Source organism: Lissotriton vulgaris, chromosome 9, assembly GCF_964263255.1.
Source record: "Lissotriton vulgaris chromosome 9, aLisVul1.2, whole genome shotgun sequence".
Classification (NCBI taxonomy): Eukaryota; Metazoa; Chordata; class Amphibia; order Caudata; family Salamandridae; genus Lissotriton; species Lissotriton vulgaris.
In genome coordinates this window covers 955518881-956584497 of record NC_141697.1, presented here as the reverse complement: position 1 = coordinate 956584497, position 1065617 = coordinate 955518881, and the positions used below count along the sequence as shown (strand labels likewise).

The window sequence follows — 1065617 nt, the reverse complement described above, 5'->3', positions numbered from 1 at the left end:
CTTGTGCACCTCTCATCCCCCTTTTTCCTTCCTGTTCTTCTCCCACCACATGTTCCCATCCCGTGATCTTCCCCTTTTCTCTCTGACATGGTTCACCAATTCTTTCACTCGCTGTGTCTTTCGCTTTTTCGGTTTTGCCTCCCCTTTGTTTTTCTGTTGTGCTCCTTTTTCATCCTTCTGTTTTTACCTTTTGTTCTATTCCTGATCTCCACCCTTCCCCTGTTGCATTCACAGGCTCCTCCACTTTCCTCTCTGCCTTTCTTATCTCTTTCCAGTTCTGACATTGTTCTAGGCTATTCTTTTTAAATAAAGATACTTTTATAAGTTCATTTGCCTCCCATTGTTTCTCGCACTGACGGTTTATCTCTCTTTCTACTCCTGTTCAGCCTCGGTTTAACGTTTTTGTTCTGTCTGCATCCGTCTTTTCAGTGCCTTTCAGCCATCTAACCATCCCTCTGTCCGCCTCCCTGTCTCCAGGCAGTTCTGCTGGTTCATGCCAGTAATTGAAGCTTCTCCCACTCGGCAGACACAAAAGTAAGTAGCTCTTCCCCCTAGCAAAGGGAGCAGGTATGCTGGTGTGAACTTCCATCTACAGACAAGAGCTCCAACAAGAGTACAACGTCCTCAGCTGCATCTTGATGATCTTCGAGGAATCTGTCAGGTGCAGATCACAGCACCATATATCTGCTTGGGAGATGGTGGATTTTGGGGACTCTACCTCCCTTTCTAACAATTCTTTTCCAGACACTAAAAATGATTTACGGTCTGAGTCTTTGTCGTTTATGTTGAGATTCCGCTTCTTTTGAAGTGTCATTTTCTCTCTTTCCTCTTCCCTTATGAAAGTTGTCTGTCACAGCAGGCAAGATTCCCAAGCTGATTGTCCCACAAGACCACTCTTGGAAGTAACCAGAGTTCACACCTGGATGTCTGCCACAGTGATATGTGCATCAAAAGGTTGATCACAGACCCCTTCCCTACTCTTTATGATTCCCTTATCAGCCCCATCTATCTTCCTCAGATGTGTCCAGACCCTTCCTTGTGATCTATAGCTGAATCAAAGAGCAGTCTTTTGGAGTTGTAAGGGAGTCTCTTCCTTTTCCTCGAATGTGTGTTACATCCAGCACACAGAAATGCAGCAGTATACACATCTTTCTGGTTGAACTCTTAGCCTCTTCATGTCCACTTCATCAGGCGGGCCTGGGCTACCCAAAATGGAAACTTCAAGAAATGGCAGAATGCACACTGGTTTTTCACCCAAAACTTCAATCACAATTTAAATGCCCAAAGACAAACGTTTGTTGTGGGACACCGGTATCCCACACCAGCAATGTGTGTATAAATAAATGTGCAACATCACATACGATTTGGCAGAAGGGTTTTGTTTATCTTTACTACACGGGGAATTACAATTACATTTGTAAAGCGCGGCTACCTACCCGTGATGGTCTCAAGGTGCTAGGGGGGGGGGGGCGGCCACTGATCGAAGAGCCAGGTCTTGAGCAGTCTTTTGAAGGCCAGCAGGTCCTGGGTCTGTCGTAGGTTGGTAGGGAGAGTGTTCCAGGTCTTGGCGGCGAGGTGGGAGAAGGATTTGCCTCAGGCAGTGGTTTTCTGATGCAAGGGACTGTGGCAAGGGCGAGGTTGGCAGAGCAGAGGTTGTGGGTGGAGATGTAGAAGCTCAATCAATCAATCAATCACAGAACTTGTAAAGCGCGCTACTTACCCATGAGGGTCTCAAGGCGCTGTGAGGGGGGGTGGTGGCTGCTGCTACTGCTCGAAGAGCGGGGTCTTGAGAAGCTTCCTGAAGGTGAGCAGGTCCTGGGTCTGCCGCACATGGGTGGGGAGGGTGTTCCAGGTCTTGGCAGCGAGGAAGGAGAAAGGAGAAGGATCTGCCTCCGGAGGTGGTATGCTGGATTCGTGGGACGTCAGCGAGGGCGAGGCTGCTGGAGCGGAGCTGGCGGGCGGGGGTGTAGAAGTTGAGTCTGGTGTTTAGGTAGGCTGGTCCGGAGTTGTGGAGTGCTTTGTGAGCGTGGGTGAGGAGCTTGAAGGTGATCCTCTTGTTGATGGGGAGCCAGTGAAGGCCTCTGTGGTGGGGGGGTGATGTGGCTGCGTCGGGGGAGGTTGAGGGTCAGACGGGACGAGGCGTTCTGGATGCTTTGTAGTCTCTGTAGGTGTTTGGTCGGGTTTCCCGCGTAGAGTGCCTTGCCGTAGTCCAGCCGGCTGCTGACGAGGGCTTGGGTCCCCGCTCTTCTGGTTTCGATCGGGATCCACTTGTAGACGGCGCTGACCTGCTTGGACATGGAGAGGGAGGAGTTGAGGATGACTCCCAAGTTGCGTGCGTGGTAAGTGGGCGTTCCTAGCGCTGTCTGCCACCAGGAGTCGTCCCAGGCAGATGGTTGGGGCCGAGGATGAGGACTTCCGTCTTGTCTGAGTTCAGCTTCAGACGGCTGCTCCTCATCCACTCAGCAACGGCCTTCATTCCTTCGTGGAGGTTGGTTTTGGCGGTGTGTGGGTCCTTGGTGAGGGAGAGGATGAGCTGGGTGTCGTCAGCGTAGGAGATGTTCAGGTCGTGTTGGCAGGCCACTTGAGCGAGGGGGGCCATGTAGATGTTGAATAGCGTCTGGCTGAGGGATGATCCCTGGGGTACGCTGCAGACGAGTTTGGTAGCTTTGGAACGGTGGGGTGGAGGCGGACCCTCTGGGTTCTGTCGGAGAGGAAGGAGGTGGTCCAGTCCAGAGCTTTTTTCCGAATTCGGGTTTCTTTGAGGCGTGTTCTTTGTGTGTGGTGGCAAACCGTGTCGAAGGCAGCAGACAGGTCCAGGAGGATGAGGGCTGAGGTTTTGCCGTTGTCTAGTTGGCGTTGGATGTCGTCTGTGGCGGCGATGAGGGCTATCTCTGTGCTGTGGATCCGTCTGAATCCGGATTGCGACGGGTCTTGGATGTTGTTGTCCTCGAGGTGGCGGGTCAGCTGTTTGTTAGCGATTTTCTCAATGACCTTCGCCGGGAAGGGGAGCATGGAGATATGGCGGAAGTTCTTGAGGTCCTTGGGGCCCGCCTTGGGCTTCTTGAGGAGGGCATTGGTTTCGGCGTGCTTCCAGCTTTCCGGGAATGTCGCTGAGTCGAAGGAGATGTTGATGACCTTTCGTAATTGGGGTGCGATGGTGGCGTCTCCTTTGTTGAACACGTGGTGTGGGCAGGGGTCTGCTGGTGATCCCGAGTGGATGGAGTTCATGATCTTTCGTGTCTCGTCGTAGTTGACGTGGGCCCAGGATGTCAGCTGGTTGGTGCAGGTGGTGTTCGGGGTGGGGTCAGTCATGGTTGGGGCTGGCAGTGCTTTGAAGCTGTTGTGGATGTCTATGATCTTGAAGCTGAGTCTGTCGTTGAGGTACACTGGTCCGGCGTTGTGGAGGGCTTTGTGTGCGTGGATGAGGAGTTTGAAGGTGATCCTCTGGTCGAGGGGGAGCCAGCGCAGGTCTCTCAGGTGGGGTGTGATGTGGCTGCGTCGTGGGACGTCGAGGATCAGTCGTGCCGCGGCGTTCTGGATGCGTTGCCGCCACCTCAGGAGCTTGGATATTGTTCCTGCGTAGAGGGCGTTCCCGTAGTCCAGTCTGCTGGTGACGAGGGCATGTGTGACGGTCTTCCTCGTGTCGGAGGGGATCCATTTGAAGATTCTGCGTAGCATTCGGAGGGTGTTGAAGCAGGACGCGGAGACGTCGTTGACTTGCTTGAGCATGGAGAGGGCGGAGTCGAGGATGATCCCTAGGTTGCGTGCGTGGTCGGTGGGTTCTGGGGCTGTTCCTAGTGAAGTTGGCCACCAGGAGTCGTCCCAGGCTGACAGGGTGGATCCGAGGATGAGGACCTCCAGCTTGTCTGTATTAAGCTTCAGTCTGCTGTTCTTCATCCATTCGGCGACTGCCTTCATTCCTCTGTGGAGGATGGCTTTGGCGGTGTGGGGGTCTTCGGTGAGGGAAATGATCAGCTGGGTGTCAGCGTAGGAGATGATGTTGAGGTTATGTTGTCGTGCGACGTGGGCGAGTGGTGCCATGTAGATATTGAATAGCGTTGGGCTGAGAGAAGATCCCTGTGGGACACCGTAGATGATCTTGGTGGTCTTGGAGCGGAAGGTTGGGAGGCGAACGCTCTGAGTTCTGCCGGAGATGAAGGACGAGGTCCAGGCCAGGGCCTTCTCTTGGATTCCGGCGTCATGGAGGCGTGCCGTCGGGGTGCGATGGCAGACTGTGTCGAAGGCTGCTGATAGGTCCAGAAGGATGAGGGAGGCTGTTTCTCCTTTGTCCATGAGGATCCTGATGTCGTCCGTGGCGGCGATGAGGGCGGTCTCGGTGCTGTGGTTGCTGCGGAAGCCGGATTGGGATGGGTCCAGGATGTTGTTGTCTTCGAGGTAGCGGGTCGGTTGTCTGTTGACTATCTTCTCCGTGACTTTTGCCGGGAAGGGGAGCAGGGGCTGGAGAGTGGTGGTATCGGCGGTGGATGTGGGGGAGTCGGAGTTGAAGCTGTCGTGGATGTTGGTGATCTTGCGGTGAAAGAAGGTGGCCAGTGAGTCGCACAGGTCTTGTAAAGGTGGGATGTCGTTGGTGTTAGAGCTGGGGTTGGAGAGTTCTTTCACGATGCTGAAGAGCTCTTTGCTGTTGTGTGTGTTGCTGTCTAGTCGGTACTTGAAGGCGGTCCTCTTGGCGGTCCTGATGAGTTGGTGGTGTCTGCGGGTGGCGTTCTTGTGGGCTGTGTAGCTGTCTGGTGTTCGGTCACGGAGCCAGCTCTTCTCCAGTGTCCGACCGGTGCCCTTGGAGGTCCGAAGGTCTTTGGTGAACCATGCGGCTTTCTTGTTGGTGTGATTGGTTGCGCGGGTCTTGAGTGGGGCGAGGGTGTTGGCGCAGTTGATGATCCACTGTTTGAGGCTGTCGGGGTCGGCGGGTGGTCTCAGGGCGAGGGTGGTGGTCAGTTGGTCCTTGGTGACCTTGCCCCAGCAGCGGCGCAGCAGTTGTTGCATGCGGTGGTGTGTGGTGGGTTTCCTGAAGGTGAAGTGGACGCATCTGTGGTCGGTCCAGTGGGGTTCGGTGGTGTGGTTGAAGGAGACGTGGGGACTCGCGGAGAAGATGGGTTCCAGTGTGTGTCCGGCGGCGTGGGTGGGTGTTGTCACGAGCTGTTGAGTCCGATGTTGGCTAGGTTGTCGAACAGGGCGGTGTAGTTGGCGTCGTTGTTGTTCTCGAGGTGGAAGTTCAGGTCCCCGAGGAGGCTGTTATCCATGGAGGCAAGGGCGTGGGTGCTGATGAGGTCGGCGATGTCGTCAGTGAACTGTGGTCGTGGTCCGGGTGGTCTGTAGACGAGTGTTCCTCTGAGGGTGGTGTTGGGGTCGGTGTGGATCTGGAAGTGCATGTGCTCGGCGGTGGTGAGGGTGTCGTCGGTGTTGGTCGAGACTCTGAGGGTGTCCTTGTGGTTGATGGCGATTCCCCTCCCACTCCGTTGGTGCGTCCCTGTGGGAGATTTTGTAGCCCTCTGGGATGGCTGTGGCAATGTCTGGTGCCGAGGTGGCGTTCAACTAGGTCTCCGTCAGGAAGGCGACGTCCGGGGTGTTTGAGTCTAGGAGGTCCCAGAGTTCGATGGCGTGCTTGCCAGCGGAGCGGGTGTTGAGGAGGATGCAGCGGAGGTGGTTGGGTTCTCTTGTTGATAGTTTGGCGGGCCGATGCTGGTGAAGCTGCAGTTCCGGCAGGTGAAGGGCCCTTGGTGTGCTTTGGGATGGCTCTGTAGCAGGAGTGGTCTCGTCCGCTGTTGAGTGTGTGGAGGGTGCTGGAGTCATAGTGCAGTTTGGTGTTGTGGCGGTCTCGGGGTCCAGAGTTTCTGGCGCGGTCCAGGCACGGACGGGCGCAGACGGGCTTGCCTTTGGTGCACCCACTGCACGTGTCCTCTGCACGTCCTGGTGGTGGTCGCCATTTGGAGCGGAGACAGAGGGAGGAGCAGCTGGGAGGTCGGATCGGGCGGTGAGGGGGCGTGGCCTCAGGAGGAGGTGGCAGGAAGGAATCGGGATACAGAAGCACAACGGGGGTGGGGGGCCGAGAAGCGGAGCAAAATACAGTAAAAAATACACGTGGCTAACTGAGAATGAGTTGAACACCGGGATACAGAAGGCAAGAAGCACGGGGGAGAGTTACAGGTGGGGGAGCAGAGAATACAGTGGGGGAAAAAACAAACACGATAATCACAGGAACGCACTTAGAAACAGGTGGAGAACAGAGAATGCAGTGGGAAAGAGCGAATTACGCTGGGCACAACAGTGCGCTCAGAGGCAGCTGAAGACGCGGCAGGGAGCAGCGGCAGCGCTCACCGCGGGAGCGAACTTGCCAGCTGGGTAGCAGCGGCGAGGCGTCAGCAGGTGGAGCTGGGCGGCGGTCAGGGAGCGGCTCGGCCTGCAAGCAGGTCAGGAGTAGCCCCGATCGCCCGTCAGCAGGCACCTTTTGAGGCTCAGGGGAGGGAGTAGCAGCTGGGAGGCGGGATCGGGGCGGCGAGGGGGCGTGGCCTCAGGAGGAGGTGGCGGGAAGGAATCAGGATACAGAAGCACAACAGGGGATGGGGGCTGAGATGCTATGCAAAATACAGTAAAAAATACACGTGGCTAATTGGGAATGAGTTAAACACCGGGATACAGAAGGCAGGAAGCGGGGGGGGGGCGGGGAGAATTGCAGGTGGGGGAGCAGAGGATACAGTGGGGGAAAAACAAACACGATAATCACAGCAACGCACTTAGAAACAGGTGGAGAACAGAGAATGCAGTGGGAAAGAGCGAACTACGCTGGGCACATCTGAAAGAGACACGCAACTCGCCAGCTGGGTAGCAGCGGCGAGGAGTCAGCAGGTGGAGCTGGGCGGCAGTCGGGGAGCGGCTCGACCTGCAAGCAGGTCAGGAGTCATGTTTTTGTGTAGCTAATCCACACTATTTCAGCGCACACTGCATTCGTTTAGATTAATTGAAATTTCAGGAACAGACTGGGTTTCAGTTTATCCGACTAGTGAAAGCTAAAGGAAGGGGATTTAAGCATGGACATGGGCAATGTAGAAGTGGGTTCAATCCTTGAATAGCATTATGGACACTGGCTTGTTTTTGGAATTATATTCACTTTATTCAGTTATTTCAGCTTTTTAGTAAATTTGGTTTAGTATAGGTTGTGTTTTTTGTCACCATTCACACAAATTTTTGAACCATTTCACAAATATGTGTCTGGAACAAGGTTGCTTTACACTTTTAAACAACCATTGAATTAATTTATTGTTTGGTAATATAACAAATGGAATTTGATTAAGTGCTAGCGAAAGTCGCACTCTGACACAAATGTGTCTTTCATCACAATTCTCCCTGGTGAGGGGCAGTGGCCCGAAATACAGTGGGTGGAGACACTTTACATTGATTCACGGAGAATGGTGAACCTGCCATATGCTGTTAGAAGAAGGCCTAAAGTGGCATCTTGTTTAATATATTGCTTGAACTTGTTGCTTTGACTAAAACTCTGGATAAAACTGTTTAAATTGAGTTAAGATTGCTTACATGTAAATTTGTTATATGGTGGTGCATCCCGTGCCTGGAATTGCCTACGGTGTTCCAGCTTTCTGCTTCCCAAAATGGAACCTAGTGTCCTCCATATAATGTACCATTGCAGATGCACTTACTTAGGGGTCGATTAGGATCGCGGACGGAAACGTGTTCCGTCCGCCGAGGAAGGTGGCAAGATACTCCGGACCTGTCCGCGGAAAAACCGCAATAGCGATTAGGATCAACTTTGATAGAAACGCCGATCGCGGCGGACGGAGCACACCCATCTCCGTCCGCGGCGGTCGAAGTACACCTGAGGCCGCGGCAGGCGGACGGAACCGAAAGAACACCGACCGCCGCGTACGCACATGACCAGGAAAACAACCACTTCCCCCGCGATACCTGCGTAGTGTCCGTGTCCGCAATTAGGATAACTCCGCAAGTACCCCGGTAGCCACCGCGATCCACGTCCGCGGCGGTACCAATGCTACGAGAAACCGTGCTCCACAGCGGAAGTCCAACACGAACAACATCCCTACAGTCAAACCAATGCCATACATTGCGACGGAATTTATCACCAAACACAGGAAAAAGAACGACCACCCACCTGACACATCTAAACCAATCACAAGACAAATTGACCCACGCCCAAGATCCGCATAATGCACACCTGGCAACACACCCACCTATCACCTGACTGCCAATAACCATTCAGACAGGGCCAAGACACAGACTATAAATTAACTCCCACCAACTCCAGAAATCTTCTGCATCACAGCATAGCTGCTAGCAGGAGACACCACTTAGCCAACAGCAAACACAGCTATCATACACATAACCCACACACAAACACACCCACTACACAAAGACCCACCACACCATCCCTAAACACCACACACCAGCACCTCCCAATTCACACAAACACACACCCCGAGCACCATGGCACCAAAAAAAACCCTAAATTCACTGACACCGAGTTAAAGGTTATGGTAGATGAGATAATGCGTGTAGAACCCCACTTATTTGGGGCCCTAGTGCAGCAGACCAGCATAGCTAGGAAAAACAGCATGTGGGACCGGATTGTCACCAGGGTCAATGCCTCCGGGACCGTCCCGAGGACGAAGCAGGAAATTCACAGGCGGTGGCATGACCTCAAGACCCGAGTGAAATCCATCAGAGCCAAGAACTATCTCCGGGCCAATCACATAGGCGATGGAACCCCCCCCGGAGCCCTTACCGTACACCGAGTGGGAGGAGAAGGTGCTGACCATCCTGCACCCTGAGAGCCTTGATGGAGTTGAGGAGGGAGAAGAGGCTGGTAAGTACCAACCAAGCACCACAAGCACAACAACACGGTGTGCCTCACACAACTCTGAAGACACATCTCCCAGACCCCAACCCATGCATGCAGTCCACATACTCACCAACGTCTAAACCACTCCAACAGGCCCCCATGTCCATAGGGAGGCCGGTGGTGGTGGGTGGGGTGGGCTAGAGGTCACTAGACCAACTCCCAACAGGCCCACATGTCCATAGGGAGGGTGGTGGTGGTGGGTGGGGTGTGTGAGGGGACGGAACTACAACTCCCAACAGGCCCACATGTCCATAGGGAGGGTGGTGGTGGTGGGTGGGGTGTGTGAGGGGACGGAACTACAACTCCCAACAGGCCCCCCATGTCCATAGGGAGGCCGGTGGTGGTGGGTGGGGTGTGCTAGAGGTCACTAGACCAACTCCCAACAGGCCCACATGTCCATAGGGAGGGTGGTGGTGGTGGGTGGGGTGTGTGAGGGGACGGAACTACAACTCCCAACAGGCCCACATGTCCATAGGGAGGGTGGTGGTGGTGGGTGGGGTGTGTGAGGGGACGGAACTACAACACCCAACAGGCCCCCATGTCCATAGGGAGGCCGGTGGTGGTGGGTGGGGTGTGCTAGAGGTCACTAGACCAACTCCCAACAGGCCCACATGTCCATAGGGAGGGTGGTGGTGGTGGGTGGGGTGTGTGAGGGGACGGAACTACAACTCCCAACAGGCCCACATGTCCTGGGGAGGGTGGTGGTGGTGGGTGGGGTGTGTGAGGGGACGGAACTACAACTCCCAACAGGCCCACATGTCCATAGGGAGGGTGGTGGTGGTGGGTGGGGTGTGTGAGGGGACGGAACTACAACTCCCAACAGGCCCACATGTCCATAGGGAGGGTGGTGGTGGTGGGTGGGGTGTGTGAGGGGACGGAACTACAACTCCCAACAGGCCCACATGTCCATAGGTAGGGTGGTGGTGGTGGGTGGGGTGTGTGCCAGTGCCGACTGAATTGCCCAAAAAAAAAAAATGACACGTAATGGCCACATGACTCATCCTCACATTTTTGTTTTGCAGGGGATCCTAATCTGACAGCTGGAATAAACACCTGGCCTCCAGCCTCGCCACACTCAGAAGTCTCAGGGGACGATTGGCCAGCCACCTCCGGGGCTGAGGATGGTGCCGGCTCAAGCAGCCAGCCAGGGATATCTGGCTCCCAGGTCACACCTGCACCAACTACTATGGCCTATGCCATTTCCACAACACCGGCCACTGTGACCTGCACAGCCACCTCCAGCACCACCTCCACCACCACTACTACCACCACTTCTGCCCCTGCCACCCTGCCCAACCCACCGCCCAATGCTGGGCCAGCGCCATCCCAGCCACGCAGGGAGAGTGTGAGGCAAAGCAGAGATGCAAGGCCAGATCCGGCAGGCAGGAGCACAGCACAAAGACGGCATGATGAAACAACTACACCCAATGCCGTGCAACAGTCTCTAGAAGCACCAGCCAGGGTGAAGGAAAACTATCTACGTGGCCAGGCACAGGCAGACCGGGCCCACCAGGACTTTGTTGAGAACACTGCAATGTTGGGGGCCATCGAGAGGCGGCTTGGCCAACTAGTGGACATATTCACCATGTCTAATACCATGTGGATGCCATGGATATCCGCCAACACCACCCTCCCCACACCCCCTCAAACAACACCACCACCTCCGCCACCTGCGCCACTGGCGGCGGATGTGGTACCTGATCAGCCTGCGCCCCCAGCTGACTCTGTCCCGACACAAAGACGGAGGGGCCGTCCGAGGCTGGAAGTGGGCGAGAGCAGTGTTGATGCTCCTTCCACACGCTCCAAGAGGAGCCAACAATGACTTTTACAGTACCTGAGCCTGCCATTCACCCTGCCAACTATCCGGTCCCACCTGGCACAGGCCTGCTGCACTAGGCAGACACCACCCTATGTGGTGTCAGCACAGACATTTCATCTGCCATAACCTTTAACTCTCACTCCCCACCCCTTCACTCATTTGTAAATATGCACCTACACCTATGCACAATCTGTAAATAAATACCACTTACTCACTCAATGATGTGTTGGCTCCATGTTTATTCACATGATTGCATCAGAAACAGACGTTACCAGGTTCAGGGATCCAACTGGTACAGAATCATGCCGCAAGGAAGTGACCTAGGGAAACATAGAAACCGCAAAGACACGTTAGGAAACACGATCACACTCATCCCAACACACTGCAGTGCAACATTCAACAAACCACACACATCACAACAGGAATGGATGAGACTACACACATCATGGAGACGTGCATGTACTCATAAATGAAGAGACACACACACATGCATACATCACATAGCAGAACACATAGATGATGCCCAACACAATGACACAAGACCAGCAAACCTACACAGGGCATACACAAGCAGCACAAGAGGAGCACACTCACAATCAAGGGAAGTAGCGATCAATGAGCTGGCGCCTCTGGTCCATACCTTCCTCCTCACCACTATCCTCATCAGTCGACATGTGTGGGTCGGGAGGGCGAGGAACTTGCTGTTCATCTGGGTCCAAGAGCAGTTCAATGTTATTGCGCACAGCCAGGTTGTGGAGCATGCAGCAGGCAATCACGATCTTGCATACTTTGCCTGGTGAGTAATGCAGGGCCCCTCCAGTCTTATCCAGGCACCGAAACCTAGACTTAAGCAGGCCAAATGTTCGTTCTACCACTCGACGTGTCCTTCCATGGGCATCATTGTATTGCATTTCTCCCGCTGTAGTTGGATTGCGTATGGGAGTCAGCAGCCAAGGCCTGTTTGGGTAAGCCGAGTCGCCTGTGTTGGTGGAAATAAGAGAGAGAGAGAGAAACATCACAACCTGAATATGTGGGCACACCATGCCACACAGATATCACTCCTGTCACCACAGCATACTCACCAACAAGCCACGCTTGTGCCGGACGCAGATTTGCCATCAGTTGGGGGACAATGCTGCTCCGCATGATGTGGGCGTCATGTGCAGAGCCAGGAAATCTTGCACACACATGTGAGATTATGTTGTCGGCCTGGCACACCACCTGCACGTTGAGGGAATGGAAGTGCTTCTGATTCCTAAACACCTGCTCACGTGCCCGTGGTGGAATGATCGCAATATGCGTGCCATCAATGGAACCCACAACGTGTGGTATGCGACCCAGTGCATAGAAGTCTGCTTTGACCGCTGCCAACTCTGCCGCCTGTGGGAAATGAAAGTAGTCATGCTTGTACAGCATCATGGCTGTCAGTACATCCCGAAGTACCGTGCAGAACATGGCCTGTGACATTCCCCCGGCATGTCCAACTGTGTACTGAAATGTGCCTGTTGCAAAAAAATGGAGTGCCGCCATCACCTTTTGCGTGGGTGAAATGGAACCTGGATAGGTTCTTCGCGGCTGCAGGTGAGGAGACAATTGGTTCACAAGCTCCAGCAATCGACGTCGATCCAGCCTGAATTTCCTGATCACCTCCTCGTCAACCATATCCTCCAGCACAGTGTATGGGCGATGGACATTTTGAGCCCTCCTGTGTGGGAGAAAATGGAATGGAAGTCAATTCACATACAACACATGTCTGTGCAACTCACTCACATGTCATCGCACTCTATCCAACATGTAATAGGCAGTGTTTAATTAGCATATGTGTGACATCTCTGATTGTCACTACAACATGGATTGACGTAGCAACAATGTGCATCCACTAGCTACATGATGTGTTGCAACATGTGCAATGCACTTTGTCTCACCTCAACATTACTGCCAACAAGACATGTGACATGACCCACATGTGTATGCGCAACATGACATACACACATGCAAGTGCATGCACACAAACGAAAATATACACACACACCATTTCTTGATGCACCAATGGCAACACCAATAATGGTGACCAAACGGACATCACATGCATGGTGACACAATAGGCAACACGCATGCACTGAACACAAGTGAACCCCCACCATAGTCAATTTCACACATATACCACTCACTGACAACTGAATCACAATGTGCCGATACACCCGGGATCTACTGTGTAGATGTGAGGTACGATAAACTTGTGTAGGGAAATAACCGATGTCGACATGCACATGTGATGGACATTTGTGGCACACCGATGGCCATGGTATGGACACACATGGGATAGAGCATGACATGTGGAGTCACGCAATCACGCACACAACCATCATCATGCAGCTGCAGACAATGGAAAAAGGTGCATCGTCAGCTGACATGCAATCATTGACCCCGCCATGGCGGTGCACTGCTTCCGCTGTTTACGTCTGGGCATACGCGGCCCGCGTTCAACATTCCCATTGGCTGCACGTGCACAGACCGTCACGCTCACACACCGGCAAGTGCATGTGCTAGACTCCGGGACGGATGCTTCAATTGCAACAAAGTTCGATCACTGGCGCCACCATGGCGGGGCACGTATTCGGCGGGGGAGGTGCAGGCCAACACATCCATAAGCTGATGTCAATGCACATGGCAGGTCATGACCCCCCTTACAGTGACATTGCATCAGCCAGCCTACACCGGCCGGCCCAGCCCTGCCCATGACCGCCGTGCCGGCCATGTCAACTACCGCCGTTTCAGGCCCCGTCCACTACCGCCGTGCCAGGCCCTGCCCAGGACCGCCGTGCCAGCCATGTCAACTACCGCCGTTTCAGGCCCCGTCCACTACCGCTGTGCCAGGCCCTGCCCAGGACCGCCGTGCCGGCCATGTCAACTACCGCCGTTTCAGGCCCTGTCCACTACTGCCGTGCCAGGCCCTGCCCAGGACCGCCGTGCCGGCCATGTCAACTACCGCCGTTTCAGGCCCCGTCCACTACCGCCGTGCCCTGGCGGGGCCTGAAACGGCGGTAGTTGACATGGCTGGCACGGCCGTCCTGGGCAGGGCCTGGCACGGCGGTAGTGGACGGGGCCTGAAACGGCGGTAGTTGACATGGCCGGCACGGCATTCCTGGGCGGGGCCTGGCACGGCGGTAGTGGACGGGGCCTGAAATGGCGGTAGTTGACATGGCCGGCACGGCGGTCCTGGGCAGGGCCTGGCACGGCGGTAGTGGACGGGGCCTGAAACGGCGGTAGTTGACATGGCCGGCACGGCGGTCATGGGCAGGGCTGGGCCGGCCGGTGTAGGCTAGCTGATGCAATGTCACTGTAAGGGGGGTCATGACCTGCCATGTGCATTGACATCAGCTTATGGATGTGTTGGCCTGCAACTCCCCCGCCGAATACGTGCCCCGCCATGGTGGCGCCAGTGATCGAACTTTGTTGCAAATGAAGCATCCGTCCCGGAGTCTAGCACATGCACTTGCCGGTGTGTGAGCTGACGGTCTGTGCACGTGCAGCCAATGGGAGGTGTGAACATGGGCCATGTGTGCCCAATAGAAAGTACCGTATGCTGTGCACCGCAACACCAGGGCCAATCATTGGCCCTTTTCCAAACACGCTTCCAGGGCTGACCAATGGCTGGCGCCATATGCCACTGACATGGCCACAGGGCCCTATATATGTGTGATGTGCAAAAGCATACATTCTACGATGACCACCGACTGCTGCCTGTGAATATCACCTCCACCTGCTGCTGCGGAGCTGACCACCGACTGCTGCCTGTGACCATCACCTCCACCTGCTGCTGCGGAGCTGACCACCGACTGCTGCCTGTGACCATCACCTCCACCTGCTGCTGCGGAGCTGACCACCGACTGCTGCCTGTGACCATCACCTCCACCTGCTGCTGCGGAGCTGACCACCGACTGCTGCCTGTGACCATCACCTCCACCTGCTGCTGCGGAGCTGACTACCAACTGCTGCCTGTGACCATCACCTCCACCTGCTGGTGCGGAGCGGACCACCGACTGCCGCTCCAGTGCCATACTCCGTGACCTTGGCATGTCGAGAGTCAAAGAGATCCGGTCTCGTCCCTTCACCGCCGCGGAGCTGGATGTCCTCGTGGATGGGGTGCTCCGCAACTACGGATGCCTGTACGGCGCACCCGGACAGGTGGTAAGTGCAGTGGGGGATAAGTTGTTGTGCATGAGGTGTTCCATGACACCTGGGCTCTGGAATCTTGGCGGTGTGATGTGGGACCAACAAATGAGTCGAAATGTGCATGGCTGAAGAGAGAAATGTGTTGCCCCTATCTGTGTGACTGGCCAACTGTCCACTGACTTGCACCCTTTTGTCTCCCATCATGGTAGGTCAAGCTGCACCTTCGCAAGGACGTGTGGAGGAGCATTGCACGTGATGTACGAGCAGTGGGGGTGTCCAATAGACGACATACACACTGCCACAAACGCTGGGACGACATTTCCAGGCTTAGCAAGAATGTAGCGGAAGTGACACTAGGGATGATTCCAAGAACGGCACGTCTGGCCCGACGCTCAATAACCCCTCTCATGCATCGTATCATAGCTGTGACGCATCCGGACCTGTCCGAGCGGTTGCGTGTGGATGAACAGCAACGTGGCGGTAAGCATACTGTCAGTGTATGTTGCTTGTGAGTGCAATGCATGTATTGTTGCCCAGACACATTAGTGACTTCCGTGTATCGTGTGGCTCGTTCAAATGGCATGTTGGTGACATTGGCGCAGTAAAATGTCACTTTCCGGTGCGGCATGTTGAGACGCCACTCGCTAAGCAGTTGAGTGTTCATGCACATGCTGTAGTGCTCCGTCACCCCTTGGCAAGACTGGTGTGCAGATGTAGTTGCTCATGCCCAGTCTGCATGCTGTACATGTAGTACGGCCAACGCCACTTAATTCCTGTGAGGATGACTGGTTGGGGTGGGCCGTGTGCAGGTTGGGGGATCGATGGACATTGTCATCAGTGTCTTTGGGGATTCCGTAGCAGTACTGTACGTGAGTGTGCCCATGACTTACAACAATTTCCTGTGCATTTCAGCTTTGGCAGAGGGCACTCAGCCACAGACGGAGGAGATGATAGAAGGCAATGCATCCGGATCAGACGTCGCGCACACGCAGACTGACACAGAAGGGGCCAGCGCCGGAGAGGGGCACAGGACCGTCCCGGAGGACTCGCATGTGGAGACAACATCGTCATCATCTTCCGACAGTGTTGGTGAGTCAGCACTGTTGTCACAGACTGGGAGTGGGCAATCAACACCTTCGGTCGGGACACAGCACACAGGGCCCACCCTGCCGCCAACTGCACCATGTACTGTTGGTGCACGCAGGAGTAGGGGGAGCAGAGTGGCGTTCGGTGTCGGCACCGCTGCCCCAGCCTCGGTGAGCCAAAATGCTCTTTGTGCAGAGGCTGTTGATCTGCTGCGACAGCTGTGTGTGGGGCAGACCAATATGATAAATGCTTTCCAAGACCACGATAGGAAGTTGGGGCAGGTGGTGGCTTTCATGGAAGGTATGCATGGTGATCTGGCTGGTGTACACAGGACAGTGCAGTCATTTGCTAACAGTGTGTTGTCTGCCATTGTACAGTCGCATGGACTGGGTGGTACTTCTGTTCCACCATCTACAACACTGGATGTCTCAGGGGGGAGTGAAAATTCTGACCAGGACTCTAATAAAGGTTATTGCACTAGAAGCTGCGTCAGCCAGCACGTCAAGGCACGGAGGCCTCAGACCCCATCCCCTAGGTCAGCTAAATCTGTTCACAAAGACAACGTGAGATACAGTGGAGTACACACAAGTGAACCAAAAGAGGGGTTGGGTGTAATGGCTACACATGCTGCACAGGCATCCCACACACAAGGTACTCCCAAGGCAAGCCTTACTCCCAGTTCCATTGACACTACCTTGGACAAGGACATTCAGAAGATGAAGGCATCTCTTGAGAGCTCGGACACTCCCAGGGCCAGGGAGACTAGGAAGGAAGGAGCTTCTACCAAGGGCAGGGAGACTAGGAAGGAAGGAGACACTCCCAAGGGCAGGGAGACTAGGAAGGAAGGAGACACTGCCAAGGGCAGGGAGACTAGGAAGGAAGGAGCCACTCCCAAGGGCAGGGAGACTAGGAAGGAAGGAGCTTCTACCAAGGTGCAGGGAGACTAGGAAGGAAGGAGACACTGCCAAGGGCAGGGAGACTAGGAAGGAAGGAGACACTCCCAAGGGCAGGGAGACTAGGAAGGAAGGAGCTTCTACCAAGGGCAGGGAGACTAGGAAGGAAGGAGACACTCCCAAGGGCAGGGAAACTAGGAAGGAAGGAGACACTGCCAAGGGCAGGGAGACTAGGAAGGAAGGAGCCACTCCCAAGGGCAGGGAGACTAGGAAGGAAGGAGCTTCTACCAAGGGCAGGGACAAGGACAGTCCCAAGACAAACACACCTAAGAAGAGCACGGACACTCCCAGGGCCAGGGACACACACAGGGAGAAGGTGTGTCCTGGGGATAGGTACACCACAGACGACAAGTCTGCTGCCTGGAACAGGGCACCATCCAGGGAACAGGGAAAGTCCACAGACAACATTCCTCCTACGGAAATGGAACATCCAAGGGCCAAGGCAACTCCCATGGACAGTGGCGCTGTCAAGGACAGGCATACATCACCCATTGATGCACTGAGGCTGCTGTTTTCTGGGAAACGAAATACAGATGTCTCCGCAGTGGAGTCACCCCTTACCTCCACTCCCATCAGGGCCCGTCAGGAACGGATGCAGGTGGACCCTGTAGTAGCATCCCCCATGACACATGTTGCAGAGGCCAGAAGGCAGCCACACAGCAAACGACAAGCAGGCTCCAGCACGTCCCCAGAGAGCATTCCCCCGCCAGCAGATGCACCTCCCATGGTGGGTGATATTTCTTCTCAGTCCGGCCCACATGCCAGTCCTGTCCTGTCCAGAGTGCAGTCACATGTTCACAAGAAACGTAGACACACAGCATTGACACATGCCCAATCCGATGTCGGCAAATTGCAACTATCCCCCGCTCCCAGAGCCACCCTGCCTCCTGGACCATACAGCCCTGTGACTCATCATTTCAGTGGTCCCAGTGGTGCCGCTGCAGTTGACTCGCATGTGTCAGGTAGTGGCACTGTATCAGTTGAGCCCTATCCTGTATCAGGTGCTGGCAGTGTATCTGGGTCTATGGGCCATGTGTCATTCACTCGGGCTGTGGCTGTGTCTCACACTCCTGTATCAGGTACTGGCAGTGTATCTGGGTCTATGGGCCATGTGTCAGTCACTCGGGCTGTGGCTGTGTGGTTTCTGGTGCTGCCAGTCTGTCCGATGCGGGTACTTCACGCAATCCACCTGATAGTGTGATGTAAGTTGCTGTTGTATGCCCTCTGATGTACCTGCTCTGGTGTCCACACTGCCCTGTTGCTATTCTCATACTGATGTACTGCATCTGATGTACCTGCTCTGGTGTCCACACTGCCCTGTTGCTATTCTCATACCGATGTATGCCCTCTGACGTACTGCCTCTGATGTACCTGCTCTGGTGTCCACACTGCCCTGTTGCTATTCTCATACTGATGTATGCCCTCTGACGTGCTGCCTCTGATGTACCTGCTCTGGTGTCCACACTGCCCTGTTGCTGTTCTCATACTGATGTATGGCCTCTGATGTACCTGCTCTGGTGTCCACACTGCCCTGTTGCTATTCTCATACTGATGTACTGCATTTGATGTACCTGCTCTGGTGTACACACTGCCCTGTTGCTATTCTCATACTGATGTATGCCCTCTGATGTACCTGCTCTGGTGTCCACACTGCCCATGCTCGAGCCTAGACTGTGATGTTACTCCGATTATGCGTAAATAAAATTGACAATCATGTGTCGTGGGTTGTTGGAGTCATTCTTGCGTGTGTGATGGTGGTGTGTATTTGTATTTACTTCAAGGCAGTGGGTTCAGATACATGTCACTCCCCCCTACCTGGGTCACGACCCTTGGAGGCGCTGCCCTACACACGAATCTGTGGTTTCCGGGACATGTCACTCTCCCCTCCCTACGTCACGGACCTTGCATGTACTCCTCTCCAGACAGTGAATGGTTTGTAGCCTACCTGCGTCATCCTCAATGGTGGGCCAAGACTAGGACGTGGTGGATCGCGAAGAGTATCGGGTAAGCGTGTAGTGCAGGGTCCATGTCGGCGAGCGGCTCGTGGTGGGTATGGTCGCTGTGGGGCATCCGCAGTGTTCAGGCAGGTTGTTTTTCCGCAGCGCTTTTATGTGTATTTTCCGCCATCTTGATTTGGAGGACGGTCCTAGACGTCAGTCCGTACGGCGGAGTCTCTGGATAGGTTACGTCCGCCGTGTGGTTGGGTGTGGTAGTGCGGCGGACCGTGATCTACCGCCGCGGACGGATTTTGGCCCATATTTCCTATCCTGATTTGGCGGACAGAGTGTCCGCGACGGGCGGACGGAGAATAGGCATGTTCCGCATGCTCCGGGGCTGCGGAGGCACTTCCGTCCGCCATCCTAATGAGCCCCTTAGTGTATGTTCTCAGCACAGCTACTGTACAGCACTAGTACCTTCATGCATTGTATCATTACATGTACTCATGCTGCGCACTTAGTCTGCGCGCATTGTTCATCACTGAAGCTTGTATTGTACTTCTCACAAGCACACATACACCCAGCACATGCTTTTATTGTGCAAGCACTGCACTCCATCTTTCATGTCATGGATTCCTCACTGGCATACATACCCTCAGCATACACTAATCTCACAAATGTACGACACTGTGCTGCTCTACCCCTTTACTGTACCCCTCCCAGGCACACATTCAACCAACGCATAGTCACTACTTGGGTCTATCCTTGGATGTGATATCTGTCGCCAGATTTCACATTCTTGGGTGACTTCAATCTACACCTTGAAGACCTGATAGATTGGGATGCAATATATTTTATTGATGTAATGAATAGCCTAGGACTTACTCAGCAAGTAACTGGTAGCGCCCTCTCGGCAGGGCACCTGTTAGAGGGTATTTTCTCCAATAATAGCGTTCTGCAATGTCTCCCATCACTCCCACTTACCTGGTCTGACCATAAAGCTGTCATGTTCTCTTTTTCTCGTCATCATTTCGGATCTGAGAATTTAAGAAACAAACATCCTAGACGTTGCCGACCTTGGAATATTGCCTTATTGAACCCTGCTGCCTGTTGTGTTCAGGACGCTGTGAAGGTCCGCGCAACAAAGACATCTGCCTTGCTGACTGTTGCCTCCCCTGACGAGGACTCGCTGGTGTGAGCGAGCTCTGCAACCGACAGAGCTAGTCTAGCGCTCCCAGCTAAAGACCCGAGGGTAGAGCCTTGGGCGAATCACCAGCAGCAAGCCGGGGCACTGCGAGGACCAGCAATCTCCACGTTGCTCAGCTGGTTCCTCTTCCCCCGGCGGCCACGTCCACGGACACGCCCACCGCCGACCGTCATCAAAACCTTTCGTGACACCCACTTCGCGGGTGCCACTCACTTGCCTTATTGAACCCTGCTGCCTGTTGTGTTCAGGACGATGTGAAGGTCCGCGCAACAAAGACATCTGCCTTGCTGACTGTTGCCTCCCCTGACGAGGACTCGCTGGTGTGAGCGAGCTCTGCAACCGGCAGAGCTAGTCTAGCGCTCCCAGCTAGAGACCCGAGGGTAGAGGCTTGGGCGAATCACCAGCAGCAAGCCGGGGGACTGCGAGGACCAGCAATCTCCACGTTGCTCAGCTGGTTCCTCTTCCCCCGGCGGCCACGCCCACGGACACGCCCACCGCCGACCGTCATCAAAACCTTTTGTGACACCCGCTTCGCGGGTGCCACTCACTTGCCTTATTGAACCCTGCTGCCTGTTGTGTTCAGGACGCTGTGAAGGTCCGCGCAACAAAGACATCTGCCTTGCTGACTGTTGCCTCCCCTAACGAGGACTCGCTGGTGTGAGCGAGCTCTGCAACCGGCAGAGCTAGTCTAGCGCTCCCAGCTAGAGACCCGAGGGTAGAGGCTTGGGCGAATCACCAGCAGCAAGCCGGGGGACTGCGAGGACCAGCAATCTCCAGGTTGCTCAGCTGGTTCCTCTTCCCCCGGCGGCCACGCCCACGGACACGCCCACCGCCGACCGTCATCAAAACCTTTCGTGACACCCGCTTCGCGGGTGCCACTCACTTGCCTTATTGAACCCTGCTGCCTGTTGTGTTCAGGACTCTGTGAAGGTCCGCGCAACAAAGACATCTGCCTTGCTGACTGTTGCCTCCCCTGACGAGGACTCGCTGGTGTGAGCGAGCTCTGCAACCGGCAGAGCTAGTCTAGCGCTCCCAGCTAGAGACCCGAGGGTAGAGGCTTGGGCGAATCACCAGCAGCAAGCCGGGGGACTGCGAGGACCAGCAATCTCCACGTTGCTCAGCTGGTTCCTCTTCCCCCGGCGGCCACGCCCACGGACACGCCCACCGCCGACCGTCATCAAAACCTTTTGTGACACCCGCTTCGCGGGTGCCACTCACTTGCCTTATTGAACCCTGCTGCCTGTTGTGTTCAGGACGCTGTGAAGGTCCGCGCAACAAAGACATCTGCCTTGCTGACTGTTGCCTCCCCTGACGAGGACTCGCTGGTGTGAGCGAGCTCTGCAACCGGCAGAGCTAGTCTAGCGCTCCCAGCTAGAGACCGGAGGGTAGAGGCTTGGGCGAATCACCAGCAGCAAGCCGGGGGACTGCGAGGACCAGCAATCTCCACGTTGCTCAGCTGGTTCCTCTTCCCCCGGCGGCCACGCCCACGGACACGCCCACCGCCGACCGTCATCAAAACCTTTCGTGACACCCGCTTCGCGGGTGCCACTCACTTGCCTTATTGAACCCTGCTGCCTGTTGTGTTCAGGACTCTGTGAAGGTCCGCGCAACAAAGACATCTGCCTTGCTGACTGTTGCCTCCCCTGACGAGGACTCGCTGGTGTGAGCAAGCTCTGCAACCGGCAGAGCTAGTCTAGCGCTCCCAGCTAGAGACCCGAGGGTAGAGGCTTGGGCGAATCACCAGCAGCAAGCCGGGGGACTGCGAGGACCAGCAATCTCCACGTTGCTCAGCTGGTTCCTCTTCCCCCGGCGGCCATGCCCACGGACACGCCCACCGCCGACCGTCATCAAAACCTTTTGTGACACCCGCTTCGCGGGTGCCACTCACTTGCCTTATTGAACCCTGCTGCCTGTTGTGTTCAGGACGCTGTGAAGGTCCGCGCAACAAAGACATCTGCCTTGCTGACTGTTGCCTCCCCTGACGAGGACTCGCTGGTGTGAGCGAGCTCTGCAACCGGCAGAGCTAGTCTAGCGCTCCCAGCTAGAGACCCGAGGGTAGAGGCTTGGGCGAATCACCAGCAGCAAGCCGGGGGACTGCGAGGACCAGCAATCTCCACGTTGCTCAGCTGGTTCCTCTTCCCCCGGCGGCCATGCCCACAGACACGCCCACCGCCGACCGTCATCAAAACCTTTCGTGACACCCGCTTCGCGGGTGCCACTCACTTGCCTTATTGAACCCTGCTGCCTGTTGTGTTCAGGACGCTGTGAAGGTCCGCGCAACAAAGACATCTGCCTTGCTGACTGTTGCCTCCCCTGACGAGGACTCGCTGGTGTGAGCAAGCTCTGCAACCGGCAGAGCTAGTCTAGCGCTCCCAGCTAGAGACCCGAGGGTAGAGGCTTGGGCGAATCACCAGCAGCAAGCCGGGGGACTGCGAGGACCAGCAATCTCCACGTTGCTCAGCTGGTTCCTCTTCCCCCGGCGGCCACGCACACGGACACGCCCACCGCCGACAAGTACATAATCACCATCACTTCAACCGCGACGCGGGACGCGCGCGGGGCGGAGATCGGGGCGAAGACCGGGCAAAGAGCGGGCCGTTTGAGGCCGTTCGAGAACGTGAGAGTCCGGTCCGGCCCACACCCCTAAGCCTTAAATCTTGGATATCCAAACACAGGTACTTACCATCTCTCTGAAGCCTGTTACAAACTATTATTGTCAACCAAAGATTTTCCGATTCCCCATCTACTGAAAATGAACACGAGATCAAGTAAGCAAAAAAACCTCCAAAAAAACGGGATCGGAGAAAAACTGTTAGGACCAATGGATGATTTTATCTCTAAAGCAAACACATTCATTGACCAAAGTATAAGTCTGATTGAGGGGAGAATATCAACTGAACTCGCAATCGCAAGGCGATCCTCAATGGGACCACTAGCAACTGTAAGAACCCCAGATACACAGTCAGCCCCGACACAAACAACAGTGGCCACAAACAGACTTAGTCTCCCAAATAATATAGATCTTTCAGCCTCGCAACTTTCTGTAACATTTTCAGAAAACGAGTTAGAAAAAACTCCCGAAATTTTCCCTGATCCTACCCCGGAAGAAGTAAGGCAAGCGAGAGGGAGGAGGGAGGAAGCTATAAAGAAAAGGAAGGATAGAGAAAAGCCTGACAGCATCGTAAACACCAAAGTGATTGATCACATAGACCTGATCGGCACCACAAATCCGGCAGCACTATCCCATCACACTGCTGTGCCAAGTAATAATGTGATAACGATCCATCAGCCACCACAGAATCTCCAAGATATCTCCATCTTAGAATCCTCTGTCCCACAAACAACGGGTAAGGAAAGAGAATCATCAAGACTAATTAAGGAGATAGCTTCCCTTTTAGATTCCTACATTCGCCCATTAGAGACCAGACTCAGCAATATTGAGGCCCAACTGACAAAAATCTCTGGTTGCCTTAAGCCAACACCTTTACAGGGACTGCCAAAAGCGGGTTCAAACACCTCGACCACTCTGTCCACACACAAGAAACCTACAACCTTAGCTGCCCCGCCGCCCAAACAGCAACCCACAGTAAAAGTCCCTACAGCACCAAAGGTTTCCACTGTACAGAAACCCACGCCTAAGGTTCTGACCATTCCCCCACAAAATAACACCTTATCTAATACATCTGAAGTAAATACGCCAACCGCAAACACGCCGGCCCCCAAAACTCCTGCCACCAAAAAGACAAATCCCTCAAATAACAAAGGAGCCTCGAGAGGGACCACCGATTACAGGCACTCCTTAAACATGCCACCTGAGGCATGCCCATACGTGGTAGTAATGACGGGGGTTCCCGAACTAACGGGAGAGGGGACGGAACCCAACTGGTCATTGAAGAACAAAGTACAGTATTGGCTGAACACAAATCGACCTGTTCCGCCAACCTGGAGAAGTAGAATAACATCAGTCTGTAGGACCCCGTGGGTGGGGCATAGGAAAAAAACTATCCGGGGAGATTGTATAGTGATCACTTTTGAGGACCACAGCATAGTTGAGTATATCTGTTCCTGGGAATATAATAACACCTCTGGGGGGATTGCTACAAGATCCCTCTCCTATTTTTACCCAAAAAGATATTATAATAACTATACAAACGATACCGATAACATCTGGCGAAAACCAATTCCACAGCCATGGGATCTAGACGTCGCCGGCCCAAAACTATTTCAGCGACATAGTGATCCTGATAACTCTTGGTGGTCAGCAAACCAGAACTACCAACAAAAAGAAGCCCCGTGGCAGACTGTGGGTCCACAAAACAGACTTAGAAACTGGGACCAGTGGGAGAGACCGCTCTATCAATCATATAGACCCAATTATAGAGACACCACATATGGGCAAAACTGGCCAGGCATACCGACCATGAATCGGTTTAGTTGCCTGGAAATGGTCGACTGACCACGAGTCAAATCCCCGAAGCCCCTACATACAACCCCGGCCACATCCAATCTTACCCCAGTTCTATTAGAATCCAAAAAGGTAGACTCAGAAAAGGAAACCCTACAGCTCCCGTGATCTTTTGGAACGTGGCAGGCCTCCGAAATAAAATAGAGGATGGTTCGGCCGCCCGTTTCTTGGAGGATGCTAAAATCATATGCTTACAGGAGACCTGGGCCACGACGCCCCTACATCTTGTAGGATACAAGACATATTCATCCCCCGCCCTTCCAAGTAACTCAGGCAGACCTAGAGGGGGGCTGGTAACCTACATAGCGAACACAATACCCGACATGAAGGTATCAAAGGTAGATCTATATCCAAACTTCCAGTTGCTCACTCTCATAACTGGGAAAAAACTTTTCATCACGTTAATCAACTTATACAACAACCTAGATGACGATAATTTCATAAACACCCTTTCCCTAATTCAAGAAAAAATCACCCAACATCGGCACCCCTATGAGAGAATGGGTAATGCTCATATAATCTGGGGAGGGGACTTCAACTTACACCCCTGCCCGAACAATCAGACCTGTGGATTGGTGGACGAACACGAGAACCCACTCGTCCACTTTATCCACTCAAGAACGGGGCTAGCTATGAACAAGACACTCTTAGACCTGGAACTTCAAATAATAAACCCTACTCTACCACCAGACAACAAATTAGAACCTACCTATCGAGGAAGGGGGCACAAGACCACAGTTGACTATGTAATTATTACAGAAGGTCTAAAAGAGCAAACCAGTAACTTTACAATCCTGGAAAATACCATTAGCGACCACTCTGCTTTAAGCCTGAAACTACAAATGAACCAACCAAGATCACTTATGGCAACAATAGCAAACACCCTATCACAAAACAGGCTCGAACTGGGTAAAAACAACGGATATACTATAAAATGGGAAAAAGTGGATCCCAACAATCTCACTAACACTTTAGTAAAGTCCGTTTATAGCAACATTTTGATTTGCCTGGACCCACATGCAGAACCAAAGCAAATCCTGGAAAACTTCAGGACGATATTAGAACAAGTTAAAATACTGTTGACCAAATCACCCAAACAAAATAAATCAAGCACTACAGGTTGGTTTAACCACGACTGTACCAAGGCACAGACCAACCTGAGAAAAGCACTTGGAAATCCAAATAGAGATCAAACAAAGATTCAACATCTCCGGCGGGAGTACAACAATGTCAGAAAGGCAAGGAAAAAGGAGCTGAAACTGTCCTTGTGGAACGCCCTGCACAAAAGTGCACTCTTGAAAGATAGTCAGGCATTCTGGAGAATTGTTAAGTCGCCCCTGTTATCGGACTCCAACATCCCACAGATTGACGTGGCCATCGATGAGGAAACCTGGGTGAACCACTTCTCAAAAATTTTTGAACTAACATCAACAATAGAAGAACGTCATTTTAACCTTCCACCTGTTGCATTTCCAATACCAATAGATTTCGAACTACAGGATGTTGAAATGGCACTATCAATGAGCAAGAGTGGTAAAGCACCTGGCCCGACGGGGTCCCAGTGGATCTATTTAAACATCTTCCTGATCTCTGGGCACCAATACTCACATGAGTATGCACAGCAGCAGCGAAACTTGGCTTGCTGGAGTCGTGGTCATGCTCCATCATGGTCCTTATCTTCAAGAAGGGGGACCGTCAAGACACGAAGTGTTATCGACCAATATCGCTGCTTGACTCCCTAGGCAAAGTAGTGGGCAGAGTGGTTCTAGAAAAACTACAGCAATGGGCAAAAGACAAAAATATCCTCTCGGATCTGCAGTTTGGATTTAGGGAGGGCTTTGGAACAGTCGAACAGGCCCTAAATCTAAGCTTGCTAGTGTCGAAATACATCCATGCTAAACCAGGGTCCATCTATATGGTCTACGTGGATTTGTCCTCCGCGTTCGACTGCGTGTCACACGCGAAGCTCTGGTCACTGCTGAGTACATTAGGGGTTGACCCTCCTCTCCTGGACTTTCTGAGGGAGTTATACGGTGAAGCCTCTGCAAGAGTGAGATATGGGACAAAAGGAGAGCTGACTGCACCGTTTAGGGTAGAGCGGGGAGTAAGGCAAGGGTGCGTCCTGGCCCCTTTCCTCTTCTCTCTGTATACCAACGGTCTAGAGGAGACCATGTTGAGGGGGGGGCAGGATTTGCCCAGAGTGAAACATCGCCTGATCCCTGCTCTGCTTTATGCGGATGACGCAGTTATTTTAGCACGTACCCCTATCGAGCTTCAGAAATCTCTATCTAAATACGCGGACTTTATGGGTGCTTTGGACTTGCATATCAACGTAAAAAAAACATTTGTCATGGTAGCGGGTGGACAACGAAAAGCCACTAAGTCCATCTTCTTGAAAAATCAAAAAATCGAAAAGACCTCGCAATACCCATATTTAGGCATCATGATCGATGACAGCTTAAACTGGAAAGCAGCGGTTGAGGCTAGGAGACATCTTTTCAAACACGCAATTCTAGCGTTGATGAACTTCTCCAATAAACTTGGAAAAAGACCATCAGTAGAACTGTTACAGATTTACGCTGCAAAATGCCAAGCCATCGCACTATACGGGGCAGGGATTTGGGGACACACAGCCACTGGTTCACTCCAAAAAGAAGAAAACATCTTCATGAGATTCCTCTTGTCAACGCCAAAAGGCACTTCCATCTATGCCTCACATATGGAATTGGGAAACCCATATATTGAAGACTTAATAAAGATCCAACCACTCTTACTTTGGAGGCGCGTCTGGCTGTCGGAAAATAATAGGCTGACTAAAAATATCTTACAGGATACCATGGAACTGGACCATGTACAGAAAATAGCATGGCTCTCCTATGTCAGACATTTCTTTTCCAACCTAGGATTACAAAAGTATTATCATACCCCAGAAAAACTAAAAGAAATATCCAAGAAAGAACTAAAACGAATCGCGCTGAGCCACCTAGAGTCCTTGAGACTGACTTTGCTGGCAACCAAAAAATCTGTGATTCATGCGAATATGATACAGCAGTCCCCGAAAATCCAGCTATATTTGACCCTGGAGCTTACAGCATATGACAAGATGCTCCTAACAAGGTTCAGACTGAATCTCTTTTATAGACTAGTGACATTTCCCGAAAAAAACAATTGGAATACTAACATGGACCCCTGCCCATGTGATGTTCTGTCCCAACAGTCTACCATTCACACAATTTTGTTTTGCAAGTTCTTCCACACCCATCGAAAAATCTGGATAACCCCTTTATTAAAAAGATGGGGTCACAGACAATGTCCCCCAGCCATGCTAGCACTACAGACGTTGGACTCCGAATGTACCTGCTACCACGTACTCAATTTTTTAAAGTGCATCATGAGGCATAGAAATAACCTGTGAAATAGAAGAAAAAATCAGAAGGTTACTACTGCCCCATTACCAATTTAATTTGCACAGTATCTGGTCGTATGCTTTTAAAAACCTTTTTATAATAACTGCTTTTTTTAAATTCTGTGTATTTTGTATGTTATGAAAACTTTTATGGTTTTGCACTGCTAAAAAACCGAATAAAGATTATTATTATATTAGCATCTGAAACCCTTGAAAGCCCCCTAGCCCAGAATCCCCCTAAGATTAACAATGACCCAGACATGGCAGCAGTTGCCTTTGAGCAGTGGATTCGTATCTCAATTGACCATGTTTACAGAACAAATCCACCACTAATTAAAAGGCAAGACGCACTGAACAGTTCCGACTTCGAAAACAAAACTGTCACCGTCTTGAAAGGAAGTGGAGATCCTGTTATGATATGAGTAACAGAACAGCCCATAAACAATCATTGCTAGATTATGAAAAACTAATGCATGTTAAGAAGACCCGCTATTTCACCACAGCCATAACAGCAGCAAAAAACCCATCCAAGGAACTATTTGCTACACTAAAAAAGGGTTGCCAAATAATCCCCTGAAATAGCACACACCAGCACTCCAAAGATTTTGCAATTCCTTGGCCACCTTCATTCAGGATAAAGTTAAATCGGTCTACAGTGGTTTCTCTACATCGCTGTCTCAATGCGCGCCCCCCCCTCAATGTTCGTTCGTCTTTCCTAACATTAAAGAGTAGGTCATTTTAGCCACTTCAAAAGCTATCGATCTCCCAGAACTACTTCACTTTCCATACTTGTCCTCTGATGAGGTCATCAAACTACTTCTGTCTACCAAATCTGGATCTCCATTAAATCCATGCCCCCCACCCCAAAATCATTCATCTTCTACCAGAAATAATTGATTCTCACTCCTTTTTCAACCAAATGTTTTCCTCAGGCATATTTGCCATCAATTGGAAATTAGCATCAGCCCTCCCTCTTCTAAAGAAAGCAAACTTAAATGAGGCGGATGCTAATAATTACCGTCCAATCTCAAGACTCCCCCGGCCTGCCAAAATGGTCGAGAGGGCCATGAATGTAGTATTATCTGAATACATTGAGGAAAATGCTTTCTCGAATGTCCACCAGTTCGGGTTCAGAAAACACAATAGCATTGAACTGGCATTGATCTCGGCATTAGAACAGATTAGGCAGACGGTCGACATAGGGGGCAATGCACCACTTGTGCTGCTTGACCTCTCTGCCGCATTTATTTATTTTATTTATTTGCATGTTTATAGGGCGCTGCGAATCGACTCCCGGAGGAGTATCTCCGCACCTTTGGCAGCAACTAAAGAACAGCAACTCGTCATGATTTAATTCAAAGCCCTAAACCAGCTAGTAGTTAAAAAGGAACGTTTTGAGTTTCTTCCTAAAAGGGAAATGTTCCCTGCATACTCTGATTTCCTTCGGGAGTTGGTTCCACAACTTAGGGCCGGCTACAGAAAGGGCCCTACCCCCCTTTCTAGCTTTTATGGCCCTAGGAACACATAACAATTCCTGATCTCCTGATCTCAAGGATCTAGATGGGACATAAGGGATGAATTTTTCAGTGAGGTAGCCAGGACCCTTACCCATAAGGCATTTATGGATGACACAGCAGATCTTAAACATCACCCTCTGCCTTACCGGGAGCCAGTGCAGTTTGGCCAACAGTGGTTTTGAGGGAGTACGAGGCGGGACGTTTAAAACTAGTCGTGCAGCAGTGTTTTGCACAACTTGCAATCTAGCCAAGATACCCTCATTGGCACCCAGCAACAGACCATTGCAGTAGTCCAGCCTACTTAACACTAGTGACTGGACCAACGTTCTCCTGGTGAAATCCGGTAGCAGAGGGAATACTCTCCTGAGAAGACCAATAACATGAAAACACGAACCCACCACTTGATTAGTTTGTTGTGTTAGGGTGAGCTCATGATCCAGTTTCACTCCCAGATCTTTTACCACTGTTTTGGGCTCAGGGACGGGGCCAAGATCTTGTGGCCACCAGTCCGGAGTCCATAAACGTTTGGCCTCTCCAAAGAGCATCACCTCGGTCTTGGAGACGTTGCACTGCAGGAAGTTGGCTGCCATCCAGCGTGCCACCTCCTTCATCCCCCGGGCAAAGGAGTCACGCACCTCGGGAGTCATGATTTTAAAAGGGAAGAGGAGTTGAGTATCATCTGCGTATGATACTGGAATGAACCCGTGGGATCTCATGATGTTAGCTAGGGGGGCCACGTAGATATTAAATAGCGTAGGGCTCAAACACGAGCCCTGTGGCACCCCTTTTGAGATCGCCACCACCTCTGATTGGTATGGTCCCAAAATGACTCTCTGGGTGCGTTCACTGAAGAAACTCCTTAGCCAGGCCAGAGCCTTGCCTTCCAGACCGATGTCAACTAGTCTGGAGGTCATGATGTCATGTGACACAGTGTCAAACGCCGCTGACAAAACCAGAAGCACCAGGACGACGGAGTAACCCTTGTCCTGTAGCATCTGAAGATTGTCAGCGACGGACATCAAGGCGGTCTCCGTACTGTGCCTGGGCCTGAAACCCGACTGAGAGGGGTCGAGTCCACCCGTTTCTTCAATAAATTTTGACAAATATTGATTCACGTATCTCTCAGCAAGCTTCCCTAAAAAAGGGAGAAGAGAGATCGGTCTCAGATTTGACAAATCCGACCAGGGGATTGAATTGTTTTTACGAAGAGGTCTCACCTGAGCCTGTTTCTCCGTTGTAATGAGGTCCCACACCTGTGTTGCATGAGAGACAAGGGAGCGGACATTGCACAGAAGGTTTTTACACGCTAGGGGCGGATTTTTAGGTACGCTAGTAGGCTGAGTTACAGGATTAGGGCTCCGTACTGAACAGGCAGGCTTTAGGTGATGAGCAGTTATTACAGCAGTGCTGGTAAATTGCAAGTGACAACCCAAACAAGAAAAAGGTCCCCCCACGCAGGAACGAGTCCAGTAGGGGCACAGTGTGGTAACATACCTGCCTAATTCCATAAGAGTCTGGCGTGAATAAACCTGAGTTGCGACATGACTCTTCTCCGTTAAAAGGGTGCATGATCCCATGGCCCCTAGCCCCTAGCCTCGTCCTGTCGCGGACGGGCGCAGACGGGCTGGTCTTAGGCTCGTCTTCGGCGCAGGAAGAGGCGCCACACTGCGCGTCAACACTGCGCGTTGAACCCGACGAGTTGCTTTATAGTCTTGAGCCTGGGAGAGCTAGAGCGCGAAGCGCTCGCCTCCCCGGATGTTCCTGGCTCTGCCCCGCCTTCCGCGCCCGTGATTGGCTGGAGGGTCGGACAGGGCGGGCAGGCACAGATCTGACAACACGGAAGCAAGTCCCTCAAGTGCGTGTGGGTATGCGATTATTTTTACAGAGTGTAACTAGTAAACAGGCACAGCCCAGCAACAATTCCAGCCCCTATTTAAAACGCTATTTAGCGAGTGATTTTAAAATAGCTGTATACACAGTTTAGCAATTAAAACAGTTTGAGAGCAAAATTTCTCTAAATGGCGCCAAGCGGGGTGGGGAGAAGCTGCCACCGTCCCCCTTACCGCACAGACGCTCGCCTCCTCGCTATCTTTATAGTCTTGAGCCTGGGAGAGCTAGAGCGCGAAGCGCTCGCCTCCCCGGATGTTCCTGGCTCTGCCCCGCCTTCCGCGCCCGTGATTGGCTGGAGGGTCGGACAGGGCGGGCAGGCACAGATCTGACAACACGGAAGCAAGTCCCTCAAGTGCGTGTGGGTATGCGATTATTTTTACAGAGTGTAACTAGTAAACAGGCACAGCCCAGCAACAATTCCAGCCCCTATTTAAAACGCTATTTAGCGAGTGATTTTAAAATAGCTGTATACACAGTTTAGCAATTAAAATAGTTTGAGAGCAAAATTTCTCTAAATGGCGCCAAGCGGGGTGGGGAGAAGCTGCCACCGTCCCCCTTACCGCACAGACGCTCGCCTCCTCGCTATCTTTATAGTCTTGAGCCTGGGAGAGCTAGAGCGCGAAGCGCTCGCCTCCCCGGATGTTCCTGGCTCTGCCCCGCCTTCCACGCCCGTGATTGGCTGGAGGGTCGGACAGGGCGGGCAGGCACAGATCTGACAACACGGAAGCAAGTCCCTCAAGTGCGTGTGGGTATGCGATTATTTTTACAGAGTGTAACTAGTAAACAGGCACAGCCCAGCAACAATTCCAGCCCCTATTTAAAACGCTATTTAGCGAGTGATTTTAAAATAGCTGTATACACAGTTTAGCAATTAAAACAGTTTGAGAGCAAAATTTCTCTAAATGGCGCCAAGCGGGGTGGGGAGAAGCTGCCACCGCCCCCCTTACCGCACAGACGCTCGCCTCCTCGCTATCTTTATAGTCTTGAGCCTGGGAGAGCTAGAGCGCGAAGCGCTCGCCTCCCCGGATGTTCCTGGCTCTGCCCCGCCTTCCGCGCCCGTGATTGGCTGGAGGGTCGGACAGGGCGGGCAGGCACAGATCTGACAACACGGAAGCAAGTCCCTCAAGTGCGTGTGGGTATGCGATTATTTTTACAGAGTGTAACTAGTAAACAGGCACAGCCCAGCAACAATTCCAGCCCCTATTTAAAACGCTATTTAGCGAGTGATTTTAAAATAGCTGTATACACAGTTTAGCAATTAAAACAGTTTGAGAGCAAAATTTCTCTAAATGGCGCCAAGCGGGGTGGGGAGAAGCTGCCACCGTCCCCCTTACCGACACTGAGAGTCATACAAAACTACTGGAATGCCTTGAGAGGATAGGCATAAAAGGAAAAGCTCTCACCATCTTTTTTGTCTGACCGGGAACAATTTGTAGTGCCATGTACTTCATATTTGGGTGGCCGAACCCTGCCAGCGCGCCTTCGGGCCTTGCAGGCTCAGAGGATGGAGGGGCACCCGTTGGTTACCGTATCTGCGGCTCAGTGCCCAGTTCCACGGCCCGGTCGCACCTCCTCAGCCACCTTCCCCAGCGGCGCCTCCGGCATCCAGGTCTTCGGTGGCGCCTCCCCGATCCTCATGCCCGACGTCACAGACCTGCTCGGGCATCCCCCGTCGCCGAGACCGGTGCCGACAGAGCGGTACGGCTCCATGCTGTTCTCTCTGCCCTATTCTGAAGGCTTAGGGATGGAGGAAGAGGATTGGGAGGGGAGCAGGATCCCTTAGAAATCCCACAACAACAAGATCTAGACTGGCATGAGAAATTTGGTGAGGCCAGTGGTCTGGACACCTCCCCAGACTCTGGCATCCTTTCTCCTCCTACCCTGGCTACAGAGGAGGGAGCATCTTTTGCCATTGTGGTGCAAAGGGCTGCGGAGTTCCTCGACCTGCAGCTTCCTACAGTAGCAGTCAAGACAAACGTCTTGACTGAGATCCTGCAGCCTGGGGTGCCTTGACAGAAGTCATTCTGGGGACATGGTCTAAACCCAGCACAGGGGCTCCTGTGAATCAAACGATTGTCCGCCGCCATCGCCTTGCACCAGGGGACCCACTTTTCCTCACCTCCCAAAGCTTGGTGGTCCAGGCTTCCACGTTCTGAGGTGCATTCTCTTCTGCACCCCCGGACAGGAAATCCAATAGGCTGGAAAACTTCAGGAAGAAAATGTTCTCTTCCGCCAGCCTAGCGCTGTGGTCGGTGAACACATGCAGCTTGGGCCGTTACTCCCATTCTATATCTGGTACGATATTGCAGGTGCTGCCTAGAGTCTCGGAGGAGGACCAGACTCTGCTCCCCAAGCTATATCAGATGGGAGGGACGCAGCGAAGTTCACCATCAGATGTTTCTTGGACACAACGGACTCGCTAAGTAGAGCGATTTCCACAACGGTGGCCGTTCGAACATCTGGTTTGTCAGGGGATGTCCAAGCAAACCTCATAGACATGCCCTTTGATGGCTCCCATCTCTTTGGAGACGAGGCGGATGCTGCCCTTGATGCTGCCCTTGAGGGCTTTAAAGACTCGCCAGCCAAAGCCAGGTCTTTGAGCCTCACTACTGCCCCCAGGGCTTCATCCAATGTTCGCTGTTTTTGTGGCTACGGAAGGGGCTACCCGCCGCGCCAACCCTATCCTGGCCAGATTTTTCCGCAAGTTCAGCAACCTCTGCAGGACCGTGGACACTGCTCACCCCGACCTGTGGGTCAGAGAAGCAACAGTCGAACCAAACCACCATACCCTCCTCCGCCGCAAAGCCTTACTAGTCCCATCCCCAAAGCTCACTCTCGGCCAGTTGGTGGCAGAATACGCCATCACCGCCACCACTGGCAAAACATCACATCGGACAGGTGGGTGCTGCAAATAGTCCGAAGGGGCTACTCCCTCCTCTTCAAGACTACTCCTCCTTCTATGCCTCCAGTATACGATCGGCTGACAGAGGATCACCTTGCCTTGCTCAGCGAGAAAGTCAATGCTCTCTTGGCCAAGGAGCTATAGAGAGGGTTCCCTGGCCCGAAGTAGGCAGTGGTTGCGATTGCCGCAACTTTCTGGTCCCCAAGAAGTACGGAGGTCTTTGTCCTATCCTAGACCTCAGAACACTCAATTACTTCCTCAAAAAGGAGAAGTTGAAGTTGCTCACCCTTGCTCATGTCCTGTCTGCCTTTGACCCAGGAGACTGGATGGTATCGCTGGCCTTGCAGGATCCCTACTTCCATATCCCCATCCTACCTGCCCATTGTCGTTACCTTCAGTTCACGGTGAGCCACAAACACTTTCAGTTCACGGTGCTCCCCTTTGGCCTCACCAGTGCCCCTCGGGTGTTCACATAGATCACCCTGCTTGATGCCTTTGTCAAACATGGCTAGTAAGCATGTCGGCCCTGCACCAAGGTCAACTGCTGCAGTCTCTTCCACAATCCGCTCCTCCTGCAGGGGTAGTGCTTCCTTCCCTCGTTCACAGGGAAGATATCTGGGCACTCAGGATAGTCCTTTATTTACTCCTTCAGATAGGACACCAGACATTTGTCCCTTGCCTGGGCAGTCCATGCAACTCCAACCCTTGGCTGTGTAGCACTCCCTGAGTAGCCCCTCTCCAGTAAAAGGAACCACAATAGCAAAAAATGATGGGTCTTCAGCTCCCATCAGAATACCAATGGTCTGTTCTTTGTAATCGATTTGGGTTGTTTCCATTTAATCTTCCTGGCCAGGCCACCTGCCAGGTCTGGCCTCTGTCTGCAATTAGGTTCTACCCAGCAGAACACTGTTCTGGTGGTATGCCCACCACAGAAGTATAAATAGATCTGAAAGAAACAGGTTAGTTTTAGATTCCTTACCTTAGAATATCCCCAGGCGTCAGTCTGGATCCGGAAACTTTTGCATAGCCGTACCCTTGCGCATCGGTAGGAATCGTCTGCGGCTCTGCGTCCATCGTCAGCGTCGTTGGCGTCGGGATGACGTCACCGGAGTACTTAGACGCCGCCCTCGCGCGCTGACGTCAGTTCTTCTTTTTTCCGTTCCGCGCCAGCAAGCGCCGAGCCGAAAAAAGTGGTACCCTTTAGTCATTTTTTGACTAAACTTTTTCGATCCTTTTTGATCTGTTTTTCGAGTCGAACGACTCCATCGGTGCCGATAGGGATGCCCAGGTTCAAACCCTGTGCCGACTGCAACCGATTAATGTCGGTTACCGACCCCCATCGCCAGTGCCTGTATTGCTTGGGGGCCGACCACGATGACAAGTCGTGCCCCGACTGCCGGGCCTTGACGTTAGGCGGGAGCAGTCCCGTAAGCGCCTCAAGCTCCGGCAGTCGGCCCCGCGCCGCTCGAGCTCCCGGTCGGGGGCCGGAGTCATCACAGTTCGGCAAGTCGACACCACTCGTCGGCCTCCAAGTCCTCAGGTAAGAGGCACAAGAAGTCAAAGAAGCAACACCGCTCTTTTGACTCCCCCCAACGCTCGTGCGACGCGACCGGGGGTTTGGGCGACACCGCCCATGCGACTCCGCCGGAGCCACAGACGTCGCGGCCTGCTCCATACCCGCTGGTCCCTGGGCAGAACACGACCCCGGAGGAGATCGATGCCTGCCTCATGGCCATGAGGTCGCTCACTCCTCCATCGGGTTCCGCGGCGCCTTCGGGCCCCGCGGTCCCGACTGGGTCCCCAAGCGGGCCGGGTGCTTCTGCACCGTCGGCGACTTCGGTACCGACACCGCAGGGCCCCGCCAGATCCAGGTCGCCGCTGGTTGGCCTATCAACCCCTCCGCCCTTGTCGACTCCTAGGGTGTCGCCCCCAACGCCGTCCTCAGACGACGTCGTCCCCGATCCACCCCTCAATCCGGTTCCGACGTCGGAACGGCGTTGATCGACGCCGCATTCGGCGCCGAGAGAAGTGCAATACTTCTATGATCCGGCCGCATCATTAGAACCGGAGTACCAGGAGATGGAGGGGTCTGAGGACCCTCTGGCACTCTTTTCAGGACTGGGCAGGTAAACTAGGGGAGGCCAGTGATTTGGACACTTTGCCCAACACTGGATGTGTCTCCCCTCCTACCGTGGCTACGGAGGAGGGGGCTGCCTACAGTGTGGTGTTGACGAGGGCAGCCAAGGTCTTGACTCTTGAGATCCCTGTCGTGGCCCTGAGGACTAACCTCCTCACTGAGGTCCTCAACCTGCAGGCAAGCTCTTCGGAGCCTCTACTGCGGTTCAATGAGACCTTAACTGACGTTCTGTTGGGCACTTGGTCCAGGCCCGCTACAGGTCCCCCTGTAGATAGGAAAGTGGCCAGAGGCCACCGCCCGGTCCCTGGTGACCCTTGTTTCCTGTCCACCCACCCCACCCCCGAGAGTCTGGTTATCCAGGCCTTTAATTCACAGACAGCATTCCAGACAGCTTCCCCTGATCGGTAATCCAAAAGGTATGAACAGTACGGGAAAAAGATGTTCTCCTCACTTAGTTTGGGGTCGCGGTCGGTCAACACCACTTGCCTTTTGGGCCGTTACACCCAGTCTATGTGGGATACTGTCGCGGACGTGCTGCCACAATGCCCGGAGAAGGCCCGGGTTCAACTCACCCAAGCCCTTGTGGAGGGGCGAGATGGGCCACAGTATTCCATTCGATGTGGGCTGGATACCACGGACTCGCTAGGCAGGGATATTGCAACAACGGTGGCGGTTCGCCGCTATGCCTGGTTGAGGTCCGCCAATTATTCGGCTGATGTCCAGAACACTTTTATGGACATGCCGTTTGGCGACAAGGCAGACTTGGGCGCTTTAAGGACTCCAGGGCTACGGCCAAGTCCTTGGGCCTGTCAGCCCTGCGCCAGCAAACTGCTGACTTTCGCTCCTTTAATGGCCAAGGAAGGGGCACCCCCACACGTCCCACCAGCCACGGGCTGCAGACTAACATCCAGCACGGTGGCAGACGTGGTAACCGCCGTGGCGGTGCCAGGGGACAATGGCGAGGCCAGTCCACATCCACCCCCGCTGCATCCGCCTCAAAGCCTTCCTAGTCAGAGCTTTCAGGCCCATTTAACGCCATTGGGGGCTATAACCTCCTCCACTGGCGCGACATCACATCGGACAGGTGGGTGCTGCAAATCGTCCAAAGGGGCTACTACCTTCCCTTCGAGCCGACCCCTCCAGCCATGCCACCGCAATACCACCGCATGTCGGGGGATCACTTACATCTTCTGCAAAAGGAAGTTACGGCCCTCGTGGCCAAGGGGGCCATCGAGCGCGTTCCTGGGCCGGAAGTAGGGTGTGGTTGTTACTCCCACTACTTTCTGGTTCCTAAGAAGGGCAAAGGCGGCCTACACCCTATCTTGGACCTGCGGAACATCAACGGCTTCCTCCGGAAGGAGAAGTTCAAGATGCTGACTCTGGCTCAGGTCTTAGCTGCCCTAGACCCGGGAGACTGGATGGTAGCGTTTGACTTGCAGGACGCTTATTTTCACATCCCTGTCCTGCCGGCCCACCGGCGCTACCTGCGGTTCACGGTAGGCCACGAGCCCTTTCAGTTTACCGTGCTCCCCTTCTGCCTTACCAGCGCCCCTCGGGTGTTCACGAACGTGATGGCGGTGGTCGCAGCTCATCTGCGCAGATAAGGGGTGTCAGTCTTCCCCTATCTCAACAACTGGTTGTTGAAGGCGGGCTCGCCCCAGACAGTCATCAGCCACCTCCAGACTAGGGTCGACCTCCTGCACCTGCTGGGGTTCTTCATCAATGTGCCGAAGTCACATCTGTGCCCTCTCAGAAGCTCCTCTTCATCGGAGCAGTTCTAGACTCTGCGCAGTTTCGGGTTTATCCTCCCGAACAGCGGGTTCGGGATATTCAGGCTCTGATTCCGATCATTCAGCCTTTATCCAGAGTCTCGGTCAGGTTGACGCGGTGGCTTCTGGGGCTGATGGCCTCCTGCATCCTTCTAGTGCATCACGCCAGGTGGCGGATGCGGGCTCTGCAGAGGGACCTGAAGTTTCAGTGGGCCCAGCATCAGGGCAACTTGTCCGACCATGTCTTCATCTCGGAGGGCATTGCAAGACAACTGTAAGTGGTTGGCTCACGGACCGCAATTGGGTCACCAGCAGATCCCTCTCCCTACCCCAACCGGAGCACGTAGTTGTGACGGACGCATCCCTCCTGGGATGGGGGGGCCACATGGGAGAGGCGTAAATCAGAGGCCTCTGGTCTCCGGCGGAGTCCCTGCTCCACATCAACCTTCTGGAGCTGCGGGCGATCCGGCTTGCACTGAAGGCATTCCTCCCCTCTGTACGGGAGAGTGTAGTGCAGGTGTTCACGGACAACACCAAAGCCATCTGGTACTCCAACAAACAGGGCGGGGGCTGGTCGTGGACCCTATGCCAGGAGGCTCTGCGCCTCTGGCAATGGCTGGAACATCAAGGCGTGACCCTGGTGGTTCAACACCTGGCAGGTTCTCTGAACGCCAGGGCGGACAAACTCAGCCGTCGGTGCATGATGGGTCAGGAATGGCGTCTGAACTCTGATGTGGCGCAAGGTCTTTTTCAGCAGTGGGGAGAGCCTTGGTTAGATCTATTCGCCACAGAAGAGAACGCGCAATGTCATCAGTTCTGCGCTTTGGACTTTTCAAGGCAGCACTCGCTCGGAGACTCTTTTCGTCGCGAGTGGAGCTGCGGTCTGTTGTGCGCCTTTCCACCTATACCACTTCTGCCCAGAGTGCTGAAGAAGATCAGGCAGGACCGGGCCCAAGTCATCCTTGTGGCTCCGGACTGGGCACGAAGATACTGGTATCCCGAGCTACTCAGCATGTCAGTCGATCCCCTGATTTGTCTGCTTCTTCAGGAGGACCTTCTGTCTCAGCAGCAGGGGACGGTCCTCCACCCGAACCTGTCCAGCCTCCACCTCCATGCGTGGAGATTGAGCGGTGACAGTTGAGGCCATTTGACTTGCCTCCTGAAGTCTGCAATGTGATTCTGGCAGCCAGGCGTCCCTCCACAAAATCGGTATACGCCTGCAGGTGGAACAAATTTGTGGCATGGTGCACAGCAAAGGCTGTGTATCCACTCTCTGCCCCCCTTTCTGAGGTTCTCCTCTTTCTTATTTCTCTTGCCCAGCAGGGCTCTGCTTTGGGCACTCTCAAGGGCTACCTCTCTGCCATTTCCGCCTTCTTAAGGCTCCCTGATCAGCCCTCTCTTTTCAAGTCCCCAGTTGTAAATTGGTTCTTGAAGGGCATCACTCATATGTTTCCCCCTGTTCCTTTTGTGATGCCTCAGTGGGACTTGAATCTTGTTCTGACTTATATGATGTGCGCTCCCTTCGAGCCTTTTCATAACTGTCCTCTTCGTCTCCCCACTCTTAAGACTACGTTCTTGGTTGCCATTACCTCTGCCAGGAGAGTGAGTGAGCCCCAGGCTCTTTCTTCACAACCTCCTTTCCTTTCTGTCCATCCGGACAAAATTGTGTTGCAGACGCGACACTCTTTCCTGCCCAAGGTAGTCACAGTTTTCCACATCGGGCAGTCCATCACCTTGCCCACCTCCTTTCCGCATCCCTCGAAAGAGGAAGAGAGGCTCCACCGTGTGGACCCAAAGCGTGCGCTTTCATACTATCTGGATTGCACATGCCAGTTCCGGGTGGATGACCAACTCTTTGTTGGTTACGTGAGCACTAAGAAGGGCCGGGCGGTGCACAAACGGACCATTTCTCGATGGGTCGTTTTGTGCATTAAGGCTTGTTATTTACTGGCTAAAAAGGAGCCTCCTGTGGGCTGCATGCTCATTCCACTCGGGCCACGGCGGCTACTACTGCCCTCGGTCGGGGAGTCCCCTTGCAGGACATCTGTCAGGCAGCTACGTGGGCCTTGCTGCACACGTTCGCAAGACACTACTGCCTGGACAGCCAAGTCCGGAGAGATGGCTTTTTCGGCCGTTCCGTTCTCCAGGACTTTCTGGTGTGATTATTGGTTCACAGACCCACCACCGGAGTTGGTATTGCTGGGGTATCTATTCTAAGGTAAGGAATCCAATACTAACCTGTTTCTTTCAGATGCACAAGTTACTTACCTTCGGTAACGATATAGCTGTAAGAAACAGTAGTTAGTATTAGATTCCTTACCGCCCCACCCATCCTCCCCGTTCTGCGAACCGATATCTAGGGTTAAGGTCATCCCTTCTCAGGGCCCTAGTTTCATGGCACCAGTGTTGGTTTTTAGGTCTCGGACTAGCGTTGCACTGCGCAGCAGTGCTCGCGCAGCCGAGAATTAATGTCTCTTAGTAGGGGGCTTGAACTCGCCCCTCTTCTCCATTGGCTGGGGTTCAAGCCCCGTCTTTTTCAGATTCGGGGGCGTGTTTTTTCTCTTCTTTTTTTGTTTTCGTTCTCTCCTCTTCCCATTGACTGGAATTTTACCTTCCAGCCAATGGGAAGAGGAGAGAAAGAAAACACGCTCCCGAATTCCAAAATGAGGCTGCGTTTCTCCGAGGCATTTCTGCCTCGCCTCGGAGAAACGTGGTCGTGTGGAGGTTCCTCTCTTGCTTTTTGTAAATGCACACGCATTTTATCTTGAGGCTTTCACCGGGAAACATTTTTGTAATTGTGTGTTTTTTTCCGTCTGGCGCAGGGTTTCATGTGAAGTCCTTATGTAATGTAACTGGTTCTATTTTAAAGCCCTTCACCTTCGGGTAAAGTTTGTGCAATATGAAAACGCATAAATAAACATTTAAACTCGTAATTCTAACCTACGCGTAAATAGTTCACACATGGGTCTGAATATTACAAGAAACTAGTAACAATCCCCACTCATAGTCTCGTCCGAACCGCGATTTGCGAAGGTAGATACGCATGCGCCAAATTCCAGTTCAGTTCGGCGGCTATTGAAATGGAAAAGATATGCCAAGGAAACAGCTGATTAGAATGCGGCCTTGTATCAATATGTTAATGTTATGTTATGTTATGTTAATTATTCATTTCTATAGCGCACGGCTACTCAAAAAGAGTGTCCCGGCGCTCTTTAATTTAATTTAATTAAATTAATAACAAACAAAAAAAGATATCTTCAGACTTCACTAGGAACTGTGATTCTTTATTTTTCAGATGCATAATAGCCTATAGTAACAGTACCTCTGAAGACAATACAAAATATTTTTCAGAAAAACTACGATAAAGCTGGCGCCCTATATTATCTTTTGGATGCTTTAATACATTTTGGGTTCAGCAACTAGCTACGTGGAAACGAACAAAACACAGTACATTTTTAATATGTAGATTGGAATGGGTACGCGGCATAATCACAAAGACCGTCCTATTTTCACGTCTCTCGTTAGGGCTCACTGCGCGATACGTTACTTCAGTCTAGGTGTGACGTCAGACGTCGCAGTAAAACACGCTGCAAGGCTATTGTCGTCTTCTTACAGGCTGCAGAGGCTGGGAACCTGACAAGCTGCCTGGACGTGCTAGGTTATACCTAGAGCTCGAAGCTTTTCTTGAATCCAGGATGCTGCGCGTCTACATTGGCAGATTAAGCTACCAAGTTCGGGAGAAGGACATCCAGCGCTTCTTCGGCAGCTATGGCAGGCTCCTGGAAGTAGACATGAAGAACGGGTACGTTGAGGGTAATGAAAGGAGACCCAACTACAGATTTACTACCTCTTCGTTTTATTGTATAGCCCCATAAGACGATCCTCGTGCCAGCCTTTGGATTTTAAAGCTTTCGATTGGAAATATTTCATCGGCGATAAACTGCATTGTGGGTGGCACGTTGCGTGCCAGGACAAGAGACTTTGTGTGTGTGTGGGAGGCTCTGTATGTGCGTGTTGGGCTCTGTGCGTGTTGGGCTCTGTGCGTGTTGGGCTCTGTGCGTGTGTTGGGCTCTGTGCGTGTGTTGGGCTCTGTGCGTGTGTTGGGCTCTGTGCGTGTGTTGGGCTCTGTGCGTGTGTTGGGCTCTGTGCGTGTGTTGGGCTCTGTGCGTGTGTTGGGCTCTCTGTGTGTGTTGGGCTCTCTGTGTGTATTGGGCTCTCTGTGTGTGTGACTCTGTGTGTGTGGCTCTGTGTGGCTCTGTGTGTGTGGCTCTGTGTGTGTGTGTGGCTCTCTGTGTGTGGCTCTCTGTGTGTGTGTGTGTGTGGCTCTGTGTCCGCTAATACTCTCTACTACTCTCGAATGCTCACCTATTGCCATTACTCACTGTACTACTAAATATCAACTACTCGCTACTACTCACTCTTCTACTAAAATACTTACTCTACAACTCTCTAATACTCCCTACTAATTTTAGTACACAAACAATACTCTACAGTACTCACTATAACACTCTATTACACACTCTACTATAACACCCTTTACTACACTCTCTACAACTCACAATACTCACTCAAATACTCACTCTATACTACCCACTCTCAAATATTATCACTACTAACTCGAATACTTACTATACAACTCCATAACACTCTCTACTCACTGTAATACTTAATATAAACTACTCGCTACTACACACTGTACTAAATAGCATCTAATGTATAGTACTTACTATAAGACTGTACTACACACTCTGCTACACTCTCTACTCCTGAACATTACTCACTCATAATTAGTCACTATATACTACTCACTCTTTAATACTAAAATTAAAAACAAACTTTCTATATGTAAGAGTATGGCTGTGCATGTAAATGTGTGTAACTCTAAGACTGTTTACTACTCACTCTTTCACTCCTTAATACTAAATATTACACTCTAGACTACTCGCTCTCAAATACTCTCTACTAATCACTCTCTACTACTCACTCTAATACTTTACTACTTACTCTACAACTCTCTAATACTGCCTAATAGATTTACTAATGAGAAAAAATGCTGTAAGGTACTCACTCTAATACAGTACAAAAAACTATCTACTACACACAACTTACTACACACTACTACTCTCTCTTTACTACTCACTCTCTAATATTCTCACTCCTCACTGTACTAGTTACACAACAAATATCTAATACTCTATACTCACTGTGCTAATCAATATCAACTACTCACTACTACTCACTCTACTACTAAAGTACTTACTCAACAACTCTCTAATACGCACTACTCACTTTAGTACACAAATAAATACTCCACAGTACTCACTATAACGTTCTATAACACACTCTACTACACACCTTTTACTACGCTCTCTACTACTCACAAATACTCAAATAGTCACTCTATAATACTCACTATCAAATATTATCAATACTCACTCGAATACTTACTATACGACTTCATAACACTCTCTACTCACTGTAATACTCAATATCAACTACTCGCTACTACTCGCTGTACTAAATAGCATCTAATGTATAGTATTTACTGTAATACTGTACTACACACTCTGCTACACTCTCTACTACTCAACATTACTCGCTCATAATTAGTCACTATACTACTCACTCTTTACTACTAAAAATAAAAATACTCTTTGTATATGTAAAGGTGTGGCTGTGCATGTAAATGTGTGTGGCTCTAGGACTCTTTACTACTCACTCTCTCACTATATAATACTCCCTCTTTCACTTTTTACTACTCGCTCTCTAATACTCTCTTTACTAATAACTCTATTCAACTCACTATCAACGACTCACTCTACTACTCACTCTGTGTGTGGGTGCTAATGCAATAGGTCTTGCATATGCAAGCGATTAAGCTATTGGCAATGTAAATGACAATGCCATTTATTTATGATTTAAAAAAAAATAAAAAAATAATGAGCAATGCCAATAGCTCTACCTTTAATAATGCAGAGACCATCGCATTGTAAATGCTTGTTATCATAGCTCTGCGTTTCTAGCGGAAAAGCTGTGTATAAGAACTGACAGCGCGCGAGGGTGGGGTCTAAGTACTCCAGCAACTTCATCCCTGCGCCGACGACTGACGCGGAGCCGCAGACGACGCCTACCAACGCGCAAGGGTACTGCTACGCAAAAGTTTCCGGATCCAGACTGATGCCTGGGGATATTCTAAGGTAAGGAATCTAATACTAACTACTGTTTCTTTCAGATATATCGTTACCGAAGGTTAGTAACTTGTACATTAGAGCAGGCTGCACCTAACTGTTTACGACCCCTCCTTACAGTGATCAGCAAGAGACCAGAATCTGTGCCCCTTCAGAGGACCTATTTCCCTAATAAGAGGGCAGGCCTCACTCTGTTTCACCTTGCCATCTACCTAATAACAGTTGCTATTAGTCATTTAGAGCCTAATGTATCTGTAATGGTCCTGGCATTTCTTAGGAAAGCCTACCTCGTTTTTTCTCACGCGGATGACACTCAGTTAGTGTTTTCCTTTAGAGATCACTCCGACGGCAGCTTTACCAACTTTAGACGCTGCCTTATTAACATCTCCTCCTGAATGACTCAACACCCTTAAGGTGAACACAGATAAAACAGAGGTGCTATTTTTCAACCAGAGCTCCTTACCTCCCCCAATTCTGTGGTGGCCTTCGGAACTTAATCCTCCCCTGGTCCCTGTGAAATCAGCACGAAACCTGGGCTTTCTCTTCGATAATAAATTGTCTTGCGAGACACAAATAAATAAAGTCACTTCTGCATGCTACGGTAAGCTCCGTATGATTAGGAAAATCTTTCCTTTCCTCCCTCTTGACTCACGTAAAACAGTAATCCATGTTCTAATTACCTCACACCTGGACTATTCCAGCAGCCTCTATGCTGGAGCTCCATCATATCTGATTAAACGATTACAATTGGTGCAGAACGCCACGGCGAGGCTGATTTGCAATATTCCCTATCGCCATTCAATCTCCCCTCATCTGAGGAAACTTCATTGACTGCCAATTTTGTCTCGCATCCAATTTAAATCCTTAGTACTAGCTTTTAGGGCACTTAACAGCTTGGGCCCAGCCTATCTTAGACGCAGACTGAAGTTAGTTCAGTCTGCACACACCTTGAGATCTAATCACCTTCGCCTTCTATACTCTCCTCGCTTCCGCCGCTCTAGTACAGGGGAAAGAGCCTTTGCAGTGGTGACGGCCAAGCTGTGGAACAGCCTCCCACTAAGTCTCCGGCTGATTACATCTGAGCCGGTATTCCGGCATCAACTGAAGACATGTCTGTTTTCCAAGCTATAGTCTTGCTTGCTTGACTCCTCTAGTGCTTCCTCAGTCAGCAGCGCCGGGACACCACCGTCAGGGGTAGCCATGCACTTTACAAGCTTCAAAATAAATAAATAAATAAAGCATCAGGTGCTCCCCATCATTCCATCTAGAAGATGCCATAAATTCACATATGTTGCTGCAGAATGCAGCTCCTCCTCACCTCCCTTCCTGCCGCTAACCCCGATTCCATAGAGAGAGCCAAGGAACCGCCGCCCCCACCCGACAAGCCTTATCTAGCGTCGTTTGGCCCAGTTACAGAAGAGGAAGTGATGGCTACACTCACATCAACCAAGAGCAGAGCCCCTAGCGACCCAGTCCCCATACGGTTTGTCAAAAACATCTCTCAGACCATAGTCTCCCAATTGACAGCCCTCATTAACATCTCGCTGACACAGGGAGAGGTCCCCTCAAACTGGAAGGAGGCTGTCGTAAAAGGGCTCCTCAAAAAACCCTCTCTAGACCCGGCAGATCTATCCAACTATAGACCTATCTCACTCCTCCCCTGGATAGGTAAGGTCGCCGAAAAACTTGTAAATAAAAAACTGTCGCACTTCCTGGAGTCAAATCAACTTCTCAATGACTCACAGACAGGCTTTAGACTAGGTCAGGGTATGGACACTGCTCTTCTCGCAGCAGTAGAAAAGACCAGGGAAATTATCGATACAGGAGGATCAGTGGCAGTGGTCCTCCTAGACCTGAGCGCGGCCTTTGACACGGTCAGTCATCAGGTCTTAATCCAACGTCTCGATAACATCGGGGTAAAAGACATGGCGTTGAAATGGCTCTCGTCTTTTCTCCCCCGACGCTCCTTTCAAGTTTGGGAAGGTGAAAGCCGCTCCCCCTCCATCCCCCTCCAGTGTGGTGTGCCACAGGGCTCATCCTTGAGCCCCACGTTGTTCAACGTGTACATGGCCCCACTGGAGGAAATGGTCTCACCCTTTGGAGTTACTATCGTCAGCTACGCCGACGATACACAGCTGGTGGTGACGCTCTCCCACCCCAAGCTAGAGCCCTCCAATCTCCACGATTGCCTCTCCAACATACATCAGTGGATGAGTGACTCTGCCCTTAAATTAAACGGCTCCAAAACGGAGATTCTGCTCCTAGGGCATAACACCACGACCCTCCCCCCTAACATCTGGCCCGCCTGCTTGGGTGAACCCCCCACCCCCAAGACGGAGGTCAAGAGTCTCGGAGTGTGGCTGGAGACTGATCTCACCTTTAGGACACAGGCAAGAAAGACGGCCGGCATATGCTACGGATTACTTAGATCCTGCAGGAAGGTGATCCCGCTACTGCCTTTCCAGTCGCGTCTCCTGCTGATCCAAGGCCTAATTTTATCTAGGCTGGACTTCAGCAACGCCATTTACCTGGGATCCCCAGAATCCACTCTCCAAACTCTGCAAAAAGCTCAAAATGCCGCAGCCCGAATTCTAACGAACACCCCGGCCAGAACATCTGCCAAGCCCGCACTGAGAACGCTGCATTGGCTCCCCATCAGGGAAAGGGTAACTTTCAAGGCCCTTTGTCTGGCCCACAAGGTACTTCACAACACGGGCCCCCCAATCCTAAATAACTGGATCAAACCCTATAGACCCACGAGAGCTCTCCATTCCGAACATGGAAACTTCATCACGATCCCCAAGGTGAAGAAAGCCCGTATAGGTGGCCGCCGTTTCTCGGTCAACACGGGAAAAAAATGGAACGCACTCCCCCTGAGCCTCAGAGCAGAGCCTAACCTCCTGAGATTCAGGAAATTTCTCAAAACCCTACTCTTTCCCTGAGCCATTCTCTCTCCTGACTTTCTCCCCCCTGTGAGTAAGAGGTTCAGCGCTGGGATACCTTCTGGGTGACTACGCGCTTTAGAAAAACTTAAAATAAAAAAATAAAATCTTGTACTCTGTTCCAGGCTGTGAGCTTACAAAATGTACCCTGCAGGCTGTTTCACTCAAGAGTGGCACACTGATGTCTAGCCCAAAGGTACTCTGCACGGGATACAAGTTCAGGTCTCCAGGTTCCTCGTGATTAGTGGAATGTTAGATGAATGGGCCTTGTAAGCGTGCTTAAATGTAGACCAGGTAATAGCCTGTCATTCTAATTCACTTACACTGTATGCTGCCACAACCGGGCTCCATGCATGAAAACCATATCTGATAGAGACATCTAGCCACAGATTCCTTACCTTTGAGCTTCCAGGCGTCACGCTGGATCCGGAAGATTTTTCATAGCAGTACCCCTGCTGTGGAGATCTGGGGTTCCAGTCTTCCCCTATATAGACAACTAGTTGTTGAAGGCAGGCTCATCCTAAACAGTTGTCTCCCATCTCCAGACAACGGTGAACCTCTTGCATTTGCTGGGGTTCACTGACCACGTGCTGAAGTCACCCCTGACTCCCTCTCAGTCGCTTCCTTTCATTGGGTCGGTTCTGGACACTGTGCAGTTTTGGGCCTATCCTCCCGAACTGCAAGTCCAGGATATTAAGGATATGATAACGATGTTTCGGCTAGATGGACTCTGAGACTGTTAGGCCTCACGGGCTCCTGCATCGTGCTAGTGACCCATGCACAGTGGCACATGTGTGCTCTGCAGTGGGATCTGAGGTTACAATGGGCACAGCATTGAGGAAATCTCACCAACCTGGTTTACATTTCAGAGGGCACTGCGAAAGATCTGCAGTGGTGGCTGATGTACCGCGAGTGGTTCAACAGCAGATCCCTCTCCCTTCCCGACCCAAATCTCACAGTAGTGACAGACACATCCCTTCTGGGCTGAAGTGGCCATCTGGGGGAGGTGGAGATCAGAAGGCTCTGGTCTCCAGCAGATGCCAATCTCCATATCAATCTGCTGGAACTTTGGGTGATTGACTGGCACTAAAAGACCTTTAGCGGTCAATAAAGGGAAGGCGTGTTCAAGTGTTCAGACAACACTACCGCTATGTGGTATTGCAACTAATAGGACGGAATAGGGTTGATGGCCCTTTTTCTTGAGGCCCTGCATTTCAAAGGCGTCACTCACTGGGCAACACTTTTCATTGCGAGTGGAGCTCAGGCCTCCTATGCGCCTTTCCGCCCATACCACTCCAGAAGTGCTCCAGAAGATCAGGAGCGACCGGGCACAAGTTATTCTTGTGGCTCCGGACTGGGCACTGAGAGTTTGGTTTCCTGAGTTTCTAGACATGAGCATTGATCCTCCGGCAGGCTGCCTCTTCGGAGGGGCAAAGTCCTCCACCCGAACCTTTCCACTCTCTGCCTCCTTGCATGGAGATTGAGCGGCGACAGTTGACAGTTTTTGACCTTCCTCCTGAAGTCTGTGAGGCTATTTTGACTGCCAGGCATCCCTCTACAAAATCAGTATATGCCAGCCGATGGAACAAGTTTTGTAAATATTGTACAGACCGTTCAATTGACCCTTTATCTACTCCCGTGTCTGAAGTCCTTCTTTTCATACTTTCTTTGTCCCAGCAGGGCTCTGCTCTGGGCACTTTGAAGGGCTATCTTTCGGCCTTTTCTTCTTTTCTTTGGCTGCCTATTCAGCCATCCTTGTTCAAATCTCCTATAGTGCAGAGATTTTTAAAGGGCCTAACACATTTGTTTCCCCCTTCACCTTTCATCATGCCACAGTGGGACCTTAATTTGGTGTCACCTTTTCAAAGTGTGCACCTTTTAAGCCGCCAATTAACTGTCCTCTGTTGTTGCTCACCATCAAGACAGCTTTTTTGGTGGCCATAACCTCTGCAGGAGAACTACAGACTCTATCCTCAAAGCCTCCATACCTGGCTACCTTTGCGGATACGATAGTACTCCGGACCAGGGCAGCCTTTCTACCTAAGGGGGTAACACCATTCCATCTGGGACAGTTGGTTACCCTTCCCACCTTCTATGCACCTCCTCATCTTTCCAAGGAAGAGGAACGTCTCCACCGTCTAGACCCAAAACGAGCGTTATTGTTCTACCTTGATCAAACCAAAGAGTTCCCTGGTGGATGACCAACTCTTTATAGGGTACGTGGGTGCAAAGAGAGGCTGTGCTGTCCAGAAGAGGACTATGTCCCGATGTGTTATCCTCTGTATTAAAATTTGCTTCGTCTTAGCGAAGAAAAAGCCCCCTGAAGGGCTTTGGGCCCATTCCACTGGGGCAAAAGCGGCTACCACTGCTCTCCAGCGCGGTGTTCCTGTTTCGGATATATGTCAAGCTGCCACGCAGGCATCTCTGCACAAGTTTGCCAGACACTACTGCCTGGTTTCCATGGTTCGCAGAAAGGACCTCTTTGGTCGCTCTGTTTTACAGGATTTTCTCGTCTTAACCATTCCACAGTCCCTCCTCCGGGGATGGTATTCCTCGGGTATCTGTTCAAAGGTATGTAATCTGCGGCTAGATGTCTCTATCAGATGGACAAGTAACTTACCTTCGGTAACGCCTTATTTTGTAGAGACATGATCTAGCCGCAGATTCCTTACCGACTCACCCATCCTCCATGCACTGCAGAATTGGGTTTTCAGTGTCAGGGTTGTCCCCTTCAGGGCCTTAGCTGTTCATTTTTAGGTCTCGCGCCTAGCGACACACTGCGTAGCAGTGTTCGCCCAGCGAGAGTCCTTTTGTCCGGGTTTTGAAAATGGAACTGCGTGGCCGCAAAATGGATTTGCGGCCTGCTAATGGACTTTCCATGCGTTTTGTTTTGTAAAATAGACACCAATAGGCCAGAGGCAGGGCATAGCTCCCTCCCTGGCCTATTGGTGTCTTTTAAGGCCATTCCCTGCCATATGGTTTAAATTATCATGCCCAGACACGGGCGCAATAATTGAAAGCATACGGCGCGCGCACCACTCGCGGCTTTGTTTTTCCGATCGCTTTCAGTTTCGCGATTGCCTTCCTCCTCCAAAGCAGGCTGCACGCGCATGCGACAAATATGTATTTACTGATGCAATTTTATATGTTTAAATGTATAATGTGCACCATCAGCGGTTGTCAAGAACGGTCTCTGCGCCCAGCTTTGCAGGACAAGGATGCATGGTTCGAAAGTGATTTGCAGTGCAGTTTAAAGCGTGCAGTGTAGTTTGAAAGGCAATCCCCCCCCCCGTGAGAGGAATGTGGGGGCAATAGGCTGATTTTGGAGGATTTCACAGCCAGGGTGACTCGTCGCCGAGGAATCAAGACTTTGTAGCTGGGAAGGGGGGAGCGCTGAATGTTTGTTTTTGCGGTGGATGCAAAGTATGCATCTGACACCGCAGTGCCTCCTGAGACCATTTATGATTTAAAGTACCCCCCCCCCCCCACACACGCGTGACACTACCTCCGGGAGTGTCTTGGGTGGGCTTTCGGCTGCAGGTAGCAACGCGTGCTTAGCAGGAAGTCCTTGTGGGGGCGCACCCTGCCTCGCGCATCTCGGGTGGAAGAGGCACTGAACAGGCACCAATGCACTTGGAAAGGGTGCTCGTGGTTTGCCACCCTTGCTGCAGACGTCGGGATTGCGAATTTCACGGATTCTACTCCGCCTTTCATCCTTCGTAGGTCGATCAAAAAACGACATTTAGTAATATGTCCGGTGCTCATAGCCAGATGACTGTAAGGACTACATCGGAACACTTTGCTTTGTTTCGGTTGTTGGCAGTGGCATGTGGACATGTAGGCAGGTAGCACAAACATTTTTACAAAGTGTCACAAACTTCTTACATGTCACTTAAAGCACTGAAAGAACAGCTTCTTGCACACATTTGAATAAGGACCTCACTGGTGTCTTGTGCACTTAGATCCCTTCTAGGGGCCCCTAAAAGGCACGGTTCCCATAACACGGGTTGTGCAAATGAGCAGTGACCAGTGGCCCGCAGCTCCACCCGGTAGCACCATCTGAACATGGTTTTTATTTTTACACTTCGGAGATAATTCATAGTAATTTATAGCAATAATAATTACGTTATTTTGCTATTTTATTATATCGCTTGCTGCAAGTTTTGTGGCTTTATTACGCTTATTACTATTGTTGTTATCCAGTGCATTATGCCCTACGTCTCTCCCTGGCATGACTTGCTCTGCCATGGGCTGGAGTGCGCAGAAGACAGTGTGCTGCAGCGATAAGTTGTTGTTCTGCATTAAATAATTGGTTTTTGTAAGAAGTACAGTCCTGCGTGTGATTTTAGCCCCATGGCTGCCCCTTTGCACCAGAACGACCCCTCCCCCATCGCGTGCTATAGTGTCAGCTGCTGGGTATTGATTAACCTGTCGATAATGATTGCCTTTTGGGGCCGACAGGACAGCTGCCAGGGCCCCGGGGAGCAATAAAACGAGATACCCATATTGTGTCTCCCTCTCCCCTCCTGGGGTCATTAAAAGGTGTCAGGGGTCAAGCCCCCTCCTCGGCCGTGTAACCAGAGGAAGGGGTGTCAGCAGATTTACGCTGACACTCGGCAGGCCGTGGGGTATTTTTACTCGCCCAGTAAATCAGTAACTCAGAACACAACCACACCCACACCCACGAGCACACACACACACACAACCACACACACACACACACCCACACACACACAACTACACACAACCACACAGAACCACGAGCACACACACAACCACACACACAACCACACACACAACCACACACACACACACAACCAAGAGCACACACACAACCAAACACACACAACCACACACACCACTGCACACACAACCACACACAGCACAACCAAACACCCAGCACAACCACACACCCAACACAACCACACACCCAACACAACCACACACCCAACACAACCACACACACACCACAACCACACACACACCACAACCACACACATAACACAACCACACACACGACACGTGCACACCACACTCACACACAACCACACCACACTCACACACACAACCACACTCTCACACACAGCCATACACACAACACATACAACCACACACATACAACCACACACATAGCCACACACACACACAACCACACACACAACCACACACAGAACAACGAGCACACACACACAACCAAGAGCACACTCACAACTACACACACAGCCATGAGCACACACACACCACAACCCCACACACACAACCACACACACACAATCACACTCACACAACCCCACACACACACAACCACACTCACACAACCCCACACACACACAACCCCACACACAACCACACTCACACACACACAACCATACACACACATATAACACCACACACACATACAACCACACACAACACATACAACCACACACACATACAACCACAAACATACTACCACACATACTACCACACACACTACCACACACAAACCACACTCACACGCACACACCACACTCACACACAACCACACTCACACACACAACCACCCTCACACACACAACCACACTCACAACCATACACACACACACAACCATACACACACACACAACCATACACACAACACACAACCACACACACACACACACAACCACACATACAACCACACACATACAACCAGACATACAACCACACACAAAACAACCACACACACACCCCAAACCCCACACACACACACAACCACACACACACACACACACACACAACCACCCACACAACACATCCACACACACAACCACACAACACAACCCACACAACACAAGTCAAGTCAAGTCAAGTCATAATATTTATATAGCGCACTACATACCCGGAGGGTTTCAAGGCGCTTAGGAAGGGGAGGAGGATTATTTGTCAAATATCCACGTTTTAAGCTGCTTTCTGAACGCTAGGTGATTCTGGGTGAGGCTAAGGTAAGCGGGGAGTGAGTTCCATGTTTTGGCAGCCAGGTATGAGAAGGATCTGCCTCCCATGGTGGTCTTGTTGATGCGAGGTACAGTGGCGAAGGCTTGGCAGGAAGAGCGAAGTTGGCGGGAGGGGGTGTAGAAGGACAGTCGAGAATTGAGGCAGTCTGGTCCGATGTCGTAGAGTGATTTGTGTGCGTGGGTAAGCAGTCGGAAAGTAATCCTCTTATTGACGGGTAGCCAGTGGAGGTCTTTAAGGTGACCAGAGATGTGTTCGTTGCGTGGGATGTCTAATATGAGCCTGGCTGAGGCGTTTTGGATTCGTTGTAGTTTCTTCTGGAGTTTAGCGGTGGTACCTGCGTAGAGGGTGTTTCCGTAGTCCAGTCGGCTCGTGACTAGAGCGTGGGTGACTGTTTTCCTTGTTTCGGAGGGGATCCAGCGAAATGTTTTTCTGAGCATGCGAAGAATGTTAAAGCAGGAAGAGGATACGGCGCTGACTTGTCTGTTCATTGAGAGTGAAGAATCCAGGATGACGCCAAGGTTACGTGCGTGGTCTGTCGGGATGGGTGCATTTCCGAGGGCTTCCGGCCACCAGGAGTCGTCCCATGCAGAGGGGGATTTACCTAAGATGAGGACTTCTGTTTTGTCTGAGTTCAGTTTCAGACGGCTTTGTTTCATCCATTCGGCGACTTCTTTCATTCCTACGTGTAGGTTAGTTTTGGCGGTGCTGGGGTCCTTGGTGAGAGATAGGATCAGTTGAGTGTCATCCGCGTAAGAGATGATGTTGAGGTTGTGTTGGCGGGCTATGGCCGCGAGGGGGCTCATGTATACGTTGAAGAGGGTGGGACTGAGTGAGGATCCTTGTGGTACGCCGCAGATGATTTCAGAGGCCTCGGACTTGAATGGAGGAAGGCGGACTCTCTGGGTTCTTCCGGAGAGGAACGAGGTGATCCATTCCAGTGCCTTTCCTTGGATTCCGATGTTTCTGAGGCGTTGTAAAAGGGTGCTGTGGCAGACTGTGTCGAAGGCTGCAGAGAGGTCGAGGAGGATGAGGGCGACTGTGTCTCCATTGTCCAGTAGAGTTCGAATGTCGTCTGTTGCTGCGATGAGGGCGGTCTCAGTGCTGTGTTTGGCTCGGAAGCCAGATTGTGAGGGGTCGAGTGATTTGTTGGCTTCGAGGAAGGCGGCGAGCTGGTTGTTGACAGCTTTCTCGATGACTTTGGCCGGGAATGGAAGAAGCGAGATGGGGCGGTAGTTTTTGAGTTCGGTGGGGTCCGCTGTTGGTTTTTTCAGAAGGGCGGTGAGTTCAGCGTGTTTCCAGTCTTCTGGGAAGGTAGCGGAGTTGAAGGAGCAGTTGATGACGTCTCGGAGGTGCGGTGCTATGACGGAGTCTGCTTTGTTGAAGATGTGGTGAGGGCATGGGTCTGTGGGGGATCCAGAGTGGATGGAATTCATCAGGCGGATGGTGTCCTCAGTGGAGATTGGGTTCCAGGCGTTAAGGGTGTTAACGGGGGGAAGATGGTCATCTGATGGTAGGGTGGGTTGGCTTCCGGGTTGGTTGTCAAAGCTGTTGTGGATGTCAGCAATCTTGTTGTGGAAAAAAGAGGCTAGGGAATCGCAGAGGGTTTGAGAGGGGGTGATGTCGTTGGAGTTGGCCGAGGGGTTGGAAAATTCCTTGACGATGTTGAAAAGTTCCTTGCTGTTGTGGGCGTTGTTGTCAAGTCGATCTTTGAATGCTGTTTTCTTGGCTTTTCGGATCAGTTGGTGGTGAGTACGGATGGCGCTTTTGAAGGCGTCCTTGTTGCTGGTGGATGGGTCTTTTTTCCAGGCCTTTTCAAGGGAGCGGCACATTTTTTTGGACTTCTTGAGGTCGTCGTTGAACCATGAGGCCTTCTTGATGCCAAGTTTGTGTTGACGTTTTTTCAGTGGTGCTAAGGTGTCGGCGGTGTTGGATAACCAAAGGGTGAGGTTGGAGGCGGCTTCGTTGGCGTTAGAAGAGAGGGCTGGGGAGGTTAGAAGGAGCGATGTGGAGATCTGATCTGTGGTGATTTTGTTCCAGTTTCTTTGTAGAGTTGGTTGGAGGTGGATGATGGGTTTCGGCTTGTTGTAGGTGAAGTGAACGCAGCTGTGGTCAGTCCAGAGGAGATCCGTAGTGTGGCTGAAGGAGACATGGTTGCTGGAGGTGAAGATGGGGTCGAGAGTGTGACCTGCGATGTGGGTGGGGGGAGTGACCAGTTGTTTAAGTCCGAGGTTGGCGAGGTTGTCCAAGAGGGTGGCGGTGTTGCGGTCTTTGATCTTTTCAAGGTGGAAGTTGAGGTCTCCCAGAAGGATGTAGTCTTTGGAGGGGAGCGCGTGTGGGGTGATGAAGTCCGTGATGTCTTCACTGAATTTTGCGCGGGGTCCTGGTGGTCTGTAGAGGAGGGTGCCTCTGAGTGTGGTCTTGGGGTCGATGTGGATCTGGAAGTGAAGGTGTTCGGAGTTGGCGAGGTTGGCATCAGAGCTGATTGAGATGCGGATTGTTTTCTTATGGACGATAGCGATTCCACCTCCTGTATGGTCGGTGCGGTCCTTGCGTGTGATCTTATAGTCATCAGGGATAGCGATGGCGATGTCAGGGGCGGAGGAAGCGTTCATCCATGTTTCCGTTAGGAAGGCGACGTCAGGAGACACACACACACACACATACATATATATATACACACATACATATATATATTCACTGAAAAAAACCATAGGTTTCACACCAGTTATAGTTAGGAATTAGCATTTAAAAAACCTATTAAATTCACTGAAAAAACCATAGGTTTCACACCAGTTATAGTTAGCTGGAAATTTTACTGATATAAAACCATTGAAATTCCCACGTTATAGTTAGTCGGACTCACTATAACTTGCGCGTGCAATGCACTGCTGATGACATCACATATTACATCACTCATGACATGGTCAGTGACATCACTCATGACATCACTGATGACACCATCCAGTGAATATGTGTCTTTCTGAAAAATAAATATTAGTGAGTTATGTTTTAATATTTAAATTCATATATTAGTGTTTCACTTTGTGTATAAGTGGCTACGTGTGTTGATAAGTAGCTACATGCGTATGTATATGGGTTATTTGATATTTTTAGTAGTATCAGTATGAGTGTCTATATGGTTTGGTGGAGGTATTACTTAGCACATAGATGCATGAGTGACTGACTCTTTGTTTGTATGTGTTTTGAAGACAGCATATGTACAGGACTGTATGGGTGGATGAGTGTCTATATGTGTTTGTTAGTGAGTGAATGACTGTCCCACTAGTGTCTTTATCAGTAACTACATATGTTTTAATCTAGTATATATGAATATTGATGTATATAAGTGAGTATATGTGAGAGTAAGAGATTGTAAGATTTCCTGTTTAAATAAGTATGTGTTTCTATAAGTGATTGTTTAAGAGAATAAATATGTGTAATTTTCAATAGAAGTAAGGTGGAAGTGTGTGTATAACTCTATATTCAAATAAATGGTTGTTCAATAGTTTATTTGCACGTGTGAATATGTGTGTGAGTAACTTTTGGATGAATGTCGGTGTGTAACAGGATGTATAGGTGTATCTCTTCATATGATGAGTGAGTATATGTATGAGTGACTATATAGAACTGTTGGTGAATGAATGGATGTGTACATAGATAGTGGAAGTACAGAATTGCTTGTTGTAACTGATATAGGTATGTCCATTTTTTAAAAATTTCAGTTTCTATTTTTGAATATGTGTCTCAAGGGTTACTTTACACTGAGAGGAGGTCTGTGACTGTGTCACAAGGATGGTGTCATCAGTGATGTCATGAGTGATGTCACTGACCATGTCATGAGTGATGTAATATGTGATGTCATCAGCAGTGCATTGCACGCGCAAGTTATAGTGAGTCCGACTAACTATAATGTGGGAATTTCAATGGTTTTATATCAGTAAAATTTCCAGCTAACTATAACTGGTGTGAAACCTATGGTTTTTTCAGTGAATTTAATAGGTTTTTTAAATGCTAATTCCTAACTATAACTGGTGTGAAACCTATGGTTTTTTTCAGTGAATTTCAAAGGTTTTTTTAATGCTAATTCCTAACTATAAGTTTCACTTTATAAATAAGACTGTTAGCACTCTAGTTGTTCTTTTTAACACTCTGGTACATTCTGTCATTGGGCTACAGTTGGGCTACATCTAGTTGAATTTTGGGCTACATTTACAATTTTTGATCTCTGGTGGCCATCTTTGGGCTACATTGGGCTACTTTGGGCTACATTTGGGCTACATTTTGGCTCTAACATATATTAAGCCCAATGTAGCACAATACATATTTTTATAAAGTTAATTTTTTTACAAACCACTTCAGAATAGGGCTACCTGTCTCTACAATTATCCCATTTTTTTTTTTTTAATTTTTGGGGGGAGCGCTCCCGGAGCGCGCCCCGGAGTGCGCCCCGAAAAGCGTATTTCTGAAAAGCGCCCCCGGGCGCGCTCCGGGGAGCGTCTCGTAAGCGTCAATATAGCAAACGAAAACATGATCGTGACGTATCGCGTAGCCGCGACCGCGTGATACGCACGGCGTAAGCGCACCCGGAAGTACTCGAGCGAATACGATCGCACAACGTAAACTTCCGGCGCGCTTACGCTGCGCGACCCGGGCCGCGCCCCCGGGCGCGTAGCGTAAGCGCGTCGGGTCATGTGAGCAGAAAATAACACTTTTCATTGGTTCATAACAGTTTTAGTTTCATAATGATGAAGCCCCTGGTCTTGTGACCTGAAAATAACACTTCTCATTGGTTCAGGACAGTTTTTTTTTCTAAATGATGAAAGACCCCACCTTTTTTCCTTATTCTGACTTTGTCCTTTGACTGAGGAAGACCTGTTTGTTGCTCTCTCTACTTTTTTGCTCTAAATAATGGCTTCATTAGTAGCATCAGCTGGTGCATCTGCCCCACCACCACCACCACCACCACCAAGAGGACCAGCTCCAAATTATATTGGTGGTCAAGAACAGGAGGAGGAGGAAGAGGAAGAGGAGGAGGGGAGAAGAAGATGGCTGCCAGAAGAAAATACACCTTATAAACCCAAACCACACATTATTTGGCAGTTTTTTCAATTCCAGAGGGGAAAAAAAAGGTGAATGCTCCCAAGGTGACTTGCCTCATCTGCAATGATGAACTTTCACGGGGCAACCCAAACAAGAAATATTCTTTTGGTAACTATACCATGATTCGGCACATGACAAGAAAGCATCCAAACAACTACTCTCGAGCAGAGTTCCGGGAACTGGCCAGTAACCTCCCCCAGTCATCAAGGACCCCCTCCCAAAGAAACCAACCCCCTTCCTCGCAACCAGAAACATCTGAGGTGATGCCTTGCATTCAGCCGAGATTTGCTGATTTTAAAATTACTTGTACTGCTTGTGGCAAGCTTATCTCCTATGGGGAACAAAGTATTAAGCTCATCGTCCTTGCAGGTGATAATCACAAGTGCCCCAAAAAGAAATAATTTTTTGGGTTTTTTGTTTTTTTGCTCCAGTTGAGCCAGTTTCAATTCCCTTTTTTTGTTTCTCCCCCTAAAAAATACAAAAAAAATATAAAACTGTTTTGAAAAGCCAAAAAAAGTTCAAAAAGTTCAAAAAACACAAAAAAATATAAAACAACAAAAAGAAGAAAAAAAAAGTTCTTTTTAGAACTACCTCCAATTTCTAAATAAAAACTTCATTTTTTTGAAAACTCTGTCCTCTTTTTCCCTCATTTTACGCTCCCCGGTGCGCTACCTGGTGCGCGCACCGTGCGCTTCCCCCGCGCAAAACGAAAAAAAAAAAATATTTTAAATGCCCCGCGGGGCCCTTTTATAGCCCCCACATCAAACCTAGGGGGTCAAAGGGGTCTATCCCTGACGCCTTATGGTCAGTTCCCACTTTGTTTTAGCCGCCTCTTATGTCTCGATTTTACCGAGACACAAGATGGCGACCGCTCTGGACTGTTTGGAATGTTTACAGACACCCGAGAGCCAATCAGCTTTTCATGCGCACCTCGCGTGTCGCGCCTGGAGCGCTCTCCGGTGCGCGCACCGGTGCGCTGCTATAGATATATATATTTTTTTGAACCTAAATTACTCAAAATCCACTGGAGCACATATCTTGAGACATAGCAAAGGCACATCGGGCTACCAGTCCCTACAATTTTGCCAAGTTTGGTGTAAATCCATTCAGCCGTTCGGGCTAAAAGTGAAATCGACCGCCCTATGGAAATTAACATGGGGAAAACGCGTTTTGGGACCCCCCTTTTATCTCGGCCCCCGCTTGACGAATCCCCCCCAAACTTTCAAGGAAGGACCAGAGCTCGACGAGGCCATTTTCAGGAAATTTTCAGGCAGATTCGTCAACCGGTGCCAAAGTTATTCCAAATAGAATTTTGAGATTTAACATTAAAAAAAATCCTAACTATAACTACCTACTGGCGACCGCCAGTAGGTAATATACACATACATATATATATATACACATACATATATATATATATATATATTCACTGAAAAAACCATAGGTTAGAGACCATATATAGTTAGCTGGACATTTTATTGACATAAAACCAATGAAATTCCATATATAGTTAGTTGCACTAACTATATATCGCGCACCCGCAATCCACTGCTGATGATGTCACATATTACATCATTCATGACATGGTCAGTGACATCACTGATGACATCACTGATGACATCTCAAATGACATCACTGATGACATCACTGATGACATCTCAAATGACATCACTGATGACATCATCTAGTGTCTGTGTGTTTTTGTAAAGTTTAAATATGTTTTACATATTGAAGAATGAGTGGATGTATGGAAGACTGAGTGTGTGTGTGGCTGGCTGGGAGGTGTGTGACTGTGCATATCAATGTGTACTTGTATCAGTGATTGTATAAGAGAGTAAGTATGTGTTAGTATATGTGTGAAAAGTATGGTGTTCTGTGTTTAACTGTATAGATGAGGAAATTGAAGTGTGATTGATTCTTCACAGGACTGACTAGGTGTATGAGTGCATATGATAGTCTTGTAATAATGAGTGACTGTATGTATGAGTGATTGTATGGGTGAATGAGTGAATGTGTGTGTAGACGTAGGAATCAGTGAGTGCGTATGTAGTAACTGGTATTGGTGTGTCATGATGTCATCAGTGATGTCATTTGAGATGTCATCAGTGATGTCATTTGAGATGTCATCAGTGATGTCATCAGTGATGTCACTGAAGTATGGTGTTCTGTGTTTAACTGTATAGATGAGGAAATGGAAGTGTGATTGATTCTTTACAGGACTGACTAGATGTGTGAGTAACTCCATGGATGAGTGGCAGTGTGTGAGTGTCTGCATAGGTGTATGAGTGCATATGATAGTGTTGTAATAATGAGTGACTGTATGTATGAGTGATTGTATGGGTGAATGAGTGAATGTGTGTGTAGACGTAGGAATCAGTGAGTGCGTATGTAGTAACTGCTATTGGTGTGTCATGATGTCATCAGTGATGTCATTTGAGATGTCATCAGTGATGTCATCAGTGATGTCATTTGAGATGTCATCAGTGATGTCATCAGTGATGTCACTGACCATGTCATGAATGATGTAATATGTGACATCATCAGCAGTGGATTGCGGGTGCGCGATATATAGTTAGTGCAACTAACTATATATGGAATTTCATTGGTTTTATGTCAATAAAATGTCCAGCTAACTATATATGGTCTCTAACCTATGGTTTTTTCAGTGAATTTTCAAGGTTTTGTAAATGCAAATTCCTAACTATATATGGTCTATAACCTATGGTTTTTTCAGTGAATTTCATTGGTTTTTTAAAAGCTAATATCTATAGCTGTAAAATATATTCTTTATTACGTGACGTATCACGTAGCCACGTGAGACGCCTCATGACGCGTCGCATAACCGAGACATATCGGCTCTGCAGCGCAAACAAAACCCGTAACGTAAGCGTGCCGGAGCACGCTTACAGATATATATATTTTTTTTAACCTTAATTAGACAAAATCCACACGTGCACATATCTTGAGGCCTTGCAAAGGCACATCAAACAAACAGTCCCTACAATTTTGTCAAGTTTACTGGAAATCTATTCCCTTAATTTTTTTTTTACTGTTTCTCTTGGTTTTCCCCTTGTTACGCTTACCGGGACGCTACCCGGTACGCGAACCGGACGCTCCAAAAACACAAGATGGCGGACTCCCGTTACGCTGCCGGTTAGCTGCCCGGTTCGCGTACCGGGAAGCGCCTCTACCGCGAAAAATCGCGGGGGACTTTAATATCCCCCTCATCAATCCTAGGGGGTCAGGAGGGGTTTACCTTGCCCCCTTTCCTTCATTTCCCCCTTCTTTTTTCACCACATCTTGTCTCTCGAACCTACCGAGAGACAAGATGGCGGTCGCTCCGGACTGTTTACAATGTTGACAGCTACGCTGCCGGTTAGCTGCCCGGTGAGCTGCCCGGTTCGCGTACCGGGACGCGCCTCTACGGCGTAAAATCGCAAAAAAATTATTTTATTTTTTTTTGTCCCGCGGGGCACTTTAATATCCCCCTCATCAATCCTAGGGGGTCAGGAGTGGTCTACCTTGCCCCCTGCCCTTCATTTCCCCCTTCGTTTTTCACCACATCTTGTCTCTCGATCGTACCGAGAGACAAAATGGCGGCCGCTCCGGACTGTTTAGAATGTTGACAGACACCGGAGAGCCAACCAGCTTCGCTTCACGAAGTTCCGTTACGCGTCAGGTACGCAAACCGGGGCGCTAACCGGAGCGCTGCCACAGATATATATATTTTTTTAAACGTTAATTTCTCAAAATCCACTGGAGCACATATATTGAGACATAGCAAAGGCACGTCGGGCAAACCATACCTACAATTTCGCCAAGTTTCATGTAAATCTATTCAGCCGTTCGAGCTAAAAGTGAGTCCAACCGCCCTATGGAAAAATGAATGGGAAAAACGTGTTTTGGGACCCCCCTTGTTTCTCGGCCCCCCCTTGACGAAACCCCCCCCAAATTTTCAGGGGCTGCTCAGAAACGAAATGTGCCATTTTCCTGAAAATTTCAGCCAATTCCGTCCACAAACGCCAAAGGTATTAGACATAGAATTTTCAGAAATCCCTTAGAGAAAAAATCCTAACTATATATACCCACTGGCTATCGCCAGTAGGTAATATACATATATAAACATATATAATCTGCATATCTATATAAATATAAATGCATGCATACATATACATATATGCATACAAATGCATTTTATTTACATGAAAGTTTTAAAAACACTAATAAAAGCAAAGCTAAAAAGCCACCTCATTACAAACAGAATGGCTTTAACTTAAACGAGGGCGAGATCTATTGCATTTTCAATGCTTGTTTACTTTGGTTCTATCAAGAAGGCATTCAGATGTTTCACACATTTGCCATAAATTCTGAATGTTAGCACTCTAGTTGCTCATTAGATCACTGTAGTAAAGCTAGTGCTCACCAGGGAAGTCTGCTGCTAATCATGGTTTGCAGCCATTTTCCCGCATTTTTTATCCCGCAGACTTTCAGTCCGCATACCATTATCCCGCAAGGTCATTGACCTCGCATACCATTATCCCGCATTTTTTCAAAACGCATGTGCATTTATCGCGCATGCCTTTACAAAGAATTACGTTTTAAAGGCATGTATGGTAAATGCATTTGCGTTGTGAAAACCACGATGACGAGAGAGGTAAGTGGGTTTGTGTTAATTTTTTCGTGGTTTAGTGATTGTGTAGTGTAGTGTTGTGTAGTGTAGTGTAGTGTTGTGTTAGTGTAGTGTAGAGTTGTGGTGGTTGTTTAGTGTAGGTTCATGCTGGGGGTAGTGTTTTAGGGTTTAGGGTTGTGTTGTAGTGTTTGCGTAGTGTAGGGTCATGCTGAGGGTAGTGTTTTAAGGTTTAGGGTAGTGTTGTAGTGTTTGCGTAGTGTAGGGTCATGCTGGGGGTAGTGTTTTAGGGTTTAGGGTAGTGTTGTAGTGTTTGCGTAGTGTAGGGTCATGCTGGGCGTAGTGTTTTAGGGTTTAGGATAGTGTTGTAGTGTTTGCGTAGTGTAGGGTCAGGCTGGGGGTAGTGTTTTAGGGTTTTGGGTAGTGTTGTAGTGTTTGCGTAGTGTAGGGTCATGCTGGGGTGTAGTATTTTAGGGTTTAGGGTAGTGTTGTAGTGTTTGTGTAGTGTAGGGTCATGCTGGGGGTAGTGTTTTAGGGTTTTGGGTAGTGTTGTAGTATTTGCGTAGTGTAGGGTCATGCTGGGTGTAGTGTTTTAGGGTTTTGGGCAGTGTAGTGTTTGCGTAGTGAAGGGTCATGCTGGGGGTAGTGTTTTAGGGTTTTGGGTAGTGTTGTAGTGTTTGCGTAGTGTAGGGTCATGCTGGGGGTAGTGTTTTAGGGTTTAGGGTAGTGTTGTAGTGTTTGCGTAGTGTAGGGTCATGCTGGGGGTAGTGTTTTAGGGTTTAGGGTAGTGTTGTAGTGTTTGCGTAGTGTAGGGTCATGCTGGGGGTAGTGTTGCAGTGTTTGCGTAGTGTAGGGTCATGCTGGGGTGTAGTGTTTTAGGGTTTTGGGTAGTGTTGTAGTGTTTGCGTAGTGTAGGGTCATGCTGGGGGTAGTGTTTTAGGGTTTAGGGTAGTGTTGTAGTGTTTGCGTAGTGTAGGGTCATGCTGGGGTGTAGTGTTTTAGGGTTTTGGGTAGTGTTGTAGTGTTTGCGTAGTGTAGGGTCATGCTGGGGGTAGTGTTTTAGGGTTTAGGGTAGTGTTGTAGTGTTTGCATAGTGTAGGGTCATGCTGGGGGTAGTGTTTTAGGGTTTAGGGTTGTGTTGTAGTGTTTGCGTAGTGTAGGGTCATGCTGGGGGTAGTGTTTTAGGGTTTAGGGTTGTGTTGTAGTGTTTGTGTAGTGTAGGGTCATGCTGGGGGTAGTGTTTTAGGGTTTAGGGTAGTGTTGTAGTGTTTGCGTAGTGTAGGGTCATGCTGGGGTGTAGTGTTTTAGGGTTTTGGGTAGTGTTGTAGTGTTTGCGTAGTGTAGGGTCATGCTGGGGGTAGTGTTTTAGGGTTTAGGGTAGTGTTGTACTGTTTGTGTAGTGTAGGGTCATGCTGGGGGTAGTGTTTTATGGTTTAGGGTAGTTTAGTTGTTTAGTGTATGCTAAAGGCATATTCGTTCTAAAAGTTTTCGTTATTTTAATTTGCGGCCTAATAGCACATGCAGGATTTTTTTTGCGGACTGATGGTATGCGGGATTTCGTCATATATTCGCTAATCATACTTTCTATGGCAAAATGAACCCCCTCATTTTGTTCCTTTTTAAATTAAATGTTTTAAGAGTTACCACTTTATTCCAATCAAGATGGCTTCAGGTGTGCCATACCTTTGTAATAAGTAGGACTGTTAGCACTCTAGTTGTTCTTTAGAACACTCTGGGACATTCTGTCATTGGGCTATAGTTGGGCTACATCTGGCTGATATTTGGGCTACATTTGCTTTTTTTGTCTCTGGTGGCCATCTTTGGGCTACATTGGGCTACATTGGGCTACATTGGGCTACATTTGGGCTCCAACATATATATAGCCCAATGTAGCCCAATATATATTTTTCAAAGTTAATTTTCGTAAAAACCACTGGAGCCTATATCTTGAGACATAGCAAAGGCACATCGGGCTACCAGTCCCTACAATTTTGCCAAGTTTGGTGTAAATCCATTCAGCCGTTCAGGCTAAAAGTGAGGCCAACCGCCCTATGGAAAATTGCATGGGAAAAACACGTTTTGGGACCCCCCTTTTTTCTCAGCCCCCCCTTGACGAAACCCCCCCAAATTTTCAGGGGCTGCTCAGAAACAAAATGTTCCATTTTCCTGAAAATTTCAGCCAATTCTGTCCTCAAACGCCAAAGTTATTCGACATAGAATTTTCAAAAATCCCATAGGAAAAAAATCCTAACTATATATACCTACTGGCTATCGCCAGTAGGTAATATACACACACACATACATATATATATATACACACATATACATATATTACCTACTGGCGATAGCCAGTAGGTATATATAGTTAGGATTTTTTTCCTATGGGATTTCTGAAAATTCTATGTCGAATAAGGTTGGCATTTGTGGACGGAATTGGCTGAAATTTTCAGGAAAATTGCACATTTTATTTCTGAGCAGCCCCTGAAAATTTGGGGGGGTTTCGTCAAGCGGGGGCCGAGAAAAAAGGGGGGTCCCAAAACGTGTTTTTAACATTGAGTTTTCCATAGGGCGGTTGGACTCACTTTTAGCTCGAACGGCTGAATGGATTTCCACAAAACTTGGCAAAATTGTAGGGACTGGTAGCCCGATGTGCCTTTGCTATGTCTCAAGATATAAGCTCCAGTGGTTTTTACGAAAATTAACTTTGAAAAATATATATTGGGCTACATTGGGCTATATATATGTTGGAGCCCAAATGTAGCCCAAAGTAGCCCAATGTAGCCCAATGTAGCCCAAAGATGGCCACCAGAGACAAAAAAAAACCAAATGTAGCCCAAATGACAGCCAGATGTAGCCCAACTATAGCCCAGTGACAGAATGTCCCAGAGTGTTCTAAAGAACAACTAGAGCGCTAACAGTCTTACTTATGACAAAAGTATGGCACACCTGAAGTCATCTTGATTGGAATAAAGTGTTAACACTTAAAACATTTAATTTGCAAAGGAATAAAATGAGAGGTTTCATTTTGCCATAGAAATGTTATATATTACCTACTGGCGGTCGCCAGTAGGTATATATAGTTAGGATTTTTTTGAATAGGGATTTCTGAAAATTCTATGTTGAATAACTTTGGCGTTGATGGACGGAATTGGCTGAAATTTTAAGGAAAATGGCACATTTTGTTTCTGAGCGTCCCCTGAAAGTTTGGGGGGGTTTCGTCAAGCAGGGGCCGAGAAAAAAGGGGGGTCCCAAAACGTGTTTTTAACATTGAGTTTTCCATAGGGCGGTTGGACTCACTTTTAGCTCGAACGGCTGAATGGATTTCCACAAAACTTGACAAAATTGTAGGGACTGGTAGCCCGATGTGCCTTTGCTATGTTCAAGATATATGCTGCAGTGGTTTTTACGAAAATTTACTTTGAAAAATATATATTGGGCTACATTGGGCTATATATATGTTAGAGCCCAAATGTAGCCCAATGTAGCCCAATGTAGCCCAAAGATGGCCACCAGATACAAAAAAAAACAAATGTAGCCCAAATATCAGCCAGATGTAGCCCAACTATAGCCCAGTGACAGAATGTCCCAGAGTGTTCTAAAGAACAACTAGAGCGCTAACAGTCTTACTTATGACAAAAGTATGGCACACCTGAAGTCATCTTGATTGGAATAAAGTGTTAACACTTAAAACATTTAATTTGCAAAGGAACAAAATGAGGGGTTTCATTTTGCCATAGAAATGTTATATATATATATATATATATATATATATATTCACTGAAAAAACCATAGGTTATAGACCATATGTAGTTAGGAATTAGCATTTACAAAACCTTGAAAATTCACTGAAAAAACCATAGGTTATAGACCATATATAGTTAGGGATTAGCATTTACAAAACCTTATTTTACTCACACAAAACCATTGAAATTTGCATATATAGTTAGTTGCACTAACTATATATCGCGCACCCGCAATCCACTGCTGATCATGTCACATATTACATCATTCATGACATGGTCAGTGACATCACTGATGACATCACTGATGACATCTCAAATGACATCACTGATGACATCACTGATGACATCTCAAATGACATCACTGATGACATCACTGATGACATCTCATTTGACATTACTGATCACATTACTGATGACATCATTCATGTGATAATACGATGAACCTCTTCAGACTCTAATTTAACCTTAGATACACTCAGTGTAAACAGACACTCACAGACTGTCACTCATCCATGGAGTTACTCACACACCTAGTCAGTCATGCAAAGAATCAATCACACCTCCATTTCCTCAACTATACAGTTATACACTCTCTTATACAATCCCTGATACAAGTTCACAATGATCCATACAGCCACTCACACATTCACTGGCTCTTATGCACAGTTATTTATATATGTCAACTCTCACATGTACTGTGTTTTACATATGTACTTACTTTGACATGTAGCACTGAGATATCCATTCACTCACCAATACACTCATGCACACAGTCAACCGCCCATACAGCTGTTTCCACATGCACTTTTGAACCCATACATCTAGTGAATCAACTGCTCACACATCTATGCACAGAGTCATACACCTCCCAGCCACCCCCACACACACACTCAGTCTCCCATACAAATACTTGGGCAACCAATCAATAACCCATATAGTTACTCATATAGCTACTGATCAACACATGCAGCAGTTTACAGAACAACAGACATAATGATGCACAAATTAAGACAGTTTAGTCACTAACCCATGCACTCAGTGAGACACATTTAATCACTCACTCATACAGTCAGTCATGCACCTACTAAATCCTTCATCCAGACACGTATACATCCACTCATTCTTCAATATGTAAGACATATTTTAACTTTACAGAAACATACAGTCACTGGATGTTGTCATCAGTGATGTCATCAGTGATGTCATTTGAGATGTCATCAGTGATGTCATCAGTGATGTCACTGACCATGTCATGAATGATGTAATATGTGACATGATCAGCAGTGGATTGCGGGTGCGCGATATATAGTTAGTGCAACTAACTATATATGCAAATTTCAATGGTTTTGTGTGAGTAAAATAAGGTTTTGTAAATGCTAATCCCTAACTATATATGGTCTATAACCTATGGTTTTTTCAGTGAATATATATATATACACACACATACATTACCTACTGGCGGTCGCCAGTAGGTATATATAGTTAGGATTTTTTCCCTATGGGATTTCTGAAAATTCTATGTCTAATAACTTTGGCGTTTGTGGACGGAATTGGCTGAAATTTTCAGGAAAATGGCACATTTTGTTTCTGAGCAGCCCCCGAAAATTTGGGGGGTGTTCGGCAAGGGGGGGCCGAGAAAAAAGGGGGGTCCCAAAACGCGTTTTTCCCATGTTAATTTCCATAGGGCGGTTGGCCTCACTTTTAGCCCGAACGGCTGAATGGATTTGCACGAAACTTGGCAAAATTGTAGGGACTGTTAGCCCGATGTGCCTTTGCTAGGTCTCAATATATGTGCTCCAGTGGATTTTGAGAAAATAACGTTCAAAATAAGATATATATCTGTAACAGCGCTCCGGGTAGCGATCCGGTTCGCGTACTTTTCGCGTAACGGAACTTTGCGATGCGAAGCTGATTGGCTTTCCGGTGTCTGTCAACATTCTAAACAGTCCTGAGCGGCCGCCATCTTGTCTCTCGGTAGGATCGAGAGACAAGAGGAGGCCAAAACAAAGGGGGAAATTACCATAAGGGGGCATAGTAGATCCTCGTTGACCCCCTAGGTTTTATGTGGAGGTTTTAAAAGGTCCCAGCAGGGCAAAAAAAATAAAAATAAAAAAATTTTGGCGTGGTGAGCGCCTAGTACGCGAACCGGAAAGCGTTCTGGGCAGCGTACTATAAGGATAAAAGAATGATAGACTTTTCTAATACTGTATGTTAATTGTTTGTTGTTTTTGTTGATTTTTTTGTTTTCTTTATTTTTAAAGTATTTTTTTTATTTTGATTGTGTTTCATAATTCATTAAACTTTCTAACATTTCATTGTCAGAAATTTCAAAATTGTCATTGAATATATTTTGTATTCTATGAGGGTGTAACATGTCCTCATTTTTAAGCAGGTTATCCACTGCTTCAACACATTGTAGTAGTTACTGGTCTCTACTTTGATCCATAAATTCATCAATCTTTCCTTGGCTGCTCTCTTCCAGTACAATTTTAAATTGAACTTGCTGCTCGCCTTCCATTTTGCCTGAAATTTGGATTACAAAAATATATATTAGTAGAGATAGGGCACTGTTGGGATTAATTTTAGATAGGCAGTTTTTATCAGTGAATTTATCTTTTGGCAGTGTATAGTATCAGAGTGGAAACAGGACTATAAAAAAGTGTGTGTGATTTAACCAAGACAAGCCTAACTCCATTCATAACTATAACAGAGAAGTCTATCTAAATCCATAACTACTACAGAGGGATAGTATAGATCTATCAGAAAAAGTCTACCATATTAAGTTATAGTGCACAATATACTTCAGTTTTAAAAATAACAACTTACCTTCACAAACAAGTTGAAGTGTTTAGTAGCTATTCAAATGTAATGTACAACAAGAAGTAGCAGTCAAAATGGCTGTGTTTTCTTCTCTTCCTTTATATATATTCAGGTATATAACCAATCAAATGTCAGGTAATATAAGTAGAAAATGAAAGTAACATTTTCATTGGTTGTCAATTCCAATACTTCAGATGTGTTTTGTGAAGTAATTTACCTCACGGTATTTAAAGAGGTCTACAGGCTTAATGGAATTTCAATCAAATTTGTGAAAATGAGAGGGATTGTTATGTAGTATGAGCTAATCTATATTTGGTGAGAGTGTCTCCAGTCGTTTTTCTGTGAATTACTTTCCCACCTTTTTTTTTGGACCGCTTCCCGGGAAGCGGTCCGGTCCGCGAACTAGGAGCGTAACGGGAGTCCACCATTTTGTGTTTGGGTTGAATTAAGATATAAAATGGAGGGCAAATAATGTTCAGAATGGGAAAGGGGGCACGGTACAAGTATTTTGACCCCCTAGGTTTTCTGAGGGTGGCTGAGGAGGACCTTATGTGCGGGGAAAAAACATTTTTTTTTTTTTATTTTGCGCGGTTAGCTTCCAGTTCGCGTACCGGGTAGCGCTCTTTGAGCGTAGTTTGTTGAAAATTACAGAAAAAAGTTAGAGAAAAATAATAATTGTGAGTGATCAGATGTAGGGTAGCTCTGAGAAGCTCTTTTGGGTTTATGGTACATTTTGGTACTTATAAGTAGGTACCAATGCACAGTCTTAAATTCAAAATGAAAATTCTGTTGCCCTCATCTGAGAAGTGAACTCCATCTCCTCTGTAGATATCTTGCATGTAGTAACGCAAGTTATTGTTGTACAAGGAGCCCATTCCTTGGTCTCTCATGTAAGCTGAAACAGATTTGTTTACATGCTTCCTCGCTTTCTCAATTTGTGGACAAAATTGGTTGGACCACCTCCATTTCTGTCTTTGGCATATATTGGAATATACCAAGGCAGTTTGAGGAAAAAGTGCCATTAATTGCTCAAAGGTGTCCTTTAAAAGCATTTCCAGACCTACCCCAGTCAAAGTGCCCAAATCATTACCTCCACAGTGCACTATTAACAGGTCAGGTTTTGGCAAATGCATAAAGGTTTTCACCAATGGTATCAATTGGTGACATTTTAATCCTCTTTGGCCCAACCACTTAATTTCCACATCTTGTAAATTGAGGTTAGGTAAATTTCTGTTCTCAGCATACCTTTGAGCCCAGTAGATGTAACTATGTCCAACAATCCAGACATTAAACATGGTGAGAGAAGGTTGGGATGCAGTCAGATGAAGTGTGGTAATGAAAGGGCAGTTGAAACAGTAGGAGTGTGTAAAGAAAAAAAACTGTGGATTTCCAGTCCTAATGATTCATTAGCAGTGATTGGTGTATTTTCATTTCTGAAAACAGAAAGTTAGGGTGCATGGATGTGTTCTTTGAAAGATGTAATTTGAATGGTCAAGGAAGAAACATTTAATGAAAGATTGCACTGGATACGCAGGTGCACTGAGAGTTCAGAGTTCAATTGAAACATTGTTGTGTGAATTTGCAAACATGAGAGGTCTTTCAGAAGGTGGTTGCTAAGCAAAAAAGGCAGAGAGGGCAGAGGGGGGGAAGGGTTTTGATTTGAAAAAAGTGAGGGAAGAGTTATGATTGGCTAATATGAGAGATATGTGTAATGAATATCTGTATTTCTGTGCTTTTAATAGCTGCAGCCTCTGGAGTGCATCCTCTTTGTTCTGCTGAAGACAATTTGGTGTATTTTTGAGACTGTTTTGAAACTCAAAAAGTATTTGCTAAGGTGAGAAAAGATTTATTTAATTTAGATAGAGAATAGTATGATTTAAGGAGAAAATAATGAAGAAAGCTGTGTTTTTAAAATGTGGCTTTGTCTCAAGTGATATACAAATAGATTTTGTTTCTTTGAGAAATTGTAATTGCATATTCGGTTTAGCATTCTGGCATGCAGTAACACAAGTTATTGTTGTACATGGAGCCCATTCCATGGTCTCTCATGTAAGCTGAAACAGATATGTTGTTTTTAAAAACGATTTTTGAAAACAATTACATTTCTGGATATGTACTGCTAGAGCTTCATAGGTTGTTTGGGTCATATTTATAAGGCATTTGAGTGTCTATGATGTTATTTTTCCCTTTTTAAATGGAAAGCGTTCTTCATGGGGCAAGTTTCTTGTAAATACGCTCCCACCTGTGCTTGGCAAATTTAGATTTTGATTATGGGAGTTACATAGCCATGTTAATAATGTCCCAAAAATGGTGCAAGGGCATTCAAAAAAACGCTTTCATGTGTCTCAAGGACATTTTCAGTCATTTCCTCTTGAATGTAGGTATACAATTGATTTATATGCTGTGTTTAAAAACGATTTTTTGAAATCAATTACATTTCTGGATATGTACTGCTAGAGCTTCATAGGTTGTTTTGGGTCATATTCATAAGGCATTTGAGTGTCTATGATGTTATTTTTCCCTTTTTAAATGGAAAGCGTTCCTCATGGGGCAAGTTTCTTGTAAATACGCTCCCACCTGTGGTTGGCAAATTTAGATTTTGATTATGGGAGTTAAATAGCCATGTTAATAATGTCCCAAAAATGGTGCAAGGGCATTCAAAAAAACGCTTTCATGTGTTTCAAGGACATTTTTAATCATTTCCTCTTGAATGTAGGTATACAATTGATTTATTTGCTGTGTTTAAAAACGATTTTTTGAAATCTATTACATTTCTGGATATGTACTGCTAGAGCTTCATAGGTTGTTTGGGTCATATTTATAAAGCATTTGAGTGTCTATGATGTTATTTTTCCCTTTTTAAATCGAAAGCGTTCTTCATGGGGCAAGTTTCTTGTAAATACGCTCCCACCTGTGCTTGGCAAATTTAGATTTTGATTATGGGAGTTACATAGTCATGTTAAAAATGTCCCAAAAATGGTGCCAGGGCATTCAAAAAAACGCTTTCATGTGTCTCAAGGACATTTACAGTCATTTCCAACTGAATGTAGGTATACAATTGATTTATATGTTGTGTTTAAAAACGATTTTTGAAATCAATTACATTTCTGGATATGTACTGCTAGAGCTTCATAGGTTGTTTGGGCCATATTTATAAGGCATTTGAGTGTCTATGATGTTATTTTTCCCTTTTTAAATGGAAAGCGTTCTTCATGGGGCAAGTTTCTTGTAAATACGCTCCCACCTGTGCTTTGCAAATTTAGATTTTGATTATGGGAGTAACATAGCCATGTTCAAAATGACCCAAAAATGGTGCAAGGGCAATCTAAAAAACGCTTTCATGTGCATTAAGGACATTTTAAGTCAATGAGGAAACACAGGTGATGTAATTCTGAAATGAGGAAAAGAAACTTCACATTTTTCAATTACATCACTAGTGTTTCCTAAGTTTATGAATGACACTGTGCAGATGAAGTTTAGGTGTGACCACAGATTCAAAAGAGGTCTGCCCTTTGTTCAAGAGTGAAGTGGACATGACTTACTTCATTGCTAGGCCTTCACATGTATTATCTCCTTTGTTTTCTTCAACAAGTGAAAATCTCATCTGCAACCATGTGTTGGCCTCACCTCAAACAAACAAAACAGGTGATGGACCGAATGTGGATCAATGACACACATTCACCCCAGTCCAAAGATCTGGGCCCAAACAAACCTCTAGATAGGCCACACCTTATCGTCAACCTGAATCAATCATTTAAAATGTTAGGGAGAGATTTATGATTGTTGTATGCCTGTTTTGTACCACTGTGTGTCATTTTTGTGACGCAGTGCTGGTGCAAAAGATTTGCTATGTTAAATAATAAGTAGGGTGTTAAGTTTTTGATGACTGTTATTCATTTACTGTTTGGTAATAGTGGTTAATAACATTCTTTATTATATTTTTCCACAGATTCAACTGAAGATCATTACAAAATTTAAAAAATGCCAACTAAGAATCGAATTAGAAAGGCTAGAAAACGTCAAAGACAGCAAGATCATCTATTATTGCAGCAGTCCTCTCCCCAAAATACTTGTGAAATCACCAAGAAAGCTCCGGGTAAGAGCACGAAATCATTCTTAAGAAATATTTGTAGTAAAAAAAGTATTTCTCCAAAAAATGTTTCAGTCCAGAAAAAGAAAAGCAATTTAAATGGAAAAGAAAGACCAATCAAAAATGTTACTGGTAGAGCAAGAGATAACTCTGTGCATGATAGTAGAAGGAAACAACAGTTTAGGGACATTCGAAAACGAATGTTCCGCAACAGGATAATAGTTAATTTATTAAAAAATATTAAGAAAGGCCAACAGAAAGTGGCATTTTATAAGAAGAAGAAAAATGTAGAGAAAATTATTGATCATGCTTTTGAAATTAAGCGAAAGTTGTTTATTTTGGTAATCAATAGAATTAGGAAACTAAACAAGGTAATTTCTGATTTCAAATCAAATAGTAGATGGAAGAGAGTAGTAAATCGTAGTAACTTTTGTGAAGTTTTTTCCGGAGAATGGATGCATAGTTCAAGTTGTGAGGCATTTTTTAATGAGGAGAGTTATTTTCAGGATAATGATTTGGTGTTTGCAGTTGACACCAGTGGTCGAGCTTATGAAGTGAAGGATGGTTGTCCAGTTGAAAAAGAAAAACTTGTGACAACAGAGACAGACGAGGTAATAGGTAATGAGGTTTTAGGAAGACGTCCTAAGGGTCCTGTGTACATTTGGAAGTGTAGTTCTATTTGCAGTGTGCGACAGGTTTCCATCAATTTGGATTGTGATTTTATACGGACATTTAATAAGAAAAGTTTGAAGCAGAAAATGAAGTTGTTCCAAGATTTAGATCCTTGCAGAGTGAGACAAATGACAGGTTTGCGTGGTCATTCACTGGCTTGTCTTTCCAGGAGAGTATGCCAGAGTGTTTTTCATCATTTCAGGATGCTAGCAGTGCATCATAATAAAGTGAGAAAATTAGTGAGAATGTTTTATTATGCTAAGAGTCCAGCAATTATGCTTAAACAATTATGTGCTGCTCTTTTGCATGGTTCTGAAATAGATGTCAAGAATATTTGTGAAGAAATTGAGTTTTGTTACTTTGGTAGTAAAGATGAGAATGTTCAATTGACCCAGAAGTAGAGGGTAATGTTGAAGATAATGTACAGGTTTCTAGTACAGATAAATGTAAGAAGGAAATTGCCACGTTTCAGATGAAATCAAGTGAGAGGCCTAATTTCACTTGTGTGTGTTGTCGACGCACTTATTATAAGAATCAGACTAAGTTAGTGGATTTATATGCAAAAAGTGAAAGGGAAAATAATAGTGAATGGAAGGATTTTGCCACATACTTGATGGTAGAAAATTATTTTGATTTGGGATCGGATCAACGTGTATGTACTTATTGTTGTAACAAATTAAACCAAAACCAGATGCCTGCTAGGGCGGTTCATAATAATCTGGAATTGGTTGAGGTTCCTTCTGAATTGAAGGATTTAAATACTTATGAATCTATTTTGATTCAAAGTATCCATCCCTTTCAGGCTATTGTAAGAATGGAGCCAAAGACAGGGAAGTTGCCTCCATCAGATTTACAGAGAGGATTAAAGGGAAGAGTTGTTTATTTGCCTCTAGATTTGAACAAAAACATTAACACAATTGGAGTAGAAAAAGTGGAAGAGGAACCTCTGGTTATCTTGAATAATGGGGTTCTGACAAAGAATAAGAAAATATGGCAAGATTTAGTGGATGTTAGGAAAGTCAAAAAGGCAACATTGTATTTGAAGAAAAATAATAAGTACTATATAAATGTATATGTTGCAGAAGAGGAAGTAAGTGATGAAGAGGATAGCGATTTGTGTGCTGGCCAAATTGAGAAAGTAGAGGCTTCTAAAAGTGAAGAAATATATGAACATTATAGTGTTCATCCTTTGCATTCCAAGGAAGTCATGGGGAATGCAATTGAGTTGTTTCAAATGAAACAAGCCAAAGGGAGTCCCATTAGTGTTTGGGAGGAAAGTTTAGAAGCTCGGTGTTTCCCACAGCTATTTCCAACAGGTCAAGGAGGAAGATATGATGAGCGACCTCATCAAATTCCTGCATCTGAATACCGGACTTTACGATTGTATGCAGAAGATCCTAGGTTTCGTCAATGCATTCCCTATTTGTTTCATCTCCTGTTTGAAAGCGATCTGTCTGGACTGTCATATGCAGTGAACCACATCTTAAAAAGTGGTATACAGATGCGAAACATCTCGGCAAGTGACTTTATGCATAAAGTCAATGTCCAAGACAGTATTTTGGATTCTCACCTAATTAATCTCATGGCGTGTCAGCGTGGTACTAATGAGTACTGGTACCATCGTCATGGTGATTTAAAATGTATGCTGAGGAACTTAGGAACTCCAACATGGTTCCTTACTCTGAGCTGTGCCGAGTATGGCTGGGAAGACTTACTTGAATTTCTACGAGAGGCAAATGGAAATATTGAAAACATTGAATTCAAGACACCTGGAGAACTGTGTTCTTTGGATCCAGTGAATGTATGCAGGTACTTCAATCATAGATTTGAAGCTATGATGTCTTTCATCACAAATAAGAAGAATCCACCTCTTGGAGAGGTGTTGGATTTCTTCTGGAGAAAGGAGTACCAAGCAAGAGGTGCTCCTCATATACATATGTTGTTGTGGATCAAGGATGCACCTAAATTTGGAACAGATCCGGATGACTTAGTGATGAATTTCATAGAACAGTATTCTACGTGTGCTGTTCCAAATGCAACGGAGAAGAAAAGCCTAAGAGAACAAGTTCTACGTTTCCAAAGCCATCGTTGTGGAAAGTACTGTCGTCGTAAATTCAGAAACAAGGACAAGTTCTACACCAAATGTCGTTTCAACTTTCCACGACCGGTGATTTCTAAAGGAAGAGTGAACAGTTTGATGTCTTCGCTGCGACATAATGTGACGAGGAAATCACCCAAAAATACATACAATTTGAAAAGGAACGAACAGTCCAAGTACATCAACGACTACAACCCAGTGATTTTGTCCATGTGGAATGCTAACATGGATATACAGTTTGTGGCTGACAACTGTATGGCTGTGGCTCGGTATGTGACATCTTACATCACCAAAAAAGAAAAGACAGAATTGAAGGATATGTGGGAGGACATTTCCCATGAAAAGAGCCTCAGCAAGAAGTTGTACAGTTTAAGTCTGAAGATGTTGTCGCATCGAGAAATCGGAGCTTACGAATGTTCTGACCGGTTGTCTTCAGCAAGTCTCTATGCCAAATCCAGGAGTATCGTTTGGGCGAGTCTTGGTCTTGCTGCAACGCGAAATCGAGTTCTAAAACCTGTCCGGGAAATTGAGTATTTGGCAGAAAAGGAACCAAACAGTACCGACATTTTGAAGACCAACATGTTGGATACATATTATCCAAATCGAAGCAGTCACCTTGAGAATGTTTGTCTATATGAGGTTCTACAAAATTATATATTCAAGAGGAACATCAAAGAAGGTATTGAGAAAGGAGTGTATGCTGTATTCGGAAGTGAGGGATGTCTGGTCAAGCAAAGAAAATGCCAATTAGTAAACCATCGAAAATTGAGTGGCGAATCTCCAGAAAAAAAGGAGTTTTTCTATTTAGCACTTTTGCAACTTTTCAAGCCTTGGCGTGCAGAAGAGGAACTGCTTGGAGATTTCCCCTGTTACGAAGACTCTTTCACTGCTGCTAAGGAGACCATAGAATGTCCTGCTTTTCCCAAATATCAAGAAATGTTGACTTTGGAAATTGAGCAGGAAGCAACGATTGCAGCCGAAATTGCCAGAGACAGTTCTCAGGACAGTCAGAGTTCTGTTTCATTGAGTCAGGATCCACTAGGAGGACCTATTATCGAAAATGAAGCTGCCACTGCTATGAATGAAGTGGAAAGAGCCATGGCACATGCTCAGGAGGATGCAGTTAACTTAGAAGACTTGGAAAAACAACTCAACGTTCAGCAGAGGAAAATATATGATGAAGTTACCAAGCAAATTGAGCATGGATTAAGTCATGAGAAGAAAGAGTGCTCATGTACATCGTTGAAGCCTGTCCGACTGTACGTGAGTGGAGAAGTGGGAACTGGAAAAAGTTTCCTTATTAAAGCAATTTCTTGTTATTTGCAGGAAAGGACTGAGACATCGTTGTCTTGTGTTGTTACCGCTCCTACTGGACTGGCAGCACATAACATTAAAGGTATTACTTTGCATCGTCTACTGATGCTGCCAGTGGAGCATGACAACAAATTACAATACCACAAGTTATCTGGGGATGCTTGTTGTGAAGTTTCAAGAGTCTTGAGGAAAATGAAACTTCTTATCATTGACGAAGTAAGCATGGTTTCCAATGTCATGCTTGCCTTTGTGCATTTGAGAATGCAAGAAGTTCTTAAAACTGAGTATGATGTGTTATTTGGTGGCAAACACATCATTGTTTTCGGAGATCTTCTGCAGCTGACACCAGTAAAAGGAAAACCTGTGTTCAAAATACTCACGCATGAAGATACCAGGAAGTGCCTAGGGAGCATTGGCAACGTCAATATATGGTTAAATTTCAATTATGCTGAACTGCATGAAAATATGCGTCAGGCGAAGGATGAAGATTACAAGAATATTCTACAAGATATTAGAATTGGAAAAGTGACCGAGCATGGGAAAGAAGCTTTAAATGCACGATTACTGTCAAATTTATATCCCGAACAAGACATTGTGCCTGAGAATATTTTTCAGAAAATTACTGAGAAGAAATCCGGAATATGTTTGATGTCCCAAAAATGGTGCCAGGGCATTCAAAAAAACGCTTTCATGTGTCTTAAGGACATTTACAGTCATTTCCAACTGAATGTAGGTATACAATTGATTTATATGTTGTGTTTAAAAACGATTTTTGAAATCAATTACATTTCTGGATATGTACTGCTAGAGCTTCATAGGTTGTTTGGGCCATATTTATAAGGCATTTGAGTGTCTATGATGTTATTTTTCCCTTTTTAAATGGAAAGCGTTCTTCATGGGGCAAGTTTCTTGTAAATACGCTCCCACCTGTGCTTTGCAAATTTAGATTTTGATTATGGGAGTAACATAGCCATGTTCAAAATGACCCAAAAATGGTGCAAGGGCAATCTAAAAAACGCTTTCATGTGCATTAAGGACATTTTAAGTCAATGAGGAAACACAGGTGATGTAATTCTGAAATGAGGAAAAGAAACTTCACATTTTTCAATTACATCACTAGTGTTTCCTAAGTTTATGAATGACATTGTGCAGATGAAGTTTAGGTGTGACCACAGATTCAAAAGAGGTCTGCCCTTTGTTCAAGAGTGAAGTGGACATGACTTACTTCATTGCTAGGCCTTCACATGTATTATCTCCTTTGTTTTCTTCAACAAGTGAAAATCTCATCTGCAACCATGTGTTGGCCTCACCTCAAACAAACAAAACAGGTGATGGACCGAATGTGGATCAATGACACACATTCACCCCAGTCCAAAGATCTGGGCCCAAACAAACCTCTAGATAGGCCACACCTTATCGTCAACCTGAATCAATCATTTAAAATGTTAGGGAGAGATTTATGATTGTTGTATGCCTGTTTTGTACCACTGTGTGTCATTTTTGTGACGCAGTGCTGGTGCAAAAGATTTGCTATGTTAAATAATAAGTAGGGTGTTAAGTTTTTGATGACTGTTATTCATTTACTGTTTGGTAATAGTGGTGAATAACATTCTTTATTATATTTTTCCACAGATTCAACTAAAGATCATTACAAAATTTAAAAAATGCCAACTAAGAATCGAATTAGAAAGGCTAGAAAACGTCAAAGACAGCAAGATCATCTATTATTGCAGCAGTCCTCTCCCCAAAATACTTGTGAAATCACCAAGAAAGCTCCGGGTAAGAGCACGAAATCATTCTTAAGAAATATTTGTAGTAAAAAAAGTATTTCTCCAAAAAATGTTTCAGTCCAGAAAAAGAAAAGCAATTTAAATGGAAAGGAAAGACCAATCAAAAATGTTACTGGTAGAGCAAGAGATAACTCTGTGCATGATAGTAGAAGGAAACAACAGTTTAGGGACATTCGAAAACGAATGTTCCGCAACAGGATAATAGTTAATTTATTAAAAAATATTAAGAAAGGCCAACAGAAAGTGGCATTTTATAAGAAGAAGAAAAATGTAGAGAAAATTATTGATCATGCTTTTGAAATTAAGCGAAAGTTGTTTATTTTGGTAATCAATAGAATTAGGAAACTAAACAAGGTAATTTCTGATTTCAAATCAAATAGTAGATGGAAGAGAGTAGTAAATCGTAGTAACTTTTGTGAAGTTTTTTCCGGAGAATGGATGCATAGTTCAAGTTGTGAGGCATTTTTTAATGAGGAGAGTTATTTTCAGGATAATGATTTGGTGTTTGCAGTTGACACCAGTGGTCGAGCTTATGAAGTGAAGGATGGTTGTCCAGTTGAAAAAGAAAAACTTGTGACAACAGAGACAGACGAGGTAATAGGTAATGAGGTTTTAGGAAGACGTCCTAAGGGTCCTGTGTACATTTGGAAGTGTAGTTCTATTTGCAGTGTGCGACAGGTTTCCATCAATTTGGATTGTGATTTTATACGGACATTTAATAAGAAAAGTTTGAAGCAGAAAATGAAGTTGTTCCAAGATTTAGATCCTTGCAGAGTGAGACAAATGACAGGTTTGCGTGGTCATTCACTGGCTTGTCTTTCCAGGAGAGTATGCCAGAGTGTTTTTCATCATTTCAGGATGCTAGCAGTGCATCATAATAAAGTGAGAAAATTAGTGAGAATGTTTTATTATGCTAAGAGTCCAGCAATTATGCTTAAACAATTATGTGCTGCTCTTTTGCATGGTTCTGAAATAGATGTCAAGAATATTTGTGAAGAAATTGAGTTTTGTTATTTTGGTAGTAAAGATGAGAATGTTCAATTGACCCAGAAGTAGAGGGGAATGTTGAAGATAATGTACAGGTTTCTAGTACAGATAAATGTAAGAAGGAAATTGCCACGTTTCAGATGAAATCAAGTGAGAGGCCTAATTTCACTTGTGTGTGTTGTCGACGCACTTATTATAAGAATCAGACTAAGTTAGTGGATTTATATGCAAAAAGTGAAAGGGAAAATAATAGTGAATGGAAGGATTTTGCCACATACTTGATGGTAGAAAATTATTTTGATTTGGGATCGGATCAACGTGTATGTACTTATTGTTGTAACAAATTAAACCAAAACCAGATGCCTGCTAGGGCGGTTCATAATAATCTGGAATTGGTTGAGGTTCCTTCTGAATTGAAGGATTTAAATACTTATGAATCTATTTTGATTCAAAGTATCCATCCCTTTCAGGCTATTGTAAGAATGGAGCCAAAGACAGGGAAGTTGCCTCCATCAGATTTACAGAGAGGATTAAAGGGAAGAGTTGTTTATTTGCCTCTAGATTTGAACAAAAACATTAACACAATTGGAGTAGAAAAAGTGGAAGAGGAACCTCTGGTTATCTTGAATAATGGGGTTCTGACAAAGAATAAGAAAATATGGCAAGATTTAGTGGATGTTAGGAAAGTCAAAAAGGCAACATTGTATTTGAAGAAAAATAATAAGTACTATATAAATGTATATGTTGCAGAAGAGGAAGTAAGTGATGAAGAGGATAGCGATTTGTGTGCTGGCCAAATTGAGAAAGTAGAGGCTTCTAAAAGTGAAGAAATATATGAACATTATAGTGTTCATCCTTTGCATTCCAAGGAAGTCATGGGGAATGCAATTGAGTTGTTTCAAATGAAACAAGCCAAAGGGAGTCCCATTAGTGTTTGGGAGGAAAGTTTAGAAGCTCGGTGTTTCCCACAGCTATTTCCAACAGGTCAAGGAGGAAGATATGATGAGCGACCTCATCAAATTCCTGCATCTGAATACCGGACTTTACGATTGTATGCAGAAGATCCTAGGTTTCGTCAATGCATTCCCTATTTGTTTCATCTCCTGTTTGAAAGCGATCTGTCTGGACTGTCATATGCAGTGAACCACATCTTAAAAAGTGGTATACAGATGCGAAACATCTCGGCAAGTGACTTTATGCATAAAGTCAATGTCCAAGACAGTATTTTGGATTCTCACCTAATTAATCTCATGGCGTGTCAGCGTGGTACTAATGAGTACTGGTACCATCGTCATGGTGATTTAAAATGTATGCTGAGGAACTTAGGAACTCCAACATGGTTCCTTACTCTGAGCTGTGCCGAGTATGGCTGGGAAGACTTACTTGAATTTCTACGAGAGGCAAATGGAAATATTGAAAACATTGAATTCAAGACACCTGGAGAACTGTGTTCTTTGGATCCAGTGAATGTATGCAGGTACTTCAATCATAGATTTGAAGCTATGATGTCTTTCATCACAAATAAGAAGAATCCACCTCTTGGAGAGGTGTTGGATTTCTTCTGGAGAAAGGAGTACCAAGCAAGAGGTGCTCCTCATATACATATGTTGTTGTGGATCAAGGATGCACCTAAATTTGGAACAGATCCGGATGACTTAGTGATGAATTTCATAGAACAGTATTCTATGTGTGCTGTTCCAAATGCAACGGAGAAGAAAAGCCTAAGAGAACAAGTTCTACGTTTCCAAAGCCATCGTTGTGGAAAGTACTGTCGTCGTAAATTCAGAAACAAGGACAAGTTCTACACCAAATGTCGTTTCAACTTTCCACGACCGGTGATTTCTAAAGGAAGAGTGAACAGTTTGATGTCTTCGCTGCGACATAATGTGACGAGGAAATCACCCAAAAATACATACAATTTGAAAAGGAACGAACAGTCCAAGTACATCAACGACTACAACCCAGTGATTTTGTCCATGTGGAACGCTAACATGGATATACAGTTTGTGGCTGACAACTGTATGGCTGTGGCTCGGTATGTGACATCTTACATCACCAAAAAAGAAAAGACAGAATTGAAGGATATGTGGGAGGACATTTCCCATGAAAAGAGCCTCAGCAAGAAGTTGTACAGTTTAAGTCTGAAGATGTTGTCGCATCGAGAAATCGGAGCTTACGAATGTTCTGACCGGTTGTCTTCAGCAAGTCTCTATGCCAAATCCAGGAGTATCGTTTGGGCGAGTCTTGGTCTTGCTGCAACGCGAAATCGAGTTCTAAAACCTGTCCGGGAAATTGAGTATTTGGCAGAAAAGGAACCAAACAGTACCGACATTTTGAAGACCAACATGTTGGATACATATTATCCAAATCGAAGCAGTCACCTTGAGAATGTTTGTCTATATGAGGTTCTACAAAATTATATATTCAAGAGGAACATCAAAGAAGATATTGAGAAAGGAGTGTATGCTGTAATTGGAAGTGAGGGATGTCTGGTCAAGCAAAGAAAATGCCAATTAGTAAACCATCGAAAATTGAGTGGCGAATCTCCAGAAAAAAAGGAGTTTTTCTATTTAGCACTTTTGCAACTTTTCAAGCCTTGGCGTGCAGAAGAGGAACTGCTTGGAGATTTCCCCTGTTACGAAGACTCTTTCACTGCTGCTAAGGAGACCATAGAATGTCCTGCTTTTCCCAAATATCAAGAAATGTTGACTTTGGAAATTGAGCAGGAAGCAACGATTGCAGCCGAAATTGCCAGAGACAGTTCTCAGGACAGTCAGAGTTCTGTTTCATTGAGTCAGGATCCACTAGGAGGACCTATTATCGAAAATGAAGCTGCCACTGCTATGAATGAAGTGGAAAGAGCCATGGCACATGCTCAGGAGGATGCAGTTAACTTAGAAGACTTGGAAAAACAACTCAACGTTCAGCAGAGGAAAATATATGATGAAGTTACCAAGCAAATTGAGCATGGATTAAGTCATGAGAAGAAAGAGTGCTCATGTACATCGTTGAAGCCTGTCCGACTGTACGTGAGTGGAGAAGCGGGAACTGGAAAAAGTTTCCTTATTAAAGCAATTTCTTGTTATTTGCAGGAAAGGACTGAGACATCGTTGTCTTGTGTTGTTACCTCTCCTACTGGACTGGCAGCACATAACATTAAAGGTATTACTTTGCATCGTCTACTGATGCTGCCAGTGGAGCATGACAACAAATTACAATACCACAAGTTATCTGGGGATGCTTGTTGTGAAGTTTCAAGAGTCTTGAGGAAAATGAAACTTCTTATCATTGACGAAGTAAGCATGGTTTCCAATGTCATGCTTGCCTTTGTGCATTTGAGAATGCAAGAAGTTCTTAAAACTGAGTATGATGTGTTATTTGGTGGCAAACACATCATTGTTTTCGGAGATCTTCTGCAGCTGACACCAGTAAAAGGAAAACCTGTGTTCAAAATACTCACGCATGAAGATACCAGGAAGTGCCTAGGGAGCATTGGCAACGTCAATATATGGTTAAATTTCAATTATGCTGAACTGCATGAAAATATGCGTCAGGCGAAGGATGAAGATTACAAGAATATTCTACAAGATATTAGAATTGGAAAAGTGACCGAGCATGGGAAAGAAGCTTTAAATGCACGATTACTGTCAAATTTATATCCCGAACAAGACATTGTGCCTGAGAATATTTTTCAGAACATTACTGAGAAGAAATCCGGAATATGTTTGATGCCAACTCTTGCAGAATGTGCCATCTTCAACAACAAAATGTTGAATTTAGAAAAGCAAAAGATTGTGAAACTTGAAGCTATTGACAGAATAGAGCATATGGGATCAACAATTATTTTGTCTGAGAATTTGAAATCAAAATTGGATTCATTAGAGAAGACTATATCTAAAACAGCGGGTTTTGAAAAGACTTTGAATGTGTGTTTAAATTGCCGAATCATTTTGAGAAGGAATTTACATGTTGAAAGAGGTCTGGTAAATGGATCAATGGGTAATGTTGTTGATTTTGAGAAATACCGAAATAGAGATGGAATTGAATTTTTAAAAATTAAATTTGATGGTATTGAGGAAGTACAGCTAATTGGTCGTTGTTCTGCTAGGTTTTTGCTTGTTAAAGACTTATATGTTCGCCGTAAACAGTTTCCTGTTTGCTTGGCATATGCGGTGACAATCCATAAATCGCAAGGTTTAAGTGTAGATAGTGCATTGGTGAATATTGGCAGTTCTGTGTTCAAGGAGGGTATGGCATATGTGGCATTGTCACGAGTTAGAACTTTATCGGGATTGTACTTGATTGACTGTGATGTCACAAACATTTGTGCGGATCTAGATTGTGTTAAGGAATACAATAGGTTAAGAAAAGAGTATGCTCCACATTTGCCTCAATATCCTTTGTTTGAGAAACGTGTGGTAGGCCGGAAACGAAGAAATATCAGTAATAGTAGGGAGGTTGTAGCAAAAAGCCCAAAAGTCGATGAACCGAAAATTGTAAGCAGAAAGAAAGTGGATTCTGTTGAAGATGTTGTCGGTTTTCAATTTGAAAACAGTTCTGGTGTCAACTGCTATGCAAATGTAGTGGTTAATGTTCTCTTTTCACTAGAGACTTTAAAAGAACAGATTGTGTTCAATTCGGAACAAAGTTTATGCTGTTTGTTGAATTCTGTGTTAGAGAAATGTAGCACTGATCGAACAAAAGTAGAAAGTGTGTCTGAAGTTCGTTATCTGGTAGATGAATGTTCAGGTCAAACAGACTTCTCTGAAAATAATCATCAGGATTGTCAGGAGTTTTTAATGTATATGCTTGATGTATTGCAAGATGAGGGTGTAGATGTAGATCACCTGTTTGGGCTTTCTTATCAATGGCAGCATGACTGTGAGAACTTTATGGTATCAAGTACTACTAGTGTAGACTCAGAAAGATTTATATATTTAACTTTGCCAGACAGTAAATCAGTCTCCTTTAATAAGCTAGTAAATGCAGCTGATCACAACATGGAGTGTAGCCAATGTAAATCTGAAATGATGTCAACATTATTTATACGAAGATATGGCCAGTATGTCATTTTAATGATCCAACGATGTAGGCCTGATGGATCAAAATTGTCAACTTTAATAAAAAATGTTGTTGCTTCTCAGCTGTCAATATCAGGAAGGACTTTTGTAACTGTAGCAATTATCTATCACGATGGTCCTTCAACAACATCAGGACATTACACAGCTTATTTAAAGCCTAGAAACGGCTGGTCATTCTGCAACGATTCTGTTGTAACTTAAAAAAAAAAATTGCCGTTTGACCTTAAAAATTCTTACCTGGTGTTTTTAAAACCAAAATTTTAAGGAAAGAATCTCGGGATTTCCTCTGAGGAATTGCAAAAGGTTCATGAAGTACAGGGAATGTAAGTCTGCAATGCTGTCTAGATTATTGGTCCAAAACTTTTAATTATAATGTCAATTTAAAAATCCAACTATATAAACCTGATGCAAGTAAGTCTGCTTCATAGTAAGCAGTATCAGTGTCATAGGAAAAGGAGAACATGAGTGAGAAAGAAGGGTAAGATATTAGTAGTCCAGGATTGTGAAAGTAATCTTAAATGTTTTCTTTTTGAAAGTTGCGAAAATAGAAAATGACGGGATTTCATTATAAGAATTACAAGAGTTGAAAAACGCTGCAACATGATTTGGCCAAGGGGAAACATGTGGTAGAATGTGAGAAGTCTTTTATTGTATGTAACATATTTTTCAAAACGATGGAGGTTTTCTTTCAGAAAGTGGCGGGCTGAAAATATTTATAGCACAACAGAGTGTACGCTGTTCATAGGACATCCTTCGACGTTATGGAAAGTAAGTTAATTTTAAGGAGTTTTGAATTCAGATTTCTTAGGTTGTATGGGTTTTTTAAACACAATCATTTTGATTGTGTTTTTTTTTTCCCGCTGTTACATGATGAATACCTTCAAGTCACTGATTTAAGTGAAATTTGATACATTCTGAGAACAGCAAAAATAAACCATTTAACATTTATAATTAATGTTCTACTTTTTGTACTTATGATATACATTTAGAAATGTGAGGTAGATATGGAGAAACTGAGGCTTCCGTAAGTGTCAAAGTTAATGCTTACAGTGCTGCACTTCTGGGTACTGTTTTTTTTTTTAAACTGAATAGGCCTCACCTTAAAGAAACCTCTTGAAAGGACACATATTATTTGCATCCTGAAACAATCATTTAAAATGTTAGACACAATTTTATGATGGCTTTACATCTTTTTTGCGCTGCTATTGCATCACTATTGTGAGACATCAGCAGTGCAAAAGATGCACCATGTTCCAAAATAGGCCTCACTTCATCAGCATCAAGATACTGTTTGTTTAAAATATATATCTTTAGGATTGTGTAGGGGACGTAGAGCAGCAGAGGCTTCTGTAAATGTCAAAGTTGTTGAAAAACTGTTTCTTCTTCAACCTTTTCCCTTGTCTTTTCAAATTTTTAAATACATGTTTTAATATTTTTGAAATGTTTGTTCTCTCTTTTACAGATTGAAAGTATGAACAAATATTTGAAAAAGTTAACAAGAATTATAAGGTAAATGTTTTCTACTCTTTTTACCCGCAATCCACTGCTGATGATGTCACTGACTATGTCATGAATGATGTAATAAGTGGACATGACTTACTTCATTGGTAGGCCTTCACATGTATTAATGCATACACTGCTGCACTTCTGCGTTCTGTTTCATATGCTGGACTACATCTGCACTATGAGATACCTAACAAAAGGCAACACAGGTGATGTGATTGTGAAATGAGCAAAAGAAACTCCACGTTTTTCAATTACATTACTTGTGTTTTCTAAGTTTATGAATGATATTGTGCAGATGAAGTTTAGGTCTGTCTATGGACACAGAAGAGGTCTAGCCGTTGTTCAAGAGTGAAGTGGACATGTTTTACTTCAATGGTAGGCCTTCACATGTATTATCTCCTCTGTATTCTTCAACAAGCATAAATTTGATATGCAACCCTGAGTAGGCCTCACCATAAACAAACTTTTGGAGAGGACACACCTTATCGTCATCCTGAATCAATCATTTAATCTATCACATTTAACATCTATTAGTTCTACTGCTTCATTTCTTTAATCCTTACTTTCCTGCGTTTGCTACTTCCCTCATTCCTTTCTCTATTACTTAATTATTCTACTCCTTCCAGTATTTTTCTCAGTCCCTCTCTTCTCATACTTCTTCATTCTTATTCACTCATTCTGTCTCTATTAATGTTACTGTTTCTGAATGATCTCAAAAATTTTTTTAAAACAAGAACAGTAAGTATAAGGGTAGGAAACAGACAGTTATGTTACAAGAAAGAAAGCTATAGGAAGTAAACAAAAGATACTGTTACTCGCAATCCACTGCTGATGATGTCACTGACCATGTCAAGAATGATGTAATATGTGACATGATCAGAAGTGGATTGCGGGTAACAGTATCTTTTCTTTACTCCCTATAGCTGTCTTTCTTGTAACATAACTGTCTGTTTCCTTCCCTTATACTTACTGTTCTTTTTTTTAAAACATTTTTTGGGGTCGCTCCCGGTTCGCGTACCGGAGTGCGAACTGGGAGCGAACTAAAAGAAATAGAGGTTGGCAGAGTTTCAAAAATTCTACCAATTTTTTTTATAATGGGGAGGTAGTTCTGAAAAGAACTTTTTTTTTGGTTTTTGTTGTTTTAAATTTTTTTTATTATTTTTCTGAACATTTTTTACATTTTTTTTGTATTTTCTGAACATTTTGTAATTTTTTTGTTTTTTGGGGGGAGGGGGGAAACAAAAATGATTCATTGAAAAGGGCTCAACAGGAGCAACGAAAAAAAAGAAGAATTTATTTTTTGGGGCGTTTCGGGCAAACATGATTTTTGATAGCTTTCACTACTTTCTCTATAGCAAATTAATTGGTTACACCGCACGCACACTTGCTTTACTTCCCCAAAGTCCATTTGAATGTTCGGGACCACCTCCCTCGCCTCTGGTCCCGATACTTCTTGGACAACAGATCTTCTTGCCATTGCCGGGGGATTTTGCTGTTCATCACGAAGCTGGGCAGCACTATAATTGTTTGGGTGCCACCTACTCATATGCCTGTGCATCGTGTAATTTCCGAAGCTGTATTTCTTGTCAGTCCCCCTTGAAAGTCGATCGTCGCAAATACGGCAAAACACATATCTGGCATTGACTTTTTTTTGCCCTTCAGGAAATTTGAAAAATTGCCAGATGTAGTTTTCTTTTCTATTGTACCTCCTGGGCTCCTCTGGCAAAAACTCAGGCTCTTCCTGCTCTTCCTCCTCTTCTTGATCTTCCTCTTCTTCTATGATTACTTGAGCAGGTGGTCCTCTCTTCCCATGAGGAGGTGGAGGTGGTGGTGGGGGTACACTAGCTGAAGCAACTACTGAAGCCGTTGCTGAACAATGAAAAAGGGTCTTTCTCTCACCAAGATGAAAGTCAGAGTGAGGAAAGAAGGAGGGGTTTTCATCATTTGGGAAAAGCAAAAGTTCTAAACCAATGAAAAGTGTTAATTTTAGATCACATGACCTAGTATTACATCATTAGGAAACCAAAAGTGAAATGAACCAATGAAAAGTGTTATTAGCGAGTCACATGACCTGCTGTGTTTACGTTTCGCGCTTTGCTCCGCTTTCCGGTCCGCTTCCGGGTCCGCTAACTTGGCGCGTCCAATGACGTATTACGCGACAACGCAAAACGTCATGCTAACGTAACAGTTACGCTAAAGGAACGTTTACCGGTTCACGGACCGAGCCGCGGCTTTAAATTGAGCTAACGGGAAGCTGACCGGTTCGCGGACTGGGAGCGAAACATACATTTTTTTTTTTTTAAATTGTATAAAAAACATGTAAAATATATTTTAAGATTTAAAGAAGAATACATTTTACAGCTACAGATATTAGCATTTAAAAAACCATTGAAATTCAATGAAAAAACCATAGGTTATAGAACATATATAGTTAGGAATTAGCATTTACAAAACCTTGAAAATTCACTGAAAAAACCATAGGTTATAGACCATATATAGTTAGGAATTCGCATTTAAAAAACCTTATTTTACTCACACAAAACCATTGAAATTCCATATATAGTTAGTTGCACTAACTATATATCGCGCACCCGCAATCCACTGCTGATCATGTCACATATTACATCATTCATGACATGGTCAGTGACATCACTGATGACATCACTGATGACATCTCAAATGACATCACTGATGACATCACTGATGACATCTCATTTGACATTACTGATCACATCACTGATGATATCATTCATGTGATAATACGATGAACCTCTTCAGACTCTAATAGAACCTTAGATACAATCAGTGTAAACAGACACTCACAGACTGCCACTCATCCATGGAGTTACTCACACCTAGTCAGTCATGCAAAGAATCAATCACACCTCCATTTCCTCAACTATACAGTTATACAAACTTTACTTATTTAAACATATACTAACACATATTTACTCTCTTATACAATCCCTTATACAAGTTCACAATGATCCATACAGCCACTCACACATTCACTGGCTCTTATGCACAGTTATTTATATATGTCAACTCTCACATGTACTGTGTTTTACATATGTACTTACTTTGACATGTAGCACTGAGATATCCATTCACTCACCAATACACTCATGCACACAGTCAACCGCCCATACAGCTGTTACCACATGCACTTTTGAAACCATACATCTAGTGAATCAACGGCTCACACATCTATGCACAGAGTCATACACCTCCCAGCCACCCACACACACACTCAGTCTCCCATACAAATACTTGGGCAACCAATCAATAACCCATATAGTTACTCATATAGCTACTTATCAACACATGCAACAGTTTACAGAACAACAGACATAATGATGCACAAATTAAGACAGTTTAGTCACTAACCCATGCACTCAGTGAGACACATTTAATCACTCACTCATACAGTCAGTCATGCACCTACTAAATCCTTCATCCAGACACTTATACATCCACTCATTCTTCAATATGTAAGACATATTTTAACTTTACAGAAACATACAGTCACTGGATGTTGTCATCAGTGATGTCATCAGTGATGTCATTTGAGATGTCATCAGTGATGTCATCAGTGATGTCACTGACCATGTCATGAATGATGTAATATGTGACATCATCAGCAGTGGATTGCGGGTGCGCGATATATAGTTAGTGCAACTAACTATATATGGAATTTCAATGGTTTTGTGTGAGTAAAATAAGGTTTTTTAAATGCGAATTCCTAACTATATATGGTCTATAACCTATGGTTTTTTCAGTGAATATATATATATATACACACATATATATATATATATATACACACATATACACACATATATATATTACCTACTGGCGGTCGCCAGTAGGTATATATAGTTAGGATTTTTTCTCTATGGGATTTTTGAAAATTCTATGTCTAATAACTTTGGCATTTGTGGACGGAATTGGCTGAAATGTTCAGGAAAATGGAACATTTTGTTTCTGAGCAGCCCCTGACAATTTGGGGGGGTTTCATCAAGGGGGGGTCGAGAAAAAAGGGGGGTCTCAAAACGCGTTTTTCCCATGTTAATTTCCATAGGGCGGTTGGCCTCACTTTTAGCTCGAACGGCTGAATGGATTTGCACGAAACTTGGCAAAATTGTAGGGACTGTTAGCCCGATGTGCCTTTGCTAGGTCTCAATATATGTGCTCCAGTGAATTTTGAGTAATTTAGGTTCAAAAAAAGATATATATCTGGGCGGAGCCTAACCACACATCTGATCTGATTGGCTGTCAGCACTTCATCCAAGAAGTGTTGGCAGCCATCTTGGGACCAATATACATGATAGCACCTCATTAAAAAGCACTGTAGTTAATAGAGGGTTTTAGGACTTTAGTTACATTATACATCATTTGTTGATGGTACCATACTCGTTTTAGGAATTGTGGTGGGTTCTAAGGTGATTTTACCATGTGAAAAAACCTTCTGCTGTGATATCATGAATATTGTTTGAAAGAAAACTAATATCTCATGATTTTCCCACAGTGGTTTGGAAGGGGATCTATAAGCTAAACTGAAAGCATATTTTCTGTAAATTCACATTATCTTTCTCAGTCATGTGAAAATGAAGTCTGACATTCTCAGTAAAACATGTACATCCAACAAGGACAGAGACTGTCAGTTGATTCCTTTGTGTTCTACTGCAGCCTCCTAGAGTGTTCTAAAGAACAACTAGAGCGCTAACAGTCCTACTTATTACAAAGGTATGGCACACCTGAAGCCACCTTGATTGGAATAAAGTGGTAACTCTTAAAACATTTAATTTAAAAAGAAACAACATGAGGGGGTATATTTTGCCATAGAACGTATGATTAGTGCTGCAGAATGAAAAATTAGGGCACATTTTGAGTGACTTCTCAAATCCTTTTCTATTTCATTAAAACATTCTGACATGCAGTCTCCCAAAATGGCCACCAGAGACAAAAGAGCCCAAATGTAGCCCAAATATCACCCAGATGTAGCCCAAGTATAGCCCAATGACAGAATGTCCCAGAGTTTTCTAAAGAACAACTAGAGCGCTAACAGTCCTACTTATTACAAAGGTATGGCACACCTGAAGCCATCTTGATTGGAATAAAGTGGTAACTCTTAAAACATTTAATTTAAAAAGAAACAACATGAGGGGGTATATTTTGCCATAGAAAGTATGATTAGTGCTGCAGAATGAAAAATTAGGGCACATTTTGAGTGACTTCTCAAATCCTTTTCTATTTCATTAAAACATTCTGACATGCAGTCTCCCAAAATGGCCACCAGAGACAAAAGAGCCCAAATGTAGCCCAAATATCACCCAGATGTAGCCCAAGTATAGCCCAATGACAGAATGTCCCAGAGTGTTCTAAAGAACAACTAGAGCGCTAACAGTCCTACTTATTACAAAGGTATAGCACACCTGGAGCCATCGTGATGGGAATAAAGTGGTAACTCTTAAAACATTTAATTTAAAAAGGAACAAAATGAGGGGGTATATTATGCAATAGAAGGTATTATTAGTGCTGCAGAAAGAAAAATTAGGGCACATTTTGAGTGACTTTTCAAATCCTCTTCTATTTCATTAAAAAATTCTGACATGCAGTCTCCCAAAATGGCCACCAGAGACAAAAGAGCCCAAATGTAGCCCAAATATCACCCAGATGTAGCCCAAGTATAGCCCAATGACAGAATGTCCCAGAGTGTTCTAAAGAACAACTAGAGCGCTAACAGTCCTACTTATTACAAAGGTATGGCACACCTGAAGCCATCTTGATGGGAATAAAGTGGTAACTCTTAAAACATTTAATTTAAAAAGGAACAAAATGAGGGGGTATATTTTGCCATATGAATTATGATTAGTGCTGCAGAAAGAAAAATTAGGGCACATTTTGAGTGACTTCTCAAACCCTCTTCAATTTTATTAAAACATTCTGACATGCAGTCTCCCAAAATGGCCACCAGAGACAAAAGAGCCTAAATGTAGCCCAAATATCACCCAGATGTACCCCAAGTATAGCCCAATGACAGAATGTCCCAGAATGTTCTAAAGAACAACTAGAGCGCTAACAGTCTTACTTATGACAAAAGTATGGCACACCAGAAGCCATCTTGATTGGAATGAAGTGGTAAGTCTGAAAACACTCAATTTAAAAAGGAACAACATGAGGGGGTTAATTTTGCCATAGAAAGTATGATTAGTGCATCAGAAAGAAAAATTAGGGATCATTTTGAGTGACTACTCAAATCCTCTTCTATTTCATTAAAAAAATTCTGACATGCAGACTGAAACATGCACTTTGAATACCAGCAGCAGACGTCCCTGGTGAGCAGTAGCTTTACTACAGTGATCTAATGTGCAACTAGAGTGCTAACATTCAGAATTTATGGCAAATGTGTGACACATCTGAATGCCTTTTTGATGGAACCAACGTAAACAAGCATTGAAAATGCAATAGATCTCGCCCTCGTTTAAGTTAAAGCCATTCTGTTTGTAATGAGATGGCTTTTTAGCTTTGCTTTTATTAGTGTTTTTTCAACTTTCATGTAAATAACATGCATCTGTATGCATATAAGTATATGTATGCATGCATTTATGTTTGTATTTATATAGATATACAGATGATATATGTTTATATATGTATGTATATATATTCACTGAAAAAACCATAGGTTATAGACCATATATAGTTAGGAATTAGCATTTACAAAACCTTGAAAATTCACTGAAAAAACCATAGGTTATAGACCATATATAGTTAGGAATTAGCATTTACAAAACCTTGAAAATTCACTGAAAAAACCATAGGTTATAGACCATATATAGTTAGGAATTCGCATTTACAAAACCTTATTTTACTCACACAAAACCATTGAAATTCCATTTATAGTTAGTTGCACTAACTATATATCGCGCACCCGCTATCCACTGCTGATGATGTCACATATTACATCATTCATGACATGGTCAGTGACATCACTGATGACATCACTGATGACATCTCAAATGACATCACTGATGACATCACTGATGACAACATCCAGTGACTGTACGTTTCTGTAAAGTTAAAATATGTCTTACATATTGAAGAATGAGTGGATGTATAAGTGTCTGGATGAAGGATTTAGTAGGTGCATGACTGACTGTATGAGTGAGTGATTAAATGTGTCTCACTGAGTGCATGGGTTAGTGACTAAACTGTCTTAATTTGTGCATCATTATGTCTGTTGTTCTGTAAACTGTTGCATGTGTTGATAAGTAGATATATGAGTAACTATATGGGTTATTGATTGGTTGCCCAAGTATTTGTATGGGAGACTGAGTGTATGTGTGGGTGGCTGGGAGGTGTATGACTCTGTGCATAGATGTGTGAGCAGTTGATTCACTAGATGTATGGTTTCAAAAGTGCATGTGGAAACAGCTGTATGGGCGGTTGACTGTGTGCATGAGTGTATTGGTGAGTGAATGGATATCTCAGTGCTACATGTCAAAGTAAGTACATATGTAAAACACAGTACATGTGAGAGTTGACATATATAAATAACTGTGCATAAGAGCCAGTGAATGTGTGAGTGGCTGTATGGATCATTGTGAACTTGTATCAGGGATTGTATAAGAGAGTAAATATGTGTTAGTATATGTTTGAATAAGTAAAGTTTGTATAACTGTATAGTTAAGGAAATGGAGGTGTGATTGATTCTTTGCATGACTGACTAGGTGTGTGAGTAACTCCATGGATGAGTGACAGTCTGTGAGTGTCTGTTTACACTGATTGTATCTAAGGTTATATTAGAGTCTGAAGAGGTTCATCGTATTATCACATGAATTATATCATCAGTGATGTGATCAGTAATGTCAAATGAGATGTCATCAGTGATGTCATCAGTGATGTCATTTGAGATGGCATCAGTGATGTCATCAGTGATGTCACTGACCATGTCATGAATGATGTAATATGTGACATCATCAGCAGTGGATTGCGGGTGCGCGATATATAGTTAGTGCAACTAACTATAAATGGAATTTCAATGCTTTTGTGTGAGTAAAATAAGGTTTTGTAAATGCGAATTCCTAACTATATATGGTCTATAACCTATGGTTTTTTCAGTGAATATATATATACACACATACATATATATATATACACACCATACATATATATTACCTACTGGCGATAGCCAGTAGGTATATATAGTTAGGATTTTTTTTCTATGGGATTTTTGAAAATTCTATGTCGAATAACTTTGGCGTTTGAGGACAGGTTTGGCTGAAATTTTCAGGAAAATGGAACATTTTGTTTCTGAGCAGCCCCTGAAAATTTGGGGGAGTTTCGTCAAGGGGGGGCCGAGAAAAAAGGGGGGTCCCAAAACGTGTTTTTCCCATGCAATTTTCCATAGGGCGGTTGGCCTCACTTTTAGCCTGAACGGCTGAATGGATTTACACCAAACTTGGCAAAATTGTAGGGACTGGTAGCCCGATGTGCCTTTGCTATGTCTCAAGATATAGGCTCCAGTGGTTTTTACGAAAATTAACTTTGAAAAATATATATTGGGCTACATTGGGCTATATATATGTTGGAGCCCAAATGTAGCCCAATGTAGCCCAATGTAGCCCAAAGATGGCCACCAGAGACAAAAAAAAAACAAATGTAGCCCAAATACCAGCCAGATGTAGCCCAACTATAGCCCAATGACAGAATGTCCCAGAGTGTTCTAAAGAACAACTAGAGTGCTAACAGTCCTACTTATTACAAAGGTATGGCACACCTGAAGCCATCTTGATTGGAATAAAGTGGTAACTCTTAAAACATTTAATTTAAAAAGGAAAAAAATGAGGGGGTTCATTTTGCCATAGAAAGTATGATTAGCGAATATATGACGAAATCCCGCATACCATCAGTCCGCAGAAAAAATCCCGCATGTACTATTAGGCCACAAATTAAAATAACGAAAACCTTTAGAACGAATATGCCTTTAGCACACACTAAACAACTAAACTACCCTAAACCCTAAAACACTACCCCCAGCATGACCCTACACTACACAAACAGTACAACACTACCCTAAACCCTAAAACACTACCCCCAGCATGACCCTACACTACACAAACACTACAACACTACCCTAAACCCTAAAACACTACCCCCAGCATGACCCTACACTACGCAAACACTACAACACAACCCTAAACCCTAAAACACTACCCCCAGCATGACCCTACACTACGCAAACACTACAACACTACCCTAAACCCTAAAACACTACCCCCAGCATGACCCTACACTACGCAAACACTACAACACTACCCAAAACCCTAAAACACTACACCCCAGCATGACCCTACACTACGCAAACACTACAACACTACCCTAAACCCTAAACCCTAAAACACTACCCCCAGCATGACCCTACACTACGCAAACACTACAACGCTACCCAAAACCCTAAAACACTACCCCCCAGCATGACCCTACATTACGCAAACACTACAACACTACCCTAAACCCTAAAACACTACCCCCAGCATGACCCTACACTACGCAAACACTACAACACTACCCTAAACCCTAAAACACTACCCCCAGCATGACCCTACACTACGCAAACACTACAACACTACCCTAAACCCTAAAACACTACCCCCAGCATGACCCTACACTACGCAAACACTACAACACTACCCAAAACCCTAAAACACTACCCCCCAGCATGACCCTACACTACGCAAACACTACAACACTACCCAAAACCCTAAAACACTACCCCCAGCATGACCCTACACTACGCAAACACTACAACACTACCCAAAACCCTAAAACACTACCCCCAGCATGACCCTACACTACGCAAACACTACAACACTACCCAAAACCCTAAAACACTACACCCCAGCATGACCCTACACTACGCAAACACTACAACACTACCCAAAACCCTAAAACACTACCCCCAGCATGACCCTACACTACGCAAACAGTACAACACTACCCTAAACCCTAAAACACTACCCCCAGCATGACCCTACACTACGCAAACACTACAACACTACCCAAAACCCTAAAACACTACACCCCAGCATGACCCTACACTACGCAAACACTACAACACTACCCTAAACCCTAAAACACTACACCCCAGCATGACCCTACACTACGCAAACACTACAACACAACCCTAAACCCTAAAACACTACCCCCAGCATGACCCTACACTACGCAAACACTACAACACTACCCTAAACCCTAAAACACTACCCCCAGCATGACCCTACACTACACAAACACTACAACACTACCCAAAACCCTAAAACACTACACCCCAGCATGACCTTACACTACGCAAACACTACAACACTACCCTAAACCCTAAACCCTAAACCACTACCCCCAGCATGACCCTACACTACGCAAACACTACAACACTACTTGAAACCCTAAAACACTACCCCCCCAGCATGACCCTACATTACGCAAACACTACAACACTACCCTAAACCCTAAAACACTACCCCCAGCATGACCCTACACTACGCAAACACTACAACACTACCCTAAACCCTAAAACACTACCCCCAGCATGACCCTACACTACGCAAACACTACAACACTACCCTAAACCCTAAAACACTACCCCCAGCATGACCCTACACTACGCAAACACTACAACACTACCCTAAACCCTAAAACACTACCCCCAGCATGACCCTACACTACACAAACAGTACAACACTACCCTAAACCCTAAAACACTACCCCCAGCATGACCCTACACTACGCAAACACTACAACACTACCCTAAACCCTAAAACACTACCCCCAGCATGACCCTACACTACACAAACACTACAACACTACCCAAAACCCTAAAACACTACACCCCAGCATGACCTTACACTACGCAAACACTACAACACTACCCTAAACCCTAAACCCTAAACCACTACCCCCAGCATGACCCTACACTACGCAAACACTACAACACTACTTGAAACCCTAAAACACTACCCCCCCAGCATGACCCTACATTACGCAAACACTACAACACTACCCTAAACCCTAAAACACTACCCCCAGCATGACCCTACACTACGCAAACACTACAACACTACCCTAAACCCTAAAACACTACCCCCAGCATGACCCTACACTACGCAAACACTACAACACTACCCTAAACCCTAAAACACTACCCCCAGCATGACCCTACACTACGCAAACACTACAACACTACCCTAAACCCTAAAACACTACCCCCAGCATGACCCTACACTACACAAACAGTACAACACTACCCTAAACCCTAAAACACTACCCCCAGCATGACCCTACACTACGCAAACACTACAACACTACCCTAAACCCTAAAACACTACCCCCAGCATGACCCTACACTACGCAAACACTACAACACAACCCTAAACCCTAAAACACTACCCCCAGCATGACCCTACACTACGCAAACACTACAACACTACCCTAAACCCTAAAACACTACCCCCAGCATGACCCTACACTACGCAAACACTACAACACTACCCAAAACCCTAAAACACTACACCCCAGCATGACCCTACACTACGCAAACACTACAACACTACCCTAAACCCTAAACCCTAAAACACTACCCCCAGCATGACCCTACACTACGCAAACACTACAACACTACCCAAAACCCTAAAACACTACCCCCCAGCATGACCCTACATTACGCAAACACTACAACACTACCCTAAACCCTAAAACACTACCCCCAGCATGACCCTACACTACGCAAACACTACAACACTACCCTAAACCCTAAAACACTACCCCCAGCATGACCCTACACTACTCAAACACTACAACACTACCCTAAACCCTAAAACACTACCCCCAGCATGACCCTACACTACGCAAACACTACAACACTACCCAAAACCCTAAAACACTACCCCCAGCATGACCCTACACTACGCAAACACTACAACACTACCCAAAACCCTAAAACACTACCCCCAGCATGACCCTACACTACACAAACACTACAACACTACCCAAAACCCTAAAAAACTACCCCCAGCATGACCCTACACTACGCAAACACTACAACACTACCCAAAACCCTAAAACACTACACGCCAGCATGACCCTACACTACGCAAACACTACAACACTACCCAAAACCCTAAAACACTACCCCCAGCATGACCCTACACTACGCAAACACTACAACACTACCCTAAACCCTAAAATACTACACCCCAGCATGACCCTACACTACGCAAACACTACAACACTACCCTAAACCCTAAAACAATAGCCCCAGCATGACCCTACACTACGCAAACACTACAACACAACCCTAAACCCTAAAACACTACCCCCAGCATGACCCTACACTACGCAAACACTACAACACTACCCTAAACCCTAAAACACTACCCCCAGCATGACCCTACACTACGCAAACACTACAACACAACCCTAAACCCTAAAACACTACCCCCAGCATGACCCTACACTAAACAACCACCACAACTCTACACTACACTAACCCAACACTACACTACACAACACTACACTACACTACACAATCACTAACCCACGAACAAATTAACACAAACCCACTTACCTCTCTCGTCATCGTGGTTTTCACAACGCAAATGCATTTACCATACATGCCTTTAAAACGTAATTCTTTGTAAAGGCATGCGCGATAAATGCACATGCGTTTTGAAAAAATGCGGGATAATGGTATGCGAGGTCAATGACCTTGCGGGATAATGGTATGCGGACTGAAAGTCTGCGGGATAAAAAATGCGGGAAAATGGCTGCAAACCATGATTAGCAGCAGACTTCCCTGGTGAGCACTAGCTTTACTACAGTGATCTAATGAGCAACTAGAGTGCTAACATTCAGAATTTATGGCAAATGTGTGACACATCTGAATGCCTTCTTGATAGAACCAAAGTAGACAAGCATTGAAAATGCAATAGCTCGCGCCCTCGTTTAAGTTAAAGCCATTCTGTTTGTAATGAGGTGGCTTTTTAGCTTTGCTTTTATTAGTGTTTTTAACCCTTTCGCTGCTGATGACGAGCTCAGCTCGTCATCACCCACGGGTGTCATGTGCTGATGACGAGCTGAGCTCGTCATATCTGCAGCAGAATAGCAATTTGCAGCACAGCGCAAAAATCCCCGCAGCAGCCATGTGGTTAAAACTTTCATGTAAATAACATGCATATGTATGCATATATGTATATGTATGCATGCATTTATATTTATATAGATATGCAGATTATATATGTTTATATATGTATATTACCTACTGGCGATAGCCAGTGGGTATATATAGTTAGGATTTTTTCTCTATGGGATTTCTGAAAATTCTATGTCTAATAACTTTGGCGTTTGTGGACGGAATTGGCTGAAATTTTCAGGAAAATGGCACATTTTGTTTCTGAGCAGCCCCTGAACATTTGGGGGTGTTTCGTCAAGGGGGGCCGAGAAAAAAGGGGGGTCCCAAAACGCGTTTTTCCCATTCATTTTTCCATAGGGCGGTTGGACTCACTTTTAGCTCGAACGGCTGAAAATATTTACATGAAACTTGGCAAAATTGTAGATATGGTTTGCCCGACGTGCCTTTGCTATGTCTCAATATATGTGCTCCTGTGGATTTTGAGAAATTAACGTTTAAAAAAATATATATATCTGTGACAGCGCTCCGGTTAGCGCCCCGGTTCGCGTACCTGACGCGTAACGGAACTTCGCGAAGCAAAGCTGATTGGCTCTCCGGTGTCTGTCAACATTCTAAACAGTCCGGAGCGGCCGCCATCTTGTCTCTCGGTACGATCGAGAGACAAGATGTGGTGAAAAACGAAGGGGGAAATGAAGGAAAGGGGGCAAGGTAGACCACTCCTGACCCCCTAGGATTGATGAGGGGGATATTAAAGTGCCCCGCGGGGCAAAAAATAATTTTTTTTTTTTTTGCGATTTTACGCCGTAGAGGCGCGTCCCGGTACGCGAACCGGGCAGCTCACCGGGCAGCTCACCGGGCAGCTAACCGGGCAGCTAACCGGCAGCGTAGCTGTCAACATTGTAAACAGTCCGGAGCGGCCGCCATCTTGTCTCTCGGTAGGTTCGAGAGACAAGATGTGGTGAAAAAAGAAGGGGGAAATGAAGGAAAGGGGGCAAGATAAACCCCTCCTGACCCCCTAGGATTGATGAGGGGGATATTAAAGTCCCCCGCGATTTTTCGCGGTAGAGGCGCTTCCCGGTACGCGAACCGGGCAGCTAACCGGCAGCGTAACGGGAGTCCGCCATCTTGTGTTTTTGGAGCGTCCGATTCGCGTACCGGGTAGCGTCCCGGTAAGCGTAACAAGGGGAAAACCAAGAGAAACAGTTAAAAAAAAAAATAAGGGAATAGATTTCCAGCAAACTTGGCAAAATTGTAGGGACTGTTTGTTTGATGTGCCTTTGCAAGGCCTCAAGATATGTGCACGTGTGGATTTTGTCTAATTAAGGTTAAAAAAAATATATATATCTGTAAGCGTGCTCCGGCACGCTTACGTTACGGGTTTTGTTTGCGCTGCAGAGCCGATACGTCACGGTTATGCGACGCGTCATGAGGCGTCTCACGTGGCTACGTGATACGTCACGTAATAAAGAATATATTTTACAGCTATAGATATTAGCTTTTAAAAAACCAATGAAATTCACTGAAAAAACCATAGGTTATAGACCATATAAAGTTAGGAATTTGCATTTACAAAACCTTGAAAATTCACTGAAAAAACCATAGGTTAGAGACCATATATAGTTAGCTGGACATTTTATTGACATAAAACCAATGAAATTCCATATATAGTTAGTTGCACTAACTATATATCCCGCACCCGCAATCCACTGCTGATGATGTCACATATTACATCATTCATGACATGGTCAGTGACATCACTGATGACATCACTGATGACATCTCAAATGACATCACTGATGACATCACTGATGACATCTCAAATGACATCACTGATGACATCATGACACACCAATACCAGTTACTACATTCGCACTCACTGATTCCTACGTCTACACACACATTCACTCATTCACCCATACAATCACTCATACATACAGTCACTCATTATTACAACACTATCATATGCACTCATACACCTATGCAGACACTCACACACTGCCACTCATCCATGGAGTTACTCACACACCTAGTCAGTCCTGTAAAGAATCAATCACACTTCCATTTCCTCATCTATACAGTTAAACACAGAACACCATACTTCAGTGACATCACTGATGACATCACTGATGACATCTCAAATGACATCACTGATGACATCTCAAATGACATCACTGATGACATCATGACACACCAATACCAGTTACTACATACGCACTCACTGATTCCTACGTCTACACACACATTCACTCATTCACCCATACAATCACTCATACATACAGTCACTCATTATTACAACACTATCATATGCACTCATACACCTAGTCAGTCCTGTGAAGAATCAATCACACTTCGATTTCCTCATCTATACAGTTAAACACAGAACACCATACTTTTCACACATATACTAACACATACTTACTCTCTTATACAATCACTGATACAAGTACACATTGATATGCACAGAGTCACACACCTCCCAGCCAGCCACACACACACTCAGTCTTCCATACATCCACTCATTCTTCAATATGTAAAACATATTTAAACTTTACAAAAACACACAGACACTAGATGATGTCATCAGTGATGTCATTTGAGATGTCATCAGTGATGTCATCAGTGATGTCATTTGAGATGTCATCAGTGATGTCATCAGTGATGTCACTGACCATGTCATGAATGATGTAATATGTGACATCATCAGCAGTGGATTGCGGGTGCGCGATATATAGTTAGTGCAACTAACTATATATGGAATTTCATTGGTTTTATGTCAATAAAATGTCCAGCTAACTATATATGGTCTCTAACCTATGGTTTTTTCAGTGAATATATATATATATATATATATACACCATACATATATACATATACACCATACATATATATATATATATATACACCATACATATATATATATATACACCATACATATATATATACACCATACATATATATATATATATTCACAGAAAAAACCATAGGTTATAGACCATATATAGTTAGGAATTTGCATTTACAAAACCTTGAAAATTCACTGAAAAAACCATAGGTTATAGACCATATATAGTTAGGGATTAGCATTTAAAAAACCTTATTTTATTTGCACAAAACCATTGAAATTCCATATATAGTTAGTTGCACTAACTATATATCGCGGACCCGCAATCCACTGCTAATGATGTCACATATTACATCATTCATGACATGGTCAGTGACATCACTGATGACATCACTGATGACATCTCAAATGACATCACTGATGACATCACTGATGACATCTCAAATGACATCACTGATGACATCACTGACATCTCATTTGACATTACTGATTACATCACTGATGATATCATTTATGTGATAATACATCTTCAGACTCTAATATAACCTTAGATACACTCAGTGTAAACAGGCACTCACAGACTGTCACACATCCATGGAGTTACTCACACACCTAGTCAGTCATGCAAAGAATCAATCACACCTCCATTTCCTCAACTATACAGTTATACACACCTTACTTATTCAAACATATACTAACACATATTTACTCTCTTATACAATCCTTGATACAAGTTCACAATGATTCATACAGCCACTCTCACATTCACTGGCTCTTATGTTCAGTTATTTATATATGTCAACTCTCACATGGAGTGTGTTTTACATATGTACTTACTTTGACATGTAGACCTGAGATATCCATTCACTCACCAATACACTCATGCACACAGTCAACTGTCCATACAGCTGTTTCTACATGCACTTTTGAACCCATACACCTAGGGAATCAACTGCTCACACATCTATGCACAGAGTTATACACCTCCCAGCCACCCACACACATACTCAGTCTCCCATACAAATACTTGGGCAACCATTCAATAACCCATATAGTTACTGATATAGCTACTGATTTAAACATGCAGCAGTTTACAGAAGAACATAAATAATGATTGCCAAACTAAGACACTTTAATCACTAACCCACGCACTCAGTGAGACACATTTAATCATTCTCTCATACAGTCAGTCATGCAGCTACTAAATCCTTCATCCAGACACTTATACATCCACTCATTCTTCAATATGTAAGACATATTTTAACTTTACAGAAACATACAGTCACTGGGTGTTGTCATCAGTGATGTCATCAGTGATGTCATTTGAGATGTCATCAGTGATGTCATCAGTGATGTCACTGACCATGTCATGAATGATGTAATATGTGACATCATTAGCAGTGGATTGCGGGTCCGCGATATATAGTTAGTGCAACTAACTATATATGGAATTTCAATGGTTTTGTGCAAATAAAATAAGGTTTTTTAAATGCTAATCCCTAACTATATATGGTCTATAACCTATGGTTTTTTCAGTGAATTTTCAAGGTTTTGTAAATGCAAATTCCTAACTATATATGGTCTATAACCTATGGTTTTTTCTGTGAATTTCATTGGTTTTTTAAAAGCTAATATCTATAGCTGTAAAATATATTCTTTATTAAGTGACGTATCACGTAGCCCGTGAGACGCCTCATGATGCATCGCATAACCGTGACGTATCGTCTCTGCAGCGCAAACCAAACCCAAAACGTAAGCGCACCAGAACACGCTTAAAGATATATATATATTTTTTTAACCTTAATGAGACAAAATCCACACGTGCACATATCACAAACGTTTTATAATGTAACTAAAGTCCTAAAACCCTCTATTAACTACAATGCTTTTTAATGAGGTGCTATCATGTATATTGGTCCCAAGATGGCTGCCAACACTTCTTGGATGAAGTGCTTACAGCCAATCAGATCAGATGTGTGGTTAGGCTCCGCCCAGATATATATCTTTTTTTGAACCTAAATTACTCAAAATCCACGGGAGCACATATATTGAGACCTAGCAAAGGCACATCGGGCTAACAGTCCCTACAATTTTGCCAAGTTTCGTGCAAATCCATTCAGCCGTTTGAGCTAAAAGTGAGGCCAACCGCCCTATGGAAAAATGAATGGGAAAAACGCGTTTTGGGACCCTCCTTTTTTCTCGGCCCCCCCTTGACGACTCCCCCCCAAATTTTCAGGGGCTGCTCAGAAACAAAATGTGCCATTTTCCTGAAAATTTCAGCCAATTCCGTCCACAAACGCCAAAGTTATTAGACATAGAATTTTCAAAAGTTCCATAGAGAAAAAATCCTAACTATATAGAGACAAGATGGCGGCCGCTCTGGACTGTTTACAATGTTGACAGCCAATCAGCTACTCCTCAGACTCCCGTTACACTGCCGGTTAGCTTCCCGGTTAGCTGCCCGGTTAGCTGCCCGGTTCGCGTACCGGGACGCGTCTCTACGGCGAAAAAATCGGAATTTTTTTTTTTTTTTTTGGGCCCCGCGTGACTCTATAATATCCCCCTCATCAATCCTAGGGGGTCAGAAGGGGTCTACCTCGCCCCCTTTCCTTCATTTCCCCCTTTGTTTTGGCCTCCTCTTGTCTCTCGATCCTACCGAGAGACAAGATGGCGGCCGCTCCGGACTGTTTAGAATGTTGACAGACACCGGAGAGCCAATCAGCTTCGCTTCGCAAAGTTCCGATACGCGAAAAGTACGCGAACCGGAGCGCTGCCCGGAGCGCTGTTACAGATATATATCTTGTTTTAAACGTTAATTTCTCAAAATCCACTGAAGCACATATATTGAGACCTAGCAAAGGCACATCGGGCTAACAGTCCCTACAATTTTGCCAAGTTTCGTGGAAATCCATTCAGCCGTTCGGGCTAAAAGTGAGTCCAACCGCCCTATGGAAATTAACATGGGAAAAACGCGTTTTGGGACCCCCCTTTTTTCTCGGCCCCCCCTTGACGACCCCCCCCCAAATTTCCAGGAGCTGCTCAGAAACAAAATGTGCCATTTTCCTGAAAATTTCAGCCGATTCCGTCCACAAACGCCAAAGTTATTAGACATAGAATTTTCAGAAATCCCATAGGGAAAAAATCCTAACTATATATACCTACTGGCTATCGCCAGTAGGTAATACACCATACATATATATACACCATACATATATATACACCATACATATATATATATACACCATACATATATATATATATTCAATGAAAAAACCATAGGTTATAGACCATATATAGTTAGGGATTAGCATTTACAAAACCTTATTTTACTCACACAAAACCATTGAAATTCCATATATAGTTAGTTGCACTAACTATATATCGCGCACCCGCAATCCACTGCTGATGATGTCACATATTACATCATTCATGACATGGTCAGTGACATCACTGATGACATCACTGATGACATCTCAAATGACATCACTGATGACATCTCAAATGACATCACTGATGACATCACTGATGACATCTCATTTGACATTACTGATCACATCACTGATGATATCATTCATGTGATAATACGATGAACCTCTTCAGACTCTAATATAACCTTAGATACAATCAGTGTAAACAGACACTCACAGACTGTCACTCATCCATGGAGTTACTCACACACCTAGTCAGTCATGCAAAGAATCAATCACACCTCCATTTCCTCAACTATACAGTTATACAAACTTTACTTATTCAAACATATACTAACACATATTTACTCTCTTATACAATCCCTGATACAAGTTCACAATGATCCATACAGCCACTCACACATTCACTGGCTCTTATGCACAGTTATTTATATATGTCAACTCTCACATGTACTGTGTTTTACATATGTACTTACTTTGACATGTAGCACTCACCAATACACTCATGCACACAGTCAACCGCCCATACAGCTTTTTCCACATGCACTTTTGAAACCATACATCTAGTGAATCAACTGCTCACACATCTATGCACAGAGTCATACACCTCCCAGCCACCCACACACACACTCAGTCTCCCATACAAATACTTGGACAACCAATCAATAACCCATATAGTTACTCATATAGCTACTTATCAACACATGCAACAGTTTACAGAACAACAGACATAATGATGCACAAATTAAGACAGTTTAGTCACTAACCCATGCACTCAGTGAGACACATTTAATCACTCACTCATACAGTCAGTCATGCACCTACTAAATCCTTCATCCAGACACTTATACATCCACTCATTCTTCAATATGTAAGACATATTTTAACTTTACAGAAACATACAGTCACTGGATGTTGTCATCAGTGATGTCATCAGTGATGTCATTTGAGATGTCATCAGTGATGTCATCAGTGATGTCACTGACCATGTCATGAATGATGTAATATGTGACATCATCAGCAGTGGATTGCGGGTGCGCGATATATAGTTAGTGCAACTAACTATATATGGAATTTCAATGGTTTTGTGTGAGTAAAATAAGGTTTTGTAAATGCTAATCCCTAACTATATATGGTCTATAACCTATGGTTTTTTCATTGAATTTCAATGGTTTTTTAAATGCAAATTTCTAACTATATATGGTCTATAACCTATGGTTTTTTCGGTGAATTTCATTGGTTTTTTAAAAGCTAACATCTGTAGCTGTAAAATGTATTATTCTTTAAATCCCAAAATATATTTAGATGTTTATTGATAATTTTTTTTTTAATATTTTTTTCTTCGCTTCTAGTTCGCGAACCGGGAAGCTTTCCGTTAGCTCATCTTGATGCCGCGATCTAGTCCGCGAACCGGTCAACGTTACGTTAGCGGAACAGTGACGCGTCGCGGAAGCGCGACGTATCACGTTATCGCGTAATGCGTCTAATGACGCGTCGCGTTAGCGCTCCCGGAAGTGCTCCGGACCGCGAACCGGAAGCGATCTGGGACGCGGCGCGCGCCGCGTAACGTAAGCGGAACAGGTCATGTGACTTGTTTATCAAACTTCTCATTGGTTCATTTCACTTTTGGTTTCCAAATGATGTATGACTAGGTCATGTGACCTAAAAATAACACTTTTCATTGGCTCAGAACTTTTGTTTTCCAAAAATCATGTAAACCCCTCCTTATTTCCTCACTCTGACTTTCATCTTGGTGAGAGAAAGACCATTTATCTGAAGTTCCACAATGGCTTCCATTCTTGCTGCAGCTGGTGCACCCCCACCACCACCTCCACCTCCTCATAAGAAGAGAGGACCACCTAGTCAAATTTTGACTAACAGAGAGGAGGAAGATGAGCAAGAAGAAGAAGAGGACAGAGAGGAACCACAATTTGTCGAAGAGTTGCCCCGGGTTTCTAAACGAAAAACCAGTTTCATCTGGCAGTTTTTCACCATCCCTCCTGGATCTAAGAAAGTAAATGCAAAATATGCCACCTGCCTCATCTGTGACTACAGATTGTCGAGAGGCACAGAAAAGAAGTACAGTATGGGGAACTATACAATGCATCGTCACATGAGCAGGTGGCATCCCATGAACTACAGCCGGGCTGAATTAAGGGATCTTGAAGACAATCCGACGGCAACTCCTGTGGCAAGATCTACATCCACATTGTCTTTGACGGGAAGAGAGGCACAAGAGACTGTGCCAAACATCCAACCCAACTTCCAGCATATGAAGTTATCTTGCATTTACTGTGGTGCTATGTTGTCATATGGCAACATGAGTGTCAACCTGATGAACATTGCATTTGAAAATCATAAATGCCCTAAAGCACCCAAAAAGTAATTTTTTTTTTTTGCTCCAGTTGAGCCGTTTTGAAAGCCTGTTTTTTGTTGTCTCCCCTCCATAAAAAACACAAAAAAAACATAAAACAGTTCTAAAAATACAAAAAAATCAAAAAATGTTCAAAAAATAAAAAAAAAATATAAAACAACAAAAACAAAAAAAAACAGTTCTTTTCAGAACTACCTCCCCTTTCAAACAAAATTGCTAGAATGTTTATCACTCTGGCAAGCTCTATTTCTTTTGGTTCGCTTCAAGTTCGCTGACCGGTTCGCGAACCTTAAGCGAACTAAAAAAATATTTTTTTAAAAAAAAGAAGAGTTAGTATAAGGGAAGTAAACAGAGAATAATGTAAAAAGAAAGACAGCTAGAGAGAGTAAATGAGAGATAGTGTCAATGACATCATCAGCAGTGCATTGCAGGTAAAAAGAGTGGAAAACATTTACCTTATAATTCTTGTTACCTTTTTAAAATATTTTTTCATACTTTCAATCTGTAAAACAAAGAACAAACATTTCCAAAAATATTAAAACATGTTTTTAAAAATTAGAAAAGACAAGGGAAAAGGTTCAAAAACAAACAGTTTTTCAACAACTTTGACATTTACAGAAGTCTCTGCTTCTCTACGTCCCCTACACAATCCTAAAGATATATATTCGAAAGAAACTGTATCTTGATGTTGATGAACTCAGGCCTATTTTGGAGCATGATGTTTTTCTTGCACTGCTAATGTCTCACAATAGTGATGCAATAGCAGCGCAAAAAAGATGTAAAGCCATCATAAAATTGTGTCTAACATTGTAAATGCTTGATTTAGGATGCAAATAAGATGTGTGCTTTCAAGAGCTTTCTTTGAGGTGAGGCCTCTTTTCTTTTTTTTTAAAAAACACTACCCAGAAGTACAGCACTGAAAGCATTAAAATTGATATTTACAGAACTCAGCTTACCCATATGTACCTCACATTTCTAAATGTATATCATAAGGACAAAAAGCATAACATTAATTATACATGTTAAATGGTTTCTTTTTGCTGTTCTCAGAATGTATCAAATTTCACTTAAATCAGTGACTTGAAGGTATTCATCATGTAACAGCGGGGAAAAAAAAACACAATCAAAATGACTGTGTTTAAAAAACCCATACAACCTAAGAAATCTGATTTCAAAACTCCTTAAAATTAACTTACTTTCAATGACGTCGAACGATCTCCTATGAACAGCATCCACTCTGTTGTGCTACAAATATTTTCAGCCCGCCACTTTCTGAAAGAAAACCTCCATCGATACGTAAAATATGTTACATAGAAAAAAAGACTTCTCTCATTATATCACATGTTTCCACTAGGCCAAATCATGTTGCCGCGATTCGCAAGTCTTGTTATTCTTCCAATCAAATCCCAACATTTTCTATTTTCGCAACTTTCAAAAATAAAATATTTGAGATTATTTTCACAATCCTGGACTACTAATAACTTACTCTTCTTTGTCACTCATGTTCTCCTTTTCCTATGACACTGATACTGCTTACTATGAAGCAGACTTACTTGCATCAGGTTTATATAGTTGGATTTTTAATCTAGACAGCATTGCAGACTTACATTCCCTCTACTTAAAATTTTGGTTTTAAAAACACCAGGTAAGAATTTTTAAGGTCAAACGGCAATTTTTTTTTGAACGTTACAACGGAATCATTACAGAATGACCAGCCGTTTCCAGACTTTAAGTAAGCTGTATAATGTCCTGATGTTGTTGATGGACCATCGTGATAGATAATTGCTACAGTAACAAAAGTCCTCCCTGATATTGACAGCTGAGAAGCCACAAAATTTTATATTAAAGTTGACAATTTTGATCCATCAGGCCTACAACGTTGGATCATTACAATGACATACTGGCCATATCTACGTATAAATAATGTTGACATCATATCACATTTACATTGGCTACACTCCATGTTGTGATCCGCTGCATTTACTAGCTTATTAAAGGACACTGATTTACTGTCTGGCAAAGTTAAATATATAAATCTTTCTGAGTCTACACTAGTAGTACTTGATACCATACAGTTCTCGCAGTCATGCTGCCATTGATAAGAAAGCCCAAACAGGTGATCTACATCTACACCCTCATCTTGCAATACATCAAGCATATACATTAAAAACTCCTGACAATCTTGCTGATTATTTTCAGAGAAGTCTGTTTGACCTGAACATTCATCTAACAGATAACGAACTTCAGACACACTTTCTACTTTTGTTCGATCAGTGCTACATTTCTCTAACACAGAATTCAACAAGCAGCATAAACTTTGTTCAGAATTCAACAGAATCTGTTCTTTTAAACTCTCTAGTGAAAAGAGAACATTAACCACTACATTTGCATAGCAGTTGACACCAGAACTGTTTTCAAATTGAAAACCAACAATATCTTCAACAGAATCCACTTTCTTTCTGCTAACAACTTTCGGTTCATTGACTTTTAGTCTTTTTGCAACAACCTCCCTACTGTTACTGATATTTCTACGTTTCTGGCCTACCACACGTTTCTCAAACAAAGGATATTGAGGCAAATGTGGCGCATACTCTCTTCTTAACCTATTGTATTCCTTAACACAATCTAGATCCGCACAAATGTTTGTGACATCACAGTCAATCAAGTACAATCCCGATAAAGTTCTAACTCGTGACAATGCCACATATGCCATACCCTCCTTGAACACAGAACTGCCAATATTCACCAATGCACAGTCTACACTTAAACCTTGCGATTTATGGATTGTCACCGCATATGCCAAGCAAACAGGAAACTGTTTACGGCGAACATATAAGTCTTTAACAAGCAAAAACCTAGCAGAACAACAACCAATTTGCTGTACTTCCTCAATGCCATCAAATTTAATTCTTAAAAATTCTATTCCATCTCTATTTTTGTATTTCTCAAAATCAACAACATTACCCATTGATCCATTTACCAGACCTCTTTCTACATGTAAATTCCTTCTCAAAATGATTCGGCAATTTAAACACACATTCAAAGTCTTTTCAAAACCCGCTGTCTTAGATATAGTCTTCTCTAATGAATCCAATTTTGATTTCAAATTGTCTGACAAAATAATTGTTGATCCCATATGCTCTAATTTGTCGATAGCTTCAAGTTTCACAATCTCTTGCTTTTCTAAATTCAACATTTTGTTGTTGAAGATGGCACATTCTGCAAGAGTTGGCATGAGACATATCCCAGATTTCTTCTCAGTAATTTTCTGAAAAATATTCTCAGGCTCAATCTCTTGTTTGGGATATAAATTTGACAGTAATCGTGCATTTAAAGCTTCTTCCCCATACTCGGTCACTTTTCCAATTCTAATATCTTGTAGAATATTCTTGTAATCTTCATCCTTTGCCTGACGCATATTTTGATGCAGTTCAGCATAATTAAAGTTTAACCATATATTGACGTTGCCAATGCTCCCTAGGCACTTCCTGGTATCTTCATGCGTGAGTATTTTGAACACAGGTTGACCTTTTACTGGTGTCAGCTGCAGAAGATCTCCGAAAACAATGATGTGTTTCCCACCAAATAACACATCATATTCAGTTTTAAGTACTTCTTGCATTCTCAAATGCACAAAGGCAAGCATGACATTTGAAACCATGCTTACTTCGTCAATGATAAGTAGTTTCATTTTCCTCAAGACTCTTGAAACTTCACAGCAAGCATCTCCAGATAACTTGTTGTATTGTAATTTGTTGTCATGCTCCACCGGCAGCATCAGTAGACGATGCAAAGTAATACCTTTAATATTATGTGCTGCCAGTCCAGTAGGAGCGGTGACAACACAAGACAGCGATGACTCAGTCCTTTCCTGCAAATAACAAGAGATTGCTTTAATGAGGAAACTTTTTCCAGTTCCCGCTTCTCCACTCACGTACAGTCGGACAGGCTTCAACGATGTACATGAGCACTCTTTCTTCTCATGACTTAATCCGTGCTCAATTTCCTTGGTAACTTCATCATATATTTTCCTCTGCTCAACGTTGAGTTGTTTTTCCAAGTCTTGTAAGTTAACTGAATCCTCCTGAGCATGTGCCATGGCTCTTTCTACTTCATTCATAGCAGTGGCAGCTTCATTTTCGATAATAGGTCCTCCAAGTGGATCTTGACTCAATGAAACAGAACTCTGACTGTCCTGAGAACTGTCTCTGGCAATCTCGGCTGCAATCGTTGCTTCCTGCTCAATTTCCAAAGTTAGCATTTCTTGATATCTAGAAAAAGCAGGACATTCTATGGACTCCTTGGCTGCATTGAAAGAGTCTTCGTAACAGAGGAAATCTCCAAGCAGTTCCTCTTCTGCACGCCAAGGCTTGAAAAGTTGCAAAAGTGCTAAATAGAAAAACTCCTTTTTTTCTGGAGATTCGCCACTCAATTTTCGATGGTTTACTAATTGGCATTTTCTTTGCTTGACCAGGCATCCTTCACTTCCAATTACAGCATACACTCCTTTCTCAATATCTTCTTTGATGTTCCTCTTGAATATATAATTTTGGAGAACCTCATATAGACAAACATTCTCAAGGTGACTGCTTCGATTTGGATAATATGTATCCAACATGTTGGTCTTCAAAATGTCGGTACTGTTTGGTTCCTTTTCTGCCAAATACTCAATTTCCCGGACAGGTTTTAGAACTCGATTTCGCGTTGCAGCAAGACCAAGACTCGCCCAAACGAGACTCCTGGATTTGGCATAGAGACTTGCTGAAGACAATCGATCAGAACATTCGTAAGCTCCGATTTCTCGATGCGACAACATCTTCAGACTGAAACTGTACAACTTCTTGCTGAGGCTCTTTTCATGGGAAATGTCCTCCCACATATCCTTCAGTTCGGTCTTTTCTTTTTTGGTGATGTAAGATGTCACATACCGAGCCACAGCCATACAGTTGTCAGCCACAAACTGTATATCCATGTTGGCATTCCACATGGACAAAATCACTGGGTTGTAGTCATTGATGTACTTGGACTCTTCATTCCTTTTCAAATTGTATGTATTCTTGGGTGATTTCCTCGTCACATTATGTCGCAGCGAAGACATCAAACTGTTCACTCTTCCTTTAGAAATCACCGGTCGTGGAAAGTTGAAACGACATTTGGTGTAGAACTTGTCCTTGTTTCTGAATTTACGACGACAGTACTTTCCACAACGATGGCTTTGGAAACGTAGAACTTGTTCTCTTAGACTTTTCTTGTCCGTTGCGTTTGGAACAGCACACGTAGAATACTGTTCTATGAAATTCATCACTAAGTCATCCGGATCTGTTCCAAATTTAGGTGCATCCTTGATCCACAACAACATATGTATATGAGGGGCACCTCTTGCTTGGTACTCCTTTCTCCAGAAGAAATCCAACACCTCTCCAAGAGGTGGATTCTTTTTATTTGTGATGAAAGACATCATAGCTTCAAATCTATGATTGAAGTACCTGCATACATTCACTGGATCCAAAGAACACAGTTCTCCAGGTGTCTTGAATTCAATGTTTTCAATATTTCCATTTGCCTCTCGTAGAAATTCAAGTAAGTCTTCCCAGCCATACTCGGCACAGCTCAGAGTGAGGAACCATGTTGGAGTTCCTAAGTTCCTCAGCATACATTTTAAATCACCATGACGACGGTACCAGTACTCATTAGTACCACGCTGACACGCCATGAGATTAATTAAGTGAGAATCCAAAATACTGTCTTGGACATTGACTTTATGCATAAAGTCACTTGCCGAGATGTTTCGCATCTGTATACCACTTTTTAAGATGTGGTTCACTGCATATGACAATCCAGACAGATCGCTTTCAAACAGGAGATGAAACAAATAGGGAATGCATTGCCGAAACCTAGGATCTTCTGCATACAATCGTAAAGTCCGGTATTCAGACGCAGGAATTTGATGAGGTCGCTCATCATATCTTCCTCCTTGACCTGTGGGAAATAGCTGTGGGAAACACCGAGCTTCCAAACTTTCCTCCCAAACACTAATGGGACTCCCTTTGGCTTGTTTCATTTGAAACAACTCAATAGCATTCCCCATGACTTCCTTGGAATGCAAAGGATGAACACTATAATGTTCATATATTTCTTCACTTTTAGAGGCCTCTACTTTCTCAATTTGGCCAGCACACAAATCGCTATCCTCTTCATCACTTACTTCCTCTTCTGCAACATATACATTCTTATAGTACTTATTATTTTTCTTCAAATACACTGTTGCCTTTTTGACTTTCCTAACATCCACTAAATCTTGCCATATTTTCTTATTCTTTGTCGGAACCCCATTAACCAAGATAACCAGAGGTTCCTCTTCCACTTTTTCTATTCCAATTGTGTTAATGTTTTTCTTCAAATCTAGAGGCAAATAAACAACTCTTCCCTTTAATCCTCTCTGTAAATCTGCTGGAGGCAACTTCCCTGTCTTTGGCTCCATTCTTACAATAGCCTGAAAGGGATGGATACTTTGAATCAAAATAGATTCATAAGTATTTAAATCCTTCAATTCAGAAGGAATCTCAACCAATTCCAGATTATTTTGAACTGCCCTAGCAGGCATCTGGTTTTGGTTTAATTTATTACAACAATAAGTACACACACGTTGATCCGATCCCAAATCAAAATAATTTTCTACCATCAAGTATGTGGCAAAATCCTTCCATTCACTATTATTTTCCCTTTCACTTTTTGCATATAAATCCACTACCTTAGTCTGATTCTTATAATAAGTGCGTCGACAACATACACAAGTGAAATTAGGCCTCTCACTTGATTTCATCTGAAACGTGGCAATTTCCTTCTGAAAATTATCTGTACTGGAAACCTGTACATTATCTTCCACATTACCCTCTACTTCAGGGTCAATTTGAACATTCTCATCTTTACTACCAAAATAACAAAACTCAATTTCTTCACAAATATTTTTCACATCTATTTCAGAGCCATGCAAAAGAGCAGCACATAATTGTTTAAGCATAATTGCTGGACTCTTAGCATAATACAACATTCTCACTAATTTTCTCACTTTATTATGATGCACTGCTAGCATCCTGAAATGATGAAAAACACTCTGGCATACTCTCCTGGAAAGACAAGCCAGTGAATGACCACGCAAACCTGTCATTTGTCTCACTCTGCAAGGATCTAAATCTTGCAACAACTTCATTTTCTGCTTCAAACTTTTCTTATTAAATGTCCGTATAAAATCACAAAGCAAATTGATGGAAACCTGTCGCACACTGCAAATAGAACTACACTTCCAAATGTACACAGGACCCTTAGGACGTCTTCCTAAAACCTCATCACTTAGCGCCTCTTCTGTCTCTGTTGTCACAAGTTGTTCTTTTTCAACTGGACAACCATCCTTCACTTCATAAGCTCGACCACTGATGTCAACTGCATGCACCAAATCATTATCCTGAAAATAAGTCTCCTCATTAAAAAATGCCTCAGAACTTGAACTATGCATCCATTCTCCGGAAAAAACTTCACAAAAGTTAGTACGATTTACTACTCTCTTCCATCTACTTTTTGTTTTGAAATCAGAAATTACCTTGCTTAGTTTCCTAATTCTATTGATTACCAAAATAAACAACTTTCGCTTAATTTCAAAAGCATGATCAATAATTTTCTCTACATTTTTCTTCTTCTTATAAAATGCCGCTTTCTGTTGGCCTTTCTTTTTAATACTTTTCAATAAATTAACTAATATCCTATTACGGAACATTCGATTTCGAATGTCCCTAAACTGTTGTTTCCTTCTACTATCATGCACAGAGTTATCTCTTCCTCTACCAGTAACATTTGTGATGGGTCTCTCCTTTCCATTTAAATTACTTTTCTTTTTGTGAACTGAAACATTTTTTTGAGCAAAACTTTTTTTACTACAAATATTTCTTAAGAATGATTTCGTCCTCTTACCCGGACCTTTCTTGGTGTTTTGACAAGTATTTGGGGAAGAGGACTGCTGCAATAAAACATCATCCTGCTGTCTTTGACGTTTTCTAGCCTTTCGTATTCGACTTTTGGAAGGCATTTTCCAAACTATGAAAGAATCTGCAGTTGAATCTGTGGAAAAATATAATATAAAATGTTATTAACCACTATTACCAAACAGTAAATAAATAACAGTCATCTAAAACTTAATGCCGTACTAATTATTAAACATAGCAAATGTTTTCCACCAGCACTGCATCACAAAAATGACACTCAATGGTACAAAAAAGGCATACAACACTCATAAATCACTCCCTAATATTTTAAATCATTAATTCAGGATGACGATAAGATGTAGCCTATCTAAAGATTTGTTTAGGCCCTGATCTTTAGACTGGGGTAAATGTGTGTCATTGATCCACATTCAGTCCATCACCTGTTTTGTTTATTTGAGGTGAGGCCAACACATGGTTGCAGATAAGATTTTCACTGAAAAATATCAAAATAAAAAAACATGTGAAGGCCTACCAATGAAGTAAATCATTAAATGAAAACCAATACATTTCTGGAAATATGCACTACTAGTGCTTCATAAGATGTTTTGGGTCATATTTGTAAGGCATTTGAGTATCTAGTATGCTATTTTACGTTCTTCGTGGTGCAAATTTATTGTAAATATGCTCCCACCTGCGGTTGGCAAATTTAGATTTTGATTATGGGAGTTAGATAGGCATGTTACTAATTTCCCAAAAATGGTGTATAACCCCAAACAACCTTTGAAGCAAATGCTCTTAGCCATGTTATCCACCTCCCATTGGATAACATGGCTAAGAAGTGCTTGCAAATGTGAAAAAAAACGGCCGCAATGCATGAATATCGCAGAAAAATCAGCGATATTCATACATTTTCCAGCAAATGCTCTTAGCCATGTTATCCACTTCCTATTAAATAACATGGCTAAGAACTGCTCTGGGCCTCATGAGGAACGCTTTCCATTTAAAAAGGGAAAAATAACATCAAAAACACTAAAATGCCTTCTAAATATGACCCCAAACAACCTATGAAGCTCTAACAGTACATATCCTGAAATTTAATTGATTTCAAAATTCGTTTTTAAACACAGCATATAAATCAATTGTATACCTGCATTCATGAAGAAATGACTAAAAATGTCCTTGAGACACATGATTGTGTTTTCTGGAATGCCCTAGCACCATTTTTGAGACACTATTAACATGGCTAGGTAACTCCCATAATCAAAATTTAAATTTGCCAAGCGCAAGTGGGAGCGTATTTACAAGACACTTGCCCCAAGAGGAACGCTTTCCATTTAGAAAGGTAAACATAACATCAAAGACACTAAAATGCCTTCTAAATATAGCCCCAAACAACCTATGAAGCTCTAAAAGTACATATCAAGAAATGTAATTGTTTATCACAAATGCGATTAAAAACAGCCGCAATGCATGAATATCGCTGAAAAGTCAACGATATTCATGCATTATCCAGCAAATGCTCTTAGCCATGTATTCCACCTCCCATTGGATAACATAGCTAAGAACTGCTCGCAAATGTGAAAAAAAACGGCCGCAATGCATGAATATCGCAGAAAAGTCAGCGATATTCATGCATTTTCCAGCACATGCTCTTAGCCATGTTATCCACTTCCTATTAAATAACATGGCTAAGAACTGCTCAGGGCCCCATGAGGAACACTTTCCATTTAAAAAGGGAAAAATAACATCAAAGACACTAAAATGCCTTCTAAATATGACCCCAAACAACCTATGAAGCTCTAACAGTACATATCCTGAAATGTAATTGATTTCAAAATTCGTTTTCAAACACAGCATATAAATCGATTGTATACCTGCATTCATGGAGAAATGACTAAAAATCTCCTTGAGACACATGAAAGTGTTTTCTGGAATGCCCTAGCACCATTTTTGGGACACTATTAACATGGCTACGTAACTCCCATAATCAAAATCTAAATTTGCCAAGCGCAAGTGGGAGCGTATTTACAAGACACTTGCCCCAAGAGGGACACTTTCCATTTAAAAAGGGAAAAATAACATCGCAGAAAAGTCAGCAATATTCATGCACTTTCCAGCAAATGCTCTTAGCCATGTTATCCACTTCCTATTAAATAACATGGCTAAAAACTGCTCAGGGCCCCATGAGGAACGCTTTCCATTTAAAAAGGGAAAAATAACATCAAAGACACTAAAATGTCTTCTAAATATGACCCCAAACAACCTATGAAGCTCTAACAGTACATATGCTGAAATGTAATTGATTTCAAAATTCGTTTTTAAACACAGCATATAAATCAATTGTATACCTGCATTCATGAAGAAATGACTAAAAATGTCCTTGAGACACATGAAAGTGTTTTCTGCAATTCCCTAGCACCATTTTTGGGACACTATTAACATGGCTAGGTAACTCCCATAATCAAAATCTAAATTTGCCAAGCACAAGTGGGAGCGTATTTACAAGACACTTGCCCCATGAGGAACACTTTACATTTTAAAAGGAAAACATAACATCTTAGACACTCAAATACCTTATAAATATGGCTCAAAACAACCTATGAAGCTCTAGCAGTACATATCCAGAAATGAAATTGATTTCTTAAATCGTTTTTAAAAGCGACATCTCTGTTTCAGCTTACATAACAGACCATAAAATGGGCTCCATGTACCACAATAACTTGTGTTACTGCATGCCAGAATGTTACACCAAATATGCAATTACAATTTCTCTATGAAACTAATTCTATTAGTATATCACTAGAGACAAAACCACATTTTAAAAACACAGCTTTCTTCATCATTTTCTCCTTAAATCATACTATTCTCTATCTAAATTAAATAAATCTTTTCTCACCTTAGCAAATATTTTTTGAGTTTTGAAAACAGTCTAAGAAATACACCAAATTGTCTTCAGCAGAAGAAAAAGGATGCACTCCAAAGGCTGCAGCTATTGAAAGCACAGAAATACAGATATTCTTTTCACATATCTCTCATATTAGCCAATCATACCTCTTCCCTCACTTTTTTCAAATCAAAACCCTTCCCCCCTCTGCCCTGTCTGCCTTGTTTCCATAGCAACCACCTCCTGGAAGACCTCTCATGTTTGCAAATTCACACAACAATGTTTCAATTGAACTCTGAACTCTCAGTGCACCTGCGTATCCAGTGCAATCTTTCATTAAATGTTTCTTCCTTGACCATTCAAATTACATCTTTCAAAGAACACATCCATGCACCCTAACTTTCTGTTTTCAGAAATGGAAATGCACCAATCACTGCTAATGAATCATTAGCATTGTAAATCCACAGTTTTTTTTTCTTTACAAACTCCTACTGTTTCAACTGCCCTTTCATTACCACACTTCATCTGACTGCAGAACAACCTTCTCCCACCATGTTTAAGGTCTGGATTGTTGGACATAGTTACATCCACTGGGCTCAAAGGTATGCTGAGAGCAGAAATTTACCTAACCTCAATTTACAAGATGTGGAAATTAAGTGGTTGGGCCAAAGAGGATTAAAATGTCACCAATTGATACCATTGGTGAAAACCTTTATGCATTTGCCAAAACCTGACCTGTTAATAGTGCACTGTGGAGGTAATGATTTGGGCACTTTGACAGGGGTAGGTCTGGAAATGCTTTTAAAGGACACCTTTGAGCAATTAATGGCACTTTTTCCTCAAACTGCCTTGGTATATTCCAATATATGCCAAAGACAGAAATGGAGGTGGTCCAACCAATTTTGTCCACAAATTGAGAAAGCGAGGAAGCATGTAAACAAATCTGTTTCAGCTTACATGAGAGACCATGGAATGGGCTCTCTGTACAACAATAACTTGCGTTACTACATGCAAGATATCTACAGAGGAGATGGAGTTCACTTCTCAGATGAGGGCAACAGAATTTTCATTCTGAATTTAAGACTGTGCATTGGTACCTACTTATAAGTACCTAAATGTACCATAAACCCAAAAGCTCTTCTCAGAGCTACCCTACATCTGATCACTCACAATTATTATTTTTCTCTAACTTTTTTCACTAATTTTCCACAAAATTCGCTCCCCGGAGCGCTACCCGGTTCGCTAACCGAAAGCTAACCTCGCGGTTTTTCCGCACATATAAGCCTCCTCAGCCACGCTCCGAAAACCTAGGGGGTCAAGATAAGTCTACCATGACCCCTTCTACCCATTCTAAACATTATTTGCCCTCCATCTTGTATCTTAATGCGACCGAAACACAAAATGGTGGACTCCCGTGACGCTTAAGGTTTGCTAACCGGGCCGCTTCCCGGAAAGCGGTCCTAAAAAAAGGCGGGAAAGTAATTTACAGAAAAACGACTAGAGACACTCTCACCAAATATAGATTAGCTCATACTACATAACAATCCCTTCCATTCTCACAAATTTCATTGAAATTCCATTTAGCCATTTAGCCTGTAGACCTCTCCAAATACCGTGAGGTAAATTACTTCACAAAACACATCTGAATTGTTGGAATTGACAACCAATGAAAATGTTACTTTCATTTTCTACTTTTATTACCTGACATTTGATTGGTTATATACCTGTATATATATAAAGGGAGAGAAGGAAACACAGCCATTTTGACTACTACTTGTTGTTGTATATATCATTTAGAATATCACTAATAACATCAACTTGTTTCTAAAGGTAAGTTGTTATTTTTAAAACTGAAGTATATTGTGCACTATAAGTAAATATGGTAAACTTTTTCAGATAGTTATATACTATCCCTCTGTAAGAGTTAGACATTGAGAAAGGCTTCTTTATTATAATTATGGACTGATTTAGGTTTCTGTGGTATAATTATGAATTTACTTAGGCTTCTTCACAGGCACTTTTTAATAGTACTACTTCACGCCTGAAACCATACAGTGCCCATAGATTACTTCTCTGTTATAAACTCACAAGTGCCTGTCTGAACTTAAACCCAACAGTGCCCTATCTCTACTGATATATTTATTTTTTATGCAAATTACAGCAATAAAATGGAAGGTGAGCAGAATGTTTCCTTCGAAATTGTTCTGGAGACCAACACAGAAAAAGTTATTGCGGACAATGATGACTCAGATTTCATGGATGAATCACGGGACCATGAATTAGTTCAATGTGTAGAATCAGTGGATCATTTACTTCATTATGATGACGGTCAAATGTTTGAACTTATGTTCACTGAACAAGAACACATATCAGACAGTGAAATGCTAGACGTTGTATTAAATTTCGAAAAACAATCCGAAAAATAAAATTGTATGTAATATTAAAAAATTGTTTGAGTCTTTAATCATTTTTATATGTAATTCATAAACTAGTTAAATGTTAGAAATGTTATTAAATTTTGAAACACAATCACAACAATAAAAAATTGCTTAAAAAATAAAAAAATTAAAAAATAATCAACAAAACCAACAAATAATTAACATACAGTATTAGAAAAGTCTTTCATTCTTTTATCCACAAAGTTCGCTGCCCAGAACGCTTTCCGGTTCGCGAACTTGGCGCTTACCACGCAAAAAAAAAATTTTTTTTTTTTTTTTTGGACCCTCCTAGGCCCTTTTAAAACCTCCACATAAAACCTAGGGGGTCAACGAGGATCTACTATGCTCCCTTATGGTAATTTCCCCCTTTGTTTTGGCCTCCTCTTGTCTCTCGATCCTACCGAGAGACAAGATGGCGGCCGCTCCGGACTGTTTAGAATGTTGACAGACACCGGAGGGCCAATCAGCTTCTCATCGCAAAGTTCCGTTACGCGAAAGGTTCGCTAACCGGATAGCTGCCCGGAGCGCTGTTACAGATATATATCTTGATTTAAACGTTAATTTCTCAAAATCCACTGAAGCACATATATTGAGACCTAGCAAAGGCACATCGGGCTAACAGTCCCTACAATTTTGCCAAGTTTCGTGAAAATCCATTCAGCCGTTCGGGCTAAAAGTGAGTCCAACCGCCCTATGGAAATTAACATGGGGAAAACGCGTTTTGGTACCCCCCTTTTTTCTCGGCCCCCCCTCCACAAAACCCCCCCAAATTTTCAAGGGCTGCTCAGAAACAAAATGTGCCATTTTCCTGAAAATTTCAGCCAATTCCGTCCACAAACGCAAAAGTTATTAGGCATAGAATTTTCAGAAATCCCATAGGGAAAAAATCCTAACTATATATACCTACTGGCGACCGCCAGTAGGTAATACACCATATATATATATATATATACACCATATATATATATATATATATATATATATATTCACTGAAAAAACCATAGGTTTCACACCAGTTATAGTTAGGAATTAGCATTTAAAAAACCTATTAAATTCACTGAAAAAACCATAGGTTTCACACCAGTTATAGTTAGCTGGAAATTTTACTGATATAAAACCATTGAAATTCCCACGTTATAGTTAGTCGGACTCACTATAACTTGCGCGTGCAATGCACTGCTGATGACATCACATATTACATCACTCATGACATGGTCAGTGACATCACTCATGACACCATCCTTGTGACATATTGACAGACCTCCTTTCACTATAATGTAACCCTTGAGACACATATTCAAAAATAGAAACTGAAATTTTTAAAAAAATGGAGATACCTATATCAGTTACAACAAGCAATTCAGTAATTCCACTATCTATATACACATCCACTCATTCACCAACAGTTCTATATAGTCACTCATACATATACTCACTCATCATATGAAGAGATACACCTATACATCCTGTTACACACCGACATTCATCCAAAAGTTACTCACACACATATTCACACGTGCAAATAAACTATTGAACAACCATTTATTTGAATATAGAGTTATACACACACTTCCACCTTACTTCTATTGAAAATTACACATATTTATTCTCTTAAACAATCACTTATAGAAACACATACTTATTTAAACAGGAACTCTTACAATCTCTTACTCTCACATATACTCACTTATATACATCAATATTCATATATACTAGATTAAAACATATGTAGTTACTGATAAAGACACTAGTGAGACAGTCATTTACTCACTAACAAACACATATAGACACTCATCCACCCATACAGTCCTGTACATATGCTGTCTTCAAAACACATACAAAGAAAGAGTCAGTCACTCATGCATCTATGTGCTAAGTAATACCCCCACCAAACCATATAGACACTCATACTGATACTAATAAAAATATCTAATAACCCATATACATACGCATGTAGCTACTTATCAACACATGTAGCCACTTATACACAAAGTGAAACACTAATATATATATTTAAATATTTAAACATAACTCACTAATATTTATTTTTCAGAAAGACACATATTCACTGGATGGTGTCATCAGTGATGTCATGAGTGATGTCACTGACCATGTCATGAGTGATGTAATATGTGATGTCATCAGCAGTGCATTGCACGCGCAAGTTATAGTGAGTCCGACTAACTATAACGTGGGAATTTCAATGGTTTTATATCAGTAAAATTTCCAGCTAACTATAACTGGTGTGAAACCTATGGTTTTTTCAGTGAATTTAATAGGTTTTTTAAATGCTAATTCCTAACTATAACTGGTGTGAAACCTATGGTTTTTTCAGTGAATTTCATAGGTTTTTTAAATGCTAATTCCTTTGTATATCGAGTTTCTAACCTTTTTTTTTTTTACAATTTGCTGTTTTTTTTTAAGTATTCATTTTTTTTATAATTTTTTTCTTTTGCGCTCTGGGTGCGCGCTCGGGGAAGCTTTCAGCTAAGCTCTCCTGTAAGCTTCTCCGTGCGCTCATCTGAAAGCGCACCCAGAGCGCAACTGTCGTTCGTGAAAAAAAAATATGAATGAAAAGTTAATAATAATGCAAAACATTTCGTACCATACAAATAAATTTTTTTTTTTTTAATATGGAAAATGATTATGCATTTCTATGAAAGATTGATGACGTCACTTCGGCGCGCAACGTACGTGCCCTCGGAAGCGCCTACGTGCGCGGCTCCTAAACGCACGCAAAAGCGCCTACGATCGCGCCACGTTTGCGCCCCGGAAGCGCCTACGATCGCGCCACGTTTGCGCCCCGGAAGCGCCTACGATCGCGCCACGTTTGCGCCCCGGAAGCGCCTACGATCGCGCTGCGTAAACGCACCCGGAAGTGCACCTGAGCGCGCAGCGTAAGCGCGTCGGGTCATGTGACCCTAAAATAACACTTTTCATTGGTTGCTAACAGTTTTTTTTTACAATGAATGAAATCCCCACCCATTTCCTTCACTTCTTCTTTCACTTTTGTGACTGAAAGACCTGCCTGTTTTGCTCTTGCATATTTCTTGGATAATCATGGCTGCCAGATCATCCAGCAGTGAAGATGACTTCATTGATGAAGAGCCACCTACCCCAAAGAAGAAGGGACATTTCATCTGGAAATTTTTTAAGTTTCCTGCAGACCAGAAAAAGGTGAATGCACCAAAAGTAGAGTGCAGGATCTGCAAAAAGGTCCTGTCACGGGGTAACCCCCTAAAAAAATACTCTTTTGGCAACTTCACCATGATTCGCCATGTGGAGACCAAGCACCCCCAGAATTTTGCCCGGGAAAGTGTCAGGGCTCTGGCACAGGAGGTTCCTAGAGATGGGGCCTCTACATCAACCGGAGGAGCAACTTCTTCTGGAAGAGAACAAGCTCAGGGGCAGGTAGCAAACATCCAACCTGCATTCAACCATGGGGTCGTCAGATGCAGATACTGCAATCAACTCCTCACCTATGGGGAGCAAAGTGTCCTGCTCATGGTTCGGGCATTAGAGAACCATCACTGCCCTTCCCACCCCTAATTTTTTTCTTTTCTTTTTGCTCCTGTTGAGCAGTTTCTATTCCCTGTTTTTGTTCCTCTTCAGTTAAAAGAAGAAAACCAAAAGTTCTTTTCAGAACTACCTCCAATTCTCATCAAAGAGCTATAATCTTAAAAAATGAAGAGTAAGTGAAATATAGTGCATTGATAATTGAAAGGAGAATGAGTAAGAAAGAACAGAAAGGTATGAGAGGTGAAAGGAAGTGAAGTAGGAGGACTGAAAGAAGGTGAGTGTTAGAAAAGAAATTTATGACACAGTGAATAAACTGGAGGCCTCATTTCTGAAAAGTGACGCATCGCTACGTGAAAATAGCGATGCGTCACTTATCTGGACGCACTCCTTATGACATTCCACATATGTCATATTTAATATATGACTAATCAATTCGCAAGGAGTTACAGATATGTCAGTATTTCTGACATATCTCTAAACACAAAAGTAACGCATTGCAGGAGTGCGTCACAAAAGTGACGCAACTCCAGTAATGTGTCCTTTCACATGGAAAAAGCACCATGTGAAAGGTTTGCTATGAAGCAGGCGCAAGATTTTGGCGCAACTGCATCCTAAAAGTGACTCACTGCGTCATTATTACCAAGCTTTTTGCAAGGAACACCCCCTCTGCATGCATTATACCTGACACTATTTTTTAAAAAGTGACGCATCTAGGTACATGGGTCACTTTTTAAAACTCTGCGCCATATTGTATCTGCATCAGGTATAATGTATGCAGAGGGGGCAATCCCTCGCAAAAAGCTTGGTAATAACAACGTACTGAAATCTATGAGATTTCCCTGCGTCACTTTTAGGATGCTATTGCGTCAAAATTTTGCGCCGGCCTCGCATCACTTTTATGTTTACACATATGTCAGAAATACTGACGTATCTGTAACTCCTTGCAACATGATTCGTCATACATTAAATATGACACATCTGGAATGTCATAAGGACTGTGTACAGAAAAGTGACGCATCACACCAGCAGTGTAATAAAATGTGCCTCGTTGCACTATATTTAAAGGATGCAACAGCATCCTAAAAGTGACGCAGTGAAATCTCAAACATTTCACTGCGTCGCTATTACAAAGCTTTTTGTGGGGGAACACCCCCTCTGCATGCATTATACCTCACGCAGATATAATGTGGCGCTTGATTTTAAAAAGTGACCCATCTACCTAGATACCTCACTTTTTAAATATAACGCAACGCAACACATTTTTTTACACTACTGGTGCAATGCGTCACTTTTCTGTGCGCACTCCTTATGACATTCCAAGTAACGCATTGCTGGAGTGCGTCATAGCGATGCGTCACTTATCTGGACGCACTCCTTATGACATTCCACATATGTCATATTTAATATATGACTAATCAATTCGCAAGGAGTTACAGATATGTCAGTATTTCTGACATATCTCTAAACACAAAAGTAACGCATTGCAGGAGTGCGTCACAAAAGTGACGCAACTCCAGTAATGTCTCCTTTCACATGGAAAAAGCACCATGTGAAAGGTTTGCTGTGAAGCAGGCGCAAGATTTTGGCGCAACTGCATCCTAAAAGTGACTCACTGCGTCATTATTACCAAGCTTTTTGCAAGGAACACCCCCTCTGCATGCATTATACCTGACACTATTTTTTAAAAAGTGACGCATCTAGGTACATGGGTCACTTTTTAAAACTCTGCGCCATATTGTATCTGCATCAGGTATAATGTATGCAGAGGGGGCAATCCCTCGCAAAAAGCTTGGTAATAACAACGTACTGAAATCTATGAGATTTCCCTGCGTCACTTTTAGGATGCTATTGCGTCAAAATTTTGCGCCGGCCTCGCATCACTTTTATGTTTACACATATGTCAGAAATACTGACGTATCTGTAACTCCTTGCAACATGATTCGTCATACATTAAATATGACACATCTGGAATGTCATAAGGACTGTGTACAGAAAAGTGACGCATCACACCAGCAGTGTAATAAAATGTGCCTCGTTGCACTATATTTAAAGGATGCAACAGCATCCTAAAAGTGACGCAGTGAAATCTCAAACATTTCACTGCGTCGCTATTACAAAGCTTTTTGTGGGGGAACACCCCCTCTGCATGCATTATACCTCACGCAGATATAATGTGGCGCTTGATTTTAAAAAGTGACCCATCTACCTAGATACCTCACTTTTTAAATATAACGCAACGCAACACATTTTTTTACACTACTGGTGCAATGCGTCACTTTTCTGTGCGCACTCCTTATGACATTCCAAGTAACGCATTGCTGGAGTGCGTCACAAAAGTGACGCAACTCCAGTAATGTGTCCTTTCAAATGGGGAAAGCAGCATATGAAAGGTCTTGCCTCAGTCTAACACCTGCTGTAAAGCAGGCACAAGATTTTGACGCAACAGCATCCTAAAACTGACGCAGTGAAATCTCAAAGATTTCACTGCGTCGCTATTACAAAGCTTTTTGCGGGAGAACACCCCCTCTGCATACATTATACCTGACGCTATTTTTAAAAAGTGACGCATCTAGGTACATGGGTCACTTTTTAAAACTCTGCGCCATATTGTATCTGCAACATGATTCGTCATACATTAAATATGACACATCTGGAACGTCATAAGGAGTGCGCACAGAAAAGTGACGCATAACACCAGCAGTGTAATAAAATGTACCTCGTTGCACTATATTTAAAAAGTGACGCATCTAGATAGATGCGTCACTTTTTAAATATTGCATAACAATGCGCATTTTTTTACACCGCTGGTGCGTCACAAAAATTGACGCACAGGAAGCGCAAAACTAACAGCGCAAGGCCTTCATAAATATAGTCCTGGATTTTCCCCGTGCTTCCGGTGCGCGTACCATGCGCTTCCCCCGCGCAAAACGAAAAAAAATTTTTATTGCCCTGCAGGACCCTATTTTAGTCCCTACATCAAACCTAGGGGGTCAGAGGGGGTCTACTCTTCCCCCTTATGGTCATTTGCCCCTTTTTTTTTCAAACCCCTTGTGTCTCGATTTTACCGAGACACAAGATGGCGGCCGCTCCGCACTGTTTAGAATGTTTACAGACAACTGAGATCCAATCAGCTTCCTGTGCGCAAGTCGCGTGTCGCGCCTGGAGCGCTCTCCCGTGCGCGCACGGGAGAGCGCCTATCCCCGCGCAAAACGAAAAAAATTTTTTAATGCCCTGCAGGACCCTATTTTAGTCCCTACATCAAACCTAGGGGGTCAGAGGGGGTCTACTCTTCCCCCTTATGGTCATTTGCCCCTTTTTTTTTCAAACCCCTTGTGTCTCGATTTTACCGAGACACAAGATGGCGGCCGCTCCGCACTGTTTAGAATGTTTACAGACAACTGAGATCCAATCAGCTTCCTGTGCGCAAGTCGCGTGTCGCGCCTGGAGCGCTCTCCCGTGCGCGCACGGGAGAGCGCCTATCCCCGCGCAAAACGAAAAAAATTTTTTAATGCCCTGCAGGACCCTATTTTAGTCCCTACATCAAACCTAGGGGGTCAGAGGGGGTCTACTCTTCCCCCTTATGGTCATTTGCCCCTTTTTTTTTCAAACCCCTTGTGTCTCGATTTTACCGAGACACAAGATGGCGGCCGCTCCGCACTGTTTAGAATGTTTACAGACAACTGAGATCCAATCAGCTTCCTGCGCGCAAGTCGCGTGTCGCGCCTGGAGCGCTCTCCCGTGCGCGCACGGGAGAGCGCCTATAGATATATATATTTTTTTGAACCTAAATTACTCAAAATCCACTGGAGCACATATCTTGAGACATAGCAAAGGCACATCGGGCTACCAGTCCCTACAATTTTGCCAAGTTTGGTGGAAATCCATTCAGCCGTTCGGGCTAAAAGTGAAATCGACCGCCCTATGGAAATTAACATGGGGAAAACGCGTTTTGGGACCCCCCTTTTATCTCGGCCCCCGCTTGACGAATCCCCCCCAAACTTTCAGGGAAGGACCGGACCGCCATGAGACCATTTTCCTGAAAATTTCAGGCAGATTCGACAACCGGCGCCAAAGTTATTCAAAATAGAATGTTGAGATTTAACATTGAAAATTATCCTAACTATAACTACCTACTGGCGACCGCCAGTAGGTAATATATATATATATACACACACACACACACACATACATTACCTACTGGCGGTCGCCAGTAGGTAGTTATAGTTAGGATTTTTTTCAATGTTAAATCTCAAAATTCTATTTGGAATAACTTTGGCACCGGTTGACGAATCTGCCTGAAAATTTCCTGAAAATGGCCTCGTCAAGCTCCGGTCCTTCCTTGAAAGTTTGGGGGGGATTCGTCAAGCGGGGGCCGAGATAAAAGGGGGGTCCCAAAACGCGTTTTCCCCATGTTAATTTCCATAGGGCGGTCGATTTCACTTTTAGCCCGAACGGCTGAATGGATTTCCACCAAACTTGGCAAAATTGTAGGGACTGGTAGCCCGATGTGCCTTTGCTATGTCTCAAGATATGTGCTCCAGTGGATTTTGAGTAATTAACGTTCAAAAAAATATATATATCTGTAGCCGCGCTCCGGTACGCGCACCGGGGAGCGCACCGGGCGCGACACGCGACTTGCGCGCAGAAAGCTGATTGGCTGTCAGTTGTCTGTAAACATTCTAAACAGTCCGGAGCGGCCGCCATCTTGTCTATCGGTAAAATCTAGTCATAAGAGGTGGCAAAAACAAAGGGGGGAATTGACTATAAGGGGGCAGGGTAGACCACCCCTGACCCCCTAGGTTTGATATGGGGGCCATTAAAGGGCCCCGCGGGGCCTCCCAAAAAAATTTTTTTTTTGCGTTTTTCGCGGGGGAAGCGCCCGGTACGCGCACCGGGGAGCGCACCGGGGAGCGCTCCAAGGAGGGTACTTTGGAAAAATAATCACTTTAAAAAATTGTATGTTTATTAATTGTTTTTTTTTATTTTATGTAAGTACCTACATGTAGGTACCAATGCAGAGACTTTCATTTAATGTACACCATCTGCTCTGTAGATATCTTGCATGTTGTTATTGTATGTTTTTGTGGTATATGGAATTCATAACATAGTCTGTCTGGAAAGGAGAAACAGATCTTTTAAGCACTCCCTGAGAATTTCTAGGGGATCATGAGTAGTCTATCCTGCTCACTTATGAAAATGAGGTGTAAAATATTCATATGAGATAATATAGTGGGAGAAAGGTAGTAACTATGAGTAAACTTACTATGTAACAGAAAAATAGTTGAACAGTATACTATAAGTCTCACTTTATATTTTAAACATTTTTGGTAATACTTTATGAATTACATATAAAAAAGAATATTGTCTGAAACAATTTGAAATTATTAAAGATAAATTTATTCCTCTGATTCTTTTTCATAATTTAATAAAATTTCTAACATAATATTGTCCGGAATTTCCTCATAATTATATGTACATGATTCCATTTCTTCCAAACATTCTATAAACTGTTCATCCAAAGAGTCATCCATGAAATCAACTTCTTTTTTTTGATCTTCTGGTTTTTCCACCTTTACTTTGATAGAAGTATCATTTGCCTGATTTTCTCCTTCCATTTTCTTTCTGAAAATTGCATACAAATTAACTATATTAGTAGAGTTAGGGTACTGTATACCAGAGAAGCCTAACTCAATCCATAACTATTACAGAGAAGTCTATCTCTATTTCTAACTATTAAAGAGGGATAGCATATCACTAACAGAATATTTTTTCAGAAATTAACTTAAAGTGTACAATATACTTCCATAATAACAACTTACCTTAGAGAAATCAGTTGAAGTTGTCAGTGAAATTTGTTTTCAAATGTACTTCTGGAAGCAGTAGTCAAAATGGCTGTGTTTCCCTCTCTTCTTTTATATATATTCTTGTACTTAACCAATCAAACGTCAGGAAATAATCGTAGAAAATGAAAGATACTTTTTAATTGGTTGTAAATTCTAACATTACAAGTGTGTTTTTGTCATGTAATTTACCTCAGGATATTTAGACAGGCCTGTAGCCTAAATGTCTCAATGGAATTTCACCAAATTTGGGCAAATGGTAGGGACTGCTATGTAGTAGGGCGTATTCTATATTTGATGAAAGTGTCTCCATTGGGTTTTCCGTTAATTACTTTCCCACCTTTTTTTATTGTGCGCTTACTGGTGCGCGCTCCGGTGCGCGCACCGGCAGCGTAACGGGAGTCCTCCATTTTGTGTTTCGGTACAATCGAGACACAAGATGGAGGGTAAACAATGTTCGGTATGGGTAGAAGGGGGCACTGTAGAGACTTCTTGACCCTCTAGGTTTTCTGAGGGGGGCTTAGGAGGCTCATAAACGTTAAAAAAAAAAAAAAAAATTTTTATTTTCCACGGGGGGCGCGCCCGGTGCGCGCACCCTTAAGCGTACCCGAAAGCGTACTTTGGTGAAAAATAGTGAAAAAAGTTAGAAAAAAAATAAACGCTTTGAATGATCAGAGGTAGGGTAGCTCTGAGAAGAGCTTTTGGGTTCTGTGGTTGATTTAGGTACCTACAAGTAGGTTCCAATACACATTCTTAAATTCAGGAGGAATATTCTATTCCCCTCATCTGAGAAGTGCACTCCATCTCCTCTGTAGATGTCTTGCATGTTGTAACGCAAGTTATTATTGTATATTGAACCCATTCCATAGTCTCTCATGTAAGCAGAAACAGATTTATTTACATGTTTCCGTGCTTTCTCAAATTGTGGACCAAATTGGTTGGACCAGTTCCATTTCTGTCTTTGGCATATATTGGAATATACCAAGGCAGTGTGGGGAAAAAGTATCATCAATTGATGAAAGGTGTCCTTTAAAAGCATTTCCAGACCTACTCCAGTTAATGTGCCCAAATCATTACCTCCACAGTGCACAATTAACAGGTCAGGTTCTGGCAGATGCAAAAAGGTTTTCACCAATGGTATCAATTGGTGACATTTTAATCCTCTGTGGCCAATCCACTTGATTTCCACATTTGATAAATCAAGGTTATGAAAATTTCTGCTAGCTGCATACCTTTGAGCCCAGTGGATGTAGCTATGTCCAATAATCCAAACAGAGTACATGATGTGAGAAGGTTCTGGTCCAGTCAGATGAAGTGTGGGAATGAAATGGCAGTTGGAACAGTAGGAGTTTACAAAAAAATAATTGTGGAATTTCTCTGCTCTTGAATCACAAGCAATGATTGGTGGATTCAGATAGTTGAAAACTGAAAGTTAGGGTGCATGGTTATGTTGTGTGAAAGAAGCAATTTGAATGGTTTAAAAAAAGTCACCAAAAGCAAAAATACCCTGTATAGGCTGCTGTATTGAGAGGTCAAACATCCTTGCTGAGTTAATTTGCAACATTGTAAGATAAACTTTTGAACCTTAGAGTTCAGTTAGGAGGGAGTTGCTATGGTAACAGATAGAAAGGTTTGAGAGGGGGATGGGTGTTGGTTTGAAAATAGTGAGGGAAGAGTTTTCATTGGTTGAATTAAGGCATATGTGTACAAAGATAGAGATTTTCTATGCCAGTCTTGGTTTCAGTGTATTGAGAGCACACCTTTTCCTCTGCTAAAGAAAAATTGGTGTGTGTGTCTGACACTGTTTTCAATCTCCAAAAGCATTTGTAAAGGTAAGTAATGATTCATTTAATTTAGATAGAGATTTATTTGCTCTATGGAGAATATTTGGAAGCAGATAGTTATGTTTTAGAAGTGAAATTGTATGTTAGTATATAAGTCCTGCGCAGTGTTTCTTTCATGTTATTCAAAAATCGATTTTGGGTGCAAATGAATTGTATTTTTATTTGGCTTTTTTTATGATTGCCATGTGCAGCTAGTGCATCACTTTAAACATGGGTAATAAGTGATGCACTGGTGGCGCAAGGCCTTTATAAATCAGACCCTGACTTTGTTTGATGATATTGAGTGGTTGTACATAGGTTCTGCGCAGTGTTTCTTACATGTTATTCAAAAATCGATTTTTGGGTGCAATTGATTGGTATATGCATTTGGCCCTTATTTATGAATGCCATGTGCAGCTGATGCATCACTTTAAACATGGGTAATAAGTGATGCACTGGTGGCGCAAGGCCTTTATAAATCAGACCCTGACTTTGTTTGATGATATTGAGTGGTTGTACATAGGTTCTGCGCAGTGTTTCTTACATGTTATTCAAAAATCGATTTTTGGGTGCAATTGATTGGTATATGCATTTGGCCCTTATTTATGAATGCCATGTGCAGCTGATGCATCAGTTTAAACATGGGTAATAAGTGATGCACTGGTGGTGCAAGGCCTTTATAAATCAGACCCTGACTTTGTTTGATGATATTGAGTGGTTGTACATAGGTTCTGCGAAGTGTTTCTTACATGTTATTCAAAAATCGATTTCTTGGTGCAATTGATTGGTATATGCATTTGGACCTTATTTATGAATGCCATGTGCAGCTGATGCATCACTTTAAACATGGGTAATAAGTGATGCACTGGTGGCGCAAGGCCTTTATAAATCAGACCCTGACTTTGTTTGATGATATTGAGTGGTTGTACTTAGGTTCTGCGCAGTGTTTCTTATATGTTATTCAAAAATCGATTTTTGGGTGCAATTGATTGGTATATGCATTTGGCCCTTATTTATGAATGCCATGTGCAGCTGATGCATCACTTTAAACATGGGTAATAAGTGATGCACTGGTGGCGCAAGGCCTTTATAAATTAGACCCTGACTTTGTTTGATGATATTGAGTGGTTGTACTTAGGTTCTGTGCAGTGTTTCTTACATGTTATTCAAAAATCGATTTTTGGGTGCAATTGATTGGTATATGCATTTGGCTCTTTTTTATGATTGCCATGTGCAGCTGATGCATGACTTTAAACATGGGTAATAAGTGACGCACTGGTGGCGCAAGGCTTTCATAAATAAGGCCCTGACTTTGTTTGATGATATTGAGTGGTTGTACATAGGTTCTGCCCAGTGTTTCTTACATGTTATTCAAAAATCGATTTTTGGGTGCAATTGATTGGTATATGCATTTGGCCCTTATTTATGAATGCCATGTGCAGCTGATGCATCACTTTAAACATGGGTAATAAGTGATGCACTGGTGGTGCAAGGCCTTTATAAATCAGACCCTGACTTTGTTTGATGATATTGAGTGGTTGTACATAGGTTCTGCCCAGTGTTTCTTACATGTTATTCAAAAATCGATTTTTAGGTGCAATTGATTGGTATATGCATTTGGCCCTTATTTATGAATGCCATGTGCAGCTGATGCATCAGTTTAAACATGGGTAATAAGTGATGCACTGGTGGCGCAAGGCCTTTATAAATCAGACCCTGACTTTGTTTGATGATATTGAGTGGTTGTACTTAGGTTCTGCGCAGTGTTTCTTACATGTTATTCAAAAATCGATTTTTGGGTGCAATTGATTGGTATATGCATTTGGCCCTTATTTATGAATGCCATGTGCAGCTGATGCATCAGTTTAAACATGGGTAATAAGTGATGCACTGGTGGCGCAATGCCTTTATAAATCAGACCCTGACTTTGTTTGATGATATTGAGTGGTTGTACTTAGGTTCTGCGCAGTGTTTCTTATATGTTATTCAAAAATCGATTTTTGGGTGCAATTGATTGGTATATGCATTTGGCCCTTATTTATGAATGCCATGTGCAGCTGATGCATCAGTTTAAACATGGGTAATAAGTGACGCACTGGTGGCGCAAGGCTTTCATAAATAAGGCCCTGACTTTGTTTGATGATATTGAGTGGTTGTACATAGGTTCTGCCCAGTGTTTCTTACATGTTATTCAAAAATCGATTTTTGGGTGCAATTGATTGGTATATGCATTTGGCCCTTATTTATGAATGCCATGTGCAGCTGATGCATCACTTTAAACATGGGTAAGAAGTGATGCACTGGTGGCGCAAGGCCTTTATAAATCAGACCCTGACTTTGTTTGATGATATTGAGTGGTTGTACATAGGTTCTGCGCAGTGTTTCTTACATGTTATTCAAAAATCGATTTTTGGGTGCAATTGATTGGTATATGCATTTGGCCCTTATTTATGAATGCCATGTGTAGCTGATGCATCACTTTAAACATGGGTAATAAGTGATGCACTGGTGGTGCAAGGCCTTTATAAATCAGACCCTGACTTTGTTTGATGATATTGAGTGGTTGTACATAGGTTCTGCCCAGTGTTTCTTACATGTTATTCAAAAATCGATTTTTAGGTGCAATTGATTGGTATATGCATTTGGCCCTTATTTATGAATGCCATGTGCAGCTGATGCATCAGTTTAAACATGGGTAATAAGTGATGCACTGGTGGCGCAAGGCCTTTATAAATCAGACCCTGACTTTGTTTGATGATATTGAGTGGTTGTACTTAGGTTCTGCGCAGTGTTTCTTATATGTTATTCAAAAATCGATTTTTGGGTGCAATTGATTGGTATATGCATTTGGCCCTTATTTATGAATGCCATGTGCAGCTGATGCATCACTTTAAACATGGGTAATAAGTGATGCACTGGTGGCGCAAGGCCTTTATAAATCAGACCCTGACTTTGTTTGATGATATTGAGTGGTTGTACTTAGGTTCTGCGCAGTGTTTCTTATATGTTATTCAAAAATCGATTTTTGGGTGCAATTGATTGGTATATGCATTTGGCCTTTTTTATGATTGCCATGTGCAGCTAGTGCATCACTTTAAACATGGGTAATAAGTGATGCACTGGTGGCGCAAGGCCTTTATAAATCAGACCCTGACTTTGTTTGATGATATTGAGTGGTTGTACATAGGTTCTGCACAGTGTTTCTTACATGTTATTCAAAAATCGATTTTTTGGTGCAATTGATTGGTATATGCATTTGGCCCTTATTTATGAATGCCATGTGCAGCTGATGCATCAGTTTAAACATGGGTAATAAGTGATGCACTGGTGGCGCAAGGCCTTTATAAATCAGACCCTGACTTTGTTTGATGATATTGAGTGGTTGTACTTAGGTTCTGCGCAGTGTTTCTTATATGTTATTCAAAAATCGATTTTTGGGTGCAATTGATTGGTATATGCATTTGGCCCTTATTTATGAATGCCATGTGCAGCTGATGCATCACTTTAAACATGGGTAATAAGTGATGCACTGGTGGCGCAAGGCCTTTATAAATCAGACCCTGACTTTGTTTGATGATATTGAGTGGTTGTACATAGGTTCTGTGCAGTGTTTCTTACATGTTATTCAAAAATCGATTTTTGGGTGCAATTGATTGGTATATGCATTTGGCCCTTTTTTGTGATTGCCATCTGCAGCTGATGCATGACTTTAAACATGGGTAATAAGTGACGCACTGGTGGCGCAAGGCTTTCATAAATAAGGCCCTGACTTTGTTTGATGATATTGAGTGGTTGTACATAGGTTCTGCGCAGTGTTTCTTACATGTTATTCAAAAATCGATTTTTGGGTGCAATTGATTGGTATTTGCATTTGGCCCTTATTTATGAATGCCATGTGCAGCTGATGCATCACTTTAAACATGGGTAATAAGTGACGCACTGGTGGCGCAAGGCCTTTAAAAATAAAGCCATGAGTTGCTATTGTATAAACTTAAATATGTTGCAATTTATTGTTTATATTGTTTGCTTTTTAACATTACTTTGTTGTTTGCTAAGAGTGGTCTTTAATGTGTTTTTTTAACAGAACAACAGATTCAAATCAACTTCTGAAAAGGAAGCAAAAATGCCATCAAGGCAAAGAAATATCAAAAATACCATACGGAAAAGGAGAACATCAACAACAGACTTTATGGAATCCTCTTCAACAAGTACTTCAAAAAACACCAGAAAAGCTTCTGGTAAGCCAATTAAGTCCTTTCTTCGCAACATATGTCGTAGGAAAAAAAATGAAATTGCTAATGTGAATATACAGAAAAAGTCAACAAATGTAAAAAGGAAAGAGAAGCCCACAAAAAATGTTTCCATTGGACCAGGAGAGAAGAGAATGGTTAGCAATAGAAGGGTAAATGTTTTTAGGGACATTCGTAGGCGAATGTTTCGCAATAGGGTAGTTTTAAATTTGCTAAAAAATGATAAGAAAAGTAAACTAAAAGCTGCTTTTTACAAGAAAAAGAAAAGTGTAGAAAAGATTGTTGATCAGGCTTTTGAAGTTAAGAAAAAATTATTTATTTTAATAATCAATAGAATTAGGATACTTAATAAGGCAATGGATGTTTTCAAATCGAACAGTAGATGGAAAAGAATTATTAATCGGAGTAATTTTTGTGAAGTATTTTCTGGTGAATGGATGCATAGTTCAAGTTCTGAGCCTTTTTTTAATGAGGAGAGTTACTTTCAGGAAAATGATTTGGTGCATGCAGTTGACACAAGTGGTCGTGCATATGAGGTGAAAGATAGTTGTGTGATGGAAAAAGAGAAACTTGTATCTAGAGATGCAGAAGAGGTGTTAGCTGATGAAGTTTTAGGGAGACGTACTAAGGGTCCAGTGTACACATGGAAATGCAGTAGTATTTGTAGTGTGCGACAGGAATCAATTGATTTGCTTCGAAATTTCTTACGTACATATAGTAAAAAAAGTCTCAAACAAAAAATGAAGATCCTGCAAGAGTTAGATCCTTGCAGAGTGAGAGAAAGCACAGGTTTGCAAGGGCATTCACTAGCATGTCTTTCTAGAAAAGTTTGTCGGAGTGTTTTTCATCATTTTAGGATGTTAGCCGTGCATCATAGTAACGTAAGGAAATTAGTGAGGAAGTTGTATTATGCAAAAAGTCCTGCACTTAAGCTTAAACAGTTAAATAGTGCTCTTTTGCATGGATCTGAAGTGGATGTGAAGACTATTTGTGAAGAAATTGAGTTTTGTTATTTTGGGAACAAAGAGGACAGTGTAGAAATAGATATAGTAATGGATGGTAATGCAGAAGATAATGGACAAATTTCAAGTATTGAAAAGTTTGATGAGGAAATTATCAAGTTTAAGGTGAAATCAAGTGAGAGGCCTAATGTAACTTGTGTGTGTTGTCGACGGACTCATTATAAAATTCAGACTAGGTTAGTTGATTTATATGCAAAAAGTGAATTGGAAAATAATAGTGAATGGGAGGATTTTGTAAGTTATTTGTTGGTGGAGAATTCTTTTGATTTGAGTTTGGATCAGCGTATTTGCAATTATTGTTTGAAAAAATTAAATGAAAATAGAATGCCTGCAAGAGCAGTTTATAATAATCTGCAGTTGATAGATATTCCTTCTGAATTGATGGATCTAAATACTTATGAATCTATTTTGATTCGATGTGTCCATCCTTTTCAGGCTATTGTACGCATGGAGCCTAAGACAGGGAAATTGCCTCCATCAGATTTACTGAGAGGATTAAAGGGAAGAGTTGTTTATTTGCCTCTAGATGTAAAGAAAAATATTAATACAATTGGTGTAGAAAGAGTAGAAGAAGATCCTTTAGTTATTCTAGTTAATGGGGTTCCAACAAAGAGTAAGAAAATTTGGCAAGATTTAGTGGATGTTAAAAAAGTCAAGAAGGCAACGTTGTATTTAGTTAAAAACAATGAGTACTACAAAAATGTAAGTGTTGGAGTAGAGGAAACAGCTACAGAAGAAGATAGTGATTCTTCAGTTGGTCAAATTGAAAAAGTTGATGTGTCTAGAACTGAAGAAATATATGAACATTATACTGTTCATCCTTTGCATTCCAAAGAAGTAATGGGAAATGCAATTGACTTGTTTCAAATGAAAGCAGCAAAAGGAAGTCCCATTAGTGTATGGGAAGAAAGTTTGGAAGCTCGTTGTTTTCCACAATTATTTCCAACAGGTTGTGGTGGACGATATGATGATCGACCAGTTCAAATTCCTGCAGCTGAATACCGGACTCTAAGATTATATGCAGAAGATCCAAGGTTTCGTCAATGCATTCCTTATTTATTTCATCTACTGTTTGAAAGTGATTTGTCTGGGCTTTCTTATGCAGTTAATCATATATTAAAAAGTGGACCTCATTTGCAGAATGTTTGTGCAAGGGACTTTATGGAGAAAGTTAATCTGCAAGACAGTATTTTGGAATCTCAGCTAATCAATCTCATGGCATGTCAACGTGGAACCAACGAGTATTGGTTTCGTCGTCATGGAGAATTGAAATGTATGCTAAGAAACTTAGGAACTCCTACATGGTTCCTCACTCTTAGCTGTGCTGAGTATGCATGGGACGATTTACTTCAATTTCTACGAGAGGCAAATGAAAACATACCAAATATAGAATTGAAAACACCAGGAGAACTGTGTTCTTTAGATCCAGTGAATGTTTGCAGATATTTTAATCATAGATTTGAAGCTATGATGTCTTTTATTACCAACAAAAAAAATCCTCCCCTTGGAGAGGTTTTGGATTTCTTTTGGAGGAAGGAATATCAAGCGAGAGGTGCTCCTCATATACATATGTTGTTGTGGATTAAAGATGCACCCAAATTTGGATCAGATTCAGATGAAACAGTGATGAGTTTCATTGAAGAGTATTCAACATGTGCTGTTCCAAAATCTACTGAAGAAAACAATTTAAGGCAACAAGTTTTACGTTTTCAATCTCATCGTTGTGGAAAGTACTGTCGTCGAAAATTTAAAAACAAGGAAAAGTACTACACGAAATGTCGTTTTGCATTTCCTCGACCAGTGATTTCTAAGGGAAGAGTAAATAATTTGATGTCATCTCTACGACATACTGTGACGAGAAAATCTCCCAAAAACACATATAATTTGAAAAGAAATGAAGAATCTAAGTACATCAACGATTACAACCCAGTGATTTTGTCCATGTGGAATGCTAACATGGATATTCAGTTCGTTGCTGACAACTCTATTGCTGTGGCTCGATATGTGACATCTTACATCACCAAAAAAGAAAAGACAGAACTGAAGGAAATGTGGGAGGACATTTCACATGAAAAGAGTCTAAGCAAGAAATTATACAGTTTCAGTCTGAAGATGTTGTCGCATCGAGAAATTGGAGCATATGAATGTTCTGATCGGTTATCATCAGCAAGTCTCTATGCCAAATCAAGAACAATCATTTGGGTGAGTCTTGGTCTTGCTGCAACACGAAACCGAGTTTTGAAATCTGTACAAGAAATTGAATATTTGGCGGAAAAAGAACCAAACAGTACAGATATTTTGAAGACAAATATGTTGGATACATACTATCCAAATAGAAGTACTCACCTTGAGAACACATGTTTGTATGAAGTTCTTCAAAACTACAGTTATAAGAGGAACATCACAGAAGATATCAATAATGGAAAATATGCACTCATTGGCTATGAAGGATGTCTAGTGAAGCAGAAAAAAGGCCATTTGATTAATCATCGAAAATTGAGTTGTGAAGTTCCAGACAAAAGAGAATTTTACTATTTAGCTCTTTTGCAACTCTTTAAGCCATGGCGTACAGAAGAGGAACTACTTGGAGATTTTCTGTGTTATGAAGACTCTTTTAATGCAACTAAGGATACCATAGAATGTCCTATTTTTCTAAATTATCTGCAAATGTTGAATGAAGAAATGGAGCAAGAAACCACAATTGCTGAAGAGATAGCTAGAAACAGTTCTCAAGATAGTCAGAGTTCTACTTCATTGAGCCAGGATCCACTAGGAGGACCAATTATCCAAAATGAAGCTGCCACTGCCATGGATGAGGTGGAAAGAGCTATGGAACAAGCTCAAGAAGATGGAGTTAACTTAGAAGATTTGGTAAAGCAACTAAACATTGAGCAGAAAAAGATATATGATGAAGTCACAGAGCAGATTGAACATGGATTCAGACATGAGAAAAAAGAGTGCTCATGTATATTATTTGACCCTGTCCGACTGTATGTAAGTGGAGAAGCGGGGACAGGAAAAAGTTTTCTAATTAAAGCCGTTGCAAGTTATCTGCAGAAAAGGACTGATTCACCACTGTCTTGTGTTGTAACTGCTCCAACTGGTCTGGCAGCACATAATATTAAAGGGATTACTCTACATCGTTTATTGATGCTGCCAGTTGAACATGATAATAAATTGCATTACAACAAGCTATCTGGAGATGCGTGTTCTGAAGTTTCAAGAGTCTTGAAGAAAATGAAACTTCTTATCATAGATGAAGTAAGCATGGTCTCAAATCTAATGCTTGCTTTTGTGCATTTGAGAATGCAAGAAATTCTTAAAACAGACTATGATGTGTTATTTGGAGGAAAACACATTATTGTTTTTGGAGATCTATTGCAGTTGACTCCAGTAAAAGGACAACCAGTGTTTAAAATGCTCACGCATGAAGATACCAGGAAGTCCCTTGGAAGCATTGGAAATGTTAATATATGGCTAAATTTTAAATATGCTGAACTGCTTCAAAATATGCGACAGGCCAAGGATGAAGATTATAAAAATATTCTACAAGATGTAAGAATTGGAAAAATGACTGAGAAAGGGAAAAAAGCTTTGCATAGTCGATTAATTTCAAATTTGTATGCAAATGAAAACATTCTTCCAGAGAATATTTTTAAAAAAATGACTGAGAAGAAATCTGGGATATGTTTGATGCCAACTCTGCAAGAATGTTCCATCTTCAACCAAAAAATGTTAGACTTAGAAAATGAAGAGATTGTGAAACTGGAAGCAATAGATAAAATAGAGCATATGGGTGCAACAATTGTTTTGTCAGAAAATTTGAAAACTAAATTGCATTCATTGGAGAAAAGTATTTCAAAAACAGCTGGTTTTGAAAAGACTCTGAATGTGTGTTTAAATTGTCGTATCATTTTGAGAAGGAATTTAAATGTTGAAAGCGGTCTGGTAAATGGAGCAATGGGTTATGTTGTTGATTTTGTGAATTACAGAAATAGAGATGGAATTGAATTTTTAAAAATAAAATTTGATGGCATTGAAGAAGTACAACAAATAAGTCGTTGTTCTGCTAGATTTTTACTTGTAAAAGACTTATATGTTCGCCGAAAACAGTTTCCTGTTTGTTTAGCGTATGCGGTGACAATTCATAAATCTCAAGGTTTAAGTGTAGATAGTGCATTGGTGAACATTGGAAAATCTGTGTTTAAAGAGGGTATGGCATATGTGGCATTATCTCGAGTCAGAACTTTATCAGGATTGTACTTGATTGCGTGTGATGAGACAAAGATTTCTGCCGATCTAGATTGTGTTAAAGAATACAATAGGTTAAGAAGAGAGTATGCTCCACATTTGCCTCAATATCCTCTGTTTGAAAAACGTGTGGTAGGCCGAAAAAGAAGAAATGAGGATAATTGTAGTGAGGTAGTTGCAAAAAGACAAAAAGTAGAGAAAACTGTAATTGAAAACAGGAAGAAAAAGAATTGTGGAGAAAATGTTGTTGGATTTCAGTTTGAAAATAGTTCTGGTGTCAACTGCTATGCTAATGTAGTGGTTAATGTTGTTTTTTTTCTTAAAAGTTTACAAGAACAGATTGTTGAAAATCGGGATCAAAGATTGTGTGGTTTATTGAATTCTGTGTTTCAGAAATGTAGCAGTGGTACACCACAAATAGAAAGTGTAACGGAAATTCGAAATATTTTAGATTTGTGTTCTGGTCAAGATAAATTTTCACAAAACATTCAGCAGGATTGTCAGGAATTTTTAATGTATATGTTTGGTGTTTTGGAAGATGAAGGAGTAGATGTAGATAATCTTTTCAGTCTTTCTTATCAATGGCAGCATGACTGCCACAATTGTAGTTTATCAAGTACTACTAGAATAGACACTGAAAGATTTATATATTTGACTTTACCAGACTGTAAATCAGTGTCTTTTAAAAATCTAGTTAAAGCAGCAGATCATAATATGGTGTGTACCCAATGTAACTGTACAATGCTGTCCACATTATTTATACAAAGGTATGGGCAGTATATCATTTTAGTTTTCCAACGATGTAGACCTGATGGAACTAAATTGACAACTTCTATCAAAAATTTTGTGGCTTCTCAGTTATCAATTTCTGGAAGGACCTTTACAACTGAAGCTATTATTTATCATGATGGACCTTCGACCACCTCAGGACATTATACATGCTACTTAAAATCTGAAAATGGATGGAGTTACTGCAATGATTCTCATTTAACTTATAAACAACGTTTGCCTTATGACTCTACAAATTCTTATCTAGTGTTTTTAAAACCAAAGTTTTAGTAAAGGGAATTGGCCTTTGAAGACGGGAATAGTTAATAAAAGTTAGTTAGTTAGTTAGTTAATCTAATATTTTAAATTATTTATCTCATGTAGATACTTTAAGTGGATCTCAAAGTAAAAAATACCGATATATCAGACACAAATTGGCCGTGAGGATTGTGTATGGTATGATGTTTTTAGATCTTTTTTCATAGGAAGTCGATGAAATGGAACTCATAAGGAACAGCAGACTTTTTTTTCTACCAAAAGGACCTTCACTATCTTCTACTTGGCCTCATGGAAAAGTAAGTGAATCAAAGATTAGTGTACATATATGAGATGTATGTTTGAATGGGTTTTTTTAAACACAATCTTTTAGATTGTGTTTTTTTTTTCCCGCTGTTATATGATGAAGACTTTGAACTCACTAATTTAAGTGGAATTCAATATATTCTGAGAACAGCAAAAATAAATAATGTAACATATTGTAGAAGTTATTGTGTAGTTTGCATTATGTAATTTATATTGTGTTCACATTGTTATGCACTCATTTTCTTTTTCACCCTTATTTACCTCACTTTACTAATTTACACTCTTTTTTCATTGCTGTTTCTTTACTGTACTTCATTCACAACTTCTTAATCTAATAGGAACTATCTGCATTTCCTCAGTTCCTTCCACCACTTTTTATCTTTTTTATATTCTCTTAGTACCACTGCTTTAGTTTCCTAACCCTCTTTCTCTTTCTCCATTTTTTTTTCTTTCACACTCATTGTACTGTAGTTCAGTTAGTTCTTCCTTTTGTCTTTCTTTTACTCTCTCTCTTCTTTCTCTCTATTACTCCCCATGTGTTGCCCTTATTCACTTATATGTACCCTCTTTCACCCCTCTTTACTTATATTCACTGATATTTACTTTCCCTCAATCGCTGCTATTCTTTTCCTCTGATTCCGTCACTACCTGTCATTCTCATACTTAACTGTCCTTCTTTTTACTTTCAATATCCATTTATATTCTCCCTTAACCTCTACTTTAGTGTTCTTCCTATTTCTTCTTTCTTTTGCTCCCTTATTCATTTTTCTTTTCTCAGTTACTTCCTTTTACACTTTTTATCTGTCTTACTATCTATTACACAGTCCCTCCTTCATTTTTTTTTTCTTTTTTTTTGTTAGTGCGCTGACGGTACGCGCACCGGTGCGCGCACCGAAAGCGCACCAAAGTGAAATATAAAAAAAAAATATTTTAAATTAAAAATATTATCTCAATATACATTATAGTGTTCATTTTTACAAAAACATACTTTAGCAATTCACTAAAAAACACATAGGTATGAGTCTGTATAAAAAGTTAGGAATTAGCATTAAAAAAACCTATGAAATTCACTGAAAAAACCATAGGTTACACACCAGTTATAGTTAGGAATTAGCATTAAAAAAACCTATGAAATTCACTGAAAAAACCATAGGTTTCACACCAGTTATAGTTAGGAATTAGCATTTAAAAAACCTTACAAATTCACTGAAAAAACCATAGGTTTCACACCAGTTATAGTTAGCTGGAAATTTTACTGATATAAAACCATTGAAATTCCCACGTTATAGTTAGTCGGACTCACTATAACTTGCGCGTACAATGCACTGCTGATGACGTCACATATTACATCACTCATGACATGGTCAGTGACATCACTCATGACATCACTGATGACACCATCCAGTGAATGTGTGTCTTTCTGAAAAATAAATTTGTTTTATATATGTATTTGTAAAGGTCGATGGAAGAATAAATGTTTAAATACGTGTGTAAATGGATGTTTTTTTAAGCCTAGGACTGGCAGCTGTGGAACATTTCCTAAAATCTAGATCTATCTCGTACCTTTGCCATTCCAAAATGCTGATCAAACTGATTGAGTTTTGTTTGACAAACAACTTTTTCATTTTTGATGACAAGATGTACCGACAGTCACAGGGCATGGCTATGGGCACTTGCTTCGCCCCCAGTTATGCCAACCTCTTCATGGGAGGAGCAGGTGTCCAGTCAATTAGCCGAATTTAACACCGAAGTTGTCCTGTGGCTTAGGTACATCAATGAAATTTTTATGATTTGGAATGGAAGCATTGACTCCACCAGGGCATTTGTAGGTCTGTTGAGCAAGAACAACCTAAACCTGATTTTCACGGAACATATTCATAAGACCAAAATTGAATTCCTTGATATACAGGTGGAAATTCAAGGATCTGTTATGACCACCAGCCTCTTTCGTAAACAGACTGCAGGCAACAGCCTTGTGAACGCTAGAAGTGCACATCCTAGAAGCCTCGTAGACAGTATACCCTATGGGGAACTGCCTCGAGCAAATAGAAACTGCAGTACAAATGCCGCTTATGAGGTGGAAAAAACTGCAATGTGCCGCCGTTTTAAAGAACGGGGCTACAAAAACAAAACCATTACACAAGCCTATAAGAGAGCGGATGTCACCATCAGGAATGAGCTACTGAATCCCAATAAAATCAAAGAGGAGGAAACGAAAGTTAGGTTTATCACTACCTATTCAGGGCAGGCAAATGAGATCAGGAAGATTTTTAACAAACATTGGCATGTGCTTCTGACTGATAATCATCTGAAACCTTACTTGAACTCCAATTCGCAGATCACGTTCAGAAAATGTAGATCACTGAAGGATGATCTCAGCCCCAACACTGTTGTGAGCAAAATGGAACCCAAAGAGAATCCAGGTTTTAAGTGTTGTAGATCATGTAAGGCCTGTCGAAATAGTGTGAATTGTAAGGAGCTTATAGTTCCGACATTGAGGAGAGTATTTACGATCAAAAAAATCACTCTCATGTCACACAATGTACTGCGTGTACATATTCATCTGTCTGTGTGACAGGTGGTATGTCGGCAGCACAACCCTGAAAGCAAAAGAAAAGGGTCCTACAACATTTGAGGGCTATTAAAAATCATAATGTACATTATCCAGTGGCTCGCAATTTCTTTGATCAACATTTTCAAAATGAGAACCTGTTGAGAATGGTGGTCATCGATAAGGTGAACCTGGGAATTCGAGGAGGAAATGGAGTCAAGATACATTATTGACTTTGAATGTGTGACCCCGAATTGATTGAACATAAATGAAGAATTAACTGTACATCTTGCATAAAGATGAAATTGATACACAACACAATTATAAATATTATCCGCAGTTGGATCTTGATAGGTCTTTCTTTTAAATGTTTCTATGTATTTTATCTTTCAGAGGTATTTTGATGAATTGGTGTGACTAGAAAAATTGAGTCAATCATAATTGAATGTTGAAGATCAAGTGGCTCCCCGTATCACATAAACTGTTTAAGAGCTGTTGTACTATGAATTATGCTAGGCATAAAGGATTTGCCCACTGGGGCTTGGACTTTCTACCAATCCGTATACCATCCTTATGGACTATCATGGCAGTTGTAATAACAGCCCACTTGGGCAGAGCCTCTTAATACCATCTTGGCCCACTGGGGCAGGACCACTAACAATCAAATAGATGGTTGGTCGGGATGCCTGTGTTAAACTGTGAAAACCTTAACATGTTTTCAAAAAACAATGGACTAATATTGCAACAGCTTTCTCATCCCACTCGAAAATACAGTGTTTATTTATACGAAAATATACAAGCGGGGATTGCTAGTTTATCATGCAGCAATTAGGTTTACATTTGAAATGGTTTTTAACGTTGTGGAGCACAATATTACAATGTTGAAATGAATTTGAATGCATATTTTTATATGTTGACTCTTCCAAGATGTCCGCCATACTCAATACCTACTTTTACACATATGGGTGATAGTCCGTTTTTTATGTTACTTGAAAGAGTAAAAGGACAATTGTTTGGTGTCAATTCGTAAACGTGATCAAGCTGTAAGGCGAAACGCGTTGTTTTCCTGCTGATTAAATTGCGTGCACAGCAACTTCTGAGTGTCGGAGACGTCTATTCGAATGAATGGAAGATTGTGGTTAATTAAGTGGGTGACCGGGAGCCCTACTCCGACCCACCCGTGAGCGTGACTGGTAATTTACCGGAACTTTGGTTTCTTTACACACACACATAGACACATACATACACACATACGTACACATACATGCATACATACACACACTTAATTATATATTGTGAACAAGCACACTTGTTGGTCGAAACGAGTTTCATCGACCATGCCGAAGAGTCAGCTTAAATAATAATAATTTTAAAAAAAGAAGAAACCACACACTTATCTGGTGTCCGTGTCCCATTTGATAGAGTGTGGAACGAGTCGTGGGTACTCTGCTGTGACACATTACTTCGGGAATAGGCTGTGCCGATCACACGGACCCCCTCCCTCGCTGTGGGTTAAGCAATTTCAGCCTAAACCCTGTACACATGTATGTGTGTGTGTATATATATGTAAATATATATATATATATATATATATATATATTACCTACTGGCGATAGCCAGTAGGTATATATAGTTAGGATTTTTTTCCTATGGGATTTTTGAAAATTCTATGTCGAATAACTTTGGCGTTTAAGGACAGAATTGGCTGAAATTTTCAGGAAAATGGAACATTTTGTTTTTGAGCAGCCCCTGAAAATTTGGGGGGGTTTCGTCAAGGGGGGGCCGAGAAAAAAGGGGGGTCCCAAAACGTGTTTTTCCCATGCAATTTTCCATAGGGCGGTTGGCCTCACTTTTAGCCTGAACGGCTGAATGGATTTACACCAAACTTGGCAAAATTGTAGGGACTGGTAGCCCGATGTGCCTTTGCTATGTCTCAAGATATAGGCTCCAGTGGTTTTTACAAAAATTAACTTTGAAAAATATATATTGGGCTACATTGGGCTATATATATGTTGGAGCCCAAATGTAGCCCAATGTAGCCCAATGTAGCCCAAAGATGGCCACCAGAGACAAAAAAAACAAATGTAGCCCAAATATCAGCCAGATGTAGCCCAACTATAGCCCAATGACAGAATGTCCCAGAGTGTTCTAAAGAACAACTAGAGTGCTAACAGTCCTACTTATTACAAAGGTATGGCACACCTGAAGCCATCTTGATTGGAATAAAGTGGTAACTCTTAAAACATTTAATTTAAAAAGGAACAAAATGAGGGGGTTCATTTTGCCATAGAAAGTATGATTAGCGAATATATGACGAAATCCTGCATGTACTATTAGGCCACAAATTAAAATAACGAAAACTTTTAGAACGAATATGCCTTTAGCATACACTAAACAACTAAACTACCCTAAACCCTAAAACACTACCCCCAGCATGACCCTACACTACACAAACAGTACAACACTACCCTAAACCCTAAAACACTACCCCCAGCATGACCCTACACTACACAAACACTACAACACTACCCTAAACCCTAAAACACTACCCCCAGCATGACCCTACACTACGCAAACACTACAACACTACCCAAAACCCTAAAACACTACACCCCAGCATGACCCTACACTACGCAAACACTACAACACTACCCTAAACCCTAAAACCCTACCCCCAGCATGACCCTACACTACACAAACACTACAACACAACCCTAAACCCTAAAACAATACCCCCAGCATGACCCTACACTACGCAAACACTACAACACAACCCTAAACCCTAAAACACTACCCCCAGCATGACCCTACACTACGCAAACACTACAACACTACCGTAAACCCTAAAACACTACCCCCAGCATGACCCTACGCTACGCAAACACTACAACACTACCCAAAACCCTAAAACACTACACCCCAGCATGACCCTACACTACGCAAACACTACAACACTACCCTAAACCCTAAAACACTACCCCCAGCATGACCCTACGCTACGCAAACACTACAACACTACCTTTAACCCTAAAACACTACCCCCAGCATGACCCTACACTACGCAAACACTACAACACTACCCTAAACTCTAAAACACTACCCCCAGCATGACCCTACACTATGCAAACACTACAACACTACCCAAAACCCTAAAACACTACCCCCAGCATGACCCTACACTACGCAAACACTACAACACTACCCAAAACCCTAAAACACTACCCCCCAGCATGACCCTACACTACGCAAACACTACAACACTACCCAAAACCCTAAAACACTACCCCCCAGCATGACCCTACACTACGCAAACACTACAACACTACCCAAAACCCTAAAACACTACCCCCAGCATGACCCTACACTACGCAAACACTACAACACTACCCAAAACCCTAAAACACCACACCCCAGCATGACCCTACACTACGCAAACACTACAACACTACCCAAAACCCTAAAACACTACACCCCAGCATGACCCTACACTACGCAAACACTACAACACTACCCAAAACCCTAAAACACTACCCCCAGCATGACCCTACACTACGCAAACACTACAACACTACCCAAAACCCTAAAACACTACCCCCAGCATGACCCTACACTACGCAAACACTACAACACTACCCTAAACCCTAAAATACTACACCCCAGCATGACCCTACACTACGCAAACACTACAACACTACCCAAAACCCTAAAACACTACCCCCAGCATGACCCTACACTACGCAAACACTACAACACTACCCTAAACCCTAAAACACTAGCCCCAGCATGACCCTACACTACGCAAACACTACAACACAACCCTAAACCCTAAAACACTACCCCCAGCATGACCCTACACTACGCAAACACTACAACACTACCCTAAACCCTAAAACACTACCCCCAGCATGACCCTACACTACGCAAACACTACAACACAACCCTAAACCCTAAAACACTACCCCCAGCATGACCCTACACTAAACAACCACAACTCTACACTACACTAACACAACACTACACTACACAACACTACACTACACTACACAATCACTAACCCACGAAAAAATTAACACAAACCCACTTACCTCTCTCGTCATCGTGGTTTTCACAACGCAAATGCATTTACCATACATGCCTTTAAAACGTAATTCTTTGTAAAGGCATGCGCGATAAATGCACATGCGTTTTGAAACAATGCGGGATAATGGTATGCGAGGTCAATGACCTTGCGGGATAATGGTATGCGGACTAAAAGTCTGCGGGATAAAAAATGCGGGAAAATGGCTGCAAACCATGATTAGCAGCAGACTTCCCTGGTGAGCACTAGCTTTACTATAGTGATCTAATGAGCAACTAGAGTGCTAACATTCAGAATTTATGGCAAATGTGTGACACATCTGAATGCCTTCTTGGTAGAACCAAAGTAAACAAGCATTGAAAATGCAATAGATCTCGCCCTCATTTAAGTTAAAGCCATTCTGTTTGTAATGAGGTGGCTTTTTAGCTTTGCTTTTATTAGTGTTTTTAAAACTTTCATGTAAATAACATGCATATGTATGCATATATGTATATGTATGCATGCATTTATATTTATATAGATATGCAGATTATATATGTTTATATATGTATATTACCTACTGGCGATAGCCAGTGGGTATATATAGTTAGGATTTTTTCTCTATGGGATTTCTGAAAATTCTATGTCTAATAACTTTGGCGTTTGTGGACGGAATTGGCTGAAATTTTCAGGAAAATGGCACATTTTGTTTCTGAGCAGCCCCTGAAAATTTGGGGGGGGGGGGTTCGTCAAGGGGGGCCGAGAAAAAAGGGGGGTCCCAAAACGCGTTTTTCCCATTCATTTTTCCATAGGGCGGTTGGACTCACTTTTAGCTCGAACGGCTGAATAGATTTACATGAAACTTGGCAAAATTGTAGATATGGTTTGCCCGACGTGCCTTTGCTATGTCACAATATATGTGCTCCAGTGGATTTTGAGAAATGAACGTTTAAAAAAATATATATATCTGTGACAGCGGTCCGGTTAGCGCCCCGGTTCGCGTACCTGACGCGTAACGGAACTTCGCGAAGCGAAGCTGATTGGCTCTCCGGTGTCTTTCAACATTCTAAACAGTCCGGAGCGGCCGCCATCTTGTCTCTCGGTACGATCGAGAGACAAGATGTGGTGAAAAACGAAGGGGGAAATGAAGGAAAGGGGGCAAGGTAGACCACTCCTGACCCCCGAGGATTGATGAGGGGGATATTAAAGTGCCCCGCGGGGCAAAAAATAATTATTTTTTTTTTTTGCGATTTTACGCCGTAGAGGCGCGTCCCAGTACGCGAACCGGGCAGCTCACCGGGCAGCTCACCGCGCAGCTCACCGGACAGCTAACCGGCAGCGTAGCTGTCAACATTGTAAACAGTCCGGAGCGGCCGCCATCTTGTCTCTCGGTAGGTTCGAGAGACAAGATGTGGTGAAAAAAGAAGGGGGAGATGAAGGAAAGGGGGCAAGGTAAACCCCTCCTGACCCCCTAGGATTGATGAGGGGGATATTAAAGTCCCCCGCGATTTTTCGCGGTAGAGGCGCTTCCCGGTACGCGAACCGGGCAGCTAACCGGCAGCGTAACGGGAGTCCGCCATCTTGTGTTTTTGGAGCGTCCGGTTCGCGTACCGGGTAGCATCCCGGTAAGCGTAACAAGGGGAAAACCAAGAGAAACAGTAAAAAAAAAATTAAGGGAATAGATTTCCAGCAAACTTGGCAAAATTGTAGGGACTGTTTGTTTGATGTGCCTTTGCAAGGCCTCAAGATATGTGCACGTGTGGATTTTGTCTAATTAAGGTTAAAAAATATATATATATCTGTAAGCGTGCTCCGGCACGCTTACGTTACGGGTTTTGTTTGCGCTGCAGAGCCGATACGTCACGGTTATGCGACGCGCCATGAGGCGTCTCACGTGGCTACGTGATACGTCACGTAATAAAGAATATATTTTACAGCTATAGATATTAGCTTTTAAAAAACCAATGAAATTCACTGAAAAAACCATAGGTTATAGACCATATATAGTTAGGAATTTGCATTTACAAAACCTTGAAAATTCACTGAAAAAACCATAGGTTAGAGACCATATATAGTTAGCTGGACATTTTATTGACATAAAACCAATGAAATTCCATATATAGTTAGTTGCACTAACTATATATCGCGCACCCGCAATCCACTGCTGATGATGTCACATATTACATCATTCATGACATGGTCAGTGACATCACTGATGACATCACTGATGACATCTCAAATGACATCACTGATGACATCACTGATGACATCTCAAATGACATCACTGATGACATCATGACACACCAATACCAGTTACTACATACGCACTCACTGATTCCTACGTCTACACACACATTCACTCATTCACCCATACAATCACTCATACATACAGTCACTCATTATTACAACACTATCATATGCACTCATACACCTATGCAGACACTCACACACTGCCACTCATCCATGGAGTTACTCACACACCTATTCAGTCCTGTAAAGAATCAATCACACTTCCATTTCCTCATCTATACAGTTAAACACAGAACACCATACTTCAGTGACATCACTGATGACATCACTGATGACATCTCAAATGACATCACTGATGACATCTCAAATGACATCACTGATGACATCATGACACACCAATACCAGTTACTACATACGCACTCACTGATTCCTACGTCTACACACACATTCACTCATTCACCCATACAATCACTCATACATACAGTCACTCATTATTACAACACTATCATATGCACTCATACACCTAGTCAGTCCTGTGAAGAATCAATCACACTTCGATTTCCTCATCTATACAGTTAAACACAGAACACCATACTTTTCACACATATACTAACACATACTTACTCTCTTATACAATCACTGATACAAGTACACATTGATATGCACAGAGTCACACACCTCCCAGCCAGCCACACACACACTCAGTCTTCCATACATCCACTCATTCTTCAATATGTAAAACATATTTAAACTTTACAAAAACACACAGACACTAGATGATGTCATTTGAGATGTCATCAGTGATGTCATCAGTGATGTCATTTGAGATGTCATCAGTGATGTCATCAGTGATGTCACTGACCATGTCATGAATGATGTAATATGTGACATCATCAGCAGTGGATTGCGGGTGCGCGATATATAGTTAGTGCAACTAACTATATATGGAATTTCATTGGTTTTATGTCAATAAAATGTCCAGCTAACTATATATGGTCTCTAACCTATGGTTTTTTCAGTGAATATATATATATATATATATATATTACCTAATGGCGGTCGCCAGTAGGTATATATAGTTAGGATTTTTTCCCTATGGGATTTTTGAAAATTCTATGTCTAATAACTTTGGCGTTTGTGGACGGAAGTGGCTGAAATTTTCAGGAAAATGGAACATTTTATTTCTGAGCAGCCCCTGAAAATTTGGGGGGGGGGGGGGTCGTCAAGGCGGGGCCGAGAAAAAAGGGGGGTCCCAAAACGCGTTTTTCCCATGTTAATTTCCATAGGGCGGTTGGCCTCACTTTTAGCTTGAACGGCTGAATGGATTTGCACGAAACTTGGCAAAATTGTAGGGACTGTTAGCCCGATGTGCCTTTGCTAGGTCTCAATATATGTGTTCCAGTGGATTTTGAGAAATGAACGTTCAAAAAAAGATATATATCTGTAACAGCGCTCCGGGCAGCGCTCCGGTTCGCGTACTTTTCGCATAACGGAGCTTTGCGAAGCGGAGCTGATTGGCTCTTCGGTGTCTGTCAACATTCTAAACAGTCCGGAGCGGCCGCCATCTTGTCTCTCGGTAGGATCGAGAGACAAGAGGAGGCCACAACAAAGGGGGAAATTACCATAAGGGGGCATAGTAGATCCTCGTTGACCCCCTAGATTTTATGTGGAGGTTTTAAAAGGGGCCGGCAGGGCAAAAAAAAAAAAATTTTTTTTTTTTTGCGTGGGGAGCGCCTGGTTCGCGAACCGGAAAGCGTTCTGGGCAGCGTACTATAAGGAAAAAAGAATGTTAGACTTTTCAAATACTGTATGTTAATTGATTGTTGGTTTTGTTGATTATTTTTTAATTTCTTTATTTTTTAAGCAATTTTTTATTATTGTGATTGTGTTTCATAATTTAATAAACTTTCTAACATTTCACTGTCTGAAATGTCATTATTTTCATTGAACATAGTTTGTAGTCTCTGAGGGTGTAAAATGTCCTCATTTTGAAGGAGGTCATCTACTGCTTGCACACATTGCAGTAGTTCTTGGTCCCAAGTTTCATCCATAAATTCAATATAATTTGGATCAATTAATTCTTGGCTGCTCTCTTGCAGGACTATTTGAAATTCAACTTTCTGTTCGCCTTCCATTTTGCCTGAAATTTGGATAAAAAAATATATATTAGTAGAGATAGGGCACTGTTGGGATTAATTTTAGATAGGCAGTTTTTATCAGTGAATTTATCTTTGGGCAGTGTATAGTATCAGAGTGGAAGTAGGAATATAAAAAAGTGTATGTGATTTAACATAAGTAAATTCATAATTATACAAGAGAAGCCTAACTCCATCCATAACTATAACAGAGAAGTCTATCTAAATCTATAACTACTACAGAGGGATAGTATATAACTATCAGAAAAAGTTTACCATATTAATTTATAGTGCACAATATACTTCAGTTTTAAAAATAACAACTCACCTTCACAAACAAGTTGAAGTGTTTAGTGAAAATTCAATTGAAATGTACAACAAGAAGTAGCAGTCAAAATGGCTGTGTTTCCTTCTCTTCCTTTATATATATTCAGGTATATAACCAATCAAATGTCAGGTAATAAAAGTAGAAAATGAAAGTAACATTTTCATTGGTTGTGAATTCCAACACTTCAGATGTGTTTTGTGAAGTAATTTACCTCACGGTATTTAGAGAGGTCTACAGGCTAAATGGCTAAATTGAATTTCAATCAAATTTGTGAAAATGAAAGGGATTGTTATGTAGTATGAGCTAATCTATATTTGGTGAGAGTGTCTCCAGTGGTTTTTCTGTAAATTACTTTCCCACCTTTTTTATTGGACCGCTTCCCGGGAAGCGTCCCGGTTCGCGAACCAGCAGCGTTACGGGAGTCCACCATTTTGTGTTTCGGTCGAATTAAGATACAAGATGGAGGGCAAATAATGTTCAGAATGGGTAGAAATTTTGCGCGGTTAGCTTCCGGTTCGCGTACCGGGTAGCGCTCCGGGGAGCGTAGTTTGTTGAAAATTAGAGAAAAAAGTTGGAGTAAAATAATAATTGTGAGTGATCAGATGTAGGGTAGCTCTGAGAAGAGCTTTTGGGTTTATGGTACATTTAGGTACTTATAAGTAGGTACCAATGCACAGTCTTAAATTCAAAATGAAAATTCTGTTGCCCTCATCTGAGAAGTGAACTCCATCTCCTCTGTAGATATCTTGCATGCAGTAACGCAAATTATTGTTGTACATGGAGCCCATTCCATGGTCTCTCATATAAGCTGAAACAGATTTGTTTACATGCTTCCTCGACTTCTCAATTTGTGGACAAAATTGGTTGGACCACCTCCATTTCTGTCTTTGACATATATTTGAATACACCAAGGCAGTTTGAGGAAAAAGTGCCATTAATTGCTCAAAGGTTTCCTTTAAAAGCATTTCCAGACCTACCCCAGTCAAAGTGCCCAAATCATTACCTCCACAGTGCACAATTAACAGGTCAGGTTTTGGCAAATGCATAAAAGTTTTCACCAATGGTATCAATTGGTGACATTTTAATCCTCTTTGGCCCAACCACTTAATTTCCACATCTTGTAAATTGAGGTTAGGTAAATTTCTGTTCTCAGCATACCTTTGAGCCCAGTAGATGTAACTATGTCCAACAATCCAGACATAAAACATGGTGAGAGAAGGTTGTGCTGCAGTCAGATGAAGTGTGGTAATGAAAGGGCAGTTGAAACAGTAGGAGTTTGTAAAGAAAAAAAACTGTGGAGTTTCAGTGCTAATGATTCATTAGCAGTGATTGGTGGATTTCCATTTCTGAAAACAGAAAGTTAGGGTGCATGGATGTGTTCTTTGAAAGATGTAATTTGAATGGTCAAGGAAAAAACATTTAATGAAAGATTGCACTGGATACGCAGGTGCACTGAGAGTTCAGAGTTCAATTGAAACATTGTTGTGTGAACTTGCAAACATCAGAGGTCTTTCAGGAGGTGGTTGCTAAGCAAAAAAGGCAGAGAGGGCAGAGGGGGGAAGGGTTTTGATTTGAAAAAAGTGAGGGAAGAGTTATGATTGGCTAATATGAGAGATATGTGTAATGAATATCAGCATTTCTGTGCTTTCTATAGCTGCAGCCTCTGGAGTGCATCCTCTTTGTTCTGCTGAAGACAATTTGGTGTATTTCTGAGACTGTTTTAAAACTCAAAAAGTATTTGCTAAGGTGAGAAAAGATTTATTTAATTTAGATAGAGAATAGTATGATTTAAGGAGAAAATGATGAAGAAAGCTGTGTTTTTAAAATGTTGCTTTGTCTCAAGTGATATACAAATAGATTTTGTTTCTTTGAGAAATTGTAATTGCATATTCTGTGTAGAAATCTTGCATGCAGTAATGCAAGTTATTGTTGTACATGGAGCCCATTCCATGGTCTCTCATGTAAGCTGAAACAGATATGTTGTGTTTAAAAACGATTTTTGAAAACAATTACATTTCTGGATATGTACTGCTAGAGCTTCATAGGTTGTTTGGGCCATATTTATAAGGCATTTGAGTGTCTATGATGCTATTTTTCCCATTTTAATTGAAGAGCTTTATCCATGGGGCAAGTTTCTTGTAAATATGCTCCCACCCGTGCTTGGCAAATTTAGATTTTGATTATGGGAGTTACATAGCCATGTTAAAAATGACCCAAAAATAGTGCAAGGGCAATCAAAAAAACGCTTTCATGTGTCTTAAGGACATTTTTAGTCATTTCCTCTTGAATGTAGGTATACAATTGATTTATATGTTGTGTTTAAAAACGATTTTTGAAAACAATTACATTTCTGGATATGTACTGCTAGAGCTTCATAGGTTGTTTGGGCCATATTTATAAGGCATTTGAGTGTCTATGATGTTATTTTTCCCATTTTAATTGAAGAGCTTTCTCCATGGGGCAAGTTTCTTGTAAATATGCTCCCACCTGTGCTTGGCAAATTTAGTTTTTGATTATGGGAGTTACATAGCCATGTTAAAAATTACCCAAAAATGGTGCAAGGGCAATCAAAAAAAACGCTTTCATGTGTCTTAAGGACATTTTCAGTCATTTCCTCTTGAATGTAGGTATACAATTGATTTATATGTTGTGTTTAAAAACGTTTTTTGAAATCAATTACATTTCTGGATATGTACTGGTAGAGTTTCATAGGTTGTTTGGAGCATATTTATAAGGCATTTGAGTGTCTATGATGTTATTTTTCCCATTTTAATTGAAGAGCTTTCTCCATGGGGCAAGTTTCTTGTAAATATGCTCCCACCTGTGCTTGGCAAATTTAGATTTTTATTATGGGAGTTACATAGCCATGTTAAAAATGACCCAAAAATGGTGCAAGGGCAATCAAAAAACGCTTTCATGTGTCTTAAGGACATTTTAAGTCAATGAGGAAACACAGGTGATGTAATTCTGAAATAAGGAAAAAAACTCCACATTTTTCAATTACATTACTAGTGTTTCCTAAGTTTATGAATGACATTGTGCAGATGAAGTTTAGGTCTGACCACAGATTCAAAAGAGGTCTGCCCTTTGTTCAAGAGTGAAGTGGACAGGACTTACTTCATTGGTAGGCCTTCACATGTATTATCTCATTTGTAATCTTCAACAAGTGAAAAACTCATCTGCAACCGTGAGTAGGCCTCACCTCAAACAAACCTCTGGATAGGCCACACCTTATCGTCATCCTGAATCAATCATTTAAAACGTTAGGGAGAGATTTATGATAGGTGTATGCCTGTTTTGTACCACTGTGCGTCACTTTTGTGACGCAGTGGTGGTGCAAAAGATTTGCTATGTTAAATAATAAGTAGGGTGTTAAGTTTTTGATGACTGTTATTCATTTACTGTTTGGTAATAGTGGTTAATAACATTTTTTATTATATTTTACCACAGATTCAACTGCAGATCATTTCAAAATTTGAAAATGCCAATTAAGAATCGAATTAGAAAGGCTAGAAAACGTCAAAGACAGCAGGTTCATCTATTACTGCAGCAGTCCTCTCCCAAAAAAACTTGTCAAATCACCAAGAAAGCTCCGGGTAAGACCACGAAATCATTCATAAGAAATATTTGTAGTAAAAAAAGTATTTCATCAGAAAATGTTTCAGTCCAGAAAAAGAGAAGCAATTTAAACGGAAAGGAAAGACCAATCAAAAATGTTACTGCTAGAGCAAGAGATAACTCTGTGCATGATAGTAGAAGGAAACAACAGTTTAGGGACATTCGAAAACGAATGTTCCGCAACAGGATAATAGTTAATTTATTAAAAAATATTAAGAAAGGCCAACAGAAAGTGGCATTTTATAAGAAAAAGAAAAATGTAGAGAAAATTATTGATCAGGCTTTTGAAATTAAGCGAAGGTTATTTATTTTGGTAATCAATAGAATTAGGAAACTAAACAAGGTAATTTCTGATTTCAAATCAAATAGTAGATGGAAGAGAGTAGTTAATCGAAGTAATTTTTGTGAAGTTTTTTCCGGAGAATGGATGCATAGTTCAAGGTGTGAGGCATTTTTTAATGAGGAGAGTTATTTTCAGGATAATGATTTGGTGCTTGCAGTTGACACCAGTGGTCGAGCTTATGAAGTGAAGGATGGTTGTCCAGTTGAAAAAGAAAAACTTGTGACAACAGAGATAGAAGAGGTGTTAGGTAATGAGGTTTTAGAAAGACGTCCTAAAGGTCCTGTGTACATTTGGAAGTGTAGTTCTATTTGCAGTGTGCGACAGGATTCCATCAATTTGCTTTGTGATTTTGTACGGACATTTAATAAGAAAAGTTTGAAGCAGAAAATGAAGTTGTTGCAAGAATTAGATCCTTGCAGAGTGAGAAAAGTGACAGGTTTGCATGGTCATTCACTGGCTTGTCTTTCCAGGAGAGTATGCCAGAGTGTTTTTCATCATTTCAGGATGCTAGCAGTGCATCATAATAAAGTGAGGAAATTAGTCAGAATGTTGTATTATGCTAAGAGTCCAGCAATTATGCTTAAACAATTATGTGCTGCTCTTTTGCATGGTTCTGAAATAGATGTCAAGAATATTTGTGAAGAAAATGAGTTTTGTTACTTTGGAAGTAAAGATGAGAATGTTCAAATTGACCCAGAAGTAGAGGGTAATGTTGAAGATAATGTACAGGTTTCCAGTACAGATAATTTTCAGAAGGAAATTGCCACGTTTCAGGTGAAATCAAGTGAGAGGCCTAATTTCACTTGTGTGTGTTGTCGACGCACTTATTATAAGAATCAGATTAAGTTAGTGGATTTATATGCAAAAAGTGAAAGGGAAAATAATAGTGAATGGAAGGATTTTGCCACATACTTGATGGTAGAAAATTGTTTTGATTTGGGATCGGATCAACGTGTGTGTACTTATTGTTGTAACAAATTAAACCAAAACCAGATGCCTGCTAGGGCGGTTCATAATAATCTGGAATTGGTTGAGATTCCTTCTGAATTGAAGGATTTAAATACTTATGAATCTATTTTCATTCAAAGTATCCATCCCTTTCAGGCTATTGTAAGAATGGAGCCAAAGACAGGGAAGTTGCCTCCATCAGATTTACAGAGAGGATTAAAGGGAAGAGTTGTTTATTTGCCTCTAGATTTGAACAAAAACATTAACACAATTGGAGTAGAAAAAGTGGAAGAGGAACCTCTGGTTATCTTAGTTAATGGGGTTCCGACAAAGAATAAGAAAATATGGCAAGATTTAGTGGATGTTAGGAAAGTCAAAAAGGCAACATTGTATTTGAAAAAAAAATAATAAGTACTATAAGAATGTATATGTTGCAGAAGAGGAAGTAAGTGATGAAGAGGATAGCGATTTGTGTGCTGGCCAAATTGAGAAAGTAGAGGCCTCTAAAAGTGAAGAAATATATGAACATTATAGTGTTCATCCTTTGCATTCCAAGGAAGTCATGGGGAATGCTATTGAGTTGTTTCAAATGAAACAAGCCAAAGGGAGTCCCATTAGTGTTTGGGAGGAAAGTTTGGAAGCTCGGTGTTTCCCACAGCTATTTCCAACAGGTCAAGGAGGAAGATATGATGAGCGACCTCATCAAATTCCTGCTTCTGAATACCGGACTTTACGATTGTATGCAGAAGATCCTAGGTTTCGTCAATGCATTCCCTATTTGTTTCATCTCCTGTTTGAAAGCGATCTGTCTGGACTGTCATATGCAGTGAACCACATCTTGAAAAGTGGTATACAGATGCGAAACATCTCGGCAAGTGACTTTATGCATAAAGTCAATGTCCAAGACAGTATTTTGGATTCTCACCTAATTAATCTCATGGCGTGTCAGCGTGGTACTAATGAGTACTGGTACCGTCGTCATGGTGATTTAAAATGTATGCTGAGGAACTTAGGAACTCCAACATGGTTCCTCACTCTGAGCTGTGCAGAGTATGGCTGGGAAGACTTACTTGAATTTCTACGAGAGGCAAATGGAAACATTGAAAACATTGAATTCAAGACACCCGGAGAACTGTGTTCTTTGGATCCAGTGAATGTATGCAGGTACTTCAATCATAGATTTGAAGCTATAATGTCTTTCATCATGAATAAGAAGAATCCACCTCTTGGAGAGGTGTTGGATTTCTTCTGGAGAAAGGAGTACCAAGCAAGAGGTGCTCCTCATATACATATGCTGCTGTGGATCAAGGATGCACCTAAATTTGGAACAGATCCGGATGACTTAGTGATGAATTTCATAGAACAGTATTCTACGTGTGCTGTTCCAAACGCAACGGAGAAGAAAAGCCTAAGAGAACAAGTTCTACGTTTCCAAAGCCATCGTTGTGGAAAGTACTGTCATCGTAAATTCAGAAACAAGGACAAGTTCTACACCAAATGCCGTTTCAATTTTCCACGACCGGTGATTTCTAAAGGAAGAGTGAACAGTTTGATGTCTTCTCTGCGACATAATGTGACGAGGAAATCACCCAAAAATACATACAATTTGAAAAGGAACGAAGAGTCCAAGTACATCAACGACTATAACCCAGTGTTTTTGTCCATGTGGAATGCTAACATGGATATACAGTTTGTGGCTGACAACTGTATGGCTGTGGCTCGGTATGTGACATCTTACATCACAAAAAAAGAAAAGACAGAATTGAAGGATATGTGGGAGGACATTTCCCATGAAAAGAGCCTCAGTAAGAAGTTGTACAGTTTCAGTCTGAAGATGTTGTCGCATCGAGAAATTGGAGCTTACGAATGTTCTGACCGGTTGTCTTCAGCAAGTCTTTATGCTAAATCCAGGAGTATATCGTTTGGGCGAGTCTTGGTCTTGCTGCAACGCGTAATCGAGTTTTGAAACCTGTGCGGGAAATTGAGTATTTGGCGGAAAAGGAGCCAAACAGTACCGACATTTTGAAGACCAACATGTTGGATACATATTATCCAAATCGAAGCAGTCACCTCGAGAATGTTTGTTTGTATGAGGTTCTACAAAATTACATATTCAAGAGGAACATCAAAGAAGATATTGAGAAAGGAGTGTATGCTGTAATTGGAAGTGAGGGATGTCTGGTGAAGCAAAGAAAATGCCACTTGGTAAATCATCGAAAATTGAGTGGCGAATCTCCTGAAAAAAAGGAGTTTTTCTATTTAGCACTTTTGCAACTTTTCAAGCCTTGGCGTGCAGAAGAGGAACTGCTTAGAGATTTCCTCTGTTACGAAGACTCTTTCACTGCCGCCAAGGAGACCATAGAATGTCCTGCTTTTCCCAAATATCAAGAAATGTTGACTTTGGAAATTGAGCAGGAAGCAACGATTGCAGCCGAGATTGCCAGAGACAGTTCTCAGGACAGTCAGAGTTCTGTTTCATTGAGTCAGGATCCACTAGGAGGACCTATTATCGAAAATGAAGCTGCCACTGCTATGAATGAAGTGGAAAGAGCCATGGCACATGCTCAGGAGGATGCGGTTAACTTAGAAGACTTGGAAAAAACAACTCAACGTTGAGCAGAGGAAAATATATGACGAAGTTACCAAGCAAATTGATCATGGATTAAGTCATGAGAAGAAAGAGTGCTCATGTACGTCGTTGAAGCCTGTCCGACTGTACGTGAGTGGAGAAGCGGGAACTGGAAAAAGTTTCCTTATTAAAGCAATTTCTTGTTATTTGCAGGAAAGGACTGAGTCATCGCTGTCTTGTGTTGTTACCGCTCCTACTGGACTGGCAGCACATAACATTAAAGGTATTACTTTGCATCGTCTACTGATGCTGCCAGTGGAGCATGACAACAAATTACAATACCACAAGTTATCTGGAGATGCTTGTTGTGAAGTTTCAAGAGTCTTGAGGAAAATGAAACTTCTTATCATTGACGAAGTAAGCATGGTTTCTAATGTCATGCTTGCCTTTGTGCATTTGAGAATGCAAGAAGTTCTTAAAACTGAGTATGATGTGTTATTTGGTGGCAAACACATCATTGTTTTCGGAGATCTTCTGCAGCTGACACCAGTAAAAGGACAACCTGTGTTCAAAATACTCACGCATGAAGATACCAGGAAGTGCCTAGGGAGCATTGGCAACGTCAATATATGGTTAAACTTCAATTATGCTGAACTGCATGAAAATATGCGTCAGGCAAAGGATGAAGATTACAAGAATATTCTACAAGATATTAGAATTGGAAAAGTGACCGAGCATGGGAAAGAAGCTTTACATGCACGATTACTGTCAAATTTATATCCAGAACAAGACGTTGTGCCTGAGAATATTTTTCAGACAATTACTGAGAAGAAATCCGGAATATGTTTGATGCCAACTCTTGCAGAATGTGCCATCTTCAACAACAAAAGGTTGCATTTAGAAAAGCAAGAGATTGTGAAACTGGAAGCTATTGACAGAATAGAGCATATGGGATCAACAATTATTTTGTCTGAGAATTTGAAATCAAAATTGGATTAATTAGAGAAGACAATATCTAAAACAGCGGGTTTTGAAAAGACTTTGAATGTGTGTTTAAATTGCCGAATCATTTTGAGAAGGAATTTACATGTTGAAAGAGGTCTGGTAAATGGATCAATGGGTAATGTTGTTGATTTTGAGAAATACAGAAGTAGAGATGGAATTGAATTTTTAAAAATTAAATTTGATGGCATTGAGGAAGTACAGGTAATTGGTCATTGTTCTGCTAGGTTTTTGCTTGTTAAAGACTTATATGTTCGCCGTAAGCAGTTTCCTGTTTGCTTGGCATATGCGGTGGCAATCCATAAATCGCAAGGTTTAAGTGTAGATAGTGCATTGGTGAATATTGGCAGTTCTGTGTTCAAGGAGGGTATGGCATATGTGGCATTGTCACGAGTTAGAACTTTATCGGGATTGTACTTGATTGACTGTGATGTCACAAACATTTGTGCGGATCTAGATTGTGTTAAGGAATACAATAGGTTAAGAAGAGAGTATGCGCCACATTTGCCTCAATATCCTTTGTTTGAGAAACGTGTGGTAGGCCAGAAACGAAGAAATATCAGTAATAGTAGGGAGGTTGTAGCAAAAAGCCCAAAAGTCGATGAACCGAAAATTGTAAGCAGAAAGAAAATGGATTCTGTTGAAGATGTTGTCGGTTTTCAATTTGAAAACAGTTCTGGTGTCAACTGCTATGCTAATGTAGTTGTTAATGTTGTCTTTTCACTAGATACTTTAAAAGAACAGATTGTGATCAATTCTGAACAAAGTTTATGCTGTTTGTTGAATTCTGTGTTAGAGAAATGTAGCACTGATAGAACAAAAGTAGAAAGTGTGTCTGAAGTTCGTTATCTGTTAGACGAATGTTCAGGTCAAACAGACTTCTCTGAAAATATTCAGCAGGATTGTCAGGAGTTTTTAATGTATATGCTTGATGTATTGCAAGATGAGGGTGTAGATGTAGTTTCACCTGTTTGGACTTTCTTATCAATGGCAGCATGACTGCGAGAACTGTAGGGTATCAAGTACTACTAGTGTAGACTCAGAAAGATTTATATATTTAACTTTGCCAGACAGTAAATCAGTGTCCTTTAATAAGCTAGTAAAAGCAGCTGATCACAACATGGAGTGTAGCCAATGTAAATCTGAAATGATGTCAACATTATTTATACGAAGATATGGCCAGTATGTTATTTTAATGTTCCAACGATGTAGGCCTGATGGAACAAAATTGACAACTTTAATAAAAAATGTTGTTGCTTCGCAGTTGTCAATATCAGGAAGGACTTTTGTAACTGCAGCAATTATCTATCATGACGGTCCTTCAACAACATCAGGACATTACACAGCTTATTTAAAGTCTAGAAACGGCTGGTCATTCTGCAACGATTCTGTTGTAACTTTCAAAAAAAAATTGCCGTATGACCTTAAAAATTCTTACCTGGTGTTTTTAAAACCAAAATTTTAAGTAAAGAATCTCGGGATTTGCTCTAAGGAATTGCAAGAGGTTCATGGAGTAGAGGGAATGTAAGTCTGCAATGCTGTCTAGATTATTGGTCAAAACTTTTAATTATGTCATTTTAAAAATCCAACTATATAAACCTGATGCAAATAAGTCTGCTTCATAGTAAGCAGTATCAGTGTCATAGGAAAAGTAGAACATGAGTGAGCAAGAAGGGTAAGATATTAGTAGTCCAGGATTGTGAAAGTAATCTTAAATGTTTTCTTTCTGAAAGTTGCGAAAATAGAAAATGACGGGATTTAATTACAAGAATTCCAAGCGTTGTAAATAGCTCTAACATGATTTGGCCATGTGGAAACATGTAGTAGAATGTGAGAAAGTGGCGGGCTGAAAATATTAATAGCACAACAGAGTGTAAGCTGTTCATAGGACATCCTTCGACGTTATGGAAAGTAAGTTAATTTTAAGGAGTTTTGAATTCAGATTTCTTATGTTGTATGGGTTTTTTAAACACAATCATTTTGATTGTGTTTTTTTTTCCCCGCTGTTACATGATGAATACCTTCAAGTCACTGATTTTAATGAAATTTGATACATTCTGAGAACAGCAAAAATAAACCATTTAACATGTATAATTAATTCTCTACTTTTTGTACTTATGATATACATTTAGAAATGTGAGGTAGACACGGAGAAACTGAGGCTTCTGTAAGTGTCAAAGTTAATGCATACACTGCTGCACTTCTGGGTACTGTTTCATATGCTGGACTACATCTGCACTATGAGATACCTAAGCAAAGGCAACACAGGTGATGTGATTGTGAAATGAGCAAAAGAAACTCCATGTTTTTCAATTACATCACCTGTGTTTCCTAAGTTTACGAATGACATTGTGCAGATGAAGTTTAGGTCTGTCCACGGACACAGAAGAGGTCTGGCCGTTGTTCAAGAGTGAAGTGGACATGTTTTACTTCATTGGTAGGCCTTCACATGTATTATCTCCTCTGTATTCTTCAACAAGCATAAATTTGATATGCAACCCTGAGTAGGCCTCACCTTAAACAAACCTTTGGAGAGGCCACACCTTATCGTCATCCTGAATCAATCATTTAATCTATCACATTTAACTTCTATTAGTTCTACTGCTTCATTTCTTTAACCCTTACTTTCCTGCCTTTGCTACTTCCCTCATTCCTTTCTCTATTACTTAATTATTCTACTCCTTCCACTATTTTTCTCAGTCCCTCTCTTCTCATACTTCTTCACTCTTGTTCACTCACTCTGTCTCTATTAATGTCACTGTTTCTGACTGATCACAATTTTTTTTTTAAAAAAGAACAGTAAGTATAAGGGAAGGAAACAGACAGTTATGTTAAAAGAAAGACAGCTATAGGGAGTAAACTAGGGATACTGTTATCCGCAATCCACTGCTGATGATGTCACTGACCATTCCATGAATGATGTAATATGTGACATCATCAGCAGTGGATTGCGGGTAACAGTATCTTTTGTTTACTCCCTATAGCTGTCTTTCTTTTAACATAACTGTCTGTTTCCTTCCCTTATACTTATTGTTCTTTTTTTAAAAAAAAAAAATTTTGGTTCGCTCCCGGTTCGCGTACCGGAGAGCGAACCGGGAAGCGAACTAAAAGAAATAGAGATTGGCAGAGTTCCAAATATTCTACCAATTTTTTTATAACGGGAGGTAGTTCTGAAAAGAACTTTTTTGTTTGTTTTTGTTGTTTTATATTTTTTTATTATTTTTCTGAACATTTTTTTAGTTTTTTTGTATTTTCTGAACATTTTCATATTTTTTTTGTTTTTGGGGGGGGGGGGTGGAAACGAAAACGATTCATTGTAAAGGGCTCAACAGGAGCAACAAAAAAAAAAAAAGAATTTATTCTTTGGGGCGTTTCGGGCAAACATGATTGTCAATAGCTCTGTTAATTAGAGTGATGCTACTTTCTCTGTAGCAAATGAACTGATTGCAACGCACGCACACTTGTTTCACTTCCCCGAACTTCATTTGTATATTTGGGACCATCTCCCTCGCCTCTGGTCCCGTCACTTCCTGTACAACTGATCTTCTGGCCATCGAAGGGGGATTATCTTGCTCGTCACGTAACTGCGCAGCACTGTAGTTGTTAGGATGCCACCTACTCATGTGCCGATGCATTGTGTAGTTGCCGTAACTGTACTTTTTATTGGTCCTCTGGACAGTCTATCATTACATATACGGCAAAATCGTAGCGTGCATTTACTTTCTTTTGCCCCTCGGGAAATAAAAAAAATTGCCAAATATAGTTCTCCTTCCGATGATACCTCCTGGGCTCCTCTGGCAAAAACAGCGTCTCTTCCTGCTCTTCCTCCTCTTCCTGTTCTTCCTCTTCTTGTTGAATAATAACTTCAGCAGGTGGTCCTCTCTTCCTTGGATGTGGTGGAGGTGGTGGGGAAGAACCAGCTGAAGCTACTAATGAAGCCATTGCTCACTGTTAACAAAGGGTCTTTCTCTCACCAAGATGAAAGTCAGAGTGAGGAAAGAAGGAGGGGTTTTCATCATTTGGGAAAAGCAATAGTTCTAAACCAATGAAAAGTGTTAATTTTAGATCACATGACCTAGTCTTACATCATTAGGAAACCAAAAGTGAAATGAACCAATGAAAAGTGTTATTACCGAGTCACATGACCTGCTGTGTTTACGTTACGCGCTTTGCGCCACGTTCCGGTTCGCTTCGCTTCCGGGTACGCTAACTTGGCGAGTCACATGACGTATCACGCGACAACGCGAAACGTCATGCTGACGCGACGCGTCACGATGTTGTTTTCTAACGCAACAGTTACGCACATGGATCGTTTACCGGTTCGCGGACCGGGTCGCGGCTTCAAATTGAGCTAACGGACAGCTAACCGGTTCGCGGACCGGGAGCGAAACAAAAATAATTTTAAAAAAATGTATTAAAAACATGTAAAATATATTTTAAGATTTAAAGAAGAATACATTTTACAGCTACAGATATTAGCTTTTAAAAAACCAATGAAATTCACTGAAAAAACCATAGGTTATAGACCATATATAGTTAGGAATTAGCATTTACAAAACCTTGAAAATTCACTGAAAAAACCATAGGTTATAGACCATATATAGTTAGGGATTAGCATTTACAAAACCTTATTTTACTCGCATAAAACCATTGAAATTTCATATATAGTTAGTTGCACTAACTATATATCGCGCACCCGCAATCCACTGCTGATCATGTCACATATTACATCATTCATGACATGGTCAGTGACATCACTGATGACATCACTGATTACATCATCCAGTGACTGTATGTTTCTGAAAAGTCAAAATATGTCTTACATATTGAAGAATGAGTGGATGTATAAGTGTCTGGATGAAGGATTTAGTAGATGCATGACTGACTGTATGAGTGAGTGATTAAATATGTCTCACTGAGTGCATGGGTTAGTGACTAAACTGTCTTAATTTGTGCATCAGTATGTCTGTTGTTCTGTAAACTGCTGCTTATGTTGATCAGTAGCTTTATGATTAAGTATATGGGTTAATGATAGGTTGCCCAAGTATTTCTATGAGAGAGTGAGTGTCAGTGTGGGTGGCTGTGAGGTGTGTGACTATGTGCATAGATGTGTGAGCAGTTGATTCACTAGATGTATGGGTTCAAAAGTGCATGTGGAAACATCTGTATGGGCAGTTGACTGTGTGCATGAGTGTATTGGTGAGTGAATGGATATCTCAGTGCTACATGTTAAAGTAAGTACATATGTAAAACACAGTACATGTGAGAGATGACATATATAAATAACTGTGCATAAGAGCCAGTGAATGTGTGAGTGGCTGTATGGATCATTGTGAACTTGTATCAGGGATTGTATAAGAGAGTAAATATGTGTTAGTATATGTTTGAATAAGTAAGGTGTGTATAACTGTATAGTAGAGGAAATGGAAGTGTGATTGATTCTTTGCATGACTGACTAGGTGTGTGAGTAACTCCATGGATGAGTGACAGTCTGTGAGCGTATATTTACTCTGATTGTTTTTCTAAGATTATATTAGAGTCTGAAGAGGTTCACCGTATTATCACATGAATGATGTCATCAGTGATGTGATGTGATCAGTAATGGCAAATGAGATGTCATCAGTGATGTCATTTGAGATGTCTTCAGTGATGTCACTGACCATGTCATGAATGATGTAATATGTGACATGATCAGCAGTGGATTGCGGGTGCGCGATATATAGTTAGTGCAACTAACTATATATGAAATTTCAATGGTTTTATGCGAGTAAAATAAGGTTTTGTAAATGCTAATCCCTAACTATATATGGTCTATAACCTATGGTTTTTTCAGTGAATATATATATATATTCACTGAAAAAACCATAGGTTTCACACCAGTTATAGTTAGGAATTAGCATTTAAAAAACCTATTAAATTCACTGAAAAAACCATAGGTTTCACACCAGTTATAGTTAGCTGGAAATTTTACTGATATAAAACCATTGAAATTCCCACGTTATAGTTAGTCGGACTCACTATAACTTGCGCGTGCAATGCACTGCTGATGACATCACATATTACATCACTCATGACATGGTCAGTGACATCACTCATGACATCACTGATGACACCATCCAGTGAATATGTGTCTTTCTGAAAAATAAATATTAGTGAGTTATGTTTAAATATTTAAATACATATATTAGTGTTTCACTTTGTGTATAAGTGACTACATGTGTTGATAAGTAGCTACATGCGTATGTATATGGGTTATTTGATATTTTTATTAGTATCACTATGAGTGTCTATATGGTTTGGTGGGGGTATTACTTAGCACATAGATGCATGAGTGACTGACTCTTTGTTTGTATGTGTTTTGAAGACAGCATATGTACAGGACTGTATGGGTGGATGAGTGTCTATATGTGTTTGTTAGTGAGTGAATGACTGTCTCACTAGTGTCTTTATCAGTAACTACATATGTTTTAATCTAGTATATATGAATATTGATGTATATAAGTGAGTATATGTGAGAGTAAGAGATTGTAAGATTTCCTGTTTAAATAAGTATGTGTTTCTATAAGTGATTGTTTAAGAGAATAAATATGTGTAATTTTCAATAAAAGTAAGGTGAAAGTGTGTGTATAACTCTATATTCAAATAAATGGTTGTTCAATAGTTTATTTGCACGTGTGAATATGTGTGTGAGTAACTTTTGGATGAATGTCGGTGTGTAACAGGATGTATAGGTGTATCTCTTCATATGATGAGTGAGTATATGTATGAGTGACTATATAGAACTGTTGGTGAATGAGTGGATGTGTATATAGATAGTGGAAGTACAGAATTGCTTGTTGTAACTGATATAGGTATGTCCATTTTTTAAAAATTTCAGTTTCTATTTTTGAATATGTGTCTCAAGGGTTACTTTACACTGAGAGGAGGTCTGTGACTGTGTCACAAGGATGGTGTCATCAGTGATGTCATGAGTGATGTCACTGACCATGTCATGAGTGATGTAATATGTGATGTCATCAGCAGTGCATTGCACGCGCAAGTTATAGTGAGTCCGACTAACTATAACGTGGGAATTTCAATGGTTTTATATCAGTAAAATTTCCAGCTAACTATAACTGGTGTGAAACCTATGGTTTTTTCAGTGAATTTAATAGGTTTTTTAAATGCTAATTCCTAACTATAACTGGTGTGAAACCTATGGTTTTTTCAGTGAATTTCAAAGGTTTTTTTAATGCTAATTCCTAACTATAAGTTTCACTTTATAAATAAGACTGTTAGCACTCTAGTTGTTCTTTTTAACACTCTGGTACATTTTCTCATTGGGCTACAGTTGGGCTACATCTAGTTGAATTTTGGGCTACATTTTCAATTTTTGATCTCTGGTGGCCATCTTTGGGCTACATTGGGCTACTTTGGGCTACATTTGGGCTACATTTTGGCTCTAACATATATTAAGCCCAATGTAGCACAATACATATTTTTCTAAAGTTAATGTTTTTTACAAACCACTTCAGAATAGAGCTACCTGTCCCTACAATTTTCCCAATTTTTTTAAAAAAAATTATTTTGGGGAGCGCTCCCGGAGCGCGCCCCGGGGAGCGCCCCGAAAAGCGTATTTTTACAAAGCGCCCCGGGGCGCGCTCCGGGGAGCGCCCCGTGAGCGCCAATATCGCAAACGAAAACATGATCGTGACGTATCGCGTAGCCGCGACCGCGTGATACGCACGGCGTAAGCGCACGCGGAAGTACTCGAGCGAATACGATCGCACAACGTAAACTTCCGACGCGCTTACGCTGCGCGACCCGGGGCGCGCCCCCGGGCGCGCCCCGGGCGCGTAGCGTAAGCGCGTCGGGTCATGTGAGCAGAAAATAACACTTTTCATTGGTTCATAACAGTTTTGGTTTCATAATGATGAAGCCCCTGGTCTTGTGACCTGAAAATAACACTTCTCATTGGTTCAGGACAGTTTTTTTTTCTAAATGATGAAAGACCCCACCTTTTTTCCTTATTCTGACTTTGTCCTTTGACTGAGGAAGACCTGTTTGTTGCTCTGTCTACTTTTTTGCTCTTTGAGTAATATTTTGTACTATAAAATGGCTTCATTAGTAGCATCAGCTGGTGCATCTGCCCCACCACCACCACCACAACCACCAAGAGGACCAGCTCCAAATTATGTTGGTGGTCAAGAACAGGAGGAGGAAGAGGAAGAGGAAGAGGAGGAGGGGAGAAGATGGCTGCCTGAAGAAAACACACCTTATAAACCCAAACCACACTTTATTTGGGAGTTTTTTTCAATTCCAGAGGGGAAAAAAAAGGTGAATGCGCCAAAAGTCACTTGCCTCATCTGCAATGATGAACTTTCACGGGGCAACCCAAATAAGAAATATTCTTTTGGTAACTATACCATGATTCGGCACATGACAAGAAAGCATCCAAACAACTACTCTCGTGCAGAGTTCCGGGAACTGGCCAGTAACCTCCCCCATTCATCAAGGACCCCCTCCCAAAGAAACCAACCCACTTCCTCGCAACCAGAAACATCTGAGGTGATGCCTTGCATTCAGCCGAGGTTTGCTGATTTTAAAATTACTTGCAAAGCTTGTGGCAAACTTATCTCCTATGGGGAACAAAGTGTGAAACTCATCGTCCTTGCAGGTGATAATCACAAGTGCCCCAAAAAGAAGTAATTTTTTGGGTTTTTTGTTTTTTTGCTCCAGTTGAGCCAGTTTCAATTCCCTTTTTTTGTTTCTCCCCCAAAAAAATACAAAAAAATATATAAAACTGTTTTGAAAAGCCAAAAAAAGTACAAAAAGTTCAAAAAACACAAAAAAAATATAAAACAACAAAAAGAAGAAAAAAAAAAGTTCTTTTTAGAACTACCTCCAATTTCTAAATCAAAACTTCATTTTTTAAACACTGTCACCTTTTTTCATCATAGTGCGCTCCCAGGGCCGCTCCCCGGTGCGCGCACCGTGCGCTTCCCCCGCGCAAAACGAAAAAAAAAAAATATTTTAAATGCCCTGCGGGGCCCTTTTATAGCCCCCACATCAAACCTAGGGGGTCAAAGGGGTCTATCCCTGACGCCTTATGGTCAGTTCCCACTTTGTTTTAGCCACCTCTTATGTCTCGATTTTACCGAGACACAAGATGGCGACCGCTCTGGACTGTTTCGAATGTTTACAGACACCCGAGAGCCAATCAGCTTTCCATGCGCACCTCGCGTGGCGCGCCTGGAGCGCTCCCCGGTGCGCGCACCGGTGCGCTGCTATAGATATATATATTTTTTTGAACCTAAATTACTCAAAATCCACTGGAGCACATATCTTGAGACATAGCAAAGGCACATCGGGCTACCAGTCCCTACAATTTTGCCAAGTTTGGTGGAAATCCATTCAGCCGTTCGGGCTAAAAGTGAAATCGACCGCCCTATGGAAATTAACATGGGGAAAACGCGTTTTGGGACCCCCCTTTTATCTCGGCCCCCGCTTGACAAATCCCCCCCAAACTTTCAGGGAAGGACCGGAACGCCGCGAGGCCATTTTCAGGAAATTTTCAGGCAGATTCGTCAACCGGCGCAAAAGTTATTCCAAATAGAATTTTGAGATTTAACATTGAAAAAAATCCTAACTATAACTACCTACTGGCGACCGCCAGTAGGTAATATATATATATATATATATATATATATATATATATATTACCTACTGGCGGTCGCCAGTAGGTAGTTATAGTTAGGATTTTTTTCAATGTTAAATCTCAAAATTCTATTTGGAATAACTTTGGCACCGGTTGACGAATCTGCCTGAAAATTTCCTGAAAATGGCCTCGTCGAGCTCCAGTCCTTCCTTGAAAGTTTGGGGGGGATTCGTCAAGCGGGGGCCGAGATAAAAGGGGGGTCCCAAAACGCGTTTTCCCCATGTTAATTTCCATAGGGCGGTCGATTTTACTTTTAGCCCGAACGGCTGAATGGATTTCCACCAAACTTGGCAAAATTGAAGGGACTGGTAGCCCGATGTGCCTTTGCTATGTCTCAAGATATGTGCTGCAGTGGATTTTGAGTAATTTAGGTTCAAAAAAATATATATATCTATAGGCGCTCTCCGGTGCGCGCACCGGTGAGCGCTCCAGGCGCGACACGCGACTTGCGCGCAGGAAGCTGATTGGCTCTCAGTTGTCTGTAAACATTCTAAACAGTTCGGAGCGGCCGCCATCTTGTGTCTCGGTAGGATCGAGACACGAGAGGTGGCCAAAACAAAGGGGGAAATGACCATAAGGGGGCAGAGTAGACACCCCCTGTACCCCTAGGTTTGATGTGGGGGCCATTAAAGGGCCCCGCGGGGTCTCACCTTTTTTTTTTTTTTCGATTTTCGCGGGGGAAGCGCCTGGTACGCGCACCGGGGAGCGTATCGAGGAGGGTACTATGGAAAAATAATCACTTCAAAAAATTGTATGTTTATTAATTGTTTTTTTTAAAAAAATTTATTTTATGTAAGTACCTACATGTAGGTACTAATGAAGAGACTTAAATTTAATGTTCACCATCTTCTTTGTAGACATCTTGCATGTTGTTATTGTATTTTTTGTGGTATATGGAATTCATAACATAGTCTGTCTGGAAAGGAGAAACAGATCTTTTAAGCACTCCCTGAGAATTTCTAGGGGATCATGAGTAGTCTATCCTGCTCCCTTATGAAAATGAGGTGTAAAATATTCATATGAGATAATATAGTGGGAGAAAGGTAGTAACTATGAGTAAACTTACTATGTAACAGAAAAATAGTTGAACAGTATACTATAAGTCTCACTTTATATTTTAAACATTTTTGGTAATACTTTATGAATTACATATAAAAATGAATATTGTCTGAAACAATTTGAAATTATTAAAGATAAATTTATTCCTCTGATTCTTTTTCATAATTTAATAAAATTTCTAACATAATATTGTCCGGAATTTCCTCATAATTATAAGTACATGATTCCATTTCTTCCAAACATTCTATAAACTGTTCATCCAAAGAGTCATCCATGAAATCAACTTCTTTTTTTTGATCTTCTCGTTTTTCCACCTTTACTTTGATAGAAGTATCATTTGCCTGATTTTCTCCTTCCATTTTCTTTCTGAAAATTGCATACAAATTAACTATATTAGTAGAGTTAGGGTACTGTATACCAGAGAAGCCTAACTCAATCCATAACTATTACAGAGAAGTCTATCTCTATCTCTAACTATTAAAGAGGGATAGCATATCACTAACAGAATATTTTTTCAGAAATTAACTTAAAAGTGTACAATATACTTCCATAATTAGAACTTACCTTAGAGAAATCAGTTGAAGTTGTCAGTGATATTTGTTTTCAAATGTACTTCTGGAAGCAGTAGTCAAAATGGCTGCGTTTCCCTCTCTTCTTTTATATATATTCTTGTACTTAACCAATCAAACGTCAGGAAATAATCGTAGAAAATGAAAGATACTTTTTAATTGGTTGTAAATTCTAACATTACAAGTGTGTTTTTGTCATGTAATTTACCTCAGGATATTTAGACAGGCCTGTAGCCTAAATGTCTCAATGGAATTTCACCAAATTTGGGCAAATGGTAGGGACTGCTATGTAGTAGGGCCTATTCTATATTTGATGAAAGTGTCTCCAGTGTTTTTTTTGTAAATTGCTTTCCCACCTTTTTTTATCGAGCGCTTACCGGTGCGCGCTCCTTTACGCGCACCGGCAGCGTTACGGGAGTCCTCCATTTTGTGTTTCGGTACAATCGAGACACAAGATGGAGGGTAAACAATGTTCGGTATGGGTAGAAGGGGGCACGGTAGAGACTTCTTGACCCTCTAGGTTTTCTGAGGGGGGCTTAGGAGGCTCATAAACGTTAAAAAAAAAAAAAAATTCTTTAATTTTCCACGGGGGGAGCGCCTGGTGCGCGCACCGTTAAGCGTACCCGAAAGCGTACTTTGGTGAAAAATAGTGAAAAAAGTTAGAAAAAAATAAACGCTTTGAATGATCAGAGGTAGGGTAGCTCTGAAAAGAGCTTTTGGGTTCTGTGGTTGATTTAGGTACCTACAAGTAGGTTCCAATACACATTCTTAAATTCAGGAGGAATATTCTATTCCCCTCATCTGAGAAGTGCACTCCATCTCCTCTGTAGATGTCTTGCATGTTGTAACGCAAGTTATTATTGTATATTGAACCCATTCCATAGTCTCTCATGTAAGCAGAAACAGATTTATTCACATGTTTACGTGCTTTCTCAAATTGTGGACAAAATTGGTTGGACCAGTTCCATTTCTGTCTTTGGCATATATTGGAATATACCAAGGCAGTGTGGGGAAAAAGTATCATCAATTGATGAAAGGTGTCCTTTAAAAGCATTTCCAGACCTACCCCAGTCAATGTGCCTAGATCGTTTCCAGCACAGTGCACAATTATAAGGTCAGGTTCTGGCAGATGCAAAAAGGTTTTCACCAATGGTATCAATTGGTGACATTTTAATCCTCTGTGGCCAATCCACTTGATTTCCACATTTGATAAATCAAGGTTATGAAAATTTCTGCTAGCTGCATACCTTTGAGCCCAGTGGATGTAGCTATGTCCAATAATCCAAACAGAGTACATGATGTGAGCAGGTTCTGGTCCAGTCAGATGAAGTGTGGGAATGAAATGGCAGTAGGAGTTTACAAAAAAATAATTGTGGAGTTTCCCTGCTCTTGAATCACAAGCAATGATTGGTGGATTCAGATAGTTGAAAACTGAAAGTTAGGGTGCATGGTTATGTTGTGTGAAAGAAGCAATTTGAATGGTTTAAAAAAAGTCACCAAAAGCAAAAATACCCTGTATAGGCTGCTGTATTGAGAGGTCAAACATCCTTGCTGAGTTAATTTGCAACATTGTAAGATAAACTTTTGAACCTTAGAGTTCAGTTAGGAGGGAGTTGCTATGGTAACAGATAGAAAGGTCTGAGAGGGGGATGGGTGTTGGTTTGAAAATAGTGAGGGAAGACTTTTGATTGGTTGAATTAAGGCATATGTGTACAAAGATAGAGATTTTCTATGCCAGTCTTGGTTTCAGTGTATTGAGAGCACACCTTTTGCTCTGCTAAAGAAAAATTGGTGTGTGTGTGTCTGACACTGTTCTCAATCTCCAAAAGCATTTGTAAAGGTAAGTAATGATTTATTTAATTTAGATAGAGACTTATTTGCTCTATGGAGAATATTTGGAAGCAGATAGTTATGTTTTAGAAGTGAAATTGTATGTTAGTATATAAGTCCTGCGCAGTGTTTCTTACATGTTATTCAAAAATCGATTTTGGGTGCAAATGAATGGTATTTTTATTTGGCCTTTTTTTATGATTGCCATGTGCAGCTGATGCATCACTTTAAACATGGGTAATAAGTGATGCAGTGGTGGCGCAAGGCTTTCATAAATAAGGCTCTGACTTTGTTTTATGATATTGAGTGGTTGTACATAGGTTCTGCGCAGTGTTTCTTACATGTTATTCAAAAATCGATTTTTGGGTGCAATTGATTGGTATTTGCATTTGGCCCTTATTTATGAATGCCATGTGCAGCTCATGCATCACTTTAAACATGGGTAATAAGTGATGCACTGGTGGCGCAAGGCCTTTATAAATCAGACCCTGACTTTGTTTGATGATATTGAGTGGTTGTACTTAGGTTCTGCGCAGTGTTTCTTACATGTTATTCAAAAATCGATTTTTGGGTGCAATTGATTGGTATTTGCATTTGGCCCTTTTTTATGATTGACTTGTGCAGCTAGTGCATCACTTTAAACATGGGTAATAAGTGACGCACTGGTGGCGCAAGGCCTTTATAAATCAGGCCCTGACTTTGTTTGATGATATTGAGTGGTTGTACATAGGTTCTGCGCAGTGTTTCTTACATGTTATTCAAAAATCGATTTTTGGGTGCAATTGATTGGTATATGTATTTGGCCCTTATTTATGATTGCCATGTGCAGCTGATGCATGACTTTAAACATGGGTAATAAGTGACGCACTGGTGGCGCAAGGCTTTCATAAATAAGGCCCTGACTTTGTTTGATGATATTGAGTGGTTGTACATAGGTTCTGCGCAGTGTTTCTTACATGTTATTCAAAAATCGATTTTTGGGTGCAATTGATTGGTATTTGCATTTGGCCCTTATTTATGATTGCCATGTGCAGCTGATGCATCACTTTAAACATGGGTAATAAGTGATGCACTGGTGGTGCAAGGCCTTTATAAATCAGGCCCTGACTTTGTTTGATGATATTGAGTGGTTGTACTTAGGTTCTGCGCAGTGTTTCTTACATGTTATTCAAAAATCGATTTTTGGGTGCAATTGATTGGTATTTGCATTTGGCTCTTTTTTATGATTACCTTTTGCAGCTAGTGCATCACTTTAAACATGGGTAATAAGTGACGCACTGGTGGCGCAAGGTCTTTATAAATCAGGCCCTGACTTTGTTTGATGATATTGAGTGGTTGTACATAGGTTCTGCGCAGTGTTTCTTACATGTTATTCAAAAATCGATTTTTGGGTGCAATTGATTGGTATTTGCATTTGGCCCTTTTTTATGATTGCCTTGTGCAGCTAGTGCATCACTTTAAACATGGGTAATAAGTGACGCACTGGTGGCGCAAGGCCTTTATAAATCAGGCCTTGACTTTGTTTGATGATATTGAGTGGTTGTACTTAGGTTCTGCGCAGTGTTTCTTACATGTTATTCAAAAATCGATTTTTGGGTGCAATTGATTGGTATTTGCATTTGGCCCTTTTTTATGATTGCCATGTGCAGCTGATGCATCACTTTAAACATGGGTAATAAGTGATGCACTGGTGGTGCAAGGCCTTTATAAATCAGGCCCTGACTTTGTTTGATGATATTGAGTGGTTGTACTTAGGTTCTGCGCAGTGTTTCTTACATGTTATTCAAAAATCGATTTTTGGGTGCAATTGATTGGTATTTACATTTGGCCCTTTTTTATGATTACCTTTTGCAGCTAGTGCATCACTTTAAACATGGGTAATAAGTGACGCACTGGTGGCGCAAGGCCTTTATAAATCAGGCCCTGACTTTGTTTGATGATATTGAGTGGTTGTACTTAGGTTCTGCGCAGTGTTTCTTACATGTTATTCAAAAATCGATTTTTGGGTGCAATTGATTGGTATTTGCATTTGGCCCTTATTTATGATTGCCATGTGCAGCTGATGCATCACTTTAAACATGGGTAATAAGTGATGCACTGGTGGTGCAAGGCCTTTATAAATCAGGCCCTGACTTTGTTTGATGATATTGAGTGGTTGTACATATGTTCTGCGCAGTGTTTCTTACATGTTATTCAAAAATCGATTTTTGGGTGCAATTGATTGGTATTTGCATTTGGCCCTTTTTTATGATTGCCTTGTGCAGCTACTGCATCATTTTAAACATGGGTAATAAGTGACGCACTGGTGGCGCAAGGCCTTCATAAATAAGGCCCTGAGTTTGTTTGATGATATTGAGTGGTTGTACATATGTTCTGCGCAGTGTTTCTTACATGTTATTTAAAAATCGTTTTTTGGGTGCAATTGATTGGTATTTGCATTTGGCCCTTATTTATGATTGCCATGTGCAGCTGGTGCATTACTTTAAACATGGGTAATAAGTGACGCACTGGTGGCGCAAGGCCTTTATAAATAAAGCCATGAGTTGCTATTGTATAAACTTAAATATGTTGCAATTTATTGTATATATTGTTTGCTTTTTAACATTACTTTGTTGTTTGCTAATAGTGGTCTTTCATGTGTTTTTTTAACAGAACAACAGATTCAAATCAACTTCTGAAAAGGAAACAAAAATGCCTTCAAAGCAAAGAAATATCAAAAATAACATACGGAAAAGGAGAACATCAACAACAGAGTTTATGGAATCCTCTTCAACAAGTACTTCAAAAAACACCAGAAAAGCTTCTGGTAAGCCAATTAAGTCTTTTCTTCGCAACATATGTCGTAGAAAAAAAAAATGATATTGCTAATGTGAATATACAGAAAAAGTCAACAAAGCTAAAAAGGAAAGAAGCCCACAAAAAATGTTTCCATTGGAGCAGGAGAGAAGAGAATGGATAGCAATAGAAGGATAAATGTTTTTAGGGACATTCGTAGGCGAATGTTTCGCAATAGGGTAGTTTTAAATTTGCTAAAAAATGATAAGAAAAGTAAACTAAAAGCTGCTTTTTACAAGAAAAAGAAAAGTGTAGAAAAGATTGTTGATCAGGCTTTTGAAGTTAAGAAAAAATTATTTATTTTAATAATCAATAGAATTAGGATACTTAATAAGGCAATTGATGTTTTCAAATCGAACAGTAGATGGAAAAGAATTATTAATCGGAGTAATTTTTGTGAAGTATTTTCTGGTGAATGGATGCATAGTTCAAGTTCTGAGCCTTTTTTCAATGAGGAGAGTTACTTTCAGGAAAATGATTTGGTGCATGCAGTTGACACCAGTGGTCGTGCATATGAGGTGAAAGATAGTTGTGTGATGGAAAAAGAGAAACTTGTATCTAGAGATGCAGAAGAGGTGTTAGCTGATGAAGTTTTAGGGAGACGTACTAAGGGTCCAGTGTACACATGGAAATGCAGTAGTATTTGTAGTGTGCGACAGGAATCAATCGATTTGCTTCGAAATTTCTTACGTACATATAGTAAAAAAAGTCTCAAACAAAAAATGAAGATCCTGCAAGAGTTAGATCCTTGCAGAGTGAGAGAAAGCACAGGTTTGCAAGGGCATTCACTAGCTTGTCTTTCTAGAAAAGTTTGTCGGAGTGTTTTTCATCATTTTAGGATGTTAGCAGTGCATCATAATAACGTAAGGAAATTAGTGAGAAAGTTGTATTATGCAAAAAGTCCTGCACTTAAGCTTAAACAGTTAAATAGTGCTCTTTTGCATGGATCTGAAGTTGATGTGAAGACTATTTGTGAAGAAATTGAGTTTTGTTATTTTGGGAACAAAGAGGACAGTGTAGAAATAGATATAGTAATGGATGGTAATGCAGAAGATAATGGACAAATTTCAAGTATTGAAAAGTTTGATGAGGAAATTATCAAGTTTAAGGTGAAATCAAGTGAGAGGCCTAATTTAACTTGTGTGTGTTGTCGACGGACTCATTATAAAATTCAGACTAGGTTAGTTGATTTATATGCAAAAAGTGAATTGGAAAATAATAGTGAATGGGAGGATTTTGTAAGTTATTTGTTGGTGGAGAATTCTTTTGATTTGAGTTTGGATCAGCGTATTTGTAATTATTGTTTGAAAAAATTAAATGAAAATAGAATGCCTGCTAGAGCAGTTTATAATAATCTTCAGTTGATAGATATTCCTTCTGAATTGATGGATCTAAATACTTATGAATCTATTTTGATTCAATGTGTCCATCCTTTTCAGGCTATTGTACGCATGGAGCCTAAGACAGGGAAATTGCCTCCATCAGATTTACTGAGAGGATTAAAGGGAAGAGTTGTTTATTTGCCTCTAGATGTAAAGAAAAATATTAATACAATTGGTGTAGAAAGAGTAGAAGAAGATCCTTTAGTTATTCTAGTTAATGGGGTTCCAACAAAGAGTAAGAAAATTTGGCAAGATTTAGTGGATGTTAAAAAAGTCAAGAAGGCAACGTTGTATTCGGTCAAAAACAATGAGTACTACAAAGATGTAAGTGTTGGAGCAGAGGAAACAGCTATAGAAGAAGATAGTGATTCTTCAGTTGGTCAAATTGAAAAAGTTGATGTGTCTAGAACTGAAGAAATATATGAACATTATACTGTTCATCCTTTGCATTCCAAAGAAGTAATGGGAAATGCAATTGACTTGTTTCAAATGAAAGCAGCAAAAGGAAGTCCCATTAGTGTATGGGAAGAAAGTTTGGAAGCTCGTTGTTTTCCAAAATTATTTCCAACAGGTTGTGGTGGACGATATGATGATCGACCAGTTCAAATTCCTGCAGCTGAATACCGGACTCTAAGATTATATGCAGAAGATCCAAGGTTTCGTCAATGCATTCCATATTTATTTCATCTACTGTTTGAAAGTGATTTGTCTGGGCTTTCTTATGCAGTTAATCATATATTAAAAAGTGGACCTCATTTGCAGAATGTTTGTGCAAGGGACTTTATGGAGAAAGTTAATCTGCAAGACAGTATTTTGGAATCTCAGCTAATCAATCTCATGGCATGTCAACGTGGAACCAACGAGTATTGGTTTCGTCGTCATGGAGAATTGAAATGTATGCTAAGAAACTTAGGAACTCCTACATGGTTCCTCACTCTTAGCTGTGCTGAGTATGCATGGGACGATTTACTTCAATTTCTACGAGAGGCAAATGAAAACATACCAAATATAGAATTGAAAACACCAGGAGAACTGTGTTCTTTAGATCCAGTGAATGTTTGCAGATATTTTAATCATAGATTTGAAGCTATGATGTCTTTTATTACCAACAAAAAAAATCCTCCCCTTGGAGAGGTTTTGGATTTCTTTTGGAGGAAGGAATATCAAGCGAGAGGTGCTCCTCATATACATATGTTGTTGTGGATTAAAGATGCACCCAAATTTGGATCAGATTCAGATGAAACAGTGATGAGTTTCATTGAAGAGTATTCAACATGTGCTGTTCCAAAATCTACTGAAGAAAACAATTTAAGGCAACAAGTTTTACGTTTTCAATCTCATCGTTGTGGAAAGTACTGTCGTCGAAAATTTAAAAACAAGGAAAAGTACTACACGAAATGTCGTTTTGCATTTCCTCGACCAGTGATTTCTAAGGGAAGAGTAAATAATTTGATGTCATCTCTACGACATACTGTGACGAGGAAATCTCCCAAAAATACATATAATTTGAAAAGAAATGAAGAATCTAAGTACATCAACGATTACAACCCAGTGATTTTGTCCATGTGGAATGCTAACATGGATATTCAGTTCGTTGCTGACAACTCTATTGCTGTGGCTCGATATGTGACATCTTACATCACGAAAAAAGAAAAGACAGAATTGAAGGAAATGTGGGAGGACATTTCACATGAAAAGAGTCTATGCAAGAAATTATACAGTTTCAGTCTGAAGATGTTGTCGCATCGAGAAATTGGAGCATATGAATGTTCTGATCGGTTATCATCAGCAAGTCTCTATGCCAAATCAAGAACAATCATTTGGGTGAGTCTTGGTCTTGCTGCAACACGAAACCGAGTTTTGAAATCTGTACAAGAAATTGAATATTTGGCGGAAAAAGAACCGAACAGTACAGATATTTTGAAGACAAATATGTTGGATACATACTATCCAAATAGAAGTACTCACCTTGAGAACACATGTTTGTATGAAGTTCTTCAAAACTACAGTTATAAGAGGAACATCACAGAAGATATCAATAATGGAAAATATGCACTCATTGGCTATGAAGGATGTCTAGTGAAGCAGAAAAAAGGCCATTTGATTAATCATCGAAAATTGAGTTGTGAAGTTCCAGACAAAAGAGAATTTTACTATTTAGCTCTTTTGCAACTCTTTAAGCCATGGCGTACAGAAGAGGAACTACTTGGAGATTTTCTCTGTTATGAAGACTCTTTTAATGCAACTAAGGATACCATAGAATGTCCTATTTTTCTAAATTATCTGCAAATGTTGAATGAAGAAATGGAGCAAGAAACTACAATTGCTGAAGAGATAGCTAGAAACAGTTCTCAAGATAGTCAGAGTTCTACTTCATTGAGCCAGGATCCACTAGGAGGACCAATTATCCAAAATGAAGCTGCCACTGCCATGGATGAGGTGGAAAGAGCTATGGAACAAGCTCAAGAGGATGGAGTTAACTTAGAAGATTTGGTAAAGCAACTAAACATTGAGCAGAAAAAGATATATGATGAAGTCACAGAGCAGATTGAACATGGATTCAGACATGAGAAAAAAGAGTGCTCATGTATATTATTTGACCCTGTCCGATTGTACGTAAGTGGAGAAGCGGGGACAGGAAAAAGTTTTCTAATTAAAGCCGTTGCAAGTTATCTGCAGAAAAGGACTGATTCACCACTGTCTTGTGTTGTAACTGCTCCAACTGGTCTGGCAGCACATAACATTAAAGGGATTACTCTACATCGTTTATTGATGCTGCCAGTTGAACATGATAATAAATTGCATTACAACAAGCTATCTGGAGATGCGTGTTCTGAAGTTTCAAGAGTCTTGAAGAAAATGAAACTTATCATAGATGAAGTAAGCATGGTCTCAAATCTAATGCTTGCTTTTGTGCATTTGAGAATGCAAGAAATTCTTAAAACAGACTATGATGTGTTATTTGGAGGAAAACACATTATTGTTTTTGGAGATCTAGTGCATTTGACTCCAGTAAAAGGACAACCAGTGTTTAAAATGCTCACGCATGAAGATACCAGGAAGTCCCTTGGAAGCATTGGAAATGTTAATATATGGCTAAATTTTAAATATGCTGAACTGCTTCAAAATATGCGACAGGCCAAGGATGAAGATTATAAAAATATTCTACAAGATGTAAGAATTGGAAAAGTGACTGAGAAAGGGAAAAAAGCTTTGCATAGTCGATTAATTTCAAATTTGTATCCAAATGAAAACATTCTTCCAGAGAATATTTTTAAAAAAATGACTGAGAAGAAATCTGGGATATGTTTGATGCCAACTCTGCAAGAATGTTCCATCTTCAACCAAAAAATGTTAGACTTAGAAAATGAAGAGATTGTGAAACTGGAAGCAATAGATAAAATAGAGCATATGGGTGCAACAATTGTTTTGTCAGAAAATTTGAAAACTAAATTGGATTCATTGGAGAAAAGTATTTCAAAAACAGCTGGTTTTGAAAAGACTCTGAATGTGTGTTTAAATTGTCGTATCATTTTGAGAAGGAATTTAAATGTTGAAAGCGGTCTGGTAAATGGAGCAATGGGTTATGTTGTTGATTTTGTGAATTACAGAAATAGAGATGGAATTGAATTTTTAAAAATAAAATTTGATGGCATTGAACAAGTACAACAAATAAGTCGTTCTGCTAGATTTTTACTTGTAAAAGACTTATATGTTCGCCGAAAACAGTTTCCTGTTTGTTTGGCGTATGCGGTGACAATTCATAAATCTCAAGGTTTAAGTGTAGATAGTGCTTTGGTGAACATTGGAAGATCTGTGTTTAAAGAGGGTATGGCATATGTGGCATTATCTCGAGTCAGAACTTTATCAGGATTGTACTTGATTGCGTGTGATGAGACAAAGATTTCTGCAGATCTAGATTGTGTTAAAGAATACAATAGGTTAAGAAGAGAGTATGCTCCACATTTGCCTCAATATCCTCTGTTTGAAAAACGTGTGGTAGGCCGAAAAAGAAGAAATGAGGATAATTGTAGTGAGGTAGTTGCAAAAAGACAAAAAGTAGAGAAAACTGTAATTGAAAACAGGAAGAAAAAGAATTGTGGAGAAAATGTTGTTGGATTTCAGTTTGAAAATAGTTCTGGTGTCAACTGCTATGCTAATGTAGTGGTTAATGTTTTTTTTCTTAAAAGTTTACAAGAACAGATTGTTGAAAATCGGGATCAAAGATTGTGTGGTTTATTGAATTCTGTGTTTCAGAAATGTAGCAGTGGTACAGCACAAATAGAAAGTGTAACAGAAATTCGAAATATTTTAGATTTGTGTTCTGGTCAAGATAAATTTTCACAGAACATTCAGCAGGATTGTCAGGAATTTTTAATGTATATGTTTGGTGTTTTGGAAGATGAAGGTGTAGATGTAGATAATCTTTTCAGTCTTTCTTATCAATGGCAGCATGACTGCCACAATTGTAGTTTATCAAGTACTACTAGAATAGACACTGAAAGATTTATATATTTGACTTTACCAGACTGTAAATCAGTGTCTTTTAAAAATCTAGTTAAAGCAGCAGATCATAATATGGTGTGTACCCAATGTAACTGTACAATGCTGTCCACATTATTTATACAAAGGTATGGGCAGTATATCATTTTAGTTTTCCAACGATGTAGACCTGATGGAACTAAATTGACAACTTCTATCAAAAATTTTGTGGCTTCTCAGTTATCAATTTCTGGAAGGACCTTTACAACTGAAGCTATTATTTATCATGATGGATCTTCGACCACCTCAGGACATTATACATGCTACTTAAAATCTGAAAATGGATGGAGTTACTGCAATGATTCTCATTTAACTTATAAACAACGTTTGCCTTATGACTACAAATTCTTATCTAGTGTTTTTAAAACCAAAGTTTTAGTAAAGGGAATTGGCCTTTGAAGACGGGAATAGTTAATAAAAGTTAGTTAGTTAGTTAATCTAATATTTTAAATTATTTATCTCATGTAGATACTTTAAGTGGATCTCAAAGTAAAAAATACTGATATATCAGACACAAATTGGCCGTGAGGATTGTGTATGGTATGATGTTTTTAGATCTTTTTTCATAGGAAGTTGATGAAATGGAACTTATAAGGCACAGCAGACTTTTTTCCACCAAAAGGACCTTCACTATCTTCTATTTGGCCTCATGGAAAAGTAAGTGAATCAAAGATTAGTGTACATATATGAGATGTATGTTTGAATGGTTTTTTTTAAACACAATCTTTTAGATTGTGTTTTTTTTTCCCGCTGTTATATGATGAAGACTTTGAACTCACTAATTTAAGTGGAATTCAATATATTCTGAGAACAGCAAAAATAAATAATGTAACATATTGTAGAAGTTATTGTGTAGTTTGCATTGTGTAATTTATATTGTGTTCACATTGTTATACACTCATTTTCTTTTTCACCCTTATTTACCTCTCTTTACTAATTTACACTCTTTTTTCATTGCTGTTTCTTTACTGCACTTCATTCACAACTTCTTAATCTAATAGGAACTATCTGCATTTCCTCTGTTCCTTCCACCACTTTTTATCTTTTTCATATTCTCTTAGTACCACTGCTTTAGTTTCCTAACCCTCTTTCTCTTTCTCCATTTTTTTTTCTTTCACACTCATTGTACTGTAGTTCAGTTAGTTCTTCATTTTGTCTTTCTTTGTACTTACTCTCTCACTCCTGTTTTATCCATCGTTCTATAATAACTTCATTTCTTTCACCCCTTCACTCAGTGACTTCACTTCACTCACTCTCAATCAGAGCAGCAGTAGCCGCCTTACCCCTTAGAATAAGATTTGGTTCTAGAAGGTAGACACTTATTGGCTAACTGGTAGGAAATCACTATACAAGATTCTATCAACCTAGAAATGGTTTGTTTTGAAGAAGCCATACCAGTTCTCATTGGACCATAGTTAATAAGTAGGTGGTCCGATTATCGGATTTCTTTTGTTTTGTCTAAGTAGAACGTAAGGACTCTCTTCAGATCTAAAGAATGTAGAACTCTCTCCACTTGAGTGGAAGGGTTAGGGAAAAATGTGGTAAGAGAAATGGTCTGATTGAAATGGAAATCAAATCACCTTTGGCAGAAAACTTGAATATGTTCTCATGACCACCTGTTCACATGAAAAATTATAAGGTTCTTTAGCACATAGAGCTTGGATTTCACGGACTATGTGCTAAAGTAATGGCAACTAGAAAAGTAGTCTTCCAAGTAAGGAAGCTTTGTGTATAGGTTTGAATGGGAGACCCATTAGCTTTGAGAGAACCACATTAAGCTCCCATGGAAGAGGTGGTGACCTTACAGGAGAGTAGACCTTCAAACTCTTTAGGAAGTTCTTTGACTACAGGCATTTGAAACAAGCATTTACAATGCAACGGTCTCGCCTTTGCAAAAGTTGGAGCTATGGGCATTGTTAATGACATTTTTATTTGTGTTGGTTTTAAAAACAGATAAATTCATGGCATTGTCATTTACAATGCCAATAGCTTCATCTCTCGCAAATGCGAGACCTATTGTATTTGCACACACACAGAGCCCCATACACACACACACGCAGAGCCCCACACACTTCCAGCTCCACTCCGCTCAATTTCAGATTTGCTTCTTTTTCGAAAGACCTTGAAGACTTTTTTTTTCTCCACAGTTTAGTCTGTTTCTTGTCCAGCTTTCTTAATCGTGTTGTGTTATTCAGATCTCCAAGCGCCGGGACGCCTCTTGGCTGCGGCATCCGTGCGCTATATAAAAAATAGTTAACATAACATAACATAACACAGAGCCCCCCACACACACACACAGAGCCCCCCACACACACACACAGAGCCCCACACACACACACAGAGCCCCACACACACACACAGAGCCCCACACACACACACACAGAGCCCCACACACACACACACAGAGCCCCACACACACAGAGCCCCACACACACAGAGCCCCACACACACAGAGCCCCACACACACAGAGCCCCCCACACACACAGAGCCCCACACACACACACAGAGCCCCACACACACACACAGAGCCCCACACACACACACACACACAGAGCCCCACACACACACACACACAGAGCCCCACACACACACACAGAGCCCCACACACACACACAGAGCCCCCCCCACACACAGAGCCCCCCCCACACACAGAGCCCCCCCCACACACAGAGCCCCCCCACACACAGAGCCCCCCCACACACAGAGCCACAAACACACACAGAGCCACAAACACACACAGAGCCACAAACACACACAGAGCCCCACACACACACAGAGCCCCACACACAGAGAGCCCCACACACAGAGAGCCCCACACAGAGAGCCCCACACACAGAGAGCCCCACACACAGAGAGCCCCACACACAGAGAGCCCCACACACAGAGAGCCCCACACACAGAGAGCCCCACACACAGAGAGCCCCACACACAGAGAGCCCCACACACACCTGTTCAGGCGCTTTTTGTGTTAAAAAAACACAATGAGAGTGGTATTTCTAGCTGTGCTGCTAAAAACAGAATTACGATGCAATTATAAATCTAATAATTTGCAGTTAAACAACATGCCCAGTTGGCTTACTCCCTCCTTGGCTCCATATCCGATCCTAACAAGAGGACTGGCTAAGAAAATGTTTAGTGCCTCTTTTCTCTCCTGGTCTTACTCAGGTAAGACTAGACTAACGCGACTTGTATTAATGACCACACAGGATGTTTGCAGCAGGGATAAACGCTCTGCTGGTACCCAGCACGTGGCAGCTACTGGCTGATCATTGTCTGTGAGGTTATGGTTTCAGATGCTAATACCTGCACTGGAACAACAATCAAAACAATCAATTAAAGAGAGCCTTTCAAGAAAGCAAAGGGACATTATAGAAACTCGAATGAGACGGCGAGAAATTCAAATGTTTGCTTGCAGGCAGCTGCAAAGGACAGATGGCCTGGGTCCCTACACAGTGAAGCTAATGTCACCAGGAAAGCTTCAACAGAAATGCAAAAGAGATTAGGCAGGTGGCAGCGGCTGATAGCAGGGGCACGCAGAGCGAGCACTACAATCAAATCTGGGGACAGCAGCCCTGATCAAGAAGGGCCCGTGGGAGGCCAAGGTGCATATTCTGGGGCCCGAGGGCTATTTCATTACTGAAAATGAGTATATGCAGGAAAAATAAAATCAAAATTATATAGTGCTTTTTTCTCTGACAAGGAGCTAAAACTTATTTTCTACACCAAAAACACTATTCAATTGTACGGACGGCTTGCTAGAGCCACGTTCAAAGCACCCGCCTTGAAACGTTAAATAAATCCGGCGCCACGCTGAGTATATTGGAAAAAAAATTCAAGTAACATCGTGCGAATCTTGTGAAAGTTTCATTCAATTAAATAAATATAACATGCCGGGAAGCCTGTGCTCTGAGAAGCCCCTACATGTTATGAAAACTCAAAGTAACTGCGTGATGTACGTGAAGGCGGCCCCATAGTAATTACATTTAGAAGAAGCTTAACGCTACAGGTTTCATTCTGACTACACCAGCCCAGCAGTCACCTCAAAGGGACCACTATTACAGCAGTTCGTCTGAAGGTACTAAATGTTCAGTGGACGGTCACCCACCAAACCTTTTCTTTTTCAAAAGAAAAACGTGATGACAGGTGGACCCCATGCCCTGGGAGTTCTTTCCCTTGGTGTGCAGATCATTAATGTTGTTTTTCTGTTCGTCTCCATCAGGGCATCAGGCGGTCGACCCTTAAAAAAAGGCAGGCAGTGCATCCCTTGCTCTGCCAGCCAGCACTCCCTCAGGCCATCTAGGAAGCTTTCAGTTGAGAGGGTCAAAGGGGACTCTGTTGAGAACAGGCTCCAGTCAGTTCGATTCTACATGGGGCGTGCGGACAGAGTTTGGCAGACAGGGCGCTCCATCACATTTCTGACTGAGAACCTGGTGTACCAAACTCGAAACCTGCCCCTTAGTGTCTTTGTGCAGTGGTTCAGCCCACCGGGTACACAATGGCGGTTTCATACGAACGCGGCTGGAGTTGTTGAGGTCAGGACGCCACTGCTTTGTGGCTCTAGGCCTATGGACGGTGTCAAGGCGGGATGTAATCTCCTTTGTATAAGATTTCAATAACATGTTAGGTTTTAAATGCTAAAGGTAATCCACTCGAATCAAAACAGATTTAGGAAGGCAAAGAGTCAGAGCATCCAGTAAGTCCGATGCACAAGTGGCGCGGTAGCCAAAGTACACAAATAGACCCAGAACGCTACCCTCCATGGTCACGCCAGCAAGAGCCCCGCAGACTAGGCAATGGGTCCGATGCGCAAGGCATGCAGGAAAACTCCAAAACTCAACCCAGAGAGCGCGATCTGTTATGACGTAAGTAAGCAGCCTCGTGCCGACAGAACTCCGAGAGAAGAGAGGGACAGGCAAGCAGAGTCTGACAAAGACACAATGACGCGGTCCCGGGGTGGAAGCTAGCAGACCCAACCCGCTGCTCTTCAGGCCCGAAGGCGCTGTACGCCCCAGAAATCGTCATTTGTCTCTCACCTTCTCTGGCTGGTGTTACACTGGTGACAGGGACTCTGACCTTCAATCCGCTGAGCCTTATCTGCCGGGATGCCAAGCAACAAAGGATGAGCCCGGAAGGTAGGTGGCAGCCGGCGGGGGAGATCCACCAGCAAATCTCCTCTCAGCTGCAACAGCAGCTCAACTGGCGGCAGCAATGAGAACGTGTGAACTAGGAAAATAGAAGCTGGGGGTTAGGAGCATGCAGGCAAGAAATGACAAAGGAGGTACGGGCGGCAGCACGAGTTAGTCATTGTTTCTTTGGTCGTCGAACCTGCAAGGACATGCCCTCCTCTCTTTCTGCCGTCCCTTTGAGACTGGCTTGGCCCGACTTACGTTTGTGGTAAACGCTTTCTTATCTTCTTTATGGGGCGAAACAGATGGCCCCATAAAGAAGATAAGAAAGCTTTCACCACAAAAGTAAGTCAAGGAGCCCAGTCTGAAAAGGACGGGGCTTAGCAAGAAAGAACGTCGGTAGGACCTCTTCGCCAATGGCTGGCCACAGTTTAGGAGGCCAGCCAATGGAGAAGAGGGGCGGGGCTTAACCTCGCTAGTGAAACACTCCCAACACCATTAAATCTCACCAGCTCGACTGCAAATGTGCGCAGTCTTTCAGCGGCCGAGACCTTAAAAGGCAACCCGCATGGGATACTTTCTGTAGACTGTAATGGCATCAAGATGCACCTTTATGGATGAAAATTGTAGGCCAGACCTGGTTAGGTGCAGCAAATAAGGCAAGATTACACTTTGTTGGCCTAGAATTGGATTACTACTATTCTTGGCACACCACAAATAGAATCACTTCCATTTAAAGCATACAATTTTTGCTGGAACGTCTTTTGGAGGTTGTCAAAATGTCCATATAGTCTTGCGAAAGACCTAGGTGTCAATACTGAAGGAATTCAGGAGCCATGCTGTCAAGCTCAGCGAGGGTAGGTTGGGATGGAAGACCTATGCTGCCTCCGAAGGCCTCGCCCCCGGCAGCGCTGTCTGCATGTCAACCTTCTGTGTGGTCTTTCTGACAGATGTAGCATGTTTGGGCACCACTTCCTGAGGCGGAAGCGGGGAGTAGTTTTGCACGAGTTCTTAAATATTTCAGTGTCACTAATATCTGTTTTTAACCTACCTGCACTCATCTCCTGTTCAGGGCTTCACACGCTTTGGATTAAAAAAACTCACAGCGGATTTAAGCGCTGCTGCAGACCAAACCGCAAAACCCTGTGCCGCCATTCCCGCCACGGACACAGGCCACGCCCCTTTTTCGAGAGGCCACGCCCCCCTCCGGCCGTCACTACTAAAGGACGCTGATTACAAGCGCCATACAGACAGTTAACTCTCCTGAGGCGGAAGCCGGGAGTAGTTTTGCACGAGTTCTTAAATATTTGTGTCACTAATATCTGTTTTTAACCTACCTGCACTCATCTCCTGTTCCCTGTTCAGGGCTTCACACGCTTTGGATTAAAAAAAGCACAGCGGATTTAAGCGCTGCTGCAGACCAAACCGCAAAACCCAGCGCCGCCATTCCCGCCGCGGACACAGGCCACGCCCCTTTGAGAGATGATTCAGAAAAAGGGGGTGGTGATGAACAGAGTGTCTGAATTAAGCAGACCGCTCTTACCCAGTCCAAAGATCAGGGCTTGATCCATCACCGTTTTTTAGCTCACTGCACCATCCCAGCTCAGAACTTGGCTATATGCAAATTAGTCTGACCCTGGCCCAGTGCATCATGGGAACAGGGCAGACCAAACTACCAAGCCAATTCTTATACTGGGAAGGAAACAAGCTACCGGGGACCGGTTTCTGGCATTTCAGCCGTCTTGCTTGAATCCTGATGGTGCAATGAGCTAGGGACTCACATCTGAGTATACCCTTCCACGCTTATGGCCCCCCGCCGTTATCTCCCTTCCTGTATAAAAATGTGTATCTTCCGGTCGCGCAGTTTGCGTGCCAAAGGCGCGCCTAAGGCAAGCCCATCTGCGCCCGTCCGCGCCCAACCGGGCGAGGCATGCTGCACGGTCCTGCCCTTATTCTCGCTCTGCCCTTTTATCCCACAACAACGGACATGGTCACATATCGAGAGTCACCCACATTAAAGCTAACAATTTAGGGATCTTGGTGGACTGCACATGCCCTGGTGAAATGCTTTCCACACCGCACAAGGCCCGTTTCCCTTGGCCCATGCCTACTCCCCAACCTCACTCCCTGCCCTTCTTCTACTTAAATACCCGCTCTCTTGTCAAACATCAACAGGATATCTTCCTTTTTTTTTTTTATTACAGAGCACCTGGATGTCCTTTTATTAACGGAGACCTGGCTGACTCCAGACTCTGCCCCAGATATTTTAGCTGCTCTTCCCCCAAACTATTACATCATTCATGCTGATCGTGCCGATGGCAGGTCTGGTGGGGGGCAGCAATTATCCACTCTTAAAAACTACCACTCATACCTCTATCAATTTACCAGACATTGACAATCTTGTCTTAAAGTTCGAAACCCCTAACACCACTATGTTGTGCGTACTTCTGTACAGACCTCCTAAATCAATGCCATCCTTTCCTTTTTTGTTTAGTGAACAAATCGCCAACTTAGCCATGGAACACTCTCAGATCCTTTTGGCAGGTGATTTTAATTACTGGTTCAATGACCCCTCGGAAGGTCCTCAATCCTGTGAGCTCACTGAGCTCCTCACAAACCTGAATCTTTCCCAACAAGTTCTCTTGCCTACCCATTGTAAAGGTCATATTCTAGATCACATTTGGTCCAACTTTCCACTCAACACATCCCCACTCACCATTCCCTGCCTCTGGTCAGACCATTTTCTCCTCAAATTCGAACTTACTTGGCCTGCGTTCAAATCACCCACCGCGCTAACTTGCTGCAGGGCAAGGAAATGGAAAACACTTGACAAACCAGAATTCATAAAAACACTAAACAATACGATTCCTCTCCCACACTCTGATATTAATTCTGCCGAGTCCAGCCTAGCGGGCTGGCTCCAAAATGCTAGCGACATTCACGCACCTTTCAAAGACATTAAACCAGCCCGGCGAGCTGACGCTCAGCGCTGGTTCTCCCAAGACCTAAAAGCAAAAAAACTATCTCTGCGCCAACTTGAGCGAAAGTGGCACCGCTGTTATTCCCCTGTCCTAAAATCTGAGTTCATCACGGCCAGGAAGGAATACACAAAGGCCATTCTGGTCGCTAAATCTGCCTATTTTTCCTCCCGTATTCTAAACTCAATCGACAAACCCAAGGATACCTTCTCAATCTTAAATGAGCTGACTGACTTAGACAGCGTACGCCCTAAGATGGCTCCAACCCAGACCTTCTGCGATGCCCTCAATACATTCTTTGATAAAATTGTGGACATCAAAGCGAGCATTCCCTGTTCCTCTAGTGTAACCCCCTCTGTTCACCTTTCCCCCAACATCGAGGTTACACTAAACAGGTTTCCTACCATGACCTCTGAGCAATTCTTAGCGTTATTGACAAAAGTCCGGGGCATCCTCTGATAAATGCCCCCCTTACTTTCTCAAAGATTGTCTGTCCTCCGTCCCTACGCCGGCCCATGCCTTACTGAACAATTCTCTCACTTCTGGCCTAGTACCCTGTGCATTCAAGGAGGCAACAGTCATCCCACTTCTGGAGAAACCTGGGGCGGACCCCTCCTGCATGGCAAACTACCGGCCAATTTCCCTGCTCCCTTTTTTGGCTAAAGTTTTAGAAGCCCATGTCGCGAAACATCTGTCCAACTTTTTGGAGAGCTCAAACAGTCTAGATTCCCACCAGGCAGGTTTTCGCCCTGCCCATTCAACAGAGGCAGTGGTTGTTGCGGTCCTTGACTCGCTCCATGCCTGTGCTGACAGACACTCCCCTCAGGCCCTGGTGCTCCTAGATCTGTCGGCCGCTTTTGACACGGTCGACCATGACATACTGATCGACCGTGTCAACCAGGCTGGCATCAGGAGCCTAGCGGCAGACTGGCTGAAGTCCTTTTTGGAGAATCGTTCCCAGTCGGTCCGTCTTGGTACCCTGGTTGGCCCTAAACTGTCCATTACCTGTAGAGTTCCTCAGGGCTCATAATTGTCACCCCACCTGTTAAACATCTACATTCTCCCGTTAATCCAGGCCTTGAGAGATATGCAGGTGTCTGTATTTAATTACGCAGACGACCTGCAACTGCTCTTCACTGTAGAGAAGTGCACTCTTTCTATTTCTCATTTCCAGTCTACTATGCGGTTCATCTAAACCTGGATGAACCAAAATCACTTAAAACTTAACCCTGGAAAAACCGAGCTGGTGCTCACAGGGGGACAGTGCCAAATTCTGGGGCCCTCAATACTGGCCATCCGATATGGGCAAAGCCCCTACCCCTACCCCTGCCACAAAGACACTGAGTGACCCTGAACAGGGACCTCTCCTTAAAAACTCAAGTGGGTCAAGTGGTCTCCAAGTGTTTCTTCCAGCTCAGGAAAATCTGGAAGGTGCGACGTTTTTTCACTTCTGCGGCCCTGACCCAGGTGGTGATTACCACGGTTTTGTCCCACCTGGATTATGCAAATTCAATATACCTAGGCCTTCCCTTTTATCTCTTAAAGCGCCTCCAGATGGTCCAGAATTACGCAGCTAGGCTGATCACTGCGCAACACAGATGGCACAGCCTCTCCTCTGCTTAAGGACCTCCACTGGCTCCCCCTGGCCCAAAGTTGCTCGTTTAAAACTGGTTGCATGATTTTTAAATCTCTCCATTGCAAAAGCCCTAAATTCATAGACAATCTCCTCACCAGGTACACCCCCTCCCGCAATCTGCGCTCCGCACACCAAGCCCCCCTCCAGACACCTGCCTTCAAACGCAAACGCTCTGGTGGCTGCAGATTTGCTGTTCTTGCATCTGGCCTTTGGAACACCGTCCCCTTGGAGATCAGATCATGCCCGGATCTCATGTCTTTTAGGAAAGCCTTAAAAACATGGCTTTTTAAACAAGCGTATCACTGATCGCCTTCCCCCCTCGCCTTCAGGATTCGTTCTCTGTCTACTCTAGCGCCAGGAAACCAACCGGTGGCAGTGCGCTCAATAAATACTTTTTAACATTAACCACTGGCGAGGCCATTCGGGTGCTAAGAGGAACATGCTAGTTTTGGATTTGTAAATCACTGCCACGATCAACGGGATTGCGGGAAACGCATAGAGAAATCTGCCTCAGTCTCTAGAGAGAGGGGGCATGACTTGGTTCGTCCTTGCTTAAGTAGTGCATTGTGGTCGCTGTGAGAAAGAGCCTCTTTCTGCATTGTTAGCCTCCACGTTTTGATGGGATTTCAAATCTAGTGCATAGGGTCTCTGCCAACCAGGTCCCTTGTGCCAGTACTTCCCTACAAACACCCCCCCCCCATCCCTATTTGGTACTTCTGCCCTCTGTAAGTCCCTAGTAAATGGCATCCTGGGTACCTAGGGCTTCGGAGCTGAAGGGGGTTCCTCAGGACCTCCCTCACTGTGACAGTGCCACTGCCCTTGCAGCTTGCATGCGCCTGTGAGATAGAAAACATTTGACATGAAACAATGCCTGGGTGCCATGCAAGCTTACACTGCCTGAAGGCATAGGTAAGTCACCCATCTAGCAGGCCTTACAGCCCGAAGTCATGTAGCACTATACTGCAGGGGAGAGCATAATAATATTGGGGTCCATTATCAAATATGGTAAGTGCCAGTGAAGGCCAGCCTAGAGAGTCCATGGGCTGGAAATTAGAGTTTCACAGCATCATGGTTAGAGCGCCCCTGCTCTCTGGGGCAAGACACAATGCACATCTTGGGCAGAGGTGTCATGCCTCTTCACCCCAGGATGGGCCAGTGCTCGAAGGGAAGCTTCCAAGGGCCGTCACCTTTGCGATAGGACCCCTAGACTCTGCTGCCAGCAGCTGATGGCAGCCCCCAGCTTACACCCCCACTTTGGGCAGGAATGGGAGGTGTGTCCACCTCTATCAACTCCAACCCTCAGGTGGGGAGGCAAAGTGAAGCACATCTTGCAGCTCCTGCCATCTTGAAGATAGGGAGTCCCCTTGAATCAGGGCTTTAGCTATGCCACCCTCCCAAACAAGGGTGGCCTAATTGGGGGTGTAGTCACCCCAGGCAAAGTGCCCCTTTGGCCCTACCTACTACACCACCAAAACACTTCCTAGATGTAGTATTTAGGTGGCTCCCCTAGACCTGGAATCTAAATGTGGGATGACCTATGAAGAAGAAAAAAAGAAGAAAAAAAAAGACCCTGCAGCAGAAGACAATTGGCCTTGATCCCATCCCAACCAGCATGTCTCCAGATTCTACAAACCTGCAAGCTGTTTTGGACCAGCAACCTTTAAAACCCCTGGGAGGACTGCTGCCTTTAACATAGACTCCAATCTTTTGTGGACAGCGGACCTGTCCAGAAGAAAACTACTCCAAAGACTGCAGCAGATCCACACCCCCTGGCCACTCTGCACCCAACGCCCACAGCAGGGTCTGAGTGGCTCACCATGCAGTGAAGTCTCCTCAGTGATCCTGACCTAGAGTCCAGCGGTGGCTGACCACTCCTGACATCCACAACAGCACCTAGAGTGTGAATAGAGAGGCTCCCCACGACCACCTTCTGTAAGAGGACTCTGAAAGGCACTTCTGCACCCGAAGCCCTAAGGCCTTGGTGAGCTGAACTGACTGTACCCCTACATCTTGACTTACCTCGGCTGTCGCTGGTCTTCCTCCTCCAACCTCCAGTGCCATGCCGGCAGACTCTTTGCTGAAAGATGAATCTCCATTGAAAAGCATTGGGAGCCCAACGTTGAAATTGCACCCTGCACCCGACCCCCCTGTGCTACTGAGGGTGCGTTTGGTGCTGCTTTGTGGTTCTCTGTGATTAACCTAACCCCAAAGCTTGGCCGCGGCAAATGATCTAGTTACCTGCAAGCAGTGTGTCTTCATTGGAAACCATTAGGTCAAACTCAGATTTTGACCTCTGCATCCAGCCACCCTCTGTGCCACCGGTCTTAGTACTTACCTGACCCCTGGCCCTTGCGGACATTTGACTCCAAAGACTGGGATTTTAAGTAGAGTACTTATCTGTTTAACCACAATATTATTTTCCCCATAGGATAACATCGGACTGTTGAAAAGATTCGGTGAGGATTTTTTAAAATGAAAAGGATTTATTAAAAACGTACTTATCTTATTACAAATAAATGGATCTCAAAAAAACAAAGTAGAATTTCCTAAAATTGTTCTAGCTCTCCTGGAGTTGTGTGTTCATTATTGATCACGGTTGTGCAATAAACGTCTTACACTCCTGTGTTAGGTCTAAGACTGCACACCCACACTACCACTAATAAAGCACTTGGGGATTTACATTGAGCCCTGTACACTTTTGTGGAACCCCTGGACTCTGTGCATGGTATTACCATCTAGAGGCAATATAATATACAGAGCCAGCTCCTACACTTGTGTTGTCTGTTTGCATCAGGAGTTAGCTTGTCTTTATGGAGGGATAAAAAGACTGGAGGGCAAGATAGACTGCCATCCGCTCCAGCATGTGGATATGGTACAGCCACTACTTGTCCAACCACAGACCTTGGGTTTGCAGAGATCTCATGTGGGCTCTCCAACCCAGGAGGGAAGTATCCGTGATCAGAGTGCAGGAAGTTCCGGGTGAAAAGGAACTCCTATAAGGTGATGACTGCCTCCACCATTGGATACGAATGCTTGGCATCTTGCGAGCGAACCAGTGTCCTCCCAGTAGGTCTGAAAACTGAGACTACTGATCTTCCAGCGTTTGTGGTAGCAGCCTCATATGTAGTCTGCCATTGGACATAATGTACATGCAAGACATCATCAAACCCAGCAGAGATGCTACTTGTCTATCAGATGCATGAGGAGCGAGAAGAACGTGACATTGTGTTCATGGAGGATAACCTTCCCTCCTAAGGATACACTCTAGCGCCTTTTGTATCCAGAATTGCTCCAAAGTAGTTTATGTTTTGAGTTGGGACTTGATTGGACTTCTTGAAATTGACTTAGAATCACAAAAGTTGTAGAGTTTCGAGGCAGATCTGAAAATGTTCCAGAGTCAGCAGAGAAGGTTTTGATCAGGCAGTCCAAGTATGGATAAACTATTTTCCTCCTCCGAGTATGCTGCGGCTCCCACCATACTCTTGGAGAAAGTGCGAGGTGCTGATTTGAGCCCAAAGGGAGAACCTTTTACTGATGGTGGCTGGATACTACTTTGAAACGCAGGAACTTCCAGTGTTTTCTATTGGGATGTGAAAATAGGCATTCTGAAAAATTGATGGGACACATTCAGTCCCCGTGATGGAGTTGGGGGTAGATATAGTGGAGTGTAAGCATCCGGAACCTCCCAAGCAGACACACTGGTTTAAAAGCCTCTAGTCTAAAATGGATCTGTACTCTCGATTCAGACCTTTTGTATGAACCAGAAAATAGCACGGGTTTTGTAGCGAGGCTTGTTGATAGAACGATGTTCTCTTTAGTGGAACAGCAGGAGTGGACTTGAACCAGATTGAGTATCCTTTTTGCACCATATTAAAGACCACTTGCGATTTTGCAGCACTCGCCCAGGTGTGCAACAATACTTAAACCTCGACCAGAGTGAGAAAAGGGGAAGCAGTCACTTATTGTTTAGCTGGTCTTTTGGAGGATGATTGACCGTCGTGGAGCCAGTCATCCTCGAGCCAGATGGTGCCAATGGTAATGAGACATGGTTTGCTGCAGTTTTTGGGGGGGGAGGCACGGAGGAGGGTGTTTGAACCCTCTGCTGGTAAGAGCGACAATCATAGGGCCTGAAGTGGAATTCTTTGCGCTTCAAGGGCGATTGCCTTAAGGGTATCTAGGTCAGACTTCATTTCGGCCATCTCATCTGCATGTGTTCCACATAATCAATTGCCAGTGAACGGGAAAGAGTATTCTGTGGTGGGCCTCCTTTTTAAGGCAGGTAAGGCTTAACCAGGAGGATTATTGGCTACAGATCTATAAGAGTATCCGTTAGCAGCAAATCGGATGCATCAGCAATTGCATTGAGGACTTGGATGGCCACCAGACCAACCTCTTGCAGGATCTCATGAAAGTCTTGCCTGTCCACTAGTGGCAATTTTTCAGTGAATCTGGACAGTGAGTCCCATAGAGATGTCATACCTCACTAAGAGTGCTGAAGCTCTGGGACTTTCATACAAGATGGTGTTGCACATCTTTTTGCCCAGAGAATCCATATGCTTACTGTCTTCATCAGGGAGCACTGTAGATGGCGATGCCCCTGGATGCATATTCCTAGCCGTAGCGATTATACCAGAGTCTGGTGGTGGGTCTGATCTGAGGAAGATAAGGACTTGGTCAAGCGACTTGCTCTTCTTCAGGAAACTTCATGTGCAGCATCCACAGTTGCTTGGTTGAGCAAAGTCTGCAATGCTGGTTCTAAAAGACTGGGTACTAGAAGCAGCAAAGGTCTGGATGCAAATCTGTGATGGAGCATAAAAGATTACTGAAGCAGAAGTGACAGGTACAGGTATGTCCATATGTAATTTTGTTGCCCCTCTGATTAAGACCATTAAAAGATGAGGTCATCCATAAGCGAGATCCTTGCCAGAGGTGAATCAGAATGTTGGTGAGTAATCTCTCACCGATGAGCACAAAGTGGTGGTGGGCCATGAGGGAGACCTGTGTCTGTCTCTGCGAGATCTAGATAGAGGAGATAAAGATTTGGGCGATTTACTTCTGTGAGGTGTCCTAGATCTTGATCTTAGTCTCTGTGGGGTCCTGGATGGAGACCTTCTCCTGCTTAGGGATTTAGATCTTTGTGGAGATTGTGGTTGTACCCGAGAAATTTTTGATGGAACCGAAGGAGAAAAAAGGTACAAGGAGAACTGTTTGGAGGGAGTGTACGTTGAGAGCCTGGATGGGGATTAGGTCTGGAGATAGCCTGAGCCCAGACTTTGCTAAGGGACATGTCATTTTTGACACTCCAGCAAACGTGGAGATATTTTGGGTTTCAAGATTTGTGCCACATGAGATCCCCGTCCATGTCCTGACAAGATTCTGACTTTTGAGGGAGAGACGCTGATCTTCTTGCCCTCAACGTCTACCCAGACCTCTCTGGTTAAGTTGTGGCAGAATTTTCCCTTGATGTCGAAGGGAGGCGTACCTCCTTCGACATCAGACCAGCGGTCTCTGGTGCAGACGTCGATTGGCGGTGTGCTGGTGTCTGCCTGGTTGTTTAGCCTACCGACTTTGATGGAAAGGAGCATGCCGGTGAATGTGCCCTGTTTTGGACGTCAATTAAAACGGCCTAGATGTCTACCTCAACAACAACCCCTCCGATGTTATAAGCTTCTACGACTCTTTGAAAAGGGCATGAACTCCTCCCCCCTCCCCGTGACTTGTCACGTGTGGGGCATGATGGGATGCAGGAGGCCCTGTGGGGTCTTAAGGCACGGTACCAGTTTTATCTATTGTGTTTCCAATGCAGCCTATTGACTAAACACATTCGATTCCACTGCTGGTTTTTTTCAAATAAAAGCAGTTTTACACATTTGAATCTCATTTTCTGTGCAGCAGCAATATTGAGTGGTTATGTGGAGTTTTAAATGAAAGTTTTCAATGTAACAAGCATTTGTTAGTCTTCTTTCTCTATAAGCTGCATATATATGTTTTTCCTGGGGTACTATGCATTTTGATAACTCTAAACATACATATATATTTGATATGTGCTCAGAGGTCCCCCGACATGGGCAGGACTATCCAGTGCTTTTGACTATTGATGAGTATTGATTGGAAGGCAAACCCCATTATCACATTTAATTTCACAGCAGTAACACATTAAGCTGTATTCTGGTACTTCAGCTTTGTGCCATCAGATATAACTGTTCTTCACTAATTAGCCATTTTGCACAGAATTTCAGGTCTGCATAAAATTAGGGCGCTGTGAGTTTATTCTTAGTCAGTCACAAAACTGATCAGTGGGACAATTCTTACCTTAATTGTGACACTAGAAAAGAGAACCACCACATGGATCCAAATCACTCAGGATCCACTCTTACAGCACCGTCATGGTACCCATCAATTATAAAAGGTTCGAGCTGCATAATTATATATTTTGTTGTCCACAAGCAAAATGTGGACATCCTTACATACTCCATTTAAGATTTCAGAACAACTTTTTAATAAGCCTGGCCTTAATACATATGCTCAAATGCCCAGACTAAACTGAGGGCAGATCCAGGCCTACAAATCTGTGCCCTCATTACAATTCTAAGGGAGTTGTTCTGGCAGCTTCCATCTTAGTACTCCAACGCATACATCACTGCCATGCAAAACAAACTGCACCAATCACTTTCGCTGTGAGGACTAGGAGGGTTAAAGCCTGGACCCCATGTTTAAAACAGAAAACGCACAAACCTCTACAGTCAAATAACAAGCCTTACTCATTCTTGAAAGTGGTTTAGCCCACTGCCAAGCCCACTAGTCTACCTTCTTATCACATCCAGACTAGATGTTAGATTGATCTTGTTCCCACTTATGGCACGCTTACCATACCAAATTCAACCTTTTGATTTTGTTGAAACTAAGACCGCTTTAAATTCTACAACAACATGCCTTGGACAACCTATACTGAAGGCCTTTGGAGGTCAAAACGCACAAGTTGTTGGCACACAGTAAAGACTGATATTGAACTCACCATGAAAATGTGCATTAATTGGAGGAATTATCAAAATGCAAAAGCATTGGTAAAGGCAATTCATATATGCCATGAGGCCTATTAGCATAGGCAAAGTTTTTTAATTTGTTTTTAAAAGCTGGTGGCTGCTATGAATGCATGAACATCTGGGGTGGCTGTGTTTGTAGAAAATTTCAAAAACAAAACACAAAGATAGCAATTGATTTCGTTTTTCCCTGCCATCCTTGAATAGGTTTGATTAAAGAAAATACTGCAACATGGCAGCTACATATGCAGGTGGTACAAAAGGGGGTGGTGATGTACGGAGCATCTGAACCAATCAAACACTCACACCCGGTCAACAGATCTTGGTTTAATCCATCACTGTTCTTTAGCCCACTCTGCCACCCCAGTTCAGACATGGCCATATGCAAATCAGTCTGACCCTGTGCCTCATGGGAACAGTCCAGCCCGAACTGCCAAGCCATGCCTTCCCTGGACCGGAAACAAGCATCCTGGGACCGGTTTCTGGCATTACAGCCGTCTTCAGCCAGGCTTGCTTGAATCCCGTGGCAAAGTGAGCAAGGGACTCACGTCTGAGCATACCCTGCCAACTTATGGCGAACAAAGCGGTACAAAAGGGGGGTGGTGATGTACGGAGCATCTGTTTACCCTATGTGGGAAGGGTATGCCCAGACATGGGTCCCGTGCTCACTAAGCCACTGGAGTCAAGCTATCCTGGCTGAAGATGGCTGATAGCCAGAAACCGGTCCTGGGATGCTTGATCTGTCCAGGGAAGACATGGCTTGGCAGTTCGGGCTGGACTGTTCCCATGAGGCACAGGGTCAAGACTGATTTGCATATGGCCATGTCTGAACTGGGGTGGCTTGGTGAGCAAATGAACAATGGATTAAACCCAGATCTGTGACTGGGGGTGAGTGTTTTGCCATTGTATAACATTCCGTCCATCATCTTGTGTGTTTTGCTGTTCACCCTATGTGGGAAGGGTATGCCCAGACGTGGGTCCCGTGCTCACTAAGTCACTGGAGTCACTGGAGTCAAGCTATCCTGGCTGAAGATGGCTGATAGCCAGAAACCGGTCCTGGGATGCTTGATTCCTGTCCAGGGAAGACATGGCTTGGCAGTTCGGGCTGGACTGTTCCCATGAGGCACAAGGGTCAAGACTGATTTGCATATGGCCATGTCTGAACTGGGGTGGCTTGGTGAGCAAAATAACGATGGATTAAACCCAGATCTGTGACTGGGGGTGAATGTTTTGCCATTGTGCAATATTACGTCCATCATCTTGTGTGTTTTACATATGCAGGTGGCCATATTGAAATGGTCAAAATTATTTTAAGATGACCCCACCGAAAAAGTTGTAGGCATATAAAAGTGTGGTGGGCTAGACAGGAAAATGAGCAAGTGCCAGACAAGAAAATGAGCAAGGGCCAGATTCAAACATCTCTATATATGTGTAATGTATTGGGGACAACAGTTTTGCCAATTGGCTAATCCCCAAAATACATTTTCCAAAATTGCGCTAACAAAGCCTGGTTCAGCACACCAGTTACAGAAGGACCTCTTTAAGAACTGTTTTTGCCACAGCAATCTGAACTTGGAATCCGCCTGCCTGGCCCTTGTTTTTAGAAAGTAAACAAACCTCTTTACACATGCCAATTTACTGTTAGGTATATTTCAATCAACCACATCAAATGCCTTAATCATGTTCAGAAAATAGATTTATCCAATCCAATGACCACTTATGTTTCATTGAAACTTAACACCACACAATATTATATCCTTTAGAGTCCTTGATTAGATGGCAACATTTGCACTTGCCCACTCCTCTAGGTGTCATACTGTAGAATAATGGAGGAAGCTGAAGCCTGATGGAGCACACTTCTAACCCCTGGGTTAATTGTTGTACAGCAGTGGGTGGTGGATACTACTCATAACTGTACGATTGTTCTCACTGGCGCCTGTTGCATATCCAAACTAGCCTGATTTAATTTGGTTTCAAACTCAGTCCTGAGTAACAGCTTTCTTCTGTGCAAGCTCTTTGGAAGCGATATACCCACGTATTGTGGCTTTAAAAGCCTCCCATAGTTAAATTCCAGGTGAATTATTAATTTTAAAATAGTTGGCTCCCTCTCAGTATCACGTTTCACCACTCCTCATCTTCGAGGTTTACTTTGTTGAAAAACCATCTTACTCCTGGCCTCTATCCTAATGCCAGTTATTTCCATTTTTACTAAGGCATGGTCAGAAAAAGGATTTTGAATATCCCTTTAGCTGGAAATTTTGCAGAGAGAAAATAATCAAGTCTGGCAGCTGACTTGTATTTCCCTGAACAGTAAAGATTATCTGGGAACCTTTCCCTCCATAAATCTGACAGGCCTAGCCCTCTCTTACATTCTAGCACGGCTGCTGCCATTCATGGTTTACTTTGGCAACGTTTATCTGAAGATGAATGCATATCAAGGTGTTGCAGAAAATTAAAGTCCCCCCTAAAACCACAAACTGGAATATTAATCAGTGCTGAATGTAAATCTATAATTGGAGACGGATCACTTAACGGGGCATATACTGCAGCTATTGTAAGTGTTAAGAAGTCCACTAACAAGGACCTATCTGCCTTCTGTATCCGTTTGAGAAAAGGTGAGTTAAGATTGTTGTCCCATAGCTAGTGATGCAAGTGACTATTTTACAATACTGGTTTACAGCAGCTCCATGTGCGATATGGACTGGTTGTGTTGCTGAATACCAGTTGAAAGCAGAGCAGCCTTTTCCCTGAAGGCAAAACACACAAGATGGACGGAATGTTGCACAATGGCAAAACATTCAGATCGGAGTTTGATCCATTGTTATTTTTGCTCACCAAGCAACCCCAGTTCAGACATGGCCATATGCAAATCAGTCTTGACCCTGTGCCTCATGGGAACAGTCCAGCCGAACTGCCCAGCCAGGTCTTCCCTGGACCGGAATCTAGCATCCCAGGACCGGTTTCTGGCTATCACTGTACTTGGTTGAATGTAGGACATTGTTCTGCATTCTGTTCATCAATTGTTTTTGGATTTTCCATGAAGGCAGCGTATAATAAAGAATCTAGAGGGGAAGAGGTACTACTTCACAACGCTGGCAGATAGGGGTGTAAACCGCACAATTTAAGCAATTAGGTTGAATACTTCATTATGCTCGATTAAACTACTGCTACTCAGTACTAAGTAACAAAGGAACCTCCTGAAACCTGCCTTAGGTCACTTTAATAACTTCTCTTCCTTGTGATCCGAATTTCAGATACAGAGCAGCATAACGGTTTCCTGGAACCAAATTGTGGAATTCCCTACTTACTATCATATAGTGAATGAGGGCAGTCAGATTGGTAATAGGGTTCAGTTCAAAATGGCTCCTCTTGCAACAGAGCTGCCCCTTGTGAGGTGAATCTCAGTCTTTCCATCATCCAGACCATTGATGTGGCTTGTGTCCTACAGTGTCAATATTCAAAATTCACTGTGTTGCGTGATTAAGCTTAAATGTCTACTCTAGTGACTGCCTGCTTTATAAATGCCAGATGAGGGAGAAGGAATCTACAGTGGCTGACAATGAACAGCAGGTCATGGCGAAGGTCATTTGTAGAGCATAAAGCGTCCAAGTATTTCTTTGTGGTATTGCAATGACAAACAGTGGCGAGGGGATAGAGGCCACTACGAGAAAAACAAGGCATTCGAGTCCTTACGAACATTCAAATATCTGTGGATGGAGAGTGGAACGTGGCAACAAAGCACAGTACTTTAATGTTAGTGGGAGCAATCTCGTTCACTTGTTTAGGTCTAGTACGGGCACTTGGTTATTCACAGTTTAATTTTAACATACACAATCACTGAAAAAAAGACCAAAATAATGATGCTACAGCTAGGTGTTTGAATGAGAAAATAATAAATAAAAAAAAGATGCCAGCTACAGTGCAGTGAACCAACCACAACCTACGCCCCCATCATGCACCACCCACGTCACCACTTTTCTATGCCAACTCCATCGGAACGAAAGAACTTTTTAAGATAGTCGGAGAAATATCAGCCCCTATATGTTTGGGCAACAAAGTGGTGGTCTCCCAGGAATTATGCGATAATATTGCTGCGCATTTCCTGGATAAAGTGGAGAAAATAGTCACCTCCTTTACGGAGACTAATATCATCTCCCAGACTCCTGAGCCACAGGAGACTGAGGGGGGCCTGGATCTGCCATATTGATAGGTTTCAGGCCCTCACTGACCCTGCTTTTATTACTGTGGCGCAAAGTATATCCTCAGGGTCTTCACTAGACCCCTTGCCACAGAAAATATGGAAAACCTATGGCCAAACTACCTTCTCCTGGCTGAGACAGATCTGCAACCAATCTCTGGAAGAAGGCTCTGTCCCGGGGGCTGGAAGCAGGCGGTGGTGACACCCCTGATTAAGAAGCCCACCTTGGACCAGACTAACCCGGTTAACTTTAATCCAATCTCCCTGCTCCCTTTTCCTATTAAAATTCTGGAAAAGGTAGTAAGCAGATCCCTATCGGGATATTTGGAGGAACACCAACTACTGGATAGGGATCAGTTTGGGGTTCGGCCGGGGTCTGCTCTGTCCACTATGTTGGACAACTTACGAATGAGAGCCGATAACGGGAATGACAGTGTTGGTGCTTAGATAGGTCGGCAGCATTCGATACAGTGAGCCACTCAATCCTTCTAGAGATTGGAAAAAATAGGGGTGAAGGGACGGGCCTTGCAATGGCTACGGTCTTACTTGATGGGGAGAGAACAGACAGTCACATTGACACCATTCACATCTTGCAAATCATCTGTCAACCACGGGGTCCCCCAGGGCTCTGCCATCAGCCCATCCTTTTTAATGTATATCTGCAGCCGCTCTTTCCTATCAAAGCATTCGGGCTTGACTTGGTCAACTACGCGGACGATACGCAGCTGGCATTCTCTCTGGAGGGAAAACAGGCAGTCACATTGGACCAGTTCCAAGAGCGCATGCAGCAGACCGCAGACTGACTGCGGAGGAACTCACTGCTGTTCAATGGTGGAAAGACAGGGGTGCTATACTGCTCTCCGGTGAGGCTGTCTACGCATGTTCCGATGGAGTTCAGGCTCACCCTGGAGGAGGAGCCACTGATCCCGGCCAGTACAGTGCAGAATCTGAGGGTCCTAATAAATGTAAATGTAATGTGTGAGTCTTGTAAAGCACACTGCTACCCGGAGGCGTCCTGGCGCTATAGACCGCTGGGGAGCCAGTCCTGGCTTTTCCTGTGAGATGTCCCTCCTGGGTATCTCCAAGGTGAAACCAGGCATCCCGGCGTTTGTGGGGGGCCGTTGTGGAGATGAGGCAAGCTAATGCCCAGAGTTGCCGAGTGTGATCCCTGGTTAGAGTAGGCACCGAGGCGAGAATTACTGAGTCCGCTGACCCTGGTTCACGACCCTGCCGCGTCAGAGATTGAACCCTGGTCTCGGGCCGACCTCTGCTTCCGGGTCTGCCACCTCTAACCAGTGAGCCACATCACTCAATACTAATAGATAAGAACCTCCTGATGAAGTCACAGGCAACTAAGACAGCTACGTCTGCTTTGGTCTGTTGCGCCTGCTACGTCAGATACTTCCGATGTGATATAAAGATTTGCGACCATTGGTGGTAAGCAACTACGGGGTGGCTCTAATCAGCAAGGCTGAGCCAGACTACCAAGAAACAAAAGTGAGGTGCCAGTGCTGATATGGATAATTTTAATAAAACAAATGACCAAACAGAACTTGAAAGAATATTCAAGAACGGGAGTTACTACTTAATAGTTTTTTATTTTAGCATTGTTAGAAAAACTGAAAACGTATATTTTTTTTCATTTTTTACAAGGGGACATATTTACAAAAGGACACACAAGACTTGGGGAAGTGATATTCACCAATCATACAATGTTCCAGACATATCACAGGCATTCGAAACACATTCACACCACTCAGGAAAGGGGACTTTAAAGGACATAAGCTACAATCTTAAAATATGTACAATCTATACTACAAGAGAAACAAAAAGCCACAGTCTGCGGACACAGTTTTACAAAAATGGAAAGAATTAATTTTTATAATGTACAATCCTAATTAGATCTACAAGAAGAAACTTTTTACTAAAGTAACTTGGTATTGTACTTGCGACTAGGAGAAAATAACTGGAAACTCTTGTCGATCTCGCAGATTCAACGTGGCAAGGGCCTACGCGTTTCGAATCCCACTGATTTTCCTGGGATTCTCTTCAGGGCCTTATGTAGTATCTATATAGCATAGAAAAAAATAAGACAGAGGAAAAAAAGACAGGTTAAGGACATGGTTTTGCAAGATTTAGTGACAAGGTAAAAAGACCAGTCATCAAGAGACATAAAGTGCCGACACATAACTCCCACATCTTACCACTGAGTGAGGGTGCCAGTTGTGGAGGGGGATCGGGAGGAAATGACGAACTCAATTGTCTTTATCTAAAAATTCAAGAGCGTACATTGGAGTTAAACATGTTTAAGTGTTGGAGAAGGAGGTTCCTTTGAAGATCTGAATAACTACTTGCCTGGTAAGCACACCGTGCAGGTCTTTATCTTAGAAATGGAAGCCAGGTGGGATCTCGATGTTAAAGAGAAACCGGAGCGTAAGGGTTCTACCTGTTTAGGGAATGGAAGTCTTTAGACTAAGCTTAACTAGTAATTAGATGAAAAGGCAATGTTTAGAGTCTTGCTTACCAGATGGAAGGGGTAGTCGGCATAGCTCCAGACGGCAGAATATATTCATTTATAGTAACTGTCTGCGAAATTGAAAAAACGAAGATTACTCAAACGCACAGGGGGGTGTGTTAGTTAAGGTAACATAGCGGGCAGCTATTACCTAAGCCGGTCTGGGTCCATCAAAACAAAGGATGGAAAATGCCAGGGCGGTGGGACGGATTTTTGGATCTAGGAAAGAAAAAGAAAAACTGCTTGGTATGGGATCAATCGTCAGAAACGTTATGAAAGAAAGCTACCAAGTTATTAGGCTTACCGCTTTTGTTAGAAAACGGACGGTATGGCGGGCGAAAAAATCCAATGTGCAATTGCCTGAAAAAATATTATATATTGTGGAGATTAGCGGGGAGCGGTGGGCACAAACTTGCCATGAAGCTGGGAAAATGTATGAAAGATAGAACTTACCGCCAAGTAAATAAACAAAGGCTCTACGAAGTTAGAGCCAACAAACACATCTGAATTGCTTTGAAGTGTGGCTAAGAAAAAAGAAGAAAATACTGCCAGGTTAGCAATAAGAGGTGAAGGATGAAGGGGCCAACTTACTTGTTTAGCATGGAAACGACAGTCTGACCGCTAGCGTTACAATCGGCACTGCTCCCCGGCGCATGCGTGTAGCAGACTGGGAAACACTGCTTTCGGGATTTTATACGATTCAAGGGCGCGCTTTGGAAATCAAAGCGAAAGCCCGGACTGGAGTCGTAGGCATGATTCAAGGGTGACTGGCGAGTCAAGGGAGACGGGGTGCTCAAGTCTGTCTCACATAGGAGCACTACCTGAAAAGATCCGCAGTTTTAAACACAATATATGCGGAACGCAGAATAGGAGGTTCATAGCGGATACATATGGAGTAGCCGAAACGAGAAGAGGAGCACTAAGCTGAGAGGAGCAAAGATCCTCAAGTAGTCTAGCTGAAAGGGCCAAAGATATCCTGGCAGTGTGTACAAGCGCCCTGTATGCAAGTGAAAAATCACACGTGGTTAGGCTTACGTAGGTATAAACAACAAAAAGCCTTATACATCACAACACGCGGAGTAAGGGACATGTCAACTGTGGTGGTCTGCGCATAGCAAAAGAATCAGTAGAACACTTGGTGCCCCTATTTACCAAGACAAGGGAGTCTCAAAAGTTGGATTACTGTTATCACAGTTTAAAAATTTCGCTCAATTCATTTAGACCGGACGTGGCTGTGTCAAATTTGACAATGAGGTAGGCCTCTCTTTTGGACAATTGTAGGTTCATGTCACCCCCGCGAGGATCTTTTTCAATTCGCGATATCACCGTCCATCTAAGGTCACTGATCTTGTGTTGCATTTGTGTCCAATGTTGTACCAATGGTGCGTTTTCAACTTTGTTTTTCAGTCTCGATTTATGTTGAGAAATGCGTTGACACACTTCTTGGTTGGTTTTTCCTATGTACAGGAGTTGACAAGGACATATTATGCCATATTCCAATCCTCATTTTTTAGGGAGAGGTCAGACGCGTCCCAGAGGCAGGGTGAGATACACAATCCCATGGGAAATGAAAACACAACGTCAGCATTACAAGAACTAAAAACGTCACCCATTTTCAACCTTTCCAAAAGGATACTCACAAAAGAAGAAGAAAGTATCTTGGCCAAGGGTTTATCTTTTGTCCCATCGAAAAGAACCGATTTTGTTAAAATGAAATCTGAGTTCATTGAATTTTGTAGAAAACTACGACTTACCCTCTTCTTTAGCGGTACTCCGATTCAAAACCCAACGGAGGTCACCGGCTTAAGAAACAAATCCACGTTCTGTCCGCCTTCAAACAAAATCCCGAAAGAACTTTTAACCTTTGAGAAAAGCGTTCTCTCTGCCATTTCAGCCATGGAAAAACAAAAAAAGTTTGTGAAATTTAATACCACTAAAAAGCAGATGACTGCATTGAACAACTTAAAAAATGACACCTCTGCAATAGTCAAGCAAGCCGATAAAGGCGGTGCTATAGTGGTGTGGGACACTAATGATTACACCACTGAAGTAATGAAGCAACTTAACGATCCCACTTGCTATCGCAAGATAGGTAAAGATCCCACCGCCGACCTTCAAAATGAACTCTTTGTGATAATACAAGAAGGATTCGACCAAGGTTTTGTTGGCCCAAAAGAATTGGAATATCTAAAAATTAAACATCCAAAGACCCCGATGTTCTATGTATTACCCAAAATTCACAAAAATCAAAACCAACCGCCGGGCAGACCCATTGTGGCAGGATGTGGCTCTCTGCTTGAGCCCATTGCCAAATACGTAGACTGTTTTTAGAAGGAATTCATGTGCCAGGTGATATCTTACCTACAAGACACTACTGACTTTATCAACAAAGTATCTAATGTCATCTACTGTGAACATAGGGACACTAGTCACCCTAGACGTGACATACCTGTACACACAGATTCCCCAGGACGAAGCAGTCGCGGTATTGTCCTATTTTTTAGACTTGAGACCCCGCCCTATGAGAGTACCAACCAAATTTCTGCTTGACCTTGCTTCATTTGCATTGAAGAAGAATTACTTCTGTTTCAATAGGGAATTCTACTTCCAAGTGAAAGGGGTAGCCATGGGCTGCCCCTTCGCGCCGGAATTGGCAGTGCTCTTTATGTCAATGTATGAGAACACCTATATACATAACAACAACCCATTCCATCAATACATCGGAGCATGGCTACGATTTATTGACGATGTGTTCATGATATGGACAGGAGACAGTGACACCTTGTCCCTGTTCTATCAATGGTTAAACTCCGGGACTGCTGACATAAAATTCAGCCTGACTCAGTCTATGAGTATAATTTCATTTCTTGACGTTGAGGTCTTTCCGAAAGAAGGTAAACTGGCTACCACGTTGTTTACAAAACCCACTGACCGAAATAAATCCCTAATGTTTGACAGCAACCATCCCCGTAGCCTCAAAGAAAATCTCCCTTATGGGCAGTTTTTGCGGGTCCGCCGAAACTGCACATATAACGAAGATTTCCATTTCCATTCAGATAAATTGATAAAAGCTTTGTGACAGAGGTTACCCTAAGAAGTTAGTGAGGAATTGTAAGAAGCGAGCCCAGTGGACCCCACGAGAAACATTACTAGAACGGAAAGAGAAATCTGATGTAAAGCGACAGGTATGTGTCACTACCTTTTGCCCCAAAGCAAACCAGCTCAAACTGGTAATAAGACAAAATTGGCATCTAGTTAAGAACTTGGACGAAAACCTCCATGACTTTCCCCTGTTCGCTTTCAAGAAAGAAAATAACATTGCCAACCACATTGTCCGTGCGGCAATGCCAGCACCAAAGCCGCCCACATTACGCCAAATGATGGGAATGCCTCCGGTGACGGGACACCACAAATGTGGAACTTGTCTTTGTTGTGAGTCCACAGTTGAAGGTTCCCTCTTTCAACATAATGGAATCTCTAGGAAACACAACTCATTTAGCAATTGCAAAACTAAGTTTGTTGTATATGGCATAATATGTCCTTGTCAACTCCTGTACATAGGAAAAACCAACCAAGAAGTGCGTCAACGAATTTCTCAACATAAATCGAGACTGAAAAACAAAGTTGAAAACGCACCATTGGTACAACATTGGACACAAATGCAACACAAGATCAGTGACCTTAGATGGACGGTGATATCGCGAATTGAAAAAGATCCTCGCGGGGGTGACATGAACCTACAATTGTCCAAAAGAGAGGCCTACCTCATTGTCAAATTTGACACAGCCACGTCCGGTCTCAATGAATTGAGCGAAATTTTTAAACTGTGATAACAGTAATCCAACTTTTGAGGCTCCCTTGTCTTGGTAAATAGGGGCACCAAGTGTTCTACTGATTCTTTTGCTATGCGCAGACCACCACAGTTGACATGCCCCTTACTCCGCGTGTTGTGATGTATAAGGCTTTTTGTTGTTTATACCTACGTAAGCCTAACCACGTGTGATTTTTCACTTACATACAGGGCGCTTGTACACACTGCCAGGATATCTTTGGCCCTTTCAGCTAGACTACTTGAGGATCTTTGCTCCTCAGCTTAGTGCTCCGCTTCTCGTTTCGGCTACTCCATATGTATCCGCTATGAACCTCCTATTCTGCGTTCCGCATATATTGTGTTTAAAACTGCGGATCTATTCAGGTAGTGCTCCTATGTGAGACAGACTTAAGCACCCCGTCTCCCTTGACTCACCAGTCACCCTTGAATCATGCCTACGACTCCAGTCCAGGCTTTCGCTTTGATTTCCAAAGCGCGCCCTTGAATCGTATAAAATCCCGAAAGCAGTGTTTCCTGGTCTGCTACACGCATGCGCCGGGGAGCAGTGCCGATTGTAACGCTAGCGGTCAGACGGTCGTTTCCATGCTAAACAAGTAAGTTGGCCCCTTCATCCTGCACCGCTTCTTCCCCCAAAGCTTCTCTCTTATTGCTAACCTGGCGGTATTTTCTTCTTTTTTCTTAGCCACACTTCAAAGCAATTCAGATGTGTTTGTTGGCTCTAACTTCGTAGAGCCTTTGTTTATTTACTAGGCGGTAAGTTCTATCTTTCATACATTTTCCCAGCTTCATGGCAAGTTTGTGCCCACCGCCCCCGCTAATCTCCACAATATATAATATTTTTTCAGGCAATTGCACATTGGATTTTTTCGCCCGCCATACCGCCCGTTTTCTAACAAAAGCGGTAAGCCTAATAACTTGGTAGCTTTCTTTCATAACGTTTCTGACGATTGATCCCATACCAAGCAGTTTTTCTTTTTCTTTCCTAGATCCAAAAATCCGTCCCACCGCCCTGGCATTTTCCATCCTTTGTTTTGATGGACCCAGACCGGCTTAGGTAATAGCTGCCCGCTATGTTACCTTAACTAACACACCCCCCTGTGCGTTTGAATAATCTTCGTTTTTTCAATTTCGCAGACAGTTACTATAAATGAATATATTCTGCCGTCTGGAGCTATGCCGACTACCCCTTCCATCTGGTAAGCAAGACTCTAAACATTGCCTTTTCATCTAATGACTAGTTAAGCTTAGTCTAAAGACTTCCATTCCCTAAACAGGTAGAACCCTTACGCTCCGGTTTCTCTTTAACATCGAGATCCCACCTGGCTTCCATTTCTAAGATAAAGACCTGCACGGTGTGCTTACCAGGCAAGTAGTTATTCAGATCTTCAAAGGAACCTCCTTCTCCAACACTTAAACATGTTTAACTCCAATGTACGCTCTTGAATTTTTAGATAAAGACAATGGAGTTCGTCATTTCCTCCCGATCCCCCTCCACAACTGGCACCCTCACTCAGTGGTAAGATGTGGGAGTTGTGTGTCGGCACTTTATGTCTCTTGATGACTGGTCTTTTTACCTTGTGTCACTAAATCTTGCAAAACCATGTCCTTAACCTGTCTTTTTTACTCTGTCTTATTTTTTTCTATGCTATATAGATACTACATAAGGCCCTGAAGAGAATCCCAGGAAAATCAGTGGGATTCGAAATGCGTAGGCCCTTGCCACATTGAGTCTGCGAGAGCGACAAGAGTATCCAGTTATTTTCTCCTAGTCGCTAGTACAATACCAAGTTTCTTTAGTAAAAAGTTTCTTCTTGTAGATCTAATTAGGATTGTACATTATAAAAATTAATTGTCTTTCCATTTTTGTAAAACTGTGTCCGCAGACTGTGGCTTTTTGTTTCTCTTGTAGTATAGATTGATCATATTTTAAGATTGTAGCTGATGTCCTTTAAAGTCCCCTTTCCTGAGTGGTGTGAATTTGTTTCGAATGCCTGTGATATGTCTGGAACATTGTATGATTGATGAATAGTAGTCACTTCCCCAAGTCTTGTGTGTCCTTTTGTAAATATGTCCCCTTGTAAAAAAATGAAAAAAAATATAAGTTGTCCGTTTTTCTAACAATGGTAAAATAAAAAACTATTAAGTAGTAACTCCCGTTCTTGAATATTCTTTCAAGTTCTGTTTGGTCATTTGTTTTATTAAAATTATCCATATCAGCACTGGCACCTCACTTTTGTTTATTGGTGGTAAGCAGCACAGTGCTGAGCAGACTGGACTATTGTAACTCCCTGTACCTAGGTGCCCCTCAGTACATCTTTCAGGGGCTGCAAAGATTCCAGTCTGAAGCAGCAAAACTGGTGCTGAATTTGAGGCGCAATTCATCTTCTACCTTTGCACTACGAGAGCTGTTCAAAGCATGTCACGGGATAGGCCCAATCCCTATGCAGGAAAGGTTCTCCTGGTACCTTCCTCAGAGACAGCTCCGGTCTTCTGGTGCCAGTTTACTGGCAACCGCAAGATTCAAACGCTCCCGGATGGGGGGGGAGGGCTTTTAGAGTGGTAGGGGTCCAGCTGTGGAATGAGTTACCACAAAGGATCAGACAGACCGACTCCCTAACTGAATTCAGAAAGAGCCAGAAAACCTGGCTGTTTCCAAAGGTCTGATCCAACTGACCTTCTCTACTCGCCATCATGCTGCCTAAGTGTTCTGATATCTGAAGCGCCAGGATACCCGTAGGGTGGCAGCAGTGCTATACAAGCACAGATACAATACAATATTACATCACTCACATCCGAAATTACACTAATGATATTTAAATAACATTGCTGAAATTACTAATGAAATAACCAATGATTGTGACAGACCTATAGATTTTGTTAAAGTTGTGTGCTTCCACTGAAAAAAAAAAGAATGATTGTATTGTACTTTTTGCTTGTGGGAAATCTTACGCTCAATAGCTCAGGACTGTGGTGGTTATCGTCACAAGCCTAAGGCCATTAGTCTGATCGGTTTAATAAGAAAATTTATGAAGAAGACACTAGCGTTTTGGTTACACTCCTGCTCGCTTATTTGGTGGCTTTCCTTTTCTTGTGCTCGTCCCTTCGACGGTAGGATTGCCTCTTTACCAACTTTTCAAATGGATGACTTGCATCCTTCCACTGCTCATATTCAGGCAACTACATTTTACCATTTTCATTCAGCACTCCATTAAAGTTAATAGTTTTCCACGCACTCAAAGTCACTCCCTCATTGTGTCTATGGCCAGCACAGCTGGATACAAGTCATTAAAAATCATAAACTGGAACAAATTTCCAATATCTTTATTTTCACAGATTTAAAAAAAACTGTAAATAAATACCAGCTTTTATTCGTTGTGTACTTCTTTTCTACTCTGCAGTTTACATAAAAATGCAGGTCATGGGAAACTTACCTCTTCCTACAATACCACTTCACCGTCAACAATCATCCACCGGATAACATTGAAATCAATTAGTAAAAAAAGGCTAATGATTTTACATGCAAATAAATTTGTCTGTGTTAAGCTTGAAAGCTGGGCTGAATGGAGAGATGTGGCTTGGAAGAATGGAGAGTTGATAGTAGAAGCAGTGAAAGCAGCATTAGGCTTGTGAGCTGTGCCCCTGAACCAAAGAAAGCCAGTTACAAATCAGGAATTGCAGTAGTAATGCCACAAACTCAAACACCACGTAGGAACAGGAATGCGACATTATGGATTAAAGGCCAGCATACAGAGCATGTCTGAAGTTTAAGAGAGCAGCTCCCACCCAGCACAAGTCTACTAAAACAGGCAATTAGATACAGGAAAAAAAATACTACATCCTAAAAGGGAAATCTGACAGACGGTTAGTGAGGTATGCAAGGGCATTTACACGTATGCCTAAGAGAAGAAAGTGCCCATATACCCAGATAGTTCGCTCATTACTCTTAGTAACCACTGCAACAGTCATGCACACTTAAATTCCGCAACTGCACTAAGAGAAAGGGGGGGGGGGGGGGGGGAAGCAATCTCAAACCCTTAAGCCTGAATGGATTGTGTTGCCATCTTTTGAAACAACTGACCTACACTCAAGCTTTTGAAGAGAAAGTGGTAAATGGCTGGTCCAAACGATCCATTAGAGAAAGTCCTTTCTTTAAGGAAACCAAAAAATATGCACTTCCTGTTAATGCAACATTTTAACCACACGCTTTTCTACCTCACCCGCATTTAAAATCTTTTGTTCAGGTTACACAGTGGAACTAATCTTTGGCTTTCGTAACATTTTAAAATTAATTCATTGGACCATAGTTGCATAATAAGACTGCAAGCCCTGCGTGTATTTTGCTACCGATTCAGTAGTTCTTTCACAAGAAGCTCAATGGTCAATGCGATGTGGGAGTTGAACGTGACTGTTGACCAAGCTGTGTAGCTAGCATAAAAGTGCACAGTCGGAGGAAAACGAGGACCATAGTCTCAAAGCATTTCAATGGGCATTCTGAACAGTTCAACTGTCCCATATTCAAGTAGCTTGAAAACACACTTCAAACACATTGTTAGGTTTGAGCACAGACTGTACAAGTTCTGCCACCTCAGACTGACACGCCACTCTAACTTAAATCACACATGCACTTGTAAAACCTTGTCAATAGTCCATTTCTTGAATGGAATGGGTTGTAGGATAACCTCATTTGATGACACCATTACGAGTACTTTGAAGAGGTTTACCAACATATTAGCATCAGCCCTACTGCAGCAGGAGTCAGGCCACAAAACCCTTGAAGCAATCAAGAACTACACTTAGGGAGAAAAGGGGTGGGTAGCAAATAGAACAGGAGGTTGCTGTAGAAGAGACAGCACTTTGCACTGTGAAAAGGCGGCACCACATTACAAAATCTCTTGCCATTGGTTTATGGAAGTGCTCACATAGTGGATTTCCAATACAATCCATTTTACTTAAAAGGGAGAGATTGACAGGGTGAGCTTGGGCTGCTATGCACCCAGAATGAGGGATGCAATTTAAAGTGATGCACAGACGGGTGCCTTCTTTCTACCAGGACATCCCTGGCAAACACAACTGCATCAAGTCCTTATGGGGCAGGGGAAGCAGCCTCCTGAGCTCCGTTGGGGGTATTAAGATTGCTCTTAGCCCGGCATCAGCAGTACACACTCTCAAATGGCATTTTCAATTGAAAAGGTGGAGGGAATGTGGAGACCCAACTAGGACCAGAAAAAAGGCACACTAATGCAAGTTGAGTGAATGGCTAAAAGGGCAGTTGCAGGCCAGGCAGAATAAAAAGTAGCTCATTTTGGAAAGGACGTCAAGAGGTAGCACTGCTAAAATTAAAACGCTAGGAAAGAAAGATTTGGCAGCTAGCGGTGTAATGACAATTTAAAATAAAGCCCTTCTTGGATGAATCTGCTCTGACACATCCTAACTTCAAAACATGCTTCTCCAATCTAAAAACATGCTTGTCAGACTAAAATACGTGTCCAGCTGCCTTAACAAGTCCAATAGCACGCTTTCCCCATGATCATAGGCAATGGCACTGCTCAGTCAGGTGAATGATGCTTTTTAAATAGATGTATAAAACACTCCCAGGTTAGAGGACGCCCCTCTGATGAATGCTGAGGGACAGCACACTTTGGGGTCTGACGCTTCACTGTAAAAGCTGTATCCCCCTCTTCTTGGCTGTAGTTTTGGCATCTTCTTTCAGTCATCACAGTGGTTGGCAAGTGTAGTTTGTATCTGGGCCTTCTGCAAGACTAGCCGCATGTGTTGCCCAGATGTGGGATAGTGTGGGTCACGGTTCAGCAAGGTCACATGATGTCAGCACGCTTGTCACGCACTTTGCTCCTAGCTTTAGTCCGGGCTTTGAAAGCAGCAGAGTTGTACATATGCTGTAGATTGAGTTGTAGAGATATGCAAAAAAAAGTAATTAGACTAGGTTAGACATGAACAGCAAAATTTGATCAGACAGCAGCATAACATTAAAAAGCAAGTACAACTCCAAGACCAAAAAATACAACAGAAAGAAGCACGAACTAAAGACTAAACAGTGTAAACACTTTCAAGTCGGGAACACATGGCTTAAAGCTTCAAACAGACCAAAGATCCCAGCATAAGAGTGGCAGCAGTGCTAGCTTCCATCACAAATGTTATGTTAGCCGGATTTGTAGAGCGCACAGATGCCCCAGCAAAGGGGCGTCCTGGCGCTAACAGAACAGAAAAACCGGACAAAAGCGATAACAAAACTAAAACACCACAGCACTAGGGGACAGGGGGAAAAAGGAAAGTCTTTACAGCCTTCCTGAATGGCAAGAGTCCATCAATGGCACGAATATGAACAGGAAGGGAGTTCCATAACTTGGCAGCAAGCACTCTAAAAGAGCGGCCGCCAATCCTAGACCTCTTAAAACGCGGCACTATAGCCAAGTGGAGACCAGAGGACCTCAGACACCGTGTTGGAACATAGGAAGAAATGAGGTGCTCCAAGATCTGAGGGGAAGAATGTTTGAGGATTTTGAACGATGAGCAGAGGGACTTCAACTTAATCCTCTGAACGACAGGAAGCCAATGGAGCTTATGAATGATTGTTTTGGCTGAGCAAAATCTGGGTAAGCCAACCAGAGCCCTGGCAGCAGCATTCTGGACTCGTTGGAGTCGAGAGAGTTCAGCCTGATTGGCTCCCAGAAGAAAGGAACTAGCGTAGTCCAACTTAGACAGAATCATTGCTTGAACAATGAGCTGTCTAGTAGGCGCGTCAAAAAATTTAAAGATGGATCGAAGCTGACGCAGAGTCCCAAAACACGTGGCAGCAACCTTTTTTGTGTGGGTGGAGAAACTGAGCTTGGAATCGAACCATACCCCAAGGTTTTTAACCTCAGTGAGTGAGATAGGAGTAGGACCAAGCTCAGATGGCCACCAGTTGTCGCCCCATAACTGACTGATTCCCAACAATGAGCACCTCGGTTTTCTTGGCGTTCAATTGAAGGAAATGATCAGTCATCCAGCGTGCCACGGAGATAAGCCCCTCCCGGAACTTAGCAGCCTCAAGGTCGGAGGCCCCACTTATAGCAACCGCCAGCTGCGTGTCATCAGCGTAGGACACCATAGTCAGGTTCCCACGCTTGGCGACAGCAGCCAGCGGCTGCACATAGAGATTGAATATGCGACCAGATAAAAAAAAGATCGAAACCACTCAAGTGCCAAATTGTCGACACCAGCCTCCACCAAACGCTGAAGTAAAATAGCGTGGGAAACAGTGTCGAACGCGGCACTGAGATTAAGAACCAGTGCGGCAGTGTAACCAGAATCCATCAGCAAGCAAAGATGTTCAGCCATAGAGAGAAGCGCAGTCTCGGTACTGTGACCGGGCCTAAAACCATTCTGCGATGGATCTAAAATATTAGCAGAATGGAGATGGTTAACTAAGATGGTGTTGACATGGGCCTCGGTCAGTTTAGCTGCCCACGGGAGGAGAGAAATTGGACAATAGTTCTCCAATTTTTGTGGGTCCAGAGCAGGTTTTTTTTTTAAGACAGGAATCACCTGGGCCTGTTTCCAAGTGCCAGGGACAGAGCCAGAAGCCAAGGACAGGTTAATGAGCTCACATAGCGGAGGGAGACAGAAGGAAGCAGATTCTCCAAATTGAACGGGTCGTAGCGGATCCTTGGGAGAACCTGATTTGATTTTTACTACAAGTTTATTAAAATCCTCCAAGGAAAGCTCTGGAAGGTGGGATAAAGATGGAATAGTTTTGGATACAAGTGTCATTTCCTGCAGAGACCCTGTGGGGCTAGGAAAGGCACGATAGATACCTTCCACCTTGCCAATGAAAAAAGCAGCTAGATCCTCACAATGGGAGGGAGAGCAGATCTCAACGGCAGAAGCTCTGCTAGTAGTGAGATCCTTAAGCGCCTTAAAGATAAGTTTAGTAGGGTTAGCACTGGCGCTAAATTCGCGGGAGAAATAGGCAGCCCGAGCTCTGCAAATTGCTCTATGATACTTCTTAATAGCAGCTAGGTACTGGGTTTTTCTTTCAGGTTGGTATGGGTAGTAAATTTGCAGGCAGAGCCATCCCTTTGCACACAGTACACAGGAAATCATACCAAATGGCATCTCAAACCATCAGAGTCATTCAGATGGGGCTTTAAAGGGTCTGAATTTGTGAAGCCAAAAACTACTCCATAAGGGTGCTGTTGGCCATCCAGATTCAGTAAAAAGTATGGTCTAAAAATAAAACCGAACCTCAAAAAAGATGCACTTTTGGAGGGTGGAGGAGTTTTAGCCTGTTGAAGAGCATATGGAAAGAAGACACTAGATTAAAGTGGTAAAGACAGACCAGCAATCGCTTATTAAGGCAGAAAGGAGCAGCAGGAATAGGATCACAATTTGAAGTTTATGCCACAATTGCAAGCTTTCCCAATAAGTGGCGGGGGGAGGAATGACAGGTAAGGAGAACTATACACTACAACTCCTTAGCATCTTTTATTACAGCATCCTTAGTATTTGGCAATTCCTTTTGCCAGTAAAAATAACTTTTCCTCTATTCTCTTCTCTACAGAAAGTGTATGCTGCGACTGCCGACCACCCCACATTATTTTCCTTCTAGACATAATCCCTGTTGTAATGGACATTTAGTCACTACTCATTTATGACCGCTCCTCGCACCAATAGGGACATCAGTGGCAGGTCACTTATGTATTTTTTTTTTTTTTACTGAACAATTCAGAAATCTGGTCAAAATCCTATGATCACTATATAAGAGTACTTTCGCTGATTCATATTTTGTTTAAGGGCAGAAAAAGGGGAAGGACTCAAGAAATATGGCGTAAATGTAAAACAGAAGTTACTACTTAAGCACTGGATACAATCCAATTCCCAATCTACATTCTTCTCCAGTGGGACATTTGTCTAGTTACATACCTTTTCCACTCGTGTGATCTTGCTGGCTTTGATAGCAGCTGCATCCAACACAAGAGGAGGACCCAGTTCCAAGATGTCTCGGAGGAGTTCATTATTCTAAGTAAAAAGTAGGAAACTAGATTTAGAAACCCAGGATACAACCTTGCTTAACAGACTAGCCCCACCGCTTACATTTTACACAGGCCACTAACAGATTAGGGCTATCAGCTTTCAACGCAGTTACTTCCAAATTAAAGCTGAAACCGTATGTTGGGTAAAATCACAAGATGTTGGTCTGATAGGATCTAACGAAGAATTGTACTTTTGACTAGCATCTTACCCTGAATGGGGGGGGGGGGTCTTGGAAAAATCAACCTGCAGCAAGTTGAAGGATTTAGGGGTGCAGTCTTCATGGAATCCAACTAGCTCTCCCCATTTTCAGTATTCCAGTGGGGTGTATGCAGGATATAGTGAAACTAAACAGGCTAGGTTTGAAAATGTGGAATCTGGATGGCACAAACCGAGCCACAAGGCACAAAATGGGAGAATAGAGTGTAATCTACTGCAGATGGGGGCAGGGCGGGAAGCAAAATGTAATCAAATTCAACCGAATTATGTACTTCACCCGTTAACAGCTGTTACACTACCACCAGGCAAGGACTACATACCACCAGTTGCCCACAACATTGCCCTTGAAAGGTCCTCCTTAGTCATACCTGGAGATGATGTCGCACTCCCGAGCCCAGGACTTCTTTGAAGGCGTTGTATGTTCTCCTCCTAACCCAGCTATCTATGTACATACACTCCAGGCCAAACTTGATGGTCTCCTCGTGGCACTCTCCGTTCTGCAGGTGGCACAAGAAATTAACCAGTGAGTACTCCACGAACAAGTCCATCTCCAAGCCCACAGAGATATTGATGCTCAAAAGAAGTGGAAGTTAAGGATTCCATGCTCTTAATTTGTAGCTGTCCACAAAGGCTAATAAACTCACTCCCAAGTTTACTATAGGCAATTATCTTGCAACAGCTGAAAGTGCCGGTGTAAAAGAAAAAGCCACAGAAAAAACGGAACGAAAAAACAACCCCCCCCCCCCCCCCCCCCCCAAAAAAAACACACCACTGCTCATCTCAGTCATAAAGCGACAGTGATCTAAAAAGTGGCCAAAGGCAAGCAAGAATAGAGAGGCACATTAATGAGTGTTCTGCATATAAGAGATGGAAGTCATGCCCCCCCCTCTTACTGCATACCCGGTGTGTGCATCATATGAATGTGATTCTGCACTGGTGTCCTATCATTCAAAACTGGATCTAGGATTGAGGTCATGGGATGAGAAAGTAACTTGAAATTTTAAATCATGCGTCAAACCTATACAGATTTACAAGTTCCATAAAGGTCTGGGTTTCTGCTTCACAATGCCTCTTTGAAACGACCAAAGACAATGTCTGTTCGGGGTGCAGTGTTGGGAGGATTGAGGGGGTAATTAACATGATTGTAGTTCGGATGGAGCAAAAATTCTACACCGATTTTCTGTGTCTGTGGAACATGCTCCATTTCTCAGCAAAGGAAGATAAACCTCCTAACCAGGACCCCAGATCAGGAAGGATATCTTAAACTATACTTTGCCCTGGAGTAAGTTAATGGGTATTGACTGGTGCATATGGGGTCAAACTACATCATCACGAAGAAAACAAGATAATTTTGCCCTCCCATATGCATTAGATCCCACATGATCTTGCGAAATTGGCCTTTTCACAGCCGATACTACTTGCACTCTGGGTGTGGAGTCCACTCCATTTTTAGGTCTCGACTATTTATCACTTATGTGATAAATGGACGAGAGTATTGAGGGACAAATAAGCTTTGAAACCAACGGCGGATTTGCCACAGTGCATGTGCTCCGTGCGCGTTCACAAACCAGCTACGTCACAAACCAGCTACGTCACAAACCACCATCTGTCTCTCAGTGCCTCACACACTTCAAAGGCTCCGCTCCCCGCCTGCACCTCGCACTCTCAGATTTCCCCTCCCACCTCCCATGGCTGCTCTTCCCATTCACGCGCTCGCACATCAAAGGCTGCTGCTCCCCAGTCAATGCGCTCCCGCCTTGCCCCTCCAAACCAATGCCAAGAGCTTGTTTCCATAACATGCCAAACCACGCTCCAAGCCTGTCACAAAGCGCCACAACACCCATCCTCAGGAAGCGCACCTCCTGCAATCCGGTCTCCCTCCGTGCCCAGCATCCCCACCACGAATCACAAACCATCTGACTACCAGTGCACCACATAGCCCTTTCTGCCTACGACTAAATCAGTTATTTGAAGCCCCTACCCATACAATTTTTGGCCTCGGTGCCAGGACTGCCGTTTAAAAAAAATCGCAACCAGCATACTCATTTAATCCTAAACTCTCACCCCCATCCTCAGTTTGTCTGTTTACCAGTGCTTATTGCCAGTAATTTTTTGGGGGGGGTGTAATATGCACTGCATGCACACGTTAGTCTCTCCATTGGTTCAATTTTGTTTGCATATGGTTGAGCTTTCTATACATTTTTATGGAAGTAATGCCATTGAGCTGGCTAATGCACCGCAGCGCCTCCTCATGTAACAAGCATTTGCACTGCTATACGCTTCCAGTGGCATCGTTTTGTTTTCACTTTTGACATAACAGTCAGTATTTTGTTCCCTTTGTCATGCACTCTATTCTGTCACCTATTCTTATATGTTAGCCTCCCCTGCCTCTTCCTATATCCTGTACTCTATCCTGCCACCTATCCTATTGTTATTCCCTGCTCTGCCTTTTACTCTGACACACACTCTTCTGCCACTTACACATACGCTTAACCTTCGCTTCCGCCACACTCTGTGCCAATACCTCTGCCCCTCATTCTCCATTAAAACTTATTCTCATGCTGCACACTGCTGCAATCTGCACGCCACCACATCCCTCTGGGACACCACCACATCCCTCTGGGACACCACCACATCCCTCTGGGACACCACCACATCCCTCTGGGACACCACCACATCCCTCTGGGACACCACCACATTACTCAGCCCCACCACATCATCACTCAGCACCACAACAGCACTATCCTTGCTTGCTACCAACAAGCATTGCCATAGCAGATAGGACTCGCATTAGGAAAGTGTAAGCTATTTGCTTTGTGAATAACAATGCTATTAATTTATATATTTTCAAAGCCAACACATTAAAAAAAAATGTCATTTACAATACCAATAGCTCACACTTTCCTAATGCGAGACCTATTGCATTGCAAATGCTTGTTTAAGAAGGGGAGTGGGGGATTTGGCTAGACCTACACATTCTCTCCCCCACATACGCAAGATCAGTCTTTACCTCACAATGAAGATCCAAAACTGGGTGTGAATGGTCCATTTCAGATTACCAAATTTTGGTAGACAGTATATGCAGTTTGGTAAAATCCAAATTTGCATTAATGAACCTTTTACCTCTATGAAGTGCAATACGTCTCTGAAAATAGAGCGTTGCTTGCGGCGGTCCAGTTTAGCCCTATACTTGTTGCTGTCTGTCGCCAGGGCTTTCAGCTTTGTACAAAGCAGGTCAGTGTCTTCATAGAAGAAATCCTCCTGAGCAACAAAAAAAACAAGACTATTTAATAGTAGGAAAACAGTAAATCCAAAAGAAATGTTTATAGCTCCGTTTCCCAACCTCTGCAGGCAGCCCAACAAGGTTGCTCAACCACTCATTCTGAAAGCACCACTACCGTCACAATATGAGCCAAACATCTGACATTTAAAAACCCTGCTAGCGTCACCAATGCGGCTTCCTTTCCACGATAATTTCCAACACTGCAATAGCGTGATCCTCTAAATCAACAAACGGCAGTAGTTGTGACATATAGAAAGTGCAGAGGACGCTTGCATCACATTGGCCAGGCACCAAGATCTTTAAGTGCCTACTGATGAAGAAAAGCTTAATTCAAAAGAAAACCTTATCCCTCCAATGCGCAAAAAAGGTACAATACTAGTGTTAGCTGCCCAAGAGTAGCAGAGGTTAGCCAGTGAAATACACCACAAAAGAGGGACTGGGTATGCAACTTTAGGTGTGTTCGGTAATCAGACTAGATTGATTGTTTCGCGTCATAACCTGAAAGAAGTGTATTTATCGTACACCTCACTGATGGATAGCCCAGAACGTTCCAAAAGCGAGACTTCACCATCGAAGTCTTCGATTTTACAGTGAGCAGGCTAACTCACTTTAAGGACGCATCTAAAGATGATGCAGAGGAATGCTCAACACTCTGGCTCCCACCCGGTGACAATTTTTGTTAGCAGTCCGCAACTAACCATCTGAAACTGCATGTCAGTCAGCACACCAAATCAAACCAATACTGCATGGCCTGAAAGCCACTTCCCTACTTTAGCAGCAAATTTCCATTAAATGCATGCTTGGGAGCACGTTGTGGTCCATTTCTGAACCGAACTGCTCAATGGGAAACTGAACATGCACAGGCCTGGAGGGGAATGCGTTGGGCATATTGCCGCTATCTGTAGGGTCCTGCAGCAGACAGTGTGTAGCCCTTCGGAGTTCTCGGATTTTCATTGATAATTTAGGTGGTCCTTTGATACAGTTGGCTGGATGAACCCTCCAACCAATAAAAGATGCAGTTACGTTACCAGATGTCTGAAGTTTAGATGGCTACTGTGCTGAGACAAGGCCATTGAGCTTGTGAAGACAACAATGGCATTTACTTTTGCAGGTAATAGATGGCACCTCTAAACGGAGGACGCAACACCGAAGTTCCTACATCTGTCTCTTCTACACGTCTTTCAGTCCCAAGACCTCCACACCAACCAAAGTGCTATACGACTGATGCCACATTTTATTTTTAAATCAGTTACTGCGCATGCGGTTCATCTGATTCCGCACGGATAGTTTATGCAATAATGCTGTAAAAGAAAACGTTTTTTTTCATTTTACACTGCCTGCATTTTTCTGGTGGTGCCTAGAACCGCAAGTGTTGCGCTTCATGCACAGATGCCAAACAGGCTTTAATGAGGGAGCCTCCACCAAATAGATTACATGTTCCTTGTGGAATTTAAATGAGGCAATGGGTCGAGTCCAAAATGGGAGTAAATTGGATTTTAATGTTAACACTTTTTGATGTATTTATAAGGAGTAACGCACATAAAAATGTTACGTTGGGGCTCCCTCTTGTGGTATAACGTTGCAAGTGCCTCAGTTAAACTTGTGATCTTATAACCTACGGGTATAATAGCAGCACTAGACATAAAAACAAAATGCTCCCATTTGTCAGGTAGAGCGGAAATAATGAATAATCAGGGAAGACGTCGGCATCAGTTTATAAACTACTCACACAAGTTTAAATCAAAAATAAAATAAATTCAAACACATGCACGGCTTGACACATCAGGTGAATCATTCACCTCCGACACAACCATCCCCTTGGTTACAAAACCATGCACATCCTGACTTACAAGCAGGGTCAGGCAGTTTTCCCCACAAAAGCATTTTTGTTCCCCAGTACGCTTGCACGCACACCCCCTTTTTAAAGGAGGGTCGTTTTGGAAAGAAAGGTGGACAAATGCGTAAAACAGTCTGGCACCTCCAGGCACGCAGATTCAATGTGCAGACCTTGAAAGGCACCTGTTAAACAAGTCCTGGGGCAATAAATAGAAGGATATGTGCGGAAATTGAACGGTTTAAAGAACGCACGCTCTACTCGCCTATCCTCCAACTCGTCAGTCTGCCCGCATTTGCAGGGCACGCACACTTCACCGCCCGGTTGATAATCAGTGCGGTAATAGTTTTAATCCGAGCACAGAGCAAGAAGCCCAATCGCATTTCTTACTCATGAGAAATGCCTTTGCTCAGATTTTAAATGATGGGGCAAGTCTGAAACAAAAACGTGTCAACTGGAGCATTTGATGTGTGGCCACCAGACTGCATTGGATGACCAGACTCGTTCTCAATGCAACAAAAGGAGGGCTTAAACTGTGAAAATGCCCCTAGTTAAAGAAAAAAAATTACCTAACAAATCTCCAGGGTAACAGGACAGTTTCTTTCAGACAAGTGAATGGATGCAAGGACTGCTACAGTAATTGATGTGAGAGCTGCCGTAGCAATACTGCAGTAAGTGGTCCCAAGATAGAAAACCAGCATTGGAATAGCCAATAGGTCTCGCCTTTGGGACCTTATAAGTGTGTAGCCATGCAGCACATTACCATGCGTGCTGTGCCACCAGGTACTGAAAAACGATTTCGTTACTAGCAGTGTGATTCCGGAATACAATCTTGCCTCAGAAAATTTATGAACACATTCCACAGCTTTTTAACGCAGACAGAAAGACAAGTGAATTGATGAAAGTTAAAAGCACTATAACATGTGCAACTGCATCACTAGAGTATTTAACAGTCTACGTCAAAAAGCAGTGAAGTACTTTCCAATGGCAGAGACGTCACAACCCTCCTTTCTCAGGTCTATATTCACCAGGCGCCCTTCACCAGAGTTTTAGATTCAAAACCCTGCTTGCACCATCCGTTTAACTGCAAGCCCCCGGCCCGCCCTCTGCCCCAGCCCCCTGAGTATAGGTGCACTGGACACAGCAACAAAACGCTCCCATTTGTCAGGCAGGGGGGAAATAATGAATGAATAGGGACAGTGTTGGCATTACTTAATCCCGACACACCTAAAGACAAAAAAATTAACCTGCCATTGTGTAATGTAACTGGTGCTTTTGTAAAACGCTCCAATATCTTTGGCTCAGTCGAGTTTGCATCTATAAAAATGTCTCCCCCCCCCCCCCCCCGCAAAAAAAAAAAATCGACATTGTGTAGTATAACTAGTGCTCATGTAAAGCTCCAACAATTTCGGGTTGCTAGAGTTCACATTATATAAACAAGCGTCAGAGCAAATGTGACAGGAGTTGCCCAAGCCTTGCCCATAACTGTGTTACGAAGTTGGACTGCTGAAGGACCAGTGACAGAGGCTCGCTAAAGCAACAAGAAGTGGAGGGGTAGGGGAGAAATCCTGGCACTCAAGTCAGAGAAAATTAAAGAGGTGAACTCGAAAACAGCTTCTGCCATTTTATCTCAGACTTTTGAACAGGATGAGGAGATTGACAGGCGCCGAAGCAAACAATGGCACGAGCTGGAATCAAAGAAAAAAATCATCTTCCAAATGAACATTAACACAAAAGCGTAATGTTAACAGTAATAACCTTTATTCCATTAAATATGGGCACAGAAATTCCAAGTAGCCAACTAACAGAAAGCTATGTTCTAGTGCCTTATCGCATCGAGGCCCGTTAGCCCTAGACTATAGATGTAACTCAGGCAACCTCAAATATACTCCAGACCGTATTGCCTTGGTGGAATTAGGTAGAATATGACTTAAATACCATGATGGCAAAGTTAATTGCAATGGCTTCAAGACAGAAACAGCATCACAGTTACAACCTTTCACCCCCTTTTTAAAATAAAAATAGATGGATTTTTTTAATTAACTTTCTCCAAAATATTAGAGGACTAGAGTTAGAATAATAAGCACCCTAGACTACTTTAGGGAAGTTGCTCTTTCCTCAAATATGCAAGACCCCCCCACCAAAAGGGCTCAGCAGCACCCAATCAGTCCCGGCTATACCAAGGACTCAGAAGATCACGGGCAACTACCTCACATCACCATTTTGTATGGTCCACAGACTTAAGTTCCACAAAACAGTACTCGCATACATTAACCTCTATGCATTGTGTTCCTAGTAAGACACCCAAGATTTGGACATCCCATTGGTAGGTTATTGCCCTTTGTCAGAACTTTCATATGCGGACGATCTTGTTCCAACAAGGCCGCCTCCAAATCATTATTGTACAGAGTGAAGAGAAAGAGGCCATAATACACCCCTATCGCACCCCTCTCTTCGATTCCAGGGAAGAGCACCACCCACCCCCCCAAACCAAATCAAACCATGGCAGAAAGGCCCTCATGGAGGGCTTCCAGGAAAGAAAGCAAGGCCGGACCGACCCCCAAGTACAGCCCACAGCTTAGTTCAGCCTTCGATCGTGTCAGAGCCAAGGGCCATGTAGGCCAAGTGGATCGACCCCCCAGACATTGAATACTGTTCTTTTAATAAAAAAGTGGCCACGTCCATATACCGCTATAGTTGGATGAGTGACAAATCTATCTGGATTTTTCCTTGCTTTTAATTTTAGTGCAATAGACGGTCACCTGATGAAGGTAGCAATGCCGAAACGCGCGTAGTCCACATCTACTGCATTGCCTCCATCAACTCCACGTCTATCGTATTTATCTATGGAATTAATTTACTTATGCAATTTTTGTTACATGTATTGTGTGAGATGAATGAGCTCTTTAAAAACAAAGAACATTTGAGAATTCAAAACAATAATGTGCATTGAATAATAAAATGAAATATATTTTTTTTAGATTAGTGTTTATATATTTCTTGTATTAGTGGTTACGGTCTACAGACAGATCTAGAATAGGTGTTGTCTATTGTCCGATGCAAACTAGCTATAGACCTTTACTTAAGGTCTATGTTTCCAAAGAGCCAGGGCCTCCTACGTGTGTTAGGAGTAGTAAGATAGTGTGTCCATTAATATATTTAGAGTGTATGTATGAGAAGAAATATTTCCCTTGCTTTTTAACACTATGCAACTGAAAGCTTTACTGACATCGTTGTTTTTTGGGGAGTTATCGGACTGACATACCATTGATCCTACCCATCATGTGGCTTATAGGTTACCTTCTACCTTTCATTGGCAGATTAATCGCTTAGTAGCTAGTAATCCTAAACATGCAGTTTAAGTGGTGCTGGTGAGTCTACACTAAATCTGGCATTACTTGGAGGGCCTGGCAATACCTGCACATCACTTGACCACGTAACACTAACATGTTGTAGTAACAATAAACTAGTAACACTGCCAGAAGGCTATGGTTATACAATATAAAGAACCAAAGACAAAAGGTTGATCTATAGCTCATACTCCATGTACAAGATATGCCTTAATGTGGCTAGGAACAGAAAGTAATGAGCCCCTTTCTGTTTACGGCAAGTAACCAAGCCCTGCTTTTATTTTGCTCATAGCAGGCATAATACTGGACTTTGATGTACCTGGCAAAGATGCATACTTTGAGAGATTACAGAAAACTGTATCATGGTCTTGAAAGTAAGGAATCTACAGACAGGCCTACCCACTCCAGTTGACATTTACCTCCAGTTCTCTGGCCAGTTCAAACAGCAGCGCGATGGTCTCACCAACTACAATGCGCAGGTTGACATTTTCACTGGACAGTACACTGGGCAGCTTGGATAAGTGGCTGGATAAAAAAAACGCATCAGCATTACATGACAGTAGAAAGGATGCAAACAGCATTTCGTGGACTGGTACCCCAAACCAAGAAGACTACACCACATATTCAAAGTGACTAAATACCTCAGAAATCCATTTGCATGAATAGGAAAAACCTATACATTTGTACTGTGGTGGAGCTTGGCATAACTACAACTGGGGGCTCTCTGCACATTGAAGAAACTATATTTGTTAAACTGCGGAATTACAATTAGTACAGTTGTGAAGGACATTTGAACATGCAATATGGTCAACTAATGATATTACTGAAGGATCTCAACCTACGAACCTAAAGTAAACTTTATAACTTTTAGCACCTGCCTCCAAATCTATTTGCAAAGTAGGTTTAATATTTGAAAACAGTTGGAATGTACTAGTTAGAGAATGTCATAAAATGTTTCAAATAGTCATCTACAAATTTCCTTTACTTAAGCCCTACAGAGTGGAGTTTAACTTTTAACCAATCGCACTAAACATTTCCATCATGATACAAAAGCAGAGATTAGGATGGAGCATGGTAACAGGGTGATGTTCATAATTAGTTCGGATGCGTGTTGGACAGGATTAACCATAAGACTAGGTGCACAACTAGTAAAAGGTTTAAATTCCAGCTGCAAGACTGTTTGTATCCCTCCAATACAGTATGAATATGTCCACCATGTAGCGAGATACAACCGTTATATGACTGTATGAACAGCCATGAGTTGAGCAACATTTAGAAGACTATCACAAAAGTTATTGTTCAACTTGAGTCAGTCATGCCTACACAACAGAAATCTGATCAGTGTGCTGGGAAATGTACATTTGTGCGTGTTATGTTCGACCTTTGCCAGCAAAAGTGATACGGGGTCTCCTTCAACAATGAGAAAAGTTGGGCAAGAAAAGAAGAGACAATTGTGCTCCAACCAACTTCGGTTAAGTATAAATACATGGTAATTTTTCTCATAGCATATTTCTTCATTAAAAAAAAGCCTTTAACAATGAAAACAAGTGGTCCAACTTTCATAGGTGCCTTCCTTCACCAAGTAGAATGCTGAAGATGACTTACTTTAGAAGGATCTTTTCCACTTGTGAATTGGGGCAGATTGTCAGCAGCAGGGACCAGGAATGCAGGGCACTGCAGTGCAGTTGCTGTGTCTGAGGGTTGTGCTGCACAGTGTTGGGTGAAGTAGCATTCAAGTATGAAGAGCTGAAGATTCCCTCTAGGCAAGTGAGGCATGTACCTAAATCCTAGATGCAGATGGAAGGGAGGAGAACAAAAAAAACTGCCATAAGGAAAACGGCAATCAACGTTTGAGGCATTATAGGGCGAAAAAATAAAGCTAAGCAGCAAGAATATGCAATGGATGTTCCAAACAAAGAATTTCAAGCGATGTGAAGGAAACATTAAAGAATTTTCCTTAGAGGTCAAGCTGCATAGTCCTACTGGTTTCACTTTTGCTGAAAAACATCAAGCAACTTTGACTATGTAGAACAGAATACAAACAAGGCTATCACATTTTAGTTGGACCCAGATTAGGTTAAAAACTATTGTGCCAGAAGCCCAGTTAGACGTTAAAGATTTAGACACAACCAGCCTTACACCCAATAGTTAACAGAGTACTGTTCAAGTCAGCAGTAGAGAAGACAATGAGCAGACAAACCAAGGGGAGGGAGGTGGTCTGTTCCTTAGTCATCTTGGCAGACGGCTTTTATGATTTTTCTCCAAAAGACCATACTAAAATTCTTTTGGCATTAGAATACCTTGTCCGTCACATGTGTAAGTCTCTCTGAAAGTAGGTAACAAGCAACATGCCATTTATCATAACGTTCCTATGGGGTTGATGGTCTTGCATCAAGCCATCTTGAAATGTAGGATAGATCCTTGGAGTTTGAAAAACAAAAAAAACTTGCACACTTCTATACACTCTAAAAACGGAAAATTAGTTGGCATTCCAGTAGATAAACCAGCTTGTCAGATACACACACACACACAGATGTCTGCCAAAGTATGGCCTCTAATCAGTTCAAAAGCTCAGGTTTTGGTAAGGATCTAATCTGGATTCATTTATTTTTCTCTAGAGCCACAAAAAGGTCTGCATTTTGTTAGGTCAGTTCTTATACTACAATGGTTAAACTAAAATTAAAATTCTCGTGTGACTAGTTGAAAATTGAGAAAAAAAAATGTTTTTCCCATTGCACGAGAAAGCGTGTTTACAAAGTGTGCTCTCGCTTCCTTAAAGTGGACTACTACACATTTGTGATTTTCGATGGTTAGGCTTCACAACTTTGCATTTTCTTAGGCAGGACTTGCCAGTTTCATTCCATGTCGGCTACTATCCGGTAATTTTGCTTTAACATAGCTGACGTAGTTAAACACAACCAGTGTTTTTAGCAATAAAGCTAGGCACTTTTGTGAGGCAAAGCACATGACCTGCCTTCCTATTCATGGAGACTGCTCAAGTCATAGTTAGGAGTATTTGGATTTTTTTCTAGTTTGAGCCTGTGTGCAATCACTGCATCAACAATATTTTTTCTAGTGCCTTCATAGGTCGATATTATAAAATATATTTATATATTTTAAACACTCAAATATTTAGATGGACTAAATTATGCACATTTTTGGATATTTTTCTAGAGATTACATACTCACCTTGAAGCCAAATATGACAAGCTAGTTTAAAGGACATTTAAGAGAACCAAATCAGAGGTTTAATTTGATATCTCTTTATTAGTCCGCAACCACATACAAACAGAATTCACTTGTTTTAGAATGCTTAAGAGAGCGGGTCTGCAATCTAGTGTCTCGTCATTTTATTTGAATATCGCTCAAGAAACCATTGGTGGACGGAAGACTGGACAATGCAAACATTCACCCCCAGTCACAGGATCTGGGTTTAATCAATCATTTTTTTGCTAACCCTCTCTCCCCCTCCCTCCGTTAGACCCAGCCATATCAGTCTGGACTCTGTCCTTGTGGGAACAGCCCAGACCGATTTGCCAAATCAGGTCCTCCCCGTACCGGAAACAAGCATCCTGGGACCGGTTTCAGGGCATCACCCTTCTTCAGCCAGGCTAGCTTGAATCCAGTGGTGTGGTGAGCAGAGCACCCACGTCTGGGCATACCCTTCTCACTTAGGGCGACATATGCAAAAGAAACAATTGATGGGCAGAATGCTGAAAAATGCAAACATTCACCCCCAGTCACAAGGATCTGGCTTTAATCAATCATTCTTTTGCTCACCCCAGTTTGGACCCAGCCATATGCTAATCAGGCTTGACCCTGTTCCTTGTGGGAACAGTCTGGCCCAAACTGCCAAGCCAGGTCCTCCCTGGACCATAAACAAGCATCCGAAACCGGTCCTAGGATGCTTGTTTCCAGTCCAGGGAGGACCTGGCTTGGCAGTTCGGGATGGACGGTTCCACTGAGGCACAGGGTCAAGACTGATTTGCATATGGCTGGGTTTAAACTGGAATGCCATGGTGAGCAAAAAACGACAGATTTAGGCCCAGATCTTTGTACTGGGGTGAATGTATGACATTGTTCTGCATTCTGTCCATTAACCGTTTTTGCATATCCCGTATTCGCTGTTCGGGAGGATAAACCCGAAACTGCGCCGCGTCCAGAATCGCTCCGATGAAGGAGCTTCTGTGAGGGAATCTGGTGCGACTACGGCATGTTGATTGAAAGCCCCAGCATATGCAGGAGATCAGCCGTAGTCTGGAGGTGGGAGACGACTGCCTGGGGCGAGCCTGACTTCAACAACCAGTTGTCGAGATAGGGGAAGACTGAAACCCCCGATCTGCGCAGATAAGCTGCGACCACCGCCATCACCTTCGTGAACACCCGAGGGGCGCAGGTAAGGCCAAAAGGGGAGCATGGGAGCAGATAGATTTCCACGATTGTGGCTCTTACGCGCCACGCCTGGCTGAGGACCACTGGCTTCTCAGGGAATGTCCAGAACACTAATGGACATGCCCTTTGTTGACATTTCGCCTCTTTGGCAATAAAGCGGACAGTGCGTTGGCACGCTTTAAGGACTCCCGGGCTGCGGCCAAGTCCTTGGGCCGGTTGGCCACTCTGCCTCCTCCGCCTTCTGCTTTTCGCTCCTTTCATGGCCACGAAAGGGGTGCCCCACCACGTTCGCAGAGGCACAGGCAACCGCACCATCAGTGCGGACGTGGGAACAGTCGAGGCGGTTCAGGGGGCCAGCAGGCGAGTCAGTCCACCTCCACCCGGCAGCATCAAAAGCAAAGCCTTCCTAGTCCGGAATTTCAGGCCCATCAAACTCCAGTGGACGGCAGAATTCGCCATCATCTCCCCCACTGGAGCATCACCACCTCGGGCAAGTGGGTGCAGCAAATTGTCAGAAGGGGCTACTCCCTCCCCTTCAAGACCACCCCTCAGCCATGCCACTTCAGTACCACTGCATGTCGGGGGGTCACTTGGCACTCCTCCAGCAGGACGTTGCGGCCCTCTTGGCCAAGGGGGCCATTGAGCGCGTTCTGACACCAGAAGTAGGTTGTGGTTGCTACTCCCACTACTTTCTGGTTCCAAAGAAGGAACATGGTCTGCGTCCTATCTTAGACTTTTGGAATATCAATCGCTTCCTCCAGAAGGAGAAGTTCAAGATGCTCACACCACTTGCTCAGGTCGTCTGCTCTAGACCCGCAAGACTGGATGGTAGTGTTGGGACTTACAGGACGATTACTTTTATATCCCAGTCCTGCCAGCCCACCGGCGTTACCTGCGGTTCAACGTAGGCCATGCGCACTTTAAGTTCACCGTGCTCCCCTTTGGCTTTACTTACCAGCGCCCCTCAGGTTTTCACGAAGGTGATGGCGGTGGTTGCAGCTCATCTGTGCATATCGGGGGGGTTTCAGTCTTCCCCTATCTAGACGACTGGTTGTTGAAGGCAGGCTCACCCCAGGTAGTCATCTCCCACCTCCAGTCTACGGCCAACTGCCTGCATTTGCTGGGGTATTCCATCAAACGTGCCCAAGTCGCACCAGATTCCCTCACAGAAGCTCCTAGTCATCAGAGCGGTTCTAGACTCGGCACAGTTTCGGGTTTATCCTCCCGAACAGCGAGTCCCGGATATTCAGGCTATGATTCCGATCTTGGTGGATCACAAATCAAGATTGGGTCAATGGCAGATCCCTCTCCCTTCCCCAACCGGAACACATAGTTGTGACGGACAAGTCTCTTCTGGGATAGGGCGGCCACATGGGAAAGGTGGAGATCAGAGGCCTCTGGTCGAGCCCCGGCTCCATATCAACCTTCTGGACCTTCGGGCGATCAGACTTGCACTGAAGGCATTCCTTCCTTCTGTCGTGGGGAGAGTAGTGCAGGTGTTCACAGACACCACCACCATGTGGTACTGCTACAAACAGGGCAGGGTGGGGTCGTGGACTAGGTCAGGACGCTTTGTGCCTCTGGACATGGCTGGAACATCAAGGCATATCCCTGGTGGTTAAACACCTGGCAGGTTCTCTGGACGCCAGGGCGGACAAACTCAGCAGTCGGTGGATGATGGATCACGAATGGCGTCTGAACTACGACGTGGACAAGGTCTCTTTCAGCCGTGGGGAAAGCCTTGGTTAGATCTATTCGCCACCGAAGAGAACGCGCAATGTCATCAGTTCTGCATGTTGGAATTTCCGATACGGCACTCGCTAAGCGACGCTTTTCGCTGCGAGTGGAGTTGCGGTCTACTATACACCTTTCCGCCTATTCCACTTCTACCTTGAGTGCTGAAGATCAAGTGCGACCAGGCCCAAGTTATTCTTGTGGCTCCGGACTGGGCTCGAAGAGTATGGTATACCGAGCTACTCAGCATGGCGATCGATCCCCCACTCCGCCTGCCTCTTCATTAGGATCTTCTATCGCAGTAGCAGGGGAGGGTTCTCCACCTGAACCTGTCCAGCCACCACCTCCTTGCGTGGAGATTGAGTGGCAGCAGTTGACGTCTTTCGACCTGCCTCCTGAAGACCGTGATGTTATCTTGGCAGCCAGGCATCCCTCCACTAAAACAGTACACGCCTGCAGCTACAATAAATTTGTGGCATGGTGCATGGCAAAGGCTGTGGATCCCCTTTCTGCCCCTCTTTCAGAGGACCTTTTATTTCTACTCTTTGGCCTAGCAGGGCTCTGCTTTGGCCACTATCAAGGGCTCTCTCTCCGTCGCATAACTAATCTTTTCCCTCCTGTTCCTTTTGTAATGCCTCAGTGGGACTTGAACCTAGTTCTGACTTATCAGATATGTGCTCCTTTTGAGCCACATCACAACTGTCCTGTTAGTCTTCTCACTTTAAAGACTGCTTTCCTGGTTGTTATCACCTCTGCCAGAAGAGTGAGTGAGCTCCAGGCTCTTTCTACTAAACCTCCTTTTCTCTCTGTCAATCCGGACAAAGTTGTTCTAAGAACTCCTCCATCTTTTCTGCCAAAAGGTGGTCACTGCCTTTCACATCGGGCAGACCATCACTTTGCCCACCTTCTTTCTGCCTCTGCATCCCTCTAAAGAGAAGAGAGGCTCCACGTTTGGACCCAAAACGCGCGCTCTCATTCTACCTTAACTGCACAAAACAGTTCCGGGTGGATGACCAGCTTTTTGTTGGCTACAGGGGCGCCGAGACAGGTCGGCCATGCACAAGCGACCATCTCTCGTTGGGTCGTTCTGTGCATAAAGGCTGGTTATTCTTTGGCTAAAAAGGAGCCTCCAGTGGGGCTACGTGCCCATTCTACCAGGGTGACGGCAGCCACTACTGCTTTGGGACGGGGAATCCCCTAGCATGACATCTGCAAGGGAGCTACGCAGGCCTCGCTGCACAAGTTTAGCAAGCATTACTGCCTGGACAGCCAAGTCCGGAGAGACTGCTTCTTTGACCGTTCTGTTCTCCAGGACTTTCTGGTGTGATCTTGGTTCTCAGACCCACCACCGGGGTTGGTATTGCTGGGGTATCTATTTTACGGTAAGGAATCTATCACTACGTGTTTCTTTCAGATGCACAAGTTACTTACCTTCGGTAATGTAAGAAACATTAGTAGTGATAGATTCCTTACCACCCCACCCATCCTCCTGTCCAGCGAACTGATTTCTAGGGTTAAGGACATACCTTTCAGAGTCCTAGTTTTATGGCACCAGTGGTCAGTTTCTTGCATGGCTCTGTGTTCCTGGCGTGGACAGTAGTCTACAGAACCGACAGCGCGCGTAGAAGTAGCTCCAGCGACATCATCCCGGCGCCAAAGACGCACGCGGAGCCACACGTCGACGCCTACTGAGGCGCAGGGGTACTGCTGACGAAAACTTTACAGATCCAGTCTGACGCCTGGGGGTAATTCTACGGTAAGGAATCCATCACTACTAATGTTTTACAGATATATCGTTACCGAAGGTAAGTTACTTGTGCATCACTACGTGTTTTTCAGATAGATCCCACTTTAGCTGAGTTTTTTTTAAAAGGCTGCAATAAGCAGCAGATTTGAAAAAAAGTCTACTCTCCCCATTAGCTCGAGCTGCTTTCAAACACAGCTAAGTCAAAGTATTTTATGCATGTGTTCAAGACTTAAACAATCCTGTATTATTGCTTGGTTGAGTACTGGTTCCTCTTTTGACCAAGTGGATCGCCAAAGCATGACCGGGGCAATGTGTATACAATATATTAAAGGGACCAATCCCAGTAACATAGGGCATGTTACAGCTGGAAAGCTAGAAGGAACTGCCAGAAGCCTTCCAAGAAAGAGGTTTTCTATTGCATGTAGGGGCAAGATATTACAAGTAGCCCATACTCCAGTCTCATGCATGATGGTAGAGCAACATAGTGCAATGTAGATGTTAATAAGCGCATCAATTGGTTCAGAGACCAATTTCTTTGCAAACCTGTATAAGGCCTAAAGGGTTTGATGAAAACACCTTTTTCTTAATCCATATGTGGTGCCAGACCTTTTTGGTCAAAAACACCCAGCTAGGATAAAGTAGGTACATTAAGCAACTTAACAAAGCAGTCTTTTAGAGAAATAGGATTTCCCAGCCACCATTACATGGGACTTGACTGTTTTTAAACCCAAGTCACTCATAAAAACATTACATCCATTTATAAGTATTTGCAGGACAATACCAGTTCAGGATAGCATAACAGTCATCTTCTACATCCAATCCCTTGGACATCACCCCTGATAAATCTCCAGATAAATAATATACAAACAAAACAAAAAGGGGGCCAGGGCACATCCTTGTCTTACTCCCCTCATTTTGATAGGTGTGGTTAGCTCACCCTCACAAACCTATTTTGCTCGCCCATTCACATCCTTATGCATCTGGGCTAAAGAATGTACCAGAGTAGCATCAATGCCCATATTCAATTGTTTTTGCCATAGTTTCCCGCTCTCCACCCAATCAAATGCAGATGTTAGATCCATAAATACTAAATGAATGGGACCAATCTTTACCAACGTATACTTGCTTATGCCCAGGTGGAGATTGAGACACTGCTCAATAGTGCCCAGGCATCTCCTGAAACCATATTGGATGTCTGAAAATTTCCCTTTATCAGATACCCAGGCTTCAAGGTGCTAAAGTAAAACCCTACCCATTAGTTTACATGTAAAGTGGGGGCATGGCTAAGCACGCTATGGTTTTGGACGTGCCCGGGTAGCGCTCAGTGCCGAGCTCCCCATCGCAGGTCAATTCTCCGTGACACTTCCCTGGCTCTGGCACTAAACACCCGCTGAGCTATGGGAGACCGCCTCCCGTGCACTCACAGAATTTGGGGCGGAAAAGAGGTTCCTGATCGCTCCAGCACCGGCGGAGCCGTGCTGCCTCCCCCGACTCTCCCAGCCGGCTGGATCATCTACGCAAGGCCGGGGCTGCGTCGAGGCTGCTGGGCCTTGCTTTGGTGACGTGCGGGGCCCCCTGAAGACATTCCTGGACCTGGATTCTGCCCTTGCTGGAGCCGCATGGGTATGCCCTCTTGACACCCACCCATATTGAGCCCTAGACGTTGCCCTGGCCCGCCCTGGTGGTGGCGGACGGTCCTTCTGGCTGTCTGTCCTGGCGGGCGCGTGTGCTAGTGCTGGGCCGGAAACGGGCTGCGGCTGCGGGGCCTGCCGGCGGGGGACCTACGGGAAGGACACCAGAGGCTGATTTGCACCACCTGGCCCCTGCTGCCGCTGGAGTGCGAGGCTGCTACGTGGCGTTGTGCGGACTGGTGACGCCTGGTGCTGTCTGAGCAGTGGCGTGAGGAGTTGCCCAGCTCACTGGTTCCTTGGCGTGAGGGTGTGCCTGCACTGGGCTGGCATCGAGCTGTGGCACCCCATCGTTACCAGCTGGATCCGGGACCCCCTGTGCTGTACACCAAGTAAGGCACCCCGAGGGAAACGTATGGGGCCTGGACACATCTGTTTTCCCCTGGCATTTGAGAGGTTACCACTCCTCCCCCTCCTTCCCTCCAGACGCGAGAGCATTGTTTAGAGGCACACTCGCACCCAATAGCCGGGACACGGACTTTATTGCGGTGCCTGGAGGTGACGAAGGGCGATATCACCTTCTCGCTGCGTCCCTTGACCGGGTCACCCCGTTGCCGCCTCCCCTGGAGCACACTGAGGGGAACGCGCTGAGGGCAGGAGTGACGCAGGACTAGCTGTTACTGGACCTGCGGTGTTGGTGAGGGCGATCTGGACCGCCCGGGGGGGGGGGCGACTGCACTAATGAATTTCAAATTTAATCTTTATTGTTTAGTTAATTAAAACCATAACAAGTTTCCTGTTCAGTTCACAAACTAATGTTTAAAGATAAAATTTGCATAAAAGAAATGTTCAAGAATTAAATTGCAACAAAATAAAATCCAAATCATATTCGTGATGATAAAAAACAGAAAAATATAAAAAACTTTAAATGTCAAGGAATAAGGAAACATGAAACAATACTTTTTAAAAAAATATTAAATTGCTTTCAGGCGTTTTTCAAAAGCAAGCAGGAACTTGATCATCTTGCAGTTTATTTGTGGGTCCATTGAATCCAAACAACAAATGATCGCTGTCCTGCATGTGCGCAGTCTCTTAGCCAGAAAGCAGTTTTTAAGAAGTGCGTTCGCTCTTGATTCAGCTTCTTACAGTGACATGTAATGTGAATTAAGTCTTCCTTGATGTGACCGCATAGCTGACAGGCAAAGGATAGTAGTTGTTTTCAGGCAGGCTAGTCTGCCAACGTTGGATATTTACCAAATCTTAGGGCCATCAACCTTTTTTAAAAAAGACTGAATATGTAGAAGCAAAGTAAAACGTTGGAATAAGTGATTTATAACTGTAAATCACGGCCCAAGCGTGAGAGCGATGGGAAAAGATTGCCTTGTCAGTTATCAATGAATGAAATTTGGCCGCTTTATTTATAGCCTGTTTGAATGAGGTAAATGGCAAATTTTTTATCCCAAAGCTCTGCAATACATGTTAATTCCAATGCGCTGGACACAAATTTATTTGCTTCAGATTTGTGTTGGGTTTCAAATTCCTGCCATAGAAATTTGTTTAGATTATTATTGATGGCATTCATCTTAATCCGGTACCACACCTTAATACATGTATACAGTCTTCCCACTGTCTCATTCATAAGACCTAATTCTAGGCGCATTTGCACTGGTGAAGCGGAGCTGGGAAGTTGAAAGACCCTCTTGTAGATTTTGGTGATTAAATGGTTTAAAAGAGCGGAATCCTTGGAGTGCATTGCTACACTTGCATAAGCCAAGGCAGGAAGTGCTTTGCTGGCAATTACAGATAGTAATGGTTTGAAAGATGAACCCTCCAATTTTTTTGACAGGGTACTAAATGCAAAAATTAAGGCACCAGCTCTTTGTGTCAAGTAATTTTTCTGGTCTTTTAACGCTAGTTTATCAATGAAGTATCTCAGATATTTATAATTGGATACCCTTTCCAGCCTTTTTCCTTCAAAACAGGTGTAGCAATCGGTTGAGCGTCGATTGGTAATTAACATTGTTTTAGTCTTAGATAAGTTCAGAGACAGCTTGTTTACGGACAGAAAAGCAGAAAGTGCAGTTAGCAACCTGGACATACCAACTTTTGTTAAGCTCATGAGCATGAGGTCATTAGCATATGCAAGATGAGAGCTGCAAATTGCCCAATTTCGGTGAGTGAGCGTTACACGTGTTTAAATTGCCGGAGAGATCTGAGAGGAATAAATTTAATAGATGTGGAGCCAAGACACAGCCCTGTTTTAAACCAGTTCTTGTGAACACTTTCCTTGATAAACGGGAACCGTCCCATAATTTTACCTGTGTCCATGTGTCTGTGTAAAATAGTAGCAGGCCCCGCAATTTGCTCTCCGGTATAGCCCATGCTCTCAGTTTAGCCCATAATAGGTCCCGATCCACACTGTCAAATGCGGCTTGCAAATCTATAAAACATAAGTTAAACTCATGTTTGGTGCACTGACATTTTTCAGCTATCATAGTGCAGGATAAAATATTTGAAATAGTTCAGATCCCCTCTCTAAACCCTGTTTGGTTGATTGGGATCAGTTCTCTTCCTCCAAACCAGGTTATTAGATCTTTTAAGAGCAGCGATGCAAAATATTTTCCTTCCACGTCCTGCAGTGCTATTAGCCGATAGTTAAGTGGATTAGATCTTTCACCACCTTTATATATAGGCATTATTATGGAGCCTTTCCAGCTTTCCGACACTAGTGGGCTAGCTGCCGGAGGGGCGAGGATTCTGCGGCCGACCTTCAGGGGCGAAAGAATACCCACTGCTTGGGTGTGTTGCCAGATGCTGGCCGAGCGCAGTGCAGGCACCTCGCGCCTTGTTCTGCTCCCACAACGTCGTTACTGTCCGACTTAGTGCGCGACAGGGACTTCCACGCAATTTGACGGAGTCGTTTGACCAGTCGCTCCTTGTCCTGACCAGACTTTGCATGGGGGTAGGTGCTGACGGCAGAGACCGCACGCCGCTTGGGTACCTTACTCAAAGGTGCAGGTCCCACGGGAGCAGACTGCGGGGCACCTTAGGGATTGTCTTAGGGTCGCTCGTCTAAGGGCAGGACCATTCGGCCTGCTTTTCCACTGACCTCAAGACATAAGGTTGTATTTTAAACATTCACTGAAGAATTGCAATGAATGCAAGAAACATGTTGACCTGACCAGAGGGTTGTAGATATCTCACTGTGAACCTTATAACAGCACCTATCTCCCCTCCCACCTTTTAACCAAGGGAGTCAACCACACTAATAAAGTTCCCTGTGGATTGCCTAACCTTTTTTTTAAATCACTACACATTCACTTGCCCTCTCACACGCATGCACCATATAGCTGGAACAGAAGATCTCCGATAAAGAGCCCCTTCGCGGGTGCCCGTCAGACATTGCAGCGCCAGTCTGACGAGGAGCAGAACCCATATGATGAAGCACGACACCTAGCTTGCTAGGTGTGTGAGGGTTTTAGTTCCAAAAAGGGAAATTCCCCACCCTTTTTTCCTTTTCCTTCTCCTTCTCTACGCTACATTCACACCCTCACCTTACTCGGGGAAATTTGTACCCTCCTTGTGTTACTGTTCTCCTGGACATGTACACTGGACCCCGCTAAATATAGTCAGTTTCTGGTTCCTCCCTTTTGTTGATATAACGCAGCGAACAGCGACCTACCCCCGGGGCCTGGTGAGTCTCCTCCTGTTGGACCCACGTACAGAATCACACCGCACTGCCCATGTCTGGAGGGCGCAAGACTAGAGCCGAAACCAGAGGCACGTCGGTGAAAGGGAAGATGGCGAAGCTGGCCGAGCCAGATCAGACTACCTCCAAATTAGACTGGATGCTGGCGGCGATGGAGCACCTGGAGGAATTAATGCAGCTTACCCGTACCTCCCTGGAAACGAAGATCGATAGCGTCGCTATAGACCTCACGCATCTGTGGGCGGATCACAGGAAACTGAAGATCGCGCTGAAGGGAGGGCGCGGAGGAATAACGTCCGCATTATTGGCCTGCCGGAACGGTGGGAAGATAGGGAGGCGGAGGTGAACATGGAATGCTGGCTCGCAGATCTACTTCCAGAGGGCACTCTCTCTCAGCACTTCGTGGTGGAGCGGGCTCACCGGGTGCCAGCCCCCCCCCCCCGGGTTCCAATCCAAGACCCATGCTCATCCGCGTCCTGAACTATCGCGACCGCGATGCCATACTACGGGAGACCAGGAAACTGACTGACATCAGGGTTGAAAACGCCAAGATTATGCTGTTCCCTGATTACACCATCCAGGTGCAACGCCGAAGACACTCTTTCCTGGCAGTGAAGCAACAGCTCCGCCAGCTAGACCTGAAGTACTCCCTTCTCTTTCCAGCTCGGCTCCATGTCGTGGCCCGGGACAAAACTCACTTTTTCAACACCCCTGAGGCGGTTGAGGCCTGGCTGGGCTCAGGTGTGGACACGGAACCCCGCGCAGTGCCAACGTCATCGGCCGCTTGGCGCGCTCGGGGACCCAGACGCCGCCGCAGACAGAAATCCTCACCGGCGAGACGGCAGCCCGCAGAGGTAGGGCCTCCGGCCTCGCTTATACTCTGTGAACAGGACGCCCTTAGGATGGTTTTGTAAAGAACACAGGTCCTAAACTTTTTCAATACAATAATAAGTAATAAACACTTAAATAAGAACTATGCCTCTTTTTGTCCAATGTCCAGCTGGACAAAGGAATATTTAATGCCAGGATTAAATAAAGATTTACAATTGCGTGAGACACGACAAAAACCAAAAAACTGGGCACAAGCCTGTACCAAGTAAGAAGGAAGACAATACAAGGAAAAGAAATTAACAGGCAAACAGAGTGGAGCAAAAGGTGGCTTACAGTACAATGTAATCTTGTGTAAGCTCGAACCAACAGCTACTGCAACACATTATACAATTGAAAAGTGCAGTACTGTTAACAGTCGACGTGACGTTTCGATCCCTATCTCCGATTATTAACTGGGATCATCTTCAGGACTACTATTAATACTTTTGCCTGAGTGATTTAAAAGCCTGTGGGAATAAACAGGAGGAAGGAAAGGGGGGAGAAACAATTTTCTCTCAAGTCAATTATATTTACATTTAAAATAAGCATGTCAGACACATTAGAGTGAATTGTGCCAATCTGTTACCATGTGCTCAAGTGTGGACTCGACCAGTGAAAAATAACGGATCTAACTTTGGTGAGACCGGGTGCATTGGTGGGAACAGGTGGTCTACGGCCTGTTGCGCGTGGACGTAACGCACGTGTGGAGACTGCTCGGCAAGGCATAATCGTTAAGCTCATTTTTCTACCTGTAGTGGGCAGTGTATTGGTTGCAGGATTTGTCACCAAGGATTTAGAGTGCATTGTAGTGGTGGCCATAAGTCGTGCCCAGGTTGGTAAATGACTGTGTACTCCGCTAACTCCCTCACTGCCACTGCTTGAGACCCACAATGTTAACCTCACGGACTAACACGGTCCTTGCCGAAAACGGAACAATTCTTACGGTATGTGTGTCGCCATTCGGTACATTCACCAACCTGGGCACGACTTATGGCCACCACTACAATGCACTGTAAATCCTTGGTGACAAATCCTGCAACCAATACACTGCCCACTACAGGTAGAAAAATGAGCTTAATAACGACTATGCCCTTTCGAGCAGTCACCACACGTGCGTTACGTCCACACGCAACAGGCCATAGAACACCTGTTCCCACCAATGCACCCGGTCTCACCAAAGTTGGATCCGTTATTTTTCCCTGGTCGAGTCCGCACTTGAGCACATCACAGATTGGCACAATTCATTCTAATGTGTCTGACATGCTTATTTTAAATGTAAATATAATTGACTTGAGATAAAATGGTTTCTCCCCCTTTCCTTCCTCCTGTTTATTCCCACAGGCTTTTTAAATCACTCAGGCAAAAGTATTAATAGTAGTCCTGAAGATGATCCCAGTTAATAATCGGAGATAGGGATCGGAACGTCACGTCGACTGTTTTAACAGTACTGCACTTCAATTGTATAATATGTGTTGCAGTAACTGTTGGTTCGAGCTTACACAAGATTAAATTGTACTGTAAGCCACCTTTTGCTCCACTCTGTTTGCCTGTTAATTTCTTTCCCTTGTATTGTCTTCCTTCTTACTTGGTACAGGCTTGTGCCCAGTTTTTAGGTCTCGCTGGTACTGCGTCCAGCTGGAGACTTATAGCTGCCCGTCTCAGGGGAATGAGGGACAAGAGGGTGCCACGCGCTTCTCTTGTGCTGGATTTGACTGCGTGCATGCGCACCCACACTCACGCATGCACGCATACACAGCCACACGCATACACAGCCACACGCATACACAGCCACACGCATACACAGCCACACACATACACAGCCACACGCCCCCCCGTCGCCGCACCTACACACACACACACACTAGCGCACCTACACGCACACACAGAGACCCCCCCCCACACACACACACACCAGCGCACACAGACATGCGCGTACACCCCACCGCCCCCCCCTCCCCTCCCACTCACCGGGCTCTTTCGGTGTGTTCCGTGTCTCCTCTGCAGCGCTGGTCGGGCACTCACCGGGCTGTTGCTGGGGATCGGGCTCCTCTCTGCGGCAGTCTAGTCTCATCGCGGCACCAGGGGGCAGGACTTCACTTCCGGGGCTCCCTCCAGCATCTGGGAGCCCCGCAACACTCTGGCTGTTTTGCTGTTGGCAGCCCCGGGACTCTCCTCAACTCATGGGAGCCCCGGGCTGCCATCAGTCGGCCGGCTTCACTTCTTCCTCGGCGGCGGGCGGGACTTCCTGCCGGATTGCAGGCCCCGCCCCCGTCTCGGCCAAAAGTGCCTGACTTCCGGTTTTCACGGAGCAGGGCTGCGGCGGTGATTTCTTTCGGGGGCAAGATCTGACGGAGTGCAGTCAGACACTGGAGAGGCCAGGAGTCTGAGGAGGCGGCGGCCGGCCCATAAACAGAATAGCTCACCTCGAAACTGTAAGTGTCACATTGTAGACTGTGTCAGCCAAGTGTAAATCTGCACATTTACATTTTTAGCAGCAGCGTGTTTTCAGCTGCCAGTTACTTACTGCTAGCTTAATTCTGCTCTGGCTCGAGGCTGCAGCCCGTGGGCTGTGACCTTTACAGTGTACCGCAGTCTGAGGCTGTATTGCCAAAATTCAATGGTTTGCAGTGGTGGCGACTTGTGGAAATGCTGCGTCAGAGGTATGTGAGTGCACATTTAGATAACCATGCGTATGTATTGTGGTACAGGTGATGTCACAATTTCAGGTGCACGTACATAAGATACAGAGTGGGTGCACTGTGAGTTTCATGCTATCCTCACATGCAGCGATGCCAGGAGCATGAGTGCACATTCGTCAATAAACTCAGATGTGTTGAGGTCGATGCACAGATTGTCTGTGACTGCATATACATTGAAGAATGTGAATTCAGTGCATTTCAGGTGAATGAGTGCAGGCCGTGAGCTTGTCGCCACAAACACTATGTACATAGTGTTGCCTGGCAATTGACTCCTCTGCGAGTACACCTTAGTTTCAGCATATACTACTTCACCCCCTTGGTCAAACAGCTGTGAAATGCCACTCCTTGTGTTTGGCCAGTTGGAGAGCTGTTCTCATAGCGACCATTGGGAGAGCAGACAAGCTTTTATAGGCATCTCTGCTGAGGAAAGACCTCAAAAGATCTGACTGCCTCCGGTGCCCTGTTGTAATAAGAGGCCACTTGTTGGCCGCTCAAGTCTGATAATTCAGGACTTCTGACAATGTTAATTTACAACATTAATAGTAATGTGCACAAGGGGACAATATCACCTTTTTGTGAACAGCGCTAGTGATTAAGGGGTATTTGAAATGCTAAACCCCTCATAGTTGCAGAGGAAATAAAAGCAAGCTTTAGCAACGGAAGTATTTTATGGTCATTATCTTCAGCTCTGACAAATATTAAAAAATACATGCTCACAGCAGTGTATTTCAAATAGATTGCTCTGCCTGTATTAACCGCTGATAAGATTCCAAATTAAATGTGTAATGACAGCAAACATTTCAGTGTTTTAAAATAGTCCCTCATGAAGTTAAAAGGAGGAGGGAGGGGTGGAATTTCTGCTAATTGTTTTTCCTCATCTTCATTGCTTAATTTTGCTCGCGAGAAAGTGTCACTCAGTTGTTGAAATGTCACTCATAATTACACTGAAATTATGGAAATGTCACACTTAGCAATCTGAAACCTTGGCAGCTATGCAAGAGGGGTAGGCTATATAAAAAATACAGAGCTTTTAGCTTTATGTAAACATATACGGTAAATCTCAAATTGAGTATAGGGTTTGTTCACCTCGCACATGCTTGTTGAAGCGTTAACATTTAAATAGTCATTTACGTGGAGTGCATCTGGTAAATGCCCTTCTTAACATTCTCCCTCCCTTCCCTTTGTCCCCGCCTCTATCGTATCTGGCATTCCTGTATAGTTAGTGATCGTCGCGCCCCGCGATCTGTGCTCTTTTTTTTGTATTTCCTTCTATACTCGCAGTATGTGCTCTCTCCTCCCACTTTGGTTTAAGCAAGTTTCCCGCAGCCATTCCCTAGTATGCCCGACCCCTCCCTCACTCCTTACACCCTTCCTGCACAGGTCCCGCGGGCGCCTTCAAGGTAGGGGCTTCACATCGGCATTTATATTTTTAAAAAGCTGCATGTGTAATATCATTTCTAGTAAATGGCTGAATACTTGCCTACAGACCAATTGGTAGGAGTACTACATATATTGTGAAAAACAATATCAAAAGCAATACCAAAAGATCTAACTTAAATACTGCGAGACCTATTGCATTGCAAATGCTGGTTTGATTTTTGTTGTGTCTCACGCAATTGTGAATCTTTATTTAATCCTGGCATTAAATATTCCTTTGTCCGGCTGGGCATTGGACAAAAAGAGACATAGTTCTTATTTAAGTCTGTGTTTATTACTTATAATTGTATTGAAAAAGTTTAGGACCGTTGTTCTTTACAAAATTATTAATTACCAGAGGTCCTCAACTACCTAGACGGGTCCCCTTGTTGCTTACACTGCCCTTAGGATGGTGGCGGAAATTAGTGGCTCTTTGACAGCGGACCCCACCCTGGAAGCCAGTCCCCGTGAATTTCCAAGCGACGAACGTATCTACGGACTGCCGGACTCGCAAATATCGGTGGAACTACCGGATATTACCCCTCCGACTGCTGACCTCATTCACTGAAGGCATTTCAGAACACTTACCGGCCGAACTGTTTCCAAGGACCTTGATCGACGCCTGGATTTCTTTTCCCCCGGGGCATTGCTGAGGCACTAGCGAGACCAGTTGGACACAGAGGTGCCCGGAGCGGCTGCAGCGGCACCATACCCGCAGCTTTGTGGTGCATATGTGGGCTGTGCCAGGTGGCGGCGGAACGGCGTTGTGGGGGAGGTCTGACCCCCGGAGGTGAGCGACAAACTGGTGAATCCCCGGGAGGCCCGTCAGACTCTGATACACTGAGCCCGGGAGACTTGGGTCTTCCCATTGGAAGACTGAATGTAGCTGCTGGGCCGCAGGACATGAGATGCCTGTGTAGGGGAGGCACCATCACCCTGATCAGACAGTGCCCCTGTACAAGTAGAGTTGGGCAATTAGCGACCCCCTCCTGAACTCCCGTTTTCTCTAGCTCACTAGAGCGTTTGGACGATAACATGTTTTGCTGTCACCCTTATGGCATTACATTCTTGTTTTTTTTTTTGCTATTAGTGTTGTTTAACCCCCTTTTTCTATTCTTTTACCCTTATGCTCCTCTTATATGTCGCATGTGTGTGCGAAGGTATTTGGATGATGAACATGGGTGTTTACATTGCCCGGGGGGGGGGGGGGGGGGGGGGGCGGGGGCGGGGGCGTCATGCTGGCGGCGGGTGGGCAGTTGAAGTGGCAATAGACTGGGAGTATTATGGCTGTGATTAAATTCTGTACATGGAACGTGCGCTGCATGCATACACCATCCCACCGTCACCAGATATACTCATACCTTAAAAGGACACCATGTACAAATAGCACTATTACAAGAGACCCATCTGACCAGTCCGAAGACGCTGTTGTTACACCGCAGATGGAGAGGACAGTGGTATGCTACTGGGTTCTCTGCCTATGCGTGGGGGGCACTGATCTGGGTGCGCCCAGGGGACCCATTTGCACTTTCCCACTGCAGGATAGATAATGAGGGCAGGTATGTAGTGCTACAGGGCAAACTGGACGGTCAACTTGTGGTTCTTGCTTCCCTTTACGCCCCTAACACCGACCAGGGTCATTTCTTTAACCGACTGTCGTCAGTACTGGCACCCTGTCATGATGTTCCACTGTTGCTAGGAGGTGATTACAACTGTGTTTTGGACACTACCCTTGACCGATCATTCCCCCCCCCCCCCTTGCCAGTGCGCCGGCGCAGGGGGGCAATGAGGGCACTCCTGGACTGGGCGACGCAATGGGATCTGCAGGATGCCTGGAGAGATCGTAATACATGCACAAGGGCATACTCATACTATTCTGGAGCTCACACCTTACATCTTAGGTTAGAGAGGTACATGCTGACCAGCGACCTCCCCCACATGCCACTATCTGGGCCGTACTCGATCTGAACATAATCCTCACATTTTAAAATTAGCTTGGGAGCGACCACACCCCCCTGAACCCACCTGGAGACTTCAACCAGACATGCTGCTGGATGCCCCATTCAGGGAGACCCTGTTGACACGCATCTTGCAATATTTGGAGGACAATAATCACACTGCCTCTACTCCACAGTTAAAATGGGATGCATTCAAGGTCGTAACGCGGGGCCATTGTCTGGGCACGCAGGCGGGTATGCGGAAACAAATAGAGAATTGACACGTGTCGAATCTGAAATATCAGATAGGGAGAGGGAGGCGATGGAGGGCGATGACGAGTCCTTGCTAGCAGCTAGGGAACGGCACACACAATTGCTTGAGAGGCTGCAACACCTAAACTATGCTGCCTATTCAGCGCGCACCCATCAATTCGGGGACAAGCCGGGTAAACTACTGTCATGGTTGATAAGGCGAGACGTCCGGACTACCCCAGTGACCTCTATCTGCACTGCTCAAGGTACCATGGCATACACGCAGAGGGATATTCATGCAGCTTTTGCGTCACACTAGGAGGGCCTCTATCGTTCTCGTCTGAGGATCTCCATTGCCGACATCACTGCATATTTATGGGCCCTGCCCCTGCCGGAAATAAATGATGCGCAGCGCGATGATCTGGGTGCGCAGCTTTCGTCGGAAGAACTCCGCACGGCCATCTTTTCTCTCTCCAATGGTAAGTCCCCGGGTCCTGATGGCCTGCCCGCTGAGTTTTATAAAGCCTACTCTATCATTCTAATTCCAGAACTATTGCGAGTATTTGAGGCAGCAATTGCTCTCCGGCCTACCTTGAACGAGGCGAATCTGATATCACTCCTGAAGCCAGAACGAGATGAAACTAACATGGGCTCGTATAGACCGCTGGCCCTCCTTAATACCGATTATAAGATCCTGGCGTCCACGTTGGCCCAGTGCCTGGCACCATTGGTGCCTGCCCTTGTCCATACTGATCAAAACGGTTTTGTGCCGACCCGGAGCACGTCGTAGAACAGACAGCTGTTCAGAGTACAGAGTCTAACCACGCCTTAGTGGCCTCATTCAGGATGTTTGATGCTCAACCTTGAGAAGGCATTTGACTCAGTGGAATGGCCTTACCTGGTATCAGTGCTGCGGAAGTAAGACCTGGGTGATGAATTTCTCCAAATGGTGGAACTTTTTGTACCGGCGGCCTGTGGTCCGAGTTCGCACAGGTGGGCTATTCTCTGACCCAAACAAGGTGTGCAGAGGTACCAGGAGGGGGTGCCCCCTCTAACCTTTGCTTTAATGATGGAACCACTGGTGGCCCGGCTCAGAGCCTCAGATGCAGACTGGGGCATCCCTTTAGCTGATGGGACCCATGCGGTGTCATTGTACGCCGACGACTTATTGCTTTAAAATCAGAGACCTGACCTGCTTTCCACCGGCACTCGCAGACATATTCCGGACGTTCGGAGAGATGTCGGGACTCCAGGTAAATTGGGCAAAATCTGGAGTGTACTCCTTTGAACCGGCGGAATGTGCCATCGGCCACGGCGGAATGTGCCATCACGGTTCTAGAGGAACAACTCGTCTGGTATCCAACCACCTTTCGTTATCTAGGGATATACATGTACCGGAACCCCACCGATGTCTTAGTAGGCAATTTAATAAGGGCGATCTCGTCGCTTAGGGCGCAGGTCACCTTCTGGAACACACTCTCGCTTAATGTCCCGAGCAGAATCACCCTGACAAAAATGATAGTGCTGCCCAAATTGCTGTATTACTATGCTAACATTCCGATCTATGTTCCTACCCGAATCTTCCGAGACTTGGCGAAGCTAATTAGAAAACTGATCTGGAACACGGGCAGACCCAGAGTTGCGCTGAGAACTCTATATGCGCCAATGGAGGCTGGGGGTCTCGCTGTCCCTAATCAGGAACTTCACTACATAGCCACGCAGCTACAGTGGGAAAAACCTAGGAGACACAGCCACGGATACTACAGTAATGACAACGGCTCAGATACATGCACTCTTTCACCCGTTAGCCAAGTCACATGGCCCGGAACAGATACATCTAGCAGTGGCGCGGAAATGCTACCTTCGCAGTGTGAAGCTTACTAGCTCCACAAAGCCATATGCCCCGAACCTACCACTGATGGAGACTCCTTGGGGGGACGGCGCGCTCACGGAGGCGGCGCTGAGTAGCTGGACATGGGCAGAGTTGGAAACGCTGGAGGACCTGTTTGCGGAGGGATCCCCAATTCCCTTTGAGTTGCTAGTTACGGACGGGAGATTGCCAACGGGACAGTTCTTAACGCACCCAATGCTTATACCCACGCTCACACAGGCCTGGGGAGACCCTCGCGGAGGAGCCACCGGCCCACCTGCTCATACAGTACCTGCATGTAATGTGAAACTGGTCCCACGTGGTGCACTGGCTTGCACAGGTACTGCACATACATACGCAGTTTTCCTCCCAGCGCTTACAGGATAAATGGACGGCAGACAGGGGACGTGAATGGTCGGACAAGGAATGGGTGGTAATATTAGCCGTCACACATAATATTCCCTGTAATTCCTGCTTCAAAATCATCCAATACTACATTATACATCGGGCATATTTATCCCCGGACAAGATAAACCAATATTTTGGATGGACCACGACGGCATGTCCCAAGTGCCACCTGGTAGACGCCACTGTCCTGCATTTGCGCTGGTCTTGTCCTCTTCTACAAGACTACTGGAAGGTAGTATCAACCTCACTGGCAGCGGGGACAGGGGGCAGCTTACAACACATGTGGGAGGCGTGCTTACTGGGCCTCTACAAACGGACGAAACAGACGAAGGTCCCGGACAGATTCCTTGATCTGGGTTTAATAACGGCTAAAAGACTCACGCTGGAAGAATAGCGAGCCCCCCCAGGCAATACATTGGCGCAACTCATTTGATAATTGGGCCAAAGCGGAGAGTGTAGCTTTACATAGGGAGGAAACGGCGGGGATCCGCATGTACCCTATAGCCCAGGCCTGGGAGGACACCCTGGTCGCTTTCCACCGGGTGTGCCAGCAGGGAAGTATAGTTTAGACGCACCCCTTGTTGATTCTTGCCTTCATGATGGGACTCCGGGGCCCTTCCCCCCCCTATGACCCCCCCCCCCGGCTCCATTACACCCTATACCTGATGACTCACACCGATGACAGACCACCACATACGAATAAACAAAGTGGAATCCACTCAGAGTGGTGGTGATCCCTAAAGTGATGGGGAGCACACAGTGTTGTTTAAATGCCCCTCACACACCAACAGGCCCCTTGGTGTCATGCTTCATCATCGGGGCCTTCGCACCCCTCTACGGGATGCGGCGTGCTACGACTCGCGGCTACGCAGGAGCACTAAATAGTGAACTATGTGAGGGGGTGTGTATGCTAAGGAGTGAGTGAGGTGAGGTGAAAAGTGAGTGGTTAAAAAATACCTGGCACGTAGGTAAAAAATAATTTTATTAAATCCTCGGCTGGTATTCAAAGAAGTGCAAAGATGGGGTTGTAAAAATACGTATTAGGGTATTACAACCACCTCAAAAGTGTCAACATGTTTCGGAGCGCAGGGGCTCCTTCTTCAGGACAAGGATAAGCACATATCCTCCCCTTACTCACATGTAAATGTAAAAGTGAAAAAATACTATTCCAGCAATGTGTAATATACCTGGCAGTGTTTTTATGTAGATAAGTTCAGTTGCGCCCAATTGGCGTTTGATGAAAACTTATAGTTCTCAATTTCAAAACCTCATGAGCCTATGCGTGTTATTGGGGGATCCTTCCTTACTGCTCAGTAAAGTAACGGTTACTGCAAAAGCTAGTTGCCTGCCTTCCCTCAACGCGGCTCCGAAGCAACTAGCTTTTGCAGTAACCGTTACTTTACTGAGCAGTAAGGAAGGATCCCCCAATAACATGCATAGGCTCATGAGGTTTTGAAATTGAGAACTATAAGTTTTCATCAAACGCCAATTGGGCGCAACTGAACTTATCTACATAAAAACACTGCCAGGTATATTACACATTGCTGTAATAGTATTTTTTCACTTTTACATTTACATGTGAGTAAGGGGAGGATATGTGCTTATCCTTGTCCTGAAGAAGGAGCCCCTGCGCTCCGAAACATGTTGACACTTTTGAGGTGGTTGTAATACCCTAATACGTATTTCTACAACCCCATCTTTGCACTTCTTTTAATGATACCAGCCGAGGATTTAATAAAATTATTTTTTACCTACGTGCCAGGTATTTTTTAACCACTCACTTTTCACCTCACCTCACTCACTCCTTAGCATACACACCCCCTCACATAGTTCACTATTTAGTGCTCCTGCGTAGCCGCGAGTCGTAGCACGCCGCATCCCGTAGAGGGGTGCGAAGGCCCCGATGATGAAGCATGACACCAAGGGGCCTGTTGGTGTGTGAGGGGCATTTAAACACTGTGCTCCCCATCACTTTAGGGATCACCACCACTCTGAGTGGATTCCACTTTGTTTATTCGCATGACCAGGGAGACTGAATCCACTGACTCTCTCCCCCTCTTGTTTGCAACTTAGACCACCACATACACCCACCCTAACCCACATTCTACCTCATTTGCTTTGTTTTCCTTTTTTCCTTATGTTCCCAGTTTTTATATTATAGGTTATTGTTCTATGGTTGTGATATTATGCATAAGGAAATGAATATCGAATGCTATGCCGACCCCCCCCGGGCCCACCCTGGCGATTACAGGTGTGGATTTGATTACACTGCTATTGCAACTCCGAGGGCGGAGTGTGCTCCTCTTGGGAGCGAGATGGAGAAGCATCTTGACAAGGGGTTCTTGATGAGATTTGTATCAGTTCAGGAATGTCACAATACTCTATACTGTTCCGACCTTCTCCTATATAAAGTTCCCCCCCAGGGACATGGCGCCCACCAGATAGCGTGTAACTAATTTGAATTGTTGGATGTATCCCTCTTTGCTTCTTACAGAGAATTCAATTATACCTTAATCTTTCCATTTTCTGGATGAGGTGCCCTACAACCGAAAAGTTTGATTGTCAGGAAGCATGCAGTGAACGCTATGGCATTAGCGAGCGTTTGAGTATAGGTCTGTACACCTGCGACTCACGCTCTCAATTTTTATTTTCTTTGTTTATTATGTACAAGGGGAGAAGGAGGAAAATGCGGACTCCTTTTGTAAGAACTCACTGCGGTGTAATGCAATCTTAAATATAAATTGCAATAAAAGATACTAAAATATTGGAACTATGGTCACACCAGACCACGATTTTGATGATCCCGTCTTAGCAAGACACCCTAAAATATTAGTGAGCACTGGTAGCCACAGGCTCGGGTTTGCCAAAAAGATCAGCAGGGACCCCATCTGGGACAGAGGCTTTATTCCTAGGCTAATGGTCTGGTTTAAGGCTTTTTCAACTTCTTGTTTAGTGGGTGGTGACAAGTTTGAAGCACTCTTCTCTATATGGGTGTCATCAAGCTGTGTTGGTAGACTAAAAAGAGTATGCTCACTATGGCTCCCATATAGCACAGAGAAGAGCTCTACTCATCTATTCGGAGGGAGAATACCATTGCTACAACTGTTGCGACGGTCCTGAAAGTAGGGGGCATTAAAGGTTTTCCAAACGAGGCAAAGGTCTTTGGTGACAGTGGCTTCATATAATTTATACCATGCCTCTTGTCGAATAGTTGCCTCGCGGGCGAATAATGCTCAAGTCGGTCATTTGAAATTTAATGGAATCAATATTTTTCACAACTCCATGGTTACAGTGTGGAGGTCTCCATCTACATTTAAGAATACAAGGTGTAGAGCCACTAAATACATATTGGAAGTGTTACAAAGATAAGGGAGCAGCATAAAAAGGTTGACAAAAAAAACAGACCAAATAGTTGTGTTTAAGATATCATCGCACAAGTTTGTATCAAGAAAAACGTGTCAATGTAGGTCACCATAACTAACTACAGGCCAGCCTCTGACACCAATCTACTGTGGATAAAGCTTGAAACAAATACAGAGGCACTAACGTAACCCCACTTTTACTCCTGCACCTCCATACAAAGGGGCAGTTAGGCGGAAAGAGTACATTAGGGCTACTTACTAACATGTGCACTTTTCAAGCTGCACACAAATAATCACACTGACAAATGCTATGGAAGAGGTCTTGCACATTAGAAAGGAAACTGTTCGCATCCTCTTATGCAGATAAATCGGTCCTACTGACAAGGACTTCCGCACTTGATAGCTCCCGTTAGACATGGTGGAGTAGCACAAGATAAAATATGCTAAAGATAAAAGAAAGCAAAAAAAAATCATTGGAAAAGCTGCTGCGAAAAGGATAAGACGTTCTGGATGAACAGACTTGAAAGTGGCCCAAACACACCCAGGCTCATGCAAATCACCACTTTGAAATCTCAAGAAAATCTCAATTAGCTGGACAGGAAATAAGAACTTTGCTGAACTGTGGTCAAGGCTTTCAATCTTGTAGACAAAAACCCCCGACATCAAGACAGGAGGGAAGACTGCCTATGGGGCACAATTGTGCATCTCAGAAAATGTCACAGAAGCTGCAGTTTCGGGAGGAAGCTGTGGCATTAATCTATGCATCTCAAATGCTTAATCTGTTGACGTTTTACAATTAAGATACAACATTATATAGGAAAGCCTGCCCAAGACATTTTGGAATAAAATAAACAACTTGGACTGAAGATTGGCATAGCATAATAAATGCAGGCACTAGATCACCTTGGAGAAAAACGTTTGAAATGTCTACGAGACTACAGTTTCCTGTAATCTGCACACCAAATCATCAGGATTCTTGTCAAAAGGGGCTTTATGCAAATTCACCACAATTAAACTGAAAAGCAGGAACGAGAGAACAAGTTGATGCCACCATAGAGAAATAATTTTCTCCATTGCGAAAAGGCCCCAACCTTTTGTAATATTTCTGCACAACATAGAAGAAAGGCAGCTTAACAGCAATAGACACAATCTGCCAGTGGGGAGAATCCGTGGACAAGAACTCCGTTAGCCAAACAGAAGCAGCAGAACCTAGAGCATTTCACTGCGATCAGCACAAATTAAGATAGATGCTATGACAAATGAATTATGGTTTTCCTTTTAGGCGACAACTTGGAAATCAATGAAAGAGTGCCCACCTATCTCAAAGCATGGAAGATCAGTAAGGGGGTTGAAGAGCGAAATACACTTAAGATTCGAAGAGCAGTATAGAGTTACAGATTCCACAGGAGGTGATAACAGAACAGTTATCAAGTAACACCACTCAACAGTTCACAATTGGACATAATATTGTTTGTTTACCCTAATAGAGCCCCATCTCTCCCTTTCCTTAAAGTACCGATTTGGTAGGCAGTACCAGCTTCTAGTTGAACATTTAATCCAACTCTGAACGCATTTTAGGTTCTAGTCTGGAAATGTGAAACTGAAACAATAAGGTAATATTTTAGGACACCAAAGACGTCTGGCATAACTTTAAAAAAAATAAAAGGTGAAATCAATGCACCCCGACCTAAGATGAAGCACAAAATGTACCAAGAGGGACGTGGAACAGTAAATGCTCAACATTACCGCTATCCATACCAACACAATTACTGTTACTTTGTGTGTTAAATTGCACAAATCACCTGCCAAATATAAATGGAATAAAAAGTGTGAACTTGTCAATGAGTAAACTGAACGTTTCAGGCATTTAAGACTAAATTTAAATGAAAATTCTTGCTAGCCTTCTCAAAATCAAGAAGGGAAAAAACATCTACCTGTCTAAATGACCTCAGTCATCCAAACCCTTATTCTCAGAGCTGGCACAGTAAGCCAACAAAGTCTTATTGAGGCTTGCATCACATAGAAACATTGTTTTAGTGGCACACATCTTATTGATAAAGTACGACACTGAAGACATTCCCTCACTAAGCAGCCTGGTGGGATCTGCTTTAAGACCTCACTTACCTCAACATCAGCTGCAACCAAGTAACAGCACATTGCTAGGGCAGAGGCACACTGCAGGGGGGAGAAAAAAAAAGTGAGAGATCACGAAGTACTTTATGAATCCAACAATAAAATAAACAGTTGTTTACAAGGAACGGGTACGTACTCTCCCTATTTACCACCTTAATGAATCATGGTGCACTCATCAGACTGGGATCACAGGATGGAATAATCATAGTCTATAAATGACCCACCTTAGACCTACTTTAGTGGGTCTTGAAAGGCATCAATATTTTGTTGAACAGGATTCCTTCAAGCACTTTTTAAAAGCACCCAATACCTCCAAAAAACAATGGTTATATCAGGTGGCTGTGGGAAAATGTTCCAAGTATTGTATGTTAACACTCCAACTGCAATAGCTTTTAAATTCTATTATGTGTGTTTTTTGATTTTGTTAAAGCCATCCTGTATCAAAACCGTATTGCGTTGGAAAACTGCTTTTTTTGGTGGCAGCAGAAAAAGTTGGCTAACCCTCTAAAACTAGCATATGAATCAGAATATCTTACGAGTTGAATACGGGAACGCTTTTTGAAGAGCTCGCTTCTCTATAAATGTAACCTTATTTAGGGTCCGATATAAAGAGTTTCAATTAGAATGGGGTTGCAAACTAAATTGACTGGATTTAGGGTTATGGGAATATTGTTAAATGAAATGCATAAGCTGCACGTATTTGGAGATGCTCTATTGTACTGCATCCTTGTTGCAGTACAGGGGCTATTCCATGGCATTTTAAACAAAGATCTTTCTAGGATATATAATATTAATACACTCTTTCTACATGGCTGTAAGATATTATTTGGGTTAGTGGGGCACTTGATACTGAGCATGTTTCACTTTGTCCACCACTAATGTCGGAGCACTTCAGATATAACGTATTTTAACAGAGGTCAGCTAATGAGCAGGTAATTCATTTTATTTACAGGGAAATCCTTAGGTGTATTTTATGATAGGCATAAAATGTTTTTAGATGTTGGGGCCTGAATACATGAATGAAAAAAATCACTTCCACATACAATATTTGTCTTTTTTTTTTTAATTTGACAGATTCTGTACTATTCGGTTTTGTGAAAGCTTTTACCAAAACATACTTGAAACACACATTCTTATAGTAGTGAATAAACTAGCTGCCATCACTTAAAGTGATTAGGTGCCTCGCCTGGTGCAGTTTAAGATCGAAATTCAAGTGGACCAGAGAAGACCACCAAAAAGAACATGCTCGGAGTAATCTAATGAAAGTAACAAGCTGTTCAATAGGAGTGTAAAACTCCTTATCAGGAACCCACTGGAATACCCGAAATAAGGATCTTTTACCAGATTTATAATGTATGGTCTTGGCCTGTGCCAGATGTGCAGAGGGCGCACACCCATTAGATGCCATTTTAATCACCTTTAATTAGTAGGTGCAGGATGGTAGCAGTCAGAGCAGCCTGTGACCCATGACAATATATCCATGTTCAACCAAGTGGTGAAAAATGATACTCCGGACCATTTACTTAAAGGAAATTATGAAGAGTAGGAGACAATTTGGGAGCAGAGAATGCAGTGTACATTTAGCTGAATAGGGTTCAGAGCACAAAGGACATGCCCAAAAGCATGTCTATTTGCCAGAAGAGAGGGGTTTGAAAAAATCCTCAAATGCTTTAATCCTTTCATCCTAGTGAGGATTGCATGCAAGGGTGCCAACAGCATCTGGGGATCCAGAGATGCATTAATAGAATACGAGTTTGGCCAGATAATATAAGGCAGGCAACACTTTAGAAGTACTGATGGCCCACAGCCTGTTTTTCTAAGCGCCAGAAGAAAAAAAACTCCTTTCTGTAAAATGCCCTGCTTTAAGCTTTCCTGGTTGTTTCCTAGTTATGAAAAGATCTTGAACATATGTATGTACAAAAACTGTGTGCCAACCCCATTTGACCAAGCAATTATCTGCATTTGTTATGTAAATATACTTGTTAGAGCAAACTTGGACCACTGGTTTCTTAAAGCTAAAAGTAGACTAGGTGGTTACTATGAAGGTAAATTAAAGCAATAAATGTCAGCAGAGATATGATAGTCTAAATAGCTTTGTTTTCGTTTTTTCATGAAAAGCTTGAACTCCGTTTCATGGCATAGATGGTCAGGGATGCAATTCCACAAGGTGGGTGCCCCGCACAGAGGAAACTGCAGCCTCCCACACATTTCTTCAAGTATCTTCGAGGAGTCACAAACACTTCTTGGAGACTGTGATGGAGTGCATATCTTAATCCTCCGGGACACAAAGCAAGGTGCCATTCCATCGAAGACTTTGAAAATTAGGCAACAGATTTTAAAACTTATACTGTGTTTCCCGACAACCAGTGAATTTGTTTAAACAGGGGTGTAACATGTTGTTCCTAGTGAGTTTATAGAAGACATGAGCAGCCTTATTTTGCACCACATGCAGTCTGTCAACAGCATTGTTGGAAAGACCTAAACAGAAGGAATTTGCACAATCCAATCTCGATGTAATGGAAGCAATTATTTAAATGGTTTAAAATCAGGTTTATTTTTTTGCTTTATAGATTATCGTATTCTGTGAATTTTTAGGGGGGGTTTCAGCACCAGCAAAAGTCTTTTGATAAAAGTATGATTTTTATAAACTTAAAGTTGGTTTGCGAGCTGAACACCAACGTAAATTTGAGACATCTAGCCTCAATCTTATTGGATTAGTTAATCACCAGCATAGTTTCACTACCACAGCAATCCTGGGGAAATACTAAACACAAGTCAGAGCACTGATGGCCTCTGCGGTCATGTAACCAGGGCCTCCAGCTGTGAAGATATACAGAGAAACTGCAATTTGTTTGGTCACACTTGACAATGCCTACACCAGTTTCATTGGCATAACAACAGATAATTGAAGGTTGATCGGGTCAATAAAGACTTTACTCACAGCTTCAAGGGCCTGTGCAAACAATATTCCATGAATGTATCTTCTCATCACAGAAACAGATAAAGTAAGTTCACACAAGAAACTTGCTTAAGTTAGAAATAGAGGCAAAGGGACATGGTAAAGATTCACTTAATTGTAGGAAATAACCGTTAGTGATCAACTTCTGGAAAGAAATATAAAAAGTACAAGACGCTTAGACAAAAGATAGCACTTACGCTTTGCCGGGCGATTAGGCTGGCTGAGGCATCAGTTAGGATATTGATTAGAAGTGGCTTAAGACTCCGGAAAATTTCCTCCCCTTCAGGCCCAGAACCCATTTGAAGGCACAGCAGTGTAAGCACATTAGCAGCCAAAGACTGCTCCTCCCCTTTCCCTGACAGAAAAAGACAATACATAAATAGGCAAAGTGGCATGCCGTGTCAAAGTGAATTTTGTTCACAGTAAACATGTCCAAAAGCTAATCTAAGCAATTGTCAGAGCAACCAGACAACTGACTATCTTAAAACAGTTAAAAGTACAACAATTTGAATCTGTGAAGTAATATTGTCTGAAACCAAGACATGGTTTGGTTTATATATCCATATATGTACAAGTGTATGCATTCAATAGGTCCTTATACATGCACTGTCACTCATAGTTGCACTCATGCATCCAATTACTGAATCACCGACTAACGCTGCATTAACTTTCTAACACAACCGCAATAAAATACATACTCAACATATGCAAGATAAATAAAAAGAATACAGGTAGAAAAAAAGGAAACATGCTGCTGTCTAAACATGGCAGGAATACGCTTCCAAAATTAAGCTAAACACAGCAAGCAGGTGCCGGTCTTGCACAAATAGTGAATATAGTTATCGTTTTAAAGGTTTTAGCATGCAGCCATGGTTAGACATGTTGGCCTTCTTGGAATGGCAAAACTGATACACTTTGGAAAACAGCATTCCATAAAGGGTCGTATGGTTTAGTGTGCACATGAAATAAGACATCAAGCGTCCCGCTAGCACTGCTTGGAGAGCAGTTGTATTCGCTTAAGAAAACTTGAAATAAATAGGAAACAAAGAAATAAAAGTGGGAACAAAGAAATAAAAGTGGGAACAAAGAAATAAAAGTGGGAACAAAAAAGTAGAAAACTGAAGAACTTGCCACCTACTCATTACATTGAAGAGCACTCATTTTGAGATGGATGAGCAAATATGATTAGAACATATCACTCACAGGTCAAGAGAGCCAATGACTGATGTGAAATGAACCATCACACCATGTAATGTATTGTCATGATGTTAGTAAACTTTAAAAAAAGACTCAAAGAAATGGCAGGAGGGTAAACCCAACTGCCCTCCATCAATCGAGATTTTATTTAATTATTTTTCTAATGCAAGATTGTGGTAGACAGCAATGCCCATCAGGCCTTCCTTCCAAACGGATACCAGCAAGTCTTCCACCCAGTGGGTTTGGGGGGAGGGGGCAGGGGGGAGGGGGGGTTAATCAACACCAAACTCCTTCCCTACAAATGTCTGAGATTTAATGCAACAAAATACGCCTCTATGGACTGTGAAAAGCATCAATGTGTCAGACTTAATGCCCTTCATTAAACAATCCGTGATATAACCGTTATCATTCCCTTGTCATTACATAACTCAGTGTTCGGGATACACCATTCATGAGGTAACCATCAGGCATACTGTAAAAAAAATTACAAATCTGTGCAAAATGATAACTGTCAAAACAATATAAAATCAATCCTAGTAGAGCCGAATAAGGATTACCATAATGCAAATCTTCCATCTACATGATTCGTTCCAGTGAGTCGTCAACACCAAAACCCTTGCCTATTACCGTATTCTGCCAGATTCCATGCAACAAAATAAGACAGAGGACTTTAGCACAGCGTAATAACGAGCCAACCTGAAAATGTAATTTCCTTTAACACGTTCTTCACAGTAAGTGAATCTGGCCTAGTGGGGTTGCCATAACCTTTTAATATAAACAGATCACACCAAAGCTATACGATAACTTTTACCACTCAACTGAAAAGGTCTTTAGCATTGGCTTGACACTATCCAACACATTTCTACTGATGTCCGCATTAACTGGCAACTATCGTGCAGTTATGAAAATAACAAATCTATACAAAATTACAGTTTACAAAACTCTAAACAACCCATCTTAATAGGGTCCAACTAGATTAATCACAGTGAAATTCTCCTTCCAGGGTGTGGCGGACCCTTGCCTACTAAGCTTATCTGAGATTACATGTAACCAAATACCGGTCTACAGCCTGTAGCAATGTGATAAAGCCTATTGGCTTTAACAAATGCTTTTCACAGTAAGTTAAGCCTGGACCACTGCCCTTGTCATAACATTTCATAAGCTGATCAGACCTATGGAACTGGACAGGTTTCCGAATGCACCAGTCAGGCCTATAGCCTGTCACCATAACCGACTCCAACCTACTGTCTTGAGCATACATTTTTCCACAAGGGAACTATCAGGCACACTATCACAACATTAGAAATGTGTACAGATTTACAGTTGGCTAAACAAAATATTATCTCCACTAAGCCTAGCAAGGATTCACAGAGAGAATGGTCTATATCCACAGTTTGTCGTAGGAAACCAAGGCCAAATCCCTTTCCTACTAATACAGTAGTGTCAATGTAACAAACTATCTCTAAGTAACATTTAATATAAAGTGATAACAATCCACCTATAAATGCCTATAGACTAACACCTGCTTTTCGAAATAAATGTCAGGCCTACTGCCTTTATCATAACAGATCACAATAAACATAATAGGCCTATAGCCATGTTCACAGACTTGCCACCATAACCAACTTAGTGGCATATTAACAAGGTGGCGCTATAAAATTATCGCTGCTTTTGCGGCCGTTTTCGGCCAAAAAGCGGCGATAATTTTATCGCCTTATCAGCAAAGACACGCCAACGCGTGTTTTGCTGACTTAGCGCACATTTCCAGCATGCTTAACTTTGCATCGCTAATGAGATGCAAAGTAGACGTGGCTGTGAAACCAACCAGGGAAAATATTGCAAAGGCAGCTTCACAATATTAACAAGGAAGGGTAGCGATTATTTAAATCGCGTTAAGTATGCCTTAATGCAGGAATTTAACGTCTGTTAAATTCCTGACTAAGGCATAATTAACTTGGGGGTGGATTCTGTGGCTAAGACCACAATCCATATAATCTAGGATATCGCCGTTTTCCACCATGGAAAACTGCGATATCTACACTATCTCTGGAATTTTTATTGCGATACGCGTTGTTGATAACATGCTAACCGGGCGATAAATTCCAGAGATAGCCGGCGATAAATATGCAAGCACTAAGCGCGCTTTTATCGCCGGCCCTTGTTTATATGCCCTTTAGTCCTGGTGCATCGAGTGTAAGCTTTGCCACAAGCCATTAAGTGCAACACAAGCCCTCTTTATGTATGCTTCCACTATGATTAGCGCTTCTGCCAGAGAAACAAGCCTGTGGGCAGAACGTGCACTGATTAGCATGAGTAAGAGTGGAGAGAGGATGATAGTAAGGGAAAGGGAATTATCACTAAAGTTGAGGGGATTTCAAACGTCTGCTGGGTATTACGAGCACAGCATTCGCTCGAGTGAAGGTAAATTTTGACCAGTTGCATAAAGTAAGCGTTTACTCAATCTAAAGGGTGGAAATCAGGCTCACTTAAAAAAAGCACATTTATCACCAATGTTTGAAAGGAGAGACCTAAAAGGCGAGGTGTAGTGAGCAAGTATGTTTGTTTAGGGAAAAAAATGAAATTGGTTTGGCAGGACAGAGGAGAGTCATAAAACAAGCTCTCGGCATTGCTGTGGCGGGGGCAGGAGCGCATTTCTTTGAAGTCTGATGCCGAGGCACAGACAAATGGTGGTGCGCGATGTGCATGCTGGGGGAGTGGGGAGTTTGGCGGGGGAGCGGCAGCCTTTGAAGTCTGATGCGAGGCACAGAAATGGTGGTGTGTGGCGTCACTGGCATTATGTGTGTACGCGCATAGATCACATGAACTGAATGCGATCCGCAGCCGTTTTGGTAGACTGTTCTTTTCTGCTTACTATAATCTCGCCAGAGCAATGCGCAAGCGCATTGGCTCAAGCGAGACCGAAAAAACCAACAAATTATCTGCTTATCTAAGACACTTTAATGACATTATAATTCCATGTGCGTTCCCACGAAATGTCAGGCTACACTTTTCTAGCAGCCATACTGCTACTGGTACAGGCATTAGTATAAACAAAATAATCAGTAGCACTTTTCTTTGGAAGAACACAACTTCCACACAATCAAAGCATGTATACCGTCACCAACGTGTAAGCGGAGCCAAAGCGACTCTGTAGTACTCCTGAAACCTCTTCTTTAGATTTGGCGACAGCTGTGCTGTCAAACCAAACCTAAAAATAAGAAAGGAGAATCAGTGAAAAACTATTAAGGGCAGTACATAAATTAATTAATGGCCAGGTCCTTCAAGAAAAGCCAAAAAAGCTGCAGGTGTAGATCCTTGCATTGGTGCACATTCAGGAATTCACAACAGTGTACCTATGTAGTTTATGGCAGGGCTGAAACCATACTCCTACAATTCTATTTTTACATGAGCAAATATACATTTTCTCAAGTGAAAAATCTTCTGAGCGATTGAAAATTTAATTTTCCTACACCCCTATCCTGGAAAATGTTTTATTTTAATCCTTCTCTGGAGTAAACCAATTTGTTTTGCGTGGGAAGAGAGGGGAGAGGAATTGGTAAGTACCCTTTAACAGGTTAGTTTGTAGGTGCACACAGTATAGGGCAGTCCAACTATGGATCTGGCACTTCTGGTCTATGTAGAGCTCCTATATGCAGATCTGTAGGAGGGGGGGGGGGGGGGGAGGAGGAATAATCAAAGCCATGCTAGAATCTTCAGTCCGATAGAATATGATCGCTAAAATATTAAAATAGAATAATATCAGAGCTCAGATATAATGAGACTGTTGCAGTTAGTCACATCACTGCATGTCATCAAATTGAACACATTCATTTCTTTACATAAGTACATTTCTGAAGAATCCTGCCCATTGAACAACTTCACAAGTTAGAAAATATTCCACAACTCTGTACAAATGTCGGGGTGGGGTTGGGGGGTGTTTTTGCCCCAGGCAGTGATGCACAGCAAGGCACAAGGCTTAAAATTTGCTTTATTGGTAATTCCACATTCCAAACAGTGATAATTATAACAGATGACATTTTTGGAGATGAGACGGAAGGGATCGGAGATTGTAAATTATTCAATGATGCTGTCGGGTGCCTTTGGATGTTCCTTATGCAATTAAACACTAGGGGCAGAAAAGTAACTTCAGGTTTCCGAAGATAAGAAATGGGATCTTTCCCCTCATCACATTTTCCCTATGCAGTTGCCCCTCTCCTCTGTTCACCAATGTACCCTTCCCCATCGCCGCTCTGACTGCACGAAGACACGCCAGTTGTAAGATGTCACCTACCTTTCTTCATACATCGCTCCAAAGCATCTGTGAGAGTGAGACGTCGCTCCAGCAGGAAGTCATACAAAATCCTAGCAGACAACGCAAGCCGCAGGCTCTCCAGAGCCGCCTGGCGGGTTTTAGCACTAGAACGAGAAACAGGTCACGCTGGGTCAACAAGGGAAAGGTCAGGGGAAAAGGCAGGGAGGAAAGCCATCAGCGTTCTCAGCACGCAAGGCAGGGGCACTCTTTTTGATAACATCGCTTATAGGTAGACAAGGGTATAGGAAACTTAAGATAAGGAACCATACAAATGTGTGCAGATAGCCCTCACTACAACGCCCATAAAAGAAGAGCCAGTGTAGGGGCCCTTCCAAATCAAATCCCACAGCTACAACCATACGCAGTTTTAGTATTTACATGGGATACCAGGAACCTCATTTGCTTATTCCACAAAAGAATAGTCACTACAACCAACTCGAAACTGACAAAACTTTCCTCATGGGACCACGTCTTCAGTCATAAATTAATCCATGTAGCACTATTCCTTCTCTGTGTTTCTATGAAGGCCCTTATGCCTTTGCACCTCCTTCTAAAAACTGCCTGTTGGACCTACTTTGCAGAACACAATCATTCCATTTTTTGAATTTCTGATTTAAAAACATGGCACACAACAGAAATTCAACCGTGGCACAAAATGTTGGCTCACCTCTTATCCATCACGTTATCAATGCATTCTTTCAGCTTATCCTCCCGCTCGTCCTGCAGAGTCTGCTCATCCACCGAATCACTTCCTGAAATATAGATAAACACTGTCAAAGTGAAAAGACCGATACAAAGACTATTTATAGGTTGGAGCCAGCCCCAACTTTGAGGGGTGTTGTAAGCCACAGGGTTTACTTGCAGTTATGAAAGGTCTAGGGAGGTGTAGACACCAGTCACACAGGGAACGAGTTTGCAATCTACTCGGACTAGAGCAACCGGACACACTGTTTAAAATCAACATATCCAGTTTTGAGGGTCACCTGAAGTTTGGAAGATAATGTCAAGTAAATCTGACAAAAGTCACGAAGGTACAGCTTTATTCAGGCTTGGTGACGTCCGCAATAGAAAATGCAGAGCAAGAAATCCGTAAAGAGGGGATTCGCCTAGTGCCCAAAGAAGAGTTAGCGCTAGTGCTTAAGGTGCCCCAGCAGAAACCGTTTTTAAGGTATCATGCAGGGTTAAGCAAGAGGCAGGTGAAGCTCCCAGAGAAGGAAATAGAGGAAGGGAGAGAAAATTTTAACGTAGTAATAAACAATACAGATATGCTGGAGGCATGGAAGAATTGGAGTAATACCTCCAGCTTAGCAGGACCCTCATATAGTTACAGGGAGGATTCCGTAGTGAATGGGCCTTTGAGTGACGTAGAATAGGTAACGGGGCAGTCACAGAGCACACAAGTGGTCTCTTGGAATATAAATGGACTGGGAACACATTTAAAATATGAAGCTGTGAAAGAACTTGCAAAAAAGAATGAAATCATCTGTATACGAGAGACCTGGCTCTGTGACGTACCCCAAGTAGTTGAAGGATTTCGACAAGTCCACCGGGCAGCTGTAAAATCGAACTCTGGGCGTCCTGCAGGTGGCTTGTTGACAATGATATCAACAACTTTAACAACTAAAACTATTTTGATATCTGTAAAGTGTAAGTGGCTTTTAGCCTGTAGAATCCAAACCACATTTGCGGATAAGAAATATAAATTCATGCTGATCCTAAATGTGTACATGCAATGGAACTCAAAGAAGGAATATGGGGTCGAATTGTTACATTTTAAGAATGATATGGATGCACTTTGTGATAGACATGGAAATGATTTGATTGTGTTAATGGGTGATTTTAACCATAAACTAAATCCAAAATTGTTTGATCAATGGTACTCAGAAATTCTAGAGGCATATGATATAAAAAATGCAGAGTTTATGGAAACAAAAACCTCTACTGATGCGGTGGAATTGGGTAAATATTTACCAAATAAAAGTTTCATTGTCTAAATGGAAGGCTAGTCCAAGACCGTCCGGCAAAGAAAACTTTTAAATATGGGGCACATAATTGCCCAATAGACTATGTGTTTATGCCAGCATGGAATTTCAAGTTGGTGAATGATTTTAGCATTAATCCCATGGAACGTAGTGATCACAATTTAATAAAGTTAGAATTGGGAATAGCACAACGTATGGTTTTCGACAGGGTTATCTGGCAAGAGACAGAGTATCCAAAGCGGATAACCACTAGGTTATCTGAAAAATCAATTGAGAAGTTAGCAAGCCCGCAACATAAGATTCAGTTAGGCAGTTTGAAGGGTCAAGACCTACTTTGGTTTGTGGAAAAAATAAAACAAGTAGTGGAAAGTATAAGTATAGAACTAAGGCCCCCAGCAAATGACCAGAACAAGAAAGGAAATGCCCAAAGTAAGAAAGGTACATGGTTTAACCAGGATTGTTTAATGAAAAAAAGAGAAATTAGGAGGGAAGAGCGTAGCCTACGGAAAAAATTTACACGAGTAAAGGCGGAAAACCTAGTAAAAATAAAGAGAGAATATAATCTGCTAATCCGCAATGAAAAAAGGATCCATAAAGAAGTTTGTTGGGGCAAATTATTGGAAACTATTGAAACTAAGAACCTACGGCAATTCTGGAAGCTAATACAGTCAGTTGGGGAACCTTTGATCGCCCCAATGACCTGCGTAGTGGAGGAAGATGCATGGGCAGAGTATATTCAGAAATTGTATGCCCCAGGGAGGTCATCTGATAATTTGGTACCAAAGTTGTGGGGTGATCTAGTAGAGGATCTCAAACATGATTGCTCAGTAACAAACGTCCTTAGGATAATTAGGTCTTTAAATTTAACAAGAGCGACGGGCCCGGATGATATGCCAGCCCTGATATTAAATTCAAACCAGCTCTGGTGGGCGGAATTCTTCTCAAAAATGTTTATTTTAATACTAGAGCAAGGGGTAGTTCCTGCAAACTGGAAGGGTGCAATAATAAGGCCACTGCACAAAAAAGGGGATGTATACGCCCCTAACAATTACAGGCTAATTAACTTATTAGATATAGGAGAAAAGATTTTTGCTACGATGATACTTGGTAAGTTAAAAGAGTGGGCAGAACTTCGATCAATTGTGCCGGTGGAACAGGGTGGCTTTAAAGAAGGCCACTCCACGATTGATCATTGTTTTGCCCTGTGGGCTTTAGCTAGGAAATCGATTGAACAGAACGGCAAATTATGCTGCTGTTTACTGAATCAAAGGCCGCTCGGAAATCCACTAGACAGAAGCAGCCTTTGGGAAGTGCTAGAAAACTATGCATTGCCGGAGGGTATACTAAATATTCTAAAAGAATTACATAGTGACAATTGGGCTTAGGTCATTAGAGACTCAAAGGGCTCATTAACGCAGAAAATCCCGGTAAAGAATGGCTTGAGACAAGGGTGCGTCTTGGCACCCTTGCTCTTTTCAATCTTCTTAGCTGATCTTCCCGTGATTTTAGAAGTTGATAAGAGTGCGAGCCCACGCATGAATAGTAATAAAGTTGCATGCCTTTTATATGCTGATGACCTAGTGATCGTGGACCAAACCGAAATGGGCCTCCAAAGGAAATTAAACGCTTTTAAAACATATTGTGATAAAAAGTTTCTAACGGTGAATATGGAGAAAACCAAGATCCTATGTTTTGGGAAGAGGGTAAAAAATTTTACATGGTTTTTAGGTTCAGATAAATTAGAGGTAGTAAGTGAATATAAATATCTAGGCCTTTGGTTTGATAGTACATTAAAATGGAAAACTCACGTGGCGGCACAAACTTCAACGGCGTCCTCATCGGTTTGTGGACTGAAAAAATTTAATAAGGACTATGGTGACATGTCTCATAGACCGTTACTAAAGGCTTTTGAAGCTATGATACCCCCACAAGTTCTCTACGGTGCTGAAGTGCTCTGAGTGGTAAAAGGGGGTGGGACCGGGAGGAAGGAAAGATAATTAAAATGTTGTTGTCCCTACCTAACGGTTCCATGTTGCAAGCCATTAGATTGGAGGTAGGCTTGATGGCATGGGAGGTAAAGGCACAAATATCTTTACTAAGATTTTGGAACCGCCAGATGCCCGGTGGTGAACAGAAGGTGTCAATTTGGTGTAGAAAGGAAATACAAGCAAGCAGCTTACATTGGGCACGGGAAGTGAGGAATACCCTTCAGCTAACAGCTACCCAATTAAAGCTGACCCTCGAACAACCTTCATTTGATTTAGTCTTTACAAAGAAAATGCTTAGTGACCGAGGGCACGAACGCTCCAGATCACAAGACCTAGAGTACCTGAAGTCTAAAAAAATCAGTGAACTGGGTAAGGAATGAATGGGAAAAGGAGGTCCGGTTTCCATATTTGGATGTACTACCCAATAAATGGTTAAGGTACGAAATCATGAAGGTTCGGGTAGGATTAAACCCATGGAAGACTGATAGTAAACTAAAAGTAGCCCTGATCCAACCTGATGGTATTTGTAAATGTGGCCTAGGTGTAAAGAATGATATTTTACATATACTACTGGACTGTATATTGATTTTAACAGTGCGAAAAATGTTTTTAGTCCAATATTTTAAAGTATAAGGTGAACACACGATCGGAGGGCTGTTGTTCTCCTTACAGAAATGTCGTTTTTAGATATCACAATTGCTTTGGGGAAATTTTTAAAAGCAACAAGAGAAGCTGTAACGGAGGCATCCAAGGAAGTTGAGAAATTTTAAGATATTAAGATGTAAAATATGGAAAATGTTAATTTAATGTTTTAATGGTTTTAAATGTGTATATAATGTTAAAAAGAACTATGATGTAACATTTTCTATTGCTAAGTGGATCCATGGCCTTGTGTTTGGTTTATAGACTATTGTCTAAATAAACTTAGTTTTTACTACTACTAAAATCTGACAATTTTATAAAAGGTCTCTCACCATCAGCATTAACAATATGGGCTGACGCCTGTTACCACCATGGTCATGCGTGTGCTTGATGTTGCGTTGTCACAGGGCATTTAAAAAATGACTCCAGTAAGTGAACTGTCAATAACTTGCATAACTGCAAAAATAAATCCATGTTTGTTAATAAGGGAAAACTTAACTTGCAGTCAATATGGAGCATTATTCAATTCCACTTCTGTAAGATATCAGTATGTTTTGTACCCAGGTCAACAGAGCGGCTCTAGTGTCTAGGTATGTTAATGTCTCGGAGACTCAGACTAAAGTCTAGGGTTCAAGTGCCTTTGTTGTATATCTAGTTGAAATTCTGCTAAATCATAAGGAGCTGCAATTAGCTCTACCAAAAGCTTTCATATTGCAAAAAGACAACAATGTTAATGAAGGGAGACAAGTTAGCTTACAGTTGCATACAGTCTTCATTGAATACCACTTTCGGATCCAATATCAAAGGTGGGTTGCACCCACCTCGATATAACATTGCTAAATGGCTATCAGTTTAGGATCTCCTACTGTTTAAAGGTCTGTTGTAGCAAAATGTGTTTCAAGGTTAACTGCAGTTTGTTTAAGTCAATAGTGCAACATGGAGCTAAAGATCACAGGAGAGTGGCTTGAAAGGGTGAAGCTGTACAACAGTGTATGTGACAGCAGCTCAAAGGACAAAGTTGTGGGAAAGGACAGGTTTCAAAGGTTATAAAAAAAATGTGCAGAGAGAACCAGTTCAAGTTCAGGAATTTGTATAGCGCACTACTCACCCAGAGGGTCTCAAGGCGCTTGAGGGTGGGTGCATTATTTATCGAATAGCCAGGTTTTTAGTTGCTTTCTGAAGGAAAGGTGGTTCTGTGTGAGGCGGAGGTGAGTGGGGAGAGAATTCCATGTTTTGGCCGCTATGGAGAAGGATCTTCCTCCCATGGTGGATCTGTGGATGCGCGGAATTGCGGCGAGGGCTTGATTGGATGATCGTAGTTGGCGAGTGGGTGTGTAGAAGGACAGTCGTGTGTTGAGGCATTCGGGCCCTAGGTCGTAGAGGGCCTTGTGTGCGTGGGTGAGGAGACAGAACGTTATTCTCTTGTTGACGGGGAGCCAGTGGAGATCCTTCAGGTGACCGGAAATGTGAGCGTGACAGGGAATGTCCAGTATGAGTCTGGCTGAGGCGTTTTGGATGCGTTGGAGTTTTTTCTGTTTGTGGTCCCGGCGTAAAGGGTATTCCCATAATCCAGTCGGCTGGTGACCAGTGCGTGGGTGACTGTCTTTCTTGTTTCGGTGGGGATCCAGCGGAAGATTACTTTGAGCATGCGTAGGATATTTAAGCATGAAGAGGAGACGGCGTTGACTTGTCTGGTCATCGAGAGGGAGGAGTCTAGGATGAAGCCCAGGGTATGTGCGTGGTCTGAAGGTATGGGTGCTGTACCCAGGGCCGGTGGCCACCATGAGTCGTCCCAGGCAGAGGGGGATGATCCTAAGATGAGGACTTCTGTTTTGTCCGAGTTAAGTTTTAAACGGCTGTTGTTCATCCATTCGGCTACTTCTTTCATTCCTTCGTGTAGATTGGTTTTGGCGGTGTTTGGGTCTTTGGTGAGGGAGAGGATCAGCTGGGTGTCGTTTGCGTAGGAGATGATGTTGAGGTTGTGTTGGCGCGCGATGGATGCGAGGGGGCTCATGTATACGTTGAAGAGGGTGGGGCTGAGTGAAGATCCTTGTGGTACACCACAGACGACTTCGGTGGCCTCGGATTTGAATGGGGGGGGGGGGGGGGGGGGATTTTGCGGACTCTCTGGGTTCTTCCGGCGAGGAACGAGATGATCCAGTCCAAAGCTTTTCCTTGTATTCCGACGTTGCCGAGGCGTTGTATGAGGGTGCTATGATATACTGTGTCGAAGGCGGCGGAGAGGTCAAGTAGGATGAGGGCAATTGTTTCTCCGTTGTCCAGTAGCATTCGGATGTCGTCTGTAGCTGCGATGAGGGCGGTTTCGGTGCGGTGTTTGGCTCGGAAGCTGGACTGTGAAGGGTCGAGGGAATTGTTGGATTCAAGGAAGGCAGCGAGCTGACTATTGACGGCTTTCTCAATGACTTTGGCAGGGAATGGGAGGAGTGAGATGGGGCGGTAGTTCTAAAGTTCAGAGGGGTCTGCTGTGGGTTTTTTCAGAAGGGCGCTGAGTTCAGCATGTTTCCAGCTTTCCGGGAAGGTAGCGGAGTTGAAGGAACAGTTGATGACATCGCGGAGATGGGGTGCGATGATGGAGTCTGCTTTGTTGAAGATGTGGTGGGGACATGGGTCGGTTGGCGATCCTGAGTGAATGGAGTTCATCAGGCGGATGGCGTCTTCAGTGGTGATTGGGTTCCAGGCGAAAAGGTTGTGAGTGCTGTTTTGGTTCGGAGGTGGGTGGAGTGGGCTGTTCATTGGACTGGTTTTCAAAGCAGTTATGTATGTCGGCGATTTTGTTGTGGAAGAAAGAGGATCAAGAGTCGCAGAGGTCTTGGGAAGGAGTGATGTCGTTGGTGCCGGCGGTGGGGTTGGTGAATTCTTTGACGATGTTGAATAGTTCCTTGCTGTTGTGGGCGTGGTTGTCAAGTCGGTCCTTGAATGCTGATTTCTTGGTGGATCGGATCAATTGGTGGTGTTTGCGGGTGGCGTCCTTGAAGGTGGTCAGGTTGTCAGAGGTTGGGGTTTTTTCTCCATGTTTGAGGGTACGACATAACTTCTTGGATTTCTTAAGGTCATCGTTGAACCAGGGGGCCTTTTTGTTACCTTGTTTGATCTGATGGTTTTTCAAGGGTGCTAATCAGTCAGCGCTGTGTGTGATCCATTGTGTGAGTTTGGTGGCAGCTTGGTTTGGGTCCGATGATATGGCGGGAGGGTTTTTGGTTTAGCGATGTGAAGAGTTGGTCGGTGGAGATTTTGTTCCAGTTTCTTCGAGGAATAGGTTGTGGGGGGTTGTGGGTTGTGGTCTTTTTGTAGCTGAAGTGAACGCAGTTGTGGTCTGTCCAATGGAGAGCTGTGGTGTGATCGAAGGAGATGTGTTTGCTGGAGGTGAAGATAGGGTCGAGCGTGTGTCCGGCAAGGTGGGTGGGGGTGTCAACAAGTTGTTCGAGTCTGAGATTGGCCAGGTTGTCCAGAAGGTGGTGGTGTTTGTCGTTTTTCTTTTCCAGGTGAAGTTGAGGTCTCCCAGTAGAATGAAGTTCTCGGAGGTGAGGGCATGTGGGCTGATGAAGTCGGTGATGTCTTAGTTGAATTGTGTGCGTGTTCCTGGTGGTCTGTAGAGGAGGGTGCCTCTAAGTGTGGTCCTGGGGTCGTGTGGATCTGGAAATGAAGGTGTTCGGCGGTCGCGAGGTTATCGTCGGAGCTGGTCGTGATTCGGATGGTGTTTTTATGGACGATGGCGATGCCTCCTCCTGTTTGGTTGGTGCGGTCTTTTCGGATGATCTTTTAAGCGTCCGGGATGGCGATGTCGGGCGCTGATGAAGCGTTCATCCAGGTTTCTGTTAGGAAGGCGACGTCCGGCGATGCAGTGTCGAGTAGGTCCCAGAGTTCAGTGGCGTGTCTGTGGACCGAGCGGGTGTTCAGCAGGATGCACTTTAAGTGGTTGGAGTTGGAGCTGTGTTTGGAGGTAGTGGATTTGGTGTGGGTCCTGGTGCAGGGGAACTTGCAGGAGTGGCAGGCGAATGGACCATGGGTGTGTCCTGGGGTAGCTTCACAGCATTGTGGTGTGCGTCCGGGGTTAAGGGCAAAGAGGGAAGTGGCGTCATACGTTATGCGGGAGGAGTGGGTGTTGTGTGGACCAGGGGGTCTGGCGCTGGACGCGGTCCAGGCGCGGACGGGCGTAGACTGGCTTACCTTTGGCGCACCTTCGGCGCGACTGCTGCGCGTGAACGCTGCGCGCATATGCATCTGACATATGTGGATAGTGGAGGGGGCGAGGGAGGGTCAGCTGGGAGGCGGGAGCTGGGTGGAGGGGCGGGCTGGAAGGCACAACAAACAAGATGGCAGCAAAAACAAAAGGAAACACGACGAGATTGGGGTTTGCAGAGGCGCAGGCACAAACAATCACAGAATGCAATGCGAGCCTACACAAGCGCTACAGTATGCAGCACACTTAGATTGGCACGATGTGGGCTGTTCCAATTATAGCGTTACGCTAAATTCGGCAATGTTATGTACTCAGGACGGAGCGCAGACACTAAAGGGCGCAATGTAGCAGTAACAACACAATGAATGCAGGCTACGATACCAGTTGCTGGATGTTGAAGCCAGGGAGCGAGGGGAGCGACTGCGTCTGACGGAGTCAGGACCAGGTAAATATGATGAATAGTAAGGACACTTGCTCTTTCAGAACGATTATGAAAATTGTGGCTCAAGCGTTTTTTTTAATGATTAATCGTAAAAGATGAAATGTGCACATACAAGCCATAGATGAAATTGTTTAAAAAGGAATGTGCACCAGAGAGCACGTGGAAAGGCGAATCTGTATAAAATTGTAACCATCGTAGATCAAAGGCAAAAAAAGTAGAACTTGCTGGGAGGAGTGGGAAAACATGCATTCTCGGAGTGCTTTTAAAAAGAGAGCAAGACAGTATTGACAAAGCCAACAGGTCTCACCTATGTGTGAGCTATTGGCTTGGCCAACGTCTTTTAGCCCTCTTGTAGAGCAGCGTGGATGTTCGGCAACATGGCTAAATGTTATTAAAAACCAAGTGCTGGCAAAGCAAGATGGTCTTGCCAATGGACGAACTATTGGCAATCAGGTATGGGGAGGGGGTGAATAAGGGGAGGAATCAAAACAAGAGCTATACAGTGGTCAGTGCTGGCTGCTTTATAGAACTTTTTTCCTTATGTGAGGGAGGGGGAGCAGATACCAAGACTGGGTGGGTAGGAAAAACAGAATGATTAAAAAACAAGGGCGCTTAAGGGGAAAAGGACCCGGGAGGGTTGAGAATCTTAAAAAAAAGAAAAAAAGTTTAAAAATGTGTTTAAATAGAAATTACTTTTTTAAAGTTAGTATTGGCCAAGGTTTGCAAATACTTTAAAGTTGCTATAGTCTAGGCCTGTATCCCTCCTTCATTCACTCGCAATCTTGGTAAAAAAATCAAGCCTTTGCAAAGGAATTCAGCCTCCAATAAAAAGTGTATCCTAACTGTTTGGGTCTCCTCATATTCAAGATGGAGGGGCCTGAGATGTGTGGTTAACCTCGCCTCCCCCACCTGAGAGGTGGGATTGGCTAAGGTGGGAACACCTGTCCTCCTAAACTAGTATTCCTGCGGATTCTCCCGCCCCTAATGGGGAAAGAACCAGTAGGAGCCAGTTGTTGGGGGAAGTAAATGGCAGGGACAGCTTTGCAAAGGCTGCAGGCATTCGAAGCTTCCCCTTTGTGGACCCAACCCATCCCAGGGGAGGAGGCACAACACCTCTACCCAGGATGCGGTTTGTTTGTTTCTGGACACAGAGCAGAGGCCCTCTACCCAGGGGTCCAGAAATCAGTCTGGTGGTGGTTGGGGAAATAGCAGGCAGCCATTCAAGAACCACACCAGGGCTGGTCGTTTTTCAGGGGGCATCTTCAAAATGCTATGTGGGTGCATTTTACATTAAATCCCACACTGGCTACCAAACTTAAGGTTTTAGTAAAGCCATTATAGAGCTCTGGAGTTCGTAATGACCAACTCCCAATCCATATATTCTTTATGGCTTTACTACACTTACAAGGTCTAAGAATGGACTTGCACTGTATGGGTACAGGATTCATGCCACTGTACCCTCACCTGAGGGATGGTGCACCTTGCTAGAGGAGTGACTTACCTTGGCCCAGACAGTGAGTGGCAGGCATGGCACACAGGGATGTGTGCCATGTCGAATCACCACATTTCTCTGCACCAAAACATGCAGCCAGCAATGGCAGTGTGTGGGTGTTACGGTACAGGGTGGCACAATCGGTGCTGCAGCTCTTAGAGGCCTTCCCTGGTCATAGTGCCCTTGGTACCTTTGATAAGAGGCTTGCCTGTGGCCAGAGATGTGCCAAATGTGGGTACGAAGGTACAGCTTTGAGAAAGAACACAGGCCCTGGGAATCCGATCGGCAGGGACCCAGGGTACACCAAGTCAATGTGCATCATGTGTGTCAGACAAAGAAGTTGAAAGGTGGGGGGGGAATTATGCAAAAATGGGCACTTTCAAAACTCCCCCTCCTCCAATTCTACCTTCCGAGCTGTGGCAGACAGTGTCATTGATCACATTAGAAGTGAACCGTCATCACAAAATAGGCGCACACAGTCTTCTTTCATAATCAGCACAGGAGCAGTTTCACTTGTAACCGTCCCTGGATCCAGGAGGGAACAGTTGCCATAAGGGACTAATACAGTTCGGATTTTTTTTTTTGAAAGACAGACTACTATAGAAGATTAGACTCACTTTTAAAGCCCTGATGAAGTCCACACCAGTTGGACGAAACGCCACGGCTGTTTGGCGTTTCATTAAACAAGGATAAAAAAAAAAAAAAAACTTGTGTTTTATCAACAGCGGATGGACATAATCTTGGTTTGGTGTTGGTGCATTCCACATTTGTGAGGAATTAAACAAGGCAGCGTTCTTCGCACAAACCTCTTCAACTGCTACATAAATGACGTTGCGACATCTTTGAAGTGAGCTACAGATCAGTTATATATTCAACCAAGAAGTGGGACTGGGGGAGTGTGTCTGAAAAGTTTCAGTGCTCCGTCCATCATCTCCTTCCGTTTGCTTTGTTCGCCCTAAGTTGGCAGGGTATGCCCAGACGCGGGTCCCTTGCTCAGTTTGCCACTGGATTCAAGCTATCCTGGCTGATATGGGGCGATAGCCTGAAACCAATCCCCAGGATTCTTGTATCCGGTCCAGTGAAGACCTGGCTTGGCAGTTTGGGCTGGGCTGTTCCCATGAGGCACAGGGTCCAGATTGATTTGCATATAGCTGGGGCTAAACTGAGGTGGCAAAGGGAGCTAAAGAAAGACTATGGATTCAACCTAGATCGCGGACTGAGGGTGAGTGTCTGAAAAGTTTCAGCGCTCCATCCATCATCTCCTTGTACTTGTCTCGGAGCAACTGGCACTATTACCTACGCAAGGTGAGGCGCAGACTAGCTGCGGACGAGTCAGCCGATGCTTGGAGGCTGCGGAGTGGTGAGGTGTTACCGCTGGGGAAAGCGCACAAGACATGGACCAGGCAGAGGCCTTTTGCAGACTGTGTGCACGAAACGAGACCCCAGTGTGTGGCTGTGGTGGAGGGTGATCCTTTTCCTCCAGGCCTCTGTAGTAGGGGCTCTGCTGGTTTCTGGCTGCAGGACTCTGCTGTTGGAACCCACTCGCTGATAACTAAGGAGATGGCGCGGTGGCCTATTGGTCTAGGAGGGCCCATTGATCTGTAGGCACCCCTCTAGGAGGTAGCTGCACCATTTCTATTCGAGGAGGGGTGCAGCTCTCGCTGCAGGGAGGATGGGGTGAGCTGCATTATGGCACAGGCGAATTGTGCTTGGGGCCCAGGGCCAGCGGAGGCTTTTCCTGTTGGGAGTAGTGCGAAAACAGAGGTACTGTTGAGGAGCTGCGACGGCAGTGGGGAAACAAAAATCCAGACTGAACTTTATCGTATACATTGAGCCAGAGGAAATGGAGTGCATATTTCACCACAAAGGTCTCATAGCGCTTGCTAGTACTCAGGACAGGCAGGAAAAACGCGACAGCCAGATTGAGAGGACTGGGCTAGAATAGCCAAGTTTTAAGGAGTCAACGGAACTTCTTGTGGTCTGTTTCCAGGAGGCAGGGTAAAGGCAGTGTATTCCAAGTTTCGGGGGCTAGGGAGAAGGATCTACCACCATTTCTGACTGTGCGGACCTTCAGCGTGTCAGAAGGTATTTACTATTGGATCCAAGGGTTCTCGCCTGTTGGTGTATAGCGAGTTTTTTTTAGCTAGGTCCTTTCTTATTGAGCGTCTTATTCACCAGACAGCACAGTTCGAAGTGGATCCTCTTTTTGATTGGAAGCCAGTGCAGGGCCCTTAGGCTGGGCACAGAAGGAGAACGCGGGGGCAGATTAAGGACCAGTCTGGCCGCTGTATTCTGCCGGACCTGGAGCTTGGCCAGGAGTTCTACATTAGTAGAGGCAACAAGAGAGTTGCTGTAGTCCAGGCGGCTAATAATTCGTCCCTATACAAGGGGCATGCAGGAGGAAAGTGGAATCCACTTGAATATTTTTCTAAGACTGCGCATAAGTCCATAGCAAGTGCGGACCAGATTGTTAATGTGGTCGACATTGAAAGTTTGGAGTCTAGAATTACACCAAGGTTACGTGCAGCTGTCTTAGGAGGAGGACAAGGTCCTAGGATAGAGGGCCACCAGTCGTTCTATAGTTTGGCTGCATTCCGAAAAAGCAGTATCTGTTTTGTTGGCATTAAGAAGGCGATTGTTAGTCATCCAGTTGTTTATGGCTATCAAAGAGTTTGAAACACTTTTTGGTCTCAGTGACATCTGATCCCATGGTGATTAACATCTGTGTAAGACACTGTTTGAAACACAAAAGATTCAATAAGTTAGGCCAAGGGGGACACGTACAGGTAGAATAACGTAGGGCTCAAAATGGAGCCCTGGGGGACACCTTTGTCGATAATTTGGCTAACCAAGAAGTCTCCTATTTGAACTTTAGAGAAGCGGTCTGTCAGATAGCTCCTGAGCCAAATCAAGGCTGCGCCTTCAACACCTGATACGCGTAGGCGATCAAAGAAAGATGCCATGCGAGATTGTGTCGAAGGCAGCAGACAGGTCAAGTTAGACCAGTATAGCAGATTGCCTGGCGTCCAGGAAAGTCTGATATTGTCGACCATTTCAAGTAGGGTCGTTTTGGTGCAGTGGAATGCCCTAAATCCCGATTGGGAGGGATCCAGTAGTTGATTATTTTCCAGGTGATGGGTAAGTTGGCTGTTAACCAGAGACTCCAGAATTTTGGTAAAGAATGGCAGAAGGGATATTGGTCGGTAGTTGGATAACTGCTTGGGATCCGCAGAAGACTTTTTTTAAATGAGTCTGACTATGGACTGGGACAGGGAATGGTTAAATAGTGCAGTAAGTTGGTGGAGGAAAACTGGGCCCATTTTGGATAGGACTTGTGCAGAGGCGGGATCATTAGGGGAACCTAACTTTATATGATTAAGAGTTGATAGCACTTAGTCCTCTGAAACTGTACAGAAGTCAGTGAGGGGGACAATATGTAAAGATAAGGGGTCAGGATTACACCCACTGGGTGTAATGTCTGATGATTGGGGAAATAGTTTATGAATATCATTGATCTTTCCAACAAAGAATGTGGAAAGGGAGTTCACACCACTCCTGGGAAGCAATTCATAGTGGTCGATAGGAGGGAGGATTGGTGAATTCCTTGACAATAGTGTTAAGTTCCTTCTGCGAATTACCTGCAAGGGTGATTCTGGTGCCCAAGTATTCTTTTTTGGCACAGTCTATGAAATAAATGAAATTAAAATTGGGTTTATATAGCGCACTTCTACCCGGAGGCCTCGTAGCGCTCGGACCCGGCGGGCGGAGAACAGAGCCAGACAATGAGCGTTAGTGAAAGAGAAAGGTGTTCAGGAGTCTGCGGAAGACCTGTAGGTTAGGTTCACGGCGTAGAGTGGGTGGCAAAGAGTTCCAGAAAATGGAGGAATTCCAGGAAAATGAACGTCCACCCCATCTGGCTCGGCGTACTTTCCTTGTGGTAGCAAGGAAGGCCGTACTAGAACGCAGACTTCTAGAAGGTTGATAGGGGGTGACAAGAGAGCGAAACATTGCGGGTCCTGATTTCCACATGGCTCTGTAAGCTAAGCACATAGCCTTGAATAGGATTCTGGACTGGATTGGCAGCCAGTGGAGCTTCTTCAAAGCAGATGACGCTGAATGCCTCCGGGGAAGCTCCAGGAGTAAGCGGGCCGCACAGTTCGGAGTCACCTGCAGTTTTTTTTATGGTGGCCAATGGCGCGCCCAAATACAGAGCAATCCCGACATCTAGGCAGGACAGTATGAGGGCTTGAACCATATTCCTTTGAGCCTGAAAGGGGAGTAAAGGCAACATTTTCCTCAACAACCTCATCAGGCCGAAGCAGGTAGCGGAGAGTTTGGTTGCTTGGTAGTTAAAACAAAGGCCGCTATCCAGCCACACGCCCAGGCTCTTTATCTGATCTTTAGGGGCCGGCATGGTGCAGAGACAGGTAGGCCACACCGGAGCCAGGCTGGGTGAAGGAGACTTACCCAGGAACATCAGTTCTGTCTTGTCCCCGTTTAGCTTAAGGTGAGATAGTGCCATCCATTCGGCTACCGCTTCTAGGCAAGTGCCCATGGTGCTAGATGACTCCTCATGGTGGTTTAGTGCTACCACCAGTTGGGTGTCATCTGCATAGGTGATAATTTCAATACCGAAAGGAAGCACTATTCCAGCCAATAGCTCCATATAGGCGTTAAAAAGCGTGGGGCTCAGGGAAGATCCCTGTGGTACCCCACAGGTAAGAGGCCATCGGTTTGATGAGGTGGCACCCTCCGAGACCTGAAAAGGATTGAAGCCAGGTGATAGCCAAATCTGTCACACAGATGTTTTAGTCGAGTGAGCAAGATGTTATGATCCAGTGTCAAAAGCGGCACTGAGGTCAAGCAAAATAATTGGTGCTGTGCCGCCTTGGTCCAGGAGCCTCCGTGCTTCCTCCGTCACTGCCAGGAGGGCTGTTTCCGTCCCGGGCTTGTGATTGATTTATAACTGATGAGTAGTCGTATAGTGCCGTTTGTCACTACTTTCCTTAGAACGCCTACTGTCCTTAGAACGCCTCCACTTCGCCTTCCTGACGGCAAGTTTGTCAATCTTACGTTTGGGGAGAAGCGGGGGTGGGGAGAAGCGGGGGTGGGGGGGGGGGGGGGGAGAGTTTAATGAGGCATTTGGTTTGTTTCTTGGGGGCAATGTGATCATGAGTAGTGGTAATGGCAAGGTCGAGACCTCTGGCACCATGGTTGGGTTTGGCCAACTCAGACAGAGGGATGGGGAGAAGTTGGCAGTAAAGGAATCAGAATTGATTTTGTTCCAAGGTCGACTTAATTTGATTTTATTCAAGAGTGGGGGTACGCTTAATGAGTCCTGCAGGCGGAACCTTGTCACATAATGGTCCGATCATAGAATAGGGAAAGGTAGGTTGGTTTCTAGTTGAGGGGGGAGGGAGTAGATCCAGGGTATGTCCTGCCGTGAGTAGGGCAGACGGCACGTTTAGAGACTCCTAAAGTATTGAGACTGTTTATAAGATCACTTGTGTGAGGGTCAGATAGAAGTTCTGCATGGAAGTTAAAGTCCCCTACTAAGAGGAAGTTATCTGCAGCCAAGACATGGGGGGCAATAGCCTCTATGAGATTGCTGGAAAAATGAGCTCTGTTGCTAAGGGGGGGGGGGGGGGGGGGGGGGGCGATACATAAGAGCGCACGCCAAGATTTGATTGGTACTCTCTATGGAGAAAATACAAATCTCGCCCACTCTGCCTGAGAGGTCTCAATGACATCGATTTTAAGGTTGGCCCTAAAAGCAATGGCGATCCATGGTCAACTGAAACTACAGGGACTCTTCGCTCGGAGGCTACCACTTTGGAGGTGTCCTCCCCCAGGTGGGGGGTCTGCACATACCCCTCCCCTGATCTGTTAGGGGTTGGATGGGCCCTCACGGAAGGGGCTGTGAAGATAAATATGGCTGGACACAGATTTCCTGCGGCAGCCGACATGGGGAAAACAGATGCCCAGCAGTCAAAACTGCCATTTGAGCGACATAGATTGGCCCGAGGCTCAGAGACAGCCCCTGGAGGATACCTCTCAAGATCTTATGGCTGATCATCCCAGGAGTCGAGTCAGACATACGGGTGGTTTTTAAGGATCTCAAACTGTCTCTTGCAGCCGCAGATAGTAAAACAGACTCACTAACGGACAGATTTGATTGCTTAAAAGAAAAGGTCTCCAGCCATGATTAACAGATTGGCCAACTCTAGCAACGCACGTCAACGGTGGAGTTCCTTTTTCACCGACCTCAAGGCAGTTGCTAAATCAATCAGAAACCTCCAGCTGGCTGGGGCAATCTCTAGGCCACCCACAGAACTGATTACTATAGTTGCATAAGTGATAATGACTGACCGCATCGGCAGTAGATATTAGAGTGGGATGGCTGCTGCTGGACCCCCTCGGGCTGGGAGCCCCGAGGCTGTATCCGATTGGCATTCCAATCCATTAGTGTTTTGCTGTTGAGATGTGGGGATGCCCCCGATGGTGCCTGATGGTCACAGTTTGCTTCCCTGTTCCAGCCACCCATCTCTTCTCTTTAACTGGGGGTACGCTGGGTGACTAGTGTTCCCCCTCAGGGATGGCAAGACTCCCTTATCGTTCTGCATGGTTAGCTCCTGGTGGCTGCGGTTGGGGTCTGTACTCAGTCCGATTGAGGGGCTGGAGTGGGGGCTGCGTGGGAGTTGTTGGGAATGTTTGAAGAGTTGTATCCCTTTCCCCCTCTTACTCCTCAACCCACTCCCTTTTTAGGTCGCGCCTGCGAATGCAGGGGCGAAAGCCCCTGCTGTCGCAAAGCGATCTATTGTGATCATTTCAGTCATTTCCCTTTCAAGGAGTAGGCAGAGGAGACAACAGACTGTCACGCGCACGCAGCCGGCCAGAATCGGATCAGGTCACGCGCTCCGATCCCGGCCGGCTGTTCACAACACATGCACACGCAGGCACAGGCAGGCACACACACAGGCAGGCACACACGCAGGCACAGGCAGGCACACACGCAGGCAGGCACACCCCCCCCCGCCCTTACCGCTTTTGTTAGGTCTCGCACATTGGCGATGCAGTGTCTTAATTCTTTCTCAACATTTCATTTCTCTGTTCACGTTGGAACACGCAGTTAGGCTCGAAAGTTGAACGCACACCCCTCTGCCACAGAGCACGTCCTCGCGTGCGCTCCAATGTTTTGGGACACTCCTCTTGGGCGTTTGCTTTGACGTGAGTCATGCGTCGCCGCTCCCGCGAGCCTGCCTGCCCTATGCTCGCTAGTGTTGTGTAGTTGGCTGTGCGCGCTGCTGGAGGATGGACAGTCAGCGCTCGTGCCTGTAACAGACCCCCCTCCCCCCCCAGCACCCCACTCACGCTGTCGTCCAATTTGTTCCCGAGATGACCACGCTTGAAAACACTTCCTTACGGCATGCTGTGTCTATGGAATGAACCGTCATCTCTTTCCCCATCTTAAATCCTCGGGTCAGCGTAGAATGGAAAGGGAATTCGGTGGATGAAGGCAGACTGCTTTCCGGCTATCACGAGGCACCTATGCCGACTGGCCCATCTGGCAATGCCATAAGGACTAATTTGGCACTGATGAGTGCATTTGTACTATAAAAACTGACGCGGACAGCTGAAACATGCACACACACACACTCTCTCATACCGCAAGCAAACACGAATAACCCACAAGCCAGGAGCACCCGATTGGCTATTCATTCGCGGGAGCGAGCAGCTGGCGCCCTCCACCCCCTCCCCCTTCGCCCACCCTTCACCCAGTGCCGACTTGTTTTCTACGGACCGAGTTACTCTTTTTTTCAGAGGGTCAGCCTCAATCGCAACACCCCCTGCACTCCGACATTTAAAACAATAAAATGCCTCTCTGCCAATGCGTGTTGTGCAGAGGTCAATAATGATGCGCACCTCACCTGTGCGCTTCTTTCCGCCTTGACTCGACCTTGGAGTATCTGCGACTAGTGGGAGTCCTTGGTCGGGTGCACCTGCCTTTGATACCTACTTCTGCACAACCTCCCACCCGAGGCATGCTGCGCCACTCTTCCAAGCGTCCCACTCCAATCTCATTTCCGGGATCCGGCCCGCTATGGCACCGTTAATGGGAGGGACTCCCCGATCTCTGGACCCTCGGGCTGCTCTCATGTTTCAGGTTCGGCACCACTCTATGTTACACATTCTACTAAACACGCTACAGATCAGTAATCTGACCATCAGGATTAGCAACTAATGTGAAATTTTCATCTCTGTCTTCCCTGATCTTGCTGCTGTTATCTGCGTCTACGAATTATTTAAGCGATGCGGATACTATGCACGTGGTACTAAGCGCTATACAAGTGCATTTTGCATAACATTTCCCGCCTCGCTCTTCCGGGCACCCAAGTGCCAGCATTCCGACGGGTTCTGCTTGTGTGGTGTTGAGCTGCCATAGTAAGTTAAACTCTTTTTCCAATATATGAGGCGGGGAGGACGTGCCCTCATTCCTGCGGACACCCCTGTGGGTGCAGCTTCTCATGCCCCCCTCTCTTCCTGTTTCATTTGAGCTGTGCCTTAATCTTGTGTTATTGTATATCTCCGCTGCCGGTTCTGCGGTTTGTTGTGTGCCAGTTTAGTGTGTACAAGATGCAGAGTGGTAGATAACCAATGCCTGGGGTGGGTCCAGAGTGATACGGTTGTCTCGGTGGCATCTAATTCTATTGCCTACTAGCTTCTTATACCACTCTGCGGAGAGCTTTTAAATACATGTATAGAGATGTAGCTGTGTTTACTGGATTGTTGTGGAACATAAGCGGTGTTGGCTTCAGTATTTGCTTGGTAGGGCACGAAGGTTGACAACTAGTTTTTTCTGCCCCTCCCCCCCACCCCCCTCCCCTTGAAGACATGTTTCCATCTTGCTACACGTGTGATCGTGGGCAGCGAACTTTCTCTCAACGGGTCTGATACGTCCCAAGGAGAATGTATTTCTTCCCCCCCAGTTGGAGGGAAAAGAAGAGCGCTTATGCTAGGCTCCTTGAAAGGTGGGAGGGGTGGAATCGGATGACGCTCCCGATCGCCAGGTTAACCCCAGAATTGTATCACATCCAACAACTGACCTGGCCCAGTGGGGAGCTCCGCGCAGAGCAGCTTATGGTCGGGGGCGTAGCTTCCGTTGATGGAGCAGGTGCAGTGGCACCGGGGCCACAGAGCCCTGATTATTGTTGTCTTTCACAGTGCAAACAGCAACCGTGGATATAGGCTGCGCCACTTCTCCCGGCGCTGGTCTCCCCCTCCGTGCCGAGCTCGGAAGGGCCGTCCCAGCCCCGAGAGTTACCGTAGGTGGGAAGAGCCGCTGCTCAAGTTCAGGAACTCGTCGAGGTAAGGGGGAGGAAAGTGCCAGAGAGCAGGAATGTGTTTATAACAAGGGTGGAAGAGGGACTGTCAAAAGCACACGCGAGAGCAGGCGTGCTTGGCCAGCCTCAGACAACCAGCCCTGGGTATTTTATGAGGGGGGCTGCTTCTGTGTGTTTTCTAATCTTGCACACAGCAGCTTTTACACAGCTGTGCTCTCCCGCAGAAGTGGGGTATATGTATGCAAGAGGGTATACACCGACTTCGTCTCATAAACCATGGCTGCCATCCCATGCCTGTTTGAAAGATGTGCCCCATCCCAGCACCAGAAGTTATCTTTTTTGAATGTGTGATCTTGTGCCCGCGTCTGTAAGAAGCCCCGGCGGAACTGTATAGGTCTGAAATTACCAATAAGGCTGTAAAAGTCCAAACCAACCTAAAGTTAGTCTGCCAGGCAGAGTTACGTTTTCACTCAACCTAGATTGAGCGCATATGGTGGTCGGTGCCGGCTTTAGCGCTGGTGGCGCCAAGTGCGACAATCACTTTTGGTGCCCCACACCCCATGACTGTTTCCTCGGATTCTCTCACTACCACCGGGCAAAAGTGGACTTCATCTCTAATCATAAGACATTGCTTAACACAGCACCCTCCCTAAGTCATTTCTGCCCTCCACTGGTCAGTGCCCTGTGCGGCAGCACTGGTCGCACTGCCCTAAAGCCGGCTCTGATGGTGGTTAGTTTAATGATTAATCTATGGCAGATTCTGGGATGTTTATTTGACGTGTTGGGCGCAGTTCTTTAATGTTTGGTGGAGCCAGCTGCTTCAGTGCGCTGTAACAGAGCTGTCAGTGCTGTGTGCAGAACTGTGGGCGCTGTGCCTGCCAGAAATTGGTGGTTTGCCAGTGCTGTGAGGCAGGGAGAAGCTTCCGCTGTGCTACCTGACAGAACTGGTTCGCTGATGTACCACGTGGCATTGTTTAGCTGCTCTTATGTTTGGGACAGAGCTGCCTGTTACTGTGATGGGTGACATAACTAGTATACTACTGTGTAGCAGAGCTGTTGTTACTGCTGCGTGCCTTGGCTCGATTGTTGCTTTGGCGAGCAGCCTTTTTGTACATCTAGCCCAACGTACCTACCTTCTCAACCTGTGGGAGCAAAACAGTACCCCAAAATTTAGATACCCCCAAAATACCTCTTTTAGAGCTTCCATATTTCACTGGTTCGGAGACGGTGTTAATCCTCAGTTTCCTGAGGGAATATGTTGCCTTGTTATGGCACTTCCTAAACAGCAAAATCTCGCAAATACAATTCATTAAATAATTGTACCCACACAATAATTGAATTCTAGATCAAATCTAAGTTCGAGGATTTCTTTTATAACCAGATTTAAAATAAAGCGGAACAGAGTCCATGCTATCAAGGCTCTCAATGTAGAGTTATACAGAGAATGCAAAAATTTGAAATTATTCTAAGCCCTGAATGGGCAACAAAATCAAGAATAAAACGACCAGCACCCCCGCAGCGTCCAAGCCTTCAGGAAAGTCTTTAAAATCTCCCCAAAAATCAAGTTGAAAAAAATATATATTATTCTAACATATGAAGTTACTGTATTTGCAGATTCACCGTGGTGGGAGCAATTTTAGCATTTCTTAAACAAATTAGAGCACGTGAAAGATAAACATTACACTGCGTTACCACTCAAGCGCTATCTCACTGTGTGAATAATTATTCTGAACCCTCCACGCTAATGTCGTCCAGAGATGCTCGAACAAAACATGATACATTAACAGTAACATGTTATGTGAATGAATAGAACACAGTGAAAAAACAGTAGGACCATCGTAAAGTTTTCAAGTTGGAATTGAATTGGGTAAGGTTCATCAAGAGCAGAATGAAAATACCAGTGGAAATAAACCAGTGCATTTCAGTTTGACTATGTGCTAAGGAGCTTGCTAGGAGAGAAGGTGGGAGGGGTGGGGAGGTTGGGAAGAAGGATGTCAAACGTTTCTAAATATGCAGCCACACGGTTGGTGTGCAGCAGCAGGCCCTTTCCCAAAAATATCTGCAGTAGCATAACAACGTGCCCCTGCAGTGCAGGGTGCCCCAAGCTGCTGGGGGCCACCTCAGCAAAGTACTCTGGCCTGAGAGCTCCTGATTAAATTCCGCACCGAGGGTCCCTCAATGAACCTTGCAGGGGGGACCCCCTCAAGTTTCGTTACACCATTGGTTATCTGGTCACCGTTCAATTCCTGATTGCTATATTTAAACATTAAACTGATTCTAATGAGGTGAAACCTTTGCCTAGACAGTGTTAACATATATAACAAGCATTGGCATAGCCAATAGGTCTCGCTTTTGGGACCTTATAAGTGTTTGCTATGGAGCACAATATCCTTGGTGCAACAACAATTGTAGGGTCCCAAAGACGAGACCTATTGGCTATGCCAATGCTTTTTTATATTTGTTCTCCATCCTCTCCTTTACCCTCCCCTTGCTCCTTCTCCCCAATCCCTCTGCCTTGCGATATCCTCAAGATTATCTTCCTTTTTGACTGCCCAACCTTTACTGCTTCTCAGGATTACTCGGCTTCAGGTGTATGGCTTTGACCTCTCTTATAACTTTACTAAGGTACACTTATGTTTCCCACACTTGATTTAATTTGCAAGTTGCTATTGTTCATCTTTAAGTCATTTTCTTGGGGTTCAGGGGTATTCCGTGGTCGCTGGCTGTATCCCATGTGGATATTTCTGATTTCCATCAGTGTCCCAGGGTCGCAATACATCTGCACTATAGCTGGATACACATATTTCTCCCTTTGGCCACTTGACTAGCTCAGGATAGCAAGGACGAGCAGTCAAAGCTTACTCCGTTAGGTGGAGGGGATTAGAAACTTAGCTACAGTGGTGCGCCCTGAGTAAAACTCATTGCCCTGCCTCTGCTTGACTTAAGAAAACAAGCATTGAAAATGCAATAGGTCTCGCCATTCATTAAGTGAAAGCCATTTGCTTTGCTATACAATACCATTAGCAAAGCAAATGGCTTTAACTTAATCAAAGGCGAGACCTAATGCATTTTCAATGCTTGTTTAGGTCTTGCGCCTGTGTAGCAGTGCACAGCACAGCCCAGCGAGAGACCTCATGTAGGGGGTTTCAAAACGGGCCTAGGAATCGCACTTGCTCATGCTTTTCCTTTTGGCCCGCGCTATTGGCCTTTGCATGTGTCTTTATTAAAGACAGCACGCAATTGGCCAAAGGCGGGCGCATTGCTCCGCCCATGGCCTATTGGTGTCTGGTACTCACACCACTGCCATGTATGGGTTTCAATTATCGTGCCCAGACATGGGCGTGATAATTAAAACCACATGCCTCGCTATGGCGCGAACACCACTCGCAGGTTAGGTTTTTTTTGTTAATCAATTTCACAGGGAAGCAACTACATGAAAGAAGGAAATCAATCAATCTATCCATCCATTTATAGCGCGCACTACTCACCCGTGAGGGTCACAAGGCGCTGATGGGAAGGGGGGGGGGGGGGGGGGGGGGGGGGTCGCTACTGCTCGAATAGCCAGTTCTTGTAGTGTTTTCTGAAGGTGAGATGGTCCTGGGTCAGTCGTGGTGTGAGGGGAGGGAGTTCCATGTTTTGGCTTCCAGGTAGGAGAAGGATCTTCCTCCGGTGGTGGTTCTGCGAATTCGTGGGACGAGGGCGAGGCTGGCGGGTGGGGATGTAGAACGAGAGGCGGTTGTTGAGGTATTTGGGGCCCTTGTCGTGAAGCGGTTTGTGTGCGTGGGTGAGGAGCCTGAACGTGATCCTCTTGCAGACGGGGAGCCAGTGCAGGTTTCTCAGGTGGGCGTATATGTGGCTGGGGCGAGGGATGTCGAGGATGAGTCGTGCGGAGGCGTTCTGTATGCGTTGAAGACGTGTCTGAAGTTTGGCTGTGGTTCCTGCGTATAGGGCGTTTCCGTAGTCCAGTCGCCTGGTGACAAGGGCCTGGGTGACAGTCTTCCTGGTTTCGGTGGGGATCCATCAGAAGATTTTTCGGAGCATGCGCAGGGTTGACTTGCTTGGTCATCGTGAGGGAGGAGTCCAGGATGAATCCCAGGTTGCGTGCGTGGTCCGTGGGTGTTGGCGCGGAGCCCAGTGCTGTGGGCCACCAGTAGTCGTCCCAGGCAGATGTGGATTGTCCGAGGACGAGGACCTCCATATTGTCGGAGTTCAGCTTCAGGCGACTGGGCTTCATCCATTCTGCAACGTCTTTCATTCCTTCATGGAGGTTGGTTTTGGCGGTGTCCGGGTCTTTGGTGAGGGAGAGTATCAGTTGGGTGTCGTCGGCGTAGATGTTGATGTTGTGTTTGCGTGCGATGGCGGCAAGGGGGCCCATGTAGATATTGAAGAGAGTAGGGCTGAACGAGGAGCCTTGGGGTACTCCGCAGATGATCTCGGTGGCCGCCGAGCGGAAGTGAGGGAGGCGGACTCTGGGTTCTATCGAAGAGGAACAAGGTGATCCAGTCCAGCACTGTCACCCAATTATAGGCTGTGCTTGATACATTTAAAATTTCTTCATAGACTATGCCGGTCTCCAGAATGGCTGTTTAAACTAGGATTAATAGAAGAAGTGTGCTGTGTCCACTGCTCTGATCTCTGTGCAAGTCATCATTTGGCTTGGGCATGCTCTAGTACAGATCGGTATTAAGAGTCAGTCTGATGCAACTTACTAGACAACTGGCCTGCAATTAAGGAGCACACACTTTGTTGCGCTCCTGGGCTATGTTAAATACGTCCCCAGGAGTCACGAAAGTGGACCTCCCATCTGCTATTACTAGACAAGTGGCAGGTGGCGATGTGTTGGGGCCACTGCAACAGAGATGCGGCTACTGCCAGGACCAGTTAGAGACATACTAGGACTTTGTCGATTATAATCACACCCTAGGGCAGAGGTCTTCAATCTGTGGGGCCCGACCCCCATGGGGGTCGTGGAGTCATGGGAAGGGGTCACGCATTCCCAGGCCTCACTTCTACCTCGACTCTGGAAAATCAAAAGTCCCCAGACAGTTCATTATGAAATTAAAATACTAAAAGCTGCAATGCCATTCAGGGAGTGTTTTCTTGTGATGTGAAACCAGAGCTGATCAGACAGCTAAACAAGGTTTCCTTCCAGGATGCCTGCTTGCCTGAAAAGAATAGAAATATGCGCTACAAGTTAATCTGAAAACATAAAGGGCAATTTGCAGATGTAAAGAATGCTTGGGAGCCGGTACGGGCTTTCATTGATCACATCAATGAAAGCTTTGTGATGAGCTGTGAAGTGCATGCTTCTAATTGTAAATATATTTACATATAGATTACTATCCCACGGGAGGTGTTGAAGGCCAGTAAAGGACCAAGAAAAACAAGCATTTGCAATGCAATAGGTCTCGTAATTACACGAGTTTGAGCTATTGGCATTGTAAATAACAATGCCTTTTATGTTTTGGTTTTTAAAACTTTAAAAAAAAAAAAAAGGCATTGTAATTTACAATCCAATAGCTTAAACTTGCTTAAAATGCGAGACTTATTACATTGCAAATCTATTGTAAATCATTGTGGCCAGTTTATTCTCAAGCACATTTCTGCCAAGGAATTTTCCTAGAGTATATTACTTACCAACTGTGGCAGTTCTTAGAGTTTGAAATACCACATAATTAAAATAGATAAAAGTACTCCCAGTATTTCTGAAATCTGGGTGGGCGTCAAGAGCTTTGGTGTTTTGAAGTCTGCTGTCTAGGCTTAGGAAAGAGATGCGTGGTGTCTTGTGTGTCCTCCAGTGCGTCACCCATCTGCTTCGATCAACATGGAGCATAGCGTTGGGTCAGACGTCACACATGAGGCAGAGCGCTACCATATGTGTCAGTAGCAGGGATGCCTGGCAGTGAAGTTGTGCTCAGAGCTAGTGCAGCACTAAGGCCAGGGCCACTGGATTTATGGGATTATGCAGCTGCAGCGATTTTCATATAATTATATACTTTTGCCACATAATCCATCATCATCAGTTTTGAGCTCAAACGGTTCAAAAGATATTAGAAACAAAGCAACAGGTGTTGCTGCGCAGTAGAAGATACTTTGTAAAGGTTCTGTAACTTATGGCTGTCTGTGGGTGTAAAGTGGTACTAATGAGTCGCAACTAATACCCAGACAGAGTTAACAAGTTTAGAAATGTCAAAATAATCAAGTGATACTTTTATCAAAATGTGCTGCATAATTTGCCTTTGCTTGCCACACAATTTATCCAACCCATCTAAGGTCACTGAAAATAGCTGCCTTTCGGCCTGCATAAAAAAAATGAACCCAGAAGGGGGTCATATAACAATAGTGTCCTCAAAAGCCCTGGTTAGGGAAAAATGAGCACTCAAACGGGAAAATGTAATTTTGCGTACGGCTCCGCAGATCTGTGCAGCAAGGCTGTTGGTGCTTCTCTCGGTAGGGCAGCATTTATAGTCTACAAGTCATAAATACGAGGCCTGTTGCCTAAAATATGAGGCAGATTAAGGGACCATGCTACAACACTGAATCAGTGAACACTTTTACAAAACAAGCAAGCCTTCAAAATACTGGTTTGTAAACACCTGCAACACCAGTGAGCAACGCGCAGTGCACAAACACAGATGAACATCGAATGCACACTGTAAACTTGGGTCTCTCCAAGCTGCCTACAAATGTACAACCTCCTGCATGTTCAATGCCCAAATGACTTAAACCACAAAACTGCACTGCTGATTGTGTTAATGGGACGTCAAACCACAAGGTCACAGCGTGTCCTGCTGGAAACCTGCCGGGGAGGGAAGCAGAGGTTCAAATATCAAAGTCACTATTCTCCACTGCACCAACCAAGATTTAATTTTGTGGCTTTCTAGTTACATTCAGACCGTTTATTAAGGTGGATTAACTACTAGCGGTTTAATAATGTACTATATTGCATTGCCCACTGAGTAGCACTTTATTTTTTATTTAAGCTCACCCTTAATTTATATGTAGTTACCGAATAATGAAGGACCTGAAAAATGTACAGAATATTTTGTTTTTAAGCCAAAACATTGACACACCCATGTGCTCACACTCTCAAGGCCCTCCAGCCGCCCCCCAAACATGACTGAAATCAACAACAGCAGTAAACGGATAAAACCAGGAGTCAGTTTTTGCTAAAATAGAAGTGTTTGTTTTCATAATGTTAAGAATAAAAACTTTAGACAAACAGCATGAAAGAAGCTTAAGGGACCACTTCCTCCCCCTGGAATTAAAGAAAGCACCCTACTTGGACCTTAAAGTTAATCAATGACTGTAAATGGTATGTTTTAATGATGATGTTCAGCAACCTCCAGTTCAATGCAGCTGTAAAAGCCAAGCCACCAGCATCCCATGAAATATAGTATGGTTCTCATCGGATGCCTTGCACTAAAGTTGCAGCCCATGCATTACAGCCATTATACCCAGGGGCACTGGTATTAGGCGATTGTGCAACCGCAGCCATTTTTACATAAGCTCCTGATTTTCACAAAACAAATTGCTTAAAGCTCAACCGGTTCACTAGTTACTAAAAATCAGCAACACGTATCGCTGCACACTAAGGGGCCTTGGCAAAGCGGGACTGGTCAAGGTTTTGTTGCTATATTTGGGTTTTAAACAGGTATTTATGCGGTGCAATCCTAGATTGACTGTCTCTGGAGAAAAACAAGCACACTCATCACATTAGTTCAGAAAGGGGTTCTCATCCAAATAAGTTTTGGCAAAATGTTTTATTGGTGAAAAAGTACCATTGTGAATATTTGGGTAATTCTTTTTGAACTGTGTAATAAGCCTTTGATACCAATCCACAGTCACCCACAAACTTGGTTTGCTAAACATAGTTTAATATTGTTTCCCGGAGGAGGAGCGACGCCAGCAAACAAGATGGCCGCGTAAGCTCCCGGCTCAGACAACCTCCGACTCCTGCCAGAAGATCCTGTTATTTATCCTCTTTTTGCGCCCTGCCTCCGTGTTTATGAACCGGACTGGAGCTTAACGGTGCAATCCCGATATTTCTACCTGTTTGGTAGACAAAGATACGTCGTGTGGCAGTTTGCGGCCTAGACCAGCCTGGAAGCCGGGGTCTCTAGTACTGGCCCAGCCGGGTTTCAGTTGAACAACATCGGCTGTAGTTGTCTGACAGGGTCCGGTCTACCGAGTTGAAAAAAATTTCTTGGACCGAAGTGGACTATGGTTGGCTGAATTGGTGAATATCGAAAGAGGGGTAACGACGCACAAATGGAGCGGTGGACGGGGGTCCCTGGCCCGGTTAGGGCCCCGCCGGTGTTCGCTGGGTTGGGATCTCCGCCTGCAGTGGCGGAGTTCGGATTGTTATGGTCTCCAACGATAAGTCTCCCTCTGAAGTCGTCCGTTCCGCATCCACCTATTCCCCCCCAGGGAGACCGAGCTCTCTGGGGATGCGAATATGACCATAACTGAGCAAGATGTTGTGGAGCAGACTGAGAGTGACTATTGGCAGCCATAGGGTCACTTCATGTTTGCGTTGAAGCCCACATGCATAAAATGATAGTGTTTTTGTCTGGAACTGGGCGGATGGGACCGGACCCTGGTCCACTACAAGAAACGACTCGAGAAACCCAAGATGGCCACTTCGATGGAGGAAGCAGACCCCGTACTTTGGGAGGCGTTGGTGCCTCTGACCAGTGTTTTGGGTGCGGAGAGCAAGCTTGATGCCGCAATTGGATTGTCACGCCTACGATCATTGCCGACTATGGAAGGACTACTTGATGCTCCCTTTCCGGAGACTTTTGATGGGAACTGTTGTTGGTTTGAAACAGCGTCACTCCCCTACACATCGGCACCGCTAAGATGGCGGACGAAACAACCTTGGGAATCCATGACGGTGTGGGGAGCCTTTGGACTTAGCGGAGTTCTCAACACTTTCATCTCTCGGCTTCGTCTCGTTTTGAACTTTGCTACAGCTTTTTTGTGCATTGACTATCCTGCGGAAGTGACAGTTTGTCCGGAAGGGGCTCACATGTTTGATCGGAAGCGTCAAGGATGAGACTGTGCGATTGAGTTTGCCATCGGGTATTACTGGACACAGGGTTTGCAACCATGATGCGTTCAGGAGGTTGGGCGGTGTTTGGAGTTTCCCCTGTTGCGCTACATATTTGCAGCTTAATAGATCGAGACCTTAGTCTGGGAATTCTTGGCTTTGGCGGGGGAGCGGAGGCATGTATGAAGAGGCCCTCCTCCATTTTCTTCTTTTAGTATTTAGTTAGTTGGGGCAAAAGGCACACTGCTAGTTGGGGTTAGGTGATAGCCATATGCAGGGGTGCAGGGTGGGGGGGATGGGTTTATTGTTTGGTCTTCATTTTTGTTTTTATGGTTTCTTTTTCTTCACATTCTCTTTCACTTTCCTTTTATAAGTATAGTTGGTGGACATCCTGACTTTGTTGGTATTCCAGTATCTGGTGCTCATGATCTGGTGCTCATGCTTCTTCTATTATCCTGATTTTATGGGTGGGCAGACTAAGAGCTTGCGCTTAATGTGAATCGTATATTGTACTGTGGCACATCCTGGTTCTCATACATTGGCGTAGGCGTCTCAGCCATTTCTTCACTGCTTAGTATCTATCCTGCATCTACATCTGTTCGCCTTATTATTATGTCTGAACGTATGGCACCTGATATGTCTATTACTTTCTTTGTTTTGAAACTAATAAAAAGATTTACAAAAAAAAAAAAATATTGTTTCCCCCACCATAAAAAGGATTTGCTATGGGAATTGGGGAAGTTTATGGTTGTCTAGGAGGAGGAGTAACAGCTTCCAGAAATATTTGTCGGGGGGGTTCCTTATGCATACAAAATTTTGGCGGGGGGGGGGGGTCTCAGCATCGAACAGTTTGAAGACCTCTGCCCTAGGCACCTACGTGAGACTGCTCAGGGCAGCGGGGGTAGTGTGTCTCCCTTGAGTCATGTTGTGATGGAGTGGCCTTATCTCCTCCTGTGATAGTGTTGACCTTTAAAAGTGGACTGCCAGGCAGAGTGTCTTAATTAGGACAATAACTGTCACTGTGTATCTAGGTTTCCCCTGAGGACACCTGCATGTCATTTCTTTACCCTGTGGCAGCCTCTTCTCTTTCCTTCCCCCCGATTTCCTGTCTGTTCCTCTCTAGCAGTACACTACACTGCTTCTCCTGATCGAAACATGCAGTTATGAGGAACTGTTAACTACAGATATGTAAAGCAAGAATTTGCAATCCAATAGATCTTGCATTTACAAAACTCTTGTAAATGCGCGACCTATTGCATTGCAAATGCTTGTTTGTAAAAGCGCCCATGCGGTGCTTTCACTTTAATGCCGGCCGCACCCCTTTCCTCAAACGAGCTGAGTCTAAAGAAAGTGGCGCGGCCGCCATTAAAGTGAAAGCGTTGTATGGGGCGCAGTTAAAAAACAAAAAATAACACTTGTCTGTCAACTTGAGAAATGCTTTTTGGGGAAAAAGCACCCCATACCGCGGTTTCACTATAATGGCAGCCACGCCCCTTTCCTTAGACGCAGCCGCCATTAAAGTGAGGCATAGGGCAGTTAAAAAAATAATTTTAAAAAATAAACCACACGAAACACACGCCCTCGCTCAGAGCCGCAAATAAACCAAAGACACAGCCGCCACTGAAAAGAGTGGAGTGCCATGCCAGATTATGTAAAAAAAGAATTAAAGAGATGGGGGAAGAGCGTGTCCTGCCTGCAAGGGCAGGCAGGAGAAAACAATTTAAGCAAATAGTGCTCGGAGGCTGTAATTAAAGCCTACCAAGTAACACATAACAGGGGGTGTCCTCATGGGAGGTTACAAAATAAAGACAAGGCGGTACTAAGAAGGGACTAATTTGCCTATTGACCAATGAAAAGTCAGTTTCCAAATGACAAGCCAATGAAAAATATGGGAGGTGAGTGGACGAAGCTTCAAGTCCATACCTGAATACAGCATGCCTCGCAGAGCAGTGCATGCGCTGCCCAGGCTCGACCTGAAAAGGAACCCATCGATGTAATTTCTTTGCCCTTCGGCAGCTTGAGGAGTATACACTGGAAGGAAGATGGAAGTCTGTACTTGACCATCTCCTATTGTTTACGCAAAATGCTCTTGTATTCTTAAGAAAAGAAAGAAAGAAAAAAAACGCATGTTATATTACTTGCCTTTTTCATTCTATTTTTAGTGATAAGGTGGGGGAACACTTTTTCGTGGCTTTGATCGGATTCTTTGTAGAAGAATGAGCAGATTATTTTCGCACATGAAATTCTAAACAGGTATCCTGTTAGTTTTACTATTTGATGGGCTTTCAAATGAGTACTGTATGTACTTTACTCAGATTAAAAAAAATATTTTAGTGTGCTCCTCGATTCTTAACTTGATTTTGCCATAAATATTATGTACAAGCTTTGAAACTGCATTAAGATGACCAATATTTGCCCAATCGAGTAATTCTCTAAAATGGTAGGTTACAATTTAGATAAATTATGGAACCAAAATAGTTTTTACTGGATTCTTGATTAGATTGCATCATTTTTAATTGTGGGGAACTTATGATATTAGTGTGGTTTGTGATGCAATATTAGTCGTTATAGCCAGTTTGGCTGCAAAACAATAAATTGGGACAAGAGATGCAGTTTAAAGTTAAAGCAGTGACCGCCTGAACATCCTATACAGACAGCTTCACGCTGTGGTAAAGTGTGTGTTTAATTGGGCAGAATTGTTTGTAAGAAATATATTTTATAAGTCGCAACCGGAATTTAAGCGTCATTGAAGGCGCTTTGCATCACCCAGGAAGGGCCGTCAAAAAGTTGACGCTAGTTGAATGAAGCGTATTGATGCAGCACAGAAAACTGACACAGAAGCCAACGAATGGTGTGCAATGGGTGGCTTGCAATCTCCTTTGGTCTACAATAGTCCCGCAAATGAGCATGTGCTGTGTTGCAGGCTAGACCTAAACAAGCATTGGAAATGCAATAGGTCTCGCAGCATTAGAGTTAGTGCTTTTAGAATTGTTTATGGGTTTTTTGTTGTAAATCTTTAGCATTTTTGTTTCCTGTAGCCAATGCTAAAGAATTACAAATAAAAAAAGCCATAAACAATTGTAGAAGCTCTAACTAAAAATCCTCCGAGACCTATTGCACTGTGTGAGGGTGAGTGAGGAGGTGAGGGTGAGGGTGAGGAGTTGAGGGTGAGGGTGAGGGTGAGGGTGAGGGTGAGGGTGAGGGTGAGGGTGAGGGTGAGGGTGAGGGTGAGGGTGAGGGTGAGGGTGAGGGTGAGGGTGAGGGTGAGGGTGAGGGTGAGGGTGAGGGTGAGGGTGAGTGAGGGTGAGGGTGAGGGTGAGGGTGAGTGAGGGTGAGGGTGAGTGAGGGTGAGTGAGGGTGAGTGAGGGTGAGGGTGAGTGAGGGTGAGTGAGGGTGAGTGAGGGTGAGTGAGGGTGAGTGAGGGTGAGTGAGGGTGAGTGAGGGTGAGTGAGGGTGAGTGAGGGTGAGTGAGGGTGAGTGAGGGTGAGTGAGGGTGAGTGAGGGTGAGTGAGGGTGAGTGAGGGTGAGTGAGGGTGAGTGAGGGTGAGTGAGGGTGAGTGAGGGTGAGTGAGGGTGAGTGAGGGTGAGTGAGGGTGAGTGAGGGTGAGTGAGGGTGAGTGAGGGTGAGTGAGGGTGGGTGAGGGTGGGTGAGGGTGAGTGAGGGTGGGTGAGGGTGGGTGAGTGAGGGTGAGTGAGGGTGAGTGAGGGTGAGTGAGGGTGAGTGAGGGTGAGTGAGGGTGAGTGAGGGTGAGTGAGGGTGAGTGAGGGTGAGTGAGGGTGAGTGAGGGTGAGTGAGGGTGAGTGAGGGTGAGTGAGGGTGAGTGAGGGTTGTTAAAAGGCCAGCTGGGCTTCTTAATCAGTATTCAGCATCTTTGGCACAGGTATTACAGGTCTGGTAGGTCTGATCATGTCACTTTGCAGCATTTACGAGTTGAGCTGGGGGATGGGGCGGAGCGGGTAAAAAAAAAAAAAAAAAGACGGAGGGAAAGCAGAAAAGGGGAGGGGGGAGGAGAAATGCGACACGGCGGGAAGGGGAGGGGGCGGAGGGGTTAGGTTCTAAGGATTCAGAGTGGACTGCATAGGTTTGCATGCGGACTGCTAAGAAAAGTCTGTTGATGCAGAAAGGACAACAAAGCCGTGGGCAGTGTACCATGAGTAATAGGCAGGTAGGGATACAGAAAGGACTATAGCTTTTGAGACTCCGAGGAATGGGCTGGGATGAATGCATAACAGAATATTAGAATCTTAGACCGGGCTGTGACAACAGTGCAGAAGGGGCTTTTCAGCCTAGCAAATGAGGCGCAAGGTATTGGCGGCTATGCATACTGAAAGGATACTTTAGCCAAGTGCATGAGAGTATGAGGAATAACTAAATATAATAACTTTTTTAGATTTTATCTGCTTAGAATCCACAGAACAGTGGGCAAATAAATGCCGTAAAGTGGTTCAGATAAGAAGTACAGCGCAGGTCTGTGATTTATATTTCAATGATGAGTAAGTAGGGCGAATGCATAGGTGGAGGAGAGAGACAGTAAAAATAAAGAGGCAAGTACAGCGAATGGGCAAGAGGCAGTTAGTGAGGACTGATGTGAAGTGTAAAAAGACCCGCATAGAATGAACCGATTGATAAGGGGAAGACTGGTGAAGAGGGGGGGGGGGGGGGAGACTGGTGGGGGGGGGGGGGGGGAGACTGGTGAAGAGGGGGGGGGGGGGCGGACGGGTGAATTGAATGACGGAAAGGATGAAATGACTGAGTTGTGTGAAGAATGAACTTGGTGACCGAACACCGTAAGGCCGGGAACACACTTTGTGGGAGGCAGAGAGATCATTTTCTTTTCCCAAAAAGGATCGAAAACAACACAGTACTTAGCTACAGTGTTATCGGTGTAAGTGCTCCCCGACAAGGCGCACACTTAGATAACCAAAGTCTCACAACATATACTCACCTCCACGGTTTGGCCCAGCTCCAGGTCGAAGCCCACCACACAGAGACAGTGCAGCCAGGCAGAGAAGCGATCCCAGGGCAGACAGAGAGAGTCCCCTCCAGAGGAAAGCAACTCTGACAGCCTTCGGGCCAGAGCCGGGGCCTGCCCCTCGGGGCTCCGCTCCCCCAACCCAGTAGTCCCACGTAAGGACATCACGGAGCAAAGATCTAGCAGAGTCAGCACCAGCAGCCAAGCATCCCACTACCAACACCGCCGGGGACCGGGAGCTCGGCGTCAGCAAACAGCGACTGTACTGCGAACCAGCTTAGTTAAAAGAAGGACTAGGACTGAAAGCGGCCACTTTAAGCTGCCATATTGGAAAGGCTCTGGGTCCTTTTTTATTCACCAATTCTGCTTACAATGAACCCCAGATAACTGTTGAACAGCAATGGATAAGACTAACATATATTTCACACGCTGGCTACAAACGAAATGTAATTGCGGATATCATATGTGCATACTTATAAGTCTTACATGGAAGAAGGGACTTTCGCCTACCCTAGCTTTTGTTAGGGGAGAGCATAGCTCGCAAGTTTTCAGATTACTCGTGTGACATGGCTATGGCTTCAGTCTGCCGCAGGAGACTTTTAAACAAGAAATGGAAGGGAAACAAGGCAGGCGGCTGGGGGGAGGGGGGGAGGAGAAATGCGACGCGAGATGGCAGGCAGGGGAGGGGGGAGGAGAGTAGGGGAGGCACGGCCTAGCGGCCGTGCAATCAAGTAGTGAGGGGGCGGAGCTGGGGGAGGCTGTGGAAGAGAGTAGGCAAGGCAGGCAGCTGGGGGCAGGCAGGGGAGGGGGAGGAGAGTAGGGGAGGCACGGCCTAGCGGCCGTGCAATCAAGTAGTGAGGGGGCGGAGCTGGGGGAGGCTGTGGAAGAGAGTAGGCAAGGCAGGCGGCTGGGGGCATGTGCACGCGCATTTAAGCTCAATGCGCATGCGCATTGAGCTTAAATTTCTCGTGCACTGCAAGGAATCGCCACGATTCCTTGCAGTGTGGATAAAGAGCGGATAAGTGCCAATACTCTCGCCTTGCTCGATGCGCATGCGCATCGACAGGCGAGACCTAAAAAGTTACTGAATCGTAAACACTTGTGGAACCCATCAGAGAGATGCAAAAAAGGCTCTGCTCCACGGGAAGGAAAGACTAACCAATGAATAGAGAGCAAGAACATAAGTGACAAAACAAAAAGCTGATGGAAAGAGTAGCTTTCAAGCCTAAATCAAAATGTCCCAAATAAGTCTTTCCCCAGTAGTACAGCCGTGCTATCTGGCATGAATTGACCAAAGAATGAAGAGCAGAACAGTATGGTGAATTTAACTGAGAAAATACACTGCACAACCCTCGCCCCCCTGTTCCCGTTTACTATTTTAACATAAGTGCAACAGTAACTTAACCATAATTACATAACTGTGGGCAAGTCACTGATTAAATCCAGAAGCCATGGCCAGAAGGCAAGTCTCGAGGTTCCATGGTAAGAAACGTACACATTAGAATACTCAACGTCACGCTTGGGGTGGGGGAACACATGTACTTTAGTGCAGTAGACACCTTGGGGTCCGTAACGGCACTGTCCCTAAGGAGCAGCAACTATTGGGGCAATATGAAGTCACTAAATTGGGTGGAAAAGTAGAGGCCACTTGCAAACAGAGAGCCTTGTGAAACATTCAGAAAATATAGTTTCAAGAGAGGGGGGGGGGGTTTAGCCAGGCTCATTTAGAGAAGTGACTGACAATTATACCAGAAAGAACCCACTGCCTACTCACCGGTTCCTTCCTCCGCAACGCTTGCCGTTTCACTGTTGCTGCTGTAGTGGCTCTGCACCTCACTGGCAACCTCGTCATCGTCGCTGGCCTGTGAGTCTGCTCCAGCTGTGCCTCGGGAACCTGGAAAAATAAAGTGAAGTGGTAAGTATCAAAGATAACACTGCAAGGGTTGGGGCTCCTTCCACGTAATCACCAAGTACAACAATGGAAAGGCCATGCAGGTTAGCCTTACAGAAAGGAATGATGGATGGGTAGAATGGATTTAGGGCGATTTCTGAAATACAGGTCCAATGCATTACGTATCTGCTGCAGCCATTTTAGTAGAGACAATAGAATTTTCCAGCATCTCGACTCCTACTCCAACACCCTTTCTAGCTATGGTACACAGGGCCACTTTACACAGACCAGTATGACACCTATCACACAAAGTATGAACAGGAGACCCTGCAGACATTTGCAGGTACCACAACTGCAACTAGCAGGAGTTGCTATTTCTGGATCATTTGAAACACCACCCTCGAGTACAGCAATTCGGACAAACTCATTTAAAACTGACCACCTTTACTACACAAAGGGGTCTACTGCCACATGGCATGGCTCTTTGACACCCCAGGACTTGGTCCTTCTCAAGTTCTCTGCACTGACAACACGCCCACGATTAGTGATTGTGTTTACTGTTGGAAAGAATGCTTAGTCACCATAAAAAGGGTGGGGTGGGGAGTCGTGCAAAAAAATACATAGGCACATGAATATATTAAAAAAAACAAAGTTAGGTACTGTTCTCACACAGACAGACTAAATACATGACCATTAAAATAAGAGGATAACTTCGTTCAACACCAAAGTAAGCTGCGGAGAAAGAAAAAAATGTCATCAGAGACCGGAATCACTCACTATTACACCACTGCTTAATGCGAGTGTTCCGGCTGTGTCATAACTCTGAAACAGTAGCATTTAGCTGGACGGCCAGGCATCTACATTACAAACCGTTAGTAAACACGTCCAAGGGGCAGCTTGTGTAAGCAATACCCAGGCAGGATAACATTACATGGTCTAAATAGGTTTTAAAAACTCAAAACTGTGACATTAGTCAGCCCTAAACCTCAAAAAATACCATGACGTCTTCATGGACTTCATACATAAAGAACCCCTCCAACCAAAAGCATGTCCTTCCCATTGTAAAATTGACATACTAGTCGGGTGGTCGCCTCACTCCAGGTCATTACAGACACGAACGATATCCAGTCCTAAATATATATATATATACACACACACACACACACACATATATACACACACACATACATACACACACGCACACGCACACACACACATATATATATTTTTTCCTGGAAAACACTTGCGTAGTGACTTGGTGGAAGGTGGTCACACTACATGCTATGTTTTAAGATTCTTAAATAAAAATATCATTCGGCATTAACAAGAGAAAAAAAACATATGTATACGTTGGCAAATACGCGAGGGCGGCTGTCACCTAGTAGTCAAAGCAAGGGAAAAAAAAAAGGGTGGGTGGGGCCGCACAGAGGCAGCTCGCAGCTATTTCTGTACAAGGCCGCTAATCCAACGCAAGAATGGAGCCAGCAGGAGGCTCGCGCAGCGTCAGCACACGGAACGGGATCCCAAGTATGACGAGGCCTGCCTGACCTGGCGCGCAACGATAGGGCGGGAGACTTTCGTTGGCGCAGGGCCTATAATTACCAGGACCTGGCACTCTCGGAGGAAACTCCACGACCTGCGAATACGTCAAGATTACTATCGCCAGAAAGCAAACAAACGCAGAGCGGCGTTGCACGCAACAGCTGACACAGGCGGAGGAAGCCAAATATTAAAAGCCGGAGGAGGCACGATGCAAAGGCGTGGGGTGGAGGGACGACGTGGATGACATGCAATGATGACGCGATTTAGCAATGCGTGTAAGCACCAACGTGGTAAAATGTCAGTTCAATAAGTTGTTCGAACAGCTGCCTCAAACCAAACCTATGAAATTAGAGGCCAGAGTGTGCACTCCTGCGGGAATGAAGTAAAGCAACAGAAAATGCAACAAACCCATAGCCAGTCTATGCGGCGATGGGCGGGTCCATGATCTTGTGTGTCCAAAGCTCGAAAATAATAGTGAACAACCACAAATTTGAAAAACGTGAATCATTATATATATATATATATATATATATATATATATATATATATATATATAATCCAGCTTCCATCTTGCTAAGTTATTGTCTACTACCATCTTTCCAGGCGCTTAGAGACCTGCAGGTGATTAGGCGCGATATAAAATCTCACTAACAAAATATATATATATATATATATATATATATATATATATATATATATATATATATATATATATATATATAATGTCTACGTCGTTATGTACGGGTTCGGTGCAGTATAGAGGGCAGGTTAGGGCAATTGGTAAGGTTTACTGGCTTAGTTTGTGCTAACAAAGGTGCTGAGAATGGGGAAGTGTTCACGTACGTCACAGCATTAGGAAAGCCAACACAATACACTTGGGAGTAAAGGTGGGAATAAACAGTAGGAATACAGGATGCGGCAATGGGTTAACTGATTAAATTAGTGTCGGGCGGTCTTCTTGATTACAAGATTCCTATAGGAATCGCCTTGGAAAAAACTAGCGTAGCTACTGGTATGAAGAGGATACCATTTTTATATTAAAAGTAGAAATAAAATGGGCACTTAATATTTCGAGCTAATTGTATTTTACGTTTCTAACTTCAACGCCACACTTTTTTCACCAAACATACACACAACATTAATTTGGTATGCCGTCTCTGTGGGTCGAAGGGACGAGGGTTAAAGAGGTACAATTAGGCAATGTATGTACACATCCTCCCTCCCCAGAGATCCCATACAAGCCAAGCAAACATAGCTGGAAACAGCCAACAACCTACAGTGCCAGGGGAAAGGATAGCGTGTAGCCAGATGTTGGGCCATGCATTAGGAAGTGACCAAGATGAGACCATTACCTTTCACCAGGCTGACTTTGGCTGTGACCTGCAGCTGCAGCAGCTCCTGTCTCAGAGAACCTGCGGCCACGGGAGAGCAAGGTAGGCATAAAATAAAGTCAACAAAAACACAACTTTAATAAGTTGGTAGCTGAAAATGTGATGACACTCAAAAGAGCAGATTCTGTTGTGCTGACAGATGTTGGCGTAAGTTACAAATGGAGCAAAGGCTAGGAACATTTGTAAGTGTATCTATTAGGACCGACTTGGAGAACATATTTCTAGAGGAATGTGCGTTGCCCCTTCAAGAAATTGATGCAGTGCTGCTGGGTTGGAAAGAAACACAAGCAGGATTCTAGTCTGTCTTGATCAGTGCTATCCTCAAGTCATCCATGCCAGTACAAAGTGTCTGCTGAAACAGACCAACACTTTTCTTGAACATTAGGATAAAAACATACAGCACATTAGGTTCTCTTTCACAAAGACATTGCTTATATTTTTTCAACTCCTAAGGGTTGGAGAGGCTATCAAGTATGACTGTAGAGCATGTGTACTCACAAAAATGTTCCCATGGGTCAAAAAGGTTGATCTGTGGTGGGACCGTGTGGAGCATTGATGCCAGCAGGGTGGCGGCAGAGGATGGGGTGTTGCGGACGGTGATTGTGTTGGGCACTGTCTGGTGGGTGTAGGGAAGGTGAAGCATGCACATCTTGTGGCTGGATTGCATTATGTGAAACCAAAAAACCTGGGATCAATCCCGGCTTCCCCACTTAGTGTGATTCTAGGCAATTGTTTTATTTCACTTTCCTCCTTTTTCTTCATCATCACATATAAGCGGACCTTGAAATACATGTTTGTGACTTTAGGATGTGCACTGTACGAAACCATGTCCTGTGTACGATTTAATAAGCTCTAATGTTTTCCATGTATAACAGCCCAGGCCGCCCAGAGTGCACATAAGTAACTTGCCTCCTAGTTCACTATTGCAATTTTGTCAGTTTGGGTGGAAGGAAGCATGAAGGTTTCTTAAATTCATATTTGAAAAATCTCTTTAAATAAACTACTCAATGCACTGACAATCTGGTGTACTAATCTGAGCTGCATGTTAGTGAAATACTCTTTTTTGAATTTTGAAGAAGCTTGATCATATTTTCATAGGTTTGTAGCAAGATGTCCAAGTTAATTGTTGCAGGAAACCTTAGTTACTTTCTTCCTATAACTGCAATTAACCTAAACAAAAAACAATTGCCCCATAATTCATTTTTTAAATGTTAAGGCTGATTCAAGTAAACAGCAGCCCAGTACTGCTGTTGACTTGGGGGCCACATCTAAAGGCCAGGAGGGCCGCATGCGGCCCCCAGGCAGTACTTTGAGTATCACTGTTTTAATGCTGGACGTGTAAGTGAATGTAGACTGACACAGTCCATACAAAAGGATAAAAAACTTGGGTGAGAAACAGTGACAAAAGCAGCCCTATCCCAAAACAAGGAGGCTGGAGAAAAAAAAAAAGCATTGTTTGCTGGTGTCAAATAACTGAGTAGGCTTGGATGAGGGGTGTCAACAAGTCACCAGGAGCCCTTTTTATCCAGTCCCAAATTCAGCCAACTCCAGGTTACAACCCTGCATAAAAATAAATCTCAACATTCCAGCTTAGTAAAGTGCTTTTGGATAAAAAGACGGACAGTAAAAGGTGTCCATGAGGATACCGGTCTACTGCCAACTCTACATCCAAGTCAGAAAGAAGCGTAGCTTCAGATCAAGGGAAACCAGAACAAATAAGTTAGAAGTAGATAATACCACCCAGCCTAGATGGAAAGTGAACAAAAAGGATAGAGTAACCCCCTACTCAGGACCCCTTTCTCCGCTCCCAGAGGGGCTTAATTATTACTAGGCTTCAATATTCCAACTTAGAGTGCTTACTACCTTTCAAATGTATGTCTCCCTGATCTTTTTGGAGCAGGACAAAGTTAATTATTTGCTATTTGATTAACGAGGGCTGAAAAAGGGCAGTGTGTGTAGCCGGACAAAAATGTAACTAAATATAAGCAATTAATGATTTCCAGAGATGTGCAGCTCCTAATTAAAGTACGCCTCAATAAAGTGGTGCTGTAAGCCAAACAGTACTTCGGGTGCAACGTCCTGGAGAGCAAGCATCACAAGAACTGAGTGTAGAGACACAATTAAAAATACACACTGCACAGTTTAGACGCAATCAAGTGGAGGTACAGAACTGTAGGCCCAATGAGGAATTAATTGCTGAAGTTTCAGGAAGCTTGAAGTCATTTTCTGTAATCACAATATCTGTCACAACAGCCAACAAGTAACGTGTAGGAACAGGCATTCTGCTACCAATTGATCTAAGACAAGACCAATAAAGTTAAAGCCAACAGAAGCACGCCATCGGTGTTCCTTGGCAGTACTGCTGTGGCCCAGTTCAAGCATCGATTTGAATTACTTTTTGCTTTAATGCTTCAAAAACGTCATGCAAATTCACATATTTCAATATACACAAACATAGATCAGTAAAATGTACATGAACATACATGGCCTTCAACTCTTGGAAAGAAGAACCACCAGCGAAAGAAGACTGCTGTGTCGGTAGCATGTGTTACTACATCCACATCAGCTTTCAAAATCTAGAACAGCCTTGCACATTGATGTACAAAGACCCACTACAAATATGTTCGCACTGTCAGCACACTCCTTTATATTGGCTGGGAAACTAGGAGTGAACCTGTTCGGAGAGTACTTTCAGCTCTCTTAAAGCAGTGTTCATGCTGTAACTTCACTTTCTCTAAAGAGCATACTTCTTGAGCCCCACTGTTTAATGATGTCCATCTGACATTGGGCAAATCACTTACTCTTAATGCACAACAGTGGATTGATGTTAAGAAAGAACTTGCCTATAAAGGAAGAGGACACCATGAGAAAAGCATAGCTATTCCATCATAGTCAACTATGATGTTAAACTTCTTAACATTTGATACGGATTCCACAGTACCTGGATTAGCACACACAAAAATGTAACATGAACAACTATTTTTTATCTAACACTGTGCAATAAAATATCACTGTTAAGTGTGTGAAATGTATTGAGATTAACAGTGCCGCTTCTAAGCGCCCAACTTTACTTCTCACTACAAAACGTTAGTGCCACCAATGTATAGATTATTCCAATGCCTAGTTTTGCAGAAGGAACAAAGCAGTCACGCACAAGAGCATCGATCAAGGGACAAAGGTGCTGTTTAGGTCTCGCCTGTCGATGCGCATGCGCATCGAGCAAGGCGAGAGTATTGCGACTTATCTACTCTTTATCCACACTGCAAGGAATCGTGGCGATTCCTTGCAGTGCACGAGAAATTTAAGCTCAATGCGCATGCGCATTGAGCTTAAATGCGCGTGCACATGCCCCCAGCCGCCTGCCTTGCCTACTCTCTCTCACAGCCTCCCCAGCTCCGCCCCCTCACTACTTGATTGCACGGCCGCTAGGCCGTGCCTCCCCTACTCTCCTCCCCCCTCCTCCTCCTCTCCTCCCCTGCCTGCCTGCCGCTAGGCCGTGCCTCCCCTACTCTCCTCCCCCCTCCTCCTCCTACTCTCCTCCCCTGCCTGCCTGCCGTGTCGCACCTCTCCCCTCTCCGCCCCCTCCCCTGGCTGTGTTCTTCAATTTCGCTTCGCCTTATACTGCGCACTGGAGAGGTACCGCAGCTGCTCTTTGAAGTATCTGCCTATAATGTCCCCATTTGCGGGAGAATTACTAAACTACTCGGGTAATACCCCGCTGTCAACTTACTGTTTTTGATCAGCTTTTGACTATAAATTCCTTGTAAAAAAAATGATAAACTGTAATGTATTTTGCGGATGCCAGTGTCTTCAGGAGGACTTGTTGAAATCACTTAATATGCTGACTTTAGATATGGTTTCGCCTGTCATTCTTTACGTGTACATTCAACGTGTACCATTACTGTATGGCCGCCGAGTTGGCGAGATTTCTATTGGCGCTCCCCTGTCTATAGTCCTTTTTTTGTTGCTCTTAGAGGTTGTGCCTTAGATGGAGCTCCTAACGTCATCCTAGAGGTGTCAGAGAAGCCCCGCCTGTCTAACCGGCGTTTCACTGGAAGCTTCCTTTTCCTTTCACTAAAGGCTGCTGGCTGGAGAAGGGGGCGTCCAGTATCTGCATCCATCCGCCGCACGCACAGCAGCCAGGACCATGCCCGAATACGCCACCCCACGGGTGCTGACCGCCGGCACCGGCGCCAGGATCAAGGGCGCTTACCAGGACCGAGACAAGCCGGCGCAGATCCGAGTCAGCAACATCTCAGCCGGGAAAGGTATGAACATTGGCGCACAGTGGTAGGGCCTCTAGTGCTATCTGCCAGGACCTTTACGCCCTTTGGGCGACCTGCCCGTAGATGCTGGGAGCTCACACACTTCGTGTGCGTTTCAACTGCGCGAGGCGTCATTCTGCTGCCGTTGTTCAGACGTGATTTTGTCAGCATGACCAGCAAATCGCCTGCCCCTAACGACTGGGGTGGAGTGTAGTCATAACAGACTGTGATGCCACACTAGAATTGTGCTTGAACTTTAGGCAGTTCGTTCTGTTTAGCTAATATCACTTTGGATTCTGGGACTCGAATTTTCACTTTCTCCTCAACCCCTCACCCACCCTCAACCCCCCTCACTCACCTTCACCCTCACTCACCTTCACCCTCACTCACCTTCACCCTCACTCACCTTCACCCCCACTCACCTTCACCCCCACTCACCTTCACCCCCACTCACCTTCACCCCCACTCACCTTCACCCCCACTCACCTTCACCCCCACTCACCTTCACCCCCACTCACCTTCACCCCCACTCACCTTCACCCTCAACCCCTCACCCTCAACCCCTCACCCTCACTCACCTTCACCCTCAACCCCTCACCCTCACCCTCACTCACCCTCACTCACCCTCACTCACCCTCACTCACCCTCACTCACCCTCACTCACCCTCACTCACCCTCACTCACCCTCACTCACCCTCACTCACCCTCACTCACCCTCACTCACCCTCACTCACCCTCACTCACCCTCACTCACCCTCACTCACCCTCACTCACCCTCACTCACCCTCACTCACCCTCACTCACCCTCACTCACCCTCACTCACCCTCACCCTCCCTCAACCCCTCACCCACCCTCAACCCCTCACCCACCCTCAACCCCTCACCCTCAACCCCTCAACCTCACCCTCACTCACCCTCACCCTCAACCCCTCAGCCTCACCCTCAACCCCTCAGCCTCACCCTCACTCACCCTCAACCCCTCACCCTCACTCACCCTCATGCTAAAGATTTACAAAAAAACCCATAAACAATTCTAAAAGCACTAACTCTAATGCTGCGAGACCTATTGCATTTCTAATGCTTGTTTTAACGAGATTACCAAGAAAAACAGGGAAGTTGTTACTAGTAGGAAAGATTGACTAACGCACTATGTAACAAATGAGTATCCCCGCTACTTTCGTACATATTCCTAAACAGCAAGCCTTCCACCATCTCTTGCCACAGTTTGCAATTTCCAGCACTAAGCAAATCCATTCAGTATGTCTGCAATGTTGAAATTCTCACCAAAATAAAACAAGATGAACCACCACAGGAAATAAGTGGTCAATACTTCATCCTACTTTAAAGTTCGATGGACCTGCACCATTCATTTGGGATCTGATCAGGATGTGTTTTGCTAGGTCATTACGCCGCTAATTTTTTTTGGTTTCTTTCCTTATCAGCATGGAGCAACTGGTGTCTGCTCTGAAACGAAGCCAAACATATCAGAGCAATATGTTTTGTTGGCATGACAATTGCCGGCTCATACCCGGGCAAGGAGGCTTCTGGTTTCACAAACAAATGATGTGCTTTATATACCAAGGCATTGAGGCTTCAGGCGAGGTTAGTGTTTTTCATACTGGACTAAGAAGAAACTCAAGGCAATGTGTGGCTTTATACCGAGCCAATGTACACACTGCCATACTAGTGATAAGTGTACCAAGATGGAACAGTAATGTCCGAGGCCTATGCCTGTACAATAGGCAACCAGCACCTTGGCACAAATCTGCAGTATCTTGAAGCAATGCCCCGACAATTAACAGCGAGGACACTGCACATTGGGTATCAATTTGAGCCAATCAGCATTTGAGTGTATTGAGCCATATTCTAGTACTGCTTTATGAAAATCTTAAAATTTGTCACCACATGGATTTGATGGACTTGGCTGGCACATGCCTTGGGTCCTGGCATTGAATAGGGACTGCAACTCATGCAGCAGAAATATTTGTCTGCAGGGCATGCAATATCTTGGTAGCTGGCACAACATCTACAAACACGTTATTTTTTGCATTGGAGAAATGGTGCGCCTGGATCGGGTTGTGAACTGCACAGAACTACATGTGTGAGCTGATATTTGTAATGTACTGGAGAGCTGAAGGTGATCATCCAGCTCTGGGAACAGGGTACGGTAAAATGAGGAAGTACCATGCTAGGGCAGTTCCACTACTTCTCTGGTTTGCCCTAACTAACTCCACATGTCTCCACATGGCAGACACATAACCATGATGGTGAAAGGGTATTCTAAATATGGCACAGGTTAAACGCTATCAGAGCATAATGTAAGACAGAAGAGTTCATAAACCACCAAGATAAATGGAAAAACCTCTAGGGGTGTGGACCTCCCACCCCCATCTGTGGGTGACCAGAGAAATTAAGTGCACTAATAAGGCTTTACCTAAACTATTCTCCTGTCCATTTAAACAAGCATTTGCAATGCAATAGGTCTCATATTTACGCAAGTTTGGGCTATTGACATTGCAAATGACAATGCTTTTTATTTTTGTTTGTTTTTAAAACATAAATAAAAGGCATTGTCATTTACAATGCCCATAGCTTAAATTGTGCAAATGCGAGACCTATTACATTGCCAATGCTTGTTTTAATCTGTTTTCAAGCACTCCATATGAGTGCTTTTGTTTTCAGACCCATCTTACTTCTCATACCCCCAAAGTCCACCTCATCCCTGTTTCATCTCCAAGCTGCCCTCGTTCTGGTTTTGTCTCCCACTTCAACCTGCCCATTTCACCTATCTCCACTAAGCTTCTTTTTTTTATTTCCATAATTTTTTATTGAGTAGAAAAAATATATATTTACATGGAGCACGGGATATACACGAGTGGAAGATTAGAGAAAGAAGCGAAGGAAAAAAAAGGAAAAATAAAAGAGAGGAGCGCCGGGGGAGGGGGGGGTTTAATAGTTCGATTGTTCATGTTCTGTTGGTCGTTCCTTTATGCCTCCTCCTTTGCGACTGTTCGTTGGTATTTCTTTCCCAGCCCCGGACAGTAGTGAGGAGAGGGGGGAGAGGAGGTCGAGGTTGAGAGAGAGCTTGTTCGGTACGCAGGAAAGTGTGTCCCTTTCTGTTGAGTTCGGATTTTGCGCCTATATGGGTTTGTGTGATGTTAGGTAATTGTCTAGGGGTCCCCACATGTTCGCCTGCCTGTGGATTGTCGGTGAGTGTTTCGCTGTGATGTTGTCTGCCCCCCTTACGAACGTGACCCAGTTGAGCCATGCCTGGGGTGCGGCTTTTGAGGTGTCCTTCCAATTACTTAGGACCGTTTTGACTGCCGCCGTTAGCAATAGGTCAATGAGGTCACGATCCTCTGTCGTTGTGATTGCCGGAGACATAAAGCCTAGGACTAGGTTGGGGAAATCTATGTGTATGTCTAATCCTGTGATCTCCTTGATGTTGGTTTCAATTCTGTTCCAGAAACCCCTGACCTTAGGGCAGCTGAGCAGAAGGTGTTCTAGGTCACCCCTCCCTTTGTGGCAGTTCCAGCATGTATCGCTGTCCCGAACCCCAAGAGTGGCCAGGCGGGCCGGTGTCCAGTATGCCCTGTGCACTAGCCAATATTTGGTCTGGTAGAGCGCAGCTGTTAATTTCTTTCTAGGGGAGGATCTCCACATCTCTGCCTCGCTTAGCTCCCTACCTGCTACCTCCCCCCAGAAATTTGTGACCTTACTGTTTAGTTTGGAGTTCTTGGGACGAAGGATTTTGTATATGTGTGCAACTTGGTGTCCTAGTGTGTTGAGGCTGGTTGCGAGTTGTGTGAGCGAAGGTGTGCGGTTACTGAGGTTAGCCTTCCTGATGGCTACTTTGATTTTCAGGAAGTTGTAGAGCTCTATGCTTTGTAGGTTGTGTGTTTCTTTGATGGTGTCGAAGGTTGTGTATGCACCCTGTCCCTGAAGGTCTTGGGCCGTGGAGATGCCATGTCTATACCATTCGTGCATGTCTAGGACCTTATCTCTGTATTTCACTGTCTGGTTGTGCCATATCGATTCAGATTGGCTCCCTTTTATGCTTGATGTCAGAAGTTTATCGACACTCAGGAGTGCTGTTTTCGTGTTCTTCAGGATGGGGTTCTCCTTGACTGCTGGGTGTCTGGTGGCTGTGAGGAGGGTGATGGGGTTCATGCCTTTTAAAAGTCTGCTCTCTAGTGTTAGCCATGCTGGGGTATATTCCCTCCTTGGGTCTAACCAGTGTAGTCCCTGTCTGGCTATGCATGCTACCTGGAATCTTTTAAAGTTTGTTACGTTCAGGCCACCCTGATCTTTTGTGAGCCTAAGCTTCTGTAGGCTTATTCTGGGTTTGTTCTCTTTCCACAGAAAGTTGTTGAGTATCTTGTCCAGTTTCTTGTGGAAATCATCTGTGCTCGTCAACGGGAGCATGGTTAGCATGTAGTTGACCACGGGTGTTAGCATCATTTTTATAGCTTCTACCCCCCACTAAGCTTCTTTTAAAAGGGTTTCAAGCTTCACTTTCCTGGCATGTCGCCAAAGCATTGAGGTACAAACAGTTAAAAATGACATAGATAAGATGCTAGCCTGGTCAGAGCAGGAAGCTGCGTCCCGACTCGTAGCGCCACTAGCCTGGTAGGCATTTTAAACAAGACCAGTTCTAGTTTTCGGACACAGCATTCAGAGCATAAAATGAATTCATGGTGGTTATTATAAGTGCTACAATAAACCAGTGAATATTAACAAGGACATAATGCATTAAACCCAATGGAAGCACAGTAAAAAGTGAAGTTAGAAGTTACCCGCATTGTCTTTATCCAATGTACACAAAATATGAACAGAATGTAGCAGTGCCATTTGTACTCTCTTATAAACTTTAGACATAAACGTGTAGCACAAGTTGATCTACAAAATTGTCGTGCTACACAGTCGAAAATATCACCCCTCGAAAAACAACATTTTCGAATTATATTACTTTGCGAATTAATCAGTGTTACATGCAAGCTGCAAAGAATTACTCATCTATCCTTTAATGTCTGCGAATGTTAAATAGTCCACATTAGAAGTGTACGGCTGGCTAGAAACTTGCCAAATGTGGGGAATCTTCTCCAATTACTGTTATATTTCATTTAGAGGGAAATCGAACGCCTACAATTCTCCAATGATGGTCCCTTTCACAAGCGTCGGCCATGGTCTATTCACACTAGTATTGTCAACGCAGAACTTCCGTCTTATTATAAAATAAAAATAAAGGATAATTGAAATAAATGAGGATTACCGTGCTGTGAGGGTCAGGTGAATGTTTCACTCCTGAGCCTCTCGAGGGCTGCTTCCGCACATTTGCTATTCCATGTGGGCAAAAATCTGAGCTCCTCTTGAGCCCAGTTTGAAGTCAGGCAGGCCCGCCCGCGATGTGGGCGGGGCCTTGAACCAAGCCGGAAGAGGCCAGCGTGAGCTGTGACGCAGGGCTCCCATGCTCGAGGGAGAGCCCCGCGGTGGCAGCCGCCGGAAGGAGGAGAGCACCGGGTCCCAGGAGGGGGCCCGGGGCGCAGGAAAACAACTTTACGGTACACTTCGGTGCGCATTGACGGGCTGTGGAGCCGACGGCCGAGAGGGGTAGGAAAGTGAAAGTAACTGCATGAGGCTTGCAAGGGAGACAGGAGATGAACAGCGCATGACTGAACGCGCGCATTCACATTTCCAGTCCGGCCGGCGCGTGCCCATCTCCTGTCTCCCTTGCAAGCCCTTGAAAGCATGGTCGACGACAATAGGTCTCGCTGGCGACAGCGCTTCGCGCTGCATAGCCAGGTGCGAGACCTAAAAACAAAGGGCTGTTGCAAACAGTTTTTAAGCCAAGCAAACACATACCATGCATAGCAAATCTTACAAAAGACATACTAGTCTGAAATAACACTGCAGAAACTGCTAGTTTTGACTCTACTGACAAAGTACAGAACTAGCTTTTTAGGTCTCGCCTCGGCAAGGCTCGCGCTGTCTCTTCGAGACATGCTGTATTCACGATATGGGCATTAAGCAGCACCCATCTTTCTAACTGGCTCCTTTTACTGTCCCTTGTAAATTGCTGATTTTTATTGACTAATATGGTCACTAGTCCCTCCTTTTGTAACATTCCATGAGGACTGCCCCTCTTACATGTGGTATTACTCGTTATGTTATTACTGTCTGAGCCCTCTTGTTTAGGCTTTTTCAGGAACCCACGACCATACTTGCTCCCTCTCCTCATAATATGAGCAGCTGCTCTTTAAATATTCACTAATACTCGCATGTCCTGCCTTAAATGTGGTGGCAGCACCTTTTTTTATTTTATAATTTTAAAACAGAGAAGCATTTTTAAGGCACCCAATGCATCACTTTCACATAAAACAAGCATTTGCAATGCAAATAGGTCTCGCATTAGGAAAGTTTGAGCTATTGGCATTGTAAATGACAATATTTTTTTATGTGTTGGTTTTGAAAATGGATAAATTAATAGCATTGTTATTTACAATGCCAATAGCTTATACTTTCGCAAATGTGACACCTATTGCATTTGTAATGCAATATGTGTATTGTTGAGAGTGGGAGAGCGTGACAGTGGGAGAGTGGGTGGGTGGGAGAGTCAGTGAGTGGGTGGGTGGGAGAGTCAGTGCGCGGGTGGGTGGGAGAGTCAGTGCGCGGGTGGGTGGGAGAGTCAGTGCGCGGGTGGGTGGGAGAGTCAGTGCGCGGGTGGGAGAGTCAGTGCGCGGGTGGGAGAGTCAGTGAGCGGGTGGGAGAGTCAGTGAGCGGGTGGGAGAGTCAGTGAGCGGGTGGGAGAGTCAGTGAGCGGGTGGGAGAGTCAGTGAGCGGGTGGGAGAGTCAGTTCTTCATTTCCTCCGAGGTACTCCTCATCAGTGTCATCCGCAGATAAGCATCTCTGTGGCTCGGCTCTCAGCAGTGCCACATATAACTGCCCTGTAGGGCACGTGCCAGATAGGACCCTAGCGCGGTTGTTAGCCCCTTCAGAATTAGCACCCTCAGCTGCCTGTCAGCCAGCTAACAAGGAACGCGAAACCTGGTTATTTTTGCTGCTTTCAAAGTTTTGGCGCGCAGTGGGAGTTTGCTAATCCGCGGGGACGTCCTGAGGTCCCGTCGCCTCTGGAGGGCAGCGAGAGGTTAGGAGGAGCGAAATCCTTAATAAACCAAGTGTTTGTCCACCCTGACGCTTATCCTGTCGGCCCAGCACTGTTTTCGAATGAAATGTATAAACCTCTGTTGCGCACTCTCTGCTGCACTGTGTCCTTTGGCAATATTAAAAGGTTTTTCTCAGCTACTGTAAAACAATAAGCTGATAATTGGGGTATTAGGACACGGTAGGAAGCACCCGCAGCTGCGCTCGAGACTGCGCCTGGAGTCAGCGCGTGCAGAGGGGCACATCTTCCTCCGCTGAGCTGGCCTACCGCTGCTATCTGGGGGAACAAGAAGCCCCTCCCCCTTCCAGAACCCTCTGAGGTGAGCCAGGGTCTCGAATGTGAATTTGTTTATCTCCGGGCCCCAGGGCTGACGCACGGAGCTGTTGACATCTTATGTTTGATGGTCTGGAGGGTCCAATGCACTGAAGGGGGTTTGAGTCCTCACGGGAGGCCAGGAATAATAAATACACAGTCTGTAAAAATCGCCAGGATATCAAGTCTCCATTTCGAAAATGCATATAACTTAATTAAAAAATGCATTTACATATTAAAGTACGTTGGGCCCGCATAGCAAATTTGATTTTTCTGCATGGTACACAGATTTTCCATCTTTTTCTGAAAACAATTTTTTGCTGCTATTAGGAGTTTGAGCCCGGAGACACTGCTAATCCGTGTCACAGTGTTTGCACGCTCTGGCCTTTGCAAGTATGCATTTATTGTTTGATTAATTAAAATCAGTTACAATCACTTAAGACATGATAATATTAAGAACAATATAATTTAAAAGAACCGTGACTCCGATCCGGAAATTAGTGTATATCCAACATTGCTGTAAACAGGCAATAGATTTTGCAAGAGATTCAACCCACAGACAGTATTTGTATAATAAAAAAAGTGCAATATATCTATTAGACAACAAAAGATGCCTTCTGCATTGTGCGAGCAAACAATCTCAATAGTACCTGAAAACAGTCATAGCCGACAGTATATCATTTAATAACTCATCTCACAAGAGCTACTCAGGCGGCCCACAAGAGACGCTCGAGCGGGTCCTGTCCCCCTGGTCCCCTCTACCCCTACTGAAGCTCCATGTTTGACCCGGTGAGAGAGGTACACCTGGTGATACTTAGACTAGTGATACCTACGTGCTGCCATAAGCCCCGGAAAACCTAATTCCTAGCCCCATCCCCTGACTTGTACCACCAGTTAGTTTATTGAAACGGATTTCTTCTGATTTGACACAAGAACAGCAGGGGCACACTAATAAAACCTAAGAACCAAGCAGACCACTCACTATAAGACCTAAGCAGCCATTAAGAACACATGTTGTGTGCGCTGGACAATGCACACCTGGACAATTAGTCACCTTATTATTGATACTATATAATGGCAATGTAACACACTAAAAGTTAAACAATCGCAAATGATGTTGTAAAGTGTCTGAATATGAAAAATCTAATAAAATGGTTTACAAAACAAAACAAGGCATAACTTACAGCGGAGTTAGTAAATTGAATGTAATTGTGGTGCAAGCCAACCCTTTAAAAAAAATAAGCGTGAAATGGCCAACGTCTTTAACAAGATTGAAGGCATTTTCCTATTTAAGTGAAACTTGATGAAGAAATACAAATCGGTGCCGCCGCGCTGCCCGCGGCGGCCCGGAAGCTCTTGGCTGGCCAATCCGCTTGCGGCCGACCGGAAGTCCCGCCTCCCGAGGTCCGTGAACAGGCATGCCGGCGCATGGAGCGCCCTGCCGGTCCGGGGTAGCCCGGGTCCCCAGGAGGGGGCCGGGGAGAAGGAGGAGTGTGGCGCCTGTTGCGGGGCTCCTCTGACCTGAGGGAGCCCCGATTCAGAAGAGGAGAGGAGACGAGACGCGGAGCGCAAGAGGAGCCCCGCCGGAAGAGCGCAGTCGGTGAGTGGGGCCCAGGGCTGATGTGAAGTGCGTGCGTGCCTGTGTGTATGCCTGGGGAGGGGAGGGGGGGAGTGTGTGTGCGCGAGGGAATGTGTGTGCGCATGCGCGCCTGTGTGTGATTGAGAGAGAATGCGAGGTAGGGGATAGTGTGCCTGTATGTGTGCCGTATGCCTGCGTGTGCATGCGCGCGCCTATGTGTGTGTGTGCGTGCGTGCATGCAGAGGGGTGGGGGCTGCCTGTGTCTGAGCAAGGGATTTGCACCGCGCATGCGCTGCTACCAGACGCTTACTCCCGAGGTGAAATCCGACCTCGTCAAAGCGCGCGTCTGGTAGCTGTCCACTCTCCTAAATATCGGCAACATAAGTTGTCGAGCTGATGCATTCATGCTTCGCATGAATGCCACATCAGCTCGACCTAAAAATGGCAACCACACGCCTTTATACGTGGCTCACCGTATTCACATTAAAAAACATACAAGTATTTTTTAAGCGATCCATGCCACGCTTTCATAATACTGTCCCTTCAACAGCGGTGGTGTCCTCCCAGCACCTCCTTCCATTGGCTGGTACCTCACATTTACATTTTAACATTAGCGACCAGATGCTTATTGCTGTCATCCTTCCTACGCCCCTGGCCATACTTCCCCTGTTTCACATGGTGTCCCCATCACACCTGGGTCACTGCATCAGGTCATTCCGTCCCACTTAATAATCCTTCCACCCAAAGGGACCTCTATTAGCCACATAAGGTACTGCATCCTAAATACAATTATAAAGGGTGCAGTACCTTATGTGGCTAATAGAGGTCCCTTTACAACTCCACATGGACACCTAGTAACAGCTTGTAGTACTGCACACTCCTTGCTTCGTAGATGTTAGCACTTATAATACAGCTGATATGTTAACAAAAAATCTAACCAATATTAGTTTGTAACGCCAATAGATCAAACTTTCACAAATGCAACACCTATTGCATAACAAATGTTGGTTGGATTTTGCAGTTAAACCCTTATCATAAGCAGACATATGGTATCAGTTCAAGTCATCTTATTGCTAATATGAGCCAAGTCTAAGTAGACACGTACTTCTAATAGTAGTGCAGATGCTGTTTTATTTAACATTTAATGCACAAGGAAAACAAAAACCACGGTGACTGTTAATCTTAGTTTCCATATGTAGGCCTTATGCATTTACCAAGATGCAAAAAATAAAAAGTCTATTTTAGATTTAGGTATAATCTTTTAGTTGTCGTTGTATTGCTATTTCGCTGTTATTACTGCTAAAGGTCTGTGACAAAGCGTACCCAACAACAAACTAGAACTATTGAGCCTGTATTATATAGGATCTCTAAAAAAAAATTCGTGAAAGGTTCACAGCTGTTTGGGGGAAATGTCGAGCTACAAACTGCAGTATACGCACCACAAAAGCAAACAGCCAGCGTACAGCAAAGTGGAAAGGCCACCCTACTCACAAGGTCATCTCTACCTGTACAGAAACGCAGGTCATCACGGGAGGCGGGGGGGAAGGGGACTGTACAGGGAGTAAATATTTCCAGCTGCCACGCAGAGAAATTTTCCCCACTGACACTGCTGCGATAAGGTGCCGTGGCACTCTTCCAGCCTTCAGGCAATGGCCGTGATGGAATTATCCCATATGAAAATGGCCCTAGCACCACCATACATACATACACATATATTAAACCCAAAGAAAATGGGATGGAAAATCGCAGCCTTCGAACTGAAGGCACCCGGTAGTTCTGAGCCAGGCAGACATGTCCTCAACGCTAAAGCACCAGCAAGAAAGCCTTGCTTCCAAGCATTAAAAGTCGACTGGTCGTTCTTGCTGCGTTTGCCACACACCAGTCTTTTTTAGACACATTCTTCTGAGTTTTCTAGATTCCACTACACTAAAGAATTAGGCCTCCATGTTATTCGCCTGCTTATGGGGTGGGCAGCTGGGAGCAGGGCGGGCTCGCCTCCAGGAGTCCTAGAGTCTGGGACACTTAAGTCTGCTTTCGTGAAGGTCCCCTTTCGACCCTTGCACGCTCTAAAACCCAGAGTAGACTCCAGAACCTCGCCACACGGCTGTACCAGTAAAACGCACCTCCACCACAGATTCCTAAATAAACCCGGGAACATATTCCGATCTTAGCACACTAGCCACCCACTAAATCACATATTCGATACTTCTGATCATTGCCTCGCCCCACGCAGCTAAAAGCTACCGGATACCTATTTTTCACAGCCTCGTGACAGCTGCTTATCCTCCCCTACCCACATCGAACACTCTTCCACACTCACCCCGGCCGTTCCGCTTGGCCTGCGGGTGGGTCCTTCTAGGCTTCGGCATTCCCGATATCAGGAGTGCGGAGTTTGCGCTATCCCGCCACCGCTCCACAAATTCACTCTCAGCACAGGGATTGGGAAACACGCCGCTAGCTCCGACACCATCTTCTTTCGGCGCCCTCTGAGCTCTACCCGCTCCCGCCCGCAGTTGCAAAGATCCCTGGAACCTGCAGTCCCGCCTCCGCAAACGCCCCTTTCACGAGGGCGCTGCGGAACTATAACTCCCACATTGCATAGCGCAATTTCACATTTACTAGCGGCTGACAGCGGTATGGCATTGTGGGAAAAGTAGTTTCCTGTGACGTTGGAAACGTGTTGGTGAAGGGGTTGTGTAGCAATATGAAATACATTTCCCAGGGTACATGCATAATCATTGAGCATCCAGGCGGACGTGTTAGCTGGTTGTTGAAACGTTGTGGTAACTGAGCAACAGGGCTCACCCGCACGGAGGAAATAAGAGACAAGTCTCGGGGAAATATAAGAAAGACTTCATTATTACTATGTAACAACAACAAACAACAAACAACGTTATTGCTGCGTAGGGTGGCGTTGTAGCTAAATATAGGTTATGCCCCATATGTGGCAATACAACAGAAACCTGCTGTGGACATGTATTGTGTATCTTTTAATTAAAGTGGATGGAAATGTTTAAATCTATTGTAATAACTAGTGTAAGTAATGGAAATCGTAAGCTGTGCATGGCAACGTTTCGGGACACCCAAATGCGATTTAGAGAAAGCATTGGCAGAATAGGGCTCCCATTTAAAATGCTTTGGGGAGTGGGAGTTTTAAATGAGAGAAAGCTAAATAACATACTTTTTAGCTCAAAAACAAGAATTTCATTGCTTCGCTCATAAATCATGGCAGCTGGCCTGAGAGTAGCTGCCAATTTTTCAGATTGCTTACGTGGGACATTTCGAAGGATTCAGTGAATGATGGACATTTTCTGCCAAACTCGTGACGCTTTCAGTGACACTTTCTAGCAAGTAAAATGTAATAACAAGGGCAATTAAGTTAATGTAAAGAGAGGAATATCGGAAATTTTACCGGTTTTTGTTTCGCGCTCAGTGCTGGAAATGGAAACAAGTTACAGGGGAACCCATAAATTGAGGGTGAAGGTGTGGCAGAGGAAAGGTGGTTGAGTCACGAGGGGTGAAGCTTGAAAAGGAAAGTCTGACAGTCAATTTATACATTTATTTAAAAAAACTTGCAAATATATTAACGAGGACAAATGTGAAAATAAATCTGTTATAGCTTACTTAATTGGTCACAAAGAGGCTGCATTTGAAAATATTTGATAAGTTTAAGACCTGCTGCAGAGATCTTTGTGTGCCCAGCAATTTTGTGGGGAGTATATTAGCAGTAAAATAACTGGGGTTAATGCAATTCTATTACAGGACCGGAGGCTTCTGATTATGCTTCTCAAACTTTACTGCATCAACACAGCAGCCAATGAAAATGTATTATTTTCGCAACAAACAATAAATTACTACATTTCCCATGAGTAGCATGGTTATAGGCACGCCCCCACAGTCCATAAGAACCCCTTGCGTGCATTTCACATCCTCTTTCTTTGCTGCTCAAGTCAGAGTTAAGTGCACCTCCCCTTGGTCCCCTCACTCTGCTTGTGTTTGGGTTGTGCCATTGGGGGTTAATGCTGATTGCTATATTGTGTTTGGACAGATTGTATTATTGAGCGGGTCGCTCCGCGATTTGCGGTGTCTCTAATTGCTTAATGTTCGCTCTATATGTTAATTGTAGCGCGTTCGCCTAGAACGCTATTGCACTTTTCTCTGTCCCTTACCGAACCACTTCAGAGCCGTAGATACTTGGGGCGAGCGCCCGCAGAACCTCGTGCTTCGGGAGCGCCGACATCAACGGTCTTTGACCGGCAGGGGGACCGCCGCGCACCGCACAGGAGCCCGTTACCGGCAGCCGCAAGGCGCGCAGAGGCTTCCCTCGTACGCCCTGACGCTAGGACCGGGTGGCTCTCGGCCGACGCGCGCGCCCAAAACGCTTACCAATTGGGCTAGTTTTTGGTAGTTTTGGTAGCATTTGGGCGGCGCGCCTCGGTCTGATTCCTCGGCTTTCCTCGAACGCGATATTCGCGCGTTCCACACGCCGGCAGGACCCCCTGTGTGATCGCCAGTGCTGTTGAGCTTGTTGGTTGTAAAACAATAGTGGCCCAGAGTGTGCACACGCTCAGGGGATCAAAGGGCCCAGGTCACTGACCTTTGACTACAGCTTTGCTGAGGGGGTTTGGGAAACGTTACCTACAGTTAAATTATATCAGTGTGCTTGGGCTGACCCCCCCCATTACCCCCCAAGGTGTGTTTTGCAGATCTGCAGTGTGTACCTTCAGAATGGAAGGTTGGGTGCGATATCCAGATGAGGAGTATAATGATGGGGAGGAGATTGTGGACGGACAGCAGGAGGCTGTTCTGGAAGACAATATTGTGGAAGCTTTGGATGCCTCGGTCCAAGCTTCAGTGGCTAAAGCTATGGAGACGAAAGTTCCGCAGACAGTGCAGCAGGCACTTGCAGTGGCTCTACGTCCTATTCGTAAACAGCTGGAGGGTTTTGCCAAACGTCATGGTTATGAGGGGAAGAAGAAACAGAAGCAGGCAGCCACTTCTTCCGCAGCAGGCTCGGCCGAGCAACTACAATGGCCGCATGCGCAGTCGTTGGCTTCCCTGCCAGCGAAAGGATCATCTGACCACCCTTATGTGGGTGGGAAAGCTAAGACTAAACGCCCAATTCCAGTGGATACTGACACCACTACAACAAATACGGACACGGGTACTGATACAGATACCTCGGAGTAGCATCCTCCTCCTCCTAAGAAGGCCAGAGTCGATCCAAAGACGACGGAGGACAAAATCAGAACTTTTAGCTTTGACCCTTCAGATATAGTCCATCCCCGGTCTTCGGACTGGGTCCCGCCCCCGGCGGTCTCAGAATACCTACACGAGATCCTCAGGAAGAGCTTCAGCAGAGAGGTTCGTATCGCTTGAGGTCAGAGTATCCGCGCCCTGAGATTCCGGATGGCGTAGCAGACACTCCGGAGATTGATGCAAGCATGCTTACTTTCTTGCAAAAGTTTTCTAAAGATCCCAAGAGGGGGCTGGACAGGGCTTGGCGGGGCTGCCAAGACAAGATGCTGGACGTCGTGGGGCCCCTAGCGAAAACATTGGAGATGGCCCTGAAGGCCAAAGAGGGAACGGAGGCAGTAGATCCGGATATCTTGGCGGGCTGGGCTCAGCGCGCCATTTGCCTAGTGGGCAACGCCAATTGCGCTATCTCTTCGGAGAGGCGCAAGTCTCTACTACTCAGGATGGACAGCAACCTAACAGAGCTTGCGGAAGCGGAACCAGGACCCCTGGCCGGGGGTTTTCTATTTGGCGATAGGTTCGTTAAAGATGTCACGAAATATGTAGGAACTTTCACCGCCCTTGATAAGGCTCAGAGCGGAATAAAGCGAGCCCTTACTCAGGGGGTTTTCACCAGGGCCGGACGAGGCGGGGGTCGCTCGTCAGGCCGAGGATATCAGCAAGGCTCCCAGCGTGGAGATTTTGGCCGCGGACGTGGGGAGTGGGACTCCACCCGCGGTGGCACCTTCTATCCGTCTAAGCGGAGATTTAACAGAGGACGTTTCCAGTCGGGAAACAATAGGGCGTCCTTCAAATCGCATCAGAATTCCGGTGAGTGTCACAAATATTTCCCTTCTTCCATTGGGGGGACGCACGCAGCATTGCATGGCGCAGTGGCAGGCTTTGACGCAGGATGCGTGGGTGCTACAGACCGTCCAAGGGTTTCAGCTGGAGTTCTACTCCCGCCCAGCGCAGGCGTTTCCCCCTCCGCCTCTCCATTTTTCCCTACAAGATCACAATTTCATAAGCGAAGAGGTGGCAGACTTACTGAAGAAAGGGGCGATCGCTCGATGCCAGGGAGGTCCTCGAGCTTTCTTCAGCAACGTCTTCCTTGTCCAGAAGAAAGGGGGTGGCAACAGGTTGGTGCTCAACCTCAGGGATTTCAACCAATACCTAACTTACAACCATTTCAAAATGGAGGGTATTCATCTACTAGCAGACTTGCTTCAGGAAGGGGACTGGTTTGTCCGCCTGGACCTCAAGGATGCATATCTGTCTATACCGATTTTTCCTCCTCATCGCAGGTTTCTACAATTCATGTGGGACAACCAATGTTACAAATACTTGGCTCTTCCCTTCGGTCTCTCCTCTGCTCCATGGTGCTTCACAAAAGTGATGAAGCCGGAGGTGGCATTCCTCAGGGAAAGAGGGGTTCGACTGATCATCTATCTAGACGATATCCTGCTCATGGCGCAGGATCAAACCAGTCTTCTGCGACATCTGACCATGACTACGTCCTTACTCCAAAGCTTAGGATTTGTAATCAATTTGAAAAAGTCAGTGATGGTTCCGACACAGGCAATAGACTTCCTGGGGTTCATGATCAACTCCCAGACCGCGCAACTGTGTCTTCCTCAAGCCAAGTTGCGGGACTTGAAATTAGAAATAAGGAAATTGCTAGACAGACAAGTAGTCACTCTCAGGACGCTGGCCAGAGTTGTGGGTATACTGGCATCGTCCATTCAGGCTGTATTCCCGGGGCCGCTGCATTACAGGGCCCTCCAACGCCTCAAGATCCAGCACCTACAAAGGAGCCTCTCGTACACCGACTCGGTTCCTCTTTCAGAGGAAGTACGAACGGAACTGCAGTGGTGGCTAAGCCACGTGGATGCCTGGAACGGCAGAGCGATCTTCGGATCCCAGCCAAAGGTAGTGATCGAGTCCGACGCCAGCAGATGGGGCTGGGGCGCGCGCTGTGGAGAAGTTTCTACAGGTGGCAGATGGTCGGCACAAGAGCTCGAGTTGCACATAAATTGTTTGGAGCTGCTGGCGGGGTCGTTTGCCATTCGCACGCTATCCCCGAGGCAGACATCTTGTTGCATCCTCCTCTGTTTGGACAACGTGTCAGCGGTGAGGTATATCAACAAGTTGGGCGGCACGAGGTCGTCGATGCTTGTCCAGATAGCCAAGGACTTTTGGCACTACTGTCTCCAGAATCAAATCTCGGTGGTAGCGGAATACATTCCGGGTCAGGCCAATCAGGTGGCGGATTGGAATTCCAGACACTTGAGGGATTACAGCGATTGGAAGCTGCTCCCTCGTGTTTTTCAGTGGCTTCAGGCGACATGGGGCCCGTTTCAGACGGACCTGTTTGCCTCCAGGCTAACATTTCAACTTCACCGGTTCTTCAGCTGGAGACCGGATCCGATGGCGACGGCGACGGATGCCTTTCTTCAGGACTGGTCACAGGGGATTCAGTATGCTTTTCCCCCCTTCCTCTTGATTCCCAGGGTAATGACACAAGTGATCAGGCAGAAGGCGGAAATAGTCATGGTGACTCCGTGGTGGACGTCACAAGCTTGGTTCCCCAAGCTTTTGCAGTGGAGCTGCGATCGTCCGCGCATGCTACCGGACTCGAGGTGGTCGTTGCAGGGCCCTCAACGGGAACTACACCCGTTGCTAATGGAGGGCAGACTATCGCTGATGGCATGGAGGCTTTCCGGGAACAGTGGCAGTTGCCGGGAATTTCGAGCAAGACTGCCGAGTTCATCAAACAGGCATGGGCGCCTTCCACCAGGAAACGTTATTCCTCAGCCTGGAAGAACTGGGTGGATTGGTGCGTGGGACGACACCTGGATCCCGTGGGGGCAGAGTTGTCCCAGGTTTTGAAGTTTCTGACGAAAAAGGCCGGGGACGGCCTAGCATACCGGTCGGTCAATAATTTTTGTTCGGCGATTTCAGCGGGGCATACTCAGATAGACGGGAAACCGGTAGGTATGCACCCGATGGTGTGCAAGCTGTTAAAGGGCATCAGGGTAGCCAACCCACCCAAACCCAAGTATACCGGGTTGTGGGATGTGTTTTTAGTATTATCACTACTCAACGGTTGGCCAGTCAATGCTCTTCTGTCTAGAAAGCAGTTGCTATGTTGCTGTGTTTATCATCTTGCAGAAGGTCTTCGGATGTGAGAGCGCTCGACGTAACAGGTAGAGTGTTCACCCCGGAAGGGGTTTCTTTTTATATTACAGGTCGCACTAAAACTTTGTCTCGACACATTTCATACAATGCTTTTCCTGCAAATGAAAAATTATATGTGGTTCAATGCTTGAAAGCATACGAGGAATGTACCAAGGCCTTGCGGCCACAGGGTTGCAATCAGTTGTTAATTGCCATTCAGAAACCCTTTAAGCCTGTGGTAGCAGCCACGATAGCCAGATGGCTTCGATATGTGATGAATGAAGCTGGTGTGGATACACAGATCTTTGGTGCTCACTCAGTGAGAGGCGCTATGGCGTGAAAATCATATGGTTTGGGGTCAAGTATCCAGGATATCATGCGTTGTGCAGATTGGTCGTCTGAATCGACATTTAAAACGTTTTATTATAAGCCGGTGGGAGATATTACTTCAGTTGTATTTACTCAGCGTTAAACTAGCATAATCAGAAGCCTCCGGTCCTGTAATAGAATCAAAAATTTGCTAGCATTCGCAACAAGAATTTTCAATTCTATTAAGGACACGGAGGCGAGGATTATCCCACCCGGCTTAATGTACTGTATGTCATACGCTTGCCCACCCAAGTTTTCAGTGATTACGGTGGTGTTATTTCCTTTATTTCAGGAGCTGAGAAAAAGTCGGACTGAAAGACGATGGACGTCAAGATGTTAATCTGAAGTTGTTCTTCCATGTTGGAGGTTTCGTTTTGGTTCAAGTTCTGGACTTATCACCTCAAAGAAAGAGGATGTGAAATGCACGCAAGGGGTTCTTATGGACTGTGGGGGCGTGCCTATAACCATGGTACTCATGGGAAATGTAGTAATTTATTGTTTGTTGCGAAAATAATACATTTTCATTGGCTGCTGTGTTGATGCAGTAAAGGTTGAGAAGCATAATCCTCGCCTCCGTGTCCTTAATAGAATTGAAAATTCTTGTCGCGAATGCTAGCAAATTTTTGATTCTGGGAAAGTTCTGTGTTTGTAAAGTCACAGTTTCAGCTCATAAGGTAGCATCAAGGGATAATTTGTCAGCCGTAAAACACATTGTGTAATATGCAGATCATAGATTTGTATTCTGTGTAGATTGGTAAGTGCACAACTGCTTTTGACTCTGAGATCATCTTATTACTTTCAGTTCATACATTGCAATCCTTCTAATATAGGACAGTGATCTATTTACTAGCATAGAGGAGCTGCATGCACACAGTAATCCATGGGCTTAGATACTTATTGTTCTTTTCTCAAGCTGTTGTTATTCTAAAATTGCAAAGGTTCTTTTTGGAAGTCATAAAGTCTTGTTAATACAGATACCCCCAATCACCGTGTTATGTTTTATCTCCTGACTTTGCGTTTTTCCTGACCATTCACTCATACCATATAATGTTAACAAGTATGGACGTTATGTGATTACTCCACCTTACAACCCTCATTGTCTTGTGTACCATTTTCCGTACATTGATTTATACACTTGTATGATTTATTGTATCTATGTGCATGATGTAAAGCGTCCTACAATGGGATGAGTAGCACTATAAAACAATTAAATAACAAATTAGTAGGTGCAATTTAAATCCTTATTTGTTTTAATTACTCACACACACAGATACTTCTTGGATTCTTGCAGTGCAAGTGCATCTCTTACATGGGGGAATTGAACAAAGTAAAACACCTGACTCCAATTATTTATTTCTCAAAGTGCTTGTGAAGTGGCAAGCTGTGTGCCTTTGTTTCCTTCCACTGTATAGGCATCTAGGGGTAGTAATCATCAGATAGCTCCCAGCGAGGGTCATACCTAAACAAAAGAAGGGTCTAGGAAAGTGTGTTTTTGTTGCAGTAACCCCCCCCCACCCTTTTTGCCAGACTACTGATGCACTATTCCTTGGTGTGCCCTGGGTCCCTGCCAATCAGGTTCCCAGGCCTGTGTTCTTCCCCCAAAAACGAACCCAATTGGTATCTCTGGCCACAGGTCAGCTCCTGGTAAATGTACCACAGATACACAGGGCACTGTGACCAGAGAAGACCTCTAAGGGCTGCAGCACTTATTGTGCCACCCTTAGAGACCCTGTACCCTGACACTAACTGTAGGAAAGTGGGTTTCTGTTGCAGTAACCCCCCCACTTTTTGCCAGACTACTGATGCACTTTTCCTTTGTGTGCCCTGGGTCCCTGCCAATCAGGTTCCCAGGACCTGTGTTCTTCCCCCTCAAAACTAACCCAATAGGCATCTTTGGCCCTACGTCAGCCCCTGGTAAGTGGTACCACTGGTACCCAGGGCACTGTGACCACGGAAGACCTCTAAGGGCTGTAGCACGTATTGTGCCACCCTTAGAGGCCCTGTACCCTGACACTCACACACTGCCTTGGCAGGCTGCATGTCTTAATGCAAACCAAAGTGAAGAGTCGACATGGCACACATCCCTGTGTGCCATGCCCACAAAACACTGCCCTGCCTTACAGCAGTCACCCTCTAGCTGGGTGCCCTATGCCAGTGGTGAGGGTACAGGGGCATGAGCCCTGTACCCCTATAGTACCCAGGTCAATTCCTGGGCACTGTAAGTGCAGTGCTGCCATTAAGAGTATATGGTGCTGGGAGTGTGTCATTACGAACTCCACAGCACCATAATGGCTACACTGAAGACTGGGAAGTTTGGTATCAAACTTCTCAGCACATTAAACCAATACCGATACCAGTGTGGGATCTAATGTAAAAGGCACAACAGAGGGCATCTTAGAGATGCCCCCTGAAACTCGACCAACTCCTAGTGACCTGACTGAGGGGCTGCCTAGACTGCCACCACCAGACATGTTTCTGGACCCCTGGGTGAAGAGCTTGATGCTCTCGGGGGCCTGAAACAATGCACATCCTGGGACGAGGTGCCAAGCCTCCTCCCCGAGAATGGGAAGGGTTCATGAAGGAGAAGTTTCAAAGGCATTCCGCCTCTGTGAGCCTCTCCAGACCAATTGCTGTACTCAGCAACTGGTCCCCATTGGTTCTACCCCCCCACTTTCAGCGGGAGAACCAGCGAGAAAAACAAGTGAGGAAGAGAGGTGTGCCCACCTCTGCCAACTCCACCCCTAAGGTGTGGGAGGCACAGTGAAGCACAATCTCGAGTCCCCTCCATCTTGAGGATGGGGGGACCCAGCCAACCAGGGACAGGCTCCTGGCCCCTCCCACTGGAGAGTGGAAAAATAGGGGGTGTACCTATCCCAGGGAAGGGACCCATTGGTCCTTGCCCTTTACCTACCTGTAACACACCTACATTTAGTATTTAGGGGCACCCTGAACGTTCCATCCTCGGATCATGATTCTGAAACTCCAAGAAGAACAAGAAGAAAGAAGACCTGCCGTGCAGCTGCTAACATGAGGACGACACCAACTGACTTGGCCCCAGCCCTACTGGTCTGTCGACCCTCGAACCTGCTCCTGCTAAACTCCAGCGTCTCCAGTGGTCAGCAACCTCAAAAACCCCGGAGGACCTGACTGCCTTGCTCAACTAAAAGACTGGAACTCCCACGAGCAGTTGTTCTGCTCAAACATTGCAGCTCCTGGTGCCAACCAGGAACCGCAAATCCAGCACACTCTTCACCCGCCGAGCCAGGCCCTTGCCTGAGTAAACAAAGACCACAAGGACATCTCCCTGGCGACTGTGACCAAGAGAGAGAAGCTCTGGCTACGCTAAAAAACAACAGCAACATCGTGATAAAACCCGCGGACAAGGGGGGCGCGATTGTTGTCCAGAGTTTCGAAAAATATAAGAATGAAATATTGTCCCAACTATCTGTACTAGGAAATTATACTCTCCTGAAATCTGATCCGACCAAAAGAATTGGTGCATTGATCAACAGAATCACAACCCAAGCACATGAGGATGGCATAATTACTAAACAGGAGTTTGAATTTTTGAATAATAAGAACCCACGTATGCCAACAATCTATACGTTACCAAAAGTTCACAAGCGGCTGGAAGACCCCCCTGGAAGACCAATTATTTCAGGGTGTGGGTCCCTATTGGAGCCTCTCTGTAAATATATAGAAATATTTTTAAAACCCATCGCTATATCTACCCCAACTTATCTGAGAGACACAATGAATGTGATCAAGCTAGTTGATGGTCGCAATCATGACCCTGCGATAAATATATTGGCCACAATGGACATTGTGTCCTTATATACAAACATTCCCCAACAAGCGGCATTAACTTGTATTGAGAATGTTTTAAATGAGAGACCCACACCACATCGCGTCCCGACTGAATTCATTATCCAATTACTTACCATAGCGATGACACAAAATTTCTTCATGTTCTTGGGTCAGTTCTATGTTCAAACGAAAGGAGTAGCTATGGGGGCAAGTTTTTCCCCCAATCTAGCTATAATATACATGAATGAATTTGAGCACAGATATGTTGTGAACGTGCAAAATCCATACTATGACCATATTGCTCTATGGGCACGTTACATCGATGATGTGCTGCTAATCTGGCAAGGAAGTAATGAACAACTTACTGAATTCCAAAAAGGGCTTAATACTTATTCTGAGGATATCCAATTTACTTTGGAATCCAATTGTACCTCAATAAACTTCTTGGATATCCAAATTAAATCAGACAAGGGTAAATTGTATACCACGCTGTATCGCAAGAGCAGTGAGCGTAACACTCTGTTAAGGTATACAAGTCACCACCCCCGCAATCTCAGAGATAACTTGTCATTTGGCCAATTTCTGAGGTTGCGGAGGAATTGCTCCAAAAAGGAGGATTACTTTGAGGAATCTTCCTTACTCACTGTGAGACTTCAAGAACGTGGATATCCTACACGACTGCTAAAAAAAGCTCGCAAGAGGGCGTGGCATAATCATCGGGAGAATCTATTGGTCCCAACCCCTAAAAAGCAAAGTGAGGATCGTCTTGTGTGTGTTACTACCTTTAACACCAAGAGTAGTGCCATTAAAAAATCCATCAACCTTCATTGGCATTTAGTAAGTGAGGAACTTGGGGGAGCACCCCCTCCACTGCACGCATTCCGTAAGGCAATGAATGTGAGGGACCATTTGGTTCGTTCTCTCTTACCCGTGAAGCAAGTGGTGGGACAGACTACCCTTTGGGACATGCCACCTGTCAAGGGCCACACGAAGTGTGGATCGTGTCGTGCATGTCCCTTAACTAGAGAATGCACCACATTCAGTCACAACAACAAAACACACATCCTAAAACAACACAGCAACTGCAATACTGTAGGTGTTATTTATGCGATCATATGCCCTTGTGGATTCTTATATGTAGGACAGACTACCCAAAGAGTGAAGTGCAGAATCCTCCAGCACCGCAGTTGCATTAGATGCAAAACACCAGGAGCACCACTGGTTGACCATTTCACCACTTTTGGCCATGATTGTAACAGCCTCAGGTGGTGGGTAATTGAGAAGGTTACAGCGCATGCACGCGGTGGTGATTTTGGAAACTTACTCAGTTTAAGAGAATGTAAATGGATATACTCACTCAACACCGTGAACCAGGGACTTAACGAACAGGAGGAAATAAATAGGCAGGTGGCTCTCCTGAAAGTTTAGTCTACCATGGCGAGTATGGCTTAATCAGACACCATAAGCAATACCAGTCTGCCACAATTCTTTAAATCTTTAACATGTGTTGATCGAATCTGCTGATTAAAGGGTTGGTTGCTGCATTACTATGTATTTCATGAAGGTTTAGTTTACCAGGATAATTGAGTAGTGCCTTACTAGACACCATGGGAAATCCTAGCTTGATGCAATAATAATGAACTGTGTGCGAATTTGAATATCATACACTGTTTTAATACATATGAGCTGAATGGATATAATTTTTATCACCCTAAGGGCGAATTGTTAAATTGTACCATAACTCAAAATGTTTGTAAAATTGTACTGATTTGTATGAAATTGTATATTATTCTTACATTCGTTTTTAAATGTCAAATATATTAAATTCAGAGCGGACCATGCTCTCATTCATTGTATTATGATCACAATGATCGGCGGTCCCAACTCAAAATGGCCGACACATTAGGGGTAATAATATATCCCTTAATTATTAATGCAGTTGTGCATCTAAATGGGTTGTAGTTCACGCTTGAGCTTAGTACACACCCCCCGAATAACATGGAACTGAATAAACTTAAGTCCTGTTGTCCCGACATGCCGGTGGATTCAGTCCGTCATTTAGACACAGTCCGTCATCTCTTTCTATGACGGACGCTAGGCGTACTCGGAATTAGACGCCGAGCTGACCTGGGGGACTGATTACTCGACTGGTAAGTGCGGTTTTCAACCGCCTTGATCTTTATTAACCTGATCTCGCTAGGGGCTGCAACTGACCCCTTTTCCGTTGGCCATTTAGGTAATCGATTTGCAGCGTGTATCGACGGACGGCTGCACATCATTCCCTTTGAATTCACTTTCACCCTTACATCGGCCGATTGAAAGGGCCGTTTGGAAGCTAAATTGGGTAAGATTAAATCGAATACCCGTGTGTATTTAAAAGGGATGACTTCTCGTTTTTAGATTTGTTCTTCATGAGCCTCTCCCTCCACTTGTAAATAGGACCTGACTAATTTCCCTGAAAATTGTGGAAGCAGAGACACTGCCTGCATGAGTGGACCTATATTTACAACCTAGACTGACCTTGTGAATAAGGTAAAACATTTTATACTCAGGAGATGTTATGATTGAATTATAATCACTGTAGGATTGGTCCATTGACCATTTCTGTTATAATTTTAGGTATTAATTCCCTATCTCTGGGTGTGAGATTCAACACATCACCCCTCCCTTGTCACCTACAATGATTAGGTAAGCCAAAATTTAAGTTATAGCTTATACTTTCATTTTGGCTATGCAACAGCCTTATACATATACTTAATTTGTTTCAGGGCCCTTGCTACTCTTCTGGCTGCCCATATTACTAGTCCTGATGAAGACTCGCTGGCCAAGGTTTAATTTCCATAAGGCCTCCAAGACGAGTCGAAACGTCGACGCCATAAATCTTTGTCCTGGATGTTGTTATACAATTTTGCGTGCAATATAATTTTGGAAGCATTGTCTCCATAAATTGTTTTGAAAACATTATACGCCAGGCCATCTGTAAATTGTTTGTGTAAATCTATTGTTCGTGTATACAAATTTGAAGCACTCTTTATTCTATGCTCTTTCCATATCTTTCTATTCTAACACGCTAAATTCAGTTTCTTGCACATATTCTTGTTTGGGCAACCAAATTTCTTATCCTGTACACTGAGATAGCTACGATTGCAATGAATTAAAATTGCCCTGGACTTATAATTATTGCTGTTGCTTTTTTGATTTGATTGTATACATATTATCATTGAGTGTATTTGGGCTGATTCATTGGACATGCCCCATGACTAAGAGAAAGTGATCATTGGTTGAGTAGAAATAATAGTCTGAGACCATTGTCTTTGAATAGCATTTATTACCCGGGTCTCCTTGACGTTCTGGGTTACCCCATTGTCTTAATGGTGACCAAGAATCTAGCACCCAAGAACCCCCCTCGACGCTCTTGACGACGCCTGCAGCCTCAACACCAACCGTGACCAGCAGAGGGTAAGATTTCCCGACGCCTAAAGACACCCCTGCACCCGGCGCCCCACGGCCCTCTGTGCCCAACTCCTTGGTGTCTACCCAACCTACAGCTTCCCAACTTACCCCTCGAAGTGGTGGTCGCACCTGAAGAATCACCGTCCAGAGCTTTCAGCCTCTGTTAGTCACGCAGCTTTACCATTGAAATCCATTGGGCGCCCGACTGCCCAAAAGCACTCTGCACCCAGCTGCCCCAGTGTCTCTGGGAGTGCACCAACTGTTCTGTTCGATTTCCCCGCTTGCCCTCAACAAGTGACCTGGAGCTCCGCTCCCACAGCCGTGTGGTCTTCCTGCTAGCAGCCACCAACCAAAGGCCCCCTACCCACCGTAGGCTAACATTGGGCCTACTCTCTCTGCACCCGGCTGCCCCTGTGCCGCTTAGGGTGTAACTACAGCACCAACCTGAACCTGGGAGACCCCTGAGTTTTGCCCCAGGACATTAACTCTGCGAGTACTTACCTGAAAGACGATAACTTACAATTTTTCCCATAGGGCAGGGTTCTTCAAACTGTGGGGCGCGCCCCCCTGGGGGGCCGCGGCACCATCCCAGGGGGGGCGCGTGCTCCACTTCGATCTTCCCTTTGTGCAGCGCGATGTAGAGACTCTCTGTGAGGGCGGGCGATTTCCGTCAGAGTGGGACTGCAGGGGCCTAAGAGCTGAACAAAGCTCATTAGCATGCGAATGGTCTCTTAAAGAGGTGTGAAGTGCTGGGGTGCGGCTGCCTGGCTGAGTGTGTGTGTGCCCAGAAGCTGTGTCAGCCCGGGCACACACAGGCATGGTGAGATGAAGAGGGAGAGGGAGGGAGGAAGGAGACAGAGTCAGACAGACAGAGGGAGAGCGAGGGAGGGAGACAGGCAGACAGAGGGGGAGCGAGGGAGGGAGACAGAGGCTGACAGAGCGAGAGCGAGGGAGGCAGCGCGAGGGAGAGCGAGGGAGACTGAGGCAGACAGGGAGAGCGAGGGAGAGTGAGGGAGGGAGACATGCAGACAGAGGGAGAGCGAGGGAGGGAGACAGGCAGACAGAGAGAGAGCGAGGGAGGGAGACAGGCAGACAGAGGGAGAGCGAGGGAGGCAGAGTGAGGGAGAGCGAGGGAGAGCGAGGGAGACAGAGTGAGAGAGAGCGAGGGAGACAGAGTGAGAGCGAGGGAGACAGAGGGAGAGCGAGGGAGGGAGACAGGCAGACAGAGGGAGAGCGAGGGAGGCAGAGTGAGGGAGAGCGAGGGAGAGCGAGGGAGACAGAGTGAGAGAGAGCAAGGGAGACAGATGGAGAGCGAGGGAGACAGAGGGAGAGCGAGGGAGGGAGACAGGCAGACAGAGGGAGAGCGAGGGAGGCAGAGTGAGGGAGAGCGAGGGAGAGCGAGGGAGACAGAGTGAGAGAGAGCGAGGGAGACAGATGGAGAGCGAGGGAGACAGAGGGAGAGCGAGGGAGGGAGACAGGCAGACAGAGGGAGAGCGAGGGAGGCAGAGTGAGGGAGAGCGAGGGAGAGCGAGGGAGAGCGAGGGAGACAGAGTGAGAAAGAGCGAGGGAGACAGAGGGAGAGCGAGGGAAACAGAGGGAGAGCGAGGGAGGCAGAGTGAGGGAGAGCGAGGGAGAGCGAGGGAGACAGAGTGAGAAAGAGCGAGGGAGACAGAGGGAGAGCGAGGGAGACAGAGGGAGAGCGAGGGAGACAGAGGGAGGGAGACATAAGGAGAGTGAGGGAGACAGAGGCAGCTAGAGGGAGAGCGAGGGATGTCGGGTGGAGCCGGCCACCAGAAGTCCGTTATGTTGCCATGTGGGTGAATAGATGTATGGGTGGAGTGGTGGATGTATGGGTGGAGTGATGGGTGGAATGGTGGATGTGTGGGTGACATGGTGGATGTATGGGTGGGGGGGTGGATGGATGAGTGAGGGGATGGATGGATAGGTGAAGGGGTGGATGGATGGTGGGAGAGAGGATGGATGCATGAGTGGAGGGATGGATGGGAGTGGATGGATGTGTGTACGGATGGAAGGGTAGATGGATGGGTGGAGGGATGGATGGATCAGTGAAATGGTGGATGGATCAGTGAAATGGTGGATGGATTGATGGGGGGGTGGATGGTGGACGAGTCGGTGGGTGGATGGATGAGAGAGGTGATGGATGGATGTATTGATGTATTGATGGGTGAAGGGGTGAATGGATGGATGGATGAGTGAAGGGGTGGATGTGGGGATGGATGGGTGACTGAGGAGGGTGGATGGACGGGGGGATGGATGGAGGAGTGAAGGGGTGGGTGAGAGGTCAATGGATGGATTCATGAGTGGATGAGTGGATGGATGAGTGGGTGGATGGGTGAAGGGTGGATGGAGGGATGGGTGGCTGGGTGAGGGGGGAATGGAAAGAGAGGGGGAGGATGGATGGATGGATGAGTGAGGACATGGATGAATGATTGGCAGAGTGGATGGGCAGGTGTGTGCATAGATGGGTGAGGAGAGGAGCATGGAGATGGATGGGTCAAAGAGTGCATGCATGAGTGGGGGGAGGGTGGAGAGCGGGAGGGATGGATGGGTGGGTGGATGGATGAGTGGGAGTTGAGTGGGTGGACGGATGAGTGACTGGGTGGATGGATGAGTGGGTGGGGGGATGGCTGGATGGGTGAGAGGGTGGGTGGTTGGATGGACGAGTGAGTGAGTGGATGGGTGGAAGAGTGGATGGATGAATGGAGGAGTGGATGGATGGATGAATGGAGGAGTGGATGGATGAATGAATGGAGGAGTGGATGGATGAGTGGGAGGATAGCTTGGGTGAAGGGGTGAGTGGTTGGATGGATGGGTGGAAGAGTGGATGGATTGGTGAGGGGATGGATTGGGTGAAGGGATGGATGGATGATGGATGGATGGGTGAGGGGGTGGATGGAGGGATGGATGGGTGAGATGATGGATGGAGGGATGGATGGTGGATGGGTTTGCAAGTGGTTGAAGGGGTTTGGATGTGGATGGGGCACAAATGGAGGGAAGGAATGAATGGTGGGGGAGTTGGTGGATGACAAGGTGTACATGATGGATGGGGAGGGTTGTGATGACTTCCTTTGCCTTGGAGGATTGTGTTTTGAGCTGTGTGGTACGCCTCTGTCGTTTCGCCACACCCACTCACAGGCCTGCAGTTTGCTAGGCACTCTTGTTGTGTTGAGCATTGTTTGCCGGATATGGCCCGTGGTGTGCGCGTTGCAGTCGATCATGTGGTTTGCCGGATTCCAGAGGTTTCGGTCGGGTGGTGGGGGGGCCCAACATCTGGGGGAATTCAGCTTGGGGGGCTCAACCTGGAAAAGTTTGAATACCTCTGCCATAGGGTAACATTGACTGGTTTTCACTTGGAAATTCTTCTAAGTGTCGAGTTTTTAAACTTTAAAATATTCATCTATTCTAAAATCCTCCGATTAACGAAAACGAAATTACTCACCTGTTACCAGGAGAGACCCCAGTGCTGGAGTCAGGTACCCAACACTGGCCAGCAAAAGTGATTACAACTGTGATTTTCCGATAACCTTATTTTCCTCCGTAGGATAACATTGCCTGGTTTTTACCAGAAATTCTTCTACATGTCGATTTTTGCAACATACAAATATTCCTTAAAAATCGCCTCTGTAACAAAAACTATTTCTTTCAAATGTTTACAGGAGATGCTCCAGGGCTGAATCCAGGAGCCAGCCCTGAGTAAGAAAAACTTTCGTGAAGTACATTTTATTCAGTTTGTTTAAAAATCCCATCATGCCATGCCCAAACAGCAACCGGTGCTGTTTGAACATGGCACCATTCCTAATGGCACGCATTCTATTTGAAACATGGACAAATTATTACCATTGAATAATATTGATGTGCATTGCTTCTTTGGAAAATTCACGTAGAAATTTATGCCCTTCATTGGAATAGCACCCATCACAAAAAAGTTAAGAAAAAATGATAGAGACATTAGACATTGTTTTACTCCACACGGCAGGCGAGACAACGTGTTTTGTCATCGAAGACTGTGTTGAAAGTATTCTGGAAATCCTTCATGAACACTCGATGGCAATGAATCATGCTTTAATTAGATACATGTTACCTTAGAACCATTTGTTGACGATGTGCAGTTTGGGGTTCCCACTAACTAACAAAAGAGAGGGACCCAAATTCCAAAGGGGTAGGGTTCCAAAAGATAAATTGTCAGAAAAGATTCCCATTTTGGGGGAATTTATAAGCTAGCCAAAGCTTAGACCAACATTATTCCATACACAGTTAACACTATATAACACACCAGGAGCAAAAAATGATATAAATGAAATGATAATATAAAAATGTACATTTTATTTTGACATATATTTAAAAAGACACAATATACAATAGAGCACCAATAAAAATTATTACGATAATACACAGCAAATAATCACAGACAGTGGGAGAAATTACAAGGAAAATAATTCCAATTAAAAATGAGATGAACACACTAGTCAAAAACAATTAAATCACCCTCCAAATTGTAAATCTATCCTGATTGGAGGAGTTTTTGTCCAGCGACTTAACATGTTCCAACTCAACATAGCATTGACGCGTTTCGGTTTGGCAACTATCACTTAAGGCCAACATCTTCTCAGGATTAAAAATAAATTCCCACTTTTAAAAAAATTTATCTGAAACAAAAAATATATATACAACATAAGATATAAAATATATTATCAATCAAAGTTCTCACATCATTATGAACAGCAAAGCTCCTTTACTTTACAAAAAGTTACAACATACATTTCCTTACATTCTACATCATTTTACATTATTAAAAAATTACCCATCAACATTGGACTGGCAACATGAAAAATATCTACCTCCATCTAGTAGTGGCTTATCATTTCATTTAATATTGAAAAAGTCCAGAGGAATAATGTCGGCTCATCAAGGGTTTATTTTTTAATTTTATTTCTTAACTCAGGGGTGAATTCCTTGTTTTACACAGTTTATGACAAGGTTGACATACTATCATCATACTACTTCTCCCCTTTCTTAATATTGGGGCCTGTCTGTTCTATAAATAGTCTGAATATATCATTTACCTTATTATGGGTCACACAAGGACCTCTACGACCTTAAGCCCTATATCCAGTTACCCTCAGTGGTCATCTAAACGTGCCGATCTAAAAAGATGTATAAGTCGACTGATGTTATAACATTCATATCTTATAACGTTTAATTAAACATATTAAAGTGCCTAGTTACGCACCTATATCATGGAGATTGATCCTATATGATATAAGACAACAACCGTGCGAAACCGCAGTTATCTAAAGCAGAGAGAGAAGAAAAGAGTTTTAGAAAGCCCTTCAAAAATTACGCATATGTAAAGGGTATAATTCTGAATAGGGTGACTCATTCATTTAAAAAAAATCAATCTGTGCAGCATTTCCTATGAGCCTACTGTTCCCAGCTTTTATGCATAGTTACTATTTGACTTGTGGTCCAGAGACGGGAAAATTTCCAAATACACCATTTATCACAATTGTGAAAGAAAAGGATAGCTAGTCAAATCAAGCCTTCACATTTACCTAGCAAGCACCATTGCCTAAGTACCAAATCCTAACCCTTTTATCTATATCCGGGACCTCAAAAATATCAAGATTTGCCTAGAATCCTCTTCACAATGCGCGTAGACATACGCTGCATATAGTGATTTCCAACTTCGAGAGGCGCCGTCAGTTTCGGGGTGATATATAAGATCAGTTCCCACTACAGCTAGACCGCCCACAGTCTGACACAACGTAAAGGAGAGAGAAGTCAGGAACTGACATATTCTCTCCTTTACTCGTGTCCATTCTGTCTAAATGTCATTGCATACCTGCTGATTTGTGGTCAACGCGGCAAAATGGGTCCCGGAGCCTCGGCAAAGTGCATACTGGGATACTATGCATTCGCCTGTATTTATACCCCAAATTGCGCGCGTTTGTCGTGCGAGACGCTTTTTTGTTAGTGCTTTGTACTTCCGGATCATGAACGAGTACTTCCACGTATGCCTCGCTAATGGCATGAAGGATATAAACAGAGGACTAGTATATTATTACGCAAATACATGTATTTTTTGGCAACAGTCTAATGTTCCAAAACATATTTTATTACCGCGCAGTGATAACGTTTTACAATAAACTGTCCTCACTACAGATACACTGAGCGATATTTCTATTGGTCACACCGTATCGTTATCTTTAGGATCCATCGATTCCTAAAAATGATTCATAAGACATGGTCATTATTTCAAATTCATGTATTTCTTGGTTGACTCGATATGGCGAATACATTTTTTTTTTTTTTTTTTTTAATTTTTGAAAACCTTTATTGATACCAGAACACACAGCTATTCAGCCTGACATCCCGGAGGCAAGGCAGCAAGAATAAAGGAGAAAAATAGTGTCAAACAATTGAGACATAATCATCGAAGGTTAATTTTATATGATATAAATACAACGACAGGCGCCCGCGGGCGCGAAAGTGGCAGTGTGTAGAATGTGACGCTGGGTGCCAGGGATGGGTAGGGAGTGAGGCAGGGAAACACGTATCAAGGATAAATTGCAGAATGGGAAAGAGGCGGGAGGGGGAAGGTATCAGGAGAATATAATACACTAGAGCTCAGTTGGCGTCACAGGTTAGGGAGAAGCATTATCATGTTGACTGATTGGCTCAGGCGGTAAGCACACATCCCCCCTATATTCATTCCATGCTCCCCAAATTTTAGTCCAGGTTCGAGGTCTCCCTCTGGCCACATAGACTGTCTTCTCCCTAAACATGCACCAGTCCATGTTGGCCTTCCACTGTATCAGTAGGGGGGCCTCGGCCGCACCCCATCTCTGGGCTATGTCACTCTTAGCTACCATGTTCCCAAGGGTAACCCACCTAGTCTGTGCAACGTTGTGGTCGGAAGGCTCCCATACGTTCAAGAGGCATCGACGGGCCTCTGCATGGGCAGTCACGCCAGTAACCTCCTCCATAACGCGGTGTACCCTTCTCCAGTAGGAGGCGATCACCGGCCAGTCCCAGAGGATGTGTAGAAAAGTGGCAAGAGCTCCACAGCCCCTGCGACAGAGACCGTCAGGCGAGAAACCCATGCGCATCAATCGGGGCCCTGTCATATACACCCGGTGCAAGACCTTAAACTGCACGAGGCGAAGACGGGAAGAAATGGCAACCTCCTTAGGAGAGGAAACCGCGCTCTGCCAATCCTCGTCGTCCAATTCAAAGCCATCGGCTACCCACTGGTCTCTCAAACTAAGGAGGAGGTCCGTGCGTGCATTGATCAACTTCTTATATGAGAGTGAGATTGCGCTGTCCGGCATATGCCCATCTAGGATCCTGTCTTCCAGTGGGGAACTTTCGGGAATGACGCCGTCCGGCGGAGAGGCCGAAAGCAGCGCATGTCGCAGCTGAGCGTAGCGAAAAAACTCTGTCGCGCCCAGCTGGTACTCAGCTTGTAACTGGGGGAAGGTCTTAATCAAGCCCTTGGAGAGCATGTCATCAACCCTGCTGATGCCGATAAGGTCCCACCTATCAAATCCCTTGGTGTGCCATAGTCTACCCAGGATGTCGGAATCAAAGAGGGGAGTGAACCTCGTGAGTCTGCCCTGCCACCCTTGTGCCTTAGTAACCGCTCGCCAGGTGCGGACAGCCGTGCGGGTGGGGCCCGTCAACTTTCGGTCAAAAGACTTGGAGTATAGGGCCCGATAGTAATTACCATCGCCCATCAGCCACCTATCCATGGCATAGCCGGGGCTCACCACTGGGCCATAGAAGCCATGGTTTAGGGCAGCTAGCTGCGAAGACCAGTAGTAACGGCGCACGTCTTGGAGGGCGATGCCCCCATCGTACCAGGGGAGCGTGAGTTTGTGAAAGGCAACGCGGGGGCGACCCTCCCAGAGGAGGGTACGGAGAAGGCCCTCGAGATCACGAAAGTAGCGGGCTGGGACAGGGTCTTGAGCGTTTTGGAGTGCGTACAGGAACCTGGGCAGGGCCATCATTTCGAAAAGAGCGGCACGGCCAAGGAGGGAGAGTGGCAGATTACGCCAGCTGTCCACGTCACGCCGCAACCGCTGAAGGGGAGGAAGCAGGTTGTTGTCATGCCTTAACTTGGGATTACCAGAAATGTAAATGCCCAGATATTAGAAACCGCGTGTGGCAATCTGAATACCGCAGCCTCTAGGGAGACGCGGAGTATCCCCCTTGAGGACATATAGGGAGGACTTGGCCCAGTTGATAATCAGGCCAGAGTACCGCCCAAAAAGTCTGATGACATCACAGGCCACGATAAGGGATCTGCAGGGGGAAGTCAGGTAAAGCAGTATATCGTCGGCGTACAGGGAGACCCTGTCTTCAAATCCAGGGGCCCATGTAATGCCTCTCAAGTCAGGATGCGAACGCAATAATGCTGCAAGTGGTTCGAGGGCCAAGGCAAACAAGAGGGGGGACAGGGGGCAACCCTGTCTGGTACCTCGACGTAAGGGAAATGGCGCCGAGAGGCGACCATTGACCGTGACATTGGCCATCGGGTCCGCATACAAGAGCTTCACCCAGCTCACAAAGACAGGCCCAAACCCGAGTTTGGTCAGCACTGCCCACAGGTACGGCCATTCGAGCGAGTCGAAGGCCATAGTGGCATCCAGGGACGCCAGAACAGCCGGCTCTTCGAGGGTGTGGGCCCTGGCCATGACCCCATGGAGGCGGCGCAGGTTAAGGGCAGTGTTTCCGTGAGGGATGAATCCAGACTGGTCGGGGTGCACGAGATCGCCAATGACTCCAATCAAGCGATTAGCCAGCAACTTGGCGAGGACCTTGGGTTCCACGTTAAGGAGGGAAATAGGACGGTATGAGCGACAGACGTCCCGTGGTTTACCCTCCTTGTGGATGACCACGATGGTAGCTAGTCGTTGGTCCAGGGGGAGAGAGCCTCTCTCAAAGGACTCCAAGAACATTCTACGGAGATGCGGGGAGACCGCGTCCGAACGGATTTTGTACAATTCCACCGGTATACCGTTAGGCCCGGAGGCCTTTCCGGTCCTTAGTGAACGGATCGCAAGGTCAATCTCTTCAGCAGTGATGTCCCTATCCAAGTCCTCTCTCTCCTCCTCGGAAAGGCTGGGCAGGTCAATATCGGAGAGGAAGGCCGACGAGTCCGCCTCCGAAAAGTCAGAGGCAGACTCATGGACCCCCTGAAAGTAGCCAGCGAATGAATCAACAATGGCGCTAGGGTCCGTAAGGACCACACCGTCATCTCCGACGAGCTCGGGCACCACACGGCTGGCCATCTCCCTTCTGTCAAGCCAAGCCAACAACTTCCCGGCCTTATCGCCTACATCATAAATACGGCCTCGCTGTTCCTTGGCCAGGACAAGAGCGGCATTAGTGGCCAGGGCGTGGTACTCCGCTTGTTTCAGCGAGAGAGTATGGAGGACAGAGGGGTCCGGCTCGGGTCCCAATTGGGCCTCGAGGCGCAGCACTTCCTGCTCGGTAGCCAGCATGTCAGAGTCTCTAATTCGACGGGTCTCAGCGATGAGCGCCTGGGCCTCGCCACGGAGCACCGTCTTAAAGGCTTCCCAGAGTGTAACGGCCGACCTCACCGAGCCCACGTTCTCGGAGAAGTAAAGATCAATAGCTTTGGCCAGGAGGGAGCGGGTCTTGAAATCACGGAAATACCATGGATTGATCACTGCCGGGCGGTCCGACAGAGTCACTCCAAAGTCAAAGGAGACCCATAACGGGGAGTGATCGGAAATGCCCCGCGCAAGAAAGCGGGCCTCGGAGACGGCAAGTGCGTCCGAAGCCAATGTGAGAACATAGTCGATGCGCGAAAGACTCCCATGTGCACCCGATAGGAAGGAAAATTGGCGGAGCGTGGGATGCAAAAGTCGCCACCCGTCCACCAGCCCAGTAGACTCAAGGAAGGACGGCAGCCACATCTGCGGGCCACGTAAGTCGCGGGGCGGTTGGCGATCAAGCAGACCGGAGCCAACTGAATTAAAGTCACCCCCCACTATCAAACGACCAGCTGGCATAGACAAGATGGCACCACCAAGGTCTTGAAAAGTACTAGACTGGAGCCCTGGGGGGACGTACACAGAAAACAATGTGAGGGAACGCCCTTCCCATCTACCCGCTACGGCGGCGTACCGCCCCCTATCATCAATCAAAGTGGTCTCTATCTCTAGGGGAAGGGACGCGCGCACGAGTATGCCCGCCCCCCGGGAGCCGGAAGAGAACCCCGAATGTGCCACCATTTTATAACCCTTGCGATTCAGAGCTTTACAAGCGTTACCCACCAAGTGTGTCTCCTGAAGAAGGACAATATCTGGCATATGCCGTTTAATCAGTTGTATCACCACCCCTCTCTTGATGCGATCACCCAACCCGTTAACATTCCAACTGAGAATTCTTAACATCCTACCCCTCATCCCTCCACTGCCCGCCCCACCCAAAGCCCAAAAACACCCGCATCAGAAACAGTTCAGGAGCACCAATGTCCCATTGCCACATTAGAGAAAGAAAAAAGAAAACAACACAAACCATAACTGTGCCCAACAAACCCCCCACCCTGCACCCCTGCATTAGACTAAAAAGCCCCCCCAACCAGCAGTGTGCCTGTCGCCCCATTAACTACTCTACAAAAGACCAGAGGAGTGAGGAATCCCCGTGAAATCGTCCCGCCACCCACCATGTAAATAAAGGAGAGAATAGTAAGCACCAAAAACACCAGTCCGGCGGTCATTCGAGGCAGGGGTAGCTTCAGCTCCCAGTTCATTCTTGCCGCTCCGCTCCGCCCGAGGCGCCTCCAACATCATCTTCTTGCTCATCACGCGCTGGCAAAACAGTGTCCAGCCATTCGCTGACGTTCTCAGGATAGTCAAAAAAGAAGGCACGTCCCTTGTGTTCCACACGGAGCTTCGCAGGGAACTGCATGGAGTACTTGAGACCCATGTCTCTGAGGCGTCTCTTCACCCCCGCGTAGCTCAGCCGCTGACGTTGTACCAGCCTGGTGAAGTCCGGGTAGAAGTGCACCTCCGCATTCTGGTAGTGAAGTGGTCCGTGCGATCTGGATGCCTGGAGGATCGCATCTCGATCTCTGAAATTGAGGAGGCGCGCCACAATCGGTCGCGGCGACACTCCCGTTTTAGGTGGTCCCCCTGGCACACGGTGGGCACGTTCCACTGAGAAAAAATTACTCAGTCCAGAGGGCGCCAAATGAGTCTTAACCAAGTCCTCCACAAACAGGTCCGCTGCGCCATTCTCGGACCCTTCCGGTACCCCTACTATACGGACGTTCTGCCGCCTGGCTCGCCCCTCAAAGTCCTCCAGCCGCTTTGAGAAAAGATCAGTAGTCGATCGCAGGTTACGGACCTCAGTCTGCAGTTCGGAGACATCCGAGGTCAGACTGGCGGTCTTGATGTCGAGAGTTTTCACACGCTCATTGGTCTTGCCCAAGTCGGCCCTGATGAGGGTAATGTCAATAGCCATGGAGTCCACTTTATGGGACAGAGTCTCGTGCTGCTGCTGTACGTCGGCACGGAGGCTAGTGATGGCACCCATGATGTCCATGAGGGTAGGATCCGAGCCGTCCGGCGGGCTAGTCGATGGGGTCCCTTTAGAGACGGCCCCAGATGTAGGTGGCGATTTGAGGTTTACATACCGCTCCATGCGGTTGTTCTGTGTTTGCGATTTGCCCCGACCACCTTTATTCGATGCCCTGTCCGGATCACCTCTGCCCGCCATGATGGGTACGTGAGAACAAAGGCAAGGCGGCAGCAGGTCTGGGTCCACAGCCGAGAGGCAGACGGATCAAGAAGTCTTGATCAGGCCGACGAGGGCCAGGCAAGAGCGCAGTGTCTTCACCAAGGAGGCGGCAGGCGGGCACCGCACAGTTCGATCAGGCGAAGTGACGAAGTGACGAAGTCCGGAGGGACAATGGCACCGTCACGGAGCGGAGTTCAGCTCGACGTAACTTTGCATAGGAGCCACCTATTTGGAAGCCGATTGCAGTCCCCGCCTCAGTAGACCGTCAGCATTACAGTTCCACTAACGTGGGTCAGGATTTCAGGCAGGATAGTTGCGGTGGATCGGACGGTCCACGGAGCTCCGAGCTTACGCGGCCATCTTGGTCGCCCGCGAAGCTCCTCCGCGAATACATTTCTTATTCATCTATAAACCCAATGATTCTAAGCGTACACCCACCCTTCAAAGATGGCTGCCAGTTTTTTCGGGCATATGTTTGATAATATACATTTCACATTTGTGTTTATCAATTCTTCAAGGATAATCACATTTTGTGTAAAACAGAAATACAAGTGTGTATTAACGAGTATTAATAATTTACAAAAATACATATTGACATTCAAGCACACAGATGTACATTTTCCGAATAGTAATGTCTACAGAAAGAACATATTCAACAAACATTTTTCTAAAGATTTCATTTAAAAGATCAAGGATGCACACGTGTGCTGATTGTTGTTACCATATATTCTATAATTCTACTCTTATTCGTCACCATGAATTTTTCATTTATTATATTGTATCAGATTAGAGTGAAGACTGAATGTAGTTTAAGTAATACCCTTTCTCCTCCAAGAATTCAGTTTCTCAGGAACTACTGTGATTAATTCATCAGACCCTGTCTAGTCAGACATTCGCATTCCTCTTTTAAGTTTAGTCCATTTCTTACAGTGTTAAGGTGGGAAATATACCATTGTTTACAAGTCTTTCGTTTCGATAGCATGTTTTCCCCTCTTTTTCCAATCTTAATTTTCTCCAAAATAAATCAAGTGAAATCATTTTCACTATGGCCTACCTCGAGAAAATGTTCTACTAGAGGTGCAGTGATCTTTCTAGTTTTTATGGCTGACCTGTGTTCCTGAAATCTAGTCCTTGCTTCTCTCCCAGTCTCCCCAACATAACCAAGTCCACAGGGGCACTGCAGAAGATATACAATATTGCTACTTCTGCAATTATTCAAGCTTTTGGACTTCAAAATTTGGTTATTAAATTTGATTTCATTAGTCTGCAAACATTGCGGGCAGACATTACATGTCCCACATTTGAAGTTCCCTAACACAACGGTGTTATCCAGTGTTCTTTGGGTAATCTGAGTCTCTTCTCTATATGTATGCACGAGGAGGTCTCGTAAATTTTTATTCTTTTTAAAAGCAAAAAATGGTTTCTCAAGTCTAGTGGGTTCATCATGGTTAAGAATATGCCAATTCCTATTGACAGCATTTTTTATCTGATTACTTAGGGTAGAGAACTGGCTTACAAAAACAACCTTATTTAGAGGCTCCTTATTCTTTCCTTTTTTGTTAACCAGAGCATCACGGTCGCAAAATCTAGCCCTTTTCATAGAGTGCGAGAGGAGTTTCTTTGGATAACCTCTATCCCTGAATTTCTTTTTCAGGATTTCAGAATGTTTATAGAAATCCTTAACGTCAGAACAGTTCCTCCTAAGGCGGAGGAACTGACTAAATTGAATACTTTCTCGCTGGGTCTTGGGGTGAAAGCTAGAGAAATGGAGGAGGGTGTTCTTTGCCGTTGGTTTTGTAAGCAACTCAACTTCTAGTATGCCATTGACCTCCTTAATAGTAATATCTAAGAAGTCAACCCTCGAGGTACTATAGGACGATGTAAATCTTAAATTAGGATCACCCAAGTTAAGCCATAACAAAAAGTCATCCAAAAGGTCAGTAGAGCCTTCCCAAATGAAGAAAATATCGTCAATGTAGCGGTACCAGCCCGCTACATTTTCGAAAAAAGGTGCTAGTTTGTTATAAATATGTTTAGCCTCGAATTCTCCTATGTGGAGGCACGCCAGACTAGGGGCACAGGTAGCCCCCATGCTGGTCCCCTTAAGCTGTTTGAAATACTCATCCTTGAAAAGAAATCTACGCGCATCGTGAAGAGGATTCTAGGTAAATCTTGATATTTTTGAGGTCCCGGATATAGATAAAAGGGTTACGATTTGGTACTTAGGCAATGGTGCTTGCTAGGTAAATGTGAAGGCTTGATTTGACTAGGCATCCTTTTCTTCCACAATTATGATAAATGGTGTATTTTGAAATTTTCCCGTCTCTGGACCACGAATCAAATAGTAACTATGCATAAAAGCGGGGAACAGTAGGCTCATAGGAAATGCCGCTCAGATTGATTTTTTTGAGATGAATGAGTCGCCCTATTCAAAATTATACCCTTTACATGTGCGTAATTTTTGAAGGGCTTTCTAAGACTCTTTTCTTCTCTCTCCGCTTTAGATAACTGCGGTTTCGCATGGTTGCTGTCTTATATCATATAGGATCAATCTCCATGATATAGGTGCGTAACTAGGCACTTTTATATGTTTAATTAAACATTATAAGATATGAATGTTATAACATCAGTCGCACTTATACATCTTTTTAGATCGGCACGTTTAGATGACCACTGAGGGTAACTGGATATAGTGCTGAAGGTTGTAGAGGTCCTTGTGTGACCCATCTCTGCAACTGATGTAATGGGTAATGAGACGGTGACAGAGCCAAATACATGTACTAATGGAGGTACTGCTGGGGCTTTAATAGACTTGACCATGCAAATGGATAAAGGTTGTGTAAGTGGGAGTTCTTTGCCTGCAATTTCTGAGATGCATCATGAAAAAGCGGTAAGCTTAGACATAGCTACATCAGCTGCAGGAGATACTGACTCAGCAGATTTTTTTTCAATGTCAGAACACTCTATGTCCTCGTCAGAAAGTTTGGTCGAGTTGTATGCTACACGAATGAGCATGGAGGATGGCGGACCAGATGGTGTATTAGAAGAGGAAACTGGGTATAGTTCTCATAGCAGCTTTGATGAAAATATGGATAGAGACCTTCCTGATCCTAGCACCGTTCGTAGACTCAGATTGGATATGAGTGGTAAAGAGCAAACACAAGATGGTGCTGTTAATAGTAATATGGGCGTAGAGAACTCCGAGGACATTTCATTAGACCTGATTTACCAAACTATGATGCAACATAGGGAAGAGAATCGCGAGGACAGTATTGAAGTACAAAATTCTTGTAAGAAACTACAGAACTCCGTGAGAAGATTGGTCAAGTCTCACACCGAATTTGTCGCAAGAGCAACGGAGGCTGAAGCACGTATATCCTCATTAGAAGATGAGATGGGTCAGCAGCTAAAGACTATAGAATTACATATGGCGACTAAAGAGGATATTAATTGGAAGCTCACAGACATTGAAAATAGAGCTTGTAGGAATAACTTGAGGTTCTTGCAAATTGAAGAAGGGAAAGAAGGGTCTGATGCACGAGGATTTATAGTCTCGCTCTTGAAATCTGTCATGCCAGAGACAAGGAGATGGGATTGGGACAGGGAGGTTGAGAGGGCCCATCGATTCCCGTTCAGGGCTAATGCCAGAGATAAAAAACCACAAGCTATTTTAGTGGCCTTTAATAGCTTCCAAGCAAGGGAGGCGATATTCTTAAAGGCTCGCCCTGATAAAAAATGTAAAGGTTGTGATTGCGAATTTTTCGTTAGACCGGATTTATGTAAACAGTCTGTAGAGTTAAGATGGCAGTTCAGACAGTTCATTGCGCAGTTTCAAGGGAAAGGCGCGCAGGCTTATTTAATGTTTCCTGCAAAGCTCAAAATTATTCATAAGGAGCGCACCAGGTTCTTTACAACTGAAACTGCCGCTAAAGAATTTTTGCTGTCATTATGAAACCGGTCTAAGGGTTTAAATGTTTAAATAGCTTGGAGCATTGATAATTTCTCACCTAAAGTGAATGATTTTTTCTGTACGTTAATGATGATGTCTAGAAACTCTGGTGGGGGGCGGTAGGGGGGTGTGACAAACTTTCATCACAGGACCATAAGTCCTAAAGCCTCGGTGAAGGGTTGGGGACAAGGGGGTGGAGGGGGGGCGAGAGGGGGGGATGACTTTCAGGGAGGGGCAGGGGCAGGGGGGGTGAAAATAAAAGGGAAAAAAGTGGAACACGACAAATACATGGTGGAAATATAGGTGAAAGATATGATGAAAAGAAAATAGAGCGTAATACAGTGCAAAATATATTTCTTTATGAAAGGAGGTATCGTAGATATTTGTTCAAACTTATGAGTTAGTAATGGTTAAATTAGGTAGTATGATATGTTATGACCGAATATGGCGGGGAACAGTTTAAGAATATGCTCTTTGAATGTATCAGGTTTAAATAATTTAATAAAAAGACACAAAGTCGCAGCGGAGTTAAAATATATACAACCTGATGTTGTCTGTTTACAAGAAACGCATATCCCATGGGTTAAGGGGGAGGTCCTAAATGATTTAGGATTTAGATTGGCATCCGCCTCCAAACAATCTAGCATGATACGAGGGGTGGCTATCTTAATTAAAGATAGCTTAACAACAGTCGGCCGTAAGGTGGAAGATAAAAAGGGACGGTGGGTCAATGTGGAATTGAAAATTGGAAATAGACAACTCACTCTAGTATCGGTATATGGGGCTAATTTGGATGACCCCGAACCATTGATAGAGATCAACATGGAGCTAGTTAATTTTCAACAGCCAATAGTGGTTTGTGGAGATATTAATATAAATCTGACCAACAGTGCTTTAGGAGATATACATGCAATTTATAAAGGACGCAAACCTAAGGTGTACATAGCACTTAGGAATTTATTACAAGATCATGGTTTGGTCGACACTTGGGGTATGCTGAGAGAGAGGGATAGTGGATTCACATTTTACTCTCATCCACATAAAAAGTTAGTAAGATTAGATAATTTTTTTATACCTCGAAATTTACTTGAAGGAACTAATATTAGAATTTATCCCCGGATATCCTCGGATTATTCTCCCGTAGTGGTAGATATTCATCACCTAGCTAAAAGGAAGATACAATCCAGCTTTTCATATGATCGAAAGCTTGGTTTAAATGCAGAATTTATTGCACATATGCAGGGCTGGATCCAAATCTTTTTTGATGAAAATCGTGGTACTGCCAATATCCCGGTAGTATGGGATACATTCAAAGCAAGGTTTAGGGGAGAATGCATTAATTTTGTAATTGGTCAACGTAAGAAGCTAAGGAAAGAACTGGACAATTTATATGAATTTTTGATTAAAGCAGAGATTTGTTTAACTAGAAAAATTGCATTGGGTAACATCGGGCTGTCTGAAGAGGAAAATGAGGTTATTAAGGCTAGGTCCAATATTTTGGGTTTCTGGGATAAAGAAATTGCCAGAAAATCTTTATCTTCAAAAATGACGAGTTATGAATTCGGTGAGAGAATAGGCAGGACCCTGGCGACAAGGCTTCGAATGAAACAGACAGCCCAGAATATAAGTGCAATGAAAGACTCCCAAGGTAATTTATATTCTGATCAGGAAAGTATTTTAGGAATATTTCAAACTTATTATGCAAAGCTTTATGCTAGGGAAGACAGTATGGCTTCAGATGACCAATGGTATGATAGAATGTTGATTGATTTGAAGATTTTAGATCCCGGACTAGCTGATGAATTGGATCTACCTATAACTCTGATTGAAGTGGAGACCGCAGTGAATAGTCTTGCAGTGGGTAAAGCTGCGGGCCTGATAGATTACCTGTTGAAGTTTATAAACGTTTTTTTCATATATTAAAAGACGAGCTCTATCAGGTAATTTTGGCAGCTCAAGATGGTAATCCCCCCGCTACATGGGCTGAAGCAACGATAGTTGTGTTTTGTAAAAAAGATAAACCCACTGATAGCGTTGGATCCTATAGACCCATATCATTGTTGCATGTGGACAACAAGTTATACTCAAAGATTTTAGCTAATCGATTATCTGGGGTAGTGTCATCGTTAGTATCTAGACACCAACACGGGTTTATTCCTAAAAGAAGTACCGTTGATCATATTAATAAAGTTATCACATGGTTGATTTGGCCGCTGTGAATAAACAAAAATTCGCGCTTTTTTTATTAGACGCGGAAAAAGCGTTCGATCGAGTGTCGTGGGAGTACCTCTGGATTTTAATGGATAAAATGGGTTTTGACCAGAGATATATCAAAGCCATAAAAACACTTTATCTCAAACCCACCGCAAAGATATCCACCTTGGGAGGACTCTCTGAGTTGGTGTACATTACTAGAGGGACTCGTCAAGGTTGCCCCTGTTCCCCTTTATTATTTTCATTATACATTAACCCTTTTATTGAATTATTAAGCCGGAACCCCTTAATTCCTCCCTTCACTGTCACTGATTTCTCTTTTTCAGTATTCGCCTACGCGGACGATATAGCGGTAGTCACGGACACCCCTGAAACAGCTAGTTTGGAAATTGAGAGGATGGCTAAGGAATTTGGAATGACAACTGGGTATAAACTCAATGCGTCTCAAACACAGATCCTTTGTTCAGATGCCATAACTTGGGAGGATGAGAGGGTGGTTGGAGAAGTCATCTATTTAGGGATACGTATTAAAACAGATATGGATGAACTGGTTAATGTAAATTGGAGTAATGCTTATCAGAAAATTAAGACTTTGTTGGAGAAATGGGAGTGGCTATATTTGACCATCATAGGCAGGACCAATGTTATTAAAATAAATGTCCTCCCGAAAATTCTTTACTTATTTCAATCGATACCTTTGGAAATTCCAAAACCTAAACTGCAGGCTTTGCAATCCCTTTGTGGCAAATTTATTTGGAGCCCTAATAAACCTAGGCGGGCGATGAAACATCTCACTTTACCCATTGAAAGGGGAGGGCTAGGGGTACCTGACTTTTTTTTATATTATATTGTGTGTTTTTTGCTAAAAATGAGATTTTTGTTGATAAGAAGCTCTTCGGAGCATACATATAGCTATCCCTCCATATTCGAGATCTTGATGGGAACACATACAAGACAATTTTTTTTTATGAAATTGATGGAAATTATTACAAAAGGACTCGATTTAAGGTTCTTATTAGTGCCCATAAAACCTGGAAATGGGTGGCTCGTCTTATTGATATAAGGAAACTGTCATATTATACCCCCTATTTTTCTGTCAGATCTTTACCAGTGATATTTTCGGATGGGGCAGCTCGGAACTGGCAAAAAAAAGGGGTGACTTGCTTGGGAGATTTTTTCTCGAGTGAAGGTGAATGTAAATCGTTTACTGAAATGTGTGGAGAGTTTGGTTTATCTAGAAGTTATTTTTTTAAGTTTTTACAAATAAGGGACTATCTTAAAAGACATAAATAATCCCTAAAAAGCATGAAATTGTAGAGGGTATTGCACAACAAGTCAAGATTGGTATTCTCTATCGTATGTTTACGGAAGAGAAGTCTGACGATTTGGATAAAATACAAGCAAAGTGGAGGGAGTTATTGGGAGATAATGAGATTGAAGTTGAAAATTTGATTTTGCTGTCTAAAGAAGTTCTGATGTCTGCTAATTTAAAAGCTCAATTTTTTAAAAGCTTATTTGATTTATATTATACACCTGCTCGAATGTTAAAGTGGAGAAGAGGTCATGATCGTAAATGTTTTCGCTGTAAAGCTGACAATGCAGTCAGCATACACATTTTCTTCTCTTGTCCTATATTAGGAAAATTTATTCAAGATATTGAAAATGTTGTGTCTTTAATCCTTAAGGTCAATTTAAAGATCACTCCCTCTATGTTGATTTTAGGGAAGATCCCAGGTGATAGTCAAAATAACGAACTTTATCGTTTTCGACATTTTATTTTTTTCATGATGACCGTTGCTCGGTTATGTATTGCCGTAGAATGGCTTCAAGAAAAACCTCCACTATTTCAACAGTGGCAAGCGCGGCTGTACAAACTGTATAAGTTGGAGTGGAGTCTTTTTTTGTTATCTGAATCAAGACGGAGAAAAAAATTGGGATGGAAAATATGGGGGACTTTTTCAGATTTTTATGAGGCTTAAGGATCCTATGTCGTGTGTGTTTCCTTGTATATTTTCCTGTGTATTTCTTCCTTTTTGTATACGCTCGTATTCATTCATTATCAAATGTATTTCGTGATAGATATTTTGTTATGAATTATGAATTATGTGAATATTGTCTTTTGAATTTTGACTTTTGCCGTGTTCCAATAAAAAAAAAATGAATTTTTCATTTATTATATTGTATCAGATTAGAGTGAAGACTGAATGTAGTTTAAGTAATACCTTTTCTCCTCCAAGAATTCAGTTTCTCAGGAACTACTGTGATTAATTCATCAGACCCTGTCTAGTCAGACATTCCCATTCCTCTTTTAAGTTTAGTCCATTTCTTACAGTGTTAAGGTGGGAAATATACCATTGTTCACAAGTCTTTCGTTTCGATAGCATGTTTTCCCCTCTTTTTCCAATCTTAATTTTCTCCAAAATAAACCAAGTGAAATCATTTTCACTATGGCCTACCTCGAGAAAATGTTCTACTAGAGGTGCAGTGATCTTTCTAGTTTTTATGGCTGACCTGTGTTCCTGAAATCTAGTCCTTGCTTCTCTCCCAGTCTCCCCAACATAACCAAGTCCACAGGGGCACTGCAGAAGATATACAATATTGTACTTCTGCAATTATTCAAGCTTTTGGACTTCAAAATTTGGCTATTAAATTTGATTTCATTAGTCTGCAAACATTGCGGGCAGACATTACATGTCCCACATTTGAAGTTCCCTAACACAACGGTGTTATCCAGTGTTCTTTGGGTAATCTGAGTCTCTTCTCTATATGTATGCACGAGGAGGTCTCGTAAATTTTTATTCTTTTTAAAAGCAAAAAATGGTTTCTCAAGTCTAGTGGGTTCATCATGGTTAAGAATATGCCAATTCCTATTGACAGCATTTTTTATCTGATTACTTAGAGTAGAGAACTGGCTTACAAAAACAACCTTATTTAGAGGCTCCTTATTTTTTCCTTTTTTGTTAACCAGAGCATCACGGTCGTAAAAATCTAGCCCTTTTCATAGAGTGCGAGAGGAGTTTCTTTGGATAACCTCTATCCCTGAATTTCTTTTTCAGGATTTCAGAATGTTTATAGAAATCCTTAACGTCAGAACAGTTCCTCCTAAGGCGGAGGAACTGACTAAATTGAATACTTTCTCGCTGGGTCTTGGGGTGAAAGCTAGAGAAATGGAGGAGGGTGTTCTTTGCCGTTGGTTTTGTAAGCAACTCAACTTCTAGTATGCCATTGACCTCCTTAATAGTAATATCTAAGAAGTCAACCCTCGAGGTACTATAGGACGATGTAAATCTTAAATTAGGATCACCCAAGTTAAGCCATAACAAAAAGTCATCCAAAAGGTCAGTAGAGCCTTCCCAAATGAAGAAAATATCGTCAATGTAGCGGTACCAGCCCGCTACATTTTCGAAAAAAGGTGCTAGTTTGTTATAAATATGTTTAGCCTCGAATTCTCCTACGTGGAGGCACGCCAGACTAGGGGCACAGGTAGCCCCATGCTGGTCCCCTTAAGCTGTTTGAAATACTCATCCTTGAAAAGAAATCTACGCGCATCGTGAAGAGGATTCTAGGTAAATCTTGATATTTTTGAGGTCCCGGATATAGATAAAAGGGTTACGATTTGGTACTTATGCAATGGTGCTTGCTAGGTAAATGTGAAGGCTTGATTTGACTAGGCATCCTTTTCTTCCACAATTGTGATAAATGGTGTATTTTGAAATTTTCCCGTCTCTGGACGACGAATCAAATAGTAACTATGCATAAAAGCGGGGAACAGTAGGCTCATAGGAAATGCCGCTCAGATTGATTTTTTTGAGATGAATGAGTCACCCTATTCAAAATTATACCCTTTACATGTGCGTAATTTTTGAAGGGCTTTCTAAGACTCTTTTCTTCTCTCTCCGCTTTAGATAACTGCGGTTTCGCATGGTTGCTGTCTTATATCATATAGGATCAATCTCCATGATATAGGTGCGTAACTAGGCACTTTTATATGTTTAATTAAACGTTATAAGATATGAATGTTATAACATCAGTCGACTTATACATCTTTTTAGATCGGCACGTTTAGATGACCACTGAGGGTAACTGGATATAGTGCTGAAGGTTGTAGAGGTCCTTGTGTGACCCATAATAAGGTAAATGACATATTCAGACTATTTATAGAACAGACAGGCCCCTACATTAAGAAAGGGGAGCAGTAGTATGATGATAGTATGTCAACCTTGTCATGAACTGTGTTAAACAAGGAATTCACCCCTGAGTTAAGATATAAAATTAAAAAATAAACCCTTGATGAGCCGACATTATTCCTCTGGACTATTTCAATATTAAGGGAAATGATAAGCCACTACTAGATGGAGGTAGACATTTTTCATGTTGCCAGTCCAATGTTGATGGGTAATTTTTTAATAATGTAAAATGATGTAGAATGTAAGGAAATGTATGTTGTAACTTTTTGTAAAGTATAGGAGCTTTGCTGTTCATAATGATGTGAGAACTTTGATTGATCATATATTGTATATCTTATGTTGTATATATATTTTTTGTTTCAGATACATTTTTAAAAAAGTGGGAATTTATTTTTAATCCTGATGAAGGTGTTGGCCTTAAGGGATAGTTGCCAAACCGAAACGCGTCAATGCTATGTTGAGTTGGAACACGTTAAGTCGCTGGACAAAAACTCCTCCAATCAGGATAGATTTACAATTTGGAGGGTGATTTAATTGTTTTTGACTAGAGTGTTCATCTCATTTTTAATTGGAATTATTTTCCTTGTAATTTCTCCCACTGTCTGTGATTATTTGCTGTGTATTATCATAATAATTGTTATTGGTGCTCTATTGTATATTGTGTCTTTTTTAATATATGTCAAAATAAAATGTACATTTTTATATGATCATATCATTTATATCATTTTTTGCTCCTGGTGTGTTATATAGTGTTAACTGTGTATGGAATAATGTTGGTCTAGGCTTTGGCTAGCTTATAAGTTCACCCAAAGGGGAATCTTTTCTGACAATGGGGTTCCCACTAAAACAATGGATTATGAGAAATAGAGTTCTTAGAACAGCAGTAAGTTTTTGTTATGTTTGCTGTCGGGAAATGAGTAAACATTCGACCAATATGGTGAGATGTTTGTGTTTAAATGAGGGAGAGAAAAGAGAGGGCGCCATCATTTTTACAAGGAGAAATGAGGATGTTTCAGTGCTAACTGTTTTGGCAGGTATGGAGAGTTGTTTCTTCTGTACCCTCCCCGCTCCCGCCTCCCAGCTGCTCCGCCCACCCGCGCACTTGGCCTTATATGGCGACTGTGCGACGCAGGTGAGTGTGACCCACTTGTGGGACACCCCCGCGCCGCACGGCCACCAGCTGCTGCGAGCGCCCCATTGCCGTGCCTAACTGCCTCGCCGCCGGCCTCGCTGCCTCCTTGGTTTCTCCCCATCTGTTTTCTCCTTTGTTTTTCCCCTCCATTTGTGCTTATTTATTTTTTGTAATTTTGTGCCGTAGTAACGTTTTTCTTCCTGTTTTATCGATTTGTTTTTCCCCCCATTTGTGCTTGTTGTATTGTAATTTATTGTAAATTCTGTGCCGTGCTATCGGTTTCCTTCCTGTTTGCCCACCTACCTCGCCGCCCTCCGCTCTCCCTCCCCGCATCCCGCCACCGCCATTTGCCCCGCCCCTTTTCTCTTCTGTACCCTCCCCGCTCCCGCCTCCCAGCTGCTCCGCCCACCCGCGCACTTGGCCTTATATGGCGACCGTGCGACGCAGGTGAGTGTGACCCACTTGTGGGACACCCCCGCGCCGCACGGCCACCAGCTGCTGCGAGCGCCCCATTGCCGTGCCTAACTGCCTCGCCGCCGGCCTCGCTGCCGCCTTGGTTTCTCCCCATCTGTTTTCTCCTTTGTTTTTCCCCTCCATTTGTGCTTGTTTATTTTTTGTAATTTTGTGCCGTAGTAACGTTTTTCTTCCTGTTTTATCGATTTGTTTTTCCCCCCATTTGTGCTTGTTGTATTGTAATTTATTGTAAATTCTGTGCCGTGTTATCGGTTTCCTTCCTGTTTGCCCGCCTACCTCGCCGCCCTCCGCTCTCCCTCCCCGCTTCCCGCCACCGCCATTTGCCCCGCCCCTTTTCTCTTCTGTACCCTCCCCGCTCCCGCCTCCCAGCTGCTCCGCCCACCCGCGCACTTGGCCTTATATGGCGACCGTGCGGACGCGCAGCGGGCGCGCCGATTGTGCGCCGAAGGCGCGCCAAAGGTAAGCCCGTCTGCGCCCGTCCGCGACCGGATCGCGCCCAGCGCCATGACCCCTGGCCCACGAAGACCCCGACCGACCCGCCTGACGTACTCACCCTCATCGCACTCAACACCGGCCGACTCCCAGGATGCCACCAAGCCACACCACGACGCACCCACGGTCCCTTCAGCTGCCACGCCTGCAAATTCTCCTGCATCCGGACCTGCCTCGCACCAGCACCCGCCAAGTCGAACTCCAGCAGCACCCACCTCAAGTGCATCCTGCTCAACACCCGCTCCGATCTTCTGGTGGATCCCCACCGAGACCAGGAAGACCGTCACCCAGGCCCTCGTCACTAGCCGACTGGACTACGGCAACGCCCTCTACGCCGGTACCACCGCCAAGCTCCAGAAGAGACTCCAGCGGATCCAGAACGCATCAGCCAGACTCATCCTCGACATCCCACGAACCAGCCACATCTCCGGACATCTGAGAGACCTTCACTGGCTCCCCGTCAACAAAAGAATCACCTTCCGCCTCCTCACCCACGCACACAAAGCCCTACACGACCAAGGCCCGAGCTACCTCAACAGCCGAATCAACTTCTACGCTCCCAAACGCCACCTCCGATCAGCCAACCACGCCCTCGCCGCCGTCCCCCGCATCCGAAGAGCGACTACAGGAGGAAGGTCCTTCTCCTACCTGGCCGCCAAGACCTGGAACTCCCTCCCGACCGACCTGCGCCTGACCCAAGACCACCTCTCCTTCAGGAAGAAGCTGAAGACCTGGCTGTTCGAGCAGTAGCGGCACCCCCCCCACCCCCAGCGCCTTGAGACCCTACGGGTATGTAGTGCGCTCTATAAATGTCATTGATTGATTGAGAGGAACAAGTGGAATATCGTTGATGTAGATCGTTGTGTGAGTGATTTAAAAAGCTTAGGGCAGTCGGCAGTAATTTGTGGGTTGAAAACTGATGTGTAAGAGTGTTTGAAGGATAGCTAGCATGGTGTAGTATCGTGCGAGTAAAGTTGGGGGTTCGGTTTGACAGGTGATTGAAAGAGAGCGGATGAGAGTACTCAGAACTGGGAGTGTTTTCAGTGGGTAATTGTTAATTAAGTTGAGAGGTGTGAGATGTGTAGGGACGCATTAAGAAGTTAAAGCGTTCCAAGTGGTTGATCGTAAATGGGGTTGGGAGATGTGAGATTGTGTGGGGACTTAGGAGAGTTTAGGTGACAGCACAGTGTGATAGGTGGGTTAAATAGAATGGAAATATAGAGTGAATGAATGGGAAGTTGAAGGTAGACAGTTGGGTGCAGGACCCGTGATGTTGATAAATAGAATATATCAGGAGTAAGGTTTAGATTCCCGTCAGTTGTTGGTGTTCAGTGTTTCAGATGTATACTGTCATCACAAGAAGTACTTACAAGCATGTTAAATCATGATGAGCATTGTAAATAATTGCAGATTAATGTATGAACATTGATGAAAGTCGAGGTTTAAATGGTAACACTGGCTTTTTACTTGTTATTGAAGTGTACCCTGACGAAGGGCACCCAGTTACCCGAAATGCATTGGGTTTTAAAATAATAAATAACACTGCCTATAGACGAATTTGCATCATTTGTGTTTCTTGCTAGAGGTTCGGATGGCCCAGCATTAACATTAGAAATCATGAAAATTGGCATGTATCACTCCGCGTGTGGAGAAGAAAAAATGTCGAGAACAAGTTGAATTACGACGTTAAAACATGGATACAGATGAATTTGTATGCAAGAGAAGACAGCCTTGTCGGCGACCTTAGCTGTGCATTAGGTTGGGGCGAAAATTCTCCCCAGTACTGTTTACACATCCCTGTGTGCCATGCCCACAAAACACTGCCCTGGCATACATCAGTCACCCCTCTAGCTGGGTGCCCTATGCCAGTGGTGATGTACAGGTGCATGAGCACTGTACCCCTACAGTACTCAGGTCCATTTCTGGGCACTGTAAGTGCTGTGCTGCCATTAAGAGTATATGGTGCTGGGAGTTTGTCATTACGAACTCCACAGCACCATAATGGCTGCACTGAAGACTGGGAAGTTTGGTCTCAAACTTCTCAGCACATTAAACTTACACTGATGCCAGTGTGGGATTTAATGTAATATGCACGACAGAGGGCATCTTGGACATGCCCCCTGAAACTTGACCAACTCCTAGTGACCTGACTGAGTGGCTGCCTAGGCTGCCACCACCAGACATGTTTCTGGACCCCTGGGTTGCAAGCTTGCTGCTCTCAGGGGCCTGAAACAATGCACTTCCTGGGACGAGGTGTCAAGCCTCCTCCCCCAGGATGGGCAGGTTCACAAAGGAGAAGCTTCAAAGGCATACGCCTTTGTGAGCCTCTCCAGACCATCTGCTGCTTTCAGCAACTGGTTCCACCCCCACTTTGGGCGGGAGACCTGGCGGGAAAAACAAGTGAGGAAGAGAGATGTGCCCACCTCTGCCAACTCCACCCCTAAGGTGGGGGAGGCGAGGTGAAGCACAACCTCGAGTCTCCGCCATCTTGAGGATGGGGGGACTCAGCCAACCAGGGACAGGCTCCTGCCCCCCTCCCACTGGAGAGTGGCAGAATAAGGGGTGTACCCACCCCAGGGAAGGGACCCATTGGTCCCTGCCCTTTACCTACATGCAACGCCCCTAAATTTAGTATTTAGGAGCACCTTGAACCTTCCTTCCTCAGATCCAGCAACCACAAGAAAAGAAGAGAAGGACTAGAAGCCGTGCAGAGCTAACAAGAGGACTACGCCCACTGACTTGGACCCAGCCCTAAAGGCCTGCCTCCCCTTAAACCTGCTCCTGCGAAACCCCGACGTGTCCAGGGGCCAGCAACCTCAAAAACCCCAGAGGACCTGCCTCTATTGACTTTCCAAGCTGTTTCTCCCGTGAACACCGGACGTGTTTAAACTGCTGCTTCTGGTGCCAGCCAGAAACCATGAATCCAGCACACTCGGCACCCGCCGAGCCCGGACCGTGTTTGAGTGAACAAACACCATAAGGAGGTCCCTCCGGCAATCCTAACCTGAGATCTGGTGACCCTTTACCTTCCTCAAGCCTCCAGATGACGACTGCAGCCTCAATCCAGAGGACCTCCACTACCGCGACTAGAGCAGGTAAGAAAATCCGACGTCCCAAGGCACCCCGGCACCCGACGCACCTCGGCCTTGTGTGCCCAACCCAGCGGTGCCTAACCAACCCTCTACATCCCTACTTACCCCTTGAAGTGTTGGTCACTCCAGGAAGATCCTCATCCTCGAGCCTGCAGTGTTTCTTTGTTCCGGAGAATCTCCACTGACATCAACAGGGCACCCAACCTCAAAACAGCACCCTGCACCCGCTGCCCTAGCACCGCTGAGGGTCCCCCTTTTGTGCTAACTTGGTCCCCAACTTGCCCTGAGCTTAACCCTAGGATCTTTGCTCCCACAACCCTGTGGCCTGCTTGCCAGCCGCCACCGACTGTAGCCCCTATATCCTCCATAGGATAACTTTGGGTCTCAACTCTCTGCACCCGGCCGCCCGAGTGCCGCTGAGAGTGCAACAACAGTGCATCATTGACCCTGGGAGACCCCTGTGTTTAACCCCCGACTGTAGCCCCTATATCCTCCATAGGATAACTTTGGGTCTCAACTCTCTGCACCCGGCCGCCCGAGTGCCGCTGAGAGTGCAACAACAGTGCATCATTGACCCTGGGAGACCCCTGTGTTTAACCCCAGAACCCTAACTCAAAAGACCAATTACTTACTTCAAAATCGATAACTAATTTTTCCTCATAGGATAACATTGACACTTTTTCTCCCAAAAAGTTTCTAAGTGTCAATTTTATGAAAACTACAAATATTCCTTAAAAATCAGCCGAATAACCAAAACACGTTTTTTTAACTGTTTTCAGGAAATGTCCTAGTGCTGAATCCAGGATCCAGCACTGAGTAAGAAAAAGTAACGATAACCTAACTCCCGTAGGATAACATGTGGTGATTCTATGTGAAAATTTTTCGAAGTGTCAACTTTTGAAATGCAATAATATTCCTTAAAAATCGTACCTTTAAGCAAAACGCATTTACTCACTTGTTTTCAGGAAATGTCCCAGGGCTGAATCTAGGATCCAGTCCTGTGTTAGCAAAAGTAATCTGAAAAGTAATTAACTGCATTTTACTTAAAAAGCCCATTCAATTGAATGTACTATACCTGCAATGTGTTTCGAACTGCTTTCTTAAAACTGTAACCAAAACCAGTACAAGTTACACTGCTATTTTGAACTATGTTCATACAAGTAATTTACTACTGAAAAGTATTTTTATGCTTACCTACACCAGGCTTGCTTGGTCCTAGAAATAAAACAACAGTATATTTGTTTATACAAAACAATTGGCCTAGAGTTCAGTTCCTGAGTGTGTGAGACAATTTGCTGACTGAGTGTGTACATCAAATGCTTTGCACTGTCCTCTGATACTGCCTTACTGCTCGACCAAGCAACCACTTTAGAGAGTAAGGTTCTATCTAACTTTAGCCTCTGCCAAAACCTCTGGAGACCGTTGGACTCTGTACACACTGTACCTCACTTTGGTGCAGTATATACAGAGCCAGTTTCAATTCTGGGAAAGTTCTGTGTTTGTACAGTCACAGTTTCAACTCATAAAGTAGCATCGAGGGTTAATATGTCAGCCGTAAAACACATTGTGTAATATGCAGATCATAGATCTGTATTCTGTGTAGATAGATAAGTGCACAACTGCTTTTGACTCTGAGATCATCTTATTACTTTCAGTTCATACATTGCAATCCTTCTAATATAGCACAGTGATCTATTTACTAGCATAGAGGAGCTGCATGCACACAGTAATCCATGGGCTTAGATCCTTATTGTGCTTTTCTCAATCTGTGTTGTTATTCTAAAATTGCAAAGGTTCTTTTTGGAAGTCATAAAGTCTTGTCAATACTGATACCCCCAATCACCGTGTTATGTTTTATCTCCTGACTTTGCGTTATTTCTGACCATTAACTCATATCATATAAAATGTCAACAAGTATGGACGTTATGTGATTACTCAACCTTACAACCCTCATTGTCTTGTGTACCATTTTCCGTACATTGATTTATACACTTGTATGATTTATTGTATCTATGTGCATGATGTAAAGCGCCCTACAATGGGATGAGTAGCACTATAAAATAATTGAATAACAAATTAGCAGGTGCAATTTAAATCCTTATTTGTGTAATTACTCATAAACACAGATACATCTTGGACTCTTGCAGTGCAAGCGCATCTCTTACATTGTGGAATAGAACAAAGTCAAAAACCTCACTCCAATTATTTATTTCTCAAAGTACTTGTGAAGTGGTAAGCTGTGTGCCTTTGTTTCCTTCCACTGTATAGGCATCTAGGGGTACTAGGCTTCAGGTAGCTCCCAGCTAGGGTCATACCTAAACAAAAGAAGGGCCTTTAAATTAGACCTTTGTTACCGGTTGAAAATAAAAATAAGAAAACCCCCTCACTGCCTGAATGTTGCTTCACTGAACGTAAAGCAGACAATGTGCAGGTGCTGCGGAATTGTGTCCTTGTGCCGGAAAATCACACCAGGACAAATTTGACATAAGTCACTAAGTCGGCCGGATCTCAGATCTAGACCAGAAATAGCTGTGGGAACCGTGATCCTGCGCGATCCATCTACTTTCCAGCAGTGATCAAGCCTACTAGGCAGCTGTGCTATAGTGCCTTTACCAAGAACCTACAGTGGGCTTAAAGACTGGCCATTGGTTACAATCGGTTTGTTTTACTGCCACTCTCATTTCCTTGTTTCTTATTCAATGGATTGCCTTGTCCATCTTTTTTCATCTTGTGTTTGTACTTTCCATTGAGCATAGCCCCTTTACCATTCTCTTAATTTGCCTGACTTGTGTTCTTTCATTCCTCCCTTTAGGGTAGCTACTTTCTCCTTTTAAGCACTCCATGAGAGTTTTTGTGTTTTCAAGCTCCCTCCTTCTCCCCGCTTCCCCAAATGCTTCCCATCCTCCATTATTCTCTCTTCTGTACTTCTCCCCTCGCTCTGTGCTCCATGTTCTCTTTTTCATGTGATTTTTCTCTGCTCTCTGGATGGCTTTCACCCTTGTGTGCTGCTTGCTCTATCAAGTGCTTTTCTTCTGCACTCTATGTTCTTCTCCCTCACTACACCACTCCATTGTGTGCTTCTTTCTCTGCGTTGCTCTCTCTGCCACCCCCTGTGTTTCTCTCTCCTTCATGTGCCTCCTACCTGCAACAGATGCTTCCCCCACACACTCTTTCTCGACATTCTTCCAACCCCACAAGGTGGTCCTGTTATTTAAAACAATCTTCTTTGTTTTATTTATAGATCCAAATGGCATCCGCCATTGTGGATCAGTAAATAAGAAAAAGAAGGAAAATGCCACCCACATCATTCCACTGGCACACACATGCTTAGTGTTGCACATGTTCACTAGCAGAATGATGTGACCTGACCTGCTTCATCATCACACTTTTTTTCTTTCTTTTTCTTTTTTACCTATGTTGCACAGGTTTTAGAAAAAACATTTTGTATGGTGTACAGCATTGCCAAAAGTCCTTTAAAGCCGCTAGGCCCCTGAAGCAAGACCGATTGGCTTTGCAAGTGCTTGCTATAAATGTTCACCAGAGTCCAAAAAGTCTCCGTCAGGACAGATATGTGTCCCAGGTTTAAGAAGGGGCTGTGCAAGCAGTGGCATAGGGATGCCTGGCCGTTGTTTGGCCTAGCTGTTCCTTCCACAAGAATCTGAGCCCACCTTAAAGCCAGCCAAGACATTTGATTGGTTTAAATTACAGGCCTGGTGCGGGTGCAAGGGTGAGGACTCATGGTAGGAAGTCTTAAACCTGGCCATGCCCTTTGCAGTTGGTGGACTTTCTGGGTTAGGGACTGGGGCTGTTGCCAGGTCCTGAGCGAATAGTGACCGAGCCCTGCATACAGCCTGTGTCATATTTTCACATGGTTCCTGGCCTGGTATGTTATGTTTACTCACTGGCGTAACAAAACTTGAGGGGGCCCCCTGCAAGGTAGGTGGAGGGGCCGTCTCCAGGCTCAATCAGGAGCTCCCGGGCTGGAATACTGTGCTAAGGGGGCCCCCTGGAGTTTAGGGCCTCCCGCACCGCGGGGCCTGCGGGGTCCTTTGTTACGCCCCTGTGTTTACCTGTATGGAGTGCATCCAGGTGCTTAGCAGGTGGGTGGCGACTGTCTCCCTGGTGTGTTGATTCGAAGAGTCAGGTCTTCAGCTTCTTGAAGAACTTATGAAGCAATGAGAAGGCTCTGATTTAATGTGGAAGGCTGTTCCGTGCTTTGAGGGAGTTGTAAGAGAAGGCGCAGCCTTCGGCCTTGGTTTTGAGGATGAAGGGTACGTATGCTAGAGAGAGTCCGGCTGAGCAGAGATGCCTGGTTGGTAGGTAGAAGTATACATGATTGTTCAGGTAGGTTGGATCAATGTTGTCTAGTGCTTTGTATGTGTGTAAGAGAAGTAGGAACTGTGTGCATTTGTGTATGGTGAGCCAGTGAAGATGTCTGAGGTATGGTGTGATGTGTGTGCTGTGAGGTAGATTGAAGATGAGTCTTGCTGCAGATTTTTGGATGGTTTGGAGACTCTTCAGGAGCTTCCTGGTGATTTATGCATAGAGTGTGTTGCTGTGGTCAAGTTTGCTGGTAATCAGGACCTGGGTGACCATTTTCCTAGTGTTCTCTGGTAGCCATTTAAAAATCCTTTGGAGCATCCTCAGGCTGTAGAAGCAGGCGGAGGTCACTGCGTTCACCTAAGCTGTGATGTGAAGTAGGTGTGGCGTTGAGTTCAAATGGCCACTAGGTAGATTCGCAAGCAGAGGTATTCCTACTGAACATCACCATTTTAGTTTTTCTGTGTTGAGTTTAGGGTACTTGGATCTCATCCAGGTGGCAATAGAGGTCATGCAGGTGGCAAGGTTGACTTTTGTTATGGGGTCATGTCCGACAAGGAGAGTATCAGTAGGTAGTTGTCTGCGTAGAAAAGTATGCTGATACCATGTGATCTGATAAGGTCGACCAGTGGGGTCATGTAGATGTTAAATAAGGTAGGACTGAGGGAGGATCCTTGGTGGACTCCACAGATGAGGTTCTTGACTTCCGCCGTGTATGTTGGCAGGCTGACTCTTTGTGTTCTACCTGTGAGTAAGGAGCAAATCCATTTGAGGGTGGATCCTTGGATGCCTATTTCAAGTATGGAATGGGAGACTGTGTTAAAGGCTGCTGAGAGATCAAGTAGTATGAGAGCCGCGGTTTCTCTATGGTCGAGGATCAACCTAATATTATCTGTTGCTGCGATGAGGGATGGCTCAGTGCTGTGGTTGGGCCGAAAACCTGATTGTGTGGTGCTGAGGAGTTGGAGTGTGTTGAGGTTGTGAGCGAGTTGTTTGTTGATGGCTTTCTGGCTAGATAGGGTAGAATGGAGATCGGGCGGTAGTTGTCAGTTGAGTGGGGTCTGACAAAGGTTTCTCTAGCAGTGCTTTGACCATTACATGTTTCCAAGAATTCGGAACTGTTGTGGTGGTGAAGGAATTGTTCAGCCTGCAGGTGAGGATTTAGCTGATTGGGGAGGCACCCATGTTGTATCTGTACTGGGGGGAAGGGGTATAGTGGTGCTCTGGAGCGAATGGTTCTCATTATGTTGGTTGTTTCTTTGGTGGTGATTGTTTCCCAGATAGTCAGGGAGTTTCCATGGTAATTTGTGGGTAGGCTTGAGGTGAGGGTGCATGGGTTCGGTTGATGATTGAAGTGTTGGTAGATGGTTTTGATTTTGTTGCCGAATAATTCTGAGATTTTATCGCACAGTTCTTGTGAGGGGTGGTGCTGTTCGTGGTGCAAGGTGGTGAGACAAAGTATTTGATGATCGCAAAGATTTCTTTACAGATACTAGAGTTGTTGTCTATGTGTTCTGCTAGGGCATTATTGGTTTCCCTCATCTGCCCGTGTGTTCAGAAAACAGTGGTGTTCCATGGTTTGCACTCCTCTGGACACTGCTTATATCTGGCCCCGGGTCTGGAGTCCACTGGGCTTATTCAAGGCTCGGGGAGAGGGGGGGTTGCTTGCCCCTTAATTATAATGTATCGGACATTGGCAATGGGGTCAATGAGGCCTGTGGATGGCTTTGGGAGGGGGCTGTATGGCCCCTCCCTTTAAATATATTGGCCCCATGGGATTGGGTCTTCTGGGCTTCACAAAGGCTCAGGGAGGGGTTGCCACACGCCCCTTTAAATAATAATGTGCCTCCCATGGGAAGCGACAACAATAAAATTAATTGCATTTTTTTGCTCCAGATAGTCCCTCAGGGGTCTCCCCACACCAGGCCCAGAGGGGCAGGGTATCCCTACCCTGACCCCTTGTATCTTTTTTTACATTTATTTTCAGGACAGGGGACTCAGTTCCTGAGTCCTAAAGTGACTGCCACAAACATCTTTGTGTTGTGGTGGCAGCCAATCAGATTTCATCCCAAGATAAGTTGGCTCAGCAGATCTTTTACGGCATGAAATAACTATATATTGTTTTAGCCTATATTTCTCAAAAAACTACTGTCCCCCAAACCCAACTGTCCAGATATAAAAATATTTTTTAAATTCCATTTCTCAAATACTGAATTAATTTATCCCACATCACAAAAAGCATCCTTTCTAAACCAAGATCTAGCCTTCTGCCAAAATGAAAGTAACTCAGTTCAGCTGTTTAGGCTGTAGCTGTGTTTAGTTTTCCTATAGTAAAATGAAAGGGGAAAACATATTTTGTGACCACCCCTTCTTCCCTTTTTCTCAGCCGCTGCTTGACAGATCACCCTGAAACTTTCTAGTTAGTATCTGAGGCGGAAGAACATTTTATTTTGGAAAGTTTTGTGAAGATTTGTCAAACAGCGCCAAAGTTATAAGCAAACCAAAAAAATGTTTTTCAATGGAAACATGGTCTTAACTATAACTAACCAGTGGGTAATATTCATTTATTTATATATATATTCCAATCACCATTTTCACACTCGTCACCTCCCCCGCTTGATCCAGTGACCTGTGGTTCTGTGTGTGAAACTGAAGTTATTCCAAACAAATGTCAGGTCATGCTCCACGCTCCCAAACAAATCCACAAGTCTCCTTTGCTTAGTAAACAGTTTATTTAGGATATGTAGACAAGTTTCCCAACACGTTTCAGAGATTCATGTCTCTTTGTTCAGGGGTTAGGACGTACAACCAGTTCCATACAGTTAATATTTACCCTTGTGAAACACTAAGCATGGAAAGAGGACTGCATGAGTTTTCACCCACAGCTAGATGGTTACTAACATGAGTGCCATTTTGGAAAGGGAAAAAGGATTATCATGTTGTGTCACATTATACACGAAAAACAAATTACACTTTAATGTATTCAAGAAACTTGTTTTTTTCTTTCTCTCAAAGAAGGACATCAGATTAATTTACAGATGACAGTAATGTCAATGGAATTTAATACATCATTGATAATAGCGCATTGCAGTGACGATTAGCCAAGTATTAATACCAGCACTTAACCAACGGGATCAGCCCAAGTGGGCATATCATTGTTTCCTAAATTGTCTTTCTTTTCACTGCATGAAACATCTTCAAATCAGTTCATTTCACCAATCTCATTGATAAGTATCACTCGATTACTGCATATTTTCACATGTTTTTCAAAGGGCTAAAAGGGTTGAAGGAAACAAAACCCTTTTCATATATACACCGGTATCATCTGGGTCATGTTTCAAGTTACTCAACTCAACTAAAGCACAAAAAAGATGTTTTTTTGGCAAAGAAAGGAAAGGTAGAAAAGACTGTGGATGAGAAAAGAAAAAACAAAAAAGGAAAGCCAAGAAAGAAAAAAACATTACATTGAAAAACCTTTCATATTTCAATGTGGATAGGTGCCACAATTTGCATTACGTATTTCTTGATTACATGATGATATACCTTCTATGATGTCCTAATAACCATAGAGAAATTTGTTTTACAAGTTGAAATCTCAACCAAGTGGGCTATATTAGCGACATTTATCACTTCTTTGTGGATCATTTATCCTCAATCCATACCTAAAAAGACAAAACATATAAACAAACAATCAATCAGGGACTTGTGGAGTGCACTACTCACCCGCGGGGGTGTCAAGGCACGGGTGGGGGGATTCGCGCAGCTTTGTCTCATCCGAATACCCAGGTATTGAGGCTCTTACTGACAGCTTGTTGTCTGGTGGTTTGTCTGATGCTGAGTGGGAGTTCGTTCCAGGTCTTGGCTAAGATGTAGGAGAAGGATCACACCCCTCTCTGGCTCTACGGATGCGTGGGATTTTGGCTTGGGCGAGAATGACGGATCGGAGGCTTCTCTTGGTGCGTAGAAGGAGATTCTTTTGTTGAGGTAATGGGAACCGATGTTGTGGAGGGCTTTGTAGGCATGCGTGAGGAGCTTTAAGGTTACTTCTTCTCGACGGAGAGCCAGTGGAGTTCTCGTAGGTGTTGGGTGATGTTGTGTTACCGTGGGATGAGGATGACAAGTCTGGCTGCGGCGTTCTGGATTGTCTGGAGTTTGAGGAGTAGAGCTATGTTTATTCCGGCATAGAGGGCATTCCCGTAGCCCAGTCTGCTGGTTATGAGTGCATGGGTGAAGCTCCTCCTGGATTCAGGGGGATCCATTTGAAGCTCTTGCAGAGAATGCAGAGGGTCTTGAAGCATGTGCAGGATTTAACATTGATCTGTTGGTGCATGGTGAGGGAGGAGTTGAGTATGATGCCGAGGTTGCGAGCATGGTCTGTGGGAGGTTTGCCGAGGGTGGTGAGCCACCAGGTGTTTACCCATGCTGAGGGGGTGGATCCGAGGACAAGGACTTCAGTTTTCTTTGAGTTGAGCTTTAGGCAGCTGTTTCTCAACCAGGCAGCGACGTCTTTCAAACCTTCCTGGAAGCTGTGTCTGGTGATGGCGGGTTTGTTGGTGAGGGAGAGGATGAGCCGGGTGTCGGCGGCGTAGGATACTATGTTGAGTCCATGTTTTCTGACAATGGTGGCGAGAGGGGCCATGTAGATATTGAAGAGCGTGGGACTGAGTAAGGACCCTTTGACCCCGCCGCTGATCTCTGTGGGTTCGGAGAGGAAGATTGGGAGTCTGATTCTTTGGGTTCGGCCGGTGAGGAAGGAGCAAATCCAGTCGAGGGTGGTTCCGCGGATGGGGTAGTGACCGAAGGGAGATAGTGTCGAAGGCTGCTGAGAGGTCAAATAGGACGAGGGCTGCAGTGCGGCCCTTTTCGAGGAGGGTGCAGATGTCATCTGTGGTGGCTAGGAGGGCTTTCTCGGTGCTGTGGTTGCTGCGGAATCAGGATTGGAAAGAATCGAGGCTCAAGTTGGCTTCTCGACAACTTCGACAATTAAAATCAAAAAAGTGTACCTCAAAAACCGTAACCATTACAATATCTGTGCAATATAATAGAGCTAAAGAGATCGGGAGGGTTGAGGCTTTGATTTAAAAATGTTTTGATGAATACATAGTTACACAGAGGGCTGAACAGAGAGTTGAAGAACCAAGTTCCCACGATGTACTGCCAATTCCTCAACATGGTTTAAGCCCACTGGATGCATTGTCTGGAATTTGATAATCCTTCTAGATTCCAGTCGTTTCAATTCCACAACTCTGTTGCCAGCCTTGATGTTAATAGGTATTCTGTCTAGAACATAGAATTTAAGTAAATTTGCCCTACTAGAGTGTTCAGTTTCAAAATGCCTGGCTACCGGGTATTGTTTATGTACATTTGAAATAGCTCTCATGTGTTCTAACACTCTCAGTTTGGCCATGTGTATAGTGCTACTAATGTATTTTTTGTTGCACTGGCATTTGAGGCAGTACACACAGAAATCGGAATGGCAGGTTAAATGTTGTCTAATTTCAAATTCTCTATCTTCTGGATTGAGCTTAACTTTTTTGATATTTTCAGTGTATTTACATGCCTGACATTTTGTACAACGAAAAAAACCTTTAATTTGACTGCTGTTGATTTTTGTTGGAACCAAATTTCTACATAACATGTCTTTTAGGGATATACTTTTCATAAAGGTTAGTTTCGGGTGGTTAGCTAGATGTTTGTTAAGAATGTTATCAGTCTGTAAGACATGTCAATGTCTCTTAAACACATGTTTACATTTCTCTGAATCTGTTGTTATGCATCTGATGGTTGAAGTTTCATTAGTTGGTTTTGCTTTGCTAACTAGCAAAACCTGTCTTTTGATCTTACTTGTTTTGTTCAGGGCAGAATGAATATTCTTTCTGGAATATCCCCTTTCCAAGAACCTTTGTGTCATACATTGTGCTTCCTTTGTAAACTTCTCATCTGAGATGCACTTGCGTCTCGCTCTCAAAATTCCCAGTTAGGTATGCTGTAAATTAAGTTACAGGGATGGATACTGGAGGCATGTAACAAGCTATTTCCTGCAGTTTGTTTGTAATATAGATTTGATTCCAGTCTATCATTGGCTACCTCTAAGTGTAGATTCAAAGCCTACATCTCCTGTTTGTTTGTATTGCTGGTAAATGACAAGTTCAAACGGTTAATGTTGAAAAAATATTTAATAATCCAAGGAATAATGAAGGAAACGGAGAGGTATATCCAAGGAAGTGTAATAGTTCCTTACAAGTCAAATGCCAGCTATACAATGCCCAACAGAGCATAACCCGTTAACCTCCCAACCTCCGCAGCACATTGAAACATAACAAGTATGTGTGGAGCGTGACACCCATGAGCGTAGATAAGAAACACGCTTGTGACAGCCACGCTCAGCACGGAAAGTATATACAACACATCGTCCCCTCTTTTCTTTTATAATATGTTTAATCTATAACATAATCTTTGAACTTCTCAGGAAAATGATGTTCACGCCTCCTCCTAGTAGAATCACTACTACAATGGGAACAACAAGGATCCTGATGGACAGGGACCTCACTGTGCTCATCATCTAAATATGCATTCTTGCTTAAATCCCTAGATAATTGAGGAATGGCCTTAAACACAGAAACCCTGTTAACCACATCGCTGCTTGAGAGATTCCTCTGCTGTGCTGGACAGCAATAAAAACGGGTGTGGTCATGACGAGCTCAGCTCGTCATGAGCACAGGAGCACTGTACTGCATGACGAGCTGAGCTCATCATGAGCATGGAAGGGGTTAAGGTTCCAAACACTTCCCTCCTCAATTCGCATCACATTGTTGACGACTTCTGTAACTTTCTTTTGATCTGACCAACATTGAAAACCCTTAAAACACCTCCTTTTCTTCTTAAGCGAACAAAATCACCAATAGCAATTTTTTGTTTGCTTGCAGAACCTCTCTTCCTATCCATGACCTGTTTGATTCTTTCTTTGTACATGTTAACTCTTTGCCTAACTAAATCATAGTCAATCATTGCAGTATTTTTATCATCACTTAAATTTTTTTGACCACCACAGAACCAAACTGGTACTTGGCTTGCGTCCTCTCAGGAGATCAAATGGACTGACCAAAGTGAATGAATTGGGTGAGGTCCTATATGCTAACAACATGGATTGCAAAGTATTACACCAATTAAGACCTCCCTTAATGGATAATTGAATTGCTTCCTTCCCTACACGGTTAAAACGTTCCACTTGACCATTGGCCTCAGGATGAAAACAGCTATTCTTCTATGAGTTATACCACATTTTTCCATAAATGACTCCATTTCCTTTTTTTTTTAATGAAACCTTTATTAAACAAAATTGCATAGCAAGGTTACATATGGATATAAATTCAGAGCACCATGGATATGCACACAATTGAGTCCAACAACATACATCACATTCGCAGTATGTATGAGAATCCGTCTATCATGTCCGGGATTCGGCCAGTCTCTTAACCATGGCGAGGATAATGAAGTGCGCATTATCCACCACTCGCCCAATGACTTTATCCTCAAAAAAGAAAACCGATAGTGGACAACATAGGAACTCACCCGTCCCCTCCCCCCCTCCCCCTACCCCCAACCCCCCCCCGAACTCCCCCCCCTCTGCTGCCGGGTCTAGGAACGAAGGAGAAAATATGAACGAAAGATTGAGTCTATGCCACCCCTTCTCTCAGTGGTGGGTCACCGTGTGTCGCGCCACCCTGTGTCGGGTCTCCCCCTGTCCCATGTTCGTGGAATCTGGGCTGTTTTGAGTCTGTGGTGCATCCAGTCCCACTAGTTCCTGAAACATCACACCCCAAGCCTGTAGGACCTCCGGTAGCTTCCCGTACCTTTTTGTGTGCCTTATGTGCGCTTCTTCCGCCAATGCCCACTCCCGTAGGTCCGCCCTCCATTTCTGCAACATTGGGCCCTGTGGGGACAGCCAGTGGATCGCTATACGACGGCGGGCTGTGACCAGGCCTAGTATGAGGAACCGTCTTCTCACTTTCCGTTTGGGGTCTCTGGGAATTAAGCCCAGGAGGCAAGGGCGCAGGTCCAGGTGTATCACCCACCCCGAGACCCTCGCCAAGTCCTCCAGAACCGATTTCCAATAGGATTGGAGGTTAGGGCACGCCCACACCATGTGGACAAAGTCCGCCATGGGACGGCGGCATCTCGGGCATTGGGAACCCCTGGTGTTATCAAGAACCTGGAGTCGCCTAGGGGAGAGATAGGTCATGTGTATAATATTATATTGAATTTGTTTAAAGGGGTTGCTCACCGACACCTTCCGCACACTTTCATGGATCTTTTCCCAATCACGGGGGGTGATGTCTTGTGGACACGCCTGCTGCCATTTGTCTTCTATCGCCAAGGGCCGTAATCTTTTATCCTCCCGCAAAGCCCTGTAGAGGTGAGTCACAAACGTCCGGCCTCCGCCATTGCCAACATCGTACTAAGGTATGGGTGTGTGCCGGAGCCTCCGGGAACGAGGGCCATAACTGCCGTACAGTCACCGCTAATTTGGCGTAATGAAGAAATTGCCCCGGACCCAGCTCGAAGGTAGTGACTGCCTCTTGGTAAGTGATGAATTTATCATTTGGGTACAGATCGGCTAACATCAGGCAACCGCCCTCCATCCATTTGTCTATGGACATGACCTGTGCAATCCGGGCAAAGGGTGGTGTGGAGTGCAAAAAAAGATGGATTTAGGCCCAGATCTTTGTACTGGGGTGAATGTAAGACATTGTTCTGCATTCTGTCCATCAACTGTGTTTTTTGCAATTTTCACCCCGAGTGGGCTGGGTACGCTCAGAAGTGAGTCCCAGGCACTCCACATCACTGGAGTCAAGCTATCCAGGCTGAGGAAGGCTGATAGCCAGAAACCGGTCCTTGGATGCTTGATTCCGGTCTGGGAAAGACATGGCTTGGTAGTTCGGGCTGGACTGTTCCCATGAGGCACAGGGTCAAGGCTGATTTGCATATAGCCATTGTCTGACCTAGGGTGGTGTGGAGTGCAAACAAACGATGGATTTAGGCCCAGATCTTTGTACTGGGGTGATGTAAGACATTGTTCTGCATTCTGTCCATCAACTGTGTTTTTTGCAATCTGGGCAAAGGGCGGCATCAGCCACAGATCCATGTCGGGGGCAAACGGCGTGCCGCAGATGTGGCGGCGCGCCACACGGTCCCAGATTGAGGCCCCCAATCGTACCAGCTGTGGAATGTGTTCTCGTCGTCCCCTCTCCTGCCAAAGCAGATGACTCCATTTCCTTACTAATGAATTGAGGACCGTTGTCTTTGGCAATTTCCTGTGGAATGCCTTCTCTACAAAAAATATTATCAAGAAATTCAATCACACTTTGTGAAGTGACCTCTTTAACCATCTTGACTTCTCGCCACTTTGAATAATAGTCAATAAAGAAAATACCAAAAATCTCATTTTTCGGTAAAACATGAAATGGACCAATGATGTCTGAACCTAATTTCCTCCATGGACCGACAGGAAAATCCACAGGGTGGGATTCAGCACGCAAAACGACGGCTGACTTATCACTGTTTGAACATTTAGTACAAGAACGCATGAAGTGCTCAACGGAGGTATCTATTCCAGGCCACCAAAAGGCGTCTCTGAGCTGCCTCCTAGTAAAAGAAATACCTAAGTGTCCCTCATGAGCAATCTCCATAATAGTGTCTCTCAAAGCAAAGGGTGGAATAATAATTTAACATCTCTCATGACCAAACCATTTTCAATAGCTAATTCATCATGAATCTTAGAAAACCTCATCATATCACCTGACAACTTCCTTTGTTCCGGCCAGCCTTGTACAATGTATTTTTTCACTGAATTTAGCTCAACATCCGTTTCCATTTCAGACACCCAGATCTCTTCGCACATATTAGGTCTTTCACCATGTATTAAGTTCACATCATGTGTCGTGAAGGCTACTTCACAATCATCGTCCTGACAAATTTTGTCATTTACAATGGGTAACCTAGACATACAGTCAGCATGCATATTTGTCTTCCCTTGAACATACTCAATCCGGAAGCGGAAATATTGTAACCTTGAGGATAACCTAGCTAATCGTACAGACATTGATCTACCTCCACCAGGAGACATTAGAAATAGAAGTGGTTTGTGATCCGTTTTGATAATGAACTCAGTGCTCCACAAGAAACTTCTAAAATGTTTTGCACCCCATACACAAGCAAGTAATTTTCTTTCTATAACAGAGTAATTTGTCTCTGCTTCTCTTAAAACTGTGGAGGCATATGCTACAATCCATTCATTACCATTGTCTTGCTGTAGTAATACACCACCCAATCCCAAATTACTGGCATCAACCATTACAATACATTTTTTTCCAGAGACAAAAGGCCTTAAACACAGTACATTTACAATAAATGTCTTCTATTTTTCGAAGGCTTCAGATATGTCATTTGACCAATTGAATTTAGCATTTTTTAAGCAGACATCTGAAAGGATCAACTTTTGCTGAATAATTTGAAATAAACTTTGCAAAAAAATTCAATTAGACCAAGGAAAGCAACTAACTGTTCTTTTGAAGAAGGAACAGGAGCATTAACAGTACTTTCACTGTGTTTATGTTTGGGTTTAATGCCCTTATCACTAATAGTGTGTTCCAGGTATTCCACCTCCTTGGCTTTTATTTTGCATTTGTCCAAGCGAACGAGTAAGGCCCTTCACTGATAAGGCTGCTATGGCATTATGTAAATTACAATCATGCTCCTCATCATTCTTTCCGTATACTAAGATGTAACCCTGAAACACAATGGCACCAGATAATCCCTCCAGAGTCTCTTTCATCAATCTCTGGAAAACTGATGCAGCACTAGCAAGGCAAAAAGGCATGCAGCAATACCTGAAAAGACCTTCAGGTGTTATAAAGGCGATCACATTTTTAGAGTCTTCAGCAAGAACAACTTGGTGATACGCAGTTGCTAAATCAATGCTGCAAAATACTTGCGCGTCAGCCAAAGTTGATACAAATTCATGCAAATTGGGAAGGGGTGAGCATCAACCCAAATGGCATGATTCAAACTGCGTAAATCCACACACAGCCTGAGTTCACCTGAAGATTTAACCGAAATACCAATGTGAGATACCCATGGAGAAGACTCTATGGGTTCTATAATACCCTCATTGCAAAGATTCTTGAGCATATCTTTCAATTTGCCTCTATTAAAAAGTGGGACGTTTCTTACTTTATGACGTATGGGTACGGAATTTTCATGTAATTTGATAACATACTCAAACCCTTGATGTTTCCATAATTTTCCAATGAAAACACCTGGAAATTCTCTAACTAATTTATCAATGGAAATGGGTTCTTAATGAGCAGGAGAATCAATAGGAGGGTTAGCTCTGGGATCACGTCTAATGCCTAATTCTTCTTGATGTGGCCATCCTAAAAGTGATTTTCCTGACTTTGCAACATAAACTTCGCTGAATGTATGTCAACCAGAAAAATTTAGATTTGCAGAAAAATAACCTATTAAGTCAAGTTTGTGTCCAGTGTAACCACCAGGAGACACATCAGGATGAAATAAAGGTCTATTAGGCCAATTCTCATAAAATATCTTTGAAGAAATAATGGAGTACCAAACACACAAATCTACCAAAAAACTCAAACTAATACCATCTACATTGATGAGGCATGAAGGAAATTTTGAAAAACCCTCATCACTACAAACATTAATCACTGTGTTGATCTCATTTTCATCATTGTCAAACAAAGTGTCATTATCCTCTAAACATTGTATATAATTAACATTCCTTGGCAAAGTCTTACAGAACTTGCTAAAATTACCTTTCTTATTACATTTAGAACATACTTTATCAATAACGGAACAACCCTTAAAATTCGCTAAATTACCATTGATTCCACATCTGAAACAGAGTAACTGTGAATTGCATTTTCAAATTTTGTGTTGAAATTCTTGTGTTTGCTTTTAAATTTATTGAAATTGTCAATCCTTTGAGTAAATGTCTTTTTGTGTTTATCAGAATCCTATGGGGCCCATTAGGATGGCGGGCGGTTCGCCTCCGCCGGCCTGGCGGGGGCGATCCGCCCGCCATCCGTGCTGCAGTGACTCCCGCCATATTAACATGGCTTTTCCACCCGGTCACCTTGCGACCGGGGCGGAAAAGGGTTCATATGGTGGCGGTGTCTATCAGACACCGCCAGCCATATTACAATGGGCTTTTACCAATGCCTTTTGGCATGCGGTGTCCAGGGACTCCGGGGATGTGGGGGGTGCGCATGGGGGGCACCTATGGTACCCCCTGTATTTCAAAGTACAATGTGGCAGGCACCGCGTGGTGCCTGTCACGTTGTGCTTTGAAATGCACAACATGTATTTTTACCATTGCAACGGGCGGTGCACCGCCCGTCACAATGATAAAAATACAAGATGCGCCCGCCACTGTGGCGGGCGCATCCTAATTCCCCTCACGGGACCCCCGCCCTTATGGCTGGCGGTCCCTTGTACCGGGAGGATGGCGGGCGGGCAAAGTCCGCCCGCCATACTAATGGGGGCCTTAATCTCTTTATTGACAATGAATAGATCTCTTTTTCATTGCCTCTAATTTCTTTTACAAATTTCTCTGAATGTTCGATGGATTTGGCAATGTCAATAGCAGCATTTAATGATAGATCAGAGGAGGACTATAGTTTTTCCTAAACTTTTTTACTATTGGCTCGCATTAATATTTGGTCTCTTAGGACTTGTTCATATGATATATGTTTGAAATCACAAGAGGCTGCCAGGGACCTGAGTGCTGATACATAGTCTTAAATCGATTCATCAGATTGTTGTTTGTGTGAATAAAAAATGAATCTTTCCATGACTACATTTTTTTTCCCCAAAACGTAGATTAAGTTGAGAAGAAGCATACTGATATACCTTAATTCTCCTAGGGTTGAATAAAGCAGGTAAGGTTTTAAACTCTTTTAATCCAAAGCCTCCTAAACAATGTTTTAACAAGGATAATTTCCTTTCAGGCTCACAATCATCTCCTTCCAAGACTTCTACGTAGGCTAAAAACACAGGTTTCCAAACCTCCCATGCCATTGGAGGTTCACCAGAAGATGTAAGGAAAGAAGGAGGCGGTAGAATACCAGACATGGTAAGGAGTGAATAATAATAGTGAAACAGTGGGTTCAATTATTAAGTAGGCTTACAAGAAGAATTAAAGCTGGCACAAGTTCTGTAAAATGAGCACGTCACAACAAGAAGAAAAAACGCTTAATATATTCATTAAGCAAGTGGCTTAAAGATAATTAAAATGTCTTGTTTTTGTTTAAGGAAAAAAAACGAATAAAGATCAATTAATATACCTCCAAAAACACAGTGTGCGTGTCACCAAAGATTTCCTTTCTTTAAAAAAAATATTCCTTCTGAATAAGCAGTGTGAGGATCACTGTAATATGTGTAATATTCAAATTCAAGATGGAGGCACGTTGGATCGAAGGTTAAGGTGCGCATTGTGACGTAGTCAAAATGCGTCTGCCTCCGATGACGTGCTTGCGTGCTCTCTGTTTGTGGAAGGAAGAATTTCAAGACCGTGAGATGGTAGTCATGGAGCTCCGAGGATTCTATGTTGAATGAGGGTGAGTGAACAGACACGCTCATTTAAAAAATGCAAAGCTGGTTCAATACTCACACAATTAAACAACGAAGAGAAAAAAACCCTTGACTCTGCCGATCTTCCCATACTCACAACGTCATCTCCAACAATAGTGCGCCATATTTTCTAACATAGATGCAAAGGCGCAGAAGACAAAACAAAGCCAAATTGTTGTTTAGACAAAACAAAAAAACAAAAGAGCAGTCCATGAATTAAAACTGTAGTGATCTGCTTCAGTAGCACCACCGAAGAAACATCAATTTGATGTGGATGGTCGATATGAGGAATCCAATGCAAAATAAATACTTCCCAATTTGTAAAAAAAAAATCCTCAATAAGGTATGGACAATGAATCCGTGCCAGCTCATCGCAAGTGTGGAAAAAGTATTTAATAATCCAAGGAATAATGAAGGAAACGGAGAGGTATAACCAAGGAAGTTTAATAGTTCCTTACAAGTCAAATGCCCACTACACAATGCCCAAGAGAGCATAACCCGTTAACCTCCCTACCTCTGCAGCACATTGAAACATAATAATCTGTGGAGCGTGACACCCACAAGCGTAGATAAGAAACACGCTTGTGACTGCCACGCTCAACACGGAAAGTATATACAACAGTTAATGTTCATATCTTTTTTTCAAACTCTTCAGCAGAGTCTAACAGACCCATTCCAAATGCAAAATATATCATCTACATACCTGACCCACAGGACAGCATGGGTGTCAAACAAATGATGATGTCTGACCCCAGGCCTAGAGGGGCAGGGTATCCCTAACCTGACCCCTTATATCTTTTTTTACATTTATTTTCAGGACAGGGGACTCAGTCCCTGAATCCTAAAGTGACTGCCGCAAAAATCTTTGTGATGTGGTGGCAACCAATCAGATCTCATCTCAAGATCAGTTGGCTCTGTGGATCTTACTATATTTTTTGAGCCTATATTTCTCTAAATCTACTGTCCCCCGAACCCAACTGTCCAGATATACAAATATTTTGTAACCTTTATTTCTCAAACACAGCATGGATTTATCCCAGATCACAAAGAGCATACTTTCTGAACCAAGATCTAGCCTTTTGCCAAATTGAAAGTAACTCAGTTCAAAAAGAAAAGGGGAAAACATATTTTGGGACCACCCCTTTTTCTCAGCCGCTGCTTGACAGATTACCCTGAAGTTTTCTAGTTAGTATCTAAGGTGGAAGAACATTTTATTTTGGAAAGTTTTGTGAAACAGCTCCAAGGTAATATGCAAACCAAAAAAATGCTTTTTCAATGGAAATATGGTCCTAACTATAGCTAACCAGTGGGTTATATATATATATATATATATATATATATATATATATATATATATATATATATATATATATATTACCTACTGGCGGTCGCCAGTAGGTAGTTATAGTTAGGATAATTTTCAATGTTAAATCTCAACATTCTATTTTGAATAACTTTGGCGCCGGTTGTCGAATCTGCCTGAAATTTTCAGGAAAATGGTCTCATGGCGGTCCGGTCCTTCCCTGAAAGTTTGGGGGGGATTCGTCAAGCGGGGGCCGAGATAAAAGGGGGGTCCCAAAACGCGTTTTCCCCATGTTAATTTCCATAGGGCGGTCGATTTCACTTTTAGCCCGAACGGCTGAATGGATTTCCACCAAACTTGGCAAAATTGTAGGGACTGGTAGCCCGATGTGCCTTTGCTATGTCTCAAGATATGTGCTCCAGTGGATTTTGAGTAATTTAGGTTCAAAAAAATATATATATCTATAGGCGCTCTCCCGTGCGCGCACGGGAGAGCGCTCCAGGCGCGACACGCGACTTGCGCGCAGGAAGCTGATTGGATCTCAGTTGTCTGTAAACATTCTAAACAGTGCGGAGCGGCCGCCATCTTGTGTCTCGGTAAAATCGAGACACAAGGGGTTTGAAAAAAAAAGGGGCAAATGACCATAAGGGGGAAGAGTAGACCCCCTCTGACCCCCTAGGTTTGATGTAGGGACTAAAATAGGGTCCTGCAGGGCATTAAAAAAATTTTTTCGTTTTGCGCGGGGATAGGCGCTCTCCCGTGCGCGCACGGGAGAGCGCTCCAGGCGCGACACGCGACTTGCGCACAGGAAGCTGATTGGATCTCAGTTGTCTGTAAACATTCTAAACAGTGCGGAGCGGCCGCCATCTTGTGTCTCGGTAAAATCGAGACACAAGGGGTTTGAAAAAAAAAGGGGCAAATGACCATAAGGGGGAAGAGTAGACCCCCTCTGACCCCCTAGGTTTGATGTAGGGACTAAAATAGGGTCCTGCAGGGCAATAAAAATTTTTTTTCGTTTTGCGCGGGGGAAGCGCATGGTACGCGCACCGGAAGCACGGGGAAAATCCAGGACTATATTTATGAAGGCCTTGCGCTGTTAGTTTTGCGCTTCCTGTGCGTCAATTTTTGTGACGCACCAGCGGTGTAAAAAAATGCGCATTGTTATGCAATATTTAAAAAGTGACGCATCTATCTAGATGCGTCACTTTTTAAATATAGTGCAACGAGGTACATTTTATTACACTGCTGGTGTTATGCGTCACTTTTCTGTGCGCACTCCTTATGACGTTCCAGATGTGTCATATTTAATGTATGACGAATCATGTTGCAGATACAATATGGCGCAGAGTTTTAAAAAGTGACCCATGTACCTAGATGCGTCACTTTTTAAAAATAGCGTCAGGTATAATGTATGCAGAGGGGGTGTTCTCCCGCAAAAAGCTTTGTAATAGCGACGCAGTGAAATCTTTGAGATTTCACTGCGTCAGTTTTAGGATGCTGTTGCGTCAAAATCTTGTGCCTGCTTTACAGCAGGTGTTAGACTGAGGCAAGACCTTTCATATGCTGCTTTCCCCATTTGAAAGGACACATTACTGGAGTTGCGTCACTTTTGTGACGCACTCCAGCAATGCGTTACTTGGAATGTCATAAGGAGTGCGCACAGAAAAGTGACGCATTGCACCAGTAGTGTAAAAAAATGTGTTGCGTTGCGTTATATTTAAAAAGTGAGGTATCTAGGTAGATGGGTCACTTTTTAAAATCAAGCGCCACATTATATCTGCGTGAGGTATAATGCATGCAGAGGGGGTGTTCCCCCACAAAAAGCTTTGTAATAGCGACGCAGTGAAATGTTTGAGATTTCACTGCGTCACTTTTAGGATGCTGTTGCATCCTTTAAATATAGTGCAACGAGGCACATTTTATTACACTGCTGGTGTGATGCGTCACTTTTCTGTACACAGTCCTTATGACATTCCAGATGTGTCATATTTAATGTATGACGAATCATGTTGCAAGGAGTTACAGATACGTCAGTATTTCTGACATATGTGTAAACATAAAAGTGATGCGAGGCCGGCGCAAAATTTTGACGCAATAGCATCCTAAAAGTGACGCAGGGAAATCTCATAGATTTCAGTACGTTGTTATTACCAAGCTTTTTGCGAGGGATTGCCCCCTCTGCATACATTATACCTGATGCAGATACAATATGGCGCAGAGTTTTAAAAAGTGACCCATGTACCTAGATGCGTCACTTTTTAAAAAATAGTGTCAGGTATAATGCATGCAGAGGGGGTGTTCCTTGCAAAAAGCTTGGTAATAATGACGCAGTGAGTCACTTTTAGGATGCAGTTGCGCCAAAATCTTGCGCCTGCTTCACAGCAAACCTTTCACATGGTGCTTTTTCCATGTGAAAGGAGACATTACTGGAGTTGCGTCACTTTTGTGACGCACTCCTGCAATGCGTTACTTTTGTGTTTAGAGATATGTCAGAAATACTGACATATCTGTAACTCCTTGCGAATTGATTAGTCATATATTAAATATGACATATGTGGAATGTCATAAGGAGTGCGTCCAGATAAGTGACGCATCGCTATGACGCACTCCAGCAATGCGTTACTTGGAATGTCATAAGGAGTGCGCACAGAAAAGTGACGCATTGCACCAGTAGTGTAAAAAAATGTGTTGCGTTGCGTTATATTTAAAAAGTGAGGTATCTAGGTAGATGGGTCACTTTTTAAAATCAAGCGCCACATTATATCTGCGTGAGGTATAATGCATGCAGAGGGGGTGTTCCCCCACAAAAAGCTTTGTAATAGCGACGCAGTGAAATGTTTGAGATTTCACTGCGTCACTTTTAGGATGCTGTTGCATCCTTTAAATATAGTGCAACGAGGCACATTTTATTACACTGCTGGTGTGATGCGTCACTTTTCTGTACACAGTCCTTATGACATTCCAGATGTGTCATATTTAATGTATGACGAATCATGTTGCAAGGAGTTACAGATACGTCAGTATTTCTGACATATGTGTAAACATAAAAGTGATGCGAGGCCGGCGCAAAATTTTGACGCAATAGCATCCTAAAAGTGACGCAGGGAAATCTCATAGATTTCAGTACGTTGTTATTACCAAGCTTTTTGCGAGGGATTGCCCCCTCTGCATACATTATACCTGATGCAGATACAATATGGCGCAGAGTTTTAAAAAGTGACCCATGTACCTAGATGCGTCACTTTTTAAAAAATAGTGTCAGGTATAATGCATGCAGAGGGGGTGTTCCTTGCAAAAAGCTTGGTAATAATGACGCAGTGAGTCACTTTTAGGATGCAGTTGCGCCAAAATCTTGCGCCTGCTTCATAGCAAACCTTTCACATGGTGCTTTTTCCATGTGAAAGGACACATTACTGGAGTTGCGTCACTTTTGTGACGCACTCCTGCAATGCGTTACTTTTGTGTTTAGAGATATGTCAGAAATACTGACATATCTGTAACTCCTTGCGAATTGATTAGTCATATATTAAATATGACATATGTGGAATGTCATAAGGAGTGCGTCCAGATAAGTGACGCATCGCTATTTTCACGTAGCGATGCGTCACTTTTCAGAAATGAGGCCTCCAGTTTATTCACTGTGTCATAAATTTCTTTTCTAACACTCACCTTCTTTCAGTCCTCCTACTTCACTTCCTTTCACCTCTCATACCTTTCTGTTCTTTCTTACTCATTCTCCTTTCAATTATCAATGCACTATATTTCACTTACTCTTCATTTTTTAAGATTATAGCTCTTTGATGAGAATTGGAGGTAGTTCTGAAAAGAACTTTTGGTTTTCTTCTTTTAACTGAAGAGGAACAAAAACAGGGAATAGAAACTGCTCAACAGGAGCAAAAAGAAAAGAAAAAAATTAGGGGTGGGAAGGGCAGTGATGGTTCTCTAATGCCCGAACCATGAGCAGGACACTTTGCTCCCCATAGGTGAGGAGTTGATTGCAGTATCTGCATCTGACGACCCCATGGTTGAATGCAGGTTGGATGTTTGCTACCTGCCCCTGAGCTTGTTCTCTTCCAGAAGAAGTTGCTCCTCCGGTTGATGTAGAGGCCCCATCTCTAGGAACCTCCTGTGCCAGAGCCCTGACACTTTCCCGGGCAAAATTCTGGGGGTGCTTGGTCTCCACATGGCGAATCATGGTGAAGTTGCCAAAAGAGTATTTTTTTAGGGGGTTACCCCGTGACAGGACCTTTTTGCAGATCCTGCACTCTACTTTTGGTGCATTCACCTTTTTCTGGTCTGCAGGAAACTTAAAAAATTTCCAGATGAAATGTCCCTTCTTCTTTGGGGTAGGTGGCTCTTCATCAATGAAGTCATCTTCACTGCTGGATGATCTGGCAGCCATGATTATCCAAGAAATATGCAAGAGCAAAACAGGCAGGTCTTTCAGTCACAAAAGTGAAAGAAGAAGTGAAGGAAATGGGTGGGGATTTCATTCATTGTAAAAAAAAACTGTTAGCAACCAATGAAAAGTGTTATTTTAGGGTCACATGACCCGACGCGCTTACGCTGCGCGCTCAGGTGCACTTCCGGGTGCGTTTACGCAGCGCGATCGTAGGCGCTTCCGGGGCGCAAACGTGGCGCGATCGTAGGCGCTTCCGGGGCGCAAACGTGGCGCGATCGTAGGCGCTTCCGGGGCGCAAACGTGGCGCGATCGTAGGCGCTTTTGCGTGCGTTTAGGAGCCGCGCACGTAGGCGCTTCCGAGGGCACGTACGTTGCGCGCCGAAGTGACGTCATCAATCTTTCATAGAAATGCATAATCATTTTCCATATTAAAAAAAAAAAATTTTATTTGTATGGTACGAAATGTTTTGCATTATTATTAACTTTTCATTCATATTTTTTTTTCACGAACGACAGTTGCGCTCTGGGTGCGCTTTCAGATGAGCGCACGGAGAAGCTTACAGGAGAGCTTAGCTGAAAGCTTCCCCGAGCGCGCACCCAGAGCGCAAAAGAAAAAAATTATAAAAAAAATGAATACTTAAAAAAAACCAGCAAATTGTAAAAAAAAAAAAGGTTAGAAACTCGATATACAAAGGAATTAGCATTTAAAAAACCTATGAAATTCACTGAAAAAACCATAGGTTTCACACCAGTTATAGTTAGGAATTAGCATTTAAAAAACCTATTAAATTCACTGAAAAAACCATAGGTTTCACACCAGTTATAGTTAGCTGGAAATTTTACTGATATAAAACCATTGAAATTCCCACGTTATAGTTAGTCGGACTCACTATAACTTGCGCGTGCAATGCACTGCTGATGACATCACATATTACATCACTCATGACATGGTCAGTGACATCACTCATGACATCACTGATGACACCATCCAGTGAATATGTGTCTTTCTGAAAAATAAATATTAGTGAGTTATGTTTAAATATTTAAATATATATATTAGTGTTTCACTTTGTGTATAAGTGGCTACATGTGTTGATAAGTAGCTACATGCGTATGTATATGGGTTATTAGATATTTTTATTAGTATCAGTATGAGTGTCTATATGGTTTGGTGGGGGTATTACTTAGCACATAGATGCATGAGTGACTGACTCTTTCTTTGTATGTGTTTTGAAGACAGCATATGTACAGGACTGTATGGGTGGATGAGTGTCTATATGTGTTTGTTAGTGAGTAAATGACTGTCTCACTAGTGTCTTTATCAGTAACTACATATGTTTTAATCTAGTATATATGAATATTGATGTATATAAGTGAGTATATGTGAGAGTAAGAGATTGTAAGAGTTCCTGTTTAAATAAGTATGTGTTTCTATAAGTGATTGTTTAAGAGAATAAATATGTGTAATTTTCAATAGAAGTAAGGTGGAAGTGTGTGTATAACTCTATATTCAAATAAATGGTTGTTCAATAGTTTATTTGCACGTGTGAATATGTGTGTGAGTAACTTTTGGATGAATGTCGGTGTGTAACAGGATGTATAGGTGTATCTCTTCATATGATGAGTGAGTATATGTATGAGTGACTATATAGAACTGTTGGTGAATGAGTGGATGTGTATATAGATAGTGGAATTACTGAATTGCTTGTTGTAACTGATATAGGTATCTCCATTTTTTTAAAAATTTCAGTTTCTATTTTTGAATATGTGTCTCAAGGGTTACATTATAGTGAAAGGAGGTCTGTCAATATGTCACAAGGATGGTGTCATGAGTGATGTCACTGACCATGTCATGAGTGATGTAATATGTGATGTCATCAGCAGTGCATTGCACGCGCAAGTTATAGTGAGTCCGACTAACTATAACGTGGGAATTTCAATGGTTTTATATCAGTAAAATTTCCAGCTAACTATAACTGGTGTGAAACCTATGGTTTTTTCAGTGAATTTAATAGGTTTTTTAAATGCTAATTCCTAACTATAACTGGTGTGAAACCTATGGTTTTTTCAGTGAATATATATATATATATATAAAAAACTACTTCTGTCCCAAAAATATCTATTAACCCACAAGAAGCATCTTAAGTATCAGTGTACAGTGCTTTGTAGTACTGGAGAAATGTGCCATTGATCTACCCTGTGTCTACTATGCAACCTTTCAATATTTGCCTTTAATCAACGTGATTGTGGTATGAGAGTTGCTTTGCATACTGTTGAAGTCAAATCTCAAATTTACAAGATCTTTGTACTTGTAGCTTAGGTTTTCCTTGATAAACCAATCTTTTGTTAAATCAGGTATGTTTAACGCAAGACACCCTTTATATGATGGAGTTAAGTCATTATTGTCTGTCACACTCATACTGTCATTTGGATGCTTATATCCCTAATTGTGGTCTTGAAGGCCTCTCATTCAATTAACTATTAATGGAAGAGCTGTTCTATATGTACTTTGCTTGTGTGCCTGAAAGTAGCATCTTCTAACACTGTGTTTTGCTTGCTCTGTACCCCAATGTAACGCAACCTCTAGTGGATTATGATGAGATGTTAATTTTGCATCACATTCTGAATGTTGAAACAGGGTTTGCAAAGCAGCTGTGCATACTATGCATTCGAGCCCTATATACTTATTATGCATTGCTGAATAAAATTAATAATCTCTTACAGAGGGGTTCCTGACTCTCCAAGTGCTCTCCAGAGACTAATATTCCATCCATCTCATCAGCTGTTTAGCAATAAGCATTGCTGTTGCTTCTAACACTATTGAAGTCCGCACCTAAAATCCACAGGGTATATGCCCACGCTACTAGTCCATTGGTCAATGCAATCCACAAACTAGACTGGTTCGTGTATGGAGCGTATATACTGCCCAGCACTATTACTGAGCTGTTTAATTTATCTTGATTAGGATGTTTCGGCCTTCTGCATCCAACAGTTTCTTCTACCTCAAATGGGACTTCCACATGAATCCAAAACAATACTTCACGTGCATAGGCTGAGTAGGTAGTGTTATACATTTGTCCTCTCCAACTGCACTGTAGCTTAAGTCCCTCAACTCAGACAAGGTGCAATTCTTGAAGAAACATACTTTAGGCTTTCACCCTCATGAAGGAGGAATGTATGAAACATTGTTTCATCACAGTGCTCACGTCCCTGACAATCTATGTTATAATCTTATATTTGAACTTGAATTGTAACATGTGATGGTAATCATGCCCACCATCTTCTCTGTGATTCTGACCTTTACTGAATTGTCAAGTGATCATGAGGTGAATTATTTTCCATGTGTTACCCCTCTCTATGGATCCCAAACCTCTCTGGATAGACCAAGACAACTGTTTGTACATTGAAATATTTAATAGAAAGGTTCTGCATGTTGTACATCCCTCTTTTTGTTATCCTCAGGAAAGAGGTATTAGGTAGGAGGCTCCTATTTCTATGTTCCCAAAGTATACCTGCCTACTCCATATATATTCAATTACTCAATATGTCTAAAACCGGAATGAGTGAATGACTTGCAGCACAATGATTTATTTGTGTTTTCATACCTTTTGATACATCTTACGTAAATAACACATCCAATCAGGCATTCCTGGCATGGTGGATTTCCAAACATTTATCCAATCATTAATCAACAACAGGCATATAGCTATATTTGGATATTGATTATGACATGGTCTGCAACTGAAGCAAAGTAGCAGTTTGAAAAGTATACTTATGATAGCAGGGCAGCAGGCCTTTAGACGTTCTTAAGGATCACTGACCTAATAAAGAATACCAAAATATAGACTTACCAAAATATCGTAGACAAAATATAGAATGCAAAAATATCGAATTCCTATCTACGAACAGGTAAGTACAAAAATATCGAATCAAAAATATCGTTGTAAAAAATATAGTTAGTCAAAATATAGAATTTTTTTAAATGTCTTAAAAGTAATTTAAAATTAATGAAATAATAAATATAATTAACTAAAACATACTTAAAAATACTTAAATAACCTTAAAATTAATAAATAATTAATGTAAGTAAAAAAAACATACAATTTAATTTTTAATACATACATATATATATATATAACGTAATATTAATAAAAAAATATACAATACTTTTACCGTAGGATAGCGGGAGGGTAGAAAATACTATTGACACTCCAGAGAGTGCAACAGTAGGGAAAGCGTTGGATAGCGTTGGGGTAAAAATGACTATTCCCACTCCAGTGACTGCAAAAGTAGGGAAAGCGTTGGATAGCGTAGGGGTAAAAATGACTATTCCCACTCCAGTCAGTGCAACAGTAGGGATAGCGTAGGGGTAAAAATTACTAATACCACTCCAGTCAGTGCAACAGTAGGGATAGCGTAGGGGTAAAAATTACCATTCCCACTCCAGAGAGTGCAAAAGTAGGGAAAGCGTTGGGTAGCGTAGGGGTAAAAATTACTATTCCCACTCCAGAGAGTGCAACAGCAGGGAAAGCGTTGGATAGCGTAGGAGTAAAAATTACTATTCCCACTCCAGTGAGTGCACCAGTAGGGAAAGCGTTGGATAGTGTAGGGGTAAAAATTACTATTCCTACTCCAGTGAGTGCAACAATAGGGAAAGCGTTGGATAGCGTAGGGGTAAACATTACTATTCCCACTTCAGTGAGTGCAACAGTAGGGAAAGCATTGGATAGAGGGAGGGTAAAAATTACTATTCCCACTCCAGAGAGTGCAACAGTAGGGAAAGCGTTGGATAGTGTAGGGATAAAAATGACTATTCCCACTTCAGAGAGTGCAACAGTAGAGAAAGCATTGAATAGCGTAGGGGTAAAAATTACTATTCCCACTCCAGTGAGTGCAACAGTAGGGAAAGCGTTGGATAGATTACGGGTAAAAATTACTATTCCCACTTCAGTGAGTACAACAGTAGGGAAAGCATTGGATATCAGGAGGGTAAAAATTACTATTCCCACTCCAGAGAGTGCAACAGTAGGGAAAGCGTTGGATAGCGTAGGGGTAAAAATTACTATTCCCACTTCAGTGAGTGCAACAGTAGAGAAAGCATTGGATAGCAGGAGGGTAAAATTTACTATTCCCACTCCAGAGAGTGCAACAGGAGGGAAAGCGTTGGATAGCTAGGGGTAAACATTACTATTCCCACTCCAGAGAGTGCAACAGTAGGGAAAGCGTTGGATAGCGTAGGGGTAAAAATTACTATTCTCACTCCAGTGAGTGCAACAGTAGGGAAAGTGTTGGATAGATTAGGGGTAAACATTACTATTCCCACTTCAGTGGATGCAACAGTAGGGAAAGCGTTGGATAGCGGGAGAGTAAAAATTACTATTCCAACTCCAGAGAATGCAGCAGTAGGGAAAGCGCTACTGGTATTCTCGTGTTATGGAAGAAATTAATTCTGAAAATACGGCACAACAGCAGACAATAGCAGAGAGCGTCACACAGTTATACGTGGTGAAAGAGCAATGCAGGTCCAAAAACTCCTGCTGATGAGAAAGAGGTGAAGAGTTCACTTGATGAGCTGTAAGGGCGTTGTTAAAGGAAAATTTGTGGTGGTAAGCTTGAAGAATCCAAAAGGAGCAGGACGGAATCTGATAAGAGGTCTTAGAAGCACAAAGATAAAGCCCACACGCAAATACACTTATATTCATCCAAATACACATGCATTGTAAAGTAGAAGAATACTTAGTTTTTTAAGCATTGTTAGAACAGCAATGAAGGATGTGTTGAAAATTAGGTTACAGTTTAGGGTCTTAGGTGATTCCAGGCCACATGTATCATTACTGAAAATAAGGGTTACCTAATTGCGATTTTCTGCAAACTGCAATTAGGTAATCGCTATTCCTAATGTACAAAACTCCATGAGTTTCATTTAGGGATTCCTAGTGGGTTGCAAATCGACCTACCTCATAAATATGAATGAGGTAGGTCGCAATTTGCGACCCATTAGGAATCGCCAAAATCACGGGGATGCTGGGGTCAGCAGACCACCATGTCCATGATTACTTTGAAATAAAGCAATCATTTTTTTAAATGCAGCCTATTTTCCTGAAAGGAAAACATATTGCATTTAAGATAGAAAAATTGATTTCTTTTCATTTTTTAAGAGCAGTCAGCCTGCTCTGAAAACACATTTTCACTACCATTCCCAAAGGGGAAGGAGTCTCTAGTAGACCCCTTTCCATCTGTAAATGGGTTAAGTAGGTTTTAACATTCTTACATATCACTGCGATTTGGTATTAGGAAGGGACGCCACAAACAAGCCCCATCCTAATACCTAATTGGAATTTATTTGCAGTTCCAAATTGCAATTCGGTAACATGTTACAGAATCGCAAATTGGAATTCATACATACCAAAATGCTTTTTACTGATCGCAAACGGCACGATTCTGCAAATCCGGCCTTTTGCGAGAGGTAAAATGCATGTTACATGTGGCTCTTCATGTTTTCCATAACCAATATGTACCAATATGGAACTGCCTAGTAATTCATTGTTTGAACTTTTGTAATCAGCATTATCTGACTGTGTATAAAAGTAGCTACCTGTGAAGCACCAATTTGAGACTGACTCTTTACTTGAGTGGGGACGGTCGCTCTCCCTGCTTTGACAGTAAAGAGCTGTTTTTGACATTGCAAAGATAAGTCTGTCTTTTTCTCTATTTTTGAGTTACCCTGTAGCAGTTGGTGAGCCAGATAGGAGTCCCTCTTGCCCTAAACCAACTGCTCCACCAGAATACCACCTACCCCTGCTGCATAGATCATTGCACATCTTTGATGAGAGGAACAGATACTGTGTTGTCTAAAGTTCTGCCTATTTCCGGGGAAGGGTAGGACCTGGAGATTGCCGTCTTTAAGTTGAGGACAATGTGGACTTTGTTCCTTGTTTTTTTATATATTGTATGACTTGTCTCTTTTGGCAATGGTAAACACAGATGTTGATATAAGGATATAGGAGCTATAAGCTTATCACATACAAGACTGTCTACATGTGTTGCACAATATTAAATTGAAGGTGCTGCATAGTCAGTTAATGTGTTTTTCCAAACATAAAGTTGCAAGTGGTCAATGTGGGTGATTTGAAGTTGGGTTGCCAATATGTGTTCCAATATTCAACATAGAGGGGCTGATGTTGCTAAAATGTACCTCCAAGTACAATCTGAACACTCGAATTGCCACCTGGACCTAATATCCAGAAGCCATTCCATGGTCTATGAGATGCATGGTTTGAGGATTATCCTCTCTAAACACGGAGCAAAGTGGCCAAAGGTTGCTAACTCTATTTACTGTTTAGAGTTAGAACAATGGGGATTCACATTTAGAAGTAGTTGAAGCAGAAAAGATGTTTGGTGGGCAAGATGGCCGCCGACTGACCTCTGTGAGAGTCGTTGTGGAGACTCTCCCCTGTAGTAAAGAACTGTGGCTAAGATGAAGTTCTGATATGCCACTTTGCACATACCTGGTTGACCTGCTGATCGGCTGGGTGTTGAACTGTGGTCCTCGTGGAAGATACAGTGGACTGACCGCAAAGAAAAAAACCGGCTCTTGGAGATTGGGGTTGCTCTCCTAGCGCTACACCAGTGCCCACTCTTAGTCAAGAGGATGGGGCAGAAGCCGAACAAATCTTTGAAAGAGAGTTCGAAAGACTCTCAGAAGGAGGCCACCACTCCGACCATCCCCGCCATGGCTGTGCGCGGCTCAGGACAATCTCGGCGAGCTCCGCCGAAAAGGACTGAGGAGGTTGGCGGCAGAAATGGTGGCAAAGCGAAGGATGGCGTGGAAGGAAAGAGCAAGGTCTGGGAGGGATCCCTTAGGCAGCTGACGGTGACAGAGGCATTCCAGGCAGCTGCAGCATCAGCTTCGGCAGTCGGCGTGGAGAGTGCTAGCGGTCCGGCTGAGAACGGCACAAGAGGTGCAGCTGAGTCTGGTTTGGTTCCTCCTTCTGGGGACACAATGTTGCAGCTACAGACAGGACTGGAGCTCGGGCAAGGAGAGGAAATCGAAGGGACTGCTGCCGGGCCCACATCATTAGCTCCAGCGGAGCGGCAGGAAGCATCGGGCTATATGCCTAACAGCGGTAGCAAGGTATATGAGTGCGGCGTGCCTCTCATTACCAAGGCTGATGGAGAAGCTGGTGTAAAAGATAATGGCAGGCTGTTGAATACATCTGATGCCCACAATGTGAACGCGCTCCTAGGGAAGCCGGTGGGACAAGATCAGTTACCTTTATGGGCTATTATGACTCTAGGATCCCCAGAGGGGGATACTTTTTTCACTTAATTATGACACTGATTTTTCGTTATCTAGCGAAGGCAACACTTCTGATGGGTTTGATTCGGAGGATTCCTTCTCAATACAAAAGGCACCACGCACTCACAAAGCTACAATCCAGAAGTGTAGGTCTAAATCTAGAGCAAGCCCTTTGAAGGTGGACACAGCAACAGTCCGTAAGCTAATGTGGATTTATTCAGCTACCAGCCAGCTATATCATGATGTTGGAGAAGTATCCAAACTGGGTGGGCTTACTAGTCCAACTGACGCTACTGTTCCACTGTCGCTAGATTAAGTGAATGCCACCCTAAAACAAATGCAGGGGGAGCCTAGGCTGGAGAGTCGTAGGGCGCAACAAGCTACCAAAAAGCTACAGGGCTCACTGAAGAGGCATGATAGGTCTCCAAAGAATATACTAGGTATATCATTACTATCATAGATATGGACATTTTATTATGGACTGCAGAACTAAGACATAGGATGAACAAAATGGAAGGATAGGAGTCTACAATCAGCCACAGTAGTGCAGCCACAGTCAAACCCACAAATAGTATACGTGCCTCAGATGCCATCACAAACTGTGCAGCAATCAGTAATGCCTCAAGCGCAACAAGTGCTGCCACAACAAAGTTACCAGGCACCCCAATGCTGACCCCAACTCAAAGTGTACACAGGGGTGTAATTGTGAGTAGAGAAAATCCCTTCCATACAAATTATGCATGAAGATATATGCAATGAAGGTGCCAACAGAGTATTTCCATGTGTCCAGTATTGTCAGTGACACACTTGTCAGATGAGGAACCCACTGTGATGGTAGCTATCAATAATATGAGGTATGTATTCCTCGTAGATACAGGTGCAACCCGATCTTGTATTAGAGAGGGAGACCTTCCAGTCTCTAGTAGATCAATGGACACAAAAGGATTCTCTGGGGAAGTATTGATGCTTCCACATACTAAACCAGTGGAGATGGAAATGGGAGAGAGGTACATTGATGGCTGTTTTCTGTTTTCTCCAGCTGCCGCAGCTAATCTGTTAGGTAGAAATCTTCTGGCCAAGTTAAACATGACCGTTCATTTTGAGTCTGATGGTACCATGATTTGTTCTACCCCTGGAGTTTCACCTTCCAGGATCATGGCTGTAACAGTAGATTCTACTAATGGAGATCAAATCAGAGCGCTACCTGCTGATATGGAAGCGTGTACCGTAGCCTGGTATACAATCATAGCAGAGACACCAGAATTACTGGGAAGGGTGGTCCAGTTACCCAAAGAATTCCTTTTCTGGCGACAAGGGCAATATTCTTGGATGCCTGACACTGAGGGGAATATATTGCAAATAGAGGCCTTAGTGATAACATCAACCTTTGGCAGTCGGATAGCCAGTGATCATAACCATGTCTTATGGGCAGGTGTTATATTCATCGAGCCACTTAAAATGGTTAGGGAAATATTGTCAAATTAACAGTTTGATGACAATTCTAAGAAAACAGTTGTAGTCTTTCAGGATGGCATACCGTTGATGACAGTATTTGAAAGTAGGACGCCCAGGTAGAGCTTTTGATTGTGCTAGGAAGGCAGATCTTTCCCTAGTGGCAGACACCATGTGGACTAACGTTCCCCATGATGTAGGCCTCATTCGTACTGCTACACCATTTAGAATTACATTAAAAGAAGTTGCTATCTTACCTAGAGTGAGGCAGTGTCCTTTTTCTAAAGAAGCAGATGAGGGCATCACCCCTACTATACAGGGACTGCTAGAGTCACAGCTCCCCTACTATACAGGCCCTGCTTGAGATTTAGGAGCAAGGAAGTGCAGTTTTGGAGCTGGGGAACCAGGTTTGAGGTTCGGTGTTGGCTCAACATCCCGTAATTCTATCAATCAATCAGGAATTTATATAGCGCAGCTACTCGCCCGTAAGGGTCTCAAGGCAAATCACTTAATCTCCCTGTGCCTACCAAAAATGAATGTGTAATGTAACTGGTGCTCATGTAAAGAGCTCTAATACCTTTGGGTCTAATTCTCACAATATATAACTGCAAAAAAAATAACCCAGATTCACCTGACATATGGTTCAAGGCCTTGACCCTTGAACAATGTAGTGGTACCAGAGTTTCCAATTGTTTCTGACCCCTCCATCAGTCTAAAAAATATACCTCAGGATGCTTAATATTTCTCTGATATAGTTCTAAAGAATGGGCACAAACCTATTGCTTATTTTAGTGGATTGTTGGATTCAGTGATGAGAAGACATACTCCTTGCAAGCAAGCTCTCGCCCTTCAGCCTTTGCAGTGCAGAAGAGCACCACTCATTGTCATGGTGGCACCTTTGACACTCTATGCCAAACATGCAGTGTTTGCTATCATTCAAAAGGCTAAACTACTCTGACTACACAGAGAGTGTCAGGATATGAGGTGATACTGTCACTACCGCCGTTGAAGGTTGAGAAGTGTCATACTGTGAATCCTGCAACATTCTTTGCTCATCCTATATTTGATTCTGAGGATGGTGTTCATGACTGTGCAACTTACATTCCTAATTAATATAGTCAAGCAACAGAGGACCCTATACCAGGTAGAATTGTCTATTTTGTTGATGGTTCTTCTACACTTGACCAGATACAGGAGTGAGAAACCCAGAAGTAGAATTAGTCAGAGCACAACAGCATGATTCTTTAGACACACTTCACATAGTAGAGCTGTAAATCCTATCAGCACACTATTCTGCACAAGCAGCATAATTGAAAACCTCGATAGCAGCTCTCAAGCAAGGATCAGGAAAAGCCATCATGATCTATTCAGATTCAGCTTATGTGACTACCACTGTACATTCCAGTATTATGAGATGGTGCAGGAGAGGTTTCCTTAAGTCAGACAGGAGCCCTGTTATGCATAGGAAACTCCTAGAGGCTTTAATAGAGGCACTTGTGTTACCACAATAGTGGAAGTTGTGAAGTGCGCAGCACATACAAACGGACATGATTTTGTGTCTCGGGTTAATGCACTAGCAGATTGGGCAGCGAAAGATGTGGCTAGGCGCTCACCCCTGCCAGTGCTAAAGGGTTCACAACATGTCCCTATTATGGTGGCTGAGACTGCCTCGCCATCTGACCCTGAATCTAACCCATCCATAAATAAAGTCACACCTCATTATACTAAGATGCAGCATTTACATCTTCGAGAGTTGCAAGAGGCTGTTTTACCACATGAGAAACAGTTTTGGGAGGCTAGAGGATGACCCCAGTCAGGGAATTTTCTAATATTTGGACAAATATCTACAGGTAAGCCAGTAATGCCTCAGGCTTTACTCAAGATAGCTCTTGATCAGTTGCATTTACCAGCTCATATTTCAAGACATAATTTGTCCATGCAAAGACTGGTTCATTCCCAATGTGCATGATATGCTTACCATGTACCTTCATACTGTACTGTCTGCCAGCATTCTCCCCCAACCCCACAGTGAAAGTGATAAATTCTACTATCCCAAGATCACAAGGTCCTTTAAAAGATTTCCATATTGACTTCATAGACATGCTAGATAGGTGCAACAATTATTTGTATCTTATAGTGATAGTTTGTCCTTTTTCCCAATGGATTGAAGCAGGACTGTGAGTACATTGTGATGCTAAGTCTGCCACTATCTTTCTAATTAGTGAAGTGATTCTACGCTGGGGAATTCCAGAAAGGGTTAAGATATGACAACAGGATACATTTTGTTAAAGCACTCTCACACATCTTATGACAATGTTAGGTATAAAACATAACTGTTCTCTGTTTATCTTCCACAAAGCAATGGCAATGCACATTGGATCAGATTTTCTCCAATGTAGAGATAGAAACTGACATGCCCCTCCCCCTAGTATGGTCTGACCATCCTCTTTTAGGCTTTAGAGTATGTAAAGAGACAAAATTCCCTCAATCCAATGTGAAGCCTCACCCCATAACTTCCGGGCCTTTCCATCAGATCACTCCAGCAGCCCTCAGTGAAGCTCTCAGTCACCATCCGATTTCCCTCAGCTATAACCTTAAGAGGGATGTACACTGCCTGGAGAATTGGCTCCAGTTATGCTCCTGGGCGCTTGCACCGCTTGTCTTTCATCCTGCTAAATCCGCTAGAGTCTCAGCCACATGGTTTACACAAGCTCTCAAGAAGAGGAAAAGTGCCTGTAAACGACTAGAGAGGGCATGGCGGAAACATTTTAATCCCAAAGATAAAGAAACTTATAAACAGGCCCTTAAGTTCACTATAATAAAATCCTTGAGGAAAAGAACAATTTCTTCTCATCTAAAATTGAGACAGCTGGGAATAAAAGTAAAGAAATCTTTAAAGTAGTAAAAGACTTTACTTCCTCTAAGGCAGTCGACAGACCTTTTACTCCCACCTCAGAATGGATTAGCCATCTTGCTTCATATTTTTGCGATAAAATCAAAACCATTCAAGATTTCTTTAAGGCTCCCACCCTGGCCACAGGAGTGAACATAGGCTTCCCACCTTCCATCACACCTGAGACAGGCCCATCCTTCACACAGTTTCCCCCTCTTCCTCTGGAAAGACTTCTAGAGATCATGAAATCCCTCAAGTCTTGCTCTCCCTCTGACCCCTGCCCAGCCAAAGTGCTGTCATCTGTAGCAGCGATCATTAATTCACCTGCCTAATATGATCCTTAATGCTTTGCTGAATAGCAGCCAGGTGCCCGACGGTTGGAAAAATGGGAAAATCCTCCCTCTATTAAAAAAAAAACCCTGCAGACCCCTTGAAGGCGTCAAACTACAGGCCAATATCACTGCTACCTTTTTTCTCCAAAGTCCTTGAGAAGTAAGTGAATTTAGTTACCACAGAATACGTTGAATCTAACCATTTGCTCCATCACAGCCAGTCTGGTTTCCATACTAATTTTAGCACAGAGACGGCCTTGCTTGAAGTCTCTGAGGTTATTAAAGAGAACTTAGATAATGGAGGCAAAGCAGTGTTGATTTTGCTGGACCTCTCCGCAGCTTTTGATGCTGTGCCCCATGACCAGCTCCTGCAGAGACTTCAGGAGTGCAGCCTTGGTGGCACGTTACTCGAGTGGTTCTCCTACTTTCCGGAGGACAGGCAACAAGTGATTTGGTCTCCGCCTTTTGCTGCCCCCATTCCCCCATGAGGTGGGTGCCCCTCAGGGCTTGATTCTGAGCCCAACGTTTTTTAACTTAAATATGGCCCCCCATGCTCCCTTGGCTGAGTCATATGGTGCGACAATTATTTTGTACGCAGATGATACTCAACTCTTGTTTACAGGTGACGTGGGCAAGGAGTTTAGAGGTGATGAGATTAACAAGTGTTTATCAGGAGTGTTTACCTGGCTAAGGCTGAACCCATTAAAGTGCAATCCTGAGAAATCCGAGATAATCTTCTTTGGTTCCTCGTTGACGAATGACGTCAATGGTGGCCTGCTGACATGTCACCCGCTGAAAAATTTGTAAATACAGTTAAGAATCTGGGGGCAAGCTGGATGACACTCTATCCATGAAAGCTCAGATTCAGACAGTTGCCAGATCCTGTTTTGGTCTCCTAAGAGTGCTAAAGAATTTTCTCCCCTTACTTATTGATCATTCACAGGAAGACAGTAGTCCAGGCTCTCATTGTCTCTAGGCTGGAATACGTGAACATCTTGTACCTTTTCCTCCCGTAATACCTATTGTATAGGCTACATGTAATACAGAATGCGGCGGCCAGGGCGATTCTCATGTTGAGACATAGAGCGCGGGTCTCTAATCAGATGAAAGCTTTGCACTGGCTTCCTGTTCGAAAGAGAATTTGTTTCAAACCTCTGGTCTTGGCTTTTTAAGCCCTACATGATACTGGCGCTTTCTATGTCTGAAAGAGAGTTCAGTACTACATCCCTGGTAGAATCTTGAGGTCTGCCTTTCAGCAACAGGCAATTGTCCCCAAGTTCTCCCGCACCCGCAAAGGTGGCCACTCTTTCCAAGTCGAGGCTGTTCGCCTGTGAAACGGCCTGCCTATGTCACTCAGACGGGTCCATGATTTGCTTAACTTTAGGAAGCCATTGAAAACCTGGCTATTTCAGCAATATTCAATCGCCACCTCTCACTTTTAGTAACATTGACAGCTCTGCCCTGAGGTCATTTAGCACCGGAACACGCTTCCTGAGTAGCAGTACGCTCTATAAGTACCAATTTAACATAGCAGAACATAACATAACATTGTTGAGGGCCTAAATGGCCTGCTAAAGAATAAGATCAGTAAGCTATGTGTCATGTTGCATAATAAGTGGTTGTATTGCCTGCACTTGCACTCTTTTCCTTTAGGAATACACTTGGATCTGATCATCGCCTGACACCGCATCAGATAGTGACAGGGAGGCCCATGAATGTACCAGAAGTAACGTACAGGGAGAAAGCCAACAGAAATCTTAAATGATGAAATGCATGTTTAACTCTGTGATTTAATCAAGGCTGCAAAGTTTGTTTCTAAACAGGTAACCAAAGGGAAGGAGAAGTATGCCACCACAGAGGTCGACCTCCCAAATGTGCACATAAGTGACATCGTCTTTGTTTGCAATTTAGTCCAGAAATGGAGACAGCTAAGGTTCAATGGACCCATTACAGTGACAGTAGTAATCCCTACTTCCTTCAAGGTAGATGGTAGGAAACCCTGGATCCACATCACCAATATCCGTCTGAATTCAGCATCACCCCAAGCATCGTCAACAACGTAAATGGAGCAAGAGGTCGGAAGAAGATTGTCATTGTAAAAATACCCCCCTCCACCTCTGCCGTTGGACAATTTTTGAGAATGACCGGACAAAAGTTATGTATTTTTGTTTTCCTTTCCGTTTACTGTCTCCTAATAATATCTTTTCTATTGTTGCTCTTCCATCATAGCAACATATCTCCTAGCTCTAATCTCACACTCCTACGAAGAGAATTTTCTATTCCTGCTAATGTGTACCATAGTATTCATATCAGATAATATGTGGTATCAGCCTATGTCAGACATAGGTTCAGAAACTACCACTGAATCATGTTTCGTCTGCTCTCTAATTCTTCATGCTACAGGATCAGAGATGCTTCATTCAACTAAGGAAGTACCCCAAGGATAGCTCTTTGTCTATTGCACCTCTACTTGTGTAGGATTAAGGCATCTAACACATGTCAAAGTAGCATGTTTTCTTTTCCACAAAATATGACTCTTCAGTAGACATTTTATATATCCTTATATATAGACAGCACATTAAGGATGAGATAGCACACACAAAGAAAACAGGTCATCCTACCCCTCTAGAATGGATACAATTAGTGTTAGATTTAGGGTTTTTAGGAGTAACACGCCCACACACTGAGTGTAATAGTTATTTAGTCAATTCTTTACCCCCAGATTGTGTTTGTAGAACAGGATTTAGAGTTACTGGATTCGTTTTTTTGCCCATGATCAATGGCATTCTGATATCGAATTTACCTGTAGGGTCATGTCTTTATGGAATGGTACTGATGTTAGTCAAGGTACAGTAAGAAAGTGTGTGCGGAAATGGGATGATAATGTTGCTTGTTACACTTGGGTTGATAGTACAGTTAGCCTTTAGACAGTCATGACATTAACATCTGTTTGTGTTGCTGAGGAAATGACACAGTTAATTTAGGACACAATGTCAACTGTAGCACCACAATAGAAAATGCCGACATGTAGTGGGGCACCTCCAGCCTCATGGACTATTATTGATTGTGTGGAGAACTACTGTACATCCAGTTACCACAGAACTGGGAAGGCCTCTGCACCTTGGTCACCTTTCTTGCCCCTGTTTTGGTAATTCCTGGAGGTAACATATCGATTTAGAATAAACACCGCATGAGCCGTCCAAAACTTTGTTAATACATCACCAAAGAAAGAGAACTGCATAGTATAATACCTGTAACAATATTCCTCAGTATTGGTTGTTCAATGATGCCCAGTTGTTCTTTGGAAGCATTTTCGCATTTGTTAAGGTTAAGGCAACAGCACAATGGTTGCAGATAACTCGATGGGAGCTTCTCAAGTGCATCAACACTACAAAAGATGGATTTAATGCCATAAGGAAGAGCTGCGTGTAATGAGAATGATGATAATGCAGCATCATTATGTACTTGATCTTACGACGGCCATGCATGAAGGGGTATGTGCCAGGATAGGAACTGCTTGCTGTAACTTTATCCCAGCAAACAGTGTGGAAAATGGAACTTTGTCAAAGGCTTTACAAACTTTGTACAATCTTCAGAAGAAAATGGTAGATGAAGGAGGTGGCCTAGATAATTGGTTTATCAGATGGTTATTTTCTGCCATCCTGGATGTCGAAACTGTTGGGAGCCTCGTTTCTAGCTATTGTGGCTCTATTAGTTGTATATTGTGCTATCAATTTAGCTCTAGCATTTTGTCGAAGAATTAGTACCAAGGCGGGAGGGATGTTTCCAGTTAGGACACCAGCCGGTGTAGTAGATGCTCAGGCCAACACATATCACTTAGTGCTAACTGTAGACCAAAGTTTAGATCCAGTAGTTGAAATATCAACTAGAGGGGGGAATGTTATGAAAGAAATGAAATATGGAAATACTGCGCAACAGCAGACAACATTAAAGATTGTCACACAGTTATATGTGGTGAAAGAGCACCGCAGGCCCAAACACTCGTGCTGATGAGAGAGAGGTGAAGAGACAGAATGAATAACTTGTAAAGTCATAGTTAAAGGAAAACCCGTGTTTAGCAAGCTTGAAGGAATTTATGGCCTTAGCACATAGGCACACTGGCACGTATTTTATGTTTTCAATAGATTGAAACCTGATTAGACAATAGAAGCAGGAGATTGAATTAGCCAAGAACCCACAGAATCTGATAAGAGGTCATTGGAGCACAAGCATAAAGTACACACACAAATAAATATGCATCTACCACAAATACACACACATTCAAAAGTAGAACATTTGTTAAGAATTGTTAGAACTGCAATAAGGGATGAGTAGAGAATTAGGTTAAAGATTAGGGTCTTTAGTGACTTAATGTTTTTCCATAACCAATGTGTGACAATATGGAAATGCCTAGTAAGTCATTGTTTGAACTTTCGAAACAAGCGTTGTCTGACTGTGTATAAAAGTAGCAGCCTGTAAAGCAGCAAATTGAGACTGGCTGTTTACCTGTGATGGGGCAGTTGCTCTCCCTGCAGCAACCGTGAAGAGCAGTTTTTACATTGCCAAGAGCAGTCTATCTTTTTCTTTGTTTTCAAATTACCCTGCAACAATTAATTAACCAGAAATCCTGAATACAGCCTACCTGATACTCACCCTTTATGAATGTAAGCACACAGTTCATAAGGGACAATGCTTTTAAACATGTCATTTCATACTGGCATTTGTATACTGTCTAGATATATAATGGGAAGAAAATAGTATTTTTGTATATATTACAGCAAACTAACCAAGCACAATACCATTTTATCTATATTTCCTGTAGCAGTAAAAGAGATCATCCTTATTTTACATATCACTAGTGAAATTTCAGTATTCAGTACTAGAGAAAAATATACATCAAGAATACCCCACTAGTCAAAATTAATAAGGAATATCCCTAATCCATACTCCTCCCCAATCCATTTCACTGAATGTCAATTAGAAATGCACCAACATTGAAAACTTTGACAAACCACACCAAATACAGACATATGTTATATACGTATGAATATATAAACAAACTCACATATGTTTTTATATTTTATATATATATTTCCGACACAGAAGGGAGGCAACACATGAACTACCTGTTTCACTTCTATGTCCATGACCGGTATTTTCTTTACATCACACACAAGGTTACGTCTATTCGAGATGTAAGGACGTAGGTAGAATAGATATATTTCTTTTGAATTACACATTAGTGATTATTCTAACTCATACTGTATTATTAGGGGAACACAAATGTCTTATATCATTATTTTGCTGTTTGTGTATTTTTTCCTCACTGTGTTTTAATTTATGCACTGTCATGTCTCATAGTCGCTGATGAGCTATATGTCTATGAAATGTTTTGGTTGCCATGGTAACCAAGGGATACTGGTGGTTGTTTATTTAAGCATTTCACTGACAGAACTTTTTATGCAGTGAACAAGGAGGTCTTGCCACCGAAGCGCGCCTGACCTTTTTTGAATAAACCACCCTCTGTGCCAAAATCATTCACAGAGTTGGCGCCTGTTTGTTGAAGACTGTCAGGATGGAAATATATATATAGTGAACAAGGCAGGAGCAATCCGCCGAAACGCGTCTAAGCAGCAACTGAGTAATTAAATATCGTTTGGATTATGATTCAGGGAGTCAGCGCCTTCTTTTGATGGAAAGTTTGGTTATATATATATATATATATATATATATATATATATATATATATATATATATATATATATATATATATTACCTACTGGACCTATTTTCCATATGAAATTCGCAACATTCTATTCCCCATAACTTTGGCGCCGTTTGACGAATCTTCGCAAAATTTTCAAAACTTATGGCCCGCTCTGGTCCGCTCCTATCTTGAATGTTTTGGGGTGATTCGTCAAACGGGAGCCGAGAAAAAAGGGGGTCCCAAAATGTGTTTTCCCCATGCAATTTCTCATAGGAAGCTTTAGACACAACTACAGCCCGAACTGCTGAGCGGAATTACACCAAACTTGGCACAAAGGTAGATCTTGGTTCAGAAAGAACCCTTTTTTTGTTAAATGGTGTAAATCCGTTCAGTAGTGCCTGAGAAAATCTAAATGAAAAAAGTTTCGATATCTATGGCCGCGGAAGATCCGCACCCTCCCGATCACGAGCTTTATGCTAATTTGCTGTCAACATCAGGAAGTATTGGCAGCCATCTTGTGCCTCAGTAGAACCGAGGCACAAGAAATCAGTGATACAAGTGCGCAAAATGCAAAAAGGGGACTGGGTAGAAACACCCTGACCTCCTAGGCCTGCTTAGAGGGTCCCACAAGGACCCCCAGGGCCCAATTTTATTATTTTTTTTAAATTGGCAAAATCTGCACAGGGTGCGCGGATCCAGCCAAAAAAAAAAAAACGAAGCGCGGGCTCCCACGCTTTGTTAATATTCAGCCCCCGGGTGGCCCAAATCCCGGGGACAATATTTGTATTGATATGGGGGACCCAAAGGGGCCCCCCTGTCTCCGGGAACGCCACCCCCTGGGGCTTTTTTATTTAATGTGTGGGGGGCTCAAAGGCCACCCCAAGCCCCGGGGACCACCACCCCGGGCTTATCTACAATATTTGCGGGGGCCCGCAGTGCCAGGGATCGCCATCCCCGGGGTTTGATCTCGCTCTAAATATTAAAATTGGGGGGTCTGTGATGGACCCCCAGCCCCGGGGACCACCACCCTCCGGGACTTTGTAAATTGAGGGACGGGGGCCGCGCCACACGGCCCCCTTCCCAAATTTGTTATAAAAAAAGGGGGTCAGGCCCTGGGGGAGGTGGTCCCCAGTGCCCATAAAAAAGGCAAAGAAAGGGGGCCACACAGCCCCCCCCTTAAAGATATATTTTTTTTAAAAGACAGGCATTGCGCCAGAGTCCCCACCCCCTCCCTGCAGCACTCGGCAAACGCGCCCCCTGGCGCGTTTGGAGATGGGGAACTAATTTCCCTAGAATACTGGGGGTCCCTGGGGGGCAACTACTCCACCAGGAACCTCCAGTATGCGCCAGGGAGCTGCGTTGCAGAAAGGTGATGTGAGGCCACACCCCTTTTTACATCTGTTTGCAACGCAGCTCTGCAGCGCTTAATGGAGGTACCTGGTGGGCTAGTCGCACCCCAGGGACCCTCAGGATTCAAGGGGAGTTAATCCCCCAACTTAAAACACGCAACGGGCGCGTTTGCACAGTAGTGAAGGAAGTGGACGAGGCTTGAGGTCTCATGTGTGCAAACACGCCTTATGAAATTCACTTAAAAAACCATAGGTTTCAGTCATGTTAAAGTTAGAAATTTGCATTTAAAAAACCTTTGAAATTCACTGAAAAAAACATAGGTTTCAGGCATGTTATAGTTAGGAATGGGCATTTAAAAAACCTTAGAAATTCACTGAAAAAAAACATAGGTTTCAGGGGCGTTATAGTTAGCTGGACATTTCACTCGTACAAAACCCTAGAAATTCCCCCGTTATAGTTGGTTCAGCTAACTATAACTCACGCGCCCACAATGCACTGCTGATGACGTCACATATTACATCACTCATGACATGGTCTGTGACATCACTCATGACATTACTGATAACATCTCAAATGACATGTTACATGGTGTGTTACTTTGTGCATAGATGTGTGAGTAGGTGAATCACTGGGTGTATGGGTTCAAGAGTGTGTCTGTGAAGGGCTGTATGGGTGAGTGAGTGTACGTATGGCTGTGTTGGTGAGTGAATGGATGTCTCAGTGGTATATGTGTGAGTAACTACATATGTGAAAGACAGTATATGTGAGCGTTGGAATATATAAATGACTATACGTGAGAGTGAGTGATAGTGAGAGTGGCTGTATGGATGAGTGTGTACTTGTATCAATGATTGCATTTGTTTTTGTTTGAATAAGTGATGTGGTGTGTGTATAACTGTATAGGTGAGTAAATGGAAGCGTGATTGATTCTTTGCATGACTGAGTAGGTGTGTGAGTAACTATGGTTGAGTGGTGGTGTGGGAGTGTCTGTATAGGTGTATGATTACATATGATAGTGTTGTATTGATGAGTGACTGCATGTATGAGTGATTGTATGGGTGAATGAGTGGCTGTGTGTGTAGACCGAGGAATCAGTGTGTGTATGTAGTAGATTTCAGATTTCAGATTAGCTTTATTCGATTTTTGCAATTTAAAATCATAAAAGCAACAATACATATATATATACAGCATTACATTTCATCTAACAATAAATAACATTTATCTTAACACCTTAGCTGCGTGTAAACATTTCTCCCCAGTGCTGCGCTGTCCATTAGAACTAGTGCTGAATGGACGTTCAATGGTCGTGCGCAGCACTGGGGAGGTAGCGCTGCTGACGACCATTGGCCGTCAGCAGCACTTAAGGGGTTAAGATAGGATTAAATCATTATTATGAATCAGCTAATCATTGAACTACGATTTTTTAAAACATTTTTTAAAAATCCAGTCATCACCATAGTGCAAGTAACATTTCCCAGTTGCTGCAAACTAAGAAACGCAGGTCTGCATTGCCGCCAAGCACCTTGCCTCAAATACTGTTTAATCCATCTTTTTCGCTCCCTCTCGTACAGTTTACAAAACAGTACTATATGAAAGGTGGATTGCAGCGACATGTTATCACAAGGGCAAGGAACTAAGGTTCTAGACCAATCATTTTTACTTGGAAATGTGACCAGCCGGTGAAATAAATTAAACCTAAATCTGGTCAGAATGAATCGGTCAAAGCCCACAGTACTCATGGTTAAATATGGTTGTATTGTATAGGTGGTTAGTGACAATTGGTGATCAATTACTGTTTTCTTCGATTTTTCCCCTGCACATCTTAATAAGTCGAAATGGGCCATACATAACCTCTTCAGTTCATTTTTTGAAACATTCCTAATTAAGTCCGGGTTACTAAATAGCTCAGGCCGTTGGAGGTCAGTTAATGTTTGCTTAATATACTCAAGCCAGGCAATGCACTTCACATTATCTAGGCCCATCACATCCCTTATAATATCCTGGTTTAGGCCGAGATCTTCTGAGACCCACACTCTGCGCCAAAGCAGAAGAGGTTGCATTTTAATCAGGTCTGTAATATGGTCCATCCCTAATTCCGTATGACCAATAAAAACCGAGGTGCCCTTTGGGAGAGCTAGCAGGTATCTAAAAAAATTGTTTTCTTCAACCTGTAACAATGATGTATCCTGGTATCCCCAAATCCCTGCCCCATACAATGCGATACTTCTGCATTTGGCAACATAAATTTTTAACATGATTTCAGGTTTTTTTTTACCCAACTTAGAGGAGAAGTTCTTCAGTGCTGCTATTGATTGTTTAAAGGATAGGGTCCTGTTCCTAACCTCAGGTCCCCAAGTGCCAGAACCATCAATTAATACCCACAAGTGTGGGAAGGTTTTAATGTACTCAATTTCAAGTCCTGAAACTTTGTGGTATTTGAAGGTAGCGCGACCTTTGCCACAATGCATCACATATGATTTCTTTGCATTGATGTTAAGGCCCCTTGCTTCCATGAATTCTAAATATTTTGTAAGGGCCTTCTTCGCACCCAGCTTCGTTCTTGCCATCAATACTGCGTCATCCGCATACAAGAGTGACACTATCTGCTTATTACCAAACCTTGGGGAGTCGATTTTGCTGGCCCCCAGTTCAACCTCAAGATTATTCGTGTAGAGAGAAAAGAGAAAAGGGGCCAGCACACAGCCTTGTCTTACGCCTTTTTCTATGGTAAAGGACCCCGTGCACTCCCCCCTCAGCCCATATCTTACTTTAGCCGTTGCCCCTGAATAGAGCTGCCGTAAAAATAATACAATGGCTGGCTCGACTTCCATCTCCTCAAGTATTTGCCACAATTTAGTATGTATCACGCAATCAAAGGCGGCAGAGAGGTCGACAAAAATTGCATAAAGACATCCCTCCTTAGCCCGTGTATATTTCGCTTGAAGCAAAACAAAATTTAGGACCTGCTCTACGGTGCCCATCCCTTCCCGGAAGCCATACTGCACGGGGCTTAAAATGCCATGTTCCTCGGCCCATGATTGCATTTTATTTAGGACCACTCACCCTACCATTTTCATAAGGGAGTCTAATAGAGATATTAGTCTATAATTAGATGGACTCTCCCTATCCCCCTTTTTGTATATTGGTATTATGACCGATTCCGACCACGTACCAATAAAGCCTCTAGCACAACAAGCCTCAAGGACCCGTGTGCAAAGTGGGGCCCATAAATCTGTATTAAGTTTAAAAATATCAATAGGGATCCCATCTGGTCCCGGGGCTTTATTATTTTTGCTGGCATGTAGTGCTAACTGCACTTCCTCAAGAGAAATCTCCATATTTATTGGATGATGGCCACCCCCTTTCAGCGGATACCCTCTTTCCTTGTCCTCATTCGTGGGTTGCCCCTGTGTGTTGCTGTAGACATTTGAAAAGAAATCGATCCAAGTTTTTTCATCTATGGCAATGTCTAGCCTTGCCGCCTCCTTTTTAGTAAAAACTGCCTGCCTGCCTGCCTGTTTTTGACTGCCTGCCAAAAGGATCTAGAGTCTCTACACTGTGAAGCACTCAACAGATTCTGCCATGCTAGATCTTTGATTTCCTTTTTTCATTGGCGCCTTGCCTGGGTGTGTACTTTCCTGCAGTCTCTTATTACGTCATGTTCCCTTGGTTTGGTACTTAGGGCCACCTTAAGGTCAGTATACGCCTTAGTGCACCGAGAATCAAACCAGCCCATCCCTTTATTAGAGTTATTACTCTGTACCCTAATTAACTTGTCCTGGATGATACTGGTGATGTTACTAAAAGCCTCCAGGGTTTGTTCATAAGAAGAATTCTCATCCAGACAGACCAAAATGTATTTAAGAGCCGTAGTTATAATTTCATTAGATTTTTTAACCGGATCTACAATGCTCCATTTTAATGCCAGTCCGTTTTGGCGTGCTATAGCGATATTTTGTGTCCAGGTCAAAGACTCAATAGTAGAAACGCTAGTAAGCTCTGAGGTGCTTATAGTCACACTAAGGGGTAGATGACCACTTAACCCAATTATGGGAATGTCAAAATCTTCCACGCAATTAGAAAATCTATTCGGTACAATCACAAAGTCTATGATAGAGTGAAGCCCCCTAGCTAAAAATGTGGCACTAAAATCAACCTTAGGAGAACACAGCATATTAGCAAATCCAAAATCGAAATTTGCCATAATACTATTTATTATCTCTCCTCTCTCAGTGTGCATAAAGTGACTCCTACCCACATTTTCTCCCCTTCCATAATCCTGAAACCCACATGTTTCACGGCCACATATATTCATATTGAAATCCCCTACCCATATCAATATGGTATTTTCCCCCTTAGACAGATTATGGCCACTTAATTCCACCTGTAATTTGTGCAAGACTTCTGCAAAGTCCTCATTCTTTATGTTGTTATAAAAATTAACTATTAATAACTCCACACAGTGGTTTAGAATTACAGAAACCAGTTGAAAATAATGAGAACAGTTTCTACTAACGATCCTGACAACTTTTAACAAATTGGACACATAAATACATATCCCTCCTTTATGCCTACCATACAGAGAACGTACTGCAGGAATATGGAAAGTTTTAAAACCATCAAGGTGTTTCTCGTTTACAAGCCAACTTTCCTGTATACATAGGATGTCAATGCCCTGCACAAACTCCCCCCAGATTGTATTGTGTACTTTGCTCTCTAGCCCACACACGTTCCAGGAAACAATCCTCACTTGGCTGCCCAGCTGCCTAGGGGAAAACTGTTTTGACTGTGGTTTATTGTTATTGGGGCTCACCCGCTGAAGATCTGACAATAATCCCATCCTTATAACTTTTTGTTCATACTTGCGTTCTTTACTATTCGGAGTTATTAATGATGTGCCCTCGCTATCCCCTATAGTGGACGTGGTCCTGAGTGAGTTATCCATTAGTAAATTTTCTTTACTGGTAACTGTTTCCAACGTGGGGGAACTTAACAGAGTAGGCACTTCTTCTATTACTCCATTACCCTGGTTTGCGTGATCAAACGAGGCATACGGTGATGGAGACTTCCCCAACAGTGCGGCATGTGTGGATATCTGTGTAGCTTTATTATCCTCACCACCCAGTCAGTCACAGTCATTAAGACCGGAAAGGGCTGCAAACCTGTTTAGTCCTTCAAAGACTGGGACATCACCCCCATATCCCCGCTGTATGTGATGTGGATGACATGAATGACTCTTTCTAGGATATCCCCATCCTTGACTTACTTGTGGGTGTGGTATCCTATTGTATCCCCACCCTTTACCTCTATTGGGGTTTGTCTATTCAAATCTCCGTAGAAATACTCAAGAGGAAGAATCTCAATTCCTTGACTCCGTGTCCCTGCATAAAACATGACCTCACTAAGGATTCTCCTCATTGGTTCAGGGCTGTTAAAGTTCACTATAACACAGTCCCCTATTTTATTCTTTCGTGTCCTGCCCACCCAAGCCACCCTTCGTGCCATTATGATATTGTTAAACAACAAGGGGTGGTGATGGACAGAGTTTCTGAATTAAGCAGAATACTCTCACCCAGTCAAGAGATCAGGGCTAGATCCAACACCGTTTTTTAGCTCACTGCACCATCCCAGCTCAGAACCTGGCTTAATGCAAATTAGTCTGTTCCTGTCCCAGTGCATGATGGGAACAGGGAAAACCAAACTACAAAGCCAATTCTTTCACTGGGAAGGAAACAAGCTTCCGGGGACCAGTTTCTGGCATTACAGCCGTCTTCGGCCCGGCTTGCTTGAATCCTGATGGTGCAATGAGCAAGGGACTCACATCTGAGTATACCCTTCCACGCTTATGGTGGACAAAATAATTAAACAACAAGGGGTGGTGATGGACAGAGTTTCTGAATTAAGCAGAATACTCTCACCCAGTCAAGAGATCAGGGCTAGATCCAACACCGTTTTTTAGCTCACTGCACCATCCCAGCTCAGAACCTGGCTATATGCAAATTAGTCTGTTCCTGATGGTGCAGTGAGATAAATAACAGTGATGGATCAAGCCCTGATCTTTGGACTGGGTAAGAGTGGTCTGCTTAATTCAGACACTCTGTTCATCACCACCCCCTTTTCTGAATCGTTTTTGGCCACTATAGGTGTGGCAGGGTATACTCAGACATGAGTCCCTTTCTCACTGCACCATCAGGATTCAAGCAAGCCGGGCCGAAGACGGCTGAAATGCCAGAAACCGGTCCCCGGTAGCTTGTCTCCTTTCTGGTGAAGAATTGGCTTGGTAGTTTAGTCTGCCCTGTTCCCATGATGCACTGGGCCAGGGACAGACTGATTTGCATATAGCCAGGTTCTGAGCTGGGATGGTGCAGTGAGATAAATAACGGTGATGGATCAAGCCCTGATCTTTGGACTGGGTAAGAGTGGTCTGCTTAATTCAGACACTCTGTTCATCACCACCCCCTTTTCTGAATCGTTTTTGGCCACTATAGGTGTGGCAGGGTATACTTAGACATGAGTCCCTTTCTCACTGCACCATCAGGATTCAAGCAAGCCGGGCCGAAGACGGCTGAAATGCCAGAAACCGGTCCCCGGTAGCTTGTCTCCTTTCTGGTGAAGAATTGGCTTGGTAGTTTAGTCTGCCCTGTTCCCATGATGCACTGGGCCAGGGACAGACTGATTTGCATATAGCCAGGTTCTGAGCTGGGATGGTGCAGTGAGATAAATAAAGGTTGATGGATCAAGCCCTGATCTTTGGACTGGGTAAGAGTGGTCTGCTTAATTCAGACACTCTGTTCATCACCACCCCCTTTACTGAATCGTTTTTGGCCACTATAGGTGTGGCAGGGTATACTCAGACATGAGTCCCTTTCTCACTGCACCATCAGGATTCAAGCAAGCCGGGCCGAAGACGGCTGAAATGCCAGAAACCGGTCCCCGGAAGCTTGTCTCCTTTCTGGTGAAGAATTGGCTTGGTAGTTTAGTCTGCCCTGTTCCCATGATGCACTGGGCCAGGGACAGACTGATCTGCATATAGCCAGGTTCTGAGCTGGGATGGTGCAGTGAGATAAATAACGGTGATGGATCAAGCCCTGATCTTTGGACTGGGTAAGAGTGGTCTGCTTAATTCAGACACTCTGTTCATCACCACCCCCTTTTCTGAATCGATTATGATATTGTGCCATATCTTACTACCCTCAGTGGTATTATTTGCAATCCAATGAGCCACCTTATTTTTAAGCTGACCATGGTTTTCCCTTGTTCCCTTATTCAATACCGGTACATTTCCAAGGACCAGTACCAGAGGTGAAGATTCAGGCGGTAAATTAATTACAGGCAAAGGAACCCGATCTTCCAATTTAGCTTGCCCATCGTTTAGCCCCTTATTCTCAATTGATTTCACTATTAGTGTGTTTTGTGACCTATTTTCAATGGATTTATTTCCGGCAGATTTCTGCAGGTGGCCAATATTGTTTCGATCTTTAGCTACGACCTTGGTAACTGTGCAAATAGCTGTCTTAGCTTCAGATGCTACAGTATTGCTATGCTCAGGCATACTGTCCTTATTATGTTCTGGTGGTACTAAGATGTCCAGCTTTCGCGAGTTTTCTAGAATTGTTTCGCTTAGGGCGTCAAGTTTCTCGTTAATGACCCTTAGTCTTTCTATCAGGGGAAGAGTAAAAGATCTTAATAAATGTGTCATATTAGAGAATGACATTTCTTTTAAATTATTTTTATAACAGAAATTTTTATAACATTTTCTCAAGAAAACCAATAGAAGTTACAACACGCTTAAACATTTTAAATCATTACAGTACTGACATTTAGTGTTTGGAGGTAATTACAAATGCAATCATGAAAAACAAAAGAATACCAGTTTATATACTTTTCAACTCGTGTCTTCAGCTGTATATGCCCTATCGGCAGCCTCCCCTTGCTGGTTTATCAACCCGTTTTTCCAATTTACAACTGGATGCCAAATCTTCCTACCCAGAGGTCTACCTTTTTCCCTTTTCTATCATATATTGCTTTTTCTAAGTTGTAAGTTGACAATAGCCGAGCAATCCACGTTTGGAAGGTTGGTGGGGCCCTATCAAGCCATAATGTTGCTATGCATATACGATAGACTGCGGATACCATAAACATAAACTCCCTGGGAATATCCTCTATCCCTACCAGTACCCCCAACAGTAGTAAGTCGTCAGTGAGCTTAATTTTGAGACCAAGCGATGCATCAATAAATTTCTCAATATCTTTTTTTAAAGAATACAGTTGTGGACATTGCGAAAACATGTGAACTATGTCTGCCTCGGTCGAATCACACTGTGGACATGTTATTCCTGAAGTGCCTCCCCATTGCGCAATCCTGGCTGGGGTGTGATAGAGCAAGTACAGGGTCTTATAGTGCTGTGACTGTAAAGTCGCAGAACATAAGACTGTGCGGCCCAAGTCTAGGGATAACTGGAAACCCTCTGGTTGTAGATTGATTTTTTCCGTCCACTTCCTGGCATATTTATCCCTATCGTCACTTTTGTATATAGCCAATTCTGCATATAAGTATCGGATTGTACAGTGAGTACTATGCTCTATATAATCCATTATACGGCAAGTACCAAAACCCAGAGCCCCACCTTGTTTATTTGTGAGATAACTTCTAATCTGGAGATATTTAAAAAAGCTATTGTTTGCTACCTTAAATTTACTTTGGATCTCATGGAACTGCAGGATTCCGCCCTGTTGATCGAAAAGGTTCCCAATCTTCTTGATCTCTTTATTATCCCAGTCCCTCATGACTGAGTCCCTGAAAATATCTCCAGGTAGAGATCTGTTAGTATACAACCGTGTGTAACTATTGTGTCTTCCCAAGCCTATTTTCTTTGAGATCACCTTCCAGATGCTATAAGCAGCTTGTAACGTTTTAAATCTTGTGTGTTTGAAATAGCTGAAATTAATTGTGTTCAGAAATCCGTTTGCAGCCCCATCGCCCATCAATGCAGTATAGACGTTGGTGAACCCTTGTGTGTCATCTCCCTGTTCTGTGCCGCCACTGCTGATTAATCCCGGGAAATACGGCATAGCTACAGCCCAGTTATAAAACCTAAAGTCAGGTGCTCCCAATCCCCCTCTTTCCCTTGGAAGTGTAAGGTGTCGATATGCTCTTCTGGTCTTACCGTATGCCCAAATAAATGTGTTTACTATAGCTTCTATGTTGTTAAACCATATATGATCAAAATATAGCGGAATAGCTCTAAACAAGTACAAAAACTTTGGAAATGTAATCATTTTCACCACATTTATACGCCCCATCAAGGTCAAGTGCAATTTATGTATCCTTTCTGTATTCTCCTTTACTTTGTTTATTAGGGGTCTGATATTAAGGTCCACCAGGTTGTCAAGATCTGCAGTAACTTTTATTCCTAGGTATGTTGCTTCCTTGACCACTCTAGTGTCTTGAAATAACATGTGGCTATTCTGTACTATTTGGGTTTTCTCCCTATTAATTCGATAACCTGAGATTGCCCCAAAGTTTGATGCTTCTCTCTCTATCTCAGGGAGAACTATATCTGGTTTATTTGTGATAATGGCCACATCATCCGCATATGCGAATACTTTATAGCTTATATCATATAGCTTGATTGGGGAAATCCTATTGTTTTTTCCAGTCTTCGTAAGATAGGGTCAATATACAGGGCGAAGAGCAGCGGGGATGCAGGGCAACCCTGCCGTGTCCCACGCTTTATCTGTACTGCCTCAGTGTATCCTTTATTGATTCTTATTCTAGCAGTAGGGTCTGAGTACAGTGCCTGGATTGCCCTAATATACCCGCTGCCAAACCCAAACCACTCCATTACCTCCCATAAGTAGTCCCAGGAGACCCTGTCGAAGGCCTTCTCCGCGTCCAGAAATACAGCTGCGACAGGGTCTCCTACAACCCCCATGGCATCCAAAATAGTGATCATTTGCCTTGTGTGCTGTGTGGTTTCCTTTCCTGGGATAAACCTGTGCTGTGATGTGCTAACTAAGTGCTCTATAACCCTACTTAACCTATGTGCGAGTGTTTTAGAATAAATTTTTGCATCCGCATTCATAAGCGTTATCGGGCGGTAAGACCCAGGTTCTAGCGGGGGTTTGTTTTTCTTTAGGATTACAATAATATCGGCTCCTGCCCAGGATTGTGGAACTGATTTTCCTCTCTGTGCCTGAATAAGAGTTTCGTGCATATCCTTCCCCAGTATATCCCCAAAAAAATGTGTAAAATTCTGCTGGAACTTGGTCTGGGCCTGTAGCTTTGCCGGAGGGGAGGTTGTTCACCGCTCCCTGTACTTCTTGTACTGTGAATATGAGATCTAGTTTTTCTTTCTCCTCATCTTGTAGCACTGGATGTATTATAGTGTGTAAATACTCCGTGGTCTCCAGTTTTGTATTACTTAGGGTCTGTTCGTACAGTGTGCTGTAAAATTTCCTAAAAATATCCTGTATATCTGTTTCCTTGTTTACTACAGCTCCCGCCTCATTCTTTATTTCCTTGATTTCCCCTGCCGCTAAGTTCTGTCTAGTCCGAATCGCCAGAAGATGCCCAATTCTCTCATTATACTCATAACTTTTCTCTCTTTTAGCTAGGTAATTGGCCGCAGTTCTCCTAACTAAGCTTTCGCTTGCCTCTGCCTTCTTCAGCTCTATATTTAACAGCAAGTCTTCCAAAGGATCTCGATTAATCATGGCTAATATTAGACGGTCTTCTAGATCCGTTAAATCCCTTATCCTTATATCCATTTCAGCTTTCTCCTTCTTAGTCCTTTGGAGCGTGTAGCAGAGGGTTTCCCCCCTGATGCCCGCCTTAAAGGCATCCCAGACCGTGCCAGTTGCAGCTGAACCTCTGTTAATCTCCCCAAATTGACTAATCCTGATTCTCATTCTGTTCACAAAATTTTCATCTTTGAGGAGCCCTCTCTCAAAAGTCCAGTTGTAAGGCTTTCATTCCCCCCGCAATAACCTGTGGGAGTGTTAACACAAGCGGATTGTGGTCCGATAATATCCTAGGTAACCTCTCTAGTTGACTGCCACCTACCAAAGAACTGGAAATCAGAAAGTAGTCTAATCTGACAACCAGCCTGTGTGGTGCCGAATAATATGTACTGCCCGTCCCAAGTGGGTGCTTTTGAGCCCATACATCAACTAATACATTATGACTCATAAGATTACATACAGCTTTACAAACCCTTTTCTTCCTCCCCACATACGTCCCCCCTCCCGTCATACCCAAGCCCAAGCCCATCATACCATTAATATTCAGATCCCCACAACATATGATCGGTTCGGGCCACAGAGATAACTCCTGATCTAAGAAATCAAAAACCTCTGGGTCATCATCTGTGGAGCCGTAGACAGAAACAATAGTGTAACATCCTGCCTTTGTTTCTCCCTCGATCATAACCCATCTCCCCCTCTTATCCTCTTTTTTCCTCTTTGTTTTAAAAGCCCCTTTTTTGGCTAATATGGCTACCCCCCTGGTCTTAGTTTCTTGTCTGGTATAAGCTAATACCTCAAAACCCATTTGTTCAAGCAGATATTTATTGTTTCCCTCTATGCGCGTCTCTTGGAGACAAATCAAGTCTAATTTCAGCAATCTTACCATAGCCGACACTTTCTGTCTTTTTCCTCCGTCGTTTAAGCCACAGATATTTATAGAGGCAATCCTTAATGTCATCGCAAAATATTTTGCCTTTCCTTCCTGTTATACCAAATTATCTTCTCATTATCTCCTACGTGTGGTGCTCCTACCCCAAAAACTTTGTCTGTGTAGTTCCTCTTTGCGTGTTGTATTCACCAACCATGTATCCACCCCCCCTGTCCCTCCCTCTCACCCCCCCACTCTTCCCCCTCCCTCTGAGTTCCCACCCCCCCTTCTACAGGCAAATAGGTCAATTGTGACCTATATGTGGCCTCTATAGGCTGCAGTGTCGCCTCTCTCTCCTACCCTTGCCTACTGTCTTGTCTAGTCATTTTTTTGATGTGGTAGTCTATATGAATCCTATGGTGTTTTTGGTGGACTTCGCCCTCTGTTATTCCTCCCGCTATGCTGTTCCGTAAGTTCTGCTAGGTATTCCCCCGCTTTAATTTCCGAAAAGAACATCCTAGTCTGCCCCCTATTGATAATCTTTAATCTCGCTGGATACAGTAAGTATGCCTCTGCACCTTGTTTCTGAAAGGGGGAGATCAGTTGCCTTAACTTCCATCTTCTCTCAACCGTAACGTGACAGAAGTCAGGCCTGGCAAAAAATGTAACACCATCATATGTTTTCCTAGAGTCTGGTCTGGCTCTGTCCATGACCTCCTGTCTTGCAAGAAAGTTCCCTAAGAACACAAGCATCGCCCTAGGGAGTGCATTCTGTTGACCCCCTTGGTTTATCTTCATTGCAAGTGGAAATCTATGGGCTCTTTGGACTTCCGACTCCCACTGCCACTGGGACTCAGGGAAGGCCCCTTTCAAGAGTTTGATGACATACCCTCTCGGATCTTGCCCTTCCACCCCTTCCTCTTCTAGACCAAGGAGTCTCACATTATTCCTTCTTTGCCGGTTTTCAAAGTCTTCGATCTTCCATTGAAGATCTTCCACTATCTTCCCTTGCTCATTTTTGAAGTCCTGCCAGTCCGTTATCTCATCTTCCATTCTCCCCGTTCTCTGTTCCACCTGTGAGACCCTTTCCTCGACCTCTTCGTACTTCTTATTTAACTTTCTGAGTGACGCCTGAATTTTCTTTGTGTCACGCCTTGCTCTCCGACTTTCCACCCTGGCCTCAGACTGTATCTGTTTTAATGTACCAAACATCATCTCCATTGTTACATTCTGGGGTGTAGTTCTTATTGCTGACCCTCCTCCGGCCCCATCTCCTTGTCCAGCTTCTTGATATATCCCTGAGGTGGCTGAATAATCCCATGATAATTTTTTATTCCTACTGCCCGGGGACCCCCCTCCGTTTCTTCTCACCCCCGGTTTCTTTTTCTTTTGCGTACTTTTGTCCCTTGAGCCTCTGCTTGTGTCTGAGCTGGTGGTATCATCCGTTGAGCTTCCCCCCACATGTTCACTTATATCAGTGGAGTCTGACCCTTCATTGACGGAATAGAACTCGGGCGAGCCCCCTCTAGCACCTTTGTTCTCAGCCCGCTCCTGCTCCTGCTCCTGCTGTGAGTCTAAGCTTGCCAAGCTCCCCCATTTTGGTGTCTGAGGTTGATTAGTGTCAGTATTAAGCCCAGCCTCAACTGACAGTAAGGCATCCAACATTTGGGTATTATTCTGCCTCTCGAGTGCCCCCAAATCATCCTGAGCCACCCCTGGTTCTTTCCAGCTCACCGTGTTTGTAGAGCTCTCCTTTTCTATGCAGACGACAGTCCCCGCGTGATGCGTGGTAGATTGGAGAGGCTCCGCCGGTTGCTCGGCAACTGTACCGCTTGCGTCCTCGAGGACGTCTTTCACCTTTTCCGCGTTCAGCGTGGCTGAATGACTCCTGCTGCCGGCTGCTCCCTCATCTAGAATCTGAGCCTGAGGGCCGGAGGCTGATTTGGTGAAGAAGGACTCGGTTAAGGTAGGTTGCCTCATGGTGGATACATCCTTAGGGGGGAGGGGGTTCGCCCGATGTGATCTATGTGTCTCCTTCTCCTTTGCATATGAAGCACTGATCGGCTGCATCTCTTTCTGTGTTTTGGCCGTACTGAGCCTTGTCTCCGGTGTCTCAAATTTCTTCTCGGCTCTCTCGGCTTTCTTTTGTTGAGCCTTTGTCAGTAAAGCGGCTGCAGGTACCTGTTTTTTTCTCACTGATATTATCTTAGGTGTTGCTCCTAAAGCTGAAGCTGAGCCGTCTCGCAATACCGGACCTTTGTTCGTACCGGCTGTAGTTGGAGATTTCTCCTTGTCCTTGTCTCTATCATACGTTGTGACATCGCAGCAGGTATTATGAGGACTCTGACTATGCTCCTCCAGTATTTTCTCCAGCCTTGCAGAGCCGCTAGAGATACTTGTCTGAGCCGTCCCTTGCCAATGCCGCCACCTGCAATAATCTGAATCAGCCCGTCCAATACCAGCATCACTGCATTCAAATTACCAACATCTCATTGTGAAGGCAGGAGAGAGAGTGAAGTGCGACTTCACTCTACAGCGCTGTAGCGGCCATCTTGCCCTCCACTCCTCCTCTTAGAGAATGACATTTCTAACTCTTTCTCTTTCCCCGTTCTTTGTGCAATGTTTTGTAGCTGTAGGCCCAGGGTGTCCGTAGCTATAAGACCTTTTACTGTTTTATTAGGTTTAATTGAGACTTTTTTAGGGGTAGGTATACGTGGTTTATAGGACAATTTAATGAATTTAGGTTTCCTGTCCATATGTCGACCCCCTCCCCTCTTTCTTTTGCTAACTTGCTTAGGACAAGTAGGTACTATAGTTTGTAAGTCGGTGGCCTGTATACTTTTCCTGGCCACTATCGGGTGGAAGCCCTCTGAAGATAAGCTACTGCATGAGGAAATGTTCAGAGGTGATACCTCAGCGTCCAAGTCAATAAATGTATCATCAATTGATACCCCTTCTTGTTCATTAGGGTTTATCGTAACTAGGCATCTTGGTCCATCATGGACTGGTGTAACAGCATTTTTCAAATCCCCTAGCGAGGAGCACTTAACACCCAAAAGTTCATGTGATAGGCGTTTTTCCGTAAGTGCAATCTCTCTGTCAACAACCCCAGCAGCTCTTATAAAACAGTCATCCAATGTTCCATTTAAGCTTCCCCCAGGTCCTGTGGTGCTCCGTTTCCCCCCCCTTCCAGGGATGCGAGCCATAATCTGTTAATAGTGGCTATGATGATTGTTTACAGAGTTAATAGGTGGAATATCTTACCACGGGGGTAGAAGCCTTAGAGGGGGCACAGCCCGGCCTTATCCGGCCCTGGACGGCCGTAGACGTCCCGCCCTTTGCCCGGGCTTCGCCCGGCGACCCGCCCGCGTCCCACGGGGCGGGGATGAGGCTGAAGTTTATGCGCTCCGGGCGCGTTACGGTCATGCGCGGCTTCCGGCCGCGTAGGATGCTGGGGATTGAAGTCCCCTGGGGCTGCTCACCACACGGCGACTGCACAGGGATGATGATAGTGCGGCAGCGGGCGGCAGGCACACAGGGAAACAACGGCAATCAAGGGTGTCAGCAGCAGGTAGAGTTTCACACACCCAGAGCGCTTGCAGGGCCCCCGATACTAGTCCGTATGTAGTAACTTGTATTGTTGTGTCGATGGTTTCGAAAATAGTTGTCTGTATTTTAGGGTGGGTGTATCAAAGGTTATATTTGGGTGTGAGGAGGTGCTTCAGATTTTCATGTAGATTATGTCATCAGGGATGCCATCAGTGATGTCATTTGAGATGTTATCAGTGATGTCACTGACCATGTCATGAATGATGTAATATGTGACATCATCAGCAGTGCATTGCGGGGGCACAAGTTATAGTTAGCTGAACTAACTATAATGGTGGAATTTCTCTGGTTTTGTACGAGTGAAATGTCCAACTAACTATAACGTAACTGTAACCTATGTTTTTTTTTTTGCACACTTGTTGCACACTTGTTGATTCATGCCTTGTCTCCTCACTGTGCCACTGTGCAAACGTGCCCCCTGGCGCATTGTAAGTTGTGGGATTAAGTCCTAGGGCTACTTGGCCCCCAGGGACCCTCAGTATTCAAGGGGAATTAATTCCCCAACTAACAATGCACCGGGGGCAAGTTTGCAGTGTGGTGGTAAAAGGGGGGGTGGCCTCCGGCTAGATGCCGGCTTTTTAAAATATTATTCTTTACATGGGGAGCTGCGTGGCCTCCTTCTTTTACATTTCTTGGGCCCTGGGGACCCCATCCCCCAGGGCCTGACCCGTTTTTAATTTTATTTCCTTTAAAAAAAGTATCGGGACAGGTCCGTTTGGCCCCCCCTCCGAGGCCAATTTCGCGCCAGGGACCCCATCCCCCGGGGCCGGCCTTCACTTTAAAAAAAATTATTATTATATTTTCCACAGGGGAAAGGGTCCATATGGCCCCCCACCCAGGCCACTTCTGGCCCATGGGACCCCATTCTCAGGGGCCTGGCCACTCCGTTGGGGACCGTGGGCATTGGGGCTCCCCCCACGGTCCCCAACAGAGTGGCCAGGCCCCTGAGAATGGGGTCTCTGCCGGCTCCCTGCCTCCTGCGGGAGCCAGCATTGCTTTTCCACACAGGGAGCTGCTGACATGCAGCTCCCCTTGTGGAAAAGCAATCTGCTTTGGCTTTTGGAAGAGAGAGCAGGTTTCCCTGCTCTCGGTTCCAAAAGCAAAGGCAGAGTTTGCTATGACAGGGCGGGAGCCGCACCATGACGGGTTTCTGCCAAGGCTGGCCTTGTGTATATATACTGTCCTGCTGCTCTCCTGACTTCTTTCACTAATTGAGGTTGGTGCTCGTAGCGGAAGCAGGACACACTTAATATCTCCAAAAGGCAACTGTGTAAATTTTAACACAAGAAAGAGCCCACACTCCAATATGCATAATCCGTAGTATTTTATTAAACTGGTTCACACGTTTCGGCCTGCAGGTCTTTGTCAGAGCCGCAAACACACAGTTGCTTTTTGGAGGTGTATATATATATATATATATATATATATATATATATATATATATATATATATATATATATATATATATATATATATATATATATATATATATATATATTGTAGGCTTGTTTTCCGTCACCTCCCCTTCACTCGCAACCAGGTGCTGCTCAGGCGTGGTGACGGACACCACGCAGGTCCCTTGCAGACCAAAGCTTATAGTACAGAAAGTACGCACCACTCACAGGGACGAGTCCAAAATCCTTTATTGGACTAACACACTACTAAGACGCGTTTCGGCAACCACCTTCCTCAATTAGAGGCCGGCGCCACCATTAGGCAGAGTTTAAGTACATGCGTTCCTAAACATAAAGAAAGGACACATTGCTTGCAGCAAAAACTCACCATTACTAAGTGGTACAAATGCAGTTAAAGTTCACTGTCTGATATTATGCCCTGAATGGGCATAACACAAATAACAATGCAAGCTATTAAAGATATATACATTTTCAAAACAATTCAACCCTGGATGGGCTTAACCCAGAATATGTCAGTTGTGCATCATGGTACACTAAATTTTACAGAGATTCATAAATGGACAACTAATTCCTCTCCGCTGTTCAAACCTCCTGGTCTTTTGGTTTGGTTCTCAATTATGTGTCGCAATTCCAACCTTCGTAACTTGAGTAACCTGTTCCCTCCTCTTATATCTGCAGGCACCTGATCCATACAGTAGAAACTGAGAAGATCTCTGTTGCTTTGGTGGAACACCTCAAAATGCCTCGCCACTGGGTATGTGGGGTCCTTGTTCTGAATGGCCCTGAGATGTTCCAAAATCCTAATCTTGGTAGGATGTGTGGTACTCCCAATGTACCGCAAGCCACATGGACATACAAGACTGTATACCGCGTGGCTTGTGTTACAGTTCATTAAACTTTTGATCTTCTTAGGTTCCTTCAACCCTAGTACTAGGTAACTAGACACCTTTCTACTGTTTTTACACGGTTTGCACTTGAGGAATGGGTAAAATCCCACCAATTTACCAAATGGCGGGCTTTTCTCATCTCTCCCACAGTGACTTTGGACAACACTAGATCTGAGTGACCTTGCTCTCCTATATGTAATAAGAGGAGACCTCGGTAAGTGTTTACCAATAATGGGATCCGATCTAAGTATGTGCCAGTTCTTAACGCACTTCTGCCTAATTTCCTGAGCATCACTAGATTACTCCACGATCAATCTCATGCTATTCTTATCCTTCCTTTTCTTCTGGGAAATCATAGGACTTACTTTAGATACTAGTTCTGATCTTGGCTTCCTGTCAGCTTTCAATTTGGCCTCAGCAAGTACCAATTCACTGTAGCCTCTAGCTTCGAACCTTGTTATACTCTCTCTGGCTGCTATTTCATAGTCACATTGTCGTGTACAATTTCTTTTAATTCTTAGGAGTTCGCCATATGGCATACTCAATACTGTTTTCCCTGGATGGCAACTACTGGCGTGAAGCACAAAGTTTCCTGCTGTTGGTTTTCTGTGTAATGCAGTGCAGATTTTTCCTTCAGCAATGAACACCCTAAGGTCCAAAAAATTAACTGTCACTGTGCTAATTTCGCCCGTAAACCTAAGATTCAAATCATTCTTGTTAAGTACATCAACATATGCCCTGGCTGACTCCTCGGTACCTCGATAGATGATAAATAAATCATCTGTGTACCTGCTCCAGGGTACCACTCTCTGTGTCAATTCGGCATTCTCTTCCGTCCAGGCCACCTGCTCCTCCCACCAGCCCACGAAAAGGTTCGCATAGCTGGGGGCGAAGCAGGTGCTCATGGCGTGCCACACAGATGTTTAAAGAATTGGTCCTGGAACAAAAATATATTGTTACTCAAACAAAAAGTTATGAATTCCAATAACATTTCATTGTGTGCAGCTAAGTTCATAGGCCGGGTCTCCACGTACCGTCTCACCACTTCTACCCCTTGGAGATGGTCTATACTCGTATATAGGCTCGAAATGTCGAGTGTCATCATTACCATGTCATCATTTCAGTTCAGGTCATCAATTTTAAGCAGAAAGTCTTTTGTGTCCTTTATGTACGACTTTAGCAATTTCACAAAGTCAAAGAGAAAATAGTCCACAAACCTCGACATCTGTTCAGTCAGGCTTCCTACGGACGAAACAATTGGACGTCCCGGTGGACAGGTTGCATGCTTATGCAGCTTAGGCAGATGGTAAAATGTCGGTACCCTTGGATGTTTGCATTCCAAGTAGGCAAATTCCTCCTTGCTGAGCATTCCCTTGTGGTACCACTTATTCAACAGAGACCGATACGCAAGAACACTATCATCAAATGTTCTTTTTGTTACTCTCATGTAGTTCTTTTGATCATTCAATTGGGTTAGGGCTTCCTGTACATAGAAGTCCTTTGTCATCAGAACAACGTTTCCACCTTTGTCTGATGGTTTGAATACAATTTTTTCATCCTTCTTCAAATCCCTTATTGCTTTCCTCTGTTCCTTGGTTATGTTGTCTCTACTAAATTTTTTCTTCTTAGTAGAGTTGCAATAACTAATAATATATATATATATATCCGTACTCTTCCTCCTTTCACACAAGAAATGATGACGTTTTGCTCCTTGCTCACCGACCATAAAGTTTTGACAGCAGCCATTTTTGTACTTCCTGTTTGTAGATACTATGTGTCACATGTAGAACTACAATAAGTAAAGAGTGAAAACAGACTCATAGTTCATTTGCGTTACTCCTCAACTTATCACAATTTAAAACGATAATCGTACTAAATTGAATCACCAACATTCCCTCACATAATTCATTTTGTGGCAGAATTTCAATGCAAAACAAATTCTATTCAGAACTTTACACAATTGACAATCTCCGGCAAATAGAAGCCTTCAACAAATGTAAGTGGCATATTGCTAAAGCATGAATATTGCACATTGACAAATTCATACCCTTTAACAACATCTTATATTCACTAATATATATTAAATGTTAAATATTAAATATACGTTTTTCTGTACAGCCCAAGTGAGCATTGTCACTTACATTACATTGTGTATATCAATAATAAGCGTATCTGTAAAAGATGGAAGGACCAACTCCCACCTTCATTTATAGACTGGCGAGCTTCGGTTTTACAAGTGTCAAAGCTTGACCTGGCAAGGCCTGGGAACCGAAATAAAAGGTCTTTCTGGCATCTGTTGAAATGGAATTAATGGACCGGGGTTTTTTTTCCCCCCCCTGGTCCAATGACTATGCTGCTGTGGTTTAATTTTCCCTGTTTTTGCCTGAACTTTGGCAGGAATCCCGAGTATAATGGCAGCACTGTTCACTCATATTTGGTTTCTATGTGTGGGTCTTGAAGAATGCGTTTTCTTGCTAAGGGGAGACGGAACAGTAAAATTTATAACCCTTGCCAGTTATATACTGAGACAGCAAGTGGCTTCTGTTGGACCTTTACACTTGAAACCATGGTGGAAAATGAGGACCAAAAAAAAAGAAAAAAATAAGCTCATCTGCCTACGAATTAATGAAAAGAAATCGTGTAAACAAATTTTGCCCCAGTGGGCACTCGGAGTCTTGACTTATCTCGATCACAGTCTGTAGATAAATAACCCCTTTTCCAAATCAAAAACAGGTGAATTAAAACCTCATCTATTTACTGTTTTTCATGTATGAGACAGATATGTTACAACATGTACAAATGAGTATACAGATCTTCTTCTGCATTCAAACCTTCTGGGTATTTACAATTCAGCTCTATTATAAAGCGGGACTCTAGCTTTCTAAGTTTCTTTTGTCCTATTCCCGCCCCGTTTGTCTGCTGCCACCGGTATAATAGAGCTATATGGTTGGGTCTGCTCAGGCATGCAAACGTGTCCTGAGTGCAGGTGACAACCCTATAATAAAGCATGTCACTAATTGTGGGTGGGGGCTCACCGTCCTAATATATTATGACTTTAACACTCCACTCTGTTTTCTCCTTCACGCTGGGACTGCTGAGCTGCAGAACTTTTTCCCGTAAGCCCTGTTAACTGCTCGCGGAACCCGCTGCGTGGGTCCCGCTTCGTGTGGGGCTGCCTGAATCTGACTGTCATCCCTGGGACCTTGCCTGTGGGAGTTGGATCGAGCAGGGCTGCGAGCGTGTTGCGGGCGCAGGACTACAAGTCCCAGGAGCGCCCGCAACCCCCAATTGCCACCACCTGGGACGCTCTCCCTGCAGGCTCCTCCCCACCATCAACAACTAGGTAAAAGTCACCACCTCTGGTTCCTTTGCGGATCACTCCACTCTGTTTTCTCCTTCACGCTGGGACTGCTGAGCTGCAGAACTTTTTCCCGTAAGCCCTGTTAACTGCTCGCGGAACCCGCTGCGTGGGTCCCGCTTCGTGTGGGGCTGCCTGAATCTGACTGTCATCGCTGGGACCTTGCCTGTGGGAGTTGGATCGAGCAGGGCTGCGAGCGTGTTGCGGGCGCAGGACTACAAGTCCCAGGAGCGCCCGCAACCCCCAATTGCCACCACCTGGGACGCTCTCCCTGCAGGCTCCTCCCCCCTAAATCTTAGTTTGTATATTTACGGCAGAAGGGTCCCGCTGCGCGGGAGCGACCGGGAGAAGCCCGGGACAAGGGCGGGACCGTCTGTGGCCGTCAGGGGCCGAAGGAGGCCGGGCTGGGCCAGGTCTCTAACTCATAATATTGTGCATTTATCTACTTTGCTATTGTACCCCAGGGTGTAGTTAGACTATGGGTTCAGATTTAGTGTGTAACACTCTGTCCAGTTGTAGATATGTCTAGTTCACTCCCATCTAGTGTGGGTGCTTCTTTCCTTGGGCCCCATGACAAATACTTTGAGAAGGCAAGTAAGGAGATTGATAAAGAACTTCTTCTAGCAGAAAGACGCGCTGAGCGACGTCGCTCTATTGAACTTCTCAAACAATTACCCCTGCCCACTCAACCTGGATTAAATAACTCTCAGGAATTGGCGGTGCAAGGGAAGATGATCATTGACTTGGATTCGTTAAGCACTGACCAAATTCCTAGCATATTTCGGGTACCTAACTGTTTCCCTGTTCGCTCTTTAACTAATAGTGTGGGTCATACAATCAGCCCTTCCTCTGCCTCTATTAGCCCCAACGATCTTAATATCCAAGCTGATCAGATTACTGCCCCCGAACTACACTCAACCTTTACTAATCGATCTTGTCTTAGTGTCGGTCCGGGTGAGAATACCTTGCCCCAAATTAATAGTATCTCCGGACCCAAATCTTCTAAAAAGATAAGAGCTGTGTGTTCCCCTCCTAGGAAGAAAAGGAAAAAGGGTGGCTTTAAAAGAAAAGGTACTGGTCAACAAACTCTTTCTTCCACCTCAGCCATCCATACAACTGACTTTACGGTACTTCCAGTGATTGAGGCTCCCACTGGTACTCCCTATTTACCAACCCCTTCTGTGGATATCACTACTGGGTTTAACAAGGAGTGGTACGACATTTTTGAGAAACTCCTAAAATCATATATGTTACCTCTTTTGGAGCGTGTAAGGTTATTAGGTGAAAAAATGGACTGTCTTTTGGCCCCTGTGACTACACCCCATCCCATGAGCTCTGATAGTCAGCCTGTCCAACCATCCAAGCCTAGCGTCATTATCACTGTTCCTAGCAATCACCCTGGAAATAATAGTAATACTAAAGCCAATAATAAACCAAAGGCTCCGGATTTGTCTCTTAAACCCCCACGTGTTACCAACTCGGCTAAAGAGAAGCCGCTACTGCCCTGTAATAAGTCATCCACTGAGGGAATAAAGTCAACTCCCAATCAAGGGGTAGCTAAACCTGACAACTCCACTCATAGACAATTTCTAAATCGCAGGAACATTGTAGAACTTCCACCCGACTCAGCTAATTTTGTTATTATTCTGACGGGTGTGCCCCCAATCTCTAATGGTAACAGGGAAAGTAACGTTAATCTAAAAAATAAAGTCATCTTCTGGCTGAAAACTAATAGACCCCTTCCAGCTCATCTTAACGGGGATATTATTTCAGTCCGAAGATGCAAGTGGGTGGGTCCTCGCCCAAAGGACATTGAGGGTGATACTGTGATCATTAATTTTAGGGATCACAGAGTCGTCTCCCATCTCACCGATTGGTATGTGGGAAATAACGAGGGGGGAATTTCCACGCGGAATTTAAGTTATTTTTACCCGGAGACCTTGTTTAAACCACATGGCCAACAACGTCCCAAAAGAAACCTTCATCCTCTTAAATGGACCAACTTTACCCCTAGCTTTCATGGGCCATCAATAAATCCTGAGGCCTTGTTTCATTCATACTCACAATCTGCCTACAATAGCTCTACTCTTACACCGAACTGGGTTAATTCCAACCCCCAGTTTTCTGGTTATCCTGCAATACATGCCCCTCCAAATTATCGCCAGCCCCAAAGCTTCTTTCCCAATTTAAACAACCCTTGCAAATACATCCGGCCCAATGAGTATTGGAATATCCCGTTGAGGAACTTGTATGAGCCTTTATCAGGGTTGAATTATAATGATTGACCAACTCCTCCAATCAGGGCTAAAGTGGGTAGTTCAGACTGTACGGGGTCCGTTGATACCGTAGTGAATAATCCCTGTCATGTTAAAGATCTAATGTGCCAACTAGCCCAAAATGTAAAAGAGGGCTCTGTTTATTTGTGTGGGTCTGGTGAAATGGTTTCGGTACTTGAACCAGTGTTACTCGCTGATCCTTCTACTGAGAGTGTTAATCTGGCACCAGGCACTCGGGGTGGGTTCACTGGTACTTGTACCGCAGACAGTATGGAGGACAGTGTTTGTATACCAGGAGTTGCCCCTTTGCAAGAAGAAGTTGCCCTATTGGTTCATAAAGAGCACTTGCCCGCCAAAGGTACTTCCAGCGCTCTAACAGCCAGAAATGGTATCATCTTGGGAAGCTGGAATATAGCTGGTCTCGAGTCAAGGATGTGTATCCCAGATTGGGTTAACTTTATACGTCGAGGTGACGTTTGGTCCTTTCAAGAAACCTGGGCACTTCTACCAATGTTTCTCTCTGGCTACCTGTCCTTTAGCAAACCAGCCATTAGAGGGCATAGAGGTCGTGCCATGGGTGGTTTGACAGTTTGGGTTCGGCAACATGAGGGTGTGACAGTAGAGGACGTTTTTATTGATAGCCCAGACATACTGCTGGTCAGCATCAAATCCACCAGTGGGCTGGACGTCCTGCTGATTAATATATATGCTAGGGGCATCCAGGGTGGCAGGGTTTCCCCAACTCTTCTCCGTCTGGATGACTTCTTAAGTGAAGCTCGAAGCAGCCGGTCATAAGGTTGTGATGGGTGATTTAAATACCTGTTTTGAACCACTGAGTTTGGATGAGGGCTCTTTAACCGAGACTGAAGACCTGGCTTGGGGGATTCCTCAGCTTGATATAGCTCCGATAAAAAAATGGTCCCAGGCGGCTATTTTTATTAAAGGTATGTGCTTGGACCAGGGCCTGCGTGCCCTTAATGGCAGAACACGCTCTGATAGGCTGGGCAAAGACACCTTCTGCAATGGTAGATATAGTAGTAGAATTGATTATGTACTACTGGATGTCAAATTGTGACCTGTGGTGGTGGATATGGAGGTAACATCTCGACCAGAAAGTGATCACGATCCACTGGTGGTGGAACTAAGGGATCCCAGTTTTTCCAGACCAGATAACTGTATGTCTAACTTAGTACAGGATGAAGTAATACTCACTAATGACACGAGGAGAGTACGCTGGCCAAAAATCTGTGTCGACCCGGAAGCATGCAAAACGATCAGATCTCTGGTTTCCGATTCCCTTGCTGTTATCACTAAATGTGAGTCACAGGAGGTGATTAATACAATTATCACCGATACCCATACCACTTTGTTTAAGTCCCTAAAAAAACTTTTTATTAAATCTCTTTCTAAAAAGGGTGGTAGGGGGGACAAGAAAATACTAAACTGGTTCAATGATGAGTGCCGTCGGACTCATGTAGAATTGTTTAAGGCCCTAAAACTTAAAGATCTTCATTTGATAAGGTCCTGTAGGAAGGCATTCAATGTCGCCAAACATAGAGCTAAGGTCAACTGGGACGAAGCACGGTGGCTAACTCTAACAGAAGCATGTAGCTCCAGGAACTTTCAGCAGTTTTGGCACTTACTCAAATGGGGCCTGTCCCAGGATGACCGGCCAAGTCCATCCTCGGTAGGTCAACAACAATGGGTTAGCTACTTTGAGAACCAATTTAAGGGCCCCGGTAGTATACAGGATAACATCTGCTGGCCACTATTGGTTGATCCTCTTGTGTTTACAAGCACTGAAGTAAAAACTGTCCTGCAATCTATTCCAAGGGGGGAGGCACCTGGTCCAGATTGCATTCCAGCTGATCTATTTCAACAAGACCAAGATCTTTGGATTCCTTATCTGGTGCAGTTGGTTAATGCCTTGGCTACTGGTGCCAGAGTCCCCGAATCCTGGGCCGGGGCTGAAATTTTGCCTATATATAAGAAAGGTGATCGGTCGGTTCCTTCCAACTACCGGCCGATCAGCCTCATAGACGCGGTGCAAAAAATCACAGCCCGTCTTGTCCTTGCCAGGATACATGAATGGATAGACGAATATAATATTTTAACACCACTTCAGGCTGGATTCAGGTCTCATGTGAGCACCTTAGATCAGGCCTATCGTTTTATGCTTCTTTTTTGGAAGACGGTTCTTTTAGGTAAGGGCAATTTATACGCAGCCTTTGTTGATTTAAGGTCTGCTTTTGACCTTGTTCCGAGGGCTGGGTTATGGAAGTGCTTACTAGACATGGGTATGCCAGTCCCTCTTGTGCGCCTGTTGATTAATCTACATGGGAATACCTTTGCCCAAGTACGCTGGGGCAAACCAGGCGAGGTGACGGACAGGTTTGTTGTGGCCAAAGGTGTTAGGCAAGGGTGTGTTTTAGCCCCTACCCTTTTTTCTTTATACATTAATAGGGTTATTAATTATTTTGACAATTACTCCACAGACGCCCCGTCATTAGCAGGAATGAAAATTCCCCTGCTCATGTTCGCCGACGATACTCTTTTGATTTCAAAAACCAGACAGGGTCTCCAGCAGGCCCTGTCTAGGTTTGAGTTATTTTGTTGCGAACATGAGCTTGAGGTAAATGTTTCCAAGACTAAGTTTATGGTTTTAAGAGGTCACAATCAGATCAGCGCAAGGGTCACAATGGGGGGTACGCCCCTGGTACAAACGAAGCTGTTCACCTACCTGGGAGTTACATTTAGTGAGACCCTAAGCTGGACCCACCAGGTTGAGCTTATGGCTTTAAAACACCTGCAGATAGGTGGTGCGCTGATCAAAGAGCATAAAGGCTCTTTTACTCGGCCTATCTCACCTTTAATTAAGATCTATGGTTCTAAGGTTCTACCCTCTGTTTTATATGGGGCGGAACTATGGGGCTATAGTAAACTGGACCTTTTGAGAACAGCCCAAAATAAATTCCTCAGGGTGGCTACGGGTTTGCCGCAGTCCACCCCGCGGATCCCGCTTATGTTTGATCTTGGGTGTCAACCGGTGGAGGACCAGGCGAGATTTCGCCCATTGGCATTTTGGAGACGCCTATGGACGACGCCGGAACTCAACCTTTATGCTAGGGCATGTTTAGATGTCAGAGACCTTCCTGGCTCTTCGAAGATTGTCTGGTTTAGGGATTTAAGATCATCCCTGTATGCTCTGGGGTTTAGAGATCTGTGGTTAGCTCCCGAATCTGCTACCTTTCCCTCAAAGAAAACCTTAAAAGTGCTTTATTGGGACTGGGTGACTTTTAATAGACACCTGAGACTGCCCTCAAGCAACCTTACTAGTTTATTTATCGACTTTAAAGATGCCCCCAAGCTTGAAAAATATTGGGACTTGATTACTAAACCAGTGGATCGCAAATTGTTCCACCAGTTTAGATGTGGTTCGCTTCCATTAGGGGAGTTCACCAAAAAATGTGGCTCTGGCGGGACAGGGTTCTGTCCAAACTGTTACGGTCAGGGTGAAAGTTTAAATCACTTTTTGTTTGTATGCCCTCTGTATGCCGCTCCTAGGTCCAAATGGCTTAGCCCGGTCTGCAGAAGCCTGGGCACTCGCTCAGCTTTTGAGGCCTGTAGAATTTTAAGAACCAATCTGTCCCCATTAATTATAGTAGGTGTGGCAAAATACCTAGGATGGGCATGGACGCTCAGAATCAGGTTCACCAAAAGCAAATAACTAGTCCCTTTTAATGACTTATGCTTATCCATATGTGATTAGCTTATCTCATTTTTCTGGTGTCCCTGGTATTCATTGTGTTTTCCTAAATTTTTGTACCCATTTATAAGAAAGTCTGTTTAATTGATTTAATATGGTTTTAGATGTTTTTATCCAAATTATATATTCTCTTTTATGATGTATACTCTGTATGTATGTCTTTTATGATGCAACAATCGAATAAAGACTTCTTAAATGGCAAATGACTTTAACATAGATGTTGGTTCCATTATCTTCCTTTCATTTGGGTTCATATACCTATGTAATCTTGGCATAATTCAAACGAAACAATAGCCTTAGATTCCTCTAATGGAAATTGTTCCTTTAGTATCTGTGCTGCTTGCAGCAAACTGAACCAGCTGTAGAACTGTAACTATATAAACAAGCATTTGCGATGCTATAGGACTCACATTTATGCGAGACCTATTGCATTGCATCACGGACAACGGGAGTGGGGGAAGCATGGATAACGGGAGTGCAGGTGGGGGGAGGGGGAGAAGGGGGCGAGAAGGCATGAACAAAGTAGTGCTCACAGTATAAATAACACGTACCGTACTGGGTAACCCTTGAAGTAAAGGGGCAGGCAGCCATGGGAGGGTATAAATGACGACATGGCCATAATAAGGAGGGACTAACAAGCCTCATAATCAATCAGATGGCAGCATTTACGAAAGACAATGGCATAAGCCAATTAAAAACATGGGCGGAGAGTGGGCGGAGCTTTCACTCCATACTCCATTACTGCATGCCTCGCAAAGCATGCTCACCTAAAAAAGACAATATGGAGCTTATTTACAAGCCCCGTGCGCCACCAGTGTGTCACTTTTAATACCGGAAAAAGTGACAGACTTGCGGCGCAGGATTTGTAAATAAGCCCCTTTGTCTCCATCAATGAACTTCGGTTTGGGGATTACCCTCAAACACTAGTTCTGCTAGCCCTGTCTCTGAATCACCATTGTCTCTGAGCCTGTAGCTCCACTATTTTCTCTTTACACCACAGGTTAAGTAAAACCCATTGTGTTGCTGTTTTATTTTTGTTCTTCGAGCCATTGGCCTTAGTACAAGCAATTAAACTAGGCCCCCAGGCCGGTGATAAAATACTGCTATAAATGAGAGGCAGCATGCCCATCACACCCTTGGACCCCGGTGTCATCGCATCTGCTACACTAATGTAATTTACAGGTCTTCAAGTTCCTTTGTCGTGATAGCTAGCCTCCAAGTAGGCAGGAGCACAGAAACAGTTAGAAAGCCACATACACCCTTCCTGGTTTTGAATGGAAACACTGTTTCAGGTACTTCAACTCCCTACACTACATGTCCCAGAAGGCCATGGGGCGCCTCTACAGGAAGAAGAACCCAGGTGACACGGAAAGGTCTTTTTTTTTTTTTTTTTGAAAACCTTTATTTTAGCATTCAGTAAAAATACAAGCATGGACCTACAACCGCAGGGGCCGGCCGCTAGACAAATTAAAATTTGTTGATAGCACAATACAACACAGCTCATCAGCCGACAACCCAAAGGTCCGGCAGCAATTCAGAGTAAAGCTTGTATTGGAATGTATAGCTGGATTTCAGGATAAGACAGAGGTTTCATTTTATATGATATTAGAGAGGATCAGGTGCCATACAATCAAACAGGAGAAGCGGAGGGCAGGGTAAAAACAGGATATGCATGTTATGACCACTATAATGGAGATTTGGCGCCAGAGCATATAGGTCGGTACAAAAGAACACACAATATACATTTCCATGTTGCGCCAATACTCGAGGCCTGCCTGCCCACAAATCAAGATACCATAAAAGCAAAAGCACGAAGTACAAGCATACGATAAGAATCCGAATGATTCGTAGCTATACTGACCCTACAAGAAGAGAAAGAAGGAAGGCCATAGAAAATAAAAAGGGCAAAATAACCCCCCCCCCCCCCCTTCAGCCCCCCACCCTGCACCCCTGCAAATGGCTACAGCCTGACCCCACTAGCAGCGTGCCTGTCGCCCCTAACAACTAAAACCCCAAAGGTAGGAAAAAGAAGAGCGGAGAAGGGCATATCCATGTGGGCTCCCAGCCCCTTTAGGCCCCCCGCCTGAAACAGCCACCCCCTATCAGTAAAAGATAAACTTATGACAGCAATGTAGAGAAATTAGAGGGTACGGTGAGACTCCGCCCAGCCTCTTAGAGCAAACAGTTGCAGGTCCAACACTTGTAAAAGCCATGCCAACCCATCCCGATCCAGCCGATCATAACCTTTGCCCTTCCGAACAAAAACACGAACCCCTTCCAGCGAGACCCAGAGGCACACAAAGAAGCAATAAAGAAGAGAAAAAAGAGTCAGCAGAAATCAGCCCATGGCTACCAGCAGGCAGTGAGTCCTCAGGAACCGTAGATGCAGACGAACTCTCCCTCCGAGATGAACAGTCCCAATATGTCTTGAACAGGAGTCGTAGCGTTGCCAGGAAAGGAGAAGATGACCACAAAAGAGATGGAAAGTCACAGACAAAAGTCTCCGGGAGGGGAACGCCTGACGATATCTCCAAAGCCGGCAGTGGTGAAAAGTTCAGCAATACCATGCCATCCTCTGGAACACCGTCCACCAGGGCACCATCCGATGATTCCATTACTCGTTTCTTCACGGGGTCCTCGCACGGAGTCAAAATGGCTGCAGAATCCCGTTTCAACAATAAGGCCGGGCCCGGTTCCACCAGGAGAATTTCAGATAGGCGCGAGTCCAATTTGCTCAGCAAAGTATCCACATGTGAGCGGAATGCCCAAAGTTCTGCCAGTATTAACCGCAGCGATGGCTCATGCACTGTTCGATCCATAATCTCGTGCTCGGTATCAATCACTATCATCTCCCCGGGTGATTCCGGCACCCACGGGGGAGATAGACAGGATCTCGAACGGGCAAATGCAAAGGGTGACAAGTCTTTGTTCGCAACCACGGTCAACCCAGTTAGGCCGCAGGCCAGTGACCCACGAACCACCGAACCCCAGCGGGAGCAAACCGGGTCTGAGGGACGGGGGCCCCCACCCGCAGCCAGCAGCATGCAGACTCACTCCTCCGTCAATACTGAGCAATGAAGACTATCACCACCAAATCCAGGCTGAAACAAAGCCTCCACTCCGGTCGACCGGGCCCAGCCTGAGTCTCCTGGCCGATGTTGTTGCACTACAGCCCAGCTGTGAAAGTACTCCAGGCCCCGGCTTCACCGCTGGAGCAGGCCGCAAACTTACACTCGATGTAACTCCGTCAAACAAGCTGATAAAAGTTTCCGGATTTCACCATCGGAGTGCGGGACAGTTCATGCACACAGAGACTAGGCGTTAAGTCAGGATAACATGCAGGATAGCGCGGCGGGTTACGAGGGTCGACGGAGCCGGGAGCCTAAGCAGCCATCTTGCTTGCTGACGTAGCTCCTCCGGAAAGGTCTTTTTTGATATAAGCTCCGCCTCTCCTGAAGGCCGGCGCTTGACAATTTGGATCTATCTCGTGAAGCGGAAGGTATTCCCCAATGGTTATCTATTCTCTGACAGCGCTTCAGTGGCGCTGTATCTACTTCCCCGTGAGGTATTGTTTTTGGGCCGAAAATTGAGACGCACAGGCTGGTTCCCGACTTTGGCCTCTTCGAGCATTTTTCTTCGGCAGCGCCGCATGGACGCTGCATTTTCCCTTTCGCCTGGAGCTGTTCCGGGTCTTGGAACGATCCCGCGCTTGGGCTCGACATTTGACTTTAGAGCTTGTAAATCTCCCGGTCAGGGAGACGAAGTTATTACTTCCTTGAGAACCGAGAGTGGAAGACTGCGCATGGAGCGCTCTCCTCTTGGCCTCACAGTACAATACTATTTAGTTTTCCTATGCCCTGCTGCATGAAAGCCACAGTTAGGGGGTGATTGCTCGATATCAAACTATCCTGAAACTTCGAGCTGCCTTCCCCATTTCATGAAAAAATCCCGGATGGGACATGCATTGTTTATTTCGCAAACAGTATTCAATGCTGAGAAACGTACTTCCCTTCATGTGCTGTATAATATGCTGTGAATTCCCTAACAGCAAGCTTATTTGATTGGTAGCCTTGGAAGACATTTTACTGTGGTTGTTTTGTGTGAGTTTGGAACTTTGTGACTCAATATTTATTGGTCTATCGTCATTATGCCTGGATTGTAAGAAGCCCATTGCTGTGTCTCTCTGTGAGTTTCTAGATATTATAGATATACATTACACAATTCTTGAATGTATGAATGACCTATCTATGACACCCTCCTTCTATTCTATACCACACAGTGCTACCAGTAAAGAGAATGATAGATAATACAGACCAGACCTGTGATGCAACAGGAGGTGCTTTTATTATTTTGTCCCCTTCCCTTTTCCCTTGTGTGCTCCCTTCACTAGTGTTGTTGTTACATTGTGGGGGTAGTGCTTAGGGGAAGAAGGAGGCCATTCTCCAGGGCATCGTTCCTGCTGGCTGCTACAGAAAGGTTAGTGGCATTTCTATAACTTGTGCTTCTGACAGCCTCAACATCCTTATTTTATTTGTCTTTCTATCTTGCCTCCCTATCTCCACCTCTCTCTCTCCTCTTGGCTCCTTCATCCATTTAATGCTCTCCTCTTTATCCCCTTTCTCAGACACTTTCTTGCCCTTCTGTTGTCTTTCACTCATCCACATCATTTTCCTCTCTTCTCTCTTTTTTCTTCATTTCTTTTCGGTTTCCCTTGCCCACTTTGCTTGTCATTATCTAATTTCTCTTTCTCGCTCAACCTTATTTCTTTCTCATATTGTTACCTTTTTCTGCCCTCCTCCCCGTTCGTTCACCCTCTCTTTTTCTTTCCCTCCTTTCCTCTTGCTTCTTTATTGTTCTCTTACTCTCTACTTTGACCCACTCCCCCTAAAAATTAAACACAGCCAAGCACTTGGCATACACTGTGTCTAAAAAAATATCAGAGCAGGCAGGCCCTGAATTAACACCAGAGGGTGCAGGACAGACTGGCTTCCTCCCCCCTCTGGGCATTACACTGACTGTACCACTGGTCGCTACGCCCCTGCTTACAGCTAAAAGCCATACAATTAAAAACAAGCAATAGCTGAACTTGTCCTATATATTTTTTCAAAAATAAGTATTAAGAAAAGCAATAACAAGACAGGATTAAGAGAACTACAAAGATGTTACTTATGGGAGCCTGCTACTATAGCCCCAATCCTCCTACATAGTAAGCAGCCATAACCAGTAGCGACTGGTGTGCCAGCCGAGTGAGGGGCGGGGACAGATGAAGAAAACAGTTACATAAAAAGTAAAAAACACTAACTTACAATGCCACATCGCCACCCAGGGAAACTCCGCTTTCTGCTTCCTCCTCGCTGCAACACTAGTTCCCAGCGCTGTGGTAAATCGTGACGCTGCTCTCATGCATAAGTGCAAAAACAACAGTTGATGGACAGAATACAGAACAATGTCATACATTCACCTCAGTACAGAGATCTGGGCCTAAATCCATTGTTTTTTTGCTCACCATGCCATTCCAGTTTGAAACCAGCCATATGCAAATCAGTCTTGACCCTGTGCCCCATGGGAATAGTCCAGCCTGAACTGCCAAGCCAGGTCCTCCCTGTCTGGAAACAAGCATCCAAGGACCGGTTTCGGGCTTTCAGCCCTCATCAGACTGTATAGCTTGATTAGTGGCATGGAGAGCACAGGACTCACGTCTGAGCATACCCGTCCCACTCGGGGTGACAAATGGAAAAGCAACAGTTGATGGACAGAATGCAGAACAATGTAATACATTCACCCGAAAACAGAGATCTGGGCCTAAATCCATCGTTTTTTTGCTCACCATGCCATTCCAGTTTGAACCCAGCCATATGCAAATCAGTCTTGACCCTGTGCCCCATGCCAAGCCAAGTCCTCCCTAGACTGGAAACAAGCATCCAAGGACAATGGATTTAGGCCCAGATCTCTGTACTGGGGTGAATGTATGACATTGTTCTGCATTCTGTCCATCAACTGTTGTTTTTGCATTTGTCACCCCGAGTGGGATGGGTATGCTCAGACGTGAGTCCAGAGCTCTCCATGCCACTTGAGTCAAACTATCCTGGCTGAAGACGGCTGATAGCCAGAAACCGGTCCTAGGATGCTTGATTCCGGTCCAGGGAAGACATGGCTTGGCAGTTAGGGCTGGGCTGTTCCCATGAGGTACAGGGTCAAGGCTGATTTGCATATGGCCATGTCTGAACTGGGGTGGTATGGTGAGCAAAAAAACGATGGATTTAGGCCCAGATCTCTGTACTGGGGGGAATGTATGACATTGTTCTGCATTCTGTCCATCACTGTTGTTTTTGAATTTGTCACCCTGAGTGGGACGGGTATGCTCAGACGTGAGGCCTGTGCTCTCCACGCCACTGGAGTCAAGCTATCCTGACTGAAGATGGCTGATAGCCAGAAACCGGTCCTAGGATGCTTGATTCTGGTCCAGGAAGGAATGGCTTGGCAGTTTGGGCTGGACTGTTCCCATGAGGCACAGGGTCAAGGCTGATTTGCATATGCCCATGTCGGAACTGGGGTGGTGTGGTGAGCAAAAAAACGATGGATTTAGGCCCAGATCTCTGTACTGGGGTGAATGTATGACATTGTTCTGCATTCTGTCCATCAACTGTTGTTTTTGCATTTGTCACCCCGAGTAGGGCGGGTATGCTCAGATGTGAGTCCCGTGCTCTCCACGCCACTGGAGTCAAGCTATCCTGGCTGAAGACGGCTGATAGCCAGAAATCGGTCCTAGGATGCTTGATTCCGTCAGGCAAAACCCACATGCACTCTGAAGGTAGTGTCCACCACTCTTCCTCGTGACTTGCCCCGCGATGGCACTACCCCCAAGACTCATTCACTGGAAGAAGAAAAAACGATAATAGACATGTTTCACTGTCGTTTTATTTTTCAAATTTTGAGGCTGCAGAGGGGGCAACACTTCTTTGCCAGAGCGGAGGAGCTGCCGCTGGCCATGACAAGGTAATGTAGGCTACAATAGAGAATAAAATGGACGCCTCGTTGGCATAACTTCAACACATCTCTGTTGTTTGAATTGCTGTATTCGTATTGGAATTCTCTCCACTAATGATTTAGTGCAATGAAGCATGAAGTGGCTGGATATGTCCAGCACTCCCTCCAACCCCCAGATTGCAGCTACAACAAGTGATGGTGTTGGGTACATCCATTGCGAGGTCTCTCAGCATACATTTTAGCTATATCAATCTCTGGATTTTTGGTATTATCATGTTGAGAAACGATTCTCAGCCTCTAATAGTTAATTAACTTGATAACAAAGAGCTAGCTAGTGCTTCTGATGTTTTGTGCTTGTTTAGACTGTCATTAACTTGAGTTGATGACTGCAACCGTTGAGGTACTCATTTTCCCATGGTTGGTCTAGAAATCACTGCTGCCAGTTATAGTTAAGGTTTCATGCATGTGGTTTTGCCATCAATTCATTATAAGTTCCTCTATGCCCATGGTGTCAAGAATTGAGCTGGGATAAAGATTGGATTAAGGATTCACATACGATCTTGCCCAGAATAAGTATGGTTTTGGTAGAATCAGGTCTTCTATGCAGTTTGACGCTAGTTTTAGTGTTAAGGCTTTGAGAGGGGTGCCGGGACCAAGCTGCAAAAAAGGCTTCTAAGGAAACAAGTTTTATTTTTTTTGTATCCATGTTACTTTACGATACCCTCATAATTATTTTACAAAAATGACTGCTGCTTTCATCTTAAAAACATCCAATTCCAATATTGCCTTGAATGAGTCTGCACCAAGGTTTTGTCTGCAACAGAGGACGGCACCGTTATATTGAGCCATAATGCATGTTTTTTTAAAAATTGTATTTGTGTTAGTTTATGGTCGAACTTTATGCGTAAGTAATAACATGTTAATTCCTTTTCAAGCATTCCATTTATCCTGAAGGTGTGCTTCAAATTGACCTTGACCATGAACTTTGTTTTTCTTACATTAATATTAAAGGGCCTATTACGATGTCATGCGGACGATCCAACCGACCATAGGTCAGCGGTTCTGCACCCCCATTACGATTTGACCAGACATGCTGTGGTCACAAACTCCCATTTCTCTATGCTGCAGTCGGAAACCGGCCGCAGCACACTCTCCCATAGAAAAATAGGTGCCCCCCAGGCCCCCACCCGGAGACCGCGTAGGTATGGGGGCCCTGCTGGGGGGAACCTTAAGTCGCTTTCTGACAGGCTTCCTGAAACCGACATCATAATCCCGATGGCGGAAAAGCAGTCTGTATGGAATTATGGTGGCAGTTCCGACTGGCTGACGGGCTCCTTAAGCCTGTCGAAAGCCAGCTGGAATGACCGTCTGGCTTACAGTCCAACCACCGACATTATAATTCGGTGATTGGACTGTAAACCTACGATATCGGTTGGTGAGCCTCGGAGGAGCGGTGGGAGGCTCACCAACCGACATCGTAATCAGGTCCATAGTCTTTTATTCAGGTAGAATCTTTCAAAACCATTCAATAAAAGGTGCATCAACAATTTCTGAGTGATAAAAGCACTGCATCATCTGCACAGAAGAGGATCGCTACACATTAAAAACCGAAGCACACCTCTTCAGTGCTTGACTGTCAAGCTAGCGACTGCAGAGGAGTCCGAGGCATGCTTAGGAAGGTGATGCAGGTTAAAAGTGCACACAATAACACTCAGTAAATCACTGCCTAACAAGTGCTTATATTTTCATTGCCTAACAAGTCCTTACATCTTAAGAAAGTCAAAGTACTTTAATGTACTTGCATCATAAGGAGCTTGCACAGTTCACACACATAGGGCCCGATTCACAAAATGAACTTAAGACAAAATCCTAAACTTACTACCATTTTGGTATTCACAGAATGCACTTACTACTTTTAGCATTCACAGAATTAACGTACTACTTTTGGCATTCACAGAATGAACTTACTACTTTTGGTATTCACAGAATGGTCTTACGACTACTAACTTTACGTCCGCACCCAGGCCGGAATTCCCGCTTCCGGGCCGGAATTTCCGGCTCTGGGTTGGAATTTCGGCTCCGGGCCGTAATTTCCGATCTCGGGCCGGAATTTCCGATTCCGGGCTGGAAGATACGAACTGTGGCCGTTGATCATATTAGCCACGGGTAAACACCTGTCCAAGTACCTACCATCGCCCACCATGGATCAGCTGACACACAGCAGCCAATCCTAGCCCTGCGGCATGTATAAATGCAGAGCAGACACACACAAACCCTTTAAACATGTCACTGAATGTGTTTGTTGCACTGCCCCTTGCCATGCGGCAAAACAACTTGAGGAGGAGGAGGAGAGCAGAGAGGATCTTCAGACAGAGGATCAACCTATTTGGATTGCCCAGCCAAGATGTAAGGGCCAGGTACTGTTTCCCTCCAGAAGTTATCTTGGATATGGTATGTGAGTGGGAGCAGGAACTTGACTCTGTGACTTGCTGCTCACATGCAATACCAGCATATCTCAAGATCCTTTCTGTTCTCCATTTCTTTGCCACTGGGTCTTTCCAAAGGGTCTCCAGTGACCATGTGGGCATTTCCCAGGTGAGCCAGTCGCGGTGCCTGCATCAGGTACTGAGATGCATCACTGCTAGAGCCCACAACCACATATACTGGCCAAGAGGTAAAGGGCAGCAAGCTCCTTGCACAATTCTCACATGTGCTGGGTGCAATTGATAGTACCTATGTGGCCCTTCAGCCTGTCCAAGTCGAAAGTCCCCTGGCAAATGCGAACACGCAAAAGATTCTACCAATCATGAGTAAACCTAATGTGGTGGTGAATCTATCAGACCGAATATTAACAGAACAGGAAGAATCCTTATTAAATTTAGGGGGGTGCGATCGTTATCTGGCCCCGTGAAAAATATGTGACAGAGGGACTCAAACAGGTTAATAACACCACATGGTACCGAGCCCTAAACGAGGATCCCACAAAACAGATCCAAGGATTAATCACTGAAGTGTTAACACAGGGACAAGCGGAAGGTTTCTTGGGCAGTAAAGAATTCGATTTTTTGAACAAAAAATTCCCTCGAATACCGGTTCTGTACTTGCTCCCCAAGATTCACAAAAACCTAGCCGAACCACCAGGGCGTCCGATTGTTTCGGGCTGTGACTCCTGTCTGGAGCCACTTTCCAAATATGTGGACTTCTTTTTAAAGCCTTTTTTGATTGAGGTTAAATCGTATCTCAGAGATACTACAGATTTCTTAACAAAGGTGGAAGGGACGAGCTTTGATCCCTCCAAAGACATAATGGCAACCATGGACGTTACGTCCCTATACACACAAATACCTCAGGAAGAAGCATTATAGGTAATTGAATTGTATCTGGAAAAAAGAGAAAAGCCACACAGGGTACCCACTGCATTCATTCTCAAACTAGCAGCAATAGCACTACAGAAGAACTACTTCACATTCAATGATCGGTTCTACATGCAAATCAAGGGCACTGCCATGGGGTGTCCTTATGCCCCAGAAATGGCAGTGCTCTATATGGCACAATATGAGTCCATGTTTGTAGAGAATAATAACCCATATGTGAACAGTATCAAACAATGGTGGCGGTACATAGATGACGTCTGGCTCCTGTGGCAGGGGAGCCAGACCGAACTCTTGGCATTCCATGACTGGATCAACAATAGACATAGAGACATTAAATTCTCTATAGAGACCAGCACCACGTGTATGACATTTTTGGATGTTGAAGTCACCTGCGAAGATGGCAAATTAAAAACATCCCTGTATAGAAAAACGACTGACAAGAACACGATTCTCCACCACAAAAGTTATCATCCCAGAAGTCTTAAGGCGAATTTGCCATATGGGCAAATGTTACGCATCCGGAGAAATTGCTCCGAGATAGGAGACTATGATCAACATGCCCTGACATTCTGCAATGAGATGATCCACAGGGGATATCCACGGAAGCTTTTGAAGAATTCCTACAAGAGGGCTAGATTTACTCCTCGAGAAACTTTACTACAAGTTAAGGAAAAAAAGGAACTGGACCGATTGGTATGCGTTACCACCTTTGGCCCTGACACGCATAAGTTAAGACAAGCGGTTCTCAAAAACTGGCACCTGCTGGAAGAGCTGGAATGCCCTTTCTAGCGCCCCATCTTCGCATACAAAAAGAATCGGAGTGTGATGCAACAAATTGTGAGAGCAGACCTTCCAAAGTCCCAACCAAAGCATGATCTTCGGGCGCTTTGGGACATGAAACCAATAGAAGGACATCACAGATGCGGTAATTGTGTTGCTTGTGGTAGCACCATTGAAGGGATTGAGTTCCAACATCAAGGAGTGAAATGGAAACATCTTGGTTTTTCAAATTGTAAAACGAAAAACGTAATTTATGTGATCATTTGCCCATGTCTCAAGATCTATATAGGCAAAACAAACCAACAGGTCAACCTTCGAATAGGACAACATAGATCAAGGATTAAAAAGAAAATAATCACAGCCCCAATGGTTGAACATTTCGTGGAAATGTCCCACAATGAAAATGACTTCAGGTGGTCCGTTCTTCAAACAATGAGTCACATACAGCGCCCTGCAGACATTGATAAGCTATTACTTGAGAAAGAAGCTTACCTCATTCTAAAATTTAATTGTATAATGACTGGCTTGAATAATATGTCAGAGTTGTCAAGAATCTGAGCCTTTACGCCATACTGCCTGGCTGTCACTGCAAACACGGCTTTTTTGCCGACAACAAATAGCACCAACCTTAACAAACTAAGATCTAATTGTCTTTACAAAACACTCCTGCAAATCCCCAAGTGTCAATATGATTCCTCCTTTCTTAAGTTTGAAGAGAATGTTTAACACACCTTCAAAACTCCAAATCCCAGAATGCAACAGCCCCTGTACCCGGTTGTTTTAAGTACAAGCAAGATGGCCGCGTGACCCATACACGAACAGGGAAGCGAGTAGGAAGCACCGTTTGTAAGCAAGAGAAGCAGCCCGCTGCTACAGGTAATGCAGCCAGCTGTAAATGCGGCGGTTTTGTTCACCGCAAGTACCGCGAGGTAACTGATAGTGGTTTTCACCTTCCTCTCTATACAGTAAAATCCACTGAAGTGTAAAAAGAGAAGGACGAATTATCTTGAAGCAATAGTGATTCCGTAATATCTACAGCCCCGGCTGGGGCGGTGGACAGGGGGCGAGAGGCGGCGCCTCGATTTGAGTCTTGACAGGTACGAGCGCTACTGCGTCCTGGACTCAATGGTAGATGCATCGAGTGAAAGTGCTCTTAATAAAGCATGTACTTACACACATATTGTCCAAACAGGTAGACGCCATCAATTCAGAAGAGGAAGCGAGCTCCCGGTAATCTGTAGTTCAGGTAGGAAAGGCATATGATCTAGATCAGTACACCTTCTTTAACTTTGACACAATGGGGTATTAAAAGCAGGTATTGTGTTGTTTATATAGGTCCAAAAGACAAAGAAAAAGATATCCCTCCGCCCCCTCCTTTTTGCATCGCAAGACCACTTAAATTAAGGTATGGGCTGTTCTTAAAGCTACGAAAGAATTTCCGTAAGATCTTGTTAAATTTTAGAACTATGATTAGTAAATATGAAAACCTTTTCACTCAATTCCTAGATTGTTTTTGTGCAAAAGCGTTCCCAGATGAGACCCGCAGACAAGATTTGGGTCCATTGTTAGAAGCCAAGTAAACTCAACCACGTAGGAAGATACAGGTACTTCCATCATTTTTATCCAAACGGTATAGTTACAAATAAACAAAAATGAGGCAAATGGTTGTATTAAAACTTTGTTTTTCTACATCCCATTAGACAAATAACTGAGCCCTAATGATGGTTTGGACATTAATGGTCCGAACTTGAAACGCGTCGGCAACCCCTGCAAGAGCTAATCACAACATCCAGTTGGTTCTAGAATAAAATTGATATATGCGTGTTTCGCTCTTGTAATGAATTGGCTCTTTTCGTGACAATAATTTTGATTGTGAAATGAATTAATGTATCACAGATATTGTTATATTGTGATGTGGATCGTTTGTTGGATGTAATGTTGATGTTTCTTTTCGAATATTTTTTTGTAAAGTATTTTTGTGTCAAGTATTATTGAATAAGATTGGTAATTGTCTTTTGTATTGTGTATCCTTTTTCTGCCATTTTTTGGAAAGTTGTTTTGTATAAAGAAAAAAGTAAAAGGTATAAATAAATATACCGGACCAGATTTAATTAATTTGTTTATTTGGTCTACACCTAAAATTATTGAGAAAGGGGGCAAGTTTCTTGGTACTACGTTTTTCACATGAGCAACCGGTAGTGTCATGGACAAAATGTGGTTTGGTGTCTGTTGTCAATAATGAAACTTGGATAGACACAACTGTGTCAATAAATTCCATCCTGAGACGACTTTGCAAACCACACTAACTGCATGTAAATCACAGCTGCTGACAGTAGTCAAAAGGTGGAGCGTGCCTCAGGTCATGTGCCCATGTCAGCGATCAGTGTTGTGGATGTCCCAAAAAACAACTATCCATGCAGATGACAAACAATACATGTCCTGAGAGACCTACCGGACCTCATGATAATGAGTCACTTAATCACAAAAGGCCATAACCATTGCATACTCAGGCCTGTGCCCTCAACAGATTTGACTCCCCCCACAAATGATGGTCCCAGAACGTGAGTGATGATGTCATGGGTGAATCAGGCACCATGTGTCTGTGATATAGCCACACTGCTCCACCCCAATGTTACGTAACAAATCACACAACTCTGGTAATGAGCACTCAATATGGACTACATGTACCATAATGCAAAGTAGGCGAAAATGAAACTGATGTTTGATGTTGTGTCAGCCCCCCCTGTCCGTGCAGAAATGTAATTAAATGGTCTGTTTCCCCTTTTGTTACATATTCATGACTCTCAGCTGCACTGTCATTTCAGTTTTTTCCACAACAGAACAGCAGGATGGCAGTGGATTTGATTACTGATTGTGGATGGAGCAGGATGAATACAAAATGGCTGCCAACTTTTTCTTGTGATGTATTTCCTGCCTCCCATTTTCTGTAAAACATTTCCTGTATGAAATTATGTGTTCCGGGTCATTTTTGGAGATTACGGCCCAAAAACGTAATTTCCGGTTTCGGAGTGTAATGCGCGGACCCGACACTCCGGAACTGGAAACTACGTTTTTGGGCAGTAATCTCTGAAAATAAACCGGAACACATTATTTCATACAGGCAATGTTGCACAGGAAGTGGGAGACAGGAAATACATCACAGGAAGTAGTTGGCAGCCATTCTGTGTTCATTTGGAGTCATCCTCTATCACAGATCAGATCCTATGACATTCTGCTGCTCTCATCTTACTTATTTTCCGCAAAATGGCTGAGGAAGAGAAAGCACCACCTTTCATAGAAAGGGAATTAGACATCTTGGTAGAGGGGGTGCTGGCAAAATTTCCTCAGCTATATGGGGACCCTCAGTACCAGCTGAACACTGCAGCCCGGGCCAGGCTATGGGCCAACATTGGTGAGCGCTGCAGTGCAGTGGAGGTCCACACCAGGAGTGCTAGGGCATGCCGCAAGTGTTGGGAGGACCTAAAACGCTGGTCCCGGCAAAAGGCTCAGGTGCTGGTGGGCCTGTCTTCCCAGCACCATGTGCATCATCCTTGCCTCTCCCCACTGTACAGGAGGGTCCTGCGAGCAGCTTGGCCAACCCTCCATGCTCAGCTGTAGGAGCATGAGCAGCAGAGACCTGGTAAGTGCATCATATGCAATGTGTCTGTGAGTATGATGTGAGTGAAACAGTGCTGTACCATTGTGTGTCCCATGCCTCCATTCACCGATTCCGTGTCTAGGCAAAAGTCACCAAGATTAAAAAGGCACACTGTGGCATATGGACTGAACAGGGCGGAGTGCATTTTGGGAGTTGTGGTTTGTTCATGACAACTGGGTAAATGAGCCACACTTGTACATTCATATTGAAATCTGCTCTGCCAGCACCACTACCATTGAACCAAGGAAATCATAACTGATGTGTGCATTGGATGAGCAATGGTACAGACACTGTCCAGTGTGCGTGGCAGGCCAAAGGGTATTGGATGCTGTGACTTGCAGTGCATTTTTAGAGTTTGGATTTTTAATTGAGACAGATCATCATGTGCCATGGAGTCAAGACAGACTTTGAGATCCTTGCATTACTCTAAAGTGTTCCTAAATTTGCAAGGTGTGTCCACTGACAGACGTCTCACCCTCAGTGGCCTGTATGACATTTCACATGTACAGGTAGCTGTCACAACGACCCACCACTGTTCACCGGTGTACTGCAGTACCTTTTAAGTCAACATAGCCAATATGTGGCACTGGATTCTCAGGTTATGTGTGGGGACAGCAAAAGGCTAGACTCACAATGTAGCTAGAGAAATAGCCCAGACCCTATGTAGATGTGTGACCCACATTCGGCATTTGTCTTGTCCCATACAATGCTACAAAGCAGATGACACTTGTCCAGACGTTAAATAGCTGCAACTCCATATCAATGGCCAATTTTAATTAAATCTGGACTCTTCATGTTCTCCTTTGGTGGAATGGTTTTGGAACCGGCACATGTAGCAGTGAGAGGACACACAGATCACAAGAATTCCAAAGTTTGGGGTTGGCCAATACAGTTGCTTAAGCCACAAAAATCCATGTGAGATGTCCTTGTCAGACTCAATTCAGTAAATGACAGTGAACATACATGTAATGTAAGTTCATAAACACTGATAACTGTAGAGTGTGATCAGAGGAAAACAAAGTCTGACCTTGGCTCATCTATGTATGCCTCGTCCTGCATGAAACAACCACCACATCAGGATTTTGCTTACATTTCAATAGGCACAGCTGGCGAAATGGAAGAACAGCAGGACCAGGTCCAGAGCAGGAGGCCATCAGTGCGCCGGCGGCTACACCCTCTTTCCACCAGCGAGGAAGAAGGGGATGGGGAGGGACCCTCAACATCAGGAGGCAAGGGGATTGCGCCCACCAGGACTGACAAGGAACACTACTCTGGTGCTACATCCCGGGTGGAGGCTGTGGACATTGAAGGTGGGGGGAAGGACCCGACACCTCTGCCCATGATGTGGTGGAGAGCTACTCTCCCCCAGACTCTTCACCTTTGGGTCCTGAAGAGGTGTCCTCAGGGCAGGCCAATACCCAATCTGGGCCTGTCATCAGCCCCTCCCTACTTCTAGAGTCCCCCATGCCATCGGGGGCTCCAGCTGTATCCCCTGCAACCAGTCCCCCTCCTTGTAGCCGCCAACTCGAACGCATCTGCTCCGGACCTTAGGCACCACATCCCTCCTGTCCCTCCAGGCCCTTCCCGGTGTTGTTCCCCCTGTGGCTGTGCCAGGGGACTGAGGTGGATGTGTGAGGGGCAACCAGACATGTTCGCTCGCATCATGCTACAAGTGTGTCTGGAGATACGAACGATGCAAGAGGACATTGGCCGATCTCTGGAAAACCTCACCACCAGCGTCAATCCCATGGCCACAGTCATGTCATCTGTTGTCTCCCTAATCCCTTCCTATACCACCGTCAATGTCTCCCCCTGTCCTTTGCCCCACACTGTTTCCCCCGTACTCCTCGTGTGCCGCGAACCCATGTGGTGACTGTTCCTGCACCAGCCAGCCGTGTGCCTGCATCGGACACTGAGGCTCTGGACATTGTGGTACTAGAGGAAGACCAGAAGGACACTTTTTGACTGAGACGTCGTTGTGGACAAAGATTTCATTTTCCCCTTGTAAATAGACTGGTATCCATAACGCTCCCTGACTGATTATTTTTTTGTTGCCCCACCCCAATCCAAGTTCCCTTCCCCATCTGCATTAAGATCATCATTTGTTTTCCTTTCTCCCTTCCAAATGGACGGTTGTTCTTCTGTTCATACATAAATATCTTTGAGGAATTCTACTTTCTTTAACTTGTTTGACATCATTTTGAATGTCTGGTTCAGAATATGCAAAAAACACAGTTGAAGGACAGAATGTAGAACAATGTCATACATTCACCCCAGTACAAGGATCTGGGCCTAAATCCATCGTTTTTTTGCACTCCACACCACCCTGGGTTAGACACTGGCTATATGCAAATCAGCTCTGACCCTGTGCCTCATGGGAACAGTCCAGTCCGAACTTCCAAGCCATCTCTTTCCCAGACCGGAATCAAGCATCCAAGGACCGGTTTCTGGCTATCAGCCTTCATCAGCCTGGATAGCTTGACTCCAGTGGTGTGGAGAGCCTGGGACTCACGTCTGAGTATACCCAGCACACTCCGGGTGAAAATTGCAAAAAACACAGTTGATGGACAGAATGTAGAACAATGTCATACATTCACCCCAGTACAAGGATCTGGGCCTAAATCCATCGTTTTTTTGCACTCCACACCACCCTGGGTTAGACACTGGCTATATGCAAATCAGCTCTGACCCTGTGCCTCATGGGAACAGTCCAGTCCGAACTTCCAAGCCATGTCTTTCCCAGACCGGAATCAAGCATCCAAGGACCCGTTTCTGGCTATCAGCCTTCATCAGCCTGGATAGCTTGACTCCAGTGGTGTGGAGAGCCTGGGACTCACGTCCGAGTATACCCAGCACACTCCGGGTGAAAATTGCAAAAAACACAGTTGATGGACAGAACGTAGAACAATGTCATACATTCACCCCAGTACAAGGATCTGGGCCTAAATCCATCGTTTTTTTGCACTCCACACCATCCCTGGGTTAGACACTGGCTATATGCAAATCAGCTCTGACCCTGTGCCTCATGGGAACAGTCCAGTCCGAACTACCAAGCCATGTCTTTCCCAGACCGGAATCAAGCATCCAAGGACCGGTTTCTGGCTATCAGCCTTCATCAGCCTGGATAGCTTGACTCCAGTGGTGTGGAGAGCCTGGGACTCGCGTCTGAGTATACCCAGCACACTCCGGGTGAAAATTGCAAAAAACACAGTTGATGGACAGAATGTAGAGTAATGTCATACATTCACCCCAGTACAAGGATGGGTTACACTTGTAACGGTGTCTCACACACACACACACATACCTCCTCACATCCCTAGGTCACCTACATTGTTATACAGTACATGATACACAACAGTATCTTACTTTTGTAGATCTTTATTTTTTCTATACATATATTCACGTGGTCAATTTGTCTTGGGGTTCTTGTCACTGACGATCGTGCTTGCGACTTCGTAATTTTGGAGGTGATGATCGCTGTGAGGGGTCAGGTCGGGCTTGTCGCCTACGTGTAGGTGGGTGTTGTCCATGTGCCTGTACAGGGTGATCTACATGTGCAGGGGCAGATGATGTCTGCACATTTAGGGTTTGTGCCTGACAAGGGCTGGATTTGCACGTGGTGGGAGTGCCTATACAGGGGTTGGTGGTGGTTGTGCAGGTGGTGGCAGTGCCTGTACAGGGGTTGGTGGTGGTTGTGCAGGTGGCTGGAGTGCCTGTACAGGGGTTGGTGGTGGTTCTGCAGGTGGTGGCAGTGCCTGTACAGGGGTTGGTGGTGGTTGTGCAGGTGGCAGGAGTGCCTGTACAGGGGTTGGTGGTGGGGGTTAAGGAGGTGGTGGGGGTACCTGTTCAGGGTGCCGGTGTGGATGTGTATCTTGGTTGTGGAGCTGTGCATTGGTGATACAGGTGTGTGAATGTGCTGTCCTGCAGGCAGATATGATGGCTCCCCTCCTTGCGTTGACTGTGAAGGGAGACTTTGAATCACTTTCAGCATGCCCTCCATCATCTTCATGGCCAAGGCATGGTGTCTTGCACTCTCTTCCCTTTGGATGGATATAATGTCTCTCATATTCCTGGACATGTCCTGCCAAGTTCTATCCATCCTATCCAAAGCTTGGCTCAACCTGACCACCACCTGAGGGAATTGGACCATGACCTGCACGGACTCAGACATCTCTGACAGGGTAGCTAGCCCCTATGGCATGAATGTCCTGCCTCACATCTGTCTGCTGTTGGAAGAAGTCCTGCTCCCACTGGCCACCATAGCCAGGTGGAGGCCTCCTCTGCAGGTTTCTGCCATGGATGGGACGAGCAGGTCCAACAGCAGGGGAGGGGGTGGCAGGTGGAAGCCTGTGGGCCGGAGAATGGTGCCCAGGGGATACCCAAACTACATACATTAAAGGGGACCCACGGGCAATTTAATGACCTGCTCTGAATACATGCCCACCTAACATTAATCACAAAAGAGTACCAGAGGGTCAAGAGTGAGACAGGCTAATTATCAAAGACAGAGAAGGTGTAACGCTCCCACTAGCCATATGACTGAGAAAGAAGTGATGTAAAACATGCCAGATCAAGATCAGTGTCTGGTCTCTGGCTCCCATCAGTCACCACTCGGAACCGCCCTTCATCATTTGGGGCTCCGAGGACCAACACTATACTAGATCTTGGTTCTCTAGCAGAAAGGAATTGACCTTCCTGTTAGTTAGTAAGTGTTGGTGTTATGGCCGAGACCATATGTGTTGGTAAAGTAACTGACAGGGTTAAAAAGAGGGTGGTGTGCAGTGCAAAGAAAAACCCAGGAAGAGAATAAGGGGGTAAGTAAAATTGGTTTTAAGGAGCAAAAAAATAATTTAATAGGGTATAGCTCCTAGCACCAATATTAAAAAATAGCCAAGACAGGGTAAATCTATGACCTGTCTAGTGGTGTAACGTGGTCGACATGTTTTAGCAAAAACCGGCCAGTAGCCTTGCTTTCTTCAGGACCTTAAATGTACAGCTACTGCAAACAAAAAAAACAAATGTGACAAAAGTATTACAAATAAGTGAAATATAGTGTAGGAACGACACAGAAAAGTCACCTGAACCTCCAGGTGTGTCTGTTCCAGATCTTCTCACATAATCAGCAGTGGGCTGACTAGTAAGAAGTGTACACCTCACCCCGCCTGGCTGCGGCTCAGGACTGGTGAAGCACCGCTCTATCCGTCGGTACTTCCTAGCGGCATCTGTGCCGTCTGGGGAGGCCCAGGGGATACCTGCACCACAACTGGGCTGGTACTTCCCACAGATGGTGGAGAGGATGGCAGGGATACACTGTATAGGGAAGAGCGGGTAGGGGAACCACCATGTCGGTCCTGGACGTGAGGGCTGTGAGGGAGTGGTGTCTGTGTGGGGATGCGTGGGAGCTGTGGCTGGTTTGCTCTATGCTGGGGACAGGGAATTGTGTGTTTGGGAGGAGGCTGGCGAACGTTGCTTGCTTGGCGGAGGATGTGATGCCGTGACTGATTTTGGCAATCTGGCAAGATAGCTCTCATTGGCATCAGATTCATCATCCCCGGATTGGATGGACATGTAGTCATCATCATCTACAAAGTCGACGTCCTCTGGAACTTACTCCTCCTCTTGAGCAGTACTTGCTGCTGACATAACTGCCTGGAGGATCAGGGGATTCTCCTCTCTGATTCCCCGTCTTCCCGCACTGGTCGAAGGTCTGTCATCCTCATCCTCAGCATCATTTGGAACACAGAGGTTGCAACCGTATTAGTGATTGACCTGGTATTACATGTGGTGCAACACAAGGGTTGTATTAACTGTACTTTGCATAGAAAGATGAGGATCATGTGACGCAGCACTGACATCAATAAGATGACACATCAACAGACAAACTTGTATGAGAAGGTTACTAATATCAAGGAAGGGGATAAATGACCCTGACTCCTCCGCATTACAATGATTTCAGCTTTACCATTAAGACTAACATTTTTCATGAGTGTAATGTTGTCTGTTGATAATTCAGAAAGGAGTTCATGTGTGAGATGTGCAGTAGTCAGGGACATGATGTTGTTCATTTGTGCTTTCCTACCCATGAAGTCACACAGCTCATTTTTGAATGAGAGAACACAGGTTTCTTATGTCCATCCTTTGAGTGTCCTCTGTTCCCATACTCTATTTCCAACATCATGGTACTACTTAGCTGACAACGGATGGTGCCTTGTACAGCAGACAATGCTTAGATTCTTGAGAGAGACCCCTTATGAACACCAGGGGATTGGAGTACTTTAAACAGTAAAAAAAGGGGTTTTCCCTTGGCTGACACACTTATATTTTCATGCCCATTCACATGTATTTCTATACAGATACTGAACTACATACACTGCAATCTATCCACACACTTGTTATATAGTTTAAAACATTTATTATTATAAAAGTTTTCTTACTTTGGTACACAATTGTTAAACAGTTTTAAAAAACATTTTCATAATCACAAAACATAATCACAATATAACAATTTAAAAATTCATAGACACGATATCATACACTTCAATGGTTAAAAAGCGCAATAAGTAGATATTTTGCACTAGGTTATAAAAAGGTGAGAATCACATCAAGGGAGAGATATACAAGAGACACAAACAATTTGTCATTAAAGTTACACATCTGGGAAACTAATATTGTCAGAATCTAAACCTAGGCCCGTTATTTTCTGGACTCCAGGGTAGATTGGTTCTCTTGATTGTGTTTGTGCAGCGTCAACGCGTTTCGATGGCTATTTATTGATACTCTGCCATCTTTTTCAAGACTGTATGATTAGTCTCTCCTAAGGTCTGGGCACTGGATGGTTGCCACTGTCAGGAATTCTCCTGGGAACAAACAATTTACTATTAGAATGTATACATAGAGATCGTTCTCACTTCATAAATTCTCAACTTTCATGTTCACTACATTCATGGGGACAGTATTATGCTTGGGGACCACATCTCCTAGATTTTATCATTTGTATATGGACTGTACATTCTTCACTTTCATGTTTTCAAGCGTTTCTTACTTCTATACCTCCATATCTTTAAGTGACCGCCCAGACGATCCAGTGATACACGGTACATGGGAACCATTCTCTTGGTTTCCAGACTCTTATTAGCAGTTGCACTATTTTTAAGTATGACGTTGGTCTATATTTGATTATTGGGATGGGGGAGATTTGACCAATGTTGTGGGTTTGCTAAAAGCTACAGAATATACCTGGGGAACATAATTCTTCCTCATCATAATCTCCTAAACTGCCAGTTTCTATCGGCTTCTTGGACCTACTGTCGATCTATCTCATCTCGAGTATAGGTTCCTACCCCATTTATTATATAAGAGGGCCGTTTTTTCTGTTTTACCTGTTTACATGACAGATATAATCTTGAGCGGTTTGTTCACGATCTCAAACTCCGGACATAATACACAGAGATGATTGATAGATGATAACATTCGCAAAATATGAATGCGTCCGCTTTGGAACCGGCAGGTTCCCAATCAATAAATATGGCCGCAACCGAGAAAGAGGTGTGGGACACGCTTCGTAAGGTACCAGATTGAGGCTAAGTTCGAGGCCGGGGTCGAAAACGAGGTTTGAAACTCGCGGTTCAAAACGAGGCTTGGAACTCACGCCGCTGTAGACAAATCAAAGACTAAGATATAAGCGTCAAAATACAAACGCGGGGAACACTAATTAGTGAAACCAGCTGCCGTGGTTTAGACGCAGCCAATAGTAAGCCGCAGAATGGGTTTACATATCATCAGGGACGGCAGAAAGTGATCTTTCACGCCGGGACCACGACCTCAGACATAAGGATTGCTGCGAGAGAAGGGAGTGGAACGCTATGCTGCAGGAGATAGCCGGTAAGGTAACTGCCCCACCCCGACCCTATCAAGTAGTTTACAAAAGCGGGAAATATGACTACTAAAAGTCCCTGCATTTTATCCAAAAACTTTCTAGATTGAAGACTGACCAAGAAGGCAGTCAGTAGACTGAATACTACCGAAGAAGGCTGTTAGCCAATCCACTCTCCATTAGGAGGTTCAACCAAAGTAACACGGTATGACGTGGGGGTCTGATTGGGGCAATTATTCGAGCCTACGTTTTAGCCTAAACGAAGGATAGGCTCATATAATAATGCCACTTAAATGTATATTTCAGAAAGAAGTCTTGGGCATTTTAACAGGACGGGGAACCCAAAGTAAAGAACTAGAGTCCGTCAGACAACAGACAAAATAATAACCACACCATATAAAGGTAAATGTTAAGAAGTAAATAAGAGTAATTCAGACCGTAGGAAACTAAACAGGGTAGTATGCCTGATAGTAAAACATAAAAATATATTTTCCAGGCAATAAGGTGCATAAACCGAAAGAAACTAATAGAAAGGCGGACTCGAAAAATCATTATATCCACCATAAGGTATTTTTTAGATATTTCTTTTGACCCATACATATCCAGTCAAGCAATATTAGGTAATTAATATGCTTATCTTCTCCCTATAAAGAATGCAGTTTTGAGATGAAATATATGTCCGGAGTTTGAGATCGTGAACAAACCGCTCAAGATTATATCTGTCAGGTAAACAGGTAAAAGAGAAAAAACGGCCCTCTTATATAATAAATGGAGTAGGAACCTATACTCGAGATGAGATAGATCGACAGTAGGTTCAAGAAGCCGATAGAAACGGGCAGTTTAGGAGATTATGATGAGGAAAAATTATGTTCCCCAGGTATATTCTGTAGCTTTTAGCAAACCCACAACATTGGTCAAATCTCCCCCATCCCAATAATCAAATATAGACCAACGTCATACTAAAAAATAGTGCAACTGCTAATAAGAGTCTGGAAACCAAGAGAATGGTTCCCATGTACCGTGTATCACTGGATCGTCTGGGCGGTCACTTAAAGATATGGAGGTATAGAAGTAATAAAGGACCCCATAGAAACGCTTGAAAACATGAAAGTGAAGAATGTACAGTCCATATACAAATGATAAAATCTAGGAGATGTGGTCCCCAAGCATAATACTGTCCCCTTGAATGTAGTGAACATGAAAGTTGAGAATTTATGAAGTGAGAACGATCTCTATGTATAAATTCTAATAGTAAATTGTTTGTTCCCAGGAGAATTCCTGACAGTGGCAACCATCCAGTGCCCAGACCTTAGGAGAGACTAATCATACAGTCTTGAAAAAGATGGCAGAGTATCAATAAATAGCCATCGAAACGCGTCGACGCTGCACAAACACAATCAAGAGAACCAATCTACCCTGGAGTCCAGAAAATAACGGGCCTAGGTTTAGATTCTGACAATATTAGGTTCCCAGATGTGTAACTTTAATGACAAATTGTTTGTGTCTCTTGTATGTCTCTCCCTTGATGTGATTCTCCCCTTTTTATAACCTAGTGCAAAATATCTACTTATTGCGCTTTTTAACCATTGAAGTGTATGATATCGTGTCTATGAATTTTTAAAATGTTATATTGTGATTATGTTTTGTGATTATGAAAACATTTTTTTAAACTGTTTAACAATTGTGTACCAAAGTAAGAAAACTTTTAAAATAACAAATGTTTTAAACTATATAACAAGTGTGTGGATAGATTGCAGTGTATGTAGTTCAGTATCTGTATAGAAATACATGCGAATGAGCATGAAAATATAAGTGTGTCAGCCAAGAGAAAACCCCTTTTTTTATTGTACAGCAGACATCCAAACCTCATATGTCAAACACTCACCTATACATGTGAAGAGGAGGTAAGCAGAGAACAACATTTGGTTATGATCACACATTGCAGTTAAGCTGAGAAGCTTTGATGCTTTCCGCCTGCACTGGATTATCGTGTTGCTCTTCTGCCCAGTTATTTTGCGGGTGTAACTGCATGAAGATTCACCTTAGCAGACTCTACACCCATCTCAAAGGTACACAACGGGCATCAGTGTGGGCCTCAGCCATACCAATTTCATTATGATTTAACCATATATATTTTGATAGGGATTTTTCCTTTCATTGAATTGCAAGCCTGTTGTGTTTTGGTCACTTCCTATGACACATTGTTCTATTGTAGGCCTATTCTGCACTCATTTAGCATACATTTTGTGTCATCCTTTCATTAGCCACCAGGGTTTGATCTGGCATGTGTTCAAATGCCATATGTGAGCATAGTGTGATGCAGGACAACAGTGTTGCACAACACATCCAACATACAGTGGAGGTGAAAGGCACATTTAGTGAGCATTCTGCCAGATTTATTCTTGGGTTTATTTACCTTGGCCCAGCACCGGAACAGAGTGTGGTCCCTGAACAGATGTCACATCCAACCTTGTAGCAGAAGTCAGTGTGTGTCTTTGATTCTGAGAGGACCTCATTGTACCTACAATGATATGTGTGTTTTCAAACTTTACATTTCTGCAGCCACATGTGATGCACTCAATTTCTGGCACAAAGGACAAACACAAGCAGTTGTGGGCACCACCGTTGCAGAATTGTGTTCTACATAATATCATGAGTGATCCCACATATAACTTAGAATGGGCCCACTACATGACTACGAATCCTGAGGCAAGGTCCACTATCGTGCTTTGTTGATGCCCAACAAAAAATCCATCCAATGTAAGAAGTACATGACCAGCTGTGTAGACTGGGTAATTTAATGTGTATTGGAAAGATTCGAAGTTGGACAGTGGATGCATTGTCAATACTACTGAGACTGGTATCTCACTGCTTGTTCATCATTACCATATTTGTGCAAATTGGATTTCTTGATTAAGTCTACAGACACTATTACAATATAGTGGGGACACCCTTTTGACTAGTTGTGGCACTCAATTACAGGATTGGATTCCCAGGTCTGGGACTGTTGGTGAAATACATGTTATGTTCCACATTTACAAAGGTATGATGAGCCAAGACATGTTATATTTTGTCTTTCGCTGTTCACAAATGTCATATGCTAAAGGTGAATGTCCATTGACAACTCCAATTGTAATGAAGCTATTTTTTCATCTCTGGTTGTCTTTCATACGTGGGCACTATATGTCCCTCTGTCGTCTCATGACAATGTTTGCATTTTGACCATCTCCTGGCCAGTTTGACTTACCAGTTAGTGAGGTTGTAATGCCTTTCTCTGGACGTTGTTGATTCCTCCCAGTAGATGGAGGGACCTCTGCTACTGCAGTTGTCTGTGCTCTGGCTGAATGTGTCAATAGGTGAGAAGAGAGAAAAGTAACCAAATGGGAAATGTGCTTGTGGAACTTTTCAGGGATTTCCCCATATCTTCTGCATGCTAACAGTGTTGTGAAGTACTGCCACAGACGTGGCAGGTAGGAGCAGTGGTGTGTTGGGGATGTAATGGCGTGGTAGGGTGGGGAATGAACAACAGAATATGTGTATGACATATTTTGATCTGATGATTCTCTCACCTTCTGCTTTGTGATTTAGGCTGGCACAGGGGGATTTACTTCTTGGATAATTGTGGCAGGTTTACAAGCCCCTTGAAAAATATTTACACTGCTGTTGCATCACTTCTTTGAAACAGCAGTGGTGTACAACAGACTACACATTTCGACTTATTCACAATGTGACGCATCTATGGTGAAGCGTCATGTTGTAAAGCCCTGCAAAACATTGAACCTGCGCCAGCTTTGATTATGGCAGGGTGGGCATTCCTTTGGGATATGCCTCGTAAAAGTGATGCAGTGAAATCTACAAAATGTCACGGAGTCACTTTTCTGAGGCAGCTGCGATGCAACCTTACGCCTGCTTGAAGCAGACGTAAGGAGTGGCGCAGCACGTTAGGTATGGGCGGTCCATGGACATTGTTGGAGTTGCATCGCACTTGCGACACAACTCCAGCAAAGCACCCCCTAATGCCATCAGATGCAACACACATCTGTCTATCCCTGCCCCACAGTGCACCGCAATGTAAATGCCACGCATCCGTGTTTGCGCACTGGTTGAATTGCGTGTCGCATTGGTACTGGCGCATCCCTGCTAATATTTGTCAATTGCTACTTAGCCGGGTTGTGTATGTACAGCAGCAGTACTGTGCCCATGTTTTCAGAAGTGGGGAGGGATTTGGCATTTCTAATGCAAAGGATTCTGGGACTTGTGGTGCTACATACAGAGGGTGACACATGAGTCTCTGACTGACTATATTTTTATATACACTTTGGACAAGTTCCTTACTCACAATGACAGTGCAACACAGACAATCATTTCATGCACTTTTTCTTTTCATCCCATTTACCTGATACCACGTAGCAGACGTCACTGACAGGCAGCCTATGGACCAAGTCGGGGTGTATTGTGGTATGGATATCCTCCTCCAGTGGGGTGAGACGGATGCGGGGTCCAGGGTATGCAGCAGGGAGGATCCTGCCTAATTCAATTCTGGAGTACTTCTCCTTTGCCCTCTGCCTTTCATCCTGCCACTTCTTCTTGATGTCCTGGACTGTGTGCCTCTCCTCCCCCAATGCTGTGACAGCAGTGGCTAATTGCTGCCATAGGGCTGCCTTCTGTGTGCCACTGGTGCAGTAGGGTGGGAGTCCATATAGGCAATGTCAGCGTTGTGAACATGAACTCTCTGTGGCCAAACCTGTTCCTTCAATGTGTGCTGCTTTTATGTGTTTTGTGGTGCTGGCCAATTAGTGTTAATTGGCTTCAGCTGACCGTGGTGGGGGATGGTAGGCACTTGCAACGTTCATCATGGCAAAAGGGAGCTATTGGCTGCAGTGTGTCAGCTGATCCATGGTGGGGGATAGTAGGCACTTGGTCAGGTGTTTACCCTTGGCTAAAATTATCTACGGCCACAGTTCGTATCTTCCGGCCCGGAATCGGAAATTCCGGCCTGGAGTCAGAAATTCCAGCCCAGAAGTGGAAATTCTGGCCCGGGTGCAGACGTAAAGTTAGTAGTCATAAGTCCATTCTGGGAATACCAAAAGTAGTAAGTTCATTCTGTGAATGCCAAAAGTAGTTATTTCAGTCTGTGAATGCCAAAAGTAGTAAGTGCATTCTGTGAATACCAGAAGTAGTAAGTGCATTCTGTGAATACCAAAATGATAGTAAGTTTAGGATTTTGTCTTAAGTTCATTCTGTGAATCAGGCTCTCTATACATGTCCTCTGCAACCTACGAAGAGACCCTTACCGTAGCTGTCCATGGGCATCTGGCTTCATATTAAAAGGCGAGCAGTATAGGTCGCAGATCCACATACAATTTTAGCAGAGCATATTATAGGTACAGCTCCTTCAGGGGGGCTAAGACCAAAGGACCGTCCAAATACCAGAGGTCATAAAGTAAAAAAACTGGAAGATTTCACAGGTTGGTACCTATTTTCCCCATAGCTGCCATATTTTATAGAAGACATGGCTGGCGCTATTCCTTTGATGCTAAATCAAACCCCTTTATTATCCAATTTTGATTCGTTTATAGCCCATTTTAACAGAAAATTTGATGCCTTAGTCCACTCTAGCGGTGCATTCCTGTCTTCTTACTAGTAGATAAGGGGAACACTTATTAGTAACTTACACCTGCCAATTCCAGCTAATATTTTCTGAGGCAATAGCTGCATCCTATCAGAGCCTTGAAGATCTCCAAGATATTTTTTTGCATTTGCTGTAAACAGACCCACTATTACTACCCAATTTCAGGACAACCAGTTGTTTTATGAACCAGAATTTCTGAAACCAAGCTCAGATTCTCTTTTAAGAAAAGAAAAGTCCAAAAGTCTAAAGCAAATCAAGGCCCTCACCTGTCTTCTAGAGCCATTTGACATGAAGCCCAGTCCCTTGTAATTCTAGTCACTAATAAGCAATTCTTTACAATATTATTAATGCTCCATCTTTTGCCTTGACTGTTGGGAGACGTTCACTCAGACTCAATAATTCTGAGATTGACAGGATTGTTAAACCCATTGCAATCAGTGTCTAACATTTTAGGAAAGTCAGAATTTAACTTTATTTGCTACCACGTCACAAGCCCACACTTTCCTTCTATATGGACGGAAGAAACTAAAGTGACTGTTCTGCCTACTGCGTTCTGTGGATGTATGTGGGTGAGGCCCGGGTGTCAGAGGAGTGGAAACAGGCTAAAATTCTTCCCCTCCTGAAAAAGCCTACTCTCGACCTTCTGATCCAAGAGAACTACCACCCCATTTCCCTCCTTCCCAGTTTAGCCAAAGTCTGTGAGAAGGTGGTCATCAGGCAACTTACTGAGTTAGTTGAAAGATCTGATGCTTTGCATCCGGCGCAGTCTGGGTTTTGCGCCTCCTACATCACGGAAACAGCACTGGCTGAGATCTCTGAAGCCATCCGCGATTGTTTAGATGCCGGTGGTAGAGCAGCCTTGGTAATGCTCGACCTCTCGGCAGCCTTCAACACGGTCCCGCATTCCAAGCTGCTCACTCGTCTCACCGAGATTGGCGTCTCTGGTGCAGCCTTAAGCTGGTTGAGGTCCTTTCTGGAAGGACGGGCTCAACAGGTTTGGCTGCCACCGGCAGCTTCTACGCCGCAGGCGGTCACCACGGGTGCCCCTCAAGGGTCTTCCCTCAGCCCCATTTCTTTTTATAATATCTATGTTACTCCATTGCTCTTTATGGCCAAGGAGTTGGAGGCTAAGGTGATAGCATATGCTGACGACACCAAGCTCCTCTTTACATGGGAGGACTCAGTTGTGCCTGTTCAGAAGTGTCTGTCTTTGGTTTTTGGGTGGTTGGCGAGGGCACAACTTAAGTGTAACGAAGACAAATCTGAGATCCTCCTCTATGTAAATTTTTCCCTCGATTTCAGAAATACGATCTGGCCTCCTGGATTTCCCTTTCCTTATTCTAAGGGGAAATCCACTAAAAATCTAGGAGTGTGGTTTGAGGACAACCACTCTTTTTTTCGGTTCAGTTAAAAAAGGTTTCAGGTAGCTGTTTTGGCCTCCTTAAAACAGGAAACTCTCGCAGTTCCTAGAGGCCAATAACAAACTGAAAAACTCCCAGACGGGCTTCCGACCAGGACAGGGCACGGACATCGCCCTCCTGGCGGTGGTAGAGGAAGCCAGAACGCTATTGGACGGGGGAGGATCAGTGGCAGTGATCCTCCTCGACCTTAGCGCAGCGTTCAATACCGTTGACCACCAACTCCTCATCGAAAGACTGGCAAGAGTTGGAGTGGAAGGTACAGCCTTATCCTGGCTTTCATCCCTCTTGACACAACGATCTTATCAGATCTGGGAGAAGAACGCCCGCTCCTCCGAAATGCCCCTCCAATGTGGTGTGCCTCAGGGCTCCTCCCTGAGCCCCACATTATTTAATATCTATATGTCCACATTGGAGGAGGTTATCACCCCTTTCGGAGTGAGTGTCGTCAGCTATGCAGACGACACACAATTAGTGGTGTCTCTGTCCCATCCCAAACAACAGAAAGCTGATCTCTTCAACTGCCTCACGCAGGTCCATCACTGGATGAATAGATCAGCCCTAAAGCTAAACGGGACAAAAACTGAGGTCCTTTTACTTGGCCCAAAAGGAACCTCACTCCCCCTGGACATGTGGCCAACCTGTCTAGGTCCTCCCCCAGACCCAAAGACTGAGGTGAAAAGTCTGGGTGTATGGATAGATTCTGAACTCTCATTCGCCCCGCAAGCAAAGAAGGTCGTAGGGACCTGCTTTGGTCTTCTAAAGTCCTTGAGGAAAGTCCTGCCCCTTCTTCCTCCTAAATCGCAAAAATTACTAGTCCAAGGTCTCATAATATCAAGACTAGACTATAGTAACGCGATTTATTTGGGCGCACCGGAAGCGACTCTGAATAAACTGCAGAGAATTCAGAACACGGCTGCCCGGATTATCACCAACACCCCGGCCAGATCATCGGCCAAACCCGCTCTCAAACTCCTTCATTGGCTCCCCATAAGGGAGAGAATCAAATTTAAAGCCTTGTGTCTTGTGCACAAAACTTTGCACAACCAAGGCCCCCCAGTCCTTCGCAATTTTATCACCCCTTACATAGCCACTAGATCCCTCCGTTCCAACGCAGAAAATCTCATCAACACCCCAAGATTTAGGAAAGTCCGTTCAGGAGGAAGACGTTTCTCGGTACAAGCGGCCCGTCTCTGGAACTCTCTTCCTCGCGACCTACGTCTTGAACCTCAATATCTGCGTTTCAGGAAGTTGTTAAAGACACATCTGTTTCCCTAGCTCCTATGCCCTCCCCGTGAACTCAGCCTCGGTCCTCAGATTTTACTGTTTTAGGGTTCTCTAGCGCTGGGATACCTCCGGGTGACTATGCGCTTTATATAAATAAATAATAATAATAATAATAATTAAAACACTCGGGAGTTTTCTCCCTCTCCTTCCTAGGACTGCCAAAGAGACGGTCGTTCGGGCTTTAGTCCAGTCTCGGTTGGATTATGCTAATGCCCTGTATGTTGGCATCCCTGGATATTCCATGAATAAACTTCAGGTGATGCAGAATGCAGCCGCTAGGATACTTCTGGGAATCGCTAGGAGGAGTAGCATGCGGGCTCATCTCCGCACCCTTCACTGGTTGCCCGTGGCGGAGAGGGTCAAATTTAAATCCCTGGTGATTGTGCACCGTGCACTTTAAGCTCTTGGGCCCTCCTTTTTACAGAAACGGTTCTCTTTCTATGTCCCGTCAAGACAATTGCGATCTTCTGCCCTTCTGTTGGCTAGAGTGCCCCGTTTCTCCCTCCACAAATAGGGGTGGCTGGTCTCTGGTTGTGAAGGCCTCCCTGGCTTGGAATTCCCTCCCATTTTTTCTTCGCAACACTCAGTACTCGCTAGCATTTAAGAAATTATTAAAAACATATCTGTTCCCGTAATTTGCTGGCCACAATGTTAGAGACTCCTCTTGGCCCCGCGCTGGGACACTCCTTGGAGTTGCTATTGCGCGTTACAAAAAGACTTAACATAACATAACGTATGTGTCTATCTATTCACACTACAAGGAGAGGAAGTCTTACAACAATATCACCAGGGGAATCCTGACTATCTGACTTATTTAGCATTCCACTTTTTCATTGGCGCTTCAGTCTTTTTTATTCCAAAACCCAACAGAAAGGCCTGTTCTTGTAATTTGTACTTGGAATTGAGTGCAATTACCTCTACAACCCGTACCCTCTTTCCTGTAGCTCAGTAGTTTAGTTTAGATCTGTACAGACATGTACAAGATCCAAGCTACTGTATTTGTCACCACATACCTCAGTGAAGAGAGGCAGCTTCTCAAATTAATATCAGAATTTGATTCTTCTCCATTACCAGCTCCATAATGAAGTTGCCAGAGAAGTGGGGACCAGGTCAGTGGGGGACTGAATGAGGCATTTCACCACTTTGCCTAGCCTCAGACATCCTGAAATGCAGTCAGCTTTTATTGATGTAACAGAGGCTTCTTCTACTGCTATAAAATATTGTGACGGTTTTTATGAACTTCTAACAATAAACAATAATATGTAATATGTACTGGTATTAATCTCTGTCACTGAGAGATCCAGAGGCTGATTCCCTGTACTCTGTGGACAACTTTTTTTAAGACCTGACAGGACCAAAGCGAAACTACATTATATACATTGACAGGTTGTTGCCCCAACTGTAGACATTACCAAGATGGAGCACTTCTTTCAAAACTGCCCATTAAAATGTCTTGTAATTAAATTCAAGAAAGTGGACCAAAGTACACCATGCAAGATGGGCTTATTCTTCCATGGGCCCATTATGATCTCACCTATTATCGAAGGAACTGAGGGCATATTATCAAGAAACAGCATTAACATTATCGCCGTTTTAGCGGCCGAAAACTGCCGCTAAAGCTGCGATAATGGGCTTGATAATACACCCTTGTGAATTCCCATAGAAGCCCATGTTCTGGTATGAACATGGGCTTCTATGGGAATTCTCTACGGCGTATTATCAAGCCCATTATCGCCGCTATAGCGGCAGTTTTCTGCCGCTAAAGCGGCGATAATGTTAACGCTGTGCTTGATAATATGCATCTGAATTCGCAAGGCAGATCCTTTTTCCTGTACAAATGAAGAATTCATACCATCTCCAGAGCTTCTCTCTAATACACTCTCAACAATGTCCAGAGTACCATTCCAGCATTTCTGGACCAAATTTTACTGGCATGGTAGGAAATCAATAGACCTTGAATCCCTTAGGTAAAACGTTGGTGACATTAATTTCCATGTAAGTTACTCATATTTACCTTTACGAAGTCTCAGAAAACAGTGTGAATGTAGCATTACTAAGCAACACATCTATCCTAGATGCTGTAAATTGTCTCTCCCATTTATAATGTAGGCATGGTGCAAAGAGTGTGGTAAGAACATCAAGTTTAGCAAAACAAAAATACATTGTTTGATGTATCATGCCATTCAGAAACACATGTTTTGAGTAAAACATGTAGGAAAAAGAGAACTGGAAACTTGAATGTACCATGGCCCTGTATCTATAGGATTTCATATTCCAAAAGCACTTTCCATAAGGGCATTTAGAAATGAAGCTGTGTATATCATTTCAAACATAACGAGAAGCACAGGAGTCAGATTTTCATATTTTAGCTTATAAAAATATGAGTCTAGCCCACAGTTCCCACGTTCAGTCATTAATATCCAGAAGCGCACATAACAAAGGCCCATTTTGCTGAGGAAGAACAGCAGCCTTTAAATTGCAAATGCATACATGAAAAGAAAACAAAAGGTAAGGCTATTAATGTGAAAGCCCTTTCTTAGGAGTGAGGTGATCTGTGTCCCATGTAGCAGGTCTGGACTTTGTGTTTCTAATTGAAGTTAATGTGAGGAATTTCTGCGTATTTGCAGCTGTATATCTGGCTTCAGGATTGCTACTGCAAGTAAATGAAGTTTGTTGACGTCTTTCGACTTCTTACTGTAGTATCAGAAACTTCTGTTTTCAAATACATTCTCTAACACTAATGTGTGCATCAAAACTACACACAATGTTTTGCAAATATGTTCTTTTTGTACATTACAATGAAAGTTACTATTCTGCCCGATCACATTGTGAATAGTGTATCCATGTTTCCTCCCTCCTGACAGTTGACTTTTATGCCCGGTTTGTTATGTCATTTTTATCTGTATGTTATAATGTACTCACATTTTTCCGATGCTCAGATTTCTTGTCTCTCTCTGTAAATCACTCTGATGCCCTCTAGACATTATTCACATACAAAACAACACAAATAAATGCATTGAAACCATTCACTTTTTTGACCAAATGTACTTCCAAACATTGATTAGCTTATTTAGTTCTTCACCGGAAAGTTCTAATTAGATCGATTAGTGGATAGGTTTAAAAGCTACAGTACCGTTTTCAGGGTTGTCACAGCACATTTATACGTTTAAATCATCCCCTCACCCTCCACTTTTGTAAGTTTATTTCTTAAGCATTTGACAGAGAGAATATAACGTTATTGGGAACTAGCACTTGTATAGCATAAATCTGCCACTAATATGAAATTGCAGCTAGTCCTGGACATGACTTCCGATGTATTTTCATTGCAGAACTCACTAGACTGTTTGTGCCACTTATAATAAGTTGAGTTCTTAATGTGTATGTGAGACTATTTATATATCTTAGGAGTTGGTTCAAATGCCAATTACCTGGCAAATATATATATATATATATATATATATATATATATATATATATATATATATATATATATATATATATATATATATATATTACCTACTGGCGGTCGCCAGTAGGTAGTTATAGTTAGGATTTTTTTCAATGTTAAATCTCAAAATTCTATTTGGAATAACTTTGGCACCGGTTGACGAATCTGCCTGAAAATTTCCTGAAAATGGCCTCGTCGAGCTCCGGTCCTTCCTTGAAAGTTTGGGGGGGATTCGTCAAGCGGGGGCCGAGATAAAAGGGGGGTCCCAAAACGCGTTTTCCCCATGTTAATTTCCATAGGGCGGTCGATTTCACTTTTAGCCCGAACGGCTGAATGGATTTACACCAAACGTGGCAAAATTGTAGGGACTGGTAGCCCGATGTGCCTTTGCTATGTCTCAAGATATGTGCTCCAGTGGATTTTGAGTAATTTAGGTTCAAAAAAATATATATATCTATAGCAGCGCACCGGTGCGCGCACCCGAGAGCGCTCCAGGCGCGACACGCGAGGTGCGCATGAAAAGCTGATTGGCTCTCGGGTGTCTGTAAACATTCCAAACAGTCCAGAGCGGTCGCCATCTTGTGTCTCGGTAAAATCGAGACATAAGAGGTGGCTAAAACAAAGTGGGAACTGACCATAAGGCGTCAGGGATAGACCCCTTTGACCCCCTAGGTTTGATGTGGGGGCTATAAAAGGGCCCCGCGGGGCATTTAAAATATTTTTTTTTTTTTCGTTTTGCGCGGGGGAAGCGCACGGTGCGCGCACCAGGTAGCGCACCGGGGAGCGTAAAATGAGGGAAAAAGATGACAGAGTTTTCAAAAAAATGAAGTTTTTATTTAGAAATTGGAGGTAGTTCTAAAAAGAACTTTTTTTTTTCTTCTTTTTGTTGTTTTATATTTTTTTTGTGTTTTTGGAACTTTTTGAACTTTTTTTGGCTTTTCAAAACAGTTTTATATTTTTTTTTGTATTTTTTAGGGGGAGAAACAAAAAAAGGGAATTGAAACTGGCTCAACTGGAGCAAAAAAACAAAAAACCCAAAAAATTATTTCTTTTTGGGGCACTTGTGATTATCACCTGCAAGGACGATGAGCTTAATACTTTGTTCCCCATAGGAGATAAGCTTGCCACAAGCAGTACAAGTAATTTTAAAATCAGCAAATCTCGGCTGAATGCAAGGCATCACCTCAGATGTTTCTGGTTGCGAGGAAGTGGGTTGGTTTCTTTGGGAGGGGGTCCTTGATGACTGGGGGAGGTTACTGGCCAGTTCCCGGAACTCTGCTCGAGAGTAGTTGTTTGGATGCTTTCTTGTCATGTGCCGAATCATGGTATAGTTACCAAAAGAATATTTCTTGTTTGGGTTGCCCCGTGAAAGTTCATCATTGCAGATGAGGCAAGTCACCTTGGGAGCATTCACCTTTTTTTTCCCCTCTGGAATTGAAAAAAACTGCCAAACAATGTGTGGTTTGGGTTTGTAAGGTGTATTTTCTTCTGGCAGCCATCTTCTTCTCCCCTCCTCCTCTTCCTCTTCCTCCTCCTCCTGTTCTTGACCACCAATATAATTTGGAGCTGGTCCTCTTGGTGGTGGTGGTGGTGGTGGTGGGGCAGATGCACCAGCTGATGCTACTAATGAAGCCATTATTTAGAGCAAAAAAGTAGAGAGAGCAACAAACAGGTCTTCCTCAGTCAAAGGACAAAGTCAGAATAAGGAAAAAAGGTGGGGTCTTTCATCATTTAGAAAAAAAAACTGTCCTGAACCAATGAGAAGTGTTATTTTCAGGTCACAAGACCAGGGGCTTCATCATTATGAAACTAAAACTGTTATGAACCAATGAAAAGTGTTATTTTCTGCTCACATGACCCGACGCGCTTACGCTACGCGCCCGGGGGCGCGCCCCGGGTCGCGCAGCGTAAGCGCGCCGGAAGTTTACGTTGTGCGATCGTATTCGCTCGAGTACTTCCGGGTGCGCTTACGCCGTGCGTATCACGCGGTCGCGGCTACGCGATACGTCACGATCATGTTTTCGTTTGCGATATTGACGCTTACGAGACGCTCCCCGGAGCGCGCCCGGGGGCGCTTTTCAGAAATACGCTTTTCGGGGCGCACTCCGGGGCGCGCTCCGGGAGCGCTCCCCCCAAAAATTAAAAAAAAAAATGGGATAATTGTAGAGACAGGTAGCCCTATTCTGAAGTGGTTTGTAAAAAAATTAACTTTATAAAAATATGTATTGTGCTACATTGGGCTTAATATATGTTAGAGCCAAAATGTAGCCCAAATGTAGCCCAAAGTAGCCCAATGTAGCCCAAAGATGGCCACCAGAGATCAAAAATTGTAAATGTAGCCCAAAATTCAACTAGATGTAGCCCAACTGTAGCCCAATGACAGAATGTACCAGAGTGTTAAAAAGAACAACTAGAGTGCTAACAGTCTTATTTATAAAGTGAAACTTATAGTTAGGAATTAGCATTAAAAAAAACCTTTGAAATTCACTGAAAAAAACCATAGGTTTCACACCAGTTATAGTTAGGAATTAGCATTTAAAAAACCTATTAAATTCACTGAAAAAACCATAGGTTTCACACCAGTTATAGTTAGGTGGAAATTTTACTGATATAAAACCATTGAAATTCCCACGTTATAGTTAGTCGGACTCACTATAACTTGCGCGTGCAATGCACTGCTGATGACATCACATATTACATCACTCATGACATGGTCAGTGACATCACTCATGACATCACTGATGACACCATCCTTGTGACACAGTCACAGACCTCCTCTCAGTGTAAAGTAACCCTTGAGACACATTTTCAAAAATAGAAACTGAAATTTTTAAAAAATGGACATACCTATATCAGTTACAACAAGCAATTCTGTACTTCCACTATCTATGTACACATCCATTCATTCACCAACAGTTCTATATAGTCACTCATACATATACTCACTCATCATATGAAGAGATACACCTATACATCCTGTTACACACCGACATTCATCCAAAAGTTACTCACACACATATTCACACGTGCAAATAAACTATTGAACAACCATTTATTTGAATATAGAGTTATACACACACTTCCACCTTACTTCTATTGAAAATTACACATATTTATTCTCTTAAACAATCACTTATAGAAACACATACTTATTTAAACAGGAAATCTTACAATCTCTTACTCTCACATATACTCACTTATATACATCAATATTCATATATACTAGATTAAAACATATGTAGTTACTGATAAAGACACTAGTGAGACAGTCATTCACTCACTAACAAACACATATAGACACTCATCCACCCATACAGTCCTGTACATATGCTGTCTTCAAAACACATACAAACAAAGAGTCAGTCACTCATGCATCTATGTGCTAAGTAATACCTCCACCAAACCATATAGACACTCATACTGATACTACTAAAAATATCAAATAACCCATATACATACGCATGTAGCTACTTATCAACACATGTAGCCACTTATACACAAAGTGAAACACTAATATATGAATTTAAATATTAAAACATAACTCACTAATATTTATTTTTCAGAAAGACACATATTCACTGGATGGTGTCATCAGTGATGTCATGAGTGATGTCACTGACCATGCCATGAGTGATGTAATATGTGATGTCATCAGCAGTGCATTGCACGCGCAAGTTATAGTGAGTCCGACTAACTATAACGTGGGAATTTCAATGGTTTTATATCAGTAAAATTTCCACCTAACTATAACTGGTGTGAAACCTATGGTTTTTTCAGTGAATTTAATAGGTTTTTTAAATGCTAATTCCTAACTATAACTGGTGTGAAACCTATGGTTTTTTTCAGTGAATATATATATATATATATATATATATATATATATATATATATATATATATATATATATATATATATATATATATACACACAGTAGTTATAGTTAGGAACAAAGTTAGTTATAGTTAGGACCAAAGTTTCCATAAAAAATAGTTTTTTTCTTTTTGCCAATAACCTTGGCGCCGCTTGACAAATCTCCATGAAATGTTCATGAAACCTCCCCTTTGTGGTTCAGCTGCTGCGTTGAAAGTTTCGGGGTGATCTGTCAAGCAGGGGCTGAGAAAAAAGGGGGTCCCAAAACACGTTTTCTCCATGTTACTTCTACAGGGATTTTTCTTTTTTTGAACACGACTACAGCCCAAACTGGGGAACGGAATTAAACCAAATTCGTCAGAAAGCTCAATGTCGATCCATAAAGCGTACTTGTAATTTGGTGTGAATCCGTTCAGTCGTTTTTGAGATATTTAACTTATAAAAATATAGGGGCATATTATCAAGAACGGCGTTAAAATAATCGCGCTTTAGCAGCAGGAAACTGCAGCTAAAGCAGCGATAATGGGCTTGATAATATGCCCTTGTAAATTCCCCTATAAGCCCAGGTTCACACCAGAACATGGGCTTCTATGGGAAATCACAAGGGCATATTATCAAGCCCCTTATCGCTACTTTAGCTGCAGTTTCCTGTAGCTAAAGGGGCGATAATTTTAACGCCGTTCTTGATAATATTGCCCTCAGATATCTGGGGACGCAAGTCCTTGCATTGGACTCACGGTTCCTACTAAAATTTGATTGGCTGCAAACACTTGAACCAGGAAGTGTTGACAGCCATCTTGGGACTCAGCTTGAAGCTGAGTCCCAGAAAAAAGTTGAAAATAAAGAAAAGGGGGAAGGGTAGGAATACCCAGACCCCCCAGATATGGAGAGGAGTCCATCAGGGACCCCGCCGGGGGTAAAAAGCATTCTTTTAAAAAAAAATTGACGTGGACTGGTGGGTGGATCCACAAATTCACACCAACATTTAAAAAAAAGCAAGTACGGGCTCCCGCACTTGCTTTAGAATAACCCCTGAGTGGGCCAGGTCCAGGGACCATATGGTAAAAAAAGAAGGGGGATGCACATGCCCTCCTCCTAGGGCTTTTCAAAGCCCCAGGGACTGCCACCTCCCCGGGGTATTTCTAATTATGAATGCAGGTGAGCCCGCTGGGCCTGCCTGCAGACCCAGGGAATGCCACCTCCCCAGGGCTAATTCCAATTATGTGGGGGGCTCGCAGATCCACCCCTGCCCCGAGGAGCGCTGCTTCCCCGGAGCACATAGTTTAAAAAAAAGTCATGTGAGGTAGGCCGTAGGGCCTCCCACACTGCCCCGGGGACCTCCCCATACCCTGTGCACAAATACAATAATTAAGGGGTTCCGTTGCGGACCCCTGGTGGGGACTAATTTGAATAAAGGCCAGCTCCAGCAATGTCCCGGGGTGCCGACCCCTGGGACATTGCAGCTAACAAGAGCGTATCTGTTTTCCTCCCTACTGTCAAGAGAGCATGGAAACAGACATTGTTTTGGGATCCAGGGAGCTGCATATTCAGCAGCTCCCTGGGTCTCAAAGCAATGCCGAGACGGGGAGCGGGAGGGACTACAAGGGCCTTCAGGCTCGCCCCACGTCCTCCTGAGAAGTGGCGAGGCCCCGGGGGATGGGGTTCCAGGGGCGATATGGGCCCGGGGACGGGGGTGCGCAGGCCCCCCTCCCCATTAAAAAATATATATATTAAGGCATGGCCTTGGAGGATGGGGTCCCAGGGCCAACATCGGCCTGGGGAGGGGGCAGCATGGCCCCCTCCCCTTAAAAAAAATATATATAAAGACCTTGCCCCAGGGGATGGAGTACCGGGGGCCAAAATTGGTCTCGGGAAGGGGGCAGTTCGGCTCCCTTTCCTATGAATTGTATATAAAAAAAAAAGAAACAGGGCAGACCCCGGGTGATGGGGTCTCCAGGGTCAAAATCGTCCAGAGAGGGGGGTCGCGGAGCACTCATCCCATTTTTTTAATTAATTTTTTTTTTTAAAGGGTCAGGCTCCTGGGATGGTCTAGGGAAGGAGGGGCCAGGCAGCCCCTGTTAGGGAAAAAAAGGCAGCTACTCGCCGGAGGCCCTGCTCCCTTTCTCCACTACTCTGCAAATGCTCCTCGTCACGCTCCTGGTTGGGGAATTAAGTCCCCTTGGCTGCTGAGAGTCCTTAGGGGCCAACAAGACCTCCTGTTACCTCCAGTAAGTCCCACACAGTGGGATTGCTGAGAGGTGGTCAGAGCCCATGGGCCCTTTCTCCACCATGCTGCAATCATGCCTCTTAGTGCACTGCTGGTGGGGGATGAGGGTCCCTTGCCTCTTGAGAGCCTAAGGACTAAAGTGAACTTCTTACCCAATGAGTCGTGCACCAGGAGGCACGTTTGCAGAGTGCTGGAGAAAGGTGGTGTGGCATCTGACGACATCTTAGCAATCTATCCGTATATGTCTTACTGGAGGTCACAGGCGAGCTAGTTGCCCCCCAAGGACACTCAAGAGCCAAGGGGACTTCATCCATCAACTAGTAGTGCACTGGGAGGCGCGTTTGCAGAGTGGTGGAGAATGGGAGCATGGCCAGCAAAAACTTCTTAGGAAACCCACTGTATGGGACTTTCTGGAGGTAACAAGAGGTGTAGTTGGCCCGCCAAGGACCCTCAGTAGCCAAGGTGACTTCACCCCCCTACTAGTAGAGTGCAAGGAGGCGCGTTTGCAGGGTGGTGGAGCAAGGGGGCATGGCCAGCTCTCAGGTCTCAGCAATCCTTGGGGGCCAACTACCCCTCCTGTTATCTCCAATAAATCCCACACAGCAGGATTGCTAAGAGGCCTTCGCCCCACGCCCCTTTCCCACCACTCTGCAAACGCCGATCGAGGTGCCCTACTGGTTGGGGAATGAAGTCCACTTTACACCTGAGGGTCCTTGGGGGCCAGGAAGCCCTTTTAGAATTCCTACACCGTGGGATCCCTAAAAGCTGGTCGGAGGCCCAGCACCCTTTCTCTACCACTCCTCAAACACAACTACTAGTTAAAAAAAATAGAAATTCGCTGAAAACCCGAAGCTTACATGGCCGTTATAGTTAGGAATTAGCATTTAAAAAAACCTTACAAATTCACTGAAAAAAATCAAAGGTTACAGGGATGTTATAGTTAGGAAATGGAATTTAAAAAAACATAGAAATTCACTGAAAAAACAAAGGTTACAGAGATGTTATAGTTAGCTGAGCTAACTATAACTTGCGGCCACGAAATGCACTGCTTATGACCTCAGATATTACATCACTCATGACATGGTGTGTGACATCACTCATTACATCATTGATGACATCTCAAATTACATCACAGATGGCATCCTCCACAGAATCTCTGACACAATCACTCACACCCCAATATAACCTTTCATACAACCACTCCAACTTACACACTACCATTCTCAAAACCATTAACACACACATATCAGTACTTACACACTCACTCACTGATTCATGGGTCTACACACACTCACATCCACTCAGTCACCATACAGCGACTGACTCATACACCAACCCACTCACTAATACAGCCACTGATATATCCACTCATATATCAGTACAGTCACTCACACACTGTCATTCACCCATCAAGCTACTCACACACCTACTCACTCACCCATAGAGGCAATCACATAGCCACTTACTCACCTATACAGTTATACACACATCCACTGACTTATTCATGCAGTTACGAACACATACTTACTCACCTATACAGTCACTGACACAAGCACACACTCACCCATACAGCCACTCTTACAATCTCGTACTCACCAGATAGTCGCTCATATACTCCAACACTCACCTCTGCTGCCTTTCACATATACAGTTACTCACCCATAAACCACTGACATATCCATTCACTCAACGACACATCCATACACATACTCAGTAACCCATACAGCCCCTCATAGATGAATTCACAACCCATACAATCACTGACTCACCCACTCACTCATCCATGCAGACAGACACTCATACACCCATACAGGTTCTCAGGCAACCAGTCAACCACCCATAAAGATACTCACATACCCACTCACCAATCCATACAGCCACTTAGCCACCAATTGACAGACTGATACAGACTTTCACACAACCTAATCACTCACTTATAGTCAGTCGTGCATCCACTGAATCATCCACACCGGCACTCATACACACACTGATTCATCAATACACCTTGGTATATATACATTCAACACTCATAAACGTTTTAAAACCACTTACATTCACTGGATGATGCCATCAGTGATGTCATTTGAGATGTCATCAGTGATGTCACTGACCATGTCATGAGGGATGTAATAATGAGATCATAAGCATCAATATTTTTGAACAGGTGGAGTAACACGGCCAAATATTCATCTATGTGGCACACTGGAGATAACTGCACTTGGCACTATACAAATAAACAACAATGAGGTACTTCAGGGATTTTTGTTTTTATCTCAGAGCAATAATACTTCTAGGTGTAGTGACGTTTCATGAAATATTGAATTTATTTCAGAAACTCCACCTGCCCATCCAGATCTTTTTCTAAAATCTTGGGGGCTTATCAGCAAGGGCCGGCGATAATTATCGCTCAGCGCGCTTAGTGTGAGGATAATTATCGCCGGCTAATGCTGCATTTTATCGCTGAGATAGCGTGCCTTTCAAGAACGCTTATCTCAACAGCCTTAAAATTTCAGGCGCAAGCTGCCATGTGTGCTTTTATCACTGGAAATCCAGCAATATTCTCACAAATTATGGCGATAGCTTGATGATAGGGCAGGGCAGACTCAGCCATGATATCCACCTTCCATTGGATATCATGGCTAAGTCAGACGTAAGGAAAGTAGCGATAATCGCGGTTAGTGCTACCTTTCTTATCTCTATGCATGTTAGCGTGCAGCTTGATAATTGGAGAAATGTCGGTTAGCGACATTTCTCCAGTTATTTTGGGAAGGTATGCCCACTTTGCATCTCATTAGAGATGCAAAGCTGGGCGTTGAGGGAAAGGGCGCTACGGTAAGGATTCATGCGATAGCGTGACCTTGCTCATAGGGCGTTAAGATTATCACCGCTTTAGCTGCAAAAAGTGCTGCTAAAGCGGCGATATTGCCCTTGATAATATGCCCCTAAGGCTTTTAGGCAATGCAACTGGACTAATTATTTTTAAATATTAAGGGGCATATTATCTAGATGTGTGTTATAGAACGCACATCGCACATTTCCATATCGCCGGCTATCGCCGGATTTTTTCGCCGTGTTAGCGCGTAATTATCAATGCGCAACACGTGGGCGAAATTCAATCCGGCGATAGTCTGCGATATGGAACATTAGTGCATGAAAACAAACGTTGTTTTCATGCGCTAATGTGTGCCTTGATAATATGGGAGGGTGGATTCAGCGTTATGATCCACACCCCCATGTTATCAATGTCTTAACACCTGGTCAGAGCAGGTGTTGGGAGACCTGCAATAAATGAGTTTATCGCAGGTCTTCTTCTCCCAACGCCTGCCTTGGTAATAGGGTGTTCCCACCTCCAACCACATTTTACATGTGGTTGGACGTGGGAACACCCACTTTGCATGTCATTAGCGATGTTTCTTGCTGACATGCACAGTGGGCTTGAGGCAGGTGTTAGCATGCCGTTGTTAATAGGGCGCTGGAAGTATCGCCGCTTTCTCGGCACAATTCGCCAAAAAAGCGGCGATACTTCAGCTTGCTAATATGCCCCTTACTTTTTAGCCCATGTTTTTCTAAAGTGAAATTGAGATGTTGCGCTTCAATGACCCCTAGAAAAAGTAGCACACACATAGTCACATTGTGATTCCTGGTGAGTTCCATTTGCGCACACAGCTCAAAAAAGCTTGCACATATATGGTGTGCTGCCGCACACAACGAACAATAATTAGAGGGAATATTGGTATAGACTGAATTTAAACTATGTGCTGTTTTAAAATATGGGACAAGTAGGAGGTATTTGCTTTGACTCTGTTGGTTCCAGGATCTGGTATCATGTTTTACGCAGAAGACACCATCCCACTGTGGTATAGCTGTCAGTTTGACTCACTCCATGCAGTATGAGGAGTGGGATGAGAGGAAGCTCTCTGGTCCAGTTGTACATCAATGGTCCCAGGTTTCATAAAATCAGATAAATAATGTGATTGCACCAATGAAATACGACATTGACATCCATTCAGCAAATATTATGATAGTCAGAATTATACACAGACATGCCTGATCGGGCCGTGTATACCTTTAAAGCATGCCTAGCCACAGACCACTGGTCTTGCCATTATCAGATTTTTGCTTTGTCTCCTGCTCGTCAAGCTGCACTGCAAAGGACGTTTCACATTGTAGTGGTTCAGAGTTTACATCTGGTCTGTTTCTGGAATAATGGAGGTTCAGCTCAAATTCATTGTCAGTTATGGCACAACAAATGTAGGTGAAGCTAGTGTTGTAATTGGAACAATTAAAGGATCCACATTATGCTACCTCTTTTTCTTGAGACAGCTGTAGGGAGGGCTGTTATATGTCATGGGCAAAGTGGGCAATTGCATAGGGCCCCCACCTTCAAAGAGTTCCCTGCTGGAGGGATCAGGACAGCCATAAGACAATCCCTACCTTTCTCTATCTCAACCTCCCTCTGCCTCCAACTGCCTCCAACACTGTCTTTCTCTGCCTGATCCTCCCTCATAAAGCTCCACCTTTCCATCTACCTCTCTTTCTCTACCTCACCTACAGGGCGGCTCCTCCATGTGGGTGGAGGAGCATCGCCCCACTGCCTTCTCGCAGCACGAGAAGCAGAAACATAAAATGGTATTATAAGTATCATTTTATGTTTCTGCTTCTCGCACTGCGAGAAACCAGAAGGGTTTGGTTGGGGGCGGGCGTTCTTGCTCTAGGGCAGGGGAGGAGTGGCTAGCAATCCTGCTTCTTGATCTTAGTGCAGCCTTTCACACGGTTGATCACAACACCAGTCATACGCACTCTGCCTTTTCTCCATGTTGGCTGCTTGCAGCCTACATGGAGAAAATGGCCTCCTCATAGACTCGGTGTGGTCGGCGTCCCAACCAATCACAACGCTGTAATTGTGGGGAACCGGATTTAATATTCTGGAGGATCGAGGTCATGGCTTCCTCACTTAGCCCTGTAAAATGATTTAAACTTGGCCCTGTTTCCAAGCCAGCACCGGTACTTTGATCAGCAGTGTTGTTTGAGTCAGTGTTCCCTTGTAGGGAGTTATATATCTTTTCTACCTTATTTTTGAAGAAGCTCGCGAGCTTGTCGCATCTCTCTTTGGAAGAAGGTTGATGGGCTGTCTCCTGATCAGTGGAGGTTAGAGAGCGCACAACTTTAAAAAGGTCCCTGGAGGAGTTGTGGGCTGAATTGATTTTGTCCTCGAAATGCGGAGCTTGGGCTTGTATAATCTCATTGTGGTATTGTCTGATGGGCAGTTTATATTGACACTTGATGGTGGGGTCATAGTTTTTCCTCCATTGTCTTTCGATTTTTTCTACATTTTATTTAATCAAGATTAGGTTTGGGATAAACCAAGCTGCCTTTTTCCCGGCTGGGTGAATTCTTGGCCTGACTTTCTGAGTGCACTGTTCTGCTACTTGGTTGATCCAGCCGGCCCACATCTAATCTGCGTCCTCTGGGTTATCTGTCAGGCTCGGGCCTGGGCTTCCAGGGCTCTGACCATGCCAGCAGGTTTAATTCTTGGCCATTTACTACCAGCCTTGAAGGGTTTACTGCATGTGGGTGGTGAATGGGGGTTGTCTAGGGTGAATGGTATAAAATAGTGATTTAACCATGGAACTGGCAAGGGAGTCCCTACTTTTAGAATGGGTTCATTGGAGAAGATTGCATCTAGTAAGTGCCTTTTTTCATGCGTGCCAGAACCTACAAGTTGTCTAAGTTGCATGGCTTCCATATCTTGAGTAAATCTATTCGAGGAGATGCTATCAAGTTCATCTAAGTGTAGATTAAAATCCCCAAGTGCGGTTGCAGATGCTTTACTGGCTACAGTTGTTGCTAACATTTCAGGTAAATCCTCTAGGAAGGTGTTACAGGAACCAGGGGGTCTATAGAGGAGTGTGCCTGAGAAGGTAAAATTGGGGGATAGTTTAATACTGAATTGTGTTGTTTCACAATTGGTGATGGTCAGGGGTGTTGTCATACAGTAGTATTCGTTTTTTATATGACTGCCACACCTCCTCCTACCTTTTCCACCCTATCTTGTCTTCTGATCGTATATCCTGGGAGTGCTAGAACTAGGTCAGGTGTGGAGCAAGCTGTCAGCCAGGTCTCTGTAACGAATAGTATGTCAAGACCCTCATCCTCAACTAGTAGCCTAGTTTCTGTCAAGTGTGCTGGTAGAGATCGACTATTAATAAGTCCCATTTTCCACTGTGGCTGCTTTACAGGCCTATCCGCTGGTGCATTTTTGTCAGTGTTCCCAGTGTTTACCGTGATCTGGCAGTAAGGACAGTAGGTCTCCTTGCCAATTAGACTAACTAGCGAGAATACATGAACACACTGGGGAGCAACTGTATGCCTCCAAAGTAATAGCTCTTTAGCGTTATATTTAATGTGCAGGGGACGCTTCTGGATACAATTGGACAGGGTTCCTGGCCCTTGTCTGTGTCCGGACGGGCTTGCCTTTGGCGCAACTTCAGCATGCCGGCGGCGCGTCCTCTGTGCGTCAGCGCTGCGTGCGCCATAAGTAGGCGTTACAGGAAAACAACTAGAGCGCTGACCTGTACCCTCTATCTACACAAGGGCAAGTCCTCTCTATGGTATTCCCTCTCCTGCCCCGCACGGCCAGCCATTCAGCTGCTCGGGGTGGGTTCAGGTCGACAACCCCCAAAGACGCAGTGAGTATTAAAATAGAAACATCAAATTCAAATTCACTTTTAAAACAATTCAGTGCAAGATTTTAAAGCGTCTCCGCATACAGCCTAAAATGACTTAGAATACTTGACTAACGCCATGCCACTGACCCTTGGTCTGTTTCTTCTTGGCGCGTCCGGGCTGTGGGAGCCATAAGTGAGCATTACAGGAAAACAACTAGAGCGCTGACCTGTACCCTCTATCTACACATGGGCAAATCCTCTCTATGGTATTCCCTCTCCTGCCCTGCCAGGCCAGCCGTTCAGCTGCTTGGCATGGGTTTAGGTCGACTACCCCCAAGGACGCAGTGAGTATTAAAATAGAAACATTAAATTCAAATTAACTTTTAAAACAATTCAGTGCAAGATTATAAAGCATCTCCGCATACAGTATAAAATCGCTTGAAATACTTGGCGAATGCGTGCTACTGACCCTCTGTCAGTTTCTCCTATTTTCTACATCTTCTACTTGCTACCCTCTCTCTCTATATCACTTCTCCCTGCCTCCCACTCCTTCTGCACTACACTGCTGTTTCCATCGCTCCTTTCGGTACCTCTCCGCCATCTATTTCACCTCTCCCTCAACCTTATTTTAGTTCATCACCTCTCTATTTCCCTCTACCTCTCTCTATATCTTGGTCGTTCTCACTCCCTCTTTACCACCTTATTTTCTATCTTACCTCTCTACCTTTTTCTCACTAGCTCACATCTCTCGCACTACATCATCTTTCTCAATTTACCTTACCATTTGTTTGTTACCTACCTTACCTCTCCATCTCCTTTCATTTTTTATACTAAGTATACTCACATTACATTACTCCTGCCTCCACAACTGCGTCTTCTTTTATCAATCATTACCCCTGTACCTTCTCCTCTATTTCAACAAACCCTTTCTACCTCGTCACTCTACCTCTTTCTTCAGTCAATGATCTTCCTTATCTCACTTCCTCTCTCTACCTTGTCACTCTCTCCCTCTGTACTTTGCCCTCTCTACTACTGCATTACCTCACCTCTTTTTCTACCTCACCTGTCTTTCTATACGTCAGCTCTTTTCTTCGTCTTCTCCGGCTCTCACTCTACATTTCAACCTATCACTACTTTTCCTTCTGCCTCACCACTTACTATTTTTATCCGACTTGCACGTCTATACCTGTCTACTTCTACCTCTTTCTGCCTATCCGCCTCTGTAACTCATTTCTATTTCTACCTCACCCTGATCTATATCTCGCCCCTAGTTGTACCCCTGTCCTTTCCCTATATTGCCTTCCCTATATCTCTCTTACTTCACCTTACACTAAAATCTTACCTACTTCTCTACCCCTCTCGCTCTGTAATGTCCTCTTTCTACATCCATGTTTCTTTCTTCATGGCTACCTCTCATTTCTCTCTTTAACGTTCACCTCTGAAAGATTTCTCTCTACATAATTTCTGTCACAACATTCCCTACTCCAGCGACTTTACCCATCTAGCTTTACATCTCAGTCTTTCACCAGTCTCTGGTCCCCCCCGTTTCAGTGAAGATCCCAGTTGTGAAGGGGATTTTATTTGTAATCATGAATATCTTGCAATTAAAGGTACAATTTCAAGGGCTATGTGCATCTATCTTATTTTAGTATTGAGCACTATGCACCAAACATCTACCAAGGTCACCCTAACATGTATTTTCTACATTAGGAGAGACAGGCAAATTAGGCCCGACTTTCATTTACATTTGGTTATTGCAAGACAAAAATCTCTATCCAAGCACAAAAATAAATGTTTTGCTCAATGCTTGTACAAGCTTTCATTTTGGTACAATTCGGCTGGTGCATACTGCGAAACAAGAGCTTTAAATCTGTATAGTTTTTGAGGACTTACATAAAGGTGTTAGAGAAGCTCGTCTTAAATTCTGTATTTTTAAAATTCTTCATGAATGGCATTGGTCTCCTGTTAAGTTACATCAAGCCAAGTTAGTATCGCATTCTTCTTGCTGGAGATGTTCTACTCCTGGTTGCGACATAACTCACATCCTTTGCGAATGTTCATGTATCAGAACCTTCTGGCTCTTTGTGGGGAAGACATTGAACTCTACAATGTCATTACCTTGCCTCTTGCACCTGCCACTATTATTCTACACGATTTTCATGGTTTCCCAAAACTTTCTAAGCCACAAATTCGCCTTCTGCATACTGCTTTGGCCACTGCCAAGATCTGCATTTTAGGTCACTGGAAATCTCCCTCGGTTCCTTCTCAGGAAGAATGGTTGGTGGCAATGATACAAACCGCCCTTCATGAACACACAATTTACAATCTTCAGGATCAAGCTGCCATTTTCCTTCAAACCTGGTCCCCATTTTTGGAAACTACGATAGATGACGACTCTGCATCTACGCCCTCTCCTTCTTCACATGCTACATCTACTTAACTAAATACTTTCATTTTCTTTCCCTATAATATTTCACTCTGGTTATCTTTTCCATTTCTTCTTTCCCTATTCCTCCCACTTCCCCCCTTCTGTGTTACTCTGGTACTTTTCATTATTTCCTCTTTTAGCTTTTATTGTATTTTTTCTTCTCTTTTCACCCATTCTAATTTTTCATACTCAGCTAAGTCCATATCTTTTTCTATTGTTAACTCATATTAGGTCATAGAATGTGTTCTGTAAAATTTTTCTTTTTTAGGTCTCGCTATTCGATGCGCATGCGCATCGAGCTTGCGAGACTATGGGGGCTTAAACAGTCTTTAACCAACTTGCAAGGAATCGTGGCGATTCCTTGCAGTGCCCGTGAAATTCAAGCTCAATGCGCATGCGCATTGAGCTTAAAAGCGCGTGCACATGCCCCCGGCCGCCTGCGTTGCATGTATTTTCCCTCAGGCGCACTCCTCCCACACCCCCGCTCCGCCCCCTCCCCTGCCTGCCGTGTCGCATTTCTTCAGTTCCCTCAGCCGCACTCCAGGCCCCTGCTGCTTTCACACCCTCTCCCCCTCCCCTGCCCGCCGTGTCGCATTTCTCCTCCCCCCTCCCCTTCTCTGCCTTCCCTCCGTCTTGTTTTTTTTTTTACCCGCTCCGCCCCCTCCCCTGCCCACCATGTCACATTTCTCCTCCCCCCCCCCGACTCGCATTTCTCGGAGTAGCTCACCGCATGCCACAGCCCCTTTCACTTTGAACAAGGCGGTGCATGCCTTTCTTTCAGTATGGCTGGGCTTTTTTATTTATCTTGCCTCCCAAAGCGGCGCGACTTAAGATACCACGCCCCTCCTGAGAGACCGCACGGAGTTCTTAAATGTACACAGAGCAGAGTTAGGCTCTGGGAACGTGCACTCCTCATCGCCTGGGCGCTGCGCTTCATGTTTGAGCAAAGCACGGCGCATACAAACAATGGCGGGTGGGGCTTTTTTCCTCACAGCAGTCTCCCTTAAATGTCACTTTCTACAAGGCGGCGCACGCCTTTCTTTCAGTATGGCTGGGCTTTTTTATTTATTATCTTGCCTCCCAAAGTGACGCAACTTAAGATACCACGCCCCCTCATGTGAGACCGAACGGCGCTCTTAAATGTACACCGAGCAGGGTTAGGCTCTGGGGCATGCAGTAGAGTAGATCTTATGTAGCCCCACCCCTCAATTGCCCTTTGAATCACTTCCGCCATGTCACTCACTACTATCACTGCTGCAGGAAAGAACGCAGCCTGCGGGTGCACGAGTTAATACAGAGGTTTGCATAATGCACTTTCTTTGCACAATGTAATTTTCTGCATGAGGCCAGACTTTCATGCTAGAAGGCATAAGTCACCGCCAGACTCTTTTTACCAAATATCACATTGCCTTGCAAGCACGGGAACTCAGGCGAAGAGTCAGCTGGGAGGCGCCCCAAGACCTTTCACCTGGAATGCTGCTTCCTTAGAGGGTGACAGCATGTGATCTCACCGACCGTAGCTACTGCTCCGGTTATCTAGATGTTTTACATCAGAAATAGCTTTAGATTAGAACTTTACTTGAAATGAATGATTTTAAAATAAGGGTACTGAATTGCAGGAAAACTATAACCAGCCAGAACTATTATTTGTTGCTTGAGTTAGTGATACATTTTTTGGCTAAAGCCAGCATGTGAATGTGCATCAAATTAACTTGTTTTCATAGATTACAATTTGCTGATGTCGGGCATGGGTAGTTCAGTCAGTCCGATTTTCTATGGGTCCTGGAACAGTGTTTGTAAATCTGCATTTAGGAAACAAATTAAAACTACATGTACCAGAATATCAAGAAAACAGCAGGTTGGTCTCTCTTTTCACCTTGCCAGTGTAGCTCAGAAAGTCCTCTTTTTGTTTACTTTCTGGTACTGGTACTGCATTTATTCACTTTTTATGTCCCTGATTTTGCACAAATCGAAAAATTACAGCGTAAAACAGACATGCGCTTTTCTTGCAGTTAACCACATGTAACTTCATACAGTACACGGCGGTGCTTTCGCTTTACTAAGTTATTGTAATGCGGGTTTCTAGTTTCTCATGCCGCTTTTACTTTAGGAAACTGTGGCGCTGCGAGCTCTGCCATATGGGGGTTGTATCGCTATCTATCATCCCGTAGCTGTGGGCAGCCGGACACAGAGGATCGATTCGCTCGGGGGTTGCACTTGTGCTCTTCATGACTGGCACAAGTGAACTATTGACATATTTCACGTGCAGGGAAAACACCAATCTATGATCCGTTGACCTCACAGAAGGAACACAGGCACTTCCTCACCATCACACACCCTCACATCCTCTCACCCTCACCCTAACACCCTCACTCACCCTAACACCCTCACACACCCTCACCGCCCTCACAACCCTCACCCTCACACACCCTCACCCACCCTCACACACCCTCACCCTCGTACCCTCTCACCATCACCCCCCTCACCCTCACACACCCTTACCCTCATCCCCTCACACACCCACTCACCCTCACACCCATCACCCTCACACCACTCAGTGCTACAACACATATTGTGTTACAATAGGTGTCACATTTGCGAAAGATAAAACTATAGGCATTGTAAATAACAAAGCTATTAATTTCGCTATTTTCAAAACAAGCACATAAATAAAAAAAGTGTCCTTTACAATACCAATAGCTCAAACTTTCCTAATGCGAGACCTATTGCATTACTGTGCTTCTCTCCCCTGCTGCACTCTCCTGCTCTCTAGAGATGTGGCCTAACGACCAGAGCTGCCATCTAAGTCACATAAATACAAAACATGTTGCATTCCAAATGCTATAGGTGTCACATTCGCGAAAGTTATAACTATTGGCATTGTAAATGACAAAGCTACCAATTTAGCTATTTTAAAAAGCAACAAATAAATAAAATATTTGTCATTTACAAGACCAATAGCTCCAACTTTTCTAATGCGAGACCTATTGCATTTCCAATGCTTGTTCTCTTTTGCTAGGACTGTATTTTGCTACTCCTTTTTTACTTCATTTAAGGTTTATTTTTAACTGTACTTTTATTGCTATGTTATTTTATTAACTTGACACTTACTATGTATTTTTATTGTATAATTCAATAAAAAATGTCAACACAAAAAAAATAAAATCTGTATAGTTTGGGATCAAGAGGCCTTGAATTAGTTAAAGTTGGCAACACATTTAAAATTGTTTCAATCAGTGAGTCCCAAAATAACTATTGCCCTCAGCCCAAAAATGTCCTTTAAGATTGCACTGGGTTGCAGATCATGGAGAATATTTGCTGGCTGTGGTGGAATCTGCAGCAGCTTTTACAATAGCATCACTAGACACCTGTGAGGGTTTGATCCTATGGTACGGCTTGAGCGAATCAACCAATACCTGTCGCTTTCCTCTATCCTGGCAATGGTGGCAGTAGAACAGCTCTTGTGCCTTTGGCATCAGTAACTGGTACAGGCTATTAATAGATGGGTCCAAACACTTCATTTCTAAGAAGCAGCTCTACAACAATGTCACCAGCCCTTGGTAACCAGCGAGCAACAGCAGCACGCGTTGAAGGTGCAGAATTAGTAGCTTTATGCTCCAGACAGCATTGTTTGGTTCTCACAAATTTTGTAATCGGTCTAACCTTGATTGATAATAAGGAGTGTTGTTATCTGTGAAGTCAAGCATATACACTCTGACCCCAAACAGGATCTCATCAGGTGTAAATATTTGCAATATATGTCTCAGCAAGTTGTATATTGCTCCTCTTCTGGGTGTTCTACATGTTATATTAATCAATAAACCATTACCTTTGACCCTCAAAGTGTACTAGTCAACCTTTCCAGAACTTTGTTCTATAGCAGCTAGAATGGGTTAGAGAATTGGAACAGTAGTCCAACTTTGGTAAGCACCTCTGCTAATGCTTTAGAAGCAAAAGCAGACGTTTGGGTGGAGTGAAAGGTATACACCCCACCTATTGCTACTAAACACAACATATCTTTTGTGACTGCGTGAGCCCTGGCTCAGCCCTCTAGCCATACACTTATGAAGAGACAGCATTCACCTAAAGCTACCAGACAATATTTACATTGATTTACTGGTGGGAGTGGACCTATGGGATTAACGTGGACTATTTTAAAAAGGACCGCTGCTTTTGTGATACATACAAGTGGGAGCTGCATTACTGCAGGTTTCGTAAACTTTGCATTGTAGCATATGTTGTCTGGTTGCTTTTGGCATTATGGCTACCAATAACGGTCAGGTAATGTGTGCAAAGTGGCTGAAGCTCAGACATAAGCTGCCTCGATGAAGTCAAGTTGGGCAATTTCTTTGGTATATCACGGTCACCCACCCCTGATATTGTGACTGTAGGGTGCCAATCTGATCCCATAAAGTAAACATTTTCACTGGGAAGCCTGGCGGTGAGGTTTTACCATTGTGTTGAAGTTATCTATGCATTGATTCTAGCTCCCGACTGTGTTATTGCAGTTATTTTGCATGCCTGAACTGGAAATTTCGGGCTTGGTCAGCAGCAGAATTTCATTTGTGAGTGTATTGCCTAATTCTGGTGTTCTAGCATGTGCTGTACTTTCACTAGTGGAAGAAGCTGACTCTTGTAGACAGATGTTTCTTACTAAAGCTGCTGAACATTTATTATTTTCACTTATGAGTCTTTGTAATGATTGTGCTCCCAATGTGTTAAATCTATTGTAACATTGCACTCAGAATGATGCGTCAGAAACTATCTGTACTGGAACTGTAGGGTCTGCTTTCTGTAAGGCTAGTAGCATTGTTGATAATCCTGAAGGTTTCTCATGAATGTGTTTGAGTATGAACTTTATACTCAAGTACTCCCTCAAGCACTGCACAAGCAGCTAAGCTGCATTGTTTCATGCCTACTGTCAGCAACAGCAAGCCATCCATTTTGAACAGTGTGTGATATATATATCATTGTTACATGTTGAAAAGGTCCCATGACTATTTATAGAACCCTGCATTTAATGTGTGAATGCATCATTTACTTTCAGTTGTTTACATTTTGAATGGACAAACAACTTTGAACTTTAAATGTATACATTCTTGCCAAATGTCCTCTATGTCCAGCACTGGTAAGCATCATTCCCAGAGCTTCGATGGGTGCATCATAATTGACTCTGCTATTTCACCATGTAAGTTGTACCACTTGAAGTTTCCTTCAAGTACTTGTTTGGTGTGGTAACTAAATCTTCTAAGTCTGAGCAACAATCTTTATACTCTTCCCGCTTCACTCACGAAGTCTGTGCCTATAAGTGTATATATTTGTATCTCAAAAATATACTTACTGTTTTGTGTCTCAGATCTTCCCACCGACTAAAAAACATGCTCAAATAGTTCTTCCCAAGTTGACATGTCAAGTTGGCACATAAGACATTCGGAAGTGGCTGGCGAGTCCCATATTAACTGATATTTGATGTAATCAGGGACATCTGCTACTTGCCAATAATTACTCCATAGGTTAATTGTGTCAACTTGAAGTACATTATTTAAGGCCCTTTCCAGCTATCTAGACATGCTGGGATACATTCAGTGGTAAAATGTCTGAGATGTAATAGGAAATTAAGGTAAGCTGCTGTTTGGCAATATTTTCTTATCTCCTCAAGAAGTATGTAGATGCCAACTATTCGTCTATTTGATAGTGCTGGGCATCTCTTTTGTATAAAGGATCATCCTCCACGCTTAAATGATTGAATGAGGGATGTTAAAAATATCCATACAATACATACCTTTAACACAAGAAATTCTAATACATGGTTGCCATGAGTAGAGTAGCTAACCTCAGACCAATCTCTTTGACTGTTTTTGGTATAATATCTGATGAGTATGACCTCATCGGCACAATACTCAGGGCCTTGTTCTCCAGAAAGAGTTGTGGCCTTGGATTTAATGCAGGCCCAGCTAGTTGACATACGAGGATGCAAAATGTGTAAACTCTTATTGTGTCCCTCCATATATGAAAGCTGTTAAATACTGTGACTCCGACACTACACTTTGGGTGAAGATACCATTAGCTACTTCAAACATACTTTTACACGTGGCTTTAAGCCTCATTATGAAAATTTAAACTGCATAGGTTTCACATCGCTGATTCGGGTGTAGATACATGAAAACTAATCTCCAGGGCCAGTCATGTTTTAAAAATGAGAACATGAGCAAATTTATTATGAATGGGCAAGAAGAAATTAGTCACCGATGTTGCACCTCATCTAGAATTGCTTTGAAATCCCTCTTAGCCGCTGGCTTCAGAGGACATCAATTAAGGAAATAATATGTAGAACTGTTCCTCATCCCAAGCCTGACTTTTATAAAGGGCAGTGACCAACTGTAGTGCCCTTTAATAACATATTGGTCCCTAAGGGAATGGGTCACGATTGAGGAGACAGCAGTCTTTTAAACTGCTACCAGATATGGATATCAATTACAACTTGAGTGGGCCAGACTTTCTTAATTAGCATACCATAAGAATCTGTTAAATGAGCCAAAAATATCATTGATATATTACACTCAATATCCCTAAATATCATTGATATTTTCCACTCAATATCCCTAAATATCATTGATATTTTCTGCTCAATTGCCCCATTAATTTGAATTTGACTTGTGAAATTAAGTCCAATTTACTTAAATACCCATCTGGAGTTTCGACTTGATGAACGTTTTTTGGAGATGTTCGAGATGCAAGTGGACTATTGCGATGTCCACGGCACTGTCTCAGATAGTCACCACCCACAGTCTGGCCATCAGGAGAACCCCCTTTTTGTGAAGCATTTGGTCTCTTTGTAGCAGCCACCTTCTACCTTTGGAAGTGCTGTTTCTGTTCTGATCAGTTTTTTTGTCATTATGGGCCAGATGTAGGTAAGTATATTTTACCGATTCAAGAATACCGAATTTTACCGATTCGGTATTTATGAATCGGTAAAATAGAAGGGGGGAGATTTAGGTAGAATCGGTAATTATGTCAATGTCCATAGGAATCAATGGGCATTTCCGAATCGGTATTTACCGATTCGGTAAATACCGAATGTTGCAAGGGTGCAGGGGGTGTCACTTTGACACCCTCTAGCACCCCGAAATCAGGCACGTGTGACATGTGGCACACAGACATGCCCTAAGGGCATGTCTGTCTGTCACATGGCATAGGTGTGCATGCACACATGTGCATGCACACCTGGAATCGGTATTTTACCACCCAATTGGATTGGGTGATAAAATACCGATTCGGTAAGGCCTGTGGGACTCCGAAGAGTCCCACCTACAGCTGCACATTACCGAATCGGTAAAAAATACCGATTCGGTATTTTACCGATTCGGTAAATTTACCGAATCGGTAAAATAGGGCCCCTACATGCCAAATACTTAATACCAGTCGGTAACGGCCGAAATCAACCGTTACCGACCGGTATTTTGGCTCCTACATCTGGCCCTTTGTCATCTTTACCCTGCTAACGTGTTTGTCTCTTTTTGAGTCCCTTGGAAGAATGGGTGCTTTTATTTAGATCTGCTCTCATATCACCACAACCCCACAGAGAGTGCATTCAACATTCATCAGAGCATTGATACCTCCCAGGACTCTATTATTTCAAATGTCACCAAGATCACAGCCACTCTTTCTATGTCTGATAATACTGATGTTGCTTTCAAGAAATACACCCTGGGGATTAGAACCATGATCTTTGGACTTCGGTTGATCTGTTACTTTTCTTGTGAATTGTCATCATTTTCAGACTTTTGGCCTGATTTTGAGTTTAGTGGAGTGGGACTACTGTAAATGCTGATCACCCTACCCTTTCAACAGTTTCAGTACTCTTGCTTAAATTTTTATTGAGGGATGGTCAGTTTTACATCAGTAGAGCCTCCACTTGCTCCACCAGTGTACCCCCTAACCTAGCGGCTTGGCGCCAAATGCACACCAAACCATAATGACACCCATCCTCCATCATTAAGGAAGCGGGAGAGTGCTATTCATTTTTTCTTCAGATGCATGACAGATGCAGATAGAGAAAATCTAGAAAATCCTCCACGCAAAGTAAAAAAAGTGGAGTTTATTTTTTCTGCTTTACTTTGGTCTTGACGAGTAACAACATATGTTTGGTGTATGGTCAAAAATACTGTGTCCCTCTTTATATTATCATGGACAATTTCAGCAATGGTCTCGATTTTCCAATTAACTACATGTCCTACATACTCCTGGAGATGCACCATGTTTTTTTGGTCTCTAAGAACTTCAAGCAATGCTGCTATTGAAGAGATAATGTGATTGGTTGTATATACGTTAGCTGATATGCTTCCCCAAGATTGGCATTAACATCTCAGTGTCAGAACCTCACCAACAAAATGACTGCTCCCTGGCATACTCAGTGCCTTTAGGACTAAATTGGAAATTCAGTTCTTCAACCACAGCACCTCAGATCCACACAACTGGTAAGTGCATTAAAGAGAAGTGAACAAACACAAGCAAAAGGACAACCATACCTCAAATACAAGACTTTTGAGGGGCCGAAGATTTGTTGGCTATTCTAATTCCTTAGGAGCATAGCCTTTCCAAGACATGTACTTGTTTCACACAACAGCATAATGAAAGGCCACAGCCAGGGCACTGCAAGCAACTGTGCAATGATGTAAGACAATACAAACAACATGCTGCAATGCAGTGATACTGAAACAATGTTATATGATGGTATGATGCAGTCTAACTTTGATGACTGTGGCCCTCAGAGAGCTTTGTAGCCCACTCATGTTTGGGCCTTCTCTAGAAAGCTGAGGTTTTGAACCTGTCTCGATACCCATTACGATTAGAAGCATTTGTCTTGCCCTGTTAGGAGGTGATACTATTGATAAGGCCCTGTATAAGAATGGATACCTGGATGGGCCTCCTTTGAGAGCCACTGCTTTGTTTCAGACCTCATTGTCACCTGGTGGCTGGATCAGGCTCCCTTTGCTGTTTGGTGCTATGCATCCAGCTTCCTGGCCAGTAACTTTTGAACCTCAGACACCAGCAGAAAATGTATGTATTTCTCTTTCTTATTCCAAGAAAGTAGGAACAAATAAATATAATCAACTGCATTTATTATGTTAACTTAATACAATTTGTCTTTTAAGGTTATTTTTTACATATTAATCCTCACATTATTTTCTCAAAAATGATCGTACCTCTGTACATAATTTGAACTTTGACCTTGTTTGTAGTGACATCACATTCCATGTCCAACGTTCACCTCTTTGGCCTGCCTTATTTCACTTCCGTCTCTCCTTCTACGTGAAAAGCCATATATACAAACACACACAAAATAAAATCTAACAAATATTCTACTGCTAGAAATATGAGTTTCTGTGTATCTAGTGTCTTGTGTCTATCGGACTCGCATCCCCTTTCGGCTTTTTGGGGGGCGGGTTTGTGGGTGCAGAAATATTGATCTTATGGATGACTTCAACAATGACTTCTTACTCGCTTAATGTGCCATAGCACCACTGGAAATACACAATTCAATTTAGAGTGAACTGTTAATCTCCCAATAGACAAACAGGAACATTCTAGGAAAAAGGCGAACTCTCGCTAATATCATTTTAACTGTCCCAGTGAATAGGATGAATCACTCAGCACATAGGGGCACATGCATCAACATTTGTTTTTGCGATTCCTTATTTGCGAAAAATAAGGAATCGCAAAAAAGGAATCGCAAAACCCTATGCATGTAGAAATTGCTTAAAAAATAGCGATTTCTAAACATTCCTTAATTGCGCCTCGCAATTTGCAAATCGCAATTAAGGAATACCTCCCCATTCATTCCTATGGGCCCTGAGGCCCATACGAATGAATGGGAAGACATTCTCAATTTGTGAATCTCAATTAGAGAATCGCAAATTGAGAATGCAATTTCAAGGGTGCCAGGGTGTCAAAATGACACCCTTTTGCACCCCTGAAATTGATCTGTGCACATATGTTGCGCACACACATGCTCTAAGGGCATGTGTGTGTGCAACATGAAACTTTGAAAAATGCACAAAAGTACATTTTTCAAAGTTTTTGCAAATTACCATGAAGTTCAACTTCATGGTAATTTGCTACTCCTATTAGCAAAATGGCTAGTTTTTTTACTTTGATGCATTGCATTTAAGGAATCTCAATTTGGGATTCCATAAATGCAATCGCAATTTAAGGAATCTCAATTTAGAGATTCCTTAAATTGCGATTTTTGCATTTGGGATGATGCATCCCAAATGCAAAAATACTGGTTGCAAAGGGGCAGATTCTGAGAATCTGCCCTTTTGGGACCAGTTTTTAGCTTGATGCATGTGGCTGATAGACTCTACACAAGTCCATTTTTTCCTCTAGTTTGGTAGTATCTCTCTGACTCGCACATACATTTAAAGAAAAGATGGGCTCATTGATGACCACCGAAATGATATGCTTTTTCGTAATCCTCTAACCAGGAAATGCACATTAAAGATTAAACACCCACCACCATCCAGTATCTTAACTGATGAAAAGATTAAGAAAAAGAAAAGAGGAATCTACAATGCGCCCTCCACTGAGTAAAGTCATACTCCCATGTCTATCTACCGAAGGTCGCCACAGGCTCGCTGGCGAATGTTTTGATCTCAATGATGATGTGAAATTCACCCCACTTATACCAGAATTGCATTCAATTTTATCAAAATATGCCTGCAGGTAATAAGGCCACCCAAAATAGAAATTTGATGAATGTACACACATACACCATAAATCCCTAAAGCAGATAAATATTTCTTGTTTGCGCCCAAATGGTTAAAATTGATCATATATGGGAGACGCATTTTGAGCTGAAAAAATGATGTGTGGTTTGCACTAATATTACGTGGTCAGGCTTGGGCTATCTGGCAAAATGTTGTGGCCTAGTCACAGTGACCAGATGGCAGGTGATGTGATTCAAGACCACATTCATTTTTAGGACCTTATGTGACACTGTGAAACAATTTTCTTTAAACAAAGATAAAATACATCACAAATGACCAGCGTAACCCCCTTTACTCCTCTGGAATTTCACATGCCCCATACTACAGCCCATTTTTCAGGTCACCTTTACAAGTTACACGCATTGTTGATAATCTCCCTTGTTCCTCTGCTTGTGTCTACTCTGTATTCTCTCGCAATCTTTTTTTCTTGATCTCCAGTTTGTTTCTTGAATATTTTGTCCTCAGTCTTATTTAACCCCTTAAGCGCTGCCGTCGGCCATGGCCGACGGCAACGCTACCTCCCCCGAGCTGCCGTCGGCCATTGGCCGACGGCATTCCACCGCGCTCGGAAACGCCCGCCCGCGGCGGAATTACCGCCGCGGTTAACGGGTTAAGGTGTTCTTCTACGGGTGCCCCTGTAATCCTCTCTAGAAAGATGTGTTCGTGATGTATGATTATATCCTGTCTTTTTCCCTCTCTGTGGTGGCTTCATTCATGATTCATCTGACTTTTACTGGAGTCCTGTGCTGCATGTTGATCATATTTCTAGTTAACCCTTCCTTTGTTAGACATTAATCGCTATTCTGTTTGTTTCTTCACCCATTCCTAGCTCACAAGAATTCTGCTTCCTGTAAAGTATTTCCTGTCCTGGTGCTCGAGACAGTTGTCTATATTGCCTAATGGGTTGGGCCAGCTTTAGTTTTAGTTTATTTCGCCTACATGTTTATTGACTTTATTTCTCCCCCCGTTTGCTTTGTTGTTGGCCATCCGGTCTTCTGGTTGTTTATCTGTTGCCTTGATCTTTTAGGCGGCGCTGCCCAGGGCACAAGTTTTTATTTTTATCCTGTTATTATAGAATTCGTTAGCTCTTCCAGTCCCTGTCCACTCGCTTCCCTTCTTATACATATATCCCCTAACAGTGTCCTGCACTTCTCGTGTTATCATTTACATTATATTTTCAATCATTACATAGAGGGTCACCACAATGAGTTGTGTTCATGTGCTTTAATAATTGGTGGTAGATAGTTCCTCACTTAATGGTACTCATTTAATGAACGGTAAAGGATGAAACGTTATGTCAGTCCTTAAGGAATCGTAACCAACATGAAGGTCACACCCGGGTCGCCAATGCAGATGGCACCATTTTGTCTCTTTTTTTCCTAGTTCGCCTCTTTACTCGATTAGCTTTTTTTTATCTCCTCCTTCTTGGTAAGTTAAGCGTTGATTCGGGTGCAAGTGTGATTTGTGGCCAGCCTAAGTCCTGTTCTTATGGTTGCTGTGTCTCTTTTCAGTTACATGGGTCTGTTTGGCATGCATCATCTTCCTGGCTCTTCTGCCCGCTTCCTGCTTTTAGTCCTTCTCCTGGTGATACTATCCCTGGCTTTCCTATTTTGTCTTCTTTCCATTATTCTTATTCCAGCTTCTCCTTTCTATTTAGAACCTCAATTCCACGGTTCATAGTTATTTTCTCTCACCTCCTCTGAATACTCAATCATACCTTCTGTCTCTTGTGGCCCTGGTTGGATAATCTTGTTCTTCGTTCAATTTCCCTGTTCGTCATGTTCTTTTCCAGTTGCTTGGTGAACTGTCATAATTATTACTTTGATTTTCTTCTCATTTCTGGGTCTCTGCGTTTGTTTTAGCTACATCTCAACTTTTTCTGGTTGGAGTCCTGTGCCTCTTGCACCTGTTTTGGTTCTAAAGCAATGAAAAAACCTCTGTATGTCCAACACTTGATGGCAGGAGTGTACACAGCATGTGAACTATTGCAACACCTCATGTAAACATACTTTACCTAGTTGTCCTCCATTTTCAGACTCTGCTTCCTTTGGCTAGTTCTAATTCATTAAACTACATCCACACCCTCTCACTAGACTTTTGCAACAACCTCTAAACCTCCCTATACGGAAACTTCGACCCTCAACTGGTCCCTGCGACCATCACAACTCACCTTTCAATCACAACTGAAGAACAAACCCTGACCTCATGTTCTAGTGACACCATCATTGAAACTGCTGCTATCATGAAGACCATCCATCTGACCCTTGCCCCCCAATACCCCTTCACCAAAGGACTCCTATGTTATGTTAATACATTTTTAAAGTGCACGTATACACAGGGGTCTCTTGGCGCAACCGATCAGCAAAGCACTAACACCCAACCGAAATGCCTCCTTCAACTCAGTCACTATTCCGGACAACTGGAAACATACCACTGTCATGCTTCTGGCTCAAGAAAACATTGGCTGATCATGCAATGCTCTCCAACTACAGACCTATCTCTCTCCTACCATATCCAGCCACCAGCTTAGGGAAATTAATAAAACAAGGCCTTACCGACCACCCACCAACTCCTTGATGCCCCGCAGTCTGGATTCAGGTCCAACCACAGTAGAGAAATCCCCCAACAGACAACATCCTCGTGATCCTTAACAGAGAACACACAGGAATCGTCAACACATAACTCCCGTTTTTTTATCCAGTGGAGGGAACTAGAGGCCTTCGGGAGGTGGGTGTATGGCGAGGGATGCACCTTGAAGCAAGTGTGACTACAGGGGTCCCTAAAATCCTCTTCCATGAGGTATTGAAGACACTATATTGGGGTATCTATGAAACAAGCATTAGGCTAGAGGTAGACATAGGTTATCCTAACAAGGCAATCCTTAGAACATAGCCTCATTAGGAGCCTGTTTGTTTGTCCTGAAGAAAGCCGCAGACTCAGTACAGCCATAGACGGAAACATGTCAATGACGGTAACAGCGCTGATGGAGTGATAGTTCCCCTAATGCCCACATTTTTCATTTTATTTAGTAGAGTCCTATGAGTACATGTAATCTGGGACACTACATTGGCTTTTAAACTCACTACTCACGCAGGCCCCCCACTAAAAATTAGACGTGCCTCCCTGTCTTCAGGTGTAGGCCCGCTCTCTAACAAACCTGGTGGTGTGTGAGGACAGCCCTTTAAATTTTTCGATATGCCCAGCACTCCTATCTGGTAGTGCTTCTAGGGCAAACTGAAACGTAATGTAACTAATTAGATTACACTTGTAGCTAAATTGTGTGTAACACACAAGAATCCTGATTATCCTGGTCCTCTCTGCAGCATTTGTCACAGTCTTGCATCAAAGGGTCCCCTTTTCACAGGATCTGCTTCTTAACAGATAGAACCTAAGCTGTTAGCCTGGCACCTTACTCCTCAGAAGATTGAAAACTCGCCTGTCGAGTGCCTCTAGGTTCTTCACTCAGACCCACCCTCTTCAACACATACATGATCCCTATGGCCAACATCATCTGTGCACACATCAACATCCTCGCCTATTCACACAAAACATACTCTTCCCTCACTCGCTCTCTGACAAGACCCCCTCCACAAACACAAGAACTCAGTACACCACTGGCATGATGAAGTTGCTAACTGAATGAAATCAATAGAAATAGAGAGAGAGGGGCCCCACAGACCACGGGGATGGAGAACCGTTTCAAACAGTAAAATAGAAACTCCCCTTGGGATGTCAATAGTCCACACACAAATAATCCACAAAACCTTCCTCAAACATACACCAGGCTGACAACCCTCCTCAACCTCAGCAAACAAAACTAGTACCACATTCGTGTCAGAATACACAGAGCTTGACAGAAAATGTATTTAGTTCAAATGAAATGCTTCTAACTTTTTTTATGTCGAGTGGATTATCATTGTAATATTGACATATATTTTAATGTGTGATTGATAAATTTGACTCAGTGCTGGCAAGCACGTCATTAAAGCTCTGTGCATTCTGGCACTTACGTGGTACTAGTTTTGTACAAATCACCCCCCCCCCCTCAGGGAGCTCCACTGGCTCCCGATAAACAAACATGCTCATTTCAAACTACAATTACCCAGACACCTCCACTCCGCAGGACTCCTACTCGAACACATCCTACGCATATGCAAAACCAGATCAGGAGGATGGGCATTCTATTACATTGCTCCTGAAGCCTGGAACGACCCCCCACTCCACATCAGGGCCCCCTCTTCTTGAATTTCGCAAGAAGCTGAAGACTTTCAGCTCCAGGATATTCTTGCGGATGATAGTGTGTTTTACAAATACATAACAACCCTAGAAGGTTTTGACTCTACTTTTGCTATTCTATGTGTGCTGTTTTTTGCCAAATACTAGTGACCCTTTGACAACCATACCTTAAGACTGTAGGGAAAATCAGGGTGATTTGGTAAATGTCCCATCAGTAGGCAATGATGGAATGGATTTGTAGCTGGAAGATTTTGGATAAACCTAGCACATCTGATAAAAACGTAAGCGATTCCCACAGATATAGAGAGAAATGTTGCCTATGACGCCACTCTCCAACCTTCAGGCTTAACATGTGTGTTCATTCCCAGAGTGAAACACGTGTTTGAGTCACTAAAGTTTAAACTGAGCATGTGGCTCAATTATGGAGAATAAGGGTGATTGAAAGGCACCTGTGATGATTACAGCCATGCTGATGAAATCAGAGGACATTCAATACACTTGTCAGACTTCCACCCATGATGTTCATATAACTACAATAACACACATTAAATACATAATTTGTTACTCAGTGAAAATTCAGTCTTCAGCTCAGAATGGGATTGATGCATTCCTCACGGAATGACCAGGTCTGGATATATGACAACCATGGTGCCCAAGGCAGAGCTGAACAGTCAACACCTTTTGTAAAAGCAAAACTCAAATAAAACCCAACATGAGGATCAGAAATAAAACTAAATCGTCCCTTTGGAGTGTGGAGGCAGGGCGAGAGAAAAGGAGCACCACAAATGTGACCAAGCAACTTGCCATCACCTAAGGCTTGATATCAACACTTGGCCATCTGACTTTACCACAATGTTTCTCCCCCACAAAACATGTCCTTCGTGCTGGCACACAGGTTGAGCAAGCAGAGTGATAGAGGACCACCATAATCTGTTGGCGCCCAAGTCCAACACCAAGACCTGCTACAATCCCATACTTGGGCTCCATCTTTGGTTGCTTGGTGTCCAGAGATTCTGGAAGTTCGGCAGAGCATCCAACTGGCCTTGAGGAGGCTATGCAATAGTCCTCTGGATTTTTTTTGCCTGTCTTAATTTTACTTGTTTGCATCCTGGTAAGAGGGGTGCTTTGCTATCACTAAAGTGTCTCTCCCCTACGAACTACATGTGTAAACGTTATTATTAAATAGCTGTTAGTGTTTTTAAGGGGGGAAGCTCATCTGGTGCCACATTCCTCCAGGCATTAAGGTTTTGGCATACACTTGTGTTCAGAGTTATGTGTATTTTGTCAACACAAAGTTTTTCATCTATGGAAACCTGACTGAAAAGGTACCAGGGGCAGAGATGAAGTGCTTGTCACCATATGGTTGCACTTCGAGGCCCTCGGTCAGCTCTTGATGTTTCATGAGTCCGTCGGTTCCTGGCTTTTCGCTTCTCCTCCAGATGCTTCCACTTGTGGGCTTTGGCCCGTACATTAAGAGGTGGAAGTGCTGGAGGTGGCAAAGGCTTCTTTTTGGGTGGATGACTCTTTCGGCTCCACAGTTGTTCACATACTTGGTCCACTGTGTTGAGGGTGGGATGGTCGACCAGCTGGAGGAAATCTTGGTACCACACTTTGCGGGAACCCGGTGAAGAATGGCCACCTGTGGGACCTTCTTCCTGAGAGAATGAGTCGGCTTGTTGGGCCCCAATAACCTCCAGGGTTATGCGCATGAGGCTTTGTGTAAAGCCATGCTCAGTAGCATGGCACTGGTAGATGCCCCCATCTTTGCGCAGGATGCTGCGAAGAAGGATTCCCCGTTCAGTCTTCACAACTCGCTCATCTAGATGAACCTAAGAATACAAGGATTGCAAGAAAAGTAAACTCACTCAGGCGGTCATATTTTATTTTCTTAATCCCAAGCATCCCAACCCATCCCAATATGGATAAGTCTTACACAACTAAATTAGAGAAGATAGATATTTAGTGTAACAAAGGCCCCTGTGCTCTGAGAGGTAGTGAATGAGTTTAACTGAGGAAGACATAGATCAAATTAGAAGACATAATGCAGACATTACTTTTGTAAATCAATCTTTTTCCTTAATACTGTTTGAAAACTTGTGTAGACCATTCATCTACCATTTCATCCCAAACAAACCCCCCGCCTCCCGACAAGTACATTTAATATGTGTCTTTGACTTCTGGAGGGGGCTTTCATGACACCCCAAACCCATAATTCACCAGCCAGGTGGAAGGGACAAGACGGTACAAAATAGAGATATTCTTTATTGGAATCTGACATCTGCTGAACCCACTTTCTCGGGGCGTCGGTGTTCCTTGCTCTTTTTAGCTACATGACCTCTGATGTCTATATCAAATGCAACATGTCCTTCCCTATATACCCAAACACTGGCATAAAGAAGCTGTAAATCAGCTGGTTAATCCAACACTAGACTAACCAAAGGCTTTGTCTGCTGGCTTTCCAAACTATGAGTTACAAAGAGTGGGGTTCTCAAAATGCTATATCATGGCTCCTCATTGATACACAAAGGTGATATCCCTTGCCCTAAAAAGGCTACTTAAAAATGTCTCCAAGGAGGAGCCACTTGCTGTCTTGGACTTGAAAATTTGGCTCCACATCATGTTTACGAAGGTGGAAACTTGTAGGCATACACTTTGTTGTAAATTTACACTCTTAAATGCTGAATAGCCAAGAGTAGTAAGTTAACAACAAATTGTAAGACTACATTTACATATGTAGATGTACCCCCGTGCAAATCTACCTTTGTGAATCGTCCGTACGGTGCTCGACAGGTGCTTCTTAAAGATAACTGTTGTGTTCAGTAGCAGTTTCTTTTCATAACCTGTATGTTTGCTAAAGTTCCCATTGTTTAAGGCTGTGTTTGCTAGGAGTCGTTTTGTAATCACCATTGCATCGGTAGGAGTTTATTTGTAAGGCCCACTGTGTATAGTTGCAGTTTCTTTTTGGTAACCTCTGTGTTTGGTAGGTGACTCATTGTGGTAGCTGCTGTGTTTAGTACGCGTTCTTGTGTGACAACTACTTAAGTAAGTAGACATTCTTTTGTGATGAACAATAATTAGGAGATCTTTCTTTTTAATGATTTTTAATATTTGTAAATAAAACACTGCAGAATTTACAAACCATAGCGGAAAAGATAGCAGTGCCATTTTGTTGCAGTATCTTTAGTCGGAAACTCAGATCCAAACGATGTACCAGGTTATGAACAATTAAACCTTCATACATATCTGATATCATCTGATTTTCATTTCTATTGAAGAGTCAACTAAAAACCATTTACAGTCTTTCACTATGCAGGCACAAGCTATCTTCTTCATCTAATAGGGCACTAGTCATCATGCAGATCTTCTGCTATCTTACCACCAGTTTTACCATCACACCTATGAAACTCTTCTACAATCAACCGTTTCCATAGGTGTCTGTAACCAGTGAGTTATTATATGTCTCCTGGTCAGCACAGTTACAGGGAGGTGAATCTGTATTGTATGGGTAGGAGATCCTTATGCTTTCTTGTTTAAACAAAAAATTCCTGACAATTATATGCTGGAATAAAACTTCGCATTTTCGGTTCCAAGATTCCAAGATTTGCCTGCATGTGCGTACTGTGACGGACCATCATAGTCAGTGGCAGTATTATGGAAGGGGCTGCGCAGTTACTAGGGAGAGAGGTGGGTTGTTGGTTGGTTCACCACCTCCTCCCGCAGGAGTAGGCGGCCTGGTGAGTTAGGCTACATGTGGGAGGGGCTTGACTAATTCCATGTGTAAGTGGCTTGGAGCCCCTGTTGGTCTCCCATTATGTGTGGGGTGGATGTTTCTATCGGGCTTAGGCCTCCGGTTGGCATTACTGTTATAGGGGGTGAGGGCAAATTGGCGCTTTGATCTCCACCCTCATGGGGGCTATGCCTGCCAACTTGGTGCCCTGTCAGACCTTACATTTTGTGCAGGTGTGGGTTGCCTTGCCTGCCGGCATTGGTGCCCCGGCAGGCCTTTTTGCTACGATGGAGCTAGGAGCACGCTCACCTCCACAGGGGCCATATCTGATGGGCTTGGTGCCCAGGTAGGCCTTCTGTTTTCTTTGTGTGGTGACCATGTATTCGAGGCTTGGCGCCCTGCCAGGCCTTCTGTTTTATGTGGGGATGCAATGGCTGCTGAGCTTGGCACCCTGGCAAGCTTTCCATTTTGTATGGAATTGGGGTGGCCATGCCTAATGGGTTTGGTGCACCAGCAGGTCTACCTGTTATGATCGAGGTGGGGGGAAATCTAGTACTTTGCTCCCCAACCCTTTGGGGGCCATGCCTACTATGTTTGGCGTACAGGAACAGACTAATTTGCATACAGCCAGGTTCTGAAACTGGGATGGTGCAGTGAGCTAAAAAACGGTGTTGGATCTAGCCCTGATCTCTTGACTGGGTGAGAGCTTTCTGCTTAATTCAGAGACTCTGTCCCTCACCACCCCTTGTTGTAAATAATGTTTGGCGTCCCGGCAGGCCTACTGCCTAAGCTAGGGAGCTAGGCAGGAGTAGATGAAAAGTATTAACTCACGGAGGTATGTTATAAAAACAAATGCTACAGAAAAGATATACCTCACAAAAAAAATTCAATTAATAACTGCGGTGTACATCAGCTAAGGTTAGAGTTGTTCCAGTGGTTAATCTACTTTTTAAACATTAAAATAACTGTCTATGGAAAACGTTTGTGATATTGATGTTTATAAACAGTGATAAACACTGTTTTTTGTGAAAACACTGGAAATTAGCCATTGTAATTCTCAAAAAAATAAACACAGAAAACAGGAGACTCTAGAAATCCTGTATGATAACCACTTTCTTTATAAATATACCATCATTCATGATAACCACTGGTATTTGGTAGAACCTTCTTTGTGATACCCATAGTATTGGATAAACACTTGTTGTGACTTCTGATTTGCCTTTCTAAACTTAAACTTTAGTGGGTTTTCAGGTCAGTTTTCAGAATTTGGACATAGATTGCCCATGTGGCTATGGAATTAAGCAACATGGATATCTATAACACACTAAGTATCACTCAACATGGGAAAGAGGCAAAATCAATTAATTGATCTAAATGCTATTTAATAGAAATATTAAATGTCCAGAGGTAGAGGAAATTACATTACATCGTGTTAATTGCTGCTAAAGTAATTTACGCAGCCCTACTACCCTTTCTTTGGGTTCCAATAAAGTGAAAAGAAGAAAAAAGCCTCTTACCTCCTTCCTAATGCTGTCTCGCGTCTTTTGGTGAGTCCACGTCACCTGAGCTTGTAGGGATTTGGGTAGACACTCCAGAAAGGCACTGCTCCCCTCTACACCATACAGCTTTTTTTCCTGCACACTGATACGGTGGTGATCTGGATGGAGCAAGAGTCATTATGGGTCAATGCCAAAAGACAAAATAACAAATCCATTCACATAATTATATATTAGTGGGTGAGAAATAGCACCTCCCTAATTAGGATTACAATCGTGATCTTGTCTTGTAAGCAATTTTTGACAGTCACGAACTTTGGCTTTTCTTAACCAGTGTACAGCAGACTCTTCTGAAATGTGTTTGGTTCTCTATGAATTCTGCAGATATGTTTGGAACTTTGGACAAGCCACAAAGTTTTAAAAAGATAGACTGACAAAGATGCATAGAACAATATATTAGTAGAATAATTCCAGACTAATGATGCATATCTACATATGTATACAGAAGGACAGGCATGCAGGCAGAGAGATCAGTAGGCAGGCAGCTTACCTAATAGGCAAAGTGATAGATAGCTAGACAGATAGCTAGATAGACAGATAGCTAGATAGACAGATAGCTAGACAGATAGATAGACAGACAGATAGATAGACAGACAGACCGATCTAGATCGGTGTTTCCCAAACTGCGGGTCGTTCTAAAAAGGGCATTGTGGTTTTAAAAAGTTTGGGAAGCACTGATATAGATAGATGTTTGTAATACTTATGACAGAACTTATCTCTTGTACCAAATATATTTCATACATGTTTGTGACTGTCCTAAACTACAATTCCATGTGTGATCATAATTTGCAAAGCATGAAAATTATGTTAGCTCCTTCTTGCACATGTAATTCACTCCCAGACTAAATTTCTCAGATGATTTGGAGAGAAGTAAAGGAGCCATCCAGTGTAGAGAAAAAACATTTTGCTTTACCTAGTCCTGCGTCACTAACAATCATGAGCAATAGGTGTTCTAGAATGTTCCAAAAGGCACCTGCAAATTACCATTTTGCATATCAAGCACTCACCTCCAGAGCACAGTGTGTTCGGGTCTCCATTCCGTACATCCTGCCGCCGAAACCTCCTGCCAAAACAGAGCGTAGAAGCCATGCTTAATTCTTCTACATTCAGTTTCCTCATTGCTCGTACTACGTTGAGTTGTACATGTAATTACCACAGTACAGTATACTGCACACTTCAGCCTGCAGGCCACATTTCAGGTTCATATGATCATCTATTTAAAGTAGGACTATCCAAGAGCAGGGACAGAAAATATAGTTTCCCTGTTTCTAATTTTAACTCTTAATCAGCAAAATGGGATGAAAGCTTATCTATTTAAACAGATAAACACTGATAAACACAGAGGGCCCGATTCACAGAACTAAGACAAAATCCTAAACTTACTACCATTTTCGTATTCACAGAAGGCACTTACTCATTTTGGTATTCACAGAAGACACTTACTCATTTTGGTACTCACAGAAGTTAGGAGTTCTAACTTTAGGACTCCTAAATGCCTTCTGTGAATACCGAAAGTCTTAAAATTAGGATTTTTCTCAGTTTAGTAGTAGTGAAGTTGAGAAAAATCCTAATTTTAAGACTTTCGGTATTCACAGAAGGCATTTAGGAGTCCTATAGTTAGGAGTCCTAACGTTACTACTACTAAATTGAGAAAAATCCTAATTTTAAGACTTTCGGTATTCACAGAAGGCATTTAGCATTCCTAAAGTTAGGAGTCCTAACTTTACTACTAACAATTTGAGAAAAATCCTAATTTTAAGATTTTCGGTATTCACAGAAGGCATTTAGGAGTCCTATAGTTAGGAGTCCTAACTTTACTACTACTAAATTGAGAAAAATCCTACTTTTAAGACTTTCGGTATTCACAGAAGGCATTTAGGAGTCCTAAAGTTAGGAGTCCTAACTTTACTACTTCTAAATTGAGAGAAATCCTAACTTTAAGACTTTCGGTATTCACAGAAGGCATTTAGGAGTCCTAAAGTTAGGACTCCTAACTTCTGTGAATACCGAAATGAGTAAGTGCCTTCTGTGAATACCAAAATGAGTAAGTGCCTTCTGTGAATACTAAAATGATATTAAGTTTAGGATTTTGTCTTAAGTTAGTTCTGTGAATCGGCCCAGATTTCCCTCTGCTACCACTGTCATGTATTCCGCATTTGGAGCAGGGAGACAAGTCAATTTTTTTCTTGAGTAAGAGTGTCTTACTGCTGGAATAAATGACATCTTAGCAAAGAGTAAGACACAACTACTTACTGAAAATGTGTTGTGACTGAAGCTCACAGGAAGAGATGCTACACTAAAATATCACCAAAATACAAGTGTGGTTCAGAATTAAAAATTTTTGATTATTAACTGAAGGGCTCAACACAGTGGGGCTTGGGTGTTGAAGACAACAGCAATGAATAATTATCCACATTAGTCTGTTGCCATTTTGATGTCATTAAAACATTTTGTTTTTTGTTCCTTTTATTTGTCTCATTATTATTTGATTGGCCACAGAGATGCAGGGGCTACAAGCATGTTTTCAACTATGAACTAATATTGCCTCAAGTCAGTGTTTATACCGGTCAATTGCAAACATCCCATGCGTTAGTCTTTCATGGTGTGCTGATAAATATGTTTTTGTGTGGTGAAAGTATGATACAAAGCTTTCCACATATTCCACGCTAATGCCAATATCAATAGCTGCCGAATAGCCCAATGGAATGTGTGATACATTCACCCAGTTGTTGCTTCTACAGCACAGCACTTTGCAGTCTGGGGCTAATAATGTTGTGTTGGTGTTATATCTGACAATGCAGTCACTTAGCAGCCATAGATATTCACAGAACAGCAGCACCTTCATATAGCTTGCAAAAAGTGTAGATAAGCAGTGGGGAGCATCTACAAAGTCTTATGCTTCAGGTGTTTAAGAAAATAGGGGTATGATACAAGCTAGTACGTCTCGGAAAGTAAAGAATTCTACAAGGTAGTGTGAGCAGGGGTGACCAGCTGTAACAATTTAACAACATTTAACATGGATGAGGCAATACACTTTGCACATAGAGGGTGAAAAAATGTATCAAGATAAGAATGGTTTGAGTAATTAACAGTACTCTAAGGGAATAGACAATAGATCTCTAAAAGCCGAAAACAAAAGTGCGCCTAGGAATGTAGGTGCAAAATGTAGCTTGTAAATACAGGGGCCCACTATGAATCACTTTATGGACTAGGCATAAAGATTTGAAGATGGTCCATTTTTCTGATGGGTAACCAGTGAAGGTTTCTAAGTTTATTGGTGAAGAAGCAGATGGGGGAGATTTAGAACTAATCTGGCTGTTGAATTTTGCACCACCTAGAGCTGGCAAATGAAATATTCAGGAGCACCAAAAGGTACAAACAAAGATGCCTTGAAGAGATTAGGGCATTGACAACTATGCTACAGGATGCTTCTGTTAGCAGAGGGAGAACATTCCTAGGCATTTTGAGTAGACAAAAACAGGTGGCTGAATCCTGATCGATATGTTTAGAAAAGAGGGGAGGTGACGGCTAATGAAGATCGGAGATATTTTTTTTTACATACTCCAATGAAAGATGGAAGTGGTCCAGTTCTTGGGACTACAAATAGGGAAACCAGCTGACTAGTATTTTAACAGTGAAATGGAAATCTACATCTATGGTTGGACTGCGTAGGACATAACGTCCATACCAAAGAAGTGAACAATAGGGAACAAAGGCTTAGCACAACTGCTGAATAATCTAGGGCCTGAGGAAGGGCCCTTACATACTGCATGCGGGAGCAGAGAGCCATTTAACTGGCTTCTTGTGGATGCCTACGTTGAAACGACTCAGAGTGGTATAAGAGACTGTATTGAATATGGCAGAAAGAGCCAATAGAACAAAAGTTGCAGAGTTTCGTTATCAAACAGCATCCTAAGATCATCCTTGACAGAGAGTAAGGCGGCGTCTCCACTGCATGTCTCCCAGAAGCTGGACTGAGCAATCTCAAAGAGGCCATTGATTTCCAAAAAACGTGAAAGCTATTAATTTACGGTTTTCACTAAAACTTTAGTTGGCAAGGGCGAAAGATAGGCCTGAAAATATTGAAGGAACTGGGATCCACCGGAGGGTTTTGCGAGCAAAGGGATACCCTGTGCATCCTTCCACTAGGGTGGACTTATGCAGGTCCCTTAAGAAATATTGTAGAGACCTCTTAATGTAAGGCTGAAGATATCAGCCTTGAGAGACAAAACATATTTTCTAAATGGCAAGGCATCCAAGAGCCTCTGCTGGTAAGCAGGCAGTGTGGCTCCATGTTCTCTCATTTCTAAAATTTGCTGGTTCTTCCAGTTCCATCAGGACATGCACAGAATTATCTCAGGATTGGTTCAATCATCTGAGCCTCTGTGGCGAGTCTGACTCCGGCAAGCTTCGCTAAAAGGCCCTAAAGAGAGCAAACACTGAGAGTGGTTTTAGGCATGGCTGGCTGCCACCTCACCTCTTCTTCTTTACATATTTTGGATATTCGGATTTTAGCACACCCAAAATGGCAGGACTGGTGGAGAGTGACATACTTGTATTGAAGCCAGTGGATAGGGACTAACTAGACCATGCCTTATGCTGATTCTATGAGGTTATTTCAACTGTGTGGAACAACTCATCGTGGTTGGGGCGGAGCAGTACAGAATATTTTACTGAACATACAGCTGAGCTGCAGTATGATGTTCTAGCACCACCGGGGGAATCATGCTCAACAGCTACATACCTCACCTGCACTTGTGTGACATTGCCTTGTTGTCTCTAGTGTTCTGACTCAAGGCAGTCACAGGTCTCTTTGAACCCCTCCCTCCTCCAGCACTGAACCAGTAAACTCTTACTAGTGATTTAATTTTCACTACAAGAACCTCAAGTTCCTTGGCCAGATACATCCTAAATTGGCAGCTCTTTCAGACTCGGAAGGTCAGTGGCCTATTCTCAGACCTCTAAGCTCTGATGTCCTCCTCCAATATCTGATTATACCTAAAAGTCTGGAGATTTCTCCATTCCTAAAAGCTGGAGTCATTATACCTATAGGGTAAGTTTAATTTCTCTTTCAGATGTTCTGCCCTGTGCTCATACTAAGTTCATGTGTGTCTCGTGATTCCTTAATCTGTTGATTTCCAGAAACCTGCAAAGTAAATGGTCTAACTAGACGGTAACAAGAGCTCCTGAGAGAATCTAGTATGTGGTTTTCCTTCTGTAGACATATCGGCCATAAATAGATATCACTTATTGTAATGGTCGTTCTTTCATTTTTATCATTCAGGTTTCGGACTTGCTGCCCAGTGCTACCAGTAACTGGTTGCTGTTTCCTATTCCCCTTTTCCCTGAAGCATTTCTCTGCTCTGGCTTAGTTAATAGAGAACAAAGGCTCAGTGGCATGAGGAATGGCAATTTCTCAGCTCTTGATTTGCTTGTGGTGGAGAACAGACAGACAAGTTGTCAACTGGCTTAGGAACTGATGCTTTCCAGGGTTTGCTACATTCTCCAGTCTTCTCTGTCAGTTGACATATAGAGATTGGCTTGCCCATAGACATGCAACCAACTGTTCTGCATTGGTGGGTTGGTTTTAAAGGTGAATACCAAAGGTGTCCCTGCCTGTTTAATATATATTCTGGTACATGCATAAAAAAGTTGAGATTGTTATTCAAGGTACCAGTTAATTAATTTGAGCTGCCTTCAAGTTTCCAAACCTGCCATACAAGCTCACAGGCTGGAACAGTGTCCCTTTAAATAACAACTTCCACTGACACAAACCTTTTAGTGTTGGGAAGATAACGGGTGCAGGTGTTGCCATCCCAAGCGCAGTAGGGATCTCTTGCTAAGCAGCATTCGGCACAGGCTCTGCCATAGACACTGCACCGGTGCAGTGGTATCTGTGCGATTGATGTCTTGGATCCAATGTACAGTTGTTGCTGTAGGAAAAAAGTAAAGGCAAATGACTACTACCAGCACTCTTAACACATTCATTAACTACAGCCTGAAGTAGCCGTGCAATGCATCCCTACAGTAAACCTCAAAGTAGCACTGGCTACTTGAACTTTTCTGCAAAGGGTTGGTAAAGCATATCAGGTTCCCAGATGTTCTAAAAATAAGCTGCTGAACTTAATTAACCTTCAATAAGCTTGGAGTCAATGTATACATACAAAATATAGCTTTTTTACTCAACTGTGGACATGGAGCGAATATGGAAAGGCTTTAATTTCTTTTAGAAGTGGTATTTTGGTGGGGGCTCCACTCTTTATCACCAGGGACAAGGCTACGAAAAGAGGCACAATATTGTATGCAAAGGTGCATGAGTTGTATGCAATCATTTATCTCCCCACCAACTCGCCAAAAGAAGATTTCATAGTCCTCATATCTACCTATAAAGATATCCGGTGGAAAAGAAAATGTGTATTGCCCCAAACAACATATTTTCCTAAAAAAATAAAAAAAAATAAAAGTGGGTTGTAAAGTTACCCATGAAATCAAGATTCCTATCTGGCCTCAACAATCCTTGTAGGACAGCACAAAGATTATGATGTTCACTAAGAAAACCAAAGCAGAGAAAACTAGACTAACACATCATATTATTGACTTCAGGTTCAAGAGTACCTGGGCAAAGGTATTGGCTCCCCACAGGTAATACATTTTTGTCTTGGCCTGATTCATTTTAACCAGATGCGCTTCATTCATTCACTTGAAGCATCAATAGTTCACACATAGAAACAGTCTCAGGTGGTACATCATAAAATGAACAGCATGGTGGATGTTGAAAATGTATCCTCACTCTGTCAGAGTAGTATTCCATCACGCACTTCCCTCTACTTTACCAATCAGGAAGATACTTACTCGTTTTGAAGACAGCTGCAAGTTGGTGATGGAAGACGAGTCCTGAAGAAAGAAAGAAAAAAAGAAATGGAACATCTGAGCTGCAATTTTCAGTGCAACTGGCACATTCAGTCACTGTCTGTCATTAGAGTGTCCTAATGGTGTGTGTACCAGAAAAGTTAGGGGTGAGGTTGAGGAATCAATAATACATTTTCAGTAGGTAAAACTTGAATTAGTGCCTACTTCTCGGTATAAAGTCCCAGAAATTAATAAAAGAATCTTTTTTAAAAACCACCTCTAAATCCAACTGAGACAATTTTCTTATATCATTTCTTCACTTCATTATCTTTTTTACTTCATTGTCTTTTTGAACAACATATATCATACAAATCACAAAATAAGAACATAAATGACTGGATAAATCATTTCTTCCTACCCATTCTTATAACAATACGATGCTACATAATGGTGGGTGTAAGCACAGGATCCTGTCTTTAGAGAATCGACAAGGATAAAAGATGCAAAAAAGAAGGATATTTACTTGTCATATGATATATAGTCCCCTGAGTTAAAAAAAACAGCTCACTCAATTTGTTCATGTGTCTCTTCTGAGGTAGAGGGTTACACAATGGTGTTGAGGCAGAAAATGAAACAGGTGCACAATATAAAGGTAAACAGGAGTGCAATTATTTAAATGATTTAAAAAGAAGCTAATGAAATACTTTCCCAAAGGCTTAGTCAGAGCACCTATATAGTGGTTTGTTAAAATATTTTAAAAATAGGGATATCAGAATAGTTTCTTCCAAGAAACTGGGACTGCACAGAGTTTTTCCAAAACAAAATGAATCCCTATTGTGACCTGCTACCCGCAATGAAATGGTCTTACCTGCTAGATCAGTTTCCTTATATCAGTAACACTAATTGCATTCTTTAGTGGTTCTTAACCTTTTGACTTAATCATTACTGGAACCCAGGGACCCCCACTGACTCATTACTGGCAGCTGGGGACCCTGGCCTAAGCATTTTTGATGATCTGAACCAAATAACAGTTCACAAAATATACAGAAACAAACATTCATCACACAAATGATTAAATAGTTTACTTAATTCACTAACAAACAGAAAACATTTCAAAATTTAAGTTTGGAGGTTTTCTTAATTCAATTGACGCCACTCATCGTCCATACTACATTGTGTTTGCACTTGCACTGCTCCCACAAACCAATCTGAGGATATTGACTTAATTTGCACGTGTTGAAAAATGAGTATTTTATACAGCATTATATAAGAGTATATACCATATGCCCTTTATTACTGCTAGTTTGCACATGTATTATTAGACAAATGCACTAATACGCACCTTTATATTGCTAATTTGCACGCGTGCCGGAAAATGATTACTTTATACAGTATTGTTGGTACTTGTTAAATCAGAGACTGATGTAATTCTATGATGTATATGTAGGAGAGTAGGGTCTGCAATCCTATGATCACCCAGATTTTTTGCTTTTGTTTCACTGGTTTACGACTTCCTCTGGCTGTGGGCCTGCCAATCAGACCCACAGCCTGGCTGTTCTCTTTATAAATTACGAGATGTACCCTAGGTGCATTTACCAATTGGTACTGGGCCACCTTATCAGACCCTGTAACCCAGGGCGTAGGTGTACCCAGGGCCGTCAGGGGCTGCAGCATGTATTATGCCACCCCTGGCTGGCCTCCTAAATTTGACACAACTGGCTGCATGACAGCTGGGGCAAAGTCGTGTAATCACCCTTTGCTGTAGATATAGCAGCCCTATATCTAACCCTCCAATGGACACCCGAGTTCCTATCAGTCACTCCTATGGCAGGCCTTGACAATCCTGAAGGCAGAGTGCATGGGCTCGCGTGAACTAAGCTCTGGCCCGAGCCGAGCCCGGTTGCAGCTTGCGGAATCGAGACCCAATGGCTGTTCCATGATAACGCGTACCACATCGGTAACTCCGGTGTCGCGTTATCAAGACATGTCGAGTAAGGTGTCATACGAATCGGGATGCTGCCCTCTCACCACCTCTGGCGACGAGGTTAGCATTCCGCCCTTCTAGAGGGACACGACATGTACGTAACTGTGAACCCCGGTTAAAGTTAACGAAGGCCTCAGCTCCACAAAATGGATGCTGCCACCACAGACACAAGTCTGACCTCCTGCTGCTGGGAGTCCTTCCAGCGAGGAGCACTTGGACAAAGGGTTTCCTGTCAAGGGCGGTGTTCGCACCGTCCCAGACAGGGTTTGTGTATTCTGGGTAGGTAGGGCTTTTGCGAGAAGGTGACTGCGGAGTGGCACCCCGGTGCTCACTACGCATCTGCCGGTTAGAACCAGTTCCAGGGGCGACAGCCCTGGCCTGGGGAAAGTCCGGCAGGGGAGAGGGGTGTAACTACCCCCCTTCCTGGTCCCACCCTTAGGGCAGGACCTAGTCATGTACCCACCCCTTTCTTTAGGATAAAGGCCGGAGCGGGGACCCTTCCAAATTAGATCATCTTTGAATCAAGAATACTTTCTACGAAAGGACTTCAAGACTCTTCTTAAGATTTCTCCCTTGTGGCTAAGGAGTAGTCACCCTGCATCAGCGGGCACCATCTAAGAACTCTGCGGTTTGCTGTAAGTCCTTCCTCAAGGAATCCGACGGCCCAGCTCGACGAGAACCGGCTTCCCTGGCACCTCTGACCTCTACCCACGTCATCAGCTCAGCTGTGATCTGTGGGTGCGACGAGACCTCGAGGGACCGGCCATCATCAGAACCTGCACGCTCTTAAAACCAGCACGACCATCGAGGTAACTCTCTGGTGAGTGCTCTGGGGTCCGAGAAGCCCCGACCCTGAGCCGCTCCAGCACCGAAGTGCAGTCTCCCAGCATCTCCACGATCTGCGTGGGGCCCTTCTGCTCGCTGCTCAGCACGTTGTCTGGTCACTTGCCGCTGGCTTGTGCCCTTCCGTGACGACGACCAAGAATCAACACTGCCGGTCTGGTTGCTCCAGACTGGCCCTTGCTTCCATCTTTCCGAGAAGCACCCCGGACCCTCCTGGTCCACCCAAGACGCCGACAGCGACATCCGTCGTGGGACAGCTCGCACCTCCACCGTGGTCGCCGACAACGCCTCCTGGTCCGTGAGACTGCAGAGCCGAGCGTCGCCCACTCACCTGGTCGAGGTGACGGCCAACCGGTGCCTTCCTGGTACCCTCTGACTACTGGCTAGTAGTACGAACTTGGTCCCCTCTGCTTTCAGGTTTCATCAATCTCTACGAACTATACACCACTGGTCGCCGGCCAGCAACTCCTTTTCTTCCGGCTCCTGGCTCGTCAGCGAAGACCCCGACGCCTGTAAGACTTGCAGCCGCAGCCCTCGTGGCTAGGTAACTCGGCATTTCGGTGCCTGCATAGCCTCCTTACTCTAGGGTCCCGAGTCCCTCGCTTCCGACTTGCCTTAACCTTTCCGTGTCCTCGGACACTTGTCTTTAAACGTGCACTTGAAGTATTTGCTAAAGAGATTTGGTTGTGCTTAGTACCCTGTCCTCATAAAGAGTACAGGGCTGTTGTGATTCTTAATAAATATACTGTTTATTTTCATAACACTTGTGTGGTGTCCTTTCACTGGGTGTTCAAGGGGTACATGTGTGGTAAACAGCTGGCTTAACGCGCCCTCTCGAGTCTTTAGCCTTAGACTGCTCGTATCCACGCTACTAGGATAGCTGGTCTATAGGTTGACTTACAACCAAACACCATAAGGGTCGTTGGAACGATACATAGCGGTCGCTAGAATAGCGAACGTTGCATATCGGGCCAACTTCTCACATTGGTGAGCAGCGGTTGGGATTTGAGCTTGCTGTTGTTTTACCACACGTATCCTAAGAATATCTTGTTGAAAGATCGCACAAGTACTGTTAGTACATATAACTAAAAGCTTAGAATACTCTGAGTTCTACTGAACCAGCTGTTGTAGCTCCTCAAGGCTTAGCACACCTTGGCTACAACTCTTAGCAAGGGAAAAGTAGGAAAACACATAGTGTAGGTAGGTGCATCACTTACACCACACTAGAAACAGTATGTCGGGCCAAGGAGGAAACTCTGAGTCTCCCCTTGTGTCAGTTGACCCTCCACAGGTCATCCCTTCAGGATATACTGTGCTGAGCTTCAAGGAGTTAAGACGATTGTGTCACTCCCGGAAGATTCAGCAGGGGTCTAACCCCACAACGTCCTTTCTGATTGGTCTCTTGGAGACTTATGATGCCAGGAGAGCTGAGAAACTTCGTAGCTCTTCTAATCCAGAAGGAGACATGCCTCCCCTCGAGGGAACCCGAGACGATCCTGACCTCATTCATCTCGCAACCGAGAACGAGGATGTGGAGGAGGATGAGGATGAGGATCTCTCTGGGGACGAGGCAGATAAGGGACAGGTAGAAGTCGTCAGACTAAGCAGGTCCAACTTAAGCAAACATGATAGCGGTACTGGGGGACCCCTGGGGCCACTATCAGGTCAGCTTAACATGGGGAATGGACAAGCCAGATCTCTATCAAGAGGCTCTGGCAGATCCCTTCATACCAACGGCTCTCACAACTCTTCTCAAAGAGGGATGATGTCCCCTCAGAGGAGAGTGTACGAAGCGAAGGAAAGGGCAGCTAATCTGCGGATCGAAAGGGAAGAACTTGCCCTGGCCAAGGAAAAGCTTGCTTTCGCTAGAGAGCAACAGTTAAGTGGGGCAGTCCCCACTGGTGGCAGCAATGTACCTAGTAATAGGGAAAAGAGTTTCGATACGAAACACCTTGGGAAGATAGTGCCCCCCTTTAAACAAGGGGACGACATCCACAAATGGATTACTGCTTTGGAGAGGGCCTGCACTGTGCAAGGCGTTCCCCAGAGTCAGTGGGCAGCTATCTTGTGGCTCTCCTTTGAAGGTAAAGGAAGAGACAAGCTCCTCACCACAAGGGTAGAGGACGCCAACAATTACCAAGTCTTGAAGAATACACTCGTTGAAGGGTTCGGCCTAACCACTGAGCAGTACAGGGTGCTGTTCAGGGATACCCAGAAAACGCAGTCTCAAGATTGGTCTGATTTTGTCGATTGTGCCACTAAGGCTTTTGAGGGCTGGTTGCTGGGCAGTAAGGTTACTGATTACAAAGGATTGTATAATTTGATGATGAGAGAACAAATTTTAAACAATTGTCAGAACCAGTTGTTGCATCAGCATCTTGTCGACTCGGATCTGACCTCTCCTCAAGAATTGGGGCAGAAGGCAGACAAATGGGTTCGTACGAGAGTTAAACAGAACCAGGGCCAGAATCAAGGTGGTCAGAAGAAAGCAGACCAGAAGGGTAAAGATTCTAAGGGGGAACAAAATGACCAGAAGTCTTCGACAGGTCCCCAACAACCCAAAGAGGGTGGGGGTCAGGCTCCCCAAAAGAAGAAAGAAGGCCAATCCAAACGATGGTGCCAGTACTGTAAAAGTAAGTCTCACTGGTTTAGTGAGTGCACCAAGAAAGGAGGAGGGCAGACTCCTGCCACTGCAGCCCCTAAGGCACCTGTGCCCCCTAGTACAGTCAGCAGTGGTAGTGCGCCTCCCAAGGGTTTAGTAGGGTTAACCCTGGGTTCTGAGGGGCGTGACAACTTAGTTGGCACCCTCACTCAGGCTGTCCTTGTCAGTACAGGGGACGTAGACGTGTCCCCTGACGTAAGCCCCAATACTTTGGGCAAATACAGACAGACGCCTTTCATAAATGGAAAGATGGCTCAGGCCTATAGGGACACTTGTGCCAGCGTCACCATGGTGACGCCTAACTTTGTGGACCCTGGACAGATCATGCCAGGTACAGAATTCCTGGTGACCAATGCAAGCAATGTCACTACCAATCACAGTATGGCAATTGTAGCTTTCTCCTGGGGAGGGGTAACTGGCCAAAAGAAGGTTGTAGTTAGTCCAGACCTCCCAGTGGATTGTTTGTTGGGCAATGATTTGGAGTCGTCACAATGGTCAGAAGTGGAGCACCGGACTCACATGGAAATGTTAGGTTTGCCAGCACATGTGTTCGCTGTGACTAGGTCACAGGTCAGGAAATGCCCCACTGAACAGGTGCTGGATCCTGGAACAACGGACCAGACACCTCCCAAGAAAAAGAGCAGTAGGGTTAAGGCTGCGCCTTCCCCCTTGCCCCAGGTCGAGGATCAAGTCTCAGAGGAGGCTGACCTACAGGAATTGAGGTAAACTGAGCCGAGAGAGTTCGAACTTGATCAAGTTGAATTCTTGGGCTCAGGGGGACCCTCAAGGGAAGATCTGGGGAAGGACCAATTAGACTGCCCTTCTCTTGAACCCCTCAGACAGCAGGCTGCTGCTGAGGCTGCTGGGAACGCCACAGGTACCCACAAGGTATACTGGGAAGATGGACTCCTGTACACTGAGGCAAGAGACCCCAAGCCTGGCATGACCAGGAGGCTGGTCGTCCCCTTGTCTCAGCGTGGTTTCCTACTTACCTTGGCCCACGAGATTCCCTTAGCAGGTCACTTAGGCCAGACGAAAACGTGGGACAGGCTTGTCTCGCACTTTCACTGGCCTCACATGAACGAAGATACCAAGGAGTTTTGCCGCTCCTGTGTCACTTGCCAAGCCAGTGGTAAGTCAGGTGGCACGACAAAGGCCCCCCTTATACCAATGCCTGTGGTGGGGGTGCCCTTTGAACGGGTGGGGATCGACATCGTCGGTCCCATGGAACCACCGACAGCATCAGGGCACAAGTTTATACTGGTGGTAGTGGATCATGCCACCAGGTATCCTGAAGCTATTCCCCTTAGGACCACTACAGCCCCTGTTGTGGCAAGAGCCCTAGTTGGAGTATTCTCCAGAGTGGGCTTCCCTAAGGAGGTCGTCTCCGACAGAGGTGCAAACTTTATGTCGAGCTACTTAACTGCTATGTGGAAGGAATGTGGTGTCAACTACAAGTTCACTACACCCTATCATCCACAATGCAATGGGCTTGTTGAGAGATTCAACAGGACCCTAAAAGGGATGATTCATGGACTACCGGAAAAGCTTCGGCGTAGATGGGACGTCCTGATCCCCTGCCTCTTGTTCGCCTACAGAGAAGTCCCACAGAAGGGGGTTGGCTACAGCCCTTTTGAACTTTTGTACGGGCATCCTGTAAGAGGACCCCTGTGTTTGGTGAAGGAAGGATGGGAGAGACCTCTCAAAAAGCCTGCAGCCAACATAGTGGACTATGTGCTCGGCCTCCGCTCGCGGATGGCTGAATACATGGAGAAGGCATCCGAAAACCTTAAGGCCAGCCAAGAACTCCAAAAAGCTTGGCATGACCAAAAGGCTGTCTTGACTGTTTACCAGCCCGGACAGAAGGTGTGGGTGTTGGAGCCAGTGGCCCCAGCAGCACTCAAGGACAAATGGTCCGGGCCCCACACCATCCTGGAGAAAAAGGGAGAGGTCACCTACCTGGTCGACCTGGGAACTCCCCGGAGCCCCCACAGGGTGCTTCATGTTAACAGGCTAAAAGCATATGTCGACAGGAAGGACATGAGTTTGCTCATGGCCATAGATGAGGGACAGGAGGAGGAGAGTGACCCTCTCCCCGACCTGCTCTCTCAGAATCCTGACGATGGCTCGGTAGATGGTGTTGTCTTTTGCGGCAGCCTCTCCGACCATCAGCAGAGCGACTGTAAACAGGTTCTTCAGTCGTTCCGACATCTGTTTTCTCTGACACCCAGTCAGACCGATTGGTGCACCCATGAAGTCGACACTGGTGACAGCCTGCCCGTAAAGAGTAAAATCTACAGGCAGCCTGATCACGTCAGAGACTGCATCAAAAGTGAAGTGCAGAAAATGTTGGAGCTGGGAGTCATTGAACCCTCGGATAGCCCTTGGGCTAGTCCCGTAGTTCTAGTGCCGAAACCTCACACCCAGGGTGGTAAGAGAGAGATGAGGTTCTGCGTAGACTACAGGGGTCTCAATGCAGTCACTAAGACTGACGCCCACCCAATACCAAGAACAGACGAGCTTATTGATAGGCTGGCTTCGGCCAACTACTTAAGCACGTTTGACCTGACAGCTGGGTATTGGCAAATCAGGTTAGCTGAGGACGCCAAGCCTAAGACAGCATTTTCAACCCCTGGTGGGCATTATCAGTTCGTGGTGATGCCCTTTGGTCTGAAAAATGCACCTGCCACCTTCCAACGGTTGGTGAATCATGTCCTTACTGGGCTGGATGACTTCTGTGCGGCGTATCTTGACGATATTGCTGTCTTTAGCTCCACCTGGGAGGATCACCTGGTCCACCTGCGGAAGACGTTAGAGGCACTGCAAGCAGCAGGACTCACTATCAAGGCCACCAAGTGCCAGATAGGGCAGACACAGGTTGTATACCTGGGCCACCTTGTAGGTGGAGGTCAGGTTCAGCCACTGGAGAGCAAGATACAGTCAATCAGGGACTGGGCTCCTCCAACCACCCAGACTCAGGTTCGAGCTTTCTTGGGCCTGACTGGATACTACAGGAAGTTTGTCAGGAACTATGGGTCCATCGTGACACCATTAAATGAACTGACAAGTAAGAAAATGCCAAAGAAGGTTCAGTGGACAGCGAGCTGTCAAAAAGCATTCGATGACCTAAAGCAGGCCATGTGCACGGCGCCTATCCTCAAGAGTCCGGACTACTCCAAACCATTCATTGTCCAAACAGATGCTTCTGAGTTGGGTGTGGGAGCTGTTCTTTCTCAACTGAATTTTGATGGTCAAGACCAGCCCATTGCTTTTATAAGCAGACGGCTGACCCCTAGAGAGAAGAATTGGTCAGCTATTGAGAGGGAGGCCTTTGCTGTGGTTTGGGCCCTGAAGAAGCTGAGGCCATACTTGTTTGGCACTCACTTCAAGATTCAGACCGACCATAAGCCCCTCTTGTGGCTAAATCAGATGAAGGGTGAAAACCCCAAACTGCTTAGGTGGTCCATTTCCCTACAGGGGATGGACTTCACAGTGGAACATCGACCTGGTACTGATCATGGCAATGCCGATGGGCTCTCCAGATATTTCCACTTAGAACAAGAAGACTTACCTGGTCAAGGTTAGTTAGTTGTTCCGACGTTTGGGGGGGGGTCATGTAGGAGAGTAGGGTCTGCAATCCTATGATCACCCAGATTTTTTGCTTTTGTTTCACTGGTTTACGACTTCCTCTGGCTGTGGGCCTGCCAATCAGACCCACAGCCTGGCTGTTCTCTTTATAAATTACGAGATGTACCCTAGGTGCATTTACCAATTGGTACTGGGCCACCTTATCAGACCCTGTAACCCAGGGCGTAGGTGTACCCAGGGCCGTCAGGGGCTGCAGCATGTATTATGCCACCCCTGGCTGGCCTCCTAAATTTGACACAACTGGCTGCATGACAGCTGGGGCAAAGTCGTGTAATCACCCTTTGCTGTAGATATAGCAGCCCTATATCTAACCCTCCAATGGACACCCGAGTTCCTATCAGTCACTCCTATGGCAGGCCTTGACAATCCTGAAGGCAGAGTGCATGGGCTCGCGTGAACTAAGCTCTGGCCCGAGCCGAGCCCGGTTGCAGCTTGCGGAATCGAGACCCAATGGCTGTTCCATGATAACGCGTACCACATCGGTAACTCCGGTGTCGCGTTATCAAGACATGTCGAGTAAGGTGTCATACGAATCGGGATGCTGCCCTCTCACCACCTCTGGCGACGAGGTTAGCATTCCGCCCTTCTAGAGGGACACGACATGTACGTAACTGTGAACCCCGGTTAAAGTTAACGAAGGCCTCAGCTCCACAAAATGGATGCTGCCACCACAGACACAAGTCTGACCTCCTGCTGCTGGGAGTCCTTCCAGCGAGGAGCACTTGGACAAAGGGTTTCCTGTCAAGGGCGGTGTTCGCACCGTCCCAGACAGGGTTTGTGTATTCTGGGTAGGTAGGGCTTTTGCGAGAAGGTGACTGCGGAGTGGCACCCCGGTGCTCACTACGCATCTGCCGGTTAGAACCAGTTCCAGGGGCGACAGCCCTGGCCTGGGGAAAGTCCGGCAGGGGAGAGGGGTGTAACTACCCCCCTTCCTGGTCCCACCCTTAGGGCAGGACCTAGTCATGTACCCACCCCTTTCTTTAGGATAAAGGCCGGAGCGGGGACCCTTCCAAATTAGATCATCTTTGAATCAAGAATACTTTCTACGAAAGGACTTCAAGACTCTTCTTAAGATTTCTCCCTTGTGGCTAAGGAGTAGTCACCCTGCATCAGCGGGCACCATCTAAGAACTCTGCGGTTTGCTGTAAGTCCTTCCTCAAGGAATCCGACGGCCCAGCTCGACGAGAACCGGCTTCCCTGGCACCTCTGACCTCTACCCACGTCATCAGCTCAGCTGTGATCTGTGGGTGCGACGAGACCTCGAGGGACCGGCCATCATCAGAACCTGCACGCTCTTAAAACCAGCACGACCATCGAGGTAACTCTCTGGTGAGTGCTCTGGGGTCCGAGAAGCCCCGACCCTGAGCCGCTCCAGCACCGAAGTGCAGTCTCCCAGCATCTCCACGATCTGCGTGGGGCCCTTCTGCTCGCTGCTCAGCACGTTGTCTGGTCACTTGCCGCTGGCTTGTGCCCTTCCGTGACGACGACCAAGAATCAACACTGCCGGTCTGGTTGCTCCAGACTGGCCCTTGCTTCCATCTTTCCGAGAAGCACCCCGGACCCTCCTGGTCCACCCAAGACGCCGACAGCGACATCCGTCGTGGGACAGCTCGCACCTCCGCCGTGGTCGCCGACAACGCCTCCTGGTCCGTGAGACTGCAGAGCCGAGCGTCGCCCACTCACCTGGTCGAGGTGACGGCCAACCGGTGCCTTCCTGGTACCCTCTGACTACTGGCTAGTAGTACGAACTTGGTCCCCTCTGCTTTCAGGTTTCATCAATCTCTACGAACTATACACCACTGGTCGCCGGCCAGCAACTCCTTTTCTTCCGGCTCCTGGCTCGTCAGCGAAGACCCCGACGCCTGTAAGACTTGCAGCCGCAGCCCTCGTGGCTAGGTAACTCGGCATTTCGGTGCCTGCATAGCCTCCTTACTCTAGGGTCCCGAGTCCCTCGCTTCCGACTTGCCTTAACCTTTCCGTGTCCTCGGACACTTGTCTTTAAACGTGCACTTGAAGTATTTGCTAAAGAGATTTGGTTGTGCTTAGTACCCTGTCCTCATAAAGAGTACAGGGCTGTTGTGATTCTTAATAAATATACTGTTTATTTTCATAACACTTGTGTGGTGTCCTTTCACTGGGTGTTCAAGGGGTACATGTGTGGTAAACAGCTGGCTTAACGCGCCCTCTCGAGTCTTTAGCCTTAGACTGCTCGTATCCACGCTACTAGGATAGCTGGTCTATGGGTTGACTTACAACCAAACACCATAAGGGTCGTTGGAACGATACATAGCGGTCGCTAGAATAGCGAACGTTGCATATCGGGCCAACTTCTCACAGTATATGCATTTTATTTTGAATTGTTGCTATATAGTTGTATTTATACATACCGAATAAAGCACTTTTGAATTGAATTGACTTAATTTGTTGCCTCCAATTTCAGATTCTTTCACATTTACAGAACATTTTCAAATTTTCATTGTACATTTTGCTTCTTCATTTACATACAGTTTATTTTTCTGTTCATTTAATTTAATTTTCCTCTGGGGTGTCGGGATCACAGTTTAAGAACCAGTGGCGTACTGCACAGCTAGGTTTGGTGCGATTAGTACATGAGTGACTGAAGAGATTGCGTTTGCAAATATTCAGGAGGGGCGGATGTCGACAGCAGTAATCCTTGCAGAAGTTCACACGGTGCCCGAAAGAGTTCAACAGGAATGGTTTTATGAGTAACTTAATTTATCCGGCGAGATATGTTGCATCATCCTCCACAGTCGTATGGTGGAAAACTCACCTTTAAGACCTGCAGCTCCTCCAGAAGAAGCTCCTCCATGTTCTGCCAGCTTTCTTTGGGCACCGATATCACCTTGAGCACTGTCCCAATGTCTGTGTTAGAAAAAAATAGAACCCGCAAGTCAGTATGGGTAGGGGCACTTTGGAACTTAGGGCAGAATTATGTTAAAAGGGCATCAGAGGTTCACAACCACCACTTGGTCAGATAGTATTGGGTGGGTTTTTACTGAGGTGTAGGAGACATGATCTGTGCTGACCAATGAGGATCCACTGAGTTTAACCCCATCGATGCTGATGACGAGCTCAGCTCGTCATCAGCCACGGTGGTCATGTGCGGATGACGAGCTGAGCTCGTCATCTAACGCGGCTTTTAGAAAAAAGACGCGTAGCGGAAAAATAACCGCCACAGCGATGCGGTTAAGAGGATAGGAACTTCCTAATGAGTGAGGTTTAATGTGTGAGGCTGCCATTGAGTAATGTGGTAATGGAGTGAGACACCATTGACATCTGTGTTGTCAGAATGCAATGAGATGCCACTGAAGAACACAAAATCAGTGAAGTGGAGATGGAGCAAGACAACACTGAAAAGCTTGATATTACAGATGGAGGGTTGGGGGGGGGGAGGTACGTGAACCCTACTGAAGTGCATATTGTCACTGGGGTATGGATGAGTGCTACATCTGTGAAGAATATGATGTTAATCATATTGGTAAGGAGAGAAACACTATTGCAATGTTTGAAGTCATAACAGGACCTATAATGTGAGGACTGATAGCAATGTCAAATGTGTAATAATAGTGACCTAGCGGAATAATAGTGGCAGAGCGAAGTAAAGAGTGATTAGACCAGCATTGGTGGTTAAAAGAAAAAGCTAGCAGAGGAATAGTGAAACCAGTATTGCGGGAAATGTGACCAGTGATTAAGGGAATTATTAGGTAGGTAAGTAAGTAAAAGTCTTGTAAAGTGCACAAATGTCAAGGCGTCTTGGCACTAGCGTTCCATTAGTAAGCCAAACTGTCTACTTGGTGTGTGTGGAGAATAATGAGAAAAGAGATATAGGGAATGATGGGACAAGCATTGTGGACACGGCAAAATCATAATTATGGGGTAGAAAGAGATATTATGTAGGGCATGACGTTGGCAATGTGGGAAACAGTGAGACAGATTTTTGGGGAATGCTAGACCAGTGACATGTGGGACGGTGGAAACAGTGATGTGGGGTATATGCAATCAACAAGATGAAGAATGGATATACAGTCAGGTGTGTTAAGTGATCACAAATGCAGGAAATATTGAGACAAAATATGTTGGTAATGATGGGCCAAGTGGTGGAGGAATTGTGTTCCCAGAATTGTGAGATCATGTTAATGACAATGTCAGGAATGATGAGTTTAATTATATAGGACCTGGACACAGTGATGCTGGGAATGTTGAAACAAGTTGGTAAAGACAGAACATGTGAAGAGGTGAACGGTGAGACCAGAGATGTGACAAATTATTACATCAAATTAATGAACATCCTTCAGGGTGTCTGTGGCCTACACCCTTCTTACCAGTGCCTATGAAGAGGACGTCGTACTGCCCATCCGCGGCGGTCACCCTATCTACTACAATCTGCGTGAAGGTGTAATTGACGTTAGTCTTTAGGAAGATGGGGCGGTGGTTAGAGGACACCACAGGGTTGTACATGAGTGGGTGGTTACGAGCAAACTGGATGACCTCATCTGGAAAGTTTTTAGTAGACTCAAAGCTGCCAAAGGTTTTGCTGGGGCACTGCATAAAAGAAAGGGAGATGTTTCATTGACATGCACAATAATGAACACATTACATTAATCAGCTGCCTCAATGCAGCTACAGAAAGAAATCAAGATCAAGCCATCAGCAATCAAATTACTGTGACAAATGTCATGTACATTGGCAAAATTCAAAATAAATTGAATTTGATCTGAGAGAAAAGGTACATAGACAAGAAATGGTGAGAAGGGTGTGCTCTCGCCTTCTTAAGAGATGTTTTAAGATAGCACCTACTTAAGATAGAGTGTTCTGCTGCCTACGATCTGAATCTGCTACATCTTTAAAGCTGAGGAATCTATTGAATACTTGTTTTTTTGGTCCTGTGAGAAAAGTGAATCTGAAGGGTAGCCAATCTGTCTGAACTTCCGCAATGTACAAGGCTCGGGGATAGCACTCTGAATGGGGTCTGAACCAGCAAATCTGTATGGCTGAGGCATAGCTTTACTTCTTTCGTCTACCTCTTCAAGACTGGTAAGTCCAAATGATAAATCTCATGTCTGGGGGTCAATCAACGCTTGTAAGAATTTTTACCATGAGGAATAATTTGACTGTCTAGAGACTGATCCTGCAAGATCTGTAAACCTGAGGAATAGGTCTCCTGTTTTGAATATCGTCCATGTTGGTCAGATGCTGCTGTAGCTCCTATAGCACTGTGCACTAGGGATAGCTGGATATTCCCATATCTGTTAGAGTGACTGAGGCATTTTTGCTATCTCCTTGATTCACTATAAGGGGCATGTTTATGCCTAGAGTTGGATCCTGACCTGGCTGTTCTTCTGGACCTTAAGCTGGACCTCTCCAATGAGGTCCTTGTTTTCCTCTTCAAAGTAAAATTGAATACATTTACACATGGTTGGTCAATGTCTGTAAAATCATAGACGCTGAAAAATATTAAAATGAAATTGTTCTCGTAGGAAAAAAAATGCTAATATTGATTCAAGCATTTCCATCCATCACATTCTGCTATTCGATTGAGTCCAAGTGCAAATCCTTGCAGAATGTGTAAACCTGAGTGGAAGCTCTGCTGTCTGATCTAAAAAAAACAGTGAACATGAGGGATAGCTCTGCTGTTTGGAATTTGACTTTGCAAGAGTTTTAACTGAAAAGCGTAGCTCTGCTCTCTGGGGTTCTAAGCATGTAAGTTATGTAGGTCTACGAGATAGTTGTGCTGCCTGGTGTGACTCTGCAAAATCTGATTAGTAAATGCGAGAAGTAATGCAGTTGTTTTGGTGTGAGCCTTCATGATCTGTGACTGTTATTTTAGGTTTTGCAATGTTATACTCTAGCATTTTAGCCTAGCACTTGCCCACCAAGAGAATTTCTTTGCACTGAACAGATATAAATTCAGATGCAAAAGCTAATATATTAAAAAACGAGTCAGGGCAGAAAAATAGAACCAAAAAAATACAACAACAGTTATATATTTTTTTTAATATGTAACTTACATAAAGTCTCTGGCTGCCAAAGTCCAGAGATCAATGAAGCAGGAGCCATGCTCCAGAACTTTGAAGGAAGCACAGGGAGCACCCTCTTTAACCTCAATTGGAGATATCAAATGCGGAAATGGTCTAAACATTAGGGTGCACATGGCTCAATTGGATTACAATTGACATTTACAAATTATAAAAAGTTCTGGCATGAGCTAAAAATAGGCCAATAGCCTTCTGCCAAAGGTGTGTGTATCACAAGTGATCCTGATCTTCACAGAAGGTTCAAACCTCATTCATGCAGCTGTTAAGTTGAAGTAAATGGCCTGCATCCAACCTTGCAAACAAAGTTGACTTCTCCAAAGAGTGGCTGGCCTAGCAGTGGAATTGACCAGTTATTTGCAAACTGTATGCACCATTTGCATCAGTAACACGAAAGCCATAACTTGAGGACACTTTGGCCAGTGGACATACACAAATATTAAATAAAACTGGACTAAGAAAGGCGTCCTAGAATTGCCACATGTAAGGCCATGCAAACCATAGAAAAATAGAGACAAAACAGCAGTCTGTTGGCAGTTCTACAAACATGAGGTTGCCCAGTAGAGCACTGTGCTCTTTGCCCAACTAAGGGCCCTATTATGATGGCGGACGGACTTGCGTCCGTCCGCCACCCCTGAGTAAGAGGGACCGTCCGCATGGGCAGCGGCGGTCCCTCCATGGAAATTAGGATTTGACCGCCACCCTGGCGGTCACATCCTGTATTTTTTACATTGCGGCGGGTGCTGCTTGAAGCAGCACCCGCCGCAATGTAAAAAATTAAAGCAGTGCATTTGCATGCACAAAGCGGCAGGCACCGCGCAGTACCTGCCGCTTCGTGCACGCAAAGGCAGGGGGATACCATAGGTACCCCTCATGTGCACCCCCCACCCCCCCTTCACCCAGGGGGCCCGCAACGGGCCCCCGAAGCGAATGTCCGTATTCTTTTCCACGGCGGAAAAGCCGCCGTGGAAAAGCATGTAATTCCCTCCATCCTAATATGGCTGGCGGTATCTGATAGACACCGCCAGCCATGTTAGTGCTTTTCCGCCGCGGTCGGAATTCAAGACCCACCAGCCATCCTAATTTGGCGGTGGGTCTTTGGAGGCACCGCAGCGGTTTTCCCGCATCCTCCAGGCCTGCGGTGGCTTCCGCCGGCCCGGAGGATGCAGGAAAACTGCGATCATAATCGGCCCCCAAGTTCACAAGCTGATTGACCAAGATCTTGTAATCAACTGTTGCAGAGACTGAATAAGACAACAGTGCAAAATTCTCATTGTTCATTAGACTATCAATTAGAGATGTTGCAGTGGAGTCACTTTTCATCCAAGGCCTATAATTTGCCTGCGATCGGTCATAAAGCTAATTGGTCTCAACAAAATATATATTGTAATTGTCTAGTTAGGACCCTCTCAAGAATTTTAACAGGATAAAGCAGTTGAGAAATGGATTCGAAGTCACTTGAGTCTCAGCAACACTCAGAAGGTTTTGCAAAGATGGGAAAGTTGCTTGTTTTAAAATATTGGATGTAATGTTCTCTGAGCTAACAAATTAAATGTTGTCTTCCATATGTTTCATTATACATTGGGGAACCTATCCTTAGTTGTGACTGATGTTTGGGTCTCTGGATAGTTTAATTCTGGGGGTTTTACTCAATAAATTGGATTAGGTAAAACAGGTGCTGTGCCAATAGGACAAAAACATAGATTTTTTTGGGATCAATTTCCAAAGTTTTGTCAGAGAAAAAAGAGGTCAATGAGTAACAGAGAATTTATGAGGTTATCAAACAAGCCACTGGTTCTGGTGTGTCTTGGAAAAATTGGAAAAAGTCTTTGGAAGAGTGTGATACCTGACCTAACATGAGACAAAGTATTTTCCACCAGGGAAAAAGCACATTGTGTTTCCTTTTCACAGTAAGACAGGTGGTGTTGATAGTTTGAGGACATTCACTCTGCCAACAAAGTTCGCGGTTATGTGTGTTAACATTACTATTATTAATTCTTGAATGAAACATTTATTACTTTTACAGCAGTAAATGGAGCCAAGTACACTAATGTCAGGATAAAATACCTCTAATCTGGTGGTCAAAGCACTTTTATTAACATTACTTCATAGACTCTTAACCCCTGAATTGTGTTTTAAAATGTTTGTGAGTGGGAAAGAACACATGAATGGGCATGGGAACTAGGAACTCCTCTGACCGGAAAAACTTTAAACTGTAAATGGTTGGAAACAGTCAGATAAGCAAATATTAATTAGATCACATTTCAACATGTGTGTGTAACACAGGACACTAGTTGAATTACATTTAAAACAGACAATGAATTAATCAATGTTTAGGAACCTACAATGTCATAAAGCTAAACCAATGTGTTAAATATCAAACAGCTAAAAGTTAAGAGGTCTAGAGACACAGAGGGGTAGGAAAATGTTTTTATATCCATAACTGTTATTATATCTAGGATGTCTGTTTATCACGCCAAAGTTAAAGTTTGATTTAGTGAGGAAAAACAAGTCACTGATACGCCCTCAAAAGAGGAAGTCTGTTCAAGGGCACATTTAAAAAGTAGGACTGTTTTTGTAAATAACCTCAAGTCCTTTTTCAATTCTTTCTGATTGGGGTTTACTAATAATTTACTAATGCGTGAATATTTGGGACAGCGGTACAAAAGAGGGGTGGTGATGGACGGAGCATCTGAATCAATCAAACACTCACACCCAGTCAAAAGATCTGGGTTTAATCCAACACCGTTCTTTAGCCCACTCTGCAAACCCCAGTTCAGACATGGCTATATGCAAATCAGTCTGACCCTTGTCCTCATGGGAACATTCCAGCCCGAACTGCCAAGCCATGTCTTCCCTGGACCGGAAACAAGCTTCCGAGGACCGGTTTCTGGCATTCCAGACGTCTTCAGCCCGGCTTGCTTGAATCCAGTGGCAAAGTGAACAAGGGACTCACGTCTGAGCATACCCTGCCACACTTATGGCGGCCAAAAGCGGTACAAAAGGGGGTGGTGATGGACGGAGCATCTGAATCAATCAAACACTCACACCCAGTCAAAAGATCTGGGTTTAATCCATCACCGTTCTTTAGCCACTCTGCCACCCCAGTTCAGACATGGCTATATGCAAATCAGTCTGACCCTGTGCCTCATGGGAACAGTCCAGCCCGAACTGCCAAGCCATGTCTTCCCTGGACCGGAAACAAGCTTCCGAGGACCGGTTTCTGGCATTCCAGACGTCTTCAGCCCGGCTTGCTTGAATCCAGTGGCAAAGTTAGAAATGGTACTAACGTCGGAGCATACCCTGCCACACTTATGGCGGCCAAAAGCGGTACAAAAGGGGGTGGTGATGGACGGAGCATCTGAATCAATCAAACGCTCACACTCAGTCAAAAGATCTGGGTTTAATCTATCACCGTTCTTTAGCCCACTCTGCCACCCCAGTTCAGACATGGCTATATGCAAATCAGTCTGACCCTGTGCCTCATGGGAACAGTCCAGCCCGAACTGCCAAGCCATGTCTTCCCTAGACCCGAAACAAGCTTCCAAGGACCGGTTTCTGGCATTCCAGCCTTCTTCAGCCCGGCTTACTTGAATCCAGTGGCAAAGTGAGCAAGGGACTCACGTCTGAGCATACCCTGCCACACTTATGACGGCCAATAGCGGTACAAAAGGGGGTGGTGATGGACTGAGCATCTGAATCAATCAAACACTCACACCCAGTCAAAAGATCTGGGTTTATAATTGGGACAGGCACAGAAATTAAGAGGATGCTATCATCCTGCACCTGTTCTACGCCAAACAACACATATAATTTCACCATTGTGTACAAGCTGAAAGATATTCAGTACTTTTTTGCATAATAAGTGGGAATTAATAAGTACCAGGTTGTGGATGTGAGTGTCACCAGTTTTTAATGGGAGGGATTGAGTTGCAGTGGTCTTTGTGTCTTTAAGATCTCTCAGGCACATGCATCAATATTGCTTTTTGCGATTCCTTAATTGCGAAAAATAAGGAATCGCAATTAAGGAATTGCAAAATGCAATGCATCGAGAAATCGCTAAATAAATTGTGATTTCTTAATATTCCTTAATTGCGACTCACAAATTGCGAGTCGCAATTAAGGAATACCTCCCCTTTCATTCCTATGTGCCTAGAGGCCCATAGGAATGAATGGGAAGACATTCTCAATTTGCGATTCTCAATTAGCGAATCGCAAACTGAGAATGCGATTTCAAGGGTGCAGGGGTGTCCAAAGGACACCCTGTTGTACCCCTGAAATCAATCTGTACACATATGTTGTGCACACACACACATGCCCCAAGGTCATGTGTGTGCACAACATGAAACTTTGAAAAATGCACAAAAGTGCATTTTTCAAAGTTTTCGCAAATTACCATGAGGTTCAACCTCATGGTAATTTGCTCCCCCTAATTGCGAAATCGCAATTTTTTAATGTTTCATGCATTGCATTTAAGGAATCGCAAAATCTGATTCCTGAAATGCAATTGCAATTTGAGAATTCGCAAATATTTACGAATTTTCAAATTGCGAGGGCCTTCGCACTGTTTGCGATCGCAAAATCCTTTGATGCATGTGCCTGTCTGTCTCTTGGGGTACATGCCTGTGCTATATGCTTTTTGGGAGAACTGTGTAGTACCGTCTGCTGGCAATTGCCTGGATCCATAACCTATTTATAATGTTTTTTTACTTGACTCTCATTAAGTGGCATTAAGAGGAAAGCTGTCAAGGAACTTTAGATGAAATGTATGACAGGAGGATGTTTCCATCTCAGTGATGTGTATTTAGAATCTGAAATTTCTTTACAGTTTATCCATTTCACACAATGTGTTTTCAAACAGACCACACTGGCTCACAGTGAGGCAAGCTCTTACCATCCCTGGCCGTGGATATGGCACTCGTCCCTGGTAGGACACCCACTGGTAGTTGGGTCCCTCCTTGTGTGCAAATGGACCCAGGAAGGCTCTTCTGATGTCATTCATAGTGTAAAGGCAGACAGCTGAGCCTTTGAAAACAGAGCTGGAAGAGATTAGAAGAGCACCGACATGTAATTCAATAATTGCAGGAAAGTAGGGCCACAATACAGGAGGAGACCAGGACATCATGGGGATTTTCTAAATGCTACTGACAGGGTTTCTTCATGTCACACATCCTGCTAAGGGTGGTCTCATTATAACAGAGCAAAGTTCTGAAATGGGTTAATGCCAGTTTCCCACCAAGCTCTATGTTTCAAAACTTAGACAAAGCATTATCAATGTACATTTGTTTGGCATGTTGTACTTGGGGTCTGCTTCGGTCCATGTACCCGGTGTTGGTGCTCTCACTGTTAGTAGATGATAGCTGGAAAGGGCACATGGTGAATCTGACAGGCCTTGACAGGCCATTTGCAGGAGGGAGTAAAAGAGCCCATAGTCTAGTAAAGGACCACAAAGATGCTGGGACTGGCAGGCGTCCTGGATGGTGCGCAGGGAGGGACACTGGAAAAGAGTACATGATGTGAGGAAGGGGAGCACATGAAGGTGCCCAGTGAGACAGGGAGAAGGCAGGAGGATACGTGTTGGCAGGGTTAAGCCAGTCATCGGGGCGGAGTGGGAAAAAACACATGTGGGCACCGGGGACCTATGCGAAGGGTAACCCTTACATGACAAACAGGAGTGTGTGCTGCTGATGCCTTTGTAATAAAGCACACTGTAGAGCGGGATAAGAAGGCTTGGTATAGTAGTATAATATAGGGTTCAATAGTAGGCCGAAGAATGCTCTAATACATCTTGGCAATATAGTAGGGTAAATATGCTGTACAAAGTGTTGGTAGTGTAGCAGAACACAGAATGCTATAATGTATCATGGGAATAAAGAAGGCTAAAGATGCAATATATATGGAAGAATTACTTATTCTAATAATGCATGTATTACTGTTTGCTGACAACTTTTGTTTGGATTTTTGCAACAGACTCCTCAAGCTCGACTACGCACCACCATCGCTTCAGCCAAGTGGAGGAAGGGATAAGGACTTTTGTTCTGACAAAATTATATATATATATATGCTGGTGGCGATGCTTCAAAATTAAATAAAAAAACTTTCTTCACCTGAAGACTGGGTCAGCTTTCGTTTGTCTGGATAGGCGGTCCCCCGGGACATTGGGGTTTGCTGGTTTGCGCTGAACGAGTGCAGCTAGATATATATATATATATACACACACATATATATACATATACACACACATATATATATATATATATATATATTTTTTTTTTTTACCACATACAATTTCTTTCTCCACCAGTCCACAAAGAGCAAACCATGCCAGAACACGCTGCTTCGATCATTTTTATTGCAGGCAATAAGACATGACGCGCTTCGACCCTTATGAGTCTTGTACACGTAACGTCTTGCTTCCTCTAAAGTGCTTTCGTGGATCTCAACACTTCAGAAGACCAATTGCTTCCGGGAAGAGAATCACCTAAACAATGCATAACGATGTGAATAGTGCAACGTGAAACTGAATTTGATAAAACATTTACTCCCTTTTCCTGTCTCAACACTGCAATTAATTATCATGCTTTACGTAATAGGTTTTAATAACAAACAAGACCAAAAGTTTAATTAACAAAATATCATCAGCCACATTCAATAACAATTCCATACACCATGCCTAATATCGGTCATGGATACAGGAACAGGACTCAGAATGTCACGTCCTACATGTTGCTTAAATCAAAATAACAACACCTTCACTGTTATGTATTTATGTTAGCCACAGTCACTAGCTCAAAATAACAAAAACGTAATTATTGTGTATATACTCTTTACTTACACACTCTAATTCCATGTGGTTTCGAGCTACTATGTGAGTACGGTACAAAAGGGGGTGGTGATGGACGGAGCATCTGAATCAATCAAACACTCACACCCAGTCAAAAGATCTGGGTTTAATCTATCACCGTTCTTTAGCCCACTCTGCCATCCCAGTTCAGACATGGCTATATGCAAATCAGTCTGACCCTGTGCCTCATGGGAACAGTCCAGCCCAAACTGCCAAACCATGTCTTCCCTGGACCGGAAACAAGCTGGGTGTGAGTGTTTGATTGATTCAGATGCTCCGTCCATCACCACCCCCTTTTGTACCGTACTCACATAGTAGCTCGAAACCACATGGAATTAGAGGAAGTCTAAGTGTGTACCACTATGTGAGTACAGCTGGATTTATGGAGTTGTATATATATTGATGTAAACTACCCTGACTGTGGCAAACATATACATATATACACACAATAATGAAGTTTTTGGTGAAACATATTATGTGAAGGATGATAATTGATTGCAATGTTAAGAAGGGAAAAGGGGTAATTGTTTTATAACAATTGAGTTGCGCGTTACACCATTCACATTGTTATGTATTGCTGAAGTGATGATCTACCTGGAAACAACTCGTCACCTGAGGTGTTAGGAAACTATGTAAGCACTTTATTGGAAACAAGACATTATGTGAACAAGACGCATAAGGCTTGAAACGCATCATGAACTCTTACCTGCAATAAAAATTATTGAAGCAGAGCACTCTAGCGCAGCTCGCTATTTCCGGACCAGCTGGGAAAGGAAATTTGTGTGGCATAAAAAAAGACACGAGGCTCCTGCAAGCGAAGCCCGATCCCAGTGCGTGGTGTTTGATTGGTACTGGACTGGTTGATGGAATCTATCTATCTATCTATCTATCTATCTATCTATCTATCTATCTATCTATCTATCTATCTATCTCTATATATATATATTAGTATATCTCCACATTAGCAAGATCCGGAGAGCCGGGGCTCAATGTTGCGGCAGTCCTGGTCAGGCTACAGCAGCCTTAATAATACACAAAATAATTCCCCTCAGCATAGAGATTACCAGGACACTAGGGATGCTTCAATTATTTATTCGTACAACGATGCCTTGACACAAACGTGCTTCAGCTTTCGCCTTGTTCACGGTGGTCCACTATCTCTATACTGAGGTGATTAATTGGTGTGTTTATCTATACTACTATTATAAAGAGAGAACAGAAACCTTTAGGCAAGGTAAACTCGGGAACCACAGCGCCAATCCACACACCCAATACATTGTTGGAATCCTCAGGGTGTGTAGATGGACATAGGCTGCATAAAATAAAAAACAAACGTAAATTAAAAAATTTAAGTTTAAAAACAAAGTAGTCCCCTAAAACAAGCGCTGGCCGCGACGTAGCGGTGACCGCGACCTACACCTGCGTGATGACGACAGGCGGGGAGGAGCGGTGACGAGCGGCGACGTGCGGCGAGGAGTGACGTGCGGCGAGGAGTGGCGCGGCGGCTCAGGTAAGGCGAGGCGGGAGGCGGTCCGGGCAATGTCGGGGCGGGCGGGGGCCCGGGAGTGGGGGCTAAGTCCGGAGCGCGGCTGAGGTAAGGCAGAGGCGGGAGGCGGGAGGCAGGCGGGAGGCGGGCAGGAGGCAGGCGGGTGGGCAGTGGTATAGGCAATGTCGGGGCGGGCAGGAGGGCAGGGGCCCGGCCGGGACTAAACAAATGCTCAAAATGCAGCCCCCAGCCCCCTTCTGCCCACGGGCAACGCCGGGGCGGGCTGCTAGTATATATATATTAGTTGCTTCGCCGCCGCAAACAGGATACATCCAAGTATGGACACAGACCCATCTTCGTTCTGTCAGATTATTTTATTCCTCATTTGTCGCCATTATGCTTTCGGCTCGTCTGAGCCTTGATTACATGACAGTGGCAAGAACGAAATGTGCAAAATTTAAAGTGACCAGTGCTTCATTAATTGCATCACGTGACAACAAGGCATGAACATAGATAATTCACAATTTGTAAGCTGCTGTCATTGAAACGATATATATATGCATTTCATTGAAGTTTAGTAACTGAAATTACTGTTTTAAATTGACTTTTCAGCATATATATATATATATATATATATAAAATCCAAACAATTTAACTTATTTTAGCATTGTTCCCTATGGGGCTTTATTTTCAGTTCCTGCCTCCATTACTTTCTGTGGAGTACCTGTGAGTGGCCATGTGTGGTTTTGGACTTACTCCAGGTATGAGCAGGAGTACACTAATGACGGTTTCGGGTCCTAGTAACTAACTTCAGTAGAACAGTCTGTGAATTGCAATGGGCTACTCTTGTGTGTGTGGTTGCTTGTCCCATTGTAAACCCCTCCCATTTTGTAGTAAGCATTCCCCTTTCTCCATCTCATCCCCCGGCCTACTCACATTTTCTATTAAAACATGGGCTATATGTGTATGGAAAGCTCTGCACTTGGGCGGAGATCTCGGCATAGAAAAGATAGGGGGCACAAAGGTGGATGTCTCCGTGTGTTTTGTAGTATGTGTGAGAATGTGCTCAAAGTGTAGTGTGTGAATAGACCCCTATGGGTATTGTGTGTCCTTATCGACAATGAAATCACATGATTTGCCAAAGTCTGTCCAAGTGGTTAATTTGTAAAAAAACATATAAGTGTCGGGGCTCCCGTTAGGAGACAGCTTGATCCAGCCCATTTCTCCTGCTGCGCTGTTTAAAACAGAACCAACTACTGGCCATGAAATTGGGGAGAGGATGTGGCATAGTGGCCAAAGCTGCCGACTTCAGCGCTGGGGAACCAGGTTTGCGTCTTGGCTCAACATGCTGTGATTCTGGGCAAACCACGGAATCTCCCTCGCCTACCATAAATGAATGTGTCCTTAACTGGTGCTCATGAAAAGGACCGGTGTTGATGATTAAGTGCCGGTGCTGAGAACCCAGAAACCACCAGCTGAAATGAAGTACTGGTCTGTCCTAGTTGAGCACTTCTCGTTTAGAAAGTGCATTATCAGAGATACCGTAGAAAAAGAAATGTGATTTCCGTTCAATGACATCTCACCTGGATGTTGAGAAAACTGCGTAGACCAGAGGGTTACGTCGGTCTCTTGTCTGCAGGAGAAAAACGTCACCTGAAGAGAAATAAGTCGCCCAATGAGAGATCATACTTCTATACATTATATTAGGCACTGCGCAATCCACCTTGGTACTGAGTACTGAACAACACAACTTTCTATTGACCCACTCAACAAACCAGATTTATATTAAAGAGTGGAGAGTAATAATCTGAACTGGGCTTTACACAAGACAATTTGGAGCTTGTGCTGAGTATTGAGTAGCACAGTTTTATACTGAGCACTGAATAGCACAGCATTAAACTAAGCATTGAGCAAACCAAATGTGTACTGAGCCCTGCGTGGCACAGCTTTATACTGAACACTGGAGATAAGCCTCATACAGAGCACAGAATAATGCAGGTTTGTACATGCACTGATCATGACAGCTTTTAAGGAGACAAACAGCACTGCTGTGTACTGAGCACCCCAAAATACAGCCCTGCACTGAATACTGAACAACATGTGTTTGCACTGAAGAAAGACCAGAACATTTTTGCAATCTGACAACACGGTTTGGCTTGTGACCTGCGCATGCAGCCAACATTAGAGGACTGAAGTTCTTCCAGGTGGAGAGAGCCAGGCCACCTTATTGTGTTGTTTAGCAGACCAAGGGCTCTCAAACTACGCACAGCCTTCTGGTAGTACTGTGTGCCAATTGATTATTCAATCGTAGGTATTTATAGACTGATTCAGTTATCTATTTTGTGAGTTTTTTAAAGCCTGAACCTGTCACCAGTGGGCATCCGAGTGCTACATAAATGTTTGCGCAGCATATAGCAAAAGCATTACAGATACAAGCATCACAAGATACTGAAATAAAGAAAATACTCAAAGATGCATGCAAAACCTGTGAGAAGTTGGCCCGATATGCAACGTTCGCTATTCTAGCGACCGCTATGTATCGTTCCAACGACCCTTATGGTGTTTGGTTGTAAGTCAACCTATAGACCAGCTATCCTAGTAGCGTGGATACGAGCAGTCTAAGGCTAAAGACTCGAGAGGGCGCGTTAAGCCAGCTGTTTACCACACATGTACCCCTTGAACACCCAGTGAAAGGACACCACACAAGTGTTATGAAAATAAACAGGATATTTATTAAGAATCACAACAGCCCTGTACTCTTTATGAGGACAGGGTACTAAGCACAAACCAAATCTCTTTAGCAAATACTTCAAGTGCACAATTAAAACAAGTGTCCGAGGACACGGAAAGGTTTAAGGTCTCGGGCGGACCCGATAAGGCAAGTCGGAAGCGAGGGACTCGGGACCCTAGAGTAAGGAGGCTATGCAGGCACCGAAATGCCGAGTTACCTAGCCACGAGGGCTGCGGCTGCACAAGTCTTACAGGCGTCGGGGTCTTCGCTGACGAGCCAGGAGCCGGAAGGAAGGAGTTGCTGGCCGGCGACCAGTGCTGAATAGTTCGTAGAGATCCAAGCCTGGATCGGAGATTGATGAAACCTGAAAGCAGAGGGGACCAAGTTCGTACTACTAGCCAGTAGTCAGAGGGTACCAGGAGGGCACCGGTTGGCCGTCACCTCGACTAGGTGAGTGGGCGACGCTAGGCTCTGCAGTCTCACGGACCAGGAGGCGTTGTCGGCGACCACGGTGGAGGTGCGAGCTGTCCCACGAAGGATGATGCTGTCGGCGTCGCTGGGCCCAGGATGGGGCAACAAGCCTTGGCAGATCTCAGGGCCACGTGGTGGGCCTAAGATGGCGTCCGTGAGTGGACCAGGAGGGTCCGGGGTGCTTCTCGCAAAGATGGAAGCAAGGGCCAGTCTGGAGCAACCAGACCAGCAGTGATGATTCTCGGATGTCGTCACAGAAGGGCACAAGCCAGCGGCGAGTGACCAGACAACGTGCTGAGCAGCGAGCAGAAGGGCCCCACGCAGATCGTGGAGATGCTGGGAGACTGCACTTCGGTACTAGAGCGGCTCAGGGTCGGGGCTTCTCGGACCCCAGAGCACTCACCAGAGAGTTACCTCGATGGTCGTGCTGGTTTTTAAGAGCGTGCAGGTTCTGATGATGGCCGGTCCCTCGAGGTCTCGTCGCACCCACAGATCACAGCTGAGCTGATGACGTGGGTAGAGGTCAGAGGTGCCAGGGAAGCCGGTTCTCGTCGAGCTGGGCCGTCGGATCCTTGAGGAAGGACTTGCAGCAAACCGCAGAGTTCTTAGATGGTGCCCGCTGATGCAGGGTGACTACTCCTTAGTCACAAGGGAGAAATCTTGAGAAGAGACTTGAGTGTCCTTTCGTAGAAAGTAGTTCTTGATTCAAAGATGATCTAATTTGGAAGGGTCCCCGCTCCGGTCTTTATCCTAAAGAAAGGGGTGGGTACATGACTAGGTCCTGCCCTAAGGGTGGGACCAGGAAGGGGGGTAGTTACGCCCCTCTCCCCTGCCGGACTTTCCCCAGGCCAGGGCTGTCGCCCCCGGAACTGGTTCTAACCGGCAGATGCGTAGTGAGCACCGGGGTGCCACTCCGCAGTCACCTTCTCGCCAAAGCCCTACCTACCCAGAATACACAAACCCTGTCTGGGACGGTGCGAACAGCGCCCTCGACAGGAAACCCTTTGTCCAAGTGCTCCTCGCTGGGAGGACTCCCAGCAGCAGGAGGTCAGACTTGTGTCTGTGGTGGCAGCATCCATTTTGTGGAGCTGAGGCTTCAGTTAACTTTAACCGGGGTTCACAGTTACGTACATGTCGTGTCCCTCTAGAAGGGTGGGATGCTAACCTCATCACCAGAGTTGGTGAGAGGGCAGCACCCCGATTCGTATGACACCTTACTCGACATGCCTTGATAACGCGACACCGGAGTTACCGATATGGTACGCGTTATCATGGAACAGCTATTGGGTCTTGATTCCGCAAGCTGCAACCGGGCTCGGCTCGGGCCTGAGCCTAGCTCACACGAGCCCACGCACTCTGCCTTCAGGATTGTTAAGGCCTGCCATAGGAGTGACTGATAGGAACTCGGGTGTCCATTGTATGGTTAGATATAGAGTTACTATACCTAAAGCGAAGGGTGGTTACACGTCTTCGCCCCAGCTGTCGTGCAGCCAGTTGTGTCAAATTTAGGAGGCCAGCCAGGGGTGGCATAATACATGCTTCAGCCCCTGGCGGCCCTGGGTACACCTATGCCCTGCGTTACGGGGTCTGATAAGGTGGCCCAGTACCAATTGGTAAATGCACCTAGGGTACATATCGTAATTTAGAAAGAGAACAGCCAGGCTGTGGGTCTGATTAGCGGGCCCACAGCCAGAGAAAGTCGTAAACCAGTGAAACAAAAGCAAAAAATCTGGGTGATCATAGGATTGCAGACCCTACTCTCCTACATGACCCCCCCCCCAAACGTCGGAACAATAAGCTAACCTTGACCAGGTGAGTCTTCTTGTTCTAAGTGGAAATATCTGGAGAGCCCATCGGCATTGCCATGATCAGTACCAGGTCTATGTTCCACTGTAAAGTCCATCCCCTGTAGGGAAATGGACCACCTAAGCAGTTTGGGGTTTTCACCCTTCATCTGATTTAGCCACAAGAGGGGCTTATGGTCGGTCTGAATCTTGAAGTGAGTGCCAAACAAGTATGGCCTCAGCTTCTTCAGGGCCCAAACCACAGCAAAGGCCTCCCTCTCAATAGCTGACCAATTCTTCTCTCTAGGGGTCAGCCTTCTGCTTATAAAAGCAATGGGCTGGTCTTGACCATCAAAATTCAGTTGAGAAAGAACAGCTCCCACACCCAACTCAGAAGCATCTGTTTGGACAATGAATGGTTTGGAGTAGTCCGGACTCTTGAGGATAGGCGCCGTGCACATGGCCTACTTTAGGTCATCGAATGCTTTTTGACAGCTCGCTGTCCACTGAACCTTTTTTGGCATTTTCTTGCTTGTCAGTTCGTTTAATGGTGTCACGATGGAACCATAGTTCCTGACAAACTTCCGGTAGTATCCAGTCAGGCCCAAGAAAGCTCGAACCTGAGTCTGGGTGGTTGGAGGAGCCCAGTCCCTGATTGACTGTATCTTGCTCTCCAGTGGCTGAACCTGACCTCCACCTACAAGGTGGCCCAGGTATACAACCTGTGTCTGCCCTATCTGGCACTTGGTGGCCTTGATAGTGAGACCTGCTACTTGCAGTGCCTCTAACGTCTTCCGCAGGTGGACCAGGTGATCCTCCCAGGTGGAGCTAAAGACAGCGATATCGTCAAGATACGCCGCACAGAAGTCATCCAGCCCAGTAAGGACTTGATTCACCAACCGTTGGAAGGTGGCAGGTGCATTTTTCAGACCGAAGGGCATCACCACGAACTGATAATGCCCACCAGGGGTTGAAAATGCGGTTTTAGGCTTGGCGTCCTCAGCTAACCTGATTTGCCAATACCCAGCTGTCAGGTCAAACGTACTTAGGTAGTTGGCCGAAGCCAATCTATCGATAAGCTCGTCTGCCCTTGGTATTGGGTGGGCGTCAGTCTTAGTGACTGCATTGAGACCCCTGTAGTCTACGCAAAACCTCATCTCTCTCTTACCACCCTGGGTGTGAGGTTTCGGCACTAGAACTACGGGACTAGCCCAAGGGCTATCCGAGGGTTCAATGACTCCCAGCTCCAACATTTTCTGCACTTCACTCTTGATGCAGTCTCTAACGTGATCAGGCTGCCGGTAGATTTTACTCTTAACGGGCAAGCTGTCGCCAGTGTCAACCTCATGGGTGCACCAATCGGTCTGGCTGGGTGTTAGAGAAAACATATGTCTGAAAGACTGAAGAACCTGTTTACAGTCTCTCTGTTGATGTTCGGAGAGGCTGCCACAAAAGACAACACCATCTACCGATCCATCGTCAGGATTCTGAGTGAGCAGGTCGGGGAGAGGGTCACTCTCCTCCTCCTGTCCCTCATCTAGGGCCATGAGCAAACTCATGTCCTTCCTGTCGACATATGCCTTGAGCCTGTTGACATGAAGCACCCTGTGGGGGCTCCGGGGAGTTCCTAGGTCGACCAAGTAGGTGACCTCTCCCTTTTTCTCCAGGATGGTGTAGGGCCCGGACCATTTGTCCTTGAGTGCTGCTGGGGCCACTGGCTCCAACACCCACACCTTCTGTCCGGGCTGGTAAACAGTCAAGACAGCCTTTTGGTCATGCCAAGCTTTTTGGAGTTCTTGGCTGGCCTTAAGGTTTTCAGATGCCTTTTCCATGTATTCAGCCATCCGCGAGCGGAGGCCAAGCACATAGTCCACTATGATGGTTGCAGGCTTTTTGAGAGGTCTCTCCCATCCTTCCTTCACCAAACACAGGGGTCCCCTTACAGGATGCCCGTACAAAAGTTCAAAAGGGCTGTAGCCAACCCCCTTCTGTGGGACTTCTCTGTAGGCGAACAAGAGGCAGGGGATCAGGACGTCCCATCTACGCCGAAGCTTTTCCGGTAGTCCATGAATCATCCCTTTTAGGGTCCTGTTGAATCTCTCAACAAGCCCATTGCATTGTGGGTGATAGGGTGTAGTGAACTTGTAGTTAACACCACATTCCTTCCACATAGCAGTTAAGTAGCTCGACATAAAGTTTGCACCTCTGTCGGAGACGACCTCCTTAGGGAAGCCCACTCTGGAGAACACTCCAACTAGGGCTCTTGCCACAACAGGTGCTGTAGTGGTCCTAAGGGGAATAGCTTCAGGATACCTGGTGGCATGATCCACTACCACCAGTATAAACTTGTGCCCTGATGCTGTAGGTGGTTCCATGGGACCGACGATGTCGATCCCCACCCGTTCAAAGGGTACCCCCACCACAGGCATTGGTATAAGGGGGGCCTTTGTCGTGCCACCTGACTTACCACTGTCTTGGCAAGTGACACAGGAGCGGCAAAACTCCTTGGTATCTTCGTTCATGTGAGGCCAGTGAAAGTGTGAGACAAGCCTGTCCCACGTTTTCGTCTGGCCCAAGTGACCTGCTAAGGGAATCTCGTGGGCCAAGGTAAGTAGGAAACCACGCTGAGACAAGGGTACAACCAGCCTCCTGGTCATGCCAGGCTTGGGGTCTCTTGACTCAGTGTACAGGAGTCCATCTTCCCAGTATACCTTGTGGGTACCTGTGGCGTTCCCAGCAGCCTCAGCAGCAGCCTGCTGTCTGAGGGGTTCAAGAGAAGGGCAGTCTAACTGGTCCTTCCCCAGGTCTTCCCTTGAGGGTCCCCCTGAACCCAGGAATTCAACTTGATCAAGTTCGAATTCCCTAGGCTCAGTTTCCCGCAATTCCTGTAGGTCAGCCTCCTCTGAGACTTGATCCTCGACCTGGGGCAAGGGGGAAGGCGCAGCCTTAACCCTACTGCTCTTTTTCTTGGGAGGTGTCTGGTCCGTTGTTCCAGGATCCAGCACCTGCTCAGTGGGGCATTTCCTGACCTGTGACCTAGTCACAGCGAACACATGTGCTGGCAAACCTAACATTTCCATGTGAGTCCGGTGCTCCACTTCTGACCATTGTGACGACTCCAAATCATTGCCCAACAAACAATCCACTGGGAGGTCTGGACTAACTACAACCTTCTTTTGGCCAGTTACCCCTCCCCAGGAGAAAGCTACAATTGCCATACTGTGATTGGTAGTGACATTGCTTGCATTGGTCACCAGGAATTCTGTACCTGGCATGATCTGTCCAGGGTCCACAAAGTTAGGCGTCACCATGGTGACGCTGGCACAAGTGTCCCTATAGGCCTGAGCCATCTTTCCATTTATGAAAGGCGTCTGTCGGTATTTGCCCAAGGTATTGGGGCTTACGTCAGGGGATACGTCCGCGTCCCCTGTACTGACAAGGACAGCCTGAGTGAGTGTGCCAACTAAGTTGTCACGCCCCTCAGAACCCAGGGTTAACCCTACTAAACCCTTGGGAGGCGCACTACCACTGCTGACTGTACTAGGGGGCACAGGTGCCTTAGGGGCTGCAGTGGCAGGAGTCTGCCCTCCTCCTTTCTTGGTGCACTCACTAAACCAGTGAGATTTACTTTTACAGTACTGGCACCATCTTTTGGATTGGCCTTCTTTCTTCTTTTGGGGAGCCTGACCCCCACCCTCTTTGGGTTGTTGGGGACCTGTCGAAGACTTCTGGTCACTTTGTTCCCCTTTAGAATCTTTACCCTTCTGGTCTGCTTTCTTCTGACCACCTTGATTCTGGCCCTGGTTCTGTTTAACTCTTGTACGAACCCATCTGTCTGCCTTCTTTCCCAATTCTTGGGGAGAGGTCAGATCCGAGTCGACAAGATGCTGATGCAACAACTGGTTCTGACAATTGTTTAAAATTTGTTCTCTCATCATCAAATTATACAATCCTTGATAATCAGTAACCTTACTGCCCAGCAACCAGCCCTCAAAAGCCTTAGTGGCACAATCGACAAAATCAGACCAATCTTGAGACTGCGTTTTCTGGGTATCCCTGAACAGCACCCTGTACTGCTCAGTGGTTAGGCCGAACCCTTCAACGAGTGTATTTTTCAAGATTTGGTAATTGTTAGCATCCTCCACCCTTGTGGTGAGGAGCTTGTCTCTTCCTTTGCCTTCAAAGGAGAGCCACAAGATAGCTGCCCACTGACTCTGGGGAACGCCCTGCACAGTGCAGGCCCTCTCCAAAGCAGTAATCCATTTGTGGATGTCGTCCCCTTGTTTAAAGGGGGGCACTATCTTACCAAGGTGTTTCGTATCGAAACTCTTTTCCCTATTACTAGGTACATTGCTGCCACCAGTGGGGACTGCCCCACTTAACTGTTGCTCTCTAGCAAAGGCAAGCCTCTTTTTGGCCAGGGCAAGTTCTTCCCTTTCAATCCTTAGATTGGCTGCCCTTTCCTTAGCTTCGTACACTCTCCTCTGAGGGGACGTCATCCCTCTCTGAGACGAGTTGTGAGAGCCATTGGTTTGAAGGGATCTGCCAGAGCCTCTTGACAGAGATCTGGCTCGTCCATTCCCAATGTTAAGCTGACCTGATAGTGGCCCCAGGGGTCCCCCAGTACCGCTATCATGTTTGCTTAAGTTGGACCTGCTTAGTCTGACGACTTCTACCTGTCCCTTATCTGCCTCATCCCCAGAGAGATCCTCATCCTCATCCTCCTCCACATCTTCGTTCTCAGTTGCGAGGTGGATGAGGTCAGGATCGTCCCGGGTTCCCTCGAGGGGAGGCATGTCTCCTTCTGGATTAGAAGAGCTACGAAGTTTCTCAGCTCTTCTGGCATCATAAGTCTCCAAGAGACCAATCAGAAAGGACGTTGTGGGGTTAGACCCCTGCTGAATCTTCCTGGAGTGACACAGTCGTCTTAACTCCTTGAAGCTCAGCACAGTATATCCTGAAGGGATGACCTGTGGAGGGTCAACTGACACAAGGGGAGACCCAGAGTTTCCTCCTTTGTCCGACATACTGTTTCTAGTGTGGTGTAAGTGATGCACCTACCTACACTACGTGTTTACCTACTGTACCCTTGCTAAGAGTTGTAGCCAAGGTGTGCTAAGCCTTGAGGAGCTACAACAGCTGGTTCAGTAGAACTCAGAGTATTCTAAGCTTTGGTTATATGTACTAACAGTACTTGTGCGATCTTTCAACAAGATATTCTTAGGATACGTGTGGTAAAACAACAGCAAGCTCAAATCCCACCCGCTGCTCACCAATGTGAGAAGTTGGCCCGATATGCAACGTTCGCTATTCTAGCGACCGCTATGTATCGTTCCAACGACCCTTATGGTGTTTGGTTGTAAGTCAACCTATAGACCAGCTATCCTAGTAGCGTGGATACGAGCAGTCTAAGGCTAAAGACTCGAGAGGGCGCGTTAAGCCAGCTGTTTACCACACATGTACCCCTTGAACACCCAGTGAAAGGACACCACACAAGTGTTATGAAAATAAACAGGATATTTATTAAGAATCACAACAGCCCTGTACTCTTTATGAGGACAGGGTACTAAGCACAAACCAAATCTCTTTAGCAAATACTTCAAGTGCACAATTAAAACAAGTGTCCGAGGACACGGAAAGGTTTAAGGTCTCGGGCGGACCCGATAAGGCAAGTCGGAAGCGAGGGACTCGGGACCCTAGAGTAAGGAGGCTATGCAGGCACCGAAATGCCGAGTTACCTAGCCACGAGGGCTGCGGCTGCACAAGTCTTACAGGCGTCGGGGTCTTCGCTGACGAGCCAGGAGCCGGAAGGAAGGAGTTGCTGGCCGGCGACCAGTGCTGAATAGTTCGTAGAGATCCAAGCCTGGATCGGAGATTGATGAAACCTGAAAGCAGAGGGGACCAAGTTCGTACTACTAGCCAGTAGTCAGAGGGTACCAGGAGGGCACCGGTTGGCCGTCACCTCGACTAGGTGAGTGGGCGACGCTAGGCTCTGCAGTCTCACGGACCAGGAGGCGTTGTCGGCGACCACGGTGGAGGTGCGAGCTGTCCCACGAAGGATGATGCTGTCGGCGTCGCTGGGCCCAGGATGGGGCAACAAGCCTTGGCAGATCTCAGGGCCACGTGGTGGGCCTAAGATGGCGTCCGTGAGTGGACCAGGAGGGTCCGGGGTGCTTCTCGCAAAGATGGAAGCAAGGGCCAGTCTGGAGCAACCAGACCAGCAGTGATGATTCTCGGATGTCGTCACAGAAGGGCACAAGCCAGCGGCGAGTGACCAGACAACGTGCTGAGCAGCGAGCAGAAGGGCCCCACGCAGATCGTGGAGATGCTGGGAGACTGCACTTCGGTACTAGAGCGGCTCAGGGTCGGGGCTTCTCGGACCCCAGAGCACTCACCAGAGAGTTACCTCGATGGTCGTGCTGGTTTTTAAGAGCGTGCAGGTTCTGATGATGGCCGGTCCCTCGAGGTCTCGTCGCACCCACAGATCACAGCTGAGCTGATGACGTGGGTAGAGGTCAGAGGTGCCAGGGAAGCCGGTTCTCGTCGAGCTGGGCCGTCGGATCCTTGAGGAAGGACTTGCAGCAAACCGCAGAGTTCTTAGATGGTGCCCGCTGATGCAGGGTGACTACTCCTTAGTCACAAGGGAGAAATCTTGAGAAGAGTCTTGAGTGTCCTTTCGTAGAAAGTAGTTCTTGATTCAAAGATGATCTAATTTGGAAGGGTCCCCGCTCCGGTCTTTATCCTAAAGAAAGGGGTGGGTACATGACTAGGTCCTGCCCTAAGGGTGGGACCAGGAAGGGGGGTAGTTACGCCCCTCTCCCCTGCCGGACTTTCCCCAGGCCAGGGCTGTCGCCCCCGGAACTGGTTCTAACCGGCAGATGCGTAGTGAGCACCGGGGTGCCACTCCGCAGTCACCTTCTCGCCAAAGCCCTACCTACCCAGAATACACAAACCCTGTCTGGGACGGTGCGAACAGCGCCCTCGACAGGAAACCCTTTGTCCAAGTGCTCCTCGCTGGGAGGACTCCCAGCAGCAGGAGGTCAGACTTGTGTCTGTGGTGGCAGCATCCATTTTGTGGAGCTGAGGCTTCAGTTAACTTTAACCGGGGTTCACAGTTACGTACATGTCGTGTCCCTCTAGAAGGGTGGGATGCTAACCTCATCGCCAGAGTTGGTGAGAGGGCAGCACCCCGATTCGTATGACACCTTACTCGACATGCCTTGATAACGCGACACCGGAGTTACCGATATGGTACGCGTTATCATGGAACAGCTATTGGGTCTTGATTCCGCAAGCTGCAACCGGGCTCGGCTCGGGCCTGAGCCTAGCTCACACGAGCCCACGCACTCTGCCTTCAGGATTGTTAAGGCCTGCCATAGGAGTGACTGATAGGAACTCGGGTGTCCATTGTATGGTTAGATATAGAGTTACTATACCTAAAGCGAAGGGTGGTTACACGTCTTCGCCCCAGCTGTCGTGCAGCCAGTTGTGTCAAATTTAGGAGGCCAGCCAGGGGTGGCATAATACATGCTTCAGCCCCTGGCGGCCCTGGGTACACCTATGCCCTGCGTTACGGGGTCTGATAAGGTGGCCCAGTACCAATTGGTAAATGCACCTAGGGTACATATCGTAATTTAGAAAGAGAACAGCCAGGCTGTGGGTCTGATTAGCGGGCCCACAGCCAGAGAAAGTCGTAAACCAGTGAAACAAAAGCAAAAAATCTGGGTGATCATAGGATTGCAGACCCTACTCTCCTACAAAACCACAATTAAATATGCTTCTGTTATAAATCCTTTCAATGAGGAGACCCTGTACATACATAGACCCTGCAAAGCTGCGGGCCACCAATGCATTTAATCTGCTGTACCTGCCATTGGAGCCCTAGCTATCCACTTACGTAGATCGTCAAAGAAGGTTTCTCCACCCCCATCACTTCCAGGCACAGAGCACACCAGTCGAGCCTTGAGAAAAGTTGTCCATTTGTTCACCAAGCTTCTCTGCCCGCCCAGATCATTCTGCGGAGGATCAGATTCAAAGAACAATCAGTTCCAGGCATACTACAGGGCAACAAAAAAACAATAATATAAATGATCATATAATTGACCCTACTATATTGGCAATTTTGACCTGTAGGAAGCAGGCTCTGTATATACTATACCAACGTAAGGTATAGTGTGCACAGAGTAGAGTGGATCCCCAAAGGTAGGCAGAGGTAAAAGTAGATAGCACCTTACTCTCTATTTGTGGTAGTGTGGGCGAGTAGTAAGGCCTTATCAAAGAATAGTGTTAAGCATTTATTGTACACACTCAGGCAAGAATTATGTCACATACTCAAAGATTGAACTTAGACCAATTTGTTTGTATTAAACTATTATTTAGTTGTATTTTATTTCTAGAACTAAGCCAGGCGTGATGCAGGTAAGTGAAATAATATTTTGCAAAAACAATACAGTTGAATGCATTGTATGCACTTGCTTTGTATACAGGTAGGTCAATTATTTAGAAACAGATGAGATTCCTTTTCAGTTACTTTGCAGGTACTGTATGATTACTTTTTAGATTACTTTTCTTACTCAGTGTGATATGCCTAGGTATCACACTAGGACATTTCTTAGATGAAAGGTGAGTAAAACAGTTTTTCTCAAAACACAGTTTCTTAGGTTCCCATACAAAACCCCTGCACACTGACGTTTTTCAGAGAAAAACAGTCAATGCAATCCTAAGGAGGAAAATAGGATTATCATTTTGCAGGTAATAAATGGTCTTGAGGGGTGAGTTTCCGGGGTTAGAACAAGGGTTCCCCCATGGTCAAGGATGCACTCTCAAAGCACCCTCAGTGGCACTAGGTGCAGAGTGCTGAGGCCCAATGTTAGCCAATGGGTGATAGGGAGCCTCTGGTTAGTGGCTGCTCATAAGCAGGCCACAAGGTTGAGGGAGCACAGCTCCTGGACTTAAGCTCAGGGCAAAGGGGGGGTTTCAAGTTTGCACCCAGGGTACACCTAGGGCAGCTGGGTGCTGTTTTGGAGTCGGGTGCTCTGTTGTTTTCAATGGGGATTCTCTGGTTTGAGCAAACACTGGATGCTAGAGCACGAAGATCTTCTGAAGGCAACCACCGGCTAGAGAGGTAAGTTGGGATGCGGTGGGATGCCGGGACACTGTCGGTTAGGCCACCCAAGGCCGTGATGCGTCGGGTGCAGGGGTGTCTTTTGGTGTCAGATTCATCTTACCGGCTCTTGTCGCGGGGGGATCCTCCAGAAAGGGGCTGCAGGCGTCGTTGGGAGACTCAAGACAGGTCAGGGATCACAAGATCCCAGTCAGGAATGCCGAGGAGACCTCCTTGTGGTGTTGGGCCACTCGAACTCTGGCAGTGGGGTGCAGAGTGGGGCAGACTCGCGGATTTGGCCAGAGCCAGAGTCTGTTGGTGAGCAAATCTGTTGCTCACGGGAGACAAAACCTGGTTGGGGAAGGCAGGGCAGGTCCTGTGGGTTCTGGGGGGCTGCTGGCTGCAGGGCACCTATGGTTTTCGCTGGAGCAGGTCGAGATCGGGAGAGACCGGTAAGGCTGGGGCAAAGTCAGTTGGTGCCCTCCTCTTCTTCTTTCAGCATGGCTCTTCAGTCCTTCTTCTTTTTGTATCTTCTTGTCTGAGGAGGCAAGGTTCAGGGTTGCCCCTAAATACTACATTTAGGCGATTTCAGGTAGATAAAGGTTGGGACCAATGGGTCCAGTCCTTGGGGTGGCTACACCCCTATTATGCCACCCGCACCAGTGGCATAGTGCACCCAGCTATAGGGGTATAGGGGTGGCTGCCCGAGGCCATAGTAGGATGTAGGCATATCAAACAGGGATGTGTGCCACGTTGAATCTTCACTTTGTTCTTAACCAAAACACAGAGCCTGCAATGGCAGTGTGTGTGTCAGGGTACAGGGCCTCTAAGGGTGGCACAATAAGTGCTCCAGCCCTTAAAGGCCTTCCTGTGCCACAGTGCCTATGGTACCTTTACAAGGGACTTACATGTGAACAGAGCGTTGCCAATTTGGGTGTGCAACAGAACATATTTAGGGAAAGAACATAGGCCCTGGGTATTTGGTTGGCAGGAACCCAGGGCACACTTTGTCAAAGAGCATCAACATCAGGCAAAAAGTGGGGGCAACCATGCAAAAAGGGGCACTTTCCTACATGGCCTGTCCACAACCATGCTACAAAGGCAGATTTAGAGCATTTAGGAAGGGGAATGGGTAATACATGTTGGAAATAGGTTTACCAGAGACGAGTGGGGCTTTGGATTCCATAACTGTAAGCTCTCATTTCATCATGAACTTAGTTTATGTGATTGTGCTTAAATGTGGAGTGCATGGAAATCTTGCATCCTATTAATTGTGTCCTCTGCAAGGGACACTTTGCATTCAACACAAACTGGATGTTCCCTGGACAAAATAAGAGCCATTCAGTTTCGCTCTCATTGGAGCAGCGCACGAGTCTGTGCCTCACAGATACTATAACTGTTCAGTTCTGGATGCAATCTACATTTAGGTGAGCAACCTAAATGATTGCTTCCAGATTTACCTAGTGCTAGCTTACCCCCTGCTCAGGATGCTTGAAATAGGCAGGGCCGATCCACATCCCAATGGTAATGTATTGCCTCCCCTTTTGTGTTGATCTGAGCAGAGGGTAAGATGGCACTTGGTAAATCTGCACTTTAGCACTCCCAATGCTGCTCACAACAGTTTTAAAATTATCATATCCGCTACTCTACTCTATAGGGTCGGGCATTGCCCCGTGTTTTTAGAATATTTCATCACTACTCTGCACTGGTCTGCTCTAAAATGTACTGCTTGGACTGCATAAGGACAACCTGAGCAAGACAAGTTTGTGACCTGTTTTTCGTTTAGCATCGATTTTCATCATCAATATTGCCGAAAAAAAAATTCATATAATTAATGGTCAAAGCAAATGAATTCCTAGGCCATTTAAAAAAAAAGGAGATCATATTATTATTTTTTTTTAAAGATATTTAGTATTGCCCCAGATAAGTGGATGTTATAATAAGGAATTGTTAGAGTAATTTTAAGTTGCTTGTATATGTTTTAATCAATGTTCCTGTGATCTTATTACAAATAATGCACTTTATTGTCATCTATGAATGGATAAATGCAAAATATTTGCAATTATATTAGTTTCTGCTAACACATGTCATTTTAATTAGATGCTGCTATAATGTTATTTGCTGCTAGCATAAGGCACTTTAGTAAGCTTAATGCATTATTAATTGTTATTACAAAGTTTTTAATATTCTGTAAAAAGATGAAATTTATCTACACATAATTGGTGGATCTTCCTAGGATGTTAATAGTTTTGTATATATATGCTTATTTGTGTTTTTTCTATTTTTCTTTTCTTGTTTGTAATGATTTTAACTAATCAACAAATAAAAATCTACCAGTGTACAGATTGTCATCTGTGGCTCCACAACTGGCCTGTATTTTGCGCAATTTGCACATGGTTTGCAAATCTTTGTGTTTTATGCACTGACTGTTGTTTTAAACCCTTTTTAAATATGGTTCAGCCGAACATTCTCAGCACGCTGTCTGCAGACCTGTCCTGCAACAGGTCCGTGTTTTGCGTATCGTGCACACTGCTCCAACCCTATGCGTAAAGGCTTGTTTTGCTACGTGCTCTGTTTGTTTCCTATTCATTTAGCGAAATAAGACTCAGCTAAATCTTCTCTGTTGGTATTTAGCGTTGCCTTGACTATATGGTGTTATTTAGAAAGTCATATATCTTCATGCTTTTTTTACTGCTTGTAAAAGTTTTTATTAACCATACAATACAACTGACTATGACTATGGTATTGTAAATAATAAATAAAAAGTTACAATTAAAAGAACACTTCTCTTCGAACAGTGATTTTATTATGTTGTTACTTCTGTTGTACAATGTTTAACGCCTAATATTAGCCTTGACTGGGTGACCACTGTACCTTTTGGGGAGTTAAGTATAAAAGAGGACTAGTTAGCTGTGCAATTGTACTCAATGCACTGTGACACCAGAGGTAAACTTCTGCTACTTAGAGAACTGACACTAACCATTGACTGCCTGTGGTTAACTAAAACTCTTTTAGAGTGCTCAAACTCTCCAAAGGCTGCAGTCAAATAGTGAAGGCTTACTCTATGAGGTGGTTTGTTTTGCAACTCTTGAGGAACAAAATGGGGGTTTATTTTCAGAGCCGTCAAGAATTTAGTACTGGAAGAGCGAGAGATACGCGAGGCAAGGACCGACAGGCATTCCCAGAATTGTGCAGATAGCCAGAACCAGCACAGATTGTGGTGCTAAAGACTATCCCCCAGATTCAGCAAAAGTCGTGTTTTGCGAGTCCTTAGTAGCACATTTTAAGGATTCGCTATTAAAGACTCGCAAAACGGGATGCATGTAGAAATCTCAATAATTTTAGCGATATCTACAGCTTCCTTATTTGCGATTCGCTAATTGCTAATCGCAAATAAGGAATGGCTTTCCCATTTATTCCTATGGGCCTAAAGGCCCATTGGAATGAATGGGGAGTCATTCCTTATTTGCGATTAGCAATTAGTGAATCGCAAATAAGGAAGCAATTCCAAGGGTGCCAGGGTGTCCAAAGGACACCCTGTTGCACCCCTGAAATGGTAATGTCCACTGGTGTTGCGCACACACATGTCCCAAGGACATGTGTGTGTGTAACATACAACTTAGAAAAATGCACTAAAGTGCATTTTTCTAAGTATTTGCTATTTACCACGTAGTTAGACTTAAGAGTAAAGAGCGACCCCAGATTGCGATTTCGCACTTTTAAAATGGTTCATGAATTGCATTTAAGGAATCTCAAATTGAGATTCCTTAAATGCAATTAATCGCAATTTAGCGATTTCTACATTTGCGATTTTTGCATTTGGGATGATGCATCCCAAATGCAAAAATAGCGCTCGCAAAAGGCTAGATTCTGGTTTGATGAATCTGGCTGAAAGCTTCAGGTATTTTTGGAAAGCTGTGTAGAGGTCCAGTACTGGCACGTTGGGTAGTGTTGAAGTTTGGGATTTTGCTGCGATTCACCAGGGGCGGCCTTAGGCATGTGCATGCTGTGCACCTGCACAGGGCCACCAAACCCCAGGGGCCACCACGCCAATATATATCCTTAATATAATAATCCTCTGAGGATGGATACATATTTGCGTGACGGCCCCTGGCAGAGATTTGGCGGCCTCCGGCTCTGTTCCACTTCAAAACACCCTGACCCCAGGGGCCACCACGCCAATATATATCCTTAATATAATAATCCTCTGAGGATGGATACATATTTGCGTGACGGCCCCTGGCAGAGATTTGGCGGCCTCCGGCTCTGTTCCACTTCAAAACACCCTGACCCCCCGTCTGGGGGGCTCCGGCCCGCCCGGACCACCTCTTCCTGGGCCCCCTACCTACGCTCCCTGCCCAAGGCCGCCATGAGCCTAGAGCCGCCCCTGGATTCACAGAAGGTGTGTAGGTGCCCACTACCAGCACAGTTAGTGGTGTTGCAGATGAGGCTTGACGTACACTGCCACATTACATACCAGATTTACCAGCACAGTGCTACAGGAGTGAAAGCATAAAATCCCCTTCTTACCCTGCAGACCTGACCGATGCGGGAGTAAGAAGGCTTCCCCGTTCCCTGCCCCTCCACCGCTGTCTCCCGGAAGAAAAAGTAGATTTTGTCATCATCTGGGTTTTCACTCTCTGGGATCCAGAACACATTTACAAATCGAGGCTCTGTGGAAAACAAACAACAAAAAACTCAATTAGAACCAGAGGTGGGCAAAACAGAGCAAATGTGTCTCCATTTGGTTTATGCAACGTGCTCAAAATGCCAGCATTTTCTGAAACTGTTAAAACAGTTATCATATTTGGGAGAATAAAATCTGTAAAAATGTACTTCTGTTTGCAGAATTTTTATGGAAACCAGTTTGAAAAGTACCACATTTAGTTGATTTCTAAGTTGTTTCTTAATCGTTCTTAAAAGACTTTTCACAGAAATCGGTATATTAAGAGGATTTGCTATGCATTAATGGTGTACTTCTTGGAATTATGCGCATGTTTGTTAGCACAGTACTGCTGTGAAATAACGCTGCTCACAAAAGTCAGTGTCCGCTGAGATTGTTTTTCATGGGTGTTGTATTGAATTTCTTTGCATTTTTCAGTGGCGGATGGTGGCAGGGAGCAGAAAAAAATAAAAATACTTACCTGTGGGTCCCCAGCCGAAAACTCTCCTCCGTACGCACTGTATCCTGCCTCCCGGAAACACTCAGGCTCCCAGACTGCCCTAGCCAATCATGACGCTGCCATACAGCAGCCTTGTGATTGGTCTGAGCACCGTGGTACGACGCTCAGGGAGGGGCTGAGAGCTTGTGCATGTTCTCCACCCATTCTGTACAGTACAGCCGGTGGAGAACATGCACCACAGTTTGGCCGGCCCAAGACGGCAGGCCAAACCATCATGTGCACTTATGATGCAGCCACCACTCCTCCCCCTGCAGGCCTCACGCGGGCCCAGCCCCGCCCTGCCCTAACATGGAGCGTAAAGGCAGACTTAAAATACAATGATAATAACCTTCTGTTATTATCATTTCATTTTTACTTTGCTCTGCTGTTAGCGCAGGGGGGGCAAGACTCCTACCCCATAGCGGAGGAGCATCCCCTGCATCTCAGCAGCATAATAAAGCGGTTTGATCATTTACACAATTACAATTAAAGACTGTAAAATGTTGCATGATAAAATGTACTAAAAATAAATTGATTAATGACACAGGCCTGCTAGGATCCATGTGCCAGTCATCAGGCCACGTTAACAGAACTTTGCTTCTGGTATGAGAACAGCCAACAGATATCTTGCTTCTATGATGGCCTCCATCCAGACAATGATGTCAAGGTTGAATCCAATAAAGGGAGAACAGATAGCAGAATTTAAATATTCTGTGCCCAGTTCTCAAACGATGACTTTGAAAGTCACAGTATTCACACGGGCATTTACACCCAAGCACTGAGAACATTTACAACATTTCTGGATTTCTTAACCCCTCCCACGCTCATGACGAGCTCAGCTCGTCATGAACCACGGTTCTCGTGTGCTCGTCATGACCGTTAGAACGCTCACACGTGGGGCTAAATCCCCTGCTGTGCTGGGCGTTCTAAGGAACGGGCGTGGTCATGACGAGCTCAGCTCGTCATGAGCACACGAGAACCGTGGCTCATGACGAGCTGAGCTCGTCATGAGCATAGGGGCGATGTGCGCGCCCCCTCCTCACCACCATAGTGGGGGAATCGGCCCCGCAGCGAAGGGATTAAAGAATTGAAAGAGTACTGGGAAATAGTGGCTTCAAACGTTCCTAGAAGCGCTCACATGTGTCTCCATTGACATAAAACAATATGTACAAGTGTATATTTGCGTTTTGTACCATTTTTGTTTCTCCGCTAGGAAACTGCTTCTCAGATGAAGTGAATTTCCATCTCTTACAACACCATCAATTTTCTGAGTGTTTCAACCCATTCTCACCATTGCCAGTTTCTGGGTGGGAAACTACCCAACCTATAAATCCTATCCCCATGAGAGATTTTTTCACATAGACATTCCACTATAAGAGGGGTAGGGCCAGGTGGGGGGATTTCGACAGACGAGGGAAAATTCATTATTTATTTAATTTTTCCACGTGATTGTCTGTCGAAATCCCGCCCACCCGGCCTCACTGCCCCAGCGCTCTTATCTGCACGGGACGCGGCTGGGGCTGACCATCATCCTGACTAATCTTTCAACAATTGCCCTCCCCAGTTTCTCCTGTAGACCATCTATTCCTCCCAGAGTTCATGTCTGACTGATCATGTGGCTGCCTTGTGGATGGATGTGAGCTGATACTTTCATAACAGACAAGGATAAGCCAGCACAGTTAACCATTTAGCTGTATGAATACTGTTTTTTATTTACAGATCACCTGCCACAACTCTGCAATCGTCACTTTTAGTCATATAGACACTGGCCGACCTTGATTTTGTATGGTACGAGTCACAGAAAAAGGAGTAACTTAACTAGTCTGACCAAGTAAATGAATACCATTTAATAGTATACCAAAGTGTTGTATTTGAGCAATCTGAAAATCTGCCCGGGATTCGGTCTCTCCGAACTTATGTTGGACACCCCTGCATTAGACGTTGCCCACAGAAAGTCTCAACTCAACCCCAGCTAATTCAAGCTTGAGTTAAGGAATTACGATATTCACTCAGTATTAATATAAAAGCTGGCTACAGCTATCACTTCAATTGCAATAAAGGAGGCAGATCCAACCTGAGGAAACCCCATCTGACCACTTACGATTCGTTTAGTCTCCATCCAGTTGATGGCATACTTGTGTGTGGGCATCTTTGTTCCAACATGGAGAAAATTGCCGCTGAATCTAATTATATGTAAACTGGCTACTGTTATCTAATATGTGTTGTTTTCATCTGGTAATTTTGTTTCCTTTGTGTTTTTACTTTGCTTACATAGTTGAGTGGCCAAAAGACCCTTGTGCTGGAGATGCAGCGAGTAAAATCCATTTGTAACTAGTTACTTTTCAATTCCTCCAAAGGTCTTAAGATGTAAGGAGGGGGTGCAGGATTGTGGCCCAGCTATGTAAATCCCTTGAACCTTAAAAACGCATTGAGGACTGGGAAACATCTGGAAAGCTTGTCAGCTGCTGTGCAGCAACACGAGGTGTTGAAAGCAAGACTTCATCAGTTTAAAATCAGTACAGAAGTAGGCACCTGGGGTTTGGTGCAGGTGTGAAGATTACGTTTGAATATCAGGCAGGATTTTACATATAGATTCATCAAAGTCCCCTTTTGCGAGTCTGTATTAGAGATTATTAAGGAATCGCTATTACAGACTCGCAAAACGGGATGCATGTAGAAATCGCAATATTTAATGCGATTTCTACTGCTTCCTTATTTGCGATTCGCAAATTGCGAATCGCAAATAAGGATGCGATTTCCCATTCATTCCTATAGGAATGAATGGGGAGTCAATCCTTATTTGCGATTAGCAATTAGCGAATCGCAAATAAGGATGCAATTTCAAGGGTGCCAGGGTGTCCAAAGGACACCCTGTAGCACCCCTGAATTGCAAATGTACACAGGTGTTGCGCACACACATGTCTAAAGGACATGTGTGTGTGTGTAACATACAACTTAGAAAAATGCACTAAAGTGCAGTTTTCGCTATTTACCACGAAGTTACACTTCGCGGTAAATAGCGGACCCATATTGCGAATTCGCAATTTTTAAAAGGTTCATGAATAGCATTTAAGGAATCTCTAATTGAGATTCCTTAAATGCGATTCTTTGCAATTTAGCGAGTTCTGTAATTGTGATTTTTGCATTTGGGATGATGAATCCCAAATGCAAAAATAGCGCTTGCAAAGGGCCGGATTCTCAGAATCTGGCCCTTTGCGAGCCGATTTTACTTTGATGAATCTGGCCTTTAGAACCAGTGGCCTATGTGCTTCTAATCTGCCCGCGCTTTCTGAATTTTGAGTGACACATTTTGAGACTAGACACATTTTGAGACTACTGTTACGGGCATGTGATGTGTCCATCATTCAGGTTGCAGAGTTAATGCTCTGACACGGTACATCCAGGCGACTAGCATAAAATGTAATAAATAGGCAGCAATGCAGCACTGCGTAAGGCACAGATGATGATATATAACCATGCTTATTATCCTTGAATGAACTTGGAATTACTATATTTACACATTTTAAAATTATTTATGTTTATATATCTGGATATTTACACAAATTGGCAACGTGTTTCCTGCAGGGCCGGCTTTAACGGTGGTGGCTCCCGGTGCGACAATGTTTGTTGGTGCCCCCAGTGACCACCTCCGTCATGGATTCTCTGACCAACACCTTTTAACAGTGCCCCTCAAGTCTCCCTAACCACTCTCTCTCAGATGTATTTAATTAGTGAAATAGCGGCACTCATGCCAGTGTAGGGTGCCAGAGCATTTGCATCACACACACATTACACAGAGACAATCAATCATACCTGTTTAAATCAGTGTATAGGAAATGTTACATAAGACAGAGGACCAGAAGGTATTGGAGTGACGTCATCCATACCGGTAGGCAGTATAGTTTAAGAGTGCTTGGTCTGAAGAAGCTCAAACTCAGAATTTAAAACGAAACACCATAGTTGGAGGTTCTCTTTAATAATAATAATTGATTTCTACCCAAATGAACCCTTTTCTCAACATTAATCTATGCTCTAATCTATACTTTGCAGTGTGGATGCAGTTCTTTGATGACAATAGCTCACTGTTCATTATTAGGATTTTAACTTATAACTTGCAAGTAACAAAAGTATGCCTCTTACAAAACAAGTAACCCACTGGCCCATTTACATTATATGCAGTTTGTGATCTGCATGGTACACATTCTTTACATTAGGCATATTAACCCCCTCACTACTTTGAGTCAAAACCAAAACTAGACAAAACTCCGATCTCTCTCCATGAAGAACATTAATCACCGGAGTTATCTTGACATTTTTAGTCTTGCTTGGAAATTGCTGGAGGCAAGAAATGCGACAGCAGCTGCTTTTAAAACCACAGCAAACTTGCAAATGTGGTCCCATCTGAAGTCAAGCCCCCGGTGCGGTGGCACCGGTCACACCGCCCTAGTGCCGGTCCTGGTTTTCTGGGATAGGTTTAATATTTGCATTTGATCTTTCAATTACTCTGATGCAGCAAATGTAAGTTATGTTCATATGATATATAACAGGTGAATTACATTACTTTACTCCACAGTCTATGTTCACTGAATTACAATTATAAAAACATTAGCGAACTGTGGGGCATATTAGCAAGGGCATTATCGCCACTTTAGCGGGACTTTTTCCCACTAAAGCGGCGATAATTTTATCGCCCTATTAGCAAGCTGTCGCTAACAACAGTTAGCGACAGCTTTTAGGCGATAGCGACCGGTTTGGGGCCCGCTTTGCATGTCAGCGATATTTATCACTAAGGACATGCAAAGTGGGCGTACCCAACCTGGTAGCGACTGAAAGCAGTCGCTAACACAGCTATTGCCTATTAGCAAGGAAGGCGAAGCAATAGTAAAATTCACGCTAAGCGTGAATATCGCCAAAACCTAACGCCTGCTCAGACCACTTCTTAACATGTATATCCAATGGGAGGTGGATATTCAGGTGAAGTCCCTATTAAGCGTTAATGCCTGAATATCGCTGGATTAGCACATTATCTCAGCGATAATATCCGATGCGCAGCGATTAAAAAAAAGCGCTAAACTCATTTAGCGATAAATATCGCTATTTGTTGCTAATATGCCTCTGTGTTTTTTTCTTTGTTCCGCTTACTCGTTATAATGTATATCGACAGAAACATAGGCTGTTTTTCACACATGAGTTTATGGTCAATACATTTAACACTGTTTTTGGAACACTAATAACATTTGAAAATATCTGGACTAGCATGCACTTTTACTATTTGTTCTACTTGAGGGGTTCTGGCTATTTTATTTGAGTTTAACAGATCAGCAAGTGGTTGTTTTACAAACATGCCACAAGATGGCAGCAGAAATCCACTTGCTGCGATGCTCTATTCATCTGAACATTCCTCTGATAAGGACGCCTCCCTCCCCTTAGTTCCAGTGCGCCGCTGAAGTCATTCCTGTTATAGCAACGTTCTCCTGATAGCTTAATCTTTCTACGGTCCCAAAGGGTTCCTCCCTGTGTAAGTAACTGCTGCTGGAAGCACCTTCCCTGAAGTAGCAATGTTTCCCCGCACGCTCCCCACGCGCGTTCTATTGACGCAGGCATGCGTGCTCCAAGTGCAGCCACTGTGGGGTGGCGGCGATGAACGAGGCCAGAGGTTGAACAGATCACACATCTCATTCTCACAAGAGAGGGAGGGGAGGCTGCCCAGGAGAGAAGCAAGAGATGTCATACTCTGTGGTGGAAGTCTGCACTCCAGCTGTCTGTGGTGTTACTGAAGCTTTCACTGTAGCTGAACAAATCTCGGCCTCTCCCCCCATAAATGTAGTGCTTAATTTGTAGAACAAATGTGCCGGGGCCCTCGTTAGGAGGACCCTGCAGTTTGCACCACACATTGCCACTATACTTACACAACCACTAACCATCATCGCACTGCTATAAGTGCGACTGTTTAAGGCCACCGAAGCTTTAAGAAAGGCTTGAGTGGCTTGTTTTTATTGTATATTTAATTAACAAACAACTGTTCATCTTTAAATTACACAAGCAGCGCCACCCCGAGGCAGCTGTCATAAGTGCAGGTTCCCACAATTAAGTGCCGGTGCCCAGTACCGGATACCACTGGCTCAAATTAGGCACTGCCCAATTTCCAGGCAGTTTTCAGACCACATGTTGTGTGATGGCCAGCAAGATCACTGAACTTGTAATTCCTCTGTTAGCCTTTCGGCTGGATCAGGAATTCTGACCAACTCGTAATGCGAGCCTGTGTGTCTAGAAAGGAATCCTTCCATGTTTCTCCTTCATGGTCCCTCAGGCGCTAGCGGAGAAATGGCCAACCTGTCGCACTGCAGATATCGGTAGTAGATTCCATCGTGAGGGTAGGCCGTGAACCCAATTTTAGTTTTTTTGTTAGAATATCGTTAGCAAATATATCGTCTGACAAAAACAATAATGTTTTCAATATTGTTTACAAAAGGAGCATTGCATAGAATGTACATTTTCTAAAAATTCCAATGTAAATAATATTTAGGATATAACACCTGAAAGATGAAATCTTAGAACATTCAGGTACCACACCATATTTCCACGCAGATTCATCATAAATGATGCAACCAGAATTGATCTTGGCAGCCACAGTTTGGTACCATAGGCAGCATCAGGTTTTTTAATGATTCTGAAAATTAGGCCAATTTTGTTAAGTCCTTTCATCTTATAGCTCTTTCTGCGAAGTAACAGATTTGTTTACAGAGCAAGATCAACTTCTGCAACATCTGATTGTAGGGAGTTCTGGAGACCTACCCCTGGTGTTTACCTGGTGTCATGAGGGTCCATTGATACGGATGGTGCACTGATATGGATGCTGCACTGATAACGGATGGTCCACAGATAGGGATGATCCATTGATAGGGATGGCCCATTGATACCGGAAGGCAACGTGGAGACCAACTAAAACGGGATTGTGCTGGAGTATGATGAACCTTCCTGAGGGATGGGCCCTCAGTTCGTCGGATAAATGTGGAGGAGACGGCACCTGCTCAGACGTAAACTCTGACAGAAATAAATGATAAGTCACCGGAAGAATGAATGGTCATGTGGGCCTGTGGTAATGTGACCAAGAGAATTCAGGACCCCTTTTGAGGGATAAGGCACAGTAGCTTTTCGATCTTGGCAAAAAGTGACACAACGGAACAACCATTGGCCTTTCTGCATCATGCTTTGGTAAGAGTGTGGTCATCTTGAATTGGCTTGCCTAAAACATGGTTGAACCAAGAGAGATGTTAACTTAGCAGCTTTAGCACCACTCCATGGCAACTGAGATTTTGGAACTAAATGTGGAATGGATTGGCCTTCTAGCAGTGAAATAATGCACTTGTGATCCCACAGTATCACATCCGGGGACATTGTTGTCAACGATGTAGGTTTCACATAATCCTTTGAAAGCCAGAGAAGAAGACAAAAAGTGTAAACATTATTCTGGTCACCAAGAAAAGGTAACCTCTGCAGCCCTTGATGCAGTGCATGGTACAGACTCTGGTGGTCTCTGGTGGTTGAGAATAATCTGTAGATGAAGAACTTTAATACAGCTGTTGTATTTGAATATGTCAGAAACTGAGCATATTAGGGATCCCTCAGCGAGAGCTGCAGCATCGAAGGAGTAAGCACAACAAAGCTTTAGAAACACCGCCCTCTACAGTGATGCCAAGCAGGAGCAATTCAATCACCTGCACAAAAGCAGATTTGAACCATCAGGAGCCCGGCCTGAAAGATATAAATGAAACCATCCAATGCATAGAACAAACAGTTCTCATTACCCAGTCCAGCATCTCTAACAATCACCAACAATAGGCATTCTAGAATGTATGTTTGTTTGACAATGTCATCGGGGATTTTGAGATGTATTGTGGCTTGGCAGTTCGGGCTGAGCTGTTCCCAGAGGGAATAGGGTCAAGACTGATTTGCATATGGCTGGGTCCAAACTGGGGTGGTGTGGTGAGCAAAAGAATGATGGATTAAACCCATATCTCTTGACAGGGGGTGAATGTTTGCATTGTTCAGCATTTCGTCCATCAAATGTTTCTTTTGCATATGTCGCCCTAAGTGGGAAAGGTATGCCCAGGCGTGGGTCCCGTCAGGCACGGACCGTGCAGGGCGTTATCCCGGGGCGGTGACGTAAGGCAGGGGAGGGTCAGGGTGGGGGTTGTAAAATGTGGGATATGGACCATTACAGGTAAGTATCACATTTGGCGATGCAGCGTGGGCAACAAAATTCGTTTTATTTATATTTTTCGGTACTTACCTGTAATGGTCCATATCCCACATTTTACAACCCCCCACCTTGACCTTTCCCTGCCTTACGTCACTGCCCCGGTAGAACGCCCTGCACGGGCTGTGCCTGGGTCCCGTGCTCACTACAACACTGGATTCAAGTTAACCTTGCTGATGAAGGGTGATGCCCTGAAACCGGTCCCAGGATGCTTGTTTCCAGTCCAGGGAGGACCTGGCTTGGCAGTTCAGGCTGGGCTGTTCCCATAGGGAACAGGGTCAAGACTGATTTGCAGATGGCTGGGTCCAAACTGGGGTGGTGTGGTGAGCAAAGAGTGATGGATTAAACCTAGATCCTTGTGACTGGAGGTGAATGTTTGCATTGTTCAGCATTCCGTCCATCAATTGTTTCTTTTGCATCATTTACTAGATGGCCCCTTTTGAAGCAGCAGGCGTATTGGGCATCAGCCAGTAAACGTTTTGGCCAGCCTGCCCCTGCCATTAGATCTAGGATGTCCCTAACTTTGGAATGTTGAGCTGCCAGATACAGGGCGATTGCAATTGAAAATCTGCCTCAGCGACACATTCAAACATCGCAAAGGACAGAGAAAACCAACGTTGCAAGTGAAAGAATGCAGCCCTGGGCTCTTAGCGGTTCACCCCTCCCCCTCTATCCCTCCCCCCACCCTACCGCGCTTCATCCTGGAGACGCTGCAGAGCTTGCGGTCGCTGGGACATGTCTGTTACTTACAAAGTTGGAAGTAAATGTTTCCAGCCTAATAAAGACACCACTCTTTACTGACCCGAACCGCCAGCGGCTTCTCCTTGTTCCGTGCGGGAAACAGAGAAGAGGTGCCTTGCCTAATTTGTAAAATAATAAGTGCCAGGTTCAAAGTTTTGTTCAGAAGCCCGCGGCCGAAACCATTGAACGTCAGGGTGCTGAATGCAGTGTAGTCTTGATTCCACCTCATGCCTCATTAATCCACCATTAGACACCCCGCCTCTTTATTTCACGCTTGGAGGTTGATTTTTTTCCATGATTTCTCCCTTTGTCACAGTCTTTTTCCACATCTTTCTTCCTCCTTCCTTCCCTCTTTTGTGTTTTTCTCTCTCTTGCTCTGGATAAAAGTTTGTTGGGGAAAAGTAACTGCCAGTTCCCAAAAATGAGCGCCAGCGGGCCCCACCTCTAACCACCGGCTCAAATTAAGCACTGAAGCTGGTAGGCACGGAAGAAAGAAAGGTATTTTGTGCGCACATGCAAAACATCTAGGGCCAGATGCATCAAAGGGTTTTGCCCATTCTGTGTCTATGGGAAAATGGTTGATGCATATGGCCCTACTGTTTTGGAAGAATGTGATGGAAGTGAGACATTAGGCTCCTCGTCAGGAAAGACAGTTTAATCTCCTTCACTGTGACAATGAGGGAGAAGGAACGCTGAAATTAGGTAGGGAACCCACCTTTTCACTTTCAGGGACCACAATGCTGAATAAAACAGACGGGTGCTGGGTAGACTTTTTTTGTCGTAGGCAATTTGACATTTTGGTTTTCAGATGCACCAGCGACGTGCTTTATCGGGTGTTTGTTGGAACAATCGGGAACTTGTAGCTTGTGCTGCACTTGTAGCATGCTCAGTAGCGCCCCTAGTTTTCCCGTCTGTAGAGCAGGTCCTACCAACTGATAGACATAAGTAAAGGGGGGGGCATTAAGAATATGCCATACTCGCTAACCCTCCAAGAGCTATTTGCCCTAGAGGTGTAAAAGGCGTAGTCTCAACTCGAGGCTCATCTTCTCGCCTGCCCGGTGGATGGAGAAGAAGGACACCCTTACGGACACCTTCTTCCTGCCTCCAAGGTACAGGAGGATTAGAACCACCTTGGATGAGCTTCTTCTTCTCCTCCGATAAGGACAGTAAGGTAAGGACTCCCTCTGATACACTTCCTGCCCCTGGGTGGAGGATGAGGGCTTCTGTGGCTTTGTTTCATCCTCTCTGGCCCACAGCCACAGTGCCTTGAGGCTGTCAGTGTGGTTTCCTCTAGCTTCCCTCCGCATTCCATGTCCTGTGTATTTGTGAAAGGGTTACAGTGGGTCATATTCATGGCCCACACAATCCATCCATACCACCCACCATTCTCTGTACTTGTTAAAGGACTTTCTTGATAATGTGCCCTAAGATGGTTGCATGTGTTTGTGCATGAGTGCGAGTGTGGTACACATAATTTGGCAACTTCTGCTCAGCTCTGTGATTGCCAGGATGCCACGGGCCACTTAATGTCTTGGGCCTGCGCTCAACCTTTCCAAGACTTAAAATAGGGCGATGCGTGAGCCGGGTAAGAAGCAGCAAAGACTAGAGAAACGCTTGATGGCTAGACTGATTCTGAACCGCTTATCCTCCAACTCCACCACATGTCACGACAAACTGGAGTGGAAACCTCTCTCAAAAACCCCGATTTCAACCTGCAGAGCCCGATCCGCATGAACTTTAACACCACATGCTGGTCATGCCTCAGAGAGTGAGATTTTTAAGGTATGTTGATATTAAGGAAGAATATTGCTGTTGGCCATAATTCCACGTCTCTTCCTATATCCTAAATCCATGAGTGGCACTAACAATACCAATTTCAAATGCACTTTATTGGCATGACAATTAGAAAAAATCTTTCTAAAGTTGAGATGTTGGTTGACATATGCATTCTGTAAGGGTTTCTAACTGCGTATATTTTTTAAATTATGGAAGGTGCATGATGTTGGTATCCCCAGGTATGTGTCAATGATGCCTGGATGGTGCATTTCAGTACTCTGTTAAGCCACAACCTCTCACCATAATGTGTGTGTCACAGGAAACGATGTTTTTGAATGACCTTGCCCTGCACCCGCCATTTTACCATCTAAACTGAAATACCCTTACCGTTAAGCCACCGCGAGTCATGCTGCTCAGTCCTAATGGAGGGGCGCCTGCCGAGGCTGCGGAAAATGGTGAAGTCTCGCCCCATCAGATCTGTGGCCACCCCGGAATACAATTCCTCGCCTTTTGGGTGGAAGAAAGAAAGAGAAAGCATTTAAGAGCGAAAAAAAGAATTGCCGCACAATTGGGAGCCCACCCCCTACTCAGCGACATAAGCAATCTTACCTACAAGTACCGAAGCAGCAGTGTGCTTGGGATCATACGGGCTTCTTCCTTTCCCATCCTCCAACCTGTTGAGGTCGAGCCTGAAGACGGGTTCCTGAGATGGAGGACAAGGACAAGACAGGCAATGACATATACAATGTGCTAGTCAAGGGGGCCATGTAATGTGTCAGTAAAGGAGCCTGCCATTCCTCTAGCTGCATTTTCTGTTATAATAGATGGTTGTCATTTTTAAAAAGTCCCTTGATAACGAGATCTGGTTATTAACAAAGAACAAATAAAATGTTATCATTTTCAGTTACATTTTTAGGTTTTGCATCAGAAAATCTTTAAATGGTATTATGTCAACAACATAGATATCACTTCAGGCAAACACTTCTTCTCCAAAATGGTAATGTGTTAAAAATATTGTACACATACAGAGTCTAAAAGTTGAAGGTTAGGTATGTGGCTTGGTGGAGGTTAAACTGGGCACAAGTAGGCAGAAGTTGGGGCCACTCGTTTATGGTTCAGGATATATTATGAACCAGGCTCCTTTTAGTTTCTTTAGTGCATGCTCTTTGTGCCACGACTAGGGGCAGGCAAAGGTTTTATTATGCAAGCGGGGAGAGGATGTAGCCTTACGGCTAGAGCGGTCGACCTTGAAGCTGGGAAACCGGGTTCGAGTCTCGGCAACGACGCTCAACATCCGGTGATTCAGGGCAAATCACTTAATCTCCCCGTGCCTACCAAAAAATGAATGTGTCCATCTGTAACTAAACTGGTGCTCATGTAAAGTGCTCTGATACCTGGTATCTTCGGGTCTAGTTCGTGCTATATAAAACTCTTTAAACATTTTCTTTTTTTAAAGCAAGTGTGGCATGGCTCCCTATTTGTATGGTAATTTGCTTAGCTTTTCCTCAGGGGTGGTCTGAAATCTTGTGGCAATGGTAAATTGGTAGATTTGAAGGTACATCTTTGAAAGCAGCAGTCATGTTGCCAGTTGACACAAGTAAACAACAATAATCAAGAGAGAATGGATCACTTGTCCTGTCAAATCAGGGTCTTTATTGAGATCATATAAAAATCCTCATCAAATGTACACAGGCCGTTGGCGGTATATCTTGATTCCCCGCCTAGGTGTAGCGTTTCAGCATCATCATAGGGTTTTGATTTGGTAATATGCTGTCCTCCACCTGGAGGTAGACCGACTGATTTACAGTACTGTCCAGACATTAAAACAGTGAAAAAGTGCAAGTGCTCATGTGTAGATTGGTTAAAATTCTCTACTTCACTCTATAGCGCCAATATTTTATTCCAAGAAAAGTGAGGTGAGAAAGTAAAAAATAAATTTGGTGCGATTGTAGACCCAGTTACTAACCTACCGCACTATTAGGTCGACATGTTTCAGCCTTATTATAATTCTCAAGACTTTCTTCAGGACCAAATTACCAGGGTAGCTTGTTGCAGCCCCCTATCCCATTGGTTAACTTACTACTCACTTTGTAAACTCAGATCTGTAGTATCTGAGCGTTTGGCATATTTCTTCCTGGATGCCGCAGAGCGGTAAGGGCCTTGTCCCGATCCGATAAGTCTAAGACTTGTTCTGGCTCTGCGCGGCATCCCGTTCAACATGCTGCAACAAGCTACCCTAGTAATTTGGTCCTGAAGAAAGCCTCAAGAATTATAAGAAGGCTGAAACATGTCACCCTAATAGTGCGGTAGGCTAGTAACTGGGTCTGCAATCGCACCAAATTTGTTTTTTACTTTCTCACCTCACTTTTCTTGGAATAAAATATTGGCGCTATAGAGTGAAGTAGAGAATTTTAACCAATCTACACATGAGCACTTGCACTTTTTCACTGTTTTAATCTCTGGACACTACTGTAAATCAGTCGGTCTACCTCCAGGTGGAGGACAGCATATTACCAAATCAAAACCCTATGATGATGCTGAAACGCTACACCTAGGCGGAGAATCAAGATATACCGCCAACGGCCTGTGTACGTTTGATGAGGGTTTTTATATGATCTCAATAAAGACCCTGATTTGACAGGACAAGTGATCCATTCTCTTTTGATTATTGTTGTAACTTCAGGAAGCTGAATGGATCAAAGCTTCTTCGTCCCTCTTCCCTGATAATTACAGACATAAGTAAACAGCCTACAGGTTTATTGAAGATGGTAGATTCCAGTTTGCGTAGTAAATTGCCTCAACAGGAGAAGCATCCTCTGGGCTGGGCCCAGTCTGTGTCACTGCCACCCCAGCCACACAGTCATTAACCTACATTATTTGACCTCATAAGCTAGGCTGAGAAGTGCAGGGAAGACATTCCAAAAACTCATGAACATTTTGTAAATGAGTGCATATTTCGATTACCTTTTCCTCATGTGTGACTCAACTCAACATTCAAGAGGAAGTGGAACGCTAAGTTAAGTTTGCTTACAAAATGCTCATGAAAGTCAAGAGTTTCACATTGCAGTTCCCTTCAGGTAGAAAGAACAGTGTGGCCTTTGCATATTTTTGGGAGATTTTCACGAGATACAGGGGTGTTAAGAAAACATTTGGCAAACTCCTAACCATGACTAAGGTTTTTCTAGATTTGTGGGCCAGAGAGGATTTGGTTACTAACTTGACTCCTCTGTAGTGGCAGCGCAGGCAGGTACTACAAGGTATGTAGCTGCACTTACAGGCAGCACCATAAACACTCCTCATTATACGCCACTGACCACAGTACACTGTCCGTGCCACCAGTCAAATTTACAATTGGTGCCCCTGCGCTCAAATCTGCTCAAGCACTACATCTCATGAAATTGTGAACCCCCAAAACAGGCCTTAGCAACCTCAGTAATAGGAACGCTATCCTCTGTCCTATCGACTGCAGTAACTTTGACCCAGTCTCAAGCTTATCATTTGTTGCCACATTACTAGAAAGGGGTACCCTGTCCCTAAAAACATAATATCAACAGAGGCTTTAAATGCTTCACATCAAGGACAATTATTCATTCCTATTGTAAGTGTGACCTGGCTTGAAGCAGGTGATACTGGTCAAAGCAATAGTTCATTTGTAAAAGAAAGAGTGCCGGTACCCAAAGCTGTGCTCGGAAGCTCATGGCCGGCTCTGTTAAATGTCTGAGTGCCGAATACCAAAGCTGCGCTGTTCGGAATCCACCTCATGCTACTTTAATCCACTACCAGACACATTCTGCCCCTTTATTTCACTCCGGCAGGTTCCTGCTTTCTCCCCCTGTGACAGTTTTTCAGTCTTTTTCTTCCTCCTATTTCCCCCTTTGTGTATTTTTCCCTCTCTTGCTCTCGGAAAATGTTGGATAAGAAAAAATAAGTGCCGGTGGACCCCACCGGCAACCACTGGTGCAAATTAAACACTGGGTGAAAGTCAGTACAGGTAGGCCTTGCCTGTTCAGGCCTCCACAATCAGCAGCCCGCCACAGGTAGAGAATATACACTCCGCGTATGACTTCCCAAGTTGGTAAAATGATAAAAGAACCCCTTTAGCAGCTGACAAGCCGGTTTCAGGCACGTTAATGTCACTGAGATAGTCTTATGAATACCTGTCCCTTTGTGATGCTGTTAGGATGGAAGCATGGTTCTTGTAGGACATCTCACCTGCTTTCGATACTAGTGTGAAAGCCAGTTTGACAAATTTGTTGCATACCCTCAGGAATGGTCTGGCTACTAGCCTCCACCACTGTCTCTCAAATGGGAGAAATAATAAGGGCCTAAAGTCTCTTTGATATGCTTTATATTGATGACTTACAGCTGTATGTTAGGATCAGAACCTAACATATGTTTATTGGGGCCCTACCTTCCCTATATCAAATCAAGGATGACCAAGATGTGGCATTGTTTCAATGACTCTAAGACCCAATTCAGACTGGCAAAGCTTGAACAAAATCAAGAACTGAGCCTTGTTCTCAAACACTACAGGAAGAACATACCAAGGGAAATCTGTAGGGGACACAGATGAAAGGAAACACATGTAGAACAATCCATCTTGTCCAGGTTGTAAAGCATTTTCTTAAAAAAAGAAATGGCTCCTACCCCCAAAGCACATTCCGATAGCCAAACAAGCCCTTTTGTTCTCCCAACTTGATTAAACCAACTCGCTTCAAGCGGGCAGGGCAGAACAAAAGCTGATTTTCAAACACTGCCACTATGAATTAGTGCAGTAACACGACTCAACCATTTTCAAACACTGGGTCCATGCTCTCTCCCTGCCTCCCTCCCCACACTTTAAATACCTGTGTATCCCCACGAAGCCCTTTGGATGAAAAGCCTCACTTATCCAGCTAGCAAGCACATTCTTTGCAGCAAAAACCAACCCACAAAGAAAACCTCAGCAATTCTACCAGCAATCCCTGGATACAAGCAAACTGGTTCTGGCAGTACAGCATGTACAGCAACGACGTCATCACTCATAGCTGCTAGTGAACACCCCTGGGGATTTAGAAAAAGGCAGAAAACCGACTTCTTCAAAAAAAGTGCTGCCTAACAACTTTCAAAACCAATACTCACAATTTCATCTCAGTTTGCATCACTCCATTATTATGAATTGCCGCCGTAACGTGCCCACGCCGACTTCCTGAACATTGACGTTACTGCGGACTATACTATGTTACTGCCTACGAAACCCTCCAGAAGTTGCATTTCCTTGACCATGAGTCTAACCAAACAGTGGCACTGAAGAAAGACTGCACAACCAAGGACAGAGAGTTCACTGGCCACGTGTTCAACCGCCACACAATAACAGTACCACACTGACTAACATTGAGCACATGGGATTCTGTTGGGCCGTTGTTATACAGGATGCTTTTCGGTTACTGCCACACTTAATAACAAGTAGGGTTTGAGGCTGACGGATTCTTTATCAATGTCTGGTTTTAGCTGAATATTAATTTTGTTTCGGCTTAAAAGCAATATTGCATTTGACTGAAAATCCACATATGTTGGCTTTGGTAATAAGTGCGTAACACTAGCACTGTTCTATTAACAATACTCTAACCAGCTCCTATTGAGTAATGGCAGTGGTTGCTTGGACACTTCTACCCCTGGGAGCCACCGTAAGGAGTCCTGGCTAACCTTGATTTTCAAAGTACTCAGAATCCATTCGAGTAGGAGAAGGCATGGATAACAGATATGGAAGAATCCAGGAGAAGGCATGGATAACAGATATGGAAGAATCCAAGAGAAGGCATGGATAACAGATATGAAAGAATCCAGGAGAAGGCATGGATAACAGATAAGGAAGAATCCAGGAGAAGGCATGGATAACAGATATGGAAGAATCCAGGAGAAGGCATGGATAACAGATATGGAAGAATCCAAGAGAAGGCATGGATAACAGATATGGAAGAATCCAGGAGAAGGCATGGATAACAGATATGGAAGAATCCAAGAGAAGGCATGGATAACAGATATGGAACTGGTAGATGGTCCTTGATAGCTAACAGGATCTCTGTAAATGGACTCCATACACACACGCTGCTTACCTCAGACCTCTGTCCCACCTCCACGAAGGCACATGTGGGGTGGAAGGCGCCGGTTCCGCAGGCATAGAGGTGGGTTCGATTGTAGGAGTGCAGAATTTTGACGAAGTTCATGCAGTCACTCTGGAAGAAGAAGGCAACAGGGAGCTCAATATAACAGCTTCTAAGAGTGTGTGAGTGAATGTGTGTAAGAAGGTGAGTCCGCGTATGTGATGGTAGATGGGTGAGTTTGTGCGAGTGAGTGGACACATGACTGCATCAGAACAGAGATGACAGGTGAGCGGGTGGTTTAGTAGGCATGTTGGTCGGTGAATAAGTAGGTGAGACTAAGTGTGCGCCATTAGTTGGTTGAGTGTGCGCGAGTGACTAGGTACATGACTGGATCACTCATTTCTGGGTGGTTAACAGGCCAGTTAGCAGCTGAATAAGTAGGTGCGGTAGAAAGTGAGTGGTTGGTATGGTGAGTAAATGAGTAGGTGAATCGATGAAGTGTAATGATGGGACACTTGTTGTTTACGTAGTGCTTGGACTACTCAAGGTCCTGCGTGAAACACTGAGGTGGAAAGGAGAAAGGGACATGAGAGGCAAGTAGGAACCAAGAAGCAGGAAAAGAGAGAGTAGGGGAGAAGGAAGGAGGAAGCATGATGTTATCCCATGGCTGTTTCTCCAGTGATGCTTACAACACCTTAAAACTGCTTCAAGGCACTAAGAGAGAACACAATGGGGAAGAAGGAGTGAAGAGAGAGAAGGAAGAATGGGTATGTGGGGATAACTTGTGGATATAGATTACAGGACACTTCAGTTACAAAGCTTTATCTCTGTGCTCAGAGAAGAATTCAGAAAGGCAGTCGATACCTGGTATTTAAAGCAACAGATACCCTTTCATGCCAACTGCACAGAATCACACATTCACAATTCGGATTTTTAAAAATGGAATCCCTGACATCCTCACACGCTATTTTTACCACACACACAATGTGATGACACACGGGGACCACCAGTCCCACTTCCCATGCCCATATTCTGCTTTTTAAAAATACACATGTATCAATAAAAAATCCATACCACCTCTCCAGCTTTACACTGAGTAATCATTCCCCTGTGCCTATCCAGGCTATTTTGAAATAATTTGGTTATCATTGCTGTATGAAAAATATGGCTTAATGCAGTGGTCTTCAAACGTTTCAATGCCGCGCCCGTAGTTTAAAAAAAAAATCATTGGGGCCCTCTCAGAATTTTTCATAATTATTTTATTAAATTGCCAATGTTTAAACATGTCTAGACCTATTTAAACATTGCATTCATGTTAGTTACTGTTTTTAAAATGCCATTAAATACATGATTGGCAAACATACTATTCTGGTCAGGCAGGCCTTACTAACACGTAGAAAGATCCACAGTGTGATTATTAGAAGTAGGGGTTTTGAAAAATATTTGGAGTCCCTTCCCTTTTGACATATACTCCTAGCTAGGATATAAATAATAAAACATGTAAATGATGGCCCATTGCAGAGCGGTTTACCACCACTCATCTTTTTCAGCTTAAACAAAGCACTGTTATCAGCATAATGCTCTTTTTGGCCAGAGCCTTGACCTTTGTTTTTTTCAGTAAATTTCTGAGGTTTTTTTTAATGCAAAGTAAGATATTCTTACCATACCTGTAGTAAAATTACATTTCGTATCTTGAAAACAAACTTACAGGAAGATATTGTAATAGAAATGGCCAAGTTCCTATGTTGGATGTGGGCCATCCGAAGGAATAATATGAAGAAATGAAGTACTATGAATGCCAACCTTACTTTGTAATAATGTTATGTATTTATACAGATTTGTAGTGAGGGAGTCTTGGAGCTGTATCAAACTGCCTTTTATTTTTTTATATTATGTCGCTGTCCGCTAGTAGTTGTGATTATGAAATGTTTTTTTAATACCGCAAAAAAATCATTGTCAGGGACCATATGCGCAATACCGATATACCCTAAATATTTTCAACTCAATATTTTTAAAATTGGTTAATTAACTTCTTTTATCTGTAATATAGTATGGTTTTATGGTAACCAAAAATGTAGCACTCAATGGTTGTATTGTGTCTTTAATGATTGAAAAAAATCGAAATAAAGACTGATTTGAATTTGAATGTCACTTTAACTTTTGTGTTTTTTTCAGTGAATTTTTAGGGTATGCTTAACATATAAAGTAATATTTTATTACCATGCATAAGACCAAGCCTTGCAGGCCACGTGTGGCAAGGAGTTGGTTGCAGACAGGAGTTGGCTGCAGGTCTGTACACAACCCCTACCCCCAAGGTCTTACTCCCAGCCCCCTAGGAGCACCTAACACCCTGCAGGTACCAGCCTTGTCTGTTTGCGGCAACCCACCACAGACATTCAAGCGCCCCACCCACTCAGCCCACTCAGACCCAGCTGGGCGCCCAGGAGGCCGCAGTCTGGAACCTTCTCCAGACCCCTCGCAGCGGTGTCATATCTGAGATGTCTGGAATAACTCGACAGAAGAGATGCCTCCCTGCGCCAGCTGCCCGTGATTAATGGACAGTAAATATTACACCAGGGGTGTCCAGAGCAAGCGACAGCAAGACGGCACAGCGCAGGAATGCGCTGCCTCCCTCCCCCCGACCCGCCCCCGACAAACTCCCTTCTGAAACAAAGCCTCGGTTTATTCTCCTAAAGAGAGGCATTTAATAGTGTCAGCTTCCGCACTTGGCTCGTCGTCTTACAGTGACGAGAACACTGTTTTATTATATGGAATTACAGACTTCACAGCGCTTTGAAGATTATATAGCGCCGCTGTCCTCACATGACTTACAGAACGAGGTCTTACGTCATGCAGCACTTTCAGTCTTAAGACCTCACAGTGCTTTTGCACACAAGATATTCATTATACAGCACCGTTTGCACTCAAGGCGCTTTACAGACAGGTTGCACACTATATAGCGCCTCTGTCCTCGGAACACTTTAGAGACCGCTAACAGAGTACAGCACTGTCTAACCTCGTACCTCACGGTGCTTTATAATTATAAACATATTAATCACATCAGTCCTCGCAGCACTTTACAGACATGCTCCACATACAGCACCGTTTGCCCTCAAACCTCAATGCGCTTTATAGACAGGTTGCACACTCTATAGCGCCTCTGTCCTCAGAAGGCTTTACAGACCGCTTACACAGAGGACAACACTGTCTAGCCTTGTACTTCACGGTGCTTTACAAACATATAAACCAATACATCAGCCTTCTTAGCGCTTCCGGACACATCATACCTCAAACAGTGTTTTACAGACATGCGCACTTTGTTCTTAGACGTCAAAGCAGTAAGCACTTTACAGGCAGGTTAAACTGCATACTGCGTCTGTCTTCGGGACACTTTACAGACAGCTTTACAGAACAGTTACAAGGTACACAGACCCGTATATCTTCAGACTTCAGGCCGTTTTATGGACGGATTGTTCACATGGGCGTTGCTACCATTGGTGCAGCAGGTGCAGTGGCACCCGGGCCGATAGCCATAAAGGGCCCGTTGAACCCTGATACTGTCTGTTTACTACCACAGCAGCAGTCAAAGGAGCAGTTTCCTTTCTTGCAGCATGTGCCCACGACATCTTTGCTACGCGACTTTGTTACTCAGTAGACGTTGTACAGGTTACCTTGAATGCACCGCAAGACTTCGTGTTACACATGCATTGAAAGTTCCCTTTCCCGCCCAACGGTGGCCCTGATGGACAAAAGGTTGCGCGCGGGTTCTGTGTTTAAGTGCAATGCGCAGGCAAAAATCTTTTACAAGGGTCTCGATGCCACAAAAGAGCCTCATTGTGAACTGCACCCTGGGGAAAGCATTCAGTAGAAGAGACAATGAGGCCGCTGCCTGCTCCTGCTGACGCCTGCTGCTCGCGCAGGCAGAATGTGAGCTGTCAACTTGACAGCTAAGCTTCCACATTGCAAACAACAACATGCATTGCACTGCTGACATGCAATTAGGCACTTTTGTGCATTGGAGATTGTTCTGCGTTCGCTTGACTTGCAAATACAAAGAATGTTTGTGCACCAGGACCCACATTTCTGTCCCCACCGCCCGTCCTGTCCCCTCCCAACCACAGGCTTCACTAGCCCCATATGGGCTCCCATTTTAGCATACCCGCAGGGCCCCCACACCTGAATCTGTGTTTTGGCTCGGTGAAAAGTGAAACCCAAGCGTGAAGACAGTGGCATAGGTCGGTCACAGGCCAGCTGCCAGAAATGAGATGGTGTCTTGGGAGAAACCCTGCGCCAAGGCTGCAGGCTACTGGGAGCTTAGCCCTCTGCTCACCATTGAAGGGCAGAGGGCACACTGGGAGGCAGCTTCCACAATCTGTCCCCTTTCAGACACGGGTCCTAGAGTCTTTCCCTTGAACTGCTCATCTCGCCGGGTCACCACTGGCCATTCTTATGGAGCACCAATCAGCCATGGGCGTGAAAGGTATGTTTAAAGCAGGGGTCTCCAAACATGTCCTGGAGGGCCGGATCCATGCCAGATATTTTGGATATCCCCATTGAGATACATGTAGTTATTTTAAGAATCTGGAATGGATCCGGCCCTCCAGGACCGGTTTGGAGACCCCTGGAAAGGGTTGGCCATGAGCATCCACAGTTGTATGTGGCCAGGTGACTGATGACTTCAGTGGCCACCTGCATCAACTACAGAAATCAGTGTGAGTCCAAGGTCACGGGGTCAGCACGGGCCACACATTCTTCCCCCTTTCATGAGTCATAAAATGAATACAGTGTAATTAGGTGACAATATAAAAGTATTTATTATCTGTCACTATTACCAAAATACCCCCAAAGTGGATGAATACTTTACATATCTGGCTGTTCATGGACAGCATAAGGTTCTACACATTCTGTGTGATCTTTGAAACGGTTCCTTTCAAAAGCAGGTAGTAAATTATAGACTACAAAAGTTACAATACTAAACTAATGTATATTGTTTAACTTTATCTTTGTCTACTAATCGGTCCGATCGGTGTAATTTTTTTGAGATGGACTTGTAGTGTACTGACAGATATTTAATATTTTGTATTGTATGATGACACCTCTATTGTTTCAATAAAAACATTTCTGAACTTAAAAAAAAATACTAAACTAATGTCAAGGGATCCCTTACTTGTATCAGCTAAAACTGAATCTACACTTCCCTAGTCTGCTGCAGCATTTACCACCTATCCCCTGCCCTATGAGGCTGCACCTCTAAGTGGAAGGAACAAAGCAACCAGCCTGGGCATGAGAGGGTTCATCTTATTGCAGCAAGGCTACTTTTTGTCCATCTCTAGACCAGTATCTAAAACTTGCTAGAAAAGTGTTTGAAAAAAGCATGTGAGCATACAGGGCTCACCATTTGAAAATCGAGTGTAGGTCACACTTATATCTGGGAGTTAATGCTTTGTGAATCAGGCCTCGTTGTTTAGGTCCAATGTACAACTAAGACCAGAATAAAACACAGCCACTCCTAGAGAAATCTTCGCGAATAAAGCCCTCTATTTCTTCTGTCCGATCACCTTCCTCCTCACGTGCAGGTTTTTTTTTCCCCAAGAACACGCCGAAGACCTGTTATTGATAACCCGGTAATTTTACCCTAAGAGCAGGTGGTGTCTTTAGGCCAATGTCCACAGACATCTGATCAGTGAACCATGTGTTTGAGGAATCGGAGGACAAAGAACCAGTCTCAAGTGATAGATACGCTTCCTGGTTGAGCCAGCAGAACCTGGCCTTTGTGCTGAGAATAGTCCTGCCTGTAGGGATATCTGGAATTAAAAAAAAGACCTTTGCATATTATAGGTCTGTGGGACTGCGGAGGAGCCAGTGGAATATAAGGTTTTGGCCTTTCAAAAGACTTCCCCGGGATACACCAAAATAAGCCAGTCTGTCTTTTGTTGTTAGAAGGGGTAGAAGAGGGCAGCAGGGCAGGTGATTTATCCATAAACTCCCTTACAAATCGTAAGGGAGTTTATGGAAAACGATTAAACATTAACACCATGAAAAGTGACTTTAGAGAGAGGATATGGTGCCAACTGGGTAGAGAGGCAGCAATGACGTCACTGCAAGCAGTCTCAGAAAAGGACAATTACACGTTTCTAAAATGCGTGGGAGTTAAGAATGAACTAGTCTGACTAGGGGCAAGGGACTTTAACTTTTTCCCAAGAGGCCTAGGAACCACAGAGAAGGAGGGACAGCCCAGGGCCTGCAAAAATGAGTCAGGGGACCGAGCAGGGGGCTTCAGAGCAAAGTAGGCATCAGTCATGTAGAATTGCTAGAAGAAGGGGCTGGAATAAAGTGTCTAGTGCTTTGTTGCTTAGAGTGTATTTAGTGACGGGGAGGGGGGGGGGGGTGAGGATGTAACTTGGGAGTCCCATGGCACGTCACTATTAAAGGAACATGTTTACAATTCAAAGATGTGCTGGTGGGTCCTTTGTCTATGTTCCCCAACGTTGGGCCTCTTTAGCACCTGACGCCCGGGCTCCCTCCTTTTCACAGGTGGAGGGCCAGCCGTGCGGCTGCAGGTGGCGGGACGGGGGTGGGGACAAAGGCAGAAACAGGGTTTGTGTCAGTAGTGAAGCCCGATTCTCCTCCCCACGTACATCGAGAAGCGGGAGCTCCACGGGGCAGGTGTCCCTCTTCAGTTTCTCTCATATTCGACGCAGCAGGAGACGAGTGACCCTCCCCTCCGGTCTGCAGCACACCTTGCGGCGGCTTCCCCGTCTCGTGCTCTGTCGACAGGCTTCTGTTTCACCCAAGGCCCTGCAGAGAGATAAGCGCTTTACGTCCCTGTTTGTTTTGCTGACCTTTTGACCTGGCTGGTCACGATCTGGAGTCAGAGGCCTCAGGCTCAGGGTGAAAGAGCAGGTTGCAGAGGTCAACGCCTTTGCAGGGCACTTCCATCTGCAGCCACTGTAGAGGGGTCTAGCTGTGAGGGTTCGGGAGTGGGTGAACATCAGTGCTCGAGTTGGGGTACCACGCGGGTGGACGGCGTCCCCCCACTTATTTTACCGGGAGCTTGATAACTGGAGCAAATGGAGGCACACATTCACTCTTTGGCCTCTCTGGGGCGAGATCGGAGCTCATTCAGAACGCTGCTCATGCGCTGGCTTCTCTGATGCAATCGCATCTAAGGGGTGAGCGAGGGAAGGCAATGAGTCTGATGGTGCAAGCCACCTTTCGTAATGTCACTTCCTGTTGTGACGTCAGCGACCCCCACTTCTTTTTTTAAGACTTTTGCCCTGGTGAACATGAAGTAGCAGTGCAATAAGGGATCTGGGACGCCCCCAAATTATCGGTGTGGTGGCCTAGTCCAGGCTCGGGCACGGGTATTCCAAAGCGCAGTAGGGTATAAAGTGGTCCTTCCTTCCAGGGTACCTAAGATTGGGGTGCCAATGCTTTAGGGGAGGACATGGAATATGGGACAGAGGAACAGCTATGCCCCCCTATCGCTCCATGCCGAGTCTAACCTTAATTAGTGAGAATGAGGGGTGAAAGGTTCCAATCCCTTATTGGCCGTTTATTGAGCAAAGGTCCCTCTTTTTTGTCAAGCTTGCCCTCGGCAGGGGGAAACCCCTAACCCCCTATTGTAGAACGTTTGAGAAAGGCTGTTCTCCTACATACTATTACTAATATAGTAACACCTTATTAAAACTACAAAATGAACCATCGTGGGATTGGAATTTTTCCATAATAAGCTATAAGAAACAAAGCTTGCCCTGACATACCTTTTCTCTGACACTGGTATGACCATGGGGAGACGACCGCAGCATATCCCCTGCCCCTGGCATCTTGCGTGGGTGGTGTAGTCCAGGGGTGTGTGTGTGAGGGGTGCGATGGGTAGGGATTAGTAGAGGGTTTGTAAGGGCGGTGCAAGAGGGGTCTTGGGAAACGTGCTAGCAGGAGTGTCATTTCGTAGCTGAGACAACCAGCGTGTCCTCAACTCAGCATAGAAGCCGTCTCCACCGAACACTATGGAGGCGGGAAGAAAAAGTAAGATGGTTGGACTCCGATGTGTAGGGCCTGCTTGAAGAGACATGTTTTCAAACTGAACTAAAGATGGTGGAAGGGGCAGGTGAGAAGACAAGGATGGCCCCTGTCCTGAAGCTCTGGACTAGCGAATTCCCTGACCAAGAGGTGTCCATCCCTAGTTCCTAAAGTAGGGCTTTGGGAAGGTCCATTTTAGAAATGAACGACAAGGCTGTTACTTCCCCAGGCCTGGGCTTTCTCTCGACTTCCATGGTTGTTATTGTGGACTTGGCCGGCATTTCACTGAGTATACTCTACCAAAGGTGGGAGGTCGGAAGCAAACGTTTTGGATTCGTAGACCATTTGTAGACTAACAGAACTTGACTGTCAGAGGGCTTGTGTGTTTTTTCTCCGGCCTCATAAACAGTGGGAAGACAGCTTTGATCCTGATAATAGTGTACTTGGTAACCATGTCAAGATTTTTAGGACTTGGTTTATGCAGCCTACCTTTGTGTGCCAGTCAGCCATAAAGCTGGAAAGTCTCGCACCGTCTCTCAGGCTACAATGAGGTGTTTGACATTCAATTCTGGCAGCATTCCACTAATCCGGGCCTGTGATCACAAAAGAGTCTATAATAACTTTTAAACCTGTGTTCTAAAAAAAAAATCCCATGGGTGTTTACAAGGATGAGCTGTCAAGTACAATACTTTGTCATTTTTATGAGTTGCTGAAATCGGGGCATGGCTGGATGGAGGGAGAGACTCACTGGCCTTGTGTTTGGTTGACTGCTGACAAAGCTCTCCCTTGGGCTGAATTCACAGCATCCCTTTTTAGGTCAATATTAGTTCCTGAATTATTTTAGTAAGAGCTATTTTATAAAGTATATAATTGATCTGCAAGGATGGCCTACAGGCCCTCCAGCAGGCAGAATATTCACTGGGAGAGGGCAGAACGGCCTGTCCAGTCAGGGCCGCCAGTACCACAATTTTTCAGTTGGCGAAAGAGTTGAGATTTGTTAGGTTTGTAGTGTCTGAACAAGACAGTGTAATTGTCGATTGATGAACTATATACATGGAGTGAAAGGCTGTCATCTTGTGAATGAGCAGCAAATGCGTGTTTTGCATGGCTTGCTAATTCGGTGCTAAACTTATTTGAGATGGCATATGATTGTTGCCACCTCATTTTAGAACTGCTGCAGTACAAGCACCAGGTACTGACATAGACCAAAATATTTGCTTCGGGAGGAATCTTAGCAATGGAAAAAATCTTGCCATTGTTCATAGAATACAAACCCGGTCTCCACCATGTTACTGATTTGGCGTGTCTTTGCATGTAGGAGATGTGGTTTAAGAGCCAGATCTGCCAACTAGGTTCTCGTCTGCCATTGGCTAAACATCCTGAGATTGTGGGAAAATCCCTTAGTGTCTGAGTTAGTGTTTGAAGGAAGAGTTAATCATCACAAAAGTACGGGATATCCTCCATATTGCAAGCGTATTATATGGATAATGGTACATGTAATAAGGTTGACAGGATATCTCTAAAGTTCTAAATCAGGCACTTAATGTCTCTGTGTTTAAAAATGGAATCTGACCTTGTGTGCAATAAAATCTGGTGCTAATATGAAGTGCTCTATTGCCCTTAGGCTGGGTATTTGCTAAATTACACAAAAAAGCAGGTCTCCACGATTGGGATTGTCCCAAAGTCTTCGAACCCAATGTAGGGTATTCAGAATTGAGCTTGGGATCTGTCCAAATCTTGGTTTTAGCTAGTCTCATTTTTAGATTAATTTGTACCATCTAATTGTTTATTTCTATCAGACAGGACAAAATATTTGCCTTGCCGTCCATGCGGCAAGGGTGGGTTTGAGCAGATGTTGAGTTTTATCAGTTTCAAAGGAATTTGCCTTGTAAAAGCCTATCTCATCATTTGTACCTGTCAATATTAAAAGACGGGGAGTCTCTCTCGTGATCTTTTGGCTGAGTACTGGAATGATGGATGGCCATGACCTGTGAACTCTCTGTTAGGATTGAGTAGCCCACTCCAGTGAGTCAATAGACACTTGGCTCATGGCGTTGTTGAAGGCTGCTGATAGATCTGGTAGGACCAGGCTTCCAATCTGCCTGATTTCAACGTGTTCCGGCAGTTTTGCTCAAGGCAGCTAGTTGAAGATTGGCCTTGGTAGGGTGGGGTTTCGGAAGGGTGGCTTTCTTTTCAGAGAAGAGTCTGCCCATTCAGGTGTACGACCATGACCACTACTAAACCATGGTTGCCTATGTTTGACCATGGAAACCATGGAAAAAAGACATTGATCATGAATATAAAACGATTGGTTTCCAAAGACAAATGCATTCATAAAAGGCTACTTCTATTGACTTTAACAATTACCTAGAAACAAATGTTATGCATTGAGCCCAAAGCGACACCCCCTGTTTGTTAACACACACTCGGCTATCGCCTTGCATCTCACGGGTACCAATGCAAGATCTCCGAAAAAAATGTGGAGATTCAACGATGAATCAATGTAAGTACAAAATGGTTTTAAATGTATGTTGTGCACACAAGATTGAGTGTCAGCAATTCTGAGTGAATCATGAGTGAAATGAGTCACTACAAGTGACTGAGTGGAAATTAATATGAATCAGTGTTAGGGAGTGTTAGAGAGTGTGAGTGAGATTAAATAAATGAGTGAGTGGTAGGTAGGTAGTTAGTGATTGTAAGTGAGTGTGACTGGCAATGTGGTGTTATGCTAGCAAGTGGTAAAATACAGTTGCTTAGAGCAATTCTTATCATGACAGACACTTATGACAAAATAATGGCACATTACATTAGAGATAATGGAGCTTCAGAAACTGCAGGTATTGAGATGTCCTCGGGATTACGATCACGTGACATGACTTTCTGTAAAAAGTAGGGTTCACCTGACGCTACTTCCTGTGATGTCATTCAGTTTAAAGGGTGTGTGATGTCACTTCCGCTACCCATGCGTTTTAGTGAATCCATGCCCATGCTCGCAGGTACTATTTTCTTTATACTTCATTTCCACAGTATTTTATAAACTCACATGTACAATTTGTATATATTTATTCTCGTTGATGGCTTCAGAAGTGTTCACAGATGCAGGGGTCAGCAATGACTGTGAGGGAAGATGCCACCGCCCTCCCCGGCTCTCCATTAGTAACCCGATCCCTTGTAAAGGTCAGGGCACGGGCTGTTTTCCAAACACTCCCCCGGCAGCCAGGAATCTTGTCTTCTTGACTTTTTTTCTGCAGCCGAACTGCCCGGATTCCTCGCAAGTCATTACTCACGTCAAGGGATGCGCGCGCTAATCACTGAGCGATGGTGGGGTCAGAGGTCAGCGCTGCTGACAGAAGGCTTGCCAGGCTCCCTACCTGCCTCCGGGTAGGGCAGGTGAATGCATTCTTCCAGCCGAGCTCAACAAAGAGCAAAGGGGGCCGGGGTCACTGTCAGGGCTCAGGCAAGGTCTACAGCCATTGTGCACTCACTGTGCTCTCACGCAGGTGGGGCCTTCACAGTGACCTCACCTTTGTCCCTTTCTGTGCAGTCTCTGGGGTCGGAGGGGTGGGCTGTCTGACAAATATGTCTATTAGAACTGCTCACCTTTGGAAGAGTTTAAAATGACTGAATCTCCTTACCAACAAGAATTTATGAGACTAGTTTTTTAGATTTTTAGAGTATATGAAGTTTTGGGACTTATAATAAACAATAACAGACTTGCTTCTCTTTCGGCATATATTTCTCCAATGAGTTGGTATTATGTTACCTACGACCCTTTATCTCTAGCTACTGCTTCATAAAATTGTCTATGTGCACCTCCTGGAAGGCCACCATTAACCTGTGGTGATGAACTGCAGCTCTTGTCCCTTTTTGGACGTTCATGAGTGAGGAGGTTACTTTTGCATCACTTCCACTTCTTGTGGTGATTAACATATTTTTAACCCGTTGGACGTCATGAGCAGGACCGGACTGGGAACAACAACCGGCCCTGGCAAAGTGCTCTACAGGCCCGTTGAAGGTGCCGCCGAGCTCTTTGCCGGGGCTGGTTTTTGGCCGATTTTGTTACAGGGGGCCGTGTAACAAAAACGGCCACCAGGGGCCCAAAACCGGCCCCCACACGTGCGGCGCACCGGGGGATTGCCCGGTGCCCGCCATGGCCAGTCCGGCCCTGGTCATGAGCCACGGTGCTCGTGTGCTCATGACGAGCTGAGCTCGTCATAACGGTCCAAACGCTCACACGCGGGGCTAATTCCCCAGCTGTGCTGATCGTTCTATGAAAACGGGTGTGGCCGTGACGAGCTCAGCTCGTCATGAGCACACGGCCACCGTGGCTCATGATGAGCTGAACTCGTCACGAGCACCGGGGTGCTCTGCGCGCCCCCCAGCACAGCAGGGGAATTAGCCCTGCGGCCAACGGGTTAAGCCATCTGTGCATAAACAAGGCTTTCTTTTAACGCACCTTCCCTAATTACCACAGAGAGGCAGGCTTCTCACCCAAAAAAGTTACTTAATCTGTGGTAAATGCAGTCCGGGTTGAAGTCAATATTGTTGATTCTTTCGAAGTTGTTTTCTCCAACTGGATCACAACTCAATGCACATCTGTCCCCAATAATCTGTCAATATGGCTTATATGGTACAACTACACTGATCAAACTTGTTAAACATGGCATCTTTTGGCGTGTTTCCCCTGTCTTTTTGCTTTCTGACCTCCTGTGTTTGATTGTATGTTGGACTTGTTTTGCTGGTTTAGTGTCTCTGCGCACTATTTCACTGCTATTCTGTGCTAATTATTGCTGTCTTACATGTCCTTTTCCATCCCTCCTTTCTTTCTTTGTCACTGTGCCTCTTCCTCTTTCTTCCCCCCTTTGTGTTTTCTGTCTCTTGCTCTGGGTCAAATCCTAATGACAAAAAATAAGTGCTGGTCCCCAAAAACGTGTGCCCGGGCGCTCCATCTGCTACCACTGGCACAAATTAAGCACTGACTAGGTATCTGTGAGCACATGATCCTGCTTGCCACCTAGGCAGGGCACAAGTCCTAAAAAAAGAAGTGGGTGGACGCTGACGTCACGACATGAAGTGATGTCACGAAAGGTGGCTGGCACCATCAGACTCATTGCCTCCCCCTCGCTCACCCCTCAGATGCGATTGCGTCAGAGAAGTCAGCGCGTGAGCAGCGTTCTGAATGAGCTCCGATCTCGCCCCAGAGAGGTCAAAGAGTGAATATTTGGCTCCATTTGCTCCAGTTCCCGGTCAAATAAGTGGGGGGACGCCGTCCACCTGCGTGGTACCCCGACTAGAGCCCTGCACCTAGGTGAGGCCATGTTCTACAAATATTGTGGTCTTTTGTCGCAGTAGTCTTCGTGCACTGTGTAGATAAACTCGCACATGATTCTTGTGCCAAACCAGAGCAATGAAGTGTTTTTAATACTAATTTTATATGGTCACGCTTTATAGAGTCGAGCAAATTAGTTTTTTAATCCCTACAACCCATAAATGAGTCCTTTGGGAGCTTTGTTAGATACTTTTGTAATAGTTTAGTCATGCACTAACAGGACTCTCTTCAGCTCACCAGATGGTTTATTTTGCCTCAGAGGCATGAGGTGGAATCAAGACTACACAGCCTTGGTAAATGCCACTCTTGACATTCAATAGTGCCTGTTGGGGGCTTCTGAGCTAAACTGTGGGCCCTGGCATTTATTATTTTACAAATTAAGCACTGCGATGGCATACCTTCAGGTGCTTGAAACATGGGGGCGGATCCCTGAATGCCGATGGACCCAGGCTGTGGAATGTGCTTAACCCCTTAGGGCAGAAAGGAATTATATGCCTTTTAGGAAGAACCCGGAACGAAACTTTTCAGGTTTTACTAATTGACTTCCAGGCAGGTGCAGCACAGAGGCTGCAAACATTGATCCAAACAAAACCCGAGCAAACTCCAGCATCCCCAAACCCCCACCCTCGACTCAGACCACAAAATGAGCCCTCCACAGCGCCCCGAAGCAAGGCGATGTGCAGTGCTCTATAAAACCACCAAATAAATAGATACATGATAACCAAACGCAGCGAATAATAGATGGCACTTTTATTACAAGATGTGTGCATAGGAATTCTCGTTTTCTGCTGAGTGCAAATCTGTACACGTTTTACACCCACAATGTATCCTGGGAGGTGCGAAGGGCACTTTCATAAAATGGCGTCCCTGTACTTCCGTGCAAGACAAATTTATTAATAGGTGAGGAATAAGATTTCCTGCATGTGTATACCGTTCTTTCTTTAGAATGCTCCGTCTTTTCTAGAGCTTTGGGACCCCTTCGGTATGAAGAGTTTAAAGAGTTTACGAATTAAAATGTCAAAATAGTAGAAGGCCGCAGAATATGCGGCATAATTTCTTTAATCGCTTAGTGGGCGCCTCACGACTTGATTTCTAACTTTGCCACATAATATTTTTTTCGCCAATGTCACATAATTCTCGAAACCGTGCATAAAACGAAGAGAATGTAAATGAGTCCTGGCATATCCGCTTTTGCAGCAGTAAAAAGTCTACACTCTGTAAAGAGGCCAACGGTTGGGAGGGGTGCGGGTGAAGCTAAGAGCAGCAGAAAAGGTCCAAGAGGGGAAAAAAAGAGAACAATCCAGGCGGTTAAACCAACACTTTAGAGTCTCCATCAAAAAGTGACAGTAAAGACTCTGAGATTGGTTTTCAGTGCCTCGACGTACTCTGTGCACAGCCGGTGCCCTCGTGGGGATTTAAGAGTCGAAGGTCATGGGGGGGGCGCGGTGGGGGGCGGGGGATTCCTGACGGTTGCTCCGGGAGGGCGAAGGGGCTTGACTGCTGTAATTTGTGTGCAGAGGGATTAAGACAAGCGGTTTTGGGCCTATCGGAGGTATTTGCACCTTGACACAAAAGACGCCACCTGCTACCACTTCAGATAAAGCAATAAAAAAAACAAGCCTGCTTCCTGTCAGACGCGGGGCCCCGCCTGCCCCGGGTGGGATCAGGCTGACTGCTTGCATTACAAGCCCCGCAACACCTGTGACTGCCACAATGTGCCTGGAAGCGGGCCCGGAGGGATTATTCATTCACTCAAAGGTTATTATATACATCCTTATGGCTAACCATGGGTGATAATGCACTGTGCAAATAGATACACGTTTAACAAATATTCGCAGTGTAGAAAAGGAAAGTGGCCCAAGAAAAGCAAAACAAAGTCCTACTGACCCTAGTTGGCTGGAGTGGCCCCTCGTACACTTGGGGCCCGTTACCCTCGCACCTGCTGCACTAATGGCAGTTCAGGTCCCTTAAACAAAGGGGTAACAAAAACTCGAGGCACAGAATACTGTCATGGTGAGCTGGGACCTTGATCACCCAATGTCTGCTGTACGTTGTCATTACGTGGTTGACGTTACGTTGAAATCATTTGGCCTGTGTACGGATTCTATATATAATGTACTAGTTTACCCGTCGCGCGTTGCTGCGATCTCAGAAGGAAGGAAATTTAAGGAAACTTCTTATGATAACATTCAATTTACATTGTGTAATTTTTATTGAAACTTATTCATTTTAATATGGAAAACATTTTAAAGTGTTGTTTTAATTCTGTTTATTTATTCGAGTGGTTGTGGATACATGGTATTTTTTGTTTTTCCGTCTGGTGCGTACACGAATAAATCAGAAAGTTTTCCGACGCGTGAGCTGGCCACATACCGTCCATGTGAGAAGCACGGATTCTCCAAATCTAGTCCACATATTTGCAGCGATTGTCCTTATGCTTTGTTGATGGTCATTGCAAAAGCGAGTCGCACCGGAAACTGTAAACGTTCATTATTGGAAAGATTATGAGGGCCCTGGGGGGCCGATATTTAACACATTTTTCTTTTTTTGCCAGAAACCGTCGCAGGAGTGTACTCAACAACTTTTAACAAATGTTTTTTTTTCTTTTTCTTTTTACCAGAAACCTTAGCGGGAATGTACTCAACAACTTCCCAAAGTTTCATGCCGATCGGATGAATGGTGTAGTAATGCATAAAGGACAAACAGACTTACTTTCGTTTTTATATATATAGATTTGTTCAGCGCTGGTGACAACGATGTAAATTCTCGATTTTCATGATGCTTAAAACCTATCAAGTCCACCCAACTGAACATCTCCAAGGGGGCAAAGGGCATCAGTGATTGTTAAAGAACTTTGAGAGATTTTTGCCTTTGTCCCTTTGACTGAACAAGTCACCCTTGAAGAGACTGTGAGGCTGAATGGGGGGGTTAATGTGGGTTTGGTGTCGTGAGACAAATCTAGCTGAAGTAATCCCTCCCAAAGATGGGGATAAAGGAAACCCCTAATCCTGTTTTGGTGGCAGGATGAGGGCAAAACACCTTTTCTTTAGAGGCAGACTCAATTATATAAACGGAAACATGCCAATAGATTAGTGTTACAAAGGGGTGCGCTGACACTGGACTTTAGGGGTGTGTAGATCTGACTGAAAAGTCCTTCCCACAGGAGACCGTGGTCATAGGTTTCAGAGGAATTCCAGTGGAGAGTGGGGGGTCAGACTGGCTCCAGCCTCAAACAACAGTTTGTAATTCCAGCCTGCATGGGCCACAGAGTCATACAATGAATGCGAATGTCTGGCTTACCAAGCTCCGAATCAGGGATGCGAGGCCACCAGTTGCAGGATGTTCACCAATGAGACCCTGTGTCACTCTTTTGTTACCTCTGCCCACGGCCGGTGGGGGCCTGTGGTCAGGGCTTTAATTGGGATGAAAAAACTGGGGGAGGGGGGTCTCTCATAGGGGCGTGGTCAATGTAATTAAGGGCGTGGCTTAAAAACACATAAACTAAAAATCTGTGCTCAGCATAGTGTGCCGCCCGTCTTGTATTTTGCTGTTTCTGCCATGGCATCCAGATATATGATACAAGTAACATCATACCTTCAAGAAGGCAGGACTATTGGCTTTGTCAATGGTTGTTAGTTGCATAAGTTAAATAAGCAGCAACTACGGCTTGTATATAATATTGAAAAAGCTTCCACTTAAAGCCCTGGTGACACCACAACAACGTTGCTGCTACTAAGTTTCAAAAAGAGGAAAGAAATCCAGAGGGAAAATGACTCTCTTTGAATGATTTGCCTTCACCTACAATGCTCACCTGGCATGGTGTCATGCTGTAACTTCTCCACTAGTGAGAAGTGAGCAGTGTGAGCACACGCACATCGATATGCCTGCTGTCACTGAAGTCTTGAAAAAAACAGACCGCCTGTGCCAGGGCACAAAGCAGAGCCCGATAGAGACCCGTTTCGAGGCCCCCTTTAAAAAAACTGCTGGTGCTGAGTTCCAGTGAGACCTGGCCCACTTAAAGCCCTGCCTGTGGTCATGAAGTGCCCAACAGACGGTGCAGAGTTTATTCAGTACCCAGTAAAGGGTAGATGGTACAGTGGTCACCTTTTTCAGAAACAAGCCTTTCAGTGATGGAGACCTGTCAAGTTTCCCAGCTCCCTGAGTGTCTAGCTGCCCCAGTCCAGGTGTTTCTTTGAATTCTGGGACTTATAGCATTGTTTGGTCCACTATAAAGCTAGGACTAGAAGTACCAAAATTCAAAGAGAAAAACCTAGACTGGGGAAGTTTATTACGCATGTACCTGGGAAACTTGGCAGCAATGGTGATGTAGGGACGTTAGTTCGCCAGGTAGAGTTTCTGCTCCAGGAATTCAGTTGAATGCACTTTGTTGCTATTGCTGCAGCTCACGTCTGTGTTTGGTAACAAGTCACTTAAGTCCTTCACGGTGATTTCTGGCTCAGCTGGTATATTTCAGCTGACTGTGTTTCTGAACTTGTGCCAAGGTGGAAAATGGCCCTAGTACAGGATATCCTTTCTTCCTCAGTGGGTGTGAGGTCCCGTCTAGGACAATTGGTAGGTGGGCCCTTCGGGGGACTACCTTCCTAAAGAAATCTGTGGGAGTCAGCTGTATAGTTTGGGTGGTCACTGAGATTATAGGCATCCTGGACAAGACACAAATATAGGGATCTTGCAAAGGGAATAAAAAAAAACATTGTGGGACAGATGGTACTAATGGTGTGTAATTTCATTCTCCTTTTAAGTTAAAACACTATATTCTAGGGAAGCTCGAAGTTCAAATTCAACCAAAGGCTATATGGTGGAAAGTGGAGCTATCGAACTATTCAAATTGACCCAATGGATGCCCTCACCTCGGATAGAAGATGGTGTAGTTACCGTAAGAAGATCAGACAGCACCAAAATCCATTAGTACAGGCCAATAACAATCTCCGGCCATTCCTGGCACTCACCATCTCTCTGGACAGAGAAGGAGCTGGGTTGGCAGGCCACCTAGTTTTCCTCCTTTTGGCTTCTCCAACAAAGAATGAGTGGGAGGCAGGTTCTTCCTACAACTCTCTTCCCATCATAAAAATAGACATACTGCTTAACAAGTCGCCTCTAATTAAGTTACGAATGGGGCAATATGCCTTTTCTTCTGCTACTTTGCATCTGATTAAAACTCAAAGCCAAATGGGCTGGCCAGGCGACATTAACATGAAAACAGTTTTCACCCTTGAGTTTCACAAGCACACCATGAACAAAGCAAGCATGTAGTGCTGAAAAAGGAAGCCAATAAAAAACTCTCCGATGCGGGAGGAACCATACCTTGTTCATGGTACACGATTATTAACCCGTTGGCTGCTTCGAACGTTCTGCTCCAGTGCTAAACGTTCGAAAAACGGGTGGGGCAGCGTCGGCCAACGGACGTGCGCAGCACTACCAAGGTAGTGCTCGCGATGGCCGTTGGCCGACGGCAGCAGCCAACGGGTTAATAGCAGTTGCTCACACTTACACTCAACCGTCTAGCCTCTCTAGCACAAGCTTTCTCCCACAGGAGAACTCACAGGGAAAAAAGCTGCAATTTGTGCAGCCAGTGCAGTGGCACCTGGTTGCCGTGGGCAGTGGAGGGCCCACTGTACCCCAATTATGGCTGACTCACTACCTTAATTGAGGGTAGATGTTCAATTTTCCTTTCTTGCATTAGGCAGTGAACAGACCTGCTGCATTACTAACTATCATGATGGTGTAATGTGGGTACTCACAACAGCCCTTTGGACACTTTTCAGTCAGGTTTTCAATTAGGGCATAACCCACACCTTGTGATTTTCTTGGCACTAGATAATTCAATCAAATTGATATATCCTCACGTACTTTAATTGCTGCACATTTTGTATAAACTCTAGTATGAGAACTCTGAAGAGTAAACAAAAAATGCGAAGAAAGCTAACATGAAAAATTCATTTTTACATGCTCTGTACGTCTTGATGCTCAACTCTCAGTACACTGAAGTCACATTTGACAGAAACAGCAGGAGGTAAAATACATCATTGCACCTGGTGTGGTCTCTGTGGGGGGTAAGGAAGGGATGGTTATGCCATAATACTTACGGCAAGTGATACTAAAATCAAAGATAAACCCAGGAACTAGTGGTGGCAGAGACAATGAGAAGAGATTAACAATATTCACAGAAGAGGTCAGATTTAGTAGTCAAACACGAACGTAACAATACATTAATGTAACAATGCCAATGCCAAAAGGTTTGGTTTATGAATGAAAGTCCTTCTGTGTCATTGATGAGTTTATGCACTCAGTAGGCTATCATACATGCATTCTGTCATTCATCTTTTCATTCCCCCAACCCTTGACTCATTACAGGATTCAACCTCTAACAAAACCGAAATAAAATACAAACAAACTCAACAATATGCAAGATTAATTAAAAGAATGCAAGTAAAAAAGAAAACATATTGCAGTATAAACACAGCTGCCATATTCTCACAATAGCAAAACTAAACATTGTGTCTGTCTTGCAAAGGTATTCTAAATAGTACATTATTGCTTCAAAGTTCCGGCATGGCCTCCACATTTAGAACCAATATGTTGGCCATCTTATAATGGTAAAAGAATAGTATCTAATGGACAACAGCATTCCATAATGGTCCTCTGGTTTCGGGGACGTGGCCACATGGGATGCGACGCCTATGCAGATTGAAAGAGTGGCAAGTAAGCGACCCATTAGCACTACCTGGAGAGCTGTGGTATTCTCTTAAGAAACATTAAGACAAGAAAAGGAATGTAGGTGGAACTATAAAAGGAGAACATTGAAAACTTAAGAACGCATCAACCAGCCCTGACAGTGAGGTGCACTCCTTTGTAAGTGGATGTACACATGTGTTCAGAAAATGCTATCATTCACAGGGCAAAATAACCTATGAGTAATGTGGTCTAGACTATTATCCCATGCAGTACGCTGTCATGGATGGAAGCAGAGTGTAAATAACACTCAGATAGAACAATAGCCGAACAGAGCTGACTCAAAGGACAGCTATACATTTATATAAATATATATTTTTATATACGGATGGGTGATTTAAAAAAAAATGTATTACAAGATCTAGGCAGACGGCAAAGAAGAGAATGTATTACTGTGTAGTTCTTCACCACTTAAGGTTTTCAAAAGCAGTAACCAACACCAACATCCGTCCCTGAAAAGGAAATCTGTGACATTTCATGTAACAGTACACCTATGCATAAGCTTTAATGCAGAGAAATAACAATCAGCCATTAAATGCCTGTTGACTTTAACATATGCTTTTCACAATCAATATATCAGGCATACCTTGTTTATCATAACACTTCATAATAACAAGATCAGGTCTACGGCATGCAAAATATTTTTTCCTAGTTAACCAATCAGGCCTCTAATTGCTATCATTGGCTTATCACCGTAACCAAGTAAGGGCTAAAGTACCGAGCTTAAGTGTTCCCACGAGACAAACATCAGACACAAAATGACAAAGTATACAAAATCACAGCTGGCAAAGCAAAATAGTATCTCTTCTAGGAGGGCCTAACAAGAATTTGGACAGTGGAGATCCTTCTATACCAACTTTTTGTCAGAGGGGGCGTAACCAGAACAAAAACACTTTCATATTATGTGGATTCTAGATAGCAAAATACCCTCCATAGGCTTGAATACATACTAATAGCATTCTACCCAAAAATAACTATTTACTTTAACATATGCTTTTCACAATCAATATTTCAGGTCTACAGCCTTTGTTGTAACCTTTCATAACACACAATTAGGCATATAACCTTTATCATTGGCCTCTCGCTATAACCAACTCAAGCCTACCGTGCTGAGTGTAAACTTTGCACACAAAAAAAATCGGGCATACAGTCATAAAGGTATAAATGTCCACAAAATTACAGTTGGCAAAGAAAAATAGTATCTCTACTAAGAGGGCCAAACAAGGAACATTGTAGTGCTTATCTTCGATCCACACTGTTTGTTCTGACGGATCACTAATATCAAAACCATTGCCTACTACGGTAATCTGTGAAATTCCATGTAGCAAAATACCTGCCTACAGGGTTTAGCATAGTGGAATAACAATCCATCCTTAAAAGCTATTGTCTTTAACACTTGGTTTTCACAATAAGGTCAGGCCTATTGACTTAGTCATAACGTTTCATAATAAATAGGTCAAACCTATGAAATCTGGCATTACACTTTCAAATGAATCGATAAAGCCTTTATCCCTTACCATTTGTTTTACACTTTATCCAATACCAGCCTATTCAAGAGCACATAAACTGGCAACCATCATGCATAGTTCTAAAATTATTTTAGAAAGTAGGACTACAGCTTGCAAAACGATATTCAAACCCTTGCAACAGGACCTAACAAAAATCATCATAGTGAAAAAACCCTTCGGGTTTGTCAGAGTGGGTGGCAGGCCAACATCAAAATCCTTGCCTACTACAGTAATCTGTGAGATTACGTGTAAGAAAATCAGTCTATAGCCTATAAAACAATGTGATAATAACCAATTGTTAAAGGCTTACTGGCTTTAACAAATGCTTTTTTACAATTAATATGCGATGTAATATGCTTCTGTCATAATGTTTCAAAACAGGCATCAGCAATAATGTTTCCCAGTGCACCAATCAGGCCTATGGCTTGTCGCCATAAATCAGGCCACAGGTTTGAGCGTGCGTTATTCACAAGGCAACAGACACACAGTCAATAAATTAGAAAGATATGAAAAGTTATAGTTGGCTAGACAAAATTCTATCTGACCTAAGACGACTTAATAAGGATTCTCAGAGTAAACTTTCTATATTCACAGTTTGTCAAAGTGTTAAACCAACACCAGAATTACTGTTTACCACAGTAATCTGTGAGATGCCATATAACAAAATACCTACCTGTGGTCTTTAATATGGAGTAATAACAATCTACAAAAGATCAGGCGGTATGCACCTGTTACAACGCATTTTTTACAACGCACTACCACTACAACGCAGGCATTACAACGCATACCATTACAACGCATGGCGCTGGGGGGCGCTCTAGGATAAGAGGTAAGTTTAATTTACTATCCAACACCTTCCCTAGGGTCCACGGGGACTGGAGTTAGAATAGTAAATTATACTTACCACTATCCAGCACCCCAAAGCGCTATGCGTTGTAATGGTATGCGTTGTGAATACCGCGTTGTAATGGTATGCGGAGTAAAAGTATGCGTTGTAACGTCATACATCCGGACCAGGCCTATAACCATGACCATTGGCTTGTCACCATAACTAATTGTTCTGCTGCATGGATTATAACATTTGCCATAGGCCAAAAAGCGCAATATAAACAATTGTTTTAGTGGAAACACACAAATTTGGCTTATTCAAATCCTGTACTCAGAGGCACCTACATGTGGACGGAGCCTAAGATACTTTCTCAGTTGGACACTGAAAACTGTTTTGTTAATAACATATGGTTGGGAGACAGTTGCACTGTCAAGCCAGACCTACCAATCAAAGTAGATTAGTAGCTCTGTGCCTCGCATCCTGCTCTCAATTACAAATCTGCACTCTGAAATTTACAGTTAAATATGGAAGTAGAGGATGCTGGGCCTGCAATAAATCCCATATAACTGCCCTCCTCACATCTGTGCTGCTGCCAGAGGAAAAATCAATACTGTAAATTATCTAGTTATCTAATACACTTTACCAGCACTACAATGTCATGTGTGTGCCCCAGAACATTCAAAGTCAGGCAGCCATACTGCTGTTGGCTCCGGTAGCTAGATAAATATTCACCATTCTTTGGAGAGGAATCACTTTTTCTGTGGAAGCAGACAACTTCTGCCCAATCAAAACATACAGTTGGCTACCAACATGTGGGTGGAGCCAAAGCCCCTCTCTGCAAAACTAATGTAAACTCTTTTTTAAGTTCTTCACATTGTCTAGCCACATCTCTGCTATCGAGCCAGACCTAAAAAGAGAACCACACTGTTCACAGACTGGAGGTCTGTCCCTGCTCCCAAGATAATGAGTGGGGCAATGTACTCATGGAAGAGGAGTGTGAAGCCCTGTACACAATGGTGCCTGAAATACAGACAGATTCAGATCTGGATCAGGCAGCCTTCATTTCAGCTGAATTCAAAGTAGTTCAACAGTGACAAGGCTGTGGGAAGTATGACAGGGACAATGAGGGCATTAGATATGGAGGCCACATTGCTTAACCCTTTAACTGCTGCCGTTGGCCGTCGACGCGACCCAGCCCACTCCGCGGAACCGCCGTTCTGCCTCAAAATAACAGCTGCGGCTAAAGTGTTAATCTAACGACGGAGACATGAGTTGGAACTTTGAACCTCACTGTGCTGGAACCTATATCTTAAGGCCAAGAACATGTGTCCATTTAAGGTCTAAATATCAAGTTGCACAGTACTATCACCCTTTTGTTGTTGGGGACTATCTTCAGAGAAATCAAATACGCCCTGGTCACAGGACACAACAATGTTTATATTATGGGTTCTCAATCAACAATCTAATGCATTCTGGGCTTGCACTCTTGGATCACTTCAAACCCATTCAACTCAAGGACCTGATAACTGTAGTTTCTAAAAGGAAAACCAAGGACCAGAAACAGGGTTCCCCTAGGTAAAATTATCCCTTCACAAAAAATGTACCCAGACACAGGATACCCTGCCTGAAGCCAATTCATGACAAATGGCTTAAAGACCATTTCCCTAAGATATCAAATAATTATTAACTTAGAGTGTATTTACTGAGTTAAAAGCAGGAATACCTTTGCACAATGCGGGAGTGCTCAAAGTATGAAAATCTACAAGTTTGCAAAATACTATCCTCAATGTGCTTTAGGCAATGAGCGCACACAAAAATGTACAACTTTGCAAAAATGATCCTGAATCTTGGCGTGGTCTAACCAAAGCCAGAAGGCAATTCACAAAAATGTGCTGGTGTTTTCGAATAGTTCTGCAAGCGTTTGGGCGGGTGAACAATGTGCCCCAGAGCCAACCATAACAGCACAGGGATATGACGTCGCAGGAGCTATTAACTAGTCAAGAGAAAGAACCGCCTTAAGTAACCAGCTTTTCACCCGCGATGGAATGTTCTTTTTTTTTTAACTCCAAATACTTTCCATCCCCATGAAAAACAAGCATTGCATGCATGAGTTAAGCTCTGAGTTAGTTTTGTGACTTGTGTGATTCCCGCACTAGACCGCTGTAGGCGCTAGGGAGGTAATGGATCTCATAGATTCCTAGAAGTACAGCAACTCACACATTCATTCGAGAAAGGCACACCACTATCATAAGCTATTCCCTGCACCTAATATGCCTTTAGTACTCCTGGCCACATCAAGGTGTCTTGAGCATTTCGAGGGTTTCCTCTGGACTCATACCCATGTAGATAAAGTGCTGCCCTCTTGCACTTTCTTCTGCCAGTGAGAAGTCTGGTCTCTCAGACATTCTGCTGATGTCTTTCAGGCTCTTTGCCAAGACTTCGTAAACATTCTCTTGAGACATCTTACGTACTCTGTCCTAGTATTTCAGACACCCATCTACAATTTCTTAAGACTTGATGCCAATAAGTCTCCTTTTCAGAGATTCTACTACAACATATTTACTTTTCTACTACAACTGATACAAGTTTCTGCTACAACTTCTTAGTGTTTATGCTACTGCACTCGGTTAGTGTTCTGCTACAAATGCCCAGAGATTTGGCTACAACCTCTCAGACTCTGCTGTAAAGCGACAGGTATCCTGATACAACCGCTCAGAGATTCTACAGCAGCTCATACATATCTCTGATACACCCTATTAGAGACTCTACTACACATTCTCAGAGATTCATTTAAAACCACTTAAGAGATGTTGCTACAATCTAACATCTTCTGCTACAACTTTTACCAGGCTGGTGTGGCCATACTACAAACTCTTATATTTCCAGGACCTCTCAGAGTTTCTACTACAACCCCATGGAGCTTTTGCTACAAACTTCCTAGCAATCAGCGATCTTAGAGGAGATCCATAATAAATATGCAACATTCTGTCTAACCTAGTCCGATGTGCTGCAACGGCCCAGGCAGACCTTCTACAATCTCTTAAAGAGTTACTACAGCTTGGCAGATTCTCACAGGATGTCACCGAGATTTTGGCACAACTCACTGTATATTAATGCTACGTTGATGTGTAACAAGAATGCATGACCTCTCTTAGTTTCTGCAACAGCTTCCCAGAGATTCTTCCATGACATCTCGCATTCTGCTGTTGTCTCTAGGAGATTATTCCCTGACATCTCTGCTTCTGTCATGGTCTCTATGACATGACATCTGATTCTGCCATGGACTCTCAGAGATTCGTCCATGACATATTTGATTCTGACATGGTCCCTCAGAGAATCTACCATGACTTCTCAGATTCTGCTGGGGTCTTTCAGAGATTCTTCCAGGGCATCTCTGTTTCTGCCATGGTCTTTTAGAGATTGTTCCATAACATCTCAGATACCGCCACGGTCTTTTTGAGAGATTCTTCCCTGACATCTCTGATTCTGCCTTGGTCTCTAAAGATTCTGTGACGGTCTCTCAGACATTTCTGTTTCTGCCATTATCTCACTGAGTTTCTTCCCTGGCATCTCTGATTCTGCTACTGTCTATCAGAGATCTTTCATGACATCTCACATTCTACTATGGTCTCCCATGGAAGAATCTCTGAGAGACCACAGCAGAATCTGGGAAGTCATGGTACAATCTCTGAAAGAACATGGTAAAATCAGATATGTCAGGGAAGTCTCTCCAAGAAACCATGGCAGAATTTGAGATTCGTCCACGGCATCTCTGTTTCTGCCATGGTCTTTTACAGATGGCTCCATGTCATCTCAGAGTCCGCCGTGGTCTCTTGCAAATTCTTCCCGGACATCTCTGATTCTGCCACTGTCTATCAGAGATCCTTCCATGATATCTACATTCTACCATGGTCTTCCATGGAAGAACCTCAGAGAGACCACAGCAGAATCTGAGAAGTCATGGCACCATCTTTGAAAGAACATGGCAGAATCATAGATATCATGGAAGAATTTCTGAGAGGCCAATGCAGAGTCTCAGAGAGACCATGGCAGTATCAGGTGCCACGTCTTAGAGACCATGACAGATTCAGAGATGTCAGGGAAGAATCTCAAAGAGACCACGGCAGAATCAGAGAAACTTCTGCAGCATCTCAGATTCTGCCAGGGTCTCTTGGAGATTCAGCCGCAGCATCTCAGATTTTGGAGATTCGGCCGCAGCATCTTAGATTCTGCCAGGGTCTCTTGGAGATTCGGCCGCAGCATCTCAGATTCTGCCAGGGTCTCTTGGAGATTCGGCCGCAGCATCTTAGATTCTGCCAGGGTCTCTTGGAGATTCGGCCGCAGCATCTCAGATTCTGCAAGGGTCTCTTAGAGATTCGGCCGCAGCATCTCAGATTCTGCCAGGGTCTCTTAGAGGTTCCCTCCGCAGCATCTCAGATTCTGCCAGGGTCTCTTAGAGGTTCCCTCCGCAGCATCTCAGATTCTACCAGGGTCTCTTGGAGATTCGGCCGCAGCATCTCAGATTCTGCAAGGGTCTCTTAGAGATTCGGCCGCAGCATCTCAGATTCTGCCAGGGTCTCTTAGAGGTTCCCTCCGCAGCATCTCAGATTCTGCCAGGGTCTCTTGGAGATTCAGCCGCAGCATCTCAGATTTTGGAGATTCGGCCGCAGCATCTCAGATTCTGCCAGGGTCTCTTGGAGATTCGGCCGCAGCATCTCAGATTCTGCCAGGGTCTCTTGGAGATTCGGCCGCAGCATCTCAGATTCTGCCAGGGTCTCTTGGAGATTCGGCCGCAGCATCTTAGATTCTGCCAGGGTCTCTTGGAGATTCGGCCGCAGCATCTCAGATTCTGCCAGGGTCTCTTGGAGATTCGGCCGCAGCATCTTAGATTCTGCCAGGGTCTCTTGGAGATTCGGCCGCAGCATCTCAGATTCTGCAAGGGTCTCTTAGAGATTCGGCCGCAGCATCTCAGATTCTGCCAGGGTCTCTTAGAGGTTCCCTCCGCAGCATCTCAGATTCTGCCAGGGTCTCTTGGAGATTCAGCCGCAGCATCTCAGATTTTGGAGATTCGGCCGCAGCATCTCAGATGCTGCCAGGGTCTCTTGGAGATTCGGCCGCAGCATCTCAGATTCTGCCAGGGTCTCTTGGAGATTCGGCCGCAGCATCTCAGATTCTGCCAGGGTCTCTTGGAGATTCGGCCGCAGCATCTCAGATTCTGCCAGGGTCTCTTGGAGATTCGGCCGCAGCATCTTAGATTCTGCCAGGGTCTCTTGGAGATTCGGCCGCAGCATCTCAGATTCTGCCAGGGTCTCTTGGAGATTCGGCCGCAGCATCTTAGATTCTGCCAGGGTCTCTTGGAGATTCGGCCGCAGCATCTCAGATTCTGCAAGGGTCTCTTAGAGATTCGGCCGCAGCATCTCAGATTCTGCCAGGGTCTCTTAGAGATTCGTCCGCAGCATCTCAGATTCTGCCAGGGTCTCTTAGAGGTTCCCTCCGCAGCATCTCAGATTCTGCCAGGGTCTCCTAGACATGACATCTGATTCTGCCACAGTCTTTCAGAGATTCTTCTACGGCCTCTCTGAGTCTGCCACAGTTTCTCAGAGAGTTTTCCACAGCATCATGCTTCTGCCATGGGCTCTCACAGATCCGGCCATGACCTCTCTGATTATGCCACGACCTCTCAGGGATGAAGGTGTGGCCAGAAAAGGCCACAGGGCCCAGCTACCTTGGCCTGGAAGATGCCCTTGCATTCGCCCCGGGGGAAGTAATATTAATGGAAATACTTGCGGGAGTTGCCAGAGAATGAAAACTCATCCGTTATCACAGGCTTTACTCAGGTACAAAGCAGCCGACATTTCAATCACTCGCTCCGTGGCAACCAGACAGCCCCCCGGACACAGCTGACTGCGCAGAAATTGGGAGCTCACGCACATTGATGTCTTTCCCGGCCCAGTTGCATTCCTCTCTCCACTCCACCGGAGCTGGCCAATGAACCTGCAGGGAGACAAAGAGACAGAGAGAGCCCATGAGGGCAGATGACAAAGCAGCTGGGCTCAACTTTTCTTCGAAACTATTTGCGTCCATTGTTAGCAATGCTGAAGGCTCATAAAGCAAACACAGAGCAGCACATGCCGCGCGCCCACCGCACCTCTAGGAGGGTCTCACCCAGCCATGCTTTTCTAGCACTGGGGCCCAACATAGCTCTGTTAATATAGTTTAATCCTGGTGAACAGCACATCACTGCCCAGTCACATAACACATGGACCCAACCAAATGCAAGCACGCACATGCACACGATGCTCTATTGATACAGTTTAATCCTGATCAACAGTCCATCACTGTCCAGCCACATAACACACACATGCAGCCAAATGCAAGCACACACATGCACACAATGGTCTTAATGCAGTTTAAACCTGGTCAACAGCACATCACTGTCCACTCACATAACACACACATGCAGTTTAATGCAGGCACACACATGCACACGATGCTCTGTTAATGCAGTTTAATCGTGATCAACAGTCCATCACTGGCCGCTCACATAACACACACATGCAGCCAAATGCAGGCACACACATGCACACGATGCTCTGCTAATGCAGTTTAATGCTGGCACACACATGCACACGATGCTCTGCTAATGCAGTTTAATGCTGGCACACACATGCACACGATGCTCTGCTAATGCAGTTTAATGCTGGCACACACGTGCACATAACGCTGTTAGTGTAACTTAATCCTGATCAGCAGCTGCCTTGCAGCCCATAATTGCCCTCCGATTTTTCAGAAACACATCAGATACACGCACGTCAGCACAGGCACACCTCTTTAAATGTACCGTGATCCTCGCCAGCAGCACTACTTGTCATAGACGTACATGTTCTTCTTTCAGTATCCTCTCCATCACAGAGCACCACACGCTCTGCGCCCAAAGCATGTCACGAGGATCTTACCCAAGCCATGTTCTTATAGCACTGGGGTCAACACTGCTCTGTTAACACATTAAACCTGACAAGTTATCCTCTGCTGGTCCATCACTGTCCAACCACATGACACACACAAGCAGTCAAATGAAAGCACACACACACACACACACACCGCAGGAACTCATTCAACCAATGCTTTTCTAGCAGCGGAGTCCAACGCTGCTCTATTAAAGCAACTTATATCTGATCATCAGGCCTCTCCATCTCATCACTGTCCCGGCAGAGAGGTTTTAAGGTTTGGGCTCTGGCCCAGGACCGCAGCCTTTCAGGGGGGGCCTGATAAAGCCATCTCTGTTCTGCAGAGAATGTTGCCCTGGTGACCTTGAACAATTTTGAAACAGATTGTTGTAAATAGCCTTTTTTCTATCATTTATTATTAACATGTAAGTCTACTATAGACATTTTGCAGACACAATGTGTTTACGTTTCATGCAACATCCATATAAAAAGTTTATTTTTCACATGAAAAATGGGAGGGTGTGACAGAGATTATTTGCAATATTAGTTAGCTTTGCTGTGTTACAAAACTGAAAACACACGTTACTATCCCTCAATATCAGATGTACACACATTTAGAATTTGCCCAAAGAGGGCATGAAAGAGCTGAAACTGGATCATAAAATCAAAGCTGTCCTGAACAGGAGCCCCCAAAATACCTTTGGCCCAGGGCCCCCAAAATACATAAAACTTCCCTGTGCCCCCAGCAACTTTTTACAAACACACAGCATACAAAAACAGTGCTCACACACCTCTGGCAATATACTGCAATCCTCTCCTGCAGCACCACATGTGATCAATTAGATGCCCCATTTACAAAGTTCCTTCATTCAGTATACTCCCTCTCACAGAGCACCACATGCCGCAAGTCCAATAAATCTCCACGGGGCTCTGATTCAACCCATGCTGTTTTACCTCTGGGACCCAACACTGCTAAGTTAATGCAATTTAATACTAATCAGCAGTCCCCTCTACTTCATGACTGCCCTTAAGTCCTCCAAAACACACATACACACACACACACACACCTATCCTTTGGAAACCTTACCCAAAGTCATATGCTAGCTATTCCCCACTTAGCTCTTCAAATACAACTCATTCCTCATCAGCACCTCTGCCTGTGTGCCATGACTAGGTCCACCCAAACATTCAACTCTACCAATGCTACCATATCATGTCCAGCAAAACCAGTGAGCCCGTTTGGGTTTACAGATACAAACTCTACCAATGAAGGCCAAACGTGCCCACCAACACTCCTTCTATTTCTATGAAGGTTCTCAACCATACAGTTCTGAAAATCGACAGCAAAAATACATCTAAAGAGTCCAGTGTGCAAACAGCTAACCAAGATAAGCACAAACAGCTATTCAAGAAAAAGACAGAGCCGCTTGAATTATGTGACAGAGGAGGACCAAATTATACACCAGGGTGAACTAAATTTTGCATCAAGGAAGGGTTAATTATGCAGCATAATGCGGCACATTTTGTGTTGATATTAATTATTTTGGCTTTTTATATGTTAACACTTTCTGGGCAACTGTGACAAGGAAAAGGGGGACCTGGCACACCTTATCTATCACTGCCCCAAGGTAAAAAAAAGTTGGGACAGAATATTCACCTTCATAAATAAAACGTTAGGATGCACACTAAAAGAAGATTTTGCTACACTTGTCACCGCATTTATAACAACAGCGCTAGTCTCACAACAAGACAGAGACCTACTAGATCTCCTGCTAACAGCAACAGTCAAAATAGTACTCACCAAATGGAAAGACACTTCCAAGGCAACCTTCAAGGGTTGGCTCAACTGGGTGACGTACCTCAGAGGAGCTGACAACATTGCTTTACGAAACACACCATGGAGACAACCCCACAGGGGCATGTGGGTGCCCTTGGACAAGCTCCTAGACCCATACGAACAGCCATGAAGAGTGCTAACAAAACGCAAACAATTGGCTCAAAGCCACCACCCCTACTAGATCAAGACACCTTTGAGAAGTTAGTAATCTTCTGGTATGCTATCCCCTTTTCTCTCCACCTTAATTTCCTATTCTTTTCCCCTTTCACACCCCCCTTTTTCCTCTCATTGGGACAATGGATAGGGGGGGGGGGGGGGGGGCAGCCAGGCATATATTTTGTGAAACTGTACTACTAGTAACATAGCTAGTCTGGGCTGTTACCCTGTATCGACAAAGCGTTGACGATTATATGTTATATGTTGTAAGGAAAAACAAATAAAAAATATTAGTAAAAAAAAATTTCAAAAAAGGTTTGGCTTCATAAGCACTACTTTGACACCGAAATTCAGAAATAACTGTGTGCAACATGAGCGGCTGCATTTTTAGAAACTTTTGATCTGTTTGTGCTAGAAACAAAACTTCTTTTTGTTGAAATCTGCAGTTTGAGCAGCAGATGATAGATTATGTGGCAAATGCAGCAAATCTATAATTATGCGGAAAATACTGTGGTCTCAAGTTCACATAATTCCAGTGGCCCTGGTATGGGTAAGGTATACAGTGCTGATCTAAGTAGGCAATGCTTACTTAATCTTTCAGCATTTTTTGTCTGGGGAGACCAGAGTCAGATGGCATTGTGGGCCTCGTGCCCAACATCCAAAAGAAAGTCTGCACAGATAGGAGGTGGATATTTAATCACTAAGCAGAGGCCCACCTATATCGGCCCAGGTGGGCTACACAGGTGAAAAAAGGTAACACCGATTGTAAAAAAAAACACTCCGTCCCCACTTACATGCACCGGTGTGTCTCTCAAGCCATTAGAGAGGCGTGCCCACATACAACCACAGGAGTATTTCCCCAGTAGTAAAATCCAACCTCTCTAACTACAAATAGATTCAAACCATTCTCTTAATAATGGTTCTCCAGGTGGGCGTATGTTTCATTAAATGTAATTTCATGGTAGGTTGCGGGTGTGGCGTGGGGGGTTAGGGATTGGAGAGGCTGATAGAAGGATCTGAGATGCTCGGAGTTCCATGCGGGGCAGAACAAAGCCTCCCGGCCGCCCCTCGACCCCATCCTGCTGTTTCCCATGGCGAGAGATGCCGGGGCTTTTCATACATGACAGGTGGAATGTGCGCATTGTGTGAAGCGTGGGGAGAGCTAGAGTCATCTAGGCTCCACACATCGCTCTCCAGACCACTTACCCTATGGCAGAATCCTGTACGTCCTGGTGCTAGCAGAACATGGTCACGAATACCAACAGTTCTTGTCCGGTTACGTCTCTAGTACAGGAAATCAAGGGACTAGAGGTCAAATACTACAGCAAATGACGAGGCAAGGGCCAGGACCAGAGATTTGAGGGCTATAGATAAACTAATGAGACTAGGGGGCAGACCGCCAGTCTTCCACGGCCTTTAAATAGAACACCAAATCCAGAGACTTGAAGTAGAACCCTGAAATTTCCCAGCATGGAGACAGCATAGCAAATCCTGTGTGTAGGTGTTGAATCCTGAGTCACCTGGCTTGGAGATAGTACACATTATGATTAGCGCTCACGGTTTTATGGTATTTATTTTTTGACATTTCCCTCTGTATTTATCTATATTTATTTTTTGCTAATTTTATTTGTGTTTAGCCACATATATTTTGGGGTTTGCTAAAAAATAAAGCTGAATCTGGTACATTTCCACTTTTACTGACCCAATAAATATACACTCTTACTTGAATGCCCAACGTTTTAATCTAAAACATTTTGTATTGGGTATGTACGACGGGTGGAGTAAGCCTGCTGACACAGCCCTTTGTAAATGTGATGATAGCTCTATCCAGGACACAATGCACTTTACCCTCTTCTGTGATTATTATTATGATATTAGGATAAAATGTATAATACCACTGTTAAAAGGAATAGGGGTAGTTCCGGCTAAGCCTGCCCTGCTTTACTTACAACTACTGGAAACTCCTTGGATTATTTTTAATATCGCAAGTTACTTTGTTGCAGCTGTACGTGTTAAGAATCAAAGATGTGTAAATAGTGCTGTTTGTTGACCAGCTGTGCACCCTATTATTTCTATCTCTCCTTTTTTAGTCGTGGTCATATGAGTGCCGACATACAATTGTTAAAATTTTACTGATTGAAATGTATGATTACCCATTGATAACCCCTTTCTTATTCTGACTGATATCTTTTAAGAAGTACAATTGTTTTAACCGTTTTAACTGAATATTACAAATTGTGTGTTTTTAATATGTACCTTTTATGATTTTAATTATTCGAATAAAGTGGTTTTGACTTGACTTGAATGCCCAACAGGTTCCAGTAGTATGAACACCTACAGATGACAGGTCGAAGTATTTATATGAAAACATGCAGAGTTTAGTAACAACTTTGTGCATATCTACTGCTGTTTAAACCTCATTACTAAAATGTATTTCTTTTTACCTCCCTTACTTGACAATCCACACCTCTATTGACCCGGCAGTCGTGACATGAGAGCATTTAGAATCACTCAAAAACAACCTAATTTCAGTTTTTCTCAACATTTACAAATAAATACAGACAGGAAAATAAAAGGCTTTCTGTCTGTATTTATTTGTAAAAAAACAGTAAAAACGGAAATCAGGGAGCCTTAATTATGACGGCACCCAGGGACAGACCCTAAAAGATGCATTTGTGTGGTGCAGGGATCATTAAGGGGATGCAGGGGGCATCTCACCTTCTGGTCCTGCTTGCTAATGTTCTCCAGGCTCAGGGAGGCCAGGTAGTTCTTCGCACCCACAAAGAGCCGTCCACGTTCCTCATCCAGTAGCAGAGCATCGTAGCAGCAAGACCGCTCCAACTCATACGTCCTCAGCCCCGGGAAGGACTGCAAGTCTGCATAGGGATACAAGAGAGACATAAATGTAAGTCTCGATATGTATACATACGACGATTGTCACTTTCAATCTACATAGCACAACAACAGTGTAAGCTTGTGTGGAGTACTTGAGGAACATTATTTTAAATAAGCATGAGCGACATCACTGCGAGTCTAGATGGAGCATACAGGGGGCATTGTTGTAAATCAAGATGTGATACAAGAAAGACATTTCTGTAGGTCTGCAGGAGACATGAGGGACATCACTGTATCTCTTCATGGTTAGTGGAGAGACATCACAGGACATCTGTATGGGTACATGAGGGACATCACTGTAAATGGATGGGTACTTGAGGGACATCAATGTAGATGGATGGGTACTTGAGAGACATCAATGTAGATGGATGGGTACTTGAGGGACATCACTGTAAATGGATGGGTACTTGAGGGACATCACTGTAGATGGATGGGTACTTGAGGGGCATCACTGTAGATGGATGGGTACTTGAGAGACATCAATGTAGATGGATGGGTACTTGAGGGACATCACTGTAAATGGATGGGTACTTGAGGGACATCAATGTAGATGGATGGGTACTTGAGAGACATCAATGTAAATGGATGGGTACTTGAGGGACATCACTGTAAATGGATGGGTACTTGAGGGACATCACTGTAGATGGATGGGTACTTGAGGGACATCACTGTAGATGGATGGGGACATGAGGGACATCACTGTAGATGGATGGGTACTTGAGGGATATCACTGCAGATGGATGGGTACTTGAGGGATATCACTGTAGATGGATGGGTACATGAGGGACATCACTGTAAATGGATGGGTACTTGAGGGACATCAATGTAGATGGATGGGTACTTGAGAGACATCAATGTAAATGGATGGGTACTTTAGGGACATCACTGTAAATGGATGGGTACTTGAGGGACATCACTGTAGATGGATGGGTTGTTGAGGGACATCAATGTAGATGGATATACTTGAGGACATCACTGTAGATGGATGGGGACATGAGGGACATCACTGTAGATGGATGGGTACTTGAGGGATATCACTGCAGATGGATGGGTACTTGAGGGATATCACTGTAGATGGATGGGTACATGAGGGACATCACTGTAAATGGATGGGTACTTGAGGGACATCAATGTAGATGGATGGGTACTTGAGAGACATCAATGTAAATGGATGGGTACTTGAGGGACATCACTGCAGATGGATGGGTACTTGAGGGACATCACTGTAGCTGGATGGGTTGTTGAGGGACATCAATGTAGATGGATATACTTGAGGACATCACTGTAGATGGATGGGTACTTGAGGTACATCACTGTAGATGGATGGGTACTTGAGGGACATCAATGTAGATGGATGGGTACTTGAGGGACATCACTGTAGATGGATGGGTACTTGAGGGACATCACTGTAGATGATTGGGTACTTGAGGGACATCAATGTAGATGGATGGGTACTTGAGGGACATCAATGTAGATGGATGGGTACTTGAGGGACATGGGTACTTGAGGGACATCACTGTAGATGGATGGGTACTTGAGGGACATCACTGTAAATGGATGAGTACTTGAGGGGCATCACTGTAAATGGATGGGTACTTGAGGGACATCAATGTAGATGGATATACTTGAGGGACATCACTGTAGATGGATGGGTACTTGGGGGACATCAATGTAGATGGATGGGTACTTGAGGGACATCACTGCAGATGGATGGGTACTTGAGGGACATCACTGTAGCTGGATGGGTTGTTGAGGGACATCAATGTAGATGGATGGGTACTTGAGGACATCACTGTAGATGGATGGGTACTTGAGGTACATCACTGTAGATGGATGGGTACTTGAGGGACATCAATGTAGATGGATGGGTACTTGAGGGACATCACTGTAGATGGATGGGTACTTGAGGGACATCACTGTAGATGATTGGGTACTTGAGGGACATCAATGTAGATGGATGGGTACTTGAGGGACATCAATGTAGATGGATGGGTACATGAGGGACATCACTGTAAATGGATGAGTACTTGAGGGGCATCACTGTAAATGGATGGGTACTTGAGGGACATCAATGTAGATGGATATACTTGAGGGACATCACTGTAGATGGATGGGTACTTGGGGGACATCAATGTAGATGGATGGGTACTTGAGGGATATCACTGTAGATGGATGGGTACATGAGGGACATCACTGTAAATGGATGGGTACTTGAGGGACATCACTGTAGATGGATGGGTACTTGAGGGACATCAATGTAGATGGATGGGTACTTGAGGGATATCACTGCAGATGGATAGGTACTTGAGGGACATCACTGTAAATGGATGGGTACTTGAAGGACATCAGTGTAAGTCTGCAAGAGTACACGAGGGACATTACTGGAAATATATATGGGTACATGATGAACATCACTGTAAATGGATGGGCACTTTAGGGACATCACTGTAAAGGGATGGGTACTTGAGGGACATCACTGTAAATGGATGAGTACTTGAGGGGCATCACTGTAAATGGATGGGTACTTGAGGGACATCAATGTAGATGGATATACTTGAGGGACATCACTGTAGATGGATGGGTACTTGGGGGACATCAATGTAGATGGATGGGTACTTGAGGGACATCACTGCAGATGGATGGGTACTTGAGGGACATCACTGTAGCTGGATGGGTTGTTGAGGGACATCAATGTAGATGGATGGGTACTTGAGGACATCACTGTAGATGGATGGGTACTTGAGGTACATCACTGTAGATGGATGGGTACTTGAGGGACATCAATGTAGATGGATGGGTATTTGAGGGACATCACTGTAGATGGATGGGTACTTGAGGGACATCACTGTAGATGATTGGGTACTTGAGGGACATCAATGTAGATGGATGGGTACTTGAGGGACATCAATGTAGATGGATGGGTACTTGAGGGACATGGGTACTTGAGGGACATCACTGTAGATGGATGGGTACTTGAGGGACATCACTGTAAATGGATGAGTACTTGAGGGGCATCACTGTAAATGGATGGGTACTTGAGGGACATCAATGTAGATGGATATACTTGAGGGACATCACTGTAGATGGATGGGTACTTGGGGGACATCAATGTAGATGGATGGGTACTTGAGGGACATCACTGCAGATGGATGGGTACTTGAGGGACATCACTGTAGCTGGATGGGTTGTTGAGGGACATCAATGTAGATGGATGGGTACTTGAGGACATCACTGTAGATGGATGGGTACTTGAGGTACATCACTGTAGATGGATGGGTACTTGAGGGACATCAATGTAGATGGATGGGTACTTGAGGGACATCACTGTAGATGGATGGGTACTTGAGGGACATCACTGTAGATGATTGGGTACTTGAGGGACATCAATGTAGATGGATGGGTACTTGAGGGACATCAATGTAGATGGATGGGTACTTGAGGGACATGGGTACTTGAGGGACATCACTGTAGATGGATGGGTACTTGAGGGACATCACTGTAGATGGATGGGTACTTGAGGGACATCAATGTAGATGGATGGGTACTTGAGGGACATCACTGTAGATGGATGGGTACTTGAGGTACATCAATGTAGATGGATGTGTACTTGAGGGACATCACTGTAAGTCTGCAAGTGTACACGAGGGACATTACTGGAAATATACATGGGTGCATGGGGGACGTCACTGTGAGGATACAGGGAGCACACTTGGGGCATCCTTGTAAATCTGGATAAGATGCAAGAAGTACATTTCTATGAGTCTTCAAGAGTGCGTGAGGGATATTATTGGAAGTCTGCAGGGTACATGAAGGACATCACTGTAGCTCTGTATGGGTAATGGAGGGAGTTCAATACAAGCCTGCATGGGTACATGAGGGACATCACTGTAAGTCGGTATGTGTACTTCAAGGACATGAATGTAAGTCTGCAAGAATACATGAGGGAAATTACTGGAAGTCTGCTTCGGTACTTGAGAGAAATCACTGGAGGTATGAAAGTGTTCAGGAGGGGCATCACATATGTCTACTCATAATTATGAGAAGACATTTTGTATGGGGTACTTTAGAGACTATGAACTAAAAAATAAAATAAAGATTTGAGACCCTTCCCTCTTCTATCCCTCTTTCTCTCTTCTATCCCTCCACTATTCCTTTTCAATCCAAAAATAAAAAGAATAACATGTCCACCACTGAATTTAATTTCATATTTCTCTATACTAACTCACCTCCACCTTCCTTTTACTCACCCTAAACCCCTCCTACGGCTATAAACAAAAAAAAAAATTCTAGACTCTTCCCGCTTCCTTCTCAATCCAAATAACTGACTAACATATCCACCACTCAAATTACTTTCATATTTCACTATACAAATTCACCACTATTCCTTTATGGGTTCCAGAGTAGCGTGCTACTCGCCGAAAAAGCGCTTCACCACCCCATCAGGGGTAGCGAGTGCTATATAAATGCAAACCGTTTTCCTTCTTCAATCCCTCCACTGTCCTTCTCAATCCAAATAACTGACTAGCATATCCACCACTCAAATGACTTTCATATTTCACTATTCTAATTCACCACTAATCCTTTATGGGTTCCGGAGTAGCATGCTACTCGCCGATAAAGCGCTGCTAAGTCTCATCGGGGATAGTAAGCGCTATTTAAATGAAATTACAATACAATACAATACAATTAGTCTGCATGTGGGACATGAGACATCACTGTAAATCTGTCTGGCATACACGAGGGACATCACTGTAAACCTGCGTAGGGTGCATAAGAACAGCAATATCACCTGCATAAAGATACGAGAGGGAGAGGACTGATAGCCAGCATTAGACCATGGGGGGGGGGATCCCAATAAATTTGCATGGGATCTCGAGAGATATCACTGTAAGTCTGCATGTGTGCATGAGGGGCATCATTGTCAGGAGCGGCCGGTGCAGGTAAGTGCGGTGAGGCCAGGTTGGAGGGGGATGTCGACAGACGACGGAATGGTTTTTTAAATTTAATTTTCCCTATTCCGTCATCTGTCGACATCGCTCCCCGCCCCGCCGTGCTTACATGCACCGGCAGCTGCTGATCATTGTTCAGATTTATAAGTGGCAACTTTCAGCATAAACCCAGCCCCCTCTGCCTCCTCCACACCGGCTCAAAAAGTTACCAATTCTGGGGTCATCAGTGTTTTGGAGTAACTGGGGATTGCATGTGGAATCCTGAGGGGGTAGTCTGAAATGAGGAATTACTGGACTACTGGTAATTTGCTCCTGTTTCCTAGGTTATTCCTCATTTTGCATTGGTGTTTCACTCAGACACACCCCCTGCTTTCAGGAAGTGGAGTCTCTGAGTGAAACACCATGGATTATTGGAGTTACCATGGATGTGGTGATTCTGATGGTGTCGGCAACTCCTGTTGCATCTAAATTAAGTGGCCACTCACAATAAGGGCCCAAATGATACTCACAATCATGAAATATGTGAAAGGTATAAAACATTTCATCAGAAGCACTGGCTTTGCTTACATAACCCAACTGCCAAAGCATCAGACAGCTTTCAACCAAAAACAGAAAAACATGTTACTCGTTATTTTTAAGTGGCAAAATAATCTAGCCAAACATCATGATGAGATTATTCAATGTTTCCATGTTTTTTTAATTTTTTTTTTAGAAATGAACAAAAAGGTGTGGATTGAGTTACTAGAAAAAATATTTAGGACGTTTTTAAAAAAAAGTTAAGAATGGGCACGCAAAAGGCAGATATTTTAAAAGTAGAATTTTTAAATGGCCCTCAAACATCTTGGTTACTCTTTGAGTGAAGCCTCGTCATCCCCATCCAATGATGTTTGTCCAATTCAAGGATACCCACAAAAAACTCTTCCAGTAACATTTATAACCGTGTCTGCAAGGCATGGACTTTCTCTTCACACTTTTGATTCTATCAAATTACCCATTTCATCTCTTGTCCTCTCGTCTCTAGACAGAAAGTAAAGCAGTTTCTAGTGTTTGATGGTGACTACGAGTCAGGCCGTTCCCTTGTCAATTCACAAAGAACTCAAAACATCCGACCCGCGTGCACTGACTGTTATCTCCGAGAGCCAGGACATACGTGTTTTAATCTATAAGTACGGGCATGAACCTCGCAATCAGCACTGCTTACGTGCCTTGAACCTAAGGGCCGCAGCTTTTTCTCCCACAGACTTGTACACTCCTCCGACGCTGCATCAGACCTGGCTCGGGTCCAAAGCTTTGAAAAACAATTATTATCGGCTTATCTTCCTTTCCATTTCAACTACCAGCAACACTGCTTCCAAGCATCCTCTTCTCACTCCACCCCCTTCCAATCTCTTCATCTTCTTTCCTCTCTCCTTTCTGTCACTCCATCCCCTTGTCTCGGTCTAATGCCCACTCACTCCCAATGCCTGTTTCACTCTGTCACTTATTTTGCTCCAACGCTATCTTACTAAGTCACGGATGTCAATTAACCAAAATGAGAGGGGTAGCGGAAGTGACATCACAGAAATCTTTGACGCGCCTGTCACGTCACAGAGTTCACACCCTTGTCCCACCATTGGCTTCCCATAGGACCCGGATCCCCCAGCATGCTCCCCGCTCCCTCCTGACACCTGACACCCCACATTAGAATAATCGACAGAGATTTGCGTGGGTGTAAAACGGCCATGTTTAATATTTGACATTTTCATAAACATGACAAGGCATTTCAAAATTATTATTTACAGTTATCAACACAATTTTATTATTGACTTTCCAGCTCTTCTTCAGCCGGATTCTTCCCCTCCCAGCACTAAGAGGCCTTTCAACTCGCATCTTCCATGCAGGGCATCCACGCAAGGTGCAACGCACCTGCGCCCATGAGGAGTGGGCCCCCCCAAACCTCTGATCCTTGTCCGCCCTCTCCAGGGGCCCACCCTCCGACCACCAAGCTGACCAGGGACCCGGGAGGCTCGTAACCTGTCGCCCTAGCCTCCCCATCCGGGGCCATATTTAACAGCGTAGAGCTTACCGTCTCCCCCCTCAGTGCTGGCCTAGGGAGTACGCAAGGCGGACTCCCGTCAATTCCGTTGGTCAATTTTACTGTTCCAAGGTCTTTCTACCGCAACACGCCCCTTCTACCTACTGAGCTAAAGGGACGGGTGGGTGGGAGTTAAAATTGTTTAAAAAGGGGAGGGGGAGAGAAAGACGCCTCTGGGCGCATGCAAGCGGTCCGGTGGAGCAGAGGAAAGAGAGGCTGGGGTCCCCGCCCCGGAACCTAAATAGGTCCCCAGCCTCCGCCCTCTGCCCCACCGGAAGTGCATCACTCCTCCCCTGGAAGTACTAAGAGGCCGGACGCCCCTTGGGGGTTGGCCGGCCACCACTGACTAGATGAGGTAGGGGCGGGGGCCGGGGGGCCGGATCCTAAGTGCGCGCTTGTTACGCTTGCGCTTGTCATTAGCCTCGACCTGCTGCTGAAAGATTGGTGGAAGGGAAAGGTGTGGAGATCACAGAAACCGAAGGGGGGAGAGGCCTAGCTTCTATGAGACAGCAGGTACCCTGATCAGGGTCCAGGGTACCTGAGAGGTACCCTGAAACCTAATTATTGCCTCATTTTATAACTCAAAAAGCAGCCAAGGGGCTCATTCCATTCCTTGCACTAGGGCCGACACTAGGGCCCGCGACACAGTGACAACACTACTGGAAATGGTTTCTACGAATCCTGCTTACTTTCTGCTCCTGATGCTGCTTTCGTGAACCGAAACCAGGTATCAGCAGGGCCGGCCTGGAAACCCAAAGCAGCCCTGGCACATTTTGTCAGACCAGCCCCTGCACACTGCATAGAAATCCAGGCCACGGCAAGGAGGGTTTGGGGAAGAGGGTTCTCCCCACCAGAAAATTTGGGGGAAATGGTGCATTGTATAACACATTTTTCATTATATATTGAACAAGCAGCCTGTCCCGACGTTGTCCGGGTATGAATTGCTGACGGACAGTAGTATATTGTTTTGTAGGATTTCGTTTTGATAGCATTTCTTATCTGTGACAGGCCTGTGAAACGCTCCGATTCACAGTGAACTGTTGATGCACTTAAGAGTGCTCGTTCAGTAGTGTATGAACTCGAGTTTCCCTACTTTATTTTTCCTTGCAATATTATATAGCGCGAACTCGACAATATGGCATGAGCACAATTTACATTACAGAAGAACACATTCATTTGTGGTAGGCACGGGGAGACAAAGCGATTTGCCTGGAATCACAGGATGTTGAGCTGATGCCGAGATTCGAACGTAGCTCCCCAGCTCTAAAGTTCGCAATTCTAGAACTTGTGGCGGGAGGTGTGTCTAAAAGTGTATGTCAGTGCTGGCCATCAATTAGAGAGACCTGTGCATTTTTCAAATCGGTGGTGAAAAAATATGAGTATGTTGCTGGAGATGTGGGCCGCCGTGCCACCAACGTACTTACCGGGGGAGGGTAAAACCCATTATTCCGCAACTTTCTTTCCGCATACCATCACTCCGCATACTTTCATTACGAAATTACCATGACTCCGCAATGCCATTATAACGCATGGCATTACATTTTATATGCTTTTACCACGCATACATTTACAACGAAATTGGTTGTAAATGCATGAATGGTAAAAGCATGTTTTTTTTTAATGTTTGGATAAGGTAAGTATGGGTATAGGGGTATATGTTTTGGGGTACCGAGGTATATGTTTTGGGGTGTTTGGGTATTTTAAGGGTTCAGATATAGTTTTGGGTTATGGGGTACAGGGGTAGTTTTAGGGTTTATGGATAGGTATGGATTTTGGGGTACAGGGGTATTTTAAGGGTTCCGGGCTACGTTTGGGTTTCGGGGTACAGGGGTATTTTTAGGGTTCAGGGCTAGGTTTGGGTTTTGGGGTACAGGGGTATTTTAGGGTTCAGGGGTAGGTTTGGGTTTTGGGGTACGGGGTTATTTTTATGGTTCAGGGCTAGGTTTGGGTTTTGGGGTTAGGTTTGGGTTTTGAGGTACAGGGGTATTTATAGGGTTCAGGGCTAGGTTTGGGTTTTGGGGTACAGGGGTATTGTTAGGGTTTAGGCATAGGTTTGGGTTTTTCGGGTACAGGGTATATTTATAGAGTTAAGATGGGTTAGTGTTTAAGGGTGTTGGGGTATTTTAAGGAGTACAGGTGGGTTATGATTATGGGGTGCAGGGGTATTTAAAGGGAGCAGGGTGGACACCCGGAGATGGAATGTACAGAACCTGGGAAGAAAAAACAATGAAATATTGGGCACAACGCTCGCTTTTTTTTCCGTAATCCCGCGCCCCGCACATGCCCACGCCCCCAGCACGCCCACAGCACACGATATGAGACATGGCATGAAGGGCGGAACGTACCACACGCCCCCAGCGTTTGTCATGCCCTCAGCACACGCCCACAGCACAACGCAGACACGCCCACAAGGGACTACTTTGCTGGCACGGTTCTTTTACCTTTTAAATGTATATGGTGGGCGTCTGCATAGCCTATGTCCTTCTGCTGCAACTGCCCTTTCCAACGCTGTATTGGGTGTTGTGATTGGTGCTGTGGTTCCTGAGATTACCCGCCTTAAAAGTTTGGGCTCTCTCTTTATTATATTAGTATAGATTGTATTCACTTTTAAAGCACAGTAAATGGTGACCTCTGGGTGCACCGGGATGCATTAATCTTTGCTGGGTCTCTTCAATGATTCCCTCACTATCACCTTCCAATAGCCTCTCATCTCTCCATAGCCCCTCTCTAACACGTATTTCATTTGTTTTATAGCACCTCTCATACCAGTGCAGTGTGGCAGAGCACTTTATACAAAACACAAATACTGACACAATGAATATTATGCGTTTAAATCACTGTATAGAAAGACAAAGGGGAATATAAGGTGTAAGATTCACATGTCATCCATACTGGTAGGCATTTTTTAAGAATGCCTGGTGTGGAGAAGCACACACTCAGGATTCAGAATGTAACACAGTGGTTAGGGTCGGCATTACTAATAAGAATTTCTTTCTACCCAACACTAGGATAATAAAAGACTCAAAGAAAAAATGATTTTCTAACATGTACCATGTAGTTTACATGTAGCTCTTTGATGACACTTCACAGCTCACTGTGCTAGAATATGATTGTAACTTCTGAACTGCACAGTGACAAAAGAGTCTCTGTGGCAAAAGCAGTAACCTACTAAGCTACGCACATAAAATACTGTTCTGTGATCAGCATGGTACACGTCCGTAGCAGCAGGCATATTAACCCTCTGTGCTACCTTACATGAGTCAAAACTGCCACTAGACAAAATTCAATCTCTCTCCAGCAGGTACATTCATCACCAGAGTTATCTTGACACTTTTATTGTTGCCTGAAAACTACTAGATGTACAAGAAACTTTACATCACGTGCTTTCAAAACTGCTGCACTGCTACAAAAATGCCCTCCACTAAATCGGCACCACTGCCCTGCATTGCCCTATGATCTCTCCACACTACATATCTTTTTCTCCTGGCACCCATCATCATCTCCATCATGTTACACAGGACTTTAAGTGGGGTGGGTCCCTCCAGGTCTCAGAGCTACAGCATTTACAAATTTACTTTGAAACGCTCCCTCCGGCGCCCTATATTTAAAGGTAAAAACACTGATCAATTTCTGAATAATAACTGTAAAAAGCATAAAAGTAAACCACCTCAGTCCATTGGTTCCTGTTTACATTTCACAAACTTTAAATAACCCTGCATTCCTCAAGAGTATTTGCTATTTTTCCAGGATGTTGTGTTTCTGTAGTGTTTTTCATTCAACATACTACTCTCGTATAGTGCCAATGCCATCAGAACTATGTTGCACCTCTGTGTCTAGGACAGTTAAGGCTTTGAGTACTGCTTGCCATAGGCTAAGATTCAGAGTTCTGTCACTGAGGCTGAAGGCAGCGCATGCTTCTCACAGTGACTGTCGATGGGTCATACAGGTGTTCAGAATACATGAACACAATACAATACAATACATGAATACAACAAGCATTCACAAGGCCAACAAGCTTTGGTTTTTTTAGGCACATGTTCATTAAATTCTCAGAGAGGCATCCAAAGACAGGTTAAGTGGCACACTATAAGTAGGACATGTGTTTAGTTTACATGTTTTATGTCACGCCCTTAATTACATAGGTCATTACACTTGGAAAGGAGTCATATAGTCTCTTATTTTTACCACACCCCTGTAAGGGACCCCCACCTTTCTCATCCCACTTAAAGTCCTGGTCCCAGATTTAAAGGGAAGCTACTCAATGTAGAGCAACAAGTCAAGTAGCTGTGCTGCGAGAATGGGAGAGAGAAGAACAGCACCATCCCTGAAGAGATACGGTGCTGTTTCGCTCTCCCCTTGTGCACCATCCCTAAAGAGATATGGTGCTGTTTTGCTCGCCCCCTGCGCACCATCCCTGAAGAGACACGGTGCTGTTTCGCTCTCCCCTTGTGCACCATCCCTGAAGAGATACAGTGCTGTTTCGCTCTCCCCCTGCGCACCATCCCTGAAGAGATACGGTGCTGTTTCGCTCTCCCCCTGCGCACCATCCCTGAAGAGATACGGTGCTGTTTCGCTCTCCCCCTGCGCACCATCCCTGCAGAGATACGGTGCTGTTTCGCTCACCCCCTGCGCACCATCCCTGAAGAGATACGGTGCTGTTTCGCTCTCCCCCTGTGCACCGTCCCTGAAGAGATACGGTGCTGTTTCGCTCTCCCCCTGCGCACCGTCCCTGAAGAGATACGGTGCTGTTTCGCTCTCCCCCTGTGCACCGTCCCTGAAGAGATACGGTGCTGTTTCGCTCTCCCCCTGCGCACCATCCCTGAAGAGATACGGTGCTGTTTCGCTCTCCCCCTGCGCACCGTCCCTGAAGAGATACGGTGCTGTTTCGCTCTCCCCCTGCGCACCGTCCCTGAAGAGATACGGTGCTGTTTCGCTCTCCCCCTGCGCACCATCCCTGAAGAGATACAGTGCTGTTTCGCTCTCCCCCTGTGCATCCCTGAAGAGATGCGGTGCTGTTTTGCTCTCCCCTTGTGCACCATCCCTGAAGAGATACGGTGCTGTTTCACTCTCCCCCTGCGCACCGTCCCTGAAGAGATACAGTGCTGTTTCGCTCTCCCCTGTGCACCATCCCTGAAGAGATACAGTGCTGTTTCGCTCTCCCCCTGCGCACCGTCCCTGAAGAGATATGGTACTGTTTCGCTCTCCCCCTGTGCACCATCCCTGAAGAGATACGGTGCTGTTTCGCTCTCCCCCTGCACACCATCCCTGAAGAGATACGGTGCTGTTTCGCTCTCCCCCTGTGCACCATCCCTAAAGAGATACGGTGCTGTTTCGCTCTCCCCCTGCGCACCATCCCTAAAGAGATACGGTGCTGTTTCGCTTTCCCCCTGTGCACATCCCTAAAGAGATACGGTGCTGTTTCACTCTTCCCCTGCGCACCATCCCTAAAGAGATACGGTGCTGTTTCGCTCTCCCCCTGTGCACCATCCCTAAGGAGATACGGTTCGCTCTCCCCCTGCGCACCATCCCTAAAGAGATATGGTGCTGGTTCGCTCTCCCCCTGTGCACCATCCCTAAAGAGATTTGGTGCTGTTTCGCTCTCCCCCTGTGCACCATCCCTGAAGAGATACGGTGCTGTTTCGCTCTCCCCCTGTGCACATTCCCTAAAGAGATATGGTGCTGTTTCGCTCTCCCCCTGTGCATCCCTGAAGAGATACGGTGCTGTTTCGCTCTCCCCTTGTGCACCATCCCTGAAGAGATACAGTGCTGTTTCACTCTCCCCCTGCGCACCATCCCTGAAGAGATACAGTGCTGTTTCGCTCTCCCCCTGTGCACCATCCCTGAAGAGATACGGTGCTGTTTCGCTCTCCCCCTGCGCACCGTCCCTGAAGAGATATGGTGCTGTTTTGCTCTCCCCCTGTGCACCATCCCTGAAGAGATACGGTGCTGTTTCGCTCTCCCCCTGCGCACCATCCCTGAAGAGATACGGTGCTGTTTCGCTCTCCCCCTGCGCACCATCCCTGAAGAGATACGGTGCTGTTTCGCTCTCCCCCTGTGCACCATCCCTGAAGAGATACGGTGCTGTTTCGCTCTCCCCTGCGCACCATTCCTAAAGAGATACGGTGCTGTTTCGCTCTCCCCCTGTGCACATCCCTAAAGAGATACGGTGCTGTTTCGCTCTTCCCCTGCGCACCATCCCTAAAGAGATACGGTGCTGTTTCGCTCTCCCCCTGTGCACCATCCCTAAAGAGATACGGTTTGCTCTCCCCCTGAGCACCATCCCTAAAGAGATATGGTGCTGTTTCGCTCTCCCCCTGTGCACCATCCCTAAAGAGATATGGTGCTGTTTCGCTCTCCCCCTGTGCACCATCCCTGAAGAGATACGGTGCTGTTTCGCTCTCCCCCTGTGCACCATCCCATAAGAGATATGGTGCTGTTTCGCTCTCCCCCTGCGCACCATCCCTAAAGAGATACGGTGCTGTTTCGCTCTCCCCTGTGCACCATTCCTAAAGAGATATGGTGCTGTTTCGCTCTCCCCCTGTGCACCATCCCTAAAGAGATACGGTGCTGTTTCGCTCTCCCCCTGCGCACCATCCCTAAAGAGATACGGTGCTGTTTCGCTCTCCCCTGTGCACCATTCCTAAAGAGATATGGTGCTGTTTTGCTCGCCCCCTGCGCACCATCCCTAAAGAGATACGGTGCTGTTTCGCTCTCCCCCTGTGCACCATCCCTGAAGAGATACGGTGCTGTTTCGCTCTCCCCCTGCGCACCATCCCTGCAGAGATACGGTGCTGTTTCGCTCACCCCCTGCGCACCATCCCTGAAGAGATACGGTGCTGTTTCGCTCTCCCCCTGCGCACCGTCCCTGAAGAGATACGGTGCTGTTTCGCTCTCCCCCTGTGCACCATCCCTAAAGAGATATGGTGCTGTTTCGCTCTCCCGCTGCGCACCATCCCTGAAGAGATATGGTGCTGTTTCGCTCTCCCCCTGTGCACCATCCCTGAAGAGATACGGTGCTGTTTCGCTCTCCCCCTGTGCACCATCCCATAAGAGATATGGTGCTGTTTCGCTCTCCCCCTGCGCACCATCCCTAAAGAGATACAGTGCTGTTTCGCTCTCCCCTGTGCACCATTCCTAAAGAGATATGGTGCTGTTTCGCTCTCCCCCTGTGCACCATCCCTAAAGAGATACGGTGCTGTTTCGCTCTCCCCCTGCGCACCATCCCTAAAGAGATACGGTGCTGTTTCGCTCTCCCCTGTGCACCATTCCTAAAGAGATATGGTGCTGTTTTGCTCGCCCCCTGCGCACCATCCCTAAAGAGATACGGTGCTGTTTCGCTCTCCCCCTGTGCACCATCCCTGAAGAGATATGGTGCCTGTTTCGCTCTCCCCCTGCGCACCATCCCTGAAGAGATACGGTGCTGTTTCGCTCTCCCCCTGCGCACCATCCCTGAAGAGATACGGTGCTGTTTCGCTCTCCCCCTGCGCACCGTCCCTAAAGAGATATGGTGCTGTTTTGCTCTCCCCCTGCTCTGGTGCACTTTTGGCAGCCATGCGCCAAAGTAGACACCCTTGTGCCCTAGCGCTGGGCTGTCCGCATTGTGGCAAACTTTGTACTGGAAGCGACCCCTTCCAGTTCAAAAGCTATGATTTTATGGGTTTCCCACTTTGTGTGCGCGCTGTACACTCCAGCACAGGTCCAGAGTGGGCATAAAGGAGAAATGAAACCCTTTCTCCTTGTTATACCTGTCTCAAGAAGGGGCTTCTTTGTAGATAGGGATTTGCGTCGAAACCCATGGGTGATTGCATGGGATCGCCCGAGCCCCATCAATGGAGCCTCCCTTGACGCAAAGTAATGCACGGCAGCACCTTTCTCAGCTTTGCATCGCTTTGGGTTACAACCCAACACTTATTGCGATTTGCGTTGGATTGTAAACCCCGCCGAACACTTTGCGTGGGGTTAGTGTTAGAAAAATAACAAAATGTTTGTAAATCCGGGCCTTGTTTTCTGTTCCCTTGATTTGCAGACAGGCTTGTAACACAGGACGTTCTGTTCTTGCTTCCGGTTTCTTAAATCCCCTTCTGCCTGCCACTATGTGCCCTTTTCCTTGCACCCCACTCTTGTCCCCCCCCCCCTCTTGTGACCTTCCCACTCTTTGATAATTACTCTCCTTTTGACCTCCTTTGTCTTTTTAGGTCAACGGCTTCGACCACCGCCCATTCCTTTGCAGCCCCCTCTCAGACACAAAGCGCCCCCCACCCCTAATTCCACGAGCACAATACAGCCAAAGACAACAGTGGGGCATTAATCTCTCAGCAGTACAGCAGGGGGCGCAGGCCAATAAAGCCCCATTATGGGGGCAATTATCAGACCCACGGCCTAATGAACTGGCTATTGGGGAGGCGAAGAGTAAAAAAAAATAATGAATGCGCCATTGTTGGGGAATCCCGGGGCAGTTCCGGGGCAGAGGGGTCTCTGGCCGCATCATCGAGCACGCACAGCACCACAGGCCGCAACGCAGGCCAGCTGAGTGCACGTGGCACTGTACAGATGAGCAGAGCACAGCAAGCAGCCAACAGCACAGAGCACTACTGAGCAGCGCAGCTGCACCACACAGAGCACACCACGACACCTCCCCTGACTGTGAACACCAACGCACAGGGCGCAGCACAACTCCACACTGTTCCAGTGGGCAGAGCACGGCACCTCACCTAGAAGAGCACACCACTACACTTAGCAAGGTGCAGAACAACAACAAAAAGAGGTGTGCAACACCATACTCACCAGTGCACACATCACACCCAGCCGTGCACAAACTCAGACAGCAGTGCACCTCCCCAAATGGAGTATGACAGAGCACCACAGTGAGCACTGCAAAGCATTTCAGTCAGTGCACACCGCACACCGAGAAAGGCACAGTAGACCAGTGAGTAGTTCAAATGACCACCGCCAGCATGCACTCCAAAGACACCGAGCAGGGCACACCACAAAGCAGCAGCGTAAGGCATCACAGTGAGGTGGGCACATACTGAGCATAGCAAAACCCCACAGCCAGCCTTGCACATCAACACGCGGAGCACAGCACAACACCGAACTGAGCAGAGCACAGCACCACCCTGAGAAGTGCCTAGCACCGCACTTAGAAGTACACACCACTAAAGTGAGCAAGATGCATCACCGAACACCACAGTGAGCAGCACTACAACCAGCAATGCATACCAACAGTGCACATCATAAAACTGAGCAGGAAACAGCACCATAGTGAGCACTTCAAAGCACTATACCGCATACTACCACAATGAAGACCATAGGCGTCCGCTGACATTTTTTCAGAGGGGGAGGGCATACTTTTAACATCATCCATCCTCTGACCCTTTTTGACAATGTCAAAGGGAAGGGGCATTGTCATTAAAGGGCAAGTGAAAAATACAGGGGGCAGGCAAGTGTGCCCCCCCGCCCCCTTTGTGATCGCCCATGCTAAGGACGGTGCAACACAGCCTGCAGTGTGCACCATCACATCGAGCAGAGATCAGCACTGGTGATCAGCACTAGCTTGTGTCATTGAGTTTTTAGATTCGCTATTGTATCCAAGGAATCCCCAACACAACTTTTTTTTTAACACTTTATTTATTATTTTATCAAATACGTTAAGTGCACAGCAGTACAGCAGTATACATTTCTTCAATATCAGTAAAAGGAGAAAATAAGTCAATAGAGTGCCAAGTTGTGTGTGTGATTGCGCAACAGATGACATTACAATCGTAAGCTTCGTTAAACTGTTGACCCAGCATCACAATGTCCATCTTGTTGTTGCCCTGGTATCCAAAAAACCTTTGCATCCCACAATCTTTCCGGTCCCGTCCTCTTCCCCGCCCCCACCCGCGCCCAACAGCCCCCAGTGTTGTCACCGTACAGCATTATATTCACTGACTACTTTCATCTGCCGCCCCATTACTCAAGTAGTATCCCCAACACAACTTTAGCATCTATACAAAAAAATAGACTATCAGTTAAAACCTTAGGTGTGCATACTTAGTCCACATTTTCACAAAGTGCTAGAGCAGATATTGAGGGAGAAGCTCGGGGCACTTGTAATGAGAAAGGGCTATGGTTCCATGGGTGTAACACAAAAGGATGAACCCAAGAAAGAATATAAGGAGGGGCCCATGACACTGATATCTCACAGATATTCATTGTCTATAGACTGAATGGGGGACCCGGAAGGGGCACCGCATGGGTCCAGGGGACCTGTGTTACACCTCTGTCCAGCTCTATGTACTGAAAGTACGATCCCAGTGTTTTTACATAACTGTTCTCCTATTTGCTTTGCTGTGTCTTGATGGCCCTAAGCTAAGACACCCCTCAGATACTGACTCCAGTACCTGTCAGCTGAACCTTAGACTGACGCTCAGGCAAGGGCCCTAAAGAGAACCTTAGTAATGCACTCTTGAGTGGACCGAGTCACTATATTACTAAAGGCCGTGATCTGTGAAGGTAAAGTATAAATGTACACCAGGGACAACGTTTAACAACTACTTGGGTAAAAGTCTGGCTCTCCCTTCAGAAGGAACCCTTTAACCCTCACTGGAACACATGAAAGCCCTTTAAGTATATGCTCCACTCTGCCCCCTATAAATGCACTCCATGAGTAATAAATGGTAGAGCAAGGCTAGTTCTGCCAGGCTACAGAGTGTCCCCCGCTCAGTTTATCTCAGCGGTGACAATGTTTCTCAGATCACCGAAGGAGCAGGGCCCAACTAACCTGTATCAAAGCCGAGACTGTGCTCTCTGATGGCCAAGATGCCTGGTATTGCACTGCGATAGGAAGTTGAGCTCACAAAGTCTTCCCAACCCTCCCCGGTCACTTGATCGAGCCAACAAGGCCTATATTATGGGAGGCACCGTGTGGATTGCACCAGATCCAGTATAACACAATTAAAGCTACAACAATTATCCATGCCCCAAGGGGTTATAATAGAGAAGAAATAACATTTTGACAAAAATAGCTACATTAAAGTAGAGCAAAATGAAAAAAGACTGGTTGTGTTCGCTAGCCCTCCCTCACCAAAAGGTTATGTATGAGTAAGCTTATGCGATAGGGCCCGGTTTCACGGATTGTGGATTGGGTCAGAGTGCAGCCCAATGGTCTGGTTCACAGAATGCCTATCATAAGGCACAACTGGTCTACATTAGTTCATGACAATTCAGCACCTTAGACAGCTCCGAAGGTTGAGCGTAGAGTAAGACGAGGGTTTCTAAGTCAACAGGTATCACAGAGTCAATCCATACTGAGCGTCTTCAAACAGCAACAAATCCTTATCTGTTTTTTTGTGTGAAATTAAATCAAATCAGAATGAGGTCATATTAATCAAAATTGGATGCAAACCAGTTATCCTAACCTCTACTGATTTGGTTTTGGTGCTACAATGGTGTAATAGGTTTCCCTGGTGCCTTGAAGTTTAGGTCAAAGGATCGCAGTAGGACATCAGGGCCAATACCCGGCACCCTCTGATTACAGGTGAAAAATTGGAACAGGTGATTGTAAATAGGATATAGTTGTAGCCTACATATATTTTTTTGCACCAGTGGGTACCTTCAACATGCCCATGGCCTAGTCATGCCACTATCCTTCGTAATGCCTGGTCAGTGACATAGGTCAGAGGCTTCTTGTGGTGTATGTCTGGCAATTTCTTGTGGCTAGAATTAAGTGTGCTTGCAATGAAGATAAAAAATAATGCCTGATCTAAGTGTTCTAGGGTAAAACCTTGTGGTAACCTGCATGCAAAATACATCCAAGTGATGATCAAAAAATATAAAAGATTTGATTAAACTGTATTGCAAAATGTGGCAATTAAAATTCTACAAACAATGTCAAAACCCACACATACGAAGGAAGACTCCTAGACTGTACAGCACACAAGACCACTAAGAGCAGAGTACAGTATTTGGATTAAAAATTGTTGCATTCGAGTAACCTTGACTTGCTTCAGTTGAATTTCTTCTCATGCTAACCCTGCACAAAGGAAGTGCCCATCCCTTATGTTGACCTGTTTCCACCTTCTGGCTTCATGAGCAAGACAATGAAGACTAGCTTTCTCTGTCAAAATGTTTTCATATAATCATTATTATCTTAAGGCATTTTACTTGTTTTCCTGATCTCAGCCAAGGCACCTGTGTATATATTTTTTAAAAACTGATCACATGACCTTATTTGAAACTTATAAGTAATAGTGTATAATTGTATGCTCTGACGCTGCTCAATGAGCTTGCTCCATTCAGTCATGGTGTGGGAAATTCTGGCTGGTTGACTCTGATCCAGAAACGATTACTACATTTTCTTTTGTTTATAAAACCTCAAGACTTAGATTGGAGTGTTAAAAGATTTCTTTGACAAGTAGCATAAAAAAGGTTTCTTCCACAGCAACACAGCTAGGGCAGCCAACCTCGAATATGGGGAACTGGGTTCAAGTCTCAGCAATGATGCCAAACATCCTGTGATTCTGGGCAAATCACTTAATCTCCCAGTGCCTAACAAAAATGAATATGTCCTCATGTAATGCAACTGGTGCTACGCAAAGCGCTCTGATACCCGATTCGGGTCAAGTCCGCACTATATAAAACTCTGTAAAAAAAACCACAAAAAAAACTGCATCTGGATTTTAGAGTTGCACTGCAATGATACAACTGAAAAGTGAAATCTAGCATTTTATTACATCCCAAATCACCATATACATGAGGAATTGCAATGCAAGACTCAGTTACAGACCAGGCTTGACATTGGTGGAACACGTTATTACCATAGATAAGGTTATAAGAGGAGCAGCAGTGTAACTATTAATTTTGCACAGAACAGGTACAGCGCAAGCAGCTGCAGTACTAGCCCATGTAGCAGGGAGCACGACCTACACATTTACAACAGGAACAGGCACAACACAGGCAACAGCAGTACCTGCTTCTTACAGCTGAAGAACAGATAGGGCACGGGCAGTTGTAGTTCAAGCTTCCTGGAGATACTGAAGAGGTGCAGCAAGACAACAGCTAGGGAAGCCTCTTGGACATAAAGAACAGCTACAGTAGCAGTTAAAGTTCCCCACCAACACAGAACAGGCACAGCATGCAGCCGCAGCCGGTGTCAGAGGTTAGGGGAGAGGCAGGGTGGCTGGGGGGAGAAGACGAACAACGGGAATAAAGATTTTTAAAAAGCCATTATCTGCAGCCTTCTGCACCGCCTTGTTCTGCTCCTCTCGAGGCTCCACTGCAGGCAGAGACTCCCAGACTATCCTTCGGCCAATCCTGAAGCTGCTCTCACACATGACAGGAGCTTCAGGACTGGCCTGAGCGCCGATTTTTTGTGTTCCCAGGGAGACTAGGGGCCTGTGCTTTGCTGTCTCCAATCCAACAATGCAGCTGGGTTGGAGAGAGCATCAATGCGTATGACGCTTTGGCTGGCCTGAGACGGCAGGCCAAACCGTCAGCGGTTGCTGTTGAAGCGGGGGAACCGGATTTCAGTCTCGGCAACAACGCTCAATATCCTGTGATTCTGGGCAAATCACGTAATCTCCCTGTGCCTAACAAAAATGAATGTGTCCTCATGTAACGAAACTGGTGCTATGTAAAGCGCTCTGATACCCGATATCTTCGGATCTAGTTCGCGCTATATAAAACTCTCTAAAAAAAAAAAGCCTAACTGAATGCAACAGTTTTTTTCTACTGGTCTCATACAGCACTTGTGATGAGGCCTGATAAAGTCTGTTTGTGTTCTTACTCACAGGGGACGAGCATCTATCTGTTCTAGGGTGCGGCCACTACTGATTTACATATGGCTGGTTTCTATCCAAAATGGCAGAGACACTATAACTTTGGACTGGAAGGGCTTCGATTCATTCGGGCATTTCATCCAATTTTCGTCAGGACTTTTTTTTTTAAAGAAAGGGCTAACACCCACCTACTCCCTCCATTAGTTCTTGTGCTACTCATCCGTGGGCACTTTTTTTTCTATTGGGAACATTACAGTAACGTTTTGGTTCAACAAGTCTGCTTTTTCCTGGAAGAGCTGAAACATTCGCAGCAAGGGACGCCCTTGTCAAATGTCCTTGGCTTTCACTTTCGCCTTTCAGCAGCTCGCGCTCTCCCTCTCTCCAGGGTCAGTGCAGCATCGATTTCTGGAACCTTCGGAGACCAGACATGCCTCTATTGTCTAAGCCAGGGGTCTCCAACCTTTTGTGTAGTGTGAGCTACTTCTGGTCAGTGAAAATCATCGTGAGCTACTAAACTCCAAGCAACTCGCGCATTTTTCGAGCGACCTCCCCCGCCCAGTTTTATTGACGTTAAGCCTATTTCTTCAGAGCCCATGGGCCCCATACTGTGGCTTCAACACAATAACACTGAAAGAAACAACTTTTTTTCCCTTTTTTCCTGTGCACTGCCTTCTGCAGCACAGTGAGCCAAAAAGCTAAAGCACAAGCCACAACAGTGACAACAAAAGCACAAGCCGTGCAAGCGGAGGCTGATGCTTGTCGGAATGGGACAGAAAAGAGGTTCTGGCACCAAATTAAAAGCAGCCCCATAATCCGTGTCTGATGGCTCACTGCACTAAAGCAGCCACTGCAGGGGCCTGTGCTTGACCTCATGGTCACAGGTTTAAATCCCAGCAGGTCCACTCATCCTTTCCTCCATTTGAGGTCGATATAATGAATAGCCTTGAGTTGGGTAACAATAAACATCTGTTATTCAGCCCCAGGACAACTTCTGGTGATCGTGTGCTTTGCAACTAGACCTGTTATGTTATTAAATATAGGGCAGGCAAATTAAATAGATAAAAAAAAGTGTCCCACATTTGAAAAATAAGTAAAACTTAGACATGTTGTATGACGGTGTTTTTCAAGGTATGGAGGACTACTTGGCTATTTGTGCTTGCAGCAGGCAATGTTTGGTACTATCAGAAAAATTTACAATAAAAAGCAGCCCACCAGCCAATAAAATAGGAACACAAATAGCCAAAAACCCACAGACAAGTATTGGCACAGACTACCAACCAAAAAAATTGTCACACAAACAGACCACAAAACAACCATACATAACATCCTGAGTGGCCACACGACACCATGAAACAGTCAAGGCCTCACTGTGGAGAGGCCAGAGCTGGGAAGCCAGAGCTGCCTGTGTCCCTGAAGAGCACACAGAGGCCAGTGAAAAGGCACATTGTGGTCCAGCCCACCTCGGGTTCAGTCAGCACAGGCTCAGAATGGACCAGCTTGAGAGGTGCTTCCGGCGCCCTCTTCCTGCCCCATGCCCATGCTATCGCCCCCTGCACCCTGCTCTCTGTCCTCCCCTGCTCTCACTCCGTGCTTCCGGTACCCCTTGTCTGTCCGGTTCTGTGCCACAGGACCCTGCCTCTGTCCCACTCCCTACTCACTGCATATCCATGGCTAAGGTCCCTGCACCTGTACCTGCCCTGCTCACCACTGTCCTCTATCGCTGCACTCCCCCCTGTCCCTTGTTCTGCCCAACATGTCTGCCTTTCTGTCTCTGCTCCCTGTCCCAACCCCTGCACTCTGTCATGGCTCCCGGACACGCTCCCTGTTACTGCACCTTGCCCATGATCCCTGCCCCTTCTCTAACCCTACCCTGCCCTTGCTCCTGTCCTGAGCCCTGTTCACCGTCTCTGGCTCTCCCTCACTCTTTCTTGCCCCCCTCTCTCCCGGTCTACGCCCTAAGTCTGTCGGTGACATCTCGACAATCTTCTCGTCGAACCCTCTGTCTCTCTCCATCCCCACTGTCTCTCCCCAGCCCCTCTCTCTCCTCCTACCCCTACTGTCTCCACCAGCTCCCTTCTCCGTCCTACCTCTCATGGTATCTCTGCACCTCCACTGTCTCTCCCGAGCCCCTCTCGTCTGCTCCTCACTGTCTCTCTCCGCCCCAACTGTCTCTCCCCAGCCCCTCTCTCTCCCCAGCCCCCCTCTCTCTTGCTCCTCGCGGTCTCTTTCAGTACAGCTGCGCCTCTCCCTCTCTCTCATTCCAGCGCCCCAGTCTCTCCCAAGCACCACTGTCTCCTCCTGCCCCTGTCTGTCCTGCCCCTCACCGTGTCTCTCCAGCGGGGTCCAACTACGAGGGGTCCTTCCTCCTCTCAGCCGGAGGGTTGGACACTGGGAAGGTTTCCTTTAAGTATGTTGCGATGTAGCGCATAGCACTCGTCTCCCAAGCCTGATCGGGGTTCTAGGTTCACTCCTCCCCCTTTGTGTTGGCGTGGCGGGGGCCTCCAATTATGAGCCCCTCTCCCCCCTCACCACACCTTCCGGTATATTTTGACTGCCAGAAGAGCTGGCTCTAGTCCGCTGCGGGTAGACAGTTTCTGAGAGGCTCAGCCCCGCACGGACCGGGAGATATCTTTGCGGCCGCCGGGTTTTACTTGGGGGGGGTGGGAGGGGGTAAAGCTTGCAAAAGCCTGTGCCGCGGCCTATAGTGGGGGGGGGAGCTTGCAAAAGCCCGCGCCGCGGCCTATAGGGGGGGGGGAACAATGCCGGTAGAGCACTGGGGGCTGCCCAGGGTCTCTGGGCCTCCGGGTTTGTGCCAAAGCGGCCGCCTGTGCCTCTGATGCATCGCGTTGGGAGGTAGATTTTTCGGAGGTGAGTCCGTGCCCTTAGGGCATTTTCCCTCGACTTGCACATTGCTTCGGCCCTCGTCACCATTCCACTGTTCCTCCCTCTCGCGAGACTTTAGCAAAGGAACGTCATCCTCTTCGGCCCGCCCCACCCCATCTAAGCGCAAGCCAATTGGAGCAGTTGCGGTGGGTGAGGGCGGGCAACAGACACGGAAATAAGCCTGAACAGCGCAAAATGAAATGAATGGGCTAATAAATTGAGCAGCACTCGGCGAGCTACTCACAGGGTCTCGGCGAGCTACCGGTAGCTCGCGATCGACCGGTTGGAGACCCCGGGTCTAAGCATTGAGCCACTGGTTGATGCTTCAATGTTTTAAACGGCGCCCTCTTCTGGTGGCCCCCAAATCAGCCTTTTCTTAACCCGTTGCACAGGAAGGTGCCATGAACCCTGGTGCAATGAAGGAAAATGGCCCATGGACTTTTGTTGGGGTAGTAAAATACTGTCAGGATTCAATGAGCTCCGGTGCCACTGCACCTGTTGCATCAATGGTTGCTACGACCCTGTTCTCAGTCCTTCTCATACCGCTCTCTTTCTCTCACTCCCAGGGTTCGCCTCTCACCTTCGTTCCCTCTACGTATGTCCCTCCTCCTCACCTACAGCCGTCCACCCCCTCTCCCCCTCCCTTCTCTGCACGTCACGTGCCCCGCCTGGGTGGCCCACTCTGGTGCGTGACGCAAAGGGCGCTGAAGGACTTGACCGTGGGAGTTGAGAGCTCGCGTGACTTCTCATGCCGCAGCCCGGCAACCAGACGCCTGGACCTGGTGCAGGGGCCGGCACTTGACTAAGCTGTTTTCTTTTTTTTTAATTAGCTTTTAGCTTCCCGTTGGAAAACCGGGTACTAAGCTAAAGGTTAAAGGAATGCAATTAATGCATTAACCTTTCCGAGGCACTGTGTGCAGAAGCCTCACAGTAGCCCAGAGAGAGACCAGTTATGTCGGAGGAGAGCTCTTGAGAGACACTGAACCAGTAGGGAAGGGGTGAGGAAAAGAAAGGTGGGCGAGCCTGAATGCGGAGATAGGGCCAACAGGGATTTATGCTGGCAAGAGTTAATACTAATTGCCTTTTAACAAACCAACAGGCGCACCCAGCAGGATGTATGTCATTACAAACCATACTTTTACAACGCATACCTTTACAACGCATTTTTTACACCGCAACATCCATTACAACGCATTCCATTACAACGCATGCCATTACAACGATTTCTTTGAAACTACCTTTACAAAGCATTCCACTACAACGCATTCTACATTTACAACGCATACCATTACATTGCATGTATGGTAAGTATTGGATAGTGTAGGGGTAAAAATTACTATTCTAACTCCAGGGGGGTGCAACAGTAGGGTAAGTGTTGGATAGTGTAGGGGTAAAAATTACTATTCTAACTCCAGGGGGTGCAACAGTAGGGTAAGTATTGGATAGTGTAGGGGTAAAAATTACTATTCTAACTCCAGGGGGTGCAACAGTAGGGTAAGTGTTGGATAGTGTAGGTATGCGTTGTAATGGTATGCGTTGTAATGACTGCGTTGTAATGACATGCGTTGTAGTGGTATGCTTGTAATGGCATGCGTTGTAATTGATGTTGCGTTGTAAAAGTTTAGTTGTAAAGGTAGTGCGTTGTAAAAGTTGCGTTCTAAGTGTTGTTTCCCCGCCCAGCACATTGATTGTGTGAGGGCGGAGCTTGTACAAAACGTGTCACTGATTTTGGCACAGTAGGTGCTTATACATTTTTCAAAGAGCCCACCCAGGGCATGCCATTATATTCAGAATCTCAAGGTGGTCTTGTGCTCGGAATCCTGAGCTACATGACTCACTTCCTGGGGAGGAACCAATAGCAATGGGCTGCCACTTGATTGGCTAGCTCCATTAGTTTCCGCTGCAGTTCTTCTCTTAAGCTTCTGTTTGGCTCTGATCTTTCAGGCTCTTGAGATGCTGTACAGGGTTCAGTGTCAGAAGGATGCATACTTTACTCTTCAAGAACACACATTACACGTATAGTAAGTAAGGTGAAGGCGTGCTAACAGATAATCATAGCACTTCAGATGGTGGCGTTCCCACGGCTGCTGCTGCGGTTCAGCTGGGACGCAATTCACACTTAGCACAGAAGACAAAGATAGTGTAGAGAAAAAGAGGGTGATAAAAAGAAGAACAAACAAATGAAAGAAGGAAATACAGGGACAAAATTGCGAATGAGCTGACAGAATGAGACATAAGAATTCAAGGCAGTCCATGGGACGCATTAAAATGTGGCCAATAAGTGATTCTGAGGTGCTAGGGCTACAAGTCATTTGGTCTTAGCATGTGAACAAGAACCCCTATGGTTGCCCTTTATACACTAACATGCTGCAGTATCAACCCTGACCATAATATTATGTAAGAGATACAAGCTTCTAACATGAAACACTCTACCAGACAGAGAGCAGACTGCGGCTATACAGGAGACCACCGAGGGACATTCCATACATCCCTTCATTATGCCCAGTACTTGGCAGTCTGCAGCTCACGGCCACACCTATTCGTGCAAAAGTAAGTGCTTGTACGATGACAGGGAATAAAATACTGGTCCATGGAAGAGACAACAGTAAGCACAAAGAACTTATGGGCTTTTCTCTACATACGACACAGGCTGTCAGGAATGTTGCACCGCTGGGTGAATGTACACAGATGCATTTATGCAGAATGAATTCTGTTCCATGTTCTCATAAAAAAGAATGCAAATTTTCTAACACAAATGCTAGAAAATAAATTTTATTTCTTAACTTAGTTTCAGTGCGTAACGTACATACCAAGCATCTTAGAGGAGATAGATCAAGTTCAGCAGTATTCAATGCTGCACACCTGCATGCATTCAGCTGAAACAGTCAAGCAAACCTTGCTAAATGAGCAAGCACCCAAAAGGCAGTAGGCATGCTGTTTTAGGACAGACTTTGGGGCTCATTATGAAGATGGACGTGTGTCGGATTTGGGACCGGGCACTCATGAGGCGGCCACCCCACACTACAAATTACGATACGACCGCCACCATGGCGGTAGCATCACCTATATTTTGCATTGTGGCGGGGATGCATTCAGCAGCCCTGTCACAATACAAAATTTAAGGCACTTGCATTTCCCTGAACTACGTGGCAGGCACTGTGCCTGCCACATGGTGCTGGGCCAGTGCCCCTGACCCAGTCCCAAGGATCAAGGGGGGCCCGCTACGAGCCCCCAAATCCATTTCCGCCATTCGTTTTGCTAGTTTGGCCACCGCAAAACGAATGGATGAAAGGGATATCCTAATCCCTTCGGCCATCTTTACGTCCGCCACGCATTCCCAATGATAGCCCCTGCCATCATGATAGGGCGGGGGAAAACAGTAGTATGATGGCAGAAGGCCCGCCACCGAACAGCTGTCGGTGGAGGGCCTTCCGCCATTGTAATGAGCCCCTAAGTTCTGCAGCACATTGTTGAAGAGCCCAACCCGTACTGAATAAGAAAGAGTTGAGTACATTCAAGTGTTATAAAGAAAGGGTCATTAGGTGGCTATGAGTTTAAAGTACTCTTTTATCTTTTTAGGAACAAACTACTGTCAGTGCTTTTTGCCCCACTGAAGTGATCCAACCACCAAGCAAATTCAAATGAACTACATAGTCTATTGATCATACTGGACCCAACAAGACTGTGCCGTTTTCCAATTAGTAAGTAAGTAAGTAAGTAAGTAAAATTTTATTGTATATGGTTAATAAAAACCTTTACAAAAAGAGAGAATTTAAGAGAACTTATTCCAATAAAATAAATAAGAATACATCTACTGACATGTGACCATTTCAGAGTACAAAAAAAAAAAAAAAGTCTATCTTTCATTGTTTGGCTTCAAAGTCTTTTGTTTCAGTGAGACTTTGTATTTTGTCCCATTGGTTGCCTCATTTTCGTTTTTCATCAATAGGAGGCTCACTTTCTGAAAAAAACGGGTGGCCCTGCAGGCTATCTGCAGCTGTTCACTGTTCAGTACTAACATGACTGCCGACCGGCAAGTTCTAATATGGAAGAGGCGGAATATTTGAAGTAGATAATACCGTCTCAGGTTGCTCAGAGCGGGACAAATGCACAAGACGTGGATCAGGGATTCTTCTGTCAGACCGCAAAGTCTGCACAATGATGTTGGCCAAGTTTGCCGCCATGCCGGGATCTGGTCTTTTGTGGAATAGGTTCCCAGACGCAGACGTAATAGCATTTGTTGCGTTGATGGTGTTATGTAATTGACTAGGTACGGTTGTGGAATGCTTCTGTCGTACGTGGCCAGTACCATCCATCCGTGTTTTTTCTTGGCCAATGTTGCTTTGTCAGCAATCCTGGATTTATGTTTCGCCGCACTATTGGCCGCTTTTTTAAAGGCCGCAAAGGTATGTTCATTGTTCCACGTCTGTTGCATGTCAAGATTTTCCAACGCTTCTTCCAGTGTTTTTATCCATGCCTTTTTTCCTTTGGTTTGATTATTGATTTCAGTCCAACAGTGACCCATCAGTGTGTCCGCTTGTGCTGCTCTTAGTTTCCAGCACGTTTTTATTAGGGCGGCTTGTCTTGCGTGAATCTGGTTAAGTAATCCGAATTCAAGGCGTACCTGCGCCTGTGATGCAAACTTCGGAATTTGGTAGAGGTATTTGATCAGCGCTGACTGTTGGAGATTCAGGAAATTCGCATCTTTGCCTCTGTATAGGTCGGAGCCATACGTGAGGGAGGGTAAAAATTTGGCAGCGATCACTTTCAGCAAGTATTCGTTAGATGGACATATTAGTTTTGTTTTTAGTATGTTTAGGGCAAACCGCAATTTGATTGCCTGAGATTTTCTGTACAAGGTGTGTTCTTTTAGTGACCATCTTGAATCAACAAGTACTCCCAGATACTTATAGGTGAGACATTGCTCTATGTTATTTCCCGTGATGTGCCATCTGAATGTTTGCTGCCCTTGGTGAGACGCGAAGCAAACCACTTTTGTTTTTTTATAGTTGAATTGCAGCCCATGCGTGCTGGTATATTTATGCAACTTTGTTATAGCGCGTTGGAGACCCAGCGGGGTCTGGCTGCACAGGACAATATCGTCGGCATACTGCATACACCTTATTTTGTGTTGGGCTAGTTTTGGTGGATCGCTTTGGATCTCTGAGATGCTCTTGTCAAGGCCCGCAGTGAAGATGTTGAAGAGGGTGGGGGCTAAAACGCATCCCTGCTTGAGCCCAATTCGGGTGGGGATTTTTGATGTTGTCCTGTCCCCATTACCGAGTTTTATCTTGACCCAGGTGGATGAGTATAGATTTATAATGGCCCGTAACAACTTCTGGGGGGTACCCCAGTTGGCCATCTTTTCCCATAGTGTCTCCCTTGGCACTGTATCGAACGCCGCTTTTAAGTCAACAAAACAGGTGTACAGTTTTGTTGAGTTGGCTTTTGCTCTCTCGACAAGAAGGTTGAGTGCTGTCAGATTGCATAAGGTATTGGTTCCAGGCCTGAACCCTGTTTGGGTGATTGGAAGGATGTTGTTACTGTTGATCCAATCTTCCAGCGCAATCAGGAGATTTGATGCGTATACCTTGGCCTCTACGTCAATGAGCGCGATCAGTCTGTAATTCGCTGGATCTGTGCGCGCTCCTGCTTTGAAAATTGGGTGCAAAATACTCCCTCTCCATGAGGAGGGAATGCTTCCTGATTGGAATGCATGATTGTACAATGGGGAGAGATATTCTGCCCAGAACGAGTGATCTTGTTTGAAGAGCCCATTAGGCAAGCCATTCGGGCCTGGGGCACCTTTTGGCCTCAGTTTGTTCAGGACCATTTGGACTTGGCATTTCGTTATCCAGGTTCCTTCAAAGGTATGGTCTTCCTCATGCTTTTCTGTCAATTGGATGATGAGAGGGTGTTCATTCCTTACTTTCGCGTCGGTCCTTTGAGACTGCTCTAGATGGTGTATCCAGTCTTCCTGTAATATGTTTGCATTAAAAACTAGGGCTGCTCCGTTGGCTACTTTGTTGATTTCTGCCCAGAATTTCCTGTTGTTGTTAGATTTGCTGGCTTCTATTAGTTGTTGCCAGATTTCTGTTTGATATTTTTTCTTTAGAGTCCATACTTCTTTTTTGTATATTTGCCTTAGATTATGTATTTGCTGCCTGATGTGGTCACCATTCTTGGGGTCTTTTCCTTTGAGTTTTCTGAGTTCCTGATTGAATAACCTTTTTTTTTTCCCTATTGCACCCAAGTGAGCTTGTTGTGACTGACAAGGTTTTCTTTTGTTAATTTGTTTTTGTTGACCAAATTTGTCGGTTAGGAGTGCAGTCATTTTTTCCCAGTTTTCTTGATATGCAACTGGGTTTGTTGCCTCGTCTTCTGCCGACATTAGTTTCACATGAACCATGATTTCACCAGCGTACTTTCCGTTCCATGCTAATCGCTTAAGATTATAAAGGGTCAATTAAAAACTAGAGTGATATTTTCTTGCCTGCAGTCCCTGACACACTTTCCTATTGGCTCTGAAGAAGCTCCTGACACTGTACATCAAGCAAGACACATGTTGGCTGGGTTCTAGGCCTATTCTTGTGAAATAAAAGCTTTATCTTCCCTTAAGTGCAGGCCACTGGGATGTATCCTCAAACTCACTGCAACTTTTTGAGCACTGTATTAATCTAGGAGTGCTGTAGCTTCTGCTTCAGAAAGTACAAACAGGTCTTGTATATTCATTGGTTTGCAAGCGGAGCAGCCGTGAGGAAGCCAGGCTGTGATCCTCCATCTTAGAGGTTCAAATCAGTCCTGCGGTAAACCGATTTTTCCATCAAATCCCATGAGGTGGCAAAATGCCTAAATTTGCCTTCTCAAATTCAGGCTGGCAAATGTAGGTGTGAAAGTACCTAGAACTCAAACCGCACAATAGGTTGAGCACCTCAAAATTAAAGTGATTCAAGTTTGACCCGAACCTGTTCTCCCGAGACTTGTTGAAAAAGACAGACATACTATACATTTCAGATAATTGTTTAGAATATGTTTAATACCTGTTAAAAACAAATTGCAAGGATGGACATGGCTGAGCCTCAGCACAGAGTCATACTGGAGGAGTTTAGTCCAGGGAGGGGTAATGTTATTTGCACGACGCGGTCGACTATTGGGCCACATCCCTTCGGTGAGACAGCGAATGCAGACCCTCCTGCAGTCGTATATAAATTGACAAATGTGCATCTGTAAATACTTGTTCCTAAGTCTGGATTGTGAATCTGTTTCGGTTTGTGTGAGCATTTTAATGGTTCAGTGAATGTATACTCCCTTCTTGGCTTTAGAGTTAGAGCTATTTTTCTCACTCACCCACACCGGAGGAGGGGAACATCCATGACAACGCGGTCAAAACACCGCGCTTCCATTACCACGCGTCTTTTACAACACAAGTCGTTACCACGCCTTGCGCTAGAGGGCGCTCTAGACCAAGGAATAGTAGATTTACTATTCCAACACCTTCCCTACTGTACGTAGGCTGGTGTTGGAATAGTAAATCTAACTATTCCTAAGTCCAGCACCCTACAGCGCAAGTCGTGGTAACGAGTTGCGTTGTAAAACCTGCGTTGTGATGTACTGCGATCTAAAAGATCGCGTTGTAACATCATACAACCCCTGAGGATCACAAGTGATGTCATCAAACCCCAGTCTTGTGGTTACAGAAAACTCTTCTCATACTATTACTTTTAGTAGAACGGTATTCAACTCATATTTATGTAATAGTCCAATCTTTGTTTTATATTGGATAATAGTAGCATCTGTTCTTTGCATCTCTTAGAAGATACAATGGTACAAGATGAAGTGAGAGGAGAGGAGTTGGCCTAACTGCTAGGGCGCTCGACCTCGGACCAGGGGATCTGGGTTCGAGTCTCGGTAATGACGCCAAAACCTCCTGTGATTCTGGGCAAATCACTTAATCTCCCCGTGCCTAAAATGAATGTGTGTCTTCATGTAACCTAACTGAAAGCTTGGTATAATATTAAAAATTAAAAGCATGATGGGAAAATATAGTTTGTTTTCATAAAGGTTTTTTTTGCTACCTAGCCATTTTGATACTGTAATAACCCGGCAATTGTTTGATATATATATATATATATATATATATAGTTCGTCAGTATGTTTTGCTAATTTTAGAACTTAAAACTGCAAGCTAAGTTTGCACCAGAGGCCTTATTGACATGTTCTTTGAGTGCTTGGCCTGGCACGATTGTTCTCCCAGTCCCCCGAAGACGTGTATCTCCCTCTGACTGTACATACCATGAAGGCTTCCACAGACTAGGGTGTTATTTGCCACTTGTTCTTTCTCTTATTCCAGGGTTTCTGTGGAATTAAATAGTACTATCTCCACTGGTCACGAGAATCTAGAAAATCTGATTTAAAATGTTTTCATTTGTCTCCAAATATTACATTTACTTTAGTGACACCCTTGAATATTAGGTAGTGTTGTAAGGAGTGTAGGCATCATGGTCCTCAGAAATACGCCTTCCTGATTAGTTCTGCCAGTAGGAAAGGGTTGAAGATTTCCCCTTTCATTACAGACTTGCCTACTAGCAACCAAAATAAAATTATGAGGTTATTTTATTTTTACTTGGTCCTCCATTTGTCTCAGCACACCACTGAGGCCTTGAGATGTTGTTTTAGCTCTAATACAGACCGGAACCATAGTGTTTTCCACGTAAGCATCCCTTATTAAAAGGTGAGCCTACTTGTGTTAATTCTTCTAACATGAGTGACAAGCCAGACAATTGGGTCAGTGACAGCTCAGCTGTTGTAACAAAGTCATTTTACTGTGCTGTCTTGGTCTACTCAAAAACATACTTACAATGTTGAGTATGGGCTCCTAAATCTGTCCAAAGTATCCTATATTCAGGAAATTATGGGATAGGGAGGATACAGGCAGTTCTCGCCTCTCTCTTCATTAGAAATTTAGGCCATAGACAAACCTATAGAAAGCATTCAGGCCAACGCTGGGGAAAGATGGGCATACTAGGGGCTTAGGCTGAATACGAAGGGCAATACTGAAGGCAGGCTCTGCGTGAGCCTTGTTGGCCTTTCAGTGGCATCCGCTTGTCAGCAGTTCTCCCAGCTTGGCTACAGGCAAAAACGACTGTCTGCTGCTAAAGTTGAGGTGCACCACAATGGTCAACCCAATGTGTTTACCGCCCTAGCCACAACATACCAATCACTTTTTCCGCCTAGCTTTTAACTCCTCCCACGGTTACCTCAAGATGACCTTTAGCACTCTACATTTTCATGTTATTAACTGACATATACTACTTTTATATGACGAATACAATTTTTTTTAAATATTCATTTTCGTTTTGCTTTTTTCTGTTGTAAACCGGAGAAGCATGGAGGAGTAATCCTCGACCCACCATTACTATATTTCTTCATGGATGAAATAAACATCTAAAATTACAGGTGAGTGCAGGCTGTTTTGCCTCACTTTCATCGAGCGGAATGCGTTGAAGTAACAGAGTGGCTAGGTCAAGGGGGTACTGTGCAACACTACAAGCCCACTGTGATATAAACAGAAACCATCATTAATGTGGGAGCTGCCCTTTAGAGCCTTCTTCACTATAGAAAAGTGTCTCTGTATGCAGATGAGCGATAAACCTAAGAATGCCAAGGAGCTCAAAATTTGTGTTTTTTTCAAGCTTAGACAGGTGCGGTTGGTAAACATCCTTTACAACGCAACTTTTACTACGCAGTGCCTTTACGACGCAACTTTTACAACGCAAACCATTACAACGCATTGCGCTGGAGGGCGCTCTAGGATAGGGAATAGGTTTAATTTACTATCCAACACCTTCCCTACTATCCACGGGGACTGGAGTTGGAATAGTAAATTAAACTATTCACTATCCAGCGCCCCAAAGCACTATGCGTTGTAAAGACATGCGTTGTAAAAACCGCGTTGTAAAGGCATGCGTGGTAAAAGCATGCGTTGTAACGTCATACATCCGGTGCGGGTATTTATTTAGTTGACGTTCACCTTTTTTTTTGAGGAAGTTGTTATCCATAAGGTTCACCTTCCGTTGGAGCATCATTCTACCAACGTCTGAGAAGAACAAGAAAGTAGCAAGCAAAAGTGTTTAGGCCGCAGGAAGCCTGACCATAAGTGTCAAGGCAAGATTTTATTTGTGTAATTAATTAAAATTGTTACAAAATTCGCATGATAAAATTGCAATACAATTTTTTAAAAAAATGACCATAAGTGGTTAAACCTACCTTGGAAGGACAGCTTCAGTCGGGGGATGATGGTACCACTGCCAGTGTAGCCCACGCCCGCGAGGCTGAGCCAGCATAGGACAGTCCATAGAAGAGCCATTGCCAACTTCCCTATTCCGCTGTCAGCTCCTCTCGGTTCAAGAGTACATGCAAACGGGTCTCGCTGTGGTCTCCACCCTTCGGGGACTAGAATAAAGGAAGGAGAATGGAGTTAGATATCAGGCGGTCACAAAGATCAAACAAGCAGATTTTGCTGCATTTTAATAGCTTATCACACTTGAGGCAATCTGTAGCTAAGCACAGCGTAGTGTGGCAAAATGTTAGGTAAATCAAACCTAGAGCCGTAACTTGTAACTGATATCCTATACTATAACCCCTGAACCATGACTACTAGCTCATACCTTTTATCACATCTGCAGTTCTCTACACACTAATTCTGACCAACTACTTCCAGGGCAGTTTATCTATTACAAACTCATACTTTCTGTTTTGCAATATTATGTAGCATGAACTTGGCCAGAGGGCATTATAGCAATTTACATGAGCACCAGATTAACCTACAGTGATTTGTTGCTAAGGCTTCAGTGAAATGTACCCGACTCAAGCCTCCCACTGTAACTGAGGTGCCTCGACTAATGACACACGCCTCCAGTCCACTAGCCACAGCCCCCACGCCTCTGCTGATAGTCCAAGTTTAGGTAAATGTGGCAACCTAAGGGACTGGAACCACAAGCACATGGAATGAATCACTAAATGCCTACCTAGCTCCACCTGACCTGCAAAAGAACTGGTACCCTCTACCCAGTAAAAAGTATAAAAATGCTTTTTTTGCTTATTTTGATTAAAATTATTATAAACATTACAATAAAATAGTAACAACAAGATCAACCCGTAATTAATCAAAGGCACAGCAAAACCAAACAACAAAATAAGTTGGCAGATGGCAGTTGCCAAGGTCACTTTCGTCAAAATGAAAAACAATGGTCACAGTAAGCACTGATGATAAGTTTACACAAGTTTAGTGGAATGCATCACAATATAATCTACTTCCCACTGAAACTGGGCACACTTGTTCTCATTATTTAACATGAATTGAATATATTTTGTTCATAATGCCTTGCCCCAATAGTGTGGATCCAGTATGCGCAGCTCACCTACTATAAGATCCTTTTGGAAACCCTTAAAAGACTGTCCATAGGGAATATTTGGAGGATTGCCAACCCTTGTGAAGGGAAAGACAAGCAATTGTGATATCCACCCCCTACTCGACATACAACTTTTAGGGCATATCCTGCTCAGTGTTCAGTTAACCGCTAATCCATGCCGAAGGTTTAGCTACACTAACAACCCCGGACAGTCTCTCAGATAGTACTTTGTGGAGCAATAGCTCGAGAGGCCTGAACATTGACCCTACTTGCTACATGTTCCCAAGCTGACTGTGCACGTGGGAAGTCTGGGAGTAAATACCCTGATGACTGGCTCATTTACCTTGCATCCTTACCAAAAACCTTGCATTTAAAATTGAAGTATACATTTTTCATCCACCACCTGTGAAGCTGTGCTCATGCTGGTCCAGCCCCAGTGGTTTGCTGCAAGATTGTTCTGAACCACACATTGGATACCGCCATCAATTCTTGCAAGGCTGAGCAATAACCAGCAACCAGCGGCCAATGTGCCCCAACTCCTGTCCGTGTCCCAGCACTTCCCTATGTCCCCCCACAAAATCCAGTCCTAACATCTAATCACAGATGCAGACCCTTCTAATCCCAGATGCAGACACAAAAGGGTCTGAGCTGTTGTTGAGAATATTCATATTCCTGGAAATAAATGGAAGGTCGGGGATTCCTTAAACCTAAGCCAGGGCCTCCAAAGTTTCCAGGACAACCCAGTACCTGGATCACAGTTCCAGTAAATAGTCTAAATATTGGCATATATTCACCTGTCAGTCTTTGGCTAACTGCACAACATTCAGAAATGGCTTTAAAAACTCATAGGAGACCTTGAAGTACTCCCACTGTCTGTGCCTTCACCCCTTCACCCACACTGTGTTTTTCAGCCCCCTAGTTGGCCATAGACCTTGGTGTTTTATGATTTCAGCACAGAGGACAGTTCCAGTGCTATTCATAGTGCTAAACGTCTATGGAGTAACGGAACCCCTGTAACGAGGCAATACCAATATTCATGAACAGGAAGCATAACCCATAAAATGTGAATGATTCAGATGGATAGCAGAAGAATGAATGAACTAGTGCACTGGACGACACAGGATGCATGAGTCAATAAACCACTGGTTTGATGTAAAGTAAAAAGTGAATGATTGAGTAAATAGATGTAATAGGTGAGCAGTAAATGCATCAGTAAACTTATCATAAATCTGAAAAAAACTTTGCGCATGAAGTGATTAGTGAATGGCTGGAATGAGAGAGATGATGACTGACTGACTGACTGACTGGGGGTATTTGTAGAGCACACTAGTGCCAAGGCGTCATGGCGCTGAGTAAAGTAGTTGCGCATAACGATGACTAGTTTAAAGCTGAGAAAAGAGCCATGTTTTAATTTCCTTCCTGAAAACCAGTTGATTTGGTATCATTCTCAGATGTACAGGGATTGAGTTCCAAAGCTTAGATGCCAGGAAGGAAAAACGTTTTCCTCCACACCTTGCTCTTTTTATCTTGGGCAGTTTGACAAAGCCAAGAGTGGCTGACCTTAAGGAACGCGTTGGCAGATAGCGGGAAAACAAGGATTGTACATCCTCAGCCCCACCACCAAACAAGGCTTTGTGTGCCAGACAAAGTGTCTTAAATCGACACGTCGCCGGACTGGAAGCCAGTGGAGTTGTTTGATACCGTTTGATGTGGGGTGGTTTAGGTAGTTTAAGCAGCACTCTGGCTGCCGCGTTCTGAATTGATTGAAGTTTAGCAAATTGGGCAGCACCAGCTCCTAGATAGAGAGCATTATCGTAAACAATTTTAGAAAGAATCGTAGCAATTATGCCTGTTTTCTTCAGGAAGAGGGGAATGAACGGGAGGATCTTTCTCAGGCCTTTTAACAAAAAAAAAGCAGGCCAATGACACTTGGTTAATATGAGCAGCCCAGGTCAGATCTTTATCAAACGTAAAGCCAAGGTTCCTAGCTTTGTTCACTGGCATGGGACAAGCACCGGCTGTAGTTAAAATGTAAAATGTGTTGTATTTGTATAGCGCGAACAGTCACCCGTAAGTATCCCGGCGCTTGTACTCCTACCACAAGGGAACCCCTCCTGGCTTTTCCTTGTGAGGTGTCCACTCCTGGGCATCCCATGGTGAAACCAGGCATCCCTTGTGTATCGGGGGCCGTTGTGGAGACTAAGCAAGCTATTGCCCAGAGTTGCAGCGTGGGGCCCATGCTTAGATTCAGCACTGAGGCGAGAATATCCAGTCAGAGGAATTTAAGCCCGATCCCGCCGAGGCGGGAATCGAACCCTGGTCCCTGGCCAGCACTCTGCATCAAGGTCTGCCGCTCTAACCATTGAGCCACACTTCTCCACTTAGTTGGCCACCAAAGCTGATTCCAAATCGAGACTTTCTGATCAAACTCTAAGACTTCAGTTTTGTCAGTATTCAGCTTTAAAAAGTTAGAATTCATCCAGGTCATCAGGGCCGAGGTGCACTTGGAGAATTCAGCTGCCATGACATCCACCGATTGGGTTACAGACACTATGAGCTGAGTGTCATCAGCATATGACACCAGAGTGAAGCCATGGCTTTTTACTAATTTTGCCAAAGGTGGAACATAAATATTAAATAGTGGAAGAGATCAGGCGGAGCCCTGAGGAACCCCACCAGGGAGCAAAAATTCCTCTGACTGATATCCCTCCCAAAAAATTACTTGTTTCCTAGACGATAAGAAGGAGGTAAAGAGGTCAAGAGCTGTACCACTAATACCTACATCCTGTAACCTTTGTATTAATACCGCATGACTCACGGTATCAAAGGCGGCTGTTAGATCAAGCAGGACTAATATAGCCCTTTCTCCCTCATCCATAACCTTGCATTTTTCCTCTGCTGCCATAATCAATGCTGTCTCCATAGAGTGTTTTGCACGGAAGCCTTGTTGTGTGTTATCGAGAATGTTATTGATCTCTAGATAAGATGTTAATTCAGGGTTCATGGCCTTCTCCAAAATGTTGGCAGGCATAGGTAAACAAGAGATGGGACGATAGTTTTTCTCGTCTAGTGGGTCCAGCTTAGGTTTTTTTAAAAGGGGACGAATACAGGCTTTTTTCCACAATGTTGGATAAACTCCTGAAGTCAGAACTTGATTTATTGCAGGAGATAATGAGGAGCTTATCTCCTCTGGGGCCACATGTAATACATACGGCGGGCAATGGTCCAAGGGAGAGCCCAATTTAATTTTTAACAGCAGATCCGCCACTTTCTCCTCTGCCAGGGATGGAAATTGCGATAAACCGCAGTGCGTGACCCTGATATCAGACTGCGCAAAAGCATTTCCAACTGTGTCCTTTGCTTCTCTTGAAAGGCCGTTATACACAGACTAAACCTTACTTTGAAAGAAACTGGATAATTTGTCTGTGAACTTTTGATCTAATGTGAAAATCGCAACCCGCGGGCACTTCAGTAATGCAGAGACTGTTAGAAACAGTTCTTTTGGAGAGTTTGGGCCTCTTGAATTTTGGTGGTAAAATAGGCAGTTTTAGCCTGAATAATTGCATTATTATATTCTCGAAGCGCCGCATAGTAATCTTTCTTTTGTGCAACATCATATTGTGACCTCCAAGCACACTCTTTTTGTCTGCATTTGATTTTAGCTAGTTTGAGATCTGCAGAATACCATGGGGTTGAAGCCTTTTTCTGTCGTAATCTTAAAATTCTTTCTGGTGCTACCATATTAGCAGCTCTATATAGCCAGTTATGAAATTCCATAGCAGCTTGATTTGCATCAGTTGAAATCACAGGCCTGTCATTAAGTACAGACACAAAATCATTTTTTTTTACTGACTTCCATGCACGGTGTTTGCCAGTCAGAGTTCTGATTCTCCGTCCATTGGCTGCCGTTACTAATGCAACGGTGAAATGCACCGTAGGATGATCGGACCAGGTGAGAGGACAGATTTTTTTTACCTTTATCCTAGGTTTATTGGTGCAAATGCCATCGAATGTGTGTCCTGCTATATGTGTAGGCTCACAGACAATTTGATTTAATTCAAAACTAGCAAGTTTGTCTAGTAAACAGGTAGTATCAGAATTATTGTTGTCTTCCAAACGAAAATTAAAATCTCCTAATATGGTGAAAAAGTCAGAGTCTAGGCAAGATTCCAAGTATGTCTGAAGGGAGACCGAGAAAGGGGATCTAGGGCCAGGGGTCTGTAGATTAATAGGCCTGAAAATGTTTCTATATTGTTAAATTTTAACACAAAAGACATTGCTTCAGCGCCAACTATAGACTGAGGAGAAATCATAACTGTGTAGAGAGATCGATAAATTATCGCAATTTGTCCGCCCTTTGCCCCTGTTCTATCAATATTGGCAACTACAAATCCATTAGGAATCACTAAATGCCAGTCAGGATCACTATTTTCATTTTCCCACGTTTCAGTTAAAAAAACAATATCCGGATCCTCGACTTGATGAAGCCATTCTAAATAGCATTTATGTATCACCATAGATCTGGTATTAAGTAGAATACGCCTGATAGGCTTTGGATTATTATTTGTGGATACCAAGGTTTGTACCACTTGACCACTTGACTCGGCATTGTTCTCATGCAGTGTGTTGTTGACATTAGTGTTGTTAAGTGTTTGTTCACCATTAATTGGCATCATCGAGCCATAGGCTTCCCAACCACAGAGATTGCAGCAAGAGGGCGCAGGAGGGGTAGGATGAGCAAAGTATGCAGTCAGTGAATAGTGGATTGAGTGGACAAATGAATAGCTAACATAAATAGAAATACAAAGTGTTCTGATGTAGATTCCCAGAGATCACAGACAGAACTATCAGGAGCTCTCATCAGTTTCCAGCTATGCACGAACACTTACAATTCACCCATCTTTCAGCAACAAATATTCCTACTCTGCCTGCTACTTACACCAACTCACAGATCCTGGTTGTGAAGGAATCTTCAAACCTTGGGGACGGAGCTAGCAAACTAAATACCACTCTAAGGCGGATATTGATGCAATGTGATTTCTGCCTAGTGCTCTGAATGTCAGAGTGAAGAAATTCAAATAAGGGCAGGAAAGTGGTGGGAGTAGCTATCACTCTTTTAACCTCTTCTCAGTTGAAGTGGCCTTTACCTCCAAGTGTCCCGCTGGTAAATATATACCACTATACTCTTTGAGGAGAGGTCTATAGAGATAGGCCAAACAAGGGCCTATCACAGCAGAGAGCATTTTAGCGAGAAATGGCAAAGCTAGCAATCCCATTTCCAGATGGTGTAGTTCCAGGAAATTGAAAGCCCTTCTAAGATGGCGACCGGAGATGCTGACTTTTCCAAAAATCATTAACCTCCTTACCGATTTTGTCAACTCCACAACCAGATCTAAAAAAACAGTGAATAACAATGAATCAAATCACACTGTATGGCCCTGCTCACCCTCCATATTAATAGATAATGAGGAAACCTTAGACCTCACTGAAAATATTCAAATTGCAGCCTCATCAGCCAAGAGTGACACAATTGCATTAAGATTTGAAAAACTGCCAGGTGTGTACGAGGTTAATGATAAGCCTAATGACAAACAAAGTGATTTTATTAAATAAATCACAAACTGGAAATATCCCAATGAAAAATACAACTGTGATATGTGTTGAGACATAATGAGAACATTCAAAGAGCTTAGAAAACAAATTGCTTGAAATGTGACCAGAAAGCTGAATTCCATAATATTGCATGCCACTATGCAAAATGCAGCGGTAGAATAAAAAAGAGGAGAGCTAGGATTCCTTTGTAGCTTCTGTGACCTTATGTTCGGAACAAAAATTGGAATGTCGAGACATGCAATACATGCACACCCCAAAGCAAAAAAAATTGCTAGCCTCCCTGCTCCAGCAAGCTGCAAACCATCAAATCTATGGTCAAAAGAAGAAATATTGCTCCTTGCTGAATTGGAAAAAGTGTACGAAAACAAAAGAAATAAATAAATGCGCTCATGGTTCTCAATTTTGACAGTAAAAACGGAAAACAAATTGCAGAGAAACGAAGGGATAAAAGAGAAAAAAGTAAAAAACCTGAAACTGATGTGCAGCAAATATCCTGCAATATTGAAAGTGATTCCAATGATGAACCTGAAATTTCAGTGGAAATAACAAAAGAAAGGTGTAAAGACTTTATCAGCAGAAAGGCAGCGCCTAAAATCACTAACTTTTATGATATAAATGACATAATATCAGAAGCTCAAAAATACTCTAAAAAACCTGAAACGTCACAAAGCTGCTATGGACATGATAGAAGAAATTCTGATTGATATATCAGAAAATCCCAGTACTATACAGTCAATCGCAATGAACATCCAAATGAAATCAGTAAAGAGCTTATGAGCACTGCTCAATATGAGAATCGCAATTACTCAGTCCAAATGAACATATCAAAAAAGAAAAATGAAAGACTTAATAAATCACATAAGAAAAGCTATGCAATATTAAAGGACAGCTATTTGGAATACCAGGCAATGTTCAGGAAAGACAAAACGAAAATTGCCAAAATAATCACCAACGGTGCAGAAGATGCCAGAGAAGTGCCATTGATATCTTTCAATATTATAAAGACATTAATGAAAAAGAAAATAAGAAAAAAAATTAAATTAATATCTATTGACAGAATACAAGAAGAATGGGATTTCAAATGTCTATGGAAAGAAATTACACTTTCTAAAAGATCTATACATTGTTCATAATAAAAGAACCAAGGATGCTGCCCAAAGTATTATCCACTTAGTTAATAATGAGGTGAGTCCCACAATGCATAAAAAAGAAAGAACTGTATGATTCTAATTCCAAAGAATATACCAAACAATGAGCTTAAAAAAAGCAATTGGGAATCAATTACAATCTGTACATCATTCATGAAGCAATTTACAGAAATACTGACCAAAAGACTCACCCCCTTCCTTAATATGAATACAAGACAACAAGGCTTCATAGAAGTGAGAGGATGTCTTGAAAACCTGACACTACTTTAGACTATCAAAAAGGGCCAAAAAAGATTAAACACTCTCTTGCAGTTGTGTTCATAGACATTTTAAAAGCAGTTGACTATGTCAGCCCTGGTAATATTATACCGATCTCGAGAGACAATGAGCTCCGTCACACATTCAAGATATAATAAAAGACGTCTACACAGATTCATCAACATTCTTCAAGAGTAAAAACAATTAATCTACACCAGAAATAACAATGAAATATAGAGTCAAAAAGCGTGACTCACTATCCTTACTGTTGTTTAACATTGCCATGGCTCTTCTAATATGTTATCTTCAGAAAAATGGCAAGGGCTTCAAATTTGGATCAGATGGACTTATTGAGCAAATCACAGATCTAGTCTTTCCTGATGAACTAGCAGTACCCAGTAGCACATGGGAAGGAATGGGTTCTAATTTGAAGATCATTGAAAAAATTCAGCAAAATAACAGGCCTAAAACCCAATGTGAAAAAGGCACACATATTTTTTCATAGATCATCATGAAGTCAAAATCCTGGCGAATAACTACAAACCATGGCAATTGAAAACATGCATCCAGGTGAGAGTGAAGGATACCTAGGATTGAACTTTGATCCTCACAAAAGTCGTACACAAAACAGCAAAAAAAATGGGGTACTAACAGGATGGGCTCATAATCTTGACAGTTTACCACTCAAGCCCATGCAAAAGATTGAAATATAATGTCAATACCTTGTTCCAAAGCCGTCATGTAAGCTAGAAATGGCATGCACAGAAGCAAAGACTCTCATTGAGTTAGACCAGACAATTAAGAAATATGTCAAACACTTCTCCACCTATCTACATACACATGTGATGGTTTCCTCTTCTTGACAAGATCATACAGAGGCCTACATATACCAATTCTGTGTACAACAGCAAATATCAACAAAATCAACAATCTATTATATCTAAGAGAAACTCCAGGACTGTACATTGTTCCCTTGTGTATGTATGCAGGGATCTAATAAATGGTATCATTGATAATATCATCAAAATTCATGAACTAAACATATTAGACATTAGATTACTAAGCTATGATCTGCAATTGTTAGCATCATATGACTGGTGAAAAGAAGAATTTGAGGAATAGAAGAATAGAAGAATCTCCCTATACAAAGAGATGGCATTAAATATCTAGAAAACAATCCAACTTCAAATTTCTGGAAATATATAGCTGTGCAGATGCTGAGAGTGAATGTCTTATACACTAGAGAAACCATTTCCATGGGAAGAGATTGAGCATTCTCTAATTGCAGATACTGTGAAGATGTATGCAAAACAACTGCTTATTTATCAGGTACATGTCCAAAAACAAAGGACATAAGAATAAAAGGACACAATACAATTCTGGAACTTCTCATTAATAGAGCGAAATGATGTGGTTGGAGGACATATAGGGAACCGCATATCAAAAATAGTCAGTGTGAATTAAGGAAACCTTATTGTAGTGTTCATCACAGATGGTACTGCTGTGGTAATAGATGTCTCAATCCGATATGAAAATTCACAAAATTCTCTTGAACAAGCATTTCAAAGTAAAGTAAACTACTGCCAGTGTTTATCACAAGAAATTAAAAATCTCTCAAACTGTTCCACTGTAAAATGTAATGGTTTCATGGTGGGGTGTCAGGGTATTTGGCCTCAATGTAATGACATTGCTCTAGCTGATCTTAAACTACAAATGTCTTTCCCGTTCAAGAAGAATCTTTACCTGACTACTTTATTGGACATTTTAAAAATGTGTCTAGTATTCATAGACAACTAACTGATCAGCTCAACACTCTAATGTACACTGCATTGTTAACACATTTTTCTTCTCAATTATTATTCTATTCTAAGAGTATTTATTTGTTTGACACGTAAAATTCTGTTATAGTAACAATGTTAGGAGTTGAATCATACTATTGAAAATAGTTAATACTTAACTCTTAGATTTATTATTACAATAGTTTTGTGTGTAAATTTAGATGAAGTAATAAAAATGTATCAATCAATCAATCAGGGGTTTTATAAAGCGTGCTACTCCCTTGTGAGGGTCCCATGACATATATTTCTTGTAATTGCTTACTTATAATTAGTACAGATCATATCAATGCTTGTTAATCATATGTTAATTATACATTACTTTGCTCAGGACATTTGTAGCTGATGATCTAGAAGTGAGGCAAGACATTGCCAATTTATATTGTTAGAGAGGTACTGGAGGGTGTACTGTCTCTATCCGATATGTTATTCATGTTCCTGTTAGGATAACTTTAAGCATAGTTGTATTCCGTAACAAACGTTGTGTTGTTGGAAGCAAGACTGATTTGATGCTGATGGGCAGCAATAATCACCCAGCAGGAGCCATCGTGAGGTGGTACAAGAATAGTCTATGCCTCACCATCTAATTAGTGATGTGCATGAATGGGTTAACTAGATTCTCACTGTCTTTAGCTTTTAGCAAGTTTCATAGCTGGTGGTTTGAGTCAGTTAACCCTCACTATTTGCCAACATGCTGTTGCTTTGTGTTATCGATGAAAAGTTCTTCAATAGTACGCATTGCTTGTCACTGGGTTCAGAGAAGGCTGTGTGATGTTTCTTCCTGTAATCTCACAGAAGTGTCAATAAGGGTGTCGGGTCATGTGTGTGACTCCTTTGATTCCGGTTACATGACACTTTTAAGTTCAACACAAACGCTTCTCCCATTGGCAGATTCTTCACATGAAAGGGCACATGACAACTGAAAAAGGCCTTGGATATGTCGCGGATGGAATATATCTATTACTGGGTTTTACAACAAGTATATTCTTAGGTCTATTGCAAGCCACCTCCTTTCCTGCAGAAAGGCAAATCTCAGACCTGCACTGTTTATCTCGCCACCTTTATTTCATTTATGATATGCTATTGTTTTATTTCCCAGTAAAACATTTTCTATGTTTGGTGGTAACATATACAATTTTATAAATAGAGCGGAGAAGCCATGACAATTTTGATGGAACATTTTTTGTGCACAGTGAAGACAGCAGAGATGGAGAAATGACGACTTTGTGGAAACTGTTGTTGAGGTCTGTGGTCACCACTTTGCCCACATCAAAGCTCAAGGCTGTGAGAGGATGTCAATTAAGCTGAGGCTCTCTATAAATGGATGGCTGCCAGTGAAAGTGATGGACTGCCTGACTGAGCATTGGGGATGGGGCTGATGTGAGACTGGATGTGGGAGATGGTTCTGATATGAAACTAGTATTGGAAGGTGTTTGACGTCAATTTAGGGAAATAACGAGAATTCTTATAGACTACTTATAGACAGGAGGAATGTTCTCATGTGTGGGAGATGAGCAGACACCAGGGTACCCTTATACCACCCTGGCCAGGCATCCAATGGTGTTATCCCACTTGTCAAAGGAGTCCAGGAGTGCCCTTCCCAGAAACATTCTTCAAAGAAACCTTACACACAATATTAAACAGGTCCCAAAATGTAAATACACCAGGTTTTGGTACGTTGTATTGCAATATTTTTCAAGTTTAGAAAGACTGCAAAAAAGAGCAACCTGCATTTGCAGCGCAAACTCAGTTTGCTTCTTCGAGCTTATTACTGTATGTCAACGGTGCCAGCATTTAATTTTTTTTGTTCTCTTGATAGTATGCATGGTGTGCTTCTGCTAATCAATTAACGATCTTGCACTTGACATTTTTCGATTCCTGTGCTTGCAATAAATTATTTAGCCATCACGCAGCTTTCCATTGGCTTTGCCAATGCCTGTTAAGAGGTCCCTAACAGTGATTTTAGAAAAAGCAACAGATTTTTTTAGGGCTCTTGAAGGTGCATAGTATGCTCTTCCACCACATCAGAAATTATACATGCATGCCATACAACTAGAGTTTATTTTCCACTGACTTGCAAAGAATTAAGGAACACCTCAGATTGAAATTAGGTCTGCTGTTAGCAAAGATCGTTTAATTTTAATAAAGCTATATTTATAATGAACGTACTTGTAGAGGCTTTTAGCCAGCTCTCTCCATCTATTGAATAGTCAATGTGCCATTCACAATGGTGTTCCAGCCATCACAGAATACAGCATGGGGCAGAAGGTCAGCCCACTTCAACCATTGGCATACCTAAGAGTGTCGGCATTTTCCTCTTGCGGAATGCGCACTTGCAAACAAAAAGTAGTTCCTTTGTACAATTTTACAAAAACCATTCCCATGCATTGGCAAAGCCAAATGGTGTCAGTCAACGCCAGAGTGAATGTCTTTGCCATTGGTTATTGTCTAGAGGGGCGGTGTCTCCTCAAATAGAGGAGTTTGCTTGCTTTCATTTAGTCAAATACCTAAATGTTTTACTTTTATGGTATCGCTGTGCATGGCACAGATAAATATGCAATAATAGTCGCATAGCATTCTCTGTTGCCTGAATAAACAATCATGGACTTTGTCTTAGCACTTCCAGAGACACCAAATTGCTCGCCGCTCAGGACTGTATCATATCCAGGCAGGTGGAATGTTTAATCTTAATGTAGATTTGGGAGTCATTTATTTATTTGAAAGTTTTATATAGCGCAGACCAGACCCTTTGCAGGTATCAGAGCACTTTACAGGGTAGGTGTCATAGTTACATAAATACAAAGAAAATAACATAGGTTCAATGCTGGTCAATGATAGTATAAACTTCTTAACATAGCTACATGGGTTTTAGGTACATAACAAAACATTCAATGTATATCTTAAAGTCTTGTCTGTACAGTAGGGAAAGAGACAATCCCAGCATTTGGGATTCACAGGAGCTTAGATTGGTCCTCGGATAATAAATGTATAGGTTGAATATACTGTCCTGAAAGTGAAAAATCAGCTATAAACTAGTTCTAAGATTTGCAGCAGCTCCCATAGATCATCCAAGACGTGCCACCATGTTGAGGCCGCTTGCGTAGCCAAAGCACCAGGACCTTGAGCGGTCCATCATCCTTCTGTGCAAGAATAGGAGTTAAAAAACATGCTTTATTAAAAATTCCAAGCCTTCTGGTGTCTTGTGCTGATCTACGTGCCTTTGTCAATATTGTGTCACTCTTTTTTCTATCATCCTCAAAACAATGAAACATTAGAGTAGGCAAAGATTTCCATTCCAACGAGACCCAGTAATTGTGTCTTAACAGGCATGGAAGCTGTTTCCAAGTTTTAATATATGTGGCATCCTTGCCGCTTACACACCTGTATTTACCAAGATTGAGATTAGTGGATTGACCAAAGGTATTCCTATTTTGAGTTTTATATAGCGCTAGCTAGAACCGAAGATATCGGAGCGCTTTATATGTTATTCGATAAGGTTTACAAGAGGTATATGAGGGGATTCATAATAGTCATGGTTGAACAATACAGCATTAAGTGGTTATTATTATTTATTTATTTAATTATTATTTATGTGAGAGTTTTATATAGCGCTAGCTAGACCCGAAAGGCATCGGAGCGCTCCACAGCAGTAAACGGTCACATCAAAGATAACAAATCTATACAGAGCATATGAGTCGGAGCGCTTTGCAGCAGGAAATGTTCACAACATAGATAACAAGTACAGTAGACATTTGTTTCACTTGTGTGCATGCATAGCTAAAACCTCTCTAATTTATTTATTTATATTAAAATGTCTTAACTATTTACAGAAAATATAGACCAAGATGTGCTATATGTCTCCCAGTCTCGGTGTCCCTTCTTGTGCCTTTGACTAATCTGCCTGTTTAGTCTCTCCCAGAGATGCCCAGCACATGTGCAGGAAGGCCTTAAACATGTCAACATAACCACTGACTTTGTAAATGGCTTCCATTTGGAGGCATTGTATGTAAACTTACCCTAAATAAATAAAAATCTAGCATGACCCTGACGTATTGGACCTTTGTTGGACTACCCTGGTCTATCTGATTATTTGAGCAACTTAGGGAGGCGTGCTGAGACTTGAGACATAACATAATTGCAAATGCAAGCTCTCCTAAAGTTCCTTTCTCACTCTGCTGGCGACCGATTGTTCGCTGAATAATCTAATCTGCTGGAGTTGGTCTCTTCGTCTTTGAATTTTGTACAGTTTCTCCCTCTTGGACATACCGAGAAAGAAAAAACTCAGACAGGATGAGTCTTCCGGCCTACAGGCCCCTTGCAGACCTGCACAGCCTTCATCGAGCCTGCAGCTACAAACACCGGTAATACATTCATAGTTTGTCTCAAACACAGATATAAAATGTACTCGAATCAATATGGCAGATGTTGTGCAAGGCAAATAGATTGCACGGCGAAGAAACTGATTTTTTTCTAATGAATGTGTAATTGTAAAAAAAAAACTCATTTATTGGGAGCAGGGAACTAAAGAGAATATGCACAATGGTAGGGGGTAGGGTTGTGGGTGGTGCAGGGGATTCCTTATGCAGGGGGATTCCCTTTGTTTTAACTATATAGGAAGTTTAAACATAATACAAGGTAGTGCTACATAATTTAAACACTTAAGAGCTCTAGGGGGAAAACAGCATATGCGGATGTTGGAGGCAGAGTGCTTTGAGTAGCCACTACTCCAATAGTACAAACCACCTGTCACTCGGTGTGAACAGAATGGAAGGAATGTCCAGTAATATGAACACGAGTAGTGTCTGGGTAATGTTACTATTTAAATGACTTTTGAAAAAAATACTATAAGATTTGTATTACAATAACTGAACTAAAGACAGTTTTGAGATAACACAGAGAACTTATAAGAAAACAAATTTTCTGTTCAGTATCCACTTATCAGTCAATTACCTATTTCATTGACTCAATGGGTGGCATAACTGTTTCGTAGCTGAACAGCTGCCACCCTTCTACCTGCTTTGCTGTTTACAATACATATAGAAAATATACAGAAACTTCAAGTGTTTAATTTCGTTTTAAGCGTGAAATACATTTTAGCACCCAAAGCAAAGATTTGGAAACCCATGGTAGAAAGATTCATAAATATGGAGTCATGGCCCTTTTCATTTCACATGTGACATACAAACAGGGCCCCTGAATATATGCACCCGTGACATTTCCCGCATAGTTAGGGATTTACTGCACTTGTCACAAAGTCCACCATTTGCTGCATGACTTGCAAAGTTCAACAAAAAATGGGTTTTCAGCTCAAGAGATCAAAAGTTACTCAAAAAATGCCACTCATGATCCCCCTCCCCCTCCGCCCGTGTGGCTTGCCTTGCCCTTGAAAAAAGTAAACTGATCACTTATCAATTGTTGTATTTACATATTACTAGGGTACTAATGAGGTGAGTCGCTTGTACACATAGGATTAATATGTTTTAAAATGACACAGAAGTGAAAATATACTGCTCCAGAAAGTGGCACATAATGCTGTATTATTTACCTTATCTTGCTGCATAATGTTGTCTAATCTGACACCTCATTTGGTCGTTATTTTGTCACATTGTTATCACTGCATGTAACCCATAGTTTTTTTTTAAATTTAAATAAATATTTTTATTTGCATTTTCGACCAGTACAAAACAACTAGCATGTCACAAGTAGTCATCCTCGTGCCCAAGAAACCCCCGCCCCCAATCCACATCACCTTCTTTATACCATGAACCAGAACGATACCCGCCCCCCCCCGTAAATTTTGGTAGTCTTCTCCCCCCCCCCTCCCCCCACTGGACCTCCCCCAGGGTCGGAGACACAGGCCCACTGGCCCCACATCCCGGGACTCAGAGAGATTCAAAAAGCCCATGTTGTGCTAGTCAGCTCCCAGACCACCATCCAGGCCATGAAATTGCATGTAACCCATTGTTGCCCATATTGCATGTACTTCAAAATTCTTCCTTAGAATGTTTGCTTTTCATACAACATCCCTACCTAGCATGACTCGCAACTCGATGGTAAAAGTTATTATTTTAGTTACTAGAGTCAAATTCCTTAAGGGAATTCTATTTTAGTTCTTCAGTTTTCAAATGCTGTGGGATTATCTTTCAAAGCAAGCATTGACAAAGACAATAGATCTGAGCTCTAAAACACTGAGCTATTGGCATTGTCAATGCATTTTGATGAGCACATGTATACGCATGTGTCAAGATACATATGCATATAAGGTTTGTGATCCCGGAATGGCCACCTATGCACATGCATTTATCATAAGGCATACTCATAAATGTATTTATAAAGTTTTATATGCCTCATGCCACTCGCGCTCGTATGTGTGGTAAGGCTAGGGGGCATTTTAGTTTACCATTCCAACATGGCAGATGGCCATATGAGAAATGTCAATTAAAATGTAAAAAAAAAAGGAATGAACAGGAAGTGTGCCTGAAGCACACTCAGACAGATATTTTCCTGGGCGGGTTAAACACAAGAGTAGGAAGGAAAACCATTGAATCAAGAGGAGACAACTGTGATAGACAACGAAAGCCTTCCAATCATGAGCAAGAAGCTGACCCAAAACCTTCTCTAACTATATGTTACATTTTGAAAACAATAGCTCTACCCATAGACAGGGAACACTATCTGCAGGAAAGACCCAATAAAGGAAATCGACAAATTGAATGATCAAATGGAACAGGCCAATTTCTGATCAAAACACCCACATCTATTAGTCTCTTTTACACAATCACTGTCATATGGCTCCCTCAAGAAACAACCTATTTCAGGAAGTGGACCTGGTGTGGGCCTGCAGCAAGATTTCTTTCTTTAGCCATTTTTCATAGCATAGGCCTCTGAGAATAAGAGCGAGAACAGTAATAATAACAGTGAATTAAACAACAGTATTAGAGGATATTTTCTGGGAGTTGAACTCTGTTCCTCAGTTCTTTTCCATGGCTTTAATGCCAGATATTCAAAAAAACATTGTTGCAGCACTAGAAAGAAAAAATACAGAAGAATGCACTACATTTTCTCCCAAGCCTACAGTTCCCTGCCAACCACATTCAGCTCTTTGTCAAGCAGCCATAAATATCAAGATTTCTTGGAAAACATCTCTGGACAAGCTATTCTTCTTGTGCTCACATTCGCTCTGTAACCTGGTCCTCGAAAGCCCACCACCACCCCTCCGCCTCCACAAGAGATAGCCACTACCTCACAGCCTTCTCATCTCATGCCTCAAAACCTGAGAGCCTTGTATACAGAAGAAAACAAGCATTTGCAATGCAATAGGTCTCGCATTTACTAAACTCTGGAAAATGCGAGACCTATTGCCTTGCAAATGGTTGTTTGCAAAAGGGCGCCATGCAACGCTTTCACTTTAATGGCGGCCATGTCCCTTTTCTTAGACGCGGCTTGTCTAAAGAAAGGGGCATGGCCGCCATTAAAGTGAAAGCGTCAAATGGTTCGCTTTGCCACAGAAAAGTAAAAAAATAGAAAAAAACATGCGGCTGAGTCGCAAATAAACCAAATGCGAGATCGTCACTGGGGAGTGCTGTGCTTTGGAATACATAAATGCAGCCCAATGAAAGAACGTGTCCCGCAAACATGCAGGGAAAAGCATTAAACAAAATAGTGCTCGGAGGCTGTAACTAAAGCCTACCGAGCACTAACACAGGTAACAAAGGGTGTCGCCATGTGAGGTAACAAATGAAGACAAGGCGGTACCAAGGAGGGACTACCAAGCCTATTAACGAATCAGAAGCTAGCATTTGCCAAGGACAATGACACAAGCCAATGAACAATATGGGCGGAGCGTCACCTCCATACTCCGAATACAGCATGTCTCGCAGAGCAGCACATGCGCTGTCCAGGCTCAACCTAAAAAAGAGTTAGTCACATCAGGCTAGACAGTAATTCCACGGAATGAAAACAATACTTCAGATATAAATCAAAGGACCATGAAACATAACATGACCAAAAAATATATTAAGGGTGTATGCTTTCTTTTTGCAACTCACAACACATATTGCACTTTGGATACTATCTACTTTCTTGCTCTAATTTCGTTAAAGCTATGCAAAGAAACACACACAAGCAACACAATAGCAACACAATAAACACAAAAACCACATTTTGCCTATATAGTTCCTTGTACCTTACTCAACCAGGCATGTAGCGCTTTGATTACTTTTCCTTAATAATTTCTGTTATGCTAAATAAAGGAAACTGCCAGCATGGGAAAGTGTTGGGATGTTTCAACTGTTGAAGCAAAATCGGACTGCCTCACTACATAAATCAGACTGCCTTGCCACATTGCCTTACCCCACCTTTTATAAAAATTATTTCAAAGCAATCTCTTCCGGCAAGAAGGCGTTTACGGAAGCAAAGAATATGTGTTAAAGGCTTATTCTTTTTTCTAGTGAGATTTTATTTGTTTTCTCGTAAGCGTATACATCAAACATAACTCAACAAAATAACATTGCATCCATCCTGCCTCCCACTTGGCAATCCTCTGTGTGCAGACCCATCACAACTCTACGTTCATGGCACAGTTAGTTGAACAGTCAGTAGTATCCCCACCATCTCCCCCATATTTTGTGGTAGTTCTTAGGACACTCTCTGGCTGTATACATGGGTTCCTCTTGTTTAACACAACAGATAATCGCCCGAAAAGGCTCATTCTTTTAATCACATTATCTATAATATGAGTTTGATAAAATGCATTTTCATAAGGTTCTGCCTGTTAATCTGTTTTTGCATGTCCTAGGTAAGGTTGATTAACCACTGCACCAAAGATATCTAATTGGTACCTTCTTCCATCTCACAAAATTCCCATATAGATCATTTCAGTGAACCTTGCTCATCATTCCCACAAGCTTAACTTCATCAAATTAGTCCCACAAGCCAGATCCTGCCACATGAAACCGAATTCTAGCTGGATCACTTTCTGATAGGAGCTTTTCTGCAAATTGAAGATCTTTCTAAACGCAGAGAACTGAAACAGCCAGATTCATGAAGGCAAATTGCGATCGCAATAGCTGCAAAAAAGCAATTGCGATCACAATTTGATGAAAAGGTATTCAAGAACCAAAATTGCGAGTTCGCTAACATAGATTTGCGATATCGCAATTGAATTCGCAGAATCCTGGTAGTAGCCCATTAGCGATTCTGTAAATGTGAGAAACCACGGATTCTGCAAATAAATCAGCGATATCGCAAATAAATCGCAATCGCTATTCAAGAAATATCGCGATTTGCGAATAACCCGAAAATCGCTTTTTGCGAGGCGCAATTTAAGAAGAACCCAAACCAGGTGGTAACCAGTAATGAGAAGAAAAAAAATTAAAAAACCGTTTCCTAATCAGCAACAGGTGCTGGCCTGACCAAACACACTTAAGGAGATGCAGCTGCAGCATTAGGACACTCACAATGCCAGGACTCTACATAGTGGTCAGGCGGCGAAGGCTACAGCGAGCAGCACGGAACAGACGTAGGATCCAGGAGAGGATATTCCGCCAGCGGGTCACCCTGCTGGGCCAACACAGAGAGCAAATATATGCTAAGTGCCGCCTGAATGGGCCAATGATCATCAAGCTTATCCAGGACCTGGACCCCCTGATGCAGCACTCAACAAGGCGGACCAATGCCGTGCCCACACATGTCCAGGTATTGTGCAGCCTGCACCTTCTGGCCTCCGGAAGCTTCCAGGGGATAGTTGCCGTTGCTGGGGGGCTATCCCAGCCCACCATGTCCCGCTGCCTAAGGAGTTTCCTAGATGCAATGCTGACCCAGCTACACCACCACATCTCATTCCCCACCAGCCAACAGGACTTGGATGAGACCAGCATCAATTTTACAATGTTGCGCAATTTCCACATGTGATAGGATGCATTGACTGTACCCACATCCACATCTGCCCACCAGCACAAACGGAATACACATACCGCAACCGCAAGTCCTACCACTCCCTCAACATCCAGATGGTGTGCAATGCTAAGACATACATCACGGACATAGTGGCACAGTACCCGGGGAGCACACATGACTCCTTCATATTCCGGCACAGCGGCCTCCACACACGACTGGCCAGGGGAGACTTTGGTGAAGGACACCTACTCGGTAAGTAAACTTGCCCCACAATGTTACACTTTGATGATGTAGCTGCGCAGCACGGGCACTCACCCTCTGCTCCTCTCATTCAGGTGACAGTGGCTACGCTCTCCGTGAGTAACTCCTCACCCCATACCTCAACCCTGCAACACCACAGCAACGGCGTTACAATGTAGCACACATACGCACAAGGAATTGCATTGAGAGGACATTTGGGCTTCTGAAGAGCAGATTCCGCATACTTCACAAGACTGGTGGGGCCATGAAATACGATTCTGATGTCTGCTGCCGCATTGTGGCTGTGTGTGCAATACTACACAACATTGCTACCAAGCGCCGGATACCTGTAGAGATATCTGGCAGTGAGTCGGAAGGGGACCACCGGCCACCTGCACATGCGCGTCATGCACGCAGGGAAAATCCTGCTGAAGGACACAGACGGCGCAACCAAATCACAATGAACTGTTTCTAGTGCACCCACTCCCCTCACCCAACACTACACTCATGCATGACAATGGAAATAATGACATGAGTCCGATGTTCAATTCTTGAATAAATATTATTGTTGGTTGCACAATAAAAAGGAATACTTTGTATCAGTTACATATGAGGAGTATTGCGCCATACTGCTCAATATTTCAAACTGGACATGCTTATGTCAGTAGCATATTTACAACAAGGGGTGGTGAGGGATAGAGTCTCTGAATTAAGCAGAAAGCTCTCACCCAGTCAAGAGATCAGGGCTAGATCCAACACCGTTTTTTAGCTCACTGCACCATCCCAGTTTCAGAACCTGACTGTATGCAAATTAGTCTGTTCCTGTCCCAGTGCATGATGGGAACAGGGCAGACCAAACTACAAAAGCCAATTCTTACACTGGGAAGGAAACAAGCTCCCGGGGACCGGTTTCTGGCATTACAGCCGTCTTCGGCCCGGTTTGCTTGAATCCTGATGGTGCAATGAGCAAGGGTCTCACATCTGAGAATACCCTTCCACGCTTAGGGTGGACAAAAATATTTACAACAAGGGGTGGTGAGGGATAGAGTCTCTGAATTAAGCAGAAAGCTCTCACCCAGTCAAGAGATCAGGGCTAGATCCAACACCGTTTTTTAGCTCACTGCACCATCCCAGTTTCAGAACCTGACTGTATGCAAATTAGTCTGTTCCTGTCCCAGTGCATGATGGGAACAGGGCAGACCAAACTACAAAAGCCAATTCTTACACTGGGAAGGAAACAAGCTCCCGGGGACCGGTTTCTGGCATTACAGCCGTCTTCGGCCCGGTTTGCTTGAATCCTGATGGTGCAATGAGCAAGGGTCTCACATCTGAGAATACCCTTCCACGCTTAGGGTGGACAAAAATATTTACAACAAGGGGTGGTGAGGGATAGAGTCTCTGAATTAAGCAGAAAGCTCTCACCCAGTCAAGAGATCAGGGCTAGATCCAACACCGTTTTTTAGCTCACTGCACCATCCCAGTTTCAGAACCTGACTGTATGCAAATTAGTCTGTTCCTGTCCCAGTGCATGATGGGAACAGGGCAGACCAAACTACAAAAGCCAATTCTTACACTGGGAAGGAAACAAGCTCCCGGGGACCGGTTTCTGGCATTACAGCCGTCTTCGGCCCGGTTTGCTTGAATCCTGATGGTGCAATGAGCAAGGGTCTCACATCTGAGAATACCCTTCCACGCTTAGGGTGGACAAAAATATTTACAACAAGGGGTGGTGAGGGATAGAGTCTCTGAATTAAGCAGAAAGCTCTCACCCAGTCAAGAGATCAGGGCTAGATCCAACACCGTTTTTTAGCTCACTGCACCATCCCAGTTTCAGAACCTGACTGTATGCAAATTAGTCTGGTCCACAGCAACGGCGTTACAATGTAGCACACATACGCACAAGGAATTGCATTGAGAGGACATTTGGGCTTCTGAAGAGCAGATTCCGCATACTTCACAAGACTGGTGGGGCCATGAAATACGATCCTGATGTCTGCTGCCGCATTGTGGCTGTGTGTGCAATACTACACAACATTGCTACCAAGCGCCGGATACCTGTAGAGATATCTGGCAGTGAGTCGGAAGGGGACCACCGGCCACCTGCACATGCGCGTCATGCACGCAGGGAAAATCCTGCTGAAGGACACAGACGGCGCAACCAAATCACAATGAACTGTTTCTAGTGCACCCACTCCCCTCACCCAACACTACACTCATGCATGACAATGGAAATAATGACATGAGTCCGATGTTCAATTCTTGAATAAATATTATTGTTGGTTGCACAATAATAAGGAATACTTTGTATCAGTTACATATGAGGAGTATTGCGCCATACTGCTCAATATTTCAAACTGGACATGCTTATGTCAGTAGCATGTCCCTGCCCATGTACTGAAATGTCATTGGCGCCTCCGGCGCTCAGCTCCCAGTCGCCTCTCAGGCTCCTCCTCCGGCAGGGCATGTGATCCCGCACTCGGCCTGCTGCTGCGGCGTAGGACACCGACCTATGTCGCAGACAGGCTGCTGATACTCGATGTCCCCTCGCTTGTGTCATCCCCTCCAGCATTGGCTTGGCCAGTTGGTTGTAGAGCCTGGACAGCAGTGGTCACCTGCTCGAGTGCACGTGCCACGTCCTCACAGCATTGTACCATCTGCAGCTGCATTGCCAGAGACCTATGGGACAGCTGGGAGGTGGCATTTCCTATCACGTAATTTGAACGCCTGTACGCCGAGAGGCGTGGGTGTAGCTGGCAGTGGCGGCGGCGGGTGAGGTTGCGCTGGCTGATCATGGCTGCAGTGTTTGCCTCCATGGCAGTGGACATCCGGTCAATGCGATCAGACAGATTAGCGACATTCCTGCCTGTGTTGTGCAGCTGCAGGTGTATAGCACCTAGGTGTTGTGCCTGCAATTGGTGCCCGCGCAGCATGCAGCGCTCCATAGTGAGCACTGGCACACGCACAGCCATCCCCCTCCTGCCGGTGCGTGGTGTACTCTGCCGCCGCTCCCTGACATGCCTGCTGTGCTGGCTGGGCACAGTGGATGTGCGCTGTGTCGCAGGTCTAGCAGCACCGGATGTTGATGGTGCCACTGGAATGGGTCTTGCAGCTGGCAATGGTGGTGTGCCTGATGTAACTGGCGTTGCAGGTGGTGGTACGCATGGTGGCACTGGTGCTTGGCCAGATGGAGCTGGTTGTGTGGATGTTCCCTCTTCCTCACCCTCAGGCTTCTCTGGTGCGTCACCTATCTGCAGCCTCTCGCTGTCACTGCTGGTGTTATCTGCGCCACCTGTGATGGAAAGTGGACGTAGATTAATTACATGTATCTTTGACATGTGCAGTTGCTACATGCATGCTGGCTACCATTTCCTGACTGGCTGTTGCATTGCGTACATTGGGACATGTCTGGCTGCATGGGAGTTTTTGTACATTGTGGTCAGATTACATGTCCCACAATGCAATAGGGATGTTCTGATGTGCATGGGCTGCATGACTGGGGAGGCTATAGGGTCATGGCCATTGTTAGGGGACAGGGTCGCAGTCGCATGGCACTTACCTTGGCTGTCTTGGGTGGGTTGGGATGAGTCCAGACGGATAACCCCAACACATGCCTCAGGCTGCAGTGTGTCCTCCACACGATCCTCCAAGGGGGTGTTGGGAGGGACTGTAGGCTCTCCCCCTCCAGTTGCAAGGCGCTCACCCAGCCTCTCAGCCACCCTCTCCTTGGCACGACCTTGGAGGTCGTACCACCTCTTTTTGAGGTAGTCTATGGACCTATGTGTGACTCCTACTGCGTTCACTCTGGCGCGGATGCGTAGCCACAGTCACCGTTTCTCGACCTCAGGCACCCTCCTGGAGTCCTTGCCGAAAAGTTTATCGTGGTCTTTGCAGACTCCATCGATTAGATGCTCCAGCTCCTGCTCTGATAACTTGATCTTGCGCTTTCGCCCGGTGTCACTGGGCCCTGCTGCTGCTTCCTGTGCCATAGCTGCAGTCTGCAGTATCCAAAATTCCAAGACTGGAGGTGGTTTGAGAGGAGCTCTGAGTGGTGCTGCTTCAATCTCTGCCTCAGTGTTCTCAATGGGGGAGGGAACTACCTGCTTCCTGGTTGTGATGTCATCACTGTGCTCGAAATGCGACTTCCCGTTTTTGCGATCTCGCTATTAGCGAGATCGCAATTTGAGATCTCGCTAATTGCGAGATCGCAATTCCAACACGCAAATGGACGGATTTTGCGATTTTACTGCGATTTCGGACAATCGCTATCGGCTTTTGTGGCCGGATGCGATTTGCTATATTTTCTCGCAGTTTTACATGAATCCCATTATGCAAATTCTAAATTGCGATTCGGTATTAATCGCAATTTAGAATTCACAGATTTCGGATTTCATGAATCTGGCAGCCAATTGCATCAAGGCTGGTAAAGCCTCTTGACCATAAACTAGAGAAGGAAATAATTTAGACTCAGCTACGTTCAGTATTTGATCTATTGATGGACTTTTAACTTTCATATATTCTGCCCAATGCAAATGTTAAGGATGTTCCTCATTTTAGGTTGAGCCTGGGCAGCGCATGCTCTACTCTGCGAGGCATGCTGTATTCGAGTATGGAATTGAAGCCCTGCCTACTCCCCGCCCATATTTGTCATTGTCTTGTGTCATTGTCCTTTGTAATGCTGGCTTCTGATGTGTTAATAGGCTTGTTAGTTCTTCCTTAGTACCGCCTTGTCTCCATTTGTAACCTCCCTTGAGGACTGGCCCTTTTACTTCTGTTGTTACACTATATGTCTTATTTAGTCTTTAAACACTATTTTCTTTAATGAGTTTCTCCTACCTCAGGCATGACATGCTTTCCTACAACATTCAGCGTGCTATGCACGCTTTCACTTTCCAAGGAGCCTGGTACAATGGCGGCTGCTTCTTTGAAGTGCAATAGGTCTCACATTTATAAGAGTTTGAGCTATTGGCATTGTAAATGACAACGCCTTTTATTTATGTGTTAATTATCAAAACAGGTAAATAAAAGGCATTGTCATTTACAATGCCAGTAGCTTAAACTCTAGCAAATGCGAGACCCATCGCATTGCAAATGCTTGTTTTCAATGTGGAAAGATGGAAGGAAGGAACTCTGCAATGTGTACTCATACTCCCAGCAATTAGAAGATAAACCATGTGTTAAGGGTAGGTCACAGTAAACCCTTTGTTAGCTGATCGATCCCTCTGCTAAATGTTGATATCTTGGTTTTATTTATTAATTTATTTTTTGCATATTTATATAGGGCGAACTCGACCCGAAGGTATTGGAGAGCTTTACATGAGCACCATATTTACATTATACATTCAGGCACGGGGAGATTAACTGATTTGCCCAGAATCACAGGATGTGGACGCGACCCAGAGGCTCAAACCCTGGTTTCCAGCACCAAAGTCGGCAGTCTAGCCGACGACCACATCCTCTCCCCTGTGTTTGCCCAAAGCATGTTAGTTTACTAGACGGTTTGCATGCATGCCATGATAAGTGAGAACGACAAGGATAAAATAAAAACGTAGAAAAAGAAAATGGAAAAAAATGGTAGATGCCAACTGCATTATTGCCTAGGGCTCAAGTTGCTGGTGGCTAGTCTAGGGCCACCCTTATGGAGGTTCATAGCTCCCTGAATTTATGAAGTCAACGTTCAGCCCTTTGGAGAAGCTCCCGCGCACATGCTGCCGGCTTCAACTGTTCCTCAACTCCCTCATGTCTCCTGTGATGTAATATCATCCTCCACTTTTCTTGTTAACTGCACTAATAGCGTGCTTGGTTTCACACTGATTTATGAAAACGTCCTCGGTTGTCCTCGTAAAAAATGCCAAACCACTTCACAAAGAGGGTATATATACACCCGAACAGTAGATGCAAGGCAAGCACTTCTTGTTCGGATGTGCCCTTCTCTGTGAAGTGGCTAGGAATATTTTCCGTAAATTAGTGTCTGCCAAAGAAAGCCCGAGGCCTGTCATTAGCTCAAAACACGTATCATATTTAGGTCTGTAGAGAGCTAGGATCAAAGTTGGTTTTAGTGGATGAGGGACCCACAGGATACCGTAGCACATGCCAAGCTGCAGACGCAGGAGCCGATCAAGGGGGCATGGAGGGGGTGATGTGGTGGTGGCAGACTTTGTGCCCAGTTGAGAAGCACTGGGAAGAGTACACGACTCAAAAAAGCTTGGAAGAGCTAAAATAAACCTGTGATGAGTATTTTCAGGCAATATGCACAATTTGACCCCCTCAAATGTGGACTCAAAAGAAAAATTCCAGTGGAGGAGACTACATGGGTTTGAGTTTGAAATTTTCACTGCAGGCTTGGGAAGTTGGAATTTCAAAATAAAAAAATTACAGATGGCCGAATGGTATGTCGTAAGTCCTCTGAGCATCCAACTCTATGAAGTACTGGAAATATTTGACCCAGGATGGTGACACATTGAGACCTCGCTGACAAAATCTAAAAAGTGCATGAAATCCAAAATCCAAAGGGTCTCAAATCAACTATGGCGGACATCTGTAAAGGGGCGGAGTTACCCTGCTGGAGAACCTTCCACCTATTTAGAACTCCCCTGATGCCTGGCGAGGTCTGTGTGTCATGAAGGGAGCCACTGTGGCGGCAACTCCCTTTACAGCAGCGAAGGTTCGCACAGCAGGCAATAAATGACTCCGCCATGCAGGGAATTTTCTCCCTGCCCGTGATCACCATTCTACATTTTTCCTGCCCATGTCCGCCATTCCTCCCATGCTATACTGATCCGCGGCCTGGTTCCTACACATGCAAGTTAGGTGTTCTCACTCTCTATGCTGAGCACCCCATTCTGAGGCTCCCCTAAGGGAATGGTTTCCTCAACTGATGAACAGGTCCTCAGGTGTGCTCCTGAAGCTTGCCTTTGCCTTCTCTCGCCTTCCCTCAGTCGCTTGTTTACTTTCCTTCCAGTGCTTAATGCCAACATGTTGGAATGTTTCCAGTGCTTTGTTGCTGTATTTCCGCTTTTTTATTACTTGGCGTTTTTTTGGCTCCTCTGATGCTCCTGGCATCATTTCTTGACTTTCATAATCTCATTCTGACAAGGTAGGCATTCTTCTGTTCCAAATTTAGTATCCACCAGCGTGTTCTTATGGCAGTGAAGAAGACGTACAACAAAGTGACCAAGCACTCAGAGCTGTGAACTTCTATTCTACTACTTTGAACCATCTATTGAGGGATTTCAGTTGTATTCAGTCAGTACAATTCTATTTCGTATCAAATAATCTGATATGCCTTTCTCTCTTTAAAACGACGTAAAATGGCGTCATCAACACCAACTATAATCAACAAATGGGGGAGAGAGAGAGCAAGGGGGTGGATTCCTTCTCCCAGGTAATATAAATAAACAACAAGAATCCACCTAACTGGATGTTGTGTTCCCTACAATGGTGGGGAGCACAGAATGTGGGGAGCACAAAGTGTTTGTAAAATACCCCTCACACACCAAAAGGACCCTTGGTGTCATGCTTCATCATTGGGGTCTTCGCACCCCTCTACGGGATGCAGCGTGCTGCGACCTACGGCTACGCGGGAGCACTATGTGTGAGGGTTCGGTGTGAGTATGTGGTGAGGTAATATTAGTGAGTGAGTGATTTAAAAAGGTACCTGGCTCGTGGGGTGAATCAGAACTAATTTAATGAGCCCCCGGGCTGGTACTGTTAAAAAGGGTGCAGGTTGAGGTGGTTATGTGATATTAAGCACATCGCCTCTCGGGTGCGTCGACATGTTTCGAGGTAAGGCCCCTTCTTCAGGACAGGGTGCACCACACCCCACCTTACTCACATTTTTCTAAGTAAAAATGATTTTTACACAAAAGTAAAGTGTAGTGCTGTAATATGCCAACACAGTTCATCAAGTTCTTTGCTAACGGAGCCGCGTTCGGGAGCAGAAGGACGTTACCAGCGCAGTAACCCGGGCCAGTGGACCCATACTCTCCCCCAACGTTCGGAGGCTCAGGAGGCATTGTACTATAAAACACCAAGTTTATTGCATATTAGCAAAGAACTTGATGAACTGTGTAGGCATATTACAGCACTACACTTTCACTTTTGTGTAAAAATCATTTTTCTTAGAAAAACGTGAGTAAGGTGGGGTGTGGTGCACCCTGTCCTGAAGAAGGGGTCTTACCCCGAAACATGTTGACGCACCCGAGAGGCGATGTGCTTAATATCACATAACCACCTCAACCTGCACCCTTTTTAACAGTACCAGCCCGGGGGCTTATTAAATTAGTTCTGATTCACCCCACGAGCCAGGTACCTTTTTAAATCACTCCCTCACTAATATTACCTCACCACATACTCACACCGAACCCTCACACACACCACACATAGTCTACAAGAGATAGTGCTCCCGCGTAGCCGTAGGTCGCAGCACGCCGCATCCCGTAGAGGGGTGCGAAGACCCCAATGATGAAGCATGACACCAAGGGTCCTTTTGGTGTGTGAGGGGTATTTTACAAACACTTTGTGCTCCCCATATTCTGTCCTCCCCACCATTGTAGGGAACACAACGTCCAGTTAGGTGGATTCTTGTTGTTTATTTGTCATCAACACCAAGTCAATAAATTACCAGGGCTAGTTAAAGTGACACCACATGGACTTTTATCTTGATGGCATTAAATCCCTTATCCCTCATTAACCCCTTAGCTCCTGTTGCTTAACTCCTGCTGCTAGTTAGGGCTGGGATAAAGGCATCTGAGGTTCCTTCAGGAAGTATACTCAACTCATTGCTTTCTGTTCCTATAGCTGCTTTCCAGACCTTTGAAACCATAGACAACAGGGTCACCACGACATGAGTATGGCAGTGCAATCCCTACAACCCCAGATACTGCTACAGAGCATATACTACCTCAGTAAAGAAGCTACAAAAGGTCAGTGAAATCTTTTTAAATGTTTTTCCAGAACATGAAACTACAGTATCATCACAAGTTGTATCAGTGGTGTCTTTGGGAAATGGGTTTTATTTATAATGTTATTCTTATCACTAGGATTTATTTATCCCCTGTTATCATTAGCGTAGCGCATTCCTGGTGCCATATTATGTTCTCCCCTTTCCTATGTTTCCTGTTTGTGCATTCCCACAGCTAGAAATGTTGTCTGCCTAAGAATGTTAAATGATCAAAGGTTCTAACCTGTGAAGAGCGTGAGAGAAGAGGTGATGGTTGAGAGAGGAGACGTGTAATGAAAGGACAGAGGCTTTTTGGTCCAGTTTCCTGTCATCTTTGCAACCTTTTACATTTCGAGGGGTCTGCGGATCGAGACCATGAAGGTGTTAAACGCTATGGGGCATATTCTCAAGGTGATATTGCCATGGGAACGTCACTTTTATTGACGTTCCCGTGGCGATAGGGCCAGAGCCCTATTCTCAAGGCAGCGTTAACCCACCTAAAGTGGCTAAAAGCCATGTTAAGTGGCTTAACGCTGCCTTGAGAATAGGGCCCCTTTCACGCTAAACTTGGCGTAAAAGGGGGCGTGCAGTGGGTGTTTCAGTGGGTGTACCAACGAAACACCCATTGAGTTTGACACTACTGCCTATTGTCAAGGGCGGCAATAATATGAGGTAGCGCCAAACTTAAGACCGGTAAATTTCCCATCCTAAGGTGGCTAAACGAGGAGAAAACCTTTATTTCTCCTCGTTTTTGCTTTTTCCATGTCCTGCATGTAGCAGCACACATGGAAAAAGCAAACTGGCATTTTCGGTTTGTTAATTTACAGGAAGGGACACTTTCCTGTGCATTAACAAACCCCCCTGCTCAAAGACACCCTTGCGCTCTGGTGCAAGGGTGCCTGTTTTGGCGATAAATTGTGAGATTTATCGCCGTTGATGTGGGTAACGCCAGTCTGCACCACATTCTTGTGAATAGGGTGCAGACTGGCGTTTACAAAGTGGCGGTGAGAGGCGTTAATCTAAGGAGGCTAACGCCTCTCACCGCCAGTTATTTGAGAATATCCCCCTATGTTGTAAGGGGCATGTGGCCAAAAACTGTCAGCGTGCCCTGCACCACCAAAGTCTAGATAACAGTCTCATCCAGCAGGTTCAACCATCCATAGTATTTCTGCCAAGACACACAGATTTTCCAAAAGTTCTGGGTGCATCTCCTCACTTTGTACATCACACTTCCAGCTTCCGTATATTGATCCATTCCCTTACACCATGGTGAATCGGCAGGGAAACAAGGCCCCCTATTGCTGTGTTATCGTCCTACTCGGGTAAAGGACCAAAAGGTAATTACTGTTGAATAAGCAGAAATAAATCGATAGGTAAATTATGATTAGGGCTTCCGGTTTTATAGTATTTATTTTCTTAACATTTCCATCTGTATTTATCCATATTTATTTTTGGGCCATGTTGTTGGTATTTATCTATATTTATTTTGTGTTTCGAGAATAAATGGAGTTGTAAAATGGTATATTTCCACATTTATTAAACTCTTCGACGTGCCTCATACATGGATGCCTGACAAGTTTTAGCAAATTAAGTAGCCACATAGAACAAAACAATACACACACAGGTACATATTAGTGTTAAACTACACAAAAATATTAACATATGCCTGCATTTAAGGAAATCTCATCTTGTTTTTTAACACTCCATGCTGTCTATCTGCTCAGCTGTTGCCTGGAATTCATGAAAGACAGCATGGAGAGTCTTTGACAAAAAGCACAATTTTCAGTATTTTTTCCGCTTTTAAAAAGAAATACATACAGGAAACGCATTGTTTTCTGTCTGTATTTACCTGTAAAAATTAGTAAAAACGGAAAACCGGAAGCTTTAACCCCTTTAGTGCGTCGAACATTCCGCCCCAGTGCGGACGTTCGATCGCGCTAACGGGATTCGGACGTTCAACGGTCATGAGCAGCACCAGCGAGGTAGCGCGCGCGACGACCGTTGGACGTTCGAAGCACGGCGGAAGGGGTTAATATTGAATCAAAAAAAACGCGGTAGTGAGGAAAATTGATTACAAACTTGTAATACAACTGCTGCTAAGTCTGACCTCACAACCTCACTGTTTATTCATGGTTTTGCACTAAGGTTTTGGTAATTCACAAAAACCTTTTCATTGAATGCAGTTTTTAGGGAATGATGCCTGAACCAACAACAAGTTGGCAAGTGCTGTAGGGATGCTTAACCTCATAGAAGCGGCGCAAATATCCCTCCCCAGTGCTGCGCTGTCCATTGGAACTAGTGCTGAATGGACGTCCAATGGTCGTGCGCAGCACTGGGGAGGTAGTGCTGCCGTCGGCCAACGCCCCGACGCAGCACTTAAGGGGTTAAACTGGGTCTGTGCTTGTCCTATTTGTCACTGAATTGACAGTAGACAAAAACATCCCAACACCACCAAACACTACACTGCAACATATATAGGCATACGTTAACACAACACACAACCTAACCCTGAGTGATAGATACCATATAACAAGACCCTGCAACATACCACACCACGCATGATACATTAATATAACACCATAATACCCTATACAACAGCATCACATCAAACCATGCAATACCAAATCACTGTGCACTCCCAACCCCCGTCCTCCACCCCCACATAAAGACGCAGGAAGAAGCAGTCTTCAATGGCTCACTATACTGGGCAGGAGACAAGAACGGCAAAACACCACAAAACACCATAATGCAACATATAGCCGCATACTATACCACAAAACATCGCCCAACCATGGAACACGCTATATAAAACCACACTGCAGAATACCTCTCCAATCAACATAGTATAACACCATACCACATTATACAACAGCATCACATCAGAGCATGCGACTGCACTTCAAAGTGCACCCTCAAAAGCACCACACAACGCCACCGAGTCCCAGATCACTATAAACAGAGTTCTGATTTCAGGAGGTCCTGCTGTATTCCTGATAGCCCACCTGTTGAAATCATCCCAACCTCCGGAAGTGAGCAGCAGGTTCTGCCTGAGGAGTGAATCTCTTGTTTCAGGACTTTCCAATGTGCCTGGAAGCCCGGGTGATATTTTCCAAGAACCACCCCTCTATAATGAGTAACACCAAGCTTAAATTAAGCATCTATTAAGGGCAGCGGCATTTAGTTAATACATCTGAAGTATTTAGATCTGCCTGACTCTGGACGTTAAGCTCTTTATACTTGAACTGTTTTACCCTTCTGGTTTTCTGCGTACCATGGCAGCTCTTGCAGAGTTGGGTTTTGAGACAGGAAAAGTGACCAAACAACAGAACTTTAGCGAATACTTTGCGTGCCTCTGTTTGCAAGTGGCTGGATCTCAGGGTTCTGGGACCCCAGCCAGATGTGTTAAGCCTCTATTCTAGCAGTGGGTCCTCACACAACCATAATTTGATAAATTCTTTATGTAACATAAGTCATCCATTCATGCATCCATCCAGCCATCCATCCAGTCATCCAGTCATCCATCCACGCACACACCCGTCCACCCAGCCATCCATCCATCCACCCATCCATCCACCCATCCAGTCATCTATCCATCCACCCACACACAGACCCGGCCACCCACCTATCCATCCACCCACCCAACCATCAATCCATCCACCCTTCCATCCATCCATCCAACATACCGCAGGCTACACTGTGACCGGTTTTAGCCTGTTTAGCAGGACTGCATACTTGGAGGGGGTTTCAGGGGTCTCAGGGGAATTAGTGCAAGCACGACCCAAAGTGCCTCCAAGTGACGTTTCACTGGCCTAAGAACCCGCCATAATCACAGCAGCTCTGGCGGATGAACATTCCCGAGGGATCAGGCAACGTGCGAGGGGCCCGAGGGGCTGTGCACCCTTTTCAGCTTTGTGACAGGAATACAAAGAGCCCTCTTGTCTCCCACCCCCTCGCAGTGTACAGTATCACACAATGCACCAGCATTGGCTTTCCATGCTCTCACAGGCCACCGCCGCATTCCTTAAATCACTTGTTTCATTCCAAACACAAATAACGATTCTCTCTGAATGACTTTTTGTCTGTGGGTTCCCACAGGCACAGAGGAAGCTACCAATCACATTGCGAATGTACTCTTGGCCCAAGCGAAAACAAGGAGCCCTGGTCGGCAATGTTAACCTCTAGCATAATGCATTCTGGGAAATGTAGTTCTGATTCGACGGCAAGATTAACTCTCTACGTTCTAAAAACCCCTTTTTGGAAATAGAGGTACATTAGGAAAACAGTGCCAGATGGGTCATTTTACAGCTTATTGGGTGTATTGTCTCAGCAATGAGTGGACACCTGTGAATTGGGCCTGTTACATTAGTGGAAAATTGGAAAGATTTAAAGATAGTATATTGGGTTGGTCCCTAAAGAAAGTAAGGATATATTAGTAGCAAAAACTCCGTTTTGAAATGCATTTGACAAAAACCATCAACAACTGGATGGATTTCTAAGGTAGTTCTACACATGCCTTTAGCTTGAAAGTCAAATAATATTTATTAATATTAATTGTTATTAATATTTATTTTGTATTATTGTTATTCAGGGACACAACTGTGCCAGCGCTTTCAATGAGTTTTAACCAGTTTTAGCACGAAAGGTAATCATCAATATGTCCACCAAATCCCCATATTGACCAATAACTGCAATTAATGTTAATCTCATCGATGCGGCGCGAATTCCGCCGCAGTGCCGAAGATTCCATCACGGCCGTGGTCATGACGGCTCCCGGCCGTCATCAGCACACGCCCACCGTGACTCAGAGCATGGAAGAGGTTAAGTTATTAGAATTGTGAATGTACACAGTGGTCTCATAACATTGAAGGAATCTGAGTTCCCTTTCCTCCAATTCTGTGGAGTCTCATTGAGTGGAGTCGTAGACACCTCGAGTCACTGCAGTTGGTCAGTGAACATGAAATAAACCAGCAATGTCCAAAATCGCTACCAAGACTCTCCTCCATGACAGTGGCGTACCAAGACCTATTGCCGCCCATGACGGCCTCTGAGCTTGCCGCCCATGTAAGAGGCGGGGAGGGGATGCTGCTGCCGATTCCTATCCTTGCCGCCCGCAGGTAAAAGCAAGGGGGCGGCCTCGTAACGCCCCCCCCCCCACCCGTACGCCACTGCTCCATGACCAAAATTATTGGTCTGCAATACAATGTTCCTCATTAGTACATAATACTTATTCTATTATTTTATTAGAGGAATTCTGTAGCATGCTGACATGACATTGGTGATTACAGATGGAAAGGTGTCGATGATATTAATACAGTCTTTTCGGGAATAACAACCCAAAGCCTGACACCTGTCACATGTTTGTGAACAAAAGCTTGTTTCAAGAAGTAGGATCAAAGAAGTAAAATAGAAGTTTGTAAGCACAAAAGAATAGGTAGATGGTCAAACTACACCTTCTCTAGCACTTTATATTTTAATGTTTTGATATAATTTATTGATGTGATGTTTACATTTTGCTTGACACTTCATTGTGCTGTGTGTTTTTGCCTTCACTGTAATGAACATGACCCAGTTCCCTCGTCATTGATTCTTTTCCATTTGGGAAGGGACTGGTCCAGACGGGGAATCTCCAGGTCCTATGGGCTTTTTTGGGGGTTTACCATGGTTTCAGGTTCGTGAGTTGGCTACCTTTGTAAGCTGCAACTTAGTCTATACACTCATCACAATTGGCTAAATCATCCCATAGACTCAATTGTTGCATATATTAGCCCAACACCTCATATTGTCTTCAGGTGTTTGTGAGGTACTGTTGGGGTGATAGCACATTATGCATTTACATTACACATTATAACATTACACATTATAATGTGTTGATGGGGCAGAGTGCAGTTTTGAGGCTATTATGTGCTTCAATGGAATATTGTCGTTAAGGCTATTAATATTTTTCTTACCTTATCAAACAGCAACACACCGTTCCCCCAAAGCTATTAATCCTATGTTTACCCTTAAAAAAAGCATACAATCCCTATCTAAAGTTCCTCCTTCACGCATTTATACCATGCACTCTGAGAAGATCAGCCCAAAATAGTGCCTAAGATGCATGAAAAATGGGAAGAGATATTGGGTGAGGTCCTCACTACACGAGACTGAGAAAAAGTCCATATGGGGGTGCGCACTGTGAGTTCTAATGCATGCTTTGAGGTTATACACTATAACTACACTTATCAAGCATATCCCTCACCCAAGACATCTACCCTTCGTGGTCTGACTGATGTTTGCGCTGCGGAGATCCTGCTGCGTGTTTCGAGGATATGGTGTGGATTTTCCCCCTAATAGTGTCTTACTGCGGAGACGACTTGCGATGTTTACATGGAGCAACTGGATAGTAAATTCCATATGACCCACAGGCGTTAATACTAGAGATGATCCCGGCTTCTTTGAAAAAGAAGCTTAGCTGAAAGTTTTTGATGTTGGGCTTAGTAGAAACAACAGATCTCCTTCAAATGGAGGGGAGCACACCCCCCTCAGATATACTGAATGATTGTGTGATATATTCAAGTGGGCAGTAGCGGAGGAAGTCAGAATGAAACATGTGAGACACAATAGGCGATCAATTGGACGAAGATTTGGCAGCATGTAGGCAGATGTTGGTAGATCTTCAAGGTGATGTGGCAGCTGAAAATTGAACTGGTAGTGAGCCATAGAGATAAACACATGGGGTGTGTAGGATGAATCATCAAAGCAGTAAGGAAGAAATGCTGTTGGGCCCTAGTGCAAATGTCAGTCCACAGTCAATTAATAAGTAAGAACACTGAAGTTGCAGGTGTGGAATTCCAATGTGGGAGAGACAGCTATACAACATTCTTATTGATATAGTGACTTGAAGTGGTAAGAATGTTTATTGCATCCTCAAGTGAGTAGCTTGGGGGGCAGGAACAGCTGGGAAGTTTCTACATATATATGTACAATTTCAATCTGATCCTGCACATGTATGTATGTCAAAATGCATCAGACGCTGATGTACTATACAATACGTGTGAAAATCAATAACAATTATATATCTATTTTTTTAAACAAAATTCCTAAATCAGCATAGAGTTGCCAGGACTGCATATTGGCTCACAACACACTTCACCAATTTCTACAACGCCCCATAAATATACATTTGAGGCTTAAAGTCCTAATAAACAGACGCCTCCAATACCCACAACGGGAAACATCCATTACACCACAGTCATTACCACGCACTATCTTTAGAACGCAGCTGTTACAATGCAGCAGCCTTTACATTGCATGCCATTACAACGCAGTCATTACAACGCATGTTACTACGATGCATGCCATTACAAAGCATGTCACAACAATGCATGATAAGGTAAGTAATGAGGATTTTTTAAGTTTTTGGGTGGGTATGGGTTTTGGGGTACATGGGAATAGTAATTTTTACCCCTACACTATCCAACACTTACCCTACTGTTGCACTCACTGGATTGGGAATAGTAATTTTTACCCCTACACTATCCAACACTTACCCTACTGTTGCCCTAAAAGTATTATGCGTTGTAATGGTATGCGTTGTAAATGTAGTTTCTAAAAATGCGTTGTGATGGCATGCTTTGTAAAATCATGCATTGCAATGGGTGTTGTGATGTAAAAAACTGCGTTGTAAAAGCATATGTTGTAAATGATTGTGTTGTAACGTGTTCTATTCCCCACAACGCTCAAAGAACCACAATTTCATCAAGACTCCAATAAACAAGAATCCCAAAGTACAGCAATATACAGTGCCCATTTCCAAAAGTATCATCAGTTATACACAAAACACTTTTCGACAATGGCTGGATAGCATAGGCATTGCCTTATTTCCACAAATTTCGTAACATTTACATATTGACATTTAAAACAAGTCATTCACAAACAAGTGGTTCTGTTGGGTATTGACAATCTCTTTGGGTTAGGCTGAAGACAGCTCCAAAACACACAAACAAGCAAAACTCTCTGATAGGCAACGTTTTTATATATATTAAAAACAGGAAAAAAGAGACAATATATTGGAATTACTTCATTCCACTACATTACTGGCGAGTACTTATCAAATACGTGAGCAGTGACTATGGTGATTCAAGTGACAAGTGTGATGCATATAGTGACACTTATATACAAAAACATTTATTTACAATAAAATCACAGAAAAAAGGGGACCGGGGGAAGTTAGAACGATGTATTTTCTATCGTTTTGTGGCCAGTTTTACATGAGTAAATGTTCCAAGGAAAACAAGTGGTTAATGTCCATATTCCTGGAGTTAGCTTGGCCAAATGAAATAGCGTCGACGTTTCGACCCTGGTTGTGCCCCAGTTGGTGGTCGCGGCGGGTCTTTATCAAGACAGGGGGGGGAAAGGGATCGGTCAAGAGGTGATTTATTCCAGAGGGTAGCCCGTTGGTCAACCCTTGATGCAGTAACATCAGCGATGAAACTCCGCGATGAGAAGACTCTGTAGTCTACTCCCAGGCCTGTTACCGACGTTTGTTCCCTTAGAAGGATTGTGGGAAAGACTGCCCACAAAAAATTGTACGCAATACCTTATGGTCCTGGTTGGGCTACTGTTTGAAGATGCCCACCCTCTATACATATGCGTCGGCACTGCTCTGCCTCCTTCGCTGTGTTCAGGTATATCAGCGTGGGTAGATTTACTAAGCTAATAGTAGGGCCACTGGAATTTTACACTGCTCATCTGGATACCAGCGATAAGTCTACTGATTTCTGTGCTAGTCCGTGGTGATACACTTTTTTGGTGTTTAATGATATGGGACTCATCGAGCCCACACATCTTAGCACAGATGCAGGTCAGTGTTTATCCTCTTGTGGTTGGTTATTTTTCAGAGTTCTAAACAGCTTCACGCATGCGCAAGAATATAGTGCTCCCTGAATATGAGCTGAGCACTTTTGCGCATGCGCGTCAACACTAGTCTTCCCCGGGCTCCATTCATTCAACGCAGGTGAGCTCCTTCCTTTGTTCAAGCCACACCGAGCTATTGGTCCCAGCATCGGCCTTAATTGGCTGACCAAATAGGAAGCCTTGACATTTAAAACCGAACGGGTGCTTCCCTCGGTGCCTTCCCTTCCGCTTGATTTTCGAGCACAGGCACCGACGGACAGGTTAGTTCAGAGAGGGTGTGTCGAACAGACACATTCATAGAGGTTGCTAGGTCAGCTTCTCAACATCTAGAATATGCGGAGGCAGTGTTGGGAGTGCACAGGTTCTATTATTATTTTGGTGAACAGTATCTGTAATTCTTGTAGAAATGTTTGTGACTGTGTTTATCTTTGCACTAGTATGTATACCTAGGATTTCACTTGAGGTTTGGGCATTTTCGGAATGGCAGCATTCCCTTGCTGCAACTCTGCAGTGCCAGTTATAACATGAGTTAAGGTGTACTGGCATCATTATTACCCTAGTTTGAGGGGGACTTATTTACCATAAACAATCGATGTTGGCTCAGTGGCAGGTCTAGGCAATGTTTGGGTAGTCAGGAGTCTATCACACTTCTATTGGGTTTTTGTGTATAGCGATTGGGCTGGACACTTTTATATTGTGCGCTAACTGTGTCCTTCTTTTACACATTAGAGCGGGGCCTCGATTTCCCGAGCGGTTGCCGGGCAAGGTGAGGTTTTCACCCACACAAAGCTGGGTGAGTATCACAGTGAGGAAATGCCTCTTCGTGATCAAGCTAATATGCTTATTTGTAATGCAGAACGCAAAATGGTCATGCAGGTGTGGTCTTGTCTTGATGGTGTATGTGGGGTTATGTGGATTCCTGTGTGGTAATACATACATGGTATCTTTTGTTTCCTTGACAGGTAGAACATTCTTTTCCTGTCTCCAGAGGACACAGAGATTCCAAGTTTTTGGGTGACACTTTGTCCTTTGTAAAGTATTTCATGCAACGTTTGCTCTTTATATCTGTACACCCTTCAGATCATGTTGCAGTAGCGTATTATCTCCAAGGTCCTGATGAAAGCTGGAGCACTACTCCATCTAGCTGAAACTAGTCGACCATTTCACGTAGCGCCGTAATGTAGCCTCACTCATTTGCTACTAGGCGTGTTTTTAATCTTGACACCTACACTTATTTCGATAAGTTATCTCTTTAGTCTAGGTAGTCAATTTTAGCTATCACTCTTTTCATAGCACTGCATTCTTCTTTTTTACACTTTATTTTGGGCACTACTGTGGCAGAATACGCTTGTTTCCTTTTCCGCATCACCACATGGGCGGTATATGGAATAACTGCCCACCCCCAAATGATGATATGCCGCCAAGAGGGTGGTCTGATGGGACTTTTCCAGCCCAGTGTGACCCAACATACTTACTCACACGAGTGTCCTTGTGATTCCTGCCCTCCACTCAGGACAGCACACCACTAATTGACCTGGTCTCCTTTCTGTGTTTTGTATATACATGAGAGTTACCCTTCGCTTCCAGCGATCTGTCTCATAGGCTAAATAAATTACATGCCATAAACTCTGAATAATGACTAATTAAGTTTAGTTTTTAGGATAGGAAAGATGTATTAGGTGAGGTGGTGTTAAGCCATGGTGGGCCCTTTGATGTGGTCTACCGAAAGGATAATGCAAATAAGCAGAAACGTGAGCTGAAGCCAAAACCAATAAAATCCTTGCATCATTCACTTTTTGAATTATCAGACACCTTTTCACTTCATCCCCTGGCACACTCCTCAGCCGGATGTGTTTCTATTACTTCTCTGGCACACTTCGAACTGCAGGGCTCTTTGGGCAAAAGCCTCTCCTCGCGCTGTGAATGAAGCGGCCCTTTCATGATGTCACTCCCGGAAGAAGGTTTGGCGCCCGCTCGCGCCGGCACGTGCCAACGGAACATGCTGCGGGCTCTACAACTCCATGGCAGGGAATCCAAACCTCCAATTACTCAAAACCACGCGATCTGCAGCGAATAGCACTTCCCTCTAATTCGGGACGTGACAAGTTATCCAGCACCCAACATATTTTCTGATCTCAGCCTCCAGCCATTTTTTTTATTCTGTGACCCCGCTAATCCACCCCTCCCACCACAAAATGGCTCCATCTGCTACACCACCCGTTGAGTGTGAAACTTAAATTCCTTCCCCACCCAACATATTCCTGTCCCAACAAAAAATGGGTTTTTCATATCAATTTCTGTTTCTAGAATACTTTCAGATAAAAGACTGGAAATGCAGAGAATGGCCATGTCAACGGGCTAGCAATTGAGAAAACACTGAACAGCCTGGTCAGAGGAGGTGACTGCCTCTGCTCCCTCAGCGGGGGGTCGTTTACCTCAAATATAATCCTCCCGCCATGCCGGGATCTCTAAAGCATCTCTCCATTGCTTCTGTCAGTAAGGCAGTTGGCTTTGAACTTCGGCACTTCTCACAGAAGCTGCTCAGGCCATCTGGATCTGTCACACATCTGGCAGAGAAAAACATGGAGTCTCCCTGTGGAGTATGCCAGGCCAGAACTGTCTCCCCAATCCATGGCAAGCAAGGTAGGGGATGGGATAGGAAACCTTTGCAGCTCTTGAGGAGCGGTATGGAAGAGGGCTCCTGGAATAGTCCATTGTCCAACGCTCACTTTTCAGGCCACCACCTGGATTCCTCAGCTTACTTTACTGCCTGGGTGGGTTTTGCTGATCTCACAGGATCCCCACAGGATGAGTGCCTCCTTGACCTACATAAGCAGACCTGCCAACTAAAACAATAAAATGCCCATGTGAGAAGGGAGTGGTGCCATGGAGAGCGTGGGGTCCTTGCGCTGAGAAGTACCCAAGAGACACTTTTGACCCCGTTTCCCCCCCCAGCCTAAAAAAGATTGCTGAGGCTGGTGCCGATGTCCTGTTTTCTTTTTCACACTCCTTAATGGACATGGGCAGTTCAAAGCCTCCGATTACGAGCTGAAAATCCACTGTTTGCAGTGGTTTTCAGCTTGATTTCCCTGCCACGTGTGATATCGGCTCCTCACCGGGTGACCGTGTGATGGGAGCAGATAGTGTGTGTCACACGATTGAACTGTGTGAGTTGGCATCATCTTTTTTCCATTGCAGAGGTGTTTGCAACATCTTCAGCTTGACTCCCTAGTGAAAGAGAAGATGTCCTCTGCTGTAACTTCTGCTCGCCTCTTGCCCCTGCTCCACTGGTGGCCACTGCCACCCTTGGCCTTGAGTGAAGGTCAATGCACAAAAATGAAAGGTTCTTCTACACAAATGCTTTCTGAGATCATAAATAGTGATCAAGAGCAATGGAAAGACCTGTGCATAGAGACACAGTTCACTTTAAGGCAAGGCTCAGAGACAAAACTTAAGCAAACGAGATAGAAACAGACATAGCTAACTACAGAGAAGGAAACGGGATTAGCACAAGGCAAGGTACATATCTGGTGCAAATTACATGCAATTGCATAGCGTCAGTAACCGCATACACGTGGTTTTGCAGTTACAGTGCATTACAGTAATGACAGGGGACAGTGAAGATAGATTGGTCTAACGTGGCAGGGCGGGTTATGGGGAGGGGTAGAATTTAGTCTGTAGGGAACACTGTGTGCAGTCAGTAGGTAGAGGTGGTAGACATGCAATTGAAGAAATGGTAGGTGTAGCAATAGATATAAAGCTTGATGCAAGTTAGGCAGAGAAAAAGACACACAAAACAGAAATAGCACCTTATAAAAGGGGTTATACTGAGATATTTGGATGAACTGCCCTCTGCCCTACATTATAAGGATTGTGCTAGTCCAGTTCCATGACCATATTGAGGAACAGCACCAATGGCTGAGTTCTTTGTTATAGAAATAGAATCCCTAAGTGACTTGAAATAGTTTTTAACAAACAGCAGAGGGTATTTTATTCCTTATTTTATTCCTGACCATGGTCATGTCATTGCATTTCCTTCAGAAAGCTTAAATCCTTGATCCCTTCATATGAATGAGGATTGCTATACATGTAGTATGAAATTAAATGCACCAACATACAGCTATAGTATGTTACAAAATATGTTATATGCAGTTTAGTGGAAGTGAATCTCAAAAATAGCAACAGCCCATGTTGTAACATGCAGAGAGATTCCTGGGTTAGCGTGAAGCGCTACAGCCACACCAAATAATGAACAAACTGCTATAAATGACTTTATTCAGATACAGATTGTTCATTTCAGGCAACAGCTCAGAAGATCTGAAAAGCTATCTCTTGCTTTCATTGTTCGAACAGCAGTTGCAATAGTGCACATTTTCATAGTAGCCCCTGACAGTGAAGGGAAGTACTTTGTGTGTAGATGTGCTCCTTTTGAAAGAGCAGAATGGCATCACTCGCAATAAAGTTAGCCCATGGCTGAAGCGGAAGGACTGCTTGTTTCATGCCATATGATTTAGATGATGGAAGAAAACTCTGAATTACATAACAGACGAGTGGGAGAAAAGCGCTGTCTGAAAGCCCATATTAGTAAGTGCATTTTAACATAATTTTAGTAAAATTAAAAGGTCATGGCTAACATCCGACTTAAGTTAGACAGAAGATAGAGGGTGGGTGGGAGGGTTGGCCAGCACACAGACAAAGGAGGGAGGGGGATGGTAATGGGAGAGGAACACTAATAGATGAGAAGTACATAAGGGAGGCAGCTGGAATGCACACACTCTCATAGAGTGCTAAAACAAAACGAAAAAACTGCCTGAAAAAGCGAGCAGTGGAGGAACACAGTAATGCGTCTAGGCTCCAGGGGAGGGGCAAACACAAGAAGAGGAAGGAAAGTCGACGGAAGCTGACAAATAAGAAGCAAGCATTAAGAGTGACAATTAAGCCAACCAATGATATGCAAATGTCAGCCTCTAAGCCCACTGTAAGTTAACAAAAGATCTTACAAGAGACAGCACAAGCACTGTCTTAGCGAGACGTAAAAAAGATGGGTGGTACAAGTAACTGTGAACAAAGAAGCTTCCTGATCCTGGAAGTAAAATAACTGTAGTGGAGTTTTTCTAAATGAAAGGTATTCCCCAAGTTGGATTTGTCATCTTGGGAAAGCTGTTTGTTTTAATAAATCATGGAAATGGAATTGCAGAGAGAGTTCCTCCAATCAAGTTTCCATCAGTGAGCTGTTCATCAGACGCACAAACTGAAGATCCTTTTGCTGATGGTGTGAATCTAAGGCCGCAGTTCGAGTGCAGAATTATCAGGAGTGGTAAACTCTGACCACTTGTAAATAGTGATCTCTGCACCAACAAGTTTTGTGCAGGGATGTTAAAACAGGGGCATGCATAATTGAGGCTTGCCTCATCACAGCCCTCCCACCCAGACTTCCAATATTTACAAACACCTATGGCATGGTACATGATAGAATGTGGTGCTGGGAGGGGGCACTGATACATCAGAGAAGTGGGAGGTCCCCCAAAAATAGTAGCATATAAAAACATATGCACCCCATAGGGTTATTTTCACGCGAGCACAGCTTGGATTAAGGAGTAAGTGGGGCTTTTTGGGTCGAGCCTGAGCAGCGCATGAGCTGCTCTGTGGCATGCTGTATTGGCGTATGGAATTAAAGCCCCCCCATACTCTCTGCCCATATTTGTCATTGACTTGTGTTATTATCTTTCGTAAATGATGGCTTCTGATTCGTTAGTAGGTTTGTTAGTCCCTCCTTGTCTTCATGTGTAACCTTCCATGAGGACTGGCCTTTTACTTCAGTTGTTACACAGTACCTCATTTTTAGTCTAAGCACTCCTACTGCAGGAACGAAATGCTTTCCTGCAACATTCAGCACGCCATGTGTGCTTTCACTTTCTGAGCAGCCCGGGAAAATGGCGGCCCCTTCTTTGAATAGGTCTTGTATTTACAAGAGTTTGAGCTTTTGGCATTGTAAATGACAATGCCTTTTCTGTTGGTTAGCAAAACAGATAAATAAAAGGCATTGTCATTTACAATGCCGATGTCTTAAACTCTTGCAAATGGGAGAACTATTGCATTGCAAATGCTTTTTTTAAAACTGGGAGCAATGAAAATTACCACCACGTAACAGAAGACATGCATAGGTAAACAGATCAGAAATAGACATTAAAAAAGACAAGACCCTATGGAGCACATCGCCATATCCATTTACAAAGTTCTCTCCCAGCCAGTTACTGAGGGACCACTGGCCTCAAGTCATTCCAACAGCCAGTAGCACAAATCCCACTGCTGTCACTGTGCATTAACACCGCCGCCGGGGGGGATTTATGTCCCTGGCTGGACTGGCAGCTGTATTGATAGTAAATAGTTATTGCTCGGATCGGGTGACACGTGCAGTGGGGTCCCCAGGTAATCAAATCCCGTTTCAGGATCCCTGGGTCACAGCGGGGTCCTTGCCCCTGGAGGTAGGAGGCATGGAAACCTGAGGAGACCACGCCACTTACAGTGGGGAGGCCTTTGTGATAGACTTAAGGGCTCGCCTCCTGCAGACTGTTTGTTATATGGTGTGAGCCAAGCTTATAAGGTACCTTAGAGGTTGATGGTCACGTATGGCCTATGGGACAAAGCTTCTGTGTTCTGCGGAGGATGATCACTTATTTCCATATGAGAGACCTCAAAGACACCCAGGGACATCTGACATTACCCATGCTAGGCCGAGACACGCAATGGCCATGCTGCACACAGACATACGGTTTCTATTTTGTACTGAAACACAAAGGGCCATCTTAGATTCAGACATATAGTGCCCGACTTGGGTCCAAACCTGCAGCACACTGATCGGGTCCCAACACTCAAGGCCTGTCTTGGAACTTGGCATGCATACCGGGGCTGGGCATATTCATACAGCATCCATGTAATATCCAAGAACACAGAACGCTGCTTAGGATACACGCATATGCAATTAAAATATACCTTTTTTTAAAAACACTTACCTGAATGCGGCTGGACGCTGCCTTTCCTCCGTCCTCTAGCCCTCTTCCTGGCTTCTGTAGAAGCAGGAAGAACCCAGGCTCCTCTGAGCCAATCACAACGCTGAATGCCGCATTCTGAGCGCCAGAGTTTGGAGCTCAAACAGGGAATGGGACCCTGGGCATATTCTCCACCCAGGCTGTAATGCGGCCTGGGTTAAGAACATGCAATGTGCGCATGAATGTTTGACCGGCTCTCATTCATGCGCACTTAGGAGGGTGCCACAACTCCTCTCCAAGTCTCTAAACAGCCCTGCCCCCAAACAACAGAGCCAGTACGCTTAAATAAAATTATAATAATGTTAAGCTATTATCCTTTTATTTTTCCGTCGTTAATTGCTCACTCAGTGAGCAGTAGGGCGAGACTCCTCCGACTGCAGTTTATCTTAAGTGGATTTTATTTATCATCATTCGCTTTATTAAATCTGTATGGGAAGGCAAAGAGCGCAGGCCTCTACTCCTGACTCGTATTGTCAGCATAAAACCGCATCTACCTTTAGCACCATCAATAAGTATTAATCTTTTTGACATAACTCGCAGAACGAACTGGATTACAATCACGTAATGATATCACTATAAGGTTAAGAATGACTGGGAGCTTCAGCTATAGAATTGTGAAATACGAAGAAAAGTTATAGAACTGGATAATTTGCAAACAACACGCAAGAAACAAGGGATAATTTTCTCCCATTCTCTGGGCCAGCTTCCTTGTTATGCTCCCAGCATACTACAGTCCACATTCATATGTCGTGATATGGACAACAAAGCCTTAGTCAAAGTTCTGTAATCTTGTCACCTTGCTTTTCTTGGTAGCATACTTTCGCTAGTGTTGAAGAGATGTTTAACCCTGGCCACAGTGCAGACTTCCTTTATTAGAAGAAGCCATTTTATTTTCGTCTGGGCCATTAACGTGCATATAGGAGGTGGCGGCGTATATCGGTGCTATGCACGATTACACCTTCTAGGGTGTTTCTCTTCCGAAGTGTTCTCAGTGGTCTTGTTAGCATACTTTCTCTAGTGTTGAAGAGAAGTTTAACCCTGGTCACAGTGCAACTTCCTTTATTAGAAGAAGCCATTTTATTTTTGCCTTGGCCATCCATGTGCATATAGGAGCTGGCCGAGTATATCGGTACTATGCACGATTACACCTTCTAGGGTGTTTCTCTTCCGATGTGTTCTCAGTGGTCTTGGTAGCATACTTTCTCTAGTGTTAAATGGATGTTTACCCCTGGTCACAGTGCAGACTTCCTTTATTAGAAGAAGCCATTTTATTTTTGTCTTGGCCATCCATGTGCATATAGGAGCTGGCCGAGTATATCGGTGCTCTACACGATTACACCTTCTAGGGTGTTTCTCTTTCGATGTGTTATCAGCGGGTGATTGACACAAGCTCATCCATATCTGTAACCAGATTTAGGGAGAGCAGATTTTGTGGACAGGAAGGATTAGTTTAATGCTTCCAGCCTGATTTGAGAAGCCTATAATTAATCTACTTGTCAACTGACCCACTCTGAAATGCAATTGTTGGCTTTAAGTCTAAAACTGGTGTCTATCTATCCCTCTGTCTTATTTCCTAAACAGAACGAATTCCAGACCATTGAAGACATAATCTTTATCCCGTATAGAAATTTTAAATTCCTGTTTAACGTGTTATCTTATTTTTATAGCTGCTAAAAACATTAGTGGTGCCTTAGTCATTTTCATATTATGTGAATATTATAAAACTAACTGAAAATATGCACTTGTGGGTGCAGTGGAAAACAGTATTCCCAATAACACCCCTATCCACTAGCCTGTTATTAAGCAATTTCATCTTTTAGTAAAGTAAAGGACCAAGCAGAATCTGTCTGTATGAATAAATTCCATTGAAACACCGATTTTGCACCACTGCACCTACTTAAAAGGTCGAAATATTGTCCTAATCTAAAGACAGCATCGGCTTAAATTAGAATTTAAGAGCCAGGGGCAGGCGTTGCTAAAAAATGACCAATCATCGGAGATGTGTTTTGCTATTCTTGGTGTATTTGAAGGGCGTTGGAACTCATGCAGCTCCGAATAATTGTGAAACAATCTGAAAGATATGACAGGTACAACATTGTGAATAGAAAAACATGGTATGAAAATAACACTGTGATCGCCTTTACACCGCAGCCCACCCAGGCAGCGGTATATGTTGATGCAACACTGGGACACAAAACTTGAACCTACGCTTCGCAATTATTGACGTTTTTTGATGGGTCTGTAGCTGGTGTGAACCTTGTGTACAGGTACAATAAAGCAAAAGCACATAGGTTCAGTGGTAGAGCCTTCATGAAAAAAGAAAAAAAAGTGTCTGAAACTACCTATTTTTGTTGGGAATGATACTTGGATACTCTTCCCAAACATTTCTGTACATATCATGCATAGGACCTCTCTCATTTGATAAAATCCATCTAAAAACTTCAAACAGGCACACCATCTGACCCATGACCTCTTACATTAGACCATGGGACATGTATCTATAGGATAACCTTTGTCACCCTAATCCCAAGCCAGTTTGTGGAACGACTATGCAAAACCCTTTGCTGGAGACTATTGAACAGAGCTTCTGAGCATGGCTGGAGCAATGCAGTTGGGTGTCTTAGGCCGCGTGAAGGATATTTCTTCCTACTATCCCCATCACTGGCACTGGGCCAGCTCCAGTGCACGGATTTTCGGACCTTCAGGCAAAATAATATTTTTTCAGTTGGGAATCACCTTTCCCTTCATTATTGTTAGATTATATCTACCATCACTAAATTTGCACAAAAACATATGATGACAGCATGGGTGCTAGAGGTGGAGGGGCAGAGGTGAACATGAAAATAGCCGTGCATTTACTCCCCTATTCAGGTCTGGTACCACAATGGGGAAGTGCAGTGCAGGACATGGAGAGCTTACCTTGTGTGCCAATGCTGTGCCCGCCATGTGAAAATTGTAGCTGTACCCATGTGTGGATACATGGATGCAAAGTGTCTCTCACTGGGATTCACACATGATCATCCAACTGGTGGAACCATGACTTAGCAGAGACAAGTACAACACACTAACTGTAGGTGAAGGACCTAAAATACAGCTCCTCCTGCAGCTATTACTTTCAAAATTCTGGACATCTGGCTTTTTCATGCCAGGATTCTTGTAATCAAAATAAGCATTGGAATTTCAAGAGGTCTTGACCGTGATATCTATTGTATTTGCAAATACTTGCTTTTTCCCGAATGGGAAAAAAATATTTGAAAAAAATCCATCATGTGTGCATGTGTTCACATGCAAAAACAACAGTTGATGGACAGAATGCAGAACAATGTCATACATTCACCCCAGTACAGAGATCTGGGCCTAAATCCATCGTTTTTTTGTTCTCCACACCACCCCAGTTCAGACATGGCCATATGCATATCAGCCTTGACCCTGTACCTCATGGGAACAGTCCAGCCCGAACTGCCAAGCCATGTCTTTCCTGGACCGGAATCAAGCATCCTAGGACCGGTTTCTGGCTATCAGCCGTCATCAGCCAGGATAGCTGGACTCCAGTGGTGTGGAGAGCATGGGACTCACGTCTGGAGCATACCCATCCCACTTGGGGTGACAAATGCAAAAACAACAGTTGGTGGACAGAATGCAGAACAATGTCATACATTCACCCCAGTACAGAGATCTGGGCCTAAATCCATCGGTTTTTTTGCACTCCACACCACCCCAGTTCAGACATGGCCATATGCAAATCCGCCTTGACCCTGTGCCTCATGGGAACAGTCCAGCCCAAACTGCCAAGCCATGTCTTTCCTGGACCGGAATCAAGCATCCTAAGACCGGTTTCTGGCTATCAGCCGTCATCAGCCATGCTAGCTTGAATCCAGTGGCAAAGTGAGCAAGGGACTAACGACTATACATATGACAGACGGAAGGATGCCTGCCCTCAATAGTAGGACAGTGTCACAGTACGTGACCTGACAGTGTGCTTACAGTGAATACCACAGTCAGTCAGTGTACGAGTGACATGTCTAATCTGACAAGGAGGGCATATTAAAGGTGTTTAGTTAACAGGCATTTTTCTGTCCTAACTGTAACATTCTCCCTCTCTCTCATTCATCATCTCACCTACAGTTAGACAGAGTGTAAGCAAATGCCTCTTTTTGCATGTTAACCCAGACATTTTTGGACTGTTGCTGCTGGTTTTTCGACTCTCAGAGTGCACTGAGGCCTGTAAACAGACCTTTGTGCCAGTGTTCTAACCCCTTACAAAGTTTATGTTGAATTTGCTACCCCTAATTGGTAGAGATATTTGACCCAGGGCATGCAAGGCAGACTATCCACCCAGGGCTGCAGCACTGATTGTGCCACTCTGTGTGTGACAAACTACAACATGGCTCCCAGCCTGCCACTGCAGTGGTAACGCTGCCAGTTTGACTTTGCCATTTTAATCAATGGCAAAGCCCCACTTCCCATAACAATTTATGTAAGTCTCCCTAAGGGAGACCCATCGAGTCCTTAGGCAGGGATCTGTATATTATTAAGTAGGGCATGCATTTCATTTTATATATGTATGTCCTGCCAGCCACACTTCCAAATTGTCATTTTGCTGTGGTGGAGTTAGTAGCCCCATTGGATAACAGAGGGTTACCGGCTGACCACTCAGCACAGATAACTTCTGAGTGGGTACTATTAGGTATCATTGGGCATTAAACCTGACATGATGCCCAAGTCAAATTTAATGTGACTATTACCAAAATGCATCTTTTATAAAATTGCTGCTCTGTGACAAAGTTTGTCCAGTGGCCTCACATGGTCACTGGCCAACAGACAGCTGTCACCCCTCCTGGGGAGAAGTATGAACGACTCCCAGGCTTAAGAACTATAGTAGTCAGCTACAGGGTGAGATGTTACCTCCACTTCAGAGGAAAACACTCAGGATGTCAGCCCAAAAAGCGAGCGTCATAAGGCAAAGCCTCCTTTGGTGGGTAAATGGCAATCACACTCTTGAGGGGCTGCCCTTTGTTCAGGTAGACAGGCTGGTGGCGGGAAAAAGAGGAGGCCAGTGCCCTAAACGGTTCTCACGTGGGTGTGACGTCCCCAGGAAGCCCATTCCCTAGTGACCGCATCATCCCCCAGGGCACTTTCTGGGAACAAATATGGCACCCCTGACACCTTGACCCTGAATTCACACCAAAACTGGAAAGAGGGCTGAGGAGGATTGCCCCGCTGAACTTTGGACTTTGCAAAGAGAGGCTGCACAGTCTGCAGGACTGCACCTGCTGCATGTTGGGCTAGTGAGAGAGGGCTGTGCCTGTGGCTCCTGCCTTGGGGGAAAGTTGTTTCCAATCCCCAGACCAAAGAAGTGACCCCAAAAGTCAGTCGGTTGACCCCGCTGGAACCATCACCAAGGCCATACAATGCTGAAGTAGCCCAACTCAGCAAGTCAGTAGTCACTTGGAACGAATCACCACTGAGTGACGTTAGGCACCCCTAGAGACCAATCCTTGACAGCCAAAGGTACCCCGATCAACCGCACAGCATCCAGAGCATCTTTGAGCGTCTTCTATCTCCTGAATCCGCAGCATCACTACCACTCCATTGTAGTCTATGGTGGTTGTGTTGTAAAGTTTTGAACTGGACTGGAAAACACTTTGGTGGCCAGGTAACTGTCCAAATACACATTTTTGGCCCCTAGACCTTCGCCCTGCCGGATTCGGTCACCCAAATCGGGTCGAAGTAGTCACACCCCAACTTTCATAAAACATTTAAAAAGTTTGCAAGCTTTGCAGCTACTATTACTTGTTTGTGGTTGAATTGAGGTTTAAGTTTTCTTTCAAAAGCTATATCTCCGGAACGTGTTGGATTTTTATAAATTTGTGTTGGATTTCTTTTGTGTCGGGTGGCTTCCTTATTTCATTGTTTGGTACTGTTAAATGCTTTACACTAGTTTTTTTTGTTAAAGCATTGCTGCTTGCAGCCATAGATGCTCAGGGTTGAGCTTAAGGTTTTACAAATTAGCCTGATTCGACCAAGACAGCTTTTGCAAGAGTATCACACGCTAAGGCCGCACATCCATACCATATAATACACCCACCTCCTCACACAGAGGAATACCAGCGTCCACCCTGACAAATTGCTGATCATCTCCCCCTCCCAATTGTGTTCAGGGCCATAAAATCTCAGTCTAGACAACCCTGTGTGGTAAACAGCATAGTGAATTGTGAACACAAAATATACCATACAGGGGCCTGCAGAGCGGATCAAATCTGCCACCGTACTGCCAACCATATACACACCGCTGTAAACACTTCCAGTGCCTAGTTAAAACAAGAACACCCTAGAAGCACACACTCTACATAGTGCAGTGTGCGACAGGCCCGGACTGGCAATAGTGGGCACCGGGCAATCCCCCGGTGCGCCGCATGGGTGGGGGCCGGTTTTGGGCCCCTGGGGGCCGTTTTTGTTACAGGGCTGTTTTTGCAGCATAACTGCAAAATCGGCCCTGTAACAAAATCGTCCGAAAACCGGCCCCGGCAAAGAGCTCGGCGGCACCTCCAACCCCCCCCCCCTCCCCCTAGTGGGGGGGGGGGGGCGGCCGAGCGATTTGCCAGGGCCGTTGTGGTTCACAGTCCGGCCCTGGTGTGCAACCCATGTCAGTAAGTGTTTCAGCACCCTAAAGTGGGGTAGTAAGCTCTGAATAAATGTTACTATAAATACAGTCTTCCCACTAAGAACCCTTACCTGTGAAAGACTGAGTATGTGCTGGTCTGATTTGGACATGACATAATCCCCCCATTCCAGCTCAAATAAAGCAAATGGGAGATGCTGGGATGGTGCAGGTGGGTCTACACTGGGGCTGAAGCTCTTTTTAGCCTCTCACATTCGATGCATACAGTGTCTTACATGCCTAAGCGCCGCATTCAACTGAAACAAGGCCTCAGTTTCCAAAAATAAGTGTTGGTAGAGACCAGAGTTACCGGTATCTTATACTAAACTACGCCGACAGAAAATATTTAACAGTACCATTGAGTGATCATGGTGTGGATTTTCGGAGGCGACAAGAGTCTGTGCTAAATATCTTGACTTTGATGTTCAGCTTCTCATGATAAAACACAGCTTAAATAAACACAAGTCCACTTCGAAGCTGGAAGTGACTCGGACAATCAGAATCAAAAAATGCCTGCCACTCAGTGCAGGAAATGGAAAATTACACTAGGATCCCATAAAAATTGGGAGGGAAGATGTCGTAATAAAGGGGAGTGGAGTCGCATGGAGATGTAGAACAGAGTCTGGCATTCAGGCATCACCATCCGGACCTGAAATCCTTAACGACACCGCAGACGACTCCAACCATGACCCCCACTTTGAACCGATCGTTTCTTTTATTTAGTAAAAATATAGCCCCAGAGACATTGGCAAAAAGGAAATGTGTTTGTAGATCTAGTGTGGCTTCCTTGCATGCCAAAAAAAGGCTGTGTTTTAAAATACCATGGTTGTATGACGTTACAACGCGGGCTTTTACCCCGCATGCCATTACAACGCAGGGATTACAACAAAAGTCGTTACAACGACTTTCGCTGTAGGGCGCTGGATAGTGGAATAGTTTAATTTTCTGTTCCAACTCCAGCCCACGTTGACAGTAGGGAAGGTGTTGGATAGAAAATTAAACTATTCCCTATTCAACAGCACACTCAAGCAAAAGTCGTTGTAACGACTTTCGTTGTAACCCCTGCGTTGTAATGGCATTGCCGGGTAATCCCCGCGTTGTCATGGCTGTTCCCCATACCATTGGTTGAAAGATTATATGGGGTGCGAGATCTTGGTGTACCTTTCTAGTTCCAGGGTACTATAGCTGTAAGAGAGCTCTAGTGGTTAATGCACTTGCTGGAGTGGTCTGTGTGCACACTGTCTTGTTGCAGGTCTGATTCCTCATCAGATAGCACCTAGAGGTAATGGATCTGTATGTCATTTCGAAAACTCAAGAGGTTGCTCCTTTTATTATGCATGGCTCTCAGAGCTGACAAGATCCTTGTGGGTCACAAGGTTCATTCCTGGTAATGTCGCCGAATGAGTTATGAAGCGGTACCATGCAGCTGCAAGAAAATTGCAGAGTTTAAGTTTACAATCATGCTCTTTTGTCTCCAGTCTTCCCTTAATCCAGGTTGCTTTAAGTAGTAAGAGTTCCTTTAAGAAGTAATAAATATTGGCAACTGCTAAATAAATTGTTATTAGTGAAATTGCTCATTAAAACAGATCTATCTGACTTTCCAACAGTGCATGCGTATCTCTTCCATACTGTGCTTGGAAACATGAACAACAAGCCCCAAACAATAGATTATCTCTTAAGCATGTGTGACGTGACAAGCTGAGTGTGTCTGTTTCCCTAGATAGCACTGGCATCAAGTTAAGCTCCAACGAGCTCAGCACCAGGATTAGATGCAAACAAAAGGAGTGTTGATGGTCCTTTAAGTGAGGCATTAATTTGGTCTTAGCTGGATCTGAAAAGTAAGAGATCTCCCCCCACCCTTTCGCCCCCGCAGGTTGTTGCTCTGAACTCTAAGTACAGTATGGGTGCTGCTCGGTGCTTGAAATGGAGAAATATAAGTGCAAGTACCCTGTACCAGAGTACATGCTTGTTTCTGAGAAGTGCAGGTACTCTCCCATTGAAAGTATTACGTCACTCTTGAGAAGGGCCAGTACTCTCCCATTAAAAGTATTACGTCACTCTTGAGAAGTGCCAGTATTCTCCCTCTCAAAATAAAAAGTGCCCGTACTCCGCATCGGCCCATTTAAAGCACTGGCGCTGCTGGATGTGTCCCGGTGTTGGGAAACTGCTCCTGGGCAAAGTGGATCCAGCTCATTAACTCATGCCGGATCCTGCATCCAACTGTGTGCTGAGACAGCTTCCCGGACAGACACACAGACAGTTCTTGAGCTGCTGTGGGCTGGCATCTTATCACAGCCACACCCAGGTATTTCACAGGTCTTTAAAAGAGCATTTACTTGATAACCAGGCTTCCTTGTTTTTTCACCCCTGCATCTCCACTCTGCCTATTCCTTAAAGTTGCAAATTACTTTTGCTGCTACAGTGTGAGAATGCATTTCCTGAAAAATAGCCTAAGGCTTTCTTTTTGTTGCAGTTTTATACAGCTCGAACTCTACCCGAAGATAGTGAGGCACTTTTGCACGAGTAACAGTTACATTATACAAGGACACATTGCTGGAAGTATTACCCCCCTCCCCCGGATTTTGGCTCTAGTTGCGCCCCGACCTTCACCTATCATCTTATGCAGTATGTTACACCTGACAGTGACTTAAGAACGTAAGTGCACAGAATGGTCACTAGAGGAAAAGTGGGCAGCAGTGTAGTAGGAGTGCCATGGGCCATAATGCAAACAAAAAAAATCGGTCCCATCCCCATGGTGTAGAAAAAAACGACAAGTAGGTTGCAGAGGCCCCCTTTCACCACTGGGCACTGGTGCCACTGCACCTGATGCACTATTGATTGCGCCGCTCATGGACGTAGGCCCTGCCTCTGGCTCAGAAAATAGTCTGTGCTAACATGACATAAGAAGCCTATTGGTAGAGCTCCTGTTCACACAGGAGTAGGTTGGCGCTATTTGTAAGGAACTTTAGTGTTACCACGTGGACAGGCGAGCACCTGCCCTGGCTCAGCACTGTGCTAGCCAGGGTGCTACTCAGGTCTTTTAGTGGGATGGAAAAACTGGGGGTCTCTCAAAGGGGCGTGGTCATAATTACGGGTGTGGCTTAAAAACACTGAAGCTAAAAATCTATGTTAAGCACAGTGTGCCGCCCGACTTACATTTTGCTGTTCCTGTCATTGCGTCCAGATATATGATACAAGTCACATCATATCTACAAGTCAGAACTATTGGCTTTGTCAGTGGTTGCTAGTTGCATAAGATAAATAAGCAGCAACTATGGCTTGTATATAATATTGAAAAAATCTACTGCTTAAAGCCCTGGTGACACTACGACGATGTTGCTTCTCATAAGTTTCAAAAAGAGAAGGGAAATCCAGAGAGACAATTACTCTCTTTAAATCATTTCCCTTATCCTACAAGGCTTACCACACGCAAATGAAGTGCCTGCTGTCAATGCAGTCCGGAAAAAAAAGGACCGCCTGTGCCAGGGCACAAAACAGAGCGGTATAGAGACCCGTTTCGAGGCCCCCTTAAAAAACTGCCGGTGCTCAGACCCGGCCCACTTAAAGCCCTAAGCCAGTTCGCTGCTTGGGACTCTTTGGAAAGTTCGCGTTGGCCCTCTCACGTGGGCGTGGGCCTTCATCCTTCGCATATCTGCCCCCACAGGAAGATAAACGCCCGGCTTCCCACGGCAGTAAAAGTTACTCGGAGGTGAGGGGGCGAGATAAGCGCGCGCATCTGCTGACCTTTAGGACTGTCTGAGCGCGCACTGCTAAAGAATGGAATGGCATGCGAAATGACGTCAGTGCCCCTTCCCTCCGGCAGGCGGCGGCACTCTGGGAATCTACCATTCATTGCCGCGGGCAGGTGTAATCATGCTGTATTTTACAATCTGCGCAAACGCCTGGAGAAATGTGACCTAGCGGAAGGGGCGGGAAACGTTAACTTCATCTTGAGCAAAGGTCAATGGGATGGTGCAACTTCAGGCAATGTACAGAGTTTCTCAGGTGAAAATCGTGAATTTTGAGGCAACCTATTTAACATAAATTAGCTCTGTTTGGGATATACTCAGGGTTAGAATTCAGTCCACTGATGTAGTGGGTAAAATGTCTCCCATACTCAGGGCTTTAGTGGAATGAAAAAAAACTGAGGGGGTCTCATCTCAAAAGGGCGTGGCCAATGTAATCAAGGGCGTGGCTTAAAAACACATATGCTTAAAAGTCTGTGCTTAGCATAGTGTGCCTCCCACTTGTATTTTGCTGTTTCTGTCATTGCATCCAGATATATGATACAAGTAACATCATACCTACAACAAGTCAGGACTATTGGCTTTGCCATAAGATAAATAAGCAGCAACTGTGGCCTGGGTCTAATATTAAAAAAGCTTCCACTTAAAGCCCTGGCGACAGCACGACAATGTTGCTGCCCCCGAGTTTCAAAAAGAGAAAGGACATCCAGAGAGAAAATAACTCTTTAAAGGATTTCCCTTCCCCTACAACACTCCGCTGGCATGACGTCATGCCCTAACTTCTTCACTAGTGAGAAGTGAGCAGTGTGAGCACGCGCGCATCACTACACTACAGTCCGGAAAAAACGGACAGCCTATGCCAGGCCACAAAACAGAGCCCGATAGAGACCAGGGCACTGCCAGATTGCCCTATACCCTGATGCAACCTTTACATAATTCCGTAAAGTGGGTGGGTGGTACACGACCACCATTGACGAGGACTTCAACGACAACCAGGCAACCGAAGGTTGAAAATCAGGAACATAGCAACAAAAAAAAGATAAATCCCCCCCTCCCTCCCACGCACCAGTGATTCATCTTGAACTCTTGGCACAGTGAGACTCATAATACCGCTTTCCACCACTTGGATCAATGCCGCTGTGCTGGGCAAATGTGTGCAATTTGCCAACATTATGAGATGCTTTATAAACATATATGAAATCACACACTATCTTACCCAATAGTGTTCAATGTGTATAGAAAAATGTTTATATGCGTTTCCCCACTCTAATTATCATGCAATAAAATACTGTAAAAAGAAGCACGCTATAAATAGGATAAAAGTCTGAGCCGCCCAGGACCGTATTTAAATCGGAGATATGCCTTACAGTCCCCCCAACGAATTATCTAACCAACCTTTGCCAATTTCAGAAGCTAGAGTGGCATGCCCATTTTTCCAAGCAGCAGCCATCTAGCTCTGTGTCAAACCAGGGGCACCTCCTATTTCAGTGAAGTGATTCCCTTTCATTGCTTGGCCTCTCTGTGGAGATCATTAACAATGGGTTCAGGGCAGGGGGAATTGGAGCATATACCCAGGGAGGTTTTGTACTCTCTTTTTGAGAGTGCTGGAAAACTGGTAAGAACACGGACCCACTTCCTGCCTGAAAGGAACTTGACCACAAAGCATTATACGAAAACATTAGGCCATACCACTCACAGCTACTCAAAATTCACGAACCGAGTTTAAATAGCACAATAAAAACACACACAAAGCAAACATGAACCTTAGAAGTCAGCATCACCACTGAATTGGACTTTCATCAAACACAACAACATCCTACCAGACAAAACCGCCGAGCTGACTCTACACAGGCTTCTGGGAAAATAGATTGCGTTCAAGTGCTCAAAATGCCCTCGGGAAGCTATCTATGGGGGAATGTTCCAGGCAAACTATGTATGCACCTTGCCACCCTCCCACACCATGGACCTCAGGGGAGCTGACGGGAAGGATCAAGAGCATGTGGCCTATGACCTATGCCAACATTAGGCTACTTAATCTGAGACCCTTACCCGGTGGATGATGAAGGCAAATATTTTATCGTGATCATTTGTAAAATGTAAAATCCCCCAAAATCTTCTTTACATAGAACTAGGCAATCCCACCCCCTTGCAAACAACTATTCCCCCATGGCCAAAGGCAGAAAAGACGAAATCTAATACCAACCTACTCCAGAAAGTCTGATACATCACACTAGCACCATGACTACCTTACAAGATCAATACATCTCTGCTTTTGAATTATTAGTCATCCACCTATTCTAGGAAACAGATGCAGGGTCAAAAACAATAGATTCACCTGGTGAGGCGGCAATACCAGCAAGGGATTCCTGATGTTGGAAGGCATCCAGGGGGCAAACACAATAGAGCTAGGACCAGTGGCCATTGAAGTACATTGCAGTGTGTGCACAAGCACACCAGGCTTGTGTTCCTTAGCTAGGGCCTGGGACAGCTTGCCCATTAAATCACAGATATCTGTGAAGAAGTTCGAAACACTTCCTCAAGGGTGCTGAGCGTGAGGTTGGTTTGAGGACATGAGAATGGATTTCAGGCTAATCCGATAGTGGTAAGAATTCGATGAGTTGTCCTTGATGGGGACTTACATCTGAAATTATCTGTACATCTTGCCCCTCATATAGAAGAATCCAAGCACCTGAGCCCATCAGTTTTTTTTATTTCTATACGTAAAAGTATCCATTCCGCTATGATAAGCCTTTAAGTCCATGGAATCCAGCTGGTGAAGATCTTTGGATCTCCGTGCCAAGTCTTGGAACCCATCAATTTCAGGAAATGAAAGGCTCTGCATCTCTGTGCCTAAAGGAAACATCTAAGTCATTACCTCTTATAGACAAAGTTCTCTTTATCCTTATTCCTGGGACTGAGAATTTCCTTTAGGCAAAGTGTGCTGTATCCCTGTTCCTAGCCTTAGAACTTACATATTAATGCAGGTGAAGGGTTCATAAGGCCCATTATTTTCTGCAGTTGAAGAGCTGTATATCACAGGTACCAAGTTTCCGAAACGATCCAGTGGATGCAGATGTATTATCTCCTTTCCAGGTCTCTGGGCCAGGAAATTCCTTTAGGTGAAGGTTCTTCGTACCTTTGTTCTAATCCTGTAAATCCAGACGTCTTTAACTGAAAGCCTTTTGACCTCTGGTTCTAGAATCTGAGATATTAATGCCAAGCCAATCATGGCTGCTTGAAGCTGATGCTCCTCGGTGAACCATCTTACCAGCCTCTGGATCTGCATTCCGCCGCACTGTTATTCCTCCCGGAACAACGATTCAGCTACCGGATTGCAGGTTCATCATTTGAAGATCAATATCGCCTTTCTCCGTTCCGGCTTTGCTGAGAAATGAGTCGTGACTTTCCGTGCCAATGAAGATGCAAAGATGGCGCCCGGTGCTCGGGAAGCTTTGAGAACGCTCCAGAGGCCGAAAGAAGTGCTCCAGGATGCCTATGACCTCAGTCTTTTTCCATCTAGAAACGCCCCCAACCCTCGGCCCAAATCCCAACTTGCGGGCTGACCCCCGGGGAGATTACTGCGTTTGCCCGCACTGCCACTGAGTTACGGGTGCGGCTGGAGGGGGTGGGGCGCATGAACCTGACCTGCTGCATCCCAAAAGACCGGACTTCCACCAGGGCCCAAACCCGTCGCGACTGGAGGAGGAGGGGCACACGAGCCCGACCTGCAGCGTTCCACGAGACCGTACTTTTATTGCAACCCGCACCTGCGGCTGCTTCTGAGTTACGGTTGTGGCGGGAGGGGCACATGAGCCTGACTCGCAGCATCTCATGAGACCGGTCCTTGACTGGGGTCTCAGCTCGAGCATACCTCTGTGATATGATCTGCAGCGACTATGGACGCAGCGGCTGCAGGTACGGAAGTCTGATCTTGCTAGACTATTTACATCTTCCTAGCAGCCCCCGCCGGCAACAAGGGGACCCGGGAGCACATCGTCTTGTATAGCGAGCGGTTGAGGGGCACAGGGGAGAAAGCGCCTTCGATACAGCCACAAGTGCATTCCTGCACACACCACACGTGATGCCTGCAGTAAGCGGGTTGAGGCAAGCCCCTAAGTAAAGTCACTTTTGCAGAGGCTAATAAGAAAAGTAGAGCACCAATGCCCCATTGCACAACAAGCACTCCCCTCTCCTAGAGAATGATTAAGTGGGGACTGGCAGTATGTAACACCATGGACATAACCCTTTACTTGACCTCAAGATGGCTGCCTCAGTGGTCCCGTCCACCCTGTACTACTACTCGGGGACTAAATCTGGACTTCGAACAGAACTCGAATCATGGCCCCCATCTGGCCTACCCATCTAGTCACTGAACCTGCGAACGACTGTGAAGACCTTGCTTTTTGGCCGATGCCGGGTGGAGCTACATGATAGCTATAGAGGAGATGAGCCGCAGACTTCCCCTCTGCCCTCTCCTACTTAGCCGAATTTTGGGCAGACTTTCCCTCGTCTCTCCGTTGTTCTCTCCCTCATACCCCTTGACCCTACCCTTTCCCCTCTACTCTCCTTTTACCCCGTCCTCTTTTAATGTTTTCCCACAGAGACCTAGCGTTCTGGCCGTTGCTCGGTGGAGCTACCTGATAGCTAAAGAGGAGATGGGCTTTGGACTCCCCCCCCCCCCCCCCCCCCCTACCCAGCTGGTCTTCGGGCAGATATTCCTTCATCTCTGTGTCCTATCTTCCCTTATCCCCACTTCCCTGCCCCCTTACCCTTCTTCTCTTCCATGCTCTTTAAATGTTTTTCTAGCAACTGATGTTGCCCGAATCTAATGTACTGTGTAATTTTGTGGAACCTTATGTAAATGTGCTCTGATACCTAAGGGTCTAGCCAGCGCTATATAAAACTCATTAAATAAATAAATGCCTGCAAGCGAAGGGCTGCATGTATCTGTGCTAGGACCAATCCTATGGGTCCATTCAGTCCTTGAGGGGCTAGCTGGGAAGGGTTGGAGTGAGAGGGTGTCCTATAAATCAGCTCATTACCTGCACACACAAGTCCTGGTCCCTGGCCAAGGCACTTTCCAAGAGCAATGAATCCTCCCAAAAATGATAGGACATAAATCTAGTTTCTGAACTTTGCCAAAAATGCAGTCCTCCGCTCCCTCTTTGGATGTACAACCAAGTAAGTAGAACATTACAGACAGAAATAAGAATGAAAAACTTTAAAAACGTAGACAGAAAGAAAAAAATAATCAAAGCAGCATATAATGTAAGAGAAGTAAGGATGAGAGGTTGGTTGAGTACCATGGTGAGAGTTGAGGTTGAGAGAGGTAGAGAACCAAAGTAGTGGAAAGTAAGAGAAAGAAACAATAAGAAAGAGAAACAATAAGAACAGTGCTGCTGGAGGAAGGGAAACAAGAAAAACAAGAGACCCATAATAAAAAAGTGAACTGTTACGCTGCTAGACAAGCATGACAGACTATTGGAATTATATGGTCAAAGGGTTAAAAAAAAGCACTAATGAAGGGGAAAGATCTCCAGGCGGAGATTGCATCAGCCTGGAGAAGGCGCATACAGAAAGCTGAAAGATTAGACTTTTCAGAAATGTGTGCTGATCCACGACCTGATGCCCAGGTCCAATATGAAGAATCCTGAACTGAGCATCTAGAGAAATTTCCTCAGTGGATTGCCAACATCATATAGAAGCACGAAGATTCAAAATAGATGCAGCATGTTATAAAATATATACAAAATAAGTGAGTTATCTCCTGTTACAAAAAATAAGGCGGCTGAAAAAGAAGTAGAATATGCGGTATGCCACTACACAGTGTAATACCGCTATATAATTGTCGAAATATCCACCTGCAAAAACATTGCATCCAGAATATCAGCTGACGCTATATTGTTATGGTATGTAGTTGTAGAATTAAGAGTAGAAAATCTATTTTTAACGCTGTATACATATTCGGGTCAATAGTTCGACCACAATATACAGATATAAAACCCACTAACACTAGTGTACACTTCTAAAACAATACACCATCAAACAGAGACACCAGACGCAATGAAATGCTCCAAGAACAACTTTTAAAAAGACATCAAATGTCTGACAAACTATGAGACATTCAAAGACCAAAAGAAACTATCAGATATTGGAAATATAAACACGTTAAAATGTATTCCCAATTGATTAGATGAGACCACTGAAAGGTCATCGTAAATATTAGACAATACTCTAACATCACTGTAGACTCAAACATTAACAGATGCTTTTGGATCATGAAATATCATCCTGCTATCATTCATTCAAAGACAAAAAGATGCTATAAGACAGACAAACAACAGACACAATCGCCAAGACCACAGACAGTTTCAGAAAATGACATGCAAACACTATCAGACAGTGAAATACCTCAGCACTTCTAAACACTCAAGGACCAGCACAGTCCAGAACTCAGGCACCCAGTGAACATCTTATACAATCAGACACTCAAATAAAGCAACCAATAAACCAAAAACTAGCTAGGAGGTACTAGATAACCAATGAGCCAAACACACGTGTGCAGTCAAAGAACACCTTGTATAATTATATTACAAGCATCCAAAAAGCTAAGAGCACAAGGATGCAAATGCATTGATCGACAATTGAAGAATTTATAAGCAACTGCACGGACCCTGAAGTACCGTTTCTTAACCAAGGTTGTAGCACGCTCTCTGTTAAGTAGGAGCCCACGGGCCCAACCATCTACCGTCAAGGCTGCCCCTAATTGAAGGTGGCATTTTGGTGCCCTAATCCCCACATCACTTTCTAGTGCTGAAGAAGACCCCACAGTAAGGTGTAACTCAACCTACAATAACCAAGGGTCGAAACGTCAACTTTCTTTTGCAAGACCTACCCACAATCAACAGATCATTGTCACTGTGTTTTATTATATGGGATAGGATTATACAAATGTTAAATATGTATGGGGCTACAAGCATGGGCGGTATGGGCAGCTGCCCAGGGCCTCGCGCTCAGGGGGCCCCCTGCCGGCCCCGCAGAGTAGAGAAAAGCGCACTCGCGCAGGCAGTAAGGCACTTAGAGGGGCCTCACATCTTCCCTTTCGCCCGGGGCCTCAGAAGGCCTAGGACCGGCTCTGTGGGGCTATAACAAAATGCCCATGTGATGTCAACCAAAAAATGTTTTGTGGGACCGCCTCTGACTTCTGGAACTACTTCACACAACCCCGATCCTCACAAATCACTGACCACTGCCCTTCCCCCTACCATTTTTTCGCCTCACTTTGGGCACGTTTATCTATATAGAGTATATGTATACATAAAATATATATAAATGAGGATGTGAATAAATAACATCACTCATTAAAATTGTGTTATTAGTTATATGTACATGAGTTTCAAGTATTTTTGTATGCACTGAGAAACACATAGACTGAGACCCCTACCTATGCAACATCTTCGGGATAACAGCACGTTATAAAGTGATATAATAAAATATTCTTTAAAAAACCCTAATACAAAGTTAAAATTATTTAAAATCACTACACATTTCAACTAATTTTCTCTAAGGTAACTTTTAGTTTATTTCATATAGTTCCACACTGCAATCGCTATGTCAAGATTTGGCATTTCTGAACAGACGAACAGACACCCACCACGGTTAGGACGGTCCGAAAGTCTATACAATGCCTGAATTCACCATTGATCGGTGCCAGCAAGCCAAGGCATCACTGAGCTGAAAGTAACTGTCTCCAATTGGGACTGGGAAGAAAAGGACACAGGGAAGCAAAAAACTCAGGTATGATGTAGTCAGGATAGCGCTGCGGGGGGACGTCTCTAGGCACCTGAGCCAGGACGCTCTGACCAACAGCAAGTTCTAGGTCAGAGAAAAGAACCGCTTCTGGAAATAAAGTGATGTGCTTATGTATGCGGCTCACAACTCAACTAAACCGCCCCTTGTGGGGAAAACAGCACTTCCAGGGCTTTTAATGTGACTCGTGTCCTGTAATTAGCTTCTCCAATGAAAGGGTGGAGCCTGGGGCCCGCCCCTTCGGGGTTCGCAGAGACGCAGTCAGTCTGTTATAGAGGGTTAACTGGAGCCGGGGTTGCGTGGCTCAGAATTGAGGGGGCGGTTATGAGGAGTTACTGACTGGCTCTTCTACGGCAGTACAGAACAAAATTCAAACTGCATGGTGCAGAGTGCGGCTACCCATGTAGTGAGCGCCTCGACGCCCCACATGGGGTAGTAAGCGCCAGTAAATGTTGCAATACAATACAGCCCTGTTTCTTTTCACACCAATGCCACGAAATATGTAGCACAGCTAAGAGTGCGAGGTGAGTGCGTGAGGGGAGAGGGAGAAAAGAAACTCGCAGGTCAGAGTCCGATGAGTGGGTGAGGAGCGGATCAGTCTGAAGGCGGGAGAAAGCGGGTGGTGAAGAAATGTGAGTGGGATGAAAAGTGAAAGTGAAAATGAAAGGTTGGTCAGTGAAAAGTGAGATTGTGCAAGACAGGGGAGAGAAGAACGGGGCAAATCGATGCAGAGAGGACACAGAAGCAGTGCCAAGAAATAAAATCAAATGCCATCCTAAATTAACTTGTTTTATATGGTACCAGTACCACAGGTTTTGTCGTTTCAATGTGCTATAAAACACTGTTATGATTATTACCCAATGTAATGGTCCTCAAAGTGTCGACCTGGGAAGCATAAAAGAGTGAAGTGGCCCTATCAAGATTCGAACTTGTGACCTATAGTTCACAAGCAGGTATCAGCCCCACTGCTTAAACTACTGATCCACCTTGTTAAAGTGAATGCTATTTAAACGGTGAAAAAATATAATTAAAAAAAACGAGCAAATTGGAGAGGTGCAGAGACAGAAGGGGACATAAAAACTATAACAACTCAAGAAACATAGGGAAAGGAGTAAAGAGACTTAAGGGAGAGAGACCTAAGAAAAGAACGGAGAGACGAGAACAGACATTTATCATTTTTCGCAGTTTTATATAGCGTATTGATTTACTTTACAGGTGCACTAGTTACAGAGGCGCAACTAGAGCCAAATTTCGGGGGGGGGGGGCGCTAAGAAAAAATTCCGGGGGGTGGTGCTGAACCTTTAATCAGTAGGCAGAGTGGAGCTGCAGGGGCTCTTAAAAGGGGTGAAACAACTGCAAGGCCTAATTAACATGCAAATGGTCTTTAAAAGACCTGTGAAACGTTCGGGTGCGGCTCTGTGTGTGCCCGGGATCTGTCTCATCCCGGGCTGCCACACACGACGGGGGGGCTGAAGCCCGGTGAGTCCAATGGGTGTTGCGAGACTGACTAGTTACATCAAACACAGGGATATTGAGTCATTTGCCCAGAATCAAAGGATGCCGCGCCGACGCCGGGACTTGGAGCTGGTTTTCCCAGTTGCAAAGTCGGCAGCTCTCTCTGTAACCCACACCCTCTACTCCCGGGATAACAAATGCCGAAGTAAGTCAAGTGTGGTGGATGCATGCACAGAGCAGGCGAAAGGGGCTACGGTGGCGATAGAGAACATATGGGCAGGAAGGAGATACAGAGGGGGTAAAACAAGGGAGAGGAAAGTGTTGCTATGGGTAACTGAAAGAGAGAAGAGGAGGTGAGGCATGGGGAGGAAAAGGGAGATTTTAAAAGGAGGGGAGTTGGAGAGAAGAAAAAAAGGAGGAAGAGAAAAATCTGGAGATGAGTGAAGAGACGAGAGACTAGTAGACCTGAAAAGAAGAGAGGTGTGGAACTTGGAAGGAAAGAGGACACAGAAGGTGGAGAGAGATGCAATTTAGAGAGAGAGGGAGAAACAAAGAAAGGAAACAGGAGTCAGGAAGATGGACTACAGGACGTAGAGATGAAGAGAAGAAAAGAGGAGAAATGTGTATAAGTGTGAGGGAAGATGGAGTGAGACGAAGAAAGAGGATATCGGGAAGAAAAGAGAAAGTTTAATAAAGCTGGTGACTGCGGAGCTGCCCTCAACTACGTTCTGCATCATCTGGCTATGCGGATCGAGGTGACAGCGCCCCTTTCCCACATACCTATGCCGAGGAAGCCTCACCTGAGTCCGCCGCTCCTGCCTCCGTGAGGGCCTCTCTTTCCCAGCTCAGAGGCTGCGCCGGGTCTCCTCAGCACCCCTCTCACACTCCCGGCTCACCCAGCCACTCGCCTGTTCTCTCCGCCGAGATGCCCTCTTCACTGGGCAGGTGATGGGCGCTTAGTCACAGGTCCGCGCCCACGGGAGCGCCGCGAGGCGCTGCAGCCCTGGGGGCGCTGCACCTGTCCCGTCGGCCCCTCCTCCAAGGCACAAAAATGGAAGAATAAGAATAAATAATAAAAGTACACCCGAGATCAAATCAAAGCCACGCAGCGGCGTTCAAAGAAATCCCGAACAAGTTAAGTGAATCCTGTTAGTGTCAGGGTCCAGTCTCTCCGGAAGGTGGGGCGCGACACCGGAGCATGGCACCAAGAAAGGAGTTTAGTCTCTGCACAGCACGGACCACCGTCTCCTCAGCACTGTGGATGCCACAGCGCGGGCACAGCGAGCCACAGAGATGGCAAGTGAAAGCCCAGGGGAGGGAGGTGCATGGGGGCGGGGCCTACGTCTAGGGCGGAGAGGGCAAACCTCCCGCCCCCGCCCAAGAAAAGCGAGAGCAGGGGCAGAAAGTGAAATAAAAATAAAGGCAGCGTGCAAGGTGAGCGGCGGGCCTGCTCCTGAACGAGGCTGGGGTTGAGTGGCGTCCGGGGACCGGAGGAGGGGGAGGGAGGAGAAATAGTTACTTTCACACAGGGCGGAGAAGAGGGGAGGAGACCGGAATGCTTTTTCTTTTTCCAGGAGCTGAATAGCTTCCCCGCCAGGAGATTTAATCTATCTTTCAATCAGAATGATTTTCCTCCCAGGCTCTCTCTCTGTCCCTGACCCGCTTCAAGTTGGCCTATCTTTACCTCCCTGACTTTCTCTCTCACCCATGTTGCTCCCTGACTCAACTAACTTCTTTCACTAGCTCCACCTTCCACCATATTTGCTTTTTCCTCTTATTCGTCCTACGCTCTTGCAACCATTCCCGTCCTTTCTCCTTTCCTGCTGTCTTTCAACTTTGTCTCTTTTCCCGTTCCTGTGTCGTCATTACTCACCCTATCTTTCACTGGCCCCCTTCTTTCCAACCAAGCATTTCCTAATGCTTCTACCCTCAACTCGTGACACTCTCTCTCATCGTAAAACTGCCCTGCCAAAATTTCCTTCTGCACGTCTTTTATCTATGTCTTCAATCTTGTACTGCACTCTCCCGTCCCCATCGCGCTCTAGCACCCCCCCCCCCCCCTCTTGTGTCTCAAACAAGTGGACGTGAAAAGAGGGATAGTCACATCGAAAGATTCCAGCTGATGTGTGCACTTCACATGACAATGGCAAAGTGTGCCCCTCGCGCGCACACATTCGATCCTCGCGAGTCGCGACCCCTACTTCAGGCTTCTTGTCCGCGTCGCCACGGGATGATGCAACACCCCCGCCCTCTGTCTCCACACATCGCAGGTGCCACCAGGCGGCCTCGCTTTGGCGGTAAACTATTCTCTGCCAGGGCTGCCAAACTTTAGAAGAGTTTCTTTGTGCTCTTCATTAGAGTTCCTTATTGTTACATTTCTGGAAAGCCTCGAAAACCTACCTGGCTTTTTAAGAGCAAAGTCTCTTTCCTGTCATTCTGAGTTCTGCTTAGCACCGCTACACCTCTCGAGGTATTTGTTGCACTTAAGACATTGCATAACACACCATAACTCTCCCGAGTATAAAAAGGAAGCTTTAAAGGAAGCTTTACTATTGGCTAGATCATTCATGTCTCCCTCAGTCAAAGATCGTGTCTTTTTGCCACCACTTCCTTGATTTATGTCCTGGTCCCCATGCATGTGCTTAATTTGAGCCGGGGTTACTGGTGCTCGGCACCAGCAATTGATTGTCAACACCGGTACTTATGGCAGTCTGCCACATGGTGGCGGTATCTTCCTAAATTAGTGCAATAATGGTTTATTATTAATACAATGTACATACAAAATAACGAATACATTCTCCACCCACCCCCAAGCCACTCTTATAGCTTTGGGGGCCTGGAATAGTCTGAATTGTCAAACTTGTAGGAGGGTGATGGTTTGTACTGTCATCATCATCATAACAAACTTTATTCGATCAATCAAAATAGACCATAAAAGTACAAAGAAAGGAAACATATTACAATAAAATAAATAGATAACGTTATAATTTCCAGTACATAATGAGTTAGTACTGTCATTTGCATTACTGGCAGGGGCAATGGGTGGAAAAAGCTGCAGTGGCCTTCTGAAAAGTGCCCTGGCATTTTTTTTAAAAACAAATTTAGCACTGACATGGCTCCATCTGTTATCGTGGTCAAGTCTCCTTTTACCGCACTAGCTTGGTTACACTTGTTTACGGTTTTTTGTATGTTAAGTCTGCATTTATGTGTTAACATTTCTGGTCATTTGGACAGTGCCAGCCGACCATTGGAGTCAATAAAACACCAGTTTCATACACAAGTCACTGCACATGCAATCACATGTTTGCAAAACCCCTTTCTTACATATGGCCTGGTATTGCAGAGTCCCCTCAAAAAGTAATGGTCAGTAGTGACTGCCCCCATGTGATCCCTCATAAAACATCCAACACAATTATGTTTTGGATCAGGAGTAGGAAACCCCGGCCGTATTTATTAAAATTAATAAAAAACATAATTCTAAATGATTTTTAAAAAATTAATTAATAAGAAAACACCAACATGTTCACTCACATATGTCATGCAAATTTTGACATGATTTATGGCTATCCTTAATATGAATCTAATACATAACCATACCTAACTGGAACATGCCCGTTTGTTTTCTGCGTATCCTGTATGAGCCTCCACTCATCGTCCAGATCGACAGCTCCCCAGCCTCCCACACAAGAATACAAAACTTCCTGAAATTTATCGCCAACTGGATGACGGCCAATTCCCTCAAAATCAACCCTGATAAGACTGAGGTACTGGCCATCACCACCAACTCTAATGCCTGGAGCAACCTTTTCTGGCGTCGGGAATTGGGCACCGACCCGGAACCGGCAGTGGTTGTAAAGAGCCTAGGCATCAAAGCTTATGCCAAACTATCTATGACCCAGCAAGTGTCTGCAGTAGTGGGAACATGTGTCGGCCTGATGAGACAGCTACGGAAGCTTGCACCTCTCCTGACTTTTGCCACTCTCTAACTGGCCATGTCGGCCATGATAGTGTCACGTATTGTCTACGGAAACGCCCAGTACATCGGTCTCTCGGAAAAGCTACTAGCTAGACTTCAGGTCATCATGAATGATGCTGCCAGACTAATCTTCAGACTGCCTAGAAGGGCCCATGCCACCCCTCTCCTACGTCAGCTGCACTGGCTCCCAGTCAAGCAGAGAACTAAGTTCAAGGGCCTCTGTATTGCACACAAAGCCATTTATGGTCGAGCCCCCACCTACATTAAAGATCGTTTAAACCTTTATACCTCAACAGCGTGCTACGATCCTCAGAGGCCTGCCTGTTGGTATGTCCTTGTTTCACCTCTAAAGGGGGAAGAGCTTTCTCTACCTCTATCCCCACACTCTGGAACAAATTGCCGAAGAAACTGCGCAAGGAGCATGCCCTTCTCCCTTTTAGGAAGAAGTTAAAAACAGTTCTCTTTTCAGAAGCTTGGGACCTTCCCTAAATCTACTACATCCCCAGGCCAGGACGTGCCTCTCTCTCCTGACAGCGCTTAGAGACCTGACGGTGATAACACGCTCTTTAAATGCGAATTACATTACATTACATGCAAGGTCCTGATTGCTCCCCACTAATTACCAGAGTGACCTTGCGCAGGAGGCCTGTGTGCCCAACCGATTCTTTCGAGGGCACCCCTATGCCCTTCCAACCTAACTTCCCAGGGGTGATGTTATGCCATGTTGGCGCCCAATGCGCCTGCACAGTGGTAGGCCCAAGTTGCCTACCGGAAGCGGAACTCCCTACCCCCTGCACCCTTCAGCCAAACGGCAGCGAGCGCCCCCTGGAGTGTGGTGAGGAACCACTGTTCCCCCCCAGGCGTCCCCGTTAACCAATGGGATGCCTACTAAGAGGTAAAATGAGTCGATTTAATCAGGACCTTACCGCAGACCAAAGATACTCAGACATAAATACGACAATCAATAAAATACTTTACAAAAACGTCAATTAATGTTTACATTTTTGCTGTGAAAGGAAAAAATTAATCACACACAACATTCCATATTAACAAATGCCATTTGTTTCAAGACAACCTGCCCAGATTCGGACCACATTGACCCTAGCAAAAATGCCTAATAAAATTAATTCCTAACAAACTCCTTAGCTTCAGGGATGGCGGGTATGATCGTGTGGCGCGAAACATCAGCATGATTTTCCCACTCAATGTAATCCTTCCATACTCATAGTACACCCTAACCTTTACATGAAGCAACCTGTTGAACAGCAGCACTAGGCTGCTGTTTGGTTTACAAAGCACTAATATTCATAAATATATAAAATAAACAGCAAGCATGTATTTACAGTTGAAATGAAGTGAAAAAAAGAAGCACAGAAGGTGTCATCACCACTCAACTTTAGGAACACCTTCAATTCTGGAGACATCTTGCAACAAAGTGTAAAAAATCCTTTCAAAATAGTTTATTTCATTAATATGCAGACACGTTACAGTAATTCTTTTTAAAATCGACCTCCAATCTGGGGAACTGGGTCAGAGTCTCGGCAATGATGCTGAACATCCTTTGATTCTGGGCAAATCACTTAATCTCCCTGTGCCTAACAAAAATGAATGTGTCATTTAATGTAACTGGTGCTATGTAGTACAGCGCTCTGATACACGATTCGGGTCAAGTTCACGCTATATAAAACTCTGTAACACAAAAAAAAGTGCAGTTTTCAAACATGAATTTAGAAAGATTCTTGCCTCCTGTCACACTGACAACAATGCCAATTGTGAACCAAGAGGCATGCCAGTAGTTATGTGCACCCTCTGTCGGTCCTGGGTTGCTGTTATACATGGACAACATTATAGTTTATTAAATCAAACACAAGAAGGTTTTGTTCGACACACGTCCTAAAGTCCAGTATTTCGAGGTCTTCTTATATGTGAAAATGAAGAAAAAAGAGGCAAAGTAAAATACAACAGTAGCCTAGGATCACACAGTTTGGTCAAGTGGGAAAGCCGGGATTTATTCCAGGTACAACTTAACCACTATGGGGCAGATTTACAATCCCTTGCGCCTCTTTTGCCCCGCCGTTGCATCACTTTTGTGACGCAGCGGCAGCCCAAATGGTGCGCAATGGTGCGGGCTATTTACAACGTGACGCATCTGGGAGATGCGTCACGTTGTAAAGCCCTGCGCCTTAAGGAGGCGTTCCATGCAAATACAACAGGTGATGGACCGAATGTGGATCAATGTCACACACTCACCCCAGTCCAAAGATCTGGGCCCAAATCCATCGTTTTTTTGCACTCCACACCACCCTGGGTTAGACAATGGCGATATGCAAATCAGCTCTGACCCTGTGCCCCATGGGAACAGTCCAGTCCGAACTACAAAAGCCATGTCCTTCCCAGAACGGAATCAAGCATCCGAGGACCGGACCGGTTTCGAGGTAACACCTCTCATCAGCCCGGCTAGCTTGACTCCAGTGGTGTGGAGTGCCTGGGACCCACGTCTGGGCATCCCCAGCGCACTTAGGGCGGAATATGCAAATACAACAGGTGATGGACCGAATGTGGATCAATGTCACACACTCACCCCAGTCCAAAGATCTGGGCCCAAATCCATCGTTTTTTTGCACTCCACACCACCCTGGGTTAGATAATGGCGATATGCAAATCAGCTCTGACCCTGTGCCCCATGGGAACAGTCCAGTCCGAACTACAAAAGCCATGTCCTTCCCAGAACGGAATCAAGCATCCGAGGACCGGACCGGTTTCGAGGTAACACCTCTCATCAGCCCGGCTAGCTTGACTCCAGTGGTGTGGAGTGCCTGGGACCCACGTCTGGGCATCCCCAGCGCACTTAGGGCGGAATATGCAAATACAACAGGTGATGGACCGAATGTGGATCAATGTCACACACTCACCCCAGTCCAAAGATCTGGGCCCAAATCCATCGTTTTTTTGCACTCCACACCACCCTGGGTTAGACAATGGCGATATGCAAATCAGCTCTGACCCTGTGCCCCATGGGAACAGTCCAGTCCGAACTACAAAAGCCATGTCCTTCCCAGAACGGAATCAAGCATCCGAGGACCGGACCGGTTTCGAGGTAACACCTCTCATCAGCCCGGCTAGCTTGACTCCAGTGGTGTGGAGTGCCTGGGACCCACGTCTGGGCATCCCCAGTGCACTTAGGGCGGAATATGCAAATACAACAGGTGATGGACCGAATGTGGATCAATGTCACACACTCACCCCAGTCCAAAGATCTGGGCCCAAATCCATCGTTTTTTTGCACTCCACACCACCCTGGGTTAGACAATGGCGATATGCAAATCAGCTCTGACCCTGTGCCCCATGGGAACAGTCCAGTCCGAACTACAAAAGCCATGTCCTTCCCAGAACGGAATCAAGCATCCGAGGACCGGACCGGTTTCGAGGTAACACCTCTCATCAGCCCGGCTAGCTTGACTCCAGTGGTGTGGAGTGCCTGGGACCCACGTCTGGGCATCCCCAGCGCACTTAGGGCGGAATATGCAAAGGCGTTCCGGCGCAGGGCGGGGGGGGGGCGTTCCTGCGCAGGAACGGCTCCTAAAAGTGGCTGAGTGAAATCTACAAGATTTCACTCAGTCACTTTTAGGCCAATGCTACGTCAAAACCCTGCGCCTGCTTGAAGCAGGCGTAAGGCTTGACACAGCATTAGTAGAATGGGCCCCCAGAGCATTGCTGGAGCTGCATCTCACATGCGACGCAACCCCAGCAATGCGACACCTTTACGGCACAGATGCGTGACGCATCTGTGCCGTTTTTGCCCCATGGTGCGCCGCATTGTAAATGCAGCGCATCATGGGTGGCGGAGGCATGGCGCACTATTACTGGCGCATCCCTGCTAATTTGCAGGGATGCGCCAGTAATTGTAAATATGCCCCTATATGTACATGCGTCATTTCCCCTATGCCCACCTTACACCTCCCACTCCCAGTGGCGTAGCAAGGTCAGGTGGTACCCAGTGAGGAACATTTCTTGTCACCCCCGGCTTGACAAAATGGCAAAAATATGTGTTTAAAACACATATGTTTGCCATTTTGTCAAGCAGGGGGCGACAAGTGTCATCACTGAGGGGGGTGACAAAATGGCAAACATATTTATGTAAACACATATTTTTGCCGTTTGTCACCCCCCTCAGTGATGACACGCGGGGCGTCCCGCACCTACAGCACCCCCCTTCTCATGCCCCTGCCCACGCCAAGAGCGCCACCCTGCTGGCATCAATGCAGCCCCCGATCACGCCACAGACCAAACCTTTTGGCCCTCAGGAAAATGTTTGTGAGTGCCCATGATGTAAACCCTAGAAGTGGATTTTAGAGAGGGCACACATTGTACCACAGATGAAATTGACTTGGCCACCTACAAAGGATATCTATACATATTTTCACTGAGAAAAACAAAGGTTAACGTGACGTATTAGCTAGGTGAAAATGTCAGTGACAACGTAGCACTTTCACAAAAAAAATCCACTTATATTCAGCAGTTATAGTTATCTCTAATAACTCTAACTAGGGCCCTGCAGTAACTATAACGCAAGCATCCGCCATGCACAGTTTTGACATTAATTATGCCGCACACCCTGTCCCCTTTTAGGCAGCGCATGCGCTATCTCTCAAGACATGCTGTATCTACTGTATGGGCTTTCAGCACGCCCGTCCAATTAAATTAATTCTTTCACGTACCTTTTGAAATTCCTTTGTTTTCATTGGTAAATAGTTTACATTTATTCCTCCTTTTGCTGTTTTGGTAATGCCCTGGAGACTAGCCCTGTTACATGGATCACTTCACTATCGGCCATATAAGTTAGTTTCGGTGCGTTACCCTTTCTTTTGTCTGGGCTTGTTTTGGCTTTCCGAACGCGCTCAGCCTAGGGCTGCACACCATGTCCTTCTGTTGTTTTCCACTGTCTTTGGTTTCACAAGTGCTTTTTCAGCTGGAGGCTATGTTCTTTTACATCCAGTATTATTTTTGGTTTTATCAGCGCAAATGTCCAAATCTTAAATAATATACTTATGTAATGGAAGTTTAGTTAAAGAAGACGGCCAGCAGTAGGGTCAACCTATTGACATTGTGCTTTTGAGAGAGTGATTATTTGGAAATGATTAAAGAGGAAAACATGCTGTTATTGCTCTGTTTTATGAAAATGGAAGCAGTTTAAGTTACATGCTTTCAACTGTTGACACTTTCTTTTAGGTTTAAGTAGTTGGTGAAATACAAGGGATGCCTCCTCATGATCCAAACGCACACTAAGGCGAGGCTACTTAACAATATATCCGGCAATAGGACAGTGCAACACCACCTCAGCACCACCGCAGCAACACCTCAGCATCTGTTCAGCACCACTTCAGCACCAGTCAGCACCACTTCAGCAGAAACCACCTAACCATCATTCAGCAGCAGCTGAGCACCAGCACAGCACCACCTCAGCATACACTCAACCCCAGCATAGCACCAACTCAGCACCAGCGCACCACCTCAGCCCCAGCACAGCATAACCTCACCACCAGTGCGGCACTACCTCAGCATCAGTACAGCATCACAGCCTTAGAATCAACGCAGCACCAGCACAGCATCATGCAGTGCCACCACAGCAGCACTCAGCACCACCTCAGCATCAGCACAGCACCACCACAGCACCACCTCAGAACCAGCACAGAATCATCTCAGCATCAGCACAGCACCACTTCTGCATCAGTGTAACACCACCAACACAGCACCACTTCATCATCAGCACAGCACGAACTCAGCATCAGCGTAACAGCATCTCAGCACAGCACCAACTCAGCATCACCCAGCACCACCAGGGCACCAGCTCAGCACCACCTGAGCATGAGCGCAGGACCACCAACTCAGCATGGCTGCACCACCTCAGGATAACTCAGCATCACCTCAGCATTCCGCAGCAACACCTCATAATTCCTCATCACACCTCAGTATCACTCAGCATCACCTGAGCACCACCACAGCACCACCTCAGCACAGCAACATCTCAGCACCAGCACATCACCACCTCCTCATCAGTGCACCACCTCTAGTTCAGCAGCAAGTCAGCATCATGTCAAAACCAGGGCAGCACCACCTCAACATCAGCACAGCAACATCTCAGCATCAGCACAGCACTGACTTTGCATCAGTGCACAACCACCACCAGCACAGCCCGCCTCAGTACCAGCGCAGCCCTGCCTCAGTACCAGTGCAGCCCCATGTCAGCAGCAACTCACCACCAACACAGCATTACTTCAGCATTAGGATAGCACCATCCCAGCATCAGCGCAACATCATCTCAGCACAGCATTAACTCATCATCATTCTGCACCACTGGAGCACCGCCTCAGACCCACCTGAGCACCTCCCTCACCACCGCCACAGTGAGGTGGTGACCACCTCCGCTTCAGCACAGCATCACCTGAGCACCACCACAGCACCACCTCAGCATCAGAACAGCACCATCTCAGCATCCGCACAGCACTACCACCTCATCAGTGCACCACCACTACCAGTGCAGCACCAACTTAGCATCAGCACAGCACCACCTCAGCACAGGTGCAGCACCACTTCAACATTAGCACAGCACCATCTCGGCTTTAGCTCCGCATTACCTACGCATCAGTGCACCACCACCAGCGCAGCCCCGTCTTAGCACCAGGGCAGCCCCATCTCAGTAGCAACTCAGCACCAACGCAGCACCACTTCAGCATCAGCGCAGCATCTCCTCAGCACAGCACCAACTCAGCATCAGTCATCACCACCTGAGCACCAGCTCAGCATCACCTGAGCACCAGCGCAGCACCACCACCTTAGCATGACTCTGCACCACAACATCACTAAGCACAGCATCACTCAGCACCACCACAGTGTCACCCAGCATCACCTCAGCACCAGCATAGCATCTCCTCAGCATCACTCAACACTACCACAGCATGACCTCAGCATCAGCACAACACAACCTCTACACTAGCGCATCACCAACTCAGCACCAGCACAGCTTCAGCGCAGCTCCACCTCAGCACCAGCGCAATACCCCCTTGTAGGAAGTTAGCTAGGTATATACTATAGCAAAGTGAGGTATAGTGTGCATGGAGTCCAGTGGATCCCAAGAGGCATAGCAGAGGCTAAAGTAGACAATACCTTACTCTCTTTGTGGTAGTGAGATTGAGCAGTCAGGCTTATCGGAGGGTAGTGTTAAGCATTTGTTGTACACAATCAAGCAAGAAATTATGTCACACACTCAAAGACTAAATCCAGGCCAATTGTTGGTTTAGAAAGTTGTTTTTTGTTATTTTTATTACTAGAACCAAGATTTACTCAGTAGCAGGTAAGTGATACTTTAAATACAATGATAATTTTCAAGATACAGTGTGTACTGGTTTTGTAGGAGCAAACAAATTACTTTACAGTCAAGAAAATGGGTTGTAGGCTCTTCAGAATACTTGTAATTCCTAAGATTACTTTTTAGTTACTTTTCAGTTACTTTCTACTTTTGCTCATTACAAACTAATCACACAGTTTGGTCATTGTAGTACATTGGCAAGCAGGTTAACTATTTTGAAGACACTAAGTTACTTTTATTGCAGTACAAGATAAGTTCAACAAGATGTTTCAGCGAAAACCCACCATACAATCCTAGGGAGAAAAACATATTGTTAGGTTTGCAGGTAACTGAGTTTTGGAGGGGGGGGGGGGGAGTATAACCAAGGTTTCCCAAGGTTCAGGTTGGCACTCAAGGTGCACCACCAGCAGCACTAGGGTGGCAGAGTGCAGGGCGCCAATGTTAGTCACAGTTGGGGGCTGCTCACTCTGTCCTGGGAGGCAACCTGGGGTTAAGGTGAGGGCACAGGGGATCCAAGTTAGTACCAAGACTACACCACCATCGGCACAGGGGCGGTAGGGTGCATGGTGCTTAGATGGTGTCGGGAGCCCAATGCAATCATATGGGGGTTGTCGTCTGTGCATTTATACTGCAGGCTCTAGACGGGACCCTTGAGTGCAGGGAATAATATATCTGACACTGGAATCAGTGCAGGTTTATTATTCTGAGATGGTTTATACCAAACATCCCAATATTCAGTAAATCCATTATGGTGCTAGGAAACTGGCAATGACCAGTTTCCAGACCAAATATTCAGGATGGCTTTACTGGACACTTATAATATCCAAGAATGGCCTTAGATATTATAGGGACCTGTCTGATCATGCATATAGGTCTTCACATGAGGTATAGGGCACCCTGCCTTAAGGGTGACTTACCTAGGCCTCATGCAGTGTTGGGCAGGCATGGCACACAGGGATGTGTGCCATGTTGACTCTTCACTTTTAGCTGCACCACAACACGCAGGTTTCAAAGGCAGTGGAACATGTTTGTGATGAGAGGTCTCTGATGGTGGCATAATACATGCAGCAGCCCTCAGAAGCCTCTTCCTGGCTACCATGCCCTTGGTACCATAGGTACCCATTACAAGGGGCTTACAGGTAACTCAGAGTTGTGCCAATTGTGGAAAATTTGGTACTGGTTAGGGAAAGAAAACAGGCCCTGGGTACCTAATTGGCAGAGACCCAGGGCACACTCACTCAAAGTGCATCAGAAATCTGGCAAAAAGTGTGGGGGGGTTACTGCAACAGAATCCACTTTCCTACACACACCAGCACCAGCACAACCTCAACACCAGCACAGTATCACTTCAGCACCACTTCAGCAGCAACTCAGCACCAACGTAACACCACCTCAGCATTAACACAGCACCACCTAAGCACCTTTGCAGCAGCACCTTAGCAACAATGCAGCACCAACTGAGCATCACTTAGCACCAGCACAGCATCACCTGAGCACCACCAAAGAATCACTCAGCACCACCCCAACACAACTCAACATCACCTCAGTATCACTCAGCGCCACCTCCACAGAAGTACACCACCCCCTTAGTATCACTAAGCACCACCGCAACACCAGTGCAGCACCACCTCAGCACCAGCACAGCATCAGTGTAGCATCACCTCGGCATCAGCGCTGCACCACCTCAGCATCAGTGCAGCACCACCTCAGCATCATCACTACACCACCTCAGCATCAGCACAGCACCATCTCAGCACAGAACCACCTCCTCATCATTACACAATCACTAGTGCAGCACCACCTCTGCATCAGTGTACCACCACCAGCGCAGCCCCACCTCAGCACTCGCGCAACCCCACCTCAGCAGCATTCAGCACCAACACAGCACCTCTTCAGAATCAATGCAGCACCACCTCAGCATCAGCGTACCTTCACCTCAAAACAGCACCAAGTCAGCATCACTCAGAACCACCTGAGCACCAGCTCAGCACCATCTGAGCACCAGCACAGCTCACCACCTCAACGTCACTCAGCACCATCATAGCATCTCTCAGCACCACATCAGCATCTCTCAGCACCACCTCAGTATCATCCAGAATCAACTGAGCAGCACCACCTCAGCATCAGCACAGCACCACCTCCTCATCATTACAGATGGATCAAGCCCTGATCTTTTGACTGGGTAGGAGTGTTCTGCTTAATTCAGATACTCTGTCCATCACCACCCCCTTTTCCGAATCCTTCCCTAGCGATGGCAAGCGCTGTCTTGCCTGAAAGGCAACTGCCGGAGGTAACCAGTCTGCGGTGGTGAACTGTAAGCTGCAAAGAAAATATTCTTAAACGGCCTCGCAACAGTATACACAGTAGTGCAAGTCTCTCCACACGCGACACTAACATGCTATCGTGTGTATGAACCAAGCGTCAAGGTTAACAGATCCGCAGTGCTATGTCCTCAGCATAGAACTAAGTGTATGTCTACAGGCAAACAACATTTCATGCAGCACAAAAGATTCTAAACACGTAACACTGCCATGCTATCATGTGTATAGGCCAAGTGCCCAAAATATTGGGTCCGCGACAGTAAACCCTAAACCGCAGAAGTAGGTTTTTTTAAACGGTTACACAACACTGTATATAGCAGTACAAGTCTTCCGACACACAGCGTTAAAATGCAATTGTGTCTATTAGTTAAGCGCCAGGTGTACCAAGTCCGCGATGGTATGCCCTCAGCTGTGGGACTCTTTGTCCGCCTACACCCACACAGCATTATAGGCAGCAGTGCAAATTCCTCCATACACATCACTGCTACATTCTCTTGCCTGTTAGCTGGTCACCAAAAGTGACAACTTTGCGCCCGTAGAATTTAAATCGCAAAAAAAGCTGTCTGTCAAAGGCGTACAACACTGCGTGCAGTATACGTGACAATTACTTGTAAGCAAAAATCATGCTATAAAAAAAGAGTACAACCACTTTATATTAAAAAAAAGAATCATTTACGAAACAAACCCTCCTAAAAGTTCTTAAAGAGCTGCGAGCAAGATAAATGGAAGGGTGCCACTAATGTATTTGTGATTGCTAACAGTAGTGCTTTTGTGATCTACTAAAAAAGTCAACTAGTACAAACGCATCTAAAAACTACATTAGAATTGACTCAACTGTCCGGCCTACTATGGGGAAATAGACCGGCTAGGGTCGCACATTTGAAACGGATCGAGACTGGTACAGTGGGGGGATAGCGCTCCCAAATTTGGAATTATACTACTGGGCAGCTCACCTCAAGGTGATCAACCAGTGGATACACGGGCCACAAGATGACCCGGCATACTTAGCAGACAGACGTCAGTTAGGCACGAACACTCTTCTGGCCCCACTCTACAATAAAGGACTGACGGCAAAACTTAGCGGCCCAACTAAACACACTGTGACGCTATGGCATAAAGCCCAAACACGACTAAAATGGGAGAGAGTGATTACACGACTCACACCCTTGTGGGACTCCAAGATTCTGGGTAATCTGAGGCACAGTAAAGGCTTTGATCAATGGGACAACATCGGGATCTCCACGGTGGGTGATATGTGGACGAAGGATGGGGTGGTTTCCTTTGAGACTCTGAGGGAACATTACGAATTGGGCATTAATGAAACATACCGATACATACAGATTCGACACGCATTAATGTCAGCGATAGAGCCAGGCACTAATGTCCCAGAATCGGCTCCGTTAGAGGACCGACTACTTACAGACTACATGGAAGCCAGTGCTACTTCCCTCACTTACCGTAAACACATTAACAACCTACCCGACCCGTTGCAGAAACTGAAAGAGTCGTGGGAGGAGGAAGTAGGGGAGTTAGATGAGACAAACTGGAACGCGGCGCTGGCGTCACCTAAAGAAGCCGGCATCTCGGCGAGATTTAGGCTAGTGCAATTTAAAATATTACACCGAGTATACTATACACGCACTACTCTACATAAAATCCAAAGAGCATATCACCCATATTGCTTGAGACACTGTGGAGAAGAGGGCACATTGTTCCATACCCTGTGGTCTTGCCCCAGTATGGTGGATTACTGGAGGCGAGTAACACGCACGGTAGCCCAGACTTTGCAAATCCCAATCACACCTGATCCCAGAGTTTGTCTGTTGAATGTTTGGGGCCTAAACAACTTAACACCACATGGAAGGCAATGGGTGGTCATTGGAATGATGTTGGCAAAGCAAGATATAGCGCAAAAATGGGGGGCATCCGATACACCGACCCTGGCTCAGTGGTGCCGGAACATGGACATGCTTATGATGGTGGAGAGGGCGGTGTACCAACAAAGAGCCAACCCACGTAAATGGAATAAAATATGGTCACCTTGGAACACATATAGAGGGGATCTGTGTGAGCCGCTGCCAGAGGAGGAAGACGTAGACAGTTCAGGGGAGGAAGATGAAATGGAGTAGGGGAGGAACGGGAGGTGGGACAGAGATATGGCAGGGAAGCCCCCAAGGATTTCCGTGCTCTCATGGATGTGATGATCGGCATGCGAACTGTAGTATTGAAGGCTTTAACCGATGTATGATTTTGAATTGAACATGCCAATGATCTGACTGACCTGTGCCAATTATTCAATCATTGACCTTTAAAGTTGAGAGTTATATAATAAAAATAGAAAAGTTGCGCTAATGGTTGGCTGCAGCTGAATGTTGACGCTGCAACTGACGAATGTAAATTGCTGTGTTTATGGCTATCTGGATGCAACAATAAAAACAAATTAAAAAAAAAAACTACGTTAGAATACATTATCAAAAAATAGCACATATTTAGCTACCACTTCATGTTATAATATGCTTATAATGCGTTCCTGAAAAAAAGATTGATGCTCTCTGTGGCTTGCTAAAAAAGTAAACTTGTAACCAAACTTATGAAGACATGTTAAAATGCATTTTTACCTAATAGCGCATATTTCGCTTCTGCTTGGCGTCATACTACGCCTATAATGTGTTTGTAATCGCTAACACTGCTGCTTTGTAGTGCTTGCCATGCAAGTTCACTCATGTACCAGTTATAACAACGCATTCATATCTAACTTAACAACAGCGTATGTTTTGCTGGCTCCTGTATCATCCAACCATAAAAAGATTACTGCTTTGTTGCATAAATATCAAACTTGCTCAATGCTAGTGATTGCATTGCAAAATGTTATAACTTAGTTTACACAACTTTATAAATGCATTTACTTAGCTGAAGATGTTTCATAATATTATGTGTGACATTTTCGCAATAGGCAAAATTTTATAACTTAGTTTCCACAACTTTATGAATGCATTTACATAGCTGAAGATGTTTCATAATGTCATGTATAATATTTACATAATGGCAGTAAAATTATTAGTGCTAATTCTGTGAGAATAAGTAAACTTTCTTGCAAGCAAAACATGCAATGAAAACAAGTTTAACTTCATAATACCAGTAGTGTAAATTATTTAAGCAATAAAAGCGCTAAGAAGTTAAATAATAGCTGCAAAGCACTACCAATGGAAAAGTACTGACCCTTATGTTTTTTCCTGTAATTTGTCTATAATGTAACGGCTGCGTTACCGTTATGTTAAACAGGACAACACTTCCGCTGCAACAACACAGTGCACTCTAAATGGCAGCACGCTCACTTACACAGTTATTAAGAAATAACAATAGTAATACTTACTGTTTTCTATGACTACAACAACAATATACTACTATCAGCCAAATCTAAAAGTAGAGCTGTAGCTGCCACTTCCCTAGCTATAACAAGCGCTGTCTTGCAACAAGATTTAGGAAGCCTGCACCACAATTAAACATTACAAACAGTACATTTGAACAGAAGGTGCCAGTACCCAGGAACGCAATTCCTATACGTTCCAAAAGGGAAGCCTGGTTCCCGTAACAAAACTCTCAAGAAAGTGGTCTGCACCCTTCAATAATCTAATACATATGTTGCATCTTACAAATCAAAATCTTATTTAGATGTACAGAAATTCAATGTTGTCAGTTTTCCCAAGAAACAGTAAACAGAGTCTTCCTCAGTTCTTGTTCAATTCTTTATTTAATTTCTTAATTAAAATGCAGATAGCCAACGCTTTTCGTCCGTTACCGGATTTCTTCAGGGCTATAAAGAATATAAGAAAGAAACATGTATAAAACACTTATTTACAAATATATACAAATACAATTTACATATTCCATATTTACAAAAAGAAAACCAGATATTGCTAATTCTAATCACTATTTTCCACAGTTTCTAACACTTTTGCTTCTATTCAAAGATACTTGGTAAAACAAGCATATAACAAAGTCCTTACTGATGTATCCCTCTGACAAAACAGCATTTCAAAACCACATTTTCTAATTTGTGAGAAAATTGAATTTATACTTATTCCTATATTAAAAACTCAAACTACTAGTTTCCTGAAATGACACTAGATAATTTATACCTGATTAAATGTCATCACCATCATGGACATAGTTCCTTTCTTCTCAGAATACTGTTATTCAATCTGCGAGAACAATAATCCCATTATTATATGTCCTAGAGTTCAAATGGATACAAAAACTTCCAAATCCACCTGTAAAGTTGTCATTAAAAAGCAATTTATATAATGCTACACCATGATAAGCGTGGCTCAAATCCACCCGAGTGACTTACCGCACTCACCTATAGTCACTATATAGGAAGTCAGCCGGACAGTGGAGAAGAATAAACAAAAGTCTTTATTAGGCCAAACACACTCATATGAGAGGGCCCTGTCCGACCTCACTCCTAGGAGTGCGAACGAGAGGACTGACTCTCTGCATCACAGCAATACATTATAATGCAATACAGTAGCGAGGGGTACGCCCCTTGTGGAAAGTTACCGAGCCTCAGACCAGTGAACAATGCTCTCATAGAGCAGGCATCTGCACCTGCGAGGGATACATTATTATCTCTACTCAAGGCCATGGAGCTAGGCTTCAGCGTCTCTGGGTATGAGAACATTACTGATAAAGAGACTTGTTAGTTTCGGCCACAGTAAGCTGAGAAACGAAAACTGCTGTCTTAGTACATTTCTGTGTTCCTGCGGGTGGGGCATATGAGCGAGCAGGGCCCGCAGGCACAGAGGGTTACACAAAATGGTGGCACACAGGCTAAACTAAGAAACTAATATGATCACACGTACATTTGAATATAAGTAATAAGAAAGAATAGTAATTCAGTATAGATGCATATACGAATCTCATTAGTTAGTCATATGATGCTAACTCACACATCATCAGAGGATAATTAGGGCATCGAAAAGTGAATTCTATCAGACCCTCTTTTTAGCATCATTGGCTAACTATAGCCTCATTTATTTGCAAAAAGGTAGTGCCGACATCCATTCTATGGGCAGGACTTTATTTCTTTAGTCTAGAACATCTTCTGCAATGAACATCAACCAACTTGCATCAGCAGGAATTTCAGTAATCATAGAAGTGGTATATTGACCAGGTAACTTCTTTTTCGGACGTATATTCGCAGCACACATGGAACAACATGGAGGGAGGCAGTATATGCAAAGGCAGCAAGTCAGTATTACACTCACCACACCAACCAAACCCATTAGTATTTTCCAGCCCCAGGAAGAAAAGGCACCCCAAAGCCACCCCTGCAGGGACCATGTCCCGTTATCCTGATGCAGTTCAGTCGCTAGTCTATGTAATTTTTGTACTGCCAAGTTAACTGTCGGGGCGGAGTCAGGGATGTAAACGCAGCAAGACGTCCCGATGACGCGGCAGGCCCCGCCCCTATCAGCTAGTATGACGTCAAGGACCATCCTGTTCTCGATCGTGAATAATCTCATAGCCTGAATCTCAACAGATATATTAGTCGTAATGTCGGCTTCAGTTAGAACTACCTTCTCCATTACCCTAGACAGTCGTCTAATAGCTCTGCTGTTAAATATCGGGCCCCAGAAAGGCAGTAAACCCTTAGAGAAATCAGTCCATTGCTGATACGAAGTGTCCGTCTGGTCGACGTCATCTACCTGGAGTTCCCTCCTTTTGCGCTGCTCTAGCGGCTGTTCCTGAGGACTGGGAAATCGACGATGAGTTTTGTGGTAATCAGAGGGAGCCACATACACAGGGGGAATCATGTAGGCTAAATAGCACACCCCACCCCAACCCTCAGGTAACCATAAATATCCATTATCGCCACAAATGAAATAGATACTTGGTGGGGCAATCAAAGAGGGGCTCAGGGGCAGGCGAATTGAAGCAGTCACATTACAAGAGCTATTACCAACCTTTATGGGACCCCTTCCCTCTATACAGAAAAATGGAGGAGGACCCACCACAGCCAGAGGTATCAAGGACTTGGAACTGTCGTTACTCTTTGGAGGGTGTCTGTAAGATAAAGTGGCGTTCAATTTCAGGAAACTGTCCCTCAGTCTGTCAGTATCATTTGGTATCAAGAATCGGCCCAACCTTTTCTCACATGTCTCTATGAAAGTCTGGTCAAAACGTCCATCAGTATATATTCGTCCAAGGGAAGCTGGGGGCAGAGGGCGTACTCGCATTGTCATTGTCCACCCTCTATTCTGTAGTCGAGGAGTCAGGGAATCTGGCTGCTGGAAGTATTTAACAAGACCTATAAGAGTATACCACCCCACACAACTATTCACTGGCGTCAAAGGAAGAGCAAGGAATCTGTCTTTCTTATAGGCAGCAGAGGGTAAAAGCCCGCAAACCCAACAATCAGTCAAGTTGGTAGTGGCATGTGCATGGTGCAAAGTCTTAATAAAAACATTGTCTTTGTAGCTTTTACGCAACATTCTTTCACCATAATCAACAGTAATCATATTGTGTTCCGGAACAGCAGTGGGTGTGGGTGCGAAAACATGGACGGGGTAAGCCTTGTCTAGAAAAAACAATATTCCAAGAGTCACTAAAAAGGCAATCAAAACAATTATTATGACCACAATCTTTCCTTTCCGGGGAAGGGCCAACCAAGGGGAATCAGGCACAGGTCTCGGAGGAGCCGCAAAAGGCTGCTCCTCATCAGGAATGGGACGCCCAAAGGGATACATTGTAGAATAATCCTTCAAAAATATCAAAAATCAAAAATTAAAAATCACACTACTACTAGAAAAATAGTCCCAGACAATCCTCAACCGGCCAGAGGGGTTCTTCAACCCTTAAAAGGGATCTTCTCCCTGTGTCCTTCAAAGCCTCACAGGCAGGCTTTTACCGTCCATACCTGACTCCAACGATGTTATTCAATCATTTTAGAAACAAGGGAAGCACTTAATTCGGGCCCCGCACCACTCTATAGTCTCAAAGAACACAATCTTCGGCTAAACACCAGGGCTCTTATAAGTCCATCCCTACCACTAAATCTTCTTATTCAGGAAATCCACTAAGCCCTTCTTCCGGTGTCTAGTCCATCCTTTTCAGCACTGTTACTTGTTAATTTTTTTTCCGGGGCCTCAAATTATAACGAGTGCTCCCTGGCACTTCAGGATCCGTGAACAAAACAGGCGTATCTGTGGCAGACGCTGTACTTTCTGATGTCTCTTCACTAGTAGCAAGGGGAGTAGTAGAGCTCTCTGAATTCTCTGTTCCGCTACGCTCTTCTCCAATCAGTGAAGCATCCGAGAAAGGAGCATACCTCGGTATAGACTCGTTGTTAGACCTGGCATCTTTGGCGTGATGACCCCTATCTTTTTGCCTCTGCCTCCTGTATTTTTGATGCTGTGCTGGATTTCGTTTTTGCTGGTTTAGATGCTTTGGACACTCTGCCACTGCTGATCAGTGCCAGAGTGTAAGTGCTCCCTATGTAAATTGTTATTCTGATTGGATATACATGTTTGGCATATTTGTATCACCATGAAGTCCCTAGTAAAGTGCACTGGGTGTGCCAGGGCTGGTGATGGCAAATGCTACTAGTGGGCCTGCAGCACTGATTGTGCCACCCACAGGAGTAGCTCTAAAATGGTGTCTCGGGCCTGCCACTGCAGCGCCTACGGGCAGTTTAGAACTGCCATGTCCTCCTGGTCAGTGTCCCCACTGACCAGGCCTAACCCTTCCCTTTTCGTGCACATCAGTCACCCCTATGGAAGGCCCAAGGTACCCCCCTGGGCAGGGTGCAGTGTATGTGAAAGGTAGAGCATGTACTAGTGCAGGTACCATGCTCTGGTAGTGAATTACAGCCATTTTCGTTTTTCACTATTGTAAGGCTATCTTGCTCCATAGGTTAACATGGGGGATGCTGGCTACAGTGGTTAACAGCATTTCTTCCCATAGGAACAAGATAGGACATAAGTATCTAGTATCCCTGAACTCAGAATTTAATAATACATCTTTTAGGAAAGGTGGTTTTTAAATCCTGTGTTTAAGAACAGCACTTTTAGAAGGTTGCTGTTCTCTTGTCTGACCCTTCTGTGTGCCTGGGCCTGTTTGTGTATTGACTGTCTGGTTTGTGAGTGACAGGGGCTGGGGAATTCCCCCAGAGGCTGGATGAGTCAGCACTAGGCTGAATGAAGCAATTGCAACCTGAGTGGTGGGAGGAGTTAGCACCTGGGCTGAATAGGGCTGTGCCTGCCTGCCACAATGCTGGCTCCACCTCCTGCTGGGCGGCTGAGGACCCTGCCCCTCACTCTGAAAGGAAAGATGCAGCCAGCAAAACAAAGTACTCAGGATCCACCCAGAACTGGTTCAGACCGGGCTCAGGGCCCACATGCACAGAGAGAACAAAGACTTTAGGGGTATAAGTACAGGACCCCTGACAACAGAAAATTAGATCATCCTGGAATCAAGAAGGAACCTCTGCCAAGGAGAAAGCTGACTCTGAAGAAGGAAGACTGTCCTGCTGTTGCTCTGCTGGACTGACCTGCTGTTGCTTTGCTGCCAAGGAGAGGGGAAGGACTTTGCTGTGAGCTGTGTCCCCTGTCTTGAAGGAATCTCCAAGGGCCTGAGAAGAGCTGGCTCCCTGTTTTGAAGTCCCAGGAACAAAAGGACTTCACCCCCAGTCTCCCTGAACTCTGCTGAGAGAGTTCTGTCCTTCCTCGAGGGCTTGATCCAGTTGTGGGGCCTCTGGAAGTTGAACCTGAGCTGGGAAGCTTGAGACTAAGCTGAGAAACTTGTGAAGCTGAAAAGTGTCGCATCGCTCGCTTGCGGAGCGCATCCCCGACAGTGCGAGAAGTTTCCCGCCGCTACGAAGGTCGAGATCGGCGCAGCGCCTGACATCGCTGCCGGAGCCGTCGCACCCTTCGTTTGCGGGACGCACCAGACCGGTGTGGGAGAATCGAACATCGCTGCGAGTGTCGTCGCAGAGCCTGTCGTCGCTGGGTGAGATCGCCGCACCGCTTGCTTGCGGACCGCATCACGTCGCTGCGAGCATCGTCGCAGAACCATCGCATCGAGGAGCTGCGAGAGAGAGGATCACCGCTGGACCGCGCATCGTCGCCCCGGAGATCGTCGCAGCCCCTACGAGATCATCGCATCGTGCCTTTGCGAGAACAGACTTCCCACGGAACCTACGCACCGGAATCCACGCAAGCTGCCTTCCTCCCCATACAGATCGGATTCGTCGCCACACGCCCGCTGCTGCAGCGGGGCTGTCGCATCGCCTCCCCAGGGTCTCAGGAGTAACGCATCGCTTGTTTCCACCGCACCAGCTTCCTGCTTGTGGAACTTTGTTGCATCTAAAAGGTACTGTGAGTAAACGTGACGCAACTGTGAACTTTTCACGCATCTGTGGATTATTTTAACGCAACTTAAAGAACTTTGATTACAACCTGAAGAACTCTTTTTGAAACCATATCCTTGAACTGTATGTTGGATTTTTGCCGTTTTGGTCTTGTGTAGTTTAGAATAAATATCTTTATTTTCCTAAACTGTTGTGGAATCAGTTTGTGGTGTTTTCACTGTGTTACTGTGAGTGTTGGTACAAATACTTAACGCATTGCCTCTAGTTAGCCTAGACTGCTCAGGCCAAGCTACCTTGAGGGCGAGCAGGGGTTATCTGAGAGGGTTATCTCCTTGTCCTGACTAGAAGCAAGGGTCCCTATTTGGACAGTGGTACCTACCTCTGCCAACTAGAGACCCCCAGTTCTAACATTGGTGGTCAGGCGGTGGGATTTGAACTTGTATTTGTACTTGACCCACAGTAATTGGTGTACATCACTAGTGAGTGCAGACCACTACGCCACCGCATACTATTGGTTTTTGAGTTTTTGAATTCTATTTTTGAGTAACTCTTCGAAAAGCATCATGTCTCAGAATGGGAAGGCACCCAGTGAAAGTGCAGAAGCAGAATTAGAGTTTTGCATTGAAGATTTGTGTTCATACAAAGTTGAGCAACTGAGGAAATTCTGCCTTGAGTTTGAGTGCCCCATAAAAAGCGCCTACAGAAAGGAGGAGCTACAGAGAATCTTGAGAGCCCATTGGGAGGCACGAGAGGAAGATGATGTGGATGTAGAAAATGCTTTTCAAAGCACAGATCTGCCAGTGGGCAGAGTAGGCTCAGGAGCTGGCAGCAACCACTCCGGTAGGGGCCTCACCCCAGAAGAGTTACAGGAAAATCAAAGAATAAGAGAATATGACTTGGAAGTCATGAAAATGAAACTGAGGCAATTGGAATTGGAGAAAGAAAGGGCAGCGGAAGACAAGAGAGAGGCCCGCGCCTTAGAGGAAAAGAAATTGCTTTTGGCTCATGAATTGAGAATAAAAGAGCTGGATCTGAAAAACAAGGAGGTGGATGCCAGTTCAAATGGTGGCAGCGCGCAACCAGTGCATGGGGGTAAAGTATATATTCCCAAGGACCTGGTACAGAATTACCATAGGAGTGAGGATATTTATGCCTGGTTCACTTCGTATGAAATTGCATTGAAGATGAATGATGTGCCTGACAAGTATTGGGGGGCGGGCCTGTGGAAACATTTTGAGGCGTCTGGGAGGAGTGCTCTAGAGCCTTTAGAATTAACAGGTGCCATGACCTACCCCAATATGAAGGAGGCCTTATGTCTCAGGTATGGCCTTACTCCAGAGCAGTACAGACTGCAGTTTAGAAACTCCAAGAAGAAAGAGTCTGAGACTTGGATGGAGTGTGTGAATGGGTACTCGCGTGCACTGGAAGGTTGGATGAAGGGCAGTAAAGTAACTGATTTGAAGGGGTTGTTGCATTTAATCAGTTGGGAGCACTTGAGTAGTCTTTGTGTTCCAGAGCTGCGCCAGCATCTTTTAGACAGCAAGCTGACAGACCCCATCGAGCTTGCTAAGGAGGCGGACCGCTGGACCAGTACCAGGGTCCACAAAGGAATTGTGGGTACCACAGCCAAAGGTGGGCAGGGTCCCCAGCAGAAGAGTGGGGGGGACAAGGGTAACCAAAAGGAGTTCTCACAAGGGCCCCAAAATAGTTCCCAGGAAAAGGATTCCCAACCCCCCAAGCCTAAACAGCCATGGCCCTCTAAGGGCAGGCGGGACAATAGAGACAGGAGGAATAACCAGGGTCCCCCTACCTGCTATCACTGCAACGAGGTGGGCCATATTGCTCCGAAATGTCCCAAGAAGAAGCCCGCACCCACTGGTGCTCCCGCCCCAGCGTTAGCTAGTGTAGCTTTGGGTGGGGATTTGGTTTCTAGTGACTGGGGAGAGCTAGCAGTTATGACCCTTGTCTCGCTAGGAGACCAAGAGGTGGTCCAGGAAACCTTACTGCCCTCTAACACTAAGAAATATGGGCAGAAGGTGACCATCAATGGGAAGGAGGTTGAGGCTCTGAGAGACACCGGAGCCAGTGTGACATCCGTGAGGTGTCAGTGGGTGTCTGACGAGCAAATCATCCCTGGTGTACTCCGCCCTGTAGTGGCCGCTGACAGCTCAGTGCGCCTCTGCAAGTTAGCGAAGGTTTCCTTTGAATGGGGAGGAGTCTCTGGTCTTTTGGAGGTAGTTGTCAGTGATGCCTTGCCTGTGGACTGTCTGTTAGGTAACGACCTGGAGAGTTCTCCATGGAAAGACATAGAACACCGAACTCACTTGGAGATGTTGGGTCTGCCTGCGTGGATCTGCGTGACCACGCGTGCTATGGCAGCCAGTAAGGGTGAATCAGCAGAACTGGAGCCTGAAACAGTGGCCCAGAGACCTGTCAGGAGAGGAAGAGGCAGAGGGCGCGGGAAACCAGCCCCAGCCGTTCCCACGGTCCAGGAGGAAGCAGAACCTGAGGGGGATGCCCTGGAGCCTACAGGGGAACAGGTGGCCGAACTGGGAGACCTACCTGAGCTGACCCATTGGCAGCAAGAAGGTGGTCCCTCCAGGGAGGAGTTCTGCAGGGAGCAGAAGGAATGCCCTTCCCTCATTGGTCTGCGGCACCAGGCTGTAGATCAGGCAGCAGGTGGAGCAGTCAAAGATCACTATGTTTACTGGGAAGGTGACCTACTTTATAGCGAGCCTAAGTTTGCTGAGCCCGGTGCAGCCCGTGTGCTGGTGGTACCCGAGCGCTTCAGAAACTTCCTAATGGGTCTGGCTCATGACGTGCCTCTTGCAGGACATCTGGGGCAAGACAAGACCCTGAACCGGCTTGTCACCCACTTCCACTGGCCCCAGATGAGAAAGCACGTTGGTTCCTTTTGCAGATCTTGCCAAACCTGTCAAGCTAGTGGCAAGACTGGAATGAAGTTGAAGGCCCCCCTTCAACCCTTCCCAGTGGTGAGCACCCCTTTCGAGCGGGTGGGCATAGATATCGTAGGGCCCCTGGACCCCAAGACAGCCTTAGGCAACAGGTTCATCCTGGTCTTGGTGGACCATGCCACCCGGTACCCGGAAGCAGTCCCTCTCAGGACAATCACAGCACCCGTGGTGGGCCGTGCATTGATGGGGATCTTTTCCCGTGTGGGGTTCCCCAGAGAGGTGGTCTCCGACCGGGGTACCAACTTCATCTCTAGGTACATGAAGTCTCTGTGGGAGGAGTGTGGGGTAACTTATAAGTTCACCACTCCTTACCACCCTCAAGGAAATGGGCTGGTTGAAAGGTTCAACCGGACCCTGAAAGGTATGATTATGGGCCTAGCGGAGCCCATGAGACGGAAGTGGGACGTCTTGTTACCATGCCTGTTGTTTGCCTACAGGGAGGTGCCTCAGAAGTCCTTAGGGTTCAGTCCCTTTGAACTCCTGTATGGCCACCCTGTCAGAGGACCTCTCTCACTGGTGAAGGAGGGTTGGGAGAAGTCCCGTGGGAAAACCCCCCAGGATGTGTTCAGCTATGTGCTGGCCATCCGCAACCAGACACAACGCTTCAGGAAACTCGCTCAGGCGAACCTGGAAGCAAGCCAGGAAGAAATGAAAAGATGGTACGACCAGAATACCACTCTGGTCGAATTTCAACCTGGGCAGAAAGTGTGGGTGATGGCGCCAGTGGAGCCTTGCGCGCTCCAGGACAAGTGGTCTGGGCCATACGAGGTGGTGGAAAGGAAGAGTGAGGTAACCTACCTGGTTAACCTGAAGACTCCCAGGCAGCCCCTGAGAGTTTTGCACGTGAACCGCCTCAAACCACACTTTGAGAGGTCTGAAGTAACCATGCTCATGGCTACAGATGCAGGAATGGAAGAGGATAGTGATCCTCTCCCTGACCTCCTGGCAGTTAAGGAGCACGATGGGTCAGTGGATGGTGTGGTCCTCTCGCCCACCCTGACCCCAGAACAGCAGAGCGACTGTCGCCAAGTGTTGGGTCAGTTCTCCTCTCTGTTCTCCCTGACCCCAGGAGTCACCAACTGGTGCGTCCATGACGTGGACACTGGAGACAGTCTGCCTGTGAAGCAAAAATTTTACAGGGTAGCTGACAAGGTCAGGGCCAGCATCAAGGAAGAAGTTTCCAAGATGTTGGCGCTAGGGGTGATTGAGCCCTCCAGCAGCCCCTGGGCTAGCCCAGTGGTCTTGGTTCCCAAGAAAGCTGCTACCCCCGGTGGCCCGCCAGAACTCCGGTTTTGCGTGGACTACCGTGGGCTCAATGCGGTCACGAAGACTGACGCACACCCTATCCCCAGAGCTGATGAGCTCGTGGATCGGTTGGGAGCTGCCAAGTACCTCAGTACATTTGATTTGACTTCAGGGTACTGGCAGATTGCCTTAACTGATGGGGCCAAAGAGAGGTCAGCATTTTCAACGCCAGAGGGGCACTTCCAGTTCCGTGTCATGCCCTTTGGGTTGAAGAATGCCCCTGCCACGTTCCAGAGACTGGTTAACCAGGTACTGTCCGGGCTGGAGGAATTCAGCGCCGCATACCTGGATGACATTGCTGTGTTCAGCTCCACGTGGGAGGAACACTTGCAACACCTCTGCGAAGTGTTGAAGGCTCTGCAAAAGGCAGGCCTCACTATCAAGGCCAGTAAGTGCCAGATAGGGCAGGGATCTGTGGTGTATTTGGGACACCAGGTGGGGAGCGGCCAGGTGGCGCCCCTACAGGCTAAGATTGATACCATTCTGGCTTGGGAGCCCCCCAAGACCCAGACAGAGGTGAGAGCCTTTTTAGGACTCACCGGGTATTACAGACGGTTTGTCAAGGGATATGGCACCATTGTCGCCCCCTTGACAGAACTCACTTCCAAGAAGTTGCCCAAAAGAGTTGACTGGACTGACGCCTGCCAAACTGCTTTTGAGGCCCTGAAGACTGCAATGTGCACAGCACCGGTGCTCAAGGCACCTGACTTTTCCAGTGAGTTCATAGTTCAGACGGACGCTTCAGAGCATGGTGTGGGAGCAGTACTCTCACAAGCCACTGAGGAGAATGGAGACCAGCCAGTAGCTTTCATTAGTCGGAGGCTACTCCCCAGGGAACAGAAGTGGAGTGCGATTGAAAGGGAGGCTTTTGCTGTGGTCTGGGCTCTGAAAAAGTTGAGGCCCTACCTGTTTGGGACTCACTTTCGTGTTCAGACCGACCACAGGCCCCTCAGGTGGTTAATGCACATGAGGGGTGAAAATCCAAAACTGTTGAGGTGGTCCATCTCCCTACAGGGAATGGACTTTACGGTGGAACACCGCCCTGGTACAGAACACGCCAACGCTGATGGTCTGTCCAGGTTTTTCCGCCTTAGTGAAGAGAACTCCCAAGAGGGTGGGTAGTTCTCCCCACTTTCAGCTGGAGGGGACACGTGTTAGACCTGGCATCTTTGGCGTGATGACCCCTATCTTTTTGCCTCTGCCTCCTGTATTTTTGATGCTGTGCTGGATTTCGTTTTTGCTGGTTTAGATGCTTTGGACACTCTGCCACTGCTGATCAGTGCCAGAGTGTAAGTGCTCCCTATGTAAATTGTTATTCTGATTGGATATACATGTTTGGCATATTTGTATCACCATGAAGTCCCTAGTAAAGTGCACTGGGTGTGCCAGGGCTGGTGATGGCAAATGCTACTAGTGGGCCTGCAGCACTGATTGTGCCACCCACAGGAGTAGCTCTAAAATGGTGTCTCGGGCCTGCCACTGCAGCGCCTACGGGCAGTTTAGAACTGCCATGTCCTCCTGGTCAGTGTCCCCACTGACCAGGCCTAACCCTTCCCTTTTCGTGCACATCAGTCACCCCTATGGAAGGCCCAAGGTACCCCCCTGGGCAGGGTGCAGTGTATGTGAAAGGTAGAGCATGTACTAGTGCAGGTACCATGCTCTGGTAGTGAATTACAGCCATTTTCGTTTTTCACTATTGTAAGGCTATCTTGCTCCATAGGTTAACATGGGGGATGCTGGCTACAGTGGTTAACAGCATTTCTTCCCATAGGAACAAGATAGGACATAAGTATCTAGTATCCCTGAACTCAGAATTTAATAATACATCTTTTAGGAAAGGTGGTTTTTAAATCCTGTGTTTAAGAACAGCACTTTTAGAAGGTTGCTGTTCTCTTGTCTGACCCTTCTGTGTGCCTGGGCCTGTTTGTGTATTGACTGTCTGGTTTGTGAGTGACAGGGGCTGGGGAATTCCCCCAGAGGCTGGATGAGTCAGCACTAGGCTGAATGAAGCAATTGCAACCTGAGTGGTGGGAGGAGTTAGCACCTGGGCTGAATAGGGCTGTGCCTGCCTGCCACAATGCTGGCTCCACCTCCTGCTGGGCGGCTGAGGACCCTGCCCCTCACTCTGAAAGGAAAGATGCAGCCAGCAAAACAAAGTACTCAGGATCCACCCAGAACTGGTTCAGACCGGGCTCAGGGCCCACATGCACAGAGAGAACAAAGACTTTAGGGGTATAAGTACAGGACCCCTGACAACAGAAAATTAGATCATCCTGGAATCAAGAAGGAACCTCTGCCAAGGAGAAAGCTGACTCTGAAGAAGGAAGACTGTCCTGCTGTTGCTCTGCTGGACTGACCTGCTGTTGCTTTGCTGCCAAGGAGAGGGGAAGGACTTTGCTGTGAGCTGTGTCCCCTGTCTTGAAGGAATCTCCAAGGGCCTGAGAAGAGCTGGCTCCCTGTTTTGAAGTCCCAGGAACAAAAGGACTTCACCCCCAGTCTCCCTGAACTCTGCTGAGAGAGTTCTGTCCTTCCTCGAGGGCTTGATCCAGTTGTGGGGCCTCTGGAAGTTGAACCTGAGCTGGGAAGCTTGAGACTAAGCTGAGAAACTTGTGAAGCTGAAAAGTGTCGCATCGCTCGCTTGCGGAGCGCATCCCCGACAGTGCGAGAAGTTTCCCGCCGCTACGAAGGTCGAGATCGGCGCAGCGCCTGACATCGCTGCCGGAGCCGTCGCACCCTTCGTTTGCGGGACGCACCAGACCGGTGTGGGAGAATCGAACATCGCTGCGAGTGTCGTCGCAGAGCCTGTCGTCGCTGGGTGAGATCGCCGCACCGCTTGCTTGCGGACCGCATCACGTCGCTGCGAGCATCGTCGCAGAACCATCGCATCGAGGAGCTGCGAGAGAGAGGATCACCGCTGGACCGCGCATCGTCGCCCCGGAGATCGTCGCAGCCCCTACGAGATCATCGCATCGTGCCTTTGCGAGAACAGACTTCCCACGGAACCTACGCACCGGAATCCACGCAAGCTGCCTTCCTCCCCATACAGATCGGATTCGTCGCCACACGCCCGCTGCTGCAGCGGGGCTGTCGCATCGCCTCCCCAGGGTCTCAGGAGTAACGCATCGCTTGTTTCCACCGCACCAGCTTCCTGCTTGTGGAACTTTGTTGCATCTAAAAGGTACTGTGAGTAAACGTGACGCAACTGTGAACTTTTCACGCATCTGTGGATTATTTTAACGCAACTTAAAGAACTTTGATTACAACCTGAAGAACTCTTTTTGAAACCATATCCTTGAACTGTATGTTGGATTTTTGCCGTTTTGGTCTTGTGTAGTTTAGAATAAATATCTTTATTTTCCTAAACTGTTGTGGAATCAGTTTGTGGTGTTTTCACTGTGTTACTGTGAGTGTTGGTACAAATACTTAACGCATTGCCTCTAGTTAGCCTAGACTGCTCAGGCCAAGCTACCTTGAGGGCGAGCAGGGGTTATCTGAGAGGGTTATCTCCTTGTCCTGACTAGAAGCAAGGGTCCCTATTTGGACAGTGGTACCTACCTCTGCCAACTAGAGACCCCCAGTTCTAACACTCGTGCTCTTGGTCAGCGATGCCATCCTGTACCCATTGGTCATAGGGCAACGGGAGCGGGACTCTTTTTACATGGGAGGCGTGAGTCCACGCTTTCCTGCCGTCGATCCGAAGTGCAGTGCGGGTGGTGAGGAGCACCTGGCGCGGCTCCGACCACCTTGGCTCCAGACAAGACTTCCGCTGATATCTTCTGACGACCACCCAGTCCCCTGGGTGGATGGAGTGTCCAGGCCCCTCTGGCAACGGCTTCAGAGTGTCTGCTACCTGCTGATGAATAGAACGGAGATCTTTAGTCAAAGCATACAGGTAATCTGTCAACAGAGGGTATGGCACTTCAGAAAAGCATTTAGGTCTGGGCACTCCCCAAATATTGGCCGGTCGGCCGAATACCACTTCGTGGGGGGAGACGCCCATTTTTGCGTTTACAGTGACTCTTGTTGAAAGCAAAGCTAAGGGAAGTGCGTCTGGCCAACGGAGACCTGTACTCTCACATATTTTGGCCATCTTCAGCTTGAGCGTGCCGTTAAACCGCTCCACTAGTCCTGCTGCCTGAGGATGTAAAGCTGAATGAAACTTCTGGGATATGTGCAAACCTTTACATATTTGTTTCACTAATTCTGCATTGAAGGATGTGCCATTATCACTCCAGATCACCCTAGGTAATCCAAAGCGGGAGAAATACTCCTTTATCAACATTTTAGCAGTAGAAATGGCGGTACAATCTTTCGTAGGGTACGCCTCCACCCACCTACTAAAAGCACATACGACTACAAGGACGTACTTCAAGTTGTTGACCCTTTCCATTTCAATGTAATCCATCTGGATCACCTCGAAAGGGAAAGAAGGGGGTGCAAAATTTCCAGTTGGGACAGGAGTACCTTTTCCAGGATTGTGTCTCAAACACACCATACACTGGCGAACCAAATTAGTGGCCATTTTAGAGATATTTTTATTACTCCACACCGGGTCTAACAGCTTGCAGATACCCTTGGCGCTCACATGGGCAGGCCCATGTGCCATTGTCACTACTGGAAGAACATACGCATTCGGGAGCATCCATCGTCTCTTGTCTGTCACATCTGTCCAACATTCATCCGCATCCAGTCGTCCCTGCCCATCCTTCCATTCTTTCAATTCCTCGTCTGTCGCTTTGCCCTGTATGTTCTTGACACTCTGTACAGTGTCTGCAAACATATGAACATCTGGGACCCATCTAGCTGGTCCTGCCACAAACATTCGCAGTAATTTTTCTCTAGCAGTCTCTTTTGCTGTTTCATCGGCGAAAGCATTGCCTCGCCCTACATCATCCACTATCGTCTTGTGTGCGCTACATTTTATCACAGCCAATCTTTTGGGTAGTGTCAGTGCCGTTAGCAGTCGTAATATCAATGGACCATGTTGTATACGCTGTCCGTGGGAAGTCAAAAATCCCCGTTCTGCCCAAAGTCGCCCATAATTATGAGCCACGCCAAAGGCGTATTGGCTATCAGTATAAATGTTCACATCCAACCCCTCACTCAACTCACATGCTCTCATTAGGGCAATAATCTCGGCAGCCTGGGCAGAATTGTAAGGTATTCTAGAAGTCTCCACCACCGTTTGTAATGTCGTTATTGCATATGCTGCCGTCGATGTACCGTCTGATAATTTAAAACAGGACCCATCCACATACAACTCCCCGTCTGGTTCGTCCAAGGGCCTGTCTGTCAGATCCACCCTCCCCTTTGTCTCCTCTTCCGTCCTGAACAGACAATCATGTATGTCATCGTCTTTGGTATTTGTATCTGTGTCTGTGGGGATAGGTAACAAGGTGGCAGGGTTCAGTGTAGCACACCTTTTAATCGTAACATGGGGTGCAAAAAGAGTCATCTCATAACCCGTAAGACGAGCACTAGTTAAGTGCTGCGTCTGTGTCCTGTTCAGCAAAATGTCCACAGCATGCGGTACCATTACTGTGAGGTCTGATCCCAATACGAGCCCTGCCGATTGTCTTATAGAGACCGCAGCAGCCGCCGTGGCTCTCAGACAGCTCGGCAGCGCTCTTGCCACATTATCGAGCATGGCAGAGAAGTAAGCGCAAGGTCTCTGCTTCCCCCCGAAACACTGAGTTAAGACAGACAACGCGCAACCTTCCGCCTCGTGCACGTAGAGAACAAAAGGCTTCTGGTAATCAGGTGTTCCAAGAACTGGCGCAGAACACAAAGACGTTTTTAGTGACTCAAACGCTTCTTGACATGCGGGGGTCCAAGGTAGGGGCTCGCGCACTTCTTTGGTAGTCAGATACAATAGGGGTTTTGTTAGTAACGCATAGTTAGGTATCCACTGACGACAATACGATGTTATGCCTAAGAACGCGCGCACCTCTCGCTGCGTGTTAGGGACCTGCATGTTAGTGATCGCTTTTATGCGCTCTGGCGTCAATCTCCTCCCCACTTTCGAAAGGAGGTGACCGAGATAGGTGACCTCCGTTCGACAGTATTGAAATTTCGGAAGGGACACTTTATGCCCCCTTTTTGCCAAATGGTGTAACAATTTCACAGTAGCATCCCGACAACCCTGCTCGTCGTCCGATGCTATTAGGATATCATCCACATATTGCAACATGACGTTGCCAGGTGGAAGTTCCAGGTCATCCAATTGCGCCTTTAGGGCCTGACTGTATATGCTCGGACTCTCCGTGTACCCCTGAGGAATTCTCTTGAAGCGGAAGCTTCGGCCAGCCAATGAGAATCCGAATAGATATCGGCTGTCCTCATGTACTGGAATACTGAAGAAAGCATTTTTCAAGTCTAGGACAGAGAAATATTTGGCCGAAGGGGGAATCATGGTCAATATTGTAGTGATGTCCGAGACCACCGGATACTGTGGCTCCACTACTCTATTTACTTGCCGTAAATCAATCACAAATCTATAAACATCAGGATTATTATCAGTGGCATCAGGTGACCGTCTTTTAAGGATAGGCAAAATAGGACTGTTACATATGTTCGAATCAGTCTCTTCCACTACTCCAGACCGTATTAAATCTTGTATTATTTGTAACAAGGCCTTCTCTCCCTCCCTAGGTATTCTGTATTGTGGAACTCTGGGCAATTTGGCTCCCACTTTCACTCTTATTGTCACCGGGGCAATATCCATTTTTCCTACATCATTATCACTGACAGCCCACAAGCTGTCGGGTATGCCTCGGAACTCAGGTGGCAACGGGTCATCTTTTGAAAAACACTGTAGTGGGCGGGCAACATTCGGGCCTAGAGTAAGGTACACGCCATCCGGAGAACAATAGATGGTGGCATGCAATCTCTTCAATAAATCTAAACCCAGCAAATTTTCTCCACAATTTGATGTCAATAAAAACGGTGAATCAACAGTAAAAGGGCCAATCGTTAACGTGAGAGGTTTAGAAATGGGGCTAATCACCGGAGTTCCTGCGAAACCCACGGATATGTTATTCTTGCCAGACAGAGCCGCCCCTGGGACCCGAGAACGAGCCACTGAACTTTTCATTGCACCCGTATCCACTAGAAATTTTTGTTGAGACCCCATTAAGTCGGCTTCGACGTAAGGTCCCCTCTGATCAACTTCCATAAGTACTGGTCCCAGGATCTGTCCTACGCTGTCCTAGTTGTGGGAGAACCCTGTCAAATCGTCGACTGAGTAATCATCGTTATAGTACTGGCCACCACCTCTCTGCAACTGTTGCCTATTTGTAGTATTGTCAAAATAATTTCCACCCGGTCTCCCGCCTCCTTCCGACCGTGCCACCTGTCTCCCTGGATCACCTCCACCTCTTCCTCGCCCGCGCCCCACACCAGTACTTGACTGAAGCAGCGGGCAATCCCTCCACCAGTGCCCCTCCTGCTTGCACTTCGCGCACTGATTCGGTCCCAGCCTTTCCCTGCTCTCACCTCTCCCAAATCCGCCTCCGCGACTCGGCGCCGCACCCCTGCCTCTGCCTCTCGCCACCTGCTGCAACAAAACCCTTGTCTTTAAATCCTTAGCCTTCTTTTCCTGCTTGTCCTTGTTCTCATTTTCCCTATGCTCGTAATATTGCGCCATACTGAGTATTCCCGAAGGAGAGGACGTTGTCCACGTGCTCTCCGACGCTTGCAGTCTAGCTGATATTTCAGGCAATAAGTTCGTGACAAACCTGTTGACAAAGAGCCGTAACCCTCCATCCTGTGACACATCCTGCCCACTAAAATCCATAAACGTTTCCTCAAACCTCGTAAAGAAATCAGAGACCGCCTCATCCTTTTTCTGCTTACAAGCTGTTAACTTGTCCCAATCTACCTTTTTCGGGGGAATGAGAGAATGCATATACTTTATAATGCGCCCTGGCAATGCTAGTATCTCAGCCTTCGGCTTCTCCCCTGGCTTACGCTCCTTGTCCCAATCCTGCAACTCCTGCCATGTACCTCCTAACTCTTCCACATGGTCAGTACCTTTCACTTGCCGCCACACATCAACCGGGACCAAAAGCCCGAAAAACAATTCAACATCTGCCAACGTCATCACAGTGGAAGACGCCGCTTCTGTAAGCTCTTTGTAATAGGCAGTCGGGTTCTTTCGAGAATCCGGTAGCTGGGCCTTCAATGATAACACCTCACTTCTCTTCCATGGCGTATACACCCATTGCTCCTGGAAATGTGCATCAATCCTGTTCCTAGTAACAGCCTTCGTTACTGGATCTAACAACTCGGGGACCTCGGGATGAAAAATAGGGTGCACCTCGCGCATTGGGTGGAGACCTGGGAAATGGGGTGTGCCAGCAGAGGGTAATTCATTCCTGTATTGTAATAGTGCACGTAAAGTACTCATCACTTCCCTCACCCCAGTATTCGTTCTATAGGCTCCAGTCTGTATATCTCGTAAAGTCGCCGGAGCCACACCTCCATACCCCTGCTCCCAAAGTGGTATTAATACATTGGACATATGCCACAAAGCGTGCTGCTGCATCAAAGGCTCAAAATCTTTCATGGTGGACCAAATATCTTCAAACGAATAAATATTATTCCTGGCCCACTGACATGCCTGATTAGCCACCATGCTCTTTTCATCTAAACCAACCGTAGAACGCGTAAGCAACTTCCGTACCTGTGAGAGTAGTCCACTACCTGCGCCTCGACTCGGTGTTAGCATTTCCTGACCGGGGGTAGTACTAGCTGAAACAGTAGGAAGTGCTAAAGAAAATTGGGAGGGGGCGGGTGAAGTGGTCTGGAGTAATGAAACAATTGGTGTCGAGGGCGAGGATTGTTGGGGGGCACTCGCTGAAGGACCCGGAACTCCACTAGCGGGGGCTGAAATTGGCAGGGAGGGATACAAGGACTGTGGGGCATAAGGGGGAGGGGGTCGGGTATTCAAAATGTCTTCCATCTCATCCGGATCGTCCTCTCGCACTACATAACTTTTATTTTCTTTCAACCTACAAAGTCTATCTGAGCGCTCCATGCGTAGCGCATTCTCATTTCCGACCTGTTCTCTCGCCTTCTGCGCCATAGTCTGGGTAGATTTCTTATACTCCTCTTTCTCCTCTCGTATCTTGCGTTTCCTGGCCTCTTTCTGCCACACTCGCAAAGAGTCGAACATACTCTGACGGCTACGCTTAGCAAACAATTTGTCCTGCAAGTAATCCAACTTAGCTTCATCAAAAGAACCCGTCAAAGGCCATTGTAAATCCACATTATCAGCAGTGTACCGGTGCCACAAAGTACCAAACAAAAGCGGGACTAGTCCATGTTTGACATACATATCAAAGCTCGGAGTCCCTTCAGGGGGTGCAGGTTGGCTCTCGGCCAGTCTAGTATCTGAGGGTCGACAACAGCATCCGAAACATCGTAACTTACTAAAACACGGCATCTTTACTTCGGTGTGAAAGAAAACGCTTCACCACACTAGCTCGAGCTCGTTCATACACACATATAAACATACATTAGAAAACCACATACACGCATACACGATATCTCCAAACACGTGTTACCAAAATGGGACAAGGCCCGTCGACCAAGTCCTGGGGAACCTGGACTCTACCGCAGACCGAACAGTACACTAACCGTTCTGAGGACGGGGAACAGATCCGCTACCCGTGCAGCACTATGGATCACTGCGCGCTTTACCGCGGGAAACCCAGATCACACCTCCACCGAACCACCACACTAGGGGTTCAGGGTAAGCGCACCAGAGTCTGCCCACAATGAGCCACGCCTTCACCACAGTACCACCCGGTCGGATCGCTACCGACAATTACATTTAATACGTCCCCAACCTCGTCAAGTCTGTCAGAGCACTGACTCGTACTCTGAGTTCCCCGGAGCACACTAGCCCCAGGAGCTCACCGGCTCCTCAAACCGCTGGAGACACCCTAGTCTCCCGGAACACTCCCGTTGTTAAAGATTAGACTGCAAACGTCAACATTATCGGCGCCATCTTGCCCCTTTCGAGCCCATTCGTGCGCATAGGCAGCAGCCATTTTTGAGCATCATGGTCTCCCGGTCCCTCGCTGATAGCCAGCGCGTCTCTCTCTCTCCTAACCTCGCAAACATCCCCCGCACATTGACAACCCCCGCTCTCTCATGCCTTGGGTCATAAACCCCTCGTCAGCGCAGCTCCGCCACAGAATCCCATCCTGTTCCCAGCGCGACACCTCCCTTCATTCCTTTCATGGTCACAGATCCTTTTGATGCAAACCCCCTTTTCCTGTGTCCCCGTTTGTCTTCCTTATTCCCAGGCCACCACCTGGCCCTGCGGATACTGTTTATTACCCCGTACAGTAGGAGGCTTCCCCTCCCCATCAAAAGACCCTCGAGCCGATCAAAGCCCCCACCCTATGAGATCCGATCAACCCCATGCATTCCGTGAATCGGCGGAATGCCCTGCTGCGCGACAATCATCACCTGTTATGACCGGGGTGGGGAATTCAACTGTAAATGTATGTGGGAACGGGCCTGTAGGGGAGATTCCGAGGATGTTCTTTCAAACATCAAAGTGTTGCGAGAATGTGTTACGTGCAATAAAGGTCATAAACCCTAGTATAAGAGGCCAGGCCTCAGAAATGTGGTTAGAGCACCTCGTGACGATACTTGCTGTCTGAATTGATGTGTTCTCCTCCGGAGAGAATAAAATCCTCGTTTCCTGCCTTCCAGTCTCCAGCGCCTGCTTCTTCATTGATTAATATTGGTGGGTCATAGAGGCGACACCGCCGGGCAACGAAAAAGGGTCTTTGGTTACTGGTTGTCTTTGAACCCCTTTTTACAATTGGCGTCCCAAACGTGGGGCCCATCAGCGACTCGTGGATCCAGTGGGAGAGGTCCTGACGACAGAGTGAACGACTGCAACGATCGGAAGGTACCCTGTCCGATAGACCCTCGTCTGACAGCCGATCATCCGAACTTCACTGGTTCCGAACAGACCTCTCTCGAGTGATCTGCGGTCCTGACTGGGAACCATCAGGAGTGCCACGTGGATTACGAAGAGAAGAGGACGATCGGGCGCTGGATTCGGAAGACAAGAAACTGTCCATGCGGTCCGGGTAAGGTCGTGTAAACACGACGAATTGCGAAAGTGATTGATAATTGAAAGTGATTGATAATTGATGAGAAAATACTAGTATTACTTTTTGTTAATTTATTTGGAGATTCGCTGTCTGCAAACGGAGAAACAACAGGCTCTCCCTTTATAAACAGCGAAGGATAGGTACGCATCCGTCGGACCTATCTTTCTCCCCCACTGAACAATTGCCCCTCCCCCATTGATTAACTGTTATAGATTGTTTTCTGGAGAATCTCTGTCTGCAAACAGGGAGGAATAGGTCCCCTCTTTGCAGATAGTGAAAGGGTAGGTGACGCGGACCTTTGCGAGCCTACTTATTCTCCCCATTGACCATATTGATTTTTTATTTTTGACCTAACATTGATTGCTCAAGATTGGTTCATGAGGTATTCACTACCTGCAAACAACGTAGAATAGAAATATTCTGTCTAGTCTTTGCAAGCAGTGATAAGATAGGTAGTGCTGACTATTATCCCATTGTGATCCGTCATGCCTGTCTTCTCCCCCCTGGTTAGTAGCCTGTTTAGCCCGGACCGCTTATTAGAGATGAACCATCCGGCTCCGCTGGAAGGCACCCCTAATAAGGACATGTTCATGAAGCATGGATTAATCGCTATAGCCTATAGCCAGCTGTGGCATAAATATACGAAAAAGGATCGAGAAAGTCAGTGGCCACTGGTAGGATCCTTTGAAGACGATAAAATAAACACACTAGAAACAGCCCTTGGTAAAAACAAGACGACGCCCACTATGCTTGACAGCTTCGGCATGTGGCGAAAAGAAGCCGAACAACGTAAAAAGAGAACTGAGAGTAGGTTGGGAAAAGAGCTGCGGAAAGCAGCCCACCTAGCGGCCCAGAAACTAGAGAAAGAGATAAAAGAAAGAGAGGATACCAAACAGAAACTAGAAATAGAAACGTCAAGCCAGTGTCTGGTTAGAACACCCTCCACGCTCTACCCTGAATTACACTCGAAACAGCGAACCAACGATGATCTGCTGCTAGGTCCTCCGATCATCCACATGCCCCCTCCATATGCCCCTTCCCAACCCTTAGCACAGCACCCACTACCCCCAGGTACAAGCGAGAGTAGCACCACGGCTTCAGCCCCCATGGCCTCTGTGCCGGCTGAACTCCTTGTATTAGATACTACGCAAACGACAACGTTGGGCGACCCAGAGGCCCGAAGGGTTGGTCCTGCAAGAACATATAGACTAAACAAAAATGAGTGAGCAGGGGTCGACAAGATAGCAAAGATACTGGTAGAGAAGAGGGAAGATGAAGAGTCCGTCACGGATGTGTTTAATTCTTATACAGGGAGTCACAGACGACACTTTACTGTACAACTGTGTTACCACGTCTTAAACGCATACGAGGACCGATATCAAGAAAAAGGTCCCCAGAGCCTAACGACTCTGTACCGGAAGGTCGATATCGGGGATGAGAGTGAGAGTGATGTGACGGACCTCCTTACGCGTACGCTTGAGGTTTTCCGCCACCTCACTGAACAAAAGCCGAAAATCGAATCCACAACATCCATAGCAACCGAACCACAGACTGAACGATCTAACACCATGATGCCGATACGAGAGGCTGCCCCTTACTGGGTTCCTCCACGAGGTGAAGGGACTCACGATGACGCAAACAACAAAGACGCAAAGGGACGGGTAGTGTACAATTGGGTCTACCAACCATGGGACCGGCAAGAGATTCTGACCTTCCGGAAATCTCTGCCTGACCTACGTAAAAACCCCACTGCCTTCTATACTGAGTTGGGTACAGCCCTAAGATCGACGATTATGACTCTGGCTGACATCGACTTGTTTTTCGGGTTATGTCTACCAGCTGATGTGTGGAAACAAATCCGGAAAGTCGACCACTCTGAGCTGTTTGGACATAACTGGTCACAACTCGATGGCATAGACAGACAACGAGAACCCGGACAAAAGCCTTTGAAAGCTATTTTAGACCTCCCGGATAAAATCGTACAGAAATTAAAAACCCTGATCCCAAAAAAGAAAGTGGACTGGTCGATAGTAACGGCTTGTCGCCAGAAACCTCAGGAGGATGTATCGGAATACTTCTCCCGGTTTGAAACGGTGTTCTCCGATTACAGCGGCCAGGACCTGACCACTGCAACCGGACACCATCTGTTTGTCCAGAATTACGTTAAGGGTTTATCACTGGAGGTCTCGCAGAAACTGCAGGCCAGCGAAAGTAGTTGGGCAGCCTCCAAACCTACGGCTATCCTCCAGATGGCCCAATATTATGAACATCAGAAAAACGAAAACGATAGGACAACAGAGAGAAAGAAGAAAGATTTAAAAGAGAGGGTGATGATGGCTCAACTGCAAGGGGTGACTCTGGGACGAGACCAATACCGGGGAAACCATCAGATGAACGTCCCTACACCTGCACTTCCCAAAGACCGTACTTCGACTCCCCACATTGGACGTACAGACATTAGAGAGGACCAGTGTGCTTTCTGTAAAGGAACGGGCCACTGGAAATCTCAGTGCCCAGTTCTTTTGGAACTCATCAGAAATAGAGATCCTAGAGATACAGCAAGCGACCCAAGAAATAGGGGACCACAGCGAGGGCCCCCAAACAATGCAACTAATGATAGATCAAGTAGGCCAAACACATTTGATCGACCCCGACAGAACCAATGCCAGCAATATGACTACGATGATGTTCATGACTTTGCATAGGACTGCCTAGGGCAAGGGAGGGATCCAGTCGAGCTCCATGTTGACCAGCAAGGCCCTTATGTCACTGCTAAGGTCTTGGGTACAAAGTCACCATTCCTGGTAGACACTGGCGCAACACGTAGTGCATTATCTAAACGACTGATTCCAAGGGCACCCTTGTCTGGCTCACTAATAACATCGACAGGTTTCGATGGAACGCCCTCCACTAACCCTTTGTCCGCCCCGATCCTCTTTGACTTAGAAAACAACACCACTGACACTACGTTTTTGCTTTCCTCCAACAGCCCTGACGCAATTATGGGACTCGACTTATTGAAACACTTCCGAGCAACGATTAGATGTTCCCAAGATGGAGTCCGAGTTTTCCTTTACGACAATCCTGTTCTGCTTAGACATTGCCCTCCCAGACACATGTTTTCCATCACCGACGCTGACACTTCCCTGCTTGACACTCTGCCTCCGTATCTGTGGGCCAAAACGGATTCGGATGTAGGGCGCATGATGATTGACCCAGTGCACATTACTGTTCGACCAGATGCAACACTCCCAAAACTTCCACAATATCGGATATCGCCCGAGGGCGAGAAGGCATTGGTAGAAATCATCCAATCACTGATAGACGCAGGAGTGGTAGAGGAAGTGGTTAGCAACGTTTGCAACAGCCCAATCTTGCCCATCATTAAGAAACAGGGAGAAGGAGATGAGAAAGCATACCGCTTCATCATTGACCTTCGAGAGATCAACAAAGTGGTGGTACCCCAGTACCCTGTGGTCTCGGACATTACCACCATCCTGACTTTGATTCCCTCCACTGCCACCACCTTCACTGTCATTGACCTCAAAAACGCATTCTTTTCCATCCCCATCCACCCAGACAGCCGATATCTCTTCGGTTTCACCCTAAAAGCCCGCTCGTATAGGTTCTGCCGAGCACCCCAGGGCTACACAGAAAGCCCTAGCATCTACAGCCAGGCCCTCAAGAGACAACTGGATCAAGTCCAGTTACCCGATGGAGTGGTGTTAGTGCAATATGTCGATGACATCCTCTTGGCAGCCGACACCACTCCACTAGCTGTCACAGCCACCATTCAACTCCTGCACTTCCTTGCAGAAAATGGCCACAAGGTCTCTAGGAAGAAGTTGCAATTCTGCCAACCCCAGGTCACTTACCTAGGCCACCTTTTGTCCAAAGACGGAAGGAAACTGACTCCTGACCGAATCCAAACCATTCTCGACACCCCCATCCCTAGGACCCAGAAACAGGTCCGCTCCCTACTAGGCCTCACCTCCTTCTGCCGACAGTGGTTACCCAACTTTAGCCTCGTAGTAAAACCACTGCTTTCACTGCTAGCTAAGGATATCCCTTTCCCTCTCCCTTGGACCCCTGAGTGTCAGGCTTCCTTCATGCAACTACGAGATGCCCTTTGCTCGGCCCCTGTGTTGGGTACCCCCGATTACACAAAGCCCTTCTCCCTTTACACTCACGAAAGGGAGGGGTGCGCCTTATCTGTCCTGACCCAGTCCATCGGCTCAAAGCAACGACCATGCGCTTACTTCTCAGCCACCCTTGATCCTGTAGCCAGAGCCCTGCCTGCTTGCCTTCGAGCCGTAGCTGCTGCTGCGATCTCTATCCGACAGAGTGAGGGGATCGTGCTCTCGAATTCCCTCACAGTACTGGTACCCCATGCAGTTGACACGCTCCTAAACCAAACCAAAACGCAACACCTGACGAGTGCACGACTGACTGGATACGAACTGACTCTGCTCGCACCCCACATCACTCTGAAGAGATGCACCACACTGAACCCAGCAACCCTGCTGCCCTTACCAGAAAACGATCCCAATGTGCACCCTGTACACGACTGTGTGACCCTCACAGACGAACAGACCAGAAGTAGGGTTGACCTCAGAGACACGGCCTTTCCCGACCCCGACGGAGAGCTGTGGGTGGACGGTTCTTGCATCAAACTCCCCGATGGCACCACTTCAGCTGCCTATGCAGTCACCACGGCTCAAACTATAGTCGAGACAGCCCGCATAACGCAACGATCTGCCCAGGCAGCGGAACTGATTGCCCTGACACGGGCCTGTATTCTAGCAGCAGGAACCACAGCAAACATTTACACCGACAGCCAGTATGCCTTTGGGGTGGTTCACCATTTTGGGCTCCTTTGGAGGGAGAGGGGATTCTTGACCTCACACGGCACCCCCATTTTGCACGGGGATCTAGTCTCCGCCTTGATCGAAGCCGTCCTTCTCCCCAAAAAGCTTGCAGTCATCAAATGCCAGGCACACAAAAGGGTGACAGACATTATTGGACAGGGAAATGCACTAGCCGACATCACTGCCCGAACGACAGCTGAAAATAGGACGACAACACGCATGTACGCGACCAGGTCACAAGCAGAAAAATGGTCTGACGCTAGGGACACTATTAGAGACATTCAAATGGCTAGCACACAACACGAACTGACTGAATGGACACGGGTGGGATTGAAAGATGACGAAGGCTGCTGGCGGACAAAAGACACAAACAAATGGTTGCTACCTGACTCGTATCTGATTCCCATACTGACTATGGCACACTCCCCTGCCCACATAGGATCAGCCCCCATGATTGAACTTGTCTCCAGAGTTTGGCACAATGATAAGATCACAGAGTCCGCCAAGCGCCTGGTCCAACAATGCTTGATATGCCTGCAACACAATCCCGGGAAAGGAACTGTGGTACCCCGGGGAGGGTTTGGGGTCCCAAATCACCCGTTTGAAGTCCTGCAGATGGACTACATCCAACTAGACAGATGTCAAGGCCTGAAATATGTACTTGTTGTGGTATGCGCATTTAGCAAATGGGTGGAAGCATACCCAACCCGTGACAACACTGCTATGGTCACAGCAAAAGTACTGTTAAAGGAGTTTTTCCCCCGTTACGGCCTTTGTCGAATTTTGTGGAGCGACAATGGCCCCCACTTCGTAGCCGAAGTTATCCAACTCATCTTGAAGGGGTTGGGTGTAAAACAAAAGTTCCACGCAGTCTTCCACCCCCAATCTGCCGGACTAGTTGAACGACATAACGCCACACTGAAACTAAAATTGGCCAAAATAGTGGCTACCACAGGACTGAAATGGCCAGACGCACTCCCCCTGGCATTGCTCTCAATGCGTTCCACCCCTACCAAACACCACTTGACACCATACGAGGTTGTATTCGGCCGGCCTATGAATGTCTGGTCTGCACCGAAACCAACTTCCATTCATGACGTCCCGGACGTCCTAATGTCTGATTACTTATGCCAGTTGACTAAAACACTGTCTGTTATCCATCAACAGGTGCTGCATGCCATCCCTGATACTTCCAGGGGTCCCGGACACACCATCCAGCCTGGGGATTTCGTCCTGATCCGGAACTTCCAGCGCGCCAAGAGTCTGGAACCCCGGTGGACGGGCCCCTGGCAAGTCCTCATCACCACCCGAACAGCACTTCGAGTGGAGGGAAAACGCAACTGGCTGCATGCACACCACTGTAAGAAGGTCTCCTCGACCCTGACCTCGACCGAAAACATCGACAACCAAGAAGAGCTCCTGAACAAGGACCGACCGTCACTAACCTGCTATCCTGATACCGAAACGCTTGAACTTTCAAAATTCTCTGATCCCACTGTGCCATCGAGAGAAGGGTATTTCCTGCGTCGAAAGGAGGGAGCCTCGGCTAAGTAGACCACGGACTGAGTTAAATCTCAGAACGGTGACCTAAAACACTACCAAGGGTTACCCGGAGAGAAGCAAAACAAAATCTGTGGTTCTGCCCGCTACCGAGCACCTTGAAGATGATGGAAGCGCCAGATAAGAAGATGATGGAAGCACCAAATAAGAAGATGATGAAGGCAACAGGAAATACCCACCACAGAAACCCAAAAGCAGACAGACTCCACAGCTCAAAGACAATTGCACTCTTCATCACAATCCTTTTCTGCTTTCTCCTCATGGCCACACTCTGGATTGTGGAAGAAAATGCACCTGCTCACGAAACATTCCTGACCACTGCTCAGCCTACCACCATGAAGGAACATTATCTGATTTCGCTCTCTCCCCAACTCAGAGAGAGGCGAAAGGAATTTTGGAATAACTCTTTCGTACAACTACTTCACCAGCACAACCTCACCACCAATGCCACCAACTGTTGGATCTGTGGGTTGCTACCCCATGCCACTGGACACTCGATACCATTCATCCCTTCACCTTTCTCAGTTCACGGCTCCTGTCTTGCTTGGCTGATGCTTCTGCAAGAAAGCTTTAAGGACAATGCCACCTCCAGCAAAACCGTAACGCATTTCTACCACGGGGTCTGGCGGAACAGAACAAAGACACACTTCTGCCCGCAGACCACCAACAACACAATCCACTTGGACATCCCGGCTAAAGAACAAATCGAAATGCAAGTGTTCAATAATCCAACCAGAACCACCTTCTCCTACCTGCGAAAACGAACGGCTGCCACTCTGACTGTGGCCCTGTCAGTCATCAACGTCACCGGCCACATGTGCATGGAAGGGCTTGGGACTCAGCTGGTAGGCCGCAGTGCTTGCCGGTTTTCCAGAACTCTGGACTCCACCGACCCACCTTCCTTTGTGGCATCTCCAAACACGTACTTCGTCTGCGGCACGAAGGCTTACACCTGGCTCCCCAAAGGCTGGGGGGGCACTTGTTTCATTTCCTTCATCCTTCCTCCGACATATGTGGCACCAGCAAATCATCACAGACAAAAACGAGCCAAAGACATTGAACAAGCCGACTCAACAGGAGCGCAGTTCCTCGATGCTATGAAGGGACTTGTCCCCCTCTGGGGCCCGATGGCGAACAGCCGTGCCATCCGACATCTGACTCAAGCAGTTGAGACAACAATGAACATCACGGCTGGTATCCTTGCTAACAACACCGCTGAACTTCAAGCGGTCCGCTTGGTGGCCCTCCAGAACCGCCTTGTCCTGGATGTGGTTCTTGCGGATCGAGGTGGAGCATGCCGCATTATTGGGTCCAGCTGCTGTACGTACATACCGGACAACTCACCCTCAGTGTACAAAGCCATCGAACATCTTCATAGGCTCTCTTCGGAAGTCCACCAAGAACAAGAAGAATGGTCGCTTGGTGGTTGGTTCTGGAGCACCGTTAAGAACTGGGGCTGGAGACTATTCACCATTATCCTGATTCCTATAGTTGTAATATGCGGTCTATGCTTAGGAATTCAATGTCTGCCACCTCTGTGTACATTATGCGTAAATTGTATTTGCCCTAAGACTGTGGACTTTGGGAACGAACATATGAGAGCAATATATGATGCCGAGGTTAGGAATTTGATGAAGATTGACATTGAGTAAGCAAGTTGGCTAAGATATGTTGAAAAGGGAGGACTGTTAAAGATTAGACTGCAAACGTCAACATTATCGGCGCCATCTTGCCCCTTTCGAGCCCATTCGTGCGCATAGGCAGCAGCCATTTTTGAGCATCATGGTCTCCCGGCCCCTCGCTGATAGCCAGCGCGTCTCTCTCTCTCCTAACCTCGCAAACATCCCCCGCACATTGACAACCCCCGCTCTCTCATGCCTTGGGTCATAAACCCCTCGTCAGCGCAGCTCCGCCACAGAATCCCATCCTGTTCCCAGCGCGACACCTCCCTTCATTCCTTTCATGGTCTCAGATCCTTTTGATGCAAACCCCCTTTTCCTGTGTCCCCGTTTGTCTTCCTTATTCCCAGGCCACCACCTGGCCCTGCGGATACTGTTTATTACCCCGTACAGTAGGAGGCTTCCCCTCCCCATCAAAAGACCCTCGAGCCGATCAAAGCCCCCACCCTATGAGATCCGATCAACCCCATGCATTCCGTGAATCGGCGGAATGCCCTGCTGCGCGACAATCATCACCTGTTATGACCGGGGTGGGGAATTCAACTGTAAATGTATGTGGGAACGGGCCTGTAGGGGAGATTCCGAGGATGTTCTTTCAAACATCAAAGTGTTGCGAGAATGTGTTACGTGCAATAAAGGTCATAAACCCTAGTATAAGAGGCCAGGCCTCAGAAATGTGGTTAGAGCACCTCGTGACGATACTTGCTGTCTGAATTGATGTGTTCTCCTCCGGAGAGAATAAAATCCTCGTTTCCTGCCTTCCAGTCTCCAGCGCCTGCTTCTTCATTGATTAATATTGGTGGGTCATAGAGGCGACACCGCCGGGCAACGAAAAAGGGTCTTTGGTTACTGGTTGTCTTTGAACCCCTTTTTACACCGTTCCTTAAACAATCACAGGTGGACCACTCACCTTCCGTAGGCGGCACCGACCTCTACCGTTCTCCACCTCCGGCTGCCAAGACCAACACGGTCAGCTTCAAGTTCCGCCTTCTGGACCCCGGCGTAAGATCCGAACCGGGACCTCTCCCGATCAGCAGGGTGGGGCAGCGCTGCGAGAACCAAGCTCGGCATCAGATGGGTACCCGGGCCCACCGTGCCGACCAGCGGGTCCCCGGTCTTCTGCTACCCACTTACGGGTGAGAAAGATCCTTATCGCGGGGTCCCTATTCGGGCGCCATCTGATAAGCGTGGCTCAAATCCACCCGAGTGACTTACCGCACTCACCTATAGTCACTATATAGGAAGTCAGCCGGACAGTGGAGAAGAATAAACAAAAGTCTTTATTAGGCCAAACACACTCATATGAGAGGGCCCTGTCCGACCTCACTCCTAGGAGTGCGAACGAGAGGACTGACTCTCTGCATCACAGCAATACATTATAATGCAATACAGTATCGAGGGGTACGCCCCTTGTGGAAAGTTACCGAGCCCCAGACCAGTGAACAATGCTCTCATAGAGCAGGCATCTGCACCTGCGAGGGATACATTATTATCTCTACTCAAGGCCATGAAGCTAGGCTTCAGCGTCTCTGGGTATGAGAACATTACTGATAAAGAGACTTGTTAGTTTCGGCCACAGTAAGCTGAGAAACGAAAACTGCTGTCTTAGTACATTTCTGTGTTCCTGCGGGAGGGGCATATGAGCGAGCAGGGCCCGCAGGCACAGAGGGTTACACAAAATGGTGGCACACAGGCTAAGCTAAGAAACTAATATGATCACACGTACATTTGAATATAAGTAATAAGAAAGAATAGTAATTCAGTATAGATGCATATACGAATCTCATTAGTTAGTCATATGATGCTAACTCACACATCATCAGAGGATAATTAGGGCATCGAAAAGTGAATTCTATCAACCAAAAACGCAATCTTATTCGTGCAGTCTGTATTACTACATTTCATGTCCCATCAAGCAACATCTGGTATTGCAGAATGTATGTTTTTCTACCAAGCTTTAAAGTCTGTTGGTAATCTATACATGGCTATTCTCAAATTGCGATTTCCTAGACACTCAAAGATTATTTCGTCATAGTTCCTTGTTAAGTAATCAGTTTCTTCCGCAGATGCATAGTCAACATGGAAAAATGTATTTTAATCTACTCTTATATTGTAGTATAGAGACAATTTTCCTCTATTTATAAGCCACACATTGCCAAGCAAAATGTCCCAGAAGCAGTCTACTTTAAATTATCATCACCATATTGCATTTTTTATTATGACTAACCACCACAATATACTTACAATTTTAAATTTATTTGTAGATAGACTTCAAGGAAAACACGATAAGTTCACCTCTTTTGTCGTTATTTATTGTCCATCAAAGTGTAAGACCTAAACAAAAGTAAACCCATAGAGTCAATTTGGGCACCTGATAAAGTCATTTTGAGTGCCAGGTCTACTTTATAGAGAAATGTATCAATTTAAAATGTGTCATAACACAAAACTAGCACTTTCGACTATGAGGCAACAATTGTGAAGGAATCGCGCACATGAGTTTCAAAATATTCCCAACATATATATGTATATGGAATTTATGTAGAGAACTGCCTTTTTAGACTGCCGAATAGAACATTTTTACAATGGGGCACATAATTTACAATTTTAACCAAGACGAGAGACCATACTCCCATATACGTCTCTATGATTTGCTAAAGCTACATGTTAATAGGACTCACTGAAAGCCCGTTTGTGAAAGGAACATGAGCACAAATCAAAGTAAAGCTCCCATTGAATTAAGGGCATTGATTGTGTTCATCTTTAAAGAAATCAGTACCATTTCGCAATGCCACGTAAACATGGTATCACTAGTACCTAAGATTATCCAGCAAATCTATTGTTTATCCAAACGTACAATGTTAGTTCGTTCTCCAGTTATACTTACAAGGTAGCCCCCACAAAACCCAGGGTGCGCAGAGACTATAGAGATATGATGAGCACTAATCAATATAAGGCTCATTGCAACATTTTTGGTGGCCATCTTTGAAAAGTCAGTAACGTTCCTGCTACCCCGCAAAGTTAACAATGTCACTGATAACCAAAACTCTAACAAGTTTGTTACAAGCGCTGTCTTATCAATCTATAGGGGTTAAGGGGGAAGGTGATAGGTAAGGCTGCCCTCTGCTCACACAATAATTAATCAACTGAAGCCTCACCTATTCGAAAGCGCATCCATATATACGACCAAGAGCCGGGGTCTGATATCTTATTATCAATGTAAATCCCCTAGATGTGTCAAATAACACTAGTCATATGGTCAAGGTGCGTAGTTATTCAATATAAAAACACAAAGGTCCACATTCAACACAACCAAAAGGGTGTACAAAATAGAGAGAGTGCCTCACGGTTGTAACACCCGAGGGGGTTCCCGGCTGACAATTACCGGTATACCCACTACTCATCACTGGCCACTCTCTCTTTGTGAAAAGACAGAAGTGCACAAGAACAAATAATCGTGCATACATGAGAATAGTGGTGAAAAAGACAGTGACAAACATATAAACACTGATGTGAAATGTTTTGTACATAAACAAACCCTTAACCAGACAGAACAATAGGGCAGGGTTTTGCTGGCTATTCGTTTTTATTTTGTTGCTGCAAAACCTGCCAGTTAAAAATGGTTAGGTGTATACCATAATTATTATATCCTCAAGCCGAAATGTTTCATCGCTCCAATTTGAAATCGCTGAAAATTGGAGCGATAAACTTCCCCCGTACACATCGCTGCCACGCTGTCCTGTCTGTTAACTGGACACCAGAAGCCCACACAGCATTATATGCAGCAGACAAGTTTCTCCGTGCACATCGCTGCCACGCTGCCCTGCCTGTTAGCTGGTCACCGGAAGTGACGTATTCGCGGAGGTGGATTCTAAAAGGCAAATCAAGCTGTCTGTCAAAGACCGTACAACCTGCGTGCAGCAGTAAGACGCTACTCACACGCAGCATTGCCATAGTGAATAGAAGTGATACTCTCCCTGTGCCCAACGCTGTCACGCTATCCTGCCTGTGGGCTCAGCACCATAAGTGAAAACTTGCTATGTAAAATCTAAATCGCAGGGCAAAATGTCCGTCAAACGCCGCCTAATGTATGTGCAGCATTAAGAGTCTACTTGCATGCGGCGCTTACATATTTATTCATAAAATGCGTTTTTATATGGCGCAGACTTTACCCATATTTGTCAAAGGGCTTTACAATAAAAACAACACTGATACATAAACAGTGGAATACAAATAAACAAATAGCAAAAGCAACCGTTAACTTGCATACACCAAAATTGACAACAGCGAGCAAACAAAATACAACATATACCAAACGATACATTATAAGAGTGAAAGTGATATGTGTGCAAGTTACAAAAGCATACAAAGAACAAGTAGAAGTATGACTACAAGAAATGGGTCACACTCAAACACAAGATCAAAAATGTCATAGGCTAAGGTGGTATTTGTGCAAATATATAAAGCAAACAAAATGTAAGACATAGCAAACAGTGAGTTTCAAGAGAAAATTAATTGTGCATGTTACAAAAGAGTGCCAAACACAGATAGAAAGATAATACTGCAGTAAATGGCAGACACTAAAACCACAAGAACACACTAAGAAGGCAATTCCATAGTCATGTAACATACAATCTAATCTAATGCAAGTTTTACCTTCTGATAATAGAGAGGGCATAAATTTAACTACAAAGTATCTTTGAAGGAGGACAACTTAAACGTCAGTTTTAAACGCCCACAAAGAGGTAATGGTCTGAAACTATAGCAGAAGTAAGTTCCAGGTTTGCAGACCATTGCCTGGAAAAGATTGGGCTATCAATCTTTTTGTTCTAAGTAAGCGATTGAAGCACTAAATTTCCTCATAACGCAATGGTGTACAGTCTCCACAAAGTTGCAGTTTATTTGTCAGGTACCAAAGGTAGGAGGAATGCAAAGCTTTTTAGGTAATACAGGCAATCTCATAGATAGATCTGTCTCAATGGGAAGCCACCATAAAAAGATAACATGGATGTGATGTATTCACTTCTTATGATTATATAAATGAAACAAGCTGCTGAATTACGAACAGATAAAAGAGAACACAGGTGGAATTTAGGGAGCTAGTAAATAGAACATTGCAGTAATCCAGCACTGTCATTCTCATACGAAACTTTGGCTCTAACATATAATTAATACACCAGTACCTGCCACCATGGCTATATCAATAGTACAATACTAGTAAAATGCCATCTTATTAATTACCACAAACTAAGCAAACAGACCATTAGCTGTTATAGTGTCACAATTTGACTAAAACACCTGTCATTAAGACGACAATACTACCAGTGCTGAAAAATGGGTGGGAACATACCACTTCACCTCCTAGCAAGGTACGCCCTTGCCATTGTGGTGAATGCAGTTTCAGTTACTTGCTTACTTCAAAAGTGTTCGCAAGTTTTGCCATAGTTGGTGCAGATAGTACTAATCTCTAGACACATGTTTCTGATTCTTTAACAGTCATCAGTAGAGATTACAGTCTCTCAAATGTGGAGTTTGCTTTGTAGACTGCCAACATCCTCTCAGATCAGGTACCTTTTACAGGCTTGCAGGTGCTTCATTTATGAGCTTGTCAGCTCAATACCTCTCAGAAATACCATTAAACAGGAACAAGGGTGGAAGCACACCGCTTCACCTCCCAACAAAATTCACCCCAGGCATTGTGGAACGCAGTTCAGTTACTTGCTTGCTTCAAGAATGTTCAAGTGTTTCGCCACAGTTCGCGCAGATAGTGCTAATCTCTAGACACATGTTTCTGATTCTTAATTGTCATCAGTAGAGATTATAGTTTTCAAATGTAGGGTTTGCTGAATAGGCTGGCAACATCTTTCTCAGGTCAGGTATCTGTTACAAGCTTACAAGTGCTTCATCCATGAGCTCGCCAACTCAATCACTATCAGGAGTACTATTAAACAGGAACAGATATAGGAGCACACCACTTCACCTCCCAACAAGGTTCACCCCTGGCATTGTCATAAATGCAGTTTCAGTTACTTGCTTGCTTCAAGAGTGTTTTAATGTTTTGCCACAGTTGGCGCAGATAGTGCTGCGTTCTAGACATATGTTTCTAGTTCTTTAATGGGCATCAACAGAGATGACAGTCTTTCAAATGTGGGGTTTTCTCAGTAGACTGCAACACCTTTATCAAGTTAGGTATCCCTTCCAGGCTTGCAAGTGCTTCATCCATGAACCCATCAGCTCAATGGCTGTCAGGAGTACTATTAAACTGGAGCAAGGGTGGAGGCACACAGCCTCACCTCCCAGGAAAGTTCACCTCTGAAATTGTAGTAAATGCAGTTTCAGTTACTTACTTGCTTAAAAATTGTTCAAGTGTATCACCACAGTTGGAGCAGATTGTCAAGATTCTGCTCACCTGAACATCCAGTTGGTTCTGTTGGGAAGCCTAAGACAGTTCGTACCCACCCTTAAGCCTCTAATCCTTACTGCACTGAAGATAAACAGTGCGCAAAAAAAGAAGCTCAAGGGAAGGTGGAGGTGGATAAAATAATAAAAAGAGAGACAAACACAGCTCCTCTAACAACGTCTGTTGGAGATGGGCGCAAACTGGCTGTAGTATCTAGTAAAAACATAAATACAAAAACACATTACGATTCCGTTCTATAATGCAAGAAATAATTTTTGCTATTCTACTAGTGGACTCAAACACAACATGAATAAACATGCACCTCTCTGTTTCTGGTCTTATTGTTCACCAGATAGAATTGTCTTGAAAAAGAAACAATCTTTTTCTTTAAGAAAAAAAAATAACTATTAACATCTAATCTTATGCACAACTTAATTCACAAGATTTATATAAGATATATGAGTAGAAGAAAATGACAACTCACTTTTCAACAGTTCTGGAATAGCATTCCAATAATTCTGAACACTTTGTTTCTGTCTTGTGTTCCTACAGTGCGAATATATATATATATAATTATAAACATACATAAACATGAATATCAGTGTCTCTTTCACTGTCTCTCTATTGAGGAATGTGCCCAATAATGAAATGTCTCATATAGGAGCAGAATCCCAAAAAAAGGAAGTCTTCAGAAAACACAGTCTTAATGCACCAAAAATACCCAAACGATTGTCTGTGCCTTTTACCTTTCAAAAGTTCGGAAATACTCCTTTGCGAAGAAAGTCTGAAGCACTTACTTGTATTATTGCTGCTGTGTTTGCGCGCTAACCTTACTCTTGATTTTTTTCTTTAGTTGTAGGTCGTTCCGCTTTTTGTGGGAACAGGAAGTCTGGACCACCGGAAATGTGGAGGTCAAGCCTCGGAGCTGGACCAGGAGCCGAAGACAGGAAGAAGCACCGCGGCGGATCGGGGGAGCAAGAGAGACCGGAGGACAATGCGGGATCTTCAGGTAAGCGGGCAACTCCAAGTGCTCCGAGGAGTCTTTTATAGACGAGGGCGGGTGGGGCTCACACACGCTGCAAGTTGAAAGGACTTCAGTTGGAAAACGTGCAGCGCTTATTAGGTATGCGAACCAAGGAATCTATTAGCGCTTCATTAGGTATACAAACCAGAAGTCTGTAAGCGCCTTGGGATGACAAACAAACCTTGATAAAACCAATTCCATACTCAAGTTATGACATAGGGCACGAAACCCACACATAATACAACACCATTGCAAATTACAATGTTTCATTTTGAACAGACAATACAATGCTTCATATGAACAGTGTTAAAGGGCTCAACTATTAGTCCTGTTTAGGAGAGGGCAATGTACAATCGTGACAATACCTACTACACAACTAATGCGCAGAGAGAGGACAGGCTCTTTGCTTGGAACAGACCCTAAGAAGATAGTGCTGATCTCTAGACACATGTTTCTAATTCTTTAATCATCATCAGTAGAGATTATAGTTTTCAAATATGGGGTTTGCTAAGTAGCCTGCCAACATCTTTATCAGGTCAGGTACCTATTACAGGCTTGCAGGTGCTTCATCCATGAGCTCATCAGCTCAATAACTTTCAGAAGTACTTTAACAAGAACAGGGTTAAGAGCATAACACTACACCTCCCAGCAATGTTCACCCCTGGCATTGTGATAAATGCCTTTTCAATTACTTGCTAGCTTCAAGAGTATTCGAATGTTCTGCCACAGTTGACAGCATTGTCTGGAAAAGATTAGGCTATCAATCTTTTTTTTCTAAGTAAGCAGTTGTAGCACTAAATTTCCCCATAACGCGATGGTCTAGAGCAGGGGTCCCCAAACTACGCCCCCAGGCCACATCCGGCCCGTCTAATCAACTGGAGTGGCCCACTTAACGATCCCAAACAATCCTTCTTGTCTCATGCGGAGACACGTATTCTTCACTTCCAGGTAGCAGGTGGTTGGCGGCCCAGTTCCAGGCGACCGGAAACCGCCGGGACGTCTCACAGCACTTTCGGGGGAAATCGCTTAACACAGAAGTTCCTGCCAACAAAGAGCTTCGGATAGTTGCCTGTTCTTTGCCTGCTTCTACGCAAGTAAGAACTGTGTTTTCTGAGGCCGTGTGTTCGCGACCTTTACTGAGGTTCTTTGACACCGTGCAGGAGCGCTATTCTGTGTTTGTTTTGACACCGCGCTGGAGCGCTATACTGGATTTGTTTCAACACCGCGCTGGAGCGCTTTACTTGGGGTTTGGTTATTTGTTTGGGCACCGCGCTGGGGCGCTATCCTGAGTTTGTTTTGGCACCGCGCTGGATCGCTTTACTTGGGGTTTGTTTAGGCACCATGCTGGAGCGCTTTACTTTGTTTGTGACAACGCGCTGGGGCGCTTATGTGAATACCTTGGACACCGCGCTGGAGCGCTTGATTACGCGCTGGGGCGCTTATCTTTTTTCGTTTCTACACAGGAGCGCTGTTTTCTAACTAACCACTACATAAATTGCAGGGAGAGTGGTCTTGACTAAAATACAGACGTAAGCTGAGGAACATGATATTCTAACCCCTGTTCAATACGGGTTCCGGCAAGGGATGGGCACGGTGGAGCAGGTCTTAAATTTTGTATTGCTACAAGGGAAGTACACCAGGGCCAAAGATGGTTGCTTGTATGCAATATTTGTCGACCTCTCCTCTGCTTTTGACTGCGTAGTGCACTCAAAATTATGGGAAATATTAGAGGAGATGAATGTTGACCCAGCTATAGTTCTTTTTCTGAGACAACTATATTCAAGTGCAACTGCCAAAGTAAGGTATGGGCTGGGGGGGAATGCACGGGGTCTTTCCGCATACAGAAGGGGGTAAGACAAGGCTGCGTGCTGGCCCCACTCCTTTTCTCATTATATACGAACAGCCTAGAGAAGGAACTGGGGGCCAGTAACATCGATTCACCGAGGTATGGTAACAGGCAGATTGTTTCCCTCCTGTATGCGGACAACGCGGTGTTAATGGCTAGGACGAAGGTGGGCGCACAAAGGGCCTTAACTAAGTACGAAGAATTCATGGAGGCTAGAGGTCTTAGAGTTAACGGCAAGAAGTCTTTTGTGATGTGCTGTGGTAAAGGTGGTGCCTGGTGCAAACAACTAAAAGTGGCAGGCCTCGAAGTAGAACACACTAAAACATTCCCATATTTGGGGGTTGTAATTGAAGGATCTGGTGCTTGGGGCCCAGAAGTGAAGAATAGGACTCTAGCCTTCAAGCGATAGATTGCGGCCGTAATAAACTTTTCAAGCAAATTGGGTAAAAAGCAGCCTGAAATTATGCTCAGTATCTATGTGGCAAAATGCAGAAGCATCGCTCTGTATGGTGCAGGGATTTGGGGGTACCAGGATGTAACATCACTGCAAATTGCTGAAAAAATTTTTTTTAGATACCTCCTGGCCCTTCCTAAGGGCATATCTGTTTATAATTGACACGCTGAATTAGGTATGGACCATTTAACTGAACTGATTAGAATCCAACCAATCTTGCTGTGGCGTAGAGTTTGGGTGACACAAGAACTTGGCCTAAACCAGGGTATAAGCAGAGACGTTATGGCCCTTGATAATGTAATGCGCATTAAATGGCTTGAGTACGTCAGGAAGGTCCTAACCGACATACAAAGGTCAGAATGGTATAGTAACCCTAAACTAATTTGGGGAAATCCCAAAGAAAGTCTTGAAACAACTATGTATGGAGCACTTTAGCCTAATAAGGCTTGGAGGGGAGGTCATTAAGAAAACTGTGTTTGAACATCAATTGTTACTGACCACCTATAGAATACAACCATATTTAAATCTAGTGACTTTGGGGTTTGAACGTTTCATCCTGACCAGATTTAGGTTTAACCTATTCCACCGACTAGTGACGTTCCCAGCTAAAAATGATTGGAACAGAACTCTGGCCGTATGTCCATGCGACAACATGTCATCTCAAACCACTTTCCACCTGGTTTTGTTTTGCAAACTGTATAAAAAAGAACGTTGTAGATGGATTAAACAATATTTGAGAAGTGGTGCTTGGCGGCAATGTAGGCCAGCGTATTTGAATTTGCAGCAATAGGGGAACCCTGTATGTATAATGACTATGACAATGTTTTTAAAAAGTGTTTTAAGAGCACGGAATTCATTTTTTAATAGTTAAATATTCGATAGATTCACTGCAATGATTTAATATCTTTTTAATCTAACTGTTATTTATTGGAGTTGGATTGTATAGATGTATTTTTGTATGCACCTGCTTTTATGATTTTTAATACTGTGAAAATCGAATAAAGCTTATTGAAATTAAAAAATTGAAACTAACCACTATAGACGACTTGTACTCACTGGGTGTTCCTAAGCTCAAGGTAAACGCTGTTAACCGCATGTGAACAAGAAGTAAACATAGAGAGGGCTTTATTTGTGCCCATTGTAATCAGGTCTCCCTTACTTCCCCTACCAGCCTGAGAAGAACGGAAGAAAAACAGACAACAAAATGTCGAAACTGTTGGGGAAACGGAAAATAGATTCAGAGTGCAGAGTTTTTAAACAGCAGTGGACAGATTACTATTTTTTTGTCCAGTGCAAGGAAAAGGCGGTTTGTTTAATCTGCAAAGAGACAGTGGCGGTGTTTAAAGAATTTAATATTCGCCAACACTATGAAACCCGCCATGGAGGGCAGTATGCTAGCTTGCTGGGCCAAGTAAGTAGAGACAAGGTGGCTAAGCTACTAAATGGATTTGCCGCCCAGCAGAGTACAATGCTACTCCAAACACAGGCGAACCTGCCATCCGTTCGGGCCAGCTTCAAGGTAGCTAAACTGATTGCAAGATGTAGAAGGTCGTTCAGTGATGGGGAGTTTGTCAAGAAGTGTTTGAAGGCAGTCGCGGAGGAGGTGTGTCCGGACAAGAAAGATGCCCTGAACGCGGTGAGTCTGTCCGCATCTACAGTTACCAGGCGAATTGAAGAAATGGGGCATAATGTACATGCCCAGCTGAAAGAGCAAGCTAAAGATTTTGAGTGTTTTGCATGGGCAATGGCTGAGAGCAATGACGTGCAGGACACAGCACAACTACTGCTTTTTATTTGGGAGTAAATTCAACTTTTGAAGTGTCAGAGGAGCTGGCAGCTCTACAAAGTCTCACGGATACTACGACAGGAGAGGATATTTTTTGTAAAGTACGCCAAACGATGGAAGAGTTGGATTTAGACTGGGCTAAGCTAGCTAGCATCACAACGGAGGGTGTTCCGAGTATGGTTGGTGCATCGCGGGGGTTAGTGAGGCGCATAAAAAGAGAAATGGAGGAACGAGGTCTCACCCCCCCACTACAAGTCCACTGCCTGATTCACCAGCAAGCACTATGCTGCAAAGTTCTGAAGTGGGAATCTGTCATGAAGGTGGATGTGTCTTGCATAAACGTTATCAGAGCAAACTGACTAAAACACAGGTAGTTCCAAGCTTTTCTATCCGAGCTGGAGTCTGCCCATGGAGACGTGCTTTACCACGCTGAAGTCAGATGGTTAAGCCGGGGTAGAGTTTTGAAGCGCTTCTACGAGCTGCTACCCGAAATCAACTCCTTTCTCCTGACAAAGGGAAAAACTGTCCCAGAGCTGATCGTCACAGAATGGAAATGGGACCTTGCCTTTTTAACAGATGTGACAGAAATTTTAAACGGCCTCAATTTACAGCTCCAAGGCAAGGGAAAATTAATCAGTGACATGTATTCCCACGTCAAAGCATTTGAGGTTAAAATGGCGCTGCTTGTTGGACAAGTGCAAAAACAAGACTTCACCCATCTCCCTGCTACTCGGAGCCTCTCAGCTGAGGAGCCAGCGGCCCCGTTTCCAACCAAGAAGTGCAAGGCCGCACTGGAAACGCTGAGAGCGGAGTTCAGTATGCGGTTCCGTGAGCTTCATACCCACGCTAAAGAAATTCGCATATTCTAGAACCCTTTTGCTGCCGACATTAATGACATCCTGCCTTCTCTTAAATTTGAAATGGCTGAGTTGCAGACCTGTGATGTGCTGAAAGAAGCATTCAAGCCCAACTGTCTCATAGAGTACTATGCTTCCCTCCCAAACAAGACCTACCCCAACATCAGAAAGCACGCTATGAAGATGTCCACAGTTTTTGGGAGCACATATATCTGTAAGCAAACTTTTTTACGCATGAAGCTGATAAAAAATCGACAGGATCAAGACTCTCAGATCAACACCTGCATCAGTCTCTGAGACTGGCTGTAACTGGAATGGAACCTGACATCAATCTCCCCACCAGTCAGAAGCAAGCCCACAGCTCACACTGATATGGTAAGCCTGCTGATTTCAGTAACTATGAATATGAACAAATGTCAGTATAGTAATGCTCTTTTTATAGGCAACATGTTTCTTGAACAGTGATGTCACATACAAAATGAGACTGCAGCATGTCATCTGCTGATGGGCCCCTTGTGTTTTTTTTATCTGCCATTCCTGAAGGGCCTGCATGCTTCCAGGACCACCCTAAAGTCAGCCTGTGTATTACAATTATACTGCATTAATGTTATTTCACTGTGTGGCAAAAAAATTATCATCAGCTTGTGGTTTTTTTTCCGAATCTAATCTATATTTACAAAATAAAAGGAGTATCTGTGGTACTTCAAATAAACACGACAAGACTTTATATTACTTTTTTTGCAAACCAACAGGTGGCGCCAAGGCCCAGCGAAGGGCAGCTGCAAAAATAAAATCATTATAATCTCCACAATAATACTGGTTGTCACTTTGGCCCATATAATTTCCTGTAATAAGACTGACCCCGGCACCCCATCACAGAAATGAAAGTTGATGTGGCCCCCGCCGAAAAAAGTTTGGGGACCACTGGTCTAGAGCCTCCACAAAGTTGCAGTTTATTTGTTAGGTAGCAAAGAGAAATATGGAAAGCTTTGTAGGTAATACAGGCGATATCATAGATAGATCTGTCTCAATGGTAAGCTAACATAAAAAGATAACCTGGATGTGATGTATTCACTTCTTATGGTTATATAAATGAAACAAACTGGTAAATGACGAATAGATAAAATAGAACACAGGTGGAATTTAGGGAGCTAGTAGTAGAACATTGCAGTAGTACAATGCTATTATTCTCATACAAAACTCTAACATAAAATTAATACACCAGTAACTGCCACCCTGGCTAAAGCAATAGTACAATGCTAGTAAGATGCCACCTAATCAATTCCCACACACTAAGCTAACAGACCATTAGCTGTTACAGTGTCATAATTAGACTAAGATTGTTGTCATTAAGACAACAACACTACCAGTGCTGAAAAAGGGATAGGAATACACCACTTCACCTCCCAGCAAGGTATTCCCCTGGCATTGTGGTAAATGCAGTTTTAAATACTTGCTTACTTCAAGAATGTTCGCAGGTTTCGCCACAGTTGGTACAGATAATACTGATCTCTAGACATGTCTTTCTGGTTCTTTAACCATCATCAGTAGAGATTACAGTCCATCAAATGTGGGGTTTGCTGAGTAGACTGCCAACATATTTTTCAGATGAGGTACCTATCACAAACATGCAAGTGCTTCATGCATGAGCTCGTCAGCTCAATAACTCTCAGGAATACTTTTAAACAGGAACAAGGGTGGGAGCACACCATTACACCTCCCAGCAAGATTCACCCCTGGCATTGTAGTAAATGCAGTTCAATTACTTACTTGCTTCAAGACTGTGGATACAATATGAAATACATGGGGAAAGCATGAAGCACTTTAAAATTATCCGTGTAGTAAGACAGGGTTGTACTCTTGCCCCCCTACTATTTTCACTTTATATAAATGGGGTTGACTCTTTATTACAGAATAGTGGGGTAGATGTCCCAATGATTAGTAAGCGGGCAACACCCCTATTATTGTACGCCGATGATGCCGTCCTCATTTCAAGGACGGCAAATGGCTTACAGACCCTGATGGATAATTTTAATAGTTTTGTGAAGGAGAAACATTTGAAAATCAATCTAAGTAAGACGCTGGTAATGTCCTGTGGTAAAAGGAATATTAAAACAAAATCCCACTTTATCAACGGGACACAGATAGAGAGAACCTTTACATTTTCTTACTTGGGGATCCTTTTTAATAGTAAGGGCAATTGGAATAAGCATATAACCCTAAGCAAGTTGAAATTTGTGAAAACGGTGGAGGCCATTTTTAGATTCTCCAAAAAAATTGGTAATAAACCTGTTCGGGAGATTCTTAAATTGTACGGAGCAAAGTGCATCGCAGGGAGTTGTTATGGGGGGGCCCTATGGGGTCAGATTGATACTTCTCCACTACAAACTCTTAAAAACAACTTCCTAAGACGCTTGTTAGGTGTCCCTGGTGCTACACCCTCTATTATTGTTCACAGGGAAACTGGATCTCCGTATATATGTGACTTAATTAGTATGGCCGCATTCAATTTGTGGCATCGAATCTGGGTTAGGGAAGAAACTCACTTTACAAGAGATAATATTTTAGATTGCATGTCTCAAGATGGATGTAAACAAATTCCCTGGTTAAGTTACAATGATGGTCTTTTAGAGGACTGTGAATTAACTGTAAATAACTTTATTCTGGGAGATGCTCAATATCCCAGTAAGGCTGAATTAAAAGGGAGATTGTTGAGTGTGAGGGCCGCTCGTAAAGATGAGGCCTCAAACTCTAAGAAAACAGTTATTTGTTATCTTGAGGGCCCCATGGCTACGGGTTTACAACCATATCTCGCTTTTGTAACCAATGTGCAACATAGATTCTACCTAACCAGATTAAGATTGTGCTCTTTGCATTTTTTATTTGCATTCCCTAAAAGGGTTAAGTGGTGCGCCATTATGCCGAATTGTCCATGTGATGGCAGGTCCAAACAAAGTACCCTTCACTTTTTATTGTTTTGTAACTTTTATATTGAAATTAGAAAAACATTTCTCCGTCCTATTTTTAAATCTAATCGCCTGTTTTCCTATAAAACTGCTTTTAATTATTTACGGTACTTGGATAATGTTTCAGCTTGTAACGCCGTTATCTGTTATATATTGATGGCAATGAAACAAAGGAATGAACTTGTTCATTTGGAAAGACTGAATTATGAAGCTACGTAAGCATTTTTGTTTAGCTTTGTGCTTATTTAATTTAAATGATGAACTGATGTTTCCTGATGTTTTCTTTTAAAATTAGATGTGCTTCTTTTTTTAATTATAAATGGATTTAAAATTTTTGTATAGTATGCTTTTGTGGACATTTTGTATGATCCGAATAAAGCTTGTTTTGACTTTGACTTTGACTGTTCAAGTGTTTTGCCACAGTTTGCGCAGATAGTGCTAATCTCTAGACACATGTTTCTAGTTCTTAACCATCATCAGTATAGATTACAGTTTTCAAATGTGGGGTTTGCTGAATAAGCTGCCAACATCTTTCTCATGTCATGTACCTCTCACAAGCTTATGGGTGCTTCATCCATAAGCTTGGCAGCTCAATGACTCTTGGAAGTACTATTAAACAGAAATATAGATGGGAGCACATCACTTCACCTCCCAACAAGATTCATCCCTGGCATTGTGGTAAATGCAGTTTCACTTACTTGCTTGCTTCAAGAGTGTTATAGTATTGTGCCACAGTTAGCACAGATAGTACTCAGCTCAAAACATGTTTTTCTGGTTCTTTAACCGTCATCAGTAGAGATTACAGTCTTTCAAATGTGGAGTTTGCTAAGTAGGCTGCCAACATCTTTATCAGGTCAACTACCCCTTACAGGCTTGCAAGTACTTCATCCACAAGCTTGTCAGCTAAATAACTGTCAAGAGTACTATTAAACAAGAACAAGGGTACACATACAGCTTCACCTCCTAGCAAGGTTCGCCACTGGAATTGTGGTAAATGCAGTTTCAGCTACTTACTTGATTCAAGACTGTTCAAGTGTTTTGCCACAATTGGCACAGATAGTGCTGATCTCTACACACAAGTTTCTAGTTCTTTAACCATCATCAGTGGCGATTATGATTTTTGAATATGAGATTTGCTGAATTGGCTGCCAACATCTTTATCAGATCAAGTACCTGTCACAAGCTTGCACATGCTTCATCCATGAGCTTGTCACCTCAATAACTCTAAGAAGTTCTATAAGAGGAACAGGATTCAGAGCACACCATTTCACCTCCCACCAATGTTCACCCCTGGCATTGTAATAAATGCAGTTTTAGTTACTTGCTTGCTTCAAAAGTGTTCAACTATTTCATCACAGTTACCGCAGATTGTGTGAACTCTAGACACAAGTTTCTGGTTCTTTAACCGTCATCAGTAGAGATTACAGTCTTTCAAATGTGCAGTTTGCTGAGTAGACTGCTAATATATTACTCAGGTTAGAAACCTCTCACATCAGGTCAATGACTCTCAAGAGTACTATTAAACAGGAATAAGGGTGGGAGACCACCACTACACCTTCTAGCAAGGTTCACCCCTGGCATTGTAGTAAATGCAGTTTGTTACTTGCTTGCTTCAAGAGTGTTCAAATGTTCTGCCACAATTGATGTAGATAGTGCTGATCTCTACACACATGTTTCTGGTTCTTTAACCGTTATCAGTAGAGATTATAGTTTTCAAATGCAGGGTTTGCTGAGTAGGCCTCCAACATCTTTCTCAAATGAAGTACCTTTCACAGGCTTGTAGGTGCTTCATCCATGAGCTCATTAGCTCAATTACTCTCAAGAGTACTATTAAACAAGAACAGGGGTCGAAGCACATCACTTCACTTCACAGAAAAGTTCACCCCTGGCATTGTAATAAATGCAGTTTCAATTACTTGCTTGCTTCAAAAGTGTTCAAGTGTTTTACCACAGTTGGCACAGATAATGCAGAGTTCTAGACACATGTTTTTGGTTCTTTAACGTTCATCAGTAAAGATTACAGTCTTTCAAATGTGTAATTTGCTGAGTAGGCTGCCAACATCTTGCGCAAGTCACATACCTCTCAAAAGCTTATATATGTCCTTTTAAAAAATATACACCAGGATAATACTATCAAATATATACTACCATTATCAAAAAAAGTAAATACTTAATCTGCACTTTTCTAAACCATATTAGTTTTTAATAACTCTGTACCATGATAACATATTACATTAATATAGCAATAACTTACTCAATAACTTTATACCATATTAACTTATATTACATTAACCCCTTCACTGCGTCGGCTATTCCGCCACAGTGCTAAGGGGGCGGGGCGGCCGCGCGGCGGCCGCATGCTGGTGACGGAACCGCTCCGTCACCAGCGTCAGTGGCGCTGTGCTTATGACGGAGCGGTTCCGTCATGGCCCGCCCCGCTCAATAGAACGCTCAGCGCAGGCGTGGAATTCGCGCCGCGCATGAGCAGCGAGCGGGCCATGACGGAACCGCTCCGTCATCAGCACAGCGCACCCGCAGCTGATGACGGAGCGGTTCCGTCATCAGCACTTAAGGGGTTAATATAGCAATAGTAAACTTATATATTGTACAGCATATTATAATTTGTTAAACTTTATTTAAAAACATACATTGTTATTTAGGCCTTATAATAAAGTATAGCTACTATGTTTCAAATAAATTTCTAAAGAAATATAAACTATTTGTATGCAAATATCATCCACAAGTACTATCTTCTAATATGTGTTTGACTTTTTAGATATCTACAAAAGAAAGAAATATCGGAAAGGTAAGAATTATGTTGCAATAAAAATAAACTGTAATTTATATATAGATTGTTTATATGTAGCATAATAGTATAGTACTACTAATTAATATTATCACTTTTAGTACTAACATGAAAAAACACATACAAATCATATTTGCATAAGTACAATAAAAATACATGTATATATAAACACTTATAAGAAGCTATACACCTATAAAAGGCAAAATATAAATATACAAATACAATCAGCAGTACTCCAAAAAAAGCATCTTTATACAACTATATAAAATGCATACTGTTATACAAGCCAATTACCACTAAGGGCATGACAAATTTGCTGTGACCTCTAGAGGCAAGCAATGTTTACTAAATAGCACTTTTGCTATTATTCACAATTATGACAAACCAGTATATATATGGGATGTAGAAGACTTACATTATATAATGGACCTAGGAGATGCTCTATATGCAGAAATGCACTCTATTAATAAACAAGATCTTATGCACCCTGATGATTTACCAAAATACATACAACATATAAACAATGTATATTCTATCAAACTTAATCAACCATACTATGGGAACATATTTAAAAGTTTTGACTTAGCATATCCTAATATACAAGAAGCATTAACTTTATCATTAACACATTCTGGAGTTTTACTATACATGGATAAATATGTTATTTCAATAATCAAAAATGAAGATAAATATTTCATTTTTGATTCACATTGTCGTGATAGCAATGGAATGCCAACTCCAAATGGAACATGTATAATACTTCAGAAAAAAACTTTTCAAGGACTAATGAACGACATTAATAATTTTGCAAGTTACATAAAACTACATAATGCAGATGATGTTCCATTTGAATTAACAGCAATAGATATAAATACAATAACAAAAACATCCTTTCAAACAGCTCTAAACATAAACCAAAAAAAAACTACATCTACATTCTTTGTGCATAATACTAAACTTTTAACAAAAGTTAATACTAATTTAAACTACTGTACTAAACAAACAACAATATCACAGTTGGGTAAAACAAATACTGATACCACAAATGATCCACAACCATCAACTTCATCATTAAATACACCACAAAACATTGCTATACAAAAAAGAAAATAATAAAAAAAGGCACAATACAAACATACTTCAGTATGAATCACTTAAAAAGAGTAAACATTCTACGCCATTCACAAAAAAATAACACAATGAGCAGATTTAACTAATGTAGTTAATACAAATATACCTGCACAAACTAATTTATTAGCAGCAGATGAACAAACAATACCATTTGATATTAAAGATAGTTCTCTAAGCAAACACATACAACAAAGAACAACACTGGATGAACTACATACAACAAAAACACTTACAAATATAACACATCATATTAACAAAGATACAACAAAAACTAAACATAATACAATACAACAAAATACAATAAAAGAACCACTTAGTGTTAAAAAACAAAATGTTAAGAAAGCAAAGTCAAAAAGTAACTTAATGATAGAAGCAAATTTCATAATACAACACCAAAAATTGCAACAAAATGTAATAGACAATACATACATTTGCAATAATGTATTAGATATTATTTATAATAAATATAAAAGTGCTTCTATTTGGACTGCACAAGATGTAAATGATATAATGCAACTATGCAACACAGAGTATATAGAATGAATGGATTTTTATAACAAACAAAACATAGAATTCAAGGATATACCTACTTATATAGAACACAATATTACAATATATACAATTAAAATGATAAAGGAATATAAAAGTAGCATAGCAATCCCTAATACATTACAAAAAGATATTAAAGCAGCACTGCATAATGCATTAACAACACATAATTCGATTATAATATGCCTACATACTGACATAATTTCAATTAACAAAAGTAATGACATATATTTTACATTTCATTCATGTACAATAAACACTGAAGAAACATTATATAAAAATTGTAAACGTATAGCTAGAAATATAAACAAATTTGAAACACCTTACACAGCATATAACAGAAATTGCAATCAATATAATGCCCCATAATATACATATTCTGTTATTAACAATTACACCAATTACTGTAAATACCAATAAACAAAAATACTTTAAAACAGCACAAAAAAGAGCCATTTTAAAAGAAACTGTAAAAGCTGCAAAACATATGTATGTCCATTATACTAAATAATTAACCAGTACCAATACAATTATATTGCCAACAACGATACAAAAGAATAATATTAATACACATCAAAAAAGCAATAGCCAATTAACACATAACATAAGTAATACTACAACAACGAATGCTATAAACTATATAGAACTAATTACATCAACATCTTTACAAGAAAAACAAAATCAAACTGTCCCTTCTATTGAAAATATTAATACAGATATTACTAATAATACAAGCATACAAATAACAACACTAAAAACTATCATTAATACATTTCATACAGAAATAAAATTTGTACTGTATGTAATCAAATGTGGCACAAACAAACAGTAAATACAACCCAAAATATCAATAACCATAAAACTTTATGTTATGTAACATTAGCAAACATAAAACATGCTATATATGCACTACATGCTACAAATATATTACCAGAGATAAAATACCACCATGTTCTGTTTATAATGGTATGGGATTTCCTGACATACCACCTGAACTATATTTACATAATATTTACATAATCTAGAAGAAAGATTAAGGTTTCAAGGTTTAGAGATTAGTATCACAGAGAATACCTTTTTTGCAAATTAGAACATTACCACGTGGATTTCAAAAACCTTTATCAGGTGCTGTTGGTAATGTACCATCTGATGTAATGACAACAATTACAATATTACCAAGACAAATACATGACAGTATGACAATACCTATAAAGTTAAAGCGAAAATTAAGTTACAATTCATACACACATTTCGAAAATGTAAGACCAAACATAGTAAAAAAAATGCAGCTATATGGCTAGCATACACAAGCATTTTGTTTAAAGAATATGGAGTAACAGTAAATAAATACTGGGAATATGCACCACAAGAAACAAACAGTAGCATTAACACTTCTGAAACAAATGATACATCAAGTAGTACAGATAATATACCAGTGGGCAATTTAGATACATTATTAACTAATGAAATATTAACTGATAACATAAATGTTATAAGTCTAACCCTGCAGAACACAACACACCATTAGGTTTATATGAAGACAAAGATTCTGAAAAATGTGGCATTTCCAACAATGTTTTGTGGAGAACGTAGACCATCAAATAAAGAAAGACATATACCAGTACATTACAGTACAATATGTCAATGGGAACTAAGAAGTTATGACAGAAGAGTAGCTAATTGTATAACAAACATGTTTTTTAAACTAAAGAAATTACATGTAAAACAAATACAAGACAAAATATTTATTTTACTAAAAAAGCAATTTAATACTGGTAAAGTTATCACAGTAAAAGATATAAAAGTCAATTTAGAAGGAATACTACAATACAATGAAGGATACAAAATATTAAAAACAATTTGAAGCTCCCCTCCATACTGGGAAAATTGCAAAAGAGATTTATTTGCAATGATAAAACAATTAGGAATATCCACATTCTTCCTGACTTTGTCAGTAGCAGAAACAAAAAGGTTTCATTTAATAAATATATTATTATGTATTGACAATAAAAATGAATGCACTAGAGAGGAATTTCAAAGTATGTAATGGGAAAAAATGCACATTAATACAGCAAAACCCAATAATATGTGCACACCATTTTGAATATCAAGCTAGGCAATTATTTAATTGTATATTATTACACAAAAGTCATCCAATAGGAACACTTATAGATTATTTTTACAGAGTTGAATTTCATTAGAGAGGCTCACAACATATACATGCATTGCTATGGATAAATAATGCTCCACAATATGGTAAAGCAAAAGATGAAGAAGTAATACATTTCATTGACCAACACATAACATGTAGTAAAACAAATGATACATGTATAGAACCTTTAATACCATTACAAAAACATGGTCATACCAAAAGTTGTCGCATAAAACATAAGAGAACATGTGTATTGGCATTTATATAGCGCACTACTTACCCATAGGGCCCCAAGGCGCTTCGACCGCTGCGAAACCCTTCCTGGCTTCCCTGAGAGATGGTCCCTTAATGGGTATCTCCAGGGTGAGACCAGGCATCCCCGGCGGTCTGGTGGGGCCGTTAGTGAAGATGAGGCAAGCTAATGCCCAGAGTTGCCGAGTGTGATCGCTGATCAGAGTGGGCACCGAGGCGAGAGAATTATCGAGTCCGCTGACCCTGGTCCAGAAACCTGCAGCGCCGGGAATCGAACCCTGGTCCCGGGCCGTCCTCTGCTCTCGGGTCTGCCGCCTCTAACCAGTGAGCCACACTACTTCACCTGTAAATATCAATATCCTAAATATCCCATGCCATATACTGCTATACTAGAACCATTATAATTAGACAAAAGTGATAACATCTTAAAGCAACACATAGAAATGATACATACAACAATGAATACACAACACTTTAATACTTGTTCATTTGCACATTTCTAGAGCATATTAATATAACTGAACAATATATAACATGCATACAATCACTATTAGAAAAAAACAACTATACTTTTAAAAAGAACACCAGTGGAATGTTTTATCAATAACTACAATAATATAATATTGCAAGCATGGCAAGCTAACAGAGATATACAATATGTTTTAGACGCACATGCTTGTGCTTTATATATTGTATCATATATTAGTAAATCACAACGTGGATTAAGTAAAAAAAATACACAAGCTGCAAAAGAAGTACACCATAATCCAAACATTAGAAAGCAATTAAAAAACATTGGTAACAAATTCCTAAATTGTACTGAAATTAGTGCACAAGAGGCAGCCTATCTCATATTACAAATCCCATTAAGGAAAAGTTCAAGGGCATTTGTATTCATTAATACTAATATGCCAGATAAACAAACATACTTAGTGAAAGACATAAATACAATAAATTCATTACCAGATACCACAAATGAGATACAATTTGACAATATAATTGTTAAATACAGCAAGCGCCAAAAAACATTAGAAACATGTACATTAGCTGATTATGCATCAAAATACAATCGCACAATAAAGCAACAGAAAAAACAAATTTAAAATACCTATGATAGTTTACTTTTAGAAACTAACTTTTATAGCTCAGATGAAGAAGAAATTGCAATAGATGACATACTTAGTGAAAAAAGCAGTATAATATATACACCAGGCGAAAACAACAAAAAATTATCCGTTATTGTAGATTTAACAAAGAAAATGACTCTGAGAATTACTACAGAGAACTATTAATGCTTTATTATCCGTGGAGAATTGAAAGCAATATCTTTATTCCCAAAAACACATACTATGAAAAATACTTACAAGTACAGAAACAAGTTGATGAAAATCATTATTTATACAATAAACAATCAGAAATAGTTAACAATTGTATTACATCAACAAATAATGACAATACGCTCACACCTCCAATATCACCTATAGCAGAACTATCAATAGAAAATATAGACAGTAACACACAAGAAGATCAACAACAACTACAATATGACATATCATTAGATTTTGGTATTAGAAGTACTGCAGAAGAAGAAATACTAATAAATAATATATTACCACAAGATGAATATAATACCATAATGCAAAATTTAACAGCTGAACAACATAACTTTATATATCACCACTTAAACTGGATTAAAACACAAAACACGCCTTGTTATACTTTTGGTACTAGTGGTGCAGGAGTAGGTAAAAGTTTCCTTATAACTGCACTTTATCAAACTTTATTACGATACTACAATACTAAAGTAGGACAAAATCCAGATAGCATCAATATATTACTAAAATCTCCAACAGGAAAAGCATCACATAATATAAATGGAAAAAAATTACAGAGTACATTTAAAATACCAATATCACAAACATTATCATATAAACAGTTAACACATGAAAACAGAGGTGCCCTACAAAACCAACTTATGCATTTAAAACTTCCAATAATATGTGAAATATCAATGGTAGGTGCAAATATGTTTAATTTTATACATAATAGATTGCTAGAAATAAAAGCAACTAATCAGCCTTTTGGAGGCATATCTATATTAGCAATTGGAGATTTCTATCAATTTAAACCTGTATTTGATACATACATATTTTGAAAATTCAAAACATTTGTATGGACCATTAACCACTAACTTATGGCAAACACATTTTAAATTATATTAACAAAAATAATGAGACAGCTAAATGACTTACCATTTGTAGAAATGCTTAACGATTGCGAATAGGTAAACATACACAGGCTGACAAAAAATTGCAAGAAATAGACCCTCCACCAAATATTTTACAAACAATACCATATATAATGTCTACTAACAAAGAGGTAAATGAAATAAATAATAACATACTAATCACACATATACAACACAATGCAGTGTATACAACAACCGCAATAGATGCAGTTGCAACAGACTTAACTGAAGAAGTAAAGCAAGCAATATTAAAACAAATACCATCAGAATCAACAAAAACTATGGGTTTACCAAATATATTGCATATTGCAAATAAACTATGTTACGATTTGACATCTAATATTAATGTAAATGATGGCTTAACTAATGGTGCAACAGGTATAATTGAATATGTAGATACTACTAATAACACACGAATTGTAGTATGGATACATTTTGATAATCCCAAAATATGCAAACAAACAAGACAACAACACAAACACCTATACCAAATTAACATTTCACACAATTGGACACCAATACTACCTATAGCAAGAACTTTCCAATTCACCCCAAAATATATCACAATAATACAGAAACAATTTCCATTGCGACGATCATCTGCACGCACTATACATAGAACACAAGGTGAAACAATCAAGCCTTTAATATATACATTTTAATAATTCAAAAATACACCATTTACATTATGTAGCTATCAGCAGAGCAAAATCCTTAAAATATATATATATATTAAAAATGTTGATGAAAGTAAAATACTAATACACCCAAGAGTCCATGAAGAAATGCTACTCTTAAGAACATATATGTTATTACAAATATCTATACCACAAATCCAACAATATCATAACCACTTCACAATTATAGTACACAATATACGATCATTACAAAAACATTACAACAATGACAGCAGACACTAATATATTAAATGCAGATATATTATGTTTAACAGAAATAAATGCTACACAGAGAGCAAATTCACAAACATATCAAATTGACCATTATTATTTAAGGTTATTTAATAAATATACATACAAACATACCAACCATGGCATTGCAATATATTTTTAAAAAATCACATATTACAGCCAATATTTACAAATGAACAACAAATTGACATCTTACAATTTACAGAACTTATAAATAACACACAATACTTTATAATCATTTTATACAAACCACCAAAAGTCACAATCCGAACATTATTACATGTTCTAACTAACAAATTAAATACTTTCCCTAATTATCAATATATTATAATGGGTGACTTTAATATAAATGTACAAATAGCAACACACAATAGCAATCTGTTATTAACCTACATGACAGAACACTTCGACTGCATACAAAAAATAAACACACCTACAACAGACTACAATTCTTTGTTAGATCATATTTTTACAAACACAGATTGGCCATGTCATGGAACATTAGAATCATATTACAGTGATCATAAACCAATATGGCTAGCTATTTAACTGTAATGTATTATACTAAAAATCTGTTTACTAAATCAGTTAAACAAATTCAAAGATTTAAAAGATATGAAACATGAAGATACAAAGCCATACCAAAAGACAGTGTGTGTCAATATTATTAAATGTTCAGCAAAAACCTATTACCGAAATGCCAAGCAAGAAAAAAAAGTCTTGTATCATATGGCTCTAGCAGATGGAACTGGCTCTATAAAAGCAACTTGCTATAATGAAGATTATTATGTACAAAGCAAAGAAAACAATTGAATGCTAATCTGCAATTATATTATCAAAAATGGTATTTTGATTATTACCAAACAAACACAAATATCAAGAATGCCACCAATTACAATAACACCAGATATTATCCAAGAAGCTGAATATATTTTACAGCCATCAGCCCCACCACTGTCTCCTATAAAGACAGTGCTAGATGCGGATGTGAAAACACTACATAGGGGCAGATTCCATTGTGTCGGTTCTCTTTGTCCAAATCGCGTGCACACTGGTGACGTGCTCAGCCCGTGTTGCAAGTAATTTACTAAACAACATCTAAATGGAACACCTTCAAGCTCCATCCAGTGGCACAGCATATGATTTGGACAAAGAGAACCGGTTAAACATTTTGAATAAACTACGGTGTGCTACCCCACCCCAAAATTATGTTGTTCACAATATCCAGCCCTTGGGGGGTAAGCACCCGGACAGCAAGAAGTACTTAATTGATATTTGGCAAAAGGCACAGCATCATTCCCATGCCAAGCGGAATACCTTTAATCCTGGAGTGTGTTTTATTTCGGTTTAAACATGACTGTTAAGTATTTCATGTGTATGTTAAAAGTGCATATATGTGTCACAAAAAGCAGTCTTGTTTAATATCTGTGCAGGAAAAATTCATTTGCATGGTATTTAGTCAGATTCCAGTTTGTTAACATGTAGATATAATTGGTGCATTATGGGAGTTAGAGTAACTGAGAGTGAACTAGGAAGGTCAAGCATTCCACAGGTGCTAATGATGTTACTCCAAGTGGGCAGATTATGGAGGGAGGAGCGCTAGTCACGTTTATAACGAAGTCGTTGATAGACATAAAATGAAATAACCTCGCTCGTGGTGGTAGGAAGTTTGTTTGTATACAGAGCAGGTAAGCTAGCAGCAGCGCTTAAATGTCTAAGAAGCTGTAACATTGTTAAGTTTAAAACTCCGGTGGGAGGGCTGGTTATACAGGTTTCCATAAGACGGTTTTAAAAGCTATTGGGAGGTAACTGATGGCGATATAACCTATTTAGTATTTGGATGCGAAGGAGAACTTCAGCGCAGAATATGCTTATAGCCTTCTGACAACTTAATGAACAAAGTTAACTGCGGGAGCAATATTGATGCATATACTACTGTTGGTGATGAGTGACGGATAGAGGGTTAATTTATATATCTTGTACTTGCAGTCACCCCTGAAGAAAGGCCCTGAGAGGCCTGAAATGCATTGGGTTACAATAAAACTGCTTTTCAAAGATTTTGGCTTCAGCACATGTTTTTGCTAAGAGGTTCGGATGGCCCTGCATTTACATAAGAAACTTGGAAAAATGCTGTTTCCTGGCATGTGGAAGTAAAGAATGATGAATGTTGAAAAACAATGAACAGAGATGAACGTGAAAATAGGAAAAGTGTGAAGAAGTGAAAAATTGGCTGCACATGCATTTGAAATATGCTGTGCCACTGGATGGAGCTTGAAGGTGTTCCATTTAGATGTTGTTATGTCTAAGGTAAGCCACATTTTATCTTTCACTGTTACTTTATACTATTATAATGTACAAAAATAATGTCGATAAAACAAATGCTTTTTTCCATAACAAAGTTTATATAAGATATATAACTGTTAATAAATATATATATATATATATAACAAGATGTATAACTATAAGTAAGTCAATATAATAGATGACAAGGCATATAACATAGCAAATTATGTGTGCAAACATACACAAACGGATTAACAAGTAACACAAAAGCATAACAATAATTTCTATAAAGATGCATATTCTGATCACATATAATAAAAATGACTTTAAAAAGTAATCTCTTTTTAAAATCAATTTTATTATTGTTTAGATAAGCATACTATTTTGCCTATATGTGTATATATATATATATATATATATATATATATATATATATATATATATATATATATATATATATATATATTCACTGAAAAAACCATAGGTTTCACACCAGTTATAGTTAGGAATTAGCATTTAAAAAACCTATTAAATTCACTGAAAAAACCATAGGTTTCACACCAGTTATAGTTAGCTGGAAATTTTACTGATATAAAACCATTGAAATTCCCACGTTATAGTTAGTCGGACTCACTATAACTTGCGCGTGCAATGCACTGCTGATGACATCACATATTACATCACTCATGACATGGTCAGTGACATCACTCATGACATCACTGATGACACCATCCAGTGAATATGTGTCTTTCTGAAAAATAAATATTAGTGAGTTATGTTTAAATATTTAAATACATATATTAGTGTTTCACTTTGTGTATAAGTGACTACATGTGTTGATAAGTAGCTACATGCGTATGTATATGGGTTATTTGATATTTTTATTAGTATCACTATGAGTGTCTATATGGTTTGGTGGGGGTATTACTTAGCACATAGATGCATGAGTGACTGACTCTTTGTTTGTATGTGTTTTGAAGACAGCATATGTACAGGACTGTATGGGTGGATGAGTGTCTATATGTGTTTGTTAGTGAGTGAATGACTGTCTCACTAGTGTCTTTATCAGTAACTACATATGTTTTAATCTAGTATATATGAATATTGATGTATATAAGTGAGTATATGTGAGAGTAAGAGATTGTAAGATTTCCTGTTTAAATAAGTATGTGTTTCTATAAGTGATTGTTTAAGAGAATAAATATGTGTAATTTTCAATAAAAGTAAGGTGGAAGTGTGTGTATAACTCTATATTCAAATAAATGGTTGTTCAATAGTTTATTTGCACGTGTGAATATGTGTGTGAGTAACTTTTGGATGAATGTCGGTGTGTAACAGGATGTATAGGTGTATCTCTTCATATGATGAGTGAGTATATGTATGAGTGACTATATAGAACTGTTGGTGAATGAGTGGATGTGTATATAGATAGTGGAAGTACAGAATTGCTTGTTGTAACTGATATAGGTATGTCCATTTTTTAAAAATTTCAGTTTCTATTTTTGAATATGTGTCTCAAGGGTTACTTTACACTGAGAGGAGGTCTGTGACTGTGTCACAAGGATGGTGTCATCAGTGATGTCATGAGTGATGTCACTGACCATGTCATGAGTGATGTAATATGTGATGTCATCAGCAGTGCATTGCACGTGCAAGTTATAGTGAGTCCGACTAACTATAACGTGGGAATTTCAATGGTTTTATATCAGTAAAATTTCCAGCTAACTATAACTGGTGTGAAACCTATGGTTTTTTCAGTGAATTTAATAGGTTTTTTAAATGCTAATTCCTAACTATAACTGGTGTGAAACCTATGGTTTTTTCAGTGAATTTCAAAGGTTTTTTTAATGCTAATTCCTAACTATAAGTTTCACTTTATAAATAAGACTGTTAGCACTCTAGTTGTTCTTTTTAACACTCTGGTACATTTTCTCATTGGGCTACAGTTGGGCTACATCTAGTTGAATTTTGGGCTACATTTTCAATTTTTGATCTCTGGTGGCCATCTTTGGGCTACATTGGGCTACTTTGGGCTACATTTGGGCTACATTTTGGCTCTAACATATATTAAGCCCAATGTAGCACAATACATATTTTTCTAAAGTTAATGTTTTTTACAAACCACTTCAGAATAGAGCTACCTGTCCCTACAATTTTCCCAATTTTTTTTTAAAAAATTATTTTGGGGAGCGCTCCCGGAGCGCGCCCCGGGGAGCGCCCCGAAAAGCGTATTTTTACAAAGCGCCCCGGGGCGCGCTCCGGGGAGCGTCCCGTGAGCGCCAATATCGCAAACGAAAACATGATCGTGACGTATCGCGTAGCCGCGACCGCGTGATACGCACGGCGTAAGCGCACCCGGAAGTACTCGAGCGAATACGATCGCACAACGTAAACTTCCGACGCGCTTACGCTGCGCGACCCGGGGCGCGCCCCCGGGCGCGCCCCGGGCGCGTAGCGTAAGCGCGTCGGGTCATGTGAGCAGAAAATAACACTTTTCATTGGTTCATAACAGTTTTGGTTTCATAATGATGAAGCCCCTGGTCTTGTGACCTGAAAATAACACTTCTCATTGGTTCAGGACAGTTTTTTTTTCTAAATGATGAAAGACCCCACCTTTTTTCCTTATTCTGACTTTGTCCTTTGACTGAGGAAGACCTGTTTGTTGCTCTGTCTACTTTTTTGCTCTTTGAGTAATATTTTGTACTATAAAATGGCTTCATTAGTAGCATCAGCTGGTGCATCTGCCCCACCACCACCACCACAACCACCAAGAGGACCAGCTCCAAATTATGTTGGTGGTCAAGAACAGGAGGAGGAAGAGGAAGAGGAGGAGGGGAGAAGAAGATGGCTGCCTGAAGAAAACACACCTTATAAACCCAAACCACACTTCATTTGGGAGTTTTTTTCAATTCCAGAGGGGAAAAAAAAGGTGAATGCGCCAAAAGTCACTTGCCTCATCTGCAATGATGAACTTTCACGGGGCAACCCAAATAAGAAATATTCTTTTGGTAACTATACCATGATTCGGCACATGACAAGAAAGCATCCAAACAACTACTCTCGTGCAGAGTTCCGGGAACTGGCCAGTAACCTCCCCCATTCATCAAGGACCCCCTCCCAAAGAAACCAACCCACTTCCTCGCAACCAGAAACATCTGAGGTGATGCCTTGCATTCAGCCGAGGTTTGCTGATTTTAAAATTACTTGCAAAGCTTGTGGCAAACTTATCTCCTATGGGGAACAAAGTGTGAAACTCATCGTCCTTGCAGGTGATAATCACAAGTGCCCCAAAAAGAAGTAATTTTTTGGGTTTTTTGTTTTTTTGCTCCAGTTGAGCCAGTTTCAATTCCCTTTTTTTGTTTCTCCCCCAAAAAAATACAAAAAAATATATAAAACTGTTTTGAAAAGCCAAAAAAAGTACAAAAAGTTCAAAAAACACAAAAAAAATATAAAACAACAAAAAGAAGAAAAAAAAAAGTTCTTTTTAGAACTACCTCCAATTTCTAAATCAAAACTTCATTTTTTAAACACTCTGTCACCTTTTTTCATCATAGTGCGCTCCCAGGGCCGCTCCCCGGTGCGCGCACCGTGCGCTTCCCCCGCGCAAAACGAAAAAAAAAAAATATTTTAAATGCCCCGCGGGGCCCTTTTATAGCCCCCACATCAAACCTAGGGGGTCAAAGGGGTCTATCCCTGACGCCTTATGGTCAGTTCCCACTTTGTTTTAGCCACCTCTTATGTCTCGATTTTACCGAGACACAAGATGGCGACCGCTCTGGACTGTTTCGAATGTTTACAGACACCCGAGAGCCAATCAGCTTTCCATGCGCACCTCGCGTGGCGCGCCTGGAGCGCTCCCCGGTGCGCGCACCGGTGCGCTGCTATAGATATATATATTTTTTTGAACCTAAATTACTCAAAATCCACTGGAGCACATATCTTGAGACATAGCAAAGGCACATCGGGCTACCATTCCCTACAATTTTGCCAAGTTTGGTGGAAATCCATTCAGCCGTTCGGGCTAAAAGTGAAATCGACCGCCCTATGGAAATTAACATGGGGAAAACGCGTTTTGGGACCCCCCTTTTATCTCGGCCCCCGCTTGACAAATCCCCCCCAAACTTTCAGGGAAGGACCGGAACGCCGCGAGGCCATTTTCAGGAAATTTTCAGGCAGATTCGTCAACCGGCGCAAAAGTTATTCCAAATAGAATTTTGAGATTTAACATTGAAAAAAATCCTAACTATAACTACCTACTGGCGACCGCCAGTAGGTAATATATATATATATATATATATATATATATATATATATATATATATATATATATATATATATATATTACCTACTGGCGATAGCCAGTAGGTATATATAGTTAGGATTTTTTTCCTATGGGATTTTTGAAAATTCTATGTCGAATAACTTTGGCTTATGAGGACAGAATTGGCTGAAATTTTCAGGAAAATGGAACATTTTGTTTCTGAGCAGCCCCTGAAAATTTGGGGGGGTTTCGTCAAGGGGGGGCCGAGAAAAAAGGGGGGTCCCAAAACGTGTTTTTCCCATGCAATTTTCCATAGGGCGGTTGGCCTCACTTTTAGCCTGAACGGCTGAATGGATTTACACCAAACTTGGCAAAATTGTAGGGACTGGTAGCCCGATGTGCCTTTGCTATGTCTCAAGATATAGGCTCCAGTGGTTTTTACGAAAATTAACTTTGAAAAATATATATTGGGCTACATTGGGCTATATATATGTTGGAGCCCAAATGTAGCCCAATATAGCCCAATGTAGCCCAATGTAGCCCAAAGATGGCCGCCAGAGACAAAAAAAACCAAATGTAGCCCAAATATCAGCCAGATGTAGCCCAACTATAGCCCAATGACAGATTGTCCCAGAGTGTTCTAAAGAACAACTAGAGTGCTAACAGTCCTACTTATTACAAAGGTATGGCACACCTGAAGCCATCTTGATTGGAATAAAGTGGTAACTCTTAAAACATTTAATTTAAAAAGGAACAAAATGAGGGGGTTCATTTTGCCATAGAAAGTATGATTAGCGAATATATGACGAAATCCTGCATACCATCAGTCCGCAAAAAAAATCCTGCATGTACTATTAGGCCGCAAATTAAAATAACGAAAACTTTTAGAACAAATATGCCTTTAGCATACACTAAACAACTAAACTACCCTAAACCCTAAAACACTACCCCCAGCATGACCCTACACTACACAAACAGTACAACACTACCCTAAACCCTAAAACACTACCCCCAGCATGACCCTACACTACACAAACACTACAACACTACCCTAAACCCTAAAACACTACCCCCAGCATGACCCTACACTACACAAACACTACAACACTACCCTAAACCCTAAAACACTACCCCCAGCATGACCCTACACTACGCAAACACTACAACACTACCCTAAACCCTAAAACACTACCCCCAGCATGACCCTACACTACGCAAACACTACAACACTACCCAAAACCCTAAAACACTACACCCCAGCATGACCCTACACTACGCAAACACTACAACACTACCCTAAACCCTAAAACACTACCCCCAGCATGACCCTACACTACGCAAACACTACAACACAACCCTAAACCCTAAAACACTACCCCCAGCATGACCCTACACTACGCAAACACTACAACACAACCCTAAACCCTACAACACTACCCCCAGCATGACCCTACACTACGCAAACACTACAACACTAACCTAAATCCTAAAACACTACCCCCAGCATGACCCTACACTACGCAAACACTACAACACTACCCAAAACCCTAAAACACTACACCCCAGCATGACCCTACACTACGCAAACACTACAACACTACCCTAAACCCTAAAACACTACCCCCAGCATGACCCTACACTACGCAAACACTACAACACTACCCAAAACCCTAAAACACTACACCCCAGCATGACCCTACACTACGCAAACACTACAACACTACCCTAAACCCTAAAACACTACCCCCAGCATGACCCTACACTACGCAAACACTACAACACTACCCAAAACCCTAAAACACTACACCCCAGCATGACCCTACACTACGCAAACACTACAACACTACCCTAAACCCTAAAACACTACCCCCAGCATGACCCTACACTACGCAAACACTACAACACTACCCTAAACCCTAAAACACTACCCCCAGCATGACCCTACACTACGCAAACACTACAACACTACCCTAAACCCTAAAACACTACCCCCAGCATGACCCTACACTACGCAAACACTACAACACTACACTAAACCCTAAAACACTACCCCCAGCATGACCCTACACTACGCAAACACTACAACACTACCCAAAACCCTAAAACACTACCCCCAGCATGACCCTACACTACGCAAACACTACAACACTACCCTAAACCCTAAAACACTACCCCCAGCATGACCCTACACTACGCAAACACTACAACACTATCCAAAACCCTAAAACACTACACCCCAGCATGACCCTACACTACGCAAACACTACAACACTACCCTAAACCCTAAAACACTACCCCCAGCATGACCCTACACTACGCAAACACTACAACACTACCCTAAACCCTAAAACACTACCCCCAGCATGACCCTACACTACGCAAACACTACAACACTACCCTAAACCCTAAAACACTACCCCCAGCATGACCCTACACTACGCAAACACTACAACACTATCCAAAACCCTAAAACACTACACCCCAGCATGACCCTACACTACGCAAACACTACAACACTACCCTAAACCCTAAAACACTACCCCCAGCATGACCCTACACTACGCAAACACTACAACACTACCCTAAACCCTAAAACACTACCCCCAGCATGACCCTACACTACGCAAACACTACAACACTACCCTAAACCCTAAAACACTACCCTCAGCATGACCCTACACTACGCAAACACTACAACACTACCCAAAACCCTAAAACACTACCCCCAGCATGACCCTACACTACGCCAACACTACAACACTACCCAAAACCCTAAAACACTACCCCCAGCATGACCCTACACTACGCAAACACTACAACACTACCCAAAACCCTAAAACACTACACCCCAGCATGACCCTACACTACGCAAAAACTACAACACTACCCAAAACCCTAAAACACTACCCCCAGCATGACCCTACACTACGCAAACACTACAACACTACCCAAAACCCTAAAACACTACCCCCAGCATGACCCTACACTACGCAAACACTACAACACTACCCTAAACCCTAAAATACTACACCCCAGCATGACCCTACACTACGCAAACACTACAACACTACCCAAAACCCTAAAACACTACCCCCAGCATGACCCTACACTACGCAAACACTACAACACTACCCTAAACCCTAAAACACTACGCCCAGCATGACCCTACACTACGCAAACACTACAACACTACCCTAAACCCTAAAACACTAGCCCCAGCATGACCCTACACTACGCAAACACTACAACACAACCCTAAACCCTAAAACACTACCCCCAGCATGACCCTACACTACGCAAACACTACAACACTACCCTGAACCCTAAAACACTACCCCCAGCATGACCCTACACTACGCAAACACTACAACACAACCCTAAACCCTAAAACACTACCCCCAGCATGACCCTACACTAAACAACCACCACAACTCTACACTACACTAACACAACACTACACTACACAACACTACACTACACTACACAATCACTAACCCACGAAAAAATTAACTCAAACCCACTTACCTCTCTCGTCATCGTGGTTTTCACAACGCAAATGCATTTACCATACATGCCTTTAAAAAGTAATTCTTTGTAAAGGCATGCGCGATAAATGCACATGCGTTTTGAAAAAATGCGGGATAATGGTATGCGAGCTCAATGACCTTGCGGGATAATGGTATGCGGACTGAAAGTCTGCGGGATAAAAAATGCGGGAAAATGGCTGCAAACCATGATTAGCAGCAGACTTCCCTGGTGAGCACTAGCTTTACTACAGTGATCTAATGAGCAACTAGAGTGCTAACATTCAGAATTTATGGCAAATGTGTGACACATCTGAATGCCTTCTTGATAGAACCAAAGTAAACAAGCATTGAAAATGCAATAGATCTCGCCCTCGTTTAAGTTAAAGCCATTCTGTTTGTAATGAGGTGGCTTTTTAGCTTTGCTTTTATTAGTGTTTTTAAAACTTTCATGTAAATAACATGCATATGTATGCATATATGTATATGTATGCATGCATTTATATTTATATAGATATGCAGATTACATATGTTTATATATGTATATTACCTACTGGCGATAGCCAGTGGGTATATATAGTTAGGATTTTTTCTCTATGGGATTTCTGAAAATTCTATGTCTAATAACTTTGGCGTTTGTGGACGGAATTGGCTGAAATTTTCAGGAAAATGGCACTTTTTTTTTCTGAAAATTTGGTGGGGTTTCGTCAAGGGGGGGCCGAGAACAAAGGGGGGTCCCAAAACGCGTTTTTCCCATTCATTTTTCCATGGGGCGGTTGGACTCACTTTTAGCTCGAACGGCGGAATAGATTTACATGAAACTTGGCAAAATTGTAGATATGGTTTGCCCGACGTGCCTTTGCTATGTCTCAATATATGTGCTCCAGTGGATTTTGAGAAATTAACGTTTAAAAAAATATATATATCTGTGACAGCGCTCCGGTTAGCGCCCCGGTTCGCGTACCTGACGCGTAACGGAACTTCGCGAAGCGAATCTGATTGGCTCTCCGGTGTCTGTCAACATTCTAAACAAACCGGAGCGGCCGCCATCTTGTCTCTCGGTACGATCGAGAGACAAGATGTGGTGAAAAACGAAGGGGGAAATGAAGGAAAGGGGGCAAGGTAGACCACTCCTGACCCCCTAGGATTGATGAGGGGGATATTAAAGTGCCCCGTGGGGCAAAAAATTTTGCGATTTTACGCCGTAGAGGCGCGTCCCGGTACGCGAACCGGGCAGCTCACCGGGCAGCTAACCGGGCAGCTAACCGGCAGCGTAGCTGTCAACATTGTAAACAGTCCGGAGCGGCCGCCATCTTGTCTCTCGGTAGGTTCGAGAGACAAGATGTGGTGAAAAAAGAAGGGGGAAATGAAGGAAAGGGGGCAAGGTAAACCCCTCCTGACCCCCTAGGATTGATGAGGGGGATATTAAAGTCCCCCGCGATTTTTCGCGGTAGAGGCGCTTCCCGGTACGCGAACCGGGCAGCTAACCGGCAGCGTAACGGGAGTCCGCCATCTTGTGTTTTTGGAGCGTCCGGTTCGCGTACCGGGTAGCGTCCCGGTAAGCGTAACAAGGGGAAAACCAAGAGAAACAGTAAAAAAAAAATGAAGTGAATAGATTTCCAGCAAACTTGGCAAAATTGTAGGGACTGTTTGTTTGATGTGCCTTTGCAAGGCCTCAAGATATGTGCACGTCTGGATTTTGTCTAATTAAGGTTAAAAAAAATATATATATCTGTAAGCGTGCTCCGGCACGCTTACGTTACGGGTTTTGTTTGCGCTGCAGAACCGATACGTCACGGTTATGCGACGCGTCATGAGGCGTCTCACGTGGCTACGTGATACGTCACGTAATAAAGAATATATTTTACAGCTATAGATATTAGCTTTTAAAAAACCAATGAAATTCACTGAAAAAACCATAGGTTATAGACCATATATAGTTAGGAATTTGCATTTACAAAACCTTGAAAATTCACTGAAAAAACCATAGGTTAGAGACCATATATAGTTAGCTGGACATTTTATTGACATAAAACCAATGAAATTCCATATATAGTTAGTTGCACTAACTATATATCGCGCACCCGCAATCCACTGCTGATGATGTCACATATTACATCATTCATGACATGGTCAGTGACATCACTGATGACATCACTGATGACATCTCAAATGACATCACTGATGACATCACTGATGACATCTCAAATGACATCAGTGATGACATCATGACACACCAATACCAGTTACTACATACGCACTCACTGATTCCTACGTCTACACACACATTCACTCATTCACCCATACAATCACTCATACATACAGACACTCATTATTACAACACTATCATATGCACTCATACACCTATGCAGACACTCACACACTGCCACTCATCCATGGAGTTACTCACACACCTAGTCAGTCCTGTAAAGAATCAATCACACTTCCATTTCCTCATCTATACAGTTAAACACAGAACACCATACTTCAGTGACATCACTGATGACATCACTGATGACATCTCAAATGACATCACTGATGACATCTCAAATGACATCACTGATGACATCATGACACACCAATACCAGTTACTACATACGCACTCACTGATTCCTACGTCTACACACACATTCACTCATTCACCCATACAATCACTCATACATACAGTCACTCATTATTACAACACTATCATATGCACTCATACACCTAGTCAGTCCTGTGAAGAATCAATCACACTTCGATTTCCTCATCTATACAGTTAAACACAGAACACCATACTTTTCACACATATACTAACACATACTTACTCTCTTATACAATCACTGATACAAGTACACATTGATATGCACAGAGTCACACACCTCCCAGCCAGCCACACACACACTCAGTCTTCCATACATCCACTCATTCTTCAATATGTAAAACATATTTAAACTTTACAAAAACACACAGACACTAGATGATGTCATCAGTGATGTCATTTGAGATGTCATCAGTGATGTCATTTGAGATGTCATCAGTGATGTCATCAGTGATGTCACTGACCATGTCATGAATGATGTAATATGTGACATCATCAGCAGTGGATTGCGGGTGCGCGATATATAGTTAGTGCAACTAACTATATATGGAATTTCATTGGTTTTATGTCAATAAAATGTCCAGCTAACTATATATGGTCTCTAACCTATGGTTTTTTCAGTGAATATATATATATATATATATATAAATATATATATCAATATATAAGCAAAGTAACAAAGAAAACCAATACAATATTATATATTGGTATACACCTTACAAATATAATTAGAACAACAAAAGATACAATCACATAAAGTAAGTACTTTCACAAAACAAATAAATGTATATATTTGTTTGCATAATATACCTCATAAAGTACACTTAAAAGGTAAGTAAAATAAAATCTCAATCCAAATGTTTAAAAATATACAAAAGCAGCAAAATAGCAATGCAAATATATATTCTCATTTTTAATGCATTTTGTAATAAATTGTCTAAACGTTAATACAATATAAAGCGTTAATACAATGTTATATTGCAACTTTTATAAAACTGTCTTATGTATAATAATAAATGCATACAACAAATGGATATGCCTATGTCTAAGGTTAGCCACAATTTTTCTATAATCATTTATATTTACTGTTTTAATGTACAACAAAAATGTATATAAAGGGGGCGTGGTCATGGAGCCACGCAAGATGGACGCCTAACCGGGATGCTTGCTGACAAATTATTGCGAAGTTTCAAGTCAAATCGGAACCTCCAGCTTGGCAAAACACGACGGAATGCCTGCGGACCACAATAACTTCTTTTCCAGACCTATAATGTGCTGCATTTTTTTACTTTTAAGCATCGCGTTTCTCGCTCGATGCCCGCCGCCATTTTGTGGAGGCTCCGCGACTGATTACAAGTAGCGGGTCCCGCGCTTCCTTTCAAGTGTGTTTTCCTCAGGTTACTATTTTCTTTTGGAATGCACATTCTGTCTGCCTCACAAATCCTTTCATGCTGAATGCACCTTTTTTCATTGTGTACTGCCTGTAGCTGATTTTTCTCTCACAAGCCCATGATATTTTGCAGTACTTTACCTCAGATTGCATCAACCCTTTTAAAATAATGACTATCGGGACACTTTGACATATGGGTGGCTCCTGCTGGCTTATGCACCCCACTTGGCTTGGCAAATATTTCACGCTATACCTTTTTTAAACAGTCTACCTTCCATTTTTGTCGACTGCCTGTTAGTCCTAATTACCAATTATGACTGTTTTGTGCACACTTCTGGAACTGTCTTTTGTTCTTCTCACCGGCTACCTTCACTTACAATGCCATCCTGAACAAGTCTCTCTGGATAACTTCTGCTCATTTGAGTGAACCGATTGAGTGATGCCAATTTTCCTCTATTGTTGCAGTCGCTGCTGTAAGTTCCTGTTTGGCTGAATACCTCACCGCTCCTGCGACTAATCTGTGTTGGCTTGGTTTCGTAAATTCCTCGTTGATGCACCTTCAATTTTATGGCGTTATGTCATATTCTGCAGTTTTGCTTGAATTCTTTCTCTGATGTGAAGCCCTGGTGCCTTTTTCACCATTTTCTTCAATAACAGCTCTTCAGTTTCTGCCTTCATTAATAGTTCTAACCTATGGTCAAATTGTGCAAGCCTAAATTTGTCTTGGTTTCTTCTCAGAGCAATCAGGATTCATCTTCTTCAGCATCCTCTTTGCCTACTGTTCCGGCTCCAATGGCTGGCGCTGCGCCGAAACGTTCTTCTTCAACGTCATCTACCTCTTCTAAATCTTCTCCTCTTGTTACCTCCAAGCGTCTAAAACATGACCCTCCTTCACCAGACAAACCGCCCTCTCCTATTTCCATGGAACTTGTTTTGTAGGAGATTCGGGCCATGCGCCCGTTTGTTGAAAACACCAACAATGAAACAGCTCCTGAAGGAAAAATGGTCATCTATGGACAGTAGACTGACCTCTGTGGAACAACAGGTACTGGAGTTTCCTTCACATGCCCAATGTATGTCTTCCTTGGAAAAGTCAGTCCTAGCCCTCCAACAACACACTGAGGATTTGGAAAATAGAAATAAGAGAAATAATCTCCATATTTATGGTCTACCTGAATCTCTGGAAGGGGATGACCCAGTCACTTTCTTCCAAAGTTACTGGATATGCCTTCTACAACTTTTCTTACAATTCAAAGGGCTCATAGACTTGGACCGTGCACTTCCACATCACCGAAACCTTGTGGAGTCATAATCCTTTTACTGAAGTTCACGGACGCTACTGCTTCTAGACGGAAAGAATTCCTCAGTTTGCGTGCACCACTATGATCTCTTGGAGCTCGATAAGGTTTGTTTCATCCCTGCATCTTCAAAGTCACTCATCAAAATCGAACATGGACTTTTCAAGATCCAGGAGAACTTAAGAACTTTATTCAGATTCATTCCACAAGTGGCATGGATACTACGGCTCCTCCTACCGGTTGATTGGAATGATCATCTAGTTTTTTATTAATTCTGTTTTATCTATTATTGTTCTTTACTATGTTATGATGATGCAGTTTTCTTTCCTTCCTAAACAGTTATGATATAGGATCTATGTCTTTATTGTACCTTCCTCGTTATCAATTGCTTTTCTCTTTCATACTTCTTCATACAGGTTCCTGATGTTTCTCCCTAATTCCGTGCAGTTTGCTCTTCCGTATCCCCCGTCCTGGTTTGGTTTGGACATCCTCCCCTCGAGTGGTTCTTCTTGTTGGGTTTCGCCATTGCCCCTTCTTCCCTTTGTGTTTCCCCTTCAGGTATGTTATGCTTAGTCGTCCTTCTGGATTTGTACTGTCTCCTCTATTCTCTCATCCTCCCACTCTTCCTATTTCTCTTTTCTTTCCCTTCCTTCGCTTCCTTTTCCTCTCTTGATACTGATTCCCTTTTTCCTTTTTTCTTATCTATTCTTCTTCTCTTTGGCTCTATTTTGACTATATTCCTTCTTGGCTTTTTCTTTCATCACTCCCCTCTATTTGCAGTTCTTTACTATTTTTTCTTTCCTTTCTTATTCTTTTCCATTTTGGGGGATATGTTGTTCATATTTCTTTTTCCACTTTTCAATGTTCTTACATTTATTTATCCTACTGGTTTCCTTTTTCGATTCTATGTTGTATACATATTGCTTAGCATTTTTGTTATAATTGTCCTCCTCCTTTTTTTTTTTTTTTTTTTTGAAAACCTTTATTGTATCTTCACAGCTTTACACAGCATGCCGCCTACAACCCAAGAGGGCCGGCCGCTAATCAGGAGTGTCAGAATGAGAACGACCTTCAGAAATACAGTCAGTGTAGGTTATTGCAAAAGTCATATCCGAGAAGGCCGCCAGCGAGAGTAGTGAAGGTCAGAAGCAAATGTTCCATGCAGGATGATCGAGGTTTTCATTTTCTATTTTCAAAACTAACTAAAAGAACAGTCGAACATAGGGAATTCACAGTATGATCATTGTCTTTGTATATTGCTAGATAGACGTGAGAGTACACCTGGAGTAAAACAACGTCATATGCATCCACAAGTTAACATCGGGTGTAAAGGAGACATCGCCCCCCCAACCCTTCCTGAAGGACCCCACCCCACAATCAACCACCCTCACTCCAACCCGTCATCCTCATCCGAGTCTAATGGGTCATCCTCTGGCAGCGGGTCGCAGATGTCACCCCGGTAAGTGTTCCACGGGGACCATACCTTGTTCCACTTGCCAGGACAAGCTCGGTTTAGGTATACAGCCCTTTCAGTAACCATCATCCTGTCCATGTTAATGCACCACTGTGATGTTGTCGGGAGGTCCGCCACCCCCCAGCGCTGCGCAATGTCTCGCTTTGCTACCATCATACCCAGTGTCACCCAAATGCGTCCATGCCGGGACAAGTCTGTCGGCTCCCAAACATTGAGGAGGCACCGTCGTGGTTCCGGCAATACCGAGACCTCCAGCACCTGTGATACAGTGCGCAGGACCTGACGCCAGTAGTTGTGTATGCGTGGACAATCCCAGTCCTCCTCCTTTTTAACATTTAGAATTATTTCTTGGAATGTAAAAGGTTTTGTTAATCCCATTAAATGGCAGAGAGTTCTCTCTCACTTAGCTTCCTATACCCCTGATATTGTCCTTCTGCAAGAGACTCGCCTTAATGAACTTGAATCCCTTAAACTAAAAGCAGCTGGGTTGGTACAGTTCTTTTCTCTCCCTCTAATAACAAGAAGAATGGAGTTGCCATCCTTTTTCATAAAAAGTTGAAATGTACGGTTTTGTCAGAAGAAAAGGACAGTGATGGCAGATGGATCCTTGCCAATCTCCTAATTAACTCAATTCCGTTAACTGTTTTTAATGTTTATGGTCCTACCCAACCTGATTGTACATTTTGGCCTTCTGTTACCAATAAATGTATTCAACATAAAAATGATTTATTTGGGGGGCGTGGCTAGCAGCCGATGATGGCGGCAGCAAACTAGAGAGGCTCCCGTAGCGTGGCGGCTTCCCACATCAATCCGCATGCCTATCCGCTCAACAACGAACCCAGAAGGGGTGCCCCGGGTCCGGTGACCGAACGACAGCTGCAGGAGAAGTTTGGGTGCGTTCACGCCCTGGGAACGGGAGGAAGGAACTACCGCAACTGACCTCAGAGTGCGGCCTGGCAGCACGAGTGCAGCCGCGGTGGCTGCGTTGAGTTCTATCCGGGCGGAAGTGGACCATCGCCGGCGCGGACAAGCGGAAGTGCCCGCAGCTGCCACAGACCAACGCCAGCAGAGCTTGAAACTGGCGGATCACTCTCGGTCACTCAAATGCTGGCTTTATCTCTCCGACGTCAAGGCAGTACAGTGAACAACAGCGGCGATAATTGTAACTGAAGTTCGAAAGCAACTGCGTAGTCGCCGCCATCTTGCATCTCGTCTGCCAGTGCTGGTACGGACTCACTGCCGACGGAACTAGACGCCATTAGTGACTCGCAAACTACAACTGGCGTGTCTGCCTGCCTAGAAGACTAGGCACTGCTGAACAAGGGCGGCCTGACTACCCACCCACCGGGAGTGCTCCGACGGCGTGCCATAATGGCGGGGAAGGGACTCCGACAAACCACCACTCAGGCTAAGCTCGATAAATTCGCCTACGATAAACAGACACTTTCCCAACCGGAGCAGCGCAAATCTGTGGGCAAAGGCACGGAAGGTGAGGGGGCGAAGAAGGCTACCCTGGACGATGTCTTGCACGCCCTGGCGCAGGTACAAGCAACGGTGGGCGCGACTGCTACCGAGGTGACCCTGATACGAGCGGACCTCCAGAAGATGAGTGAAAGAGTGAAGCAGGTGGAGGTGGTAGCTAATTCGCTGGTGGAGGATGTCTCAGATCTACAGGTCGCAATGGAGAAGTTTCAGGCCGATAATAAACTGCTCAAAGACAAACTGGACGATCATGAAGAACGCTCCCGGCGGAACAACGTCCGCATTTTGGGGGTCCCGGAATCTGAAACCAAAGGGGCCATGGACTTGTATGTGGAGGATCAGATAAAAAATATCAGCTGGCCCCCAAGGGGCTCTCTAACTTCTTCACGGTTGAACGAGCTCATAGGGTACCCGGAGGAACACCTAAGCCAGGGGCCCTCCCGCGTCCGATCCTAGCGAGACTTTTTAACTTCAGAGATCGTGACACGATCCTACAGGCGGCCAGAGTGTCACCAGCCATCCAGATCCAAAACTCGCGGATATCCTTTTTTCCAGACTATACAGCGGAGGTTACGAGACGGAGGAGGACTTTTCTGGAAGTAAAGAAGACACTACGCGAACTGGAATTGCCGTACTCTATGCTGTACCCGGCCCGGCTAAGGGTGGTGGCAGACAAGAAGGTTTGGTTCTTTGACTCCCCCGAGGCAGCAAGAGACTGGCTGGAGGGATGGCGCACAGTGGATTGCACGTCTGGCCGACAGCGCAACAGACACCAAAACGACAGCCGGCCCGGCTCACAGACTTCAGCTGGAAGGAGTGCGGGCGCATCGCCAACGCAGGACCTGTCCGGGGCTGCCGGGGGCAAATAAGGTCAGCAGGCCGTGAAATGTTAGGACTTGGACTTCTTCCCACTTTGGTTACTCATATATGTCGTTAGTGGATGCCGGCCTGGGCGTCCCGAGGGCAGCAAGGGAGCCGCCTGCTTTGGGGGACACTCTCCGCCGACGTGCAAGTACTCTGTTTGTGGGATGGGTTAAGCGCTCTGCTAAGTTGGGGTGGTGGGCAGTTGTAGGTCCGCTAAGCAGGGAGGCAGGGTGGGAAGGGATGGAGGGGTTTGTTTCTTTTTCATTGGAAATTCACTAAGTCGGTCAAGAACTGAAATGTGTGTTGCTACTAAAATGGTGTTTTTGCAGGTACGATTGATTCTTTCTGGACGATTCGTGTGTGGTAGTGTGATTGAAAATGGCGGATGAACATCTCAATGCCGCGGGGCAGGATGGGGCGCGGTCTGGTGGCTCCGCCCTTAGAATACTTTCCTGGCACGTAAGGGGCCTAGGGGACAAGGTGAAACGTGGCCTAGTACTAACTGAGTTGAAGCGGCATAAACCCCATCTAGCACTCTTGCAGGAAACTCACTTGGTGGGAGGGGCTACTAAAGCCTTAGATAGGAGGGGATACAGGATGATTGTGCATTCAGAATTTTCATCGGGTTCTCGGGGCACGGGTGTCCTGATCAAAAAATCCTCACACTTTATTCCATTGAGCACGAAAACCGATAGTCAGGGATGCTTTGCGGCGGTGGTGGGGCAGTGGGACGGTCGTCCCTTGACAGTGGTTTCTGTATATGTTCCGCCGTCCCTCCATTCAGTAATGCTTCCAGCCCTTGGTGATTTTTTGTTATCTCTCCCCGACAGTGATGTAATTTTGGGTGGGGATTTTAACGCGACGGCGGATCTACAGCTCGATAGGTTTCCGGTGACTGCTTCGCCGGGGGGACCCTCCCGGTTTCAGCGGTTCCTAGAGGCACTGAGATTGGTAGATATCTGGCGTCATGTTCATCCTCAGGTCAGACAGTACACGTTCCACTCCACAGTCCACAACAGTCTTTCCCGCATTGATTATTTTTTGGCGTTGGGGAAGGGGTACAGCGAGTCGACACTGTTGACATACACCCCCGAGGCATTTCAGATCACTCTCCGATAACTCTCACCATTTGCACCCAGACAAAGTCGCGTCACCGCATATACCCTATTCAGGCATCTTACCTTAAAGTCCCGAAAATCAAGAAGGCTCTTCAGAGGGCCACGGAGCATTACTTTGTTGAGAATGTGTCAACTGTGGCGTCCGCCGAGGTCCTCTGGGAGGCCTACAAAACAGTGCTAAGGGGGCAGGCTATAAGCTCCATCGCGGCTCATAAGAAGGAACAGGCAGTTGAACAGTCTACACTTGAGCTCCAACTGCGCACAGCCACAACCTTACACGAGGCTGACCCTACAGAGGACACGGCGCGTAACCTTGCACTCCAGCAGCGACTGTACACAGACCATGCACGCCTCACAGTACAGGGACACATTACTGATACACAGAATCGGGTGTACGACGTGGGCGATAAGGCGGGAAAGATTTTGGCCTGGCTTGATAAGAGAGGGGGTAGCTCCAGAGGGATTCAGCAGGTGAAGGATGGGAATGGTACGATGCAGACTAACCCTGAACAGGTGGTGGAGGCACTGGCGGCCCACTTCGAAAAGGTGTATACTCCTGAAAGGGAGGTGACCGCAATCATGGCCCAGAGTGCACTGAGCGGAATAGATATCCCGATACTGCAACCGGAGGCGATGGCCGACCTGGATGCGGCATTAACCACCGACGAAATACAGCTTGCCATAGGGGCGCTCAAGCCTGGAAAGGCCCTTGGTCCGAACGGCATTCCGGTGGAATGGTATCAAGCACGATCTGAGGACCTTAGTCCTTACCTACTCAACATGTATGAGGAATGCCGTGAGAGGGGGCTGCTCCCACTGGACCAGAGAACGGCCACGATCGTGGCAATACCTAAGCCCGGTAAGCCTCAGGAGGAATGCTCCTCTTACCGCCCTATCTCCCTACTGAATGCAGAAAGCAAAATCTTGGCTAAACTCCTGGCCAACCGGCTGTTGGCTCATTTGCCTGATCTTATCCACCCAGATCAATCGGGGTTTATGCCTCATAGGAACACTGCACTAAATCTTCGTAGGGTGCACGGGGTGCTGGCGAGGGCAGACCAGATTAGTGACAGTGCAGTTATATTGGCCCTGGACGCAAAGATGGCTTTCGACCTGGTGGAATGGGTCTACCTTTTTGAGGTGCTGTCCCACACGGGCTTTGGCCCGAACTTTATATCCTGGATTAAGCTACTCTACGCGGCGCCTGTGGCACACGTGGTAGCAAATGGCCACATTTCGCGCACGTTTTCACTTGGGAGGGGCACCCGGCAAGGCTGCCCTCTGTCTCCCTTGCTTTTTGCGCTAACCCTGGAACCGCTGGCTAATCGCATAAGACAAACTCCCTTGCTCAAGGGGATACAATGGAGGGAGGGATGGGAAGACCGCCTGTCCCTATATGCGGACGACATGCTGGTGTATTTAACGGATCCCGAGCATGGAGTGCCAGCTCTTTTGAACTTGTGCGACGAGCATGGCAAGGTTTCTGATTACACCATAAATTGGAGCAAATCAGAGATGTACGTACTGAAAGGTCAGGTTCCGACGCTCGGACCTGACTGCCCTCTGAGACTGGCCGGTTCCTCCTTTAAATATTTAGGGATCTATGTTACGAGGGACCCACTTGAGTATAAGAGACTGAATTTAGTGCCACCGCTGGAGCGTCTCAAGCAAGACGCTAACTTCTGGGCGGGGCTGCCACTGACTATGTTGGGGAAAGCAGCACTGTACAAAATGAAATCGCTGCCCCGCTTTCTGTATATCCTAGATAATACGCCCTTTTCGGTGGCAGCAGGATACTTCAAAAAGGTAGCAGCGGTTGTTTCGGGGCTATTGTGGGGCAATCGGCCGGCACGCATAGCTCAGGCTAAACTCTGTAGAGGCTGGTATGATGGGGGCATTGCGCTGCCGAATCTGCACTTGTATTACTGGGCAGCGCAACTTAAGCCCATTAACCAATGGCTACACGCCCCGCAGTCTGATCCGGCATTTCAAGCAGACAGGGCGCAGCTGGGCATTAACAACATTCTCGCCCCACTCTATGACTGGAGAAAACTGAGACTCCTCTCAGGGCCCACTAAACTCACTGTGGAAACCTGGCACGCGGCGACAGCTGCGTTAGGCTGGAAGGGGAAAATCACCAAACTCACCCCGCTCTGGGATGCACGCGCCTTGGGCAACTTGAGAAATAGCAAGGGTTTCTCCCGCTGGGATTCCATCGGCATATCCACGGTGGGCGACATGTGGGAACGGGGCGATGTTATTTCGTTCACCCGCCTGAGGGAAATATATGACCTGGGGCCACACGAATCATACCGATACGTACAAATTCGTCATGCCCTGCTCACGGCCATCCCCTCTGGGTCGACTCTCCCTGAGTCCTCCCCGCTGGAGGATCGCCTCCTGACTGACTTTATGGTGGAAAGAGCAACTTCACTGACGTATCGTAAGCTCCTGAACAATTCGCCAGATCCGCTGGCTCCCCTGAAGGAAAGGTGGGAACAGGAGGTGGGCGCCCTAGATGAACACGAGTGGAATGAGGCTCTGGCGTCACCGAAAGAGGTGGGCATCTCGGCTAGGATGAGACTTGTCCAGCTCAAGGTTCTCCATAGGGTGTATTACACAAGAACACTGCTACACCGCATCCACAGAACACCACACCCTTTTTGTCTGCGTGGCTGTGGGGAAGAAGGCACCTTTTTCCATACGTTTTGGGACTGCCCACGCATACAAAATTACTGGCGACAGGTACTACGTACTGTATCCCAGGCCCTAGAGATCTCGATCCTCCCAGAACCAAGGCGATGTCTCCTAAACGTGTGGGAACCAACAGATTTGCCCAGACATAGTCGACTTTGGGTAACGTTGGGAATGATTGTAGTGAAGCGGGATATTGCTCAACGTTGGGGGGCGGCAGAACTTCCAACGAAGTCACAGTGGTGCATGAATATGGACAAAACAATGATAACTGAAAGGGCGGTGTACTTGAGCCGTGCATGTCCAGGCAAGTGGAATAAGGTGTGGTCCCCATGGAATGTGTACCGTGGCGAAATCTGCGACCCGCTGCCAGAAGATGATCCGTTGGAATCAGATGAGGGAGGGATGGAGTGAAGGGTGGAGGACGGGATTGGGACACCATTTGGGTAGAGGTGTGGGGGGGGGGGAAAGTCCTTCCCCGTTCCGGATGAGATCCCAGGATGATATATGGCAACTTATGCTGTCCTAAGGATCCTTCATACAGCTAACCTGCAATATTATTTCTCAATGATCGCAATGTGATTTCCTGTTTGTTCTTTTGGTTCTTTTCAAAAAACAAAAAATGAAAACCTCATTTAAATGTGATTTTGACTAATGACCTTCAATTTGATTAGTGATGTGCCCATTCACTACAGTAGCTTATTTAACGTATGCACTTCATTTCCGCATGGCTGTCACTGCTATTTCTTCTATTTTAGCGGCCGGCCCCTCGGGGTTGTAGGCGACTTGCTGTGTATTTATGAGAAGGTACAATAAAGGTTTTCAAAAAAAATTAAAAACAAAATAAATGATTTATTCCTGTTAGGTGGAGATTGTAATGAAATTATAAACCCATTTCTTGACCGCAAATCCACTGTACGATTTACTCCTCACAAGTCTCATAAACAATTTCTTGACACTATTTTGCAAACACATCTCACTGACTCTTGGAGACTTTTCCATCCAGATACTTTGGACTACTCTTTCTTTTCTCCTCCTCACGCGTCTTTTTCTCGACTGGACTACATTATTCTTTCTCAATCCTTATTTCGGAATTTACTTTCTTCTTCAGTTGAACCTATTGTTATTTCTGACTATGCTCCCATTGTGACAGACCTTGATTTACTCTCGCCTCATCCCAAATCCTCTCATTGGTGTTTTAATTGTGCTCTTCTCTCCGATCCTAACGTTTCCTCCTTATTTCGCTCCTTTACTAATGATTTCTTTCATCTGAACTCTGACTCCACTACACCGCCTTACATCCTTTGGGACTCCCATAAAGCCACTGCAAGGGGTTTTATTATTGATTTTGTTTCCAAGAAGAAGAAACAATTTCTTCAGAAATGTAAACTTTCCCTATCACATATTAAACAACTAGAGCATAAATGTTACACCTCTTCAGATAAATGTATGTCACCAGGGGCCCGATGTAGGTAATTCCGATTTATCTACTCTTAAATACCGAATCATACAGATTCGGTATTTAAGAATAGGTAAATTGGAAGTAGGCAGATGTAGGCAATTTTTCTTTTACAATTACCGATTCTGTAAGATTTGGTATTTACCGATTTGGTAAATACCGAATCGGTATTTCCCATTGATTCCTATGGGCCTTGAAGCCCATGGGAATCAATGGGAAATACCGATTCGGTATTTACCGAATCGGTAAATACCGAATCCTGGCAGGGGGAACGGGGTGTCACTTTGACACCCTGTAGCACCCCAATTGCAGGCTTGGGTGCCATGTGGCACACATACATGCCCTAAGGGCATGTCTGTGTGTCACATGGCATAGGTGTACATGTACAGATGTGCATGTATACTAGAAATTGGTATTTTACCACCCAATAGAATTGGGTGGTAAATACCGACTCTTAAAGGGCCTGTGGCACTCTTTGAAGTGCCAGCTACATCTGGATTTACTGAATCAGTAAATATACCGAAACGGTATTCTACCGAATCGGTAAATTTACCGATTCAGTAAATTTACAGAATCTGTAAAAATTAGGCCCCCTACATTAGAAAACCCTAATACCGGTCGGTAACGGCCGAATTCAGCCGTTACCGACCGGTATTAGGGCTCCTACATCTAGCCCCAGATCTTCTTCGTGCTAAAATTGATTTTAATAAACTTCTGACTGACAATGCATCTTCTATTCTTCTCCACAGTAGCGCTCGTTATTATGGTGGTCGTAATAAGTCTGGTAAACTCTTGGATAATGATCTTAAATCCCGTAAAGGATGCACTCTCATAGAATCCATTTACTCTTCTGATAATATTCTTCTTCATGAAGATAAAGACATATTTGACCAATTCCAATCGTTTTATCAACAGCTCTATACTCCAGAATCTCCTCCTTCCTCCTCTCTTATTCAATCTTACTTTGAGAAACTCCCCAAACCTATTACCTCCCGTCTTAATTTTCCTGATCTTGAACTTGATCTCTCACTGCAAGAACTTTCTACTGCTTTATCTTCCCTTACTAAAGGTAAAACACCGGGCCCTTAAGGTTTCCCTGTTGAGTTTTATTTACACTTTACTGATCTTTTATTATCCAAACTTCTGTCGCTTTTCCAATCATTTTATTCTTCGGGCAAAGCTGAAGGTTCTTTTCAAGATGCTACCATTTGTTTGATTCCAAAACATAACCGGGACCCTAAGTATTGTAAGAATTACCATCCAATATCATTAGTTAACGTTGTTTATAAACTTTCTGCTAAATTACTTTCCTTGCGTTTAGATCCCCTTATGCTTCATCTTATTGGAAAGGAACAATGCAGTTTTGTTAAGGGTAGACTTACCTCTGACAATTCCCGACTCTTTCTCAATGTTTTGAATAAAGCTTCTTTTTCGGTTGCTATTTCGGTTGACGCAGAGAAAGCTTTTGATAGAGTAGATTGGTCCTTTTTGTTTGCTTCGTTACGCTGGCATGGTTTTGGTCCCAAATTTATCTCTCTTATTTCTTTGTTATATTCTGCTCCCAAAGCTTCGGTCCTTGTGAATGGTCAGCTTTCTTCCTCCCTCACCCTCCAAAGAGGTGTTCGTCAGGGTTGTCCTCTCTCTTCACTTCTTTTTATTCTAACCCTTGAACCGTTTCTCACTTCTATTCGTACCAATAAGTCTATTTCTGGTTTCTCTTATGGTGATAATCACTTAAAGCTTTCTGCATACGCAGATGATATTCTTTTGTTTATCTCCAACCCAGAATCGTCTCTTCCCCCCTTAATTTCCGAATTTGCTGACTTTTCCTCCATCTCGGGTTATAAGATTAATTCCGATAAAACCGAAATTCTTCCCCTGACCAATAGCTGCCTCCCACATATGTTTTCATTAATCGGCTTTGCTTGGAATAGTACAAAGATCCAATATCTTGGAATTTTTCTGCATTTTTATCCCGCATTGAGAAGTTATTTTCCTCATGGAACCCCCTTTTCCTTTCCTGGTGGGGTCGAATCAACTCTTTAAAAATGATGATTGCCCCTATTCTTATTTATATTTTTTCTATGTTGCCTGTTCATATTCCTGCTATTTATTTTAAACGCATTGATTCTTCTCTTTCCAAATTTCTCTGGAAAGGTAAAAAATCTAGAATTTCTTTGGTTACTCTTTGTAAATCCAAATTGAATGGTGGTGTTAATTTTAGAGATTTTCGTCTTTATCATAAATCCTTTTCTATGCGACAAGCTTCTCGCTGGCTTTCTCCCGATACTTCCCCCTTTTCTCCTCTTTGGCTTGATATTGAACGGACTTTGTTGCTACCCTTTTCTTTTAAAGAAATATTGGGATTCTCTACTAAAACTCCATATACCTCCCTCCCTCTGTTTAAACATACTTCTTCTCTTCTAAAGCCTTTGTTTTTCTCACATGACATTTTGCGGGAATCCTTTCTGAATACTCCAATTTGGTATAATTCTCTTATTCTCTTCCACAATAGACCCATTTGTTGGACATCTTGGAGATTAAAAGGTATTATGTGGGTCAATCATCTTTTTGATGGTGTTTCAACCCGTTCTTGCCCTCAATTTCAACTTTTGTTCCAATGTCCCAATTCTTTCTTACATAAATTTACTCTTGTTATGGAGACAATTCTTGATCGTAATTACTCCCTTCCTTCTATGACTTCATTAACTCCTCAACCTCCTCTTCTTTTTTTTTTTTTAAAACCTTTATTGTACCTTTAATTTTTACACAGCTGTTGGCCTACAACCCGTGGGGCCGGCCGCTATCACAGTCTTGTATTCACAATGCAGTAATATAAAACTGGAGTCTAAATGCTATTCTCTTGCAGTCCTTATTACCACACAAATTAAAAAGGTACGGTATATTCGATACTCTGCTGATCAGTACAGGTTTTTGGTTTTCTATTTTTTTTTTAACAAAAACAACAGCAAAAAAAAAAACATAAGGAATCACATTACAGTCGTTCATTTTTGGTTATTGGTCGCATTAGCTGAGTAAAGAAGCGCTCCCCCAGTGTCAACTTAACCTGATTCCCTCCAAGACTACGCAAAGACGTGACAATAAGAGTAATCAGGCTCCCTTGGATGCAGCTCCCTTGGTATCTCCCCCTTTATGTCCCTTGAGTTCTCCATCTAAATCCTAGGTCTACCCCGCGTCCCGTGGCCACCCTTTCCTTTAGAATCTGTGAAGTCTAGTAGTCCTCTTCCCCTTCCTCATCCAATATTGCTTGATCGTCTTCCAGCAAGGGTTCACAGATCTCCCCTCTGTACACATTCCACGGAGTCCAAATTTTACTCCATTTCCCCGGACAGGCCCGGTTAGAGTACACCGCCCTTTCTGTCACCATCACCCTGTCTATGTTTAGGCACCATTGTGTTTTTGTTGGCACTTCCGCCGCCCCCCAGCGCTGTGCGATGTCTCGCTTGGCTATTATCATGCCCAACGTAACCCAGAGTTGACCGTGCCTGGACAAATCATTAGAGTCCCAAACATTTAATAGGCACTTTCGTGGTTCGGGGATTAGGGAGGCCTCTAGTGTCTGTGATATCGTTCGCATTATTTGCCTCCAATATTCCTGGATAAGGGGGCAGTCCCATAATGTGTGAAAGAACGTGCCCTCCTCCCCACACCCACAAAGGCAGTAAGGGTGTTGTGCTCTGTGAATGCGGTGTAATGTGGTTCTTGTGTAATATACCCTATGTAAAACTTTCAGTTGTACAAGTCTTAACCTTGCGGAGAAACCTACTTCTTTAGGCGACGCCATCGCCTCATTCCACTCGTGTTCGTCCATATCATGTATGTCCCCCTCCCATTTCTCCTTCAATGGAGTCATTGGGTCCAGTAAGTTGTTGAGTAGTTTGCGGTATGTGAGTGATGTCGCATGCTCAATCATGAAATCTGTGAGGAGGCGGTCTTCAAGTGGGGACGATTCCGGCACTTCCATTTCAGGGGGTATGGCAGCGAGCAGCGCATGCCGTATCTGAGCATATCTGTATGATTCCCTCTCTCCCAGGTCATACTGTACCCTCAGTCTGACAAAAGGCACCACTTCTCCCCTTTCCCACAGATCCCCTACGGTAGATATCCCTATAGTATCCCAGTGTGAGAAGCCTCTGCTGTTTCTCAGGTTTCCCAGGGCTCGAGAGTCCCACAGTGGTGTGAGCTTGGTTATTCTCCCCTTCCATCCTAGTGCCGCTGTCGCTGTATGCCATAACGCTGCAGTAAGTCGGGTGGGCCCCTTCAATTTACTCACTTTTCTTTGATCGTACAGCGGAGCCAGTAGGCTATTCGCGCCTAGTTGTGCCCTATCGGCTTGAAATGCTGGGTCGTTTTGCGGAGCATGTATCCATTGGTTAGCGGGTTTCAGCTGTGCCGCCCAATAGTACAACTTCAAATTAGGCAATGCAATTCCGCCATCATACCAACTCCTGTGTAGTTTGGCCTGCGCAATGCGTGCCGGGAGGTTCCCCCACAAAAGACTTGACACCAATGCCGCTACTTTCCTAAAGTATCTCGGAGCCACCGGATATGGAGTGTTCTCAAGTATATAAGTGCAGCCTTCCCTCACAGTGTCAGAGGCAGCCCCGCCCAGAACTTAACATCCTGTTTGAGTCGCTCCATGGGAGGCACCAGATTTTTATTCACAAAGTCCGTTGGGTTCCTTGTAACATGGATGCCCAAGTATTTAAAAGAGGAGCCAGCTGCCCTTAGTGGGCATTCTGTACTCAGTGCCGGGGCCGGACCCTTCAAGACATACATCTCCGATTTGTTCCAATTTAACGTGTAGCCCGATATCTTACCATGGCTATCACAGAGAGTCAGGAGCGCCGGCACCCCATGTTCTGGGTCTGTTAGGTAGACCAGCATGTCATCCGCATATAAGGAAAGCCGGTCCTCCCACCCCTCCACCCAGCGTATTTCTTTCAGCAGTGGCGTTGTTCGTATTAAAGTGGCTAGTGGCTCCAATGCATTGCAAATAGCAATGGTGAGAGGGGGCATCCCTGACGAGTACCCCTTCCTAAAGGGAACGTTCGCGAGATATGGCCGATCGCCACCACCTGTGCAACCGGGTCAGCGTACAATAACTTAATCCATGCAATAAACTTGGGGCCAAAGCCCAGACAGGCCAGAACTTCAAACAAGTATTTCCACTCTACGAGGTCAAAGGCCATCTTTGCATCCAGGGCCAGTATAACTGCTTGTGTAGGGATCGATTCCGCCTTAGCCAGCACCCCGTGCAATCTGCGCAGATTTAGCGCCGTATTCCTATGAGGCATAAATCCGGATTGATCCGGGTGTATGAAGGCGGGCAGATGAGGCACAAGTCGGGCCGCCAGGAGTTTGGCGAGGATTTTAACTTCTGCATTAAGTAGCGAGATAGGGCGGTATGAGGAACAATCCTCTGGCAGTTTCCCCGGCTTGGGGATTGCTACTATAGTGGCCAGTCTCTGATATGGTGGAAGTATACCCTTCTCTAAACACTCCTTGTACATTGCCAGTAGATGTTTACTTAGCCTCTCCGGCGTTGTCTGGTACCATTCTATAGGAATGCCATTTGGTCCAAGCGCCTTGCCTGGGTTCAGAGCACTTATAGCCAATTGGATCTCTTCCGTAGTTATGTCTGCATCTAACTCTGCAGCAGTCTCTGAATGAAGCGTACACCGAGACTAAACTAAGGAGTCTACCCTCCCACTGTCCCTGCAGGGCTGCGAAACACCCTTGTCCATCAGTCTTAGTGTTCAGTGGAATGAATTGCGAGGATTTCTGAATTAAGATGCCAGTCCCTCGTGACCCTGTCGTAAATTATGAATTTACTATCATTTTGTACCCTCTCCTATCCATGGCTTTGGATGCCCCCCGTTAAATGCGTCTCTTGCAGGAATACTATGGCGGGTTTCTGCCTCTTCAGTGCGGTCAACACCAGTCCACGTTTCACCTTATCTCCCAGCCCTCTTACATTCCATGTCAGGATTCGCAGGGGGGAACCCCGCGAATGGGACTCAACCCCCTCCGTTCTAAGTGTCGGGTCGTCTGCCATATTTAGTTATGTAGTCATGTGCGTGTCTATCATGATTCGTGCCATGAACGCTTTGTCTCCACCCATTCGCTAGATGGCGTAGATTCAGACCATCATAGCTAGACCTTATTCGTGAATTCCAAACTTTTGCTAAGCATCCCGAATGTATAACCTTATTCCTCGACCATCCTTGTGTATTCCGAACAGCTCCAAAACAACCCTCCCCCTCACCCCTCCTCTCTGCCCCCCGATTAACGGACTTCCAATTGCCCGCCTCCCCAACTGAGCAGAGTGCTTAACCCATCCCAAAACCAGAGTACTTGCGTGTTGGGGGAGAGCGTCTCCCCGAGCAGGCGGCATCCCTGCTCTCATCCGGGGCAAACCAGGCCAGCGTCCAGCCGCGACTGCGAAATACTAGTTCCATTAACCAGAGACAGCGGTCACTTTTGTCCCATTCCACCCGGGTCATTCTTCTCCATCAGCTTCTGTGAGTTCATGTGTCGGGGATCTTTCCGCGCCCCCTCTGCCTGATGTCTGTGACCCTGTCCGGCTGTCATCTCGGTGTCCGTGGTTCGCTCTATGGGTTCTGCGTGGCTGTCCCGCGGTGCGCCATCCCTCAAGCCAGTCCCTGGCTGCATCGGGGGTGTCAAAGAACCAGACCTTCTTATCAGCTACCACCCGGAGTCGGGCTGGAAAGAGCATTGAGTAGGGCAATTCTTTTTCTCTTAATGTCTTTTTTACCTCAAGAAAAGTCCTCCTTCTCCGTGATACTTCCGCCGTGTAGTCTGGGAAAAAGGACACCCTAGAGTTCTGAATTTGGATGGCCAGCGCCACTCTAGCAGCCTGTAGAATAGCGTCCCGGTCCCTGAAGTTAAAGAGTCTCGCTAGTATCGGCCTTGGCGAACCCCCTGGTTTCGGCTTCCCCCCTGGCACTCTATGGGCCCTTTCCACAGAGAAGAAATGCGAGAGACCTTTGGGCTGAAGCTGATTTTTGATCATATCTTCCACGTAGAGGTACATAGCGCCTGTGGTTTTGGACTCCGGCACACCCAAAATTCTGACGTTGTTCCTCCGTGAGCGCCCTTCCTGATCGTCCAGTTTTTCTCTAAGTGTTTTGTTGTCCGCTTGCAATTTTCCCATTTCTATTTGTAACTCAGACACATCCTCGACTAAAGATTTAGTCACAACTCCGACTTGTTTTACTCTTTCATTCATCTTCTGAAGGTCTGCGCGTATTAGGGTTACTTCAGTCGCCGTCGCCCCCACTGTCTCCTGTACCTGAGCCAAGGCTGCCAGGACATCTTCCAGTGTGGCTTTCTTTGTCCCTTCGGCTTCCGCCGTTTTCCCCGCGGACTTGCGTTGCTCCAGTGGGGGAGTCTGCTTGTCATAGGCAAATTTATCAAGCTTGGCCTGCGTGGAGCTGTGCCTGGGGCCTCTGTTCGCCATGCTGTATGACCTGTGATGGCTCTCGTCACCAAAAGGGCCTGCTGCCCAACCAGGGATGGGACCCCACTTGTTTCTCCTGGGTGGTGTCTGCGTTTTATCCGTGTCCACCCCTCTTTATTGGGTGATATGAGTCTCACCCCGTGTGGACACGTCCACCGGTTTGATCGCCGTGAGCAGTGCAAGTTCGGGCAGGGCCCTCCACGAGGTGTCCGCCGCCGGGGTACTCCTCCTACCCCCCACCGCGTGACCAGCGCGATGCACCCCGTCCGCTGCTCCTCAGTACTGTCCGGGGGCCGTAGGCCTTCCGTTCAGAGGAGGAGGCACATCCTATTGTCCCCGCCGGTAGAAGTACGTGCCGATGTGTTTACACGTTGCTGGTACCTGTTGTCGCCCGGTGGGTCGATGTTTCGTATGCCCGGAGCGCACCTCCCCAGAGTCTTTTTCCAAACTATTATGCGGTCAGGTGCCGCCTCGTTTCCAGCAGTAGGGGGGGGGCGCCTGTGTTCAGCCATCTCAGAGCTTGCCGTGCCCTGCTGATGTTACGACCCGGAGGTCTGCGGGGAGCGCAGACCGCTCCACTTGCCACCCGTTGCTTTCCTCCCAGATGCGTCTCCTCAGGGTTCCAGGCACAAGGGTCCAGTGCTTGCCTGTTCGGGTTACTTTGATCGGGACGATTTCGCCCCCCAAAATGGCGGTTCCGCACCTGTATTGTGGCGTCTACCGCAGAGTCCTTTCGCCGTCCCCCGTGGCGGCGCCAGACAGCCTGACCACCCGCAAGCCACTCCGATGGTTCTGGAGGTCTCCCGGGCCTTTCCGATGTATCCGCCGATGTTCCGTCACTTCCGGCGATCGGCGCCCGCCGAAGCCTCACTTCCGCCCGGGCTTTATCTGCACTCCACGCCGCTGCGCTGAGGAGGATATTAGGCCCCTCCCTTCACTTTGCTGTTCCGCCGAATGCCGGGCCGCCGCTGCCTTGAAATTGCTCCTCCGGTTGATGCTCGGTCACCAGACCCGGTGCTCCCCGTCTGGGTGATAAATTTATCGGATGTAACCTGCGGATTTATGCGGGATGCCGCCTTACAGCGGGAGCCTCCCTAAGTTGCTGCCGCCATCATTGGCTGCTAGCCACGCCCCCAACCTCCTCTTCTTGCTATTCTTTCTACCCTTCCCAAAGCATCTTTAATTTATAATTTTTTTTCTTCTCCCAATCCTGAACGTACTAAAACCAAAGTGGAACTTTCTTGGGAACATGATTTTGACTATACTTAGTCTGTCACTCTTTGGGACAAACTTTGGCCTAGGTCTTTGAAGATTTCTCGTTCTGCTTCTCCCACTCAATCTTTATTTTTTCTATACCACAGACTTTATCTCTCTCCCCTCTCTCTATCTCGGTTCTCCTCCTCTTCTGATTCTAAATGCTGGACCTGTGGTTCTTTCAATGCTGACCTCTTTCATCTATTTTTCTCTGTCCTCCTGTAACTCCCTTTTGGAATAAAATATGGTCTTATCTCTCTCGTATCATCACACTTTCTCTTCCTTGTTCAAACATTCATCTCTTCCTGGGCAGTCTATCAGACTCTTTAGATCTTCCTCCACATTCACATGGACTTTATCAGCTAGATTCATCATAGTGCTGTTTTGCGAGTCCTTAATAGCGATTATTAAGGAATCGCTATTAAGGACTTGCAAAACGGGATTCATGTAGGAATTGCTAAATAAATTGCGATTCCTACACATTCCTTATTTGCGATTGGCAAATTGCTAATCGCAAATAAGGAATAACTCCCCATTCATTCCTATGGGCCAAAGTCCCCTAGGAATGATTGGGGAGTTATTCTTTATTTGCGATTAGCAATTTGCTAATCGCAAATAAGGATGCAATTTCAAGGGTGCCAGGGGTGTCCAAAGGACACCCTGTAGCACCCTTGAAATGTAATCTACATTGGTAATGCGCACACACATGTCCAAAGGACATGTGTGTGTGTAACATGCAACTTAGAAAAATGCATTTAAATGCATTTTTCTAAGTTTTCGCTATTTACCACGAGGTTTGACCTCGCGGTAAATAGTGGCCCAAAATTGCGATTTCGCAATTTTAAAATGGTTCATGAATTGCATTTAAGGAATCTCAAATAGAGATTCCTTAAATGCAATTCCTCGCAAATGTGCGAATTCTTTATTAGCGATTTTTGCATTTGGGATGATGAGTCCCAAATGCAGAAATTGCACTCGCAAAGGGCCAGATTCTCAGAATCTGGCCCTTTGCGAGCGCAATTAAGCTTCATGAATCTAGCCGTATGATCTCATGCTAGCACTCGCATTCCAAGATATCTCTTCCAACTGGAAATCCCTCTCAAAAATTTCCATACAGCACTCTTTATGTCATTTTCACAGACTTGATGTTGCCTTTGCCTCTTCTTGTAAACCGCAACGTATTGTGGACCTTTATTGGTTGCCCCTTACCACATATTTAGATCAATTAGCTCGTACAATATCCGACCGTACCGCCTCATAGAATTTTAAACCTCCTTGAAGGATTTAAACTCTCTCCTTCTTTGTATATTTGATGTTTTATCGTCATTTTTCTATTTGATACCATCTTTTGCATATGTATACTATTCAAATGTTTCCTGTCATTGTTCGAATTGCCGCTATTCTTTACAGTACTAGTATTCTGCCGTAGCATTCCTTCCTCTTTTGTTCCCCCCCCTCCTCCTCCCTTATAACCTTAAGATCCCATAAAACGCTTTTGGTTTTTTGTTATGAGATTTGCAATGATATTTCTTCAAATTTTGTTCTTGCATTTTTTACTTCTTGCTGATGTCTATTGTTGTTTGCCATTTTATGCTCTTAATAAAGCTTTCAAACAAAAAAATGTATATAAAAACAATAATACAATTAATGTTTATCTAATATGTAAATGTTAAAATATATATTGTATATAATGAAACGTATCACTATAACTAAGTAGGTAAAATAAATAAGAAAGCATATAGCATAACAGATTATAAATGCAAACATAAAAAATGAATTAACAGGAAGTGACATTAACATAATAGCAATTTCTACCTAAAAACATATTGTTATCAACATATAATATCATTTACTTTACCAAAGTAATTTTTTGCTAAATTCTTTATTATTGTTTTACAAAAAATCATTATATTTTGCCTACATATGTATATATATATATATATATATATTACCTACTGGCGATAGCCAGTAGGTATATATAGTTAGGATTTTTTTCCTATGGGACTTTTGAAAATTCTATGTCTAATAACTTTGGCGTTTGTGGACGGAATCGGCTGAAATTTTCAGGAAAATGGCACATTTTGTTTCTGAGCAGCTCCTGAAAATTTGGGGGGGGTTCGTCAAGGGGGGGCCGAGAAAAAAGGGGGGTCCCAAAACGCGTTTTTCCCATGTTAATTTCCATAGGGCGGTTGGACTCACTTTTAGCCCGAACGGCTGAATGGATTTCCACGAAACTTGGCAAAATTGTAGGGACTGTTAGCCCGATGTGCCTTTGCTAGGTCTCAATATATGTGCTTCAGTGGATTTTGAGAAATTAACGTTTAAAACAAGATATATATCTGTAACAGCGCTCCGGGCAGCGCTCCGGTTCGCGAACTTTTCGCGTATCGGAACTTTGCGAAGCGAAGCTGATTGGCTCTCCGGTGTCTGTCAACATTCTAAACAGTCCGGAGCGGCCGCCATCTTGTCTCTCGGTAGGATCGAGAGACAAGAGGAGGCAAAAAAAAAGGGGGAAATGAAGGAAAGGGGGCGAGGTAGACCCCTTGTGACCCCCTAGGATTGATGAGGGGGATATTATAGAGTCACGCGGGGCACAAAAAAAAAAAAAAAAAAATCAGATTTTTTCGCCGTAGAGACGCGTCCCGGTTCGCGAACCGGGCAGCTAACCGGGCAGCTAACCGGGAAGCTAACCGGCAGTGTAACGGGAGTCTGAGGAGTAGCTGATTGGCTGTCAACATTGTAAACAGTCCGGAGCGGCCGCCATCTTGTCTCTATATAGTTAGGATTTTTTCTCTATGGAACTTTTGAAAATTCTATGTCTAATAACTTTGGCGTTTGTGGACGGAATTGGCTGAAATTTTCAGGAAAATGGCACATTTTGTTTCTGAGCAGCCCCTGAAAATTTGGGGGGGGGTCGTCAAGGGGGGGCCGAGAAAAAAGGAGGGTCCCAAAACGCGTTTTTCCCATTCATTTTTCCATAGGGCGGTTGGCCTCACTTTTAGCTCAAACAGCTGAATGGATTTGCACGAAACTTGGCAAAATTGTAGGGAATGTTAGCCCGATGTGCCTTTGCTAGGTCTCAATATATGTGCTCCCGTGGATTTTGAGTAATTTAGGTTCAAAAAAAGATATATATCTGGGCGGAGCCTAACCACACATCTGATCTGATTGGCTGTCAGCACTTCATCCAAGAAGTGTTGGCAGCCATCTTGGGACCAATATACATGATAGCACCTCATTAAAAAGCATTGTAGTTAATAGAGGGTTTTAGGACTTTAGTTACATTATAAAACGTTTGTGATATGTGCACGTGTGGATTTTGTCTCATTAAGGTTAAAAAAAATATATATATCTTTAAGCGTGTTCTGGCGCGCTTACGTTTTGGGTTTGGTTTGCGCTGCAGAGACGATACGTCACGGTTATGCGATGCATCATGAGGCGTCTCACGGGCTACGTGATACGTCACTTAATAAAGAATATATTTTACAGCTATAGATATTAGCTTTTAAAAAACCAATGAAATTCACAGAAAAAACCATAGGTTATAGACCATATATAGTTAGGAATTTGCATTTACAAAACCTTGAAAATTCACTGAAAAAACCATAGGTTATAGACCATATATAGTTAGGGATTAGCATTTAAAAAACCTTATTTTATTTGCACAAAACCATTGAAATTCCATATATAGTTAGTTGCACTAACTATATATCGCGGACCCGCAATCCACTGCTAATGATGTCACATATTACATCATTCATGACATGGTCAGTGACATCACTGATGACATCAGTGATGACATCTCAAATGACATCACTGATGACATCACTGATGACAACACCCAGTGACTGTATGTTTCTGTAAAGTTAAAATATGTCTTACATATTGAAGAATGAGTGGATGTATAAGTGTCTGGATGAAGGATTTAGTAGGTGCATGACTGACTGTATGAGAGAATGATTAAATGTGTCTCACTGAGTGCATGGGTTAGTGATTAAAGTGTCTTAATTTGGCAATCATTATTTATGTTCTTCTGTAAACTGCTGCATGTTTAAATCAGTAGCTATATCAGTAACTATATGGGTTATTGAATGGTTGCCCAAGTATTTGTATGGGAGACTGAGTATGTGTGTGGGTGGCTGGGAGGTGTATAACTCTGTGCATAGATGTGTGAGCAGTTGATTCCCTAGGTGTATGGGTTCAAAAGTGCATGTAGAAACAGCTGTATGGACAGTTGACTGTGTGCATGAGTGTATTGGTGAGTGAATGGATATCTCAGTTCTACATGTCAAAGTAAGAACATATGTAAAACACACTCCATGTGAGAGTTGACATATATAAATAACTGAACATAAGAGCCAGTGAATGTGAGAGTGGCTGTATGAATCATTGTGAACTTGTATCAAGGATTGTATAAGAGAGTAAATATGTGTTAGTATATGTTTGAATAAGTAAGGTGTGTATAACTGTATAGTTGAGGAAATGGAGGTGTGATTGATTCTTTGCATGACTGACTAGGTGTGTGAGTAACTCCATGGATGAGTGACAGTCTGTGAGTGCCTGTTTACACTGAGTGTATCTAAGGTTATATTAGAGTCTGAAGATGTATTATCACATAAATGATATCATCAGTGATGTAATCAGTAATGTTAAATGAGATGTCAGTGATGTCATCAGTGATGTCATTTGAGATGTCATCACTGATGTCATCAGTGATGTCACTGACCATGTCATGAATGATGTAATATGTGACATCATTAGCAGTGGATTGCGGGTCCGCGATATATAGTTAGTGCAACTAACTATATATGGAATTTCAATGGTTTTGTGCAAATAAAATAAGGTTTTTTAAATGCTAATCCCTAACTATATATGGTCTATAACCTATGGTTTTTTCAGTGAATATATATATATATATATTACCTACTGGCGGTCGCCAGTAGGTATATATAGTTAGGATTTTTTCTCTATGGGATTTTTGAAAATTCTATGTCTAATAACTTTGGCGTTTGTGGACGGAATCGGCTGAAATTTTCAGGAAAATGGCACATTTTGTTTCTGAGCAGCCCCTGACAATTTGGGGGGGTTTTGTCAAGGGGGGGCCGAGAAAAAAGGGGGGTCCCAAAACGCATTTTTCCCATGTTAATTTCCATAGGGCGGTTGGCCTCACTTTTAGCTCGAACGGCTGAATGGATTTGCACGGAACTTGGCAAAATTGTAGGGACTGTTAGCCCGATGTGCCTTTGCTAGGTCTCAATATATGTGCTCCAGTGGATTTTGAGTAATTTAGGTTCAAAAAAAGATATATATCTGGGCGGAGCCTAACCACACATCTGATTATGATTGGCTGTCAGCACTTCATCCAAGAAGTGTTGGCAGCCATCTTGGGACCAATATACATGATAGCACCTCATTAAAAAGCATTGTAGTTAATAGAGGGTTTTAGGACTTTAGTTACATTATAAATCATTTGTTGATGGTACCATACTCGTTTTAGGAATTGTGGTGGGTTCTAAGGTGATTTTACCATGTGAAAAAACCTTCTGCTGTGATATCATGAATATTGTTTGAAAGAAAACTAATATCTCATGATTTTCCCACAGTGGTTTGGAAGGGGATCTATAAGCTAAACTGAAAGCATATTTTCTGTAAATTCACATTATCTTTCTCAGTCATGTGAAAATGAAGTCTGACATTCTCAGTAAAACATGTACATCCAACAAGGACAGAGACTGTCAGTTGATTCCTTTGTGTTCTACTGCAGCCACCTAGAGTGTTCTAAAGAACAACTAGAGCGCTAACAGTCCTACTTATTACAAAGGTATGGCACACCTGAAGCCATCTTGATTGGAATAAAGTGGTAACTCTTAAAACATTTAATTTAAAAAGAAACAACATGAGGGGGTATATTTTGCCATAGAAAGTATGATTAGTGCTGCAGAATGAAAAATTAGGGCACATTTTGAGTGACTTCTCAAATCCTTTTCTATTTCATTAAAACATTCTGACATGCAGTCTCCCAAAATGGCCACCAGAGACAAAAGAGCCCAAATGTAGCCCAAATATCACCCAGATGTAGCCCAAGTATAGCCCAATGAAAGAATGTCCCAGAGTGTTCTAAAGAACAACTAGAGCGCTAACAGTCCTACTTATTACAAAGGTATGGCACACCTGAAGCCATCTTGATTGGAATAAAGTGGTAACTCTTAAAACATTTAATTTAAAAAGAAACAACATGAGGGGGTATATTTTGCCATAGAAAGTATGATTAGTGCTGCAGAATGAAAAATTAGGGCACATTTTGAGTGACTTCTCAAATCCTTTTCTATTTCATTAAAACATTCTGACATGCAGTCTCCCAAAATGGCCACCAGAGACAAAAGAGCCCAAATGTAGCCCAAATATCACCCAGATGTAGCCCAAGTATAGCCCAATGACAGAAGGTCCCAGAGTGTTCTAAAGAACAACTAGAGCGCTAACAGTCCTACTTATTACAAAGGTATGGCACACCTGAAGCCATCTTGATTGGAATAAAGTGGTAACTCTTAAAACATTTAATTTAAAAAGGAACAAAATGAGGGGGTATATTTTGCCATATCAATTATGATTAGTGCTGCAGAAAGAAAAATTAGGGCACATTTTGAGTGACTTCTCAAACCCTCTTCAATTTCACTAAAAAATTCTGACATACAGTCTCCCAAGATGGCCACCAGAGACAAAAGAGCCTAAATGTAGCCCAAATATCACCCAGATGTACCCCAAGTATAGCCCAATGACAGAATGTCCCAGAGTGTTCTAAAGAACAACTAGAGCGCTAACAGTCTTACTTATGACAAAAGTATGGCACACCAGAAGCCATCTTGATTGGAATGAAGTGGTAAGTCTGAAAACACTCAATTTAAAAAGGAACAACATGAGGGGGTTAATTTTGCCATAGAAAGTATGATTAGTGCTTCAGAAAGAAAAATTAGGGATCCTTTTGAGTGACTTCTCAAATCCTCTTCTATTTCATTAAAAAAATTCTGACATGCAGACTGAAACATGCACTTTGAATACCAGCAGCAGACGTCCCTGGTGAGCAGTAGCTTTACTACAGTGATCTAATGTGCAACTAGAGTGCTAACATTCAGAATTTATGGCAAATGTGTGACACATCTGAATGCCTTCTTGATGGAACCAAAGTAAACAAGCATTGAAAATGCAATAGATCTCGCCCTCGTTTAAGTTAAAGCCATTCTGTTTGTAATGAGGTGGCTTTTTAGCTTTGCTTTTATTAGTGTTTTTTCAACTTTCATGTAAATAACATGCATCTGTATGCATATAAGTATATGTATGCATGCATTTATGTTTGTATTTATATAGATATACAGATGATATATGTTTATATATGTATGTATATATATATATATTCACTGAAAAAACCATAGGCTATAGACCATATATAGTTAGGAATTAGCATTTACAAAACCTTGAAAATTCACTGAAAAAACCGTAGGTTATAGACCATATATAGTTAGGAATTAGCATTTACAAAGCCTTGAAAATTCACTGAAAAAACCATAGGTTATAGACCATATATAGTTAGGAATTCGCATTTACAAAACCTTATTTTACTCACACAAAACCATTGAAATTCCATATATAGTTAGTTGCACTAACTATATATCGCGCACCCGCAATCCACTGCTGATGATGTCACATATTACATCATTCATGACATGGTCAGTGACATCACTGATGACATCACTGATGACATCTCAAATGACATCACTGATGACATCACTGATGACAACATCCAGTGACTGTATGTTTCTGTAAAGTTAAAATATGTCTTACATATTGAAGAATGAGTGGATGTATAAGTGTCTGGATGAAGGATTTCGTAGGTGCATGACTGACTGTATGAGTGAGTGATTAAATGTGTCTCACTGAGTGCATGGATTAGTGACTAAACTGTCTTAATTTGTGCATCATTATGTCTGTTGTTCTGTAAACTGTTGCATGTGTTGATAAGTTGCTATATGAGTAACTATATGGGTTATTGATTGGTTGCCCAAGTATTTGTATGGGAGACTGAGTGTGTGTGCGGGTGGCTGGGAGGTGTATGACTCTGTGCATAGATGTGTGAGCAGTTGATTCACTAGATGTATGGTTTCAAAAGTGCATGTGGAAACAGCTGTATGGGCGGTTGACTGTGTGCATGAGTGTATTGGTGAGTGAATGGATATCTCAGTGCTACATGTCAAAGTAAGTACATATGTAAAACACAGTACATGTGAGAGTTGACATATATAAATAACTGTGCATAAGAGCCAGTGAATGTGTGAGTGGCTGTATGGATCATTGTGAACTTGTATCAGGGATTGTATAAGAGAGTAAATATGTGTTAGTATATGTTTGAATAAGTAAAGTTTGTATAACTGTATAGTTGAGGAAATGGAGGTGTGATTGATTCTTTGCATGACTGACTAGGTGTGTGAGTAACTCCATGGATGAGTGACAGTCTGTGAGTGTCTGCTTACACTGATTGTATCTAAGGTTATAGTAGAGTCTGAAGAGGTTCATCGTATTATCACATGAATGATGTCATCAGTGATGTGATCAGTAATGTCAAATGAGATGTCATCAGTGATGTCATCAGTGATGTCATTTGAGATGTCATCAGTGATGTCATTTGAGATGTCATCAGTGATGTCATCAGTGATGTCACTGACCATGTCATGAATGATGTAATATGTGACATCATCAGCAGTGGATTGCGGGTGCGCGATATATAGTTAGTGCAACTAACTATATATGGAATTTCAATGGTTTTGTGTGAGTAAAATAAGGTTTTGTAAATGCGAATTCCTAACTATATATGGTCTATAACCTATGGTTTTTTCAGTGAATTTTCAAGGCTTTGTAAATGCTAATTCCTAACTATATATGGTCTATAACCTACGGTTTTTTCAGTGAATATATATATATATATATATATATATAGTAACAAACACACATAATACAATATTATATATTCTTATACACCTTACAGATATCAAATTATAACAAAAGATACTATCTAATAAAGGAAGTACTTTTACAAATACAAAATATAAAGAGACTAGTTTGCCCAAATCACTTCTTAACGTATACATAAGGTAAGTAAAATAAACTATGATTATAAATAACAATAAGCAAATGCAGCAAAATAGCATGCAAATGTTAATATACTCATTATATAATGCATTATGGTGTTAGATTGTGGAAACATTAAGACAGTATTAGACGTTAAAACAATATCGTACTGCTGCTTTTATAAACTGTTTTATGTATATTAATAAATGGATATAACAAATGTCTATATCTATCTATAAAGTAAGCCATATTTTTTATATAGCTGGTTCTTATTACTATTTTAATGTACAACTAATATGTATATAAAAACAATTATAAAAAAATGCTTATCTCAATAACAAAATGTATATCTAATATGTAACTGTTAATATATATTTGTATATAACGAAATGTATGACTATAACTCAGTCAATGAAATAGATTACAAACATACGACATAGCAGATTATGAATGCAAACATACAAAAACAGTTTACAAGTAAGTAACCTTAAACAAAATAGTAATATCAATAAAAGTAGATATTATACCAACATGTAATAAAAATGACTTTACCAAAGATATTTCTTTTTAAAATCATTTTTTATCATTGTTTTATAATAACCATGATATTTTGCCTATATATGTATGTATGTATATATATATATATATATTATATATACACAAGTATATATACACATATATTAACAAAAAACAAACAGAAGAATACAAAATCATATATTGTTATACAACTTACAAAAAAAGTTGAACAAAAAGATACCATCTAATAAAGTAAGTACTTTCACAAAACAAATATATGGATAGCTTTCTTTGCCCAAAACACTTCTTAATGTACACTTAAAAGGCAAGTAAAATAAAAATTAATTATAAATGTTGAACAATAAGCAAAGGCAGAAAAACAGCATGCAAATATTTAAATACTCATTGTAAAAATGCATATTAGAATAAATTGTTTAAACATTAATACAATATTAAACATAAATGTAATATTATACTGCTACTTTTCTAATACTGACTTATGTATATTAGTAAATGCATATAACAAATGTATATGTCAATCTCTAAGGTAATAACAAATGTTGAGGGTAGAATGATCTATCCTCCAGGCTGAGCGCAAAATCAACTGTGAAACACCAAGTTTCTTATCATAGTTCATGAGATTTATTTTCTTCTTTAGAATATTTCAAATGTTGAATTTAACACGACATTGTGCAAAGGATTTTTCTTGCATACATAATTACATTCTTATGTAGCCGAGTTGTTGATAATTCTCTCAACTACACCCAATGCATTTCGGGTCATATAAATTTGACCCTTCGTCAGGGGTCTGAAACAAGGGACAGACAGGACCGGATTAGTCAATCCATTTATATATATGAATGTTAACATAAATCGTGATCAACGTGCTGAAACATGCCGTCTACAAGTGCGAAGTGATTGCAAGAGTCAAACGGAAGTGTAGCGGGGAAAATAGAATGATAGGAGAAAAACGTGCTGAAAAACATGAGATGTTACACGCCACCAAGTAAGTGAAACCGATCGGTGCACAATTCTTAAAACGGACAATATACTAGTGAGCGAAAGAATCCACTTAACCATACCAGTGCCACAGTAACTGCAAAATAAACAAAAATGAAATGAACGAGCAAATCAAAACTTACAAGCAGACGGACGCCGCCTCGTCTCGGAAAGTTGTTTCAATCTCTAAGGTAAGCCACATTGTTCCTAAAGCTATTTAATTTTACTACTTTAATGTACAACAAAAATGTATATATATTAAATCATAACAAAATGCTTATCTCAATAACTAATCCTATATCTAATATGAAACTATTAATATATATATTTGTAAATAATGAAATGTATGGTCATAACTAAGCCGACAAAAAATATTACAAGGCATATAACATAGCAGATTATAAATATATAAAACAGACTTATAAAAACAGCTTTACAGGTAAGTAACATTAAAGCATAATAGCAATTTCTATCAAAACGCATATTCTCATAAAAAAGGAAGATGATTTTAAAAAACAATTTTTTTAAAAATCATTTTCATTAGTGTATTGTAATAAGCATACTAATTTGCCTATAAATGTATATATATATATAAGTATATATATATACATATATAAACAAAGTACCATAACAGGTAAGCTACTATAGAAATGTCCGTAAATAAATAAACAACTTATGGGAACACTATTAAAAGGTAAGTAAAATAAAAACACACCTAATGTTCAGAAAATATATATTTAACATATTATCATTACAATTATGAAATACCTACATGTTTTTTTCAAATGTATATTGATATCCTATTATATATACTTGTGAACAATAGATAAATATATGTTTCAGAGCACTATATAATGACAATTTATGAATCTTAAATTCAAATATATGAAACAGTTTCACAGAATGTTTTTCCTATTACAATTCAGATTTTCCCAACAACAAAAAAACAGTAATTTATATTCTCATATTAGCAATAAAAAATAGCAAATACTTATACAAGCCTTTACAGCATCTACACTGTAAAAAAACCATTAGAAGGTAAGTAAATATCAGATTATTATTATGAATAAGCAAATATCTCTTGTTATAGTAGTACCAGAATAATATTTGAACTGCTCCCCAACTATTTCCTAATAATATACTTACAATTATTTACTTATTAATGCATTTTACAAAAGTATATCTTTATTATTCATACAAATATAAATGCTTTATTGACAATAGCAACAGTAAATAAAACACATTTTATATTACAGGAAGAAGCAACAAAAACTCTATATATTGGAGGACAGGAAACTAAACTTAAAAGCATAACCATCAATGATGCAACAGACTCTGTGAACATCACTCTATGGAGAGAAGCAGCAGACTTCCCAATAGAAATCGGAAAATATGTGCAAATAACGCACTTAACAGTCCATGAATTCAATGGACAAAAAATATTGAATACAACTCGGCATACACAACTACAAGTATCATTTTATTAAAAAGTAACACAACTGCAAATCTTCCCAAAAGTATTATTACTAAAACCATATCTCCATAGGTGATACAACCACCAAAAGAAAATATCACTGTTACACTACACGGATTGGAAAACACTCAGCAAGAAATAAGCACTATGACAGTGCAAGTGGACACAACAGAACATTTCCAATCAATGGAAATACATAACATTACCTTGATGGATTTTTTGGAAATATGCACTGATACAGAAGACTTTGGGGATGCATTATTGCTACACCTACCAATAACTCAATGTGGTATTCTCCAAAGGATGTATAACAGAGATAATTAAGCAAGTGTAATATGGAACAAATAAAAAAAACAATACTCAAAAAATGCATATTAAATGTAAATAGTATATATCCAACATTGCATATGCAAAACTGTTCAAGGTCATAAAAAATACTATTCAGTGAAAACATAATACAAATTGTATAAATTCTATTTTATATGTGGCATGTTTGTACAAATCAAAATACTACAATTATAATGTTTACTTTTACTAACCTTTTTTGTTTAAAGAAACTTTTTTTTGAAACAACCTATTATAGAAAAAAACCTTTCTTTCAACATGTTTCTAAGTGTACACTATTCTATATAGAAAAAGATATCCCTATTGTAATACAATAGATACATAACTAACAACAATCATATGTTGCATTTATAAATACAACCCATGTACTATGCACTATCCTTTTTAAACTGTTAGCATCAGAATATTTACCTACAAAACTATTTTTAGAAATACATATCCCTACTTAGGCATATTGTTTGCTTTAACCCCTTCGATGCTCATGACGAGCTCAGCTCGTCATGAGGCACAGTGGAGCTGTGCTGATGACGAGCTGAGCTCGTCATGAACAATGGGAGTCATGAAATATCAGCACAGGAAAAAAATCTCCCTAGCAGCCAAGGTGTTAATACAGAATGTACAATATTAAGACAAACATCAAGCATATACCTGTATTATAATGTATACTTATATATGCAAACCATGTTAATGTTTACAAACAAATGCTAACTTTCACAAATAAAACTTAATAAAACAAATTACTCTTATACATTTACTTACTTTGACTACTGCAACATACAATATGAAAACTATTTACAATTGTATTGTATTGTATTGTATTTGTATTGCGCAACTGTCACCCTACGGGTATCCTGGCGCCCGCCTATGCTAATAGCTTTAACTTACATGATGCGAGAACTATTGCATTGCAAATGCTTGTTTAATAGGGTCGCTCAGTTGTATATAATGTCTTCTTGGTTATATATTAGGTAACAAAAATGCGTATACACTTTTTTTATTATAACTTTTCAACATGCTGCACAGCAGCCACAATGCTCTACAACATAGCTTAAAGAGACTGGCAAAGCAAATAGCTCGGGCTAAGCAATAATAAGGTCCCAAAGGTGAGACCTATTGGCTATGCCAATGCTTATTTTTCAATCAGTGGCCCTGGAGGATAGGGTCTCTGGGGCCATAATCAGCCTAGGCGTGGGTCAATGAGGTTTGTGGAGGAGGAGCACATGCCCCTATCCTTTGTTTTTACAGTGGCCCCTAGCCACAATTGTCATTTTTTGCTCGAGAACCAGGTTCGTAGATAAAAAAATATATATATTTTGGCTCCAGGGGATGGAGGGGGAGCTGGGGTTGGGGGTAGGTCCCTTTGGGTCCCCCACAAGAATTAGGGGGGCAGCTTATTCCTACCCTGCCCCCTTATATTATTTTTTTCATTTAAACTCAGGACAGGTAACTAAGTCCTCAAGTCCTGTAATGGTTGCCTGCCTGTAACATGTTATCTCATATTACAGGCAGCCAGTCAGAACACTCTCTCCCATGGCAGTGAATTGGCCCAAGCGAAAAAAAGCTTGATGGGCCAAACGGACACTCTATTCTTAAAAATTGGGTTCAAGGGACTCTTGCAAGAGTCCTTCAAACCTAAACATCCTGATATACAAATATTTTCAATCCTTAATATGATGTCAAAAATAAACGAACGTATTTACACCAAATTACAAAAAAAACACTGGACCAAGATATATATATATATATATATATATATATTTACACCAAATAGGCAAAAGGCACTTTCTTGATCCAACAGCTCCCTCCCTGCCAAATTTGGTTTAAGTCCTTCAGCGGTTTGGGCTGTAGGTGTGGCTAAAGGTTCCTAAGGGAATTAACATTACAAACGCACCCTTATTTTTCACCCCAAATTCTCAGTCCCCACTAAACGGATCACCTCCAAACTTTCCATGACAACCAGAACCTACCTTGCCACGTTTTTGGGAACATTTAATTAAGATTGGTCTAACGATCCCAAAGTTATAGAAAAGTCAAAAAATGCTTTCTTATGGAAACATGGTCCTAAATAACTGCCTCCTGTCAACCGCCAGTAGGATATATATATATATATATATATCAGTACACTTTTCTTCCAAACCTCCACAACAGCGAAAAGAAGAAGCGGACCCAACGACTTGAGGTAGGAAATGATTTTATTAATCCAACCTTCTTTGTTGACACATTTCGAGCATCAAGTGCTCTTGATCACACAGTGATCAGCCTTCTTCTTATACTATTTCATAGTGAAAAAAACACCCTGTGAAAATCACATGACCTTTGACATGGACATAGAAAGAGTCTCGCTGATGTAACTTCTTTTCAGTATGTAATCATTTTGCAACGATCCCAAAGTTATAGAAAAGTCAAAAAATGCTTTCTTATGGAAACATGGTCCTAAATAACTGCCTCCTGTCAACCGCCAGTAGGATATATATTACCTACTGGCGATAGCCAGTAGGTATATATAGTTAGGATTTTTTTCCTATGGGATTTTTGAAAATTCTATGTCGAATAACTTTGGCTTATGAGGACAGAATTGGCTGAAATTTTCAGGAAAATGGAACATTTTGTTTCTGAGCAGCCCCTGAAAATTTGGGGGGGTTTCGTCAAGGGGGGGCCGAGAAAAAAGGGGGGTCCCAAAACGTGTTTTTCCCATGCAATTTTCCATAGGGCGGTTGGCCTCACTTTTAGCCTGAACGGCTGAATGGATTTACACCAAACTTGGCAAAATTGTAGGGACTGGTAGCCCGATGTGCCTTTGCTATGTCTCAAGATATAGGCTCCAGTGGTTTTTACGAAAATTAACTTTGAAAAATATATATTGGGCTACTTTGGGCTATATATATGTTGGAGCCCAAATGTAGCCCAATGTAGCCCAATGTAGCCCAATGTAGCCCAAAGATGGCCACCAGAGACAAAAAAAACCAAATGTAGCCCAAATTTCAGCCAGATGTAGCCCAACTATAGCCCAATGACAGATTGTCCCAGAGTGTTCTAAAGAACAACTAGAGTGCTAACAGTCCTACTTATTACAAAGGTATGGCACACCTGAAGCCATCTTGATTGGAATAAAGTGGTAACTCTTAAAACATTTAATTTAAAAAGGAACAAAATGAGGGGGTTCATTTTGCCATAGAAAGTATGATTAGCGAATATATGACGAAATCCCGCATACCATCAGTCCGCAAAAAAAATCCCGCATGTACTATTAGGCCGCAAATTAAAATAACGAAAACTTTTAGAACGAATATGCCTTTAGCATACACTAAACAACTAAACTACCCTAAACCCTAAAACACTACCCCCAGCATGACCCTACACTACACAAACAGTACAAAACTACCCTAAACCCTAAAACACTACCCCCAGCATGACCCTACACTACACAAACACTACAACACTACCCTAAACCCTAAAACACTACCCCCAGCATGACCCTACACTACACAAACACTACAACACTACCCTAAACCCTAAAACACTACCCCCAGCATGACCCTACACTACACAAACACTACAACACTACCCTAAACCCTAAAACACTACCCCCAGCATGACCCTACACTACGCAAGCACTACAACACTACCCAAAACCCTAAAACACTACACCCCAGCATGACCCTACACTACGCAAACACTACAACACTACCCTAAACCCTAAAACACTACCCCCAGCATGACCCTACACTACACAAACACTACAACACAACCCTAAACCCTAAAACACTACCCCCAGCATGACCCTACACTACGCAAACACTACAACACAACCCTAAACCCTAAAACACTACCCCCAGCATGACCCTACACTACGCAAACACTACAACACTAACCTAAATCCTAAAACACTACCCCCAGCATGACCCTACACTACGCAAACACTACAACACTACCCTAAACCCTAAAACACTACCCCATGACCCTACACTACGCAAACACTACAACACTACCCTAAACCCTAAAACACTACCCCCAGCATGACCCTACACTACGCAAACACTACAACACTACCCTAAACCCTAAAACACTACCCCCACAACTCTACACTACACTAACACAACACTACACTACACAACACTACACTACACTACACAATCACTAACCCACGAAAAAATTAACACAAACCCACTTACCTCTCTCGTCATCGTGGTTTTCACAACGCAAATGTATTTACCATACATGCCTTTAAAACGTAATTCTTTGTAAAGGCATGCGCGATAAATGCACATGCGTTTTGAAAAAATGCGGGATAATGGTATGCGAGCTCAATGACCTTGCGGGATAATGGTATGCGGACTGAAAGTCTGCGGGATAAAAAATGCGGGAAAATGGCTGCAAACCATGATTAGCAGCAGACTTCCCTGGTGAGCACTAGCTTTACTACAGTGATCTAATGAGCAACTAGAGTGCTAACATTCAGAATTTATGGCAAATGTGTGACACATCTGAATGCCTTCTTGATAGAACCAAAGTAAACAAGCATTGAAAATGCAATAGATCTCGCCCTCGTTTAAGTTAAAGCCATTCTGTTTGTAATGAGGTGGCTTTTTAGCTTTGCTTTTATTAGTGTTTTTAAAACTTTCATGTAAATAACATGCATATGTATGCATATATGTATATGTATGCATGCATTTATATTTATATAGATATGCAGATTACATATGTTTATATATGTATATTACCTACTGGCGATAGGCAGTGGGTATATATAGTTAGGATTTTTTCTCTATGGGATTTCTGAAAATTCTATGTCTAATAACTTTGGCGTTTGTGGACGGAATTGGCTGAAATTTTCAGGAAAATGGCACATGGCACACCCTGAAAATTTGGTGGGGTTTCGTCAAGGGGGGGCCGAGAACAAAGGGGGGTCCCAAAACGCGTTTTTCCCATTCATTTTTCCATAGGGCGGTTGGACTCACTTTTAGCTCGAACGGCTGAATAGATTTACATGAAACTTGGCAAAATTGTAGATATGGTTTGCCCGACGTGCCTTTGCTATGTCTCAATATATGTGCTCGAGTGGATTTTGAGAAATTAACGTTTAAAAAAATATATATATCTGTGACAGCGCTCCGGTTAGCGCCCCGGTTCGCGTACCTGACGCGTAACGGAACTTCGCGAAGCGAATCTGATTGGCTCTCCGGTGTCTGTCAACATTCTAAACAAACCGGAGCGGCCGCCATCTTGTCTCTCTGTACGATCGAGAGACAAGATGTTGTGAAAAACGAAGGGGGAAATGAAGGAAAGGGGGCAAGGTAGACCACTCCTGACCCCCTAGGATTGATGAGGGGGATATTAAAGTGCCCCGCGGGGCAAAAAATTTTGCGATTTTACGCCGTAGAGGCGCGTCCCGGTACGCGAACCGGGCAGCTCACCGGGCAGCTAACCGGGCAGCTAACCGGCAGCGTAGCTGTCAACATTGTAAACAGTCCGGAGCGGCCGCCATCTTGTCTCTTGGTAGGTTCGAGAGACAAGATGTGGTGAAAAAAGAAGGGGGAAATGAAGGAAAGGGGGCAAGGTAAACCCCTCCTGACCCCCTAGGATTGATGAGGGGATATTAAAGTCCCCCACGATTTTTCGCGGTAGAGGCGCTTCCCGGTACGCGAACCGGGCAGCTAACCGGCAGCGTAACGGGAGTCCGCCATCTTGTGTTTTTGGAGCGTCCGGTTCGCGTACCGGGTAGCGTCCCGGTAAGCGTAACAAGGGGAAAACCAAGAGAAACAGTAAAAAAAAAAATAAGGGAATAGATTTCCAGCAAACTTGGCAAAATTGTAGGGACTGTTTGTTTGATGTGCCTTTGCAAGGCCTCAAGATATGTGCACGTGTGGATTTTGTCTAATTAAGGTTAAAAAAAATATATATATCTGTAAGCGTGCTCCGGCACGCTTACGTTACGGGTTTTGTTTGCGCTGCAGAACCGATACGTCACGGTTATGCGACGCGTCATGAGGCGTCTCACGTGGCTACGTGATACGTCACGTAATAAAGAATATATTTTACAGCTATAGATATTAGCTTTTAAAAAACCAATGAAATTCACTGAAAAAACCATAGGTTATAGACCATATATAGTTAGGAATTTGCATTTACAAAACCTTGAAAATTCACTGAAAAAACCATAGGTTAGAGACCATATATAGTTAGCTGGACATTTTATTGACATAAAACCAATGAAATTCCATATATAGTTAGTTGCACTAACTATATATCGCGCACCCGCAATCCACTGCTGATGATGTCACATATTACATCATTCATGACATGGTCAGTGACATCACTGATGACATCACTGATGACATCTCAAATGACATCACTGATGACATCACTGATGACATCTCAAATGACATCACTGATGACATCATCTAGTGTCTGTGTGTTTTTGTAAAGTTTAAATATGTTTTACATATTGAAGAATGAGTGGATGTATGGAAGACTGAGTGTGTGTGTGGCTGGCTGGGAGGTGTGTGACTCTGTGCATATCAATGTGTACTTGTATCAGTGATTGTATAAGAGAGTAAGTATGTGTTAGTATATGTGTGAAAAGTATGGTGTTCTGTGTTTAACTGTATAGATGAGGAAATCGAAGTGTGATTGATTCTTCACAGGACTGACTAGGTGTATGAGTGCATATGATAGTGTTGTAATAATGAGTGACTGTATGTATGAGTGATTGTATGGGTGAATGAGTGAATGTGTGTGTAGACGTAGGAATCAGTGAGTGCGTATGTAGTAACTGGTATTGGTGTGTCATGATGTCATCAGTGATGTCATTTGAGATGTCATCAGTGATGTCATTTGAGATGTCATCAGTGATGTCATCAGTGATGTCACTGAAGTATGGTGTTCTGTGTTTAACTGTATAGATGAGGAAATGGAAGTGTGATTGATTCTGTACAGGACTGACTAGGTGTGTGAGTAACTCCATGGATGAGTGGCAGTGTGTGAGTGTCTGCATAGGTGTATGAGTGCATATGATAGTGTTGTAATAATGAGTGACTGTATGTATGAGTGATTGTATGGGTGAATGAGTGAATGTGTGTGTAGACGTAGGAATCAGTGAGTGCGTATGTAGTAACTGGTATTGGTGTGTCATGATGTCATCACTGATGTCATTTGAGATGTCATCAGTGATGTCATCAGTGATGTCATTTGAGATGTCATCAGTGATGTCATCAGTGATGTCACTGACCATGTCATGAATGATGTAATATGTGACATCATCAGCAGTGGATTGCGGGTGCGCGATATATAGTTAGTGCAACTAACTATATATGGAATTTCATTGGTTTTATGTCAATAAAATGTCCAGCTAACTATATATGGTCTCTAACCTATGGTTTTTTCAGTGAATTTTCAAGGTTTTGTAAATGCAAATTCCTAACTATATATGGTCTATAACCTATGGTTTTTTCAGTGAATATATATATATATATATATATATATATATATATATATATATATATATATATATATATATATATATATATATATATATATATATATATATATATATATATATATTACCTACTGGCGATAGCCAGTAGGTATATATAGTTAGGATTTTTTTCCTATGGGATTTTTGAAAATTCTATGTCGAATAACTTTGGCGTTTAAGGACAGAATTGGCTGAAATTTTCAGGAAAATGGAACATTTTGTTTTTGAGCAGCCCCTGAAAATTTGGGGGGATTTCGTCAAGGGGGGGCCGAGAAAAAAGGGGGGTCCCAAAACGTGTTTTTCCCATGCAATTTTCCATAGGGCGGTTGGCCTCACTTTTAGCCTGAACGGCTGAATGGATTTACACCAAACTTGGCAAAATTGTAGGGACTGGTAGCCCGATGTGCCTTTGCTATGTCTCAAGATATAGGCTCCAGTGGTTTTTACAAAAATTAACTTTGAAAAATATATATTGGGCTACATTGGGCTATATATATGTTGGAGCCCAAATGTAGCCCAATGTAGCCCAATGTAGCCCAATGTAGCCCAAAGATGGCCACCAGAGACAAAAAAAACAAATGTAGCCCAAATATCAGCCAGATGTAGCCCAACTATAGCCCAATGACAGAATGTCCCAGAGTGTTCTAAAGAACAACTAGAGTGCTAACAGTCCTACTTATTACAAAGGTATGGCACACCTGAAGCCATCTTGATTGGAATAAAGTGGTAACTCTTAAAACATTTAATTTAAAAAGGAACAAAATGAGGGGGTTCATTTTGCCATAGAAAGTATGATTAGCGAATATATGACGAAATCCTGCATGTACTATTAGGCCGCAAATTAAAATAACGAAAACTTTTAGAACGAATATGCCTTTAGCATACACTAAACAACTAAACTACCCTAAACCCTAAAACACTACCCCCAGCATGACCCTACACTACACAAACAGTACAACACTACCCTAAACCCTAAAACACTACCCCCAGCATGACCCTACACTACACAAACACTACAACACTACCCTAAACCCTAAAACACTACCCCCAGCATGACCCTACACTACGCAAACACTACAACACTACCCAAAACCCTAAAACACTACACCCCAGCATGACCCTACACTACGCAAACACTACAACACTACCCTAAACCCTAAAACCCTACCCCCAGCATGACCCTACACTACACAAACACTACAACACAACCCTAAACCCTAAAACAATACCCCCAGCATGACCCTACACTACGCAAACACTACAACACAACCCTAAACCCTAAAACACTACCCCCAGCATGACCCTACACTACGCAAACACTACAACACTACCGTAAACCCTAAAACACTACCCCCAGCATGACCCTACGCTACGCAAACACTACAACACTACCCAAAACCCTAAAACACTACACCCCAGCATGACCCTACACTACGCAAACACTACAACACTACCCTAAACCCTAAAACACTACCCCCAGCATGACCCTACGCTACGCAAACACTACAACACTACCTTTAACCCTAAAACACTACCCCCAGCATGACCCTACACTACGCAAACACTACAACACTACCCTAAACCCTAAAACACTACCCCCAGCATGACCCTACACTACGCAAACACTACAACACTACCCAAAACCCTAAAACACTACCCCCAGCATGACCCTACACTACGCAAACACTACAACACTACCCAAAACCCTAAAACACTACCCCCCAGCATGACCCTACACTACGCAAACACTACAACACTACCCAAAACCCTAAAACACTACCCCCCAGCATGACCCTACACTACGCAAACACTACAACACTACCCAAAACCCTAAAACACTACCCCCAGCATGACCCTACACTACGCAAACACTACAACACTACCCAAAACCCTAAAACACCACACCCCAGCATGACCCTACACTACGCAAACACTACAACACTACCCAAAACCCTAAAACACTACACCCCAGCATGACCCTACACTACGCAAACACTACAACACTACCCAAAACCCTAAAACACTACCCCCAGCATGACCCTACACTACGCAAACACTACAACACTACCCTAAACCCTAAAATACTACACCCCAGCATGACCCTACACTACGCAAACACTACAACACTACCCAAAACCCTAAAACACTACCCCCAGCATGACCCTACACTACGCAAACACTACAACACTACCCTAAACCCTAAAACACTACCCCCAGCATGACCCTACACTACGCAAACACTACAACACAACCCTAAACCCTAAAACACTACCCCCAGCATGACCCTACACTACGCAAACACTACAACACTACCCTAAACCCTAAAACACTACCCCCAGCATGACCCTACACTACGCAAACACTACAACACAACCCTAAACCCTAAAACACTACCCCCAGCATGACCCTACACTAAACAACCACCACAACTCTACACTACACTAACACAACACTACACTACACAACACTACACTACACTACACAATCACTAACCCACGAAAAAATTAACACAAACCCACTTACCTCTCTCGTCATCGTGGTTTTCACAACGCAAATGCATTTACCATACATGCCTTTAAAACGTAATTCTTTGTAAAGGCATGCGCGATAAATGCACATGCGTTTTGAAACAATGCGGGATAATGGTATGCGAGGTCAATGACCTTGCGGGATAATGGTATGCGGACTAAAAGTCTGCGGGATAAAAAATGCGGGAAAATGGCTGCAAACCATGATTAGCAGCAGACTTCCCTGGTGAGCACTAGCTTTACTACAGTGATCTAATGAGCAACTAGAGTGCTAACATTCAGAATTTATGGCAAATGTGTGACACATCTGAATGCCTTCTTGGTAGAACCAAAGTAAACAAGCATTGAAAATGCAATAGATCTCGCCCTCATTTAAGTTAAAGCCATTCTGTTTGTAATGAGGTGGCTTTTTAGCTTTGCTTTTATTAGTGTTTTTAAAACTTTCATGTAAATAACATGCATATGTATGCATATATGTATATGTATGCATGCATTTATATTTATATAGATATGCAGATTATATATGTTTATATATGTATATTACCTACTGGCGATAGCCAGTGGGTATATATAGTTAGGATTTTTTCTCTATGGGATTTCTGAAAATTCTATGTCTAATAACTTTGGCGTTTGTGGACGGAATTGGCTGAAATTTTCAGGAAAATGGCACATTTTGTTTCTGAGCAGCCCCTGAAAATTTGGGGGGGGGGGGTTCGTCAAGGGGGGCCGAGAAAAAAGGGGGGTCCCAAAACGCGTTTTTCCCATTAATTTTTCCATAGGGCGGTTGGACTCACTTTTAGCTCGAACGGCTGAATAGATTTACATGAAACTTGGCAAAATTGTAGATATGGTTTGCCCGACGTGCCTTTGCTATGTCACAATATATGTGCTCCAGTGGATTTTGAGAAATGAACGTTTAAAAAAATATATATATCTGTGACAGCGGTCCGGTTAGCGCCCCGGTTCGCGTACCTGACGCGTAACGGAACTTCGCGAAGCGAAGCTGATTGGCTCTCCGGTGTCTTTCAACATTCTAAACAGTCCGGAGCGGCCGCCATCTTGTCTCTCGGTACGATCGAGAGACAAGATGTGGTGAAAAACGAAGGGGGAAATGAAGGAAAGGGGGCAAGGTAGACCACTCCTGACCCCCGAGGATTGATGAGGGGGATATTAAAGTGCCCCGCGGGGCAAAAAATAATTATTTTTTTTTTTTGCGATTTTACGCCGTAGAGGCGCGTCCCAGTACGCGAACCGGGCAGCTCACCGGGCAGCTCACCGCGCAGCTCACCGGACAGCTAACCGGCAGCGTAGCTGTCAACATTGTAAACAGTCCGGAGCGGCCGCCATCTTGTCTCTCGGTAGGTTCGAGAGACAAGATGTGGTGAAAAAAGAAGGGGGAGATGAAGGAAAGGGGGCAAGGTAAACCCCTCCTGACCCCCTAGGATTGATGAGGGGGATATTAAAGTCCCCCGCGATTTTTCGCGGTAGAGGCGCTTCCCGGTACGCGAACCGGGCAGCTAACCGGCAGCGTAACGGGAGTCCGCCATCTTGTGTTTTTGGAGCGTCCGGTTCGCGTACCGGGTAGCATCCCGGTAAGCGTAACAAGGGGAAAACCAAGAGAAACAGTAAAAAAAAAATTAAGGGAATAGATTTCCAGCAAACTTGGCAAAATTGTAGGGACTGTTTGTTTGATGTGCCTTTGCAAGGCCTCAAGATATGTGCACGTGTGGATTTTGTCTAATTAAGGTTAAAAAATATATATATATCTGTAAGCGTGCTCCGGCACGCTTACGTTACGGGTTTTGTTTGCGCTGCAGAGCCGATACGTCACGGTTATGCGACGCGCCATGAGGCGTCTCACGTGTCTACGTGATACGTCACGTAATAAAGAATATATTTTACAGCTATAGATATTAGCTTTTAAAAAACCAATGAAATTCACTGAAAAAACCATAGGTTATAGACCATATATAGTTAGGAATTTGCATTTACAAAACCTTGAAAATTCACTGAAAAAACCATAGGTTAGAGACCATATATAGTTAGCTGGACATTTTATTGACATAAAACCAATGAAATTCCATATATAGTTAGTTGCACTAACTATATATCGCGCACCCACAATCCACTGCTGATGATGTCACATATTACATCATTCATGACATGGTCAGTGACATCACTGATGACATCACTGATGACATCTCAAATGACATCACTGATGACATCACTGATGACATCTCAAATGACATCACTGATGACATCATGACACACCAATACCAGTTACTGCATACGCACTCACTGATTCCTACGTCTACACACACATTCACTCATTCACCCATACAATCACTCATACATACAGTCACTCATTATTACAACACTATCATATGCACTCATACACCTATGCAGACACTCACACACTGCCACTCATCCATGGAGTTACTCACACACCTAGTCAGTCCTGTAAAGAATCAATCACACTTCCATTTCCTCATCTATACAGTTAAACACAGAACACCATACTTCAGTGACATCACTGATGACATCACTGATGACATCTCAAATGACATCACTGATGACATCTCAAATGACATCACTGATGACATCATGACACACCAATACCAGTTACTACATACGCACTCACTGATTCCTACGTCTACACACACATTCACTCATTCACCCATACAATCACTCATACATACAGTCACTCATTATTACAACACTATCATATGCACTCATACACCTAGTCAGTCCTGTGAAGAATCAATCACACTTCGATTTCCTCATCTATACAGTTAAACACAGAACACCATACTTTTCACACATATACTAACACATACTTACTCTCTTATACAATCACTGATACAAGTACACATTGATATGCACAGAGTCACACACCTCCCAGCCAGCCACACACACACTCAGTCTTCCATACATCCACTCATTCTTCAATATGTAAAACATATTTAAACTTTACAAAAACACACAGACACTAGATGATGTCATTTGAGATGTCATCAGTGATGTCATCAGTGATGTCATCAGTGATGTCATTTGAGATGTCATCAGTGATGTCATCAGTGATGTCACTGACCATGTCATGAATGATGTAATATGTGACATCATCAGCAGTGGATTGCGGGTGCGCGATATATAGTTAGTGCAACTAACTATATATGGAATTTCATTGGTTTTATGTCAATAAAATGTCCAGCTAACTATATATGGTCTCTAACCTATGGTTTTTTCAGTGAATTTTCAAGGTTTTGTAAATGCAAATTCCTAACTATATATGGTCTATAACCTATGGTTTTTTCAGTGAATATATATATATATATATATATATTCACTGAAAAAACCATAGGTTTCACACCAGTTATAGTTAGCTGGAAATTTTACTGATATAAAACCATTGAAATTCCCACGTTATAGTTAGTCGGACTCACTATAACTTGCGCGTGCAATGCACTGCTGATGACATCACATATTACATCACTCATGACATGGTCAGTGACATCACTCATGACACCATCCTTGTGACATATTGACAGACCTCCTTTCACTATAATGTAACCCTTGAGACACATATTCAAAAATAGAAACTGAAATTTTTAAAAAAATGGAGATACCTATATCAGTTACAACAAGCAATTCAGTAATTCCACTATCTATATACACATCCACTCATTCACCAACAGTTCTATATAGTCACTCATACATATACTCACTCATCATATGAAGAGATACACCTATACATCCTGTTACACACCGACATTCATCCAAAAGTTACTCACACACATATTCACACGTGCAAATAAACTATTGAACAACCATTTATTTGAATATAGAGTTATACACACACTTCCACCTTACTTCTATTGAAAATTACACATATTTATTCTCTTAAACAATCACTTATAGAAACACATACTTATTTAAACAGGAACTCTTACAATCTCTTACTCTCACATATACTCACTTATATACATCAATATTCATATATACTAGATTAAAACATATGTAGTTACTGATAAAGACACTAGTGAGACAGTCATTTACTCACTAACAAACACATATAGACACTCATCCACCCATACAGTCCTGTACATATGCTGTCTTCAAAACACATACAAAGAAAGAGTCAGTCACTCATGCATCTATGTGCTAAGTAATACCCCCACCAAACCATATAGACACTCATACTGATACTAATAAAAATATCTAATAACCCATATACATACGCATGTAGCTACTTATCAACACATGTAGCCACTTATACACAAAGTGAAACACTAATATATATATTTAAATATTTAAACATAACTCACTAATATTTATTTTTCAGAAAGACACATATTCACTGGATGGTGTCATCAGTGATGTCATGAGTGATGTCACTGACCATGTCATGAGTGATGTAATATGTGATGTCATCAGCAGTGCATTGCACGCGCAAGTTATAGTGAGTCCGACTAACTATAACGTGGGAATTTCAATGGTTTTATATCAGTAAAATTTCCAGCTAACTATAACTGGTGTGAAACCTATGGTTTTTTCAGTGAATTTAATAGGTTTTTTAAATGCTAATTCCTAACTATAACTGGTGTGAAACCTATGGTTTTTTCAGTGAATTTCATAGGTTTTTTAAATGCTAATTCCTTTGTATATCGAGTTTCTTACCTTTTTTTTTTTTACAATTTGCTGTTTTTTTTTAAGTATTCATTTTTTTTATAATTTTTTTCTTTTGCGCTCTGGGTGCGCGCTCGGGGAAGCTTTCAGCTAAGCTCTCCTGTAAGCTTCTCCGTGCGCTCATCTGAAAGCGCACCCAGAGCGCAACTGTCGTTCGTGAAAAAAAAATATGAATGAAAAGTTAATAATAATGCAAAACATTTCGTACCATACAAATAAAATTTTTTTTTTTTAATATGGAAAATGATTATGCATTTCTATGAAAGATTGATGACGTCACTTCGGCGCGCAACGTACGTGCCCTCGGAAGCGCCTACGTGCGCGGCTCCTAAACGCACGCAAAAGCGCCTACGATCGCGCCACGTTTGCGCCCCGGAAGCGCCTACGATCGCGCCACGTTTGCGCCCCGGAAGCGCCTACGATCGCGCCACGTTTGCGCCCCGGAAGCGCCTACGATCGCGCTGCGTAAACGCACCCGGAAGTGCACCTGAGCGCGCAGCGTAAGCGCGTCGGGTCATGTGACCCTAAAATAACACTTTTCATTGGTTGCTAACAGTTTTTTTTTACAATGAATGAAATCCCCACCCATTTCCTTCACTTCTTCTTTCACTTTTGTGACTGAAAGACCTGCCTGTTTTGCTCTTGCATATTTCTTGGATAATCATGGCTGCCAGATCATCCAGCAGTGAAGATGACTTCATTGATGAAGAGCCACCTACCCCAAAGAAGAAGGGACATTTCATCTGGAAATTTTTTAAGTTTCCTGCAGACCAGAAAAAGGTGAATGCACCAAAAGTAGAGTGCAGGATCTGCAAAAAGGTCCTGTCACGGGGTAACCCCCTAAAAAAATACTCTTTTGGCAACTTCACCATGATTCGCCATGTGGAGACCAAGCACCCCCAGAATTTTGCCCGGGAAAGTGTCAGGGCTCTGGCACAGGAGGTTCCTAGAGATGGGGCCTCTACATCAACCGGAGGAGCAACTTCTTCTGGAAGAGAACAAGCTCAGGGGCAGGTAGCAAACATCCAACCTGCATTCAACCATGGGGTCGTCAGATGCAGATACTGCAATCAACTCCTCACCTATGGGGAGCAAAGTGTCCTGCTCATGGTTCGGGCATTAGAGAACCATCACTGCCCTTCCCACCCCTAATTTTTTTCTTTTCTTTTTGCTCCTGTTGAGCAGTTTCTATTCCCTGTTTTTGTTCCTCTTCAGTTAAAAGAAGAAAACCAAAAGTTCTTTTCAGAACTACCTCCAATTCTCATCAAAGAGCTATAATCTTAAAAAATGAAGAGTAAGTGAAATATAGTGCATTGATAATTGAAAGGAGAATGAGTAAGAAAGAACAGAAAGGTATGAGAGGTGAAAGGAAGTGAAGTAGGAGGACTGAAAGAAGGTGAGTGTTAGAAAAGAAATTTATGACACAGTGAATAAACTGGAGGCCTCATTTCTGAAAAGTGACGCATCGCTACGTGAAAATAGCGATGCGTCACTTATCTGGACGCACTCCTTATGACATTCCACATATGTCATATTTAATATATGACTAATCAATTCGCAAGGAGTTACAGATATGTCAGTATTTCTGACATATCTCTAAACACAAAAGTAACGCATTGCAGGAGTGCGTCACAAAAGTGACGCAACTCCAGTAATGTGTCCTTTCACATGGAAAAAGCACCATGTGAAAGGTTTGCTATGAAGCAGGCGCAAGATTTTGGCGCAACTGCATCCTAAAAGTGACTCACTGCGTCATTATTACCAAGCTTTTTGCAAGGAACACCCCCTCTGCATGCATTATACCTGACACTATTTTTTAAAAAGTGACGCATCTAGGTACATGGGTCACTTTTTAAAACTCTGCGCCATATTGTATCTGAATCAGGTATAATGTATGCAGAGGGGGCAATCCCTCGCAAAAAGCTTGGTAATAACAACGTACTGAAATCTATGAGATTTCCCTGCGTCACTTTTAGGATGCTATTGCGTCAAAATTTTGCGCCGGCCTCGCATCACTTTTATGTTTACACATATGTCAGAAATACTGACGTATCTGTAACTCCTTGCAACATGATTCGTCATACATTAAATATGACACATCTGGAATGTCATAAGGACTGTGTACAGAAAAGTGACGCATCACACCAGCAGTATAATAAAATGTGCCTCGTTGCACTATATTTAAAGGATGCAACAGCATCCTAAAAGTGACGCAGTGAAATCTCAAACATTTCACTGCGTCGCTATTACAAAGCTTTTTGTGGGGGAACACCCCCTCTGCATGCATTATACCTCACGCAGATATAATGTGGCGCTTGATTTTAAAAAGTGACCCATCTACCTAGATACCTCACTTTTTAAATATAACGCAACGCAACACATTTTTTTACACTACTGGTGCAATGCGTCACTTTTCTGTGCGCACTCCTTATGACATTCCAAGTAACGCATTGCTGGAGTGCGTCATAGCGATGCGTCACTTATCTGGACGCACTCCTTATTACATTCCACATATGTCATATTTAATATATGACTAATCAATTCGCAAGGAGTTACAGATATGTCAGTATTTCTGACATATCTCTAAACACAAAAGTAACGCATTGCAGGAGTGCGTCACAAAAGTGACGCAACTCCAGTAATGTCTCCTTTCACATGGAAAAAGCACCATGTGAAAGGTTTGCTGTGAAGCAGGCGCAAGATTTTGGCGCAACTGCATCCTAAAAGTGACTCACTGCGTCATTATTACCAAGCTTTTTGCAAGGAACACCCCCTCTGCATGCATTATACCTGACACTATTTTTTAAAAAGTGACGCATCTAGGTACATGGGTCACTTTTTAAAACTCTGCGCCATATTGTATCTGCATCAGGTATAATGTATGCAGAGGGGGCAATCCCTCGCAAAAAGCTTGGTAATAACAACGTACTGAAATCTATGAGATTTCCCTGCGTCACTTTTAGGATGCTATTGCGTCAAAATTTTGCGCCGGCCTCGCATCACTTTTATGTTTACACATATGTCAGAAATACTGACGTATCTGTAACTCCTTGCAACATGATTCGTCATACATTAAATATGACACATCTGGAATGTCATAAGGACTGTGTACAGAAAAGTGACGCATCACACCAGCAGTGTAATAAAATGTGCCTCGTTGCACTATATTTAAAGGATGCAACAGCATCCTAAAAGTGACGCAGTGAAATCTCAAACATTTCACTGCGTCGCTATTACAAAGCTTTTTGTGGGGGAACACCCCCTCTGCATGCATTATACCTCACGCAGATATAATGTGGCGCTTGATTTTAAAAAGTGACCCATCTACCTAGATACCTCACTTTTTAAATATAACGCAACGCAACACATTTTTTTACACTACTGGTGCGATGCGTCACTTTTCTGTGCGCACTCCTTATGACATTCCAAGTAACGCATTGCTGGAGTGCGTCACAAAAGTGACGCAACTCCAGTAATGTGTCCTTTCAAATGGGGAAAGCAGCATATGAAAGGTCTTGCCTCAGTCTAACACCTGCTGTAAAGCAGGCACAAGATTTTGACGCAACAGCATCCTAAAACTGACGCAGTGAAATCTCAAAGATTTCACTGCGTCGCTATTACAAAGCTTTTTGCGGGAGAACACCCCCTCTGCATACATTATACCTGACGCTATTTTTAAAAAGTGACGCATCTAGGTACATGGGTCACTTTTTAAAACTCTGCGCCATATTGTATCTGCAACATGATTCGTCATACATTAAATATGACACATCTGGAACGTCATAAGGAGTGCGCACAGAAAAGTGACGCATAACACCAGCAGTGTAATAAAATGTACCTCGTTGCACTATATTTAAAAAGTGACGCATCTAGATAGATGCGTCACTTTTTAAATATTGCATAACAATGCGCATTTTTTTACACCGCTGGTGCGTCACAAAAATTGACGCACAGGAAGCGCAAAACTAACAGCGCAAGGCCTTCATAAATATAGTCCTGGATTTTCCCCGTGCTTCCGGTGCGCGTACCATGCGCTTCCCCCGCGCAAAACGAAAAAAATTTTTTATTGCCCTGCAGGACCCTATTTTAGTCCCTACATCAAACCTAGGGGGTCAGAGGGGGTCTACTCTTCCCCCTTATGGTCATTTGCCCCTTTTTTTTTCAAACCCCTTGTGTCTCGATTTTACCGAGACACAAGATGGCGGCCGCTCCGCACTGTTTAGAATGTTTACAGACAACTGAGATCCAATCAGCTTCCTGTGCGCAAGTCGCGTGTCGCGCCTGGAGCGCTCTCCCGTGCGCGCACGGGAGAGCGCCTATCCCCGCGCAAAACGAAAAAAATTTTTTAATGCCCTGCAGGACCCTATTTTAGTCCCTACATCAAACCTAGGGGGTCAGAGGGGGTCTACTCTTCCCCCTTATGGTCATTTGCCCCTTTTTTTTTCAAACCCCTTGTGTCTCGATTTTACCGAGACACAAGATGGCGGCCGCTCCGCACTGTTTAGAATGTTTACAGACAACTGAGATCCAATCAGCTTCCTGCGCGCAAGTCGCGTGTCGCGCCTGGAGCGCTCTCCCGTGCGCGCACGGGAGAGCGCCTATAGATATATATATTTTTTTGAACCTAAATTACTCAAAATCCACTGGAGCACATATCTTGAGACATAGCAAAGGCACATCGGGCTACCAGTCCCTACAATTTTGCCAAGTTTGGTGGAAATCCATTCAGCCGTTCGGGCTAAAAGTGAAATCGACCGCCCTATGGAAATTAACATGGGGAAAACGCGTTTTGGGACCCCCCTTTTATCTCGGCCCCCGCTTGACGAATCCCCCCCAAACTTTCAGGGAAGGACCGGACCGCCATGAGACCATTTTCCTGAAAATTTCAGGCAGATTCGACAACCGGCGCCAAAGTTATTCAAAATAGAATGTTGAGATTTAACATTGAAAATTATCCTAACTATAACTACCTACTGGCGACCGCCAGTAGGTAATATATATATATATATATATATATATATATATATATATATATATATATATCAGTACACTTTTCTTCCAAACCTCCACAACAGCGAAAAGAAGAAGCGGACCCCACGACTTGAGGTAGGAAATGATATTATTAATCCAACCTTCTTTGTTGACACATTTCGAGCATCAAGTGCTCTTGATCACACAGTGATCAGCCTTCTTTTTATACTATTTCATAGTGAAAAAAACACCCTGTGAAAATCACATGACCTTTGACATGGACATAGAGTCTCGCTGATGTAACTTCTTTTCAGTATGTAATCATTTTGCAGCTTTCACTATGTTGCAATAATATCAGCATGAATGCTTTGCAATATATACATCTTTTCATTGTTGAACAGTCAAACACTTAATATCCCCAGCATATATGCTGTAATAAGAGCACAATCATATAAAGTGACAAAGTGCAATATATATACATCGGGTTACATTACAAATATATAAATATATCAAACGTTATAAAACCAATGCCTATATTTATGTCAGTTAAAAAATAATCCAAATATATACATAATTTAATATATATGTATATATAATACCATTTCTCGTGCAAAAAATATATATTTGAATAAAAATTCCGGCATGAATGCAAAGATTCCCGTTAAATCATCTATTATGCATTAATCCACTCTATTTCAAGTAAGAACTGTTCACAACAATACGACTAAATCATAGCGACAAGCTGCTACATAAAGATAATTGCGCTTCTTGTCCATTGAATATGTGATTATTTAAATCATCTTATGTGCAGAAATTGTGCTCATGATTTCATAATAAACCAAACATGCATACTAAATTATGCTCTATAAACAATAAATCCTACCAAAGGTGTATGTTACACAAATTATACAGTGACTTGACTTTTAAAAGAAAGTAGACTGGTTGACGGAGAAATACTTATTATTGGGCTAATTTTATATATATGTATATATATCTCAAACGATAAAATCTGCTTTTGTATCTGTGTGCTTATCCCTGTATGTATATTTAGAAATATATATATATATATATATATATATATATATATATATATATATATATATATATATATATATATATATATATATATATATATACGAACTGAAAAACCCAAATCAGAACAAAACACAGGGACCCCACGCCTTGTCATAGGGTACAATGCATACCACAAACAAGTGAGAAATATAATTTACAGACATTGGCCCATAGTTCGGAATGATCCGATAATAGGCAAAAGTTGTAATAAAATCCCACAACTCACTTTCAGAAAAGCCAAAAGTATGAGGGAAGAGTTGGTAGACAATGCCCCAGTGTTAAAAAAGAAAGAGCCGCCATGGCTAAAAACTAAAAATGTTTTTTTTAAATGTACAAAATGCAAAGCATGTCAGTATGGTACCAATGTTACCAAGGTAAATGTTCCATACAGAAAAACCCCGCTAGAGATACGAGCAAATTACACATGTAAAATAGACTTCGCAGTCTATGTTTTACAGTGTAGTTGCAACAAAAGATACGTGGGGAGTACAATACACCCGGTCCACGTTAGAGTGCTCCAGCATCTCAGGGCCATAAAAAACAATGACCCAACATATCCAGTGGCGAGGCATATAAATATGACACATGAGGGCAATGCAGACAACATCAAATACTTCGTCATAGACCATGTGAAAAAAAGCATCAGAGGGGGAAACAGACAACTAGCCCTCCGAAGATTAGAGTCGAGATATATTATTCTCCTAGATAGCAAGGCGCCACAAGGTCTGAATGCAGACGAAGCTCTTAGTGTACATTTATGAGTTCTATACAACTTAACACCAATTAATTCTATAAGTTCTCAAACTATCCCTCCGAAAACAGAGTCCTAGATATTTTTAATGTAATAGATATATGTCATCTATCTGAAATAGCAGTATACATGCTCACAGAACCCCCTTTTTTTTATGGTTTCCTCTACATACAATGACGTCTTATTGTTGAGAAATTACAGAGTGTAATTAATGAATTATGCAGCGTAGAAAATAATTGGTTTTGACAAATCTTTTTGCGATGTGTTACCTTTGCCCACTTGGGCTCAATTCAAAAATATTCAGAAATAATCAAATTTGGTCTCATAGAATGAACCGCACAATGTCAAAGGGTTCAAGATTATTAATTGGGCACTAGACCCTATATGACAAAGGTATAACTCTTGAAGAGGTGGTACTTAAAATGCAGATTTACCTGTTTTATTTTCTAACACATTGCGATAACTGAATGCATATGTAAACGCTTGCTAAATTTATAAAAATGTGAAATGCTCTAATTTGCTTTATTTTAATTTTAATAATCGACAATGACATTAATTGTCTTTTATTCAATGTAAAATGAAAAATGTGTAGTTAACATTAAGAGTGTTGATATAAATTAACAATAGTTGTACCACATAGAAAACGCTGTGAATTTCCAGTGAGTTCTAAACTGGTAGTCATGACTACGGGGAAACCATTCAGAGATCCAATCACACGTTGACATGTTAAAAGTAATGACGAAATGTTGCTCTGTGTTGTGAACAAGGCGGCTGTGACCGTCGAAACGCGTCAATCCAAGCACTAAGAAAATAAAATCTTGTTTCTGAAACGAGACCCCACGGAGTCAGCGCCTGATTTCTTGAAACTGATTGTCAGGATTGGAGAACATATATATATATATATATAGTCACACTAGATCACATTTAAACATTTTAAGCAAAACAACACCAATCTGCAAGGAAAAGGTAGTTGGAAGAATTAACGCCTGTTATAAGGTTATTTTTTTACTCCCCAGTAGTACCTTGTCCCAGTCCTTACAGAGTGAGGTGTGTCACACCTCCCCAGACATCATGTGGATTAGTCTGAAAATCTTTGATTGCACCCCTGCCCTGGTCTAGGACTCTCTTGACCTGCCCCTGCCTGGGGCCATAGACATTCCTCCACTTTGTGTCTGCTAAACAGACAATACATGTATCATGATTAGACCCCGGTATTTCCTCCTAGTGTAGTAAGGGCTATTAAAATGTTCTTTATTCGTTCAGTAGAATACCGGCTTTTTGAGATTTTCGGTCTTTTGTACAGGTGAAAACACCCCTTCTTCCACTTTGAGACATTGAATTAAGTCATCCATCTCCTTAGCCCTTGATAAAAAGTGAGTTCTTTACCATGTACCATTCAAGAACGTTTGACTGTGCAAGGGTTGCCTCATGAGCAGAATGGGAAGATGCTGCCTTCAGGACATTTGCTGAGTTGCAACATGGGCTAGTCCTTCTACATGTATTTCTCTTTATAGATTGGATGTCAGTGCTTAATTTGTAAAAGTATAAGTGCTAGGGCCGAAATGTTTTCTTAGAAGTTACTTGCTGGTGTTTCCGCTGAATGGCGTGGTTGGCAGATACCAAGGCTGTATAGTCTTGATTTTACCTCATACCTCTTTCTTCCACCAACATACTCTACCTCACTGTTGTAGGTTCGTTTTCAACCCTGCTTTCTCACTTTGTCACTACTTTATGGGATCTCTGCTCCTCCTCCTTTTTTTTCAGATTTATTTAGCACTAACTCGACCCGAAGGTTTTGGAGCACTTTACATGAGCACCAGGTACGTTACACAAGGACACATTCATATATATTTTTTTTAGGTAGGCACGGGGAGATTAAGTGATTTGCTCGGAATCACAGGAGGTGGAGTCGACCCCGAGGCTCGAACCTTGGTTTCCCATCTCCAAAATCTGCAGCTTTAGCCGTGAGACAACATCCTCTCTCTTTGCTGCTTTTCTCTCACTCTTGCTCAAAGTCTAATAATTAAAAATATGCCAGAGTTCCAAAATAGTATACCAGTGCCCCCTACTTGGACCTACCGACTCAAATTAAGTCCTGGATGTGGGAGATTTAAAGCTATAGAAATTGGAACCAGTGTTTTGCCTGCTGTTGTTTCCACTTAGATATTTTGTTGTTGTAGTAACGTTGATTAAACAAACAGATTTCAGCCACTACAACAGACTGGTGTCTTCTTTAGGACCCGTTTGTTATTTACTGCTATGGTATATCCTCAATGTGTAAGAATTGGGACAAGGAATGGATGAGGAGGTTATGTCCTGATTACTTACCGGTAACCTTCATTACTCTTACTCTTATGTTATGTTATTTTAATTTAATATAGCACTGGAATCGCCCCAGGAGGGGTATCTCAGTGCTAGTGCAGACTCAGGCAACAGAAGAAGAGAAGGCACCCTCAGAAAGAAACATCTTAAGCATTTTCCAGAACTTGTTGTAGTCTGTACAAAGCCGTAGATGGAGTGGTAAATAATAACCCTTTGACTTCTATGCACTTGACTGAGAGGACCAAAAGTAATTTCCATTGGTGGGGGAAATGCCTGAAATCTGTCATCCTAGGCACATACAATTTTTGGCTAAATTCTGATTGATGAATTTAACAAATGTTGTTTCTAAGCCTTAACTGATCTGATAAATGGAATATTATATGATGGGTTTCATCTTTTATAAAGTATTAATAAAATAAAATAAATTAGATAGAAGGTTTGCCTGTAACCAAAGGGAATGATCACAGACCACCTTGACTCATATGAACAAGAAGCCGAGACTGTAATGGGCTCCACAAGTACTGCAAGCACTATTGGACAATACAAATATCAGAAGAGTGCAATACAAATGTTGGCAACATAAATCAAATCATAATGCTGAATTGTAATGCTGATGTGGAAACTACAACCCATGTGGTGTTAAGAGGGATAGCGCTTCACACTATCTAGCACATCACTAATTAAGTGTAGTATTTTATTTGGTGAAGGTACACCTGGGGCCGGCCGTATTCCCACCCTAAGGAACAGGCATTACAAGTTACGGACATAGGAACGGGGAATAACGTGGACGTGGGTCAATTTTCACAAATCAAACTCCACTCTGGATCCATTATTGATCCCTTTTCTGCTTCTATTTACCAACTGCGAATGGTAGGTTTGAGCAGTACTTAATTTGAACTGGTGGTTTCTGGTGCCCGGGACTTAATTGTCAACACCAGCACTTATTATAGTCTGCCACATGGTGGTGTTGTATGTCTAATTTAGAAACAAGCACAAAGTAGCTGCTTGCCAATTCAGTTTAATAATGACTAATACCTGACTTCCAAGCCATTCTTATAGCTTTGGGGACCTAGAATAGTCTGAATTGTCACAGTTGGAGGAGTGTTATGGTTGATAGTTGTGCTGGTACTGTCATTGGCAGAGCTAGCAGGGGCAAGGAGTAGTGAAAGCTGCAGTGGCCTCCCGATAAGGGACCAGGCACTTATTTTTTCACAAATTAAACACTGGGTTTGAGGCTGGGCGGAGCATACAGGGGCCAGGCAGTGCCTCTGTCGGAAGCCCCTCTATCTCTATACGGCTGTGGTTTCACTTGCAGCAGACCATCACCCACTAAACAAGATCTAGTGTTTCTGGACCTTGGAATTTCAGTCCGGAAACACTGGACCCCATTTAGCATCGGTGAGTGGCATGCTCCAGGGATACCATTCTGACAAACTCATAATGAGGCCCTTAAAGGGATTTAATATGGATAGGGATACTGATGACAGTACTGCACTTCTAAAAGTGTGAAATAGGAATGTGTTGCATCTTTTAAAGGGCTATTGGTGTGGCCTCTCGATGTTCCCTGCTGCTCTGCCAGTGAGTGATGTCACTGTATGGGTGGAATGTTGAGAGTGTTTGTGCTTGGATGAGTGGACAGTTGGAGGGATGCGGCTGATCAGCAGGATGCTGCTCCTGGTGGGGCTTTACCTGTAACCTGATCCAAACCTAATAAACCTACATCTTTTTTTAACTATGAGTACCAATCCTTGATTGTAACAGTTAAGTGTTTTGCACTCGATCTTCTTACTACTGTTTAGAAACTGTCATGGATACTTTATAGTTTTAGGGTTTTCAATTGGAAGTCGAATGAAACTTATCACAGACTCAAAACTGAGAGGGACCCTCGGCTGGCAGGTGTAGGAACAATTGTCCCAGGTCTGAATTTCTGCAGGTCTGTCTAGCATTTCTTTGATTGGCTTACTCCTGTTCGACCCTACACTTTGTTGGCTCTGGGTCCCTGAAGAGGGAAGCTCTAAAAAACTCCCAATCAAGAAATCTCCAATCAACCACGTTCATCGGCAAACAACATGTAACTCATTTCTTTAACTTTGATGGTTATGCATGGAGAAAAATTGGGTACTGTGAAAATCTGAACTACAAAGTTCACACACCTCATGGAACCACAGATGTTACAATTTCATGACTGCAAATTCCTCAGCACAGCACAGAGGACAAATTGAGAGCTCACCTTGTGACACTGGATAACATTAGCACATTGATTTACCACTGACCTCCATAAAATCACATTCCTGCTGTAGCACCCGCTTTTGTATTAAAGCTCAGTGTTTACCTATAGAATGATTCTGAGAGATCTATTTACTAAGATTTAATGCCATATTTGTGTCACAAAAGTAACAAAAGGCGATGTAAATTCTTTTTTCACCTATTTACTTTCCAGCGTAAAACCTGTTTTACGCTGGAAAAAACTTGAAAGTAACACAAAGCAGCGCATGGCGCTGCTTTGCTTTACTTAGCACCAAGGGGGCGTACCAGGGGTGATGCATGGGCATTCCCATGCAACCACCTAAGGTTTCTGACGCTAAACCCTGTATTGAAAAGGTTTAGCTCAGAAAATAGCGCCATTTCAGATTGGGGCAATGAAGGAGAAATGCTTTTACTTCTCCTTTCTTTTCCAACCTTGCATGTGTGCTGCACTGTACGGGACACATACAAAATGGGAAAATGTTTAAAGTTAGTCTAAGCATAGTATTTTGTACTGGAAGGGAATCCTTCCAGTACAAAACTTATGCTAGACTCAGGTGTCTTTGTGGTACACAGCTGCACATATCTGTGCCAGCGTTAGGTAGAGGGGAGGAGAATGCCATATTTCTGTTAACCCCTTCGATGCGGATGACAAAGCCAGCTCGTCATGGGCGTTACCTGCACTGCGCGCATGACGAGCTGGCTTTGTCACGTTACCCGCGATTTTCACATTTCAGCGCGCAGCGGGAAAACCCGCTAGCGCGCATGCTGTTAATATGGCGTTCTCCTGCTCTCTTCTTCTCAGGCAGCGCAGCATTTGCGGCTGCTGCACTGCGCTGCATGAGAAACAGGTAAATCTGTCCCTGAGTTTGTATCAAAGCGATATCTCTAACTGTCCACAAACATTGTGTTATAGTGTATTTGGTACCCACTTTCGTACCAGTTACCACTGGAGAGTTAAGGAAGCCACAGACGTAATCAATGCAGTTTTAGAATCAAGGCCCGAGGTGAGAAAAATACATTGTATGACCATTTTGAAACTGCTAAGTATTTCCAATAGCCAATAGGATCACGTTAGAGGCCTGTCAGAGGTGCTCTGGGATCCATCTAGTGCTGTAAAAGACACTCAGTTGGATCTTGATACCACAGATTCCAACTCTGCTTGGTCTGGTTATGCCCCTCTTTCCAAAGTTGCTCTTGGGACATTTGCATTTACCTATTTATTTATTTGTTGTACTTCTATAGCACTGAAAGGTATTAGCGAGCTTTACACAAGGTTACAATGTAAAAGTATGAATGACTGCCCAAACATAGAGAATTGCATTAGAAAACCTTCAGAAAATGGATTTATGAATAAAAATGGAAATAGCGTATAACAGGGATTTTCATCTAAAAGGGTGCATCTCATGAGGTTATCCTGCAAATCTGCCATGGATTTCGCCCTCCTGCACATATGTTGGACCCTCCCCCCAATCGGACAGATTAGTTCAGATGGAGGCGGGAGAAATACCTATGGACACCTATGGGTAAGGGCCAGTGTATAGTCATTATCACCTACACATATATATATTCGAGTATGTACACACCTTTAAATTATGCACTTCAATGCCATTGGGCTGAGCATCTGAGGCAAAAGCAGACACTGCCCTGCATCTAATGTCAGCAGTGACGGCTCCTCTGCTCTGGTAGAGGAGCGTTGCCCCACTGGCTCAGAGCCAGCAGATGAAAAATAAAATTATATTTTACTATTGTTTTATTTTTCAGCAGCTGGCTGAGCCAGCATGTGCAGGGAGGGTTGACCCGGGCATGGGAGGGAGGAGGAGGAGTGGTGGTGCACTTTTAAGTGCACATGTCAGTTTGGCCAGCCGTTTCTGGCCGTCCAGTCTGACATGCGCACTTTAGGTTTCTCCAACCTAGCTGTAGCCTAGAGTCTGAGATGCTGTGTCAAGGACTGCTGGGACCTGGAACAGAGGAGCGCAAGGCACCGGTTATGTCTTTTATTTTTTAAATTTAAGTTTTATCCCGCCATCTTCCTCCACCCGCCTCACCACTCCTTATTAGTGTCAGCCGCCAATGAATGTCAGTGCAAGGGGAGGATATAGAAAGTGAACAAGAAGGGGCATGTAGTGACAGTTATGCTTATCGCAGTAATACCAGTCCTTGTTTACAGAAAAAAACGAGTATGGTGCTATATATTCCAGCAATTGTTCACCAAGGTGTGGTGCTTGGGTTGCCAGCTTCTCTGGAAGTGCATGGGGCTTTCTAATGGACTAATCAAGGAAATTGGGGGAAATGATGCATGTTGTGCAAGGTGAGAGCTTACACCCTAAACAATGTAAACAAGGAGAACTGGACAGGACAACGAAAAGATGGCGGATGATTGTTCCTCTTTGCAGTGGCGTAGCAAGACCTTTGTCGGCCCGTGGCAGCATGTAAGAGCGGGGGTGAGGATTTAGGTGCTGGCAGTTTTATGCGACAGCCAGGGGGGCTGACCATTCTCAACGGTCTCATCTCCGGCCCGCAAAGGCTGCAGGGACGAGAGGGGGGTGGGTGGTGTCTGGCCGCACCCCCAAACTTGTGTCAACCCTCCACCCCCACCTTGCTACGTCACTGCCTCTATGCCCTGGGACTGTAATAAAACTGTGTTCCTTTAAAGATCAGTCAGGATACCAAAGAGCTGTCTGAACATGAAAGAGACAGCGAACTTACACAATTGTATTTTTGTATGAGCCACATAAAAAAACAAAGGCACAAAGTAAAAAGGGCAACAGTCTCTTCAGTGGTGATGCTATGTAGAGTAAGAAGATGTAAGCTTTCTTTTTTAAATTTGTGATATATAACAGGCTAGGATGAGCTGAGATGCTCATTTGTCCAGTGATTGCCAGCCAATCATACACAGTTTCAAAGTGGAGTTGGTTGAAGGCATTTTTCAGCAGGTCAATCAATCCAATCAATCAGGGTTTTAGAAAGCACGACAAATCACCAGTGAGGGTCTCAAGGCACTGGGATAGCTTGCTGCTTCGTTGTGATTTGTTAAATCGAGCAGCAAGGTCTTAAGTCCTTTTCTAAATACCTGGAGAGATGGCGCGAGCCCGAGGTGCAGAGGAAGGTCGTTCCAAGCCTCAGCAGCCATGTGTGAGAAGGAGTGTCCTCTGCTGTTGCTTCAGTGGATCCTTGGTGTGTCCTCAAGGAAGAGGGAGGCGCATCGTAGGTGTCTGGTCGGTTGGTGGAAAGTTATGCGTTGTTACTGCAAAGCCTGTGTTGCAGTACATGATCTATGATTTATGTTCAACACTATAGTACCCAATAGTAATTGTGTTTTCTGTCATTACAGGTGCTGCCTCAGAAGAGGACCTAGGTCATAACAAAACTGAGCACACCTGGCTGGCCAGTGAAATAAACTGGCGGCCCAGGCTGCTGATGTCTTCAGAAAGTTACTACCTTCTGTGTGAGCAGGACTTTGACTTTAAAATTGTTATGTCACTGCAATATTAATATTTCAAGTACAGGATTGTCCTTTTCCAATGAGGAGTAAATCCTGATTAGTTTACTTAACAACTTCCTGGAATGTTTTGGGGTGCTACGTCAAACGGCAGCCAAGAAAAAAAGGAGTACCCAAACACAATTTCCCAACGCAATTTTCCATAGGAAAATTGAACAGCGATACCTTGAAACCCGCTGAACAGAGTTAAACCAAATTTGATTAGAAAGCTAGATCTTAGTCCAGAAAGTCAGCTTGTTTTTTTGATTTGGTGTAAATCTGTCCAGGAGTTAAAAAAAACATTAAGCTTACAAAACTTCATTTATCTGGACGTTTGGGTTTGTGTGAGGCTAGGGAGTGTCCCTTGAACACACAATTTCAAATGACAGAGGAATAGGGGTGGCGGAGGGGGCCCATCAACCGCCTCACATTCACAGGAGCAAGAGACTACACCAAATGTCTGTGGAACCCGCGTCCTGAAAACTAAAAAAAAAAGGTATAAGGAGGCAGGGTAGGGGTTACGCTGACGCCCTTGAGGGACCCCATGGCTAGATTTTAGAACTATATATAAATATTTTTTAGGTTCCATCACACGTGGGAGCCAGGGCATCCCAAGGACTCCAGAGGGAGTCCCATGGGAGCATAGGGGCAGCGCTGTCGCTCACAAGACTTGCAAGATTGGACAATGAAAATGAAGGGGGGCAGGACCTGAGTTTGTTTAATGGTTTGCTGTGAACTGACGAAGGCCATCTGAGGGGGTGGGGTGTTGGACAAGCCCTCAGCCCTGTGGTAAATATTTAATTACCGTCCTAATTTCTATGCAGGTAAGTACTTATAAAAAAATAACTCAATCGGAAAGAAAGACGCAGAGTCCGTGGTGTTAGAGTTCTTAGGGGTTTTATTCCTTAAAAAGGAATGGTTCTCGAACCGGATATCGGGTTCCTGACACCACTGGGGTTCAGGAAGGGATAGAGCCTACTTTATTGACAATACATAACTTTTATACTTAAAGCACATAATGGAAACCAATACAGAAGGCGTAACAGCTGAGAGAAACAAGATAAGAGCACACACGTGTTAGCAATACGTAATCAGAAGGCGTGAATTAGGCGGAAACACAGGGGTGTGTGCTAGAAACGTCACATGAAAGTGTCACAAGTGGGTGGGTACGTAGCAGAATCTTGCAATGTCAGCAGAAATCTGAGGTCTGGATGCGCGCGCAGCTGCATGACGTGTGATTGACGTGAAGCTGGAGGGTGCAGGGGACTTGACATTTACACTAGAGGAAAGAGACAGAAGTCTGGCATGTCAGATCAACTCGTTCCTATATCATATCTGATATCTGATGTTTGGGAACCATATTATCTAGAAGGAAAGGTCTCTTGGGCAGAGGCTATCCTATACTGACTATGAATGCGTGCATATGTGCCTACGTGTCTGAGTGTAAAGCGAGGGGGCCATGGGCCTACCATGGTAACGGGAGCTATGAATTACTTGCAAGGAGACAGAAAGGCCGGGCCCTTTACTCTGCAGCTGAGGGGTTGTTTATCTATTCTGCTGGACTGGAATGTGTTTTCGGGAAGCTGAGCTTGGCTATGCTGATAACGTGAAGGTAAAATACTGTCTTTGGCAGGCAGGCAGGCCGAGCCAGGCTCCGTTCGCCTTGAAGGAAGTAGGACAGAGTTCACGGGGGGCATCCCACGTTGCAGTTTCAGGAGGCAGAGATGACTTTGAAAAAGAGGCTCGATGACAGAAAACAGGGCCTAGCTCGCACAGAGCCAGAAATACGTGAAAGTGCACCATACAAAGACGGTGGCAAGGCATACTTAGGAGCGGAATATCCGACCCATTCAGGGTGGATCTGAAAGAGGACATGTTAACGTTGAACGCAAATGTATTTGCGTCTTCATAGCTGGCATAGGAGGGAAGTTACATGCACTTTAAGCTCGTACATGGAGACGGTGGGGTACACGTTAGGGAACATTTCTTGACCATAAAATGTATATTTCCTCATTCCCTCCTTGTTCCCTACGGACCCTTCATGATATATCAATCTTCATTAATCCATTTATTTGTGTAGTTAGTATCATCTGCTCATCCTTTTTCACACGGGATTTAGAACGTTGACTTGAATGGGGAGTGCAGGATGTGGCGCACAAGCCGCAAATCGCTGGCCCACATTGTAAACATAGACAGCAACTGAATACTATAAGTAGTATTGTTCCAAGGAGTGACAGTATTTTCCATCCCCACGCTGAAATAGTAGTCCAGAGCCAACCGGACCAAGTCCAAGTGCCTGGATTCTGATGTATCTGATTAGCTATCTTATGGAGACGGGTAATAGCCTTATATACGGACGGAGCATTATCTGGAATGAAAACACAACAAGCTGACCCGAGGACCTTACAGGCTCCTCCTCGATCGGCTAGTATGACGTCAATAACAAGACGATTTTGAAGAACGACAAGTCTCATAGCAGACTGTTCCTCAGTCAAGTTACCTAGGGCGGAAGTAGTCTCTTTTACTACTGCTTCAAGGGTTCTGGTCAAGTGACGGATAGACTTACTATTAAAAATAGCTCCTAAATAGGGAAAGAAACCTTTATTGAAATCTGTGTACTGTTCCCATGCTGTCTCAGTATAGTCGACAATTGGGAGATCTCTTTTTGGTCTGTGAACTAGACGGGAATTTCTATGATAATCAGGTGGAGCTAGGAAAACAGGTGGCAGTAAGAATCCAATGTAGCAGGTCCCATCCCAATCTAGTGGCAAACGTATGTATGCTGTCTGACCACAAATGAAATAGGAATGACGTGTAGCTTTGAATGTGGACTTGCCCTTATCACTAAATTCGACCACAGTAGTACATTTACTATGACCCAGGTGTACGGAACCATTCTTTCTGACACATAATTCACCTTTGACTGGTAGTACTGACATAGTGGGCAAGTCTGGCTCGGTTTCGGATTCAACATTCAGAATCATGAGGTTAAGTGTAAAATTTCCTAATCCATATACTTCATTTTCTAGATCAGTCCCTGTCCTTTTGGGAAGTCCCTCTTTGTCAGGATAACATATTCTATGCAAAACTGTATTCAGGTTTCCCCATACCCAGTTACCCTGATAAACTACGGAATTTGAATCTAAGGAATTAATCAAACTAAACCAGGCTCCACATGAACCATTGTGTGTGAACGGGTACGGGAAAAGGGGCAGAACTCCCCTGTATTTCTGGTAGGGAGGGAGTCGGCCACATATCCAACAATTTGTAGCGTTGCTGGTCTGATGAGAGTGATGTAACATACTAATGAATGTATTGTTGCGCAGCGCAAGTCGGTAAGACAGCTCGTGAGGGGGTAACTCACTAAAAGAATGCTCGGCAGTGTTATTAGAAGAAGAATGTGCACGTGTAGCAATAGGAAAATAGATATGCAAAATTACACTTGTGACAATAATAGTGAGACTTAAAGAAAACATAATCCATAAGGTAACAATACAGTAACTTTTGAGAGATTTGCAATATCGTTGCTTCTTGATCTGTTTCTCTCTATCTCTCTCTCTATTGGGGTCTAGGGGATACATGTCAGAAACTATTTAACCGATTCACCTAGGGGAGGACTTAAACAATTAAACTGTCTGACTTGCTAGACCGCAACTTTAATTTATACTCTTCTTGCGGAGTTTTCTCTACCATGGGAAGTTTAGAGTCACTAGAATCTGGGCAGTCCTTTGAGGGGGTGGAAGAGTCAGTCTCTGGCAACAGTTCATTACATTTTTTAATATGACTCGTATGGATCCACCCCTTGCGGCCCTCAACCTTGATTGCAGTCCTCGTGGTCAGAAGGACGAGCTTCGGCTCCTGCCACCGGGGCTCCAGCGGACTCCTCCTGTCGAAATTGCGTATCAGGACAGTATCTCCGGGACGGACATCGTGTGGCTTCACATCAGTGTTGTCGGGAAAGGCTGCGGCAACCTGTGAACGACATGATTGGAGTGCAGACATCAAGGAGGCAAGGTAATCTGTCAGCATATTACAGTCAACATCGGTTATTTTCTTAGGCATGGGCGTCCCCCACATATTTGGTGGCCGGCCAAAGACCACCTCATACGGGGATAGTCCTGATCTTGAATGTGGGACCATTCTCATATAGAATAGTGCAACTGGCAGGGCGACTATCCAGTCGACCCCTTTCTCTTTACATATTTTAGCAAGACGGGTTTTCAGTGTCTGATTGTGCCTTTCTACAAGGCCAGCTGCCTCAGGATGTCGGACGCAATGGAATTTCCACTGATACCCTAGCAGGAGTGAAACCTGCTCCATGAGCTCGGATGAGAATGGCTGTCCGTTATCTGAGTACACGATACGAGGCAAGCCGTACCGTGGGAAGAATTCTCGAACCAGCTGCTTGGCAGTGGTCGGGGCAGTGTAATCTGGGACTGGATATGCTTCGGTCCAACGGGAAAGTGCACAAACAACTACGAGGACGTACTTGAATCCTCGACAACGTTCCATCTGGATATAATCTATCTGGAGGACTTCAAAAGGGTGATCGGGAGGATGAAATCCACCTTGCTCTACAGGGACGCTTTTACCTGGATTGAACTGACAACAGATCATGCAAGTACGCACTTTCTGTTTTGCTGCTGCTCGTAAATGTTTGTTGAACCAGAGATTCTGTAAACTGTCTAACATAGCTTTTTCTCCCAAGTGGGCTGGACTATGTGCTGTATTTATTATGACTTGAACCATAGAGTCGGGGAGAAACCATGCAGATTTTCCCTTCGTCATCCATCCCTGATCTGTCTGGATCCCTCCTAGTTCAGTCCATTTCTTGATTTCGTCTGGAGTAGCATGTGTCTTAATATCGATTACATCTAGTGTGGGATCCCTAACTGTCATACAATGTGTCGGTACTATTGTCTTTGTCACATCAGTTGTCTGGGTGTGAGTCAATGCTGTATGTTTTGCTGTTTGGTCTGCCAGGTCGTTACCTTGGGAAATAGAGTCTGTAACTTTAGTATGTGCTTTACACTTCATGATGGATATGCCTGAAGGCAGATGTATTGCTTCTAACAGTGCTTGAATGAGGGGACCGTGTTGGATCTTGGCACCGTGAGAGGTCAAGAAACCTCGTTCTTGCCATAACACTCCGAAGTCGTGTACAACTCCGAAAGCATAACGTGAATCTGTATATATGTTAACATTCCTGTTCTTGGCTAGTATACAGGCTCGGGTCAGAGCGATAAGCTCTGCTGCTTGAGCAGACAGTGTATCAATACGGTTTGTTTCTTTGACTTCAGTTTCGGTGGTCACGGCATATGCGGCCACTAATTCTCCTGTGCTTGTTCTCATACATGAACCGTCCACGTAAAGTGTCAGGTCTGGATTGGTCAGTGCAACATCTGTTAAGTATCGTCGGGGCTTTGTTACTGCATTAATGATCTCTTTACAATCATGCGGGGCTGAATCTGTCATAACCGAGGGTAACAATGTTGCAGGATTTAGAATGTTACAGCGTCTTATTTCTATGTGTGGCTGGAATAGCGTCAATTCATAACCTGTCAGTCGTGCTATAGTCAGGTGTTGAGTCTGTGTTCGGTTTAGAAGGACCTCTACAGAATGTGGAACTTGTACTGTCAGTGGATGTCCTAATACTATTGAGTCGCTTTGTCTGATTGCTAGGGCTGTCGCTCCAACTGATTTTAAGCACGCAAGCAGAGCCTGGGCCACTGGATCTAATGTACTTGAAAAATAAGCGCAAGGCTTATGTGAACCTGCTTGATCTTGTGTGAGGACAGACAATGCTGTACCATCACGTTCTGTAACAAAAAGTGTAAAAGGTTTGCTGTAACATGGTGTCGCTAAAACTGGTGCTTGGCATAAAGCTTTCTTTAATTCCTCAAAAGCCTGTGTATGTTCCTGAGTCCAAGGGAGGGCAGTCGAAGTCGCTGCCTCCTGTGTTGTCAACTGTATCAGCGGTTTAGCTAGAAATGCATACTGAGGAATCCATTGTCTGCAGTACGAGGTGAGGCCTATAAAGGCCCGCACTTCCTTTTGTGTCTTGGGTTGTGGTAACTGTGCAATTAACTGAACTCGATCAGGTGTGAGCTGTCTTCCCCACTTGGACAGCAAGTGCCCAAGGTACACCACTTGCTGAACACAGAATTGCAGCTTCGAAGGAGACACCTTGTGTCCCTTGTCGGCCAGAAAATGTAAAACTGTCAGTGATGCTTGTTCACATTCGGGTTCACTTCGTGCGGTGATCAGCAGATCATCGACGTACTGGAGTAAGGCAGTGTTAACTGGCATTTGGATACAGTCAAGTTGTCTTTTCAGTGCTTGGCTATAGATGCTGGGGCTTTCTGTGAATCCTTGAGGGGCGCGTGAAAATTTGAAGCTTCGGCCATTTAAACTGAATCCGAAGAGATATTGGCTCTCTGGATCAATGGGTACAGTGAAGAAGGCGTTCTTGAGGTCAATTACAGTAAAGAACGTCGCTTCTGAATCAATAGCAGTCAACAAGGATGAGATGTCGGGAACCACAGGATACTGTGGTACAATGCATTTATTCAGTTCTCGTAAATCAATCACCAGCCGATATACTGGCGGTGCATTGGGATCAGTACGTTTAAGAATCGGAATGATAGGGGAATTACAGATATTGGAGTCGGTTTCTACGACCACTCCTTGGGCAATGAGCTCTTCAATGATTTCCAGTAAAGCCACTACAGCATCGGGTGGTAACTTGTATTGTCTGATTCGGGGTAATACAACTCCTGGTTTGAGTGTAACACGGTATGGTGTAATGTGCATACAACCTACATCGGTTGGGCCTTGTGCCCACAGGTGTTTCGGTACATTTTTCAATCTGACATCAAACTCTCGTAATACATAGTGACCCTTAAAGTCACGTAGAAAAAGTCTAACTCCCTCCGGAGAACAACATATCACTGCTCCTAGAGCCTTCAGTGTCTTGATACCTAGCAAGTTTTCTGGGCATGACTTCGTGAGTAACAGGTCTGTAACACGTGATAATGGACCTACTGCTAGGGAAACGGGTTCTGATACTTCATTTACAATAGGTTGTCCTGAGAAACCAAGGGAAACATTCTGTGAGCCTGAGAGGGGTGCCCCTGGAACTTCGTCGTGACTGATCGTGGTGCGACTTGCCCCTGTGTCAATTAAAAACTTTCTGTCTTTTCCTAATACTTGACTATGTACATAAGGACCCTCTTGATCTACATGAATCTCAATAAGAGGCAAGCCAACCTCCCTCTCTAGGCTGTTTCATGTGTATCGCTGATAATCGGGATAATCAAATTGGGCATACTGGTACATCTGTTGTGAAACTTGCTGCGTCGCGGCAATGGGCTGTGGCTGTGACACCGCTACGGTCTGTACTGTATGTGGTGGAGCATGCATAGGCTGTATATTCTGTGAAGTCTGTTGCTGGACCTGGTCTTGTCTAGGCTGACGCGGTCTTTCTTTAGTTTTACCTGTTGATATATTGTGTTTCAGGACTGGACATTCGTTTACGTAGTGACCTGGTTGTTTGCAATAGTTGCATGTCCCTTTAACAGGAGCTGCTGAATTACTTATCTGGGTCACACCCTTTTTCTGACCGTCGGCTGGAACCGACTGGGCCACTAACATTTTCATTTTCGTGTCTTTCATACGTCTCTGTTCGTGATCCTGTTCTTCTCTAATTCTGTTCTGGTGATATTGTAACATTTGTAACATCTGGGATGGCGTATTTGCTTGCCATGCACTTTCGACTTTATATACACGGTTCTTAACTTGTGTCAGGGAATTCTCGACTAATTTTGTTACAAAAAGGTGCGGGTATGACTCGCTACCTGGTTTCAGGCCACTATTAATAATGAAACATTTTTCGAATCTTGAATAGAAGTCACTAGTATCTTCATCGTGTTTCTGTTTACAGGCTGAGATTGCGTCCCAGTCTTCCTTTTTAGTTGTCAATAATCTTGGCAAAACCTGTACTATTAAACCTGGTAATGCTTTAGCTTTGTCCCCAAGGCCTAGCCCTGGAGTGCGAGTTTTTTCTTCGTCCTCTATTTCAGTCCAAATAATCTTTTTATCTCCCACCTCCCATTCCTTTTCCTTGAGTTTCTCGTAAATGCCTGTGGGCAACAGTACTTTTAACAATTTCATAATATCCATATACGTGTAATCTCCCATGAGTAACATGTCCTTAAGTTCTCGGTGAAAACCTGCAGGGTCTTTATCGTGACAGGGTACTAGTTTCTTCATTTCTAACAATTCCAACTTTGTTAAAGGTGTGTACACAAACACACGTCTCAGGGTATTATCGTTATTCATAACTGGGTGTACTTCTCGTAAAGGATTCTGCCTGTCAAAATGGAACATTTTTCTTTCTGGGGGCGGAGCTGGAACATATTGTGGGCCTAAGAAAGCGTTATATCTGTGCAGTTGTTCTAGAATTATTTGAATTAACTTGGTACTTAGGCCTCTCCATCTATTCATAAGTAGTGCTTCTAATGTATCAGGTAGGGGACCTGGATCAGAGTGCTGATTTCTGTATAACGAAATGAGATGCTGAATCATGTACATACCAGCTAATTTCTGCTCGTCTGGGGAAAGATTCAAAAATGTCTGTGCTACTGTATCATCATTATATGTGCTAGGATTGTCAGCCCATAGTACTGCTGACCGAGCTAGTTCTTGTTCATCCATAGAATTGAGTACATGGTACCCCATTCGTTCTTGAAGAATTTTATCGGTAACTTGAAACAGATATTCAGGAGAACTCGTTTTTGAGATGCCAGAGAGGAAAACTCTCTTGCTTTCTGGACGAATGCCTTTCTTAAGGTAATTTCCCTTACCTACATATGCTATCATTTCTTTAGCCGCGTCATGTTCCTCTGGTTCGTCCTCCTCGGAGGAGTTATTCCTGTCGCTATCTCTTTCCTTTTCTTGTTCCTTTTCGTGTATTTCTATTACTGCTTTTCTGATTCTTCTGTACATACTTGCTATACAACTCTGTTTATCATGGTTTCCATCGGCTATATTCTGACCCCACTTGTTTAGTGCGTCCATCTCGTCCTTGTCTACTCCAGGTCTGTCTCGTTCTCTTATTAAGCAATTTATGAAGAAGCGTAATATACAACCTTGAGTGTCAGCTTTCTGGTGAGCCAGGGCCTCTTTAATACTGTCAGGATCTTCCCCAGTCTGGACAAAATGATATATTCTATCTAGGTGTTCAGTCATTCCTGGAAATAACACTAAGTAATCTGTAACTTTTCGTAAGCGTAGTGATGCTAACAACATTCTATCGTCTTTACCGGGTACTGGATCGTATCTGCAAATTGAAAGGGGTTCTTTAAGCATGATGTAACTTGGTGTTCGGGGTGTACGTTGCTTTAATACATCCCTAAGGTTTAATCTGTGTGTTTGTGGCGGGGTCTGGTAACCTCCTGTCGCACCTCCTGAGGCGGGGGCTTGAGCATTGTTTGTCTGTGGAGTCTGTATGTGTAACTGAACTTGTCTTTTACCAGGATCAGGCCCAAACGGATTCAGGGTATTAAGCTTAGGTGTGGGAAGTGGTGGAGGAACAGGTGGTACAGGTTGTCGAACGGGTGAACTTTGTTGCGGTACTGGCTGGGCATTGTCTGGGAGTGGGTTGCCACCACCGTCACCGTCAGTAGGCGGTACGTTGGTACGTGAATTGGTGTAAGCGGGAGCTACATCGTCTAGATAGGAAGCAAGGAATATGTCTTTGGTGGTCCTGTGACTTACTTTAGTTGGAACCAATGGTGTCGGCAGGTCTTTCGGTATTTCTGGAGTGGCCTTAGGCAAACCCTCGGCCACTAAATACATGCCATTTGCAAGAGTGTTTCGCATGCGGTCTACTTGTTCTGCTTTTACTCGGATACCTTCAATAACTAATTCGTTTTCTCTGACCTCATCTGACTCTTCTCTATGTTTTTCTGCTTTTCGGAATGCTTTTTCTGTACGTTTATGCGATTCTTTACGCCACAATTCTATGGCATCTTTCTGGGATTGTCTGGCTTTCTTTTTCCATAGCGCTTCCTCTACTCTCATGATGCACTCGGCATCCCATGTTCCTGTAGCAGGCCACCTGTGTCTCTCTTCTAGGTGCTTGGTATAATCGGCCCATAAATCTAGATACAGTATGGCATCTAAGCCATGCTTATGGTACATAAAATTTCCAGGAGTGTCCCTAGGGGGGACAGGAATTTCTTCCTCTAGTATCCCTTTCCTAGTTCCTATCTGTCTTAATTTATTGAAAAACGGCATCTTGTTACTTGGTACTGGATACTCAATACTTGTTACTTACTCTGAACACAGCTAGTTACACAAAAACACAGTAATGTACATCAAACAGTCACTCATACCACGACATTAATCACATGAAACATTTTGAACACATATGGACTACCCTTGATACTAGATGTACTGCTAAACAGTACAGATACACTGCCAAGAACAGTGCAAGAACTTGAATGCCTGATGTACTGCTAAACAGTACAGATACACTGTCTAAAACAGTGCAGACCGTGTTTGTGTACCCAAACCCGTCTTTACCGGATACATAGTAATGCACCCGTCTAGATGCGTCCCCAGCAACGGTACTCACCGGGAAGCACGGAACAGAAGGCCTCGGAAAACTCGACTGGACTGGACCGGACTGGACTCGACTCGACTCGATACGTGAATACTTCGGAACTGGTGGGCCTCTTGACACCTCGGACCTTGCTTCTTTCGGCTAGGCTCTGGTCGGGATCCTCCGCACTCCTCACCGCCTCGTCTGGGTGCTGATCGCAGTCTCCGTCACCTCCGTAGGCCTGAGGGAGATACAGGAAATCCTGCGGGTACGCGTAGTTGTCCGTCTTGACTATGGCAGGGGGCAAAGGTTGCAACGCACCAACCGGCGCGTGGGGTGGGGGAGGGGTCCCTATTCGGGCGCCAAATTAATGTGGTAAATATTTAATTACCGTCCTAATTTCTATGCAGGTAAGTACTCATAAAAAAATAACTCAATCGGAAAGAAAGACGCAGAGTCCGTGGTGTTAGAGTTCTTAGGGGTTTTATTCCTTAAAAAGGAATGGTTCTCGAACCGGATATCGGGTTCCTGACACCACTGGGGTTCAGGAAGGGATAGAGCCTACTTTATTGACAATACATAACTTTTATACTTAAAGCACATAATGGAAACCAATACAGAAGGCGCAACAGCTGAGAGAAACAAGATAAGAGCACACACGTGTTAGCAATACGTAATCAGAAGGCGTGAATTAGGCGGAAACACAGGGGTGTGTGCTAGAAACGCCACATGAAAGTGTCACAAGTGGGTGGGTACGTAGCAGAATCTTGCAATGTCAGCAGAAATCTGAGGTCTGGATGCGCGCGCAGCTGCATGACGTGTGATTGACGTGAAGCTGGAGGGTGCAGGGGACTTGACATTTACACTAGAGGAAAGAGACAGAAGTCTGGCATGTCAGATCAACTCGTTCCTATATCATATCTGATATCTGATGTTTGGGAACCATATTATCTAGAAGGAAAGTTCTCTTGGGCAGAGGCTATCCTATACTGACTATGAATGCGTGCATATGTGCCTACGTGTCTGAGTGTAAAGCGAGGGGGCCATGGGCCTACCATGGTAACGGGAGCTATGAATTACTTGCAAGGAGACAGAAAGGCCGGGCCCTTTACTCTGCAGCTGAGGGGTTGTTTATCTATTCTGCTGGACTGGAATGTGTTTTCGGGAAGCTGAGCTTGGCTATGCTGATAACGTGAAGGTAAAATACTGTCTTTGGCAGGCAGGCAGGCCGAGCCAGGCTCCGTTCGCCTCGAAGGAAGTAGGACAGAGTTCACGGGGGGGCATCCCACGTTGCAGTTTCAGGAGGCAGAGATGACTTTGAAAAAGAGGCTCGATTACAGAAAACAGGGCCTAGCTCGCACAGAGCCAGAAATACGTGAAAGTGCACCATACAAAGACGGTGGCAAGGCATACTTAGGAGCGGAATATCCGACCCATTCAGGGTGGATCTGAAAGAGGACATGTTAACGTTGAACGCAAATGTATTTGCGTCTTCATAGCTGGCATAGGAGGGAAGTTACATGCACTTTAAGCTCGTACATGGAGACGGTGGGGTACACGTTAGGGAACATTTCTTGACCATAAAATTTATATTTCCTCAGCCCGCTCAACCTGTGTACTGTCAAAGGGGTTGGCCTTTCGTACTGTAATAAAATATTACTTTACTTTTTCTAAAAAATAGAATTGCACAGAAAAAACTACGGTTAAAGTGACATTATAGACAGGTACGGTAATAATACCTTACTTTGCATTAAAAAAACTCAGATATTCACTGAAAAAAAACAAAGGTTAAAGTGACATTATTATAGTTAGATGAACATGTCAGTTTAAAATAAAAACCGAAATTCAACAGTTACAGTTATTTTAAGTAACTATATCTTGTGCCCTCACCATGCAAAGTGTTGTCATCAATGATGTGATTTCACTTGTCATTAATAATGTTATGAATGATGTCACAGAACATATTACGAGTGTTTTAAATATATAAGATCATAAGCAGTGCATGGGAAGGGTACAAGTTGTAGTTACATGAAATAACTATACCTGTTGATTTTCAGTCGTTTTGTTTAGTTCAAAGTTCATGTTTAAACTAACATTTTCACATAGCTATAACATCACTTTAACCTTTGTTTATTTCAGTGAATATATTCAGGACCACAGGGCAAACACAGGTCAATCAGCCCTAATTGTATCATCTGGATTCCCTGGCCTATGCTGCCTGAGGCTTTCTCACTGTTGCACCCAAAACTGAGCACCAAGTGTGCCTCTTCAGCACTGAACTCTCCGGGTAGAGAAAGAGAGCAGTTCAAGGCTTACTCAGGGAGCTGACGTGGACTACAGAACTCAGTGAATCACAGAATGTCTCTTAATAAATCTGATGGAGCAAGTATTCGCACGTTAAGCGACTTGCTTGTATCAAGAACCTCAAATAACCTTAGTAGACTAAATCAACTTGTTTGTGTTACTAATATTGCACATTTTACACTACACGGGGTGTCCCAGAGACGCTTGCCTATGTGTTTTCTAATAAGTAATACGCTTGCCTCTAAAATGGCTGCTGCTTTGCGGGAATTTAGTCTGCGCATGTGTCGGTCATACCCATGTGATGTGACGCACTCGCAGTTCTGGTGGGAATTTGTTGCTCATGGGCAATACAGCTAAAGATGGCTGCTTTATGTTTTCACATGCTCCGAGCTTGCATTGCCGCTTTTGCAAAACTGTTTGTTCTGCACTTACCCTAATGCAATAGATATTATAAAGTAAGGGGTATAGTATAGCCATCTCATGGTATACAGTGTAATCTTTTATTCTGTGTTTCTAAATTGTTTTCGCTTGCTTTTCATGTATTGTATTCTTTGGGCCTGGGAGGCGCTTGTTACTCCATATTGGAAGCTCTTATGGTCCCAGTCACGTGATGGGGGAAAAGAAAGCCATGCAGCAGTGGAACCCAGCCAGCTGGCAGCCGAAGCCAAGATGCTCCTGGGAACCTGAACTCCAACCTAGCTGAAGAAGCTGACTTGTACCTGAATTCGCAACAATTGTATTTATCTGCTGTATACCCCATTGTCCTCTGTAAAACATATGCCATGGGAAACTAGAATGTAAGGGGTGGGTTCGAAAATGATTAAGCCTGAGAAAGTCTAAATTGTAGGTGGTGTGAGGACTTGACCTCCTCCTTTGTCCAATCAGAACTTGGGGATCCTTTCACTTGCAACATTGGGGGTGGTACACTGACCCGAAAAACAGTATAACTAGCCTAGGTTTAGCTAGAGAAATTGTCCGACTTGTCCAAATAGCTGACCTGTCACTGACCCAACGAACTCTATAGGTGACTGATACAGAGAGCTGCGGAGCACTCCGTCCGTATTTTCCACAGACCCAATCGGGGTTTTGGGAACCTTAAGTGCTGGCAAAGCACTTTGCTTGGAGATTCGAGAACCCAATCGGGGTTATTAGCAGATTCATTGCAGAGAAGGAGTAGCGCAGGCGTTGCAACCGAAGCTGCAGGTGTTGTTCGTACCCTTTGGTGAACCCGGTCCTGATCCAAATCCTTGGGTTATCCTGTCCTGACTGTCCATGAGCTGTACCTGCTCACCTACTGGCAACCTAAGTCCTTGAGGGTCCTTTCCCGTCTTTCCAAACTGACCCGTGGCCGGGGTTAGTCTTCAATCTATCCTAGGTAAATATAAATATATGTGGGTGTTCGTTTTTCTAAAAACGTCCTTCCTAACGTCCCGAATAAAGCATAAATTGCCTACGTTCTTCTTCCCTATCTTTCTATAAAAGAGATTTTTCATGTATTATTGTCTATTAGCATGTTCCACTTTTCTACCTACCTTTAGTCAAATGCTGAATAGTTTGCATATATAGTGTGTTCCATTCTTACTCTCCCTATAGAAAATAAGCACATCTGGATAAATCAAATTGCATAAGTTTTGTTTCCTTTGAACCGTTAGTGAATTTCGAAAGTCTACTTTGATTAGTATGTTCCCTTTCTTTACCCGCCTTTAGTGAAGTTGTGAAAGTCTGTTAATCTAAAATAGCGTGTTCCTCATTTTTCCCCTTCCCTGTTATTTCAACGTCTAAATGATTCTTACTCTCATTCATAGCTATACGATATTTCTAATTCTAGTTATAGACAGTTTGATCTGTGTTAATCTTTGGCTCATGGCATATGATGATGATGAAGATTAGATAAAGGTTTTCAAAACTTCCTGAGTTTGTGGTCATTATAAAGAGTATAAACATTATTAAATTGTATATGGTTTTGTGTTGTCTAGTTATTCCACAGCTAGCTCCTTGATCCATTGTGATCTTAGGTACCTGTTACGAGGATTGGTAAGTCAGGTACACGGGAATAAATGGAAAGGAACTGAATTGCTGGTATTAGTGTGTAGGTTACCTGATTAAAGTGTAATGACGATATTTTTATGGGCCCAAGTGTGCATATTTGGTTAGTCGGGTGACCTGCGCGCTCTATCAAATCAATGTCCAATGCTTTATCACAGTTAAAAAAAGTAATTTTGTCTACACACACAATGCAATGCACAAAGAACTAAAAAAGCGATCACCACTCCCTTTATTTGTATAGGCCTGGGGTTAAAAAGAACGAAATATTCTGTAACTATTTTGTTAGTCTTTCACTTTCACATAACTACATGTAAAGTAATATACAGACATTAAAAGAAAAATAAATGCAAGTTAAACTAATCAGTGTAAAATGCACTATTTAACAGTATGAGACTTCTATCGGTGTGGGTAACGAGAGAGCCATAGAATCGAATCCTGGTTAGTGCAACAAGGAATAGCAACTTGTGTATTTTTAATGCTACCAGGTCCCACAGAGAGCACTGTGAATATGTCATTTAAAACTTGTATTAAGACACATTTCAAGACTGCCACAGAATGCATAAAAAGATTTAAGTTGAACATTTTAAAAAGTGCTTCCAAAATATCCAAAATATAGATTTTAGTATATAGATATGTAGACCGAGTGCAAATATTTGTCATGCACTCCACAGCTCAACTTGTAACACCCTTACAATACCTCTCTTAAAGAATACATCTTTGTCCTCACAAAGCTTCAAGTGACTCTATCAATTAAAGCCAGTAACAGCTTCCAAGCACCCTTTACAGTTGCAGTTTAAGCAGTTGCATACATTTATATGTCTTTCAAGCAGGAGGAACCCTGGTAAGAAGGCCTGTTTCTTGTTTAGCTGGTGGTCCCGCCCTTCCACTTCGGCTGAGTCATCCAAACTGCCGGAATTAACCGTCCTTGGACCCTTGCCTTTTAACAAAAGTAGTGGAACTGATTTTGTGTAATTACAAAATGATGATCCTGTACGTTTTTGCATGAAAGCCACCCGCCCAGGGCTTTAAGTGGGCGTTCCGCCCCCTCCCACCTCTCGCTGAGTTTCAGACCCGGCAGTAATTAAGAACTGCTACTGGAACAGGTCCCTATGGGGCCCATTCATGTCTTTAACTATACAGGCATATACACTGTTCGTTTTCTGAGCAATAACTTTAAAAAACGTTAAGTTAACCCATCTCAGCCATGTAGTTCCTGTTCTCATTCCATATGGTTTACTTTATCTTGCTTTCCCTCAGTGTTTGCCTTTTCCAGAATGTTGTATCTGTGGGTATTTTTCTATGCAGCATTGTACTCTTTTGTCGTGCTTACTGTAAACCTCTAGGTGCCTGTATAAGTTGAGGTTGTGTGTTTATAAAAGGCCACAATTGAGAGCTATAGGCTTGAGACTGAAGGCAGTGAGGGGTTCTCACAGTGGCTGTTAGTAGGGCAGAAAGATGTTCAGGATGCATGTTCATCCAATCCTTGGCCTCTCAGCAGAGTGCATTGAGCAAGGGTGGCATACCCCAATGGGAGGGCAGAAAGATGTTCAGGATAGATGTTCATCCAATCCTTGGCACTTCTGCAGAGTGCATAGAGCAAGGGTGACATCTGCCAATGGTAATTGTGATTCTATGCTAAACTGTGTAAAGGAGGTACACAGATGTCGAAGTACTGCCAGCTTGAAAAAAAAAATGTGATTACAAGTGAGTGGCTGCGTTGTGGGTGTGTAGTGGGTATAGTGAAGTGAAGGAGATGCTACGAAGTACATGAGGGCGAGAGGGAAAAGAGGGTGCTTAACAGGAAAAGATGAGGTGTGAGAACCAAATGTTTACAGTACTTGATATCTATGTTGTTAACATTTACTATCGTAATGAGCCCTGAATCAGATGCTCTGTAGGGTGCAAGGGTGCCATCGTTGGCGCTAGGCTGCTAAGTATAGCGCCAGCGCAGGGGGAACGCAGGGCTGCACCATATTCTTGTAAATATGGTGCAGCCCCCCGTTTCTGAAGTGGCAGAGCGTGGCGTTTAGCCAGGAAGGCTAACGCCTGACTCCGCCACTTCTCTTGTAAATATGCCCCCCAGTTTTTTTCATCTAAGTTAAAGCCCTGCACCCGCTTGAGCCATACAATCATCCAATGAAGGCTCTCTCCTTACTCTTAAGGCTGAACATGACAAGACGGCATGCCTACTTAGAGGCAAGCATGTAGGTGAAGGGTGTTTGAGGTGAGGTGTGTGAGTGTGCAAATACTAGCGCCAAAGAGGCTGAGACGAGAAGTGCGTGAGGGGTCATAGAGCTTGATATCAAAGTGCATAAAGGGGTCCTAAAGCAAAGATGGGTCATGAGGCTAGAAACTCTACATACTTCAATGATCTTGCTCTACAAGCATTGAGAAACATAAACAAATAGTTAAATGCAATTTGATACCTTTTGGTACGTTAAGGAATCTTTTGAAAAACACTAATTTACCTCACCTCTACACGCACAAAAATCATACCAATCTTTACTGTTGATTTGATCTTTTTTTCCTACAGGAATCTTTAAAAAATTACGCAGATTTACACATATTTCCCTGAATCTTGGCATTGCTTTGATGGAGTGGAAAATGTATTTTCTTTTTTAAACTTGGGTTTTTCCTGGAGATTGAAGTTCTTAAAAATCTAGCGCCAGGACAACCAAGTTGGACACTATTTTTAAAAGCAGCATTCCAGAGTATTTTGTTGCACTGATGCGAATATTGTCCTGTAAAGCCAAACCAGTATACTTTTCACTCTAAGGAAGTTTTGTCTTAAAGAAGTTTTTGTTATGTTACGCTGTCCAGCTTGCATAGCGCCGATATTTATTAACCCAGTTGCTTCATAGCACTGTGAGCTCAAAGAAATAAACCACAAGAGAGAGACAAAAGTACTGAGGAAATAGACAGTTCTTAAATTTAGCAAAACAAGTCTAAATGTACATTCAATCTGGGCCAAGGCTGCAGACCTCTCTTCTGTTAATCCTAGTGTATTTAATATACCACAACATTTCTCTTTCTGAGACACCGCCGTGACAAAACTCTTCAAATAATGAAAGCCCACTCAGCTGTGTCAGGAAGCCATATGCTGGGCAGTAATTTACAAATCCTCTGTCAAGTAGCCAGGGAAGCACTCAGCGGGGAAACCATAACAATGGCTGAGTGTCTCCTTATAATGATTAACAGCCACCAGAATCGCTGCAAGGGCCTGCTCCTGAGCGACGTTCATTTCTGGGCCTGGTGACATTGTTCTCTGCCGTCGCCTAAGAGACAGCAAGGGAGACGAGGCATCCAATCACCGACCGGCGTTCAGTGAACCGAGGGTTGTGTTTGGAGGACTAAAGCGTCGTAGGCAACTTTTGTGACTGAAGAATATTTTTGGGCAAAACATGTATTTTTTTTTCTTCTGCAATGAGCGGAGAAGGCATGTTTACCTGCGACTGGATCTCTGCCACCCACAAGCAGTGCCGGCTTTAGGGCAGTGCGACTGGTGCGGCCGCACAGGGCGCTAACCTGTGGAGGGGGGCGCTGACTTCAGGGAGGGTGCTGTGTTTAGCAATATCTTATGAGTGGAGAGGTGAGGGGCACTTATGCCAGGTGGTAGTGAGAGAATCCGAGGAAACAGTCATGGTGTTTGGGGGGGGCGCCGAAAGGGATTGTCTCACTGGGCGCCACCAACGCTACAGCCGGCCCTGTCCACAAGCACCTCCCTTTTGCATTTCTCTTATGGGCTTCTCAAGTCTGCTTTCACCCACATACCCCCCCCCACCTTTTCTTCCACCCATCCTCCATTGCTTTCTTGATTCCACTCGTCGTCACCTCTTTTTTCTTTTACAAATATACCCATTCACTTTGTCTTCCATCCATTCTCCCATCCATTCGACAGCCCACTCACCGGCCTGGCCATCATACTTTTCACCCATATACCCCCCCACCTTATCGTCCGCCCATCCTCCTGTCCATTCTATATTCCACTCATCAGTCCCTCCTTTTGACTTTCACATATAAACAGAAGCACCTTGCTTTCCACACATCTGCTCATTTATTCTATATTCCACCCATCGCCCCTCCTTCCACCCTCACACCCCAAAAAAATTCCACCTTAAATCCACTCAATGGTAATCCATTATGCCTTACACTCATAGGCCTCTCTCCTTCTCATGTCATATCCAAAGACTTCGCCACCCTGAATTCACCCATTGCTGATCCAGGATGCATTGCATTCATAGGCCCTTCCGGCCCGCCGTGCACCAAAAGAACCCTCCACCCTGAATCCACCCTTAAAGATCCATTATATATTATGGGCCTTATTTATGAGGCCTTGTGGTAGTTTTGCGCTGCCGCACATACCCCCGTTGCGCCATATATACAAAGTGACGCATCTAAGCAGATGCATCACAATGTAAACCCCTGCGCTACATTATACCTGCGTCAGGTATTATGTATGCAGGGGGGTGTTTCCACGCAAGTAAGCTTCTTAGAAGTGATGCAGTGAAATCTATGCGATTTCACCGGCCACTTCTAGGAGCAAATGCGTCAAAACTTCACGCCTGCCTCATGCCAAGCGTATGGGTGATACAGTGCCATATCCATAGCCCTCCCCCTGCATTGCTGGAGTTGCGTCGCGCTTCTGACACAACTCCAGCAATGCGTCGTCCTTCTTCCTGCCTTCCACCCATCGCTGCACGGGGCTTCCTAGCCATGCAAAAGCGCCTCCATCTTGTATTACATTCACAGATCATGTTAACTTTCCTTTTAACCATAAAACTCTTCAGCTTGCAATCCACCCATGGACCTCTTTGCCATGCATTCCACTCACAGACCCTGTCATCCACCCGGTGGCCTACCTTCGAACCACGGTCACCTCAGCCCAGCCTGCCACTGAAAGACGCCTGAGACCTGGCTTGCCCATTAGGCTGCCCAGGCCTGTGTGCCATCCAACGACCCATGGGTTGTCTCCACACCTCGGGCACCCCAGTTCTGCCCCCTTGGCACACCCAGACTGCCTGTCTAGAGGTTCAGTACTAAGGTTTCATAGTACCATCCATTCCACTCAGCCCTGCTCGTCCTACATCGCGGGCATGCCACGAACTCTCCAACCACCCCATCTTTCCTAGTCTTTATCCCAGACCAGAAGTTCTCTCTTTCTTCCTTCGCCAGCTTTCTCCCCACCCTTCTTTCTTGGACCACCTTCCGCTCCCACACCTCACCCCATGCCAACACCTCGTTCACTATTCACACTGCTCTCTCTTCATACACCCTCTCAAATGCAGCACTCACTCTTTCTCCTCAATCTCTGCTGATTTAGTACTCTTTCTTCCTCCTTCCAATCTAAATCCTTTACTTCTTTCCCTTCGAACACTTTTTTCCTGATCTGCCCCTTTATCTTGCTCACAAAGCATATCAATTCCTTTCTGCTTCTCTCTCTTGCAGCCCCCTTCTCTCCGATGTTCTCTTCCCTGGTCTTTCATGCTGTATCTAGCTCCTCTCTATCCACTCCTTTCTCCTCTCTGTTCCCCTTCCACGTTGTTTTTCATCCTGTTCTCCCACACTTCCCCTGTCTCCCCATGACTCATCCCTGTTCAGTCCTCTCGCTAGCTCCTTTCTCTCTCTTCCTGCTTCCTTAGGAGTCCATTTTCAACTTCCACCCACATCAGCCCTCCTCGCTTTTTCACCTTTTCTGACACTCTTATATCCGTTCCTAAACTCCATCTCTCTCCATCACCCTTTGCATTCTTCCCACCATCTTTCTCTCTCCTCCCCCACTGATCCCCTCTCTCAGACTCTCTTCTACTCCGCCTACCCTTCTCTCTCTCATTTACTCTTTCCCACCTTAACTCTCTCTCACTGTCTTTATCTCTCTTTCCTTACTCTTCCATTCTTTCTCCATCGCTGCTTCTCCCTTCTCTGTCTCTCTCATTCTCGCTCTATCGTCATCTCTTCTTTCCCTTTTCTTCACTTCTCAAACTCTTTCTCCCTAGCTGCTTCTCCTCTCCTTCTTTCTCTCCTCCTCCTTCTCTAGCTCTATCTTTATCTTTCTTTTCCTTCTCTTCACCTCTCCGACTATTTCTCCATCCCTCCTCCTCCTCTCTCTCTTTCTCTCTTCCTCCTTCTCTCGATCTATCGTTAGGTCTCTTGCCCTTTCCTCTCCTCTTCCATCTTTTCTGCCTGGCCCCTTCGGCCCTCCAGCTTCACTTCTCCCCTCTCTCTCCCTCTCTTTTTCTCTCCATTCTTCCCACTCTTTCCCTTCGCTCTCCCCCTCACAGGTTTTTCTTTGCTCTTTTTCGCCTCCTTCTCCCACCTCCCTTTCTCTCTCCCACCTCACTCGCTCTATCTTTTACTCTCTCTCTTCCCATCTCTTCTCTCATTCGTTCTCCCTCGCTCCTCTCCCCCCTCTCTCTCTGTCAGCTGTCCCCCAGATGCCTGGCTTTTGCACAGTTCAGTGAAAACGACATTCCTTTGATGGTTGCCGTTTCCAGTGATGCCAAAAACAGCAAGTGCCGTCCAGGTTTCAGCCGAGCGGGCTGCCTCCCGCTCAGCCCCTGCACATCCTGGCCCGGGCTGCACCCGGTTCTGACAGCCTCCCCCAACGACGTTAAAACAGCACCTAATAACAGAGAAACTCCTCGCGGCCTACCGTGAAGGCAGTGCTCGCCCCCAGACCTGTGCCAGCACCCCTCCTGTACGCCACACGCATCTTCGCTGCTGACGCTGCAGGCAGCCCGGCCGCAGCGCAGAACTGCACGTGCAGAGAGGCAAATTAAACTAAGACGGGCTGCCATAAGAAAGTGAGAGCGACCTCGGGGCTTTTCGGTCTGGCCAGCCGCCAGACCAGGTGCGTAGGAGACACTAAAATTCTGGGGGGGACAGGGACAACCTTGTGGAATTTCCAGTGACCATATGCAAATCACTGCCCGTTAAAAAAATACAATCACATACTTTTGAAGTGAGATATTGAGAAAAGCAGGCATGTAGTCACAGTTTGCATTATGCTTTATTGTTATTTACATTCATATAGTAATCGGACCAAATGTTAAAAACACATGCATATGAATCTTGCATCTTCATGCACCAAGCAAACAAAGGCCGCTGACTTAGGGTGGGGCGTCGTGTTTGCAAGTGCATTATGGTTTGAAAAGTACCTTCTGCTGTATTCCTGGTCACCAGCAATTTTCAGGCAACAATAAAAATGTGAAGATCACTTTGGTGATTAATGTACTTTAGAGGTTTGTCTAGTGGAAGTTTTGACTCTTGGTAAGGTAGCCACAGTGGGGTAATATGCCTGCTGCAAAGAACGTGTACCACGCAGATCACAAAATGCATATAATGTAAATGGTTCAGTGGGTTACTGCTTTTGTCTGAGAGATTCTTTTGGTATTTGCAGTTCGTATTAAAAATCCTAACATTGAACAGTGAGCTATTAACCGTCATCAAAGAGCTGCATGAAAACTTCAAGGTATAGATTAGAACGTTATGATTTTTCCCCAGTCTTTCCTTATCCTAATGTTGGAAAATGGGTTCATTAGGATAGAAATCAATTCTGATTATTAAAGAGCATCCCCCAACCATGGTGTCATGTTTTAAATTCTTAGTTTGTGCTTCTCTAATGTTGCAATATATTTACAACAAGAGGTGGTGAGGGACAGAGTCTCTGAATTAAACAGAATACTCTCACCCAGTCAGGAGATCAGGGCTAGATCCAACACCGTTTTTTAGCTCACTGCACCATCCCAGTTTCAGAACCTGGCTGTATGCAAATTAGTCTGTTCCTGTCCCAGTGCATGATGGGAACAGGGCAAACCAAACTACAAAAGCCAATTCTTACACTATGAAGGAAACAAGCTACCGGGGACCGGTTTCTGGCATTTCAGCCGTTTTCGGCCCGGCTTGCTTGAATCCTGATGGTGCAATGAGCAAGGGACTCACATCTGAGTATACCCTTCCACGCTTAGGGTGGACAAAAATATTTACAACAAGAGGTGGTGAGGGACAGAGTCTCTGAATTAAACAGAATACTCTCACCCAGTCAGGAGATCAGGGCTAGATCCAACACCGTTTTTTAGCTCACTGCACCATCCCAGTTTCAGAACCTGGCTGTATGCAAATTAGTCTGTTCCTGTCCCAGTGCATGATGGGAACAGGGCAAACCAAACTACAAAAGCCAATTCTTACACTGGGAAGGAAACAAGCTACCGGGGACCGGTTTCTGGCATTTCAGCCGTCTTCGGCCCGGCTTGCTTGAATCCTGCTGGTGCAATGAGCAAGGGACTCACATCTGAGTATACCCTTCCACGCTTAGGGTGGACAAAAATATTTACAACAAGAGGTGGTGAGGGACAGAGTCTCTGAATTAAACAGAATACTCTCACCCAGTCAGGAGATCAGGGCTAGATCTAACACCGTTTTTTAGCTCACTGCACCATCCCAGTTTCAGAACCTGGCTGTATGCAAATTAGTCTGTTCCTGTCCCAGTGCATGATGGGAACAGGGCAAACCAAACTACAAAAGCCAATTCTTACACTGGGAAGGAAACAAGCTACCGGGGACCGGTTTCTGGCATTTCAGCCGTCTTCGGCCCGGCTTGCTTGAATCCTGCTGGTGCAATGAGCAAGGGACTCACATCTGAGTATACCCTTCCACGCTTAGGGTGGACAAAAATATTTACAACAAGAGGTGGTGAGGGACAGAGTCTCTGAATTAAACAGAATACTCTCACCCAGTCAGGAGATCAGGGCTAGATCTAACACCGTGTTTTAGCTCACTGCACCATCCCAGTTTCAGAACCTGGCTGTATGCAAATTAGTCTGTTCCTGTCCCAGTGCATGATGGGAACAGGGCAAACCAAACTACAAAAGCCAATTCTTACACTGGGAAGGAAACAAGCTACCGGGGACCGGTTTCTGGCATTTCAGCCGTCTTCGGCCCGGCTTGCTTGAATCCTGATGGTGCAATGAGCAAGGGACTCACATCTGAGTATACCCTTCCACGCTTAGGGTGGACAAAAATATTTACAACAAGAGGTGGTGAGGGACAGAGTCTCTGAATTAAACAGAATACTCTCACCCAGTCAGGAGATCAGGGCTAGATCCAACACCGTTTTTTAGCTCACTGCACCATCCCATTTTCAGAACCTGGCTGTATGCAAATTAGTCTGTTCCTGTCCCAGTGCATGATGGGAACAGGGCAAACCAAACTACAAAAGCCAATTCTTACACTGGGAAGGAAACAAGCTACCGGGGACCGGTTTCTGGCATTTCAGCCGTCTTCGGCCCGGCTTGCTTGAATCCTGATGGTGCAATGAGCAAGGGACTCACATCTGAGTATACCCTTCCACGCTTAGGGTGGACAAAAATATTTACAACAAGAGGTGGTGAGGGACAGAGTCTCTGAATTAAACAGAATACTCTCACCCAGTCAGGAGATCAGGGCTAGATCCAACACCGTTTTTTAGCTCACTGCACCATCCCAGTTTCAGAACCTGGCTGTATGCAAATTAGTCTGTTCCTGTCCCAGTGCATGATGGGAACAGGGCAAACCAAACTACAAAAGCCAATTCTTACACTGGGAAGGAAACAAGCTACCGGGGACCGGTTTCTGGCATTTCAGCCGTCTTCGGCCCGGCTTGCTTGAATCCTGATGGTGCAATGAGCAAGGGACTCACATCTGAGTATACCCTTCCACGCTTAGGGTGGACAAAAATATTTACAACAAGAGGTGGTGAGGGACAGAGTCTCTGAATTAAACAGAATACTCTCACCCAGTCAGGAGATCAGGGCTAGATCCAACACCGTTTTTTAGCTCACTGCACCATCCCAGTTTCAGAACCTGGCTGTATGCAAATTAGTCTGTTCCTGTCCCAGTGCATGATGGGAACAGGGCAAACCAAACTACAAAAGCCAATTCTTACACTGGGAAGGAAACAAGCTACCGGGGACCGGTTTCTGGCATTTCAGCCGTCTTCGGCCCGGCTTGCTTGAATCCTGATGGTGCAATGAGCAAGGGACTCCATCAGGATTCAAGCAAGCCGGGCCGAAGACGGCTGAAATGCCAGAAACCGGTCCCCGGTAGCTTGTTTCCTTTCTGGTGAAGAATTGGCTTGGTAGTTTAGTCTGCCCTGTTCCCATGATGCACTGGGCCAGGGACAGACTGATTTGCATATAGCCAGGTTCTGAGCCGGGATGGGGCAGTGAGATAAATAACGGTGATGGATCAAGCCCTGATCTTTGGACTGGGTAAGAGTGGTCTGCTCAATTCAGACACTCTGTTCATCACCACCCCCTTTTCTGAATCTCTAATGTTGCAAAGCCGCCCTGGGCACTCCCCAACTTTTTGCTGACTGGTACTAGTGGTACCTGACTCTGACTGACCCTGGTCTCTGCCTAACCAGGCCCGGAGCCAGTTTGAAATGCCGTTGACTACCCAGCCTAGAACATGTACGCTGTTGTGGTCAATCTATTTACCTGAATATGCCTTGAAAAAAATCACTGTATACAAATTGCATTTTTGACCACTTGTATCATTATTTTTCAGTAATTCTATCACCGTTCACGCTGCAATTTTACACACCTCATCACTGCGCTGTCCCACCCTTTCACTTACACGCCCAGTGTTCATTTTGTGTGTTATGGTCATTTTTGTATTCATGTACTGTAGTGCTTTCTAACTACTATGGAAATATACAGCCAGATTCATGAAGCCGAAATCGGCTCGCAAAGGGCCAGATTCTGAGAATCTGGCCCTTTGCAAACGCTATTTTTGCATTTGGGATTCATCATCCCAAATGCAAAAATCGCAATTCTAAAAATCGCTAAATTGCGAATAATTGCATTTAAGGAATCTCAATTTGAGATTCCTTAAATGCAATTCATGAACTATTTTAAAATTGCGAATTCGCAATCTGGGGCCGCTATTTACCGCGAAGTGTAACTACGTGGTAAATAGTTGTATGTTACACACACACATGTCCTTTGGACATGTGTGTGCGCAACACCTGTGTACATTACCATTTCAGGGGTGCTGCAGGGTGTCCTTTGGACTCCCTGGCACCCTTGAAATCGATTCCTTATTTGCGAATCGCTATTTGCTATTCGCAAATAAGGAATGACTCCCCATTCATTCCTATGGGCCTTTGGGGAGTCATTCCTTATTTGCCATTAGCAATTAGCGATTCGCAAATAAGGAAGCTGTAGAAATCGCAATTAATATTGCGATTTCTACATGAATCCCGTTTTGCAAGTTTTTAATAGCGATTCCTTAATAATCGCTATTAAGGACTCGCAAAACATGACAATGATGAATCTGGGGGATAGTTTATTCTTACCTTCTTTTCCTACGTTGTGGTGTCCCCCTTTTTTCCCCCTCCCCATTTGTGATTGACACCATTGCTTTAAACTGACCTGTTTTAAATATTGTCCAGCTGAGACATGGTGGGCACCACCAGCATTGTAGGAACCACAAGCTCTTCCGCTGAACTGGCGGGCTCAAGGAGCCCATCGGGTGTGTGGCGGTTGGTCTTTCCAACTGCCAGGGAACCACCCGCCATTGTAATATGGCAGACAGTGATGCAGTCACCATAACGATGGGACCGCCAACGACGGGGCGATGTGGCGGTCTCACCGCTAATATAATCACCCCCTGAGTTTGGTGTGCATGCAAACCCTACATTGTCAACCCCTGATAAGTTGAACTACTACTGCTGAAAAAGGCCAACAGAGGTACCAATGGGTGAGGTGGACTGGCCTCAAGGGTCTTGTGACCTCAGTGACAGTCACTGTTGATCTAGGGTGTGCTTCTTCGTATGCCTGCTCGCAAGACTGGAGGTGAACTGCAGTATGACTTGTGGTGGACAGGCTTTCAAGGTTAACCCACACTTGCCACTGTTAGGCTCCACCTGCTGGTGCTAGGACAGGGCTTCAAAGGTCTATCGGGCCTTCTAAGGTCTAGCATGGAAATGTGCTCCCTCAAGGAGAGTGGTCTAGTGGGTTGGTCATGAAGGCTAAATATTGCTCTCCAGTTCCAAATGTAGCATCTCTGGCCAGAGTGCCACATCCTCTCCCACACTAAACACCATACTGCCCCACTGAGAGAAACTCGCACTGCCTTCAGCTACAACTCAAATGTGCTGCGACTAAATTCAAATTATGCACTAGACAACAGTAAAATGCTGCTTGAAAAAAATGAATAACACCCTGGAAAAAGCAAACACTAATAGGGAATACAGGAATATGCAAAGCATGTGAACTGTAATCAGTAACTACATGGTTACCTTAACTGTTTAAAACTCATTATTCAGAAATCAGTAAGCAATTTTGCCTGAAAAGTTCAGGACCAGGAAGGGACCCGTTTCAAGTCAATTGCTTATATCCTTTCAAAATGTAAGCAGTTTGGTTTAAAAAAGACCACATCCCCGAACACAGAGCCGCATTTTATAAGCTAAAATAATTAAAACAGTTGAAAATAATCACATTAAAAGTTTCCACTTCACCCATCAACCAGGAATTGCAGTCCCTTTAGGAATGGTGCACTTTCCCACCCTGGGAAAACAATGTTGTTCAAAGATAGAAGATGAAAAGAAAGTAGCGCTTTCACTGGCAAGCTCTGTAAAGTGGCGCTAATGTGTGTGGGTGTAAATAACAATCTGGCCTGTTTGATGACCACTCTGTATTGCTTTATTTAGGTACTTAATTTTTTTTTCTCTCCGTCTTGAGGTTTTTCTTTTGAATAGAAAACGGTCAGAAAATGAGGACATTTCCAGCCAAAGGGTTCACCTTCTTTGGATCCATTTCACAGGGGAACAAATAAAGAAAAGAAGAGGCAAGAGAGAGTAGGTAAGAGCTGTCTCTTGAAATCAGCACTTAAGGAGGAGTGAGACAGACACAGAAAGAGATGTAGGATTAACGAGAGAGAGAGAGAGAGGGGAGGAGGGCAGCTGCCAGTGGCAGATCAGGAGAAGTGGACACACTCCTTACCTTCTCTGGGCATGAAGCAAAAGAGGCAGAGTTTTTTTTCCTTCTCTGCCCTTCCCAGAACAGAGCATAACAAAGGTAGAGAGAGGGTGGGTGGCCTCTTTGACTCCAGGCAGGTCAAGTGCAGGGCCATCAGGTAGCGCTTTCGCGCACTAATGGCCTTGCGAATAACAAAAGGGAGAGGGGAAATTATTTTGTCCCCTCGTCCCCCCACCCTTGTCCCCAGTGCTTAATTTGTAAATAAATAAGTGCCAAGGCACTCGTCAGGAAGCCATGGCAGCTTGCACTGCCCATCGCCTCTGGCAGCACTGCCAATGACAGTATCAACACTACTACTGACCATCACTCCTACTAGTTTGACACTTTAAACGGTTTTAGGCCCCCAAACCTATAAGAATTGCTTGGGCAACATGTGTTAGCCAATTTTAATGTGTATTGAATTAATAAACAACTTTTGTTGTGCTTATCTCTAAATTAGATAAACAGCTCCACCATGTAGCAGACTGTCGAAACAGCCATTTAGACCATTAAGTGCCGGTGTCAAGCACCGGAAACCACTGGCTCAAATTAAGAACTGCTTGTCCCCGTGTCCCCACCACTCCAAAATCTGGGAGGGGGATATATCCCCCGCGTCCCCCACACTTCCTACGCCCATGGGCTGGACTACAGCTTTAGCTGTCGGGTGGCCCGGAGCTCACCGACATTAGAATCCACATACAACGCCACAACCTGGCCAGTGAAAATAATTTTACAATGAATAAAGTTAGAGCAGAATGGTGCCCAAAATGCGCAAAAGTGCAAACCGCGGTGCCCAAAATGAGGGGTTAGTATGATTGTTTGTTGCAACTATGCCAACTCCCATAACATATCTATAAATGGACACAAAAGAAGACTTGGAGAAGGGATATGGGAGGTTAAAAGTACTTATTGAACTAAAGTAGCAGAGCGAATCGCTGTAGGAAACGTTTCAACGAGTAAAAGAACACATGAAAGTTAAAGGCAAGAAGTAGTGCATGGTACAACGCGTGAACATAATTCATGGGGCCCATTGTGTAGGAGTATAAACTACACACGTAGTCTCCAAATAGTGAGGTGTGAGTAAATCAAATCGCTGTTCGCTCTGCAAAATAAGAACATTTACACTGCTTATATTAAATGCCCCTAAGGACAAACAAGCACTCATCCAGCTGTTTCCCGGCTGCGTTTCAGGGAAAGGCTGCATCACGTTTTCAAAAAAGTACTGGCAAAGCCAATAGGTCTGGCGCTGGTTGACATTCTATCGGCTTTATCAATGCTTGTTTTGTATTGCCATGTAGCAAAACATTATTGTTGAAAAAGCTGCCTGACCCCCACTAGCTGGAAGCGAAAATATTTTTGGGTCCAATAAAGCACACGTTATCCATTGGTTTGTTCAAGTGCCAGTCACATTTAGCTTCCGCCCATCAGAGATTCAACATGGAGCAATGGGTCAGCCCACTTCATCCAATGGCTGTTTTGAACTGTAAGTCTCTGCAATTTGCTTAGCCACATGTGCACTGTATCCTGTATTCCAGTGCAAGGCTGGCGTGCGTGGGCTGCAGGCCCACTCCTATTTTGTGGACTTTCCAGTGACCATATGCAAATCACTGCCCGTTAAAAAAATACAATCACATACTTTTGAAGTGAGATATTGAGAAAAGCAGGCATGTAGTCACAGTTTGCATTATGCTTTATTGTTATTTACATTCATATAGTAATCGGACCAAATGTTAAAAACACATGCATATGAATCTTGCATGTTCATGCACCGAGCAAACAAAGGTCGCTGACTTAGGGTGGGGCGTCGTGTTTGCAAGTGCATTATGGTTTGAAAAGTACCTTCTGCTGTATTCCTGGTCACCAGCAATTTTCAGGCAACAATAAAAATGTGAAGATCACTTTGGTGATTAATGTACTTTAATGTTCTTTATTGAGAGAGATCGGAGGTTTGTCTAGTGGAAGTTTTGACTCTTGGTAAGGTAGCCACAGTGGGGTAATATGCCTGCTGCAAAGAACGTGTACCACGCAGATCACAAAATGCATATAATGTAAATGGTTCAGTGGGTTACTGCTTTTGTCTGAGAGATTCTTTTGGTATTTGCAGTTCGTAATTAAAATCCTAACATTGAACAGTGAGCTATTAACCGTCATCAAAGAGCTGCATGAAAACTTCAAGGTATAGATTAGAACGTTATGATTTTTCCCCAGTCTTTCCTTATCCTAATGTTGGAAAATGGGTTCATTAGGATAGAAATCAATTCTGATTATTAAAGAGCATCCCCCAACCATGGTGTCATGTTTTAAATTCTTAGTTTGTGCTTCTCTAATGTTGCAAAGCCGCCCTGGGCACTCCCCAACTTTTTGCTGACTGGTACTAGTGGTACCTGACTCTGACTGACCCTGGTCTCTGCCTAACCAGGCCCGGAGCCAGTTTGAAATGCCGTTGACTACCCAGCCTAGAACATGTACGCTGTTGTGGTCAATCTATTTACCTGAATATGCCTTGAAAAAAATCACTGTATACAAATTGCATTTTTGACCACTTGTATCATTATTTTTCAGTAATTCTATCACCGTTCACGCTGCAATTTTACACACCTCATCACTGCGCTGTCCCACCCTTTCACTTACACGCCCAGTGTTCACTTTGTGTGTTATGGTCATTTTTGTATTCATGTACTGTAGTGCTTTCTAACTACTATGGAAATATACAGCCAGATTCATGAAGCCGAAATCGGCTCGCAAAGGGCCAGATTCTGAGAATCTGGCCCTTTGCAAACTCTATTTTTGCATTTGGGATTCATCATCCCAAATGCAAAAATCGCAATTCTAAAAATCGCTAAATTGCGAATAATTGCATTTAAGGAATCTCAATTTGAGATTCCTTAAATGCAATTCATGAACCATTTTAAAATTGCGAATTTGCAATCTGGGGCCGCTATTTACCGCGAAGTGTAACTACGTGGTAAATAGTTGTATGTTACACACACACATGTCCTTTGGATATGTGTGTGCGCAACACCTGTGTACATTACCATTTCAGGGGTGCTGCAGGGTGTCCTTTGGACTCCCTGGCACCCTTGAAATCGATTCCTTATTTGCGAATCGCTATTTGCTATTCGCAAATAAGGAATGACTCCCCATTCATTCCTATGGGCCTTTAGGAATAAGGAATGACTCCCCATTCATTCCTATGGGCCTTTAGGCCCATAGGAATGAATGGGGAGTCATTCCTTATTTGCCATTAGCAATTAGCGATTTGCAAATAAGGAAGCTGTAGAAATCGCAATTAATATTGCGAATTTAACATGAATCCCGTTTTGCGAGTTTTTAATAGCGATTCCTTAATAATCGCTATTAAGGACTCGCAAAACATGACAATGATGAATCTGGGGGATAGTTTATTCTTACCTTCTTTTCCTACGTTGTGGTGTCCCCCTTTTTTCCCCCTCCCCATTTGTGATTGACACCATTGCTTTAAACTGACCTGTTTTAAATATTGTCCAGCTGAGACATGGTGGGCACCACCAGCATTGTAGGAACCACGAGCTCTTCCGCTGAACTGGCGGGCTCAAGGAGCCCATCGGGTGTGTGGCGGTTGGTCTTTCCAACCGCCAGGGAACCACCCGCCATTGTAATATGGCAGACAGTGATGCAGTCACCATAGCGATGGAACCGCCAACGACGGGGCGAGGTGGCGGTCTCACCGCTATTATAATCACCCCCTAAGTTTGGTGTGCATGCAAACCCTACATTGCCAACCCCTGATAAATTGAACTACTACTGCTGAAAAAGGCCAACAGAGGTACCAATGGGTGAGCTGGACTGGCCTCAAGGGTCTTGTCACCTCAGTGACAGTCACTGTCGATCTAGGGTGTGCTTCTTCGTATGCCTGCTCGCAAGACTGGAGGTGAACTGCAGTATGACTTGTGGTGGACAGGCCTTCAAGGTTAACCCACACTTGCCACTGTTAGGCTTCACCTGCTGGTGCTAGGACAGGGCTTCAAAGGTCTATCGGGCCTTCTAAGGTCTAGCATGGAAATGTGCTCCCTCAAGGAGAGTGGTCTGGTGGGCTGGTCATGAAGGCTGAAAATTGTTCTCCAGTTCCAAATGTAGCATCTCTGGCCAGAGTGCCACATCCTCTCCCACACTAAACACCATACTGCCCCACTGAGAGAAACTCGCACTGCCTTCAGCTACAACTCAAATGTGCTGCGACTAAATTAAAATTATGCACTAGACAACAGTGAAATGCTGCCTGAAAACAAATGAATAACACCCTGGAAAAAGCAAACACTCATAGGGAATACAGGAATATGCAAAGCATGTGAACTGTAATCAGTAACAACATGGTTAGCTTAACTGTTTAAAACGAATTATTCAGAAATCAGTAAGCAATTTTGCCTGAAAAGTTCAGGACATGGCTACAGGACCAAGAAGGGACCCGTTTCAAGTCTATTGCTTATATCCTTTCAAAATGTAAGCAGTTTGGTTTAACAAAGACCACATCCCCGAACACAGAGCCGCATTTTATAAGCTTAAATAATTAAAACAGTTGAAAACGATCACATTAAACGTTTCCACTTCACCCATCAACCAGGAATTGCAGTCCCTTTAGGAATGGTGCACTTCCCCACCCTGGGAAAACAATGTTGTTCAAAGATAGAAGATTAAAAAGAAAGTAGCGCTTTCACTGTAAAGTGGCGCTAATTTGTGTGGGTGTAAATAACAATCTGGCCTGTTTGCTGACCACTCTGTATTGCTTTATTTAGGTACTTAATTATTTTTTCTCTCCGTCCTGAGGTTTTTCTTTTGAATAGAAAACGGTCAGAAAATGAGGACATTTCCAGCCAAAGTGTTCACCTTTTTTGGATCCATTTCACAGGGGAACAAATAAAGAAAAGAAGAGGCAAGAGAGAGTAGGTAAGAGCTGTCTCTTGAAATCAGCAGTTAAGGAGGAGTGAGACAGACACAGAAAGAGATGTAGGATTAAGGAGAGAGAGAGAGGGGAGGATGGCAGCTGCCATTGGCAGATCAGGAGAAGTGGACACACTCCTTGCCTTCTCTGGGCATGAAGGAAAAGAGACAGAGTTTTTTTTCCTTCTCTGCCCTTCCCAGAACAGATCACTCCTACAAGTTTGACACTTTAAAACAGGGGTCTCCAAACCGCCCGTTTAGACCATTAAGTGCCAGTGCCAAGCACCGGAAACCACTGGCTCAAATTAAGAACTGCTTGTCCCCCGTGTCCCCCCCACTCCACAAAATCTGGGAGGGGGATCTATCCCCCGCGTGCCCCACACTTCCTACGCCCATGGGCCAGACTACATCTTTAGCTGTCGGGTGGCCCGGAGCTCACCAACATTAGAATCCACATACAACGCCACAACCTGGCCAGTGAAAATATTTTTACAATGAATAAAGTTAGAGCAGAATGGTTCCCCAAAATGCGCAAAAGTGCAAACCGCGGTGCCCAAATTGAGGGGTTAGTATGATTGTTCGTTGCAACTATGCCAACTCCCATAACATATCTATAAATGGACACAAAAGAAGACTTGGAGAAGGGATATGGGAGGTTAAAAGTACTTATTGAACTAAAGTAGCAGAGCGAATCGCTGTAGGAAACGTGTCAACGAGTAAAAGAACACATGAAAGTTAAAGGCAAGAAGTAGTGCATGGTACAACGCGTGAACATAATTCATGGAGTCCATTGTGTAGGAGTATAAACTACACATGTAGTCTCCAAATAGTGAGGTGTGAGTAAATCAAATCGCTGTTCGCTCTGCAGAATAAGAACATTTACACCGCTTATATTAAATGCCTCTAAGGAATAACAAGCACTCATCCAGCTGTTTCCCGGCTGCGTTTCAGGGAAAGCCTGCATCACGTTTTCAAAAAAGTACGGGCAAAGCCAATAGGTCTGGCGCTGGTTGACATTCCAGCGGCTTTATCAATGCTTGTTTTGTATTGCCATGTTGCAAAACATTATTGTTGAAAAAGCTGCCTGACCCCCACTAGCTGGAAGCAAAAATATTTTTGGGTCCAATAAAGCACACGTTATCCATTGGTCTGTTCAAGTGTCAGTCACATTTAGCTTCCGCCCATCAGAGATTCAGCATGGAGCAATGGGTCAGCCCACTTCATCCAATGGCTGTTTTGAACTGTAAGTCTCTGCAATTTGCTTGGCCACATTAGCACTGTATCCTGTATTCCAGTGCAAGGCTGGCATGCCTGAGCTGCAGGCCCACTCCTATATTTCTATGTTTGGCAGACTTTTTTGTATTTTGCATATTTATGCAAAAATAATAATTTAAAAAATGCACGCTTGAGAAAACCAGACCTATTGGTTTGAGACGGCTCAACGGGGGTTAAGTGAGAGTGAAGATCAACTCCAAACCCGTGAAGTCCACCACACATACCCAGCCTCAGATATGGATCTCCCTTTCACGTCCCTGGTTTCCATTCATGCCTGAGAATTGCTGCTGACTGTAAAACAACTTGCAGCCAGCTGCCTGATGAAGACAACAATGCTCCTCAGTGGTGGCTTCTCCGCTAAGGCGGAGGAGCGTCGCCCCACAAGTAAAATAAATGATAATAACAATGTTATTATCATTTTATTTTTCACTATTGTCATGCGCTTTAAAGGGGTGGGCGGGACTGTGATGGCCGCAGAGAAGGGGGAGGAGTGAAGAGCACACTCTAAAGTGTGCATGACTGTTTACCCGGCTGTTTTGCGCCTGCCAGTCATGCGTTTTTTGCATATTCCCTACCAGGCTGTGTTACACAGCCTGGTGAGGAACATGCCCAGGCTGCCATTCCCCCATCTCAGCGACGAACCCCAGAGCTCAGACCAATCACAACGCTGTATTTCAGCAATGCGATTGGCTTAGGGGAGTGAGCCTGGGGGCTTCCTGTTCCTACGTGTGTCGAGTTATGGATGTCGATGAAGAGGACGCAGAAGAACTGGCTGCTGGGAAGGTAAGTGTTTTTTCTTAATTTTTTCATCCCATTTCTTTTTTTTTAACAGAACCCCCGTCCCCCGCCCACCTCACCACTACTCCCGGGTAGCAGCCGCTACTGCTTATAACAAACCTTAGACAGCAGAGCTACTCATGGGACTACAGCCAACATTGTAACGTGAGGCCTTTGACAGCAGGTATCATTTTTGTAAAATTGAAAGCAGCGCTATCCCTGGATTACACAGATCCTTTTGCCTCAAACTTCACTCAGCATATATATCCATCAGTACCTCGGGTCCCAAAGTATCAGGCATTGGACAGCAGGACTATCTCTCATGAAACATCTATGAATCAGCCTTGCAGAAAGAGCCACCCAGAGCCTACAGTTTTGTGGTAGCAGAGGAATTCTTTAGGTTGCCCTGACCTTGCAGGTTCATGTCTGAGAATGCACATGTGTTCACTAGGTTACAGAGATCTTACATCTTCAGATACCAGAATAGTGCCTCGGGTTACTCATGCTTGACATAGCAGGACTAGTTGTCATATTAAACAGACCTTCCAGCCCCAGCCTACAGTGTCAGTTTTTTTCTCCATATCAGACAAGTTGTCCGCCATACCTAGCAATATAAAGGGTGGGACTGAATGGGGCCCTAGCTGGCCTGGATGTTCAGTACTTAGTACCTGTTATATGAGAGTGTAGTAATGGGACTTGTGGGAAGCTGGCTATATCTATGAAATGAGGTGCACTGTGTAGAGAGTCCAGGCAAACCCCAAATGGTTTACAGAGGCACAAATGATAACCCAAATGAGCTCTTTTGTGGTAGTGTGGGCGAGCAGTTGGGCATATCAGAAGGTCGTGATAGGCATTTGTTGTACTCACAGAGGAAATAAATGAGAGACACACTCAAGAATAAATCCGAGAAGAATTAAAAAAAATAAGTTGTATTTCTATATGCATTTTGATACCAAGAACTTCACTATCAAGTAAGTACTTTTGCAGCTATGACGTTTTACAGGTAAGTAAAGGAGTTCAATATCATGCGACTTTACGCAGCAATGCTTCCCTATGGGAGAAAAGGCATATGTTGCATACAGTTATTTGCAATTTTATCTGGGGGTCTCCTTCGGGACTTAGGGTCTTAGGGGACTCAGGTCCAAAGTACCACCAGCAGTTATTATTTACCTGCCCTGGGCCATCCAGGTGCAGAGGTGCTGGTCGAGTTGGTAGCTGTGTGCGCTATGCCGGTCACAAGAAGGGGGGCTACCTAGAACCAGGCTGCAAAGGGCGACTTGGGGACAGGTTTGGGAGCTCCCTACGTGGGGCTCGGGTCAGAAGGGTCTGGGGGACAAGGGGGCACAGTGTAAACAAAAAGAGGGACTATTAGGGCAGATATTTAAACGGGGTCCAGTGCAAGTGCCCTGATAACGCAGTATCAAACAAAAAGGAAATGCACAGTTCCCCAGAGGCAAAAATTATTTAACGTTAAAACAGTTGACAATGGAAAAGTGAGTGGAGGCACACCGGAGAAAAATACTCCTTTCGGAATTTAAAGGCCTCATACTTTAAATTCCGAAAGGAGTATTTTCCTCCGGTGTTCCTCCACTCACTTTTCCATTGTCAACTGTTTTAACATTAAATAATTTTTGCCTCTGGGGAACTGTGCATTTCCTTTTTGTTTGAGAAAAGGGGGCACAGCCAGATCATCGGTACCAGGGCAGGGGCGCTCGGGTGTGGAGTGGAAAGGTCGGATGGGCTCTATGCATCCTGGAGCCTTGCGTTGTCTGTCTCTCCAGTTGAGGGTGCAAAATCAGGACAGCTGGGTCACTCAGGAGATGGGTCTCTGCAGTGCAGACCTCCCTCAAAGGCTGCTCTGTGTCATTGGAGTCCGAATTGGATCTCACAGTCTTTGCTTGTTGTAAGGGGTCCGATACCCTGGGTATTGGTCCTGTGCTGCTCCGGTCTGTCCTGGTGCCCTCTCACTAGGTGGGGGGACAGATCTGACCTTCAGGAGCAAAGGATTCTCTTCCTGGGGGGCTGCTGCATCGGGTAGAATTTTCCCTGTTTTGAGAAGCCATGGTCGCATGTCAAAGGTGGCAAAGGCATTTGAAAGCCTCCTGCCTTGATATGCTGATTAGTTAGCCATCCAGCTTGGAGGAGGTGACAACACCTCCGGCCAGATAATGCACTGTTTCTGCCATTAGAAAGGGCAGGCTTTCACCTGCAAGGGGTCAGAAACTGGTCTGTGGTGGGAGGCTGATCTGCAACAGTCAGCCAGTACACAGGTAGTCTGTAGGTTGTCAGGGGGCACCTCTAAAGAACCCTCTGGGTGCCTGTATTAAGACAACCATCACTGGGATCAGTGTGGGTTTATTAATACGAGATGTTTGATACCAAACATCTCTAGTTTCAGTGAAGCCATGATGTAGCTGGGTAACTTATAAACACCAGTGTCCAGCACATGTGCTCAAAATGGCTTCCCTGTCTACTTGCAACATCTAAGAAAGAATTGACTTGGACATCACAGGGGCATATCTGCTCATGCAGATATGTTCACACATGTAGTGCACCCTGCCTTACAGCTGTAAGATCTGCTGTGGGGTGGCTTATCTATACTGCATGCAGGTCTACAGGCATGGCACACAGAAGATGTGCCATGTCATGTCTCCGCTTTTCTCTGCATTATGGCACACAGTCTGAAATGGCAGTTTGCATGTTTGATGCTGAGGGGTCTTTAGGGTGGGACAATACATGCTGCAGCCATTATAGACCCTCTTTAGCTTCCCTGCCCTAGGTACCAGGGGTTACATTTACTTGGGACTTACAGGAGATCCTAAAACTATTGCCAATTGGGGGAACACTTGAACAGTTTTAGGGAAAGAGATCTGGCACTGGGGACCTGGATAGCTGGAACCCAGTACACTTCTGTTAAAAGTGCATCAGATACCAGGCAAAAAGTGGGGATGACCATGTCAAAAAGGGGCATTTTCCTACAGGACTTAAGTCAAAAATCAGTCAAGGCGCTGCCTATATTTCCATCAGAGAAGTGGAAAGTGAGTGATCAGAAGAAAGAGCTTCCTCTGGACTCACCATTGGGTGCCATTATGCACCAGTGCTGATGTCATCAGAAATGGTGGTGGTCTGCTCTCCCACTCTAGGATGACCTGTCCGCCACTAATTTCTATAGTGTTGTCACCTTTAATGATTGCCATACACTGAATGGCACCCTTGCATGGAATGGGCATTCAAATAAAAAAGCAGGTGCTGGGAAAAATCTTGCTGCAAACAAGCAATGACATTTCAAATGTGAGAGCTTTCAATCATTGGGGGTACTTTCCCAGTACCCACATGTGCTATCATAGGTTCCACCAAGCAACATAGGCATGTTTTATTTTTGCTGCCAGCGAATTCCCATGCCCGAAGTTGTTCATCTCTTGGAGGAGGCTGTCAGTTTTGGGGGAGCACTCCTGCCCCTATGGCAGCCATATTTAAACATGGTGACTCTTACAGCATCAATTTGATAGATGTGGTACCTCTGCCACTCTCACAGTGAGAACATCTGCCTCGAAAACACTAACAGTCCCTTATTCTGGGAGATAAAATTCTGCCTCTAAAGCCTTGTGGTGGCTTTGCCAGCGTAGATTATAGTGGTACAGGAACAATTTTCAAAGGGGGAGTACAGCCATCAATTGTATATCACAGAAGTCATAGGGATTGTGAAAAATCCAAGCATCACACAAAGAACAAGTGTAGCAAGTGAGCCACGCCCATTCAGCAGGAGAGTGGTAATGGTTTAGTATGGGTCCGATGGTGCATTTTGGAGCACATTGTCGCAAATATATATCACTGAAGCATGGTGTGGTAGCACACTGCCATTTACAGAGAGCTCATTTTTCATTGAAATGGCCACTAAAGCTGAACAGACATACAGAATTACTGATAAAACCATATAGTGCGCAAATGATAATGTGTGGAAAATGAGTTTCCGTGAAAATTCATCATTTGCACATCACCAAGTAAAGTGTTTTGATTTGTTTTGATCCTATTATGATCTGTTACCATCACACTTTGAATTAAAAATGGGCCTTGTTTGTGCCCTCTTTGCCACTGATGCATTTTAAAATACTTGTAGAGTTCATTTATAGGCATTTCTACTTTGTTGTGTGTTTGAAAAAAATGCCATCCTACAGCCTTTCCTTGCACCCTCCCGATACCCCAGCAAGATTGTCATATAGTTCGCTTTACAAACCCTTCTCACTTTGCAGTCAGAGAAAGAAAAGTAACCATCATTCCCACATTTAAAAGAATAAGCAGAAGTTTTTCAAAAGACCCCTTTCTTTGAACACACCACAAATGTGACAATAACTAAACAAACTTTAAAGGCATCTTTACTGCTCATTTATCTTCTGAACTCAAGTATGTTTATTTTAGGGGTGCTATACCCTATTTCCAGTGCCTATGGTAGATTGGAAAGCCTACCAAGGCCTAACTCAAGGTAGTAGTGACAAAGTTGAAACCAGATACATTATAACATTGGTGATCACTCACACTAAAGATCAATGACCCATCAGGAATATTACTATAAATGTAATAACTATTTATGAAACACAGTAAAATAAAGGAAAAACAACAATAGGAATAACAATGTTAGGGAAATTCAAGAAAATAGCTTCAAGGCTGGGGCATCTGTTTAACCATGTATGAGGGGCATATGTGTTTTCTTACCTTCTCCAAGCAACGTCATTGACCAACGGATGTGGCATCAATTCACTAAGACATTGTCACGCTCTATTCATAGGTAGTTCTGAGTAAAAGTCCAATTATGCCAGCATAATCCGCATAATTGTGCATTACACCTGTTACACGAAAGTGTGTAAATTACACCAATGTGCTATGTCACATTATAACTCTATGTTCATAGCAATCAGAATGTGGGAGCAACATGAACAACCTGAGCGCGACTGACTGTTATTCGTTTTCTTTTGTTTTTGGCACAAAATGCGGCCAAAAATCCAGAATGGATGTGAGCATGCTTTTGTGTGCACAGGCGGCCCCTAAAATCTTACACCTCAAAAGACACTTCAATAGCACATCCGTGGATGGATGGATTGAGGGTGGTGTAAAACCTCAATTTCATGAGGCAATATAGCCCAAGATAAGGTGCAAAATAGCATATGAAAAATACAGTCAAATAAGAAAGGACTGACTCCTTAAGTGAGTTCTAGGGCAGACTGAAGACTTTTAAAAGACGTATTACAAAAATTCAAAGGGTATAATACAGGATCATTAGAATGCAGTAGCATTTAATCATCGCCATACAGGCTCTCAGTAATACGTTCGAATAATAGGCAAAATCAAAAATATTCTAAGTCCCAAATGACCAGCAAAACCAGTAAGAAATCGAACACCATTAGTGGTAGCATCGGAAAGGTCAGTGGCTCCAAATATGAGGGTTTATATAGGAAATGTTCTTATAGAACACAATGAAAGTTCATTATGGTGTGTGCAAAAAAAGAATTACAATTGCAGCAAATCAGAGCAATAACAATAAGAGCATCACACAGTGATATGCAATGGCAAGACTGTAAGCACTAACCCACTACTAAAAACTGAATCATCCTCCTCTATGCTAATGTAATCTGGAGATGTCAGCACAAACTAGTTACAAAACAACAGTGAACTATTGTGAATTAATACAATACTGTGAGGAGGCGGGGAAACCTTGAGGAAAATGCATTACTGGGTTCATGCTAGAGAGCCTTCTTCAAGTCATTTAGAAATAAATAACCATGACTTGCTTGAATATGTGCAGCAGAAAAAATAAGCAGTGAATGTGCAGAGTGAGACATCCATTTGGAACAAAATGGAATTGCGGCGTACCTGACATCTACTTAACATAAGTCAAGAAAAGGCATTTTGACAGGTCATGTCAAAATCGTTTCAAAGACAATATCATCATATACACCTGTGAATTTGAGTGTAGATTACTATTCTGCACATTGTTAATAATGCAGAAACAGCTAGATTCTCCTGGAACTGTAAAATTGCCTCTATTCAATGAATAGAATCAGTCATACACATCCCATATATTCAGACTTTCACACAGCATCAATGGAAGACTATAAATTGGAACCCCAAAACCAATTGCAATACATACAATGATAAAAAGAGTTTACTAAATGTTAAAAAAGAAGGAGCACATATTTATTCAAATAGTTTTGCTTAAATAAAATACAGTTAAAAACATCACATTTGTTCAATAAGAAAAACGCAGTTCACAAAGGGTATAAAAACAAGCAAAGAGAGACAAGCTAAATGTGAACACAATGCATCATCATGTTGAGGTTACTCCAAATGGAATCCATATATTAATAGATATCAGTCTAAAAAATTCATAGTAATCTTAGACATCAGGAGGTTCAGTGGATGTAACGTATTATACAAAAAGGGCGCCGATGCGTTTCGGTGGTATGGACTTATGGATGTACCACCTTCATCAGGCCTCTAACAATGTTCATCTCTCAACTAGTTGGTATACAGTTCATAGGCCTAGTCAAAAATACGGGGTTCAAATTTATAGTGTTCCATTGAAGCTGTGTGAAAGTCTGAGTACATGAGATAGATGTGTATGACTGATTCTATTAATTGAATTGAGGCAATTTTAACAGTTCCAAGAGAATCTAGCTGTTTCTGTACTTGTAGTACCCTGTCTCTTGGTAAGTGGATCGCCCCCTCGTCCTTTACACATTGTTAATAATGCACAATTTTATAAATGCACTAAACTTAGGTAGTGCTAGTTCCCAGATTAGCATTTTGACTAATTATTGGCTAGTTTTTGCAATTTCCCTGAAATTTCAAGTATTTACGTGACAGGGGCGGCTTCTCCGCTAAGGATGGAGCTTTGCTCCTCTGCTTTCAGAGCAGTGCAGAGGAGAAATAAAATGATAACGGAACGTTATTATCATTTTCTTTCTCCTGTTCCTAGGTGCGGGGAGGGTAGGGCTGGCCAGAACAAGGCCCAGGGGGCGGTGTGTTGAGCACACTTTTAGTGGGCATGACTGTATGGCTGGCCGTCTTGGCCCGGCCAAACAGCTCTGCGCACTTTGCAACTTCCCCACCAAACTGGATTACACAGCTTGGTGGGGAAGATGCCCATGCTCCTTGTCCCGGTCTGAGCGTCTAACCACAGCGTTTAGACCAATCACAACGCTGCATTGCAGAACTGTGATGGTCTTATTGGAGCCAATCACAACGCTGCATTGCAGCATTGTGATTAGCTTAGGGGAACCAATCCCAATGCTGCATTGCAGCGTTGTGTTTGGTGGAGAGCCCGGTTGCTTCCGGCTGCGGCAGTGCAGGGGCGGCAGAGAGGCAATGCCGGGCGACACAAGGAGGAGGTAAAATTTATTTTTGTATTTCTTTTTTTATAAGGGGGGATTGTCGATCAGAAGAATCTGGAAGCAGAGGGGACAGAGTCTATGCCACTCGGAGATGACCAGGAGGCACGGAAGAGCAATGATCACCGATGACAGAAGATGCAGGAGGGATGACGGTGACCTTGTTGCTGCAGCTGTGAGGAACAGGCGACGCTGTGGAAGACATGGGGCCGTTCATGAGCTGTACCATGTTGGAAGTTGAGAACCAGGGGGGTGGTGTCCGGAGGGAGCACCAACTAGCCGCAACAGCAGCAACAGACATGGTAAACGACAAAGGAGCACTGTTGGGACCAGCAAGGTCCAAGAGACTCACCAACTGCATTCAGAGAAGACCCAGAGCAAGCAGGGAAGCCCACTGAAGCAAAGAAGTCCCTCAGGAGGACCCACAGGCCGAAGGCACATCCATCGCAAATCGACCTCGATCAGCTCACCAATGATGCAGGCACCTGGTGCAGACGATGTGGTGAGAACAAAGATCTTAGCAGGAAGAGATGCTGGGGGAGGGACCTTCTTGTAGCCTGAAGATCTCTGGAGTACAGAGCCAACAAGCCTTGGCAATGGCAACTCGACGTGTTGCACAGTGGTTCTATTTCAGCGGTTCCGACGAAGGATACCGGCCTCAAACTTGCAGAGAGGACAGGCCAGGCCTCGTGGGAGATGCAGAACTGCCACCTGTGTTGCTGATGCTGAGCCTTTCGAAGTCCGTGGGGCGTCAGGAGCAGCAGACCGGTCAGCTTCGTTGCGGTGCCTGAAGATGCATGGGAGTGACTCCTTCACTCCAAGGGAGAATCCTTAGGGCGTCTTTGATGCCCACAGGCCTGGAGAGGAACCTGGAAGAAGCACAGATGATGAAGAGTTGCAGAACAGCGAGACCAGGAGCAGCAGGAGTCTTCCTTGGTGCAGGTTCCAGGTGAAGTCCAGCGAAGTCCAGGTGCCCAGAAGGTCGAAGTTGAAATGGTTTCGGGTTTGAATCTTGTCCCACGACAAATCTGAAGAGCCACCCACAGGTAAGCCCTTAAGTACCCTAGGAAAAGCGTTGGAACGATTCATGGGTCCCTTACAGAGGAGGTGCCGGACAGAGGGGAGGATACTTTGTCCAGGTTTCGTGCACTGGTTCAAAATGGAGTATGCAAGGAAGGCACCAAACGTGCCCTTCAAAGCAGTCTGGTGGTGCTGGCAAGTGCCCCCACACCAGCCCAATACACTAAGCCCTGTCTGGGAGGTGGTCACGCCTCCCTCTCACAGGAAACTTATTGTTCTACTTTCCTCTGCTCAACTCAGCTCAGCAGCAGGAGGGCAGAATCATGTTTGGGGTCGGCAGCAGCACTAGCTTGCTGGCAGACCCTGAAAGGCTGTTACCGGGAGTACTAGGGGCTTCCTGGGGGAGCCCCCCAAGTGCGTGTAATCATACCCCAAACACCACTAACGGTGTTGGGGTATGATTCCAACATGTTTGATACCAAACATGCCCAGGTTCAGCACTGCCAATATATAGTTAGCCATCACGTAATGACGTGTGGCCACTATATGTATCAGAACGGCTGACCACACTTACAAAGCCTGGAGAACCGACTCCGGGGCTTGTAAGGCGCGCTCTGCTCATGCTGGGCACCCTCACACTTATAACCTAGCACCCTACCTTCAGGATTTACAGGCCTGCCTCAGGGGTGACTTATAGGTTTCAAGTGCAGTGACCTCAGATATAAGGAAGCTTATATGTTTCATAAGTGGTGCTAGCACCAACTTGCGCAGGCTGCAATGGCAGGCCTGTTGTTACAGTTTGAGTGGTCTCTCACGGGTGGCATAATACATGCCACAGCCCATGGGAGGCCCCTGATGTACCTATGCCCTGGGTACCTTGGTTATCATATACTATGGACTTACATGGGTACACCAGTAGCCAATAGGAAAGGTACCAACGTACTTCCCACTTTCAAATTTAAGGAGAAAGCACAGTGACTGGGGTCCAGGACAGCAGGATCCCAGTCAGACTAGTCATAAAACAGAATAACACCAGCAAAAAGTGAAAGTGGGGCTAACCATGAAAGCAGATCCTACTTTCCTACAATGGGCTTTCTCCCAGGCTGGGGAATAGGTCCTTGTTTGGACTGGGAGCAGTTTGCCATTTCCAGTTTTGAAGCCAGACATCTGGCAAACAGTAATTTTTTCTGATTTTCCTGCTATTGTGGGTGCTTTGGTAGCAAGATGCCTCTCCAGTGGGGAAAATGAACACCACGGATAATAGGCTAGTCACAAGCATGCTGTAGTCACAATCACAGTAAACTTTGCTGAAAAGAAGTGTTTTGTGATGGCTATTTGGGAGGAACTCTCCCCAATTATTGCAGTAAAAAAGATATACCTATTCAATGCAAACTGCCAGTATCAACATAGGAACTACATATCTAGGACAATTGAGGTAGGATTGTGAAACAAAGAGGAAATATCCCTATGGAAAAATGATGGACACTTTTGGTGTTCCCACAGGACTGGACTTGAAACTTAAATCAGTCCTGCGGAAACTGTTCGAAACAGCCCACACTGCAGGAAAACAAGACTGGAAGGATGTTATGGGGGCTTAGCTAGGTAAAGATAGCCCATATGCGCTGAAAGCAGCCTCCGAGCCTGGCGCCTGTTAAAATGCCAGAGTTACAGAACACCCATTCAGCCCTGTGCTCCATGGCCCAGTTTTATTGATTATTGAGGTTGCTGAATACCAAAGCTGAGTAGTCTGATTCACCTAACGCTTCTTCCAGCCACCACCAGACACTCCCAGTACCTTTATTTCACGCTTGCGGCTTCCCCTTCATCCCTGCTTTCTGTCGTTGTCACTGCTGTTCCATCTTCCTCTTCCTTTTCCCATTTTGTGTTTTCTTTCTCTTGTTGTGGGTCAAAGTCTGATAGGGAGAAATAACTGCTGGTCCCTAAAAATGAGTGCTGGGGAACCCCACCTGCAACCACCTGCTCAAATTAAGCACTGGTAGCTATCAGAGCTGGAACTAGGAGACCACTGGGAAAGTTAATCAGGAGACCTTTTAGTGGACACAATAAAAAAGAGGTCCAGGGTGGAACAGCTGCGACAAACAGCTACAGGCTTTCAACCCTACCCAGACCTGAGACCGCGAACGAGCTCTCAGGTAACACAGATTTTAGAGTGTAATGCCTTAAAAAACAGAGCTATCCTTTAGAATATGGCTTGGTACCAGAATAGAGTAACCTAAATATTGTTTTTTTAAAACATTTTATTGACATTTTAGAGACATTTACAAAGAGGCAACAGGGTTAGTGGCATCATGTCATGTGATGAGCATATCATATGTAGTGATGGTAGAGTTACACAAGAAATATAACAATCCCAACTCTCTGACCCCAAACCCATCCTAGCTTTCACCCATAAGGAGGCATACTGATAAGTTCACATATCCACAGCATGTGAAACACGTGGGGTGGGAGTGCCCTATGGTGCAAGAGGGCAATCACTCAGGGTGCTATGCGAAACTACTACTGGGGTCAGTGGTGGGCTTGGCATCTCACCCTTCTGGGGGGATGTGTGTAATATCGGGGTACTACAAGCGGGTCTAACTAGGGTATGTGCACACATTAGCGGTTATGGGTATCTTCCTTTTTATGATAGTCCAGTAGGCCCTCCCAAGCTATGGCCATCTCCATTGGAACCAACCCCCATTTGGCATCCTACATAAGGGCCCTTCTCTCCTATTCTGTCCATTGTGCCAAGTCGCTTGCCAGCCCCTTAGGAAGACAGGACCTGTCTCTCCGCTGCCATATCCCAGGCATTAGCTGGTTTGAGACGGAGGTACCCGCCCATCTCTGAGTCCACAGTGACTCACTATCGCTGATTCTTTCAACCCAGACCCCAGACGCCGGGTCGGATATATCACCGGCTATACAGACCGTTACCCCATTTGTGCTTACAGCCCTGAAGAGTCACGGGCTCATTGCCCGCTTGACGAAACACGTGTCCGCTGGTCATTTGCTTTTGAAGTTACCTTTCAACAAATGAAGGTCAAATACAATCCTTTGAAGAACAAATAGACTTTCTATCGTATCCACTTTGTTTCATTTACTACCTATTGTGTTCTTTTGATTAAGCATGATACATGTATACACCTCGCTTAACGTGTGCACAGGATTGTTGTCATAAGTCACTATGCCGTTTCGCTATTATGGGCCCCAAGTATTTTTTCCAGTGATTAGCTATCAGTCTTTTGGCTAATACTAGTGCTAGGCCTGTAAATTTAGTAGTCACCTTACATTTGGCCGGCCTCAGGCATAGACCTAAGAAATACGCCAGGAGACTGTACACTATAGCGGCCAGTGATGCCATTTAGAAATGGAATCATGTAAGTCCAGAATTCAGTACGATGGGTGCAGTCCCATACCATGCGTATCAGATCAGCGCCCACCGCACCACACCTGGGGCACTCTGCCTGAGTAGAGTGAACATATTTGTTTATCCTACCTGGCGTGAGGTATGCTTTGTGCAGGTAATAAAAGTTTATTAATTTAAAAAACATGTTCCACGACACTCGGGGAGTGGTAGTGAGCACAAAACCCATCTGTCAATGGGGTTCCAACATCTGCTGCCCATTTGTCTTGCAGTTCATGCAAAGGAAGAAATTGTGTCCTCCTATAGTGCATTATAAACGCTTATGATAGCCTTGCATTTGCCCGAGGTCATGAATATTATGTGGCAACCCGAGTGTGCTTTGGGTTGTACAAGGACCTCTCCCCACGTCCTATGGATTGACGCCAAGAGTTCCCGAAAAGCAAAAACTCTCCAGCTGGTTACTTATATATGTGAGTGGAAGATCCTCGAATGTTTGCAATTGCCCCTCTGTGTATAGGTCATACAATGTCTCAATGTCGGACTTCAGCTAGTCTGCTAACCGTGGCCTCATCTCTTTCGGCAAGAAGACTAAAATCCAACTGAGGGGGTCGCAGTATCTGTTCCCTGGAGGTAGCGTGTTCAGTTGTGCTTAGCCACAAGCTGTGAACTACCAGGTCTAAGTTTCTTACAGGTACATGCATCATTGTAGTCATTTGCGATTTCTTAATTGCGATTTTTAAGGAATCGCAATTAAGAAATTGCAAATGCCTATGCATGAAGAAATCGCTGAAAAATTTGCGATTTCTAAACTTTCCTTAGTTGCGACTTGCAAATTGCGAATCGCAATTTAGGAATCCCTCCCCATTCATTCCTATGGGCCTGGAGGCCCATAGGAATGAATGGGAAGACATTCTCAGTTTGCGAATCGCAATTAGCGATTCGCAAATGGAGAATGCGATTTCAAGGGTGCAGGGGTGTCCAAAGGACACCCTGTTGCACCCCTGTAATTGATATGTGCACCCATGTTACGCACACACATGCCCCAGGGGCATGTGTGTGCGTAACATGAGACTTTGAAAAATGCACTTTGATGCTTTTTTCAAGAAAATCGCAATTTACCATCACCTTACATGTGATGGTAAATTGCGATTCTTAATTGCAAAATCGCAAATCTTTTTACTTTCTTGCATTGCATTTAAGGAATCGCAAATTGCGATTCCTTAAATGCAATCGCAATTTAAGAAATCGCAAATTTTGTGATTTCTTAAATTGCGAGGGGCTTCTTGTTTCATGCATTCCAAAAGCAATTTTTGCGATCGCAAACAGACGATTTTTGCGATTCCCACCGTTTGCGATCGCAAAATGCTTTGATGCATGTGCCTGTTAGGGTCCAAACGCAATTGGGGCAACCACTGGGGAGATGGGGTATCTGTCCTAATCACTGTCCCAGTCTGAACCCTAGCTGCTACCCAACGTGTCACCCACTGCAACTGAGCCACCAAACAACAGGATTCAAAATCCGGGGCTGCATAGCCACCATCAAGACTAGGGTGTTGGAGTTTCGTGAGTGCCACTCTGCATCAACACTTATTCCATACTAGGTCAGTTAGTAGGGTACTGTGCTCCTTGAATTTACTTCTGGGGACACCTATGAGGAGAGTAGCAAAATATTACAAAAGTCTGTGTAAAAGCTACCAATTTTGCTACTGCAATTGCTTTTTTTATTTTGTCCTCAAGGACATCAGTTTCATTCCTATAGAGTTGGACTCACAGGTAACAAAATGAGGTCTGCTCCCACCTGGGACCCTTGATGTCTGAGTCACTCTCATCCATAGGCTGCATGGGGAAAAACAGGTTTTGTGCCAATTCACCCACAATCCCGAAAATGCCCTAAAATCGTCCAGAAGGCAGGAGGCTTCGGCAATATCATCTTGTTTATCGTTGAAGCCAAGTAACATGTTATCGGCATAAAATGCAAAATGATATATGTTTCCAAGAGCAGCAATACCAGTATAATGTGTTCCTTGTCTACCTTTGCATGCTCTGGGTTATACTGCGATGGCAATGAGCAGAGGGGACAAAAGACTCCCCTGTCTTGTGCCTCATTCCACAAAGTAGATGTTGGAGCTCAGCCCACCAGTTTACACCAATGCCACAGGGAAAGTGTATAATAGCCAAGTCTAATTAATAAAGCTGTTGCCCAGACCCACCTTCACCATCATGGTAGACCGATACTCCCAATCTAGGCCAAACATTTTGTCGTGCTAGAGGATACCAAGTTATCATGTGACCTTCAGGTTAACCATTCGGTATCCACTTGTTTCTGGATTATCAAGACCCTGAGCAAGGTGTTCCCTTTTTAGGTCGAGCCTAGCGCAGAGTGCATGCGCTGCTCTGCAAGGCTTCTTGTAACTGCTCTGTGTGGGTCTGACTCCCCCCACACATTGGGTTGGCTTTTGCGTGTGTCTTTCAATAATGAAAGCATGCAAATGGCTAAAGGCGGATGCATGTCCCACCTCTTTTGTAATGTTCACTCCCACAGCGTTTTGCCTGTGGGAGCCAGCGGCGGCAGGCAGGGTGGCAGCTGCATTCCTCGTGGGTCAAGTTACTATCTACTTGTTTTGTATGTGTTAGCATATCAAAGCTGGATCTATTGACTTCTTTTGTGTAATGCATTGATACCTCCGAGCGAAAGTCCACTTTGTAATTCTTGTCTACTCATCTTTTAAAATGGAAAGCAATCAGTTTCCCTGTCAATATTTATTTAAAAATACTAAAATATGCTATTTTTATTGAATCTTCATGTCACTGCTGCCTGACCAGTAGCTGACAGGACTGGTACCATGGGGTGTTACAGTAATAAAGGGTGTGCTGTCCCTATATAGCCGCCAATCTGCTCATGTTTGTACCACCATGCCAATCTTCTCAGGTGACTGTATTTTTTTACATGCAGTTGTTTACATTGTTAAATCCTGACCAGCACCGAAGCGCGAGGGTGTATCTACCAGTCAAATATTTGTTCAAATTCAGAATTCATATATTTCTTCACCAAATGAAGAAGGATAAATCAGTAGACATGAGTGGAAATAATATGGTTAAACCTAGACACTGATGTTAAAAATTAAATAATACCAAGACGATGTGCTCTAACTCTATTTATTCCCTGACTCTGTGGATGAAGTTACATTGAAATTTTCCAGGATACCAGCCCCATTTGTTGGCTCACCCTATGACACCCCGGACTCCTACCCCTCCCCCCCCCCCCCAGCTCCTCACTGGTTTCATTGTGGCACAAGGTGTGCCAATATTTACGTTTGTTTTGTGTACTTTTATATAGCACAAACCATGCCCAAGGAGGCATCAGAGCGCTTTACGAGCAACGGAGGAAACTGTTGTAAAAGATCCACCAAACTACAGCAGACAGAGAGCCATCACTCTGTGGGTTTGGCAGAAGACCTGCTCCTCGTGCTACGAAGCAGCTTACAGGGTCACAAGGCGCACTGCATACATATACGATAACATATTCCACTGCCCACTCCACGTGCCATTCAGCCTGACAGCGAGGCGCTACGGTAACATGCTGAACTGTGACAGGCCCAGTTATCTGCTGACAGCGGGTATGTGGCCACCGCACGCAACCTTTCCCAGAATCCTTTTGACGCGCACAGGCTCATTAAAGTGTCCTTGTGTAACGTAACTAGTGCTCATTTAAAGCGCTCCAAAACCTTTGGGTTGAGTTTGCGCTGTATACTGTTTTCATAAACCCCTACCATTTTTATTCCCTTACTAAACCCTTCTCTCTCTGAAAAAATGTATTTTAAATACTTATGTGTTGAACACAGTCCTCACTAAATGCTTGCTCTTTATCTATTAGCAGAGAAAACGCTGCAAATGGTTTTATTTACTAATTATTGGTACTTTTAAAGGCATGGAGAAAAAAATACCATGCAAATGTGGTGCATGTTTTGTAAGTAAATCCCTTGCAGCTGCAAGCACACAAGTTCTATGGCTTTATATGTATCTTGCAGTTACCTGCATTCTACCTTTCAAACTGTTTTCCCTTTCATCTCTTTTTCTTTTTTCCCCTTTATGCTTTTATATCTAATGCTCTGAATCAATCGCTTATAAGTACAATAACTGCTGGTCCCAACAAATAGCCATGCCACTGCCCTCACGTCACTACACTAAGCATGGGACCTTGCTCTACAAAATACCTTTAAAACATTGCCAATAGCTCTGGCTAAACACTTATAAGGTCCCAAAGGCAAGACCTATTGGCTATGCCGATGCTTGTTTCTCCCTGGGTGCTTGCAAGCAATAGGTCTGGCCTTGATCTCCTCTAGACTAGACTACTACTGCAATGCACTCTATTTGGGATCAACAAATCAGCAACAGCTAAACCTAAGTTGGTACAAAATTCAGCAGAGAGACTCATACTTAAAATTCCTAAATACCGATCAATTTGTGCCGGGTTCTCCAAATTGCATTGGCTACCTGTTAAAAAGCGCATTACCTTTAAGGCCTTGTGCATGGTTCACAGGGCGGTGCATAATATTGGTCCCAAAGGACCGACTAAGATGTTCCAGAGATACACCCCCACTAGACATTTTCGCTTGGCTAACTACAACCTTGTAGTTGTGCCTAAATTTAGGAAGACAAGGTCGGTGGTAGTCCTTTTTCCATGGCCGCAGCAAAACTTTGGAATTCTCTTTCACGCAATATCAGGGACCTTCGGGAACATACCAGTTTCCAGAAAGCATTGAAGACCTGGCTTTTCACTCTTTAATTCTTGGCCCGTAATTTTCCTAGGTATAGTAGTCCTTTCCTCTGTCTTTTTCTCTGGAGTTCTCTCTCCTTTAGCGCCTTGACACCTTTGGTATTTGTGCGCTTTATAAATCTACATCATTTCATTCCATAGGCTATTGAAGGCCTCTCTATGTCTATTGACATAACTACCTCTTTTGGATTAGGTAGAATGGCTGTGACCCTCCTCCGAATGTTTAGGGCCGTGTTGCGTTCCGGGATGAGGCCTATACAATCTGTATGAATAATGCAATGCATACAGGGCAGGGGGTGCGTGGCCAAAACCCTGACCAGGATTTTATAGTCGACATTTACCATCGACAGTGGTTTATATGCTGTGACATCCGTGGTCGGGCATCCTGGCTTGTGCAGTGGAACAATCAGTGCCTTCCTAACAGTAGGTGGCAGTGAGTGAAACTCTCTGACTGATTTATGCACTTTGAGAACTCAGGTCCTAAAAGTTCACTGTATGCAGCATAGAACTCTATCGGGAGGCTGTTAGACCTCGGTTACTTTACCCCGGCCTATAGTAGTGATAGAGGACGTTATTTCTTCAACAGTTATGTCCACCCCTATTGTGCTGTCGTCTCATGGGTCAACGAGGGCAGGGGGAGTCGCTCCAGATAGGCGAGTGTGGGCATGGATACAAATTGCTCATGACTGGTTTATAGTGTGGCATACTATTTCCAAAATAGTTTTTTCATCCTGGGTTGTCAGTACACCCTACCAGCTTGCTCATCGTCCAATGCTAGGATCAGGGATCCCTTTTTTATTTAAATTGTTTGCTAGCTAAGCCAGCAATGGTCTTGATTTATCTTATTCTACTGGTGCCCTGGCTATGTACTCCTTGTAATCAAAACACCAGTGTTTCTCCACTAGTTCTTCCAGTGGTTCATGGGCCTCTAATGGGGCAGCTGGTGAGTAGGGTCATCATGCCTATCCTGCTCCAATTGCTGAAGGAGGCGCTCCTGTGTGAGGACTTCATGGACGAGAGTCTTACAAACCATGCCCACATGTGCTATGCATAGGTCCCTCAACACTACATTGAAGGCATCCCATTCTGTCATAACAAAGGAGGCTGTGTGTTCATTGTCCGCAAAGTATTGAAAAGTCAGGTTCTCCATGTTTCTGCTTTTGAGTTGTCAGGTCCGAATGCTAGACGGGGTCAGCACCCAGCCTAGCATCAGAAGCAGTGGGTTAAGGGTTGATATGGATCTTGTTAAATATTCAACGTTGGTCACTAGAGTGTGAACAGGTGGTGTGCACAGGAATGTGTCTAAAGGCACGTGCAGATTGTGCACACAGGAGTGAAAGGAGTAGTCCCTGTCGAATGGCTTATTCTGCCTCCAAGTGTCTAGGAGCCCCTATTGCGTCAGCCATGTTTGGAATCTATTTGCCAATCGCAGCCCAGGTGAGTCCCTTCAAGTGGGGGTATGACCAATCCAGTAGTGGATCAGCGATGCAATTTAAGTTCCCACTAAGAAGGATATGATGGGACATGTATGGTGCCAGCACAAGGGAGAGTTTATTTTTTAAAAATCTGACCTGGTCAGTGCTGGGAGCATACAAATGAACTAACATAATGTCTCTACCACCCAGCTGCCCGCTAATGACCACAAATCTGCCCTCCATGACGTGGAAGGGTACACCTGGTCGTACCAGTATGAGAGAACCTCTTGCAAAGGCAGAGTATATGGTGTAGAAAAGTTGGCCCGCCACCTCTTATGGAGAGAAGCATCCTCTCTGGTGGTGAGGTGAGCTTCCTGGAGCAACTCAATATGGAATTTAAATGCATCCTATATCTCTGAGTAGGAGAGCTATTCCTTGGGTTATGCTAAGTCTTAACTGTTGAGGACTTAGTGTAGATTTTCCTTAAGTTATATTGGTATAGCAAGTTCATACCTTAGACAGCAGATATATCCCTCACAATGCATACATTTTACAGCCTGAGACAGAAGTTCTATTCTTTAAGTTGTAGAGACCATACATCTCCCTGCAGTTTACGTCAGAGCTTTCTGTTATGTTCCACAGATCACTTGGTCTCACCCCACAGATCCATTTTGTGTTACTCAGACCATACAGCCTTAGCTCTCAGACAGCAGAGGTATCTGCTTTTAACTACAGGTCTGACTGCTAGACTTTTCGTAATAAAGCTATCCTTTCGGGTAACACAAATGTGTCCTACAAATCCAAGCTTCAAATGTTAGAGCTATTCTTTGGACTACGCTATTCTGAAAGAACTAGGGCCCAGATTCTGAAAGCTGTCAGGCAACGCAGCGCATGACAGGAAGGGAGCAGGAGAGCACTGATTTCGGCTGCCAAGCGTTACTCACACACCTTAGTGCCATAGTGCCTGTGTGTGTGAATGAGTTTAGTACAGGCTTGTGCCCCTCTCTTTGAAATGTTGAAGGTATTCCTTCAGAATATTCATTATTTATAGTAAAAATTGGACCTCTGTCCGGCTGGACAAGTCATTTTTCAATATAGTGTCCATTGTGTCGATATTCATTGCATGTTACTATCCTTCTTGTGCTTGGGACCACTGTTGTTTGTTTAAATTGAGTTTAGCATAGGCTTTGTACAGGAAGGGCACCCTTGTCTAAGCATACTATGCTTAGACAAGTGAAAAAGCTTGACCTACTTTGTATGTGTGCTGAACAGTGGAGCACACATGCAAAGTCAGAAATGCAGGAAAAATGAAAACATTACTCTGTTTAAAGCCTGCTTTTCAGCTGCGTTAATTCTTGGTGCTAAACCCTTTCTACTGATGCTTGAGAATAGGATTTAGCGTAAAAAAGCATGGGTGGTAGCACAGGTATGCCTATGTACCACCCATGTAACGCCCCCTTGATGCAAAGTAATGCAAAGCAGCATCTTGCGCTGCGTTTAATTACTTTTCCATACAAACTAACGCAAATACCAATTCGCCTTGTTTTGTGAATACTAAAAAAGGCCTAGATTCAGTTTAGCGTTACAAAAGTAACACTAACCTGACGCTGAGTATCTGGACCTAGGCATGAAGACAGCAACGCACATTTTAGCTTTTCACAGCTCCTCAGGTGGTAAACAGGAGAGTTACTCTCCACATTAACTAGCTTTAGATGTTGTAGATGATGAGTTACACAGTTTGAGTATCACACAGACCGCCCCAGTGTCTTTGTGTCATCACATTTGCTCTAATAAACCACTGACCCCCCCACCAAGTGATGAGTTTCAATATGATATTACGCTTTTGAGTGGAGCACTTGTCAATAGAAACATAGATTGATAAAAAAAGATCATAACTGCAGTGACCATATGTGGCCACATAATGGTCATGTGCGGAATGTGACCCCGGAGAGAATAGTCTGTGGTCAGAGGTATGTCGTAAGGCTATGGGGCACCATCACGTGGTTAGATCTCTGAGAAGGTGGCAGCAAAAGAAATCAGATCAGATAGTTGATACTCCAGCATGTGAAGAACAGTATTCCAATAAAAAGCAGTGATGGCACAATGAAATTAAGCTATTGACAAAATGCTATATATTTCCAATAAAGAGGTCATAAACCCCTGAATGCCGCCGCTTTCAAAACCTAGCAGGACAGTCCACTGCTTTAATACCTCTAAAAAACATCATCACAATTTTGTTTCACATCAGCAGATGTCCAAAATAATGACCAGTTTGCCAGTAGATCCATTTGAATAAGTCCTGCCCCACTTCCTTTTCCACCCACTCATCTTGGACGAGAGTGGCAGTGGCGGCTGGCATTTATAGGAAGTGGTGAGCGGGACATGGGTGGTGGATAAAAATAAAAAAATAAGAAACACTTACCTGCGACATGTCCGACCCCTTCCTCGCTGCACATCTTTCTCCTGCAGCGCGAGCCCTTAAGAAGTGCCTTAACCAATCCTGGCGCTGTTTCATGCTGTTAGAGCAGAACCCTGATTGGATTGAGCTGCCTCACTCATCGCTCCCAAGGACACTGGAGTCCCCCACTTACTCTAACCCAGCTGTCTTAAGACAGCTGGGTAACAGTTTTCAAAGTGCACGTCTGGCTAACCGTCACAAGACACCGGCCAAAAAGACATGCACACTTTGAAAAGTGCAGAGGCAACCCTCCCTCCTCCCTGCAGTTGTTACTCAGCAGCGGGCCCACCCCATCCTGACGCGAGCATCAGGACGGGGTTATATTGAAAAATAAAATGGTAATAAACCAACTTTATTACCATTTTATTTTTCAAGTCTGGGGCATTTTAACAAGTGGGGCGACGCTCCTCTGCTCAAATGGAGGAGCCGCTCCTGCGAGTGGCCACAGCAGTGTGAATTGTTGACTCTACAGAAATCGAGAAGCGCATTAAGTATGTCACCATGATCTGCTCCTCCACTTACACTCCGCCCTAAAGACCAGGGCAATGCTCCCTCGGATGGAACCCTCTCCATTTTACAGGTAGCTTTCACAAATGAAGATGTTCTAAGTCACCTAGTGATGACCATAATGACAGGTGTACCGGGAAGGCCCACCCTCTCCCATCTATCAGTGACCAATGTTAATGATTATTACTGTGATTGCAATCTTGCTACAGCTCCCATTGAAAAAGCAGTAAACACAAAGGGATTCCTAATACTAGAGGTCAAAGGGTTTTCACTTGGGAGTATTTAAGCATCGCCTATGGGTGCAGCTACTACGCCCCAAATATACAGAAAAGCTGCCGGGCTCGGGCAGGGATTGACAAGGTGAGGAGACTAGCTTATAGTCTCCTGTGTTCTAGTGTACACGACAGGTGTCCCTAGGAATGTCTGTAGTTGTAGTTTGGGGGTCCCAAGAACTAGGTGCCCCCTACACTGAGTCAAAACCAAAGAAATACAAGGGAACATCTGTGGCAATGGACAGTGACGGCTGACACAATGAAGAGGTGATGGGGCGGGTGGAGGGTGCAGGGGTGCATGGGGTTTCATAATTTTAAAAAATGTACCTGGAGCTTCTGCCTGCCTCTCGCATCAAGCCTCGGACTTCCTTGTCCCAGCGGGCACTGGGGCAGCATCTGATTTCCTGTGCAATCACCACCCTGCTCTCATGCACAGGGATTGGCCTGAGCGGAATAAAAATAAGCTCTGATTAGGACAGGGAGTCTATGCTGTTTCTCTAGCCCAGCTGTTCAAAACAGCCGGGTTGGAGAAACCTAAGTGTGCATGTGTGTTTGGCTGGCTTGAGACGGCCATTCATTCAAGCATGCGCACTTAGAAGTGTACAAAGCACTCCCCCTCACCCCCTCCCATGCCTCAGGCCCGCCATTCCCTACAGCACTGGCTCAGAGCCAGCAAATGCAATGGATCAATGCTGGGTCTAAGACAGGCGGCACGCCATCCTCATTTTTTTATAGAATGGCACACCAAAATATAGTCCCTTGCTCACTTTGCCACAAACAATGCTAAGTCCATTACCACCCCCTTTTGTACCGCTTTTGGCCGCCATAAGTGTGGCAGGGTATGCTCAGACGTGAGTCCCTTGCTCACTTTGCCACAAACAATGCTCCGTCCATTACCACCCCCTTTTGTACCACCAAAATATATAAGCAGAGCTACTGGAATTATGCAGCAGGGAGGACCAAATTGATACAAAAAAAAGTAAATTATGTGGCATACAACATCACATTTTGTGATACTACTACTTCATTATTTAGTCATTTTTATTAGACAACAAGACTGTCAACAAGACTGTCTAGTCAAAGATTGTACAATTTTTTTGTTGTTAAAATTTGCAGACTATGCAGCAGATGATGGATTATGTGGCAAATCCATAATTATAGGGAAAACGCAGCGGCCACAGAGTCGCATAATTCGAGTGGTCCTGCAAATAAGGTGTTTCACTCCCACAACCAAGGCACAAGCCATGGGTACACACAGTACACAGTGTCGACCCACTATTTTCACAGGGTGGACACCTTCCCCCCTGCCAAGAAGTTGGGCCCCACAGAAATAAGATGACCTTGTCTCTGTGTAATTTTGAGAAACCTGAAACACGTTCCGCAGGGCCTTCACGTCATCTGCTTTCCATTCCCAGTAGCAACAGGCAGGCAGCGAGCGAGTTTGTTTTTCACCTCCAGCTGGGTCAACGTCAAGGGGCCATCAGGCCTCCTTTTAGTTAAATATCCTGACTATAGGTGGCCTGGAACATCACACTTAAATGTAAATGCCATGGTGGGGAAACAAAGCTGGTTATCTCTTCACGGGTACTTAAGAGAGGCATGGTTTTGCCTTTGTACAGTCCCTGTATATAAGAGATGCATGCACTGTAAGGATGTCAGATGTGTTGGTTTGTCTTAGTATATACAGAAATAACAACTTAAATAGCCAGTATTTTATTTCGTTTATAGCGCTATGCAACCCAATGCAGGGTGTCAGAGCTCTTTACGTAACATACACATTATACACTGACAATAAATCAATGTACAAGATGAGTTACATGAGACAGGGTTACAAGGTGTAGGAGTCACATGTCTTTCATACCTCATGGTACTATATTACAAGGATTACAATTTATGAACTGTAAGTAAGATGATCTCTGTGTTAAAAACAGTAACCCGCGTTACTATCTACATAAAATAAAAATCTGTCATCTCCATGTTACTCGATATGTTTTGCAGGAGACACATTAACCTTATACTAATTTGATTCAAATCTGGGACTTCACAAAACGCATCTTCACTCCAACAAATGCGTTAAACTCCAGAGATATCTCAACATTATTACTATTCCCTGAGATTTACTGGGCACACTTACAGAAGATTCCTTAACCCAATCCAATATTTTAAAATGTAGACTTTGCAACCAACTAAGCATAACAGATATACTGACACGCTTCTCCTTGTTGCCAATTTCTTCGTGGCAGTGTTTAAAAAAATAAATGTATTCATTGAGGCCCAGATTTTGCGTTGGGATTGCGCCACTCTTTTGGCACAACCTGATGCCAAATCTCATTCATTAAATCTCATAATGCTCTTAAATGTACTCATTATACCTGATAAACATGTGTGTGAGGTCTTAATATCTGATGTCACTTCTTGCGATGTCACTTCCAGTGAGGTAACTTCTTGTGATGTCACGTGCAATGCAAACTGCCTAACCTGGATAGTCTCGCCACTTTTTTTTTTAGGAATTGTGCCCTGCCCACAACCTCACTGTTAAAAAAACAAAATGACCTCCAGTATTTGGAAATCCCGCGCGTGGGCATGAGGATTAAAAGGATAATCTTTAACACAATCTTGTGTCTTTGAGCGCCTCAGTCAGTACCATCGATTCCGCAATTCTTCCATTCGACATTTTTTTCAAATATGCCAAGGCAGCCGCCATCACCCGTGTGGTAATGTCAGAGACGCCTAATCTAGCTCCAAGGCCGCCTATGCTGGCCTCAGGCACTCTCCTTGTCTGAGCAGGGAAAAGGTTTGCTTCCGCTCTGTGCATCAAGACATCCCCCCCCCTGCCCAAGGATAAAGTTCAGCGGCCCATGTGGAAGGCTACAGCTCTCACCGGTCCGCTTGCCACGAGCTACTGGAAACGCATATATCCAGAGAAGGCCGCGGAAAAAACAAGCTACTTGCATGTAAAAAAAAAATTCAGTTTGAAATGTGTTATGGTTTCACGTGCTGTGCATAATACCGCTGTATAATAGCCTGGGTCTGGGACTTGCCATGTGTTTATCTGTATCGACCATGGCTCAGGTCTGAAAACCCACAGCCCCCCAATATCTTCCGATGGGCGCGCTGAATGGCGGAGGTCCTAATGTACAAGGAAATGTTTTCACATAGGGTTTTTTTTCTAAGGTTTTTTTTGTAGTTTTTTTTGTTGTTGTAATTTCTTGTATTAATTTGCAAATGTGATGTATGGAACTGTGTACAAGGCAATACCTTGTTTTTAAGAATAAAATCGAATCATTTTTTAACAACAATATCGGTTTGTGCATTAATAACTCAGTGCTCTTATGACGGTGCTTGTGCTCTATATATGCTGTGTTATATAAAGGTATTTCTTTGTTTTTAAATATATAGCGCTAACTACCACTCTGTCTTATAGTAAGGCTGGTTTGTATGCTACGAGTAGCTTTTTACCTCCCATATTCTTACTGTGGCAGGCGAGAGGAGACTTCTGAGTGACTGGCCAAAGGCCTGTTTAGGGGGACCATTATTCTTTTGTATGTTTTCAAATACGCCATCCGATTAAAGTTTATGCGCGGGTATGCGTTGGAAGCTGGTTCTTCACATTTTCAGAAATATTGAGGCCCTCATTTATGAGGTTTTGCTGTAGGGCAGCGCAGCAGGACGGCCTGCTGCACTGCCCTGCATCAAAAGAAAAGGACAGGAATGCACCGTATCTAACAGAAACGCCGCATTCCTGAACTTTTCCCCTGCACATGCGCACAATGGGCTGCCGTGCGCCAACTCAGGCACCTGTACACCATGGTGCAAGGGTGCCTGCATTGCATGGATAATTATTTTTGTGCAGGAAGGGAAACCTTCCTGCACAAAAACAATAACAAGAGGCTTTTTCCTCTTTTTATGTGTGCAATGCAGCACACATAGAAAAAAGAAAAAACAAGGAGAAATAAAGATATTTCCCCTCGTTGTGCCTCACTTTTGGTGCTGCCTTCAGAGTTACGATTTCTTCGCAAATCTGGGGCAGTGTTAAAAAGCCATATGTTGCTGGGAATTCCCTCAGCAACACCCACTGCACGCCCCTTTAACGGGAACAATATTTACGAGGTCGCATTAAGCCCAAAAAAGTGGCTTAACACCTTGCATGCTCATGACGAGCTGAGCTCGTCATGAGGCACGGTACTCCGGCGCTCATGCCGAGCTCAGCTCGTCATGGGCCGTGGAACGATCAGGTGCGGGGAGAATTCCCCTGCTTTGCTGAGCGTTCCACAGGAGCCAATGCACCTGTGGAGCGCCGTAGCTCATGAGCATGCGGGCGCTGTGCAGGCCCCCCCAGCGAAGGGGCTAGTGCTGCCTCATAAATATGGAGCAGGCTACTGCGCCACGGAACGTCACAAAAAGTGTTTTTATGACATTTTGAAACAGAGAAGGAAATCAATTTTACGTGACAAATATTTGAGGGAATGTGGATATTTTTCACGAGCCCCTCCGGGTTTTAAAATGGCTAAAGACTTGCCAAATCACCTCCCAAGAGGAAAGGTCTTCGGTCACTTTCATATCTTAAGTCACAGATCTGTGAACCCTGGAGTTTCTTAGAAATCCAGAAAGTTTTTTTTTACCAAAACAGAAATGACAGTTTTTCGAATGAAAAATAAAAAAACAGGATGGCCGCCAAATGCCAAAGTTAAGGCACGTAACTAGGCTGCACTGAAATTGAGACCTATTGCAAGCAAAGAGAATTAGCTTCCTGACAGCTGATTTGGGTAGTATAATACAGCAGAAAGTAGGGTTCAGTGGCCCCTTGGTCCCAGTGTCACTGCACCTACTGCCCCGTGGATAGCTACACCCTATCTGAATTACATTTACAAGCCACTCACTCTCACGCCCCTAGACTGGTACGTAGAAGCCTGTAGGCTTTATGTTCCATCAAGTTGAACTTTCTTTCTATAGAATTAGGTGCGAGTACACTGATATTTCCGGCCATTTCCGACCATTCAGTTGCTGCCCTCTTAGTCGGAATCTTTATGGTGGGAGAAGCTAAGATAAATCTGAAAGTCTATCCATTGACTGCCTTTTCTTTACCTGTAGTAAAGACAACGAGAACTGAAACAGGAAAGTACATACTGCAAACTGATTCAATCTATACCATCAATTTGTGACTATTTTTAGGCCAGACACAGATGTGCAGTACTCGTGCACATCCATCTCTTGAGCTCTGTCTAATTTAATTTAGATCAATATATGGCAAAAAACTGCAATCTTCATGCCAATTTCTTCTTGGCTTCCTCTGCTGGCATTTCTTTTAGGTGGGTAGGGCAATCACCGTTCCCATTCTAAACGGGGCCTCTCCGGATAAAAATGCAGAGGGCATTTTCTCCACAGAGACATGACTTAAGGAGAAGGTGGTTGCATGAATTAGCACCTAAATATCCTATCAAACTGTTTCAGTCTCCTGAGGCACCATGAGAGGGCAGAGAACCAGAGTGGCAACTTTGTAGCAGTATAGCACCGTAATATTGAGTTCTAAATATGTAAAAAAATATGGCAGATATAGAGCCAATGAAAAATACCATGAAGGTAAGTATATATAAGTAAGCATAGATTTGCTATGAAATTTACACGTCTTAAAAAAATAAATAACTGTATCAAAATATTTAAAAAACGAAAAACAAATAATACTAATTATTGGGGGAAAACCCCCAAAATAATATGGGTATGTATCTCAATGTATGTATCTTTTTTACTTACTAGAGGAATTAAAAATAAATTAATATATTTAGAAAAACATAAATACAAATATTATATACATACATACATATGTATAAATGTATCATTATAGCCACAAAAAGGAGAGCAAAACATCAATGACCTATAAGATGATAAGTGTGATATTAAGGGTTTATTTACATATAATAATGCATATCTGTCACAAGGCGTAAATATGATAAAAACAATTGTATCTATAAGTGCTTCACTTTTGAAATATTGGGGGGTGGGAATATAAACAAAAAAACATAATAAGTAAAATTTAAAAAACCCTTAATTTATAGCAAAAACAGAAAAGCCTGAGTTTGTAACTATTTATCCATACATGTTCATATAAGACTTTATCTGGTACAATTTTCTATCTCCTAATTATTTTCCATATGCATATCAAGTTCAAATATCTATGTATATATACCTTTTATGACTGGGTATGTATCTACATATTTATATATTTTCCTCCCACTGCGGAGAAACAAAAATTAACTAATCTCCCCAAACCTTATCAAACCACCACTCTACGACTCATCCTATTCCTCTTCCACAATACATCCTACCTCCACTCTCGGACTCATCACACACCTCTTTTACTACTTTGAACTCCCAAATAATCCTTTCTAAACTCTTCCCTCCTTTATTCATCCTTTATCAGATTCATCCTATTAACAAGCTCACATGACTGCCGCTCCGACCACTCCCAAGAACAATGTATATTTCCTTCTACTGATCCACCACTAATCCACCTTTGGGTTCCAGAGTAGGGTGCTATTTGCAGAAAAGCGCTTCAATGGCTTGTCATGGGTAGTAAATGCTATATAAATACAATTACAATGTGAAGCCAACCATTACACTGAACAACTAAAGTGAAATCTGGGTGAGTCAAACAGTAAAAGAGAATTAAGCCTTTTGAAACTGTGTACATTCATAAATTCAGGCATACCCTCTCACTGAAACTCAGTCACTTAGTAGTCCACATATTCTGTGTCCCGCTTGTTACATTCAAGTAATGATTGGTACATTTGTCTATCCATCTCCTCCGTTGTCACTCTTACCAGAGCTCAGGAACTAATTGTTATATGCAACTCTACACTTCCATATTGTCCGTCAAAGAATTCTTCTGCTCAGTCCTACAACTTTATAATCTTTGACCCAAGCACTTCATGTTTTGCAATTTAATCATTGGTCCTTTCTCTTTGGTGCACTTCTTCTTCATTCGGTTCACATTTGAGATGATTATAAGCTTTGTTAACCACCTCCTACCCAGCCTTCACACCCCCAGTCACACCTTCTCCTATATTGATTCTTCCATTTGGCTCTTTCTCGTCATCTTTAGCGTGCAGTGTTTTGATGGTATTGTCTATGATGATTGCCACGCTCCAAGCCGTTTCTTGAGTGCTCTATCCTCCTAACTTACTCTCTGGTATTACATTTCTCCACAGTTCTATCTCCCCCTCTCTCATCACTTGTGATTTCCATCATCTTCTTTGTCACCAGTAGTGGACTATCCTATAAGATAGTTGAGAGTTTAACCAACAAGCTGGTATCTTTAAGGAGGAGATGTCAGGAGCAGGTAAGTCTGACCTGTGATTGACCACTTCCCAGTTCTACCACTCTTTCTGAGACAAATCAGATAGATTACTGGTTCTACTCCATCTCAACTGATCTCAAACACAAACTGGACATGTGATTGGCACAGCCATACAGGCTTCCCAAAGACACTAGTTTGTTATGAAGAGCCCTGCTTGCAAAAGGTACAACTCTCTTCACCATCACTGTCCAGTATGACCTAACATCCTTTTGCCCATTTGGGGTCTTATTGCTCATTTGCCATTCCTGCCCTGCATGTTACCATCTGCATTACTATATCCGCTTTACCTACTATACCCCCATTTTGCTATAGATACATATAAAGCCTGCTTGTTCCTTGGCTAGGTTGGCCCTGGATAGATGTTTGCATAGTTTAACAGCTCCTTCCCAATGCTGAGCTCCCCTTTGTTTAACAGACCTTAGCGGGGAAAATATCTAGCATTAGAAAGTAAGTCTGCGACTTTCTCTTTACTGGGAACGAAGTACCCATTGTAGCACTTTACTCTTTTAAGGTAGTGAAGGAGTGCAGTCCAAGCACTAGACAAGGAAGGCGGTGTGTGTGAATGGTACCCCAGATAGCAGGTACACAACAACACTCAGTGAATCTTTAGCAAGTCAGTGCTTTTTTTTAAATTAAAAGGAAAGGTTATTGATTGCACACAGTACTAAATACTGCACATTAATTTACAAATATCTACAAATAGAAAAACGGAAATGCCTATAGTGACCCCCTCATAACACTTTACACTCCTAGTGAGTCTTGAACCTTTCGACCACAGTACGCGCTACCTATATTCGATGCAATATAAGGTGGAGTTGTTACAAGAAAGGCAGGCCTTCTGGCTTTGTCATGGTGTCACTACATTAGTAAATGCAGAAATACAGCATGATGAAACAATACAGCACCATGTGAAATCATGGTTGCACCTTGCAATGACATTTATTAAGGCCTCCCTTGACCCACTGTAACATTCAGGTTATCAATACAGCATTTCAAAATATGGCAATGACCTTTATTAAAACTTATTATGCTTCACTGTTAATTTTGTGTTTATCACTAAAACCTTTTCATGAATTTGATGAAGGCATTTTCCATTGCATTATCAATTTTGTAACAGTAAATAAAACGTTTCAATTCAATAGGTACATGAGTTTTGATTCACAAATGTAAACTTTTACCAAAAGTCAAAGTTTAGACCTGAAGACCTGAAGTCTAAGTTAAGACCTAAAGTCTAACTTTTGACTTCTGGTCTAAACTTAGACCAAACGTCTAACTTTACTAGTAGTAAAGTTAGACTTTAGGTCTAACCTTAGACTTCAGGTCTAAATTTAGACTTTTGGTCTAAGTTTACCTTTGTGAATCAGGCCCTCTGTGTGCAAAGACACCAACTCTAAAAGTGTTTTTAAGTCAATTGGAATCTCTCCTGGGATCCTGAATGCACTTACCTGAGACACATAGGGCAAATTTTGGACACAACGTCGGGAGGAGGGGGCTCAGGCACCTCAGGAAGCCACCCAAATGTATGTATGTATATGTATAGGCATTTATATAGCGGGAATCGAACCCTGGTCCCGGGCCGTCCTCTGCTCTCGGGTCTGCCGCCTCTAACCAGTGAGCCACACTACCTCATCACTCTACAGTGTTGGTGGGGCCCTTACCCACTCTTAAGGTAATACAGAAGAAAAACAGTGCAAATATTTGAGTGCCCCAGAGGATTTTGGAATGTGTGCCTTTTTAATGAATTGCTTTGCTGCCCAAACATCTTTGTCCCTTTTCTATCTATTTTCCTAGAGGCCGAACGTCCCTGCCCTGCAATGGGGTACCTGACATATGCCCACACTGATCGCCTGGCATTCCGCCCAGTTGATAAGACACTGTACACTGAGTCAGCATGTTTACTTTCTCCCGAATGTATGGCAAGTGGTTGTCAATGGCTACAGGATGCATCTCTCATCCTCCAGACACAGGCACAGGGGACGGGAGAGCCCAGGCCTTGGTCCTGGAGTGATGGGGCCCCCTGAGACAATCCTTGAAGCGTCAAGCCTTGGTGGATGGGATCCCCTGGGTTGAAAGTGATCTGGGGACCTGCGCCACCTGTCAATTAACATTAATAAAGAAGAGGCTGCGCCAAACCCAGTTGAATTGTCCCTCCCCAGAAGAATAACTGTAATATGCAGTGGATCACTATGGTCTCGTTTCCAGCTTGGTCTCCAGGCCTCGTTTTGCTCCTCGTGGCCAGCTCTAGCCACCAGGAATATTCTCTTGAAGCCCCCTGACCTCCAATGTTTACTTTTTGGTGGGAGCTAAAGTTTGCTTCTTTCTTGCTAGCCCTGTCCTGAGCCTTGATGAACCCTTCTGCTTGGAGGGGTGTCTTCCACAGCCACTTTTCAGTCAACAAGCAGAACACTCTCTATTCTACACTCTCCTGGTCCCATAGATTTGGCTGTCTTGCAGGGCACCCATGTCAACAGGGAAGTAAGTGGCCAGTCCACTGTAGCCCCAGGGTAGCCCTCCTGGGTCCCCCAGCAGATCCATTCCTCTTACTGTTCCTCAGTTGGCATAAAGGGGGCAGCAACATTGGCAATTGAAAGACATATTCTAGAACTGGGTGCCAGCTAAAGTTTTTAAACCCAAAATTCCATCCTTGTAGAGGCTCAGAGGTTTCCCTCCTTCCAGCTAGGCATTATTCTGGTGTCACAGCCCTTGGTCAAGTGCCTTTTCTAATGTCTATCCCTTTTGCACGGGTGGGGAGGTAAGTAGGTACCTCCGTTCCATTCTAGGGGTTTCACCATCCATCCCTATTTGCCCCAACCCTCCTGCACAGCCTTCTGGGACATTTCAACAAGACAGATTCAAGTGGTCTGTTCTCACTCAAGAGGCCAGCTATTCTTTTTTTGGTTTTTGTTGATTTAGCCATAAGCATAGCACAATATAATACAAAAATGAAGAAACATAAGAAAAGACAAGACATAGGTATCATGTAAAATAAAAAAAATACCAACATAATGCAAGTAAATAAATCTTTAAATTATAACCATTGACAGGGAAAGAAAAAAGAAAGATACAGATATAGTACTATATGGAGTATCAGGAGACATAATAAAGAAAAGAAAAAGGGAGAGCGAAAAGTAAGAGAAAAAAGAGAAATAAGAAAATCAAAACACAATTGCAGAATTGGGAGGGAGGCTAACCCTTCTATGTATCTGCACTCACCACAGGAGCGAAAGTTAGGAGTGCCATAGATGCATGCCTTACAGTGAATCAAATCTTGTAATTGTAAAACTGTGAAACTGGATTCATATTTTTACTGTGGATTGCATTGCGTAACTGTAAAATTATCTTTATTATTATTTTTCTTTCTGTTTTGGATTGTATTGTCAATGGCACTTGCTTGCCATGAAAGGCCTTTGTTTAAATTAACTCAAACAATACAAAGTCTACAACATATGTGGATGGTGCTGTGCCCCCTGCCTTCTACTAGGTCACAGTGCTCACAACAGCAATGCCCATCGTGTCAGACCACCTGCCGTCTTACAAGAACACATTTTAAGAGAAAACTGAGAACATACTCTCTACATTCACCATATAAGTAATTAGTTAGCAGTTACAGCATTCAACAAGAACTATACAAACCTAGAAAATACATAAGCAATTTGGTCTAGCTCTCTAGCTTCACTATTCCAATAAAACTTACTACTCAATAAAACTGACATACTCAGCCCACACACTTCCACAAAACAGAATCAGACTCCAGCCGTCTGCAATGGAATCATTTGGGAAGTAATTCTGCAATGTGGTATTAATCACAGACTGTGTGCTATACAAGTGCCAAATAATAATAAAAACATGAACCTGCCTCAGCATTGGAGTATAGTGGTCCAGGCTTGTAACACATATGGCTGGCTTCGCTTTAGAGTGATCTTCCAGGCCAAGTGGAGCGGTAGCCTTTTACAAAAACGGAGGGAAAGATAAAAACCTATACATTTTTCTGCAAAAAAGAAATGTTTCTTCCTTTCCCCATTTGTCCTGTGTATTTATTCCTATTGGAACTGAGGATTCACTCTTGTTAAATAAGTCCCCACCCGCTTCTCTTTGATTTGTAGGGTAGTCCAGGAAAACAGCACAACTCAGAATCCTTCTGTGAATCTGAATAGTAACATATGCAACACAATGGGCCCGATTCACAGAACTATCTTCAGACTAAATCCTAAACTTACTACCATTTTGGTATTCACAGAAGGTACTTACTCATTTTGGTATTCACAGAAAGCACTTACCCATTTCGGTATTCACAGAAGTTAGGAGTCCTAACTAGAGGACTCCTAAATGCCTTCTGTGAAAACCAAAAGTCTTAAAGTTAGGATTTTTCTCAGTTTAGGAGTAGTAAAGTTAGGACTCCTAACTTTAGGACTCCTAAATGCCTTCTGTGAATACCGAAAGTCTCAAAGTTAGGATTTTTCTTAGTTTAGGAGTAGTAAAGTTAGGACTCCTAACTTTAGGACTCCTAAATGCCTTCTGTGAATACCGAAAGTCTTAAAGGTAGAATTTTTCTAACTTTGGGAGTCCTAAAGTTAGGAGTCCTAACTTTACTACTCCTAAACTGAGAAAAATCCTAACTTTAAGACTTTCGGTATTCACAGAAGGCATTTAAGAGTCCTAAAGTTAGGACTCCTAACTTCTGTGAATACCGAAATGAGTAAGTGCCTACTGAGAATACCAAAATGAGTAAGTGCCTTCTGTGAATACCAAAATGGTAGTAAGTTTAGGATTTTGTCTTAAGTTAGTTCTGTGAATCGGGCCCTTAGTTCCTCAGAATCATATTTGTGGAATACATACAGTAACTTCAGTTAATTTACATAGACATATTAGATGGCTCTTAAACAGAATTGCTTTTCTTTAGATTATGACAGTGTAAAAAAAATTCAAACATACTCAAGGAGTGAAGATGGTACTATGAAAGCGACAGTTTAAATTCATCATTTATATTAGCTTGGTTTAGCAACAGCATTAGTCTATAGACAATCTTCATCAAATGTAATTTCATGTCAAAATATGTATGGTAATTGTATTCATATACAGCTTCCTAATCCTGATGAGGGGTTGATGTGCTCTATGTTGGTGTGCAGTCTAAATCTTGAGTTTTTATTATCGACTGGACAGAATATCGACATGGCAGTAATATCGAGGTAAGGAATATCGATGTTAATGTTATCGATTTTTAAGTGTTTAAAAAAATATCTAAGTATAAAATATCGAGTAGTTTATATCGAGTGTAGAGAATATCGAGTTTTTGTATAAGTAAAAAATATCGAATGTCAAAATATAGATTGTTAGACTATCGAAAGAGAAAATATCCAGTGTTAGAATATCGATTTGTGAAATGTAGAATGTTTATAATGTTGTAGTTTTAATTTTTTTTGTTAAATATTGTTTATGTTTATTATTTCATGAAATAAAATATATAAATAATGTAAATAAAAATGATTAAATATGTAGTTAAAAAATAAAAAAAATATTTAGGAGCGGGTTGTGGGTTTTTAGGGGAATAGGGTGGGAAGTGTTTTAAAATATATAAAAATAAATTATAATTTTTTTTATAATTGTAAAATGTTGTATTAATATATGTTTTAGTAGCGGGTTGTGGGTTTTCAGGGGAATAGGGTGGAAAGTGTTTTAAAATATGTATAAATTAAATTTCGAAATTCATTTTAAATTATTTATATAAATGTAGATACTTTTTTTTTATTTATTTCGAAAATAATTTGAAAAATGTATTTAAATTTAGATATTTATTTGAAATTAATTTCGACATTAATTTTAAATTATTTATTTAAATTTAGATATTTATTCGAAATTAATTTCAAAATTAATTTTCAATTATTTACTTAAATTTTGAAATTTATTTGAAATTAATTTCGAAATGTATTTTAAATTATTTATTTAAATTTAGGAACTTATTTGAAATTAATTTGGAAAATAAATTTAAATTATTTATTTATATTTCGAAAATTATATAACATTTTTTATTGTATGAAATATTTGTGCTTTAGGATTGTGTACTGTAATTTTTGGAAAATAAATTTTGAATTTTTGTAAAAATTTTAAAATTAAATTGCAATAATTATGTTAAGTTATATATTTAAAATTACAAATTTATTACAAATTTATTTTTGTTTGAAATGTTTGTGTTTTAGGATTGGGTAGTGTGATTTTTGGGTAATAAAATTGGAATCTTTGTAAAAAAAATTAAATTTTAAATTTATTAAAAAAGATTTTTTTTAATTTATACATTTTATAAAAAAAATTAATTTTAGAATATAATTTAGTTTTAGGACTGGGTTTTGGTTGTTTTGGGAACTAAGCTACGAATTAAAAAAAAATATTTAGAAATTAAAATTAGAAATTAATTTAAAATATTTCATGTAAATTTGTATTCATTTTTTTAATGTAATATTGTATAAAATATTTATTTTTTAGGAGTGTGTTGTTGAATTTTTGTAAGTTATATGGCTTTAGTGTCTAGTATCTTCAATGAGTTTATACTTGGTGGAGTGGGAATAGTAATTTGTAAGGAGTGAATGTTCAGAATCTTCTCTGACTTTATACTTTGTGGAGTGGGAATAGTAATTTATATGGGTTTAATGTCCAGCATCTTCCCTGATTTATACTTGGTGGAGTGGGAATCGTAATTTATATGGGTTGAATGTTCAGCACCTTCCCTGACTTTATACTTGGTGGAGTGGGAATAGTAATTTATAAGGGTTTACGGTACAGCACCTTCCATGAGTTTATACTTGGTGGAATGGGAATAGTAAATCATGAGTATTGAATGTCCAGCATCTTCCCTGAGTTTATACTTGGTGGAGTGGGAATAGTAATTTATATGGGTTGAATGTCCAGCACCTTCCCTGACTTTATACTTGGTGGAGTGGGAATAGTAATTTATATGGGTTTACTGTCCAACACCTTCCATAATTTTATACTTGGTGGAGTGGGAATAGTAAGTTATATGGGTTGAATGTCCAGCACCTTCCCTGACTTTATACTTGGTAGAGTGGGAATAGTAATTTATATGGGTTGAATGTCCAGCACCTTCCCTGACTTTATACTTGGTGAAGTGGGAATAGTAATTTATATGGGTTTACTGTCCAGCACTTTCCCTGAATTTATACTTGGTGGAGTGGGAATAGTAATGTTTATGGGTTTACTGTCAGCACCTTCCCAGACTTGGTGGAGTGGGAATAGTAATTTATATGGGTAGAATGTCTAGCACCATCCCTGAGTTTATTCTTGGTGGAGTGGGAATAGTATTTTTTAAGGGTTTACTGTCCAGTACCTTCTCTGAATTTATACTTGGTGGAGTGGGAATAGTAATTTATATGGGTTGAATGTCCAGCATCTTCCCTGAGTTTATACTTGGTGTAGTGGGAATAGTAAATTATATGGGTTTACTGCCCAGCACCTTCCCTGAGTTTGTACTTGGTGGAGTGGGAATAGTAATTTATATAGGTTTACTGTCCAGCACCTTCCCTGAGTTTATACTTGGTGGAGTGACAATAGTAATTTATATGGGTTGAATGTCCAGCACCTCCCCTGACTTTATACTTGGTGGAGTGGAAATCGTAATTTATATGGGTTTACTGTCCAGCACCTTCCCTGAGTTTATAATTGGTGGAGTGGGAATAGTAATTTATATGGGTTCACTGTCCAGCACCTTCTCTGAGTTTATACTTGGTGGAGTGGGAATAGTAATTTATATGGATTTACTGTCCAGCACCTTCCCTGAGTTTATACTTGGTGGAGTGGGAATAGTAATTTATATGGGTTGAATGTCCAGCACCTTACCTGACTTTATACTTGATGGAGTGGGAATAGTAATTTATATGGGTTTACTGTCTAGCACTTTCCCTGAGTTTATACTTGGTGGAGTGGGATTAGTAATGTTTATGGGTTTACTGTCCAGCACCTTCCCTGACTTTATACTTGGTGGAGTGGGAATAGTAATTTATATGGGTTGAATGTCCAGCACCTTCCCTGAGTTTATTCTTGGTGGAGTGGGAATAGTCATTTTTAAGGGTTTACTGTCCAGCATCTTCCCTGAGTTTATACTTGGTGGAGTGGGAATGGTAATTTATATGGGTTTACTGTCCAGCACCTTCCCTGAGTTTATACTTGGTGGAGTGGGAATAGTAATTTATAAAGGGTTTACTGTCCAGCACCTTCCCTGAGTTTATACTTGGTGGAGTGGGAATATTAATTTATATGGGTTGAATGTCCAGCACCTTCCCTGACTTTATACTTGGTGGAGTGGAAATCGTAATTTATGAGGGTTTACTGTCCAGCACCTTCAATGAGTTTATACTTGGTGGAGTGGGAATAGTAATTTATATGGGTTGAATGTCCAGCCCCTTCCCTGACTTTATACTTGGTGGAGTGGGGATAGTAATTTATATGGGTTTACTGTCCAGCACCTTCCCTGAGTTTATACTTGGTGGAGTGGGAATAGTAATTTATATGGGTTTACTGTCCAGCACCTTCTCTGGGTTTATACTTGGTGGAGTGGGAATAGTAATTTATAAGGGTTTACTGTCCAGCACCTTCCCTGAGTTTATACTTGGTGGAGTGGGAACAGTAATTTATATGGGTTGAATATCCAGCACCTTCCCTGACTTTATACTTTGTGGAGTGGGAATAGTAATTTATATGGGTTGAATGTCCAGCACCTTCCCTGACTTTATACTTGGTGGAGTGGGAATAGTAATTTATAAGGGTTTACTGTCCAGTGTCCTCCCTGAGTTTATACTTGGTGGAGTGGGAATAGTAATGTATATGGGTTTACTGTCCAGCACCTTCCCTGAGTTTATACTTGGTGGAGTGGGAATAGTATTTTATATGGGTTGAATGTCCAGCACCTTCCCTGACTTTATACTTGGTGGAGTGGGAATGGTAATTTATAAGGGTTCACTATCCAGCACCTTCTCTGAGTTAATACTTGGTGGAGTGGGAATAATAATTTATATGGGTTTACTGTCCAGCACCTTCTCTGAGTTTATACTTGGTGGAGTGGGAATAGCAATTTATATGGGTTGAATGTCCAGCCGCTTTCTTGAGTTTATACTTGGTGGAGTGGGAATAGCAATTTATAAGGGTTGAATGTCCAGCACCTTCACTGAGTTTATAGTTGGTGGAGTGGGAATAGCAAAAACTTTGTAGAGATATACATTTTGGTTGGTAGAATATTACAATTATTATTTGTATGTAAATATATTAACTATAGTAGTAATTTTATTTATTGTTATATTAGTAATACATTGATAAAGAAATCACAATTTTTATAATTAAAAAAATAAATTAATAAATAATAAAAAAATATTTACATTATATTTTATTTACAAAATTAAAAAAGAAGGCACACACATGGTTAAGTGAAAACATTTACAAACAGTTTATTAACATGTAAAAAGAAATGGTAAGTAGAGTAAAAGTTTTTATTTGCAGTATAATTATGTTAGTGAATAGTTAAAAAAAATAATTTAATAGCAAGTAAATATTTGGATATTAAAAATAATCATACATTGCATTGAGATAACTTTTATGTTAATTCACAAAAATTGGAAATGTAAATTTTTATAACAAATATAATTACTAAGGGGGTCATTAGGATGGCGGGCGGACTTTGCCCACCCGCCATCCTCGTGGTAATAGGGACCGCCCGCCATAAGGGCGGGGGTCCCGTGGGGGGTATTAGGATGTGCCCGCCACAGTGGCGGGCACATCCTGCATGTTAAGCATTGTGGCGGGTGGTGCTCTCAGCACCGCCCGCCACAATGCTTAAAAAGCACTTTTGCATTTGCATAATCAAAGCGGCAGGCACCGCGCGGTGTGCACCCCCCTACTCTCCTTCACTCTGGGGGCCCGCAGGGGGCCCCCATAGTGAAGTCCGCATGCCTTTCCGGAAAGGCATTGAAAAATGCCTATCATAATATGGCTGGCGGTGTCTGATTGACACCGCCACCATATTATTCCTTTTCCGCCCCGGCCGCAAGGCGACCGTGGCGGAAAAGCAGCGGACGGTCTTTCCGTCCGTCGAGGTCCCCCCCGCCATACTAATATGGCGGTGGGAATTCTGGTGATGATGTCGGGCGGATCGCCCCCGCCAGGCCGGCAGTGGCTACCACCACCCTTGCGGGGGCAATCCACCCGACATCATAATGGGCCCCATAGTGTACAATTTATTTCATAACAATTACTTTAAACCACATACAAAATAGAAATATTTTAATAGTAAACATGTTGAAAATAATTGTTATATTTGTTGTACATACATTTTTTAGTACTTTATAGTACAAATCATTGATAGATACATTTTTTACAGATTTAAAATAGTAACATTTTTGTTGGTTACAAAATGATAATATTTATTTTATAAATTAATAAAATTAATATTGAAATATTAATAATATTCATTTTTACAAAAGTAAATAATGAGAAATAATTTTTAGACTGTACATACATTTTATAATCACATTAACATATTTATTAGCATAAGGTTTAACAGAAAGTGAATGATAACAGTAATTCCAACATTTTAATTAATGACAAAGTGTACATATAAATAATATTTTCTTTTTCATACTTCATTAAATAATATTGTAAATACTTTTTTAAATAAATATATATTTATAATTATTTAAAAAAATTATTAGGAGAAATAATATATAATGTAAGCCTATATTTTTAATTTTTAAGTGTAAGAAAATAGAAAATAAATAAGCTTTTCAGTTATACACAGACTATTTTTTAACCGCGTATTGTTATTTTGTTTGATTTGGTACTGGAACAGCTCGCTGTTGGATGCTGCGTCGCGTTGGAGAGGGTAAGTTTGTTTTTGTTGTATTTTACAAGTTAGTACATTTAATTTAAGTGTATGTGTGGTGTATTTAGGTTGAGTAGGATTGTAATATCGATCATACATTGTGTTTTAGGTGTTAGCTCGAGTGTACGATATTTAGTGTTTATCGCGTTTTAGTGCTAGGTGTGTGAGGTATGTGTATATGTTTAAATGTTACTAAATGCCTATGTTGATAGTATAAACATGTATTTTTATATGTGTATGGGTGTATTTGTGTGGGTGGATATGTCTTTTTTCTATTTTTAGGTTGTCGTCGCCCTTTTAGTTTTTGGAGGAGCTCCGTTTTTTTTTAAGTAGTGTGACGAGTGTTATATACTTACATTTTTACACACATACTTTGTTTTTCGGGTTTTCCAGGAGCGTTTATTTTTTTAAATTACTATTTTCGGGTTTTGAAGGGTATACTCTGTAGATTACATTGGAGAGGATTCGCCATGGATTTGCTTGTATTTTTTCATTTTTTTTTGGGCTTCCTTGAATTGCATGGACATTTTGGATTATTTGGTATGGATTTTTTAACATTGGATTACTTTTGAAGAAGCGACAGAAACTGTAAGTATATAAAGAAATGTTTTTGGGTGGGAAATCTGTTTTAATTTGTTGTATTGCTATGTTATATGTAACAGTTTGAAAGTAAATTATCATAATAAATGTATTAAATGTGTTTGAAATTGATTTGATAATTTAATTACAATTTGTTACATATAGTAATGGTAGGAAAATTTATATTTATAAATGGGTAATGTTGTATGTATAGTTGTGATATATTTTATATAATCGTTTTAGCTATCATTGAGAGATATTCTAGTCCTTTGGTACTTGGATAGATGGTAACCTTTCTTTGGAGTGTGTTATAATATTTTTTGGTTTGTTTAGTTAATTTTGGTCCTATCAGGGTTACTGATTGCTCCATTCGGAGCTCTTGGTAACTCTGCTCTTTTTGTAGAGATTGAATTAATTTGTAAAGAGTAGGTGTTCCTCTGCCTGTGGTTGCTTTGAAGGCGTTATGCCATCCCTCAACTGCGTTGTTTGTTTTTGCTTCCTTATTTAGGGTGCTAAGGTAGACATTCCACCAGGCTATTTGATATTTTGGTTGTCTTCTCTGACCTGATCGGTGTAGCCTTCCTACCCATGTATCTTCGAAGTAGTCAAGCATAGGACTAAATCTTTATTTGTTTCTTTTATAGTTGGGGCTGTCTATTAATAGGTTATAGTGCTCTGCAACGTCTGTTACAGGAACATAGGCTAGAGATATAAGTTTTTTAATTTGATAAGCAAAGTTGCTATCTGTGGCGTATTGGACACATAGGGGTCCATTAGGATGGCGGGCGGAAAAAGTCCGCCCGCCACCCTAACGGAGATCGGGACCGCCCGCCTAAAGGGCGGGGGTCCCGACATTGGCATTCCTCAAATTAACATTGTGGCGGGCGGTGCTCACTGCACCGCCCGCCACAATGTTAAAAACAAATGCACGCATTTGCATAATCGTAGCGGCAGGCACCGCGCGTTGCCTGCCGCTGCGATTATGCAAATGCAGGGGGGTACCACAGGTACCTCCCCGTGTGCCACCCCCCTTTGGCCGTCACTCTGGGGGCCCACAGGGGCCCCCCAGAGTGAACACCGCATGCCTTTCCGTGGCGCCACGGAAAGGCATTGAAAAACGCCTATTCTAATATGGCTGGCGGTGTCTGATAGACACCGCCACCATGTTATCCCTTTTCCGCCCCGGCCGCAAGGCGACCGGGGCGGAAAACAGGCGGGCGGTGTTTCCCACCGCTGCGGTCCCCTCTTCCATCGTAATATGGCGGGGGAATGCTGGGAAGGATGTCGGGCGGATTGCCTCCGCCAGGGTGGCGGTGGCCACCGCTACCCTGGCGGAGGCAATCCGCCCGACATCCTAATGGGCCCCTTAATGTAGATTTCTGTAGATGTCACCATATACATTGATTAAAATGATAATAGCAAGCTTGTATTGCTGTGTGTGGGTATATTTTAAGGATACTGTTTATCATTGCTTTTTCGAAATCAATGATCATTTTTTGTGGGAAATAGTAATTAGTTTGTTGTTTGACTTTGGTTAGGATTTCTTGGTAGGTAGATTGTTGTTTGTTTGGTAGGAGGGCATATAGGAATGGAATATTAGCATTTTGAAAATGACCATGGATAGTGTACTATTGGTAAAAAGGTTTAGGACATACTGCAAAAGTACCATCCATCATCCAAGTTTGGCATTGGTTTAGTTCAGTCATGTTGTCTGCAGTGGCAAACAGTATTATTCTTTTATATTTTGGGTTGTTGTCATATAGTATAAATGGTTCATTATTATGAGTTAGACAGTGGTCAGGGGGAAATTGCACTTCTTCAAAAGTTTTAGGTGTGGGAGGAGTAGTTGCTGTAGCTCTTTCTTGTCTAGCTATGGTTCTTTTAAGGGAATCTATACTTGGTAGTTGGCTAGAGGCATGTTGGGGTAGAACACTTAAATGCTGTTTTAGAATAGCAGTTGTTGCTATATCAGTAGTAGTGCTAGCTTCTTTTAGGGAATCAAGCATTTCTCTAATCTCTATTTCTGTAACATTGGGTGGGTGGTTATGTTCTTTAGTATAAGTTACAGTAGTTTTCCTGAGTTATAGCTCTCCCATAACATTTGTTAGAATAGTATTTAGTGCATTTCCAAAAAACTTTCATATCTTTCTGTTTCTCTTGAGTGTATACATATCCCATGTAACAAAGAAGCATTTTCCCTTTCTGAGAATACACACATTTTGCTCCTTCAGTCATGTTTGCTTTTTGGTGCTAGGAGAAATTAAACATTACATTATTAGAAAAGTATTTAAATAATGTATTTAGTATTATAATAACATTGATTTGCACGTTAATTATTTACCAGTTTATTTCTTTGTTGAATTCAGGTGTTGCTTTTCTTCGAAATTTTCTTTTTGCTGTATTTCTTCTGTACCTGTTAAGATGGAGAAGATGTGTTACAAGAATGTATATTTGTTTATGTTTCTTTTGTTGTGCTCTGCTAGCTAGTCTGTCCTTAGTTTTTAATTTATTAAGGTTTTTAGTCATTGTTTAGATTAGATACCTACGTTTTATCTTTTTTATTTGAAGTGTTGATGTTGTGCAGTTTTTCAATAATTTCTTTTTATCTGTACAAAGTAGAGCAGGAATAAAAGAGATGTTTCAGTTATTTGTTTTCTAAATACAGGTTTGAAGTCTTAGATTTACTTTTTTTAAATATATAAAGTTGGTAGTACTTGCTTTAGATAGGTGTAGCTGGTTTTTGGTAGAAGTCAATCCGTTCTCTTTCAGCAAACTGGCAGAGTTTCTCCTTCCTTTTTTTTGGTGTTTTAGATTGCGATTTTAGCAGGTGTAATTCTTCTTTTTATAGGATGTGTTAAATTGTTTCTGAAAGTTTATTAGTTATACACTTTGATTGCTTGTTCTTATTTGATTTTATTTGATTTTTTTTTACTTGTTTTGGTAATTGTTTTCCTTAAATTGGTGACGCCAATTAATGTTTTCTTTATGGGTAATATATATAAAGAAAGTGGTCCTAGACACAGATTTAAAACACGGCTAGTGATGTGAGTCTTACTTTTTCACAATACACAAATAGTCAGACTAAATCTGAACATACAAACACATGGAGATGTATTATTAGCTTAATTCAGCTCAAATTGCAACAAAAAAGGCAAACAAATGCAGAAAACCCAACACAACAGTATTATAACAAATTCTACTGCAGTTTATTTACAAATTCATAAACATTTCGGCAAAAAAAGAGAGAGGAAAGGAAAGGATGGTGCTCGAGTAGAGGAAGGTGCAAGTATAGATTTACAGTGATTCAGTGCAAAAAAGAAATTATTTGTACATTGCACATATGAAGCCTACCCATTCACAATTTATATACAATATTATACAGGGGGACAGGGAGGGGCAGGTGTAGGCTTAAAAAACAACGGGGGGATCGTCGACGTTTCGACCCTGGCGCAATAAGGGAAAGTCACGACCTCTGCTGCGGGTCTTCTTCAGGACGGAGGTGGGGACAAGGGGCGGGGAAGCACCTGTAATGGTAAGTATAAATATTTTACAATTTTTAATGTAGGGTTCCAATCTAAAAGAAGTTAAAAGAGAGGTGTTGGGTACGTTACCAATTGAGAATGATAAGGTGTCGCAATTCCAGATCAGTTGGGCCCAACTGTACAAATAATTTCTTTTTTGCACTGAATCACTGTAAATCTATACTTACACCTTCCTCTACTCGAGCACCATCCTTTCCTTTCCTCTCTCTTTTTTTGCCGAAATTTTTATGAATTTGTAAATAAACTGCAGTAGAATTTGTTATAATACTGTTGTGTTGGGTTTTCTGCATTTTTTTGCCTTTTTTGTTGCAATTTGAGCTGAATTAAGCTAATAATACATCTCCATGTGTTTGTATGTTCAGATTTAGTCTGACTATTTGTGTATTGTGAAAAAGTAAGACTCACATCACTAGCCGTGTTTTAAATCTGTGTCTAGGACCACTTTCTTTATATATATACAGTTACCCAGGTCCTATTGATTTCTTGGGTTCACCCCATTGTTTTCAATGTTCTTTATGGGTAAAGCAATTTTTTTCAATGGTTAATGGCGTTTTTTAAGATTTAAAGTGAAAGAATATTTATTATGTGCAGTAAGCAATGTTTTATTATTTGCAATGTTGTATATGTATTATAAATTGTTTATTTGATGTAAATGTTTTTTTTATTGTTAGAAATGTTGATTGTATGTTGTATTATTTAAAAAAAAAATATTATGTATATTTGTGATGTGTATATGTTTTATTTATTAGAAAGCGCATTTTGTATGTATTTTGTAAAGTCGATATTATTTAATTTTCGATATTATAGTATTCTATATAGTGATGATAGATATTTTGACTGTGTTTTATGTTAAGGATTGCTGGTCGATGTTTTTTAGATGCGATAATACTGATGGTCGATAATGTTGTAGTTTAAGTATTGGGGGTCGATATTTTTGTAGTCGATAATTTGTCATCGATATTTTGTCTAGTCGATATTCGTTCTGTCGAGGTTATGTCAGTGATTCCTCTATGGTGAGTAGCACGCAGCTCCGGAACCCAAGTTTAGTGGTTAATCTAGTGGTTATTGTTGGTTAATGTGATTAGTCATGTACTTTCAAGACAAAATGCATGCATTTACTCCAGTTACTTTGTGATATATTAATAACAGGTCTGTGTGATCATTAGTGGGTGCTTTGTGGTTTTAGATGAATAGTTAGTGAGTTAGATGGGCTGTCAGATATTAGGTCATGTTAGATTACAGGGATATGATTTTAAAGAGAAGATGAAAACCTGGATAGCAAAGGACTTAAATTGGGTCATTAAAAGGAGATGTTATCCCATCACTTAATGAAATTAAAAAAGGGTTTTAACCTACCTCATACTTTTGTTACTAAATACACAATAATGTCTACCAAGATTTCTAATGTTTTACTGCAATTAGACAATGATACTCTATCATCTTCTCAAAAAACTACAGTGATTACTAACGTAAAACCCCACTCTTAAGCTGCAGTTATATATAAATCTCTTTCCCCCAACACTACAGTTAGACGTGCATTGGTTACTGAATTATAAAGGGATTCTGACCTCAATGTTACATGGTCTGTTGCTACATGTTATAAGATATGGTCAAAACTCCATGTATCTCCTAGAGCAGCTGCGACTACACAAACTCTTTACTATGTATATAATAGAAAGTTGATTACACTTGGAATTTGGCACCTCATGATACATGTTGGTACTGTGAGACACTTAATGCTGGTTTAATGCATATGATATTTACCTGTTCCTATGTACACACATTTTAGATACAAATTTGGTCTCAAATCAATACTTTTTTAAATATAAGTATTCCCAGTGGCATATCACATGAATTTCTAGGAAGTGCTTCCCTAGTTTGGAATATTTTCTACCATAATGTTAAATTAGTTGATATTTTTATTACAATAGCATTTTATCAAACTACTACTAATTGGAAGATAAGTGCTAATTTATCATGTTGTGCTTGGTGGGATGCTATCTGCTTCTATCATAAATTGGATAGAGTGTATTTTAATCCAATAACATTAATTATAAAAAGAGAAAAATATGGTTACCTTTAACGAAATTTCCTAACAAAGCTTGTTTTCACAATAAAACAACACATTTATCTATGGAAGAAGTCATGAAACCCCCAAGATGTACCCTTCTGTTCTTATTCCACTATGTTTTATTTAATGTTTTTTAAGCTAAACATATTTGCCTACAATATGAACAATATTTTCGTTACCTCTAAGATCAAGCCACAGTAAATATTTTCCACTTCTCTTTGTTTCTTCCCTCTCTTTCTCTCCAGCCCCTATTTTCTTTCCTGTTACTTTGTTTTTTTCAAACAGACATTACTTCCTTATTCTTATGCAAGGTATTCTATTTCTAATTGAATTTCAATTCTGTGGTACATTTTTGTTATATTGTTCATAATATTTATAATTGTAACAATAAAGCATATTTATGAACTAAAAAAAATTCACATAATGGCGGAGACATGATCAATGAGCAGGTCAGATCAAAATGCATTGGGAAGGTGGGGTTTTCCGACCTTGGTTTTCTACGAAAGGGCCCAGGCTGACGGAAAAGTAGTCAAAAACCATGCCACCAAATGTCCTCATGCTAATAAAAATCTGGTGCTCCATTGATGAGGGCTACTTGTAGATCTAACATTGCCCATGAATAGGTACCCGAGATGTAATTGGTAATGACCGCGGCCCATACGGTTGTTGCTTTTTTCCATCAACCAGAGTGAAACCCAGACTAGCCGAGGACCAGAAGACGGCGCGCCCTCTTTATGGAATGCTTCTGCTTTAAAGCAGTATTGAAATCGCATATGAAAGTAAATGTCAGATAAAACGACTTCAGGCTGTGCCTGATAAAGCAGACTGAAGGGCTGGCCCAGCTGATGCACTCTAAGAACTGCTGCCAAGGGTGATGCGATTGAGGTGTGGGGGCCCTCCCTTGCCACCAACTGAGCTGATTCAGAAAGTAAACACACAGCCTCATTTGCTAATAAACCATGAGGCCACCAGTTTAGTTGATCAGATGCCAGCCGCACCTACACATCAATATTCAAAGTCCTTGTCCAGAGGTGGTGGCAGCTGCCTCACCAGTGACCAGAATCTGAGTCACTCTTCCTCAGAAACAGCGAGTGGCGATGCGCCGGCTGTGCCAGGTGTCCCGCTGGCACTGGGGCAAGCCTTGCCTTCAAGCCCGCCCTCTCTCTGTGCAGCCCAGTAACTATGAAGTGAAGCATAGAGAGAAATGATTGTATGGCCAAATTGTCAACAAAAATAAATGTTGTTCCAATGATAATTACAGCAATCATTCGTTTAAAAAAAAATCATACAATCAAGTTAGACAAAAATAACAATGAGTAACATATATCTTATTTGACGCTGGTCAGGCACCTCTAAAATATTATTACACCTAGGCCTCATTCTGAGTCACGTGCAGTGGCGTAACAAAACTCGGGCTGTCAGATATTAGGTCATGTTAGATTACAGGGATATGATTTTAAAGAGAAGATGTTATGATCCATTAAATAAGGTATCAGCCAATTACAATAGGAAGGATTGAGGCAGGCTGGCATGAGACCAAAAGTAGGCTAGACTCAGAAATAGAAGGTATGCAGAGGATGAAAGGTAAGTAGAGGGTCACTTTGAAGAAAGAAAGTGTGTCACAGTCAATTCTGCATGCAGGCTTTTATGAGTATAGGTGGAGAGAACTTCCGAACATAGCAAGCAATTGGAGAATGTAAGCTGCAGAAAGACACAACATTATACATAGTGCACTATATCTGGGGCAGAAAACTAAAACAGCGATTCCAAGTGTACACATCATGTAAACATTAAGAGCCCTAGCCTACTGAATGCCAATCCTAGGACAGCTCTTTCAGATATTGTACCTGATCTAGATCTTGGTGGGACTGTGCCCGCAGTTGATTTTTTGGTGGTCTTCCCACCCGCCTCCATGGTGGTCTGCCTGCCTGATTTTGCTGGACACTGATAGGAAGTCTGCCACAGTCACGCCGATTCCTCCAGGATCTGTCTCCTGCGTTGGCAGAGTCACAGACTCAAGCAACTGTTGAAGGGAGTCTCGCCGTGATTCCCGTCGTGCAGATAATGAGCTGCCTTTCCATCAAGGCAACTGTGGCAGGGAAACCTCCAAGTTTGGGTTCATAGAAATTAAGAAAAAGGAGTGAAAACTTATGTATTTTCAGGGTACCACCACTGGTTCCATCTTCAATGCCATTGTACAGGTACTTGCTGTGCTGCTACTACTCCACCATGACGCTCAGCCACCCCGTTGTCACCGTAATCTAAGGTAGGCTTTTGTGGTAGGTGTGCATGTATAATCAATGATGTGTGTGTGTTGTTGGTGTGCAATGCTATATGTAAATACGATGGGCAGTACACATTACCTACATGTACATATTAACATATACACAACAAATATATGTATTGAGATGTGAATAAGTAGTACTAACCTGTTTCCACGTCACCATTGTACCACTCCATCAGGACTGCAAGCCAGCACACTGCCAGCACAATGGGAACATCTAAATCTACTCATCAGGAAACCCCCAGTCTGATGGCAGCTGAGTACTTACAGCCAGCAGAAAAGACCACAGCAGGAACCTGTCAGTAGCTGCAACATCTAAATACGGCAGCCGGACCGCCATGAGCTTGACAGAGTACTTGTGACTGACGCCACGACGGGACGGCTGTAAGACCATCAAGATCTAAATCAGGCCCATACTCTGGAGTATCCCAACCTTGGTAATGGATCTGTTCACTACACAAGGGAAATTTGCACAGAAAAAAAGAAAAGGTCTCATTTAAAGATCTCCCCTCGCTAATCTGTAAATTAAAACTTTTTTTCTACTTACTAAAAATTAGTTATTTGGCATTGGCTGAGAATGTCTCGCCAATACACAGTCAGATTTATGCTCACCTAATTCCATTCAAGTGTATGTTGTGCTTGTTTGTGGCTTTTGTAGTAGATGCATTGTATGTATAAGCGAAGCAGTGTGATGAAGGCTTGTAGCTCCATTTTGGATGTTCAGGCCTGTTCCTGTGCACAAGTTGGGGATATTGTTGTTTTCCCTAAGAAGTGGAAGTGTATCAGGATGCAGGAGGGAGGAGGTCTAGACAGTGAAGTGAGGACAAAAGAGACAAGGCTCCTTTAGAAATTCAATTAGGTTCTTCCTGTGGCACTCCTGTTTGGTAGATGTGAGTGTGAATGGAGGGCTGCAGTCTGTTGTTCTAAGTGAAAAGGGTCTATCCTTTTGTCTCTTTCCTGATCACTGTTTTTCAGCTCCTAAGGCTGCCATTCTTGTCAATGGTTTTTCAACCTATTTTTCACTGCAAAGAGATGTTCGACAAGGTAGTCCTCTCGCCCCACTTTTATATGTTTTAACATTAGAATATTTTATTTCTAGAATAAGAAACAACCCAGATATAGCTGAATTTCTATACAATGATATGCAATTTTGATCTGAATATGCTGAGGATATACTTTTTTATTTATCTAACCCAGACAAATCCATACCTGTTTTGAAACAGAGGTTCAGTCCTTTCCCAATTTTCAGGTTATAATAAGTTAATTTCAGATAAATATGAAATACTGCCACTAAACAAACATTGTCATAGAAATTCTTTTAAAGATTTAGGTTTTACTTGGACTCCTATTAAGGTTAAATATTTAGGCTTATGTTTTACCAATTCTATAAAAACTATTATTAAGAATAGCTATATTAGACGTCAAAGTGCTGGATAAAGTAGTATCAAGCCCTTGGCTAAGGAACGTTAAGATTTGGCTGTATAAATTGTGCCTAGAAGAAGCATGGGAATGATAGCAAGCTGAAGTCAAGACACTGGGACTATCTTCTGGGAAATTGGTTATGTTAACGGCACATGGAACTTTAACTAACTGTTTTATTGATAAGGAGGAGATGGATAATTCCTGTTTGTATGTTATTATTTGTTAAATAACTCATGTAATGCATCCATATTTTAAGATTAGAAAATACTGAAGGGGTTGTGTTCTCAGTGTCAAGGAATTTAGTGTTTGCATGGCGTATTTGTTGTAAAATGCTGGATACAATTTAATATCTTATTATAAGACTGGTCTTACGCATATGTATTTATGCCAGTTTTATCCTAGCCAAACTTTAGTTTGCTGCTATAAGCACTTGCACTTTATCATTGAATAAACCTTTTATCTTAAATTCCCTAGATCCGTACTCATGTACTCAAACTTTAAACGTAGATATCTAATGGCTACTGATTCTTAAAAAGCGATTCTATTATGTTTTGTTAATGAATTTTTATTATTACATGAGAATGTGTTTTAAACGTTATGAAAATTTACTCACATTTTGCTTACCGAAGTCAAGGCATTTAATTCTTTCACGGTGCAATAGTCATAAATTTGGATTAAAAACCTACTATTTTTATGGTGTAGACTGGCTTTATATATAGTCTTTCATATGTTGGCTCATTATAAGTAATTCTAACTGCTCCTGTAGACTCTTGCACTTTAAGGATGAATATGTTTCCAGTTCTATTTCATTTGTCTATATGCCCTATTATTGTATTTAAGTCTACAAATAAAAAAGCCCAATGTTTACTGGATCTAGATAGGTGCTACCTCCCCTTTTGCCTTATTTTGTGTTTTTATCAACCTACAATAACGTAACTTAAAATTAATAAAGATGTACTGTATTTATATTGAATTTTAAAAATTGTTTTATTATACTTCTATCTTATGATCATATACGGATCGAATAAATTAATACTACTACTTCTACTACTATTAAGAATATCTTTGAAACACCTATACAGAAATGAGAAACTTAGTGTTCCAAATGGAATCCTCACCTGTCCAGGTGGGGTAGACTCACTTCTATTAAAATGATGCTCTCTCCATTAACAATGTATTTACTTTTCATGATTCCCACCCATATACCATTATCTTATTTTAAACGCATTGAGGCAGTTCTAACTCTATTTTTATGGAATAATTAAAAACCTAGACTGACTGCATATGGCTTAACGTAGAACGTTCCTTTCTCTTTTTTCTTTTTATGGATTTTCATCCTTTTTAACCAAACACGCTGTGCTTACTTTCGCTAGTATCGCACACTTATACTGGTTGATACAACCTCTATTTATTTCCTAAGCATACACAAAAATCCAATATTCAGAATTCTGCTCTCTGTTATTATTATAATAATATTAAGTTTAATGACAGACTTATCTTCTGGAAAACCTGGATAGCAAAGGACTTAAATTGGGTCATTACATGGAGATGTTATCCCATCACTTAATGAAATTAAAAAGGGTTTTAACCTACCTTATACTTTTGTTACTAAATACACAATAATGTCTACCAAGATTTCTAATGTTTTACTGCAATTAGACAATGATAATCTATCGTCTTTCCAAAAAACTACAGTGTTTACTAAGATAAAACCCCACTCTTAAGCTGCAGTTATATATAAATCTCTTTTCCCCAACACTACAGTTAGACTTACATTGGTTACTGAATTATAAAGGGATTCTGACCTCAATGTTACATGGTCTGCTGCTACATGGAATAAGATATGGTATAAACTCCATGTATCTCCTAGAGCAGCTGCGACTACACAAACTCTTTACTATGTATATAATCGAAAGTTGATTACACTTGGAATTTGGCACCTCAAGATACATGTTGGTACTGTGAGACACTTAATGCTGGTTTAATGCATATGATGAAGTGTGGAAGAGGTGTGGTGCCGCGGCTAGGGCGACTGACTCCGGAATCTGGGGATCACGGTTCGATCCCCGGCACTGGCGGCAGATTAGCCCAGCACCATGTGACTCTGGGCAATAGCTTGCTTAATCTTCCCGATGGCCCCCAGCGCCTAGAGACCCTAAAGGGTGATTGTGCGCTTTACAAATGTGGATTATTATGATATTTAGCTGTTCCTATGTACACACATTTTGGATACAAATTTGGTCTCAAATCAATACTTTTTTAAATGTAAGTATTCCCAGTGGCATATCACATGAATTTCTAGGAAGTGCTTCCCTAGTTTGGAATGTTTTCTACCATAATGTTAAATTAGTTGATATTTTTATTACAATAGCATTTTATCAAACTACTACTAATTGGAAGATAAGTGCTAATTTATCCTTTTGTGCTTGGTGGGATGCTATCTGCTTCTATCATAAATTGGATAGAGTGTATTTTAATCCAATTACATTAATTATAAAAAGGGAAAAATATGGTTACCTTTAACGAAATTTCCTAACAAAGCTTGTATTCACAATAAAACAACACATTTATCTATGGAAGAAGTCATGAAACACCCAAGATGTACCCCTCTATTCTTATTCCACTATGTTTTATTTAATGTTTTTTAAGCTAAACATATTTGCCTACAATATGAACAATATTTTCGTTACCTCTAAGATCAAGCCAAAGTAAATATTTTCCACTTTTCTTTGTTTTTTCCCTCTCTTTCTCTCCCGCCCCTATTTTCTTTCCTACTACTTTACTGAATGATTTAGGAACTTACTTTGTGTTTTTCAAATGGACATTACTTCCTTATTCTTATGCAAGGTATTCTATTTCTAATTGAATTTCTATTTTGTGGTACATTTTTGTTATATTGTTCGTAATACTTACAATTGTAACAATAAAGCATATTTATGAACAAAAAAAAATTCAAATAATGGCGGAGACATGATCAATGAGCAGGCCAGATCAAAATGCATTGGGAAGGTGGGGTTTTCCAACCTTGGTTCTCTACGAAAGGGCCCAGGCTGAAGGAAAACCAGTCAAAAACCATGCCACCCAATGTCCTCTTGCTAATAAAAATCTGGTGCTCCATTGATGAGGGCTACTTGTAGATCTAACATTGCCCATGAATAGGTACCTAAGATGTAATTGGTAATGACCGCCGCCCGTACGGTTGTTGCTTTTGTCCATCAACCAGAGTGAAACCCAGACTAGCCGAGGACCCGAAGACTGCGCGCCCTCTTTATGGCATGCTTCTGCTTTAAAGCAGTATTGAAATCGCATATGAAAATAAATGTCAGATAAAACGACTTCAGGCTGTGCCTGATAAAGCGGACTGAAGGGCTGGCCCAGCTGATGCACTCCAAGAACTGCTGCCAAGGGTGATGCGATTGAGGTGTGGGGGCCCTCCCTTGTCACCAACTGAGCTGATTCAGAAAGTAAACAAACTGCCTCATTTGCTAATAAACCATGAGGCAACCAGTTTAGTTGATCAGTTGCCAGCCGCACCTACACATCAATATTCAAAGTCCTTGTCCAGAGGTGGTGGCAGCTGCCTCACCAGTGACCAGAATCTGAGTCACTCTTCCTCAGAAACAGCGAGTGGCGACGCGCCGGCTGTGCCAGGTGTCCCGCTGGCACAGGGGCAAGCCTTGCCTTCATGCCCGCCCTCTCTCTGTGCAGCCCAGTAACTATGAAGTTGAAGCATAGAGAGAAATGATTGTATGGCCACATTTTCAACAAAAATAAATGTTGTTCTAATGATAATTACAGCAGTCAGTCTTTTAAAAAAATCATACAATCAATTCAGACAAAAATAACAATGAGTAACATATATCTTATTTGACGCTGGTCATGCACCTCTAAAATATTATTACACCTAGGCCTCATTCCGAGTCACGTGCAGTGGCGTAACAAAACTTGAGGGGGCCCCCCTGCAAAGTGCACAGAGCCCTCCTCCCTGGCCCACCACCTAGGACTTTTGCTGGGGGGGCCTTTGGAGTTCGAAGGGCCCCTCGCACCGCGGGGGCTTATGTTACGCCACTGGTCACGTGTAGTGAAATTACTTCATGAAATTTCGATCCACTTGATTGAGAGATAGTAGGCTTCCCTACACTTGGTTTTACAGGGTGTCACAGAACCATACCCTGTTTTTCCAGCAAGTAACTATGATATGAAAAATTGGATGAGGGTTTGCCTGGAGCATCGGTCAAGTCTCATTTTGTGGAGCCTTGGGAGCGTCAATGCTCCCCCTCTAGACAAACCTACCCCTCCCTTACCTCCCCCTAGTCCCCTCATGTCCCACTCCTCACAGCCTCACGCATACATTTACTATCTGCTTAGAGCAGGTGGTAATGTATGCAGTAAGCAATAGAACCCCATATAATAGTCAATTCTGTGTGGTTTTATGACCATACAAGTCGGTCCCACACAGTGATTACTAATTCCATGGGGTTGTACTCATAACTGCGCTTCGATTTCACTGCTATCGTAGTACTGTGCAACGTTTAATTAGGGCCGATGCAGTTAGAGGACTTGCTTGCACAGTTACTTAGCTGTGTGACGAAGATTTAAAGATGCCCTTCTCGTAAGGGCCGTCTAAGCAGCATTATAGGCCCCTGGAGGAAGCAGTGCACTGGGCCCTACCTACACAACCACCTTCCATGGATCAGCCCCGCCTCTCCCTGAACACGCTGACTCAGAGCCAGCAGCTGAAAAAGAAAATGATATTCAAATATAATTTTCTTTTTCAACCGCCCAGTGTGCCCATGCATTAAGACGCCACTGTTTCTTGTGCTCTCTGCATAATCTGTTTCAATCCATACTAATATTATAAAGAGAGAGCCCAAACCATTGAGGCGGGTAATCTCAGTAACCACAGCACCAATCACAACACCCAATACAGCGTTGGAAAGGGCAGTTGCAGCAGAAGGACATAGGCTATGCAGATGGATAAAAAAAGTATTTAAAAAATTGCAAATAACTACATCATCCAGAAGGCTGAGGGCCAAAATAACATCAAACAGGAAATGATGTAATAATGTGACTCACTATATTGAGACTGAGAGCCTGGAGCCAAATTGATCGTGAACAAGGGATATGCTATCCCGAAACGCGTAGATTTGTGCCTGCCTGCTTGAGAAACTCCATGCTGTGAAGATTAAATAAAAAAAGCACATAAGTGAAGACAAACGCGAGTTCGTCCCATTTTTCTCCCAGCTAGGGGAATTGGTTGTGGATTTAAATGCGGCGTGGTTCTGCCGCTGGGATTTACGAACCGGCGAGAGAGCGCTGCAAATTCTGGCGATAAGGAACCGAGGGGTATCAATATATATATATATATATATTACCTACTGGCGGTCGCCAGTAGGTATATATAGTTAGGATTTTTTCTCTATGGGATTTTTGAAAATTCTATGTCTAATAACTTTACCGTTTGTGGACGGAATTGGCTGAAATTTTCAGGAAAATGGAACATTTTGTTTCTGAACAGCCCCTGACAATTTGGGGGGGTTTCATCAAGGGGGGGCCGAGAAAAAAGGGGGGTCCCAAAACGCATTTTTCCCATGTTAATTTCCATAGGGCGGTTGGCCTCACTTTTAGCTCGAACGGCTGAATGGATTTGCACGAAACTTGGCAAAATTGTAGGGACTGTTAGCCTGATGTGCCTTTGCTTGGTCTCAATATATGTGCTCCAGTGGATTTTGAGTAATTTAGGTTCAAAAAAATATATATATCTGGGCGGAGCCTAACCACACATCTGATCTGATTGGCTGTCAGCACTTCATCCAAGAAGTGTTGGCAGCCATCTTGGGACCAATATACATGATAGCACCTCATTAAAAAGCATTGTAGTTAATAGAGGGTTTTAGGACTTTAGTTACATTATAAATCATTTGTTGATGGTACCATACTCGTTTTAGGAATTGTGGTGGGTTCTAAGGTGATTTTACCATGTGAAAAAACCTTCTGCTGTGATATCATGAATATTGTTTGAAAGAAAACTAATATCTCATGATTTTCCCACAGTGGTTTGGAAGGGGATCTATAAGCTAAACTGAAAGCATATTTTCTGTAAATTCACATTATCTTTCTCAGTCATGTGAAAATGAAGTCTGACATTCTCAGTAAAACATGTACATCCAACAAGGACAGAGACTGTCAGTTGATTCCTTTGTGTTCTACTGCAGCCTCCTAGAGTGTTCTAAAGAACAACTAGAGCGCTAACAGTCCTACTTATTACAAAGGTATGGCACACCTGAAGCCATCTTGATTGGAATAAAGTGGTAACTCTTAAAACATTTAATTTAAAAAGAAACAACATGAAGGGGTATATTTTGCCATAGAAAGTATGATTAGTGCTGCAGAATGAAAAATTAGGGCACATTTTGAGTGACTTCTCAAATCCTTTTCTATTTCATTAAAACATTCTGACATGCAGTCTCCCAAAATGGCCACCAGAGACAAAAGAGCCCAAATGTAGCCCAAATATCACCCAGATGTAGCCCAAGTATAGCCCAATGACAGAATGTCCCAGAGTGTTCTAAAGAACAACTAGAGCGCTAACAGTCCTACTTATTACAAAGGTATGGCACACCTGAAGCCATCTTGATTGGAATAAAGTGGTAACTCTTAAAACATTTAATTTAAAAAGAAACAACATGAGGGGGTATATTTTGCCATAGAAAGTATGATTAGTGCTGCAGAATGAAAAATTAGGGCACATTTTGAGTGACTTCTCAAATCCTTTTCTATTTCATTAAAACATTCTGACATGCAGTCTCCCAAAATGGCCACCAGAGACAAAAGAGCCCAAATGTAGCCCAAATATCACCCAGATGTAGCCCAAGTATAGCCCAATGACAGAATGTCCCAGAGTGTTCTAAAGAACAACTAGAGCGCTAACAGTCCTAATTATTACAAAGGTATAGCACACCTGGAGCCATCGTGATGGGAATAAAGTGGTAACTCTTAAGACATTTAATTTAAAAAGGAACAAAATGAGGGGGTATATTATGCAATAGAAGGTATTATTAGTGCTGCAGAAAGAAAAATTAGGGCACATTTTGAGTGACTTTTCAAATCCTCTTCTATTTCATTAAAAAATTCTGACATGCAGTCTCCCAAAATGGCCACCAGAGACAAAAGAGCCCAAATGTAGCCCAAATATCACCCAGATGTAGCCCAAGTATAGCCCAATGACAGAATGTCCCAGAGTGTTCTAAAGAACAACTAGAGCGCTAACAGTCCTACTTATTACAAAGGTATGGCACACCTGAAGCCATCTTGATTGGAATAAAGTGGTAACTCTTAAAACATTTAATTTAAAAAGGAACAAAATGAGGGGGTATATTTTGCCATATGAATTATGATTAGTGCTGCAGAAAGAAAAATTAGGGCACATTTTGAGTGACTTCTCAAACCCTCTTCAATTTCATTAAAAAATTCTGACATAGTCTCGCAAGATGGCCACCAGAGACAAAAGAGCCTAAATGTAGCCCAAATATCACCCAGATGTACCCCAAGTATAGCCCAATGACAGAATGTCCCAGAGTGTTCTAAAGAACAACTAGAGCGCTAACAGTCTTACTTATGACAAAAGTATGGCACACCAGAAGCCATCTTGATTGGAATGAAGTGGTAAGTCTGAAAACACTCAATTTAAAAAGGAACAACATGAGGGGGTTAATTTTGCCATAGAAAGTATGATTAGTGCTTCAGAAAGAAAAATTAGGGATCATTTTGAGTGACTTCTCAAATCCTCTTCTATTTCATTAAAAAAATTCTGACATGCAGACTGAAACATGCACTTTGAATACCAGCAGCAGACGTCCCTGGTGAGCAGTAGCTTTACTACAGTGATCTAATGTGCAACTAGAGTGCTAACATTCAGAATTTATGGCAAATGTGTGACACATCTGAATGCCTTCTTGATGGAACCAAAGTAAACAAGCATTGAAAATGCAATAGATCTCGCCCTCATTTAAGTTAAAGCCATTCTGTTTGTAATGAGGTGGCTTTTTAGCTTTGCTTTTATTAGTGTTTTTTCAACTTTCATGTAAATAACGCACCGTTTTCACCAAATCGACTTTGCCCAAGCACACCCTTCCCTTCGGCCAACAAATCCCAAAAATCCGGCACACCTGCCGATCCACTCTCCCTACAGCTCACCCAAGCCCCGTCCCTCTAGCGCAACTGGAACACCCCAAATTCACCTTCTCCATGCGCACCAAAAACTCCCATTGAATAACATGACAATTCGCTACTCCGCACAAAAATTGCTCTTTAAAGCACTTCCACTGCTCCGATCCGCTTCAAACTTGGCTGGACACTAGTTCCAGCGATTCCCTAACATCTCACCAAAAATCAGCCCAATCCATCCACTGGAACGGGGACGAATTTCAACCCGAATATGCGCCCCCCGCAAACACAAAAAAAAGCCATAAAACGGCCAAATCTCGACCAAAAACCGCCAAAATCCCTCAAAACCTTGCCAACACCAATACGCACGAAACTGAACCGGCCCCTCAGCCCTAGGCTCCGGGAACCCTACTTAATTGACCCAAAAGCCCTAAAAAAGCAACATAATACACACGAAAACGCCCTAACAACCCTAAAATGCATATAAGTATATGTATGCATGCATTTATGTTTGTATTTATATGTAGATATACAGATGATATATGTTTATATATGTATGTATATATATATATTCACTGAAAAAACCATAGGCTATAGACCATATATAGTTAGGAATTAGCATTTACAAAACCTTGAAAATTCACTGAAAAAAACGTAGGTTATAGACCATATATAGTTAGGAATTAGCATTTACAAAACCTTGAAAATTCACTGAAAAAACCATAGGTTATAGACCATATATAGTTAGGAATTCGCATTTACAAAACCTTATTTTACTCACACAAAACCATTGAAATTCCATATATAGTTAGTTGCACTAACTATATATCGCGCACCCGCAATCCACTGCTGATGATGTCACATATTACATCATTCATGACATGGTCAGTGACATCACTGATGACATCACTGATGACATCTCAAATGACATCACTGATGACATCACTGATGACAACATCCAGTGACTGTATGTTTCTGTAAAGTTAAAATATGTCTTACATATTGAAGAATGAGTGGTATGTTTCTGTAAAGTTAAAATATGTCTTACATATTGAAGAATGAGTGGATGTATAAGTGTCTGGATGAAGGATTTAGTAGGTGCATGACTGACTGTATGAGTGAGTGATTAAATGTGTCTCACTGAGTGCATGGGTTAGTGACTAAACTGTCTTAATTTGTGCATCATTATGTCTGTTGTTCTGTAAACTGTTGCATGTGTTGATAAGTAGCTATATGAGTAACTATATGGGTTATTGATTGGTTGCCCAAGTATTTGTATGGGATACTGAGTGTGTGTGTGGGTGGCTGGGAGGTGTATGACTCTGTGCATAGATGTGTGAGCAGTTGATTCACTAGATGTATGGTTTCAAAAGTGCATGTGGAAACAGCTGTATGGGCGGTTGACTGTGTGCATGAGTGTATTGGTGAGTGAATGGATATCTCAGTGCTACATGTCAAAGTAAGTACATATGTAAAACACAGTACATGTGAGAGTTGACATATATAAATAACTGTGCATAAGAGCCAGTGAATGTGTGAGTGGCTGTATGGATCATTGTGAACTTGTATCAGGGATTGTATAAGAGAGTTAATATGTGTTAGTATATGTTTGAATAAGTAAAGTTTGTATAACTGTATAGTTGAGGAAATGGAGGTGTGATTGATTCTTTGATTGACTGACTAGGTGTGTGAGTAACTCCATGGATGAGTGACAGTCTGTGAGTGTCTGTTTACACTGATTGTATCTAAGGTTATATTAGAGTCTGAAGAGGTTCATCGTATTATCACATGAATGATATCATCAGTGATGTGATCAGTAATGTCAAATGAGATGTCATCAGTGATGTCATCAGTGATGTCATTTGAGATGTCATCAGTGATGTCATTTGAGATGTCATCAGTGATGTCATCAGTGATGTCACTGACCATGTCATGAATGATGTAATATGTGACATCATCAGCAGTGGATTGCGGGTGCGCGATATATAGTTAGTGCAACTAACTATATATGGAATTTCAATGGTTTTGTGTGAGTAAAATAAGGTTTTGTAAATGCGAATTCCTAACTATATATGGTCTATAACCTATGGTTTTTTCAGTGAATATATATATATATATATATATATATTACCTACTGGCGATAGCCAGTAGGTATATATAGTTAGGATTTTTTTCCTATGGGATTTTTGAAAATTCTATGTCGAATAACTTTGGCTTATGAGGACAGAATTGGCTGACATTTTCAGGAAAATGGAACATTTTGTTTCTGAGCAGCCCCTGAAAATTTGGGGGGGTTTCGTCAAGGGGGGGCCGAGAAAAAAGAGGGGTCCCAAAACGTGTTTTTCCTATGCAATTTTCCATAGGGCGGTTGGCCTCACTTTTAGCCTGAACGGCTGAATGGATTTACACCAAACTTGGCAAAATTGTAGGGACTGGTAGCCCGATGTGCCTTTGCTATGTCTCAAGATATAGGCTCCAGTGGTTTTACGAAAATTAACTTTGAAAAATATATATTGGGCTACATTGGGCTATATATATGTTGGAGCCCAAATGTAGCCCAATGTAGCCCAATGTAGCCCAATGTAGCCCAAAGATGGCCGCCAGAGACAAAAAAAACCAAATGTAGCCCAAATATCAGCCAGATGTAGCCCAACTATAGCCCAATGACAGATTGTCCCAGAGTGTTCTAAAGAACAACTAGAGTGCTAACAGTCCTACTTTTTACAAAGGTATGGCACACCTGAAGCCATCTTGATTGGAATAAAGTGGTAACTCTTAAAACATTTAATTTAAAAAGGAACAAAATGAGGGGGTTCATTTTGCCATAGAAAGTATGATTAGCGAATATATGACGAAATCCCGCATACCATCAGTCCGCAAAAAAAATCCCGCATGTACTATTAGGCCGCAAATTAAAATAACGAAAACTTTTAGAACGAATATATGCCTTTAGCATACACTAAACAACTAAACTACCCTAAACCCTAAAACACTACCCCCAGCATGACCCTACACTACACAAACAGTACAACACTACCCTAAACCCTAAAACACTACCCCCAGCATGACCCTACACTACACAAACACTACAACACTACCCTAAACCCTAAAACACTACCCCCAGCATGACCCTACACTACACAAACACTACAACACTACCCTAAACCCTAAAACACTACCCCCAGCATGACCCTACACTACACAAACACTACAACACTACCCTAAACCCTAAAACACTACCCCCAGCATGACCCTACACTACGCAAACACTACAACACTACCCAAAACCCTACAACACTACACCCCAGCATGACCCTACACTACGCAAACACTACAACACTACCCTAAACCCTAAAACACTACCCCCAGCATGACCCTACACTACACAAACACTACAACACAACCCTAAACCCTAAGACACTACCCCCAGCATGACCCTACACTACGCAAACACTACAACACAACCCTAAAACACTACCCCCAGCATGACCCTACACTACGCAAACACTACAACACTAACCTAAATCCTAAAACACTACCCCCAGCATGACCCTACACTACGCAAACACTACAACACTACCCAAAACTCTAAAACACTACACCCCAGCATGACCCTACACTACGCAAACACTACAACACTACCCTAAACCCTAAAACACTACCCCCAGCATGACCCTACACTACGCAAACACTACAACACTACCCAAAACCCTAAAACACTACACCCCAGCATGACCCTACACTACGCAAACACTACAACACTACCCTAAACCCTAAAACACTACCCACAGCATGACCCTACACTACGCAAACACTACAACACTACCCTAAACCCTAAAACACTACCCCCAGCATGACCCTACACTACGCAAACACTACAACACTACCCTAAACCCTAAAACACTACCCCCAGCATGACCCTACACTACGCAAACACTACAACACTACCCTAAACCCTAAAACACTACCCCCAGCATGACCCTACACTACGCAAACACTACAACACTACCCTAAACCCTAAAACACTACCCTCAGCATGACCCTACACTACGCAAACACTACAACACTACCCAAAACCCTAAAACACTACCCCCAGCATGACCCTACACTACGCAAACACTACAACACTACCCAAAACCCTAAAACACTACACCCCAGCATGACCCTACACTACGCAAACACTACAACACTACCCTAAACCCTAAAACACTACCCCCAGCATGACCCTACACTACGCAAACACTACAACACTACCCAAAACCCTAAAACACTACACCCCAGCATGACCCTACACTACGCAAACACTACAACACTACCCTAAACCCTAAAACACCACCCCCAGCATGACCCTACACTACGCAAACACTACAACACTACCCAAAACCCTAAAACACTACACCCCAGCATGACCCTACACTACGCAAACACTACAACACTACCCTAAACCCTAAAACACTACCCCCAGCATGACCCTACACTACGCAAACACTACAACACTACCCTAAACCCTAAAACACTACCCCCAGCATGACCCTACACTACGCAAACACTACAACACTACCCTAAACCCTAAAACACTACCCCCAGCATGACCCTACACTACGCAAACACTACAACACTACCCTAAACCCTAAAACACTACCCCCAGCATGACCCTACACTACGCAAACACTACAACACTACCCTAAACCCTAAAACACTACCCCCAGCATGACCCTACACTACGCAAACACTACAACACTACCCAAAACCCTAAAACACTACCCCCAGCATGACCCTACACTACGCCAACACTACAACACTACCCAAAACCCTAAAACACTACCCCCCAGCATGACCCTACACTACGCAAACACTACAACACTACCCAAAACCCTAAAACACTACCCCCAGCATGACCCTACACTACGCCAACACTACAACACTACCCAAAACCCTAAAACACTACCCCCAGCATGACCCTACACTACGCAAACACTACAACACTACCCAAAACCCTAAAATACTACACCCCAGCATGACCCTACACTAAGCAAACACTACAACACTACCCAAAACCCTAAAACACTACCCCCAGCATGACCCTACACTACGCAAACACTACAACACTATCCTAAACGCTAAAACACTAGCCCCAGCATGACCCTACACTACGCAAACACTACAACACAACCCTAAACCCTAAAACACTACCCCCAGCATGACCCTACACTACGCAAACACTACAACACTACCCAAAACCCTAAAACACTACCCCCAGCATGACCCTACACTACGCCAACACTACAACACTACCCAAAACCCTAAAACACTACCCCCAGCATGACCCTACACTACGCAAACACTACAACACTACCCAAAACCCTAAAACACTACCCCCAGCATGACCCTACACTACGCAAACACTACAACACTACCCAAAACCCTAAAACACTACCCCCAGCATGACCCTACACTACGCAAACACTACAACACTACCCAAAACCCTAAAACACTACCCCCAGCATGACCCTACACTACGCAAACACTACAACACTACCCTAAACCCTAAAATACTACACCCCAGCATGACCCTACACTACGCAAACACTACAACACTACCCAAAACCCTAAAACACTACCCCCAGCATGACCCTACACTACGCAAACACTACAACACTATCCTAAACGCTAAAACACTAGCCCCAGCATGACCCTACACTACGCAAACACTACAACACAACCCTAAACCCTAAAACACTACCCCCAGCATGACCCTACACTACGCAAACACTACAACACTACCCTGAACCCTAAAACACTACCCCCAGCATGACCCTACACTACGCAAACACTACAACACAACCCTAAACCCTAAAACACTACCCCCAGCATGACCCTACACTAAACAACCACCACAACTCTACACTACACTAACACAACACTACACTACACAACACTACACTACAATACACAATCACTAACCCACGAAAAAATTAACACAAACCCACTTACCTCTCTCGTCATCGTGGTTTTCACAACGCAAATGCATTTACCATACATGCCTTTAAAACGTAATTCTTTGTAAAGGCATGCGCGATAAATGCACATGCGTTTTGAAAAAATGCGGGATAATGGTATGCGAGCTCAATGACCTTGCGGGATAATGGTATGCAGACTGAAAGTCTGCGGGATAAAAAATGCAGGAAAATGGCTGCAAACCATGATTAGCAGCAGACTTCCCTGGTGAGCACTAGCTTTACTACAGTGATCTAATGAGCAACTAGAGTGCTAACATTCAGAATTTATGGCAAATGTGTGACACATCTGAATGCCTTCTTGATAGAACCAAAGTAAACAAGCATTGAAAATGCAATAGATCTCGCCCTCGTTTAAGTTAAAGCCATTCTGTTTGTAATGAGGTGGCTTTTTAGCTTTGCTTTTATTAGTGTTTTTAAAACTTTCATGTAAATAACATGCATATGTATGCATATATGTATATGTATGCATGCATTTATATTTATATAGATATGCAGATTACATATGTTTATATATGTATATTACCTACTGGCGATAGCCAGTGGGTATATATAGTTAGGATTTTTTCTCTATGGGATTTCTGAAAATTCTATGTCTAATAACTTTGGCGCTTGTGGACGGAATTGGCTGAAATTTTCAGGAAAATGGCACATTTTTTTTCTGAGCAGCCCCTGAAAATTTGGTGGGGTTTCGTCAAGGGGGGGCCGAGAACAAAGGGGGGTCCCAAAACGCGTTTTTCCCATTCATTTTTCCATAGGGCGGTTGGACTCACTTTTAGCTCGAACGGCTGAATAGATTTACATGAAACTTGGCAAAATTGTAGATATGGTTTGCCCGACGTGCCTTTGCTATGTCTCAATATATGTGCTCCAGTGGATTTTGAGAAATTAACGTTTAAAAAAATATATATATCTGTGACAGCGCTCCGGTTAGCGCCCCGGTTCGCGTACCTGACGCGTAACGGAACTTCGCGAAGCGAATCTGATTGGCTCTCCGGTGTCTGTCAACATTCTAAACAAACCGGAGCGGCCGCCATCTTGTCTCTCGGTACGATCGAGAGACAAGATGTGGTGAAAAACGAAGGGGGAAATGAAGGAAAGGGGGCAAGGTAGACCACTCCTGACCCCCTAGGATTGATGAGGGGGATATTAAAGTGCCCCGCAGGGCAAACATTTTTGCGATTTTACGCCGTAGAGGCGCGTCCCGGTACGCGAACCGGGCAGCTCACCGGGCAGCTAACCGGGCAGCTAACCGGCAGCGTAGCTGTCAACATTGTAAACAGTCCGGAGCGGCCGCCATCTTGTCTCTCGGTAGGTTCGAGAGACAAGATGTGGTGAAAAAAGAAGGGGGAAATGAAGGAAAGGGGGCAAGGTAAACCCCTCCTGACCCCCTAGGATTGATGAGGGGGATATTAAAGTCCCCCGCGATTTTTCGCAGTAGAGGCGCTTCCCGGTACGCGAACCGGGCAGCTAACCGGCAGCGTAACGGGAGTCCGCCATCTTGTGTTTTTGGAGAGTCCGGTTCGCGTACCGGGTAGCGTCCCGGTAAGCGTAACAAGGGGAAAACCAAGAGAAACAGTAAAAAAAAAATGAAGGGAATAGATTTCCAGCAAACTTGGCAAAATTGTAGGGACTGTTTGTTTGATGTGCCTTTGCAAGGCCTCAAGATATGTGCACGTGTGGATTTTGTCTAATTAAGGTTAAAAAAAAATTATATATCTCTAAGCGTGCTCCGGCACGCTTACGTTACGGGTTTTGTTTGCGCTGCAGAACCGATACGTCACGGTTATGCGACGCGTCATGAGGCGTCTCACGTGGCTACGTGATACGTCACGTAATAAAGAATATATTTTACAGCTATAGATATTAGCTTTTAAAAAACCAATGAAATTCACTGAAAAAACCATAGGTTATAGACCATATATAGTTAGGAATTTGCATTTACAAAACCTTGAAAATTCACTGAAAAAACCATAGGTTAGAGACCATATATAGTTAGCTGGACATTTTATTGACATAAAACCAATGAAATTCCATATATAGTTAGTTGCACTAACTATATATCGCGCACCCGCAATCCACTGCTGATGATGTCACATATTACATCATTCATGACATGGTCAGTGACATCACTGATGACATCACTGATGACATCTCAAATGACATCACTGATGACATCACTGATGACATCTCAAATGACATCAGTGATGACATCATGACACACCAATACCAGTTACTACATACGCACTCACTGATTCCTACGTCTACACACACATTCACTCATTCACCCATACAATCACTCATACATACAGTCACTCATTATTACAACACTATCATATGCACTCATACACCTATGCAGACACTCACACACTGCCACTCATCCATGGAGTTACTCACACACCTAGTCAGTCCTGTAAAGAATCAATCACACTTCCATTTCCTCATCTATACAGTTAAACACAGAACACCATACTTCAGTGACATCACTGATGACATCACTGATGACATCTCAAATGACATCACTGATGACATCTCAAATGACATCACTGATGACATCATGACACACCAATACCAGTTACTACATACGCACTCACTGATTCCTACGTCTACACACACATTCACTCATTCACCCATACAATCACTCATACATACAGTCACTCATTATTACAACACTATCATATGCACTCATACACCTAGTCAGTCCTGTGAAGAATCAATCACACTTCGATTTCCTCATCTATACAGTTAAACACAGAACACCATACTTTTCACACATATAGTAACACATACTTACTCTCTTATACAATCACTGATACAAGTACACATTGATATGCACAGAGTCACACACCTCCCAGCCAGCCACACACTCACTCAGTCTTCCATACATCCACTCATTCTTCAATATGTAAAACATATTTAAACTTTACAAAAACACACAGACACTAGATGATGTCATCAGTGATGTCATTTGAGATGTCATCAGTGATGTCATCAGTGATGCCATTTGAGATGTCATCAGTGATGTCATCAGTGATGTCACTGACCATGTCATGAATGATGTAATATGTGACATCATCAGCAGTGGATTGCGGGTGCGCGATATATAGTTAGTGCAACTAACTATATATGGAATTTCATTGGTTTTATGTCAATAAAATGTCCAGCTAACTATATATGGTCTCTAACCTATGGTTTTTTCAGTGAATTTTCAAGGTTTTGTAAATGCAAATTCCTAACTATATATGGTCTATAACCTATGGTTTTTTCAGTGAATATATATATATATGTTTTACATATTGAAGAATGAGTGGATGTATGGAAGACTGAGTGTGTGTGTGGCTGGCTGGGAGGTGTGTGACTCTGTGCATATCAATGTGTACTTGTATCAGTGATTGTATAAGAGAGTAAGTATGTGTTAGTATATGTGTGAAAAGTATGGTGTTCTGTGTTTAACTGTATAGATGAGGAAATCGAAGTGTGATTGATTCTTCACAGGACTGACTAGGTGTATGAGTGCATATGATAGTGTTGTAATAATGAGTGACTGTATGTATGAGTGATTGTATGGGTGAATGAGTGAATGTGTGTGTAGACGTAGGAATCAGTGAGTGCGTATGTAGTAACTGGTATTGGTGTGTCATGATGTCATCAGTGATGTCATTTGAGATGTCATCAGTGATGTCATTTGAGATGTCATCAGTGATGTCATCAGTGATGTCACTGAAGTAGGGTGTTCTGTGTTTAACTGTATAGATGAGGAAATGGAAGTGTGATTGATTCTTTACAGGACTGACTAGGTGTGTGAGTAACTCCATGGATGAGTGGCAGTGTGTGAGTGTCTGCATAGGTGTATGAGTGCATATGATAGTGTTGTAATAATGAGTGACTGTATGTATGAGTGATTGTATGGGTGAATGAGTGAATGTGTGTGTAGACGTAGGAATCAGTGAGTGCGTATGTAGTAACTGGTATTGGTGTGTCATGATGTCATCACTGATGTCATTTGAGATGTCATCAGTGATGTCATCAGTGATGTCATTTGAGATGTCATCAGTGATGTCATCAGTGATGTCACTGACCATGTCATGAATGATGTAATATGTGACATCATCAGCAGTGGATTGCGGGTGCGCGATATATAGTTAGTGCAACTAACTATATATGGAATTTCATTGGTTTTATGTCAATAAAATGTCCAGCTAACTATATATGGTCTCTAACCTATGGTTTTTTCAGTGAATTTTCAAGGTTTTGTAAATGCAAATTCCTAACTATATATGGTCTATAACCTATGGTTTTTTCAGTGAATTTCATTGGTTTTTTAAAAGCTAATATCTATAGCTGTAAAATATATTCTTTATTACGTGACGTATCACGTAGCCACGTGAGACGCCTCATGACGCGTCGCATAACCGTGACGTATCGGTTCTGCAGCGCAAACAAAACCCGTAACGTAAGCGTGCCGGAGCACGCTTACAGATATATATTTTTTTTTAACCTTAATTAGACAAAATCCACACGTGCACATATCTTGAGGCCTTGCAAAGGCACATCAAACAAACAGTCCCTACAATTTTGCCAAGTTTGCTGGAAATCTATTCCCTTAATTTTTTTTTAACTGTTTCTCTTGGTTTTCCCCTTGTTACGCTTACCGGGACGCTACCCGGTAAGCAAACCGGACGCTCCAAAAACACAAGATGGCGGACTCCCGTTACGCTGCCGGTTAGCTGCCCGGTTCGCGTACCGGGAAGCGCCTCTACCGCGAAAAATCGCGGGGGACTTTAATATCCCCCTCATCAATCCTAGGGGATCAGGAGGGGTTTACCTTGCCCCCTTTCCTTCATTTCTCCCTTCTTTTTTCACCACATCTTGTCTCTCGAACCTACCGAGAGACAAGATGGCGGCCGCTCCGGACTGTTTACAATGTTGACAGCTACGCTGCCGGTTAGCTGCCCGGTTAGCTGCCCGGTGAGCTGCCCGGTTCGCGTACCGGGACGCGCCTCTACGGCGTAAAATCGCAAAATGTTTTGCCCCGCGGGGCACTTTAATATCCCCCTCATCAATCCTAGGAGGTCAGGAGTGGTCTACCTTGCCCCCTTTCCTTCATTTCCCCCTTCGTTTTGTCTCGTACCGAGAGACAAGATGGCGGCCGCTCCGGTTTGTTTAGAATGTTGACAGACACCGGAGAGCCAATCAGATTCGCTTCGCGAAGTTCCGTTACGCGTCAGGTACGCGAACCGGGGCGCTAACCGGAGCGCTCTCACAGATATATATATTTTTTTAAACGTTAATTTCTCAAAATCCACTGGAGCACATATATTGAGACATAGCAAAGGCACGTCGGGCAAACCATATCTACAATTTTGCCAAGTTTCATGTAAATCTATTCAGCCGTTCGAGCTAAAAGTGAGTCCAACCGCCCTATGGAAAAATGAATGGGAAAAACACGTTTTGGGACCCCCCTTTGTTCTCGGCCCCCCCTTGACGAAACCCCACCAAATTTTCAGGGGCTGCTCAGAAAAAAAGGTGCCATTTTCCTGAAAATTTCAGCCAATTCCGTCCACAAACGCCAAAGTTATTAGACATAGAATTTTCAGAAATCCCATAGAGAAAAAATCCTAACTATATATACCCACTGGCTATCGCCAGTAGGTAATATACATATATAAACATATGTAATCTGCATATCTATATAAATATAAATGCATGCATACATATACCTATATGCATACATATGCATGTTATTTACATGAAAGTTTTAAAAACACTAATAAAAGCAAAGCTAAAAAGCCACCTCATTACAAACAGAATGGCTTTAACTTAAACGAGGGCGAGATATATTGCATTTTCAATGCTTGTTTACTTTGGTTCTATCAAGAAGGCATTCAGATGTGTCACACATTTGCCATAAATTCTGAATGTTAGCACTCTAGTTGCTCATTAGATCACTGTAGTAAAGCTAGTGCTCACCAGGGAAGTCTGCTGCTAATCATGGTTTGCAGCCATTTTCCCGCATTTTTTATCCCGCAGACTTTCAGTCCGCATACCATTATCCCGCAAGGTCATTGAGCTCGCATACCATTATCCCGCATTTTTTCAAAACGCATGTGCATTTATCGCGCATGCCTTTACAAAGAATTACGTTTTAAAGGCATGTATGGTAAATGCATTTGCGTTGTGAAAACCACGATGACGAGAGAGGTAAGTGGGTTTGTGTTAATTTTTTCGTGGGTTAGTGATTGTGTAGTGTAGTGTAGTGTTGTGTAGTGTAGTGTTGTGTTAGTGTAGTGTAGAGTTGTGGTGGTTGTTTAGTGTAGGGTCATGCTGGGGGTAGTGTTTTAGGGTTTAGGGTTGTGTTGTAGTGTTTGCGTAGTGTAGGGTCATGCTGGGGGTAGTGTTTTAGGGTTCAGGGTAGTGTTGTAGTGTTTGCGTAGTGTAGGGTCATGCTGGGGGTAGTGTTTTAGGGTTTTGGGTTGTGTTGTAGTGTTTGCGTAGTGTAGGGTCATGCTGGGGCTAGTGTTTTAGGGTTCAGGGTAGTGTTGTAGTGTTTGCGTAGTGTAGGGTCATGCTGGGCGTAGTGTTTTAGGGTTTAGGATAGTGTTGTAGTGTTTGCGTAGTGTAGGGTCATGCTGGGGGTAGTATTTTAGGGTTTAGGGTAGTGTTGTAGTGTTTGCGTAGTGTAGGGTCATGCTGGGGGTAGTGTTTTAGGGTTTTGGGTAGTGTTGTAGTGTTTGCGTAGTGTAGGGTCATGCTGGGGGTAGTGTTTTAGGGTTTTGGGTAGTGTTGTAGTGTTTGCGTAGTGTAGGGTCATGCTGGGGTGTAGTGTTTTAGGGTTTTGGGTAGTGTTGTAGTGTTTGCGTAGTGTAGGGTCATGCTGGGGGTAGTGTTTTAGGGTTTTGGGTAGTGTTGTAGTGTTTGCGTAGTGTAGGGTCATGCTGGGGGGTAGTGTTTTAGGGTTTTGGGTAGTGTTGTAGTGTTTGCGTAGTGTAGGGTCATGCTGAGGGTAGTGTTTTAGGGTTTAGGGTAGTGTTGTAGTGTTTGCGTAGTGTAGGGTCATGCTGGGGGTAGTGTTTTAGGGTTTAGGGTAGTGTTGTAGTGTTTGCGTAGTGTAGGGTCATGCTGGGGGTAGTGTTTTAGGGTTTAGGGTAGTGTTGTAGTGTTTGCGTAGTGTAGGGTCATGCTGGGGTGTAGTGTTTTAGCGTTTTGGGTAGTGTTGTAGTGTTTGAGTAGTGTAGGGTCATGCTGGGGGTAGTGTTTTAGGATTTAGGGTAGTGTTGTAGTGTTTGCGTAGTGTAGGGTCATGCTGGGGGTAGTGTTTTAGGGTTTTGGGTAGTGTTGTAGTGTTTGCGTAGTGTAGGGTCATGCTGGGGGGTAGTGTTTTAGGGTTTTGGGTAGTGTTGTAGTGGTTGCGTAGTGTAGGGCCATGCTGGGGGTAGTGTTTTAGGGTTTTGGGTAGTGTTGTAGTGTTTGCGTAGTGTAGGGTCATGCTGGGGGTAGTGTTTTAGGGTTTAGGGTAGTGTTGTAGTGTTTGCGTAGTGTAGGGTCATGCTGGGGGTAGTGTTTTAGGGTTTAGGGTAGTGTTGTAGTGTTTGCGTAGTGTAGGGTCATGCTGGGGGTAGTTTTTTAGGGTTTAGGGTAGTGTTGTAGTGTTTGCGTAGTGTAGGGTCATGCTGGGGTGTAGTGTTTTAGGGTTTTGGGTAGTGTTGTAGTGTTTGCGTAGTGTAGGGTCATGCTGGGGGTAGTGTTTTAGGGTTTAGGGTAGTGTTGTAGTGTTTGCGTAGTGTAGGGTCATGCTGGGGTGTAGTGTTTTAGGGTTTTGGGTAGTGTTGTAGTGTTTGCGTAGTGTAGGGTCATGCTGGGGGTAGTGTTTTAGGATTTAGGTTAGTGTTGTAGTGTTTGCGTAGTGTAGGGTCATGCTGGGGGTAGTGTTTTAGGGTTTAGGGTTGTGTTGTAGTGTTTGCGTAGTGTAGGGTCATGCTGGGGGTAGTGTTTTAGGGTTGTGTTGTAGTGTTTGTGTAGTGTAGGGTCATGCTGGGGGTAGTGTTTTAGGGTTTAGGGTAGTGTTGTAGTGTTTGCGTAGTGTAGGGTCATGCTGGGGTGTAGTGTTTTAGGGTTTTGGGTAGTGTTGTAGTGTTTGCGTAGTGTAGGGTCATGCTGGGGGTAGTGTTTTAGGGTTTAGGGTAGTGTTGTAGTGTTTGTGTAGTGTAGGGTCATGCTAGGGGTAGTGTTTTAGGGTTTAGGGTAGTGTTGTAGTGTTTGTGTAGTGTAGGGTAATGCTGGGGGTAGTGTTTTAGGGTTTAGGGTAGTGTTGTAGTGTTTGTGTAGTGTAGGGTCATGCTGGGGGTAGTGTTTTAGGGTTTAGGGTAGTGTTGTACTGTTTGTGTAGTGTAGGGTCATGCTGGGGGTAGTGTTTTAGGGTTTAGGGTAGTTTAGTTGTTTAGTTGTTTAGTGTATGCTAAAGGCATATTCGTTCTAAAAGTTTTCGTTATTTTAATTTGCGGCCTAATAGTACATGCGGGATTTTTTTTGCGGACTGATGGTATGCGGGATTTCGTCATATATTCGCTAATCATACTTTCTATGGCAAAATGAACCCCCTCATTTTGTTCCTTTTTAAATTAAATGTTTTAAGAGTTACCACTTTATTCCAATCAAGATGGCTTCAGGTGTGCCATACCTTTGTAATAAGTAGGACTGTTAGCACTCTAGTTGTTCTTTAGAACACTCTGGGACAATCTGTCATTGGGCTATAGTTGGGCTACATCTGGCTGATATTTGGGCTACATTTGTTTTTTTTTGTCTCTGGTGGCCATCTTTGGGCTACATTGGGCTACATTGGGCTACATTGGGCTCCAACATATATATAGCCCAATGTAGCCCAATATATATTTTTCAAAGTTAATTTTCGTAAAAACCACTGGAGCCTATATCTTGAGACATAGCAAAGGCACATCGGGCTACCAGTCCCTACAATTTAGCCAAGTTTGGTTTAAATCCATTCAGCCGTTCAGGCTAAAAGTGAGGCCAACCGCCCTATGGAAAATTGCATGGGAAAAACACGTTTTGGGACCCCCCTTTTTTCTCGCCCCCCCCTTGACGAAACCCCCCCAAATTTTCAGGGGCTGCTCAGAAACAAAATGTTCCATTTTCCTGAAAATTTCAGCCAATTCTGTCCTCATAAGCCAAAGTTATTCGACATAGAATTTTCAAAAATCCCATAGGAAAAAAATCCTAACTATATATACCTACTGGCTATCGCCAGTAGGTAATATAATATATATATATATATATAAAATATATATTTATATATATATATATCCATACTAATATTATAAAGAGGGAACCCAAACCTTTGAGGCGGGTAATTTCAGTAACCGCAGCACCAATCACAATACCCAATACAGCGTTGAAGAGGGCAGTTGCAGCAGAAGGAGATAGGCTATGCAGACGGCCACCATATACATTTAAAAGGTAAAAGAACCGTGCCAGCAAAACAGTCCCTTGTGGGCGTGTCTGCATTCTGCTGTGGGAGAAAATTACAAAAAACAATTTGATGGACAGAATGTAGATCAATGTCTTACATTCACCCCAGTACAATGATCTGGGCCTAAATCCATCGTTTTTTGCACTCCACACCACCCTGGGTTAGATACTGGCTTTATGCAAATCAGCTCTGACCCTGTGCCCCATGGGAACAGTCCAGTCCGAACTACACAGCCATATCTTTCCCAGACCGGAATCAAGCATCCGAGGACCGGACCGGTTTCGAGGTAACACCTCTCATCAGCCCGGCTAGCTTGACTCCAGTGGTGTGGAGGCTCTGGGACCCACGGCTGGGCTACCCCAGTACACTGAGGGAGAAAATTACAAAAAACAATTTGATGGACAGAATGTAGATCAATGTCTTACATTCACCCCAGTACAATGATATGGGCCTAAATCCATCGTTTTTTGCACTCCACACCACCCTGGGTTAGATACTGGCATTATGCAAATCAGCTCTGACCCTGTGCCCCATGGGAACAGTCCAGTCCGAACTACACAGCCATATCTTTCCCAGACCGGAATTAAGCATCCGAGGACCGGACCGGTTTCGAGGTAACACCTCTCATCAGCCCGGCTAGCTTGACTCCAGTGGTGTGGAGGCTCTGGGACCCACGGCTGGGCTACCCCAGTACACTGAGGGAGAAAATTACAAAAAACAATTTGATGGACAGAATGTAGATCAATGTCTTACATTCACCCCAGTACAATGATCTGGGCCTAAATCCATCGTTTTTTGCACTCCACACCACCCAGTGTCAGAGCTGATTTGCATATCGCCATTGTCTAACCCAGGGTGGTGTGGAGTGCAAAAAAACGATGGATTTGGGCCCAGATCTTTTGACTGGGGGAATGTGTGACATTGATCCACATTCGGTCCATCACTTGTTGTTTTTGCAATTGCCACCCTAAGTGCGCTGGGGATGCCCAGACGTGGGTCCCAGGCACTCCACACCACTTGGAGTCAAGCTAGCCGGGCTGATGAGAGGTGTTACCTCGAAACCGGTCCGGTCCTCGGATGCTTGATTCCGTTCTGGGAAGGACATGGCTTTTGTAGTTCGGACTGGACTGTTCCCATGGGGCAACAGGGTCAGAGCTGATTTGCATATCGCCATTGTCTAACCCAGGGTGGTGTGGAGTGCAAAAAAACGATGGATTTGGGCCCAGATCTTTTGACTGGGGGAATGTGTGACATTGATCCACATTCGGTCCATCACTTGTTGTTTTTGCAATTGCCGCCCTAAGTGCGCTGGGGATGCCCAGACGTGGGTCCCAGGCACTCCACACCACTTGGAGTCAAGCTAGCCGGGCTGATGAGAGGTGTTACCTCGAAACCGGTCCGGTCCTCGGATGCTTGATTCCGTTCTGGGAAGGACATGGCTTTTGTAGTTCGGACTGGACTGTTCCCATGGGGCAACAGGGTCAGAGCTGATTTGCATATCGCCATTGTCTAACCCAGGGTGGTGTGGAGTGCAAAAAAACGATGGATTTGGGCCCAGATCTTTTGACTGGGGGAATGTGTGACATTGATCCACATTCGGTCCATCACTTGTTGTTTTTGCAATTGCCGCCCTAAGTGCGCTGGGGATGCCCAGACGTGGGTCCCAGGCACTCCACACCACTTGGAGTCAAGCTAGCCGGGCTGATGAGAGGTGTTACCTCGAAACCGGTCCGGTCCTCGGATGCTTGATTCCGTTCTGGGAAGGACATGGCTTTTGTAGTTCGGACTGGACTGTTCCCATGGGGCAACAGGGTCAGAGCTGATTTGCATATCGCCATTGTCTAACCCAGGGTGGTGTGGAGTGCAAAAAAACGATGGATTTGGGCCCAGATCGTTTGACTGGGGGAATGTGTGACATTGATCCACATTCGGTCCATCACTTGTTGTTTTTGCAATTGCCGCCCTAAGTGCGCTGGGGATGCCCAGACGTGGGTCCCAGGCACTCCACACCACTTGGAGTCAAGCTAGCCGGGCTGATGAGAGGTGTTACCTCGAAACCGGTCCGGTCCTCGGATGCTTGATTCCGTTCTGGGAAGGACATGGCTTTTGTAGTTCGGACTGGACTGTTCCCATGGGGCAACAGGGTCAGAGCTGATTTGCATATCGCCATTGTCTAACCCAGGGTGGTGTGGAGTGCAAAAAAACGATGGATTTGGGCCCAGATCTTTTGACTGGGGGAATGTGTGACATTGATCCACATTCGGTCCATCACTTGTTGTTTTTGCAATTGCCGCCCTAAGTGCGCTGGGGATGCCCAGACGTGGGTCCCAGGCACTCCACACCACTTGGAGTCAAGCTAGCCGGGCTGATGAGAGGTGTTACCTCGAAACCGGTCCGGTCCTCGGATGCTTGATTCCGTTCTGGGAAGGACATGGCTTTTGTAGTTCGGACTGGACTGTTCCCATGGGGCAACAGGGTCAGAGCTGATTTGCATATCGCCATTGTCTAACCCAGGGTGGTGTGGAGTGCAAAAAAACGATGGATTTGGGCCCAGATCTTTTGACTGGGGGAATGTGTGACATTGATCCACATTCGGTCCATCACTTGTTGTTTTTGCATTCTGCTGTGGGCGTGTGCTGGGGGCGTGACAAACGCTGGGGGCGTGTGGTACGTTCTGCCCTTCATGCCATGTGAGTCGTAATTGCGCCGCATTGAGGGACACGCTGGGGGCGTGACACGCTGGGGTCCTGACAAACGCTGTGGGCGTGTGTCCGTGCTGTGGGCGTGTGTTCGCCCTTCATGCCATGTGAAGTGCCAATTACGCAATTGCGCCGCATCAAGGGGCACGCTGGGGGCATGACAAACGCTGGGGGCGTGTGCTACGTTCCGCACTTCATGACATCTGGGTCGTGCATTAATCAGATCGTCTGCTGTGGCCTTGTGCTGGGGGCGTCACAAAGGCGTTCACCTCGAAGCGTGGTAAGTAACCATTCGCAAGACTCCCTTGGGGAACTGCCCATTGTCTCACACATACTGGGGGTGCCGAATGCAGTGTGTGCCTTGGCCTGGGTGCGTCTAAAAGGGCCGAACGCATTGTGTGGCTTGGCCTGGGTGCGTCTAAAAAGAACTCGGGCCGAAGAGCGTCGGTGTGGGTCATAAAAAAATAAGAACAGCGGGAAACAATCATTTAAGACTCACACAATTCTAATTGTTAGACGGTCGCCGCTGGCCCTCAAGCGGGGGCACACGCGACTGAGCGTGTCTGCGGGGACAATTACTGCAGTCTCTCATGCGCGCTGTTACTGAACTATCACATTAAACCAAATTACACGCGCCTGCTAACATCAGCCAGGGCTGTAGCCGGGCTCAGGCGGCGGATCACTACACTAATTACATGTGCCTGCTAACATGAACCAGGGCTGCAGCTGGGCCTCAAGCGGGGGGACACGCGCCTGCTAACATCAACCAGGGCTGAAGCTGGGCCTCAAGCGGGGGAACACGCGAATGACCGTATCTGAATACACACATTACACACATTTTATTTCATACCCGCACAACGTCGGGACGGTCTGCTAGTGCAGAATAAAGTAAGACATGAAATAATGCAATGTTGTCACCACATACTATGTCCGCTAGACACAAAACGAATCCCGGATTGCCCTCCAACAGTTTTAACTAGCCTTCTATTCTTGTGTTTTCTTTGCATTCTGATGCCTTTGCTCCTGCATTCATAATGAGAAAACTTAAACTGCTAGTACCCCAAAGGAAGAGTCTCAGATAGGGCAGCTCAAAGTCAGCCATCAACAATAAATACATAGCATAAATGAAAAAAACTTAATATACACTGTCCTTCCTATTGAAGTGGCCATAAGCTTACGAAAGGGAAAAACTGTATCTGCCATAATTGGCAGTTAAAATTAACCAATGGGTGAGGAATGTGAGCCTACTAATATGTGACTGATACTTACAACAGCCAATAGCTGAGTGGGACTGAGGTTTTTCACTACTTTATGTGTACATTATACAAATTTTCCAAGACTAACGCAAGTGCCAATAAGTAAAACCTAAATAAGTAGGAATGGAATGGATTAGAAAAATAGTCCTAACATCAAACAACTTCAAATATCATCACTTAATTTTGTCAATTGATATTTTATTATTTTATTACTGGTGGAAAAAGAAACTTCGTGTAAATTCAGAGCTAGGTGCATAATAAAATTAAAAGTATATGTTTATTTTATTTTTAGAGTTTTGCAAGGTTTGGCAGACAGCAGAAACGATAATAGAGATGATTTGTTCGGTGCAGTAGGAACAAGTTCGAGTACGAGTAAATCATAGAAGCAAGGGTGTCATCAAGGGAAGAGTAGAAACATGTTTGAAGTAGTAGAATGGTTCAATGCAGGCAGGAGTGATATCGAGAGTAGAGTTTCTGTTGGATTCGGATAGGGGCAAGTCAGAGAGTTAGCTGGTGTGATTGATAGGGCTCCAGATGGTGAGGATTGTTAAGGAATTAAGGGAGGAATTTGCTCATCAGGAATGATTTGGCTTTCCTTTTGAATAATGGTGTTGAAGAGATTTTTCTGATGCACCGAGGTAGCGAGTTCCATATTCTTGGTGCAGCTCCGGAGTATGCTCTGTCAAAAGTTTTTTTCTTGCTGAAGCATGAAGGTTTCAGGAGTAGATTGTCGGTGCTCCTAGAATGTCTGTTTTCTCCAGAAATAGTAAGTTTCTGGGATAGATATTGGGGGGTGGGTGGGGGGAGGGGTATTGTGGTATAATGCCTTATGAGTGATGCAGGCCATCTTTAGGTGGATTTTAGCTTCGTAGGGTAGCCAGTCAAGAGCCTTCAGTTGTGGCAAGATATGGTCAAATTTCCTAGATCCTGTTAGGAGTCTTGCTGCTGCGTTGAGACAGGCTTTTAAAGGGCTGTCGAGATTTTAGGAAGCCCTGAGAGGGTAGTACATCCATACTCCAACCTCGACTAAAGCCTGAACTGCAGTTTTGAGGTCAGGGTTTGCAATGAATTGTTTCATTTTTCTGAGATAGCTGAGGTGAAAGTGGGCATTTTTAGCCAACAGGTTGATTTGTGTTAGCATGTTAAGGTTCTTATCTGGTGTGATTCCAAGCGTTTTGGTGGAGTCCACCAGAATCAGCGTGCAATTTAAAGGAATTATCATCTTGGTCCTTTCCTTTATCACTAGAGTGTTTTTTGGAGGGGAGATTAAAAGAAATAATTTTTTTGCGAGTTTAGCTTGAGGAAGTTGGTTGTTAGCCAGTGGGTGGTCTTTTCAAGAGCTTGATTCATCATCTCTTCAATGGAGGTGATCTTGATGCAAATTTGAGTTTCATCCACGTACATGTGGAAGGAGATATTCGCCTGCTGTAGTAGTACGGTTAGTGGTTCGACATAGAGGTTGAATAGCGCGGGGGATAAAGTTGAGCCTTGTGGTAGGTTGGGAGAAGAGGGAGAAAGATTTTTATTCACCATGAACGTTTGTGTTCTGTTTTCCAGAAAGGATTTGAACCATTGAAGGACTGTGCCAGATAGTCCCATTGTGTTTTCCAGTCTTTTTAGAACTTTGTTGTGATTGACAGTGCCAAAGGCTGATGAGAGGTCGAGCAAGACTAGTAGACAGGTTTCATTACGGTCAGCAGCGAGTAGGGCATCGTCGTCCATATGAAGAATTACTGTTTTTGTGCTATGCCTGGGTCTGAAACCCGATTGGCTGTCGTTCAGTAGTTTGAAATGGGTGATGTGTTTGTTTAATTGTTGCTGAACACATTTTTCCAAGACCTTGGCTAGCATGGGAATGTTGGTTATAGGTCGGAAGTTATTAGGGTCGGAGGGGTTTTCTGTCGTTTTTTTTAGGATAGAGGCGTCTTGACCACACTTTTGGCAATCCCGGATGTGACCTTGCGAGAAGTGGTTATTGGGTTTGATAGTTGCTAAGGTTTATCAATAGAGTTCGAAAACTGTTGTACCACACATTATTTAAAAAAAGATGTATTACTAATATATAACATAAGGTTGCTCCACATTAAGTGCTTCTGGTCTGAAGATTGTTGTCACATCCAAGTAGATGTACTAAAAGGAATACTACTAAATGGTACACTGACTTACTGATCCCTTATGCGTATAGGCCACTTCTCAAAAGGCACATGCCATAATTTTGTCCCTTTTGTCTGGAGTGGACTATGCGTTTCCGTGGCGCAGGACAGCCATGCCATTTTTCTCATATCCATTGCATATAATTTGAAAACATGTATGCTAAGAACTACCAGGTCAGTCACCCTCCCTTCCAGTAATTCTCCTGGTTACCTAATTCATTGATGTGGAGAAGTGGTTAAGTGGGTCACTTGTCAGCTATGGAATCAGAAAACATAACGTCTTCTTTCAGCTTCCCATTTAACTCACTGTGTGATCATAGGCAAAGCCCTTTATCATCTTTGTGCCAGGGATCACTCAAATCCCAAAAATGGAAGTGCAAACAGACTGCCACCGGTACACTTCCTTCACACATTAAGCGCAGAATTATTGTATTGGGTGCACTCTTACCTGAACCTTACTAGAAATTGACAGTGATCAGGATGACCAGTAAAAGTAAGGCCAAGCAGAAAATGACAAGGGCAAGTTTCAGGACAAAGAACTGAACCTAGATTTTCACCACAGTTTACTCTGGAGAAAATGTCATTTTTTTTAGGAAGGATAGCAATAAACTGGGCAAAGGGAAATGCTATGGGGCACATGTATCATTGTTTTTTGCGGTCCCAAAGGGGCAGATTCATAGAATCTGTCCCTTTGCAACCACAATTTATGCATTGGGGATGCATCATCCCAAATGCAAAAATCGCTATATAAGTAATCGCTAAATTTGTGATTACTTAAATTGCAATTGCATTTAGGGAATTGCAAATTGCGATTACCTAAATGCAATGCAACAACAACCAAAATTAGCAATTCCGCTTTTAAGAAACGCAAATTACCATCAATTTAAAGTTGATGGTACTTTGCGAAAATTAGGAAAAAAGCACAAAAGTGCATTTTTCAAGTTCTATATTGCATACAAACATGCCCTTGTGACTTGAGTGTGTGCAACATGTTTTTTAATTGCACGTTCAGGGGTACATCAGGGTGTCCTTTTGGCACCCTTGCACTCTTGAAATTGCATGCACAATTTGCGAGTACCTATTTGCAACTCGGAAATTGAGCATTGATTCCTATGGGCCTCTAAGCCCATAGGAGTGAATGGGAAGCCATTCCTTAATTGCGATTCGAAATTTGCGAGTTGCAAATAAGGAATGTGTAGGAATCGCAATTTTTTTTTGCAATTCTTACATGCATAAGGAATTGCGATTCTTAAATTGCGATTTCCTAACAATCACAATTTAGGAAACGCAATTCCTAAGTTTGATGCATGTGACCCTAAATATTTTGCAACACAGCGTTGCCTATTAAAGTCTCACTGTGATTGATCTGAGTAAAATCCAGAACAAGTGGGTGAGAGAATGTGACCTAACGGCTAGGGCTGTCAGCCTCGGAAATGAGGAACCAGGTACAAGCTTCGGCAGGGACGCTCAATATTCTGTTATTCTGGGCAAATCACTTAATCTCCCTGTGCCTAACAAAAAGGAACGTGTCCGTCCATAATGTAACAGGTGCTCATGTAAAGCGCTCTGATACCTTTGAGTCTAGTTCGCGCTATATAAAACTCCACCCCCCCCAAAAAACAGGCCAATCATCATCAGATATTATCCATTCGACTTTTTTTCCCAAATAAACGAAGCCAGACTTATAATGAAAAAGAAAATACTATACAGTTTGCAAGAAGGAATTGAAAGGAATTAAGATTTTTAAGCAAGTAGAAATCTTAAAACATTAAAATTAAACCAGCAGGCCTTTCTATCATGAATTAAAAATAAACAACCGCAATGGCCACCTTATCTGTGTTTCGTTCTAATAAAACTCTGAAAGCTGATGCAACAGTACAGTGGCCAATTTCAATAAGCAGGAGTTTCAGATCTTTTACCAGCAATGTCTAATATATTTGGCAAAGGAACACAATATGAGCTAAAACAGCAGGTCCATGAAAGGAGCAAAGACTTTCTGTTAGAAATGGGATTTCTGGCTAGCTGAGACTTGCGCCAAAGCGAGGCAGAAACCACCACTCTAGTCAGGATAAGGGAGTTACACTTCTAAAATAACCCCTGCTCACCCCCTAGACAGATTGGCACGAGCAGCCAGGCTTATCTTAGAGGCAGTGTGTAAAGCATTTGCACATAACCAACAGTAAAACAGTGTGCGCACTACAGGACACCACACCAGTTTAGAAAAATATCCAATTTTTATATACTTCAGACAAGACCAAATATGATAAAATTCCATAATACTATACTTCAAACTCTTCACTTATCAAAATATGCTTTAAAAAATGTTCTTTGGTGCCGATAGCTCCATCCAAAGCTAAGACGGCGTCGTGAAAAACAAAAACAAAAACAGTTCTTGGTCGCAGGCCAATTACGGTGTCGGGAAGAACCGCAAACTACCTTTCAGAGATGCAGGGCGATGGAGGCCCTTGAAGTCACTCGCGTTGCAGGTCGAGCTCCTTTCTGATGGGATCCAGGGCGCCGGCGCCAACAGGTGTCGGGTGCTGCGGTGTGAAGTGCAGCGGTGCGGCGTGCAGTGTCCCCAGGTCGTGGTGCGAGCAGCGTCTCGGTGGCGGCGTCAGATGGCGTCATCGGTGAGACCAGGGTCACAGTGCGAGATGGAGGCGGTGCTCATCACGGGGCTAGCAGGTCACGGTGCACGCAACAGCGTTGTCTTTGCTGAAGCGCTGTCGTCGGCTGACGAACTGGAGTTGATGGCGCTGGCATCGGTAGGCCAAGGCTGTGGTTTGGGGTGAGGTCGGTGCGTCGTGTAACTTACGAGCGGTGCCCCTGAACCATGGTGCAAGCTGTGGTGTCGATTTCAGCGGGAAGTGGCGGCGTCAGGAAGGCAACGGCATCGTTGTGTAGTGAGACGGTGCAGAGTGTGGGCCCAGGGGTCACGGTGCGAGCAGCAGCTCGGTGGTGGTGTCAGCAGGCATCCTCTGTGAGACCAGGGTCACAGTGCGGCGTGGCGGTGGTGCCCTCTGCGGTGCCAAAGCTTAGGCGTGAAGCAAGGCGGTGTGGAGTGCGGTGCCCACAGGTCGCGGTGCGAGCAGCGACTCTGTGATGGCGTCAGCAGGCGTCGTCGGTGAGACCAGGGTCGCGGTGCGGCGTTGCCCTCTGCGGTGCCTTCAGGACACAGGTTCAGCAGGGTCGTCATAGATGTCGTCGGGTGGCATTCTTCGGATTGCAGCACAAAACACACAGTCCCCAGTGCTGCGGGTCGAAGAACCTGAAGTCTTTGCTGTTCCTGAGACATCGTGAACAGGGGGCAAGCTCTACCTCAAGCCCTTGGAGAGTCTCACCAATTCGGTTGAAGAAAGTCCAGTTCAGTCTTTTCCCTGTCCAAGACAGAAGCAGCCACTGCAGGTCAGCCCAGCAAAGCACACAGCAAAGCGGTCGTTCCTTTCAGCAGTTTCTCCGGCTCTTCTTGTGTGCAGTCTTCTTGATTGCGTTCACGTTGGAACAATCGCATCGGCTAACATGCTCGCTCTGCGAGCGAGGGTGTTAGCCGATGCAATTGTTCCAACGCGCTCCGACAGCGATTATTTCCAGGTTTATCCTTGACGAGTTAGCAACACTGGTCACAGTCAACTACATGTGCCAATGTGAACACAACTGAAAATATTGGCATTCATTTCAGATAAGGATTGATTTCTCTTCTGCAGATTTCCGCCCCTATATACACTTGTGGCTACAACAGTGACAGGGATAACTACACTGACTCTCTAGGGTCAATCATTTTAACTTGCATAGTCCTGAAGATGGTCTTTTAGAAGACAGCATGAAGACCAAAACGTCGACAACTACACTTATTTTCTGTATAATGCAGGGGCATAACAAACGCCCCCGCAGCCCCCACGGTGCGGAGGGCCCCACTGTCTTCAGTAAAAGAAGGGGGCCCGGGCCCCCTCAGCTCTTCAGTGAAAGCTGTGAGAGAGGCTTGCATTAAAGCAAGCCTCTCTCCCTCTAAAGCAGGTGCAGGGTGTCTGCAGCTTGCTCTGAGCCCCTCCCGCTGACTGAAGAGAAACAATGTAACAAGTTACATTGTTTCTCTTAAGTCAGAGCCAGAGCCAGGCAGAAAGAGGATGGGAGTGGGGGCCCAGAGACAGCATTCCCCACAGGGCTCTGCTCTTCTGAGAAGAGACAAGGACAAGGATGGGGTGGGGTGGGGCCCCAGAGACAGCATTCTCCAGGGCAATGCTCATATGAGAAGGGATGAGGCAGCAAAATGGTGCCCTCAGGTAAGCACGCTTGTTAGAACGCAGTGGTGTCCGCAGGGGGGGCAAGGGGGGGCAGTTGCCCCCCCCTGGTTAGCCAGTGCGTCTGGTGTGGGCCCAGTCAGGGCCGGCCCTAGTCCATCATGCTTTTGAAATGGTGCCAGTTTTCCAGGTGGCAGACCCCTCCATTGGGTGGGAAGGGTGCAAGGGGGTGGCCGAGAAGGGTGCAAGGCAGAGGGGAGAAGGGTGCAAGGTAGAGAGGAGAAGGGTGCAAGGCAGAGAGGAGAAGGGTGCAATGCAGAGAGGAGAAGGGTGCAAGGTAGAGAAGGGTGCAAGGTGGAGGGGAGAAGGGTGCAAGGCAGAGGGAAGAAGGGTGCAAGGTAGAGAAGGGTGCAAGGCGGAGGGGGAGAAGGGCGCAAGGCAGAGGGGAGAAGGGTGCAAGGCAGAGGGGAGAAGGGTGCAAGGCAGAGAGGAGAAGGGCACAAGCCAGAGAGGAGAAGGGTGCAAGGTAGAGAAGGCTGCAAGGCAGAGGGGAGAAGGGTGCAAGGCAGAGGGGAGAAGGGTGCAAGGCAGAGGGGAGAAGGGTGCAAGGCAGAGGGGAGAAGGTTGCAAGGCAGAGAGGAGAAGGGTGCAAGGTAGAGAAGGGTGCAAGGCGGAGGGGAGAAGGGTGCAAGGCAGAGGGGAGAAGGGTGTAAGTGGAGAGAGAGTAGAGAGAGAGAGTGGAGAGAGAGTGTGGAGAGAGAGTAGAGAGAGAGAGAGTGGAGAGAGAGTGTGGAGAGAGAGACAGTGAGAGAGAGAGAGTGGAGAGTGAGTGGAGAGAGTGGGGAGAGAGTGGAGAGAGAGAGAGAGAGAGGAGAGAGAGTAGAGAGAGAGAAAGTGGAGAGAGAGACAGTGGAGATAGAGTGGACAGAGTTGAGAGAGAGAATGGAGAGAGAGAGAGAGCGGAGAGAGAGTAGAGACTGACTGACTGACTGAGAGACTGAATACTGACTGACCGAGAGACTGACTGGCTGAGAAACTGACTGAGAGAGAGAGAGAGACAGGCTGACTGAGAGAGTGACTGACTGACAGAGAGAGAGACTGATTGAGAGTGAGACTGACTGACAGAGAGAGAGACTGACTGACTGACAGAGACTGACTGACTGAGGTAGAGAGATACTAAGAGAGAGAGACTAAGAGAGAGAGAGACTCGCTGGCTGAGAGACTGACTGGCTGAGAGAGAGACTGACACAGAGAGAGAGAGAGAGAGAGAGAGAGAGAGAGACTGACTGACGAGACTGACAGAGGGAGAGAGACTGAGAGACTGACAGAGAAAGAGAGACTGACCGACAGAGAGAGAGACTGACTGAGAAAGAGAGAGACTGACTGAGAGAGAGACTGACTGACAGAGAGAGACTGAGACTGACAGAGAAAGAGAGACTGACTGACAGAGATAGACTGACTGAGAGAGAGACTCGCAGAGAGACTGACTGACAAAGAGAGAGACTGACTGACAGAGAGAGAGAGACTGACAGAGAGAGTCACTGACAGAGAGAGAGAGAGACTGACTGAGAGAGACTGGCTGACTGCGAGAGAGAAAGGATGACTGGCTGAGAGAGAATGACAGAGGGAGAGAGAGACTGTCTGGAAGACTGACTGACTGGGAGAGAGAGACTGAGAGAGAGAGGCTGAGAGAGAGAGACTGACAGAGAGACGGACAGAGAGAGGGACTGACAGGGAGAGAGACTGACTGAGAGAGAGAGACTGACAGAGAGAGGGACTGACTAAGAGAGAGACTGACTGACTAAGAGAGAGACTGACTGAGAGAGACTGATTGAGAGAGAGACTGACGGAGAGAGGGACTGACAGAGAGACTGACCGACAGAGAGAGACAGACTGACAGAGAGAGACTGACTGACAGAGAGAGATAGACTGGGACTCTGACAGAGAGAGAGAGAGAGAGAGAGACTGGGACTCGGACAGAGAGAGAGAGAGAGACTGACTGACAGAGAGAGAGACTGACTGAGAGAGAGAGAGAGAGAGAATAAGAGAGAGAGAGAGACTGGCAGAGAGCGAGAGAGCGAGAGAGAGAGAGAGACTGACTGAGAGCGAGACTGACTGACTGAGAGAGACTGACAGAAAGAGAGAGATAGAGAGACTGACAGAGAGAGAGAGAGAGACTGAGAGATAGACTGACAGAGAGAGGGACTGACTGAGAGAGAGAGAGAGAGACCGACTGACTGACAGACTGACAGAGAGAGAGAAAGACTGACTGACTGACAGACTGACTGACTGAGAGGGAGAGACTGACTAACTGACAGAAAGAGAGAGATAGAGAGACTGAGGGAGAGAGACCGACTGACTGACAGACATGACAGAGAGAGAAAGAGACTGACTGACTGACAGAATGACTGTGAGAGGCTGACTGACTGAGAGAGACTGAATGACAGAGAGAGATAGACTGACTGACTGAGAGAGAAAGACTGACTGAAAGAGAGAGACTGACTGACTGAGAGAGAGAGCGACTGTGATGGAATTGGGTTCAAAGTGTCTATGATGCTATGCAATGGCTCCTAAGATTGCTATTGTCTACGAATAAAAATGTATTATCAAAATGTGCTCTTTGTAGTTACATCTGCTTTTGAAATACAGCATTGTCTAATGTTTTAAAACGAGAAGGAGCAGTGGATGCACTTTTGTCAAAACTGAACGATGAGTGGGCCCGATGTTGTATATCATGACAGGAGTCTGCATCAGGAAACCCACCCAAAATTGGCCAAACGTCCCCAGCCTACTGATGGCAGGGACCCTGTAATGAATGGACCACCACCTATGATAGCCTGCTGGCAGACTAAGCCCAACCTTTAACTCCACCATCCAGTGTTACTTATAACGGCTGTATTGGTGACAGTGGCGTAACAATAGCCCTGAATCCCCAGCAGTATGGCGGGTCGCTGGCCTGAGAGCTCTAGACTGGCACGGAGAATGGGGGGGGGCCTCCATGTAGTTTGCAGGGGGGGGGGGCCTCAAGTTTCGTTACGCCACTGGTATAATGTCAACAGAGGCAGAATTTTCTGTTTTAATCAGTTGATTCGACAGATTTCTATTTGAAAAAAGTGTACACAATTGTAACTGTGAAGGCCAAAAAAATGTGTACTTTTCAACACCTCGTTGTTTCATTGTGTTAAATGAACCAGTACCCTTTGCTACCATTGTTTATGATAAAATCTGCTTTTTAACATACACCTGTGTGTTTTGATATACATTCTTTTGTGATGCAGTCTTTTGATATGATTTGATATTTCCATATTCTCTATTGAAAAATCAGAATTACTTCAACAAAGGTACAAGAACTTGCATTTAGTAAAGAGCAAAAATTAGTGAGAACTAAGTACCAAAAATAAATCACTTGAAGGCACGTTTACCAGTCCATACCATTTTTCCCAAGCCGTCAAGGGTTGATTGGGTTTCCCATTGTACTCTATATTGCTCTAAGGAAAATGTCCATCAACCCTAAGGAGTTTTTTCCCTGGCTGTGGAAGTGATTATTCGTTTTTTCTCATAATTTATCACCAGGTTTCATCTGATGGTGACTTGACAGAAAAAAGTAACAGCACACCATCCACCTTAAATTGGGAGTGCAGTATAATGACCTTCCTCTGACAGACCATTCTCTGTCGGGCTAGTCAAAGATGTTATTCATTGACCCTTTCTGCCAAACTCAAAGTCAGGCCATGAATTTCCAAAATATAACAAGTGTTGCAAAGCCATCAGGTCTGCACGTGGCAAGCCTGCAATTTATTTTCAATATTTTTTTGGCAAACATGATTTCTAAATTTTAAATAAAAATGTAAAAGTAATATAGAAAAAATAAAAGGTAAATATAGCAATGTCTAAAGATGGCCTTTGCAGTCTTACAAAAAAGTAAATAAAAAATTCTCCCTTCACAAAAGTGAACTATTGCCAACATAAATAAAAACAAAATAAAATGAAAGCAGATATTGGCATACCGGTTCCTAATACAGAATTGGGCTTTTTTTAGATGGATATGCACATGTGTGGCAGCAAAATGCCGTCACTTAGTGAGGTACTGGGTTTTCTCAGAACCGATACTACTACGATAACCCAGCGGTGTCAGGGCAACACCCAAAGACCCCGGATTCCCCTGTCTTGGCAAACAGAGACACGGGATACTTCTCGATGACGTCAAAGACCAAAGTTTAATGGTTGCAACCAGGGACAGGGGTCTACGAAGTACACACGGGTAGTTCAACAGAGACTGCACCATCTCAATGAACAAAACTCGGTCTTTTATGCCGAAAATTACGCTTCTGGCAACATCACAATTTACATTCGGTGCATACAAAACTAACCAATGAACAAGTAGCATTTCAAAAAGTAGCGAATCACAACAGTCAAAGTTAATCCCACTTTCCGTTGTCCAGCCCACCAAAACGATCGCACATATGCTAGTTTCCTGTTCGATCAGGCCGGACAAACCCATCATAAAACCTTCAACCCAGATCGATGAACATGTCGTAAAGGAAAGGCAGAAACAGATGGAAAGGAGATAGAGGAGTGGGAACGGTGGGCCATAAAATCGGACCATGTCCTGTTCTTTGATCTTTATCAGTGCAGCTGCTGAACAAGGAACTGGCTCAGCAGGATTCGCCCCAGGCGAGGAGTCAGTTCGACCAGGTCAACCAGAAGTCAGCTAAGGCGTACGTGTCAAGGACTCATTCGGCCACAATCATAGGGCCTATGTTAGGGCAACCATACAAGATGGCAGCCACATACAAAATGGAACCCGAGGGTTCAAACTAAATCCTCAAATGCAGAGTGTTCTCCTATATCTATTCATACGAAAACACTCAGACACGTTAGACTCGTCATTTGCGGTCTGCTGACACCAAGATCGTCCATTTCCGACAATCTTTACAAGTCGGGTTTCGAAACTATCGAACCCAATTCAGAATCACGGAACCACAGACCCTCCTTTTGCCCTATCATAGGCAATAAACCCAGACCCATTTTAATCTGAATCCGGATCTATATTCATCAGGTCATCGATATGCTGCTGTAGCATCATCTTATTACTATGCATCTCTCTCCGGACAGGCTTCCGTTCGCACAAAGTAGCACAAAGGCCACAAATAGCCGGAGCACACTGTACACAGAGACAGAACATGAACAGAATCGCTAAGACCATCCCAATGACCATCAAAATCTTCCAACCCCAAGTCGATATCAATCCCCATAACCATCCCATCAAAGACCAATCCCCTTTGTCCAGATGGACAGAATCGGAGATTTTGTGCAATTTGGAAATGGCCTGGAAGACTGACGGAGCATTGTCTGGAATAAAAACGCAGCAGCTCGATTGAATCAATCTACAAACTCCCCCTCGATCTGCAAGAATAACGTCTAGGGCAACTCAATTCTGAAGTGTCATAAGTCTATCCGACTGGAGCTCAGCAGTCAGGTTACCAAGGGCACCGGCAGTCTCAACTATGGTGGACTCAACCACTCTCGTAAGCTGACGAATATTCCTACTGTTAGCCATAGGTCCCCAGAACGGCAGAAAACCCTTAAAGAAATCACCCAATTCTTGTCCTGCAGTGTCTTCTTGGCTAAAGACACCTCTAGCAATTCTCATTTTGTGATAATCTGCCGCAGCTGTAAAAGTGGGGGGTAACAGAAAGGAAACAAAACATGTGCCCGAAAAGTCATGGGGCAACCATGTGTATGCTTTGTCGTAGCAAACAAAGTAAGTACCCTTAGCAGCTAAGAACGCTGGGGAAGACTGAGACGGAAACACGTAAGTCTCAGCGCAAACGCTCTTCCCTAACTGAGCTTTCGGATTCTTACCGTTGCCCTGCAGACAATAGTAACCCTTATGGGGCACTATCCAGATCGGTAGAGGACTTTTCGCACGCTGGTTAATACTCAGACTTACTCCATATCCATTCACGCTCCAACCACTATATGGTTGCCTCTCGTCTTTCGGAATAGTCTCTACTGCATCAGTCCCATTAATCATGTCGACTATGCCTCTAGCTATAGGACTATTCTTCGGATTATCTCTCGGTGAACGTAAGGGATCAACACTGTGGGCATATATGAACATGGTTCTGTAAGCTCGGATCGAACCATTCAAACTAAAGGGCAAGACCAAATAAGGAATTCCTTTATCAGTTGTATGAGGCATCAAACCACAGATCCAGCAGTTCGTTGTATTGATCACTAACTGATGCTGGTGCAAAAGCTGTATGAAGGAATTATTAGCGAATTCCTTACGTCTAACAACCTCATATTCAGGCAAAGGGTGGAAAGAATGAGAGGAAATAGTAGGTGAAGGTGTAGGTTGCACAGTGGAATTAAACGTTACTTTAAAAACAAATGCTACATAACCAATTATGAAAATCACAAAACTCAATCGTAAAAGTATGCATGGTATCAAAAAACATTTCTTCGACATTATTTTGCAAATGCGTTTTCTAAAAGTCAGTGTCTGCACATGTCTCTCCAACTCAAAGAAATCCATCCTAAACTAAGGGTGCTGCCCGCGGTGGTTGGTTGATTCTGCTTGAGAGTGCCTCTGCTGCACCCAAGAAGGCTGCCTCGGACCAACAGAACCCAAGACCTAGTGTCTCAGACTTACACTCCCATGACTGGTAGCAACCGCGACCCTAGCAGCAAGAACCGGATGGCAGCTCAGAAAAACAAAAATACGTAGATCCTTGGTGGAGAGTTAACCTGCAAACATTAAAAAATCAACTTTAGTATTCTTTTTTTTGTCCTTAGTTCTCGATCTCAGATTGTATCTGTCTCTTCCAGGTGATTCTTGATCGGCAAACAAAAGATGAGGCTCAGTAGTGTCCAACCGCTCTGCAGGAGGTATTGATGCTTGCAAAAGACGATCACTTTCCAACTCTGAATTAGACCCAATCAAACGAGCATCACTGAACGTAACAAATTTCGGGACTGTCTCGGTCTCAGAATCTGCGAGACCATCCTGAACCCACTTATCATACGGCAAAGGTAAGGGTGCTTTCTTCGTGTGAGAGCCGTGTATCCAGTGGCGTTTCCCACGAACTCGCACCGCAGATCTCGTCGACAACAGGACTTGGTAGGGTCCAGTCCAACGGGGCTGTTCGTTCTTAGTACGTTGGAAATTCCTCACAAAGATCCAAGAGCCAGGTTCGATTGCGTGGCCTGGATCTTCTGTAGCTTGTGGAAGAGAAATATATACCTGTTGGCGTAAAACACTCATTTTAGTTGTCAATTCACGCAAGTAATCAAGCAAAACAGGGTATTCAAGGTCACTAAATCTCGTTGGTCTTGGTACGCCCCAAATATTCGCTGGGCGACCAAACACAACCTCATACGGACTCAAACCCATTCGTGAATGCACAGTCATTCGGGTGGACAAAAGTGCTAATGGCAAAGCATCTGGCCATTGTAAACCAGTGCTCTCTTGAATTTTGGCCAACTTTAGTTTCAGAGTGCCATTATAGCACTCGACTAAACCAGCTGATTGGGGATGATTTGCAGCATGAAATTTCTGCCTAATTCCGAGACCGTCACACACTCTCTTCATCACTCGTCCCACAATCTTACTTCCGTTATCACTCCAAATGATTCTCGGCAATCCAAACCTAGGGAAGAATTCTTTCATCAGAGCTTTGGCAGTGGACAAAGCAGTGTTGTCCTTAAGGGGGTAAGCTTCTACCCATCTAGAAAAAGAGCAAACAACCACTAACACATACTTTAAGTTGTTGCATCTTTCCATATCGATAAAATCTAGCTGCAAAGCCTCGAACGGATACGTAGGAGGAGCAAAATTACCAGCTGGTGTTAGAGTTCCCTTGCCAGGATTATGCATTAAACACACCATACAATTCTTAACCAAATTCTCTGCACATCTAGGTATTCCTACATTCTGCCAAACCGGAGCCAACAAGTTGCAAATCCCTTTCACACTAATGTGTGCCAATCCATGTGCCTTTGTAACAACTGGAAGCACATACGCGTTTGGCAGCAACCATCTTTGATGTTCGGACAAATCAGTCCAACAACCATTCGAATCCAACCTACCCTTACTCTCTCTCCATTCATCCAACTCTTTCTCCGAAGCCTCACTCTGGATAATCTTCACGCTCTCAATAGTGTCTTCGCACATGCTTTTCTCTGGAACCCATCTCGCTGGTCCCACAACATACATTCGACTCGTCACATTCCTAGCAGTTTCTTTCGCAACCTCATCCGCAAACGCATTACCACGACCAACATCATCCGTAATCTTTCTATGGGCACTACATTTCACAATCGCTATTTGCAAAGGTAGCGTAAGAGATTCAAGAAGTTCATTCACCAGCTGCCCATGCTGGATTTTCGTCCCATGCGATGTCAAAAATCCATGTTCACGCCACAATCGTCCAAAGCTATGAGCCACTCCGAATGCATACTGACTGTCAGTATATACATTCACTCTTTTCCCTTTCGCCAACACACATGCTCTCGTAAGTGCAATCAATTCCGCCGCTTGAGCAGAATTGTGCGGGACACGTGCAGCTTCGACAACTGTATGTAAAGTCGTCACGGCATACGCTGCAGTGGTATCGCCATTTGGTAATTTAAAACACGAGCCGTCAACCCACAAGGCATCATTACAATCAGGAAGAGGAGTATCTCTCAGATCTATCCTCCCTTTCGTCTCTTCTTCAGTTCTCAAGAAACAATCGTGTTTCTCTTCGCTATCATCGTCTGTCTCAAGCGAAATCGGCAACAATGTAGCCGGATTTAGGGTATTGCACCTCTTGATGTGCACATGACTCGCTAACAATGTAAGCTCATACCCTGACAACCGAGCACTAGTCAAGTGCTGTGTCTTCGTCCGATTCAACAAGGTATCCACTGCATGTGGAACCATAACCACTAGCGTATTGTCCATAACCAAACCAGCAGATTGTCGAATCGAAACAGCCGCTGCTGCAGTTGCTCTCAAGCAACTCGGCAACGCTCTGGCCACAGGATCTAAAGTTGACGAAAAGTACGCACATGGGCGTTGCTTCCCGCCAAATTGTTGGGTCAAAACCGACAATGCACATCCTTCTCTTTCATGGCCATACAATGTGAAAGGCTTGCTGTAGTCGGGAGTTCCCAACACAGGAGCCGAACACAACGCATTACGTAGTTCAGAGAAACTCTTTTGGCATTCCTCAGTCCAAGGAATCGGAGTTGGAGTATCCTTAACCGTAAGAGCTATCAAAGGTTTCGCTAAAAGGGAAAAATGTGGGATCCACTGTCTACAGTACGACGTAATACCCAAAAACGCACATACTTCTCTCTGTGTCGTAGGGACACTCATTCTCGCAATAGTCTGGATTCTTTCTGGGGTCAATTTCCTTCCCTCCTTCGATAAGAGGTGACCTAAGTAGGTAACTTCTTGGCGACAAAATTGCAGTTTTGAAAGAGAAACTTTATGATGGCAATCGGATAAATGAGACAACAAGGACACAGTGGCATCCTTACATATGTCTTCAGTATCGGCAGCGACCAACAAATCGTCAACATACTGGATAAGGGCCGCACCTTCAGGTAAGGCCAACAAGTCAAGTTGCGTCTTCAGAGCTTGACTGTAAATTGATGGACTCTCACAATAACCTTGAGGAGCGCGCTTGAAGCGGAAACTTCATCCTCCTAAAGAGAATCCAAAGATATCTCTACTCTCTATGGCAATCGGGATGCTGAAGAAAGCATTCTTCAAGTCGATCACCGAAAACCAGGTAGCAGAAGCTGGAATCAATGTCAGTAACGCAGTAATGTCGGGTACAACAGGGAATTGCGGAACAACGATCTTGTTCACTTCACGAAGGTCGATAACAAACCTATATACAGGAGTCTGTGAAGAGTCAGTTCTCTTTAGGACAGGCAAAACCGGACTATTGCACACATTACCTCGAGTCTCTTCAATAACGCCCTTGTCAATCAGATCATAAATGATCGCTAAAAGCGCTCGTTCACCATCACTTGAAATACGATATTGCGGAATGCGTGGTAACTGAGCATTCGCTTTCAACGTCACAACATATGGGGGAATGTCTAACAGGCCCACATCATTTGGACCCGTAGCCCACAATGAATCTGGTAAAGAAGATAATTCAGGTGGAAGACAATATTTCGAGACATATATCGGAGAAATCACATTGTCACCTAAGGTAAGATGTACTCCTGACGGAGAACAGTACAAAGTCGCATACAATCTCTTCAACAAGTCAAGGCCTAGTAAGTTCTCATTACAACCTGTAGTCAAAAGAAGGGGTGCTTCAAACCTACGAGGACCAACAGAAGGAGGCAATGGAACGGAAATCGGATTCATAACGGGGGAGCCAGAAAAACCTATAGAAACATTATTAAAGCCAGACAAAGGTGCGCCAGGGAGTTTAGAATGCATATTAGAACTCTTCGTAGCACTAGTGTCTAGCAGAAAAGGCTCCGACACACCTGATGCAATCACTTCCACGTAAGGTCCACTCTGATCTACCTGAACTGAAACAACTCCCTCTCTTTGTCCATGGCTGTCCTAACAATCATTACCTTGCTCTCCATCGCCTTCAACATAGTAATCATCTACGTAGTACTGTGTAGACCTACCAGAAGAATTCTGTTGTTGATCGAAACTGTTCGTTGAAGTCTGCGGAGGCAAAGGGCGTGCGTTCTGTCCGCGACCTCTACCTCTAGGTGCTTGTTGAGCACCTCTACCTCTAACACCAGGAGCACTATTAGCACGTTGCAACAAAACCGGACAACTGTTCTTATAATGGCCTTCTTCTCTACAATATGCACACTGATTAGGCCCATACTGAATACGCTGTTGTTGAGGAGTCTCGTCTCTTTGCGAGTTCCTCGAATACTGTTGAGGCTGCTGATAGTCGCGCTGATTATTAACACGAGGTGGATAAGCTTGTTGTAGAAGAACCTTAGTCTTCAATTCCTTAGTCTTCTTATCCGCTCTCTCTAACTCATCCTTACGCCTATTCTCGTAGTACTGAGCCGTAGCAAGAATTTGCGCCGAAGTACAAACAGGCCAAGAACTCTCGGAATCCTTCATCTTAGTACACAACTCAGGAAGAAGATTGTGCGCGAACTTATCAACAAATAATCTCTGGCCACCTTCAGTAGCCATATCCTGACCACTATGATCAACAAAAGTTTCCTCGAAACGCGAGAAAAAGTCTGAAACAGACTCTTCTTTCTTCTGCTTACAGGCTGACAATTTGTCCCAATTAACACGGACTTCAGGCATTAAAGTCTTCATGAGAGTAATAATCCTACCAGGAAGTTCAGTGATAACATCTTCAGGCTTAGCACCTCCAACTTGTCAATCATTCGCTGCAGCGAGATTCACCCACGAATCGCCCAATGCATTATCATGATCTGTATGTCGAATGGCATTCCAGATGGACTGTGGAACAACATTCCCAAAGAGCATATCTATATCCGCCAAATTCATAACGCACAAACTCACAGTTTGCGCAAGTTCTTTATAATATCCTGCTGGATTCTTCAGCGGATCTGGTAAAGTCTGCTTAAGCGCTAGAACTTCTGCACGCTTCCATGGCACATGAACCCACACACACTGAAAGTGTGCTTGAACCGGTGGATTAGCAGCAGCATCAGCAGGTCTCCATACTGGAGGAACCTCTCGCATCGGATATTGACGCGCATGTCTCCTAACTGACGAATCTGGCTCAAACAGCCGTTCAGTAGGAACATCGCTACGGAGCAACAGTAACGTCGATACCGATTTCTCAACATCGGGTAGACTCACAATCGTTCCTTTGGCAAACTCCGAACGCAATCGGGACAATTCTACAGGAACTCTACCCAATTCGTACATCCATTGTTCATGGAGAAATGCACACATAAGCTCAAAAACATAACGCTGCTTTGGTGCTTCCCATTGTCGGAAAACATCCATAATACCTTCTAGATCATACTGGGACTTATACGTCACCCATCTACGTGCCATATGGTCAAAGACCACTCGCTCATCTGTATCGGGCAATTGGCTACGCGATTGTCTACGCTCACTCACAGGAGACATACCCATTTGTCCCAAAATAGGAGTTAGAAAATTAGAAAAGGCAGCGGTCATCCGCTGTCTAGGAGAAGGAACAGTCGGAAGAACAAGAGGAGACGAAACAGTAGTAGTAGGATCCATAGTCGAAACAGGCATAGGAACAGTAGTAGCAGGAAGGGGCAAAGTGGGCAACCCTTGAGAAGGCTGCGCATAAGGAACAACAGCCAACGAAGAAGCTGGCTGTGGAGGAATAACAGGAGGCAAAGCAACAGGTGCTTGCACGGCCACAACCTGTTGTGGTGGTGCCGTAGCATTCTGCACATAAGGTGGTGGGGAATTTAGCAAATGCGACATCAAAGGGTCTTTCACAAGATCCTTTTCGTCTTTCTGCTCTTTAGCTGGCAAGACTGGGTAGCATCTGTCTACCGCTAACTTCCTCACTCTAAGTATCTGCTCACTGTCTTTCTCTTCTTCATCATTTCTGTATGCAACGGCGGCTTGCACCATTGACATACCTTTTCTATTCTTCTTCGCTAACTTAATTTGCGGAAAGAGTCAAACATCGCCGGCCGGGCTTTCTTCTTAAACAACTTCACTTCAAGATTATTTAAGACTTCTGTCTCGAAACTACCATAACGGGGCCACTGTAGGACACCGTCATTCTTCGTGTATCTAATCCAATCCTCATTATAGCTAATAGGACCCACTCCATGCTTCACGTACAACTCGTATGTAGGAGTTCCGATCGGAGGAACCGGACACAAATCCTCTAACCGGGAATCCTTCATAGTACCACAACTAAACAAATTCCTAAGACTGCTAAAACCAGGCATCTTGCTCACTAGTCTAGCTTCAAACAACAAGGGTAATCTAAAATCGATAAGCTCGTGAATACACGAATCCCTTGGCTTTGGGGCCTGCAGGTACCAAATCAAAGCTATCCACTAAAGGATACAAAACAAACTAAGAACTAGGAGACGCTTCCTTTATACTTAACTGAGTTGTCGATGGCGTCACCAGAAGACCCGTCAATCGTCTCGCTCTACAAACGTCTAAGGCTCCAAAACAGGGCGACAGTCAGGGCAGCAGTCCTTCGTAGCCGTCGGGACGCGGGAAACCTCGCAGCAAAGACCTTCGGAACCACGTCGACATGCAGGGGTCGCTGAAGTGGCTGGCCAACCTCTGGAATTTTCTCACAAAGCTCCTCACGAACCTCTGGCTTGGACCGGTACCGCTGAAGTCGCCCCACGTTGGGCGTCAAATGAGGTACTGGGTTTTCTCGGAACCAATACTACTACGATAACCCAGCGGTGTCAGGGCAACACCCAAAGACCCCGGATTACCCTGTCTTGGCAAACAGAGACACGGGATACTTCTCGATGACGTCAAAGACCAAAGTTTAATGGTTGCAACCAGGGACAGAGGTCTACGAAGTACACACGGGTAGTTCGACAGAGACTGCACCATCTCAATGAACAAAACTCGGTCTTTTATGCCGAAAATTACGCTTCTGGCAACATCACAATTTACATTCAGTGCATACAAAACTAACCAATGAACAAGTAGCATTTCAAAAAGTAGCGAATCACGACAGTCAAAGTTAATCCCACTTTCTGTTGTCCAGCCCACCAAAACGATCGCACATATGCTAGTTTCCTGTTAGATCAGGCCGGACAAACCCATCATAAAACCTTCAACCCAGATCGATGAACATGTCGTAAAGGAAAGGCAGAAACAGATGGAAAGGAGATAGAGGAGTGGGAACGGTGGGCCATAAAATCGGACCATGTCCTGTTCTTTGATCTTTATCAGTGCAGCTGCTTAACAAGGAACTGGCTCAGCAGGATTCGCCCTGGGTGAGGAGTCAGTTCGACCAGGTCAACCAGAAGTCAGCTAAGGCGTACGTGTCAAGGACTCGTTCGGCCACAATCATAGGGCCTATGTTAGGGCAACCATACAAGCTGGCTGCCACATACAAAATGGAACCCGAGGGTTCAAACTAAATCCTCAAATGCAGAGTGTTCTCCTATATCTATTCATACGAAAACACTCAGACACGTTAGACTCGTCATTTGCGGTCTGCTGACACCAAGATCGTCCATTTCCGACAATCTTTACAAGTCGGGTTTCGGAACTATCAAACCCAATTCAGAATCACGGTACCACATTAGTGAACCGAGCCAATGGCTGAACTGGGCAGACCCATTGCGCATGCAGAGGTTGTGGGTCTCTGGGCCAGGCAAAAGAAAAAAAGATTAGCCATTAAACAAGGAAAACCATACTTGTTAGCACATAAGACACATTTCAAACGTCTGACTTCTCAAACCACACAGATAGTTGAATCCCAAGCTCAATTACTCTCCAAACATACAGATATCAACTGCGAAGTACCACCTCTCGGATCGTCGCTCAGCCCCACGCTCTTCAAAATCTATATAGCCCCCCTCGCTGCCATCGTCAGACAGCACAGATTCAGCATAGTATCCTACGCCGACGACACCCAGCTCATCCTCTCCCTCACCAAGGACCCCCTCACCACCAAACTCAACTTCCAAGTTGAAGGACGTTGCATCTTGGATGAGCAGCAGCTGCCTGAAGCTCAACTCTGAGAAGACAGAGGTCTTCGTACTTGGACCCTCCCCCTCTGCATGGGACAACGCCTGGTGGCCCACCGCCCTCGACAGCCCTCCCACCCCCTTGGACCACACCTGATACCTCGGCATCATACTCGACTCCTCCTTTTTCATGACCCGACAGGTCACCGTCGCCGCCGCCAGCTGTTTCAACACCCTCCGCATCCTCCAAAAGACCTTCAAATGGATCCCCCTCCCCGAATCATGGAAGACCATCACCCACACACTCATAACCAACAGACTGGACTACGGAAACGCCCTCTTCGCCGGGATCAACAAATCTCTACTCCACAAACTCCAGACCATACAGACCACTGCAGACAGACTCGTCCTCTGCATCCCTCGACACAAACACATCACCCAACACCTGCGGAACCTCCTCTGGCTACCCATTGAGAAGAGAGTAACATTCAAGATACTCACTCACGCCTACAAATGCCTCCACAACACCAGACCCCAATATCTCAACAATAGAATCTCCTCCACGTACCCAAGAGAAACCTCCGATCCGCCAACCTCGCCCTCGCTGAACCCCCGTGCATCCGCAGAGCACGAACGTGGGGAAGAACCTTCTCCTACATCGCGGCCAAGACCTGGAACTAGCTCCTGATCAACATCAGACGCACCCCCACCCTGCACATATTCAGGAAGACCCTCAAGACCTGCCTCTTCGACTGACTGGAGTCGCGCCACCCACGCCCCCAGCACCTTGAGACCCTCACATGTGAGTAGCATGCTTAAAACCCCCTGACTGATTGATTGAAACTCTTCCTCCAGCACTCCAGGGTGAGTTAAAATTCTTCCTTTGTCACTTCTGCTCTTTATGACTATCTCTATGAACTAATGCTCAGGATTATCACCCTACACCTGGTACACAACTGCCAATCATTCTCATTTCCTACAGAGGATGTGCCTGGTCTATTCTTTCTTTCTCTTACTTCTTCGGTCCTTGCGTGTATGATGCTTTATCCCTAGTACTGATCACACTGGTGTTTCGACCGATCTGATCCTCGTATTGTTATGCCTCCATGTGCGCGCACTCACCCCCACAGTCACAGAGAAGTTCTATATCGAAGACAGCTGTATATTGTACTGTGAAGGTATTCTAGACATTATGAGCATATAAGCTATTGATATTTTGGCTTTATTGGTAGGAGTCTGATTTTAATCACACATTTTTCATACAATATGTATAGAAAATGGAGGATATGGCCAGCTTCTATCACACGTTCTGGTCAACGGCTGAAGCTAGAACTGTGACAGTCCAAAATTAGAATTATTCAAATGATGTGTTTACTTAACATGGATGAGACACAAATAATGTAAATGTGTTGTATTTTCATAATGAAGCATTTTAAAGTTGACATAAGGCCTCAGATGTATTCGCAGTCAAACATACTGCACATTTTTATGTGCTTTCGCATTCCTCTGCCCGTGCACTGAGAGCTGAAATGTCTTTCAATGTTTAATAAATGTTGTCTTTAAGTTGGCATAAGAAGGCTGCAAAAATAATATTGGGCCTTAGCCTAATTGTACGGGAAATGCGGCTTTAAAAAGTTGCATTGTGCTCTGTGTTTATGATTTCGCTCATACAGTGTTTTTTTCTTTCCTGTATGAACTTTATAGTCGAAATATATTCTGTTAAGTGGTAATGTTTATTTCAGCTGGAACAATTTACTGGCTCACTGAAGAACACACATATAATGTTTAAAAATTCGAGGTCAAGTCAAGTCAAGTCATAAAAATTTGTATAGCGCACTACATACCCAGAGGGTTTCAAGGCGCTTAGGAAGGGGAGGAGGATTATTTGTCAAATATCCACGTTTTAAGCTGCTTTCTGAACGCTAGGTGGTTCTGGGTGAGGCGAAGGTAAGCGGGGAGTGAGTTCCATGTTTTAGCAGCCAGGTATGAAAAGGATCTGCCTCCCATGGTGGTCTTGTTGATGCGGGGTACAGTGGCGAGGGCTTGGCTGGAAGAACGTAGTTGGCGGGAGGGGGTGTAGAAGGATAGTCGAGAGTTGAGGCAATCTGGGCCGATGTCGTAGAGTGATTTGTGTGCGTGGGTAAGCAGTCGGAAAGTGATCCTCTTATTGACGGGTAGCCAGTGGAGGTCTTTAAGGTGACCAGAGATGTGTTCGTTGCGTGGGATGTCAAGTATGAGCCTGGCTGAGGCGTTTTGGATTCGTTGGAGTTTCTTCTGGAGTTTAGCGGTGGTACCTGCGTAGAGGGTGTTTCCGTAGTCCAGTCGGCTCGTGACCAGAGCGTGGGTGACTGTTTTCCTTGTTTCGGAGGGGATCCAGCGAAATGTTTTTCTGAGCATGCGAAGAATGTTGAAGCAGGAAGAGGATACGGCGTTGACTTGTCTGTTCATTGAGAGTGAAGAATCCAGGATGACGCCAAGGTTCCGTGCGTGGTCTGTCGGGATGGGTGCTTTTCCGAGGGCTTCCGGCCACCAGGAGTCGTCCCAAGCAGAGGGGGATGTACCTAAGATGAGGACTTCTGTTTTGTCTGAGTTCAGTTTCAGACGGCTTTGTTTCATCCATTCGGCAACTTCTTTCATTCCTTCGTGTAGGTTAGTTTTGGCGGTGTTGGGGTCTTTGGTGAGAGATAGGATCAGTTGGGTGTCATCCGCGTAGGAGATGATGTTGAGGTTGTGTTGTCGTGCGATGGCCGCGAGGGGGCTCATGTAAACGTTGAAGAGGGTGGGATTGAGTGAGGATCCTTGTGGTACGCCACAGATGACTTCAGTGGCCTCGGACTTGAATGGTGGGAGGCGGACTCTCTGTGTTCTTCCGGAGAGGAAGGAGGTGATCCATTCAAGTGCTTTTCCTTGTATTCCGATGTTTCTGAGGCGCTGTAGAAGGGTGCTGTGGCAGACTGTATCGAATGCTGCAGAGAGGTCGAGGAGGATGAGGGCGACTGTGTCTCCATTGTCCAGTAGAGTTCGAATGTCGTCTGTTGCTGCGATGAGGGCGGTCTCAGTGCTGTGTTTTGCTCGGAAGCCAGATTGTGAGGGGTCGAGGGATTTGTTGGCTTCGAGGAAGGCGGCGAGCTGGTTGTTGACGGCTTTCTCGATGACTTTGGCCGGGAATGGAAGAAGCGAGATGGGGCGGTAATTTTTGAGTTCGGTGGGGTCCGCTGTTGGTTTTTTCAGAAGGGCGGTGAGTTCAGCGTGTTTCCAGTCTTCTGGGAAGGTAGCGGAGTTGAAGGAGCAGTTGATGACGTCTCGGAGGTGCGGTGCTATGACGGAGTCTGCTTTGTTGAAGATGTGGTGAGGGCATGGGTCTGTGGGGGATCCTGAGTGGATGGAATTCATCAGGCGGATGGTGTCCTCAGTGGAGATTGGGTTCCAGGCGTTAAGGGTGTTCTCGGGGGGAGGATGGTCAGCAGATGGTAGGGTGAGTTGGTTTCCGGGTTGGTTGTCAAAGCTGTTGTGGATGTCTGCAATCTTGTTGTGGAAAAAAGAGGCTAGGGAGTCGCAGAGGGTTTGAGAGGGGGTGATGTCGTTGGAGTTGGCCGAGGGATTGGAAAATTCCTTGACGATGTTGAAAAGTTCTTTGCTGTTGTGGGCGTTGTTGTCAAGTCGATCCTTGAATGCTGTTTTCTTGGCTTTTCGGATCAGTTGGTGGTGAGTGCGGGTGGCGCTTTTGAAGGCGTCCTTGGTGCTGGTGGTTGGGTCTTTTTTCCAGGCCTTTTCAAGGGAGCGGCAGACTTTCTTGGATTTCTTGAGATCATCGTTGAACCATGAGGCTTTCTTGCTGCCAGGTTTGCTTTGACGTTTTTTCGGTGGTGCTAAGGTGTCGGCGGTGTTGGATAACCATAGGGTGAGGTTGAGATCCGTGGTTTATTCATATTTTCAAGCAGCTACTGTTTAGCAATGCGGTGTCACTCCCCCTTTGTACGGAGGATACAAATCCGAATTGTTTATTAAGTTTGGGGCGGTTTTTGGGTGAGCTTGCTTTACATAGTATACCTTTCCAACTAACGAAATTTTAGGTCTACAACTCATGTTGCCACTTCACACCATGTTTAGGGTTTGGATCTCGGAGGCTTAAATGTTATAACATCTATTGTGTTTGGGATGTGAGCCAGTCCTTTTTGCTTTAATCTTAGAGACACACTCCATGTCAGACTATAGTTTAACTTTGAACTAAGAATATTTTTCATTGTCACTCTCCTGCCTTTAAACTTAGCAGTCCCTATGATTATTTGCTTTGATTTATTATCAGGCTCGTGCTAGACTATATTTGGTTCTGGCTTTTTACTAGAATAGGGCTCCGCTTCCGCTGCCTATGCTGATTCGTAATTATGTGCATTTTGGGAATTTTGATTTGAATTGACTAACCATTGCCTTTTGCCTTCTGTAATAATTTCAAAATTTTCAAATAAACCTACATAGTTTGTACTTGAACTTCGTCCTGTGTGGATTTGACAGAGTGAACTTCCTGTGTGGTTTTATTATAATTTTATGCCAAGAGTTCTCATCCTTTGGGACTCACAAATAGCCCGGTCCATCTGATTGGCCCTTTTAATGACAAAATGTGCCAACACCAGTACAAGTGTGATGGAATTCGACCTGGTGTTCTCCCCCCACGGGATTTCCCACCAAAACTATGGTCATTTGTAAATCCCAAAGGGGTGGGGAATTACTTCTGATTATACTGATTCTGAGGAGTAACATGCAGGATTTGATCTTTCCAGGCATTCTTGTATTTTGTCCTCTATTTTCAGTTGTACTTCCAACTGGACACGTCGCCTATGTTTAGAAGTGTTCAATGGATTTTGTAATTCTAGGAATGGACCAGACTACAATACCGGAAACATCCTCTTATCATGGCTTGGACTACATCTGTCACTATAAGCTCAGCATTGTGTTGAAAAGTATCTCAAAACGACAACAGCTCCTCCGTGCAATAATAGTAGAAGACTAAGGGCCAGATGTAAGGCGCCCAAAATAGCGCCTCACAAATTGCGAGTCTTTTGCGACTCGCAATTTGTGACGCGCTATTTAGGATGTACAACAGTGTGTAACACACTGTTAGCGATTCCCAATGTGGTCGGAAAAAGAGAGGCTCATGAATATTAATGAGCCTTTTGCAATTTGAGACCCTATTGGGAATGGCAGGCCCTCCCAGGTATGGTGGCCTGCTGGGCTCAGCAGACCACCATGTCTGGGACTGCTTTTAAATAAAGCAGTTTTTTTTTAAATGCAGCCTGTTTTCCTTAAAGAAAAATGGGCTGCATTTAAAAAAAAAACGTTTTCGTTTCATTTTTTAAGGGCAGGCAGTGGTCCCTGGGACCACTGCCTGCCCTTAAAAAATATTTCCCCCTCCGTTTGCAAAGGGGAAGGGGTCCCCTGGAGAACCCTTCACTTTTGTAACCCCATTACCACCCTCTTGAAGACGGTGGTAATTTGCGAGTGTTTTGCAGACACAAAACATCTGTACATAGGGTTGGTTGCGCACGCTATTAGGAAGGGAACGCCCCTTCCTAATAGCGAGTCGCAAAACCCTATTTTGCGAGTCGCAAACAATTGTGAGTCGCAAAATAGGGATTGTACATATCTCCTTGCCATTTTTGCATGCACAAACGGGTCCGCAAACCCGTTTGTGCAAAAATGGTCGTACATCTGGCCCTAAATGTTATGCAAATGACAATAACATAACATAACATGCATAATTGAGACATGAATCAAATTCTTACATTGGTACTAGTAAAATTAACAAACAAGGATGTAGTTTCAGGAGGATATATGGGATAGGACACTCCACTGATAATTTTTCAGTTGTTTTGCTCGGCAGTAAAAGTTGGATCATCCAACTGCGGCAGAGATGTTAGTAAGTCACTGTTGCTTCTGACTGGTTACAGGTGGGCGAGCCAAGATATTAACAGGGAGAACATAGTTTGTGCACGAGCCAAACTATGAAAATATATGACAGGTAATTCATGAAACATATCATGGAAAAATATGATAGCATCAATTCAAATTTTTTTTTAAACTGTATTTCTTTAACATACGGAAACGTTTCATCTTAGTTCTTTAGATTATATCACTGCATTGAGAGGCATTTATTAAAAGTGACAGTTGTGAAACATCAATTAAAAAAAATATTCATGCTTTCCCTCATCTTGACTCCAATGACATTACTTAAATCCTAGACAAGCCAGTTGTCATGTATAACCTCTATGTTGCCCAGAGTTGTATAGCAGATAGACGAACATTATAGACTGTTGAATGAAACAAAAGAGGTTTTTGTACAGCGCAATTTCAGAAATCACACATTTGAATGGTACTCACATATGCAATAATAAAGAAAAAGGAGACTCAGTGAAATAAAATATTTGCCTAGGATTACACAATTTGTTCAAGCGAGGAAGCCTAAATTGATCCTAAATTTTATGGTTGCACATTGTGCAATTCAACTACTAAACATTTATCTCTTTCTCTCACCCATTTTGCATAAACGATCATTGCTTTGTTGTTAGTTCCTGGTGGCGGAAGTTAGACTGTGTGGGCAGGTGGAAGTCACATGAAAGCTCAGCTACTTTTGGGCAAGTGGTCTAAGAGGATCTTGAGGTGAGCCAGAGCTGGTGTGAGATTTCAGTGGCTCGCCCATCTCTAAGATGGCACCTTGGATGGCCGAGTGACCTACAAAGAAGACGTGTGTGAAGCGCAGGCATGGCAGAGGGAATGGATCTGATTGGGCCTCTTCCAGTCACTCACTCCACATCGGTGTGACACCTGCAAGACTTTAAGTGCGTCGGGTCCTGCCAGGCCTCCGATGTGACAGTAATCGAAAACTGTCTTTGATCCCAATTTCAGGTCTTTTACAGGCAAAAGCAATGCCTACATTTACAACAACTGTACAACACTAGAACACCATGAGATAATCAAAACACCATGCTTCTGTAGGCTTTCCACGCAACATAAGACACTTTTATGCGAACCGAGTCGCCTCTAGGTGTCTCTGTGGGTTCCTAGTGTGGTTGAATATTCACGACGGGGCATGAGTGAGAGCTCAGGAGATGAGTCTGAAGGTTGTGTGAATTTCTGACAGTGCTTGTCAGTGTGCCATAAAGGTGTTAAGAATTTATGCACATGCAATCCTGGGTGTCTCTGCAGAGGACACTGAGTAATTGTCACATATATGGCAACTGTAATTGTCCTTTTATGGCAAATTTTGTGAAGGATGGACACAGACGATAAAAAAAAGTGACAGTGATGAAGGAAAATAAAATGCAGTACATAAAGCTGAGTTAGTGAAGGTGAAGTGAGGAGATTAACAGCAGTACATCTAGAAGAAGGTGCAAGAGAGTGCCAAGAGGAAGATGATGTCAAAGATATTCAGACGAGGAGTTCAGAAAGATATGAAGAGAAAAGGGGAGTGTCTAAACCTGTGAGAGACGATAGAAGAAAGTAGAGAGAAGGGGAACAGAAGAGAAATGATGAAGACCACCTCTCCTTCCGCAGATCTTAGCAATGTTTAATTCATTCACACATTTTCAGAATTGAAACATTTTAAAGGCAAATTATTTACAACAAAAACATTGTTGCTTATTTATGTGAAACTGCTAACAAGCATTTGCAAAGGCAAAGGGCCTGCCTCGTTTTTTTTTTTGACATTTGTCTGTTGTTGTGGTATATGTCTGAATGCAATTTAATACAACTCACAGTGAGGCTTCTAGAAATTGGTCAGGTTGCATGCTTTGTAAAGCAGAGTAGTTTAGGTTTATCTTTCAAGCCACTCCCTTAATTACAAATTCTATGCCTGTTTTACGTCTTTGACGATATCCGTTTCAGAGACTCCCCACTGTTTTCATCTCACTTAAATCAGTGGCCACCTGGGATATTACTCTAGAGATTTGTTTAATGCCTATCGTTTGAGCTTCATGCCCCTTGCGGGCCTTATGCTTGGACATGTGGGACACAGTACATCAGCGAATGAGGTTGGCTCTTAAATTATCTGTTGCTCGCTGTTGAATTGGTTTTCCCTTTATTGGGCTCCCTTCGGGTAAACCAGAAGTATCAGACATAGGATCTCCATGCCAATTATTTTATGTTTCCCTGTCAGGTCAAAACAAAATCCAACTTTGTTCACTTTGACCATGTTCAAGTCGCGTCTTCAAAGCCTCCTGCACCGCACCACCCTTGGGTTCTGCCAGGACTCTCACCCATCTGTCTCTTCAGTGTGGCCTTGGGTTAAAGGACCAATGCCCGTAGGGATTCTATCTCTTCTCTAAGAATAAGAACAACCGTGTAAACAGCTACACTTTACAGACAGCTCGTTGGCATCCCAACAATTAGTTTGTATAGCACTTCATGTTTTTTCTTTTTTTTAAAAGAGTTTTATATAACGCGAACTAGACCCGAGACATCAGGTATCAGAGCGCTTTACATAGCACCAGTTTCGTAACAGAAGGACACATTCATTTTTGTTAGGCACGGGGAGATTACGTGATTTGCCCAGAATCATAGGTTGTTGAGAGTCAGTGCCGAAACTCGAACCTGGTTCCCTAGCTTCGAGATAGACTGCTCTAGCCATAAGGCTACATCCTCTCTCCATCCTCTGTTGTGCCTTTCTGAAGCACTGTAAACAATTAATGTTCTGATAAATCAGGGCACATGGTTGATACAATTACTGGAGTCCCAGTTGCATGCTTGACCCTAGAAGTGGAACGTACATGTCAGAATCATGTTGTACATCATTCTCAGATGGTCCAATGTTATTCTTTCTGTTATGGTCTTCCCTTAGCACCAGCAGTGGCCAAGTCACAGTGTCATATCAAAAATATCGATTGTCTGTAAAGAATCCTCTATAACAGAGGAATGACAACAAAGCGGACACAAGACGCCACATATCATTGCAGTATTAGGATTCTTCATGGGATTTGGTTACAATCTTTTCAAAGCATTAATCGCACCTACTATTGTGTATCTGTCTGTTCGTACTATGGATTTATATCTGACTGTGGTTATAATCACAGTTATGAGCATCCAGTGGGCGTCCCTGACTTCTTTCAAAACCTGCAGAAAGGGCGACCACCTTTCTTTGAGAAAATTACACAACACTTCTGTGTATGGTGAGGTTATGGAAGGGTCAGGAAATGGAGCTTAAATAGCAGGTTGTGTAGAAACCACTGTAGTCCTTTTCTTTAACATGGTTAGTCTGCCTCGATTGGCAAAACAATATTTAGGAATGATCTATACAGCTCTAAAATTCCTTTGATGTGTTTTCTTATTTTAGTGTTTGCTTTATGTTTATATTTCTATGGGGAACAATACTGGATTGTGGTGGTTTTAGGGATTTCTTTATCTGACTTGGCATGGAAATGCTAGCCAAACTAATGACTACAGTTTCAGTCCTCTGACAATATCTCAGTTGGTTAAAGTACCTCCACCAGAGCATTGCATATAATGTTAGAACTAGATTTGTAGTCTAATTAAGATAGTGTAGCAGGAAAACGCTATTTTAATATGTTTCCCCTCTTCTCCCTTCCTTTTGGGTCTACCTAAAGACCACGCATCATCTGCTACAAAGTGGGTGGTTATGGAGATGTTGATTTGGACTTGTTGTCTCCCATTCTCTTTGTACCTCAATATTGTTCCATCTACCCTTTCTACTGTTATCTCCCTTTAAGTCATCACATTGTGGTGTCCTGTTAATGCCAGTGGGTGAGGAGACAACACCTGGGGCAATCAATCTGCAATAAGCCAGCCAAATGATTCAGTGTTTGCAAGATTACTAGTGCATCCACCTAAAGTCACACTAACACATCTCACTACAACAGCAGTACACATTAAACACAATTTCTGACACCACCATATGCTAAAGACAGCTCAAAGTCATCAAGGTGTCTATGTGTGTACTCCATCAGTGGTACAACATTTCAAGTTATAATGACAATGATACCCCATCAATAATCGAACATACCCAGGAAATGGTTGGATTAAACCTACCACATCCATAAACACTGAGAATGGCCACATAAATAGGAAAGGTATGACAACCACTTGAAGCCGAGCAATGGAGAATCAGGCATACCAGTAGAACAAAATCAAATTGCAATGTTCTTCAGTACACAAATCCACACAAATAATCTTCATACCTTTAAATTTGTGATTCCATTTCTATATTTTCTATTAAAAGGGGAAAAGATAGAGGGATCACCAGTTTCTTGCGTGTAGATCACCACAGTGTACAAGGGCATTATGGTCCAGGTAGCTTCAAACTTGTTTTAGGTGCCTTAGGTCCTTACAGACAGCTAGGTAATTTGTACTACTATTTTGGACATTTCACCCAGTCTGCTTTCCTTTATTCCTCTTTTCTTCCAAGTGTGGTCTGCTGCTGGGCCAGAGCTACTTAAAGGCCTGGTCTTGCTGCCCATCCAAAGCCTGGTCTGCTGAAGTTAGGGATGGGCTTATGCTAGCCTGCTGTCCTAGGGTTCTCTGCCCTACTTTGCTTTGAGGAGGAATTGGACTAGAGTAGACAACATAGTACGGTCTATCGCACTAAGGCCCTACTTTGATTGGCTTTACTTTTCCTAATAACTGAAAACTAATGCCCTTTACCCAGTCCATTACCACCATCCAGTGGCCCCAGCCTGCCCCAAACATTTTAGTTGTGTACACAAGCATTGCTTTTTGGAAGATCTCAGGCTCACACCCCCACTAGCACTATTGACTACGCTATGCACCTGTGCTAAAATGTTGCGAATAGTTTGTTAATTGTAGGTATCAAGACTATGGACCCGATTACGACCCTGGCGGTCTTTAAACCGCCATCGCATTTTGACAGTCTGACCGTCTGCTACCATGGCAGTCCAACCGTCAGATCACGAGCAAGGCAGGTGGACCACCACAAGCTAATTGCCACTGCCAACTTGCTACCAGTAGAGGCAGTGTCAGCGGTGGTCCATAGAGGTGGTCCCAGCATTTCCACCGCAAGGCTGATCGCAACCTGTCTTTCCACCAACCTTTCATGGCAGGGACACTATCATGAAAAGGTAGGTGGAAAGGCTGCTTTTGGGGTGCAAACATGTCTCCAAGTTTTGTGTGCCCTTGAGACATGTTACTGGTGCCATCTGTGTTTGCCCCATGCCACTGGCACTGTTGCGCGCACTGTTTCTCCTGCAGACTGTGCTGCAGGGAAACAGTCCGCCGACCGCCTGGCGGCTTTGCAGCATGGCCGGCATTGGCTGTAGGCTCTTTTCTAGTGCCACAGCATGTTGCTGCCATGACCGTGCCGCCGACACATAGCCATTCCCATGGTAATGTCGCAATGCTGCTGCCGGGATGCTGCCGGATTGGCACGTGTTCCCGACCGCCGTGGCGGCAGGCTGGCAGTGTGTCCAACAGGGTTGTAATCAGGCTCTATATTTTTTATTTTATTGCTTTCTTATAAAAGTGCAAATAAATGAAAAAATAAACAAATACATACATAAATAACAGAAAACCTAAATTTCTATTTTCCAATGTTCTAATAGCAACTCCTGGTGTGTATGTAATGCATGCTTTGATCTTTTCCTGGTTCTAATTGTTTTCATCCGTGAGTTTTATAATCCCCTTTGCTTAGATTTCTTTGTGCAAAGATATGCTGTTTGCGAATTTAAGAACCAGCCACTTCACCCGAGGCCCTAAACCTGTCTCAGCCTGAAAATTATCTACACACAAGGACCTGACCACCTGCATTTGTTGTTGTGTTGCAGCTGTGTTGAAATTAATTGCAAAATGTTAGACCTGTTGTGGAAATCATGTTTCAGAATAACAGCAACTTTGCAGCCAACAAGTCCTGTCAGTCTGGAGATAATGCAACCTCGTAACACCCCAACTTCTAGATACTGCTGCATAATGCATTTGTCTCTAGTCACAGTATTTATCTAGCATTGGCAAACTCGATAAGTCTGAGTTGAATGTGCAAATGCATGCAGACACAGTATTACTGCATTAAAGCCAGTCAAATATATTAAAGAAAACGTGTCTTTATTTAAAGTTCCTGAATTGAATAGTCCTCTTGCTTTGCAAGCAAGAAGCACCCACTGGCCAATAGTATGAGATGAGAGAGAAATTCTCCACTGGACAGAGCCAAGATCTGAGTGGTTAAAAGGAACAGGTCCAGAAAAGCTTGAAAAAGGTTGAATGGAGCGTAATCAAAGTGCACTCTATATATTGTATGAAATAGATCTGGTGTACAGTTGCGATGACAAAACCTAAACCTAATACAAATGAGCATTTGACTACAATTCTCATAAGTGATTTGTAATAATCTAATTTTTAAAAGTTTCAGAATTGTAATAATGGTACCAACCATTTTGAAAAATGTTGAAACTGGGGTGTGGTTGAGGAGATGGAGGGGCATTTAACAAATTCCCAGTGAAATTCATGGACATCACCTCTACCTAACTGCTGATAGTTTGTCCACTCATGCCATCTGGTGCACGTCTGGCATTTGGTAACCATGTCTGAAAGGATGGAGACCGCCTTGCATTCCAGGTACCCACAAGAGACCACTGCTCCGTTCAACTGGCCCTGGCTACCCTCCCACGTATCCACAAGACCACAGCTGGAGGGAGATCCTTCTCCGACTTCGCAGCAAAGACCTGGAGCACCCTGCCTCTCCACCTCTGGGAATCACCATCACTGTCTCAATTCAGGAAGGACCTCAAGACCTAGCTCTTTGGCTGAACCACATAACCTCAAGGGACCTGCAACTCCCCCTCCCAGTGCCTTGAGTCCCTACAAGACACTGATTGATTAAGTCCACCCATGATATAAAGCCCATTCTTGTAAAATGACTCATGTTTAGCATCCGCTATTTGGCACTATGGAGCCTAACCCTTTAATAATGCTCTCCCTGGCATAATTTTGGTAATTCTTGGCATACTGTACAGCCTCCTTAGCACAATGGGGCACCTTGGCATAGTGCTGTATCAGGAATAATTTTTGCTGTGATGTCGGCCTCTTTAGCACAACGAAGCCATCCACTCAAATAATGATGACCCGACATGCCACTAGTCATGACTGACATATTCCAACATTCTTGGCAAGATGGACCCCACACTTGGCGTACTGCTGATTAACTTTGACATACTTTGGTCATCTGTGAAATTAAGGGATTGATCAAGGCATAATGGTGGCCCTGTGAGATTGCTGCACCTTACATGCATGTTGTGGCCTTTCCTGGTTAATTGTGGCCATCTCTCACATAATGGTGTAACCCTCTGCCATACAATAAGCTACCTGACATGTAATGATGAGACATGAGCATGTAAGGCACAGTGAGTTCTTCTGTATCACTATTACATGTAAGTACACTGTGACAAGAAAACATTGGTGTTTTAGGACCAAACATGGATTTACTAAAAATTTTACATTTATATTTTAAAACAAAAATAGTGTTTTTTCATGAAATTCATTATTTTGTTTTAGAGGGGATTGGCTACCCTGTATGTCAATTTATTCATAATCAAATCATTACATTGAAGCATCTAGCAGCTAAATCTGATAATTTTAGGGGACAATAAGGGAACAAAACGATTGCCTTCCCAAAATATATTTAAATCTGATACTTGGGAGTAAATTCATGCTGAATGTTTCGTCTTGTTTCCTTGGTGCTGTAGGGTGTTTGCTAATGTGGACGCTACTTCCTCAATTCTGTGGAGGAATCCCATCATCTATATAGACAAAAAGACATCTTTTACATTAGGACTACTTCTGTCAAAGGCATGAGCCTGCAAGACTGGTGATCTATTGGTCCTTGTAAACTGAGCATCTCTATCAGCCTATAAGATGTGTGTTTCTCTACTGTCTATGGGCTGATATTGTGAGGCTTTTATAGTTTTCAGCTTTCTACAATGCAGATTCTCAGTCATGGTATATGATTGAGAATCTACTATGAAGGGGCAGGATGCCAAAATGAAAGCAAGTTGAATGTTGAAATGAAGAGGAGTTATGTGTACAATCTGAAAAAGATATGCCATGTGCAATCACATAGAGCGATTTATCTTGGTGGACGGAAAGTCTACAACAACCATTTGGAATGGTTGACATGCAATGACTATATTGCAATATTTCATACGCATTCCTTCAGACAAGGGCTTTTTAGCTAATTTATGTAAACGACATTGGTTTAAATTCCAACATTTGGCTTGACTATTTCCAGAGTTTCTTCATGAGATAACCCCAATATGCTTTCATGGAGGAAACTGGAGTCATTCGCTTCGTGCAAGTGGCTGAGGTTAATTATGCTCCATGTCTTTCAAGGTTGATCAGTCTGCCAATGTAACTCCTCATGTGTAGTCGGCTCTCATATCCATACTAAAACCCAAGTGTAGCCTTGCCATTAGTATCTGTCAAGATTCCCTTAAAAAACATAAAGATAATCGTTTAACAATACTTTGCAGCACCCAAGCAAAATATCCCATGTTGATGTTTGATATGCTTAAGAAAGGCCACCTTTAAACCTGGCAAATACCTCTTTCCTCAAGGCCCAGTTCTCCCAAACCCTTTTCAAAATTCCAAAGACCCACTTGGTCATATTAAGAGGTATTCTGGTGGTGACAAAAACTGAAGCAAAGGGGAGACAACCGTGTCCCCTTATCCACTTTTTTAACCTTATCCATGTGATCCTGTACACATGCTGCTTTTTTCCCATTTCCACCCTGATTGCATCTTATGTCTCCAATTTCTCTTTATCTCAGACACTGAAGATCATTAAACATCAACAGAAAGTGCAAATGAAAGGTTTTTTGCTCTCATTCCAACCAGAACATTTTCAAACAACAATCAAATTAGGCAACCAAGTCAAAGATCGGGCGCACAGCTCTAAGTAAGGGAATGTATTACAACATAGAAAAATATGAAGTGTGAACTCGAAGAGAGAAAGGCACTGGTTGCCAGACAGTACATTGCTAAAATTGATGTTTATAAATTTGCAAGGTTACTTAAGCTCAAGAAATATTTTTCTAATCAAGACACTGAACATAGATGTGATTTATCAATAACCACTTTACCCAATGATATAACCATACAGGAGGTGTATGATACAAAACTTCTCCTCTCGATCACAGAGAATGAAGATGATCCTATTACTATGAGTACTTTATTACATGAGCTAGATATCAAACAAAATCTTTCTATTAGCAGTGGACTTAAAACCAAATCAAGATGGATACCTCAGTTATCGGCAGGTAATATGATTGATACATTTTACAAAGCAGTTAATTTAGACATTGATCGTCTAATTGCTAAAGAAAATAGATGTTTTTCTTTTCCCTCACCAAATAATTTGACTAAACAAGAAAGGTTGGCCTTAAAATCTCTGTCATCTAATTCTGAATTGATTATACGTAAGGCTGACAAAGGTGGCAACATCGTTGTAATGAACTGAAAAGATTATAATGATGAAGTTTTGTCACAACTGAACAATGATAAATACTATGTGCGAGAAGTATTAAGTCCCCTTTTACAAGTCACTGAGATGATTAACTTGAGACTCAAACAATGGTATGATAATGGTATTTTAGAATATGATGAGTACATGTATTTACGGGTAGAATTTCCTAAGGCCCCATGTTTGTATTGTTTACCCAAGATACATAAGAACCGTGAGAGACCACCGGGGAGGCCGATTATTTCTGGTATTGGTGGCCCAACAGAAAGACTCTCTCAATTTATTGATGTATTTATAAGACCATATGTGGAAAAACTCCCCTCGCATATTGAAGATACCAAACATGTCTTAAATCTGATGAATGATGTAACTTGGGAATCAGATATGATTATTGCTACATTGGATGTGGTTTCATTGTATTCGAATATTGATCATACTTTGGGGATGAGAGCGATAGAGAGTTTTTTGAATAAAAGATCCGCAGAATACTTTGAACATACACAAATGATAATGGAAATGACTAAGATTGTTTTAGAAAATAACATTTTTCTATTCGACAACAAGTGGTATAGATAGAGGCTTGGGACAGCTATGGGCTTCAGATTTGCTCCGTCTTTTGCTAATCTCTTCATGGGATGGTTTGAGGCGGAGTGGATCTGGGGCACCAGAGGCGCACAATGGATAGATCATATATACTATTGGGGACGATATATTGATGATTGTCTTTTAATCTGGAGGGGCACCCCTACTGAACTACAAAGCTTTTTTGACTATTTGAACACAAATGAAGTTAATATGTCTTGTACAACTTGTTACAGTAATTGTAAACTTACCTTTCTGGATATTGAATTGTTTGTTAATGGGGACACACTCTGTAGCCGGATGTATCGTAAAGAAACCAGTTGTAATGCACTATTACATGCCGGTAGTTGTCACCCTAAAAGCCAAATTAATGCAATCCCATACGGGGAGATGTTAAGAGCCCGTAGGAACTGCTCACAGGACTCAGATTTTGAACATAACTTGTCGGATATGGCAAAAAGATTTGCAAACAGAGGTTATGACAAGAGAATAATAACACAAGCTATGTATAAAGCCAAACGAATGAAGCGAGCTGATACATTGAAACATACATCTACTAATATTCAAGAATGTAAACCTCTAAAGATTAGATTGATTACTAATTTCGGGATTGGTAGCCATAAACTATATTCTATTATAGATAAATATTGGCATCTTTTGAAACATGATAAGGATATTTCTGCTTTTTTAACTGAGAAACCTTCTCTAACATTTAGAAAGGGAATGACATTGGCTAATATAGTCAGTCCAAGTTATCCACGATTGGTATCTAGGGATAATTGGCTAACAGATAAACGTACAGGATTTTACTATTGTGGAAGATGTAGCTCATGTAGATGGGCATATAAAAAGATTCAGGACTTTGAATATAATGACACAGGTAAATATACTATTAAGTCAGTCATTAACTGTGATACTACTTTTGTAGTTTATGTCATTGTCTGTACATGTAAAAAGATTTACGTGGGGAGTACTGTGAGAAGACTCAAAGACAGGATGATAGAACACTTTCGTGCATTAAAAAACGGAGATACCAGATACCCTATTGCCTCACACATTGTACAGAACTGTCAAGAAAGAGACAGACACCAATTTCTGTATCACGGTATTGAACATGTTACAATGGATATACGAGGTGGCAATAGAGCACTCAAGTTGAGACGCAGTGAGGCGAGATGGATTATGAAACTTAGAGCAGTTGAAGACGGTCTTAATTTGGATTCTGAGTTACAATATTTTCTTGGGGATTGAACTGAACATTATGTATACCAATGTTTTGAAAGATATGTAAACAGTATGTTAATGTATGTTTGACTCCTGTTATGATCGATGATTGCAAATCGACCAATGTATTAATCATGTAGCTTGTTAAGAATAGATAATGTAGACTAGGAATTTTGTGATACAGTAAACCAAATAAGGTGTCTTTAAAATTGATATATTTCATATACAGAATATTGTAGATATATTTCACGTCATTTCAGACATACTTCTGGTTTAATAACTGTTTACTTTAGATATGGATATTGTCATTACATGGAAACTTATGGGTATTAAGCATGCAATTAATAATAGTGCACAACTATTTTACCCACTCCTCTTTTACTTTCCTCCTTTTCCTGGAATGAACATTTTGTACTTTTTCATATTTTTACTCATAATATGAGAAAATTGTAATGAGGGTGTAGGAACCGGGATTAAGGTATACAAAACCGGTATTGAATGGACTAGATAGTGTGGCTTAGATGTCTAGTGCAAGTTACTTAGTTTTGAACTCGCAGGTTCGAATGAGCTATCAACATTATTCGACCTGATACACAAATTATTTTTCTATTTTAAATTCGTTTAAATTTGATGTTGTAGAAATTAATTTCATAATAACGAGGGCTGATTTGTCCCTCATATTTGATAATAAATATAGTAGAATGAACTACTTTCCAGCGTCCACCTGGCGCCCGATTAGTGAAATAAAGGTAGGACTAACTCGATGTCATAATACTATGACATTGTATGAAAATAGTCCAAATAAGGATACTCTTTAATGTGTAACTATTTACTTCAGTTCACATTAAGGTTAAATAGGAATATTAGGATTTTACACGGGGTACATTTAGTTTACAATAATTGTGTTGATTTTTGATTTAAAAATCACTCGGACATCGGATTAAGTTTTCCATAAAAGCACAATTTAGTCCGTACGTATTTAGAACAAGTAGTAGTTGCAATTAATGAATATTATACAATTTTTACTTTTTAAACATGGCGCTCGAAGTCCGTGGCTCATGTTTAGCATTTAAATATGGCGCCCGAAGAGAACGCGAAAGCCGGGGAGTTAACGAGAAGAAATTGTGGTCTATGGACAGGTAAACTTTTTTACCGAACTTAACGCCGAAGACTTCTTAACCTTACTTATGCCTTTATATCAGTCAGTTTTCACATAGTCGTTAGAATATTTACGATGACTCCTAAAAGTTACCTATGCTCTTACATTAGCAGTTTCAAACGGACTCGTGCAATTCACGAATCACGTTTTAATGATACTATTAATACGATATATGTTCAATTTTTACTTAAGAGTACTCTGTCTAAATACCTTACATTCTTATAACTACTCGTTGGTAGACGTACTTGTGGCATAGACTACTTAGAGTTTTTCTTTGAAAATTAAGGACACTTCGTCTGTTTTAGGTACACGTACTCGTGTATCCAGATACCAAATTTGCTGTATCTCGTTCGACGTTCCATTTGAAGAAGATTTACCTACACAATGATAGGTGAGATATGCTCCCGTTTCAAATTTCTGTATATGCAGGATCCTATATGACATTAGGCATTTATCTCATTTATAGCAGTGATATACTGCCTATTTTACTGGGCATTAGGCATTATGTGTTTATTTCTTCTAGAAAGTATGAGACTTACCGGGATAGTATACCTTTGTTTCAGGTTCTTCTAACTGATCTTACAAGTTATTGAAATACTTGGAATTATTATCTTTGTCAAGACTTATTTGTGACTGAGGTAACACTTTTTTTATTTAGTGAGTTTGAAAACGGCACGTTTGGGACTACCCTAATTCAATATTCCCTTTTGAGTAGAAGCATGGTATTTTATTAATTTTCACTGGGGTGACTTTTTGAGCCATTCCTTTTCTTGCTTTTATGGTTAATACTGAGAGCCTCCTGATTTGATTTGTCTAACATTACACACTTTTTCTGGTGAAACTTGGTAATGGGTAATGTAAAATCAGACTAGCAGGTACATTTAATACTGTAAATATGTTTGGGTTTCAGCCCTGATGAAGTCTGTTGATGCGGGGATTGGCATCAGACGAAACACGTGTTGGCTGAATGACAATTAAGGACAACTGTGAATTTGATTGAAGAGATTATACCATTAAAAGAGATTGGAATACCGGATTGATGGAATTTTCTCATTACAAGACAACACTGTGGCAAAAGACATTACTCCTGCACTTGAACATATTGGAATATTAATTAATATTGGTGAACTCACGTTCTATTGACTATAACTGTGAAGCTCAGAGAGATACTGCTTTGAAGAACATTTTCAAAACCTCTCAACAATTTCTCAGATAACCATCACTGTGATTGAATTCCCCAGATTCGCTGTCAGCACATTTTCCTGCCAAATCCTTAAACATGAACCTCCATATTTCGCCAACTGTTGCTTGGTAAGTGAAGACAATTAATTATAATGCCCGAGGCATCTGAGTGCTCACGCTACTTGCTTAGGGATAGCCCCTATCCATACAGTAAAAATGCTCCAACTCCCCCATTTTTTTCTACCCATTAAAAAAGCCTATCCATTATCCCATTTGCCTTTGGAATCTAGAGCATTTAATTCAAATCTCTGCATTTAAAAAAAAAAATCACAGATACCAAAAAATTACATTTTATATTCAAATCCAAGATCAAATATTTAAAATAATCTCCAAAGCTGGCACTCACATAAAATAAGAATTCATTTCATATCCAAAGCCATTATCAAATATTTAAAATAATTATCAATGCCTATAAACATGAAATTGCTACCTAGAATCTATGACTAGCTATTACTTTGCAATTGCCATGTAGCCAAAAACAGCCCATGGTTGGTCAGCTCCAGGGCTTTTCCTTTACCATTTCCAAGACTCTGTAATGTTATGTTACTATAATTTGTAAAGCGCCTGGATCACGCCCAAAGGGGTATCTCCGCGCTATTGTGGAATCACAGGCAGGTAGTATTAGTTTCTGAAAAGCTCCATTTTTAGAAGCTTTCTAAAGTGAAGATGATCTGTGCACTTCCGAAGGTGAGAGGGTAGATGATTCCAGTAAAAGGGGAGGGGGGGAGGTAAGAGAAGTCTTTGCGCCCAGAGCATGTTATCCTAAAACGAGGTATGATGAGGAGAGATTTCTCCCCAAATCGCAGAATCTGATCAGTTTTCGGTCAGATGGCTTGCTCCTCTGCCATTCAGTGATTTGTGTACTATACAACAGATCTTGAACGTGATTCTCTTGCGTATAGAAAGCCAATGTAGTGAGTGCAAGAGGGGGAGAGAGGCAGTTCTGGCTGGCATATTCTGGACTTGGCGGGCCGCTGTGTTCTCGACCACCTGAAGTTTGTTCGGTAGAGAGTCACTAGCCGCAGCTAAAGAGCGTTACAGTGGTCCAAGGGGCTAATAACCAGTGTCTGAACCAGAGTTTTTGGTACTGAGAGTGGAAGGAGTGGGAAAAAACTATGCAGAAGACTCATCGTATGAAAGCAGGTGCCAGTGGTAGCCACTACCTGATCTTCCATAGTGAGAGTCTGGTCCAGGCGAACACCCAGATTTTTAACCACTGTCTTGGGGGCAGGTTTTGTGCCCAAGTCTGTAGGCCACCACTCCGGAGACCAGAGCACTTGTGTTTTACCAAAAAGCTTCATTTCCTTCTTGCAAGCATTCAGCTGGAGAAATATTTCCATCATCGAAGACGAGATGGCTTTCATGACCTCAGAGAAAAGTGCTTTAGTGGTAGTTATATGGCTATTAAAGGATAAGAGAAGTTGGGTATCGTCCGCACATGCGATGGGGGTGAATCCATACCCTCAGATTATTTTGCAAAGGGGAGTCACATGTATGTTGAATATTGTGGGGCTAAGCCCCCTTGTACCTCATATCATGTAGATGCACACAAGGGAGCACAACATGTGCCTCCCTGTGTGCATGCACTCCAGTACGTGCACGGCATGGACAGCAGCAGTCATAGGCACCACCCTGGGAACAAAGCAAACACAAGGAAATGATGGACGGAGCGCTGAAACTTTTCAGACACTCACCCCATGTCACAGATTTGGGTAGATTCCATCATCGTTCTTAAGCTCACTTCCCCACCCCAGTTCAGACACAGCCTTATGTAAATTAGTCTTGACCCTGTGCCTCATGGGAACAGTCCAGCCCCGTCTGCCAAGCCAGTGGGAACGCCACCCTGGGAACTAGACAGGAGAACACTCCTGACCTGGCAGGAGGTTTGTACATGGGTCTGGTGGTGTGGGAGCGGGCTCGTCCCGCACTGCCAAACTTATAATGAGGCTCTAAGATAGTTTAATATCTTATCCTAAAATGCTCACGAGTTTTAGTTTAGAACCACTTCAGAACAACGCTGAATGTCTCCAAGGGGACTTGCTTTGTCCCCGACGACTACCTCTAACTTCATACTGAGCTAACAGACACAGTGTTCCTATTTGACTTTACTCACATTCTCCTGAGCCAAAAGTTCCCACTCACAGCACAGCAAAGCTCCTAATTATATTTCTCCAAGGAAGTTTTTTTGAAAAGGCTACAGATTAATTTTTGACATAAATCCAAAGGCCAGTCGCGGCCAGTCGCTTCAGGGTACTAGGGTTCTGTGACTACCTCAGCACTCAGAAAGCTCCAATCCCTGTACCGCCTGTCTCCCACCAGACAAGGCGACAGCTCTGCATGTTGCATGATGCGTCACCAAACCAACCCACACGGGAAAAGAGCACAACAGCTTCACCTCTCCCATGCCTCCTTTCAGCCCCCTGCACTTTGTTGTTTCACTTTTAATTTTGCAATTAAGGAATATATTATCTCAGTATTTAAACTGTCCATTGTAAAAAAGCAAAATCTTACTGAAGGTGTCACAAATGACACCAGTCCAAACAGCATAGATTTAAAAATGCCTGTGCATTTAACTAAAGTTTTTACTAACAAAGGCCTCAATTGCGATTGCCCCGTTTTTTTTTACAATCCCAAGGCAAACACCTGTTTGTGGAGTGATCAAAATTACAAGTGGTGTAGAGTTTACCACACCCAGTAGTTACTGAATGTGATAAAGTTTGCAACCCAGAATAGTATCGGCAGATTAAACCCACCAAAATTTAAAAGGGTAAAAATAATTCGGAAAAATTGTCACATTTTGTACTTATGACATTTTTGAAGGAAGGATCTAATCTAACAAATAAAGGTAAATAATTAAAGTGGCGTGGATTTTGTGTTTTATGATAGTAATTAATAATTATTTCCATTTAAGATAGGCTGTGAAAATCAAGCACTGAAGATGTAGTCAGAGTTGTTATCCAAGGGCTATCTGCAGATACAATAACAACAATCAAGCTGCAGGCAGCACCATGTTTCCGCTGCAAATGATTTTCTGTTATTGCTCTCCCCTACAGATGCCAAGGGAAGGCGACAAAGAGGACGTCAAATTCTGACACTCATCTCTCTCTATTCCACATCTTGTAAACAGGAATTCCCTGGTCCTGGATCTCATTACATCTCCCTAAACCACCAGCACATGTTGACATCCTCAGTAAGCATGTCATTCCCTCTGGCTGCCCTCTCCATGGCCTGGAGCTTCCAAACATGGAATCACAGCTGTGTGAGTGATGTAGTCATCTCATGTTTACCTCGTGGCAGCTCTCTAGGACTCTACCACTGGAGACATGGGGCCAATTTAGAAGTATGCCTCTGCTTCAAACTCCATTAAGTGGCTGGGCATCACAGGCCTCTGTGTCGCTCGGATGAAATGGATGTGATCTCCGTGTTCGGCATCTGATAGATATGATGAGGACCTAGACACCAAACAACCAAAGGCAACCGAAGATTCCTTTCATGAAAACATTATGATGCCCAAGAACCTGTTCAACGTCAAATTCCAGTGTCCATTTAACAGTTCTACAGGACTCTGTTGGCTGGTGGTCAGCAGGATACTGGAAACAGTTCAATAGGAGATAAGACACTTCTCCAACTGGTCTCCAAGGTCAAAGTCACAAACATGGAAACTTAGCGTCCATGAAAGGGACTTGCATCCTTCATGATTGCCCCCATGGGCCTGTCATTTAAGGGCAACATCTTCAGATACTGGTGGCACCCAGCCACATAAACACAGTCTCTCATAGGGCCTTTACGTTCCTATGGGCAAATAGAAGACTGTATTTAAGGGTTTGGATCCAGCTGTGTAGTACAACAATTATATCACTGGAACTGGAGAGGTCACAGTGATAGTTCAAATACTTATGGAATCAAAGCAGCCCGACTCATCCGAAAAGACGACAATCCTAAGGGCCAGACTTAAAGAGAAATTCCCCCATGTCTGCATTTGCCTAGAAAAGGGCTGATAGCAGCTTCCACAAAGTCAGGGAATCAACGAGGGATCCCTATACGAACAGTCCTGGAATGTCTCCTTCTTTTTAAAAAGCAGTAGTCTTTAGTTCTGTTCAGATGATCTGGGCTGCAAGCTCACTTGAGTTCCTCAAGACAACCTCCTCACAGACTTCTTTCAGCTGGGCTCTGCTCCTTGTCCTCCTGGAGAAGGGTTAGATCCTCTCCATGCTTTCAGCAGTACAACTTCCTCTTCCAGGGGAGGTCACATATTTCTCCACATTCTCCAAGCTTGTTCACAGCCTTGAGAAAAACAACTTTCAGAGTCGTGCTGAAGGTCAGATATCAGTAGAAAATCTCCAAAAAAACAGTTAATTACAGTATACTGCCAAAGTGTGGTCAGCATGTCTGTTAAATTTGGGGCAATGGTAAGAATCTACAGCACAAGCATAATCTCTCTGTTAACCCATAGTGAGCGCATCGTCCCATGAATTCTTCCTGAGCGTCCACAAAGGAGGGATAGTGCGGATATTAAGGGGAAGGGGTGCTATATAGAAGGCTTAAGCCTATTTGACGATAACGTGTGGATAGAGAGGATTGTGATTACACGTGATTGTGCTTACCATCACTATGCTGAGGTGTGATAAATCCCACCAAGGGTCAAACTGTCATACCAACTAAAGTGGACTTGACATTGTCTACATGTACAAGTATGATAGCCATCTTATTTTAGGTATATCGCGTCAGATAAATGTGGAATCGCTCTTTTATGCGTAGCTGCTTATAACTGTTAGTGGACGAATACCAACGTCTTGAATTTAAACGCTAACAAAATTTAGGTTCTTTTAATCGTTACCAAAATTGAGATTAAGGTTCTTAGCTGGCCATCTTTTTTTGGTCCATGATCTGGAGAGACTCAAAGATTCACATGTAATCCTTAATTTAATGCTCATAATTCCAAAGTGTCCAAGTTATGTTTCTTTCACCTAATATCCTTAAGAAATGTTTTCCAGTCCTAGAAAAGGAACTCAGGGCTTGGGTGATCATCGAATTGTTAGAATCTGAATTGGATTACAAGAATGCCATACTCTCTAACGCCTGTAAGACTGCGATCTCCCAATGCTAACCTATCCAAAGCGCAGCCACTGATTCCTCTGTGGTCAATATGGTTTAAAATGTGTGAAACAGACCACTCTAAAGATGGTAGGTAATTATGCTTTTCTCCTATACAGTTGTTGTATGCAGTGCCACACCTGCTGCAACAGAGCAGTATCTGACACACACAGACAACACCAAAACACTTTTTACATAGGTCACACTACATTTACACTCTCCTATTCATCCAGACATTATCACCTAATGCATAAGTGTCCTATCTGTCAATCTTTCTGCTTCAACTCACACAAAGCCACAAAACAAAACATAGTAAGAGCTCAACTCTGATCCTTGAAGGCGACATTGAAACTCTACCGATGACGGCCACATGATAGGCACACAGACACTTCCATCCAAACCACTCCCAGAGAGTAGCGTGGTACCCATCTTCAAAAATTCCTCAATGCCTGGTTAGAGGTATGTATGTATGTATGTATAGGCATTTTATATAGCGCACTACTTACCCGGAGGGTCCCAAGGCGCTTCGACCGCTGCGAAACCCTTCCTGGCTTCCCTGAGAGATGGTCCCTTAATGGGTATCTCCAGGGTGAGACCAGGCATCCCCGGCGGTCTGGTGGGGCCGTTAGTGAGGATGAGGCAAGCTATGCATTACATCTAAATGTAGCTATGATACAAAATCTCAGCCTCATAGTCTTACAGGCCTGATGGTGCCTTATCATAGCTCCATTGGAATCGCCTGCACGGATGTATGACGGTACAACGCATACCGTCACAACGCATCCCTTTAGCACGCATCCCTTACAACGCAAGTCGTTACCACGACTTGCGTTGGGGGTGCGGATTTCGAATAGTATAATTTACTATTTTAACACCAGTCCCCGTGGACCCTAGGGAAGGTGTTGGGATAGTAAATATACTATTTGTAATCCATTAGCGCCCTCCAGCGCAAGTCGTGGTAACGACTTGCGTTGTAAGGGATGCGTGCTAAAGGTACCGCGTTGTTATAACTTCGTGGTAAACAATGTTTACCCGCCTGCACAGCTCAGTGCACTTGTGCCCCGTAGACTGTACAGACCAGTTTCTTACAGGATGGGAGAGGCCAGTCCTGTTCAGAAATCCTCAGTTATTAGGGAACGCTAAAGAATCTGGGGCTGACAGTCTCAATGGAGAGACATGGGAACCCAATTTATGAAAAGGATGCAGCAGAAAATATAAAGGTATGCCAAACATCCTGCTGTGCAGCAATCAATTGCAATGTTGGCAAAGGGAAGTGATTCAAACAGATAAGCAAATTCTGATGTCAGCTGTTTATCAAAGGGAATGCACAGCCAAGGAGTTTGTGCTCTCACAGGGCAAGAACAGAAGTATACGGATTCTGAGGCGTAGTTCTAAAGTTGTTTATCTCCTTCCTTGTTGTGAGATTCACGGTGCAGACAGATGAACCCAACCACATATACAAATCATCATGTAGGCATCTCTGCGTGCTGACAGCTGTGAATACCATAACAACCCCTATGCTCCTGGGTCTCTCAGCCATTTCCTGGGCCCCCCGCTCTCAGGTGATTGGAGATACGGGTACTTGTGCACAGTAAGGCAATCTGCAGAAAACCAGGAAACAGATAGTCATGCTTTCAGTATCCTGGGGCATAGGCACTCTTGTGCTATACCTACAGCCCTATGCTCTTAATCATGCCCTTTATCTGACCCAGTAACATTCTAGATTTTACATCTATTGTGGGCTTTTATGTGCCCTTTTCATTTCTTATTTGAGCAGACTCAAATCTCTGGAGGCAGGGTAAAAGGTCACATAATATTTCTTTCTGTGATGTCATCAGGAGGTGAAAGGGTGTCAATTCTGCTATTGTTGATAGTTCAGTGAAATCTAAGAAAGCAAAACTATATATTTCGTAATCTATACAAGCACATATACAAGCACATTAATATCACTGTATCCAGTGAAGTAATTTGGAAGGGGGGGGGGGCAGGTGTAGCAATGTGCAGCCATCTCTTGCTGCATGGAACCCCTGTTCTTTATATAAAAGTTGTGATTCTAACCACTTTTAGTGTAAAAAAAAACTTTAGCTTCAGTACTTTCAGTACCTGATTTTTTACACCTGTTATAAATAAATGTTGGTAAAATATTGCGTCCCCAGGCTTTAATAAAACGGCCCAAAATAAACAGACAAAGATCAGTTATCCACACTTAAGTTTGTGTGAGGTTACTTCCTATGATGTCATCAGAGCAAAAAATGTAACTTTTTGCTACACCTGTGATTTATAGAAATGGCACGACTTCCTGTACCATGCAGAAATTGGCAACACTACCCCGACCAGGCAAACAAAATAAGATGCGGTTGTTATCAAGCAACCAAGTCCTAGTACACTGAAAAAATGTTGTAAGACCCTAGTCATAGTGTGGAAAGATAAATACACAGGGGTAGGCGTGGATCCACAGAAGTGCCTATTCAGAGTAGCTATGTAAAGGAGACATGAACTATCAATCGATGCTATCCGCCTAAGCAATAAAAACTGAGATAATATTAGCTATCTCAGGGTTTATGGAACAGAGCGTCTAGGAGAACAAAAACAAGCTGCTGGTAAAAGTGACTGTGAGTTGCGACTACATTACAATAGTGGTAAACAGAAAGTAACAGAGAATAATAACACAATAGGCTACGCAGAACAAGAAAGTGCACGCATAGCATCAAAATGGAAGCCAGACCAACACTATAAATAATATGCAATCATACACACAGGTGCAGCTTTATCTTACAGCCTGACTGTAAGTATCAGTGACTTATGTACACATTCACAGCCAGGTATTTTCATGACAGCGGCAATCCTGGCACAAGTGTATTGGCCGCACACCCTTTCACAATCAGTATTCATCATGTGCAAACCCAACAGATTCCAATTGTAAGCTCCACGGCGCCCACCTCAATATGCCTATAAAAAGCACGATTGTGGAACATTTACAGGAAAAATTACTCATTACACAAAAATTATCTATAATGCCATTGAACTATATGGGGTGAGATGCAAAAATGCAAGCACAGAGCCTACGGTATTTTAACATTTGGCAAAAGTAGAGACTGTCCCTTAAAAATTAGTGCAGGTGGGACGCAGATCTGAGACCTTGATGTTCCCCTCAAATTCACATCTACAGTTTGCAATCAGGGCGAGCCGTGCCAGTGGCGTAGCTAGGAGGGGGCGGGGTAGTGGTCCGCCCTTGGGAGGCACTGTTTTTGGGGGCGGCGGAGGTGAGCAAGTCAGGTCTGTCGACTATCACCATCCCCCCGCTCGAGAACAAGTTGTTACTGGCAGCCGCTGCCCCCCCCCCTCTTACCTGCACTGGGGGGCAATCTTTGGGGCCGCCCATGTGGCAGTAGGTCTAGCTACACCACTGAGCCGTGCAGAAGGTGCAGGTAGATACTCTGTAGACCAGAAAGCTCCACATTAAGCTTGAATTCTGAAGAGTGGTAAAGTGGTGAGACCTAGCTGTTCTCAAACTCATGACCTTCTCAGGCTGAGGTCAGGCAGCAAGAAGACAGAAGTGTCTGCAAGTGCAACTAATTCTGTTTTAGACTGTTCTTCACCACCACTTTGTGCCCATACGCAGTAACTAGCTTGTCACACCATTTATGAAGAACTCCTCCCAACCTCAGGCATGACACCCGATGATTCCCAGACAGGCCACCCTACAACACCTTCATGTGCTCAAGCATGAAGGAGAGGGTAACGTATCATAATATTGTAGATGCAATATACTGCAGTGAGAATAGTGACTAACAAAATATACAGGTGAGTATAGTTTTACTACACTTAGGGCCACTGGAATTAAGTGATTTTGCTACTGTGGCGGTTTCTGCATAATTATGGATTTGCTACATTCGCCACATAATCCATCATCTGCCGCATAACTATCAGATTTTAACACAACATTTTTTTTCTAGAACAAACAGATCACAAGTTACTAAAAAAACAGCAACATGTGTTGCCTCGCAATGGAAGGCCCTTCACAGGTTGAAGTCACTTTCCTACTTTTTATTGCTGTATTTTGGTGTTAAACAGGTACTAATGTGATGAAACTTTTGACCCAACAGTGTTGACGTGTAAAAATGACAAAATACTCAAGTAATACTATCCCAAAAGGTATTACTTCACACAATTTGCCTTTTATTGCATAATTTAGTCAACACTGCCTCATAAATTGGTCCTCCCTTGTCACATAATTCCAGTGGCCCTGACATTACTAACTCCACATGTACTACAATGTTCGTACAATGATATTAGTGTCTAATATTATGACATACAAATGAACAAGTGCAAAAAGAACAATTGAAGGACAGAATGAGGAACAATGTCATCCATTCTCCCCAGTACAGAGATCTGGGCCTAAATCCATTGTTTTTTTGCTCACCATGCCATTCCAGTTTGGACCCAGCCATATGCAAATCAGTCTTGACCCTGCGCCCAATGTGAACAGTCCAGGTCCTCCCTGGACTGGAAACAAGCATCCTAGGACCGGTTTCGGGCTTTCAGCCCTCATCAGCCAGGATAGCTTGACTCCAGTGGCATGGAGAGCACAGGACCCACGTCTGGGCATACACGTCCCACTCGGGCTGACAAATGCAAAAAGAACAATTGATGGACAGAATGCAGAACAATGTCATACATTCACCCCAGTACAGAGATGAAATGGACAAATGAACAAGAGCAATGCTACCAAGAACCAGACAGGGCCTCGAGGACACTGTTATTTATCTTACTTTTGAGAAGTGCTGCGTGGAACCTTGAGATGGCTTCAGAGTAGGGATGGTCGCTAAACTCTGCTCCGCTGGCAGAGTTTTGCCTACTCTGCGCTCCAAGCTCTGCTTGGAGCATGGAGTTCCAGAAAAACGAAGCCAACCAGAACACCCCCAGGTGAGATTTCTGAACAAGGCAAATCACCGAAGGTCGCTACCATTCTCGTTGAGATAGCTGCTGCGTGGCAGAGAGAAGCAGCGCCATCTGGTGCATTGCGTGGTGCAGTTTACGCTGATTTTACAGCACGGAATAGGCTCCTGGCGCTAAAATCACCACAACATGCCGAATTCTGCCGCTTGAACTTAGTTTCACTGTTCTTGCTCCCCCTGCTTCTCCCATACTGATTCCCTCAATCTCAACAGCCCCACATATGCTCACTTGCTGATTACATCCTCCTTCCAATTCCCTTTCTTCTCTTGTCCATATCCACACGTCACAACAGATCCTGGCCTCCTTTGGCACACACTTTAGTTCCTGCTGTACTCTCTCATAGCTGCCAAGCGACCCTTTGTCGTCTGTGACACGTTCAGCCAATCCCGGCTCTTTTGCCACCAGAACACTCTGCATGCAAGTAATTGTAAGACAAACTCGCCATGCTAAAGTGAAACTCAGAAATCTAACAAGCATTGGAAATGCAATAGGTCTCGCAGTAGTAAAGTTTGAGCTATAGGTGTTATTTATTTTTTTGTTTTTTATTTATGTGTTGTTTTTTCTAAATAGCTAAATTAATAGCTTTCTTCTTTACAAAGCCAATAGTTATAATTGTTGTAAATGTGACACCTCTAGCATTTGTAAAGCAACATGTTTTGTATTAACGGGACTTATATGTGACTTATATGTATTGATATAAAAAAAATCAATGGCTTTAAAAAACAATTAATAATTAATACGTAAATAAAATGGATTTTATTTTATATTGCCAATAGCTTAAAGTTTATTAAATATATTTAGTGAAGATGCTGTGGTTGCGCTGAGTGAGGGTGAGTGAGGGTGAGGGTGAGTGAGGGTGAGGGTGAGTGAGGGGTTGAGGGTGAGTGAGGGTGAGGGGTTGAGGGTGAGTGAGGGTGGGTGAGGGGTTGAGGGTGAGTGAGGGTGGGTGAGGGTGAGTGAGGGTGAGTGAGGGTGAGTGAGGGTGAGTGAGGGTGAGGGGTTTAGGGTGAGTGAGGGTGGGTGAGGGTGAGGGTGAGTGAGGGTGAGGGGTTGAGGGTTTTGTGAGGGTGAGGGGTTGAGGGTGAGTGAGGGTGAGGGTGAGTGAGGGTGAGGGATTGAGGGTGAGGGGTTGAGGGTGAGTGAGGGTGAGTGAGGGTGAGGGTGAGTGAGGGTGAGGGGTTGAGGGTGAGTGAGGGTGAGGGTGAGTGAGGATGAGGTGTTGAGGGTGGGTGAGGGTGAGTGAGGGTGAGGGTGAGTGAGGGTGAGGGTGAGGGTGAGTGTGAGTGAGGGTGAGTGAGGGTGAGGGGTTGAGGGTGAGTGATGGTGAGGGGTTGAGGGTGAGTGAGGGTGAGGGTGAGTGAGGATGAGGGGTTGAGGGTGAGGGGTTGAGGGTGGGTGAGGGTGAGTGAGGGTGAGGGTGAGGGGTTGAGGGTGAGTGAGGATGAGTGAGAGTGAGGGGTTGAGGGTGAGGGGTTGAGGGTGAGTGAGGGTGAGGGTGAGGGGTTGAGGGTGAGTGAGGGTGAGGGGTTGAGGGTGAGTGAGGGTGAGTGAGGGTGAGGGTGAGTGAGGGTGAGTGAGGGTGAGGGGTTGAGGGTGAGTGAGGGTGAGGGTGAGTGAGGGTGAGTGAGGGTGAGGGTGAGTGAGGGTGAGGGGTTGAGGGTGAGTGAGGGTGAGGGTGAGTGAGGGTGAGGGGTTGAGGGTGAGTGAGGGTGAGAGGTTGAGGGTGGGTGAGGGTGAGTGAGGGTGAGGGGTTGAGGGTGAGTGAGGATGAGTGAGAGTGAGGGGTTGAGGGTGAGGGGTTGAGGGTGAGTGAGGGTGAGGGTGAGGGGTTGAGGGTGAGTGAGGGTGAGGGGTTGAGGGTGAGTGAGGGTGAGGGTGAGTGAGGGTGAGGGTGAGTGAGGGTGAGTGAGGGTGAGGGGTTGAGGGTGAGTGAGGGTGAGTGAGGGTGAGTGAGGGTGAGGGTGAGTGAGGGGTTGAGGGTGAGTGAGGGTGAGGGGTTGAGGGTGAGGGGTTGAGGGTGAGTGAGGGTGAGGGGTTGAGGGTGAGTGAGGGTGAGGGTGAGTGAGGGTGAGGGGTTGAGGGTGAGGGGTTGAGGGTGAGTGAGGGTGAGTGAGGGTGAGGGGTTGAGGGTGAGTGAGGGTGAGGGGTTGAGGGTGAGTGAGGGTGAGGGGTTGAGGGTGAGTGAGGCTGAAACAAATATATGGTTTCAAAAAATCAAAATCGTTCAAGATAATAATGCCATATCTCTAAACTATTTCCTAGAATACACAATTTGAATTGGAGATTACAATAAACATTAACCTTAAACCAAAAGGATAACCAAATAAGCACGATCAAAATTCACAGCTCAAAGGTTCGGAACAGACCACATCAAACTCAATTGTGAAAAAAAGTCAAATATATTATTGCGTTATGTTAGTCTTTTACAGCTGAATACAAAGAACCTTCGTTTGTAGGTTCATCCCAAAAATTACAGTTAGTAAAGGTATTTTAAAGGTGGAAGGAGTTTCTCTTGCAATATGAGAACAATTAAGTAGACTCCTCTCACATGCAAATAACTTGTAGTCCGATTTCTCCTTCACCTTTAAAGGTTTCTGATATTTCAGACAATATATTGACGTACCATTTAATTATGCACAGCCAGCCTTTGATTTGAGAAATCATGAATTACGTATAAGCTGCTTACGTTATTTAACCAGCAGTAAACTGTATAAGCAGGAAAAACTTACTAGTTTTTGGTTTCAACAAGCTAGAAATGGTGAGGTGAGGCTGCCGGACTGACGGCCAAGTAGAATTTGCTGAAAAGGTTTGCCAGGTGTTGCGATGTATTTAGTTGGTTGGCGAAGGGGGTGTTGTGGATTTTTCCTGCTTTTTTTAGCCGAGCTGCTGCAGATGTTGTGAAGACATTTGGCAATGTAAACAGCTGAGCTGAATGGCCGGGAATGAGTGGGCGGTCGAGGAGGCCGCTGCCGATTTGGTTAATGTTGGAGAAGGCTGAGAACAGCATGCTCGGGAACCAAAGGGCGGTGCAACCTGACGACTGGCCATGCCTGGGTCATGTGATACGACACCAGCAAAGCTGAATGGGGCGCGCTGGTCACATGACGCTGAAAGGGCTAGTTGACTGGCTAATGTAGACCCAGAGGGTGGTGAGAAGAGACATGATGATGACTCTGTAACGGGGTTCATTTTTATTAATGATGGTCCAAAAGCACAAAAAAAATGAAAACAAGCCATCAGTACAACCATTTTGTTAGCTAACAAAGTACTCCTAATATGACGGATAATTACGTTGCATCAGGGAGCACTGTGTGTTGTTAGGAGGGCATTGCTGTGGGGAGGGGGGATGAGAAATGCGACGCGACATGGCAGGCAGGGGAGGGGGCGGAGCGGGGGTGTGGGAGGAGTGCGGGAACAGACGGCGAGGGGAGGAGAGTAGGAGGAGGAGAGTAGGGGAGGCACGGCCTAGCGGCCGTGCAATCAAGAAGTGAGGGGGCGGGAGAGTAGGCAAGGCAGGCGGCTGGGGGGAGGGGGGAGGAGAAATGCGACGCGACATGGCAGGCAGGGGAGGGGGCGGAGCGGGGGTGTGGGAGGAGTGCGGGAACAGACGGCGAGGGGAGGAGAGTAGGAGGAGAGTAGGGGAGGCACAGCCTAGCGGCCGTGCAATCAAGAAGTGAGGGGGCGGGAGAGTAGGCAAGGCAGGCGGCTGGGGGCATGTGCACGCGCTTTTAAGCTCAATGCGCATGCGCATTGAGCTTAAAAGTCACGGGCACTGCAAGGAATCGCCACGATTCCTTGCAAGTTGGATAAAGAGTGGATAAGCCCCCATAGTCTCGCTTGCTCGATGCGCATGCGCATCGACAGGCGAGACCTAAAAATGCAAAGCGCTCCTGGCCTAAAAAAACAACACTGGTGCAAAGTGCCCACATGAGATGAAGGCAGCTGACAGCGATTCCCCCTTTTCTCAATAGTTCCTACTGTCTCTTTTTTCCATATATTCCATCTCTTCCAGGAGTTCCTTTCCCTACTCTGTTTTGTATAAACACCCTATGTGTACTCAAGTGTTGTTATAGCTCCTGTGTCTTGTCAGCAGTCCCTGTTCCTCCATCTATCTTCATATCTGCACCTCTGCCTCCTGGGCTCGCCTGCCTCTCTCCCACCCTGGAAGTTTTTTGCAACTTGCCCTCTCTTCTCTCCAACATTGCTTCTTTATCTGCCTTCTTTTCTCGGCAGTTCCCCTCATCTTCCCCTCTCTCTGGTCAGTAATTCAAACTTTCACCTAGTTCCAATATTCCCCACCCTGGTTTCCTTTTAGCAGAATCTGCTGTCCACTGTTCTCTGCCTTCTGCCCCGCCCCCTCTCTGCCCTTCTGAGACTGGTAGGCACGGAGCCATTAACCAAGCGAAACCTCATTTAAACATAGCAAAGCTGGACAAAGGGCACACTGCACAGAGAAAGAAACAAACCTCGTTTATACAGAGCTGGCCAAAGGGCACGCTGCACGAGAAACAAGCAGGCGCGTGCTGAGCAGCGGAAAGGGCCCGTATGCAAACCATTACGCTATCGCTCATTTCATGACAATATCTGCAAAATGCGAGTGCAAATGGTGGCGGAATGTCTGCAGTCTTACCCGATCGGGAGGTCCATAGGGGCTCAGAGGCGATGTGGTGCTCCAAGTGGGCGGGCAGGTGCCCTCACAGTGGGTGGGGCCGGTTCAGACCTTGAGATCCGTGCCTTGCTGCCTGGAACCTGGAACATACCTAGGGCGGTCTGTGGAGCCCAGGCTGACACAGCATGCAGGCAGGTGGGGATGCGCCTCCGGGGTGGGGGCTAGCCGGGACAGGTAAAGGTACACACAGCAGCGGCCTGGAGGTAGGAATGAATGTAATGCTAGTCACCACACAGAGTGCACGTGGCTGACGCCCTCTGATTGACACTCCCACCTCCAGGCGTCCTCTAGCCTTCATGGCATTTTTTCTTCTTCTTTTCTTTCGTTTTTTTTCTGTTCCATTTACTCTAACTTTCCTGGCACTTCTTTTCTGTGTTTTTCATTCATATTTTTAATACATTATACTATTTTTTGTCAGCACAACAGAAACTGATTACGTAACAAGGACTTGGGGAGCAAAGACACAGTTGGGTGGGTACTTTAAGAATTTGGCGAAATATTGGGAAATATAATATATTAACAATAGAACACATCAAATGCATGTACATATTTAAATGGCCCAGATTCATTTAAATATTGTAATTGAAATTCCACAGAATACTTCATAATTCTCATAATATAATTGCCATGTTTCATTTCTTTCTTGCTATTTCTTAATTTCCTTAATTGCTTACTATTTTTGTCTGATTCTTCCTGTTTCTCATCTTTTCCACTATCTCCTTATTTTATCGACCCATCCTGTTTTGTACATTTCTTTAATAGGGGATTCTTTGTCTTCATTTCGTTTCTTGATCTTCTTTCTCTTTTATTTTGCTCTTTTTTAATCTTTCCTCCATTCTTTCTTGCTTATTCTTTCTTTTTCTTCATATTCATTTCATTACTGAGGGTCTAATTCACAGGAGCCTTTGAAAAGTTGGCAATGGACTTATGTAGGAGCATTCAGGTGCGGTCCGGGATCCCCCGAACTGCCTCAGAAGGCAATGGGAAGAATCCGGTTCAACAGGTATCTGCTCATTAGCATAACCAGTGACATCACAGGGAGTGGTATTACTGTAAATCCCATTAAAGGAAGCTGTTACAATGTTCACAAAATTACTGATATATCGTCAAAATACCCATAAAGGCTCCTGTTAGACATCCCCTTAAGAAGCAGTATGCGAGGTCATCTTTGCTCTCTTCATTGGCTTCCCATGGCGCCTTGGGTGAAATTCAAATCTATCACCATCGCCCATCATGCTCTACATGGTATTGGGCCAACCTATTTGCAGAAACGTTTCTCTTTTTACGTTCCAGGGAGACAGCTAAGCTCATCCGCTCTTCTTTCGGCAACAGTTCCCCGTTTCTTCCGGCACACTTGGTGGTTGTTCCCTCGCCATCATGCTGGCTCAGGCATGGAACGCCCTTCCGTTTGCACTTTGCAACATTAAAGATCCTGTGGCTTTTAAAAAATTGTTAAAAACCTACCTATTTGTTTAATATTGATGAGCATCTTAGTCCCTCTGTGCTTGCGCCGGGACACTCCTTGGAGTAGCTGTGCGAGTTAGAAAATTATATAACATAACATAACACAAATATATCTGAACTGTATTAATTATCTACAATGTCCTTGATTATTTTAACCTACTTTTGATTCCCGACAAAATCAGAATCACTATCGCTAGCGACACTTCGTACGGTTGCAAACATATATTTTTTCAGGCATTCTCAAGAAATTCCTGGAGTACTCCTAAAAACCTTGATTTTCAGCAGTACTCAAATGTGAATCCACTTACTCTCATAGAATTGCCAATGGGTACCAGTCTGGATATGGAATTGTGACACTAAAATGAATTTTCTTTGTTTCTTCATAAGGAAATTATTATTTATTTATTTATGAATAAACCCAGTCACCAGGCACACCATCAATTCTGGAGGTATGTCTTCCCCCTTTCTGAATATACATTCATCCCAAGCTCTTGATAGGAGTAAATATGAGTTACTATCTGAAACTGTATCACTAACGTTGACCCACATTAGACCACTCTTCTGCAAGCACTGCAAGCAGCGTGTTGACAGAAATTCCGCCACACAGCCAGACTTTTCTACTGAGTACATCCATTTACAATGGCAAGGTCTCAGAACTGGCCATACAAATGTCTCTATTTGTGCATAGAAAACTTACTTGAGTGTGCAAACCTTGCTCCTAATTTCTTTTTCCTAGATATTTCATTTTTCTTGTTTATTTTATTTTCCATTTTTCTGTTCTTTATTTCTTTGCACCTTTCTTTCGTTTTGTATGATTTTCTATTTCTCTCTTTCTGTTTTCTCTGATATTATTTTTTCTGTACATTTTTTCTTAAAATGTTTATTCTTTCTTTCTCCGTTGTTCCTAGGAATAGGCAAATCTTAAAGTTCTTACTTTTAGACACTGTACAAGTCACTCAGATAGTACCTTGTTCCACTTAAATCACTATTGAATTCAATTGTTGGGGAACTTAACAACTCTAATATGCCAGGTGCAACTCATTTGAATCGTCTCAAATCTCTTTACTTATTGACACCTTTTAGTTTGAATGATGTTGATTCAACTCAAGCCAGTTCAAAGCCAAAATATAGAACACATTTTGGATTTTGGTCACGAGATAATTGAAGGGATATGCTATTTTCTACACAAACACTAAAAACCGGGGTGGGTTGTGAAACACCCATTGTCATTTTTTTGTAAAAAATGTTGCCAACTTTGAGTATTTCACAAAGTTAGCCCAGTGTTTTGTTTAAATAAACTATGTGAAATAAAACAGTTCAAAACATTTATGATGGACAAATGATTAGCAAAAGATTTTATCAGAATAAAAGATTTTAAAGTAATATTTTCCTATAAAAATTGAGAACTCTAGACAACTGGCTGGTGAAGTTATAATTTAGCACTCTCCTAGTCACTACCGGCTCCCAATTTTTGGCAATGCTCACCTATTATGCTTTTTGGATTGGCACCAGATAAGAGGAATGTTAGACCTATCAGCCTTAAGGTGGTTTTCTCTCAAACTTTTTGCCTTCAACCCTCTTATTTTTGATTATCTTGTTTTTGCTTGCCTTAGGATTCTGCGCACTTTACCATTGCTAACCAGTGGAGGTCCGTGCAGGTAAGCTCAGTGGGGCGGTGTAAGTGACAAACAATGGGATAGGGAATATAAAATAAATAAATAAATAAAACCACTTACCTTGCCCATGCCGCATCGCCGACTCGGCGATGTGGCAAGCACAAACTAAGTGGTTGTATTTACTTATTTATTTATTTTACATTCCCTATCCCGTTATTTGTCACTTTCACCACCCCGCCCCACTGTGCTTACCTGCATGGCTCGCCACTGTTGCTAACCAGTGCTAATGTGCATGCCCTCACTTCTTAAAACCTGCTAACATTGATTTATCCACAATTGGAATATTGTATTTACTAATGAGTCCCTAGTATAGTGGTACTACATGTGGCAAGGGTCTGTAAAGTAAATGCTACTAGTGGGCCTGCAGCACTGTCTGTGCAACCCACCTAAGTAGCCCTTTGAACATGTCTCTGGACTGCCATTGAAGCCTGTGTGTGTAGATGTAGACTGCCAACCCAACCTGGCCAAATAAACATTTTGCCAAGCCTAAACTTTCCCTTTTAATATATGTGAGACACCCTTAGGTTAGGGAGAGGACAGGAAGGGTGCAATGTATATAACATGTTAGACATCCTAGTAGTGAAAAACACTTCAACTCATTTTCAGTACTGCAATGCCTACCCCTCCCATAGGATAACATTGGAGTTACCCTATTACATTTAATAATCTGTAACTTTCTAATGGAAACAGGTAACCAGTTCATGTTTGGTGTCTGGAATTGTAATAAAAAAATCCTCTCTTATGGTACAGTTGGATTTTAAATTCCAATTTGGAAAAAACACTTTTAGAAATTTGGCATTTTCCTGCCTTAGCCAGTTAGTGCCTGCAGTCTGTCTCTGGTTCACATGACTGGGTGTAGTTGATAGTTGGGCTTTGTGTATTCCTCCTAGGCAGCCTCCTTAGAACTGACGCACCGCCTTGGTGTCAGACCTTGCAATGCTCCGCAACCAGGATTTAAGGCAATCTTATTCAGTAGTCCTAACTGGGTCCGTGTAGCCGCCCTGCATTCTATCGCATTGGCCCTGAACTTGTGACTTTGTCCCAGACCAGCCCGACCAGATTGCCACAGTTGGCACTTTCTACTTTTTGGTGCTATTTTCACTGAAATCTTTCAAATTCAAAATCTCTGGTTTTACTGATTGAATTTTTGTCATTTTGTTCTCATTTTACTAGAGAAAAATCTATGTTTCTAAATCTCTTCTGTGGTGCTTTTTTGGGGTATTTTCATTGTGCTACTGTTTGAAGTAAGTAAGTAAGTAAGTTTGAAGTGTTGCACAAATACTTAACATATTGTCTCTAAGTTAAGCCTGACTGTTCCGTGCCAAGGTACCAGGAGTTTGAGCTCAGGTTAATTTGGAGTTTGCTTTGGCTTCACTCTGAGAAGGATTGTGGTTTCTGCTTGAGGAAGGTTTCCCTCCCTCAACCAGTAACCCAATTTCTTACAAGGAATGAACAGAAAAAAACAATGCTGATCTTTTAACATTTCGGCCTGTATTGTTTGATTTTGGTAGTGCTTGCCAATAAATATTGTCTACATTAAAGCTGCTAAATAACTGTCTACTTTCCAGGAACTGAAAAATCGGATTTTTGGCTTTTTATTTTTCCAAACAGCAAAAACAAAAAGCAGATGTTTTCCAGTGGTTCTGTTATGACACTCATCATTTACCATTTATCAAGGCTCTGAACAACGCTTTGATATAAGATATATTACTTTTATATAAAGCCAACAATTTTGTTTCTTTGAACTCCAAAAATATCAAAAAAAGACTACATTACTATTAGATGTGATATTTTAAGAAGCTTCAAGTCTTCAGCGCTTCAGATACAGGTCTTTCTCAACTCATTAGACTGCACATGAAGCAGAAAGGAAGAGTTTGCCCATGGCATTTTCTTATACATAATTGTTTCACAGTATGGAAACACCCTGGAGTATTCTATACGGTTCAAATCTAAAGCCTGAGCATGTTAGACTAAAAAACACTTACCTTTGTAAAACCAAATGTTTTTAATAATTTTCAGACTGAGCTCTTAATGGTTTCAATCAGAAAAGTTATTTAAAACCCTGCTGCTCTGGTAGGCCTGAATCAGAACATAACCAGCCTACCACGCAATACTTATCTTCCATATTGTAGTCCTATTATTTTCAACATTATTTCACACCTAATCGCTACAAACCTTGCATGTTTTTCCTACACACTAACTAGTACTGTGTCATAACCATCAATAATTGAATATATTTATTAGAGCACAGAAGGAGGGGAACTGATAGGAAATGACAATTGTAGAATTTGTGCTGCACTCCTTTATGTACAGAACTATAATCAGGGCCACTAGAAGTATGGAATTGTGTGGTGGAGGCGATTTTTTCCATGATTATGGATTTGCCACATTATCCTTCATCTGCTGCATAAGCTGCAGGTGTTTAACAAATAAAACTGTTTTCTAGCTCAAGTGGTTCAAAAGTTACTAAAATGCAGTGTGACAATTTGCTGCATAGTGGTAGGCCCTTTGCAAAGGTTTACTAGTCATGTTTCTGTTGCTCATTACTATTTTTGGGTGTTAGACTGGTACTTATGATGTGCAACCTTTGCCCACAAAGTGTTAACATGTGTAAAAATGTCCAAATACAAAATAATTAAGCAATACAATCCCAAAAAGTAACCTTTGACCACGATCTCTGTGCTGCTCCCCAAGCTACCCAGCTCCTCGAGTTCACTGCTTCGCTCGCAGCCCCGAGGCCGCCAGTTCCATCCTGCAGTTGTCTAGTCTTAGAGTTTCTCTCACATGCTGCGGTACTGTCAGCATTTTTAGCTTTATGTTATTAGCCCTGTTAGTTGCAATTTAAAACTGCTCTGTGTTTTTTGTACCATTATTTGCTCCTTCTGTTTACTCTTAGCTTTTGAATTGCCCCCTGTGTACTGTTAGTTTATTAGATTTTTTTTACTGTTCAGTCCACTCTGGTTCCCTGCCCTTTGCCCCCGTTTTCTTCCCGCCACTTTATTTTCCTGCTCGCCACCCTCCCGCCTCCCTTGCACCCCCTTCCTTCTTGCACAACTACTTGTGGAGGCCACTGGCGCACCGAAGGCACATGAAAGGCAAACCCATCTGCATCGGTCTGCGCCTGACCGCACCCAGCACCCTGCTGCATCCTGATCAACGCTAGATCACTCTGCAAACACGCCAAGGAAGTCTGGGACATCATCTCCACCCTCTCCCCTGAAGTGACCTTCATTACAGAGACCTGGCTCACCACCTCACCCACCCCGGGCGTCGCCACCGAAACACCCATTGGAAACAAGATGAAACACTGCGACTGCACCAACAGACAAGGAGGCGGCATCGCCATTGTACATAAGGAATCAATCAACTCCATCATCACCAATGATGAAACCATACCGATCATGAAACACATGAACTTCCAGCTCTGCACCGACGACAAAACCACCATTAAAGGCACCCATGCATACAGACCGCCAGGACCATGAACCGGCCTCAGCAACCCCATCGCTGAATTCATCACATCGCTCACCATTAAAACCGAACACTACGTCCTCATAATCATGAGGGTCTCATGATTATGGGAGACTTCAACCTCCATTGGGAGGAATCCCCCAAAGACGCTATGTCAAAACAGCTAGATGAAGCATTGACTTTGTTAGACCTAATCCAGAGGGTGAATGGTCCGACTCATGAGAAAGGTCATACACTGGACCTGATCTGGACGTCAGTCCCGATGCTAGGCCCTATTACTATATCTCCCTGCATATGGTCGGATCATCACCTGTTACAGGGTAGATTAGTATTTCCACGACAAAGCGCACCGCACACCGCTGAGTGGCAGGTCGTGAGAAGGTGGAACACAATCAACACCAACACACTTATCTCCACTCTAGAGAGACTACCACCTCACCTTAATAGACAACCAGAGGATGACACTGAGACAGCCAGTCTCAAACTATCTCAAAAACTAGAAAGCGTCATTGAGGTGGTGGCACCTGCACGAACGGTTAAAATTGGAGATAAGGAGAAAAGTGCACCATGGTTCAATGAGGCACTAAGGCTATTGAAACGCTCCCTGCGTCGGACAGAGAGAGCCTGGCGCAAGGGGTATGACTCTGACAGTCGAACCTTATATGCCAAAGAGCTAACCATATACAAACAAGCTATTAGGGCTAGGAAGGCTGAGTTTTATGAAGATAGAATTGCAACCTCTCCTAATCCCCAGAAAGAAAATTTTAAAGTTCTGTCTGAATTGAGGAAAAAGAAGGAACAGCCCCCCTCCTTCTCACAAGAAGACTGCCACAAATTTCAGTCTTTCTTTACCACTAAAATTGTTCATCTTCTGTCCGAAATTAAGATGACCCCCAGACTGGACTGTCCCGATACTCCGACCAAAATGACCCCAACAGTCACTCAGCCCCTTACCTCAATACCCTTACTCACTAAGGAAACTATCAGAACAGTGATGGGCCAAGTTAAATCAGGTTCACCGGCGGACCCGTGTCCCCCAAGGGTCTTTAAACAAGCATGGTTAGGGCTAGAGGACGACATACTATCACTCCTGAATAGCTCACTCATAACTGGACAGGTTCCATCCAACTTCAAGGAGGCTCGCCTGATCACCCTCCTGAAAAAGGCAGGGGCTGATACTAAGATCCTGAAAAACTACAGGCCTATTTCACAGCTACCGTTCCTAGCAAAAATCTTGGAACAACACGTATTGCCCACTCTCTCTCAACATCTAGTTAATAACTCTCTACTAGAGCCCAACCAGGCTGGTTTCAGTGCCCACCATAGCACGGAATTGGTCATGCTTTCCGTGCTGGACGACCTGAGACTTAAAGCGGACAGGAAGGACCCATGTGCCCTGGTGCTGTTAGACCTCTCCGCGGCATTCGATACGGTCAGGCATGACCTATTATTGTCGCGGATGTGGGATCTCGGTATTCAGGGCACCGCCCATGCCTGGCTGACATCCTTCCTGGAGTCACGGGTCCAGAGAGTGCAATTGGCTAACCTGGTATCGGAGGCAGTAGGTATCACATGTGGAGTGCCTCAGGGCTCGGCATTATCACCTTTGTTGTTCAATGCCTACCTGCAACCTCTCATCTCAACATTAAATCAGATGGACTGCAGGATATACAACTATGCCAACGATACGCAGATTATTATTCAAATTGACAACTGTCCAATGGCATACCAGAGAATGCAGAACATCCTAAAATTCACTGTGAACTGGATGACGACCAACTCATTAAAAATAAATCCCGTTAAGACCGAGGTGTTGGCGATCACAACGGCATCCAGCCCCTGGAACAATCTCCTCTGGCCTACCGAATTAGGGCCATCCCTAATACCAGCTGAAGCAGTGAAAAGCTTGGGCCTGATCATTGATGCAAACCTCACCATGTCTGCCCAAGTCTCAGCCGTAGTGGGTACTTGTGTGGGGCTAATGAGGCAATTGCGCAAACTATCCCCGATCCTGACGGTAGACACGCTTAGAAGAGCAGTATCAGCACTGATCCTGGCACGTCTGGATTATGGCAACGTTCTGTATGACAATATCTCTCAAAAATTGTCGAGTAGACTTCAGATAGTCATGAACGATGCCGCCAGACTGATCTTCAATAAACCTAGGAGGACTCAGGCTACTCCCCTCCTCCATAAACTCCATTGGCTGCCGGTGAAACAACGGGCCAAATTCTAGGGCCTATGCATTACGCATAAAGCACTGTACGGACAAGCCCCAAAATATATCAAGAAACGTCTAGTTCCATACGCCCCAAGCAGGAATTTACGACCAGCAGACGCTGCTTTACTGATTTGTCCGCGCTTCAAACTTTCCTCCTTTGGAGGGCGAACTTTCTCCCATACAATCCCCAGTGCATGGAACAAACTGCCAGAGAGCCTGCGCAAAGAAACTAATCTTTTATCTTTCAGAAAAAAGCTAAAAACAGTATTGTTTCAGGAGGCTTGGGGTACTGCCTAGCTCTCTTCCCTCTAGCATGGTGCTCACTCTCTGCAAAGCGCTTAAAGACCCCTGGGTGATAAGGCGCTATAGAAATCTAATATACAAATACAAATACAAAACTCAATTTCCACCTGGATGACTTCACTGACACTAACTCTACAGACCTCCTGCAAAGACTGGACAACCTCTGCCTCAAACAGCTGGTCACTGACCCCATGCAGAAAGCTGGACACAAACAGGACCCCATCTTCACGTCCAGCAACAGAATCAGATACAGACACACCTTAGAATTCACCTGGTCAGACCACTCCATCGTACTTCTCCCCCATTACTATACCTCCCCACAGCGCCCCCTACCATAGCTGGAACAAGGTCACGCAGCAACAGTGGACCAACGCCCTCACCTCGCACAGCCCAATGTCACTACTAGACCAGGCAGTAGAGAACTTCAATGCCTAGATCACCAGCACTGCCAACCGGATCGCTCCCTCCAAATCAGCCAAATCACACAGACCCACTAAATGAGCCAGCTGGTACACTCCAGATCTTAGCACATCGAAGCGCAGCTGCAAACAACTGGAAAGAATATGGCGCAACAGGTGCAACCACAATGACCAAGCTACCTTCAAATCAGTAGTTAACTCTTACCACCTCCACCTCAAAGCAACTAAAAAGGAAGCTCTGATCCACCGGATTGAGACCAGTGCCAACCAAACCAAGGAACTCCTCACCAACATCAGAGAGTTCACCTGCCCATCAGCCACCAAAAACTTGATCCCCTCTTCAGAAGAACTCTGGGATGCCCTTGCAAACCACTTCGACAACAAGATAGCAAATATCCACACAAACCTCGATCCCAAACTCTTTATCCTCCGAAGCATCCCATCAACCACCACCATAGACCACCTGATCCCTACAATTGGATTGGGTGGTAAAATACCAATTCGGTAAGGCCTGTGGGACTCAGAAGAGTCCCACCTACATTTCAAAATTACCGAATCGGTAAAAATACCAATTCGGTATTTTACCGATTCGGTAAATTTACAGAATCGGTAAAATAGGCCTCCTACATCCAGAATAGCCATTTACCGGTCGGTAAATGTCTACCTACATCTGGCCCTAGGTGAGGTGAGTCTTAATATCAGCCAAATGCCATGGGAAAATATTTTAGATTGAATTTGGTATTTTTTATGCATTTAAATCTGCATATGGGGAGACTCCCCATATAAATAGGTACAGTTGAAATTTTAAATAAACCATTTTTTCTGTAGGTGGATAACTAAAGGTTAATACTGGTGATTTTCTCCCTGTTTTCTATTGATAGCTATGTGCCAGAATCCAGTCAAATTTCCATAAGATCCATTGAAGGCAGATACATAAACAGCAGTTTAATATTCAAGGTGTGGACCAATTCGATTATACTTATCATTACAAGTGTTAATTTGTTCGATACTCAGCTGGGCATTCTGAAAGAGATGAGGATACTATGAGGGGTACCTCATTATGAGCTCATAGGTATATATCCTTGACACAGGATTAAAACACATTTCGAATGGGATTCATTTGATTGACATTAGTATATGATTTTATCCTTCATTAATTTCAAATATTTACATATTTTTGTATGTGATAGAATGAATATAGGCCAGGTGACTTTTTGATTTGTATATAGGATTTGTCACTTGGGTGAAGATTAACTATGTAAACTTGTAGAAAATATGAGCTTTGTGTTGTTTTATTTTTATTTTATTGTATTATTTCAGCCCTGATAATGTCCTTTTAGGACAAAACGCGTCGGCTGATGTATTGTTTGGAATTTGCTTGGAATACGAATTATAATAATAGAGAAGAAGATTGTGACTGCTTTTGTTATATGGATTCTGAACTGTGATCATTGAAAAGAAGAAAAAAAGAAAAAAGTAAGAATCTTCTTGAATTCAACATACTGCCTAAGGACTTATTATTGGAAGACCCTCAAACATTTTGGACGGTTGAAAATCTTTTTGAAGTTGTTTGGCGCTCCTCTGATTCGCATTTATTGTCCTTATAAAATCATGTTACATTCCATAGGCACAGGAGACAATAGGCAGAAGAACGATGAAGTGTTTATTTGCCAGAAATATAGGGGACAGCACATAACATCTATTTGATGATGGATCCAAGCTTCAGCATTTAACTGACTCGAGTGTGGAACCCTCACCAAGAGATGCTGGAAAAAAACTTTCTAGAATCCTAACAGTATGGAACAAGACAAGCATTGTGAAGGAAACAGCCTTTACAACGTGGGCAGAGCCACGCATGCTGTTTCCCAGCAAGCGCAACCACGAGTGCCTTAACCACGCATATGCGTGTTCAAGGCAGTGCGCGGTCTAGATGTCTGGATGGGCAGGAACAGGAAGCGTTGGGACAGAAAGCTCAACGCAGACAGGTAAGGGGCTGGGGCTGGGTCTGAGGGGCAGTTTTAGGGGTGGGGTAGGTTTAGGGCTTGGGGGAGTGAGGGTTGTTTATAGGGAAGGGGGCTGGGTTTTAGGGCTCAGGGCAGGGGGTCGGGTAGTTTTAGGTTTTATGGGGGGTTAGCTTTTAGGGCTCTTGGCGGGTTGGGTTATTTATACGGTAAGGGCCAAGGTTTTAGGCCTCAGGGCAGGGGGGTCGGGTAGTTTTAGGTTTATGGGGTGGGGTAGTTTCTAAGGCTCTTGGGGGTGCTGGGTGGTTTATTGCGCAGGGGCCAGGGTTTTAGGGCTGAGGGCGGAGGGGCTGGGGTGTGATCTTTACCAAACATCCCTTTACGAATCATACCTTTAACAAGAAATTGCGTGGCAAAGGCATGCGTTGTAAAAGCATGCATGATGAAGGAATGCGTTTTTCAGACACATTCGTTGTTAGGGCTCAGTTGTAAAGGCACGCATGGTTTAGCCAGCGTGCCCCTGCCATACGACCGCATGGTGAACATAGCAACTAACTTCAACCAAACCCACCTCTGTATAATCAACACATTCCGATTTTTATTGTTCACGCTACCATACTTTATAACCAGGTCATAGAGTCTGAGCACTATGTCACGAAACTGAAATACACAGAAAAACGCGATATTTGTAAAGACGGTGTAATGATTCCAATTGAAAACAAAGGAAAGAACTTTGATTAAGATTAGAAGCGTTTGCATTGCCGCTAGAATAAGCAGCACATATAGCAGTGTCTATCGACTTTCCCATGCAAAATATATTTTGTGCCATAAACTCGACGAGAGTGCAATACAAAATGACTTTGCATCATAGTGTGCTAACCCCTTGAAAACGTATGCAAGGGGCTAAAAGGGTTGGTATCACATAATTTGTTTGTATGTAATAAAGTCGACTTTAAAAACATTGATTACACCAAAGTCGAGTTAAAATTGTTGAGAAAATAATGTCATATAGCCTTTCTTATTACCCTTAACAATTTAAAAAATGTTAAATTTGAAAAGTTGTTGTTATTACGTTGATTATTACATGTATCTAACCACACCCTTTAAGACTTCTCATCCAGTGGCATAACAAAACATGAGGAAGGTCCCCTGCGAAGTACATGCAGGGCCCCTCCCCATGCTCCGGACCCAGTCAGAAGCTCTCAGGTCAGGAGCTGCTGACCATGCTCAGTGCCAAAGGGGCGTCTTTGGGCTCGGGCCCCCGCATTGCGGGAGCTATTGTTACGTCACTATTCCCATCCCTGAACCCTTAAAACCCTGAACTACTCCTTAAAGCTACCCTTCCCAGAACCCTAAAAAACCATTCCGTCCCCATAACGCTATCTTTCCCTGAACCCTAAAAGGCCTAAACTACCTGTTAAAGCTACTGATCCCTGAACACTTTAACGCTCCTCTTCACTGAACCCTGAAAAACCCTTGCTGCCCCCTAACACCACCATTCTCTCAACTGTAAAACCCCCTAATTACCCCTAGCCCTTAATGCTACCCTTCCCTGAACCCAAAAACCTCTACTACACCTTAACACTACCCTTTCCTGAACTTTAAACGCCCTTGCTACCCATTAAAGCTCCCCATAATGCTTCCCTTCCCTCAAGTCTTAACACCCCTTAGTATACATTAACACTGTTCTTCCCTGAACCTAACAACCACTTACTTTCCCTTCCTTATACCCTGAAAAACCCTTAGTAGCCCTTAATGTTACCTTTCGCCTGAACCCTAAAAATCCTTTTTTATTCCTTATTGCTTTCCTTTTATGAACCTAAAAAAAGCCTCTTTGCTAAACTTTTTGTGCCCTAAAACACACTTGCTACCCTTTAAAACTACCTTTCCCTAAATCCTAGAAACCACTCACTAGTCCCCCAGCTCCTTCCCCACCTCACCATAAATGATCCTCTCTACTCTAGCAAGAGAATCCCACGCCCCCTCCTAATACACTTACCATTGCCCAATAAGGCACAACATTGTTTGAATTTTTTTTGTAGCCATGTCTTATTTTTCTTTTTCTTTTTTTCAGTAGTCACATTTTTTTTGCTGTCTACTTTTTTTACCCCAGATTTTTTTTACTGCAGTCTAGGATTTTACACAAAGGCCTGCTTATTAAACTGGAGCTATTTCGCTTTGTTTTTTAATCCTGTTTAAAAATGAGCAATTAGACTTACCCCTGACATTCCCATGCAGAGCATGTGTAATTTCGGTGCAATTAAACATATTAAGTAGCTTAATCATGGCCAATTATCACTGCATACACATTTCTACTGTAGCATGTAGTTCAAGATGAAATCTGAGGTAGCACATTCCTTGATTTTGCCCTGTGAGGTAATGCATCACACTAAAAGGGTTTTTTTTGTGCAAGCATCGTCAGTGGCATCATCATTCTGTGAGTCTGTGACCTGCTGCAGATTTTCAAGTGATTTTTCATAAATCTGGGAATTATACATTTTTCGCTAAAGAAAGATAGTAAGCGAATTTCCTGACAGAATGCTATTGGAATGCAAGCGTTGGAAAAAACATATACATAACAGTGAAGACAAAGGGTAAAAATTCATGCCTTTTCCTGAAAATTAAGGGCAAATCAGAAATGAAGGGGAGACATGCTGAAACCCACAGGGAGATCAAGATATATACCATGCGGTATCGGACTGGCGGGCGAAGAGGATGTATGACTCCGAATGTGTGTAAAAAAATACTGGTGTGACGAAATTGTGAAGTGCGAGGACTTTAATTGAACTGAGAGAGGCCTTGGCATATGGTCTAATTGAGTTGGACAAGATAGTTTAACACCTATACTACGGATGGATGTAGGATAGGACGGTAGAGCCTTGTTTGCCCAAAGTCCTGAAGATGCCTGAAATGTTGAAAGGCTGAAACGCGTCAATTGTTTTTCGGAAGGCACCATTACAAAAGAATTTATGTTGAACATATGAAATAGATTGGGATGAGCTCAAATATAAGGAAAGGTTAAAGGATTACACCTTTAGAGGCTCCCTCGAGTTGGGTTTGGGTGACCTGGTTACAAGGAATGTTCTTTTGTAATTTATTGAAAACATCCTTTTTGTTATAATTGTGGGCAAAGAACCCTAAAAAAGGTTCAAAGGATTCTTTGTATTTGTTTGTACATTGTGAATTTGTGTATATATTGTATATATGTGTGTATATATCCAAAACTCGCAGTCCCAAACATTAGAGAGAGCCAGTGGAGACCAACTTGATTCGCAGCAGATGTTTATTCAATGTCAGCCTGTGAGTGAACAAACTGCACACGAGCACAAAATGTTGCCAAATGTTGTCAGCCAGCCAGGACGCGTTTCGAGTGTAGCCTCTTCTTCAGCTGCTGGATGAAAAAAGGACAATAGGTGAAGGGCGTGTTTGGGACACTGCCTGTGAGCGGAGGAGACTGAACACGCTCCCATGCAGTAAAGATCGTCTATGTAAAAAACAGAAAAAGAAAAGAGAATCAACCTTTTGAAAAAGATATGGTTTACTAAACTAAATATTTAAACTAACTTTTTGACTTTTTTATTGATTTTTTTGAATTTGGTGGATTGCAAGCTAGTCAAATGAGTGTAAGATAAAACTCATGATTGATTTAGTTCCTACGAGAATAATTGTTTTGAGGGAGAGATAATTAATGGTATCTGTCCTAGAAAGTATTGGTAAATGGTCCATAGGCATCACTTTGATTACCTTTGAAACCCACAGTGAGGGCAGGTCTATGTGAGTTTGAGCACAAACTACTGGCAACTACGTCTTTAATTCTATTCTATTTTATTCAATTTATTGATTTCTTTCAATCTGTAAATCAAAAGTCAGAAAACGAGTGATACCAAAAAACAAAGAGAAACAAATAGTGAAAAAACGTAAAGTGAAGAAAATAAAGAAATAGTTTGAATAAAGTTGTAAACCCCCATGCCCCCCCCCTAAAAAAAGGATTACCAGAAAGAATAGGGTTGAAGATAGATTTGGGTATAGGGTAAGGGAAAATCAATAAAGTTTGGATAATGCTTAACTTCTAGGCAAGATTTGGGGTCAGGTAAGTGACAAATAGAAGGCAAGGATTAGATTTAGGATCAGGTTTAGGGTTAGGTTTAGCATTAGACATAGGGATGATGAGAATAAGAGAAAGTTGAAGTGTTGGAATAGGGTAAAGATAATTCAATATAGTTTGGTAAAGTGTAGTCCATATACTAGGTTCAGTTTTAATTTTAGGGTAGTATAAAGCCAATGAAATATGTGATTCTGCAATCAGAACAATTTCCACATTTTTATGGATGTACCATTACCTGCATAATAAATTGTGTGCATCATAACTTTCAAATTTCCACAAAAATGTTTTCTAACTCAAACAGATCAAAAGTCCTACAAATATCATCATGTGATGCTCTGTACTGTTAGACCCTCTTTGTACATTACCGGTTCAGCTTTCCGTTAGTGGGTACCACATTCCTATGTTAAGCTTTCACTAATGAGGTGGAAGATTTGCCCATACAGTATTACCATTTGTTAAAATGGTAAAATAATAATGCCACAGAATGCGCAGCAGTATACTGATTAATTGCCTTAATTGCCTTTTCTTACTGCATAACTTTTTCTCCCCTGCGGTAGAACTGCATTCGCCCTTGCCACACAATTCAAGTGGCACTGATGTAAGGCTAGTGGTTCCCATTACAGAGTTTCATTTAGGATTTCGTATCTGTTATGTTATGTTAAATTAATTTTATAATGTGCACAGCTACCCAAAAAGGGTTTCCCAGCGCAAGCCTGAAGGAGCCATGAAGTATGAGAAATAAAGGTTATTGATTAAACAGCCAGGTTGTTAATTGTTTACGAAAATTAGAGTACTGTGTTTCCTTGCGGATCATAGTGGGGCGAGAGTTCCACAAGAGTGGACCGAGATAAGAGAAGGAACGGCCGCCTATTCTTGTAAGATTGATCCTAGGAATCACAAATTTTTCTTGAGTAGAGGAACGTAACAGGAGGGAAGGCTGATAGGGACGGACAAGATTTTGTAGGTATTGAGGCGCAGTGTCAGTCTTGATCTTGAACATGTAGCTCAGAGCTTTCAATTTCATCCGATTTTCCACTCTGAGCCAATGCAGATCTCTCAAGGTATTAGAGGTGGAGGACATTCTTGGGATTCTACAAAGAAATCTTGCGTCAGAAATCTGCACCACCTGAAGCTTCCGTAGCGCATCCCTGTTAGCACCCAAAAAAAGGGTGTTACCATTGTCCAGTCGGGATGTTACAAATGCCTGGACTACAGTCTTTAGGGTAGCAGTCGGGAGCATCCAGATGATTTTCTTCAACCATTTTTGAATGGTAAAGCAGGTGGCTGCAGTTTTTACTGCATGTTGCTTCATAGACAATTTATTGTCAATGATGAATCCCAGATTGCGGACCTGAGTGGTGGGCAAGGGTAAAGGCTCCTTTACAGTGGGCCAGTGTTGGGGACCCCAGAGGTCTATATTTTTCCCGAAAATAAGGACCTCCGTTTTTTACCCTTTGAGCTTGAGTAGATTGGATTGCATCCAAGATGCAATGTTACTCAAGCCCAGTTGAATAGTTGAAGATCCTGGCAGTTTTCCGCAGAAAGGGAAAAAATGATTTGGGTGTCGTCGGCATAAGAAAAGAGCGACAACCCCGCCTCTTCTGCAATTGCTGCCAAAGGTTGTACATATATGTTGAACAGGAGAGGACTTAAAATCGCTCCCTGCGGTACCCCATATGGAAAGGAGCGGACATTAGAGGTGGCCCTGGCTGAAAAAACTTGAAAGGTCCGCTTAGATAAGAAAGAAGACAGCCAACCAAACTCTGTCCCTGAAATGCTAAAAGACTGTAAGGATTTAATTAACACGGTATGAGAAACCGTATCAAATGCGGCACTCAGGTCAAATAATATGAGGGCCACTGTGTTTCCTGCATCTAAACGTTGTCGTAGCATTTTGGTAACACCAAGGAGAGTTGTCTCGGTTGAAAACCCCGCTCTGAAGCCGGACTGGGAAGGATGTAAGAAATTAGAAGATTCAGTAAGCGTGGTAAGTTGTGAGGTAGTGTGGCTCACTGGTTAGAGGCGGCAGACCCGAGAGCAGAGGACGGCCCGGGACCAGGGTTCGATTCCTGGCGTGGCAGGTTTCTGGACCAGAGTCAGCGGACTCGATAATTCTCTCGCCTCGGTGCCCACTCTGATCAGCGATCACTCTGGGCATTAGCTTGCCTCATCCTCACTAACGGCCCCACCAGACCGCCGGGGATGCCTGGTCTCACCCTGGAGATACCCATTAATGGACCATCTCTCAGGGAAGCCAGGAAGGGTTTTGCAGCGGTCGAAGCGCCTTGGGACCCTCCGGGTAAGTAGTGCGCTATATAAATGCCTATACATTTACATTTACAATTTACATGTTTTTCCAGAATTTTTGAAAAGACAGGAAGTAAGGATATGGGCCTAAAATGGGATGGCTGGGTAGGATCAGCATTTGTGCGTGTATCAAGAGGGAGAGAAAGGACCAGGTAGCTAGTCCAGATCCCCGGTTTATATGTAAATTAATCAAAAGAGACTAGCTAGGAATGGGGTTGGTATGATATTTATATTATAAAGATCATAGTGACTCAGTATTGTTTTGTCAATTGGTGGTGGCACCTGTTGGGTGTCTTTTAAAAGCCCTCACCCACCAACCTAGTTGGTGGCATGCTTCATCATCGGGCCCACCCAGTGACACCTAGCGTGTCCCGGGTGTGCTACGACGCCTGATTACAGCGGAGCAGGTATGTCACTGTGTGTGCGGTGAAGGGTGATAAGTTGTGAGTTTAAAACGGCTTGGCGGGGGTCCCAGTACGCAGAGGGTAAAAACACTTTATTAAATGGGCCTCCGTCAGCGGTTAAAAATAAGGCTGTGGGACGTTGGAGGCGAGTTCCGACCTCCTACGTCCTTAGGTGTGTCAACATGTTTCAGCCAGTGCCTTATCAATATGCTGGCTTTCTTCAGGACAGATAAAAAGGTGTATGTAATTAAAACTAGTGGGTGTGTAGTGCAGGCTATGTGTCTACACGCCCTAAAGTGTATCTAACTGTGAGAGGGGGATTCCCTTCTCAAGATCACGCTAGTTTTAGGTTGTTTTTGCTTCAAGGTTATTGAAGTGGCGCCGGCGTTTGACCTGTTGTACCTCCTTCGCAGAACCGGATCAGCATTTGCCTTTTCAACAATGGGAGGACCATGGCGTGTTTCCAATCAAGCGGCTCTTCGAGCGAGGCGTTAAGTAGATCCATAACAATTTTCAAGGATGGCTGTTCAAATTGCAGGAGTACAGAAGCAGGGAGAAGATCACACAGAGATCCAGATTTAATGCTGCCTACAATTTTTTTTTAAAGAGTTGATGTTAAGAAGTGCCCACTTCTCCAGATTTGTAAGAGGTTCAGCAACAGCAGTGGGCTCAGGAGGGAGAGTTAACTGAGTAGGCGCCCTTGAACTGGTTTTATCTAGTGTCAAATATATTTGCTCCACTTTATTTATGCAAGAGTGTTACATTGTAGTTCATCCAAAATAGGAGAGCTGGGCTACCTGTCCGAGCCCGCTAATTTCTTAATCATGGAAAACAGAGTGCATGAGCAATTCTGTGCCCTTTGAAATAGTGGAGGAAACAAGCTCTACTTGGGATAATTTACATAAAACCTGGTATTTTTTTAGAGCAATTTTATATGTAATTTTAGATTCGGAGGAATAATTTTCCCTCCAGCATCTTTCCATGGCTTTGCATTTACTTTTTTCGATTTGTAATTGCTCTGTAAACCAAGGAGCAGAGGGATGATGTATATTCAGTTTTTTTAGGGAAAGTGGAAGACAATCATTGGTTGCATTAGAGATCCAATTGTAAATACTTTCCACAGATGATAACGATATTGAATCAATACTAGGGGCATTATTGGACAGGGTTTGATTAAAAGCTTCTATATCCAGTTTTCCCCAGTTTCTGGAATACCATATAATTCTCTACAGACCCTAGGACCTCATTAAGAGAGGCCTGGTAATGAAAGCAAGAGATATCTTGATTTCCTGGCCCATTCCTGACTGTTGTTCCCTAATTTCTAAACTCTTTTCCCACTCACATTTTCATATTGCTTTCAACAATGGGTTCTTTCTGGTGCTTTCCTCCACCTGGTAAAACCCGTAGTTGGGCAGAGTGGTATATCCGCCCCACTCATGAAGGCCATAGCGTAGTAGTTTGTGCGAGCCTGGCCCCCTCTTTCACTGTAGTTAATACAACTTGTTTTGGTTGAATTTAAAGTGAGAATGTTTACTTCTGCTATCTTGATGTGTACCTGAAACCTCTCCCATATTTACTTAGACTTGGGACTTTGGACCATCTCTGAATCCCTCCTTCCCAATACCCAGAGTCCAAAGTCCTATCACAACAGAGAAAGGAGACACCTCGTGGCGGCACACCCTTGCGACTGGTATGCAGTGCCAACTAGGGACTACGCGCATGAGCATGCAATCAATGCACAACTTGACAAACTGTCCTAGTTCAATGATCTCAGCCAGCGGCACCACCCCTCCTCCTGCATTGGGAAATAATTAGCTCTGCCTGTGCCAGGCACTGCTGGCCTCCAGCCCCCTGCAGAACTACACACAATATCAGCCCCCTACACACTGTCACCGGTGAAGCAGGGCCGTCTTAATGGTATTATAGGCCCCCGGGCAAAGCAGTGCACTGGACCCTGCCTACACAACCACTCACAGGAATAAAAATGTTTAATGGAAAATTAGTGTTACATTTTGGTCTGCATGGGGCGCCTATGCTCGTGGGGCCTCCGGGCAACTGCCCAGCGTGCCCATGCGTTAAGACAGCTTTGCAGCGAAGAGCCGATATCACATGGTGGAAGTGAAGGTGAGTTGGAAACCCCAGCGTTGAGTGTGTTTCCAGCTTGTTTTTGAAAGCTCTGAACAGTCAGTGCCCATTAAGGGTTTTAAAAGCCACTCCAGAACATCAGCAACAGACTCAGTAACCTTTAGTTTTCTAAGGGGTGGGGAAAGTTTACTGGGGATTGGGAAGTAGTGCCTCTTAGGAAGTTCTCTGCATGAAGCTATGCCCCTCCAAGGCCATGCTCCCTCTTCCCACATCTGCATAACATGATATCATATGACACCTGTAATATGAAAATGACATACTGCTCCACTGTAATAGATTATTACAGTTAGGTTGTGATGGCAGCCGAGGTGAAAGGCTGGTAGCATTAATACAGCTGTAGTTTAAGCAATGGAAAGGAAAACTGACTTTTCGTTGTTGAAATCTGTTTTTCTAAAAGGAATAGTGATAATTAATAAGGAGCTATTTATCGCTACATGTTTATTTTTTGCACACTATTGCTCATTACAGGGAAAATTGAATCTCTTCCATGTTTCTACACATTCTCAGCAAAGTCATGTTTAATCTGACTTAGATTCAACTTATTTTAGTATCTTTTTTTATAACAAATTCAATAAAATTTCACACCAAGGATTTTGCTTTTATTCTTCATGTCTCCAAACATACTATCTACTCATATGAAAGAGCAAGATGCCAAGGGTTTAAGTGTTTTATAGTAAGGGTGATGCTGTGATGATGTATTATCTGGAATTAAATACCATGTGCTGTATGTTAAAAGGATATTGCACGTCACCAAGGAGTTTCCGTAACCTTATAAAAGAACTCAACTTTCAGCTTAGTTCCCCTATATGGTCATGGAACTACTTGGTGACTGGCAATACCCTTAAAATATAAAACAGGGGTTTACTTGAGCCCATTTACAATTTATTCCCTGTCTGGATTTATTTGATAATCAAAATCCTAGAAAATATTTACTGAATTTATCATGGGAATGGCATGATAAACTGCTCAAAAAGAAAATGAACATAGGGAGCAAACCTTTGACCTAAATTACATTATTTTTGCCCATTAGTTATGACAACTCAAAATTAAATACAATTTAAAGCGGTAAAAACGAAGGATTTGTGCTTGTGTGTAATATTGCTTGTGTGTAATATTACATATGCCCACTAGATACTCCAATTATAATATTTAACATTTAATAAAACCCCATTCCAAAACATATTGTATACCCAATATGACGAATCTGAATTTTTGTGGTCTAATGCGGGAGTTTCCAATGGATAACATCCCAAAATGGGGTGTATATATACTCAAAAATTGATGTGGCTTGGGGAAAATTAAAAACTTCACTGAGAAATAGGACCAATAAACTGACATACCGACAAATGAGCAAGTAAGTCGGAAGGAAGCCTCATTCACAAAAGGAAACAACCAAACATACTCAAGGTGTACTGCACGCCCAAATGGCTTAGTTACAGCCATCCACCCTTAAAGTAAGTCAAAGACAATAAACAGGACAAAAAATGCACACAACTACCACTGACTGCAGTTGTTTCTTTTCCGTAGAAGTAAGGAAAATAGATGACAAGCAAGCAGAAAGGGGAGGTGACAAGAAATTGTACAAAACCTGTGTGTTGACAACAGAACAACACATATAAAAAGGATATTCTGCAATGGAATGTTTTTGTTCGACTCAAGTAACACAATATACAAGATAATAAATCAGAGGAATCCAACAGGTGTAAAATTGGGCTTTATAGGGGCACGGTGTGTATAGTGGGTGATGTACAATTGTCAAATGTACAATTTGTCGTAGTGATAGCATCTGACGTGACTGTGATGTCACAAGTCATATTGTGATACAGTGCTTGCCTCTGCAGTTTTAACTGGATGTTTCCAGGACCTCAATGTCTTCCATACATAATTTATGCAGCACATGTGCGAAGCCAACATGATCCCCACCAGATGCCACCTGTCTGCTTTGACACATGTATATTTGCAATAACTTCATTATGCTGACAGTACTGTGCACGATGAGTAATAATCTCAGGGTGCTATATACAGGAGAGTATGTTTTTGTATCAAGCACTTGTCATGCAGCTTGCCCACCTGAAATGCATGGAATATTTATTATGAAAAAGTGTGCAGCTAAATAATTGTTTTGACTAATATCCTTTGTAGCTGACATCAAAACCCAGATCACCATCATCTGGGCAACAGAGACCAATTGTGTGTATTTTAGCATTTATTTAGGGTACATGTCAGCATATCAACTTGATTTAGGCGGTTAATTTGGAGCGTGCCTGCTAAATACTGCCATAAAGAACCTTTTCGTGATCTGATATACTGCAATTTTGTGAGATGATGTAGTACTTGGAACATCGGTATGTCTGAGCAATTAAGTGGAAGAAACCCAACTAACTGGCAATTAAGAGAGGATATTGACCCACAAATGGGCAATCACCACCAAAGATTCATTGTAGGGGGAGGAGCAGAGAGAAAATGCAGACCTGTCTGCAAAGGTATAAGACCTGTCTGTGTCCATCTGGAGACTGAAGAGGAAGAGCACAAGCTCAATGGGACTTGGGTATGGAGGGGAAGGTGGTTGTTAGTGGAAGCACCATGGCCCAAGAGGAAACTGAGGAGCAAGGAGTTCCTGGGCCAGAGAACAGTATGTTGTCCAAGGTGAGGCCACAGCATTGTCCACCAGAATCATCTTTCTTCCCCATCAAAGAGCACCAGGAGTCAACGGTCTCCTTTACATGTGCCACCTCCTCTTCCTCTTGTGACTCTCTTTAATCTTCCACCTGAACCCTTCATCAGGCTGATATCAAAGAGGGACTCGGGTATGTAAAATCTGGGCATCAGGCACTCCTGTAGAACTTTGTGGATCTCATTCAAAAGCGGAGTCAGGATTTTATCAGTCCCTGGAAGTCACAGGTTGTCCAGCATCAGAATATCCCAGGCCTGTTGTCCTTGTACTCCTGGGCTGCAGTCGTAAGCTCACTTCAACCTACTTAATCTTCTTATCTGTGATATTTGTTATCCCTTCATCCTACCCACTCCTTTGGTATCCTATCATCATGTGTAGTTACTGGATCCAAGTACCAGTGCTGAAGCGCCTGCTCCAGCCAACTTGGACATATTTGAATTTTTCAGTGAGGATGCACCTAACCCCAGGAAACATTTATTGACGAGGGTAGAGAGTGACACTTTGTTCGTTGTGTTTTTTTCTCTTTTTGAACTTTGGTTTGGACTTAGCTTTTATGCATCTTGAACGTTTTTTCAGCAGCCATTTAATTACTTTTTTTTTACAACACTCCTCAAAGTTCACACACCCTACTCAAATTGTGTATTGTGTTTTTGTTAGGTTTGCATGATTATATTCATGTTCCCTTGGGTAAGCCTTCTTATTGGATGTTTGTTAGGGTTTTCAAAGGTTATGTTTCACAGAAAACAGGTGAATTATTTCCTGCAATTCATGGTGCTGAATTTATTTGCACAGTGTTTAGTTTCCCACATAAAAAGTTAAACCCAGCATTTCACCATTCAGTGCACGCAAGATCATGATTTTACAATGGCACAGTGCTGCTCCTGGGCTATTAATAAGCACAGCAGACAAGCTCAACCTAGGAGGAACATGCTTTGTGCAATGACAAGCTCAACCTAGGAGGACCATGCTTTGTGCAAGCTCATAACAATGAATCCTGCCCAGGGTGTGAAAATAAACATTGTAGACGCAGATCCCTTTCAGCAATTAGTTAAACATTGCACTTTATTTTCTTTCTTCAAATATGTCTTGTTAAACTGACTTTATAAGGAAAATATTCTACAATAGTGGTTCCTAACCTTTTAAATTCTGTGTACCCGCTGCTTAATTACTACTGAGGAGGGATTTGAACCTTAAAACAATACATAAAAAAACAGAAACATGTATCTCTCAACCACATGCCTAAATTAGGAAATATTTTATTCAATTTAGAAATAAAAAATCTGAACAAATCAACATTTTAATGAAAAGGTCGGAGCTCTTCAAAATTAATTATATTTCTGAAAGACAAAGCGACTCTAGCACATAATTTTGTGTTTTTTAATATATGCTTTTTTGTCGGTGCATAGCTCTGTAGCTTCAATTAATACCACCAATCCATCCTAGATTCAGTATTCTGTACTGCTGCTGCTCGTAAAAATCAAGATAAGGATACCAACTTAAAGTTTCACTTCCAAATTCAAAAATAGAGCATATTAAAATTCCATTTTTTTTATGTGCACTTTATTAATATTCTGATTTTTTTTATTTTCTAAACCATCACACATCCGCTGATGAGGTGTTGCAGGCCCCCAGGGGTCCCCAAACCCCAGGTTAGGAACCACTGTTTCACAATATAAAAGCACATTCTAGAATTCATGTTTTTAATTTTATTACAGTGCACTTTGAATTTAAAATTTGATGTATTATAATATACATTGTTGCATAAAACACATATTCAAATTAGTACAATACCTCCAACAAAAGAAGAAGAAGAATTTGTACTTGTAAAGCACACTAATACCCCAACTGGGGTGTCCTGGCAATGTAACACATACCGCTGTGGAACCCTTCCTGGCTTTTCCCTGTGAAATGTCCACTCCTGGGCACCCCTAAGGTGAAGCCAGGCATCCCAGCACTGTTGGGGCCGTTGTGCAGATTAAGCAAGCTATTGCCCAGAGTTGCAGAGTGGGACCCATGATTAGAATAGGCACCAAGGCGAGAATTAACAGGTCTGAGGAAATTGAGCCCAAGACCCACCGAGGCAGGAATTGAACCCTGGTCCCGGGCCAGACCTCTGCATCAGGGTCTGCCGCTCTAACCATTGAGCCACACTTCTCCACACACATTTTTCCAACCGGTGATATCTACATGTTCAGGCATACTGTAAACACTAAATGGATGATACTCAAATGTTCTAAATCTTTCTAAAGAGTACTAAAATAACTCAGCAAATCAAGTAACATAAACAGTGCATAATGGGCAACATGTCTAGTATGGTCCTATATTTACATTGCAGGGTTCAAATGACATTTATAAAAACACTTCTCATTCTGCCTCATGGTTTATAAATATCACCAGAACCCGTTGATAGCGATACAGGCCGATATTTCACAGTTATCCATTAAGAATTCTCTATATCACACAGTGTCAGTTGCTACTAGAATCCATGAGAAGTACGCTTTTTATTTTGCAAATAACGTTGTTGCAGTTTGGCGAGTCCACACAACCTTTTCCCCAAAAAATGTTCATCCACTTTGGTTCCTTCCTGGAAAGATTTGTTCTGATTCGTCAAGTGGCGGTCAAGAAAAAGGGGTGGTCCCAAAATGTTGGTTTCATATGTTAATTCCGATAGAAAACTTTGATCTCTGATACAAAAAAATGGCTGAACAGAATGACACTAAATTACCCAAATAATTTGAGCTTTACTCATATTGTGTGATTTTTATGACCATTTTAATACCTGATCCTGAAAAGATTTTCCTTTTCCAAAATAATAAAGAAATAGCACATTATATTAAATTGAATTGAATAGCTTTATTTCGATATATTTATCATATCATAAAAGCATTACAGTACAAAAATATTAAAACAAATACAATACATTTTGACAATCCATTCCTCTGTTCACATTATACATTTTATCAATTCTTCAATTTCGTGTGAGCTAACAGTAAAACATCATAAAATGGAGCACATTTGACAAAAAGTTGTAGAACATAGCTAAAATAACGCACTAGGTCAATACAGTTTATGTTATATCATAAAAAGGAGCTCATTTGCCAAAAAGTTGTAGAACATAGCTAAATATACCACTTAAGAATCATCCTGAAAGTGGTAATTGGTGTCAAAACCTAGTCTACATCATAAACAGGTAAGGAAGGACGTAATATACAAACTGGCCTGTAGTGGTTGTTCAACCATCTGCTTGCATATGGGTCAATGCATACCTCAATCTATGGAGCCTCATTGTACTCAAACTTGTAGCTGCGTTGGTAGATTGAGAAATATCTGATTCAAGGGGAAGTGTGTTTTCCCAAACTTGATGACTCGTAGGACTAGCGCATTGCTGAATGGCCTCTAAGCGCATGAGTTCAGGGCTCCACTTGGACAGGTACACATACATGGAGGGAGACATTTTTTGTTGTAGCAACACAAATTATTTGAAATTTCAGCTGCTTGCTAATGCCTTTCAGTCACTAATCTTACAGTAAATACATTAGTCTTCCCCTTCTCTCGGCATGACTTTTAATGTATGATTAGGCTTTCCTGTTTTCAGTAACTATTTTTGGTAAATTCTGGTGGGGTTTTTTCAGTTTTTTAAATACCTTAAAAAACAGTGGTTACACATTTTCGTGCCATTTATAACAACAGAAACAGTGTTTTTCCGGTGTTTATGGAATTTTAATTTAATTTTAATTATTGCTTGCTTTCTGCACTGATAGTGCATGTGTATAGGTAGCGTATGCACAGGGTATATGAGGTCCAAATACATTTTTACTGCACCAGAATGGACTACAAAGTTGATAGCATTCTTCATTAACTCTGAAGATTGTAAAGATGCTTTCAGCATACCATCTAGCACGTGACAAGGATCTCTTACAGGGAAGCACTTCAGCTCAGGTATCGATTTTGACAGACCATCATACAACTTTTTCATATACGTAACTGAATTGCTGCATATACAAACAATATCGCTCAAATCTTTATTGAACTTGGAAGGAATTTTTTTCAGCAACATTCCAAGTGACACTGTGTTCCAGGTTTACCAAAAGCCTGGTGTAATGTTTTCACCACTATCTCAGATGCTTGGTGACAACATTCTTTTCACATATACATGTCACTACATCTTGCATTGTATGTTTCAAGACTGGGGTGTTTGGCAATTCACTTACAATCAATACTGAATCACTAGAAAGGGAGTTGATGTATCAAAGGATTTCACCCATTCTCTGTCGGTGGGTAATTGTGATGGTACATATTTTGAAAGATTCTTATGAAACCAGCCATTTTACCTATTAGTGAAATTAAATGTAGCCAACATTTTAAATCTGATTTTGATACTTCCCGATTCTCTACAGTTTATAAAATAACGAAATAAGACCTAAAATGGTTCTAAACACTGGATCTTTAGAACAAAGACCACGAAATTGAAAAAAGCAGAAGGAAAAAGAGAAAATGTTTTAGTGACATCCTTGAACAACACAACTCAAGCAGAATAATGTTAGCCCAGTCTTTCTTGATGCTACCTTGTATAACAAAGTTACATTGTATTGGCCCCTTCAGGAAGAAATAAAAATGACTCTTTCACTCATCTTTTCCTTTCTATGAATGGCACTCAGTTTGTGGTTGTAAAGGTGTTTTTTCAGTGTTTATATGTTTACACCAGTGATGGCTATTTTCCTTACGGTGGTGTTTTATCAGTTATTATAGGTTTAAACCTAAAACCAGATAGCCTATGTATGATGTGTAGCTTGCGTCAATGGCACAGTGAGCTAAGTTGCCTACGTCTGGCATATCTATCATACTTAGTATGATTCACTGAGATAGGGTGACCAATTCACTCTAGGTCATTACAGACACTGTCTCCACTCTTGACCGTTTCATCTACAAATCAGTGATTAGGGTGATGTTGAAGTCTCACATCTTTAAAGAACACTTCATCAGAATGTAGTAACAATCCACAACCCAGACTTCTCATCTATTACTCGTTGACCATGTGCAGCACTGCCTTTTGGCTAGGTTTCTGCTATAGAGATATACCAAATACATACATACATTTCAGGTGTGTTACTTCAAAGAGTTCAATGGAATCAAAACAAGACTATGGGGGGCAGAGCTTGACCATGCCATAAGATGGCCACTTGATAGAGAGGCTCTGCTGACCCGATTTCCACATCCGTAAAAATCCTGCACAAGCACCACATCAACTCTCCATAGTTTTAGGAGAGACATCGGGGGCCTGCAGCCGCGACAACATAGAGGTGCTTCTAAACGCAAGAGCCCTATGCAAAAGACGAACTTTCTGTGGCGGCTGGAACGGCTGAACGTGCATGGGAGGTTCTGCTGCCTGTGTGCCGGATGAATTGGGTGGCGGCTGGTGTACCAGTGCCCCTCTGGAGCTGCAAGCGGAAGCCCCTGAGCTGATGAAAGGTCAGCCCTCGTGGAGATTACGAGGTGCTGGGGATGATGCTGCCTCAGCGGGGGAGCGGGCGTGAGATGAGGGCGGGATCAACCCGGTGAGTGCGCTGACCAGGGCCTCCTGTGCGGCCGCTGAGATGCGACTCGCTCAGGGGGCATCCTGATTGTGGACACCCGCTGGGCCCTGTGGGCTTTGAGGGAGAGCGTGCCAGGCCTGTGGCACCGCAAAGACTTTACTGGCGACCTCAGATCAACACATTGATCTGGTAGGAAAATAGACGGCCTGCTTATAACACTGGGCGCGCTGGATGGGATAGCCGCATGGCCCCCGACCAGTGGTGAGAAAATCCCCTGCGGGCCCCATGGCGGCTTTCGGACTGGTGGAGCATTTGGCCACTGGCTTTAAAGCTAGGAGGCCGACTTCCGACCAGCCAACACACTGCTATAATCTTCTCGCTATATCTGGCTTCCATCTCCTAGGCCCTTGACAATGGGGAGCCTCCGGGATATCCTGGAGCTTGGAACATGCCAAATAGCACTTCAGTTTTTGGGCCCAAGATTGCACGGTGGGCAAGCCCACCGGACCTGGGTTGCTCGTGTCCCCCACCAGACTCAGGGTTTTGGGGGTGCCTGCCAGAAAACAGACTCACTGCCTAGTCACACATGCAATGAGTGAAGGAGCCCTGAACGCTATGTGTGGAGAACCTTGGCACACCTATCGTTACTCTGTCAACTCCTGTGTCAAACATGGGCAAGCAAGACACCAGACAGCCTAAGCTCACCTTCAAGGACAAACGCTCTACTCACCATGTGGACCAGGAGACGCAATCGGGAACTTCCTCTAAGACCTTGACGGGTGGCAATCCGCAAGATACCAATATTAAAGAACTGTTAATTGATGTTAAAATGAGCCTTACAGTCATTGAAGCCAAGCTAGATGCCCTTACCACCAGATTGGATCATATGAAGCAAAGAGTAGACAAACACGACTCCAGACATGAACAGACAGAAAACCGTGCCTTTGATGCTAAAGATGCTCAAATGGAGTCTAAGGAACATTTGCTACAGATAGACAAGATCCTCGACCTCATCAGGGCCAAGAACAAGTATCCTGAATAGAGATTACAGCACAGCAACCTTCAAATCACTAGCATCCCTAAATACACCGCCGTCACCACCATGGAAAATTTTGTGGAGTCGCTCCTTCGTGACCTGTTCAGAGATGCCTTATCGTCTGTATTCATTGTAGTTTGGGCGAATCAGTCCCTGGGACTGCAACCTCCTCGGGGTGCACCAGCCCGACCCATTGTGGCGCCCCTACTTAATTATAGGGATAGCGACATGATGCTCTGCCTGGCCTGTGAGAAACAATCAATAACCCATCAGGGCAACTCCATATCCTTTTTTCCGGACTTCACTATTGCTGTCCAAAATGCCAGATGCAAATTCCTTCCTGCTAAGAGACTTCTCCAGAAAGCGGAATTTTTCTACGCACTCCTTTATCCTTCTAAACTCCGGATCATACACAACGGTAAACCACACTTCATTAGAGATGCCAAGGCGGCCCTTAAGTTTGCAAAGCATCTCACCAAGAAACAGGTATCCTTGACGAGATCAGCGAGGGGCTCCTGAGATGATCCACTTAATGAAAATGACTGAGCTGGACCAGGCGTGCAGGCATAATGGCAGAACTACTACTGGGAGCACTGGCTTAAACCAACTCCAGATAAGTGACCTTGGGTATTTCACACGGCTTGTTGGTACCCCAAGATAACTATTATGTTGTTGTTTCACATAATCGCTGTGTGCTAACACTGGGCTTTGGCCCATCCGGTCATCCAACCTAGATGGTGGGGTAGTTACCCCGATCCTGTTCTGCCTACAGGGATGTTTCCCGTTGTATTGTTTGTGGAAAATGAGGGGGCTATGGGAGGGGGTTCTTAAGCTCAACCATATTTGGGGGTTGGAGCGGGAGGAGGGTGGCTGATAGGGGTTCTCCCCATTGTATTTTCCTGTTTTTTTTGTCTTTGAATTAATTTGGAGCATTTAGCGATGCTTCACTACATGGGCGATCTGTCACACCTTGTGTATTATATGATCACAACAGCACAACATTATGCATAAAGCACAGGTTCAACTTAGATGTCTATAAAATGTCTTACCTGGAATATCCGGGGTCTCAATGACTATCCTAAAGCCTGCTTCGTCATGCATATGTGGTGCGCCACCATATAGATATCTGTTTTCTACAAGAACTACACCTCACAACACGAACCGCTCCATGATTGAAAGACAGGTGGTATGATGAGGCATTCACCACGTTATATTCCAATTATGCTAGGGGAGTAGCCATATCCCTCTGTAAAGGGCTACTGTGGTGCTCCAAGGACGTCATTGTAGACAAAGAGGTGTGTTATGTCATTGCGATCGGAACACTGTCTAAACACCTTTTTAACCTAGTGGCAGTGTACCGGCCAAACATGGATGACCTGGGTTTCTTTGCCGAACTGTGGCGACTGGTGGCAGGGAGGGCGCACGGGTCGATGCTCTGGGGAGGGGACTTCAATGTAGTCCTGGATGACAGTTATGATAGATCTGGTCTGTCCTGCCACCCACACCATGGCCCAGCATTGGTACTCAACACTATCATGCCAGACAATCACTTACTTGACATGTGGAGATGGTTCCGGGCGAGCAGCGAGAGGGTGCCTGTGTCTCCTCTCACTAGAACACGTGGTCTTGAGTAGACTATTGGCTGATATCTCAGGAGATAAAGCGGTGGGACATTAAAGCTAAACACCTTCCTTGTACACTATCCGACCATGCCCTCATTCTTTTGGAGATATTGATTCCTCAAACCTCCCCTAGTGCGTATCTATCCTCTCATGGCGCCTTCCCTCAGGGGCGCTGCTTGATGCGGTGTTCTGGGAGGAAATATGCACGTACATTATTGCTTACTTCAAACAGAACAAGGGCATGGTGACATTTCCATCACTGCTTTGGGAGGCATTCAAGGTGGTACTACGTGGCACATGTATTTCCAAACAGGCAGGGGTGCTTAGGGCGATACGCACACAACTGACTAAACTTGAAGGCACCATACACGACTTAAAATCAGACTACCACCGGTCTAACGATCTGAACACCGGGAGAAAATATCGGAATACACAGCTGAGGCTGAGCAAGAAGTGCGATATTTGAGCACAGATGCCCAGGGCCGCCGCTATGGAGAAGGGGACAGGCCAGGGAACACATTAATGGGCCACCTTAGATGCCACGCACCTTCACATATGTATTTGAATTACTAGATGATGATGACTGTGTCCAGGACACGTCTGCAGGTATTCTAGACACAATGTTCACTTTTTATGCTAAGCCTCACACCCCCACCTCGACCCAAGACAGGACTGATCTAACTGCATACCTCGACAACTTGCAATTACTTTGGCTAGATAACGTGCATAGAGTTCCTTGACATGCCCATCATGGTGGAAGAGATTGTGCAAACCATTAGCTCCCTCCTGAGCGACAAGGCACCTGGCCTTTGCAGCTTTGCAACTTCCTTTTATAAGGAATATGCCACTCTCCTAGCACCCCATCAGCTGGCCATGTTTGAGGACTCTCTTAAAGAAAGTATCCTTGCCCCCATGCTCAGAGAGGTCATAATCATCTCACTTCTTAAGCCCGACAAGCCTGCCAGCAGATGTGCCTTGTATAGGCCACTATCACTAATTAATGTGGACAACAATATACTGGTAAAAATCCTGGCAAACAGCACGCTGCTCTTCACACAAAAATAGTTGGGGACCGGGAGCTATTTGGAAAGGAAGAAGGTCCAGTACCCATGCTCCCAAGGAACAATGTGGTATACACGGGGGGGGGACGCCGTTCCCAAGGTCTCAGGAAAGATACATATGATGTCGGTGTGGAATTCTAAATCCAAGATCATGTGGGTCTGTGAATCACCTCTGTGGAAAACTGCGTGAAAGTGATCTTAATCATTGCTACGGTCGGGATGGTTTGAGGACCCGTGGGGCGTAGTGGTGAACTATACACAAACACACAATACCAGCGCTCCCCGTACATAAAGTGTTGCATACAATTGCTCTTGTACTTACTCACGGCACCATTTTAACCATCATATCTCTATCGCCTAACAGAAACTCAGCCACTCTCCGAGAGCACACCAACGAAGCCCGATTTCCTAAATGAGGGGTAGGAGAACTGTAGTGCATCTGTGGAGCAATTGTATGCAACCCTTTATGTACGGGGAGTGCTGGGATTGTGTGTTTGTGTATAGTTCACCACTACTCCCCACGGGCCCTCAAACCATCCCGAAGTAGCCAGGATTAAGATCACGATCACTTTCACGCAGTGTACCACAGAGGTGATTCAAGACCCACATGATCTTGGGCTTGGATTTAGAATTCCACTCCGCCATTATATGTATGATCAATGTTTTTAAGATACATACCAGACCTCACCAGGGTCTATTACGCCTGATTAGTACCTAGCCAGTCAGCACTGTGCATGTGGGAACTATAGGACATTTGAATACAGATACTGCCTATAAGCTCCACCTTTCTGCACATCTGTCAGCTGCACCATGAGATGCGTTTTTTTACTTGTCCTTGGTATTGGTTCACCCTGGCATAACATACCAGAAGCCTACCTCGTGTGCATGCTAGAGTGGCACAGTGCATCGCAATGAAATGATGTCTGTCCAATATATGTTGTGTATACCTTTATTTGTGTGTCTCTCTCTATTTGTATTTCATCAGGTTGGGGGTAGGAACCCACACTGAGAGTTCCTATCTGCACAAGGATGCTTACACACCTTGAAAGTGAGGTATTACGGGTTTACAGGACCTTCTTTTCCTCAGACCTGTCCCTTTCTCTTTTATTTCACCTGCTTTTTGGTCCTGACAAAGCGCCTATGGATCCCTTATGGACCAACAGAGAGAGCGAAACATGTTGACTTATTTTTGTGTGGTTAATTCACTCTTGCACTGATACTGAGAGTAGCGTCTAGTTAAACATCCGCCCTCTTTATTTGTTTCTGAGAGGAGCTCCAGGATCCACAACTATTATTTTACCTTACCATTCGGACTCCAGAATAAACATTGGTTCTAGGTACCGTTTGATAATTTTAATTAACCCACTCACTTACCTCCCTAGGTCCACACACCCACATGCACAACTGCGGCGTCTCCTTAAAATCTCCTCTAAAGAGCCCTCTTGCGGGGCCCGTGGGGGACTGCAGCGCCACCACCACGAGGAACAATGCCCGATGATGAAGCATGACACTCGCAAGGGTGTGTGAGGACACTATATTCAAAAGGAGGGATTCCCCTGTCACTATTTATAACCCAACCCTCTTTAAGACTGACCACTTGTTACTATTTCTCTTTACCAACCATAGTTTGGTTGCTACTTTCCTGATTACTTAAGAACAGCTACCCCCAGTGTATACCATACAAACGGCATGCTGCCCCAGCTCCCCAATATGATATGGCCAGACCAGGCTGGTTTCATCCCTGGCCGCTCAGCGGTTATTCGCGGTTATGCGCCACCTTGACCTGCATGTGCAAGCAGTGGCTGACGTGCTTGACGCCACTAAGGCGTTTGATTCCCTAACGTGTGACTATCTCTTCCCACTACTCCAACGGCTGGAACTCAGCTCTACTTTTATTTGCTTTATACAATTGCTATACACACTTCCCACAGCACGAGCCCACCTGAATAGGCTGATCTCTAAGCTTATACTGGTCACTTATGGAACACGGCAGGGATGCCCCCTCTCGCCATAGAAATGGAACCCCTAGCTGCTAGGCTCAGGAAACCTCAAATGCAGTGAGGTATTGGCTTCTCTTTAAGAGGGATGATAATTTCATTATACGCGGACGATATCACGCTGTACATATGTGATCCGCAAAAAAACCTGGTTCCAAAAATACAGGAGGTGATCCGCATTGGAGGACTTTCGGGTATAAATGTTAACTGGGTGAAGTCCACCCTCTTTCCCCTCACGGAGCACACAAGTTCATTTATCACTGAATACCCTTTGAAATGGACCACAGGCCCAATGAGATACTTATATATATGGCTAAGACAAGATACGCAGGAATTATGGGCTGCAAACTTTGGCTGTGCAATCAAATGGCTAGAAGATAGAATCCACATATGGTCCAAGTTACAACTCTCGCTGGCTGGTAGCAATGCTAGAGCCAAAATGGTAGTGCTACCTAAATGCCTGTATCTGTTCCAGAAGCTTCCCTTACCACTCACAAGGGCTTTCTTGTGACACCTTGGGTCCAAACTGATTACGTTGGCATGGGCGGGTGGGAAGCCCCATATATCCTGGAAACTACCCACATTACCCCTCGCACAGGGAGGGAAAGGCACACTGGACATGACATTGTACGCTTTCTGTGCACAAGTATAATTCCTACACTTCTGGAACCACCAGACTCCCTTCCACACCCATGCTGCAGTAGAAAAAAATCTAGAGCCGAAATCAACACAGTAGAATGCATCAGGTAGGCATGTGAAGTCATAAGGAAAGGGCTGGGCTAGCACAGCTGTACGCTACATCGCTCTAATTGCACAACAGCCCCATGGTACTGCTACTTCAGGACAAAGAGGCCAAGCAAAGGGCTGGTCACTTTAAAATCTACACTTTTTTAGACCTCTACCTTAATGACACATTCCTACAAACAATGTTCACCGACACTGCACACTCATCTACTGCACTTGACCTCTTTTTATACTACCAGATTAGAGCCACGTGTCACACAATGAAAGGCACCTTCCCAGTGAAAACTCAGACAGTTCCAGCACTAGAACAATCCACACCACAACATCACCTCGCAAACTGATAACGCAGTTTTATTCAGTGATTCAGAGAAGCACTCCGGTGCAGCCCCCTCGGGTAAGAAGGTTGTGGGACACTAACAGAGGCCCTGAACTGGTAGATGCCCACTGGTCATTTTGTTGTGGACAGCAGATGCAACTGCTATCACCTAACAATAGACTCTGGCTGATAGAATTTAAATTCCTACACAGGATATACTGCACCCCACTGCAATTACATAAATGGGGGCTGACTAGCGACCCCAATTGCTGTAGACACGCTGAGCCACAAGTGACATTCTTCCATTTGGCATGGGACTGTCCAAGAGTGGCAGCGTTCTGGAAGGAGGTTTTTCAGACTATTAATTGAATAACTGAAAAAACACATTCAGTGCACACCACTAATAGGCTTACTGGGATTGTTAAAGATTAAAATCGCAAGGTTAAGGCCATGCTCCTTCTTCTGGCCAAGCCCAGAGTAGCTATGAACTGGGGGTAGATGGCTGACGTGGAGAGTAAGTACTGACTACAAGATGCTGCTCATTGCTCCGACCAATTGTCACATTTCAGAGACACGATGCCGCCAAGGTCCCATCCTAGAGATATTTGGGAACCCCTACTTGCTTACTTAAGATTCAGAGACACTACTGGGTCAATAACACCACCAACGCACCTCACTGCGTCACTGTAAAACAATGCAATTTGCCACCCCTCTCCACATAATATAGACAACCAACTCTTAAAACATGGCTCCTTGTATTTTTAGAAAAGCCCCCCGCACATGAAGGCACACTAGTTTAATGCCCAGATCGATTAACAAGGACTGGCCGCAGAGATATTAGTACATCCCTGAATTTCTCATAATGTCGATTATTACTGCCGTATGTATAGTTCAGTCCCCCTCAGGGCAACTTTTAATATCTACACACAAGGGGGCGCAGTGTAGCACTCAACATGTCACCGACTCACGGGCATGTATAGATCAATCCGATTGCCAACACTTGTATTTTATACTAGGGGATCAGGGCAGAACAATTTCCAATATACTTAAGAGGGAGTGTAATATACCAGCCAAGCACATGCCACAAGGAAAACAGGGGGGGGGGGTGCTTTACTGAACAACTAGAATCTAGTGACTTTGTTCCACTCGATCAAGTCATTCAGTCCCACTTTATCTGCCTTCTCAGAAAAAATCAATTTTGCTTCCATTCTTGCCAAAATTGATTCGATATTGTGGGTATCACCCATAACCCTTTCAAGAACAGTCCACCTCAGATCCCTGGGGCACCGGAGCGAAGTGAATGTTTTAACCCAGTGACAGGAACTGTGATAAATGCCTTTAGTCTCAATGCCAAAGATCTCAATTATGGCTCATTAACAGTGTTTTATTTATAACGGACTATTATTGAGAGCTTTGACGTTTAGGCTGAAGGCCATGTGAATTTCTCACAGTGCCTGTCAAAGGGTCAAAATCGTAATAATAAAAAAATAGTATTCTGCTGTCCCAGAGCAAGTCCCGGAGCCTCAGCCAACTCTCTTCTGTCACTATAGACCCTGCTCTCATGCTGCTGATAATGTTAAGCAGCATGAGAGAAGCACCAGGATTGGCTGGAGTAGGGTGGCTCGACACTGCTTTAGGAACTGGGGAACTGTGCCTTCTCTCAATCCAGCTGTCTAAGACACCATGGTTTGGCAGGCATAAAGTGTGTATGTCAGGTTGGCCGTCTCACGATAGCCGGCCAAAGTGACAGGTGCACTTTAAACAGGAGTGGGCACCACTCCTCCCCTGCTGCAAATCAGCAGCAATTGCCTCGCCCCATCCAGACTCTTGATTCATGCTGAGAGCAGCGGTAAGAAATAAAATGTTAATAAATTCATTTTATTACCACTTTATTTTTCCCCTCTGCTGCTTTTGCAGCAGGGGGGCGACGCTACTCCGCCCAAATGAAGGAACCGCCGCTGGCCGCTGGCTAGTATATCCATTTCATTGTATGTTAATTTTTCTATCCCAATCCAGCCATCAAGATTTTATGTCATCAGTTTTGTTTCAAGGTATGTTTTTTAAAAGTGACTGCACATCACCACAGTTTTTACAAATGTCTGTTTTCCACACTATATAGGAAGAGATATGGTAATTGTATTACTTTGTACATTGGGGATTCAGGAGACAAACATTTTAATTAGGGCTCCAAACTTGACCACATTGGGTGTTCCTGGGTATTTCCGTTTCTCTCTGTGTACAGTTCACTTTTGAGTCAATCATGTGGGAGAGCTTATAAACTCTATGATGCACTGGACTTTTATATTTTACGGCAGTGTGATGGAGGACCTGATATGCTCAATTTATTGCTTGGAGTCTTTCACTGAAAATTGTATCTGATCCAGCCCTGAAACAAATGCCATAATGCATAGCATCTAATTTTTGTCTTGTACTACAGCAGCTTGCATTAGTAGTGGTCTGTAGCTACTTGTGGACAGCCACTGTATGACCCAGTGCTTTAATTTTAAATCTGCATATGCTAAAACTCATAGAGGACAATCATAATTTTGGAAATTCTTTTTAACTCCAGGGATCATTGTTCCTGTTAAGACAGATCCACATGCCTTTGATTCTTGATTTGTGAGAAGAATGTCTCTTGTGGGCATCAAGCAGAATGTGATCAGAAACACCATATGACTGGTAAGGTTCATACATGAAGCCCATCTCAGGCTACCTGACAAAGAAATATTGCAGTGAAGACTTTCTTGCAGGGAGGCAGAAATAAAATTCCCAAGATTTTTGGCAGAATGGTGTGCCCTTCACCGCTGCGGATTATTTGGGCAGCGTCATAAAGACATTTTTACCAGAATGTAAAATCCAACAGGTTCATGCTTGAGCTAAAATGAAAGTTACCAGTGTAGTTAATGATGCAGTTGCATCAGAGTTGCCGACTGACTTAGTGGCTAAAATGACAATCTCAGCCTCTGGTCTGTGCATTAATGGTAGCAGTGATTAAGGCATTGAAAAAATAAGTATGATAAGCGTCATATTTTTGATTTGATACAGGGTTTGGTATGCTCCAAATTTCTTGACATGTGTTTAAGGAAGTAAGTAAAGCTGAGTGTATATTCACTGTGGTATTTAAAGTCATGGAAAACATTCTATTCCATGGGAAATAGCTTTAGTGTAGATAGTGCCTCAATGAATGCGGGAAGGCATAACTCCATCAAAACTAGAGTATCGTCCCTGAATCCTAATGTCTATTTGATGGCTTGTCCATGCCACTCGGCACACAATGCAGCATCTCACGCTTCCTTAGCTTTCTGCTCCAGTTGTATATTATACTAGGGGATCAGGGCAGAACAATTTCCAATACACTTAAGAGGGGGTGTGATATACCAGCCAAGCACAAGCCACAAGGAAAAAAAGGGGGGGGGTGCTTTATTGAACAACTAGAATCTAGTGACTTTGTTCCACTCGATCAAGTCATTCAGTCCCACTTTATCTGCCTTCTCAGAAAAAATAAATTTTGCTTCCTTTCTTGCCAAAATGGATTCGATATTGTGGGTATCACCCATAACCCTTTCAAGAACAGTCCACCTCAGATCCCTGGGGCGCTGGAGCGAAGTGAATGTTTTAACCCAGTGACAAGAACTGTGATAAATGCCTTTAGTCTCAATGCCAAAGCTCTCAATTATGGCTCGTTAACAGTGTTTTATATATATAACGGACTATTATTGAGAGCTTTGACGTTTAGGCTGAAGGCCATGTGAATTTCTCACAGTGCCTGTCAAAGGGTAAAAAACGTAATAATAAAAACATCTTTACTTACCTACGAGTATTCTGCTGTCCCAGAGCAAGTCCCGGAGCCTCAGCCAACTCTCTTCTGTCACTCTAGACCCTGCTCTCATGCTGCTGATAATGTTAAGCAGCATGAGAGAAGCACCAGGATTGGCTGGAGTAGGCTGGATCAACACTGCTTTAGGAACTGGGGAACTGTGCCTTCTCTCAATCCAGATGTCTAAGACACCATGGTTGGACAGGCGTAAAGTGTGCATGTCAGGCTGGCCGTCTCACGATAGCCGGCCAAAGTGACAGGTGCACTTTAAACAGGAGTGAGCACCACTCCTCCCCTGCTGCAAATCAGCAGCAATGGCCCCGCCCCATCCAGACACTTGATTCGTGCTGAGAGCAGCGGTAAAAATAAAATGGTAATAAATTCATTTTATTACCACTTTATTTTTCCCCTCTGCTGCTTTTGCAGCAGGGGGGCAACGCAAGCCTGCCCAAATGAAGGAACCGCCGCTGGCCGCTGGCCGCTGGCCGCTGGCTAGTATATCCATTTCATTGTATGTTACTTTTTCTATCCCTATCCAGCCACCAAGATTTTATGTCATCAGTTTTGTTTCAAGGTATGTTTTTAAAAGTGACTGCACATCACCACAGTTTTTACAAATGTCTGTTTTCCACACTATATAAGAAGAGATATGGTAATTTTATTACTTTGCACATTGGGGATTCAGGAGACAAACATTTTAATTAGGGCTCCAAACTTGACCACATTGTGTGTTCCTGGGTATTTCCGTTTCTCTCTGTGTACAAATTACTTTTGAGTCAATCATGTGGGAGAGCTTATAAACTCTATGATGCACTGGACTTTTATATTTTACGGCAGTGTGATGGAGGACCTGATATGCTCCATTTATTTCTTGGAGAAATATTGCAGTGAAGACTTTCTTGCAGGGATGCAGAAATAAAATTCCCAGGATTTTTGGCAGAACAGTGTGCCCTTCACCGCTGCAGATCATTTGGGCAGCCTCATAAAGACATTTTTACCAGACTGTAAAATACAACAGGTTTATGCTTGAGCTAAAATGAAAGTTACCAGTGTAGTTAATGATGCAGTTGCACCAGAGTTGCCGACTGACTTAGTAGCTAAAATGACAGTCTCAGCCTCTGGTCTGTGCATTAATGGTAGCAGTGATCAAGGCATTGAAAAAATAAATATGATAAGCGTCATATTTTTGATTTGATACAGAGTTTGGTATGCTGCAAATTTCTTAACATGTGTTTAAGCAAGTAAGTAAAGCTGAGTGTATATTCACTGTGGTATTTAAAGTCATGGAAAACATTCTATTCCATGGGAAGATTAGCTTTAGTGTAGATAGTGCCTCAATGAATGCAGGAAGGCATAACTCCATCAAAACTAGAGTATCGTCCCTGAATCCTAATGTCTATTTGATGCCTTGTCCATGCCACTTGGCACACAATGCAGCATCTCACGCTTCTTTAACTTTCTGCTCCAGTTGTAAAGAATTTCAAATAATAGAATTACTTGTATATATCTAATTCTGGTTTGACTATTCTTGGAAACATGAGAATGTTTATGCTAAATTCTGTCAATTTGTTGATTCTGATTACCGCCAACTGTTGAAATTCATTTCTGTGAGGTGGCTAGGAATTGATTCTTTAGTTTGGCACTGCGTGTGTACTTCCTGTCAACAACAGATACAGACAGTACTAGCAATGCAATGTTAAGGAGACTTTTTCAGAGCTTTGAGAACCTTATGACTGAGATCTAATGTGTATTTATTAATGACATGTTACCTGCTTTTGTTGATTTTAACCTTTTGCTGCAAAGGGAAGACCTGGTCATTCACCTCTTACATGAGGCTATTATTAAACTTATTGTTGTGCTCTTGAGTACAGTGTTGCAGGTTGATGTCATAAAGTCATTCAAGAGGAACCCATATGCTCTCACATCAGAAGAATGCCAGATCCCAGATTCAAGTCTGTATGTTGGCATCATTCTGCGTGGAAAGTTAAAAAAACATTCTTGAAAGTGGGGAAATCGATCCAGAAAGGCAGAAAGCTTTACATGAAGCAGTTTGGAGCTTTCACAAAAATGAAGTGCAGTATGCTTTGAAAGTCCTTCCAGTTCATGACAAAGTGCTCAAGCATGTAAGGGTGTTTAACTTTTTTGAGAAACAAAAACTTGTTTTTGATAATATGCAGTTCTTGGTGGAACTGTTTGTGACCTACCTCAAGTTTACGGAGCATGACATAGTTTGTTTAGAACATAAATTTGCACAATACCAAGTCACCGATTTTGAGTACATATTTAGAAATGCAAAAGAAAGAGCTGCTATTATTAAAATAAACTGTGAAAGTGGTAAGGTTGTGTCTTACAGGATGGATCCAATTTGGAATTACCTTGAACATAATTTACTGTTGTTTGTACTCAGAGAAGCACGTTCTTCCATCTTTGAAAGTAGCCAAACTTCTCTTTGCGTTGCCACACATCAATGCTGACAAAAAAGAGGGTTTTCAAGAATAACAAAGAATAAAACAAAATTCCACCCTAGTTTATCACTGGATAGAACATTGTCTTCAGTAGTAATGTTTCAGATGAACAGAAGAAGCATGTCTTAGATATTCTCCATCTGAAAAAAAGGCAAGAACTGTGACATGGGACTACAAACAGTTACATGGAAGCACAGAATAAAATTTTACCATGCATGTTAATTTGGTCTCAGATTCTAAATGCACAGAACCCCTGTACGGGTTAGTGTAAGGAACATGGTACTGTCAGCCTTTGGTACTCTTACCTCAACAATGTGAATGATCTGTCTAGGCTGTTAGCTCCTCGTCTTAGTGTGCTTTCTTATTCGTTGTTTACTCCAGTTGGGTAGATATTGCACTAGGGTCTGGACTGTATGTGCATATGGACTTTAATAGTATATTGCTTATTTTATAATGCAAGTAGCAATCTGTCACATCGAGTAAGTCATTTTTGGGTATTTAACTGTGTGTGTGTGTTTGCATTTGTCCACAGAACTTTAATTAATTATGGCCTCTGAAACACTTGTTTATTGTTTAATATCATGGTTAGACATTTGTTTTACAGTACGTTCAGCTTACTAGGGAATTAGGTTAGTGCATTTCCATTTCAGGTGCTTTGCAGCAGTTTCAAGAACTTTTTAGAGTTTCTCATTGCTAAAATGGGTGTATTGTCTGATATTTATCTGTTTCCATGGACCTCGTTGCTTTGTTTTGCTCACAAGAAACTTGTCACTCAAAGTGTCACACAATTTGGAAAATTACACACATAAGCAATATGAAAACTTTGCAGCTATGAAAATGCACTATACTGAGTCAGCTGTTCCTTGGTAATAGTTTTCTTACAGTGGAGCAATTCCGTTTGCATGGCTGGGTTAATTCACTTGATATATTCGTGTAATTTAGGTAACGTGACATGGAAGCGACACACTTGGATGGTTTATGTCAGGAGCCCCAGACATTTGTCCCACTAACACATATGTATTTGTCTAATAGCACTAGGGGGAGAGTTTTGATTCTATATAAAATGACAGATGGGTTGTTCCCTGAGGGTAACTCTACTGCCCAGGAACAATAGGAGGCAGATTTGGAGATGGACCTGTCCGGTAAAGTGTGGGGATATTGCTTGGAAACAGAAAAAACAGGTCTCAGTGAAATCAATGGCCCAGGCAGAAATACTTCAATTTCCTGAATAGAGTATGTTACACCACTTAAAAATTGCACGATATAAAGCTGTTGCCTCCGCAGAATCCGCTAGATGCTCCATTGAGCCTGCAGACTTTACACACCTTGACTGGTACCACCTCATGGTTTATGCTTTTTGGTCTGAAGTTGCCCTCTATATCAACAAAACAACCAGAAATCAGCTTACTTGCACACCTCTCCTCTGCTTCTGGCTATTTAGTGGATATCCGTAGCGGCAGAAGGAAATTGGTAGTGCTGCTGTTGGTGCTTGCCCAGCACCAAGTGGCCATGGTATGGCTAAAAGGTTCTGCCTCTTAAGTTACGTGATTGTTCACTGCATGTTATTTTCTTCAACGAAACAGCTGAAACCTAAAATGAGACCGAGACACATATGGGTAAGTTTCAAAATTACATAGGTGAAACTCCACGGAGAGAGCATACCGGATTGGTCCCAAAAACTGCAAGCTGACGACGCTCCATTATCACTTCGAATTTGCTTGCTACTTGATATCTGACACCAATGGGTCAGACTCTCCAACCTATTTGAAGAGCTTTCCAGCCCTACACCTTCAACTAATACGACAGATTTGTTCCCCCGTCTTCTCTATACGTGCTCCCCAGTCCTGATGAAGACCCCACCGCAATGAATACTACCCATCCTGAACTAAGGGGTCGAAATGTCGACTACTTTTCTAATACAAACTCTAGTGACATCATATAAGATACTGTTTGGGTCCTATTGAGTTATGTATTGTGTTGGGAATATTCTTATCATGTATGGAAACGTATACATTGAACAACGTTGATGTTTATATGTCACCACAACCTTTCCTTGTACCCCATCCTCACCCGAACACTTTTCTCTTTTTTTCTACTTCACCCAGAACACTGTATAAATATTGCACTTTTATTCCATTGAGCCAATGTAAAGCTCATATATGCTTTGATTTGAACTGCATTTGATAACTTTGAACAATACAAAGACACGGAAGTGGACTTATTACCACGTTTCAATTTGTGTTGTGTCTTTTCTGTGTGCTATTATAATTTGTATAAAGTTTTATGTGCTGCCACGACCACATTTTTTGATACTGTACTTATTTTGACCCTGGTCAGGTAGTATATATGGGTCTCCCCACTTTATATACAACACTCTCAGATGATGGAGATCAGCAACAACTTCCTTGTTGTCTAGCCTAAGCCTTGTTAGAGGGGCTGGGTGGCCCATAAACTGCTGATGCCTAGACGCTCTCTTTGGAGCTTCTGATGAACTGCCGGATTTGTCACTGTGTAGAAGATACAGCTTTTCTGTTATGCTCTGAATTAATGTATGAATGACCAGTGTATTCTCAATCTTTGTTCAATAATGTGTTACTTTTATTTTTTTATTACTTTTGATGCTAAATAATCACTTATGTACAAAACTTACGTGATAAAAATCTCAAAAGAAATAAATAAAAAATTGCTGTTAGTTCTGCAGGGCCATAGGCCAGCAGCTGCACCCTTTTTATGCGGAACCTATTATCACCTTAACAGATCTTAAAGTGGGCATTAACCAGACCCACTACTTACTATTGGCTGCATTGTTGTTATTTGGTTTCTTGCCTTGTGCATCTTGTGTCTTTTCCTCCCCTGGAACATAGCCCCTTTACTTGTGCCGTTCCACTGCTCACTTTTAGGTAACTACTTTTATAATTTTTCTTAAGCACTTCCCAAGAGTGCAAGTGTTTTCCACCTGCCTCCCTCATGTGCTATTCTCTGGTACTTCCCCAAGCTACAAATTGCTCTCTCTCGTCTGTATGTTTTTCTCCCCAACCTGCATTGCTTTCTTTCATTTCTTTTTGAGTAAACACTCCAGGAGTGAATGTATTTTCCAATTGTGTCCCTTTTGTGCTACTCTCCCCCTTCCATATCTCTCACTCTCGTTTGGTTGCTTCTCTCCTACCCCTCCACCCACATCCAGGGCCACCCTCGCTCTCTCTCTGTCTCGCTCTCGTCTGAGTGTTTCTCTTCCTCAATCCAATGCTCCTTGTTTCTCTCTCTGTCTCACGTGTGGCCTGTGTCCTCTCCAAAGTGTATGTTTCACAGCATTGCCAGAGACATTTTAAGGCATGGGCAAAGTGGAAAAATACCACCTTATTTCAAGTAATAAAATCTATCCACTGTGCACTATAGCAATGTGCTGCTGCTTGTTGTGATCCCCACAGAACTACTTAAACCGTTCTACCTATCCCTGTAACTTAGACAAGGTTATTAAAGCAACAACGTTGAATAACATAAACATGGACACTGTCCATAGAAAACAAGTAAAATTGTCACAATGGTAACATTATTTAATCTGTTGAAGACACAGAAAAGTCATTAAATCCGGACGATTCAGAAAGTGTTCAAATTCAACTTTCATGCCCAATGCATTTCGGGCCACTCAGCCCTTCTTCAGGGGATTCAATCTATGAATAACAGAAACAACATTTCTTATCAGATATATACAATACACAGGGAAAAAATACAATGACTCGTGTCATATCACAACCATAAGTGCCTATGAATCAGTCTGATGTTCTTGTCCAAATGGTCAAAAGAACGAAAATGAAAAAAGAGAAAAAAGAGAGAAACGAGTAAAGAATAGTAGGATGATAGTAAATGTGATGTCCCAAAATTACCCTCTTTGCCGTGCTCGTTTCCACAGAAGTGATCGCAAGTAGCTGCGTGCACCTCTTCTTTGAGTGAATGAAAACATGTACATGAAGGAAACCAAACCCTATCAACTTACTGATAAAACTCTCCCAAATCTCGCTGTAAAAAATAATGATCGGAAAGAAGTCACGACAAGCTTATATGTATCCACAAAGTAATAGTAGACAAGCAACATCCACATTAACTCACTGACCTTCTTGTCAAATGCCTCTAAGAAATCGGTCCGGTCGGAAACACTGATTCTGCAATATATAACAAAACACCACAACATTTAACCTATCATTCACTCTAAAACTCTGCTCCATAAACCTTCTAATACCTTGTTCTCTACCTTCATAAAATAGGAAAAAGAATGCACAGCGACGGCATGTCTGCAATATAACGCTAAAGTACGGCGAAACCAACAACGGACTTCCTGAATGGAGGAACACTCAGCAATAGCAATGATGGACGCCATGTTGGAACGATGCAATCGACCTAAGAGCTGATAACCCTGTTGGTGAGAGTACAGTGAAAACTGAAAGATGTATAAGGAAAACATCCTACTAAGAGAACAAAAGATCGAGTAACTGAATCTTCGGCGAAAAGAATCTTCAGGTGCAGGACTTGTACCCATATGAACTTCCCAACCAGGGAGGGAAACTCATAAGCAACTGCCAGTAAAGATGTTAGCTTGAAGTGCTGTGAAGACTGAAAAATTAAAAAATTCCAATCAACCCCCTAAATTCATAGATGACAACAAAGGAGAGGAAAAATGGAGATGAAATGAAAAACGAAAGAAACAAAAAAACAAAAAGTTGTTATGTCAAACGTATGCTTACATGGTCATTACCAGTCAACCAAATGGTCATTGTATTACTGAATACTGTATTTTGAATAACAGCCAAACAATGCAATAAAGTTATGAAAAACAGTGATAAAAGACTGTTCTAAAAAACAACCCATGTCTATTTTTTCATTTAATCCTTTAGTGTCTTGTGTAATTAATTTTCTGATCCAAAAGATCTCTCTTTGAAGTAAAGATCTCGTATGATCTTTACCTGGAATCTGTACTACTGTCTCGATAACCTGAAACTTGATTTGGGCAATTGAGTGTCGAGCCTCTGTCCAGTGTACTGCTAGACTACTCATTTTGTTCATTTTTCTGATGGTACTTTTATGTTCAGAGATATGTAATTTAAGTTTTCTCTACTTTTTCCCGTTGTCCGCAGGGACACTTGATGCAGTAGATCACATTTTTACAATTTGCAGTTTGAATTGTGTTTCAACGTGATGGATGGTTTCCCCTTTTTATGGATGTTGGACCTTGTTGCCAGTTATTGCATTGTTACAATGTAGGCAGTTGTAAAACATTTTGGTCCCATGGGAGTCCGTAGTTTCGCCTTGTGGTGTAATCATCAACAGTTCTTTCAAATTTTTAGACCAGCTGTAGGCATGAAGAGGTCATTGAAATCCATTTAATTCTGAAGTATCTCCCATCTGTTGTTGATGATTTCCTTGATTTTCTTCGAACTTGTGGAGTATTTGGACACAAAGACATGCCGTTGTAAAGATTTTTTAGGTTGATTAGTCAGAAATGTAACGCAATCTTTTTTGTCCATTCGTCCAATGGCTTCATCTAGTATGCTCTCTGGGTAACCCCTGGCAATATATTTCTGTTTCTGTATGTTTATGTTTTCCTTGAGAGTGGTGGTTTGTGAGCATATCCTTTTAATCCGTAAAACTGAGAGTATGATAAGTTACGAATCAAATTGTTTGGATAAAAACTGTGAAACTGCAATGCATTGTTTCTATCCGTTTCTTTACGATAAACTTCTGTATGAATCCCTAGGTCATCTATAGTAATAAGGACATCCAGGAAGGCGATGGATATTTCACTAATAGCATGAGTGAATTGTATATGATCGTCATGTGAGTTTAGTTGTGTGATCTTGCGTTCTAAACTTTCGCGACTGTTGATCAACATCACAAAAATGTTGTTGATGTATCTACTGTAAAATAGAAGATTTTCTGTCCATTCTTTATCATTGTATACAAAGTTGTGCTCGAATTAGGCTATGTAGGTATTAGCGCCCCTGAGAAACCCATAGATGTACCTGTTAGTTGCATATAAAACTGGTCTTCCCACTGGAAATAACTGTGGTTGAGACAGAAATGATATAGTTCAAGCAAAAAAACGTTGTCTGCTTTTAGTCTGGTTTGTTCCAAGAGGGCCCATTCCACAGCTTCCATGCCCCCTGAATAGAGAATTGGGGTATAAAGAGATTTCACATCTATTGTACATAGTGTGATCTCTTTGTTAGGTTTGACAGATTGTAGTT

At 43.9% G+C, this 1065617-nt stretch overlaps 2 protein-coding genes and 1 pseudogene across 4 annotated transcripts; 1 reads left to right on the top strand and 2 right to left on the bottom strand.

The window, feature by feature from the left end:
• Window positions 1-216614: 216614 nt before the first annotated feature.
• On the bottom strand, window positions 216615-322434 carry LOC147692605 (interferon-related developmental regulator 2-like). 2 transcript variants are annotated; one of them, XM_086938806.1, is made up of 13 exons: window positions 322227-322434; window positions 306549-306608; window positions 303538-303657; window positions 268318-268402; window positions 267630-267754; window positions 262339-262496; window positions 259174-259224; window positions 232631-232812; window positions 231445-231550; window positions 225682-225819; window positions 222927-223055; window positions 222232-222327; window positions 216615-219203 (listed from the first exon to the last, which is right to left on the bottom strand). In XM_086938806.1, the coding sequence occupies exons 1-13, from the start codon at window positions 322273-322275 to the stop codon at window positions 219123-219125; spliced, it is 1380 nt and encodes a 459-aa protein (XP_086794932.1). In that variant the 5' UTR covers window positions 322276-322434; the 3' UTR covers window positions 216615-219122. The 2 variants fall into 2 exon arrangements, with proteins under 2 accessions (XP_086794932.1, XP_086794933.1); XM_086938807.1 differs by lacking the exon at window positions 306549-306608.
• A 170237-nt stretch (window positions 322435-492671) lies between these two features.
• LOC147692604 (semaphorin-3B-like) lies at window positions 492672-1017852 on the bottom strand. 2 transcript variants are annotated; one of them, XM_086938809.1, is made up of 18 exons: window positions 1017598-1017852; window positions 638537-638722; window positions 604431-604588; window positions 598704-598766; window positions 570347-570466; window positions 564861-564954; window positions 564639-564758; window positions 552843-552985; window positions 547107-547224; window positions 535807-535876; window positions 530788-530932; window positions 524184-524403; window positions 522632-522723; window positions 510707-510748; window positions 509630-509787; window positions 504862-504917; window positions 503816-503955; window positions 492672-500400 (listed from the first exon to the last, which is right to left on the bottom strand). In XM_086938809.1, exons 2-18 carry the CDS (start codon window positions 638634-638636, stop codon window positions 499924-499926), a joined length of 2316 nt encoding a protein of 771 aa, XP_086794935.1. In that variant the 5' UTR covers window positions 638637-638722; window positions 1017598-1017852; the 3' UTR covers window positions 492672-499923. The 2 variants fall into 2 exon arrangements, with proteins under 2 accessions (XP_086794935.1, XP_086794934.1); XM_086938808.1 differs by lacking the exon at window positions 1017598-1017852 and adding an exon at window positions 704026-704671.
• Window positions 1017853-1058250: 40398 nt separating this feature from the next.
• Window positions 1058251-1059507, top strand: LOC147692603 (uncharacterized; annotated as a pseudogene).
• The last annotated feature ends 6110 nt before the right edge of the window (window positions 1059508-1065617 follow it).

Excerpts from the sequence above, each read along its gene's own strand:
- LOC147692605 (XM_086938806.1), bottom strand. The coding sequence starts at position 322,275 with ATGCCGAAGCCTAGAAGGACCCACCCGCAGGCCAAGCGGAACGGCCGG. Across the intron at positions 267,755-268,317 it reads GATAACGTGATGGATAAGAG|TGCTAAAACCCGCCAGGCGG; the intron begins GTGAGCCAACAT and ends TTCTCGTTCTAG. Across the intron at positions 225,820-231,444 it reads AACTGGCCAGAGAACTGGAG|GAGGATTTCTTCTATGAAGA; the intron begins GTAAATGTCAAC and ends TTTGTTGCTCAG.
- LOC147692604 (XM_086938809.1), bottom strand. The coding sequence starts at position 638,636 with ATGGCTCTTCTATGGACTGTCCTATGCTGGCTCAGCCTCGCGGGCGTG. Across the intron at positions 522,724-524,183 it reads CGTCCTCTTCATAGGCACTG|ACATTGGGACAGTGCTCAAG; the intron begins GTAAGAAGGGTG and ends TTTCTAACACAG. Across the intron at positions 500,401-503,815 it reads GAGACAGCATTAGGAAGGAG|GTTCATCTAGATGAGCGAGT; the intron begins GTAAGAGGCTTT and ends TTGTATTCTTAG.